Here is a 1,047,358-nt window from a genome sequence, read left to right on the forward strand (position 1 = left end):
AGGCATGACACCTGGAGGCTTTGCATATGTCCCTTTTGATGTAATCACTCACTATCAGGATCCTAAGAACCCCGACCCCTTTAACCTAAGAAAATACATTTCAAATGTGTTGCAAATTGCGTGGAGACCTTTGCAGCACATCAAATTAATGCTATTTGTACTAATATAATAAATAATGTCTACTCTGAGCTTGATCTAAAAGGTTAACCCTATATTTTATTCGAAGCTGAGGATCATTAATTTGTAGCCTCAATAAATTCTAAAAGACTGAGAAGCTATGCATTCTATTTATTTTGTAAAAGATCACACCCGGTTCAAGCTATTTCCTGCCATCCACTGAGCCTTCATTGCTATTCCCAGGTACAGTATCGGTTGCCTAAAGTGGTTGCTTCACTCTGCCTAATTATACTGATCGCATCCTTCTTTTATAAGAAATTTTGAATAATATGTATTTATTAACTGTGAACATTTTGAGTTTATAAAGTAGAATTTCTATTGGTAAATAAAATAATGCATATGATATGCATTTTTTAATATATGTGAATATTTTACATTTATAAGATGGCATAGAAATGCTATTAATAAAATACACATTTACCCCTACATCATGTACCATGTGTATTTTATTAATCGAGCATTTCGCATTGGTGTGCATATGGGTATCTATTTACAGAGAGAACCTCCATATATTGGACTATATGGAGCTATATTTTTCTAGTTAAAAGTAATACACACACACACACACAAAATACAGTGACTAACGAAACAGCTGGTTGTGGCAAATGTTTCAGTTTCTGCCTTTAAAAATTTAATATATCTGTTTGGATAGCCACTGTAATAAATATATTGCTTTAGTGATTAATCACAACCTTCTGGGATCCAGGGCAAATGTTTGTTTGACGCTTTAAAAAGTATGTCTCTATATGAATGAATGACAAAACAGAGGTAGATGTTTTGTCATTCACTTATTTTTCATATCTGTACTTTGCATTTTTTAAAAAAATAAAACACACTGACAAAATATCCCATGTATCTTATTGGGATCATATTTATTTATTTGCTGCTCATATATACCGCCTTTCTGCCAAGGTGCTTTATGATTTTGAAATACTATAATATACACATGATATATAATGAAAATATATGTATTACACATACATGTAATATGTATATATCTTTATAAAATCCCTGTTGAGATAAGACAAGTGCCCACAACTGAATACACTTTTGTCTTATCAGACGTTCCCAGCTAGAAAAACAAAACCTTGCCATCAGTGTATATTTTGTATGGGTTTGTTTTTTTAATTGAAGGCTCCACAGGTCAGAAGAGCACTCCTCAAGCATCATTGTGTGGAAACATCCATCAAAACAGGATCAGAACAATTGCAAAACAGTGCCCCTAACTTGGACCGCCACTAGGATACCATGGTTGGTGGTACTGAAAGCCACTGAGAGGTTGAGAATTAACAGGGACACATTTTCCCTCTCTCTCTCCCAATGGAGGTAATCATACAGTGCGACTATCCCAGAGCAGTGGCAGAGATGGCGCACGTCCCAGGGGCATAGCGTGCCTCCCACAGGGGCATGGCGAGGGTCCTGGGGGCATGACACACTGCCTGATGGCGTGGCACCCAGCACAGGCAGGGGGGCAGCCGCGATGGCACCCCACCAGGATCGCGCTGCCGGGGGCGGTACGCTTCCCCCCCACTCCTCTTCCTCTGCCACTGCCCCAGAGCCATTCACCTTGACATGAATGTTGAGGTCTCCCAGAACCAGCAGTCCTCTGAGACCAAGGTGAAAACTACAGACATATAAAAAAACCTGCTGTGAAAATGCTTTTTTTATATATATAAAAAGTTTTGAAAGATATATTGAATTTGCCATAGCCCACCGTCACCATCTAGTCTCACATTTGTATATTGCACTTTACAACACACTTAAAACGTTTTATTTGAAGCTGTGTAGCTGAGTCCCAGCGTCAGCTCAGGCACAGGGTGGTAAACCAGCAGATTCCCTCAAATGTCCCAATTGCCCAACTGCAGGGAAACACGCTCTATATCCCCACTGTAATAAACGAATCCCTGCAACGGGATGAGCTCCCATTGTTCGGTCCCTGCTCCTGCCAACCTAGCAGTTCAAAAGCACGTCAAAGCGCAAGTAGATAAATAGGTACCACTCCGGTGGAAAGGTAAACGGCGTTTACGTGCGCTGCTCTGATTCACCAGAAGTGGCTTAGTCATGCTGGCCACATGAGCTGGAAGCTGTACGCCGGCTCCCTTAGCCAATAAAGCGAGATGAGCGCCGCAACTCCAGAGTCGGCCACAACTGCACCTAATGGTTAGGGGTCCCTTTACCTTTAATAAACGAAAATCTCCCCTTATTCCCTTATGGGGGACACAAGAGCCCTTATAGAGTCCTTTGCGGGTTCTCCATGGGCAGGGAGCCTGGAGAAAGAGAGAGATGGGATCTCTATAGATCACAGCAACTTCCCCTCGTTGACACTCAAGTCAGCCATGATGCTCCCATGTGGGAGTAGCGGGGTGAAGCAAACTCTGCCAGCCTCACCCACCCAGGTCTCAAGCCATATGGACCAGATCAACCTTCTGGTCCAGAATCTGATTGTGGATGACGGAGGTCTTACTCCAAGCAGATCTGGCATTCAGCAATAAAGAAAATCAACAATAGCCTGCTCCATTTATCCCTTAGTGTAGTACACAATTAATATATGGATGATGCCCATGCCGATAACCAACACATGGTGAACATATTGCATTCATTTTATGTTGTGAACTGCCCCCGATCTTCAGATGTATTATATTATTATTATTATTATTATTATTATTATTATTATTATTATTATTTATTTATACCTCGCCTATCTGGCTGGGGTTTCCCCATGAAAGGCAGCATATACAGGGCCGGATTTAGGTTTGATGAGGCCCTAAACTACTGAAGGTAATGGGGCCCTTTATATGTCCAGCTGTCCCTTGTCAACAACAAATTGCTGCTCTTTTTTTGTGTTGAATATATGCTACAGTATATGGTAATTTATTAAATAGGTCCATAATAGGACCTAGATTTGCACACAACAAATAAGAACCTAAACAACACAAAACACTGTTGCTGTATGTAGGTTTTATTATTATTTTTTATCTTATAACTTTCCCCTTTAAATTTTTTTGGGGCGCCCAAGAGAGTGGGGCTCTAAAATATAGCTTGTTTAGCTTAAACGTAAATCCGGCCCTGATTACACATGTAATAAATGATCATGGCGACATTTCACGTTTATATGGTGGCATAATGAAAACTCTTATGATAAAGACTCCAACATACAATTATTAAATACAGTAATATGCTAATTAATATAATTTACATAAGGGAGATAGAAAGAAATTCAGCTAGATAACTTCAATAAAAAGAAGGCACCGCGGGGGGGGGGGAACCCACAACCACACACTTTGAAGATACAAAAATACATGAGGGGAAACTGCCTGTATTTGAGGGCGAAGGGCGGGGGAGGGGAGTAGCGCCCCCGCTCCGACCCCCAAGCTCAGCGCGCCAACCGTCGCGGGCGCGAGGAAGAATCCCCGCCCCCGGCCTCCCGCCTCGCCCAATCCCAATCCCGCTCCCTTCCTACTCACTCAAACATACATATGCACTCTCTCTCTCACACACACTCTTTTTTAAATCACTTCCATCCTTTGCCCTGATTGGTCGCGGCTTCTTTGCCGGGGTCATGAGGTCCCTCCTCCTCCTCCCCCACCGCACACATCTATATACACACACGCACATTCATAGACAGGCACACACCGGCTCCAGCAGCCAATGAGGAGGCGCGATACTGGTATGTGGCGCTGGCCTGTCTGGGGGTGGTTGCTGGGTGTCTCTTTGGTTGTGTGAGGAAGAGGAGGAGGAGGAGGAGGAGAAGGAAGGAGAGAGAGAGAGAGAGAGAGGAAGAAGAAAAGAGAGGAGCTCACACTGCTGCTATTATTGCTTATCTCTCTCTCTCTCTCCCTTCACCTTCTTTTGCATATATATTTCCCCACAGAAGGAAAAGAGGAGGGTGTGCATTGAGCTGGCTGGATTATCTCTTCCTCCCCCCTCCTCAATATTCACCCATCTTTTTCCTTCACCCCCACTGGCTTCCTCCTGCTCCTCTTGCACGACCCCCCAGCCCTCTCTCAACCCCTCTTTCTTTCCCCTCACCCGCCCCCCACCCCCACTGAGCACATTGTCTCCTCCCACAACAGTCTCGGGCCCCCTCCTCAATCTTTGGCCTCTTCCGCCTCCCCTAAAAGAAACAACCCCAAACCCTGAAGAATCTGACTCCATAAGCATCAGAGGATCCAACTGAGTCAGTCTCCCACCCCTCCCCCTTCCCTGCTTCCATTCATAATAGGAGCCCCCTCCCATCACCACATCTCTTGCTTTTCCTCCACAATCTCGTTCTTTCTATCCCCCCTTTTTTTGTTGGGGGGCTTCCATAGCCTCTTTCCCAGAAACCCAAATCCTCAGCAACACATATATTTTAGCCCTGACCCTTCCACAACTCTCCCCTCCCCATCCCATTCTTCCTCTGCTTCTTTCAGACTTTCCTTGGGATCTACCCATTGTCCCCCACCCCCACCACCAAAAAGAATCTACTGATGGTGTGATCTGTGAGGTGAAGGTGAGTAAGGAAGTTCTCGTTGAATTGCTTTTTGCTTTTTTATTTCCTTCCCCATGGTTTGTGCAGGAAGTGATATGGGGTAGGTGGGAAATTGGAAGGGTTTTTTTTGTGTGTGTGTGTTTTGGTTGAGGTGTGCTTAAAAGGCCCCTTTAAACACCTGGTGGTTTCACATGTAGCTCAAAAAGATTTCGGTAGAGAACTGGAGATTTTGTTGTTAGAGACTGACTCTGCCCCACCCCCAGCCACTCCATGAAGTGTTTTGAGAAACTGGGTTTTTGTGTATGTGCATGTTATGACTCGGAATGAGTGTTGAATTCTTCAGATGACTCTTGAATGGATATTGGGAGTCCATGTGGATGCAATTCAAAAAGAGGTTGAAATTGGTGATTTGTAACATTTGCTTTCTTCCTGTCACTGCTGATATCTAGTTAGATTCATTCTTTGTTTTACCAGTCACTGATTGGTGAAACCCCCTCCCCTCCAAAAAATAAAGGATAACTTTGTCTTCTATGCACATTTTAAATAGATGGAAGATTTGTAGAAGATTTGGGGGGTGGGAAGAGACTATTCTCTGTACAATATGGAAACATCAACTTCAGTGATTTCCCACCTTCCCTTTTTTATTTTAGTACAGCTTATGTGTGAACTGTTTTAGTTGATAACCATTCCCAGTGTGATCTCTCTCTCTCTCTCTCTCTCTCTCTCTCTCTCTCTCTCTCTCTCTCTCTCTCTCTCTCTCTCTGTTTTTGTGTGTGTCTGTGTGTGTGTGTGTGTGTGTGTGTGACAGACCCTCCCAAATGGGTTGTTAGGAAAGAGTAAGCTGTTCCCCATTTTGTGAATGAATGCATGATGTTTGCATTGATTGCATTAAGAGAAGATTGTATCAATCACAGACACCCTCTCTGAGATACTTGCCTTTGACTTGCACAGCCACATACATATATGTTCACCCCTCTTTTTAAGATTTGGAAAATATTTGGGAACAGAGAGGTGTGGGAGGGGAGAGAGCAGAAGCGAAACTCCTGAAAACTATAACAGTTGGTGAAGTTGGCTGTAAGAAAACAAAATGATTCATTCATTCATTCCTTCATTCATTCAAGCATGTGGTTGAGTTTGGTTTATTTTTGAATACTGTTTTGCTGTTGCTTTTAATTTAGTGACTGCCTTTGCTTGTGAACAGCTTTATTTCTGGGTTTTATAGTACCATGTCATTTTACAAAAAAGTGTACCGGTATATGTGTGTGTGTATATATATATATCCCCTTTTGTGGTTTGTGTGTGTGCCTAGTTCTGCTGCTGTAAAGTGAAACTCCAGTCAATAGTATTCATTACTATAAGTGATATAAACATTTGGTCTCTGTTTATTACAAATGTATGTCAAGATTTAGAATTAACAAATATATCTGAAATGCCATGTTCCACAACAAGCAAGAAATTAAAAGTGTATTTTACTCTTGTTGCTAACACTTAATTTAACTCTTAACTGTTGGCACAGCTAGGTGCTAAATACATACAATAGCACCCCATTTGGTGTGCTTTTATGTGTGTAGACTGCTTTCATAGGATGTGGGGAGCCTGAAGATTGGGGTGAGGGAAGTACAGTTACTGGGTGTGGAATCTGATTTAAAAAGTGATTGACTTCTTTTGGTTTTGTTCCTGGAGCATGCACTATAATTTATTTGCCAGGATCAATTTCTTTCGTTTTAATGATTTCTTCTTGTGGGTGGTGAGCTGCTATGCTAATCTATTAGTTAGCGAGGACTGAAGGAAAAAGAGGGAGAGACCCACACAATGCCTAGGGTGGGATCTTATTGTTCACTTTCTCTCATAGTTAGAGCCATGCTTGCCTACAGAGAAATAAAGCATTTCCCCCTCCTCTTCTCTCTCTCCCCCCTTGCTTTTTTAGCTGGGAAGCATTACTCCATTACTTCTGCCTTTACAAGGTTAGAGAGAGGCCATCCAAGGTGAATGGAAGAAAAGCCAACATCCACCTAAAGCTCCTTCTTTCCTCTTCCCTTTTCTTAGACTTAGCTTCTCCTGCTGTTCCTGTGTGTGAGTGAATTTCAAAGGTGATAACAGTAAACTCTAGAGGTTGTAGCCAGTGTTAAGTCAGCCGAAGAGTAGAAGCATTGAAATTGATGGGCATGACTGTCTTAGGACCATACATTTCAGTGAGTCTACTTTGAGTAGAACTCAGTTGGATACAATCCTAGGCTTCCAGTTTGCATAGAGTGGTCTCCCTTTCTTCCTCCAAAGAAAATTGCCAGAGCTTTCTGAGTAACAATGTATTCATTCCTCCTTATTCCTGAATGTAGCACCTTATGTCCACAAGACAGGTGTGTTTTGTTCTGCATGCAGAAATTATCACGTTCAGTTCCTGGCTCTTTCCAGTTGAGAGACTCAGGTAGGAGGTGTCAGGAAAGCCTTTTCTTTGCCTCAGATCCTGGAGAGCTGCTGCCAACCAGAGCAGGCAGTACTGATTTTGATAAAGAGAGTCTGACAGCTTCTCATGTTTCAGACAGTGTCAGAAACTAGTCAGGTGCCAGGCATGTTTTGTGACTGGTGTGGGCCCAATTGCCACCTGGGGAGATCTCTAGATGCCAGGTCGGCGACTGGGGAAAGCAAAATGTCACTTAGAGAAGGATCTGAAATATTTTCCTTGAAGATCAAATTTGTTTTATTCTGGAGTGTTTTATTTGATGTTTTGATGTGTTGTAAACTGCTTTGAGATTTGTTTCAAAAAATATAAAGTGGTATAAAGATGATGATGATGATGAAAATAATAATCCCACTGCAACCCCCCCCCAAAAAACCTGCACTTAGAAATTCCAATTAGATTATATATTCCAATTAGATTATATATCTGAGTTTCTAACACTGGCAAGAGAAACCAATAACCCTACAAGGTATGTTTGTATATGGATCGCTCTGTGGCAGAGGTGGGCTGACCCGAGTCGTGTGTGGTATTCCAGTACACCAATCTAATTTTTTATGAGTGTATTTTAAATTTACTGTACAAAACAAGAGTGCTTAGGATCCCTTCTCAATTAAGGCATCACTAGTCTATGGGACGCGGGTGGCACTGTGGATTAAACCACAGAGCCTAGGACTTGCCGATCAGAAGGTTTGGAGGTTTGAATCCCCGCAACGGGGTGAGCTCCTGTTGCTCAGTCCCTGCTCCTACCAACCTAGCAGTTCAAAAGCACATCAAAGTGCAAGTAGATAAATAGGTACTGCTCCGGCGGGAAGGTAAACAGCATTTCCGTGTGCTGCTCTGGTTCGCCAGAAGCGCCTTAGTCATTCTGGCCACATGACCTGGAAGCTGTATGCCGGCTCCCTCAACCAATAAAACGAGATGAGTGCCGCAACCCCAGAGTCGGTCATGACTGGACCTAATGGCCAGGGGTCCCTTTACCTACCGTAGTCTGTGTTAAATTATCTGCGAGCACACTCTTGCTTGAGAAAAATGTAGGCAGTCCCTTGCTGGATCAGACCAGGGATTCCAGCAGGCCATGGTAGTCTACCAGAAGCTGTCTGGCGATCAAACTGTGAGCTGTCTTCTGCTTTCTGCCATCCCCTTGTGTATACCCCCCCCCATCCCTCAACGATGAAGAGGGTGGTTGTCTGCTTAAGGTAGCTTTTTGTGTCCTGCTTCACTTCTTAACCTCCAAGCGTTCCTGGCATACTTTCAAATGTAAGTTGTTCCTTCTAAAGCCCTTGGCAATGGATAACAAATATTAACTAATCTCCTTGTAATGAAATTCCATCTATGCTTCTCTAGTAACCAGATTCCTTTGGCTTCAGGTTCATAACCCTCCTTGTTTTCTGTTGTATATCTTTCTCTTTTCCATGCCTTGCTTTTAGGCCAGCAGTTATTTCATAGGGATGCCATTATAAGACATAGTCTGGCCAAGAAATAGGTCAGTGGTTGAACATAAGAGTTTTCACTGGGACTTGACTAGTGGTGGGAGGTATTTGTAATAATGAGCTTCGACAAGACCCTGCTCTGAATTATTAATTTAACTCTCCATGTCTGCTAGCTTTTCCAGCTAATTGCAGAGCCTGGACTCCTAAGTTGTATCTTCTGACAGTGTTAGCCCCCAAGGGCAGAAGAACAGCCTTGCTGGATTGGACAAAAGGACCATTTATTCTAGGAGTGGGCAACATGTGGCTCTCCAGATGTTATTGAACTCAAGCTCCCATTAGTCCCATTCAGCATGGCCAGTGGTCAGGGATGAAGAGAGTTGTAGTCCTGCCAGATGTTTACCAGAAAAGGGCATGGAAGGAATGGCTTTTCTTTGTTGGTTTCCAGCATCTGGATTTCTGGTTGTATATTACATGCTAACATGGACACATTTAGCTATTGTGGTTAATAGCCCTTGAGGGACAGGAATGTGTATAAAATGTAACAGACTGTCCTCTGCATCAAATAAAACAAAACTCATTACCCACAGGGGATGTGATGGAGGACAGGTTCATTCCATACATTTAAAGCACATCCAATGTACATTTAAAGTATATGACTTACTCCCAAAGAATACTGGAAACTGTAGTTTCCCCCTCATAGAGCAACAATTCCAGCAACCTTAACAAACTACAGTTCCCAGAATTCCTTGGGGGAGGCCATTTGCTTTAAATATTAAACATATATTTAAATGTATGATGTTTTAAATGTATGGTGTGGGTTTGCTCCAGGTAGGTGGCACTGCTAGAATAACAATCCTCTCCTCCATGAAATACCACCCTCCATGCATCTTCCTTAGGAGGCAAAGCTCCTATTCAAGCTTGCATAGTGACCCCTCTGTTCACAAAATGAGAACTGATGGAAGATGCCAGAGCAGGCACAAATCTTGGGCGCTGTTCTGAAATCACTGAGTTTGTTCTATTATTAAGGATGCTGAGATTCTTATTATTGATTGACCATACTCGGAACAATCTAAAGCCATATTGTCATTTTACAGACCTGATGGAGATTAAGCCACTTGCCTCAGTGTAAGGTCTTGTCAAGTACAATAGGCAGGGAAAAAGGAGATTATGTCTGCCACCCCAAGTGCCGTGGAGGAAAAGCAGTATTCATGTGTAATAAAGCCTGTATGTAATACAGACAGCATACATACGTAATAAACGACACAGATAAATTCAATCGTCTTGGAACGTGGGTTGGCCTCTCTAATTTCTCTTGACTCGCTCCAGTTTCTCTGTGTGCCTCAGTCACTAATATTGCTGGTTTTGTTTTCAAAGGAGGCTGTAGCCCTTTCCTCCCTTTTTTGTATAAAGACTTGTTTTCCCCTATGGGGTTGATGTCTCTGGGGTTTCAAAACATACTGTGGGCTTCATTTGGTCTGTTCCATCATATAAATGGATGAGGAGGCATGCATTGAAATGCTTTGTGAATCCCCTGCTATAATAAAAATATTGGGCATGGGTATCAGACTAATTGCCATGGCAAGCTGCTTGTGCTGTGTGCCACCTCTAGTAAATTGGAAAGAATCACTAGATGTTCAGAGGTGATAAAGTGAAATTAAAACAAATCTGAGTTAAAAATGAGTTCGAATGAAAACGAGCCAGGAAAGGAGGTGTATTCACTAATGCAACCTAAATTGACCTGGATTCTGTTTATCTTTAATTCACCTCACCCACAGAATACAAATTAGTCTATTCTCATTATGTATGCATACATCCATTTACACTAATGGGAGTTTATTTTTGAGGTAGGGTGCAGTGGCAGAACTGCGGCTTGGCATTCTCATTTGTGGCTTTAAATCAATGAACACAATATTTGCCTGTAATATTATTTTGGCCAAAGAAAGTGTCTGGAATTACTCTTATTGTTTGCAAGAAGAAGACTTAACATTTTCTGGACCGATAGTCAGAATGGATTGTGAAGATGCTCAAATGGAACTGGGAGTCAATTCTAAAGGCTCCTCCCTGGTCAGTGATGTTTTCACAAGAGGGTTATTTTATATCAAGTGATCAAACTTTTTTACCTCATTCAATCCAATTTTCTTAATATTTTGTAGACTTGTTGAATGATCAAAACTAAGTTTAAATCTAAAATTTTAATTATTTCTCTCACCCCTTTGTGAATTATGAGGGTTTGAAAAAAATTCGGCCTTGCTGGACTACACAAAAACCTTAAAAGCTCAGCCCAGAATTGAGAAACTAAAAACACCACTCTAAAACATCAATCCCTTCAGAACTTTATGAGCTTTAATATGATATGTCACATGATGGACTTACTTTAAAATTTAAATTTAAGTTACAAAATTTAAAATTTAAAAAGTGATTAAAAATTAACATGATTTAAAATTTCCCAAAAAAATTATTGATTATTTAATATTTTTAAGAGCTACCTGCAAATTTTCATCTTTGGCTCTCAATGAGATCATATTTAGAATAAATATTTTGTAAATACCTGTCTGCCTTATTGGGTTCTGTTTCATGAATTGTTGTAATGTTCATGAAATGAAATACTAACAAGAATTCTTTCAAAGCGTTAATTCTGTCACACAGTTGCAAGCTATCACTCGGCTTTGGAACACATTTTTAAAAGAGAAGCCTAACTAGCTTTTCAGATACCTTTTAATTGAGTAACTTTCTAAAGAAATGTCTGAAGTAACTGATATTATAGTTTGGTCTTATTTTGTTATATTTTACTACAAGAAGACCCATTTATCCAAAATAGAACCCAATAAGGCAGGCCTGTATTAGGCAGACCTTAGAAATATTAAATAATCAATAATTTGGGGGGATTTTTAAATCATATTTATTTTTGTAATCACTTTTTTAAATTTTCAGTTTTGAAACTTAAATTTAGAATTTAAAGTAATAATAAGTAAGTAACACTGGCTGTGCTTTTAGGGCCCAACAGAGGAAGCTGTCTTATATGAAGATATGCACTGACTGGCAGCAGCTCTACATGTTTTCAGGCAGGAGCCTCTCCCATCCGTACCCGAAGATGCTGGGGAATTGAACTTGGGACCTTCTGCATGCAAGGCTGATAGTCTACCACTGAGCTATCGCCCTTCCACAAGTCATGCTTGGCCTTGATAGGATATCTAACCTGCAGTTAACACAGAATCTGCACTGAAGTGTTTGAGTTCTTGTCTCTGATATCTTTCTGAGCTTTGGAGGCATTGAATTCCTTTCAGACAACCAGCATGGGGTTAGGGTTGAGCCCTTGCCACATTTCCTTCCTAAGTCTGATGGAGAATGGGGTGGCTTCTGGCGCTTTGGCACAGAGCTTTGGTAGCATTTGCCAGAGTCAAGAGGGATGCTGGGTATGGAGGTGAATTTGGGCATCCCTGTCCTCACTCACAACATGCACATGATTCTGTGCATGTTGAGACACAGACAGTGGGCTCCTTAATTCCCTCTCACTCAGTACAGATAGTGATGGAGACTTTGGCCTTCCTCTTTGTTTATTTACCTTTGTTTTCATTCCCACATCCTTGTGTTTTGAGTCCTTCAGAAGATTGAGCAATGAAGCTGCATAAAAGGTGAGGGCTCTGCCCAAGCATTTGTTGCCATTCCCAATATTAAGAAGGACTTAAGGAGCCATTTGTGCATCTGGAGGCTAATAGCAATGAGCTATTCTGGGCATTGTGGGGAAGGAGATTCAGTCCTCATTCTACCAGTCCTCTATATACTTACAAAATTGACTCTTCTCTGTTTTGCTTTTATAGAGGACAATGTAGCCTGAGCTTGTGTTGTCTAGTACCCTGGTTATTTCCTCCCTTGTTCTGTTCTTCATTAGCTGTTCTGAAATTGTACTTACTGGTAAGTGTGTTTCGCTGCATCAAATGCAGGTTTTTATTTTTGTGGGGTCAGGGCTTGGACCTCAGACAACCTGTGAAATATTGCCTTGACACAATGTGCCCTGTGAAGTTGTGGAAGTGTCACTTGCAGGAGAGCTTGCTCTGTGTTTTTTTTTTTTTTTAATGATACGACTTTGCTCAGCCCAGAGGTAACATGCTGAAAGTGAGCAACTGGCATGGGAGATGAGAAATAACTACAGTGGTACCTCCGGTTACGAACTTAATTTATTTCGGAGGTCCGTTCTTAACCCAAAACTGTTCTTAACCTGAGGTGCGCTTTCGCTAATGGTGCGTCCCACTGCCGCCGGGCCGCCAGTGCACGACTTCTGCTCACATCCCGGGGCAAAGTTTGCAACCAGGAGACCTACTTCCGGGTTAGTGGAGCTCGTAACCCAAAGCGTTCATAAGGAGGACAGTACGTAACATGAGGTTCCACTGTATTTTGAAAGCTGAAGGAGGCAGCCAAAGGAGGACAGTGGATGCCAACAGGCTTGGTACAGTATGAGAAATGTCTAAGCAACAGAAGCCAGTACCATGTCAGAAGCACAGGTCAGCTTTGCCAAATATCCGAAGCTGCCATCTTTGAAGTTGGAGCATCGGTGCATCTTAACTCAGGATTGTTTCCTCTCAGCCCCACTCACCTCACAGAGTGTTTGTTGTGGGGGAGGAAGGGAAAGGAGAATGTTAGCTGCTTTGAGACTCCTTTGGGTAGTGATAAAGCGGGATATCAAATCCAAACTCTTCTTCTTCTTCCTCAGCCTGGTTCCCCTGGTCCCCCATCACTTGCTACCCGGCATCTGATAACAGTGGTGGAAACCTTGGGCTCGGGGGCCAAATGCAGCCCTCTCTCCGCCTGGCTGTCCAGAATCTCCTGTGGTCGTGCTGCAATCCAGCCCTCAGCTCCTCTCCCCAGTCCTCACAAGACTTGCTCCTTGCTCTTTTGCCTGGCTGGAATTCATCCTTGAATGGTCATAATGCCTCTTGCTTGGTGAACGAAGGATGGAAGTTGTATGTGTAAACTGCTGAATTTGTGTGTGTGTGGGATGTAGTGTACTGGATAGAGGTAAGCATTGCATCCATTGATCTGACCACATTTGCCCTTGGCCCCACTGGTGCACAGCCTCTGGAAGGTACTCCAAAAGGGAATGTGGTCCTCCAGCTGAAACAGAGCAGGAGTTGGGAACCTACCTTACAGCCCCTTTCCAGATCATTTCAGATCTTCCCTGCTTGCACTCTCTTGAAGTTTAAACAGACTCTCTCTCTCTCTCTTGACAGGGAAAGGTTGAAAATGACTTCTAAATGTAATCTTGATGAGCTGCTCTTTCTCTGTGTTCCTGCAGAGGTCACCTAAGTGAATCTTTTTTCTTTTTAAAAAAACCTTTAGGAAATGGAGCTGATTTAGTATTATGAGATTTAAACCAAATCAGTTGTTATACTTTTTTTGGTAAGGGGGCAATGGAAAACACCTGGCTCCTTTTTTTTTTTTTTTTTTTTTGCTTCAAAATATCTAGAATGGGGATGTTTCTTTTCTAGCCAATGGGGTGAACAATACTGCAAGATGGTAAATCTTTCAGCTTTTCGCCCCTTTGCCTTTTTTCATTTAGAAATGCCATTTCTGAACTACTTGAAGCCTTTAGCCCTCTCCTCCCCCCTCCGTGCTTCCCTTTCTCTCTATGTGGTTCTTAGGGTTTTCCATTTGGCAACTAGGTTCCCCTTTGATCTTTTGCTTTAAAAACAAAAATAAGATGAAAAGAACAAACACTTAAATTTGTTTTCAAAAACACCACAGGATATTGGTGTCTTTGTTCTAAAAGCAATGTCTTGACAGCTTGGAGATTTTTCTGCACTTTGACTCTGCTTTTTTGGTAGTTTATGTTGATGCTCTCATTTGATTGGCAGTTTGTCTCTGGAAAATGGCCCGATACAATCTGTGCTACACACACATATTAATTTGTGGTAGTGAATCTTTTATTTTTTTCTTTAGAGCAAAATAAATTTGTGAGAGTGAGGATTTAAATTTTTGGGAGGCACTAAGGGCTCAGATATAAAATGAGAATCCCAAGATGTGGTGGTTTACTTTTGGGTGGGTGGGGGAGATGGAGAGTGTTAGCAAATGCATGTGGAATTCTTCTTGTGGTTCCCATGTGAGTGAAAGGCAGCACTCTTTGTTTCTAAAACAAACCACATTCGAAACTGGTTTTGCTACAATCCAAAGTGCTTTTAATAGCATTCTTTGCACTGGTGAGCCAGCAGGTATAAAAGCAATTCTGGAATGTCAAGGTGTGGACACAAGACAGTGCTAATATTTGCTGTATGTGGAGAACTCAGGATTTGATTGACATGTTTTAAACCCAGTTGCTTGAGTCTTCCTGAATTCAAGTGAAGATCAAGCCTTCATAGTTTTATTAGCTTCTACTCAAAGAGAAGGTGGCTAGCGTGCATTACTCCAGTTAAGATTTTAATCCTCAAATCTTCTAGGGAAAGCTTGTTTCTTTCTACATAACCTGAAGTAGGGGAGCCTTAACTTCCATGGGACCAGATTGCAGAGGGATAGCTGTGTTAGTTTGTTGCAGCAAAAAATTAAGAAGACTTGGAACAGAATCACTGTGGCATAAATTCTTGTGGGCCAGGGTTAACTCTAGTAAATGCAGTTTCTATTGCTGGTGGCTTGTTTCTCAACGTAGGGTAATAGAAAATCCAGTTGTGAGGCTGTATGCCTCTGAGTCTCAGTTGCTGGGTATTACAAGTGGGGAGAGTACTATTGTTTTTGGGTCCTGTTTCCAGACTTCCCCATAGTCATCTTGTTGGCCATTTTGAGAATAGGATGAGGGTTTGATGGGCCTTTGGTCTGATCTAACAGGGCTGTTAGTACAGTATGTTCTTATGAAGGGTGCTTCCTTGTTAATACATTTAGATTCTATTTACAGTATTTTGAATATTTTTACAGTGCCTATTAACCCAGATGTTTCCAAGGACCCAACATGGGGAAACTGGCTTGTACCTGGTCAGATTATCTCAGAGTAACCCCTTTGAAATGAATAGTCCTATGTCCATTAATTCCAAGGGTTCTACTCTGAGTCGGGCTAACATTGGATATAATCTCTAATTTTCTTATCTGAACACAAGTTAAGACTGTTGTATGACTGCTTAGGTAAGTTTATTTAAATAAGTCTTCATGTGAATGAACAGCAGTTTTGGAGTGGGAAAAAGCTCTTTTTATTATGCCTTTATTATTGTTGTTGTTGTTATAGCCTGCCTTTTTACCTGACAAAGACTCAAAGTGGCTTATAGCTAAAATAGAAGCAGCTAAAAGCACAGAAAAAGGCAATCATTAAAACCTACATGTGCTGTATCAGGACCCATCTTGGAGGCATTCCTTCCTTTGTAACAGAAAAAGGGGGATGCTACTTCTAAGAAACAGCTTGGCTTTTCACGTTTTTTGTGTGGGCCCTTCTATGAAATGATTACTTTTTTAAAAGAAAAAAGTTCTTCCCAGTTAGTTGGGGAACCATTTTCATGTCATCTAACTGAGCAGTCCTAATTCATATTGTGCATGTGTTAAAATCTGGCAAAGAGGCTTTTGATGCTAATGCTCCAAGCTTCAGGTCTCAAGTTTGCTTGTAGCTTAGCAGTCTTCTGTACATTTTAAATTCACTGTAGTTTTAGGCCCTAAGCAGCTTGTTAAAAATGTTGTTAATGCAAACTACGTGGGAAGCTCCTGTATTAGAAATTAATACCTTTTTATATGGGCTCTCTCTGTCTATTCTGTGCATTCTGTAGTTCCCCCTTCCTACTTGAAAAGAAATAGTATTTCTGCTTTGCTTCTTGCATTGTGTTCTTTCCTGTTTTTCCTCCCCCCTCAGTTTAGTTATTTTTTATATATATAAAAGGTATTTGTCTCACATCACCCTTTTCATTTTAAATTAAAATGCTTTCTCTTTGCTGCTTTGACACTCCATTTCTTCTTATTGTTTCTTTGTATGCCTGATGTTTTTCCTGTGCCTAGCTTTTTTTTTTACCTTGTTGCTTTGATTTGCAGTTTTTCATTAAAATGCCTCTTCTGTGCATTTAACCAGATTTTTCTGTTCGCTCAGCATTTGGAGAGGATCAGAAGGTGATGCGGGAGCGAAAGCTGACGGGTGCAAGGCAGCCTTAGTGCTCAGATGCTGCCGTGCTTTTAAGTTCCTTGAATGCAAGCTTTGCTTGAACTGCAGAGGTTGCTATTTTCACAGTGCAATTGGCAGCTTTCTTGAGGGTATGTCTCTGCAGGACATTTCCCTACTACTTTGGATTTGGTGTTGTGGCACACAGCTGGAGTTTCTGGGGTTGTAGGGGAATGTGTGGCACTGGGATTTGTATCTACCACCCATGCCAGTCCAGCAGAATCCATTGTTTGTTGTTGATTCAGCTGGGAGTTCAGGGGAAGGTCAGTAGGCATGTGGCATGACTGGTGTGGATGGTGTGTGTGTTTGTGTGTGTGTGTGCGCGCGCTCTATTAGAATGTTGACTTGCTTCTCTCTTCATAAGAGCAGCCAATGCCTTCCTTATTGTTTAGAACAGAAAATTAACACAATCTAATAACTGGTGTTGTGGGATACACACATTCAACTAAGACTCAATAGTGAAATATATTTGAATATCTAAAAGTGTGACAGTGATTGTGACTTGGCTTTTTTCTTGTTTAGAAATGTAATTAATTTTTAGGAAACTTTCTCTCACCTTACCTTTGATATCTGTGCTACTGAATTACTTCTACAACTTTAATTTTAGAGAAAATGTGCTAATTTAAACATTATCAGTACAGTAGTACTATAACTGTTTTAACAATATGTTAAAGGTAAGTAAAAATTTATCAGTTTAAGAGTTAGACCCATAAGTAGTTGCAGTTGCCAGGGCATTACCACATTCACCTCTACATAGTTCTAGCCTGATTTAAAACATTGCGATATATTGAAATATCGCGATGAATAGCTGGTGATATATTATGATATTGAAAACCAGATACCGCCCTGCTCTAGTTGCCATGTTCTAGCAGGGAGGCATCCTGACTCGCTGCTATTAGGGCTGGAGGCACATGCTTGTCGTCCATTTTTAATGCTTTTCGTGTCCGAACTGGGGAAAATAAATTCCTTCCCTCCTCCTGTTTCCTAATTAAATTCTGAAAGGCAGTACTGTCTGATTCTCCCATCATCCGGGGGATCAGAGGCCAATGGGAGGCTGTTCTCCATTTATTCTAAGGAAGAACATCATGGCAATGGGGAGACCAAGCTGGTCCTTTCCATTGGCCAAAGGAGCAGCAGCCGCAGGAAGCTTGCTTCTTCCCCTGCCAAGCCTTGCCAGAAAGAGCATTTATGAGAACGCTTTGCCCTCTCAATCTCTTGTCCTTTTAGATTGTAAATCTGAAGGCAGAAACGAACTTAAGCCTATCTGGTCTATTTTATTTTATTTTGCATTGAAGAGCAGGGTACAAATACTTTAAATAATAAATGAATAAATACTTGAATGCTGCTCAGCTATGGGTGTTGCTTGTGACTCTGGATCATCTCTCTTAGTGTGGAGGTGACCCCTGACTTCCTGATGGTGACCCAGGCTGCTTTGTTGAATTGCATCTGGATTGCTCTTAGCTGTTTTGGTAACCTTGGACTCTCTGGCTCTGACCCCTTACTTTAGTGCCAGATGGTAGCTTGAACTCTGGTTTTCAGCAGCTATTATTTTTCTCCCTGAGTTTTCACAGATGACTCAGCCTAGCATGTACGTTGTTGACCATTACTATGGAAGTGTCCATGATATACAGCAAAGCTGTGCTTCCTAAACTGAAAATATTTTTGTGGGTGTGGTGCAATTGTTGCTTAAAATGTTGTATCCTTTTAGAAAGGCCTGTTTCCTAGTGTTACATGTGGCTGGAAAGTCCACAGTCTGGTATATTGCACTGCTGTGTGTTCATGTCCAGCTTGCAGGTTCCATCTGGTCAGCCACTGTGAGAACAGGATGCTGCGCAAGATGTTCCTTTGACCTGATGCAGCAGACTTGTTCTTATTGTAACCATCAGTTGTTAATATTGGATTGTGTCTCTTTTGTCCTCCTTTATCAGTTTGGTTCTTAATTGCTCTGATTTAGTAAGGAATGGCTCTGCACTCCTATTGAAAGCATGATAAAGAAAGGTTGATGGCTCTCACACATCCCATAGGGTTACCTAGTTGACTCTGCATAGCTGAAATCTTGAGAGATGTGTTCACTAGGATTAAACTTCCTTGGGATATTTGTGTGTGTGGCCCTCAGGTGGGAGTTGTTCTGCAAAGAGGTCTTTCACATCTTGGAAGCGCTTGGCAATGAAAGCTGTGTACAGACAGGCACCGCATGTGCAAGTGAAATCGCATAAAGTGGGAACACAATTGAAAAAGCCTGCAAACACCCTCTAAACCTCTGGAAACCCTTTTAAAAAACCCAGCAGCACTTATTAGACTGGCATGAATGGTGGCTCTCAGTCTTCTTCATCACTGGAGGACAATGTGGAAACAACAACAAGCAGGATAGACCAGTACCTCAAAGTGCTTGGCTGTGGGTCAGATTCACTTGCTGCTTATGGTGTTTTGCAGAGGAACATGGTGATGGACAGCTGGCACTTTTGTTTCTTCAGCTGGTCAGGGTATGCTTGGGCAGCCTCCTGGTCTGTGGCTGCACCTTCACTATTGGTGTGTATGTTCTTCAAATTGAAGCGACATTGATGGGGATAAGCTGGCAGTTCATGTCCTCTAGCCACAGGTTCAGTGTTTTATGTGTCACCACCAGGACCTTGTCCGACACCTGGCTGGTGACTTTCACAGTTATAGGTGTACTCGCTGTCACTGCTGACCGAATTTGCTTCTCTTAATGGGACGTATACCGGACACATTCCTGCAATACTTCTGTGCCACAGCACACACAGTAATGTCATCCTGTAAACAGTACAGCACTTCCAATTTTTCCTCCAGCATGGGCAACACTCACTACTTCTTGGGTTTCTCAGCACTTGAAGAAGATGATACCTTGCATTTAGGTGCCATCTCAAAAAAAATTCTCCAAAAAACGAACTCCTCCTCCCCAAACTCCTCCAAACTCTGCCAAAAATTCTGCAGATTCCACCACTATTGCTCCCTCCAAGCCTCCTTGCTTGAACTCTCCACAGGTCTCAAAGATTGGTGTAAGGGCTCCTGGGATTGCAAAATGTTGTTTTTTGTGATCTTTTAGGGCCATTTTTGCCCCTTTTCATGCCATTTCCGGGTTTGCCACAATGTGCACAGTTGCGCGTGCCTTGAATACACGTAAATGCGGAGTTGCCTGTATATTTTATCCTGCTTTGTTCTAGAATAAAGTTTCCACCCTGTTCTTAGTGACAACCTGGAATCCCCAGAGTTGGGGTTGGCTGCAGACTTCAGTTGCTTAAGACTGTTGCAAGAGGACAGTAACTGCTGTTCCATTGATTACAAATGCTTTCCTACCCCCTAAAAAGAGGATGAGATTTCAAAGGACTGTAGCCAGAAAGGGACAGGCAGCAAAAGTACTCTCCATCACACCATATGCTTCTGATGTGCATGCAGCAGAGATGTGATTTTCCCCATGAATTTAGGCCCTTTTGATTTCCTCTGTCATCAAGATGGCCTTAAATTGCTTCCTCTGCTTTTTCTGAGCATCAAGTCCCTTTAAACCCCTGGCAAACAGGCCTCTGTGTCTTTTGATGTCTCTCCAGTGTTCGATTTGGTCTCTTTAAACCTTTGCGGGCTTCAAAGAAGGTGATTGGTGCCAGAGGGCAGGCAGAGCTCTGACATCTCAAGGAGGCGTTGGGTCACTGAAACATTTCAGAAAGTAGAGCTTGGCTGGCCTTCAGAATAACCTTTACTACAAAACTTGCAGCATTTAAAAGCTTTGGAGCCATCACGGTGGGAGGATGTGCATGATCGTAAGAAGTATGCACACTTGTTTCCAAAGCATGCTACCAGTTTTCATTACTGTGCCGATTTGCTTGTTGAGACTTGCTTTTTTTGGAATTGATGATATATATGTCCTAAGGTAGTAACCCTGTTTGGTGTATTTGGGCTAAATTTACAGTTAGGAAACCAAAATGATATTTGGGGCATTCCGCTGAACTGAAAGTCCCAGAAGGGAAAGCAGCATAAAATGATGGGTGGTGGCTCCTAGATTTGCTGCAACTGAAATCACATCTGAACAGTCTAGAAATTTGTTTACTCTGTGTGGTGGTGGTCTGTGCTCTGGTTGAGGTAGCAAATAACCTGGTAAGATTAAAAAGTATTGTCAACTTTGTTATTGACTACTTTATTCTGGCAATACGTAAACGTAGGTGTTCAGCCTTGAGTGTAAATGAGTAAACGGCAAAGATTTATCTCTTACATTGGGATTGATTAGAACTCCTGAATAACCCCATCTTATATTTTTGAGAGATGCATGTTGTTTACAGTGATGCTATTTGTTGTGCGTGCAGTTCATGGCCTGTATAATGTGAACAGTGTGAATGTGAACACACTGGCAAAATTTCAGTAGATCTGGTTCTATACTTTTTCCAAGAGTGAGTTATATGGGGTGATACATTAGACACACTGGACCCAAATTTGGCTGTCCTACAGTGCTGAATGCTCAGTGGTCTATTTCAAAGTTCTTGCATTTGGGGAATCCTTTCCATGCTAATCTTCTGCCTAGGGACCCTAGTACAGCTACTGTGCAACTTGTGGGGAATGCTGAGGATTTTGGAATGTATTCTAGAATGTACATCCAGTTCATGCAGGGGAATGGCGAGCCCTGCTGGACCTCACCTTTGCCCCATAGGAATCAGTGTTGTGTTCTTAACATGCATCAAATGCTTTCCTGTGGCTAAACATGGCAGGCCAGCATCAGTAGCAGCTGGTAAGCTCACTGTTGGTGAAGCCTGTCCACCATCACTGCTACCCTAATTGAGGAATCTTGAACAAGCTCCTGGAGGAATGCTGGGCTCCTGTGATGACCCAAGACTGCTTCTTCTTGCATGAGATGACCTCAGAAGTGTGGGGCTTTTGCCTTACATGAAATGTACATGAGCTTGCCCTTCCCATTTTTTGCTTCCATGTCCTTTTGTGTCAGGAAGATGGAACATTGCTATTTAAAGGTCACTAACTGCCAACACTGTGTGTCCATCCAAGCTATACAGCCAAGTATTGTTACATTGCCAAATCAAACTATTGTGAGGGTCGTGAATAGACTTCTGTGCTGTATACACTACAGATATTATTGATGGTCTTTTCCCCAGCCTCTCCCCTCCCTACCCAGTTTGTGCATGGAGGAATTGACACTAGTTTGCTTGCCTGTTTGCTTTTCAGAAATGTGATTCAGGAAAGCTTACATACTGTCATCCAACTCGTAATTTCTGTTGCATAAATCTTCTGTTCCACCTCTCTCTTTCTCAAGTGCTGCAACTGCTTTTCTTGCTGCGGAGATCTTCATAAAGGCATATGAAACAATGAGGTTGGTGGCAATTGGTTAATGTTTATGTTCTTGTTCTAAGAAACTGTTCTGGTGTGTACCAGTCTCATGTTTTACTCAATGTGGGTAAATGGATGAATATATATGCCACCTTTCTTTAAACTAAGGGTGAAGAACCTCTCGTTCAGAGCCAAATGTAGACCTTCAGGTGCTTCTGTCTGGCTCTTGGACTTTCTCCAAGCCATACCCTTCACCAGCCCTGTGCCACACCCTCAAGTGCTTATGATTTGCTATAATGTGTGCTTGAACTATTATGATATTGCTTGCTTGGATGGCTGGAGAGGGTATGGGTGTATATAGAAACCTCTGACTTTTGTGTAGCTGGAATGCTGCAAACTGTACCTGAGTAAGGGTCATACCCATTGCTCTGCCCACTCCTTGTCTCTGGCCCTTGGAAGGTTAGTCATGAGGGAATGTGGTGGTCCTCAGGCTGCAATAGGTTCTGCACCCCTGCTTTAAACTTCAGATGGTAGTTTGTGGGCTGTCAACAAATCATAGTTAAGCTTCTAGGTAGGGTTCATAAATAACATTAAGCCATGGTTTGATAAACCACAATTTAGCATGATATGTGAATCAGAGCACTGTTGTCTCCTTCCCTAAATTCAGGAGATACCAACTCTTTTCTCCTCCCCTACCCAATCTGAGGACCTGTTTACTTTGGAGGCCAGTTTTGGCTTTTATCAAATACTTTCCCACATAAAATAGTATTTTGTGTGTGTGTTAAAGCTGTGATTCTTTATTATTGTTTCAGTGGATGGCACTGAAGCTAAAATTTCAACCCTGTTAATCTTTCCTAGTAAAGCACTTAGATACCCAAGAAGTAGATCGACTGATCTGATTGCATGAAGTATCACAGACATGAAGTCCAGCTTCATGTTTTACTGGGTTGGGCTAAAGTCAGAATGGTCAACTTCACTCATATTGGAGGTGTTTCTAGTTACCAGAAAGGATCCTAGGCAGTGACCCAGAAGTCCTGGTAGCAGAATGAGTAACTTTCACTTTGCATTCTCCACTTTTATGTTGCAGGTTTCAGAGCACATCTCCATACAAATTGCAGCCAAACACTGTTAAAAGCCCAGAAGAATAGCTGCTTCGTATCTTAAACCAAGGCAATTATAATTTGTAGAAACTAATCTTTCAGTGCGAAAAGATCTGTCGAGCACTTCGCTTAGCTCGTTATTCTGCCTTCTAATTTGCCAGATTAAAAGAGCCATAATTAATAGGGGCTCGTGCTTCTTTTTGGCATGAAAAAATTGGTAAGCACCCAGTGACATATATTACTTTAACTTTAATTAAACTGTGTACTGGGTTTTATACTGTGTTGTATTTACCAGTTGCCTTCTATGAGAGAGAGAGGGAGAAACCTCCACCATGCAATGGATGTCTAAATGGGAGAGTTGAAAGTGGCCTATTCTATGAATATCTGTTGCACCCTTTCATTTAAGAACTCACCAAAGGCAATCAGGAATTCCATGAAGGCAACTGAGTGGGGACTGGGAAAAGGAGAGGTAGATCTCTCTATTTTTCTTCTGCCAGTCCACTTATTTTCTCTACTAACTGTGGAGGAAGAGAAGCTTGTCCCTCATCCCTTTACATTCCTTTGCCAGCCTACTTTGGTAGAGACAATTTTAAAAAACTTGCCTGCTCAGAGGTCGGTAGTCTGTGCTTCCATGTTATCTGCAAAGCAAGGCTAGTAACTTTTAAAATTTCAGTTTTCAAATATTTTGAGCCTTACATGTTGTACTGACTTTAAGACCAAATTTTAAAACATGCTACAGCTCTACACATCATATGATTTAAAAATATTATATAGCATCTATGTATATGTACAAGGAACAGGCTTGCAGTCTAAAACTGGACATAATGGAGGAAGGGCATAGAAATAGCCACTGGGGTCAGGTCAACAGGAAAAGAGTATGCCATTATTTCAATTGTATGTACCTTGCTTGCTTACAGTAGAGTACAGTGGTACCTCTGGTTACGAACTTAACTCGTTCCAGAGGTCTGTTCTTAACCTGAAACCGTTCTTAACATGAGGGACCACTTTAGCTAATGGGGCCTCCCGCTGCCGCTGCGCCACCGCCGCACGAGTTCTGTTCTCATCCTGGGGCAAAGTTCTTAATCCTAGGTACTACTTCCGGGTTAGCGGAGTCTGTAACCCGAGGTGTTTGTAACTCGAGGTACCACTGTATTGGGACTATAGCATGGGGATAGACTCCAAACCAATGTATTCTTGTAACTTTTGGATTGTATCACTTAAATATGTGATAGAATCAAGCTGGTTTGGCTTCAGGCCCTTTGCCAGGGGCTGGGAACTTTTCCATCCTCGCCAGTGGGACAGATTATTATCTCCCCACCCCTACTAGGCCAAAGATGACAAATGGCTAGGACTACCCATCTGTCAATCACATGATGTCACTACAGCATCCGGAGATGCTGCACCTTGAGGATTTGATTGTTGCAACTTCAAAGCATGGCAGGGGACTGCTTGAAAGCCCCTTTGCAGGCACCCCTGTGCTTCTCTTTAAACCTCAGAATATGGGAGGTTTAAAGAGCAAGGTAGGGCTATTTGCAAAAGGGCTTTCAGACAGCCCCATGCTGTGCTCCAGCTGTGTGTGCCTGTTTGCAGCAGGGGAACTGCACAGGATTTAACCTACGCTCATCAACTGATTTAGTCTCTTACATAGATGTGCCCCACCACCGCATGTACCCTAAAACAAGATAATCACATTTACATAGGAACAAATATGCATAGAAACGCAATCTGTACACCAAAGATTTGAAGTGTATAGTCTAGTGCAGTTGGGATGTCTAGTGCGGTTGGGATGTACATGCTTAAGACTCTGTGCAAACCTTGATAATCCAAAGTGCAGACCTTGGGTGGGTGGGGTGAGTTGGAGTGATCAGTGTCCATACAATGAAGTTGCAACTTTAATTGCCCAAAGTAGTAGGAATCTAAAACAGAGCAGTAGGTTGGAATATTTCTGGTGGGATTTGAATGATTGGCATCTAATGCTTACTGGCATCCTTGTCTGAATGACTAATATCTAGAGGAATTGGGGAGCTAATTGGCATTTTGAAAAACAAAAGCAAAATAGCATAGTCACAATATTGTAGGCTTAAGTTGTGTTCAGACTGGCTTTGTGCTCTGCTTGATATATTGGTGCAATTTAGGTAAGAGTGAATGGAACATTGCGGGAGCAGATCAGTAGAATACTGTATCCTTAAAAGTAATGGAAGGCAGCAGAAATGCTTTTTGCAGGCTCTAAAATATTCTGGCAATAAAAGGAACATGGAAAATTTAAGGGCCGGCTTGAAACAAAAGAGCTTTGGCCAGAGTTGGTTGTGTAGTTTTTTCTTCTTCTTGTGATGGTCAATTACTTGACGTGAAAAGTGTCGGAGGAATTGCATGCTCAGATAAACAATCTGCTGAAACCCAGTGCTTAGCCTGATTGTGTTCAATGAGATCTGTTTAGTATTAACTGTGAAATATGTTGCAGCAGCAGTAATGAAAGCGATGGATGCCTTTTCTGGTGTTATCAAAATGCATTTAACAAGATTTGCTGTGCCTGAGTGCCTTTCATTGTAATGCTTTATGGTTCATACTAAAGCGATATAAGTAAGCGACATCCATCTTGTGCTGATATAAACTGATTCTGTATGCTCTCTAACAATAATGTTACACTTTTGAGTAAACATCCTTTTTTAATAATAGAAGCTAAGCAGGTTGCATAGTTCCAAGCAAGAAAATGTGAATCCTTTGCAGACACCAACACAGATAATCTTTGTGTTATCCTCACAAAAGAAATCTGCTTGCATTGCCATGAGATGGCACCAAAACATCCTTATTTGGGTTTGGTGATGACACTATTAATACTGAGACTGGGTGAGGATTTGAACTTGGGCCATCCTTGTCCTTTTCAAACAGCTCAACTGTTACAGCCGGTAATTTCAAATTTACTTCCATTTTGGGATTCTTTTCTGATTTGGGTTTTGTCTGTCAAGAAACCCTTGGACATCTGCCATAGAACCTAGGTGCATTGCAGAGGGTTCCCAGCATGTCCTGGAGCAGTGTTGGGTCTCAGTGTTGCCCAGGTTGATCCGTGTATTATAGAACATTGCCAGTATCCCCTCTGTGCCTCAATATGGTAATGGAAAGGCAAGTAGTGGTAGGCAAGCTGTCTTCATTCAGTTGTCTGCTATTTACTCAATTTATAGAGGAACCCCAAATGAAACTTGGAGAAAGGTGGTGTAATTATAATTACAGGCTGCTTTTAGGCCTGTTGGTCAGCAAGGTGCATCCTGCCAAAGTGGTAAAGCATATAGTCCTTTGCAGGGGGAACAGCACAGAGATACAGGCTCAATTTAGATGTAACAATGAACTGCAATTTGTTATGAGGGGAGCAGAGCTTGCATACTTCATCTTCCATTACTCCCTTCTTCTGAGTGCAAGAGGAAACTAGAAACCCTGCAATCATCATTTGAGGCCCTTCTCCATGAGAACAGGCCTTTTCTGCAGTGACTCTCCGCTTGTGGGAGGCTCTCCCCAGGGAAGCTTGCCTGGCACCTTTGTCACACATTATGCGCCAGGCAAATACATTCCTCTTCTCCCAGGCCTTTGGCTAAGTAGACCATATATGGCTTTTTAAACTGTGTTTTCACTGACCTGCATGAGAAATAAAAGGTATTTAGTAAGCCTTTTAAAAAAGAGACAGTTATGAGGTCTTCGAGGTATGCAAATGCTTGCAGCAATAAAATGGTATGAAACAGCAGTTGCTGTGAATATGCGGAAAGTATGACTTCACATGCTGCATAATTAAGCTATAGACTTTGCTTCCAGAAGAGGTTGTGGTGACCACCAATTTGGATTTCTTTAAAAGAAGATTGTAGAAATTAATGGAGAAGTAGGCTAGATTCTACCTCCACCTTTGGAGGTAGTATGCCTTTGATTCCCAGCCGCTGATATTTACAAATGAGTGCTGTTGTGCAGACTTCTCTGGCCATAGAATGCCTGCCAGTGCACTATGAGTTATTAACAAACTTAGGAAGAAGTAATTTTAATTCCTTTGAAAATACAGTGCACTCAGGAGGGGAAGTTTTGTAGATGCTTCTCTTAGAAGTTCACTTTGAAAGCAATCACGTACACGTTAATGGATTGGGGGGCCATTCAGAACTTGCTGCCAACGATGAATTTTGGAGCATTGCTGTGCAAAAATAGTCTTGATGTGATATCAGAAGCACTGAGAAGTTCAGACAGCATGACAATTACCTAACCTTTTCAAGTTCAACAGCTAATGCCTTCCCTCTTGAAAGTCTTAAAAATATTTTCACATTACAGGGGATGGAGATGTGCATTACATTTTGCCTACTAAGGGTTTTCTGATAATTTTAAGAACTAGCTGTTGTTGTGTGGTTTTTAAATGTCAAATGTGCTGAGACCCATTCCTCAGTGTTTTTAAGTAGATATCTGAGAGCTTTCTAGAAAACAATCTGGAACTGCAAATACTAATTATGATAAGGTGGTGATACAGGTTATTTTTCAGGCAGCCAGAAATGGGGGAAAGCCAGTTGTGCCAAATATATAGGATGATAGAAAATGAGGAGTTTAGCTCTCTACAATAAAAGCAAAGACTGTGTATCACATCCTACCCAAGCTCAGTGTTGGTAGCTGGCATGCTGAAGCATTTGCTGTGGGCTTTGCCTGCCCCTGCAGTGCTTGCTATCACTTGGGCTCTTGTGCAGCGATGCTGCAGCTATCAACTTCTCTCCCACTCCCTTTGTGAGCAAAGAGCTCTTCCATTAATGATATATATAAAATACACACCCTCATTCAGTGTCTGGCACTCATACCAGCTTAATTTGGTAATTTCCAAACACGGTTGCAAGGAAACATCCGCTAATGTCTGCTAGGTGGCTGCCACTGTACTTCTGAGTGAATTGCCATTCAAAGGTACATCTTCTGCTTGTTCACCTTTTGTGGTGGGTAATTCAGTTTCCAGTTTGTTTTGGTTTTTTTCATGGGCAAGGATAGTGATACCATTTTATTGAATGTAGGTAGGTACAGCATAGTCCTTGGAGTCACCCCTTGTGTTTCTGTATAAGTCTGTGCTCTGTGCTTGCCTTCTTCGAGTCATGATGCTTATTCAGATCAATGGAAAGGATACAGGTGGGTTGAAAGGGGAATGTGTGGCTTGATGGCAGTTCTGGGGATTTTGGCTTTGAGCAGATCTTCTCTTCTCTCCAAATTCAAATCTAAAATAAAGGTTGGCAAATCAGACACACAGTTTAGTAAATAAGAAGCCGCAACAGGTGGTATATGACAGACAATGTCAGCCTGATGACCTTGGTCATAGATGGTCCAGATGAATAATCAGATGCAGATCTTTCACTGAACATGTTTTGGAAAATTTTGACTTTTAAAAAGGAACTCTGCCAGTGCGGTTCTTTTGGCCCTAGGCAGATATAAATACGCCTTCAAAGCTGGGCTGGAATAATCATGTTCTCTCCTCCTTTTCCATAATTCTTTTCTGCAGTAATGTTTGTTCCTTTGGAAATGTTCCGCCTTGAATGATAAATCCAGCAATCCTTTGCCACCCTACGTTTGTATTTAATTAAGATGCCTCTTAAATCTTGTCCCAGCCTCTCTTCATCAGAAGAAAACTGAACTTGTTGCGACGAGAGGAAGATCTGTGAGCCCAGAATATCAATGGACTTATTCAGTGGAGGAAATATGTGTGTACACTAATTAAGGAGTGCATTATTGAGCCGCAGCATAATTAACAGGCGATGCCCCAAGTGTCTAAATATAAGCTCTTCTAACACTTCTGTCAAAAGGGCCCATAATTGTGTGGTTTTGCTTTTTAACACAGTGGCTCTCTTTCTCTCTCTTTGCACCCCCCGCCCCCTGCTCCAATTATCCAGTAGAAACTCTTGGGGGAAAACAGACTTGGGATGGTCAGCAAAATTTATTAGGCTAGAAAAATCAGCAGCCTCCCCTCCACACCCCTATTCATTGCTTAAAGCAGGGGTGAGCAATCTTTTTTCAGCTTGAGGGCTCCTGAGGGACCTTTTAGTGGCCAGATGCCAGTGGTGGCTGGGTCTAGAGGCAAAAGTAGGCAATTCAGTGGATTTGTGCATTAAATATGCATAGGAACATAGGAAGCTGCCATTATGCCAGGTCAAGACTCTTTGTCCATCTAGTATCATCTGCTCTGACTGACAGTAGCTCTCCAGGGTCTTAGGCAGAAAAGGTCTTTCCCATCACCTCCTACCTGATGCTTCAACTGAAGTTAGCAGGGGATTGAACTTGGGGCCTCCTGCATGTGGTCTCTTGGGAGGGAGTTGTGTCAGGATACCGCCACAAGGCCTGCCAGTCCTCTTGAGGTTGGACTGCTGATGGTGGGGGAAGTGGATAGCGAGCCTCAATAGTTGATCTTAACTGGTGGGCAGTTTACTTACAGGAGCAATACTTATTAGTGTTCCTTGTTTTACCTGGTGTCTCTGAGTAGCGGCACAGTATCAGGGGCAGCATGGCAGCTGTAGTGATGGTGAAGGCAACCAACCGGCTGCAATGTTAGCCCGCTGCACAAAAGTACCTGGGCTTCTTGTTTTTTCAAAGCAGGTGCAACAATTAAATGCTAAGAACACAAAAGCTCCATGGCAGAGAGTGTTTTGATAAGATGCACTCTAAAGCGGTGGAAAATCCCTTTGGCTGTTGCCAGCTTGCTAAGTCTGTTGGATCTGCTGTGTGCAACATCTGCCACATATGAGAGCTTTGCTTCAGTTCTGCTCTAATGGCTTCTCCTAGTTTAGGCCAGCCGCACAGTTGATTTTAACTAGTGGGATGTGGGTGAGAAATAGTGGCAGCTTTTGTTTCTTGGGTGGCTTTTTATTATTTATTTTAAAACAACCAATTTTGTGATAGTTACAAAAAACCCCTGAGCACTGGCTCATTCACCCAGGGAATTGGCCTGGCCTTACTTTGTTTATCTTGGTTCTGGAAATGTTTACTTTGGTCACCCACCAAGTTCTGACATGCAGTTTTAAAAATGTCAATTATCTGAGTGGCACAGGAAGGATGGCGAAAGGATTTAATATCCTTTAATTTGCCACAGCTAGAAGCAGGGAAGAGAAATAAATGATGTTGCTTCTTAATGTGAAAATGTTTTGTGAGCGCCATAAACCTGACACCAAAGCTGTATCCTTTTCTTCCTTCAACCCTCCCCCCCCCGCCACCTTGTCAAATTAACACGATTGTGCATTTTGATTTTTATGTTAAAGCGATCTGTGTCTTCAAAAGAGAGCATTCAGCAAGACATACTGAAGCAGCTAAGCAGGCTGATATTTTAGTAGGAATATTGCCAGTAATAAAAAGGACAGAGTTATGATGGCTTGATGCATTAATTTTAATAACTTCTGCTGCTGCTGTTTGAGCTTAGATTTCCCCCCCCCAGAGTTAAAGGAGACGTTCTTGGATAGCATCAGGAGCTGCCTTAAGACTCTTTGTTCATCTAATCTGATGGGCAGCATGTCTCCAGGGGCAGAGATTTCTCCCTGCTACCTAACCGTTTTCACTAGAGGTGCCATAGGTATGCCTGGGACCATCTGCCCTGAAATATGCTGCGCCAGTGAGCTATGCCTTCTCTGTCTCATGGTCTAGGGCAGAGATGGGGGAACTTGAAGCTCTCCAGATATTTTTACACTATAGCTTCCATCATCTTTGATCATTGGCCATGTTGGCTGGGGCTGATAGGACTACCAACAAGACCTGGGGGGCCACAGGTTAGCTACTGCTTGATTTGCCTGGTCAAATGGTTAATGCTATGATGATATCACTGCTGGGCTGAGTTAAAGGTGTTAATGGCTTGGGACCAGTTTACTTGTGGAATTGCCTTACCTACGTCATGCCTACTCGATCACTTTGATCTGTAGAACTTGCAGTTCTGCAAGTGCCACACAGTGTCCATTCTGTGGTGGGAGCTAATGTTTAATTAGGGTTAATTTGGTCCATCATTGTTATTCAGCATGGTGCCTGATGTCCAAACATAGACACAGATTGCCTCTACCACCTCAGGAACCATTGTATACTGAGTTGGGCAACAATATCCTCAGAGGCATCCAAATTGGTGCATGTTTGGAAGTGTCCTGCCAATTGGGGTGCTGTTCAGAGGTAGCCAAATCAGTGTAGTTTGGTCCCGTCATGCCAAATACTCATTTTTGTCTGCCATCTTGATTCAGAATGGCACCTGGCATCTAAACATCCATCTAAGACCTTCACCCCCAGCTTGAGAACCCTCATGCCGAGTTTATCCACACAACCAAGCCTATAAAGAAATCATTTCCCAAAATATATAGTTTTTTCTTTGTAATGAAGCTTGTATGGTCAATTTGTGATGATTTTGTTACTTTGTTGTTGCAAAACTGGATGTTTGGTGTACTCAGAGGCTTCTAACCCAGGTTCTTACTCTACAACAGAGGCAGAAAAGCAGTACTATTTAATAGGCTCTGAAAGCATGATTTGTAGCTTGAAGCTCAGGAACCTGCCAGCATCTTGCCAAGTGGTATTAATGTATTGTACCCTGGAAATGAAACTTTATTCTTAATGACACTTTTTTCTTGTTAATGGCTTTGAATTATATTGTGCAAAAGGGGCTTTATTATACTGGTTTAAAATTTATAATACATCCTTGTACACACTCTCCCTCTCTCTCTCTCTCTCTCTCTCTCTTCCTCAATATATGCATTTGTAAAATGTAGGCTTCAGTTTTGGCTAAATAAACAGTAGTTTGCTAAATTCCAGGCTATCAAGATAGCTGTGTAGAGCTTGGCACTGGGCCCATAATGGTGAAAATAGATCTGTCTGTGGCAGGTGTGCATGAAGACATGAGGAAATCCTATAATTAAGGTAGGGAAATGTTGGCTAACACACACACACACACACACACACACACACACACACACACAGAGGCACACCTACACCTCCCAATTTTTGTGGGAAACCAACTTGACAGCATAGTAAATTGAGCCTGAAAAGATGCAGAGTGAAAGCGTGGGCACCCGACGCACCCCCTGGAATTCCTATCGTAAAGTTGCTTTTGCAAATCCTAAATGTCTTCCATTTAAAATGAAATGCGCTTCTATTAACCTCCTTTCATATTGTAGCTTTCAGCATACTGCAGACCTGCCTGATTTGACTTTCTAATGTACCTGTAATGAATCTTCTGGGGAAATGGAGCAACCGAACACTGTGTAGTGTCTCTTGCAGCTCCATTGTAACGTATTCTGTCAGCAATGTCTACCTTGTGGGTCTTATTTATAAAAAAATAAGAAAGGGGAGGGGGGTGTCTTGTATGAAAGCCTAAAACCAAACACTTCTTAAGCTGTCCTGTGTGATGCTGTCCTTGGAAGCAGCTGTGCTAAACCTATGCTGGTATCTTCCTTCTGAGGTAGAAATTCAGAAGGGGGGAAAAATGATAGAGATATTGGCAAATAGTCTCCTGACAGGCTGTGGAGAGAGAATTGCTATGTGCGTGATGCTTCAACAGCCAGCAAGGCAAGATCTCTGTGGCTCTGTAAATGCAGCATCTGTATATGGTGGGGGCAGGTGGCACTCCTTTGCCAGACCTTTCAGTAACCTCAGCATTTCATTTGCCCTCCCTAAGGTAGCAGCTTGTAAGTCGGATGTTATAACCGGGGTGGGGGGGGGGGGCGGAGAGAAAAAGCCACAAAAATGGAGGGTCGGCAACTGGCGTATCTGGAATTATTTGCAATACAGCATTCAGTATGTCACGCCGATTTGCCCCTTTGAAAGAGATGGAACACTGGAGATTAATAATGGAGGATTTATTCATTAAAAACTTTGTGTTATAATTGGCCATATGCAGCCACATTGAGGAACGACCGTTCACATTAGCATTTTTAATTAAACAGAAAGGTCTTGCCTCTAATATGGCAGGAGACATGGCTTTGAACATTTTTCAGTTGCCTTTTGAAGTCCAGTGTACGAAGAGGGTGCGTTTCTTTTTATAATAATGAGAGGCTATACCAATAATGACATACCAGGCTACACAGGGAAGTATTTTTTTTTTTACTTTTGTGCAATTTTCTTGCTTAAAAAAAAACCTGATTTTTCTGAAGTATTGGTTGTATTGATTACTTTTCTTTTTAAGCAAGAGAACAATAGCTTAGTTAATATGGTGATTGAACCACTCGCTTTTTGTAAAGCATTGATTAATACAGCTAGGCTTACAATTTTGTGGAAAATAACAGATTCTTTATCTGCATCACTAATCTGCTGATGAGCAGACTGTTTCATTAAAAAACATGTATTAAAATGGGCTCAAGTCAAAACTCTGATACAAAAACTTTGGGTGTGTACACACCATACATTGAAGCACCCCCTTTAAAGAATCCTGGGAGCTCTAGTACATTGTAGCTCTGTAGGATAAACTACAGTTCCCAGGATTCTTTGGGGGAAACAGTACACTTTAAATGTATGGTGTGAATACAGTCTTAATGTAGAACCACAGTACAGCTCAGTTTATTATTTTAAGAGGAATTGGAATGCACCTTGCCTTGAAAGCATTGCAGTGTGGATGGTTGGCTTCTACCATTTGAATGAGCATCCAGATGCACCTCAGATATGTGCCTGATCCGATGTTGAATATGCACATTGACATCTCTTTATTACATCTTACATATCTTTGCTGTTTCGGAATGTGTATTGGGAAGACCTCCTTTCCTTCTACTGCTGTTCTTAATGTTCTCTGGTGATGAGTGCCCCATTTTGGAACACATCATGATTCAATTTTTTAAATCTATTATTTCAATAATATATTTAATATTTATTATTTCATTATTAAATATAATTAGTAATATGAGTCCCATTACTGGGACTTAGTTTCTTATATGTGATCCTAATCTTCTAGCTATATATATGGTGGTGCCTGATGATGGTGCTCAAGATGCGTCTGGGTAGGCTGTTAGCAGGAAATGATCTTCGGGTGCTTCTGAATCCAGCTTTGTCATTGAAGACCTAGGTAGCCTCAGTGGCTAGAAGCACCTTTTATCAGCTGCACCTGGTATGACAACTGTGACCATTTCTGGACCAGGAGAGCTTGATCATGGTAGTTAAGACACTGGTGATTTAAATAACGGATCTCTGCATTCTATGCAGGGCTTCCATAGTACTTGACCTGCAAACTGCAGCTAGTGCAGAATGCTATAGCAGAGTGGCTGAAAAGAGTAAGACCCTGTCAGGGTATAACACCGCTTCTCAGAGATCTGCCTGTTTGGCTGCCTGTTTAATACCATGCCACATTCAAGGCCTTGCTGTTGCTATAGAGAGCCCTTAATGCTTCGGGGTCAGTTTACTTGCAGGGTCACTTTTACCCCATATGTGCCCACTTGATTGCTTTGGTCTGTGGAAGTGGGATTTACTGGTGCCACACAATACTTGTTCTGCCCTTGTAAGAAATTGTTGTTTTAGTGTGGCAGCACCCACATTATGGAACTCCTTGCCTCTTGACCTCAGATAGGTGCCTTTTCTATCACTTTTTGGCTTTGTTTGGGAAAGCTTATCAGGGCACGTAGATTTTAATCTTCTATTAATTTTAATTATCTTTCAAATATTTTTGAACTGTTTTTTATTGATGATTTTAATATTTCTTGTAAACTGCTTAGAGGTCTTACGACAATTAAGCGATATATACATTTAAACAGAATATCCATGTTTTCTCATTCATTTATTTATTTTGGGTTGGCTTTTGGCTTATCCTTTGGAATGGGTGATCTTATCCTTTGGAATGGGTGATCCTCCTTTTTGCGCCGTCTCTCTCTTTTCTTTTTAAAGCACCTTTTAAAGGAAAGCACTTTTTAATAATAGCAGCTTGAGTGGTGTGATGACGCATCCCAACAGTCCCCCCCAAGAGAGGGTGATTATCCTGGAGAGATTTCAAACTCTGCATCATTTATGCTCACCTCCTTGCTGAAGAACAGCTTGCATTTTTAATGAAGGATGATTACATTTCATAAACAGACCTTTAAAAATTAAAATAATATTGATCCTTTTTCATTTAAGCTCTATTAAAACAGCATGCTATACATCTTTCTAATAGCTATAGGACAGATTGCTGTTAAATATAGAGCTCAGTGTGTGTACTTAGAGGCTTTAAGCAAAAGGGTGTGTGTATTTAGATGCCTGACTTGTTATACAGCCAATTTCAAATGTGATTTTTTTCTCCTTAGGGGGGAAAATGCTTCAGAAAGGTTCCTGTTCATTGACTTAATAAATGTGAAGGTAATTTCCCCTCTTTCTCTCCACCCAACACACTAGCCACCAAATTCTGTGAAGCTCACAGTTTGATTTCTGAGAGGTCTTTCTTCCATTAAGGCATAAAATGGCCTCTTAACTTGCACCACCACACATTTCCTGGAGAGAGAAATGTGAAAGGCAAAACTTCCTAGCGCTGTGTATGCCATGTTTGAGCAATAATAGGCCTGATCATTCTTGACACCCTTTCTTTAAAATAGTGCCATCCAGCTGAACATTTCAGTGGCTTAAAACCTGTTTTAAAAACCTTGCAACACTCTCTATTTTGATTATCCCGATCTCATTCATATGTGCTGTGCGTGTGCAACACTCCTCACTGGTTTTCTTTTTTTTCTCTGGACTGACCACTGTAGTTCATGTGTTGGTAACCTTGAGGCTGGATTACTGCCATGCACTCTTGTGGGGCTGCCCTCGAACCTCGTCTGGAATATACATTTGGTGCAGAATGTGGCAATGAGATTGCTGATGGGGCACATGACCAACAATCTGAGACACCATTGTTGAAATATCTTCACTGGCTGCCCTTCTACTACCAAGCCAGGTTCATGGTCTTTGTAGTACAGTGGTACCTCAGTTTACAAACTTAATCCATTCCGGAAGTCCGTTCTTAAACCAAAGCCATTCTTAAACCGATGCGTGCTTTCCCCAATGAGGCCTCCTGCCGCCGGTGCCCTTCCACCCTTTGGCTTCTATTCGTAGACCGAGGTAAAGTTCGCTAACCGGAACACTACTTCCGGTTTTGCGGAGTTCGTATACCAAATAGTTCATAAACAGGGCTGTTCTTGAACCAAGGTACCACTGTAGTTAAAAAGCTCTAAACAGCTTTGGTCCAGGCTACCTTAGGGATCCCAAAACAATTGCTGAAATAATCTGCCATTATTCTCATTGGCCCAGCACTGTGGAATATTTCTCCAATAGAAATTCAGCAGAAGCCTTCAGTGTTTACTAAAAATATTTATTTGCCACCAGGCTTATGCAGACAATTAAGATAAACACCCGTGATAGTTAGCTGGTGATCTATTTTTAAAAGAATTGTGTGGTTTTATTATGTTTGCATATATATTTTTTGAAAATCACTTTGATGTTCTTTAGGAAATTGAGGCATGCAAGGTTTTTTTAAAAAACCCTCAAACTGCTGGTTGATAAACATCTACACCAAACTTTTGTAACTACACCAGGGGTTTTCAACCAGTGTATCGCGGCAGCCTGGGGTGCCTTGAATGATGGTCAGGGGTGCCGTGGGCAACACTGGCCTCTGTCCCTCTTTCCTTCCCTCCCTCCTCTGATGTCCTCTCCAGTCTCTGCTTCCTAATGTATTGCATGGCTGTTCGTTGCAACAGCCCTGGCTACAAGCAACACAGGCAAATGGTGCCTTTGGGATTGGTCAGGGGGTGTTGGTTGCCAGAAACTGAAGTGACCTCAGAGTAAGCAAGCAAGTGAGGCATCGCAGCCACCCAGTCCGCCAACCCTTGTTGTTGGGAATGGACAGACAAGTCCCAAGCCTCTTTGAGGCAGTGTGAAGAGACACCTCTCTTTGGGGGGGGGCAGCTCAGAGACCAGGAGTGGCGGCAGCAGCTGCCCGGAGGACTTCCAAGGTGAGGCAAGAGAAGAGGAGACACTCAACAAGGGAGAGTGTCCGGAAAAGGGTGAGAGGCTGCCAGCTCTGCAGGCAAGGGGGGACATAACTGGGCTCCTGAGCCCTACAGGGGTGCTGCAGAAAGAATGTAGCTGGTCGAGGGAGCTGTGGACTTAAAAAGGTTGAAAATCTCTTTACTACACTAACCATCATGGAGAATGCTGGGAACTGTAGTTCCTTAAGGGTGCTGGGAATCATAGCTCCTGGGGGTCAACACGCTTAAGAAACCACAGTTCCCAGGATTCTCCATGATGGTTAAAGTGGTACAATAGTGCTTAAAGTGTGTATTGTAGATGTGGCCTTGTTTGGAATGAGGGAGATGGATTCCCTTGGTTTCTGTGCCCCCAACTTTGGAACTCCCCGTCTAAGAGGTCTGTGTTGCTCTTTCTCGGCTTGCTTTGCGATTTAGTGTTAAGGTATGTTTTGCTTTGTATAGGAAGATGTTTGGCTTTCAGAGGCAAGACTGTATTGCTTGGCCTGCCATAATTGATAGTAATCCCTCTGTGTCTTGACTTGGTTCCAAAATTATGTTGGTGCAAGTTTTATTATAATATCTAAAATTGCAAACTGATTGGGGCCTAAAACTGATTGTGGGAGTGATCCTGGCAGGGGAGCATATATCACACAGAATGCTACTGAAGAAGGCCCCTTTTCCTATACAGTGGTACCTTGGTTTACAACCATAATCCGTTCCGGAAGTCCGGTTGTAAACCAGAACAGGTTTACAAGGTGCACTTTCGCCAATGGGGGCTCCCTCCAAAAAATGGGTTGTAATCCAAAAAAAGGACATGCACTTCCGGGTTTGACGTGGTTGTAATCCAAAACGGTTGTAATCCAAAGCGGTTGCAAACCAAGGTACCACTGTATTTGTCACCTACCTAGGCTAGAGACAGCTAGAGAGGCCTCAGAAGATGATTTTAAAACACAGACTGACATGGAAGAAGAAGGTTCTTAAGAGTGTTGTATTAATGTAAGCACATACGGAAATGACCATATAACACACTTGCCACGTGAGTAAGTCCATTGGTTCTTAGCAAGACTCTCCTGCTACCCTATGGCAAGTAATAGTCACCGCCAGATGAACCTAGCAGGGAAGTTTACATAAAACTGGAGGTAAATTCTTATGAGGTTTTCATTTCTTTCAGCTCTTCAACATATAGCAAATTATTAACATGGGGATGTGTGGATAGGTTGGCTAGTAAAGCACCCAGCTCTCAACAAATTAGTTTGCGAGGATGTGCGTAATAGCTTTTTAGAGCATCACTAAATATCAGTAAGGGCCATGAACAGCCAAGAACATTTTATTTGTGTGCTGGGGGCAGGGATGATTGTGGTGGTAACTCACTCCCCATTAATTTCAACAAGCCTCATGCACTGTTCGCCTTCAGCGGCAAAAAGTCACTGTCTTTTCATGTGCGTTGTTACAGTGGCATTGCAACACTATATAGAGGTATAGCCAGCAAAGATAATGGAGAGATGTCTCAAAAACATGATGGCTTTATGTCCGCATGTTCCTTCACTTTGATAGGCTGCTGAGCTTGGAATGCGGCTCTACCGATCTTCCTACCTCTTTTTCTTTTTCTTTTGTAATGGCTGTAAAATTGCCAGCTCAATAAACACAGCCCTTTAGATAATCACCAGTTGGAAATCCGTAAACCGCAAGGGGAGTATAAGACATATGCTAGATGTTGCAGATCTTGGAACGAACTGAAATCCAAGTATATACTCGATGGTCTGTGTGTGCAAACTTGTGTTACGGGCAGGGGAGGTGGGGGGGGGAAAGCATTCATGTTTTTGTTTAAAGCAGAAGTCGCTAGGCTAATTTTGTTGTCGCTCTCATAAGTCTCTCATTAATTCAAACCGACTAAAGGTGATTTCTCTGGGGAAGAGGTGCCTGCCCCAGCGAGGGATCCCTGCTGTTCCCCTCAACCGTCAATGCAACTGAAGCATTTGTTTACAACTGTGTTCTCCTTCCCCTAATCCCATTTCTCCAGAGCAGGCCACAATTGAAAGCTTGATTTGAAGAACTACACATTGAATCAGAATAAAATATTGATTCCTTCCCTATAATGGGAATTGAAGAGGCCTTGTTAAAGGAACAAAAGGCCTGGCATATTTATGTCTCAGGCAGCTGTCTAGAAAATAGGTTCATTTCATTTTAAATATTTGCTTATGTAAAGAGAATGGCAATTTCCATTTCCTTCTTCCCCTAGTACTTAAAAAAAAGCCACTTACTTGCAGCTCATTCATTGATAAGATTCTTGACTGAACATACCTGGGTCTTCTGAATGTGTATCAAAACATTTGCTATTAGTAATTTCCAAACTGGGTCATTAGTTGTTTTTTGTTTTGTTTTTTAAAACCGTTTATGTTCTGAAACCACTGGAACACACAACCACAATTTCTTACCGGTAACTTTGTGTCTTTTCCCCTGCTGATAAAAAGCGAAGATTGATGGTTTTGCTTATTTATAGGGAATAGAAAATTGCAGGTGTATTGTGAATGCAAAATATTGGATCATAAAATGGGGCTGTGGGATGGAAGCTATGGATTGTCTTACAGAAAAAATTTTGCCTAGGACTGCAGCTTTATCTGCTCCACAGAAAGGGAACATCAGAGACAGAAATCATGTAGGGTGGGAATAAGAGAAAGGAACAAAGGTGTATGTAGCTGGTGAACTTTCAGAGTGAACAAGAAGGGGGATAAAGGGGGTGAGAAAAGGCTGTTCCACTTTTGTAGGTTCTTGTCTTAACGTATTTTGTGCATATGTAGAAATGAAACCAAAGCATCTTGCACCACCACTCTGTCACAAGACAAGTGCAGCCATCCATAGGTGCCAGAAACCAAATATGTATAACTGATAAAATAAAATAAAATAAAATAAAATACGTGTATGTTGTATGTTCAGCTGTGTTCTTCAGGATGCTTAAGAATCTTTAAGCTTCAGCAAACCTTAAGCTTGAAAAAAAGAGAGGATTACGATTTATTTTTTAAAATTTGATTCACACACACGCTGCCTCAAAATAGAATAGATGCTTCAGTAGTTTGTAGACAAGGGGTTGTATACAACATTAATCCTGCTCAGATCAGACCTGCTGAAATTAATGGACCTGGGTTATGTCCATTGCTCAATGGTTCTACTCTGAGTAGAACTAGGTTTTGTTTTAAATGTACTGTTTTTGTGTTTTTAATTATTTGTGCGTAAATCGCCTTGAGACAGTGGTTTAATGATGATGTTGGATGTTACCCACGGCCTTCTCAGCTTATTTTGCTGATAGGCATGTCAAACTTTATTTTCTCTCTGCGTGTATGCCAGTAGAAGTTCAGGGCTATCAAATGTGTGTGCACATTGTGTGTAAGTATAGAGCAAGACAGAAAGATTCTTTCCAAACCAACTGGCTGGGCTTTTTGTTTTGTTTTTGTAATTTCTTCCAACAAACTGACTTTTATTGTTTGCTCTGTGGCGGTACGCTGGCATTAATAAAACATTGGTGGTAATTGGCTATGACAGATTGTCCATATTCCCTCTTCACTCCAGCATCTGTGGCCTTTGACGGTTATGGGAGGTGTCTACAGAAGCCAGCCCTCCACGAGTAAGTCCCTGGAGTAATTGACTTTGACGGAAACTGGTTGCTGTAATACTGATCTATCAGCTTGCATGAACTGTGTAATGCCTGAAGGATTCAGTACCCATCAATACACCCTTAGCTTGCAGCATTTCTTCCAATACTCCTCTCCCTCTCTCCCTTCTCCCTCATTTCCCCCGGTAATTTATTAAAAGAAATACTTGCGGCATTTGCTGGGTATTTGGTATACACTCGTTTTTGGTCTGTCACAGTAGATGAAAACACTGTGTTGGGATTTAGCATGTAATAGAAGTGTTTGTGAAGCCTCTTTTTTTAAAGGAAGGCTGAGAGAGATGGTGATGGGAGAGCTCCTCCAGGAATAGGTGTAAATCTTTTTCATTTAGTCTTTCTCTCTCTTTTTTTTAATTACTCAAATGAACATAATCTACAGCACTTAAAAACTATCAGTGACAATGTGTGGTATTCTGTTTGGTAAAGTGGTGCCTTTTGTTTTGAAAACTAAGATAACAAGCTGTGTGATTTAAATAGGGGAGGGAGGCAGTGAAGAAATAACAGCATAGATCAGAAGTCATGAGAAGAAGTAGAGGTGAGAACTGTAGGTAGGATATCCCATAGGTAGGATATCCCATATCCTGGCTTGGATAATGTGATGCCCTCCTCATCTTGCTGGACTCCCATCAGCCCCTATGAACATGGCCAGTGATGAGGAAGGATGGGAGCTGTAGTCCAGCAAGATTTGGAGGACATTGCATTGGTTACCGTTGTAGCATATGCTGTACTGCAGTGGCTCAAGCACTTTACCTTCAGGGAATCTGTTCTATATCTACTTTAAGGAAATCCTGCATAGCTACCAGAGGTGCTCTTCCCACTGGATCTTGTTGAAGCTGCCTAATATAGAGTAAAGACTGTTTAGCCCTGCTGGATCAGGCGAAAGGCTCATTTCATCCAACATCCTGTTGTCTCAGTGGCCATCCGTCTGCCTCTGGGAAGGCTGCCAGCAGAACCTGAGTGCAATAGCAATTCTCTCCACCTGTGATTCCCAGGACCTGGCATTCAGTGGCATACAGCCTTTGACAGTGGAGGCTGAACATAGTCATAGGGATTTCTTTGATCTAACCTATCTGGAAATTACACTCTGGCATAAAGGGTTAACGCTGCACTTACCTGCCTCATCTGACCCAGGGAGCTCTGTGGGAGAAACAGTTTTGATTATGTTTTGCTTGGAGCAGATGGGGTTGACCCCCGTAATGTTGTTGGACTAGCACTGCCTTGTGTGCTGGCTGCTGCACTTCTGTAAGGTATATTGAACGTGCATCTCTCAAAACTATTAGAAAGTAATCATAAATGCCTAGTTCTCTGTGTCTGAAGATTATCTGATCTGGAAGAAGCTGCCTGCAGTTTCCCACTGCTCAAGGCAGGGAGGATATCAAACTGATCCAGATATAGTCGTCTTGTATTTCTGTAGCATCCCAGATGCATATTTTGGGAGATTGGTGTGGAGATTGCTTCATAACAAACCAATCCCTTGTATCTCTTTGAGGCAGTGTGTGGAAACTGTGTTGTGCTAATAGTAACAGTGGCAGATGGCGCTGAGCTCCCAAGGGGGTGGCTCCTTTTGGGACCTCGCAGCATGCTGCCCTCCCCCCCCAGCAAATGTGTTTGGACTTTTTTTTTAACCAGTTAACACTAGAGAATGCAATAGGCTCTTCTTGAACAGCTGTGAGGTTCATCGTTAAGTGTTTGGGGGGAATATTTGAAAGAAATGTATTTTTGGTGGTGACTGTGGGGAAAGACAATGAATATTATGGCGACAAAATGTTTTGTAGAGCATGCAGGATTATTTTAGGTTAATGAAGGCTTAAGATGATGATAAATTCTGGAAGGATTTAAGAACTAGAATCTGGCCAGGAGAAGAAAGTGCCAGGGTATCACAGCTGGCACTGTGCACATATGTGCCTTGGGCGGACTCTGATTTCATGTGGGCAAGCAAGGTGCTGGTACATGCTGCTAAAAAATTCCCACAGCACTCCACCTCTGCTCCTGTTGAACTGCAGACAGAACAAGCAAGAGCCTGATGTGTGCCATAGTAATCTCGACTTGTGCTTTCTCTCCAAGATTTGACTTTTATTGCTTTGTTATTGGCTGACAGCTTATGGTTTGGAGAGAAACTAAGAGCCTGAGTTAGGTGACACAAGAAGCCAGATCTTCCATTGTTTTGTTTTGCAGTTCAATGGCAGCAGGAGCATGGGAGGGGCACCAAGGAAACTTGCACCAGAATGCTGCTTATTCTAATATAACTATGAACCGTGATTTGGTTTATAGTTTGATAGTGGTTTAAACTGTGGTTTAATGTGATGTGTGAACAGATCACTGAGAACTAGCACAGTGTTGTGTTGGTCTAGAACTAGACAGATTCAGGTTCAAATCCCTGCTTGGTCATAAAGTTCTTTAGATGTGGTTTTTTTTTGGGCCAGGCATGCATTTTTCAGCCAAACCCACCTCTCAGGATTGTTGTGTGGGGAAAAATGAGTGAGAGGGGAGAATCATGTGTGCAGCTTTGGAGGGAGGGTGGGATAATATATATCAAACTCCTGAATAGGCCTGATAAGGACCTTGTTGCAGGATCTTAGGGTGGGAACCGGTAAGTGAGAGTTAAGTTTTTTCACCTCCATTTCATTAATGACAGCAAAGGATTTTAGAGGTGGGCTTCACACCATTGATTGAAACCTTTAAAACCTGATTTGGCTGCCTTGGCAGCATTAGGTGGTAAATCTTAATTTAAAAACACAGCAGCACTTAAGGTCACTCAGCCTCCTTTTTGTATTGCGGTATTGATCTTTTCTCCCCCCAGAACTGCAGTACGCTGAATATAGCATTTTGAAATTAACCAAGCAAAGCCATATGAATCAAAAATTGTATTACGAAATGTTATTCCAGGTTAATATTGAGGTTAATTCCAGTGCCGTGGGTTCTGTAATGATCTTTTAAAATACAGTGGTAACACCTCGATTTGGCAATAATGAGCAGAGGAGTTCACTTTCCACCTGCAGATGTAGGGGCAGAGGGTGAACCACTCATCTTGGCACTAAAAGTGCCTTTTGGGCCCCCCCCCTAAAAATGCCCAAACCAAGGAGTCCAAGTTGCATTTTTAAATACCATTTACTGGGCGGCAGCAGCGGGCAGGGGGCTCTGTGTTCTTGTGGGCTTCCCAGGAGAGGCATCCAGCCAGCTGTTGTGGGGAAAACAGGATGCTAGACTAGATAGGCCTTTGACCTGATCCAGCAGGATTCTTGTTATGTTTTTATGCATAATGTTGTGGGAGGGCTGTTGCCATCCTGCCCTGCCTGTGGGCATCCCTGAGCCATCTGATTGGCCACTGTGGGAAACAGGCCTTTGGTTCAATCCAGCAGGATGCTTCCTCTCTTCTTTATGCAGAATGCAGAACTGGCAGAAGGGGAGAGGGAATGAAAGGTGCTCAACATCTGGCTTTGTTCAAATGTAAGGTGCATGAGCATAGCTGTTAGCTTTACTCTGGAGTCAAAGCTGTCGTTCTCCTTGGCTGAATCATAAAGAGCTCTTAGTATAGAGCACTCAGCTTCAATATCTCTTTTCTCTTCCACCCATCACCTTGTTTTCTCCAGCTAACACTTTTGGAATCAGCTGAAGCAAAATTGAACCACTGGTGGCATGTATGAGTAGGGTAAGAGTCAAAAGTCCATCTCTAAGAGACAGCTCCTAACATGCTTCCATGCTAAGGGGAGATCATACCTCAAGGGTAGAATACACAATTTGTATGCAGAAGATCCCTGGTTCATCCCCTGGTGTCTCCAGGTATGTAACAGGTGATGTAGGGAAAGAACCCTTTCTGCCTGAGGCCCTGAAGAGCTAGTGGCAGTCATTCATTCATTCATTTTTTCTCTCTGCCTCTTTTCCACAAAAGAGTCATACTCAAAGTGATTTACAACAAAGAAACAAAGATGCATTTGAAACAAACACTGCGAAAACAATTTCATAGTAACATTGCAAAATAATAATGTAGTAACAATTTCATAACATAGCAAAGCAAAAAATTAAAAACACAGAAAACCACATTTCAATCCTGTAAATATAACAAGATTACTCATGCCAGAAAGAAATAACAAGGGAGCTTCCCAGTTTCACCTTAGTTCTAGAAACACCCCTCCCATGATGTTGCTCACTGTTCCTCTCATGTAGCAGCTTTTTATAAGGTTTCCAAGGGCAAAAGAATGTAGCAGCTGGAAACATTCCTCCCATAATGTTGTTCCAGAGTAAATAATCCTAGGCTACATGGGCTGATAGTCCAATGTGTGCTATAAATGGCAGCTTCATATATAGCTATCAGAGTAAGGGAAAATTGGAATCCAAGATGGCACCATGCTGTCAGGAGCAGGTTTGGTGCTTGGTCATAGGCACCAATCTGTGGGGAGAGAGTAGACTCATTCCTCTCAACAGTGTAGCTCTTAGCTACTCCCTTTTACTCCCACAGACAAAACTGCTGAACTAGGAGATACTGGTTGTGGAGACAGCAAAATCTGCCTTCCACCGCTGATAGTGGATGACCTGATCCTCACTGGCAGAGATCCCATGCGGTGCTTTCAGTGTGTGTCTGTTTAAAGAGCTCATGTAGAGAGCATTACACTCTGTGAGGTTGTTGCAATGGAGGTTGCTCCATTAGAGTGGGGCACTGCCCTAAGCCACACCCCACCTGCCTTCTCACCTTATAATCAGCCCTGGAGTGTCAGTTTCTACCTTCATTTTGCTCTTGAAAAACTCAAGCAGGAATGGGTCTCGGTGGGGGGGTAGAATGAGAATTAGCTCCACCTCTCATTGGCTCTCACTCTAATTATAATTCACTCTGGCTCCACCTACCCTTGGCCTCTCTGCTTTCCACCCGAACAGTCCCATTGGGCAAAGGTCACCACTGGGTTGCTGCAAACACTCCCTCCTTCCGCATGCAGACACGCCATCTGACACGCCAGCTAGCACTTTCCTGGTGCTTAATAATGCACTTGGGTGCGCTGTGGGGTGGTCTTCCGGAAACATATGCCTCCCTACGCTTTTAAGAAAAATGCCACACACACAACAGCAGAAGCTCTTCTCTGCTTGTGACCACCAGCCCATGGAGGATTTGTGCACAAGCTTTCCCTCTTTCTGGTGTTAATATTGGTTATTGTAAACTACCAGCAGAGGTCACAGTCTTGCTGATCCAATGTGAAAGCTACACAATCTTGTTAGAAGACGCTGCAGCTCAGGAAAGAGGATTACACAGTAATAGTACTTGATGAATCTCTCCCCTCCTTTTCATTCCCTATTACAGGAGGATAGCTTAAAAAAAAAACACTACGTAAATAACACTGGGCACAGGGCAGGGCATATTGGCAAGTAATTTTTCAGCAATATGGCTCCCGTGGCAGGTGTAGTTCTAAATAGTACTGCATCATGGTCAGCAAGCTGGATTTTACAGTGATTTAAAGAATTAATGTTGAAGGAATATCTGAAAATGTTACAGTGCCTCTTTATATTTTTGGCACATGACACAAAGGTGAGAAATCCAGGTGGCAAAAAATAGAATATAATGGAAAGTCATTGGTTACCTTCAGAGGTTGAATTTTAAAGAGGACAGATTGAAATTATTGGGCCTGTGCTGGAGATCTGAGGCAGAGCAGCTGCCCATCCAGTAACAGACACTGCTTTTTAAAGATTGGCAAGAAATGTGGGGAAGGGCCACTTCTGCAATTTCCACTTGCTTCTCTGGCAAGCCAGTTTCTGCACATCTCAGCAAAATCCCACAGAGCCAGAAAGGAGTTTTCAGTTTAGACATGCATGTCGAAGTGAGTGAGTGTTTTGACTTGAGATGGCGATAAAATGCTCGCAAAGACGGTTAGCATGACAAGGGTTCAACGGCTGTGACTGAGTAAGGAAAGTTGACATAAAAACAGGGAAGATGGACAGGCCTCAGCTGTGGGCGCTTAGTTTCCTATGGAGCAGTGCGGTATAATATTTGATTTTTCATGACTTTGGTAAGATAAACTACCATGTAGTTAGCAGTTTTAGTTTACAGGTGTTCAGTGTTGATCTTTAAATGGAAAGTCAGTTTAGAGATATGTGTTCTTTGCATTGTAAAATCTGGGCTGCCTTGAACCTTTTTATGTTGCAGTCCTGCAAGTTTTTCTAAGCCTGGGAATTAAGAAACCGAAGATCCTGCTTCAGTATTGCATGGTGTTTAACATCCAGCTGAAGAATAAACTTACTGTGTTGGGATGAATACATCTATTGTCGCTCAAGGGTACATCCAAATAACACATTAATCAAATTACACACACTAATCATGTGGAGAATTATGCAGGCACACACATACCATAGCTTTTATGTATTTTTCTCTAAATATTTTTGGATGCACTCCACGCCCAGTACAGATGTAATGTTGCTAATATCCCAACCATGGTTGGAAGATGAAAAAGTCTGTGGTATGCTCTCTTTTAACACCTTCCCATGAGAACTTTCTCCTTCTTCCTCTGCTCCTCTTTAGCCAAGGTGTAACATTCACACTAATCAGGATTGCCCTGGTAATTTTTGGTTCTGAAACCAGGGTTTGAAGTGGTTTCAAACACTATGAGGACAACCCTGGTTAGTGTTAACCATGGCTAGCGACAATGCAAATGGCCTATAACTGTTCTGCATGGGACAATGACAATAAATATATCGTATATCGTATAACTGTGTGCAAAGCATGGAAGGGAGGGGATAAATTAATCATGGGAGCATGCTTGCAGCACACACCTGTCCTTCTAAGTATGGTTTGGAACATGCAAGCCACAATAGTGATTCATTTTCATGTACATGAGCTGCAAGGCCGGCAACTCAAGCTTGCTGTTTTTACAGATAATCAAGATGAAGATGGGTAAAGAGACTGAATGGGACTCGTTTTCTACTCTGAACACTGGGAGTGTTCACTTGTCTGCTTACCGTCAATGTAGACGGTACTGAGCTATGTGGAACGATGGCCTGACTCTGTACGAGGCAACTTCCTATGTTCCTGTGTGTGCCCTAGTAGGCTGTACTACTTCATGTGCTTAGAGCAGCTTCCCAAAATACTTGGAAGTAAAAATAAAGAAGGGGAATATGTTTTTAAAAGTATGGTTAACAAGACAATAAATCATTTGAATATGACTATTAGAATGTAACTGTATTGAGCAAATTCCTTCCTAGAAGTTACTTTTTGTGTACAGTAAAAAAAAAAAGTAACTTCTAGCAAGGAATTTGCTCAACACAGTTATATTCTAATAGTCATATTCTGGTGATTTATTGTCACTGGAACCCCGAGTTTGAATTACAGCCTTAGTGTAAGCGCCTTTTGAAAGGCACCTTCAGTAATTACCTCTGCAGATTGAGTAATGTCCAAAAACCTGCTTTAAAAGTGCTAATAGCTGATTGAAGAAGCCAAAATTCGCTCCAGGCACTGAAAACTGATATCAACACATGTGGAGTTGGTTTGTGTTTTTTGGTTTGGCTCCGTTTCCTTCTTCCCATTTGGAAGCTTTTTAATATCTTTTTTTCCCCACTAGGTGATTGAATGAGGGATGCATTTTGCCTGGAACATAACTATAGTGGCTTGCATTTTTGTTTTAAAGGCCTTTTTCAATAAGTTGCCAAAGGGCACTGTAAACATCAGTCCATACTGCATTGCTAGCAAATATTTCTGGCTTTCATGAAATGACTGGAAGGAGACTCTAGAGGGTGCTACAAAGCAACGTCTATGGCAGCCCTACTCTGTTGCTCCCTTCACAGAGGTTCCTGCATTCCAGTGCTTAAAGGTGGTGGAAGTTTGATGTACATTCCTTCTTCCGACCACAAGGCATCTTAAAAAAAAACGCCAGCCCTGAGTGAATGCCGTTGGGTTTGGCTTGGAGACCGGTTCCGGGCCATATGTCTTAATTATTAAGCTCTAGGGGATTCCGCAGCAAGGCTTTGAAAAATATTGTGGCTCTAAAAGCACAGCACTGGAATTTTTCTTGCTGGCTTAAATCACTTTAAATACTGAAAGGGCTTTTTCATGCATTTGTGGAACATAATGAAGATAGTAGATGGACTTTGGGGGGGGGAGCCAGTGGTGATGTGTAGAATGACTCTGCATGGTTTTTTCCCTCTCCTAGGTGGTAAATATGGTATATCACCCGCCAAGAGCAAAGTGCAACTCCTTCAATTTTAACTCTCCCCCCCACCACTTTGTTCTGGTGTCTAGCAATAAAACAACTCTAGCTGACAGAAAATTCTGTGCTTCGTAGACACTGTGAAGAACGTGTTCCTTTTTCTAAATGCCCAAGTCATATTTTTAGACTAGTGTCTTTTCTTTCTGCTCCTATTTATATAAGCCTGCTTTATATAGACTTTTGTCCTTGGGTAATATATATAAACATTAACTGTCCGTGCCAGATGCAATTCCTGTTTTAGAGACATGACAGACACATCTGTTTACAGTGGCTCAGTGTCTTTCATCTTTTCTTCAAGGCTGCTGGTCCTGGGTGGGTTAAGAAGTTCACCGCTAAATGACTGTAGCTTTCGAGCACGAGCAAGATGTGGCCTGTGATGGCTTAAATTTAGAACCTCAAGACTTATGAGCATCTTGAGACTGAAGGGTACACATGAACCATTCCCCACCGCAGCCTTTTCTACTAATCTCCTACCCCTTCTCTCTGTACCTCCCGCCCCCGCCAATGAGCTCTCCCTCCTTTATGATGCTTCCTTGTACTGAGGCAGACGACTGGTCCGCCGAGTCAAGTGCTGTTTACTCTTGCAGGCAGCAGATCTATCTGAGGTCTCAGAGAGAAGACTCCCCCCTCCCCTCCACCAGACCTGTTACTTGAGATATATGAGACTGAACCTGGGACCTTCTGCAATGCAAAGTAGGTGCTTGAATGCTTGAACACTGGGCTATGGTCCCCCTCCAGCTGAGTAGAGGGGGCCTTCAGGTAAGCAACCAGTTACATACCAGGTGTACACTGCATCCTGCCAAACAGGCCTACCTCTCATTCACTTGCTACAGACACCTGTCTCTCTGCTTTTGCAAATACAAAGGAAGCTGGTAGGGGGCAGGCCATTTGGACACAAATGGTTGTGCATGTTCTTTCCTCGCTGCAACAACCTCATCTTCCTGCCCCAACTCTCCATTTTCTTCTGTGCAACTCCTCCTTCTTTTACACCTTGTTGAAGAGGCAGAAAACTGGACAGAAACTTCTGCTAATTACGCTGCATATACCTGGAGGATGCTCACGAACCTTGTCCTTGTATTCTTTTCTCTCGCAGGGAAAAGGGAATATTTAGTGCTCCTAGTCCCCAAGGTGACTTGAAATGATTTTAAATTTCTTGATGCTAAGGCACCCAGGCACCCGGAATTTTTCTAGTCCCAGAGCCCTCTTGGTTTTTTAACAAATTGGTTTTGCTGCAGTGAAAATTGCTCACCTTTTCCATCAAGCAAAAGTCATGGTTTTTCTAAAAGGCATGCTTTCAGTACCGGCCTGCCATTTTCTTTCTTTTTAATATTCACTGACAATGTAAAATAAGTGATTTTATTTTTTTTACTGCCAGTTTAAGACTGATCTTGGGAATGGTAATTGTTTCAACTGGAGAGAAGATTAAAACTCTTCTCCCCTGTCAGATATTAAACATGGCGAAACTTGCTTTGGGCTATGAAATAAAACCTTTTGATTTGTAGCAAAACTTGGTGGAAAGCTGTCAGGCAAGAACTGTGTAGATTTGTTGGCATAAAAGCCCCATTTTATTTTATTTTTTTTAAAGGGGGTGTGGAGTGTGTGGAAGCCTGCTAGGCCATTTCAGCTTGAGACATGTATTTTTGAGAAGCTTGGTCCCATTGTGCGGGGGTTAGCATGGAGCAAAATGATGGTAATTCAGAGCTAGAAAAGAGTCTGTTTCTAATTCTGAATCCTTTTGAAAGCACTGTAGCCTTTTATCAACGGTGCTAACAAGAGCAGAACTGTCTGTGATTCTGTGCTTGGCACATTCCTCCTTCTCTTCTCTCCTTCCCCCACCCCCCAGTCTCTCTTCTCAGTTCTTTAAAATGTAGAAACATGTCTGTATATAGCTGGCGTATTTGGTTTTGCGTGCTTATTGTGTTCTTGGAACGCTGACTATTCGACTCAACATTGTGGGTAGCAACTTAATTTGAAAAGCTGCTTTTTCTTGTTGGTGGGGGTCCTTTCCCTCCACCCCCCTCTCCAGATCCTGACTGTGGCAAAAAATCAATGTGCAGATTGCGGTCTGCACTAATAGGAATCAAGCTCTTCAAGGCATGAAAATGGGTTAATCAGCAGTGAACCATTTGAAAGGCCATTTCGAAACAAAGCTCTGTTCATAGGAGCAAACCATTGAGGTAAATATTGCAAGTAAATGTGCGGGAATGAAAACAGGATGGATCTTGCATATTGCAAACTTGAGTGTTCTATCAGTCTCAGTGTTATTATCTATTGCTCTGATTCACAAGTGGAAATACATGCCAGAGCCCTTGGAATCCTAAGCTGTGTACAGTGCTACCTCGGGTTAAGTACTTAATTCGTTCTGGAGGTCCATACTTAACCTGAAACTGTTCTTAACCTGAAGCACCACTTTAGCTAATGGGGCCTCCTGTTGTTGCTGCTGCGCCGCCGGAGCACGATTTCTGTTCTCATGCTGAAGCAAAGTTCTTAACCTGAAGCACTATTTCTGGGTTAGCGGAGTCTGTAACCTGAAGCGTATGTAACCCGAGGTACCACTGTAAAGAAATCCTAAAGCAGCCTTTAGTCAGACCTAGGTGGAATCTACACATGCATAAAAAATGCTGTGAAAATGCTTTTTTTAAAAAAAAAAGTTTTGAAATATATATAGACTTTGCCATAGCTCACCATTGCCATCTAGTGGCACATTTGTATATTGCACTTTACAACACACTTAAACATTTTATTTGCAGCTGTATAGCTGAGTCACTGTTGGCCCATGCATCCCAATAGAGTCTACTTTGACTGGTAGCAGCACTCGAAGGTTTTTCTCAGCTCCTCATCCAATGTAGCAGCCATAACTGCTTCCTGTGGGAGCGAGTTCCATAGTTGAACTATGTGCTGCCTGAAGAAGTACTTTGATTTATCTGTCCGGACTCTTCCAACATTCTGCTTCATTAGCTTTCCATGAGTTCTATAGTATTATTAGAGAGGAAGAAAAACTTCATTATCCACTTGTTCCATCTCATGCATAATTTTATAAACATCTATCACGTCTCTGCTTGCTTGCCTTTTTTCTAAACTAAAAAGTCCCAAAAGCTGCATTTTTTCCTCATGCAGAACTTGCTCTATCAGATCCCCTCAGTCATTTTGGTTGCCTTTTTCTGAACCTATCAGCCTTGTCATGATGAGCTTGTAATATGTGTAACTGACCCCTTCTCCTTAAAACTCCAAACTGTTTTATTCTTCTTTGCTCTTGGGGCAGAGGTTCATAACGCTTGGGAAAAGGTTCATAACGCTTTTCTGTGGAAGTGAAAACTTTCAAGAGATGCTTCTTTACACCTGAACGTAAAGTTCCAAGGACAGCAGCAGGTGGGTGTTGGTCTCTTTCTCCACCCCCCCTTCCCCCTCCCTGCTTCCTTTCTGCCAAAAATAACTCCACATATTTTAGATCTTGTAACTGCATAAATCCAGATAGGAACCTTGAATTAGCCCTCAAAAGCTCAGGGGAGTGGGAAATGGAACAATCATTGCTGCTGACAGAACAGATGTTCTGTTCTCTCTCGCTCTCTTTCTGAATTGCATACAGCTAGGATCTTGTTCCTTAACCGTTCTTATCAACTAATGTTTTACAATCAAAGGAGGAGGCTGATTGTAGTTTAGCTAGCCTCCTATGGTTGCTACTGCCTCTTCTCAATTTTTATCCCCTCCCCTCCTTGCTTTCACTTTCCTTGATTGACTTGTCATTCACTGCTGGAGGCTTCTGTGGAATCTTGTGGCCCCTTGACCACCAGCGGTCCCACATGCGTGTCTGCATTAAATATTCAGACTGATTTTTAATTGTATTTTAATTGTTTCTTTTATTTCTTGTATTGCATTATATGGTTTCATAATTTGAATTCCATGGGGCAGAGCATCTGGAGCTTGCAGTTAAAAGGACAGGTCACACATGTTTGCCTCATGCAGCAAAAGCAACCAAGAGGATTTGTGGCCTGTTAAAGGCTAGCAAATTTGTCACGGTGTCAGCTTTCGTGGGCTATATAGTCCGCTTCAACAGATGTATCAGAACAGGTGATGGATGCCCTGGGCTCCTTCGGGAAGAAGGACAGGATATAATTTGAAGAATTAATGAAATCAAATCAGGACCTTTCTTTGCCTGAGACCCCAGTGCAGAAAATACTGAGCTAGGTGGGCAAGTAGCCCTATCTGGTAAAAGCCAGTTTCCTGCGTTCCTAATTTGTTTAATCCTCCTCCTCATAAAAGCCAATCTGGGCTGGTGGCCATCTCCTCTCCTTGTGGTAATGAATTCCGGAAGTTGATTTTACACAGTGTGAAGATGTGCTCTCTCCCGCTGTAGGGCCATAGCAATCACCACCTTCTTAGAAGTTAACCCCAGGTAGTGTGATGAAACCCTGGGTTAAAACATAGGTGAAATGGGTACCCTAATGTGTGGTTTTTGCAGCTGTGTCATGATACCTTTTATTAAGGAGGCTGAAATAGTTTGAGTGCATAACCTTTTTAGAAATGTGTATTCACATCTTAATACGCCACATTTGGCACATGCAGTTCTTGCCAGCCTAGGAGAGGCTGATTTTTGTTTCCCAGGGAAGCTGCCTTCCTGCCAAGCTTTAATTTAGGTCTCCTTAATGGATTATTAATGAACTTGTGAAGCGTACGTGAATACTTATTGACAAAACACTAGCATTAAAATTCAACAGTTTGTCTGTCAATACCCTAATCAAGGACAAGGCGGTTGTACTGAGGTGATACTGAGAAATACAACTGTTACCCAACCTAACGAACTCCTTGAAGCCTTATTTACAATAACTTGGAATGTTATCTCTGAATCTTTTGTTAGGCAGGGGTGCCATTTTCTTGTGACTTTGACCAGTGTAGGAATAAAAGTGTTGGAATGACAGTTTAGTGGAATTGACTGTTTGTGTTGCAAGTCCTATTTTTATAACCATGTTGGCTAAATGAAACCTCCTTGTCGAGAGGCAGTGTATCTCTGAGCACTCATGTTATGGGGACAAATGACAAGAGAAAAGGCATAACATGTCCAATAGCTTACCTGACAGAGCTAGCAATCTCTGGTACGGTGTTGGAGAATCCAAGGACACTAGTCCTGGGCAAACTTCAATATCTATGCTGATGCTGCCTTATCTGGGCCAGCTCAGGACTTCATGGCTGCCATGACAGCTATGGGGCTGTCACAATATGTTGTGCACTGACAATTACTGCAGATCATGTTCTAGATCTGGCTTTTCTAGAGGGGACTGGGAAGGATCCAGTAGTGTGTGTGTATGCGCGTGTGTGTGCACGCACGTTTCACTCCCTGGTGAGGTTTGGGTTGGCAGCAACTGACTCCTCCATGCAGGTCGGTCCACTCTCAGAAGTAGATGGAACTGAACTGGTGTCTGGAAGCAATGATGGGCTGGATGGGATTAATAAACTGAGGCTGAATTCTGATAAAATAAGGACTTTGGAAGTTCAACATAGCCATTGTGGCTAGTAGCTTTCTTCTCCATGAATCTGTCCAATCCTCTTCGAAAGCCTTCCAAAGTCTTCATGCCCTGATTTGCTTGGTGACATCTAGCTCACTACAGTTGGAGAAGAGGATGCTGGACTAGATGGGCCTTTGGTCTAATTCTCTTATGTTCTCAGGTGAAACTAAGGCTCCATATTGTTTTTCTTTGACGAGTTACAGGGGTCAGCAAACTTTTTCAGTAGGGGGCTGGTCCACTGTCCCTCAGACCTTGGGGGGGGGGTTGGACTATATTTTGGAAAAAAAAAAAATGAACGAATTCCTATGCCGCACAAGTAACCCAGAGATGCATTTTAAATAATAGCACACATTATACTCATGTAAAAACTCAGACAGGCCCCACAAATAACCAAGAGATGCATTTTAAATAAAAGGGCAAATTCTACTCATGTAAAAACATGCTGATTCCCGGACTGTCCGTGGGCCAGATTTAGAATGCAATTGGGCCAGATCCGGCCCCCGGGCCTTCCTTTTCCTACCCATGGACTCGTATATTATTAATAATTCTCCCAAGTGTGGTTTAGGATTGAACTGCATGATTGGAGGTTGCCACTAGGTGGCAGAGGAACAAACTACCAGCAGCTTGATCCAGTTGGTGTAAAGCAGTCTGAGACAAACCAGATGTCCATAGCTAGTGAGTGGAACTGTTTTATATTGTCCTGGTAAAGATGGCACACTTCATTCTGCCCTCCACCCCCAAATAGTTCTCATATGGATATATAACTTGGTTCACTCCTTGCTGTGCTTCAGTGCTGCTGTTGTTTTGGCAGAAATCTGTCACCATCTGTAGGTATTCACTTGCTTTTTACTTCTCTCCCGCCCCATTCCAATTTCTTTTTGTTTGGAATTCCATGTCGAATGTTTAAATATTTTCGTAATAAGCGGGTGTTTGTTCTTCAGTAAATGTCCCTTTTGATAGTCACATGTGTTTCAGTTTGGGCTTTATCGTCTGTAATCAGTTGCTTTCATCGGGGGAAAATGTTATCTTTGGAACTTGTTTCAAAAAGCAGGCATTTTGTGTCAGTGCTTCATGCATCTTCCTCTGATGGGGGATTTATTGAAAAATCCAATTTTGTGTTATGATCCACAGGCTTTCTTTCTGCAGAACTTTTTAAATAAAATTAAAAAATATTTTCTCTGTTGTTACGCAAACCTTCGTTCAGCAGTTGTTGGGGTGAGTTTGGCTGTGTTCCCTTATCTGAATTCTGTGTTGGATATTGGTAGCTTGTTTTTTTATTGTGTGGCTGAAAATGCACACTATAAAAGCACACAAAGCTGTCTTATATACTGAACCGTTTGCTTCACATAGCCCAGTAATTTATTGCTCTGATTGGCAATGTCAGTCCAAAACCTGAGGCAGAGACCATGTGATCAACGTGCTTCCCAAGATCCATTAAACTGGAAATATTGGGAATTGAGCCTGAGAGCTTGTACATGCAATACATAGAACTTGTAGAGTTGGAAGGTACCTCAAGGGTAATCTAGTCCAACCCCCTGCAATGCAGGAATCTCCACTAAAGCATCTATGGCAGATGGCCATCCAACCTCTGCTTAAGAACCTCCAACGAAGAAGAGTCCATCACATTCCGATAGAGTTCATTCCACTGTCAAACAGTTCTTACTGTTAGAAAGTTCTTCCTGATGTTTAGTTGCAATCTCCTTTCTTGCTATGTGAATTCATTGGTTTGGGGTCTACCCTCTGGAGCAGGAGAAAACAAGCTTGCTCCAACCTCCATGTGACAGACAGGCTTTTTGTAAATTGTGGTGCCCAGAAGTGGACACCGTTATCCAGCTTTGGCCTCATCAAGGCAGAACTATTATTTCCCTTGATTGGATACTGTGATTCTGTTGATGCAACTTAGAAAAGCATTAGCTTTCTGTGCTGCCGCATCACACTGTTGACTCATGTTAATCCTGTTGTCTACTAAGACTCCTAGAGCCTTTTCACATGTACTACTGGCAAGCCAGGTGTGCAGCTAGTTATTCTGAGCTGACCTGTGGACCTTCCTAAAGTATTTCCACAGGTCTGTTCATGGGGTTGGTCTCTCCTGAGATTTTCTCTTTCTCCTACCCAGCCTTTTGCTGCTGTTCTGAAGCAGTGTAGCCTTAGCTCATGACATCGGAGCACTTTATTCTACCTTTACATCAAGAATTCATGAAGAATTGGCACTTGGCAATAGATGCCTTCTTTTTTCCCATCCGTGAGCTAATGCTATTTTATTGTCAGGTTGCTAACTCTTGTGGTACTAAGGCCTTACAGTTGTTCTGAAAACACTATAGTGACATGGAGCAAGCATTAGTCAACAACTTTTCAAGGAAGGGGAAAATATTAATGTATTCCAATCAGGGTTCAAAATTAGCAAGGTGCCAGGTGCATTTTGCACCCAAAGTTTCTCCATTTGCGAGGACCTCAAAAAGTCTGGGTGCCATTTTTTGCACCTGACTGACACTCAGGGATTACTGTAGTGTATGTGCTTTGAAGCCTCAAAGTATATGTTAAGCACAGACAATATGTAAAGGAGTTTAACAATAAAGTGTAGAGTGTTTTGAAAACTGAAGTATGGTACCAATATTTTTATTGTAAACACCAAAATAAACACGTATTAACAATTTCTGATAAAAATGTGATCACAAGAATGTGTCTCTTATTTGAATTGCATATTAGTTCATGTTTATCAAAATAATAAATAAAAAATGTTGCCAATCCCCCCCCCGCCGCCGCCGCCTGTGGCGACTAGACATTCTGTTTTGGTGCCCCACAACCCATGTCCCATGGCTGCTAGCTTTTCTATCCCAGTTTTTAATACTGGTTCCAATTGAAAGATGGTGCGAGTTCTAAAGAGACGTTTTCACTCTGATGCCAGGTTACCAATTGCAGGACAGCTATGCACACAAATTGTATAAATCCATCCCCACTGTACTGCTGTCAGATACTGGAATTTGTCTAGCTATGAAGGAAGGATTTTGCCTCCTAAGTAGCAGATTTGCAGTGCTCTCTTCTGCCACATCTTAATGCATAGCTTCCCTTCACTCTCAATGAGAAGAGAGAAATAAACAGAAGATCAGAGATTCCTTTTGATGCCAAACTCTCATTCTGAAAAGATTTGAAGGAAAGTGTCTGGGGAACTGTAATACAGTGTTTTCCAAAATGTGAAGCTTTATTTACACAATTTGTGCCAGCTACATTACTCATGAGAACATGTGAGGCAGACTTGGTCCAAAGCATTATGATTTTACTAAAAAAAATAATAATGTTGTGTTAGTGCCTTACTTTAACTATCTTGCAGTTATTAAGACATTATGTCTGTAAATGGACTATTTTTTTAAGAATGGTTTTGACTTAGGGTACTCTGCTTGTCGCCTCCTACCCCCAACAGCCCACCTACTTGTGCTCCCTAAAATAGCTCTGTTGGACCCCCCTCCCCGTATGTAGTCATGTGTTACCACTGGAATGGGAAAGAGGAAGTAGATACAGTGGTACCTCGAGTTACAGATGCTTCAGTTTACAGATGCTTCAGGTTACAGACTCCGCTAACCCAGAAATAGTGCTTCAGGTTAAGAACAGGATTGCTTCAGGATGAGAACCTAAATTGTGCTCCAGCAGCATGGCAGCAGCAGGAGGCTCCATTAGCTAAAGTGGTGCTTCAGGTTAAGAACAGTTTCAGGTTAAGAACGGACCTCTGGAACAAATTAAATTCTTAACCAGAGGTACCACTGTATGCGTGTAGCTTAACTCTTCCCTTTATTTGATTTTGGGGTGGGGAAATGATGTCATAGCATAACATGTGGCGCACCAATCTGAGCAAAAATAATGCCTGCACATTTTACAGCAATGTGCCCAGGTGTACTTGGTAAGAACTGGGCACAGGTTGACTTGGGTTACTGCTTGAGTCTCTGTGAAGTCATGCATTGAAGATACATTTGTTCTTGACTTCCTGTGCAGGAAAAAACAGGCTAGAATCTGGGGGCTTGCTGAGTGCAGGGCAGAAAATTCTTGTATGAGTAGAAGATTTGTCCTTGCAGTGAGATTAAGGGAACACTACTGCAAAGAAGATGTTTGAGTTGCTCTTTAGGAGTTTAGTGTCTATATGCTTGTCTTGTTTTATTAATTTGTAATATTTATATCCTGCCTTTTCTGCCCGACAACAGGTTCCAAGGTGTCTGCCAGTGACCCAGTTGTCAGGTAATGGTTTGGCTTAGTGCAAAATGGGTGGGTTCTGGGAGAGGAGATTGCGGTCACTTTGTTCTTCCCCTGGTCCTGTTGCTGCTGTTGTGAACCAAGGGGATGAAGTAAGCATCTTCTCATCTGGGCAGGGGAACGACAGCTGGCTTGTGTCATTGGCTCTTGAATCTGTGGCAAACTGGAACCAGTTTATGATTTGGCATAAGCAGCCTTCTGCATTAAGTATGTGGTAGACACAGCAGACACAAAATAGGTATTGGGGGAGGGTCATAACTGTGGTGGGTGGGTAGTTCATTAATGTGTACAAAGAATGATACGGCATGCTGTTTCTCTTCCCAACAACCTTGTGTGTGGGTTGCTATTCTTCCTTTTACCAACAAGTAACATACCCCAAACCATTGTGACTGAGCCATTAATTGGAGCTTTTGAGCCTCCTTGGTGTACATTCCTGGTGGTTGTTTTGTGTTCCCTGGCAAAACAATAACATTTTCAGTTTTACATAGCTCTGTTTGGGTCTGAGTTACCTTATTATTATTGATAACTTTTAAAAGTCGGGTGACCGGATATAAATACACAGATCTGATCTGTGTTTTTGTTGTATTTTATTTTAAAATGTCTAAATTGTTTTTACTTTATTATTGAGAACATGGGAAGCTGCCTTTATGCCAGGCCAGACTATTTACCCATTCTTTCCTGTGTGTATTGTTTTCTCTGATCTGCAGCAGCTCTCCTGGGCCTCAGGTAAAGAGAAGTATTTCCTGTCACTTGCTACCTGACCCTTTTCCCGGGAGGTGCTGGGGATTAAACCTGGGGACTGCAAGCAAAGCAGATGTGGTGTACCACTGAGCTGTGGTCTCTCCTCCAAATTTGGTTGCTTTGGGACCTGTGTTTGATGCAGAGAGGGTGCTTCTCCCCACCATCTCACCTTGTCTGTCTTCGAAGGCGTCCTTTCAGCGTTTGGCAGCCATGGCTTCAAATCAGCAGTGTCTCTTGCATGACTGCAGTTGATCAATAAATGTGTGCAGGTGGGCTATACCACTTCTGCACACACTCATTCACTCCTTTGCACTCTGTTACCATGGTCTGTGTTTAGTGTATTCCAAGCAGGCCAGAGAGGGAGAAAAAAAAATGTATGACTTCTTTCCAATCATTGAGCTCAACTGAAATGAGCATTTGATTAGTTCCATCCCCAGGTATACATTTGAAATACAGGGTGGCATTTCTCTCTCCCTCCTTTGGGCAGATCTCATAGATTCCATGTGTGAGCACCACCACCTTTTGGCTGCCTGTTTCCCTTTGGACTTGTATCTGTAACTGCTCTGTAGCTTGGTCCTTCTGGTCTGTTTTTTTTTTTCATCATTCTTCTGCAGACTTCCTGTTCTTTTCTTTTTTCTTTTTTAAAAAAAGTTTATCAGGCCCTCTTGAGGGAAAGACTATTATAGCTACGGTCACTTCCTGTGGTTATTGTCACTTTCCTTTTAAAAGGCCGCTTGATTCCTCCCCCCACAAAGAAAAAAAACAAATCTCTCGAACATAAAAATGATTAGCGCACTAAAAATGTGAATAACTGTTTTTCTGCCTTTTTGCTGTGTGCCTCTCATAAAAGATGATGAATTCATAGCAAAAGTTTTCTTTCCTAGGGATATCATCTGTTTTGCGCAGAGTCTGCTAACATTCAGGATGTCAGGAAAATCTCTTCTCCCCCCACCTCCCACATCCCTGTGCTCCCCAGTTAGAAGAATCTGCCCTATTCTGGAGAGATTGTAAAGGAAGCATTTGGTAGTCATTTCCGCTAGCTTTTTTGTGAGAATAAGCATGCTTTACATTATAATAGTTTAAACATACCGCAGGCTGTTGATAGAGGTATCATATTTTCCATTCACAAGCGTTTAACGTACGCTTAAGAGCATAGTGGAGAGGGCAGGGTGGCTTTTATTGTTTAAAATTGGCTTGATTTAGACCATTGCAAAAGCCTGTGGTGCATGTGAGGGAAAGAATCTGCTTTAGGTCTTCTGACCTCTGTGTTTTAAACTCACTCGCACTGTGTAAGATTTTAACTAATGGCAGCGTTTTTGAACAGCCTTTTATGTTAGCTGTAGAAGGATGGTTCCATGGAAGAAAGGGTTCATCTTTTTCAGTAGCTGGTGTTTTATTTAGGCTAGCTAAAAGAACAGCCAGCCTAAATAAAGCACTGGCTTAAACTACCTTCCATAGTAGTTTACACAAGCATTTATTAACAATTTTGCCTTGACAAATGTTTGTGTCTAAATGTTTTCATTTGTCTGCAGGGTTCAGAACAGGCTAGTTCTATTTGAAGGTCTCGGTGCCATTTTTTGAAATTAAGTGACTTGAACACTCCAGCTCTTTGTGTTTTGTTAAGTTTACCTTAAATAAAATTGTGTTTAGGGAGTTGCTGAGCAGATCTGTGTATGCACATCTCATTGGCTGACATGAAGCTTTTTGTCTCATATTTGACACTGCTATTTGCCCTTCTCTTCCAATGTGCAAAAACTCTTCTACCTCTTTAACTAGTAGTAATTTTTATTTGCCACAGGTGACAAGGGGCTATTTCTGATCCTGGGATATCTTACCAGGCTGTTAGATAACAGGTCCACTACTTTCTCCCAAGTCTAGACCAAATATCTCTCTCTCTCTCTCTCTCTCTCTCTCTCTCTCTCTCTCTCTCTCTCTCTCTCTCACACACACACACACACACACACACACACACACACAAACACACTCAGATCATGCCATTTTGGAGCTCCTCTGTTTTTGTTTTCCAAATGCTCAGCATTCATTCTCAGCTGTAGCTTAACATTGTGCCCTCCAGGTGTTATGAAATACAACTCTCGTCATTCCTGACTGTTGACTGTGCTGCTTGGAGCTGATGCAGTTTGTAGTCCTTAGCATCTGGAACATTTCAGGCTAGTCACCGCTGCTGTCAGTGCACTGGCCTCTGGAAGCAGAGCCACTGTTTCCTCAAGGGAGACGTCACGCCAAGCCATAATTTGCAAACCCATTTCAAACCATGGCTTCTAATTCCTAGTGTTCTGGCTGGCTGCAAGCTACGATTTTCCATTTCGGAAATTACGCTAAACCAGGTTAAGCTTCTGTATTTATTTCATTTATTATATATTTTAAACACTTCTAAACTGCCCTTCATCCAAACTGATGCCAGAGTGTTAATACAATGTAATAACCCAATAACACATACTGGCAATAAAACTTTGAGTAGCAAGTGAACTACGGAACTATTAAGCAGAGGCCATAAAATCAATTTTAAATGCCTGGGCATATGAAAATGTTTTAAAACAGGGCCAGGGAACCTCAGGCCAAGGGGCCTAATGGTGCCCTCCAAGCTTCTCTATCTAGTCCTCAGAACCCTCCCCAAAGCACATTGTCTCTCCCCTCTTCCCAGGTCATGCACTTTGCTGGCCCTGTATCATACCTTGAGTGTTTTTGCTTTACTGTAATGTGCTGTTGAACTCTGTTAATGCCTCTGGCTTGCCTAGGTGGAGGATAGAGAGAGCTACGTGTAGAAACTAGTCTACTGTGCAAAGGTATTCTTTGCATTAATTGCCCCACCCACTTTTGCTTCTTGCCCCAGCTCCCACTTGCATCTGACCTCTGGAGGGTTTCCCAGAAGGGAATGCAGACCTCTGACTGGAAAAAGGTTCCTCTCACCTATCTTAAAACCTCTTGCCAGAAAACAATTTTAGCGTCTGTTCCCGTTGATCCACCCTGGAAAGGATACAGTATTCCAAAATTGAATGTCGCCAGAGAAAAGTTCTTCTTTGTTGAACTCACATGCCACCAACAAACTGGACTTGTAGAAGGGATTCATTTGAATATCTTAATGTATGGGAAGAGGGGCATTGTCAGGTATTTGGATTGCAAATTGTTTATATCTTTGAAAGATAAGCATCAGCACCTGGAATTGGGCCCCAAAGGGAATAAGCAGCCAATGTAATTCTTTCAGAAGTATTGTAATATGACCCCACCTGACTAGGCCAGTCAGAATTCTAGCAGTTAAACCCTTTTGTTATGGTTGCTGTTTCAGTGTGTGGAGTAGTAATAGTTACTTGCTAGGTTGCTTTTGAGCACGCAAGTTGCTTGCACTTGCCAATTTCCTATAATGGGGCTTGTTAATGTGCTATGCTAGTGAGGTCCAGCGCTAGTGAGGTGGAGTAGCTAAGACTGAACCCACAAACCAGGAACTATAGGCTGTAAACTAACTAGGTGACCTTTATTCAGCAAGCTCTGGTCTTTCAACCTTGGCTCACCATCTAGGTGCTGAAGATGCATCTCTTTACCTCTTTACCCTGGCCTTTGACACTTGATATGCAGATTTTAGGACCCACTTTATTCTTGTTGTGGTAAGTCCTTTTTTAAGGTTGTATGTTAAATTGTTGTGACCTGCCATGGGACCTTGGGATGAAGGGTGGGTGATAAATCATCATCATCATCATCATTAGAGGGGAATAATATTGTCCTATTGTATGGGGTCCTTGTGATTATCAAAATTTTGATTTTTTTTTTATATTAATTTAATAATTAACACCGTGAATACTTATGTGAACACTTGAGACAGCAATTTAAATGCTCTGGTTATGATGAGGGAGATTAGTCCTAAAGTTTTACTTTTTATATTAAAGTAATACAGTGGTGCCCCGCAAGACGAAATTAATTCGTTCCGCAATTTTTGTCGTCTAGCGAATTTTTCGTCTTGCGAAGCACGAAATCCCATAGGAATGCATTGAAAATCAATTAATGCGTTCCTATGGTCAAAAAAAGTCTAAACAAAGCCAAATTTGGTACAACAACAGTTTATTAACTGCTCTTTAAAGTCACACATACTGTAAAGAGCAGTTCAAAAACTGAAGGGAAAATAAATTAACTTTATAAACAAAACATGTCTTTGTTTTTAGACGTCGCGAGACGTTTTCGTCTTGCGAAGCAAGCCCATAGGGGAAATTCGTCTTGCGAGGCAAATCGAAAACGGAAAAACCTTTTGTCTAGCGAGTTTTTTGTCTTGCGAGGCATTCGTCTTGCGAGGTACCACTGTAATGCATTTTGGGTACTTCATATTTAACAATGATTTTGGGTGGCATATTCATGGAGAAATAATAGAACATTTCAAGGTTGGAAATATTTTAGCTTCCTCCCTACCTCCTTTCCATAGTTGCCAAAAAATTAGAAATTGGCATCGGCCCTTTGCATGAGGAGTCAAGGAGGATTATTAGGTGCCAATGCCAAGATTTCAGACTTCTGACTGATGAGGTGTTTGGGTCTTTTCCAGCCCTGGAAGATCCTGGGGTTAAATAGGCTCACTTTTAGCTTCATGGTTTTCATAGACAGTGCTCAAAGGAACATACACCATTTGCTCTGGAGTTGTAGTTTGGGATGGAATCAAAGCATCCCATGTTAGAAGTGAGACTTGAAGAGACAAATTCCTTCCCCTTTTGAAATTAATAATAACAATAGTGAAAATTATTTTTAAGTTACTGGTGCTGTGACCTGTGGAATCTTCCTTATGCAATATTCTAAAACTGCCAGTTTCTCTTGTGGGCGCCAGGGTGGTGGTGACAGTTGGTGGCGAGATATTAAAAAAGACAAGACCACAGTCAGTACCTGCTGAGCTTTCAAAGTACAGCCTGCTGAAAAGGAGAATTGAGATGACTCGACGCAGCGAGAGGCAGAAGCAGGCTACTGATAAGAAAGCAGAAAAAAGGTTTCAAGGAGAGAAATGTGCAGTGCATGTGTGTAAAGAAGCTTTGAGTGTTGCTTACTTTATTTGGATAAAGAAATACATGGTTGGTGCCAACATTTTGGAGAACAAACGTAGACCACATCTGTTGTACCAACCTCATATTGTGTCAGACCGGCTTAACTGTCATGGCTTCCCACAGCAGAACCATGTGCTGAGTGGGGTATTAACTCTAGCGGGAAGTCGTTAATGAACATCTTTTAACTGGCTTGTTGGATTTCACAATAAAATGTCTATATAGCTAAATCCTGGGAGTGGTTTCTCAGAAGCAAAGTTCCATAGTGTCTAGTGAGGCTTACTCACAAGAAAACATGTCTAGGATTTTTTTTGCTATTTTTATTTATTTAAAAAAATCACTATTTGCAAGGCACTTGGGAAATTTTTAGCTTAGAAAGGCAGATCATCCTCCATAATACTTGCCAATATGTAAAATATCTGTGCACTTTAGGGCTTGGGAAGTAGCCGGATAATACATCACGTGCCCTTACCTTACAAATTTGTGTGGGCAAAAAGTTGTAAGACAGTTTTCTGAGGTTCCATGGGGTGGGGAGAGTAGAGTGATTACTTATGCATCCAAAGAAAAAGAGGACACTGATTTGCATATGGTAATTTTTATGTATAGGTGCAAATTTGGAGATGTTGTTGTTTAGTCGTGTCCGACTCTTCACGCCAGGCACTCCTGTCTTCCACTGCCTCCCGCAGTTTGGTCAAACTCATGTTAGTAGCTTCGAGAACACTGTCCAACCATCTCGTCCTCTGTCATCCCCTTCTCCTTGTGCTCTCAATCTTTCCCAACATCAGGGTCTTTTCCAGGGAGTCTTCTCTTCTCATGAGGTGGCCAAAGTATTGGAGTCTCAGCTTCAGGATCTGAACTTTGGAGATAATTGCTGTAATTTAAATATAAATACAGTATAGCTCACCATAGTGGCGAAGACAGTGAGCAGGGGCCTGTGTTGTACCTGTTTAGTCAGGTGTGGGATGGATGGGGTGGTGAGCTGATTGAGCATGGGCAGCAGCCCCTAGTTATTAATAAAAAGTTAGAATGAGATGTAACCTAACTGGGGGTAGGGAGGTAGATTTTTTTGGCAAACTCTAAGCTCTGTTTGGTATGAGTTAAGCAGGTTTGCTTGGTCAGATTCCAGGTCGTGCAGCAACAAAGCGTCACATCAAACCTGTTTTTAGCAACATTTGTCAAGATCACATCTCCATTGTTCTTGATAATGGATTTAACAAACTTTCTCCAGTTAGTGCAAATTGTGTTCGCTAAACAAAGCGTGTGAAACTTGTTCTGAAGGCCATAGAGGTTGTAAGCTGTGATCTCTTTTCTCCACTCACCCCCATTCCATTTCTTTCTGGGTGCCCCCCCCCAACTGTGACCTGTTCAGCTTTTAAGTGCTTAGTAAATTTTAATAATGCATTTCTAATGTGATCTGTCTGATAAGGCAAAGTGCTCTTACAATTAGTATTCCCTGCTGAAGTATGTTTATCTGGTAGCCTTTAAGCAGCTGTCTCCTCCTCTTGGCACAGTTTGTCTACTAGGTGAAGTATTTATGCATGCCTTGATAAGAGCTAATTCTCTCAGAAGGAATTTCTGAGAATGGCTGTTACCCAATAGATATTGGGAGTATATATCCATTTAATGTTCTTCAGGTGTACTAAAGCTCTTGCAAGAAGGTAGAAGTTATTTCTGTGCTCTCTGTGCAGAAAGTAGCACCTTGGTTGCATACCATTGAATGTTTTTGTGGGCTGTTCTGTGCTTTTTGGCAAGCCTTCGCCCCGCCTCCGGTCCCCGTCTGATGTGGTGCAGTGTGTTTATGTATGCCAGTGGTTTTGAAATGTTCCGCTTTCTGGGAATCCTTTCTATCTTATTGCATGCAGCAAAGTCCCAGACCTAGCTAATGTTTCCAATGAAATGAGGTGATAGAATTTTAATGGGTGCAAGTTGAGTCTGGGAAAGACTTCTGCCTGGGATACACTAGCTCAACCAGTGTAGACAGTGCTGAGCTGGGTGGACCAATGGTCTGACTTGATAGTGTCAGTAGGACTTCACATTGCAGGTGGGGAGGGGGAGATTATACTTGTGATTGCTCCCTTAATGTAAGAGAGCCCTCTCTCCATAAAGTACTCCCTGAAAGTAGAAAGAAAGCTCGTAGGGTGTTTTCTAATTGCAGGGAGGTTTTTCCACAGAAGAATAAGGTATGTATAGACCAGGCCTCGAATCTTGTAAAAGGCTGGCCAGGACTCTCATTGTATCAGTGGACCAGTGGGAACTGTGAGAATGTGCCTTAGAACAGGCTGAATGCTTTCCCATCACCTGCACATCCCAAGTGAGGACTATTGATCACAGGCAAGCTGTCTTTCAGAGAAGCTTGCCTTCCATTTACTGAGGTTCTTTGTTGAGGGACCCCTGATAAACATACAAGGAAGCCCAGGTTTGAAAACCAGGAAGCAAACATATCAAGCATGCAGAGTATTTAAGGTTATAGGTGACTTTTCAGTCGTTGAAGCAATCTGTGTTCACCTGTTTAGGTTATTTTCTCTCTCAAACACACACGTTATCTTATTCAAAAATGCACTTTCTCTCTCTTTCTCTCCTCTCCTACAAATAGCAGGAGTTAATGACAGTGTGTCAAAGCTTTACTTTGAATTTCCCCAGCTTTTGTTGGTTTGTGTCACAACCTTAATGTTACTTAAACTAGGTATTCTATTTAATTATAATGCTTATAATAAAGTCAGATGTCAGCTCACTTGGCTGCATGCTTAGGCCTGTACAAGGCTGAGTGCTTTGCTTGTAACTGCATCCCTTGTCTCCTTTCATTATCTGTTAATGGTACTCAACATGACAGGGTTGTTTTGATAAATGGAGACCGCACTGAAACACGGCCTGGATTTCTTTCTGCTCAGGATTGGGAGTGGCCTTTACTCAGCATCAGGCAGTCATGCTGATTGTGTGAGCGTGCTTGCAAGCATGCATGTGTTTTAAGGGGTATTGCTGTTTAACCATAAACACCCCTAGCTATTATATGATCTACCACTTCAGTCTGTTGATGTTTTCTCCTATGATTTATTTCTTCTGTGATACTCTGAGGAATGTGGATCCTTTTTTTAGCCAGGTTGCCCTTGCTTGCAGCTGGTTTAATTTTAAACTAATTTTAAGTGGCAATCTGTTCAAATCTTTGAAGAATTGACTGGATTCCTAATTATTTTTGACTTTTGTGGCTGTGTACACACACTACACATTTAAAACGCATACACCCCCTCCAAGAATCCTAGAAACTGTAGTTTACCCACCTGGGACCTCCAATTCCCAGGATCCTTAACAAACCACAGTTCCCAGGCTTCTTGGGGGGGGGGGTGCTTTAAATGCATGGCGTGCACATAGCCTTAGATGCACAAATATCAATGCACATCATTGCTGAATCTAAAATAGTAATGGGTTCACATCTAAGTGCTACAGGGAGCCAGTTTTGTATAGCAGTTAAAATGCCAAACTAGGAATACTTTATTGAATTGAAACTTTATTGAAACTTTATTGAATTGAAATGTGTGTTCAGTTGCCTATTCAGGCATGAGGTTGTCTGGATAACCTTTGGCCATCATGTATGATCTCTCAGCCTAACCTACCTCATCAGTTGTTGTTGAGGTAAATTGGGTGGTAGCACCATGTATGCCATCTTGAGCTATTTGCAGGAATGCAGGGTGTAAATCTGCTGAGTCAGATTTGCTGCATGTGCTTCATACAGTGCTTGAGAGACTGTTTGCAAGATCTGACACTATTACCATCCTACATCTCCTCTGACAGTTCTGTTTTCTCTTTCTAGACTTGGGGAGGAAATTTCAATTTTTGTTTGTTGGTTGAGTAAAGCTTTTTTTTTTTTACCTTGCTCTTAAGGCAGCCTACAGTTGAATCTGCATGTTGTAGCCCGCAATAAAATACAAAATAAACAAAGAGGATATAATAGAACAAATAACAAATCAGGGAGATTCATACCTTGACAGGCCAAATGCAACACTAGCAGAAGGGCCATCAGAGAAGTAATGAGATGGACCTCTTTTGGCAAGTCATTTCACTTTTCAAGTGTGGCCATAGAAGTGCGATTTAGTAATATAATGTTAAGAAACAATTCTGTGAGACTGTCTAGAGATGTCATGTATGCTGCTTTCTCATCCTTCTAAGCTTATTATCTGCTTTTCTATTGGAAATACAATGTTGTTTAAGAATATAAGTTTATAATGCACCATTCTTCCCTGTGCACCCTCTATTTAGACTGTGTCTCTAGAACCTATGCAATGTTTCAAACACTTGAGCCAAAAGAAGGAAAGGAACATTGTAATATTAGGGAGCCATGAAGGTGCTGTGAGAAATTGAGAGCGTTGTTCCTCAAAAAGACCACCTTAAATACCTTGACCAAGATAACACAAGGGGCTGCATTCACACTGCTCCTTGATTACCAACTTGACTGCTGCAGTAGCTACTGGAAAAGCCTGTATTGGTATTTGAGCCAACATGGTTCTCTGCACCAGAAAAGGATCCAATAAATGTAGCATTCACCTCTTCTGGCTGATGTGTTTGGTTCAGTTTAGTTGTTACTGGAAATGGTCAATAATAGTTCCAAGCATTTCAGGGAAGCTAGTATTAAGATGGAGAAACTTGCAGACGGACAGGTGGCAGGGTTGGTGTTCCTGACTGGAGATAGCTGAGTAGAGCATCCTTTGTTAAAAGCTGTCCCCTTTTATTCTGTAGTCTCTCTCAGGAAATGAGAGTTTGGGGGTGGATCCAGGCCCCTAAGGAATTATCTGAATTCTTTACCTTATTGTAGGCAAGTAGGGAGAACACAAACTCACCACCTCGTGACATGCCCCACATTTTTCAAGATTCTCCTAAAGGGGGTGATGTGCTAGATTGCCATGTGACTGTGACATTTGATGAGCCATTGTCACACTTACCGGCAGTGCAGGGATGGGAAACTGGTGGCCCTTTCAAAGTTGTTGGATTACAGCTCTCATCATCCATTGCCATGGGGCTGATGAGAGTGAGTCCAGCAAAGGTTCCCCCCCCCCCTTGCAATAGTAGCTTCAGCATTTCTGTTTCCACCTCAACTGTTTGGCTCACATCCACCCGTCTTTTTTCTCATAATGAAGAAGGCTGGACTAAGGCATGCTAGAGTCCTAGAGGCATGTGTGTCTCTATGTAGAAATGGTTAAGACTGAGATTCATTGCAGGAGAAATATACACGTTTCTGAGTACAACTACAGAAGGCTTTCTCATTCATACCAGCCCGTTTTCTGCCATGCAGACTTATGATGATGCTGGTGATTGACGACACATTTTTTCACATAGCCTGAATATGTGTAAGACGGGGAGAGAATTCTCCTGGAATCGCTGGGAGGTAAACACTACATCAAGCCATGGCTGGAGCAATCTGTCCTTCCTGTGGCTTGCTGTGTGGCAGGCCACACTTGATTAAAAAATTGGAAGAGGGGCTAAATGAAATGTCGGCTTTTGTCGCTTGACTCTGGGATTGATTTTTTTTGGCTCTGGCCAGTGCAGTTCCATCACTGAGCCTCTTGGTTATGAAGCTTATTTTCACTGAGCACATTCCCCTCTGATGGGCTCCCATTGAGAAGCTAATGTGCGGCGCTGATCTTTCAAGGGAGCAGAGCTTGCAGTACAAGCTGCCTTTCTGAGTGTATTGATCACAGGGCGGCCTTTCAGGGTGGCAAAGGGTGTTATACTTCATTAGCTGGGTTGGCGGTTTAGGCAGCTGCTTGTCGCTGGTGCAGAATAGATTAAAGCTTCAAGTACAGACCTTTAAAAGAAAAAAATATCTAGCAAAGGCCTTGAGAGTACAGCAGTCTAAATAAAATGCCAGCTGCTAAAGCAATAAATATACAATCAATAATAAGCAATAAATGTGAAACCTGGATACCTAGCCTAAATACTGAGCACTAGCTTAGGTGAATTGGTTGCTCCTGTAACCTACCAGCTGTCTGGGCATTTTGGGTGGAATTCAATGGAACGTTCTCTTCCTTCCCATCCTCTTGGTGTATCCTTATGGGAATTCTAAACCTTGGGAATAAGTGCAAAGATGAGTTTCAGATTATAGTTATTTATGGTTATGGAGCACAATGTTTACATGACATTTAGTGTGCAGAATCAGAAAATTACTTGGAGTTGGTGGGGGGACTTCAAAGCTAAGTTTTCCTCAGAGAATACCCAGTGAAATTTGTTGACCAAACTTGCTCATGGGGATTAATTTCAATGAGCCTTTTCTGAACAGGTTTGGCATTTGAAATGACCCTGTGTAAAAGTGATCATGACACCCTTTTTAACCTCCTTTTATGGATTTAAAAAACAGTACTGAGGTAGCATTAAACAGCTGAAGCTAAAAACCGCAATAAAAGAAAAGAGGACAGAGTTTTTAAATTATCCATTCCCACAGTGCTGGTGGTGGTCCACAGATCCTCCATTTTCTGGTTACCTGTGCATTGCAGTGTGGGGAATGCATTTTGTTTGTGGAGGCAGCTATAATTTTGGGGAGGGGCAAAACCATCATTGTATTTATTACTTCCTAATCATTGCATTAATGAGTTTGGGAGGGGTGGTTGAAAGGTTTTTTGTTCCCCTGCAATGACATGTTTTGTTTGAAAACAAAGCTGGCATGGGCTGTGTGGGTGCACCTGCATTAGTACATCTCACATTGCATTAGGTGTAGTTCTTCTCCAGTGTAATGTTAAAAGGGAGCGTCCGCTGACAGATGGATATTTATTCTCCCGTGCAAAAAGGGGGCCGGTGGTGTAGGTGGATTTTAACAAAATGGCTTACTGGTTGAATCAACTGCAAACCAATCCCTCTGTGTAGCCATGATGCCTCTAATGTGCCACTAAATTGGCATTTTTTGCTTTTCCCATCCTCAGCGTTATTTGTCCCGTTTTCTTTTCTCCCCCCGCCCCCGCCGTTTTAAATGTTCCTCCACCTCTCTGCTTTTTGATCTGCGTCTCCTCCACGCCGTGTGAGTGTTTGATCTGCATTTGTGAGAACCGAAGCAGGAAGGTTGGGGGGGGGAGGGAGAGAGAGAAGGAAGAAGGTTGCTTTTGCATTAATATTCCTGGGCTGCTGCTGCATCTCGCTCGCGCTCGGATGTGAGCAGCGGCAGATCACTCGCGGGGATGCTTTGCCTCTTTAATATCTTGCTTGCAGATGCATTTTCTAGCTGACCACGCTATTAAAGAGCCGCCATCAATCACCCAGCCAGCTTCTCCCTGTTCCGGCTCGGATTGGGGCGGGGGGAGAGAAATCTAGGAAGGAAGGCAGGAGCTGTGCGCGCTCGCTCGCATCGCCCAACATTGGCAAGGATGTCGAGCAGCCCGTGAGCCCAGGCATCCTACTGGCCCTGGTCAGCACGGAGCCGGGGGGCTGGCTGGCTCCGAGTCGGTGGCCCCCGCCGGGCCGCCCGCCCGCCGTTTTGCACTGAGCCCGGTCGGGAGGCAGCGCCAGGCTGCTGGACTCCGCTCCGGGTTTTCCCGCGCGCCGCCGCTTGTTGTCTTTGGGAGGCTGTGCTTCTCTCTCCCTCTCCTGGTGTCTGGGTTGAAAGCAAAAGCGACTGGGTCACACAGAGGCATGTGGAGGTGGCTGCGACCGAGGAGCGGCAGCTAAGCAGGGCGGCTGGTGGATGTGCCGCGGAGGGGCCCGGGGAGCGCAGCCCGCCGCGCCAAGGCAGGGAGCTGCCGCCGCAGCCGCTTCCTCCAGTCGGGATCCTTCTCCGGCCCGGGCAATGCCGCCGTTGCTGCTGCTCCTCTTCTCGCCCGCACCACTGCCTGGCCCAGCAGCGGCGCTGCAGTGAAGCGGGGGCCTCCTTTTGTTCGCCAAGTGCATCTCTCTCTCTCTCTCTCTCTCTCCTCTGGCCCCCTTCTTTTCTTTCTCTCTTCCCCTCTCCTCCTCCTCCTCCTTCCTTCCTCTTCCTCCCCCTCCCTCCCTCCATGGGCATTGCATGTGGGATTGAACGCAGTAGCAGCAGCAGCTCCCTCTTCCTTTCCTGCGTGCCCTGGAGAAGCAGCTCGAGGTCCGCCGGGGTCAGACTGAAACAGCTGCTGTGATTGCAGGCTGGTTGCCTTGGCCCCGCATCTCCAGGAATTCTCCTCCTCCTTGTTGTTCTTTGCCGAGCGGAAAGTCCAAGGCTGGCTGGGGTGAGTGAGCCAGTGTGTGCCGCCTGGCCTGGGGGGTGGGGGGTGGGCTTGCTAAAGCGGGTGGGTCTGGCTGACTCGCACGCACATGTCTTTTTTGGGGGGGTATCCCCCCTCAAGACTCGGTTCCTTGTGTGAAGATGAGGCAACTTAATGTGCAGTTTGAGGTTGGGGTTCGCACCCCGAAGCGTGGGGTCATCTCCCTGGATTGCCTAAGTGATGTTTACATTGAAGGGTGTGTGTGTTTGTGTGTGAATGGGAGACAGAGAGATCACAATCAAGTTGAGTTTCCTCTAGAGTGTGGCTTCGGATTCCCCAGCCTTGAGAGAGGGGGAAAAAATAACTTAAGAAAAACAACAACAAAAACATATCACCAGCTGGGTAGATAAAACACTTGACTCCTTCCACTTAATTTGTAATAGCTTAGAAATGCGGGAGGAGGAGGGGAGAGAAAATAATTTCAAGGAAACTTGGATCTGCTTGGTAGGTATTGTGTTAGCTATTATTGGCCCAGGGCACTGTTCCAGAACACTTTAAGGTTACAAGTCCCCCCTTTTTTTGTCAGGGGATTTAAAAATGAGTCTCTTTGTTTTTTTACTTCTGTACATTTCTGTTCCCACACAAGTTTAGCAACAACAACAAAAGGTTGTACTAAACTAGGTGAAACTTCAAAAGCTTTGTTGTTGTTTTAAAAAATCCAAGAGAAGTTTGCAGTGCAGGTTTTCTTGTTTTATGGAGGGGAGTAGAGGGGGATCTTTCACTCTACTTGCTGGAGTGTAGCAGAAGTGTGTACTGGAATGCCTTTTATGTTTTTTTTTAATTGGTGCCCAGCTCAGTCTAAAAGGCCCTTTTTATAATATTGACTCAACTTTGTTCTCAGTTGATGTGACAGGGAGACCCGCTCAACCACTTCTTGTTTCCCGAGACAGAAACCAGCTCTGCTTTTGTTCAGTACAATTGGGATTTTGTTTTCGGCTTCTCTGGAGGGCATGTGGCTTTGCCCTACATGGGGTGCTGTGCGTATGCGTGATTGGATGGCCTCCTTTCAGCCATGTGGGATTTTTTAATGATACATGAACCCAAATGGCAGTTGACAGGAGCCTTCCATCCACTTGCTCTGGGACTGAGCCCCATGGGCAGAAAGGGAATTGGAGAACTGGAGGGATTGTTTCTCTGTGAAGTCTTGTTTATCCTTTTGTTGTTGTTAACATGTTTCTGGTCTTTTTAATATTTAGAGGACAAAAAAGTCTGGTTAGAAATGCTATATTCTTCTGGTTGTGCATTTCTGGGAAAGAAGTTAATTTAAGCAGGATTGAAAGTCTTAGAAACTGAGGGGGACATAATTATAGTGTTAAAGGCATTGATCTCTAGGCAATTAGTTCCAGGATTGCAACCAGCTCTGCAATTCGGGGTGGGGTGGGGGCTGAATTGCTGTTTAAAGGCAGTCCATACTTTTCAAAACAGCCCCAGTTTCCTAGTAAGAAATTACACTGCACAGATATCTTCTTCCCCCTTTTTTTAATAAAAAGAAAAGATCTTTAACAGCAGCTAGGGAATTAGGAGATTTCCATTTGGATCCACCTCTCTTCTCTTTCCCCTCATGTAATTTAGGAGTGTGCTATTTGGTAACAAATCCCTGCGACCTGTGTGTGTGTCTTCAATCCAGGATTCTTCAGTGTTTATTGTTACTCTGCTTGGGCAGCCTCTGTGAGCTTGGCGGGCTGTTCTTCAAATGTTATTTGATCTGGCTGCAGGATAGAATTCACTAGGATTACACTGTGGGGCTTCTCTCTCTCTTCCACCCCCCTCCCTGTGGCTACTGAAAGTTGATGCATCAGCGTGTGCTGTTTAGTAGCATATTTTTAAGCCCTGACTCTGTGTGTGTGCATTCCCTTTTTTAAGCAGGATCCCTGAGAGGGAGGGCCGTTTAGAATTTGCCTTGTTCTGTGGTTCACATTTATGAATTGAGGCGAGGGCTGACGTAATCTCTCCCTCTTGCCACTTCCTTTGTGTGCTTTCTCCTAGTTTATAGCGTGGGGCTTCTGCCTCTGTCTCTCTCTCTCTGCCTGTATGTGTGTGTGTGATTGTGTGTGTGTGTGTGTGTGTGTGTGTGTGAGAGAGAGAGAGAGAATTAAAAAAAAAAATTCAAACAGAGGCGGTTGTTTTCTCACATGCTTCCCCTAACCCCTCCAGTCTACTGTTGTATTGGTTGTAACCAGTCCACTTGCTCCTTAAATTTATACATCATTTTTTTGAGGAAATGCTGGCAGGGTTCAGCAAATCGCTTGCCTGGGATGTGGGTTAGCCTTTTTATTTTAATTAATGTAACAATGCGTACAGCTGTTATGTCAGAATGCATTGACTCTTTGGTAATGTAGTGTACCATACACTGGAGGTTGCCTGGAATTGCTTGGTGGAGTTTGCTGACACTTCCTTTTCTCCCTCCCCCTTTTTAATTCATGTGATGGGCGCTAGACAGGCTTTTGTTTCCTGCTGTTGGTAACTAATGGCTCATTTTGTGTGTGTTTCTTAAAAGCTCCTTTGGTTTGGCAGAGAGATGGTGGTGAAGGACAGGAAATATCTCTATTCCTCCCCCCCTTTGGTAAACCTGTTTGCATAGTCATGTTTAGTGCTGTTCTAGCCACCTGGTCAATGCCTAGGAAGCCAGCATTTATTTATTTAGAGGATTTTTAACCCTTATTTTTAGCCAGAAAGGCTCCCAGAGTGGCTTACATTCAGTCCCAGCTTGTAGGTTTACAATCTGAAACGAAACAAAAACACACACACAAGGGGAACGGGACAAGGAGGGAAGAGGAGAAAAACCCAATACACTCTGCCACCAATTCTTAAACAGTCGTTCTTATAATAACCAGCTGGCATAGAAACAGTTCAGGGGTAAGGATGTGTCTTCCAGTAGCCAGGGTCTGTTGTTCAGAGATGCATACTTGAGCAGTTGTCAAGGCCCTGAGAAGCACAGCTGCCCAGGGAACATCAGGATTTATTTATTTTTTAAGTCTAGGATATCTGGGTCTGGAAGCCTAAATTATGGGACAGCCTGTTGACACACGTCTTTCTATTGGGTTGTAGCCAACTGAGTCTTACTCAGAGGAGACTGGTTAATATTCATGGGTGCAAGTTAGTCATGTTCATTAATTTCAGTGGGGCTGCTCTGAGTAGGACTAGCATTGGGTAAAACCCACTGAGTACACCATAGAATGAAATGAAACCGGTGTGATATAGTGGATAGGAATTTGCTTGTGGAAAGCTTGGGTGCAAATTGCTTCTGAGCAGTGGAGGCTCACCCCCACCCCTGCAATTCCATATTTATTGCCTTAGGGCGTCTAGTCTTGCACTCATTTCCCAGCCAGTTGACTCTGGGAAAGCTCATAGGAAAGGTAAGAGGAAGGTGGTATTCAGCATTGTCTTGGCCACATGGTGAAAAGCCATTGATAGTCTTATTAGTTGAACATATTGGGAGAATGAAATGAAATACGGATCTATGCCTGTTTTATGCCTCATCCTAGATTCTGAAAAGGTATTTTAAATGAAACTAGAAGTAGCACATCAGTGACATTGTGAAGAGGCTAGCAAAGACATACCATGCAGGGTATAAGCAGATTGGGGGGGGGGTGAGGGTGTCTTGGGATGTAGGTGTGACAGTAGCTTTCTGCTCTTAAATGATGTTTCTGATGAACCTTTTATTTTGATTTTTTAAAATTATGCAAACACAAAATCCACAATAGGAGTGTGTGCTGTTGTTTTTAAAAAATAATTGTATCCTGTTCTTATGTGGAACCTCAGAGGGCCTCTCATTGGAAAGACTGATTAGTTCCGCACCTGCTTACCTTCAGCAATGTTGCAGCATCAGGCACTGCTTTCAGTCCCTTCACTTTGGGTCAGGACTCAATTGCTTCTAATATTCCTCTATTGCATATTGTTGGTTCAGCAGTATGTCTCAACCAGCAGCAAATGTTGCTGCCCTTTTGCATATTCTGGAAGCACCTCAGTCAGTGGTGCGATGAAGGCATGTATGCTGTGGAAGAGAGTGTTGGGGAGAGGGTGAGCAACTGGCCAAACCTGCAAGGTTCAGCATGCATGAAATTTGTTTGTACATACAACTAATAGGGTGCCTTGACTGGAGACCTGATTAATTGGTAGTAAGCCATACAGTAGGAGAGGCAGGTGAATGTTACGGTAGGGCAGTTCTTCAGAGAAATAATGAATGGCTTGAAGAAAACCTCACTATGAGGATCAGAAAGTTTTGTCTATCTCACCCTTCCTACCCTACATTGGTGTAGGAAATAGGATTTGTGTCTGTGTGGGGAATGGAGCCATTTAGCAATGCAGGGAAGTGAGTCAGATTAAAAACTATAGCACAGGCTACTCCTATAGGGCTTTTGCTGGGCACAGCTTCTGTTGCTTAATCTCAGGGCAGGTGTTGCCTTACTGTGGTAACAGGTATGAGACTCATTGTATGAGAGTCTTGGGGCAGAAGGCAAGCAAAGCCAGCACAAGGCAGAGTGAATGACAGGCAGTGCCAGCTATTTCTACTTTGCTCCCCATCTTTCTCCTTGCTGTGTTCTATCTAAAGTGGAGGAAATTGACTGGATGCATTTAAGAAGGCAAGTAGATAGGAGCTGGCTGAGGTTGGTGTTGCAGCGCTCCATTCATCCTAATGGGTCAGTCTCTTGGACATGGAGTGAAACTTGCAGAAAGTTGCATGAGATTGTTGCAGTTGCTGTTAGACACATAGGAAGAAGCTGTCTTATAGCAGGTTGAATTTATTTGTCTACCTACCCCAGGGCTTTTTATTCTGATGGGCAGCAGCTCCCCAGGGTCTCAGACAAGAGTCTTTCCATCCATCCCCTGCTTCCTCAGCCTTTTAACTGGAGATACCAACAATTGATCTAGGGGCCTGCTGTATGTGATGCATGTGTTCTCTACTGTTGAGCTATATTGTGGGTGGACCTTTCCTGTTCATGTGTGGCTTATGCTGCTCTGCATGTTAGGCAGGGGCCAACATTTTGACTCCTTGATTATAAAAATATTTAAAAGAATGTGGAGCAGTGAAGCATGAAGAAGGGAGAGTTCAGCAATTTCTAGGGCAATCACAAGCCTGCAGTTGATCAGCCATGCACTTGGACCCTTGCTGGTAAAATGTAAGCTTGCAGTCAGCTCTTTGTATACCCGCTTTCCCCTCGAACGCAGTAAATAACTACTGCATGTTTGACAAGCAGACTTCAAGCGAAATGCCTCCTGAGGGTGCCTTCTGCCTTGTTGACAGGTGTCTTCACTCTCTCCCCATCAGGTTATTTAGTGATAATGTAAAAATGCTGGCTAATAATAGTGTCGTCCTCAGGCCATATCCTGGTTGCAAACCCTGGCAAGAATTTAAAACAGATTCCCATCTATGGTGCAATGTCTGGGCAGACGGCTATCTTGTCAACTATGAAAATGAGCCAGAGGATAATTTGTGATATGCATATTTAGTAATCATGCTGCAAAATGGCTGTCGAGCCTGTATAGTCACTTTCACACCTGGTTTTTGTGGTGCAAGCTGTCAAGATTCAGGTATTGAAAGCATGGGGAAAAGAGTGTTAGTAGGGAGCCAAAATTAAATGTTTAGAAATGATTTAAAGGCAAGAACCTTTAAGTCCTCAGTTCAGTTTTCAGCTCAGGTATGATACATCTGTGGGGAGGGAGAGAAGGTATAGTTACAGGTAAGCCACTGCCTCAGTTTCAGCCTCCCCATGTATAATGTGGGTACAGTAAAGGCTTGTCTTGTCTTTTTGTTGTAAAGATCACAAAGAATTACTGTATAAGGGGACTCAGATTTAAGAAAATGAGGGGAGATATATCCATGTATAAGACGCCCCCTAATTTTTGACATTATTTTTAAGAAAAAAAACCTAGTCTTATACATGGAAAAATATGGTATATGCAAAATCATTAGACCACAAAAGAAATGTGTTATATTTTGACTGCCTGGCAATTGGAGGTAAGCTCCTTTCCCCTTCCCAACATTAACTTTGGCTTCAGGATACGCATGTACCAATGCAAACAAGGTTCCCTAATAAGCCATAGTTTACAGACTCACTTCATATCAGGGTTGCAGTCTCTGATTTACAAGATGGGTGTGGGGGCAAGTGCATTTTTCATGAGGCTGATTCCCACTTTGCAAACCATGATTTCCAGGACCCAGAAAGATGACTGCATTAGTCTTTTTTGGTGTTTTTATTGGGTTGAAGGTTTGTTACATTGCTATGGGAGAGAATTCTCAGTTTACCAGGAGGGTATGCTGGAAATGGGTTGAAACAGCATTACGATGCAGGTATAGAATTTTATCCATCCTGTCCCCAAGAGTCATATATTTTCACTTTACAAATGTTTTTCCTGGCAGGTGAGATAAGTGTTCTCTCCCCCCCCCCCTTTTAATTTTGACCTTGTGATGTACTGCAGGGACTCATAGTGTCAGGGAAAGGTGTGAATGGCTGATATAAATCTATTTTTCTTTTGCTCTTGCCAAGATAAGGTCTCAGCTCTTGCATAAAAGCTTCCCTGAAACACCATGGGTTTGTGTTTGTTTCTATTATTAAGGACAACTTCTCATCTGACAGCAGGGAGAGAATCTTTTCTCTTCCCACCATTCGCAAAAGTATGGGGGAAATGAGAGCTGTAAATTCTACATTAGCAGCATGACTGCACACTTCCTCGAGGGGGAAGTAAGAGTGCAAATTTTCCCAGGAATGATTCATTGTGATTAGCTTCTTCTGTGAAAATGGTTATAATTTAGGTGCAACAACCTAAGGTTCTGTGCCAGACTTGGCTGTGTTGCAGTCTTAATTCCTAGAAGTTAGACGTGGTTGCTGCTGTGCCCTCTTTCCTCCCCCCCCTTTCCTCCCCCCTCCAAAGTCTAGACACACTCTTCTACCAAAGCTGAACATGAAAGGCCTCAAAGTTTTGCTTTAAGGTTGAGCTGCTTCAAAGGATGGCCGTCGGTATTCTGAAAGATTTTAGGTTTTTCTTGTTACCTTGCAGGAGATGGGCACAATCCAGAGAAAGCTAAAGGTCCCACATGTGCCTTATTGCCCATGGTTTGTGGCCACCCACTGGCCCATATGCAGTATCACTTCCGTGCCTCACAGTGTCACAGCATTGGCTGCTTTTGAACATAACATAAGAAGAGCCTTTGGGATCAGTGCAGTGGCCCATCTGGTTCAGCATCCTGTACTCGGTGGCCAACCAAATGCCAATGGAAAGCCTGCAAGCCAGGCCTGAGTGCAACAATGCTCTCATTTTTGATTCCTAGCAACTGGTATTGAGAGGCATACTGCTCTGACAGTGGAGGTAGAACATAGCCCTCAAGGTGTCTATGAATTTGTCTACTCATCTTTGAAAGCCATCCAAGTTGGTGGCCACCACTGCCTTTTGTGGAAGGAAATTCCCTAATTTAACTGTGTCTTGTGTGTGAATTAGCCTTTTCTTTTGTCTGTCCTGAATCTTCTAGTACTTAGCTTTGCTGGGTGTCGCCAAGTTCTAGGGTTCTGAGAGAGGAAATTAAACTTTCTCTTCACTATGCACAATTATTTCTGTAACGTCACATTTTACTTGCCTTTTCTCTAAAGGAAAAAAGGGAAAAAAACAACTTCAAAGTTGTAACTTTTCCTCATAAGGGAGTTACTCCATCATAATTTTGGCAGCTCTTTTTTGAACCTTTCTCAACTCTGCTATATACCTTTGGAGGAGAGGCGACCAGAACTGTATTTCAAGTGTGGTTGCACCATCCACTTTGAAACTGTCCTAGTCAGGGGTCTGAATGGACTGGAAATACTGATGTGGAGAAGCTGAATAATCTCTTCAGGAGCTGAATACCCCTTTCTTGCTTAGTTTTAGGCTGTGGGAATCCTCCTTAAGCCTTTGCTAGGGATCTGGTGCCTTAGGAAAGCAATTATGTCCCCCACCCCCATGAGGATGTATTGGACCTTGTATGCAGCATGCTTTTTCTCACCCCCCCAAAAAAGACTGATTCTGTAACACTGAGGTGTGAACACTTGATTTTGTGATCCCTCTTGAGTAGGCTATTAGGCCTTCCATGCTGAATTTGAGCCCATGTATGTAAGTTCACTTTTGCAGGAGCTGGTCACTTGGGTTCCCTTGCCCCCAGAACTGATAACTTATCCTGGATTCAATTACGCTTTTACTGCCCCAGTGTACTCTAAGGCAGTACAATAATTGATTTAAAAAGGATGCACACCCACCCATCCTTGCCAGCATTTGAGTGCATTCTTATGGATAAAGTGGGGATTGTAATGTGAAAAAGGAGGAGCCCTGCTGGACCCAACTAAAAGTGCATCTAGCTGAGCATCCTGTTTCCATTACATACCTTTGGGGTTTGAAGGCAACAGCTCTCCCCTGTTTATTGTCTGTACCACCTTCTGAACACGGGGGCTCCATTTTGCTATCATAGCCCTTGATAAGCCCATCCTTTCATGAATTTGTCTTAATTGCTTTCTCCTCCATCTGTGGCTGTGAATTCCAGCGAGTCATTATTAGGGATTGGGTATAGAGTGGAGGGGTGTGTTGTTGTTTAGCATTAATTACTGTGGAGTGCAAATGATGATGTATTGAAGTGTCCAGCAAATCCAGCAACCTTTGGAAGTCCCTGTCCTACAGTCATTTATTTGCTTTGAGTTGAACCAACTGATACTCTAAAGATGCCCCCCATCAAGATCAATGTGTAATTCTAATTCAATTTTCTTCTCTTGCGAGTGCAGGAAGAAAAAAGATTATTTTCTTCCTTCTTGAAATCTCAGGTTGGATGCAAGAACTCCTGATTTTATATTTACCCACAGCATGATGATTTCTGTGATTGCTCGTTTTTTAATATATTTTTTTAGCAAGCATGAATGCCCACAGCAGGTGGTTATGTTACAAGGCAGTATCAAGACAGTGCAAAGGAAATGATTGAGGGAGAATGTAGGAGACTGTAAGCCTTGAGCAGTCGAGGGAAAATCCCTCTCTTTAAATCTGGCAGTGCATTCCCTAGAGAACTTGCTTTTATAAGTAGTCAAAACATACTGTGTTTTGCTCGGTTTTCTCTTCCCTCGCCTGTGAAGCCTAGCGCAAGGGAGTTATGAGCAAGCCAAGGTTATTGGATCATTTGGAGGCTGATTACCTGTGCACAGTGTAATAAAGTAATTATGAATACTGTATGAAAATTGGCTGCAGTCTATTTCAACACATTATGGCTGTTTGCCTCTTCCTTCAAAAAAAGAGGAAAAGTTTGGCTCTTTTAAATATATATATATTGAGGGTGTTTTGCATATTCAAAGCATGTTGGTGGGCTCGCTTCCAATTGCACAGTTTAAAAAAGCATTTGTAGAAAAACAAGAAGAGAGACAAGAGGTCTTCAACAGGTGAGTTGGGACCCACTATTGGGTCTCAGCCAAACCTAAGACAGCAGCATTGCCACCATACAAATACATTGTAGACAATTAAGGAGTGGGTTCCCAAATGCATGTTTGGGTTAAAGGTGGGCTCTGGTTTTGAAAAGGTTGAAGACAACTGATCTAGACCTATCCACTTTCTGCAGCCTTGCAAATAATTCATTGCCTTCTCACCCGTATGTACCACTTACAAGAAGAGAACCATATATAGGAACTCTTTGTTCTAAGTCAAAGGCCATCACAGTTTGTAAATAAATAGAACACAGCATCCACAAGAACTTCGGTTCCATCTGCACTACATATTTAAAGCGGTATCATACCGCCTTAAATAGTCATGACTTCCTCCAAATAATCCTGGGAGCTTTCGTTTGTTATGAGTGCTGAGAGTTTTTTCCTTCACAGGCCTACAATTCCCAGAGTGTTTTAACAATCAGTCTCTCTTCCCAGAAAACTCTGGGAATTGTGGCTCACAAATTAAAATGACAGAAAGCCTAAGTGTTTGTCATCATAGAGTTTTCTTTTTCTGGAGATTGGATTCCCATAAGCTGTTGTGGGTTCAGCTTTTACCATTTCTGCTTAAATAGCGCTTTCCATCAACACACAAGACAAAATGCCAAATGTACACTGTTCTCCAAGATGCTGCTTGCTATAGAAATTCCATGTCAAAGAGGAACACCCTTTAAAAGCTTGCACTATAAATAGGACAATTGGCATGTTCTTGCTGCTTGTGCAGCTGTGAATGTTTTGAATATAGTTGGGACTGCAATGGGGGATTGTTCATAATAATAATAATATCCCTGGCTGGCAAAATATTTAATGCACTGGAACATTTGGTCCTTCAAAACCCCTTCTAAGTAATGCACTGTTACTGATACGCATGAAGGAATGCCTTAGTCTGTTTGTCAAGCCCAGGTAAGAAGTGAAGAGCATGGGAAATGTGGCGTCTGTTGGAAGGATTTCACTTTTAATAAAAGCATCTTTCTTTTCCTTACACATGAAATTGTTTACTCTATTTCAGTTTAAAATTTGGAAATGGGGCCTGTAGGGGCTGGATCTGGTCCTTTCACAATCAGTTCACCATCCCTGAATATTGAAAAGGCTTTTTGTGAAAATATCCTATATTCCACTGAATTAAAGCAAGGATTTCTTTGGTGCTGCAGCATTCATTCTTGCTCAAGGGGGGAACAGCTCAGCAGTCAACACATGCTAGGAGTTACCCAGTCTGCAGTGAATTACATCTGGGCCTGCAGATCTTAAATTTTATCTCATGGGAGAGGTTAGGCTGCTGGGGGTGGGGGGAAACAGGCAGTGCTGAATAGGTTTAATTGGGTCCTGCATGCCTGCTTAATAGAAACCTGGTGATTTTTTTGTTACTCAATTGGTTCTGCATCAGGTTTCATAGGCAAGGGGGAAACCCTGTGTCTTGGAGGAGGCAATCTATGACATTGGTTACATTTGCTCATGAGGAAAAAGACTTGAAAAGTACATTTTGCATGAATTTTTTGTATGTGCATATGATATCCACATCCTAGTGCTGCTTCCTTGAGTTGCGTGTTGTCATTGGATCTCTCTCCCACCCCTCTATCAAGAAAAGGAGTGGCTGAGATTCAAAGCTTTCCTGGAACTCCCTTTTAACCTGCAAGTTTACAAGTAACTAGCCCACAAGCTTTTACTAGTCTTCCTGCCCACACAGGTCTGCATAAGTAATCTGGGGTCTAAAAGGGTTCAGGGATAAACTACTGCACTCGGTTAAAGCCTTGGTGCTAGACCAACATTCATCCAATAGAGAGGTTCTCAAGCTTATTTGGCCTACTGCCCTCTTGTAAAAACACACACACACACAAAAGCACCCCCCCGAAATCTACATTCTTTAAGCAAACAAACAGAAAGATGCGTTTGTAATTTGCATTCCTTTATGTATAACATAGTAAAGAAATACGTTGTGAATAAGACACCTTGAAGCTTGAAATTATAAAATGATTTATTAAAATCAGCCATAGTAACATCCACATTACACATACAAAATTAAGTTAACGAAGGAGCAGGGCTGGTGCCGCAGCCTGCCAGCCGTTGACCAAATATGCAGGAAAGCTGTGATCCACTTTTGGGGCCTGGGTGAAGCGAAAAGGGTTCACCCAAGCCTGGGAAAGGCCCTCGCCTCTAGCCACGACCACTGGATCCAGGGGAGGCATTAGCACCCGATCTGGTGGTAAGTGTCATTACAAAACAGATGAAACATGTACAAATGGCTTTTAAAAATTTTCTTACCTTCTTTATTTAGGCTTTTACCGCCTGCTTATTTTTATTCAATAATTTTATTCAAATTATTTGCACAACTTTTCCAGCAGTTTGGCGAAACCTAGAAGGAGGAGTATATAGTATGTCACTGGGCAATTGTTCAAAGAAAGATTTACTTTAAAATCTATTCAGAACAAGGAATGCATATTGTTTTGAATAGTGTAGGTGTAATCATTTGTTATGTACATGGCACATGACCCTTTTCCATTACCCTGATATTTGTGCTAGGGTTGTATATGATATGCTAGCTGGTTGAATAACCGTAATCTCTTTAAGAGTCTCCTGCTAGCCCATTGATGATATTTCAGTGTTAGGAATCCATCTTATTAACAAGGGGGAGGGACTTCATGTTGTCTAGTCTCACATGATTGCTTTGGAGGGTTTTGTCGTTGAGAAATTGCTGCCGTCCTGAAGATACTAAATATGTTTTTTACTTTGATGCATGGCTTCAGTGTTCCTGCGTTTGCTTGTCTGGAACATTACCCTGTAATTATGAAGGCTGAGAGGATTTTCCTTCTAATCTATCACTTTACCGTCCTCCTTACAATTTTAATGATCCTCTATGTATTTCTTTTATTTTAGTGCTTAATGGGATGAGGGCGGGATTGTATAGAAGAGAAGAGGAGGTGTGTTATGGGGCAATTTTGAGTGAGGTTACTCGAGCAAAAGTTTCCAGCACATTTTTTGTCCTGACCCCCATTGAACATCAGTTGTTTGAGGTGTTTTGGACAGAGCTGTGGTTTTGTGGTATGCTTTTAAATGTCTGCTGTGCAATTCTGTTTGCATGCGTAATAATTTGATAGTTATTTCTTCAAAAAAGGCCACAGATATTGGAAAAAACAGAGTGCCCTGTAGTTCATTCTGCACTGGAGGGAAGTACTGGAGAAAGAGCTATGGCTCAGTACTGGAACCCATACTTGATGTACGAAAGGTTCCAGGTTCAGTGCCTGGTATTTCCAGGAAGGACTGGGAAAGACCCTCTCCCTGAAACCGTGGAGAGTGTAGGCAGCGCTGAGCTAGCTGGATCAGTGGTCTAAAGCAGGCTCAGGGAATCTGTGGGAGTCAAATGTTAGACTCCCAAATTTAGATTTAGAGCTTTTTGTGCTCCAGGTCTGGGACTCCCTGCATAGGAAGGCACCCCACCCCCCGCTTTACTTTACCTTTGGGCAGCAAGCATAGGAAGACCCCTGCCAGATTGGACCAACATCCATCATCCTATTCCCTCCTATGGGCAACTGGAAACCAGATACCTTTGTGAAGCTAACAGGCCCCCCAGTAGCTGATATACATAGGCATGTTACCTCTGATCCTGGGAGAAGCATATTCACATCTTGACTAATACCCTTTTCTGGCCTTACCACACAATGAATTTGTCTCTTTCTTTTTAAAGTCCTCTGAATTGGTGGTGATCACCACATCTTGCGGAAGCAAAGTCTATAGTTTAACCATGTGTTTTGATTGAACCTCTCACCATTCAATTTCATTGGATGACCTCTTGGGGTTCCAGTATTATGCATTAAGTAAATAAATGCTTCTTTCTCTACTGTTCTCCATGCCTTGCATAATTTTATACGCTCCTTAGTCCCCCTTTACATGCCTTTTTTTCTAAACTATAAAACCCAAATGTCTTACTTGCTTCAAAAGAGCATTTAATTGCATTAGACTCGTTAGTCTTATCGTTTGCTGTGTTTGTTATTTCGTACATTGCATTTTATTGCTCAAAGATTTGCTAGAGGGTGGCATATAAACCCAATTTTTATTTTTTAATTTATTTTTGTTTGCAGCAGGTGAGTCAGTGAGTGGCTGTTGACAATCCTGATTGAATGAGATACTGCACTTAAGAATTGAATGTAGCGGTTACTGCTGGAACAACAGAATAAAATATAAAACACATCAGTTCCTTTTCACATTTTACTATAACACTTTTTAAAAAGTGCCAGCTTCCATTGCTCCTTTATAAAAACTCCTAGCTGGTTTGCAGCATTTTGGAACCAAATGCCCAAGATAACGCCTGAGAAAAAGGGAAGAAACTCATGCACATGCTCAGTTCTACTCTGAGGAATGTTTTTCTATTGCCTCATGACAAAACACTGATTATGTAGCTCTGGAGGCAAGTTCAAAGGTTGTGCTTTGGGTAAGGAGGATTTGTTGTGTTTTTCAAATGCCAACTATTTATGGCCCCCTTCTCCTGTTAATGCAATAAAGGGAAGTGGCGGGTAATGCAGTGTGCAGCAGTTCTAAGGGCATTTTATGAAATCTCGAAGAACATGTGGGTCTCTCCTCTGCAGCCTACAGTAAGAGGGAAGGGATCAAGTCTCCATTTCACACATGAATAATCAGCCTTAATCTCCCGATTACAAGAGCGCTACTGTACTAGGGAGGAGAGGGCTTTGGGGGGGGGGGTTGGAAATCTGACTGTTGCTCTGTCATTAACCGAAATAGGCTGCTCTTTGGAGAGAATGAACCCAACGTCTAAAATTAACGCCAGATCGTCTTCAACCATAAATCTTGTTAAGCACAATCTGTGTATGAAAGTATTTAAGGAGCAAGGGGCAGCGCAGAAGACTTCTTACCCAAGAAAGCTTTTTCAGTCGGAGGCTTCTGAGGCATAAAGCTAGCAGCCCAGTTAAGTTACATTCTCCCCCCCCCCCAGGTTAAGGGGCAGGGCATTTGGAAACAGTGATGTGCCAGTTCCATAATGCTGAACTTCATACAAACAAGGGTAATCTGTTGTGGATTTTGGGTTGGAGAAAACGTCTTTCCGCTAAATTCAAATTCTGCAGTAGCTATTTTATGCAAATATTATTATGTTTGATCTGCATACCCCCCCATGTTTGAATCTGATTTGTTCAAGGGAGTTGGCTTTTCTTTATGTAGAAAGTGTACATTTTGTTTTTTAATTAGGCTTTGCTTAGGGGGCTTGCGATGGAGAGTTGGGATTCTTGTGACCTTCCTACTTGACCAGGCATTTTGTTTTAGTATTTTAGATTCTATGTTATTTCTGTATGTGGTAGTTTGCTCTTTGGCTGTTCTTGGGCTTTAACATACATGTTTGTATTTTTATAATTATACCTATTTGTGTGGTGTGAATTAAGTTTTTACATACCCTGCAATCTTCCATCATCTCCTCTGAATTGATAACCATGGGGCATAGATGTTTTATTCCTGGTAGGCATAAGAAGCAAAGTCTTTCATTAAGTATCAGAAAGTTTTAAAGAGGCCAAGTTAATTGAGGAAGAAGGCCTCTATTTCAAGTGTCTTGAAGGCCCCCCCCCGCTTTTTGTGGTCATCCCAAAATAACTTTATCTAGTTTAAATTGAGACAGTTTAGATAGACACAAGGCATATTTTCTAGCTGAGGAAAGCTGTTACAAAGCCTTGGTTTAGGCTTTTTAGCCCCTGCCCCCCTTTTGAGATGAGATGTTTTCCGTTTTTTTTTTTTTAAACCCACCTAAATATATTGGGAATTATTAAGCTGTGCAAATATTTGAAGTTTTGGCACAGCACTAGACGTGCCAAAGTCAAATATTTGCCATCAAAATTAAATCTTAGCCAAATGCTCCAACGCTTCAGTTGTCTCCCCTTAAAGGAGGTAGTGGCTGGAATTCTAGCTGTGGTTACCTCTTAAGATAGACCCTTTAGTGTTCTCTGGAAGGATCCAGCATATCATTGCTAATGTGAATATGAAGGAGAAAGCCTGATTCCTATAAATAACTTGGGTGGACAAACATTGATTTGTGGTATCCTGATGCCTTTGCTGGTAGCATGCAAAATTCATCAAGAGGTTTGGTAGTACAAGCATGTATAAATAACTTCCTGCCATTATATTGAGCACTTTGACTTCCTTTTTGCCTGCAGCTTTTTTTCCCTTATGTACTCTGCTCTGGATTAGTTGGGCAGCTGCTTATAACTATGATTGGAAAAGCTTCAAACTTTGTGTATGTGTTTCATTGTAAAAGGTCAACATGCTCCGTAGGGGGGGGGGCGCTAGATTACTTACGTCATGGAAACCTTGAAAATCTATGGGCTCTGCAGACTGTCTCTTAGGTTTGGGGTTTCTTAGGATACTGAGCAGTCCCATTGAAGGGCGGGGACAGAGACAAGACCCCCCCCCCCGTGCTACTTCCATTTTGTAAGAAGTCACTGAATTATGCAGCAGAAAGTGCTGCTTTGATATAAATGCCCTGCAAACCATGGTTGGTAAAATAGAGGGCTCTACTCAGGAATGTGCAACTCCTGGTGCTACCCCTTTTCTTTGTTGAGCTTTAACCATGGTTTAACGTGACCAACTGCACCAATGCTTAGGCAGCCTACCAGATGCCCTGATTTCCAATCCCAGCTAATCCTAACAGGAGCTGTGGTGTGAATCAGCCATGGTTAGGGTTGGGGCAGATAACAGTAAGCCATAGTCAAGGAGAAGGAGTGGAATTTGCTCTGAAAGGAGTGGAATTTGCTCTGAACGGTGAAAAGGAAGGGCCGAAAACCAGGGTTTTCTGTGAATAGCTCCTTGCAGATGCTAGTCTTCAAAACTAAAGATAATCATGTGGCTATGCTGACCCTTGGGTGCTGAGATGCTGAGAAACACAGGGGATTTACCAAACTACTTTGTCTTGGAGTAGACCCAGTTAAATTAATGGACATAAGTTAGCCGTGTCTTAATTTCAGTGAGCCTACTTTGACTAGGACTAGCATTGGAGGCATCTAGTTGCATAAGCCAGTTTTGATCCTAAGCACTTGAAAAATTCAGCACTTCTAGTTTAGTTAGTTAGTAACGCTGTTAACTTAGTGTTTTCTAAGACAGAGGTTAGGCTCTACTGCTGGTTGCTCCTCATCCACTGAAGGGGGGGGATCCTCTGCATGTCCCTGGTGAAGCCCTTTTAACTCTCCTCTTTTTACAAAGCTGTCTGACATCTTGAAATAGTGATGCACTTTCTTTTGCTTCAGACTGCATTCAATCCCCTTGGTAATTACCCTTGTAGCAACACCAGCCCTTTATAGATCACTCATTCTTCCAAACAAGGTTGTGGTTTTTCTTTTTTAAGGAGTCAAAGCTGTGCATTGTCTATAGCCTTGTTCTGATTAATATTTTGTGGTTTCGTTTGTTTATGTACTTAAATAGGGAAGGAGGGGGAGGAGGAAAAGCAGTATTCTCCCTTTATTTTGCAATTGTTTCCTCCTGTTCCTGCGTATGATGGTGTCAGAAGTAACCAAGGCACATTCTTTGTACTAATTGGAATAGTAAAACACAGGGCTGGGGGGGGGGGAGGAACCTCAGGCATCTGGTTGCCCTGGTGCCAAACATATGAAGCTGGTATCTGGAATATAGATAGATAGATAGATAGATAGATAGATAGATAGATAGATAGATAGAATGCTAGTGAGAGTTGGATTTGTAGAAATTATTGCAAGTGGAGAAATCTGGGCCTTTTCCACCTGGAAGACTTTCTGAAAATTGGCACATTTCTTGTTTGCTTCTCTTTCACGCTTGTTTGGACAGTGTTCCTGTGGAAATTTCAATCGCAACATTTTTGTTTTTACTTGTGAAAATAATTTTTTTAAGATTGCTTTACCTTCCTGCCCACCCCTCTATTCTGATGCAAACCTTGTGTTTTCAGGAAGGAGCAGACCGATGATCTTACCCAAACTGTCATTTCTCATAGCCCATCTGTCTAACAGACCCCTCAACTCAGATCTCTGAGTGATGACATAATATCCCCTGAGTCAGAGCAGATCAGTGTGACGGTGGATCTTGCCAGAGGAGAATGTTGCTTGGGTGTGTGTGTAATGGTGACTATGACTAAAATAACTAGCTAGCTAGCTAACAGCTTCTTCAAAGCAGGAGTATCAGTTTCTTACATTTTTTTCTAAATAAAAAATAGCAGCAAGCAACTTGCTTCAGAAAATTGAGATCTATCTGTTCTCTTGTCAAATTGGGGAAAGAAATAATAAAAACAGGGCATTTGCTTTTCTTGAGAAACTCCTCTCCTCCAAAGGCAGGATCATCAGTTAGCTGGGTAAGAGAGTTTGCTGATGGAAGCAAAGGACATTGCCTGCCTGTCTTCTTCTCCCACCAAACTAGAAGCTATTTAAAGGGGCGATTAGGAGGGAGAGGCTGGAAGTGAACAAACATGCTTTTAATGGTGTGCTCTTGGAAAACTCACCAGAGCCACAGTCTGTAAATATGTAACCCTAACTCCTGTTTATGGGCAAAGCCCTCTGGTGGCATGAGAATGTTTATAATCTTCAAAATACCAGTGAGGGGAAGCAAGGGAGACCACAGATTATATAGGAAGGGCTGAGCTGTCATAAGGAAACAGGGGGACGAAACTCCCCCACAGACTTGAATCCCTGCTGAATTTGTCTTTACCCATTTGAGTCTGCTGCAAAGACTTGCCAAAGCGGTTTCACCACTCCCCCAATTAAATTGCCTGCCTGTGGCAACCCTATAGGGTGTGGGGGTCTTAGAAGAATGTGCTAAAATAAGCAAGAGTCTGCAACAGGAGAACCCAGAAGATGCAGTGAGAGGGTGGGGTTTGGGTGAGTTTTTGACGATTTTGTTACACAACTGAGCGATAGTCTTTTGGGGTAGAAGGCAGCAGAATGAAGGTTTAAGATTTTACAGAACCCACATGCTGGTACAATTTTGATCACAGATGGAGGGCTCACTGCATTCAACCTGAGCTTTTCTGACAGGACTGTGACAAAAGCAGAGAGCATGATATGTAGGCTGTAAGGATTGTTTGCAATGCTTTGGAAGGAGGACACATGCTGTATGGAATGGCAAAGTGTGTGCGTGTGAGCAAGAGAGATTGTCTTGACTTCTGAGTTGGGTATCAAGACATCGTAGACACCTGCAAAGCCCACCAACTTTGTAGTTTGTGGAGTGACGGTAGCTCAGTGGATGTGGTGTTAGAACACCTGCTTCAAAAAGTTCTAGTTCAGTCCATGGGATCTCCAAGCAGGGTGGAGAATGACCCTTTCCTGAAAGCTTAAAGAAGCCATTTCTAGTCTGTGTTGGTAATACAGTGGTACCTTGGTTTAAGAACAATCCTGATTACAAACAATTTGGTTTACGATCTCTGCAAAACTGGAAGTAGTGTTCCAGGTTGTGAACTTTACCTTGGTCTACAAACTGAAACCGAACGGTGGAAGGGCACCGGCGGCAGGAGGCCTCATTAGGGGAAGCACGCCTTGGTTTAAGAACGGACTTCAAGCAATGATACGTACAATTTTTAACATGCAGAGAATAATATGTGCAAACAAACCAGAGAGGGGAGCTGAGGGAAGTCCTTAGGGGGTGGGAGAGGGGGGGGAAATGTAATTGGTTATTTTGATTGATAATTTGTTTTGTTAAAATGGTTTAATAAAAATATTTTTTTTAAAAAGGGGGGAAACGGACTTTAGGAACAGATTAAGTTTGTAAACCAAGGTACCACTGTACTGTGCTAGTACTTATGGTAGCCAGTGTTGTTGGACTATAGTTTGCATCATCACTGACCATTGGCTTAGCTAGCTGGGGTTGATGGGAGCTGGAGTTCAGCACCACTCTGGTAGTTTGACTTGCTATGCTGCTACTTGCAGTGTTCCTGTGACGTAGAAACTGGCTAGTTGGTCAGGATATGGGTTTTGCCACCCTGATAGGATGGATTTCCTTTTTAAAAAAAACGTTTTGAGGATTCCTCTCTTTAGCTACCTCCATTTCCTTTGTTTATTGCCACACATTTTAAAATGCTATGCTTGTACACAGTTGTTAACTGTTAGTGGCTGATTACTAATTTGCTGCTTAACAATTATCCAAATTGGACTTGAAATGTTCTGAAGCTGGATATGGGTCATTAGTAAGTTTAAATACATGTATGTGCCCCCCCATCAGCATCATATTAAGTGTCTTTAATATAGAAAGGCAATGGAGAACAAGCGTTCTCTTGTCCTGGGGGCCAGCTGCAATGTTACAGGATGAATGGGATAGAATGAGCCAGCCTTGGCAACATGGGCAAACCATGGTTTGACTATTGGGAAGAAACCTTGGGTTTGTGTGCTCCTCTATACACTTAAGTCCTGTATGCTTACAATTTCTCTTTGATTTAAGATAACTATAGTTTGCCATGACATCTGAATTGCACAAACTACTGTTACTGCAAACCATAAGTGAATTCCAGATTTGAACTAGGTTTCTATTTCTGACTTTGAGGTAGACTATGGTTTATGATAGGAGTAGTATCCCCCCCCCATTTTGAACGCTATTCAGAACACTGAGGCTGGTTGCTGCAGTACGAAACTGTGTGAAATGGACTATAAATGGAATGACATTCCCCTGTGGCAAGTAACCTTTCCCTCCGAGCAATTAGATAGAGAAGCATTGCAAAAGTTGGCTCCCTCCCCAATTCAGGTGACAAATGACTAATGGAAGTATGTGCGGGTAGGCTAGTTAGCGTAGTGTAACGTTTTGTGTGCAAGGTTGAAGGTAGAATTCATGCTTTCCTTAGGAACATTGGAAGCCAGACCATTTGTCCATCTAGCTCAGTGTTGCCCACACTGACTAGCAGCGGCTCTTAAGGATTTCGGACAAGGGTTTTTCCCCAGCTCTGCCTGGCAATGCTGAGGATTGAACCTGGGACCTTCTGCAAATAAAGTAGATGCTCTACCACTAAGCTACAGCCCTTCCCCTGAAGAAGGCGGTCTTAACTGTGGCTAAAAAGTGGCTTAGAAATTCACAGTTGTGCCTTTAATAATAATTAAAAACCCACCGTCTTTACAGACCTAGAAGCACCTGGAAGATTCAGGACATGTTCAGCGATGCAAGCCAGGTGCACTGGAGAGTCTGCTGCTTGATAATGATTTGCTGGAACCCGCTACATATTGCAGACGCATGCAGGCAAACACCAACTGCTTGTTCCATAGCTGCTGCCTGCTTTTCTTTTGCTTTGAAAACATCGGGTGTTCTGAGGGAATGCCAGGAGCCATTTGTCAAGATGGCCAGTGGGAAGAACTCTTGACACAGGAGCTGAGCTGCTGTCTCCACTTCGCTTTTAGTACTGTGAGGGGGAAAAAATTAAGTGCTGATGACATCAACACTGAACCCCTGCTACTCATACATTACTTGACCTGACTCCTGTGATCCAGCGCCATTACAAAATGCTTTGAAGGCATTAGATAGTAAAAAAAAGCACATTATTGCCCAGAAATGAAGACATTTTCTTGTCCCTGTTTGGCTCTGAATACTGTGATTGCCCCCCCCCACCCTCTGCTGTTCATGCAAAGCACCTGTTCAGTGTTCGGCCTTGATGAGGCATTTTCTATTGCTCTGTAAGTAGAATGTTTTCTTTGAACTTGCCCTTTGGCTCTGGCCCTTGAACACCTGGGGGACTGCAGAGCTGGATGCCAAGATAGATTTGCAGCAGCTCTCCTCAAATTTCTTCATGGCCCAAGGTTATTGCGACGCAATCCATTCATGTTTATTCAGGAGGAAGTCCTGTTTGAAATCAGTGGGACTTACTCCTCTAGTAACTCTGTCTAGAATCACAGAATTGTAGAGCTGGAAGGGACCACGAGGGTCATCTAGTTCAACCCCCTGCAATGCAGGAATCTCTTACCCAACATGGGGCTCAAAGTCAAGTCCCCGACTGAGCTGTGGTTTAGGATTGCAACCATTACAAATTATTGATAGTATTGTTTCAGACTTACCCCCACAAGTTTCCTAAAGTGAATGTTATTCATTTTGAGAAGGCTGTGATTAGAACAGCCTTTGCCAACCTGGTGTCTTTCATTTGTTTTGAGCTACAACTCCCGTCCGCCCCAGCCAGCATAGCCATGGCAACTCAGGGTGATAAAAGCTGAGTTAGACCTTCCCTGCACTCTTGGCTTCTGTAGAGCACATTTGGCCTTTTTGGTAGGCAAAGGGGAAGGCCGCAGAGTGGGGCTGAACAATCCTGTTGGCACTCAGCAGCTGTGTTCGCTATTAGATGGCTTTAGATCCCTTTACAGTATGCTTACAAAAGGTAAAGGTAAAGGACCCCTGACAGTTAAATCCAGTCGTGAATGACTCTGGGGCAGCCCCAGCTTAAGACACTGGACAGACATGTCTTTCCAACCTGTACCTTTTCTTTTAACTAGAAGCCGTGTTTTTTTCTAGAACGTAACAAAATGCACTTCACTTCTAAGCTTACTAAAAAATTTTGTTTGCTTCCCGCTCTAGAAATCCCCCATCAATTATCAACTGTTCCCACCACGTCCATATCTCTTTGTTTCATTTGTCCCCGCAGACTCAATCTCTGCAGCATTTCTTTGCCACCCTAGTTGAAGTTTGGCCATCTGGAATTGGGTGTTCACAGCTCCCTCCCAACGCCCTCTCAACAATGCTAGTAGTGTCTAAGGCATACTTTGCAAGAGTTCCCCTAAGACGTGTCATTCTTATAGAAGCCTTATTTCTGAAAAGGAAACAGTTTACCAGTTCAAGAAACTTAGGAGGAAGAGTGGGAATGACTTGAAGGCATTGAAGCTATGAAATGCAGTTACTGATGCCCTCACCTTTTCAAGGTTGAATGAATGAATGAATGAATGAATGAATGAAAATAATAATAATAATAATAATAATAATAATAATAATAATAATAATAATAATAATAATAGTTGTTATTTCTATAGCCACTCTGGGCGGCTTATAGCATATAATATGCTTGGCGGAAGCCATGACTTATTGGAATGTTACTTATACTGGGTCTGTATTGGGTGTTGATGCAAGCTGCAACAATGGACTCTTGTGAATTTGCTGCCTGCCCTGAAACCTAGATGCACTTAGAGAGGCCTCTTGAAAGTCCAGTGCTTTTTTACCATTTCAGGAGCACCTTGCAGGTATTGGAGGTAATTTCTGAGTGCAACCTCACTTTTCCAATTTACACATGAAATGTGTACCTCCCTAGCACTCCTGTGAAAACCTACCTGATTTCCATTTCTGACTCCCAGCCTGTAGCCTGTTCTAGCTTCTCCCCAAATACAGCTGGGTAAGTGGAGACAGCGGAAAAGGACAATATACTTAGCACTTGGATGTCACTTTCTGTCTTCAAAGTGCTGATGTGTGAAGCTGCATTTCACGCCCAACAACTCTCCTTCCTTTCTCAGCGACAGTCTTATTTATGGCTGGCTTAATGAGAACATGACTGAACCAGACAGATCAAAGGGGGCAGAAACGACCTCCACCCGCCCTCTCCTCAATGCAGTGAACCTAGACTTAGTTCCCCCTCCTCCTCATTTGGGGAGGCTCCACTGGATGAGTTGAGGGAGTATATCTTGGCTGATTCCCTAGCATTTCTAAAATGCTGTTTGAACCTGTTGGTTAGGATTTGATTTCTACATGACTGCTGCAATTTGTTTTTTGCTGGTTCAGCAACACATGCAGATTAGAAATTCATTGGTGAGATAGAGTCATATGGAAATCGAGTTTAATCAACTTTTCTTATTGCCAAGGATTATAGGGTAAATGGATGGGCTTCGTCCTGTCTCCTTGGATTGCGAGTTCTTTGTATCTGCTTGGATGCATAATGTACTGTAAGGCCCCACTCTTCACAAGAGCATGAGAAGAGCCTGCTGGATCAAACCAGTGCTCCATCGTCCAGCATCCTGTTCTCAAAGCAGCCAAGCAGATGCCTTTGGGAAGCCTGCAAGCAGTACCTGAGTCCAACATCACTCTCCCTTCCTGTAGTTTCTATCAACTGATACGCAAAAACATAACACCTCCAACTGTGGAGGTAGAATCTGTCCATCAGGTTTAGTAGTTATTGGTAGCTTATTCTCCTTGAATTTAAATGATGGCTCTTTTAAAGCTATCCAAGCTGGTGGCCATCACTGCTTCTGTGGTCTTCAGCTGGTGGCTCAAGACTCACTGTTGCAGGTGTGGGGAACGTTTGACCCTCCAGTTGTTGCTGAACTATACCTTGCACCACCCCTGGCCAGGGCTGAGTGTTTTCCATTTGAAACAGCTTAAAAACGTGTCCCACAGTAATCATAAGGAAGTCGAATTCTCTGACTTGCACATATTATCCCAACAGAGCACAGTTGGGCATAATGTTTCTTTTGCATAATATTCTGGTTTTCCTATCATTTGGGAAGGGGGCGAGGAGCTATGCATGCTCCTTGAACCACTGCACATCTTTCCAGTTGCTTTTTCGGACATTGGTGATTCCAGCAGACACTAGCCACATACTTTGATGCAAATGGTTGCAACGAGTGAGGCCTAGAAGCTTTCCCTCAGGTGGATGTTGAACTTCTCAGGAAGTGATGTTCAGTGCTTGTGTGGAACGGCACCAGGCCAGCTAAGAGCAAATCATTCATGCTTAATTTGCTCACTTAGTTGGTGTCTCCTCTCTCTTGCCCAAACATGTGAGCTAGGTATAGGGAGCCGCCTTCCATCCTGGCAGATAAAAGGCATTTTTGTTTCGCAAGTCTTCTAAAACAGATGATGGCCGTTCTGGCTTGCGCTGCTGCCGTCATAGATTACAGGCCTAACCCTGTGAGGAAGCCTCATAGAATTCAATAGGGCTTACTTCTGAGTTGACATGGCTAGGATTCCACGGTTATTCTGTTGCTTTTTTTCTTTTTTTAATAATTAATCTATTATTTTCTTGGTTGCTGAGTTCTGGCAGTTTGTAAATTGTCTCAGTTGTGTTCTAGTAAATAGAAAAGCAAGCCAGAAATGTTTTTTAAAAAGAAAAAGGTCTTTCTTTTTTTAAAGAAAAAGGTCTTTCTTTTTTTAAAATACGCGCCCCCTCAGCCTCTCCTTCCCACTGAGATGATGTCACAGGATTTGTTTTAAAGTATTTTAAAGGTTGCATTCTACATTGTTGTGACCCACCCTAGGACCTCATGGTGAAGGGCAGGTCTTAAATCTGATAATACCAATGAATAATAGTAAGGATCGCCTTGGTGTGGGCTCACTGTAGAATTGCCCTTGTTTGCTCAGCAAGCACTGTTGAGCTGGTGCAGCTGTGTGGGCAAAGCTTGGCAAGTCACCTCTTCGGGAACTGTTTCAAAGGCCAAAGACGCCTATGTGTCTGTCTGGGTAACTAGTGAGCCTTGCACCCAGTGTCAATGTCGTCCAAGTGGCAGAATGCTTAAAAGGCGGCGGGGGGGGGGGGAGAAATGTTGCTTATCTATTCTTATAAATTTGTAGTCTTCTGCAAAACTTTTGAAGTCAAATTGTCGTCCCCCACCACTCTCCACCTCCCCGGGTTATCTTTCTCCCAGAGAGCTTTTCTCGTTGTGAGCTCAGCAAGCATAAGAGCTGTTGTGCCACAGTAATTTTATTTTCTTCCTCTTTTACAGTCTCTGTCAGCCAAGTGCAATTATCTGCTAGTTTTGTGGCTCTGTGAGTTGGACATATTATCTGTTTCTCTCCCCCTTCTACTTTTTTTTTTATAAAAAAAATCAGAACATGACCCGAATTGACATGGCACTCTCTTCATTTTGCATTCATAACCTGGGCTTCGTTAACGGCTCTTGCAACCAGTTCCAGATTGCTTTTCCCCACTTTATTACTGAGCAGGAGGGGGAAGAAAACAACATTGATGCATGCTAAAGTCATTCCCAACAAAATAATGAGCCATAAACAGGATCTGTGCCACATATTTGTATGTTGTGGTTTGGGTTGGGGTGTATGTTTGTGAGAGAGAGAGCTAACTTAGCAGACAGCACCATCTTTTGCCTGTTTACCCAGAAGCAAGTTCCCCTGTGTTTAAAGGTGTATACTCCTAGGCAAGTGTGCATAAGATGTACTAAACCTAGTCAGGCTAGAACGCATTGGATGGTAAAATATAATATAGAATATAAACCCTGTACTGTGGTATGTATGGTGCAACTTAATTATAAGTAACGGTGGTATTATTATTATTATTATTATTAGTAGTAGTAGTAGTAGTAGTAGTAGTAGTAGTATGCTTCCTACTTGCTCTCTACAGCTACAGCAGGCACTGTTGGACTTTAACCCCAATGGCACACTCTTCCATTGTCTCTTGAGACAGATGGATGCCAATTGCTTACTTCTTTCTTCTTCTTCCTCCCCATAAGGTCCCAGGGTAGGCTACAATAGCAGAAGATTAATATCAATTAAAGTGATGTATAATCAGAAGAATAGGGTGGGTCATATTTATCAGGTGTCAAAAAGCTAGGCTAAAGAGGTGCCTCTTCAGAATATGACTAAAGCTATAGATTGAAGGTGGCAAGTGCACCACCAGCGAGAAGGAATTTCCCAGCTTAGGGGCAACCACAGAGAATGTCCTCTCTTGGCTGCTGCCACCCAACCTCCCCCAAACATCTGAATCTCTGAATCAATAAGTTCCCAATCAAATTTTGCCATCAACTCATTAGGAAGTGGAATGAAGTCACCTTGTCGCAACTCCAGAATAACCCTAGGCAACATGACCAATGGTTGCGGGTGATAGGAATTGGTGCCCTCCCAATGCTATTGGACTACATGTCGGCTACCCCTACTCTAGCCGCTATGCGGCACTGCCTCAAATACCAGCTCCATGCCTGCCTCCAGGGGGAATTGAGCACATACAGTTTATCTTCTTAAAAACCAAGAGCAGGATGCTCAAAGGCCTAAGCTGTTCTTTTTCTTCTTTTTTTACAATCTTTTACATTTTCAAAATTGGTGATTGGCAAGGGTACGCTGGTTAGAAACACACAGTGCAAATGCTGCCTTGCCTGTTGCTCTAGTCTCCATTTTCCTTTAACAGCGTGTGTCATTCTTTCCCAACTCTACTGCATAGAGAGTTTACAAACTTACTCAGCAGCTCCCTCCACAGACTTTTAGTGCTCCTTAAAAATGTGACTGTTGACCATTTTGAACACATTCTTTTACATCCACCCACCCTGTGAGTGAAGTGGAGAGATTTCTTTAAAATCTCCCCCTGGGAAAAACTAAATGCACCCCTCTCTTCTCTGGCTATGTACACACTATACGTTTAAACCACACGGCTTAAAAAGAAAACCCTGGGAACTGTAGTTTGTTGAAGGGGCTGGCAGTTATAGCTCCACAAGGGGTAAACTTCAGTTCCCAGGATTCGTGGAAGGAAGCCATGTGCTCTAAATGTATGGTGGGTATTCATATTCATTCTCTCAAAAGGGAGCCTTCCTTTGTTCCAGCAGTGGCGGCTCATAACCTCCTTTTTAATCAGGCATTTGCTGAACACAGTGCCTTTTTATCATGCAATATGAGACTAACAGTTCGCAGAAGAATAGGCCTGTTGTGTTTATTAAGACTAGTAACACATGACCCATGCAAATCTTGTTAAAAGATTTATCTGTCTGGCTTGCTTGAGCAAAGGTGGCAGGGGCGGGTGGGAGGGAGCGGCCATCTCCATATTTTTAGTTACCCTGTGTGCTTAGTTGCCTTGATATTATGAGCTCATAGTATTTCTGTTGGACTTGATTTCACATTATCTTTAAAACCTGACTCTCTAAGCATGTAAACCTCTTAGAGGGTATTAATGTGAGAAGGAGTAAGTGGGGCCTTTTCTCTCTGATCTTGCAAGCGCAACCACAGTGCTGTTTCTCCCCCCCCCACCCCCATTGGTGCCTGGCACTTTGTACCAATTTGCAAACATTGCAAACACCATTTGTTTGCTCCGAGTCAAAGCTGTGTTTTAGTGCTTAGCTGTGGCCAGAATCTTGGTGACTCTGGGTGTCATTGTTTGGGAACACAGTTAGCCGTTCTTTCCCTGTCCCTCTCTCTCAGGGTTCTGTAGCTTCCATAGGTCAAGGGTCCTTTAGAACTCAGTGGTCTGAAAGGGGCAGGGTCCAGTATGATGCCACTGCTGCCATGGTTCGTTGAAGAGGAATGGTTGCTGGGGTCCATTGGCCATCAGTCCGAGAGCCAGTGTGTCATAGTGGTTAAGAGCACTGGACTCATAGTCTGGTGAACCGGCTTTACTTCCCCGCTCCTCCACATGCAGCTGCTGGGTGACCTTGGGCTAGTCACACTTCTCTGAAGTCTCTCAGCCCCACTCACCTCGCAGTTTGTTGTGGGGAAGGAAGTGAAAGGAGATAGTTAGCCGCTTTGAGACGCCTTAGGGTAGTGATAAAGCGGGATATCAAATCCAAACCCTTCTTGTTTCCTTTGGACTGCTGAAGCAAAGCAGGCTCTACCTATTCTGCTCTTCTGTCAGGCTCCCTGCTTGCTGCTCACCTAGACCCTATGGGTTGGTGGTTGGTTGCCTTGCTTTGCTCTTAGAGAGTATCTCAGCCAAGGCATTTGTTTTGGAGATGTTTTGTTTGCTTGTTTGTATCTCAGCCAGGGTTTTGGAGATGTGGACTAGGTCTCTGGGCTGACACTCCATTTCTTGTGTTTTAATTTTGTAGCTGGTCTTGTTATAATCCATCCATACAATGCACTGCCTGAAGGAGTAGAACCGATATAAAAATGGGATATAAGTTTAGTTAAATAAGAATTGGCATGGCAGAATCGTGTGTTACTTTGCCCACAGTTTATGTGTCTGCTTATCTGTTGGGTCTCTCAAACCCAAAGTAATCATCCTGTACTTTGGAGAAAAGCTGCTTGAAAAATGGTTTTAGGTGGGAAAATGTGGTTGGAGAATTCTGTCCAAGAGCTGATGTATCGTGCTTTTCTCACTTGCAATAATCCATTGGGGTGTGCATGCATGCGGGAGAACAGACATTAGCCAGAAATGTAAGTAATGGCATGGTAACTGGTGGTAGGGGTATTATAAATTGATGAAGTTGGAGAGATGGAGAGTGTTGGAAGAGAAGCAGAGGGGAAAGGCCAGTTTCTGTGTGTGCCTTCCTGGCTAGCGGTGTAAAAACAATTGCAGTTTGGGCTCTGAGGGGGCAAGCAGTTTCCAACACTTGGCTGGAGCTGGCATGACTGTAATGGTACAGGGAGCCCCTGTAACTTTGCAGGTGACGGTGCTTTTTGTGTATGCGTTGGGCGATGCCAAAGCTTTAAAAGCTATTAAATGTGCTTGGAACATCTCAGTAAGTGGCAGGGCTGTGTAATAATTACCCAAACTTTGGTGGCATCTGTTTCTATGATTCAGGATGTTCCCTGCCTTGGTTAGGCTGGTGCCAGACCTCCCCCTTCCTCCCCCTTGCAATCTTGTTGACATAATCTCTTCCAGAATTCCTTGTTTCCCTTGATAAGTCATCCTTCAATTTTATTTTACTTTTCCGTTCAGTCTCCCTTCCTGGAACACTAATTCAAAAATCACTCAAAGAGCCGTACTCGTGGGCCTGCGTTCAACACCTACGGCTACCAGAAATTGCAACAAAGACTCTTGGCGGCACCTTAGAGGTGAACAATTTGATTATGGCACAAACTCTTGTGGACTAGAGCCCACTTCCTCAGATGTTCCTCTATAGCAGGAGTGGGGAATGTGGTCTGGGTGTGAGTTACATGTGGCTCTCCAAACCTGTATGTCTGGTGCTCTGGCGTGTGGCAGGAAGATACCTAGTTAGTATACAAAGGTAAGAGTCTCATCCATATCCCCCCCCTACTTTTGTCTGTGGCCTCACCCACCACAGCTATGTGGCCCGCCACTGGACTGTCAAATTGACCTCATCTGCTCTCTCCCTTCCTCAAGTTGGAAAGCCAGTCAGGCTCCATGGTGTGGTCAAGAAGGTGAAGTCAGTCCAACATGTCTTTTTATGTAAGCTGCTAGGGTTCCTAGTGATCTCTGCTGGGTGAGAAAGTGTGTGTGCGTATGTCTGCTGTCCAGCCCAAGAAGAGATCTAGCTCGCTCGCTCCTTGTCACTGGGATTGCTGTGGGTGGTGTGTGTTGATGGTTCGTATAGACTTCTGGGATTCCCTGCATGTTGGAAAGCAGGATGAAGAATGCCAACAAAAATAAGTGGAATGCAGCTGAGCAGAGATCATAAGCGGCTACCTGCTGTTCACTTCTAGAAATGCTGGAGCTGAAGTACCTCTGGAAACTGAAATGCAAGATGTAGTGTTGGCTGACTGTGAAAGGAAAAGTGGCTATTAGGCAGGACAGCTAGATGAAGCCTCCATGTTGAGGCAGCAGTCCACATAACCATCATCATTATAATTTTTATTATTCTAACTTAAAAATATAACCAGATCCTGGGATAAGCAAGGGAATGAGGGCAGTACCTTTGTGCATGTTTGTGGCATCCTAGAAGCATCTTTCTGGCTACTGTTGAAACTGCTTGGTGGACTAGATCTGTTGTCTCATCCATCAGGGCTGTTCTTATTAAACCACACTCATGATCCTGGACATCCTTCCCCATAGTCCTTGATAACGTGCAGATGCTCTCTAGTCTCTCTGTGGTTAAGGAAATGCACCTAGTTTGAGACACTTCTACCTGTTGTTTCTGCAAGCATTACAGGGATGAGATGGCATGGAAACAGATGCCATGTTCAGGTTCTTGTGGGTCACTGGCACACCTTAAGCCCTGATATCTGTGATGCACACTGGGATCCTGGGATTTCATTGTGCCAAGTATTGTTCTCATCTTGGACCTTGGACATGGACAGAGTCAACAGTACCTCAGTCCTCCTTCAATTAATAATCTGCTTCTAAGTTAAAATTAGCCGCCTCATTGTTCCCACCACTTGGTCTTTGGAAATGAGTGTGGGAATGCTCCCAGGGACTTAAAATTAAGAGTTGTCAGCTGTAGGACCCAGGGTGAGATAGCTGTGGCTGTATTGCCAGAGCTATGTGGTAGCCATTCAGACCTCCTTGGACTTCCAGTTTCTTGTTGCCCATGCCACTGGCAATCCCACTGGGGATGTTGTCACTGCTTTTGCCTGCCCCCACTTCGTCTAATTGGAAAGTTGCATCCTGGGAGAAGGATCATGGGCAAGGCTCCTCCGTTTTGTTGTCTTGTCCCTTCCTCCCCTCACTTTGCCTTTGAAAACAAAATACTTTGGGGTGCTGTGGAGTAATATTCTCTTGACCACTTCTTTGTGTGAGTGATGGAGGTTCTTGCAGAATGTAGAGAGGCCCAAACTTCCAGGAGGGCAGCAAGAGAAGAAAAGGAATGTTGAGTAAGATGGGGAAAGCTCTGGGACATCTCATGCGGGAACCCCATATTTTAGTAGAAACAGATCAGTTTCAGCATTCAAAGATACATCTGAGTGCTTTTTAAAAAATCTGCAAAACTCTCTTTACTTTGCATAGTTCATTCTGTAGCTTATTGCAATGTTTTCTTCTTGGTTTTTCCTTAGTTACTGGTTGGGCACAGATGTGGAATCTTCTCAGCCAGTGCAAATTGAAAATTTCCCAGTCTCCCCTGCTTCTGAACTCTCCCCACATTCTTTCAGTCCTATCAACATGGCTTTTGGGGCTCCTTCTAAAATAAAATGTGAGTTTCTCATGAAGCTGCATTCCACCAGTACAATTTTTTATTTGGTCGTTTTCTGCAGGCTTGCAGAATTGCTGCTTACGTGCAGCCCTGCATGCACCTGATCTGCTGAGAACTTGCCCTGTGCTGAGTTTCTCATTTTCTTCCTATACATCTCAGATTCTTTTCGTTTAGCCTTGTCCCCCCCAAAAGGGTTCCTGATCTATTTTGTGCTCTTTCTCCCATTCTCTCTCTTTCCGTATAACTTTTATTTCCTTCGCCGGCATGGGGGAAATGTTCCCTTGTCCGTGCTGTTTTCTCTCTTTTGTGAGAGGTTAGACTCTCTCCAGGAAACGCTCTGTGGGTGAGACGGTGACTTGATAGCAGAGGCAATTTAATCCTGCTCAACCTGCAGCGCTGTGATCAGCGCATTTTCCCATCCTTTGTCAGGTGATGGCGGAAGCAGCTGTGCTGACGGTTGTTTTGTGCAGTGTGAAAGGGAGCCTGCCAGTGAGAGAGAAATTGCTGCAAAACCGAAGCTATTGAGCTTGCCAAACCCCACAAAGATTTCCCCAACCCCCCAGTGTATTTACTTCTCCTGTCCTAATCTGAGCTTTAAACATCTGTGTAAACATCTGTGTGTTTGGCAGTATACGTGATGTATTAGCACAGTTTACTTTAGAGGACTCCCCCCACCCAACCCAATACACCCACCCACACATATCAATGTTTAGTTTTATGGGTTCCATATCATTCAGGTGCAATTATGTATAAAACAGAAAGTCGTGCTTAACCCATTGCAACATCTGTGAAAGAGGAATAATGTTAAGCTAGCAGATTAGTGCTGGGTGCGTGATAAGTTTCAGTGAACAGCATGCCTGGCCCCATCAGGGCTTCCGAATGCACAGAAGCTTGCACAATATAAACTCATTATTATGTTGTCTGGAAGTACTTCTGCACGATAGCATACTGTCAGATCTCCACAGTTCCTTTGCTGGAGATGTAAAGTCAGTGAAGTGCTATCTCAACTGACTGAATTTAGTAGGCATGTAGGAGGCTGCCTTATATTGAGTTGGGCCATTGGTTCTCCTAGCTCTGTATTGTCAGCTCTGACTGGCAGCAGCTCTCCAGCGTTTCAGGTAGAATGCATTCCCAGACTTACTTGGAGATGTTGGGAATTAAACCAGGGAATCTCCTTTATGCAAAACAGAAGCTCCAACACTGAGCTTTGGCTTGTCCCAGTCTAGCTTGTTCACAGTGTGCAAGTTTCTGAGCTTCATAGCATTCTTCATTAGGCTTGCTGTCTCCAGTGCTCTGGGATCAACACGGTATCTAAAATATGTTGTTCTTCAGCTGGACAATTTTTGGTATGGTATTGTAGCAGTCATTCCCCTGATCTGTGAGAATTTCCTCCAGGCATCCAGGCACAGCAGCTTTCCAAAAATGGATGGTTCTTTTTACTGTTGTTGTTTTTTTTTAAAAAAAAACCTGTCATAAAATATTTGCATAAGTATCTTGTGCAGGTGAGCGTACTAAACTTTGTAGGCTGGCATATAAGGCTGGCATACTTGAGTGTTCATTTGCATTAGAACACATACATGCACACAACACTCTTTTGCTCCTTGTCATTTTGTTGAGAACTTGTACAAATTAGAGTGGTGTGGGTGTGTGTAAGGAAAACTAAGAATTGAGAACAGTGTGTACTGACATTCTAGATCTACTGAGGAACTTGAAAGATGATTGATTTTTGTTTGTTCGTTTTTGCTCTTTGCTCCAGTTTATTATTAAGGAGGTGATTGCTTGGATGTTCTTCCTTAGCCTTGTCGCGCAACTGAGGCCTTGTCCCTTTTCTCTACGCTGCTCCATTTTGTGGAGAATTAAAAATAGCTGCATTGTTTCTTGATGCTATCATTGTCATTCTCCTGGCTCTGATTTTTTTTAAAATCCACCTCTGTGATAAGCCTGGGAAATGTGGACCCCCCCCCCTTGTGCCTTGTGGGGACAGGAAGATGTAAACATTCCAGAAACTGTGAAGTCATGGGGGGTGGGGGAGAGGGTGAAGTCATTGCAGGGGCAGGTGGTGGAATTGTTTTTTTTTTCCTGGAATAAAATGATCTGGGGATGGGTGGGGGGGGAAATACAGTACTTTTTCTATTTGGGGGCCTGTCACATATTGAAAGTCACTAATTTTGCCATAAGGTTATAATCTTTTGGTATATAAGAAGTACCATTTATTCAGACATGCCAAGGATTGAACTGGGAACCTTTTTAATACTAAGCAGGCCCCTTCCCTAATATAGTTCTAAGAATGGTTATTCTTTAGCTTTGCCTGCAGAAACCTTGGGTTTGAGGGGGTAGGGAGCACCTGTACCTTTCTGCATTCTCTAGCTCCTGCTAATCTTTTTACTCTGCCCCAGTTCTGTATCTGTGTCAGCTTTCAGAACTATTCAGCATAACCTAGTTGCTGTGCCAGAGGCACACACCCCTCCTTACAAACCCATAATTCATTTCTTTTACATGCTGACTCATCATGTATGATGCCAAGCCCCGCCCACATAGCCAGTGTGGAGCTGCAGTGCATTGTGGGTGTGAAGCTTTCCCATATCCCTCCACACCTGCTCATGGAAGGAATGGATGTCAGCTCATGAATTACATAAGCCATCACTGAACGTATCAAAGAGTTAGGGCATGTGTGGGGTGGTGGGAGGGGCGGTAAACCTGACTGTTTAGAAGGGAGCGGCATTTCCGTTGTGTGTGTGTGTGTTTTTTTTAAATGACTCAATAGTGAAGCATTGTGTGTGTTTTGAGGGTGGCTTTTGAGATTGAAAGTGGCCCGCATGCACTTTTCTTCCTCTCTTGCCAGTGCTTATCCCCATCCTGCTTAGAGACCCTAAAAGTAAGCGCAGAACCTTATCTCTATTGTAAGCAGTGTAATCTTAAAAGAGTTGTTATGGGAATAGATGATTAAAGAGAGGAAAAATACAGGCAAGACAAACCAGCCAAACTTGCTCCTTTGCGGGAGGTGACTTACAATCAGTAGTTGTTGTCTGCTTGCAGTTTGGATTTCAGGAGTTGTTTAGGCCTATAGACATGGGTTTTACAAATATCTTTTAAATAACAACAATAATAAAAGCTTTGGCTGTTTGCTGCAGGGCTCCAGCCAGAGTTTCCTGGGTGAGGTTCTTAACGTTCTGGAGAATAAGACTCCTTGGTCCTTTGTTTGACATCCTAATGTAACCTGCTTGGAAAAATTGCCTAGAGCTGTAGGTGGCCCTTTCACAATTTAATGTGGAAAAATGGGGGTCTGTCACTAAGTCACTATTGCAGTGGAAGCATCCTGTTGTTGTAGCTGGTTTTGGACATTGTCTTGCCTTAGCTTAGTTGTAGGTGACAAGGTGCTTCAGGAAATGGAACAAACACACACACACAGCAGTTTGACAGAGGCTAATTACATGTTGGTTGCACTTAGCCATGAGCTGTCTATTCCACTTAGGTTCAGTGAGTTCTAAATGTTGCCTCCTGCTCTTGACAAAAAGTTGCATGTTGGGCACATCTGATAATTTGAGCTGTCCTCTGTGCTGTGGAGAGACAAGAGACAAGGTTGTCTCCATCCCTTGCAGAGTTGCTAGGCCTCCGTTGCAGGTACAGAGGTGGCTAAGTGTGTTCGATGCTTCTTTGATACCACCCTGGGAAAGGAAGGCTTTCTTGTTGCTTTGGTGCAGCTTTGGGGTTAAGGGAGCTTGATCACCCCGTCTCTGACAATGCATGGTTGGAGAGCAAGGGTGCAAGAGCCTAAATCAGATTCTAGCACAGGAGTGGGAAATATTTGGCTCATGAACCAAACGTTGCCCACCAGGCCTCCTCATTTGGCCCATGACGCCATTTTTCTGAAGCTACAATCATCTTTTCCACAGAGACATGGCTGCAGAATGCATGGTTGGTCCTGCATGGGGAATTCAGTCTTGTTTGGCCAGTATCTTTGCCCACCCCATCAGATGATTGATAGGTAGGTGGTCTTGCACATCTGCCAGAATTGGCCCACTGGGATGGGGGAAGATACAGATCTGGCCTACCAGGCTGAAAGCTCCCCCCCCCCTCTTGCTCTAGCAGGACCAAGAGAGAGGACTCAGGGTATTGTTATTCAGATGAGGGCTAGCTCACTTCTTACTGAATTCCATGGAGAAAAATATTTTATTTCTGTTCTACCTTTCTGATGTGATGAAGACTAGGAGTGGTGCACAAGGGGTTCCCAGGCTGTCTCCTGTCCAGGCACTGACCTGCTCAACTTCAGGAATCTTGCATCATGAGTACCATGCTTGGGTCAGAATGAGATGCAGCTAAGGACACAATGGAGAGGGTGTCAAACCAGCTTCTTGCTCCAGACATGTGGGTCACCGGGAGCAGGAGTTCCTGCTGTGCCCTGGTGTTCTTTCCAGGCATTTTGCTGGTTTAATTAATAAAGGTTGGGACTAATCCTGATTATACTGTTGAGCAGTGCCATCTGCTCTGTGGGGATGGGTTAGAGGAGGGAGAAGAGCCGGGGTGGTGGAAATGAACACAGTGGCTCACAAGCAGCACCTCCTTGGAGAGGCATATCCTCAAATACAGGCACTCTTACTGCTGGGTGAGGGAAAGGGGCTGTCTGTTAGATATTTACCTAAGGAGTGGGAAGAAGCGGATTCACAAAGGCATCCAATCTAGCCACATCCCCAATTAGTCACTGCTGTTTGCATGCCTTGTTAGAGTTCTTTGATGAGGATTAAACCAGCAGAAAGGAGCTGCTCCCTCGAGAGCTCCATGAACTGGTGCCTTGTAGCCACTGCTCTAGAGCTTCTGTAACTTGTCTCATCACAAGATCCTTGTGTGCTTCCTCTCTGTCTCTCGTGATGCTGGTCCCTGCATTCTTAACATTGATCGTGCCCTGTGTTCCTAGTTCCTTTCCTCTAGTGCAAGGCAGCTTGCTGCTTTCCCAGTCATTTTTGGTGTTCTGGCCATTGTCTTCTGTCCTTTGGTCAGCACACAGTTTTGTGGGGATGACACTTTGAAGATAGTATGGCAGGTGCTAAGCCAGAGTCATCTCCTTGCAAGGGCTGCCAACAAGTTACATTGTAACACCCTCCGCTCCTCCTGCCATGATTGCTGGCCCTTCTTGCCTCTGAGCTTGTAATGGAGAGGCCAGTTATTGCTCCTTTGGAGAATAGATTTGTCCCTGGGCCTCAGAATAACAGGAATCAGTATTCATACTCCTTCCATGAGAAGAGAGAGATCTGTGTCTCCTTAGAAAGCTAAAACGATCACTCTGTGTGTGTTTGTGTGGAGGTCTGTATCAGCAGCTAAAGACCAATTTCCCCTTTTTACAACATAAAATTTACACCCTATCATTCTTCTCCCTCTAAGTTGTCCACAGACTTGATGCTTGTATTACTTTTTGGCAAAGAAGCACTCTTGCTTCATCAACAAGAAGCTCGGTGGCTTTTGCACTCTCTCTCTCTCTCTCTCTCTCTCTCTCCCTCTCTCCCTCTCTCCCTCTCTCCCTCTCTCCCCCCCTCCCTCCCTCCCCCCCCCCCGCCATCTCTATGGGGGGAAATGCAAACTGTATATGGCAAAGGAGCGATGTCATTTTAGTGCATGACATTTTAGTTTCCATCTCTCCTTCTCTTGGGTACTCTTTCCTTTACTTACCACTAGAGCACCTAACCATCTAGCTCAGGCATAGGCAACCTTCGGCCCTCCAGATGTTTTGGACTATAATTCCCACCATCCCTGACTACTGGTCCTGCTAGCTAGGGATCATGGGAGTTGTAGGCCAAAACATCTGGAGGGCTGAAGGTTGCCTATGCCTGATCTAGCTGTTTGACTTGGTACTCAGTGCACAGGTACAACCAATCTAGGGTCTATGGTAAAGTGCTGGGGAAACCGTGATGTTTTACTGACACCACACCCGTAAAAACGTAGCAGAATGAGAATGTGCATAAGTTGAAAGTAAAATATTTGCATCCAAATCTTCACTGCTTCTTTTTTTTGCCTATACTTGCCCTTGGGAATTTGAGCTTGTGGATAAGAATAACCATGGACAGATGGGTTTAATCAATCTTGAGAGGTTATTTGAACGAGAGCCTTAATGCCTAGAGAGTGTTTTTGCTATGGTCTCCAGCCTCTCAACCAGCACAGGCGCAAGTTAAGTATGGAGAGCCACCCTGAAAAATGCTGTGTGAATTGAAGCGTTATATTCACATTTGAATATATTGGTATATCACTCTGGTAAATTATGCAAACTAGGCAGTCACTAAGCCGTAGCTGGTAGATAAGTAATGTGTGTACAAATTTTTCATCACTATGTCCCTGAAATTTGGTACCAAATGTGATTGGTACCAAAGGTTTTCCAGATCACATAATATCTTTATTGCGATATGCATGAGAGTCCCCCTTGTAAATTGTCAAAGGAAATGATTGCAGCTGCTTGAGGAGCGGGAAAAGAGCTGAGAACCTCTGTCTTCCTGGAATGTTTCCCTCATTCAGGAAAAAGAGAGAAACTGAAGCCTCATACCTCAGGTTACAACAGCGAAGTCAGTTTGTCTCTTTGGATGTTGTCATGGTCTGGAGAAAACATCAGTGGGGAGACGTAAGAATTGCTTGGTGTCTTTCTCTCTTTTAAAATGTTAGGGTCTAAGAGGAAAGATTTCAGGTGCACAGAGCTGGAACATTCCTTCCCTCATTTCTTGATAGGTGTGTAAGCATTCTAAACGAACTTTAGCATTGCAGGGGGTTAGACTAGATGACCCTTGGGTCCCTGGCAACCGTACGATTCTGTGACCTAGCCTTTTGAAAAATTCTGCATTTCTTAAAAGGTTCAGGGCTTTTAAGCATTAAATGTGGATATGGTTTTATGGAAAGTGTACAAACATGAACAAATGGCGATAAGTAATATTCTCCAAGGTGAGAAATCTTACTATGGCCCATGTACCTAGCCAATCTCATCAGATAAGATGTGTTTAGTCAGCACATGATAATAGACAGTGGGGGGCTATAGTGGAGAGAATTTATGGGCAAAGCTTTCCAAAGCTTCACAGTGGTAAAACTTTGTGGTTTTGCACATCTGGGCAACAACCCTGGCACCTCTGAGATGGCAGGCTGTAAAACGTGGGTTAAAGTCTGGGTCAGAACTCCAGGCTTGTACCCAAAGCAGCACTAAGCCTTTCCTCCATGGAACTTGCCCTTACACAATGGAACTTTCCTCCCCCTTACACCCTTTAAATCTGTTCTGCACCCCCCCCCCCTTCTGGAGAAGAATTGGGGAGGAGATGGGGGGGGAGTTTCATTGTTCAAGGGTAAATCATTGCACTAATGGCACGAGGTCATGGGATACTTCACCTAATCTGGCTGTCACCTGTTCCTGGTGTGGGACGCAAACTTTTGGCTGGGAAAATACAAAGCTCCTGCCAGTGCCATCTCCACTCCCCAACTTCATAGTCTTAATACAGTGGTACCTCGGGTTACATACGCTTCAGGTTACATATGCTTCAGGTTACAGACTCCGCTCACCCAGAAATAGTACCTCGGGTTAAGAACTTTGCTTCAGGATGAGGACAGAAATCATGCTCTGGCGTCGCGGCGGCAGCAGGAGGCCCCATTAGCTAAAGTGGTGCTTCAGGTTAAGAACAGTTTCGGGTTAAGAACGGACCTCCAGAACAAATTACAGTACTTAACCCGAGGTACCACTGTATTTCAGGAACAAGACTTGTTGCACTCCCTGCTCCACACAAGCTCACTTGCTATTGGTACTTTTTGACACACACCCAACTTTCTTCTCTTATTTTTTTTGTATGTGGCCCTTTTCTCAAAGGAACTGGGGGCGGCGGTATGCATGAGGCTTTTCACAACAACCCCCGCAGTCCTGTATGTTGATTACATAACTACGTCTGCTACATGGATGGTACATGAGGGAAGCAGGCAACTATTTCTGTGATGTCAGCTGCTCTTCCTTTTTCCTCCAGCAGACACCAATTGCCGCCAGCTCCCCAGGCGGGAACATGCCAGTTCCCACTAGCCTTTTCCCACGTGACTGTATAGCTGCACACACACTTTAGAGGGAGGCTCATCGCTCAGCAACAGAGCTCAAACTTTGCATGCAGAAGCTTCCCAGCTTCAGTCTCCATTAAGGCCTGGGAAAGACTCATCTGACATCTTGGAGAGCTGCTGCCATTTGGCGTAGGTTGAAGCTTGCTGGACTGATGGTCTAAGGCAGCTTCAGCTGTAAATCCACTCTGTATTGAGAAACATGAAGATTGAAATCTTGCTTTATTTTTAGGGCAAAGACCATAGCTCAGCAGTAGAGCATGTATCATATACAGAAAGTCCCACATTCAGTCTTCTCATTAATAGGATCAGGTGAAGGGAAAAGCCTGCCCCCCTGTCTCTGATACTTTGGAAGGCTGCTGCCAGTCAGAGTACACAATGCTGGGCAATATTTTTTTTTTAAAAAAAAGGCCTATGGAGCTGCCTATTTCCTCCAATTCAGGAAGGCTGGAGTTTGGGGTTTTTGCTTCAGCAGTGAAGTAGCTCAGACAAGAATCTTGTAGAGGAAATCGAGGCTCCATCCCTTTCTGGTTTTCAACCAGACTCTGATCTGGGCTGTGTGCTTCCATTCACTTCCCTTTCCACACTGTGTGCAGCTAGCTGGGCACTTTGGTGGCCCTGAAGCTTCTGGTTGACTCACCATCTTATTGGGTCCTGTGGCTCTGGAGGAGATGGGGAGTGGGAAGTCTGAGTGCCAGCCAAAACCCCAAGCAGCTGGTATAGTGACCTTCAGTCCTGGTGCGAGGCTGTTTGGACCCAGCAGTTCTTCAGAATTTCTGAGGTTTAGATATCTGCTGGAGGGTCCAGTCCTCCCTCCCTCCGCTGAGGAGATTTCAAGTTCAAGGGCTGGGCAGGAATACAGACACTTTGCATTTATATACAGTGGTACCTCAGGTTACATACGCTTCAGGTTACATACGCTTCAGGTTACAGACTCTGCTAACCCAGAAATATTACCTCAGGTTAAGAACTTTGCTTCAGGATGAGAACAGAAATTGTGTTCCGGCGGCGCGGCAGCAGCGGGAGGCCCCATTAGGTAAAGTGGTGCTTCAGGTTAAGAACAGTTTCAGGTTAAGAACGGACCTCTGGAATGAATTAAGTACTTAACCCGAGGTACCACTGTACTGCTTTAGAGCATTCAGGGTGCTTGCAGTGCTCAATACAGCAGGCTAATATGAGCACCCTCCTGTTGTAGATCCCGGGAGAGCTGTCTGACCACCTAGCTCGTGAGGGAGGGGATATGTGAAAGGGTTGTTGGGGACATAGTCCTTTAGCCACCACATAAGTTACATTTTGTAAAATGCTGTCTTCTGCTAGAATCTAGCACGCCACTCACAGAATCATTAAGCAGGAGTGGTAGTAGTTTATTAGGGCTAGATGGCTGCTGGAAAAAGCCATTGTCTGTGAAGACTCTCATTTTAAAAGCCAGTGTATCTTTACTATGTGCACTGGCACATAACGTTAAGAGACTGTAACTCTCCAGCCTTCGCTCAAGTGTGCTGATGGATTCCTTAACTGGTGCAAAATTCTGTTCAGTCATAAGGCTTTCTAGGGCAGCAGCTGCTGGCAGTTTTAGCCCAGCTTCAGCTTTTCTGTTGGCTGTTACACAGAAAAGGCCCCCCCCCCCGTGTCATACACAACCTGTCAGTCCAGATTGGCGGCCTGGAGATTGACAGGGAAGCAGTCGTCAGGTAAAAGGCTTAGCTTCAAACCGTGAGAACAAGAGGCTTTAACAATATGTGGCAGTGCTCCCTTATTACAGCCCTTCCCTTGACTTGAAGACGGGCAATTTTATGTAGCAGGTTATGAACAGAGGCTGTTTTTCTCTCTGGGAAGGCTGAGTTGCAAAGTCTTCTTCCTCTTCACTCAGCTATCATTCATAGACGATGGCAGTCTTGTGTGCAGGAAAGAAAAGTGTGGCTTATTGGAGAGGTGTGAGCCTGGATATCACTGTTGTCTGTAGATTCCACGGCTGTGTCAATATGTATTCTGCAATTTGCTCCACCTGAGCTCAAAAATATTTTCTCTGTTAATTATGTACCCCTCTTTTTTCTCTTTAAAGTAAATTTTGTCATTAGGGTGCACTGCAATGCTTGTTTGGTCCAACGACCCACCACACTTGGATCTCAGAGTACATTAATATATGGTGCTCAATTCAAGGTGCTGGTTTTGACCTAAAAAGCCTTATGTGGCTCAGAACCCCAGTAGCTCAAGGGCCACCGCTTCCTAAATGCATCAGCCAGGACCCTGTGCTTGTCATCTGAAGCCATGTGTTTCCTCTAAGGGAGGTGCAGAAGGTGGTGGCATGAGAACAAACTTTTCATTGGTGGCTTCCCCACTTGCAGAATGCTATACCCAGGGAGGCACATCTGGCACCATCACTATTTTTAGGTGCCAGGTACAAGTGTTGTTTCTTACCCAAGCTTTCAACCCTAAATTTGGAGCACATCAGATATTTCCAGTGGGTGGGATGTGTTCGGCTTACCTTTTGCATACGTGTTTTTAGGTTTTTGTTTTGGATTTATACTGGGTTTACTTTTTATAATATTTTATAACTTGCCTTGAGTCACTTTCTTTGTGGGGGAATTAATAAGTGCAATAAATAAACAAATCCTTCTTTCTCAAAATGACATTTTTATATTTGTGAAGGAACTGTTGTCACGCCAGGCTGGATGTGCATGGGTGAAGGACCTCATGATTGCAGGAGATTGGGAGCTGTGGGGGACAACACAACACATTCTACATCACGTTTGCTTGTCCCATAGCTCTCAGTAGCAGCCTCCGCCACAACAACAAACATGCTGCTATCTGTGTAGCCCCACTCTTTCAGTGGCATAATGTTGCCATGAATGTTCTTTCCCCCCCTCAAATTTTCTTATTGATTTTCAAGTTTGTAACAAACATAAACAAAAAAGAAAAAACATTACAATATAAAAAACAAAACAAAAAACATACATTTATCCTAACTATTATAATCCCACTTTTGTTACCATTGTTAAATGACTTCCTCAGATCCCTTTAGCTGAGTTTCCATATGACTCATTGTAGCAGTTTTCCAATACTAATTTCAGTAAAATTAACTTAATCAATTAACATCTTTCTTTCTTATCATATTCATTTCTATCCATAGTGTTAGCAATTTAAAACATTTAACTCCTAAGCCAATTTGGTACTCACAAATAGTACTACTTATATTATCTTAGAATATTTAACTAAATAATCCTTAAATTTCTTCCATTCTTCTTGGTACTCCTCTTTCTGTTCGCGGATTCTTCCGGTCAGGTTGGCCAGCTCCAAAAAGTCTATCATCTTCATCCGCCAATGTTGCCATGAATGTTCTGGGACACTTTAGTCATGTTTGATGGAACTGGCTGTACATAAGTGTGTGAGAGCGCTGGGAAGTCTGAGAGGAGCCATGCTTTGTGTGTAGAGAAGAAAGCATGGCATTAGAGCATAATAGGGGCTGTTGTTTGAATGTCCTGCTGTGTGGCCTGAAAGAACTTTAACACTGATATTTCCTTCCCCTAAATGTCTAATCTTTCCCTAGAAAGAAGTTGAGATAGTTGTTGAAGAGTTCCGATGGCTAACGTTTTCTTTTCCCCCTCCTTTTCAAAGAGCCTTTTTAAAACGCTGGGGTTGTTGGAGTGGTCGAATTTTTCCTGGAATTGAGTGAGAAATTCAGAAGACTGAAGCCCAGGCTCACTGTCTACCTTTCACGGAGGCCCAGCCGTGAGAGGACAGAAGAAGGCACCTGGCGAATCATGACAGCAGACAAAGAGAAGGACAAAGAGAAAGACAAGGACCGGGACCGGGACAGAGACCGAGAGCGGGACAAGCGGGAGAAGGCACGGGAGAGCGAGAACTCACGGCCCCGTCGGAGCTGCACCCTGGAAGGCGGAGCCAAGAATTACGCAGAGAGTGACCACAGTGAGGACGAGGACAATGACAACAACAGCGCCACCACAGAGGAGTCCACAAAGAAGAACAAGAAGAAACCCCCCAAGAAGAAATCTCGCTATGAGAGAACGGACAACGGAGAAATCACCTCTTTCATCACGGAGGATGATGTGGTCTACAGACCTGGAGGTAAGAGTGAGATCCTACTCTTTGGAATCTGAACCACATGGTGTGTTTGTGTTGTCCAGCCTAGTTTTCTTGGCTGAAGTTCAGACGGGAGGGAGGGATGTAAATTGCTGCCATAGTTGAATGGATAATTTTGACCAGTGCATGCTCTGTTGCACTGGGAACTGACTTTTGTTGTTGTGTATGTAGCACCTTGTACACACGTGGAGCTTTAAGGAAGAATGAGACAACTGATCTCTATCTCAAGGGACTTTCTATTTAAAAATAAATGCAAGGTGAACATATTAGGGGTAAATCAGGAAATAATATGCAATGATTCAAATTAAATGAACATTGGCTTGCTTACAGTAGGGTATTGGGACTGAGGGCTATGGCAGATGCTTCACTAAAAGGCTTTTTGAGGAGGGATTTAAAATAAGCAAGAAAGGTGATCCCATGGGGACATTCTGGAGATTGTTCCAGCCATATGGGCCAGTATGAGAGGGAGAGTGGAGCTGTTACACCAGGTATTGGCAAACTCTGCCCTGCAGATGTTTTGGGACTACAGTTCCCATCATATCTGACCACTGGTCCTATTAGCTAGGGCTCATGGGAGTTGTAGCCCTAAAACATATGGAGGGCTGAGTTTACCTATGCCTTTGTTACACAGAGCAGGAGACCTTCAGATGTCTAAGGGTGATAGAGTTGGGTGAGTGAAGGTCGCAGGTGTGCTGGGCTATAAGGACAGAGAGATGCAGGGGAGGGGGAGGAAGTCTATGGAGGGTTTTGCAGGCAAGGAGAAGAAACTTGTCCAAGTTCCACAAACACCCAATGATTTATTTTTATATATATTTTTATACAAAGAAAATGATTGCATTTTTGTAGAATTAAAGGTAAGGGCATGTTACAAACAAACAAACAAACCATTAAGCTGACTATTTATCTGTCTTTTTAATATTGCCCCAAACCTGCTGCTTTAAGGCGGGCGTTCACCGCTCCTCAGGGTAGTGGATGCTCCAGTTCCATGACTACTTGCAGTGCTCTTGTTTCCACCAGGATGTGTGTATTTATTCCTGATTCTCTTATCAAAAGAGCAAGCTTACAAGCGCTACTATATTTGTCATCTGCTCTGCTGTAAAAAAAAAAAAAATCATTGGCATGCTGGAAGAGCGCTGTGGGAAGGAAAGACTGATGTGCTTTTCAAAAGAAGAGGGGGAAAACACCGATGGAAATAAATCACCAGAAACAATTTTTCTAATGTGTTGTGTTGATAGAATGCTTAACGCTCTGGGCTTGTGTGGAGTCACAGGCAAATCTTGTAGCTTTTAAGTTGTGCATACTGAATTCTACCTGGAAACAGCATTGCCCTAGTCCTGTGGGGTTGATAGGGGTAAAGCTTGATAGCCTTGGGGCCAGGGTAGATGTAATGGGGTCAGGAAGACTGCTCCCCTACTGGGGTAAATTCTTCTGCCAGCTACAGTTAACTCTACAGTGCAGATATTAACTTGTGAAATGTATATTAGTTCCTTTCTGACACACAGCTTTTCCTCCCTGCCTAATTAGTCCTTTGTGGTACATTGATGGCTCAGCATGCATCCCTTAGAAACAGGGCCTTCTCAGTAATGGCACCAGCTTTTTGGGGCTCCCTCCCTAGAGAGGTTTGCCAGACCCTCAACAGCATATTCTTTTAGATGTTTGGGTGGATAGAACTTGGCTTTTTCAGTAAGCCAGGGATGGAGGAGCCTGTGTACCTCCAGAAGTTGTTGGAGTGCAGCTCTCACCATCCCTGACCATAGACCATGTTGGCTGGGGCTGATGGGAGTTAGAGTCCTGGCAACATCTGGAGGGCCATACATTCCCTACAGTTAATTTGCCTCCACTCTTTTATACTCCCAAGCCATTGCTGAGAGCCATTCAGTCATTTGTTTGTGTGAGGCAGGGGTCAGGGCTGGGGCAGCCGAACTTTTTTGGGGTCAGAGGATCAAGAGCCCTTGGAGCGCATTAAGAGCAGCTGTTCAGGCTCACAGCAGTGGGTGGTGACCATGCCGTGGTGTGGTGTGTGTGTGTTACTGCAGTTGAAGAACCTGACTTGAAATTGAGATTATTTGCTTGCAGGCATAGCTTGCCTTCTAAAACCAGGAACAATTAGCACCCTTGTTTGCCAAAAAGGTCTTCCCATCTCCGGGAAGATTTGCTTTCATGGAGGTGCTGAGGTTTAACTCTGTCTCCCACCCCTCTCTTCTGCTTGCTGTATAATATATCTGGAGCCCTGATCAGTTAACTGCAGGGCTGGGAAGGGATTCGGCAAGAGAAACCAAACCTGCCTTGGATTTCCCTCCACTTTGGGTGATTTCAAGGTATATGGTGCTTTGAATCGGGCACCACAAATTACAGTGTCTGTGAACACGACACCCCCGAAGCACTCTTTAAATGCTCAGGATCATTATTTGTAAAAGTCTGAGGGAAACAAACACTGCCTCTGCACCATATTCCTTCTTTGTAAAGCATTAACAATACACTACGTTGTTCAGGTCACTTGGATCACTGCCTCAGGTGGAAAGAAACCCCCGTAATTGGGAGTGTAGTGTTGCCACAGGCCATTAGACACCTGTCACTTGTAATTCCATCCAGGATGGAAGGTGGCCTCTGTTTAATAGTGCATTGCACCACCCCCTCCTTTTCTCCTCCTACTCCTGGAAGGCTTGTATGCTGATTCAAGAGGAGGAGTCCACCCCGCTCTGGTAGTCACTTCCATGTTTGGTTCATCAGATTCAGCACCAGAGTTCTTTGGATGGCCTAGTGGGAAACATGGGCAAAGCCTGCCCCAGGTGTGCTTATCTCTCTAATCCAGGGGTTGACAATCTAGTCCCTGCTGCCCACTAATGGGTGTTTCAGGATTCCAGGTGGGCGGTGGGGGGGTTCTATGGCACAAGCTGAATCCCCCTTCCATTGAGCACTGGTGAGCGGTAAGGAAATTTTACCATCAAGAAAGATGCGTTAGTGGGCGTAGGTATAAAAAGGTTGACTACCCCTGCTCTAATCTGATAGAAGAGCTGACCTCTAAAAGTAAACAAGGCTTTAACGAGGGCACTTTTGATTTATCATGTGGAAGTGGGGTAGTCTGACTCATGCAATAGTAAAAAGCTTTGCTTTAGGACAGGGGTCAGCAAACTTTTTCAGCAAGGGACCAGTCCACTGTCCCTCAGACCTTGTGGGGGGGGGCGGACTATATTTTGAAGAAGAAAAAATGAACGAATTCCTATGCCCCACAAATAACCCAGAGAGGCATTTTAAATAAAAGCACACATTCTACTCATGTAAAAACATGCTGATTCCAGGACAGTCCACAGGCCAGATTTAGAAGGCGATTGGGCTGGATCTGGCCCCCGGGCCTTAGTTTGCCTACCCATGCTTTAGGGCTCAGTGCTGATTTGTGGAGAGAAACAAAGATTTCCGTGCCCTGGAAAGGTTTGTGGTTCTAGCCTATGCCTTTGGGAAGGTCAAAATGATACAGATGAGCTGCATTAGTGTTGGATTGACATCTGCTGAAAAGGTTTGAAAACCTAGGACCCCATCAGATGCTTCCTTGATTCCTTGAAGGGCTAGAGAGGTAGTTAAATAATGCAAAGTAAACCTTGGATTACAACAACACCTATATGAATGTAACATTACAAACTAACGGGGGGGGGGGGGAATCAAGGAAGCATCTTGAAGTTATATGAGAAGCTAGTGCTTTGGTATTGGACAGTGAAGAGGCAGGTGCCAAGAGGCAGCATGGCTGGACATGGGAAGTTGGTGATTGGTGGTGAGCATCAGGCTGTGCTGACTTGCAGCTTTGGACAATTTAGAATTGTGTTTTATTGTACCACACATTTCCAAAATGGGTACGCTTCTGTGCAGCGCAAGCATGGAACATACTTTCATAAGCTGAGAGTTGTTAAGAGACTGCTGTTCCCTCCAGATAGCTACAATTCCCAGGGTTCCCTGAGAAGAGGACTTGATTGTTAAGTGCCTTTGGGAATTGTAGGTCTGGGAGGGGAATAGGGGTCTCCTAACAACTTTTGATACCCTTTAAACCTACAGCTCCCAGAATTCTTTGGAGGAAGCCCTGACTGTTTAAAGTGGTATTGTGGTGCCTAAATGTATGGTGCAGATGTGGCCTCGCCTGCTTGCTAGTTGTCTTTATCCTGCTCGTGTTTAAGGGGCAGCCCATCATGCTTATCCCCTCCCTTTATCCCAGTTGGCTTCTATTGTCTTCCCCACCCCACTTTTTTTTTTTGCATTTCAAACCTTTTCCTGGCTTTTGTCAAAACAACTTGTCACAATAGCAAAATTGATTTGCTGCACACCACATGCATCCCGATTTGCTTACAGCCCGTTCTTTCAGCATGAAAAAACTGGTGGAGGGCTTTGTGAGTTCTTTTTTTTTTAAAAAATAATTTTTATTAAGATTTTCCAAATTAAAACAAATAACATCCAATTCATAAACTTTTTTCCAATATCCAGGACTTCCCCTCCCCACCCCCTCTTGTGTTCCAAATCTTCCAAAAAGACAATAAAATTCAACAAATTCTTATTCCCAAAATACACTCATCCTCATTAACTTAATTTATCCAAATTTCCATCCCCTAAGGTCGATCTATTCCCTTCCACGAGTTCCCCCCTTTCAAATATAATACTAATAATAATAAAATAAAAACAAATAATAGTTTTACGACCTTTGGATTCCAAATTTCCCTCCCCTCGTTCCCTGTTGCATTCCTCCTATCCCTCCACTTCTAACCTCTTCCTGAAGATCCCACATTTCAATAAATCCACATCCCTCTGGTCCTTTACCGGCCTTTTTAAATTGCACGTGTCCAATCATAAAAGGGGTCTATCAATAAAAAGGGGGCCCATTTCTTCTATCCAGATTTTTATAACCAGGAGTAAAAACCCCAAATTTATATCCATAAGCTTGTCAAATCTGGATATCCCAAATGTTCCCACCCCAATTCTGTCCTATTCTTATTATTTCCTTGTTCTTGCCAGTCCAATCTTAAAAGGAGTCTGTCAAAAAAGGGGCCCATTTCCTCTATCCAGACTTTTATAACCAGGAGTAATAACTCCAAATTTATATCCCTAAGCTTGTCAAATCTGGATATCCCAAATGTTCCCACCCCAGTTCTGTCCCATTCTTGTTGTTTCCTTGTTCTTGTCAGTCCAGTCTTAGGAGGAGTCTATCAAAAAGGGGCCCATCAGGCTGTGCTGACTTGCAGCTTTGGACAATTTAGAATTGTGTTTTATTGTACCACACATTTCCAAAATGGGTACGCTTCTGTGCAGCGCAAGCATGGAACATACTTTCATAAGCTGAGAGTTGTTAAGAGACTGCTGTTCCCTCCAGATAGCTACAATTCCCAGGGTTCCCTGAGAAGAGGACTTGATTGTTAAGTGCCTTTGGGAATTGTAGGTCTGGGAGGGGAATAGGGGTCTCCTAACAACTTTTGATACCCTTTAAACCTACAGCTCCCAGAATTCTTTGGAGGAAGCCCTGACTGTTTAAAGTGGTATTGTGGTGCCTAAATGTATGGTGCAGATGTGGCCTCGCCTGCTTGCTAGTTGTCTTTATCCTGCTCGTGTTTAAGGGGCAGCCCATCATGCTTATCCCCTCCCTTTATCCCAGTTGGCTTCTATTGTCTTCCCCACCCCACTTTTTTTTTTTGCATTTCAAACCTTTTCCTGGCTTTTGTCAAAACAACTTGTCACAATAGCAAAATTGATTTGCTGCACACCACATGCATCCCGATTTGCTTACAGCCCGTTCTTTCAGCATGAAAAAACTGGTGGAGGGCTTTGTGAGTTCTAATGTACAAGGCTGCTAAAATGACTGCCCTTCCCTTTGGTGTTAGTCAGATTATTGTTGGTTACACTAGACCACTAGACCCATTTATTTTGCAGATTTTCATCAGTGTTAACATAAAAAGAGGGTCTGCTGCTGGATCAGGCCCTAAGTCTCTTTAGTCCAGTATCTATGAACAGTACATTTTTTATTGGTTCTGGCAGGGAGGCAAGTGGGTAGTTTCTGCAGCCCTCAAGTGGCATTGAGTGGTTTTTATTATTTAAAAATGAGGATGATGGCTTTGAGAGCAGAGAAAACTGCCTTATGCTACATCAAACTCTTTGTCTCTCTAGGCCAGGATTGTCTCTTCTGGCTCTCAGCCCCTTTTCCATGGGTTCAGGTGGCAAGTGGTCTTTACCATCTCCTTCTGACCCTGTTTAGCTAGAGATGCCAAGGTTTTCTGTTCCTGCAGGGAAAGCATGTGCTCTGCCTCTTAACTACTGTCCCACCCATTCTTTCTCAAATGGCCAGGCTCACTTTCACTGATGCAAAATACAGAGCTGCCACTGAGGAAGGGCAGCCCCTTGTTGAGTTGTTCTTCCTTTATACTGTGTAGTGAAATCGCCTCCCCACCCCATCCCAAAAAATCACCACACTGTGACATTTAGGGAAGAACTTAGGGAACCCACATATTTTTGTCACATAGAGCTTTCTTTGTTTTTTGGGAGGCCAATATTGGTTCCAGTCACCTGGCTGGCAGAAGAGGTGTGGGAAAGCCATTGCATCTTCCTTTCTCTCCCTTCTGGCAGTCAGATAATTAAGTGCTGATATATTAAAAGCAAAACACCCTCCCTGGCTCTTGGCACCTGCACCTGTCTAATGCAACGAGATTGGGATTCTTGATGGAGGGTAGAATTGCTGGCAATCCAGCCATAGCATTCCTGCAATAGCCGGTCATGGGGATCTTGGTGGCATTTGCAGACGCCTCTTCGAAACGTTAGCATGCTTGTTCTGTGGTCCTCCGTTGTTCTCCCACACATATCCCTCTTGGGCAAAAGCAGCTAAAAAGCATTTCCCTGGATTGCATATTGCTGCTTTGAAAAGCAAGACCCTGCCAGTTTTTGGATGGCAATCAGAAGGCCTGAGGTGAAAATGGTAGGGGCAGGAGAGATTAGCTGAACAGAGGGGTGGGGTAGGGAGGAGGGGCAGGGAGAGCTATTGCATTCTTGTAGGCTGCTTGCCTCTCATCTTTAGCAGATGGATATGAGGACACTGTCATTTTTGCTTTGGCTATTCAGAACCATTTAAAAGGATCTACAAGGATTAAAAGGATTTGTGAGGATCCATTCCAACAATGGCATCAGCAACTATATAAACAGCAAACAGGGCAATGGGAACAAACCCTGGTAACAGTGAGTAGGGGAATTTTTATATTTAGCTTTGGCTAAACAGAAGGTGGGAAGATCACCTTTCTGGCAAGGATTTCTTTTTTAAATAGTACCTTCCTGGGTTGGTATGTTGTCCTAAGGTGATGATTCTCAAATGTCAGATAGCGGAAGGGATTGTCCTCTCTGTCACCTGCCCCAAGTTGAAATTTGAGGCCTGTTTCACCCATGCATCTGCAAAGTTTCTCTTCCAGAGGTGGTTAGGGGGGCGGGTCACCTTATCAGTTGGCAGAGCCCCACCATCCTGCACTGTTTCTGCATGAATCTCACTGTTCTGGGTGTGATTGGAGGGAGACAAACTCAGAGTAGTAACCCAGGCAGAGAAGCTGTGTGCTGTCTCCTGGGAGGACAGGTAATTCAGCTTCATCGTTGTATGGAGGGATGGTAGTCTGTCATGGGACCGAGGTCAAAAACAACAACACTCCTTGGGGATGCTGGGAGGGCAGCTGCTGCTCCCCCCCCCCACATCAAGTAAATAAATAAAAATATCTAACTGACCAATTGTCACAAAAAACTCTGTTCTGCTCCCCCTGACATAAAGCCTGTCCTCCAATAAATCCTGGCTACTACGCCCATGAATCTTTCTACCTGCTCATGTGAGTTTGTGGTTTGTTTTGTTGATTTGGTTTTTTATAAAAAAAGAAGGAGAAAGAAAGAAAGAAAGAAAGAAAGAAAGAAAGAAAGAAAGAAAGAAAGAAAGAAAGACTACCTCTGTATTCCATCACAGCTCAGGTCAAACCACTTATTTTGGAAGCCTCCCTCCCTCCCACCCCACCTTAAATTTTGATATGGCATTGGTTTGTACTGCTTAGGGGGTGGGGAAATGTTTTTTTTAATCCCACATCTCTTGTGGACCCATGATTGACTGCATTGGGGACCACTGGAAGGTGATGATTGACAAGGAAATGTAGATACTTGTGTGGGTAATTTTGATCTAGGGAAACCTGTGTAATCAATACATTATAGGAACTAGGCCAGGGGTCAGCAAACTTTCTCAGCAGGGGGCCGGTCCACTGTCCCTCAGACCTTGTGGGGGAGGGCGGACTATTTTTTTGGGGGGGGGGGGATGAACAAATTCCTATGCCCCACAAATAACCCAGAGATGCATTTTAAATAAAAGCACACATTCTACTCATGTAAAAACAACGGGCAGGCTCCACAAATAACCCAGAGATTCATTTTAAATAAAAGGACACATTCTACTCGTGTAAAAACATGCTGATTCCCCGACCATCTGCGGGCCAGATTTATAAGGTGATTGGGCCGGATTGGCCCCCAGGCCTTCGGTTGCCTACCCATGAACTAGTCTGTCGATTCAAGACTACTGCTGGACCTAGCCTCCTCTTGATAGAATTGTGCTATGCTATTAGTTTTGTTTTTAATTATATTTTGAGTAGCGTCCTGCTTTTTGGGGGGGGGCAATATTGTATGACAAGCAATATAGGCTTGAATTTAGATATCATTCCACTAATGTTAATGGTGAACAAAAATGTTGATTTCCAGAAGAGTAGTAGTGTTTTAGTTCGCTGCAGCAGAAACAACAAAGGGTTTTATAGCACCTTAAAGACTAACAAATATATTATGGCGCAAGCTTCATCAGATGCATGGATGTGTAATTCCAAATTGACAGGCATATATACACATTTGGGTGTTGTGAAAAAGAATGAGGTTGGAAGGAAACTAATATGAAAAGAATGGCAGTGACTGTTACCTGGAACCGAAATGGTGAAAGTGACCGGTTGACAAGGCAGTACATTGGCATAGCACAAACATCTTGGCATTGGGGTGCTAGTTAACATGTAGGGCTAGTGTTCTTTTATTTTACAAAAGGGAAAACCGAAAAGCAAGAGCAGCAGTAACTCTTGTAATCTCTGCTGAAGCTTCAAAGAGAGTTGAAGATAAGGAGCTGAGTTTGCTTTCAGTGCTATGTAATTCTAGTTTGACCACCTTGCTTCCCTCCTTACCTGCTTAGGTGACTCAAATAGGAGAGCAAGGCTGTGTCCCCTTTTTTAATCTCCCGCCATTTTAAGCAATGTGGTATAACACTTGAGAAATGTAGTAAAGAAAAGGCTGTGTGTGTGTGTGTGTGTGTGTGCGCGCGCGCGCGCTACTGAAAGCAGAAAGTTCCTGTTTGAGGTTATCAGGATTTCTTTTGTTTGCGTAGGTGCCAGCTGTTAAGTGCTTTGTAGCTGGCTGGGTGCAATCCTCATTTATGGAAGGATTGCTTGCCAAGGGGAAGAGCGAGAGCACTTAGCAGTTAAGGCACACTCTCTCTCCTCGAGTGCTTATTTCTTGGGGAGAGAGGGTGGATGCCCCATAATGGAGAGCAGGAAGGCTGTAATTTGGGCCTTTGTTCAGGCTTCTGATGGGTGCTCTGGCCCAAGACAATCATGTTAACACAAAACAAGACGCCCGACCCTTCTTATTATATGCTGGGAAGGAGGTGATTTCTGAATGTAGCTGCTTCTGCTAGATCTGGGGAGTGTGTAGGAGGGGGGCGGGTGGGAATCTCAGGCAGTAATAGGATCACATGCTCCTGTTCTGGTAGTGTTAGCTGCAGGCCCTGGGGAGTGCTGCAGAGAAGTGGTGGGGCAGTGGGCTGCTGAAGTTTTCAGCTCTTCCTGTTCTGGGAAATATCTTCTCTGGATCTGAGGAAGTGCATCCCATGGTGTTAATTACCTCATTCTTAAAACCCACCTTCCCTGCAAAGCCATAGCCACAGCCTCCTGGTCTCTGTGCCCTGCTTTAACTGAGACTTAAGTGCATGCAACAAAAAGAATTGCATATACGTCCCCTCTCTTTCTGCCTCCCCTTCCTCATATTGAACCTGCATGCAGGGCAGGTGCTTTGCCACACAGCTAAGGTCCCCCTTTTCCTTGCATCCCAATTCTCACTGTGTTTAGCCCGCTCTCTTCAGTATGACTGATGTCTGAGTATGCGCACGCAGAAATGAAGTAGTAGCAGTTGGTGGGGTAGTAGTGTGTGTGTTATTTAATACTATAAGAAGCATGTCCTTGTGGAATTCTTCAAATTGAGATAATATCCAGGAGTTGTGCAGAACTCAGGAGCCAAAAAACACCTTGGCAGTAACCCCCACAGGCCAGTCATCAGGCTCATCTTGCCTCCCCTGCTGGGCATCAGTGGCTTCTATGCATTCCTGATTCTATCTGCAAAATTACACAAGGGTGATTATAGTTTTGTCACCTCACTCACACACATCCCTGCCTTTGTGTGCTGTTGATTCACCCTTCCAGCACAGCAAGGGAAACAGAAGGCATTTGGTCTGTTTCTCTGGCATATTTGCACCCGGGCATAGCAGACCCAGAGTTATTTTATTTTATTTATGCAGAGCCTAATTGGGCTGAAATCTCCTATGGTTAAGTTACAATCCTCTGCCCTTTCGCTTAGCAAGCAAGCATTTGAACTCCTAAGCTCCGGAGGTTTAGCTTCTGCTGGCTCAATTAATTGTTAAATGTTCCCTTTATAATAATTATACATTGATGCTTTTCCTTGCTACCCGCCAAGGAAATGGCTGAAACTGTTGTTCAATCTGAAATCTGCTCTTGGATTAAAAAGAGAATCTCATTTTGAAAACCAAAAAGAGAGCAGAGGAAAGCTGTTTGGTTATGGGTGGGTTTTTTTTTAAAGCAGTCTAACGGTATTTGAGTTGGAGAACATGAGTGAAATTGAAATGCAGGCATTTGGCTCTCGCCCTGAGAGTGATTGGCTTGTGTTTGACATTGACCCATGTGTTTGTCTTGCTTCCAGATATTGCCTTCTATTTGTTCTGACAGCTTCACCAGCTGAGAGAGGCAAATGTGCCAGAATTAAAAAGAAGAGAGAGAGAGAGTGCGCTAGATTTTTTTTTAAAGCAACTAGGAACCTGCCGCCAAAGATTTAGCTATTCAGCTTGAATCAATATATATAAATTCCAGGCCCAGTTCCTTGCCTCACTGCCCTTTCTTGTTTTCCGCCAACTGCACAGAGACCTCCCTGTCCTTTTAGTCCTGTGTCCCTCTAACTACGCCTTCCTGTTTGTATGAGAATGGCTGTGATTATTATCAGCATTCTGTGACTCTCTCTTCCCTCTTGGTAGCTTATCAACATGCCATGACATTCCAGTAGTTGAGCCACTGATGGTGGTGAGGCTCCCACTTAGCTAGTGCCCAGTTTATTATGGATGTGGTAGGAGCTGCATAAGGAAGCTACCTTATACTGAGGCCGAGTGATAGTCTGATCTGACTGGCAGCGGCTCTCCAAGACTGTAATCAGATCTTTCTTGCCCTGCTACCTAAGGAGATGCCAGGGACTGAGATGTCTGGCGCCCTTCGCATTCAAAGCATTTGCTCTGCTGCAGAGGTACGCCCTGTTCCTAGCGGCAAAAGCCAGTTATGATGACGTTAACTATTCATTGCCTTTGGAGCCATTGGAGGGTCAGCAGGAGGAATCTTGTTTGCATTGTAAGTAGGCTTAGGAATACAGGAAGCTGCTTTAAATCAATTCAGACCAGTGGTCCATCTGGCTCAGTCCCTTGGGGAAGGGTCATGGCTTCTGCAGGCCGAAGGTCCCTGGTTCAATCCCCAGCATCTCCAGGTATGGCTGGAAATCCCAATCTGAAACGCTGGAGAGCTTCTGCCAATCAGTATATACCATACTGAGCTATAAGGACTAATGGCCTGACTTGGTATAAGGCAGCTTCCTGTGTTCTGTATGTGCTCTTGACTGGCAGAAGTTCCCCAGGGGTCTTTCCCAGCCCTAGCTAGAGATTTCAAGATTTGAACCTGGGACATTCCACGTGCAAGGAATGTGCCCTGCTACAGTCCTGTGCCCCCTTCCCTGGTGCTTACAGCACAACTAAAAGCAAATCTGTGTTTCTGTCTAGTGGCAAAATGCGGCCGCATAGCAGACAATTGTCCCCACCTTGAGGTGCTAATTCTTCTTGCAATATGGGAGCATGCAATGTGATGTGTCCAGAGGGATGACTCAATCTGCTTTGCTTCTGGGCTACATACTGTGCCTGCCCCCCCCTCCCGAAGTTGGATGCTCGGTCCTTCAGGATGAATCCGTACTGTAAAGAATCCACATGAAAGCTATCTCTCCCCCCCTTCCCCCCTTTTTAAATAAAGAGAGCTAACCAGAAATCCTTACACCTGCCCTATTACTAAAACCAAAACTGCACATTACAAGGTGAAAATCTCTGCCACTTCTCTTTTTCCCCACTGCCAGTGTTCCACCCCCCCTCCAAACCCTTATGTGGCAGGCGTTGTTCTGGCTCTTAAAACATGGAGCAGCTGTTAATGCATGACAGATGGCGCCTCTCTTAAGGGCTGATAAATGGAGGTTGATCCTTAAAACCAGCTCTTTTAGCTTTCTAGCTATCTGCACACACATATATATTTCATTAAATAAAGCAAACAAAATCCTGGGGAAGGAGGGAGAAGGCAAACTTTCAAGGGGAAACCGTTTATAATGTTAATTTTAAATGTTGATTCAGAATCCCTCCCTTTTTTTGGCATGTTGTTGGTTTTCCAAACCCTCCCCCCAATTTCCTTTTTTGGTGTTATGGGGAAATTTTCATTTCCAATGAAGAAGTGGGTGGTTTTTATTTACTATGTTTATATCCCACCTTTCCTCCAAGAAGCTGAAGGTGGTCTACATTTGTTCTCCCCTTCCCCATGTTATTGCCACAACAACCCTGTGGGGTAGGTTAGGCTGAGCTGAGAGAGAATTTATTTAGAAAATGTGTTAATTGCTTTATATCCAGAAGAACCTCAAAGCAATGTACAAAACGTAAGTCATCAAATACTAGAGACCAAAATTTCAAGCACGATGAAGTCGAGGCCAAGTGTCAAAACCATACACAAAATGGAGATCCAAGTACGATGCAGACACTCAAATCACTATACATTATAAGAATAGAAAATAGTTTAGAGACCTTAAAATAAAGGTCAAATACAATACAAAAGAACTCAGAGCAATATACCAAAGAGAACTCAAAAGACAATACAAAAAAAACAACTTGAAACAATATACAGAATAAAAATATAAATACAGGCAGCCCCCCCTCATTTATGCATGCTCAATATGCATGTGACCGTGTATATGCTCTTTGCGCTGAACCTGGAAGTGCCCCGGAAATGTCATAAAGATCTCACTGAAACATCACTAAAAGGACAGAGTGGGGGCGGGGGCGGAATGGGGTGTTTGCAGGCATTTTCAGCGGGTTTCACTGACATGCATGGCGCCTCAGAATATAACTCCCGTGTACACGGGGGCCTGCCTATACAGTACAAAATATTACAAGATCAAATGAAAGCCGTTTAACTCTTTTTATTGAGTTTAATTAATTCTTACGGGCTTTTAATTTTGAATTGTATGACTGGCCGAAGGTCACACAGTGAGCTTCATGCCAGAGTGGGAATTTGAACCAGGGCAGGCCCATCCATGAGGCTTTGTGAGGCAGTGCTTCCCCTCATCCCCAGCAAAGACTCAGCACAATTATCCTCTGAATCGGTATTGTGTTCCACTTGCATGGCATTTTGAACAACTAAACATATGTAGTTGGAAGCATAGTTGAATGGCAGAACGTAGGCAAAAGGCCCTGTTCCAGTCCTTGGCATCCATGATCGAAATAATCTGTGATCCCCCAGGAGGGAAATGTAGCCCTTTGGCTGCACTACTCCCAACACTAGAACCTTTCAATTGTCTTTTTGCTGCTTTCTCTGAAAAACTCCGCATTGTGTTATCCGTTTGCAAATCCCTTCCTCAATATATGTCAGCCCTGGTCTGGAAAAGTTTCCCCTCCCCTCATGAAGACAATACCGAGGTAGATGGACCAATAGTCTGGCACAGTATATGGAAGTGTTCTATGTTGCAGAGTGGTAACTCCAACAGAGATGCAACAGGCAGGCTCCACTGTGGAAGGATATTTTGAGCCATTAGTTATTGAATTATTTCATTTATCACTGTGCCCAGCAGTTCTGTCTCTTTCCATATACAGCCCGGTAAAGGCTGCCATAGGTGGTGGTTTGGAGTCTTTCAAGTGAATACAGCTTATCTCTTGTTTAGGCTCTCGGTCCACTCTGTGACTTCATCCTCAAGAGAGAGTGAAATGTGTGTTCCTGCTCTCTGAAGTGTCACATCTTTGTCTAGACAGGTGTCTTGGCTCTTATGATTTTTCTTTCCTTCCCCCCCCCCTGAAAACTGATGACAAAAGGGACTGTGCTGAAGAGAATATAACTAAAAGCTTCTGCCGTATGATTGGCGTTTGAAGCAGCTGTGCTAATTTTGCTGTGAGCCCCATTACAGGTTTTCCTTGTATAGAAAAGTGTGGGAATCCATTTGTGGCTCAAACAATAGCCACTGCTCCCCCCCACCCCCCTCAAATCTCGCAGTCTCTTATTTTTTAAAGGAAAGTAGCACTTAAGCCTTTTAAACACAAAACACGTTGTTGAAAGGTTGCAAGGCTTGATTATAAAAACCCTGGGTGGATGGATAGAAAATTGCTAGACAAGAGTGGAGAGCAAGAGATTGAGCGCGTTGGCAATGAATGGACCCAGAGAAGATGGGTCTGTTTTCTCAACAGAACAGCGTGGAGCTCTTCTCCACTGGAGACCTCCAAATTGCTGAGGTGGTGTCGGCCCTTAGCTAATTTGGTCATGAGTGCCTGAGTGCTGCACGATGGGCCCTTTGATCGCTTGTTGTCTCTTTGTCTTCTTGCTTGGTTTCGTTTATTTATTTATATTTACTTACTAAATTTGTATCCTGCCCTTCCTCCCAAAGGAGTCCATTTGACTCTGGATATTATGGAGTCTGCCGAGGTTTATGATTCAGATCTTTATGAGAGTCTATATCCTTTTTCTTTCTCTTTTAGCTTGTCCTTTTAAAAGAAAAACATCCCTTTACTGTTTGTCTGCCTTCTCTGCTGTTGATGATCGTCGCTGAGGGTTATCATTTATTTTGTGCCAGGGGCTGCATAAAACTGAAAATGCATCCGGGGCACTTGTAGATGGATGGACTGAACAAGGATGCACTAGAAGCTGAAAGAAAAGAGGAAAATGCGAGGCAGGTTGATGGGTTTGTGAGCAGAAGCTGGCTGCATTCATGGGCATGGTAGCTCACTCATGTGGACGGCCACAGTGGGTAAATAGAGGAAGGGCTGTGCATAACTCAGTGGCAGAGCATCTTCATAGGATACAGAAGGTCCCAGGGTTAATCCCTGGCGTCTCCAGGGAGGATCTTCTGCCTGAAACCCTGGAAGCCATCGGCAGTCAGTGTAGAAAATACTGAGCTAAATGGACCAGTGGTCTGACCCAGCATTAGGCAGCTACCTTTGCTGCCTTCCAGGCAAGGCAAGGGCTTGCGAGTTTCTCATTTGTCCCACCTGGCCTTCGAGCTTATCATAGCTCTTAACACTGGGCAGGAAGCGGGGAAGAAGACAGCCATTAGATCAGTGCTATGGAAGCACAACTCAGCGCTCTTGATGGCTGACAGTTGGCTTGTTTTGCTTCCTTTTGGAACCAAGGTATGCCCAAGGCAGGACAGCTTTAAGCTGATGTGGTGGGGCCCAGGAAATTGGAATGGAGCGTGGGGGAAAGCTCCCTGGTGGTTCTTTTTAATTTGTAAGGCTATATATGTTGCCAGTGAAGATCAGCAGGAAAAGCCTTACTCCACCTCTAAAAGCTTGTCCAGCTTCTGTTATGGGTTCAAAACCTTTGCCAGGCACTGTAGGTGACCTTTGGGCTTATCTGTGAAACCTGAAAGCTTCAACTTAGCCTTCTAGGGATAATTTTGCTTTGGGTACTGTGACTTCACAGCAAATCTGTGGACATATATAAGATTTATATATGTCAATAGCCATGGTAATCAGACCTTGCAAATAAACCTCCAAACTTACTAGCCCATAAAAATGCTTGCTACCCCACTTAGTCACCCAGACCTGTATTATTATTATTATTATCATCATCATCATCATCATCATTATCATCATCATCATCGCCATCACTACTATTGCTACTTTGTATACTGCCCTTCACCTGAAGATCACAAGGTGGTTCACAATATTGGTAATTTTGCCATCTTAATAAAGATCCAACTCTGTGTCTCATTGTTCAGAGGCAATTTATGCTCACTGTGGAAGCTAAATGTATTATCCTATAGTCATGCCACTGTTTACTGTTAGGGGGGGTGTTGTTGTTGAGGGGATGAGCACACTTAAGATGGCACAGTGGCACAGTGGTTTCCTGTTGGATGTCAGGACCATTAAGTCTTCTCTCCTGGTTCTTTGCTGGAAAAAATAAAATAATTTCCTTTAGCACTGCTGTGAGAATTGAGGACCAGACGCTCTTAACTTGCTTCCTTCTCCTTCCCCTTTTACCTTTCAGCTGTCAGCAGTTTGCATGAAAATTGAGCATATCTGTCAGAACTGGAAACAATATACTAGATCAAAATGTACATTAGTCTTGCAATGGGAGGCTTATAAAATAGCATGCATCAGAGGCATGGCGGAAAGAGTAGGAGAAAATAATTGGAGTGGGAAATCATGTAGCTTGATGCTGGGACCAGGGAACTGTTGCTTTCATAAAATGGGGAGCTCCAGACTACAATTAACTGTCATTAATTTTGTTGAATAGAAATATGTTCCATTTACTGTACAATCAGGAGCCAGGCTTGAATGAGTTTAAATTGATGAAATCTAAATTATACTGACAGTCCATTAAACAGCAGCAGCAGTAGCAGCTTTCCCCTTAAAAAGAAAATGGATTCTCTATGAGGCCAGTTTATAAGAAGAATCATTTTTGTGAAATAAGGAGCGCCGTGCAGGCAATTGGTCTGGTATCTTTCAAGGAAAGGCAGCAAATTGGTGGAGCCTTTAAGGAGCAGGAGCAGAGGCCTCTGTGTGTTGTTGTTTACTTGACAAGGAGCCAGCAGTGTTGCTTGAAAATCTGCTTGGCAGGAAACGACTCTAAAAGATCAGACTAGCAATTTGTTTGTTGTCAGCCATGTGGGTGGTGGAGGGGAGGGAAAAAGAGGTAAATTTTATACCTCCTTACCTGTCACTCTGGTGACTTCTCTTTCTCCACCCCCCCCTTCTGAAAACAATACAGATTTCCTCATGTGCATCCCTTTTCATTGTCGCATCCTTCCTTGCCTTATCTCAAATGCCTGCTTTGTAAGGAAAGTGGTGCGCTGTTTAAAATTGTCATTGAAAAGGAAAAGATCTGTCAGTGCTCCTGCTACGTTTGAGTGGCGTAGTCCCTGTCATTCAGCACTTGGAGTCCTCTCCAAACATGAGGAAGGGGAGGTGTTTGCAAGACATAACAGGGAAAAGCTCTTGGGTTCTATCTCAGTAGGCCTTGAGCATCTCCCAAGGTGTCTGGGGCTAGAAAAATGATTTGGAGGGGGGGGCCCTTGGACAGAGATGTAGCTGTGTTTACTTTAAGCCAGTGTTTGAAATTCATCCACCCCTCTGGGCTCTCTAGTTGCTGTGGGCCCCCTAGCTTGTAATACTGTATTTTCAGTTGTTGTGACTTGCCCTGGGACCTTGCAGTAAAGGATGGGGAAGAAATCTAATTAGTATTATTATCACCTTGCCATAATACTCCATGGCTCCCTTGCTTGGCCACTCTGTTTTTGCTGTAAACCTACTCGAGTTGTGAGTACAAATGGTTTAAAACTGTTTTTAATGTTGTATTTTACATTGCTGTGACCCACCCTGAGGCCTTCTGGTAAAGGGCGGATAATACATATCAGTGCTGTTTTTCTAGAAAAAGAGGTGCTGGAACTCGATATTAACACCTCCCTTGAATGGCAAGACACACCACCCTTTTCTCAGATGCTTGCTTCCTGTATCCCTTGAGTCTGCTCCTATTCCTTAGCTCCTGTAAGTCCTGAATGTTCTGTTCCATGAGCCCTAAGAGGCAGAGTTTCTTGAGTCGGAGACTGGTGATGGAGCCTGAAGACTTGAGGGTAGCGTGCTGTGAACTAGTGAGGCTGGAGCCTAGTAGTATGGGGTTTGGGGGCAGAAGAAAGCATGTTGTGAGATGTTTCCTAACAGTACCTTGAGAGTAGAACATAGTGGAATGAGGCAGATAACAGAAGAGGCAGGTGTCAAGTCACATGTCTTGTTGCATTTCTAGGCATTACCAGGGAGGGAGGGGGAGATGTGGGGCTACTTTTCGTGTCCTTTCTCCCATTGCACCCAGCTCCAGCCTTGGTGGGCTCTTCTCTCCTCACCCCGCAACACCTTTTTTGTTGGAGCAGGCAGGCAAAGGTTTGAAAGTGCCTGCTGCAAGGGCAGGTGTGTTTAGGGACTGAGCCTCTCTGAAGAAATTAAAAGAGGGTCTTTAAAAAATGATATCAATGGAATGTGGCACTTTAATAATAAAAAGGCACTGTTAATAACTTGCCAAGAGTGGATGCTTTCATTATTGCTATTACCACAGCTACAGATGAAGTTAATTGTCTTGGACTGCTCACAGATCTTGATAAATAGAATTTTGCTGGCCTCCACGCAGCTTAAAGCACAGCAGTGAGAAGGCGCACTTAAATGTCTCTCTCTCTGGCAGTGTGTACATTTGTGAAGAGATCTTTTGTTGTTTGCTTAATAATAAAAGGATGTGTACATGGAGATCTCTGATTATTTCCAGAACATCCCTAAGATCTGCTTGTTCTAGCCTTTCAGTAGAAAATGGCACAAATGGGATATATCATCATAAGTGCAAATGTTACGCAGATTGTTAATTGTGTACCAATAAAATGCGAGAGCTCTGATGTAGCCCTTCAGTGCTGAGCCAGTTGCTGCAGTCTGTTTTGGAGGAAAGTGCAGCAGGAGAGCAGAGAGCTGTGAAAGACCCCCAGGAGGAAAGTGCAGGGCCAAGAAATGTGTGGCTGTCAGCTGAAGATGCTTTTAGTTAGGCTTTGAGCGCTGAGTTGGCAGCAGGGGGGTTGTAGATGGTCCATGTTGGTGGCTTTCAAGGAACATTTTTCCCCCCAGGAAGAAAGTGCACCATTGAGAGCCCGAGGCGTTGATCTGTTTGGATGATGCAAGCTTGGACTATTATAGTACTAAAACCCAAGAGGCTCATAATTGGATTGTGTTTAGAGGGTGTGTGTGTGTGTGTGTGTGTGTGTGTGTGTGTGTGTGTGTAAGTAAATTGGATTGCATTTACACTGTGTGTGTGCATGCACACATACAGGCTTTGAAAGTTTCTCTCTGTCTTCTTTTAAACAGTGTTTTGGTGTTTTTTATTGAGAATGCTGATATTTTTGTAAACTGCTTAGAGATTTTAGTACGATCATATGGTATTAAATTTTTGTTAAAAAAAAATTTAAATTGTCAAAGGGCTGCGGATCTCCTTGCTGTCTTTCTCGTTTTTAAAAAATATTTGCCATCAACTTGAAAGGCAGGACAAACCAGTGCTGTTGAAAGGCTTTAAACCCAACAGGTGAGTAAGGGAAGGCGTGCCGCATAACAAAATCTACTTTTAAAGCATCCTTGCATGGCTTTAAAAGAGGACTAGACAAATTCCTGGAGGGTGATCTGTCAGTGGCTACTAGCCACAATGGCTGCGTTCTACCTCCACTGTCAGAGTCAGAATGCCTCTGAATACCCCTTGCTGGAAACCAAAGGAGGAGAGAAGGCTCTTGTGCTCAAGTCCTGATTCCAATTTTCTACAGGAATCTGATTGGCCACAGTGAGAACAGGATGCTGGGCTGGATGGGCCACTGGCTTGATCCAGCAGGCTTTTCTTTTTTGTGTTCTTAACTGCTGGATCATATTTATGTCTGAGGACATGCGGTCAGTCAGGTATCTACCCACTGGGATGTAGGTCAGTGGTGTTCATTTCACGATCAGCCCTGTGTTGTTCCCTTTAGAGCAGGGATGGAGAACTTGCAGGACCACCTCCCCCCCCCCCAGATGCTGCTAGACTCTTAACGCCCATTAGCCCGGGCCAGCATGGCCAGTGGTCAGGGGCAATGGGTGTTTTAGTCCAGTTGCATCTGGAGGACCACCAGTTCCCCATCCCTGCTTCAGAGTACAGTACACAATATAAGTAGTATTTTTAATATATATATAGGCATGGCAAGTCCGTTGCCTTCCTCTATCACACAGGTCTGTGTACCTTCACTGTTTCACAGTCCACAGGCACATCCTCCTCCCCAGCCTGGCCAGTGCAGAAAGCCAATAAATTTCCAAGAACTAATTTGTGCAAACAACCTTGCAGCTTTCTGGATATTTGAGTTTTGAAGCTTTTAGATTTGTGTCTCCATCATACTCTTTATTGCCACTGTGGTTGATGGACTTGGCATAGTTACTGGATTGGGGATAGCTGCATAATGGGTTGGGGTGCTACTGCAGGTGCATCTGCTTCGTACAATCGGCAGATAATTGGTAAAGGGGCAGTTTTTGCAGAGAACAGTTGCTTTGATGGCTTAGGGAAGCCACAGAAAGGATGCCTATAATGGGATAAATCTTCTAATGCTTGAACTGTGGTGGGTTAATGTACAGTTTCCCCTTGGAGATAGGTTTCCTTCTGTTCTTTGGAAGCTGCAGAAATTGTCTCTATAATCCAGGTGTCTTAAAGCAAGTGACAGACAGATCCAGGAGCATTGTGGCCCCTTCATTGCCTGCAGTGTTTAAATGAGCTCACAGTTCCCCAGTTCTGAGCTAGTGGTGTGTTTGCTCATGGGCTGCCCTGTACTGTGTCTCCATCAGCCCTAACAGATTTTCTTCCCATCTCTGCTCCCAGGCAGCCTTTAAAAAGGCAGAGGTAGCTAAAATGGTGCATTCCAAATGTGTTGGGCTTCCAACACATGTCCTGCACAGCCAACAGGCACACATGATGGCAGTTGCAATGTAATAACATATGGCGGGAACTACATTGCCTGCCTCCTGATTTAGGGTACCAGACAGCTTTCCAGTTCAACATTTGCTGTAAAATACACTTTGCTTTGTGGTGCTTTGGTAGAGAAATATACAGCACTGGTGATGACAGGATGTGGAGTGCTTCAGGACCTTGAACTAGGCTGCCATTTTCATTGGGTTCCCCAGTGCATCCATCAGAAGAGAACTGGCATTGAGGTTGGCAGTACTGAGCAATAGTCAAGGTTGCCCAATACTCTGTGGGCCTCTTAAGCCAGATGTAGACAGCAGCCTGTGTCTCCTCTTCCAGAATCCGGAAATACGAAACACGATGTGATGTTGTCATAATGTGAAATTCCAAGCTACACGAGAGGCAGTGGGTGAAATCGAGTAGGCAGTGCAATGATGCATCCTTGCATTGCTAAATGTTACGGTAGAGCTTCTCTCAGGCAGGCATTGGCTAAGCCAACAGGGGAGGAGCAGAGGAGACGTACTGAAATTAATGAACCTAAGTTAGTCATGTCCATTAACTTCAATGGATCTGCTCTGAGGAGGGCTAACATTGGATAGAACCCAGAGTTAGGAACACGCTGCCCACAGTTTTTATCTTGGCCATTTAAGGCCAGCCAGAATATGGACACGGAGCTACTGATTTTGGCAAAAATCCAGCTTCTGCTCTAACGCATCATCCCAAACTAAAAAATAAGTGTTAAATTGCTGCACAAGGGTGTCAAAATGTTGTAGACACGTTTTATACTTTATGTTGGCCCAAGATCCACACAACTAAACACCCTGTTTCCTGCACTGGCTTTTAAGGAATTTCAGTGAGAAGAGAAGTAACTTCTGACCCTGGATGGGACTTGAATTCCTGTTCACTCTGGAGATGGGGCTTTGTAATGGAAATGTCGACACACACAGATCGGGGAGTAATAATTTTCTCCTCACTTTATCTCACAAATGAGCTGAAAAGCCTGAGCAGGATAGGGCACCCCTCCATTCCTCCTTGTCGGTGGGAGAGGAGCTTGACTGGTGACAATCAAATTACAGATTTGGACCGCGTCACAGAATCTAATCCTCTCTGCGCCTCATGGCTTCTCTTTTTTCCTCTGCAAATAAGCAATAGGATTCGTAGCTTGCAAATAATAATAAGACAACCACAGCAACCTACCCCCACCATTGTGTCAAACAAATGTGCCCCCCCTAAATGCCACTGCAAGATTAACAGTGCACATTGTGGTGGAAAGGGGCCATGGATGATAAAGTGGCCTGCTTTGCAAATAATAGTTTTCTGTGTGTAGGAATTAGACATATGAGTTGTTGTTGTTTTAAAAAAACAACCAACGGGCGTAGGCTCTTTGAAGTTGTTGTGGCTACACCAGAAACACTCAGTAGGAAACTGATGCCGTGAATTTGGCAGCTAGTCATTGGGTTTGGGATAGGACTTAACTTAGGGGTCCTAATTTAGTTTCTTCTTTTTAGTGAAAAATGCCATCAGTCTGATGAGCATCAAGATTAGCCTCTCTTCCAATGCACAGCATTGTAAGGATTGTATCCTACTCAGAGCAGACCCACTAAAATGAATGGTCCTCAATTCATTGATTTCAATGGGTCTGCTCCCAGTGGAAGACATTTGTGAGGCATCAACAGCTTTGGAGGAAGGGGAAAACAATCTATTCTCCAGCCTTCTTTTTTATGCTTTGCAACTTAGTCACCTGCAGGCAATTGAAATATTACATCATTATTATTACCATTAAGTATTTATTTTTATGTATATTTAGTTACTTGCTGTAGACAAGTGGCTATTTTAAAACGCTGCTATAACTAGCGCAACTTTGCTTCTGATTCACATTGTCTTTCAAGGTATCTTTGTCCATTTATCTGTGGCTCAGAGTGAGAGCGATATTTTCGGTGATACTTAAGTGAGCTGGAGAGGGATTTGAACCAAATCTGATACTCGTTTTCAACAAACCGCATTTCTCTTCTCCCTCGCCCCCATTTCTCCTCTTCATTTTGGCAGAAGACTGGTTTGCGAAGAACTCTTAAATATTCTGGACGACTAACAATTCCGTGCTAGTATATAGGAATCTGAATTTTTATGCAGCTCTTTGCAGTGCAGGATCCTAAAATCTGGGGGGAGCTCTCCACCTCCACCCACTCCCACCTCCGAAAAGGCCTACAAATGTTGAATTAATTTCTTTTTGTTTTAATACCAATCCAACATGAGAAGAACAACCGGAAACCGGGGGCATTGCCTACATAGCTGTTGAGGGCTTTGCGACTTCAAGTGGTGATGTGCCAAGGGACCCTTGCTACTTCAAGCCTCCCTCTGTTGGGGATTCTTCACTGGCAGATTGTAGGTAGCTGAAGTGATTAGCTTCTGGCATCTGGTGTTTTACAAGAGCCTTTTTTATAAATAAAAAAGCAACTGTAGTGAAAGCTTTCCTGGCAGTGGGGTAAAAGGAATTTGGAAACATTAAGGGGAGGGGGAAATGGAAAAGATTCTGTTGCAGAATTGACACCTGACATTGTTTTCCAGTGGCATTGCTTCCTAGTTGCTTCGCTTAAAAACTTCTGTGTCTGCGTATTTTAAATGATTATGGAAATTCTAGTTTTTACATATTTCTGAACCAAAAAGGAAGTAGCAAAGGTAGGTATTGATGGTCAGGTAAATTCTGTAAGAAAGAGTTCTCTAATTTTCTGAAGAAGTTCTTATTTTTCCTGTTCTTTTAAATTTCTGCTGTGTTTGCATTTTTTGCATGTTGACAATGCTTTGGTTCTTCCTGTGAATTTATCTTTCAACTTTACCCTCTCCCCCCAAAAAAAATGCATGGGGGAGGGAACCACAAACACAAACCCTCTTGAAAGATCTTAAACTTCTCTGAGAAACCACAAACAGCTTTGTAGAACCTCGTGATATCTGAGTTCATCTCTTTGTGCTTTAGTGGGCTGAGTCACGAATTTGCAGCTAGCTCTACCAGGATGCATCTGGTGAGTGCAGGTTTGTCAAGCTGACTTGACGTGCCAGGAATCTGCTTCCTGATGATGAAGTGCCAGCGAGGTGGAAGTCCAAGGTGTATAGTTCAAACACAGGCTACAGCTTGACGCTTGAAAGGAGGCTTTGGTTTAAAAACAGCAAAGGAGAAGCCTCCTGTTCACCCTTCTTCCCCTCCTCTTCTTTTTTCTTTTCTTTTTGCACTGCCAAGTGAGACATTCTGAACCACAGCTTCAGTTATGTTACGATTTTTCACATGTTGGGTCCAGCTGGATGGATGTGACATTTTGATTGCCTGCCTGCCATTCTCTCATCCCAGGTTGTTGGCAAGCGAATATCAGGTACCTTATACTGTCTGCCACTGCAGCTGATTGCCAGGACAGGGATATACCAGTCAGGAGCAGCATTGGTGCGGCTGGCTGGAGGGCAATACTGCAACTTCTAGTGCAGCGCTTATCAGGTGACACAATAGGGACAATAGGATTCCTCTTGATCCTATAAATTTTCAGGCTTTGGCCAGGCTCCTCAATGTGAGCATCTTGTTCTTTTGAGTGAAGACAAAGCCGCTTTTTGGATTGTCCCCACCGGCTTACTTGCCTGCTGCGTGCTTTGCTTCCAGATCACCACCCTGACCTCCTTCAGTGCTGGTTGGCCACTGATGCTGAACTAGATGGTCTGTTAAAGCATGGCTGTTGTGTTCTTATACTAGTTTCTCCCAAACTGTGTTTCAACTTAAGGGACAAATAAGTGCAAGAGGCAGTTGGACCACCTTTTCCAACCGTGCTGTGAACACAATATTTGTCTACCATAGGGGATGGGTCAAGCCTAGTGGGAGAGCATCTGCCTTGCATGTAGAAGGTCCCAGGTCCAACCCTCAGCATATCCAAGTAGGGCAGAGAGAGACTATGTTCCACCTGCGTGGCTGAATTAGGTGCAGTATATGGGGTGGCCCCTGACCTGGTCCCTTTGTTAGTGATGCTGTAAACTGAAATCCTGTATCTGATCATTGACATGAGGTGTGCTTCTCTTCCCCCTTCTCACTGGCAGCATAAAACCCCATCACTCCTATCACAAAAGAACCAGAGGCTTAAATTCTGTCAAATCCCATCTTTGATAATACTCTCAGCTTATCTAAATTCATCCTTCAATGTCAGTTTGTTTTTAAGCATTCCACCCTGTTGAATTATTTTGTGGTATCACACTTAAGCAGTTGCAGGAATTTTATCCCTTGAGGTGGTTGGGCCTGCCTCTCTCTCTCTCTCTCTCTCTCTCTCTCTCTCTCTCTCTCTCTCTCTCCCTCCCTCCCTCCCTCCCTCCCTCCCTCCCTCCCTCTCTCTTCCTCTCCAGTGATCGAAGAAATTAATTCCTCAGCATACGGCCTCAATTTCAGCTTGTGGTATATAATCTTTCAGGATGAAAGACATATTTCCATAAACGTAAGAGACTTTATAGTGAAGATAATGCACTCTTAGAATTGCTGGCTGTAAAGAGATGTAGAAGGAGAGCTATTGCTCGACTCTGTCTCCTTTCCTCCTCTTTTCCCCTCCCACTTCTTCAACAATTAGGTATTAAAGCAATGGGGAGAGAGAGGGAGAGAGAGCATACAATATATTCTGCATGTGGATTATTCACAGATATGCCTCTTGGCAGAACAGCATGTACGCTTCCAGAAAGTGAGCAAGAGAGAAAAGGAAGAGGCACGTCGTCGTGTCCAAACGGTGTCTCAGGAGCCATCTGCAGCTACTGGGCAGTTCAGTAAATAGAAAAGGAATAAAACTAAACAAGGAAAGAAGAGACACTCTTAATTGCTTCACTTGATTGTCCCCACCCCTTTCTCTTTCCCCATTCCCCCTCAATTCTATGTAGTGGAGTTAAATGAGTCGATCAGAGATGGAGGTTGGGGGGAACCCCTGTGAATTTCAGCTAGAGCTGGTAGATCAATTACAGGGGTACCTCGAGTTACAGACGCTTCAGGTTACAGATGCTTCAGGTTACAGACTCTGCTAACCCAGAAATAGTACCTCGGGTTAAGAACTTTGCTTCAGGATGAGAACAGAAATCATGTGGCGGTGGAGCAGCGGCAGTGGGAGGCCCCATTAGCTAAAGTGGTGCTTCAGGTTAAGAACAGTTTCAGGTTAAGAACAGACCTCCGGAACGAATTAAGTACTTAACCCAAGGTACCACTGTACCTATTGAAACCCTTTAGAATGCCAAGTGAGCCATGTTTGGCTAGTGAATCTGGGTTAGAGAGTAGGCTTTACCTATTACAATTACACAGATATACTTTTCGGTAAGAAAATAATAAAATTGTTTATTGCCGTAGATGCATAACTCTGATAGAAAAGGTTTCTAGTTCTAGTCTTTAACTAGTCCAGAGGAGAACAAGCTAGTCGTGTTGGCTCATTTCTTCTCTCAGAGGATAGAAGGCAACCTCTCATCTTTAGGTCTGAGAGGGAAGTGTGTGGTAGAGGAAGTAATAAACAGGATGCAACCTAAGACTAAAGGACAAGGAGATAGAGGGGGCAGCTGAAGAGGTTGATAATACAGCTGGAGGTCCCTCAATCTTTCTGTTTTAACCCATGCAAAACCCTATTCTGCACCCAAACTTCTAGTGGGAAGGGAGTATGTGTCTGGGACTCTGGCTAAAAAAATGGACCCAAGCAGTGGAGTTTTTTCTTCAGGGGGTACTCAAGGGTACGCAGTACCAGCACCTCCTTTTTGTTGTGGCATTTATGGTAACAACTTAATGGTGAGTTACCAGCACCTATTTTTCCAGGGGAAAAACCACTGGTCCCTTGGGGCAAGCAGGGCAGCCTAGGAGTTTGGAAGGAACCTACCTGACCATCCCTCTCAGCAATGAGGTTTCCAGACTGAGGAAAGGCAGGAACTTTTCTGGGTCTTTATATTGGGACAGTGGCATGGGATTAGCGCTCTGGTGTCACCAGACTTCCATCCCACCCTGACCAGGGGATACTGGGTTTGTTCTGTGGTGGTACAGGTTTTCAAGGAAAGAAAGAAACCTGAATCAGAAAATTTCCTAGTGTCTTAAATCGACTTGGGATCTGATTTTTAAGATGTTAATTGCATCTTTAAATACTGTCAGATTTGACTGGTATTGTAACCATTATTTCTGCTACTAATTAATGTTATGAAACGAGACATTTTTAGAAATGGAAACTTTCTCCTGCAGAGAATTATAATAGCAGAATTTCTTCTTCTCCTCCTCCTCCTCCTCCTCCTCCTCCTCCTCCTCCTCCTCCTCCTCCTCTTCCTCCTCCTCCTCCTCCTCCTCTAAAAAAACCCTCAACAACTGCAGTTCCCATCTCAGTTTTGGATTAGAAATGTCTCTGCCTGTTGACAAGTAGAGTTGTTTCTTTTTGCTTGAGAAGCCCTGCAGCTTTTAGTCTGAATGGACTTTCTTAAAGAATGGACTTTCTCAAAGAGCCCTGTATTTGAGGAAGTTCCATCTGGGGAACTTGAGTCACCATGGATCATACACACAGACACACTGGATGCTACATTATGTGCAAATCAGCCAGAACGGGAAAACATTTGATGCCTATCTGCAAAAGATTGGGATGTGTTTTATAGACACTCTAAAGAGGATTTCCTGTTTTCTGACATCCAGTCCGCCAGTGCTAGCCATCTTGAAGCCAATGCAGGTGCTGATTTTGCACAGTCCCCCCCCCTTTTTTACTGTGGCTTCTTGATAAATGGGGCACATTTTATGCTATAATAACATATGACAAATATAACCACTTGGGCCCCAGATTTTTTAAAAAATAGTTATTGTTGCATTTATATCCCGCCTTTTCCTCCAAGGAGCTTAAGATGGTATGCATCGTTCTGCCCGGACACTGAGGTCCAGCGCCAAGGGCCTTCTGGCGGTTCCCTCGCTGCGAGAAGCCAAGTTACAGGGAACCAGGCAGAGGGCCTTCTCGGTAGTGGCACCTGCCCTGTGGAACGCCCTCCCTCCAGATGTCAAAGAGAAAAATAACTACCAAACTTTTAGAAGACATCTAAAGTCAGCCTTGTTTAGGGAAGCTTTTAATGTTTAATATGTTATTGTATTTTAGTGTTTTGTTGGAAGCTGCCCAGAGTGGCTGGGGAAACCCAGCCAGATGGGCAGGGTATAAATAAATTATTATTATTATTATTATTATTATTATTATTATTATTATTATTATTATTATTATTATGCATGGTTCTTCCCCTCCTCATTCCTCACAGCAATCTGGTCAGGTAAGTTAGGCTGAGAGGCAGTGACTGGCTCAAAATCAAAATTCATGGTCAAGTGGGGATTTGAACCCGGGTCTCCCAGGTTCGACATTATAACCACTATACCACAGTGGCTCTTACTAGCTTACTTCCTTATATCTTCCAATATAAATTGTTTCATGGAAGCAAAAAAGCAAAAAGCCATTCTCACCTAATGAAAGAACATGAGTTTTCTTGTCCTCTTATCAAGAGGCAGTGACAATAAAGTCTGTAGTGAAAAATATAGAATTAGGGTGTTTTAGGATATGTTGTCCAATTTTACAGTAGAGACTACTTTGAAAGGTCATACAGCATATAAATAACTTGTGCTTGTCATAGGGTAAGTGATTTCACGCTTAGGATTAAAACCAGGTTAGCACTGTTGGATTTTTAATGACTATTTAGCTGCAAGAAGTTTGACTTTGTTTCCTGACTTGATTGACAAAACTGTGTTAGGTTGTGACCTGGTCATTGCACCAGTTTAATTATGGGGATCACTCTGGCAGTACTTGTTTTTGTGATACAGTTCCCCAGAGAATTGATCCTTAAAACAATATAAAGTGTCACAAAAGCCATATGTGGCTCAGGACTCCAGTACCTTAAGGACTGCTTCTTCCCACATGAACCAGCCCAGCTGGTATGTTTGTCATGAGGTTCTTCTCCATGTGCCCCCTTAGCAGACAGTGCTGAGAGTGGCAGCATGAGAGTGTTCTCAGTGGTGGCTTCCTGCTTAGGGAATTCTCTCCCTAGAGAAGCACGCCTAGCCCCATTTTTAGGTGCCAGGCAGAAACATTTTTATTCACCTATTTATTCGTTTATTTTCTTTGCACTAGATCACATTTTATAGTACTTTTCATTGTGAGTTGTTCATCTAATAGAAAAGGTTGTGTGGTTTCTCTGCATTTTTGTCAGGCTAGAGGAACTAGCTGCCATAAATTTAAGATTAACTCTCTCTTTCTTTCTTTTTCTTTCTTAAAGATTGCGTGTATATTGAGAGTCGGCGACCAAACACTCCATACTTCATCTGTAGCATTCAAGACTTCAAATTGGTAAGCAACAGCAATTTAAAAAAACATAATATTGGGAACTTTTCAAAGACTACTTTTTATTGCAACCAAAACCTTCCTGGCAATTGCTACTCTCCACGGTCATGATTCTTGTTTACCTATCGCTCGTTCTTTGACAGTCTTTATTTTTGCATTGTGAGGTTGAACATGCTACTAGGTGCCACTTTATGTAATTACTACGGTTACTACAATGTTATATTCTAGTGCACTTCTGGTAATTTCTCACACGCTATAAATGTGTGGCATCTATGGATGATAAGGAAGAAATGCCTTACTTTTATGACCTGCACAGAGTATGTGCCTCTTTCTTGCATGTTTACCATTGTGGGCTTAGGTATGAACATAGGAAGCTATTTCATACCAGGCCAGACTTTGTCCATGCATCCTAGCCTCCATATGCAGCTGTAGGTTAAGATCTTCAGCAAAGGACTCACTAGGCAAGAACCTTTGGCCCCCCCAGATGTTGTTGAACTACAACTCCCACCATCCCTGGCCATTGGCCATGCTTGTTGAGACTGATGGGAATTGTAGTTCAGCTGTATCTGGAGGGCCGCAGATTGTCTTCACCAGAGGGCTTTCTGTGGATACTCCTGCCATCTGAAATGGGGTGGATGGCAAGTTGGGAAGAGGGCCTTCACATTGGTGGTGGCCAAACTGTGGAAAGTTACCCTGGAGAACTTGGCATCTATCTTACGGGGAGTTGGGGGACCTTTTTTTTATTTTCCCAAGCACTTTTGGTATAATTTTAACCTTTTCTTATTGTGCTTACGTTGACCTTTGATACCTTGCTGACTCTTTTAAGTCGGTTACACTGTCCTCTGTTGTCTTTTATTTGTATTTTTTATGTAACCAACCTTGGGAACATAGCTCAGTGGTAGAGCACCCGCTCCGCGTGTAGGTGATCCCAGATTGAATCTCCAGCATCTGCAGGTAGGGCTGGGAGAGCCTCCCTTTTTTGAAATGCTGGCGAGTCACTGCCAGTCAGTGTGGACAATACTGGGTCTTGGGCAGAGATGTGTCTTTGTCACCTGCTGCAAAGCTTATCTGCAGGCACACCACATGAGCTGTAGCCAAGGATTGCTCTACAGCATACCACTCTGGGGGAGATAAACCATAAGTCCAGGTTCTGATGTACCATATTTTTTGCTCTATAAGATGCACCAGACCACAAGACGCACCTAGTTTTTGGAGGAGGAAAACAAGAAAAAAAATATTCTGAATCTCAGAAGCCAGAACAGCAAAAGGGATTGCTGCGCAGTGAAAACAGCAATCCCTCTTGCTGTTCTGGCATCTGGGATAGCTGCACAGCCTGCATTCGCTCCATAAGACACACACACATTTCCCCTTACTTTTTAGGAGGGAAAGAGTGAGTCTTATAGAGCAAAAAATACGGTAATTGTAAAGCCGCCATCTTCTCTCCAGGTGCCTGCTTGGTTGCTCATTCTTGCCAAGCCATGGTTTGGCTTAGCATTCTGTGCCAGCTGAGCCTAAGTGTGCTTAGGTGTATTGAGCGCAGGATCCATGTGAACATGATGCCCAGTGGGTCTGCCATTCTTTGCCACCTACATCTGCTGACCACACATGATTTAAGACAGCAGCATTATGTAGGAACTTCCTACCAGCTTGCTTCTGAGGTCAGAAAGAGATCTGTTTTTCAAAAACTTAAATAAAATACACATATTTGGGTGGCCTGTTGCTCAGCTCTGTAAACCACCATCTGTTCCTCTCCCCAAATCTATCTTTTTTCTTTCTCCCTGCCTTCCCCCTTTTCTCTCACCCCCTTCTTCCCCTGCTGCTTCTGGTTAATGTTGTAAAGCTGCGGTGTTAGAGAATGTGCTTCCTTTCCCTGGTTACTTTGACAGTCTGTTTCAATATTTATGTGTCTGCTATTTTTACCCCCCGGAGATCTCAATTATGTACAGTTTCTCCCCTTACAGGTAATTTTTCACATCCTTCTGATTTTTGGAGCCAGTCCAGCTTCCTTAAAAAAAAGCCTTTTTTTGATGCCACTCCCCCCCTTTCAATCCCTGCTCTCTAGCAAATTCAATAATACCCTGACATGAACAATACTAGGTGTTTTTTTTAAAAAAGTGATGGCTTTTAAAGCTACGAGACGTTTTAAGCCCCATTTATGCAATTTTGCACATTAGCAGGTGCTTTGGTGTTCAGGAGGAATTGCTCCTGCAAAAAAATAATGTTGGATTACAGTGCGAGTTGCCATTCTGGGCAGGAGTACCTGCTGAGCAACAGTAATTGCTTAGGGTATTAACAGCAATGAAAGCTGAAGCTTCTGTTGTCAGTATTGGTCTGCTACAACACATTAAAGCTGTCTGCAAAACAGCGTGGGAAGCGGAGCACAATATGTTTTAGTACCTTTATGTATATCTTCTTTTTTAAAAAAAACAACAACAACACATACACACACACACACTGCACAATTTGACAACCTCCTTGTGTTTCTTAAATCTCTTGCTTTCAGATTTTGCATTTAGCTTAGGGTGGCAGTGATGTATAACTCTTAACCATGATGCTGACTTTTCTTTTATGGAATAGCTATATTTACAGCCTGCCTGCTTCTCTCTCTCTCTCTCTCTCTCTCTCTCTCTCTCTCTCTCTCTCTCTCTCCCTCTCCCTCTCCCTCTCCCTCTCCCTCTCCCTCTCCCTCTCCCTCTCCCTCTCCCTCTCCCTCTCCCTCTCTCTCCCTCTCAAAAATGAAATAAAATGTTTTTATTTCATTTTACAACATATAATAAGCAGCAACTGTTAGAAACATCTTGACTGTTTTTGCATTATTCACCCATAAGAGCTTTCAGGGAACCGTGAATGAAAGGAAAATACATTATCATACCATACAAATAGCACACAGTGATATAGGTAACTCGCTCACGCTTCCTTTATTTATGTGATCACAGCTTTGCACGGGTTGGGGGCGGGAACAAATAAATAAATGGAGAGCGGAGGAATAGCTGCAGAAAGGAGGTGTTACAGAAGTGGGTCCAATTGCGACTACGTGGTGCTAGGTTGGATGACAACAGTTTAAAAAGCTCTGCAGTTAATACCATTTCCATTTTCACTTTCTTTGTTTCTCTTTCTTGCATCCTGGGACAAGTGAATTGTTGTAAGAGCAAGCTACAGCTGAGCAACGTAGTTGAGATCGTAGAACTGTAGCATTGGAAGGGATCCCAAGGGTCATCTAGTCCGACCCCTTGCGAATAGACTTTCCTTTGTGGTGACCGTAACCTAGGTGCCATTTGGCGCCTAGCTTATATATCTGAATTTCTAACACTGCCAAGAGGAGGGTGGCAGTTCTGAATGAGCAGCCTTCAGTCTGTGTTGGCATAAATCTCACACTCTCACAAAGACCACCCAGTACAGCCCAAGAGCTCTCAATTGCACCTTTGCCGGCGCTGCTGGCTGTGCTGCTGTTTGAAGCAGACAAGTGCCAGGTCTGGAGCTCAGCTGCTCATTGGCAGGAGAGCCCTTTCAGCTCCAAAATGTAGCCTGATTTCAGAATGGAAGGGAGCGAAGCCTGGGGAAAAATCTTTTCAAGGCTGTGCTGGCTTGATATCCTTATTCCTGTGACACTATGGAATCTTGGCAGCAAGGAAAGCCGTATGGATAGTCCCAGTTAAATACCCTCTTTTTGAAGTTGCTCTCCTTTCTCTTTCCCCCGCCCCAAATCCCTCCCAAAATCTTCCTTGGGCTGTATTTTGGCTCCAGTCTATTCTCCCTTGCCATAATATTAGAGTGGTTTTACTGCCTCTTTCACCAGGTCTCTCTTGCTCATTAACCGGTGGCCCAGTTGTAAATTTTCCTCATTACTCCAGTCCTCTTTGCAAACTTTTGCCTTTGCGTTAATTGCTGGCTGACTGACTTGCCTCGAATTGATCACTCGTATTTCTCCAGTGGCCTCTTGCAGTTGTGTGTGTGTGTTTTTAAATGCAGATTTAAATCTAAAATTAATTGGTTGCCCTTCCACTGGCTGTCCTTGAGTGTATCTGAAAGTGGAAAGGGGTCAGTGTCTCTGTGTGTGTTTTCTCCAGGAAACCTTAACATTTCCTGGCACCCAGCACATTGCAGCATAGAGAGTAACACTATTGATTTGTTTTTAAGGGCACAGCAGACTGCCAAACTGTTTTAGTCTGATCTGAACCAGATCCGGTTGGCAAAGCTCTGCTGTGCACCATGATCTAATATATCTCCCTCACTCGCAGATCCTAATTCAGTGTAATGATAGAGTAGCTGGAGGAGGCAAAAAATTGATTACTGGCTCCCAGACAGCAACGGCAACTTTTCTTGTTATAACATGCCAGATGTCTTCACTAATACGCCATTTCCCCCCCATTAATTCTGCTTTTGCAGGATAGCTCTGATTGCATGAGAACCTCCAGTTTCCAGAGTGGTGCAAGTTTTAATATAGTAATGCATACACTGGCATAAAGAGACACATATGCCTTTGTAAACATTTTGACCTGGTTCTGCATTGGAACAGATCTTTGTTTGTGAGAGATGTGCCAATATCTTTCGTTCCTCCAGGAATGATCACACCAGAGCTGGTTGCTTATCAAAGGTGGGAGTCATCCTGTACCAGCCTTCCCTAACCAGGTGCTCTTCAGATATTGCTGGGCAGAAAAAGAATTCAAAATGGATCCCCCCCACCGTGTTTTTTTTATTTCCACATCTCTCCTCCATTCAATATGTTCATTAGGAATAATGAACAGCTGCTGGTTCTGTTTGTTGGTCTAGTGCAGCCTGATTCAGTGGTCAGAGTTGATAGGAGTTACATTCCTGCAACATCTGGAGGGCACTGGATTGTGGGAGGCAGATATCAACTATATTTTTAATAGTTTTTTCCTAAATAGCTAACTGGGTTCTCAGTACCTATTTAAATGCCCTATTTTTTAGATAAGGTTTCCAAGTACCCAGGAGCCCCCAAATACTTCATGCAAATCCCTTCTTGATTGGACAAGAGTAATCTTGTTTTCCATTTGCCTGCAGCATATCAGAGTGCGTAAAGTAACAGATGATGTGGCAATTGAACAGGGCCCTCTCCAAAGTGCGAAAAGACGTGTATAGCTTTCTAAACTGGGCTTAGGGGGGCTATTTGTTTTTCTTTGTAATGGAACACGGTGGCACTGCTGCTGTTGCATTGCAGTGTGCATGGTGGATGGGCTTTGTTGCACCTGTGTTCCTCTCTGTGAAAGGAACAAGATGCCCTTGTAGTGGACTTGGGTCACTTTACACTTACCGTCTATAGACATCGTGAACAAGGCATCAACCTTGTTTTTAAGAGGCATGTTGCGGAATTGTAAGAATGCAGAACAATGCCACACAGGCTCTCCTGCTCATGGGGATTGCATTTCAATGTTAATTTTCCTTGCACGCGTTTTGATGGTTGGAAGATTTGTGTAGCATACATGAAATAAAATGAAATAAATGCACAGAAGCGGAAGGCAAGCCCTGTGACCAATTGCTGCTTCCTCCTCATACTGATGAGATCTCCCCCTCCCCATTTAATTACCACAGCATTCAGACCTGTAAACTGGTATCAGTTTACAGATGCTTTTTGTCTAGCTGCACTACAGCAGGGGTGCCCAAGCTGAGGCCCGTGGGCTGGATAAGGCCCGAGGGACTCGTCTATTTGGCCTGCGGCCGCCACCACCCGCTCTTACCGGCACTGCATTGCGCAGCTGTCCATTTCTGGGTCGGAGGAGCACCGGAAATAGCTTGTGCGCATGCGCATGCATTATTTGTGCACGTGCAAGCATTATTTCTGGTGCACATTCGGATCAGAGAAGGCCTGTGCACATGGGCACAAGCTATTTCCGGTGCCCCTCCAACCCTGGAAGTGCACCGGAAATAGCGTGTGCGCACGCATGTGGGCACACGTTCCCCCACCCTCCAGCCCGCTGCGCGATCAGCGCTGGAGACACCGGCCTGAGGCGGGGTAAGTTTGCTGACCCCTGCTCTACAGCATGGTTAATGATCATGGTAGTGCCACAACTGTTTGTTAAAAAAATAAAGTAAGGACTAGCGCTGCTGAATCAGATCAAAGATTCATCTAACCCAGGGGTGCGGAACTGATAGGCGGTCAGGACAGCCCACCTCTCAATGCTGGGTGACCCAGTTTTGCCTGCAAGGTTTGCAATCAAAGCATGTGAGTAAAGGCACAGCCCTGTGCTTTTTAAATGCTGCATAGGGTCTGCTTGCAAATCCCCTTTTGACCCAGCCGTGTCTTTCCTGCCCCACAACTGATACCATATATGGCATCTCATGTAAGGTGGGTAGACATGGCTTGGTCAAAATAGCATTGCAAGCCAAAGATGGAGGCCTGGTGGGATTAATTAGCTGCCAGGCTAACTTCATGCTGCAGGTTTTGTTGCATAAATCCTTATGCAGCTTGGGACCAGGATACAGTACTGGAAAGATCTTCTCACTCCTTATATACTCAGTTGATCACTGCATTCTGCAGGTGAGGGCTTCTTGAAGATAACCATTTTACCGGGAGGGTTGTTCTGCACAACATAGGAATCAAGCCTTTAGTGTGGTGGCCCCTGTTATTTAGAATTTCCTCTCCTTTATTATTCAACATTTCTCTTGCCTTGTTAGCTCCTACTGAAGTCATTCCTCTTCCAACAAGACTTTTAAGTCGAGATGTTTCCCAATCTGTATCTGTATTATAATTGTTTTCAATGTTTCATCCCTTTGGGAGGAAGAGTGGGATATAAATTTCATAAATAGATAAAAACAAGCAATTAAGCCAGTGGGCCAGAGGTTTCCCCATCACTGATCTGGCCTATCCTCTTTTATCCTGCATCAGCCACCCTGCTACCTCCAGGAAGCCCATAAAAGGCAAATGCCTTCCCTGTTTTTGCATGTTATTGATTTAAAAGCTTGTTTCGTTTTTTGGGGGGTGGGGGGTGGGCAGAGCTCCATGATTTGCTTAACTCCTGAAAAGCTTCAGTTCTTTTATCTTGACTAATTACCAAGAAGCTGATCTCTTGGATGTTTGCTAGCTGTCATGCCTTGCCGTTAGTGCTTTAGCTGCTCTGCTGTTCGCAATATGAAGACAATCTCCCCTCCGCCAGCATCATTCATTGGCTCATTTGTTTAGATTTTGGGGGTGGTTTGTTATTGCTATTCTTCTGTGGTTGGCAGCACTGGCCTTTTTTCTTTGCCCTATGCCTCTGTATTCCATTTTGGGAAAATCTGCCCATATCCACATTGTTCAGAAATTGGTATTTCAGGTGCATCCACATGATAGGAGCAGATTGTTTGTTTGTTTATATAAAAGCTTTTGAGTGCCCACCCCCTTCAGCTAAGCTGCATGAGACAATAACTTAAAATACAAAACAACAGCGTAGAGTGACTGTGGGAAAATTCAGCGTGTAACTACCATAAAGCAGGTAAAACATCCTACAGTAAATTGATACTGCCTGTTTAAAAGCCTGAGCAAATTTTTAACAGCAGTCTCTGTTTTTTGGTACTGGGATTATAGGCATCCCCTCACTTAGATGGGGGTTACATTCCAGTCCCCTCACTTGTAGCTGAAATTGTTGGGAACACCCTCTAAAAAGCCTTCAAATGCCCTTTTTTCCTGTTCTCCACCACTCTCTTCCACTCTTTCCTGAACCCAGACCCAAATATCTAAAAGTTGAAGCTTTGGGGCCAGCTAGAGGCTGGAGGACCTGCGAGAAAGCTGCTGCTGCTGCGCTGCCCTACACATCAGCCTTTAGACGGGGAGGCTGAGCAGCGAAAACAAAGCCCCACTATGCCTCAGGTCCTTTGGAGCTTCCTCTGCCTTCACAGATGTCCTCTTTGAGCTTCGGGAGAGTCAAGTACCCCTGGGAAAAGCATTCCGAAACAAGGGGCTGCTACTGAAAAGGACCCTTCTCTGGTCCCCACCCACCTAACTTCAGATGGTGGGGAGATCCTGAGTGGAGTGTCAGATGATGGGACACTGCCAGGGAGATAAAGTCCATCATGACTCCACGTCGTCTCTGGACGTCCATCGATCTCCCGTAGACACGCAGTATCAGCAATTAGCGACACGAGCTCCAGAAATAGATTTCCACATTCCTGGGCTGATGCACGCTCTATCAGCAGAATTCACACAGCGAAAGATGCACAGCAGGAGAGCATATTTTCAAGTTTATTCAGCGTTGGTCAGAACAAAGAAAAAAACATGACTGCCTGCTTCGGTCTGCTCAGGCACACACAAACGAAAGCAACAGGAAACATAAACATCCTGTGAACAGGAAATACGCAGACTCTGTGACTCACAAAGCCTGCTCCCTTTTAAGGTGGAACGGAAATATCCTAACAGAATTCAATGTACAGGACACTGTGGTAGAATGCAGTACTTTATGCACCCAAGTCATTCAGAGCTTTAGTTGCCTCCGAACCACGATGGGGTTGGCGTAGAATGTTGAGCTGGTGAGCTGATAATCTTATTGAAATGGAAAGAGATTGGCTCATAGCCTAAATATTTAGCAAGCCTTTGAGTTTTACTTCACTGTAAATCAGGCAGTGTGTGTGTGTAGCACAGAAAATAAAGTGGGAACTGGCATGTCCGTTTGAGTTTTCAGGCTGATTAGCTTCTGCAGCATGGATGCTAATTAGATTGCCTCGTAGCCAGTGGTGGGTCTTTTCCCTTTTGCTAGTTAGCGAATTGAAAGAGTAAAGCAGTGGAAACACTGTTGAGGACTAAGGGCTACCACTTTCGATGGTCTTGCCTATTGTGCAGATCTGTTGCCCACCAGATGTTGATGGTCTAGACTACTCATTGTGCCTTTGAATGCCAGTTGCTGGGAATCTCAAGTAGGGAGAGGGCTGTTGAACTCAGGTCCTGCTTGCAGGCTTCACAGTTGGCCGCTGTGAGAACAGGATGCTGGACCATGATGTGCCATTGCCTTATCAAGGCTCTTCTTAAGTTCTTACTGATGGCCATGCAGGCTGATGGGAGTTGGTGTCTAAAGATTACACGGTGCTGTGCCAATCTGGAGTGCCACTGGCTTCCCAGCCCTGAATTAGAAGCTAGCCAGCTTGCAGGGTTTGTTACCCGATCGTGTCAGTGAGAAGAGGAGGGGATTTGTCCCCTCGCTGGTGCATTTAGGCTTTCTTCCCACCCGCTTCCTTTCAGGAAGCAATTATTGCAAGGGTGAGGACATCAACATGAAGTCTAAATTGGGCCTGTAAGTGCAGTGGGTTGTATCCTGCTATGATACCCTAAGAGTAGACTTGGTTTCAATGGGTTAGGGCTAACATTGGATACAGCCTAGTATGGCTGAGGGAGCTACCAGGGCAGAGAGGGAAGAAAGGATGAAAATAGGCTCAAGAAATACAAAGTGAATGTGGCCACGCCCTACACATAACAGTAGACATGGTGGAGAAAAGCTCACAGCAGCCCATTCATGTCCACAGCTCCTTCTGATTTACAACTCCCTTACCTGCTCTGTTTTCACTGACAGCCCGTTTACTTTGAAAGTTTCTTCCTCTCTCCCCGTTTCCCATAATAATAGAGTTTGGGAGTCATCCAGAGAAGCTGACTAGCAGGGTGGATTCGTGACAGACAAAAGGAAGGACCTCTTCACGCAGCATGTAATTAATTTATGGGACTCGCTGCCATAGCATTAGATGGCTTTAAAAGAGGATTAGACAAATTCATGGAGGATCAGTCTATCAATGGCTATTAGCTATGATGGCTATATGCAACTCCTGTTTCAGAGACAGAATATTACTTCATATCAATTTCAGGAGAGGGCTGTTGCTTTCGTAGCCTGGCTTGAGGATTTCCAGAGGTCTCAAATTGGTCGCAGTTGGAGCAGAGTGCAGAAATTGATGGTCCAGCAGGGCTCCTCTTATATGCTTAGGCTGTTCATATTATTTTAGAGATACAAAAACCACCCTTTACACTTCATTTTAAACAAGCATTTGATTCTGTTGTTGCTTAATTTAATTTATTGTTGGCTCTGCTTGTACTTTGTCCTTTGCTGCAGCTTTTAGTCTTGGCTATTTTTTTGTGATGTATTTTACTGATGGATTATTCTTTCTATTTTCTGTGCTTTGTTTTTTTCTATTTTTCCCCCCACCACTTCCAGCAATTCTTGTTGGGAGTAGTAGCTTTTTCAGATCCGAGACCCAAAAATGCATTGGGAACCCAATTCTTTCTCTTTTTTTAACCACACATTTTGATGGTGGTAGAGCTATAGTTTCAACCTACTGTGGAACAGGCCATGAGCTAGTAGTGGGTGCTGAACCACAAGTTGGAAGATCAGTGCATTGGAAGGGGAAATGAGAATATAAAAGATTTGCTTAAATGAGTAGCATTGAATTATGCACAGTAATGCAGAAATCCAGGTGCCTAAGTCATCACTAGCATCTCATAAATTGGGTCTGGCACCTGGAGTACTGAAGGCAGGCAGGGAGCAGAGAGAAGGCAATTTATCCTTGTGTATCAACAACTGAGCTGATAGAAATGTTGGCTCCCTCCACAGTGAGTCGTAGTCTGTGCATCCAAAAGAAAAGAAAAAGAGAGAGCAATAAAGCCTACCAGCACTGAGTCTTTCTTTTCTCTCTCTCTTACTTTTCTTACCTCAAGTGCAGCGTGCGCACCGGCGACTGAATATCTCCCATTTCCCCTTTGTTAGCGGTTTGCCTTTCCGAGAAGCTCTCACTGTAAGGGAATATTACAGAGGATATTTGCTTTAAGAGCAGCTTCCTGCACCGCCATCTGCTCCTTTTAACTTAATCCTGCAGTGAACTGAAGGCATATTCAATTTGTGGGCAACAGGAAACGCGATTACGGTAACGCGGAGTTGATATAAACATGGTGTTTCTAACTTGATTTCAGGGCCCAGAGCAGGGAGGAAAGAGCTTGTGCTAAGAGGGGAGCTTCAGCTCTGGAGCAGGTTGCGGTGTGTTTGCTTTTGGTGGAACTTGTAAGGAAGAGTGTGTGTGCATCAAGATTTATTTTGCTGGCTACAAGGCAACCTTTTGCTAGTTAAGCCAACAGTGGGCTTCCTCTGTCTGAAAGGAATAGACATACACCTGGTGCTCTTTCTGAAGCTGCTGGTGCTTCTGTGTTCATCTCCTGTGCATTCACTCTGACAGTTGAGTTGCAGGATGACATTTGGTCTAGTGTCCACACAACTAATGCTGATTCTTTTCATTACTGAGCCTGACACTTTTGCCAGAGTGTCATAAGGTCTGTAAATGATGTTGTACACTGTTTCGTCAAGCTAAGTGAAAAGCTGGGTATAAATCCTGAATGAATGACCAACCAACCAACCAACCAACCAACCAACCATATCCAACTACCGGCTATTGTGGGGAATTATTCCTCAACTCAAGCTTGAGTTCAGGTTTTGTGAATGGACGGCATCTTCCAAAGCCCAAATATTGGATGTCTCTCATTCTGCTGGATTTGCTCTGTGCTAACCTCTGTTGGAGTAAAACTCATGTCTTGAGCTCTGACTTAAATCTAGGAATGGGGAACTTATGGTCTTTCAAATGTGGTTGGCCCCCAGCTTCCACAAGCCCCATCCAGCATCACGCATCACCATTGGTCAGGGGGCTGACCATCATCTGACAACATCTGGATGGCCACAGGCCAGTGCCGAATTATCAAATAGGCAGAGTAGGTACTGGGCTATGGGGCCTTTTAGGGCCCCCGCGACAATGGATCAAAATAATATTGATTTGATCTTGAAAGAAAATTACACGGGGTTTAATCTGGCATTGCCACAGGCTCCCCATTTCTGACTTGGATGTTCCCTTCCAAATCACTCTCATAAATAGGATGCCTTGGGTGAGATGTTCCCCAAATTTCAGCTTTCTTGCCTTAGGTGAAGTACCTTAACTCTCTGACACCTCCCATGAGTGAAGGAGTCACCCCCGAGCATCTTATGGCTGTGTCTTTTTTAAAGCACAGAGCTGTCTGGCACCACATGATTTGATTCCTTTCAAGTGCTTTTCGATAACTGTGATGGCTCGGAACAAGCGGAGGTTTTCACATTTCAGCATCTCACTTTGAAAAGGAGAAGTGGGCTACAAACCCTAGCATAAAATGCACATGTTTTATACTCCAATTCTGTCCTGTCCTGTCCTGTGCCAGAGCTGGGGTCTGGAGGCAGTTCCACCTATGCAGTGCAGCACCTGTGCCGTGGAGAGGTTTGGCCATTTGGATTAACAAAAAAGATAGAATATGCATCCCTCCCCCCCCCAAAAAAACACACACACAAATCCAGATGAGACTGCGATGTTATTTCTTCTGTGTTAGAAATTATTAAAAGCTCTTTGGGGGCAAATGAATTCACAACGCCCTATCCTTGTCACAGTTTTGTCATTTTTATGAGAGCCTGACTCTAAACATAAAATCAAATGAAACCAGTGCATATCTAGTCAAAGAATTTTAATGGCACAATTTTTATTTTAGCTTGCTTTTATATTTGGTTATATTCTGCTATTTTTCTAAAATGCAAACGAGGGCCGCTGTGCTTTGCATCCAGAACGAAACACTCTGGCATGTCCAAGGACCTGAAAAATGGCGGGTTTGCCGCATAAAACGGGGCTGGTTATTAGAGGCGGTGCGGTTGCCCTTTGTTGCTTGTGTGTTTACTTGATTGAAGCATCTTGTCTGTGATGATTTTCTTCCCTCCTAGAAGGCTGATTTGAATGGAGCATAGAGCGGGATTGCCCCAGGGCCTTGTAACAATTTATAGTCTGTGGATGGAAAGAGAGAAGTGCATAAAAAGACAGTTGTGAAATGCCTCCAGTGCCCTGTAATAGAAAATCTGTGTATGATGACCTTGGCTGTGAGGGCCGGCGGGATCGTTTTGATGTGATCCAAAGGGTTATAAAGGGAAGGGAAGAATTGCTTCTCTCACCTGGAAAGGGAGCGAGACACAGGGAATAATGCCCTCACAGAGTTTCCTTTTTTTCCGGGGCCCAATAATAAGAGGGCTAAGATTCTTTATTACGCCAGGATAATGCTTTTGAATGCAAATTTCCCTGGGGGGTGCTGAGACCCAGCACCAGCCACAAACACCTATGTGTTTTAATGGTCTCATTCTCCCTGTGAATGAATTGGCTCAGTGTTTCCCCCACAAAGCTGCAGCTTTAAATTAATTCAGGGCTAATTTTCCTCTTGCCAGTTGTGGGACTGTGCTTGACCTTTTCCGGTTTTTGATACAAGGGAAAAATTGCTGATTAATATAGGCAGCAATTATTTCTCCCCATATCTCCCCCTTTCCCCTTTAAGACATTTTTTCCCTTGGATTCATTTCCTTTCCCACTCCCCTCCGTGGAAAAAAATAAAGAGCACAGTTCCTTGGAGCAGATGTCCTAGGACTGGTATAATAATCACCCTCTGTATCGAGGCTAAGTTGACTATTAAGCCACCAAGCGCACTTCATTAATGCAAGAGGCAGATTGGGTTGAGGCTATGTGTAGCAATGTTAATTTTTTTTAAAAAAAGCTGCTTTGCCTGCAAATGAGAATTGACAGCTCGCTTTTAATGTGAGTCGCTGGAAATCTTTTTATTGCAGGGACAAATAGGTTGTGAGAAGGTGGCAGGGATCAGTGGGCAGGGATCCGGGTGCAGGATGACAAAGAATCAGAGGCGACAGTTTTAAGAACAGTGTGGCAGGGGCTTGCGCGGTGATTAAATTCGCCGATGCTGTCATTGAGCTGTAAGGCTGCAGATAACATTTTCTCCCCGCGCTGGAAACAAGAATCAATACCAACTCCTTGACAGGGGCTAAATTATTAAATAGAGCCTTTCTTTACAATGTTTCATTATCTGGGATTTACCTCAGCTGGCGATTTGTCAGTGGGGGCGGGTGGGGAGGAGGAGGGCGAGTGAGATTTGCTGGGCGTTTTGTATTAAAATTATTCCAGCTTGCATTATGAATCCCTTTTGGATAATTCCCCCCCCCCCCCTTGCCGATCTTTGATCTGCTTCTGCCAAGATGGCATTTAGCCTTTTCATACCGTTATTAAAACAGAGGGGTGGGGAAAAGATTGTGGAGAGAGAGAGGGAGCAACCTTTTATTCCTTATACTGTCGCTGATTTACAGATATGCTTCTCCCATCAGGGCTCCCCCTCCCTCTTCCGATTTGCTTGGGAAACAGACAGATTTGTGCCTCCCCCTCAGCAGATGGGTACGGAAGAGACCTTCTCTGTTCTCCCTTCCCCTCCCATGTCTGTAGGAACGCTAAGCACAATCTGGGTTGCTTGTACCAAAGAGATCAAGGGAAAACCAAGGGGCCACACGTTAACTGAGCATTGTAAGTGGCATATGTTTGGGACACTGCCATGTGTGGGGCTAACCAGTGGCAGGCAGATAGGGCAGAACACCACAGAGGGGTGGGGCTAGAGGGTCCCCATCTATATCCACAGCTGTGTTCCTGTTCCGCAAATGGCAACTTTAAATTACGAATGGCAGGCAGGTAAATAGCAACTCAGCTCACCTGGGGTGAGTAACGGTAGCCTGCGAGATGGGGTGGTGGATACTTCCCTCCAGGCTAGTAGCTTTTGTAGATTTATTTGCAAGGCTTGGGAGAGCTGACAGTTCCCTCTAGCTTTTTCTCTCTCTCCAACCCACACGGTCAGCTTTTATCTCACCTCACCAACCCTCCCTGTTTGCTGTCCATAGATCATTTTATTTTTGTGCCTTTGCAGCTAAGCACAGGTGAGGATGAATGGACTCCTGCTATTTATAACCTCCCAAAGTTATGTAGCAAGGAACCATTGTATATTTTATATCCTGACCCAAGGAGGTGCTAGTGGGAGGCTGCAAAGCAAGATCCTTTCTCCAAACAACAACTAAATATCTTCTTCCTGTATTCTCTGCAGTCCCACACGTGGGACCTTGGGTCCGTTCTTAACCTGAAACTGTTCTTAACCTGAAGCACCACTTTAGCTAATGGGGCCTCCTGCTGCTGCCACGTCGCCAGAGCACGATTTCTGTTCTCATCGTGAAGCAAAGTTCTTAACCCAAGTTACTATTTCTGGGTTAGCGGAGTCTGTAACCTGAAGCGTATGTAACACTGTACTGGGAATGACTTGTGACTCCTTGCCCTTTGGCTACTTGTTCAGTCCTCTTCTTTGGGGAAGGGTTGTAACTCAGTGATGTAGCACCTGCTTTGCACACAGAAAATCCCAGGTTTGATCCCTGGCATCCTCAGGTAGGACTAAGAATGCCCCTGCCTGAAACCTGAGAGAGCAGCTGCTAGCCCATGTTGACCATACTGGGCTAGATGGACCCTTAGCCGGATTTGATACTAGACAGCTTCCTATGTTTTAACTGCTGTGTTTAGCAGATGCTCAGAGAGTGTCCTCTGTAGATTATCTTTGCACTGTTGCATATTAGGACAGGGAGACTCCTTCCCTCCTGCCTCTTTTTAAAATTCCATTTTTTTTTACAGAAATATACTTTTCAGAGCTGCATTCTGCGAGAGCAGACTACATGGATCAACATCAGGCAGCTTGATACATGCCTTTGGATCCCCCCCCCCCTTGAGGGCAAATGCAAACTCCATCAGTGTCCAGTAGTTAGTCCACTGTAGTGGTTTACCACAATAGTCTTTTAAACAGATTACGCTCTTAATGGTGGCTGCAGGTTTAATTTAATATATTTCCTGGCTCCAGTAATAAGTCTGGTGTAGTCAGCCTGGTATGACATTGAGCGACAGTCATTTATTTTAGAGCTCTCCTTCTAAATCCCTTCCTAAGAATTGTGTAGCATTCTGCGTTGTTTGTGGTTCCATGTGCAAAGAGGCTTTTGGAATTCTGTTTTGAGGCCGTTTTTTTTTTTTAACTTTGATTGTCTTGGCAGAAAAGTGGCAGAACATTTTAGATCTGAAGTTTACCCAGATGCTATAATACAGAATCCAATCTTGTAATAAAAATCTTGGTCTTTTTTTAATATATATGCACAAACTAGTAGCCCTCATAGTTCTGGAGAGGGATCGATTGTTCCCAATGCTCAGGAGCCAGATTTCCCCTCTTCTTTGCTCAACACACATTAATTGCTTTTGCTGGCCTTCCACCTATCCGATCCCAAGCCTAAGTCTCAGTTTCTGCAGTGTTGGACAGGTGCTTGTAAGCCTCTTGTTTACCATAAGACTCAGTGGTGCTTGCCTTTAATGTCAGCCATATAGTTGCCTTTGCTTTGCCTTACTATCTTCCTGTCCTATGGTTGTGTTATAACCTGGCTTTAAAACAATTTAGCTTTAAAAAGCCCCCTACTCTCCTCTTCCCTACTTCCATTGACAAGATGTTCAGGAGACAAGGCAGGGTGTGTGCGTGCTTATGGTGGTGGATTATAGTTCTGCTTGCTTTTGTCCCTGTCCCCATGTGAATGAGGAAACACATAACTATTTTTTTATTCATTTAAAGGAGAACATTATGGAAGGGACAGGATGCAGTAGTGGTGTGCTGACAGGAGCTGTAAAAATTGGTGTGAATTTATTTGTATCCATCCCTGTGACCTAATTGCCTGTATTCTTAATTATGCAAACCTCTTACCAGTAATGCTGCAGCACCTTGGACCTCTCGCCTGCCGCTTTCCCCCACAGTCTCATTTCCTGGTGTTCACCCAATGTAAACACAGCCATTTCCTACACCTGGTGTTCAGATAATTGGCTGCTAAATAAAACAGAAGCTGTCTTCTTAGAACACACACACACACACACACACAGCAGGTGATGGGCTTCTTTTTTGCATCTTAAAATAATTAAACCCTTTTTTAAAAAAGTAACTGTTGGGAGCAATTGGAGTTAAAATGAATTTAGCCAACTCCTTTAAGTATGTCGAATAGCAAGAACATCTGTCTTATTTAATATTGCCCCTGACCTTTAGGATTATTGAAGTTGAGATTTTCTCTGTAGTCATCGGGGGGTACTTGGAGCACTGTTCAGGTTTTGTGTGTGTGAGAGAGAGAGCGAAGATAAGTCCCCAGAGACATGTTATTACACTTCATAAGTCACTAAAGAGAATTCATTAGAGAAATTTGTTTTTGCACTTTCAGAATGGGCTTTTATTTCCAAGGGAGGTGGAATGTCATGGTGATCACTAAATTTGAATGTGGTGGTCTCTGTGACTATGCAGTATGGCTAGGAAATGGTTTTTTGACTCCTTGACTTGTTTCCAAGGTATAAAAAATATTGGTTGGGTCTCATTGGTTGGCTTTGTGAAGGAAGTGCTCAGTGTTGTTTTTCTAGAAAAAAAGAGGTGCCGGAACTCACGATGAACACCTCCCTTGTTCTCTTACAATGGCAATGGTGCCCACCTGAGAGGTGCTAGAACTGAGTTCCTGTGAGTTCTGGCTGAAAAAACACCCTAGAAATACTTATTTCTTTTCGGCTTTGTGCGTTGTTGAATTCTCAGCTCAAATCTGGAGCAACTTGCAATTTTGATGAAAGCGATCGGTTGGGTCTGTATTAGTTTGGGGCCATTTAGATGTATTTTGAGAAGATAATTCTTTAATTAAATTAGCGGTGTATAAGGATTCTCCTCTGCCCATCCCCTTTCTGCTCTCTGTGTAGCAAGTTCATTAATCCTAAACACACTTCTCTTTTCCCTCCCTTCAAGTGTGGAAATTGCTTATCTACATAGTTCAGAAAAAAAGAAACAAATGGAGATTTCGAAACTGCAATAATGCTGTCTAATTTAGAAGGAGCTTGACCCTACCCCTTAAGAGCAGAATTCTTCACACCTGTTGTCTCGCTACTATTTGTCACAATCCTGTAGGGGGGGGGGTCAATATGACATGATATTCAGTGACTGAGGCAGAGAGAACAGCTCTGGGTCTGAGGCCACCCAGCAGACTTCTAGCAAAAGTGACGTTTGAAAATAGGATCATACATAGACTCTAGTCTGCTCTGTTGCTCAATGCACACAATACAAAGCCGCCTAATGGATAACGGTCCAGTGAGGAAAAGCACATTCCCTTCTCATATTTACGTCCCACCTTTTCACTGCATTATTATTATTATTATTATTATTATTATTATTATTATTATTATTATTATTATTATTATTTACCATATTTATATATCGTCCTTTATCAAGAGACCAAAGGATGGTTTACAACATAAAACAAAATATCATAGTAGATAAACAGGGGGGGGGGAGAGACAATAACCCAAGGCAGCCTCCCATCTGGTTCCCAGGCATTTTACCCACCCAGACACTGATCATCTCCAGACCTTCTTAAACCTACGGTTAGTTAAATTGTTATAGTGTCAGACTGTTGTCACAGTCAATCAGGCTCTCTTAGTGGTGGTATTCAACTAAGGTTTACTCAGCGTTGACCCACTGAAATGAATGGACTCCTCTTAGTTATTATGCTTTAATTTCACTGAGCAAACCTGGGTTTAATTACCACCCTTAATGTTCTTCCAAAGTGTACCTAAATCTAGACCGTCCTTCTTCAGCAACAGAGAACAAGGTTTGCTCTTTTCAGTTTGACTGTCCTTCAGGTATTTGAAGACTGCTCTCAAGTTCCCCTCTCCATTTCCTCTTCTCCAGATAAACAAACCAAACTCCTCCAACTTTTTCTCATAGGACTTGTCTCCTACACCAGTGAGTATCGTCCCTGAATTTGGGTTTTCATTCACTGTCTAGTTTCTCAGCCACTTTGCTTCCGGACACTTGGAACATTATTTTACCTATGTAGGGTGAGGGATGAAAGAGGCAGCTCTGGGACTGTGCAACCTGCAGAAATGGGGACTCCAAATCTTGGAGCTGCAGCCATCACTCTTAGGAAAGAAGGCTATTTAATATCTTGGATAATGGACCCAAAGTGGGCTGCACATTTATTACAGGGTTTCAACTTCCAAATCAATAAATCAGATTGTTTGTTTACTTTTTTAATATTAATTTTATTATAACCACCACCACCATTTGGCTAATACCCTCTTAGATAGCCCTCTTGGGATAGAAGATAAGGACAAAACTCAGTAGTGGTAGCTGCTGTGCATGCAGACGGTTCTAGGTTTGAGGCCCAGCATTTCCTTGTACTGCTAGGATAGGGTTACTTTCTGAAACCCTGGAGGGCTGCTGTCACTGCAAGCAGTGCTGAGTTAGATGGACCTTGGACCCGACTCTATATAACACAACTTCTGATATTCCTGAGGGTACCTCTCTTCAAAGACTATCTGAAGGACCCTATCTCCTACCTTTCTCTTGTTCCTGCCACCGTCACAGGCATGCTTGGCGAAGGACATGGAAGAGGGCCTTCTTGGTGGCCTCTCTGATTGTGGAACTCCTTTCCGAGGGAGGCTAGGCTGGCCTTCTCTGTGTTTTCCTTTTGCCAGGAAGCAAAAGGAACACTTTCCTGTTCCAGCAGACCTTTGGCTGCTGTGGTGGGGTCTTTTTGAGTACAGTGGTACCTCTGGATACAAACAGGATCCCTTCCGGAGCCCCGTTCGCATCTAGAAGCAAACATAACTAGTGATGACACGTCTGCGCACGCCGCTTTTCGCTGCTTCTGCGCATGCGCGTCACATCATTTTGAGCGTCTGCGCATGCGCAAGCGGCGAAACCCGGAAGTAACACGCTCCATTACTTCTGGGTTGCCGCGGAGCGCAACTCGAATGCGCTCAACCTGAAGCGCATTCAACCCGATGTATGACTGTACAAGTCTTTTTAAATTATTATAGGTTTTTCTGTGCTTTTTTTTTTAAAAAAAAGGTTACTCAATGGTTTTTTAAATATTTATATTTATTGTGTGCGTGTTTTTTAACTGTATCTGTTTTACTTTGTGCTGTGAGCCACCTTGGGTCCTGCACTGAGAGCAAGGCAGTGATATAGATAAATACAACAGTACCTGCTGTGCTATAATGCACAAGTGCAGTTAAATGTATACTTCCTCCTTCAGAATGATTCTCGCTCTCCAGAATGGATATTTATTCAGATTTAATCAGTTGATTAAACTCACATTGTTAAAGTAAAATAAAAAGCTCTTATTCGTTGAGTGAGAGCCATAATTTATTTACTCAATGCACCAGTGATATTTTGGCACACTGAAGTTCAGAAACAATAAAAATGGATTGGCATGCTTAATGGAAGGCATTCCGTGTATCAACCACCCTTCCTTTGAAGAGCTGAAATGTTTGAGCTAAGTCCTGGGAAGCCCCCCCTCCTCCCTCTTTACCATCACCTCTCTTTCAGCTGAGTCACAGATGGTAGAACTGGAGCTGCTGACCTTCAGCTCCTTCTCCAAATATTTGTTCTTCTGCCTCAGATCTATCTTTCAACTACTGGGTAATCTGTCTGTCAGGCACACAGCCACTTTAACAAAAGAAATCCTTCTTTGACTTTGTATTCTTTATTAGTTTCCCCCAGTTTCCAGCTGTCACGAAGGGTGGGTGGCCTTTTCAGTTTGTTGCGCCAGGCATGTGGACCGTTGCTTGGATTGTCGTGCACCCAGATGTGCTGAGTGGTAATGCCGAAGACTCGCCATCAACGCGCTTTTGTTGCATTGGTGCCATAACTTAAAAAATGTGGTGTCAGCTGAACGGCGCTTGGGACAAGTTCCCCCTTTGCCCAATAAAAGCCCACTCAGGACCCTTAGATCTGTCAACTTCAGGTGTCCAAAAGTGGAATGCGCATGGCATCATGTTTGCATTTCCTTTTGTATTTCGTGAACATTCAGGGCACTCAGCTGTACAAACTTTGCACCCCTCCCTCCCTTTAATCACAGTTACAGTCATCAACTGAACCCTGATTCCAAGCAAGTTACCTTAAATAGAACAGGGAAAGTTTATGAAGCCTCTATCTTGGAAACTTGTACATTTCTGGCAAACCTAGACCTGTGGAATCCTTCTCTACATTACTGGAAATTGTAAACAACTCTGGTGATGAATCTTTTGAGACTCCGGGGTGGCTCTTGAGGACACTCTGGTACCAAAATATAACAGTTAAACAAAGAGGAAAATTTACTTGGTATTTGGTCTCCTTGGTACCCAGAAGTTGGGTGTGAACCTTTATTTTGAAGTGCAGGGAATATGCCCCAAATCTTAGCGATGGCTCTTCAAGGGGGATGGGGGACAAAACATGGATACAGGAAGCTACTTGATACTGAGCCAGACCATTGGTCCATCTAGCTCCTTATTGTTTACATTGACCGACCATGGTTCTTCATGGTGTCAAGCAGGGGTCTCTACCAACCCAAATAATTGATTCCAGGGATTGAACCTGGGACCTTATGCATGCAAAGCAGATGCTCTGCCATCAAGATGCTGCTTCCATAATCAATTTCTTTTATTGAAAGTTTTCAACACAGAATACAATATAAACCAAACTAATCTAAATAGAAATAAAACAGACGGAAAAGATAGGGGAAGAGGAGGAGATATCAAGGTTGTATCCTAACCCTTATTCCACACAAAGGGTGAGCCCTCCCTGCTCTCACCTTAGAGTTTTCCCCTCTTCCCCCATCCTCCTACCCTGGGAGAATCTCTCTACCCAACCCCTCAAACAGGGCCCTTCATCTTCCATCCATCCATCCATCCATCCATCCATCCATCCATCCTATCTCTCTCTCTCTCTCTCTCTCTCTCTCTCTCTCTCTCTCTCTCTCTCTCTCTCTCTCTCTCCTATGTGTGTGTGTTCATTAACCCAAAATAGGAAACATCAAAAAAACAAAACAAAACAAAACGTAAATATAGAGATAGTGTTAGGAAAAGAAAGCAAAAATTAGAAGTCATAGAAAAGGAGAGATAAGAAGAAAAAATAAGGGCTCACGATATAATCAGGGCTTTGATTCTTCATCTGCCAATTATGTATATAAAGATTATTCAAAATATGCAAAATATACACTCCAGGATAAGATGCTGCTTCCCACCGTAAAATCAAAACATTTATGACAGATAAAAATGTGAAATGATATCAAACTCTGGGAAAAGGCCCTCAGAAGAAAGTGCAAGTCTGATATTTTCTCTTTATTCATCACGGTCATCTTGCTATAAGTTCTGTGGAGCAGACTCCCTGTACATCTCAGTTGAGAGCTAGTTCATTGTATCTTGCTTTTGGTGTTTCATTGGATGATGATTTTTATTTTTATTTTAATCTAGGCAGGTGCTGCCAATCCTCTGTAAGGCCCTCTCTCTTGCTGGGCAGAGTGAGGAGTGGCAACTGGGAGGTATAGTGCCGCATCAGTACTGGATTTCAACATACCCTCTGGATGGCGCTGAAGAAAGCAGGGTGGGTGGGGAATCCATTGCCTTCCGTTTAGGAGCCTTATCTAGTATAAGCAAGGGAAACTGCTGTGGAAGAAGACTTCTTGCTTTACGTTGTGGGTTGTTGGGTCCTTTGCCTTCTCTGCCCTCTCTTCGGTTTGGGTTAGAAGGCTGGCTAACAAGGCATACACTTAATCAGAAGTTGCTGCCAGCAGCCTTAAAGCTGCTACAGAAGTTCTGTGAGCTGGCTTTCTTTGTGCCAGGCAGAAAGAGACTCTTTTGCTCACTATTATAGAAGAGAAGCTGAAGAAAGGGCCCCTGCTCCTGGTACTTAAGAATGTGACTGTGGAGAACCTCAGAGACTAATTTGCTGGAAACCTTCCCTGTCCTAGCAGTCCTTCAGGTTTTCTTGTGGAGGGATCTAGCAAGAGAGATAGAAGCTAAGCAGCCGCTCAGTAGGGCTGGGTGATATATCAGTACAGTGGTGCCCCGCAAGACGAATGCCTCGCAAGACGAAAAACCCGCAAGACGAAAGGGTTTTTCGGTTTTTGCGACGCTTCGCTAGACGATTTTCCCTATGGGCTTGCATCGCAAGACGAAAGCCCATAGGGAAATCTCGGGGACCTTTTTTTAAATGCTGGCGGTGGGGAGCAAAGCCTTTTCCCCCCCTCCGGACTTCAGAAGAGGTCCAGGAAGGCCGGCGGGGGCGAAAGGCTTTGCTCCCCACCGCCAGCATTTTAAAAGCGGTCCGGGATAGCAGGGAAGCGCTTCCCGCTATCCCGGACGGCTTTTGAAGGCAGGCAGGGGGGGCAAAGACTTTTGCCCCCCCTGCCTGCCTAACCGGGGGCTTTTAAATCGCCCCGGGACTGTCCGGGGCGATTTAAAAGCCCCCGGACGGCTTTTGAAGCCTCCCCCCGCCGCCCGGCTTCGGGGCATCGTCCCGATGCCGGGTGGCGGGGCAGGAACGCCTCTCCCAGCCGCCCGGCTTCGGGGCATCATCCCGATGCCGGGCGGTGGGGCAGGAACGCCTCCCCCCGCCGCCCGGCATCGGAACGATGTCCCGAAGCCGGGCGGCCGGGCGGGAAAGCCTCCCCCCGCCGCCCGGCTTCGGGGCATCGTCTCGATGCCGGGCGGCGGGGCAGGAACGCCTCCCCCAGCCGCCCGGCTTCGGGGCATCGTCCCGATGCCGGGCGGCGGGGCAGGAATGCCTCCCCCAGCCGCCCGGCTTCGGGGCATCGTTCCGATGCCGGGCGGTGGGGCAGGAACGCCTCCCCCCGCCGCCCGGCATCGGAACGATGTCCCGAAGCCGGGCGGCCGGGCAGGAATCACAATGTGTGCAAGGGCTAGTCGATACCTGGTTTTCAACATTGCAATAACTCACTAGCTAAACATTGCAATGTTATCACCAGTTAAACCTCACAGTATCAGCAGCTAAACATTGCAATGTTATCACCAGCTAAGCATTGCAATCTACCACAATATCTGAAATAAGGGTGGAACTATACAGAGGCAAACAGGACAATGTCCTGGCAACTGCTACTACTTATGGGTCTAAAATGGACAAATGACAATATTATCAACCATCACACACACAGTTTTATCACCAGGCATGCCAAAATGCACCCCTACAGGACTTTTGGTTTTTGGCTTGGCTACCAAATGGTGGGATTCAGGACAATCCAAAGTACGGTGATGAGTCATAGTGAATACAGACAATCTGGTACTGCCAGTAGCGGCATCCTGTGAAGCCTTGCACTGGCGATGGGAGATGGCAGCAATAGTAGTGGCAGCCTGTGAGGCCTCGTGGCGACACAAGCAATGGGGCTTGCGAGGCCTCGCCGTGGTGGCAAGAAGTGGCAGCAGCCTGCAACTCCTCCTGGCAGTAGTGGGAGGCGGTGACAGAAGCTGTGGCAGCCAGCCTCAGCAAGGCCTTGCAGGCCACCTCTGCTTCTGCCACTGTCTCCTGCTGCCACTGCAAGGCCTCGCAGGCTGCCACTACTGCTGCCGCCATAACAAGGCCTTGCAGGCCGCTGCCACTTTTGCCACTGCTGTCCACTGCCGTGGCAGTGCTTTGCAGGCTGCTGATTATTGTGCCCCTGCTGCCAGGCTGCTGCTGCTTCTTCCCCTCCCCTGACATTGTTGATTCTGCCGCCACCAGGCTGCTGTCTCTTCTGTTTCCCAGTAGACCTGCTGCCAGTCCGGCAGTCCCAGATTATTTGCATTCATGTTGACTCATCACTGTACTTTGGATTGTCCGGAATACCACCATTTGTTAGCCGAGCCCCAAACCCAAAGTTTCATTTGAATGCATTTTGGCTTGTCTGCTGCTGAAAGTGACTATGAGGTGATTGATAATATCATTAATCCATTTCAGACCCTTAAATAGTAGCAGTTGCCAGGACATTGTCTTGTTCGCCTCTGCATGGTTCCTTTTTTTCCAGATATCATGATATATCGATATATTGCAATATTTAGCTGGTGAATAAATCACGATATTGAAAACCAGTTATCACCCAGCCCTACTGTTCAGCTGCTCAGATTTGTTGGTAACTGGGCTCAAATTGAGCCTCTGTGGTGACCAGTGAGTATGGTGGTAGAAACTTAGATTGTCTCCCAGGGAGGACAAAGAGGAAGGGCTGTAGCTCAATGGCAAATCGTCAGTTTTGCATGGCAAAGGCCTTGGGTTCAATCCCCAGTGGCATCCCCAGGTAGGGTTGGAAGACAACCCCTGAAATTCCAGAGATCTGTTGGCAGTCCTTGTAGTCAATGCTGAACTGGGTGGACACATGCTCTGTCTCTGTATGTATGAGGCACTCCCTGTGTTCTGCAGCCTGGCAGAACTCAATTTGTGGTCCTCTTTCAGTGGTGGGAAAAGGTAATTGTCATACTTGTGTTCCCCTTCTGGCAGCTGCTGCTCTTCTGATGTTGTGGCTAGGCTGCATTGCTTGATGGCAGCAAACACAACTGTTCTTGGTTTGCCCTTTGCACACATGAAAAGTTGCAAAGGAACGATGAAAGAATTCAGTTATTGCCCAACCAGAAGGTTGGAGCTGCAACTTCCATCAGTCCCAGCTACCACGGCTCAACTCTGATGTCCCTTTTCATTTTTGCTATAGCTTACAGCCAAACAGTGCAGGGGTTTTTTTACGACTTCTGGTACATTCTCAATGATACTTTGGTTGGTTAGTTAGTAATCCAGAACAAATGCTCTTTAAAAGAGCTTTGGGGAAAGAGTGCAGTGGAACAGCTTCTTTGACATGGCTGGTTCTGCCAACCTCTTTCCCAATAAGAGGCCCTGCACATCTTGGCATAACTTCTGCCAGTGACCAGCCTGAGCAGGCAGCTGGAGTGGTGCCATGTAGCTTTTCTCTGCCAGGGGAAGGACTAGTGTGGTGCAATGGCAGCCGAACAGCCTTCAGAGCTATCTTGGTCACCTGCCCTGACTTTATAAAAAGCTGGGGCAGGCAGCTGTCATGACTCAGAGATGGGGTGTGTATGTGTGTGCACATGTTGTACAATGGAGGAAGGAGACTGGGAAGAATAGGTAAGTGGACAGTAGCAACACACTAATGGTGAGCCAGGTGTGCACAAAATATAATGTCCCAGCACTCTCAAATTTTCCATGAACAAGTTGCATGCTTGATAACAAAACGATGGCCTCCCCCCCATGTCCAGTTACTCTTAGCAGCCAGGTGGTGGATGGTTGACTTCAAATGCCCAGACTATCTCCCTTGCAGCTGTTGAGACCACAGTGGCAGTCTCTGCAGCCCAGATGTTCAATTTATAGTGAGATCCTTTTAATTAAGACAATAAAATATACATGCTTTGGCCCTGTCAAGGATAACGATGTTAATTTATGCTCTCTATCTTATTGTAGTTTTTGGTGAGTCACTCTGGGCTTCTTAACTCTGTCGTGGATTGCCAGACAATCCCTTGTCTTTTCAAGGGAGTTTTTAAAAGAGAGGTTACCTGGTTTTGTGCGGATCAATTAGATAATTTCAGCTCTCTGGTGCCTTTTTAGCTTCCAGGCTTATCACAAAAAAACCCCACATCAAAAGTAGGAATGTAATCCATAATACTGTCTTCTGCTCTGGGCATCTCCCTCAGGAATACAGCTACTCTGGTGTCCCCTTACCCCCCAAATAACCTTTCTGTCAAAAAAATCACATTCCCCAGAAGGTTATGTTTTTTCTCCTTTTGCCAAGTCCTCATATCTCCTGGCCTCCGACTAAGAGCACAGCTTTACATATTTGTATTACACAAGCACTCATAAGAAATTTCATCTCCTTGTGCTGTGTAACCTGATCAAAAAAATACCGCTGCGACCTAGGTAGACCAGAATGGAGTACAGCCCATCGTGTTAATGCCAGGCAATGGGCTGCTGGAAAGCCTTCTGAATACATTGTGTACGTGTGTGTTTGATGATTTTCAGGTTACCGTCTGTGCATTTTTAAAAAAATATATAAAAAGCTCAAAATATTGTTTGTTGCCTTCTAATCTAAGCTTTTTGAGTTCCAGAACAGGCTGGCCCCCTGAGCAAAAAAGATTTTCACACTCTGAAGTGCAAAATTCCATTGGCGTGTGGTAAAATATCATCATAAATCTTTCATCTGGATGCTGCAGCTGTTGATTTCCTTCCTCCCTCTCTCCCTCCCCCAATCCCTGCATTTGCCTGAGTAACCTGCTACTCTGTGTAATTCTGTCTGCTGCATAATCTTCACCTCTGATTAGGCAGGGCGTGACCCCCGGGTGCTCTTTCTTCCTACACAGATGCTTGCTGGCTTTGGTGAACAAAACAAGACATGGAAACTTGGAAGTGTGGTTGTGAGCTTTTCCTTTTTAAAGTGACACACACAAGAAAACCCCAGTAATAAATCACAGCAATAAATAAACAAAGAAATAGGTACAGCTGATTGAAACTGTGATTTTGGAAACCCTGAGATGACTTAATTCAAATATTAGTAATGAACACAGGGACACAGGTAACTCTGCCTGATACAAAATCAGATCATTGGTCCATCTATCTCAGTATTGTCAACACAGACTGGCAAGTGCTTCCCACCTCTGCTCTCTAAAGTGCAACGACAGCAAAGTGTTTTTATATATGGGTTCTCATGAGTCTACAGTGATGCTCAATTGACCTGCCCTTTACCTCTTATCAATTGGGTATGCACCACAAGACATACTTCGCAATGCTTAGCAATGCATAGAGGTGTTAACTCTCTTCAGGGAGAGAGTTCCCTGAAGATTGGGAATTTGTTAGAAAAATTAAAATCGGTTATTGTGCCATCAAATTTCAAATTTGCAGGAATGTCCATTAATCCACATTTCCATCCATCTCTTCTGAATGGTCAACATGACATTGCTTGAGGTATTTCTCTTTTGAGAGCCAAAATGGTGTAGTGATTAATGGATTGGATGTAGACCGGAGTGACCAGGGTTCCAACCCCACCCAGTAAGAAAGCCGTACCTGACTCACTGGGTTGCAATGGTAAAAAAATTGTATGGGGTGATCATGTGTGCCACACTGAGTTCCTTGAAAGGAAAGATCAGATAAAAATTGTACCTAATGCTGTGCTGAACATACAAAGTACTGTGCAGAATATACAAAGCAAACTGAAGATGTAGATAGAGAAACATGCTCATCATCTCAATTAAGGTAATGAAATCTAATTAAAGATAGCCAGAATGTGTGTATACAGAACAATTCTGATAGCTGGAACATTGAACATGCAAATAATTCATAACAGGAATGTTTGCTTGAATAGTCAACAGTTGCTAGGGCAATAGTGCATATGGTATGCAATTGCAGTACATGATCAAATGAGAGCCAGTGACCAGGGTCTAGACAGCTGAGCCACTAATTCTATGTGCCCCAAACGGCTTTTGGGTTTGTGCCTCTCTGCTTCAAGATGCAGTGATAGCAATGGGCTTAGGTGGCTTTGCAAGGGGATCAGGCGGGTTTTACCGAAGACAGGTCTATCCACAAGTATGAGCTTTGCTAGTTAAAGAGTCTTCCGCAGTGGCATTCCTCTGAATACTGGTTGGTGCTGGTAGTGGCAGAGCAGTAGTAGGTAATTTTTATCTCCACCACGCCCATCCTGTGGCCTTTGCAGAAGTATCTGATTTGCCACTGTTTGCAAACAGTCTGCGTGAGCCTTTTTGCTTTATCCAGCAGGGCTTGTCTTGGGTTACTCAAGCAGCAGATCCCTTGTATTATGTGGCAAACCACTTTTCACTCTGCAGGGGGCTTTTAGAAGCCGTGCCTGCGTGCAAGTGTTTATGTACAGTTACCCACCCACCCACAATCTTTTCTTTAAAAATGACAAAAGATCTGCTTTATGTTATGGAGCTTATGAAAAGTTCCAACTAGAAGGAATTTCGCTGAATGGGAAAACCTGATGATGTGAAAATGTTGACACCCTTTCACATTCACGCAGTGTTTGGGATGACAATCCCTTGAATGCTGGCAAAGTGAGGAGGTGCTGTCACGTCCCTCAAATAACTTAGCAAGAAGGAATGGATTTGTGCAGAATCCCTACCCCATCCCCAAGTTTCCTGCCCTTGGTGTGACGCTCCTGCTTGCCAAGTGGGATGCCAACGTGGCAAGTCTGACCCCACCCGACCCCGCTTTTGTTTCTGTTTTAGCTGAAAGTACAAGAGAATTGCCGTTGATTGTGTGGGTTGGTTGGTTGTCTCCTGGTGTTGTGGTTTGTCACAACCACATCCTGCTGAACTGTCTCAGTTTCCTCTCGCCCCCATGAACTACTTTAAACTTATTTTTAACCACTTTTTTAAAAAGCAGTTTGGTCCTATGCAGTTCGGTGTTTTTAGTGATTTAGCCTTTTCAACCCCTATCAGTACTCTGTTGTTAAAAGGCCATTTTTCTTGGTGAGCTTCTGGGGTATCTTTGTCCCTCCTCTTGATATTTGCAAAGGTGAGGAATCTATTGGAGCTGCCTTTTCTGGCTTCAAAGCTTGCTTTTAATGTTAGCAATAGATGCTGCAGCTGGTGCTGCTCAGCAATTAGATGCGAACTCAGTGCCAGAAACGGCATTTTAGTGACAAATGCCAGGAGCCCTCTGGAAGGGCGTCTTCGCTTGGGCCTCACCTTCCTCCAGGTTTAAAGTCTCAGGAACCGTAATGGAATTTAATTGCCCGGGCACTTATTCGATGCTTAGTTAAACGCATTCACAGTACCCGTTAGTTGTTTAGGTAACTGTTTTGGTTATTGTGCTTGACACTGAGTGTGTTTGATTTACAGCGTCCTCTGTGCCCTGCGCAGCAATAGAAATGCTAATCAGGCAAAGTGCGGAAGGAGGAGGGTTGTGCTATCAATACTCCCTTCAGCAGCCCTGCTGCCAAATTTGCTTTGGTGGGAGAGCCCTAATCTGTAATCAGAGTAGAGTGGAGCAGGAAAGAGGTTGAGTGTGGAGAAGAAAAGCTGGGATCAGAACTGTTTATGGCCTTCTTTTGAATTGTTCTAATAAGAATCATCCCTTTCGTATTGTTTCAACACTTCCTTGCCTTACTAAGCAACCAGGAGGTTCCAGGTCAGCTGCTGCTGGGTCAGTTTCCTTGCAAATGAAGAAAGGGAGCACTTCAATCCTTGGGTGTATGTTGTGATACCTGTTTGTTCATAGATATATAGGTTGAGCTGGGAAGAGAGCAGGCAAGCGACCAGATGCAGTTCTTTGTCTTTTCATGCAGTGTCACAGTCGCCCTCCTCGCCTCCAAGGCAGTCGGCATGACCTTGGAGCCTCCTCCTTCAAGTCCCTTTCACCCAACCAAACTGCAAAACTCAGACCTCTTTCTTCCTTGGCTACATCCCAACTACCAAGCTATTTCTCTCTGCCCCCAACCAAGTTGTTCAGTAGTGAGTCACCACCAGGCCTCAAAAGTCACTGTGGCTCATTTCAGTGAGTGTATTCTATCCAACAGTGCCTGTTGAGGAAACTCCTGTAGAGATTTGTTAAGAGAGAAGGGAGAATCTGTGCAGTCTTGTGGCCTTTAGATTTTTACACTTGGAAAGACTACATGATTTGAGAGGAAGAGAGATGATGGGGGCCATGTTCTCATAACGTCTGTTCCTCTAAGTGGAACAACACTGTAGAACACCCTGGCTTGGTTCAGATGTCAAGCTAAACCATAGTTAAAATTACACTGTGTTTTAACCCACTGCTCAGACTACCCCTGAGCTCCTGCTCCAATCCTACCTTTGGCAGGCCCAGGAGGAAACAGTCTAGAGGCTGGCTTCACGTTATGTGATAACTAGCGCTTGTGTTTTGTTTGGACAGAAACATGTAACATGTAGCCAGCCTCTGGTCTGTTTCCTTCCTGGTTGCCTAAAGGAAGGAGCAGAGCATGCTAATGCATGTTGTTTGTTCACGTTAAACCATAGTTTAATTTAAAACTGGTTTAATGTGACATCTGAACTAGGCCCTCCTGTGTACATATGTGTGTGTGTGCTTATTCTTATTATTCTGTCATATGGATTCACTTTTACATCCATCTAATGGCAGCTAAATAGCTCAGTTTGTTAGAGCATGGTGTTAATAATGCCAAGCCTGCAGGTTCAATCTCTGTACGGGACAGCTATTGCAGGGGGGTAAGCTAGATGATCCTCAGGGTTCCAACTCTACAATTCTATGAAAGCATAAAAACACATGAAAAGGTAGAAAAACAGTTTCATTTTATATTTTTTTAAAATAAAAATGCAGCTTTTTTCTGGAAAGGACAGAGAGTGGGTGCCTGTCATATCTGTTCCACAGTACAGGGGCAGATGCTCTCCCACAATATAGGGGCAGCTCCACTGAAAGAGTGGGCTTCTGATAATTTAGGGACTTTGAGAAACTGCCAAAGAACATAGTGACTTACTTGGTCTGTAAGGGATAAGGCAGCCTCTTAAATAACCCAGTACCGAGGTGTATAGGGCCTTTTAAGTTGGTATCAGAACCATGAATGTGGCCCAGTAGCAGGTTAACATCCAGCACAAATTCCTCAAACAAGGTGGGCTGTATCCAATGCTACTCCTTCTAAGAACAGACCTATTAAAATTAACAGACCTAAGTTAGGCACGTCCATTAATTTAAAAGAGCATACCCAGAGTAGGATTAGCCTAGACTACAGCATGATGCCTTGCTTATTGATGAAGGAACACAGGTAATAGCCTTTATCTGGGTCAGTTTGTTAGTCCATCTTGTTCAATACTGTCTATACTGACAGGCAGCAGCCTTGCCTAGAGTTGCCATTGATTGAACCTTGGACCGTCTGCAAACTTGAGCTCTGCTTCTGCGCAGCAGTCCTTTGCCCTTTAGGTTGTAAGGGGTTTCCTGCCACCCGCAACCGCACCATCTCAATTCTTGATAAACCTTTACTCTGTATGGTTTCTTCCTCTGGAGCACTTGGCTCAGAGCATGGGAAGCGACAGGTTGCTAGGAACCCTCCTGGAGGCTTGTTGCTGTTGGTTGAGTAATGATCTGGCAGGTGGGCTTTTGCTATTGCAAACCCCTTTTCCTCACTGCAGGTGGGTGAGCAGGGTTGGCTTTGCCTTCCAGCTTTGATCCTGTTGGGCTGGATGATCTGGTGCAGGGATTTCTTTCTGTGTATGTGTGTCTACAGTACACAAAGTATGTTTACATAAGCATACGTTTTGCAAGTGCCAGTGCCTGAAATGCCAGGTGGCTGGGAAACCGTTTCTCTGGAGTTTCTCTTTAATTGTGCATGAAGAGTGAATTATGAAGTTTAGCAGTGAAACTTAAAGGAGTTTAAAGCAAATGGAAAGGAGCGTCTGAAGGAGCGTCTCCACCCCCATCGTTCTGCCCGGACACTGAGGTCCAGTGCCAAGGGCCTTCTGGCAGTTCCCTCGCTGCAAGAAGCCAAATTACAAGGGAATCAGGCAGAGGGCCTTCTCAGTGGTGGCAACTGCCCTGTGGAATGCCATCCCATCAGATGTCAAAGAGAGAAACAACTACCAGACTTTTAGAAGACATCTGAAGGCAGCCCTGTTTAGGGAAGCTTTTAATTTAAACGGACTATTGTATATTAATATTTTGTTGGAAGTCACTCAGAGTGGCTGGAGAAACCCAGCCAGATGGGCGTGGTATAAATAATAAATTGTTGTTGTTGTTGTTGATAATGTTGTTAGTAGTAGTAGTATTATTATGGCATGTGTATATGTATATGTGTGTGCATATATGTATATGTATATATTGAAGGGGAGAAAGTTTTTCTCTCATCATACTCGAACTGGGGTGGGTGGGTGTCGGGCATCATCCAGTTCAACTGTTGGTCAAAGGATTCCTAACAGAAAAAGGCAGGGGTCATCAAACCTTTTCAGCATGGGGCTGGTCCACTGTCCCTCAGACCTTGTGGGGGGCCAGACTATATTTTTTGGGGAGGAAATGAACGAATTCCCACAAATAACCCAGAGATGCATTTTTAATAAAAGCACACATTCTACTCATGTAAGAACACGCTGATTCCTGGACCATCCGTGGGCTGGATTCACCACTCCCACCCAAAATTGGTGTGATCTTACCTGAAATCAGTGCCTCCTGGCAGGGCACACAGCAGTGGCAGAGTGGGCGGCAGTGGCAGGTAGTGGTGATGGGAGTGGCGGCGGCACAGCAAAGCAACACTTCCTGTTTCTCCTCAAGCAGCGAAATGGGATGCACCACCCCTGTTTAGTTGCCCCTAGTGCATAGGTCAAATAGTTATCTATTCTCCAAAGCTGACTGGAAGGAGACAAGAATAGAGCAGTAAATTGGCCAGAAGTGCAGTGGGTGGCAGCCTCTGTTGAGTGTATTTGAACTCATAAGAAACATCCTTATAGCTGGTCAGACCATTGGTCCATCTAGCTCAGGTTTGTCCAACTGGCCTCAGCTCTCCAGGTTTTCAGATGGGGGAATATTCCCAGCCCTACATGGAGATGCTGTGAATTGAACCTAGGTCCTTTAGCATGCAAAGCAGATGCTCTTGCCATTGAACTACCCTTTCCAACAGGGATCATTCATTTATGTCAAGGATATATTCTCAGTTCTGTGTCACAGTTTGGGAACTACTGGTCTGCACTGAGAGGAGCAGTGGTCTAGCACCAGAACAAAGATGTGTAAGACTGAAATATGGTTTAAGGAACACAATCTGTGCCCCTTACCCTTGTAGCATGCCCACCTATAAGCAAAAAGGAGAGCCTGCTAGCAATGAATGCTTCTGCTTGGCTTATCTGACATCAGGTGTTACAGAGCAAAATTCAAAGAACATAAAGAAAGAAACAGAGCGGAAAGATGCCTCAGTGGGATTAATTGAGAGATAGTAAGCATTGGCCTGTGACCTTTTGTGAAATGGTTTATGATAGTGTTTATTATTTTTTTCTGGGAGCGCGCATACACACACACACACACACACACACACACACACACACACACACACGCTTTCCCGTGATGAAGGTAAAATACTTTCTTTGCAATATAAAAATAACAGTGCACTTTAGAAAGAAGTATATATCCCCACCCCATTTCTCTGAGCACAGAGGTGTTCTGAATTTTCAGTTCAGCGAAGCCGAAAAGGAACATATAGGGAAATAAATTGCTCTTGTTTTAAGCAAACTGGAAGACTGCTTCTGTTTGCTTTTGGCATCGCGCCGCCTGCCTTTGCAGGTCTGAGCTTTGTTGCATGCAACATTGTGCGGCTCTGAATTCATTTCTAAAAACATTTCTGTTTCTGAAAACAGCCCCTCTATACCCCATCCCCCCAAATCCTTCTATGCACAGTCAAATATCTGGCAGGCTTGGATAATAGTTTAGAGTTGACTGTACCCGTTTAGTGTACACCAGATTACCAGATTGTCCCAGAGTGAGCCGGGGATAGCTGGTGGTGAGAAGATAACTTTTATACTTTCCTGTGTATTGAATAAACATATTATTTCAAAATCGTTTTGAAATAGTGCTCTAAGATGCTTTGTTAGTTTTTCCAAAAAAGCAATCTTCTACAGTCTACCCCAGAGTAGGCCTCCAGAGTTAATTTAGTGGCTGTTTTCCAATATTATCCTAATAGATTTCTAGCTGCAGACATGAAAAGGATTAGTAGGCTCTTAAACAGTAAATTTTTACAGCCATCTATAAACAGATTTGGTAGTGGCTCTGAATTCTTACCTTAGGACGGGGAGTCTTGTTCAGTGGAGACTGGCTCATTAGAGCAAATGAGACACTGCCCTACCAGCCTCATTCTGCCCTTAGCTTGCCCCCCCACCTGCCTGATAATTACCGTATTATTCGCTCTATAAGACCACAAGACACACCTAGTTTTTGGAAGAGGAAAACAAGGGGAAAAAAATCTGAATCTCAGAAGCCAGAACAGCAAGAGGGATCGCTGCACAGTGAAAACAGCAATCCCTCTTGCTGTTCTGGCTTCTGTGATAGTTGCACAGCCTGCATTCGCTCCATAAGACGCACACACATTTCCCCTTACTTTTTAGGAGGGTAAAAGTGAGTTATAGAGCAAAAAATACGGTACTTTAGTCTAATCAATGGGTAGCTCTGGCTATCAGCTTCCTCCTCTTAATTCTTTTGTGTTGCTTCTGAGGAAATAAACAAGGAGTGGGATGGTGTCAAAATGGAATGAGTTGGTTTTGCCAGTCATTGGCTCTGGCGCCACCTACTGTTGGCCTCCCTGTTTTCCAACCCACCAGTCCCAATAGGTGCCAGCTACCACTATCTTACATTGATACCTCTTTCTAATGCTTTGTGTGTAAAACTTTTTTTTTAAAAAAAACAACCCTGCACAAAATGTAAAATAAACAAAACTACTTCTTCCAACACTAGGTTTTTGGGCATAGGATGTCTTCTTGATGAGCATCTTTTGAAAGGAGCAGCACCTAGAGGTCTCATTTTGATCTGGCTCCTTCTTTACTGTCACAGCATATAGCTTCTTCTCATCTGGGTTCCTTGCAACAGCCAAGGTTATCCTTGACCCATTCCTGAGTAGAAATGTCAAGGACTGGAGGAAAAACCGGAGATATTCAGGAAGATACAGGTTGCTTCCCCACCCCTATTGTAAAAATAAAAATGGGAGAAAATCTTTCTCCCCCTCTAAGCTGAGCCTTGCCTTTCTGTCTTCTCCAGTGGTGAGTTGCTTCTCCTTCAAATTCTAACAAGTTGAGCGCCTCCCCACCCCCACCCTGGGTCTCCAGATTGTTTACTTTGCCAGCATGTATAAATTGGCAATAGCTTAAAACCTTAAGATTGATTCTGAGATTTCACCTGTTTTATTCCAGCTGTCGACAGGAGAATCACAGTTGCACACATAAAAAATGGGACACTCCACATACACAGTGCAAAAATACTGGACTTTGGAAGGCAAAGAGAACACTTTCCTTACATTTGAAAGAATTGACAAACGGGGCTGTGAATTAATTTCCAGGTTCACGAGTTGTTCGGAACAACACAAGCCACTACCCAGCTTTGTCATTCAGCTTGCAGAGGATGGGAGGCGTGAAAGATTTTTCTTTCTGCACTGTAAAGAATAACAAATGTGAAAAGCAAGACATTTTTGGCATATGTATGTTGCAGGGGGTGAGGAGGGGGGAATCCTATATTGTTGTGTCAATAAATTATTCTTTCTCCTGCATAGATCACAGAAATGGGACTTTTCTGTACTGGAAGGCACAGTATTGGATACCCCGAGCTGCTTATTCCCTGGCTCAGCTCACACTTCGCTGAATACACTGATCGATTATCCGCGGCTTAACCAAGCCTTCTCATTTCCTGCCTTCCATTACTGCGCTCAATCAAGCTGGCGGTTCTTTGAGGGCTGGCTTGTGCACAGAGATAAGCCATCGTGGCCTGTTTCTATTAGAAAAGCTCTTGTAGATGGAACAGTCATTAGATAACACTAACAGGTTTAAAGGTTGCAGTCTTTGTGTTGGTTTAGGTTAAGAGGACAGGAGCCGAAAGAGGTAGCTTGGCTGCCTTTGAGAGTTGTTCTGTTGGAGTTGCTGCACAGAGCATGTCACACTGACATGTGCAGGGAAATTTAGAGTTCTGGGGTGCAGTAAAAGTCCATGCTTTCTAGCAGGAATCTGGGGGAGGGATGATTGCTACACCTGCTCCCATGGGGGCACCCCACCCCTCTGGCTTTAAGATAAGTCATCAAGGCTTTGCTCCAGATGCCATTTTTTTTTTAAAGAAGTGTGATTCAGTCTCCCCACAGGAGCTAAGGCCCATTGGTTGTGGCCAGGTCCATATCTCAGTGTTTCAGCCCCTTCCTTTGCATGTAAAAGGTCCCACTTCAACCCATAGCATCTCCAGTTCAAAGGCTCAAGCACCTGACGATCAGAAGGACCCTAAGCCCAAGATCCCTGAAAACCACCAGCCAGCCAGTCCAAGTAGTACAGAAGGCAAAGCAAGTATTAATGCAGCTTCCTTTGTTCCTGTGCTGGGGGGAGCTGTACAATGCAGCAAGTTTGGGCTTTGACTCTCTCATTGTTGCTGAACTACAGTTCCCATCACCCCGGACTATTGGTCATGCTGGGGGTGATGGGATTAGCAATACAGTGGTGCCCCGCAAGACGAATGCCTCGCAAGATGGAAAACTCGCTAAACGAAAGAGTTTTCCGTTTTGGAGGTGCTTCGCAAAACGAATTTCCTATGGGCTTGCTTCGCAAGACGAAAATGTCTTGCGAGTTCCTGCGGGGGTTTTCCCCCCTCCCCCCTTTTTCTAAGCCGCTTAACCGATAAGCCGCTAATAGCGCTAATCCGCTAATCCGTCAATGGGCTTGCTTCGCAAGACGAAAAAACTGCTAGACGAAGAGACTCACAGAACAGATTCTTTTCGTCTTGCGAGGCACCACTGTATCAGGAGGACCAAAGGTTCTTCACACCTTTTGTGTGTGGAAGCTGGTAGCCATCTTCTCTGACTTCCATAGCCCCATGGAAGCCCACTTGCTGGAGTAAGAAAGAGCTACAGATGGCAGTCTGGTTCTACATACAGCAGCATTAATGGAGTGAAATTAAGCCATCGTCCCCCTTTTCAGCAACCAGTGGAAATCTTGGTTGATGTGTGTGGTGGGGGGAAGTAGGTGGAGAGTTGCCTTGCAGTGAGATTGGAGTCCATCACCTTCCTATTTATTTATTTGCAGTATTTACAGCCTGCTCTTCACTGAATATTTTCAATCCCTGAGTGGGGAACAAAAACAGGGAAAACTATAATATACAAAAAAAGAAAAGAAAAGAAAAAAAGACAGAATCCTGTAAGCAGGCCCAATAAGCCACAACATTAACAATTCTCTTATAGGATAAGAGAAAATAGCAATATTGTAAAATATAACATAGTGTAAGATGCCGGTGTTTTTAGTAAGATTTGGTTTCTACAAACGGAGAGAGAGAGAGAGAGAGAGAGAGATACTGTTGCTGTGCTAGAGCAACATTCTCAGCCTGATTTCCATGGTTAAGCCTTTTAAATTAATTGGACACAAAAGAAGCAATCACCAGGACATGATACCTTAAAGGGGCGCTGTGATTTGCAAGAGAAATGCTTCTCTGATATCAGCCGAGAGCAGATTGTGGCAAATTTAGCGCGTCAGCACATTTTTCAGTTGCATCATCTGTCGGGGGATTTAAATGTAACTGGTTGTTTTGCGCTTCTGTTGTAAACAGCAAAGGAGGTTTTCATGTGCTGCCTTTCTAAGTGTGGGCGTAAAAAAATAAAATAAAACACAAAAGCACAACCTCCTGCCATGTTGGCGCGGAGGATGATGTAAAGCGCCAAAGGCAGCGAGTCAGCACAGTGGAACAAACGCTGACCCCTCTGTTTTTTGAGGCTTGGGGTCTATAAATTTGAAGCCACTATAAATGGTAGATTGTTAGGTCAAACGCTTTCCCTCCGTGCTTGTTCTGCAGAGAGGCTGGGTTCGAACATCCTGCAGAATGAAATGTTGGAGGAAACGGAACTACTTTGCTTGTTGTTGTTGTTGCACAGGTTGTCGCAGGCAGGCAAACTCAGTCCAGCACTTCCTATAAGTTTGAGAGGTCCCTCTCTTCCACTTACCCTGTTGGTTTTTCAAGGAGAGGAGCCCTGATGAAGCCATAATGGGCTATATGTCCCCCAAAGTGACCTCTAAATAATGTTTATTTTTTTTAAATCACATCAAATTATTCATTTTCTAAAGCTGTTAGAGCAGTGTTTTCCCTTGATAATACACAGTAAGGAAGAAAAGTTAATAGGGGAGACAAGGCAGTATTTAAGGCAGCACGAGTGCTGTGATTCAACAGCAGTGCGGAAAAGGCACAGGATATTATTAAGGGATACAGAATGCAGATTCCTGAAAATCCTGGCTTTCATTTTGAAAAGAAAAAGTCCCTTCCTAGGCCTTATGGCTTCAAAAAGATGCTTGAAAGTGTGTGAGTGTGATGCCTTCTGTAATCTCCAGAAAGCAGAGCGGATGCTAAGTAAGACAGTGTTCCTCATTTAAATTGCAGCTGTTTATGGTAATCATTTGTTATTTCCCTGTATTTGGTACCCTAAAAATGTCCTAGTTCAGCTCACCATAGCTAAAGTGTGTGTCTTCAAATGACAGATGGTGGTAGATTTTGGGGGTTGCAGTTTGTTCGTGTCTTTCCGCAACAGTACATTCTGTCACCCATCTTTCCATCTTGATACGGATGAGCTGAGATAAACGGAAAGCGGAAGCACAAGTTGCAGGCCCACTAAATGCAGAGGCTGGGATGCTACAAATGAACAAAAAGCCCCAGCAGAAGGAGAGCAAGCAGTGAGCCTGTGGGATAAAGCCCTGCAGGTAGATGAGCATCGGTAGGTATTGTCCAGGGCACACAGAGATTCAGCCGGCTCTGCCGCAGGCGCTCAGAGGGAAGCCAAATACTCTGGCTTCTGATTTGATAAAAGCACAGCCAAAATGAATATTGTGTGGGTTATACGTGCTTGAAAGAAAAGGGCACCCTCCTTCCCCTTCTCCCCAGGCTGTAGTTCCAATCATATTCCAGATCCCTGAACTCCAGCTGTTCCTGTCTTGATTCGGCTGCCAGCTTCTCTTTTGTTTCAGGTAATGATGTAAGGAAATGAGATGGGCACACTGAGAGGAGGCAGGTGGGCAAGCAGTCAGAACTGGGCCTTACATCAAACAGGGGTTTTGCTTGGAGAGGGGTAGCAGCACTTTTCCTTTTTCATCTTCCCCAAAATTGCCAGCAAGTGCCCATGTGTTTTGAAATCTATTGTATTCATGTTCACAGATGTTTGCATACAAACATTGTAGGTAGAGATTCGCAAATACTGAAACTGCAACCCAGGGATATTGCTAGTGGATAACTTGTGGTTGTGGGGTCCCAGGTATTTCATGCTGGACCCTGAATCACCTGCCCAGCCACCTCTTTTAATGTTTTCCTTTGTTTACAGCGGGTGTAGGGAATCTTTGGTTCTCCAGATGTTTCTGAATTACAACTCGCATGATTCCTGGCCGCGGGCTATGTTTGATAGAACTCATAGGAATTTTTGTTCAGCAACGTCTGGAGGGCCAAAAGTTCCTCATATCTGGTTTACATAACTCCTGGGCATGTTGCAGAACATGGTGTCCCAGGCACCTGCCATCTTCGTTTCTTCAGCGACCTAAATTTTGGATCTATACACATAAATGAGCGCACACAATTTTTGTGTCTTGGGCCTTTGTGGGTCTTGAGTCTGTGTGTGTTGTGGCAGCAACATGAAAGTCTTTTTGACCAGTGTTGTACCTATCTAGCTCAGTATTGTCTACACTGAATTTCAGATGGGGTCCTCTTCCCCCAGCTGTACTCAGAGATTCTGAGGGCCTTCTGCATACAAAGCCAGATGCTCTACCATTGTCCTGTGGCCCGTCTCACTTTAGGCTCTCTTGTAAGATCCAGTGTAGCGCAATACCTATTCTGGACAGGGTTGCACTTCCCCTGAAGGCACTGTTATGTAGTTTAAATGTTGTGCTGGTTATCACTAGAGGCCCAAGTGGCTTTGGTGGCAGGAGTACCCATGAGTTGGCAATTGCCAGGTCATACTATTAAAGTATTGCCGGCTGCCCTTGGTTGTAGATTGTGTTCAGGGTGCTTAAGTTTAAAGTGCTTAACAGCTTGGGCACCAATTATCTGCAAATAACTACTTGTCTCCTATACAGCTGCCTATGCCTTGGGATCTGCAGATGAGTCTCTGTGCAGAGGCTCTAGGAATGGCCTGAGGGTTGCATTCTGGGGGACTCAGGTTTGCAACTGAATATAGTGGAACCTCAGTTTTCAAACATAATCTGTTCCGGAAGACCGTTCGACTTCCGAAATGTTCGAAAACCGAGGAGCAATGGGTGGTTGGCAAAATCCATTGAGAAAAAAGAAAACCACGCAGTGGAAGCCATTCGACTTCTGAGGCACATTCAAAAATGGAAGCAATTACTTCCGGGTTTTCGGTGTTTAGCTTCCGAAACGTTCAGCTTCTGAGACGCTCGAAAACTGAGGTTCCACTGTACAGGGTTGCATTCGGTTGGCCATGCCCATTTATTTCAACTCCCAAGTTGGACTAAGATTGGAGGCAACCCTGAATTTGGGAACTTTCGGCATACAGAGCACATGCCCAGCCACTGATTCAGCTGTGGCTGGTCCATTGGGCGCTGCCTCACCAACCTCAGTCTGCTTCCAGCCAGCCCTCATCTGCCTGTCTTCTTACTTACAAGGCTGCCTGTTTCCTTCTCCGGAGTCTCTGGTGTTTCCCTCCTCCAGCAGGGAGTGGGAGACAAAAGTAGAACTAGCTGCCCCCACCTGTCCTTGCCTCTGGCTCCACCTATCATTGGGCTCCCTGTCTTGCACCCCGCACAAGCCACCACTGCACTGATCTGTAGTCCCTCCCACTTAATGTGATTATTGGTCCATCCACTCCCAGCCTTTTTTCATTGACACTGGCTCTGCAGCTTATCAGGCAAAGGTTTTCCCCAGCAGGGCTAGTTGAGATCCTTTTAAACAGAGGGATTGAAGCCTTCTGCCTGCAAGAGCAGGTGTTCTGCCACTGAGCTACAGTCCCTCCCAAGCGCTCTGCTTTGACTGCAGTTATCTTCATGTTTGCTTAAACCTTTGAAGTGCTGATTTATTTCTCAAGCTTGTGCAGCAAACGTTTTTTTTTCCTTTTCTTTTTTTGCGGTTTGAACTGCTTTTAAAGGACAGGATACCAGGTACATGTGCTTCAGCCACGCTCTAGGAGTCTTACTTGACACAATGCTGCCACTGGCTGGATGTTTTGTGGTATTGCACATGGAGTTTTATCTAAGTCATTGGTTCTCAAAATCAGCGTCCCCCCCCCCCCCAAAGGATCACTTCTGAGTGTCTTGGCAAACTACTTAATTATCTTTCTACCTGTTATACTAATTGTAACATGCTGTGTTAGAGGCTGTTTGATTTTTATTTCTTATATGCTGCATTTTACTAAATTTAAATTGAAACACAATAAAATACAACAGAAGAAATAGAGGAAGCAATAAAAATACACTCAAAAATCTACACGAATATTTAAAGTGATGGATTTGCCATTATCTCTCTTCAACCACAAATCCAGAGAAATGCAACAGACTACCTAAATGCAAGTTGCAGACCATTGTCCGTGGACAAGTTTGGGAATCCCTGATTAAGGCTTGAGCAACAAAAATGAATGTTACTTTTGTACACTGGGCAGTTTCTACGCGTAGATTCTATTGTCCATCTGGGGAGATTGCAAAGGGCAGCAGGAGCTTCCCCATCCCTACTTAACTTCACTGCAGTGCTTTATGTTTCCTTTTACATATTCTAGAGCAATAGAAAGGTGTGATTTAATTTTTTAAATCTCAGGATGCCCCAAGACACTCTTGATTTGGTTTGGTTTTGTAGGTGGGGAGTAGTCCTCAGTGTTAACCCAATGAAGAATCTTTAGTGCAAAACTCTCCAAGATGATAATTGAAGCCAGTGATAGCAACAAGGCATCTTTGCACAGAACTAGAACATGTCTGAAGTGAAATGGTTACTTGGTATTTTGATGCTGGCTTTTAAAACATTCATGCAGAAACATCTGAATTTGGAATGTTTTTCACATTCTTCCTTTGCATGACAAGGAAGTTATTTCCCAGGGCGAGAGTTTCTGGACCAAATGAAGCTTAAGTGAAGGTGCCAACTGTGTAGGCAAGGTTAGGAAGCTGCTGCTTTTTTGGTACAAGCCCCTAATGTAATGGCAGGTGTGTGTACAAATGTTCCCTGCTTATGAGAGTAGTCTTGATTGTCTGAGAAGCCACTTTCCCCTTAAGCGGGGAGATGCTGTTTAGGCATCAATTCTAGCACCTTTTGACTTCTGATTTCTCTGTACTGATGGGGAAGACAACCTCATTTCCTTGCAACTTGTTTCTGCTCCTTTGTGCGTCTGCTTAGGGAGTATGTTGGCTGGCTAACCCAAAGCCCTTGCCCATAACTTTGTTCTTTGTTGCTCCTTTTCAGAGCAAACGGGACCACCTTCTCATGAACGTCAAATGGTACTACCGCCAGTCTGAAGTTCCAGATTCTGTGTACCAGCATTTAGTTCAGGACCGACATAACGAAAATGGTAAGCTGAGCTCCAGATGTGGTTAGCATCCCTTGCTGCCAGTGATGCTTTTTTCTGTCTGTCTGTTCATTATAGCAGCATTCTGCCATTCCTTTGGAAAGCCCAGACCGGCTTATATTGGGCTTCTCAGACTGTCTTCCACATGGACAGTGATCATGTTGAGACTTACTTAGCTTTAGCAATCTAGGAGAATCACTGTGCTTTCGGACCATTGTCTGAGACATGAGGAGGCAGGCAAGAGGAGATGCCTTGGATTGAGACAGATGTCCTTATTGACTCTAAAAACTCTCCCTCTACCCTGCTGCCCTATTCCCTTCATGCTATTTCTCACCACATGAGGGCTAGAAATGTATACTTTCAGAAGAAAAGGAATTGCCAGTGTGGTGCCCTATGGTCACCAGAAGGTGAGGGTGGCTATTTTCTTCTCAGTTAAGAAGTCAGTGGAGATGAAGGCGGTAGTTGGAAGAATGGCACTCGTTCCCACTTCCTCTTTCAGCTCTATGGACTTTTCAAGGCTCAGACTAATTCTGTTGGATCCGATTTCCCCACCAGATTCCTTGGAAGAGTGAAATATGCATGCATGTGGTTCTCCCCCCCCCCCCGCCCCCGGTGTCTTGTGGGTGGAGGGGAGTAACCACCAGTGTCCATAGCACTTGCTCAGAAATCCAGTTGTGCCTATGGGCCTAAAAGGGTGATCAGCCTCTTTTTTTGGGGGGGGATTCCTTTGCAGGTGGGGGATGGTGGGCAAATTCTTGACTTCCGAGCTATGCCCACTCCCTCAAAATGTGTGCTTTACATCTCAATATCTTTCTGTGTCTCTAAACTTCTGCTTTGGTTGCCTTTGCTCCTGGGAGTGAGTGGCTGATGTCGATATTTTTGAGGCATCACAGTTGAACTTGTGTGATTTTCTTCCCACAGATTCTGGGCGTGAGCTGGTTATTACCGACCCAGTGATCAAGAACAGAGAGCTTTTCATTTCGGACTATGTTGACACCTATCATGCTGCTGCCCTCAGGTAAGCTGTCAAGAGTCCATTGCAGAGAAGACTTTGTAACAAGCTCTAGAAAGGCCAAGAATGTTAACCAGGAGAATGTTCTGAATCTCTTTCCATCTATTTTTTTTTAAAAAAATGTTTTCATTGCGGATATTGCTAGTCTCCTGATGAAATCTTCCTCCCCCCCCCTTGCCCACATCTAATAATTTTTGTTATCTACGGTAGTTTAGATAGTGACTTAAAGATTTTGCATTGGAGTCTGACTAACAGAGCAATCCTATCCAAGTAAGTCCTATTGAATTCAATTGAGCTTACTCCCTGGTAAGTGTGGTTCAGATTGCAGCCAAAGTGAATGGAACTAGGGTCTCACTGAAATAAATGGGTCAAGTTAGTCACAACTTGGTTACTATTGCAGTCAGTGAGATCTGGTTACAGATAGGTAGCCATGTTGGTCTGCCGTAGTTGAAACAAAATAAAAAAATTCCATTCAGTAGCATATTAGAGACCAGCTAAGTTTGTTATTGGTATGAGTTTTCGTGTGCATGCACACTTCTTCAGATACCTGAAGTACCAGGTATCTGAAGAAGTGTGCATGCACGCGAAAGCTCATACCAATAACAAACTTAGTTGGTCTCTAAGGTGCTACTGAGTGAGATCTGGGTCACTATTAACTTGATCCATTTATTTTAGTGGATTTAGCCCTCTGATTTTTGTTCTCTCTTCCTGTCACGTGTTCTTGCTTATGTCCCTTGGTTTTATTTTTTGTTTTGTTTGTTTGATTGTTTTGACTGCTTGGATTGCTTGATGTTGAAAAACAAATTGCTATATTTGGATAGGCCCACAGCACTGGTTCCTCTTTGCTTTTCTGCATTCTACTGAGGTGTGAAGGGAAACTAAGAGAAGCTAGCTGTGCATCTGACATGTGCGTAGGTCAGTTTCATGGATATTTGCCAACTTTATGTGTCTGATCCTGCAAACCTTTTTCCCACACGCGTGCATGCATCTTGATCATCTGTTTTGGGAATACTCACGTCTGACATAGTTGTTGAGAGTTACATGGAAAACTACGGCAATATCTTGGCCAATGCCAAAAGTGCACTTCCCTTATTTGCAGTATTTTTATTTGGAATTTGATTGTGTCGCATGCCTCACGATTGATAGATGCGTGGGCCTGATCTGTCTTACTGAGTCTTGTGGAGTAAACTTGGAAAGAAGCTAACATGAAGGAATTGCAGGGCCAGAGTTTTGTTCCTTTTCTATGAGGAATGATCTTGCATAGGAGATTTCAAAACTTGAACAGCTCCTGACCTGGAGAAGAAGCCAGAGCCAAATTTATACCTGTCCATAGCAAAAGTGAACGTTGCACTTGCTGCCATCTTTCTGAACTTCTGCCGTTTATCTTGCCTATTCTTTTTCTCTGTCAGCCTCCTGCAACCAACTATGCAGCCTGAGTAAGCCCCCCAAAAGTTTGAGACTTTTTATTTTTTAAAAAGATGGTCTGTCTGGGCAAGTAGTCCTTGGAAATTCCCAATCTAAGCAAGTATTGTATAAAACTGTGGGTCTAGAAAACGCACTTGTTTGGCGGCGATGATCATATTAAAGCACAGTGTAGCAAAAGGTTTGTCATTTGTCCCAAGAGCCGTGAGGACTTGGAACTCACTTTTTTTCAAGAGAGAGAAAGAGAAAGATGAGAGTTCCTTGGGCTTTCAACAATAGCCAGACAGCCACTCCGATGCTGCTGACCCATGCCTTGTGTGGTCTGCCTTTCCCTTCATCCCTGCCCTGGTCTCTCCTCCTTTTCCCCCTTTGTTGGTTTAACGAGCAAAGACCTAACCATTCATCTTTGGGGAACAAGTCAATGCTTGTGGTGAATTCAAATGAAAATGCTGTTGGCATCATGCATCTCATTTTCAGGCATGCAGGAAGAGCACATGGATATTGTCAAAATGTGAACTGAATGATCTCCCTGCTGATAATGCTCAGATGGTGTTTTAAGTAAAGCCATCTGGAGACATTTTCCCTGTTCAAAGCCACTTTGCTGAAGCTGCTTCCTTCAAGTCAAGTCAGCTGTAACCTCTGCTGTAGGGGATGGAAACAGACCTTTTGATTTGACTTATTACAGAGCTGTTGTTTTCTAAGATAAACCTGGCAAATTCCGCTCACTCGCTGTAATCTTCTCCAGAATACCAGAGTGCTTTTTATATCTCAAGGAAGCTGACTTTTTAGTCTGAAATTGGCATGCTGAGAGGAGAGCGCAAGCTAATGTGAGCTGAGCTGGATTGATGGTGTCGGGCTTGAAAATTTAATTGTCGGCTCATATGCTCAGGAAGGGGTTTGTATGTGTGTAATTTTCCCTGAGGATCTTTCACAGCAGTCCTCCTGTGTTGTCATTGGCTCTTATTCTTGCAAAGTTACAGGGAAGATTATCAGGAGGGTGATAACAGTGGGAGGAAAATCTTTTTAATTTATTTGTGCTGAGCGTTCTTCAAAGGTGATGATCTTCAGTCAACACCTGTGACCCTCCTCTGGGACATCTAACCACATCATCTGATTTTAGCCACATGGTGACTAGGGAAAGAGCATTTTGGTTTGTGGTGCCCGCCTCAGTCAGGCTCACCTGGTGCCAACATGGTTGCCATATTGGTACCAGGGCTTTTTATTTACTCTGGCATTTCAGCGTGTACAGTGGTACCTCGGGTTACAGACGCTTCAGGTTACGCAATTTCGGGTTGCGCACTGCCGCAAACCTGGAAGTACCGGAACAGGTTACTTATGGGTTTCGGCACTCGTGCATGCGCTGAATCGCGACCCACACATGCACAGATGCGGCACTGCGGGTTGCGAACACTGCGGGTTGCGTACTTGCCTCCTGCACGGATCACATTCGCAACCCGAGGTTCCACAGTAATATAAGTTGCCTTGATGATGCTTTAATCCATTCTGCTGCATTTAATGGCTTTGTTTTAATAGCTGCTGCTTTTGTTTTATGGGTATTTCTGTTGGGGTTTGTGTATTTACTGTTGTTTGTTGTTTATGCTGCCTTGTGAATTTTAACTGAAAGGTAGCAGAAACATTTTCTAAATGAATGAGTGCTGTAAGTAGAGATTTCACCTGCCTTTCTTTATTGAGAAATTTTGGGAGCCTCGTTTTAAAAAAGAAAAGAAAAGTCCTGTTGGATCTGATGAAAGGCACATGAATTCCAGTATCTTCTTTCCCACAATGGCCAGTGAGGTGCCTCCTGGGAAGCCCTCAAGCAGGGCATCTCCTGCTATTGCTCCCCAGCATCTGGCATTCACACCACTCCCAAACCTGGAAGTCGCTTTTGCCATCATGGCTCCACTGAAATGAATAGAGACTTAATGTGGCCTTCCAGAGCAAAGCCCTATTGAAATGAATAGGTATTACGCAGCTGCAGTACTCAGGTGTGGCTGCACTCGTTTGCCATAGTACAGTTGCATGGTCAGTCTTCAAGAAAAAAGAGTCATAATACATTATCTGTATGTGTGGTGCTTTATCTAGAAGAATGTGTCTGCCTTTGCAGCCTCTCTTATTCTGTCCCCCTGGTCCCGGCAGGGCAGGGCAGGAGAGCCTCTTAGCCTGCCAGAGGTTTCATTTCAGCTCACAAGGCCATTTTTCCTAAATCATGCCTACATGCCAACCAGGTGATGTTACTTCAGTGGGCAGTCTTGCTTGGTTTGGCTAAGCTAGGGGAACTGGCATGGCCTGCCAAACACTGTAGAGAACAGGATTGCACCCCCGTTCATCACCATGATGCCAGATGATTGGCAGGTGGGTGGCTATGCTCTTCCTCAGTCTTTTTTGCCTGTTGCTGATGGAAGAAACCCCAGTTGAAGAACCTGAAGGCAGCTGGTTCTATGGGACAAAAGAATGTAGCTTAGGTTACACCATTACCCACCCATTCATCTTCCTGATATCCTGCTGAGAGGAGCTTATCATCTAAATCTAAATTTAGCCCGGGCAAGAGAAATGAGAGGCATGAATAGTAAGGGATTAATGTGAGCAAATGTGGTTAATGTATGGTGTGTGGGGGTGAGAGAGAGAGAGAGCACTTAAGGGCTTTTAAGCCAACAGCTGAAAGTGAGCTGGGATTTAGTGGTGGTGGTCTTGGAGGGGGCTCCTAAGCGAAAAGTGCAAGGAAGGAGAATGGGCAGAATCTTCTCCCTTCTTCTAAATCCTTGGGGACACTGCTTTCCCAGGCGTGAGGCTGAATAAATAACCTGATAAGAAAAAAAGATGAGCCTGCTGGATCAGGCCAGTGGCCCATCTACTCTAGCATCCCATTCTCACAGTGGCCAACCAGAGGTCTTCAAACAGCACCTGAGCTCAGCCGCTGATCTCCACTCTCCCTGTGGTTTTCTGCATCTATAGCCAGAAGCATCTCTGCCTTTGACTGTGGAGGTAGAACATAGTCATCATCACTAGTAGACATTGATAGCTGGAAGTAAGCTCATTGATCATTTGACAGTATCTGATATTGGTAGAATAGCCGATGTTCCTGTATAGAGTTTCAGGGGCTTCAGCCACATTTTGTCTTTTTTTATTTTTAGAGTTCTGTATTTGGTGTACCTAGGGTCTCCCCATTTAATGTGCAGATTCCAAGTTCTGCTCTTACTTTGTTTGTTTTTAATGCTTTTCCACATCCTTGGACACAAATGACCATTAGGAACTGAGCTTCAGTTGAACAGGCTTGAATAGCTCCTCTTGAATTTGGAAGGCTCACAGTGACCTATGTTTGAGAACTGTTTCTGTAGGGCCGGAAAGGGGAATTTGTGGCCCTCTAGTTTTTGCTGGACTACAAATCCATCCCTGACCATTGACCATGATGACTGGGATTGATGGGAATTGGAGTCCCAACAACATCTAGAGAAGGACCACATGATCCCCACTCCTGTTGTATATTCCTACCATGAGGACTAGAAACCTAATAAAATATATCATGATATTCTCTTATTTTAAGCATCTCTGAGAATCAAGGCAAATGGTCTCAGTAACTGCAGACAAACCTCTCCGGTATCATACTTGCTAAGATAAAGTATTTTAAGAAGGAAAATATGTTCAGTCCTGGTTTCCCACAATTGTTTTCACTTAATATGGGATTATATTTAGCTTGTTCAATACGTCAGAAGATGCATGGCCAGTTGCATTTATCAATACCAACAAGAGGTCTTGGTTTTTCCTTTAATTATATAAGCCGTCATCCATGTAGAGAACCTGATCTAATGCCCCTTTTTCTCTCTGTCTTGCAGGGGAAAGTGTAATATCTCCCATTTCTCTGACATATTTGCTGCTAGAGAATTTAAAGCCCGGGTGGATTCCTTTTTCTACATTCTGGGCTACAATCCAGAGACAAGGTGAGTTGTTTACTAAGAATTCGTAGCATATGCTTTTCTGTAGGGCTATACAAGGTCTCTTACTGAGGTGGAGGATACAGGAGAGGCTGTCCTCTCCTGTTTAGTTCTTTGCTACCCTCCGAGAGGCATGTGAGCACTCTGCTTTTTACCTTAATAGATATAATTCTGCATATTTTTAAAATGTTGTGCTTTACTGATACAGTACTTAGCCCATTCATTCACATGCTCTGGGTTTATTTTTCCCATTATAAAGAGACATTTGTTCACCAGGGGCTTCTAGCTAATACTGGAATCACATTTGGCCTTGGTTTATAAGGCACTTGCCTGGTGTTGACTACTCTGGTAGCAGGTTTTTTGCTATCCTGTTGTCTTTGATCCTTTAATTTGGAGATGCCTTTGGCATACAAGCCATGTGCTCTCTTATAGACCAGTGGCCACACACCCACATTCAGGTTCCATTGATCTTGTGGGTCTCTCTCCCCTACCCCATTCCATTGATTGATGATCCAGCTATGGATCCAAAACTGTAGTGAGTTGTCTGGATTCCAGTTCAGTCTCTTGAGCTTCTTAACTGGGTGAGCATCTGCTAATTGCTGCTCAATAGTATATTTCTGAATATATCTAACAGAGCCTTCTCAGTCCTCAAGGCATTGATATGTGTGTGTTTGTGATCCTGCGATGTAAACTCAGAACTGATTCAGGCGTTTGTTTTGACAGTGCTGGTGTTGCCAAGTCCCACCCTGGGTGGCTGCAATAATGGCTAGGATTGGGTCAGCATGACTGTGTGGTTTATGTATTGGTGCCATCAATCTTTTAAAAGGTGCCACATTGATGATCCAGCCAGTTGAATCTGTATATTCTGTAAAAAAATAAATCCTGTATATTCTTGGGAGGCTCAACTGTTCAGATAGCCTGTGGTGGCAGTCGTGATACCGAATGAACTTTTATATCAGCCCCTCAGTGGGTGTCCTTTAGTGTACAGCTCTCCTTTGACCTCCATTCCACATTTGTAAAGTGGAAACTTGCACATTGAATTATTGAGCTGATTCCAAGTGATTGATTCATGTGGCTGATACATTGGCTTGCATGCATGCAGAGATTGTCTTCAAGCTCCTCTTCAGGCAGAGCTTCTGAAGCTGGAGCTTCTGTAGTTGTAGAGTCTCATGTGAATGCTCATGTGAGTGCTAAGTTTGTATGTGGGTTTTCTTTGGTGTTTTGCTAGAACCTCATGAGAGATAACTCAGCATGTTGCAAATCTAGCTGTCTCCTCCTCTCCCCAAAGCAGCCAGATTCTTTATGTTGTACTAAAATTCCTGCCAGGGTGCAGACAGGAAGCCTGTACTATAATAATGGACTAGATTTTTTGCTAAAAAGGAAAGTGCCCGTGCACACACACACACCCCTGAAAATCCCTCCTTGCCTGAGTAGAGGTGTTATTGATGAGCTTGCTGCTCTCCCAAGAGACCCCACAACATAAAATGGAAGCAAGTTTGAGTCTTGTATATATCTTTGCTTTAACATAAAACCTGCTGAGCAGAGTTTGTTAATAGAGGGGGAACATCAGGGCTGCTGTATTACTCACCCTCTCACTCTCGGTGATTTGTGCCTTTTGGAAGACTTGGTGGTGGTTGTGCCATTTCTGAGACGAAAATCTGTGCAACAGATGATGGCAAATGGCTCCTTTTCATAGAGCAAGAGCGCATGTCTCCTGTTGGAGGAGTCACAGAGTCAGCTCTCCTCCACATGTGTGTGTGTGTGTGTGTGTGTGTGTGTGTATCGAGAGAGAGAGCACAATTTTAAATCTTAAAACAACTTAAAACAATAGCAACAGTACAAAAACCAACTGGGCTAAAGCATTTAGGAGGTGTGATGAAAGAGGAGTGTCCTTAGCAGACACCAGAAAGACAGTAGAGATGACCTCTGTCTGATATGCAGTAGAAGGGAGTTTGAAAGGATAGGTGCCACCACACAAAAGGCCCAACTCCAGTGTCTTGCAGGATGGACCTCCTGATAGGATGGTATCTGCAGTGTGATGATATTAACGAGTTGCCCATTAAGAGTCTCATGCTCTACCAACTGAGGTGTGTTGTACTAATCTAGTCTTGTTCTTGCAGTAACAAGCAATACTTTGGGCGGGGTGCAGAAAGGCATAACAAGGAGCACCTCTTTTTTCTGAGAGGCGCTACTTGTAGACCCATTGAAATTAATGTGCATAATTCAGTCATGCCTATTCCTTCCTATGGGTCTACTCTGATTAACATTGGATATCACCTGGAGCAACAGATGGTATTATTTTATTGTTTTCTACTGAATTATTACAGTATTTATTACTTTAATATTGCATGTGTTTGATTTCATTGGATGCTGCATGCCAACTTGGGGAAGATGCTGTACTTTTTAAAGCCAGCTAGCAAATTGATTGATTGATCAACAAACAAATAAATGGGAGGAGGCTGGCCCTTTTCTCCCTCCCTCCCACTGTGCCTTCTGCTTCCTCAGATCTGGCTTAAACTAGCATAGCTCACCTCTGGAATTTGCACTCCTAGGCTGGATCTGGGCACAACCATCCACACTCCTATCCTGGCCCTGACGTAGCCCAGACTCAGTTTGACTGTGGGGGTGTCAACAGGCTCGTCTTATGATCAGAGCAAATATTTTAGCAGATAGCAGCTGCACCATCCAGAAACTGAGATGGCTTGGAAGAGGCTGCCTACCTAGAAAGGGAGCAAATCGGTATCACTTTTGAGATCAGCTGAGGCATGGAGCTCCAAGGATTTGAATTAGGGCTGGTGGTGTTTGTGTATGGGTGGTGTCATTAATCAGGACCCTAATTTTGAACGAAGCAGAATATTTTCATCAGTCACTTGCTGTTGCAGCCCACAGTCTATCACATTTCAGTGCGACCAAGAAATTTGAATCAAGGCCCTTTGAAAGAATTGATGGGGATAGTGACTTGAACATAGAAATAATGGCCTGAGGACTCTGTCTGTCTGTGTATGTGTGTGTGTGTGTGTGTGTGTACACACACAAAAAAATGCTTTGGAGAAATGCACGTAATTAAATGTTAGCTTCTTCTGAGGGTTCTGCGTATTGTTATTCGTGCTGTAGAATATTGCAAAAGTGGCTTTGTCTCCAAGGGGTTGCACACGGATGCCACAGTTTTACTTTAAAGTGACCCTTTTGTTTTAATTCTATTAGGCAGTCTCTTTAAAAAAAAATGCTGCTGTAGAAATTGGACCCAAAGCCCCCCTGTTAGCCCCCCCAACTCTACGTTCATTCCAACTTATAGACGCAGCAGCATAGAGGCAAACGGCAAATGGAAAAAATGCTGGCATTGGAAGTGCCTGGTTTCTCCTGCGTGTTGCTAGTCTCAGATTCCCTCGCGGAGGCCCCTCTTCCCTGCACACTAGCTTGCTAGGGCGAAGCTGAAGCTGCTGTGGCGACGGCAGCCCGCCGTGCCTGTTGGCTGGGCTTTATTTACGGAAACGGCAGGGTCTGAGATTGATTGCGTCATGTGGACGAGGGAGGGGGGGGTCACAGCACATGCTCAGTGCTGTCAGTCTGAGGGCGAAGTTTCTGCGTTCTGCGTGCAGGCTTAGGTCATAGCACAAGCTCAGTGGAAGCTCGCTCAGGTCTATCTGAGACTGCATGGGCCTCCATTTTGAGGAGTTAGAGTAGGGAAAGCCAGGCAGACTTTTCTGTTCTTTTTTCCTTTCCTTTTTTTGGAGTGGCAAGGTCAGGGGAAACAGCTGCACCCACCAGAGCCATGGATGATCCTCTCGGCCCCTTCAGGTAGGCTGACAGCACTCTGGCCTTGCCTCCTCGGGAGTGATGCAGGGTTTTTCCTTTTTCCTTTTTGCCTGCTGTCACAGTGCTCTCGGCAATTTCCCCCTCTCTGGCGGAGTCCTTACTTGCCTGAATTATTGCATGATCTCTTGTAGACGCAGCTGTCTCCGTTCATTGAAATGCATGAAAAACGGTGCTCAGGAGTGCATGTTCTTTTGGGGGGGGAGAGAAGATCAAATGTAGAAGCCATGCAAACCTGTCTTCTTTACCCCATCTCTCTCCTCCTCCTTCTGCAGTTGCAAATTGCACTTGTAATATCTCTCTCTCTGTCTGTCTCTTTTTCTCTCTCTTGGCTAGTTGCGGTATCAGAGCCAGCCTGTGCTGCTTTTGCCTGTGGCGCCTGCAGGGAAATATTTGGGCCTCTCAGAGGCAGTGCTGGGGAAGGGTTCAGGGCGGAGGAGGAGGAGGGGTCATAGATCCGTAGCCATTGGCTGCTTTGGAGGAGGGACGGGACTTGCTTTGACAGCCAGTCTTGCTTGTTTTGGCAGGCAGGTGACGAGAGCAAGAGACCCTCCTCCTTTCCTGCAAAGCCCCATCAGCGAGCGGAGCTGACCATAAGCAACTCTGCTTCCTAAAAGAAAAAGGAAAAAACCCCAAACATGGTGGCTTTGCTGTTAAGGCTGGGTGCCTTAGAAATGTCTGCTCAGGGTGGGCAACTCAAGGAATTAAGGCCACATAACCATGAACTTGGGCAAGGCAGCGGTGGGCTACCATGGCCGTTGCGTTTTCAGTCCTTGGAGAGCTTTTTTCATGTTGACTTCTTGGATGACTTTTTGACTTGCAGATGATTCCAAAAGAATACTATGGTGGTGTGTGGGTATAACAGATTTGTGGGGGCTTTGGACACTCCTGCCCCCCAGCTGAGGCTGGGTCCTAGAAAGCCCCCCCAATGCACACACACGCGCACACAAACGCGCGCATACACACACTGCAGGCAAAGTTGGAAGTGGATGACGCTTGTTTTGTCATTCCTGACTGTATCATTTGGAAGAAGACATGGCAGGCTTTTAAAGAACCCAGGGGGCTCTGCAGGCCACAAACTGAAAACCACTGAAGTGGCCTGTTGAAATGAATATTGTAAATAAAGGAATCTGTGCCACATCCCTGCATTGCCGTAGAGATTGCTGAAGCAAGTCCAGTACATGTGATGTTAAAGGGTTAAAAGGGTCTTGTCTGCTATTGAATAACTACAACTAAGGATTTATGTTCTGGTGGGTCTTTGGCAAGGGCCTCCTCTGATCTCAGTGAAGTATGGAATTTTGTTAATTTATGTGTTGGGAGCAGGCCAGGAGGATTCAATGGGAAGTTGACAGTTGGCTTTGATGGCTGTTCATTTTCCTCCTGCTGTCTAGTCAGGAGCACCTTCTTTGAAGGGACAGACCTGGCCTGTTATGGGTAGAACTGTATGTTTTCTGGGTGAGTATGGGACCTTGCCGCTGAAAAGCCATACAAGTTGGTAGGTCTCTCAGCAGCACCCACTGAAAGTTGGTAAGGAAAACTAGTGGACCTTCAGCTTCTCTGGACTTGGGTCTTGGGTTGAGCAGTGTCTTGCTTGACCATCTCCGGTCAATACCTCTCTGTACTGTTGCAACTCTGCATTCCCACATACTTTGCCTCAATGCTCCTCTGTCACCACTTTATTCCACATGATGCAAATTATTTTAATACAGTTTTGAACCACAGTAGCAGAATGAAGTGTGCAATGTACTCAAATACCTGCTTAGCATTGCTGGGGGTACTAATTTGGCTTTCCTTAGCTCAGAATATTGAATTTTGTTTAGCAGGGCACATGCCGACTATTACAGACTGTGCAGGAGATCATACTAAGAATTCCCACTTTCCGATGCCCCTGTTACCCCCAGTCCATGTTGTGTTTCGATGTGGCTCCATGGCAGCATAATCTTAAGATTGTCCTTCCACTGAGTCATTCTATCAGGTCACTCTGTACCTTCTCACTGTCATTTGCATGCTTTCAAACCCATTCCTGTTCTGTGTGGGCAATTTTTGGTATTAGTAAAGCAGAATGTTGGAGTGATTTGGTGCCTGGGCATAATCTGTAGGCACCCTTGTTGAAATTAGGTGGGAGCAGGAACCTTGTTTGTGCTATTTTGAATTCCACAGAGAAAGGTGGCATGCCAGTTTTGCAATCTGCAGATTAAACCATGGTCAGAGCAAGTGATCCTGTTGACATTCGGTGATGGTTGGGACCATAATGGTAATGTGAGCCTGTTGGATAGCTTGGGTGAACCCAATGGGCATCCTTTTTTTTCTTTTTTTGAGCTTCTAAAACCAAACACAGATGTACAGCATGAATTGATGTGACAGTACGTTGTGATCCGGGGGCAGATCACTGTTTCTTTCCAATACATTGATTTTCCAATTGCTGTGTGCCAGCATGTCCGTAAATTATTCTGTGTGTGCAGCAGCTTTGCTATTTGTTTTTAGGTGATCTCTAAAATCACGTTCAGGGATATTAATGGTGTTTTCTCTTAGCTTTGACTTGGTTTGTTTGTTTTGGAGAATGACACAAGAAACTTTCAAAGAGAAGTCTGCACAGTATCCTGATGAGCTCAAATTAACTTGAGGCTTCTCCCCAACCCTGCTGTTAAAACTTTTAAAAACTTGTTTGCTAATGGCATTTTTGTGGCTGTATATCTGATGGTTTTAGCCTACTCTGGTAATGTGATGCTGGCTCTTCCTTGTGGCAAACCTGTCTTAAGGCAAGGTTAAAACTGCTCAAGCCCAATTAGGGATGACTTTAACATACCATGCATCTTCACAGAGTGATTCTTGGCTTTCTCCCAGGATTGAGATGGATTCAGGGTAGACGTGGCTCCAGATCAGTCGAATATTACACTGGATCAGTTGCTGTTTCTCTGGGGAGACAGGGCAGTTGGGGAGGGTTGTTGACCCATGGGAATGAATGGACATGACTATGTTATGTCCATTCCTTTCATTGGTTCTTCTTTGAGTGGGACTTAGTTTTATACAACATAATTTCTCTTATGTAATTTAGGCTTTTTGCAGTTGCTACTTGGATTTGCTTCAGAAGTACCGTGAGTGAAAGTATTTCATTTTGGAGCATTTGATATTCATATTTTTCCTGTTAACATGGTTATTGTGTTACTAGACCGAAACAATCTATTCCAGCATGTTTTGGACATCCACAGCATGACAGTCACCTCCTCCTCTTCTTGTGTTTGAGCTCAGTCAGCTCCTGGTATTCAAAGGTAGACTGTCTCTGTCCATGAGAGTTCCATTCAGTGGCTCACAGCCATTTTATTTTCATTCTATTATGTTTGTAAATAATGGGTCTATCCTCTATGCCAGGAGTCACCAACATGGTGCCCTGCGGCTGCTGCAGCTTCCATCATCCCTGACCATGGTCACACTGGCTGAGGCTGATGGGAGCTTGAATCCAACAACAGCTGGAGGGCATTGCATTGGCTGACCTTGCTCTGTGCAATTGTATCATCCATTTAAGAGCCCCATTTCAATTAGTGGCCATCACCTCATCCTCTGGTGTGGACCTTTAGGGTTCCTCCAGAACTACAACAGTGGTTGTGGGACACAATTAACCTTTGACATAAAGTCATATTTGCAATTGCCACGGAGTGGGAGGTGAAACCAGTCATGTTTGTGTATGTTGCATCCTTGTGAACCTTTGACATACTTCAGCATTATACCTGGTGTTCCTCAGAATCTCAAGCCTTTTTAACAGAAGCTGATAAATATTGTCTCCTGTTGCTTCTAATTCTAAGTCAGGTGTCCCACCCTTTGAGGCATGGCTCCTCTGGACAGGGCCTTTGCAGTGGTGGCAGCATCCAGAATTTCAAATGCCTTCCTGGCATGTTTGCTTGGTGCCTCCTTTGTTAGCTTTTTTGGCATCAGTTTAAAATGTATTGTCCAAGCATTTGGCATTAAAAAAAAAAGATAAAACAAATTGTTATCAAAGTTTTCCAAGAATGATATCACTACAATAATAGGAGGGTTTATATACAGCTAAGTTTTATTTAGAGTAGACCCATTAAAATTAATGGACTCATGTTAGATGTGTTTATTAATTTCAGTGGCTCTGCTCCTTCGTAACACTTAACATTGGATACAAGTTGTACAAGTAAAGGGTGATTCGTGTAGAAGAGAGATAGTGTTTCTGGTCCATGGAAGCATGTGGAATGTTTATAACTTTGTAATTATAACATAGGTAGAAAATAATAAAATTTCAGTTATACAACTAGTATACTTTGTATTTGTCTCCTTTGGATATAGCACTCTAGTCAATGTTTGTATGGCACGTTAAGCCAACCAATGCTTAGTGCCAAACCATGGCTTAGTGCAGCTACTCCCCTTCCTTCCTGATCATTTTGCCTCCGTGCTGAGCTAAACCATGGCCTGGCTTAGTGTAACACTTGAACCCAGGCTTGTGTTTTAGCTCTCTCTTAGTGACATAGAAGAGCTGACTCATACTGAGGCCATTGGTCTGTCCAGCTCAGTACACTGACAGGCAGCGACTCTACATCCTGTCAGGCAGAAGTCTCTCCCATCTCCACCTGGAAATGCTGGGGATTGAACCTGGGACCTTCTGCCCTCAAAGCAAGATATTCTGCCAATGAGATACAAACTTTCCCCAAATAGAAGGTTAACCACAAGCTGTAGCCAAGGCAAGGAGGGCTCACACAGTTATCCTCTTCTGTTTTATCTTCACCTCGTGAGGCTGAGAGATAGTGACTTGCTCAAAGTCAGCCAGAAAGCTTCGTCGCTGATCAGGGATTTGAACTGACTTCTTCCTGGTCCTAGTTTTGATTCTTTAACCTCTATACCACACCAGCATATTCTAAGATGGGATTTGGGTCAGGATCCTTTTAAACTGGTGTGTCTATTTATGCTTCATATCTACTTGGAAGAATCAAATGCTGCATACATCAGTTCCAATTCAGTGCCAGGAAGCAAAAAGGGGATATTTGAAACGCCCAATGTAATGGATTCTATAAATGGCAGAAGGCCAGTTATTAGAACAGTTGAGCCGTTGGGCTGAAATGTGGCCAGATAGAAAGCATTTTTGGCCCTGATTCCATAGTCATATTTCAAGTGCTCCATTTTGTGCATACAGGCATTCCTCTGGGCATGTTGCTCATTCTCAGCCTCTGTTCTGCCATCTGTAAAATGGGAAATTATTGGAGGCCATTGCAGGTTAAAAAGAACAAGAAGCTAAGGGAATAGGATTGAGCAGCTAATGCTAAAACAAACAAAAACCCAAATGAAAGAAAGTTATGTGAACATAGAAAGGTATAGATATAGGAGCATAGAAAGCTGCCTTCTATCAAGCCAGATCATTAGTCCAATCTAGTTCAGTATTGTCAACACTGACCGGCAGCAGCCCTTCATGCATGAGTACTTCACAACCTTTTCTGGAGACACCAGGGGCTGAACTTGCAGCCCTTTGCCTGCAAAACATGTACTCTGCTTCTGAGCTCTGGCCCTTCCTCATATGTTGTCCCTGTCCTCAAGGGCTTGTTCACCCTTAAAAGATAAAGCCACCTTTCAGATGCTCAGACCCCACTCCCTCCTCTTGACCTAGCGGGCTGGAAGTACAATCTCCTTGGACCACCAGTAGTTCACTCAAACCACTGCCAGGTGGTGTCTGTTAGCTTTGCTAATGCTCCCAAACAAAAACATACGGATCGGGGTCAAGGATCCCATCTACTGCTCTGCCTCCATGATTGGCCAGCCAGATACTCCAGGGGTCGCTCATGAGTAGAGCAAGATGGAGGTGGCAGCTTCCTGTTCTTTGCCCTCAGCATCCCATAATCAGCAGTATATGCCTGGAACAGAGAAGCTTGAGGAGCAATGCTGATGGCTTCACTCATTCCTCTCCATATCACCACACACCCTTGAGGCAGTTGCTCGCTGTCTAAAATTGCGAAGGAAGGATGGTGGGTATTTTTGCATTTAAATAAGAAAATAGTTGTGACGCATCCAAGAGACAGGAAATGCAGGCTGCATCAGAGAGACATGGGCTTTGGTCCTCAACCAGGATGCTCTTTGGCAAGTGCCCCCCCTAAGCCATCTCAATCTGTGAAATGGAAGTATGAGTTCCTATCCTTCCAAACCTTCAGCGCCAAGAGCAATATCCAAAGAGCCTACATCCCAAAGTTGCTATGAAGGGGACATTTAGCTTTAAAAACAAAACAAATGCACATACAGAATTTTGGTGCTGATCTTTGAAAGTGAAATCCATTTAGCAATATCCACAGCAGGAAGTGTGAAAGAATTAAGGAGAGGAGGAAGACAATTCAGGCAGGCTTCCACAACTTGGTCGCATTCACACCCTACATTCAAAGCACTATGGTAACACTTCAAGCAGGCATGGCTTCCCCCAAAGCTGTCTCCTGGGAGCTGTAGTTTGTTAAGGTTGCTGAGAGTTGTCAGGAGACCCCTATTCCTCTTCCAGAGCTATAATTCCCAGAGTTCCCTGGGAAAGGGAAAGTGGTCTCTGAACAATTCTCAGCACCCTTATCAAACTGCAGCTCGTTCTTTGTGGGAAACTTAAGGCTGCTTAAAGTGTTATCATAGTGTTTAAAAATGTAGGGTGTGAATGTGTCCTATGTATTTGGTCTACAACTCCTATCAGCTCCAGCCTGCGTGGGTGTTGTTGTACAAAACGTCTGGAAGACATGACCTTGGGGCAGCTGCCTCGTACTGAACCCACCTTTTAGTCCATCTGTTCCAGGAACCACAAGCAGGTTGAGGCCTCCATAGCTCTGCTTGAGCAGGAGATGCCATGGGCAGAAGCCAGAAACCCTCCATACATAGAGCATGTTCTCTAACATCGACCAGCTGAGCCTAATGGCTTAGTCCCAAGGCTTTTGGGGGAGCCCTTTGGTTATTTCTGTAGCTTCTGTTACACAAAGAGTTTTATCCACTTGCCAGCCTTGTTAGAGGCAATCACTTGCTCATGACCGTGGAGATGAGTCAGTCTCCAGCAGCACACAGGAGCAAGCTGCTCCATGGTCATGAAACTGCTTAAAGGTTTGCCAAAGCTCTACAAACTGGGAAGGGTTTTAGGAACTCTGTACATTATTCAGGTGGTGGTGGTGGTGGTGGGATTTAGTGGATAGGATTGCCAAAGCCAGAGGTGCAGGAGGCTCTTTTCTTTCTCCTTTAAAATGTACTGTGCTTGAAGTTGCCCCTTTTACTAATGTGTTGGGTGCCTGTCCCCATGTCCCCATACAAGGTGGGGATCTGGAGGACGTGCTGTAGCTCAGTGGCAGAGCAACTGCTTTGCATGCAGAAGGTTCAGCCCCAGTGTCTCCATTTCAGGCTGGGGAACCCCGGAGAGCTGCTGCCAGCCAGTGTAGAAAATGCTGAGCTAGATGGAACATTGGTCTGACTCAGTATAGGGCAGCTTCCTATGTTCCTATTTGAGCTCCTGCAAGGGAAATATAAACTGATGGCCCAGCCTTCCATCAGTCTTACTTTCTTCTCTCTCCCACTTGTCGGGACCCCCACATTGATTCCCACCTTGCTTTGAAGCCAGAAAGGGCAGTTCTCTTGTCACCCCCACCCCCCACTTATCTGCCTGAGGATTAGAGGGCTCCAGTGCTCCCTGGGATAGGGTGGGGTAGGTGTGGGTGGCGGTGGGGGGAAGAGTCCCTTCCTTTTTGATATTCATTTGCAGGCCTCCAGTTCCTTTCTGTCCAGTCCCTGTTTATTCAAGAGACTACAGCGTTTCCATGGCAACAGGTTACTTTTCAAAGGGGGAACATCTTGTCATTATATTTAATCCGCTGCAGCTGAAGAGGGACTGAAATATTAAGTTGTTGTTGCTATGGATACCACTTTTGTTACATTGCTTTCCTTTGGTGTCAGATTTCATACACTGCGCTGGCTCCTTTGCTCCTCTCATCATCCTCCCCCCTCCTTCCCCACTTCCAACCTTATCCCTTCCCCACCCCCCACCCCCCACCCCCATCTCATGGAATAAACAGCCCAACACTTCCCTCCATTATTGTTGCATTTACTCATTGACCTTAACATAATTTTTTTTAATCAACTGTGTCTTTTTATCCGTGTGTGTGCGCGCACACAAGGGTAAATGCATACTTTTTTTTAAAGTTTTGAGTACCCCAGAAGCTTCCCTCCACAAAAAACCCCTATGCTTCTTAACTGCATTCTTCCTTTTCTCATATTTAAACAGAGCTAGGAGGGAGGGATGTGCAGAGTAAAGGAGGGCAAAATCCAAAGTGATCCAGGCAATAGCTGGAGGCAGCAGTGTTGGAGATTTGTAGGTTGAGATGTGTGGTGTATTTTGGTTTGTTTTTTTTTAAATGCCTCTGGCAATTAGCTGATCTTCCTGCTCCTTCTCGATGCTTGTATGTGTGTGCCTAGAGATAGTAAAATAAAAACCTCTGCAAAGTGACAATCTGCACTTGTGTCCAGAGAAGCAGTATATGGAACGAGGACCACTCCACAGTAGCCAAGTAGACGCAGCCTTTGAAAACCTTGGGAAAAGCGGGTGGAGATGCTGATCCACTGAAGCTATTCTAATAAGTGTTCCAGCCTTTACCAACCCTGGTGACCTCCAGAGGTTTTGGACTGCAACTCCCATCACCCCCTAGCTCAGCACAGGCTGGTGGGAGTTGGAGTCCAGGAAAAGATCCTGAGGGCACCAGATTCGCATAGAACGATGGCTCTGTGATGATGGAATTTATGCATCTGAGCATGCATGGGCTGCATCAGACCAAAGGTCCATCTGGTCTAGTCGCCTGCTCCTCGCAGTGGTCTACCCAGATGCCTCTGGCAAACCCTCAGCCCAGGCTATGAAGGCAAGAGCTCTCTCAAACAGTAGCTTCCCAGCAATTTGCCTTCAGTAGCACGCAGAACAAGGCGACTAGGAAGCACTGCTTGACTTGACTTCTGTGAATTTGTCTTCGGTCTATTTAAAGCTGGCCAAGCCGGCAGCCCGTTGCTAGATCTTGCAGCATAGAATGCCACCAATTAGCTATGCACTCTGAGAGGAAGTGCAATCTTTTAAGCCTGACCTGGATCTTAAGTCTTTACCCCAGGGATGGGATGCCTGGGTGCATGCCCTCCCCAGGTGTTTGTTCGATTCCCTCTCCCATTAGTCCTGGGCAGCATGCCCAATGGTCAGGGATGATGGGAGTTGTAGTCTTGCAATATCTGTTTAGGGCCATAGGTTTCCCATCTCTCTCCATCCTGTCTCCCCCATCCCCACCTCAATTTCTCCTCATCCCCACTGAAAAGCCCCTGTCATTTGTAACCTTCCCTCTTGGGGAGCCACAGGGCTGGGCTGCTCAACACACAGAAATACCCTTTAGGACAGGGTGGTCCAACCTGCTGCCCCAGGACCGCATGCGGCAACTTTTGATTCCCCCACCCTGCCACACCCCTTGCACACATGCAACAAGGCAATGTGTGGCCCACTTGGTATGAGAAGTTGGCCCACCTCGCTATAGAGCAGGGGTCAGCAAACTTTTTCAGCAGCGGGCTGGTCCACTGTCCCTCAGACCTTGTGGTGGGCTGGACTATATTTTGAAAAACTAAAAATGAACCAATTCCTATGCCCCACAAATAACCCAGAGATGCATTTTAAATAAAAGGGCACATTCTACTCATGTAAAAACATGCTGATTCTTGGACTGTCCGTGGGCCAGATTGAGAAGACGATTGGGCCAGATCCGGCCCCCGGGCCTTTGTTTGCCTACCCATGCTATAGAGTCTCCTTGTGTATGTGGAGGGTTAGCTCCAGAAATGTGCAGGAGCCGTCTCTGTGCTGGGATATAGCCTCTTATACCAGGGCAAGGTTTCTCAAACTTCTGAGTTCACTGATACCCCCCTCATAAGTTGTCAAGGCCCCAGCCCAAATTTCTTAGGTGTATAAATGAAATCAAGTCAAGGAATATCAAAATATATGTCAGCTTTTAATCATCACCAATCAGTTGCCGTTGCTAGGAATGGTAAAACATAAAAAGTGCGGGAGAGGATACTCTTGTATCATGAAATCATCTTATTAACTACAAAGGCTCCTCATTGGCAAGGGAGGTGCACCCTGTACATGCCCACACTTTTTATTTCTGAGGCTTATTGTTTTGTAATTCTAAAAAATATTTGCAGCATACCTTGTAAACATCTTTTCCACCTCAGACTCTCTTTTTTTTAACCCCCTTTCAACCCCTAGGTCTTTTTTCACCCCATGTGCAGTCCCATCGACCTGGGGTGCGTGTGTGTCAATATCGACCCTGTGGTAGGGGTTTGGATGCATCTTTTGAAAAGAGTTGAGCAGCAGCAGAGCTTCTGTCTGAATCTGCTGAGCCTGGGGGCCAGAACGCAGCCCCGACTGACTGACTGACTGCCTGCCTGCCTCTTTCTGTTCAGAGTGTTCTTATGAAGACCACACAGCGTCTTTTTTGCTATACCTCTTTCTGGGCAGGGAGCCATTGTACAGAAAGGTGTTGGAATAAAGGGATGGGTTTAGCGGCTTGTTTTTCTCACTATAAACCCAACTGTGGGAATAAAAAGAGCTGGGATTGCAGAAAAGATTACACAGAGCCGCCTGTATTTTGCAACTCAGCGAGCATTGATTCCTATTCATGCATTTCCCCTCCCTTTACATAATAAAAGTGCGCTTCATCTTTCCTTGTCTCGCTGTGAACTCCATAGAGGGAGAAGACAATACAGTGGCATATTCCAGCTGCAGGAAGTTACCGGTTTGAAATAGATTCTGTGTATGCAGTGAGCATCTAGGTATGTTGTAACATGCATACACGTCCTTAAGAGGAAAATTAGGTCAGATAAATTCAGGTTGACCTTCAAAGTTCATATGATTATGTATGGTTGGCTAGGGTTTCTTCAGGCTAGTATTCAACCACTAGCCTGGTGGCCACTGGCAACCGGGAATTGCATTGTAGGTGAATAAAGGTGATGTTGCAGGTAGGACAGAGCACTCCATCTTTCCCAGCATCGAACCCAAGCACTCTGCTCCTCCACTGGCAGCCCACAGCAATCTAGAGAATCTTTCTTTTCTTTTTGTAGGTTGCTAACTTTTATTCACCTGCCTGAATGTCATCTCCTTCTCCTATTATAGTTAATTATTATTACAACACCTTCCACATATATGTATTAAGGCAATGTATGCAGAATAATAATAAAAAGCTTTAAAAAGTTAAAAACAGGAGAGAATATAATAGCAAATTAATTATAAATAAATAAAAGGAGACACCCATGGCAGAGACCTGTTCATTCAGCGGGGGAAGCCTCCAGAACAAAATGCCTCCAGTTGTTCTGGAAAATATCTCAACGGAGATGCTGTTCCACTGAACAGGGCAGCCACACTAAAAGCCCTACTCTGAGTTACTGCAGAGCAGGCTTTTGAGACCTTTGGAACTCGCAGGAGAAGCTTGACCATAGTGCCCTACCGGGTGTATAAGGGACAAAGCTAGGTTCTCAGGTCACCTGTTCTTGGCCAGGGGTCTGCAACCTTTTTCAGCTGTGGGCCGGTCCACCATCCCTCAGACCATGTGGTGGGCCAGACTGTATTTTTTTTGGGGGGGGGGATGAACAAATTCCTATGCCCCACAAATAACCCAGAGATCCATTTTAAATAAAAGGACACATTCTACTCATGTAAAAACATACTGATTCCCGGACCGTCTGTGGGCTGGATTGAGAAGGCAATTGGGCCGCATCCGGCCCACAGGGCTTAGGTTGCCTACCTCTGCTCTTGACTATAAGTTTCACCACAGCTGATTCCAGGGACCTGTTTTAGGGAATGCTGGTTCATGGCTGATCGATCAGCAAGGCATTGATTGAAAGCGATTATTTTCCTCATCTGGAGAGGTCCTCAGAGCGACTGACATATCACCTGAAAACAATGTGGTTCCTGCTCTCAGGCTTTGCAGTGTAAAAAGACATGATACAAAAGGAAAAAAGGATTTGGGGGAGAGTAGAGGAAAACAAGCAAACTTGGGCATCAAATTCTTAACGTTACAAGATTCTTAAAATAAGCAGAATGGAAGCAGGCTGCTCAGAGATCAGTAACAATTATTTGTAGGCCCCTGAGAAATAGCTTGCCATCCCAACCTACCTAGAAGTAGCTGTAATAAACCTGGAAGTTGCTGGCCTTTCATGTTGGGCCTCAAGTCTTCTGGGGGAAGCAAACCTTCTTGGCATAAATAGCAATGCATGTAAGCCCTGAGGTGTGGAAAATGCTTTCTTTAAAACCTCCTTTGACCCAGAGCTGGTGTTATGGATGCTGTGTCAGGGAGACCTGTGTTCAAATCAGTACTCAGCCACGAAGCTCACTGCGTATGGCTTTAGTCTGTTCCATGGTTTTCTGTTGACTTACTGGGTTGTTGCATGCTAGCCTGAGCTTTGGAAGAAAAGTGTGGGATAAATTCACCCTAAGTAAATAAAAGCTTAATAGGTAAAGGGGACTGCTGACCATTAGGTCCAGTTGTGGCCGACTCTGGGGTTGCAGTGCTCATCATGCTTTATTGGCTGAGGGAGCCAGCGTACAGCTTCCGGGTCATGTGGCCAGCATGACTAAGCCGCTTCTGGTGAACCAGAGCAGCGCACGGAAACATCGTTTGTCTTCCCGCCAGAGCGGTACCTATTTATCTGCTTGCACTTTGACATGCTTTCGAACTGCTAGGTTGGCAGGAGCAACGACCGAGCAACAGGAGCTCACCCCGTTGCGGGAATTCGAACCGCCGACCTTCTGATTGGCAAGTCCTAGGCTCTGTAGTTTAACCCACAGCGCTACCCGCATCCCAAATAAAACCTTAGCTTTCATTTAATTAAAAAAGAAATGTTATTGTACTTGTTTTGGAAAAGAAAATGTAAAGGAAAACTCTTAATGCCAAAGATGTTGCTTTCCAACCATAAGAGTATAAATGTTTGTAGCTGGCACCCACGCTGTTGGCATTTTTCCCAAAATAAAGGTTAGCACTAAGCTTAGTTAGCAAAGGTCCAACCCTCAGGAATTTTATTTCAGGGCCGCAGAGTTAAAAAAGAAAAGAAAAGAAAGAAGCAGCAGGCCTCACAGTGCCAAAGCTGAGAGCAAAACCCTAAAATACCTAGTCTTGCAAGTTAGCGCAAGGCTTTCCTAGGTGTGCCTATTAGATGTTAGTGGTGGGTCCCATGCTGAGCAAAGGAGCCAGGAGGGCCCAATGGGCTAAGAACTGCTGCTGGAGGCCAGAATTGGAGTTAAAATAGAGTGGCATTCTCTGCATGCAGCTAGATGGCAGCCTCTTGCTGGAGACGTCCTTTGGATGAAACATTAAACAAACAAAGGTGGGGGCGGAATCAGATCCCTTTTGCCACCACAGTTTCTGCCCCCGTGCTTTTTGGGCACTGACATTTCAGATTGTGCACGCACGTTCTCTGCCTTCACCCTAGGGTGTTTTTCTGAAATGAACAATGCAACCAGGATTGGTGTTTGTGTGTGTGTGTGTGTGTGTGTGTGTGTGTGTGTGTGTGTGGTGCTGGGGAAGGTTCTTGATTCATGCAAGCTGTAGGCAGACACAGCCTCGGTTTCTTTTTAAAAGGCTTTTCCCATTAGGCGAAGGCTGAACAGGGAGCAGCTGAGGCACCATGTCACCGTGTGTCATTCCTCACATTTTGCAAAGGGCTGCTTCACATGCTGTTGCTGATCAAATGACTTGGTTTCAACATTGTTTTTGGTTTTGGGGTGCACCAAGTTTCCATCTTAAAATTCCATTCTTAGCAGATGGGGAAAATAGCCTCCAGAGCCGACTTCACGAACCTGCTGCCCTCCAGATGTCCTGAACTTAAAACTCTTCTCCCCACCCCACCCATTCTGGTCTGGGATGATGGGAGTTATAGTCCAAAATAGCAAAGACTGCTCTGGAGTCTTGCTGGAGGCTGGAGGGATTTTTCCCTGCACCGTTTTGAAATGGCATTAAAGACTAACCAGACATTCTGTGGTTTTATTCCCAGTAGTGCTCTCAAAGCAGTGGCTGTACATGCTCACCCAGTATAGGGAGGGTGTGCGTTGCACCATTCGGTTCCCCTTACTCACTGGTGGTTCTGTATCTTTCCATTGCAGGCGGTTGAACAGCACACAGGGTGAAATCCGGGTTGGGCCTAGTCATCAGGTAAGACTTCCTTACATAATGGGAACATCGAGTGACTGAACTGTCTCTTTCTGGCCATCTCCGATCTGCAAATCTCAAGGTGTCATCCATGTCCCCCTAAGCGTGCTGCAGTCAGAGAGGGAGGTTGACACCACATCAGGATGCTCACAGATCTTTGTGTTTGAAGTGCATCTTGATCCAGGGCTTTCCAGGCGTTCTGAGACTTCATCAGTTAAGGGTCTACAACCCTTCTGCCCATACAGACCAACAGTGACCACTGGCCCACAAACATTTATTTATTTGAAAATATTTCTATATCATCCGCACAGACAAACAGACTATCAAGGCAGTGAACACTGTAAGAGCTATTACTCATCCTAGCTGCCTGTGCCTTGAGCCCACTAGAAAGCGCAGAGTGGTCTTGGGAGGGGAAGGGTCTTCCCTCACTTGTGTTGAAAGCAACCGCTCAGTCACTGACAGGACCTTGAGTGGCATGGTGACTAAGAGAATGAATTCTGGATCCTGAGGCCCCTGGCTCAAATGTCACCTCTGCTATGAATTCACTAGCCTCACATCTGCTCATCATTCCATCCCACCCAGTGAACCATAGGAACAGTAGCTCTCAGAGGTATTATTTCCAGCACCTTTAAAAAAAAAATACAGTTCCCAGGATTTTTTGTGGAAAGCCATGTGCTTTAAATGTGTGGTGTGGATAGCATCTAGTTGTCCTTAAGCAAACCACAAAGGTTCAGACGTCCCCTCTGTTGCCATCTGGTGATAATACTACTGACTCACCCTGCAAGGTTGTTGTATGAACACCCAAATGCATTATATAAGTGCCAAGTGGTATTTATCATGTCACTGTTTCCCCTCTTTTACCACTAGTCTCTTCAAATCCTATAGCATCCCCTGGAGGCAAGCAGCCTTTTTGTTTCCTTTTCCTTTTTTCAAAAAAGCAGCCCTGCAGGGCTTAGGTTGTTGCGTGCTCTGCACAGTAAGCCTTCTGGGACTCGCTCCCTTGAGTGCCTTATTTGAAAGCTTCCTTGCCGAGCAGAATAATCCCTTCTCTCAGTGTAAAACGGCTTAATTTTTATTAAATAGCATTTTGAATGAGGGCCTCGAGGGTGCGTGCCAAGGTACCCTTTTCACATCTGTATATGCCGCTGTACTGCTTTGGACACCTCTCGGGTTAGACTCTTGTCTTTCCCACACTTTGCTTCTCAGTCCCATTAAGGGCAGGATTGGAGAGGCCACTTTGGTGCATCCATCCATCTCTCTCTCTCTCTCTCTCTCTCTCTCTCTCTCCTGTTTTTATGTGTGTGGGAGAGTTTTAAATGCTCATAATGCCACAGACTATGCTGCAGAATGATCAAGTATATCCCTGAGGTGTTGCTGAAATTTGTAGGAAAATTCCTACCCAAATAAGGTTGTTTAAAATTGTAATCTCTTCCATTTTGCTTATGGGCAGTAAAGTGTGATGAAGTGTACTGGGGACTGCCAGAGCTCTCCAGCTACGGATGTGCAGGTGTGTCCATGCAAAAAGATAATACAGGTTTAACTACCTTTAGCCACCTGTTAGCCAGATGTTAGGAAGCTGCCTTACAAACATTTCAGACAATTCAGCCTTCTAGCTCAGGGATAGCTTACTGTAACGGTTGGTGACTTTCTTGGGCAAGGAGAGGTATTGCCTGTCATGCCTGTCACCTGACCCTTTATAACTAGAGATTGAACAAGGTACCTAATGCATGCAGTCACCCCACCACTCAACCGTGGCCCCTCCCAAATTCCAGGATAATTGTATATAAAAAGAGACCCGGTGTGATGTAGTGGTTAGAGTGTTGGACTAAGACCTGGGAGACCAGAGATCTAGTCCCTGCTCAGCCACAAAGCTCACTGGGTAGCCTTGGGCCAGTCACTGTCTCTTGGCCAAACCTACCTCACAGGGTTGTTATGAGGATAAAATGGAAAAGTGTGGGAACCGTTTACACCTTCTTGAGCTCCTTGGAGGAATGGTAAAGGTAAAAGGACCCCTGACCATTAGGTCCAGTCGTGACCGACTCTGGGGTTTTGGTGCTCATCTCGCTTTATTGGCCGAGGGAGCCGGCGTACAGCTTCTGGGTCATGTGGCCAGCATGACTAAGTTGCTTCTGGCAAACCAGAAACGCTGTTTACGGAAACGCTGTTTACCTTCCCACCAGAGTGGTACCTATTTATCTACTTGCACTTTGATATGCTTTCGAAGTGCTCGGTTGGCAGGAGCAGGAACCAAGCAACGGGGATTCGAACCGTCAACCTTTGATCAGCAAGACCTAGGCTCTGTGGTTTAACCCACAGCGCCACCTGCATTCCTCCCTTAGAGGAAAGGTTGGGTATAAATGTAATAAATAGGGCAAAACTGATATATTGAGGCTCTTTGGGTATTATTCAACTAACCTATCCCATCGATGCAAGGATTTCTCCTTGCACGATCGGACTCCCTCCCACTCCCCAAATCTGCTCCAGAGAACTGGGAAAACTGGAACAGATTTAGGATAATACAGAGGGGAGGAAGGAAACAGGGAAGAATGTTCTGTTGCAGAAGCAGGAATTCTTGTGCTGACAGAAAATTCACTTAGCCCAACATTGGTTTCCACCCCGTATATAACAACCAAACAAACCCAGCAGTCTAGCAGAAATTGCCTTATTTCTGAATATACATACCTCATATAATTTACAGGATGATTTCATCTTGGGAAGTGGCATATCAGACACATTCACATAGGATGGGGTCTGTCAACATCCATTAGCCATGATAGTTACATGGAGACTCCATATTCAGAAGCAGTATATCTTTTAATCCTAGTTGCTGGGGGGAAGTAAAGAAAAGGGTGCAGGAGGGCTGCTGCCTTCATTCCTTGCTTGTGGTCCTCATAAGCATCTGGTTGGCCACTGTTGTAAACAAATGCTGGATTAGACGGACCTTTGGCCTGATCCAGGTGGGCTACTTTTATATTTGTGTGACGAGGAACTTGAACCCAACCCCTAGATTTAAACAGAGTTGGTTGCATTTTTGGACTATCCCAACCTGTTGCATTATAAAGCTGGCTTGGAAATAATTCACTCACCTATGGCAAGTTAATTATCGACTCCAGGTGACTAGGCAGGAAAGTTTTTCAAAATTAGCTTCCTGCTTTCAGGCTACAGTTTGCTAACGATAATTTTTATAGAAAAGTAGTCTAGTATTTTGTGTGTATTTGTGTGCTGAGGCAGGGGAGACGAATAACTTTTGGTAGACTGACTTGGAAGACTGTTCTAAAGGGATACTTGCATTGTGATAGTGTTGCTTTTCCACATTGATCACTGCAGATGAAGGAAGACTGGTTTTCTGTTCTTCACCTCCTTTTACTGGCATTCTTGGGTTGCTTTCACAGCTTCTTGTTCTGCTGGCACTATATCAGGAAGGTAGATAAATATGTCTATTTTCAGGTCCATTTTTGGCCTTTGCAGGCATACATTAAAGCGTTGGAGCATGCCCATTTACAGTGGTGCCCCGCAAGACGAATGCCTCGCAAGACGAAAAACCCGCAAGACGAAAGGGTTTTTCGGGTTTTGCGACGCTTCGCTAGACGATTTTCCCTATGGGCTTGCATCGCAAGACGAAAGCCCATAGGGAAATCTCGGGGACCTTTTTTTAAATGCTGGCGGTGGGGAGCAAAGCCTTTTTCCCCCCTCCGGACTTCAGAAGAGGTCCAGGAAGGCCGGCGGGGGCGAAAGGCTTTGCTCCCCACCGCCAGCATTTTAAAAGCGGTCCGGGATAGCAGGGAAGCGCTTCCCGCTATCCCGGACGGCTTTTGAAGGCAGGCAGGGGGGGCAAAGACTTTTGCCCCCCGCCCGCCTTGGGAAGAGGTCCTGGACCTCTTCCCAAGGCGGGCGGGGGGCAAAAGTCTTTGCCCCCCCTGCCTGCCTAACCGGGGGCTTTTAAATCGCCCTGGGACTGTCCGGGGCGATTTAAAAGCCCCCGGACGGCTTTTGAAGCCTCCCCCCGCCGCCCGGCTTCGGGGCATCGTCCCGATGCCGGGCGACGGGGCGAGAAAGCCTCCCCCCGCCGCCCGGCTTCGGGGCTACGTCCCGATGCCGGGCGGCGGGGCGGGAAAGCCTCCCCCCGCCGCCCGGCTTCGGGGCATCGTCCCGATGCCGGGCGGCGGGGCGAGAAAGCCTCCCCCCGCCGCCTGGCATCGGAACCATGTCCCGATGCCGGGCAACGGGGCGAGAAAGCCTCCCCCCGCCGCCTGGCATCGGAACCATGTCCCGAAGCCGGGCGACGGGGCGAGAAAGCCTCCCCCCGCCGCCTGGCATCGGAACCATGTCCCGAAGCCCGGCGGCGGGGCGGGAAAGCCTCCCCCCGCCGCCTGGCATCGGAACCATGTCCCGATGCCGGGCAACGGGGCGAGAAAGCCTCCCCCCGCCGCCTGGCATCGGAACCATGTCCCGAAGCCGGGCGGCGGGGCGAGAAAGCCTCCCCCCGCCGCCTGGCATCGGAACCATGTCCCGAAGCCCGGTGGCGGGGCGGGAAAGCCTCCCCCCGCCGCCCGGCTTCGGGGCATCGTCCCGATGCCGGGCGACGGGGCGAGAAAGCCTCCCCCCGCCGCCCGGCATCGGAACCATGTCCCGAAGCCCGGTGGCGGGGCGGGAAAGCCTCCCCCCGCCGCCCGGCTTCGGGGCATCGTCCCGATGCCGGGCGACGGGGCGAGAAAGCCTCCCCCCGAAGCCCGGCGGCGGGGCGGGAAAGCCTGGGCGCGCTTGCAACTCTCCGCAAGGAGCGCGCTGCTTGCGGAGAGGTCCGCGCCTGTCCTGGACCTTTTCTGAAGGCAGGCGGGGGGGGGAAGTCTTTGTCCCCCCTGCCTGCCTTCCCAGGGGCTTTTAAATCGCCCCGGACAGCGGAGAAGTCCTCCGCTGTCCCGGGCGATTTTAAAATGCCGCCCGCCAGAAGAGGTCGGGGGAAGGCGGTTTCCATAGGAACGCATTAATTGATTTTCAATGCATTCCTATGGAAAACCGTGCATCGCAAGACGAAAAACTCGCAAGACGAAGAGACTTGCGGAACGAATTAATTTCGTCTTGCGAGGCACCACTGTACTCCCAATCCCTCTTGATGCACGTTACAGCCACTTTATAACATACCAGTGGTGGAGTTTGATGCATCATTTTCTTCCCTCTGGAGAAAAAGACCAGAGGAAAATGCAAGAGGAGTGCTAGAATGTCTTCCGAACCTGTGGCATGTAATTACTGGTTAGATGTATCTATATGTATCTATATCTATATAAAATACAGCCTTTCAGATGTGCTTTGCATTGTAACCGTGAGAGGTAATTACAGGCTTGAAAAGCTTTTTACTGTCTTGCAACCGTTGCTGTCAATGATCAAGGCTGCTAATTGAATCCTGCAGCAAGCACACAGTGTGCCTTAATGCCACAGCACATTCTCACACTCTGGAAATGCCTGTGGGGTCAGTTGGGGGGGGTCCCGTTATCTCCAGGTCCAAGATGCAGTGAATGTAGGGATATGAGCAGGGCCAGATTTAGGTTTGATGAGGCCCTAAGCTACTGAAGGTAATGGGGCCCTTTATATGTCCAGCTGTCCTTTGTCAGCAACAAATTGTCACTGTTTTTTGTGTTGAATATATGCTATATATTTTTTTTATATATATTATGGACCTAGTAGGTATCTAAAGCCATTTGCACATAACAAATAGGAGCCTACACAACACAAAACACTGTTGCTGTATGTAGGTTTTATTTTATTTGTTTTTTATCTTATATTTTGGAAATGTACATCCAGGTTTTTTCCTTTACATTTTTTGGGGGCCCCCAAGAGAGTGGGGCCTTAAGCTATAGTTTGTTTAGCTTATATGTAAATCTAGCACTGGATATGGGATTGCAGGGGTCAAGACAGAGGAAGAGGATATTTTTGGCAAAGCACTATAGGTCTCCAAGGAGGCTATGTAATTCAGCTTCACCTCTGCTATAGGAGATAGCAATCAATCAAATGACCTGCCTCTTCCTCAGTGTGAAATGGGCATGGTGGAAAGGGTGGGAAACAAGCACAATGCCACATTCCTTTTTTTTTATATATATAATTTTTATTAGGTTTATAATATACAAAATTCAAATTCCAAATACATGTTTCCATAAATCTAGTGGACTCCCCCCATCTTCCGGACACTGCATTCTCTGTGAAACCAAAACCTCAGCAATTTGTTGACTTATTTTAAACCTAATAATATATCTTCCATTTTATCGTGATATCTGGTCTCTAGACATTTCAATCCGAATCCATTAATTTTTAGTTTCAACACAATAAAATTATTACATTACACCACTTCTGTCTTGTTATGCCTTATTTACCAATTCAAAGATTTACCGATACTGAAGCTATAATTTCCCAGAGAGAAGCATTTTTTAACATTCATACAACTTATAATGCTTTTTCAAATAGTCCTTAAATTTTTCCCAAACTTCCTCCGTTTCTTCTTCTCCCGAGTCTCGAATTCTGCCAGTCATTTCAGCCAGTTCCATATAATCCATCAGCTGCGTCTGCCATTCTTCCAGTGTGGGTAGATTTTGTGTCTTCCAGTGCTTTGCCATCAAGATCCTTGCTGCTGTAGTAGCGTACATAAAGAAAGTTCTATCTTTCTTAGCCACCCTCTGGTCTACCATGCCCAGGAGGAAGGCCTCCGGTTTCTTGGGTAAGGTAAGTCTAAGCACCTTTTTTAGTTCATTATGTATCATCTCCCAGAAGGCCTTCACCTTCGGGCAGGTCCACCAGAGGTGTAGAAATGTCCCTTCCTCCTCTTTACATTTCCAACATTTATTATCAGACAGGTGATATATCTTTGCAAGCTTGACTGGGGTCATGTACCACCGGTATGTCATTTTCATAATATTTTCCTTCAAGGCACTACATGCCGTGAATTTCATTCCGGTGTTCCATAACCTTTCCCAGTCTTCAAACATAATGTTGTGCCCCAAGTCCTGCGCCCACTTTATCATGGAGGATTTAACAATCTCATCCTGTGTATTCCATTTAAGCAGCAAGTTGTACATTCTCGAAATTAACTTAGATTTTGGCTCAAGCAACTCTGTCTCTAGTTTCGATTTTTCCTCCTGGAAACCCACTTTTTTGTCCGCTTTAAAAACTTCCTGAATTTGAGCATAATGCAACCAATCTCGCACCTTGTTTTTTAACTTTTCCATACTCTGCAACCTCCATTTATCTCCAATTTTTTCAATTATTTCCCAATATTTAGGCCAGTGGGCCTCCATATTGAGTCTTTTACGTGCTTTGGCCTCCATCGGTGAGAGCCACCTCGGAGTTTTACTCTCCAATAAGTCTTTATATTTTGACCAGACCAAAAAAATTGCCCTTCTGACAATATGGTTTTTGAACAATTTGTGGACTTTGACCTTGTCGTACCACAAATATGCATGCCACCCAAAAGCATTATCAAATCCCTCCAGGTCGAGGACGTCGGTGTTCTCCAACAAAATCCAATCCTTCAACCAGCAGAGGGCTGCAGCTTCATAATATAACTTCAAGTCCGGCAGGGCAAACCCCCCTCTTTCTTTCGCATCTGTTAGTATTTTAAACTTTATTCGGGGCTTTTTGCCCTGCCAGACAAATTTAGATATATCCCTCTGCCATTTTCCAAAACATTCCACCTTATCCACGATCTGGAGGGCCTGAAACAAAAATAGCATTTTCGGCAATACATTCATCTTTATAGCAGCTATTCTACCCAACAAGGAAAGTTTCAGTCTTGACCATGTTTCCAAGTCTCTTTTGATCTCTGACCAACATTTCTCATAATTGTCCTTAAACAAATTCAAATTTTTGGAGGTCAGGTACACCCCTAAGTACTTTACTTTTTTAACCACATTTAGTTCTGTTTCTTTTCTGAACTCCTCTATTTCAGTAGTTGTCAAGTTTTTTGCTAAAACTTTAGTTTTTTGTTTATTCAGCTTGAATCCCGCCACCCGACCAAAATCAGAAATTAATTCTAACGCTCTTTTAGTACTAGAGGCTGGCTCCTGTAATGTTAATACCAAGTCATCTGCAAATGCTTTCAGTTTATATTGTTTCTCTCCGACCACAATTCCCTGTGCCAACCGGTCATTTCTAATCATGTTCAATAGCACCTCCAGGACTGAAATAAACAACAGAGGAGATAGAGGGCACCCCTGTCGTGTCCCTTTTTCAATTTTGAACTCCTCTGTCACCACGTTGTTTACTATCAATTTAGCTTTTTGTTCTGAATAAATTGCTTCTATTCCATTTTCAAACCCCCGCCCTACTCCCATCCTTTCCAAATTTTTCTTCATAAACATCCAAGAAATGTTGTCAAAGGCTTTCTCCGCATCAATAAAGATCAACACCGCTCTTGTATTTGAGTTAATCTGTAAAAATTCCAAAATGTCAATGATGTTTCTTGTGTTGTCAAATAAATGTCTGCCAGGGAGAAAGCCTGCTTGGTCCTTATGAATCACTTCATTTAATACTTTCTTAAATCTGCTTGCCAAAATGTCTGCAAAGATTTTGTAATCCACATTTAGGAGTGAGATAGGACGGTAGTTTTTAAGTTGAGTTTTTTCAGTTTCTGATTTTGGTATCAACGTGATGAAAGCTTCTTTCCACGTTTCCGGTGCCTTCCTCCCCTCCATAATCTGGTTACAAACTTCCAACAATGGTTGTATCAATGTATCCTTCAATGCCTTGTAATATTTGGAAGTAAGTCCATCAGGTCCCGGAGACTTGCCCAGTTGGAGGTTCTGAATGGCGCATTCAATTTCTTGGGTTGTAATATTACAATTCAGGGTTGCTCTCATTTCCTGGGGTATTTTTTGTAATCCATTAGTTGTGACAAATTGGTCCACCTCCGAGCCTTTTTGTGGCCTTTGTGAATAAAGTTCTTTGAAATATCTCTGGAAACACTTTCTGATTTCCTCGGGTTTCTGAACCATTCTCCCTTCAATCTCTAGATTTGTAACTGTATTAAGCTTTTGTCTCTTTTTCAACTGCCAAGCCAACAACTTCCCGCACTTATTAGCAGATTCAAAGGATCTTTGTTTCATTTGTTTAATTTTCCATTCCACCTCTTGATTTATCAGCTTCGAATATTGTGCCTGGAAAAACTTCACTTCTCTCAATACTTCCTTTGATTTAGGCCTGGTTCTCAGTTTTTTCTCTCCTTCTCTTATTTTCTCCAAAATCTTCTCCTTCTTTTCATTCCAGAGCCTTTTTTTAATCGTGTTCTGCTGTATTAGAAACCCTCTCATAACTGCTTTACTTGCGTCCCAGATTGTTCTTTTTTCCACGTTTGTCTTTAAGTTTATTTCAAAATAATCCTTTAAAACTTTTTGGGCCTTCTTAACAATCTCCTGATCTCTTAACAAAGCGTCATTCATTCTCCATCTGAAAGATCCGGTTGTATTTAATCTCAATTCCATTCTCAAAGCGTTGTGGTCGGAGCAGGTTTTTGGGCAGATTTCCACTTTTCTAGTCTTAGGTGCCAGCCCTCTAGTAATCCATATTTGGTCGATTCGCGTCCATGTCATATGGGCCTCAGAAAAGAAAGTTCCTTCTTTCCCTAGAGGGTTCTTGATCCTCCATATGTCAATCAAATCCAAATTGTCAGTCATTTCGAAAAAGGTTTTTGGTAGTCTGCCGTCTTTCGTTATATTAGCACTTTGCGACTTATCCATATTCACTGAGGCGACTCCGTTCATATCTCCCAACATGATAATGTTGTTGTAATCCAAATAGTCCAGCATAGTCTCATGCAGCTTCTTAAAAAATTCCGATTTTCCATCATTTGGGGCGTATATTCCTAGAATTAAAAACTTTTCTCCTTGTGTCCGAATTTCAATTGCCAAAATTCTACCCTGTTCATCTTTGAATACAAATTTTGGTGACAAGTTCTCCTTTGCATATATCACCACTCCTCTTTTCTTAACTTTGTCCGATGAGATAAATTCTTGGCCTAGCCTTTTGTTAATTAACACTTTTCTGTGGAGTCTTGTCACATGTGTTTCTTGCAGGCAAATAATGTCTAATTGTTCTTTTTTCAAAATATGAAATACTTTTCTCCGTTTTTCTGGAGAATTCCCGCCATTTATGTTCCAACTAAGAAGCTGTAGAGACATCCTGGTCTACTTCTTGAATATCACAGTTGGGTATCCAATTTGTCCTCCGTTCCCGAAGGCTGTGGTGCCGGTCCGCCTCCAGATGGTACAGGTCTTGGTGGTGATCCCGGTGGTGGAGGCCAGGAATCTACAGCTCTCTTTTGGAGGTCCTCCTCGTTGTCGTGTAGGAACTTCTGGTGGTCCTCTGGTGTTTTAATTCTTACCTTCTTTCCTTTATAAGTGAATGATAGGCCTTGAGGAAATTCCCACCTGTAAGGGATTGCGTTGTACCTTAACAATTTAGCCAAGTCTGTATATGAGGCTCTAAGGTCCAGCAGATATTTAGGAATATCTCTATAAATTTCTGCCCTTTTGCCTTCAACTTCCAGAGATTTTTTAAAATGTTGGCCTAATATCTTGTCTCTTTCCTCTCTTGTTCTCAAACAAACCAAACAGTCTCTGGACTTGTCTTTCTTAACCGATCTTCCCAATCTGAAGGCCGTCACAATTTTGAAGTCTTTATCTTCCTCAACCCCCCAAAATTTAGAAAACAACTGCGTCAAAAATTCCTCTAGGTTGCCCTGCTCCAGCTCTGGGACGGCCCTCAGCCTAAGATTACATTCCTTACTTTTCAGTTCCACCATTGACAGGTAGGCTTGCTGTTCTCCTACCTGTCTTTTCAGAGGTCTTACTTCCCCTTTGATCTCCTCCACCTTTTTGCACGCTTGCTCAGCTTTTTGATTGGCTTCCGCAGCTAATTTGTAGTTCTCCGCCGTAGCTCCTTGCAATTTCTCAATAGCCTGAGTATGCTGGGAAACCTGATCTGTTAACTTGCTGATAGTAGATGTAGCTCTGTCAATTTTAGATGACTGATCGTCCACCTTCTTATTCAAAAGTGCCAGTTGTTCCAAAATTTGTTTCAAGACTGGATCAGTTCCTCCAGTTGCCATATCTTCTGTTGCAAGCGTTTCAACTTCTTCCTCCTGCGCCGTCAGCACAGTTGGTACCGAAGATCTGCGTTGATGAGTCAACGTTGTTTGAACAAGCTGCCCAGCTCTCTTATCTTTTTTCTTTTCTTTAGCTTCCTCAGCTAAAGCTTCCTTAGCTTTCGATGCTCTTGTTTTCCCTGGGCCACTCATTCCCCAGCTGCCTCTGTTCAAGGTCAAATAGTCTTTCAATCCATGAGAAAGGCAAGTCCAGAATGTAAACAATTAAACCACAAAAAATCCCAATAAGGTACAGTTCCCAGACCTCTATGTCTCCGCAAATCCACTAGGGGGGGTTTTCATAAGAAAGAAAGTTTCTTTTCCACCATCAAAGTTCCTACTTCAACTTTTATAGTCCCCAAGTTCAAAAAGGAGGCTTTCAGATAGTTCTGTTTCAAAATAGTGCCACAAGGTAGCAGAAAGGTTCCAATATCAGTATTAAAGCGATAGTGTATCCATCAATGCAACAATTTGTACTTAAGAAAAAGTTTCAGCAGCCTGACAGTACTCCTTTGCAACACTGGCAGTCCGGTAGCTCGGTTATCTCCTTCAATTCCACGTCCCTTCACAATAGGGGGAAGATTCCTTAGCGCAATAAACCAAAAGATTTAATCCTTCAATCTTTTTAATTTCTAGAAGAACACAGTCTGTTAATGCCCCTTCATACTAATTTCAAAGTCTCTTTTGAACGCTTCAGCCCACATCGGGTTCCTTGCTTTGCTCTGATTAGCAGGACCGGGAGACGGACTTCCTGTTACTCGCCTCCCGTTTTCAGCCGAATTAAATGAATTTAAGTCAATCTTTAGTCAATCTTTAGTACCCCTTACTCACGGGTAAATTGCAGCCAATTCCGATGATTTTCAAGAAGAAAGGTCGACGCTCATCAGCAACAGCAGCGCGGCTTCACTTCCGCGAAAAGAGCGATGAACTCACAGCGCCGCTCCCCCTTTCACGTTCCGGAGCCTCTTACGAGGTCCCTTCCTCGTTTCTGGGGGGGCTTCTGGCACCCGCCGAGTCCCACGGCCGCAGGCTCGCTCTGCCTACGGTTTGTCTTAATGGGTCTCCGCTTTGCCGCAGCGGACGACCCTTTTTCGCGGAGCCCCTCTTCACACGGTAAAGAGGACCGCCATTGCCGTTTTGCGCCGCCTCCGGAAGTCACAATGCCACATTCCAAACACACACACACACACACACACACACACACACACAAAAGCCACCTTCATTTGGTCACCCAGAGGCTGTTTTTCACACTAGGGGCGAGTATTTTACATGTCCATTTCTGCTTGCTTTATAAAATGTTTGGTGGAGCTCGGAAATACAATCCAGTGTCTGCATTTGTGCTAACAAACATCCTCTTGCTTCTCCCTCTTGAATTTTCCCCCTCAAGGCCAAACTCCCAGAGCTGCAGCCGTTCCCTTCCGGAGACAGTGACACAGTGACGCAGCACGAGGAGCTTGTGTGGATGCCTGGGGTCAATGACTGCGACCTGCTCATGTACCTGAGGGCAGCACGGTAACGTGAAGCAAACACATCTCCCTCGTCCCTGCAGTGGGGAGTTGCTGCTTCAGGCGGCAGCATCCTGCTCAGAGATTGAGGTCTAAATTCCTGCATGCACAAAGGATTCCACATCTTGCGCTCGGGATAAATCTCCCAATCTTGTGGTGTAGTATAAATTTTAATTTGCTCAGCTGCAGCTCCTGCAAAAACTGAGCACTGTTGTCAGCAGACTTTTAGAAGCATAGGGAACTGCCTTATTCTGAGTCAGGCCGTTGGTCCATCTAGCTCAGATTTATCCACACTCGCTGTCAGGGAGTCTCTCACAGCCAAACTGGAGATGATGGGGATTGCAGCTGGAACTTTCTCCATGACAAGGCAGTTGCTCTCCCAATGAGTTACAGCTTTTCTTTTTTGAATACTCTTTTCGTTTTTTAGACAAACGTAATAACAGTTCTTTTTCTGTCCTTTCAAGGAGCATGGCAGCTTTTGCAGGGATGTGCGACGGAGGATCCACGGAAGACGGGTGTGTCGCAGCCTCCCGCGATGACACTACTCTCAACGCACTCAACACAGTAAGTCTCCTGCTGTTGTGCCATTAACTTTGCACTAATCTTGAAATAGTTTGCTGTCTCCCCCCCCCCATCAACTTTGGGTTACTCCAGGGGTCTTTGGTCATCCTAAGGCCCGCCCCCCTTGCCCTGGTGCCTGCCAAAACACGAGAATCATCTTTCTGGTTTGCTTTTCCATCTTTGATTGGCTGTATACAGCAGCATATTGTCTACTCTTCCCCAATCTTCCCCAATCTGGTGCCCTCCAGCTGCGGCTGATGGGAATTGTAGTGCAAAACAGCTGGAGGATGCTAGGCTGATGAAGGCAGGTCAACCTTGAGCAGTAGCAGCTTTCTTAAAGCCTCAAGCAGAGGTCTTCCCCTGCCCCAATAACAGACCACTTGATGGTTTTTCAGAATTGGGAAAAAGTGGGATTTGAACCCAAATCCACAAGCTAAAGGTACTTCTTATGGCTAAACACACTCTGCCCCTGCAGTTTTGGGCTTTTATTGGACTTTTTGTTGTTGCTCCTTTTTAGGCACAACACAATACATTGACCCCAGTTTTGCACTTACATTTCCATAGCTCTCACTTGGGATGGGATGCCATCTGCTTCTGTGAGTTTCCCAGCTTTTAGCTTGCTCCATCACTTCTCACATAGAAGCTGTGATTTCTGCAGGAAGACCTGCTAATCGCCAAAGAGCTTTGTGAATTCAGCTTTTTACCATGGCCTCAGCTACAGTGCCACAGAGACTGGGTGTTCATATCCTAAATCCTCCCCCTGCTACCCGCTCCTTTTCTAATTACATTCCGAATCCCATTGCAGTCTGGAAGCTTGATGTTGCTTGTGCAGGAATCATCTTTATTACTTCCATTGGTGGGCCATTTAGTAGCCGCAGATCTTGGCAGGGAAAATCCAAATACATAAATATGTGGACTCACCTGTGCAACTAACATGGTGCACTAGTGAAAGCCAGTGCAAGGGCTCCCACTAGTGAAACAGGGCTCTCTTCCCCCAGCTCACTTTTAATAGCGTCCACTTAATGCGTTTCCTTTCCTACTGACCTCACTGTTGATAATTCTACCACCACACCCTGTATACAACTTGTGTACACCACCACTCTGTGATGACTCAGGATAAGACTAAATTCATCGGATAAAGTGGACTCCAGTCCATAAAAGCTCATTACATTTGTTTGTCTTTAAGATCCGCAATGCTGTTCAATAACATAGCTACCTTCCTGGAACACTTTAAAAGAACAACTGCGCATGCATAAAAACACTTCAAGTCCAATACCGGTACCGACTGAGTAAAAATTTTAGAAGGCTTATTGAATTTATTTTTATTTAGAGCATTAGAACCTTGCCTTTCAGCCAAAAAGGCTCCCAGGGTGACTTACATGCAATCAGTTAAAACAAAACAGTCTGTACCCACAGGAATACAAACTTGAGGGGTAAAACATGACACACAAGGGTAAAGCAATAGGGAGGGAAGGGGGGGGGAATCAAACACAGACCCCCAATTCTTAAATCGCTGTTCTTATAATGACCAGGTGGCACAGTTCAGGGGGCAGCAGGTGAGTGATGAAGCTGGGCCTCCAGCAGAGCTGATGAAATGAGCCCTGCTGCCTATCTCACCTGCTGTGAAGGTGCCCAAAAGACTGTAGAGAAGGCTCCAGCTTGATAACTCAACTGAAGGGCGTTCCAAAAAATAAAATAAAATAAATAATAATAATCGCCATATTGCAGATGGGGTAGCTGAGATTGAGAAGAGCCAGAAAAAGTACCCTGCCATACGGCAAGGTGAAGCAACTTTATTGAGGTGGCACTGTAGCTTGGGAGAGCAGGGAATGCGTCAAGACCTGAAGTGTTCAGCAAGGAGGGGTGCAGCTTGGACTCTTCTCCAGGCTGCACTCCAGGCAGTGTCTTGTGCCAGTGTTGATGTGCAGAGAGGAGCATCTTCCCTGAAGCTCATTTTAGTGACTTAGGTAAGAGAGTTGACTTGGAGGTTTTGTGGTTCACAAGCCAGGCACTCTACCTCTGTGCTGACGTTTTCAGCGACAGGTAGCCACAGTGCATAATTCTCTTCCACATAAATAATATAGAGCACCACTTTCTTGCTTGCTTGCTGGATTTGTCTGCTGTAGATTTGTGAGAAGCACATTAGGGGCCAAGCAGTGTCTGTGCATCACAATGGTAGTTACTGAATATCACTAGAGCTGAGCAGGTATTGAGATCTGAGTGGTAATCTGGATGGTGGCCCCTGCAGGGCCCAAATAAGAGCAGGAAATTTGTGGAATACCTTCGTTTGTTGTTTTATTTTAAAGAGAAAATAACAGCATGGCAAGTTTTGGTAAAACTGGCAGGATTTTTAGAGCTTTTTTTTTTTTTTTTTTTTTTTGCAGCTGAATTCAGCCTGAATTTTGCTTTTGATACATTTCTGCAGCAGTATCAAGTTTACCTTTCCCACTGGGGGCTGAACTCCTTTTTATTATTATTGTGTGCGTGTACTAAAAAAAAATAGATAATTCATCTGTAAAAGGATTATGAAAAATGAAAAGTGGGTGTAGATAGATAGTAATGAAAACAACAACCAGCACTTCAAATTTTTTTTTGTATCTTTATGATTTATGCAAAAAATGTTCAATTCAGTTGTGTACTTTTTGATGTCTTGTTTACTGTTTATGACTAATTTTGCTATGTTTGTAGCAGTGTAATTTTTTTAATATGTTGTGTGTCTTCTTTGAGCATGGCTTTAACTTTAGAAAGGTGTCATAGAAATAGAATGGTTGAAAGCAATATTTGAAATGCCTGGTTACTTAAGTGGCATTTTAGACTGCTCCACGGGCTTTTTGGCAGAAATGATTGTTCAAGAGATGCCTGGAAGTCAAAAGTGAGGATGCCTGCCAAACCACCACTTGGAAGAGTGTCCCACGGCAAAGGGACAATGGTACTAAATGCCGGACTTCTGGTGAAGGCCAGTTAGGCCTCTCTGACGTAGGGCGGGGGGCAACAAACAGTGAATGAGCTGGACTATAAGGGTTCAGTTGGTCCTTGGCCCAGAAGGATATGGGCAGCCAGGGCAGATGTTTTAACAGGTGTCACATACCATCAGCCCCTATCAGCAGTCTAGCCACAGCATTCTGCAGACCTGTTTATATGCAGTCTTGTTTCCTTTTCTACTTTATGGAATAGCTGTAAGGGACAGAAGATGACATCGCTTGCTAGGAGATGCTCCAGGCCACAGGGCTACGATTAGTACTAACACTAGCCTTGATTCAGGAGGATTATGTGTGTTACTTGCCCCTACATTGCTTGGCTTTCCTGGGCTCAGAGCTGAGCAGGTCTGGGGTGGCGCTTGGCAAAGCCCAACAGCAGCGAGGCAACCCTTTGCTGGCTTGGCCCACCTTCCTCCTTCCTTTCCTCTTTGTGGGCTGAGGATCAGTCCTCTGAGTCACTGGCAAGCGGCTCATGTTGTACCAAGGGGGTGTGCTCCTGCGCCTTCAGAAATGATAATATGCAGCCCCAAAGATTAATGGTAAAAAATTGATATGCTCTATGATTTCTTATTATGGAAATGCAATAAACTTCAGAGCAGCACTTCACATAAATCAGTCCTGACAAGCTTCTTTGCTAGTGTTTTATTTATGTAATAACAGGGTGCTGTAACCCTCAGTATGATTTATTGTTAATTACACCCGATAGAAATGAAGAGCAGGGGAAGTTTTCGCTGTGCAGCGTTTATATTATCTAGTCGAACAACTCCTTCCAGTGATTATTTGCTTAATAGCATGGGTAAATTTTTCCAGCTTTTTTATATTTTATTCCTTCTGTGGCTCAGGCTTTGATGGGAGGTTCCCCCCCCCCCCCCAGAAAAAAACACAAAACCTGGTTTCATTTTAATGCTTTTCGCAGCAAATCAAGTGGGACAGAAATTGTTTGTTCTGGTAATTATCAGCCCCCTTTTGTGCTCAGTGCTTCCCATCAAGGTGGAAGGCAGGTTAATGAATGAGGTGTGTGGCTGACTGGGGGCCAAACAAGACACGACACTGCAATTAGCAATTGTATGAATGGCTTCTTCTTGTTTTAAGTGTTAATAGTGAGCAAGAGGGACCTCAATCAGTACTGTGGTGTTGGGAGGGGCAGAACAACAGGGATGCTGGATTAAAGCCCCCAGCCAAGGTCCCAATCTGGATCCCGCACCCCCATTTACTCTGTTATTTAGTTATTTATTGTATGAAATGGGAGTGGAGAATTTCTGGCCTGTGCACTGATATTGGCACACCAAGGAGTCAAATTGGCCCACACCTGCTAATCAGATTCTGCATTGGCTGTGTGCATCAGGTCCCTACAATGGACTGGTGCACACAGGCAAAACCGCAGGATTTTACCCTCACTTTCCAGCTGATGAGCAGCGGAGGGGGGTGTTAAATCCTGCTCAGTATGGCTGCATCTGCTGGGAGATGTATAATTTCCTTTCCCCTTCTACAAAGGCAGCTTAAAATTTTAAAAGCAAACCTATAAACAGTGAGCCCACTATACAAGAACATAAAAGTTCAGCATCATTAATCAATCAATCAATCAACACATTAAGCAGAAACGCTTGTTGAAAAAGGACAGGTGAGCCAACTTGGGCCCCAGGTTATGGATGTCCAGCATGCGTGACATAATGATGTCACGTTGTAATGTGACGGCATGACATCACACATTCCCCCCAGCCTCGGAACCTGGCTTCCAGAGGCACCGGAAGTCTGGTTTGGAGGTCTCGGAAGGCCTTGGACACCATCTCCGACGCCTCGCAGATGCTTTCTGAGGTCTCTCGAGGTCTTGGGAAGCATCTTTGAGGCCTCAGAGATGCTGTTTGAGGCCTCGCAAGACCTTGGAAGTTGCTTGGGGGCCCTGCGTTGTGGGTGCTCAGGCACTCTGAGCCCTCCCATACTTGGCATTCCGGGCAGAGGATAAAGTAGTCTCTTGGGGCAAGGAGTTCCACCTATGGGACACCATCTCTCTTCCTCTCCTAGAGCCTGATGGGGGTAGGTTGGGGCAGGAAACACACCCTTCAGGTCTGCCCATGGCTTCCTTATGGGGGGGTTATACTGGGGGGTTTCTTACTGGGGGTTATAGCAACTGTATACCAGGTTAGACTATGAGTCCATCAAGCTCAGTATTGTCTAGTGCCCTGACAGGCATTGGCCCCAGAGCAGTGTTGGAAACTGAGATATGAAAGCTAGGAGCTAAATGGCACCTTAATCCCAGACAATCCTAGACAAAAATGTGTCTCGATACACGTTTTTAATAACAAGTTACAAAGCTGTTTACAAAGCTGAATTTTTAAATAACAAGAATACAAAGCTGAGGGGCTCTTCTCCAGTCTTCAGAGAGTAGCTGGAAGTAGGGAGGCAGAAAAAGGTCCCCCTTTACTTCCAAACTGCAGTTTTAATCTGAAATTTTAGGCTCAGTCCTGCGCCCAGAGTTCAGACACTGCTTGCATTAGTGAAATTCCCTGTCGCTAAACGTGCCTAGAACAATGGGAGTTTTGAATGCTGCCCCAGAGTCTGTGACTGAGAAAGATAGGTCCCATCTCATGCCACCTGCTCTTTTAAAACTGGAAGTGCCTTGTGGATTGAACCTAGTAACCTGCAATGCAGCGGAGGCTGATCCATCAGGGCAAGTGGGACACTGCCCCACCAACCTCATTCTGCCCACTGTCAGCCCCCCACCTGCCTACCATCTTACTTTCAACCAGTCCAAGGTGGTAGGACAACCTGCCAGCTTCCTCCTGCTTAGTCTCCATGTTGCCCCTTGTAGAACCCAACAGGGAGGAGGAGTGTGGTGATCAAGCTAGAATAAGTTGGCTCCATCTGCCATTGCCTCTGGCACCCCATGCTGTTAGGCTCCCTTCCCTTCTGCCCCACCAGTCCCAGTGGGCGACAGCAAAGCACATGCTCTACAGCTGAGCTGTGGTCTCCAAAGGGCAGGTGTCTTCACTGAAGTCTCATCCTCTGTCCTTAAAAAAAGAGAGAGCCTGTGAGGACTATTGCAGCCAGTTACTTGATTTCCCTCACCAGCTTTCGTGTGTGTTGCATACATCTTTTAAAAAGTAGTCTGAACAGGCAGAAAGAGAGCATTAAGATTCCCCTCAAAGAGCATCAAAGGCAGAATTGACATTGAGTCTGTCTTTAATAGCTCACAGATCAGCAGACATAAAAGAACAGATTAACGAGAACACCAGAAAACATGCAGACATCTTGGTAAGAGCAGGGTTTCTCTCTCTCTCTCTCTCTCTCTCTCTCTCTCTCTCTCTCTCTCTCTCTCTCTCTCTCTCTCATTATCTCTCAGTGCTTGGAGGGTTAATCTCAAATGCACATGGATTCATTTCTCCCACAAATCTAAATCTTGAAAAAGTCTTTCCTTCTCACCCCTTTCTCCTTAATATATGGGAGCCTTGTACATCACTTCCTTAATTAAAATTCAGAAGCTGAAAGCTCGCATTTTATAGCTGCGTCTGTGTAATTCTACTTCGTAATTTTAATACATATTGTTGCTTCAGATGTCCTTTCCCGCCCTCTCCCTCCTTCCAGTGTGTGTGCTTCTAAAGTCAATACAGCTTTACTCCAAATCATAATATAAGCATTTTGAATGGATTACTCAAAGAGCAGGTGCTGGTGATGCCATCTTAACTCTCCATTTTTTATACGTACAGTGGTACCTTGGTACCTTGGGTTACAAACACTTTGGGTTACAAACTCCACTAACCCGGAAGTAGTTGCTCTGGGTTGCGAACTTTGCCCCTGGATGAGAACGGAAATGGTCTGCCGGAGGCTCCATTAGCAAAAGTGAGCCTCAGGTTAAGAACGGATTTGGGTTAAGAACAGAACTCTGGAACGAATTAGGTTCATAACCTGAGGTACCACTGTATTGTAACACTGCAACACACCGGGGGCGGGGGGGGGGTTGAGCTTCATCCCATGTTTACTTCTGGAACTGCGGTAACCAGGCCTATAGCTTCTTGACCTATATAAAATAATAAACATATTCCACACTTCAGTATATTCATTGAGCTGTGTGTTGGGGGGAGTGGATTCACAATGACAACAGTTTTGATTTTTTTAAATCCCTGAATAAATTCTCAGGCTAATAAGATTTTAAAAAGCGCCGGTGTCATGGCCCTATGAAAATATCTGTCTCAGGACCGATAAATGAAAGTACTTTTCACCATGCAAGACATAGTTGAACCATGGAACTCGCTCCCATGGGAAGCACTAATGGCCACCAACTCAGTTGGCTTTAAAAGAGGATAAAAGAAAATCAAAGAGGAGGTGGCTATCACAGTTATGCTCTGCCTCGACGGTGGGAGGCAGTAATGCTTCTGAATACCAATTGATGAAAACTGCAGTGCTCTTGTGACCAGGTCCCACTTGCAGGTTTCCCCATTGAGGCATCTGGTCAGTCACTGGAAGAACAGGATGGTGGACTTGACGGGCCACCGGTCTGATGCAGCGGGCTCTTTGTTATGCTCTTAATTTCCATGTTTAGAGCAGTCTGGCTTGGTCCCATCATAAGAACATAGAAGAAGCGTGCTGGATCAAGCCAAAGGCCCATCTCGCTCACCATCCTGTTCTCAGAGTGGACAGTCAGATGCCTGTTGGAAGCCCAGAAGTCAGATCTGAGTGCAACAGTAACACTCCCCTCCTGCAGTTTCCAGCAACTGGTATTCTAAAGAATCCTGCTTCTGACAGTGGAGTTTGAGCGTTGGCATCAGGGTTAGTAGTCTCCGCTTTGCAGAAAGATACCATAAGCTTGGGGATTGCTCAGGGCTCCCATCTTAGGGAGCTTCATTTCCTGGGCACTGTCTCAAAGAAGACCCCTTCCTGGGTACCCACCATTTGTGGTCTTACCTCTTACAAATATATGAAACTGCCCTGTACCGGCTCAAAACCTTGTTCCATGTAGTTTAGTATTGTCTACACAGGCTGGCAGAGGCTTTCCAGGGTTTCAAGGTTGGATTTTTAGCCTTCTGGCATTTTGGATGGATGGACCACTATTGTTCATAAGTAGCAGGCTCCCAGCTGTGGCCTGAGAGGCGTGATAATAGGCAAAACTGAATTATTATTTTTAATAATAATGGGGGGCACCTCACAAAGTGTTTGTTTATCCCCAAGCAGAGAGCTCGTTAATGCTCTTGCGCTATTTCTTTTGAGTGCTCAAAAGCTCCTGAGCAAGAAATCTTTTAAAACGTTGACTTAGAAATCCTTTCCTGCTGCCTGGTGGCAAACTGGTGTCCCAGATCTGCCAATCTGGCGAGGGAAGGTCTCTGCATGGTGAATTGCAAGCCTGACTGGTTTCTGCCCCACGGAGCCAAAGGAGAACCAACTGGTGGGCTGAATATTTAGGGGAGAAAATGCCAGACCGGCTCCCTCTTCTAGATCAAAAATAAATGCAAATGTATATTTTAAAAATTGACCACTCCCAGAGTTAAAAATACCTGTCTCAGGCTCAGGCTATTCACCTAACAAATTTATAAAGAAAAAAAATCATTTTTTAAAAAATGTAAGCATACTGGACTAGGGTTATCTGGGGCCTAGGGTGATTGCCACTTATCCATGAAGCTCACTGGGTGGTATCAAGCCTGTCACCATCTCTCAGCCGCCCTAACCTACCTCACAGGGTTGTTGTAAGGATAAACTGAGGGAGGGGAGAACCATGTACACCACTTTGAGCTCTGTGGATGAAAGGTGGGCTGTAAGTGTAATAAGAAAGAAATTAAGGGATAGAAACCTTTGTATGTGTGGTTTTTTGAAAATGGAAGTGGAGATTCTCAGGATTCGGAAGGTGAACACTTCTTCTTTGGCGACCACTCATAGCCAAGTAAGATGGTCTTCCATGAACACGGTCTTAACAATGAGTCCGTAAGTGACTCTGGAGGCCAATTCTGGATCCATACATCCTTCCACAGTGGCGGAAGTTGATCATGGTGAGGGTTTGCCAAGTGTGCCTTCCTCTTAGCTCGTTTCTCCCTTTTGTCCTGAGTTCCAGTGTCTTCAAAGTCCATGGCACCTTTGGTAAAGGCTGTTCTCCAACTGGAACGCTCACAGGCCAGTGTTTCCTAGTTGTCGGTGTTTATACTACATTTTTTTAGATTTGCCTTGAGAGAGTCTTTAAACCTCTTTTGTTGACCACCAGTATTATGCTTTCCATTTTTAAGTTTGGAATAGAGTACAGTGGTACCTCGGATTAAGAACTTAATTCGTTCTGGAGGTCCGTTCTTAACCTGAAACTGTTCTTAACCTGAGGTACCACTTTAGCTAATGGGGCCTCCCACTGCCGCCACACCGCTGTCGTGTGATTTCTGTTCTCATTCTGAAGCAAAGTTCTTAACCCGAGGTACTATTTCTGAGTTAGCGGAGTCTGTAACCTAAAGCATCTGTAACCCGAAGTACCACTGTAGTTGCTTTGGAAGACTATCATCAGGCATCCGGACAACATGACCAGTCCAACGAAGTTGATGTTGAAGAATCCTTGCTTCGACACTGGTGATCTTTGCTTTTTCCAGTCCACTGGAATTAGGAAGGTGAACCCTACCTTTCCACCTGCCCATGAGGTGATCAGAAAGAAGGAGAATATCCCAAGATAGTGGCTTCCTTGGTTTCTCCCAGCGAGAAGCCTCAAGGCTGCCGGGACAATGAGTAGGCAGCTTCAATTCCCTCCTTGCTGAGACAAGTGAGAGCTAGTCCATCTGGTGGCATTTATAGTGACTTGGAGCTAATGGCCACTACAAATGCAAAGGGGCTTCCTCTTGATTGTGGAATCAGGGAACGTGTGTGTGTGACATGCTTTTGTGTGTATGGAACTGGTTTTAAGATTAGAAGTCACCATAGCGATTAAATTGTATATATAATAGTAGTAATATTGGTGCTGGTAGTAGAACTTGCAGCCCAGCACCCTTCCATTTTGCCTCCCTATTTTTTAAGCCTGCTCTTTAATGAACATAACTTTTACTTTATTCCCCTTTGTATGCAGGAGATTCATGTTCATATTGCTGATTGTTCCTCTTTATTAATAACAAGGAGTAGTGGGACGTTTCCATAAACTGCGATATTACATGGCAGCCTGTTTTCCTGAATGACACCCAAGGCAGCTTAATGCCTGTTGAGGGATATTCAGTTACAAGCAAGATGTCACCCAGACAAATTACTTCCTGCTTTGGTTTGCTTAACTTGCCCTCCGACTAGATCTTGTACATTAACTTCACAGACAACCACATTGAAAGCATAGGGAAACCATTTAAAGGTATGTTAGCATAGGTTATAGTTATGATTTCCCTTCCTGTCTTTTGGCCAGTTGTAAGCATTTAATGTTCAAGGAAGCCCTGATGCTTCAGATCAGGGGCTGGTTGGCCAACGGTGCAGTAAGAAGTCTTGCATAGAACAGTGGAGGGTGGTCTTTTTCTCTCCCTTTGAGCGGCTTGCAGCTTGACAAGCAAATTTTGTCCTCTTATTTGCAAAGAAGGCAGGCTTGGCTTCTTAAAAGACAGGCTTGGATCCCAGATGGAATCCAATGTGAACCGGCTTTGAGCACAATGCTTACATAACCATGGCTTCTTTGCAGGTTAAGGTCCCAAACATACAGCGGCAGTGTGTTTTAACTTGCTTTGCTAAGCAACTTGCTTTGCTAAGCTCTGACCTCATACAGTGTCGTCAGGGAGATATCAGCAGGTCTTGTCACCTTGTAAGTGGAGAAGTTGAAGAGGCCTTCAGCGTGGCTTGCCCATTGCAGTTGTAATGCTTGGTAATAGTTAATCCAAGCCATCGCTTGCAATCAGTTCCAAATCATGGTTTCACATCCTGGTTGTGGACAATCCTTAGCCATCTTCTAGTCATTCATATATAATGCTTACAGTTTATAACCTTCCACCTGACTGGTAAACTAGTCAAATCATAAACGTTTTGGGAGGTACATGATGCAGCCTACATGCAAAATATTATGCTGTTGCCTCTGCTTAACACATCACATCACAGAGGATGCTCCTTGATCTTAGATAAATGTTCTCCTAGTGCTGTTTAAAATGTGGAATTTTTTGCATACAACAGGAAAACATCTTCGGTTGTACCATCCAAGGCTACGTAAATTAGCTTTTGTGGTGGTGGTGCATAGTTGCCCCATGGGCTGTGTGAGTTGATGGTACCTGCTGCAAGCTACAACTCTTAGCCATAGTCTCATTGCCCTCAATATAATTTGTGGTCACAATTTCATTCAGATTGCAGAATTAAACTTTTTGCAGGATTTTGATTGCTTGGATGCAGAGGGTTTTTTTAAAACAACAACAACACAACCCATGCGTTCATTTAAAAGATATTTACACTGCTTTTCAACAGCAGTTCTTAAAATGTTTTAAGTATACCAGGCCCTTTTACAGTGACTCCAGTTCAACTGGGGTAATCCCTGGAAATGCCACCTGCTTAAAGGATATTTGGTCAGTTCTGCCTTGTTTAATGGAAAGGTTTTATGTTAGCCTGGCAACGCTTTTGCTCCTGTTCAGGTTCCTCCTGCCCCCTCCCTCCTGTGAACGTCAGTCTGAAATTTAGCTGTGTTCTTAATGGACTCCAATTATTTAATATTGTAGCAGGAACTGAGGCCCCGGCGCCTGCGATGGCTTTCAGGCAGGGCTCATAATGACTGTAATTGCAGAAGAGTGCCTTGCTGAAGCCGGAGCTGCCAGATGTGATGCTCTTCTGATGTAGGGAAAGGTCACGAGGAAAGGGACGTTTAAATTAAGTTATAAATTACAACTGAAGAACAATATTTTGATGTGCAAGACCCGGGGATGTCAGAGCGGCAAGACGTAATTCATGGATTCATTACCGAACAGAGGTGCTTGACAGCTGAGCCATGCCAAGAGGAGAATTTATTTGCGGTATCACGCAGCCAGAAAATGGCAGTTCTGTTGCAAAGCGGGTGTCAAAATGCAACACCCCACCCCCAGTGCAGAAGAAAGCCACCCCAGCCCTTGTACTAATGTGGTGGAGTTTATGCTAATAAGCTCTTGCCTGAGATCCAGAGCTGCTTAATGTCTGTTGTCGTAGCTGAGGGATGTGGGCAGGGCAGCAGGAAAGAACTGCTGTGATTTAAAAGGCACATATTGGTAGCTCTTCATTTATTTGTGTGTGTGTGTGTGTGTGTGTGTGTGTGTGTGAGAGAGAGAGAGAGAGAGAGAGAGAGAGAGAGAGAGAGAGAGAGAAGATGTATGTTAAATCACAGAGTGGTTCTTCAATGGCTGGTGGTCTGTAAAATCCCAATAAATATATATTCAGCATCAATGAATATTTGACATTATCCAAATTGCAGGATATAAATTTATTCATTCTCATTCTTTTATCTTACTTTTTATATTTTGTTTCTACATGTGTTGTCTCTGTGTAACACCCCTTTGTGTTGGGGGGGCAACTATAAAATGGCTTGCATCTTGTGTGTATGTATGTCCTACACACTTCCATTTGGTGGGTGGTACTCAGGGTAGACCCACAGCAATGAATGAGGCTAAGGCAGGCCCATTGATTTTAGTAGGTTTACTCTGAGTAAAAGTTGAATACCACCCTGTCTGAGGATTCCGTTCATAAGCAGTGCACGGATAAAGGACTTCGTTTAGTCAGTTGTACTTCGCTTCCATGTAAATTAGTTTTCTATTTAATGCCTTTGAGAGAGCTCTTTTGTCATAAGAAATGGGATTCTTGATTAATTTATTTTGTAGAGCAACGGATGCTGAGCTTATGCTCTTTACCAGCCCTAGGAAGAATGGCCAATGGCCAGGGCAGACAGGAGTTGTAGTTCAGCAACATCTAGAGGACCACAATTTCCCTACAACTGCTGCAGTGTGTACTAATGTGGCTCCTTAATTAAGGCTTTAAGCACTAGAACCAGCAAGAGAACTACGGTTGGCCAATACCTAGTTTTCAACACCGCGATATATCACCAGCCAAACATCGCAATATACTGATATATCACAATGTCTGAAATAAGGACGGAGCTGGTTTTCAACTTTGGGATATACCACCAGCTAAACATCATGATTTGATGGCAGTTTTCAGAGCTGGGAGGAGTTCAGGAATGCTGATCTCTGCAGAGAAGTTGCTAAACATAAAAGCTACAAATATCTTATTCTGTAGTAGAAAAAAAATGTCTGAAAACCCTGGAAAGCCGCTGCTCATCAGTATCAGCTACATAGACCCCAATCGTCTGACCTTGGTCAAGGGCGAGCAAGATCAATGCCACTCTCATACATTTGAGCTGTTCTTGACATGCTTGAGCATGTGTAGGTGTGGGATTGCGACAGCACTAAAGATGTGCGTGTTGGCAGGACTACGGCAGGCCTGTGTGCGTACGTGTACATCAGCATGCTGTGGACATGCTCAGGAGCTTGAGTTCCAAGTGGGTGGAGCCACACTGCGCACCTATACTGAAGAGCTGGAGAGCAACTGAAAACATGTAAAACTGGCTCCAGACTCACAGTGTGGGGCCTGATCATACGAGTCCCACAAACGCCTTGGAACCAGCCTTTCCCAACCTGGTGCCCTCCATATCTTTTGGGCTACAATTCCTATCAGCCCCAGCCCAGTGTGTGTTGAATCGTAGTCCAAAGTATATATGGAGGGCACCAGGTTGGGAAAGCCTGTCCCAAAGCATCCTCCAGCTTCTCCAGCCTGGAGCAGTCGGCCATCCGCCCATTGTTCTTGGCCTCCTTCGGCCCCTGTTCTCCTTCCAGTTTGTTAAGCTTGTTCAGTAAAAGGAAAGGAAGGAAATTAATTTGTTCTGTTCCTCCGGGCAAAAATAGATTCCTTCCATGAGTCATGAATAGGGAGGCAGGGACTGGAGTACCTCGCCAAGCGAAAAATCCTGCTTTCAGACAAGGCTTAGTTTTCTTTCTCCTCCTCCTCCTCCTTCTCAAAATAGACCTGACTGGGATTCATCTCTTCTGCCTCATAGGTTCTTCAGCCTAATCACAGATGTAAGGTGGGACAGTCTGGAGTTGCTTGTGGCTGATGTGCACAGCATCCCCAACCACCCATCTGGAGGCTGACCAAACTCTCACATTAGATGGGTGGTGGCAACTTTTTTATGGTGGGGGAGGGTCTTGTGGCACCTGTAAGCTGTTTGTATCATCCAGTGGCCCAAGTGTGTGGAAAGTGTCCACATCAACAGTGGCCAGAAGTGCCTTTCTTTGACTTATACTTGCATGCCACAGAGCTCAGCTGGGCAACCAATCAGCCTTGATTCAGTTTTAAGCTTCCTGGCAGGCAGAGGGTGCAGGCACCCATATGTTTTGTGAGGACTACTCTCTTTTGAAGGCTACTAGGGCACCCTAGTATTGCTTTTCTCTTAGGAGAAAAGCAATGACCAATCTAGACAGCATCTTAAAAAGCAGAGACATCGCCTTGCCAACAAAGGTCCGTATAGTTAAAGCTATGGTTTTCCCAGTAGTGATGTATGGAAGTGAGAGCTGGACCATAAAGAAGGCTGATCGCCGAAGAATTGATGCTTTTGAATTATGGTGCTGGAGGAGACTCTTGAGAGTCCCATGGACTGCAAGAAGATCCATTCTGAAGGAAATCAGCCCTGAGTGCTCACTGGAAGCTGAGACTCCAATACTTTGGCCACCTCATGAGAAGAGAAGACTCCCTGGAAAAGACCCTGATGTTGGGAAAGATGGAGGGCATAAGGAAAAGGGGACGACAGAGGATGAGATGGTTGGATAGTGTTCTCGAAGCTACCAGCATAAATTTGACCAAACTGCGGGAGGCAGTGGAAGACAGAGGAGTGCCTGGAGTCCTCTGGTCCATGGGGTCACGAAGAGTCGGACACGGCTAAACGACTAAACAACAACAAGGGCACCCACAGCCAAAATTGGGAACAGCTGTGTGGGTGTGGTGTTTGTGGGTTTCATTTAAGGCAGACGTGGCCCTCCAGGTGTTTCTGGCCTCCATCTCCCATCAGCTAGCACCCAGATAGCACAGCCATTGGTCAAGGACAACAGGAACTGATAAACGGGGCCTCCTTACTTTGCTTCATATAAATCGGCACATTGGTCATGTTTGATAAGTAGAAATACAAGCAGGAGTCTTTTCTGGCTTTTGGACACGGTAATACTGCAGGTTAGAGAGTGGAAGCCTGAAAAAGGAGAGCACCTGAGGCAGGCGCCCAGGCACATGTACTGAACATTAAAAGCATTTTGAGACATGCCAGCCTCCTTTGCCTGTCAGAATTCAGGCTCAGCAGGATCTGGTATCTTAGCTGTATATCCCGGCTTATGGTCTAGGAAAAGGGGGAAGAAATCATTGTTCCGCTCTCTTGCCAGTATAGTCATGGGCCTGACATGGACGCTGGTGGTGGCGGCAGCGGCAGCAACAGCAGGTTTACAAACAAAAGCTTCTATTTACTGACAAAACCTGCGGCAATCCTTTTGAGAGGCAGAAGGTTCACCTAAGCAGTTCTTGCTGGGCTCTGTGTCTCCCTGACTCTTAGCAGCGTGATACAGAGTTGATGGGTTTCTGTGGCACCAGTGCCTTGTTTAAGCTCAAGGCTTGTTGCTTGCAGGGGTTGGGTTGTTCTTGAAGGAGGTTGCCCACAGTGACTCGACCCGTTTCCCGTGTGCCCTTTTTGGCACCGGGTGGACTTGCCTGGTGTGCCCCCATTCCTCCCCGCCCACCCCCACTATGTGGCTCAAAATCCTGCTTTGACAGGGAGGTAAAGGAGGTGTCTGGCGAGGCAGGCAGATGCTCTGGACAAGGGGTCAGCAACCTTTTTCAGCCATGGGCCGGTCCAACGTACTTCAGACCATGTGGTGGGCTGGACTATATATTTTTTTGGGGGGGGGGATGAACGAATTCCTATGCCCCACAAATAACTCAGAGATGCATTTTAAATAAAAGCACACATTCTACGCATGTAAAAACACCAGGCAGGCCCCACAAATAACCCAGAGATGCATTTTTAAAGAAAAGCACACATTCCACTCATATAAAAACATGATGATTCCCGGACCGTCCTGTCCGTGGGCCAGATTTAGAAGGCAACTGGGCCACATCTGGCCCGCAGGCCCCCTGCTCTGGACATTAGGGGAGCTTTCTAGCAAAAAGTCCCAGGGAGCACAAGAGGAGAAGGTGCCGCTTCGGCAAGGGCCCGGCTTCAAGTGAGCAGCTTTATAGCTGGCTCTGCTGCCCCACGTCTTCCTGAACGCGCCAGTAGAGCTGAGGCGTAGTCAACCTCACATGCCGTATGGCTCCGGCCTTGGGCTTCCACTTGGACATGCTGTTTCCTCTGCCCTGGGGGTCCTAGGCATGATTTCGGCTGCTTGGGAGCAGTGGGTGAGATCTGCTTGGGAACTGCAAATTTGAACAAGGGATCTCCTGGTGTCGTGGGTTCCAGAGAGTTAATGGTATCAGCCGACTTCTTTTGAATTCAGTGCACACTAGGGTGCTCGTCTTGGTGGCCACCCCTGCCTCCTGTGGGAGCGTGTTCCATAGTTTATGCACGGCGTGATGAAGTCCTGTCTTTTATCCATCCCGAGTCTTCCAAGAAGTTTAGGTCCAGTGCGTTGTTTTGCAGGGCCTGACACATTTTTAAATGAGCACTACAGGCACCAGATGGTGGGCATGATGGGCTTTAATCCTGCCTTGTTTTTCTTCCCAAATTCCTGGTGTCAGTTATGGAAAATCTTCAAGGTAGAGCCCTTGCAAATCCTGTGGGAACCTAATACGAAAACTGTAATTGCCATGTGAACAAGCTTCTCCCACCCCCACCCTGCCCCTCCCCCCAAATATTATGGGTCGTAGCCAATAAAGTCATACTCACACCCACTCAGATTAATGGAGTTGTTAGCCATGCCTGGTAATTCCAGTGGCCCTGCACTGAGTAGGACTAATATCAGATTCAACCCATTGGCACACAGGCTTCCAGACACCTCCCCCGCCTCCCCAATATATGGAACAACCAGCACCTGTGGAGGGCTTGGTGTGAATTTCAAACACACACAGAATTCCTTTCCTCAGTTCCTCAAGCAAATACCAACCTCTGGAACGGTAATTTTTTCCATCCATCTGGCTAAATATGAACCAGGGAGGGCTGTGCAGGAACTGGTTTCTTTTTAAAAGTCTGTTGCTTTTGGCATATTTTTGTTTCCAGTGGAATAAGTGGGTGAGTGGTGTGCACACCCACCCACCCTAAATATCTGCTTTGGCTGTGGATCTTGGGGGGGGGGGAAGGTTCCTTAAAATGAAGAAGTGGAGAGCATCATTTCTTCTGACTCCAACCGCCTTTTCTCTTGGGTTATGTAGCTGATCTGGTTTACATTTTCTCTCTCTTTCTCTGTCCTCTTAGCTACATGAAAGCAACTACGATGCCGGCAAAGCCCTCCAGCGCCTGGTGAAGAAGCCTGTGCCCAAACTCATTGAGAAGTGCTGGACGGAAGACGAAGTGGTGAGGGGACCTGCTGCCGCTCCTGTTCTGCTTAACCTCCTCCAATCTTTTCCTTACGATCTCATCGGTTTGGGGGGTTGTAGGAAGAGGCAGAGGTTTCCCGCACCCCACAGATCAGCAGCTGCTGCATCAGTCTGTTAGCAGCCAGTACCTAATTAGCCAAAGCGGTGCGGGGAATGTATTCTTTCTTCCTTAATGCTACAGCCGTAGAATAAGCGGAGTTGGGTTCTTTCCTTCCCTGTGTCGGCTTTTCAGCGGCAAAGCCCTCGGGCGCGAGAGAGTTCTGTGGATTTGCCTTGGGCCGCCCCCTGGCCTGTCTCGCCTGGGTTGTCCCAACCCGGCTGCCAGGAAAACGCGCTTCTTAGCTGTTTCAGTGTCAGATGTGCTTGTTGTTGTTTTTTCCCCCCTCGGGTGGCTTCGGCAGAGATTCTGAGGGCTTTGTCAATCAAGATAAAGCAGGCAGGCAGGCAGCTTCCTGGTGCCATTCCTCTGTTGTTTGAACTCGGCACCAGCCGCGTGCTAGGCCCATACGTTGCTTGGTGGCATTGTAGCCCCTGTCCAGAGTATTTGCAGCTTAATGGGCAGCTGCAGGAAATGTGGCTTTAATGGGGCTCAAGTTAGGCGGGGTGGTGGTGGTAGTAGTAAAGGCAGCAGCCTGAATGTGCTCCCCATTATAGTCCAAAGAGTGAAGAGCTGCAGGGTGAAGAGCTGCTGCTTTGAGGTTCCAGACAGCACATCTAGGGCCTGGAAGCTTTATAGGGCAGCCCCAGAACAAAGGGAGAAACTTGTGCCAGCCAAAGTCTTGGCATTCTGAGGTTGGGAGCTAGGCCAGTAAAAATGGCTACTTTGAGCCCGTTTCCTTCTTCCTTTTCCTTCTCTTCTGGGGTTGCGAAAAGCTCAGGAATAAAAGGGCGCAAGCTCCGAGCATCAGAATCTCTTTTACTTACCTATGAAGACAGCTTAACTGTGGCAATGGGCTGCTGTAGTGTAACTAAGGGGCTGTGTCGGCGAATGGGTCTTGTCTAAGTCCCGAATGGGTGGCACTTTTTCTTAGCGCGGTTTGGGCAGGGCAGGAGTTCTGCATCACCCCGCTGCTTCCAAACCTCCTGCTTAGGGAGAATTCTCAATCAGTTAGGCCCATGCATTCTTGCCAAGGAGGTGGGCTGGATTAAGGTAGACAAAACAGTGGTTGTTTTATGGTGTAAGGGCCACTGAGTATCTGGGAGTCTCTGAAAGCAGGGAGCATTCAAGAGAAGATCTGGAAGAGAGGGTGGTGCAGTAACAGTGTTGCTTAAGCAAATTGTAGTGCAGGCCAACTGACTCCCTGGCTTATTGATGCATCTCCTGCTCTTTTTGCTGTCATCACAGAGCTAAGGAAAGGCTAGAGTGACACTTCCTATTCTCAGTTGGAAGCGAGAGTGTTGCTCTACCTAACTCCCACATGCCTAGGGGTTAAGCCCTACCTGTTAATTTTATTCTAAAGCATTTTTGCCACACTCTTCAGCCCCCCCCCCCAAAGTTTTCCAGGGTGGCTTATAGGCAAGTGACATTCAGGAGGTTGCCCAGAAGGGAATGAGACCCTCATGATGAAAAAAGATGCTTTCCCCACAGAAATTCACGCCATGCTTAGACTCTGCCATCCTATTTCTGAAGACTCTTTCCCTCCTTCCCTTCCTCCCTCCTTCCTTCCTCTTCCCTTGCCCCCTGCAAGTTGCTTTTATATGCTGAAAGCGCCGCCGATATTTCAGCTCCCGGCTTTGATCAACAGCCAGCCTTAAAAGATAGAGAATGGAGCCTTACAAATCAGAAAGTAAGGCAAAGCGCTCTTAATGAAGAATGAAACCTCACTCCCTAAAAAGTGAGCGCTGTGGGCGCGCAGAATGGCAATCATTAGCTCGGCATTGCTGCTGTCAGTCTCCGCTTATCATCTCATCTTTCCCCCTCCCCAGCTTCCCAGCTCCATTTGGCAGGCCTCCACTGTCGGCAGAAGCCAGACCTCAAGCTGTTCTCTTATTTGTAAGGAGTTCTTAAAGCTCCGCCCTCGGAACTTCATGATCTTATTTATTTATTTAGACCCCTGATTCTTCGCTCCGGACCAGTCCTACTCTGTAAAGAGAAAGAGGGACCCTGCAGGGGTGTCACAAAGTTTGCTCACGTCCCCCACCCCCAATGCTGTGTAGGCTGTGGATTTCTTAAGGGACTCAGAGAATAATCCAGGTCCAAACAGCATCACTATTTGACTCATCCTAGGTTTGAAATAACCTCATGCAGCTTTTAGGATGCTATGGACATACTAGGCCTGGGTGGTCTCTCTGATCAGCTTGACAGCAAGATTGGGACCACCACATAGTGGCTTACAAAAATAATGAAAACTGTCACAATGGCAGTTTGTTTAAAACAGCAGCAGATAAAAACCAAATCCAAAATGGCACAAGTTGTGAAAAATTGCTAACACAGCAAGTGTGTGTGTGTGTGTGTGTGTGTGTGTGTGTGTGTGTGTGTGTTTTAGAGAGAGGGAGAGAAATTTCCAAAGGGAAATCTGAAAAGGCCTCATCTCAATTTCCAGTTGCTTTCTGGGAGGGCAACTGAGGACCAACCATCTGATTCTACGACGAGTGCATTAGCAAGACTCATATACGATCCAAGTTACCCGGTTTCAATTCATCTTGCACTGTTTTGCTTTTGCTGCTTTTGGGCAAATGCATAAGAACATAAGGGGAACCCTGCTGGATCAGGCCAGTGGCTCATCCACTCCTGCCTCCTGTTCTCACAGCGGATGACCAGATGCCTTGGGGTGGGGGGTGGGGAGCCCACATAGAACCATTACTTCCCTTGAACCCCTCCCCTAGCCGCCAGCTGAGCCTGCCTCTGCCTTCCAAGATGACACCAGACACTGCCCGCATATTTCCCACACTGTCTTCCCAGCCACTAGCAAAAGCATTTAATCTGTTGAAAAATTAACACTGAATGCCAAAATGGAATGCTTATTTTGGCGTTAAATGGTATCTAAGTGAAATAATGATGTTGTTGTTGATGATGATCCAGCTAATACAGGGAAAAGGACCCTTTAACCTCCCAGATGTTCCCATTATCTTTGACCATTGGCCCTGCTGGCTGGGGTTGATGGGAGCCAGGGTTCCCAATGTTGTCCAAAGGGTCACAGGTTCCACGTCCCTGCGATGACAGGTTCTGAACTTGCAGAGCATCGTTGAAGGGGCTTCCCTGCTTGCCTCGGCATGGAGGGCCCAGGCTTCTTTTATCTGAAGCATGTGCACCTCTGCACACACGTTGAATCTGTAGAAAGGATAACAAAAGCAGGAGAAATATAGATAAGGACGAGTATCCCACCCCCAGTTTGTTAGGCTTTTTAATTAAACACTGTGAATATATTTAAATAATAGAGGCTCCAGGCTGAGCTGCATCTAATCGAAACCGATTAAGTCACCCGTCCACACTCGGATAGTTATTAATTCTGTTTGTTTATGCATGCTAGCTGAAGGCAGAGTTCCCGGCTGCCGTGGAGCCCCGTAATGCGCGGGGATGTTTGTGCAGCATGACGCTGGGGCCTTAATTAGCATCCTGATGTTGATTATGAAGAACAGCAGGCTTGCTAATTGAATTCACTTTACGACCCAGGACTCGGGTCGCCTTTGCAAAAATCAAGGGGAACTGGCTTGCGCTGGAGTTTGGGTTTGCGTGTGTGATATAGACAACCAGCTGGGAAGAGGGGAGAAAGCATTATCCTTCACTCCCAAAACACCCTGAAATACACTTTTAAAGGATTTGGTCTTTATCATTACATCATGAATAGGAATCAGTATATTAATGCTTGTATTATTTAGCTACGTCAGTATATAGATAGAAATAAAAGCCATCAAGTACATGTGTCCATGCTGTTAGCTTCAGATTCTGGAATAATTGATAGAAGGGGCATCTCATAAATCTACACATTTACTAAAACTCAATACTCTAAAAAGTGGAAGGCAGGGGGATATTTTCTTACTGTAGGGGTAGACAACCTCTTTCAAGTGCAGACATATCCTACATATCCTAGCATTCAAATTCTCTGCTACCTGGTGTCCATTGTAGCTGAATTTTAAAGTGTCCCAATGTTAGATACCTTATAGGGAAAAATAGGATACTGAGTGATGCACAATCCTAGATTTGTCTCTCTGGAAATCTCACACTGTAACCTTAACTGTAACTTTCATCTTGAAGTATACCACCTTTTAAATATTTTAGGTAGCTTTATTTGGGGGTGGGAGATGTTGCATGGTTGGAAGTAAACAACTCCGATTCAAATAACCTCTTAACTTTATATCCAAGGGTGGTTAATCCTTGATAGTGATAAACCTTAATTGGCCATGTTCGTGGATTTACAAGTTCATAAATTTTTAAGCACCATTCAACACCTGGCTTCACGTTCAAAGCTCCCATTTGTTATAAATACGAATTAAAATCCCCCTTCTTGCCCGCCCCCTCCAAAAAATAGCAAGATACGGCAAACTAAATTTTCCCCAATGCACTGGTAGATGTTTGTAATGCAATGAACTGAGATTGCCCGGAGAAGACATTAGTTGCGTGGCTTTCATCATCTCAAAATGCTTCCTGGTATATCTGTTCTCAAGGAGAGGAACAAAACATCTTTTCATCCTTGGTTCATTTGAAACCAGACATCGTAGAGTGCCTAAAAGGGCAGAGCTGCTTACTGGGGCAAAAAGACCATGAATTTAAAGTGCAATTAACAGAACATAAGACGGGCCTGGCTTCTGGATCAGGTCAATGACCCTTATAGGCCAGCAGCCTGTTCTCACAGCGGCTCAACCAGATGCCTGTGGGAAGTCCAGTAGCCAAGCTTGAGCCCAGTAGCACTTCCTACCTGTGACTGCCAGCAACTGGTACCCAGAGGCGTAATGCATAATGGAAAAACATCCCCTTTTAACAGCATGACAATGGGCTGGGGGCATGGGTTGTGAGGATGAACCAGTTCAACAGAGCCGGTCGTGCCAGAGTGTGCAATTATAAAGTGGGCATAACAAGAAGAAATCTAGCATTAGATGAACACATGATTTGTATGCACAAATTCCTGAGCCCACAGCGAAAGGATCTCTGTTAGCAGGATTATTATTACAGTAATGGGTTTTGTCCAACTTAAGTTTATTAAGAGCCGATGCACAAATAAATCGGGAGTTGTATAATTTGTGGGGCCACCACCAAGAAGGCACTTTTCCTTGCACAGGGCTGTAGCTTAGTGGAATAGCATCTGCTTTGCAAGCAGAAGGTCCCAGGTTCAATCACCAGCTTTTCCTGTTGAGCCTGAGAACGCTCCCTCTTATTTTATTTTATCTGTTTTTTTAAACAAAATTTATATCCTGCTTGAATAGAAAGAAGACGAAGAAAACCTCTAAGTGGTTTGCAAAGATATGAAACATAACATTAACATTACTGATAAACAGTTAAAAACAAGTATTAAAAATACTAACGTGACGATTGCAACAAACAGGAGCTAAAAATAAATAATACACACTGAACTTCTGATGTATCTGGAGAGGCTTGCCTAAACAAAAGCATTTTAAGTCTGTGTCAGAATGACTACAGTGAAGGATTCATTGCCACATGTAAATAGGCAGGGAGTTCCAAAGTGTGGGTTCTGCCACACTAATTGATAAATTCCCTGCAAATGTCTGAAAACCCAGGAAAGCTGCTCCCAGTGAGTGTGTAGACAATGCTGAGCTAGATAGACCCATGGGTCTGACTCAGTATACGGCAGCTTCCGATGTTCCTGTTGAATCCACCCAGGGCCTTGACTTCCAAACAGGGCGACTCTGGTGCCTTCTGCTCATTCATGTTGGTTCCTGAACTGCTGCCAATAATTGTTCGCTTTCTCCTAGCTTCCTTTATATCTTTGCTTGCTTTAACCTGCCATATGCTTGATCCGATGTTTCTCTGCCTCGTGGAATATTTTTAGATATTACGCCCTTGCCATATTGACAATCTTCACCCCTTCCCACTCGCGTCTCACAAATATTTACACTGGTGAGTTGCCCTTGTTAAAAGGTCTTGCTTTCTTTTATATATTGGAGACCAGAAGCTAAATACCCAACAAATTTGTAATGGCAACAGTATTTTTTTTTTTAATTTGACACAGACATCCTTAATCAAGGAGGATTTTCAGAAAATATTCTAGTCTCACATGTCCTTTGCTTCATGCAGAAAAAAGGTGGGGGGCATTTTTCATTCTTGCTGGGGGCGGTGAGGGAGGGTAGGAAGGAAGAAATCTACTGCTCAAAAGATTAATAAATGCTATAGACTTTGGCTGTTGAAACTGCATATTTCATCTCATTTTCAAGGGTGCCTTTTCTTCCTTTAAGAAAAAATGGTGATTGCTTATACTCTCAGCTGTTCGCAGTCATTTTCCAGTGTTCATTTAAAAAAGGAGAACAAGACACAAGGTGGCTCAAAGGGCTGCGTTTGTTCTCTCCCAAAGCAATTTATTTCATAAACAAAAGAGGGCCAATACCATTATCCTTTGTAGTTCCTTAGCAACAGAACTCGAGTCATTTTAGCTGGTGCGCTCTCTCGCTCTGTGTGTGTGTTTGTAAAATGCACATCTTGTTCCTTCTGTGTATAGAAACATTTAACGGCACAGCTTTGTAACTTAAACAAAGACCCATTGCTTGGAAGACACTGTAAAACCTGAAATCTCTCTCTCTCTCTATGTCTCTCTCCCTCTCATCCACTGGCAGGATTCCGTCTCTACCCTTTCTTTTGCCTTCCTCTTCACAAATGATATGCAGCCAAATGAGCGAAAGAAAGGGACTCAAAAATTATGTTGCTGGGGTTTGAGATTTACTGCAGTCTGCCTAGAAAAATGCCACAGGATAGGCATGTGAGTCCCCTTGAGTAGCAATAGTCGGGGGGGGGGGCATTCCTTACCTTACCTCCGTGCTTCAGCTTGGTGTAGGAAACAGTGGGACAGAGTTGGGCTCAACACTCAAGTAACATAAGCATGTTGGGGTGGGAAGGATTCCTCCACAGAGGCTCAAGGGTACAGTGGTGCCTCGCAAGACAAAATTAATTCGTTCCGCAAGTTTTTTCGTCTTGCGAGTTTTTCGTCTTGCGAAGCACGGTTTCCCATAGGAATGCATTAAAAATCAATTAATGCGTTCCTATGGAGACCGCTTGCCAGGCTGGCGGTGCAGAGAATGGCTTTTCTCCCCACCGCAAGCCTTCAGCACAGGTACGGGAACAGAGGGGAAGGCGCGCAGCGCTTCTCCTCTGTTCCCGGGGCTTGCGGTGGGAGGAGGGTTTTTCCTCCCCACCGCCAACATTCAGAACAGCATTCTGAATGTTGGTGGTGGGGAGGAAAGCCCTCCTCCCACCGCAAGCCTTCAGGACAGGTCCGGGAACAGAGGGGAAGGCGCGCAGCGCTTCTCTGTTCCCGGGACTTGCGGTGGGAGGAGGGTTTTTCCTCCCCGCCGCCAACATTCAGAACAGCATTCTGAATGTTGGCGGTGGGGAGGAAAGCCCTCCTCCCACCGCAAGCCTTCAGGACAGGTCCGGGAACAGAGGGGGAGGCGTGCAGCGCTTCTCCTCTGTTCCCGGGACTTGCGGTGGGAGGAGGGTTTTTCCTCCCCACCGCCAACATTCAGAACAGCATTCTGAATGTTGGCGGTGGGAAGGAAAACCCTCCTCCCGCCGCCAGCCTTCGGAGCAGCCTTCTGTAGGCTGCTGGTGGGGCGGAGAGACCTCCTCCCGCCGCCAGCCTTCGGAGGAGCCTTCCGAAGCCTTGCGGGGGGAGGAGGGCTCTCCGCCCCATCGCCAACCTTCGGAGGAGCCCTCCGAAGCCTGGCGGGGGGAGGAGGGCTCTCCGCCCCATCGCCAGGCTTCGGAGAAGCCCTCCGAAGCCTGGCGGGGGGAGGAGGGCTCTCCGCCCCATCGCCAGGCTTCGGAGAAGCCCTCCGAAGCCTGGCGGGGGGAGGAGGGCTCTCCGCCCCATCGCCAGGCTTCGGAGAAGCCCTCCGAAGCCTGGCGGGGGGAGGAGGGCTCTCCGCCCCATCGCCAGTCTTCGGAGAAGCCCTCCGAAGCCTGGCGGGGGGAGGAGGGCTCTCCGCCCCACCGCCAGCCTTCGGAGGAGGTCCGAGGACAGTGGGGAAGACGCGCTGCACTTCCCCGCTGTCCCTGGAGATTTCCCTATGGGCTTTCGTCTTGCGAAGGAAGCCCATAGGGAAATTCGTTTCGCGAAGCGCCTCCAAAACGGAAAACCCTTTCGTCTAGCGGGTTTTTCGTCTTGCGAGGCGTTCGTCTTGCGGGGCACCACTGTAGTTTGCATTCAGCTGAAAGCACATTGGGTCTCATTGCATATTCATCACCTCCTCTCTGCACATAGGTGAGGGTGCAGGCTTAAGGCTTGCTCCCCAACACTCCCACCCTGTTGGATTAGACCAGGCATAGGCAAAATCAGCCCTCAATATGATTTGGGACTACAACTCCCATCATCCCTAGCTAACAGGACCAGTGGTCCAGGATGATGGGAACTGTAGTCCCAAAACATCTAGAGAGCCAAGTTTGCCTATGCCTGGATTAGACAAATTCACGAAGGCTATTGATGGCCACTGACTGTGATGGGAGTGCTCTGCCTGCAAGAAAGCTTCTGAATACCAGTTCTTGGAAACTGCAAGAGGGGAGAGTGCTGTTGTGTTCAGATCCTGTTTGAGGGTTCCCCTCTGGTATTTGGTTGGCCACTGCGAGAATGGGATACTGGACTTGATGGGCCTTAGCCTGTCCAGCAGGCCCTTCTTATGTTCTTAAACCCGGTGCCTCACTCTTCTCCAAGTGGAGAGAAGACAAGTATTTTCTGGTGTGGCGCTACGCTGGGATTTCCTTTCTTTTTTTTCTCTTTTCACAAGTGCTGGAAACTTGGGACACTTGTTAGTTTTTGTTTGATGTACCAATATTCCAGCTAAAGCCTAAATAGAAGCAAAAAGCAGGCACTCACTTGAAAGCAGCAGATCCCACTACCCTGGATTGGATTCCCATGGCACACTCTATGGCCCAGTTTGCATGTAACACTAAACTATGGTTTAGCACCACATAGAAGAGCCTAGCCAAGCATAAGCAAAGCCCTAGACACGGGCATTCCCCACCACTGGCCCCACACATGTAAGGAGGGCTTGGCCCCACTTTTATGGAACATTGCCTTAATGTCACAGTTCAGACCAGGGATCTTGGTCTAAAACAAACTCTGGCTATCTTAGTAAGCCAGCAATCATAGCCACTGATCCAGGTGGGTTTTAAACCAAGGTTTCAAACAGAATACAGTGGTACCTCGGGTTAAGTACTTAATTCGTTCCGGAGGTCCGTACTTAACCTGAAACTGTTCTTAACCTGAAGCACCACTTTAGCTAATGGGGCCTCCTCCTGCTGCCACACCGCCGGAGCACGATTTCTGTTCTCATCCTGAAGCAAAGTTCCTAACCTGAAGCACTATTTCTGGGTTAGCGGAGTCTGTAACCTGAAGCGTGTGTAACCCAAGGTACCACTGTATCAAACCAAGGTTCCTTCAAGGCAGCACTAGACTCTAGCTGAAGCCCTGGACATAGGGAAGATGTACATGAGTCCAGGGCTGTGCTTGGGCTTGTTCAGACTCCTCTGTGGATTACCGTGATGTGCAAACACAGCCTGTGTGTCTCCAGTCAAATGGCAGCATATGCACACTCTGTGTGTAAGAGACCCAGTGTGAGCAGTCCTGCTCACCTGTTCCTGTTGCTTGTTTTTTCTCTCTCTTTCTCTCTCTCTCTCTCTCTCACACACGCACACACACACACACACACAGAGAGAGAGAGAGAGAGAGAGAGAGAGAGATTGCTATACAATGTGGGGTTCCCCACGTGTCAAGAGGACAGGCCTTACGAAGAGGACTGTGGTGAGGATAATGTTCAGCGAGGGCTTAAGAGAAAATCTGCAAAGGGGTTTTTAAACTAAAGAAATTGTTCATGTGAACATGGCCTTTGGATCCGCACGGTGGCAGTGGCATTAAATCAGTTTGATCTATATGAGGATGAAATTTTCCCGTTTATAAACGAGGTCCACTGGAGCACTGCTGGTGAGGGGTATAGAGACTGACAGCTCGGATTATATAAGGAGAAGTCCTTGAGGGTGAATCTCTAGTTTTGAGGGAGCTAATGTCAGCCAGCTTCACAATGCTCAAAGCCAATGACCGGCGACTGGCTGCCAGTGGTTGTGCCAAAAGTGGAAAGCCAAATTAGAATAATCTGTCATGAGGCGCTGTATTGAGAAGACGGGGAGACGGGGATAGAAATGGATTGGTTGATGTCTGAGTTTTCACTCCCGCATTTTTCCCTTCCTCGTTTTGCTTTTCTTTTCTCTTCTTTTTAATTGAGAGAAGGTTTGCAAATAATGGTGTGTGGGCTCTTCTCTAAAGCTAGCCACCTAGTGGCAGGAGCTGGGCTCCGCAGGGGAGCTGATCATCCCAACATCACCGTTTTTAGGAAATTCTTCCTAAGTATTGTTAGTATTTCTAATGCTTTCGTTCCCTTTCTAGAAATAACTCCGTAGGGCATCCTACAAAGCAAAATACAAAATGTAGCAGCCAGATAATCTAAAATTCACATGCGTTTACAAGCAGCAAAAGTTGCATCTCGATTTAAAAAGGAAAAAGAAGTAAACCCAAGAAAGCCTGCTGTAACAAAACTACCCCAAAATGAAGCTTGACTGCGGCAGGTGCACCTCCCTGAAGATTCCCTTTCTAATTCTGCTACCCAAAGAAAATCCAAAACACACCACAACTTTATCTGCATTTGAATCTAGAACAACCTGGTGCCTCCCTGATGGTTTGACCCACCAGCACTGGGGCTGATGGGAGTGGGAGTCCAACACATCTGGAGGGCACCCAATTGATTGAAGACTGGTCTGGAATATATCCCAAGAATAACCTTTAGAACCTTTGCCATGCATCTCCCTCCCCCTTCCCGAATCCTAAAATGGTAGCACTGAGCCCCACAGCACATGTGATAGCCAGAAAATGGCCATACGGGCCTGCTTTGGGGCAGCTCAACTGCTGCTCCTTTCATGGCTGTCAAGTCTTCTGGGGTAATCTGGCTTGTGGGGAAATGATTCTGCCGAAGAACTGTAACTTCCCCAAATGTGGGTGTGGAAGGAGAGTCTAGTTGGCGCTGTGCTAGTCTATTAAGAGCAGGTGGATGGTTCAGATGTTACCTGAGTGCAGCACGCCAGCTGTGCTTTGTAGAGGAGGATGAGTGGATGGATACGCACTCACTCGCATTCCCAGAGCTGGAATTGGCATAGAGAAAGAGAGAGAGAGAGAGAGAGAGAGAGAGAGAGAGAGAGAGAGAGAGAGAGAGAGAGATGAGTCCAGTGCTTAATTCTGCAAAAACAGAGGATGCTTTATCTCTGTAGAAGTAGCCTCTTGTGGGGCAGGGGATAATACACAGTATTGCTTTTGGTCCCTGTTAGAAATGTTGTGGGGAGCAAAGGATTATCTATTCTATGCAAGCCCACAACACAAATTCTTCGAGAAGTGGGTGGGTGTGCTTTTTGTAATAGGCTATTCTGAGTGCGTGATAAACAGGGAGTTAGACATTGTAGAGGAAGAAAGAACTGGCTCCTTAACTGGCTTTGAAAGGATGAGAGTCCATTATAATTATCTCTCTCTTGAAATAGAAGGCTTTTCTCTGGCTAAGAACTTGCGATTTTTAATGTCTGAGAGGCTTGGTTTTTAACTAGTCCTAAAATCCTTGGATCATTATGTAAAGCGAAAGTGGCTTTCCATGCTGAGGAATTTCAGGACCTCCTCTACAGCTTCACAGCGTGCCCTTCTCCAGAGGTGAAGGCTTCTGTTTCCGAAACAAGCGTGGATTCCTCGCATCTATTTTTGAAATCTCCAATGCCTCTTCCACCCAATTCCCTAGTATTTTTGAAAAAAGGACAACACTTGGGCTTGTAACCTCTGCCTCATTTCCAGGTTCTGTTCTTGTTATAGACATCGGTCTTTGATCTTTTCCCCCATTAGCATCAAACAGATTTCTTCCAAAAGCAAGTTCTCTGTGATTGAGTTTTTTAATTTTTTATTTAAAAAAACCACTTTAATGAAGCAAATCTCCTTGCTTCTGCCTCTCCCTGCTTTTCCTCCATGCAAGCAATGGAACCACATTCAGTTAGTCTGAAAAACGAGCGGGCTTTCCATTACGGACCATAACGGAGCGGGTGAAGGAGAGCCCGCGATCCGTCACTGCCCTGCCTTTCAGTTCACGTTATTTAAATGACTTGCCATTCCATGGGTGGCTCTGAAGCTGCATTGGGGGAGCTATTATTTAATTTAAGTTTGTGAAGGTGTCACTTTTCTGGTTAATAGGCTTCTCCTCCTGTAGTAGGCACGTCTGATCTAAATATTAATCATTTTCTTTATCCATCCAAAGGCTCTTAATTAGTTAGAAGGGTAACAGAGTGCTAGTAAAGCTAATGATTATCCTGTCGGATAGAAGGTTTCAAAGAAGCTGGAGAAGCGCTCCAAGAATTAGTTTTCAATCCTGTGCATGCTTCTAGCCTGGGAGTGAACAAAGTGCAGCTTTCTTACAAGTACTAGCGATGACTGCTTTGTTCGACCTTCACTGGTGGAGGCAGTCCGCCTCTGAATACCAGTTGCTGGTAATCGCAGGTGGTGGGGGGAGAGTTGCTGTTGGCTTCAGGTCCTGCTATCAGACTTCTCATTAGTGTATCTGGTTGGCCACTGTGGGAACTGGGTGCTGGGCTAGGTGGGCCACTGGCCTGATCCATCACGGCTCTTCTTATTTTCTTACGCTGGTAAGTATGGATTGGGCTGTTCCATTAAGCATTGACGCTTGCTGCAAAATCTCTAAAGGTGAAAATTACAGCTGTATTAAGGCTGTAATCATGTTCTCACTTAATTTGGGAGTAAGACCCATTGACCTCAGTGGGGCTTGCTTCTGAGCAGACTTGACTAGGAACGTGCTGTAATTTTTATTTATAATACAGTGGTACCTCGGGTTACATACACTTCAGGTTACATATGCTTCAGGTTACAGACTCCGCTAACCCAGAAATAGTACCTTGGATTAAGAACTTTGCTTCAGGATGAGAACAGAAATCATGCTCGGTGGCGCGGCAGCAACAGGAGGCCCCATTAGCTAAAGTGGTGCTTCAGGTTAAGAACAGTTTCAGGTTAAGAACGGACCTCTGGAACGAATTAAGTACTTAATCCGAGGTACCACTGTATGTGGCTCACCTGCCTTTTGCCCCCAAAAAGGGTGCCGTGAAAGTGGAGTTTTATTTATTTCACCCTGTCTTTTAGGATAACTCTTGAAGAGGGAGCTTACAAAATTAAAATTTGCTACTTTTCCTGTAGTGCCTTTAAAAAAAAATGTACCCAAGGTGAGATACATATAGTAAAACAAGTTAAAATATAATGCGTACAATTTAATAAAATAATTCAGAAGTCAGAGACAGCAGCAAGAGTACTGTCAGATGTATATATGCATGTTTGTTTGTTTGTTCATTAAAGGCATTTATATCCAGCTTCTTCAGCTGGAAATGGCCCCCAGGATCATTTACACAATCCAGCCAACAAAGTCCTGCTCCTCAAGATTGCAATCTAAAAAGGGAGAGCACAAAAGGAAAAATGAATGGGGAGGGAAGAGGGAAATAAGCACTAGTTAACCAAAGAAAAAGTTGGAATGGACACAGCAGCCCTAATATCCTTAGTTCTTGAACGTGTCCAGCGTTTTTGTGTTTCTTTCAGACTACATGCTGAACACTTAGCTTGACTTCAAGGCTTCATGGACTGTTTATTATTTCCTGATTTGAGGTGTTCATGCCCCACCCGTTAGCTGCAAAAATCAGTCCTAAGACGATTCCTGCTAAAAAGACACAACGTACGAGGGGACTGTTTATTATTTCCTGATTTGAGGTGTTCATGCCCCACCCGTTAGCTGCAAAAATCAGTCCTAAGACGATTCCTGCTAAAAAGACACAACGTACGAGGGGAAAGGAACAAGAAGTGGGAGGGAACAGCAGGCTGAAGCACAAATTCTGATAATGCAGTTATACAGGTTCTGTCTTTCCCTTGACAACGATCAGCTCCTCCCTGGACGCAGTCTCCCCCCCCCCCCCGCACCATTAGATCAGATCAGATCTGCGAGGGCAACGCGTCCCAGTGTCCATACCACGAGGACGAGCCAGCTCCTGCCACCCAGGCTATCCCTCAGCCTTGGATGGTTTCTGAATCTCTGTTTTAATTCACCACCCAGTTCTTCCTTGTCTCCCTCCCTTTCCCCTGTCATATATTCAAAATTTCCTGTTAAGATTTATATAGCTTTTAGGCTGTGCTGTGTGAGATTGGTCACGCGGGAGCTCATGCATTTAGAAGAGCCAGTAAACACCACACCATATTTACCCTCCACTGGCTTGGAATAATTTCAAGCACTCAAATCAAACATTCCAGATACGAATTGGAATTGGGGTGGTGGAGCTGGTTCAGGGGGAAAGTGGGGGGGAGAGAAGAATGGAGGTAGTCTTTTTTTTTTTTTTGACATCTTCATTTTCAAAACCTATTTTAGAAATCCATTTCTCACTGGTGCAGAACTGAGTGGCACAGGCTTTGTTTGGGCAGGTAATTTCCAGGGTGCCGAAAACTCGTGAGCCAGCCTTGTTCTCAAGCTCCCGTCCCACTGAGCTGGTGTTGCCTTTGCAGGTTCTCTCCTGCCTCCTATGTTCCTCCTTCCATTCCTAAACCTCCTTCGTTGGTAACGTTCGAAAAAGAAATTGGCACACTTTCCCTTAAACTAGATGTTTTTATACGGAGGCCCCTGTGCAAAAAGAAAGGGAACTTATGAATCATCTGCTTGCGGGGAGGAGGGGAAAGAGCTCCTTTTTATCCATTGCTGCCAAGCTCGCCGTGTGAGCCCAGCCTCTTCTCCCGGTAATTGGATAGCCACGTTGTAGAAACGGATCAGTCGCTTCTGCGGAGATCTTAAACGCTTCTGACAAAAGCCTAATGGAGGTTTGAACAAACTGGGCCCTGCCGCGGCCTTTCAGCGCTTGTTGCGCAACGCTTGACGCTGCAGCCAAAGGCATGAGCGGCGAGGGACCATGCGGGGAGGAAGGGCAGGGGGGGGGGTTGCTGGGTTGGTAGCTGCTGCCTGATGGGTGTCCACAGCGATGGCTGCTTCAGCGTCTTCAGCACAGAAATCTTCTTAACTTTCTGGGTTCCGGCCAAGCTCTTTGCTGCTCTCTCCAATCAGGGCTAGGCCTGGCTTGCCTTCTCCAAGCGATCACTTACAGTGTCTTGCATATTTGGGCTAGGATCCAAGGAGCTACTTCAGGCACACCCAAGGTCTCGTCTGCCCCCAGTGTTGAATTTTTAAAAAATGTTTTTACTGCTTTTCTTTGCACAGCAGACTCCCCACCCTCCTGAATCCCCGTGCTTATTTCTGAACTCCCTTCGTTTTCAGAGGGGCTTTGCTATGTAGGGAACAGAATTCCTAGGCCAGCCCCCGTAAGGCCTTCTCTCCCCTCCATTGTCATCTGGGGGGCAGCCATTCCACCAGGCTGCCTCAGTGGGAGAGATAGTAAGCAGAAGGCTTGTTTCATCCACTTTGCTGAAGGCCCAGCTCCTTCAGGCACCTCCTGTGCCCTCCTGCCCGAACTGTGCCAGTTGGACATTATAGGAGCAACTGCTTAGAAACTGGTGTTGGTGTTTTTATTTTGTTGTTTTTTCCCTCTTCCCTCCCTGTCCCCTTTCCCTTGTGTGTCAGGTTTTTTTTTTTAATTTTTATTGTCTTGTTTTCATGAACGGTAGAAAAGTCTTGCTATATTTGTATTGTTCAGTTTATTAACTACACTTGTATCCTACCTTTCTTCCAGTGAGTGCAAGGTGCCATACATGGTGCTCCCCCCGTTTTAATTTTATTTTTGGGTTTTCAATTTTGCAAACAAACAATAACAACAACAAAGGAAACAAAACATCGACATCATATCCCCTTTGACTTCCCTCCCCCCCCCCTTTTGTGGATCCTTATGTTTTATTTTTCGTTCTGCATCTCACCACTAACTCCAATTATTGTCCAATTATTATCACTAGCTTCAATTTTTGTCCAATTATTAAGAACTTGTCCTTAATCCATAATTCAAAAATTTACTACAAGTTATCATGATGCTTCCCCTTTTATCTCCACAACAACCCTGTGAGGTAGGTTAGGCCAAGGGCCTGTGCCTGTGACTGTGCCTGGGCTTAAGGTCACTCAGTAAGCTTCATGGCCAAGCATGGATTTGAACCATGGCCTTCTGGGGCCTGGTCCCACATTCTAGCCATTACACCGCCCTGACTCTTATTTAGTTATTTTTTTTTTTTTTTTTGCCTTCACTTGCCTATTGACGGCTTACATCTTAACGCTTGGATTAGGTTCAGAGACATGACACTTTCACTTTCCTCTTCTGTTTAAGGAGATTTATTTCTTCCCTCTTTGGAACAGCTGCAGTTTCCAAATGCACGCTTCCAGTTCATTAAAGTAGCTTTATGAAAAGAGCCTATATGCTGCTCTCTTCTTCCTTCTTCCTTTTGTTGTCATTAAAGAGAGAGCGAGAGAGCAAGCTATAACAAAACACAAAATATTTTTGCTCAGATGGCTGAGAAAAAAGGTATCTGCATTCACCTCAGAACCAAAACAGTTCCTTGCGGAAGGCCCAGATCTTCTGATGTCTATAGAAATATTGTCAGCTGCTATTGAGACTGGTTTAGTGTCGGTAATGAAAGCAGTCTCGCTTTTCCTCTGCCAAATAGAATAAAAATCTTGCCACGTTGTTTGAAATCCTTTCCCAATTTTCCAATGGCCATTGGATTCAGGACCAGCAGATAGGCCTTGTAGATGGATTATTGACAGCAGCTGGCCATCGCAGGCCCTTTCCCCAAATAGTAATAAAAAAGCACCTCAAGAATCATTAGGAGCAACAGCCACCAGGATGATCCCAAGGGATGATGTTCAGGTTTGTGTTGCAGAGTTAGGTAAATTGTTGTGTTTGGATTTGTGTGGGGAGAAGCGAAATTGGGAGGAGATTGCTGAGTCCAGGAGCTCCAAGTTTGGGTCCAAAGAGAGGACTTAATTTCAGTATTCAATGCTGGGTCATTGGCAAATGATTTTAAAATACCCTGCGTGCCTTGAGAACATTGATGTTGAGACTCAAATCCAGGGGTGGCCAATGTAGCATCCTCCAGATGTTTTGGGCTCCACCTTCGGTCATGCCTGACCATTGGCCATGCTGGCTGGGGCTGATGGGAGTTGGAGTCCACAAGACTTGGGAGAGCTCCACGTTGGCCACCCCTGTTCCCTAATCTCTGTGTTTGGAGTTCTCCAAAGAGTGGGTGCCGTGTTGGCTCTGCCATTGGGGTTGGGTGGGGGAAGCTAGAAGAAGGAAACGGAGCAAGCCAGTGCTTTTCGGAGGGGGGGTTGGAGATACTGGTGTTGTCAGCTAACTGTGCTACACATGTTTCTCATTACTCCCTTGCTCCTATATTTAGAATTTTCCTTTTGACTTGTTCCTTCCTCTGCAGAGTTAAGCGGGCTGTTTGGAAGTTTCCAGTTCTAAGGATCAAAAACATTTCTGCATATGCGAGCGCTAATCTGGTTTATGGGAACATAAAACCACGAAGCAAGAAGTAGCTAATACATCATGGGTTTTTTAGGATTTCTCTTCTGTCAGCTCACGGTGGGAGACTTTGGCATATATTATCCTAGACTGTTAAGTGTATTGGAGAGACAAGTTTTTGCCAGAGCCAGGCTTCCTAGATCTGAAAGCTTGTGACTCCAGAACAGTAGTGTGTGTGTGTGAGAAACACACACACACACGTGTTTTTGGCTATAACCTGTGTTTGGTTGCCTGTTAAACTTGACGTGGCTGTGTGTATATCATGTTCTTTTTTGTTTGGCTTTTTAAATTATCACTTAGAAGTGCCTCCCGGAAAGATTAAATCTTAAGCAGTGCTGTAAATCTGGCTGTGGTTGGGTGTGGATTTGTTTCCTGCATAAAGCAACTTTAATCAGAACTCAGATTAGTTGCGTTAGGGCGCTTCTTGGAGGTATATAAAAGCCATGATGTGGACAAAGGAAATGCAGAAATTTTTTTCTCCATCTCTCAGCCTGTGAGTACAGCCTGTGAATATCCAATAAAGTTGAATATTGGAAGATTTGGGGCAGACAGAAGAACACCTTCCTTCACACAGCGCCTAGTTGAACTCTGAAATTCGCTCCCACGAGAAGTAAAGATAGCTACCAACTTGGATGGCTTTCAGAGAGGTTTAGACAAATTAATGGAGGATACAGAGGATACTAGTTAGGATGACTGTAGTCTACCTCCAACATCAGAAGCAGCATGCTTGGCCACTAGGAGAACAGGATGCTGGACTAGATGGGCCATTAGCCTGAGCCAGCAGAGTTCTTACATTAATGGGAAAATCCTTGGTTTGTTTTTTCTGGGTCAAGGATGTGTTTAACTTTTGGTGCTTGGTTATCAATGGGGAGCGGCGATCTGCTCTTTTGGTATTTTCCCCAGATCCCCCTTGAATGGCAGTGCAAAACTTGTTCAGTGTGGTAGACCCAGCCTTGAAGGGAACTGGTGTTCCAACTCCATGCCCTCTTTAAAGTAAATGGATTGGCAAGTTCACCTTAAACAAACCTCAGCCATACTTTCTTTGAGTTGAGGCTCTAAGAGGCTGTGGAGTAACCCAGGCTTGTTAATGGCCACTCTCTGAGTCACCTGTGGTGAGTAAGCACTTGTTTCCAGGCAACCAAGGTGGAGAGCCTTCCAAAAGTTGGACGTTCTCCCAACGGTAAGGGTGGGAAGACATTCTAGTAGCATCCTCCTTGTATAATAATATTATTTCTAGCAGTTTAATGTTCAGAGACCTCCATGTTCATTATCTTGTCATAATCCTTAGAGTATCCTTGTAAAGTGGTTGAGTATATTGTTCTCCTTATTGCACATGCAGAGCTGAGCCACCCACAGCCTAGTCTTTCTGCCTTTTTACATAAATTGCAAATCCCTCTGCCTTCAATGGGGTTTATTCTTGGGTGAGCAGGCTTAGGATTGCAGCCCTAGTGAATTAGTTGAAGCAAAGTTCAAATTGGGGAGGTGGGAGCTTTCTTTCAGCCTCTTAGATGCCACTATGCTACAACAGCTCCTTCCCTGGCTTTTATTCACAAGGCTATACCTATTGCACCACGAGGAGTTCATTGTCATTGTTTATAAAGATCTCTCCTCTGTGCATTTCACAAATCACTTTTCCAGACTGTCAGGGTTGCTGTCATATCATTTGTTTGTTTGTGTTCTCTCTCTGCGCATGCGCATGCACGCACACACATACACACACACACACACACACACACACACACACACAAACAAACGTATATACTGCTTGCTTTTGTAACCCCCCCCAAAAAAAACCCCTCCAAGTGGTTTATAGGAAGAATAAAACAATGAAATTCTCAGTAAAAATACAATTAAAAACAAATACTTAAAACCTTACAAAATTTAAAATCAACAATAGGCAAAATTAAATTAAATTAAAACATATGTCAATATTCTGCATGTCTAGGTAGGGTGGCCTACATAAAAAAATGTTTTGAGCAGGTACTGCAAAGAGTACAGTGAAGGCATCTCTGCCTGATGTCATTTGGCAGGGAGTTTCAAAGTTTGGGCACTGCCACACTGAAATACCAATTTGTTACAAATGTGGAATATTTGGCACCTGTAACAGTGTCAGTTCTGCAAATCCAAGCAGTTGAGTGGGCATACAGATGGCGTTAGGCGATCTCACATATACACACGTGCATGTATGTTTATCTATTTACTTAATGCATTTATATACTTCTTTCTCCAGTGAGTTGAAGGCGGCCTACGTGGCTGTCCCCACCCCTCCTCATTTACAACCCTGCGAGGTAGGTTAAGCTGAGAGGCAGTGTCTGGCCCATGGTCACACACAGTGAGCTCCATGGCCAAGTGGGGATTTGAACCCTGGTCTCCCAGGCCCTAGTTCAACATACCAACCCAGTGTTGGATCCAACTTGGATCCCCAGCTGCTGTCGGACTACAATTCCCATCATCCCTGACCACTGTTCCTGCTAGCTAGGGATGATGGGAGTTGTAGTCCAACAACAGCGCACATTGGTGAAACACTGCTTTAACCAATATAACACTAGTGCCGTGTGTGTGTGTGTGTGTGTGCATTTTCATGTACGCGCACTGATTTTTTGTTCCGCCTTTAGAACCCAGAGGCGCCCGGTCTCTTGTTCCACCTGCCGCCCCCTTTCAAAACCCAAACCCTCTTTGATCCGTGCACCAGCTTCTGCTTCTGCCGCTGAAGGGCTGCTCCCCTCCTCTCTCTCAGATTATAGTGTTCCCAGTTGCGTGCTTCTGACTTCATCTCACGCGCCGGATTGCCTCGCTTGTTGCCATACAGCCCGTGTGATCGCCGCCTCCCCGCAGCTCTCGAACAATTAGTAATTGAGCAGGAAGTGTCTACGTCTCCCCCTCTGTGTGCATTTGCGTTCGTGTTCGTTACAATAAGTCCTTTTGATTTTGATTCTTTACAGTCGCGCAGTGTTTAGCGAGGAGCGAAAAGGAGGCTGTGTGTGTGCGTGTGTGTGTGTGTGTTTGCTGCTTCTCCCGAAACAAATTTTTTGACAGAGAGACGTCTGTTGTTTTCAGCCCCTTGGCTGTTTGTCAGCAGGCCTCAGACTTGCCTCTTGTGCTGGTTGCCTGGCAACCTGGGGCTGGAGCGATGGAGCCGCGGTTGGCGGATGATTTATCGAGGAGGCCGCGAGCACGCTGAGCCCAGGAGGCAAGGAACGGACCTTTAGCAGGAGCTGTCATGAAATGTTGAGAGCAGGGGAGCTTAGCGAGGGCAGCCTTCGACGCGTTGTCTCGGGGAGGTGTAATGGAAATACACAGAGTCAATAATCAAGGGGCAGCTATTAAGAGTGGGGGTGGAATAAATACTCTTCATTTGCGGGTAATTGATTTACTGCTGGCAGCCTGTTGGGGTAATGTCCTCCTCAGTACAGGATTCCGCGGGGTTGGAAACGATCTAATTCTTCCTTTTCTCCAGGTGGTACAGGGAAATCTTTATCTATCCATTGGTATGTAAAAACAGGTCTCTCTGGATGTACCAAGGGTGAAATCTTAAAAGTTGGACTATGAGGTCAGGGTGGTCCAGTTCTGAGCTCAGAGGGGGCAGTGCAGCAATAAAACTGCCAGCACATTTGCAAAGCTAAACAGGATCTGGTATGGTTTCAAATTGGATGGAGCACTGTGTGTTGAGATTCCTGCCTTGCAGGGTATTGAACTAGATGACCCTTGAGGTCCCCCCCAACTCTACAATTCTATGATAATGGCACAGTCCCCCCCCCCCTTCATCACCATGAGCGAGAGAAACCCCTTTTAGATGTTTCGTCACCTTTAATAGCATGCTTTCTTCTATGCCAATTTTTCTTTTCTTTCCGGTTTGATCTTTCTCTAACTTCTGTGTTGGAGGAAAGACTAGGGGGCTGAGGTTTGTTTGCTTTTAGCAACTTGCCTTAGAATAGAGGGATGTTCTGTGGCAGGAATCACATGTCTCCGTAAGCCACAGTTGATGGCCCGCCACAAGCGAGCTGCTTGCTCCTATTTTGCCCCTCCTATAGCAGGAGCAACAAGCCCAACATAATGCCCAGACCACAGACTTAAGTTATGTTCTGCTCAAGCACACCGTAGTTGGGAAGGCAAGAACAAAAAAGCTTGGTTCCAGAGTGTGGTTGGTTTGAAGTAAAGTGGGAGGCATTCTTCCCCAACCTGGTGCCCTCCAGGTGTTTTATTCTACTGGTTGTAATATTCTAAAACTTCTGGAGGGCAGTTGGTTGGGGAAGGCTGCCGTAATCCATATTATTTCATTTTGTCTATGAATCCATTCCCACGAGGCATCCCGAAACAAACCACAACACAATAAAGATTTTTGGACATTGGCATATAAAGGATTGTACCACTGAAGTTAATAGGCATGGCTAACTTAGGCCTGCTTTGAGTAGGACACACCATACATTCAAAGCACATGGCTCCCCCTCAAAGAATCCTGGGACCTGAAGCATATCCCTCACAGAGCTACAATTCCCAGGATTCTTTTTTTGGGGGGTGGGGGAGGAAATGTGCTTTAAATGTTTAATGTGTCTGCAGGTTTAGTTGGAAGCAATGCATAAAAACAGTTAAGCAGCATGTATTTATATAAAAACCCATGTAAAACAACAGCCACAACAATCCATACATAAAATCAATTCAGACAGAATACAGATACCAACCGTGACTTATCGTGACATAAAGGAGACAGGTTCTTAAACCACCTTTTATATTTTGATAAATGAAATCCAGCTTGAGCAAACTTTTTTTTTTAAAAAAAAAATCTTCCCCCCCACCCTCTGCTTTAACATCAACTTCCAGCAGTTAAAATCTGAATTAAAGATGGACTAAACCAGAGGAATAGGATGGGGATAGACTGCAGTCTAGAGCTAATTGCCCCTGAGCTTTGTTGACTTTAAGTCTGATAACGCTTGAGGAAAGCATTTTAGTGGGGAGGGAGAAATAGTCAAATTCCTTGTTGAGCGGAATAGGAAGTGGTGGATATATAAAGATGTGTATACATATATACACCTGTGTACTTGTTTCTTACATTCAAATCTCACTCTTTCCCCAGGATTTCAAGAATGGCTACTCAGGAATCTTTCCTCCCCACCTTCGTTTTATCTGCACAACCATGTGTAGTAGGTTAGGCAGAGAGAGAGAGAGATGAATAGGTATTTGAACCTAGTTAGGTCTTTCCGGTTCTTGTCCTACTCTCTAAAAGGTAAACCACGTACTGGCTGCCTGTTCTGTCTTGAAAGTTCAAGGCAGGTCATGAAAGCAGTTTTGTACTGCCCCAGCAGAAAATAATAATAATAATAATAATAATAATAATAATAATAATAATAATAATAATAATAGTGGATTTTAATCAATTCCATGGGCATTTCCTGTCCTTCTGTGAACTTAGTCTATGATCTCCTAAGGCCAACTCCCAACAGTCCTGAAAGGAGCTTGTCTTCGAACAAGTCAGCCTTAGGAGGGAGGTTTATAATACAGGGGTGGCGAGTTGGAATTGACAACTAGTTTAGTGCAAGTTGGATGAAGAACATGCACAGATACCTGCAACTGTGTACATGAAAGCACACATTTAACGCACACAACCTCCAGAGAACCCAGGGAATTCTGTTCATTGCCTCTTTCCAAGTACGTATTGATGTCAAATTTCAAACGAGTCTGAAACATTTTGTTCCCTGCTTATCTCTGGTCCCAAAGTTATGATTGAGACTCTGACATCAACAGAGTGTTTTAGGAACATGAGACATGGAAAGTTGCCTGATACCAAGTCAGACCATTGGTCCAGCTAGCTCAGTATTGCTTACACCAGCCTCCATCAACTTGGTATCTTCTAGGTGTTTTGTCCAACACTCCCATCAGCCCCACCCAGCTGATCAGTGATGATGGGAATTGCGACTCAAAACATCTGGAGGGCTCCAGGTTGACAAAAGTTGGTCTGCACTGATGGGCGACAGCTCTCCAGGGCTTCAGACTGGAGCGTGTGTGTATGTCTCTTTCCTGGCCCTACCAAGATATGCCAATGATTGAACCCGGGATCTTCTGCATGCAAAGCAGGTGCTCTCCTGCTGAGCTGTGGATATTCCGTAAATGTTTTATACATTTGCCTGGTCAGGGTGCGTTGTTTGCGTTTTGAATTGGCAGATCTGCAAAAGATCTCTGGCAAATTCACCATCTTCCACCTGACTTTGCTCCCCCCCCTCACTTGGGCAGCGTACAGGCTTCCCCTATCTGTGCCATCAGTCTGTGCACGTTCTCCATGCCTGCCAGGTGCACAGTTGCCGCTCTTCGTGCCTCTTCCCCCTCTTGCGTTCAGGTCACATCAACCCAGGCACGCACTCGCCCACATGCACATGCACGCATGTTTATATTTCCACAATAATCCAAAACGAATATGCCTGGGCAAGAAAGGTTACCCGCCTGCCATCTGATTTTAGCCAAGTGTGTATGCAAATGCCCTTATTAATGTGTTTGTGTGCGGCGTAAATATTGCAAATCTAATCTGTTTATATATGTAATTCACACACAGCTGTGCTCACGCCTGCCTATTGCCAATATTTCCAGGCGGGCGGAGGGGGCGGTTCGGCGGGAGGCCTATTGTTGGGAACAAAAGGCTCAACAGCTTAGCGCCATGGAGGTGGAGCCGATTACCATCCTGGGCTCCTTTGGTATTCCCCTGAGGGAGGCCATTTTAATGACAGCCTGGCTGTGCATGTGAGTAGACGGAACGTACCAACTCCAAAGAGAGGTGGCGGCATTGCTGTTTGCTCCCATTGCTTGAGGAAGGCAGCCCTTAGACGCCATTAGCTGGACTTCACCCAGACAATATACCCCAAAACAACAATAAAATAAAGTTAAAAGTATTTACAGCATCAAGATCGCTTCATAAGAAGTACAACATGTGTATATTGATATGAACGTACACAATATACCTTGGTACGTGAGGTGTATATGAGAGTCTCTTCCAGCCCCTGGCACTTGGGGTTACTGCGGGGTACTACATACTTAAATGATTCAGACCGCGAGCCTATCAACACAAAGTTGCCTATGTTAAGGTACGTAAAGAAATGCAAATTTAGACCTTTAATGTCATAGAAGACAAACCAACAAATTTCCCCACTATTTCTTCCAAATCACATCAGTTTCCCCATTCATTACAAGCACAATCGCTAGATAAAGTCATCTTAAACTAAATTAATTTCCCCAAATTGACACCCCACCCTGTAACCCAGATCACACAAACTCAGTTTCCTAATAAAAATAATTACTATTATTTAAATTTGTATACCACCCTTCATCCGTAGATCTCAGGGTGGTTCACAACAACACAAACACAAAATACACAATAAAAATAAGAACAAAAACAAAGCGATAATCTCCCCTGTCACAACACGTTTGAAAGGGCACCTGATGCCAAATTCATTGCCTGCCTGTAATAACATAAAACAGTCCTGCAGGATCAGGATAAAGGCCCATGTAGTCCTACATCCTGTTCTCAAAGTGGTCAGCCAAATGCCTATGGAAAGCTATAATAAAGGTGATCACCCATAGAAACTGCCCTAACACAAATCCACAGGCTCTTTGGCCTACTTTGCCTGCGCCAAAGTAGCCATGTTCATCATTGGAGAGAGAGAGGAAGGAAGGAAGGAAGGAAGGAAGGAAGGAAGGAAGGAAGGAAGGAAGGAAGGAATTAACCTATGTGCATCATAGAAAAATCCCTGACCCCTTGCCTGGTCATCCCAGCAAGGAATTTTTGTGCACAGCTCTCTCTTTTTTAAGGTTTATTAGATTTTTCTGTATGGCAAGAAAATACAGTGACAAATTTACCAAAATATGAGTAATATTCTATGATTTTCCAAGCCTGGACAAGTGGTGCCAATGGTGTAGTCTGTGGGGAAACTGCCAGGGCACATATACTTCTTTGGCATGCAAAGTGAAAAATATGAGTTTCGACTCACCAGAAAAACCTATTGTGTACACTCTTTATTTTGTACCAATACAAATGCTATCATTTTTATTCCAAGCTAATCCATTGCAGCTGGCACACCCCCCTTTTTTTAAGGCTTATAACACTTTTGTTTCAAAGCTGAAGGTGTGTTTGTGAGTGTGTTTATGTGCCTCTAACAAGTACACTGACGTTTGCTCTCTCTTTTTTTTCAAATACATCATTTTTGCAAATGCCCTGGAGGGGCATATTTAGTAAGGAAAAGAAGAAGTGATTCAGTTGACATTTATGAGACCTTATTCAAAACCAAAACCCAAGAACAAAGGCTCATCTACTCCAGCATCCTGCTGTCAAAGTGGCCAATCAGATGCCTCAGGGAAGCTCACAAGCAGAACCTGAGTGCAATAACATCACTCCCCGCTTTTGTTTCCCTAGCAAATGGCGTTCAGGGGCATATTTCCTCCAACAGTCAAGGTAGACTATGGCCACCATCATGGCCAGTAGCCACCATTTTGTCCCTCATGTTTCTTGGTCCTGCCCCCTTATGGGTTTATTAGAGGCTGCTAGAATTACCTGACACCATTCCAATGCCCAAGGTAGAGACCTCTCTGTTTCGTCTTCTTGGGTGCCACCATCCGGAGTTCTGCAAACTTTTCCTTGCAAGGTTAGTTTTCCTTCATCACATTTGTATAGCTGGAGTTCCTTGGATGGAGCTCAGTAGCAAATCAGAATTTTTAAGCACGCTGAAAAAACTTGCAGGTCTGGGATGGCTTGCACTAGCAACGAAATAATTTCGTTAACAATTCCCCCCCCCCCAAAAAAAAACATGAACGCCAAGCAGATTCCTGGGTGCTGGATTTTAATACTTGGTTGCAGCCTTCCTTGGCAAATTCTAATCCCTTGATAATGGAAATCCTGGTGCATAACCTTAGCTGCAGCCTCCGGAATGGCATTATCGCCACATTGATAAACATGCCATCTGAGCTCCGTTAGTCAGAACATAATGGCTTTGTGTATCTTGTCATGCCATTTGTTTCGGCAGATAAAATATGGGGCCTACAAGTAACACATATGCAAACATTAGCATGCTTGTTTCTAGTCGCTTCTTGGTTATTTATAGCCCCCCTGTTTACACATCGTGGCAGGGATACCAGAGAACCTAATAAATTATGTCGCAGAGGGAACGCGGGGGAGCGTCAGCTTGCAAAATGGCTTTAGGAGGCCTTGTGTTTTAGCCCTTCAATAGCCATGGCAACCATTTTTGCAAAGCACATATCTGCATTGTCTATCGACAATAGCCGCTGATCCATCAAGCCACAGAATTTCTTAATGCTGCTTTTTTTTAATAAAAAAAGTGCTACCCGGATACACGCTGCGTTTGCGTTTTTAAATCCCAATGACCAGTTCTTTTTATGGGGCCTTCAGCAAGCATTAATTTCTGTGAGGCCACAGAAATCTTGCTCATATTTATCACTAACTGCCACCGTCCTCTCCTGAAAAGAAAAGCAGGCGGAGCATTTATAAAGGAAAATTGTTGTAAATGGACAAATATTTTAAGACACAGGTGGGATGGATTAGTCCTCCCAACCCCACTTGCATTTTGAGAATTGTCAGCTTGTGGAAGATCCGGCTCGCCTAATTCCTCCCTCCCCACCCTGTTTTCCTTTGTTTTGGATGTTTGGATGTGATGCCAATAAAAGGTTTGATGATGATGAACCTGTTTTCCACAGTAAATTGCTCATTCTTCAGCAGTCATTTTAAAGTACTAAAGACAGCTTAGTGTTGCTACTGTCAGGGGCAGTGTGCTTCTGACTACTGGGAAACACCAATGGGGAGAGTGCTGTGGTTCTCCCATCATGCTTGCGGTCATTCCTTTAGGGCATCTGGTTGGCCACTGTGAGTTAAGGGTGCTGGACTAGATGGGCCACAGGCCTGATCCAGCACTAGGAAGAGGAGAGAGGGCCCCTGGAAGAGCTTCATTTGGCCCCTAGGCCTGAGGTTCCCCACTCCTGAAATAGCCATCTTTTTTGAAGAGTAGTAGCAGAAGAGTTTGTGAAGAGCAGCAGCCTCTCTTCACAAAAAAGATTTGTCCCCCCGCCTTATACTTTTGTCTTCAATAATGGGTGCTTGTGGGGGGTGACGAGGTGAGGGGCTTATTCTTTTTCTGACCACCCCTGCACATTTTAGAGGGGTGATTGCCTTGACCTGAGATGCAACAGAAGGCCTTTCCTCCCTCTGGGCAGGGCATACCTTAGGAATTGCTGCTGCCAGAGTTTAGGCGCCTATAAATACATCCCTGGTGTTTATGTTGTTTTCTTCTTTCCTAAGCTGTCTTCAGGGCTTGGCCCTGGACCACTTGCCTGTTGCAAATATCCGTATCCCAAGGAGGTCCGTGGGAACTGGTTACTAGGGGAATTGGTTTTAGCTTCTAGTACCAATCTGTATTAGGGACATGGGTGGCGCTGGGATCTAAACCACAAAGCCTAGGGCTTGCCGATCAGAAGGCTGGCGTTTCGAATCCCCGCGATGGGGTGAGCTCCCGTTGTTCTGTCCCAGCTCCTGCCAACATAGCAGTTCGAAAGCACGTCAAAGTGCAAGTAGATAAATAGGTACAACTCTGGTGGGAATGTAAACAACGTTTCCGTGCGCTGCTCTGGTTTGTGGCTTTGTCATGCTGGCCACATGACCTGGAAGCTGTCTGCGGAGAAACGCCGGCTCCCTTGGCCAGTAAAGTGAGATGAGCGCCGCAACCCCAGAGTCGTCCGCCACTTGGCTTAATGGTCAAGGGTCCCTTTACCTTTACCAATCTGTATTGCTTTGAGTTGTCAGTGAAGATTCAGAGGTGGCTATCCCACATTTGTTTATAGACTGAAGTCTTGTTCCCATGTTACACTGGACTCAGGGACCAGCTGTCTCTTTGTGGAAAAAGGGCATACACTTGTTTGTACAGCTCAGCTGCTGTGTACACGGACGGTGCACAGTTAAATATGAACAGGAATCAGTGTAGATATTGTGTAAATGGATTGTGTGCCTGTTCAGTGTAACACATGAACAACCCTACGTGTGTATACACATCTGTTTCTTGTAAGATGAGCTGAATAAATGAATGAATATTTATTATTATGGCTAAACAGCCAGCATACTAAATTTAAGATGAAGGAAAATTATTGATGGAAGGAAAAGCACCTGTTGATTTCAGCAAAAATGCGCAGCGACCCTGGTCTAGAAACTGACTTTGTGCTTCATTGCCTTCTGGAACAAATGAATAGCTTTCCTCCTGCCTTTGTGGTTTTACTCACCTTAAGACTTGAATTAAACTCCAGCATGTGTACCAGATACAATTCTTTGGAGTGTGTGTGGTGGAGCTGGGGGGGGGGGAGTATGTGTGCTCTATTTTGCCCACTCCTGATTTAGCATATCATTGCTGTGGGAAATAGATTCCTGCATTTATTTATTTATTTTGTTCCTCTGGAGCGATTTCAGTTTTCCCTGGAGTAGAATATGAAAATAATTCAAAGATTGCTTTTACTGCAAACGTTTAAACAGAGGAGGCAGAAAATGTAAAAAGGAAAAAGCTTTCTGGAGCAGAGATGGGATATTATAAAGTAGATATTTTATATATTGGCTCTTAACTCGTGTAACTCATTCCTAGAAGGCAGCCATGTCCTTTAAAAGCCACCTTCCTATGAATTATTATTTTGAATATCAAAATTAAGTGCCATATGAGTGGAGAACATTTATGAAATTTCTAGTTCTAGGCTGGCAGCCTGCCTTGTGTTACTGTCCTTGAGTACACACCATACATTTAATGTGCATATATAGCACAGCACCTCCTCCCGTCCTATAAACACTTCACAGAGCTGCAGTTCCCAGCAGCCTTAAAAACTACAGTTCCCAGGATTCTTTGGGGGAAGCCGTTGCATGTGTTCAGTAGCATTACTTCTGTATGCCAAGAGGCACCTTCCACAACAAAAGAGGTGTCAGAAGACATGGGAGAGACCCCAGGTTTGCAGAAGTACAAAAAGGCTTTAGGGATAGAGTCTTTGTGGGGTGGAGAAAAAGGCTCCCCAAACAGCCCACTGAGGATTACACTTGTTCAGGGCCATGAAGCACTTCATTGCAGTTTCCACTTGTGTGTAATAAAATATGAGCACACTTTTGTGTCCACTGTTAGTCCTACTCAGTGTAGACCCATTGAAATTAATGGACTTGACTCACTTAGATCCATTGGTGGGTCTGCTCTGAGTAGGACTTGGTTGGATGCAAACCATAATTGTCACAAGCTGTGATTAAACGCAACAATTAACATTCCATCAAGGTTTTTGGATAACCTGTTAAATCTGCATTCCGGATCTGTCAGTTGACTGTTGCCACTTTGTTAAACTAGTGTTTGTTTGTTTTTTATAAAAAGATGGATTCATCTTTAAATGGCTCACATTCATCCAGCCCTGTGGTGTGTAACAGAAGCAATTCAGAGCTTTAAATTATTGAACCAGGGATGCTCCTGAGGTAAACCACAGTTGAGCATGTTAATCAGTTATCAAAAACAGAGATCAACAGCTAGCGTGTCCTTTTCGTTCTCTGCCCTCTGCTTTTCTAGGGACACAATAAATTTCCAAAAGTTCAACATAGATGTGATGGAAAGCTGGGGGGGGGGGAGAAACCCTATTATCTTTTGTAAGATGCTCTGAGTATTGATTTGAATAGAAGAGCAGAGCTGAAATATGTATTGATAATAATAATTATGATGGTGGTGGCTAATCTGCAAAAACTATAGCCAGGTTCCTAATAAGTACACAACTGTCTGTGTGCCCCTGAAAAGGCTCTGGGCTTGTGTCTCTGGATAATCTGTGCACATTATGATACGTGGCAAACTAGCTTCCGAAATCGACAAGGGCTTTCAAAAACAGGGTGTGGTATGAGATGATGGTGATATATTGAATTTATATATGAAATACACATTTTGAAAACAAATACAAAACAGTTGCAAACATTCCCAAAACAATTACAATTTGAAACATTTAAAAGCAGTTACGAAATTTTTGAAAGCAGCTAAAAACATTTTTCTATCCAGTTATCCTAGGGTTACCAGGAACAGTATTCTCCAGTAGCATTGCTAAACCCTGAAGTTCCTTGCAGAATGTTACCAGGGGTTCATTAATAAGATTAGTGATGGCCGACAAACTCCCCTAGTAGAGTTTTCCCATGACCACTGATTCGCAAGGGAATATTACATGTTTTCTAGGGAACAGCATAATGGTGAGGACTAACAGGTCCAACCAATTTCCATGCGAACTGAGTATGCACCCACTGAAATGGTCGGAGTAGGACAGGCAAAAGGAAGGTGTGACCAAAATCTAGAGGAAGATCTAGCACAGTGGTAAAGAACCTGTGCGCCCCCCAGATTTTATCGGGACTCCCAACTCATCTCAGCCCCAGCCAGCATGGTCAATTGTCAGGGTGGGAAGAGTTGTGCGGTCCACTAACACTTGGAGGGCCACAGATTCCTGAACTAGTTCCTGCAAGTTGTTGTGACTTTTGAGAAGAGGGGGAGCCAGTCTCAGACTAGGACTTGGGAGACCAGGGTTCGAACCCCTATTCAGCCTGGGAACTTATCGGACGACCTTGGGCCAGTCACAGTTTCTCAGCCTAACCCACCTTGCAGGATTGCCATGGGGAGGAAGAGAGCCACATATGCCACCTAGAGCTCCTTGGAGGGAAGGTGAGATAAATAAATAAAAATATGCTGGAATAGGTAGACTTGTGGTCTGGATAATTACATTTTCAAGCAAGTGTTGCAGGCTCTGGACCAGAGGCAGGCCTGATTGGTTGTGTAGTCCAAGACATCTAGAGACTGGAAAAGGCTGGACAAATTTATGCTTTTTACTGAGAAGGGGTCCAGAGTTGTGTTGTAAATGTAAAACAATTGGGGGATTCTAGCATCTATACAATTTAGACAATGCAAGACTGTTAAGGGTCTTCCCCCTTCCTAAATGTGCCCCAGAATCCACTTAAACACTCAGCAAGTTGGGGAGGAGTTTTTCTGAAGGTGTGAAGCAGCTTATAGCAAGGGTAGCCAATGTGGTCCGGTCCGTCCGGTCCCGTCTCTCCCCCCCCCCCGGATGTTGTGGACTACAACTCTCATCAGCCCCAGCCAGCATGTCTAATAGGGCTGTTGATGGAGATTGTAGTACAAAACCTGGGGGGGGGTGTCATTGGATCCCCCTTGCATGTAGGGTCTAATAAATGGAGGCCCATTTCTTTCAAAAAGAAGAAGATTTATTTGAACTGTGAAACTCCCCCCCCCCCCAATACTGGTACAATTGTTAAATTCTTTTGCGGGGAGGGGAAGAAACCGCAATTCCCCACTCTGTGGGCCAAAGTAAATAACCTGTCATAATGCATTTAACAAATGAGGATGCAAACCACAGGAGTAATGCACAGGAGAGGAAGGATCTCGTTCCTTGGCGGGGAGATTACTGAGGTTTGGGAACCTCAGAAATTGCTGGATTAAACTGGGGTCAGAGTAGAGCAAGCCGCAAAATGGTCCCCAAGCTACAGGAAGCAGTAGCTAAGGGTAATAGAGCTTCACCAGTAGGACAGGAAGGTGGAAGCTGGTGGTTATTTAAGGAAGAGGCCTGGTGCTTTATGTCTCTGCTAGAGGGACGTTTCTTTGGGTTGCTTTTGCTCCTCTGTTTAAAAATAAACCTCTGGCCTTCTGTCACAGCAGCAGGTAGAGTTGCTAGACATATCTGATTTCAGAACATTTCTAGCTGGAGCCAGGTGGACCAGCCAACTGAGTCGCACAAGCCCACGAAAGAACAGAAGCTACCACCTACCACCATCCCAATGGTGCAAATTCCATGGTGCTTAGAGATCCGTGGCTTGTACCCAGTGTTAATCCTACCTATCAAAATTAATGGACATGACCAACTTAGGCCCATTAATTTAAGCAGGTCAGCTCTAATAGGACATAAGTTGGATGCAACCCAGTGGTTTGTTCTGGCAGCCCCACTTACTTAGGGTCTTTCTTTCTTTTTTACCACCTCTCCACCCACTCCCATTAAACCGAGTATCTTTCTCAGCCAACGCAATCTACTTGTATTCTGTAGCAAAATCCAAACTGATCCTTGTTTGTGTTTATGGCTACATGGCCCCCTCCACCCCCTGCATAAAATTTAGAAGGACTTTCTGAGTGAGATCTCTAGATGGATTAAAAATAGACTTTATTTGGGGAGACTTTTTGTATCTGGGGATTAGGTTATATTTAGCGAGCATCTCAATATGTTTCGATCCAAGTTTCAGTACCTGCTCAGGACCCATAAAAATTAGAGCACAAATGTGTTGATAGCTTTTAGTGGATTATATGCAGACAAGTCCGTAATAAAGACAGCTGATGAGCCTTTTCATTCACACTCTTGGGTGCTAAGAGCTACATTCAAAAAAATGAAAATGGCTGTTAGGTGGCTGGCTACCTAGCAGTCTGTTGCTCTTTTAGAACAAAGAAACAATAAGCAGAAGAAAACACCTGGGTGTGTCAATGCTACATGAGTTGCTAGCATGGGCACCCACAGGGTTCCCTTGTGCCTGGAGGGTCCCCGTCTCCCAGTGAAAGTAGACCTTCAAGAAACATCTTTGGAGACAGTAGACATGTGTGTTGGGTTGTGGTGTGTGCAGGGCCCATGAGAATTTCTCCTGTTTGTAAACGTACCCATGGGCCCCAAAAGGTTGGCAACCCCTGCAGGCTTCCCCCAAAGAGTGCTGGGAATTTGTATAATGAAAGTGTTGGCAATTCTCCTTTAAAGATCCCAATCCCCTCTTGCAGAACAAAACCCCAGAGTTTCCCCTTGGAAGATCTGCTCAGATATGTGTGCCATGGGTATGCTCAATGTGTTAATTAGAGTCTAAGCTTTGATGGATAGTTGTCTTACTAACTCGGAGCATGAAGGTATGGTCAGGAGACCATGACAGAGGGGTAGAAAGTTGCAATGGCCAGAATCCAGCCAAAACCTTCCTAAAATATAGAGACTGGATCAAATGTCAATCATTGTAGTGCTGATATTTCCAGTGACTTAGAACCCTTCCCCTGGGCAGAAAGCACAAGTAACCTATTCGATTTCTGAACATACTTGGACGAGTCTATTAAATATATTTTACTATTTTAATTAAGCACTTGGCTGTTGGTTTTTTGAGGTCTCAGGGAGATTGTTATCTTGTAGTCAACTCAGAATAAAACCTTTCTTCCTCTCTGTATGTTGCTATTAGATTTGTATAAATCTTTGTTTACAGCATCCTAGGTTTGATCCCCCCACCCCACCCCGGCCGTAAACTCACTAAGACTGACTTGTGATTGGGTTTGTGGTGGTATTATTTTTTTGTGCTTCATGTTTGTGTTGTTAAACCGCCTTGCAGGTAGAAAGGCAGGATATACGTATTTTAAATAAGTATGGGATTTGGGCCAAGTCTCCTTCCTTTCCTCTGTAGAGAACCTTTGGCCATGCAGATCTTGCTAAACTACAGTTCCCACCATCCCCGGCCATTGCTTATGCTTGCTGGGGCTGATGGGAGTTGTAGTCCAACAACATCTGGAAGGCCAGAGGTTCCCCACACCTGGTCTTAGCCCACCCTTCTGTCATGCTGAGTGTTGTAATCAGCACAGCATGGCTATCCAACATGTTGTTGCTGGACAAGTCCCACCATCCTGATTATTGGCCATGCTGGCTGCTAGGGAGTTGGAGTCCAACAGCATCTTGAGGACTTCAGTCGGCCACCCTTTATTACAGCATTAATGCATGTGAGCCACTTTGCCATGATCATCCGAACAAGCAGCCGCATTTATATTGCACTTAGATTTGGCACTCACTTGCCTGGTGGTTCTGGGACGTGGGTGGCGCTGTGGGTTAAACCACAGAGCCTAGGACTTGCGATCAGAAGGTCGGCGCGGTTTGAATCCCCGCAACGGGGTGAGCTCCTGTTGCTCGGTCCCTGCTCCTGCCCACCTAGCAGTTTGAAAGCATGCCAAAGTGCAAGTAGATAAATAGGTACCGCTCTGGCGGGAAGGTAAATGGTGTTTCCGTGTGCTGCTCTGGTTTGCCAGAAGTGGCTTAGTCATGCTGGCCCGGAAGCTGTATGCTGGCTCCCTTGGCCAGTACAGCAAGATGAGCTCCGCGACCCCAGAGTCGGTCACGACTGGACCTAATGGTCAGGGGTCCCTTTACCTTTACTGCCTGGTGGTATTAGCAGGGAATAATGAGAGTTGCACCCCAGGAACCTCTGCGGGGCCCTTGCATCGGCTGCCCCTCTTGCTAACGGTCCTCCTACAGCCTTTGCTGCGGGGAGTCTGCCTAGGTGATCCAGGCCGCCTTTTGCAGCTCGCCCGGTGCCTCTTGTTTCTCCCTTCTGCCGCTCAGCCCAGCTCAGATCACATGTTAAGCTGCCGCCGCCGCCGCTGCCTCTTCCCTCCCCTTTTGTAGTGTCAGAGCCTCCCCGGGTAACAAGCGATCCCCGGCTCCTCCGGCTGCTGCCTCCTCCGCTGCCACCTCCATGCAGGACGCCCCTACTTGGAGATCCGGATTTTGACTCTTCCCCTCCACTCTCAGCAGCGGCTGAAACAGGCACAGGAGAAACGCTGCTCTCTGCTTTGGCGGCGGCTGGTTTGTTGCTTCGGAGTTGTTCTTCTTCCTCCTCTTCCCCCTCCCAGAAGGGAAATCACCCCTCCGCAGGGTGTGTGTTTGTTTGTGTGTGTGTGTCAGTTTGTACGTCAGTCATTTTTGTGCAATCGGTGTGCTCGCGTGCTTGTGTTTTGTGGGGAGCTTTGAAAAACCCTTTGCTCCTTCTTCGGCTCTCTTTTCAATCCGGATTTAAACATCACTTTGAAACTCTTCTTTTCTCCCCTCCACCCACCCCCACTCTCTGTGTATTTAGGGGAGGAGTGTTGGAACCGAGAAGTCTGCAAACACAGAAGTGTTGAGTTTTTTGGGGAGGTGGGCTGGGCTGTATTTTGTGTGTTGCGGTTTGTTTTTGTTTTGTTTTTAATCATTGCCAAACTGGATTATTTGGGAAGCCCAAACGGAAGTCTTCGGCAGCCCTGGATTTTGGAACTAAATATGGACTGATTCACCCCCCAAAAAGGTGGGGAATAGTGAAGCAGTCTTATTTCTTTTCCTGGAAGAGATTTATTTGGAAATCTTCTCCGTATATGTCTGTCTGTATAAATATATATAAACTTTCAAAAGAAACCTGGATGCTTTGAGCTCGGAATGAGTTTTTCATCTTTTCACAGCTCAGACAGCTACCCCCTTCTCTGTCCAGAATTGTAGAGAAGGAAAAGCACTATTCTCTCGCTCCTCCACCCCCAGTTTAAGATGGAATTAGATCTTGCTTCAGGTTTTCAACATTTATTTTCACGGAAACCAGCAGCTTGCCTTCTCTAAGCCCTCCAAACAAAGCACACAGCCGATGTCATTTTGAGCTAAAAGGTTGTTTTTTCTCGTGTGTTTCTTAAAAAAAAATAATCATTGAATCCTGGTTGAGACTTGAGACTGCAATTTGAAAATTTGCAATTTCTGTAGGACTTAACCTGCATATTTGTGCATGTTTTTGTGGAACCCCTAATCCAGTAACTTTTTAAACTACCGTGCTGGTTAAAGAGATTTTCTCTTTGCCTCTGCTGACATTCTATTTTTGTTTTAAACACAGAAACGCTTCATTAAAGGGCTCAGACAGTATGGGAAGAACTTCTTCAGGATCCGAAAAGAGCTGCTTCCCAATAAGGAAACAGTAAGTATCCGTGGACTTTATGTAACTTGTTTGTGTGTGCGTGTTTTATGGCACTCTGCATTCCTCCATTTGATCGTACAAAGCTGTTGCCTTTTAACCCTGTGCTGGGCTTTTAACTCAGCTGCTTCTGGGACAGTTTTCAGAGCTGTTGTGTGCGGGTGTGTGTTTGCCCCCCTCAAAGCAATAGCCTTGAGAAAGTAAACCAGTTTACTTTACAAACGCGTGTTTGATCAGATGGTGCTGGCAGTTTAGGGACACAGCTCAGACCTAATTTTAAATGGATGATGTGATGATAGTATTTGCAAGGATAGTCGTTGCATTACTAAACTTGAAGGCCGTATTGAAGCCGATTCTAATTACATTTCGAGGGACAGAAGTCTCTGTAGGGTGGGTCGGGGTGTCTGCCCTGGCTGTGTCGGGAGGTTGTTGTGTGTGTGTCACTTAACGCTTCAGCCGTTAGCAGATGACAGTTTTTGTTTCGCAGCCGACAGGATTCTTCCTGCCACTACACAACCATCCAGCTGACAGATTTATTATTTTTTTTGCTGAAAATCTTGCAGGTGCCTGCATTAGAGAAAATAAGAAATAAATGCCTTTCCTTTTAGAAAGCAGGGGAGATTAGGATCGGTTGAGGTCTAGTAGTTCCTATCTCTAGAAGCTTCTGCTTTCAGAGCTGCTGGTAGTTTCTGTTTGCCGCTTGTAGAGGGGACAGGCTCCCTTTTTGGCTTTTGGTTAGGAAAAGAGCAATGAAAAACGGCAGGCAGAGGTAGTATTTGTCCCTGGGTGCTTGCTCCATGGGACACTTGCATATTTCTAAAGCAACATCAAGGTGATTGTTCAGCAAATGCTTAAAGAATGGTTTCTCATGGTGGAACCTCTTTGCCACGAAAATGTCGCCGTCTTCATTTCTCTGAACAGAGGCGGGCAGGGAGAGAGTCACTGTGATTGTGAGTCACGGTTTTAATTTAATTGAGTAACTTGGACTCTGAGGTTTTCCTCCATGGTGCGAAATACGACTGTTGAGCTACTGTGCTGTGACACGAGGACCTGTCATCGTGAAGGATTAATTGTAACATCACATACACCAGGCAGGCAGGCTTCCTGCAGAGTTTTTCTTGCTTTTTGTCCCCGCTATGGACAAACGATTATAAAGGAAAAGTAAACTTCTGCATTTTAATAACTTTCTCATTGGACAAAGGCTCTGGGAAGAAAGTTATATCCTTTTCTTAATAAAACAAAACAAATGGACACACGCCCTAACAAACATTGGCTTTTCTAAAAATATATAAAGAAATAGGTTGTGAGCAGTTTTTTTTTAACGTATCTAACAAAGTCCTTTTAAATTATTCACTCTCTGTAATGATACGGGTGTGTGTGTGTGTATTATTTTTTTGCAAAGTCAAGTGGGAAAAAGGAGGTTCGCACAGTCACCCTCATTGGACTTTGAACTTGCCAAGTCATAACTTGTGCCCTCCCCTTTAGAAGAAGGGAAAAAGCGGGGCAGGGAAGAGTTACAGGCTCTGTGTAAAAAAGAACTCAGGGTGCTGACACCACTCAAGCACCACATTTTTATTGTGGGAGGCCTAAACATTTTGTGTTAGAGGAGATGGGGCATTGAAGCTCGAGCTGTTTGATGTCCTGTGTTGGGGTCTCAACTGAGCGTCAGCCTCTCATGCCTCTAGTGGTAACTGATCTGCTAGTAACCTTTGACCTACAATGGGTTGTTTAATCTCTGCTTCCTGTTCTTGCCCACAGGTTTCCTCTTGCTTGATCTTGCCTCCTCAATCAGGCAGAGCTCAAGAATTGGGGTGGGGGCAGGGGGGACAGAGGGCAGGGCCGGACACAGACTTGCTCTTGTGTGCTTTAAAAAAGACAAAAAATAATGCTTTTGATTTTACAAGCTTTCTTGATTTGTTTTCTCCTCCTAAAACGACCCCACCCCACCCTTTTCTTTTTGCTTGAAATTGTTAAGAATGGGATAACACAGTAGGAAGGAAGGAAGGAAGGGAGGAAGGAAGGGAGGAAGGAAGGGAGGGAGGGAGGGAAAGGGCAACCCCATAGTGAAAGTGAATCTAGAGCAACACGAGCCTTGAAGGGGAAGAGTGGCTCTTGTTTGTTGGGATCATGACACAGCTAGGACCAGCTTGTTGTACCCTTGGGTGCAAGTTCCAAGGCATATTTACCTGGCCTTGGTTAATTTAGCTGGTGGTGACTGCCTTGAATTTGACCTTGGGAATGCCAGATAGAATGCATTACAACTGAGGATCTTTCTTTTGTTTTGGATGATATTGTTTGGAGTTTGCCTGCGCTTACTATTATTATTATTTAAATACTAAGCATCTGGACCCCATAATTTTTTACTTAGCATTTGCGTCCTTTGACCGAGAACCCAGTCCAAGGGCAGTGAAGAGGAGTTAGTTTCGGTGAGTTGTAGCCAAAGCTAGTCCTACTCAAGAGTAGACCAGCTGAAATTAATGGATATGGCTAACTTAGGCCCATTAAATTAACTGGGTCTTCTTGAGTGGATGTGCCTTCTGCACATTATATTAGAATCATAGCCTTAGGCTAGTATTCTCCGACTTGAGTTTGTGCATGTGTATTAAATGGCAGTGTGAGCTTAAATTCCTTCTGGTTTGAAATTTCCTCATCTTGCAAACAAGCCCACAAAAATTGCTAGCCTACCATGATTTTTATTAGCCTGCTTTCACATATGGATGGGATATAAGTGCATTTAAATAATTAATAAAAGAAACATATTAGTCACCCATGGCATAAAGGAGCAACTTTCCTAATTCTTTCCTTCCAGAAGTCTCCTAGTGGAGATTTCCTTGCCACCGGCAACCAAGCACAATGCTGCAGGAAAGTGCCCTAATTAAGGGGCAGAGAACCTGCTTTGCATGCAGACGGTGCCGGCTTCAATTTCCAGTGGCCTCTCCAGGTGGAGATGAGTCTGAAACCCTGGAGAGCCATTGCCAGTCGGTGTAGACAGTTGCGAACTAGGTGGACCAATGGTCTGACTCATCGTAAGGCAGCTTCCTAACAAAATGAATTTTAATAGGGACAAATGTAAGGTTCCACACTTAAGCAGGAAGAGGCTGCACAAATATAAGATGGGGGACACCTGGCTTGCCAGTAGCGCATGTGAAAAGAATCTCGGGGTCTTAGTAGACCACAAACTTAACATGAGTCAACTGTGTGATACTGCAACCAAAAAATGCCATTCTAGGCTGCATCAGCAGTAGTGTCCAGATCAAGGGAAGCTCTATTCTACCTTGGTCATGCCACACCTGGAGTACTTTGTCCACTTCTGGGCACCACAATTTACAAAGGATATTGGCAAGCTGGAAGGTGTGCAGAGGAAGGTAACCAAGATGATCAAAAGTCTGGAAGCCAAGCCTTATGAGGAATGGTTGAGGGAGTTGGGTATGCTTAGCCTGGAAAAGAGACAACTGAGAGGTGGTGTGATAGCCACCTTCAAATATCTAAATGGATGGAGCCATTTTCTTCTGCTCTGGAGGCTAGGACCTGAACCAATGGCTTCAAGTTACAAGAAAGGAGATTCCAATTAAACACGAGGAAGAGCTTTCTGACACTAAGAGCTGTTTGACAGTCTCCCACCAGAGGTGGTGGACTCCCCTGAAGGTTTGCAGAAGTTGGATGGCCATCTGTCATGGTTGCTTTAGTTGAGGTTCCTGCATTGCAGGGCATCAGACTAGATGTTCCTCAGGGTCCCTCCCAACTCTTACAATTCTATAATTCAATAGAGCGGGGGGAAAGGACTCCCACATCCTGTGTATCTGCTATGTTTGCTTTTCAAGTGTGGCAAGGGCACCTCTTGCCAATGAGTGTGGGCTCCTGGTGGGCATGTTTTTATAAACAGATTCTGCATTCACATTTTGTGAGCTGGTTGTGCAGGAACCAAGGCTCCTAAGAATATTAGAAGAGCCCTGCTGGATCAGAACAAAGACCCATCTAGTCAAGCATCCACAATCCCACAATGACCAACCAGATGTCTCTGGGAAGCCCAGGAAGACACGAGATTGCAGTAGCCTCGCTTCCCCAGAGTTTGGCATTCAGAGATGTACTGCCTCTGATCCTGGAGGGAAGTGGAGCTAGGGTATCACCATTATGGCTCATAGCCACTGATAGCCTAATCCTCCATTAATTTGTCTTATCCCTTTTTAAAGTCATCCAGGTTGATGGCCATCACCACCTCTTATTCTGAGTTTGGTCTCCTGCTTACAGAAACCAGTGTGCTGTGTCTGACACAGGAAAACCTAACAATTTTAGAGGGATTGGGATAGTTCAGGGCATGTGAACCTTGGAGAGGAAGAAGGGTTTGCATTTTTATTTTCAGTTACCGACATATAAATTAATGCTACATATTTCCTTTGCAAACCAGACTATAACAAGTTGCCTGCCTGCCTGCCTTCACATACCAACCTGTCTTAAGTTATTTGCTGCTATTCGATAGCCTGAATGGAAAGAACTGTCTCTTTTTACAAAGGGGTTAGTTTCTGTTCGCCTGGAGGTGATAGTTACTTGCTGTGCTGTTGCAAGTAACTGACTTTTCACCTGGTATAGGTTGATTTTCATGTTTCATTGTCATAATTTGTACACTCCCCTCCCCCCATTTTTAAAAATTAAATGGTAGTTAAACTTCTTGTTGTTGTCTTTTAATCTAGGGTTTAAGGAGATCCTATTCCTACAGATACACTCCCTTCATCCTTTCTTCTCAATAAACCAAGGTTTTAATCTTATTGTGCAGCTATTGATTTATATTTTCTAGCCTGCTCTGTGGCTAGTTCTCTGGGCATGTTACAGTTAAAATAATTTGTGTTCTAATAAATACTGGACTGAAACATCTGTCAGATCTCACAGCTGGGCCCTGAAAGGCCATAACTGAGGGTGACTAAGAATGTATCTGTTTATTCCATTGCTATTATAAAGGTGTGTTGAAAGTAATTAAGAATGTTCCCGAAAGGGCAGTGGTACAGTCTTCCTTGGGATTGTAGTGCACAAAAATGCCAGGGGAAGATTACATGTTTTGTAAGTGACCACAAAGTAGGAAGTTAGCATGTCAGAGAGGCTGGGACATCTTAATGTGACCTTTCCACGTGCAGAGAGGGAGAGAGGTGGGGGTGCTAGGAAAGTATCTAAATGTGCGGTTGCAGAGTTGAATTTTCAACTGGTACAATTCCAAGAGTACGGTACCACATGCTTCCTCATCCCACCCTTGCATCTGAATTTGTTTTGAGGGATTGGCCAAATAAGCTTTCAGCTTACAGGTTGGGATGAGGTATGATGTGTGGAACCCTGAAATTGCTGGACTGCGCCCAAAGGTGTATTTATTTTTTTAAGGCATTATTTCTGTCTCTGGTTCTCCTCTCAGGCCAAGGGCAGCATTGTTGGGACAGGCTGCCCGGGCTAAACAAATGGCGCTTTTAGTACCATGGGAGGTAAGAATTACCACAGTGTTGCCCTTTCCAACGTCCAGAGTTACTTAATTTTAGATTCAGGGTCCTAGACAAACAGTGGCATTCTTGGCTCATTAACACTTAATCTAGTGTTACATAATCCCACGATTTGGCTTTCTTAAAAAGTTTCTGCTGAAAAGACACACACACACACACACACACACACACACACACACACACACAATGTATTGCAATGCTGCACATGTGGTTTGGAAAAGGTCATGGTACCGTATATACTCGAGTATAAGCCGACCCGAATATAAGCCGAGGCACTTAATTTAACCACAAAAAACTGGGGAAACTTATTGACTGGAGTATAAGCCAGTTCACCACACCACAAACCTCCTGGTGGGCCAGTGTGTGTGTGTGTGTGTGTGTGTTTGTGTGTGCATGTGCACACAGCAGAGGGGGCTTCTTTCTCCCCCCCAGTCCCTCCCGTCCCCTTGTCTACCTAGGGTGCTACCGAGAGGCAGCGGCTGGCGGCGGCAGCGGCAGAGGAAGAACAAGCAGCCCCAAAGGGCTGCTTTCGGGCTGCTCGTTCCTCCTCTGTTGCCGCGGACAGCGGCAAAGGCAGAGGAGGAGGAAGGAGCAGCCTGAAAGGACCCTCACTAAAAAAGTCGGCTTATACTCACTAAAAAAGTCGGCTTATACTCAAGTATATATGGTACAGTGGTACCTTGGGTTAAGTACTTAATTCGTTTGGAGGTCTGTTCTTAACCTGAATCTGTTCTTAACCTAAGGCACCACTTTAGCTAATGGGGCCTCCTGCTGCTGCCGCGCCGCCGGAGCACAATTTTTCTGTTCTCATCCTGAAGCAAAGTTCTTAACCTGAAGCACTATTTCTGGGTTAGCGGAGTCTGTAACCTGAAGCGTATGTAACCCGAGGTACCACTGTACTTTTTTCTTAAGCCCACAGAAGTTTGGTAGGAAGTTTTGTTGGGGTCCTCAGCTCCACCTGTGCAATCTACGCAGGCTGACTGTGAACAGATGCAGCAGGGCATTTGCAGGCTGGCTGGAGTTAATGATTCTCCCTCGTCCCCCCACCTGCCCCCACTTAAACTGCACATTTCCTTTAATGAAGGGAATGGGATAATTGCTTAGGCAAGGGCTTTTCACCCCCTCAGTGCAAAGCCCTGACTTCTCTGAACCTCAGACATTCCCACCCCTTTTAAATGTGGATCTCATAACACTTCTTTTTTTTTTTTTTAATGCCGGGAGCAGAGCCTTAATTGTGCATAGACAGTATGGACACAACCCTCTTGCCCTGCTTTCCCACAGGAAGTCTTTATTTTTGTGTAGAAGGTTTGTTTCCCTAATGATGAGGCATATTAATATAGCGTTGGGGCCTTGGCTCTTAATTTTCTCACTTGCCATGTAAGCATTTTTGTTGTTGCCACTGCTCTTCAAATACCATACCTTCTCTCCCCCACCTTAATAACTTGCTCTCTCCCTCCCTCCCTCATCTCTCTTCCTGATGCAACCAAAGCTGAAATTTCCCATTAGGGCTGGAATCGGCTGCCAACATAAACAACCCCTGCTTCTGCTCCTCTTCGTTCTGGCCTGCCTCGTTCTGGATATTACAGGAGGGGGAGGAATTTTTCATTTCTGTGAAATTGCAGGCTGGTTTTCCGTTTATTAAGTCAGATAATGGCCTGATTCTGCCCCCAACCCCTCTCTTTTTGTATTTAGCCACAGCAGAAATGCTGCATTAAAGTCCAGCCTGGTGATCAACAGGCTGTAGGAGTGGTCCTTGGCTTGGCAGGGGCATCATTTATGGAAGCCCATCCTCTCTACTCCATCCTATGTTTCAAGCCTCATGGATCTATTTCTCCAGAATGCTTAGTTCTTGTGCAGTGCTACAAAATAGCTGCCACAAAACTTCCAATGCACACTGGATTGTGTGTGTGTGTGTGTTTTACATCCATTTTTCTTCATTTGGTTCCCTTCAATGTAAATATGTACAAATGCAGGCCTCCGAGTCGCGCAATCAATCTTGTCTCCTGAAATCTTTGCCCACTCTCACCCACACAACAGACTGCAACAGTGGGCCTGCTGGTTTGCTCAGAATTGGCAAGCCATTCGCATATGCTGCAAAGCCATCTCCCCCCCTCCCCCAGCTCCCCCGGTAAGGGATGTTTCCCCACTGAATGTCTAGTCTACCCCACTCATTTAAACCATTAATCTCAAACACGCTTAGCAAAGACCAGCCTCTGCTGTGATCCAGCAGGTATCTTGTGTTCCTGTGCCACCTAAGCAAGGATCCACACACCACACGCAGACTGTTTGTTCTAGGAACAAACGTAGGGATATGAGAAACGGAGATTTCCAGAACATCCCAAAATTATAAGTTCTCGGTGTGGGGAGGCCTTGTGTCTTAGAGAGAGAGAGAGAGAGAGAGAGAGACTGACAGTACATGTAAAATAAACACCCAGATGTGGGTGGGGAGAGGGAAATTCTCATGTTTCTGCACATGGAAAGGTAGCACGTCAGTGAGAATGGTTCTTTCTTGAGCTGGCCTCACCTGCCCAAAGCAATACCTTTAGCTCTCCACGTGAACTTAGTTTCTGATGGAAAGGAGCAGTTGAAACACATGGCGCTGCTCTTGCTCCATTATCAACTGGTACGGATCCTAGAATCAATAGAATTGTAGAGATGGAAGGGCACCCAAGGATTATCTGGTCCAACCCCCCTGCAATGCAGGAATCTTGACACAAAGTACCATGTACTTGTCTTAAAAATTTGACCAGTAGTAATGACTTTTTAAAATTTTGTTAGTATCAAAGAAAGATGATGAAAGGTGAACCAGTAGGCATGATCTCTGAAGTTAGCGGAGATGCCTTGAAAGCAGTTAATTGAAGATTTTTCTGGGTTTGAAATGGGTTGAGGATCTGATTGTTAAAGCTGATGATCTACCTACCATGTTAGCTGATAGCAAGAAGGGCTTTGCTTGAAGACCCGCATTCTGACAACTTGTGTAATCCTGCCATGCGCATAGACTCTGCTTGCTTGTGCTGAGTATGACTTCATAGCTTAAAACTTCAGCCGAGTATGCAATTCCAGTGCTATTTTTGGCCAGCAAGTCTTTGGTTTTCAAGTTTTGCCTTGCACAGGTGTTCTGAATGGGCCTGGCAGGTATGCATCTTCCCACCTTGAGACTATGCATATCCAAAAGGCTTACAGCCTTGTTTCCACCACATCTACCTCAATGCACTGCTGGATGCAGATGGGAAAAAGCAAATTTGTGCCAGTGGAGGCGGAAAAGCGACATTCCACCACAGAGAGATTGAACCAATCCCTCTGGAGAGATTTCAGTGAGGGATTAAGCAACCAAGACAAGGAAGTACGCTTTAATAACAGGGAAGTATTAAAAAGAGACAGAAAAGAATTAAACATGCACATAGTTTACTGCATGGGTAGCCAACATAGTTCCTTCCAGATTTTTTCAGACTGCATCTCCCACCATCCCTGGCTATTTGCCATGCTAGCTGGGGATGATGGGAGTTGGAGTCCACAACATCTAGAACAGGAACCATTGGTTATCCATGCACATATGAAAAAAAGGATCTGCAGAGAATTAAAAAGACCCAGGTTCTCTAGTGTGGAACCATGTCAGCTTAAATTGTTTGCAATTTTCACAATGACAAAAATTTACCCTTAGCCAAGCTGCTTATTGGAGTAGAGTGGTAAAGATATTTCTGGGATGTTGCATGCTGGCTACACTTGTTTATGGACTTTCAAAGACTATGATGGTGAGCTACTGGGGCTCAGTTGAGTTGGAGGCAGCCATTTGATGTGAGAGAAAGCAAGCGCCTGTCCCCTGCAGCCTCTGGGAGCAGAGCCAAGTTCTTTAACCTCTTGGCTGCTGCCCTACTTGAGTAGCCCCTCCCGTGCCCCGAAATATATTTCCAGATGCAGTTGTCCCCGAAATCATAAAACAGGAGCTGGCCTTCTGGTGCCAACATTGGATTCTGCTAGCTCTGTTTACCACGGGCAGTAAATCAAGCCAGCTATTTATGCAGCAGCTCTGTTTTCTAGTTTACTTAGGAGATTGAAACCATGGTGTTTGCTTTTGTTCATCAGGTTTACTGTGTGCTAGAAGTAAAATATTATTGCAAGCAAGAGGGGAGCCATTAGCAGATTGCATCTTGCCTGTGCTGTGAGCCAATGACTCTGCTGCTGGTTTCTGGGAGAGGAAGGTACTTGCTTGGGAGAGCAGAGCCAAATTCTGCAGGGGAAATTGATGCCCTGCTGCCTGGTTTTTCTACACACACACACACACACACACACACACACACACACTTTTAAAATTTTGGAATGCTCTTGTTTTTCCCCAGTAATTCCTATGTGATTCCTCATATTGTTACATCATCTACTATATATTTTGGGGGGAAAAATTCCTTCCAGTAGCACCTTAAAGACCAACTAAGTTAGTTCTTGGTATGAGCTTTCGTGTGCATGCACACTTCTTCAGATACACATCTGTGCATGCACACGAAAGCTCATACCAAGAACTAACTTAGTTGGTCTTTAAGGTGCTACTGGAAGGAATTTTTTTTGTTTTGACTATGGCAGACCAACACGGCTACCTATCTGTAACTATTTTGGAAACTTGTGCGTCTTCCTTCTATGCCGGGGGTTCCCAGACTGTGATCCCCAGTGGTCTGCGGCATGTCTGTGAATTTGTGGTTAAAGATGGGAGATGGCTTATCCATCACATTAACTATTCATGCTGATTTAGTTGTAATGTTATTGCTTCTTTTATTTTTTGTATTGTATTTTATTGTCGTACAATGTGAATTTTGTTGACGATACAACTGTGTTTGGGTCCCATATATCTGGAGATCCCTAAGGACTGAAACAGCAGTCTTAAGGCATATGCTTTATTCCTGTGACTCTCCTGGCCATTAGGGAAGGGCTTTAAGTCAGTGATATTGCACACACTTGTCATGCAGAAAGTCCCAGGTTCAGTCCCCAGCAACTACTGGTACAGCTGCTGCTGCCAGTCTTTGTAGACAATACTGAACTGACTCATTCTGAGGAGCTTCCTTTGGCATGGCCAGCAGGCAGTGTAAACTTGGAATCTTCTGCCATCTCCAGGGATATCCCAGAAGGCACATAAATGGACTCTTCAGCAGACAAGTCAATATGAAAACATCGTCCTGAGAGCAGGAAGTTTGACAAGCAATTTCCCTCTGAACCATCTTCAAACTGTGCTCCCTCATCACTTGCTGAAGAGGTGCTCCCTCTGTTCCTGGGGAGCTACAGTTGGCCCTCTGCAAATCTCTCTTTTTATATTCCAAGCTGATCCAGTATCTTTTGCCCGCTTAGACAAAGAGAGAGATCTCTCCACTTTCAGCTAAGATAAGGAAGACCTAAGTGGCCCTTTTCTCTTTCACCTGCCCCAAAATGTGTGCCCATCTCCTACGCGGTTTGAGAAAATATGATGCATGGTCTCAGAAGTATAAAGCAGTTTCAGCTTTTTAGACAAGTCTCCTTCCTTCCTGTTTGAAACATCTCAGCTTGACCCTTGAAGCATAGTTTGCATTCCTGGCTGGTAGGGAGGATCCTTCAGCTGTTTGGCTACACACCAGCAGAGGCCTCTGCAGTTAGTGAGTGGCCTTGTTAAGGCTCATGGTAGGGGCTGTGCTTGGGCGAAAACTGCCTTTATAAAAAAGCTTCCTTAGGTCAGCTTTTGACAACCTGATGCCCTTCAGATGTTTGGGCCTACATCTCTCATCAGCCCCAGCCACCACGGCCATTGGGAGCTGTAGCCCAGAGCATCTGGAGGGGGATAGGTTAGGATAGGTGGCCTTAGATTTTCATGTATTACAGTGATGGCCAAACCTGGCCCTCCAGCTGTTTTGGGACTACAGTTCCCATCATCCTTGACCACTGGTTCTGTTAGCTAGGGATGATGGGAGTTGTAGTCCCAAAACAGCTGGAGGGCCAAGTTTGGCCATCACTGATGTACTGTATTACATAGCCACTTGAAATAGCATAACATTGGAGAAGAAGCTGTGTCTTTTGGGTGTGGCCAGCCTCAACATAATATAATAAATATTTTTTTTTTATTTATACCCCGCCCTTCCTGGTTCAGAAAACCGGGCTCAGGGCGGCTGACAAAAAATTTAAAACACTTAATTGTAATACAACATAGAAGCAGCATAAAATACAGTATGAAAGCATGAATAACAATAAAATTCAAAGTTCAAAAATCAATTTGGGGGAAATCCATCCAATAAACATTAGATAGTCACCAGGGCTAGCTGGCTGAATTGGTCTTACTTGGGCCAGCTAGGAGGCCAGGGGAGAATTAGCTGTGGGATCTCAGAGCGGGTAATCGTCATAAAAGGGGGGGGGGAGAGAGAAGGGAAATAAAAGGGGTAAGGTACCTTTCAGAATAGGCTGGCACCATCTTGATTGGTGCCAGCCTATTTTGAACACCTGGTGACATGGAGGCTAAAATAAAGTCCTCTATCGGCTTTTTTGGGGGGGAAATGTTCCCCTTCCTACCCTCTCATTTTCTTACGGGAATTAGGAAAAGAAGGGAGGAAAGAGTGTGTAGAGAGTTTGGGAAATACCCATCTCCAGCATGGCTGATGAGCCAGCCCACAGCTTGCCCAGGAGACTTGCCCCAGACTCTGCTCTTTTGAGGATGACTCTCATTGCCAGTAGTGGCTGTTGGCTATTGGACCTGTTAGGACTGAAGGCAAGGAGGCTAACAATAGGTGGAGCCAGAGTGAACGACAGGCAGAGCCAGCTAACTCTGGCTTTTTGCCTCCAACTACCTCCTTCCTGGTGGGACGCAGGTGGCGCTGTGGGTTAAAGCCTCAGCGCCTAGGACTTGCCGATCGAAAGGTCGGCGGTTCGAATCCCTGCGGCGGCGTGCGCTCCCGCTGCTCGGTCCCAGCGCCTGCCAACCTAGCAGTTCGAAAGCACCTCCGGGTGCAAGTAGATAAATAGGGACCGCTTACCAGCGGGAAGGTAAACGGCGTTTCCGTGTGCGGCTCTGGCTCGCCAGAGCAGCGATGTCACGCTGGCCACGTGACCCGGAAGTGTCTCCGGACAGCGCTGGCCCCTGGCCTCTTAAGTGAGATGGGCGCACAACCCCAGAGTCTGTCAAGACTGGCCCGTACGGGCAGGGGTACCTTTACCTTTACCTTTACCTCCTTCCTGAGACAACCCCACAATGAAGGAAGAAGAGAGAAGTGACAGTCAGTGCTGGGCATGGTTGAAAGTAAGTCAGGCAGGTGGGAGCTGAATTAGTGGGCACACGGAGGTTGGTGGCGCAGTGCCCCATTTGCTATAAGGCAACAGCCTCCACTTCTCCTTGCGCCAGCCTGGGACACCCCATCCGCTTTGTTGCACAGAACATCCTTTCAGTTGTTTTGGAATACTTCAAGAAATGCTTCCATTTTTGCCTCTTTTGAAGTGGCTTTGCATGCATGGGAGAACTTCCTGGCGGATAGTGCCCTATGTTAATTGGAGCAAAGAGGAATGCCAGTTTGATTCCTCCTCCTCTTCCACTTCCCATACTAGCTTTGATGGGGCAGCCCTGCCCTCTCCTGCCGTGGCTCAGGGACTTATTCCACGCTCTGTGAAGCTGGGTAGCCAGAGAGCCTTCTTCCTCCTGCAGTAGCATTTTCTCCCTTTCTGAACGCAGGGCTTTTCTGACCTAAAAGGTAGGCCTTGCTTCAAGCCCTTCCTTGCAGCCAGGGTTGCTTGGGGGTGGGGCCTTTGCTAATGCTGTTGCGAAACATATTAGGTGGCTTTCCTCTTTGTTCAAAAGTTGCACTGAAAGCCCTGGGCGCCGGGCCAGAGGGGAGGATGTGATACACGGGAAATGTTTTCTTTTTCCCTTTGTGCCTGTTGGAGTTTTGATTAGCTTTGTTGCCAGTAAGCTTAATTATGTTCCCTTGCCTTAAAAAAGGAAAGAAAGAAGAAGCAGCAAAAGAGATGACTTTTGCCAGGGCTCCCAAACTTTCATTACTTAAACTAGAAGATAAATGAATAAAATCTCTCTTTACCACTACCTGCTTGTTGTTTTCTTCTTCTTCTGAAAGTAGCAAAATGATTCCAAGGTGGTGGTAAAGATGATGATGATGATGATGATGATTAGCCACCCACCTGACTGGGTAGACCCAGCCACTCTAAGCAGCTTCCAGCAAAATATAAACAGAGCAATACAGCTTGTTAAATGTGTGATGGCCAGGGGCATGGCAATAGCCATACATGTCCACTTGATCACTTTGATCTGCAGAACTGGCACTGCCAGAGGTGCCACATAATACTTGCAACAAATTGGTCTTTTATTGTGGCAGCACATACCCTTTGGAACTCCCCGCCTATTGATGTAAGGCAGCTGCCTTCACTTGCTCTTTTTGGCAGCTGCTAAACATACTTTTATTTAGATAAGCCTATACAGACATGTAAATTGTTGGCATGCACTTTAATCCCTTTTTGCCTACTGTTGATTTTTAGATACATTTTTAAACTGTCTTTTTACAGTGCTATCAAATACCTCTTGTGTTTCAGCAATCTTGGGCCATGCAGCACAGATGGACAGTGCTGTGTAGAATAATTGCACCAATTTAGCGAAAAGATGTGGGGGTTTTTTGTTTATTGTAAATTGATTAGAGGTTTTATTGTAATCTAGTGGCATGTAAATTTTGTTAAGTAAACAAATTCAGAGCTTACACATCCATATTAACAAGTACAAGCCCTAGGGACACCCAAATCCATTTTATTTTATTCCACAAGGAAGGGAGGCAGACAGATGGACCAACAAATGTCGGGGACTTCCTCACGAGCTGGAAACAGTAGTCTCTGCTTGCTCTAGTTGCTTCCTGTTCTGGCTTGACTTCAGTTTTGTTCTTCCATCGTCTGTAGCTTACAGGTGCAGTTTGGTGCCTGTTAACAGCACAACACTATCCCCTAAAGTTTCTCACACACTGATGTTACTAACTTCAAGAATTTACCACCTTACTCTGGGACAGAACCCATCCGAATTTAAGGTGCTTTTAAATCCGTCAGATTTGATGGACGACACTTAAGCAGGTACTTAACTTTCCCCTTGAAATCAGTGGGATAGGAAAGCACCCACATTTTGGCTGCTTTAAGATTCAGCACAGACAAAAGAAAGTCACCATCCACCTAGTGCAGGGGTATGCAACCTAAGGCCCAGGGGCTGGATGTGGCCCAGTCGCCTTCTAAATCTGGCCCATGGATGGTCTGGGAATCAGTGTGTTTTTCCTTGAGTAGAATGTGTCCTTTTGTTTAAAATGCATCTCTGGGTTATTTGTGGGGCCTGCCTGGTGTTTTTACATGAGTAGAATGTGTGCTTTTATTTAAAATGCTTCTCTGGGTTATTTGTGGGGCATAGGAATTCGTTTATATATTTTTTTCAAAATATAGTCCAGCCCACCACATGATCTGAGGGACGGTTGTCCAGCCCACAGCTGAAAAAGGTTGCTGACCCCAGCCTAGTTAAAACTATGGTGTTCACTCCCACAAGGGGCAGTGATGGCCACCAACTTGGTTGTCTTGAAAAGAGGATGAGACAGATTCATAGGAGACAAAGTTATCTATGTTCTCCTAGCCTAAGATGGCTGTGCTGTGCTTCCAGAGGCAGAGGCAGTAATCCTTCTGAATACCAGCTGCTGGAAACCACAGTGTGGGTTGCACTCAGATCCTGCTTGCTAGCCTCCCTAATCCAGCAGGTGGTTCTTAATGCTGTTATTGTTAATAGTGTCTTGGCTCAACAAAGGTAAATGTTGCATTTTCAGTGTAGAGTTTTGTTTTCCATTGTGTGGGATGGTGGGAGAATATTCCATGCTCCCTGTATTCTCCAAACATGACCTCCCCACCCACCCCACCCAATTACAGTGCTCTCAAATACCTCTCTGTTTCAGCAATCTTAGGCCATGCAGCACAGATGGACAGCGCTGTTCAGAATAATTGCACGATATTGCTGAAAAGAAAGAAACCCCCTGAGAATGTGGGGGGGGGGTACCGGAGAGAAAAAGACTTGGAGGAAGCATCAGCAAATAAAAAAACAGACCACAGAAACATAAACCACCCACGATTGTTAGCTGGCAACCGAAGGTTTTGAAAACTTTCTTATCTCCGTCTCCCAAACTCTGTGAACCTGCCCCCCATGTTTCAACTTGTCCGCTTTGCATTCCTGATTCCTGAGTCCAGTGGCAACATTTTCAAACACTGCTACTTGCTTATCAAAAGAGATGGCATTTTCCTCAAGGACAGGAACTATGGCGAGTGGTACAGAGTTGACTGATGACTGCAGTGGTGGGTGCATGCCCAAATTATTTAAATCACCTTGGCATGAAGGTCTAGCCACAGGATTGCATTTAGGGACATGCTGACTGCACACTGTCATAGTACAGTCGTACCTTGGATCACGAACGCCTTGTGAGTCGAACGTTTTGGCTCCCAAACGCCGCAAACCCAGAAGTGAGTATTTCAGTTTGCGAATGTTCTTTGCAACCCGAACGTCCAACACGGCTTCTGATGGGCTGCAGGAGCTTCCTGCAGCCTATCGGAAGCCGCGCCTTGGTTTCCAAATGTTTTGGAAGTCAAACGGACTTCCGGAACGGATTCCATTTGACTTCCGAGGTACGACTGTATTGTGAGACGTGAGATGTATTGTGAGTCAACTCAGGGAAAAGCATCTTGCAGCTTCTGCGCAGCAAGGTGCATTGGGGGCTGTACTGTTAATAGAAACAGGTGTTTGGTGATGTTGGAGGCATCCCAACAAAAAGCAGCCAGTGTGGTCTTTTGCAGCAGATCCATCCAGAATCTCTCCCATGATGCAAGCAACACAGGTGTTGTTTCTCCCTAAAGCGAGTAGGCGATGTTTGATGGTTGGGCCTGCTTGCATTTTGTAGAAGGCCTTTATATAGGAAGCTGCTGTGTCCCAGTTTAGACCATTGGCCCATCTTGCTCAGCATTGTCTACTCTGACTGGTGGCGGCCCCCCAGGGTTTCAGACAGAAAATATTCCCGGCCCTACCTGGAGATGACATTGGGAATAGAACATGGGACCTCCGGCACACAGCTGATGCACTGCCACTCAGCTACAGCCCTTCCCTGTAGTTGGGCGTTACATCCGCATCGCTTTTAAACTCCTTTGAATATGGTACATGGATCTTTTTTCCTTTCCTTTCCCTCTCCCCCTAGTTGACCAGAAAAGGGTGTTTTTGGAGCTTTGACAGCTGCATTTCTCTGGATTCATGCTTGATTTCCCTCCAATTCAGTTGACACAAAGGCCACACGTCCTGCCTGGCTTTTTCATTTGTCACAGTAAACTAGCAGAGCTTGGGTGTCGTGATGGCTTTCATTTGGAAAGCCAATAGCTTCAAAGAAAATGCATACTTTGTTGTCGTTGTTGTTTCTGCTTTGGGATCTGAAATGCTGTCCTGGTGGGCTTTTGCCGTTTTCCAGGCCCTCTGATAAAATGCACAAGGGGCTGTTTCACGCACACAGGGCTGCTCAAACAGCACGTGTTCCTCCTTTCCTGCATTGCTCTGTCCTCTGCAAAGCCCATAATAACTCTGTGGGTTGTTCATCTGGACCTTTCACTTTCCTGCGATGGCAGAATCGGGACACGCGAGGCCTTCCGTGTTGTGTCCCAGCACTCCAGGCGCTTGTTATTATGCTGTGCCATTTGATGATCTGGGTATTTGCTGCCCAGTTTCAGAAGCAAATCCTTTTGTCGCAAAGCTTTCAAGTTTATGAAAAAGAAACAACACGGTGATAAAAAAGGGGTAGAAAATATTAACCCTCTCACCCGCATCTCTGAATTTCCACACTGTTTATATTGGAGCACTGTTTCAGCCTCAAAGGAGAAATCTGGTAGGCTTGTCTTTCATCTGCGAAGGTTTTTAGGGACAATTTTTTTTTTTTGACAGGCTTAAATTTTTAGTGCAGGAAAAGGGGCTTAAGACAAAAGCAGCTGGAGAGTTTAGAAATGCGGTTGCGGCTTTTGTTGGTGATTGTTTGCCAAATTTGGTGGCTTTGTTAGTATCCTGAAAAATCTCAGTTCAAATGAGAACTAATTGTCATGCTTTGGTTGCATAATTCTGAGAGCGGAATGTCATCTTTTCTGGTACATTTTACAGTTTTAAAATGTATGTGCACAAGAGTATCCATGTCAGCAATTCCACATTGTGAATGGGTTTAGCTTCTAGATGGATTCCTTGGCTGGTCTTTGGCTCAGTTTGCCACACAGGAATTTGCCAGTCTCTGGCAGAAGAACATGAATTCTGTCCAAATAAGACCTACTCAGAATAAACTCAATGAAATTAATAGACCTAAGTTAACAATGCTCATTAGCAAGACAGACCTACTCTGAGTAGGACTAGCATTTGGATGGTTCTGCCGCTGCACAGTTTAGTAGGAGTTATTATTATTTTATTATTTATACCCCACCCAACTGACTGGGTTGTCCCCGTATAGATGGCTGTTGCTCTGTTGGACTCAAACAGCAAAATGGTTATATATCAAGAGATGCCTTTCATTGGAAAAATATAGTCTGTAGATTTGCATTTGTTGAAAGCTGGTCAGGTGAAAACTAGCACCCAGGGAACTTTAGTCATCTGGATCTCAAGCCAATAATCCACTGCCCTGGAAAAGCCAGATTCTGGCTGTGCAGTGTAAGGAAAATAGACAATGCAGTGTTGCTGGATAATTTGATCCAAGGAATCAATCGGTTTGACTTATTGGACACAAACATTCAACATCAACAGAATCAAGTGACTGTTGAGGCAGCACAACACCAGGGTAGACTTTTCTGGTGTTGGGCTCCAGCATTCTTTGGCCACACTGACTAGGGCTGATGAGTGTTGTGGTCTAAAATGTCAGGAAGAAGACAGCACCAGGCTAGCAAAAACAACTGGTATTTTTGCCAGAAATAACCTCAGGTCTTTGAGCCTTAAGCTGTCTCACTTTTACCAAGTCACAAACATGGATTTTGTGGTCCATGTGGCTCTATATCCCCTGGGAGACATCATGCTGAATTAGCACACCCCAAACTGGTTTTCTATTTCACATCCTCCTTGTGGATGTGCCTGTTGTGGCCCTCTACATAGCGCTTGCTTGTCATGAATTTTTGCACTGGCGATCAGACCAAATATTGCTTTGGAAACCCTCTGACCTGGGATCTCTGGATTGCTTCCTCTCGATACAACTCCTCTTCAATAGAGCCCTGCTACAAAGGGAAAAGGAGGAGCCCAAAAGATCACTTGTCCCAGAAGCTTTCCTTTCTTTTGGAATTTCTCCCCTCCAGCCTTGGCACAGAACACGAAGCCAAGGGAAACCTCCATGCACATGAAGCCCACTGCGAAGGCTTCCATTTTGTTCCTTCAGCCTCTGCTCCTTCAAGGGCAGTGGGGAAACAGCTGTTCTGCCCTGCCATTGCCTTGTGCAGGCTGAATTGCCAAGCTCCATCCCGTTAATAATTATTTCCAGCATTGCCCTGTGGAAGTCTTGCTCTTGGCAGCTTTGTTCTGCTTCGCCCACAGCACACCGTGGCCCAGGGAAGACTCCCGCAAATAATTGGTTGTAGACACCTGCAATCTTCTTCAGAGGGATATTGTGTACCCATCAATTAAAACCCTTTAATTAGGTAACAGCCCTTCAAGAGAAGTGCATATGTCTCCTCCTCCTGTCCTTTGATGCCTTCCCTCAGGGCTGCTTTGACCCAGTGAGTCCCCTTCCTGACAATGCAGTCTCAATTTTTAAGCAAATGGTTGACTGCGTTTCCTTGGGCGGCCAGGTTCAGCTCACTTCACCCTGGGACGCCTTTCGCCCTGCCTCCGAAGAAGACTTGTCGAAAGACATTCTGTGTTCCAAATTTAGGAAGTGAGTGAAACCGCAAAAAGCAGCTATTGAACCGCACGGCAGGGTTTAATAATGACATCACCTTCTGAGGTTCAGAGTCGGCACTCGTAAAATGCAGAAATGTTTAGTAATGCAAACCTTTGAAGTGAGGCCTCTGCGGTTCATAGGATGAGGAAGCAGGCATTGTAGGGGCTCTAATTTGCAGATTGCTGAATGGTTTCAGAGTGATGTCAATTGTTTACAGGGAAAACCAATAAGACATGCTAAAGAGCATCCTTAATTGGAATGTTGTGGCCATGTTGGCTCAGCCCAGAGGTTGAAATTCAATAAATGAGTTGATGAGCTGATTGCTGATTGTGGCTGTTGTTGTGTGGCATCTCTCTCCCTCTCTCCCCCCCCCCCTTATTAATTTTAATCCCCAAAATGTTAACGATCTAGAACTTTCCACCCACCCAACACATCGCTTCATCATCAAAGCGCTGCTGAACAACTTTGGATGATTGGAATGAGATAAGAGAAACAATTTATGCCACTTAAAGCAGGGGTGGTTAATCATCTTTTGCCTCCAGGAGCCACCCCAGTGTTTGTACCCTAGACTCTCACGATAAGGAGTGGTTATCATCCACCATCACTGTCAAAAGTTCAATCAAGTCTGAGGAGGGGGCAGGTTGTATCCTCATCAGGATGCCCGTGTCAGCACCGTGTTTTCTTTGCAATCCTTCCCCAACCCCAAATCAGTTAGGGTCTTGTGGGCCTGGGGAAAAAATGGATTGGGAGGCCTTACCAGGCTCCTCGGCCCTAGGACTTTGCCGTCCCTCTTTTAAATATATGATTAGAGGCAGAATTGTTTATTTCAGAGACCTAAATTGCTTCAAAGCCATGAGTTGGTGATGCTGTTGTTGTTACTGCCAGGTGGCTCAGCCAAGCTCCATCCCCACTTCTTCTTACCCCAGGGTCTGTCTGGCACAACTGTGTGTGTGTTGTGATAATCCTTCTGTAATTTATGCATCTGTACTACTTGTGGTCCCCTTCATGGATCACTGCCTTGCCGTGGTGAAGGGGCTTGAATAACTCAAAGAAGCTATGAGCTATGCCGTGCAGGGCCACCCAAGATGGACAGGTCATAGTGGAGAGTTTTGACCAAACGTGATCCACCTGGAGCAGGAACTGACAAGCCACTCCAGCATCCCTGCCAAGAAAACTCCATGGACAAAGGACAGATCGTGAAGGCTCCAATACTTTGGCCACCTCATGAGAAGAGAAGACTCCATGGAAAAGACCCTGATGTTGGGAAAGATTGAGGGCACAAGGAGAAGGGGACGACAGAGGACGAGATGGTTGGACAGGGTTCTTGAAGCTACCAGCATGAGTTTGACCAAACTGTGGGAGGCAGTGGAAGACAGGAGTGCCTGGCGTGCTCTGGTCCATGGGGTCACGAAGAGTCAGACATGACTAAACAACAACTACTTGTGGTGTGCTTAAAAAGAACAAAAAGAATTTTCTGATCTGCCTTTCAGGAAAATGGGGTTCTAGCCAATGCTAGCCCCACTCAAGTAGATCCATTCAAGATAATGGACATCAGTAGCTGAGGTTCATTGATTTCAATGGGTTTACTCTGAGCAGGACTTCATTGGATACAGCCCGCTGTCCTCACAAGGTGGTTTTTACTCCATTTGTTTTTAAGTCCTGAGAATTCTTTTTTTCAAGTTGGGCATGCTTTTTTGACACTTGGTGAAAACCAGCAAGACCCTCTGCTTCCTTCTTGGAGGCCAGGAAGCAAACAGTCTCTTCTTTTACATAAGTTAAGTGGGTTTTCTCTTCTTTAGCGTGTTAAATAGCCACTAATGCCCTGTGCCTTTTAAAGAGCTTTTTCCAGCACAGGATTCTAAAACTGTTGCTTGTCTGCACATATCACAATGTATGATCTGGCCTGTCTTTCCATAGATGAGCGCTTGTTAGCCAATTCTCCTTTCTCCACATCAGTGCTGCAGAGGGGTTCTCTTTTGTATTATTATTAGAAAGTCACAATGCTGCCCTCAGGTTTGATAGAGGCTTGCTTTTTTGTTTCTCTCTCGCACACAAGGTGACAGAGAGCAAATATGCTGTCCAACCCCGGTCCGTTGGTCTCTCTTCCTTGTTGCAATACAAAAATTCATTTTTTTGTTTCCAGTTGACTGTCTTCTCATCTCTCCCCTATTATGGCAAATTGTTACAAAATTGGAATGTGCGTGGCCTTCCGCCTTCTGGCTGAGCGCATCACGTGAGCTCATATGTGGCTTTTCGCAGAGGAGGCTGGCACGGATGGTAGCCATGGCAACTGCACCACAATTTAGTTACCGGTATTAAAAAGAAAATAACCCCAGAATGGGATCTAATCTCGAGTTTTATTTACTTCTCCTTTCCCGGGCCCCCTCCTCTCTCCATGCTCTTGGAAGTCATTGGATTGAAGGGCTCCAGAGCGGGAGGGAGACAGAACTAATGGTAAGGGGAGATAGTCTCTTAAAGTCTCCTGCCATTTGCATCTTTTATATTCTGCTTCTCTCTCTCCCCACCCCCGCTTTCTCCCAAGCTGCTTGCGGGGATAAAAAGGACAGTTGAATCTCCATTTCTAAATTGGCCCTTGTATCTGGAGATGCATGCTGAGGAAATGCTCCGAGAGACCTTAGGTAGGCGTGATCAGCAGTTAAGATGTGCACCGTCTTCTAGGAAGTTGAAAAGAGAAGAACGATCAGCCTGTCAAGAAAACAGTGTGCGTTGTATTATAACCTACATGGGCTGCATGTGGCTCATGAGCTACAGGGACTGCCCAGTCTATTTTGCTGAGTTTTAAGAGGCATGCCAGGTTTCTAGTCCACATGGGTACGGCAGTAGAACTCAAAACGGGTGAAATGAAAAGCGTTATATTTCTGAAATGAGAAACTTTTATTAAATGCAGCTGTTCTCACATAGATGTTCACATGTTCTCTGGCTTTGCTCTCTGTTCATGTTGATTTCCTGCTCGCTCTTGACTGTGTCTACCTGATCGTGGGTTGTTTCGCTGGGTGCGTGCAGAATAAGAAATCCTTGAGAGTGGCACTTTAAAAAATGGCATTATACTCATAGCAGCAGCAACATGACACTTGCATCAGAGAGTGTGTGTGTGGTGGGGGGGAGGGGGGAGGCTTCTCTACAAAAGGCTGAAACTTTAATAGCATACTCCCCTCCAGGCTTTGTAATTTTCCAGACAAGATGGCAGAGCTGATAGAAATGTTTGCACCGCAACCTTGAAGCAGATGTTTGCCCCGTGCTGGCTTAACAAATGTTGAGCATAATTCATTATTGCCTCCTTGTCCTTTATTCAGAGGACTTCTCAGGTTCATAAATATTTTGTTTGGGGCCGTAATTAGCACTACCCAAAGGAGAGGTGCAGGGACGGCGTTGGAGGCATTGATGGACGTTGTATCTGGGATCAGCAGCAGCCATTGCTGGCTTTTTTTTGCAGTTGCCCCAAAGGGGAAGTGGTATATGTTGAAGAGCTTACTAGGCTACTGTTTTATATTCTAATAGCTATTGGTGATGCCCAGCCACACAACCGTGCCACAGTATAACTGCAGGCATTGTAACAGCGGAGGCTGGTCCACTATGCCAAATGGTGCCCAGCCCCACCAACCTCAGCCAGTGCCCACCTCCCTGCCCTTCCTATTGACCACCCCCCAATCCAGGGGGTGGCAATGACTGCCAGCTTTCTCCTCCTCTTAGTCTCAGTGTTGTCCTTGTAGAACTCAGCAGGGAGGAACATAGAGAGAAAGCTAAATTTAGTTGCCTCTGTCTGCCATTGCCTCTGGCTCCCCCTTGCTGTTCTGCTCCTTTCCCTTATGCCCCACCTGTCCCAATGGGCACCAGCTACCACTGCATTTAAACTGGTATCAGTCTTATCAGACTGAATTAAGTTGTGTCTTAGTAATGTGGGCTTTTCCTTGGTTTATTTCTAGGGGCTGGGGAACCTTTGGCCTTCTGGTTGTTGAACTGTGGCTTCCATCAGCCCCAGCCCTGCCAGCCCAATGCTCATCAGGGATGATGGGAATTGTAGTCTAACAACAATTTGAGGGCCACAGGTTCCCCGTCCCCACGTTAAGCATCTGATGAAGTGGGCTATAGTCTGTATTAGCTTATGCCGTAATGAATTAGTCTCGAAGGTGCCAAAAGACATTTGGTTATTTTGCAGCGTATTCTCTGGATGGTAAATTATGTTTCACTTTTAATCTGTGATTCATTTTTGTGACTTCTGACAGTTTTGTCCTTTTCAAATCTTTGGAATGATGTCTTTTCACAGCAAATGCATGCATCATCGTACTTAACATTTACATGTTCTGTCACAAACCCTGAAGTGTGTGTAAGGTGGGGTTCGGGGGAGAGAAATGGGTTTTGGCCAGTAAAATGCCTGTTTGAATTCCTTATTTTAAAAAAAACGTTATTACAAAAGTGAAGTGGGAATGTCGAAGTTTTTCAAGAACTAGCAATTCTTTGGCAACTTAGAAGACTTAATGCTTTGGAACATGACTTCTCATAAGTGTCTGATGGCACCTTAAATACTAACTACTTTATTATGGTGTAAGCTTTCAATGGGACGCAGGTGGTGCTGTGGGTTAAAGCCTCAGTGCCTAGGACTTGCCGATCGAAAGGTCGGCGGTTCGAATCCCTGCGGCGGGGTGCGCTCCCGCTGCTCGGTCCCAGCGCCTGCCAACCTAGCAGTTCGAAAGCACCTCCGGGTGCAAGTAGATAAATAGGGACCGCTTACCAGCGGGAAGGTAAACGGCGTTTCCGTGTGCGGCTCTGGCTCGCCAGATGCAGCTTTGTCACGCTGGCCACGTGACCCGGAAGTGTCTCCGGACAGCGCTGGCCCCTGGCCTCTTAAGTGAGATGGGCGCACAACCCCAGAGTCTGTCAAGACTGGCCCGTACGGGCAGGGGTACCTTTACCTTTACCTAAGCTTTCAATGGACTACAGTCCACTTCAACATGGGGGGGAGTAGCAGTAAATAGTTTGGTCAGGAGGTTAGGAAATGCAGAAAAGTACTGATTGTGATAATTACATTGCTAATCATGCCCATTCACAAAAGCAACAGTTGTTGATAACACAAATAGCCTGGCATTGGTAAGCCAACTAACACACATAATACCCATTGAGTGTTTTCATTTAACCAAGGTCCTTAAGCCAGCTCTGTTGGGAACTTTACATTTCTAATAGAAAACTAAACAATCTCTATGAAGAACAAGCTGCACAACCCATTGATACTTGGAAAAAACTTTCCAGGAGATGTTTTTAGTAATACTATTTCTTATCCCTCCCTCTCCCTCTCTCTCTCTCTCTCTCTCTCTCTCTCTCTCTCTCTCTCTCTCTCTCTCTCACACACACACACACACACACACACACAGAGCGCATTATCCAGTCATATTCATTGCATCAGATAAAGAAAATCTAGAACAATAAAGCAAATGAGTTTAAAGACTATGGGTTGTGTCCAGTGCTTGTCTGACTCAGAATAGACAATTAGAATTAAGGAACCTTCATTAGGATTGTGCCTATTAACTTCAGTGGATCTCCTCTGCATAGGCCTAGCATTGCTACAACTTTAATTTATTACTGTATCTGTATAGTAACAGAAAGCTCTAGATCAAGCTATTTGCATTTACATGGGGAAATGCTGCAATTCATTCCCCCCCCCCCATTTAGTGATCTACTCTGTTCCTTCTGCTGTGTTCACTTGATTTTAATTTTTATTACCAAGATAATTTGCATGAAAACAACATCTGTGTTTGTGCTATGCTGCTGCTGTTGTTGCTGTGGCTGCCTCCCTGTTGGAAACCACCAGCCACAGTATTGGGACAACCTATTGGGCCTTCTCTCCAGTCATTCGCATGAGCTTGTTTAATGCCAGTGTCCTTCTCCCTTTTCAGCCTTCTGTTTTTATCCTGTCTTTTCGTTTCTTTCTCTCCATAAGAAGCTGCCTTACACCATGTCAGGAGGTCTCTCCCATCTCCTTTTAAACCAGGGGTTGCCAATCTTTTGGAACCAGTGAGCACATTGCAATTTTTGAGAGAGTCCTGGGAGCGCCAGAAAATGGCTGCCATGAGGGGCGTGGCATAGTCCAAAATGGCTGCTGTGGAGCGTGGTGTAACATAGCATTAGAGAAAACTACCCCGATTATACTTGCCATAGGAAATCAGCTATGTACTATACAATACTGATTACAACACACACACACACACAAACACAGAGTCCAGTAACAACAGCAAGCAATCCTCAGTACCAGGAAAAATACACAGGGTGGCTGTATAACACTTGGCTCTCGTTTCACATAAATAACTTAGAAGGTAGCTACATAATTTGCCCCATAGCCTTCTCTCTATGAGAGTTAAGTCTTGCTTCTTTTCTTAAATGAACGCTCAGAGGAACTGAAGGAAGGTGAGGACAGGTGACCTCACCTAGGCCCGAAGTCACCCCCAAAGCAGGCTCAAAGCTTCTCAAAGCTTTTCAAAATCATTTTTCTCAGCAGCTAAAAGGCATTAGCTAAGCACCAGAAACATTCCGCTTGCTGTAACTAAAAAGATTGCAACAAAGGTAGGGAACACAGTCCATTGTTTCTCAGGCCTCTCTGATGCCTTCTGGCCTTGCTAAAGAACCACATTGCAACTTACTTTCTGTCCAGGAACCATGCCAGAACAAGAGATTGAAACATATCTGAACACTCTGAAACCCCTTTCCTGGGAAGGGTGCCAAGAGTCCCAATAGTCCCAAGACAGCTTTCTGTTCATGCTCAGAGGACTCCTGAGGGAGGAGAAGGGAGGAGGGAACTGGAAAGGGGTATATATGCTTGTGCACATGATTGTGAACTCGTGCATGCTTTTTGTGACTTATCACACTTGCTCCTTCTACCAGTTCATGGATGGTAGAAATAAAACCTTTTTCTCCGAAACTATTCCTTGAGTGTCTGTTGACTCCCACTTCCCTTTCCCAGGCGCAATATTTTTCCCACCCGAGGGCAAAGCCTCATAAGGCTACAGAACCTTCCCAGGGTACCAATGAAAGCCTTTGCAGGTGCTAGCTAAAGGATCATATCTTCCCATATGACCCTACCCAAGTTATGAGATCTTCAGGGAAAGCCTTTCTTTTGGTCCCACAACCTTCACAGGCACATTTGGAGAGGACATGAGAGGTCCTTCTCAGTGTCTGCTCCCAGACTGAGGAATTCCTTCCACAGGAGGCTAGCCTGACCCTCTCTCTGCTTTCCTTTCATTGGCAGGCAAATAAATGCTTTGTTGTTTGGTCAGGCCCATGGCATGACTGTTGCTGCAGGATCTTTTAATAGTAGGTGTTGTGTGTTTTCTTCTCTTGTTGTGCTTTTAAATCATTTAAAGCTGTTTTGATTCATTGCGGTTTTTAATATGGGAACTTATTTTTAAAAAAATTAAAAAACAACAACAACATTTGTATCTGATCGGGGTTTACTTAAATGTATATGTTTTGAATTTACATTGTGAGCTGCCTTGGATCCTGCATTGGGAGAAAGGCAAATAAATTAAATAAAACAAAGAAGCAAACTAGTATATAATTGATATAAATGCACAGTGTGAAAGTAATCTTTGTCATCATAAGCCATTATGGTACACTGATGATGATTTAAAGTATTTATACCCTGCTTTTTAGCCAGAAAGGCTCCCAGGGAGGTTTGCAGATTAATGAGAGCAACACAGTCCGTGTTCTCTGACGCCTAAAATCTAAAAAGACACAACACAAAAGGAAAGGAGGGTCCAGAGAGGAGAAGAAACAAACTCTGCTATCAAATTCTTAAGGTGATAAGATTGTTAGAATAACCTGCTTGGATGGGAGCTGGCTGCTCAAGTTTGAAAACTGGCCTTGGATGTAACCTGGAGACCAGATGTTTCTGGAAGTGGCTGTAATATGGCTAGAATTTGATGACCTTGTAGGGTGGGGCCTCAAGCTTTGGGGGGCCTACCTGGAATCTGCCAGTGTCTTATGTGAGCCTTGGGCAGGCGGATATCCAGGTTCAAATCCCCACTCAGCTATGAATTTCACTGGATGGGGCTTTGGGCAAGTTTGTTGTCCTCATTTCACAGAGTTGTTGGGGATAATATATACCAGCCCTCTGCCTAGAACAGCCCTTAGCTCCTTGCCAGAAGGATAAGATACAAAAAAAATGTAATAAAATGGCATCCTCCTAGTCACCAGCCTTTATAAAAAACAATCAATGAACTTAGGTTGTGTAACTTTGGCACACTGAGCCGTGTACAGTGGCTGCTTCCACTACCAACCCCTCCAGGTTTTTATTATTATTCAGCTGTCATGAAATGCCGGATATTGCAAAATGGCCTCTTATTAAAACACAGATGTGTCAGCTGGCTGGGCTATTCAGCGTGTTTCATACAGGGGAAAGTTGCTTTTTTGCTCACTCCCCCCCCCTTTTACATGCTAGTGATGGGCTGTTGGCAGACCCGCCAGCTATCAGCTCTGCACCTGGACAAACATACAAATGGAAAGGTTAAACAGAAGCCGGAAGTTAGTTGGGAGGCAAAGAATAAAAGGGGAAAGAAAAGCTGCTATTGAGAAAGGGGACGTGATGAATGGTTTAAGTAGCAGGCACAGTGAAGAGCTGAGGCCCGCTCCTAATTAATGGAGGAGGGCCTGGCCGCCAAGCTGAGCGTTTGCTCTAGTGCCTTGGAACATTTTCCTGCAGAATTCGGAGGGCAGTGGTTGTGCTTGTGTCAGCCAGGAGGAAGTTCTCTCGCTCTCTGGCACGTGGCTTTGAAAACGTGCCTCTCCTTGCATGCACTCTTGACTTAAGTGCACTTTCTGAATGCCTGCACTTGGTTCAAATTCCACCTCTCTACTTCTCTCTACTTCAGTCCCCTAATCATGGGGTGCAAGGTGCAACTAGGCAGTGGGGGTGCGGTTTATAATCTCACGGGAGAAAGGGAGGCAGCTTCAACTCTCCCCTTCATGGCACAAAACTTCGCTACAGGTAGCCCGAACCTGTGTAAGATGAGGGCTAAGGCCCAGTCCAAACCAAATAGCTCATCACATGGGAACACCCTTCTGTGCAGTGTGCTAGTTCAGACTGCGGTCAGTTTGTCGCATGACTGATTGCATACATTTGCCTAGAAGGCCTGTTCCAGTTGCCATTGGGCCACAAACGTCTGGTGCAGGATGGATATTACCAGTTTAGAAGGAGCTTGCCGTTTGTGTTGTCTGCATTTGTCCCACATCAGCCCTGGTAAACTCTCTTTGCAGGTTTTCAAAGCTGTTCAACTTGTAGTGACAAGTGAGGCGAAAGAAATGTACCTTCAGAACCACATCCTCTCTCATACTGCTCCCACCTCTTTAAAAAAAAAATTGGCCATGAGTTGTATTCAGCGTTAGTCCTGCTCAAAGTCAACCCCGTGAGTTGTATCCAGCCTAATTATACTCCAAGTAGACCCACTGAAATGATTAAACCTAAGATGGAAATGCCCATTAATTTGAGTGTATCTACTTGTGAGTGGGACTCACTCTGGATCTATGCCGTTGAAATTAATGAACATCATTAACTTAGATTCATTGATTTTCAGTATGTCTACTCTGACTTAGTTAAATGCAACACTACTCTGTGGCTTCAGCCTAATTTATGTCTGACGGTTGCAAACATTTTTTGTGGGCAAGTAACTTTTCATGGGCTGAATTTGCAAGGTTGTCATTCTCAAGAGTGATGGACTATTTCACTCCTCAGATAGCTTTGGCTGGGGAGGGAAGCACTAAGATCCTAATTTCATCGCTGCACTGACTCCATACTTCCAGACCAAGCAATTCAGTTGTAGAAATAGCTGCTTTCTTTTCTTTACTGAGTTGTGCAGCTTTGGTGTCCCCCCCTCCTTTTTTTCTCCTGAGTTGCATGTATGAGGGAAAGTTCTTGTTATGAGACCTTTCAAGGGGGTCCGTAGCAGCTTGTTTGCAGTTTAACAGCAGAAACATTACAGTGATGTTTTAATATCGCTTCTTGCGCAATGCCACTGCAATCAGAAGACACGCAGGTTGAGAAGGCGCTTTGAAAGCGGCAAGAAGAGCTGGCTCTTCTAAAAAAGAGAAACGGCGGGTAATTTGGAGAAAGAGGCAGACAGAAGTTGCCTCTGGAACTTGTTCGCCTGCCAGTGCAATGTAGCTGTGGGTTGCACTGTAATTCTAGGGTTGGACCAGTTTCCTGAAGGCCTGCAACAGGAACCTTTATTTGATCAAAAGTTTACTGGCTGTTTCCTAGATCATTAGGAGAAGGGCCATGGCACAGTGGTAGAGCATCTGCCTTGCATGCAAAAGGTCTCCAGGTCCAGTCCCTGGCATCCCCAGGTAGAGCTGGGCAAAGACCCCTGTCGGAGGCCCTGGGGAGTGGCAGCCATCCATCCTCATTTATTTTTGTGCCACCTTTCCATAGGAAATTTTGCTGGAGGCATCTCAGAACATTGGGAGGAGGGGAATGACATAATTCACTAAGTTACGAAATGTTAACAAAAGTTAAGCAACAAATTAATGGAAATATTAAGATCTATTCAATAAAATTAAACAATCCTCATGATTCATAATAAGGTATAACAGAAAAATGGGGGGGGGGCAACAAAAACAATGCGCCACAAACACTACCCAATCCCAATTCGTCTCTAGGCGTCATCAGCAGCATGTTTTTTTTCTGGACTGTCACCAAGGTTGTCCCCAGTGCCTTCCACGGCTGCTTTTTAAGCTGGAATCAGTCAGGGCTCTGCCCTCCCAGGCCAGATGGAAGCAGGGCAGCAAAGTAGCGAGCAGCCTTTCAAAATTTGAAGGTGAGATCTGACAATAGTCAGATCAGACAACACTGAACCAGATAGGTCCTGTGTTTCCTGGAGTGGCACGTTCACAGCGTGATATATGGGGAGGCTTTTCTGGGCCACCCCAGAATCTGGGCTACCCCACGGTCTGAATGAATCAGGCCTGGGCAATCCATGGCCCTCTAGAAGTTGCTGGACTCCCATCAGCCCCAACCAGCATGACCAGTAGTGAAGAGTGATGGGAGTCCAGCAACAACTAGAGGACACCAGGGTCCCTATTCATGCTTTAAATTGACCCAGCAGCTCTTTAAAATTATTTTTGTTCCCATGTAGCTTGTAAATTCTATCTAAGGGGTTATTGCTGTTTTTTCAACCTAGAGGGTAGCAGCTTCAACAGGTTGTGGTTAAGAGCATGTGCTAGGAAGAGATTTGATGGAGCATAGTGGGCCAGAGACTTAATAGAAGGTTCCTGGAGTCTCTTATTTTGTGGTGCAAAAGTGGGGCTGATAATACTGGCCTACTGTACAGGTTTGTTGTAAAGGCTACCACAACATAATTTACATGAGGCAGTTTATAAGTTGCTCTGAGACTTGTTTTTTTTCTTTTGAAATTGATGGTTCTGTTTTCAAATGTTTACAGTGGTACCTTGGGTTACATATGCTTCAGGTTATAGACGCGTCAGGTTACAGACCCCGCTAACCCAGAAATAGTGCCTCGGGTTAAGAACTTTGCTTCAGGATGAGAACAGAAATCGTGCAGCGGTGGCGCAGCAGCAGCAGGAGGCCCCATTAGCTAAAGTAGTGTTTCAGGTTAAGAACAGTTTCAGCTTAAGAACGGACCTCCTGAACGAATTAAGTTCTTAACCCAAGGTACCACTGTATATGGTTTATATGTGTTAGTTGTTGTTAGCCTTGGATTGCCTTTGTGTTGGAAAAGTGAGGGTTGGGGAGAATAAGGAAAAGGCTTGAGCGAAGAAAGCGAGGTGAGGACCTCTTGGTAGTTGGGCCTTGCAGTCCTTCACAGATCGAGGTTTTGCACTTCTGTCCTGTTGCACAAGGCCAGCTTATCCCAGTGACCCTTGGGAGAAGTTATCTGTGAAATGCTCCATCAGACACTCTGTTTTCCAAGCAAGCTAAAAAATGGCATTTCTGTGCAAGTTTGTAGTTAGCGCAAGCCTCCAGAGTTCTCTGGGTACACTTGTTCAGAACACAGGCAGAGGGCTGTAGCTGCCGTGAAGCCTCCTCTCTTGTGTTTTCTGACTTCTCATCCTCCTCCTCTGAGGCATTGCCCTTACATGCTTAGGCCAAGCCCCTGGCTTGTTCTCAAGCCAACCCTTGTGCAGCTGCGTCATGGATCTGTACGGAAAACAATAAACATCTGTTCTGACTGAAATGTGTTGTGCAGGTCAGTGAACAAACATAAGCAGCCTAGGAGAGAGCTGCTCCTTATTTTTGCTAAACATATCCTACAAGAACTCACAGTGGGGCTTAGCTCTCGACAGTTTCTCCTCCCTACTACAAGTCATGTTCCTTTAAATTCTGGCTGGATTTCCTCACCGCAAGACATAGAAAAGAAAAGGTTCTGCAAATTCTTTGACATAATAACCTTGTGTCCAAACAAAGTACAAGAATAAGGCAATACCAGACCTTGAGGAGTTGTCAAGAGTCTCTGATGAAGTATATGCAAATGGTTACCAGGTGAGGTCAGGTGGGGGAGCAGGTTCACCTTAAATTCAGCAGCATCCTGTCCTAGCCAACTGAATTGCTAAAGAATTTTGGGCTAGCAAAACACTCTCAACCATTGTCCACTCTTTAACTGAGGACACAGTATTTATATATGTGCAGAAAGTATTTTTGTTTAGGCAAGCTCAGTTGGAGTGTGGTGCCAATAATGACAAGGTTGCAGGTTCAATCATTCAGGGTCCTTTCCAACTCTGTGATTCTGTGTGTTTTAATCTGTTGTTAGCTTATTGTGGGTTGTTGTTTTTTAGTGTTCTAAATAGTTGCTTTTAACTGTTTTTGCTGATAACATTATTGTATTATTCTTTTAGTACAGTGGTGCCTCACAAGACGAAATTAATCCGTTCCGTGAGGCTCTTCGTATAGCGGTTTTTTCGTCTTGCGAAGCAAGCCCATTGACAGCTTAGCGGATTAGCGCTACAGCTGTCAAGCGGCTTCCAGCGATCAGCTCTTAAGCGGCTTATCAGCGGAACAGCTGATAAGCGGCTTAGCGGCTTAAGAAAAGGGCAAAAAAAGCGGAAAAAACCCCGCAGGGGGATGCAAAATTTTTTTCGTCTTGCGAAGCAACCCCATAGGGGAATTCGTTTTACGAAGCGCCTCCAAAACGGAAAACCCTTTCGTCTAGCGGGTTTTTCGTCTTGCGAGGCCTTCGTCTTGCGGGGCACCACTGTAAACTGCTTTGAGGTGTTTTACAGTCAAGCGATATATAAATCTTGTGAAACAAATAAGATGCGTGGGTCTGGGTGAGAGGCAGCTACTGGCTGATTTCTTGAATCAAGGCAATTTTTGCTAATGTTGCCCTGAAAAGGAGCAAGGTGAGAGAGGTGGTTTGAGTGTGGATGCTATTGCAGTCTGGACACCATTGTGCCAGTACCTCAGGACTATGGATGTGTCTTTTGCAAAGCACATGTCCCAGTTTCTTCTCCAGCCAGTCTGGGCACCAACATTCCTGTGAAATGAAATAAGTTCTGTCTCAGGATTCAGGTATGACTTCCCAAGTTTGTTTTGTGGGTTTTAAGGAATAAGGCTTCAATCCTAAGCATGCTTACTTTTAAAAGCTGACTCCACCAACATCAGCCTCACCGACTTCAGAGAAAATAGGTTGAAGCAGTGTTAGAAACTGAGATATGAAAGCTAGGAACTAAATGGCACCTTAAACGTAGGTTATGGGTGCAACAACGGAATGTCTAGGCGCGCTTTTTAAATAACAAGAATGCAAAGCTGAAAATGAATGAGCTGCAGCTCAAATATTGTGTTCATTTTACACATGGTCTAGTCTTTCCCCTGCCCACCCCCCTAATATTCTTAAGAGGGTCTCTTCTCCAGTCTTCAGAGAATAGCTGGAAGTGGGGTGGCAGAAAACGGTCCTCCTTTCCTTCCACTCTGCAGTTTTAATCTGAAATCTTAGGCCCAGTACTGCACTCAGAGCTCAGAAACTGCTTGCACTAATGAAATTCCCTGTCGCAAAATGCGCCTAGAGCAATATGAGTTTTGAACACAGGGTTGAAGGTAGAAAAGTGAAATACACCCCCCCCAAAAAAAACCTTAAGTAAGGGGGGGACTGATGCCCCGCCATCAAGTATCTGTCCATCCTTAGATAGACGCAAACTGCAGCAGGATTGAGCAAGGATGGTGGCACCCAGGCTCCCTGTGGTTTGCATGAATGACTTGGAGAAGCATTTTGAATGAACAAATGGAATGGAAACAGCACTGATTTGCTACTTGGAATAAGTGTTTGTTATGACAAGTGTAATCTAGTTTTAATTAGCAAGATGCTTCATGGTGTGCTCCTCAGTGTTCTGTAGTCATTCCCCACCCCCACCCACCAAACTAATGAAGTTTTTAGTAACTCACAGCTTTGTTCAAGCACTGCTGAATTTATAAAGAATGGAGATTAATGAGACTCTCTTGCCTTAATGCTAAAGCAAACTTGAGCCCTGCTTAAGACGCAATTAGGATAGTGTTTAACTTCGTATTTTAAAACCAGATGGCGGAGATGGAAGAAGCCAGCCCCTGTGTTTTACGTCTCCTTTGCAGAGCTAAGGGAGGGGAAAGGGATCCCTCATTTAAATTAATTGGATTTGACACAACAGAAAATACTTCATGCTGTGGAGGAGGCAGTGAAGTCCCAGCTCCTTTTTTAAAAAATAAACATCTCAATTTCAAAAGCTCGATTGTGCTTGATAATTCCCATCCTCCAAATAAAACCTATGAAATATAAGGGTGGTGGAGGCTTTTTCTCCCCTATTTGGCAGCCATTACATGCCTCCCATGCAAAAAAACAAAAACAAAAAATCCCTCACAAAAGCATTTTTCTCTTTAACAGCCCTTTCCCTGAGCTCAGAAATGGATTTCCCTCCAGCCTCTGTCATTCAATTATCACCTCGGGAAATGCACAGATATAACTGATGATCCCTTTAAAACAGCCTGCAGTGTTCCACACACCCCTCCCAATCCGTCTCGTCTTGTCTCGCTCCCATCATTAAATGTAACACTGCCGCCGTACATTATATAGGGTGACCCTGACGGCTGTCACTTTGATGCTGTGCAGAGATAATAAGATTGCACATGTAATGAAGGGCAGATAAATAGGAAAATGTTTACGGGATGGAGCATGGTGGGGTTCGAACAGCTTTATGGTTTCCTCCCCCCCCCCCCTCGCTCTCGCTCTCTCCCTTTGCAAGCCCAGAATTGTGGTTGTGGTAGGTGGGGCAGGGAGAGATAGAATGAGAATGAAGAAGATAGCAGGCCTGGGAGGCCAAATGACAGTGCTATGCTAATCCGCCCCCCCCCAAAAAAAATCCTGACATAAAGCATCCAGCTTCCTCTAAGTTGAGAAGCCAACAGTGGGGTCATAGCAAATACATTGTCAACAGCCTAGCACTGTAGTGTTGGTTTTTTGGAAGAGGAAAAAAGTGTGGCATGCCAGTACCAACATACAATGGACAGTTATTCAAGGCTGCTAACCTGATTCAAAATTATCTAAAGCTTGTGATCCTTAGGTTGCATACCAAGCAGCCGAATCACTTTTAGACTGGGACTTACTTCTAAGTAGCCTTCTTTAGTGTTGGGCCTCCAAGAGTGAGTTTGCATAATCCGAAGACTCAACTGGGCTTGCTTCCCTCATCTGTATTTTGTGTCTCTCTTTGAAATGGGCATGTAAAGCAGGTTTTGAAAAACAGAAATCCCTGCTTATAGCTTGGATCAGGCTTCTTTCTCTGTCTTTCTCTCTGTGTATGTGTGTGTTTTAACTATCTTGTCATATGGTTGCACTTTTTCGTCTTTTATTTTTGGCTTGCTTCTCTGTGCTTGTTTGTGTGTAAATATATATTCAGCACCCGTGGAACTGGAGGGGAGTGTTGTCTGCCTCCCCTCTAGATAATTCTGCCAAGCATGAATGTGGTGGTTTTATGAACTTTCATTTGCTCTTTCCCTTCTCCCTTTCCCCTACCCTCATTATAAGCAAATTATAGTACTGTGAAATCTGTGTTTTTCCAGTAAGTACCACTATTCACATCTTTGCTCCAGAAAGACTAGAGTTGAGGTCTGACCCACCCCCGAATAAAATAAGGCCCCAAACTCTCCTCATGACCCTATCTGTGATTTCCCAATAATCCGGATTGTCATCCTGTTCCTTGAGGAGAATCCAAATTTATAGGTTACGGAAGAACAATCCCTCTGTTTCCCATTCAGAAGATGATGGTGGATGGTTCAAATCCAAAGCTACAGATTTTTTTGCCAAACCACATGAATCAGGGAGTCACCAGTGCGGTACCCATGGGTGCAGTGGTGCTGTTTGGGTATTCCACTGGTGCCCGCAAAGCCACTGAGACCACCTTCCTTACTGCCCCTTTAGTGTTGTGAGGCATTGAGAGGGTAGTTACCATCCCCCCCCCTTGAAAAGTACATAGAAATGAAAGAGGAAGTTGGAAGAGTGACACTCTTCCACTTCCTCTTCCAACTCTTTGTGCTCTTCAAGGCTAATATTAATTCTACTGGATCTGGTCTTGGAAAAGCAAGATCCCTTGGAAAAGCAAAGTGTGCACGCATGCATTCACTCCCTTTGTCTCTCATCCAGGAGAAGGAAGTAACCATAAGGGATGGCACCCATAGGACTGATTCAGAAATCCATATGTGACCACGGATGCCATAACTAGTCTGAGGACGAGTTGCATGTGTTGACTGTGTTCACACATCAAAGTAAGCCGGAAATCCTGGTTTATTCACATGCTGCATGGGAGTGAGCAAGGCCCCTTCTCAGCCCCTTGGCTTCCCCCTTCCCGTGATCAACTGAAGAAGACAGGATTAAGCACTTAACCATAGCTTCCCATTACATGCGAACCCAGAAACTAAGCTTAACAGTTTCAAAAAAGGAAAAGCCAGAATATGGAGCCATGGTTTAAATAGCCTGGCTTGTTTGGTGGAAGCTGCAAGCCATGGTTTCAAGGTTCAAACGTAAGAGGAAGCTAAAACTTGAGTGCTGAATCTTGGCTTGTTTGTCCACTTGCTCAGAAGGTGAAGGAAAGCAGCTAGGAAGGGGCTGCACAAACACATGTGCAGCTCATGCATATCCTGGTGTTTTTTTAAGCCAGGATTTTTGCCTTTCCGTGATGGCTGTTCACAAAATACAAGCTTTCAGTGTACAAGTCCCTACTCAAAACTTTCCATTTCCATAGGAGTGGAACAGGCTGGTTTTTTCCTTTTGTTTATTTGGATACCAGCTTCTTGGGTGCAGGCAGGCAAGTGATAATGAATGCTGGTTTAAGAACATAACACCCTCATCTCCAGATAGGGCTGGGAAAGACACCTTCATGAAATGCTGGAAAGCCATGGCCAATCAGTGTTACATCTATATGGTACAGAGCTAGGTGGATAACTTCATTGAGACAGCTTCACACGTTCATAAATCAACACATGTGAACCATACCAGTTCATAAAGGACAAGGCAAGATTGGACACTGAAACATCATTGATTGCAGGTTCTGCTAGAACCTAGGAGGGGAATAGAAGAGGAAAGAGGTGCTTCAAAACTGCAGGTAGTTTGTTGGCCTGTTTTTACAAATCGTCACTATGTCCCCTGCTGAAAGCCAAGCTATAAATCCTTTGGGCATGCACACAATCCCATCTCCTAGACCACAAACTGACTGTGTGAAATGGCTTTGGGTGGAAGGACTTGCTTCTGCACAGGCAAAGGAAAAAACTGTGACCCTGTTGCTTCACTCTGTGGAATCCTTTAATGATGGATGGAATTCCAAGTGAGATGGTTGATTCTTTGACCGCGCACTCCTTTGGTCATTACTAACAGCACCCTTTATGTATCTCCCGCTGAATTGACAAATATGATAGGATTAAAGGGCTGGAGTTCCTTCCTTCCCTCTTCTAGGTGGAATCTGGCACACACAAAACCAAGCAACTTGAGATCATAGTGGTGTTCACACAAGGCGTGTGTGTGTGTGCGTGCGCACGCGCATGCGTGCATATGTGGGTTGCCACTCACTTGGCATCCGGGTCGCTGATAACCACACGTAAGAGTGAGTGCCCAAATAGGTGCCAGAGAACTGAGTTAAACATGACATCAAGGACACAAAATACACATGGGTAACACTTTACAACAAGCTACAGTGAGCAGCTATGACAAACGTGTGGCAAATCCTGGCAAGTGAGTCAAACCACATATTTTAGGGGGCGGGAGAAAGTGTTAAATTAGGGTTACTAGCAAGTCTGACCATGAGAAGTTGATGACTCCAGATGGAGCAGTCAGATCCTGAGTATTGAAGAAAAAGCTTCATCTCGTTAATTATCCCACTTATTTATTTTTAAACAAGGGGTAGTAAGTTGAGCCTTATCAGGCATTTGGGTTTGAATGAGAAATGAAGTATAATAATCTTGAGCTGTCTTCTAAGAATAGCGGAAAGAGAACCCTCTGAGAAAGCTGTAATTTTAACATTTCCCACGTATACGTTTTATAGCGTGTTCTAAGATTGTGACATTTCGGAGGAATGCCCTAGGAAGTCATTTTGCCTCAGGTGGGGGAAGGGATTTTTTAATCATGTGTTCTTATAATGCTGCAGGAAATCTTAATTGTTTCTTTAAATGCCTCTTTTTATACTCCTAGTAAGATATTTCTGGGGATGTGCGGAGTCCCCACAGACCCAGGGTGGACATTAATCAGCCCTGCTGTGCAATCTGCTGAGACTTGCTGCTTAATTAGAACAGGCACAAAACTATTTGTCACCACTGACAGACGCTCGTGGGTGAAGGAAAAAGTGGGGATAACGCTCAGGACCATCACCCCTTAATGAAACGAGGCTGAAGCTGCCACTGAAAGAGCACAAATTGGTTTGTAAAGTTGGTTGCCCTTTGACTTCCTCTATTCTTCTTCCTTGGGCCTGCAAGGCAGTTTGCTAAATCCAGAGGAGGCCTGGCCAACTTGTTGACCTGCCAAGCCAAGCACAGACATCACCTATGTATCACAACCCACCAGGAACTGGATAAATCTCCTATTCTGGCCATGATACCTGATGGCTATGTTCTGTCTCCATTGCCTCTGAATATCAAGTGGTGGGGAAGAGTGCCATTCTGCTCAGGTCTTGTGGTCTTCCCATAGGTATCTCTTTAGCCACTGTGAGGTCTACAGGGGTGCTTGGCCTGAAGGCCCCATTAACCTGAAAGTTAACTTTCAAGGTTTTGTTTTGAGTGAGGCAGCAGCTGTCCCCACGGCAATGTGGTTTGATCTGAAGCTCTTTAAGAAGACCTCATATTTGCAGAACTGTAACCGAAAGACAGAATAGGCTTCCTTAATATCCATTACTAGATTCAGTCTTTCCCCAGGAAATTGCCAACCTTGCTCGCTGCAGTTCTGCCTCAGTCACACAGCTCTCAAACTTCAATCTTCAGAGTTTATTAACCAAGGTAGTCTTTATTTACTATGAATGTTGATGGGTTTCTCTCCCGGTTTGGAGAGAAAGAAAGAGAATGCTCAATAAATGCAGAAGGATATCTGCAGAACAATTTAAACGGGTGGGGAAAGAGCTGCTTCCTTGGTCGATTTTTCCTGCCTTGGAGAGCCCTCCTCGTCCCAAGCCAGACCCAGATTCTTCCCGCCAGACGTATGATTTTTACTGACAGGAGCCAATAAGTGCAGAACCTTTTATTCCAGGTCATTCCAGAAATTCACTGTCTCTTCTTCCCTCTTTTAACTTGAACCATGATGCTTCTGGTATCATCCAGCAGTGATCGCTATATCCATTGACTGGTTGCTGAGTCTTATTATGGCTGCGCATTGCATCTCAACCTCTCTCTGCTTTTCTTCCCCTCCTCCTCTTGGTAGAGTTATGCCCTCGGGAAATTAAAGAGCAATTATTAGGGACTTGTTTGCTCTGTGATGCCATAAGAGGTACTTGAAAGGTAAGCTGATGCATTCACGTGGCGGGCTGTGTGTGTGTGTGTGTGTGTGTGTGTGTGATTCTTCCGTTCCAGCCCCTTAGATTCTGCAGCACACACTGTTAATCCTGTGTTTACCTAAGGCAAGACTTGAAACATAAACGCACCAGCACAGCTTGTACTGTGTATTTTCCATTTGAGAAACCACCGATAAGGATAAGGAGGTGCAAGAAAGCAAGGCAGGCAACACTTAAAGCCGAGAATTGCTCAAGGTGGAGTAGTTTTATTTTAAAAAAAAAAACCCGCTTGGCCCTGCATTTCATTGTTCCAGGCAGATTACAAGATGCACTTAAAAACAGAAAATGGAGGTGGACAAAAACCAGAAGCCTTTTAGCACCTTAAAGACCAACAAACATTGCACCTGTTTGGAGGATTATAATGTTCTATTTACGCTTTTGTAGGCCGCCTCAAGCAGAGGGGTGGCATTAAAATGTTTCACATCTAATTTAGTCACAGAGAAACTAAGAAGTGAATCCTACACCCTTATCATGAAAAATAGGGGCTGAATTAAGCAAATGTTGCATCTGCTGTAGAACAGCACCCCCTTGGGGAAGGACTACAGCTAGCTGAATAGATTTGATCCCTGGCACCTCCAGATAGGCTGGAAAATGCATCTGCCTGGGATGTGGGGATGAGGTACGATACAGTGTTGTGTTTGTGCATGTTTTGACATCTTTAGTGCTGAGCCTTCCCTTGTCCTTGTAGGTCTCAGTCCTAGGTGTTTTATTTTCTTCCTTGATGTGATGCCATTGAGACCAGCAAGGGGTTGTTTGCAAAAGGGCTTTCAAACAGCCCTGCATTGGGCTTTTGCTATGCTTGTGTTCCCATCTGGGGAATTAACCTGCACAGCCAAAACACAATCAATTCTGTTGTCGTTTACCTGTTGAAGTGGCACCAGTTGATTGACAGGTAGACATTGTCTCTTTAAAAAAAGAAAATGGCCTCACTGACTGAATTTCATCCTCTAGCAGGCCACATCCTCTATAATCGAGCACACATCATCATCCTGGATACTGCCTTACCACACATAAGCATAATCTCTCACCACATGAAATACTTGCATTTTCTGCTTATGAAATGGTATATTGACCAGCAGTGATGATCAACTGGCTTGTTTTTTTGGGGGGGACAGGGACGGAAGTGTTGGAACTTCCCCCATTCTTATCTGTCTCTTATTTCAGAGCTCAGAAAATGAGGTTCATTTTTGTCGACGTTGCCACCCTGTGTCACACGGCCATCACTGCATAGTGTGTGACAAGGGTGGCCTATGCCCACTTTTCATGTCACAGGAACCTCATGGGATGTGGTGGATGGCACCGAACAGCAAGTCCCGCTCACCTGTAGCAGGGTTCTAAGATTGGGCAATGGCCAAGGTCTCATGGCCGAAATCGCCAGGGCATGTGGGGGATCATTTAGTGCAGGGGAGGTGAATCCTAACTCCAGTAGATGTTGTTGGATTCCCAACTCCCATCTGCTCCAGCAGCATTTGGAGGACACAAGTTCTCCAGCCCTGATTTAGTGGCATCTGTGAAGCGCTGGGGCTTCATGCTCCATTACTGACTCCTTGGTCCACCATCCCTACCCATTTCCCCCAAAGCTGCAGAGAGCTCCCAAGTTGGCCCATTAATCACAGCATAAAGGGGAGGGCATTGGGACAGAATCTGAACAAAAGGTAGAACAGAGTCATGATTGGGAGAAATCTTTTGCGGTTGGTAGATGAAGGCAGCTTCCCATCACAATGGAAGAGGGCTGGAGAGCATATTCCAATCTGAGTATCAGCCCTTCTGGTCCATGGCGAGATGGCTAGGGTGAAATCGGAACAAAATCACACTTGATGCTGAGGCTTATTCACAAGTGACTTTGATGTATTTCTTGCCTGGGAACACTCAGTCACTGCCATGAAAATATTTTTAAAAGAAAAGAAAAAAAGACTGAAGGTAAGCTGGCTTGACTGGGAGCATATTTTGGAGCTAGAAAAACTGTGCTGAACACAAAGGTTCATTGTGGCAATTTTGGTCTCTCTTCGGTCCTGGAACCGGGTGTCAAATCATCCTGTCTTGTCTTGCTAGCCATAGTTGCAGCACAGAGATAGGAAGAAATAGGCAACGAAGGCTCCTTCCATGTGAGATCAGCAAGGAACAAAAATGCCCTTTGCAAGGCTTGTCCATGCCTGTTCCTGTGTTGGCTTGTGGGCAGGAAAAAACAACAAGCCATACACTGACACCACTGGCTAATTTGCAAAGCAGCCCTTTTTATAAAGGGCCCTTTTGATCAATGATTGCCGGTGTTAATGTTTCAGTAGGCTATTGATTTCTGCAGCTGCTTTTTGTTCCCTGAATTTATGCACGATGGATGGGCTTTCAGTGGCGTGCACACACTATGCATGTTTGATTAAAGTTCAATTGACTTAGACTCTCCCTCGCAGTGAAGCCGGGAGCTGTTTTGCCTCCCCTGTTTGGAGAGCCAAAGCTTTCTCAGCTTGTCCTTTTGTTTGTGCTCAAGCTCCTGCCACCCAGGCAGTCACCAATATGCTGCTGCTAATCTTCTCCGATTCACTTCACTCCTGCATTTAATTCCTTTGCTAGACATGATAGCCTTTGATAGGAGAGGCCACTAGGAAAGCCTGGGGTGGGATTTGTGTGCCACTGAGCCTGCTGGCAGAGGTTTCTAATGTGTGCATAATGTGTTTGTGTGTATTTAGGGTTTCAGAGATGGATCGAGGGTTTTTCTCACAATTCACAAACTTACGTTTTCAGAGGGGTAATCCTAATAATCATTCATTAAGTGTTTTTATTCTAGATTTTCATGGTGACCTTGCAGGGTGACTTGTTCAGAAATGTGTGTAATACATGCATTTATTACCTTATAACTGTCTCAAGGCAATTTACATATCAGATAATTTTAAAAAGGAAAGGACCCTTGACAGTTAAGTCCAGTTGTGAACGACTCTGGGGTTGCAGCGCTCATCTCACTTTATAGGCCGAGGGAGCCGACGTTTGTCCACAGGCAGTTTTTCTGGGTCATGTGGCCTGCATGACTAAGCCGCTTCTGGCAAAACCAGAGCAGCGCATGGAAACACCGTTTACCTTCCCACAAGAGCAGTACCTATTTACTTGCTCTTTGACGTGCTTTTGAACTGCTAGGTTGGCAGAGCTGGGACCAAGCAACGGGGATTCAAACCGCCTGAACTCACCCCGTCACAGGGATTCGAACCACCGACCTTCCAGTCGGCAAGCCCAAGGCTCAGTGGTTTAGACCACAGCGCCACCCGCGTCCCATCAAATAATTAGGCACTGTTAAAAACGCAAAAACAATAATACATTTAAAATAAGACTTGAAAGCTTCAAGTATGTGATAGTCACCCTATGTAGCGTGTTCACAAGAACCCTATGGGTTTCAAAGAGTATCACTCTCACAGTTCCCCAAATTTACATTATCGCCTTGGAAGGTGGTAGACTTTCTTCCACTGGAGATTTTTAACAGAGGTTGGATGGCCACCTGCCAAGGATTCTTTAACTGTGATTGCTGCATTGCAGGGGGTTGGACTAGATGACCTGTGGAGTCCTTTCCAACACTACAGTTCTGTAATTGTAGGTCAGCCTAATCTTCATTAAGGGCTTTTATCATTCCAGCTTTTGCAGGATAACCGGGGGGGGGGGGGGGCTTATCCACACATGCATGTAACACATCACTCAATGACATAACACCTGCTGGCAGGTACCTAAAGAATGTGTGAAGGTTGGCATCCTCAGCCCCACTTGTTCCACCTCAGCTTTCCCCAGTGTCACATATACAGTCATGGGGCACCAATTGGCAGTGGTGGACTAGGAAAAAGACATTGGGATTGTCCTTGGTAGCGGATGAAAATGTCAGCCCAGCATGCAGCAGGTGTCAGAGAGTCTGTTAGGAAAGGGATTAAAAGTAAAACCTGCTGATACCTTGGAATCTGTGGTGCAACTGTACTTGGAATAAAACAATACAATTATGCAGGGTATGGAGAAAACAGAGAGAACTTTTCCTCCCACCCTCCTAATACCAAAGCTGATTGGGACTGTCCAATGAAGGCGGACTGCAGGGAGATTCAGGACAAGCAACAGAAAGTTTTTCACACAGTGAGTGGTTAAACTATGGAATTTGCTACTGCAGAATGTAGTGATAGTACATACAACGTAGACAGCTTTAAATGGGGCCACCAATCACGATAGCTGTGTCTCCACTGTTTGAGACATTATGCTTCTGAATACCAGTTCATGGGTATCACCGATGCAGAGAGTGCTGCTGTCGCACTCAGGGCCTGCTTGTGGGCTTCCCAGAAGCATTTAGTTAGCCATTTTGAGAAAAGTCCTGTTCAGGTGCTCAAAGAACATGCGAGGGCATAAAATGTGTTGTGGGCACAGAGTTACGCGCACTGTTCCCGCCACCAGTATCTCCATCCTCTCTACTTTCCCAAGTTGAGCAGGAACATAACATAAGCATTTAAGAGCCTGGCTGCTGTTTTTAAAATATTGTGAGAATACAGGGTGATAAAAGTTGCAGGCTTGTAAGGAATCATGGAGGTGGGGGCTAAACAATGGCGAAATCCACCCCAATCTCTCTCCTCCTCTCCAAAATAGCACAGTAAATGATTGGGGCCAAACTGTGATCTAGATTCATACTCATCGGAGCCATATTTAGGACCATTGTCTCAGGGCACCCATCTCCAGACCATCCCAGATACAGCTTAATCAGGCTGATCTCTGCCCTCCCCCAGCCAACCACCCTGCTTTTGCTGCTTTTCTGCAAATGACGCCCTGAAAATTCCATGATTCAGCTCCTTCAAGAACTCAGTTGTATGCGGATTTGTTTTACCTTGTGTTCAAGGGCTGCTTGTCAGTAATATCCATACTTTATGTATATAAACATTAAGCATTGTGCTTTTAGATATGAGTGGTATGCCAAGACTGACAGCTTTAAAGGTGGTTGTTTTTTTGTGTGTGGTTTTTTGCACATTGATTGGTTACAGTGGACGGTCATCAGCAGGTTTCAAGGGAACTGAATTATCTGGATGCCCTTCTTACATTTTCTAGTTACTGTATTAACATCCATAGTGTCTGCCTCAATTTCACACATTGCCCTGGGGAACATGTGTACACAGTGATGCACAGCACAGTAGCCTAGAGACTGACTCTGGAGGTCTCTGGTTTAGATCTCACCGATGCAACGAACTCACTCTTTAAATCTCAGCCTCAGCATCCGTACCAGCTTACCTTACAGGGTTGTTGTCAGGATCCCAAGTAGATAATGAAGACCTTTGAAAACTTTAAAATGCTTTGCAAATGTATAGCTGCAATATAGGGTTGCATCTCAGTTCAGCTCAGAGTAGACCCATTGAAATTAATATCTCTTAAGTTAGTAATGGAGATTAATTTCAGTGGGTTTACTCTGAGTAGGACTGACATTGGCTACCACTCACAGTTAGTGTTTGCCTTGCAAAAATGCACAATCTCCAATCTGTAGAATCCCTTGTTCGTAATGCTGTGCCGTACACAGTCTCCATACCTACCTATAAATGTTCATGCCTATTTTCCATTGTGCTTGCTTACGTAGTCACAGCTAGCACACAAGCACATACCGTATTTTTCGCTCTATAACACGCATCTGACCATAACACGCACGTAGTTTTTAGAGGAGGAAAACAAGAAAAAAATATTCTGAACGAAACAGTGGGTGCATGATTTTTATGGTTCATGCTGTGGCCACAGACATGTGATCTGATGGTGAGTTTGGGGTAGCCCAATGCAAAAATCCTGAGGATCCATGTGGATCCTTGCTTTGTAACCACGTTTTAAGTGGGGAGGGAAGGAAAAGCACTCAAGGGAGCACGCTTGGAGAAGGAGCTTTTCGGTGAGCTGAGCGGGGAGGAGGGAGGGAAAGAGCACTGTTGCTTTAAAGGTATACTTAAGCTACTTGCCCTGTGCCTGGGTTTTTTCCATTTAACAGTTTGCAGCCTTTTCCTTCTGCTCCTTGTTTTGAGGCAGAATAGATTTGAGCAAGTGAGGAGGACTTGGATTGCAGGGGATTCACCATTAGCTGTGTAAAAGCGCTCCTCCTTGCAGCCTGAGTGATAAGCAGCCACCAGCAGCAATAGAATGGAGCACAAAAAAGTGGTAGGGGCACTAGGACCCAGACAATGCTCGAATCTATCCTGCCTGAAAACAAGCTGCTCCCTCCCAGTCCGAAAAGTACGGTACTCATAGGAAACTGAGTCAGACCTCTGATCTATCTAGCTCAGCATTGCCTGCACTGACTGGCAGCGGCTCTCCAGGGTTTCAGGCAGGGGTCTCTCCCAGCCCTACCTGGGGATGCCATTGGGGACAGAACCTGGGACCTTCTACATGCCCTTCCCCTACACACACACACACACACACTCCTTTAGGTCAGTAGGTGCCAAGAGTTTATGTAAGACACAGAACAAGGCTGAATTCTTTCCAAAATCAAATGCTTCCCTGTTGTTTATCCACGGCTCCTGGTGTCACATTTCTCGTCTTCCAAAAGCCTGAAGCCATGTTGCAAACCCCTCGCAGGAGCTTTCCAGGTTCACATTTCCACTTAGCGGTACCGCTGCTGGCCTTCCGTCTGTGGCTGGGAGTTTCACTCGTGCACAGACCCGCAAGACGTGTCCCAGGGAGCATAACGGGTTGAGGTTTATAGGAATTTTTAGATCGCATATAGGTTCAAAGAGGGACCTCCCCCCCCGCCGGCGCCTTCTCTTGTGGGCAATTGAGGTGCATTTGTTCTGAGGCTGGCTTTCAAGAGGCTTCCTTAGAACACCTCCCGTTCCCTTTGCAACTTGAAAGAGGCAGCGCCTTTTACCCTTGAGGCAGACAAGCCGCTCGGAAATGATGGGGTTTCAAAGCAAAGCGAAAGGAGATTAAAACCACACACTGCGCTTTAACTTGACATTACATCTGCTAGTTTGAATATCATCTACTCCAGTTTTTGAACGTAAGCCAGCTTCATTACGCTGCGGAATTATCACAGACTTCTCTTGGCATGCGCTTTTACTGCCTAATTATCTTAACGTGGCTGTATATATTCAGATTAGAAAAGAATAGATTGCTTTAATACAGTTTCGGGTGCTGTGGCTGTAGCCTTGTCTTTAATATGTTTTAATCTCAGGTGTGTTCCCCCAGCCACGAGTCTTAGGGTGGCTTATTTTTTAATATCCATATATAGCATAAAGCTGTGTGTTCCTCCCTTTTGTGATGGTAATGCCCTCCAATACCAAACAGTAGAATCTAAGTACCAGCTTGAAAAAGGAAAAGAAGCATGACTACCTTGTATAATATCATTTGGGGCAGGGGCCTATGCCACGTCTTCTAATTTGCCATCCCAGCCCAAGAAACTAGGCACTGTTCTGCAGAGACTTCCTTGGACGATCAATTTTTTAAAAATAAAAAAATCTTTATTGTCTTTCTTTCACTTCAAATGGCTCTCCAAAGTGGCTTACATGAAACAATGAAATATAATTGCATTAGGGCTGCTTCTTCCACCTCTGACACACCAGTGACATCTAGCTCACAGCTGGTTTTAACTTTGCAGACCCCTCTTAGGTTGACTCTTGTGGTTTTCGGCAGGCTATAACAACCTTGTGTTCCTTTTACAATATCCTTTGGCAGCATGGTTCTTCCCCATGCAACCTGCCCTCTCCACCGTGCTGAGTTGCTGCCATGCTCGGTCTTGTGTGGAAGCATCTTGATGTGGAGAGAGCAACCGGAGTGTGCAAAATCCCCTTGCAGAGACGGTGAAGCTATTTGCCTCATTTATCTGCTACCTTAGCAAGAAAGCAGCGATATCATTAGCGCCCACTGGGGACAGGAGTGCTCCGTGGCCACCTGCCCCTTGAAAGCAGCTGTGCTTCAATTCACCAACACACACCAGCCACCCCTTTGGGTACCAGGTTCATTCCCCAACATCCCTAGCCGTGAGGATCAGATATGTGGTCGTGGGAATCGCCTCTCCCTGAAGGTGTCAGCTCCCCTCGGTCCCAACCCAAAACCAGGCTGGCAAAGATTAAGTGGGGAAATAGTCTGGCCTGGTATAAGTCAGCTTCTTGGATCATCTGTTTCCCATTTCAGGGTTGTGTCCGGCTACGTTCTACTCCACATTCATTGAAGTTAATGAATCTAAGTTAGTCGTGGCCTTTCATTTCAATGGGTGTGCTCTAGAGTAGGGCTAGCATCAGATGCAACCCACCAATAACTAAACCCTAAACCTCTGCACCTTTTCTCTTTTCCTGGGTCATTTAAATGTAAGAACTGCCTTGCCAGGTAAGATTAAATCTGCTTGCCCATCACTCTGTTCCCAGAATTGGTGGTCCAGATGTCTCTGGGAAGCCCGCATGCTGCTCTGACAAACCTTGTGATTCTTTCTCCATTTCCAGGGAGAATTGATCACCTTCTATTACTACTGGAAGAAAACCCCCGAAGCGGCCAGTTCCCGGGCTCACCGCAGGCATCGGAGGCAAGCAGTGTTCCGGAGAATTAAAACTCGAACGGCTTCCACTCCAGTGAATGCTCCCTCCAGGCCCCCCTCCAGTGAATTCTGTAAGTAGCAGGCTTAAAAGCAACACATTTGTCTCTTGTTTAGATGCATGGGGCTAAAACAGAAGGTAATGGCTCTTTGCCTATGACCGAACGCGGCCGGGAAAATGGAGTTCAAGCCCTCGGCTGCGTTCGCCCTCTCAGTTCATTATCCCTGCGGATGGCAGGTGCCTGGGATCAGCAAGCGATTGGTTTTGTGCTGCGCGGGAGGAAGCTCAGGCAATAAGCTGCTGGGGAAATAATAGGCGAAGCTTCACCTTGGCTATCGAGGCGATTACGTTTGCCCCGATTTGCATGGGAACGTTGCACTTAACTCCAGTTCTATCATTTGCAACATAGAACAAAGGCCCCACGTGCAGAACCCCAGAGAATCAGCTACAGTCTGTGTGGCACGGACATGCAAATGCATTGCTCCTGCAGAACAGCCACTGCTACAGGTGCCACGTAACTCCTGTTTCCCCTCACACCCCAGCCAGTATAGTCAATGGTCAGGGATGATGGGAGTTGGGGTTCAGTGACATTTGCAGAGCCACGGGTTCCTCACTCCTGTGTACTTGTTGAAAATGGGGAAACACTTTGTGCATCTGATCAAAGCTTCTTTTGTGGCCTAAAAAATCCCTTAGCTCTTTCTTTCTTTTAATAAAAATTATACACCGCTTGACTATAAAAAAACAACCCTCAAAGTGGAGTAAAACAATAAAATTATAGGCAAAAACAACTATTTGAAACATTCAAAAGATTAAAATTGGTGGCAGATTAAAACATTCATCGATATTCTACATAGCTGGGTAGCCTCATCTAACAAAAATGCATTTAGGAGGCGCCGAGGAGAGTGTAGCGAAGGTGCCTGTCTGCTGTCAATAGGCAGGGAGTTCCAAAGTGTAGGTGCTGCCACGTAAAAATACCTATTCCTTATAACTGCAGAAGAGATATTCCAACAGCCTATTGTGGGGGAAACACAGGTTCTCCAACTGTGGTTTAGGGATAAAATGTATGAGCAGGGATGAGGAACCTGTGGCCCTCCAGTTGTCCCTAGATTACAGCTCCCCTATTCTCTGACCACTGATCCTGCTGGCTGGGGAGGATGGGAGTTGGGAGCCAAGCACCATTGCTTCATTCAACTTCTGCTTATTTATCTGGTTCCATCTGTGCAGGGTGCGGGTAAGGACACTCCCTGCCTCAACGGGATCTTACAGTCTTGAATAGACACACGGTCTGTTTTGCAGCCTAAAATGGTTATCCTCCTTGGCCATGAGCCATGCTGGCTGGGGCCGATGGGAGTTGGAATCCAAAAACATCTGGGAGGGCGGCCGGTTCAACCATCCCTGCATTAGGTTGGGCCAGAAAAGTTCACTGCTCATCTCTGCCCTCCCTTAAATATCTGTCTGCCAACTTGGGCTAACGCTGTACACATGAAGCAGGCTCCAGCCTATTAAAAGCGCTACCACAACAAATCTGTTATTCGTGAAGCTGCCCTCACGTCTCTTTCCTTCCAGTTTTTTCTTTTTTCTTTTTAATGGATGGTTCTGCTGCTGCTGCAACAAGATGCCACAGGAGGAGCAACGCCAAAGGAGGGGGAACTTCCTGACTCTTAAGTTATTTGCTCTACCCTTCTCTTCTCTCTTCCCTCCCTCCTTTCTGTGCACTTAGTGGATCTGAGTTCAGCCAGTGAAGATGACTTTGACAGCGAGGACAGCGAGCAAGAGTTGAAAGGCTACGCCTGCCGCCACTGCTTCACCACCAGTACGCACCTTTGCATGGGCACGGGGCTGGGGGCGGGGACTCTTTTTCCAGCCTGAGGGCCACATTCCGGTGGTGGGTGAGCCAGAGGCAAAGCGGGGATGAGCGACAAAGGTGGCTCTTTATCATTGCACAGTAGAAGCCAGAGATTCCTACGTGCACATCTCTCCGTGCAGGCAGGCGAGAGGCATGAGAATTCTGAGGACCCAGGCAGAATCGCTCAAAGAGGGTGTGGCATAGGGCTGTTGAGGAATGCCTGCGGGGAAAGTCCTGAGGGCCAAATAGAGAGGTCTGGAGGGCCGCATTTGGGCCCTGGGCCTGAGGTTTCCGACCATTGATATATTGTTCTCTTCTCTCTGCCAGAGTGCCCACCTTAACTCAAGGGCTTATCGGAGTCAGGGATGTTTTCTTAGGCCCTTTGTACCATTGTTGCAAGTGTAGCAGAAGCCCTTGTCATCCTTAGGTGAGCTTGTCTAAGAAGCTGTACCTTGAGCCGCCAGGATTAGAAAGGAGGGCTACAACCTCCCCTTTCGGATTGTCTACCCCACCCCCCACAACCCAGGGAGGTTTTGCCTTTGTGAAAGACTAGGAAACTGTCTGCAAGTGAACTAGGAAGGGGAAACTGCCACCTGCTTTGTGAAGATTCTTCCTCATTCTTTCATCACCTGTATAAGTCAAGCCAGAAGTAAAATCCCTGTAGCGCAGTTTGAAGCAGCATATAAGTACCGTATTTTTTGCTCTATAAGACTCACTTTTTCCCTCCTAAAACGTAAGGGGAAATGTGTGTGCGCCTTATGGAGTGAATGCAGGCTGCACAGCTATCCCAGAAGTCAGAACAGCAAGAGGGATTGCTGCTTTCACTGCGCGGCAATCTCTCTTGCTGTTCTGGCTTCTGAGATTCAGAATTTCCCCCCCCTTGTTTTCCTCCTCCAAAAACTAGGTGCATCTTATGGTCTGGTGCGTCTTATAGAGCGAAAAATACGGTGTGCGTTAGTTACCTTCTTTGCACCTAATGTCTCATAATACTAACACTCTCTGTCCCCTCCCCAACAACAGCCTCCAAGGACTGGCACCACGGCGGGCGGGAGAACATCTTGCTGTGCACTGACTGCCGCATCCACTTCAAGAAGTACGGGGAGCTTCCCCCCATCGAGAAGCCAGTGGACCCGCCACCCTTTATGTTTAAGCCTGTCAAAGAGGAAGATGATGGGCTCAGCGGGAAGCATAGCATGAGGACAAGGCGGAGTCGAGGCTCGGTAAGCTGCCTGAGACCTGCCCTGCAACCCCACTACCAAAGGCAAAGTAACAGCTTCTGGGCCTGAGCACTGTTAAGTCCTGAATCAAAGTACCAGATATTCTCTACACACACCCTGTGATACACCTTCTCTCTCTCTCTTGTTCTCTCTGACGGCTAATCTTAGAGGTAGGTCTTAATGGAGCACAGTAAAGAGGCTGTGTCTCGCCAAGAGGCTGTCTTCCCAGTGCTGGCCGTCAGTGATTTGTTGAGGCAGCCTGCCCACCTAAGGGGAAAGGGATGTAGAGAGATGAATCATACACATAAACCTGCCTTTACCTAGTCAGGCCATTGTTCTATCTAGCACAACGTTCTTGTGGGCAGCAACTCTCCAGAAGAGGTGCTGAAGCTGGACCTTTTGAACACAAAGCTGATGATCCACCACTAAACTGTGACCCTTTCCTTAAGGCCTAGGAACACAGGAAGCTCCGTTATACTGAGTCAGGCCCATTGGTGCGTCTAGCTCAGAAATGCCTGGCACTGGTTGTTCAGGGTTTCAGTTTGGAGTCTCTCAGTCCTCCCTAGGAGATGCTGAAGAATCAACCTGGGATGTCCAGAATGTGGAGCAGGGGCTCTAACCACTGAGCTGCCAGGATTCCTCTTTGTGTAGTTTCAGTTTCAGAGAAGCTGCCAAATTTTACTGCTTGGTGTGTTTGTGGGCTTGGAGGATCTGTATATCAACCAACTTGCCCCTCCAATCAAAACAGGCAGGCTCCCCTTCCCAACACCATCAGAGGCAGAGGAAGGTGGAAGAATGTTTTAGGTGCAGCTTCTCATTATCACTGACTGGTTGGGGTTGTTGGCCGCTGAGCTTCCTCTTTGCTTACGTCTAAGCAACCCCCTTTTTTGTCACATCAAGATACCTGCCAAACACCTTGTCAGGTTCCACTGTCGGCTCCTTGATTTGGCTTCATCTTCTTTCTTTTTTCTTCCTTTTAATGATCTCTCGTTATCCAGACAGATGCTAAATTAGGAAGGGAGCAGATGAAACACTGCTAATTGTTGCTGCATAATCTTCCCGCCACAGCAGAAATCTGCAGAAGCCATTCACAGTTGTTTCAGGAAAACCATGGGCTGCCCCCAAGCCCTTCTCCCCACCCTCTGAGACCAGCTCTCTTGTATTGTGTCTCTGTATTTTTAAAAACCTTTATTATACCAATTATTTATATAAGATGGAATAATAATAATAATTTTTATTTTTACAATACTTTTAAAGGCTGTGATATTATTATTATTGAATGAATGAATGAACGAATGAATGAATATTCATTCATATTATTATTATTATTATTACTACTACTACTACTATTATTATTTCGGTGTATTTTTAAAACTTAGATTACATGAATTCTTTTTTCATAAGATAATGATTCCAATTAATTAGTCACTTGCCGCATTAGGAGACTTCAAGTGAGATATTTTTTTAAGAGCACAAAGTTCAACATAAAATCATGGGGTGTGGGAGATACTGCATTACATTAAAATCCATACAATAAACTTGTAAAGCACACTCAGTAAAACAGCGGCCAAAGCATATCATCCATAGGCAGGAAAATAAATCTTCAACATGCACGATGGAATGAATGGGTCACAGCTCAGAGAAAGGCTGGAAAAACATGGGCAAGCTATTAAAATCTGAGAAGCAAGGCGGGTGCCCATCCTCTGGCTGCATCCAAATATCACAAGAAATACAGAGCAAGGAGGCCTTGTGTTACTGGTCCAGGTTTTTGTGGAGCTGCCCAGTTTCCATCAGGCTGCAATAATTCAGTGCGAAAGGTTTTACTCTGTGCAGAGTTTGCTGCTCTCAGGGAAGAAAAGGAGAGTCAGAACAGATCAACTTAATTAGCTGATAAATACATAACATGCCAGTGGCTACCCCATGAGTAAACATACTAGGTGTACATGATTAGCTTGATCATTGTGCTTCCTCTCTTCTCTTGCGGCCTGGACCATCAAAAACAATGCGGTGTCCCTCTTGCGTTTTGCCTCACTCTGAGGGGGGAACACCAGTGGCCTTGTGCTTTCAGCCCTCCATAGCTGAAATTGAAAGAGAAGAATTGAGGGTGGCTGTAGAGCAGTGTCCTGTTTTCCTGCCGGTGATACTTAGGATAATAAGGGAGCCTTTGCCAGCAGAGGCCCTCTAGATGAGTCCCATCCCCAGCTAGCTGGGGTGATGAAAGTCGTAATCCAAAGCATCTGCAGGGCCCAGAGCTGGGATGGGGTCTGGGGGAGCACAAAGGAGTTGACTTTGTGTTCTGAGAATTGGATCCAGACCCAGCTTGCCGTGCTTTGGCCCCAGAGAAATCCATGTCACTTTAGCTGTTGGTGACTAACTTAGCTTGGACCCATCTCTGAGGGTTCCTTGGTGTGAAAACCAGCCAGTGACACTAAAAGGAAGGGTGATTGACCAAAGATGGCATCCATGAAGAAATTCCATTGAGGGGGGAGGCTTAAGTTCTGTAGGGATACCCAAAGGCAGCCTTTGTCACGCTTCCTGTCCTTCTCTTTAAACCAGCAGATGTCGACACTACGCAGCGGTCGCAAAAAGCAGCCAACCAGCCCTGATGGTAGAGCCTCCCCCATCAACGAAGACATCCGGTCCAGCGGCCGCAACTCCCCCAGCGCTGCCAGCACTTCAAGCAATGACAGCAAAGCGGATTCGGTGAAGAAGTCCACCAAGGTGAGTTTTGGCTCTTCCCATGGATGCTCTCCGACCCATTTCCTGGTAACTCACCAGAGAAGAGTTCAGGCCAAGACTTGGCAAGTGGGTGGCATCATCCAAGCTGAAACTTTCCCCGCAGCGTCTAATGCTGTATCCCAGGTGTGGAGAACCAGGGGCTTCTCCAGATGTTGATGAACTTCAACTCCTGTCAGCCCAAGCATGAGAACTGCAGCTCAGCAGTAACTGGAAGGCTAAAGGTCCCCACACACTTGCTAACTTCCCCTACAGTGGTTTGCTTTTTATAAAAAGTTTTTAAGGAAAGCTTTCCCCCCATTCTGCTGAGGAACCCCTGCTGTTCTGATACAGAATTCCTAAATGTGGCTGGTCACTCCTGTGTGTGTTTAAGGTAAAGGTAAAGGGACCCCTGACCATGAGGTCCAGTCTTGACCAACTCTGAGGTTTCGGCACTCATCTTGCTTTATTGGCCGAGGGAGCCGGTGTACAGCTTCTGGGTCATGTGGCCAGCATGACTAAGCCGCTTCTGGCAAACCAGAGCAGCGCACGGAAACGCCATTTACCTTCCCGCCGGAGCAGTACCTATTTTTCTACTTGCACTTTGATGTGCTTTCGAACTGCTAGGTTGGCAGGAGCAGGGACCGAACAACGGGAGCTCACTCCGTCGCAGGGATTCAAACTGCCGACCTTCCGATCGGCAAGTCCTAGGCTCTGTGGTTTAACCCACAGCGCCACCCTTGTGTGTTTAAGACCCTTCCTCAAATCACATGGTCCTCATGGGCACACCCTAGGGCAGTCCCTGAGGCTGCATTTGGTCTCCTTGTGGAATCCCCAAACAGGCTTCCAAGAGCCCCGGAATTCACACAGATCTGCTTTGAAAAGCAACAGCGTGGGCGGTTGACTCCTACACCGTTAATTTCCCTCATCCTGCTGTGCGAGAAACATAACCTGTTCCGTTGTCATCCGTATGAAGCTCTTTGCAGGCAGGCTACAAGAACTCCCATTTGTTCTCCTGTCGCTTTCCCCTAATAACGCCACTCCTTTCCCGTCAGCAGCAGAAGATAAAAGAGGAGGCATCGTCTCCTCTCAAGAGTTCCAAGAGACAGAGAGAAAAGGCAGCATCTGACACCGAGGAGCCCGACCGAATCAACGCCAAGAAAACCAAAACACAGGTAGGTCTCAGTTAGAGCAGCCTGTGCCAATCTGCCTCCCTCCAGATGTCTTGGACTGCAACTCCCATCAGCCCCCAGCCATCACATGGCAAAAGATGTGTTTGAGAGACCCTGACATGCATGTGCCTCTGTTTTTGTGGGCCTAGCCAGCTCTGGATGACATAGACCTGGCCCTCCAGATGTTTTGAGACTACAATTCCCGTCATCCCTGACCACTGGTCCTGCTAGCTAGGGATCATGGGAGTTGTAGGCCAAAAAACATCTGTAGGGCCAAGGTGAAGGAAGCCTGACATAGACCTTTGGGGCAAGGCCTTTGGTAAGGTAGATTTTTAAACCATCATTGTGTCCAGCCAGCAATCCCTCTCTGCTAGGGAGCAGTGGCAGGATAAGGACTGTTGTCTTAATGTCCCACTTGTGGGCTTCCCAGAGGCATCCTTGTTGGCAGCTGGTGGACTAGATTGGCCTTTTGCTCCAGCAGGGCCCTTAGGACTAGATTGGCCTTTTGCTCCAGCAGGGCCCTTATTTACTTGAAAGGATAAAAAAATAATATTGGGGCCCAAGGGTCTCAACATTGGGCCATTCTTTGGAGCACCATTTTGGGCAAAGGTTTCCTGCATGGCCAGGGGTTGGATTAGATGCCCCTCATGGTCCCCTCCAGTTCAATGATTGCTGCGATTAAGGGTGGCAGAGTGGGAAGCAGGCAAATATGATCCACAGGGCACTCAGAAGTTCTTGTGTGGGGGCCACCCTGGGGAGCACATGCTGCTGTGCAGCTCCTTCCTTTTCAGTGGGGCTTGCCGCACAGGAAAACTACCCAGTGAGATCACACCATATACCAAGTAAGATTTAGAATTTCTACAGTAGGAACAAGTGCCTTGCGCTTGGCCTGAATGCCCCCTGTTGTCTACTCCCAAACCTGGCTGTTATATAGGAAATACCATTATACTAAGGCAGACGACTGGCCCATAAAGCTGAGTGTTGTCTACACTCTGGTTCTGTGACTCTGCTACAGCCCTTCCCACACAAACGGCATTTGGGAAGCCACTCAGTGTCCATAAGCCACACCCTTTTAAACACCTTTTTAAACGTTTGCTCCATGCTTTTTGTCCACAGGAGATCAGCCGGCCCAACTCCCCGTCTGAAGGTGAGGGGGAGAGCTCTGACAGCCGCAGCGTGAATGACGAGGGCAGCAGCGACCCGAAGGACATCGACCAGGACAACCGGAGCACCTCGCCCAGCATCCCCAGCCCCCAGGACAATGAGAGCGACTCGGATTCGTCCGCCCAGCAGCAAGTCTTGCAGGCGTCCAATGGCCTGGCCCAGCCCACACCCGCTTCCATCCCTGTCTCAGCGCAGCTGCCACTGCCAGCCACCTCTGGCCTCCCCTCTTCGGTGCCTCCCCACATCTCCCCATCCGTCTCCCAGTCAGGTAGCAGCCAGCCTCAGGCCCCGGTGCCTCCCCACTCTCACATCCAGCAGGCCCCTTCGCTGCACCCCCAGAGGCTGCCGTCTCCTCACCCGCCGCTGCAGCCCCTGACTGTGCCCTCCAGCCAGCCCCAGCCTCCCGCCGTCCCCCAGCCCCACCCCCAGCCTCCGCTCCACAGCCAGATCCAGCCCCTCCCTCACAACCTCCAGGCGCAGCCGCTCCTGCCTCACCCGGTCCCTGCCCAACCGTTCCCCCTCGCGCCGCAGCCTCCCCCGCTGCCTTCGTCCTCGTCTCAGTCTCAGGTCTCCCTGCAGCCCCAGGCTGTGCCCCACCCCCACGCAGCACTCCAGGTCCCGTCGGTGCAGCCCCCCTTGCAGGCGCCGTCTCCGCTGCAGCAGCAGCCCCCGCCGCCACGAGAGCAGCCCCTCCTCCCGGCCCCTCTGACCATGCCCCACATCAAGCCGCCTCCCACCACCCCCATCCCTCAGCTCCCCATGCCGCCGTCCCACAAGCATCTCGCGGGGCCCTCGCCGTTCTCCATGAACTCCAACCTCCCGCCACCGCCAGCCTTGAAGCCGCTCAGCTCCCTCTCCACGCACCACCCGCCCTCCGCCCACCCTCCTCCCTTGCAGCTGATGCCCCAGAGCCAGCCGCTGCAGCCTTCCCCGGCGCAGCCCCCTGTCCTGACGCAAAGCCAGGGCCTCCCTCCCTCCGCCAGCCACTCCTCCTCCAGCCTCCACCAGGTACCTCCCCAGCCCCCATTCCCCCAGCACCCGTTTGTCCCCGGGGGGCCCCCACCCATCACGCCTCCCTCCTGCCCATCGACCTCCACGCCGCCTTCCGTGCCCAGCGCCCCTCCTCAGGCAACGGGCTCCACGTCGGCAGCCTGCGCTGGGAACGTCCCCGTGGTGACGCCCTGCACGATGCCACCCATCCAGATCAAGGAAGAGGCGCCGGATGAGGCGGAGGAGCCGGAAAGCCCACCTCCCCCGCCCCGGAGCCCATCACCAGCGCCGACAGTGGTGGACACGCCAAGCCACGCCAGCGAGTCAGCTAGGTAAGGGAGGGCGTGGGCAGCTTTGGGGAAACTGCCACCTGTATAAAAGTTCACGGGGCTTTTTCCAACCTCTGCCCATCCATAACTCCCTCACTACCAGCACTTTGGATGATGGTTTGGTGATTTGAACATCCACAGCTGTGGATCAGGCTGCCTTCTTAGGAGAGCATGGGATCCCCTTAAAACTGGTGCACCCAATAATGCTGCCCTGCAGGTGCCATTGGCCTCGCAGCTTCCAGCATTCCTAACAGTTGTCCATTCTTGGGCTGATAGGAATTGGAGCTGCAGGGCACCACATTGGCTACCCCTGCCCTAAAGGGGCTCTCTGAGGGCCAGGATCACAGGAAAATTGCTAAAATGGCAGCGTCATCACACAGAGTCTCTTCTCTCCTCCCCATCCTAGCAATAAGGGTCTTCTAAAAGCTCCCCAGGTTGCTACAACATGGAAACTATAAAAAGGTGCACGGAAAATTTGTGAGATATGAGCCAGGGATGTACAGCATTTTGAGGCTGTAGAACACCTCTTTAGATCCTGTTTTACTTCTACATAAGGAAAACACTCAAGAGCATTAAAAAGAATGTTCTCTTGAAAGATTGCACAACACAAAGCATATTGCGATATTGATTTGTCTTCTTGGATTAATCATTTGTGTGTGTGTGTGTGTGTGTGTGTGTGTGTGTACAGTATGCATGTATGTAAAAAACTTACTTTGATTCACTGGGTTGGTTAGTATTCTTCTCCTGCATGGTTTTGTAATCATTTATTTTCCCAACATCTTTTGATTTACCAGTTTTACCAGAGTCTTCCCCCCCCCCCATATGTTGCACACGGAAACTTCTTCCTGGCTGTTGGGGTGGGGGGTGGATCTCATTCTGCCTCCTGCTTCTCAAAATGCTTATGGTTGCTTTGTGTCCCCTGTTCCCTGCACCCCACCCCACCCCACCCGGTTTCTTTGCTGCCAGGTTTTACAAGCACCTGGACCGCGGCTACAACTCCTGCGCGAGGACAGACCTGTACTTCACGCCGCTGGCAGGTTCCAAGCTGGCCAAGAAGCGCGAGGAGGCCATTGAGAAGGCCAAGAGGGAGGCGGAGCAGAAGGCAAGAGAAGAGAGGGAGCGGGAGAAAGAGAAGGAAAAGGAGAGGGAGAGAGAGCGTGAGCGTGAGAGAGAAGCTGAAAGAGCGGCGGTAGGTTTGTCTGTCTGTCAAGCCGTGAGGGGGTGATCCAGGCGGGTCTCGAGCCCAACGGAGGCTGTGGTTGCATGATGTCCGGTTGCATTTCCACGGGCCTGGCATGTGAGGGTTTTCGCTGCTCCCCTGTGGCCTTGAGAGGGGGCAGGTCCTTCCTCCTCCCTTGCTCTGAATTAAGGATTTCCTCTTTGCCCCTTCACCTCCACTTCAGATCGCATGATTCAGACGGTTATTTGGCATGCAAAAAGAGGCTGGCAGAGGGCAGGTGCCCTGAATTAGCATTGTGTGGACTTGGTTGGGGACCCAATGGAAGCTTGGGTGCTCACCCCTACCTTCATTGTCAGAGGAAGTATACACCTCTGAATTCCATATACTAGGAATCCCAGTTGGGAAGAGTGCTGCTTCTGCTGCTGCACTCAAGTTCTGCTTTGGGGGCTTCCCATTAGGTTATTGGGGTGGCCAGTTGTCAGAAGAGGATGCTGGGCTAGATTGTCCTTTGGCCCTATCCAGCAGCCACTCTTCTTGTGCTCTTAATTCCACAGTCAAAGAGGAGCTTTGGCTATAAAATTCCTGGAACTGCAGCAGCTGGAGAAATTTTGTTTCAGGGGTCGGGGGTGGGGGGCAAGCTGAGGACTATTCAGACAGTGCAGAATGACAACTCACAGTCAAGAATGTCAGGATTTGTCATCCAATTACACCTGGAGGGTTGCAGCCTCCCCAACACTTGCAAATGATCAAAACTTCTTTTCTGAGTGCCTCTGAAAATCCTCACCTTCCTTCCATAAATGCTCCAGGTGGGTAAACCTAGGCTGCCAGTGCTGTGGCACAGAGACCTTTTTCCTTGCTGCAGGGGAGAGAGCAACCCTGTGAAGGAAGGATAGTGTGAGAGCTACGGAAAGATCTTGAGCCTGTTTTCAGTTCCCCCACTAAACTCTTCTCCCCTCTTTGGTACAGCAGAAATCATCCAGCTCGTCGCACGAAGGACGTCTTGGAGAATCCCAGCTGAGTGGCCCAACGCACATGAGACCGTCGTTCGAACCTCCTCCCACCACCATTGCCGCCGTCCCCCCGTACATTGGACCCGACACGCCAGCGCTACGGACCCTCAGCGAGTACGCGCGGCCTCACGTCATGTCCCCCACCAACCGCAACCACCCCTTCTTTGTGCCCCTCAACCCCACTGACCCTCTGCTGGCCTACCACATGCCCGGCCTCTACAATGTGGACCCCACCATCCGGGAGAGGGAGCTTCGGGAGAGAGAGCTCCGGGAGAGGGAGCTTCGGGAGAGGGAGCTGCGGGAGCGGATGAAGCCGGGCTTCGAGGTGAAGCCGCCGGAACTCGATGCGCTTCACCCCGCCACCAACCCCATGGAGCACTTTGCCCGTCATGGCGCCCTCACTATCCCCCCCACGGCGGGCCCGCACCCGTTTGCATCCTTCCACCCGGGCTTGAACCCCCTGGAGCGGGAGAGACTTGCTCTGGCAGGCCCCCAGCTGCGGCCTGAAATGAGCTACCCGGATAGACTGGCCGCCGAGAGGATACATGCGGAGCGGATGGCATCACTCACCAACGACCCCTTGGCCCGGCTGCAGATGTTCAACGTCACCCCGCATCATCACCAACATTCGCATATACACTCGCATCTACACCTCCATCAACAGGACCCGCTGCATCAAGGTGAGTCTGTAGCAGCGGTTTGCTCCATGCTGTGTGTGCAGCCCCTGATGCCGTCCATTTCTTTTTGAGCTGGGTGGGGAGGGGCCGCCTGTTTCTTTGGGGGAGTGTTTTTCCCAGCAAATGGAAAAAAGTAGTGTACCTAGGAGAGCTAAACTGGAATTTCTGTCCCTCATGTGTTAGTTTTCAAGTTGCAGGAAGTCTTTTGTTGTTTTTTACGCGGAGTAAAAAAAACCGCTAGCATTTTTACAGGAGCATTTTGAAGTGATGCACTCAGCGCTAGTGTGATGCAAAGAGGACCATATTGAATTTGAACCACCACCAACCTGTGGAGGGAAGTCCCTTTATTTACTTAGCTTTGATCCTCATCACCCAAACAAGAAAAAATGTACACGGTGGAACGTTTTAAGGGCAAACCTAAAAGAAACTGCGAAGCACATTTCTGATGTGAAATGCCTTTGATACAACCACTCTGGGCAATAGCGAGGCCAGCAGGGTCATGGACTCAGTGCAGCTCCTCCTCCTGTCTGGTCACTTAGCAGGAGCCACGTTGCTGAGCTTCCAGCTTAGAAGAAGTTATGCAAGGGAGCCTTGCAGCAGAGCAGAGAGGCATTCAGGATCTCAAATACAAGCCCACTTGTCCTTAACATGTGTCTTAAGCTGGGGTCTGTGGAATCCCTACCCCCCTCTGACTGCAGTGAGGTCTCCCGAGTTCACTGTCCTCTGTCACTCTCTACTCCTTTTACTGCTATAATCCGTCCTTGAGCTCAGTAGGCTCTCCATTCTAGTAGAATGTTTTGGAAGAGGGCTGGCATTCAGGGAGGACAAAGAATCGTGCAAAGTGGGGTATTCTTGCCCTCCAGTTTAGATTACTTTTTGCACCTCTGTTGGCACCCTGACCCATTTCAAGGAAGGTGCCTCTTCTGTGTGACACCTGGTGATACACACCAGTCTTTAGTGCTGCAGTGGGTAGTGGTTAAAACTGGTGCATGTGCATTGTAGGAACAGGCTCCAGACTGGGTAGGAAGCTCTGTGATGGATTGATTGTTCTTGAAAAGTGTGTTGTCCTAGCAGAACGTCCAGCATCATCATTTCAGTTTCTTGCCCCCCACCCATACCCATAAGTTCCCAGGGATGGTTGCAGCAATTAAAAAAAATATTCAGAACAGCTTGAAACAAATGAGTGGGTCGTATCCCAACTAAGTTCTCATCGGCCACTGAAATTGATGGACACGGCTAACGTAAGTAAGCCTAACTTGGTCATGTCCATCAGTTTCAGTGGCTCTACTCTGAAGAGGACTTAGCTGGAGAAAACCCACAGGCCCACCAGTGATGACAGGAAGGGAGACAAGACTTTAATATTTCAAGGATCCTGAACACAGAGCCGATGATGCATCCCTCCAGCAGGATCCACGTTGCCCAAGACACCCAGCATCACAGGAGGAGGGTGATCCCCCCCCCCCGTAACATAACCTCCAAGTGTAGCAGTTTGCTTTCCCCTTTGGGGTAGAACTAAAAACACCACTCCCCTCCCTCCTCTCCCATTAAAGAACTGAGGCTGTGTCTGTCTGTTTACAGTATCTGGGGTTCTGTTTCCTGGACACTCTGGGTGGGGGCAGAAGACTGGGGAGGGGAGAGTTGCATGTATTTTCATAGAGTGCTGACCACGAGCAAAATTTGCTCTTTTTAGAAGGTGATCTTCCCTGCTTTGGAGGCATGTTTAATATATTTCCCATGGTTTGTCTCCCCTAGAGAAAATTGTAGCCAATATAAACTGTTGAGAGAGAGATGGGGAGTCTCCAGAGCATGCACACAGAGTTGTGTGTGTGTGTGTGTACACATGTGTGCGTGCACGCACACATAAGCACAGGCAAGGAGCTGGCTTCACTGCTTGCCTTTCCATTGCTAGATCCCTGTACTTGCTTAAAGGGCACTTTTAACCTTCTTCCTCCCAACTAGGGTTGCACGATGTTGGATTTTCAACACTACAGCGTATTGCCAGCCAAACGTTGCGGTTTAGCGATAAACCACAATGTTGTAAAAAAAGCTGCATTGGCCCCAGGCAGCGAGGTGCCGGGTGAAACTGCCACAGCTCTCACTATGGGAGCTGAGGCGCTTTTACGTAAGCACCTCGCGGGCTGTGGCAAATACAGCTGGCCCCAGCCTGCTGCTCAGCTGGGGGCCCGAAAGTCTCCTGTCCCCAGCAGAGGCAGCCCAGAGTCCCCCATGCGAAACCAGCAGGGGACTCAGGACTCCTTGACCAGGCTCAGCTGGGGGCTGGGGGCTGCCTGCCCCCCGCAGAGCCAGCCCCGGAGTCCCTGCCACTCGTGCTCGAGCAGCAAGGATCTTGGGACTTCTTGGCCACCTCCGCTGGCATGGGGGCAGGCAAGCTACCTTGCTCATTTGCCCCCCCACTCCCTGAAAACAGACCAGGCGGCAGTAGCCAAGCACACTAAGCCTGTCAGGCTCCGTGCATTTGACTGCTTAGCCTTCACCTGTCTGGGTGTGCTGCCCGCTAGCAGCATCAAAGAGCCCCCACACTGCCTGGCTGCCTTCCACCCAGAGGGGGGACTCGTGTCTTTCTGGGAGGAAAGGCGCAGCACCCCCTCCCAGACGAAGGCAGCCAAGCAAGGCTGCAGCCCCAATCCCACTCCTACCCAAGTGCAAGCAGGAGCGGGGTTAGGGCTCTCTTAGCTGGGGAGGGGGGAGCACCTAACGGAGCTCCCATCCCACCTCTGTCTCCGTAAAAGTACTTTGCTGAAGAGAGGGCAGCAGCGCTCTCCTCGGTCAAGCAGTTTAAAGAAGCGGAGGAATGAAGAAGCTGTATCGGCAACTCACTGATGCAGTTTATTTCCCCCTCTGCCGGGCAGAGTGCGATGGCGGTTTCACCAGTGGTATGTCTCTTCCCCCCCCCCCCGGCCCAATACCAGTCCTGGGTGATGTATTGATATATTGCCCAATGCTACTCCCAGCACCAACACCTTCCATCCCCCCCCCTAAATATTGAGGAAGGGCTGTAGCTCTGTAGTGGAGCACTTGCTTTGAATCCTCAGTGTCTTCCCTTGGGATCTCCAAGGAAGAAAAACACTCATATGAAACCCTGGCTAGCCACTGCCAATCCTGGACAGTGCTGAGCTAGAGAGACCAGTGTCCTGACTCCGGGTACAGCAGCTTCCTACATCTTAAGGGGAAGGCTGTAGCTCTGTGGCAGAACATTTGCTTTGTGTTCAGAAGTTCCCAGGCTCAGTCCCTCGCTGGCATCTCCAGGTAGGCAAGATCCCTGCCAAAAAGCCTGGGGATCTGCTGCCAGTCAGTGTAGACCACTGATCTTCAGCTGGTGGGTCAGGACCCACTCGCGGGTCACGGCCTGATCCAACATGAGCGCTATTACCATGCAAATGTATGGTAAAGGGTTTCAGAAATGGGTCCTCAAATGTGTGTTTGGGTTAAAAGTGGGTCCTGGGATCTGAAAAGGTGTAAGATCCCTGGTGCAGACAGTGCTGAGTCAGATGGACCAGTGGCCAGGCTCAGGATAGAGTAGCTGCTTTGCATGCAGAAGGATCCAGGTTCACTCCCCAGTGGCATCTCCAGGCGGGAAAGACCCCAGCCTAAAACCCTGGAGAGCCATTGGTGTAGACAACATGGAGCTTGCTGGTCTCATTGGTGTCCCCCCCCCCCAATTTTCTTTTCTTTTTTTGCATACTGAGGTGGGTGATTTGGAATTGTTTTCCCCCCTGGGGATGATAACAGTGGAGTTAAATGAGACACTGGGAGGGGAGGGAGCGTGTGTGCATTCTCGCAGCCAAGGTCAGTAACAAAAGCCTCCCCACCCGCAGTACAGAATGTACTGATCTCCATAAATGTATCAGACTGCAGATGTACTTTTTGTGCAAGCAGACAGAACAAAGTGAATCTTGCATTTAAAAATAGATGGAGAGAGTCTGCCCCTGCTTTCTGGGTTAAGGCGAGGCGTTATTACAAGAGAGCTTTCTCAGGAAGAAAGCTCGCTCTGTGTTTCAGGGAAACTCAGTGATAAAGCTGGTTTCAAAAGAAACTGTAGAATCATAGAGTTGTAGAGTTGGAAGGGACCTTGGGGGTCCGCTAGTCCAACCCCCTGCAATGCAGGGATCTCAGCTAGATCATACATGACAGATCCAAGGGCATGCGGGGATAGCATAGTATACAAAAAGGAAGGCCTTGTGCCCTGCTCAGTGTTTTGCAAGCTGCATACGCCCCTCTATGCTGGACGGGGCTAGCCATAGCTTAGTGGTAGAACAACTGCTGTTCATACGAAAAGTCCCAAGTTCAATCCCCCGCTTCTCCAGGTAAGGCTGGGAAAGGCTCCCTATCTGAAACCCTGGAGAACTGCTGCCAATCAGTGTAGGTAGTACTAAGCTGGTTGGACTACTAAGCTGGTTGAACAGTGTCTTCCTTTCCTATGTCTGAAAGCAGGGATAGCCCATGTGGTGCCGCCCTTCAGATGTTGCCGAATTACAATTCGCATCACCTCTGATCATTTTCCATGCTAGCTGGGATGATGGGAGTTGGGAGTCCAGCAAACATCTGGAGGGTACCATGTTGGCTATCCCTGCCTTAATGGAGGGCCCAGAGTACATGCTTTGCACGCAGAAGTTTCCAAGTTCAGTCCCCAGCATCATCTGGGGAAAGGGATGTAGGAACATAGGAAGCTGCCTTATACCAAGTCAGGCCATGTGTCCATCTAGCTCTGCATTGTCTGCTCCAACCAGCAGCCCTGGTTCTCCATGGTTTTCCCTACCTGGACATGCCAAGGGTTGAACTTGGAACCTTCTGCATGCAGGGCAGATGCTCTGTGACTGAGCGCTCTGGTGCTCCCCCAATCAAATAAGCAGATGATGAGGATCTCCAGAAACAGCTGAGAAAAACTCCCTGCCTGAAGCCCCAGAGAGCCACTGCCGGTCAGTGTAGACAGTACTGAATTTAATGGGCTGACTCTGTATAAGACACTCTTGCATTTCCTGAGTTGTGCTTGTGCTAATTGCACCAAGCATCTCCATGCTGTTGTTGAGACGGAGGGTGATTGTGTTCAGAACAGAGCCAGAGTCCAGAGTCATTCCCAAGACAGGTTCATCAGCCACCACCTTCCAGTGACCTACATGTTCAGTCCAGATTTTGGGGTGTTTTGTGGTGCTCACTGGAGAGCCATTTTAACCAAACGCCTCCAGGTGTCTTGAGCAAGGAAGTCAAGGAGGCACAGACCTCACACTCTCCTGTGTGCAAAATTTTTCCATACAGTTGAAGAGCTACTGCAAGTCAGTGCAGGCCCAATGAGTCTGACTCAAGATGACACTTTTCTCCTCTCTTTCTCTCCCCCCGATGTCAAATTCTGTGGGGATTAAAACTGTTCACTCTTTAGAAATAGGTTCAGATTGTGTCCCTGAAGCTGTCTTTGCTGATAGCCCCTCCCTGAGGGGTCCCACTAGCTCTGTGGACTCTCTGCTAACTCACAGGCCGAGGTGCGATACAAACCTCAGGCTGTAATTCAGGATCCGAGTGCTCCTGTGTTTCTCTTGCCTGGTGGGTTAGTATTGTAAGCCTTGCGTGTAGCACATCACGCATGCCGTTTGCAGCGGATCTTCTGAGTGTCGTTAATTGGATTGATTCATGATGGGTTGGAACATGACCTCTCTCGACATGTGATAGAGGGGCCCTGGAGGCAGTGACCTAGGACAGGAATCCCTTAGAATTAGGTGACTGGGATCAGGAATCTTAACAAAACGCAAGGCTCACCAGGAAGGTCTTGTATGAGAATATGTATATATGCAACTGCAGGACGAAAGGAAATCTGCTGAGACAGGCTGCTCTGACATGCAGCGACTCAGGTTGCAGACGTCCTAATTAAAGCAGCCAGGGGCTCATATGCTCCCTTGGATGAGAATCGGGGTCAAAACGACCTGACCAGATTCTCTTCTCCGTTTTCTGGGAACCTTGACGAAGCACCTGTCCAATTAGCCCCCTTCTCTCTCCCCTCCCCCACATGAAGATCTTCCATCTTGCAAGCAGAGCAGAAGATTTGCTGTTGTCCACAGTTTTATTTTAAGGTTTCTCCTTCTTATAAGTAAAGTTCTGAAGGGGCTTCAGAGATTTCACAGGAGCTGAGTTCGATTTCCGCTTTGCCCGGGGCCTGGCCCCAGAACCTGTTTTCAGATGTTCTGCCCAGCCTCTGAGCATGTGAAGCAGTAATGACTAGGAAGATAATTTCCCTGAGCTAGCAAATAGGGCATTTTTCTCACCATTGATCAATCATTAGACAAACAATATCTCACTCCCCAACATGATTCTGTCTGTCTGTCTTTTGTCTCTCTCTGAGACAGAAAGCAGGCTTGGGACTCTGCAACTCTGAAATCATGCATTAGATTTCACCAGGCTCTGCCCTTGCACTTTCAAGCTTTTCCCAGCAGCCACAAGAGCTAGGAGCTGGTTGTTTAAAAATAGAGGAGTCTCCAGATGTGAAGCTCTGTGCTAGGTAGTACATGAACAGCTTGTGCTGCATCTGTCAGCGAATGTGCAAACAGCCCCCTGTGGTTGTTTGTTTTCTCCTTCCTCAAATAGCAACCCTATGACGGTGTCTCTTTCTGTTCTGGGACCTTGAACTTGGTTTTTTCTGGGGTGAGATGAAACTCCTAGGGGGAGGGGGGAGGTTAGCAGACAGATGTGCAGATCAACCACCCTCAGCAGGAAAGGCGACACTTCTAAGAGGCTTATATTGCACATGTTTCCCTTACATTGTTGACAGTGTCACTATTATCTGAATGTCTTCTGGCGGCAATGAGGTCTAGAGCCTTCTCAGCAGAGGCATTCACCTTGAGGAACCCATCCCGCTGTTTCACTGCCCTCCTTTTAGGAAAAACTTCCCTTCTTAGGAGAGCTAAGGAAAAAAGGAAAAAGAATCTCTGCCATTCTGTGGCATTATTGGGGCTTATTTTTAAAATGTTTTGATGATTAATTTTATGATACGCTTTGTGTCTTGTGTGCGGAGCCTCAGATGCCACCTCCAGGGCATTTATGGGACGTGTGTAAAAAAGGAATAGTAAATGAATGGTGAATTGATTTTCTGTTGTTCTTGTACGCAGTTCCCTTTTTCCTTCTTAATAAGAAAGCTCATTCCTGTTCCCCCCCTCCCCTTTTCTCCCCTTTTGTTTTAACTCTCAAAGACTGTTTGGCCACCCGATGTCACTGCGAACACTCCAGACAGAGAAGTAGGCTCCACAGTTGGAGGGGGGACTAGGCTTCTGATAATTACCGGTTATGCTCAGCTATTTGCGCAAGTATTAATGTTGCTTTTGACCCCTGAACAAAATGAGGGTTTCTGAGCCTGGTGGTAAGTTGTCGTTGCTTTTCCTCCCCCTCTTTCCTACCGCCCCCAACCTTTCCCTTTTGCAGGCTCGGCAGGACCTGTCCATCCCCTCGTGGACCCCTTGGCAGCCGGGCCCCATTTGGCGCGCTTCCCTTATCCTCCCGGCACTATCCCAAACCCGTTGCTAGGGCAACCGCCCCACGAACACGAAATGCTCCGGCACCCGGTCTTTGGTAAGTGTGCAGTAGCAGCCCTTGGGAAGCCAGTGTTGCCCAACCTATGCCCTCCAGAAGTTATTGGACTATGACCCCCATCATCCCTAGCCATGCTGCTTGGGGCTGTTGGGGCTTGGAGTCTGACAGCAAGATCTGGAGGGTGGCAAGTTGGGAAAGATCGATGCAGATGAAATATACAAGACCTAAGGGCTATCTGGTTTTGACGGCAGCCAATCAGATTCCTCCAACCAGAGCATTTGCCCCCCCCCCCCTTGCAGGGATGCTGTTCAGCACCTGGTGTCCAGAGGTATCCTGCTTCTGTACATCGTGTGGATATTATTGCCAATTGTCTTTAATAGACAAATGCACCTAGTTTAGGTTTTTATTGGGTAACAGTGATTTAACGTGTTTATCCTGGTATCCCAGCTGTCTCTGGACTGACTTACTTATGAAATTAAGGCTGTGATCTGGGGGAGTCTCATTCAAAGACTCTTCGTACCAGGGATCAGGCCCTTTCCTATGTGGACGGCGTTCCACAGTTGAGTCGCATCCAAGTAAATCCTACTCAGGGTGGACCCACACAAGTCATTTCCAGTGATTTCAGCATAGAGTAGGACTAGCATTGGGTGCAACCCATCTGCTCAGTCACTGTTATCCCAGCTTGCAGTTACCAGGCATGCCTTGGCCAGTCCAAACTTGTGTGCGACAACCTTTTCTCTTCTTCTCTCTTCCCAGGTACCCCCTACCCACGTGACCTCCCTGGCGGCATCCCTCCTCCCATGTCAGCAGCCCACCAGCTACAGGCCATGCATGCTCAGTCAGCAGAGCTTCAGAGACTAGCCATGGAGCAGCAGTGGCTGCATGGGCACCCCCACATGCACGGGGGCCACCTCCCCAGCCAAGAAGACTATTACAGGTAAGGCTGGGCCCATGCTGTCAGCGGAGGAAGAAGTTCTCTGGGGCAAGCTCTCCTTAGCGTGCATGCTGCCCCTTGGCCAATTCCTACTCTATTTATTTGTTACTAATATTCTTTATTGAATTTGTATACCGCCCAAGTGGGCAACCACCTTGCCCTGAGGGAGGAGGGGAGGAGAAAGGAGTGGTCTGGCGAGCTGCCACCACCCACCTCGCAGTGGTAGTCCCCTTATATCACATTTCCTTCTTAATTGATGCTTAATTGTGCATCTGTCTTTGGTGAACTGCTTTGTGAGGTACACCTGAAAAGCAGCATACCATAAATTAGGCACAGGGGACATGTAGCCCTCCCAGACGTTGCTGGACTACAACTCCCATCATCCCTGACTAATGGCGATGCTGGCTGGGGCTGAAGGGAGCTGGAGTCAAGCAACATCTAGAGGGCTGCCTGTCATGAGTGAATGAATGAATGAATGAATGAATGAATGAATGAATGAATGAACGAACCAACCAGCCAACCAACCAACCAACCAACCAACCAACCAACCAAGAGAGGCATGTTCTGAATGAATGAATGAATGAATGAATGAATGAGTGATGACTGAATGAATGAACCAGGAGAGGCGTGTTCTGGCAGCAGCATAAGGTGGAGACCCAGACTGGCCACATTTGCACAACTGCTCTCTTGCTTTAGGCTCCTATCACTTTACAGATTAGTTACACCAGAGGTGTCAAACTTGAAGTGTCTCACATGCCCTCAGAGTTGGGTTTGTTTTTCTGAGGGAGGAGAGGGTCTTCCTGCTCTTATACCCACTGTTGTTATAAAATACCACGACCAACTCCAGGTTTTGGAGGGTCCTCAGGCAAGATGCCCACTGGAGGACCCCCCTCCCTGGGTGGTCCCATCTCCTCCTCTCCTTGCTGTGCTGTACTCTGTTTGTACAGCTGCCTAGAACGTACATGGCAAGCAGAGAGAGGTGCTTCATCTCCTCACTCTGGTCCCTGCTTGGATGCTCTCAGAAGGCATTTGAACAGACAGCAGCCACAGGACCAGGAGGCTCCAAGGGTTGCCTGGGTGGGGGCTCTATTAAGGGTGGGGGCCTCAACAGGTGCTCAGTGGTGGCAGCTCCAGGATGAGAAACCACAGAAAGAGGTTGTCAGGGCCATTACTGATCAGATTTGGAAGGTTGGTTTCTTCAGCCTTTTGAAGGCCTGGGTCCTAGAAGTGGAGCATGAAGGTATTGCTTGGGGAACTGGCCATTGCAGAAGGCCAGGCTCCTGGTGTGTTTTTTTATTGCAGGCCCAGCCAGTCCAAAGGCTCCATTCCTGCCTGCTGGCCACAGAGCCTCATGTCACATACTGCTATTTTCGAGCACATGAAAGCAAAGACACATACGTAACTCACAGGGCTGGATGTTCACTTCAAATATGAAGTCCTAGTTGAAAATCCCAGAGTCCCTGGGAAAACATGTGGATGGGTGCATAACTCCTCCCTGCTCAGTCTTTGGTAGGAAGAGGGATTTCCCCAAGGCCTGTTACACCCTCTTTTCTTATTATGGGGCAGGGTGTGTGTGAGAGAGAGAGAGAGAGGGGGGGGGGGGTACACAGAGGTCTACTTCACTACCACATTTGTCTGTTCTTGGCAGAGAGCTCTTCTGCATTGTGAGAGAGGGGAGAGACTGCAGAGGCTGGAGGAAAAAGTTCCCAACCCAAAAAAGCAACTGAATTCTTTTTCTTTTTCTTTTTCTCTTCTAGCCGACTGAAGAAAGAAAGTGACAAGCAGTTGTAATAAATTATTTATTTGTAATTCTGGCTGCAGAAGATCCCAGTCCTTGGGAAGAAATGGAATGTGTTTATCCACACACACACACACACACACACACACACACACACGCTGCGAAAAACAAGAGAATTTTATCTTTTCAAGATACCTTTCTCTATTTAAAATGAAAAAAGGAGAAAAAACAAACAAGGAAGCCCAACCTATAGAGACTTTTAAAATCAGCACATATATTATAGAATTCATTTGTAGAGAAGACCAGTTTCCAAGACCAGTTTCAGGAGTCTCCTTGCATGGTAAAACCTGTTAAGAAGCCTATTGAGAGAGAAACAACCCCCTCAGAACTGGATGGAAGTATTCAAAGAAATTCCTTGGGCATTCTTGGGGGGGTTGTTTGAGGGGGTGGGTTGGGTTCGTTTTTTCATTTTTTTCATTTTGAGTAGGTGCTAGAATCAGGTTCACAACTTAATGCAAGCCACTGTGCATACAAAGAAATACACTCAATTTATATATAAATATATAAATATATATATATACACTTTAAAAACAAAAACAAAACAAAAAACAAGAATGGCAAGTAGGTGGCATAACACCCTCTGAAAATCCAAGTGCTATAACAAGAATTTTAAAAGAAAAAAAATCTACTTTTATTTTAATACATTGTAGGAAAACTTCATAATTTTAAAGAGAGCTTTGCAGCATGGCTTTTTAAGTCTGTAAATAATTTTTTTGGGTTAGGGTTTAAAAAAATTATAATAATCTCCACAAACTCCTGGTATCTATCTATCTATCTTTCTTTCTCTCTCTCTCTCTCTCTCTCTCTCTCTCTCTCTCTCCCTCCTTCCATCTCCTCCTCTCTCTTCCTCTTGTTCTCTCTCTTCAGTAACATCACAAAACCGTTACTTCTTACCTGATGTTGACAAGAATACAGAGTTGATTTTTTAATATAAGAGGAATATATATAATTATCCCTTTAATTAAAGGGAAGATGACATGGGGGGAGGGGTCAGTAATTTCAAAATGGTCGAGAGCTTGACTTGACGGTTTGGTAGCAACATGAGCATTAAAGGGAGTTGCAGGGATAATATGTTTTTTTTCTAAAAAAACAACAAGAACACACAACTCTTTTTCTTTTTGTGTGTGTGTGTGCGTGTGCGCTGTTCTTTTTAATTTAATTCATTTGTTCCACGAACATCCTAAATCGCTTTTCATTCTCGTAGGTTTGTTTTTGACATAACTCAGTTCCTCAGCCGGTGAACAAGACCGCATATTCCTGCACTGGTTCTGTCGAAAAGCAGTCACGTTTTCCACCAGCGCAAGAGTTTTTTTGAAGCAGAAGTTGGAAAGGTAGCAGTTTTCAAGAAATGGGCTCTTGAAATGTTAGGCTACTCCATGTCTCCCCTTTCCTCTACAAACATAGGATTAAACTGAAACTGTGTCCCATAAATGCAGACACACACACACACACACACACACACAGTCTACCAATTAAGCCAACAATAATGCAGTGATGTTTCTTTGGCCACAAGCCCCACAAGGCGTTCAATTCAAGGAGGAAATTCTCCTTTATTCTCCATCTCAGGATGTGCACTATGCATACCCACTGTGTGCCTGGGAACCCTTCCAGCATCAAAGCCCCACACCAGTCATGAGATATGGGGCAGACTGTCCTTTAGATAGCATGGAAGTTTACATGCAAACCATTTCCCTTCAAGTAATATCTCTATATATGTTATAAAATTTATTTGAATAGTGCCGAATCGAAACCTCCCATCCCTGACAAGTTACACATTTTGAAAGAAAAGGGACAGGCAGAGGGGCTGCTTCAGAGCTGTGCGTTTTTTCGAAATTGCCCCCCTGAACGCAAAGCTTAAATTTCACTCTTAAAAGCTGGAAGCCGCCTCTGCGCTCCTGTTTTTAATCGGTCCAATATTAGCAGGTTTGTGTTGTTTTTGTGTGTGTGCTTTGCTGGGCACAGAAGGGGATTTGCACCTGGTCTTACCTCAAGGGCACAATTGACCAGGGCGATCTCACTCTTCCCCCCCTCACCCCCAGTTAATGGCAGCAGAGTAAATTTCTCCCCCCCCCCCAAAAAAAATCCTCATCTTGAATGCTCTTTTGGGATATGGTGGAGTGAGAATAAGATTCAATAAATGTGCCTCGGGCAGCCTTTTTCCTGCCTGCTGTTTGCAGTAGCTTAGGAGATATCCTTGTTTTGTAAAAAAAATCACACTCTCCAATGCACAAGGCAGGGAAACTCTGAAGGCTTAGAGTGGGGTTGACCATCTTCTGTCAGAAGCTGTCAATGTCGCAAGCACATGACAACTGTATGAATCCTATTTTTTAATTGCCTTCGAACTGCTAGTTTAGTTACACTTTTTCTTAAAAAAATATGAGTTGGATTAGTGCAGGAATCTGCAGGGCTGTGTGATAACACATTTTCCTGTTAGTTGCATTCATTATAACATTTCCTGGTTCTTGTTCCTTTTGGAAGGCTGCTTCATTTGCTGTGAAGACTGTTATTTGTGGTGGTAGGAGTCCATTGGGCCTGATCAGATAACCCCGTAGCTAATCGTTCAGCGGTCTCTTAAACAGCACATACGGCAGGTGGAATTTTAATCCAGCCCAACAGAAATTTGGGTTCCTCTTACCTTGGTCCAGAGAGCGGAGCTTTCTCCCTGTTCCCTGACTCCTGCTCCTCCTTCCCAAACCATCCTTCTTTCCCATTTGTTTCCTTACTGGCAGTCCACGCCTCTTGTCTCTGTGCAGTGGCAAAGAGCTGGTGGTTATTAAGCCATCCACCTGCCTTACAGCCCCTCCAGGTGGTTCTGAAGTTAGCCTAACTGCGGACCATATTTTGGTCACACAAGCCACACGGGGTCATGGTCACCTCTTCTCAGGTCAGTTTCTGAACCACCGAGAGCTGAAGCACTGAACTGAGCATCCGGAAACTCTAAATTCATGGTGCTAAATGTCCAGCAAGATGCAGGCTAACAAGACAGAGTCATTGCTTAAAAGCCTAGCTGGCATCTCATGTTTTAACACTGTCATCTGGAATGGAATAAACTTTGCATAATGATCTGTCTTAACAGGCAGGACATCCCCAGCTGCTTATTATCAGTCCTCCTCTGTCTTGCCTGTGTCTTTTTGAAGACACCTCCTTGCAGCAAGCTTAATCTAGTTTTTAACTGTCATCGATTCCCACTGAAAACAGAACCAGCCGTATTGGTGAGGGTGGCCATAATCCCTTCTCCGTGGTCCCCTGGCAGAACTGAAATTTCAGTACCTTCAGGAGACACTTGGCATGGATGTTGCAGACCATCCTCCTCTGACATGGTGCTCTCCTGGTGTTTTGGACTACAACTCCCATCAGCCACACAGCTGATGGGAGTTGTAGTCCAAACACCTGCAACTCGCCAGTCTAGGAAAGACAGACAAAAGGTACCAGTTAATTACGCCTTTCCCTCCGCAGTTTACATGCAATTCATTGTGCTTCCTCATAAGCTCTTAACCTTTTGGGTTTCTTTTTTATGCTTACGTAACAGTATGAATCATTCCACAGTGGTGGGGGAGCCCAGAGGTTCTTTGTACTCAGATCTAAATGATTAGCTACAGTGTTATTTGCCCTGACTCTCCCAAGACCACCATGCTCTGTTAGAATCTCCCAACTTTTTACAGTTACCTTTTCAGAAAAAAAAACTTTTTTAAAGCAAGATTTTATTTTTTGCTTTGAACTTCAAAAATCCATTTTATTTTATTTTGCTTTTTGTGTGTGCGTGCGTGTGTGATTTTACTTTATTTTTTCAAAATCAAACCGTCTCTTGTTCTGTGTCGTCCTGGTTTGAGCTAGTTTCACTGCACCGTTTAAACGCAGAATATACATTCTGACAGCTACATTTATATATATATATCTTGAGGCTTAGTGTATATATGAGTAGGTTTACCATGGGATAACACAGTGTAAAACAGAGTAGAAAACCCAGAAATCGTGACTTCTGTGTTCTCTCCATTTGAGTATTTTGTAATTTTTTTGAAATATTTGTGGACATAAATAAAAACCAAGCTACACTATGGCAGTTTTGATTTTGTTTGAAAAGTGTGGCATGCATGTTTTAATGGGGCATGAGGTTGGGGTGGGTTCACTAACCATGAACCTCGTCGGAAGCAACAACCAGAGTGGCTTGGCTTCATCCTAAGCATCTTCTCATCTGTTTCCTCTTAACTGCACAAAGACCATCCTACAACAAGGTAACAAAACGAGGTGGGTCCTATTTCAGGCAGCACAGTCCCTTTGGACATTTGGCCCTGTAAGGTGGACTATTGCCATATGCCATGGTTGGGACAGGCTATTCAGTTACATATTTTCTCAAGTAACACATTTGTGTCCTGTCCTGCCTTTAAGGTGTCAAGATGGTTGGGTGTGCATGGAGTTAATCCTGTGTTTTCCTTCACAGCCACCCTTCAAGGTAGGTTAGTCTGAGAGTTAATGGCTGTCCCAAGCTCTCTTTGGGTTTTGGATGATGCCTGTGAATCTTGTAGCAGGTGTCATGATAGATTAGGCATTCCCTCTGCTGTGCGTGTGATTGTGTGAGACAGAGAGGGAGAGAGAAAGGGGGAAACTTCTGTTTAGACCAGGGGTCAGCAACCTTTTTCTGCCATGGGCCGGTCCACTGTCCCTCAGACCATGTGGTGGGCCAGACTATATTGGGGGGGGGGGATGAACGAATTCCTATGCCCCACAAATAACCCAGATATGCATTTTAAATAAAAGCACACATTCTACTCATGTAAAAACATGCTGGTTTTTTTGGGGGGGGAGGTTTCCCCCCAAAAGCTCAACCATTTTGGTGGTTTCCTTGAAAAAGCTCATTGCGAGTGTCAGGAGTTTTACTTTTTGAAATATGACAGCCTTAGTTAAGCACCAGAGCCCTAAAACCCTTCATGCCATTGCTTTTGCTCTTCTTTGGTTTCTTTTAAATTAGATTTTTGCTGCTGATCCAGGAAATGTAAATATTTATTTATAATCCTGTTCTTTGGCAGAGAGAGAGAGAGAGAGATCTCAGAGGAGCTTTCAAATCATTATGAAAAAGACACTCCCTGCACTCAGGTTTACAATCTAAAAAGACAAGACACAAAAGGAAAATGGATTGGGATAGAGGAAGAAACTAGCAAACCCCTGCCAAAGCAGCTCTGACCTTGAGAATATCATTAATGCCACTTCAGGGTCCGTCATGGCAGGAGGGCAGGGTATATACTGTAATGTTATAATAAAGAGATGGTGTTGCCACCTTAATTAACCTGGAGGTGATTCAGGTTTTCAGCCCCGGGTACCCAAATGTTGCACAATGGACTCGCCAGGACCCTTTGTGGAGTTGTGTCTAATCCTGTCTCCTGTTCTCTTCCCTCTTCTGGGTAATTTGCTCTGCCACACACACCCCAGCCCTTGTCCTCCCTTTGCTCTGCTGAACACGATGCCAAGTGACTAGAATTCATCCATTGCAGAAAACACCTTCATCTAAATGTAAATGCCATTTCCCTGCCTCGGGCTGCTGCTTCATTCTTTTCTCTCCACTTCGGGGAAACGGATACAAGATAATGCCACTGTCACCACCCCAATCAATTTCTGTCCATGTCAAGCAAAAGCTTTTGTCCTACTACGCCTTTGAAATGTATTGTTCTGGGATGACAGAAGATGCATTCATTGAGGGCTGGGAGAAGAAGGGCACACTCTGAGAAATAGTCTCATTCAAGGAGAAACCCCAAAGGATTGGAGCTGTGTGCATGAAGGAAGTGGCTTGGGGAAGGAGTCAAAAAACTCTTCAAACCCACCCAAATTTCCCTTTTCTCACTAAAATGCAGTAGCTGGTGCCCATTGGGACTGCTTGGTCAGAAACGGAGACCAGCAGAGTCAGTGGCAGCCAGAGCCACCCTCCATTGGTTGTAAGTAAGAAGGTGGGCAGGGGGTTGGTGGGGCTGTGCCCCATTTGCTCATAGCAAGTGGTCTCTGCACCTTAAATGTGAATTAAGCATCACTGTGTATTGGATTATCTAGCTAGCCGGACAGATGAGTTAGACTACAGCTCTGGTCAGGCCAAGCAGCATAGCCAGTGCTTAAAAGCGACCCAGCCATTTTATGGAATAATAACCATATAATAGTACTCTAGAACTGGTTTTACTGTTAATTTATTGAGTTGGCAATCCATTGCATTTTGTATTTTACTTTATTGCTCCAGTAACATTTTGTTGCAAAGCTCTCAATAAACATCCAAATTACCAATAAATATCGATGAGAGAGTTGTAGTCCGACCATATCTGGAGGGCCACAGGTTTTCTGTGTTTGTTTTAAATACAGCAAGGTGGCTACTGGAGCGTTTTTCAAAGAGTTATGTCCTGGAGGCAGACCTGGAGAAGAGGACCTGGTACCCTCAGTTGGCTGGTGAGATGCCATTGCCACAGCAGGACCATTTGTTGCGGAGTCTTCCTTGGATTACACCACCATGCGGCCATTTTAAATTTCCCACAGTGTCCTGGACGAATGCCTATGCCATGAAGATTGTGGGAAATTTTCTATGGTGGCTTGTGGTTGCCCACCATGACCAGGTTCAGGAGAGACGAAAGGAGAGATGTCTTCACATAGCACAAAGCTAAAACTAGGGAATCTATTGCCATGAGTAATGTGGCCAGTTAGGGTGGCTTTAAAAGAGGATTAGACAAATTTATAGAACCAGGATGGCTATGTTCTGCCTCCACTCTCAGAGGAAGTGTGCCTCTTTATATCAGTTGCTGGGAATCACAGGCATCTGGTCGGCCACAGTGAGAACAGGCTGCTGGACTAGTTGGACCTTTGACTTGAGCAGGCTCTTACTATGTTCTTAAGCGACGGGTGCTTGAATGAATGGTCACGATTAGCATTTTTTGTTCCAAATAACAGTTGCATATCCCTGCCCAGCCAGACGCCCGTAACGTTCTTGAATTTGGCCAGCAGGTGGCAGTATTCACTAAAAAAAGTAGCTTCCTACTGAGATACATGTTATGCTGTACACAGACTGGCATCGTCAGAGGGGTATTTATAAAGTTTTGCTTTAAACAAAACTGTGTTTAAAAATGCACCCTAGAGCCTTTTACTACACATGGGCTACTGAGGCATTCCGCAGTGTTGGAGGAGGTGCACGTAGCTTTAAGTTTAGAAGCAACTGTTATTCAGAAGCACTGCTGCCTCCACGTGTGCCCCTCCCCCCATCAAGCTGTTCTGGAGCAATTTATTGTTGTACATTGCTTTGAGTTGCTTTTGTAACATCAAGTGATTAATAAGTTTAGTAAATGAGAGTAGTAATAATACTATTTATTTATACATACATACATACATATCCTTAGCCACTCTGGGCGGCTTCCAACAAAATATTAAAGATACAAAAAATAAAATAAAAATGCAAAAAAAAAAAAGCAATCTTATGCCACTTTAAACGATGGTGGCTTCTGCTAAATAACCTTTGGAACTGTAGTTTGTTAAGAGTGCTGTGTGGTATTTGGAGATCCCTCACAGCTTCAGTTCCCAGCACTCTTAACAAACCAGTTTCCAGGATTATTTTTTGGGGAAGCCCTGTTTAAAGAGTTATAATACTGCATTAAATTTATAGCGCAGGCGAGGCCTCCCGAGATTCCTCTTTATATCCATACTGCCTCTGTTGCACCTGCACAACTTGCAATAAAATCAGCTGGAATCTCGCGTGCCCGCAGGCTTCCAGTCAACCACTGGAGGCTTGTTCACATGCTATGCAAAGCACGGGGGGGGGGGCAAGCTGCCTCTAGCACACATGCAAAAGTGTGCACGTGCAAAAGAGGGCACACACTTGTTGCACATGGGCCGGACCCTCCTTGAACAACACGTGAATAACTGTGCTGGTGTGCGGGTCAGTCGAATGTGATGCTCACATGTTCTCTTGTCCCCATGTTTGAGCTGCCTCTGTTTGGGGACTTGTGAGGGAAGCGTCATATGGTTGTTTAGGGAAGCTTTTAATGTTTAATAAGTTACTGTATTTTGGTGTTTTATTGGAAGCCGCCCAGAGTGGCTGGGGAAACTCAGCCAGATGGGTGGGGTAAAAATATATTATTATTATTATTATTATTATTATTATTATTATTATTATTATTATTATTACTATTATTATTATTATTATTATTATTATTATTATTATTATTCAGCCTTCAGAAACAGTTTCCGGGCGGAAATCACTGTAATGTCTGGGAACAACATTGGGCAAAACTAAGAAAAAACCTCGACAACATTGGGCAAAAACTTGAATTTATTTTTCCCTTAAACTTTTGTGTCTGGATTTTTACTTTTCGAAATATGGCAACCCTACCTCAGGGCCGAGCCTGACATTTGGAGCACTCATTTTAAGCACTTTTACCTCCCTCAGACGCTCATTTTAGACACATTTTCCCCCCCTTAAGCATTCATTTAAACATCTTTCCCCTCACTTGTTTGAAACATTAACAAACAAAATTCCCCTCGTGAGGTTTTGGGGTTTTTTTGGTTAAAAACCACTCAAGAAAGGTGGTCTTCAGCATAAAAACCGGGCAGGCCTCAGCCCTGCCTTCCTCCGGCCAATCCCGCGGCGGCATTTTGCAGCAGGGCCTGCCTACTCAGCCCCTCTGCCAATCAAGCGGCTGCATTTCCCTCGCTCTCGGTCACTGTCCAGAGATGGAGAGCGAGGAAGGAGAATGGCTGCGAGGCATGAAAGCTAATTTCATACACTTAGTAAGTTTATTTTTCCTTACTGACCTTGCTAGAAAAACCAGCTGTTTGTACATGTGAGAGAGTAATGGGGTTGGAGTGGACTGGAGTCAAGTATCAAGGGCAGTGGGAAAACATCTGAAGTGTGTCTCTATTTTGGAAAAAAAAGACTGTATTTTAATAACTAACGCCAAAACAACAACCCTTTTGCCAACTTCCTCCATGTTTAGGGTCTGGGTTACCTCTCCTCAGAGAGAAGCACCTACAATTTTCATTTTTTAAAAAATTATTTTTTATTTGCCAAGTCCTTCAGTTGTAATTCTTCTCCTGCGGTGATTTTGTTTTATTTTCTAAAAGAAAAGGCTTCGTTTCTCAAAATAAGGCTTTCAGTTCTGTCCTTGTTTATTTGGGAGTCATGGTTGTCAGGAGCGGGGAGTCTTTCTCTTTCCCCTGAATGAATTATAATCTCCAGAGTCCCAGCTTTCTGGTTTTTTGTTTTTTTTTTAAACCCCCCCCCCCGGTTTCTAGCATTTGTAGGATCTGACACAAAATGTAGAAAAAGTGCAAATTTCCACACTTTTTTTTGTGAGCCTGCACACGCACCATATATCTAAAGCACATCCAAACCCCCTCCCAAATGAAAATATTCCTGGGAATTGCCGTTTGTTAAGGGTGCTGGGAATTGTAGCTCTGTGAAGGTAGACTACAGTTCCCAGGATTGTGAGCTTTAAATGTATGAAACTAGCCTCCCATCTTTCAGTGTTTTAGCCAAACCATGAAGTCGTAGGAGCGACTGATGTTCAGGGGAGCCAATCTAGCTAATCAGAGAAAGAGAAGGCTGGTTTGAAACACCTGTTACCTATTCTAGACTTCAGATTGGTTTTCAAGCCTGCTGGTCTCACCTGGTGGAGAAGGGATTTGCTGTTGGCTGGTTGAAGACCAAAGTGTTTGGGTGCACGTGTGTGTGATAATTCATTCAGCTTGGAACAACAATTCATGCAACTGATAGGGTGAACTGTGCATAAAAACTTCTGCCATAATACATTTTTTTTGTCTACAATCTGAGTGTTTCAGTGACACTTTGGGATCTTGACTTTGATGGTGTTTACCAAAACAAGTCCATATGTTCTTTGGAGACAGAAAGTGAAAATATATTTTTTCCCCCTCCATAGCACAGTCTCTCAAGGTCTCACCTCTCATTCTCCTTTCACCTTTTGTTATCTTTCCTGCAACACAGAGATTAATTTACCGCCTTTGCATGCCTACTCAGAAGTAATCCCACGGAGTTCAATTAGGCCTGTTACTCCAAGCTCAGTGGGGAGAGGATTACCATATTAGCTGATTTTAATAAGAGTTATATGTGTGAAATTGTGCAAACAATTGCTGCATAGTTCTAAAGAAAGATATTGCCATCTGTTGTTCGGTAAAATCTCCACACTCTGAGTTTGCCGCAATCGGAATCGTGGAATTTGGCCCCACGTATTAATTTAATTTTTTCAAATTAATGAAACCCAGTGAGCATAATATAACAAGCATCCAGCCTGCAAATATTAAAATCCACAGCAAAAATAACTGCGAACGCCATCTACAATCTAATAACAAGTATGAAACCATCCTGGGAAGAGTAATTTTGTGCCTTTCACCACTAGATGGCACTGCTGTCTATGTTTTGGTTTGATGGCAGCTTATTTCAGGGGTCACTAACCTGGCAGGCACCTGGGCACCCGTGAAGGCTCCCAGTGGTGCCCTGGGCAGGTGCCCCAGACTGTGAGCTTTCGTTTAACAATAAAAAGTAAGTCCCTAACCCTCCTAGAAAGAAGAGTATGGGGCAAAATGTACAGATACCTTCTAAGCAATTTCTGTAAAATGAGAGCGGAGTTGCCACCTTGTATATTTTCCCCTGGTACTGAGGAAAGCTTCCTCTTGTTATTATTAGACTGCAACTGTGTGTTTTTGTGTGTGCGAGAGTGATCTCCACAATCAGTACCATCATAGCATAGCGTGACTTCCCATGATAAGCATAATATTTTGGGGGATGGTTGTCTCTTAATTTTGTGTTATGCCATGCTCCCCGTGGCAGCCATTTTGTGGTTGTGCGTTTTCAGCCCTACCTTGAGATGCTGGGAATTGAACCCATTGCCCTCTGCAAGCAAGGCATATGTCCTACCACTGAGCTACACCCCTTCTCTTAAGAGTTAGGAAAAATGCCTTGTGTCAACTCTGACCCAGGCCTGTCCATCTCAGCATTGTGTCTGCACTGACTGGCAGTGGCTCTCCAGGGTTTCAGGCAGGTGGGCGGGGCATTCCCAGCCCCACCTAAAGATGCCAGGGATTGAACCTGGGATCTTCTGCATAACAAAACAAATTCTCTGCCACTAAGTTATGGATAGCTCTAATACTCAAAGGAAGCTGCCAGTATGTTGAGCTACAAGACGTCCTCATTTCCCTTCAGACATATATTGAGCATTTTCACTACATGGTTTCACTACATGGTGCCTTCTGTTGCTGTGAGACAGAATGAGAAATAAACTGGGCTGCCACCCACTTTAGTTAATCTCAACTGATTTGGTTAATCTCAACTGATTAACCAATTAATGAATAACACTTTTTAAAATTGCACATGATGAAATCCAATCATTCAAAAGGGTTGCAGACGTGTTGCAGTAACAGTTCTCTTGGAACAGAGAAGGGGAACTGGATCTGGTTGGTGGTCCAGAACATGATTTGTCCCATGGACCAGATTTGTCTTGCCAGGGTCACCTGACATCACAGTGATGTCAGGTGACCTTTTTTGCATAATGCTAAGCATAATCAGCTGATCAGTTGGTGCTTGTAAAGTGTTGTCCATGGGGCTGTGTGCAGATGCTGCTGAACTGCAGTGCCTGCAACCTCCCCTTTCAGTTAAGCCATGTCTTTATTTGCCCTACAACTGCCACCATATATGTCATCTGGTTGTAGGGCAGGTGGGCATGCCTTTGCCAAAGTGGCCTTGCAGGCCAAATAGGGAGGCTGGGTGGGCCCAATTAGGCCCCACTTTGGTCTTTCCCTGCTCAATCCACATTCTGTGTGGTGTGTGTGTGTGTGTGTGTGAGTGAGTGAGAGAGAGAGAGAGCATGGAAGGAATGTGTCTTTTAATATGGTGCTTGCCATCTGTACTTTTTGCAAGAACTTTTATTAAAAACGTAATTAAGAATCTGCTGCCTGGTTTAATGGGGGGCACTGTTTCATTCTATCAAAAATGTTTTTATCGACTTAATTTAACTATTTGACTGAACGTACCAGCCCTTAAAAATGAACTGATTGGGAACACAGGAAGCTGCCTTATACTGAGTCATACCACTGGCTCATCTAAATTAGTATTGTTTACACTGTCTGGCAGCAGCTCTCCAGGGCTTCAGACAAGCATATCTCCCCTACCTGGGGAGGGGAGATCAACTGTCCTTTGGCTGAGATCTGAGTTGCCTAAAATGGCTACAACTGCTACTTCACGGAGAATATTGACCAATTCAAGTCCTGTTTAAAAAACACTCTTAAGAACAGAGAGGGCTATGGCTCAGTGGTAGAGCATCTGCTTTGCATGAAGAAGGTTCCAGGTTCAATCCCTGGCATCTCCAGGTAGAGCTGAGAGAGACTCCTTTCTGAAACCCTGGAGAGCCACTGCCAGTCAGTGTATACATAACAAGCTAGATGGACCAATGATCTGACTCTGAATAAGGGCGCTTCTTACGTCCTGGAAAAAATAATAATTTCCCTTCCTCCCAGATTCCACTTATTTCCACATTTCCACTTATCCCGCATTATCTTCCTCTTTGGTCATTCCACTCTGGTTCTCTCACTCTCCCTGCTGGAAACTTTTGCAGCTATTAAAGGGAATTGTTCCCATGCAGCCCAGTCTCTCCAAATACCACCCATCAAATTGACGGGCCCTTAGCTAGTTTGTAGTACTGCATTAAATAAAGCTCAGTTCTTTCATATAGACACTAGGGGGCACTCACGGTACACCACAGGTCTCAAAGGGACTAAGCAAGAAACAAACTGAACGTTATAAGGCTGCAGCTTGAAAAGCAAAAGCCACCAGAAGATAAAACATTGGAGCTCCTCCTAATGCCTTGCCTGCTGTGGAGCTTCCGTTTCTTCCTTTCTAAAAGATGGTTTTCTGGGGGGTGGGAGTGCTGCTGCTGCTTTATACTGAATCTGACTGCAACTCACACCCTGGTCAGTCCCCTTATGCTGTTTCTGCCCCCAAGCAGCCAGTATTTAGAGGTGCACTGCCTCTGGAAATTGAGGTTCTCTTCAGCGATCATAACTAATAGCTATTGGTAGACCTGTCCTCATTCATGGATTTGTCTAATCCCACTTTCTAAAGCAATCTAAGCCTGCCTTTATTGTCACATCTGGTAGCAGTGAATTCTATAAGCTATGCATTGTGTGAAAATGCCCTTTCTTCTTTCCCAAATTGTATTGCCATTACCAAAATAATTGGGGGATCATGAGCTTTCATAATACAGTGGTACCTCGGGTTACATACGCTTCAGGTTTCATACATTTCAGGTTACAGACTCCGCTAAACCAGAAATACCGGTATTACATTGGGTTAAGAACTTTGCTTCAGGATGAGAACAGAAATCGTGCTCCGGCGGCACAGCGGCAGTGAGAGGCCCCATTAGCTAAAGTGGTGCTTCAGGTTAAGAACAGTTTCAGGTTAAGAACGGACCTCCGGAACGAATTAAGTACTTAACCCAAGGTACCTCTGTACGGGAATGGAGAAAGATAATTCTGAGCGGCGTTTCAATAATGTTTTATTTTATTTTTGTATAAAATATAAAAGTTGCTCGCCAACTACTAGGAATTATTGACCTCCTTCCTATGTTAGGAACATAGGAAGCTGCCTTCTACTGAGCAAGACCACTGGTCCATGTATTGTCTACACTGACTGGCTGCATCTCCCTAGGATTTCAAGCAGTGAGTCTTTCTGAGCCCTCCCTGCAGTTGCCATTCGGGATTGAACCCAGGGCTTTCACTGCCACAGGTAAAGGTAAAGGGAACCCTGACCGTTAGGTCCAGTCGCGGACGACTCTGGGGTTGCGGTGCTCATCTCGCTTTATTGGCCAAGGGAGCTGGCATACAGCTTCTGGGTCATGTGGCCAGCATGACTAAGCCACTTCTGGCGAACCAGAGCAGTGCACGGAAACACCGTTTACCTTCCCGCTGGAGCGGTACCTATTTATCTACTTGCACTTTGATGTGCTAGGTTGCCAGCTGCCACAAAGGAGCACTTAATCAGCCGTCTTTCTGGCTTAGTTCTGAGATTCCACCAGACACTCTTTCAGGCATCCACGAGGACTAAAAACTTTCTGCACCCAGTACCACATCTTGAGGTCTTTCCCCCTCTTCTGCAGAACTGCATTACGGCCTTGCTTTGCCGCTGCAACTGCATACGATCAATCACCTTGTAACCTCTGCATTGTTCCTTATACTGGTCTTCAGAAATACCTTTACCTCACCATGAACTCATCAGTGCCTTGCCCTCTGCTAAAGGCACCCTGCTGGCAGCTGGAGCTGTCTAGCCAATCCGCCCCCCTTCCCCCCCCCCGCCATCACCTTTAGTTTCTTCTATTTGTAAAGTAGCTGAAAAACCAAAAGCTGTGTTTTGTTTGGTTCTGACATTGGCTTGCAAGAGTCTAGGAGATGGTAGTTCAAGGCCAGCTGTGTTTACCTCACAGTTTCCAGGCACGGCTGGGGAACGGCAGCCAAGGATAGAGCCAAGTCACAGGAGATGGGGAAATTCCAAGCTGGGTGTTGATCAGAACAGGATTCTCGCTCGCCTGCCATGTGCGTTCTTCTCCCCTGCCCCCCGTAGCAATGAGCTAAAGTTGTCCAATCCGTTCTGGCTGTCAGCAGCGGGGGAGCTGGATTTCACGCTTCCAAGTGTGTCTGCGTGCGGCTGTGTCTCTGACGTCTGTGCGCTGCCTCCCTTGCCCCCCTGCCAAGGAGGTTGGTGCCAACAGGCGGACAGACCGGTGATCCATTTGTGACGCCAAGACCGTGGAAGCAACGCGTCTCCCGTTGGCACAGCCTCACTTTCCCTATTACCACCTGTAGGGGGTGCAGCAGCCTCTGTGCTCCCATCGAAACCCGGTACGAAATCCGGTACCCGAAAAAATGGGAATTCCGCGACTGGGAATCTGTTACACACAGCTACGTTTTTCAAAGGACAACAGCAGTAAATGCTGAGGAAAGTACTGTGCAAACTAAGACTGTCTTCTATTACACAACCTAACTGTATTTTCCATAATTTATCCTGGTTTGGGGGAGTTGCGAGGAAGGTTAAGAAGCTATATGTGAGGTACCAGCAACCCGCATGCCGAACAGTTGCCCAAATGCTACGTGCTTGACACATTTTGAGAGTCATCTCTTTATCAAGGGGATCTAAAGGGGGGGGGCGGAACCCTTCAACACTGTAAAAACAAAACAAAAACACAGAATTACAAGCTGTAAAGACACACAGAGCTGAGCGATACCTTTATTTGGGAAGCAACCTTTTTGACTGGGCTGGGGAATCATTTTCAGCCCAAGGGCCACATAAGCAACTTTCTGGGGGCCACGTGGCTGGTTGTGGGTGTGGCCAGTGGCAAATGTGGGTAGAGCAATGGGTGTGACTTACCTTTATACCTCTTACCTTTGGCCCTCCAGATGTTGCAGCCGCCGTCAGCCCCAGCAAGCATGGGCAAGGACTAGGGATAATAGGACTTGTTCAGCAACATCTGGAAAAACCAAAAGTTCCCCACAACTGCTTTAAATATCAGGCCAAGTTCCTGCTGTGCAGTAATCAGATAGATTTCAACACGCAGGCTAACACACACAGCCCGCCTCGTCATCTAGGTTTAGCAAGAGGCAGCTCAGGTGAAAGTGAATAGGGGTCATGGCTTGTGGTGACCTGGGAACAGCCTTGGGGGCCAAAGAGAGAGGCCTGGGGAGCTGTATTTAGCCCTTGGTCCCTAGGTCCCTCCTGCTTTCCTGGGATGAGCTGCGGTTGATGGGAGTTATAGTCCAAAAATGTCTGGAAGGCAGTAGGTTGTGGGGGAAGGCTGCCAGGTGTGCTCTGAAGCACATCCTTGCAATCCCAAGGAAGACTGTAGTTTTCACCCCTAACAATTTATGGGACCAAAGAAAGCTGCCTTATACCAACTTCTGCCTTGTACCACTTGGAGCAAAGATGCTCGCAGGAGTCCCCCCCCCCCTTCTAACTGCCTCCTAACATGCAAGCTTCAGAGGCCTTTCTCTACCTTGGTTGTGAAAGCCTCTCAGCGGTCAGCAGGGCCTTCTCTGGTGGCTCCTCTTTTATGGCATCACCACCCATCTGAGCCCTGACAAGCGATGCCACGGGTGGTATTTTAGGATTTGTTAAAAACAAAACTGTTTGCTCAGACAATAATGCTTGTTGGATTATCAGCTGCATCTTATTCACTGTGTAGTAGTAGTAGTAGTTTATTTATTTATACTGTACATACATACATACATATATACATACATATGCTTCTCATTTGACTGATTTTGTGGTTTTAATGAGTTTTTATATTTATAGACTCAGCCGTGAGATGGAGTATAATAGGTGGGAGTCTTCTTGTTTCTTGGTCACCACCTTCAAATACAAATATTTGTTTTATAAATAAATAAATAGGTGAAGTCAGATCCTTGGTCCTTTTAGCTCAGCATCACCTACACCAGCTAGCATTGGCTTTCCGGGGGGTTGAGGTGGGTCCCCCCCTCCCATACCTGGAAATGCCAGGGATCAAACCTGGGACTTTTGCCATACAAAGCATGTGCTCTGCCTCTGAATCACAGCCCATTCCCCTATAGGAACATAGGAAGGTAGCTGCCTTCCATTGAGTCAGACCATTAGTCTATATAGGTCAGTATTGTCTACACTGACTGGCAGCAGCTCTCCAGGGCTTCAGGCAGGGGTGTTCCCAGCCCTATCTGGAGATGCTGGGGACTGAACCTGAGGCCTTCTGCATACAAAGCAGATGTTCTGCAGCTAACCTGCCTCCCCTCCTCCCTTTCCACAGGGTGCTATTACACAGATTAGCCATCTTCTGTGCCCTGCTGGGGCAGAAGCAGGGAGCTATAAATAAAACAAGTACAAAAATAAAATTTCATAGATGCACTCCCCGCTGTGCCACAGAATGTAACTAGCAGAAAGCTGCAGCTAATTTTGACTTCCCTTCAAGTAGAATCAGCTAAAGCAATGCTCCTATTAAGAGGCAGAAGGTTTTAAATTATTATTAGCATTACTTTATAATTTCATAATACAGGTATTCGGGAAGCAAGGCAGGGACGACTCCTCACTGAAAAAGCATTTCCTCTGCACTCAGACGGTTGCAGGTTCAGTCCCCAGTGTCTCCAGTTTGTGTGGTCAAATACAGTCAAACCTCAGTTCCCAAACACCTCTGTTTTGGAACATTTTGGCTCCCGAACACTGAAAACCTGGAAGTAAGTGTTCTGGTTTTCGGACGTTTTTTGGAAGCTGGACATCTGACACCGCTTCTGCTTGAGTGCAGGAAGTTCCTGCAGCCAATCGGAAGCCGTGCCTCAGTTGTTGAACAGCTTCTGGATTATGTTCGACAACCGAGGTTTGACTGTAGGTACAAGAGACATTTGAAGAGCCCCTCCTGCTGGTCAAGATAGGTAAAACTGGACTTGTATGGAACAATGGTTTCAGTATCCACATTCCTAGAAGCTAGGCACCTTGGATTAATAAATGCGCCCCCCTCACATACACACACATTTCCCCCTTTGCATGTGAGCGGGTCCACAATCCCTGGAAGGCATTATGTCTGAACCCAGATTCATGGCTTGTCTCTCCCTAACAAACCAGAATTGCTAGCCAGTTTTGAATCCAGCATCGGTACATGGCATTGGGCCAACCTGAGGCAGGTGGTTTCACTGCCATCTGCCACCACTCACCCACCCCCCACACTCATGCCCACCTTATTTTGCCACTGCTAACATGGTGCTCTTGCTCTGAGAAAGGATTTCCTTTATCAGAGGGAGGCATTCTGGGTGTGGTGGCCCAGGAGAGTGACCTGCACTGCTGTGGCTTCGTCAGGTGGAACAGACAGAATACTAACTTTAAGCTGATTTTTTAAAAAGGATTTTCTAGCTGCATTGGCAAATCGGCAGTGGTAGAGGCACTCTTCGTGGGCTACCTTGCTCCGAGGGACGACCCCTTTTCTCTGAGCAAGGCCACAGAACAGACCCTCTAAAGGAGGGGTCAGCAAAATTTTTCAGCAAGGGGCCGGTCCCTCAGACCTTGGGGGGGTGGGCCGGACTATATTTTGAAGAAAAAAAAAAAAGAATTCCTATGCCCCACAAATAACCTAGAGATGCATTTTAAATAAAAGCACACATTCTGTTCATGTAAAAACACCAGGCAGGCCCCACAAATAACCCAGAGATGCATTAAAAAGAGGGACACATTCTATTCATGTAAAGACATGCTAACTCCTGGACCGTCCGTGGGCCAGATTTAGAAGGTGATTGGGCCAGATCTGGCCCCCAGGCCTTAGTTTGCCTACCCATGCTCTAAAGGGCCCCACAGTGAGCAGGCATTTTGCACAGTGGGCAGAAGGAGCTGGTCTGGCAGTCAGACAAACAACCACAGGCCAGAGGGGGCACCAATTTTCTGCTTCTCAGCCCTGGCTGCTTGAGGGAAATTGCCTTGCTTGACCTCATGGAAGGGCCAGTCCTGCTTCAACCCAAAGGTTGTTCTTGAATCCTGGCTTGTTAGGGAGAAGCAAACAGCAGTCTTGGAAGTAACTCTGAGCTGTGCCTTTTCTCCTTGGTTCCACCTGCTTGTGTGAAAGGGGTAGCCAAGTGAGAGTTTTGGGGCTGCATGCACAGTGGGTTCTTCCAGACAACCTATTGACTGAACGTTTGTCCTGATTTGCTTGCACAAAGGTTAAACAGAGGTCATGCTATGTTCAGTTTTCATGGAATAGTCATTCTGATTTGCTTGCAGGGTGGCAGGGCTATCAGAAGGCAGCAATGTCCATTCTGACCTGTCTTCGTCACAGTCAGGTCTGTTTCTGTTCTGCAGTTCAGGTAAAGGTAAAGGGACCCCTGACCATTAGGTCCAGTCGTGGCCAACTCTGGAGTTGCGACGCTCATCTCGCTTTATTGGCCGAGGGAGCCGGTGTACAGCTTCCGGGTCATGTGGCCAGCATGACTAAGCCGCTTCTGGCGAACCAGAGCAGTGCACGGAAACGCCGTTTACCTTCCCGCCAGAGTGGTACCTATTTATCAACTTGCACTTGGACGTGCTTTTGAACTGCTAGGTTGGCAGGAGCTGAGACCGAGCAACGGGAACTCACCCTGTCATGGGGATTCGAACCGCCAACCTTCTGATCAGCAAGCCCTAGGCTCTGTGGTTTAACCCACAGCGCCACTTGTTCTGCAGTTCAGTTTTCACTAAATATGACACCGTACATCTCTCTGCTGTATAAGATAGTGACATAATTATTTCCACACAAGTCATTTCAATGCAAACACAATTTAAATGGGCAGGGGGGAGGAGACACGCTATTGATTTCCATTCTGACACGGGATGAATCAGCGAGCATCAACCGTTTCTGCTTCTGTCACCTGTTCCCGCTAGAATTCTCTGACTTCCCTACACTGCAGTTATGTGACAATGAGCGTTCGTCCTCATTTGCTTGCAGTGTGTTTATACATCTTCCCATTCATCCTTCGCTCATCTTGCAATTTTCAAGGCATTTCCCCCCCCCCAACTCTTTCCTAACTGCAAAAAGTTTGTTTCTTTTTCTAAAGTGGGTTTGTGGCACTAGGGTAACAGTGCATTTTAATCCACTTTAATTGCAGAAACCTGGATTTCCCAGAATGCACTTGCAAAATGCTGACCTTCTCGAAAGAGCCATTATTCGCCAGAGTTCTTGGCTTATTATTACATGTAAATGCAGCCAGAGTAAGGGCTGCCAGACGCCCTCCTTTTCTCAAACACACCCAAGAGGACAGAATGCCCCTCCCAATGTGATTCTTGCTCTAAATCATGGATGCGCCACCTTTTCTGTTGTGGCATACTCTCCCTGTTGAGCTCAAAGAAGCACCAACTGTGGCGTATTCTTGCTGCTAGTGGACCACATACCCGTGGCTTTCCATGGCTTTTGCTATTATCAACAATAGTTCCTGATGCTCTTGCACACTGTGATTGATTTTGCTGATTTTTATTGATGAGTATTGATTTTTCTAATACAGCGTTTTATCGCAGCATGAATTTTTGTTTTTGTAATAGAAATATTTCAATAAATACATTTTCTGTATTCACAGGCTTGCTTTCTTAGTAAAGCACTCAAAAACTGTAAGCAAGCATAGGAAGATAGGTAGCTGCCTTCCTTGCACAGAGTCAGGCCACTGGCCTACCAGGGCAGTATTGTCTACACTGACTGGCAGCCCCTCTCCAGTTTTTCAGGCAGGGGATCTTCCCCAACCAACTTGGAGATGCCAGGGCTTGAGCCCAGGGCATTCTGCGTGTAGAACAGATGTTCTACTGCTGAGCTTTGTCCTCCTCCGTATAGAGTGCTGCCTTACAATGAGACTGACAGTGGCTTTCCAGGGCTTTTAGACGAGATGTTCTCGGACATAACTGGGGTGCCAAGCAGCTGCTCTACAACTAAGGTACAGCCCTTCCCTGAAAGTTCACAAAGTTGCCATTTTTCATTCTCCACTGCCCCCAATAATTTATCTTTGTCACATTCAATAATAGTAATATTTATTAAATTTATATCCCGCCCATCTTGCTGGGTTTCCCTAGCCACTCTGGGCGGCTTACAAGAGATATAAAAACACAACAAAGCATCAAACATTATAAAACAAAATATACGAGCAGCAAACAAACCAATAAATCAATAGAAAGCAATAACAACAGCAACCATATTAACAACAATAATAAATAGTTTACAGTTATACCTAAATTAAAATAACCGCCAACCCCAACTAAACATTTCTAAGAATCATTTCCACCCAGTTTTCTCCTTTAAAATGTGTTGATCACAGCTCTTTGGGTTTATTTGATTTATCTTTTTTTATAGTCCAGTTTTCCAAAAATTGAAGCAGCTTAGAATGGAAATCATTTAAGAGAACACAGGATATAGAAACAGAATATTAATGTGCATTCTCTCATTTAAAACAACATTAGAAATCTCTGCAGCGATTTTTTTTTTAAGCAAGCATGATCTTAAAAATGAATTAAGAAGTCATCACTTAGATGCCATCGAAAACATAGCATTAGTTACAGCTGTCTGAAGGACTTCTCCCAGAAGTCAAAGGGGGCGAAAAGTGCATCCAGTCCCAGGTGGTTTTGGCACTCTGGCGTGATGGTTGTCCACTTGCCCCCACGGCCTAGGAGCCCGCGGTGCTCTGAGTCTCCCAACTCAGCTTACACAGGTGCAAATCTGCACATGTCAGCAAAGGCTCCCTGCCTGACGGGTCTTGGGTGGCGCCCTCATCACATTCTGGGCTTGAACAGGAGCCAGGACTGCAAAGCTGGTTTCCGCCAGCCCAGCTCAGCAGTATCTGAGACGTTCTGGGAGAGTTGGCGTTGCCACTTCCCCGCCAGTCGTGACTGTGTTGGTAAGATGAGAAGGGATGGGGTCGCTGGTCCCAGTCCCAGAATGTGTGCCTCTCCTGGCCGACGATTCCCGGTCATCTATTTATAATTGCATCCCGTGTGGGGATTAGGAGTAGGAAAGTACCTCTCTGCACGGGGGTGGGTGCGGGGAGCAGCAGGCAGAGAGCCTCCCACTTGCAAAGTTGAAAAGCATGAGGAACGCTAAGGCAACCTCCATCTGCAACAGGGAAGTGGGAGGGCTTCCCAGAAAACTCCCCATCAGCCTCCAGCTAGCATAGTCCATGGTCAGTGGACTATGATTATGGGAGCTGAAGTCTAGCATCATGTGGGCAGCCACCAGCTTCCCCATCTGATCTGTAAGGAGGAGGCGGAGGAGGAGCAACAGCACCCCCTGCTGGCTCAAAATAGCGAGCAGCAGTGACCTGGAAGCCTTTAAAGGGCAAGTCAAGCAGGAATGGGCAGATCTGTCCGTTTTGGTTGGCTTCATTTCTCATTTTTCCAGTCAGAATTCAGTTCTCCACATTTCTGCAGCAATTTGTGTGTTTTTTATCCTCATTAAAAATTGTCAGCATTTTAGTGCAAAATTCTCCAGATAAGCAAATAATAATAATAATAATAATAATAATAATAATAATAATAATTTTCGTATGCAGTTATGACAACAATACTCACACTTCTGCAGTGAAAAGTTCCATAATATAATGCATTTTTGTATGCTAATTTCACTAATTTTTTGCATGCTCTCTCTGAAAATATGCATTTTTGTAAGTCTTGTTTGATTGGAGACCAGCATCGTAAAATTTGGAAAAGCCTGCACATCAAAAGATGGCTTTGCTTGGGTTCTCCTATTGTTTTGGAAAGTGCAAATTACGGTATATAGGTTCACTTTTAAATGTGAAGTGAATTGAATTAGTTCCCTAGTCCCTAGTCTCTAGTATCACGTGACCTCTTCTGCCTTAATACTGTACAGTGGTACTTCGGGTTATATACACTTTAGGTTACACACTCCACTAACCCAGAAATAGTGCTTCAGGTTAAGAACTTTGCTTCAGGACAAGAACAGAAATTGGGCTCCAGCGGCGCGGCGGCAGCAGGAGGCCCCATTAGCTAAAGTGGTGCTTCAGGTTAAGAACAGTTTCAGGTTAAGAACGGACCTCCAGAGCGAATTAAGTACTTAACCCGAGGTACCACTGTATTAAGAAGCTTCCTTGAGTCTCCCTGCAGTTCCCTCATTTAGCCAGAGCTAATTGGGGGCGCCATGGGCTCAGAATCCATGATGGTTGCAGCAAATCTTGATACTACCCCGCACCCTGCAAATCTGGCTATCTACACTCCCCCCTCCATAAAAAGCTCTCTTCCGTTCTCTGCAGGAGCTTCTATTGGCCTGTTCCAGCAAACGAGAGCTGTTTTGCAGGAAAGTCCCGCAGAGCCATTAACACAGCTTGACCCATCCAGTGCTGGCATGGGAGAAGTGACCCTGAGGATGCCCTGTCAGGGTGCAAGTGGTTTAATTTTGATTTAGGGGTTCTGTCTCTTGCAGGGATGCAAGGTCAAAAGTTTAACTCCCACTCTCTACAAGTTCCCGGAGCCTTGCAGAAGAAGCCTGTGCTGGTCTCATTTCATTTGCAAGTGGGGACATTATACCAGAACCTCTGGCGGCCTTGCCTTGGCTCTCTCAGCTAAGTGTCACCCAGCAGTTCTCTTCATTTGACAGACAAAGCGGTGCATCTTAAAACAAAACTGAATGCAACTGGTGAACTTATTTAATGCACTTGGAACAGTCTCTATCATGGTTAGTCAGCTGAACAGCCCCTGACTCAAACTTTGCCCATTTCAGTTGTATCATATTCTGGTTTGTGGTGAAGCTGCCTTACATCAAGTCGGACCATTGGTCAGTCTCTGCTCTCTGGACATTTGGGCAGGGGACATTCCCAGCCCTATCTGGAGATGTCTGGGATTGAACCTGGGACCTTCTGCATGCCAGACAGATGCTCTAACTGCTGAGCTTTCCTTTATATATAGGAAGCTGTTTTATAGTGAGAATGAGACCACTGATCTGTCAAATTCAATATTGTGGGGAAGCTTTTTGGCTCCGTGGGCCAGTTTCTCATATCAGGATCAGCCTCACAGGTTAAATTCGGGATCACATGATTGACAGGTGGGCGTTATTGCTGCATGTTACCTGCTAATTTTATTTGGTTCTTTCTGCTCTTATAAAGAACCACAACATAATACATGCCAGGTCCAGTCTGTTAAACTGCTCTCTGAAAAGCTGGTGCCTGAGTCCTCTTTATGACATCTTAATGGACTTTAGCCACCCCAGTCAAGAAGCATTATAGAAAACCCAACAAACCTTCGGGCATCTCTTTGCAGCCCATAAGAACCAGAAACTTTTTCTTGTTTAAATAAATATGAATTCAAAATACTTAAGAAGTTGGATTCTGCGCTCGACCTCTAATTTTATTGGGTTATTTCTGTTTTCTTGAAGAGCAACATCTTACAAGCCAAGTCCGATCTGTTGTTATCCTCTCTGAAAATATGGCACCTGGGTAAGGAAAAGCTTAGCAGGATTTCCCTGAAAGCTGCCGTTTTTCATCCCAAAGTGATTTTAATCAGAATTTCAGGGGGGAAAACCAACAAACCACAAGCACACAAGAGAGACAGAGAATGTACTCCCATTTATTTCCATGGAAACAGCCACGAGGCCAAGAAGGGTAACACAGCAAAAGCCACTTTGCAGTTAAATTCTCCCATAAAATCATTTGTAACATACGGTCAGCAATTAGGCTATTTTTCCTTGCCCTACACAGACATTGCCTGTCTTCTCTTGATATATTTATTTAATGCCACAAAGTTTTTCTGGTGCCCTCCCCCGCCTCCCCAGCTACAGCCACAGTTGCAGCAACATAGGTTTCCAAACCTGGAAGGCGCCTTTTCTAACAACCCAGTCTGACCTGTGCAATAACAGGCCACAGAGATTGTCCCAGCCTGCCTTTGCTTCCATGGAGTGTGACTGTTGAACGAGAGAGTTCAGTGCCTATCTCTTAGGAACATGCACTGGTTCTGTTTGGAAAAGGAAGTTTATTGAGGAGGATGCCCTCAAGCCAACACGGCCAGACAGCCAAGGCAGGGATCTATCCTGTCTTCTCTCTGATTTGTTTTGCTTTTTAATTAACATAAAATCAAGAATACAAACAAACAAAAAACACAATCAAGTTTACAAAACATTCAAGCAGTACAGAGGTTGTGTTTTCCAAATCAAGAGCAGATAATGTAGAAAAATAAAAGCAGCAAAACACATATTGAAAGCCAAATTTCGCAATTTGATGGGAGGAGAGAGTTTTGTATGAGAATTATATGAATTTTTGTAACTCATTTCTTGGCTAGAGAACTGCATTTCAAAAATTGAAAAAAAAGTGGGGGTTTTGATGGATGGCTGTGCTTAGGTCCTCGTGTTGTTTCAAACTAGGTAGACTCACTTTTAAGTGCAGTTTGAATTTTATTCCTCCCCATCCCTCGCTTAGAGAAACTACCATTAGTACTATTATTAATTAATTATTATATCACTTAATGCCCAGGTGGCATTTAAGCAGTTTACAAAGCTTAAAACCCAGCATTGCACCACATTGTTAAAATACAGAATAATTAAAAAAATATGGCATAATGGGGGGAAAACACAATAAAACAATCCCTTTAAAACAACACAACAGTGTAAAACAGGAGACTTGAGTCAAGATATCAAGGGAATGTCCATGCAAATGGTTGTATTTTAAAAAGCCAGCAGAATGCCAATACAGATGGAACCTCTCGTTTTTTCGTAGGGACTGCATTCCACAACACCAGTGCCAATAGTGAAAATGTCCATGTTGAAATGAATGAGTTGCATGCATAAAACTCTTGTGAGCCCAAACCATGTGTCTCTGTGTGAGTCTCTCCAACAAGCCTCCACTGGGGGAGATGGGCAGCAAGTAATTTCATCATTTCCATGTATTAGGTGTTCTTGGATCAGACAGACTCTCCAGGCAGTGCGTACCTGCTGCATTTTTGCATAATTTGTTGCTCTAAGCTTGGCTTCCTCTAACCCAAGAGGCACATAAGGACCACCGACTCATTCACCAGGGCAGTACAAAAGTGCGCCTCTGATTTTAATTGGGAGCTGGGGAGGTGAGCCCAGCTGTCAGGAGTTTGGGTGAGACTGTTTTAAAGGTTTGTCACATTTTTTCATTTTCTAATCATTTTCATTTACTGCTGGATCAGACTTGCCTGTTCTTAAGTTTAAGGGAAAGGGTCATAGATCAATGGGTAGGGCGCTTGTTCTGCATGCGGAAGGTCCCATCTTCAATCCCCAGCATCTCCAGGTAGGGCTGGAGATGGCCTACACCTGGAGCTTTGGGGAGCTGGTCTGACTTGATATATAAGACAGCTTCCTATATTCCAATGTCTTAAGGGAAAGGCCATAGCTAAGTGATAGAGCAGTCGGTTTGCATCCAGAAGGCTCCTGGTTCCACCCCCCCCCCCAGCATGTCCAGGTAAGGCTAGGAGAGACCCATGTCTGAAATCCCAGAGAGCTGCTCCCGGTCAGTGTAGACAACACTGAGCAAGATGGGATAAAAGTCTGACTCGGTATAAGGCAGCTTCCCATGTTTCTAGCTTTGCTGTGTAGCTGTTACTTTTCCAGAACAAAAACTGCCTTGCTGCCCATGCCAGGTTTGTTCTGTTGGATTCTGATACTGATTGTAAGCTTGAGTGTTCTTCAAAAAAGTCGACACATGCCAGGCAAAATGAACATCGTTGTGACTGGGGGGTGGGAAGAGTGGAAAGAATAAGGACCCTCCTTGCTGCACTAACCCCCAACAGCAGCAGTCATGGAGAGAGGGGGAAGGTTTTGCCCCCCTCCACTTCACAGCTGTGCCCCACCCCATACAGTTAAATGGGAGCCATCAAGGACCAAAAAATTGCAACCTGGTAACTTTAATCCTTGCTGGTTTACAAAATTGCTGTTGTCACAATTGGAGGCAGCCCATTCTTCTGCATCCCTTCTGTCCTGGTACCCAGTCTGTAGAACTCCTTGTCACTGCCTCCTGAAAGTGGTTTCTTTCCAGCAGGACTTTAATTTAGCTATTTAGCAGCATCTGGCAATCTGTTGTCCTCCAGATGTTTTGGACCACAACTCCCATCATCCCTGGCCATTGCTTTTGCTGGCTGGGACTGATGGGAGGTGTAGCCTAAAACATCTATAAGGCACCAGGTTAGCAAAGACTGAGTTACTACATAAATCTGTTTTAGTTTTTATAGTGCTGCTTTTGTAGGTCACTGGAATTTTCTCTCTCTATTACTCTTACTCTGTTTTCTTGATTGTGCACATTAGTTTTTATTGTAAGTTGCTTCAGCGTCTCTTCAGGTTGGAGTGGGATGCAAATTTCCATATAAACAAACAAAGATGTTGCCTTACTCTCTCTCAGCAAACTCAGTAGAAACCATCTAGGATGGAGTCTGAGTGAATCTACATGGTTCAATAGGTTCCTTTTCACGCTCAGGAAAGAGTGTGAATGAATTCTGTAACGTGTGTGCATGTGTGTATTCTATAAATATTATATGGCGCATTATGCAAGTTGATTGGTGGAAGCTAAATGGTTCTGCCTCATACAGGGCCGCAACAGGCAGCCTCTTCTGGAAAAGCCCATAAAGTCTGGTAGCATTTCTGCATTGAGTGTGGGGTGCGATCAGGTCATCGTTCACATCACACCCAATGTAGTACCAGCGTGGGCAGCCTTGTCAGAAAGAGGCAAAGCCAAACCAGTATATATTGCAGAGAGAGAGCAGGCAGCCTCCTCTGTGTGTTGTTAGTGGGCGCACAACAGAAATGGCCTTACTGGTATATGCTTCTGTCATGCTAGGCAAGGAACCAGGTTTACAGCAGGTACCTACGTACAATGCTCACTTGCCTTTTGGGATATTTCATGCTCTTGCATCCCATTGCTCCTTGATGTATCCCTTCAAAGCACCTGCCTCTCCATCCTCTCCCAGTTCTCAGTTCTCCCCCACTCCATTATGATGCGCACGCCTTCGGCGCTTCTTCTCTGTGTTGGAGGCCATTGGTGGATTCACCCGGGGGGGGGGAGAGGGGGGAAATTCAAAGGCCATCTTTCTGGCTTGGAAAACATCTTGACAATATCAAAGGCTGAGACGTGACTTTGAAATCAACAAGGTGCAACCTGAAGCCCGTAGCCGGCGCTTTGAGCCTGTCAAGGAGGTGGGGAAAGAGAGGGATATCTATAAAACCGGGGAGAGCTGCTATCTTTAAGGTGCTTCTGTAATATCAACGCAGCATTGAGGCCACAGTGACGTTGTCTGCCGCCTCTGTGGAATGCAATATTAATCCCACTTGGCGATGGTTTGGGCTTACGAGCTTAAACCATGTCTGCATGAGCGACGTGACCTTTGGGCGACGCGGCCATCGATTTCCTGAAGGGCCTTGGTGGAAGTGTGTGCTGCCGCGTTTGCATGTCTCTGCTCATGAAGGGACACGCGATCTAATTAGCGATGATTGGGGAAGGAGCTGGCTCGTTAAGAATCAGGAAGTAATAAATAAAATATGACTGAGGGGAGGTGGGGGGGGGCAAGGGGAAAAGGCAGGAGCAGGGCTCTCTGAAAGCATCCAAAAGAGAGAGAGAGAAATAAATGGAAAAGGAGCACTAGGAGAAGACACAACTGAACGGAAGAGACTTGCAAAGAGAAACAGCTTTTCTCAACTCTTGTCAGCTCCATAGAAATCCAGGAGCAGCAAGACTTTGGCTTGTAAAGCAAGCCAGGCTGAATCTGATCATGGAGAAATCTTACTATTTGTTTCTCTCATTTTCCCACTATTAAATTCATTTATCTACAGCTCCACATCTGTCCATCAATATATTATTATTATTATTATTATTATTATTATTATTATTATTATAAAAAGAGCTCTCTTGAAAATCTTTCAGCATTTTAACGTACATTTCTCCAAAACATGCTTTTTGGCAAGCAATTTCCCTTAATCTATAATGCACCACCATACATTACTTTAGTGAATGTAAGCATTTCTTTGCATACTTTCTCCCAATGTGCGCTTTTTGTAGTGGTTCTGAAAGGATGGTTGTGGTTCACAACTGGTTGTGTTTCAGTTGTTTTGGAAAGTGCAAATCTGGTAGGCTTTAATTGCGAACAGAATTTAATTTTTCTCCTATCTCTTGAATTGCTTGACCAGCTGGCCTATTGTTAAGAGGCTTCCTTGATGCTCCCTGAGCAGTGCAAATTTTGAAGGGTAGCTGCATTTCACGTTGCATGTTGTTTCAGGGATTTGCAAAACAAAATGTCAATTGAACAAAATTCCTCCCCTTTCCCTACCTCAGCTAAAGCTTATGGCTTGGTAGCACCTGAAAGGGTACATTTTAAGTCCTACCCAACTTAGGTGGCAGTAGCCATTGGAGAAGAGGAGGCATGGATGGTGCTGTTATTAGTGGGGAACATCAGGAAAGGAAGAGCCCTATGTGCTTTTGCTGTTAGAGGTTAGGGTGGGAAGGCAGACCTGCTAACCCATGGGTAGGCAAACTAAGGCCCGGGGGCCGGATCCAGCCCAATCGCCTTCTCAATACGGCCCACGGATGGTCCGGGAATCAGCGTGTTTTTACATGAGTAGAATGTGTCCTTTTATTTAAAATGCATCTCCGGGTTATTTGCGGGGCATAGGAATTTGTTCATCCCCCCCAAAAAAATATAGTCCAGCCCCCCACAAGGTCTGAGGGACAGTGGACCGCCCCCCTGCTGAAAAAGTTTGTTGACCCCTGTGCTAAGCTCTTGTCCTGCCCCACCCACAGAACAGAGAGATTCCCTAGCTATGGGGGGGGGGGCATTGACCAACCAGGAGGCTGGACAACTGAAGGAGGAAGCAGGGGGACTAAGCACCCCATCACCAAGAGCTTGGCACCACTTCCGCCATTGGTAACAGACCCACATCCTCATTTGGGGGGGCAGGTGGGAGAAAGTGTCTTGTGAATTCGTGCACCACATCTCACCTTTAAAAGCTCACAGGAGGGGATTAGTAATTTGTGGAGACATCTTTGCATCTTTAATCTGGTCTCAGATCCCTGGTTCTGTTCCCGAACTCACTAGCCGTGCCTGCAGCAATCTGAGCCCATAGCTTGACCCATAGTGTCGGAAACCTTGAATAAAACTTCCATTCTTATTTACACAGAAGATCCTTGATTGTAGCATTTGGGAAGGGAGCCTTGACAGGGTTACTGAGAGAAAGAGTGAATGGTGATGTTCTCACTTATGAATGTAGGAAGGTACAGTCCTTGCTTGCTGGGAGCAAAAAGCCATGTAACTGCATCCAAAGGAAGGATGTGCTATGTGGACAGATACTTTTATAATCATAACAGTGCAGCATCCTGTTCTTACAGTGGCCAGCCAGATGCCTGCAGGCATCTTCACCACCACCATCACTGCCAATTTATTTGTATGCCTTCTGCTCCCCGCACCCCTCTCCCCCGTGACAAATTGTGCACAAATCAGTTTTTGCCTGTCTTGGTTATAATTGCCTCGCTCTGAACCCAAGTGGCAATGTTACAACTTTCTTCACACTTCCTTTAGGAACCTAGGAAGCTGTTTTATATTGAGTCAGACCATTGGCCCATCTAGCTCAGTATTGCCTGCACCTATTTTTCCATCCCATCTGAGATCCTTCCTTCTGTTAGTTTTCTCTCTCCCTCCAGGCCCCCTACACTTGTTAAGTACCCTCCCCTTCTTTTTATATAGCTCAGGGGTAGTCAACCTCTTTATACCTACCGCCCACTAATGCATCTTTCTTGATGGTAAGATTTCCTTACCGCCCACCAGTGCTCGATGGAAGGAGGATTCAGCTTGTGGCGTAGAACCCCCTACCACCCACCTAGAATCCTGAAACGCCCACTAGTGGGCGGTAGGGACCAGGTTGACAACCCCGATATAGCTTCATATACATAAGGCTGGAAGTGGAAGCAGACAGTATTTTATGTGATTCATATTGATAAGTTATTTTATTTTATTACTTTGTTCTACTTGTATGGCGTGAGGGTATTATTTTTTTTAACCTTCCTTTGTGTGCCATAAGGGGGGGGGCAGAGGGATACACTAAAGTCCGAAAGGAACTACTTTCAGTATCTATGTGTCAGGGGTTCAGGAGCAGAGGCACAGGGGAGAGAGGAAGCGGAGAGCGAAGGGGAACAATCCGAGGGCAGCGTAGGTGAGGATGACAGTGGGGCAAGAGATTCCATGAGTCTGTTCAGTGATTCGGAAGATTCCCAGAAGGGGGCACCGATAGCCAGAGCAAGGGGGGTCCCGGGAGGGACGCACCAGAAGCAAGGGGCCAGCGGTGACTCTCAAAGCAGCAGCTGGAGATCGGGACCAGTTTCCCCACCAGAGCGTAGCGGGGGAGAAGAGTCCCATGTGTCAGGACCGGCTTCCCCTCCAGGGGGAAGAGAAGATGAGTCAGGGCTGACCACGCCCCTATCGCTGAGTGAGGGAATGGAGGGGAAGTCAGATCCAGCTAGCCCCCCCGAAGGGGGAAGCAGTGACAGGAGCAGTGTAACGGTCAGGAGGAAGGTTGCCGGCTGGGTGCGCGCGCCAAGTTCAAATGCACAGGCGCGCGGGACAGCCGGGAGCGCAGACTGGGAGCCAGGTCCTAAAGCACGCCGGAGGCAGGGGGAAGAATCCGGGGACTCTTCAGCATCAGAAGAGTCCAGAAAGGGCAACACCCCAGCGGGCAGACGGACCCAGAGGAGAAAGGAGCAAAGGAGGAGGTGGAGCAAGGCTAGGGTCTTGAACTGGTGTCTGGGGGGAGGAGATTCAGACGGAACTTCAGCGGTCTAGGGTTGAGACGTAGAGCTGCGCGCCGCGGCTTTGGAATCGAAACTGAACCTTAATAAAGACTTTTGTATATAACAAGAACTGGCGTTGGTCCTCTGTGAGCTGGGACCTTGGGCAGCTCTGACACTATGTTGCTGTCTTCTACTAAAATTAAAAATGCTGTGCATACTTCACTTCAAACCCAATGAGTTATAGTTCCAAGTAGACCTGTACTGGATTGGGAACTTGTATTGTGTGAGGCAGCCATGGTTATCTAGAATATTTTTGGCTCTGTCTTGAACCATCAGGAACTCTGGCCCAGTCTGCCCACCCATCTCTGCTATCATCATTGGCTCTAACTCTACCCATCACTGCCATGACACACCTGACAAATTATTTCCTCAGAGTTGCCCAGTTCTGCCCTAGAAGCAGACTTACCCCCATGTCTGAGTGAATTAATCTTCTTGTGTTTTGTTTTGTTTTGTTTTGCTTTCAAGGAGGGATGCCAGATGGTTATTAGGCAAGGAAGGAAGAGAAAAAGAATCTACAATTATTATTATTATTATTATTATTATTATTATTATTATTATTATTAATAATAATAATAATTTTGGGAGCAGGAGGGTGGTGGAAACAGCATCCCTGCAGTCAGTGGCTCTGGTTATTCTTCCAGAGCTGTGCTCCCTCCAGTCTTTGCCCTTACGGAAGCGGGACAGAAGTTCAATATTCCCACCGACTGAGCCTCTGGATAATGAGGGCACAGACAGCAGAGGTTGGGCTCATTAGCCATTCTGCTGCCCAATTAGGCTGGGAGCTAATTGCTCATTAACAAGGCCATACCTGCTGAGGCAGCTGGGCTTCTGCACAATCTTGCACTCAGAGATGTACGTGTGTGTGTGTGTGTGTGTGTGTGTAGGTGAAGAATCTAAAATGTAAGCCTCAACTCTTCTGCTTCTGCTAAGAGCCATTTGTTTCTGTTGCTGCCGCCGCCGCCACCGCAGCTCCCCAGGGACGGCAGTTCGATTCCTGGCTCCAACCACGCCTGAGCGGCGCACATCCATTAGCCCAGGGCTGCCGTGACTCTGCTGGAGGTTTCCTCCACGGCGGCGGCTGGCATCCTGACCCGCTCCCCTCCCTCCTCCTCCCCTCCCTCCCGCAGGCAATTTGAACAGGGAAAGGCGAAGCAGTGAAGCAAGAGGCAGAAAGAGCGTCAGGGGCGGCGGAGATGAGCGAGGCCCGCAGGCACTGCCTCATCGTGCATCCCTGTGGCGTCTGGATGCTGCACAAGGGGTTTTTTTGGGGGGGGCGTAGCAGTCTGGAGGAGGGGGTTGGGGAACTCTGAGAGGAAGGATAAAATCCTGTTGTGCAAGAGAGATGAAAGTGGGGTGTGTTCCTCCCACCTTATTTTGCATCTCCCATATCCTGTTTTTCAACATTTTGGAGCCACCCAAGGATGCTGAGACTTCGTTGGGTTATTGTTCTTTACCCCACTTATCTTTCATGGGGGGGGGTGTCTAAATTTATTGCAAAGGAATCTAGGAAGACACAGTACACTGAGCCAGACCACTAGTCCATGTAGCTCAGTACAGTACACAGACTGGCACTAGCTCTCCAGGGTTTCAGACAGAGACTCACTCGGAGCCCTACCTGAAGGAGCTGGGGCTTGAACCTTTTGCATGCAAAGCTGATGCTCTGCTACTGAGCCAGGATCCTTCTCTAATGACAGAACATAGGAAGCAGTATTAGGAACTCAGATATGTAGGCTATTCATCAAATGGCACCTTTTTATTTTATATTCTTTATTGTAAGATAAAAAGTACATAATTACAAGTGCACAGAGTAATATAAGATGCAGAAAAAGAAATAGCATCCATGTAGAAAACAAAACAGAACAACAACAAAAACTAATATACACTATACAGTGGTACCTCAGGTTACAGACACTTCAGGTTACAGACTCCGCTAACCCAGAAATAGTACCTCAGGTTAAGAACTTTGCTTCAGGATGAGAACAGAAATCATGCAGCGGCAGCAGGAGGCCCCATTAGCTAAAGTGGTATCTCAGGTTAAGAACAGTTTCAGGTTAAGAACGGACCTCCAAAACGAATTAAGTTCTTAACCCGAGGTACCACTGTACAAGTTACCACAATGAAATGTCTAGCCACCTTTTTTGTTTTCTTGCAATATTACAAAGCAAAAAATGAATTGTGTATATCATCAATGTTAAAATATTTAACATTTAACATACATTTAACATTTTGCCTATTACAGCAATATCCGCCCCCCCCCCAAAATGTGAACTAATACTGCCATGGGGGGGGGGCAGGGAGGAAGCAGCAGAGGCAACTCTCAGGGCAGCCTGGCCAGTCCAGCATGGCTGCTCCGAAGCACTGAGCAACTGCCTCACAAGAGACAGGTGTGTGGGGCTGGGCAAGTTTGGGGGTGTAGGTACGAGGGCTCTTCCCTCTCTTTCTCCCTAGGCATGTTTGCTTGGAAGTAAGCCCTGCCACACCTGGAGGGGCTTTCTTACCCTTATGAAAGTATGCTTAGTATTGCAGGGGAAGTACAGAAGCAAAGTTTCTGCCCTGCGAGCCAGCTGACTCACAGAGCAGCGCAGAAGCGTCTTTTGTTGCATGCGAGTCACCTGGCTCAGGCGGCAGTGCCACTCAACCAGATGGAGATGTCAGTCGCCAAATGCACCTGATGCCTGGGGAATTTCAAACACTGATAAGGAGCGGCCTTAAACCAAGTCAGACCATTGGTCCATCTATCTGTCCCTCCCTGGAGATGCTGAGGACTGAACCTAGGAGCTTCTGCATGCAAAGCAGCTGCTCTACTACTAAGCTACAGCCCTTCTGGTGAAGAGCTTGTTTCCAGATTTTAGGTGTCATTGAAACAAATGTAAAAGCAAGGAACAGGACAAAAGAGGAGACAGATTTGCATCACATTTGCATGTGGTTATTTATATGCATAGATGCAAATGTAGAAATAATTGCTGTCATTTAAATAGAAATCCCATACAACAGACTGTGCCCAAGTGACCTGTGTGCCTGCTCAGTCTGCTACTCAGATCCTAACTGTATATGGACAATGTCAATAGAGTGTCTGTGTGTCCTACTATATGGACGGCAATCCTTTATTGGAAGGCCAGTCTGTTTTAAAGATAAAGTACCTAAAGAAGTACTCCCTAAAGAAGGGAGAAGAGGGACGCAGGTGGCACTGTGGGTTAAACCACAGAACCTAGAACTTGCCAATCAGAATGTTGGCGGTTCAAATCCCTGCAACAGGGTGAGCTCCTGTTGCTCGGTCCCTGCTCCTGCCTACCTAGCAGTTCAAAAGCACGTCAAAAGTGCAAGTAGATAAATAGGTACCGCTCCGGCGGGAAGGTAAATGGCATTTCTGTGTGCTGCTCTGGTTCGCCAGAAGCGGCTTGGTCATGCTGGCCACATGACCTGGAAGCTGTACACCGGTTCCCTTGGCCAATAAAGCAAGATGCGTGCTGCAACCATAGAGTCGGTCACGACTGGACCTAATGGTCAGGGGTCCCTTAACCTTTACCTTTAAAGAAAAAAGAACAGAGTAACCTTGAAGTTTACCCATCAACAACTTGCAAGTATAGCAGACTGAGCTGCCCTACGGCCTTCCACATTATGGCTGGTGAGTTGGTTCCTCTGAGTAGGACTAGCACTGGATGCAACCTATTAATTCTGCATTTGTATCTAGGCATCTAAATCAGCTTATTCGAATTTTATGCAGATCTGTGCTGTGTTTTCACCCTCTCCTTTTTGTGTGATGCAACACGTCTTTTTAAAAGATTCGTAAGTGGTAACTCTTAAACACCAGGCCCCCTCCTTTCTCCCATTTTTACAGTTCTCCGATTTGAACCAGACATCTCTTCCAATGGAGAACTGTCCTCTGTAAAGAAGGATTCGTGGGTGGCTACCCTACTTTCATTGGTCTGTCATAACTGGAAATTACTTGAAAATAAATATATTGCCATAATAACAATTCAGGGGAAGTGCATTTAGCAAATAGATAAAATGAATGAATGAAATGCATATACCTAACAGTGGTTTTACGTTTTCTTGCCCTTTTCTTTTCATCAGTGGCGAAGCTGCATGCTCCGCTACCGGGGGCAGAGAACAGGTGGGGGCATGGCTGGTGCCCCCCTGGGTCTGTGGCACGCATCCCGGGGACGTAGCACGCATCCCAGGGGTATGGCACGCCGCACGCAGAGGTGTGGTGCGCACCCTGGGGGCGTGGTACGCCACCCGCGAGGGCATGGCACAACACCTGCAGGGACGTGATGGGCATTCTGGGGGGGTGACGTGCTGCGTGTGGGGGTGTGGCACCCGACATGTGGGGGGGTGCGCGGCTTGTGTCGGGGGGGCTGCCGCGATAACACCCTACAGGAATAGTGGTGCCAGGGGTGGTCCGCTCCCTCCGCACTCCCGTTCCTCCGCCAGAGATCATGCCATGTGCAACTTAAGGGTTAATACTGCAAGTCTTAATGTCACCAAGAGGGGGACAGGTGGAGATGTTGTTTAGCAACCAGGCAGTGTGGCACAACATTTGCTGCTGTAGCACACAACATGTCCTGATTGGCTGTGTAGTTGTGTGGGAGGTTTCTTCTATGTTTGGTGTTTTTTTAAAAATAATAATTATTTGTTAAAATTTCATACCACCCGTCATCAAAATATCCCAGGGCAATTCACAAGATAAAACATCTCCCAGTTATGTACAAGACCTGAGTTGTGTGAACCACTCTTTCCTAAAATTGTACTCTATTTTTGTTCTGTTTCCTCAGTGAAGTGTTATCAGGATTTCTTTTCTCTCTGGACTCCATCTGCTTTGTTTAAGAGATTTTGCTGACAAAAATAATCCAGTTTTTCAGCCCCAAGATTCAAGGGCTCTGTTTTCTCCCTGTCTCTATCCATATTAGTTAGTTTCAGTACATATATGAGTATAATCCCATAATTTTGATATCCAATCTTCTAACGTTGAGTGGGTTCATTTTTCCCCAGTTATTACAAATAGTTATGGTCAATATGGTCAATAGGATTTCTGCTCATTTTCTCTGTCACCTGTTAAGACCAGGGGGCTTCTGTTGAACTAAGTCATATTTAGAGCAAACCCACTGAAAATAATGGACATAAATTAATCATAGACATTCATTTCAGTGGGTCTCCTCTAAGTAGGTCTAGCATCGAATGCAACCCCAGATCTAACCCAACTAAAATAACTAAGGGATTTGAGGGTATGCACATTCATTCTTTGAAAATGGGGAAAATGTCATTCTTCTTCCATAATTATTTTACTTTCCTTGCTCTGCTTTCTTCCTCTGCCATCCCACCCCCCACTGCTACCGGGCAGCCAATTTTCCACAGCTGTCTTGTTTCACAGGGGTGGGGTAGGGGGTGAACAAAGTCCAGTTGTGATGCATCTCATCCCGGTGAGCATTATTTTTCTTATGTGAACTGCAGGCTACGCTTTCCTGCAGGCAAGGCTAAGCCTGCGAAAAGGCCAAGAGGTGCCCCAGGGTCTCTCCTCCCCCCCCCCACTGGATTGCTGCTTTTCTTCCCCCTCCAGGAGAAGAAGAGGAGAAAGCACCCCCTCCTTCCCCCTCCCCCCCAAACCCCCCTATTGATTGTCAGCCTGGCCCAGAGCGAAATCCTCGCAGCCTGCCCAGTCCTTGGCCGCCAGCCAAGGCCTGTCCCCGGAGGTGGAGAGAGCAGCGAGGGGTGGCGGTGGTGGTCAGGCAGGGGATGTCGGGAGCGCTTTGAAAATTAAATCTCTCAAGAGCTCACGAGGCTGTTACTTGACCTTGGGTTAAACTCAGCGGAAGAGAAGCTGGGAGAGGAGCGGTGGGGGCAGCCGCATTACACCCCCCCCCCCAGCCTCGGCCTCAAATAACTGCTGGGTGCAAAAAGCTTTGGGGAAAGGAGAGGGGGAGCTGACAGCTAGAACAGGTTAGCATCAGGGATAAGCCAGGGAATTACTGGTTCCCGTTCAGCCTCTGCATTCACGGCAATTGTGCGCGTTTGTTTTTACGTGGATCAGACCTTTCCAGGCTTTAAGCATGTTCAGATGTTCATGTTTTCTAACCCACGGAGATGCCCCACCTCTGCTTTCCTAAGGCGAAGGACCATAACTCAGTGGCAGAGAGCCTCTACTTTGCATGTAGAAGGTCCCGGGTTCAGTCCCGAATGGCAGATCCAGGAAGGATTGGGAAAGATTCCTCATCTGAAACGTTAACGAGCCACTGCCAGTCAGTGTGGTCAATAATGAGCTAGATGGATCAGTGATCCAGCTCCCTGTGTTTTATGATCTTTATTCCAAAAGAACCAAAAATAGAGATGACTTTGCATCTGGTTGGCCACTATGAGAACAGGATGTTAGGCTGGAGAGCCAGTGTGACGTAGGGGGTTAGATTGTCAGACTAGGACCTGGGAGACCAGGGTTCAGGTCTCTACTCAGCCATGAAGCTCCCTTTGTGACCTTGGACCAGTCACCATCTCTCAGCCTAACCTACCTCACAGGGTTGTTGTGGGGAATAAAGGAGGGTACGTACACCACGTTGAGCTCCTTGAACAAAAAGGTGCGATAGAAATGAAATAAATAAAATGGGCTTTTGGCTCTTCTTATGTTCTTACAATGGGACATAGGTGGCGCTGTGGGTTAAACCACAGAGCCTAGGACTTGCTGATCAGAAGGTCGGTGGTTCGAATCCCCGCGACGGGGTGAGCTCCCATTGTTCGGTCCCTACTCCTGCCAACCTAACAGTTCGAAAGCACGTCAAAGTGCAAGTAGATAAATAGGTACCGCTCCGGCGGGAAGGTAAGTGGCGTTTCAGTGCGCTGCTCTGGTTCGCCAGAAGCGGCTTAGTCATTCTGGCCACATGACCCGGAAGTTGTACGCCGGCTCCCTTGGCCTATAGAGCGAGATGAGCGCCGCAACCCCAGAGTCGGTCACGACTGGACCTAATGGTCAGGGGTCCCTTTACCATTACCTTTACCTTTACCTTCACTATGTTCTTACACTGCTCACCCCACACCCCTGCAGCCCATCGCAGTTGCCCTTCCTTTCTTTTTGCTTCTACCTTGCATCTTTTCTGAAGCGCAGAGAGAGAGAGAGAGAGAGAGAGAGAGAGAGAGAGAGAGAGAGAGAGAGATGAGCCTCATTGTTCAGCATTGCAGAGCAGACGGGCTCCTCCATCCTCTCCTCTCCTCACCCACCCTCCACCCCCTAGTCTTTTGCCTCCTGGTGCTGGCTGGTTATTTTTGTCTCCGTCTCCCAGCCAGAGTGGCTCGGAGCGCCACTGAGCTTTCCCGTCTCTTCTTCTCTTTACTCTCCCTGCCTTTCCCTGCCGCAGAAAGAAAAGCCATCAAGCCAGATGGAGCCACCGTGCCCACCCTCCCAGATCGAGCTGGGGTGGTTTCTAATTAGGACTCGTCGCCTATTATCCCCTGACAGCTGACTTGAGGTATCCAGGCAGCCCCAGAGGCAGAGATAGGAATGCAGACCCTCTGCTCCCTCCGCTGCCTGCTCCCTCCGTTTTCCCTCCCCAGCTCCTTTCTAAAAAAAAAACCTGAAATGGTGCCATGTTGCGCAAACTCCAGCCACAACGCCCCACCTGCTAAGTGTGCCTCTTAGGGCAGTGTGGGTGCAGAGTGCGGCAGATTGTTTTGAACAAGATGGGAAAGAACTTGAGGGACTCCTTGGTTTTTTGGGGGGTGGGAGAGCATTCTTGAAGGCTCAGCCAAATGCTGCACCGGAATAGGTCTCTGATTTCAAACTCCTCTTCAGAGATTGGTGAGGATACCTTTTGTGCGGTACAGCTTCCTCCAATCTGGTGCCCATCTGATTTTGGGGTCTGCAGCTCCCAACCAGGCCCAGCCACCACAGCGCAGCCATGGATGGGAGGTGTAATCCAAAACATCAGGAGGAAGGTTGACTCAGACCATAGCCACATTCCGGACCCAATTCAAAGTGCTGGTGTAAACGTTTTAAGGCAGGGATGCGGAACCTGTGGACATTCAGGCATTGCTGGACTTCCTATCCTCTTAGCTCCAGCCAGCATGGTCAATGGTCAGAGATTATGGGAGTTGTATTCCAACAACACCCAGAGGGCCCCAGGTTCCACATTCGTGCTTTAAATCCCTAGCCAAGCTTCCTGAAGCAGCATCTTCTCTCATATGTATACCTACCATGAACCCATGGCTGTTTTCTAAAGCTCTCCTCCAGGTGCTCCCACCATAAGGGGAGGCAGGCAAAAGGTCTTTCCAGGGGTGGCAACCTGGTGGTGCAGTGTTGTCTGTGGAAAGACGAGACTGATGTCCGAGTTGTGAACTTTTTGGTCCCAGCGGAAGACCTTTAAAAACATACATTTCTTTCAGGCTTCTTCCGGATGATCTGTCTACTGAGCATCCATTCTGATTTGTTGGTCGGTAGGGAAGGAGGAATAGTTCAAGTTAGTTAATGTTAAAATCAACAGTGGAGGTAGCTCTCACTGCAGTGAGCCAAATCCTCCTTCAGGTTTTACATCTCATGCCCTGAGAAGCATGAACTATTGCTATGGGACACTGCTGGACTAGTTGATCTTGAAGTTCCTCCTGGGCCTGTGACCTGGTATCAAGATTTGGGATGGGTCAGGAATTCAATTCAGTTTGCATTTAAAGGCAAAACCCTACATCATTTGCACTTTCTGAAATAACATGAGAACACAATCATCCTTTGAAGTTTGTACCTCTGAATTTTGCAGTGCATATACTAGAGTAAAGGATTCACAAAACTGCATATGTTAGTAACAACATACAAAATGCATTATATGAGGGGGAAATAGAAATATGAGGGAATATATGCTTTGCAAAAATGTGTATATAGCATTCTAAAGTGTGTGTGTGTGTTGTTTTAGGCAAAATCAGCACAAAAATGCTAATGGGTTTTCATGAGGGCTTTTTAAAAAAAAGAAACATGGAAATGTGGAGAACTGAAATTAAGACTGGGAAAATGAGAAACTGAAATTGACAGATTTCCCAGTCCCTAAAATTGATGATTGCGGGTGCCATCTCTCCTTGCTATTGAGCACTTGCAAGCACGGATCCAGCTCAGTTCTCTCCCTCTGTTTCTCAGTCGTGCACACACCCTCTTCCAGGAGGGGAACAATTTTGATTTGTCACTTGCTGAATGCTTTACAATGTGATCCTTTATTTACCTCCCTCCGAAGTTCTCCCACACCCACCCTGTAGGCCTTTCTGTGAGGCCCTCTCCTCTCCTGGACTCTTCCCATCTCCCCCACCCACAAGTCATCTATGAATAGGCTGCCGCCTCAGGGGTCAGAGTGGAGGGAGCGTGGCGGATGCCTCCGAGGCTCTTGTAGCCCCCACGGAAGCTGACCTCTGTCTTCCCTCCCGTACAGATCTCCTGCCAAGCCCTGGGGAAATGAGTCAGGCCTGAGAAAGATGGGGATGGTTGCTCCAGCATTATTCAGCCACCCCCTGCTCCGGACCCGTGAGGAGCACTGGACACACAGGGCTGCTTTCTCAGGAAGTAGCTGGCTCTCCCCGCTTTCTGTTTCGATCCCAAACAAGTAATTCCTTGCAGCTGTCACCATGCCCGGCTCCACCACCGCGGCTCATGTGCTTCTGGTTAGCTTGGGAAAACAGCCGTGCCACTCCTGAGTGAAAAGCAGGATGACAGAGAGGCTGCGGGAGGAATTTTTCGGCTCAGCAAAGGGAAAGCGGGGTAGAGAAAAGAAACAAAACAAAACAAGAAGGAGGAAAGGACGGGTGTAATTCTGATTGGGGGTTAAGCCCAGGCAGAAGAGGGAAGCGGCAATAAATAATAGCATAATAATAGCATAGCGTGCCCCATAATAGCACGCAGGTGGGAACTTTTTCCAGCACAGGGGCTGCATTACCTTTGAGGCTATCTTCTGGAGGGCCCAAGCCAGGGGTGGGTGGAGCCAGAGTCAACAGTGGGTGGAGCAATTGATGCAAATTTCTACCATAGTACCATACAGTAGGCTAGTTTCTACACTCACAAACCTATTCAGGCTGTCAAGAGGCATTATCAGAATTCAATGACACATTCCAGAGAGTCTGGGATTTGGCACACACAAAAGAACCAAAGGCAGGGGGGGGTAAGGAATGTAAATGTTTCTTGCCTACAAAAGCATGCCCTAGAATCCTTTGCAATGCATGGAGAACCCACAGCTGATTCATTGCAAGGGTTCCCTTGTAAAAAACAAAACAAAACCCCATAAAGCTAAAGGACCCTTGGACAGTTTAGTCCAGTCAAACTTGACTCTGGGGTGCGGTGCTCATCTCACTTCAGGCCGAGGGAGCTGGCGTTTGTCTGCAGACAGCTTTCTGGGTCATGTGGCCAGCAGGACTGAACTGCTTCTGGCGCAGCAGGACACTGCAACAAGTGCTAGAGCACACGGAAACGCCGTTTACCTTCCTGACACAGTGTTGGTATACTTTTGAACTGCTAGGTTGGCAGGAGCTGGGACAGAGCAATGGGAGCTTACCGTGTTGTGCGGATTCCAACCATTAATGTTCTGATTGGCAAGCCCAAGAGGCTCAGTGGTTTAGACCACAGCCCCACCTGCTCCCGTTTCCTTGTAGGATAAGTTGATTTGGAAAGTATTCTCTGAAGATAGAATGTTCTGAAAACACTCTATGGTAGTGTTCAGTACAGTGGTACCTCGGGTTACATACACTTCGGGTTACATACGCTTCAGGTTACACACTCCGCTAACCCAGAAATAGTGCTTCAGGTTAAGAACTTTGCTTCAGGATGAGAACAAAAATTGTGCTCCAGCGGTGCAGTGGCAGCAGGAGACCCCATTAGCTAATGTGGTGCTTCAGGTTAAGAACAGTTTCAGGTTAAGTACAGACCTCCGGAACGAATTAAGTATTTAACCCGAGGTACCACTGTAAATGGATATTGTAAGTGCCATTAGTCCTGTGTGCATGGCTTCAGTTCTTCATTTGTAAAATGGGTGCAACACTCAAGACTCCAAACCAATGTGAGTACAAGTTTTAGGGCTGAGAATTGGGTTGCTGGTGGTGGCGGCGGCAGCAGCAGGAAGTTCAAGACCGAAATATAAATGCAAATGTGTCCTATTAATATGTTTTTGAAGCATGATGCTTACTCTGTGCTCCCCACACAGTCTGTCAGCCTGCTGGGTTTATTCCCTTTCTAGGTTGGGTGGGGAGAATAACGCTTGGGCTTTTGTGTTCTGCTTGAGCCAAAAATAGGAAGCCCCAGAGAGGGAAAAGGTTTGGGGACTGGGCAGTGGTCTGGCTATGTGGGCGGGCAAGCAGTTGGTTTTCCATTTCTAGAGCAGAGATGTTGCAAAGATGAAGCGTTTATTATTCTCCCAATGCTTTCTCTCAGCACTCCCCTGCCTTCCCCACTGCTGTGGGATTGGGTTTTTTTCAGGGGGGACGGGACTTGCAAACATTTCCAGTGGTAGATAGGTCCAGCTTCCAGCCTCACCACAAGACTCTGGGGATTGCGTTGCCCTCTGGCTAGCAAGAAGGACCACTTCAAATGCTCACTTGCTGGGTTTATATTTAATTTTCCTTTCCATACAGGCTCTTCCAACGTCCTTCCCACCCGAAACTGTGCACACACAATGTAGGAAGATTAGACTATTAGTGGCTACAAGTAATCGTGGCTATATTTTACCCCCAAGATCAGGAACAGCATGCCTCTGATTGGCAATCACTATAGCTGGGGTAAAAATCTGATTCCGTTCACATGTAAAGGTAATTTTACCAAATTAGCAGTTGCTGAAACAATACGCAGATCAAAACGCAGCCTTTGTACAATACATCTCAGTGACTTTTGCAATGCCAGTCTTCAGCCGTGTAATGTGTACAAAAATGCACATGCTAGCGTAATGTGTACATATATGCAAATGAAAATAACAGGAATTTTTTAATTTAAAAAATGTAAATAGTTGTTTTAAATGCTTTTTACTGGTGATTTTATGGTTTTATTCTGTTTGTAAACCACTTTGAGTGTCTCCCCCTTTTACAATCAAGCAGAGTATAAATTTTATGAAATAAATAAACAAATAAAATTATATTAGAGGAAATTCATTTGAATCTTTTAGACTTGTATAGGCAATAGGATACTGGGAGATGGACTTCTGTCCTGATCCAGGAGGGCTATTGCGTTGAGTGCTATAGATTGTCCCCTTAGTACAGAGATAGGAAACATGTGGCACTCTTGATGTTGTTGGACTCCACTTCCCATCAGTCCCTTGTCAGTCCTCTGGTTGATGGGAATTGGAGCCCAGTGCTGCATCTGGAGGGATGCAGGTTCCCTCCTCCCCCTTCCCTAATATGTGCCAATCAGAATTCTTCCATGGCTGAGAAGCAAGAGGGATATTATGAGCGTCTCCAGATGACCTATTTACTGAGCATTCATTCTGATTTGCTTGCAAGAGTTTATACGTCTTCCTCCTAGTTAAATGTGCATCTCACACTTTTTAGTGCATTTCCCCATCATTTCCCACCACCACCACCTCTGCAAAAAACCCGACCAGATTATTTATTAAGGTGGGTTGTTTGGGCTAGGGCAACATAGCCCTTGTTGAGATGCAGAGACTCAGAGCTCTGGTCTGGGCTTGAATCCTTCCTGAGAAACACTAGTAGTCTGGAGGCACTTTATATCTGCAGGAGCCAAGATGAAGTTTGTGATTTTATTTTATTTATTAAGTCCTCCTGAAGATTCATCTCCAGTTTAGCTCCTGAAGATTCATCTCCAGTTTAGTTCCAGCTTCCAAAACACACGTTTTTGCATGCAGCATTGCCTAGTAAGTTCACATTTTTTGCAAAGGAGCTTCCCCCAATATAATACATGTTTGTATGTCATTTACATAAATACATGCACTTAACCCCACTATATGCATTATTTTTGTACACATGGAGAATGTTGCTACAAAAAAAATAATGAAAGAAACCAGATAAATGTGCATTTTGAAGGAAGGCTGTGTTTTGGTTCACAAATTGCTCTGGGAAGAGCAAATGAGGGAGGTTCACCTTTAAATGTAAACTGCATCAAATTTCTCCCCGTCACCACCGTCCCTGGCTCCCGCCTAGCTCTGGTTTGGCCTTCCTGCCATGTCTGCCGGCCAAAGGCGAAGGCAGGAGGAAGTGGGTCGGCGGCCTGGCTTTCTTTCCCCAGATGGGCTTCCATTCTTGCTTGCGGTCGCCAACTGGTTGTAGGGAGGGGGGTGGATGTACATGCAAACAACCTCAGACACACTTGAGAGCTGCTGCTCTGTAATCGTGGCTCCCCTTTTAACTTTATGGTGTAGCAGAGCAATGCATCTCTGGACCCGCATCTTGAGCTAAAAACAGGAGGCTTCCCAGGCAGGGACAGAGCCACAGGGTTTGTTGGAAGGCGAAGCGGAGGCCAGATGGCTGCAGAGGAAGGAGGGGAGAGGAGGCGCTGGAGGGGCTGCCGCACACTCCGCTTTCCACGTGGGCTTCTCTGCTGATGCCGTGTCTCTGCACGCCTTCTGTGCTAGCAGGGAACGGGAGGGTCCTGCTGGCAGTGAGAGCAGCAGCGGCTGCTTTTATGTTGTTATTTTAAACATACGGAGAGGGTCCCTTGGGAACCCATATGGAATTTCAAAGATGTGGTTTGATCTGCTGTGAAATAAGCCCAGCACTGATAGCCGAACTGAAGTGTGTATGTGTATGTGTATGTGTACAGCATTTGATGTTGCAGTGAATGGGGCAAGGTGGCACTCAGAGTCTCTTGACCCCCTCCAAGACCATGGCTGGATGCTGCAAGTGTTGGAGTAGGGTGGAGGAACACATCAGGGAAAACAGCATGGTGGCACCCCAGGTAATGGTCTGTGAAACTTAGGAAGCTGCCTTGTACCAGATAGGACCATTGGTCCATCTACTTCAATATTGTCTACACTGACTGGCAGCGGCTCTCCAGGCTTTTCCTTTGGGGGACATTCCCACTCCTATCTGGGTATACTGAGGATTGAACCTGGAACCTTTTGCATATAGAACAAATGCTCTTATCACTGAGCTATGACCCTCCTCTTTATAATAGGAACATAGGAAACTCATTTATACCAACTTAAACTATTGCTGCACCTACAGTATTATTTACACTGGCAGTGATTTTTCAGGGTTTTTAGAAAGGGGATTCCTCCAGTTGTACCTGATGATGCTGGGGATTGAACCTGTGACTTTCTGAGTGTAAGGCAGGTGTCCTTTCTCTGCGGTATCTTAGGTCTGGGGAAGGACAAGGATAGAATATAAATTTCTATGGTGGTGCCCTTCATTGGCCCAGTGGCAGATCCCATCTTTTGCATGCAGATGGTCCCAGATTTTCAACTCTTGGCATCTCCAGGTAGAAGGTAGGAAAGATCTTCAAAATATGGTGGGGTATGATGATGATAATAATGATCATGATGCTGGGGCCCCATGGGGAGTGGAGTCCAGCAACATCTGGAGGGCCACAGTTTCCCCTCCCTACTTGAAATATACGTGGACTATTATTTATTTGTCTACTTATTTTTTGTTCTTATATACCACATACGTGGATCTCTCTCTCCATTTTATCCTCACAGTGGTCGAGGTAAGTTAGGCTGAGATATGGCAACTGGCCCAAGATAGCACAGTGAGCCTCCATGTTGAAGGGTGATAGCCATGTTCTAAAAAACATGGAGCTCCTGACCATGCCAGAGTGATAAGGTGGGTGCTGCCAACCACAGCTCAGAAGCCAAAACCAGCATCCGATGGTGCATAAGGCCCAGAGAAGCATCTCAGGAAGCTTGCTAATGAGCTTTTTAATGAGCTGAATTTTTTTGCGAGTTAAGCCCAAATAAATATATGAATTAAAAGATTTGAAAAGCCGAATGCAATCAATAGAAATGTTGAAATGCCAAACCAGTTAGCAGGAACGAGTGTACTGCTGTGTAAATTGGTGCTAGCCCTTTAAGACAGCACCAGCCAGACCCCCCCCCCCCCCGCTTTTCCTGGTCTGGATCCCTCTCTGCCTGGAACATGCCATCTGCAGGAAGCCCCATAAATCATCTTGCGCTTGGCTGTCTGCAGTCCAGCGAGGTCTCTCTCCTCCTTGGCCCCCTTTCCCCTGGAACCTGTGGGGCATTTCTCCATAAATGAGGCAAGGGCTGGCCCAGCAGCACTCCCCTGGGCCGCTCTCCAGATGTAGTCCCCAGCTGAACCAGCAGCATTGCAGGAGAGGAGGTGGAGGCGACGGGAACTGCGGCCAGGAAACTCCCCGTCAGCTTGAAAGGCTGAGCCACGCTCACGTTGCTGTGCTCTGCGGCCAGTTCAAGGAACAATTTCCCAGAGCCTCCCTGACTTTCTGCCACTGGTATAAAACCTTGTTCCAGAATACCTTTATATATATTTGCAAATACAACAGACTAGAGTGCGGGGAATACTTTGAGTTGTGTGCAGTGCTGGTCCTACTCTGAATAGACCCATTGAGGCTAATAGACATGAGGCTGCATCAACTATATCCTAAGTTAGAACAGAAGTGGATTTAGGGCAGCGTAACTGGTTCTTCTGCACTGGGTGCTGCGCCAAGGAAAGCAAAGCAGGGCATCGTAACTATGACATAGTACACATACAGAGGTGAGAGGCAGGAGGTGCCAGATTTTGGCTGTCCGCAGGGTGCCGCTGAAATTTGAAAGACCAAAGTCCACCCCTAGTTAAAAGCTGAGAGATCCAGTTTCAAATCCCCACTCAGTCCTAAAGCCCACTTCGACCATTCACTGTCTCTCAGCCTAACCTACCTCACTGGGTTGTTGTGAGGATTAAATGAGGAGGAAGGAGGCCGTGTATGCCACCTTGAGCTCCTTGAAGAAAATGTGGGATATAAATGTAATGATAAATAAATAAGGACACCTAAGTTATGTCCGTTAACTTCAATGGGCCCACCAACTTCATGACTGGTGCTGAATACCACCTATGACTGGCTAAAGTTCATTCATTTCAGTGAGTCTCTGATTATGCCAAGCATTGAATACACCCCACCATCATCTGCTTCCATTAGCAAAAAAAGCATTCCATGAAGCCTGATTTGAATGTACATTGTGATATAGTCTGTCCATATGTCCAAATAGGTAAATAGGTGCCAAATTGGGATTGACCTTTATAAACTGTACTTCCAATAAATGAGGAACAACAGTTACCAGAGTCACTTCAAAAATGCAGACAGAGTCCAGCGAGAAAAGAAAGTGATTGCACTTTACTGGGCAAACTAAACAAAAACAGTATATGAAATGAGGGGGGGGGGAAATAGAGAGGTTTTGTCTTAGTTACAGGCCTAGATAAGAGCAAGGAGACTTACTCAACCACACATACTGGGGAAAACTCTCTCAGAACTACACAGCCATTCGGAGCACCTCAGCTAGGATCATGCCATTCTGCCTGATTTCTAGGCAGCACCTCCACCATCACCCCCTCTTGGTGGACTGTCAACAGAATTAACCTTTAGATTACTAACTGAATGATACCTGTTGTTGTGCTTCCAAGAAAAACACTATGCAGTACTTGTTCTATTTTATTATTATACTTCTTTCCTGCCCTTTACCGTAAGGTCCCAGGTGCGTCACCTCAATTAAATATATACATAATATGTAAGGCACTAATGGGATGTTTACTAGTAGTAGCTAGAACACCTATGGTCAGATTATGGAAAGGTCTGTAAGGAATCTCTCTACCAAGATAGTACAGCAAAGTTTGGGAAGTTATACTCCCAGAAAAAACTGTGTATAGCCAAAAGTCAGAGAGGGAGTGAGACAGTGAGATTCATGGAGGACAGGTGGGATTTGGTTCCACTTACAAACAAAACTGATACTCAGAGACTTATGGCAAAAGCATTCAGTGAATTGTATGTAAATATATTGCCTGTCTGAAATCAGTGGTAGAGCATCTACTTTGCAGGCAGAAAGTCCCCGGTTCTGTCCTCAGTAGCATCTCCAGGCTGGGCGGGGGGAAATTCTCTGCCTTAAACCCCACAGAGCTGCTGTTTGTCAAAGTGGACAATACTGCTCCAGATAGACCCAATTGTCTGAATCAGTATCAGGCAGCTTCCTAGGTTCCTTTTTCTTTCTGCTTTTCATTTTGTTTTGTTTTGTTTATAATGTTCTGCACTGGTTTTTGAAAATAAGGAAAGAATCATTCAGGAGGGAGCCACAAAACAGAATATACAATTGTAAAACAAGTAAAACAGTTACAACCATAAAATGAGAAAAGTATATAAAAAACAGTTGCACGGACTAAACAATTATGTATGTTAATTAGAGAGAGAGAGAAATGTAGTTTGAATACCGATGCAGTATCCATTCTGATACAGATGCAGGCTCTTCATGTTTTGGACCCTGCATTTGCTGTTGCTGCTGTTTGGTTTGCCAGGGAGTCGGGATATGTGCAATGCAGGGCCAATTGGGTGTATTCGAACTGTGATTTACTGTGCCTTGCTTGTGTGGAAGGCGGGGGTGGGGGTGGGAGCTAGTATTGGGTGGGAGAGGAGGGAGGAAATCAAAGGACCTCAGCCCTCAGCGGCCTTGAAAGTGATCCGCAAGCGACGGCTGTCTCCACACTGATGTATTTGCTGTCACCTCTCCCTGGCACGAAGTGACAGATTTCTGCGTCGCATGAAGCCAAAACCAATAGCCATCCATCAGCCCTGGATGGACAGGAGTGGGAGGGGAAGGGACGAAGGCGTGGGCGGTTGAGAAAGGGAACTGCTGGCAAAATACTTCCCAGGTGGTCTTCTCTTCCAGTGCTTGGCATGACAGAGAAATCAGTCCCGCGTGTGTTTCGTTGGGGATACAAACAATCTGAGTAATGGTGAGCAGGCAGTTGAAGGCATGAATATACTCCGCAGCTTCCTGTGCTTCTGACATGGGCCATTGGCTGTGTGTCCCATAATTTCACAGAATTCGTATTTTCTCAGTGCAGAATCCTCAGGCCCCAGGGACCAAATGTGGCCCTCCAGGTCACTCTGTCCGGCCCTTGGAAATCTACATGGGCCACACACCCTGCCAACCCTTTCCCCGGGCCACTCCCCTTGCTGGCCTTGCTTCACACCCTCCTTGGGGCTCTTATTATTATTTTAAGTTTTCAAAAGCCTTTCTAGTGACACTGGCAAACCATCATGGCAGCACATGTGTTCTCCTGCCTCCCCCTTCATTTGCTGCCAAAACCAGGGACTGAGAATCTCTGTAACCCTCTGTAACCCCCCCAATTGGGGTCTGAACTGGTGATGTCTGACCAGTAAAGAGATACTGGGATCAAAATGGATGGCTGGGGAAGGGGGAAAATTTGATTCAATTTGGGTTTAAATGGGAAATGGGAACCTTCCGAAAACAATACACAAACTGAAACACAGCTTGCCCTTTGAAATTTGCACTTCTCTGAATTTTGCAGAGCCATTCTCCAGCCAAATAATGTATGGAAAGTTACATATTTTAGGATGAAGTGTACAAAAAAAGTATACTGGTGAAATTTCACAACTAACTGAAAATAACTTACAAAAATGCATTGTGCTAGTGAAAATTGCTTTGCAGAAATGTGTGTTTCAAACAAAATTGCATACCAAAACATGTGCATTAGAAAAAAAATTACACTAAAATCCTGGTGAATTTTCATGAGGACTTTAAAACACACACAAATGGGGTGGGGGATGTGGAGAATTGAATTTTAAGATTGGAGAAATGAGAAACTTCAAGAATTCAGAGCTCACAGATTCACTCATCCCTATGAACATCTCAAGGAAAATGCCAACCCGCTCTGTGGCAGCTGTGAAAAAGGTGAATTCCATGCTAGGGATCATTAGGAAACGAACAGAAAATAAAACAGCCAATATAATGATGTTATACAAATCTATAGTGCAATAGCACTCTGAATACTCTGCTCAGTTCTGGTCGCAGTGCCTCAAAAAAGGATATTGTAGAGCTGGAAAATGGCTACTAAAATGATAGTTGGAGCAACTTTCCTATGAAGAAAGGTTACAACATTTGGGGCTTTTTAGTTTAGAGAAATGGTGATGGGAGGGGATGGTTGAGGTGTATAAAATTATGCATGGTGTGGAGAAAGTGGATACAGAGAATTTTTTATCACTCTCTCATAATATTAGAGTTATCATATGAAGCTATATTTTTTTTTACCTATCTAAATACTAAATACTTTATTGAAACACTTATCAATTACAAAAACAATATGGTACAGATTGGATGTTCAACACATTAACACCTTGACTTCATAAGACTGTGTCCTTTTTGTAACACCCATTAATCTGTGATCCTACTTCCTAACTTGTGATCTTACTTCCTAACTAACGTCACACCGAACATTTAAAGTAGTCATGTGCTGCTTTGACAGCCATGACTTTCCCCAAAGAATCCTGTGAACTGTAGTCTGTACAATTCCCAGAATCCTGAGATCAGGATGAAGAACATAGCAACCAAACTGGGCGTCTTTAAAAGGGGTTTAGGGTCTAGGCACGTTAAGGAAGGATAAGGCTGTCAGTGGTTGCTGGTCATGATGGCTTTGCACTACCTCCACTGTTGAAGGCAGTATGTCTGCCACCATCAAGGGATGGTGGGAATTATAACCCAGCAACATGGCCAGTAGTTGTTGTCCAAAACATCACCATTAATCATCATCATCATCATCATTATTAATTTGTATTCTGCCCTATACCTGATCTTAGGGTGGTTCACAACATCAAGAGGACATCTGGTTGTGGAAAGCTGTGGATCTGCTTACCTCTGTAATGGACTGGATGACAGCCAACAAACTGAAGCTCAATCCAGACAAGACCGAGGCACTGTTAGTGGGTGGTTCCCTAGATCACTTGGATGGGAGCTTGCATGCTCTTGATGGGGTTACTTTCCATCTGAAGGAGCAGGTATGTAGTTTGAGGGCACTGTGGGGATCCCTTGTTGTTGCTTGAGGCTCAGGTGGCCTCAGTGGCGCAGAGTGCTTTCCATCAGCTTTTGCTGTGTCCCTATCTAGACAGGGATAGGCTAACTTCTTTTGCCTATGCTCTGGTAACTTCTAGGTTAGATTACTGCAACACATGGGTCTGCCTCTGAAGATGGTTCAGAAATTTCAGCTAGTGCAGAATTTGGCAGCCAGGTTGCTCACCAGTGCAAGATGGTTTGAACATATAAAACCAATCCTGGCCTGACTGCACTGGCTACCAATCGGCTTCCAGGCTCTATTCAAGGTGCCAGTTTTGACCTACAAAACCTTAAGCAGCTAAGGACTGCAGTACCTGAAGGACTGCCTTTCCCCATATGAAGCAAACCTGACCCTGCAATCATAATCTGAAGCCTTTCTTTGTGTGCCCCCACCACAAGAGGTCTGGAGGGTGGCAACTTGAGAATGGGCCTTTTTCTGTAGTGGCTCCCCGTTTGTGGAATGTTTCCCCCAGGGAGGCTCACCTGGCACCTTCACTACATACCAGGCAAGTGCCAGGCAAAAACATGCCTCTTCACCCAGGGATTTGGCTGATGAAACCATCTTTGGCCTCTTAAATTGTTGGGGGGGTATTGTTTTGTTTGTTGTTATGTTAATAAGCCTTGGGCTGATTAAACCATCTACGGACTTTTAATTGTGTTTGTTGGAAGGGGCTCATGGGGGCATTGTTATATATTTTGTGTTTTCATTTTATATGTTTTTGTATGTGAACTACCTTATGATGTTCAGTTTACAGGCCGTATGCAAATTTAAATAACAATAATAATTGATATAAGGGAGTTGCAGCACAGCCACAATAAATTTCTGGGCAGGCTCCTCCCAGATTTGCTTAATGCCTTGATGCTCAGCCCTGAATGTGCCAACACCTTTCCAGGTTTCACGTTCCCTGGTTTGACCAGGGGAATGAGTATTACTGAAATCAAAAGTCCTACCCATGGAAGGATCCTTTCAAAGTCTTCCACATTGGACAGCAGTCAGTAGCAGAAGAAATTGTGCTGACCATTCTGTTCTTTACCCGAAATTTATGTCTCTTTCCTTGGAATCAAAGTCAGCCTCTCTCCTGCCAGAGCACTCCTCGCAGCTCAACTCCCCACTCATTTTTTCCTCATATTATATCGCAGAAACTGGGGTGCTGGTCATGTAATTGACAATCCACTTCTCAAGAAATAGTTGCTGTGCGGGTCTGTCATCTTGGCTGAACTTCCATGCCTGGGAGGTTTTTATTTTACTCTGCAACCTGCAGATGAATCTCATTTTGCCCCAATGATTTATGGAGGCAGAGTTCTCCCTGAGTTGGTCTTTCATAACAACCTCCCTTTAAGATTTCAGTGTCTCTAAAGGCTCCACTATGCCTCCCTACCCCAGAAAGTCCTTCAAAATAACAGTCTCCCTAGAGAAGGGGACAAAGTGAATAAACTCTCTTCACTTCACCCCTCAGTGTATAATTGTGCAGCCTTCCTTCAAATACATTGAAATATTTTCGTATCTGTCTCCTCCCCTTCCTTTACCAAAACCCCAAGGTTCAGCAGCGCTTCTAGATTTCCAAGTCTGGAATTGTACCTTTTTCTTCCCAGATGCTGGGTGTTGGAAGTGTGGGATAGCTAGTCACATGTAGCCAACATGCTTAAGTCTGATTAATGCATGAAGGGGTTAAGACCATAAGTAAGCTGTCCTACCAGTCTTAGCTCACCGTGGGAGAGACTAGGTAATCAAGACTTGTTCCGCTTAGTCTACCTGAGAAGCTCAATGTGTGAGGACTCCTGAGCTGGTTGCTCAAAGCTTAGGCTGCATAGCTCTTACAAGCCACTCTTGAGTTCCTATCTCAATAATTTAGGAACTAAGACAAGTTTTAATGCCTATGCAACTTTTTCTGAACACTGTATGGAATAGCACATGAATTTTACTTTTGGAGAGTTTGTACGTAAACCATTTTTAACCTACCAAATGTGTGTTCTTTTTCTCTACTAAGGAAACTTTGGAACTCACTTTAAAGGGTACATTTTATGGTTTTGCAACCTATATTTCCAAGTTTTACTTGTTAGTCACACACTAACAAGTAAAACTATGTGTGGAAGTCTCTGACTGGCTGTGCAGTACTGCAGGAGTTTTCCTCTGTATGTTTGGTTGAATGTTTTTCCTGCTATGTACAAGGCCTGTCAAAACACCTCTGTTTCTTTCTCCTCAAGTTATACACTGCTTTTTTCCCTTGGTGTTTGTTCAGTACATTGTTGTCACGATTTATTGTTTCTCTGGAATCTGATCTGAATTATTTGAGTGACTTAGCTAACATTGGGTGTCTTTGCCTTGAGCTAGCCTAGGAGTTAGTGAAGAAAGTACCGTAAAATAAAGCATTGGTTATGTTAAGTTGTGGGTTGACATAGCAGACGACACAGCGATTTCTCCAAAGCAGCTCTTTATTTTGTAAGCTGGAACAGAACTAAGCTGAGGAGCTCAGTCAGCCTGCTTATATAGAGCTCCAGAACAATGTAACTGTTGCCATTTCCTAAAACTATCCAATCACTGAACCTCACTTTTCGATCCTTCATTTGCATACAAAACCATCCAATCACTGAACGTCACTTTTCGATCCTTCATTTGCATAACTATCTACAGTATCCCCCTGCTGGCCCAGGGTGAGAACTTCAGTACATAACAGGTGACACTGGCTCTCCAGGGGTTAAGACAGGGAGTCACTCTCAGCCCTACCTGGAGATACTGGGGGTTGAACCTGGAATATTATGTGTACAAAGCACACAACACTTTTCTTAATACATAGGAACATAGGAAGCTGCTTTATACCAATTCAGTCATTGGTCCATCTAGCCCAGTATTGCCCAGACTGACTGGCAGCGACTCTCCAGGGTTTCAGACAAAGGTCTCTCCTAGTCCTAGCTAGAGATGCTGGGGATTGAATCTGGGACCTTCTGCATGCAAAGCACTGAGCTTGGGTTCCCCAAGAAAGCTGCTTTAAAAAAAATCAGCCTCATGTTGACCAGCATTATCAACTCTGACTGACAGTCACTTTCCAGGGTCTCAAGCAGAGAAGGTTATCCCTATCTCCTTCCTGTGCAGAAGGCAATTAATAAAATCGTAATAATCTATCAAGCGCCATTTGGAACTGTGGTTTTAGTTCTGCTGCCAGCTGACTGAACAGAAAGCGTTGTCCCTGAAGTGCTAAAAGGGGGCTAATTTGGAAGCAACCTTGAATCTCCAGTGTGTTCAAAGCCCGTAAAAGTTGTGTCCAGCATCGCACACAGAGCCTATGGGATGGATGACTGAAGAGAAAAAGGCTATGGATTGTATCCAATGCTAGTTGTATGGTGGTCGTGATGATTTACACGCCCTTCATCCTAAGCTCCCAGGGCAGGTTACAGCAATTCAAGCACAATATGGAAAACGGTTTAAAACATCTTACAATCACAGAAATAAGGTGGGTCCTAAAAATATACATCTCTGGTGTCAAAAGTCAGGGTGAAAAGGTACCTCTTAATTCTCCACTGGAAACTGTATAATGGGGTGCCAGGCGCAATTCTTTGGGGAGAGAGTTCCACAACTTAGGGACTGCCACAGAGAAGCGCTCTCCCAGGCTGCCACCCCCGTCAGCTTTTTAGGGTGGTGGAAAAGTCAGGATCTCCTTTGCTGACCTTAGCATCCAGGGGAGTCTGTAGGGAAGGAGGTGGTTTTTCAAGTATTTGGGGCTGAGTTGTTTAGGGCTTTAAACACCAACATTAGCCTCTTTGATTGGGCCTGGAAACGAACTGGCAACCAACGCAGCTGTTTTAAAACAAGGGTTATGCGAGATCTAAATGGAACCCCAGCTAGTGATCTGGCTGCTGCATTTTGGACCAATTGAAGTTTCCGAGTCAGTTTAAAGTAATGAAGATGACTTAGATCCATTAAGGTCACTGGGTTTGCTCTGCATACGATTTCATTCAATACAACCGTATAAAAATGTAGATTTTCGGTGTGGGGGGATTTCCATCCTTTCTCTCCATCCTTACATCTTTGACTACTAAAGAAATATGCACAAACCACATTGGGTAGGGATGCTGTCTCTGCCAATTTCAAAATTATTCTCATTTTTATTTGCTGTCTAAACCATCTGTGCTTCTAATATGGTGTTGTGGAGCACTCAGGCCAAATCTAGTTGTTTTATCTGATTCTCACAGCACCACCTCCTTGTTTAATAGGGCATGTAGGATTAGTGTTATGTTATGGGCAAAAAACCCAAAAGAACCACCTTCTTGGATCACACAGGTTCGCCGCCCCATCCCTTGCCTTTACTTACCCCAGCTACCTCCATCACAACTCTGCCTCCTTTTAATGCAGGAATAAGAAATCTCTAGCCCTCTAGCTGTTGCTGGATTCCAGTTCCCATCACTCCCAACCAGCATGACCAGTTGTCAAGGATGATGGGAATTGGAGTAGCAACAGTATCTGGAAGAATTCCAGTGGAAATGGGAGCAGAAATTGTGTTCTTGAATTCATCCTTTGTTAGAACAAAGCAATCTAGCAAATCAGTATTCCCTGTTGTTGTTGCTTTCAATCTGCAAATGATATGTAATTGATTATATTTCTCGCTTGCACACATTTGCACTGTGTTTCCTTTGCACTGAAATTATGGAATAGCAGTGTTATTTGCATGAATAATTATGTAAATTGCATAAGGGACATAATTTTGTGACAACAAGAGAAAGAGCATAGGTTTTGGCAGAAGATGAACTGCAGCTGAATGGAAACAGTGCTGCATGTGACGAATACAGAGCAGAACAGAAAACGATGCATCCTTAGGTGGTTGCTTGCTGTCCTTGCATGATGTTCCTTGAAAGTCTCATAGCACCCTGCAGCTAACAACAGAGTTAGCCTTTATTTCAAAAGTTGCTTAGTTATAAAGATCCTGGATATGTCCTTCCCCTCTATGTGTGTTGTGCTAATAGACTGTGAGACTATTTGACTTGTGTCATAGCCTGGAAGTATTGATTTATTAGCCTCTGCCCAAGGTACAATGTTTTGCTTTCTGCTGCAGTGGAGAAGCAGGTGGAAAGAGGATACTTTCGCAGTGGAAAGCTCTTTGGGTAACCTTGAGCTAGTAACTGTTTCACAGGTTAGCCTACCTCACAGGGTTGTTGCAAGCATGAACTAAGGAGAGGAATGGGGAACCATATAAGCCACATAAAACTCTTTGAAGGAAAGGTAAGATAGAAATGTAAGAATGAATCAAAAAAGTGCTTTTGAAGTGATGGTTGCAGGGTCTGGGTTGGTTCATATGGGCAGAGGCGGTCCTTGAGGTCCTGAACTGAATAAGGATGAATAGGTGAATACAGGCATTGTTGTTTAGTCATTTAGTCGTGTCCAACTCTTCATGACCCCATGGACCAGAGCATGCCAGGCACTCCTGTCTTCCACTGCCTCCCGCAGCTTGGTCAAACTCATGTTCGTTGCTTCGAGAACACTGCCCAACCATCTCATCCTCTGTTATCCCCTTCTCCTTGTACCCTTCATCTTTCCCAACATGAGGGTCTTTTCCAGGGAGTCTTCTCTTCTCATGAGGTGGCCAAAGTATTGGAGCCTCAGCTTCAGGATCTGTCCTTCCAGTGAGCACCCAGGGCTGATTTCCTTCAGAATGGATCGGTTTGATCTTCTTGCAGTCCATGGGACTCTCAAGAGTCTCCTCCAGCACCATAATTCAAAAGCATCAATTCTTTGGCGATCAGCATTCTTTATGGTCCAGCTCTCACTTCCATACATCACTACTGGGAAAACCATAGCTTTAACTATACGGACCTTTGTTGGCAAGGTGATGTCTCTGCTTTTTAAGATGCTGTCATACAGCAATACAGGCAATACCTGAGTTTATTGAACTTTGCTTTATTGCACTTTGCAGATGTTGCCCCTTATGAGGAGTCAGCTGCAGCTGCAGCAGCCCACCTGCTTCCAAGGGAAGGAAGCCCGATGTTGCCACTGCCCCTCATCTGGCCATGGGTGTGGAACAGGCTAGGACTAGAGCCAAAGTTTTTTTACCTCCTGCCCCTACAGCCAAGGGGTCTTGGCTTAATAGACTACAGCATAGTGTAAACATAACTTTTATACACTGGGAAACAAAATAAATAAATAAATTGACCCACTTTATTGTGAATTTTGCTGTAATGCAGAGGTCTGGAACAAAACCCACAATATCTCTGAGGTATGCCTGTACCACCACTGTGAATTGAGCCTGGGAACTATCTGGTAGCCATTGCCGTTGGGGGCAGTTGGGGCAAGATTGGTGTTGTGTTATCAGACTGTCTTGTCCCAGTAAGCAACTGGGCTCCCAAATTCTGCACCTGCTGCAGTTTCCAAAACCATCTTCAAAGCCGGCCCTTTGCCACCAAGGCCACTTCGCCTCAAGCAACAGTGAGTGATTCAGAATTACCCCTGAGCTACCTGCCTACTCCTTCAGAGGGACTGTAACCCCATAAAGAGAAGGCAACATGATGAGATGTTCCTCTGCACAAAATAAATTATCTATGCTTTGGAAACACTGAGGACCTCTGAGGGGAAGCAGAGGCGGACTTTGGTAATATGGTGCCCTGACCAAGGATGAAATTTATTGCCCGTCTGACCCACACACACCCCAATCTTATTTTCACACTAATTCCCTTGGGTACGGTTGCTTTTTTATTGATCTTCTCAATATTATTATTCTTATTATGCGCCACCTTGGCTCAGTGCCTGGGGGGGCAGCCCACACCACCCTAAATCTGGTGATGGGGAAAGTGTGGAAGAATGAATGAATGAATGAATGAATGAATGGCTCTCCCCTAGCCTTCTCTCTGACACACAAGTTTTTTGGTACTGAGGAACGTTCTACCATGTGCAGGGACGCGGACTTATAAAAAATATTGGGGGGGCCCGGGAAAGCTCATGAATAATAAATAAGCTCATGAATATGCAAATAAAGCGGCGCCGCCTCCTCGTGAGCGAATAGGGGAGAGCGTGCTGCGCCTATTAATCAGCTCCAAAGGAAATTGGGTGGAGCTTTTGCTCGGGAGGGAGGGCAGGAGGCATGCAGCCCGCCCCTCCCTGTGCATTTTGGGCTGGGGGAGGGGCGGCGATGGCGCTCTGCTGGAGGGGCGCCGGAGATTATTGGGGGGGCGGAGCCCCCCCAAACGAATTTTTGAGGGGGCTCGGGCCCCCTCAAGCCCCATGGAGTCGGCGCCTATGACCATGTGACCACCCCTACCTGGTGCTGTATGGACATAACTAGACTTGCCACATATGGGAGAACTAGGCCTAGGTTTCTCTTGTTTCTAAGTATTCACTAGTCCATGCTCTTTGCCTGCCTTCCTGTTTGACCTTGGGAAGTAAAGCAAATGGGCCTCCCTTGAGACACTTCCACAGGGCACGTGCTTTGCTAAGCAAGGCTTTAAGCATCCCTATCTGTAATGAATTGTTAAAGGCAATCAGATTAGGAGTGTGAATAAAGAACCAGCCTGCCTAATCCATGCTTAGTTTACAAACTTCTGGGTATTTTGGCAGCACTTGAAATGCAATGAATGTGAAGGCTTCTTTAAAAAGGTTGTCTGGGAAAGTGTTCTTGGCTGGAACCCTAAAATTATGCACCCCCAGTTTACCTGGATTTTGTAGCTGAAATAAATATGGGCCTGTTCCAGAAGGCTTTTCTTGTGTTTTTATGTAAGATGCTGTTGAATTTTCACAAGGAAAAAAATTGAATTGTAAGCTGAAATAGAAATGTGGATAACTGAACTTAAGGTTGGTAAAATGAGAAATTGAAATTGGCGGATCCCTCCATATTTCCCCCTCCTTGCTGGCTTCTGTGCTTTGCCAAAATATCTTCTCCACCACCATTCCCCTCCCTCAAATACAAATTTGGAAGGAAGGCTGGAGGTTTTTAATCGCTACCTCCCAAGTGTGATGAGAGATCAATGCTGGGTTAATGGAGCAACCGCTCCAATCTGCGCTTGCAATGCACGTGGGGGAATGGGGGCGTGTAGGTGTGGGAGACAGAAAGAGACACTTGCTATGTGGCACTTTCTCCCAGCCCCCTGCCCTACTTTTCACTTTTCAAATGCTTTGGATTGCTTTCGGGTCAAAGTTTGGGGCCAAGGGAAGAAGGGAAGTAAATTAGATCAAACATAAGGTTGGGCCAGGGCTCGTGCAACCAGCTCCGGTGGAGGTTTCCTTTTCCCTGAGTTGCAGATCTAATATTAAAAGCTACTGGTGATGAAACTGGCTTGTGCATTAGGAACACGGGAAGCTGCTTTGCCGTCTATCTCTGAATGGCAGCAGCGCTCTCAGGTTTCAGGCAGGGGACATTCCCAGCCCTATCTGGAGATTTGACCCCAGCACCTTCTGAACTTTAAGGCCTTCCTTTGCAAGGTCAGTGATTTTTTTTTTCCATCCAGCTCAACAACAGCCAATCCTTCCCCCTCCCTCCCTCATACATTCCACTTACTCAACCACTCCCCAGCTTGGGGCATGAAGAAAAGTAGGAGGGTTGCCAAGGCCGGGAGATCCCCTGCTTCCACACTCTCATCTATCACCTTGAATTGTGTTGCAGGATAAAATTTCTCATCCGAACCTAATGATAAATTAAATCAAGGCTGGAGTAAAGAGGATTAATGGCCGTGCCTGCGTGTACCCAGCGAGGAGACCGCAGCCGCCCAGCCCCACGAGCAAGTTTTAAAATGCTCATTAAAAACAATAAAGCCAATTGCCAGGTGAAGATTCTCCCCATTTCCCAAAGCAGGCAGGCAGAGCCTCCCTTGGGGGGGGGGGGGTTGGTGGCGGCGTCTTGTTTCTTCCATGGAAGAGTGGGGCTTACTATTTATCCTGCGCTTTTTGCAAAGGGAGCCTTAACAATGTCCAGGAATGGAAGTGCGCTGTGAGAAATAAATAATAAGAAATGCTTAAGAGTTTCCTCTGAGCTCAGTGTAACCTCCTGCAAAGAAGGCTGCCTGCTGCCTCTGCAGGAATCACTACAAAATCACCTGCTGCCTGTTGTGTCTCTGTATGATCTACTTCTCTGGGCTTGTCTCCTTCCAGTCTTCCATCATGCTGATGTCTAATTCTGCCATGGCTCTGCTTTCTAATGTTTGTAGATCTGTCTTTCCCAAGCTGGTACCTTCCAGATATTTTCTACTATAACTTCCATCATCCCCGGCCGGCAGCATCCTCTTTTTTTGACATGGTTTGATGTGTGTGTAGTAGAGTTGCCTGCTATTTTTTGCCTGTTTTAGTTTATTGGGGGCAGACAGGTATTTCCCCTGTTTTTTTGGTGTGGCATTTGTAAGCATGAGCAGTTTTCTTCTGAAGAAAAGATGTTTTGAGGCGCCCACAACAGTTTATTTGGGTGCCTCCAAATTGCCATTGTTTCGCAGGAGGGATTCAAGGGCATCCTTGTGCTTTAGATTTGTGGAGTTAAAGCAGATTAAAAGGCTCTGTACAATTCACTTTTTAAAAGAATCAGGACTTGGTGCAGTTGGGAAAGTGACAGGGAAACGTTTGGAGTGAATAAATGACTAACACAGGTGTGGAGAATATTTGGCCCTCCAGATGTTGCTGAACTACAAATCCCATCATCCCTGGCCACTAGCCATGCCTGCTGGGGCTGATGGAAGTTATAACCCAGCAACATCTGGAGGGCGAAAGGTTCCCCACATGTGGCCTAATGGGAAGATGTGGAAACACACCGTAAGCAAACGCAGAATGGATGCTAATTGTTGTATACCTACCCCAGAAACAAATGTTCAGTAAAGTCTGGCCATGGTCTAACCCAGAACTTTCCAAACTGTGTGTCACAACACATTAGTGTGTCGGCTGCAGTGTGTAGGTGTGTCACACGAATGCACCCCGCTCTCTTCCCGGGGCTAGAAAGGGGTTCGTTTAACCTCTGGTTTGCTAGTAAAACTGAATTACAGTGGTACCTTGGGTTACAGACGCTTCAGGTTACAAACTTCACAAACCCAGAAATAGTACCTCAGGTTAAGAACTTTGCTTCAGAATGAGAACAGAAATCTTGTGGTGGCGGCAGCACAGCGGCAGCGGGAGGCCCCATTAGCTAAAGTGGTACCTCAGGTTAAGAACAGTTTCAGGTTAAGAACGGACCTCTAGAATGAATTAAGTTCTTAACCCAAGGTACCACTGTACTGTGTCATGAAATGATACATGTCTAAAAAGTGTGTCACCAACATGAAAAGTTTGGAAAGCTCTGGTCTAACCTTCGCTTAAGCTTTATACAAGCAAATCAGTATGAATGCTTAACAAACAAGTTGTTTGGAGGAGTCCTTGTATTTACAAATGTGCTCCTGGGCCCAAAATTGCTGGGGACATCTGCATGACAAGCAGGTGCTCTGTCATTGAGCTATGGCCCTTCCCCACATACTGTAGGGTAGGAAACGAGGTTTCACATATCTGAGCATTTTTGCAGGAATTTGGCATCGCATAACCCACATGCTCAGGGGCGGGAATCCCCTTTCTTGCTGCTAAACTTGATGACTCCCCCCCCCCCCAGCTCCAACAGCTCTCCTAAATTGGAACAGATGCCGAGAGAATCTGATAATTAACCCCCCAGCGTCTCTAGGGGGGCAGAAAAGTAAAACCCAAACTTCTCCTTCTCACCCATCCACCTCTAAGCCAGCCTGATAAATAAATTGGATGTCTGAGGGTGGAGAAAGAAAATAGATAAATGAATTTATGCAAACATACTGTTGCAGCCAGAGGGAATTTCTCTCCTTGCTTCTGGGGTTTGCAAAGAAAGAAAGAAAGAAAGAAAGAAAGAAAGAAAGAAAGAAAGAAAGAAAGAAAGAAAGAAAGAAAGAAGGAAAGAAAAGCAAATGGACCACAAGAGGAAACATGTCATGGTGCAAACTACAACCAGATGGTACGGGTGTGGGAGGAAAAGGGTGGAGAAGGGGGAATTCTCCGAACGGAACATGTTTGTCAAAAAGCAGAGGTGGCAGTCAAAGAAACCTCTTGTTTGGCTTAGTGGGTTCCCCAGGACTCCTGCGGAGGAGGTTGAACTCAGAGCAGCTGGCTGGAAACTGGTGTTGGCAGCGGAACAAAACTGAAGGGTGGTTCTTTATGAGCTTATAGAAGCCACAGCTTCTGATTTGGAAATTACCCCCACTCCATAATCCTAGTTTTGTAGGATTGGGAGCTGTAATTAGGAACATGGAAAGCTGTTTTATATGGAGTCAGCTTATTGGTCCATTTAGCTCAGTATTGTTTACACAGACTGGGGTTGAATTTTGAATGAACGTGCACACAGTTGTGCCATAAATCTGGTGCCACAAGACCAGGGCCAGCCCTACCATGAGGCAGAGTGAGGCAGCTGCCTCAGGCAGCAAATTCTGAAGGGTGGAAAGAGGCTGGAATGGTGTGCCATGTGGTCTGCCCTGCAGCCCCTAAGCTAGCTTCCTGCTCTAGAATGGGCGGCACACCAGTGAGGAGACCTGAAGCAACATGCCCCAGGCCTCCCACCACACTGGGGCCTGGATCTGTGGCAGGGGAGCACTGGTAGCCCATCTTGCTTCAGGTGCCAAAAGGTCTCTGGCAGGCCCTGCACAAGACTGTTCCTTCTTTTTGCTGCAGAAGATTGAACACAGCTACGCCTCTTGCAGTTGAGTTAGAGAGTACATGCTGGATGAGAGTGTAGGAACATAGGAAGCTAACTTACACAGAGTCAGACCATTGGTCCATCTAGCTCAATATTGTCTACACTGACTGGCAGTGGCTGTCAGACAGGGAACTCTCCAAGCCTCACCTAGCAATGCCCAAGATAGAATGTGGGACCTTTTCAGTGCAAGGCAGATGCTGTACCACTGAGCTATGGCCCTTCCCAACTTCAAGAAAGTGGTCTTAGAGGTGGACTCTGCCCATGGTGAGAGGTACTCTTGTCTAGGGAATTGACAGGTCTGTCAATGATGATTTCTCTCAATTTCTCATGTTTTCATCAGCCTTAAGGCCATTCTCTACATTTCTGCATCAATTTGCAGGGGAACAAGTTTTCTTGAAAACGTATCAGTGCATTTCTCCCAATATAGAGGTTTGTGCAAAGTAATTTCCCCAAATATAATGCGAATAAATCAAATTTCACTTTGGTTCACATACTGGATCAGGAGGTGTGAATTAGGTAGGATGCTGTTAAAATACAAACTGCACCAAATTTCTTCCCATCCCTAATGCACAGGAATAGTGGCTAGGCAGCAGCTGATTTGCTTGTCGACAACCACACAAGGGGGAATGTGCTTTAAAAAGTATATAACTGCTACTATGCACTCTATTGTGCACACTTTCCCTGACGTACACATTTGCAGAAGTGCACATTTTGAAGGTTAGCTGTGTTTCAATTCATGTATTGTTTTGGAAAATGCATTTTTAAACCTTACTTTTCAGACAAATCATTGTCTCCCATGGTGGCTCATATCATTTTAACGGGGTGGGGTGGGGAAAAAGAGGGAGAAGTTTTGCCGTCAGTCAGGCTTACAATGGGCTCTTCCATCCAATCTGTTTATTGAGCATCCATGCTAATTCATTTCCTCAAGATTTGCATAGACGTTGTTTGCTTAGACAATTATTATACAATGGTACCTCGGGTTAAGTACTTAATTTGTTCCAGAGGTCCGTTCTTAACCTGAAACTCTTCTTAACCTGAAGCACCACTTTAGCTAATGGGGCCTCTTCCTCCTGCTGCACGGCCGGAGCACGATTTCTGTTCTCATCCTGAAGCAAAGTTCTTAACCTGAAGCACTATTTCTGGGTTAGCAGAGTCTGTAACTTGAAGCATATGTAACCCGAGGTACCACTGTATTTATTTAATTAAACAATTTATATACTGCTTTATTACAGCCACCTCTAAACAGTGAACAAGGAACTGAGTGTAATGGGAAAAAACAAAAAACATTTTAAACTGCAAAATCAGAATTCAGGCCTGCTGGAACAAAATAGTATTCAGTAAGCACCAGAAGTTCAGCAGGGAGAGGGCCTGTCTGACCTCAACTGGAAAGGAGTTCACAATGCTGAACGTAAGGTTGATGGTGGATGTGAGCTGTGCATCTGAGCCACAGAGGACCACTAACAGTGACTTCCCTGAAGACCTCAGTGATTGGGCTGGGATAATAGGGACATTGCTGTTTATTAAATGGTAATTCTTATTGGTTTCCATACAGATTTATATGGCGTTGCTGAAAACCACCAGCATCCTGTTCTCACAGTGGCCGGTCAGATTCCTCTGGAAAGCCCACTGGCAGGGCCTAAAGGTAAGAGGGGCATGCTTTCTCCCAGCATCCCCAAGCCACACTGGTTCTGGCGAATGGCCCATCTAGCCAGGATCCTGGTCCCAAAGTGGCCAACCAGATGGGAAGCCCACAAGTAACTTGTACATTCTGCCCCCTACAGTGGCCTCAGGTAGCAAAATACTTTGCTACCTGTGAGGCATGTACCAAACACATATAATAATAATAATAATAATAATAATAATAATAATAATAATAATAATTTTTATTTATACCCTGCCCTTCCCGGTTCAAAAACCGGGCTCAGGGAGGCTAACAACAAATTTAAAACACTTAATTATAAAAGCAGCATAAAATACAGTATAAAAACAAGAATAACAATAAAATTCAAAAATCAATTTAGGGGAAATAAGCATTAGATAATCCCCAGGGCTAGCTGGCTGAATTGGTCCTACCTGGGCCAGTGAGGATAGAATCATAGAATCATAGAGTTGGAAGAGACCACAAGGGCCATCAAGTCCAACCCCCTGCCAAGCAGGAAACACCATCAGAGCACTCCTGACATATGGTTGTCAAGCCTCTGCTTAAAGACCTCCAACGAAGGAGACTCCACCACACTCCTTGGCAGCAAATTCCACTGCCGAACAGCTCTTACTGTCAGAAAGTTCTTCCTAATGTTTAAGTGGAATCTTCTTTCTTGTAGTTTGGATCCATTGCTCCGTGTCCGCTTCTCTGGAGCAGCAGAAAACAACCTTTCTCCCTCCTCTATGTGACATCCTTTTATATATTTGAACATGGCTATCATATCACCCCTTAACCTCCTCTTCTCCAGGCTAAACATGCCCAGCTCCCTTAGCCGTTCCTCATAAGGCATCGTTTCCAGGCCTTTGACCATTTTGGTTGCCTTCCTCTGGACACGTTCCAGTTTGTCAGTGTCCTTCTTGAACTGTGGTGCCCAGAACTGGACACAGTACTCCAGGTGAGGTCTGACCAGAGCAGAATACAGTGGCACTATTACTTCCCTTGATCTAGATGCTATACTCCTATTGATGCAGCCCAGAATTGCATTGCCTTTTTTAGCTGCCGCGTCACACTGTTGGCTCATGTCAAGTTTGTGGTCAACCAAGACATGAGCCAACCAAGACATGAGGCCAGGGTAGAATTAGCTGCGGTAGAATTAGCTGTGGGGTCTCAGAGCAGATGATCTTCATAAAAGGGGAAGGGGAGAGAAGGGAAGGGGAATAAAAGATCAGGCTGAATTCAAATTAAAGGCCAGGTGGAATAGCTCTGTCTTACAGGCCCGACAGAAGGAGGTTAAATCCTAAAGGGCCCTAGTCTCATGGGACAGAGCATTCCACCAGGTCGGAGCCATCACTGAAAAGGCCCTGGTCCTGGTGGAGGATAGTCTGACTTCCTTAGGGCCCGGGACCTCTAAACTATGGTTGTTCATGGACCTTAAGGTCCTCTGCGGGGCATACCAGGAGAGGTGATCCCGTAGATATGAGGGCCCTAAGCCACAAAGCCAGGGAACAGGTCAGATTTTAGTTTTTGTTTGGAGGCAGAAACGGCAGCATGGGTGGGGGAGGTAAAATCCACCTCTCTCCCCGCTGCCAGCCAGCCTCAGTTTTTTTGTCATGGGAAATCAATTTATCACTGCCAACCTTTCCAACTCCCACACCTTCAGGGAAGCAGACAGAGAGGCTGGGGGGTGAGGGAGGGGGACCTGGCTGCCGGGTTTGGCGGCGCTTCGGGGAGTTGACAACACTGCCAGGCCTGATGCAGCCAAGTGGGAGAGATGGTTCATTACACGAGACTGGCAGTTTTGTCTTTTGCCTCTGGCTGCATTTGTTCCGGCATTGCAGCCTCCTGCCTTTCTTCCCTCAACCTCTTCAGTCCAGGCATTTAGCATTTCTGCTTGGCTTGACTCTGGATTAAAGCTTAACATGTCCTTTGCCAACCTGGTGCCCTTCAAATATTTTAGACCACAGCTGCTTTCATCTCCAGACAGCGTGGTCATGTTTTGGACTACAGTGGTACCTCGGGTTAAGTACTTCATTCGTTCCAGAGGTCCGTACTTAACCTGAAACTGTTCTTAACCTGAAGCACCACTTTAGCTAATGGGGCCTCCTGCTGCCGCCACGCTGCTGGAGCACGATTTCTGTTCTCATCCTGAAGCAAAGTTCTTAACCTGAAGCACTATTTATGGGTTAGTGGAGTCTGTAACCTGAAGCGTATGTAACCTGAGGTACCACTGTACAGCTCTCATCAGCTTCAGCCAACATGGCCGCCATTTTGAACTCCAAACATGTGGGTGGAAGCTGATGACAATTGTCGTCCCCATCATCTGGAAGGTACCAGGTTGTCAATGGCTGATGTAGCAACAAAACCTACTCTGAAGTCACATTTAGATTTTCCCCAATCTGTTGGATTTTGGCTGCAGTAGAAAAATGAGGGGAGAAAGGTGTGGAAAAAGAAGCACACTTATTGGAGGTGGAGGAGGAGTGGGAAGCAAACATTCCTTGACATCTGCTTCCTACTTTTGCTTTTTAAAAATCTGCCTTGCTTCGTTTTGCGTCAAGAGAGTCTGCTTGGGGGAATTAACCAAATTGGACATAAATAATTGAAGCAGCTTGAATCGTATTTCTTCGCTAATCAAAGAGAGTGGTCCAGGAGAGCTGAAGAGGCAAAATTATTATTATTAAGCATTGATTTGATTTATGATGTCCATATCTTCTGCCAATCCCCAGTGGTAGGGCTCAAGGCGGCATACATAAGGTTTCATGGGGACCTCCAATCAAGGAACTGATGGGGGAATAGGGATGTGGGGGGAACTGCAATCCAGTTTGCATTGTGCCATGAAAGTTCCTAAGTCTCACTCCCCACCTCCTAAAAAAGGCAGTAACTGAAACTCAGCCATACTTCGAAATTCATGCTTCTCCAGCCAACAATGTTTACAGAAACGTGAATATTAGAAGATGTGCACAGAAATGCATCATAAGAGTGGGGGTGTGGGGTGGGGAACAATTATCATCTCCCTAACCTGGCAGTGAAGGGAAATGATTCACATGGACAACTAGTTCACTCATAACATGTTTATTGCAGGACACATCATATCTGATATGTATCTGCTAGTCTTGTTTTTATTTTTTTGTTAAATCGTTTTTATTGCTGTTAACCTAAACTCAAAAATCATTTTGGGGCAAGGGACACATTCTCTTCAGGGGAGATTGCTTGTAAAGATGTACCGTATTTTTCGCCCTACATGATGCACTTTTTCCCCTCCAAAAATGAAGAGGAAATCTTGTGTGCGTCCTATGGGGCGAATACAGGCTTTCGCTGAAGCTTGGAGAGCGAGAGGGGTCGGTGCGCACCAACCCCTCTCGCTCTCCAGGCTTCAGGAAGCTATCAGCAAGCGTGGGGAGCCCTGTGGGAGTTCCCACAGGGCTCCCCACGCTGCGGATAGCAGCCTGCCTCCCAGCGCGCGGGGCGCCCTGAAGCAGAGCGCCCCGCGCGCCAGGCAGACATCGGCCAGCCTCACAAGCTCGGGGGACAGCGGGGAGGCGCAGCGCCACCATCCCGCTGTTCCCTGACCTGGTTTTGGGGGGGGGAATAAAGGGGGGAAATTGTCCTTTATTCCCCCCCCCCAAAAAAAATTAGATGCGTCCTAAGGGACGGAGCGTCCTATGGGACGAAAAATACGGTATATGTTAGGGGAATTACATACAAAAAATGCGTATTTCAGGATAAATCTGTGCTAAAACCTAATGAAGTTTTATCAGGATATCAATAAGGAAGTGGCAATGGTGGAGAACTGAATTTAAGATTTAAGAAATGGGGAAATGATGGAAAAAGGAATTGATTACATCCTCTTCTCTGAGAGCCAGCGGCTCTCCAGGGTCTTGGGCAAAGACATGTCTTCTCTGTCACTTTCTGCCTGATCCTTTTCACAGGAGATGCCAGGGACTGAACCTGGCTCTTTCTGCATGTCATGCAGGGACTGTACCACTCATCAGAATATGAGAAGAGCCTGATGAGTCAGGCCAATGGCCCACCTAGTTCAGTATCCTGTTCTCACAGTGGCCAAACAGATCCCTATCTGGGAAGCGCAAAACCAGGAACACAAGAACACTTTCCCTTCCTTTGGCTTCCAGCAACTGGTATTCAAAAGTATTATGGTCTGTGACTAAGGCTGGATTAAGACCTTTAGAGACCCTAGACACTTAAAAGATTGGGGGGGGGGTGTATCAGAAGATAAACAATAATAAACCATAAAATTCAATTGTATTTTTCAAAATGAAGCAAAATCTACAGTAAGATGGAAAATAATATTTTTTTTTTGGTATACTTCCACTTCATTGAAAAAATTGTATCCTACTTTTTCTAATTGCAAAGTCTTTGATAAGATCCTCAAAACTAATCTTACGTAACACTTCTGCTTCTGTACATAGTAGAGATATGCCTTGTTGCATAGTTGCTCTCTTGGGATTTCTAATATACTTCAACTGAGAAAATGAATGCTCAGCTGAGCAGTTCGTGACCATTAATGTTCAAAATCCAGCAACGGAAAATTTCTCTCGTGCCCCCCTTTCCCTTATTGCCCTTTAAGCATGTGCATATTTTGCTTAATGTTTAATCCAGCCCTGCCTGTGACTGTGGAGGAAGGGCATCATTGCTAGTAGCTATCAATGCCCTTGTCCTCCGTGAATTGGTCTAATTCTCTTTTAAAGCCATCCAAGCTGGTGGCTGTCACTACGAGTGTGAATTTCACAAGTTGTGTGGCAAAGTACTTTCTTCTGTCTGTCCTGAACCTTCCCACATTTGGCTTCACTGGATGTCCCCAACTTCTAGTATTATGAGACAGGGAGAAACTCTTTTTTCTATCCCTTTTCTCCATGTCATGCATAATTCTATACATGCTCAGGTATGCTCTCACCCCTGTAAGCTAAGAGTGGTTCTCAGAATGCCTGTATCCTCCTAATGCAATGGACGGTCCTCACAAGCCCCGCATTTCTTAGATATTTGTTATTTCATTGGCCCCCAGTCTCTCCTTGAACAACTGCTCTTGCATAACTAATCGGGACTGCGTCCTGCCAGCCTGGATTATGGCACACCGTGTAGAGCAAAAAGCTCTTAATCCCCGTGAAGACGGTGTCTGCCTTGTAGCCAAAGCAGCTGCCCCCTTTCCTCTTCCAAGAGTGACGCTCTGGGATCTGTTGCAGGCTTGTTGGAACAACAGGACACAGGAAGAGCTTTGCTGATCTTATTTCCACACCCCAAAGAGACTGCTTGCACTCTAAGGGCTTCAAGAAGGTGCTCAGTCCTCTAATCATCAGCATCCATAAACATGGAATTAAAGCAAATCTAACTATCTTTCCCTCTCTATACAGTGGTACCTCAGGTTAAGTACTTAATTTGTTCCGGAGGTCCATTCTTAACCTGAAACTGTTCTTAACCTGAAGCACCACTTTAGCTAATGGGGCCTCCTGCTGCTGCCGCGCCGCCGGAGCATGATTTCTGTTCTCATCCTGAAGCAAAGTTCTTAACCTGAAGCACTATTTCTGGGTTAGCGGAGTCTGTAACCTGAAGCGTATGTAACCTGAAACGTATGTAACCCGAGGTACCACTGTGTGTATATATATATATATATATATATGCAGGTTTTGGTGTCCTCGGGTGTCTTCCCGTGTAAAAGTTGGGGTGTCTAGGCGACGTTTCGACGAGGTCTCACTCGTCATCTTCAGGCTGGTGCTTTCGGCTTCTTGTTACTGGAATAGAGCAGGATCTCAGTGTTTGAGTTCCTATAAATACTGTTGAGGGGGTGTGGTGTATAGCCTCCAATGTTCTGGGCAGAGAGGAAGTTCCCAGGCTAGTGTGCCTTTTCTTCTTTTGTTCCTTAATTACTTGAGGGATATCTTGAGTGATATCCTGAGTACCACTTAGGTGGGTCATTAGGTGTGGATTAGTTGCTAAAGTCTTTGTGTCTTGACCTCTTGAACTTTGTGAAGAGTTTTTCTGAGAAGATGGCTGTACTGCACTTAGTTGTGCTCTGGCTTGGCTTCGTGTATAGGGGCGAGCTGTGGTTTTGTGGCCTGTGTCAGCCAGATCTGTGTAGGGATTGCAGGGGGGTGGTACTCCTAAGTGGTACTCAGGATATCACTCAAGAAATCACTCAAGATATCCCTCAAGTAATTAAGGAACAAAAGAAGAAAAGGCACACTAGCCTGGGAACTTCCTCTCTGCCCAGAACATTGGAGGCTATACACCACACCCCCTCAACAGTATTTATAGGAACTCAAACACTGAGATCCTGCTCTGTTCCAGTAACAAGAAGCCGAAAGCACCAGCCTGAAGATGACGAGTGAGACCTCGTCGAAACGTCGCCTAGACACCCCAACTTTTACACGGGAAGACACCCGAGGACACCAAAACCTGCATTCCTGTACCCGTGAAAATCTACGAAAGCAAATATATATATATATATATATATATACACTTACACATACACATACATATACACATACATACATACATACATACATACATACATAGATGGAATAGTTTTCAGATGGTAAAGGCAGTGTGAACAGGACTTTCTGTTTGCCAGGGTTTTCTAGAGTTTGGCTCAGCAATCTGTTTTTGCTCTGCCCTTGAGTTATCATTCCTTCTAATAGCAAACTCAGGTGGTTGAGTGGTGACAGGATTTGGAGACAAACTTGGGCCTCTGTAAAACAACAGGGAGGCATCAGCATGCTAGTGTATAGCCAGAATTATCTAGAATAGTCATTACCTAACCCCCCCCCCCAACAGACCACTTGAAAATTGCTGAGGTTCTAGGCAGACTGCTTTGTGCTTTTTCTGCCTGTTGTGGTGGTTGGAAATGCACTGTGTTAGATGCTGTGCGATTTTTAATTGTACTTTTATTGCTTCATTTTCTCATATGTTGTACTTTACCGCATTCCAATTTGATTTCCATAGGACTCTTTCCACTCCTTTCGAGTCACCTCATCACTCCTTCTTTCACACTGCTAATCCTCTCCATTCCTTTCTTGCGCTTCCTCCCCTCCCCTCCATGTCTGGTCCATCTGGACTGGACCAGATTGCTGGGTTCTAAGAATGGCAGAGCAGCCACTGAAGCGGCTATTCACAGCCACTGCTGCAGCCATTCTTCACAGACATGTTGTGGACCACCTACCGTTAAATTAGGTTTGTGGACATCTGGTGGCCCACAGGCCACAGTTTGGGAATCCCTGATCTAGTAGTGCAAGACATTTGAAAAACAAGCAGGCTCAAAGGGGGCAAACAGCCCATAAAATCACCCAGTGATTGGTGACTGTGCATGCTTAGCGACTGTCAGGAGCTAACCTGAGGGACATGCGAGTGGGAATAGTGGTTGTTGTTTTTAATTTAATTACAAATTACACTTCTGTACTACCTTCCCTGCAAGGAGCTGAAGGCGACATACATGGTTCTCCCTCCATTTTATTTTTGCAACAACCCTGTGAGGTAGGTAAGGCTGAGAGATGGTGACTGGCTGAAGGTCATCCAGTTAAGCTTCATGGCTGAGTGGGGATTTGAACCCTGGCCTCCTTGGTTCTAGTCTGACTCTAAGCACTAAATTCGATTCGGTTCACAACTGAAGGTGAACTTACCTAATTTACACTTTTCAAAACAATATGAAACCCAAAAGGCAGCCATACTTTGAGGGTCACACTTGTCCGAATTCTGCAGTGTAGTTATCCAGACATGTAATGAGTACAAAAATGTATATACTGGGGTGAAGTGTGCATAAAAATGCACATATGTAGTGGAAATAACTTACAATAATGCATTACGTTAGGGAACACTGCTTTGCAAAAGAAATTTGCACTAAGATGCTGCTGAATTTTCACAAGGACTTGAAGAACTGAACTCAAGACTGGAAAAATGTGAAACTGAAATGGACAGATTTGTTCACTCCTGTTTGTGGCTGAGCAGGGATTTGAACCCTGGTTTCCCAGGTCTTAGCCTGGTATTCTAACCACTTCACCCCCTGGCCTATTCCACTCCTTGTTAGTCTAGCAACCTCTTCCCTTGGTACAGATGATCATTACCTCCCCTGGATTAGCCTCTAGATGCCTGACAGAGGGGCAGAAATTGACCTATAAGCCTCACTGTTTCCCCCACCTACACTGAGTAGGCAGGTTAAAATTTGAACGCAGCAGCTGGGATGCATCTTTAACCACCTCCACCATCCTGCCTGTTAACAGTTCATGTTTTTTCCTCTTGCTCTTTGAGAGCAAACAAACATGCACACTTGAGCAGATATGGGTTAATCCTTAAGAATGGGGGTGGTAGGAGTGGAAGGGTTTTTTTTTTGCAGAAGACAATGGCCTAATTAAATCCATCTCTCTCTTCCCTTTGAGCGGCCTGTGCACATGGCAGTGATCCCAAGTAAAGGGAGTTACAGATGGGCTCACCCCTGTATCAAAGTCTGATGTGGAGGGCCTTGAAAAATTGAGCTCACCTACAAAGTTCAAACAGAGCTGTGTTGCTTCTCTCAACTACCTTTGATTGTAGCTGAAATACAAAAATATTACGGTAAAAAGAAGGACTCTATTGGGGAGTTGTACTTCAAATCCTTCAGACAGTACCACGACAACTATCCTGGGAGTAAACTATGCTGGGCTAAATGGACTAACAGATCAACATGGTAGAAAGCAGTTTTCTATGTTCACTTCCCAGTCCGAAGGTGATGGTGAGGAGGTTCATAAAAGGCTCACAAACCCTGGAAAGTCAGACAAGAGTTGACCTGTGTGGACAGGCATCCTGATTCCTCTGCCCAGTGAAATTATACTGAGATCTCAAATCAGGGGATGACTGAATGTGGCCCTTCAAGCCTCTCTTTGTGGCCCTCAATACTTTATTCAGGTCCTCATTAACTCTGCTTCATGCCCTTCCTTGAGTGTTACTGCCTGACTGGAATGTGTCCTTCAACTGTGGTTATAACTTTTGCCTGCCTGGATGGAAGATTATGATGATGTGTGTGTGAGAGAGAGAGAGAGAGGGAGAGAGAGAGGGAGGGAGGGAGGGAGGGAGGGAGGGAGGGAGGGAGGGAGGGAGGGTATAGACCTCAGAGTGTTGTGGGATTAAAATGTAGCCTACTATACGAAAATAAGAGTTGCATCCATTGCTCTGCCTACCTTTGCCTCTGGCCTTGCCCACCACTGGCATGTGGTCCCCAGAAGTCTGTCCATGATGGGATGTGACTATTGGGCTGAAAGGGGTTCCCGCCACTCCTGTAGTAAACGATAGTGCCTTACTTAATGAGCATCTCCTCTGAATATTCAGGAACAGGAGGGAGGGAGGGAGGGAGGGAGGGAGGGAGGGAGGGAGGGAGGGAGGGAAGGCTGGCCAGCGCATGGAGAATTAATCAAGTCAACTATGGCAACTATGACTCTAAAGGAAATAACGCTGCGATAAAATTTTGCCGCGCTGGAGCAGTGCGGAGTTTAATCACAAGAGATGTAGGGAAGCTGCTGACGTTTTTTGGGAGCCGTTTTCTATTCCCCGGCTCGTGTCTTCTCAGATAAAAAGTAATAAGCTAATTAAAACGTGCCCAAGCGTGGCTGTGAGCAATAAAATGGAAGTGTGGGAAATAAAGAGACAAACAGACAAACAAACAGGCCAGCTCTTCCCCTCGGCCTCAGATCCCACCCCACCTACCTCTGGCAGCCAGGACTCAGGTGGGTCGAGTGGAGCTTCTTGATAAACCTGGCATGATTGTGGCCAGCAGTAACACACATAAGCCACATCCGCTCCAGATGTTTAAAACACTATAATACCATTTTAAAACAGTTATGGCTTCCCCCAAAGAATCCTGGGAACTGTAGTTTATGAAAGGTGCTGAGAGTTGTTAGGAGGTCTCTGTTCCCTTCACAGAACTACAATTCCCAGAGTTTCCTGGGAGGAGGGATGGATTATTAAACCATTCTGGGAATTGTATCTATGGGAGGGGAATAGCTAATGCTTCCAAATACCAGTTGCTGGAAACTGCAGGAGGGGAGACTGTTCTTGTGAGAGCGGGATGTCTGGCCTAGAAGGGCCATTGGCCTGGCTTAGTGGGCTCCGCTAATGAAGGAGGCTCTTTTAAGCTGAAGGGGCCTTTTTAAAAACAACAACAACACTAGAATTCTTAAAGTTTTCTCCAGAGCAGGGTTGCCAAATTCTAATTCCCTGAATCTAGGAAATGTGTTTTGTATATTTAGATAAATTGTTTGGCCATTGTTCCTGATCTAGACTTGATCGAGGTCCATTGCCATTACTAGATTTCCCTTTCCTGTGGCCTGAGGTGCGTTTTCTGTGAGTTGTTACTTGGTTGGAAATCAAAATCAGCTGTCAGCAGAAAATGACTGGACAGGATGCATGGTGGTGATTGCATTAAAATTTTTTGTGTGTGGACCCATGCTGACGTTTGTGCGCATATGTGCCCATGCACACACATGTACAGCACATTGCTTCCCTTCACCCCTAACCTGTTCATCCAGATAATGAATTCTACAGAATGTTGGAAGTGTTCTTCTGAGGGCAGAACCAGTTCTACTGTGAGTTTAAATATAGAGTACCATTAAACATCCTTAATTCTTTTTTAAGTAGGAAACTTATGGTCAGTTTACTAACACAAGTCACCTCAGAAGCCAGCACATGAAAGGCTGTTCATTGCTAAGGGAATGAATGGTTTCTACAGCATGCAGAGTCTCATGAATCCTGATGCTTGGAGTAAGATACGTGTTGCAAATACACAAGCGTCTGTAATTTCCTATGAAAACAGACAAATTCTGAACACATGCCATATTGTCAGGGCAACTGGTAGATCCTTGGTCTATCGAACTCAGCATTGTCTATACTGACTACCGACAGCTCTCCAGAGTTTCAGGCAGGGTTCTTTCCCAGCCTTACCTGGAGATACCAGGGATTGAACTGGGACTTTCTATGTGCAGAGCACATGCCCTACCACTGAGGTAGAGTCCTCTACCAGTGCATGGCCACTGGTAGAGAGGAGGTGCTAGATGGACCCTTGTTTAATCCAGCAGGGTTGATAATGTGCTGCTTTGCTGAGTGTATGGACCAGCAAATCTGTGTGTTCAGTCTTTCTCCTCTATAGTGTTCTTCTCTAAAGAATGATCCCAGTTGAAACAGGGCTTTGGCCAATAATAGATTTATGGCAAGGTCAGAGTTCAGGATGGATTGCTCCATGTGGAGCTGGAACAAGTTTGGAATGTTGGTTCAACAACAGTTAAACCCAGATATTGAACCTGGGACCTTCTGCATACAAAGCAGATGTTCTACCACTGAACTATGGCCCTCTCCCTTAAGATTTTGGGATAACCAGCCTCATATAAGCAACATGCTTAAGTCTAATTAATACATTAAGAGGTTGATACCATAGAGTAAGCTGTCCTGCCAGGCTTAGCTATGTCCACTTCCTCTCAACTTGAGAGGTGCTAGGTAATCAAGCCTTTGTTCTTCCCCAGTCTATCCAAAAAGCTCATCTTATGAAGAGGTTTAAGTTGGTTGCTCCAGCAAAACCCCATAGATCTCACAAGCCACTCTTGAGTTCCTATTCCAATATTTAGGAACTTTCACCACTTTGTAACTAAGCCATGTTTTACTGCCTGTGCAGCTTCCTGAAGCACGTTAATCTGACCTTTGAAGTGTTTGTAAGTAAACCATTTTTTAATTGACCAAATATGTGGTCTTTTCCTATTCTGGGGGATGAGAGAAACTTGGGAAAGACACTTTTTAAGGGGACATTTTGGAACTCACTTGGAGGGGCTAACTGGCAGTAGCTCTCCAAGGTTTCAGGTAGGAGTATCTCCAAGCCCTACCTGGAGATGCTGGGGATTCAACCTGGGAGCTTCCACATGCTAGACAGATGTTTTCCTACTGAGTTACGGCCTTTCCCTTAAGGCATAGGAATATAAGAAGCTGCCTTGCATGGAATCACATCATTAGTCCAACTTGCTCAGTAAGGCACACACTTACTGGCAGCAGCTCTCCATTATTTAAGCCATGGAGAAGCCAGGGATTGGACCAGGGATCTTCTGCATGCAGAGCAGCTATTCTAGCCCTCGAGTTGCAGCTCTTCCCCTAAATCAGCTTCCTTCCCTTCTGCCCTCTGGTACAAGGGAAGTTCCAAAAGGGGAAGCCCGAGAATAGGGGCTATCCCTTAACCACACGCGTGGGCTGCCTCACCCCAAGCAGCAACCCTCCCACCTCTGCTTTGCATGCTTCACAAAGGGAAACATCTGTTGGGTTTCAAGTGGTTCCAGGAAACATAGTCTGAGTAGGTGGCAGCTAGGTTTCATGATGCAGCGAGACCAGGGCACCCCTTGCTGCATTGGAAACAAAAACACAAAACCGCAATTGCTGTAAACACAGGGAAGGGGAACACTCAACAGTTTCTCCATGCAGCCCTTAAGATTTTGTTTGTGTAAGAACAGTCTGCTCCATCAGACCAATAGCTCACCTCGTCCAGCTTCCTGCTCTCACAGTGGCCAACCAGATGCCTATGGGAAGCCCACAAGCAGGACCTGAGCACAAGAGCCCTCTTTCGCCTCCTATGACTTCTAACAACTGGCATTCAGAAGCATGACTGCCTCCAACTGTAGAGGTAGAGCACAGGGATCATGGCTGCAATTCAAGCTTCGCAGTCCTTGGCCTGATGCCCACACACCAACAGGCTAATGTGCTAAACAGCTGTTACATTACCATATTTCATGTCCATGCTTCAAGTCTCTCCAGCAATGCTCTATGCAGACATCCTCCACTCTGCTTTTCACCTTGGATTTCCCACCACTTGTATGTGTGGGATGCCTCAGTTTCCTTTATCAGAGAGTTGAGCCCTGCTTTCTTCTAATGGGAACCTCCTGCCATGTCGCCCCCCCCTTTAAAATAAGCTCCAGTTTGTAAATTAGTTCCTCCAGGCGACTCTGGAATGTTTGTACTGTGGGATGGGTTTTAATAGGTAGGACAGGATATATTAATTGCAATTTATCTTTCCAGGCCGCCACATGTGTTGGTTGAAGTTTTATGGCTGATAAAGGAGAGAAAGAGGGGCAGGAAGTACTATATGTTCCTTCCTCCCCAGAGGAGGAGGGGAAATGACATCACACACAGCTCTCTCTACCAATTGTATTTCTATGGCCTGAGTGTCTGCCTATCAGGAATACCTCTCTGTGGTCTTGGCCCCTTCTCATGCTAACTAGCAAGGAAATGCATTTGTTAGGATTGGCTGTTAATTACCCACATGTACAGTAACTGAAAGCATGTTCTTCTCTGGCTGGCCCCTCCCACTTTTTAGGCTACCATCATGCCATAAATAACATATCATGTATGATGGACTGCTAACTGAGCTTATCAAAGCCAGTAACATTTCTGGACTTATTTGCAAGGCTCACTGCACATAGAAAGCTAGTAGGTGAGGAAGAAAGAGCAGCTATATACAGTTATTCTCCCTGGCATGGTAGGTTTCTAAATGGACTGTGCAGGAAATAGTCCTGCATAGCCCTGTGAGCCTTGGGATGAGCTAGTTGAATCAGTGTAACAACTAAAACAGTTAGAACAACAATTAGACCCATTTAAAGTTGGAAGCTCAAGTCAGGAGATCAGGGGAATGGCTTGGGCAAACTGGTGTGTCTTCAAGAGCTGGTGGAAGGCCAGTGTCAGTGGTGGCCTCTTGTATTTCAGAAGAGAGAACACTCTACAGCACTGGTGCACAAAACTCGGGGTTAACATTTGCTCTATCTTAATGTCCTCACCTGGCAATATTAAGGCACAGAACATATGTTGGCTTTAAAGGATGAATTCATACAGATTCCCCAAAGAGCTTGGCTTAATAGGCATCGGCCGTAGGCCACAAGATCCCTGGTATTAGCACAATGCGTGTGCCCCCTAGCCCCCGATCCTCCTCTTGCCAAGTTGCTTCACTCCTGGAGTTTAACAGAAAGTCTTCCTTTTCAGTAAGAGAGAGAGAGAGAGAGAGAGAGAGAGAGAGAGAGAGAGAGAGAGAGAGAGAGAGAGAGAGAGAATGAATTTGGTATGAAAGGGAGAGGAGGTAGCCTGCCAAGTTTATGCAGGCCCCTGTTCTCTCTTCAACTTTCTTCATAAAGAAAGAGACACTTTTAACTAGGGTTGCTAGTGCACCTGTTTTGATTCTGGGGTTCAAAGTAGAGCATTTGCAACAATAAACCGTTAAATGTGTGAATGCTCTCTTCTCTTTGTGTGGTGTGTGTTTGTGAGCTGTGTGCTGCCACTAGTTTCTTTTCCTGCTGCTGATGCTACACCATTATTATTTTTCTTGGCTAGAGTTTCTTTCTTCATCCTTGGGTGAGGCTTCAGGTCACAGATCACATAGTAAATGTGGCAGTGTTGCACAGCTATGTACCACATTGGATTTGGTGTTGTCCAGAGCCAATTTAGAATGAAGGCAATCCTTCTGGACTGGCCACAAGCACAGCCCTAGGCCAGTGGTTTTCAAAGGGTGTGGCGATCCACACTGGTGTGGCAAGAGAGGATGGCAAGTGTAACAGGAAGATTCAGGGAGAAGTAAAGAAGCATTTAAGTAGTTCAGTATAGTATAGTATAGTATAGTATAGTATAGTATCCAGATTACATGCACACCTACCCACACACCCAGAAACAGTATCCATGCCTTACGTCAGGCATCCCCATACTCGGCCCTCCAGATGTTTAGGTACTACAACTCCCATCATCCCTAGCTAACAGAACCCAGTGGTCAGGGATGATGGGAATTGTAGTCCCAAAATATCTGGAGGGCCGAGTTTGGGGATGCCTGCCTTACATCAAGAGCACTGGCTGTTCTACAGTTTTCCACGTGTTGTGAATAGGGATTTTCAGCTCTGATAAATATGAAAGATCAGAAAAGAGAAAGGTTTCTTTGCCTTGATGAGGAGATGAGAGTTTGTTTGTCCCAAATTAGACCTAATATAAATGTGATGACCCGGCAAAAGCAAATTGACACCTTTCATGGAGTTTGTATGCATACTTAAGCTACATATGTAAGAGGCTCATTTATCATTATAATTTGGGAATGATTAATATCCTAATGTAGCTCTATTGTTTTATACTTTCCTGATGTCCCTTGATCATATTATAAGGTAGTTGTGCTCTATGTTATAAATCAAGCGCTGCTAGGAGTCGTTTCTCTCCCCCCCCCCCATGTAAATAATAATAAAACCACACCAATAAAAAATTTGGTGTGACACAAGCAAATTTTTATTATGAAAGTGTGGCCCAGAGACAAAGTTTGAGAACCACTGTCCTAGGCAATCAGGCATCAGTTAATGAATGTGATGGTGTCGCTAAAGGTGAATGAAGCCTGATCATTGTAATGTTTGCTGAACAGGTGAACCCTTTATTGTTCCTTTATCACTGAAAGAGGCAGGGGGAGGCCTTTCAGTACAGGACAAAATGTCCAGGAAAATCAATCCCTCTTTTAGCTGAGCTGTGTACCGTTTAAGTGTTCTCGTGGCACTGGTGAGGGATGCAGACATGAAAGTATGGTTATGTAACATGGTTCTACACATAGCAAATGCCATTTCCTATCCTCCCTACCCCCCTTCTCTCTCATGTGACACATGTGAATCTGTGTGATGCAGGCAGCTCCACCAAACCCATCTCCAAAGCACATGGGAAAGAAAAAGAATCAGAGGGCTACATTGAGCGCATAAGCGCTAACATTGTTTATGAAGCAAGATTAAGGCCAAATCTAAAAATAAAAACCATCTAATCATCACCCCCAGGTTCTACCCCTTCTATTGTCGTAACCCCCACACACCCCGCTTTGGGGCTAGGGAGATAAAAAGCCACTTTTAACTTCCTCTGTTTTGCATTTCTGGTTTTCAGCTCAGCAAGAAGGAAGTCTCAGCCAGGGGTTTGCCTCTGGTCTTCTGCTTCACATTTATTGTAATCGTTTTCCTTTCTACTCGTTCCACCCACACATGCACACTAAAAAAGGCTGTGGTATCCCACAGCAAGGAGCCTTCAGACTCTTGACACCCAAGAGATAAGAGATGAACCATTTTCTGTTCCGTTATCATATCTTTGAACTTTTTAAATGCTACACAAGCTTGATGGAAGACAGGGTGTGGTGGTTAGTGTGTACATGAGTGAATTAAAAAAAAAAGGTGGTGAAGGGGTGAAGAAGAGAGATGTATTTATGGATGCGCCTGCCATGTGGTTCTTCTGATTCACTAAGCCTGTGAAGGGAAAACAAACTGCTGCTGTAAGAAGAGCTGCTAAGCCTGCTATGAAGAATTTAATAACATGTCTTTCTTGGTCAGATTAGGTCACATGAACAGCGTAGGAACATAGGAACCCCTCTGTACTACAGTGATGACCATTTTAGACATGTTCAATTGCTGTGTGATTGTTGAAGTGTGGGTCCTTTAGGACCCAGAAGCAGAACAGGGCCAGAGAGCACTTATACACACTCTGCCAACACACACAGGGACTAGGAACAGAACAGAAATGTTCACCGCCTGTATACGTTTAAACAGTATCATACCACTTTAAACAGTCATGGTTTCCCCCAGAGAATCCTGGGAACTGTAGTTCATGAAAGGTGCTAGTTGTTTGGAGGTCTCTGTTCTCCTCACAGAGCTACAATTCCCAGAGTTTCTGGGGAAGAGGGGACCACTTTGGGAATTGTGGTTCTGTGAGGGAAATAAGGGTCTCCTAACAGCTTTCAGCCACTTCTACAATTTACAGTTCAAACTACAATAAATTGGATCATAGTAAAGGTAAAGGGACCCCTGACCATTAGGTCCAGTCGTGACCGACTCTGGGGTTGCAGTGCTCATCTCACTTTACTGGCCGAGGGAGCCGGCGTACAGCTTCCGGGTCACATGGCCAGCATGACTAAGCCACTTCTGGCGAACCAGAGCAGCGCACGGAAATGCCGTTTACCTTCCCGCCGGAGCAGTACCTATTTATCTACTTGCACTTTGACGTGCTTTTGAACTGCTAGGTTGGCAGGAGCTGGAACTGAACAGTAGGTTTGATTATTTGTTCATCAAGCTTAGTATTGTCTAGTCTCTCCTCGGTTCTGTAATAGACAAATGTTCTTTTTTACCATTTCCCATTTTGAACTGGAGGTGCTGGTCTGAACTGGGAATTTTATATGTGTGTATTCTGAAGCATATGGGGAGCCATGGTCCCTCCCTGCTGGCATGAATTAGAAACCTGTGCTGCTCCAAATCATTGCCCCCATCATTGGGGAAAGGTCATAAGCTGGGGGGGCAGAGCACCTGCTTCACATCCAGAAGCTCCCATGTTCTGCCAGTCAGTGTGAGAGGTAGCACTGGTCTGATTTCGTTGAAGTCAGTCTCCTATTTTCCCCCATGTTCTAATCTAGCTCCAGGCTATTGGTTTCCCTATCTGAAACCCTGCAGAGCCTCGGCCAGCTGGATAGACCCACACCTTGTTATGTCCCTGTGCTTGAAGCAGCTTGGGCATGCCTTTTTTGAGCAGCGCCTCTCTTTCTCCTCCTCTGATCCTTTTCGTATGAAGGGAAGGAGCCAGAGCAGCTCTCCTCCCCGCGTTTCCCTCCCCTCCCTTCCCGGCTGTGAGTGCGCCGGGCCAGTAAACAACGCCGGCTCCTGCCTCCTCCTCGCTTCGCCTCCCTCGCTCTCGGCGGCGGCGGCGGCGGCTGCTGCTGATTCCGGGAAGCCTGGATTCCTCCCCCTCCCCTCCCCAGAGCGCCGCCGGTCAGATGAAAGGCGAGCGGCATCGATCTGCCAGCGGGGGAGTCTCGCTGCGCTGCGCCGTCTGCAGCTGTCGGAGGAGGAGGAGGAGACGGAGGAGAGGCGGCGGCGGCGGCTCCACGTGGGAGGCCCGCGACTGCCGGCTGCGAGGGGCAGTCAGGCCGGAGCGGAGCCAGGCGGCCAAGAGGAGATCTGACCCCGGCGCGTAAAGGCGCAGAGTGGTCGCCCCCTTCGCCATCAAGGCCTCTTGGGAAGGGGATGAGGAACGCGGCATCCATCCATCTTTCCATCCATGCGCCGCGCTGCCGCCCCTCTCCTTCCTCGTTGCGCTCCCGCTCCCCAAACTCAGCTATGTGATGGTGGTGCTAAGGGGTGGGGGCAGTCTTTGTTTTGTAAAAACGAAATTAAGCTTGGGGTGACTGGCTTGGTAAGCCTGGGGGTCTACACTCAGGAGCAGAGTGCATAAGGAGCAAAGAGACTTGTGGCACCTGAAAGGTGACCAGACTTACTGTAGCAGAAGCCTTTATTGACTACCTTACTCTTGTTTCTTGTTCTTTGTCCTGAAAGAAAGCCAGAATTATGGTGACAAAAGTCTTTATGGATTTCTTATCCTTCATAATAATAGTAATAACCAGTGCTTTCTTTTCTAGAAAAACAGGTGCCGGTACTCACCATATAGTTGTTACACTTTTTAACAACAACAAAGAGGTACTGATACAGAGTACCCTTGAATACCCCCTTGCGGGGCGGGGGGAGCACTGGTATTAACTTTTGTTTTTTATCTTGCACTTCCTCCACAAGATGCTTCTGAAAGAAGCTTACATGGTCCCGCCCACCTGTTATATCTCCGCAATAACCCTGTGAGGTAGGTTAGGCTAAAACAGGGTTTCCCAAACTTGGACTACAATTCCCACCATCCCTGACCGCTGACCCTGCTAGCTAGTGGTTATGGCATTTGTAGTCCAAGAACAGCTGGAGACCCAAGTTTGAGAAACAGTGGGCTAAAAGATTGTGACTGGCCCAATTTGAACCTCTGTATCGCAGGTCCACAAAAGCTTCTTCCACATCCCTGGGACTGTGCCTGACTGAACACATTGCATTTGGTATGCAAACAGTCCCAGGTTCACTCCCTGGCATCTCCAAGCACAGTTAGGAATGTCCCCTCTCTGGAGAGCTAGAAGAACCAGTGGTCTGACTTCTGTGTTTCTGTGGGCAGAATCTCAGTGGTAGCGCATCTCCAAGTAGGACTGTGAGAGACTTCCTGCCTGAAACCCTAGAGGGCCACTGCCAGTCAGTGCAAACAACACTGAGTTAGATGGACCAATGGTATGACTCTGTAAGGCAGCTTTCTATGTTCCTATGGGTAAGACCTTATCTCTGCCTGATCTCCTGGGGAGCCATTGCCAGGAAGAGCAGATGGTACTGGGTCAGTTGGCTTGTTGGATAGCTCAATCGGTAAAGCATGAGCTCCATGTTGGACAAAAGATTCTTGCATTGCAGAGGGTTGGAATAGATGACCCTTGTGGTCCCTTCCAGCTTTACAGTTCTATGAAATACCAATCCTGGTATAAAACAGGTTCCTTTTTCAAACATCAGAGGATGTGCTGATCACAAATTTCAGGGGTGTGGCTTACAGTAAGCCCTGCATGGAATAAAAACCTTTTAAAATAAAATAAAAATAAGAGCAATTGTATAAAATATTTTTGTGATTTCACCCCAACCACCTTTGATGATGTTAGATTTCCTTTGATGGCTCTGAAGGTGATAATGCTGCATGCTAGGGACTCCCAAAAGCTAATATCCTTTGATCATTCGTAGCCGATTTTTCGGATGTGCTGGAGATCACAGCTTCTAATTAAATCAATGACCATCGCTGCAGGCCCATGGAGTTTTGACTGTCTCATCTAGTCAGCAGAGAAGGAAATGGGTCTTTTACCACCACTGCGCAAGCTAACAACAGGCTTCTAGGCTCACCAGGGCTGGGAAGCCTGAAGCCCCCCCATTGTTAGACTCCTAACTCCCACCAGTCCCAGCCTACAGGCCCAATGGTCAGAGATGATGGGAGTTGTGGTCTGGTGAGAGCATCCCCATCTCTGTACCAAAGGCTCTTCTGAGCTAGGAGCATCATTCAGAAAGGAGGTTACCACTGTCTCTGTGTGTGATTGACTGCTCATTCTTTTATTAAGACTTGTGGGTTGTTAAAGGAATTTTTTGTGTGGTGCCTAAAACTAGATAAAGATGGCACCAGGCGAGTCTCCCTGGGAAGAGCATTTCATAAGCAGAGTGCTACCACTAAAATGGCCTGTTCTCATGATGCCACACTCTACCTCTTGGGCTTCCAATACATGAGGTACAAGGGCAGCTGACTTAGCCTGCCTCATGGGCTGGCCGACCTTGATACTGAGTCAGACCATCAGGCCATCTAGCTCAATGTCTACACTGACTGGCAGCAGGTCTGCAGTGTTTCAGGCAGAGGAACTTTCCTAGCCCTGCCTGGATATGTCCAGGATTAAACCTGGGACAATCTGGATGCAAGGCAGATGCTCTGCCCCTGAGCTACAGCCCTCCCTTTAAGACACAGGAACATAGGAAATAGTTTTATATTGAGTCACACAATTGGTCCATCTAGTTCAGTATTGTCTGCACTGACTGGCAGCTGCTTTGCAGGATTTAAAGCCAGGAATCTTCCCCAGTCTTATCTGGAGATGCCAGAGATTGAACCAGGGACATTTTGTAGGCAAAGCAGGTTCTCTACCATTGAGCTATGGACCTATGGGCAATTTACAAGTTTACAGACTAAAATAATAAAATACAAAAAAATCCAACAACAACAACACCCATGAAAATAAAATAGAATAAAAATAGCTGCATAAGGTGTTCTTCCTTCGGGTGAGTGCTCCAGAAATATGGAGCCACTTCTGAAAAGCTATAGTGAGGGATGCCTTGTTCTGTTCAATGTGAACAATGTTGAATAAATAATATTAATGCTAATGTTTATCTATACCCATTTTGTTTGCATACTCTGTATATCCTGGGCTTGATATTTTTGGAATTGTTCTTTTTCTTTTTGCAGTGATGACATTCCATCAGTGAGTGATCGGTGTCGTTACAGGAAGAAAGGTAATTAAAGCGAGATCTTTGATCCTCTATTTTTTGTGCATTTTTGTGCAGCTCTTTGACATAAACACATTTATTTATCGGTTCTGAAAATTTGCTGCTCTTGTTTAAGCAACAAAGAACAACCGCAGCAGTCTGCCAGCTGCCGTCCTGAACCCACTTACTCAGAAGCAAGCTGCAATGAGTCCAGTTGGGCTGACTCCTTAGTATGCCTGCATACACACCAACCCATTTGTAGCACAAACATGTACTTTTCCTCAGTCTGGAATCATTTATCCTCAGCTACTATAAGTGCCACATAATACCCATTGTGCATTTGTGAGAACGCAATCATTTAATGTGGCAGTATCTACCCTTTGGAACTCCTTGCCTATTGATATCACGCAGGCCCTCACACTGTATTATTTTTGGCGCCTGTGAAAAACATTCTTGTTTAAACACACCTGCCCAGATACTTCAAAAGCTGAGGTAAGTTAAATCTGATTTAGCTTTTGCATGTTTTAAAGTATGGATGTCATTTCCCCCTTGATTTCCTTGTTGTTTTTTACTAAACCACTTTGAGTTGTGTGTGTGTGTTTTTCAATCAAGCCATGCATACATTTTATGAAATAATTAAATAAATATAACATGCTGCTTCCAGTTTAGATCAGTTCTAGATCCTCTCACCTACAGGGGTGGGTCTGGTTACTTGATAGGTTAGCCAAACCTCCCTGCACATGACCCAGGTGAATGAAGAAGGAAGTGGTGATAATGATAGGGCTTTGGCCCACCCTCAACTTCATTGGGCAGGTGTAGTTCCCCCCCCTCACCAAAATAATAATAATAATAATAATAATAATAATAATAATAATAATAATGCCAGAACCACCTACATCTGTTTCCAAATGGATACACTGCAGAGTAATGTGGGATCTGCAACGAGCTTTTATTTTGGGAATGAAACCAGTGTCTCAAGAAGCGCTTTTCAGGGGCAAAATATATGCAATAGATCTAGGTGGTGTGTAGCCTATGCAGGAAAAAAAGCAGTCTTCATTGATTCCGGAATCTATTGTGTGTACGCAGCCTAGGTATTTGATTGTGTTATGATTGTCATTGGATGAAAACATTCTAAAAGAAATGGAAGTCTCATCTTATTTCTGACTGAAGCAACTTTGGTGGCTGAGTCTCCATCCCAGCCTTTGCCAGTTTGGTGGCCTCTGGGTGTTTTGGATTGCAACTTCCATCAGCCGCAGTCCCCGTTTGGCTTCTCTAGCCAAAGTTAACAACGCTCCTCCAAGTTAACCAAGTGAGAGGTGAAAATGTAGGCGAGCTAAATGGCATAACAAAGCAGTTACTAATTTCAGGATGGAAATTGCTCTGAGCTGGGAGGGTGGAGGGTGGGAGCCGAAACCAGTATTTGTACCTGTTCCTTTTCATGCAGGAATCCTCCTTCTCAACTCTCTCGCTTCCTATAATATGCTTCATTTTATCGGAAGGCCTGCCTGACTTTTTTTGTCCTTTTCCCGGGCCACCATAATTTCTTACCCTGCAGCCAGCTTGCGGGAGGATACTTGGGAAGGCTCCTGAATTAAATCTGCATTTGTCCTCTGTGGCCGGAATCCAAGAACGCCGTATGCACAGAGCCTGGCCTTCCTTTGAAGTCTCCCCTGCAGCCGCTAGCTGTTTTTTAAGTTTTAACTTTAAAAATTTAAACTGAAAAGTGGGTTGTCCCTTCAGCATGTGGTGGAAACTTCAAAGGAGCCCCTAGCTGAGATATTTTCCTCTGTTGTTTTCGTTTGCAAGTCTTGGGAACGACCTAAAGAAAAGGAAGAAAAAGGGCAGCGCATGCACACCCTGGTTCATTCCCATACGAACTGCAGCAGTGATGTCTTTTTCACTTGTCTGTCTGAGCAGCCCCTTTATGGGGATTAAGTTCCTGATGTTAGGTGTTGTCGCATAGCACCTTGCCCTGATTCTCTCAATTATTTGAGTGTGGTTCTGGTAAAAAAAACACACAACACCATGAATTTCAAAACCATGTGCTGCATCACTTTTGGATTTGGATCGGGCAACCACATCTATTGTTGGGATGCAACAGAGTTACCTGTCCTCAGAGGAGGCTGCCTGTTGCTCCTTTGGATGAGTCTCAGATCTCACCTTTCCAAATCAAATCGTATACTCAGGATGGGGACACACTCAGGAGCTCCAGGCTGATAGGCTCTTCTGAGGGTGGGTTGTTCTTACTCTTTCGCCTCCTACTTTCACATCCAACCTAAACCTCTTTTGTTTAAGGACATACCAGTGGTCAGAAGTTTGGAGAAACAATTTTAAAGAACAGCTTTAAACAGCTGGCAGAAACAAATAAGGTATATAACTGCCTCTGTTCCTCAGATGAGAGGTAGGAGAGGATTATCACATAGTCTGGTGGGTGTGGGGCATGAGCCCATTAGTGCTTCCGAAATGGGAAGAGCAACTTACTTGAGTCTCCTTGGTGGTGATCCTTTGCATGTGAATTGTAATATTGTTAAGTGTGAGTGGGTTTATTTTTGAGTGGTTGGTAAATAGAAAAAAAATTTGCTTGAGGTAGGAAATGTATGCGGTGGTGTGAAATGAGTGGCAAGCAAGACTGTTAATAATGTGTGCTACTGCTCTCTGATTTTATTTATATGGGTATTGATTATGGATATGGATATTGTTTGTACATTCTGTTATGTAAATAATTTAAAGGTAAAGGGACCCCTGACCATTAGGCCCAGTCGTGACTGACTCTAGGGTTGCGGCGCTCATCTCGCTTTATTGGCCGAGGGAGCCGGCGTACAGCTTCCGGGTCATGTGGCCAGAATGACTAAGCCGCTTCTGGCGAAACCAGAGCAGCGCACGGAAACGCCGTTTACTTTCCCGCTGGAGCGGTACCTATTTATCTACTTGCACTTTGACATGCTTTTGAACTGCTAGGTTGGCAGGAGCAGGGACCGAGCAACGGGAGCTCACCCTGTCATGGGGATTCAAACCGCCAACCTTCTGATCAGCAAGTCCTAGGCTCTGTGGTTTAGCCCACAGCGCCACCCGCGTCCCATGGTTTTTATTTTAACATAGATAGACAGACGTACACTTGCATACTGCTTTGAGATCTTCTGATAGAAAACAGGCTATAATTTATTGCATTTACACCTCTTCTTTCCTCCAAGGAGCTGCACATGATTTCCCCCCCTCTTTCCATTTTGTCCTCACATCAAGCCTGTGAGGGAAGTTTGGCAGAGAGACAGTACCTCACCCAAGGTTGCACCCAGTGGGCTTCTGGCCTAGTGGTGATTTGAACCCTTTTTCCCACATCCTAGTCCGACACTACGCCACACTGGAAATAATAAATGAATTATATTGGAGGGTGTTTGACTCTGGCCTGCTCCTCCTTCCTAATGTGAAAAACAAAAACAAATTCTGTTTGCTTCCTTCTTTGTTTGCACAGCAGGCCCAAGAGCCAGTGAGGCGGAGTGAGAGGCTGGCCTGCGTTGTCTTTCCTCCTCACCTTTTGGCATGCCCTGAATGCCCTCTGCCCATATCACAGATGCCCCCAGACATCTGAGGCTGGCTCTAGAGGCCTCTCTCCCTCACGCCCCAGTGCAAGGTCTGAGCACCTCACTGGCCCCCAGAGAGCAGACCCTAGCAGATAACCTTGCACCTGAAGATCGCAAAACCAGCCATCCGTCCGCTTGAGTGTGATGCTCCCTGATGGCGGATGTGTGCAGGCTGCATTTTTATACCCTCCTCCTCCCTTTTCCTCCCTCTTCCCCAACTCAATGAAGTGAAGATTTTGGGTGTTTTGCTGCCAAGGGGGGGGGGCGAGAGAAGGAAAAGGAATGAAATATTTACAACTCTTCTCTCCCTCGCTTGTTGCCCTGAAGCCTTTTGGAAGGGGAAAGAAAGAGCAACATGGAAATGGCTCCTATGGTATAAATGTGCTGGTTTGTTTACTCTGCCAGCCACGGCTGCTGCCGCTGCAGCCACTACTCAACCTTGGGTTGTTTGGATTTTTGGCAAGTCAGTTTGCCAAGAGATGGCTACCATAGATTTCCTCATGGGAAGCTATATGCAGGTTGATGGAGGAGGTGTGATCACCTTTGTGAGGGAAGCAGGTCCAATTGTTTGCCAGTGGCAGTTGTGCAGTTAAAGGCAGATACAACGATATGTGTGTGTAGGAATGAGAGACATATGGAACTATGTTTTCTGTGGACAGGACCATACAGCTGACCGCTTTCTGCATTACCTGTTTATGCATCTTGTCTGGCTGCACCTGCCCACCCCCACCCCCGCTGTGATGGTTAGGGATATAAGGAAGCATCATTTTCCATCCTACGCTCTAGTCATGACATTCAGCACCGTTTCTGTTCTACTGCAGTTTGTCTTCCACCCAAAAACCCCCACATTATTTGTCTCTGTGTCTGCCATGGCAGAATTTTACATTATTACATACATTATGTTGTTAAGTTGCTTCACCCCATTCATAGCCATATGAAGAAATATAATGCCAAAGGGAGGAAAAAGTAATCAATTACCATATTTTTTGCTCTATAAGACTCACTTTTTCCCTCCTAAAAAGTAAGGGGAAATGTGTGTGTGTCTTATGGAGCGAATGCAGGCTGTGCAGCTATCCCAGAAGCCAGAACAGCAAGAGGGATTGCTGCTTTCGCTGCACAGCGATCCCTCTTGCTGTTCTGGCTTCTGAGATTCAGAATATTTTTTTTCTTGTTTTCCTCCTCCAAAAACTAGGTGCGTCTTATGGTCTGGTGCGTCTTATAGAACGAAAAATACGGTACATATCCTTTGAGGAATGAAAGCAACAACAGTAGCAAATGCTGACCGCATTCACCAGATTTGTTTCCATTTTGGATGTGGGACAAATGAGCGAATATTGGCGATTTCCACTCCTGTTTCTCTCTTTGTCAGAATTCTGCAACACCTCTGGTAATGGTGAAAGGTATTTGGGTGGGTCAGTGTAATATCTGTGAATGTTCCATTCACACATGCAAGTTACAGCTCGTTGCTGCAATTGTCAAGAGGAAAACATGTATGCGTGAAATTGCCCAGTGGTCTTGAAGCTAATATTTGGAGATTTTATTTCATTTTATTTTTTAAAAGGCATTTCACATTCCCGGGGAGATGTCGTTGCGGGCTGCGAGCAAGCCCTCCCCATGCACGCAGGGCAGGATCACCCCAGCGCCATTGAATGGTCCTCAGCCACGTCACCTTTGGCCCTCCAATTCGGACGGTCCAGGGGCGTGGAACGGGTTATTTAAACTGCCCACAGCCAAGGATTTGTCCCAGTTTTTCTCCCTGCTCGGCCAGTTCTTCCGCCCTCCTTCCCTTAGGTTAGGCTCTTTTATTTCTTGACCTTGCTATGGACCTCAGTTGGTCGCCTTGGTTGTCCAAAGTGCCTGGTAGAAATTTTTCCACTTGGCAAATTGGCACCAGCCATTTGGTTTTTTCACCTACCTCGTAGCAAATCGTCACAACTTTGTAAGGTTTGGCGGTTAGGCATTGGAGTATTAGGTTGAAGGGGAGGGGAGGTAGTGGCCATCAGCTACCCCTCCTAATTCAAGGGTATTCCGTTAAAGGAATCTGGGGGGCGTGGTCTCCATCCCAAGCCCCAGATGGGGGGCTAGGGCCATGGCACGACTCCTAGCGGTGACCCTGGGGGAGTCCCTACTGGTGGTTAACCCTTCCAAGACTCCTGCAGACGGGCAGGAGTCAGATATAGTTGTGTAGTTTCCAGTGCCGAAGCCAATGCCACTCACATTCTGTAACCAATAAAATTGTGGCCTTTTTCACCCATTAACAAAAAATACTATTTCATGTGTCTTTATTCCACTCCCCGGAAGGGTTTGAGGCCTTGCCATGCAAAGCAGGGTTTTTCACCAAACCTGGTAGAGAGTGACTTGCTGATTTCTATTGCTTCCTGTGGCTCAGTGACTTCCTTGCATTGTGGGGCCCTTCCAGACATCCATTTTATGGTGCACTCATTATGATCTATGCTAAAGATGGTATTGTTATTTATTAAATTTATATACCATCCTTCATCAAGAGACCACAGAATGGTTTACATGCAGTCCTGCTTTCAGTACTGTTTCGTGCCTGCAAAAGTTTTGGGGCATCCATACTGCTTTGTTTCTAATCAGTGCACATCCTGTAACTTCCTGCTGAAATTTTGGTAAATTTTCATACCGCAAACATCCCGAGGGAGAGAGGGCTGTCCCACTTTTGTTCTATGATAGTGCAAGAGTACCCTTCCAGATGACAATAATTTGATAACATTTGGAAAGCATTGCAGAATGACTAAGAAAGTTGAATGATCTGTGGATTGTCCAGTAATAATCCATCACTAATGCACCATTATTGCACCAGTGACATGTTGAAGAATACATCACCAACACCCCAAAACAAACTGGAGGGGACCTTGAAGGCTTTGCTAATAGGTCAAGGTTGGGAAATAGATGCACTGTAGTTCTGGCTACTGCATGCTTCTTCCATAGGAGGTCCAGCAAATGGTTCTCATTTGTGCAGTGGAACTACAGTTCCCATGATTCTTTGGGTGAAGCTTGACTATTTCAAGTGGTCTGATACTGCTTTAAGTGTATAGTGCAGATGCAAGTCCTATTCAGAGTAAACCCACTGAAACTAATGGACCTAAAATGGTCGTGTTAATTCATTTCAGTGGGTCTACACTGGGTAGAAGTAGCACTGGATACAGCCCAGATACACCCCACTTCCTCATCCCTGCACTGCTGTGCTTTGTTCTGAACAAAGGCTGGATATACATTAATTAAAACTGCTAAAGGCAATGATTACAGAAGGAGGAGGGACAGATTTGGGGAAATAAGGAATTCCAAACCAGCAACTCCAAAGCTCACGGAAGTACAATATTTATGTCCTGAGCTGTGAGCTTAGCCAAGTTTTCTCCCAAGGAGCATTGGTAACTGAATCTGGGCTGCGTGGGACCCGGAGACACATTGTTCTGATTGAATAATTAATGCAGAGTTAATTGAGGCTTTTACGAGTGGAGGGGCGGGTGGCAGAACTCAGCCTGCATGGATGTGCAGCATCCCAGGGGAAGCTTGCTTTTCAGTTCTCCAGAGAAATCCTCTGCAGCTTTTCACTCCCCTTTTTGATAACTATTAGTATTATTTCAGATTTCTGTCCCATCTTTCCTCTCAAAGGACCCCAGGTCAGCAAAACAACAAAGTGGCAAAACAATAACATAAGAACATGAAGACGGAGCCTGCTGAATCAGGGCATAGCCCATCTTGTCCGGCATCCTGTTCTCACAGAGGACCAACAGATGCCTCTGGGAAACCATCAAGCAGCATCTGAGCACAAGAGCCCTCTCCCCTCCTGTGGTTTCCAGCAAGTGGTATTCAGAAGCTTTACTGCCTGAGTGTGGAGGCAGAGCATAACCATCATGGCTAGTAGCTATCAATTGCATTATCCCCCATGCATTTGTCCAGTCCTTTTTTAAAGCCATCCACATTGGTGGCCATCATTGCTTCCTGTGGCAGTGAGTTCCATAGTTTAACTGTGCACTGTGTGAAGAAGTACTTTCTTTTATCTGCCCTGAATCTTCCAGCATTCAGTTTCATTGGATACATACGAGTTCTAGTTTTATGAGAGAGGGAGAAAATATTTTCTTTATCCACTTTCTCCATGCGTTTTCTCTATAGACTCAAAAGTCCTAAGTGCTATAAACTTTCTTCATAGTGGAACAATACAGTAAAAAATAAAATAAAGTCATATTTAAAACTCTTAAAAACAATTTAGAACATTTAAAAACCTATGATTGTATCCAATGCCAGCACTACTCATTGAAACTCATAAGCATGGCTAACTAGGTTCATTAATTTTAGTGGGTCTACTCTATAAGTAGATACAAACTTGGTTGGATACAAATCTCTAGCGACTGGCCGAATTCAGCATAATGTCGAAAACCCATAAAAAAACTCAAAACATTTTGAAACAGTCACAGAACATTACCCTGACAGCTTATAATTTCAGAGCTGCTAGGAATAGCACATTTTAGCCGTTGCATGCCTAGGTGAAAAGGGATGTTGTTACCATATTTTTCCGTCTATAAGACGTCCCCATGTATAAGATGCCCCCTATTTTGGGGGACTCCGATTTAAGAAAATGGGGGAGATGTTTCTGTGTATAAGACGCCCCCCAAATTTTGACATTTTAAAGGAAAAAAACCTAGTCTTATACATGGAAAAATACAGTAAATTCCTCTGATTATTATAAGGGGGAGACACATACCTTGTTCGGAAGACAAGAAGCCACCAGTAAGAAGGCCCTGTCATGGATCAGTCCCAAAAGGGTATTACTACTAACAAGCAGCAGTAAAGCTCATGCTATTAAGACTGCATTGACATAAGTATAGTGTCTCGATCAAGGGAAGTCATAGCCCATCTGCCTTGGTCAAATATCTAAAGGGCTGTCACATGGAAAGATGAAGCAAACTTGTTTTCTCCTGCTCTGGAGGCTAGGATCTGAACCAATGGCGTCAAGTTACAAGAAAGGAGATTCCGGTTAAACATCAAAAAATGCTTTCTGACAGTAGGAGCCTGTTTGACAGTGGAATGGTCTCCCACAAGTGTGGTAGACTCTCCTGCCCTGGAGGTTTTTAAGCAGAGGTTGGATGGCCATTTGTCATGTACTATCTTTTAAAGATTATTGCATTGCCCTGGGTTGGACAAGATGACCCTCAGTATTCCTTCCAACTCTACAATTCTATGATTCTGTTATCTCATGGGCTGTAACTAGTCAGTGCTCCAGAGACCTCCAATGAATCTGAACTAATTTGTGGCACAATGTTTGGCAATGGATCTGAGTGATTTTGCTGTTAAGAGTTGAGCATCGACGTGCTGGGAGGGTATTTTGCCAGGGAGCAGATATCTATATCTATCCTGCCTTCCCACATTCAGCTTTCCCTTCATTCTTGGTTGTTGTTTGCAATACATTTTCCACATTTACTAGGTCAGTGGTGGGCAGGGCCAAAGGCAAAAATGGCCAAGGAGATTCATGTACATATTACCTTTGTTCAGGAGACTAGTTTCTGCACAGACAGAGATGTGCTTTTGTGTGTGTGTGTGTGTGTGTGTGTGTGTGTGTGTGTGTGTGTAAGCTAGCCAAGGTAAAATACACATTAATTGCTCTGCCCAGTTTTGTATCTGGCCTCGCCCACCACCAGCATGTGGCCCCTGGAAGGTTTACCAGAAGCAAATGTGGCCCTTGGGCTCATAAAGCCCCCCCCCCACAGCACTTGAACCTTAAAGTGTCTCCCTTTCTGCTTCCCCTAACAAATGCAAGGTATGGCATCCACATATAAACCCCTTCCTGGAGATGATTCCCTCCCTGCTTCCCCAATCCTTGGGGGGGGGGCTTCTGTTGCTCCTCTTCTTTTCCTTGCATCATTAATGTCTTAGTGGTCATGTTGATAAATCATCGACTGCTGCTTGGGGGGAAAATAAAAATAGTCAAGCTTGATAAACAGAGCAGAGACATTGGGGGGGGGGGAGTTGAGATGTGCTTACACATATGGTGGAGGGGGGGCATCCTTCCTTCCCTCCACCGCAAATTTATCCTGGAGCGCATGATTAGGGAGGTCACTTCATTGCTGGTGCTTCAGAGAGCCACTCAAGGAGTGTTGACCCCCACAATCAGGGCTGGCCTCTCTCTTCCCTCCCCCGCCACCCCCACCCCACTTTCCCCGCTGTTGCTGCTGCCGCCGCCACCACTTTCAGTTTCCTAATTAAGGGCTTTTGTGCATGGTGGCCTCTTTTTCTCCCCCCCCCCCCACGGGCTTTCAGCTGCCAGTCATTTTCCGCTGTGAAGCATCACCGGGTTCGCCGGGTGGGGGCAGCTAATGTATTCATTTAGACAGGAGGCTCCAGGTTTTGTTTTTTGTTTTTTTGTAGCTCTGGATGTAATGGGGATTATGGAGGAGAGGGGGGCCCTTTCCCCTAGCTTTCTTTTCAGGACCCTCTTGGCTGACAAGCAGACCTTCCTCCCCCCGCCCAACCCCCAATTGTTTTCCCTGGCCTTTCAGGAAAGTGGGGAGGAATATTTTTCAAGCAAGGACTTTCCTGGCTGGATCTCAGCCAAGGTCTGGTTGATGGTCCTGTGTTTTGGCCTGAATAGCAGGCAACAGATGCCTCTGAAAGGAGCCAGCAGGACCTCTGACCAACCAAACAGAATGCAGCCCACCGCTGCCGGGACTCAGTAAACCTCCCCGATTTTGCAGTCTTAACCACACAGGCAACAGAACCAGCAGGAGGGTTGTCAGACACAATGCAGCTACAATTCATAGGTTGGTGGGCTGCGTTCTGCAAGTAGTGCTGGCCTGTTAGGGACACAGGGAGTTGCTTTCTGTTGAGTCAGAATCAATGGTCCATCTAACTCTGTGTTGTCTACTCTAACTGGCAGGGGCTGTCCAGGGTTTTTGGGCATTCTCGGAAATGCCTGGGATTGAATGTGGTGCCTTCTGAATACAAAGCAGATGCTCTGCCACTGAGCTGTGGCCCTTCCCATAAAGCATAGGAAGCTGCCTTATACAGAGTCAGACCATTGGTCTATCTAACTCAGTACTGCTTACACTGGCCGGCAGGATATCTCTTCAGCCCTACCTGGACATGCCAGGAATTGAACCAAGGACCTTCTGCATGCAAAGCTAAAACCTGACCACTGAGCAATGACCTTTCCCCTGCCCTTGAAACTTGACAGTAGGCTTCCTCTGGACAACCCCTTCATCACTAATGACTGCTTATTTATTTAGAGATTTTTTCATCCTGCTATTGAGCCAAATAAGGCTCTCAGAGTGGCTTACACATCATTTAAATTAAAAAAGGGGCAATCCCTGTTCTCAGGCTAACAGTCTAAAAAGACAACTCAAAATGGATTGAGAGGGAGGAGGAAATAAACACACTTAGGTTCAAGCTCTTAGTAAATGGCAATGAACAGTGGTTGAAGAAACAGGTGTCTATCTCCCGTTCAATCTGTGTGGTTCTTAAACAGCAACAAGCAGGGGAATCAAGAAATTTAGGTCACCCTTTGGATGGGAGTCCAAAACATCTGGAGGTCGCCTATCTGCAAATGGCTAGTCTAGGCAACCAGGTTCAAGCCATGCTATTGCCCTGGACATAATCACTTGCCAATAACAATGGAGGAAAGCTATAAAGGCAAAGATGATGTACCTGTGCATACGGTAGAGATGTGGGATAAATTCGATTCAGTTCACATTACATTTTATTTGTATCCCACTGTTCTACATTGCTGTACATGCCATCGAAATGACAAAATGAGAAAGATGCAAATGAGGCATTGTGGAAAACATGACTACTAAAATAAAGAAACCAGTCTAAGTCATACTCTGTAATCCATTTGAAAAATAAATATCACAAGATAAAATCAACTCTTAAAATCAGCAAATAATAAATAAACAATAAATCATTCACAATATACAACAAATCATTACTAGGCTATAATCAATTGAAATAAGAACAAAGTCACAATACATAAAACACCACAGACTGTAAAAAAAGAAGAAGATAAACTGAGCTGCGAAGTCACATAACTTATAAAATTATAAAATGCACAAATAGTGGGTCTCCCTGCATTTAAATAATGCCCCTCTGTTCACACTTTCTGAAACAATATGAGAAACAACGGCCATCCTTGGAAATTCTATTTTCCACATTGTGCAACACAATTCCCTAGCCAAGTAATATGTGTACAAAACTGTATATTCTAGGGTGAAGCATGCATATGAATGCACATATTAGTGACAATAACTTACAGAAATGAAGACTTGAGGGCCAGGCTAGATGTAGTGCTATTTCACGCAATTAGCAATGACATTAATGGCTTTTAAAATTGTAAACTGCTAGCGCATAGAATCCTGATCTGCATCAGGACCATAGCTGTCAACGTTTCCCTATTTTAAAGGAAAATTCCCTTATTCCGAATAGGATTCCTCGCAAGAAAAGGGAAAAGTTGGCAGCTGTGATCAGGACCCCTACACTGCAGGGGCAGGGTGGGGACTTGCAGGTTTGTTGAGCAAGAGCTCCAAATCAACTGTAATTGTGCAACCTGAATTTGCTGGTATTATGACTGCATCCCACCCAAAAATAACAACAGTCTGGAAGTGCCCGACATTATCTGAGTCAAGACCTGTTTATCTGAAACTGCCATTAAAGGTCATACACCAAGCAACCTGCATATCAGACAACATATCTGCTGCGGGGGTGGTTCACACCTTCAGTGGTGAGTCATCCAAGTGGGGGCTTAGCCCAGTGGTGGAGCACCTGCTTTGCATGCAAAAGGTCCCAGGTTTAACCCCCAGCATCTCCTGGAAGGACTGGGGGAGACCCCTTCTAAAACCCTAGAGAGCCACCTCCAGTCCGTGGAGACAGTATTGAGCTAGATGGACCAGTTGTCTGACTCGATATGGCAGCTTCCTAGGAAAGGCCAAAGCTCAGTGGTAGAGCCTCTTCTTTGCTTGCTCATTTAGCTCAGAATTATCTATACCGACTGGCAGAGGACATTCCCAGCTGTAACTGGATATACTAGGGATTGAACCAGGGGCCTTCAGCATACAAAACAGGTGATCTTCCCCTAAGCTGCAGCCCTTACCTGAATAGGAATATAGGAAAGTGTCTTACACTCATCCAGGGTTTCAGACACGAGTTCTCTTCCAGCTTTACCTGGAGACAGCACAGATTGGACCTGGGACCTTCTGTGTGCAAAGCCACTTGAGCTTATAGCCTTTCCCTGCTGGGAGTGACGCACAGAGCCGGCCATGTGGCTTTTGTCTTACTCCCTTTATTTCTCATGCCCAGTGAGAAAACCATCTGCTCTCCACCAGCCAAAGGAACAGGAGCCACCAACTGCTACTCAAACAAAAACACCAGCAAAGGGAATATCGGCCTGTCTGGACAGAAATGCCTGTAGTCTATTTATTGACAGGGCACCTCCCTCCACTCTCCCATGTGCTGCTTTGGGAACAGTAATAGGCTGAAGAGTGGGATAAAAATATATTCAAAAAGTTAACAATAAATTCATTTGGGGTTGATGTTTCCAAATGTCTTGATGTTCTGGTTCCCCAGGTTCTGTGCTGCTGGGAGTTCTGCCAAGGTGCAGAGGCCTCCAGCAGGACTTCCAGGAGAAGCACCACACTTCAGGGGGCCATTGGCACAGTGCTGACAGTGGCTCCTGTCCCACAACACACACCAGAATGAGGGCAGGGTGCTGCCTTGCTTGTGGTGACATCACATGCCTTCCCTGCTGCTGCTGCTGCTGCTCCTTTGGCCACAGTGCCACTTTCCACAAGGCATCTGTGGTGGCCACCTGCCAGTTACCCCAAATACAATGGCATGGCCCACATCTCTATTACCTATCTAGATCTAAATCTTTGAGTAACTAAAAATGGCAAGAGGGAAGGGTCATGGCTCTCATTGAGGCTAGGCTGGTCATCCATGGGACCCTCAGCCACTGACCAGACTTGAAGGTCTCTACACTGCTGTCAGAGAAAAGGGAAGAAGATAAGAACATAAGAAGAGCCTGGTTGCTGGATCAGGTCAAAGTCCCGCCCATCTCACAGTGGCCAACGAGATGCCTGTGGGAAACCAGCAAGCAGGACCTGAGTGCAACAGCAACTCTCCCCACTTGTGATTCCAGGCAACTAGTATTTGAGAGGCATATTGCCTCCAAGCGGGGAAGTGAAACATCACTTTCATGATTGGTAGCCATTGTTATTAGCCTTATCCTCTTTGAATCTGCTTAATCCCTCTTTAAAGCCACCCAAAGAGAGCACAATGAATAAGGACACAAGAAGAGAAATCCAAGGGCTCATTTAGTCCAGCATTATGGCCTCACAGTGGCCACAGCAGATGCCTGTCAAAAGCCTGCAAGCAGGACATCTTACAGAGGGAGGAGGAGAGCTGTTTGAACCCTGTTTAGCTACCAATGGTGTCCTAAAGAGTGAGGTCAGGAGTGGGCACAGGGCTTGGAGGGGAGAGCTATTTTCTGAAATGGGGGAAGCTCACCTTGTCATGTGCACATTCCAGCTGAGCTAAAGGGCTTGCATATCTTCACTAGAACAGTAGAAGATGGGAGAAAAGGCATCAGATTTTATATGCTGCATTTCAGTGCACAGGGTTGGTGGTGATGGGTGGTGGTGAGGAGGGGAATGAAGACGTGAGACTTTTTCAAAGTCTGCCTGGTAGGGAGAGGGATTAATCAGGATAGAAGAGTTACAAGCAAAGCTTCACAGTGGCTCTAGAGGAAGGTATTAACCCTGGGCCAATAAAGGGCAAAGTTCTTGGGCAAAGTCTCTGGGGCTTTTTAAAGGCCAAGAGAGTAGCTGCTGAATCTGGCTTGGCTGCTTACAATCACTCAACGCTCCATCACTCCCTTGATGCTGAGAGCACTCCAGGGAACGCTCTCCCTTCCTCTCCCCTATAAAGATCCTCCCTGCTTGCTCTGGAGGTGAGTAATGGGAAAATGTGGGCGCATCATGGCTTTATAATGGCAGCATTTGCAGAATATCCCAGCAGGGGGGAATGAAACTTTCCTGCTGGTCTCATGCTGAGCATCTGGAATCCTTCCCTGGAAGCAAGCTCTAGTCTAGTAAATAGGGGTGTTTTTTTAGGGTGGGTGTGTTTGAGAGAGAGAGAAATCTCAGCACAGCTGTTCCAGCTTCTACAGCCATGAGTTTTATTATTCCTGTCCAGCTTTCAGCCATCAACATTCCCTTCAAATCTGGATCTTCCAAAAATGCACAGAGAAACCTAACTTCCTTCCGAGAAACCCACTCTGATGCTCATTGGGGATGAATCTGTTGGTTTCTCTCAGTTTCTCATTTTTCCGGTCTTAAATTCAGTTCTCCACATCTCTGCAACAAATTGCAGATTTTTTATTTTTAAAAACCCTATTAAAATAATTTAAAAAGCATAAAACAAAATCAAAGAAAACAGGTATGAAATATCAAAGTAGAAACAAAAAGGGGTAGCTAGAGGCATGAGTAATACATTCCTCTCTCTTTTTTTAATCCTCATGGAAAATTCAACAGCATTTTTGTGTGAATATCTCCTAATAAACACATTTTTTTGTATGCAGTCTTAAGCTCATATACACCTTTTTGCAATCGATTTTCCCTAGTGCAATGAATTTTTGTATGCTATTTTCACTTAGGCTTATTTTTATGTACATCCTTTATATATGTATTTTTGTCAACATTGATTGGGGAGCGAGGTGTGAATTTCAAAGGGTGGCTGTGCTGTGGTTCACATTGTGTCAGAAAGTGTGTATTTGTCAGTCACCTGAGAACAGGCCTTTTCAGTAGCGGCTCCCTGCTTGTGCAAGAGCACCCCTGGCTCCATTGTTACATATCTTTAGGCACCAGGCAAAAACATTCCTTTTTAATCAAGCTTTTAACTATCCATGGCCTGTTTGCATGAGCAGGATGTTTTAATGTAGTGGGTTTTAAAAGTACTTGTTGTAATGGATGTATACGTTTGTTTTTTGCTAAAAAATATTGTAAGTTGCTTTGAGTGAAAAAGTGACTCAATAAATTTAATAAATAATAATGATAATAATAAAGTGAACTGAATCAAATTTCTTGTCCCATCTCTAATGCTCAACACGAGGTGCTTCCAGATTGGGCCAGGGGTGGGGGGGGGGTGAATATTGTAAAATGGCTCATCAAGATACTGCAGATGGTTAATTGTCCACAGGTTTGTTAGGTTTTTTAACTTGGTGGATTTCCCCCACAAAGAGGAAATCTGGGTTTAATGAGTGCGTTATACAGACTGGCATTTTGATGATATGTGAATATGGCAAAAATAAAAATTTTAAAATGTATTTATGCATCCATCTTGCAATGAACACCCTGGCAATTTGTGGGAACTATTTGCAGGTGCAGTTCAGAGATATTTGAATTAATTCAGTGAATGTCATTGAACTGAACTCGTTCATTCCAGCCACTGGGCATGACCCACTCAGGCACCTGACTTGTGCCTCCAGCTCCTCCATTTGTACCTGGCAGAGTCGAAACAAAAAACCAAAACAGCCAATAACCTTAACTTGATCTGGAAAGGCCCACCTTTCCCCGAAGGGCTGAATGAGTCAGAGGTGACTCAGACCTTGTAAGAAGCGGCTGCCCTTGTGCACTGATGCAAAGAAGTTCAGGTGATATGCTCTTGCTTTTCCCGTAAGGTCACCTGGCTTATGTTACATAGGGCTTTTGCAGAGCCAGACAGGAGTCCAGGCCCTGTTCCCCGCCCTGGAAAAAAAAGCTTCCAGCAAAAGTCTGGAGGAGAGCGCAACTGATCTGTGAGCCAGGGGCCTTCAGATTATCTACATAGGAAGCTGTCTTACACTATTTCAGTTATTGTCTACACTGACTTGCAGCAGTTCTCCAGGGTTTCAGGCAGGGGGCATTCCCAGCCTTACCAGGAGACACCAAAAATTGAACCTAGGAGCTACTGCATGGAAAGCAAGTGTTCTTCCACTGAGCTATGTCCCTTCTCCCCAAAGGAGAATTGATTTCTTTGGATTTTATCCTATGATGCTGGGAAGCTGTATAAATGTTATTGTTTACAAAGGGTAGCTAGATGGTGGTGGTTATCATTTGTATGAAGTACACCCTTTTTCCTTATGACCCTGACCCAAATCCCCACACATGATCCAGTTTTGCAGGGACTTGGAATCATTTTCCGCCGTTTACGCCTGAAGGAGTACTTTCAACACACACAAGAACAAGACAAAGTGGAACAATCAACATCTTCACAACACAACATCTCTCAACCTACTGGGGAACAACCACCACCCTCCCAACACATTAATGAACAGAACATTGACCACCAACTACCACCGAAAAAATGTTACACAAAAAGGGACTCCACATGGACCCCTCCTGATGGACGCAATACCACACTAGATTTGTACATCGATTGCTTCTGCCACAGAATCCAAACGGATGTGACCAGAAAACATCACTGCTTACAACAAAATCTAAACCATGCTGAAAGGAGAGCCATAGATAACCTCAGGAACAACCCAGACATTATAATCAAAGAGGCGGACAAGGGCGGAGCTGTCATCATCATGAACAAAACTGATTACATCCAGGAGGCTCACAGACAACTTTCCAATACTGCCTTTTACATAAAATTGGACTCATTCAATCTAGGGACATAGGAAGCTGCCTTATATGGAGTCAGAATGTTGGTCCATCTAGCTCAGGTGTTACCTACACTGACTGGTGGTGGCTATCCAGGGCTTTCAGACAGGGGAATTTCACCCCAGCCCTATCATTGCTGTGATTATTTATTATATTCTCCAATAGCTTTCCATGAGGCATCCCAAGCTGATGTACAGTATATACTAGAGATTTAGCCTGGGATGTTCTGCATTCAGAGCAGCTGCCCTGCCCTTCTCTTAAGACATAGAAACGTAAGAAGCTGCCTGAGCCAGAACTCTAGTCTATTTAGCTCAGTGTTGTCTGCACTGACTGGCAACAGCTCTCCAGGGTTTCAGACAGTGGTCCTACCTGGAGACGCCGGGAATTGAACCTGGTCCCTCCTGCATGCAAAGCAGGTGCTCTACCCGTGGCTGTTCCACCTCTACCCATATAGTCCAGCGTCCTGTCCTCACAGTAGCCACCCCTGGGAATTAAAGCTCTCTGAGGGGAATACAGGTCTCCTAACAACTCTCAGCACCCTTAACAAACTGATTTTGTTTTTGTTTGCTTTTTGGCCATTTGGGTTGCAAATAATTCATGCAATTAAACAAAGGATGAATGAAAAGTAAAATCCTTCCCCCTGCCCTTCCAAACCCATTGGAAAATGGACTCTCCTGAGTATGTACATCAGCTTTTGTGCAAGGGTGGGGCTTGCATAATTCAGCCCTGAGTAGGTGGTTGGGGATGTGTGCTGTGTGCATCTTCTGTGGAATTGCAGATATCTGTCTCCTTGACATTCACAGGGCATCTGTTATTAGGGGGCTGTAAAAAGGCAGGGTTTAACTCTACAGATCTGTGTGCGATGACAACAGAGGAGTCTGGTTTTAATCTAGGTCGTTGCTGCAGAGACTCTTTCTTCCTCTCTCTTTTGCTCTGAGCTGCCGGGATGGCAAATGACTCATGTTGGAGTCGGCTTTGGGGCGGCCTTGCTAATTGAAATGTGCCGCCGTCGGCTTCATCACAGACTCTGCTCTGCATCCCCAGTGACTCCAGCTGCGGTTGCTACGGCTGAGATAGCTGATGGGGTCATGGCGGTGGGTTAGAGGCAGGTCTGTAGCCAAGGAAAAGCATGGAGTGTGTGCGGGGGGGGGGAGAGGGAGAGGAGAGAGAACAACAAGCTCTCTCCTTCCCTTCTAGTATTCCTCTCTCTGTGTATGTGTGCCTATCAGGGCACATAAAGAACTGTCTTGCTGGGTCAGAGCAAAGGTCCATCTCACTCAGCCTTTTCTTCCCAGCAGTGGCCAACCTTGCTAGCAGGGCCTCACAAGGAAAAGCCTTCCCCCAGTTTCCCCCTCCTAATATTTAGAGGTAGATTGCTCCTTAACATGGAGGTTAAGGACATAAGTGAAGTCTGCTGTATCAGGCCAATGGCCCATCTACTCCAGCATCTTGTTCTTACTATGGCCAGCCAGATGCCTGTGGGAAACCTACAAGCCAGACTCAAGGACAAGAGCAACTCTCCTCTCCTGTAGTTCCCAGCAACAAGTATTGCTGGAATAGCACTTCTGACAGTGGAGATGGAAAGTGGTCATTGTGGCTAGTAGCTCTTGATAGCTTTGTCCTCAAGGATTTGCCTAATCTTCTTTAAAAGCCATCCATATTGGTGGTACCCATCAATGCCCCATGTAGCAGTGAGTTCCAAAGCTTAGTTATATGGTGCACAAATAAATACTTTATTTTATGTATCCTGAATCTTCCAGGATCCACCTTCATTGGATGTTCATGAGTACTTGTGTTACAGGAGAGGGAGAAAAGCATTTCTCTACCCATTTTCTCCATGCTATGCATAATTTTATAAATTTGCTGGGTTTTTATTTTTTTATTGAAATCAGTTTTTATGCTCTTAACGTTATAAATTTCAGAAGTGGTTGTCAAAGACAGAAATTGAAAAATACAACCATTTCAGTAACAGTTGTAAAGATAAGTTTTCTACTTTCTTTTATGCAGATCCACTAGCCGTCAATAAAAACTGAGTTGCACCCCAACATTTAGTGGGCTGGAGTTAGCCATGCTCATTAATTGCAGTGGGTCTACTCTTGAGTAGGACTAACAACCCAATATAAACAAACTGTGTGCTGCTGTGTGAAGAAGTCTTTCTTTTTGGCTGTCCTAAACCTATCCTTCTGCTTTATTGGATAATCCTGGTTAGCATGGTCCTCATTGGGCTGTTTCAGAGGATCCTTGTTCCCCTTGAGGTTCTCCTGAGTCTGCTGATAGCTCCCTCTTGTCATTTTGGCTTTGAATACAATGGCACTCAACCCGTGAACATTGTAGACAGAAAGATGAGACACACACACACATACATATGTTGAATGAATGAATGAATAACTGTTGGGCTCGCTTGCAATGCTACAAGGCTTCCTCATGGTTATTATCTGCTGAAAGCATAATGGAAAAGCAGTGGACAAGTGTGTGAGGGTCAAGGGCAGAGTATGAGTATACCAGCTGCTTGTCTGTAAAGCTACCAGTGCCCTGGATAAGGAGGATGTGAAAGGGAATGGCAGTGTGTGTGTGGCATGAAAATGCCAGGCTCTGGCAGAGATCTGTGCAACATGTCAGTTAGTTGGGAAAGGCACAGAGCTAGAGTGGGGAAAGACAAAGGGCCTCATGGAGCTTGGAGTGGCTCATTAAGAGCAGCACAGCTTGGTCATACATTACGACCTGTTACTTTTCCAAGAGAGCCGTGCCTGGCTTCTGCTGAAACGAGCTTGAGTGCATGGGAGAGCGACGCAAGTCTGCCCTTGCCCATCGGTCCAATAAAATTGTACTTTAGGGTAAGGTAATGTATCATTCCCTGCCAATGAAAGTGAGGTCAATTTTATGCTCAGTGTTCAGTCTCTAAATAGCCTGGGGTTGCCCTACATGCATTTTCCAAACAGCTTGCACCCTGAATCAGTGGTGGAAGGTCTCATGTTTGCTTCCGTTGGTGAAAAAGAAGGTGCAAACTCTGGGAGCTATTCTTCAAGGCAGAACAAACCATTCCAAAGGAGAACAGAGCTGTGTCACTACTCAGGTCCACACAGTTTGCTTTGTGGCCCGGTGTGACTGGGACATGAGCAAAAACGCATACAAAAAGATGATTTGGAGGGTCTGAGAATGCCTCTTTCTGGCTACCTTGTGAGCTACCATCTGGAGGCCACATGGGAGCAGTGGGTGGGACCAGGGCAAGAGTGGGTAGAACAACTGACATGACTCTTATATAGTAGGCTACATGTCAACCATGCAGGACTATTGAAGTTTCTACCACACAAACAAACACACACACACAGACACCTCCATCTTCTATCCAGGCAAGCAAGAGTAGGGATGGGTGAATCTGTCAGTTTAGGTTTTTCTCATATTCTCATTTTTCACTCTTAAGCTGAGTTATTCACATTTCCACATCAGTTTGTGTGCAATTTCCCCTAATATATGCATTTTCTGTATTTATTTTTTTAAAATGTAAATGTTCATTTATATATATATTGTCAGGGAACTGCCATCTAAAGCGCCGGGGGCGCAAAGGCTCACTGAGGTTGAGAGAGGAGTAGCAGCGGAAGAGGGAACCAGTAGAGGGCGAGCAAGAACTCCAAGGGAAAGTGAGTCGGAGGGATGGCTCAGAGACGCTTCCAGCGAAAACAGTGGGGAGGTCTCAGGACCTCCTATAGGGACACCCACACCTCGCCGGAAACTGTCACGCCGAGAGGCCAGACGACGTGTTTCCGTTAAAGAGCTTTTATGTTGGAAACGATTCCGAAAGCAGCCACTTTCGGATTCTACTAGTGATTGACGCAGCCATGCTGGAGGGGCTCCGTCACAGGCAGAGGTTTGAAAACCTGATCAAACTCTGAGGGACTTGCATTTTACGCACAAGCAGCTCATCGTCCCATCACAGCAATCCGAAAGTCTCCGAAAGCCAGCTTGTGCAGGGAGAAGCATCATGAGCAACCCAGCCGGAACCGGAGGAGCAGGAGCAGCTGGAGGGGGTCCAAGCCTGGAAGAAAGGTACAGGGCGTTGGAGATCCAGTTGGCGCTGCAAACGGCGAGGCTTGAGGAGAGGAGGGCTCAGGATGCAGAAAAGGGAAAGGAGAAAACCACCCCGCTCGCCAGAAAGGTGCCAGGATTGGTGCAGAAATTCGGGGGGGATCCCAGGAACTATCATGCCTTTAGAACAGAGATGCAATACGCTCTAAACTTGCAGTTTGATGACTTCCCCGACGAGGAATCGCGAGTGGCTTTTGTGATTGGCCATCTCGAATCCGGGGCGAAGGATTGGGTTAGACCCCTGATGGCAGCGAATAATGAGATCCTAAAGGACACGAGGAAGTTTTTTCGTGCCATGGACCTGATGTTTTCCAGCGATATTGAGCAGGGGGTGGTGCGAAGGCAGTTAATGGCTTGCCAGCAAGGAAGCAGATCTGTCCGTGAGTACTGGACTGAGTTTACTATGCTGATTCATAAATTGGGGTGGGACCTATCGGCGGAGCCCATCCAAATGCTTTTCGAAGAGGGGCTTTCTTCAACCGTCAAAGATGAGCTTTCCCGGGGGCCCAGGGCGGAGTCTATGGATCAGTTAACCAAATCTGCGCTGTGCATAGGAGCGCGCCAGGAGGCGAGGGCTTTGGAAAAGCGGGAAGGGAAAGGAGACCGTTGGAGGGAGTTCCGCATTCCAGACATTCCAGAGCCACCTTTCCCGCCGGCAGAGCCGATGGAAGTTGGAACAGCGCGGGCGCGCGCAGTTTCAAATCCCAGTGAAGGGCGGAAGAAGGAGGGAAGGAGCGCCAAGAGATGTTATCTCTGCCAACAGCCAGGGCACTTTGCCAGAGTCTGCCCACAAAGAAAGGAATGGCAAGGGATGGCAGGAGCTGTTGGGGGAAAGGAAGAGGAAGGCAAGGAGCAAGTAAAAGCCAACGCCTGGCTGCCACCGTCGGGGCACAGCAGCCAGGCCAAAGAGCAGTGAAAGTGCCCATGCCGGAACCTCCCAGACCCGCTTTAGTGATAGAGGTGTTACTAGAACTGCCAAACGGACACCCACTAAAGATCAAGGCGCTTTTGGATTCAGGCAGCTCCTGTAATTTCATGAGTAAGGAGTTTGCAGCTGAGCACCAGATACAGACCATCCCTTTAAGTAACCCCTTGCAGGTGACTACGATTGACGGCAGAGAGCTGTTGGGGGGAGAAGTTAGCCAACAGACTGTCCCGATGATAATGAGGGTGGCAAGGCACACCGAACAGATAGCGTTTAATGTGGCCATCCTGGGAGGAGCGCCCATCATTTTGGGGATGAGCTGGCTGGCGCTACACGATCCGCTAGTGGGCTGGCATCAGAGGGTGGTCTCCTTTGGGTCAGCGCATTGCCTAGAACACTGCAAGGAGGGGAAGGTTTCGGGAGGAGACAGAGTCACCCTAGCGGGGATGGAAGTGATGGACAAAGGGAAGGTGCCCCCGCAATACGCAGATCTGAGCAACGTATTCAGCGAAAGGGAAGCAGACAAACTGCCACCGCATAGACCCTTTGACTGTCAAATCAACCTACTCCCTGGGGCCCAACTCCCAGTAGGCAAGCTGTACGCCATGTCAGACAGGGAGATGCAGGAGCTGAGGGAGTTCATTGACAAAAACCTGAAGCGAGGTTTCATCAGAGAGTCCCGAGCGGTGGGGGGCAGCCCAGTGTTTTTTGTGGACAAAAAGAACACAGACAAACCGAGACTGGTGTGTGACTTTAGGGCCCTCAATGCAGTGTCGGAGCCCCTGGCTTTCCCTATGCCCCGAATTGATGACATTTTGACCAGAGTAAGGAAGGGAAAGATTTTTACAAAGCTGGACCTGCGGGGGGCGTACAATCTGATACGCATAAGGAAGGGAGATGAATGGAAGACCACCATGTTTACCCCTTTGGGAGCCTTTGAATACCTCGTTATGCCCTTCGGTCTACAAGGGGGCTCCGCGTGTTTTCAAGCTTTTATAAACCACGTTCTGGGACCTTTGCTCTACAAGAATTGTGTGGCCTTTTTAGACGACGTGTTGGTGTATTCGGAAGATGAGGAACAGCATGTGAGGGACGTTCGAGAAGTGTTGGGCAGGCTGCAAGCCAACCAGCTGTGGGTGAAACTGGAGAAGTGCCAGTTTCATACCAAGGAGGTGGAATTCCTGGGGTACCGCTTGTCAGACAAGGGATTGGCCATGGATCCAGGCAAGGTCCAAGCGGTACTGGAATGGAAGACACCGAAGACCAAGAAGGACGTGCAAAGATTCTTGGGGTTTGGGAACTTTTATCGGAAGTTCATCAAGAACTTTGCCCACTTGACGGCGCCCATCACCGACTGCCTCAGCAGCAAGAAGAAATTTGTTTGGACGGTAGAGGCGGATCGAGCCTTTGAAGAACTGAAAAGGGCTTTCGCCTCGGAAGAACAACTTCTGCATGTGGATTTACGAAAACCCATGAGAGTGGAAACCGATGCATCCGACCGGGCGGTAGGGGCGGTCCTTCTTCAACCGGGGAGGAGTGCGTCGGAGTGGAGACCGTGTGCCTTCTTCTCGCGGAAGCTGAATAAATCCGAGAGGAATTACACGGTGTATGACAGGGAACTACTTGCCATTCACGAAGCATTCCGGAGGTGGAGACATTTATTAATTGGGGCACAACACAAGGTGCAAGTGTGCACCGACCACAAGAATTTAGAGTATTGGAGAACAGCTCGAGTGCTCAACCAACGACAAGTGAGATGGGCACAGGAATTCTCCAAATTCAACTTTGAAATTTGTTATGTGCCAGGCCCAGAAAACGTCAGGGCGGACGCGCTCTCACGCAAACCAGAGTATTGGGAAGGGGAGGGGGTGATCGAAGAGAGACATGTCATCCCTGAGGACCGCTGGGTGTGTGGGGCGGCGCTGGTGGGGCAACGAGAACTGGTAGAGGAAACGGAAAATGATGAATATGCCCAGGATAAGCTCAGAGGTCTCAGGGGGGAGGGCGAGAGCCCCGGAGGTTTTGAGGAAAGAAATGGGGCATTGTATTACAAAGGGGCACTGTATATACCCGAAGGTGAATTGAGGGGGAGAGTACTCAAGCAGTTGCATGATAGCCCCACGGCGGGACATTTTGGACAACACAAGACCATGTGGTTGGTTACCAGGGAATTTTGGTGGCCTAAGGTGAGGGAAGATGTAAGGGAGTATGTAAGAGGGTGTGACCAATGTCAGCGAGCCAAAGGGGAAAGAAGGGCGCCGGCAGGGTTATTAGAACCATTACCCACACCAGAACGGCCTTGGGAAGCGATATCAATAGATTTTATGACGGATCTGCCAAAGTCCAAGGGGAAAACAGCCATCATGGTAGTAGTAGACCTGTTAACTAAGATGTGCCACTTTGTAGCATGCTCACATGCAGTCACAGCGGAAGAAACAGCGAAGTTGTTTGTAGAACACATCTTTAGGTTGCACGGGGCTCCCTTGAGGGTGATCTCAGATCGCGGCAAACAATTTACTTCCAGGTTCTGGAGGAAGCTCATGAGCTTGCTGCACGTGGAAGTCAATTTTTCAACTGCCCGGCACCCTGAAACCAACGGGCAGGCGGAAAGAGCAAATGGCATTCTTCAACAATATCTGAGGTGTTATGTCAATGACAGAGAGAACGATTGGGTCGAAAAGTTGGCGTTGGCAGAATTTGCCTACAATAATGCGGAGAATGTGTCCACAGGGATGAGTCCCTTTTTGGCTAATTACGGGTGTCACCCCAGGGCATTTCCAGGGGAAGGAGGGGAGAGATGGAGCGTCCCAGCGGCTGAACATTTTGTAGAAGAGATGGAAGCGATCCATCATCAGCTCCAGCTCAACTTAGAAAGGGCTAAGGCACAATATAAGAAGCAGGCAGACAAGAACAGAAGGGAAGGTGAAACCATAAGGGTGGGGGATCAAGTGTGGTTGTCAACCCAAGGGTTGCCGTTCAAAGGGGGTTGTAAGAAATTGAGGCCCAGAAGATTGGGACCCTTTGAGGTCATTCAGCAGGTCAACCCGGTAGCTTTCAAACTCCGATTACCCAACCACATGAAATTGCACCCAGTGTTCCACAGGTCGTTACTGTCACCATACAGGGGGGGACGTGAAGGGGAGTACGTCAGGGGACCAGCCTTGGAAGAGAGGGAACGCCGCAACCATGTAGCGGAAATCCTCGATTCCAGGTGGAAGGGAAATCAGGTGGAGTATTTGGTGGCGTGGGAAGGGGAACCGGAGTCAGAAAACACCTGGGTGAATGCAGAGGAAGTCAATGACGAGGTTTTAACAGAAACGTTCCACCAAAGGTTCCCGAGGAAACCTCAGCCGATAGCAAGGTTTAGGAGGGAGTATTTCGGCACCACCGATGAGGAAGAGGAAATGGAAGGGTTCGCGGAGTCGGAGTTGGAAGAGGGAGTGGACTCCGATGACGAAGATTACCGAGAGAGTAGGAACAGCAACAAGTGGAGGGAAGTGTTCGCGACGTCGGAAGACGAAGGAGGTTCTTTCAGGGGTTTTACCTCCTCACCGCCAGTAGGGGAGGAGACGGGAGGGGGTGAAGGGGGCCCTGGAGGGGAGGTGGATGTCAGGGAACTGCCATCTAAAGCGCCGGGGGCGCAAAGGCTCACTGAGGTTGAGAGAGGAGTAGCAGCGGAAGAGGGAACCAGTAGAGGGCGAGCAAGAACTCCAAGGGAAAGTGAGTCGGAGGGATGGCTCAGAGACGCTTCCAGCGAAAACAGTGGGGAGGTCTCAGGACCTCCTATAGGGACACCCACACCTCGCCGGAAACTGTCACGCCGAGAGGCCAGACGACGTGTTTCCGTTAAAGAGCTTTTATGTTGGAAACGATTCCGAAAGCAGCCACTTTCGGATTCTACTAGTGATTGACGCAGCCATGCTGGAGGGGCTCCGTCACAGGCAGAGGTTTGAAAACCTGATCAAACTCTGAGGGACTTGCATTTTACGCACAAGCAGCTCATCGTCCCATCACATATATATATTACAACAATATGTTACAATATATTACAACAATTATTCTATCATATTTTTAACATTTCAAACTGAAACTTCCCCCTCTTTCTGTGCTTCTTTATATTTCTTTTCATCTTCCTGCCTACTATAAATCATCTCAACATATTCTTTTATATACAGTGAGGGGGGGAAGGTATTTGATCCCCTGCTAAATTTGCCCGTTTGCCCTCTGACGAAGAAATGACCAGTCCATAATTTTAATGGTAGGTTTATTGTAGCTGTGAGAGACAGGATAACAACAGGAGAAACCCCAGAAACCCAAAAGACAAAAGCCAGAGATTGATGTGCATTATAATGAGTGAAATAAGTATTTGATCCCTTTGCAAAAGATGACTTCGTACTTGGTGGCAAAACCCTTGTTGGCAATTACAGAGGTCAGACGTTTCTTGTAGGTGGCCACCAGGTTTGCACACATCTCAGGAGGTATTTTGTCCCACTCCTCTTTGCAGATCCTCTCCAAGTCAGTAAGATTTTGAGGCTGATGTGTAGCTACTCAAACCTTCAGCTCCCTCCACAGATTTTTGATGGCATTAAGGTCTGGAGACTGGTTAGCCACTCCAGGACCTTAATGTGCTTCTTCTTGAGCCACTCCTTTGTTGCCTTGGCCATGTGTTTTGGGTCATTGTCATGCTGGAATACCCATCCTCGACCCATTTTCAATGTCCTGGCTGAGGGAAGGAGGTGCTCACCCAAGATTTGACAATACATGGTCCCGTCCATTGTCCCTTTGATGCGGTGAAGGTGTCTTGTCCCCTTGGCAGAAAAACACCCCCAAAGCATAATATGCCCCCCTCCATGTTTGATGGTGGGGATGGTGTTCTTGGGGTCATAGGCAGCATTTCTCCTCCTCCAAACATGGCGAGTTGAGTTGATGCCAAAGAGCTCGATTTTGGTCTCATCTGACCACAACACTTTCACCCAGTTCTCCTCTGGGTCATTCAGATGTGCATTGGCAAACTGCAGATGGGCCTGTACCTGTGCTGTCTTGAGCAAGGGGTCTGCAAGATCTCAGTCCTTCATGGTGTAGTGTGTTACCAACTGTTTTCATGGTGACTATGGTTCCAGCTGCCCTGAGATCATTGACAGGTTCCCCCCGTGTAGTTCTGGGCTGCTTCATCACCGTTCTCCTGATCATTGCAATTCCACAAAATGAGATCTTGCATGGAGCCCCAGACCGAGGGAGGTTGACAGTTATTTTGTATTTCTTTCATTTGTGAATTATTGCACCAACCTACCATTAAAATTATGGACTGGTCATTTCTTTGTCAGAGTGCAAACAGGCAAATTTAGCAGGGGATCAAATACTTTCCCCCCTCACTGTAGCTATTCCACTATATATCCCATATATATTTTGAAATTGCAGGTTTTACACTAATCCTGCCAATGTCATAATCTGTTTACAGTTTTTTTGTAAATACTTTATAAACCATTTCCATTCCTTTCTTTAAAAATTGTTATATCAATTTCTTAATCTGCCGGTAAATTTAAATTATTTTAATTTAAATTCTTCACCTTCTTCTCTTAATAAATTTCTAAAAGTTGCCCCATTTTCCATCATTTCTTTTTCTTTTTCACTGCTATGGCTTCCAAAGGCTTTGGTCTCCAACAAGTTTTTATACTTATCCTATACTCTATATAAATTTTTCCTAATTATATGGTTTGTAAAACCTTTATGTCTTTTCACTTTTTCATACCACAAGTAAGCATGCCAACCAAAAATATTACCATGACTTTTCAGATCTAAAAATATGTGAATTCTTCAATAACAACCATTCCTTCAGCCAGCACAGCCAAGATGCTTCATAATATAATCTCCTATCTGGCAGAGAGAAACCTCCTCTCTCTTTCGCATCTATCGGTATTTTATATTTTATTCTCAGTTTTTTCCTTTGCCCGATATATTTAGAAATATCTTTTTGCCATTTATTTAAACAATCTGTCTTGCTGATCACCAGTATTGATTGAAACAAAAATAACATCCTTGGAAATGCATTCATTTTGATGGTTGACACCCTACCCAATAATAATCATTCTACTCCATGTTTGCAAATTTCTTTTAAAATTCTCCCAAGTTTTTAAATAATTATCTTTATAAAAAATTATATTTGCTATTAACCACACACCTGGATATTTAATCTTCTTTTAAATCTTTAAGCCTGATAAACTTTGTAATTTATTTTTACTCTCATCATTCATATTTTTTACCAGGAGTTTGGTTTTATCCTTATTAATTTTAAGACCTGCTATTTCGCCATATATATTTTTTATCTCTTCCAGTCCTTTTGGGATTGAATCTATTGGTTCCTCTACAGATATCACCACATCATCTGCAAAAGCTTTTGATTTATATTGTCTCTGTCACACCCTTATTTCTTTAATTTCTTGATTATATCATATTCTTTGTGCTAAAACTTCTAAAACTGTTATAAACAACAAAGGTGACAGCAGGCTACCTTGTCTAGTTCCTCTAGTTATTTTACAATTCTCAGTCAATACATTATTTACTATCAGTTTTGCTGATTGATCAGTATATATTGCCTTAACTCCTTTTAAGTGTCTCCACAACCCATATATTCCTAAACCTTAAACATAAAGTCCCAGGAGACATTGTCAAATGCTTTCTCAATGTCTAAAACCATTAAAGCTGCTTGTTTTTCATTTACATCAACTATGTTTCTAATATTATCTTTCATTTGTCTTCCCAGCAAAAATCTGGCCTGATCTTTTAATATAGTTTTCAACCTAATTGTTATTCAACAATTTAATAGGTCAATACTTCTTAACCAGCTCTCGATCTCTATTTTGCTTATGAATCAAAGTTATGTATGCACTCTTCCAGGATTCTGGTTACTCTCTTGTATTCAAAGTTATATTCATGTTATCTTTTAAATGTTGTATTAGGTAATATTGTATTTTTAAAAATAATATATTGCTGAAAGTCCATCAGGTCCAGGTGCCTTCACTAATTTTGCCTGTAAAACTGCTTGCTGTAATTCCATCATTGTGACAGGTCCATTCAGAAATGACATTTTATCTGTTGGTATCTTAGGTAGTCCGCTGTCTTCTAAATATTGCCCATTTCTTCTAAATTCCCTTGTTTGGCTCGATATAGTTCTGTATAAAAACTCACAAATTGATCTCTTACTTTTTTTGAATTTTCCACAACTCTACCTCCTACATTTATTATTTTTATTTCTGGTAAAATTTCTCCCCCCCCCCCCGCTCTCTTACCTTCTTTGGTATGCACTTTGCCTTATATATATATATATAAACCTGCACTACCACTTTACTCCCATCGCATCCTACCTTTAAATTTGTCTCTTGGTTTAAATTAATTTCAAAATAATCCCTTTTCTAATATTACTTGATCATTTAATAAATTTTCATTTAGTCTCCATCTCATTGGGGAACTAGTGCCTGTTCTTAATTCCACTATTATAGAGTTGTGGTCTGATAATGTTCTTGGTAGAATTTCCACCTTCTTTACCTTAGTATACAAATCTTTAGAAGGCCATACATAATCTATTTGGCTCACAGAATTATTTGCGCTTAGATAAAATGTAAATTGTCTAGCCTGTGTTTTTCTCTCCAAATGTCAATTAAACTTAAATTGTCAGTCATCCTAAAATGATACATCTTTTGTATTATTATTTTTATTATTGTCGTGTCCCAATCTAGGGAGGCTACACCATTCATATCACCCTTCAAAGTCATCTTTGCATTCATATGTTCAAATAATATTTCTTCCTGTCTCTTATAATAATCCGGGGGTTTTTCTCTCTCATTAGGTGCATCCACACCAATTAACAATATTTTTTCTCCATGTGTTATCTGAGTTATCACTATAATATATGCATTTTTGTACCCATGACTTGGCTTGAGCACTGCAGTTCAACAACACAGTATAAATTTTGAAGGATGGTTATCTTTTCAGTTTGTGAGTTGTTCGGACAGTGCAGATAAAGTAGGCTCACCTTTCAATGTCAGTTGAATACTCCTGAGGCAGGTGCTTGGTGTGCCACAGGTGGGGCATGAACTGAGGTCTGTCCCATGGGGTGTGGTCCACAGGGAGCTTCTCCTACACAAGCTCAGCTGAATAGGAAAACAGTTCTGCTATTTGGGGCTCTTCTCTGGATCCCATTCCATTTTTCAGTGTTCTGTTTCCCCACCGACTATTCCGTGTGTGTGTGTGTGTGTGTGTGTGTGCATGTATGTATACACATGCTGGAATTTATATTTTCTACTATAGTCACGGAAATGTCTTTGACCAAACCTGACCGCAGGTATTTTCATTTTGCAATCCATATAACTATTCTGAGAGAGAGATGGCTACTCTGTCCGTCCCTCCCTGCCCCTGTTGCCCTGTTTAGTTGTCCGTTAGTCACTTAACTCCCCAGAGTATTGATGGGAAGCCTAATCAATTAATGCCTGTCAAGGGACCTGGAGAGCTTTGGATAACAGTTGCTATGGAGAGCACAAACCGTTACCATTTACATGGATATGGCCTTATTTCAATGTAAGAAGAAGGTGCCCCAATAATTTATTTTGCTGTTTGTTTGTTTATTTGTTTATTTAACAAAATTCAAATACTACTTGATTGCAATAAAGCCTCAATGTGTTTTGTAAAAAATGAAGCACAACATTAAAATTATCTATAAAAGTCTGGGTGTTTGTTTTTAAATACCTTTTTAAAAACAAAAACATTCAAAAACATAATCAAAATCCAAAATAAACTAAAAAGGTTGAAATGCACACAGCTTCTACATGCCTGGAAAGTGTTATAAGGAGACAGTATGAGGGGTACAGCAAAGGCACCTATCTGATTTCAATAGGCAGGGAGTTCCCAACTTTAGGCACTGCCACACCAAAAGATCAATTTCTAACAACTTTGTAATGAATATCATGTGGCATCTGTAACAGTGGCAGTTCCTCAGATTATTGTGGCTTGCCCTCAGTTCAAGGATTTAAAGGAAGTTTTTAAAAAAGGTTCATCATTTACATTTGTTTTTATTTTGTATAATTTTTCTCCTCTGTCCTGGTCTATCCCTGGGCCACCCAAAGCCAATGTGAATTAAAGCATCTTGCACAGACTCGGGCTTTGGCAAGTCTCCAAGGAAAAAGAATATGGAGCAGAGGCATTGGCTGAGAGAGCCCTCTGTGTCCTCCGTCTGAGCAAGCAAGAGGCACGATCAGAGTTCAAAGACACATTCCAGCCAGGCAAAATACTCAAGGAGGGTGGAAACCTAGGCTGGTGAGGGGCGTGACTGACAAGGGAGTGTGTCCCACCTAGAATGAGGCCTAAGGGCCAGTGAGCAAGATCTAGAGGTTACATTCAGCCCTAGGCCTGAGGCTCTTACAAAGGGATTCTACAAGGAGAAAATGGATTGGGGGGCTGGGAATTCCTCTCATAAAACTAGAATTCATGGACATTCAATGAAGCTGAATGTTGGAAGATTTAGGACAGATAAAAGAAAGTACTTTTCCCACACAGTGCATAGTTAAACTATTCTACCACCACACCTGAAGCTCAGCCATCACACCTGGCTCAATTTATCTTCCTGTCCAGGACTCTGCTGATAGAATTAAGCCTCTGAAAGGCAGGCCCCTGTTGCTATGTGGAGTGAGGCTTCAATAAGGGGAAGGGGAACTGCATGAAAACAAAGACCACCCGGAGGCTTCCTGGCAAAGGTTTGACCTGTCCCCCCCCCTCAGCAGACTGGGGTCCAATTCTGTCCACACATCAGCTATTCATCTTGCTTGGTCAAGTCACTCCAACATGCCACTGACCTTCCGTTTTAAAGTCCTCCCCACCTCTCAGTTTTCACATGGTGATGACAACGATCCCTTTCCTCCCCCCTCCCCGCCGCTTTCACTGCTGTCCACATCCCATAAGGTGGAGAGGCAGCTTTGCAGAATGTGGCTATAAAGGCTGGTGGGTGGTGCAGTCCTGGTTGGGGATTGAAGTGCATTGGGGAATGAGGTGTGGATCTGCAAAACAGCATTATTTTAACAAGGCTGGCTGTCTGGCTGGCTCTCTGCCATTTTATTTTATAGAAAGCACGGCCTTGACAGGTGCTTGTGGCAGGAAAACAAATCCTGCGTGGGTCTTTGACAAGAGAGGGAGACAGCATGGGGAAGAAGAGAGAGGGAGCTCTAGGAATTGGAGGAAGAAGTGATATCCATCCATCCGATGGAGACTGTGCTTCTTGGAGTCCTTTGGGATGTGGCCTTTAGGGTGCCAAAGGCCTCAGGACCACCCATTATAGTGGATGGTTGTCAGGACCATGTGACTCCCTAATTTAGGCTTCCTCAACCTCAGCCCTCCAGATGTTTTTGGCCTACAACTCCCATGATTCCTAGCTAGCAGGACCAGTGGTCAGGGATGATGGGAATTGTAGTCTCAAAACATCTGGAGGGCCAAGGTTGAGGAAGCCTGCCCTAATTGCAGCAGCTTCACTAACTTCCCAATTTGTTTCCAGGCTGCTTGTCACTGTTAAGTTATGGGGAATGGCTTAGGGTCAGGATATCTGAAGGGCCTCTCTTCCCCATATGTTAGGTATGTGTCTTAAGGCCATTCTAGCATCTGAAATGTGTTTTGCTGGGGCTCTGGCCACACTGAGGTTGTAGGACTCATTGCCTAGGGAGATCGGCTTTTCTCCTGGAAAGGTTTATATTGACCTTTTTATTTATTGTATAATTTTACTTATATGAAACATTTTAATCCTGCTATTCAGCTTTTTGGGGGGGATAGGGAAAGGCTCCCAGAGCAGTTTAAAAAAACCAATGTAGAGACAGTCTCTGCCATCATGCTTGTAATCTAAAAGACACAACACGAAAGGAAAATGGAATTGGGAGGGAAGAAAAGCAAACTCAGGCATCAGTTACAATGTTCTTATTAAGTGTTGTTGTTATTCTTTATTTCATTTATGAATTGCTTCCCATGAAGCATCCTGAGTTGATCTCAATGTAAAACATCATAAATGGAACAGTTGCAAAGAAAATGGCAGGGAGGACAGATGTAACCTACTGGCAGGTGGTCCTTCTTTGGCTAGTGGATGAGGCCAGGTCGGTCTTCCTTTCTATTGCTGTTATTGTTGTTGTTGTTTAGCTAGATGGGTGTAATGTAGTTTCCCATGATCCATTGTAATTCACACTTCTTCAAGCAATTCATGAAATGAAGCTATCCTTCGAAATTCACTCTCCTCTGAATTTTGGATGCTGTTCTCTAACCCAAAAATGTGTGTATTAGATGCACAAAAATGTGTGTATTAGTGACTACTAGTATGCTTTATATTCTGGAAAACAGCTTGCAAAACAAATGTGTTGTTAGGCAAAATATAACATGTAAAAATGTGCTCAGTTGGTTGTCCTACACCAGGCATAGGCAAACTTGGCCCTCCAGATGTTTTGGGACTACAACTTCCATCATCCCTAGCTAACAGGACCAATGGTCAGGGATGATGGAAAGTGTAGTCCCAAAACATCTGGAGGGCCAAATTTGCCTATGCCTGTCCTTGACCAACTAGACCTATTGAAATTAATGAACATGGCTAACTTGGGGCCATTCATTTTAAATGGGCCTACTCTGAGTAGAATTTAGAATCATAGAATTGTAGAGTTGGAAGGGACCCCAAGAGTCATCTAGGGCAACCCCCCCCCGTAATGCAGGAATCTCAGCTAAAGCATCCATGACAGATGGCCATCCAACCTCTGCGTAAAAACTTTCAAGGAAGAAGTATCTACCACCGCCCAAGGGAGTCAATCCCATTGTCAAACAGCTCTTCCTGTCGGAAAGTTTTTCCATCTGTTTAGTCGGAATCTCCTTTCTTGTAACTTGTAGCCATTGGCTCGAGTCCTACCCTCCCGAGCAGGAGAAAACAAGCTTGTTCCCTCTTCCATGTGACAGCACTTAAGATATTCGAAGATGGCTATCATATCTCTTCTCAGTTTCCTCTTTTCCAGGCTAAACATACCCAGCTCCTTCACAACTTGCTTGTAAGGCTTGGTTTCCAGACCCTTGATCATATTAGTCACCCTCCACTGCACCCATTCCAGCTTATCAATATCTTTCTTAAATTGTGGTGCCCATAACTGGACACAGTATTCCAGATGTGATCTGACCAAAGCAGAATAGAGTGGTACTGTTACTTCCCTTGACCTGGACACTACATTTCTGTTGATGCATCTTAGAAAAGCATTCGCTTTTTTTGCTGCTGCATCGCACTGGTGACTCATGTTAAGCTTGTGGTCTACTAAAGCCTCTAGATTCTTTTCACATGCTCTACGGACAAGCCAGGTGCCCTCCATCTTATATTTGTGCAGCTGGTTTTTCCTGCCTAAGTGCAGAATCTTACATTTGTCCCTATTGAATTTTGTTTTGTTGGTTTAGACCAGGGGTCGGCAAGGTTTACCTCGCCTGGGCCAGTTCACTCCAGTGGAGCCCCCTCCGTGGACCAGATTGTGTGCGTGCATGAGCTCATGCGGCCTCGATTTTTGGCGTCTGCACAGATGCTATTTTCGGCATCTGAGCATGTGCAGATGCAATTTCTGGCACTGCAGAAGTGAGCCCCCATACCATGCTGCGCCAGTTTAGTGCAGTGCGTGGGGACTCGCCAAGCGGACCGCTCAGTTTGGGGGCAGCTCGTGGGCCGGTTAAACGACCGCCATGGGCCTCTTGTGGCCCATGGGCCTTAGGTTGCCCACCCCTGGTTTAGATCCAGTTCTCCAATCTGTTAAGGTCATCTTGAATCCCAATTCTGTCTTCTGTTCTTCCTGATGTTTCGTTGAAATATCTTTACTTGTAACTTGAATCCATTGGTTTGGGTCCAGTGAATCCAACCCTACTGACAGAATTTCAGAAGTACTGTTGTTGCTGTTGCTGTTGCTGTTGCTGCTGCTGCTGCTGCTGCTGCTGCTGTTGCTTTAAGCATTTGAAAGTGAATGCAGAAATGTAGCACACTGAGTTTAGGATTTGGAACTTTTTTTAAATTGAGAGAAACCAAAACCAACAGATCTGTCCAGCTGGGTGTAGCCAACTTTCTTGATCATTTGCCATTTCAGAGCTGGGTGCCACGTGGCAGTTGTTAGGTGTCTGTGTGTGTTGAGCTGTGACTTTCAGCAAAGAGCAATTTGAAAATTGCACACGTTCAAATGAAACACAGACAAGCCAACTGTTGCCCAGATAAGATGGATGGTATTCCTCCTCCTTGTGAGCACTAAGTCTGGTGGGGCAAGGCCCAGAGATGAATAAGGGCATGTGTGTGTGTGCATGACTAATTGCAAGAGTTTCCGCCGCTAGGGTAATTGCCAAATTCCTCTTCGACCCTTGCTGTCTATATTTCTTCACCTTTCAGAAAAGGTACTGTGAGTAATTGCCCTAGCAGGGGGTGCTTATATTGCCTCCTCTACACATCCTGTTACACTGCTGCTTCCAGACCCAGCCATTACAGAAATGGTTGGAAAGTAATCAGAAGAGCCCCCTTCTGCTTGTGCTGTCAACTATTCCCCATTTTTATATGTGCATTTGTTCCTCAGCTCCTACTCTTGACTCTAGTGCTGGCATTTGCAGCGTATGCTCTGTATTCCTTCCACCCGCTTTGATTATCGCTCAGCAGCGTACCCCTAAAATATAATCTCTCACTAGGGAGTAGTGTTTGTGCGTGTGTGCAAAATAATGCAAGCCATCTAGCTCTCTGTTTTTTTCTGCTGCTTCTTATCAAACTCTGGCGAGGATCTCTGCAGGTTGTGCAGGGATTTACAATGCCTGGCGAAGAGTTTATGCTGCAGTTTGAGCTGGAATTTGGAGCCAGGATCTATTCAGGATCCTTTGATATATTTTTCTTCGTTGTGTTCAGACAGCAGCTGCCTGGAATATAGGGGTGGGAAAGCAATAGGATTCCGTTTGCTTCTAAAGGTGAACCTGCCTAATTAACACTTTCCAAAATGTTGTGCAAACTGAAACACAACCATCCTTCAAAATTCACACTTCTCTGAATTTTGCAGTGTAGTTCTCCAGCAAATCAGTGTGCACGAAACTGAGCATACTAAGATAAAGTTTGCATATGTTGATGAAAATAACATGTAACACTGTGTTGGGTTAGGGGAGGTTGCTTGCAAAAAACCAGGTATACCCGGCAAAATGGCATTAAAATGTGTATATTATGAGAAATTTGTGTTAAAATGCTGAAAGATTTTCAAGAGGATTTAAAAATATATACAAGCAAACTGATGTGGAAATGTGGAGTCTTCTTCTTTGGTGATCACTTGTAGCTGAATAAGATTGTCTTCCATGAACACGGTCTTAACAGTGAATCTTTAAGTGACTGTGGAAGCCAATTCTGGATCCACACATCCTTCCACAGTAGGAACATATGTTTCCGGGCGGGAGTTGATCATGGTGAGGGTTTGCCAAATATTCCTTTCTCTTAGCACTTTTCTCCCTTTTGTCCTGAGTTTGAACATCTTCAAAATCCATGACACCTTTGGTAAAGTCTGTTCTCCAGTTTGAGCACTCGTGGGCCAATGTTTCCCAATTCTCAGTGTTTATACTACATTTTTTAAGATTTGCCTTGAGAGAGTATTTAAACCTCTTTTGTTGACCACTAGCATTATGCTTTCCATTTTTAAGTTGGAAAATGATAATCAGGCATCCAAATGTGACCAGTCCGACGAAGTTGATGTTGTAGAATCATTACTTCAACACTGGTGATCTTTGCTTCTTCCATTACACTGATATTAGTTTGCCTGACTTCCCAGGAGATGTGTAAAAAATTTTGGAGACACCAGTAGATTCTTATCTGCTGCAGCCTTCATCCGCCTTCACAGCCGTTGTAACATGCTGCTTGTTATCTTCTGCCTTTTTCTGCCATTGAGGATTTCTTGGGTCATTCTTTTTCTAGCTCCTTCCCTTTGACCTTACTGCCTTGGGTGACGAGACTCCCAATGGCTTTGCTCACAAGGGTCATAGGAACGTGCAAGCCCATTCACCACAAGGTGATGATCCAGCAACTGAGCTCAAGGGTGGGAAATGGAGAAACTGACAGAAAATGAAATTGACAGATTCATTTATTCCTACTGAAGCTATGGATGGAAGTTGAGTGTTTCTACCTGAATGCTTCTGCACTCAGACTAGAAAATCAAATGTAAGGCATGCATACATCAGGCCTATTCCCAATTTTGTCTTCTGGACGAAGCAGGGGAAGAAGGCTCCTGCAGATCTGAACCACAGGGATTGGAAATTGCATGTCCATCTGGAAGCACTCCTGAGTTCACTGTCTGAAAAATGGGTCTCTGGAGATTCAGCCTATCCAAATGGTAATAATTGCTGACTCATCAGTTATGAGTTATAGTTAACCTCATTTCTATATAATGGCAGTTTGGCAACCCAATAGACAGTCGTAAGAAGACCCCTGCTACATCATGCCAGAGGCCTACTTAGTCCAGCATCCTGTTCTCACAGAGGCCAGACAGCTGCCTGTGGGAAAGCCACAGCAGGACCCAAGCATAAGAACAGTCTGCCCTCCTGTGGTTCCCTGCAATTGGCATTTATGCCAAGAAAAGAATGGAATATCCAACTTTTTTGTTTGTTTGTTTTAACCAGCCCTGCTCTTCTGCATTTAAAGAGCAGCCTGGCAAGCAAAATATAAACAGATGCATTTTGCAGATTTCATTCTCTTGAGGTGTGGGTTTCACCACTAACTTGGATGGAATTAAAAATGGCAATGGAAGTGAATCCCACTTGCTAGATCGTGACAGTGATCAAATCTAGCTAGCATAGGGAGCGCAGGTCAGGCCATGTGGAGCACATAGCTCTGTCCTTCTCTGCTGTCACTAACTCAATCTTCCTAATGGGAGAGCCGTCCCTGCTCAATAATCATGTACAGCACTATGAGCTTCTAGGAAGAAGACTTACTTTTTTAAAAGGAATTACTTCTGAAGGCCATATGAGCACAAGAGAGCTCTCCTGGATCAGACCAAAGGTCAGTCTAGTCAAGCATCCTCTTCCCACTGTGGCCAACAAGATGCCTATGGGAAACCTGAAAGCAGGAACTGAGCGCAACAGTACTCCACTCACTTGTGATTTCCAGCAACTAGGATTCAGAGGCCTGCTGCATCTGATGGTGGAGGTAGAACATAGCCATTATGGCTACTCCTATCTTCCAAGGATTTGCCTAATATTCTTTTAGACAAATCACCAGCTCTTGGAGCGAATTCCATAGCTGTACTGCTGTGTGAAGAAGTGCTTTTTTCGCCTTTCCAGCACCCAGCTTCTGCAGACACACGCGTTCTCGTATTCCGAGAGAGGTAGAAAAACTTATCTTTATCTCCTTTCACTATAACCATCCATAATTTTATACACCTCTATCACCCACCACTTGCCCATCTTTTCTCTAAAACCCACAAACATGTTTGTCTGTCCTCATAGGGGGCTTGCCCTTTTCTGAACCTCTCCCAGCTCTACAATAATCCTTTTTTGAGGGTGAGGTGACTTGGGCATCTAGGGGCAGCCCACTCATTTTGGCCCCCTAGTAAACCCGAGTCCAGTGGATCCCCCGAGACATTGTCTACAGCACCCTTCCTTTGCAAAGCAGTGTAAATATTCAACACTCGGACGCCGTAGGTGCTGCATGGTGGATGCCAGCACCAGTTTGGAAAGATCAGTGACTCACCTACCATGTTGCATAATTGCCGGGGAACAGACCAAGCGCTGAGTCATCAATCTTGAATTGACATATTGCTCCACCGAGTGTTCCAGTCCCACTTTCTCTCTCCTGCTCTGCCTCCCCCCCGCCCATAACAGGAGAGAATATGTTGCTTGCCTCGCATATAAACATTCACGGCGCAGCAGGGAGGGCTCTGAGCACATTACTGATGAGAAGCAGGCCTCACTGGGGCTGCTTCATACTGTCCCATATTGGTGCGAAAGTGTATTTTATAAAACAGAGTAAAAATGCCTGTGGGAGCCTTCATATGTATTTTTTTAATGCTTCATTCTCCATGGTCTGCCTAGATAACTGTCTCTCTTCCTCTTGCAGCTCTCTAGGCCACTTGGCTTGGCAACTTGGGACTCTTCCCAGGCCACGGCCATTCATCAGCCACACCCCTCTCTGAAGGCCACACCCTCCTTGAGTGTTTTTCCTTGGCTGGAAATGTGTTCCTGAATTCTAGGAATGACTCTTTGCTCGCCTGGATAGAGGATAGAGAAGACTGTGTCAGTGTGTGTAGAAACTAGCCTAAGGTGAAATGAGCATTTATTGCTCCACCCACCTTTGTGTCTGACCCTAGCCATCACTGTCATGTGGCCCCCAGAAAATTGCCAAGAAGGGAATGTGGCCCTCATGATGCAAAACATCCCCCCCCACCCCGCTCAGGGGTGACTGCCAGGGCTGAGCCATGGGTAGATATCAGGAGGGAACTGAGAGCCAGAAACTATACAGGAAGTCAACTTTTTTGAGCTAGGGCACGTGTTTGGAATTTGGAGAAAATGCCGTGGGTGCAAGCCACAAAGCAGTTGCTATGGGTTTGTGGCAGATCACAAAATGGCTGCTGTGAAAGGCGTGATATAACACAAAATAAATATTTACTGGAGCCATTTAAGGGTGCCAGAAGATGCTGGCAAACTGGTGCCCATGGGCACCACACTGGCAACCTCTAAGCTAGGAGTTGTGCCAGGGGATTTGAATAGGAAATCAAGCTAGGAAGGTGAGCCAGGGTACTGATCTGAACAACAAAGCTGAGAATCGGAGCTGAGAGATGCTCAGAAAGCAGCAGAACCAGGAAAAGAATCAGCTTGAACAGGAAGCCTTCTGTAGCTTTTCCTGCCTGGAAGGGCCCAATGACAGCTTAGCTGGGCAGGACCAGTCCACAGCCTGAAAACACTTCAGAGCCCAGGAAGATGCTGCAGAACACAGTTCCAGTGATCTATCAGATGCGGTAGCCATACCCAGAGCCAAGTGTCCCTGGTTCCAGCACTGGCATTTCCTGGCTGTGCTGGATGGACCAGTCTATTCCCAATTTGTGTCTGTTTCATACAAGTCTTTTCATAATCTATTTCCACAGGAGGCCCCAGGCTCAATCCCTTTCATCTCCAGGTAGGGCTGAGAAAGATGCTCTGCCTGAAACCCTGGGGAGCTGCTGCCAGTGAGTGTAAACAATGAACCATATGGACAAATGGTCTAATGCAGCTTCCCATAAGAACAGTAAAAAGAACTCTGCTGGATCAAGCCGATGGCCCATCTAGTACCTCATCTTGTTCTTACAGGTTACTTGTGGGACACCTGCAAGCTGCACTTGAGCACAACAGCACTTTGCCCACCTGTGTATGTATTCAGAGGTGTGACAGGGGGTGTAGAACAGAGCCATTGTGTCTAGTTGCCATTGATAGCCTTCTCCATGAATTTCTCTTATCCTCTTTTGAAACCATCTGGGTTTGGGACCATCACTGCCTCCTGTAGGAATTCCATAGGTGATCTATGTGCCATGTCCTCTTTTTTAAAAAATCAAGCCTGAATCTTGATGTTCTTGAATATTAGGGGAAGGACTGTAGAGTTGGGAGAGACCCTTTCCTGAGACCCCAGAGAGCTAGATAGACCAATGATATAAGGCAGCTCCCTGTTTTTCTAGTCTTCTGGCCCTGAACCATACTGTGACCTAATTGGCCATCACCAGCCTCCCTTCGTTGGTGCCATATTGTTTTACGAGTGCCACAGATAATAACAATACACAAGGCTTGCGTGCCAGCATTTGTAATCTGTCCCAGGCACCCGCCCCGCAAAGCTATCGATGAGGGTGGCTTGCTGAGAAACATATGCAACCATCTTGCTCGTCTTCCAGATGGATATCTTGTCAGAACTTGGCAGGGGTGGTGGATGGCTGTCATTTTGTCATCCCGACTTCTGTCAGCAAAGAATGTGTTTGTTAGCATGGCGGCATGGTGGAATACCTGGCGTTCTCTCTCTCTCTCTCCTCGCAGGCCGCCGCATACACACAAACAACAGACTGCGAGCACCTTAGTCGCCAAGGCTGGGGAAGGGTTGGCTTGCAAGACGGTTGTATAATTAAAGGCAAAATAACCGTGTCTGCTGCCTTCGCCCCTGCAGCATAATATAAGAGCAAGACTCGGGGGCTGGCTTCTGGCGATTCAGCCGTGGCAGCATGAAAAATGAAGAGGAGAGCGATAAGAAACTAATAATTTATGTTCCAAGCACAGCCTCACACCGGCGCGGAGGGGAAATTTGTGCCAATAACTCCTACTAACTCAGAAAGGCACGCAATCCTTTATTGCACAAATTATTAACGACCAGAAAATAAATGACTCTGTAATCAGATCGGTGCTGCCGGCACTTCTTGAGTTTCTTCCCTTTATTTGTATAAATTCTGAAGCTGGTCCGCCCCTGGAGCCCGCAGCAAAAAAGGGGGAAACTTTTACTGGCCCACCGCCCTGCCTGACAACAGTGCAGATTAAACAAAGATGGAGCAGGCATATCCTGGTTATCTCACTGCCTGTCAGAGGCCTGTTTGCTCAATAAACAAGCGCTGCCCCAGTTTCTGCCCTACGGCAGGGCTGCGGCAGGGAACCTGGATTGGGGAGCTGGCTGCCATTTGACATAATATGAGAATTCTCCTTTTACACAAACAGGAACAGCTTTCTGCCAATGTGAATCTGCTCTTCTGCTAAGACCGTCCAGCTGCATCTAGGGATGGGTTGACAAACTTGATTCAGTTCACATTTAAAGGTGAACCCACCAAATTTGCACTTTTTGAAACAATACATTAATTGAAAACACAGGCGTCTTTTACAATTTGCACTTCTCTGAATTTTTCAGTGCAGTTATCCCTCTGCATGAGGTGTACAAAAATGAATACACATGGGTAACATGTGTCTTTAAAATCCATATATGTTTGAAAATTACATGCAAAAATGCATTCTGTTAAATGAAATTGCTTTGCAATTCACACAAATTCACACAAAAGTGCTGATGAATTTTCATAAAGGCCTTTTTGTGTGTGGAAATGTCAACAACTGAAGGTTGGGAAAATGAGAAACTGGAAGAAACAAAAATGGACTGGTATTCTTACCTGCTTCTAGCATTTCATTAATATATTCAACCAGGAGAGAAGCATCATAGCGTATTGGGATGTACCAAATATTCATTTTCTGCAGCTAGAATGCACTGGTAATTTAAATCTGCAAAGAAGGTTGCAACAACAGGGGTCACCCCTGGGGGGCGCACTTGGAAGTCAAAGGAACTGTTGTGGTCACCCCAAAATACCTCTTTCACAGATGAAAGCTTGGTGATGATCAGAACAGGCAAAACATTCCATACGCACATACACAAAATAAAACAGGCAGGGAAAAAATACCCAAACAGCTAACCCTCTCCAAACCAAATTAAAAACCAAAAAAAATAAAAAACCAAGAAAGGAAGAAAGATATTGGTGTGAACAGGGGGTCTTAGTGGATACTTGGGTTGTGGTTTCTGAGGGGACCATGTTGCCCCTGGGCACCATAATGGGGATGCCTGAACTAGCAAAATATCCTCTGGATGGATTTATGGAACTCTTTTCTCCATGTAGATCCACCAGAGCTCTAGCCTGAGTGCATAGCTGTAACCCAGGAGGTTGCACCCAGTTAAGTCCTCTCATGAGTAGAGGGACTGCAATCAATGTGCCTAAGTTAGCCATGGCTACTAATTTCAGTGGGTCTGCTTTAAGTAGGACTAGCATTGGATACAACTCAGTTGTAAAGACTGCCCTGCACTGATTGTGTATGCACATGTGGATATATATATATATATTAGGAGGCCACAGCATTCAAGGGTATAGTATCTAGACATTGCCTTTGAAATTTCTGCAAGCCACCTTCTTAAAGTCAAGATGGGTTTTTAGCACCAGCAGGAAACTGGGTTGGGAAGCTGGGGCCAAGTTCCCTTGGAGATTGTCACTTCCAGGCTGGACAATCTGAGAATATATCTGAGAGCTGACATCTTTGTTCAGATTTATGGTGGAGCCCGTTTCATCCTTGCTGGCAATACATTATGTTCCTGCATGCAAAGCTTCCCCCCACCCACCCACCAAGGAAAGGCAGAAGAGATTAAAGAGCAGCGTAACACGCTCCAAAGATGGGGAAACCAATGAGTTTTCTGCAGGGTTTACCCCTATCTGTCACAGCCTTCTTCCATATCCAGTGCTGTTCAGACCTCTGAATTAGGAATTAGATGGCTTCCAGATGGCAGATTAACTTCCAAACGGGTCATGGAGATATTGCAAACAGTTGATTGGCAACAGGCTTCTTTTATTTATTGGATTTCCCCCGGAAAAGGTAAATCTGGATTAAATCATCTTTTGGGGAGAAGGGGGCAAAACCGGTTAGTGTTTTGACGACAACGATGCTGTCTGGATGCCGCAAGGAACCTGCATACATTATCATCAGCATTGTGCAATAAACACCCATGTAGAACCACCCTGGTTGCTTGACTGCAAACAAGAATCGGCTGAAGGGTGTTCTCTGTGAATGTGTGTGTACACACATTTGATAGATGATAGATAGATAGATAGATAGATAGATAGATAGATAGATAGATAGATAGATAGATGATTGATAGATAGATAGATGATAGATAGATAGATGATAGATAGATAGATAGATATAGATAGATAGATAGATAGATAGATAGATAGATAGATAGATAGATGATAGATAGATAGATAGATAGATAGATAGATAGAGAGAGAGAGAGAGAGAGAGAGAGATAGATAGATAGATAGATAGATAGATAGATAGATAGATAATGGATAGATGATAGATAGATGATAGATAGATAGATAGATAGATAGATAGATAGATAGATAGATGATAGATAGATGATAGATAGATAGCCAGCCCACCTTTCCTCCAAAGAGCTTAAGGTTGTACAAGTTGTTTTCTCCCCCCCCCCCATCCTTACAACAACCCTGTGAAGTAGGTTAGGCTGAGAGGCAGTGACTGGCCCAAGGTCATACCCAGTGAACTACAGGTGCAAGTGGCGATTTGAACCCTGGTCTCCCAGGCCCTAGTCTGACGCACTAAATGCTGCACCACACTGGTTCTCTTCAGGTTTAGGGACAAAGAATCAGAAAACATGTTCCGTAGTTACAGAGTTGTCTTGAGGCACAAGGGTTGAAGTCTTGGCTCAGCCATTTACTCAATGGGGTTGTAGCCAGTGCTAGTCCTACTCAGAGTAAACCCATTGAAATTAAAGGACGTAACCGAGATTTGTTTCTTTCAATGGGTCTCCACCAAGTAGGACTTCGATGCAGCCCTAGGTGACTTCTCACGCCTCCCTTAACCTTAGTTTCTCATCAGTGTAAGAGGGAGATCTCTGAAGTGTGCTGAGTGCAGGGAGTATTTTGGGATGTGTGTGAGGATATAGATGGTCAAATCTCAATTTCAGTTTCTCTTAGTTTCTCATTTTTCAAATCTTCAGTTGAGTTCCCCACATCAGTTAGCATTGGGGGTTTTTTGTTTTTGTTTTTAAAGTTCTCGTGAAAATTCATCAGCATATTAGTACTAATTTCTTCGAATTTAATAGTTGATTATTTTCACTAATATATGCTTTGCTATGCACACATTTCCCTGATAAACACATTTTTGTATAGATTCTTTGGTAGGAGAACTACACTGAGAAATCCAGAGTCATGCATATTTCAAAGAACAGCTGCATTTCAGTTTGCACATTGTTTCAAAAAGTGTGATAAAAAAAAGAAAGCAGACCGAAGTTTGTGAAAGACAACATATGCTGAAAAGCACTGTAGAGATGTGTGGTGATCAATTGTATGAGATCACTTATCATGAAGTTCCCATCAAGTTCAAACCCTCTTCGACTGGATCAGGAAGCAAGTCTTATATAGGGACTTAGTCCTCCCTTGATATCAGACTCCCTGACCACAAAGTCCTGCCATTCTCAGATATGTAAATGTAACAATAATAATAAAGATACATAATGATGATTTGCATATGGTGGGCCAGCTGCACACTGTGCACAATAGTCTTTTGAGGTGTGTCAACAGTTTGAAGGGGTTGGGGGGGAACCCAGCTCTCTTGATCCTTAAAGCCAGATTGCCTGGAGGTGAGTCTTACTTGCCAAAGGCTAGCGTGCTAGCGGCCAATTAGAGCTTTCACCATACTTCATTATTTTAAATTAGCTGAGCTGTGGTCCTTCTGGTAACTGCGGTGGCTTCCAGACAAACTGTTCATTGAGAATTCATCCTTATTGGTTTGCAAAACACTTGTGAGGAGGCTAGATGACGTCAGCTGCTCATGGAACATTCATTCTGATTTGTCTGTGGGGAGGTTAGACAAGGTTGCGTCAAGCAAGTGTGTTATCCTACTTTTCAGCGCATTTCCCTGTCGCTTCTTTAAAAATAAAATAAAAAATAAGTCAGTTGGGGAGAACAGTCGGGCAGCAGGCTTGTGGTGCAAGCACTCCACGTGAACTTTTTTTTGCTCAACCTGACTTTTTTGGTGTGTGAGTGAATCCCACTAGAAAACAGCGACAGCCTGGTAGTGCTTGGAATTTCTTAAGCAAAGGGACAATGTGCACAGTGGCGTAGCAAGGTAAGGTGGTACCCGGTGTGAAATTTTTTTTGTCACCCCCCCATTAAAATCCCCCTTCCTCCCTCCACCCCCCCCCAGTCAAAGAAAGCTGCGCAGGCAGCAATCTGATGTAGATCCTGCCTTCTCCCCCTCCCTCCCTCCCTCCACCCCCCATCAAAGAAAGCTACGCCCTGCCCTCTTCCAGCAGCCCGGGAGTGTGGGGGGTAACAGTGTGCCACCCACCTGCGACTCCCAAGCCTCCCCTGAGCTGTCAAAAGGAAGGGGGAAGGCCGCTGGCAAAGCCGATGGCTTGGGGTAGGCTTGGGCGTGGTGGGTGGGCAGTGCGCCAAATGTTACCCCCCCTCCGTGTGTGTGTGTGTGCACGCGTGCACTCGAAGCTGTGCTGTTGCTCACGAGGCAAGGCAGGGTCCCCCCAAGGGTGAGACATGGACAGGATGGGCAGAGAGAGCCTGGCTAATTCCTGGGAAGGGGACACGTCACAATGCAACTCAGCCCTGCTCGGTTCCACAGGCAGCGTTGAGTTGCATTTTGTCACACATACCCATTGATGGCACCTGGGGTGGTCCACCCCACCGCACCCCCTTCCTCTGCCAGTGAATGTGCAGACACCCACCCACCCGCAACACTTGTTCACATGTTTAATGGGTACATATTACTCTCAGCAGTGCTTGGTCAGTGTGAGAGCAGGATGATGAACTAGATGAGCCTTTGGCCTGATCCAGCTACAGATCTTTTCTTACATTCTTAGCCGCCTCCTCCTCCTTCCGCCCTTCACCCTAACTTCCCAGGGTGGGTTACAGCAATCAAAGCACAATGTTAAAATGGCATCTCGCTCAATGTTGCCTGCACTGACTGGCAGCGACTCTCCAGAATTTCAGGCAGAGAAATGCCAGAGAATGAAGCCGAGACCTTCTGCATGCAAGGCAGATGCTGTGACCCACTAGCCTTCCTTTCCACTCCAGAAAAATCAGGTGCCCTCTGGTATGGTGTTGTAATGTCCAACCACATACTCTTAGGTTACTTGGAGCCACTGGTGGGGGGGCAGTCTTTCTCAATCATGCCAGGAACATTTTCTTTTACTGGCTTAGGTGTTCTGGCTCCATCCATGATTTTGCCTTACCTTTTTTTCCCTTGGAGAAGCTGATGGGACTTGAGCAGAAGCAGATTTTCCTGATTTTGAGGGATGGAGCTCCCCGGTTTCCGCCACCCCCCCTTCCAGTTGTGCTGTCAGGACCATTTGACAAGGCTGCATTTATGCTGTTAATTCATGTTATTTATTACTGCTGCCATTATCTCCTCGGTTGCTTCTTCCAAAATTACGTGTGTGCGTGTGTCTGGTCCTCTTCATGGTGGTGGTATAGGGGTGTTTGTAAAGGAGACTACAAGGCTACAGTAATGAATTATGTTCCCAAGAACTGTAAGTTTTTTATTAAGGCTGGTTGGGATTTTTCTCTCCCCCCCCCCATCCCTTTTTATTCTTCTTTTCAGACTGAATGCCCAATCACCACACAACCGTGAAACCCAAATTGCCTTACAGCTCTCTCATGAACATACTTTTAATCTCGTTGACCTGTCGTTATGCTGCGAGGCATAAATTCAGATTTGGAGATCTTATGTTCCATCATAAATTGGGCTGGCAGTCTTCCGATCAACAGAATAAAACTGTCTCCGACGAGGTGGGTTTTTTAATCGTCGGAGCTGTTCCAGGAGACGAAGCGGAGGTAGAGTCAGCTTTTCTTCATAAACTATCGCTTAAAAAAAAAATAGAAAGAGACTGAGGGAGAGAGAGAGAGAAAGAGAAGCCTAGGCATGAAATTTGTAAGGGGGAGAAAGAGGGGGAAGAAATAAGGAGATGTTTAAATAACATTAATGTCAAACATAAACTTATAGAACGTGGGAAATTCTGAATTAGGGCTGGTGCAGTGGAGGCGGCAGAGGTGGCCACACTTGCAACACTGAAGAAATTATGAGGCAGGATTGGGCCGGAGGAGGGGGTTATTATTATTATTTTCCTGCAGCCACCGCAAAAGTGAAGGAAGGGGTGCTAATGGATCAGCTTCCAATTTCTATGTATAATTCCGCACCTCACAAAAGCCTCCATAAGCTGGGAGGAATTCTGCAAAGTGAATATATTACTTTCAAATGGATTCAAGTAGAATTTGCTCCCACAAGAGGAAGTGATGGCCACACCAACTTGGATGGCTTTAAAAAAGAATGGGACAAATTCACGGCAGAAATAGCTATCAGTGGCTTCTTGCCATGATAGCTACGTTTTCCCTCCACTGTTGGAGGCAGTATGCCTGTGAATGAACACCAGTTACTGACAATTGGGGGGGGGGAGGCCTGCCTTTGGGAAATGTAGCACATTTGGGTAGCAACCCGATTTCCGAGAGTTAGTCTATGTAAAACTCTACCCATCATATTTTGCTGGATGAAAGAGAATGGAAGTTCTGTAGTTTAATGGTAGAGCATCTGTTCTGCACACAGAATGTCCTGGGTTCAACTCCCAGCATCTCCAGGTCGGGCTGGGAATGTCTGTTTGAAACCCTGGGGAGCTGCTGCCAGTCAGTGTCAACGATACTGGGCTAGATGAACCAGTGGTCTGGCTCAGTATAAGGGCAGCTTCCTAAAACCCTGTCAAAAATTGCCTGCGCATGAGCTGCACCAGGTGTGCAAAAGGAGTTGGTGACTTGCCTCTGAATCCCCTGCCGTCCATGTGCAATCCCATGTGTTTTTAACCCCTGACATATCCCCCTTGCTGAAGCTAGTGCATACCTTTTTACGCAGGCCAGGTGCTGTGGCGTCCACATACATAGCTGAGATTCTTTGGATTGGAACGGTTGCCGGCTCTCCAATAAGAAACTTAAGTGTTTAATGCTGGTGGGACTTCTGCAGACATGGCGAGGGAGGGAGGGAGGTGGGGGGGGAGGAAAAAAGAGCATACTCCTCTGGAAGGAAACCCATAGCAACAGAAATGCAAGGATTCTGAGCTAATTAAATGCAAGGCAGGCAGTGTGGCCCCAAGACAGAGTGCAAGCTCTTGCAGCGACACTGTGGGAGGGTGTATGTTTGTGTGTGTTTGGCTCCAGATTAATGACCTAGGGCAGCATTGCTGCAAGTGTGATAGGACTGAGGGTGGGTGTGAGGGAAGCTCCGTTGGGCTTAGGGTGACACCCCCCCCCCAATACCTTTGGGAAGCAGGAGGGAGGCCTCCAGCCTACTATTAATTAGTTTCCCCTCCTCTTTCCAGCTTCCTCCTCAACTTAACTAGGAGTTGCCCACTGTGGCTGAGTCCTCTGTTGATCTTCTCCCCCTTGTTACAAAGAAGGGCTTATCTGCGTATATGTGTTTAAAGAAACCTGGGTTGTTCATTTTTTTAAAAAAAAAATCATTTTAAAAGCATTTGAAATCATTTTAAAAACAATACGAGCAAAGTCCTCCAAGACTCAGTGGTTAGCACCGAGGGGTTGGCAATCAGGTGCCTGACAGCCCTGCATGCCTCCTTCTCTTTGCTAGGTCCTTAAAGTATTTGGGGCACAGGTAGAGACGAAAGAGAGCAAAGATGTTCCATTACACTGTGGTTCATCTTACTCTGAAAACGATGTTATTCGTCTTGCTGTGTCCAGTGTCACAAAACTATACAATTTATGCAATTGATAGCTTGAGTTATGTAATTACATTGTTGTAACATTATTCCACCCCACACATTTTAGTATAAAGGATACAGCATGCAAATATTGGGGGGGGGGGGGGCAATGTAATAAATCAGGTATCATTTGAGGACAAGAAAGCAACAACAATAGTGTATATCAATCATATTTGTTGAACTGATTTCTGTTCTGGACATGGGAAGAACAGGTGAAGATCATCAGTTTCCGCTCTCATTTTCATCAGAATTCTCTTACACACGCAGCATACATCTACACAAGCTGATTTATAATTTTGAATGCCTCTGGGCAAATTAAGATGGCGAGTAGCCAGATATGTTGGCATGGGCTGATCAGAGTTGGAACGTCTTGAGGTCACAAGATTGGGAAAAGTCTCTATTGAGATCAGAGGTGTAGCTGGGCAGGCTGTTATCTTGGAGGTAGTTCTTTGGGAGGGGCATCATGACGCCCTAACCTGTTGTGTCCGTCTTGCCTGCCCTCCACTTGGAGGGTGCTGTGGGAAGGATGCAACAGCTCAGGACACCCTGCAAGCCCTGCACCGTTCTAGTCAGTCTTGCAAAGCGGCACTGGCCTGGCAGGGCACTGTGAGTGCGCCCCTCAAAGCAGGGTGGCAGTGCATTAAGAGGAGAGGGTGAAAAGGGAAATGCAGTCAGGGAAGTGAGGTCTGCTTGCAATATTCAATAGTTCTTTGGACTTAGCAGGGCCAGAATAACGAGGTGCAGTGCTTGAGACAGGAGGACTAGTTGCTGGTGTGGGAATCAGCCAGGATCCCCACACCATATGATCCTGAGGTGGGAGGGATCTCATTCCTCTTCATGCCTTACACCTGCTAAACTCCCCATGAGCTAAAATCTACCTTTAAACAAGTATGCCCCTTTCCTCCTTTTTTTTCCCCCCTGACTCCTCAGGCAGATTTTCATTTCTGTTCCAGTCGTTCTGCCAGTAATCTCCCTGGCTGGCACCGTTCTCCCCTCCCCTCGTGAGGTCCTGTGGGCCTTCCACGTGGAGCGCATAAAGCCCCGTCGCTCAGCGCTATCTGACTAGTTTTAATCATAGCGTTTTCCATTTAATTAGGAGGGAAGGCACACTTTGCATATTAATATGCATACAGCGCAGCTCTCACCTCCCTGAGCATTTGAGAGGGGGCTTTGTGGAGGAGGGCTTTCCCAACTTGAAAGCGGTGACATATGTGTGATAATCAAGCAGATTTTAATTTATTTATTTACTTATCAGTTGCATTTATATCCCGCCTTCCCTCCAGGGATCTCAAGGTGTGGTGCACATAGTTCTCTCCACCCCATCCCCCCGGTACTTCTTTTATCCTCACAACAACACTATGAAGTGGGGACCGTCCAAAGGTCAGTTGAGCTTCTCGGCTGAGTTCGGTCTCTCTGTCCAGTGCAATCTCTCTGTCCGACACTCTATCCCAGGGGTCAGCAACCATTTGGGGGAAAAAATTAAAAATGAACGAATTCCTGTGCCCCACAAATAACTCAGAGATGCATTTTAAATAAAGGGACACATTCTACTCATGTAAAAACATGCTGATTCCTGGACCGTCCATGGGCTGGATTGAGAAGGCAGTTGGGCCACATTCGGCCCCCGGGCCTTAGTTTGCCTACTCCTGCTCTGTCCACTACAGCGCATTGGTTATCACAGGCTTTTCTCCTGCCCTGCTCAAACACAGCCTAAAATGTGCTTGGGCTCTGCAGTATAAAATCATAGAGTTGTAGAGTTGGAAGGGACCACAAGAGTCATATACTGTAGTCCAACCCTCTGCAATGCAATCTGGAGATACTTAATAGTTCTGCTGCTATTCTGCTGCTACATACAGTCTTTTATGCCTTCTGCCTTTTTGATTCTTGAGCTACCAGTGTCTTCAGAGCAGTTTCCATCTCATTTCCAGTCCCTGGCATCTCCAGGAAATGTACCCAGTCTGAAACCTTGCTGCCACCCAGTGTAGACAATGCTGAGCTAGATGGACTAATGGTCTGACAAAGGCAGCTTCTTATGTAGGATAAGCTGCTTCCACTCCTCCTTGAGCTAACCTCTATTCTGCACTGCTAGTATCTTCACAGGACACCCCCCCCCAATAAACCCATTTCTCTTGAATCAGAAGCACTAATTCAGCTCTCCTTGCCTCTCTCAGCACATCCAGATCCTGATCTGAGTCTGTTCCAAGAATGACTGGGTCCACCTGGACCAGCTTTACTTATTTTTATGTTTAAAGGAAAGAGCCTTATCAGTATAAGACAGCTTCCTGCATCTTCTGGAAAATATAACTTTTTGTCTTCAGCTTGATGGCCAGCAGGGGAAAGGGATCCCATTTGGCTTCATGCTGAAGATGTCCCCACCACCACTCGCCTCCCATCACCCAGCGACTTACTGAATCCTATTCTTGGCCTTAATCTTCCATCATGCCAGGCATCCCCTACTCCAAACAGCTGTTTCTAGAACCAAACCAGCCACTCTGTAGCGTGCAATTCAGTCTACAATTTGTAAGCAAGGCCACGGCCACTCCTGCTTGGGCCCATTGGGTGCAGCAATGTTTTTTTGCCAAACAAGTCATAGCGATCCAGCGTGGAGAGATAACTCAGGCCCCGGAGGGTGATGGAAGTGTTGCTATTTATACAGAGGGCAGGTCACAGGGTTCTATGAAGTAGAACCGGTTTGGTTGGAGGCGAGCGAGAGTGGATAGGATCAACAACTGTCTGAGAAAGGAGCTCAAGCCACAAGCACCGATTCGAATCTCTGGTAGCATCAGATTTCAAGCAAATTTTATGCTGCTGTTTTGTCACTCCAGAGCCAGCTTTTCTCAACCTGTGGGTCCTCAGATGTTGTTGAACTACAACTCCCATCACTCCTAGCTTGCAAGGCCAGAGCTCAAGGATGATGGGAGTTGTAGTCCAACAACATCTGGGGACCCACAAGTTGAGAACTACTGCGTCCAGACTATGGCCACTTCCTAAGGACCTCTTTATTGAGCCTTCGTCCTGATTTGTTTGCTGGGAGCTTAGAGGACAGCCAGACCTGCAACATACATGGCTGCTCCCTCAAAGAATCCTGGGAACTGTAGTTTGTTAAGGGTGCTGAGAGTTAGACTGCTATTCCTACTCACAGAGCTACAATACAATCACTCTTCCCAGGGGACTCTGGTTTGTGTAGCTCTGTAAGGGCAATGAGGGGCCTTGTCACAACTCTCAGCCCACTCAGCAACAGTTCCCAGGATTCTTTGGGGAAAGCTATGACTGTTTAAAGTGGTATCATAGTTCAGTGCATGGCACCATAGACTCTGGAATATCATTATGGTAGAAAAACTGTCCTCCATAAAACTTGCTGAAGGAAGAGCTAAACCAATGGACTTCTTTGCAGTCTGGTGCATGTGCATGGATTATGCCAGAGCAAATAAAAACAAACAAGGTCACAAGGTTTTCTCCAGCTTTAGTTTTCTATTGAAAAAGCAACCGTGAACAATTCTTCTGCATAGTCCTAAGCTACATGTGCTATTTTCTCAAACTATGTACAGCAAGTAGTCTAGGAGACGGGGTAGGAAGACTGTTAGAGTTATTGTTTTTGTTGTTGCTGCTGCTGACATGTTACGACGATTATCCCCCAAAATTCTGTATTTTATGGAAGGAGATTTGATGCACAAGAGCTCTCAATGCGCTATAATTTCACAACCTGAATTTGCCGGTATATGGTTGAATTCCACTTGGAAATCACAACAGCCTGAAAGCACACTGAGAGCCTTTCAGAAAGAGAACTTCCTACATGACAGTGGTCAGCAACTAAAACTGGACATTTTCTCTGCTAATAATACTAATACTAATACTAATACTAATTTATTTATACCCCGCCCATCTGGCTGAGTTTCCCCAGACACTCTAGGCGGCTTCCAACAAAATATTAAAATACAATACAACTATTAAAATACAATAGTGGCTTGCCCCCACTCCCAGAAGAACCCGAGACATGGGCAAAAGGTCTCTTTGAACTGCAACTTTGTCAGAGGGCTTTTTAACACAGAGAAAAGGCAAAGTAAGTGGTGATATGGTGTAAGTTTAAATAATTATGCATGGCATGGAGGAAGTGGATAGAGAAAAGGTTTTCTCCCTCTTCCATAACGCTAGAACTCATGGACATCCAAGGAAGCCAAATATTGGAAGTCCCAGGACAAAGAAAAATAAGTAGTTCTAGAAGCACATAGTTCCACTATGGAACTCTCCCACAGGAGACATTGATGGGTTTAAAAGAGGATTAGACACATTTATGGAGGAGAGGGTTCTCCGTAGTTGCTATCTATGATGGCTATGCTCTGTCTCCATAGTTGGAAGTAGTATGCTTCTGAATACCAGTTGCTGGAAACCATAGGAGGGGAGAGTCCTCTTGCACTTAGGTCTTGCTTGTGTGCTTCCCACAGACATCTGGTTGGCCACTGTGAGAACAAGTTGCTAGACTAGATTGGCTTGATCCAGCTTCTGTTCTTATTCTGGGTGCTGTTCTATTGATGCTTCCTTGTTCCTTCCTCCCCAATGTGTTCTGGCAGAGCTTGCATTCTTATCTTCTAAAGGGGAAGACACTGGCTGATCTTCTGCTTAGCTGTCTCTGTCTGTCTGAGTGGCTGTTTTGCATCATAACTGGTATGTGAGTGTGCCTTTCCGCTGTGTTTACAAACACATGTTTCCACTTGACGATTTACGGAGCTCGCTACTTCAAACAACTTATGTAGACCGCAGAGGGTTGGCCCAGTGGTGGGGGAGCATATGGCCTTCCATATGTTGTTGGGCTCCCAGCAGCCAGCATGGCCAATGGTAAGGGATGGTGGGAGCTGTAGTCCAGCAACATCTAGAGAGCCATGACTTCCCCACCCCAGAGACTTGGGTCTTTGTAGGAGGATATATGGCTACATCCATGGCTATTCATAGTAGCCAACGGCTACTAGCCATGAGAGCTATGTTCTTTCTAGCTCTGCTGCCAGAGGTCATATGCATCTGAATACCCATTTCTGGGAATTCCAAGTAGGGAAAGCACTGTTTCGTCCTTTCGGGCTTCCCACTGGGACATCTGGTTGGCCACTGGGAAAACAGGATGCTGGACTAGATGAGTCTTTGGGCTATCCTTATGTTCTTATAAATAACAGAAAGAAAGGGCTCTTGTCTTCATGCCCTGTCTGGGGCTTCCCAGAGGCACCTATTTAGCCACTGTGAGAACAGAATGGGCCTTTGACCTGACCCAACAGCTCTTCTTATGTTCTTAGGCAGACGGTCTTGCACAAGCTATTATGGGCTAGTCGCCTTGGTGGACTTACTTGCAAGTCTGCCTTAAGGCATCCATGCTTAGGAGCTAGGCTGAGTTAAACGTTAGGCTCACTACGCTGGTGCAAGTGTACATTTCCCATTGTCGTTGGTCGTGCCTGAGCAGCATATGTTTTCCCCCTTTAAAAAATGCATGTGGGGGAATTCAGCCTAGGAAGTGGCCCTTTGGGATCAAGCTGTTACAGAGCTTTCTTTAATCTTTCTAAGATCAGCGATTTGTGCCTGGCGGCCGTGGCTTTCTTCCCTCTCCACCCAGCAACAGCTGCTGTGGGCCATCTGCACCAGTAGCCTAATGCACCACTCAAAGTAGTAACCACACTGGCAAATGTCAGGCAGGCAGTGGCACAGAATGGCACAGTGGCACAGAATACTGACCTGGCTAGTATTTGGCCTGGGCTGAGCACGCTGAGAGCCTCTGCTTCACCTGTTCTAGGGGTTTTAGAGGGTTACAACAGGAAGACCTGTGAGGCTTTATGCTGGTGAAGAACAAAACTAAGCCTGCAGCCCCTGCCTAGACAGAACATGTATGCATGTATTAATACAGTGGTACCTCTGGTTATGTACTTAATTCATTCCGGAGGTGCGTTCTTAACCTGAAACTGTTCTTAACCTGAAGCACCACTTTAGCTAATGGGGCCTCCCGCTGCTGCTGCTGCTGTGCCACCGCCACACAATTTCTGTTCTCATCCTGAAGCAAAGTTCTTAACCCAAGGTACTATTTCTGGGTTAGCGGAGTCTGTAACCTGAAGCGTATGTAACCTGAAACGTATGTAACCCGAGGTACCACTGTATACTATCTTTCACATTAATACACCTTCCTTCTCCCAAAGAGCTGTGGGCCATGTATTGAGGGTTCCTGTAGCCATTTGGACATGTCAAGTATAATCTTATTGGGGCATCACAAGTGAAAGCTGCATAGGGTGGAACCTTTGTTATGCCCCTCCCCTGCTCAAATTCAAGTTTAGTACAACCCTCAATGAAGGTTTTGAGTTGTTGTTTTTTAGCATTGTACTTGAACACTCAAGCAGCCCAGTTGATATTCAGGTGAAGCAAGTGAGTGCTTACTTATCCTTAATCAAAGCTAACTTGAGCCTTGCTTTGGGTAATTCATTGGGCCAGTTCTCACAAGGGCCTGCATATGAGCTTCCATGTGGCAAGAAGCCTTCTGTTTCCTGTACCGGCTGTTGCTTCTGAGAGCTGCTACAGGCACCTAGTATTAGCAGAGAGAAGCCAATTATCCCAGGAAGAACGTAAGAAGAGCCCTGCTGAATCAAGCCAAAGACCCATTTTGTCCAGCATCTTGTTCTCACAGTGGCCAACCAGATACGGGAACGAGAGCACCACAACTCTCTCCCCACTTGTGATTCCCATCAACTGGGATTCAGTGGCATACTGCCTCCAACAATGGAAATAGGACATAGCCATTGTGGCTAGTAGCCATTGATGACCTCGCCCATGAATTTGCCTAATCCTCTTTTAAAGCCATCCAAGTTGGTGGCCATCTTGTGGGAGCAAATGCCATAGACTGACTGTGACGATTGTATTGCAACGCTGAGAAGGGAGGACTATTGTAGGTTTTGCCCATGTTCTTTTGCTGCTTCTCAGTTGAACTGGAGCATGTCATGTCATGGCACTGACCCGGGTTAGCCACTGTCAAGGAAGTCCATCAGTGCACCAGGGTTTTTGTTTGTTTTCTTGCAGAGAGCCAAAGTTGTGGCTCTCCAGCAGCAGGCAGAAGGAGAGGCTTGCCTAGAGTTAAAGGAGCAAGGAGTGGGAGGAGGAGATGAACCAGCATCTCCTGAGCCTCAGGGAAGAAGCCATCCCAATAATCATGCCATCCGCCCTCTTATTCTACCTGAGGCCTCATCCATCTGGTACATTCACTTTTCAGCTTGCATCAAAGAGGGTAATTAGGAAATCAGTCCAAGCAAACAGGTGCCCAAATTACACTCTTCAAATGCAGAAAACAGATGCCAGGCTTGAATGGACATAGCCGGACCAACTTAGAGGGTATGTACCGTATTTTTTGCCCCATAGGATGCACTTTTCCCCCTCCAAAAATGAAGGGGAAATGTGTGTGCGTCCTATGGGGCAAATGCAGGCTTTCGCTGAAGCCTGGAGAGCGAGAGGCGTCGGTGCGCTGGGCTCCCGCTGCTTGCGGAGAGTTGCCTGCTTTGCATGGAGCAGGTCCCAGGTTCAATCCCCAGCGGCATTCCCAGGTAAGGCTGGGAAAGATCCTTCGGCTGAAACCCCAGAAAGTGGCTGCCAGTCGGTGTAGAATATATTCAGCTAAGCAGACTAAAGGTCTTGTTTGGAATAAGGCCGTTTCCTAAGTTTGCATATCTTAAGGGAAGGGCTTTAGTTCAGTGGCAGAGCATCCGCTTTGCATGCAGCGGGAGGTCTGGGGTTTAGTCACACCTCCAGAGAGGGCTAGGAATGCTCCCTGTCTTAAAACCCCTGAGAGTCACTGCCAGGCAGTTTGGACAAGACTGAGCTAAATGGACAAATGCTCTGGTTCAGGAGAAGGCAGCTTCCTGTGCTCCCAGGTACCAACAGGCCGCGACATGTCACCCCAGTCACAGGCCAGTGTGGGAAGGCCGGCGGCCTGTATCTCCTTTCATGTCTGCTTTCCTTCCTTCCTCCCTCAACCTCCAGATTTAACTAGGTTCTCCCCCCACCCTCCGCTGCATACACACACACACACCTCCAAGCGATTATAATTATAGATGTTTGCCAAACCAGTTTCGCTCCCCACCTCTGCTTTCGAAAGAAACAGCGGAGGGCGGGCGGGGGGGGGGGTTGAGGGCAAACCACAAGAGAGGAGGCGAGAGTCGGTTTCTGGGCGTGCCGGAGTCTTGAGCGTGGGTGCAGGATTCCCCTCTTCCGAGAAGGCAGCTCTTGTTCCCCTCTCTCTATGCCGAGGGCGGCTGGCACGATAAAAGGAAGGGAGCCAAGCCAAGCGCATAAGCTGTCTCCCTCTCTCCGCTGGGGGAACCTTCATCCTTGCACTTGACAGCTCCGGATTAAAAAAAAAAAAGGCCACAAAACAAAGAAGATAAAAAGAGGAACCCTGTTCCTTTAACACTTTGTGGTTTAGTGCTTTAGAGGTGTGGTAGCAGGCATGGCAATGTTTCATAAACACTGGGGTTCTTTTTTGGGGGGGGGCTACTCAAGCCACCTCAACCCCCTCCTGCTTGTTAAAACTGGTTAACGCCATCCAATGCCTCTGGCTTTCTGTCTGGTTGCTCATCCCCTTGTCAGCCACAATTTTATTCATCGCATCAGCTGTGGTTGGGGAGGTGAAGGGTAGTGGGGTGGGCATTCTGTGTAACAGGAAATATTTTTTTTTAAATGCTTTCAAATTCTGCGCACTTCCCAAAAAGAGCTGGATTCTGTAACGTAACAAAATCATGCAAATGCATATAGCTTCTATTATTTTAATTTTTTATTTACTATTTTTGCATGACTTGTTCTGGTTTGGGTAATCATTTTTCAAGGGAGGAAAAGATCATGCCTTTAAGCACCTCATGCAGAGTGGGCAGTGAGAATGGGGTGTGGGGCAGACAAGGGTCTTGTGGGTACCCTTTTTCTCAATTTAAATGCACATAGAGCTGGAGGAGGAGGTTGGGAGAATGATGCTCTTTCCCACTTTCTCTTTCAGTTCTATGTGCTTTTCAATGCTCATATTAATTTGACTGGATCTGACTTTAACTCAGAACCCTGCGGGGAGAAAAATGTGTGCACTCATAACTTTCTCTCTTTCTGTCTTGTTGTGGGGAGGGAGTTGGGGGAGAAGTGACCAGAGCAGCTTGTGCCTGTGGCACTCATTCAAAAATCAAAATGTGCCTGCAGGCCTAAAAAAAATTGTTGCACATGCACACACAGCACTTTACAAGGACTATTATCTGTTCCTCTGGTCCATGGGAAGGAAAATTGGATGGGAGGCATTTTTTTGAAAGAGGTGCTTGTCAAAATTGCTAGTGATCAAGACCACCACCTTATTTGGGATGGGATGGGGGGCCGAATAACAATGTTTTTATGCTGAAACAGGGTTACAGAATCTACGTTACTGGGACTACAGCTCCTATCACAACTGATGTTTGCCCAGGGTGGCTAGGGCTGATGGGAGATGGAGTCCAACAACATCGGCTGGTGGGTGGGGGGCGTTTCGCCATCTCTGTGCTGGTCAGTGTTCAAAGTGAGCGACTCACATCCATGACCCTGCAGAGTGGTCAGTATGGATGTCTGGCCAGGTCTTACACCATACAGTAAATTTAGGAACATAAAAATGTGTTGGGCTCATCTATCCCAAGCATTCCATTCTCACTGTTGTCAACCAGATTCCTGCGAGAAAACCCACAAGCAAGATCCGAATGTAAAAGCGATCTCCCCTTCTGTGTCATCACTGCCTCCAGCTGTGCAGGTACAGCATAGCCACCAGAGAATAGCCAATAAACATTTAAAGCACATGACTCCCCCCCCCCCCGCAAAAAAATCCTGGGGGCTGTAGTTCCCCTCCCCAATGCTCCATTTCACAGCACTGTGAGCAAACTACAGTTCCCAGGGAATGTCTGTTGCCTGGAACAGTGTACAGCTGCTGCCAGTCTGTGCAGACAATACTGAGCTAGGTGGACCAGTGGCCCCACTCAGCATAAGGCAGTTTTTTATGCTCTCTCTAAAAAACTGCTTAGGCAGAGGATCACATATAGGGCGGCACCCCAACCCTACTATCAAGTGTGCATGTGTATATTGGGCAGGGGGTGGGTGTTCAGTAGCGTTCCCATTTTGGTTCCTTTTATACATTTTTGTTTTCCCTGGGGAGGGAAAGGAGAAGGTGAGTGAACTCGCCCACTAAACCTCATCGGGTTATATTAGGAGTGGCAAAGAGTGGAGGGAGACCGTGAGGGTGCCTGGGGGCGCCCGAAAGCAGTTGTCAGTTTGGGGGTTATTGTCTCCCCCCCCCCCCGGGCTGTTTCAATCGCACCTAGGAGGCATCCGGTTGGCCCCTTGGGATCCAAACAGAAATTTGCAGCAAGCAATGAAAGCGCAGCCGGTGCGTGTGTCAGTGGGTGGCTTCGTTCTCTCGCCTCCTTGGGCCCTGATCCGGTGCCACGTGGAACCCCCTCGCCCCCTTCTCCCAAAAGGCGAAGCAACGCGCGGAGCAGGGCGCGCAGGTTGGCAAAGCCGGGAGTTGCTCTGGCCGCTGGCGAAGCTCGCCGAGCGAGGAGGCTGCTTAGCTGGCTGCCTGCCTGCGCCTCGTCCTGCTGCGCGCCCGGGGGCGATGGGGCTGCTTGGGAGCGCGCCTCCTTCCTGCCCGCCCGCCTGCTTTCCTTCCTCCGTCTGGCCCGGCCGGCTCCAGGCGACCGGGGGCGGGAGGCTTGGAGGAGTTTCCAACCGCGGCGGCGGCGGCAGAAGCAGGGTCTGCGCCGCCCTCTGGGCTCCGCCGCTCCTCTCGCCGGGTTATTTATTACCTCTCTCCCGCGGTGGCGGCGGCGGCGCGGCGGCTCCGGGGCGGCTGCCAAGCTGCCGGGGGAGGCGGCGGCGGCGGCGGAGGAGAAAGGGACCCCGCGCAAGGGGGATCCGGAGCAACGACGCCTCCCCAACAGTTCCAGCTAGCCAAACTTTCTTAGCAGGGCTTTCTCGGAGGTGGGACTCTATATTATTTCTGACGCCCTCTCACCCGCCGTTTCCCTCATCATCGGAAGCTAAGATTCACCCGTTGCATTCTTGCCTAAGTATATTGCTTATTATCGGAAAAGAAAGAAACGGGTTGGTTCCTCCATTCTTTCAGGGACGACCAGCTGGTGGACAGGAATTCAAGGGTGAAGCCTCCTTTCCTGGGCATAGAGGCAGAGAGCTGCTGCACCTGTTGGATTTCTGCTTGTCACCCTATGAGTGAAAAAATATAAAACAGGGTTGGGGAATCTGATGTGCACAGCGACCGGGGGTGGTGGGGAGTTGCAGTGTTTGCAACATCTGGGGGGCCACCCAGTTGCCCATCTCTGCCCTAAAGGCTTGAACAGCTGACATAGTTTGTTTGCCAGCATCTTGTGCCTTTGGAGGTGGGCCAGTTAATGAGCCAGAGCTCTTATCTTCCCTGTAAAGCAAAAAAAAGAAAAAGATTTTATACCAGTTTATGTAGGAACATAGGGATGCGGGTGGCGCACAGAGCCTAGGACTTGCCGATCAGAAGGTCAGCAGTGAGCTCCTGTTGCTAAGTCCCAGCTCCTGCCAACCTAGCAGTTCGAAAGCAGTTCAAAGTGCAAGTAGATAAATAGGTACTGCTCCGGCAGGAAGGTAAACGGCGTTTCCATGTGCTACTGTGGCTCGCCAGAAGCAGCTTAGTCATGCTGGCCACATGACCCGGAAGCTGTGTGCAGACAAACGCCGGCTCCCTCGGCCTATAGAGTGAGATGAGCGCCGCAACCCCAGAGTTGTCCGCGACTGGACCTAACAGTCAGGGGTGGTTGTTGTTTAGTCGTTTAGTCGTGTCTGACTCTTCGTGACTCCATGGACCAGAGCACGTCAGGCACTCCTGTCTTCCACTGCCTCCCGCAGTTTGGTCAGACTCATGTTTGTAGCTTCGAGAACACTGTCCAACCATCTCGTCCTCTGTTGTCCCCTTCTCCTTGTGCCCTCCATCTTTCCCAGCATCAGGGTCTTTTAATAATAATAATAATAATAATAATAAATTTTATTTATATCCCGCCCTCCCCAGCCGAAGCCGGGCTCAGGGCGGCTAACAACACCAAAATAGTGCGACATTATAAAAACATTATAAAAATTAATTAAAATCAAGATTGATGGCAGCCATAAAGTTTTGTAAAGGTTGCCAAAGGAGGGAGTCAGGCTGCGCCCTAACCAAAGGCCTGGTGGAACAGCTCTGTCTTGCAGGCCCTACGGAAAGATGTCAAGTCCTGCAGGGCCCTTGTCTCTTGTGACAGAGCATTCCACCAGGTTGGAGCCGCAGCCGAAAAGGCCCTGGCTCTAGTTGAGGCCAGCCTAACCTCTCTGTGGCCTGGGACCTTCAAGGTGTTTTTGTTTGAAGACCGTAAGTTCCTCTGTGGGGCATACCAGGAGAGGCGGTCCCGTAGGTACGAGGGTCCTACGCCGTATAGGGCTTTGAAGGTTAAAACCAGCACCTTAAACCTGATCCTGTACTCCACCGGGAGCCAGTGCAGCTGGTATAGCACCGGATGAATGTGATCTCGCAGCGAAGACCCCGTAAGGAGTCTCGCTGCGGCATTCTGCACCCGCTGGAGTTTTTGGGTCAGTCTCAAGGGCAGCCCCACGTAGAGCGAGTTACAATAATCCAGTCTGGAGGTGACCGTCGCGTGGATCACAGTACTGTAGCTAGGTCAGGGCGAGAGAGGTAAGGAGCCAACTGCTTAGCTTGGCGGAGATGAAAAAATGCCGCCTTTGTAATAGCTGCAATCTGCGCCTCCATGGAGAGGGAGGTATCGAAGATTACACCCAAACTCTTAACGGACGGTGCTGGCACTAATTGCACCCCCGCAAGAGATGGGAGTTGCCCCCTCAGTCCCATATCATCCCGTCCCAGCCAGAGGACCTCTGTCTTCGAAGGATTTAACTTCAACCGGCTCCCACGTAACCATCCAGCCACAGCTTCCAAGCATCTGATCAGTGTGTCTGGGGCCGAGTCAGGATGGCCATCCATCAACAGATAGAGTTGGGTGTCATCAGCATACTGATGGCAGCCCAGCCCAAAACTCCGGACAAGCTGGGCGAGGGGGCGCATAAAGATGTTAAAAAGCATCCCTTTTCCAGGGAGTCTTCTCTTTTCATGAGGTGGCCAAAGTATTGGAGCCTCAACTTCACAATCTGTCCTTCCAGTGAGCACTCAGGGCTGATTTCCTTAAGAATGGATACGTTTGATCTTCTTGCAGTCCATGGGACTCTCAAGAGTCTCCTCCAGCACCAGAATTCAAAAGCATCAATTCTTCGGCAATCAGCCTTCTTTATGGTCCAGCTCTCACTTCCATACATCACTACTGGAAAAACCCCCTTCATGGATCACTGCCTTGCCATGGCAAAGGGGCTTGAATAACTCAGAGAAGCTATGAGCTATGCCGTGCAGGGACACCCAAGATGGACAGGTCATAGTGGAGAGTTTTGACCAAACGTGATCCACCTGGAGCAGGAACTGGCAAGCCACTCCAGTATCCCTGCCAAGAAAACTCCATGGACAAAGACAACAGTCAGGGGTACCTTTACCTTTATGTAGGAACATAGGAAGCTGACTTATCCATTGGTCCATTCTACTCAGTACTGTCTACACTGACTGGCAGTAGTTCTTCAGAGTTTCAGGCAGGAGACATTTCCAGTCCCATCTGCAGATTCCGGCAATTGAGCCTGTCATCTTCTTCAAGAAAGCAAATATTCTCCCACTGAATTACGGCTCTTCCCTTAAGATATGGGAACATAGGAGCCTTTATATAGGGTCAGAATATTGGTCCATCTGGCTCAGTATTGTCTGCACTGACTGGCAGCAGCTCTCCAGGGTTTCAGACAGCACTGCTTGAAGATTCTGCGGAGTGTACCCAATGCAAGCTGTACATGAAACAGTACATGTCCCTTTGCCTCAGGCAGCTGAATATCTGGGTGTCAGTCCTGATGATGTCCCCAAAAAATGGAAAAAGAAAAGTAATTTTCTTGACTCAGGGAGGCTCACTATGACACATTCTGAAAGTACCTCCTGCAAAGGAAGTCAAGTTTTCCTGCCGACATCTTCTTTGCTGCACTATTTAAAAAAATAAATATGTTTTATTTGGTCAAGGGCTGGATGTTCTGCTGTGGCACCTTATTCCAGTGATTTTAAAATGGTTTACAGGCCTTAATTAACATTTCACCCTTCTTCTCCCCCTACTCCCAGGGCTGGCTGGTTTCCCTTCATGTAGCTTGCCCCAGTTGTCAGGCTGTTAATTATGCAGCTTGTTGACGGTGGTGTGTATGTGTGTGTTGTGGGGAGGGGGAGCAGTTAAAAAGGAGGCCTTCTCTGGGGGTGATGCTAGAGGCTGTTCAGACTTCCTTTTCAGGCTTCTCCTTTTTCTTAAGGGGTGTGTGTGGGGAACTTTTTGCAGCCTGAGGGCCACATTCCCTTCCGGGCAAATGGGGGGGGGCACATGCCAGTTGTGGGCGGGGCCAGAGGCAAAAGGGGCTAGAACAACAAATGTAAATTTTACCTTTGCACAGTAGGCTGGTTTCTACTGTCCTGCATCCAGGCAACCAAGAATCATTTATCAGAATTCAAAGATACATGTGAGCCCTCAAGGAGGGTGCAAAGTAGGGTCAGTGAGGGGTCTGGCCTGGGGAGAATACTGAGGGGCCTGCAGAGAGGCCCGGAGGGCCGCAAGCTGCCACACACCTGGGCCTGAGGTTCCCAGCTCCATTTTCCAACTGTGCATTTGCCTCAGAGGTTTGGTGCAAAGCCATGTGGTGTCAAACCCATATCTGTCAACTTTCAGATCTGAAAATAAGGGATCAGCAGCCTCGAAAATAAGGGATCAGCAGCCTCACCTGTCCTGGGGACAATCTATGGGATATCTAACTAACTGGGATAGCAGCGGGAAGCAGCGGGAAACAGCACTGGATTAAGGGAATTTCCCACAAAAAAAGGGAAGGTTGACAGCTATGGTCAAACCATACTTGTGACTATTGCATAGGTAATCAAGGGCTGTGAGTGGCAATGGCTGTATGCTGCCTCCTGGATCAGAGGCACCGCTTCGCAATGCCAGTTACTGGGGAGCAACATCAGGAGAGGGCCAGGACCTCCAAGTTCTGCTTGTGGGCTTTCCATATGAATTTTCATTCAGAGGAGCTACTACAAGACCAGTTTTTATTGTGGAATTGATGCTTCTCATGCACACAGGGTTTTTTTGCAGCTGCATCAACTCCATACATCCAAAGCAATATCATACCACTTCCCCCAAAGGATCCTGGGAATTGTAATCTTTTAAGGGTGCTGAGAGTTTAGAGGAGATAACTCTTCCCCACAGAGAGCTGTAGTTCTAGAGTCCCTTGTGAAGAGGAATTGGTTGTTAAACCACACTGTTAATTGTAGCTCTGTGAAAGGAAAAGAGGCTCTCCAAACAACTCACCAGCAAACTACAGTTCCTAGGAGTTTTTGGCCGGGGGGGGCAGAAAACCATGACTGTTAAACTGGTATAATAGTGTTTTTAATGTATGTTGTGGATATGGCCACAGTATTGTCTGCATCAAGACGCCACCCTGTATTCCCTACCCAATTTAATCCAGATTTATGGGTGGGTGTGGGTGTGAAATCAATAGGTTAAAGGAACACAACACCTGTTTCCGATGAGCAGTTTGTGATATCTCAAGGACAGATTTGCAAATTACCTTGTCCCCATCCTGAAGTGCATAGTAACAATATGGAACGCACTCCTAGAGGAAGGAGTGATTGCCACCAACTAGGATGGCTTTAAAAGAAGCAGCAGTGCTTCTGGATACAGTGGTACCTCGGGTTAAGTACTTAATTCGTTCCGGAGGTCTGTTATTAACCTGAAACTGTTCTTAACCTGAAGCACCACTTTAGCTAATGGGGCCTCCCGCTGCTGCTGCCGATTTCTGTTCTCATCCTGAAGCAAAGTTCTTAACCCAAGGTAATATTTCTGGGTTAGTGGAGTCTGAAACCTGAAGCGTATGTAACCTGAGGTACCACTGTACCGGTTGCTGGAAAGTTGGCCATTCTGAGAACAGGAAGCTAAACTAGATGGGCCATTGGCCTGATCTATCAGGCTCTTCTTTCTTTTTTCTTCTCGTGTTCTTAAGCATCCATAGGTGGGCATTGTGTGAATCAGTAATGCTAGGCTAGATATGCCTCTTTGGTGTGTTCTGGCTGGGTTCCTGTGTAAAGGAATAAGCATGATGTGCCGGTCAGAGTCCGGAGAGTGGCTGTTGCAGGCAGATCCTGCTTGGGGGCTTCCCATAGGCGCCTCCAGTGAGAATAGGATGCTGGACTAGATGCTCCTTTGGCTTGACCCAGGAGCGCCTGTCTCCTGTTCTTATTCATGATACTCTTCTCAGAAGAGAATTTGACAAATTTATAGAGGTTAGGGCTAGCAATGTCTACTAGCTACAATGGCTATGTTCTCCCTCCACTATCAGAGGCAAAATGCCTCTGAATACCAATTTCTGGGAATTGCAAGTGGGGAGAGAGTGCTATTGTGCTCAGGTTCTGTTTGCAGATTTCCCATGGAGGCATCTAATTGCCCGCTATGAGAACAGGACTGGACTAGATGGTACTTTGGCCAGATCCAGCATCTGAGCTCTTTTAATGTTCCTTTTTTTGGCACTCAGATCCCCACCTTATGGCTTAGCATCGCCCCCTTCTCCATGCAGCTCAACTAAATGTCAAGCATCTCACCCTGCGCCTTCAATCTCCTTCCCGGCTCTCTCCGGTTCGGTTCGTCTCCCTTTCTCCCCGCCGCACTGCACGCAAGAGGAATGGACGTAAATATCCTTCCCCCCTTTTGGCTAGCAGTATTTCTTCTCCACTTGCTGCCTCCTTGCTGTCTGCAGGCCCGCTAATGTCCCCAGAGCTCCCGAGCCCATTTATTTTCCCATCCGCTCTCGGCTGCCTGAAGCGGGGCTAATGCATCCCCACAGGCCTTTGCTCCTTGTTAATTACACCGGGAGAAGCCATCGCAGCTGCCATGTGTGCATCAGGACCGTGGCTGGCAGGTGGGCGACGGCAGGTGGGGCACAGGGGAGGGGGGGCACAGAGAAATCAACAGGCTTGAGACCCAGGCATACCAGAGAATGTGAAGGAGCCACGCAGAAGTTTCCCACACTCTTGTTTAAACCCAAGCTCTAAATAATTCTTTCTACCTTTGGGATGGGACGCGGGTGGCGCTGTGGGTTAAACCACAGAGCCTAGGACTTGCTGAGCAGAAGGTCAGTGGTTCGAATCCCCACGACGGGGTGAGCTCCCATTGCTCGGTCCCTGCTCCTGCCAACCTAGCAGTTTGAAAGCATGTCAAAGTGCAAGTAGACAAATAGGTACCGCTCCGGCGGGAAGGTAAACGGCGTTTCTGTGCGCTGCTCTGCTTCGCAATAAGCGGCTTGACATGGAAGCTGTCAAGGGTCCTGCAATTATATCCGTATAACAATGTTTGACATAGCACCATATACTTGACATGCATGCAAAGACAGGTTCTGGTGGATTGAGCAGATGAGACCAATAGTGGGTCCAAAAGTCAAGAAGGTGGTTTCTGCACGTGCTGCGGTGGGAAATGAGGGGCAGATGGGGCTTGTCAACTTGGGAAGGTAATCCATCTAGGAGAAGGAAAACTCTGATCCTAAACCCCCAGTGCTTTGTGGGATATCTTTGGGAGAAGAAAAACCTAAGAAGTAAACAGTACACAAATCTAGATTGAAGTCCCTTAGATAGTTGGATGGTGCCTTGTACGCCTGCTTCTGGCAACTCCTGCAGCCAAGTTGGTGCCAAATAGATTGCTTTCATTTGGACCACATCAGCGATGCTGAGAGGTTGGTCTTGTCTTCTGGGCAGCCCAGGACCTCCATACACACCGCCTAGGCTTGCACCCTGGGGAGGTCTCTTTGGTGCTGCAATGCAGCAGTTAGACTTCACCCTGGGATGCACCCTCCATTTTCTCTTGAGGCAGACTGATGCTAATGCAGTATACTTTACAAAGAACATCATGCATGCCTTTGGAAACAGTCATCACACAACGGCCCTGCAAGGTAGGCTGGTAGTACTGTTACTACAGATAGAAGGTTGAAAGAGGGAGGGAGGGTTGGGAGAGAGAGAGAATTGCCGCAAGTCCAGCTAATGAGTCCATGGAAGGAATGAGATTTGAAGCAGCCCAGTCTACAGTGGCAGCTGGCGCCCATGGGGATTGGTGGGGCAGAAGGCAGGGAGACCAACAGTAGGTGCAGTCTGAGTCAGTGACAGGCAGAGCCAATTAATTCTAGGTTTGTCCCCATCCTCCTCCCTAATGAGTTCTGCAAGAGGCAACACTGAGACTGAGGTGGAGGAAGCTGACAGGCAGGGCCATCCCATTGAACTGGTTGTAAGAAAAGAGGCAGGGAAGTGAGGGCTGGCTGAGGTTAGTGGAACAGCTCCCCATTTGCCCTGGCGGACCAACCTCCACTGGATGGCAGAAGTCTTCTGCCAGACACCACTGCCAGTCAGAGCAGACAGTGCTGGACTAGATTGACAAACACTATGACTAAGGATAAGGCAGATATTTCTGTGTCCTTCCTTTGGGTGTGAGTCTTTAGCTAAATTGTGGAGCACATACACCTTTGCATGCAAAGGTTCTGCTGAAAATCCTCAGGTAGTTAAACTTTTGTCTGGCTGAGACTCTAGAACCCTGGAGAGCTGTGGACAGTCCAAAATAGACTTTAATGAGCTAAACAGACCAACTGTTTGTATTGGTTGAAAGCAGCTCATGGGGTGGGGTGGGGAGAGAGGCTATAGGTTGGTGATGAAGTATCTGCTTTGCATGCCAAAGGTCTCGGGTTCAATTCCCAGCATATCTGATTAAAAGGATCAGGTGGCGAATGATGAGAGTGCCCTGAAGAATTGATGCTGCCAGGCAGTGCAGACAGTACTGGGCTAGATGAACCAATGCCCTTTCACTAACACAGATTCCATTATTCTTCCCTGCATAGGAACTGAAGGATCTTTCAGTTTTGGTTCTCTTGGTTTCTCATTTTCCCCGATCTTAAATTAAGTTCTCTACATTTCTTCAGCAATTTTCCAATTCTCTTTAAAGTGAATATTCATGAAAATTTTCCAGTATTTTAGTGTGAATTTATCCTAATTATTTTCCTTAATATGCACATCTTTTTGCAAGCAATATCTCCTGTTATAAGGCAGCTTTTGTACATTGTTTTCACTGATATATTTACATTTATGCACTTGTTCCCCTAAAATATGCATGTTTGTAAACGTAGTGTAGTTGGAAAACTGTATTGCAAGATTCAGATGGTTGTGTTCCAGTCCTCAGATTGTTTCAGAAAGTGTAGATCTGATAAATTCAGCTTTAAATGTGAACTGAATTGAATTTAACTCCTGTTCTGGGCATGGGTGACCCTTTAGGAGGCCTGATAGTAGTGTACACACATTGGGCTTGATGATGATAATGATGATAATGATAATAATAATAATAATAATAATGATAAATATTCTCATCATGATCCTCATACAAGCTTGTTTCATTCTGCCACAAAATTGAAAGAATGGTTGTAAAGTCTGCTTCCGTCGCTGAGTTACAATAGCACTTAACCTCGGTGAACTGAAGGGATAAGCAATGCTCAAAATCTCATTAGGATAAGCTTACATTGTCTTTGGCTTGGCCAGAGAGGGAGAGAGAGGGGGGGGGGAGGCTTTTGGGAGCCTGGAACCATCCACTCCAGACGTGCCCAGTTAAAAGTAGAGGAAGAACTGTGATGAGTGTGTGTGTGTGTGTGTGTGTGTTTAGAGACAGAATTGCCTTGGAGTATGAATATCTTTGTGTTCAGCATCTAAGTACTATGGCCACATCCTCACAACACAATTGTGCACACCCCTGCATATTCCTGCATTGCAGGGGGTTGAACTAGATGATCCTCAGGGTCCCTTCCAACTTTACAATTCTATAATTTGATGAGGCCCTGAATTATGTCAAGACAACCCCGGTCTCTGAGCAGTGAGAGACTCCAGGGGTACCTGCACTTTCCCAGGGTTCGGTTTCCATGAAATGAAGGACACTGGAGACTGTGGTGTCTTTAGGATATATGGCTTCCTTTACACATACACGCAGGTCCCGCTATCCAAACGCTCGTTATTAAAAAAATCACTTATCCAAACACAATAAATTAGTACCCAAACCTCGCTTATACACACCACCCACTACAGGTTCAGATATCCAAACTGCCAGACCTGTGTGTAGTACTGTAAACAAAGAAGCTGCCTTAAACAAGCCTTTCTTTTTCATGTGTTGCTGGTCCACAGCAGCTGTTTCACCAGAAACCATGGGCAGGACAAAGAGGTTGGCAGAATTGCCACACCATGGCACACCGCTCTTGGTAGCACACTGCAATAGCAGCTGAGGGATGAGGTGACCTTTCCCTTAGCCTTTTCTTGAGCTATTAGCAAAGATGTTCCGTCAATGGGCATTAATGGCTAGAAGACCTTTCTCTGATGGCTGGAGGCTGAGATACATCTGTGTATGTATGTTTACTAGGAATGGACAAGTCTACTGCCATATCACCCTGAGAAGCCGGGAGGCCACCTTGGTATACCATGTGTATTAGGGACGGTTAAATCTGTCCACTTCTGTCTTCTCTGTTTTTCCTCTCTTTTCATTTTTTTTTAAAATTACATTCTCCACATTTCCACAGCGATGTTTTGTTTTTTCCTCATAAAAAGAATTATCAGCATTTTAGTGTGGGTTTATCCTAATAAACACACATTTATATGCAGTTTCGGTTCACATACACACATTTTTTAAAGCAATTTCCCCTAATATAATGCATAATGTGAATTGAAGGAGAGATAAAAGAAAGAATTCCTTCATGCAGCACTTAGTTAAACTATGGAACACACTCCCACAGGAGGCAGGGATGGCCGCTAATCTAGAGGGTGTTAAAAGAGGATTGGACCAGTGCACGGAAGCGAGGGCTACCAATGGCTGTGCTGTGACTCCATAGTCAGAGGCAGTGATGCTTCTGAATCTCAGATGCTGAAAACCGCAGGAGGGGAGAGGGTTCTTGTGCCCAGGTCCTGTTTGCAGGTTTCCCATGGACATCTGGCTGGCCACTGTGAGAACAGGAGGCTGGACTAGATGGGCCTGATCCAGCAGGGCTCTACTTAGGCTCTTAATTCTCATTTTTGTATCTTATTTTTGTATGTTATCATCAACTCAGGGGCTGTTTTTCAGTGGTAAGTGCACCTTCTTTACACGCAGAAAGTCTCAGGTTCCGTCCCTTGGTAGAGCTGAGTGAAGATGTCTGGCAGAATCCCTGGAGAGTCTTTGCCTGTCAATGTCAACAATGCCAAGACAGGTGGACCAATGGTCTGACACAGTATAAAGCAACGGATGCTGCTTTATAGACTAAAACCCTCATGCTCGTGTCATCCTCATGCTCAATGGGCATCTTTGCAAACAAACAGAAATGGCAACACCAGCAACAAACCCTAGAGGCTACTGGTTCTTTTCCCCCCACAAGGAAAAGGACCCTGTTAAAAGCTGCACACACACACAAACACAAACAAAGCAGCCCCCCAAAACAACAACAACACAGGGAACCATTCTTTACCCCAACTGGGCTACATTTCCCAGCACCCTTAACAAACTACAGTTTTATCATTCCTTAGGGAAAACCATGTGCTTTAAATGCACTGTTGGTATGGAGCATAAATCAGCACATATCAGGCTGGTGTGATGGGTTCCTCATTTGACTGTATTGAGCTTGGAATCAATGGAGACTGGGGGTGGCTTGCTTATGTCGCTGGTTTTTAAGCTGCCGCAGGAATTCCCTCCCCACCCACAAGAGAAAGTTGTTTATCACATAACACACTATTCATCTGGCTTTACCAATTACATGCCGGATGAAAGTGGCTTATTCCTACTCCCATCCAGTATCTTTTGCTCCAGGGGTGGACAACCCACAACCCTCATCTTAATTTCATGAGGGGGTCAAGGAAGGGGAGAAGGAGGTTGAAGAAAGAGAGTGAGAGATAAGGGATGCCACACCCCCTCTGAGATCTGGTGTCACTCACCACTGGTTTGAGCATCACTTACCATCAGCATTCAGCCACAGCAGACTGCCCCAAAGGGAACACAGCCCTTCGTGGAATAAAAGCTTCCATGCCCCTGCCTTACTCTTTTGACTGAATTGCCTTTTCACTGTCTCTTGCGCTGCTAAGCCTTTTGGCTTCACTTTGTAATTCTATCTCCCTCCCTGTTCTTCTGCCTATGTGTGCATTTGTCCTGTTTTTACTGGGCAACAAGTGACTTGTCAGCAGCCGCACCAATGGGACAGCAACCAGAACCATGTCCAGGTCTGGTTTGTCACAGAGCGAGCTGGCAGTAAGCCACACTATTCAAAGTTGGAGTTAACTCTTTACAGTGGTACCTCGGGTTAAGAACTTAATTCGTTCTGGAGGTCCATTCTTAACCTGAAACTGTTCTTAACCTGAAGCACCACTTTAGCTAATGGGGCCTCCTGCTGCCGCTGCGCCACTGAAGCACAATTTCTGTTCTCATCCTGAAGCAAAGTTCTTAACCCTAGATACTATTTCTGGGTTGGCGGAGTCTGCAACCTGAAGCGTATGTAACCTGAAGCATATGTAACCCGAGGTACCACTGTATTAGCAAAAACGGGATCTGCACAGACTTGGTGGAATGCCGTGCCTAATGATCACAGGAACTCTTCCCGAGCAGGTCTTGCCCCATGGATCAGTTGCTGAGACTGAAGGTCCCCACCTCCCCTGTCTCCTCCTCTCTGGTATTTTTTCTGAGCAAGTGGAGAGTGCACCTGTGTGCCTGTCTTTGCTCCTCCTGCTTCACGCCTCTTCTGGTCCTGGGAGACTGGGGCTGGTGGTGTGGGAAGCTTGTTGTCTATGACTCTCCTTTCCCCCACTTTCCTGCTTCAGCTTCTGCCTCTGATTCTGGACATCTCTCTGCCATGACTCTCCCAGCTCACTAAGCCCTGTTTCCCCTTCAGCTTTCAACACCACCTCTTCCCAGTCTTCTGCCTCTGACCACTCATTGTTGTCCCATTCACCCTGCCCCGGGCTCTGAGCCTTCTTCTCTTGGTGGTTGCCCCGCTGGTTCTTCCCACCATTCCTCCGCACCCAGCCAGTCCTTGACATGGTCCAGAATCAGAATCCAAGCAAGCAGGATGCTGCAGTAGATGGACCTTTGAACTGATCCATCTTCCCATGATCTCAAACTGTGACTTGCAATAGTTCAGCACCGGGGGGAAAGGAGGAGCAAGGGCAGTAGTCAACAGCAGGCTCTGCCATATTGGGGCCTTAGTGACTGGTGCCAAGCCTGGTAATGTACCTGTCTGATAGCTCCAGCAAAGTTTGGGCACACTTCCTGAGTGCTTCGACATGTGTGCATGCGTTGGAGGGGGGGGCATGTCCTGCTGTCAGATCAGTGGATAAATGGTAGGTTCCCACCTTGCCCCTCACTTCTGTGCTGCAACTCAGAACCTTCTTTCAAGACTACAAACACAAAAAAGGGGGGGGGGAGGTGAAACAGGAAACTCAGGTGCCAAATGTAAGCTGAAAGGCCTTGTGATTCTGTCTTTGATGTTGCATTGACCTGGGCTCAGGCTCTGGGAGCTGGTCTGCCACCCAGTTCCCGTCAGTGATTGGGTTAAAGACAGAAGCCACCCTGTCCAGATAAAAAGAAAAAAAAAATCTGTCTAAAGCTGGCCCTATCTTATAGCCAAGCAGGTGGCTAGAGGCTGGAAGAAAGGTGAATAATTTTTATCGTTATTTTAAAATCTGAAAACAGAATGGCTTGCTGTTGGGAGAGATATTTGATTCAATTTGCATTGAAAGGCAAATTTAACCTAATGTACACTTTTACAAAACAAGCTGGTTGCTCCAGCTTAGCCGCATGGCTCTCACAAGCCATTCTTGTGTTCCTATACTAATAATTTAGGAACTTTCACTGCTGTAACTAAGCCAGTTTTTACTGCCTGTGCAACCGTAACCGAATGCTGTATGGAAAAGCACATGAATCTGAGTTTGGAGAGTTTGTAAGTAAGCCATTTTTAACTTACCAAATGTGTGGTCTTTTTCTACGCTAAGGGAAGAAGGGAGTTTTGGAACTCACAAGGGCATATTTTAAAGGTCTAACATCCTATATTCCCACATTATACTTTACTGAATATCTTGTGATTTTAAATCTTTGCTTGGGTTCTCTCACCAAAGAGTACTTGCCCCAACCCTGGATCTTGGCATCCAAGGAAATCTCATTTTATACCGATTTTTCCTTGCAACCATCAGTTATTCCAACAGAGATGCATCTCTTGAAGTCCTTTTTATGGTGACAGGCCTATGCAGTTGTTTAAGATTTTCTTGAGTAGCCAGTCATTTTAATTATTGTTCTGCCCTGCTTTTAATGTCTCTCTATATATTGCTGTGGGCACGCACACACACACACATACCGATATTTTATGAGAGGGCAGTATAGAAATACTTTGACAAAATGATAAATGAAACCCTGATGATCTGTGAGCAAAATTGCAAAAGTAGTGCAGAACGGTGGTGAACTGAACTTAAAAGACTAGGAAAGTAAGAAACTTAGGTGAGAAATCGCAGTCAACAGATTTTGTCCACCCCTTTCTGGAGCTTGGCTCTTTACTGCAATTACGCACAGATTCATTAAAGCGAGGTCCAGACTGGCTTGCTGTGGCGAGAGGGCTGGCAACCTCCAGGGCTTTCCTCTCCCCTCCTCTGCTGTGCTGTGCTAACATCCCATTGCATCGGTGTGATACGCTACAGTAGGCCTGTCATCGAAGACTTATGCCTCCCCTTTGATGAATTGCAGGCGTGTCTGTCTCAGAACTGCCCTTGCGGGAGTCAGTGATGAGTAGTCAGCAGGAGAGAGAAGGGACAGATGAAGCAGACCAAAGGGAAATTGGTGTGTCTCTCCTCCCCCCTCCCCCCCAAAAAAACTCCTGCTGAAAAATAATCGTTGTTAAGGGTAGGCTTCCCCTGCCTCTCTATGGCTGCATACACACCATAGATTTAAAAAGCACATGACTTCTCCTTATGGATCCTGGGAACTGCAGTTTACCCCTCACAGGGCTACAGTTCCCAGTACTCTTGGTAAACTAAGAACTTAAGAAGAGCCTGCAGGATCAGGCCAATGGCCAGTCTTCTCCAGCATCCTGTTGTCACCATGGCCAACCAGATGCCTCAGTGGGAAACCCGCAAGCAGGATTCGAGCACTAGAGCGCTCTCCCTTCCTTTGGCTTCCATCCACTGGTTTTCAGAAGCATTGCTTCCTGCAGCCATGGACAGCCTTCTCCTCCGTGTCCAAACCTCTTTTAAAGCCTTCCAAGTTGGTGGCCATGGCTGCCCCTCCTGTGGGAGCGAGTTCCATAGTTTAACTTTGCGCTGCCTGAAGAAGCGCCTTATCTTTTAGATTGCAGTTCACATGGTACCTTGTGGGCAGGGAGAGAGAAATAATGTGCATTAAATGTGCAGCCTTTATCTCTTTTACAGACATATAGGTATGCATGCCTATCATTTTTTATTGATTGATACACGTTGCCCCTCACCAGCACTCACAATTGGCTAGTTGGCTTATTTTTGGAGTGGGGCCCACAGCTGCCTGACTCACGGCTGGTCATTGTGCATGCTAGCCTGAAGCAAGCTCCTGGCTTGGAAAGAAAAGCAGGATTGGCTAGGAAAAACCTTTGTGGCGCGTAGCCTGGCAGATATTGACTGTTGGGTGTAGGCACTGGTGGAGGAAGAGGGGGGGACCACCCCCATCAGCGCAGTCCCGGTGGGGTTCCATCACTGCTGCCCCCCACCCGTACTGGGGGCCCCACCCCTGCAGACAGCGCACCACGCCCCCAGAATGCATGCCCCACCCCCGCCTGCTCTCCACCTCTGGTGCTGGAGCATGAAGCTCTGCCACTGGGTGTAAAGGTAAAGGGACCCCTGACCATTAGGTCCAGTCGTGGCCGACGCTGGGGTTGCAGCGCTCATCTCGCTTTATTGGCTGAGGGAGCCGGCGTACAGCTTCTGGGTCATGTGGCCAACATGACTACACCGCTTCTGGTGAAGCAGAGCAGTGCACTGAAACACCGTTTATCTTCCCACTGGAGCGGTACCTATTTATCTACTTGCACTTTGACTTGCTTTCGAACTGCTAGGTTAGCAGGAGCAGGGACAGAGCAACGGGAGCTCACCCCGTCGCGGGGATTAGAACCGCCGACCTTCTGATCGGCAAGTCCTAGGCTCTGTGGTTTAACCCACAGCGCCACCCGCGTCCCTATGCCATTGGGTGTAGGAGCTAGGAAAGGTATGGGCACGTTAGCCACTGGTATTGCTGGTGCCATGCTACAGAGAAGTCTACAGAATGGGAAGGGAGTTGGGTGGTTTTATCTTCAAATGGATGGGGAACCTGGCCTGGAGATCAAAAGCAACCCTCTAGGGCTCTCTGCCTGGCCCCTAGGGCTATCCTCAGGCCACACCCCTCCTCAGCTACACCTGCTTTCTCCCTTCTGCACCCTCCTTGCGTGTTTTCGCTTGCCTTGAAACATGTCCTTGGACCCTGATCCTGCCTCTTGCTTGCCTTGATAGAGATGTGTGTGTGAGTACATCTAGAAACTAGCCTGCTGCACCGAGGTAAAATGTACATGTGTTGCCCCGCCCACTTTTGCCCCTGGCCCCACCCACCAATGGCATGTGGCCCCAGGAAGGGAATGCCGCCCCCAGTTTGGAAGAAGCTTCTCCACCCAGACCCTGACCTGGCTGTCTCTTGCCCTTCACTGGTGTCAAGCACCCCTTTGCCCTGCTCATGGTCAGAGTGCCTGGCCTCTGACTGAACTCTGTATAAAACATTCACCAAGTCAGCACTGGAGGCAGAGAGAGGCCACCTGTCTCTGTTCTGGTATAGTTTCACTGTGGGGCTTTAATATTTCCCCCCAGGGTTGTTGTTGGGGTTTTTTTGGTTTTGCTTTCTCAGTCTTTACTTCCCTTTCCCCATCTTATCGGAGTTTTGTTTGATTAAAGCTCCACGTTGTGTGGTTGTCATGGCAATGGGTTTACTTCAATTAATCCCTTGCCTGGGGAATAAGACTAAAAGGATGGGGGGGCAGCAGAGAGAGGGAGGAAATAAAGAAAAACAAACAAACAAAAAACCACGGGACACCTGATAGCAGAGAATCAAAAGAGACCCATTGAAGTCAGTGAGACTGTGTAACTTAGGTCCATTAATTTCAGTGGGTCTCTGCTGAGTAGGACTTAGGCCCTACCTGAACTAGACATCTAAAGCACTATCATGCCACTTTAAGCAATCATGGCTTCCCCCGAAGGATCTTGGGAAGTGTAGTTTGCTAATGGGTGCTGAGGGTTGTGAGAACTCCATGTCCCCCTCACAGAGCTACAGTTCCCAGAGTTCCCTGGGAAAAGAGGCTGGATGCTAAACCACTCTGCGAACTGCGGCTCTGTAAAGGGGAATCGGAACTTCTAATAAATCTCAGCACCCAGAACAAACTACAGCTCCCAGAATTCTTTGGGGGAAGCTGTGACTGTTTAAAGTGGTGTAATACTGCTTTAAATGTATGGTATGAATGTGGCCTTGCTCAAGAAAGGGGGGATGTTTATTGCATTTGTGGAGATTTCTTCTTACGTTCCGAGAAATCACTGTGGAACTTTGGCCTTTTTCGGTCTCTGCTGGATTAAAGCAGGCGAAACCTGGGATCTTTCCAGTAATGGTGTTTATTTTATTTTTTTAAATAGGACCTTATGTCCTCAGTGCTTCAAGTCCCATCACCCCACCCAAAGCCCCCCTTACACCCCCTCCCCTTTGGCGGCTTTTCCTCTCTGAGCTGTCAAAACATCTCCCCTAATGAAGCAGTCTGGCCTTAGGCTAGTCTGACCTCCGTTGCTGATCCCACCAAGCAGGACTTTGGTGGCGCTTGCCCAGCTGCCCTGCACAGCACATTGGGGCCTCATGTGCCTGGTGGTGCTAGACACGGCCTGGAGCGAAATATCTAGGACGGCCTTCTACAACCTGGTACACTCCAGATGTTGTCAGACTACAACTCCCACCAGCCTCCGCCGGCACATCTGCTAGCTAGGGATGGTGGGAGTTGTAGTCCAACAACAGCATAGCTGTCAACCGTCCCTTATTTGGTGGGAAACTCCCATATCCCAGCGCTGTGTCCCGCTGCTGTCCCTTATTGATGATGTCCCTTAAATTTCCCGGGTTTCAAAGGAAGCAGCTCCTCTCCCTCCCACCGTCCCTGCCGGCCAGGGAGGAGGGAGGCCTCAACTGTGTTGCTTGGCTGTGTTGCTCACCCAATAAGGAGTCTAAGAACGACTGGGGGGTGGAGCTTGCATGCCTTGTGCCGATCAAATTGGCTGCATTGCCTGGGGACTCGCCTTTGCTCAGCGCTTCCCAGCAGAGAGGTGACGGTGGTTTTCCTTGCTGCATCCCCTTTGCTGGGTTGCTGCGCTGTGGGAACCACAACTTGAGGCTTCGTTTGGCTGCTGGCTGGGCTTTCTGCCTTTGGCTTGGAGGGGCTCAGAAGTTGAACATACCTGTGCTTGGAAAATCCCTTATTTTGGCTGCTGATCCCTTATTTTCGAGGCTGCTGGTCCCTTATTTTCAAATCTGTAAGTTGACAGCTATGAACAACAGCTGGAGACCCAAGTTTGAAAAATGCTGCTCTAGGGTCTCCATTGGGCAGAAGCTAAAGTTGAGACCAGGAAATAATTTATCAGCAGCTGTCAGGGGCATTATTAGAAGGTGGGTGCCATTTTGCACACTTGCAAACAAATTTACTTATTGTTTGTATCTCTTTCTTCCAGCCCACACCCCCAAATTAAATCCCTTTATAAGGACATGGAGGCTGGCCCACTAGGTCAGATGGGGCACAGCCCCACTAACCTAGTATACCAAGCCAACACCCACCTACTTGGCTTCTTATTTATATCCAGCCTTGGATGTGGCACTGCCTGTCAGATTCCACATCATTCCTTTACCACCACCCAGTCCAGAGCTGAGAAACACTGGCCTTTCTTGTGTTTGAGCTCAGCTGACCAGAGAGATGTTTTGGTGCTTTATTAAAATCAGGCAACATTGGAGGGTCTTGCAACCCTCCAGATGATTAGGACTAGCCTAATGGGCCACTGGTCCATCTACTCCAGCATCCTGTCCTCACAATGGCCAACAAGATGCTTGTTGTTACATTTAGCCTCTGGAATGGTTTCTGGAGAAGGATACAGAATTCAGCAGTCCCTGCATTAGCTTTAAGCAGAATAAATCTGCTACATATCCTGTTTGGGCTCTACAGTACACAGGGACCATAGCTCGTCTGCAAAGTAATGAAGATAATCTTTGCAGGAGCTCGGTTGCTGGGTAGGGTGGGAAGCAGACTTCCTTGCAAGATATTATCTCCACTGCGTTCAAGACAAGCTGATAGGTTGCAAAAGTCACTGTTGCTCCCTATTTAGCATGCATAAAGTGTTGAGTTCAGTATCTGGCATATCAAGCTTAAAAGTCTAAGCCAGGGATCTAGGACTCTGTAAGGACTTGGATGATTTGAATAGTCTTGTACAGGGCCTTTTTTTTCTAGTTCCAGTGAGTTCCGGCTGCGGGGAAAAGCCCTGGTCTTGCAAAATTGCACCTGGTCCAAACTGTGGTAACCAGATTGCGAACAGGAACTAATCACTTGGGTTTAAAGAACTATATGCAGGTTTCCAGCCACAGTTTAAAGGAACAATTTAAAGTGCTAATTTTGCCCTTTAAGACCGTAAATGGTGTGGGACCAAGGTGCCTTAAAGCAATATTCTCCAGCTTTTATAGACCAAGGATCCACCTTTAACCCCAGTCTGCAAATGGGACTTGCTCTAAAACACTTTTTAGCATACGTGTGAAGTTTTGGGCCTTATCTCTCTCCGCCAGGAAGGAAAGAAAAAAGTGGCGTTGGTGCCACAGCGGCAACAAAACTTAGTTTGGGGTGTTGACCCACCTCTTGAAGATGAATGACTCAAAGAACACTTCCTGTGTATAAATCTGAAATAATTGTTGGTTGGAGGGCCTCTTAAGAGTGTGTCTGCTTTCCTTGGCTGGCCAAGTGGTTACAAGGGATAGGCCTTTATTAATGGAGGCTCCCTCTTTGTGGAATTATTATCATCATCATTATTATTTGTTACTGTTAGTTGCTTTTCCTACAAGGTAACTTGAAGCAACTTACAAGAATACCATTTAAAACCTCAATAAAAACCTAAAACACAACAATTCAAATAAAATACTAAAAACACAGTTACCAACAAGCCAGCAGGGCTCCAAGTCCCACTCCAGTAAAAGAGGCCACTGTACCATTCAAATTAAGGGCCAAAAGCCAGGGAGAGGAAGTCCTATCCTGGTATCTAGAACTGGATAAAGATGGTGCCAGGCATGACTCCCTAAGGAGAGCATCCCATGACAGGGACACCAATGAATAGGCCCATCCTTGTTGCCACTCTCAGGACCTCTCATGGATGTGACACATGAAGAAGGGCCTCCAGTGATGATTGCAGGGTCCAGTTTCATGTGGGGAAAGGCAGTCCTTGAAGTACAGGGGGTCTTAAACCACCTAAGGCTTTATAAGTCACTTTCGAAAACGACTAGCCAGGCTTGCTTACTGCTGCATTCAATTGCTCTTCTTGGCTCAGCTGATTTTATGTTATGGATTAATTGGTGGGTTTATATGCTGTTGGTATTTATTATTCTTTCTTTATTCATTATATTTATATACTGTCCTTCATCCAAAGATCACAGGGCAGTTTACAACATAAAAACACAAAAATATATAACATAATAGTGACAATAACCCCCCCCCACACACACACATAGATCATTTAACAGCCAAGGGCCTGTTTGGGAATTTTTTCCCCCGTCAGAGGCATTAAGATATGTAATGAAGGCACCAGGCGAGCTTCCCGGGGGAGAACATTCCAGAAATTGGGAGCATAGGAGCCAACTCCTAGGGACCAAGGGGTCTTTGCCCCCATAAAATATTTGAGCCCCCCCCCCCAAGTTGATAGGAATTGCCATTCAAATAGTGTGTGTGTGTGTGTGTGTGTGTGTGTGTGTGTGTGTGCTGCATCTTGTGATTGATTATGCAAAGTGGGGCTTACCTGGAGTCCCCCAATATTCAAGTTGTCACTGATGTCACCTTTTATAGAAAATGAGTGGGATGGTTATGGCACAACAGTTGCAACCCCAGCATCTTCAGGTAGAGCTGTGAAATATATCTCCCTGTCCCCTGAAGCCCTGGAAAGCTGCTGCCAATGTGTCAACAATGCTGAGGATCTAAAGCAGCTTCCTATGTTCCTACTTCAGACCTTGGCCTACCCAGTTAGAGTTGCAATGAGTAAAGCTAGGACAGATTTTAGTCTGAGTGTCAGGATGCTGTCAGTGACTCCCAGCTGGTTGCCCAGGAAAGTATAAAGACAAGGGAAGGTTTCTTACTATCCTTTTTTATTCAGTAATTAGAGGGAGAGGCTATAGAACCCAACCTCTTGGATAATGGCGTGGTCCGCAGCGAATCTCCACCCCCATCTCTCTCACTTCCTCATTTGCCACTTCTGGGGGTGCTGCTATGTGCCCTCTGTCTTTGAGCTCTTTGCTCTCCTACTTTCACGGCTCGCCGGGTTCTGGGAGAGGGGGATCTGGAATGCTTTCTAAAGACACCGTGTCCGTCAGCTGTTGTCTCTCTGCTGCTTCCTCCTCCTCCTCCTCTCCCATTCTTTCCTGTCTTTCCCCCTCATCTTCCTCTGAGCTGTGACCTCCTGCAAACCCCTGTTGTAAATGTAAACTGTCTTCCTCTTCCTCCTCCTCCTCCCTCCTCCCTGGAAGGGTCAGGCTGGGGAGGTGGTCTCTGCCATTCCTCCTCTGCCCAGTCCCTGACACTGAATCACTTGAAAGCAATTACAGTGGTATCTCGGGTTAAGTACTTAATTCGTTCTGGAGATCCGCTGTTAACCTGAATCTGTTCTTAACCTGAAGCACCACTTTAGCTAATGGGGCCTCCTGCTGCCGCCGCGCCGCCAGAGCATGATTTCTGTTCTCATCCTGAAGCAAAGTTCTTAACCCAAGGTACTATTTCTGGGTTAGCGGAGTCTGTAACCTGAAGCGTCTGTAACCCGAGGTACCACTGTACTAGCTGAGAAACTTGCTCCTATTGGAGGCAGCGATGCCAACCCACTTTAAGAGAGGGTTGGACAAATCTTTGTAGGAGGATAATGCTGTGTCAAGGGCTATTCATGAAGGATATGGCTATCAATGACTACCGGCCACGATGTCTATGTTCTGCCTTGATGGTCATAGGCAGTAATGCTTCTGAATTCCAGTTGCTTGAAACTTCAGGAAGAGAGATTGCTCTAGTGGGTTTCCCACAGACATTTGTTTGGCCACTGTGAGAATAGGATGCTGGACCACATGATCCAGCAGACTCTTACTATGTAGCCAGAATAGGCAAATTTTGGAGCTGATGGATTTATTCTGTAATTTTGGATACAGTCATACCTCAGGTTACAGATGCTTCAGGTTGTGGTTTTTTGGGTTACAGATGTGCCAAAACCCGGAAGTACCGGAATGGGTTACTTCCGGGTTTCGGAAGTCACACATGCGCAGAAGGGCTAAATCACATTTTGTGCATGTGCAGAAGCGCCAAATCGCAACCCACACGTGCGCAGACGCAGGTTGCGAATGCTGCGGGTTGCGAACGTGCCTCCTGCATGGATCACGTTCGCAATCTGAGCGTCCACTGTAATCCCACCTTTCCTTCAAGGAATACGCCGCTCTTCTCACAGCAACCCTGAGAGGTAGGTTAGGCTGCACCGCACTCAGTTACCCTGCAAATGAGGATGGATGGGCTGCTTTGTGACCTTGAGCTCAAAGCGTTCCCAAAGGGGTGCTCTAGTACTGGACATGGATGCACCATCAGAAAGTTACCGAGTTGTTTTTACAGAGCACAGCTGTAACTGGGGAGTTCCTCGCTGTGCCCTCCTGCACTCAAGAGTCTCCTTCAGCTCTGACAAGATTGGCACAAGGCTTCTCTGACAAACCGCTTTTGGCGCCGGTTTGTCCTTGGCGACCAGCAGGGAGACACAAAACTCTGAGCATCACTCTTTTCTCAGAGCTTTAGGGGGGCTGCTTGTCTACAGTTCCAAATATTCCAAATGAAGGGTGGGAAATAGTTTATTTTCTGGTAGGCTGCCTGCCAAGCTTTGCCTCATCATCATCATTAATTTTGGTTTGGAAATAATCAAATACAGCGAAATATTGGCAAGTAAACATGCAGTACAATGTAATGTAATATTTTAAACCTTGCCATTAAACTTTTAATGGAAAGCAGTAAATGTGGCAATTAGGTAGGATATCTCCCTGACACACCCAAGTTGTGAACCACAAACCAAGATCACCACTTTTTTGTCCTTCCTCCATGCACAAGGCATTCAACAAGAGGGAGTGTCAAGAAAAGGTGTGGGGTTTGGGTGGTGGTGGTGTTCTGCTTGTGTTTTGTTTTTTTAATTATTCCTCCAGCTGCTTTATATTAAATAAGAACATCTGGACTGGATCATCCTCAGAACAGGGACACAGTGGCCCACAAGTCTGTCTGCGACAGCAGCCAAATACAGTTGTTTTAGGACAGGCAACTGATGGTCCCAGATCCACCCCCACAGTCATTTTTTTCTTGGCCCTTCTAGCCTTGCCAATTTTTATTTTTAGAACAAATGTAGTATGAAATAGAGATCCAATTCCACACTTTGGGTTGCATTAGACTAAGTTTTATTCAGGGTAGACCCACTGAAATTGTTCATTAATTTCAATGGTTCTCCTCTGAGTAAGACTAACATTGAATTCAACTCTTATTACACTTATTACAGTGGTACCTCGGGTTAAGTACTTAATTCATTCCAGAGGTCTGTTCTTAAGCTGAAACTGTTCTTAACCTGAAGCACCACTTTAGCTAACGAGGCTCCCACTGCCGCCGCACCGCCAGAGCACAATTTCTGTTCTCATCCTAAAGCAAAGTTCTTAACCCGAGGTACTATTTCTGGATTAGTGGAGTCTGTAACCTGAAGCATATGTAACCCGAGGTACCACTGTACATTTTTGGTTATGCGCTTTATATATATTTAGATGTAGAGCTCTCCCCAAGGACATGTTCTCTGTAACTTCCTTTCCTGACCTAGATTAACATAAGAGGAGCCTTGCTCCTGGATCAGGCCAAAGGCCCAGCCAATCCAGCATCCTTTGCTTATTTATTTTACATTTTACAAAATTTATATGGTGCTCAGCTTTAAGAAACCTGATAAGTGGTTTACAAAAACAAAACAAAACAAAAAAAAACCCTTGATAAAATTCTTGATTAAAAAAACCAGGTGTTTAAAAACATCCTGTTCTCACATTGGCCAATCAGATGCTTCAGTGGGAAGGCCTTAAACAGGACAGGAATACAAGAGTTTTATGGCACCAGTTTTATGATGGAGGTGGTAGTTCTGGGCTCCAAGAGTACTGTCTGGAGAACACAATGACCCTTGCGTAGTGTGACTGTCCAAAACACAAGGGCAGTATCCAAAAAGTGGGTCAGCCCCACTCTGGCCTGGAACGCCTTGTTCTCCTTAGAGGTCTGCTTCTGCAGTGAAAATTTGCAGTCAGACTGAGAACCATGACAGAGGACTGCCATGGTGTTTAAGACACTTGTCCTGAAGACAACATGGGCAATGCATTGGTGGAGTGGTGAACCTGGTGCGGACAGTTGTCCTTGCTAGCTGGAGATGGTGAGAGTTGTGAACCCAACATCTTCTGGTGGGTCTCAGGTTCCCTATCAGTGATGTAGAAAATGTTCCTCTAAGTAAGATTGCTCATGAGAAGATCACTTAAAAATCTTTCCCCCCCCCCAAAAATGTGCAGGGGCTCACAGCTGCCTGCACCACACTTACCTTAATCCAGAAGCCCATTCTTTCCAAACACCAGAGTTGCGATGAGACAGAGTAGACAGACTTTCACTCTTGCTGCCCAAGGCAGCAGTGAGCCTTCCAGCTGAAAACAGGTTCGGGGGCAAAGCCCAGTGACACCCACTGACTCCAAAGGCATCCAGAGCCCACGGGTAAGAAGAGCAACCTTTATTAACCCACCCAGGTTAATTTGGGCTTTAAAAAAAAACACGGGGGAGACGATTGTGTGGTTCTTTGAAGGAGGTGGTTGTCCGTCGCTTACCCCCCTCTCCTAGAGTCAGTCCCCCCACCTTCCACTTTTTCCGCCTCTCTCTTTTTTTTGCAAGCGCCTTGTGCTGTTTAAATGGGGCAAGTTGGAGAGTCGGCAGCGGAGGGAAAAGCTTGTTTGGTCGGAGTGTCTCAGAACTCCACTCTGACTTCCGAAAATATATCAATATATATGTTTCTATCAGGGGTGCCTGTAGGAGGAAGCCCAGCCAAATAGAACCCCCTTACTTCTAGTAAAGGCAAGGGCGCTGTTTATTGGGGAGGGGAAATTGTCGACTGTGAAAGTGTTTTAATTTTATTTATTTTTTTAAATTCTAGGTTGCTTTTAATTTCTAGCCTAGAAATTGGTTTCCTAACCATCTCAATAGGCTTCGCTGGCAGGGGGCGTCGTTTGAGAAATATCCCCTTATGCAGGTGCACGTGTGGATGCATGTGGGTGGGTTTTTTAAAGTTATTATTAATAGCGGGGAGACAGACCTGTGGAAAAGTTGCGGGCTTGTGTGGGAGGGAAGGAAAGCAATGTTGCAAAGGTTGCGCTAAAGCAATTGCAATTTCTAAAATAAAAAAATGCAGTTTTAAAAAATTACGTATTTTGCAAGTGGCGGGGCAGGGGAGTGAAAGTGCGTTACGCGCGTGGAACGGAGAGAGAAAATAAGGCTGCTGGTGGTGGTTGCAAGATTTTAGGTGACTGTAATATATATTTCTTTTTTTTAAAAAAAAGAACCACTCGCACACAACCAGATTAAAAATAAAACGCCAGGCAAACGAGCAGGGAGGGCTGCGTGGGCTGGCAGGGCAAGCCAGAAGGGGATACTCCAGGCGGGAAAGTGGGGGGTGTGGGGAGAGAGAGAGAGAAAGAGAGAGAGAAAAGAGGTCGCTAGGCAGAGGCGCAGGGTCGATCCGCGGCTGGGGGGGGGGGCGGCGGCGGCGGGAGTGTGTGTGTGCGTGGAGATCAATAAACCTTTGGCGACCGAAACCATGTCTCCGGCGGCGGCGGCGGCAGCTGTGGCGGCGGCGGCGGCGCCCTCTCCCTGGCCAAGATGTCAAGTATTAACCCGGAGGGGCAGATCTGCCGCCGCTGCCGCCGCCACCGCTCTGAACTCCTCCCGGGCGCATTAAGCTCGGGTTGCTGGCTGCGGGATCCCGGCGCCCCTTGGCTGCTGCGCCGCTGGGGAGCTTTGCAAGCGGGTTCGCCGCCGCCGCTCCAGCCGGCGCCTGCAAGGTGCTGCTTGTGCTGGGGCTGTTGCTGCTTTTGCTGCTGCTGCTGCTGCTCTTGCGGGAGGCTCATTCCAAGCGCGCAACTTGCAGCCTGGGAAGAGCAGCCGCCGCCGCCGCCGGCTGAGCGCGCCGCTGTCGCCGCCACCATGCCGGCCATCAAGAGGGAGCGCCCGGACCGCGAGGAGCTGGCGCTGGCCGCCTTTAACCAGCCCATGGAGACCTTGCCCGACTACCTGGTCCCCTTGGCGGCCGCCGCCATCCCCGTGGTGACCCCGCACCCGCCTGCCTACGAGCAGATCTTCGCCACCGCTGCGCACCACCAGCACCACCACCACCACCATCACCAGCAGCAGCGCGCTTACCTGGACTTCCACGCGGCGCCCCACGCCGCCGCCCACTCCCACCCGCACCCCCTCCCCGAGGACCTGATGCTGGAGCGCTTCTCGTCCATCCCGGATTTCCAGCCCTTCTTCGACAACGGCGAGCCTTGCATCGAGGTGGAGTGCGGCGAGAACAAGGCGCTCCTCTACATCAATAAGTTGTGCCAGGGCAGCAAAGGGCCCTCCATTCGCTACCGGGGAGAGTGGCTCACTCCCAACGAGTTCCAGTTCGTCAGCGGCCGGGAGACCGCCAAGGACTGGAAGCGGAGCATCCGGCACAAAGGTACCGACCGACCGGCCGGCCGGCGGGGAAGAGAGCGAGCTAGCCGGGGCGGGAAGCCGGGGCGCGCCAGGCGGCGGGGCTGCTCCTTTCGGCTTGCTCGGCTGGCTTCTCTCTGGGGCGAAAGTGCCGGCTTTCGAGGCGCGCAGGGCTCCTCGTCAGGCGGCTGGTGGGGGAAAGTAGGTAGGGTGTGTATGATTTTAGAAGGCTCCCTTTCCCTCAGCAATCAGTAGACGGAACAAGCCTTTGCATCGTCCCGATAAGGGAAGGGGGGGCAGGCTTGGTAAGCTTTATTTTTTCACAGGGCTCTTCGTTTTACCGGAAATAGTGTGCAACTGCTAAAATGATAGGTGGCTTGGGTTCAAGTGTATCCGCGCCCCGCTATCCCGTAATCGCGTGGTGGGTTGATCGTTGTTCACTGAATGTTACGGGGAGAGATCTCTGTTCATGTTCAGAGGCACTCTTGACTCCTTTGCTCATTCCCGGAGATTCGACGTTCCGGTGGGAGGGGCGTGACCGCGTTAACTATCGGTGCGGGTTAGAAGAGAGTCCCGTCAAACTGGGAAACTCCCGCGGTTTTCCGAGGGGGCGCGTTCCCAGTTCCCTCTCCACCGCCGAATCCCTTGATGCCCATCGGGGGCAACAGCTGTCGGCCAACGGGTGTGCGAGATGATGTTCCGCGAGGGTTTGTAAGTGCGTCTTTCACAAGCCTTGTCCTCCGCCCCACCTTTTATAAACTGCCCTTTTTACTTTCGGAAAGTCAAACTGACACAAACGCGCCTTTAGATTATACTCGCTTTTCGTGCGTGTGAACGAACGAACGCCGCAAATGCGCTGCAGAATCCGAAAGAACCGACGGTGGAGACGGAAGTTTTCGCGCGTGCTTAGAAAGTTGAAGAGACTTATTGATGCGCGCCTCTTGTATTTTGCGGGCCAAGTAAAACCGAGGGTGGATTATTTATTTTTTTTAAGAGCGGTGGCGGCAGCATGTGCCCATGTTGGGGGGGGGGGAGAGAACTTGCACTTGTTGGGCGGTGGCGGAGTCTCGCGCGCGCGCGCGCCAGTTGGAGGGGGGTGGGGGAGGTTGAGGATTGGAACAGACTCATCTTTCCTCCACTTCAAACCAGAGCCGCCTGGCGCGGAGCGAAGGACTGTCTGGAGCGCGCCTCCGAAGTGACCCGAGGCTGCAACTTCTCGAGGCCAGGCTGAGCCGAGAAGCCGCCAGCGCTTTGGCGCCCGGAGTCTGGTGTGTCTTTCTGGGCTCTTTTTGTGTGCGCGCGTGTAGTGGGGGATCGAAGCAGCACTGCAAAGGGTCGACAGAGATACATACTCCCATCCTTTTTGGAGCTGCCTTGCGCGTTGTTTTCTCGGCTGCCCCGACGGCGCGTCCCCTTTGAGGCGCTGCTCGCCTGGCTGCGGAGTTGTGGTTTTGGCGCTGGGCGCCCTTCGCGGTTGTGTCTGCACAGCTGCTGTTTACGTCTAGCTCGGCTTGTGTATGTGTGAACGGCGCGCCCGCCCCGTCACCCCTCCCCCCCCCCGCCCCACCGAAGCTCTTCTGTCTTCTCCGAGTGTAGCTTTTGCGCCGGGGCGGCTGGGCGCGACTTTGGAGAACCCCCTTTCCGCTGCTGCTCGTCTGCGACTGGCGGGAGCGCTTTTCGCGCGGTGGCCTCGCCTCTCGCCCGCACCCCCCCCCCCATGGCAAGTGAGGCGCAGCAACCTCGCTGCTTTCTGGGGGGGGGAGGGGTGTTCAAAAACGCAAGCTTCGTGTTTGCGCGTAGCGTGGCATTCTTAGAGGGCGCGATCCTAACTCGGGAGCAAGTCCCTCTGAACTCTGCGGGGCCGCTTTCCAAGTATGTGTGTGTCTTGTGAGAGGTTGCGTTTTTTACCGGCGTCGCAATGAGCGGAGCTGCTCTCTCTCCCCCCCCCCCCACCTCGGACAGGCAAGAGGCACGTGGACCTGTGGTGTCCCTCCTCCAACCCGCAGTGTGGCGTCTTCCGTGGCTTGCTGTTGATCTGCCGCTTGCGTCCCGATCCGGGACTGGCCTCGATGCTTTTGGGTCGCCCCTTCCGCCGACGCTGAGGTTAAGCGGAGGAGCGGGTCGGGTCGGGGGGGGGCGACCGCGGGTCTGCTGCGCCTGCCTTGCTCTGCTCTGGAAGCGCGCCTGTGGGTGGGGGGAGTCGCTTCGGAGAGGGCTGATGCGAATAGAAACCGAAATCCCAACCCCAGCCGCTCAGTCCGGATCCGCCAATGCGCCGAGGCAGGTGGGTGGCGGCGGCGAGGGAGCTGGTGGGTGGGAGGGAGGTCTGTGCTGGCGGCTACTCCTCTTCCCTCCTCCTCCTCCTCCTTTATTAACAATTTAATTTCACACAATCTCCCCGCACCTTCGCCCCAGCGACTTTCCCCGGGAAAAGTGGAGCGGCAAGCGGGTGCGTCGTCGTTGCTGTTGTGCAAGGAGGCGAGGATCGCCCCTGTGGCTTGCATTGGCGCGCTCGCTCTTTTTTACACACCCCCCCCCCCGCGCCTCTTTTTATTTTATTTTATTTTATTTCATTGCCCGGGCTCGGGGAGGCAGCTAAGGCTGGGGCGAAGCGGGGGCCGGAGAGCTGGGTGAAGGAGGTGGGAAGCCCAAGAGGCGTCCGCCTTGACATGTCATTAGCCGAGGGCTGCATGTGTCACGCCGAGGGTCCCAAGAGCCATTAGGAGGTGACTGACACCTCGCCTTGTTTATTGATCGCCTCGAGGAGGAGGAGAGCGGCTGTTGCTGCCGCCGCTCTAATGATGCTGCTACCCCCTTCCTCCGGCCGCCTTCAGGAAAAGTCCCCTCATTCCTCTGGGGAGGAGAGCTGGTGTTCAAGGGACGGAGAAAAGAGTTTTTCAGGGGCAGCGGGGGCTAAGCTCCCTGCGCTCCCCGCCTGTCTCTTCAGCCTGTTGTTTGCTTTTCTTTACCTGCTTTCAGTTGTGTGTGTTTTATCCTTTGAGTGCTGGCGTCATGGCTGTGAATTGCAAATGCAGGCATCTTGAATGGTGTTTGCCTGATGCAGGGGGAGGCGGGGTGGGTGCAGAGCGGCTCTGCTCCTCCAAGGCCTCTCCTTTTCAGGGTTCCCCTATTATTTTTCAGCTTGGCGAACATTTTTAACAAGGTTAGATAGGGGCTAATGAGCGCTGCTAGTCCTTTTCATCATTTCTACAGGGTACAAAGTTCAATTAGGGTGCAAGCCAGGGCCCTGTAAAAGGGGGTGGGTGGGTAGAGGCTGGCTTGTTTTGTGCAAAGCCTCTCAGTCTCTCTCTCTCTCTTTCTTTTTAAAAGCCAAACTAAATACTTGTTTTGTTCTTTCCATTCCCCCCTTCCCCTCTTTTTTCTTTTTCATCCAGGGAAAAGTTTGAAGACTCTTATGTCCAAAGGAATCTTACAGGTACATCCTCCAATCTGTGATTGCCCTGGGTGTCGAATTTCGTCTCCAGTGGTAAGATGATTGCGAAAAACCAAAATGAGAATGCAAAGAAATAATTTCTCTGTTTTAATATTTGGCCACATTTCTATTTGATAATTTCTTCATCTATCCACCCCTGCCGGTGTGCACACTGTTTTTTAAGTATATGTGTGACTGCTGGTGGGAGACAGTGGTTTGTGGTCCTCTGTGACAATTGAGAGAACTATATCCTGTGATGTTCTTATGCTGAATGCATCTAGTTTTAGCTCCATGTTAGCGAGGAAGGCTCAGGGTTGCAGCTTCCAATAGGCAGGCAAAACTGCTGTTCAAGGATGCCAACTCAAGTGTTTGCGAGCTTTCTATCAGCTTTCTTGGTCATCCATTTCCCCTTTCTGGTATATTATTCAGCAGTGCAAAATAGTCAGTGTAAGAGGATTTGAAGTTAGATTATGATATTGGAATGTGCATGTTTTGGAACTGTGTTGGCAAAAGACTGTGCAGGAATAACAATCCTATCTTGAAAAAAGTAGAGAACACTTATGTTCGTAAAAATAATAATAATAATCATATTTTTTTGAAAATGGGAATAATGTACAGCATTAGTAGGGTTCAATTAAATGCAAGGCCCTGTTCTCAACTGTGCCGATACTTCAATCAATGAGACATACTTTCACGTAAATGTGCTTACACTTAAGGCAGCTGGTTTTGCACACTCTAGCACCCTTCTGTACTCTAAATTGGAATGATGAAACAGTGGGGTGGGGTTCCCAGCCCCACACCTTTCAAATCATATTTATGGGCAAAGAGTGGATTTGCAACCCACATGTGTATAGAATCTGGAGCAGGAATCCGTAATTCTCCGCTGTTGATGAGTGTGATGTCGTTAAGAATATAGGGTTTGGGTTTCAGTTTGTGATTACTGAATTGACTCGCATCAGTACTTTTCGACAATTGCATGGCATCCTATTTTTTTTCCTGGTAAAGGTGGTGTTAAAAGAAGTGATATAACACCAAGTGAGGCTCGTTGAGTAAGAAGTGCATCTGTGTATCTATAAACATTTGTAAATGAGCACTGAATACCAAATGAGGATTTGTGGGTCTGTGAAGTGCAAATGTGGTTATTGACAGCTGATTATTTGCAGTGTATGGCTTGGTTGATGGTATGTTCATTTCCAAAAGTTCCATTAGGTTTTTTGTGTGTGCAGTGAGGGAGACCCCAGGGTCATCGCAGCAAAACCTATCAGAGGCTGGTTTAAATTCATAGTGTAGATGTGTTCTTAAGAGAGCTGATTTGAGGGTGGCCAGTTCTTCAGCCTTGGAGAGCCTTGGAGACCCCAATTAAATTGTATTGGCAGTGGAGGGCGGGCAATCTAGGCCTGTTTCACTCACCAGCTTCAGTAGATATGCTGGGGAAAGTCCAGAGCCCCCAGGCTCTAGACACTGGGTGGGCTTTTCTTCTTTGTACAGTGGTGGGCACTTCTCTGATTGGGACATGCGAGATCTAGAGGCTGCTGCAACATTGCAGATATCTTGGATTGCTCCTTTAGGAAGGGTGGTACCTTGCTGCCTGAAAGGGAAAAATATGGGTTGTTGTTGGCCAGCAGGTCTTGGGGCAGGTTGCAACAATTTAACATTCATAATTAAAAGTGGCTAAAACAAATTTTGCTTGTAAGAATGGGGTCCTGAAAACACACACCTCAAGTGTCAGAGGCCGGAGTGAAGAGGTTGCCTCTTCAAGCATTTGTGGAAAGCTGTATAGTGAAGGTGTCAGACGCACCTCTGTCAAGGAGGAAGTCCACAGTTTGGGGGCTGCCACATGGAATGCCCCGAACCTCTGAGGGTAGCATAACTACCAAGATACACACACACACACACACACGTGTTTATCTTAACACCTGAGAGGGTCTGTAGGTACGAAGGATAGTTGTCAGCGCCTTAAATTGGGCCCAGAAACAATGGCAGCCAATGGAATTGTTTGGGGTTCTAAATTTTACGGGTTCTAAAGACAACCCGTTAGTAATCTGGCCACTGCACTTTGAACCAGTCGAGGTTTCTGAGTCATCTGTAAGGGCAGCCCTGCTATAGGCCAGGGATGGAGAACCTGTGGCTTTCCTGATGCTGTTGCACTCAAATTTCTATCAGTCTTAGCCAGCATGGACAGTGTCAGGAACAATGGGAGCTAGAATCCTGAAGACCTCTCAGGGGACCACAGGTATCCCCACCTTTGTAACAGGCTGTAGCTTAAGTCATTCAGGATAATCCAGTTCTAGTTTAAGTTCAGCACGTCCAGAAAGGGATTAATCCAAGTTTATGCCCGTCCCTTCACAGAGTGAACTGGTTTAATACGTTTTCAGTTCACAGTTTGTCCAAATGATCCTTGGCAAAATAAAATAAAATAAAAATAAAGCATTCAGTGTTATTATTATTATTATTATTATTATTATTATTATTATTATTATTACCTCAAAGTAAGTTAAAAATAAAATTAAAACCAATATACAGCTAAAATGAAACAAAAACAAAAAAATACTGTGTTTACATAAAAAAAGGAGTCCAGCACATGTCACCCACTGAAAGAGGCCACCATATCTAAACGTTATAAGTTGCTGTGCCGAAGTATAAAATATACTTCAAAAGATTTAGGAATCATAAAAAAATACACAGTGGAATTGGGTTGTTTATTTCCTCCAGAAATTATTATATTTAAGCTTACAGGCCCAAAGAGTAAGAGAATGAACACAAAGATGAACTTCACATCTTTCTACCCCACAAAACAAACTTAATTCATCTTCAGTTCGCCCAGCAATTATGGGAATTATTTACAGGTGTAGTTTAGGGAGTTTTTAACTAATTAACTGAACTTGGTAACGCAGAGCTAGTTCACTTTAAGCACCGTTTGTGCCTCTTACGAAGTGGGGCTCTTTAGTGTCCAAATGCTTAGGCCCTAATAATTTTTTTAGTCTTGTCAAGAAGTTTCTTTTTTGTTTCTGCTGCAACAAATGTAACATGGCTACCACAATGGAAGGCTGGAGCCACTGTCACCTAAGGTTCTTATGAGCACCCTTCCCTTTTTTGGGTGCTGTCGTGCTGAACAGGAAGTGTACAAAGTGGTATCTCTCCTCACCACAAAATGGGAACTGTGGTGTAGTTAGTTAATTTTAGGCTTTCACCAGGAGCAGACAGGGTTCGCTTTGGATCAGGTATATGGAACCTTTGACCCTCCGGATATTGCTGAGCTACAGCTCCTATCACCCCCAGCCATTGGACATGCTTACAAGGGCTGATGGAAGTTGTTGAGCAACATATGGAGGGCCAAAGGTTCCTGACATCTGCTGTGGATGGTAATGTGTATTACTTCACCTATTTTAAATACAGTGGTACCTCGAGTTACAAACGCTTCAGGTTACAAACTCAACTAACCTGGAAGAGTTACCTTGAGTTGAGAACTTTGCCCCAGGATGAGAACAGAAATCATCATCAAACCTTTATTGGCATCACTTACAAACATTCAGAATAAATAGGCCAATGCGATCTCATTGCCATTTCAACAGTATAACCATTTGCCAAAGGGAAGAAGAGGCGAGCAATCTATTTCACCCCTGTGGGTCTCCAGCAAGGGCAGGGTCCTGTAGCGTACTTCGGCGGCAAAAAATCAAATGGAACTTAGCTACTGTCTTGGTGAGCTCCTGGTCTCTCCCCTGTAATGAGCGTATAACCTTTGTCTCTGGTTTCCACATTGGGGTACATAGATGGTCTAAGAATTGATGGTAGAGATCAAGAACGGAAATCGTGTGCTGTTGGCGCAGTGGCAGCAAGAGGCCCCATTAGCGAACGAACAGTTTCAGTTAAGAATGGACCTCTGGAACGAATTAAGTTCATACCTAGAGGTACCACTGTATAGTATAGTAAGCCAACCCTGCTGTATTTGAAAGGCCCTTCTGCTCAGTACAACTGTCACCCTCTGCCCCAAAAACCTATCCTTAATGCACCAGTGAACTTGAATAAGAGAACATGGATCCATTAGGACAAATGATGCATTACCCCACCAACCTCAGGCAGCAGTGGCGTAGCGTGGGTTGTCAGCACCCGGGGCAAGGCAAGTAATTTGCACCCCCTAACCCATGGATTTGCGCCCCCTAAACCTAACCCCCAGATGTTGTGCCCGGTGCAGCCGGCCCCCCTGCACCCCCATGCTACGCCACTGTCAGGCAGCCCCCTCTCCCATCTTCTTACTTATAACCAGTCCTGTTGGGTTGACCCTAGCTGTCAGTTTCCTCCTCCTCCTCAATCTTAGCATTGCCCCTTGTAGAACCTAGCAGTGAGGAGGAGGAGGAGGATGGAGACAAAAGTTGAATTACTTGGCTTTGCCTGTCATTGGTTCTGGCTCTGTTTGGGCTCCCTACTCTCCACCCTGCTGGTCTCAAGGGACACTAGCCATTACTGATACTTCTAGATCCTTTACTGTTGCTTGAGGCTCAAGTGGCCTTGGTGGCACAGAGTGCTTTCATCAGCTTTGGCTGGTTTTTGAAGCTACACCCCTATCTGGACAGGGATAGCCTAATGTCTTTTGTCTATGCTCAGGTAACCTCTAGGTTAGATTACAACAACGTGTTATCCATGGGGCTGCCTCTGAAGACTGTTTGGAAACTTTAGCTGGTGCAGAATTCAGTGACTAGGTTGCTTACCAGGACAGGACGGTTTGAGCATATAACACCAATCCTGGCCTGACTGCACGAGCTGCCAGTTAGTTTCCAGGCCCAATTCAAAGTGCTGCATTTGACCTATAAAGCCTTAAACAGCTCAGGACCACAATACCTCAAGGATCACCTCTCCTCATATGAAGCTACCCAGACCTTTCAATCACCATAGGCCCTTCTTTGTGTGCCTTCTCCATGAGAACAGGCCTTTTCTGCAGTGGCTCCCCATTTGTGGAATGGTCTCCCCAGGGAGGCTCACCTGGTGCCTTCATGACATATCTTTAGGCAGTGGTGGAACTAGGCTCTATTTTACCTGGGTCAGAGACCTGGCTTGGCACCCTCCCCCATGCACATTTGTGTATGCACACACACAGAGGCTGGGAGCCTCAATGGCACCCCTCTGGAGGCTTCACCAGGGGCAAAAAAACTGGCTGCCCCCCTCCTCCGGTAGCTAGGCCTTTGCTTTAGGCACCAGGCAAAAACATACCTCTTCACCTGGGACTGGGGCTGATTAAACAACCAATGACCTTTTAAACTGGGTCGGGTGGGGTGTTATTGCTTTGTTTGTTATTACGTTACGTATTTTTGTGTGTTTTTTATACTGTAAACCGCCCTGTGTTTCTTGGATGAAGGGTAGCTTATAAAATAAACTGACAGACAAATAATACCCCACACATTCTGTGGGGAGGGGGGGGACTAATGGAGGTTAGAAAGCTTGCCAGCCACTTTGCAAGGATTGGGCTGGTCAAATGGGTGCCTCTCAGTCCCAGACAGCCACTCTGTGTATGAACATGCCCTAAGAATGGGCACAAGCAGGGCAGAGAAGAACAAGATCAAATAGTCAATCTAAAGAGCTGTGGAGTCCCTTAATTAAAAGAAGGGTAAAAACTTATGAAGCTTTGCTTGCCTGCTTTTGCCACATTATTGAGCTTCCGTGTCATTCTCGCTACAGCCCCCCACCCTGCCAGCAGCTCTCTGAGAAGAGGACTATAAAGGTGCTCCTGGTGTAGATGATTATTTTAAATTGTTAGCCAAAAATAGTTTATAGCATGTAGAACTCCCTGGAACATGGAGTGCCTGGAAGTTTGGGTAGTAAAGCAAGTGTTTCACAGTTTGTTTTATAACTCTAGTATTATAGGTTAAACTTGCCCGCTTTTAATCCTAGATGTCATAAGCAGTGTGCCATTTTCATGGTTTCACAGCAACAATGATAATTGGAAGCACAGCAGATTCAGGTTTCCTTGAGATGGTGATTCTATAAGGCTGAAAAACGTCACATGCATTTTGACAGCAACACAATTTATAGCTGTGGAGTGCACTAAATAAAATATTGTGTGGCTATTTACATATAAAATACATATCTGAAGGGAAGGTTTGTTGGGAAGGGAAAGGGGCTTTTGACACATGGTTTGCTGAGTCTGCATTAATATACGTTAATTGGTCCTTTATGATATATGGTACTTTCTACATAGGGTCATGCTAGGTTTGATGACTGGGGCGATTTTGTGCAGTGCATATTCACAAGGTGTTTGCCAACATGGGTCCTTGTGTCGCTGATTGCTGCACATTTTGGAAGAGTGGCATGCTCACACCTGTCTGCGTACAATTTGCCAAGTGGCTACTGTGCAGGGGATCCAGAGAAGCTGCTTTGTATGTGCAGATGTGCAGATCTGTGCAAAAGCAGTTGTGCACTGTATATGGAGAATCCCACTTACAAAGGAAGTGTGATGCATGCTGTCTGCTGTAAAGAGAGGAGTAATAAGGCAAAGAGTAAATTTCTACTCTGTGCTTGCGGCTAACTCTCTTCCTTCCTGCAAATATGTAATCAGTGGCACCTTCAGCATGTATAATCTTCTTTAAATCACACCTATTTGTCTCGATCGGCCTTACAAATAAGTTCATACAATTTATTTCTCTCTCCCTATTTTACTAATCCAAGTGCCTAAATATCCCTTAGTTAGCCATACGTCAGCCTAAAAGAAAACCAGCCTTTACAATGCTTCCTTACCTGGTTGCCTGGAGTTAATTCTAAACTTGCTGCAGGTGACAAACAAATGCATAAGATAGTGGCTTTGGGCACTGGCAGAGGAAGAGGCATGTGGGGGGGGAGCGTACCGCCCCCGGCAGCGTGATCCCAGAGGGGTGCCATCACGGCTGCCCCCCCTGCCCATGCTGGGCGCCATGCTCCTACGGGCAGCGTGCCACGCACCTGCCTGCTCTCCGTCCCCCGGTGCTGGAGCATGAAGCTCCGCCACTGGCTTTGGGTCTGCATACAGGGCCTTCCAATGTATACTCAAGGATTATAGGAGCAAGATTTCACCTATTTCTGTCAACATCAGGGGATGTTCCCACCCTGTTGCAGTCTTGATGCGTGAAGCTTTTTCCCACTGAAGTAGAAAGAACAACAATATTGCAGAATTTGTGTGTGTTTTTGTAGCTTTGGATTGAGGCCATTGTCTTTTACTGTTTAACTTCTTAGGGAGGTTATCTTGATGGGTTTTACACCAGGCTTTTCAAAAGCAGGGAAATATTTAACTTCAAAGTATCCTTCTGGGAGTCCATCCACCAAATAAAATCCACTCCACTTCCCACTCTCTTTAAAATTCTGTCATGTCAGTAACGGTTGGTTCCCTTCTGGGAACGGCATGCTCAGCAATCTTAGCAAGGCTGGAGAACAATGGGGAGTCTTCTGATAGCATGATGCAACCTCTCATGTTGGAGAAGCTCTGTAGCTCAGTGGCAGAGCATCTGCTTTGCATGCAGTGGCACTTGGAAGGTCCCAGGTTCAAACCCCAGCATCTCCAGTAGGGCTGGAAATGTCTCAGTCTGAAACCCTATACCATGGGTAGGCAAACTTAAGGCCCAGGGGGCGGATCTGGCCCAATTGCCTTCTAAATCCGGCCTGCGGACTGTCCGGGAATCTGTGTGTTTTTACATGAGTAGAATGTGTGCTTTTATTTAAAATGCATCTCTGGGTTATTTGTGGGGCATAGGGATTCGTTCATTTTATTTTTTTCAAAATATAGTCCAGCCCTCCACTAGGGACAGTGGACTGGTCCCCTGCTGAAAAAGTTTGCTGACCCCTGCCCTATACAGTGGAAACTCATGTTACGTACCGCCCTCCTTATGAATGCTTCGGGTTGCAAGCTCCGCTAACCCAGAAGTAGATGCTCCCGGTTGCGAACTTTGCCCCGGGATGTGAGCGGAAGTTGCGCTCTAGTGGTGCGGCAGCAGCGGGACGTACCATTAGGGAAAGCGCACCTCATGTTAAGAACGGTTTTGGGTTACAAATGGACCTCTGGAACGAATTATGTTCGTAACGGAAGGCACCACTGTAGAAAGGCTTCTGAGCTAGATGGACCAATGGTCTGTTAGCTTCCTGTGCTCCTTGGACAATGCCCCAGTGTATTTAGACAGCTACTCAAAAGTAACCCTGCAAAAGCATCCAGGTGAAGAATGCATGACCAAAATGGAAAAAAAACAACACTTCCAATGCCTACCTAAAAAGCATCAGGGATGAGGCCAGTTATAGTGTCTCTAGAAAAGTCTCTAGGAAAGTTCATTATGGGGCTGCTGCCACAGGCCCTGTCTTGATTACCCTGACACTAACTACAACTTTCTTTAGACAGTAGGACAAAACCAAACAAACCCAAGGCCTCCAGTGATTATGAGCGTAACCAACTGGCCAGTTCACATGGGAAAAGGTGGTCTTTCAGATACCCTAATCCAAAACAGTGTAGGGCAGGCAGGGCAGGTGAGTCTTTGGCCCTGAATTCCCATCAGCCACTGCCAGCGTGGCCAGTGGCGTGGGATGATGGGAGTTGTAGTTCGGCGACATCTGGAGGGCCAATAGTTTCCCCAGCTCAGATGTATAATAGATCCGAGGACCAATACCTTGATTTGTGCATTGCACTTGACTCCATTGTCCCTTGAGCTGCATTTTGAAAACGCAGAGCAAACACACACATGCACACACACACACAATCAACTTGCACAGTTATGATGGGGCTGCTGACTAAAACCTATGTTGGGGAACGCCCCCTCCATATGTGCTTGCTTTCACAACTGCTTCCTGGCCTCTTCCCATCTTTGATTCTCATTTCCTTTCTTAAACATGGGAGGTGGGGTGGAGAAAGACAAACAGCACAATCCAAGTCATATTTGCACAGAAAGAAAAGTCACTGGGTAGCAAGCATGTCTGAGGATTGCAGCCAACACTTTCTCAGGCTGTGTGCTCTGAAGTCTGCCCCATTGAATGGGATTTGTCCGCTGTAAACCTAGATTGAAGACTGCAGCAAATGCCTGCCTATCGTATTGCATGCTTATTGACAGCCAAACTTGTTAACTTTATTTTTTAATAATAGAAAGTAAGGAGAAGGAGGGGCTGCTTTTGAGGGGTAAATGGCCCCCGCCTGCTCTCTCCATAGCCAAAGGGGTGAGCATTGAAATTCTCTAACCTGGAACTCCCTGTTCTTGCAAAGATTAAATTAAATTAACCCCATCCCCCATCCTTTCCTCCCTCCCCTCTGCTCCCCCTTTCTCTTGGGTCAAATCAAATTTGTAGTGTCAGGGGCTTTAATCAACCTCTGTGAATGGTTGGAGACCACATCAGCCACCCAGAAAGAGCGAGTGGGGGTTGGAACATTGATTTGAAGAGGAAATTGCATCTGGCTGTATAGATCCACATTTGGAAATCGGCTCAGCAGAAAGCAGCGCGCGCACACAAACACACACACACACACCGCAGCATGTGCCTGAAGCTGCTTCTCGACTGATCCCCCCCCCCCCGAAACCTCATTAGGAAAATCCAAGAACTGTTTCACCTTGTGAGAGGCTGATAAGGAAGGGCCCTAGCTCAGTAGTAGAGCACCTGCTTTGCATGCAAAAGGTTCCAGGTATCTCTGGCATCTCCAGGTAGGATTGGGAGGCACCCTGGCTGAAACCCTTGAGAGCTGCTGCCAGCCATTGTCTATCATACTAACCAAATGGTCTGGCTCAATATAAGTCAGTTTCCTTTATTCTAACCATTCCTTGGAATTAGGGTTGCTCAAGCAGAAAGGGCTGTGTTTCCCAGTGAATGGGGTTGCATCATAGGGCATCTTTATTACAGATGCCACTTGTTTACACATTCACTGGGACTCCAGATAACATTTGTTAGGGAGTGGACCAGTGTTTAGGATTTCGGTGAGAGGAGTCCGAGGTTCAAATCTACCTCCCATAATTACTATCATGAAATAATGATTCACTATTTCAGGGTCTGATTCCCACATGCATGTCCTGATGCCTGGACACTTGGGGTTGGATCCAGTGCTAATTCCGCCCAGAGTACACCTGTTGAAGTTAATTGGCATGGCTAATGTATATCCCATTAATTTAAATGGGTCTCCTGCAAGTAGGACTTAGTTGGCTACTACTCACAATTGCTGGCAGCTGAATGCGTGAGCAGAACCCCTCACTGAAAAGCATTGTGTCTGGGGGGAGATTAAAGGTTTATTTTGAATGTGTTTCATCTTAATGGTTTATATCCCACCTTTCTGTAACAAGCACAGTTAAGGTAGCTTACAAAACCAAAATAAAAACCATGAGATAAGTTAAAAATAAGATCCTTAACAGGAACATCCTACACAAATGCAGGGTCCATCAGGGTTGTCCCATTCGCCTGCATTCCCATCGCTTACCATTACAGCAATCAAGAGTGAAGTTTGTGTCTGCTTTCATGAAATCTTGGGCCTGCTTCTCACTGAGGCGATGAGTTTGCATATAATGCTAATCTGTGGTTGAACATTAGCCATAGTTAAAACAGAGGTGTCTGACAGATTATCACTTAAACCTTGCTTTGCTATGTTTCCACCTCCTGCTTCCCTCTTTAAAGGAGACACAAGCTGGGAAGAGCTTCTCCTTGCTCATGGCTCAGCTTTTTCGTGGTCACAGCTCTTTAACCATCATTCACATGAAATGCTCCATGCACATATGATCCCAAGTATCTCTACAGCAACTGTCACAAGGTGCAGCTCCTCCCACATTAAAGGTGAGTTTCCAGTCCACCTGGTGAGTCAGGTATGGGGAACCTTTGGCCCTCCAGATGTTGCTGAACTACAACTCCCATCAGCTCCTGCAATCATGCAGCAACATCTGGAGAGCCAAAGGTTCCTCACACCTGCAGCAAGTCCATCACTACTTAACCACTACTTTATGCCTGTTCTCTCGGATGGAACTCCTGCAAAAAAATCTGGGCCCCAGTGCCTTTTAACACCTGGTGACATAATTTTAACCCTATATCTGAAAGGAGATTTGTACTATAAATCCAAAGCAGATTCAACACACATTTAAAGCACACGACTTCCCTGGAAGCTTCATAGATACTCTGTAGTTCCCCCTCACAGATCTACCATTTCTAGCACCCTTAGCAAGCTACAGTCCCCAGGTTTCCTTGGGAGAAATTTGTGTTGAGTATGCTTTAAATCAGGTCGGCAACGTGCGGCCCACGAAGACTGTTTTACCGGCCCACGAGCCACCCCCAAACTGAGCCGCCTGCTCGGCGAGTCCCCCCCCCGCACTAAACCAGCGCTGTGCGGGGACTCACCGAGTGGCACCAGAAATTGTGTATGCGCATGCACAGATACTGGAAATCACGTCTGTGCATGTCCAGATGCCGGAAATTGCTTCTGTGCAGGCGCGATTTTTGGTGTCTGGGCATGCGCAGACGCAATTTACGGCGTCGCGATGCGCCAGTCTGGCCCACAGATGATCTCCGTGGGAGTGATCTGGCCCACGGCCGGTAAACTTTGCTGCCCCCTGTTTTAAATGTATAGTGTGGAGCTCCTTTCAGTATCTTGAGCCCCTAATGTCAGGGACAAGTAACAACTCCCCTTTAAGCATAACTTGTATTTTTCACTTATTATACATCATGCAGGACTGTTAAATTTTGTCTGACAGGCTGTAGGGTGGCAGCAAAAGCTACTGAACAGCCTCTGAAGACCCTACATGTTAATGTATACTGTATTGATTTTGCAAGGAAATGTTTACAACCAGCCTATTATGGCAATGCACTTCCTACGTGTTTATTCCAATACTTCATTTCTGGTTTTGGTGTTATGTTTATCAGTTTGCATGTTTATGCGTATGGCTGTTTGAACAATTTTTTGTTGTTGTTGCTGCCCTTTTTCTTTTCTGAGGCTTGAGCTCAAATTAAAGCCAGCCCGTCTGCTCTCTCCCTCTTTGTGATGCTGTTGAACTTACAAAAAGCAAAATATTCTGTGGGCAGGGGGGCGGAATTAAGCACCGGGGAAATTTTCCGCCCCACATCACTGGGGCCCCCTGAAGGTGCCTTGCCCAGAGCCCTACCCCCTCCCACCAAGTGCGCGCGCGCACACACACACACACACAAGCTTGGAGCCAGCACTGGATAGACTGTCTAATCTCACAATGAATCTGTCTGTACTAGAACAGGCTGAAATGCAGACCGCATTTTACCTTGTGAATGGGAGTAGCAGGTTGTGCCTGCAAGTCAGGCATTAGGATCAAGGGGTGTGTCCCTCAGAGGTGCACCAAAGCCCCACTCGAAGCATAGTTATTCCAGAGCCCTGCTGAGTCTGTCCAAAAGAATTTCGACTGCCATGCCCGGCACATTTCCTGGGCTTCTGATGAAATAAATACACACACAGAGGATTCTGCTGCTACCATCAGGTAAGTAAGGCTCGTGGAGGTCATTTACCTATTGAGCATTCATCTTGGATTTCTTTCCATAAAGCTTATGCAGAGGTTAGACAATATGTGGTTGTATTGAGCTTTCAGTCTGATCCGCTTGCGAAAAGGTTATGCAACAATGAACATGCACCCTGATTTGCTTGCAGGGTGTCTCTGCATCTTCCCATAAATCATTTGTTCATCTCACACCTTTGAATACATTTCCTTGTCACTTTCCTAACTGCAAAAGAGCAGGGGTTTTTCCCTTAAGTGCCAGGGTGACAGAGCGAGCGCTTTAATCCATTTTTGCACCAACCTAAATTTCCCAGTATGCACCTGAATAGTCTTAACCAGGGGTTGGCGGCCACAAGTGGCCCACAGGGATCGTTTTACCGGCCCACGAGCTGCCCCCAAACCAATCCGCCCGCTCGGTAAGTCCCCGTATGTTCCACTAAACCAGTGCAGTGCAGCACGGGGACCCGCTTTCACAGCGCTGGAAATCGCGTCTGCGTAGACGCCAGAAATCGTGGGTGGTAAACCTTGATGACTCCTAATCTTAACAATCTGGAGGCACCCTAAAATGTAGATACCTAGCTAGTTGCAATATTTTTATCCTGCTCAATAACAAAGTCCCTCTGTCTGGTTTATGTTGGCTTGTAAAAATGTGTTAAAAAACAGTTTTCTCCAAAACATTGTCCCTAAGATGTTACTAGATTCTAATCCTCATTATCCCTGACCATTGGCCATAGTGGCTGATGCTGATGGGAGATAAGAGTCTGGCAACAGGATCTGGAGAGCACCAGGTTGAAGAAGGCTGCTTTACAGTCTTTAGGCAATGTCCCCGTCCCCATGTTCCTAAGCAGAGACCCAAACTTTCGCATTATCCACAACTGTTTTTCATTCTTCATAACTCGCTCAATGGAAAGCTTGCTCACTCTTCTGCAACATTTGAATTGGGTGCTAGTTAAGGTCATTTCTTAGAGTAACCCTGATTAAGTATGCCAGTGGAGTGTGCTTGGAGTAGGGCAGGTTTTAGGCAACTTGTGGCCCTCCAGATGTTGCTGAACTACAAATGCCATCAGCCCCAGCAAGCATAGAGGCCAATGCCCAGGGATGATGGGAGTTGTAGTTCAGCAAACCTCTGTTGCACCAAAGGTTGGGAGACCAGGGTTCAGATTCCCACCCACACCCAATGCTCACTTGAGTGATATTTGGCCAGTCACCCTCAGCCAAACCTACCTCAGAGTTGTTTGTGAAGCTGTAATGGGTAAGGCAGGGAGAGCCACATTATGCCACCTTGAGCTCCATGCAGGAAAGGTGAGGTTAAAAAAATTGCCCCACACTATATGTTACCTTTAAAGCAGACCCCCCCCCAAAGAATCTTGGGAGCTGTAGTTTGTGAAGTCATCTCATAACATCTCTCAGCACTCTTATGAAACTACGGGTCCCAGGATGGGGAGGGAAGGAGCCCTAACAGTATAAGGGCAGATCCACGACATACATTCAAAACCCATGATCTTGGGAGCTAGTTTCCCCCTCACAGAACTACAACACCCAGCAACCTAACAAGCTGTAGCTCCCAATATTCTTTTTGGGGAAAGTCATATATTTTAAACATGCATTTTACAGTGTTTCTCAACCTTGGGGGCCACAGCTGACTACAACTCCCACTGGTCCTGCTCACTAGGGATGATGGGAGTTGTAGTCCAACGACAGCTACGGAGCCACGGTTGAGAAACGGTGGGTGCGCAATATGTTTCTGGAGAAGGTGCGCAACTTGCAGCCTCGACTCTTAGCGCAGGGACCTTGAAAAGGCGCCTCTAAGAATAATCAGCCCCCGCGATACAACATGCGGCGGGAGTGACCTCTGACAAGTGTTCCCCGCCTCCTGGCGGCTGCAGCGCCCGCTGTCCTTTGCTTGCTTTCCTTTCCCAGCGAGCGGAGCCGCGTCTCGCCCGCTGCGGCTGCCTTGGCGGCGGCGCCTCCTCCTCCAGCAGAGCGCGTCTCTCCCGCTCCCGCTGCTGCCGCCGTCGCATCAATCAAGCGACGCAGCTGAGCAAGCCCACCCGGCGGCCGGGCGGCTAATCGGGCGGAAGGGCGCGGCGCTGGAGAGGAGAGGAGGCGGGCGGGGAGGTCACTGCAGGGGCAGGCGGAGGAGAAGGGGCCACCCGCTCCCCTGATGGAGGAGGAGGCCAACGCCGCCGCCGCCGCGCTGGCTGGCTGGCCTGCGAGCTGCTTGCTTGCTTGCAGCGACAGCAGCAGGAGAAAAACGAGAGGGAGAGACTCGCACGGGGCCGAGAGGAGTTTGCAAACTCGGTGAGTCTTCAGTTCCGCCCCCTCTCACTTTTGCACAGAGAAAGAGAACGGCTTACAGGGAGCAACCTCTTCTCTCTTGGGAGGGGGCGCACGGAAAGAGTTACTGTTCATACGTTACTTTGAACTCGCAGGCCAGGTCGTGCCTGCAGGGAATGCAGCTTCGTTGTCAAGAGCCAGCTTTTTACCCATCTCCCGCTCCTCCCTTGCGGGTTCAATGGAACGTGTGAAAAGGGCTTCAAAGTTAAGAGGCAGCCTCCCCAAGTAAGGAACTCTAAAATGCACTTTGCAAGAGTCTGTGCCGCATTGTGTGGCAGCTTCCCCTCCCCATTCCGTTAGAACCTGAAAGCAAACCTCATTGAGCTCAACTGGCCTACTTATTGGAATGAAGTGCATATAAGGTCCCTCTCTGTAGGTGCAATCCTGTGTACACCTGCCTGGGACCATTGCACGTGCTAAGCACACATCAGTGCAATGGGATTTGCTCCTTGGTAAGCATGCATTGAGCTTGCAGCCCATTCCTATGGGGAAATCTGTGGCTCTCAAGGGCTGCAACTCCCAGCAGCCCTGACTTGGCTTGTTTAGTGGGGTTTGCTCCCAGATAAATGTGCATAGGATTTCAGCTGTAGTTACACACACGTGCACACACATTGTTGTATTGGGGTTGTTGTGATGGCCTTCGCACCTCCAGGGGGTGTCCAGTAGTAGTGTGCCGGCACACACTTTCTCTCCAGCCTTCCCACATCTCAATTGAGGGCAAACACCTGTGGTTGTTAAGGAGGGGATTCTCAAGGCTCACTCTGTGTGTGTCAGGAGAGTGTTCTTGTTATGGTAAATCCTCCTTTCCTGCCCTCCCCACCACCACCCTGAATTCACATTTGCAATCATTTCAGTCCCTGCAGACCTTTAATTCTGCATGGCGAGGGTTTCTTTATTTGTGGTTTCACGCTGCTTTGAATTGGCGTTTATTCTGGTACATTGAGTTTGATTTATTGGGGGAAACGTTGAAATTGCACCCTTTGGAGACAGCTTTCAGAGTCAGAATTCCAGTGCTTAATGGACGGGCGGTGTGTTTGTGAGCTGCTCCTTTGAGCTGCTCTGCAGGATTGGCCTGTTCTCCGTGCTCGCAAGTGCGCTTTGCAGTCTGGTGTCTGGAGAGCAAGTGGTGGTGATTAGCTGGTAGGGCCCTGCTGCACAGAAAGTGGAAACCACAGAAAACTGAAGGTGAACACCATAGAGACACTAAGGCTGCAATCCTAACCGGGCTCACCTAGGTGTAAGCTCCATTGAATTCACTAGAACATAGTCTAGAGTTGACATGTTCAGGATTGCACTGCTGGTCAAGCCTGCTGCGCTTGTCAGAGGGAAACTTAAGAGTCTGTCCCCCAGTCCATTCTATTACTCCAATTTTGTGAAAACCTGTCTGTATGATTTTTTGCACTGTGTGGTATGCTGGTGTGGTTGCTTAAGCCATCTGAGTTACTCTCCCCAGTTGCCACCAGCTTGTATACCTATAGACGTTTTCAGTTCATAGGGACCATGAGGATCATCTAGTCCAGCCCCCCTGCAATGCATGAATCTTTCACCAAATGTGGGGCTTGAACCCTTGACCCTGAGATTAAGAGCCTCATGCTCTAGGTCTTTGAGAGCATTTTATAAAGCTCTGTAGAAGTTAGCTGGCGACCTTCTGAGTTGAGATGGTCGTTTTGTTGTTGTTGGTTTGATTTTGGAATTTATTTTGTATGATAGGTGGGAGACCTCAGGCTGAGGGGAGGGCAGATTCAGCCCTCCAGACACCTCTATTTAGCCCTTTGGACCCTCACCAGCCTTGCTTCATTCCTTCTTTGAGTGAGTTTTTGCCCAGTTGGAAATGTGTCCTTGAACTCTGATGCCTCTTGCTTGTCTGGCTGGAGGATAGAGACATGAGCCTGTGCAGAAGCTGTTCAGAGGTTAAAATTTTTACGTTTGCTGCTCCACTCGCTTTTGCCTCTGGCCCTGCCTACCACTGGCATGCGGCCCTCGGAAGGTTGCCCAGAAAGGAACACGGCCCTCGGTTTGGAAAAAGCTTCCCCACTCCTGCCGGAGGGAAGCCGTGGCAGTTTATGTGCAGACCCACAAAACACTTCTCATGGCCAGTGCTGCTCAGTCGCAGGCATGACACATTTGGCTGGGGAGCACAACCCAGGTTCAGATGAGCTTGTTAAAATCAGAGAGAGACTGGGGTGGAAGTTGTGTGTGTTTGTGTGGGTGTGTGTGGGAAGAGGAGTAGTAGAAGAGCAGGAATGCAAATAAATTAATAAATGGGGAGGTCGGGGAAGCGGCCTCATCTTGTTAGTGATGTGTCAAGGGCAGTGTAAAGGTGAGCTCCGATAAGTAATTTCGCTGTCAAAATTATTTAGAGATGTCATTAAAACTGCTCGGGGGCTGTCTCCACTGCTTCAGGGCATGAGCGAATGTTTTTAATTTGCTGGTGGCTCAGTGTCCCCAACTCTGGCTCACTGGCAACTGCTTTCAGGCTGGCGGTGGGGGGAGCAGCTGTCAGCTGGGACTTCACTGTGAACATATGCAAGGCACTTGCTTTAAATTCCCCAACGGGCAGTGATGCTTTGTGCCCATCTGCCCCATAGGATCAAGAAAAACTCCCTCGTCCTCAACGCCCCCCCCAATTGGAATGTAGAAGCAACACCATCCTTTATGTATTGGCTTTGCAAACTTTTTTTAAAAAAAGTTTTGTCCCCCCCCCCCCTTCTCACACTTCCACACATTACCTAATTCCTTGGGATGTTAGCTGGTGGTTCTGCTCTGTGCAGGCTGTTTCCTCCATCTAGACACTTGGCAAGGGTCTGGCTGCACAACAGATGCCAGTGCTGAGCTGACCAGGAAGGGGGGAGTCACTGCTGCTGCCACCTTTCCATTCTATAGTTTCTCCTCTCTTTCCTCCTCTCCCCTCCTTCCACCGAAATGCCTTATTGCTGAAGAGTTGCAACTTTTGGATCAGTCCTAGCAGGGACTGTTTTGATCATTGGCTGTTATCATTCGTGTGCTGACGGGGTATCGTCCCATTGGTTCTTCTGTAGCCCAAAGACCATGGATAGGGGATCCGGTGGCCCTGCAGGTGTACTCTGGTTCCCATCAGCCCCCAGCTGGCATGGTCGGTGTCGTGGGTGAGTGGATTTGGAGTCCACCAGCATCTGGATTTCCAGAGATGCATTCAACTTCCATTGCCTTATCCTCCACGAATGTGTTTAATCATAGCTACTAGCCATGATGGCGATTCTCTCCTTCCACTCTCAGAGGCAGCTTTCGGCTTTCACTTGCTGGGAATTGCAAGTGGGGAGAGAGTGCTGTGTTGCCCTTAAGTTTTGCTTGCTGTTGCCAGTCAAGGCTTCCCATATGCATCTAGTTGGTCACTGTGAGAACAAGGTGCTGGACTAATGTCCTTTAGCTCGATCCAAGAGGGCTTTTCTTGCGTTCTTATGCATAGGTAGACACATCCATGTAGACTTTCAGTCCATTGGTCCATCATCTATAACAGTCATTCCCTTTTTATACTACCCTTCTTCCGGTAGGAGCCCAGGGCACAGGAAACCATTGCAGTGAAAGCATCAGAAACTGCATTTCCAAAAATTAAAATTAAAATTAGTACCAGCTGCTGACTTTACTGCTAGCATTTATGCCTCAAAGGCCCAAGCAAATAGATGTCTTTAATTGGCAACTAAAATATTATCAGTGTAGGGTTTGGACACAGCTTCCTAGTTTTTAACTAACTGAAAGCAGCTCTCCAGGGTTACAAGCAGAGGATCTTACAAAGCCCTCCTGGGAGATGCCTGGGACCTTCTGCATGCAAAGCAGATGCTCTGCCACGGAGTTTTGGTCTGTCCCTTAAGAGACAGGAACTTAGAAAGTTCCCTTATAAAGAATCAGGCCATTGGTTCATCCACTTCAATATTGTCTACACTGACTGGCAGTGGCTTTTTGGATTTCAGGCACAGGGTATCCCACACACCAGGGATTCAACCTGGGCACCCCTGCGCTAGGGCCACCTTTAGCTCTCTTGTGATGGGGCTGATATGCTAAACGTTATTGAACCTCCTCTTTTATAACTACATCTTTCCCTTAGCTCTTGTCCTTGGCCCTAATTTGCTTCCCGCATGATAGTGAAGACGGAGCGGAAATCATTCCTCCCCATGGGTCGAAAGTATAATCCGATGCAGGACTCCGCTGTAACGTGCCTGAAGGAGGCAGAAGGGTGGGAATTCCCAGATGTGCAGAAGGAGAGCCTTACGCACATTCTGGATATGGTTAGAGCCCGGAGTTTTAATTGCTCTTGATTCGTTTTGCACATGGCGGAGAGGGGAGGACACCCTTGAGCAAAAGCTCTTTCCAATTGGACTTGCCAAATTGGCCAGCGTTTCAACCAGACCGTCTCGGTATTTTAATTATCTGGATAGATTTATTATTTAAAAGCCCAGTTTAGTAAATGAGCAATTGTATAATTTCCTATAAATGATCAGTCAGTTTAAAAATAAAATTAAAGATTCTCTACCTCTCAAGCCCTTCTCCCCTACCCAATTTTGTGGCTCTGAAAGCAAAATCCTGCTGTTGCAACATGTTTTTCTTACTGTCGTCCTTCGCTGCGTGCATCTGTTAAGCTTTGCATAATTTATTCAGCTTTCTTGATGGAGGCGCTCTATGCCTTTTGAAACTTTTGTGTGCAAACGGGGGTGCGGCAAGGGAAAATCCAGAGAGGGGAAGTGCTTGTGAATATTTTTCAAGTTTTTTCTTCCTGAAAATAGAAGGTCTATGATGCTGAACTTCACACCCCACTTGCAATGGTGTGTTCAAGATCTAGAAAGGCCTGGAATATTTCCTCGCCTTAGAAGGGCACTGCTGGATCAGGCCAGTGGCCCATCTAGTCCAGCATTCTCATAGTGGCCAACCCAGATTACTTTTTATTGTGCGGGGATGTGATTTAAATGCATGTTGTGAATGCAGCCCAGATTCACATCACAGTGGTCAGGTTTCACTAAATATGGGCACTTGCAGAAGGAACATCATCTCACCTCTCTGCAAACAGATGAGAATGAATGCTCAATGAACGAGTCATCTGAAAGTGACCTGGGTGTGTGCATATGTTCTTTTAAGTTGGGTGTTCTTGGGTTTTGAAAAAAGAGGTATTGACATGGTGTTTTTTTTCTTCTGCTCAGGAAAAAAAATCTAGCAGAGACACATAAGTTTATTGAAAACAATCCTGAGGACTCAACAGCATTTTTATATTTTTTTGACAGTAAACAACTTTTGGGGAAGCAAAATGGCAAATGCAATTCAATGTAAAGAAGTATAAAGTGGTACATGTTGGAGGGGAAAAAAATCTTAATTTCACAAGGACACTCATGGAGTCTGAACTAGAGGTGATGGACCAGAAGCAAGTCCTTGGGGTCATAGCAGATAGCTCAGTGAAGATGCCAGCCCCAGTGTGTGGCAGCCCTAGAAAAGGCAAATTTCATGCTAGGGATCATTAGGAAACAAACTGAAAATAAAACTGCCAATATCATAATGTTATAAAAATCTATGGTGTGACCACATTTACAGTTACTGTACAGTTCTGGTCACCTCACTCCAAAAAAAAGATATTGCAGAGTTGGAAAAGGTTCCGAATAGGGCGACCAAAATGATCAAGGGGAGCAACTATCCTATGAAGTGTTGCAGCGTTTGGGACTTTTCAGTTTAGTGGAAAGGCGACCGACAAGTAACATGGTAGAGGTTTATAGCATTATACATGAGATGCAGAAAATGGATTGAGCAAAGTTTTTCTCCTTGCGTAACAGTAGAACTCATGGACATCCAATGAAGCTGAATGTTGGGAGATGTAGGTCAGATAAAAGAAAGTACTTCTCCATCAAACTACGCAACTCGCTCCTCCAGGAGGCAGTGACGGCTACCAGCTTGGGTGGTTTGGACAAATTCATGGAAGATAGGGCTATCAATGGCTACTAGCCATAATGGCTGTGCTCTGGCTCCACAGTTGGAGGCAGAAATGCTTCTGATTACTAGCTGCTGGGAACCGCAGGAGAGGGGAGAGTCCTGCTCACTGGTTTCCCACAGGCATCTGGTTAGTCACTGAGAGAACAGGATGCTGGACTAGATGGGACATCGGCACGATCCAGCAGGCTATTCTTAATGCTCTTTTTAAAAACACAAAAGAGTTTGAGAGTTTCTCTACTTTTTTCCGGTTTTGCCTACTCTCCTTCTGGAGCCTGTGCTTATGTTGAAATGATAGCTAGCACTTGGCTCGCCTGTTGCGATACTAACCTTCATGGACCTTTTCTCCTGGTGTCATCCTTGGTCCTTTTCAGTCAGCTCTGAACTGCCAGTGCTAAGTCTTTTATCTCTTTCGGATGCACTTACAGTTCTTCTCCATCGTTCCTTGCCTTTAGCTGCTGCTCCTCCTTCTCCCCTCACTGCAGTGGGCCGTGGTGCAAATGATATGTGCAGATATGTGTAACAAAAACCCCAACCTTCGTGTGCTTTATTTTTAAATGGAAAGAAGGTTTGGGAGATTGTGGTTTTTGAACGGAGCAGAAGTCAAGAGTTCCTAATCCTCTTCCCTCACCAGCTGTTTTTCTTGCTCAGAATTGCCTTTGCCAGCTGCTCTTCCCCTTGCAGGGCTCCAGCTGCGTAATTAACCTTGTAAATCAGGGACGGGGAACTTGTGGCAGTCCAGATGTTGTTTGGCTGCTCCCACTGCCCATTATCCCTGACCATTGGCCCTTGGGGGCTGGGAAAGAGATGGAAAGCCAAAAGTAAGCGGAGGAAGATTAATGTGTTCGGGTCACTTATGAGTTCTTAGGCTTGCTTTCAGTAGAGCAAGACAGAGGCAGCTGTGGCCCTGCAGATGTTGTTGGACTCCAACTCCCACCAGCCCCGGCACCCAGCCTGATGAATGGTCAGGGATGATGGGGAATGTGGTCCAGAAAGGAGACTTCTTGTTGTGTTTCTGCATGTGTGCCTGATCTGGCTCTTATTGAGGCTGATTAAAACAAGGTTGGGGAAGCCTGTGGCCCTCCAGTTGTTGCTGGACTCCAAATCTCCATGTGAACTGCAGAACGTGGTGACATCTTACATTTTTATGTATTTAGGAAGATATAATCATTATAAGCCACTCTGAGCCCCATGGGATAATGGATGGCCAAAACTGAACTAAATGAGTTGTTTTCTCCTCTTGCTTTCTAATTTGGTGCAACTTAACCTAATCTCTCACTGGTGGTTTTTGAGTTTTGCATAGATCCCCCTCCCCCTTTCTCTGCTTGCTCTTGGGGTGTATGTCTGCACCCCAGTTTATTTATTTTCAAGTACAACCCCTGTATATGGGTTTAAACACATCCGTATATAGGGGTTGTATTTTTAAAAATAAACCTGGAGACGAATGTGGTAGGTCTGACTTCTGTGGAAATGGCATTTTGCTGCGTTGCTAAGGCAACAGGAGATAGCACCTGAAGACAAGAACAGGCAGGACTTCCCCTTCTCAGCTGTGGTGGAGCAATAGTGATCGAATGAGATTAGGTAGAATTAGATAATACTAAAATTCGCTATGGTTTTGATGCCAGCCCTTGATTAAATAAGTGAGAAAGTCCTGTCCCCTTGTAGGTAAAATGAATTCTCCTTGGATCAATAACTTTTCATATCCTTTCCCTGACCCCATCAGCTTTGTTTTTGCAGGAGTCTTATGAAGAAGGGGTTATGGCTGGCTGGTAAATAGATGTGCACCTGTGATGAATGAAAGTTGCCCCTAATGACAATCTTTACCAAAAAAAGGTTATTTTTACTCTCTCTTTTTTAAGTCAGAAATGGTAAACATGGTTATTGGTGGGCAGGTAAGCTAGTAAAAATAATTGTGGAGGGTAGGACTAGATGACACTTGGGGGTCCCTTTCCCAAATGGACCGAAACTCTGTCTCTGTTTCAGGCAGCTTTCTATGTTTCTTTGGCATGCCAGAAGCACATTTTCTCTCCTTAAGCTTTCATACCAGTCAGGGGAGAGGAGGCGAGAGTGAGGTGTACCTTAAAGCGATCTCAAAAGTCTGCTTGTTACCTGTTTGGGGAGCGGAGCCCGCAGCAGCCCACCCACCATTCAAAGCAGGTCTTTTGGCGGCCAAAAGGGACAAAGGAGCTTTTGAGGTTTTTCTCATCTATCCTGTTTGAGGTTTGTTTGCGTTTCCCCTCCCCCCACCCCTTCCGGAGATGTTTGGCAGTTTTTTGAATGTGTGCCATGGAAGCCTTCCTGCAGTAAGCCTAACAGGTGAAGTCTCGCTGTTGCAAGGAGCTTCTTACTGGAATTTTTAAAAAATATATATACTCTGGATAAATGCTCCCCCCTCCCAGTGGCTAGGGAAGTAAGAGACAAGTTCATAGTGTTACAGTTAGTATATGGATTGGAACCAGTTTATGCTATATGTATGCCCGCTCAACGGTTTCAGTCTGTGGAGTCAGCCCCTTTACAGGTACTGCATGATACAGTGGTACCTCAGGTTACATATGCTTCAGGTTACATACGCTTCAGGTTACAGACTCCGCTAAGCCAGAAATAGTGCTTCAGGTTAAGAACTTTGCTTCAGGATGAGAACAGAAATCGTGCTCCGGCGGTGCGGCGGCAGCAGGAGGCCCCATTAGCTAAAGTGGTGCTTCAGGTTAAGAACAGTTTCAGGTTAAGGATGGACCTCCGGAACAAATTAAATACAGTGGTACCTCGGGTTAAGAACTTAATTTGTTCCGGAGGTCCGTTCTTAACCTGAAACTGTTCTTAACCTGAAGACCACACTTTAGTTAATGGGGCCTCCTGCTGCTGCCGTGCCGCCGGAACACAATTTCTGTTCTCATCCTGAAGCAAAGTTCTTAACCTGAGGTAATATTTCTGGGTTAGCGGAGTCTGTAACCTGAAGCGTATGTAACCTGAGGTACCACTGTACTTAACCTGAGGTACCACTGTACTAGCTTTGCACTTGTAAGATATTGGCCTTTGGGTGTGGCAGCACCTGCATTTTGGAACTCCTTGCCTATTGAAAGCAGCCAGGCGACTTCACTGTACTGTTTTTGGTGCCTGCTTAAAAGCATCTTTGTTTAGACCAGCCTTCCTAGACATGTAGGAGTTGTACATGTCTTATTTCCTTGGAGCTACTTATTTGATTACAGCAAGCCCACAACTTACACAGGGGTTCTGTTCCCAGGGATCGCTCTTAAAGCCAAAATTGCATATAGTCAAAACACATGGGGTTCAGTGGCAGGTGGGATTGTGAAAGTCCTTTTTCCTGGAACCCTGCCCCCTTTCCACCCCCTTTTTATTTACTTTTTTGCCACGCACATAAAGCTCGAATGTGTTACATGCATGTATGTTGTGGGCTTACTGTATTTTAAAATGTCTGTTTTGGGCTGTTTTTCAATTGATAGTTTTAAAGTTTTATTGCTAAACATTTCGAGGTTAGCAATAATACACCAAGCAGTGCATAAATTTTGTTACATCATCAAATTCCAAACTTGGAGTGCTATAGGGCCATGCTGTGAATATACTCCTGCAGCAACCTGTACTGTGCACCACACAAATATGGCTTCTTCAAACTATTCCCCCCCCCCCTTTGTGAGAAGCTAGTCTGCTCCCTCTCTTTCAGTGTTTTACTTTGTGTCCACACTGGGGGGAAAACAAAAATTCTTGCATATATAGAGGTAAATATTGTTATCAATGTAAAGCATGTGGGTATTGGGGTATATTTTGCATAATTCTAATTCTGCAAGTTTGAGGGGGTGGGGATCCTGATCAGTGCAGCCTTCCCCAACCACGAGCTCTCCAGATAGTTTCGACCACAACTCTCATCCACCCCGGTCAGGAGTGATCCAAAACATCTGGTGGGTATCAGGTTGGGGAAGGCTGGAGTGTAATGTGTGGAAAACTAGGACTGGGCAATAATCTGGTTTTCAACTTACAAAGGTAAAGGGACCCCTGACCATTAGGTCCAGTCGTGGCCGACTCTGGGGTTGCGGCGCTCATCTCGCTTTATTGGCCGAGGGAGCCGGCGTACAGCCTCCGGGTCATGTGGCCAGCATGACTAAGCCGCTTCTAGCGAACCAGAGCAGCTCACAGAAACGCCGTTTACCTTCCCGCCGGAGCGGTACCTATTTATCTACTTGCACTTTGACGTGCTTTTGAACTGCTAGGTTCGCAGGAGCTGGGACCCAGCAATGGGAGCTCACCCCGTCGCGGGGATTTGAACCCCCGACCTTCTGATCGGCAAGTCCTAGGCTCTGTGGTTTAACCCACAGCGCCACCCACGTCCCTTTCAACATATATCACTAGCTAAACATCTTTGCTCATAATCTGCTTGGTGTACCAACTCTGCAAGTTAGACTTGCCCATGAGAATTGCACCATGGTGCGATGGTTAGAGTGTCAGACAAAGGGCAGGATGGGGGCAAAGCATAAGTTCGCATCCCGACTTGGCCAAGAAGCTCTCAAGGCACATTAAAAAAGCTTGCTCTCTTTTAGCCAGGCCTACTTCATAGGGTTGTTCTGAAAATAACAACGGAGGGGAGGACCACCAATACCACCTTGAGAGTTCCTTGGGAGGAGGGTAGGATAAGAAAGAAATAGTACCTCTTTGTTCTTCCACTTAAAAAAACAAAACCCGACTGCTGTGTTTACAGCCGTGACACAAACTATTGCAAAGGACAGAAGATCAAGCTTTGCCGTTGAAACAACGAGCCCTGTGTGGTTTTCATCTGTGAGCCAAACCTTATTTCCACACCTGGATGCTATTTGAGCCCCAGTCCTTGTCTGGCTGCTTTTTTTTTGGTCTGTGTTTTTTCTCTCCTTCTCCCCAGCCTTTCCTGTTTGGCCCTGGCAGGTAACAAAGACCTGGCGGCTTTTCAATTATCTAAATAACTGATTAGGGTCTGTTTTGTCAAGACTTGCACCTCCTTAAACAAACAAATTTCTCCCTTTCCTTGATGTTTGCTTTAACGATCTTGGAAGGATGTCAATAGCAGTGGGTTGTTCAGGAGGGGGGAAACCAGTTGGGCCGTAATGCATCGCAGGGTACCGTTGGGAAATGTGCTGAACGCCGCTCTTCTCCCTCCCCACCCTGCTCATAATGAGAACTGCCGTCCTTCAGCAAGGGCCAAACGTTTTGCCCAAAGGCAAGCAAGAGGTATGTTAAGCCGGGCGATGTCTACTAAGACAGTGTTCAGTTACAGGCACCTGCCAAAACAATGTTTTGCTTTTCTGACACTGGCAATATTGGCAAATTTGTCCCCATCCACCCAATCGCCTTCAGCATCTACAGGCAAGATAAATATTGGCGACAAACTGGCCTTCTCCAGTTAGTAGAGTTCTATCAAAGTACCATCCTTTTCTAGTTGGTTATCAGGTGTTTTTTCACTAGAAAAGATAGCGCTTTGTTAGCACCTTTCTGACTGCAGGAGGCAGCACAACGTTGATGGTTTGCTGATAATAGTGTATTGTTCGTTTTCACCTGTACATTCACAAGACACTGTTCCCTCAGAACAATTCAGGATGGTGTTGTCTCTCCCAGTCAGCAGGGTGCTAGCAAAGAGCTATCTTTTTTCCAGTAAACAAATACTGTAGTTGACTCATGGGGCAATGCATTCAACAACAAAAGCTTCAAACAACTAAGGTTGTACAGTGGTGCCCCGCAAGACAAATGCCTCGCAAGACGAAAAACCCGCAAGACGAAAGGGTTTTTCGGTTTTTGCGTCGCTTCGCTAGACGATTTTCCCTATGGGCTTGCTTCGCAAGACGAAAGCCCGTAGGGAAATATCCGGGGACCTCTTTTAAATGCTGGCGGTGGGGAGCAAAGCCTTCCCCCCCCCTCCGGACTTCAGAAGAGGTCCAGGAAGGCCGGCGGGGGCGAAAGGTTTTGCTCCCCACCGCCAGCATTTTAAAAGCTGGACCTCTTCCGAAGGCCGGCGGGGGGCAAAAGTCTTTGTCCCCCCTGCCTGCCTTCCGCGGAAAGCGGGAAGGCAGCGCTGTGTTTTCCGCTCTCCCGGGAAGGCAGGCAGGGGGGAGCAAAGACTTTTGCCCCCCGCCCGCCTTCGGAAGAGGTCCTGGACTTTTAAATCGCCCCGGGACTGTCTTAAATCGCAACTGGTGCAACTGGACTTCTCTGCGACCCTTCCCCTCTGCAGGGAGGTGGGACCAATTCGGATGGTCCGCCCCCGCCACTTAATGGATCCAAATGGTTTCCAGAGAGTGGTAGGGGATGCTTTATCCCATGTTGATGGCCTTTCAGCTGATTCCCTGGTGGCCCGCTGGAATGCGGAGTTAACCAGGGCTATTGACTGTCTGGCTCCGAAGCGCCCTCTCCGATTGCATGGAGCCCGGACAGCCCCGTGGTTTTCTTCGGAGCTGAGGGCGATGAAACAATCGTTGAGACGGCTAGAGCGTCGGTGGCAGAAAACTCACTCCGAATCTGACCGGACACAGGTTAGAGCTCAACGTCGAGCCTACCAAGTGGCGATAGCGACGGCGAAGAAGACTTTCTTCACCGCCTCTATTGCATCTGCAGAAAATAGTAGCAGGAGACTCTTTCAGGTGGTCCGCAATTTAACGGAACCACCTTTACCACCGGGGCCTTGTACAGACCCCAAGATCTCCTGCAACGATTTTGCAAAGTTTTTTGCAGATAAAATCACTCATATTCGGAAGGAGCTAGACACCACCGTGGGAGCAGGGCTGGGGCGGGAGAGTGCTAGAGCCCTGTCTGGTCAAGTTGCATGGAATCAGTTTCAATCCGTTACCCCCGAGGATGTGGACAGGCTGCTTGGACGCGTGAAACCAACCACCTGTCTCCTTGATCCTTGCCCATCCTGGCTAATAAAAGCAAGCCGGGAAGGGCTGGGCGATGGGCTCTGCGGGGTGGTGAATGCTTCCCTCTGTGAGGGAACATTCCCAGATCCGCTGAAAGAGGCGATCGTTAAACCGCTTCTTAAAAAACCATCTTTAGACCCGGCCAGTATGGCCAACTATCGCCCAGTCTCAAATCTTCCATTCTTGGGCAAGGTGATTGAGCGTGTGGTTGCTGAACAACTCCAGGCACGCCTGGAGGATGCGGACCATTTGGATCCCTTCCAATCGGGGTTCAGGCCTCATCATGGGACCGAAACTGCCTTGGTCGCAGTGGTTGATGATCTCCGGCGAGCTAGGGACAAAGGTGAGAGTTGTTTCCTAGTTCTGCTGGATCTCTCAGCGGCCTTTGATACAATCGACCATAACATCCTTCTGGACCGTCTAGAGGGGCTGGGAGCTGGGGGCACTGTTATACAGTGGTTTCGCTCCTTCCTGCTGGGCCGTGTTCAGAAAGTGGTGGTGGGGGATGAGTGTTCAGACCCTTGGGACCTCACTTGTGGGGTACCTCAGGGTTCCGTCCTCTCCCCCATGCTTTTTAACATCTATATGAAGCCGCTGGGAGAGATCATCAGGGGGTTTGGACTGGGTGTCCATCAATATGCAGATGATACCCAGCTCTACCTCTCTTTCAAATCAGAACCAGTGAAGGCGGTGAAGGTCCTGTGTGAGTGCCTGGAGGCGGTTGGAGGATGGATGGCGGCTAATGGATTGAGGCTGAATCCTGACAAGACAGAAGTACTGTTTTTGGGGGACAGGGGGCGGGCTGGTGTGGAGGACTCCCTGGTCCTGAATAGGGTAACTGTGCCCCTGAAGGACCAGGTGCGTAGCCTGGGAGTCATTTTGGACTCACAGCTGTCCATGGAGGCGCAGGTCAATTCTGTATCCAGGGCAGCTGTCTACCAACTCCACCTGGTACGCAGGCTGAGACCCTACCTGCCCGCAGACTGTCTCGCCAGAGTAGTGCAGGCTCTAGTTATCTCCCGCTTGGACTACTGCAATGCGCTCTACGTGGGGCTACCTTTGAAGGTGACTCGGAAACTACAGCTAATCCAGAATGCGGCAGCTAGACTGGTGACTGGGGGCGGCCGCCGAGACCACATAACACCGGTCTTGAAAGACCTACATTGGCTCCCAGTACGTTTCCGAGCACAATTCAAAGTGTTGGTGTTGACCTTTAAAGCCCTAAACGGCCTCGGCCCAGTATACCTGAAGGAGCGTCTCCACCCCCATCGTTCTGCCCGGACGCTGAGGTCCAGTGCCGAGGGCCTTCTGGCGGTTCCCTCATTGCGAGAAGCAAAGCTACAGGGAACCAGGCAGAGGGCCTTTTCGGTAGTGGCGCCCGCCCTGTGGAACGCCCTCCCAGCAGATGTCAAAATGATAAACAACTACTTGACATTCAGAAAACATCTTAAGGCAGCCCTGTTCAGGGAAGTTTTTAATGTATGATATTTTAGTGTTTCCTGGTTTCTATGGAAGCCGCTCAGAGTGGCTGGGGGGGGCCCAGCCAGATGGGCGGGGTATAAATAATAAATTATTATTATTATTATTATTAAATCGCCCCGGGCTGCCTTTGCTGCCGCCCGCCAGCATTTTAAAAAACCTCGGGCCAGCGGAGAAGTCCTCTGCTGTCCCGGGGTTTTTTTAAAATGCTGGGGGTGGGAAGAAAAGCCCTTGTCCGCCCCCCCCCAGCCTTCAGAAGAGGTCGGGGGACAGACTGTCCCCGGACCTGGTCTGAAGGCGGTTTCCATAGGAACGCATTAATTAATTTTCAATGCATTCCTATGGGAAACCGTGCTTCGCAAGACGAAAAACTCGCAAGACGAAAGAACTTGCGGAACGAATTAATTTCGTCTTGTGAGGCACCACTGTAGAATTGTGAGCAAAAAATTAGTACAGTGGTACCTCTGGTTACATACTTAATTTGTTCCGGAGGTCCGTTCTTAACCTGAAGCACCACTTTAGCTAATGGGGCCTCCTGCTGCCGCTGCGCCATCAGAGCACGATTTCTGTTCTCATCCTGAAGCAAAGTTCTTAACCCGAGGTAATATTTCTGGGTTAGCAGCGTCTGTAACCTGAGGCGTATGTAACCCAAGGTACCACTGTACTGTTTAAAACTAACTTATGTGATTGTTTACCAGTAGTCCAGTCTGAGCCCACTGTCTTGTTACTATCAATGTGGCTGTTTATTTGCATCATATTTGTAATCTATGGGGCATTCAGACACTTCTGGGGGGAAATGTAGAAATTTGAGATTTCCAGACAGCTATATGCTGTAATAGCATATAAAGGTAAAGGGACCCCTGACCATTAGGCCCAGTCGTGACCGACAGGGGTTGCAGCGCTCATCTCGCTTTATTGGCTGAGGGAGCCAGCGTACAGCTTCCGGGTCATGTGGCCAACATGACTAAGCCATTTCTGGCGAACCAGAGCAGGGCACAGAAACGCCGTTTACCCTCCCGCTGGAGCAGTACCTACCGTATTTTTCGCACCATAGGGCGCACTGGACCATAGGGCGCACCCAGTTTTTTGGGGGGGAAATAAAGGGGAAAAAATTATTTCCCCCCCAGGTGCGGGGCTGGGGCGGGGGAAGCTAGAGCTTCCCCCGACCCCAGCCCTCAAACAGGCAGCTCTCCGCAAGCAGCGGGAGCGCTCCCGCTGCTTGCGGAGAGGTCCGCGAAGCCTGGACGCGCTGAGCTCAGCGCGCCCAGGCTTCGGCATGCAGGCAGCTCTCCGCAAGCAGCGGGAACGCTCCCGCTGCTTGCGGAGAGGTCCGCGAAGCCTGGACGCGCTGAGCTCAGCGCGCCCAGGCTTCGGCATGCAGGCACCTCTCCGCAAGCAGCGGGAACGCTCCCGCTGCTTGCGGAGAGGTCCGCGAAGCCTGGACGCGCTGAGCTCAGCGCGCCCAGGCTTCGGCATGCAGGCAGCTCTCCGCAAGCAGCGGGAACGCTCCCGCTGCTTGCGGAGAGGTCCGCGAAGCCTGGACGCGCTGAGCTCAGCGCGCCCAGGCTTCGGCATGCAGGCACCTCTCCGCAAGCAGCGGGAACGCTCCCGCTGCTTGCGGAGAGGTCCGCGAAGCCTGGACGCGCTGAGCTCAGCGCGCCCAGGCTTCGGCATGCAGGCAGCTCTCCGCAAGCAGCGGGAACGCTCCCGCTGCTTGCGGAGAGGTCCGCGAAGCCTGGACGCGCTGAGCTCAGCGCGCCCAGGCTTCGGCATGCAGGCACCTCTCCGCAAGCAGCGGGAGCCCAGCGCTGGGCTCCTGCTGCTTGCGGAGAGGTGTGCGAAGCCTGGAGAGCATGAGGGGTTGGTGCGCACCGACCCCTCTCACTCTCCAGGCTTCAGCGAAAGCCTGCATTCGCACCATAGGACGCACACACATTTCCCCTTCATTTTTGGAGGGGAAAAAGTGCGTCCTATGGTGCGAAAAATACGGTATTTATCTACTTGCACTTTGATGTGCTTTCGAACTGCTAGGTTGGCAGGAGCAGGGACCGAGCAACGGGAGCTCACCCCGTCACAGGGATTTGAACCGCCGACCTTCTGATCGGCAAATCCTAGGCTCCGTGGTTTAACCCACAGCGCCACCCACTACCCAAAGAGCCAGACATGGAACCTCCCTATTTAGAGGTAGTATACCTGGGAATACTGAGATGCTGGAAACAAATTGCAGGCCAAAATCAGTGTTTTCATATTCAGCTTGAGCGCCCAAAGGTTCTTAGTCTTTGTGTGCATATGTATATTTATCTCTACAAACCTCCATATAAGGATGTTAGAGAATTCTGCTGAACTTGGAAATGGGAGCAGAACCTGCTGCTGTTTGCTTATTCGTCCCATTTCCAGAATGGAAATCAATTGTATTTGCTGTTGCTGTTGCTTTCAATCCGTAAACGATACATGATTGAGAATGCCCCCCCCCCATCTAGTCCAGCATCCTGTTCTCACAGTTGCATGCAATGAATACAAGGTGGAAGGAAAAATTATGCCTTCGTACATTCCTACATATCTATATTTGTAGATCTACATATACCAACCCATAGATTCATATAGAAAACTCAACCCCTCAGGTCACAGTTCTTTCAATTGCACACTCCCATCTCCAGCCTTCACTATCATTCTTTTGCACCCTATATATGGAAAACACACACACATGCATCTCACACAACCATGAAGAGTAGCCACATTAAGTGCACACCCCAGGTACAGCCCCCTCCGGCTTGGATTGCACGAACTCCTGGTGCGAGGGCCCTTGTTGAAGAATGGCATGCTCTGCTTCAGAAGCAGGCAGCAAAACGGCTTTATTGATTAAGGGGGAGGCAGGGAAGGTAATAGGCATTTTGCCCGGGGCGCCTCAACCGCGTTACTTTGCCGTCACTCTCTCGCCATTCCAGCCGGAAAATTGGGTTAGGGAGAGATAAATAAATAAAGGAGCGGAGAACAGCGGGAGGTTGACAGGCAGCCAGATGCTGACCCCAAGCGCGGCCACCCTGGGTTAGAAAAATACAAAGTGAATGTTGACAATCTCTCCCATCACTCTGTGTGTGTGCGTTTGTGCGCACACCCACCCACACCGACACCCCTCTGGGGTTGTGCTGATAACTTAGCCTGCCGTTGCGATTTCATCTTGTATAAAGGATTCACTGTGCAATGGCTGTGCAAGCTGAAAGGAACAGATTTGGGGGGTCTGGAGTTAGGCTTGAGGGTCAGGGTTGTGAGTTTTGCCCTGTCTGACTATTGCTGTGTTGTTAGTTTGTTCATCTTGTTGCATCCCTCTTGTTCACTCTTCCTACCCTCCAATCCCGCTCAAGGGTGGTATCCAATTAAGATTTGCTCTGAGTAGACACGCGGATAAAAAAAGTGCTGGGAAAAATATGCCTCTGAACATATTCTGGTGCACATCACTGTTGGGGACCACTGCTACGGTCTTGGTGCTCAATGGTTACTTAAGGTTGCTGGTGCTTGCCCTATCTCTAAGATAGATTAGTATCCTCTCTAGATTTCTAGGGTAAGGCTAGCAGTTGCGACTAGCCACAGCAGCTATCTTCTTCATCCATTGTGGGAGGCAGTATGCCTCTGAAAATCAGTTGCTGGGAATCACCAATGGGGAGAGTTCTTGTTGGGTTCAGGTCCTGCTTGCAGGCTTCTCAGAGGCATCTGATTGGCTCTTATTATGTCCTTACATTGTACAGCTTCTGTTTTAAGGACTGTGGAGGGTAGAGGTAAATCCTATTTACTCTGTGGGATTCTGCTTTTAAGTGTTTCCCAGGTTTAAAAACAAGCCAAGAAGGAAAGAAAATCCCTTGCAAGTAAAAAATCCACCCCAGTTGCAGAGTGTTTCTGGCTTCTGCTGCAGGCTGTTGTGGGAAGTTAATGGCATGCGGCAGATCCAGCAGAATTGTGGGCACACCACCACGGGTTAGTTCAAAGCATAGTGTGGTGGGTTTCTTGTATGCATAGGTGTTGGGGCATTATTTTTTTCTGTGTCTCTGCTTCTGAACAAACCTGGCTCACACTACAATGCTAGGCTCTTGGGTCATTGCACAGTGCTTTTGCTCCAGGAATCGATATTGTCAGGGGCGTGTCACAGCGCTGGCTTGAACTAACACTTGGGCGGCCCGTTTATTTATTCAACTGCGTATTGATCTGCTGAGCTGGGCTTTGGCCTTGGGCTACGGCTCGGGGTTACATCCAGAATGGCGCCTGTACTGCAGTTCTGCGGGAGCGGAGACAAAGCACAGGTTGTGGAGTTTCTCATCCCAATAAATTTCCTTTTTCTTCTTTTTTTTAAAAAGGGACTTCGGTTTCTAGCCCTTAGGGGTACTCTTGCAGAATCCAAAACTGCCTGAGGAATGCCTGAATGTGGAGGGTAAGGTACTCAAATGGCTACTAACCATAAGTTCTACCTCCGTTGGCAGAGGCTGCATGGTTCTGAATGCCAGTTGGCTGGGGTTCCAAAGTGGGGAGAGTTGCTATTGCACTTAGGCCCTGCTTGCAAGTTTCCCTTAAGCATCTGATTGGGAACTGTGAGAACAGGATACTGGACTACATTTACCCTTGACTTGATCCAAGAGGGCTCTTTCTATGCCCTTACAATCCCCCTTCCTGCAGTGATCAGGAGTTGCCCTGTATCCACCCTTTCCCCTCCCCACAATTAACCGAAGAGATCTTGTGAAATAGTAAAACCACACAGAATTCATTCAAGTCAAATATGATAGATAGATAGATAGATAGATAGATAGATAGATAGATAGATAGATGATAGATATATTATTTATACCCAGCCAAGACCAGGTTCAGGGCTGCTAACACCAGGTATAAAAACAATTGATTAAAATACAACTTAAAAACAAGATTAAAAGACAACATTAAAATGCAGCCTCATTTCAGTAGAAACTCAAATCAAAAACTATTTGGGGATGAAAACATCAAATCTTCACCAAGGCCAACTATCCAGACTGGTCCTACGTGGGCCAGAAAAAAGCCAGGGAAGTCCCCAAATAGGAGTTCCATCACAGAAGGAAAAAGAAAAGAGGGGGAGGGGATCAAGTTGATTCCAAGCCCCAAAGGCCAGGTGGAACAACTCTGTCTTACAGGCCCTGCGGAAAGAAATCAGATATAGTGGTGCAAAAGTCCTTAATTCGCAGGACCCTCACATGTGTTGCAGAATTTCCTGCAGAAATTGTTACTCCCTGCTACCTTGTGCAGAATTAACATGCAGCCGTGGTTGAAATCTTCTGTGCTGTAAGGCTAAGCCAACAGGCCAAGCCCATCTTGACGCTTCCTTTTCCAGAGACCCCTGTCTACATACAATTCCATGGCTGCTTCAAGAGTCATGTAAAACACAGGTGGGGGAATCTCAGGCCCGGGGGCCAAAATGCAGCCCTCCATACATTTCCATCAGGCTTTTGGGACTCTTATAGGCCATGCCCTTTCCTAGCCCCACCCCCGTTCTCATGTCATGCCCCTCACTGACCCTCTTCTCTCTCTGGCTGGAAAAGTTCATTGAACTGTGATAATGACTCTTGCTTGCCTGGATGAGAGGGAGGGTGCAGACACCTGGATTTTGCATTGCTTGAGTGTAGCCTGCTGTACAGAGGTAAGAGCCACATCTGGCTGCAGGAGTTGCTGAAAGGAGGTGTCCAAGATGCCATCCAGCCAAATTCTGTATGTGTATAGGGAACACTTCCTCTTGCTGTCAATCTTAATTGCCCTTCTTTTCAAAAATTTCCAGAGTTGAGACCTGGAATGTCACACATTAAAAACTTTCCTGAACAAGGCTGCCTTCAGATGTCTTTTAAATGTAAGGTAGTTGTTTATCTCTTTGACATCTGATGGGAGGGCGTTCCACAGGGTGGGCGCTGCTACTGAGAAGGCCCTCTGCCTGGTTCCCTGTAGCTTTGCTTTTCGCGATGAGGGTACCGCCAGAAGGCCCTTGGCGCTGGACCTCAGCGTCCGGGCAGAGCAATGGGGATGGAGACGCTCCTTCAGGTATTCTGGGCTGAGGCCGTTTAGGGCTTTAAAGGTCAACACCAACACTTTGAATTGTGCTTGGAAACATACCGGGAGCCAATGTAGATCTTTCAAGATCAGTGTTATGTGGTCTCGGTGGCCGCTCCCAGTCACCAGTCTAGCTGCCGCATTCTTGATTAGTTATAGTTTCTGGGTCACCTTCAAAGGTAGCCCCACGTAGAACGCATTGCAGTAGTCTTTCTTCTGGTTCTCAGTTTCTAATCCCTCAATTCCACCTGTCTGCCATGTGGGCTCCTGTGGAATTGGTGTGGGAGCGATCAGGTGAAGGGCCTGCAAAATCCACTTTCTTTCATCCTTGTCCGTCCCCCCCACCCCAAAAAAAACTATTTCAGTATCTTGACTCTCTCCTAGTCTCTCTGCAAATGTGTGAAGACATGTACTTTGCTAATGATTCCTAAATATAGCAGCTGTTCGGTGCACCTGTTAAGCTGTCAAATGTTGCCACAACCTAGCCACTCTTGCCATTTGTTGGAGCTGCTGGTTTGTCCCCCATCCCCACTCGCCAGCGGCTTGACGAGTTCCCTCAGGGCCCCCCACAAAAGCTTTAGAAAGTGAACTCCAGGCTGAGAAGCAGAAATCTTAATGAGAGCCAGCAATTCCCCCCCCCCTTTTGTGTTTTGGTTAGGAAGTCCTTGGGAGGCCAGGCTTAGTTCTTTTTCCGTTCACCTTCATGCAGGAGTGGAGGGTGGGGCTACGTCACCTAACGTTCTGTAATATATCCTAAATGCCCGTGGGACAATATCCAGGTAATTCGGCAAGGGATAGCAAGAGGGAGAGAAATTAATGACTCTGCTTATTAATGAAATTAATAAGCTGCTTCTGCATCCAAAGCAGGTGAACTTTGGCCCCGTCCCTTGAGAAAACCCTTGAGAAAAAGGAATGTAGGAATCTGCCTTCTACTGAGCCAGACCGTTGGTCTGTCAAGCTGTATTGACTGGCAGTGGCTCTCCAGGGTTTTAGACCAAAGTCTTCCCTAGCCCCAACTTAGAGATGCTGAGGATTGAACCTGGGACCTTCTACTGATGCTCTGCCACTGAGCAAGTAACCATTGCAAGCTCAGCGATGCATCCTCCCCTCCCTCCTCATGGTGCCATCCTGCTCGCCCAGGGCCAAAGTAGGCATTATGGTAAATGTGTGGTTAGTGTGGAGAATAGCACACACTCCTGCATAGTTCTTGCTTCCCCTCCCTTTGGAGCATCTCGTACAACAACACAAGAAGAGATTCCCTTTTGTCTGCAACCTCCTCCTCTTCTCTCCCCCCCTCCCCCAAATTCACAGGCACACACAATTACTAACAGCGATAAGCTCAGGTCTCCAAAAAATCCAGGAAAATCACTCTTTGTTACATGGCAAATAAAGCAAGCCTATAGGGAAAATAACCATAAATGTTCATTATTTGTACAGGAAAATCAATTTGTAGGCCAATTGACCAAACAAAGTAATGCAATTTGCTGGAAAATCTCTTCTACACCCCCACCCTCATGTAGTAGACAAATCATCAAGCCAGTTGTGAATGGAAACCTAAATTTGTGCACGCACACACACATATTTCTTATGGGCTTGGTGTGGAATTTACGTGTTCTTGGGGAGGGGGAAGAGAAAGCTTATATGGAAGGGCAGAGGCCAATGGAGATCTTCATACAAATTCTCTCAGAGGCGTTTGCAATTTCATACCCTTCCTTAAAAAAGAAAAGTTTCCAGCATAGTGAACAACTTGGAGGACTTCTTTGGGTGGTGATAATGTGGTGGACTCCCAGATACTTGCAAGAGTTTAGGAGAAGATGGGGGATACTTTTTCTAAAGGCCTGCTCTGAGGGAAAGCACCTTAGCTCAGGGGTAAGCACCTGCCTTTCATGTAGGAGTCCCAGGTTCATCCTTGAACTTGGCCTGGAAACGAATTGGCAGCCGGCCCAGCAACCCTTTGAGGCAGGTTAGGTTGACAAGGACATCTCCTGTGGAGTGTCATAGCTGAGTTGGTGTTAGAACCTTGGCTTCCCTGGTCCTAGTCTGACCCCCTTAATGCTACACCACATTAGCTGCCTTGTTTTCCATTGTTTTTCTGCTGATTTGGTCCAAATCTTAAAGAGAACCCATTTCTTGGATGTAGCTCAGTGACAGAGCTCTTGCTTGTATGCAGAATATCCCAGGTTTATCAACATAGGGCTTGGAGAGACCCAGGAGAGCTGCTACCAGTCTGTGTAGATCAAGAGTCGGCAAGGTTTATCTGCTGTGGGCTGCTTAACTCCTGTGGAGATCAATTCATGGGCCAGAGCACGAGTGTGCAATTTTGGTGTCTGCACATGCACAGACGCAATTTGCAGCGCAGAGGAGTCATTCACAGCTTCCCATTGGCTGCAGGAGCTTTCTGTAGCCAATGGAAGGTTGCCAAGCATCGTGGAAGGCGGTCCCCGCTCTGCACCGGTTTAGCGTGGCACACGGGAGCCGGCCGAGCGGGTGGCGAGGGTCCATGGGCCAGTTATGCGACCTCCATGGGCTGCTTCCAGCCCATGGGCCTTAGGTTGCCAATGCCTGGTGTAGATAGTTCTGGGTCATATGGACCCAGCAGACTGACTTTGTATGAGGCAGTTGTTGATAAGTGCCAGCTTGGGGATCTGAAAGTACTTCACGGGTGCTTCCAGGCGGGGTTTAGTCAATAAGGGCAAATTCACATTAGACAATTATAGTTGATTGGGAAGCCTTGCACAACAAACCTGCTTCTCCAAAAGATCAGACTTCTTGCAGTATGAATAATGATTGGAAAATGCAGCAGAATATGTGGGACAACACCTGCTTTTACTCCTTGCAAACAAATCAGAATGAAAACTCATTAAATAGCCAACATGATCTAATCTCTTTGCAAACAAATCAGGATGGATGCTCAATATGGGTGCGCAGTTGGGAGAATTCTGGCATAGAAATGTGCTGTGACCTAGTCCAGGTCAGATGTGAAACTGGGAATATTCACACACACACACACACACACTCCTCCCTTTTGATCCTTTCCACTCTCCCTCCTTCCACATTTCCAGGTGGTTGGGATGCTGTCTTTTATCCCACCACCAAAATAATAGCAGGAGCAAGTTCAGAAAGGAGGCTTCTTGGTTCTCTTGTCTAGAAGCTACTGCTCTCTTGACCTCTAGAAATTATCCATCCTGTCTCGAACAGATGTGGATCAAAAGAGTCGAAAGGTGCAAAGAATTTACCATCTGCCTTCAGTGCTCGTTTATTGGCACCTTGAGTAAATGCAAGCAGATTATCTCCGAAGCCCAGGCTTTTCTTTCAGCCGCCTCCCCCCACCCCCAATCCTGCCTTCCTAAGCAATAAGGAATTTTTAGCCGAAGTGGCATCTAGATCCGAAGAGTAATTTAGACCGAAGCCTGATTTGATGGAATAAAATTGTTCAGGGGCTCCCTTGACAAAGCTATTAAGGAAACTTTCTAGTTTCCAAATTACAACACCCACCCCACCCCGGGGAGTAAGGCAATATAGGACCTGGAGAAGGGAAGCGAGGACGTGAGGAGCTTGAATACCGCCAAGGTCAGAAAACTTGGCCAGTTCTGCTTTCCACCCATTCCGCGCCTGCAAATGTTTCTCACAGTTCCTTGGCGACAAGCAGAAGGCCAGGAAGCCAGGAGTAATTCATAAATTCTAGCAAACTCTTAATATGTTCCGGGTTGGGAAGAGTTTAGTTGGAAAGTGGAGCACTGAAAACATTTGTGAGTGGAGATTGTGAGGTCCCAAGGCATGGTAGTGGAGCCCTTTTAGGTCTTCCTGCTGGTACCCACAAAGCCTCTGGGCCACCATCCTGACCCACACTGCTCCATTGGTTGAGAGGGTGGTTGAAAAGTTCACTGAGTTAAAAGAGCAATTTGAAGAGTTACGTACTTCCCCACTTTGTCTGTCAGCTCTGTGTGCTTTCTGAGGCTCAAATCAGTTCTGCTGGACCTGACTTTGCTCTGATCCTTTGAAAAAGCAAGCGTCTGCATGCACTTTCTTTCCCAATGGCCTGTATCTAACTAAAGTCCGACTACAATTTGACCCATTTAAATTTATGGACCTGAGCTGGTCAATCTACTGTCTCTTGGGGGAGGGGGAGAGAATCTCGGGTCTGATTTCAGGGATTGTTTGGGTGGGGTGGGGGGTTGTAGGCAGCTGATGAGTCAGGAGCCAGAACTCATGAAACTCAATCTGTTCCAGACCAAAAAAGAGAGAATACACTTGGCCTCTCCGGTTTTCATGATGGTTTTGGACTCTTCCAGTTTCCAAGTGTCCAGATTCCAACTCGCTGGAGGAAAAAGGATGCCAAAATCAGCTGCTTCTGCTGAAAGAAACTGACGTTTCTTTGAGTTTGGTCGCCCAGGCAGGTTTCTACCCCCTAGGAACACGGGAACCCTCCCAACAGATGTTCTGCCAAAGTAACCGACATGTGGAATTTCCCCATGGTGGAATTTACTGGTATCCTGGGGCGGCAGAAAAGCTCGGTGGTGTTCCAGGTCCTGGGCTAAGGCAAAGCACGGAAGAATCCGGGTGGCTTCAGTTTTACGAGCTGACAGGGCCAATATTTACCTCTTTGCTCTAAACTCTCTGCTCAGTTCAGAAGGCTAAAGCTACAATCCTTCCTGAGGAATAAGCCCTATTGAAACACAGTGAAGCTTGCTTCTAAACACAGAAAAGGGATTGGGCGGCATTAACCGAATTCAAGATTATTTTGAAAAACCAATCCTTGCATGGAGGAGGAGGAATCGATGTTATGTGGAACCTGCAACAAAACGTTGCAGCGTATGGACTGCTGCTGTTCAGGATTCCTGCTGCTCCACTCCATTCCTACACCACCAGGCAGTCAGCAAGCATTCCGTTAATACTGAGCATGTTCAGTTCTCATTGGGCTGCTTCGCGGTTTGCTTCAAGGTTTATTTGTTGTTGTTTGAAAAGAAGTCTTGCATTTATGTAAACTTCAGGGCTCCATCAAGCCTGCCGACACCTCCCTTTTGGGCATGGAGAGTGCTGTTCTGACAACATATGGATTGGTACTCACAGTCTGAACATCCGATGTGGAAGGGAGGATAATTACTTTGTTCTGCCTCCATTGTCAGAGGCAAAATGCCTCTGCATACCAGTTGCTGGAGACCAAAGGAAAGGGAGAGTTCTGGTTGAGCAGAGGTCCTGCTTGCAGGCTTTCTATTGGGGCATCTGATTGGCCACTGTGAGTACAGACGGGATGTTAGACTAGATGGGCCACTGGCCTGATCCAACAGGGCTATTCTTATAGATAATTTATGTTACCTGGATTTTTTTTCCTTTTTAATAAATAGAAAAATGTATTAAAATACATCACTAAAACAGTACAGATAATTGTTAAAGTGACTGGCTAATAACAAAAAGAAACATCTGCAAAGGCCCTTCGGCATAAAAAAAGATGTTCAGGAGACACCTGAAAGCAAAAAGTGAGGATCGCTGTTGAATCTTTGCTTGTATGGGACTGGCAACACTAAAATTCTATGCTCAGACTCATATTAAAGTTTTGTGCCAAGAAAAACCACATTCTGTAACCTGGATAAATTATTTCAGTGGGCCAAGTTTGCACAATCTTTCAAAATTTGCATAATTTATTTTGGTTTCTCATGGGATCAGGAGAGATAGTGAAATGCCACACTCAGTTTCCTGAAAATACCTCTGACTTCTGAGATTTCAGCCGCCGTTGCTAGCGCCCTTTCAAAACATAGCTCCGTAACTAGAAGGGCTAGGAACCTGCTTTAAAGAAATTCAAAGAAGCTGAATTCTTCCCTGCACGTTGTGAATTGGATTCAACTGTCTCCTTTTCTGGTGGCAAAGTCTTCTCTCAGCTGAAGACTTCCAAGCAGGGGGCAGCCTTCTGCTTTAAGGAATCTTGTTCCTTGCTGAGAAGAAAGGTTTCTTAGCCCAATGCTCTGCTACCATGTCTTTGTTTCTTGAAGGACCAGCTTCAGAGCATGACTTCCTGTTGTGCTGAAAAGGGGATCTCCAGGTCTTGATGTGACCTAAGAATCTTCCCTTCTATGAAACATCTGGAGCATTTTCAGAAAGACTGCTTTAAAAATAGGTTCTGAAAAACCAATTTCCCCCCATCTCTGTGTTATATGTTTTCCACAATATATTCTTTTTTGGGGGGGAGTGAGGGGCAGAGAGTTAAAACATCCATCATTGAGACAGGTTAGGTAGGGAAGGAGGTGCGGAGATGGTCTCACGGGAATTAGAGGCAGAAAGTTTGCCATTTCTTTGAGCTTAGTAGCGGTCCAGGATATTTTCCAGTCATGCAGCTGGGTTTGGTCACATCCAGGCCTGTTTGTTAAACACTCATTTTGATTAGTTTGCACAAAGTTTATGAGAAAGTTAGATGATGCTGGCTATTGATTGAGCCTTCATTTTTATTTGATAGCAGAGAGGTTAGACGGTAGTGCCACAAGCAAATGTTATTTCACACTCTTCATTGTGTTTCCCCATCACTTTCCTTATTGCAAGAAGTCACAATGGGGGGGGGGTTAGTGATGGAGGACCAGGTTTTCATGGGCAAGAGCCACAACTCAACTTTAATCACGCAACCTGAATTTGCAGATACACAGTTGAATCTCACTTGAAAATATGAAGTCTTCAGAAGGAATACCAGCAAAGTAACTGCCATTCATTATGGCAGAAATTTTCATGGACTGCAGTCCACATATCAGCTATTGCTGTCAAGTCCATAGCAGAAGGCAGCTAATGCTACAGTGCTTTGTGCTACTAATAGAGATAGGGGAGAAATCTGATTCAGTTTGCATTAAAAGGCAAAACTCCTTTTAACAATCTGAAACAATACAAGAACCTAAGCACAGCCCCCTTTTGAAGTTCACACTTTTCAGAATTTTGCAGAGCAGTTCTCCAGCCGGGTAAAGTGCCCCAGAAATCAGAATGCATATGTTAAGGGAAATTGCTTTGCAATAATATGTACATTAGGCAAAACTGCAATAAAAAATGTGTGTATTGGGAGAAATCCATGCAAATTTTCAGGAGGACTTTAAATAAATAAAAATTGCAAATTGATGGGGACCTGTGGAGAGCTGAACTTAATGAGAAACTGAGAGAAACCAAAACTGAGAAACTGAGAGAAACCAAATCCCTAAGGATTAGACAGAAGTGGGCCCCAGTGTGTTCAGCAGGGCTTAGTCCCTAGAAGACATGTTTAGGATAGCAGAGTACTGTGGAACCTTGGTTCTTGAGCGGCTTAGTTGACAAACAAATCTGCTCCCGAACTCCGAAAACCTGGAAGTAAGTGTTCTGGTTTTCGAAAGTTTTTTGGAAGCCGAACATCCGATGCAGCTTCCACTTGAGTGCATAAGAACCAGAAGAGCCTGAGTGCTGGAACAAGCCACTGGCCCATCTAGTCCCAACGTCCTGTTCTCACAGTGGCCAACCAAATGCCCCGGTGGTAAGCAAGCCCACAAACAGGACCTCACCACAAGATGACTCTCCTTCCCTGTCATTTTGTGGAAGTGTGTGCATGTGGGTGTTCTGCAGATCAAGATGTGCCCTTTGGGCTCTACCTAACTTTCCCCCATTTCTCTCAAGACCTCCTGCCATAAGGGTTGCCTGGCTTCATTTGTGGCTGCACAGTGTGAATTCCTATCCGTATGAGAGATGCACTGCATTAGCAATCGGGCGAGGAACTAGGCCGCTTTTGACAGGTGATGAGGGAAACGCGCTTGGCAGCAAAGCCTGCGGAGAGAGCTTGCCTCTTCTTTTATTCATTTCCTCATTACTTGAGCGTCGGAGCAGAGGACGGCACGGAACCCGAGAAGCTTGTTTTATCAGCGGCCTGGGTTTTAATAGCAAAGCTGGTTAAGCACCAGGAAGTGAGGCGAGGGCTGCCCCAGCCCCTGGATTTGCTATCGAAACAAATCGGCGGCGTTGAGACGCTGGCTTGCGATGTGTAATGAAGGCCTGGGGGAGAGACGGGGGGCTTATTTGGGCACCTGGTGTGACCCTTTTGGTAATTGCAGCTGGCTTTAAAACAGGCGGGGGGTGGGAATCGGGGAAGGACAGAGGGTTCTCTCTGAGGAACTCTTGGTATGGCTTCTTAATAAGAAATTTGTGGGTCTTCCCTTTTCTCCTCCCAGCCGTGGTTTCCAGGCTCCTGAAGGGCAACCAAACCTTCGTGTGTCAGTAACAAGGGAATGAAAACAAGGGAATGAAAACTTTGGGGTGGGGCCTCCTCTCCATATGGAGCTCATTTGACTTCTCTCTCTCTCTGTGGTCTGTGGTGATGGTAGGCAAAAAGCACCTTCGGCCTCCACCCAAGAGGCTCGGTGAGATGACCAGGCAGTGATGGGGGGGGCATCTTTACAGATGGCGAGGGACCCACGAGACGGAGTCTAGCTAGGTAGGAGAAGAACCCAGTCCTTTCTGCATGCCAAGTACATGTTCTGCCACTGAGCTCGAGAGCCAGTGTGGTGTAGTGGTTAAGAGCGGTAGTCTCCTAATCTGGGGAACCGGGTTCGCGTCTCCGCTCCTCCACATGCAGCTGCTGTGTGACCTTGGGCCAGTCACACTTCTCTCAAGTCTCTTAGCCCCACTCACCTCACAGAGTGTTTGTTGTGGGGGAGGAAGGGAAAGGAGAATGTTAGCCGCTTTGAGACTCCTTAAAGGGAGTGAAAGGCGGGATATCAAATCCAAACTACTACTACTACTACTACTACTTCTTCTCCTCCTCCTCCTCCTCCTCCTCCTCCTCCATCATACAATCTCTCCTGCATACGTGTTTGCAGCTGTCTTTATTTATTATTTGCCAGGAAGGCGAAAAGTGTGTTGTTTGGAGCTAAACTACTCAGGAGTTGGCTTCCCTTCTCCACATAAGAGCAGCCTGTGGCTGGATCTGGCCAAAGGCCCATTTAGTACAGTTTCCATAGTGCTAATTTTTTTTTATTTAGTTTCCATAGTGGACACCCAGATGGCTCAAAGAAGCCCACAGGCAACAGCCCTCCTTCACTGCTACTTATATGAACATAATAAGAGACTTACTGGGTCAGGCCAGAGGCTGACCTATTGACCAACAAGGTGCATATGGGGAGCCCGTGAGCAGAACCTGAGCACAAAAGAGCTCTCCTCACCTGCTGGTGCCAGCAACTGACATACTGTCTCTGGCCGGGGAGGAAGAACATAACCAGTGTGACTGGTAGCCACAGTGAAGATGCCCTGTCCTCTGTCAAGACACAATATTTTCTGCCCCCCCCCCCATGTCCAGCTTTTCCCACCACATGACCTCACATAAGCGTCTCTCTCTGGTCTCTCTCACTCTCCCACGTCTCCCCCCCCCCAACCAACACATTGCAAATTCCGCCCTAGCTGAGGCCTCGGCGTCTCTGGGATCAATTAAATGCTCGCCGGGGACCTGCTGGAAGGAATCCTTCCTCGTTTTCTGGCAGCTGTGCTACATCACAACCAGGGCGTTGATACGCTTTGACCTTCCCTCTGAGAACAGGGGTCCTTCCTTTCCTCCTCCCCCTTGTTCTTGTACTTTCCAACCCTCCGTTCTCATCTGGAAGATCCGTCTCGGTTATTTCCTATTCTGCGGAAAAACGTCGTCTTCTCTTTTTATTTTTTAAATGGGCTGGGGAAAATGTGGCTTCATGTGGGAGTTACGATGGAAGGGTTAGTTTGGGTGGGTGGTTTGGGGGTGCTTTTGTCTTAACAACATGGCTAACCTTGACTGGCTCCTCTTTGAGTGGAAATTTTAGCCTCCTTTCCATCTTTGATTTCCGTCTTCTTGGGAGACCCGGAGTGCTCTTCAACGTGGGGATAAAACCAAAGCAATGACATATTATTAAAATGCATATTTAAACTCTAGCTCTCACCAGGGCCAATTAGAGCGAGGAGCAGTGGTCAGGCGGGAGGGCCATTTGCCGGGCCCTCAGGCTCAAAGGAGGCCTCGGATTTAATTGTGTGGCATTTGATAAGTTTCACCAGTTGCCTTTAATGCAGATCAGAGCAGAATATGACACGCGCTCTCAGCTTAGAGCTGCAGATTTAAGCAAATATGAGATGTGATTTGGGGAAAGAGGCAGGCTTGTAGTCATTATTAATCCTAATCAGAGTAGGCCAGTTTAACAGAACTCAGGATAGCTCAGTCGGAAGAACGTGGGGCTCTTTAGCTTAGGGTCATGTGTTTGAGCCCAAGGTTGGGCAAAAGATTCCTACACTGCAGGGGGGTAGGGCTAGATGACGTCTGTCCTCCCTTCCGACTCCACAATTCTATGTAATAAAGGAATGTTACTATCTTAGATTAATTAATTTTAATGGGGAGAATACTGCTGCACTGATGTCCTGCTTTTTGAATGTGTTACTGTGTCTGGCTGGCCAACAGGATGATGGGCTAGATGGACCTTTGGCTCTTCTTATATTGTCATATCAACACATTCAAAAACATAATAAGTCAAGAGGCAGAAGATAAAATTCGGGTCTCTTCCCTGCCCCCCAGCACACAATGATGCACAGTACTCTTATTAGCAAGGGAGGATTATCTCAGGGTTATAAAAGGAGGCCACATCCAGAGGGACTTCCTTTGGGCTGATCCAGTGCTTGTACTGGAAGTGAACAAAGCTAGGACTCTCTTAAAATGCCGTTTTAAATTTTTTTGGAGGCTGTGTATGTCCGGCGGTGGTGATGGTTTTCCCAGGCAGGATGCTGGACTAGCAACTGTGAAATGTTTCAGATGTTTGATATATGCTTCAGTTGCTGTGTTACTCCCCGAGAAGGAAACAAACCCAGAACAAATTAGGACCTTGAATTCAGCCAACTTTTTCCTAGCACCTAATTTTTAGTGACTAGGAAACCTCTTTTCCACTATGGTATCTGTGAGGCTCAGACCAGCGGCAGGTTATTTGCAAGCCTCTTAGCCATTGGCTGAGGTGTTGTGATGACATGGAATGTTTGTGAACATTTCCAGTTGTTCGGGGTGGTGTGCCAGTAATAGAAATTATGCAGTAGGTTATATGAGTGGGACTATGTTTCACATGTTGATGCAAAGTTCTTGGTCACATCTTTGGGTTGCATGCAGCTAAATCCTACTCAGAGTAGATCCATTGAAACGAATGGACCTAAGTTGTGTTAATTTCAGTGGGGTCTACTCTGAAAAGGACTAGCATTGTCTACATTCCATTGTCTTCAGGACTCTTAATACACATTTGGTAATCTGCAAAACATCAGCACTAGTGGTGGTTAAATAAAGTGGACTAGAATCATGCTGAAGTAAACTGCAAGCCTGCCCATTGGCTTGCAGAGCTAGGAATCTAATCTGAGTAGAACTAGCATTGACTACAACCCATTAACATTGATGTGTTAGGTTAATCTGGAGGAATGACTGTGATATTATAGGGTGGCATTCAGCTAAGTTTGACTCCGGGTGGACCTGTTGAAAATAATGGACCCAACTTAATAAAATTTAGTTTCATGCCACTACATTCAGCCAGCAGTAGTGCAACAGGAGCAGTGTGTGTGCGTGTGCACGCCCCGGCCCCGGCCCCAGTGCAAAGAGAAGTTGGGCAAAAAGCCCAACAGTGGGCAAAAGATTCTTGTACAGTGATGCCTTGGGTTACATACGCTTCAGGTTACAAACTCTGCTAACACAGAAATAGTGCTTCAGGTTAAGAACTTTGCTTCAGGATGAGAACAGAAATTGTGCTCCGGCAGCAGCAGGAGGCCCCATTAGCTAAAGTGGTGCTTCAGGTTAAGAACAGTTTCAGGTTAAGAATGGACCTCCGGAACGAATTAAGTACTTAACCCGAGGTACCACTGTAATGCAGGGGTTTGGATTAGATGACCCTCAAGGTCTCTTCCAGCTCTACAATTCTATGAGAACCGATCATTGCTGCTTGAAAGTCCAGTGTAAGTGTGTCTGTAGTCCAAAGCATCTGAGCACCAAGTTGGGGGAGAGGCTGTGTTAGAGTTGCAAATGCAGGCCACTTGACCCATAAGTGTGCACTTGAGCCACCCCCGATTGTGAGCTGGCAGGGCTGTTAAAGGAAGCTTAACAGGACCCCCTATTTCTCTGTGTGTGGGGCTCTGAATAGTTTCCGCGAGGGCTGTTCTCAATCCCCAACACACACCCTCTCTTCCTTCCCCCTTCTCTAGTTAAGTATGATGAGTCCCTGAGCAGCCACTGAGACCAAGTAACTGCTCTTAGGTACCATAATGGCCATTAAATGATTTTTATGAGCTGAGATCGGCACCGTCCCCCTCCTCAGCTTCTGGAGCTGCACTCGAGGCAGTCCCGTGGCAGTTGTGTGTTGGGAATTTGCAGGCCGCTGACTCTTAATTGATGCGATAAATTGTGACTTAGCGGGAAAGAGGTGCACTGCGACATCTAGCTGTGGGGAGGTTAGGCATTGAGCTCTGGGGGTCCCTGGTGAAAGCATCAATTGCTGGAGTAAATGCTCAATATAGGTGCTGTGCTCAGATTTCCAGGAATGGCTTCAATTTAAAAAAACAACCAGGAGTGTCATTTTTGTTAGGGTGCAACTGAATACTTTGTTGCATATTTGGAACCTTCCTGTGTTGGTTGCTGAATACTGTATGTAAAATATGGGGGGGTGGAGGCATTTTTAGAGTGGCAAGTGGGAGGGGTATTTAACCCTTTTGTGCCTGCCACTTTTTTCCTCTGCAGTCTCCCATCCACTGCTGTTTCCTCCCATTTCTCAGGGTTCCCAAGCACCATGGTGCATTAAACTATGGTTTATTAAACCATGGCATAGCATTACAATGAAACCTTGGTCCTCGTACTGCTTAGTTGACAAACAAATCGGCTCCCAAATGCCGAAAACCCAGAAGCAAGTGTTCCGGTTTTTGAACGTTTTTCGGAAGTCGAACAACCGACGCGGCTTCCGCTTTAAGCTCCTGCAGCCAATCGGAAGCCGCGCCTTGGTTTTGGTTTTGGGAGTCGAATGGATTGTGTTCGAGAACCAAGGTTCCACTGTACTTGTGAGCCCTGCAGCTTAGCTGTGGTTTATTAACTGTGCTTAAAGATTACTCATTAATTAAAGCATCTACTTGGTTTACAAAATTTGTTAATGCTAACCACAATTTAGTATTGCATAGGAATCCAGTCTCCTGCCAAACTGGTTAAGGAGCTATCACCACCCAACAGCTATAGAGCTGTGGATAAAGAGCCACAAAAGATTCAGACAAAGGCGCAGCAGCCTTTTCTGGTGCTTTTAATCATTCTGTAATGTAAGAAACGAAGGTCTAATTGATAATCTGCTGTACGCCTCAGCTTTGATGATGGTTTGTTCACACCATTAACATTAACTATAGTTTGCTTTGCATAGGGATTATGGAGGTGTCAACAGAGCCACCCCAGCAGATGACTGACTTTATTTAAAAAACCTCACCCTTCAGCACATCTTGATTGAGTCACCTAATCTGATCTTTTCCTCTTTCTCTCCCCCCTTCCCTTCCTTCGACTCCAAATATCTCCCCTTCCACAGAATCGGGGTCGCCTTGCTGAGAAGAGGACCATCCCCTTGCCTCCTACCAGGACCCCAAAGAAAGAGCTTCCTTCAATTTTCTCACACAGTGACGACAGTGAGGAGAGTGACAAGGTCAACGGTCACCACCCTGATGTCAAGCAAGAGGAGGATTTGCATATTAGTATCATGAAAAGAAGGTAATTTTGTTTATTGTGATTTCCTATCTCACCCCCCACACCCCAAAGCATTGAGTGTGAGTTGATCATTTGTGCTTCTACCTCAGCGGTTGCAAGTTGTGAGACTGCAAAAAGTCTCTGATTGGCTGGCTGCAAAGCCCCTTTGAAAGCCATTGGTTGGCATGCTGTGATGTCATGTAGTGCTCATAAAAATCCCTATGCCCTGAAAGCAAGCCTAGACAGTAAGATTCTGTGATCACACTTCTTGTAGAAGAGTTATGCCGTAAAAAACATATTTGTTGTGCTTTCCCCACTTCCCTGAGTCATAATAGATTCCAGGGGCAGTGGGTTTGATTTTCTTTAGAGGAGAGATCACTGGAGATTTGAATGTCATTTAAAAATATTTGCTTTATTTACAAGTGTACAAGTACAGACAAAGACTCTATTGGAGCAGATATGCTACCCCACATCAAGGGGGTCACAGGTTCAATCCCCAGCATCTCCAGCTAGGGCTGGGAGAAACCCATGTTTGAAATGCTGGAGAGCTTCTGCCAGTCAGTGCCGACAATACTGAGCTAGATGGACCAATGGTCTGATTCAGTATAAAACAACTTCCTATATTCTACACCCCTGGCAATGTAGCTGCCATGGGTAGAGGAGAGGCAATTTTTCCCTCTGGGGAAACAAAGCAATCCCCAAAGAGAGTCCAGACTTTGGATTCCTCTGGGAAAGCATGCATTGTGTAATACCTTGTAACGGAGAGGCAATGAAAATGTATTGCAGCTGTGTCTCATTGCCCTCCACCCCCCAAGTGTATCATTACAGCTATTCTTGATCATCACCACCACCAACCTCTCCCTGCGCTCGCTAATGCACAGAGTTGCTTGGATTCCGAAACAAGCCCTATAAAAACAAAGGAATGGGAGAGCAAAGGCGTGTAATTGCTTTTCTAGTTCTGTGTGTGAGGGGGTTTTATGTGCCTGTTGCTTGCCAGTCACTAAGCCGTTTTCCTCCCACTTTGCCGGGTCGCCAACAGCAGAGGTCTGGGGAGCTGGAGTGGCACAGCATCTCCTCCCCCAAAACCCCCACCCCAACAGAAAAAGAAGCATCTCTGACTTGACACCCTGTTTCTTGTGGCCATTGTTGTGGATGCAGTTTATTAATTCTGCATGTAAAGCTGGGCAATAGGTCTGCGTCCTTCCCTATCACGGGTGCGCGATGTGCTATGGAGCCAGGCACAAAGCATCTCCAAATTGTTCATCCTTCCTTTTTAACTACCCATTTAATTCAGCGCCTCTGTTCCAGTAGCCCTGCTTTGTCTTCCTAAGGAGGGAGGCGAATAGTTTGTTAGATGAATACCCAGGGTTTGCAAACCAATAAAATGCTTTTATCTTCAGAATTTTAATTATAGTGATTTGCTTGGGCTCATTGGCGAGAAAATACAGTCAGGAAAGAGAGAAGAGGAGAGAAAGTTTTAACTATTAGTCGTTGGCTTGGTCATCTACTAAAGTGGTTTCCTCTGAGATTTTGCATCCCAGTTTTGTGCATAACGTACACCAGTGGCGCTTGCCTCTCAGTGTACCTGTGATTTCAGCCTCGCTCTGTTTTCATGGAAGGTCTCGAGGCTAGAAAAATCCCCAGTTGACTACGTCCTTGGCTACAGATTTTGCTTCTGAGACCAATGAGTTCAGAATACTTTGCCGTGCACTTTTAAGCCAGTCTTATTCAGCATAGTGCCCTCCAGTTGTTTGGACTCCCAACTCTCATCAACCCCAACCAACCTGGCCAATGGTCCAGGATGCTATAATCTTAGATGTCTATATTTGCTTGCTTGTTTGTTTTCTGTCTGAAGATCTCAGGGCATTTCACAGAATAAAAATACAAGTTAAAACAACACAAATATGCAATAAAAAGAAGAACAAAAGCAAAACAAACTAATAATCCTCCTCTACAGGTTCCCTGCCCTGTGTTAAGCCACGGTTTAGTGTGTCGAGAAGATGTCTGTCTATGTCTCCTGGTTTTTGTCCTCCCTCTCTTCTGCTTTCTTTGCTCCATTGAGAGAGATTGGAGCTTGGAAGCTTTTGCTATCCCTTAACTCGTTCTTTCAATTACACTCTGGCCTATAGGTGACCTGGAATTGCAAGTGAGTGGTCTGCCAGAGGAGGGCTAGCAGCAAGTGGGATTGTTAGAGATAGGAAACTCGCTTCTTCCATGCCCAGCATAGGAATGCAACATTCAATTCTTCTCTTGGTAGCCCCCAATAGATTAGTAAAACCCTTTTTCAGGTTAGTCCAAACTCATCCACCTGACCATGTGTGAGGGAAAGGGAGGAACACAGGAGCCTGAGAGTAGGCCTGGCTCCACTAAACCATGGCTTAATGTGATGTCTGAATATGGCCACTGAGTGTTTTTCAATCTCAGCTCCTTTGCCCCCCTACCCCGCCTACAAAAATAGTGCTGGCCTGCCTTACAGGGTAGGAATGAGGATTATTGAGATCCTCTATACCACATCAAAATAGTAGTACCGTATTTAACAGAGAATGATTTACAAACTGTGAGGTTTGGAATATTAAGGAAGAGGTTATCTCTTGACGCGTGGGGCTAAAGTAATTTATCTGTCTATAGGCTGAAAACTGTTTGCTTCCCTGAGAAGCTAGCCATTCATTGATCTGCTTGTGATGTTAGCATTCCTTACTGCTTGGGGAACGCTGCCGGAATAGAATGTTGACAGACACTGCAGCTTCCGAAGGTGAAGCAAAAGGTCATAATGCCTGATAGGATGAAAATCCTTAGTAGATACAAATGTTCAGGAGGTGGGGGAAGCGACAGAGATGCAGCCTGGGCAGAATAAGCTGAAAAGGAAGAGGGTAGTGGAGCCAAGAGACGCAAAGCTCCGGGGCAAAGTTACTGAAGGAAGAGAGTGAGAAAGAGCTGGCAGGAAGCAAGTAGGCTACTAAGTGAGCACTGGGTCACAAGTCAAAGGGCAGGTGGTGGTATTTCATGTCACGAAGAGTGAGGAACCCTTTTCAGTCCGGGGGCCACATTTCCTCTTATGAGGGCCACATGCTAGTGGTGGGTAGGTCCAGAGTGCGTAGGGCAACAGAGATGACCATTAACCTTTGTACAGCAGCTACAGTCCAGGGTGTATGAGGTGTTCGGGGAGGGGTAGTACCTCTTGTGGGGGGGATGTTGTGCTCCTTCTGGGTTAGTGTGTCTACCTTTGGTCCCCACCCTGCACTCAGCTCTCCCTGTGGCTCCTAGAAGCTGTCGGCATGTGGCAGTGGCCACACCCTGGTAATGGCTTTGAGTGGCCGGCAAAACCAGGTGAGGGTGTCCAATGGATCTCAAACCCTCAGCGAGTTAGGTACTTCCTTGCATGCAAAGACAGGCTTTGGCGAATTGAACAGATGGAGACTAATAAGTTGGTCCAGTGGTCGAGAACACAGTTTCTGCACCCCCTGTAGAGGGAAGCGAGGGGCAGGTGGGGTTTGGGCTACCTTCCCAGGTTGACATCTAGGAGAATGAAAACTCTGATCCTAAACCACCGCTGCCTGGACCCCTGGACTTTGAGCTTCCCCACCCTTGGTTTAAACTAACCAGCTGAGTCACTAATAAAATAAGAAGCTAAGTAAGAAGAGCCCTGTTGGATCGGGCAGGCCAGTAGCCCATCATAAACCAGCATCTTGTTATCTCTTGACAAGAAGATGCCTCTGGCAAACCGGCAGAGGACCCAAAAGCAACAGGACTCTCCTCACTTGTGATTCATCAACTGGCATCCCACAATTATTTGGTGTCCCCTATAGTTTCTCTGCCTCTGGCTTGCGTTAAGTGGACCAACATTTTGTATCCTATGTGTATGTGTGTTTGAACGCCTAAGATCTTCACTCTAGCCCACAGAATAGGAATCTGATGGAACGGTCTTCAGCGACTAGCAGCCACTTGTGGAGAAATCTACCTTTCGGTTCAGGCCCCTGCAGCTGACGTCAAGTGCCCCTACCAGCAAGAAGAAGCGCAACCAAAACACGTCTTTTAAAACTGGCAAAAAGTCCTTTTGGCTTGTGGCTGGTGGGGAATGCTCTTTTAAATCAGCAGTCTCACGGGTTGAACAGGCAAAACAGCTCCGGGGGTAGCTGGGATATTTTATTGGTGTCCCGCCAATGTGCTGGGAGTTGTCCGTACAGCCCGCAGTAAATTCGAAGAAGAGAGGGGGAGAGGGTTGAGAAGAGAGACTACGGATTGGAACAAGGGAGGTGTGGAAAGATTGATGGATGAGGTTAAGGGAGGGTCAGATATACGTTTTTAGAATTCCCCTCATTTCGCTGCTGTTATTTTGACTGATGGGCTGAGTGTCTCTGTGGTTTAGCGGTGGGGGGGGACTTTCTGTCCGCCCCCCCATCCTCCCCCGTTCCGCTGCTTCCCCCCTTCCCCTGCCCCCATTTCCTTTCCCCTTTGCCTCCAGTGAACCGGGTCACCGCGCCGTTCTTACCCAGACTTCCATCTTCTAATAGCAAAATTGCCAGCCTCCGTGAAGGCTTTAATGGTTTGGGGCTGTCAGTCTGTCAGCCGCATCCCTGGTGCTCTTAAGTGGAAATCTATTTCTGACATCCCTGAAGGCTGCTGCTCTTTGCCTCTCTAATTGATTGGAGTTCAAACCAAAGCAGCCCCCATTCTCCCCCCCCCACCCCCCATTCTGCATCCCTGCTCCCCCACCCTCCTTACATGTTTCTGGCACTTGTGGGACGCAGCTGTGTGCAAAGGGGGCAGGGAGTGGGTCAGGTCTGTGGCTCCCATCTTCTCTGGCAACCTTCGTAAGTAGGAATCTCTACTGAGAATTATGCTCAACTAAATCCTCCTCGGAGCAGACCCATTTAAATTTATGTACCTACATTCAGTCATATTTATTACCATCCAAAGGGTCTACTCCCAAGTAGGTCTAGCATTGGATACAGCTCAGTATCTCCAGCCAAACTTGTTCTTTTGAAGCTTTTATGGGACCATCTACCCACTGGTGTATGTGTGTGTTTGTTGCAAGTCATCATGGTAGTGTATGTTACGTAGATTTGTGTTTTATATTTTAAACGCGCCCCACAATCCTTGGATGAAGGGTGTATAGAAATTTAATTTAAAAAGATGATGATGATGATAAAAGACTCGTAAGATGCCCAGGTCTGGGATTTATCTTCCATTGACAGAAGGGCCTGCCCTACAATTGATCAGTCAATCAGTTTATTTAGTGTTTTTGTGCCCTGCATTTCAGCAACAAAAAAGGGTCCCAGAGCAGCTTACATACAACAAGTTAAGCAAGACAAGTCCCTGCCTGCAGGCTTACAATCTAAAAAAATCACTAAAGGTAAGAGGGATAGGGAGGGAAGAGGAAAAAAGCAAACTTGGGCACTAAAAGTAGTAGTTCTATTAGGTAGACAATCTGCCCCCTTTTGCAAAACTAAAATGTATATTATGCAAAATTCCATACAACAGTATTAGGAATTTGCATTAAAATACTGATGAGTTTTCAGGGCAAAAAGCCCAGAATCAAGTTTAAGATATTAACAGATGCAAAGGAAAGAGGGGGCTTTGCCCTGCCAGACTTAAGGTTGTACTATGAAGCCACAGCTTTCTGCTGGCTAAAAGATTGGCTACTTCTTGAGGACACTGATGTGCTAGATCTGGAAGGTTATAACAATGCTTTTGGTTGGCATGCATATTTGTGGTATGATAAAGTTAAGATTAACAAGGCCTTTAAGAACCATATTGTCAGAAAAGCAGTGTTTAATGTCTGGACAAAATATAAAGACTTACTGGAAAATAAAACACCAAGGTGGCTTTCACCTTTGGAAGCTAAGGCCCGAAAAGGAACCAATATGGAAGCCTACTGGCCAAAATATTGGGAACTGTTAGAAAAAGACGGAGATAATTGGAAATTGCAGAGTATGGAGAAAATGAAGGATAAAGTGCGAGACTGGTTACACTACGCTCAGATTAAGGAAATTTTTTAAAGTGACAAAAAGTTAGGATTCCAGGTGGAGAAATCGAAGTTGGAAACAGAACTGCTAGAACCTAAGACTAAGGTACTTTCAAGAATGTATAACTTGCTGTTGAAATGGAATACACAAGACGAAATGGTTAAGTCGGCTATGATAAAATGGGCACAGGACATTGGGCATAATATTATGTTTGAGGACTGGGAAAGGTTGTGGACCACTGGGCTGAATTTTACTGCATGTAATGCTTTGAAAGAAAATGTAATGAAAATGATATACAGATGGTACATGACCCCAGTTAAACTTGCCAAAATATACCATTCGTCAGACAACAAATGCTGGAAATGTAAGGAAAATGAAGGAACATTCTACCACCTCTGGTGGACTTGCCCTAAGGTGAAGGCCTTCTGGGAAATGATATATAATGAGTTGAAAAAGGTATTTAAGTATACCTTCACCAAGAAACCAGAGGCCTTCCTCCTGGGCATTGTCGACCAGAAGGTGCTAAAGAAAGATAGAACATTTTTCATGTATGCGACAACAGCAGCAAGGATATTACTCGCTAAGAATTGGAAAACTCAAGATCTACCCACACTGGAAGAATGGCAGATGCAACTGATGGACTATATGCAACTGGCGGAGATGACTGGCAGAATCCGAGACCTGGGAGAAGAAAGGATGGAAGAAGATTGGAAGAAATTTAAGACTTACTTACAAAAATATTGTGATTTAATGGAATGTTAAGAAGGATGCTTGGTTATAAATAATTGGCCATCACTAAAATAGATCAGGAATTGATGATAAGAGAGATTAAGAGAAACAAATTTGCAGGAGAACTACTTTATTGTAATTAAATAAGCGGTCACAAAATTTGGAAATAAGATGATAATTTGCTTGACAAAAATTTATTAATGATGTAAATGGGAGCGGGAGGCGTGAGGAAGCTCAAGGATGATATGAAATTTTGTTAAAACAAAGCAATACTGTTTATTATTATTGGATTTTTTTCCCTGTAAAAATCTTAATAAATATTTATAAAAAAAAAAAATACTGATGAGTTTTCATGGGGCCTTCAAAAACAACAAAACACTGTAGACTGATGTAGAAGTGTGGAGAACTAAATTTAAGACTGGAAAAATGAGAAATCAAGAGGAATCAAAGTTGGTGTGTTCACCCATCCCTATGTATAGAGTGGTCTCACTCACTGGATCATCACCTTGCTGTGGTGAGTGGGCTTGCATGTTCCTATGACCCTTGCCTTTACCAAAGGTGTCATAGACTTTGAAGACACTCAAACTCAGGATGAAAGGGAGAAACATGCTAAGAGGAAGGCACGTTTGGCAAACCCTCCCCTTTATCAATGCCCCCACTGTGGAAGGATGTGTGGATCCAGAACTGGCCTCCACAGTCACTTACGGACTCACTGTTAAGACCGTGTTCATGGAAGACAGTCCTACTCTGCTACAAGTGATTGCTAAAGAAGTAGTAGTATAGAGAGGTGCTGTTGTTGGGACAGTGGGAAGGAGAAATCTCTAGGCCTGTTTGTACCACCATTCAAGGGCCCAGCTTCCTAGGTGCGGCTCTGGTTGGGCTTTTGCCACTGCGTTCCCTGCCAGTGATGCTGTTCCTCAGCCTAGCCCTTCGGTGTTCTCCTGACATTTCCTCCTCCAGCACAGCTGCTTGCTGCCGCCGCCGCTTCATAGTAATGACTGTCACCCTAATAAATAAAATACATTTAAGATCCGTCTGGGAAACGAGCGCTGGATTTGATCCAGAGTGCCAGGAAGCGGCAGTGGGTCTAATGAGGACTTAGATTTGATAGTGAGCGGAAATGGCTACTTTATTGTGCTGTGGAACTGGCAGGCAGCACAGAGGGAGGGGAGGCTGAGTGTGTGCTGGGAGAAATGCCTTCCTAAAAGGGAGCCAGGTAGAGCACCTGCTTTGTATGGAGAAGGTTCCACGTCATAGCTGGCAACGTTTCCCTTTTTTAAAGGGAAATCCCCTTATTCCGAATAGGATTCCTTGCAAGAAAAGGGAAAAGTTGACAGCTATGTTCCAGGTTCAATAACCAGCATCTCCAGGTAGGGCTGAGAAAGGCTCCCTGCCTGAAATGCTGGATAGCCACTGCCAGTCAGTGTATAGACAGTATTGAGCTAAAGGGACATTTTTTTCTGAGTTTGTATAAGGCAAGCCCCAGAGAGCAAAAGCACCTAGGTATGTGTTAGGGATGGTGGAGTAATGAGAACCTCTCCATATTCGCACTCTGTGAAATAATATGCGAGCTGACACTCGGCTATCCAACAAATATTACACACAGAAACTATCTACAAGGGTGTAAAATTGCATATATGGGTGAAAATGCTGGCATAAGTTGCGGTCTTTTTCCTGAGGCTTGTGCTCCAGCTAAATCCCACTTAGAGCAGACCTACAGTGGACCTACATCATGTCCATTAGCTTCCAATAGGTCTACTCTTGAGTAGAGCTAGCATTGCATACAACCCAATATCTCCGTAGTAGACCTGTTGAAGTTAGTGGACACGACCAACTTGTGTGCATTAATTTTGATGAATTTATTCTGATGAAAACTTAGCTGGCTATAAACACAGATCTTCTGCCTTTCTTATCTGCTTGTTAAACTCCTTTTCTTTTCTTTTTGCATACCTGCTGAAAAGCACAGGTTTCAGTGAGTCATCTAAACTTTCCCAGAGGCACTCTGTCTATTTATGCAGATTTGCATCTTGGGCCTTTAAGAACCTAACAACATCTTGGCCTGTTAGATTTCTGAATGTGTCAGATTATATCTATATATTTTATGTACTATCAGTCAATCTGTCTGTCTGTTAACAGTAGGAATGTTGACTAGCCATCCTTCCACATACAACTGATTTGTTTTAGGAAATAATAACAACTTATTTTAGTTCCCACCATTCACTCGATCTGGTCTCAGCGTGGGTAAAGTAAAGGTAAAAGGACCACTGACCGTTAGGTCCAGTAGCAGAAAACTGGGGTTGTAGTGCTCATCTCACTTTACTAGCCGAGGGAGCCGGCATACAGCTTCCGGGTCATGGGAAACGCCGTTTACCTTCCCGCCAGAGCGGTACCTATTTATCTACTTGCACTTTGTGCTTTCAAACTGCTAAGTTGGCAGGAGCTGGGACCGAGCAACGGGAGCTCACTCCGTTGTAGGGATTTGAACCGCTGACCTTCTGAACTTGCCCTAGGCTCTGTGGTTTAGCCCACAGCGCCACCCTTCAGAGTGGGTTACAGCACTTTAAAATGCAACACTTGGGGTCTAGAAGTCTGTCTTACACTGAGCCAGGCCACTGAATTTTCTAGCTCAGTTTTGTTTATACTGCCTGGCATTGGCTCTCTAGGGTTTCAGACATGGGTCTCTCCTTGCCCTACCTGGAGATGCTGAGGATTGAAACTGTGACCTTCTGCATGCAAAGCAGATGATCTGCCCCAGAGCTACATCTGCTCCCTTGAGAAGCTGCCAGGAAGATCCATTATGCTCCTGTACAATCAAACAAGAAGGCTACCTCAAACTCATGGAAACTTATGAGAGACCTATGGGATTGAGGACCCAAATTACTATTGTGTCTGTTTTTTTGGTTTTCTTAGCAAATGACAGGTTGTCTGTTGTAACTTTGTCAATAGGAGGAACAATTAGTCACTTTTGTATTGGCTTATAGTTCATGTTTATTTATTGATACGCATATTTCTTACATGTTTTTTAATTATTTAAAAAATAAAAGAAGAAGAAGCTGCCTTGTACGGAGTTGGAGCATTGGTCCTTTTGGCTCCGTATTGTTTGCACTGACTGACAGTGGCTCTCCAGACAGATGTACCTGGAGATGCCAGGGACTGAACCCGGGATCTTCTAATGCGGTATACTGCCTCAGAAGATGGTTTGGCAACTTCAGATAGTGTAGAATCGGACGGCCAGGTTGCTCACTGGAGCAAGATGATTTGAGCATATAATGCTGATCCTGGCCTGACTGCATTGGTTGCCAATTAGTCTCCGGCCCCAATTCAAAGTGCTGATTTTGACCTATAAAGCTTTAAATGGCTCAGGACCACAATACTTCAAAGGCCACTTATCCGCAGATGAACCAATCTGAACCTTGCAATCATCATCTGAGGCCCTCCTTCGTGTGCCTCCTCCACGAGAGGGTGGCACCACAAGAATGCGCCTTTTCCACAGTGGCACCCTGCTTGTGGAATGTTCTCCCCAGGGAGGTTCAGCTGGCAACTTAATTATACACCTTTAGGCGCCAGACAGAAATGTTCCACTTCAACCAGCCCGTTGGCTAGCATCCTATCTCCTTTAAAATACGGATTATTGGTTTGCTTTTGTTTTTTATTATGTACTTTTGTGTTTGATATACGCAAAGTTGGCACGCAACCCCTAAGCTTAAAGAGCTTTCCTTAAGACACAGGAACATATTCCTCACCCCTGCTCCCACGGCACATTCTTCCATGGTCTCTCGAGAGCAGACAGATGCCAGCAACTACCGGGAACAGAGGGCACTGCCTTTTGCAGAGTCAGGCCTTTGGTCTGCCTTTGCACACAGTGATTGCCAGCTTCCCTCCAAGCTGCTTTCTGAGCCCTACCTGGAGATGCAAGTGGGGTTTGAACCTGGCACCTTTTGCATGCAAAGCAAATGCCCTATCACTGATTGGTGGCCCCTTTCCCAGGCCTTCTTCTGCTTCCCCTCCTTTTCCAAGCAGAGAGGAAGCCTTGCCTCTGGTTGTTGAGGGACACATCTGGCTTTCCTTATTAAACCCTGTGTAACTGATTGTGTGTTAGAGGAAGGGCAGGGGAGGTTGCAGCAGAGAAAGGGAGCGTCAGCAGCTGCCTTGCTGCTGTTTGCTTCTAGCTCCCACCCCACTCTAACCCCCTCTTCAAATCTCTCTCCCCCCCCCCCATTTAATTATTAGTAATTTATAAGGAGCCTTCTTGGTCCCTCCAACCCACCCAAATACACGACTCGTGCAGCTTGATAGCTTGCAAATTATTAGTAATTTGATTTCAATTGAATGAATAACCCGCTAAAGCGAAACGCACATTAGCCCCAGAAATCTAATTGGAGATAACACCATAGAAACTAAAGGGGGGACGACAACAGAGCCAGAGCTTGGTTAAGCTACCCAGAAAAGGAAGAGGACAGGAGAGGGGGTAGGAGATAGAAGATAATTGGGATTTAATTTCATTTCTTACCTACTCATTTGTTTAAATATGGGTGTTTAATTATCCAGCTCCGCAGATAGCTGCAGTTGCCAAGTTATGAATATGCGCTCCTCACTGCAGCGCTTAATTTCACCTCTCTCTCTCTTTTGCAAAATAGACTCTGATGCTAGCCAAGCCGGCTTTGATGTTGAGCTGTCTTAAGCCTTATTGGGGGGAAATGGGCGTCTCATGCAAAAAGGGATATTGTAGAAAGCTGGAGAAGGTTCAGATAGAGGCCAACCAAAAATGTTCAAGGCGTTGGAGCAACTCTCCTGTGAGTAAAGGTTACAGCATTTGGGGCTTTTCGGTTTGGAGAAAAGGGGAGCAAGAGGGGGGGATTGATAATGGTGTGTAAGATCTTACAGGGTGTGGAGGAAGTGGATAGACTGAGGTTCTGCTCCTCATAATGCTAGATCTGGGAGATACTCATTGGAGCAGAATATTGGAACTCACTCCCATAGGACAGTGACAGCCACCAACTTGGATGGCTTTTAAAAGAGGATTGGGCAAATTCATGGAGGACAGAGCTATCAATGGCTTAATAGCCAGGAAGGCTATGTTCTGCCTCCGTGGTCAGAGACAATATTGTTTGTTTGCTGGGTCCCACTTTCTGGTTTCCTAGAGGCTTCTGGTTGGCCACCGTAAGAACATGATGCTGGACTAGATTAGCCACTGGCCTGATCAGCAGGCTTCTCTTGCATCCTTAATGAAGACGAGATAAAATAAATGAATTTTTCATTCCCATGAGATCTAGTGATGCTCACCAATTTGGATAGCTTTTAAAGAGGATTAGACAAATTCATGGAGGATAAGGCTGTCAGTATCTACCAGCCACTAGGACTATGTTCTCCCTCTCCCGCCAGAGGCAGCATGGCTCTGAAGACCACTTGCTGGGAATGTATTTATTTATTTTTTAATGACTAATTAATTAATTAAATTTCCATACCGCCCTTCATCTGAGGATCACGGGGCAGTTTGCAATATAAAAACACAAAAATACAAAATACATAGTAACAAATGAAAACAACCCACCCCCATCACAGTTTAAAAGGCCATAGATTGTTTAATCAGCCAAAGGCCTGGGAAGAGAGGAATGATTTTGCCTGACGCCTAAAGATATGCAATGAACATGCCAGGCGAGTCTTCCTGGGGAGAGCATTCAGCAAGTGGGGAGCCACTGCAGAAAAGGCCCCGTTCCTCTGTTGCCACTCTCTGGACCTCTTGTGGAGGAGGCACACAAAAGATTATGATCTCAGTGTTTGGGCTGGTTCATATAGGAAGAGGTGGTCCTTGAGGTATTGGAGTCCTGAGCCATTTAAAAGTGGGGAATCACAATTGGGGAGCGTGCTGTTGTGCTCTGGTCCTCCTGTTTGGCCTCTGATGAGCTAAGCCTGAAAGCGAATCCACAGCTTCTAGAACTCCCATGCAGAAAATGATGATCTGGGAGCTCCAGCCAAGCCAAGCCAAGATTCGAAATTACAAAGGAGTCTTTCCAGGACAGGGTAGACGGACTGGGAGACTTGTCACAGTTTCCCAGAATCTGGTGGGTGGAGGAAGTGGAGGGAAGCTGAAACCAGCCTGGAGATCGAAATTCATCAGCTGGTTAGTGACGGGCTTTAGCTCAGTTGTAGAGCATCTGCTTTGCCTGCCAAAGGTCCCAGCATCTTCTGGTAGGGTTGGGAATGCCCCTTGCCTGGAGAGCTGATGCCAATCAGTGTAGACAATGTTAAGTTAAAGGGACCCTTGACCTGACTCTGTAACGCAAGCACCCTGTGTTTCTAGCCCTACTGTGCCTGGACTTCCCTGGTGAGTAGCCAGTCAGGGGCTGAGCATCATCCCACCTGGGGACTTGATCCTGAATCTGAATCTGAAATGAAGTAGGTTGCCTGAGGCAGCCTTCAGAGGCTTGCTGGGGGTGGGGAAATCTCATCCGCTGTCACTTGTCAGCATCTAAATTTAGGCTGCCTCTTGTCTGGAATCTTGTCTCTCCAGCTTGCGGGCGGAACATGCAGAATTAATTTCAGAGGCGGGGAAAGGGCTAATGATTTATTTACAGCTGGAGGGAGTGTGACCGGGTTTTTTGTGTGTGTGTGGTGCAAGGCAGCATTTGGGCTTCCTTAATACAAGTCAGGCCTCGGCTTCTTCTCCTTCCTGGAAGATCATCTTGTTACTTGAGACACGATCTCTCACTGCCACCAGCCTCCCTTATCCACTTATTCATTATCATCTGCTTATGAATACATTTGCTGGGAATCTCAGGTGGGATCCTGCTTTTGTGGGTTTCATATTCAGGCACCTAACTGGCCACTGTGAGGACAGAGTGCTGGACTATGGTGGGCCACAGGCTTGATCCAGCAACAGGGCTCTCCTTACAACGTGCTTTTCTGCCAGCTTATTCAGCTCGCTTTTTAAAGCAGTACTTTGCCCTGGTGAAGGCATAACATTTCCTGGTCCCTTAATAGCTGAAGGGATCAGGAGTGCCTTACTTCTTCACTGTTCTCCTTCTTGCAGTGGATGAACAAGGCACTTCCTCACCAACCTCAGCCTGCCCTTAGCAGCCACCATACACCTTCCTGCTTCATAGCATCCATCCCTGGAGATGGCCCTTGGCTTCCTCCTCCTGGTTCTCAATCTTTGACAGCTTGGCAGGAAGAACAATGGCTCCACCTGACATTGGCTATGGCTCCACCTACTTTGAGGCTCCCTCCCTTCTGCCCCACCAGTCTCAGTAGGCTCCAGTCACCTCTATTCCTTTCCTCCTTCAAACCCGATCCCCCCCCCAAAAAAAACATTAACTAGAGTATTGTGCTACCTCTGTGCCAACATTAACTATGACTAGCTCTAAGACAGAGTTTCAGGCCAAGGACTGAAGCTTGCTTGCATCCCAGGTTTAAAGGTAAACTGTGGTTTGTGGCAAATGTCTGTGCAGATAGACACTCTACGCTGTCTTTTAGCATTGAAAAGGTGGGAGAGGGTGAACACAATACTTTAGACAGAGGTTACAAGAGGAGGGAGTGTTACCACCCCCCTAGTCTGTGAGCCTGCGCGTCTCTGAGCTGTAACATCCTATTCAGCACCTGCGACTGAAAGTTCTCTCTCTCTTTCTCTCTTTCTCCCTTTCCCCCCTCCTCCTCCTCTCTCAACAGGATACATGCACATTGGGATCTGAACATCTCTTTCCGTGAGACCTCTTGCAGGTACCAATTTTGGGGCCCCTCTTTGTATGGTAGGCCAAGAGTTTATATAACGATGCATTTGGGGGTGGGATTGTTGGGTACCACTTAAAAATATGGAAGGCTGTTCTTGTAGGGGTCGACTGTGATTTGGGGTTTCTTGCTTTTCCTTCTTTTTCCCCGCTTTCGTTTTTTGTCTTCACCAGGGCAATCAAAACTCATACTTAAATGCAGGAAAGGGTAATTTGCACAACCAATTGGGAAGGTAGAGAATTTGAGTCATGTAGACCCCTGCAGAGTTTGTTACGGCTGAAGTGATCCACACGACTGATTTAGCACACAGCCAAACTATCCTTTCTAGCAACACCATTTTACTTCTTTTTCATTTAATTGAAACACCATTTTGATGGGGGGGGCGATACCTCCCAGTCACACAGTCAATTCTTCCCCTCCAAAATGAATTGGGTAAAAGCTGGTAGGCACAAATCAAGGCCAGCATTCTTCCCACCGCCCCTGGATAGACAGTACACCTGGGACATTCTAGGAGGAGATGTCATCCTCGTAAGAGGGGCCAAAAACAAAATGTCAGCCACCCATTCTTAAGCACCCTTGAACCTTTCAGGCAACTTCACTGCTGCTCTGAAACAAGCCCCCTCATTTCACCACCCAGCATTAAGCAGCAGGTTTGACAGTTCAGCCACATGACACATACAAGCCAATCCTTAGTCCTCCGTCTATTCTAGGTAGGTGGTATTTCTGGGATGTGAGGTGGGTTGGGGTGTAAGCCAGCCTTTCATCCCCAACATGGCACCCCTTTCCATTGACGTTGACTCCCAGCTGTTCTGGCTGGAGCTGATGGGAATTGTAGACCAAAACATCTGGAGGGCATCGGATTCAGGAAACCCTGAGGTTCACTGAGGTCTTTTTCCAGAGGCAACTTACCTCCGAGGTTAACTATTATCCTGAACTAGTCCCACACTATGTCGCGCATACTCTATTACCTTACACGCCTGTGGTTGTTTTGTCTTGTCTCTACCCTTTGCAACATGTCTGGGAACAGCCTGACATGATTTTACCTGCCTTCCTTTCCTCTCCTTCCTTTGATCTTCCTTTCCAAGTCTGCAAAGGTGCCCTGCCTCCTCCCCCCTAAGCAGTCTGGTCACCTTGGAGTTGCTGTCTCTGTTGTCCTTGATGAAAGAATGTTTAATTAGATACAAACAGGTCCCATGCATTCTCGACGCCAAAACCCCATCGCTGGTGGGGAGGTTCCTTCCGCCCCCCTCCCTTTCCTGAAAGGGAAAATATTTCAGTCTCCTGAGGTCTCCAGGGTAATCTTTTCTCTTCAGTACTTTGAAGCCATTCACACAGCTGATATAGTAGTGCCTTAAGTGTGTGTCTCTATCTTTTTTAAAGAAGCAGCTCCATGTGGTGCCGTTCCCTTTATTTCTTTTTTTAAGCATCGTTAGAAGCTTCCCCCCCCCCCCGAAGCATCAAAATGTTGATACTTTTCCCCTTTTTAGACTTCCCCAACACTTAAACAAAAAAAAAACAAGCAAAGTGTCTGTCTGGATCCCAAGTTGGTCTTGTAGTCTGAAGGCCTAGCATAGAGATAGCCAAGTAATGATCTCCACATATTTGTTGGACTACAATTCCCATCATCTCTCGCCATTGGTTGTGCTGGTGGGGGCTGATGGGAGTTGGGAGTCCCAACACCTTATAGCACTACATTGGCTACACCTAGCCCAGCCATTCAGGGAGCTGAGCATCTTTAGTGGACTTGAGGACTCCTGTTTTTGCTTTATGAATCCAAAGTTAATTGTTTGGGTCTTATAAGTGGGCACACATAATACATTTAAAGCACACACCCCCGCCACAAGCATCCTGGGAATTGTAGTGCTGGGCATTTTAGCTATCTGAGGAGTAAGCTGTAGTTCCCAGAGGGAAGCAATGCACTTTAAATTTGTTTTAAATGAATGATGTGTATGCAGCTTATGTCAGCTGTTTTAATTGCTTATATGTAAGTGGCTCTGGGAGCCTTCTTTGGCTGGGGACAATTGTTCTAAATAAAAAATTAAAAGCGCACGTGTACATAGTCTAGGACACAAGCTTTGGGCATTCAAGTATACAAAGGCATACCTGGATCACTTTCACAAGTAAAAGGTTTCCTCATGGCTGTGCCATTGAAAACACATGGCTTCCCCCAAAGAATCCTGGGAGGTATAGTTTGCTTAGGGTGCTGGGAATTGTAGCTCTGTGTGGTGCAAGCTAAATGTGTATATGGTGTGTTTGCAGGGTTAGCTCTCGCTAGAATTAAGGCTCCTTGCAAGGGAGAATTGGCCAAATTAGCAAGCGTAAGGAGAAACAAACAGCTGCTCAAAGTTGTGCTTCCAGCCTGATTGACGCATGTTTCATGTTTTATCTGTGGCGGGTGAGACAGTAGACAGGAATGGTGGCGTGGGTGGCACATCACCACATCTGTCAAACCTGCCCTTTGTGTGATCTTAAAACATTTAATTGGTTGGTAAGGGTAGGACAGGACAGAGGTTATGAAACTGAGAAGCAGGGTGGTCAGTTTCAGTTTCTCTCAGTTGCTTATGTTTTCCATTCCTAAATGGAGTTTCTCAGCATTTCCACATTCTAGTGTGAATTTCTCATAATAAACACGTTTTTGTATGCAGCTTTGACTTCAGCGATCTTCCCTACCTTTGTCTGTTGTTTTCACCAATACACACATTTTTATTTATACTTCCCTCTAGTGCATTTTTGTACACATTCATTGGCTGGATTGCAAAATTTGCAAATTCTGAAGGAAACTGCATTTCTGTTCATGTTATGGTTCGAGAAGTGCAGATTATTAAAATGCCAGCAAAACTAATTGCTCCTCTATTCCTACTGTGGGGCTGCTGACCCTGTGGTGGTACAGACAGGTCACAGTACCATTAACCCTTTGCAACCATAGCACTGGTTTTTATTAACTGTGGCTGAGCATTAATATCCAATTTCATAAGAAGAGCCCCATTGGATCAGATCAAAGCCCCATCTCATCCACCATCCCACCAGATAACCTATGGGAAGCTCACCTAAAAGCCATGCCTTAAGTATTTCCCCTTGTATCAAGAGACAAAATTATGGACTCAGTGTAGGTTTGGAAACCAAGGCTAGTGTTAAGGTGATCCTTGAGGTGGTGCAATGGGTTTCAAGCCAGGGATAATATGATTTCTCTACCTCTATAGACTCTGTTTACAAAGGGGTCTTGTTGGTGTCTCCCTATAAACACCTTATGAAGGCAGGATTTTGCTTGCTGAGCTAGCTGTTGCTTTACTTTGTGTATGGTGGTGGGGGCGGCTCTGAACTTCAGTTAAGATGACAAATTCTGGTTAGTGCTAATCGTGTTTAGGTGTTAGGTCAGCACCAGACTATGGAAGTTACAAGAGAACTGGAAGGGAAGCTGTTGCATCTTGGATTTGTTTCAAATTGAGTAGCTTAATTGGTAGAGTATGAGACTCTTTAATCTCAGGGTTGTGGGTTTGAGCTCTACGTTAGGCAAAAGATTCCTGAATTGCAGGGGGTGGGACTAGCTGACTCTCACAGTCCTTTCCAACTCTACAACTCTATGTAGAGAATTTTTTATCCACAAAAGCCAGCTTCAGTATATTAACAGTATTGGCTTCTTGATCTGATCTTCTTAGAACTTTTCAACTTTCTACTCATACCTTTAGGACAAGGGGAGGAACGTATTTCATCCTGAGGGGCACATTTCCCTCTGGGTAACCATCTGGGGGCCACATGCTAAGGCTGGGTGGGACAATTGGCATAGCTTAGCATACAGAGAGAGTGATAAATTTGATTAGAGCATTGAATAGGTGTTGGGTTCTTGTTCTCTAATCCCCACCCAGCCATGAAACCCGCCATGTGGGTTGCGTTCAACTAAGTCCTACTCAAGTAGACACACTGAAATAAGTGGATCTTAGTAATGCCCATTAACTTCAGTGTATCTACTCATGAATGGGACAAGCATTGAATACCCCCATGACCTTGGGCGTGCCACCGTCTCTTAGGCTGACGTACCTTTATTGCGAGAGCCAGCGTGGCACAGTGGTAAGAGTGTCAGGGTGGGACTTGAAGAGATCAGGGGTCAAATCCTCACTTGGCCATGAAGCTCACTGTGTGTGAACCTGGTCCAGGCCCTACCTTTCAGCCCAGCCGATCTTGCAGAGTTGATGTGAGGATTGAATGAGGAGTGGGGGTTGGGCATGCATGCCACACCTTGAGCTCCTTGGAGATAAAGGTGGGATATAAACTCAATTTTTAAAAAAGGATTTTTAAAAAAGATGAATCAGGATCAATGCCAGCTATCCTGTGGTGTGTGTGTGTGTGTTAGTCACAACCTGTTTTACAGAAGTTATTTAACACTTCAGGTGCGTTCTTAGCTCTCTGGAACACACAAGCTTGGCTCTGCAGGACCTCATCCAGGGTGCCTTGATTCTTTCTCTTTCTTGATACTCATCTTCCTGAAAGAAGACATTACAAAGACCAAGCCAGGCCCAGGCTGTCTTTGCCTTGACATCTCGTGCTGGTTGCTCAGCTGCCATACCAGGACGTTCTTCCTGTAGGTGAGGCCAACATCAAGGAAACGGTTGCTGGTGGCTGGCAATCAAAACAGACCGTCATGGGAAGGTGGCATTATGGCGAGTGAAAGGTGTCCCCCCCCCAACTCCCCCCCCCGCACAAACGCACGTCATTGGTGCATTTGTGTGGTTTTCAGGCTACAGCTGGAGAAAAAGCAGTAAATAGACTCATGTTGTTTAATTTGAAAGGTATTTTAAAGTTAAGGAAAGAAGTAATCTCTGGAGGAGATGCTGCTGTTTGATGCGCCTCCAGGCTCCATGTGCTTTTCTGAGTACTTAGGCTGAAGGATCTCTTTCTGTTGAAAAACCTTTTTATATTGCAGAAGAATTCTGGGGCGTGTTGGGAGCTGTTTCCAGCCTGAGGGCCACATAGCCTTCTGGGCGAACTTCGGTGGGGGGTCCCGCAATTGCCCAGGGACACCCCACGATCAACCAGTAGATCGCAATCAACCTGTTGGACCCCCCTGGCTTAGAGGATCTCTAACAGGGTTTTGTTTAGCAGCCACACCAAACTATAATTCCCAGGAATTGGGGGTGGGGGGTGGGAGGTCATGACACTTTGACTAGTATAGAACTGGTATACATTATCAGTGCAGGCTTGTTCTTTCCCCACCCCCTTTTCTATTTCTCTTTGTTTTGCCTTTAAAAGTGAACATTGGGCTGCCCTTGGGACGACCCACTTTAGGCCAGCTTTGCAATGCCCATTGAACTTCTGCTGTATGTTGTCAAACCTTTTTTGGCCTTACCATTGCCCCGCTTGAACAAAGAGTGTCCTGCAGAAATGCACCTGGTGCTGTTCCACTCTTGCATATTCCATGGGGGGAAGAGGCAGGGCAGCCAGGCCGTTTTGCAAGGGGACACCATTTACCAACTGCAAGCCACCTCTTTTGAGGGAACCCTCGATCGCTTCCCCCAGCTTGGAAGTCCGCTGGGGTGCCTCTTCGTTCTGCGTGCCCCTCATGTCGCCCTGTCAGCGAGTCTTTGTATTAATAGCCACATTGCGCTGTGGTCAGGGGATGATCGATAACACAGGTGCTTGATGGATGTTGAGAGGGAAGATTTATAGGTGCTGGTAGCGGTCGAGGCGGGCAAGCCAATGGAGATAGACAGCAGGGGGCAGCGGGGGAGGCGGAGAGTCCTTCAGAACTCTGGCAAGGAGCAGACACTGCAGAGATGTGCATCTGCAATAAAAAAGGCCTCTTGTTCCTTTAAACAAAGTTGCTCTTTACGCTTGGACCTTCCTCTTGGACCAACTGCACTGGGCCCTCTCTAAAAACCACAGCAGGTGCTGCAACCTTCCAACAGTTTGACTTCACACCCGAAGGAGCACTCCTCCACTGTCTCCCGAGACGGACTGGTGCCACAACCTGTGACTCCCAGCGACGGGTATTCAGAAGTCTGCTGCCTCCCAACGGTGGAGGTAGAAGCCAGCTGTCGTGACTAGCAGCCACCGATAGCCCTACTCTTCATGAATTTATCTCATCGCCTTTTAAACCCATCTGATGGAATAAGATGAATCTAAGAAGAGCCTGGGACGTGGGTGACGCTGTGGGTTAAACCACAGAGCCTAGGACTTGCCGATCAGAAGGTCGGCGGTTCGAATCCCTGCGACGGGGTGAGCTCCTGTTGCTCGGTCCCTGCTCCTTCCAACCTAAAAGTCTGAAAACACGTCAAAATGCCAAGTAGATAAATAGGTACCACTCCAGCGGGAAGGTAAACAGCGTTTCCGTGTGCTGCTCTGGTTCGCCAGAAGCGGCTTAGTCATGCTGGCCACATAACCCGGAAGCTGTACGCCGGCTCCCTTGGCCAATAAAGCGAGATGAGCGTCGCAACCCCAGAATCGGCCACTACTGGACCTAATGCTCAGGGGTCCCTTTACCTTTTAAGAAGAGCCTGACTGCTGGATCAAGCCAACAGCCTGTTTCACCCAGTCCAGCATCCTGCTCTCACTCTCCCCACTTTTGCTTCCCAGCAATGGGCACATGGAGGCATACTGCTTCTGACACTGGCGGTAGAGCATAGCCATTGTGGCTAGAAGCCATTGATAGCCTTTTCTTGAATAGATTTGCCTGTCCTCTTTTAAAGCCGTCCAAGCTGGTGGCCATTGCTGCCTCCCGCGGGAGTGAGTGCTGTAGTTTAGCTGGGCACTTGCTGTCTGAACAGAAGAGAAGCTCACGATGTGCTTAATCCCAAAGCCTAGCAGAGCTGAAAAGGGCCCTTTTACAGCCTCCCTAGCTTGACATTAGAATAACTTGGAAGGAGGCAGGCAGGCAGGAGGTGCTCTTTAGATCTGGTGGGCTGCATAGCCCTGTTCACTTTAACATTGGCTTGCCCAAGGCTGATCTGAGCATCTCGGATGAAAACCACCCTGTGGCTTCCCGGCAGGCTGCGATGCCCCTCTGTTCAATACCGGAGAGCTCTTGCGCTCTGCAGCGGCACATTTGCTCCTTCCCTGTCTCGCTGCCCTCGCCGCTCGCTGATTAGACACTCGATTGCAAGGCTTGAGAGCCTTGACCCAAATCCTTGCGTTGCTCATCTTCAGGTTTTTATCCTCTCGGGGCTGTTCTGCCCGCCATCGACCGGCGAAGAAAGGTATTGGCCATGCGGCGAGCGATTAGGGAGGTTTTGTCGTGCTGTGCGCAAGGCGATAAGTGGGAAACGGGGGGGTGGGGGGGTTGTCTCATATCAAGTTGAGCTGTCAGCTTCTCTCAGATCACCGTCCTTTCTTTCGGCTGACTCAGAGGTCCTGGTCTTACCGAACGGGGAGTTTTGGAGAGGGCTGACCTTGCTGGCTGGCTCAAGGCCTTTCCCACCTGCAGGCTGGTCTGTGCAAAGCCAAGGATATCTGAGGGAAGCCTCTTACTGCGAATCATCCCTTGCACCGCAGCCAGAGGGTGTTAATCCTTTTGGTTGTACGGGAATGTGAGGCTGTTAGAATAGGGGTGGCAAATCGATGGTGTTATCAATGGCTGTTGACCATGATGACTGTGCTCTGGAAGGGAGAGGGTTCTTGTGCTCAGGTCCTGCTTCCAGGCTTCAGGTAAGCATCTGGTTGGCTGCTGTGAGAACCAGATGCTGGACTGGATGGGCCATTGCCTGGATCCAGCAAGCTCTTTAATAATAATAATAATAATAATAATAATAATAATAATAATAATAATAATTTATTATTTATACCCCGCCTATCTGGCTGGGTTTCCCCAGCCACTCTGGGCGGCTTCCAACAGAATATTAAAATACAGTAGTCTATTAAACATTAAAAGCTTCCCTAAACAGGGCTGCCTTCAGATGTCTTCTAAAAGTCTGGTAGTTGTTTTTCTCTTTGACATCTGGTGGGAGGGCGATCCACAGGGCGGGTGCCACTACTGAGAAGGCCCTCTGCCTGGTTCCCTGTAACTTGGCTTCTCGCAGCGAGGGAACCACTCTTTTTCAGTGTGACAGTCGCATTCCCTTCCAGGCAACTTTTCAGGGACCACATACTTTTTCATCCACCTTTCTTCCAAGGAGCTCAGGGTGGCATAACCTGTCCTGTGAAATAGGATAGGCTGAGCAACTCTGGCTGCCCAAGGTCACTCCTATCCGTTTCATGTCTGATTGGGGATTTGAACCCTGGTCTGCACCACACATGAGTGGGCAGGACCAGAGGCGGAAGTGGGCAGACATTAATGTTAATTTGCCCAATGTTGCCCCAGGGCATTCCTTATAGGTAAGCTGCCTCCTACTACTGGAAGGGTCCTCTGGATCCTTTTGACCAGCGGTTCTCAACCTGTGGGTCCCCAGATGTTGTTGGACTGCAACTCCCATCATCCCTGAGCTCTGGCCTTGCTAGCTAGGGGTGATGGGAGTTGTAGTTCAACAACATCTGGGGACCCACAGGTTGAGAAAGGCTGCTTTTGACTCATCCCTGGGTAAGAGGCGGAGGGTGGGGAGTCATCCCTCTCTCCAGACCAACCCTGCCTGCTGTCCTTTAGTCTTACTAAATTCTTTCCCATCTGTAGCCTTGATTTGTGAGTTCAGTAGTCTTTTTCCACCTTTGCTTTTCCCCCCATTTGGGACCCTATGAGTGAAAGTTACTACTAGATTTATTACCTTTACCATCAGGTCCCAGGGCAGGTTACAACAATTTAAACTTCAGAATTAAAAACAGATAAAACATATTACAATTACAGGAATAGGGGTGGGACCTGAAAATCTCCTTTCTTGGGGTCATTAGCATTTCACCCTCAGTTCTTTCCCCTCAGACTTTCCCCCCAACCCCCTTAGCTGCTTTATCCATTTGGGCCTCCATATTCTTGCTTCTTCATCCGCACTGTTACTTGTCGCTTTTGAGGGAGGGAGAAAAGTTTAGATTTGACGGACTGAGCATGAGGGAATCAGTCGTTGGCTGCTTGGTGAGTCTACAGCTCGAGTTTGGCACACTCCACATCTCTGAGTTGCCATTTTCTGCCCTTGTGGTAGAATCATTGGCATTGGGCCTAACAGCACTTTGGTGCCACGTTGTCTCACAAATGCCTGGGGCCTGTGGGGTTGCGGTTACCAAGCTCCCCCACCCCACATGTTCATTCTTCGATCTCCACTGCCTTTCCACTGTCATCACACCTGCCTACCTCATCCAGGCAGCTCTTTTTATTGGGGTCATGCAGCACGGGTGGTTGACTGTTCCTCAGCCGTTTTCCTGTACTTCTGCTTAATGTGCAGGGATGCTGCATTCTAATTATTGCATTTATATACAGTGGAACCTCGGGTTATGTACCATCTTCCTTACGAACACTTCAGATAACGAGCTTCGCTAACCCAGAAGTAGATGCTCCTGGTTGTGAACTTTGCCCCGGGATCCAAGCGGAAGTTGCACGACGGCGGCAGTGGGAGGCCCCATTAGCGAAAGCACGCCTCATGTTAAGAACAGTTTCGGGTTAAGAACGGATCTCCGGAATGAATTAAGTGCATAACCGGAGGTACCACCTTTTCCTTCAAGGAGCTTGAGGTAGTGTACATGGTTTTTCCCTCCCAATGTTATCTTCACAGCAACCCTGTGATATAGGCTAGGCTGAGAGGCAGTGACTGGGCCCAAGGTTATCCAGTCAGCTTTATGGCTGAGTGGGGATTTGAACCCTGGTATCCCAAGTCATAGTCCGATACTCTAACCACTACGCCACACAATATACTTTTGTTCCCCAGTACTTCCTCCGTCTGCCACAACCACTTGCCTCAGGAGGAGGGAGATGTGTGTCTGATGCCCATAATGCCATGTCTGATGGGTCCAGGCAACCTTTTCTGTCTCCCAGAAGGGATGAGTACTCAATTTTCTGTGGCTTATCCAGAGGGAATTTCCCAAGTTCACATCCTGGACTGAAGACCCAGGTCAGAGTGTTGCTCTTGAAGAGCTTGGATAAGTTTTGCTTTTAAAGTTTTTTTTTTCAATATTCACCCAAGTATACACACCCACACCCACACACCCCAACCTGGTCAAACTGTCCTTGAGATCTTTCATATATCTCACAGGTTAGGCGCCAGCTTCTGTTAAATAAGGTTGTTCAGGCAGCGTCGTCGTGCTGCAACAGTATTTATAGAGCAGGCTGGGGTTCCCTTTTTAATGGCATCCATAAAAAGATCATTATTTTTCTTCTGGCGCAGGCTCTGGCTGATTTACACGCCTACCCCGTCCCTTGGTGTTCGCTCTCGTTTAGGCAGCTCTGACTGATACATCGCTCCTGTTTCACTTGTTCTTAAATAACATAGACGCCTCGCAAAGCGTGGCACCATCGGGGACCCATCCCCACCCCCTTTTTCTTCTTGAAACTTTGGCAACAAGATCCTTTTTTTGTTTGCAAAGAAGTTGCCTTTTGGTACTCGAATAGAGTTGAGTGCAGAAATTCCTGGGCCATAAATGATGTTGACGCCCTGCCCCCTCCCCGCTGATGCCTGACAGGAAAAGAAACATGAAATGATGCCTTATCCTGAGTCAGAATTGTTGGTCCATCTAGCTCAGTATTGCACACACTGACTGGCAGCAGCTCTCCGGGGCTTCAGGTAGGAGTCTTCATTCCCAGCCCTACCTGGAGATGCCGCAGCTGCCGTACATGCAAACGGAGACACACCACAAAGTGTCACATTGAAAAACCTCACCTTCTAAGTGTAAGGCAAAGGAGATGATGATGCTTCGCCTCCTCCCGTTCCATGTACGAAGCTGACTGGCCGGCCATTGAGTTTTACTTCAATACTGGCAATGGGGCTGTTCGTTCCCACCCCACCTGAAGGCTTGCTTCAAAACAAACGAAACATTTTTGTATTACTTTTATAAACGTAAAAGAACAAAGATAAATCATAACAAAGAGAGAAAATGTTTCACAGGGAGTTACAATCACATCTCATGGATGTATTCAAATTTCATTCCTCAGTGCTGAGAATATTTTGAGATTTCCCCCAAAGTATTTAGTCACAATTAGCCATGTGTGGCTTGGGCTGGGGCGCTTCAGTCATTTTCATCTCCAGAGACAAGCATAAGGAAGGTTTGCCACGTGTCCTGAAATTTGTTGACTCCAGATCCTGTTCTTAGGGCTCTGAGCTTATGGATTGGCTTCTTCATTCATGTCACATTCCAGACCTCTTGATAAAGCAGCAGGCTTGCTGATGGGAGTAGAGAACAGGGTAGACAGGGGCAAACACAGCACCGCCCTCCAATACTTCACTTCCGCCTGAGGCATCCGCCTCACTGTCCCTAATGGTAGGGCCGTTCCAGCTCCAAGTCTTCTGCCAGGCACGCAGTTCCTGCAAGCTTTTTGATAATGCTGTGTCACTGGGACAACAAGCTCATGATATAATAACCTGCTAAAGCATGCCGTGTGATCTAGTTTGATTTGATGGCTTTGATTTGCAGCTGAGGCTTGAAAAGCCCAATCAGCCCTGTTATCTGGGCCAGCTGCAACACTCCAGGAGGCTGGTATGAACGGGAACTCTGTTGCTGTTAGATGAACTAACGAAAAGCTGGACAGTAAAACGTGTGTGTGTGTGTGTGTGTGTGTGTGTGTTAAAACTGCCTTTCTTTTCACGGGATTCCCACTTACTTCATGCTGGCATTCAAAATGGGAACATTTCTTGCATTGCAGAATAAACTGCATTTCTCATTAAAAGCATGGAACTTTCCATTTCAGTCAGCGAAAGGGAGTGAAGGGTTGTGGCTCTGTGGTTAGGACATCTGCTTTGCATGCAGAAGGTCCCAGATTCAATCCCCGGCATCTCCTGATAGGACTTTGCCACCTGAAACCCTGAGGTGTTGCTGCTAGTTAAGGTAGACAGTACTGAGCTCGATGGACCCAATGGTCTGATTCAGTATAAAGGCAGACTCCTATGTTAAAGCTCTGTGAGCTGTATATGTTGAACCTATGCAGTCAGAAACACGATGGGAGCTGCTGTGGTTATATCCTGCACTTCAAAATAATACAACTGCACAGGGCAGTGAAGGACTGACATTTCTTGGGCATTTGTGGGTCTGTTCCCCTTGACGGGGTGAGCTCCCATTGCTAGGTCCCAGCTCCTGCCAACCTAGCAGTTCAAAAGCACGTCAAAGTGCAAGTAGACAAATAGGCACCACTCCAGCGGGAAGGTAAACGGCATTTCCGTGCCCTGCTCTGGTTCGCCGGAAGCGGCTTAGTCATGCTGGCCACATGACCCAGAAGCCGGCTGCCTCGGCCAGTAAAGCGAGATGAGCCCCGTAACCACAGAGTCGTCCGCGAATGGACCTAACGGTCAAGGGTCCCTTTACCTTTACCTTTTCTGTTCAGGGGAGAGCCTTTCATTATGTCGGTCAGGGGTGGGGAACCTCTGGTCCTCCAGATGTGCAGACTCCAATCCCCATCTGCCCCAGCCAGCATGGCCAATGGTCAAGGATGCTGGGAGCTGAAGCCTGGCATCATCTGAAGGGTCACGAGTTGCTGGACTCCAGCTCCAGAACCGTAGCTATGGGGAGCTAGCTGCGTGTTTTGTGCCAGGTGAAGCCTCCAGGGGGAGGTACCATTGAGTTCTCCCAGCCTCTGTGTGTGTATGCATGCCAGTGGTGACAAACTGGGTCTGTCCCTGACTACTTACCATGCTGACAGGGGCTGAAGGGAGTTGGAGTCCAGCAATGTCAGGAGATGCAAGTTTCCCCATCCACACCAAACAGGTAATATTGAAAGTGGCCAGGTGGAAGCGCCTTTCCCTGCAGCTTTTGCCCGGTGAATGCACAGGCAGATACCTCCGTCCATTTCCTTAATGTCTTTGTGGTTCTTCAGCTCTGTCTGTCCTACTGCCGTCGTGGCCCCAACACGGCTCCTTGCTTTGCATATTGGATTTTATTTTATATGTTAAGGAAGGGCAGAGGGTCGGGACAGGTTTATGGCGACTATATTGATCAGGGAAATTTAATACGATCTCTGCAGCGCAGGAAGGATCGTTAAGAGATGGCAAGATGAGTAAAACTTTTTTCTTTTTTAAAAAAGGAATGGCTTTCCATTGTATTTCATATCTCGTTATCTTTCTGGGTCTCCTTTCGTTCCACCCCCTCCCCTCCCCAAATAAATATCCAGTGAGTGTTAGTGACTGTTTTGGAGGCATGTAGCTAGGATCAAGCTGTTCAATGCGATGGTGCATTGTCACTAGGGATGGGCAAATCTGTCAGTTTCTCTCTGTTTCCCATTTTTGCAATGTTGAATTCCTCTTTCATCCCCAGTTTGCTGTTGTAATTAATTAAGTCCTCGCGAAAATTCATCAGTATTTATGCCATTTTTCCTAAGAACATGCATTTTTTGCAAAGCAGGTTCACCTAAAATAACATGTTTTTACATGTTGTTTTCATCAATACCTGTGTTTGTATGCACACTTTATCCCACTTTATATGCCTTTATGTACATGCTATGTAGCTGGAGAAGTGCAATGCAAAATTCGGCGGAAGTGCAAATTTCAAAGGATGGTTGTGTGTTCAGTTCTCATGTTGTTTTGAAAAGTACAAATCCAGTTGAATCGCCTATAAATGTAAACCAAATAGATTTTTTTTCCTCTCCCACCCCACCCCACCCTCCATACCCCCCCCCCAGCTCTAGATTCACTCCCCAGGTGGAACCAAACTCCCCAATTCCAGTTTCAAAGGTCTGTTGCAGGCTTGAATTGGGATTCTGTTCCTGACACAGGTTTCGGGTTCCCTGTCCCTCATTTGTATTCTTAGCTTTCCCCCTCCCAGCACCCCCCACTCACTACTGCTGTCTCCTTCCCTTCCCTTTTGACAGCCCATCACTATGACTGCTAACACTTCGACATCTTGCCAGACCCCACAGGCGCCTGGCAGCCTTGGCGCGAGAGACGCAAGGATCCTGACGCTGATTTATTTTTTGGTTAATTGCCTCGATCCATTAGCCTCTTCATCCTTCTCCCCATTAAAGACATGTCTGACTCCTAATGCCTGTAAGTGTGTGTGTGTGTATTTATTATTGGATTTCTTTCCTGCCCTTCAGTATAAGATCTCAGGGCAGATTAACACTATAAAATGCAATGTTAATAATAAGGTGTGTGGTTTTTTAAAAAGAAATATCAGGGTGTGTGTACGTGTAAACCTACACATCTCAGTAACATGGATAGGAAGCGAGTCAGATCATTTGGTCCCTCTAGCGCAATGTAGTCTACACTGACTGGCAGCAGTTTCCCAGGGTTTCAGACAGGGAGTCTCTCCCAGCCCTACCAGGATATACCACTTGGGATTGAATTTGGAACCTCCAATTCTTAATTTATTAGGAATATAGGAAGCTTATGCTGGTTCAGGCTATTGGTCCATCTAATTCCATATTGTCTACATTGACTGAAAGCAGCTGCCCAGGATTTCAGGCACTGAAGTAATACCTTCTTGCATAAGTTTGGAGTACACGAACATGCCGACACCAATGCACCTATATATGCTTTAAGATTTCCAGAAATTTCAATGCAGGCAAACTTTCTGTTAGAATCCAGCTTCCATCAGTCGAGAGCCAGTCATGCATAATACGGGTGTTTGAGGTTCTTAAATTTTCTTCATTTTATTGGTATGAGAAATAGAGTGAGCGGGATAGGGGGGAGCACTAACTCGCTGGAGTCTCAGCAAAACAGCACAAACACCTGGCTATGTTCATCCTTCCAGTGTGGTTGGCTGAGGTTATCTTTCTGCCCAGAGTTCATCTCACATGTATATCTCCTCTCGAGCTCCATTTCCTGTAAGCTTCAGAGCTATCCTGTTGCCGTTGGTGAATCATTATATTGCCATTACAGAGGATGGATTAGGATAGTTGGCCTTTTGAGAGAAGGCAAGCGGACTATTAGTCCCATTACGTGCAGACAATAGATTAATCTGGGGATGGTTGGGCGGAGACATTAACAATTGCATTTGTTTGTTATGGGCTGAATTGCAGCATTTTTCTGTCTTTTTGGTAGCCACAGTCGCTTGCAAAGCATCTTGGCATGTTTGAATGTCACCCAAGGTTAACCTGAAATAGTCCGTGAAGCAAGAACCCCAATCAGGCTGGGATGGAGGCTATTAGTTTAAGCAGCAGCTTTTAAAAGAGAGATAGGGAACCGGTGGTCCTCAAGATGTTGCTGCACTCCCAGCATCCCTGGCCATTGGCCATGCTGGCTAGGGCTGATGGAAGTTGTTGTTGTTTTATTTCTTTGCTCATAAAGATAGCTGAAAGTGCCTTACAAGCACAATAGAAATACTAAAACCAATGAGAACAAATACAATTATTATTTTTAAAAAGCCCTAAAAAGTGCACACATCTATACAACTAAAAGATAAGTCTAGCAGATTCTTCCCCACCAAAAGAAGCTGCAAATACTTTGATCCTTCAAACTAAGGACCAAAAGCCCAGGTAAAAAGGAAAGCTTTTGCCTGGCACATAGAGCTAGAGAAAGAAGGCACCAGGCGAGTCTCACTGGGGAGAGCATTCCACAAGCAGGGGGCCACCACTGAAAAGGCCTGTTCTTGTGTTGCCACCTTCCGGACCTTGAAGGAGGAACATAGAGAAGGGCATCAGTTGACAGTTGCAGGGCCCTGGCTCTTAAACAGAGGTGGGTTGAGGTTTACTGTGAACTGAGGAATATGGAGCAGGTGTTCTGGGATCCTCTGACACATTTTGCTTCTCTGGCCCTGCCCTGCGGGGAGACAGAGCATGGCTGTTAAGGTATAGCCATTGGTAACCTTATCCTCAATGAATTTGTGCAGTCCTCTTTTAAACCTTTTTTCAGCTAAGCCATGGTTTGGCTTAATGTGTTGTCCAGTCAGAGGATTGTGGTTTGTCTTACTCCAGGCAAACCATAATCCTGGGTGTGCACAACACACTAAGCCAAACCAAGGCTTCACTCACAGCAACATAGGACCAAGAGAGAAGCAGAGAGGCTGCAGTCTTCTGTCTGGAAGCCTGCATGCTTTAACCTTTAACTTCCAATGTGTCTACTCTTGAGTAGGACTAGTATTGGATACAACCATAACTTGGCCCAGCATTACATGCAACCTGAGTCAAAGGGTCTCTTTCAGGGAGGTGAAATGGAATGGCATCTCCTGGGAAAGGGCATTGCTGGCTAGGTGGCTGCAACTCTCAGTTGCAACACTCCCCACTGCAGCATTTTGTTGCCGCTTCCACTTTTCTCACCCATTCCTGGCGTAATACGTGAAGCAGCCATTACTTATCAGTAAAAACTGTTAAGATAGGGGACATACTTTGATTTGCTTGTCTGTGAGAAAGGAGGAGATTGGGTGTTCCTTCTGTATTTCCCCCTCCCTTTTCTCCTCCTGTCAACGCTGAAAACCTTCTAAAGCATTAATTAGCAAAAAGGCAGGGCGGAGGGAGGAAAAACTTGGTCAAATTGAAAATGGTTACGGCAACCTTCAGTCCTTCAGGAGATTATCTGTCTCCTCTTCAACCTCTCAGGAGATCCCTATCTCTCTCTTAGGCCTCCTTTTCTAATCCGTTTTTAAAATATATATATATATATAAAATACGCTGCTGGAAGGGATCAGACGACTAATCTGATTTCGTATGTGCGTATTTGGGGGAGGGCGGGCGGGCATGGGAGAGCTGGCTGTGTTTTAGAAAAAAGAAAGAAAATCACTGCATATCGGAAGGAAGTCTTCTTTTTAGGAGAGAGGCATCTGTGCCTCCCCCCCCCTTCCAGGCTGTCCCCAGCTCAGAGGTTCTTGCATTATGCTGGTAGGCGGTTTTCAGACTTTCTTGCTTACATATTAAGCTGCTCTATGCCTGCTCAGAGTTCACTAGCGCATTTCAGCCAAGCAAAAATGTTCAAGAAGGTTGTGAAGTAGGTCCAATGAGGTACATGCCCTGGGGGAGAGGATATATCATGGGGAGAGTCTCAAGGGCTAGATGGAGAGGCTTGCAGGACTGCATTTGCCTCAGAGGCTGGTCGTCACCCATCCCTGGTCTATAGGAACTGTTCAACATGTGATGAAATTGTTCCTGGCCTGTTTCCACACAGGGGTGTGGGGAGAGTGACATGATCGGATGTCTGTGTGTGTTAGGGGATAGCAATCCCTGAGTTAGCCTCTCAAGAAAACTTAGTTGGGGAGTCTTCAAGCTGACAATCTAGTATTCTTTGAGCAGAGACTGAGGTCACATTCACACCATGCATTTCCTAGAATCATAGAGTTGGAAGAGACCACAAGGGCCATCGAGTCCAACCCCCTGCCAAGCAGGAAACACCATCAGAGCACTCCTGACATATGGTTGTCAAGCCTCTGCTTAAAGACCTCCAAAGAAGGAGACTCCACCACACTCCTTGGCAGCAAATTCCACTGTCGAACAGCTCTTACTGTCAGGAAGTTCTTCCTAATGTTTAGGTGGAATCTTCTTTCTTGCAGTTTGGATCCATTGCTCCGTGTCCGCTTCTCTGGAGCAGCAGAAAACAACCTTTCTCCCTCCTCTATGTGACATCCTTTTATATATTTGAGCATGGCTATCATATCACCCCTTAACCTCCTCTTCTCCAGGCTAAACATGCCCAGCTCCCTTAGCCGTTCCTCATAAGGCATTGTTTCCAGGCCTTTGACCATTTTGGTTGCCCTCCTCTGGACACGTTCCAGTTTGTCAGTGTCCTTCTTGAACTGTGGTGCCCAGAACTGGACACAGTACTCCAGGTGAGGTCTGACCAGAGTACAGTGGCACTAATCACTGTTATGATTCCACTTTCAAGACAGCTTCCAGCTGTAGCTTGTTAAAGATGCTGAGAGTTATTTGGAGCTTATTACCCACTTCCCACATTTGCATTTGGTTGAACCATTTTCAGAATGGTTTAGCAATCAATCCCTCTTCCAAGGGATTTCTGGGAATTGGAGCTCTGTGAGGGGAAATAGGGCTCCCCTTTTTATTTATTTCATAAACTTTATATACCGCTTTATTGGAGGGGAAAACCTCAAAGTGATTAACTGTTTTTTATTGATAATTTCATTGTTTCATTCTTTTTCTAAACTGCTTTGAGGGATTTTTTAATGACGAAGCAGAATATAGATTTACGTAAATCTTTAGGAACTTCATTTTGCTGACTGTATAAACCAGGCTATGGAACATTGCACTGACCTAACATGCCATTCTGTGGTCATTGCACATAAGAAAGGGGGGGAACAGCTGCACAGACTTGCACCCTAGACTGCTGTGATGATGGGGTTATAAGCCAATTAAACCCACTGGCATGTCCACCATGTCAGGCCTCTTTCCCCACCCCACCCCTGGTCGGCCCACCCTCCTTTTCCTGTTGTGCTGACGGCAGCTTTTATCTGTCCTTTGTCCCTGACGTCCGGAGATATTGATTTGCACGATTAAGAGGAACCGATAATCGCCTCAAATTAATCCTCTAAACTCCTTTGGAAATATTTTGCATAATGCTTCTCGAAGGTGGTATCTAGGCAAGGGATAAGCCTTGAAATTGCTTGCCGTGGTGTCGGCAGGAGCCAGGCTGGCAGGGGAGAGGAGATATGGATTGGGCGGTATGATTTAAATGGCCAGTGGTGAAAACCAGCTTCTTCTTCACACGTAAATGGTAACTTGGGTGGCTACATCAAGGAGATTCCACCTTGAAGGATTCCACCTTTAGGATTGCAGCTAACATTGCTTGAAGACTCCTGTTAAGGTCAGGTTTGGTAGAGAGAGCAGTTCTGCAAGGGGTTGGGGCAAAAGAGGACAGATAGCACAAACCCCCGCCACTGTCTGAAAATCTGGAGCCAGACGCCCATCGACAGCACCTGCCTCTAATGACTTTTCTGTCATAAACTTTATCTGATTAAGCAGAGCGCTGGACTGGAGATTAGCGCCCCTTCTCCCCCTCCCTTTTCCTCCCACACTCTGGACGGGCTCATGGGAGCAGTTCCACAGCATTGCTGGTCCAAGCTGGGGAGGGATTCAGCCTCAAGGAGGGCTATTTAAAGAGGGACAATTGCTAGGTAATTTGGCAGATAACTCTTGGTCCCCTCACCCCAGCACTCACTGGTTAGGGTGGTCTCCGTGGAGCCAATGTGTGGGCGGTCATGTGCGGCGTCTTGCCGATTCACAGAGTAAGGCCGCTGGCTGTGTGAGTATGAACCTTCTTGGGAATTGCCTTTGCCTTAATTCTTTAATGTTGTGGGATGTTTTTGCTCCTCTGTAGTCCTTGTAGCATGTCAGGGAGAAGAGAAATTTGTGGAGGGCTTTGCCTGAATTATTTAATGTTGTGGAATGTTTTCATATCTCTGTCGGAACATGAGAAGAGAAATCCATGGGCATTAGGTCTACTGAAGGTTGTTAGTTGTGATGGAGTCTCTGCATCCTGATCTCAAATAGATCAGCAAATTCCACAGGTGTGGGGCCACCAACAAAAGAGCCCTGTCCTCTATGCCCAGCAACCTGATAGGGAATCAGGTGCTCTTCTTTTGAACTTCATTTACAGGTAGCAGAAAGGACAACACAAGAAGATCACTATTTAAGGGGAAAAGGAAACTCGCAGAATGCAGTTCTTAGCGCCTTGCGTTTTATTTTCTGATGTATTCTGCAACATGTTCTTGATGCAAGGATAGTGCATTAGTGCCAAATTTATTCTCCTTTATTAGTTGTTCTGTGATGCTTCCACCAACACTACCATATTATTGCTGTCTGGAGGGGCAACAAAAGAGCGACCAAAACAAACCAGATCATGTGCAGTATTTCAACAGGATGTTACAAAATCTGCACTGCCTGGAAGTAGAGCAGTATGACCACCCCCCAAAAAATTGTAGGCATAAACAGTAGCAAAAGCAAGATTGCATGTGACTACCTCGATAGCACCATGAGCACAAATGACCCCAAATGCACATTTGGAGGAGGTCTTTGGGTATCATAGGGTTGGTTGGCTTGTGGGAGAGGGCAGTTAGGGTAAAAGAGCCTCAGGAGAAGCTTGCTAGCAATTGGCTGTGTAAGTGAAACCCTTCTTCTCCCTTCCACAGCCGGGACAACGAACTCACCTCCTTCATCTCCAACCTCCACCAGAGTCGCCAGCTCGTTATGCCAGAGACCCAGAGCCGGTGCGAATTCAAGAGAAGCAGCTTGGATGTTGGCTTGGGGGCAGCAGGTAAGCTTCCTGGCTCACCTCTTCTTCTCCCTCCTTGCCCCTGTGCCTTGCCCCCACCCCCAAATGTTTGGCTGCTGCCCCAGACCTGGGAAGGTGACTTTTTGTTTTGACCCTCACCTGGGCCATTCTGAGCCTCTCCTTGGTGTTTATCCTGTGATGTGGAGGCCTGCGTGTTCAGAGCATGCTCCGCCAGAGAAGCGAAGAGGCCTGCGGGCGGGGAAGGGGGTGGGTAAGCACGCAGTGAAGCAGAAAGAGACCTTGGTTGGGTTTGTAATTGCATTAATCAGAAGCTTGTCGCGCGGTGCCTCCATCTCCGCCGGCCCCCTTGCTTGAGTGGCTGCCTCGACTTTATGCTGCGGTCTGACCTTTTGTGGGGTTTAGCAGGCTCCGGCTTGTCTTCTGCTGAAAGAGAGGGAGAGGGAGAGAATGAAAGACAGGTCGGTTGTATCTTCTGCTGATCCTTCCTCTCATTGACAGCGTTGGGAAAGAGATGGGCTGGCTTTTGAAAGGGCGATGGTGCATAAATCAACAAGTGAGGCTACTGGATGGATGGCGGCTCTGTTGTGAGCCTTTATTTATTTTTGTGAGCAGCCGGTGAAGGAAGGGGCTGTAGCTCACAGCAGTGCGTCTGCCTTGCCAGTCAGAAGGTCCCTGGTTCAATCCCCAGCATCTGCAGGTAGGGCTGGGAACGCCCCCTGTCTAAAACCCCACAAAGCTGCTGCTCTTCGGTGTAGACAATACTGAGCTGGATGGACCCAGAGGTCTGACTCAGGATAAGGCAGCTTGCTGTGTTCTTAGGAACTGGTTGCTCAGAACATAACTAGGCCTTGAATATAGGGGAAGGGAAACACTGAGGTAACTTCTAAGGATCCAGAGATACAGGGAAACAGGGATGTGTCCTGGGGTCAATCCAAGGCTTCATCAATCTCCTAAATGTGGTGTACATAGTCTGCCCCTTGTTGTATCTTCATAGCAAGCACTGTGAGGTTGGTTGAGAAAGAGTGTTTAGGCCCTTAGAATGGAATCTGTGTGTGCTCAGAAGTAAGGTTTGTAACCCTAAGTACGACTATATAGGTTCCCCAAGCTGCTGGAAGACAGATTCAAGACAGAGCAAAGGAAGTACTTGTTCAAGCAGCACAGAGCTGTTTCCCACAAGAAGCAACAGTGGCCAACTAGGATGGCTTTAAAAGAGGATTAGACAAATTCATGGAGGAGACAGGTATCAATGGCTGCTAACCCTGTTGGCTGTGTTTTACCTCCGCTGTTAGAGGCAGTGTGCTTCTGAATATCAGCTGCTGCAAACTGCAGGAGAGTTGGTATTACGTTAAGGTCTTGCTTGTGGGCTTTCCTTTGGCCTCTGTGGGAACAGGAGACTGGACTAGACGAGCCCCCAGTCTGATCCAGCAAGGCTCCTCTTATGTTCTTAAATGGAAGCATAAATCTGGTGCTGTACCTTGTCTTTTCGCAGAGGGGAGGTAGGTATAACTTGGACTTCTGCCTAGCCAGCACATGTGAGAGGAGAGGCCTGGGGGGAGGGGGGAGGGAAGCAGGTGCTGATAAAATCTAATTGCCCCATCGATTGCGCTCGGAGCTGCCGTGGGTTGCCGCTTAATGATTGAGATATTCTTAACTTGTTTGATGCAATGCTTAGCTAGACCCCGCTCTGCCCAGCCCACTGGGGACCGTAAGGTATTACAGGGATCTCTTAATCATGGAGCAGGGCTAGGCGTGTGCTCCCTGCCCAGCACCAAAAGATTTATTATAATTATCGCTGGGGCTTGGCTTTGCTCTCTCTGCAAGAATGCAGAGGTGAGATTGTGCTGTGTTAAGAAGGGGGCTGGGGGCCTGCACTGTTAAACTCCTTCAAACATTGCCTCGCTGATGAAATCGGCTCAGGACAAGGCTAAATTAAACCACTGAGCGTAACTGAGTAAAACATCCCAGCCTGTCTCTCAGCTAAGGATGTTGGAATCTATTTGTCTCAGTCTCTCATTTTTACAATCTTTAGTTCTCTACATTTCTGTGTCTGTTTCCATTTTAAAACGGGGAGAGGGCACATTAAAATTCATCAGCATTTGAGAGCGACTTTTGCCCAATATACACATTTTTGTATGCAATTTTTCCTAATATGGACACATTTTTTTCAAAGCTATTTTCCCCAATATAGTGTATTTTTGTGTGTTGGTTTCATGTTTTTTTAATTAATAGATTTTTATTGAATTTTCCAGTAAGAAACAAGTATAGTCAAACAATACAAACTAAATCACAGTTAATCAAGACAACATTTTATGTGGGGGGAGAAGGGAAAGAGGGGGAATGGCTGGTGGTTCAGACCCCAACTGCTGTGCTGGCATTCATGCAAATGCAACTATGTAAGGAAGGAGTCCATATATCAGAGCACTTTCTTGTATTTACCTGCCAGCAGAGTCATATCCTCTGTCCAAAGTATGATTGGTGGTGGTGGGGAGTGACTTTATCTAGGCATTACCTTTTTAAATTACTATTACTATTAATTTCCATTTTCCCCACCACGCATAAAACAACATAACTCTCAACACATCAACCACTTCGCTTAAAAATATCAAATCAAATCATTACAGATCACTCCAAAAAATATTTCCACATATTACAGTAAGATCTCGAGGGGTTATGAACTTTGCAATTTTCTTGACACATATCTAGGCATTTTTATGCACACTTCACCTTAGCGCATGCTCTCTTTTTTTTTAACTTATTACTTGGCTGGAGAACTGGCAGTGCAAAATTGGGAGTGGTGTGAATTTCAAGGAGTGGTTGTGTTTTGGTTCCTGTATTGTTTTGGAAAGTTCAGATTGAGTAGATTCACCTTTAAAGTGCTATCTGAATCAAATTCTCCCCCCCCCCTTCCCCAGATTCCCAGCCCAATTTTCCAGGGTTGTATCCAATTCTAGTCCTAACCCTGGTCCATTCATTTCAGTCGGTCTACTCTTGAGTAAGCCCTCATTGGACACAACCCCTTAGTATTTTAAGCCGCCGCTGTACCACCTCTCCTCCTCCCTCTGAAGCAGAGCATGGCTTACAGGATAAGTGTTACGTAAAGCAAATAGCACTCGCTTTTGAGAACTGAGTGCATTGTCATATTATGTACTTGAGTGTACTTGAGTGCTCTTTAACTGTAAAGCACTGAATGGTTGCCACAGAGGACTCACTGGCGGCGGCTGCTACTCATGAGTTGTGCAGCAGTTCATAGGTCTTGCAAAGAGGAGCTGTGGCTTCAGGAGAGGGGGGGTCACTTGCCTGCAGATCCCTGGGTGGGATATGTGGTAAAAACGATAACTGTAGTCGATCCTCAGCTGTTGCTTCACATCTTGCAAATGCTGCCCAGGTAGGGTTTGCTGCCCACAAAAAATAATAATAGGATGAAGTCACCTGGTATAGCCCTACCTGCATTCAACAAAAGACTTCTGTCTATGTTGTAGCACAGGCATAGGCAAACCCTGCCCTCCAGATGTTTTGGGGACTACAACTCTCATCATCCCTGACCACTGGTCCTGTTAGCTAGGGATGATGGGAGTTGTAGTCCCAAAACATCTGGAGGGCCGAGTTGGCCTATGCCTGTTGTAGCAGGTGAATTTTTATACCACATAAGGCAGGAGTCTCCAACTTTTATTAGGCACATTCGGATTTTCGAGTGAGTGCTCTGGGTGCCACCCCTGCTGGCCTCCCTGGAAATTAGCCTACTGTACAAAGGTAATGTTGACATTCATTGCTCCACCCAACATTTGACTCTGGCTCTGCCCACCACTGTCATGTGGCCCCCTGGAAGGTCACCTAGAAGGGAATGTAGCCCTCGGACTGCAAAAAGCCCAGCCTTAGTCTATCTTGTGTATCTACAGTCTTGTTATTTTTATGTCTGCAGTCCATGGCTACTGACGTTGTCCCCTTCCCACAGTTCTGCAGCAGACGAATGCTAAAAAAGACCACTGATTTTTTTTTAAAAAAATGTAATTTGCTCTTAATTAATTCATTGCAGGATCTGTGCTCTTTCTCCCCCCCCCCCCCCCCCGCAGAGGCAGGATTTGCAGTTGTTCTAATGGTTGAGCTGTACTGACTCCCCCCGCCGCCGCTCCCCGGCTTCCCGCCACTCTTTGTGCCGCTGCGCGTCCCCCCCCCAACAGATCAGATAAATGCGAAGCTGCCTACAAGGTGCTGCTCTCTTGCCACAAAGGGATTTTCTCTGTGTGCGAGAAGGGAGGATGATGGCATAAGGCCCTTTTTAATCTTAATTGAGAGCGACACACAAAGGGATGAGCGCAGGAGCCGGGGTCCGCCTGACAAAGGCATGGCGGCAAAGCTGGAGGTTTGCACATCAAACACAGACTTAGAGCCTCCCTGAGAAGCTTGCTGCGTGTCTGTAAACAAATCCAATCCTTTCTATCCAGTTTGGCTAATTCACTCTGCCAGGGCATGCAAAAGCGAAGATGGGCGGCTGGCGGAGGAGGAGGGGGTGGGAAGCTTATGAAGACAGCGCCTGTCAAAAGAAGGAGCTGATCGGCTTGCGTGTGTCCGCAGGGAATGCTCCAGCCCTGGGGTCTTTTAGTTTCTTCCTGTGGCTGACTCAAAACTATTTGCTCTTTTCTCTTCTCACCGCCCTGCTGTCACCCCAAATGCTTTGGGTACCTCCCGAAAAACTGCCTTTGGTTTCCACTGTCTTTTTCAGAATTCTATGGAGAACTGGTTTTTTGTTTGCCTTGTTTTGAGTTGCCCCTGTGTTTGCCCTCACCCTTGATCGCTCTCAGTGGTGTTATTCTGCAGCCTGATCTGGTTGGCTGTATAGCATCATGACATCATCCCGATTCACTATGACTGCATCCACACCCCATGTTTGAAGCGCTATGATACCATTTTAACAGTAGTTGAAAATCCTGGGAAATGTTGTTTGATTAGGTTGTTGGCCTCACAGAGCTACAGTTCCCAGAGGTATAATAGTGCTTCAAATGTATGGCACAGATGTGACCTATGTTTCTGATTAGTATCTCAGCTTTCCTCCAGGGAGATCAGCACGTCCTACATGATTCTTGCCTCCCACATTTTCTCCTCAAAACGATCCTGTGAGCAAAACTTTGGGAATATAGTGGTACCTCGGGTTAAGTACTTAATTCGTTCTAGAGGTCCGTTCTTAACCTGGAACTGTTCTTAACCTGAAGGACCACTTTAGCTAATGGGGCCGCCGGGCCGCCGGAGGATGATTTCTGTTCTCCTCCTGAAGCAAAGTTCTTAACTCGAGGTACTATTTCTGGGTTAGCGGAGTCTGTAACCTGAAGCGTATGTAACCTGAAGCGTATGTAACCTGAAGCGTATGTAACCCGAGGTACCACTGTATTGGAATCTCTCTATTCCTAGTCTTGACTCTTATTATTAGCCATCCCCCATGGGATCCTGGATCATGAACCCTGAGCCTATGGTTGCTGATTGTGATTATCATGTGATTATCACAGGAAGGAAAGAAATGAAGCAACCTGGAAGTGGTGGGATATGGCACAGTAACATTACTGCAAGATTTTTGTTTAGATAACTTTTCACTTCTCCAAATCAGTGACTTTGACTTCAGTGGCTAAAAAGGATGGTGTGGTGCCATTTTTAAGTTTATTTTTGCTTTCTGTTACCATGATCTGGTTCACTGGCTTTCCAAATGGAAAAAGCTTTCCAAATTATTTATTTGAACTTCTGAACGTTGTCAGTGCTGGGCACACGGGCACCAGAGCATGCGGAGAGCATGAAGCAGGATGGGACCTAGAGCCGTGTGAAGATGTCAGAGGAGACCCCATAGAAGAGCATATTAGGAGTGCAGAGTCTGCTGCGGGCTGTGGTTGGTGCCTGGCTGGCACGAGGGTGGAGAGGGATATGCATGCAAATAGGGAGGTTTGTATACTTGAGGCAGGAATGGGAGAGAAGAAGGAGGCAGGCAAGCAAGCAACAGGGAAAGAAGCATACCATAGCATAGTGGTTGGAGCACTTGCTTTGCATATAGAAGTCCCAGACTCAATCCCCAGCATCTTGCGGTAGGGCTGGGAGAAGTTCCTGTCTGAAAACCCAGAAGGACCGTGCCAGTCCCTGTGGACAGTGCTAAGCTAGATTTACTCAGTGGTTTGACTTGGTAAGGCAGCTTTCTATATCTTATATCTATATCTTTCTATATCTTAAGCAGATGCTTTTTTCTTTTTCTTTTTTGTAAATATTGTTTATTTATTTTCAATAAAATCCTCCAATTAATGACAAATCCAATCAAATCATTTCAAAATACAATAATAACAATACCACCAATTATATATTCCAATTATAAAAAAATTCAAAAGGGGACTCCCCATGTTCCAGATGTCTTGAGATTTTTGCCCTCATTACAGTCTCTGCGTTCTTTGCTATTGTTCAGTTCATAACTCTGATTTTAACCATCCTTGCTTTCTCAAACAAGTCTTGCTGTACTGTAACTCCCTTTTACCCCTGAGCTACAGCCCTTCACATAAGAAATAGGAAACTGCCTTATACTGAGACAGATCGTTGGCCCATCTAGCTAGTGTTGCCTACACTGACTGGCAGCATCCCTCCAGGATACAAAGCAGGTGTTTTACCACTGGGCTACTGCCCTTTCCTCTTCTGGGATCCAAGAGGAAAAAGGAGCAAATTGGGAGGTGAAAGTATGATTTTTGCTTTACTACCTGACTGCACTTTCCCGATTTATTATTATTTTTTAATTTAAAAGAAAACCTATAACTGATTGCTCATCACATGAAATTGAGCAGAAAGCCAACTCCTTCCCGGTCAAGCATCTTAGGCAGTCATTGCTGCCTTTTTTGCTGCAAAAGGAAGAGCTGTTTGAACAGGAGAACCAGTGACAGCCTTTCCACCCTCTTGTGGCTGGTGTTTGTTTAAACTGAGGATGGGGGGTGATTTAAATTGCCCTCTCCCCCAATTACTTAGTCTGTGGTTCTCCACCCCCTCTTCTTCAAACTGGCAGGATGATCAACTTCCATGCTGTTTTGGTTTTCTTGAATCTGGGATCCTAAGACCTTGGGAAACATTTTCAAGCAAATTGCTTCCTTCATATAAGCAGATCACTTCCTTGCTTTCCTCTCCTAGAGCACGGGTGAATTGGCATATGGAGTTATTCACATAATAGCGGTTATCATCTGATAACCTGAGTTATTATCTCTCTGCTCACGGAGCGCTGCCTTTGATCAAATTGGGCAGACGCCAGTCATGGAATACAAGTGGAGAGGAATGTTCATGCCTGCTGATTCTTCAGCCAGCAGTTTTCTTTAGAGGTTCTTGGAATGTTGTGTGCTGGGCAAAGGCACCCTGCCTGATACCCTGGACAGCTGTTGCCAGTATGTGTAGTACTAAACTAGATGGGCCATAATCTTATTATAAAGCCATCCAAGTATAAGAAAACCAGAGAGACAACAGGGATTTTGTCAAAAGTACCACAGAGCCTAGGACTTGCCGATCAGAAGGTCAGCGGTTCGAATCCCTGCAACGGGGTGAGCTCCTGTTGCTCGGTCCCTGCTCCTGCCAACCTAGCAGTTCGAAAGCACGTCAAAGTGCAAGTACATAAATAGGTACCGCTCTGGCAGGAAGGTAAACGGTGTTTCTGTGCGCTGTTCTGGTTCACCATGCTGGCCACATGACCCAAAAGATGTACGCCGGCTCCCTCGGCCAGTAAAGCGAGATGAGCGCCGCAACCCCAGAGTTGTCCACAACTGGACCTAACGGTCAGGAGTCCCTTTACCTTTAAAGTTTATTGTAATTAAAAGTTTTCCGTCTTCTGGAGCAGCTCCTTATGGTAAAACAATACGGGGTGGGGGGAATACTTTGAATTTTGTTCCCTAGTCACATGCAGCTGAGTGTCGGGCATTAACAGCTACAATAAACTTGGGAGGGGGCACTTTAAGAACCTTATCCTTTCTCATTTTTCTTGCATTCTGTGCCTCCAGCACTTTTTTGTGGTTATGCCTCTGCATGAGAAAGCTTCCTTTGCTCCCCTGGATGGACTTGACATCGTGACATGCTGAAGTTGAGCAAGGGGGGCCCAGTCCGCTGGCGCGCCTGAAGGCCGCTGAGATGTAAGGGTTAAGCCAGTAATGTGACCGCACAGCTCATAAATTAACCAGGGACCTGCCCCCCTCTGCAGTTGCAAAAGAGAGGTATTGAACAGGCTGCCAGGAGGACTTGTTGTTCCACCGTGGATGCTGTGCTCTCTCTCTAGCAATGGGAAACTAATTGGCCAGGGAGCAGCTGCATCGTGGGGGTGGGGAAGAGCCCAACCAATTAAGAACTCAGGGGAGACTTTGCAGTGCAAATCACCACCACCCATTTTCAATTTCCCAGTCACTCATTCCTGGCTTCCCCCCTCCCTCCCTCCCTCCCTCCCTCCCTCCTCACACTTCACTTCTAGAATTCTGTTCTTCCATTTTCTTGTGTTTTGCATTTATCTCTCTCCCCACTTTCTCCGCTGTGGGGAAGGGCTGTGGCTCAGTGGTAGAGCACCTGCTTTGCGTGCAGAAGGCCCTGGCTTCAATCCCCAGCATCTCCAGCTACGGCTAGTAATGTCGCCTGCCTGAAATCCCAGTGACTTGCTGCCAGCCAGTGTAGGCAGCACTAAGCTAGATGGTCCCAGTGGTCTGACTCAGTATTAGGCAGCTTCCTGTGTCTTAAGGGAAGGGCCGTAGCTTGGTGGTAGATTGTCTGCTTTGAATGCAAAAGGTGTCCTGGGTACCATCTCCAGGTGGGACTAGATTATGTTCCCAATTCATCATAAATGGAAAACAAAATGGTGGATGCCTGGAGGAGAGATGACACTCTGTATAGCAGCTAAAAAATGGAAGGGAGCCACTCTTAACATACCACAAAACAAGCCTGCCCATCCCCAGGGAACCTCAAAAGGACACCCAATTAGAAGGGGACCCCATCACATCTCAAGAGCCTCCTCAAACCTGCAACTTGCCTGTGAGAGGTGGGGTGGACTTTGATAAGTCAAGTTTTACCATGAGTACTGAGGGAGAAACTCATCTTGGGATTCCTCCATGTCACACACACTTGTGTGTCAAACGTACCAAAGTCCTAGAAGCATAAGAAGTTGTGTGCTGGATCAAGCCAAGGGCCCCTCTTGCCCAGCATACCCTGTCCTCACAGTGCCCCAAAGGGCAGTCTCCCCACCTGAAATTCCCACAAACTTTGTATTCATGGGTATACTGCCTCCCAACAGCGGAGGTGGAACAGGACCACAGTGGCCTATAGCCAGGTGCTAGCCTTCCCCTCTATAAAGTTGTGTAACCTCCTTTTAAAGTAAGCCTAGGAGGGTATGCTGAATAAGACCATAAGAAGAGCTGGGCTGCTGGATCAGGACAAAAGTCCATCACGGTCTAGCACCCTGTTCTCAGCCAGATCCCCAGGGGAAGCTCCCAAACCAGGCCTGAACACAATAGCATTTGCAATTCCCAGCAACTGGGATTCATAGGCATACTCCCTCTGATAAGAGTGGGGGGGGGGAATAGCCATTCCAGCTAGTAGCCATTGCCAGGCTTCTCCTCCATGAATCTAGTGGCTCCCTTATTACAAAATATTGCTTCTAATTTTCTCCTTTCCCATCTTTTCTCCCCATTATTTTCTCAACCCCGAAACTACCGTGTGTGTGTGAGAGAGTTTTCTCCCATCTCTCCCTCCTCTCCCACCTACCTTCCCTTTCGCCTCCCCTCACTCTGTCTTTGAGCTCCTTGGGAAGAAGACAATTTGAAGGCTTTCCGCTCGGCGCTCAGCCCGAGAGGTTCCTTTTCCCTCAAGCCAATCAATGGCAGGCTTTTTGGCCCCGGCGGGGCTCGGCAAACACGAGATCAATAAGTTATTAGCACCATTCTGTCAGCTGTAATGTGGAGATTGATCGGGGCTGGGGCTCCTGCACGCTGCTTGGCACTTCCCCGGCCTGATAAAGATGACAGATTAAGGGAATAAGAAAAAGGAATTAAGGAGTCTGGCTGTCAAAGCCTGTCACGGGCCGGTGGGGGCTGAATGAGTGCGGTCGGACGTTTAAGCGACGCTCAGGGCACGGCTCCTGCTGCCTGCTCCCCTGGAAGCTGCTATCTCTTTGCTGCCGCCTTCAAAGTGGTGCAGAAAAGGCCGAGGCCCTGACAAAACGAAATGGTAATGGTCATCGCCAAACTGTCAGGTCGGGTATCTGAGGATGTGTCAGTTCAGTGGCTCTGGCCTTGTGGTTCTCCATGGAGACGAGTAATGGGCCTAAGGTGGTGGTACAGGCAGAGTTGCCAGTAAGGCAGGGGTAGGGAGAGGGGAACCTTTTTCACCCCAAGGGCCACATTCCCTTCTGGGGGCCACATGTTAGTGCCAGGCAAAAATGGGCAGAGCAACAAATGGGAATTTCATCTTTGTACAGTAGGCTAGTTTGCACACACACAGCCTTCTCTATCCAGGCGAGCAAGAGTCTTTATCAGATTTCGAGGATGCATTTCTAGCCAGGTGAAAAACACTGTGTGTGTGTGTGTGTGTGTGTGTGTGTGTGTGTAGAGAAAACTCTCTCTCACACACATGGTAGTTTCAGGGTTGAGAAAATAATGGGGACGAAAGATGGGAAAGGAGAAAATTAGAAGCCATAATTTGTAATAAGGGTGTGTAATAAGAGGAGAGTAACTTGGGAGGGTTTATTGCCTGAGGAGAGTCACAAGGGCCAAATGGACAGGGATTTGGCCCCCGCACCTGAGGTTCCCCATTCCCACTGTACTTCAAAGCTTGGGGACCCCGCTTTTTCTTCTCTAATTGTGTGCTAAGAATGCACTGTTCCTGGTTTGTATAACCACACATTTTGGTCCTTGGGGACAAGTAAAAGGTGTGTAAAATCAAGCATTGTGAGAAGAAAGTGGGTAAGTTTTTCTCCCATTATAATATTGAACTTTGTGGCCATCCAATGAATCTGAATTATGGAAGATTCAGTACAGACAAAAGAAAGTACTCTTTCACGCAGCACAGTTCATTTAGTGTCAGGGAATCTGGGCCCTTCCCTGAAAGTAAGGATGGGGGAGAAATTCTATTCAGTGTGCATTCAAAGGCAAACTTCTCTTAACTCAGACTTTCCGGAAAAAATACACAAACTGAAACACAGCCAACCGTGCAGAAGTCATACCTCTCCAAATTTTGCAGTGGAATTTTCCAGCCAAGTAATGTGTACGAAAATGAATAAAAGTGTGCATAAAAATGAGTACATTAATGAAAATAGCAGACAAATATGCATTATATTAGGGGAAGTTGCTTTGCAAATGCATGTATATTGGACTGTATTGATTTGTTCATCATATAATATTACTTTTGCTAATTGTGATGTTTATTTTTAGTTGCAGCTTTGTTAATGTTTTATAGATTGTTAGTGTTTTATTGATAGTTCATTAATTATATTATTTGATTTATGCTGTATTTGTGATGTTCTATCATGTTATTGTTGTTTATTGTTCTTAAGCCATTTGAGATTGATTTGAATGGAAAGCAGCGTAGAAATACAATAAATCAAACGCTCCTTGCAAAAAGGTGTATATTAGGAGAAATTCATACTAAACTGCTGGTGAATTTTCAGGAGGACCTTTAAAATAAATAAGCCACAAATTGATGCTGAAAGGTGGAGAACTGAACTGCATATTGGAAAAATGCGAAACTGAGAAGAAACCAAAATTGGCAGAAAGGCAATCAGAAACCATGAGCATAATATAGAGATGAGCAGATTCCAACTGCCTTGAATTAAATTTATGAACATTTGAAACTCAGGATGTTTTCAGTCTGTGAATGCTCAGTGAGCCCCTTCCAACCGCCTTGATTTATTTATGAACTCTTGACCCTGAGAAAATGAATCAACCTTGAAATTCCTGTGGACTAAAGGACGAGGTCTTCTTTCTAAACAGTTTTCACCTTAGTTCCTTCTTGGCTTTGTTGTGTCCTCAGAACATGATAGTGAGCACTTGGATTGGCTGTAAGTTTCTCGGAAAATAAGAGATTCTCATGTGCCGTATGGCGGGGAGAGAAAACTTCAGGCATTTGAGATCTGCTTTGTTACAGAGCAACATAGCAAACTGCCCTTGTACAGAGTCAGACCGTGGATTCATCCAGCGTAGCATTGTATACACTGCCTGACAGTGGCTCTCAAGGGTTTCAGACCAGGGACCTTCCCAGCCCTACCTGGAGATGTGAGGGATTGAATTTGAGACCTTCTGCATGCAAAGCAGATGCTCTACCAGTGAGCTACAACCCTTTCTCTAGATTAGGAACATAGGAAGCTGCCTTATATCAAATCAGACCATTGACCCATCTACATTGACTATCCACAGTTCTCCAGGGTTTCAGAGAGGGGGACATCACCAGCTTTACTTGGAGATTCCAGGGATTAATGCTAGCCGAAGTTCCTTTCTTAACCAGGGCATGAAACAGGCCTGCAAGCTGAGGTTGAGATTTGGGGGAGCAGTAAACCCTGGTTAGCATGACATTAACACCGAGCATGACATTGGTGCCTACATAGACACAAAAATCATTTTGAAATGAGAGTAAAAGAGACTCTATCACACACCCAAGTACCATTCTCTACATATGCATAACTTGTGCAAATTCAGCCATGGTTAAGTGTGACATTGACACTAGGCCTGTGTCTTAACCATACAATACTTACATGTAAAAAAAAGGTAAAGGACCCCTGACAGTTAAGTCCAGTCGCGAACGATTCCGGGCTTGCGGTGCTCATCTGGCTGTATAGGCCAAGGGAGCCGGCATTTGTCCACAGTTTTTCCAGGTCATGTGGCCAGCATGACTAAACTGCCTCTGGCGCAACGGAGCAACGAAACCAGAGCAGTGCACGGAAACGCAGTTTACCTTCCCGCTGGAGCGGTACCTATTTATCTACTTGCACTTTTTGGCATGCTTTTGAACTGTACAGATACATTATTTTGTAACGAGAAAGAGAAAACCCTACCCACTTCCCAAGCACAGTCTTCATTCATGCGTAGCCTGCAAGGTAGGCCATGGTTAGCTTGGCACTGACACTAGGCATGTATCTTAACCATTTGTACTCGTATATACACAAGTGAGAGTAAGAGACGCCCAGCCACTCGCCCAAGCACCGTCCTCTATGCCAGTGTTTCCCAACCTTGGGTCTCCAGCTGTTTTTGGACTACAACTCCCATCATCCCTAGCTAGCAAGACCAGTTGTCAGGGATGATGGGAACTGTAGTCCAAAAACAGCTGGAGACCCAAGGTTGGGAAACACTGCTCTATGCATGCATCATCTGCAAAATGAACCTGGATCTCTTTCTTCCACCACAAAGACGAACAGCTGGGCTTGTTTTCCATACTATGAATTTTTACCACCTTTTTATGACCCGACACAGGCTGTAAAAATGAATTTTGCAGGGCATGTCTGCACACCTCTCCTTGTAAACGGCCTCGTTATAGGTGAGCAGTGGAGGAGGCTGTGAAAGCAAGCCACCCCCATCCCCGCCTCTGCTCTGTTTTTCCGAAGGGACTTTGGAGGAGGCGTCTCAAAGCTGTTCGTGTAATAAAACCACACCTTGGGAATCAGGGCCCCTCCGGATATCCTTTTTATTGCACATTCATGATGATTTGTGCTCTTGATGCTATCAGGGCAGTCACACACAATCCTTTTTTCAATACTACTTGCGCCTGTCACATTGCGCTTCATTTCCAATCAGTGCGTATCCTGTAACTCGCTGCTGAAATTTCATTACTTTTTATCCACAAATAGTCTGGTTTATTTTTGTCCCATATTTGTTGCACTTTAGCTCTGTCGGATGGCAATAATGTGGAAGCATCACAGAACAAAAGCACGATAAATCCATCACTAATGCACCATTACTCTGTCAAGAACATGTTTCAGAATATACCAGTAATGAAACATCAGTCTGGCAGAGCCCTTAATGTCTTCAAATTGCTCATTGCCTAACAAAAGGCTTTCCTTCACCATTTCAGCTCTCTCCAGATGTTCTATTTGTGGTGCTTTCATTAAAATTTGAGCTCGTGGTGATATTGGGGTGGTTATCTGCCATTCTGCTTTAGAACCTGTTTGCGCTTGTAAACATTCTGAAGCACAAGGTAGCAGCGAGAGCCTCCTTGGTGGTGGCTCCCCCCACAATTTGTGGAATGCTGTAGTGTAAAGGTTTGCTTGATACCTTTTCTCTGATTCTACTTAAACTTGCATTTGAGGTTCTTGTTGTTATACAGTTCTACCAGTGTTGATTCTTTTTTTAACTGGTTGCATTGTTTCTTTAGTTGTTTGTGCTGTGTATGTTTTTAATGTTTTATATTCTACTTTGTTTCATCTACAGCAGATGTTGCCGAACTACAGGTGTTTATTAATTTATTAAAAATATTTATATATTACTGTACCATAAAGAGATATCACAGAAGTTTATAACAATATTGAAAAAACTTAAATGTTCAGATGTTTCTGAACCACAGCTCCAGCCATCCTTGGCCATCCTTGTTGAGGCTGATGGGAGTTTTGGAGAACGATGGGCTGGGAATATGGAGAAAACATCCCATTAAGGACTAACATATTTGGGTGAAAACACCCAAAGCTTTTTGCGGGCAATAGAACTGGGGAAAACCTCCCATAGGGACTAGCATCACTGAAGCGATTTTAGGAATGAAAACACACCAAGGGCATATTACGGACTAAGGGACTGTGGGGAAACCTCCCATAGGGACTAGCGTCATTGAGGTTGTTTTAAGAGTGAAAACTCTCAATTCATTTTGCAGGCTGTGGGACTTTGGGGCGGGGGGAAGGGAACTTGCCACAGGGACTAACGTCATTGGAGCTATTTTAGTCATGAAAATTTACCTTGGGCATTTTGCAGGCTACGGCACTCCCATAGGGACTAGCGTCATTGAGCCTATTTTAGGAGTGAAAATGCATGTGGCGTTTTGCAGACTGTGGGGCGGGGGAGGAGTCCTATATTAGGAGGGGAAAACACACCTCAGGCATTCCTTCTGGCCGTGGGCAGAGGCAGAGAGCAGTGGGCAGAGAGCAGGGGCAGCAAGACCCAACGAGGGTCTGCCAGTTGCAGGACATTGCACAGTGATTTTAAACCAGCCAGTCAGATGTTGGCTCCTGAGCCTCTAGACTCCAAGCACTTTTCCTTCTCTCCCCCTCCCCAAGTGCTGACAGCTTGCCCTCTGTTTAAATTACACCCTGTAATTCCCATGACCTTTCCCCCCCTCTCTCCCATTGTTCCACTGATTCGTGCCGGCAAAGGGCAGAGCCAACTGTATGCCGTGGCACGAAACCCCAACTGGCCGCCTTTCACCTGCCGGTCCATTGTTCTTTCACGGTTTAGGGAGGGTGGAAGCCAGCCCCATGCTGGTGGGGCATAGGGCGAAAACAGTCCTGTTGTCATGGATGCCGTTTCTAGGGGCAAGTGTGTTGCACGTGCCGGCCAGCGGGATGTCCAGGTTCAGGAGAATCCAAGCTTGCAAGGCAGGGAGAAATACTCCAAAGAAGAGTTTGGATTTGATATCCCGCTTTATCACTACCCGAAGGAGTCTCAAAGCGGCTAACATTCTCCTTTCCCTTCCTCCCTCACTCTGTGAGGTGAGTGGGGCTGAGAGACTTCAAAGAAGTATGACTGGCCCAAGGTGACCCAGCAGCTGCATGTGGAGGAGCAGGGAATCAAACCCGGTTCACCAGATTACAAGTCCACTGCTCTTAACCACTATACCACACTGGCTCTCACACTCACATGTTTCCCATAGAGTCTCACACTCAAATGTTTCCCATAGAGGCTAAGCCTCAGACTGGCCTTAAAAAGAAAAAAAAATAGTACTTGACTCTCAGTAGTTATTTTATTTATTAAATTTGTATACCACTCTTCATTTGTAGATTTCAGGGTAAAACGCAACATAAAAACACAAAATGCATAATAAAACAAGAACAAAAAGTTCGTTGTCAGCATCTCAGTTGTTAGCAGGGATGAGGGAGGAATTTGATTAAGTTCACATTAAAAGAAGTATCTCCCAAATCATGCACTTTCCAAAAAACATACAGAAGCCAAAACACAGCCACCCTTAGAAGTTTGCACTTTTTCCAATTTCTCTGTGCAGTCCTCCAGCCAAGTCATGATGTTAGGACGAAGGGTGCATAAAATGCATGTATTAGTCAAACGAATGTGCAAAGATTGCATTACATCACGGGAAATCCCCTTACAAAAATGTGTGTACATGTAAATCTGCACAATAGGAAAAACACGCACTAAAATGGTGGTGAATTTTCCATGAGGATTTCCGCAAACTGATATGGAAAAGGGGAGAACTTACTTCATGATTTGGGGGGGGAGAAGTTTCAGTAGCCTTTTCCTTTTGAAAAAAGCAAACTGCAGAGGCAGTAATGCTTCAGAATACCAGTTGCTGGAAACTGCAAGAGAGGAGATCTTGGGTTCAGATCCTGCTTGATGGGTTTTCCCACAGGCATCTATCTGGTTGGTCACTGTGAGAACAGCATGCTAGACTAGATTGGCCATTAGCTTGATGCAGCTTCAAGGCTCTTTTTTATATTCTTATATAGATGAAGGTTTCGTTCAAAAATCAGTCCAAAGAGATAAAACTGCCAGCCATTAGGGGGGAAAAACAGGGCAAAAGGTTTCGCTGCCCAAAACTCTGTGGCAGAGGGAAAACTTCCCCCCTGATTTAAGTCTTCTGATCCACAGGAAAGTTTACATACTCCCACACTCACAGAAACTGTTCCATCAAGAGATACTGTTTCACCTAATTTGCAATGGCTGCCCAATCCTAGCAACACAGCGGTTGTTAAACAGCAGGCAATTAGGACTGCTACCAGCAATACAATCAACGTCCCGCAATCCAAGCAGGGTAGTTTTTCATGTGGTTCCTGACCAGTTGCAAAGAAATATGCACAAGAGCTGTATAGGCCTTGTCGAGCGAGTTGAATTCCATGCCAGGAAAAGCTCAGTTCTGCATCTAAAGATAAATTAAACGACTTGAGCAAAATGGCATGAATTTTATTTTGTGTGCATTTTTTTTAACATAATTGTGCATAATTAATTCTCGTTTTGGTCATGTTGGGGTTGGGGGGGGGGACACAGAGGTACATGAGACGCTGAAGCCCATTTCTCAACCCACCACTTTGCATCCTGGGATTTCATTAGTCATAAGGACCAGAAGCTTGGTTGGGGGTTGTTTACATTAAAAAAAGGCAGCTGAAATTGTCAGGAAGCAGAGTTCTGCTCCTATTAAGTGATGTTCTGAGCGTTTTCAGAATTGCAACACACACACATGCACACACACAAAATATGATACTTGTTTTGCACAGGGTGTGTTTTTTTGTGGGGGGGGGGGAGGGGTTGCAGTCCCTTTAAGGCCGAGCCTTTTTGATAGATGAGAATTTGATGCTTGCGACGATGACAAACAGTCTCCCCAGCATTATTATGGGAGGATATTGATTTTTAAATCTGTACAGGAGGAGAAGGGGAAAGCAGGAGGGGGGAATTGAGAAAGAGAGGAGGGGGTGGGTGGGGGGAGAGAGAGAGAGAGAGATGTTGTAATTGTATATTAGATATTTTGCGTTGGCTTGCTAGGACTGCACGGATGCAGAGGCTGAGTGCTTCTCGCGCAGTCTGGCGGGGAGAAGATTGCTGAAGATCTTGCGATCGCCAAGAGCGAAGGGGTGGAGAGAGAGAGACTGTGAAGAAAGATTGAGGAGCAGGGTGCTTGTGTGTGTGAGAGAGAGAGAAGGGGGAAGTGAATACTCTTTCTCTCTCTCTCTTTCTCCCCCCCCCCCCGCAACCACCCGCCAAGACCCCAGCTGTTTTGCATCAGGGTATGAAAAGCGAGGACACACCCGGGGGACGAAAGGCGGCCGATCAAATGATGCAGTTCAGTAAGGAAATAAACTAGATTTCCAAATTTATGGCTGGAAACGGTGGCCATTGATCAGCGTGCTGAAGGGTTGCCGGGTCCCTTTGGGCTGCATGATTAGGAAAGCATATCCGTGAGCTCAATATGACTTCCACTCCGCCACCCTCCCTCCCTCCCTCCCTCCTCCCTCGCTCAGCCAGATTTGTGTGTGTGTGTTCAACATGCCCCCCAAAGTCTCTGGATGAAAGGGTGGCGGTGATGGAAAGAAGAGTGTGCCTTTCTATCTAATTCTCTCTCTCTCTTTCTCTCCTCTCCCCCCTCCCTCTTTCAGACGAAGTTTTAGGCAAGAGAAGAGCGTGTTCACCCAACAGCAGCAGCGAGTGTCCCCTGGAGAGCAAGAAATCTCGAAGTGAATCCCCAAAAGGTAGGTTCCTTTTTTTAAAAAAAAATCATAATACTTTCTGAAGCTTGGGACAGTTGGCGTTTATGATGGAGAAAGAGGAGTTTTTTTTGGGGGGGGAGCAGCAGGATCTCCCCGAGTCATGCCGCTGCTGCAGTTTCCTTTCATAAAAGCTCAAAGCGTTCTTCCATTCTCAGCTTTCTGGCTACGGAAGGTGTCCCTTAACTTGAATTGCTCTTAATTTATGCTGACCCCTGCACCCTGCTCCCACCCCCGGACTTGATAAGATCTGGGTAAGTTCCTTCCTTTATGAACGATTTAGTACCGGATGAGAACATCATTCTGTAAGATTTCCCCCGCCCCCTGTCCGCTTAGCAAGAGTTAAGATTACAAAAATTACTATGTCCCATTTCCTTCCTTGGTGTTTTCCTTTCTTTCTCTCTTCCCCCCTCCGCTCCCTCCTGCCTGTGAGTCTGGGTTTTTATAGTAAAACATTTTCTTTTCAAGACTTCCGTATGGAATACAAACAGCTACTTCAGTCGCACTTGGGGGAGTTGGGCGTGATCAACAGGATTTTTAAAATTACAGTTATTTCTTTGAAGAGAAGAACTGCATACATGTCCAATGCCATATTTAAAATCTGCTTTTGAAAGCCCCTAAGTTTCAAAGGCAGTTTTGCCGGGCAGCACAGGGATGGGGGAGTACGAGGCCAGGTTCCTGTGTGTGAGAGGCAGAGACTGTGTACACATCGTACATTTAAGGCAATGACTCCTCCACCCCACCAAATAATCCAGGGAGCTGTAGTTTCTTAAGGGTGCTGGGAATTGTAGTTCTTCTAGGACTAAGCTACAATTGGTCCATCCAGCTCAGTGTTGTCCACACTGACTGGCAGCAGCTCTCCATGATTTCAGGCCAGAGTCTCTCCCAGCCCTACTTAAGAGAATCTGGGGATTATCATTCATTTAATTTCTATACCGCTTTGTATTTTTAATAAAAAAAATCTCAACCTACATTAGTTTGCAACCTACATTAAAAAATCAAGTAAAGTAATCCAGAAGAAAACATTACTGAAGAAAGTCAAGTATACATTAAAAACAACAGATGCTCTTCCACTGAGCTACAGCCCTGTCCCTGTTCCCTAGAGGTTTCCTTGTTTTAAGTTCAAAACTAATTAGCAGTCAATAGCACACACCTTGATGGAGATTGCACTCTGATTGAGGGGCCCAAGTTGTCAGAAAGGTTTTGCCTTAACTGTGAAAATAAGTTTTTTAAGCAGCAACTTTCTTTCTCCTTGGCTCTTCTGCAGCAGGACTCTACTGTGGGCTAGAAAAGGTGCCAAGATATGACCTTGCCATGCGTTCAAAAGGGCACTAAGGCTTAAGAAAGATGCCTTCTTCACCTTCCAGTTTGTTGATATCAAAGTTTTAGGCAGTGAGGGACGGGGCGGGGGACGGACGGACAGGAGATCATGGGGTGCATCCAACTCAAGAGCAGACCCGTTGAAATTTATGGACCTAAATTGGTCCTGCCTGTTATTTTCGCAGGGATGCAGCCAATGTTATATCTACTGAGGGTTGTTGGCATCTGTCTGTATTGGGAGACAATGGAAGTGTGTTCCTTTGGGGGAGAAGTCAAACTGTTGGAAGGTTGCAGTGCCTGTTGTGGCTGTAGAGAACGATGCAGGAGAGACATGTTTTGTTGCAGCTAGGGCAGATGAAGGCATCTGGTTGTGCTTCTGCAGATGCACCATAGCGTTTCTTCTCTCTGCACTCCTCCCAGCAGTCATTTCTCCTCTGGTCACCACTATGGATGCTCAACCTGACTGTCTGTCTTCAGGTGCTGCAGTCGTCTGCAAGGGTTTCCCCCACAGCACAATTTTGTAGTGCAAAGTTGGTCTGCCAATTGACCTGGTGCCAGAAGCCAGCTCTCTGTAGGGCACATCCTTGGGGATCCTGCCGCCTTCCATTCTGTGGTCATGACCAAGCCAGTGTAGACGTTGCTGAGTGCAAACATACTGCAAATGTGGGCTTGAGAGAGCATATCTTTGTTTGAAACTCTGTCATTAATGCACCTGAGTGTGGGGAACCTTTGGCCCTTCAGATGTTGCTGAACTACAACTCCCATCAGCCCCAACAAGCACTACCCATGGGAGAGTTGTAGCTCAGCAACCTCTGAAGGACCAAAGGCTACCTCCCCACACCTGTTTTCAGGTCTTCCACTTAGATGATGGAGCGAAATTGTTTTCCGTTGCTCCAAAGAGCAGGGCCTGAACCGGGTTCAAATGACATGCATGGGAATTTCAACTGAGCATTAGAGAGAACTTTCTGATGGCAGGAGGTGCCTGACACTCCTTTGACACAGGCTTTTGAGAAGAGGCTGGATGACTGCCTGTTGGGGAAGTTGTAGCAGGGGAGTGCCTGCATTGGCAAGGGGTTCAGCTAGATGGCCTTTTGAGGTTCCTTCTAACGCCTATGATTCTATGAAAAGTAGTCATAAGATAACAAAAGGATGGCTGTGCTTTTATGTTAGTTCTGTGGGCAGCCAGGAGATTTGCTTCTGGGCATTTTGAAGAGGCACAGGGAAATCTGGAGAAGGAGCCAGCAGCATCTCTCCCTGTTGTTCTAGTGCTGGAGTCACTGCAGCTTTGTTACTTTGCCAGGCAGAGTCTTCACAATCATAAGGACTAGAAACTTTACTTGTATCTTATTTCTATTTTAATCTTTTCTTTGCAACCATAAGGACTAGAAACTTTGTTTTTAACCGTTTCTTGTTTTTAATTTTATCTTAGCTTCACCATCGTAAGGACTATATATACTGTATTTCCCTCCTCTTACCTTGCTTTCATTTTGTAACTTATCATCACATTGCTAAGAGATGGGAACTTTATTGAAAAGGAGAAGGAATGCAATTAAGTGATGAACTGAGACCTCAGGGTTCTATGTTCTGCAGGGCAGTTGCAGAAGCCTAGGAAGAAGCTCCAAAACCACAAAGACAGTATAATATCCCAGAAGAATCTGGTTTTCCAGTGCACATTCCTCTTATCCACAAGCCTGTGAAACCATTTCCCCCACTCCTCACCCCAGCCTGCCTCCCCCTTTTCCTCCTCTGCTTCCCTCTCCCTCCTTGGAGTTGCAATTAGGCAGACATCAATATTCCAATAGGATCCAGGTAGGATGCTGAAATGCATTTTGCTACCAAGGAAGACAGTGATGCCAGCCAGCTTATCGGAGGGGACCTAACAGTGGTATTAACCTGTAAAATGCTGCTCATAATACGCTTGTGCTATCCATCTGCAGGCTGTTTCTGAACTCCTGCCTCCTCCTCTTCCTTCTCCCCCTTCTCTCCCCCCCTTAACAGCTGCATCCTCTGAAAAATTAATCAAGGTGATAGCAGTTTAATCCATCTCTTGGAGAAGGAAGGCAGCTAAGCTTTAATCAGGCTTTCCCGAGACCTGACTATCTATCGCTTTTGGATTCGGAATCAATGCTGCTTATCCCAGACCCCAAATAAGACCTCCCTTTCCCCCACACCTCCATTTCTGCCCAGATTGGCATCTCCTCCCCCCCCCCCCCAGTCCCACCACACTCTCTTTGACATGGACAGTTTCAGGCTGAAGCAGCAGATTATCAGATCTGGTGTGAGATCGGTCAGAATGATCTTTGTGCTTCCAGTTACCTGCAGAAGTTTAAATGAAATAGATTCTAGGGTTTTCCTTCTCCTACGTGAGGCTGACTAGTGACACTGTGTGTGTGTCCCCGTCCGTCCATCTGTGTCCTTTTCCAGCCAGATGTACCAAGGGGGGTTAAGGAGGAAGCAGTTTCCATCCTGTGCAATGTTCATGGAAATCTGGACTGCTTCCTTTCTGCTGCAGTTCAGCTTCCACTAAAACCTACATAATTTGCTATCCACCATGGCTGAAACGAATGCAGTTAATTATAGAATCAAATACATAATTAACTTCAGTGGGTAGGAAGTATAAAAAACAATGCAGGAAACAGAATTAGTTAAAGTTGCAAACTTAACAACAACAGATGGTGATGATGATGATACTATACACTGCTCATATTAACTTAACTGATTTCCATTCTTGACCCTGGGTGAATAAGCAGACCGTGTCAACATCTACTCCTATTTCCATTTCCGACAGAATTCTCTGGCATCCCTAGCTGTAGTCTAGCAACATTTGGCCACTGTTAGAACAAATGCTGAACTTGATGAGCCATTGGCCTGGCCTGATCCAGCAGGGATTTACTTATGAGTAACAGAGAAAGAAGGCTGCCGCCTTCATGCCCTGCCTCTGGGCTACCTGAGACCCTCTTATTGGCCACTGTGAGAACAGGAGGCTGGATGAGTTGAGCACTTGGCCTGATCAGACCAAAGGACCATCTTGCCCAGCATCCTGTTTCCAAGAGTGGACAGCCACGTGCCTCTGAGAAGCCCTCAAATAGGACCTTAGCACAGTTAATAGGACATGAGCACAGTTAGCCATCTCTCACTGTTCATCCCAAGCAACTAACATCCAGTACATAGTGCCTTTGACCATGGAAACTCCTTGCAAATATTATAACCTGTAGCCATGGAGAGCCTTATCCTCCATGAAATTTGTCCAGCCCCCTTCAAAGTCATCTACCCTATTGGACATGGCAAATAGAAGGCGAAGAAATGGAGGCAGTGAAAGATTTTACCTTCTTGGGCTCCATGATCACTGCAGATGGTGACAGCAGCCATGAAATTAAAAAAGCCTGCTTCTTGGGAGAAAAGTAATGACAAACCTGGACAGCATCTTAAAAAGCAGAGACATCACCTTGCCGACAAAGGTCCGTATAGTTAAAGCTATGGTTTTCCCAGTAGTGATGTATGGAAGTGAGAGCTGGACCATAAAGAAGGCTGATCACCGAAGAATTTATGCTTTTGGATTTTGGTGCTGGAGGAGACTCTTGAGAGTCCCATGGGCTGCAAGAAGATCAAACCTCTCCATTCTGAAGGAAATCAGCCCTGAGTGCTCACTGGGAGGACAGATCCTGAAGCTGAGACTCCAATACTTTGGCCGCCTCATGAAAAGAGAAGACTCCCTGGAAAAGACCCTGATGTTGGGATAGATGGAGGGCACAAGGAGAAGGGGCAACAGAAGACGAAATGGTTGGACAGTGTTCTCGAAGCTACTAACATGAGTTTGACCAAACTGCGGGAGGCAGTGGAAGACAGGAGTGCCTGGTGTGCTCTGGTCCATGGGTCACGAAGAGTCGGACACGACTAAATGACTAAACAACAACATTTTTGGAGAGTGGGTTCCATAAACTGATTGCCTGGTGCTGTGTGAGAAAGCCCATCATTTTTTCATTGCACAGCAACCTGACAGTGCTTTTCGTGTCAACGGTTTCTTTGCCCTGTTTACAGAGTGTGAGTTTGTATGCATCTGCTGCTATACCTGAATATCCCACATTTTGAGATAGTTACCTTCTTGAGTTCCCCTTCCTTTATTTGGTGTTCCTGCCCTAAAACCTCCTCCCCTATGAACCAGATAATGCTGCACTGACCTTGACAACTGCTTTTGCAACCCCCTTTCTACCATAATCGTCAATTCCCCACCTGGCTGTTCTGGCCCTGAAGCGTGAACATCAGAGGGGACAGCAATCCTATTACAGCAATACAGCATTATTAGTATTTTATAGTTAGGGATATGGGATAAACTCGATATGGTTTGCATTTAAAGGTGAACTGTCCAAATTTACACTTTTCGAAATGATACTTGAAACGTAGCCATCTTCTGAAATTCAAATTTCTCTGAATTTTGCAGCGTAGTTCTCTAGCCGGGTCATGCGTACAAAAATGCATGTGATGGGGCATAATGGGTGCCTGTAAATGCATATTTCAGTGAAAATTATAGACAGAAGAATATATCTTATTAGGCAAAATTGCTTTGCAGAAATGGGTACATTAGGTAAAACTACACAGGAAAAGACCCCAAAATCTTCTAGTCCAACTCCTTACAATGCAGGAATCTTGAGTAAAAAGAAAAATCCAAACTAAAGAGCTGATAAATTTGCTTTGGAAATTGCTTACATTTTTCAAACTGAGTTGGGAATGTGGGGAACTTAATTTAAGACTGAGAAAATGAAGCCAATATTGACAGATATGCCCATCCCTAGTTTAGCCCACTGACACTTGCTGTGGCTGCATGCTCTCTGGAAAAGGATGGAGAAGCAACAGGATGAGTTGCTTTGTTCTCCTCTCTCCTTCCGCCCAGGGAAGAGGGAAGGGGAGACACCTGTAGGGGCTTCCAAAGCTTCCAGCTGTGAAGCAGGTAGCTGTCTCTTCCTTTCCTCCTCTGGAGATCAAACACCAGCCCTATCTCAGCAGAATCAGGGGCCGTCCAGGTGTGCCTGCTGTCAAACTGAGCAGAACGTTCTTGCCTCTATTATGGAAATTGGAGCGTATCAGAGGCCCGGAACAGGAGCCGCACTGGCAGGTCGTGGAGGAAGTGTCCGCCCCAGGAGAAGACTCCTGACTCTCTCCTCTTTGTCTCCCGCCAATAAAATCCTCACTTCTGACACAGGTGTGGAGATCAACTCCCCAGATTCCACAGGAGATGGGAAATGGAGTTGCATTATTAAGAGGCTGGTGGTTGAAGAGAGAGAGAGAGAGAAAATTGTTGAGATGGGGACTGTCTCTTTCCACCCACTACTCTTTCTTTAAGCAAAAATAAATGCAGGAGAAGCTTCAACACATTGGAGGAATTTTGAGCTAGGCTAATGTAAGCATTGGTGGGGCAGGGGAATTGCAGTGTCAAGAAGAGTTCTCTCACTTCCTATGTGATCCAGTAGACAGGAATGTTCACACTGCTCTAATTCTCAATTTCTGTGCCAGGTGCAAACTGGGATTTGTGGGTCTTGGTAGTGGGGCACCAGATTGAATGCTGGGGGGGGGGTTAGGTAGGTCGCTGCAGGATTGCCAAGCAAGAGCAGCTGAAGCCTTCTGACGATAGTGAGGACTAGCAACCTGCTTTCTACTTAAGCAGTTGTTCACAACAATCCAAAGTTCTGTTCCTGAATCCAGGTTGCCTTTCTGTTTTGGATCACTTCAGGTAGCCAGTAAGGTCTCCCATTCCCTCTTCCCTGTATGTGAAAACTTTTTAGGTTCAGGGCTGATGAATGGACAGAGGGCTAAGGAGCATGCTTCCTCTGAGAGTGAAGGGAGAACACAGCCATTGTGCCTTATAGCTATTGATCCAAGTTGGTGGCATTCACCATATCTAGCTGGTAAAGGGACCCCTGACCATTAGGTCCAGTCGTGGCCGACTCTGGGGTTGTGGCGCTCATCTCGCTTTATTAGCCAAGGGAGCCAGCGTACAACTTCCAGGTCATGTGGCCAGAATGACTAAGCCGCTTCTGGCAAACCAGAGCAGCACACGGAAACGCCGTTTACCTTCCCGCCAGAGCAGTACCTATTTCTCTACTTGCACTTTGATGTGCTTTTGAACTGCTAGGTTGGCAGGAGCAGGGACCGAGCAACGGGAGCTCACCTCGTCACAGGGATTCGAAGCACCAACCTTCTGATCGCCGAGTTCTAGGCTCTGTGGTTTAACCCACAGCACCACCCACGTCCCTTATCTAGCTGGTAGTTGTTTAACTATGCACTGTTTAACTATGCACTGTGTGGTTCATTTTAAGGAATAAGCTACTTCTGTATAAACCTTCAGTAGATTCTTAGATAGGGGAGGCAGCTATAGGAGTGAAAATAACAGTCCAGCAGCTGGATCAGGCTGAAGACCCGCCTAATCCCGCTCTCACAGTGTTCTCACATTGTGGGGGGTGAAGCGCCAGTTAAAGGTGCTGGCAGAGTTCACATACAGTTGTCACGTGAGCTGGAATGCCAGGGGACGGGTGCCTCCGAGCGGCATCTGTGCGCCAGGCGGAGCAGAAGGCCAGGGCAGCTGCCGCCGTCTCGGTTGCGCCCTCTGAGTGGCTCAGCCGGAGTCCTGATGTCACACCTGGAGACGTCTGGAGATTTGATGGGATCAAGCGCCTGGCTTTAACCTGCCAGTGCTAAAGACCAAAGCAAGACAGCAGAGTCGCAGGGCTGAGATGGGTGGCAGAGCGGGAAGAAATCTCCCTTGGGTTCTTTCCACACATCGCATCCTAACTCCCCCACCCACCTACTCCTGCCTTTCTCTGTTCTTTGCCTCTCTCCGCCTTGCACTTGAAATCTTCTCTGGGACAGATTCCTCCTCTGCACCCGCCGCATCTTTTTCTCCAGCCGAAAGCAACAACACAATCCAAACCTCCAGTGAGTTCCCCCTCCCAAAATCCTGGCTTCCTTCCCTCCCCGCCAAGCTTTGGCTCTGAGTGGTGGTGGGGGAACAGCAGAGTTGAGACAGTTGGTGCATTTCTGAGCTTTCTCTCCAGGGAGCCAAGTGGGCGGGCAAGCGTGGGAGGCCTTGTCATTCAGCAGCAGGGAGCGGCGGCGGATGGCGGCGGCAGGAATAGAAAGAAGGGGAATTCCAAAGCTGCGGCTGCTCCCCCTTCCTTCCCTGGGGTGTAGACCACCTGCTCCACCATGGGCAAAGCTCCCTTTGTGCGCTTCCCTTCTTGGCCACCCCTCCTCGTTCCTCTCCAGAGTCAACAGGTCTTCATGGCTTTTAGTGCCAGGTGCAGGTTGAAGTCTTAAGTTCACAGTGCTGGTGCATAAAGCCCTTCTACAGCTTGGGACCAGGATATCTATACCCACTTGATCACCATGGTCTGCAGATGAGGGCCTCCTGCAGTTCTTAGGAGTTCCATTCCACACAGCGCTGGAATTGGGCTTTTAGTGTGGTGGCACCTGCCCCTTGGAATTCCCTCCTGTTAATTTATTAGACAGGCACCATTTTTCTGTGGCCTTTTCAACTCCTGCAGACCTTCCTCTCTTGCAACAAGCCTTTTTTACATTACACACAAACACACACACACACACACACACACACACAGGCTACATCTCTGCTGGAATTGTTAAGATGTTTTATTTATTTTATCATTTGTGCATTTGCCACTCTGGGCTTCTTTTGGGAAGAAAGGTGGGACACACATTTAAATGATGGTGATGAAGCGGCAATAGCATTTTTCATTGACATTGTTCCCTGGGCTCCTAATGCTATGTGCGTCAAGTCAAGGCGGAGATATCTCATCCTGGTTTCATGAGAAGCCAGGCACCTCTGGTTTATGGAGTGGGCCCCTTGGTGGAGATGCACTTCATAAAGATACAGATTTCCTTTTACAACTTTTCAAAGTGCCCTGACATAATGGGAGAGTAGGAATTAAACTGGGTCTGCACCATACATTTAAAGCACACATCTTTCTTCAAAGAATGCTGGGAACTATAGTTTGTTCAGCATGCTGGGGGTTGTAGCTCTGTGAGGGGGTGAACTACAGTTTGCAGGATTCTTTGGGGCAGGGGTCGGAAGCCATGTGCTTTAAACGTATGGTATGTATGCAGCCAAACCCTTCTGAGAGAGAAGCACTGGAATCTGCCAGTGAGGCAAGAGGCACTGGCCAATGAAGACAGAGAACCCAGTGTATTGGCTTTGTCTCATCTCCCAACCTTGCTTCCTCCAGACGTTTTTGGACCCCATCAGCCCCAGCCAACATGACCTAGTGATCAGGGGTGATGGGAGGTGAAGTCCAACAGTGTCCAGCGAGCCACAGGTCATCTAGCCTTGCATCAGAAGAAGGCAGGGTTGTGACAGTGGCGTCTTTTACTCCAACTGTATGCCAGCTCTGTTAAATACTTCCTAGAAAGGCAGAGTATAAAAGGAAATTAATGAATGCCCCCACAATGGCACCACACACCCTCCCTCTGCAGCAAAGGATGTGGTGCCCTTTGGAAGAGTTTGTCAAAAGCTGTCCACCAGGATGTTCACACTCACTCTGGTTTGGGGGTTGGGTTTTTTTTTTGGAGACTTGATGCAATTTAAAAAAAAAAACAAGCAAGAGGGTTTTCTCTGCATCTGCCTGGTCATCACCTCCTGGGCCAGGAAGGCTTTGCTTTCAGAAGCCAGCTGCCTCCGTGCCCGTCACAAGCACATGGATACAGGGCCCAAGGCACAATCAAAGCAGCTCCCTTAATAGATCGTTATCTGATTCAATTAACCGTGCCAACTGTTCTGATGGGAGCTCTGCAGCATGCACACCCATGCATTGGGGGGGTCCACCCTCCCCAACTCACTTGCTGCCTTTGCTCCCCCATCCCACCCCCCGCACCGCAATGTTACCACTGATGTTGGGAGTTCCTCTGGAGTAATGAAAAGCTTCAGCCCGTGGGGATGATCAGAGATAAAACAGTGTTGGAGGGAAGCTGCCAAAACAAGAAAATGGTAATTACTGTTGAGCTTTGCTTACAGTAAACAAACGTCTCCAGGCCTGGTTTTTTAATCTTCCACCGTGTGCTGCAGCAAGAACCTGAGGCACCTTTGCTGTTTCAGGGGTGAGGTGGGGGGGGAACGGGTGACAGAAATGGTTGGGAGCCAGAGATGGGCTGATTTTTATCTATGGGTGCCTCCAGAAGTCCTTTTCCTTGGCCATTCATGGTGATTCATGATGGTTATTGGGGGAATTATATGTGATCCCTATTTTCAGTGCCGTTTTCTTAGAATCACAGAATTTTAGAGTAGGAAGGGACCCACAAGGGTCATCAAGTCAAACCCTCTGCAGACGGCCATCCAACCTCTGTCTGAAGGTATTCCGTTCCGCGGTTGAACAGCTGTCACCATCAGAAAGTTCTTCCTAATGTTTAGTCAGATTAAATGAGGAGTGGGGAGAACCCAGTCCACCTGAGCTCCTTGGAGGAAAAGGTGAGATAGAAACGCAACAAATGAATAAATACACACCCTCTTCATGTTTCATCTTTTCTCCAGAAAATTCACACACTCCATTGTTGGAGGGCGCCGTGACTCAGATGACCCCCGAGGAGCACTACAGGAGGATGATGTCCGCCCTCAATGAGCATGGCACCTTCGAGGAGCAGCAGCAGCAGCGCCTCTACCAGTTGGCCAACAGCATGGCAGTCCCCAGCCATAGTGGTGAGGACCCCCTTTCGTTGTCTTATTGTGAGAGTGCCTGCCTGGAGCTTTGAGCCACTTCCACCACCCCTTGGGAAGCTTATCATGGAGCCCCCCGAAAGAGAACACTGGGAATGGCCCCCTAAAGGCAGTTTTCCCACAACCACTTGAATTTCTCCAGGCAGTGCACATCAGTCACAGCGGGATGTAGGAAGCAGCCTTACGTTGAACCAGACCATTGGACCATCTAGCTCAGTGCTGTCTGAACTAGCCAGCAGCAGCTCTCTAGGGCATGGGTAGGCAAACTAAGGCCTGGGGGCCAGATCCAGCCCAATCGCCTTCTAAATCCGGCCTGTGTATCAGTGTGTTTTTACATGAGTAGAATGTGTGCTTTTATTTAAAATGCGTCTCTGGGTTATTTGTGGGGCATAGGAATTTGTTCATATATTTCCCCAAAAAATATATAGTCTGGCCCCCCACAAGGTCTGAGGGACAGTGGACCGGCCCCCTGCTAGGGTTTCAGGCAAGTGACATTCCCAGCCCTACCTGGAGATGCCAGGGGTTGAACCTGGGACCTTCTGCATGTAAAACAGATTCTCACTATAAACAACACACTGAGCTGGACAGATCAGCGGTGTGACTGAGTATAAGGCAGCTCCATTTCTGTATCTTAAGAGAAGGGCCGTGGGTCGCTGGTAAAGCAATTGCTTCACTAACCAAATTCAATCCCTACCTTCTCCAGTGCAGACCAGAGGTGGGAAACAATTTTCAGCCCAAGGCCTCACTTCCTTTTTTTTTAGCAGCCTCCTCAGGTGCCACATGCCAGTGTTGGTGGGGTCGGGAGGAGAGGGAAAAGTGGGCGGAGCAATGCATGCAGATTTTTACCTTTGTGCAGCAGACTCATTTTCTGCACACAGTTCATCCACTAGTTCATCCTCCATTCAGGCAAGTGTGAGAGGCATGTCAGTGTTAAAGGGCTCATTCCAGCCAGGCAAAAGCAGTGCAAAGCATGCTGGTGATGGCTGGCAAGAGAGGCTTGGGGGAGGCACATTTGGGCCTGAGGTTCTTCACCCCAGGTGCAGACAATTCTGAGCTAGATAGACCCTGGGCTCTGACTCAGAAGAGGGTAGCTTTCTGTGATCATATACCCAAGTCCTGGGGCAACAACAGGCGGTGATTTTAGCTCAGCATTGGGACTTAAAAGTTATTTGCCTCTTCATCTGGATGATGTTAGCTGGGTTCTTTTGAAACAGCAGTTTCTCACCTGGTGTTTTGCTGGATCAGAAACAGCTGGGAGAGGCATCCAGCCCCTTTAACTCAACCCAGGTCATGAAATAGGGAGATCAGGGGTGGGATAGAGGCGTTGCAAGGAAGGAAATGGTCTCCTTATGGTGGATCCTCCGTTTGACAGATCATTCTCCCTGGAATTCTGCCTTTAATGCAGGGATGGGGGACTTCTGTGCCTCCAGATGTTGCTGGATTGCAGTTTACATCAGCCATGATGGGATGGGCAGATGAGAGTTGGACTAATAAAGGGTTTCCCACGCCTGCCTTGTAGGTAGGGGCCAGAGAAGGCATTGCCTTGCATTCCGCCCTGCCGCTTGCAGTGCTGCTTCCGTTCAACTGCAGTTTGCCTTCTGCCCAAAAGGACATTATTTATATCGCTGTTTAAAATTTTTACGAAACTAATTACATAAATTGCATAATTGTTGAGTCCACCAAAACCAGTAGCCTGCAAAAGGCTTGCTCTTGTACCTCTGCATCACCTGGCAACCGTTCTCGACTTGCATTGGCAACCAGGCAAGCAACTATTCAGAAGGCTGACTCCGGGGCAGAACTGGATGGCTAAAGGGATGGACTCCCTTCCATCTCTCACCCTGGAATAGCAGAAGCTCCCTGGGAGAAATAAGCTCAGTGAGAGCAAGTATAAATTTTATTCCTGCCAGCACAAAGCACTGATTATCTGCGGGCACACCCAGTGGCACCAACTAACCTTTAATAATTTAGGAGCCATTTTTTTCTTTTTCTTTAATTGCTTGTCTCTCCTTTCCTCTCCTCTCTTCCTTCCTTCCTTCCTCCCCCCCCCCCCCACTTGCACATGCCGTTCTCCATCTGCATCAATCCTCACATTCTCCATTTCTCCCGCGCCTGGAACTGCCGTCCCCTGTAGCATCCGTGTGTCAATCACTCTTGATTTCCAAACCGTCAAGAGAGTGTAGCGTTGTAAATAACACATCCTCTGCATGTCTGCGCGGGCAGGCGGTGGGTTAGGGGGAGGCAGGGCTGTGGCTGGAAGAGAGAAGGAGGGGAGGGAAGAGGCGGGAGCGGAGGAGGGTTTGGGTGGATAGTTGCGGTCATTCGGGATCAATGCCGCTCTTGGAATTGGCAGCGCATCAGGCTTCTAAATTGCAGCCCCCACTGCAATAAAGCACGGCCGGCCTTTTTCAGATAATTAATTTATAAACATTGGAGGTGTGCAGTCACTGGCTGGAGAAAATTCTCTGGGCTTTTCAGCGTGTGAGATCTGGTGGGGCTTGATGTTCTCTTTTTCTTTCAGGGTGGGGTGGGGGGGAACCCTTATTTTAAAAATCATTCAGAGAATCTGTGTGTGTTGTATATATTAGGTTTGCAATATTTAATAGTGTAATCGGGGGTTGTATCCAAAGCTAGTCCTACTCAGAGTAGACCCATTTTGTGTGTGTGTGTGTGTGTACACACACACACAAATATAAAATATCTAACTTAAATGTGGTATGGAGGGCAGGAATGTGATTTAACATGGAACATTGTGAAATGCTTTTCAATATTATTAGTATGATTAATAATTAAGTAATTGTGGGTGGCATTCGATGCTAGCCCTATTTAGAGTAGACCCACAGAGGTTGATGGGCATGACTGGCTTAAGTGCATTATAATTTCAGTAAGCTGCACTGTGTAGGACTTAGCTGGAGACAGCTCTGTGGTGGTGTTTTTGAATGTATAATGAGATACCGTGCATGCAGATTTACTCAGACATAAGCCCCGTTGAATCCCAGGTAAGAGGGTATAGGATTGCAACCATGATCTGCTTAAAAAGGTGCTACCTATGAACCAGGCAGCAGGGGTGGGTTTTTTTAAAGACAGTTTTTAATGCAAGTGCTTTTAAAGACAGGTTGCAGTCTCTACCATCAAACAGGCATCCATCATACACCAGGACAGAACGCCTCTTCCAAACTGGGCCAGCTCTTCCATTAGGCGTCTACCTCATGCAGCCAGTTCTAGGAATTCAAGACCAGCACCGAGGTGTTACTGGAGTCCAGAGCTGTGTGTGCACCCTGAATCTCCTAAGTGAGGTTTCTGCTCTCGGGTCCACTGATAGGGGGAGAATAAGGCTACCAATGGCTGCCAGCACTGCTGTTTCACTCAAGTCCAGGGCTTCCCATTGGGGCACCTGGCTGGCCACTGTGAGAACTGGATGCAAATCTAGATGGGCTTTTCCCTCTCCTCCCCATTTTTATCCTCTCAACAACCCTTTTTGCTAGCTAGGTAGGTAGGTAAGTGGGTGGCTGGAGCAAAGTCACCCAGTCTGAGGTTCATGCCTGAGTGGGAATTTGAACACTGGTCTCCCAGGCACTAACCCAACATCCTAACCACTAAACCACACACAGGCTCTCTGCAAGCCAAAGCTGTGAGTGGGCAGGCAACTGCTTGTCCCCCCACTTGCATGCTCAGAAAAGGTGACTCTTACATGATCGCTCACCTCTGGGCTCAGCCAGGGGAGCTGGTGAGAACAGGACTTCTCCAGTATTATTCCCACAAACTCTCCTTGTCTCCTCTCCTTTGCAAACCCATTCTGGCATCCTGGGGATAAAGGCATCAAATGGTGGTGATAAATAAAGCATTGTCTGCTTCCTCCAAAGTTCTTGGTACAAACTGCCGCCAATTAGTGATTGCTAATTACCTGGCTGTGGAAGGATTACTGCTCCTGCTTTAGAAAAGAAGGGAAGGGGAGAGAGGCTTAGCTGCCTCAGCTTCGTGGCCTCGGCTGAACATGGATACAAATGTAGGAACTGTTTGTTTGTTTGTTTTTATTCAATTCCATTTGCGAATCACTTCCCATAAAATACCTCAAAGCTGTTTGCAGTAAAAAGAACAAAACCAAAAATAGCAAAAATCGTTTCCATATGTAAAACCGTTTCCATATGTAAAAACAATTCCATCTATACAAACAATTAAAGAACAATTTTGTATATAAAAACAATTACAAATCCAGTACGTTTACAGATTGGGATAAAGATCTCCTTTTTCAGAGGCTTGTTGAGAAAGGATGATCCTTCAATGTGCACCCAAGTCTGTCTGTCTGTATTCTGGGAGGGATTTCTAAAGTGTCGGTTCTGCCCCTCTGAACACCTGATTCCTACATCATATGGAACGAACCTCCTGATAAGATGATAACTCGTAATGGGTTGGGTATATAAGGAGTGAGAAGCTCTTTCAGCTATCCTAATCCCAAGCTTTATAGGGCTTTGCATACCAGTAAGGTAAAAGGTAAAGGATCCCTGGATGGTTAAATCCACTCAAAGGTAACTATGGGGTTGTGGCGCTCATCTCACTTTCAGGCTAAGGGAGCCGACGTTTGTCCACAGACAGCTTTCCGGATCATATGGCCAGCATGACTAAACCACTTCTGGCACAACAGAACACCATGATGGAAACCAGAGTGCACAGAAATGCCATTTACCTTCCCGCCACAGCGGTACCTGTTTATCTACTTGCACTGGTATGCTTTTGAATGGCAGGAGCTGGGACAGAGCAATGGGAGCTCACTCCGTTGCAGGGATTCGAACCGCCGATCTTCTGATCAGCAAGCCCAAGAGGCTCAGTGGTTTAGACCTCAGTGCCACCTGTGTCCCATGCATGCACACCTTGAACTTAACCTGGGAGCTAATTGGCAGCTAGTACAAATTATCACTGGGTATAAGAAGCTGTGTGTGTGTGTGTGAGCGCGCGCGTGCGCATGCTATGGTGGGTGCAGAGTATGTGCAAAGCATGACTAAGAGTACTATTTCAGGGGGAGGAACAAAGATTTCAGTGGTTCAGGCAAGATTTCATATCAAGATTAGTGAACCTGCTCTTGGAGAGACCCTCTTTTGTGGAAACCCGCATGTCTAGAGGCACACGACCTTTGGATGGTATTGCTTTCCTGCCCAACTTTGGGCGCTTCATGGTGGCCTCTTGTCTGGGGACGCTGCACTATATGGATCTGTGCTCTGATCAAGACAGACTGCTCTTTTAAGTCTTAGGTTTTAATCTTAGGTTCTTTGGCTGAAGATTTTTCAATGAAAAACAGCAGTTGGAATTGTGTAGGATAGCCTTAATCAGTCCAGACGTGGTTGGACTCCAACTCCCATCAGCACCTGCCTGCATCATAGGTGATTGGATGTGGCTAGACTGCAACTCCTGAGGGCTGGAGGAGGGTCTGAAAAACAGTGGAGGCAGGACATGACAACCCGCCCCCCTCCCTCTCTCTCATCATCTCCAGGTGTGACCATTTTCTTTCCACTTTTACGGACAGGGAAATCAAGACTGGGTGCAAACACATGGCTTGTCTAAAGCCACTAATTTGTTGGGTGCAATTTTATTTATTTTTTAAAGAAAGAAGTCCATAGTCCTGCTTATATATTCTTTGATGTTTTGGGCCAGGGGGTGGGGAATATCTTCTTTCCCTGCCTTGAGATACTGAGGCTCAAACCAGGACCCCTTGAATGCAGAGCTCATGCTCCTACTGCTGAGCTGGTCTGTGCGCATGCCATACATTTAAAGCATGTGGATTTCCCCCAGAGAATCCTGGGAACTGTAGTTTGTTAAGGGCACTGAGTGTGGTAGCTCCGTGAGGCACAAATGATAGCTCCCAGAGTTCTTTTGTCCCTGTTAAAAATCTACCTGCAAAGCTCAGGCTTCCCACACACATGCATATTTTATCAGGTTTATGTCTATGATTCACCCCAATCCTTTCCCCTCCCCTCTCTCTCTCTCACACACACACTGTCTTCATGCCTGGAATTCCCTGCATATTCAGAGAGACTGAGCCGCAAGAGCCACCCAAGGCAGATGCCTCTTCCAGTCCCGCTAGCAGATGCCAAACCACCACCTCCCTTTCCTGTCTCTCTCTCCTCTCCTCTTTCTCCCTTTCCCCGCCCAAAGAGCCTTGCAGCTCGGAAGCCGAGCTCCAGGGATGGTGCAGACGGACGTTGGTCAAGGCAGACTTAGCGTGGCAAGAGCGATATATAGACGGCCAGGGCCGCTGAGATATAAATAAATCCCAGCCAGGCTGAGCTACTAGAGCAAGCAAAGGCAAGCTGTTGCATTGGGGCGGCGGGGGGCGAGGAGTGAAGAGAGAGAAACCCCAGCAGATGGGTGAGTTATTACCAGCCGCTTCGGCTGCATCCTCTGCTCAGAGGGCGCGCAGGAGGGGAGAGAGCAGCCGAGAAGGACTTGAAAGGAAGTCTTGGTGGCTGAGGTGGTGTCCGGCTGTAGGAAAGTGGTTGAGCCAGCAGCGCAAGTCTGCAAGACAAGCAAGGAGGTAGGTGCCGGCCAGTCGAGGCAAGCAGACAGAAAGGTTCAGAGCTTGGTTGTCTGTGGCCTGGGCAAAGGCCCAAGTCTGACCCTGGAAGCTTTAATAACCCTGCCAGGCTGGAGCAAGGGAGGGAGAACCAATAGGCTGCTTCCTGCATAGGTGGAGTTGCCTTGGAGACGGTTGCCTTTTAGCTCCACAAACACTTGAACCTAATGGTGGTTGGTGCCCCATTTCCTCTAATGGACCAGCCTCCACTGAGCCAAACCTCCATCACTTGAGACCTGGGGGATCCTGGCATTGAGGCAGCATGGGTAAGAAATGACCGTGCTTGGCATTTATGCACGGCCTCAAGTGTGTTCAGGCTTGTTTCACATACCACTGTCTTGGGAATCTTTGTAGCACAGGGAGGACGGTGGTGGTATCAACCCACCCCTGTCCCCCAATTGCAGAGGCCAAAAGAAAAGTGGAGTGGGGAAACCTGTTGCCCTAGAGATGTTGTTGGACTCCCCAGCGCTTATCAGCCCCAGCCGGCATGAGCAGTGGTCAGGGATGATGGGAGCTGAGAGTCCCGACAATATATGGAGAGCTACAGGTTCCTGGGAGCTGGGGAAACAGAAAGGAGGCTGCCTGCCGTGTCTCTGCATGAGTGGCTGCTCTGGAGTTTAAGCCATAGCCCTTCTCCATTGGTATTCAGTGACCTCCTGTCTCTTGAATGTGAACGTTCAATTTATCCCTCATTGCCAATGGCTGTGAACTGGGCTAGTTTCCCCTTTTAAAGCCATCCTGGATGGCGACCATTGCTGCACCTTGTGGCAGAGTGTTCCATAAGTTAACTGTGACTCTGTTGACTTCCTGAGTTAGCGCTTGGTCTCCCTTAGCCGCGATGCCAAACTTAAGGCTTACTGCTTTTTAAAAGATTACAGTTTTAAAAAATAAGTGGATGTGTCCCAGAAGGCGACTCCACTTGGGTCTGGGTGCTTGAGTGCCCATCCAGGTGTAAAGGGAAAAACCCCAGGGGGGGGGGAAGCAGGTGTCCTGTCCCTCCAGGTTGGACATTTCCTACCATGCTCACTTGATGCAAGAAGCCAACTGGGTGGACCTCACAGCATGAGCATCAGTCTCTCAACGATGGCTCTCAACTTTATGGTCTAGCAGGAAAACCCCTGATGGAACGCACGTTTGGGTTGTAGGACCTGTGTTGTCAAAACAACTGTTCTACCTCCAGCCCATCTTCCCAGTGTAGAACGAGGATCGCCGTCTTCCTGCAAAGCTCAGCAGAAGCTTTTTCTTTGGGAGCTTACTCCAGACAGGGGTTGCATCCCATGTTAGTAGACCCTCAAAGTAGACGTCATAATTTCTGAATACCAGTTGCTGGAAACCACAGGATGGGAGAGGGCTCTTGCATTCAGGTCTTGCTTGAGAGTTTCCCACGGGCATCTGGTTGGCCACTGTGAGTACAGGAGGCTGGACTAGATGGGCCATTGGCCTGATCCTGCAGGGCTCTTCTTACATTCTTAGACCTGTTGGAAGTAATGTACACAAGTAATTTAGGGCCGTTATTTTCAGTAGGCTTACTCTCCATAAAAGGGAGTTGCCTGCAACCTGGAGCAGGGTTGTCACAGTTGTGTTTTGCAACATATCATTAATGCGATAATAGTAAATTAGTGATGGATTTATACTGCATGTTGCTCTGATTAATTAGGCTTTCCCCCAATGTGGATGCATTATTCCCATCTGGGTGGGTGTTCTCACTCCATGGCGCAACAAAAGCAGGACATGAAATCAAACAGGAGCATTTGAGCCCTGAAAAGGATTTCTGCAAGACGTTACGGGACATGCCCTGATTGGAACAAAGTAGTGTGTCTTCCCCAAAACATCTGTAGATGCAAAGCATAAAAAGCAGGGGCATGTAAATGCCCCAATGACATAGTGAGAGCAAAGCATCATGAATGCCCAATAACAAAAAATTATTATTGAACAACTGATTGATTCTTTAACGAGTCTGTGGTTGTATAAGAAAACACTGATGGATTAGTTAGTTGATGCCTTCTTTCCACCTATCCAGCTTCCATGCACCACTAACTGGGGGCCAGGAGCTCTGCAGTGTCCAAACTTCTTGCTCTGAGCAGCTTAGCAATGGTTGGATGGCCTTTTGGGGGGGGGGGGAGTGCAGACAGGACCCTCTCCAGAGCAACAAAGTGACTTGTTCTTTTCTCTGCCAAGCACAGACACCCTCATCCTGGGTTTAGTTGAGTTGCACAGTTTGCTCTCAGGTTTTAAAGGCCCCTGTTTAGGCAGGGAACTTTTGAGTGCTCCTATTTCAGCCAGTAGACAACAGCTGGATTGCTCTGGCTGGAGATTCCCCCACCCCTGCTTCTCTCCCTGCACCTGAGTGTTGACGGGAAGGATTCTCTTCACTGTTGTCCACTAATTCTCTCTTAAGAGCTAATCCCCTTTAACGCTCTGAAGGAGCCTGATTCCCATTAGGGCTCTTGAAAGAGAGCACTGGAGACGCAGAGTTTCTTGTGGGGGAGGGGAGGGGGGGACGCAGCAACCAGGGAGACAGAAGGGTGTAGAATGGAGAACTGGCCAAGAAGGAGCCATGGGGAACTGGGGAGAGGATGGTACAAGAATTTCTTCAAGGGTCCCCTATCTTTGCAAGGTTGGAAATGGAAGTGAGAGGGTCAGAGGATTTAATTTTTTTTGCATAAAGCAGGATAGATTGGGAGTAGCATGGCCGGTGGTGTGGGTGGCTGGGCTGTGGGGCATCTTCCAGCTGCCTTGCAGCACTCCATGACGGATGCTTTTCATGATATGTGATGGAAGGTGGAGGCTTTAGGGGTACTGACTCCCTTCCCCGGGGCTGGGGGTGATGACTGTGTTCTTTTCTATTTTCTTCCTTTTTTCTTCAGCCTCCATCACCTTCTGTTTAATCTCTCAGCAGCTGCAGATGTTAGAGATTTGCAGGGCTTCCCCCCGCCCTCCCCTGTCGTGCCAGGAAGGAAGAGGGGAGAAAAAGAACAAAATTTGAGAGGCAGTCCAAGCACATGAGGCGCTTTTGGGTGGGGTGGGAGGTTGTTTTCCATGAATGCAGCAACAGCTTGTTTGGTGGCAATGTGAATGTTGCGGGGGGGACGGGGACCCAACAACAGTTGTCAAATGTGGGGCAGGGTGGGTGGGAGGAGAGCCAGTTGCAATAGGTGCTGGGGCTCAAAGCCGGCCTGGCAGCTGCTCCCTATCTACTTTGCAGGCGCTTGTCCCTGCTTCCAGATTTGAAGGCAGCCTAATTGTGTGGCAGAGAGTCATAAAACTCAGCGTTGGAACATCTGCTTTGCATGCAGAAGGGCACCAGGTTCAGTCCTTGGCATCTCAGTGCAACAGGCCAAAGCACGTGGAACTTCTTCCTGACTGAGATTAGGCAGGCACTCTCCTGGCTCAACCACAGGCGCATTAGAAAGATTTCCTTACTCCAGCAGGCGTTTTAAGGTCCGTGTTTGGTCGAAGGAGCTATTTCCCTCCGTATGGTTTATTTTTATGTACACCATTTAGACTTGCAAATGATCAAGCAGATATATAACTGCCATATAATAGATATCCAGACTGGACCCATCCAAAACCCCAGAGAGCTGCTGCCAATCAGTGCAGACAAAACTAAGCTAGATGTACCAATGGTGAAAGGCAGCCTCCCATGCAAACATAATGTACTTTGCCTATGTTCAGAGACTCTTCATCACATGCCAGGAAGCAGTGAAGCCAGTTCACATCCAGGCAGGGTTGGGGCCCCTATCTAGCACACCAGCTTACTTAGGGTTTTCTCCTCCCTCCCTCCACAGATCTCCTCCGGGCACGGCAAGAAGTGGCAGCCGCCGCTGCAGTGCGCAACCCCAGCACCATGGAAGCACATCTCCCTTCTGCCAGCAACTCATCCAGCCAGCGGAGGAAGCAGGGGCTCCCTCAGCACCGGGATTCACACTTCACCGAGAGGTAGATTGCAACCTGTATGGGACCTGTGTCTCTTCCCCACCCATCTACCCACTTCCTTTTCTGGCTCGTGCCCACCCAGTTGAAATTTGTTTTGGCATGCTGGCAGGTGGGGGTTCCTTGAACTACTTGAGGGTGTAAGTAGCACATGCAGGGTGTGGATCACTGGTAGATCAGAATCAAAATCGAGGGCTGGTGTGAATTTTGACAGCAGACTAGGACCCAGTTTGCTCATTTGTTTGTTCGTTTTAAGCATGTTTACCCCACTCTCTGGTTGACCAAAGAAAAAAAAGGTTCCTAGGCAGTGGCCCACAGTGATCAGGAGTAATTTGGCACAACACAAAGTGGGGGGAGCAACCAAGCTGATCTCTCCCTAGCAAATGCTTCTTGCTCTAGGAAAGTGCTGGAAGTTAGAGGTACAGCCATGAGGGCAGAGGCCCTTTGAGGGTCACCGGATGCTTCCTTGCCGTGGAATTTCTCTGGGTTTTCAGTCTAACTTGGCCTAAGCATGGTTTGAATCCTGAAGCCGAAGGATAAGAAGACCATAGCTTCACACCTGTTTTGCATGCAGGAGGCCGTAGGTTCAGTCACTGGCATCTCCAGATAGTGCTGGGAAAGGCCAAGGCTCAGTATTGCCAGCACTGACTGGCAGTGGCTTTCCAGGGACATTTGCAGCCTTACTTGGAGATTACACTGCAGGTTGAACCCTGGGGCCTTCTGCATACACACAGCAGGTGCTCTGGGTACATCTGAGCAGGCAAAGTTTTTTGGATGGCTGCTTCTTCCAGTGTGCCCCGGGGTGTGCCTGGTGTAGCTTGACTGAAAATGAGCAGGCCGCTGAGGGAGGGGGAGGGGGAGAGAGCGCAGGGTGGTGGTGGGGAGATGTACTTTGCTTGACCTGTCCCATAACCACCCCCAAAGCAGGCAAAACATGCTGGAGACAGATCTGTCAGGAATGTGGATGTAGGGGCTGGTTTCAGCTCTGCATGTCAGCAAGGAAACCTCACCAGCTCTGTGTGCGCTGGAAATCAGCCAGATGACTGGCTGAAAGATCACTTTGGTGGAGCCGGAGGACGGGGGAGGCAGAATGCAAGATGCATCTGAAATGGGCCCTCTTGTCCATCACAGGTGGGCCATTTCAGTTCCGGTTGTTTGCTTTGCTTCCAGCATCCGGACGGCATTTTGTTTTCGTGTGTGCATATTCCCCCCTCCCTCCAAACCCAAGAGCTGAACTGCATTTAGGAAGATAGGGAACTGCGTCTCAGTAGCATCAACACTGACTGGCAGTGGTTCTCCAGGGTTGCAGCAAAGTAACGTTCCCAGACCTGCCTAGAGAGACCAGGATTTATACCTGGGACCTTCTTTGTGCAAAGCTGATGCTCTGCCACTGATCTACGGCCCTTAAGACATAGGAAAATAGAGAGCTGCCTTATGTTGAGTCAGCTAAGTAATGCCAACACTGACTGGCAGCAGATGTCTCAGGTTTCAGGCAAGGGTCTCTCCGAGTCCTACCTGGAGGTGCTGGGGTTTCAACCTGAGAATTTTCTGTATGCAAAGCAGATGCTCTGCCTATTTGTCCTCCCTTATGACAAAGGAGCATAGGAGAAGGACACAATCAGAGCATCGGTCCATCTACCCCAGTATTCTTGATTCTGGAGGCGGCAGATGTGTTTCCAAACCAGCTTTTCATCCAGGTGTTGACCAGCCCCAGGCCTGCTTACCTTCTTCAGCAGGGGTAGGCAACCAAGTGGCCCATGGGGGTTGTTTAACCGGCCCACAAGCTGCCCCCGAACCGAGCTGCCTGCTCGGCAAGTCGCCACCTGCTGCACTAAACAGCATGGCACGGGGATTCACTTTTGCAGTGCCGGAAATCACATCTGTGCAGACGCCAATGGAGGAAATCGCAGGGGCGCGCAGTGATCCGTCTCATGGAGGGATCTCTGCTGGGGTGAACCGCCCAGGCGAGGTAAACCTTACCGACCCCTGTTCTTCAGCAAGCCTGCTACCTTTGGCTGTTTAGGGAAGTTTTTAATGTTTGAAGTTTTATTCTGTATTTAATGTTCTGTTGAAAGCCGCCCAGAGTGGCTGGGGAGACCTAGCCAGATGGGCATGGTAGAAATAACAACAACAACAACAACAACAACAACAACAACAACAACAACAACAACAACAACTGTTGCTGCTGCTGCTGCTGCTGCTGCTGCTACAGCCTTCAAACCAGACACTGGTGTTGTTTTAATGATAATAATAAATAATGAACTTTTATTTATATCCCGCCCTCCCCAGCCAAAGTCGGGCTCAGGGCGGCTAACATCAGATACCATTATTCCCTCCTTTCAGAAGTGTTCTGTGTGGCCAAATAGCTTGCTTCAAGGCTTTGATTTGGGGGCAGTGGGGAGGCCCATTGGAGACATAGTATATATGCCCTAGCTATAAAACACTTTGCCCTGCCCCCTCCCCAATCATGGGAACTGTAGTTTGCTAACACGGCTGAGAACGGTAGCTCTGTGAGAAGCAAACTACAGTTCCCACGGTTCTTTTTGGGGGGGATGTGCTTTAACTTTATGGTGTGTACGCAGCCACTGAATTGAGATGTTTAAAGGGTTAATTTTTCCTCCTCCTCCCGCCCCGCCTTTTGGCAGGGTCCTTTATTTTTTTTTTTAGTCAACAAGGTCAATCAAAGCTCCTTTTGTGTATGCCTGGACTCCCCCAAAGGGCGTGGGTGTTTGAAACTGCAGGTAGGCAGAGAATTGGGGGGGGGGAATAGCGGTGGTTGGATGACTGGGAGGGGGGGGAGACAGAGTAGGGAGATCGGGAGGGGCAAGACCCGTCCCCCAAGACTCTGGCTTGGAACAAAACTGCAGGTAGATTTATGGTCTCTGCCTTTCCCGGGAGTCAGGCAATAATGCATGTCGTGATGGGGGGGGCACAGAAAGTGGGGGGTGGAATGGAAGCGTCTTGGCATGGTGCTAAAATTCCATTTCAGCTTCCTGTCGAGAACCCGCAGGGATTAGGTCAGTTCACGGATGCAGCAGCGGCAAGAATAATTAGCCACTGAAGAATTCAGCCATTAGCTGGAGGCAGAGAGGGAGGAGGGAGGGAAGAAGAGGCCTGGCAGTGACTCGGGCTTCTTTTACGAAGGTGGCACTGCGGAAAAGAGGGGGTAACCAGAATACTCCCCCCCATGCTAGGGCTGGAGAAGGGGGGGGCAGGGAGTAAGGCAGTCAAGCACAGGTACAAAGAGCTGCCTTCACTCTGAGGAACTCAAGTTAGTCACATTTATTTTAGTGGGTCTGTTCAGAGTAGGACTTAGTTGGATGCAACTACAGCTGGGTATTGAATACTCCTAATAACCACAGGAAGCTGCCCTTCACTCCTCTAGAAGTGCACCATTCATTCAGCCAGCCCAGCTTACGGCACCTGCAGCTACCAGGCCCCTTTAGTCTGCAGCTCTCTCTTCTCATCAAAGACCATCCTTTCACAGCTCTTGTCAACCTGGAATCTGAATATAGCGACAGAGACTGAACTGGGTGCTGGCTTTCTAAACAAATGCAAAATAAATGCGGAAGGGCTATGGAGCCATCTGTAGTACAGTGGTACCTCGGGTTACATAATCTTCAGGTTACATATGCTTCAGGTTACAGACTCCAGTAACCCAGAAATAGTACCTTGGGTTAAGAACTTTGCTTCAGGATGAGAACAGAAATCATGCTCTGGCGGAGCGGTAGCAGCAGGAGGCCCCATTAGCTAAAGTGGTGCTTCAGGTTAAGAACAGTTTCAGGTTAAGAATGGATATCTGGAACGAATTAAGTACTTAACCCGAGGTACCACTGTATATGCAAACAGCTCCCAGGTTCGGCTCCCAGCATGTTCAGGTAGGGCTAGGAACGTCCCCTGCCTGACACCCCAGAAAGCTTCTGCCATCCAGTGCAGACAGTATTGAGCTGGATGGTCCAGTGGTCTGACTCTGCATAAGGCGGTTTCTGGTTCGGCCCTGTTGGAAGTGCCCCATCCTATCCCAGTAAAGTGGGGAGCACAGTCTCAGCCCCATCGCACCCATCCTTGTTACAACAATTCAGAATAAAAATCAGTTAAAACAAATAACAGTCACAGGAGTAGGGTGGGTCCTGAAAACAGGCACCACAGGTGTGAGAGGCCAGGGTAAAGAGGTGCATGTACACACATTGGAAACAATTTAATGAAGGTGCAAGAAGGTGTCAAACGCACCTCTCTGCAGAGGGGATTCCACAGCTTAGGGCTACCACAGAGAACATCCTCTCCCAACCCACTACAACCTCTGAACTTCTGAGGTCAGTGGAACCACCAAGAGAGCCTTCTCTCTTGGCCCCCAAAAGGCCTGTGCGATCTTTCAAATATTTGGGGCCTCAGTCGAAAAGACTTCAGACGCTAGCATGTTCCCAGAAACAAACTGGCAGCCAATTTTTGAGAAGCAGGGTGCAGCCTTGCAATGGCTCTTTACCCTGCCTGCCTGCCTGCCTGCCTGTTTGCAAGCACAACCTAGAATTTAGTCCTCTTCAACTGCCCTCTTTCCCTCTTTGTTAAAAGGTAGCTCTTAAGCCTGTGGGGAGCTTGTGATTGGAGAAGAGGAGAGGGGGTTAAAAAATGCAATACACCGGGTTTTTAACGGTATAATGTGTAACCCCGTAATGACTTAAAGTATTGATTATTTGAAGGCCATTAGCGCTTATTGTTAAAGAAAAGTCAATACTTTTAAAGCCTCGTGAACCATTTGTCTCCTCTTAAAGGACATATCAAATTTAGCAACATGCAGTTAAAATCGCCTAATACCTTTGCACGCCAGCCGCTGACTAGGGTGTGTGTGTGTGTGTGTGTGTGTGTGTGTGTGTACGTACACACAGAATCATTACAAATGCTGATTTGTTTTCTTAATACTAGTATGTCACATGTCATTGGGTGTGTACCCAGAATCCTACCCATTTGCCCTGTATTGATGGATGAATGCCCCCTTGGTTCTGTGATCATACAAATTACTACACCAGTGGTGGACCTGTCACACTAAAACTCTCCACCACATCCTAAAGGTAGTGCTGTAGTGCTATAGTCTGACTTTGACACACACACATACACGCACACACAGATAATTGTGTCTGCTAAAATGAGGAAGAGAATCTGAAATTCTGCCTAAGAAGCTGCATTCTGTGCCCCTGTATATATAATGCAAACGGAAGAGATTTGCATAATTGCTCTCTACATGTTTTATTTTGCAGGTCTTGGTACTTTTCCATAAGTCATTCATTTTAGGGCAATTATAGGATTAATAGAATATTGCGGGTGGCGCTGTGGGTAAAACCTCAGTGCCTAGGACTTGCTGATCGTAAGGTTGGCGGTTCGAATCCCCGCGGTGGGGTGAGCTCCCGTCGTTCGGTCCCAGCTCCTGCCCACCTAGCAGTTTGAAAGCACTCTTAAGCGCAAGTAGATAAATAGGTACCGCTTTATAGCAGGAAGGTAAACGGCGTTTCCGTGTGCGGCGCTGGTGCTGGCTCGCCAGCTGCAGCTTCGTCACGCTGGCCACGTGACCCGGAAGTGTCTTCGGACGGCGCCGGCTCCCGGCCTCTTGAGCGAGATGAGCGCGCAACCCTAGAGTCTGTCACGACTGGCCCATACGGGCAGGGGTACCTTTACCTTTACTATAGGATTAAGGAGAAAAGGTCTGCCTCCCGTCACCTGGGAAAGCCTTATGCAGCCACCCCTTTCCCCTTGACTTCTGGAGTTTTGGGCCATACACTTTTCAAGACTTATTTTTTCAGCCATAAGGACTAGAAACGTACGTGTCCCCCCACCCCGACCCCCGTTTAATGACAGGTGATATTCTCAAGAAAGCTACTTTGTGCCAGCTACTTTCCTAGACTCGCAACATCCCATTCACAGCCCTCTGTTCTCTTGCTGAATTTGTTCAGTCTGTGTCCTTTTAATTCTTCCAGAACCTGTGCAGCAGGGAGGGAAAGGAGGGGAAACCCACAACAGCAACAAACCACAGCATAACTTTCTCCAGCCCCATGGCAACAACTCCCCTCCCTCTTATCTTGCTGGCAATCACACCAAGCCCCAGAGTCACAGCCAATCAATGTGCCCTCAAAGAGACAGAAAAACAGGCTCTGCTGTAAATAGAGTCTGGAGCCAGAAAGTTCACACAGGAGAAGAGTCAAGATTCTGCCTTGCACAGAAGAGGGGAGTGAAGAATAATCCTAGCCAGAGCACCAGTATCACTCTGACCCACTTCCTTTGGAATTACATTAAGTGTAGTCAAGCTGACCTTTGGTTTTATATCGGGGCGTGGGGATGTGTCCATTATTTATTTAGTATTTATTTATAAGGTTTCTTACTTGCCCCCTCACCGCAAAATCCCAGGGCAGGTTACAACAATAGAATCTGCAACTATGAGAACAGATTAAATCATTGAAGTTCAGAAGAGATGTACAACAGTTCCACATGGAACAGAACAGTATAAATTGAGCAAAAGAAGCGGGTCTGACAAAACTAAAACACCGTAACTGCCGAAGGGCAGGATAGAGGTGTGTATTGTGTACAATTCCGGAGCTGGCATTCCCTGCACTTCTGCAGGTGGCGGAATCACAAATAAGCCCCCCTCTCCCGTCGTTTATGACACCCAAGGGGGTCACTAAGAAAGGGGACAGCCTGCCAGGTATTAGGGCATTACATGCATGAGTTCTAAATTGAACCCCAGCCAGTAACCTGGTTGTTGTGTTTTGGACCAGTTGGAAGTTTCTGAGTTGTCTTCAAGGGCAGCCCCATGTAGAGCACATTGCAGTAGTCTAGAGGTTGCCATGACCAAGTTATCTCTATCTAGAAGGGGGCATAGCTGGTTACTATCATCGCTACAGCCAGTTCTAGTGACCTTCAATTTTTCCATTTCCCCAGTTTCTAAGGGAGTTGTTGTTTCAGCAGTGAAGCTGCTCAGAGTGAAAACCTAGATGGAAGTGGCGGCACCACCCCAAATAGGGCTTGGAAATATTTCTGTCTGAAACAGGAGGGCCACTGCCACTCAGTGTTGACAGTGCACGCATGACTCAGAACGTCCCTCGCCTTAAACCCTGGATAGCTGCTGCAAGTCAGTGCAAACAGTCCTGGGCTAGGTGGACCAACTGAACTGACTCTGTATAAGGCAGATTCTCATGTCTTAAGGGGAGAGCTCAGGGGTAGGGCACCTGCTTTGCATGCAGAAGGTTCCTGGCATCTCTGATGGCTGGAACCCTGGAGACCCACTTCCTGCCAGTGTAGTCAATACTGAGCTAGGCGGAACCAGTGGAGCCTGACTCTGTCTAAGGCAGCTCCCTGCGTTCCTCTGATACGGGAGGCAAGGTGTTTCATTGGCAAACGGTAGGGTGGGAGGAGTCCAATGGAACCAGAAGACTGGCCTAACAGAAGTGGAGTCTTGTTCCTGGCAGAAGGTGCACACAGATGGGGATGGGAAAGGGGGAGATGGAGTCGGGGTGAGCAGCAAGCCCCCGCCGGATGTGCTTATCTCTGCGAGACACACGTGCGCACACACTTGCTGCCAGTGTTTACGGGAGGGCAGCGATGGGTGGGGTGGGCGAGGATGTGCCTGCTTGGCCACAAAACGGTTAAGCGCCACTTGATTTCCCAAATTGCTTCTTATAAAACAAGCGGCACGTCTGCCAGGCTCTCGTCTCCCCATGATTACAGCTAATTACGATTGAGCGGACGCGCCTCCCGGCCCCCGCCAGGCCGCTTTAATTGTCCGTTATTCATCCGCTCGGCTGTCCGAAGTGGCAGCGCACTTGGCAGCCCGGCGACCGAGGGCCCCGGCTAATTGTGAGGCCTCGGGGATTAGGGCAGGTGATTACACACTTCATGGTGTAATTACATAAGCATCGCTTGGCTGCTGCCCCGGCGCTGAGCCCCGAAGGTCATGCGCCGCGTTACCTGAGATTAATTGGCGCTGCCACTGAAGTGCGAGGCGCTGGCGGAGCCGTTATACGATTAGCATTAACATTTCAACAGCGACGGATCGATCCGTGGCTCTCTTCCAGACACCGGGAGCTGTGCAATTAGTTTAGAGGAGAGCTCAGGAGGGAGGGAAGGAGAGAAAAGCTGAAAGCTAGGCGTTGGGGGGGTGGCAAGCAAGAAGGGGGGACGGGGAGGGATGGACAGAAGGGGAGCAGGGGGGAGCGAGCGGGACGAGACAGACTGGAAGCCGGGGGAGAGGGACAGATGGGGAGACAACAAGGGGATGGAGACCTGGGTCTCGGAAGGGGAGAATTTTAATCCACTCAGTTATATCTCTCTTTGTGTGTGTCTACACGCACGTAGTATTTGTGCAGTCTCATTAGAAGGAAAAATTCTCCCCTTCTGTTTTTATCTTACTTGGTCTCTGAATGTGTGTTGACTGGTGTGTGTGTTTATAAATGGTCTTGTGAGATGAGATTTTACTCAGTCTAGTAGTCCACCCTTGTTTAGTATGGATAGGGGGTTAGTTTTCCTCCTGACTGACGGTGGGTGAGTCTGTCCATCTTGCTTCTTTTCGGTTTCCCCATCCCCCCCAACCCACAACTTACATTCATTTTAACCCATTTCTTCTTTACTTTGCAATTTGTTTATTTGAAAAAAGAACTTCTTGTTGATTCCGTTTTTGAATCTGTTGTTGCTGTTGGAAAACAGAACAGTAAAATTTGGCGACGTGCATATTTTGAAGAATAGGCAGGTTTCAGCTTAGGAACTGCTTGGCGTGAGGAACCTCAGGCTCAGGGGCCAAATTTGGCACTCAAGAATCTTCCCCAGGCAACTCCCCACACCGGTCCTGCTGCACACCCTTCTCAGGGACTTTTACATGGTTGGGTTTTTCATTGAACTGCAGTACAGTAATGTCTCTTGATTTCCTGGTTGGAACATGGAGAGATGTGTCTGTGTTTGTTTCTGCAAACTTCTGACTTTTGTATGGCTGTGCAAACACAAGAATTACACCTGTTGCTCTGGCCCCACCCACCTCTGACATGTGGCCCCTGGGTTTCCTACAAGAGAGTGTACAGCACTGCAGCTTTAATCACTAGAATCCTCTCCCCCCCCCCCAAAGTACATTATTTGGTGTTGAGAAACATCCATAAGCTACTAATGATTGAAGAGAGAGCCTGTGCTACTTTTGTGTAATGAGCCGGTGCTGGTTTGGAGGGGGGGACAAGCAGGGTACGGCTCTGGACCCATGCTCATCTCCCGGGGGAAGGAAACACATTTCATGCTTGCTGGCTCCTTGTCATCTTTCAAGCAAATTTTGCCCTTTTAAAAATAAATGGCTGTTCCCAGTTGAGAAAAACCCAACATTCCGAAATCGCTGTGGCTTCCCGGACTTATTAGCTAAAAGATTGTTAGCCATAGATGTTTTGTCCAGCGGGGAGTTTAGCTGGTTACACTGGCTTTAGCCATGGGAATGTAACTGGAACCTTCCATCCTGTTCTCACAGTGGCCAACCAGGTGCCCCTTCGCGAAAACCCTCAAACAGGACCTGAGCTCAAGAGCAGCTCTTGTGATTCACGGCAACTGGTATTCGGGGTAGATTACCTCCAGCTGTGGAGGCGGGACATAGCCATTGCAGCTAGTCAAATAGCTCCCTTGAGTGTGCTCTGAGAGCCCATGCATGCAAGGAAGCCAAGGGGAGCTGCCTGATCTTTTTTGCCGGGGTGGGAATCCTGTGGCCCTCCAGATGCTGTTGAACGCCAACTCCCATCAGCTCCAGCCAACATGGCCAGGGATGATGGGAGCAGTCGGCTCCCCATCCTTGCTTTATGCTGTCTGGATGGGAGACTGTGAACTGTTCCAGCAAACACCTGAGAATACAATACATAGAACTAATGTATGGCAGTTGAGGGGGTTGTTTGGGCCATTGGGAGAAGAGTGCTGAGCTCCCTGAGTATTTGGACCAGTAAGAGAATGTCTCCTAGTCAAGACTGGTCCAAACAACATACCAAAGGAACTTAATTCACCTTACAGGTGTTGTACAGCAGGTACAGTAGGATCCCTGGCCCATGTTCAGCTCTCGGCCCACCAGGGGGTCCAGTTTGGCCTGTGAGGTAATTCCCTCCCCCTTACCATACCTGCCAGTCAATCAGCTGACATCAGCTGGAGGGCAGGGTTCATTCCTGCTGGGTGCTGCTCCACCACTGTGTTCATCGCAGAGAACATGCAGGCAAAGCAGACCTTCTCCCCATCTCCTAACCTATCAGTCAAATGACATCATACTGGCATTAGATGATTGGCAGGTGGGTGTCCCCGCCCACCTGTCTAAGTTAGAGGAGCAGAATGATAAGATGTAGGCCACTGGGCCAAAAGAGGTTCCCCACTCCTGCTTTACAAGAAGGGTGAGAAATTTAAACTCCACTTTGTGTTTTCATATGTTTGTCCCCGCCTCTCCTGGTTAAGCTCACCAGTTCACTGTGGGTTGCATAGCATGCCCCTGTGTTTATGTGCTGAGCCAGGAGCATGTCAGAACTGTATAGCTTCTACAGACTTGGTCAAGGCCACATACACACACACACCCTACATTCAAAGTACAACCATGCCACATTAAACAGCCACGGCTACATCACCCAAAGAATTCTGGGAGTTGTAGTTTGTTAGGGGTGCTGAGAATTGTGAGGAGACCCCTGTTCTTCTCCCAGAGACACAGTTCTCCTAATGATTAAACCATGGGTAGGCAAACTAAGGCCTGGGGGCTGGATCCAGCCCAATTGCCTTCTAAATCTGGCCCGTGGACTATCCGGGAATCAGCATGTTTTTCCATGAGTAGAATGTGTCCTTTTATTTAAAATGCATCTCTGAGTTATTTGCAGGGCCTGCCTGGTATTTTTACATGAGCAGAATGTGTGCTTTTATTTAAAATGCATCTCTGGGTTATTTGTGGGGCATAGGAATTTGTTCATTTCCCCCCCAAAAAATATAGTCTGGCCCCCCACAAGGTCTGAGGGACAGTGGACCAGCCACCTGCTGAAAAAGTTTGTTGTCAACAGTAGTTGAACAGACAGTCCCTCTTCCCAGGGAGCTCTTAAGACTGTGAAGGGAAGAGGGGCCTCCTCATAATTCAGCACCCTTAACAAACTACAGGTCCTCCCAGGATCCTTTGAGAGAAGCCATAGCTGTTTAAAGTGATGGTGTGGATGTGGCCCAACACTCCCCCCTCCCCACACACAAGTAAAGTGCTTAACTTCCCTCTGCTTTGTGTTGTTTTTCCCTTTAGGGAGATGTCCCATCCACCCCCTCTTCTGTCGCCTCAGAACGCTCCTCACATTGCATTAGGCCCGCACTTGAGACCCCCCTTTTTAGGGGTACCTTCGGCCTTGTGTCAGACGCCAGGTGAGTGTTCCTGTCTGTGCTGAGGATTATGCCATGCAGCAAAATGTTCAAGGAGCGAGGGAGGTATGTGGTTTTGGTGTTCTTCCTCTAGCAATGGACAAATCTGTCCATGTCAGTTTTCTCTGGTTTGGTATCCCAACTAAGTTTTAACTCAAGATGGACGTGGTGAAATCATTGGACCTAAGTTGTGGCCACTAATTTCAGTTGGTCTCCTGTTGAGTCGGACTGGCATTGGCTACAGCCTTCCATCTCCTACTTTTTTCAGTTCTAATTTCAGTCTTCCACGTCAGTTTGCAATATTTTTCTCTTTTTTAAAAAAAAAAAAAGTCCTCATGAAAATTTGTCAACATTTTTGTGTGCAACTGTGCTAATTATATACGATTTCTTTGTATGTGCTTTTGTCTAGCACACACGTTTTTGTATCTATATATTTTCGCTAATATATTCATTTTCATTCAAATGTTCCCTTAATATATGTGCCTTTGTGTATATTACTTGTCTGGAGAACTGCATTGCAAAAATTCAGAGAAGTATGGATTTCGAAGCACAGCTGCCTGTGTGTTGTTTTTGGAATTGCAAATTGAGTAGTTTCCAATTTCCCCCTCTGTCATCCTTCATAGTCAGAAGGCATAGTGTAGAGGTGGAGTGCATGCTTTTGAATGCAAACAATCCAAGGTGCTAGCCCCTTGCATCCCCAACAGGATATTAGGGAGCAGGGCTGAGAGAGGCCTAGGAACAGGACTGAATCGTCATAAGGCTGGATTTGAGTGCAGTGGTCCAGGGTTCTGGAGTGGGGGGAGATCAAAGACCTGTTACTATTTCTGCTGCAGGGTCTCTGTCCCTAGCGTCCTAGCATATCCAGTCAGCATGAAAAGGAGAGCTTTTTAGCCACTGAGAAGAAGTCTTCTAATCCTTTGTGCTGATTTGGAGCCAGTCAGAGTGAAAGGAGTTGAGTAAGCCAGTTGAAGATTGACTCCTAGGGTCATTCTGGAGAAGGCATTTCAGAAGAACACCAGGGAATTGTTCAATATGCTCCAAAGTAGGGTTTCCCAGATTTGGGTCTTTATCTGTTTTTGGACTACAATTAACATCATGCCTGACCTCTGGTCCTGCTAGCTAGGGATGATGGGAGTTGTAGTCCAAAAACAAGTGGAGACACAAGTTTGGGAAACTTCTCCGAAGCTAAGTAGGTAGGGACACTGCAAACAAAGGGCTTCAGTTTCAAGGGAAGGGTAAGCAAATTTTATTATGTGAAATGGAACTTTGGGGAAAACGCAATTCAAGTCACTCCGAAAGAAGTTATTGGAACACTCCAAATCATTTGTCCATGTACATGCACAGAAAATAATAGATCTAGCTGAAATGCAGCAGATCAGCATTAGTTGTTGCAATGCATCCCTAATTATTATTCTTGTTTGACTATTGTGAAGGGATGATACACTTCTGAATTTAACACTACATTAGTATTTCTGAACAACCATGCATTTGTGTTAACCTCCAGATCTTTCCCCTCCCTCCCTCCCACAGGTTACGGGTTTCTACAGCCAGCCCAAGCGGAGATGTTTGCACGACAACAAGAGATGCTGAGGAAGCAGAACCTTGCCAGGTTAGAAGCCCACAGTTGATGGAGATGGGCCCCAGCTCAGTGGGAGAGCATCCTCTCTACGTGTAGACAGTCCCAAGTTTAATCCCTGGTATCTCCAGGTTAGGTCAGGAGAGACCCCTGCCTGGAGAGCTGCTACCAGTTGGTGTAGACAGTACTGAGTTAAATGGGCCAGTGGCCTGACTTAGGTGTCGGAAGGGAAGGGTTGAAGTTCAGTGGTAGATCAGTTGTTTTGCATGCAGAAGGGTCCCACGCTCAAGCCCTGGCAGTTCCATGTATGGCTGAAAAGCACCCCCTTCCTGGCACCCAGGAGAGCCGCTGCCGGTCAGTGTAGACAGTAAGTGGACCAAGGATCTGACTCTGTGTAAGGCAGCTGGGGGGGGGGGGAGAAGAAGGAGGCCCACTCCCTTTCTTCTAGCTCAGGGGTAGGCAACCTAAGGCCTGGGGGCCGGAATCAGCCCAATTGCCTTCAACCCATGAATCAGTGTGTTTTTACATGAGTAGAATGTGTCCTTTTATTTAAAATGCATCTGTGGGTTATTTGTGGGGCATAGGAATTTGTTCATTTCCACCCAAAAAAATATATTCCAGCCCACCACATGGTCTGAAGGATGGTGGACCGGCCCACGGCTGAAAAAGGTTGCTGACCCCTATTCTAGCTAGAGCTGTGGGAGGTGGGGGCCTTGGCCATGAATTCATCCCTGATCTCCCATGCATATCCTTTGAGAAGGGGAGATTAGCTGGTACGCTTCATTGAGCCAAAGAGTTGGAGGCCGTGCCAGACACGTTTATCATCGTTCCCTTCCAAGGGCTCTCTCCCGGACAACCTCCCTTCCCCTTAAGGGGGGGAGATGGGAGGCTGGGGAATCTCCCTGGGATGTGGGAGTTTTGGAAAGCATTGCAATTTGCCTGGCAGTGCCTCCCCTCCCTCTTTGTTTTCCCCAGGTTAGACTCCAGCTTCCCCTTTCCAATTGGAAGCAGGGAGAGGGGGAAGCAGAACTACCTGGGTGATGCAAGGATGTCAGGGTGGGAAAATATTGCCGGAAAGGGAGATGGATAAAACTCGCTTCCAAGGGTTGGTAGACCCATTGAAAACAATGGATGTGACTCAGTTGGGCCCATTAATTTCAGTGGGTCTGTTCTGACCCACCCAATACGCATTGCTGAACCACTGCTATTGTTTTTTTGTTCTGTTGTTTGTTGTATACTGCCTTTCATCCGAAGAATGCAGGGTAGACCACAACATAAAAATACAAGTGAGAACACAAAATACATAATAAAACAAAAACAAACCATAACACCCCCCCCCAAACACATTTAAAAAGCCATAGAATGTTAATCAGCCCAAGACCTGGTTTTTGCCTGGCGCCTGAAAATATGCTTCAAAGGGGCCAGGCAAGCCTCCCTGGAGGGAACATTCCACAAATGGGGAGCCACTGCAGAAAAGGCCCCGGTTCTTGTGTTACCAACCGCCGGACCTCTTATGGAGGAGACACATGAAGAAGGGCCTCAGATGATGTAGTGCTTTGAATTTGTGCAAGTATCACACTCCATTTGTATTCAGATGGGTCCCCCCCTTCCCTCAACAACCCTGCAAGGTAGATCACTTTCACACCCCATTTTAATTGTGGGACACTGCAATTTGGAGACAAGAGAGGGTAGTTTATTCACAGCTGCAAGGCAGAGAGGTAGGACTCTGATCCTGAGCCTCTCAGTTCCTCCCAAACCCATCTCACCCATTTGCCTTCAATCCATTTAGGCTTGAGATGTCTGCAGAGATCATCCGCCAGAAGGAGTTGGAGAACCTCCACCGCCAGCGGCTCCTGGCCAGCGACCCGATGAGCTTGCACCCGGGCCTGCCGCCGGACCACCCAGCCCTGCGCAACGTCCACGACATTCCCGAGGGGCACCCACTCCGCGACGAGCTCTCGCGGAGGAACGCCATGTTGGTGCTCCGCCATAATAACACCCCACTCCTGTCGCTCAACCATGGGGTCCCCAGCGCCTCCACCACCCCGCCCAAGGAACAAGGGAGTCGGAGGGGGAGCCGGAAGTCCACACACCACCGGGCCGAGGCGCCTGGCCAGAGTGAATCCAAAGAGCTGTCCGAGAGCCGCCCCCCTGATGGCAACGACGAGGAGATGAAGGACTCTGAGAGCGATGCCGACGTGAGCGAGGAGAAGCTGGACAGCACAAAGGCCGAGAGCAGCAGCCTGGCTGGCGAGCTGAAGGAATGCAAAGAGGCAGCAAAAGCCTGCGATGGTGCCAAGGAACTGGGCGATTTATCTGCCAGCCAGAGCGCCCCCTGCAGCTCCTCCAGCGCTGAGTCGCCCAGCCACCTCCTCGGCCCAGTCATCAACAAAACCGAGGCAAAATACCTCCCACCGGCCTCACTCCCACCTCCGCAGCCGCTGCCATTTGGCTTTCCGTACACCATGAGCCCCTATTTCCACACAGGTAGGTGGTGGAATTGGTACTTTAAGAATGCAAGCAGACGTTGGGAGCGTGCAGAATTTTCAGGTGGAGTGTGCCTTTGTTTGCAGAGTTTGGTTCACAGCCGTACCATGTGCTGAAAGCATTTGTGCTCCTTTAAAAATCATGACTCCCCTTACAGAATCCTGGGAACTGTAGTCTGATAAAGGTGCTGAGCTTCACTGACTTCCCAATTCCCAACACCATTAATAAACTACAGTTCCCAGAATTGTCCGTAGTTGCTAAAAGTGGCACAAAAATGCTTTAAATATATTGTGTGGATATATTGTGTGGCCTTGGATTCCGGATTTGGAGGGGCGCTGTGAAGAACCCCTTCTCTCTCCCTTCTTTTAACATGACAACACCCACCAGCCCAGTATTTCCACTTTCTTAAAGAGTCTCTGACTACACATAAGCTGTGGTTCTGCTCTGGCCAAGAAAGGTGATCTGATACACGTTTAAATTAAAGAGGAGCAGGCTTCTCTTTCCTTCTGATTTCTTTGGTTATAAGAACCTTTTTTCTCATACAGTATTACTGTTGTGTTTCTTTTATTTTCTTGTTATCGTTTAATTGTTTCTGACGGTGGCACTGTGACATATTTGGGCTCTGTAACTCCTGCCTTTTACCTGTATGGCTGTGTTTTTAATTCATGGAGGATACGACTATCAATGGCTACCAGCCACAATGGCTACGCTTTGCCTCTGCAGTTGGAGGCAGTAATGGCTCTAAATACCAGTTGCTGGAAACCACAGGTGTGGTGAAAGTGCTCTTGCACTTGGGTTCTGCTTGCAGGCTTCCCACAATGCACCTCCAGTTGCCCACTGTGAGAACAGGAAGCTGGAGTAGATGGGCCATTGGCCTGATCCAGGAGGGCCCTTCTTACGTTTTAGGGTTTTTTATTTGGTTGTTCTTAATGGCTTTTAATGTAAGTCCCTTTGGTTCACTCTGTAAGAGAAGGGACTAACAATAACAGCAATGAGCTTTCCAGGCCTTTTGAACAGGCTGACTTCCACCCAATTCTACACCCTCCTATCTGTGAGGTGCTAAAAAGTGTTGTCAAATGTTATAATTTATTTAATATGTGCTGATTTTTGTACTGGGCAGGGAGGAGACCATTTGTATCTTTTGCTGGTGGGGGAGAGATACCTTGGGCCAGCTTTGTGACCCTAAACATCTCTTTGGATATTATATTTCAGGACCTAGCTGAGTTGAGTTGAGTTGAGTTGATATTTGTATTCCGCTTTTCCAACAACAAATATTGAAAGCTGCTCACAATAGCATTTAAAACAAAAAAAACATTGCAAACACTGTAATATCAAACACAATAGCATATAAAGCAAACAACAGCAAATTCATCAACACAATGAATACTGTTCCGTAACGTATGAAGCTGCCTTATATTGAGCGAGACCCTTGGTCCATCTATCTCAGTGTTGCCTATACTGACTGGCAGCAGCTCTCATGATTTCAGGCAGGGGACCTTCTTAACCCTACCTGGAGATGCCAGGGACTGAACCAGGGGCCTGGTGCATGCAAAGCAGATGCTCTGGCTGCTGGGCTTACAGCCCTTTTGTTCCAGAATCCCCCACTGTTGTTTGTGCGTGCATCCAGCTCTAGTTGATGCTTGGCAGGTGAGGTGTGGTTGAGTGGGTTGCAATGCAATTTCATTGCCCTTTTGGTCTTGCAAGGTCAGCCTGGCCTTGCTTGGAAAACCCTCCTCCGGGACAGATGTTGATAAATTGCTGGGCAGGCGACAGAGAAGGACCTGCAAAAATGATTATGGGCTTTTCAGGATTTGGAAAGGGATAGGTAAAGGTGTTTTTGTTAAGATATATATACTGCCCTTCATCGAAAGATCTCAGGGCTGTTCACAAGACAGGACATGAGTATAGTTGAGCTGGATTTGGGGGGCACCTTTTTAGTCCAATCAGAATGCTTCTTAACCATCTCAGTGTTTGCCCCCATGGTATTTTGTGTGCACAATTTCTTTTGGAACTTCCCCCTGGAGTTAGGAGTACTTGTACACCTCCCAGGCATGGGCGTTCCCATGTTTCACAGTGCACATATTGTCTTCTTAATGGCAGCTGTTCTGTCTTAGGCTGTTGAGAGTTGTAGTCCAAAACAGCTGGAGGGCACCAGATTGGGGAATGCCATTTCATGTGAATGAAGTGCCGCCATAAGGCGAACTGAAACTTTAAGGCTTGTTTTCGAAGCCTCTGCTTTTCCTTCCTCCTGTTTGCTACCTAGCATGTTCAGCCAGGGAAAGAAAGAGGGAACATGAACTGAAGTGGGTTGGTGGGGGAGGAGGAGGGAGCTGCTTTGGGGAGAAGAGATGGAGGCTGTGCAAGCCACTTGGGTGATGGAGCCGTCCTCCTTTCAAGAGGAGCTCATCGGGTCAAGGCAAGCCCGCCGGCACTCGCCACCAAAGGCGGGGCAGAAAGGAGTGATTTCTTCCTGACAGATGGTTGGGTGTGATGGAATATCCCCAGCCACCTCAACAGATGAGGCAGCTTGGCAAGAGCGTTTCCTTACTGGCTGATTAAAAGGGAAATGTGGGTTTTTAAGAGCGCGCAGAGCAGGGCATGGGTCCCAGATGGGCAGGGGCGAGTGAGAGGCGGTGCTTCTCCAAGCCCTGATGTAGCTTTTTCTTGGCCATATCAGTTCCTGTAACCCCTCCACTGTGTTTTCAAAGCGTGTTTCAGCTGGGGGGCTTTGAATGCCTATTTGTGATTTGGGCGTTCCTGGTTTCTCCTTTTTGGTGTACCACGAGGTTTGCGGAGCTGGTACGTAGGGCAGGAAAACAACTGCTGCTAGAACTGTAGCTCAGTCTGATGTTCACACCACGCATTTAAAGCACATTACTTCCCCCCTCTCCCCCCCCAAAAAACAACAACCTGTCAAGGGTGCTGGAAATTGTATTTCTGTAAGTACTAAGCTACAATTCCCAGAATTCTTTGGAGGAAGCCATGCACTTTAAATGTATGGTGTGGAGAGAAAAAAACAGCCTGGTAATGGTTACTAGGGCAGAGCTTGGGCTCATTCATGGACACTTGTTTCCTCAACATTCTTATAGATCTTCACGGCACCCATGTGAGGTAGGTTATGCTGGGCCAAGCTGGGAAGTGCGGAAAAACAGTGATGGGTTAAGTGACGGAAAACTGAAATGGCACATAGAATCATAGTCCAACCCCTTGCATTGCAGGGATCTCCACTAAAGCATCCATGACATATGGCCATCCAACCTCTGCTTTAAAAAACTTAAGAAAGGAGAATCCACCACCTCTTATGGGAGTCTGTTCTACTGTCCAACAGCTCTTGCCGTCAGAAAGATGGGCCTGATGTTTAGTCAGAGTCTCCTGTCTTGTAACTTGAATCCATTGGTTCGAGTCCTGGGCTCTGGAGTAGGAGAAAACAAGCTTGCTCCATCTTCCATGTGACACCCCTTAAGACAGGCTTCCTCAACCTCGGCCCTCCAGATGTTTTTGGCCTACAACTCCCATGATCCCTAGCTAGCAGGACCAGTGGTCACCGATGATGGGAATTGTAGTCTCGAAACATCTGGAGGGCCAAGGTTGAGATGTTTGAAGGTGGCTGTCGTGCACAGAGTATTTTCTTTTCAGCAAAATGGTTTTTGTGTTTGTTCTGGTGAGAGTTACAATGAAACTTTGCATGCTCAGAAGTTTTAGGTTTTTCTCATCATTAACAAAATCTAATATTGTAATAAATTGATAAGAGTTGCACCCACTGAAGTTAACGGACATGACTAGCTTTGGTCCATTAATTTCAGAAAGTCTTAAGCTTAATAGGGCTCATCTAGATACAGCTTTTAAAAAGATGCCGCAAGACTAATTTTGTGGTACCTTATTTGATGTGTTGCTTTGAGGAGGGGGGAATAATAGAATCATAGAATTTTAGAGTTGGAAGGGACCTTGGGGGACATCTAGTCCCACCCCCTGCAATGTGATAAGGAAGAGGTTCCTTATTTTGGGCCCCCAAAGCGCTTTCATCCAGCCTTGCTCCTTGGGCCTATTCCTTCACTCTTGATTCTCTACATTTCCCTGAATCTGCCACTGTGTCCATTGAAAAAGGTTTGTGCACAGGGTGGTACGGCAGTTTTATCACTGGTGGCTTGTTCACGCATGCAAGCCAACTCTTTTTGGGGAGGCAGAGCAGAGATGAGGCATCTTCAGGTTGGGCTGGGAGAGATCTGTGTCTGAAACCCCGGAGAGCCGCTGCCAGTCAGTGTAGACAGTACTGTTCTAGACAGACTGATGGTCTGACTTGGTAGAAAGCTGCTTTCTGTGTTCATAATGATGCATTCCCCAAGAGACAACGTGCGCGTGTGAGTCGTGTGTGTGTGTGTGTACACATGGCCTTGCCTTCGTGCCGGGGATGAAAGCTAGATAATGCAAGCAGGAAGACCCAGATAGCGGCTGACGGGAAGATGGAGGGCAGAAAGGGGAAAGGGTAGAGATTTAATATCCGCAAATGATCCAGGAGGCTCTGAACGAGGCTGGCTGCTTTCCAGGGAGGGGGAACAGTGGTGGTGTTGGAGCAGGCTGGGGGGGGGACGAGCCAGGGGGAGGAGGCTGGCTCCTCCGGCACTTTGGAGGCGCAGAGCCATTTTCTATCCCCAGTGACAGAAAATTATCGACACGGCAGTCGATTGCCGGGTCAATTCCCCAAGCTGCCTTATGAAAACCCCAGCCGCTGCCAAAATGACCTCATCTCGTTTCAGCCACGCACCTCTCCTCTCATACACCGCCACCCCCCACTGCCGCCCACTTGCCCGCCCGCCGGCCCCGTCCTCTGGAAAAGGTGAAGGATGGAGCCAGCAAGCAGCTAAAATCTTCCTATCGATCTGCAGTCTGGAGAGCAATTAACGCCAGCCTTCCGGGGCCGTTCGGTGACCTCTCCCGGCTCTCGGCAGGGCAGGGGAAGAAATAACAAGATGGATTAAGCCCCCGTCCCGGCTCTCTGTGTGGGTCAGTGGCATGGGCCCCATGCGGGGGGGTGGAGGTGCCTGGTCTTTATGGCTTGTTTGGCCTCTTGGACCCACATTGGTGGGAGTGGATAGGAATCTCGCGACCTTGAGGAAATTAGCAGTCCTTTGCTAGGGGCTGGTGTGGGCCCCACCTCCAAAGCGATGGTGGCTGGTGGTATGTGGGGTGGAAGGCCAGGCACCCTGAAGAGGGTGGAGCCGGAGCCATTGAAAGGAAGAGCAGACTCGTTCTAGTTTTGTTCTCCTCTTCCCTTCTGAGTCCACCACCACCCGCAAGAAGGCAGGCAAGTGGGTAGACTGAATTTGGTGGGGCAGCATCCCACTTGCCTTAATGAGCCATCCTTGGCAGGGTAATCACTCTTGCTCCCTTATAACCTGGCCCTGCGTGGCAAGCAGTTCCCATGATCCATTGTAAGCCCCTTGACCCACACAACTATTAACATAGCTTGAATTCTAGCCAGTATTAGCAACGGCATGAGCTGTAGCTCAGTGCTAAGAACATCTGCTTCGCATGCAGAAGGTCCCATGTTCTATCCCTGGGTAGGGCTGGGCATGTCCCTTGCTTGAAACCCCAGAGAGCCACTGCCAGTCAGGGTAGGCAATACTGAGCTCGATGGACCAGCTGCCAGAATAGGGAGCATCCTATCCTGCTTCATCTTCAGGGAAGAACTGTGGCAAAAGGTTCCAGGTTCAATCTCCAGCATCTTCAGGTAGGACTGGGAGAGATTCTCTGCCTGGAACCCTGGGTAGCTGCTGCCAGTCAGTGTAGAAAACACTGGGCTTAGTGGGCCAGTGGCCCACTAAGGCAGCTCCCTCTCTTCCTATGCACTAATTGCTGGGGATGGCAAGCGGGAGAGGGCGATGGATTTTGCTCAGGTCCACTGTGGGAAACCAGTTGCCAGTCTGGGGCCAGTGCCTGTGGTCTAGCAGGGCCCTTCCTGTGTTCTCCGCATCTTGTGGGGCCAGAGAGAGATGCTTTGAAACTTCTTGCTTCTGCCCGCACATACTGGCATCCCTTGAGAGAACCGGGTGTGAGAGCTGTGTGGAATTAACGAAGCTGTTCAAAGGAGTCCTCTGAGCCCAAATCCTGGGAAGCTGAGCGTGAAGCATGTGAGACGAAAGACGTCAGCAGGGAGTTGCCTTGCCTTTCTCCTTGTGGGCAGCGGTGCTGATTTGGCCCAGAGGCCGAGAGGAGGAAAGTGGGCAGAGGCAAGGAGGTGGGCCCGTTCAAGGTGCCAGTGTCAACCCCCTCCCCAATTAAAATCAGGAGCCTGACCTGATGGGAATAGAATAATCGCCTCTTTATTTGCAGAATGCAAAGGGCAGGCTTCCAGGTGCCTTTCCACTGTTTTGGACCACGACTCTCATCTGTTTGCATGCAGAAGGCCCCAGGTTCGCTGCCAGTCAGTGTACGCGGCAAAGCCCAATGTCCTGTCTCAGTAAAAGGCAGCTTCCTATGCTTCTGTGTCTTAAGGGACAGGCCACAGCACAATGGCAGAGAGTCTGCGTTGTGTGTAGAAGGTCCCAGCTTCACTCCCTAGCAGCTCCAGGTGAGACATCCCTTGCCTAAAACCCTGGCAAGCCCCTACCAGCCAGTGTAGACAGTACCAAACTACATAGACAAAATGATTTGATTCGCAGCTTCCTGTGTTCCTAGTAGTTTTCGTCCAAAGCAGCTGGAGGGCACGAGGTTGAGTAAGAATTTGGGCTTTAAGGCACCAAACCAGCAAGCCTTCTCAGTATCCCTGGATATATCCCCGCCCCACGGGCATGGGTCAGTTGTTCCTATTTAACTGGAGTCTGTGAGAGGAGAGTGGTGAAAGGGGGAGTTTGAGAGAGAAATGCACTCCTCCTGGAAGGAGGGTTGGTCAGCTGAACCAGGCGTATTTTTTGGGTCTCTGCACGCTGTGGCTGTTTGTCCTCACAGAGCTTTGACCAGTTCCTATTTATTTATTTTGGCAAAATCAGGCATCTCCTCTTTCTTGCCCCCCTCCCACCTCCAGTAACTGCCAATAAATCACTCTGTCTCCTGCCCCCCCCCCATCCTTCAGCTCAGAATTTTTTACGCCAGCAGACATTCTCTCCGTGTGTTTTCCTGGTGACTGCGAAAGGGAGGATGAACTGTCTTGAGATAAATATTTTGGCAGGGTCTGTGTTTGTGTGGCTGTGTGGAAAATACTTGTGGATTCTTACAGGCGAGCTCAGGGGAGAGTTGGCACACCAAAAAAAATGTGTTGGGGAGTGCCTCTTCCTCAAGAAAAAGAAGAAAAAATATTTTCCTTCATGGCAAATGAAAGAATTTGTATCACTTGCCACGGGCACCTGATGTCAGGAAGCTGCTTTATCCACTGGTCTGTTGGATCTCCGTCTACACTGACTGGCAGCAGCTATCCAGAATTTCAAACTGCGAGTCTTTCCCAGCTGAGGGGAAGAGGAGGATGCCTGATGGGAATCTGCATGAGTTGCTGTTCTGAGCATGATTCCTCCTAGTCTGCCCTTCATCCAGTTCTGGGAGCTACACTGAGGTGCCGCCAGAACTCTATAATTGTCCAGGCTAGAAGTGCTCTTACCCTGAACCTATATGTACAGAGTTTATTTGACATAGGTTATACGGAGGTTAGACTATATCCAGATACTTCCTCATCGCTTCTGTAACTACAAACCCCTGCCTTGTGGATGTGTTTCTAAGTGTATTTGTTGCCCTGGGGCAACAGTACTTTCTCCAAATAGTCAGGCAAACCTGGTTTATGCCTGATCCCTCCCACAAAATGCTGACTAGACCAGAGGCAACCTAGACTGGGGAGAAGAGTTATTTTGGCAAAGTCTTGCTTGCTTGTGCTCAGTGCAGGAGCTGTCCTAGTATGGAGAAAGTTTGTTTAACCTGCCCATTGGCAGTCAATGGGTGCTGGAAGAAGTAGTGGTGGGAGAAGAAAGGGAGGCCAACAGTAGGCGGAGCCAGAGCCAATGATAGGTGGAGCCAGAGCTTGTGCTTTGCCATTGAACGCTTTCTCTGTGTCTTGAGCAAAACCAGGTTTTTTTTTCTATCAGGCTTGGTTAAAAAGTTGGCAAGAGAAGCCAGCCCTGAAATTGGAAGCTGGAAAAGCCCCTCTGGAAAACAGCTTCTGGTCCCATGAAAGAGTTGGATCAGAGCACTGCCCTATTTTTCCTGTGGGTCCGGAGCGATGCCCCCGTTGCAGAGCCAAAGTGCTGAGGTTCAAGCTGCCCAGCCGAGTACAGAGGAGGAGGCTCTCCTCCGTTCCCATCTACTCGGCCGAGCTGCTATCCTTGGCCGGCCTCTGGAAGGAGGAAGTGCATCATTTGGAACCAGTTGGCTGTTACTGCCAGATCCCTTCAGAGACGCTTGCTTCTCCGGCTGCAGATGGAGGCGTCTGGCCGGAGCCTTAGCTGTGCCTGGAATAATTGAGTTCAATTCCACTTCCTCTATTTACCAAGTCAGCGCCGCGCTCTTTCAAATGGGTGGGTGGTGGGGAGGGGGAGGGAGAGAGAGAGAGAGGAAGAAAGAGAGAAAGATCTCCAATGTTTGGCAAAAACAGCTTCAGGTCTGAAAAAAACGCAAGTCTCTTGGATTAGGAGATTACTAAAGAGGTGAATGTCTGCCTTCACTTAGGCTGCATACACACCATACATTTAAAGCCTATCCCATCCCCAAAAGAATCCTGGGAGCTGTAGTTTACCCCCTCACCAATCTACGATTCCCAGCACCCTTAATGAACTACAGGTGCCAGTTTTAATGCAGTGGGTGAGATGTTCCTTAACTGTATGGTGTGTACGCAGCTGAAGATCAAGGGTGGCTCATAACCTGTGGGCCCTCTGGTTGTTGGACTCTAGTTCCCATCATCCCTGACCATTGGCCAGGCTGGTAGGGGCTGATGGGAGTGGGAGTCCAGCATCTGGAGGACCACTGGTTCCCCATCCCTTCTCTTAATTCATCTTAGGGCAGTATACAGACTTTTGAATTTCACAGGCATTCGCGTTTCACTAGCAAGAGTTCTGTCAAATCTGGCAGATTTCACAGTTTTATAAACAAGTTGATTCAGTGATAGCTGTTGGGTCCTCCTCAAGTGTTGTTGACACTGACTGGCAGTGGCTCTCCCAAGGTTTCTGACAGGGGGTCTTTCCCAGCCCTACCTGGAGATAACAAGCGATTGAACCCAGGACTTTCTGCATGAACAGCGGGTGCTGTTATCACTAAGCCATGCGCCTGGCATTGTAGTTTTCTGTGATAACAAGCTGCCTGACAGCAGGTAGCATTTCCATCCCTCTACCAGCGAGCTCTTCAACCTGTTCCCTAAAAGGAAGGGGGCTGCCTGCTGTGTCTCTGCACGAGTCTCTGTTTTGAGTGTGCCTTCTTCCAATCGCTCAGGTCCTGTCCCTAGCATCTCCAGGAAGGACTGAGAGATTCCCAGAAATCCCAGAAAGCCACTTCTAATCAGTGTAGACAATATTCAGCTGGATGGACCCAGTGGCCTGACTCAGTATAATGCAGTTTCCCATGTTCCTGAAAAGCTGCCACTTCCTTGAACTCCTTTGTTGTCCTGAGCACATACTTATTGGTGGTCAGAGACCTTTGCTGGCTGGCCTTAGTGGGGGCTGTTGATGTTGCTTTTCAGTTTGCAGCCCTTGCTGGATTCTACTCCCCCCCCACCTCCCCTCCCTTGACTGCAGCTGAAGAAAATTAAGCACATTGAAGACATTAGTTGGAAATGTGTCATATCCCCCCCCAGCCCCGCTGTCATTCTCTTGGCTTCCCCACCCTCGGGGCTAGGAATCTCCGGGAGGCCTCGGCGGGCAAATTGACCCTGCCTGGTGTTTTAATTGACAGTTCATTAAAGATGGATGTGTGGCTGGAGGAAAATAATGCAATGGGCAGCAAGGGAGGCCTGGCAGCAGTGTGGCTGTCCGTGTGGGGCTTTCGTGATTTATGTTTCCTCTCCCCCCCCCCCGCCCCAATTTCCCAACTCTCTAAAAACCTTCTCCCCCATTCCAGGCAGCATGGGAGGTCTCTTTTTGGATGGTGAAGACAGCCCAGCACTGGAGGACGTCAGCAAGTGGACGGTGGAGGACGTCTGCAGTTTCGTGGGCGGTTTGTCCGGCTGTGCCGAGTACACTCAGGTAAACTCCCAAATATTCAGGAGGGGAGGGGAAAACCTGGGACTTTGGGTTCTTACTTTATCTGCAAATCAACAAGGCCAAGAGTTGCTTTCAGATTCCTGGAGGGCTCTGTCAGAGGGCTGCGCAGTTGTTTGTTTGTTTGTTTGTTTGCTTGCTTGCTTGCTTGCTTGCTTTAATTCTGCATCCTAACAAACTGAATTCTGCAAGCTGAATAAATTATTCAAAATTTATTCTGCTGATCCTAGTCATGGGGCACTAAAGTGTCCACCCCCCAAGCTACTGGAAATCTTGTCTCAACGCCTCTGGCTTTCTGAGGTTTTGCCAGGCCTTGCCTCTGCCTCATAGGGTCTAGAAACTTATGGGATCTTTGAAAAAACATTTCTTTTTTTCTAATAAAAAAGTATATATCTCAAGAAGCTGAATACTGCACTCAGTACCACAACTGTCTGCACTTCTTCGTGTCTTTGTAAGTCTACTGTGGCTTGTCTGCAGAGGCCTGGTCATGCCCATCCATGTTCCCTAAATACTAGTAAGTAAATACTGCCTGCCACTGCTGACTACATAATCCTACATGGAAGTAAGCCACACTGTGTTCAAGAGCACTTTCTCTCAAGTACGTATGCAGAGGATTGCACACTAAAGCCCTGTTGTATACTCCGCTATTACCATTATAAGAACAAAGGAAGCTGCCCTATACTGAGTCAGACTTTTGGTCTATGTAGCATAGTATTGTCTACACTGACCGGCAGTAGCTCTCTGGGATTTCAAATGAAGGATATTCCCAACCCCCCTAACAGGTATTGGGGTTGTAATTTAACATAATTTATCCTTATTAATCCATACAAATTATCCAAATGTCCAGCATACAGTTACCCCAGAGACAGCATAAAAGTTGTTAAATCCGTCACAGGGAAGAATATCATTCAAACTATCCTCTTCAGGATAGCCACACCTTCAAAGATTTTTTTTTGGGGGGGGGTTCATTGTTAAGACCACTGTGTCCAAATACTATTTAAATCAATAAATGTTAAATAAAATGTTGTTAATAAAAAGTAAAAAATAAATAAAAACAACAACAAATGATAAATATTTAAATAAATGATAAAATATCAATAATTCTTTGCGTGCAGGCGGTTTTTTAATCTACGGTTGTTATTTACATCCTGGGTTTTTTGATGGTTTTTTCTGATAATTATGTGCAAGCAGCTTGGAGGTCTGAGCTGTAGAACTTAAAATTGCTGGTTAACCCTGTGCATTGAGCGGGGAGGAAGGTGGGTGGGGGAATAACCCCCAAGGCAAGAGGCCCTTCTGGAACATCCATCACTGCCAGGCGGGGATCATGAAGTGGCTCAGTGTGAGGCCTCCGGACAGGATACAAAAACCCCGTCTGTTCGTTCGGCACCAGAGTCAGCCAAGGCCTCTTTCTTATAAACACTCCATTGAGAGAGAGAATATCAGCTTCAGGGGAAGGGATCTTGAGATGTGCAACGAGAAGGTGGCTGTATACTTGGAACAGAGAGAAGACCTGCTCAGCAGGGAGGGGAGGGCCAGAGCTGAGTGGCAGAGCATCTGATTTGCAAGCAGAAGGCCCCAGGTCCAATCCTTGGCGTCTCCAGCTGGGACTGTCTGAAATCCTGGAGTCCCAGTTGGTATTGATGCTAGATGGACCAATTTGGTCCCATGACTCTGCACAAGGCAGCTTCCAGGGCCCCTATGAGGCACATGCCCTGCAGGCAGAAGGTCCCGGGCTTGATCCCCAGCATCATCTCCAGGGAGCTCTGGAGAAGAGCCTTGCCTGAAACCCTGGAGAGCGGCTGCCAGTCAGTGTGAGCATCAGCCTGTGATCTGACTTGGTACAAGGCAGCTTCCTATGGAAGCCAAACATTCAGAACAGCAAGGTCCTTCAGGGAAAGGAGTGCTTTGCAGACAGGAGGCTCCGATCCTGGCATCTCCAGGTAGGGCTCAGTGTATCCCTTGCTTGAAACCCTGGAGATCAGGTGCACTAGAGAGACCAAGGCGGCTTCCTTTGTTCCAGTGTGCCATGTTCCCCTTTCAAGAAAGAGTCGTACAAAGCAGGGCTAAGAAGGAGGAACCGGTCAAACCTGTTAATGCTTCTAACCTGAATCAAATACTTCACCTTTATTAATACTATTATACGTTTCTAACTGTGCTAAGCAAAATAAAAAAATAAGAACTAAGTCTATTACTCTTAGACCAATTAAAGTGTTTGGACCTAAGTTAGCCACAGCATCGATGGGTCTACTGTTGAGTAGGACGAGCACTGGGCTACAGCCCAGTGTTCATTTCGTTTTTCAAACCACCTCCCACGAGGCACCCCAAAGCGTGCCTCTTTAAGCACAGCCGGCTCTCTCACCTGCCAGTGAAAGGAGGAGGCCTCCCTGCGAGTCTCAGGCCCCCTGCTTTCCAAATAATTTGCCCACCCCCTTCCCCCAGCCAATTGGGAATGCATCGGGGAGGCCGTGACGCCCTTTCTGCTTACAGGGTCGCCGTTTTTTCCTGTCTCTTTCTGGGTGGCAGGCGGGTGGTGCATTTTCAAGGCAGGGCCTGCCCTCTGCTCCCCCCCCTCCACCGCCGCCGCCACCCTCTCGCACACTGTGCAAGTGCTAATCCCCTCATGACACGCTTCATTAAAGCCCCCTCTAAGGCTGGGGCTTCTGCAGGGCGGCAGCTGTGGCAGCTGGCTTTGGGGGGGGGGGTCAGAGGCACGGATGGGATGGAGAGGGTGAGAATTGGCGGGAGATGCAGAAGGCTCTGTGTAGGTGGGGCTGCTATTTATTACTATTGTGACATTTCTATAGCATCTTACAGTGAAATGTCACCCTGAATGAAACCCTGGAGATCTGCTTGTCAGTCATTGTGGGTGATGCTGAGTTATACAGACTGGTGGGCTGTTCTGATCTAGAGCATCAAGTACATACTGCATACTGGACCAGGGCTGTCCTAGAATGGAGCGCCTCCAATACAGGCATCTGATTGAACCCTGGCATGTTGCCCATGCTGGCTCTCAGATGCAACCTAAAACTAGGGTTGCCTTAATATAAATGAACATGTCATTAGCTAGGCATAAGTATTATTGCTGATAGTGGATGCAGTATGTAGAAAGCTAAGCAGGCACAAGGCAAATACTCTACCACTGAGACACGGTCCTTCCCTTCCCATCAAAATGGTCTTGAGCTGGCCTAGCACCTTCCTCTCTGGCCTATTCTAAAAACTGCAGCTTTTCTTTGTTCCTTCTCTTTCTGTCTCTCTCTGACACACACATCCCTCCCTAGTTTGCTTTGTCCCTTCAGTCAGATGGCAGTGGGTTAACTCACCTTTGCCAAAACGGCTCCCATCTTCCAAGTGGGAGCATCCAGCTATTTCCTAGCTTTTCTGGGCCATTTACCTGTACTTTCAAAGACGTGTACTTTCATCACCAAGGAACTTCAAGCAGCGCCCCCCCCCCCAAACCCTTAACTTTCTCCAGTCCAAAACCCAGACTCCTCCATAGCACCCCTAGTGCAGAATAGAGTTGTGGCAACACTCTAAAAGGCCCTCCCCGCTGTTTTTCTTGCAAGAATCACTTGGAAGCCATCCGTGTGCTTTTGTGCCAGCAGCACCTACTGGCATGGGCAGGACAAGCTTGCCCTCTCAGCTCCCGGCCTTGTGCTTCCTCCAGGCTGAACAAGACAGCAAGCGGGGTTGCTAAGAGTTCTTCCAACCTTCACCAGCCACCCCAGAGCTCCCTGTGAAGAGAGTTGCACTTTCACAGTGGTGCTTTCCAGGCAGCCTGATCCAGAAAAATACAACCCCCCCCCCACCCTATTAACAAGGTCTCTTGAGTGAGCCACGAAGGCCAAGAGGTTTGGAGGAGGGGGAGGTAGTGGAGGAGGAGGAGGGGGAGGAGGAGGAAAAAGGGGTTTGGCACAGAACGAGTTAAAGGGATAAGGCCTTTTTCTTTTTCCTTTTGGTCCACAGCGGGGCTCTGCATTTAACAGGTTTTTACTGTGCAAGAAAGCCAGGCCGCCGGGGAGACCCAGCGCTGCAGAGCTGTCTGCCTGCTTTCTCTCCTCCAAAAACCGCAGCTGCCGGGGAGGTCTGGCACAGAGCTGACCTCCGCTCTTGCCAGCAAAAAACAAGCAACCGAAAGAAAAAAGCCGGCCACAGCGTTTGCATTAGGAATAAAGCAGGGGGCAGTGGGAGGAAGGCTGTCTTTGCTCAGCGCAACCCTGTATTGGAAACAGACACACACACACACCCTTGGTGCTCTCGGCCCCTGGGACCGTCCATCTGTGTCTTGATGGCACGTTGCATCGCACACAGCTTGGCATGGGCTCCAGGGAGGCCTGGAAGCAAGCGTGGCGGAGCGCAGGGATGGTTTTTTGGCTGTCAGCCAAGCTGGCCTGCTGGGTCACAAGGCAGGGATAGGAGACTGTGCTCCTGAGCAGCCTTGGCTGGAAGGGCCCACCTATAAAAAGAAGATCCAGAAGGGGAGGGAGCTGCTGTCGGCTTCCTTTTTGTTATTATGATTTAAGGAAAAAAGCTTGAACAGCAGGCTCCCGTCTGTGCCTGCCTCTGAATCGCCAGCTTTAAGAGTACGGGGCAAAATGAGGTAATAGTCAGTTGTCTCCAGTAGTGGCCCTACTCAGAATAGACCCCTTGGATTTGATGGACATCTCTAACTTGGGCCCATTAATTTCCGGGTGTCTACCAGTTCACAAATGGACAAAAGTCAACAGCAGAATAACAAGGATAAAGCCTTTTTTTAAAAAAACACCACTGCATAATTGAAATACATAGTAAATCAACTACGCTAAAAGACCAATAATTAAACTATGTAATAAACAAGCCATTAAAACAATATTCAAAGCAAGAGGTACAAGAAGTAAGATCATTGAGTTTCTCTCTTCAGCCCGATTGCAATACTTCAGGTACTCCCCTACTTAGAATCATGGAATTGTAGAGTTTGAAGGGACCCTGAGGGTCATCTAGTCCAACCCCCTGCAATGCCGGAATCCCAACTAAAATGCCCATGACAGTTTTATAATTAGAAGACAAGCACAAAAGGAAGAGGCCTGGGGTAGACATTTCCTTGCCCATCCAAATGCTTTCTTTGCAGGGTGCTTTTTCTTCCTGTTTTCTTTCTTTCTTTCTTTAAAGTTTTACTAAGTTTCCTAGTATTAGATAAAATGGAAGGAAGAAATCACGAACAACAAATACAAAAAACTGGTCCCCTTGAGAGAGAGGAGTAATATCGTATTGTTCACGAGTCTCTGATTATGTCACTGGATGGAAATACCCATGCCATTATGACGAGCCAGTTGCTGGGGGGTGGGGCGCTGTATGGGTCTATAACCTTATTTAACAGAACTAATGGGCAGGAAGCAGTCTGCATCCAAGTGATTGCAGATGCTCTCTTTTTGAAGCATAGGATGGGGTTCGCATCCACACACACAGAGCCCACCTGCATTCTGAAGTGCAACACTGCAGCTTAGCTCACCACCTTACCACACGTAGACTCAACCTCATTAGGTTGGCAAACAATAATGATATAGGCTCACATCTACACACTGTGTGTGTGTTAGTCTTGCTTTGTGTTCACCAATAAACTCGACTTCGTATAAGGCAGCTTTCTGTGTTTCTCTTAAAACACAGCACTCAGATCCCAAGTAGCTCTCCTCTGGTCTCCTCTTACCCACACTGCTTTCTGCTTCTGCCCCTGACAGGTCTTCCGGGAACAGGCCATAGACGGCGAGACTCTGCCCCTCTTGACAGAAGAGCACTTACTGAATAACATGGGGTTAAAACTGGGACCCGCATTGAAGATAAGGTCACAGGTAAGAGTGCTCAAGATGCAGCAGGCCAGAACCTTAGAATCCAGAATTCCTGTTGACATTTGTCTTCAATGAGATTAAGGGCTGCAAGTCCGGTGGGCAGCTGGGGTCTAAGGGCTCAAGTGGCCTATTCCAACCAGACATTTGTGTGTGTGAGTGGATGAACAGAACTCAGGGCAGGTGGAAGTGAGGGTGGGGGAATCACACTTTTGAATGCTCTCCTCTTTACACACAGAGGCATAAGAAGTGTGGCCCATCTAGTCCAGCATCCTGTTCTAACAGTGGCCAACCAGATCCCCTAATGGGGAATCGGCCATCAGCACCTGAGCACAAGAGCAGCTCCCCATCTCCTGTGGTTTCCAGCAACTGGTATTCAGAAGCACACTGCTTCTGACTGGCAGAGCACAGCCACTGTGGCTAGTAGCCATTGGGAGCCTTTATCTAATCCTTTTTTAAAGCCATCCAAGTTGGTGGCCATCACTATTTCTCCAAACCTAAGAAGTTCCAAGGGACGTGGGTGGCGCTGTGGGTTAAACCACAGAGCCTAGGGCTTGCCGATCAGAAGGTTGGCGGTTCGATTCCCCACGACAGGGTGAGCTCCCATTGTCCGGTCCCTGCTCCTGCTAACCTAGCAATTCAAAAACACGTCAAAGTGCAAGTAGATAAATAGGTACCACTCCGGCAGGAAGGTAAATGGTGTTCCCGTGTGCTGCTCTGGTTCGCCAGAAGCGGCTTAGTCATGCTGGCCACATGACCTGGAAGCTGTACACCGGCTCCCTCGGCCAGTAAAACAAGATGAGCACCGCAATCCCAGAGTTGTCCGTGACTGGACTTAATGGTCAGGGGTCCCTTTACCTTTAAGGAGTTCCAAATGCTGTAAGCCTTCCTCATAGGGGAGTTGGCAACATCTCCCTGGAAGGAGGAAACTAGCAGGGAGGATCATGGTAATGAGCACATCCCATGAGAAGGTTTTATAGGAGGATGGCATCCCGACGGGGTCCCACTCTGCCACTTCATTCTACAGCATCTGTAGGTCAGGCCTGTGCTGATGGGGCTCTGGACTCGCCTGCAATAGCAGCTTCATACATTTCCTTTGCCTTCTACTGTAACCCAAAAGCTTGCACGCTCACATACCGGTCGATAAGTTGTTTTGGTAGAACAAGGCTGGGGAACCTTTTGCCCTCCAGATTCCCAACTCCCATCATCCCTCATCACTGGTCACATAGCTTGGGGCCTGACGGGAGTCCAACAGCACTTGGAGGGGGCCACTGGTTCCCCGCTAAGTGCAGTAGAAGGTGCTTTTCTAAGTACACCTCCCCCACCACCGCCACACACCTTTTCTCAGTGCGTTCTGGAAACAGGGCATAGGAAAGAGTTCAAATAGGAGTCAGAGGTCTAGGTGTTTTGCTAGCTTTTGAGCACTATCTCTTTCTTCCCATCCCCCAAATTTTTCCATCACCCACCACCAAAACCTGCAGGATTAACATCATTTGCACGCACATACTGGTCCTTGGTTTCTTCTTCCTCCATAAAGGCTGCTCGCTTTTCCCCATCACAGCCTTCATTTGCACAGTCAACAATTTAATGGTAGCCCCCTGCCCTCTCCCCAGCTGCCGAGTCTCTCCCCCTATCCTCCCGTCTGCCCCAGGGATGTGGGCTTATATTAATCACCTTCGATCCTGAGCCAAAAGCCCCCCGCCTGCTCTCGCACCTACACAGCTGGTTTTTGTTAAAGCTTCAATAAAAAACAGAGGTTCATATTTAACCCAAAACAACCAGAGTATTATTCAGTTAGCAAAACTTGGGCAAGGGATGGCTGTATCACTCCAAGCCCAATTTTAAGGCTACTGCCAGTTATTTTACTTCCGTATCTCTCCTGCAAACACTCCAAAACCTGCGTGTGTAATCGAAGTCGGATTGGTGCTCCTGAATTTCTTGCTGCCACCGCCACTGCTTCTTTTTCCTCCTTGAATCAGTTTTATTTCCTGCAGAATTGATCCACAGGGAACAATTGCCCAGAGAACCTTTTTATTAGACCCCTCGTAAACAGTAAGGGCTGCAGGGAAAGTAATAAAGTTGCCCTTATTGTTTTAACATAATATAACAAATGTATATGGCCAGTGGTGGTTGAGGCGGGGGGAAGCCTGCCTCGGCAAAATGTATTTATTGCACCATGGTCCGCTTCCCAAGGGTGGTGTCGCTGGGGGGCCGGCAGAGAGATTGCAAGATTGCTCAGGGCTTCGGGTGCATGTGTGTGTGACCACCAAAAGGTTCATCCACAGTTGGAGGCAGTAATGCTTCTGAGTAGGAGGGGAGCATGTTTTTGTGCGCTGGTCCTGCTTGCAGGTTTCCTATTGTAGCATCTGGTTGGCCACTGTGATGTGAGAACAGGATGCTGGACTGGATGGGCCACTGGCCTGATCCAGACTTACGATGTTTTTGAAGTGTGCGTGGAGGAAGAATGTGAAGCCCAGACACAGCAGTGGTCCCCCCAACGCAGTCTGCAGCTTCCCTGTGGAACATCCCTCCACACCCAGCCATTATTATCCCCGTGTGTCTGAAATAAGAAATAGCCTGGTCACATTTCAGGTGACTCTGCCCCAAATGTCAGCAGGTATCTCTGTCCTGGGTGCTGTTTCACCAGAGGGTGACAAGGAACATGTTGGGCGCGTGGGATAGAATTCTGAGAACTGGTTTCTAGGGAGACAAGAGGGCTCACTTGCTCTATCTGCAATTGGGTCTTCATGGAGTGCTGTGATGATAAGTATATCAGGAGCATAATGACCCCTCTCCCCCAGCATGTGTTCTGCAATCATGTACACATGTGCAATTTGGGATTATGTGAAATTTAGCATGACTATCTGTCCTCTCCTGCCCCGTTAAATCAAGGTGCTAGTAGATAGACTTTTAAAGCATGTGTCCAGTCTCTGATTATATGATTGTCCTGTGGAGATCCCCTCTCACCAACCACTTCCCTTTATTTATGACTTTCACCAAGACTATCCACAATGTGTGCGTGTGGAATTACTCAGCTTGTATGCACATGGTTTTAATTTGCCTACTTTGTGCACGTTGCCTTTTCCAGAATTTGTTTTGTCAAAACAGCCCCCTGCTAGGGTCCCCCAGGCTCCATAGCTGCCTCCCTGACCTGTACAGATTCTGCTGAGGAATCAGCAGCACCAGGCATTCGTTGCTTGACCCCAGAAGCTCTCTTCTCAACCCACCCATTAATCTCCCCTCTTCCTTTTGCACTTTCCCTCCACAGGTAGCCAAGAGAGTCGGCCGGGTGCTGTACATGGCTAGCTTCCCCATGGCTTTCCCGCTCCAGCCCCCGGGCTTGCGACCCGCAGACCGTGACTTGCCTCCCGCTGACCTCCGCCCCTCGTCGACAGGAAGCGTGACCTCCTCCCCGTACGGCAACGCTCTCCTCCCCGCCAGCCGCATCTCGCCAAAGCAGGAAAACGGGAACCCTTTGCTGGCCGGCCTCAGCGACACGTCGAAGCCGCCCTCGTAAACTGCACAGCCCCAGGCAGTCAGCCAGCCTCGCAAGGGTCCCTGGCTTGGGCTGCTGGGCCTTCCAGCACTGGAACCAGCCAGCCGAGGAACCAAGAGAATAATAATGCATTCAGCGTTGGGGTTTTAAGGGGCAGGGGTCGGCGTAATCCAAAGATTTATTGGAAGCAATTTGAAAAGGGACACCGTGACTTTTTCTTTCTTTTCTTTTGGAGAAAAGGAACGTTGTTTGGGCTTTTTTCTTTGTTGCCTTTACAAAAAATGCAACTTTGGGGAAGAGACCCTCAGCACCCCCTTCTTCCCTTCCCCTAACCGCAGCCTCCCGCCAGGAGGAAACACTCTTCCTTCCCCACTTCTGAAATGTGTCCCTCGCTGGAACCTGTTCCGTTCCTCTTTCAGGGTGTCTATGCATCGCTCAAAAAACAACTTTGAAACAATACCAAAGACAGACAACTGACCCAACGCCCAAGTTCCGGTCCATGTTTACTTCAGTTTGGATGGTACGGCACAGCTAGCTCTGTGGGGTACAGGTTTTTTGTGTGCTTTTCTCTTTTTTTAAAACTGCATTTTCATGCTGCTTAAACATTGCAGATTGACTGTGAAAGATTCCCTCCTTGCTGGGCACTGCACAGACTTGTTTTGCAGAATAATAATAATAGCCTTGTGGGGGGGGGGGCAGAAGGGGAGATGAGCGTGGAAGAGGCTGGGAGGCAGAGTTTACCCCCCACACCTTAAACTGCGTGTGTACAGAAGATGTGTGTCCCATTTTTACTTTGTTTGTGTGGGGGGAGTGTGTGTGTATTTTGTGGGGGAGGGGGGGGAAGAGGCTTGTTGCAGAGGATATGGAGTTGCACATTTTTACCTGGTCCCCCACCCCATGACCAGGTAACAGGTACCTGAGTGAGCCCATCGGGGCAGGGCCCTCTACCTTGCCCCCCCTCCCCACCTCGAAATTTGTACAGTGATGGAAAACAATCATGTGATCGATGCTTGTCTGCTTTTCTCTCTCCTTACCCTTCTGTTTTGAAAACACCTGCACGCTCAACCTTTTTTCCCTTACTCATTTTTTTTTTACTTTTGTTTGGGGTGGGGGTGGGGAATCAAACAGATCGCTCAATGGTACCTTCGCTTCTTTATATATTGTAAATGGTCGTTATCCATCACATCCAGGCCAACGCTTTCCAGCAAATCGATTTAAATAATAATAAAAAAGAAATCACTTAATTTATAAATTGGTTGCTCCGTGGGCCGGCTGTGTCCTTAAGAGTCTTGCAAAAGTACAAAAAATAATACACAGAGTTGAGTCGGGGGTAAGCAGAGGTGAATCTAGCGAATACAGTTCTCAGTGCAGAGTCTCTTCTGCCCACTATGAAGAGAGACCACAAGCACCCAACTATTAGCCCTTCTCTTTCCTAGAATCTGCTTTAGCATAGCTGTACCAGGGTTTTAAATGGCAGAGGGCACTGGCTGGCAAAGAAAGACTTCTCTGCACCCCTAGAAGCCGTGTGGAATAGGTAAGGTAATATTAGGAGATACCTGCCACCAGTTAATTGCTGGAGCTTCCCCACTGGAAGCGGTGGCTGGCTAATAATGGACAACACAAGCTCTGGCCGTGCTGGTGGGCTTGGGGCTGGCTTCCTTCCAACAAAATGGGGATTTGGAGGTGGCAGATCCGCCCTCCCCATGTTATTTATAAAGTGGCAGGTTTTAACAAGGGCCTTTTTATCTCCTTGCCTGAGCCACTTTACTGCTGCTGGCAAAGTCACAAATTTTACTGTTTCTCTCCAAAACGTATAAACTCTGCTGCACAAGATTTTCACGTTTCAAGTGGTGCCTTGGGGGACAGGGGAGGCGGCCTCAGCAGAGCAACTTCCTGCCCCTGCTTTAAAGGGGCACGTGGGTTACCCTACCACAAACGCAACACCTCCAGATCCATTCCCCTTGCCCCTCACAATACCCATCCCAGTTGTCTGCTGGCGCAGCTGTCAGTCAGCATCAGAGAAGTCCAAGTCTTCCACCATGTCTTCGGGTCCCTGTGCCAGCTGCTTCAGCTCCGCCCGTGACAGCTGTTTCCCAACGCCCTTGCGGCCGGCCCCTTTGCCTCCCCCTGTGGAAGGGAGAGAGAGAGAGGTGTAAATCCTGCCTTATCAGGAAGGAAGAGGAGGGGAGAGGGAGAAAGAGGCAGGCAGAAGCGGCTCATTGCTAATTAATCACAAGCATTAATTAATTTATCGCCACCGCTGCATCTTCCAGATAGCAGGGATGGAAGGGAGGGTGAACAAGCGCTTCTGTGCTCCTCTAATTGCAATTTGGAATCAAAAAACAAGGCGTTTTGGGAAGGATGGTGCAAAAAGTTGTTGCCCCCCTCCCACCGCTCTGCACTGCTCTTTCTAAGTGGGACTCTTGAGTTTAAAACATGGGGCAGGCTTTTTTCCTGAAATCTCAGCCCCAGCCATCCTCAGGGGAGAGAGAACAGTCCTGGGGTTGTATGCAGTGCTCATCCTACTCAGAGCAGACCCATTGAAATTCATGGCCATGGCTAGCATCGGTCCATTTATTTCAATGAAAGGAATCCCTTGGCACAAGCATTTCTGCATGCCAGACCAAACAGTCTTTCTTTTCCTCCCCACATGGGGCTCTTCTGGGTTTTCTACTGACCCTTCCCATAGCGGGGTGGGGGCCTGTTGTGCTTGCATAACTTGTTCTACCAGCTCCCACTAGTGCAACTGCTTAGTTGAATCTGGGTCCGTAGGTTTACTCTGAGTAGAATTCGGTTGGCTGCAACTCCTAGGCAACATCGTACATTAAGATAGACACAAGAAATGCAAGGCCCTCCACATGTCGTGAGACTACAACTCCTATCATCCCTGACAATAGGCCATGCTGGCTGATGGGAATTGGTGCTCCAATATCTTCTAGAGGGCAGCAAGATCCCTATCCCTATGGACAGTACAAGGCCAGTACCCCAAAGCTCCTCTGCCCAAGCAGGTCACGCAAGTTGCATTTCAAAGCTTGAGATGATCACTGGTATTGAAAAAATCAAGCTTAAAAATTTTAATGGCTGCAACTGTCCCTGGGACTTTGGGGTGAAGAACAGGTAAATAATGCTTTAAAATTATATGCCAAGGTCTGATATCCTTGGGAGACCCACCACCATAGTGCTGACAGTAAGGGACATTTCTCAGCCCTTACTGAAGATGCTGTGGATTGAACCTGGGGACCTTCTGCGTGCAAAGCACATGCTCTCATGTGCTGGCCCCCGCAGAAACATGGGCGCATACGCCCCTGCGCTAAAATGCTTATTACAGTATAGCAGATCTGGAAGGGTGTTTTTTTCCCTCCCCCCCCCAAAACAAATGTCACTGCACATCTCAAGGGAGGGGCCAACTGGTAACATCCGCCCCGAAACAAGCACTGAGAGAGAGAGGCAGCTGTGGGAGCCGTTTCCTTTGCCAGGCTCTGGCAGCCCCAGATAGAAATAGCTCCAAGAGCCGGCAAGGAGACTGCCAAGCGTTCCCAGCCAATGTTCGCTCCCATCTCTGCTGTTCATCTATTCTGGGCAACGGCACCAAGGTCCGTGTGCCAACCCTCTGCCATCTGTCACAGTGAATCAGTCAGTGGGGCTGGGCACAGCTCTCTCCTCTCATTTTCACCTCAAAGCCAGGAGAGAAATCTTGTTAAGGAAGGGGGGAGGAGAGGTGGACATCCCCGCACCATCATCGCCACCCCAAAAGGGCTTTGCATCCTTTAAACCTCACCCCTCAGAGAGAAGGGGAAGGCAGCAGCGCACTTGGAGATAATGGGAAAGGACAGCCAGAGCCGGTGGCACTCTTGACAAGCAACGTCCTTCTCCTGGCGGAGACTTCTCTTGTTTGCGTGGATCGTCACCCAAGGCAAAAACACTGCTTGTCACCACCCTGGGCCCTGCTTCAAGGACCTCCACTGCTTATCTTTTCAGGCCAAAACGATGGAATTGGTATGCGTGCGCGCGCGCACACACACACACACACATACACACACCAGTGTAGCGGGTAAGTGGCTGGATCCAACCCAGCACCTTCCTCCATGGGCACCAGCTGCTCCTCTTAAAGGGATCACCAACAAGACAGTACGAGGTGTGCAGAGATATGACAACCAGGAAATGTGTGTGTGTCACACACACAAATGCACACACACACCTGGCAAAATGCAAGCTGCGTAGCAAGCAAACCCATTTCCAAAAAACGTAACAGGTAAAAGGCATATTCCTTCAGATCCCATACTAGAGGTCAGGAGCACAGGAGCAAAAGCCTACATCTCGCCTCACCAATATGCCCAACGTCATTCCTCCAAAGGAAGCCGTGGCAGCCCTCTCTTACCATCTGAATCACTGGAGCTCTCGTCATCGTCATCTTCATCGTCCTCCACTTTGTACTCTCCTTCATCGCTGTCATCCTCTTCCTCACTGCTGCCAAATGAAGTGTCATCTAAACTGTCCTTCTTGGCCTTTGATTTCCCTGCAGCAAGGAGACCGAAAGAAAAAAATTTTTTACAGAAAGGGTATCAAAACATTTAAGATACTTTTGCAACACGGGAAACTGCATAGTCTCAGATGTCAGACACAAAGGTAGCAGAACAAGTCAGAACCCAACATGTTGCTCGCTTTGACAAGGTGGGGGGGGGAAGAATCTATATATTCCTTGACACGATGGCTTGCAACCAAATTTTGCGTTACATCATAGCAAAGCAGTCTTCAATATACAAATACAAGGAGAGCCTTGGGGGATCAGGCCAGGGGCCCAGATCTGGTCCAGGATCTGGTTCTCACAGGGGCCAACCAGATGCCTCAGTGGGAAGCTTGCTAACAGAACCTGAGCACATGAGCAACACTCGCCACTTACGACTCAATCAACTGGCACTGAGGCCTATTGCCTCCGACACTGGAGGAAAGAACACCACCATCTTGGCTAGTAGCCACTGACAGCCTTACCATCCACAAATCTGTCTAACCCTCTTTTAAAGGTGGCCATTGTTGACTCTTGTGGGAGCACAAAAGCATTTCTCAGTTTCCTTTCTGCACACCATGCATGATTCTATCATGTCAACTCTGAAAAAGCCCCAAATGTTGCACCCCTTGCTTATGCGGGAAAATGCCCCCTATTGGAACAGCACTCCAGCCATGCCATGCCCCCTATCCAACAGGCCACACACACAGACCCCTGAAGCCCTTATGAAGGTGCTGGCAACCACAGCTGAGTTCTGCTAGGTCCCACTTGAGCAGAACACCAAATGTTGCACCATCACCTGGGTTGGGGCAGCCTAGGAAAAGTTCCCAGGAGCAGAGAGAGATGTTTGGGGGCCTGAATTAGCCCCTGGGTTTACACGGACTTGAAAAAACCAACCCACCCTCTCCCCAAATTCACTTTGGCTCAAAAGATTTCCTTGCTGCCTTTTCCCTGACTGCTCAGCTCTCTCCACCCCCCAGGGGACCAAGCAGAAGATGGATGGCAGGGTTGCCTTCTGCGGGAGATAATCCTGACAAGCACCTGAGCAGCCTATCTCTGCAAGCGCAGGAGAAACAGAAAAAAGTGGCTCTTCTGCCATCCCCCTCCCCAGCCCAATCCATCACACGCCGCTGGCGGGGGGAAAGGGGTTATCAGCTGCAGCGGCTGCCTGGCGATGGAAGCCTGCCCAAACCGGGCTCCCGAACAGAGCTCAGCTGCGACCGGCAATTGCAAGAGCCAGCACCTTGATTATTTCCCATTACCTTTGCAGCCAGGGAGCTGTGCGTGGTGCCGGGGGGGGGGGCACATAGGCAGGCTTATGTAACTTACTTTTAAAACCATTTTCTAGAAAGAAAGGGGGAGAAGCTTAATCACAGGAGAGCAGCTGGGTGGATCTGCCATGCTCATTTTTTTCTTTGCAACTCTCCCCAACCAGAACATCTGCGCGGGTCTTTCCACATCTCTCTCTTCATTCAAATCTCTCCTCAAAACTCTTCCCCACCCATGAAATCTTCATTTTCACAGACACCCCTCTCCCAAGCTGAACATAACAGCCCTCTTGAACCAGGCGAACAGGTGACCTTCCACAGTAGTCAACCAAATGTCTCAGGGAAGCTCACAAGCAGAGCAGGAAGGCAGCAGCCCTCTCCTCCGCAGCCCCAGCAACTAGTATTCGGAGGTATAATCATAGAATTGGAAGGGACCCCAAGGGTCATCAGGTGCAACCCCCCTGCAATGCAAGACTCTCAGCTAAAGCATACATGACAGGTGGCCATCCAACATCTGCTTAAAAATCTCCAAGGGAGAATAATAATTTATTATTATTATTATTATATTATTATTATTATTATTATTAACTTATACCACTCTGGGTGGCTTCCAACAAAACACTAAAATACAATAACCTATTACACATTAAAAGCTTCCCTAAACAGGGCTGCCTTCATGTGTCTTCTAAAAGTTTGGTAGTTATTTTTCTCTTTGACATCTGGTGGGAGGGCATTCCACAGGGCAGGAAGAAGAGTCCACAGCCTCCCAAGGGAGACCATTCCACTGCTGAACAGCTCTTACTGTCAGAAAGTGCTTCCCGATGTTTGGTCGGGAATCCCCTTTCTTGTAACTTGAAGCCACTGGTTTTTCTTTTCTTTTCCAGGCTAAACATACCCAACTCCTTCAACCAGTCCTCATAAGGCTTGGTTTCCAGACTTTTTATCATCTTGGCCACCCTCCTCTGCAAAACGTTCCAGCTCATCAATATCCTTCTTAAACTGTAGTGCCCAGAAGTGGACACAGTACTTCAGGTGTGGTCTGACCAAAGCAGAACAGAACAAGACAATTACTTCCCTTGATTGCGACACTAGATGTCTGTTGATGCAGCCTAGAATAGGATTAGCCTCTTTTGCTGCTGCATCACACTGTTGACTCATGTTAAGCTTGTGGTCTACTAAGACTCCTAGATATTTTCCACATGTACTGCTGGCAAGCCAGGTGTCCTCCATCTTATAGTTGTACAGCTGATTCTTCCTACCTAAGTGTAGAACCTTACATTTGTCCCTACTAAAATTCATTTTGTTAATTTTGGCCCTGTTCTCCAATCTGTTTAGGTCATTCTGGATCCCAATTCTGTCTTCCGCAGCACTGGCTACCCCTCCCAGTTTGGTGTCATCTGCAAAATTTATTAACATCCCCTCAGTACCTTCATCCAAATAATTTATGAAGATGTTGAAAAACAACGGGCCCAGGGCAGAACCCTGCAGCACCCCACTTTTCACTTTTTCCCAGGCTGATGAAGAACCATTTGTAAGCACTCTTTGGATTCCATCAGTTCAACCACCTACAAATCCACCTAACAATTACTTCATCCAGCCAACATTTTACCAGCTTCTCTGCAAGAATATGAGGGACTGTCAAAGCCTTACTGAAATCAAGATACACTAAATCCACAGCATTCCCCTGATCTAGCAAGCTTGTAACTTTATCAGCTCTTCTGAACAGGAAGGTTCCTGTCCATCACAGCTAATGGCCAACCAATAGACCCAGCTCTCTCAGCGAATCTGTCTAATCCTTTTTTACTTGGCCCCATTGCTACATCTTAGGGGTGACAAATTCAATAAAGCAATGACATGCTGTGAAATCCAGCTTTAATCAAATGAATTTGCTTGCTATTGTGCCTTCTTGATCTTGGGTTCTATCCAATGCTAGTTCTTACTTAGGGTAGACCCACTGAAGTTGATGAACATGGCAGCAAACACACTTTGGAACTCCCTGCCTACTGACACCAGGCAGGTTCCTTCACCCTGTCCCTTTCAATGCCTGCGAAAGACATTTTTGTTTAGGCAAGCCTACCCAGAAACATAAAATGTTGACATGCATTTTGCTCAGGATTTAACTTACTGATGTTTTTAAATTATTATTTTTACAGAAAATTTTATTGTTTTATTCTTTCTGTAAACCACATCTAAATCTTGTGAAATAAACAACATAACCCAACATAATTTTACTGGGTCTAATCTGATGCCACTCTTTCTCCCCCACCGAAGTTCAGACTGTAAGCTCTTTTGGGCAGAGACTCTTGCGTCTAAAGCCCCATTATGGACACGGGTGCCTCTCTACAAACCAACCAGCCACCAGCTTTTCAAACATACAAAGTGCTTTATTAATTTTTCTCATCTCCCTTTTTGCCCGAAAGGCCGCAAGAGGGTCTATCTCCTAAGGCCACCCAGGGAGCCTCACGACAGAGAAGGAATTTGAACCTTGGCCTGCAGGACTGAATACCTACCCCACTCCTCTCTCCTCCTTGCAGGAGATGATGACGACAGATTGAGAGCATTTGGCTTCCCTTTCTGGACGAGCCCGGGGAGGGGGCAGGTTGGAAGAATTACCACCCACTGTGGAATCCTGTGCCTCCCACTCCTTTTTCCCACTGACTGACTGCTTCCCAAGACACACCAACCCCCCAGCAGAGGAAAGAACAGCAATGCCCCCAGACACTACGGAGTTAAGAGCATCCTGTTCACATCATCTAGCCCCCCCACCTCGTTTTCCCCCACCGGAATCCCTGCTAGCAAGAACCGGAGATATTAGCCTGACTTTTAATACAATTTGGTTGGGAAGCGAGCGCTCTAAAGGCAGCATTAATCACTTTAACGATGAAGCTATTACTGGAGGTGCGGCGGGAGGGGAGGGGAGAAGATGGGAAATTTTTCCACGCTTCCCCGCCCTTAACCCTCCCCACCCCACCCTCAGGAGTGCTTGCAGCCGTTGCAGGGAAAGGGTCTGTTTCATGCCATGCTGGGTTGGAGGGGGGGGGCAGACTGTGGATACTGGTGGGGTGGGGGTGCTGCCAGCCCTTCCAGGCACAGAGGTCTTGCGGCATTTCATTCCCACTGAACATCTGAGTGACCAACCCAGCCTCAAGTCATGAGCTCAGTAGTCCCAATCCTGCACCATCAAAACATTTTGGCCAGGATACTGGGTCTTGAGCTTCCACACTGTGGACACTCTGCACACCACAGAACCACAGGAAGCTGCCTGATGAGGCCACTGGTTCATAGAGCTCAGTATTGTCCACATTCAGTCTGCAAGTTAGATACTCTACCACTGAGCCCTTAGGACACAAGAATATAAGGAGCTGCTTTAGACAGCCAGGTCCATCTAGGGTCAGTACAGTCTGCACTCAGTGTCAGCGCTGCACTGAACTATGGCCCTTCCCGAACAGGGAGAGCTGTTGCATTCATAGAATCACAGGATCTTGGAAGGGACCCCAAGGGTCATCTAGTCCAACCCCCTGCAATGCAGGAATCTCAATTAAAACATCCATAACTGATGGTCATACAATCTCTGCTTTGAAACCTCCAAGGAAGGTGAGCCTAACAATCTCTGGATGGAGTCCGTTCCACTGTCAAAACAGCTCATGTCCTATTTGGGGGCTTCCCAGAGGCACTTTGCCCCAGGCACTGTAGGAAAACACGAGGCTGACATTTGCTCAGATCCAGCAAGGCATGGATGGGATACATTGGCCCTCCAAAGGCCGCTGGAATCCCAGGGCCCACCAGTCCCAGTCAGTGTGGCCAACTGTCAGCGATGGTGGGAATTGTAGTTCAGCAACATCAGGGTGGGGTGGGCACAGGTTCCCCATTCCCGTGTTAAAGGCTCCTGGGAGCACCATCTGGAAAAGGCGGCTGCCTGCTATCTCTCTGCAAGAGTGGCTGCTCTGGCTTTGATTAAGGTTGATTAAAACAGGGGTGGGGAATTTGTGACCTTCCAGAGGTCACATCCAGCTCCCATCAGTCCAAACTTGCATGGCCAAAGGTCAGTGGCGACAGAAGCTAGAAACGAGCTACATATGGAGCGCCCCAGATTCCCCCAACCCCTGCCCTAAAATGGCATTCTCTCCATCACGCTACTCAATGCGTTGGTTTCCCTCATCCATAAAATGGGCATAAGGAATCATAGAATTGTAGAGTTGTAAGGTACCACGAGGATCATCTAGTCCAACCCCTGCAATGCAGGAATCTTTTCCCAACATGGGGCTCAAATCCACAACCCTGAGATTAAGAGTCTCATGCTCTACCGAATGAGATATCCCAGCTGTAAACACTACTCACCTTAGAGAAGATATGTGTTTAAAGGCAACTGGTGATGCTCCCTACCCCAAAATAACCAAATGCTGATCCTTACAAACACACAGAAACACACAGATTATCCCCACAGTGGAGTAGGTCTAAGAAGGACAACCAGTCTATTAACTCTCCAGCTGGAAAGGTTATAGGGAGGGAGCAGTGCAGCAGCTGAATGACCAGAGAGACCAGAGACCTGGGTTCAAATCCCTACTTAGCCATGAAGTTCACATAATAAATTATAGCAGTCAACCTCAAGAGAGCTGATGTGGACAAAAAAATGAGACAGAGAGAGGAAAAGAGAAATTTGGGAAGGGCCATAGCACACAGAAGGCCCCAGGTTCAATCCCTGGCATCTCCAGGCAGCGCTCAGAAAGGTTCCCTTGCCTGAAACCCTGGAAAGCTGCTGCCAGTCAGTGTTGACAATACTTTGGCAGATGGACCAAGGGGTTGGTCTCAGAATAAGGCAGCTTCCTAGGTACTGCAAATTCCGTCACAATCCTCCAGATAGAGAGGGAAGCTAATCTTGTCTTTGGAGCTCTGTTCATTGTTTTAGGTTGTGTTTTAATTTATGTATTATTATTAATTATTATTACTGCAACGTGATGCTGTTTCAGCCATGCTGTCAGCTGAATTCCTCAGTTGAAAGGTGGGGTGGGAATAACAACAGCAGAACAAACAGCCACACCACACCACAAACAACAAGTTTGGCTGCATTTTACAAACAGGCAGAGTAAATGTATAGACACACACACTTCTAGTGAATTATATCTTTCATTTAGTCAAAAACGTACAAGAGGCAGGGAAATGCAAGTTATAAGCGAGAGAGAGAGGAAGAGAAAAGAGAAGAGAAGAGAGAAGCACAAAACTCCCCTGAGGTAAAATCTGAGATAATCACCTATGGTTATTACATAATCTATTCTTCCTCCTCCCTCCTCCTCTTCCTCCCCCTTCCTTACCCACTGACATTTGGGTCGACAGGCTAATTATCTGATAAAAGGAACACGTCCAACCTCACCCGGCACACAACCACACACACACACACACACAAACATATACAATCGTTGCTCATTACAGATCAGGCTGGCTAGTAATGTATGCACAGTCACGCACCAGGAAATTCGTTCCCGTAACAAACCGGGGAGCGGAGGGAGGGGGGAGAGGAAGACCGTTCCCTCTGGCCGCCCCACACAACCCTCCCCCCTCCCTCCCCACCCCCCAATATTAAATTGGCGTAATATGATTACGTGCTGGATAAATGAATGAACGCGCTAAAGTTCATTAGAGGCGCACCGTCGCTTAATGCGGACAGATCGCTCATTACGGGCCCCGGCGCGGGGAGAGGCGGCAGCCAGCGAAGCGGCTCCTCGCCGGCTTTAATTGCCTCGTGACAAGGCAATCCACCAGCTCTCCCCAAGCCATTAATAACCGCCCGCAGCAGCCAGCCTCCCCTCCTGGAGCTCCGTCAGCCGGTAAATGAGAGGAATGAGTCCGCCGCCGCCTCTCCCCACTGCGACCGCAGACAGGCCATTGATCAAATCTGGCAGGCGAGGGGAGGCCATCTTACACGGGGCCTCGTTCTCGGAAATTCAACGCGGCTCTGGCCCGAGGCGTCCAAACCCCCTGACCTTTCTCTTTCCCCCGCCTCCCTCTCTCTCACACACAGACAGAAGCAAGGCTCCCCACACTATCCATTCCTCTTAGCATCACTAGTCCAATTCATCATGGTGATAGATAGATGATAGATAGCAGCCAAATGCGGCCCTGCGCTCCTCTGTATCTGGCCCTCGGGACTCCCTCTAAGCCACACCTTCTCTCCCCCGGGCCATGCCCCTCACAAGTCCCACTCAGCTGTTTTTGCCTGAAATGTGCCCTTCAACTGCGACAATGCTTCCCTGGATGGAGGGTAGAGAGGGGTGGTTCAAGTGTGTTTGAGGGAAAAGGCCTACGGTGCCCAAAGGTAAAATTAGCATTCATTGCCCCGCCCCATTTTGCCCCTGGCCCCACCCACCCCTCACCTATAGCCTGGACAGGACTATGGCTCCTGCAGTGAAGTCCTGTTTTTTAGGGGAAGCTTACATTACTATTACTCCAGCTCTCCCAGTGATTCTCCACAAAGCCTTTTTGAAGCAACTTAAAAGGTAAAGGGACCCCTGGGCATTAGGGCCAGTCGTGGCCGACTCTGGGGTTGCAGCGCTCATCTCGCTTTACTGGCCGAGGGAGCCGGCGTACAGCTTCCGGGTCATGTGGCCAGCATGACTAAGCCACTTCTGGCGAACCAGAGCAGCGCACGGAAAAGCCAGTTACCTTCCCACTGGAGCAGTACCTATTTATCTACTTGCACTTTGACGTGCTTTCGAACTGTTAGGTTGGCAGGAGCAGAGACCGAGCAACGGGAGCTCACCCCGTCGTGGGGATTCGAACCGCCGACCTTCTGATCGGCAAGCCCTAGGCTCTGTGATTTAACCCACAGCACCACCCGCATCTCTAAAAGCAACTTAAGAGGGTTTTTTAAAAAAAACCACTACATGATATTAAAGAAATAAAAAAGATGTATCACTCAGTAGGATGAATCTACTACAAACCTAATGTGATTTTATGGCCATGGCCTCTTTTGCAAAAAGGAAACCCTGAGAAAGTTAGGTCTGTGTAGATTGCTTGGCTCTTTCTTCCATCTACAAATTACAAAATTCCCCCGCTTTTGTACTAATGAACAACAGTTTACAGGAGTCAGGCAGCTTGCAGAGTCATGAAGTTAAGGGGCCACAGCAGAGAAGGCCCCGCTTTGTACAAACTTTGATTTGAGGCCCTCCTGCCCAAACAGGAAAGTACATCTAAGCAATAATTGCAGTGTGGCTCCTGTATATGGTCATTAGTATACTTAAAAATAAAGTAAAATATAGACCATTTCTTCTGAGGGAAGCCACACAGAAGAGAAGAGAAGAATACAGTGATACCTTGGGTTACAGACGCTTCAGGTTACAGACTCTGCTAACCCAGAAATAGTACCTCAGGTTAAGAACTTTGCTTCAGGATGAGAACAGAAATCACGCAGCAGCGGCGCAGCGGCAGCAGGAGGCCCCATTAACTAAAGTGGTACCTCAGGTTAAGAACAGACCTCCAGAACGAATTAAGTTCTTAACCTGAGGTACCACTGTATTCCCAATTTCAAAGCATCAGTAATGTGGCTATTGAGACATATGTGAACACCCTCCAATAGTTCTTATCGGAATGGTGGTTTTCGTTTCAAACAAACAAACAAAGTACTAGTCCTCATGTTTGCAAACTTGGAACATGTGACAACAAAAATATATGGATTGTGAATCAAAATGAAAGCACATTCTAGTTACCGTATTTTTCGCTCCATAGGGCGCACCAGACTATAGGGCGCACCTAATTTTTAGGGGGGGAATTCAAGAAAAAAAAATTATTTAAAGGAGCGCTGAGCAGAGCCTGTATGCATCCCAGGCTCTGCTCAGCGCTCCCTTTCACAAGCCGCATGGAGTGTGTGTGTGGCTCTTGGGGGCTTTTCCCCGAGGAGGGAGAAGGGCAGCCAGTCAGTCGGGCTGCAGGCTGCTGTCCGCAAGCCTTGGGAGCCCAGCGGGAACTCCCGCCGCACTCCGAAGACTTGCGGATAGCTTCCTGAAGCCTGGAGAGCGGGAGGGGTCGGTGCGCATCGACCCCTCTCGCTCTCCAGGCTTCAGCAAAAGCCTGCATTCGCTCCATAGGACACAAACACATTTCCCCTTCATTTTTGGAGGGGGGAAAAGTGTGTCCTATAGAGCGAAAAATACGGTATGTTATGCATTTTTGTAGTTTAGAACACAACCAGACAGTATTTGGCTCTTAAGGCAGCCAGCATCTATCTATAGTGTGCATTAAAAAAAATACAACCACCACACAAACTCATAACTTCTGCCAGAGAATTTAGGAGGTCCAACTTCTTTATATTTCAGTGGGGGGGGGGGGAATCCATAGAATAAAATACAGCTCCAAAGGACCTTATTCCCCTCATGATTGAAATGGAGAAGGAGGAAGTAAAAACTGGATAAGGCCCACTCTGGTGTAAGGTTGCCTCCAACCAAGTTCTCCTCAGTGTACACCCATTGGAATTAATGAACCTAAGTTGAGTGAAGGCCATTAAATTCAGATGGGTCTAAACATTAGGTACAACCCTTTAGTCTTGATTAGAGATCTAAGTTTGCAATGGTTAACTATCAGGAGCCAGGCTGCTCTCCAGACTAACTTACTCCGCAGAGATTATAGTTGCTATAAAACGCTAATGAGTGCTTAACTACTGCAATATTTAATTAAAAAAAAAGGAAGAGGGGCTGTGAGCTGCTGCTAATTAACAGAAAATTGGTAATTTCCAAGCTATTAACGGCTTATTTTCCACTCATCTGAACACAGCCAAGAAACTACAGCTATAGCATAAATAGGAAGCGCATTCTGTCAACAAGGGAAGAGCTTGCTGTGAGATGGGGCTTGCTCTCTGGTGAATTCATGGGGACTAGGAACCTGCTGCCTCAATCAATCAATCCTTCACGGCTGCTTTTCTGTCATGAGTTCCAATGAACACCTTATTATGCCATCTGCCCTGTTTCGGGAAGCTTTTAAATGTTCGATGTTTTGTTTTATTCCTTTATATTTTGTTGGAAGCCGCCAAGAGCGGCTGGCGTAACCTAGTCAGATGGGTGAGGTATAAAAATTATTATGATCACCATCATCTTGCTTCTCCCTGTACAAAACCCATTTTTTGGATACAGGGGTGTGAAAAATTTTTCTGACCGAGGGCCCCATTCCCATACAGACAACTTTCCAAGGGCCAGTTGTGGGTGGTGCCAGAGGCCAAAGTGGGCGGGGGGGGGGGAATAGGAGGTTGTTACCTTTGTACAAGAGGCTATATTTCCAGGTATGCAAAAAGCAGAGGGTTTTCAATGGCACTATAAACCAGGCATTGGCAAACTCGGCCCTCCAGATGTTTTGGGACTACAACTCCCATGATTCCTAGCTAACAGGACCAGTGGTCAGGGATGATGGGAATTGTAGTCCCAAAACATCTGGAGGGCTGAGTTTGCCGATGCCTGCTATAAACATTCCACTGTCAGACAATACAGAGACATTAGCAGGGCTCCAGGACATATTCCAGCCAGGCAAAAGCACTCAAGGAGGTTGTGGGAGGGTTCAGAGGGTGAAATACAGAATCCGGGAGGGAAGAATTTGTGCCTAGGTCTAACTACTCCCACCCCCATCCCATGTAAATACCATAGTGTTTCCAAAGCAGGCCCACCCATTTTCCAAGCTTCCGATAGCTTCTCATTACCCGATAGCTGAGCAATGCAACACTCACAGGTTTTGCTTGGAATCCTGATCCATCTCTGCACTCACCCCACTTTTTTTCTTTTTAAAAAAGAGTAAATCGTCTAGTCCTCAGGCCCCATGGCTCCTCACCCCTGGTTTATATGATCAAGAGGACTAGAAAAATGATTTTAAAAGAAAGACCTCTGTATTCCGCCTTTGGGATTCTGCACAGTCCACATATTTCAGTATCTAAGAACTTTTTTTTTTAACCAAGCAGATTTCCCAGCTGCACAAATTCCCCACACTAACTAAACACACACAAGAAGCCAAACAAACACAAAGTACCGTATTTTTCGTTCTATAAGACGCACCAGACTACAAGACACACCTGGTTTTTGGAGGAAGAAAACAAGGAAAAAAAATATATTCTGAATCTCAGAAGCCAGAACAGCAAGAGGGATCTCTGCGCAGTGAAAGCAGCAATCCCTCTTGCTGTTCTGGCTTCTGGGATAGCTGCGCAGCCTGCATTCGCTCCGTAAGACGCACAAACATTTCCCCTTACTTTTTAGGAGGGAAAAGGTGAGTCTTATAGAGCAAAAAATATGGTATGTTGTGCTCCTTCCTTACATCCTGAATCAGTGGCAATTTCTCCATGGCAGCCCTTAGTCCCTATCTGCTACATAGCAACAATTCATATATGAATATGTCTTCGTTAAGTATCTAACAGGTGCTTTCAAGGTATTTACAAGCATGCCGCAAAGTGTTAGATGCTTGGAGATGAAGATGAAGAAGAGGAGGTTCTGTCCCCCCCCAAAAAAGATGTTTTAATATGGTTTGGGAAGTTTGCACATATGCCTAATGGGTCTACCCCAGCCCTTTTTTTAAAACTGCGCATTATCAGCTTTACAACTGCACGATTCCCCGTATTCCCAACTACACACTTTGTAGATTCTTTGCCACAGAATCATAGAACTGCAGGGTTGGAGGGTCCCCCAGAGGCCATCTAGCCCAACCCCCTTCAAGGCAGGAATCACAGTTAAAGAAGGTCAGGCAGACGGCCATCCAACCTCTTTTTAAAAACAAAAGGAGAGCCTGCCACCTTCCGATGTAGTCCATTCCACTGTTGAGCATCTCTTTCCGTCAGAAAGTCCGATCTAATGTATTGTCAGAATCTCCTTTCTGGCAATTAAAATCCATTGGTTCGGATCCTATGCTCTGGAGCGACAGACAACAAGCTTGCTCCATCTTCCATGTGACAACAACCCTTAAGATATTTGAAGGTGGTTATCATATCTCCTCCTCTTTAACAAGATGGGGAATTAAGAAGCTGTGGTTGGGTGTTCCTCTGACTCTTGGAACATGAATGAAACGTGGTCTGCAGCACTGGTCTTCAACGGGTCGGCCTGAACCCACTAGGAGGTCTGCGGCATGATCCAAGGTGGGTCATAACAGGAGACCACCACCATGCAAATATGTGGGGAAAGATTAAGCAGTGGGTTCCCAAATGCATGCTTGAGCTGAAATTGGGTCATGAGGTCTGAAAAACATGAAGCCACCTACAGTCATACCTTGGGTTACAGACGCTTCAAGTTGCGTGTTTTTGGGTTACGGACGCGCGAAAACCCGGAAGTACCAGAACGGGTTACTTCCGGGTTTCGGCACTTGTGTGTGTGCAGAAGCGCCGAATCGCAACTCGCGCATGCACAGACGCGGCACTGCAGGTTGCAAACGTGCCTCCCGCACGGATCACGTTTGCAACCCAAGCGTCCACTGTATTCTACAATACAAAGGGGTGCACCCGAACCTCTGCCCACTTTTGTCTCTGGCCCCGCCCCCCACCAGCCTCATCCCCCGGCCCAGTTTTCCTCATAAGGGACCTTGTGCTGAAAAGGTCATCTAAATAAAGCAGAAATTGGCCGCATTCAAGGGAGGTTGCAACTTTGGGAAAGTTAGGAAGCTGCCTTATACAGAGTCAGACCACTGGCCCATCTAGTTAGGTATCATGGCTGGCAGCAGCAGCTCTCCCAAGGTTTCAGGATAGGGTTCTTTCCAAACCCCTCCTGGAGATGCCATTGAGTCTGGAGCCTCCTGCAAGTTCAGTAGATGCCCTGCCACTGGGCAATGGCCCTTCGCCGAGAAAACAAACATGGCCTCAATGCTTTTTGGGAACCAGAGAGAGAAAGAGAGAGGAGATTTCCAGCTGTGACAGCTCCTGCTGTTGTTCCACCGAGGGAGGCTCGCCAGCCTCCAAAACGTGTCACTTCATTTCGCATTGCCAGCCCGCCGCATGCTGACAGGATTTCCCTTGCCTCTCTCCTCGCAGGGAGAATGGTGTCGCCGGGTTGGCAGCTAGCTTTAAAGGCGGGCACATCAGCAGCCCAGCCATGCGTGGCCTAACCGCCTCTCCAGGGGTGCCCGAACACCGTTCCCTGCTACGACCCAGTGCCCCTGCCACCAGCACAACACACACACACAGAGCAGCAGAAGCATTCCTGCCTCTTCTAGAGTCACGCGCAACTCGGCTTGGAAAAAATGCTGACGGCGAAGACTGCCAAGCAACCAGCTTAAAATCAATACAGGCCCAATGTCCTCGTTTATTCCTCCGAGTGTCGTGAGAGGGGCTCGCCCGTACATGGCCACGCCAAAAACATGAACTAAAATCCAGATTTGCACCGCAAGGAACTCCCAAACACAACATTAAGAACTGCCACAGTGGGACGGACAGATGGAGTCTGGCATCTTATTCCCACCAGCTGTTGGCCACATGTCCCAGAGAAGCTCAAAAGCAAGCCTGTGGGGTGATTTGCCCAGCACAAGAGCCTCCGCTTCTAGCCCAAGAATGCTTCTTGGCTACTTGGCTATGTCCTGCCTCTACATTCAAAGGCAGTAGTGCTTCTGAATACCAGTTGCTGGAAACCACAGGAGCTCTTGTGCTCGAATCCTGCCAGCCGGTTTCCCCAGGCATTTGGTTGGCCACTGTGATAACAGGATGCTGGATTAGATGGACCACCAGCCTGATTCTACAGGGCTCTTCTTCAGGCTGTTGCCTGATTTCAGGGTTGCTGAGTTCTACTCAAAAGTAGATTCAGTGAAATTAATGGACCTCCGTTAGTCTCACGTTCATTAACTTCAATGGGTGCATTCAGAGAAGGATTAGCATTAGAGACAACCCAGTAGATTAATGAACTAGTTAGTGGAAACCATTTAGCCTAGTGAGAAGATGCCCCTCCCCAAAGATCTCTGAACTGTATTTAAGCTTTCAGCACCACCAGAGGTAATAGTGAAGGCTGGTCATTTTTCTTCCTTGTTTTCAACCTGCTCATTTTGACTTTGCCTTGCATTTGTTATGTCTTATGAAGTCTAGATTATTTCACTGACCCACAAGTCACAGAAAACCATGGTTTACTGGGAACATGCTGGTCTTGGCCCCTGTGCTCCTTCCCTCTAATGCAGGGAGGGTGCAAACCACAATCTCTAATTTAGCATTGTTTGAACCAAGGATGGGAATTTGCTTGCCCTCCCGGGAAACCACAAATCTGTGGCCAAAGCTTTTTCCTGGCTTCTTCTTCGAGGTAAGTCAGGAGCAAAACAAACCTCAGTCTCTAGTCTGGACACAATGGCTGGGATCACATGTCACGATAAACCACAGTTTAGTGTGAATGAGTTGTTGTTGCACCTGGCCGGGGAAGGCTGTTCAAAAGCAACCAAGGTACAAACCAGGGAAGAAATGCAGAACCGACTGCTCTTTTAAACAGCAGCAGTAGCAGAGACGCCCTTCTGGAATCTGCATGCAGGCTTGTGCTAAATCATAGAATCATGGAGTTGGAAGACACAACTGAGGGAAATCTAGTCCAACCCTCTGCAATGCAGGAAACCTGCCCACAGCTGTCCCTGGTTGGGCTCGAACTACCAACCTTCTGCTTAACAGCCAGGTGCACTGACCCACTGTGCCATGTGCAAACAGCCTCACCAAACGGCTAATAACAGGATCTCCCAATGCTCAGAGCCTTTGGCTTTCCCTTTGTATATTTCTGTGTTTATTTAGGGAAAAAAACATTTTTAAAAAACCCTTCCAAAACCAATCCTCACAACTAGCCAGCAATTCCCAAATGCTAAAACACACCGGCAGCAAATGTCCAAAGGGATGCTCTTTTCCTAATTCCCTCGCAACTGCGAGTGGGGGGCTTTCCTGGTGTGCTCTGGCTGCTATAACTCCCGCTTTCAAGAGAACAAGACATCTGCAAACCCCTAGTGGCCAAAGGGGAGACTGCAGCTCTCCCCACCCACCCCAACTTCAAAGTCCCTGCTGTACCTTTGACAGACAGACCGCCGACAGCATCTTCCCCCTCTTCAGAGTCACTGTCCAGCTCAAAGAGGTCCTTGAACTCCCTCTTATCGTCCTCCTTCTCTTCGCCCGGCTTCTTCCGCTTGATTTCAGGTAGGTTCAGATCTTCCATCTGTGCCAGGAGAACAGAAAACTTTAGTCCTCCCCGTTTCAGTCAAAAGCATAAAGCAGCAGCATGACAGCCTATATAAATATATCCCTTGCCCTTTAACTGAAAAGAACCACACACACGATTAGGACAGAGGCTGGGGAGCCTATGGCTCTCTGGACATTGTTGAATTCCATTTCCCATCAGCCCCGGGCAGCATGACCAATGGTCAGCGATGACGCAGCTGGCAGCCCAGCAATATCAGGGAAGGCCGTAGTCCTCCCCCCACCTGCATCCCTACAGTAAAGGTTCCTGGAAGCTGAAAACCCCACCCAGAAAGGAGGCTCACTGCTATGTCTCTGCATGAGTGGCTGCTTGGGCTCTTATTAAGATTACAACAGGGATGGCCCTCTAGTTGTTGTTGTTTTGGACCCTGGATTAAAGGCTCCAGGAAGCTGGAAGCATATTATTATAATTATTTATTAAAACAGGGAAGGAGAACCAGTGGCTCTCGAGAGGTTGCTGGACTCCAGCTTCCATCAGGCCCATTCCAGCACAGCTAATTGTTGGGGGTGATGGGAGATGTGGTCCGGAAACATTTGGGAAGGTCTCAGGTTTCCCATCTCTTGCTCAGAAGGACACTGACAAGAATGATTCCATCTCCATTCTGTTCAAAGGGCATATTCCAACCAGGCAAAATTACTCAAGCAGGGTGTGAATGAGGGCCAGGAAGGAGTGTGGTCTAGGAAGAGGTGTGTGGTCTGAGGATCAGAGAGAGAGGGCTGGGGGGGGGGTCAGCATTTGGGCCCTGAGCCTCAGCTTCCCCATCTGTGTCTTACCCGCTCTTTGCCACTGATCTCCAGCTGAATCTCCTTCTCCCTCAGCTTCTTCCAATGCACATAATATGTCATCAGTGGAGTCCCTTCCTCTCTGACCTTTTTCTCCCATTGCTCCTGTCAAGGTAAGCAAGAAAATACCGTTGTCAACTGCAAGTGATCACCATCTTAAGAGCCAGCATGTGAGCCTATCTTCACCGCTTTCCCCTCCCCATCCCCCTGGAGGCAAGTCATAGTGTCTGCATTGCTATGCCCATTTTACAGTTGGTGCAGCTGAGGACTGAAGGGGAGAGGGCAGGCCTTTGCTCATTAGGATTCTAGGAGTCGTTCACACAGTCATTTGGGCATCCCCATGATTCCTTGATATGCCAAAGGCCACTTTGATCCACTGGATTAGCAGCCAAGAGAAGTTTTCTCTCCCCCCCCCCCAAGTCTAGCACAGCTGTGAGCCTAAAGGCCAACCATCTCAAAACCTTGTCAGCAGATGGAGGCTGTGTAAAAAGCTTTCTGTGTGTCAGCCCAAGTCAAACAGATCCCGCCACATCCTCGCTCAGAAACTGATCATCAGAGATAAATGGCCTCTGAACTAGAAAGCCCAGAAGCATTGGAATGGAGGAACCTCAAGTGTGGAACTCTTCTCCCCACGGAGATGCACCTCACAACTTCGCAGAACAACTTCTGCTACGTGCCAAAGACATACCTTTTTACCCCAGCCTTTGACGGTCAAGGTATTTTGTTTTGTGGGAACCACCCCTTTTTGCTAAATTTACGCTGTTCTGTTGTTAAATGGTTTCATGCATTTTATACATACAAAGTACTTCTGGAGGATCACACAGCCCCCCCCATCCCTAAACTAGGCCATCACTTGCCTTTACTGCCACCTTCTAATGCAGGGGTGGGGAGACTGTAAACCCAACCCCACCCCCCACCCCAGATTTTGCTGGATTCCCATCAACTGACCACTGAGCCATGCTGGCTGTGGGCTGACATAAGTCCAACAAGATCTGGAAGGCCACACAAGCTCCCCCCCCCAAAGGCTGTGGTTACGACTGCCACAGAGGTCTCTAAATAATTTTATCATAAAGGCCAAAGATCGTAAGGGATTTCCACTGCGGCCTTAAAAAATATTAGTGGGCGTCATGAAACGAGAGCTCTGGGTTGTTGTTGTTTTTGTGGGCTGATCTCTTTTTCACAAGTCGACTCAAGCGAGAGTCGGCATCCACGCCCAGCCCTCCTCTTCCTTCCTGCCTTTGCTTGAGGCTCCGCCAAGCGGCAGTCAGAGCCCCTCTCCCGAGATGCTGAGCCAGAGAGAGAGAGAAAACAGAGACTCACCACAGCCTCCCGGTTAGCGACGCCAAAGGTGGCTTTCTGCCGCTTGCCGGTGATGTAGGCAGAGTTTTCCTGCAGCTTCTCCAAGAGCTGACGGATCGTCTTGCAGTAGTTGGCAACTTTGCACTCCTTCAGGAACGACTTCAGCTGCAGGAAAGGAAGGAGACATTCCACGAACTGATCCCATTAAATTCCCCTACTCTGCTCCTTACAACTTTATATTCCGCAGTACGGCACAGCTGCCAAAAGAGCAGGAAAGTATGGAACGCAAGATCCCACAGGAAGCTGCCTTGTACAGAGTCGAGCCACTGCTCCGCCTGGCTCAATACCCTCTACACTGACTGGCAGCTGCTCTCTAGGGTTTCAAACAGGGAGTCTGCCAAGGATTGAACCAGGGACCTTCTGCAGGCTTTACCACTGAGTCACAGGCCTTCCCTTAAAGCATAGGAAGTTGCTTTATACTGAGCTGGGTCCATCTATTTCAGTATCATCTACACTGACTGGCAGCAGCTCTCTGGGGTTTCAGGCTGGGTTCTCTCCCAGCCCTACCTGGAAATGCCAGGAACTGAACCTGGAGAGCTACTGTAAATCAGTGCAGAAAATACTGAACTAGATGGACCAATGGTCTGACTCAGTATACAGTGGTGCCCCACAAGACCAACGCCTCGCAAGACGGAAAACCCGCTAGACGAAAGGGTTTTCCGTTTTGGAGGCGCTTCGCAAATCGAATTTCCCTATGGGGTTGCTTCGCAAGACGAAAAAATCTTGCGTCCCCCCGCGGGTTTTTTCGCTTTTTTCGCCCTTTTCTTAAGCCGCTAAGCTGCTTATCAGCTGTTCCGCTGATAAGCCGCTTAACAGCTGATCGCTGGAAGCCGCTTGACAGCTGTAGCGCTAATCCGCTAAGCTGTCAATGGGCTTGCTTCGCAAGACGAAAAAACCGCTAGACGAAGAGAATCGCGGAACGAATTCTTTTCGTCTAGCGAGGCACCACTGTAAAGGCAGCTTCCTACTCCTGCCTTACATGGCCCTAAGAAGGGGAGGGGGGAACAGACCCCTGCCTCTCATTTTTAAGAAATTGCAGCTTGAGGTTTGAACTTTGTTCGAAGCCAGCCATTTGCATCTTTCTCTCCCCTGAATTGCCCCACTAGTCACTGGAATTTTGGGCTCAGAAACCCCCGCCCCCTGAGCTGCACATCTAGACAAAGCATGGTATGCCCAGAGTCACCCCAAAATCATGGAATTCACTTGTGAGTGAGGACAACATCACAACATCAGCACATCAAGCTACAGAAGGGAAGGAGAACCCGATATGGTGCTATGTTCCTTATAAACATGTTATTTGGAGTTAAGGGTACGGGGTTAGAGATCCAACTTTTCAGACCACAATCCACCAGGGCAGTTCTTCTGCACAAGCTCTATTGAAAGGATCAGGATCTGCGCAAGAGAAGTTTCCTTGATACCTTATATGCCTTGTAGCCATAGTCCCCCAGCTTTTAAAATAAAAATGGGAAGCTTAGAACAAAAAAAAGTTCATTTAGTCCAGAATCCTGTTGGGCAACCAGATGCCTCAATGGGAAGCCTGCAAACAGCACCTGAGCACAACATCAACTCTGCCCCCCTGCAATTGGCATTTATTTTATTTCTTTTTTTTATTTGTTGCATTTATACCCCATCTCCTCCCCCCCCCCCCCACGGAGCTCTGGGCAGCTTACAACAGCTCTCCTGCTCATTTAATCCCCACAACAACCCTGAGAGGTAGGTACGGCTGAGAAGTAGCAGAATCGAACCCTCATCTCTCAGGCCCTAGTCCAACACTCTAACTCAGAGCTTTCAAACTGTGTGGCATGACACATTAGTGCGTCGGCTGCAAAGCGTAGGTGTGTCGTGCGAACATTCCCTGCTCACCTCCTGGGGCTGGAAAGGGGTTAGTTTAACCTCCAGTTTGCTAGTTAAAGCCACCCAAGTTAAGTAAATAGGTACCACTCTGGAGGGAAGGTAAACAGCGTTTCCGTGCGCTGCTCTTGTTCACCAGAAGCAGCTTAGTCATGCTGGCCACGACCCGGAAGCTGTACGTCGGCTCCCTCGGCCAGTAAAGCGAGATGAGCACTGCAACCCCAGAGTTGTCCACGACTGGACCTAAAGGTCAGGGGTCACTTTACCTTTACGTTAAGTGACCAGGGCCGGGGCATCTGGATCTGACCTCAACTGCCAAGCACTGGACACAGACACAGAACTTTGCTACACGCAAAGCCAGCTCAGCATCCAAATGAAGAGTCCCCCTCCCAAATTCTTTCCTTAAGACATTCTTTCTCCTTGCTTCCTTCCCACTTCCTCTCTCTCTGTGTCTCTCACAGTCTTTTCCCCCAGGGCATACGGATGGGGATGAAGCTGGAAGCCTGCGTGTTCGTGCTAATTGCAAGCATCCCCCCTGGTTGCTCCAAACAGCCAGCCAGCTCAGATTATCCTCAGAGATTGAAGGAGGACAGGCAGCTGTTCCTTCCCTACAAGCAACCTTCTGGGGCAAACAAAAGCACCCCAAGGTCCCTGGGCAAAGGGTCCAGGGGTTTAAAACCAAACCTCTGCCCACTACAGCCTGACTCCCTAGCAAAAAGAAGGTTGTAACAGTCTCCTCTGGAGATCCTTCCAGGCTACAGCCGCGTTCACGAATGAGGCAGGCCAGGATGGGAGTCCAACCCCGCGCCCAGAGGGAGGGGGTGCAGGGGGTGGAATTCCAGGAAAAGCAAAGCCCTGCAGAGGCGTCTTTAAGAGAGTGGAAAATAAAGGCGTTTCCCCAACGGCACTGCTGCAGACAGGGCTCCCACCCAAGCAGAAAGGGAAGCAGTGAGGGCATTTTTAAAAACATGTCACTTTCAGAAAGGGCCATAGCTCAGTGGTAGAGCATCTGCTTTGAATGCAGAAAGTCCCAGGTTCAATCCCCAGCATCTCCAAGTAGGGCTGGGAATGTCTCATGCTTGAAACCCTGTCAGTCAAAATAGGCAATTCTGAACTGGATGGCTGCTATTTAGAAGTGGACACAGGGAGAAAATGCAACTTAAAAAAAAATTGTATTTAAATGAAAATTTTCACATGGAATTTGCATGTTTTGAAAAACTGCTAGCTAAATTATTTACTTTGTTGGCGACAAGCCTAAATCCTCCTCAGAGCAGTCCCACTAAAATGAATGAACCAGATTCAGTCATGGCTATAGATTTCAATGGGTCTACTCTGAGTAGGATTGGGGCACAATCCTTAGTTATTTAGTTGTGGCTTTATAAACAGTTAACAACCAAACTTTCTTCAGTGCACAATAAAATGAAATAAGTGAAGATATAAAAGATCGACAAACAGCAAATTAAAGGTGATGGGTTGCATCCAATGCTAGTCCTACTCAGTGTAGCTCAATTAAAGTTAAGGGGTCTACTCTGAGTAAGACTTAATTGGGCCACACCCCAATAAAACCACTTCTACAATGATTATTCAGTGGGAAGGGCTGTAGAACAGTGGCAGAGCACATGCTTTGCATGCAGAAGGTCTCAGATCCAGGCATGGCAGGGACTATCCCCTGTCTGAATCCTTGGGAGAGCTGCTGCCCGTCAGTGCAGACCACACTGAGCCAGATAGACCAATGGTTTGACTCAATATAAGGCTGCTTCCTATGTTCCTAGTGCAGAATTTGGGACTGACGGGTGAACACATACAAAAGTGATGCGGACCAGAAATAGGGCAGGTTTGCTCGCCGCTAATAACCAGACAACTTCCTGGATGAGCAAAACTTCTGTAGGTTGTCAAGTCTCTGCACTATCATAGACAGGGAACAAGCTCAGTCAGGATCCCCATTATAGAGGGGCAGGGCTAACCCAGAGAGAGGTGCCTTTTCACCCAAGGCTAGTTTTTTGACACCTGGACGCACCTGGAGAATAGTTGGGAGGGCGAGCTCCGGAAAACCGATTGTATAGGCCTGGCCGTGAAGATACTCCAGAATCAGGTCGTATAGCTGGTCAATGAGGCCATCCTGTGTGGGGAAAAGCAGGAGAGGGGGTCTTGTTAGAAAGAGAGAGGAAAGGCAAGTGCTTGTATTCTGCTTTCCTTTCACCACTGAACTCGAGACAAAGTATATGGCTTCTCCACCCAGGTGATCTCCCAGCCAGGCACTGAGTGGTAGGGAATCTGATTTGCATGCAGAAAAACCCAGTTCAAGCTCCAGCTTCAAGCCTTAGCATCTCCCAGTGTGGCTGGGCATGTCCCCTGTCTGAAATCCTGGAGAACTGTTGCCACTCAGTGTAGATAGGGCGAAAGGCAGCTTTCTGTGCACCTATTTCAAGGAGCGCTGAATTCAGAACCATGAGGACTGGGAACTTAATGCTCTTTTTAAAAGGAGGGTCATAGTTCAGTTGCAAAGCACTGCTCTGAGCTTCAGCCTCAAGCATCACCAGTTACCCATGATCAATCAGGTAATGGAGAGCCGCATCCGATGAGAGGAGACCGTGGCGGCGGCTGTGGTGCTAAACTACAGCTCCCATCATGCCTGTTCAATGGCTGGGCTGGTTGGGGCTGATGGGTGTTGGGAGTCCAACAACACTGGGATGGAACATCAGACGGGTGAGCCCTCCCAAGACCCTCTGCCCAGTTCAGCTCTTTTATAACAAAGGACACCTGCACCTTTCATACAGCTGGCCAAATCACAGAGTCCAGACGTTACCTATATAATGACTCATATTAATTACTTCTGGTGATGCTTAATTAGACTTGGTTTCGTAATTAATTAGGTGGTGCAAATGGGCTTATGGTTGTATTCACTGCCCGCAGGGTGTCCCCCCAATTCTAATTCTATAGTACTCAAACTAAAAATTTTACTAGAGAACTGCAGCTCAGTGGTACAGCATCTGCTTTGCATGCAGAAGGTCTCAGGTTCAATCCTTGGCACCTCCAGGCAGGGCTGGGGAAGAATCATTATTCCCCCCCCTCCGCCCCCAAATCCTTCTGCTTCTAGTTATTTGAACGTTTCTTTGAAGGGAGGAGTATAAATAACCACACAAGCAAATATGGAAGATTAGGATTTCATAAATTTGGCATTTCAAAAGCTGCTACTCCGAAAAGCCAGAGGCTGGACCACGCCATCTCTGCCCCCAAAGCCCGCCCCTTACCCGGAAAGCCTTCTCCTGAAGATTGGCATTGGAGAGCTTCAAGATAACAGAGAAGTTGATGGGTTTTGAACTCATGCGTCCCGGTTTCTTGTTGAAGTCTACCTGCTGGAAAACCTATGAGATAAAAAGACACAATCTAGTATTTACTATTTGCTCAGGAAGGAATTGGGTGTCATGCTATTATAATCGTTCTGATGGCACCATGATTTCTACTTGTCAGGTAGAACAATCCTCCTCTCCCACCCCCACCCCCTTTGCTGACCCGGGACTCTCCTGAACCTCCAGAGGGGATTTGGGAGATATTGGGGGGAATGCCAGGGGGGTGAGAAAGCCCCATTGCATTACCAAGAATCTTCCCCTAGCAAACCGGGTTAACTGAACCCACCATTCAAAGCTGCTGGTGTACATGCCATTTTACTGAATGTCAAAGTTCCTGTGGGTACAATTTTCGCCCCTCACCCAACTTCCTGAAAGCTCCCCTGCCACCACCTAGGGGTGACCTAGAAGCTGCATTCACACATCACAGGAAGCCAAGAACTCCGGCTCTGGGGCGAGTGAGTAAACATTACAGTTTAGTGCAATGCCTGAACCTGGCTCGCTAGCCAGACTTAAGGCAAGGTTTTGCTTCCGGGGTCGTTAAAGAGAAAAAGCAAAGAATCATACTCCACAAGCAGAATGGCCAACTAAGCCAAAGCTCTCGCCTACAAGATGATGCGGAGTCAATGCTCTGTAATTTTCACTGACCTTCTCAGCGACCCTGTGAGGCTGGGAAGTGAGAGAGAAAACAGGTGCCCTTCTCCCAAAGCCACCCCGGTGAGGTCTATGGCAGAGAAAGGATCTGAAGAAATACTTTAGATGCGATGAAAGGCTTGCTGTGGTTAGAGCACCATCTCTAGGCAGGGCTGGGGAATGTCCTCTGCCTGAAACCCCCTGCAGAATTGTTGGCAGTCAGTGCAATGAACCCTGTGCTAGATGGGCCAGTGGTCTGACTCTGTATAAGGCAGCTTTCCTATATTATTCCCTTCCCCTAAACCCCGCCATTTCAAACAAATGAATCAAACCCCAAACAACGCAGACAGTGCTGTATCATAATCTCCTTTTCAAGCCTCCCTTAAATTTCAGAAGCAGTTTGATCCCTAGCACTAGGTGTGTGTGTGTGTGTGTGTGTGTGTGTGAGAGAACGAACAGCAGCCCAAATCTGCCCCCCCCCCGCCAGAGCTCAATAAGCTAAACTGCGGAGGGTATGCAGATGTTGGCTCTTCCTTTGCTGTGCAACACCTGGTGGAACAATATTCCACCACCCCTCCATCTTCCAGAATCACTATTCATTCCCTTTTCCGTGTCCTGGGCCTCTCTTTCTCTCCCATCCCCCACCCTTGGAGTCCAAGCAATGGGGCCCTCACACATCCATCAGCGACCCACCATTTAAAGAGTCAGCTGAGTGCATTTGTGTCTCTCCTCTTGCGACTCTCTGAGCTTATCAGTTAACCTTCCTTATTCCTACACCCCCCCCAAACACACACCCAATGAGTGCGGAGGGGGAAAGAGGTGGATTTTAGATTGTCAGAGCAACCTTGCCCCCTATGGGGAGGTGGGAGGAGCAGGCGAGTTAGAAGGGAGAGAGACATGGGGGAAAGTTTTCCCACCTTAATTTACCCAAACTTGCCTTCCTGTATTAAGTGTCTGAACAAGGGCTGGTGGAACGAACTTCTTGGCAGTCTGTGTGAATTGATTCTTTAAGTATGCATTGTTCTTGTTTTACACTGTACTGTGTACACACAGAGAGAGTTTTTATCATTTTAAATGCAATCATTTTTTTTCATTTTTTAAATATTTCTGTTTCACGTATGCTTTTATTATATAGCAAATCACTCCAGGAAGCAATCCCTAAATGGAAATAAATAAAATCAGCTTCCCAAGTGCTGCCAAAGAATAAGGAATGCCCTCCAGCATCCTCTTAAACATAAGCAGAGCCGGGTAATAAAATAATAGCAATCATTAGCTGTAAAGTAGAGCCGAATCTCAACCTCCTTTCAAGTAGGACTGAATCCCTGCAAGGACCCACCTTGTTTTGTTTCTTCTGATTGTAAGTTGTTCTAAACAGTTTTTAATACTGTAATTTAAAGTCGTCAATCCCTGCTGGGACCTTAGAGCGAAAGTCAGGGGGTAAATAATTGACAGCAGTAGCTTTGAGCAGAGTCCTATGCTAATAATAGCAATAATAAAAAACTTTTAAGTAGAGCCAAATTCTACGATTCTACGAAATCCTCTGAAAAAGAATAAGAATAAACAGTAGGACCCCCTTCCCTGGGCCTTGCCCCCTACCCTATAACACTGAGACCCTTCCAGAGGCCCACTCAACCTCTCCTGAAACATGTCTCACCCCTCAAGAGAGGGAGAGCGAAGGGAGAAGCCGCCAGTCGGGGGGGGGCGGGGAGAGAAGCAGGGCAGGTGCTCTTCGCGCCAGAGCAGCCAAGGCGGCTGTCAAGGCCCATCACTGACACGACTCTTATCTCCGGTGGCAGGAGCCAGGGGAATTCCAGCACCTGGAGGGGCGGCAGGAGACGTGCAGGCTGTCAGCGGCGGGTGGTGACAAGGGCACGGGGGAAAGCAGAAAGGGGGGGGAGCACAGTTAGAGAAAAGAGGAGCCGCAGAAGGCCCCTTTCCCTGCTGTTACTTTAGGATGAGAGCAGCAGGGAGGGAAGAGTAATTGCATCCTTTGTCACGCAAAGCACACGCCGGGATTCCGGAGAAATTCATTTGAACGGTGGAAATAAGGTGACCTCAGAAGATGGGGCTGAAACTTAGGAACATACTAGGCCTTTCTAAATCTCTGCCCCATGACAACGTAAGTCTTTGCATGGAGAAAACTAGCACTTCAGGGTTCTGGAGTGGCGATCTCTTTGGTGTGCCATTTTCAACACGTAGCAAGTTTTGTTTCTGAAAGGGAGGTGGGGAATCAAATACACGAACACAGTAACATAGGAAGCTGCCTATACCAAGTCAGACAATGGGTCCATCTAGCTCAGTATCGTCTGCGCTGACTGGCAGCCACTCTCCAGTGTTTTAGGCCGAGGCCTCTCTCAGCCCTACTTGGGATTCAGCCTCAGAACTCAGGACCTCGCCTGCAACACAAGTGCTTAACTTCTGGGGAATGCTGGCTCAGATTCAGTGGCCTAGTCGCTCCCTCCCAGCAACCTGCAAATCTTAGACAAGAACAGCTCACAGGCTGCTATGGGGACAACAGCTCAGAGGCCTAAACTACCTCACATTGCTGTTGTCAGGACAGAATGATCCTACTCAGAGTAGACCCGCTGAAATTGATGGACGTGACTAATCCTGGTCCATTGATTTCAACAGGTCTGCTCCTGAACAAAACTAAGCTGGATGAATGTGTGTGTCACAGCTGTCAATGTTTCCCGTTTTTTAAGTGAAATTCCCTTATTCCGAATAGGATTCCTCGCAAGAAAAGTGAAAAGTTGACAGCTATGGGCGGGTGTATCTATATACAGTGGTACCTCGGGTTACATATGCTTCAGGTTACATACGCTTCAGGTTACAGACTCCGCTAACACAGAAATAGTGCTTCAGGTTAAGAACTTTGCTTCAGGAGGAGAACAGAAATCGTGCTCTGGCGGCGCAGTGGCAGCAGGAGGCCCCATTAGCTAAAGTGGTGCTTCAGGTTAAGAACTGTTTCAGGTTAAGTACGGACCTCCGGAACGAATTAAGTACTTAACCTGAGGTACCACTGTATATCTATCTATATCTCTCTATCTCACAAAAATACAGTGGTGCCCCGCAAGACGAATGCCTCGCAAGACGAAAAACCCGCAAGACGAAAGGGTTTTTCGGTTTTTGCGACGCTTCGCTAGACGATTTTCCCTATGGGCTTGCATCGCAAGACGAAAGCCCATAGGGAAATCTCGGGGACCTTTTTTTAAATGCTGGCGGTGGGGAGCAAAGCCTTTTCCCCCCGCCTCCGGACTTCAGAAGAGGTCCAGGAAGGCCGGCGGGGGCGAAAGGCTTTGCTCCCCACCGCCAGCATTTTAAAAGCGGTCCGGGATAGCAGGGAAGCGCTTCCCGCTATCCCGGACGGCTTTTGAAGGCAGGCAGGGGGGGGCAAAGACTTTTGCCCCCCGCCCGCCTTGGGAAGAGGTCCTGGACCTCTTCCCAAGGCGGGCGGGGGGCAAAAGTCTTTGCCCCCCCTGCCTGCCTAACCGGGGGCTTTTAAATCGCCCCGGGACTGTCCGGGGCGATTTAAAAGCCCCCGGACGGCTTTTGAAGCCTCCCCCCGCCGCCCGGCTTCAGGGCATCGTCCCGATGCCGGGCGGCGGGGCAGGAACGCCTCTCCCAGCCGCCCGGCTTCGGGGCATCGTTCCGATGCCGGGCGGCGGGGCAGGAACGCCTCCCCCCGCCGCCCGGCATCGGAACGATGTCCCGAAGCTGGGCGGCGGGGCGGGAAAGCCTCCCCCCGAAGCCCAGCGGCGGGGCAGGAAAGCCTCCCCCCGCCGCCCGGCATCGGAACGATGTCCCGAAGCCCGGCGGCGGGGCAGGAACGCCTCCCCCCGCCGCCCGGCATCGGAACGATGTCCCGAAGCCGAGTGGCGGGGCGAGAAAGCCTCCCCCCGCCGCCCGGCATCGGAACGATGTCCCGAAGCTGGGCGGCGGGGCGGGAAAGCCTCCCCCCGCCGCCCGGCATCGGAACGATGTCCCGAAGCTGGGCGGCGGGGCGGGAAAGCCTCCCCCCGCCGCCCGGCTTCGGGGCATCGTCCCGATGCCGGGCGGCGGGGCAGGAACGCCTCCCCCCGCCGCCCGGCATCGGAACGATGTCCCGAAGCCCGGCGGCGGGGCGGGAAAGCCTCCCCCCGCCGCCTGGCATCGGAACGATGTCCCGAAGCCCGGCGGCGGGGCGGGAAAGCCTCCCCCCGCCGCCCGGCATCGGAACGATGTCCCGAAGCCGAGCGGCGGGGCGAGAACGCCTTTGTCCCCCCTGCCTGCCTTCCCAGGGGCTTTTAAATCGCCCCGGACAGCGGAGAAGTCCTCCGCTGTCCCGGGCGATTTTAAAATGCCGCCCGCCAGAAGAGGTCGGGGGAAGGCGGTTTCCATAGGAACGCATTAATTGATTTTCAATGCATTCCTATGGAAAACCGTGCATCGCAAGACGAAAAACTCGCAAGACGAAGAGACTTGCGGAACGAATTAATTTCGTCTTGCGAGGCACCACTGTACTGGAACCAGAAGATTGAAAGGAAGTTCCACATTTTGAGAAGCTTATTCCCACACAAACTTCCTTCTTATAAAGGGGCTGCTTGTCTTCGGCGAAGAGTCATGAACCAAAATCTCCCCAACGCAGGCGCTCAGCCCATGTGCGCCGTCCCCACCCGCCGTGGGTGAGCTGCCTGTTGCATGAGCCCAGCGCCATCGGATGTGGTCGCTGGCGGAAGCCAGGAGGAAAAGCACGCTGAGACCACGGGGGCGGCTGGGCTGATATATGTGGCTTGCCACGAGGGAGGAGGCATCGCCGCTGGGACCCTGTTATCTACCGGAGGTTGAGGGCTGGGAGCTCGGCAGCGCAAGCGGGGAGCGAGAAGGAGGAAGGAAACAGATGCACGGAGGGGAACAGCCAAGAAGCCGCAAGGGGTCCGGGAGAGAGAAAAAAAAAAAGAGGGAGAGGACGAGTGCAGGGGGGGGCTTCGCTGGCCGCTGCAGGCGGAAAGGATGTGGTTAACAAACGGACGTTTGCAACGACATAAAAAAATAACCACAGGAGGGTTCTCGCTTCCCAGCAAACCACGGTGGCTTGGCTAATTCCCAGGCAACGGCCTCTCCCCAAACCACCACCCCTCCCCGCCCCAAACTTCTCACCGTCTGCCATTTCTCCTTTTCCTTCCCACCCTCCCCTTTCAAAGAGCACAAATAACCAGACACGGGGGGGGGGCAGCAAAGCAGAGGGGGCCCCATAATGAATGCAAGCAACAGATCCTGGACAGAGGCTGCTACACAGCTGAGTTACGCTGTAGGATTTGCTCCCAAGTCCACATTCGCAACCCATGCTTAAATCACTGCGATATCACTTTCGACACTTGTAGCGTCTTCCCACCCCCCAAATAATTCTGGGAACTGTAGCTTGTTAAGGGTGCAGAGAGGTGTTGGAAGAATCTCTACTCCCCCCCACACAGACACTGTGCAGTTTTAGCAACCAATTCACAGGGAATTCTGGGAACTATAGTTCTGTGGGAGGAATTGGGGGGAGGTCTCCTAGCTACTCGCAGCACCTTTTAATGTTCTACAGCTCCCATAGTTCTTTGGGGGAAGCACTGGCTGCTTAAAATGGTATCACAGCACTTTTTATATATGGTGTAAATGTGGCCCTACACGATGCAGTTCTCAAGAGGCAGCTTGCAGCTCAAATTTGGGGAAGGGAGCAGATTCCTAGGGGATACACAAAATTTGTCCCAAATGTGGGGGGGCAGCATAGCAGCCGCCTTCAGCACAACCCTTGGGTCTGGTTACCAAGCCCAACTAACTGAAATAACTGCAAAGCAAAACTTAAAAGAGGGAGCCATTCTGGACCTGTAAGAATTGACATTACAGCTAAACCTTCATCAGGCCAACAACATTTCAAAACAGTGTGCAAGCTTTGGAGTCCTCCAGAACTCTTCATCGCCAGGCCAGGTGGCTTCTGCTTTGGTACCAAGCCAAGTTTAAGCTTAAACCCTAAACAAGACTGTTCTATACATTTAAAACTGTATCACACCACTTTGAACAGTCACAGCTTCCTCCCAAAGGATTCTGGGGACTGCGATTTGTTAAGAGTGCTGAGAGTTGCTAGGAGACTCCTATTCCCCTGGCAGAGCTTCAATTCCCTGAGTGGTTTTATCAGTCAATCCCTCTCTTCCCAGGGAATTGCAGCTCTGTGAGAGGAACGGAGGTCTCCCAACAACTCTCAGGACCTCCCTTAAAAGATTACAGTTCCCATGATCCTTTGGGGGAAAACATAATGGTTTAAAGATTACAGTTCCCATGATCTTTTGGGGAAAGACATAATGGTTTAAAGATTACAGTTCCCATGATCCTTTGGGGGAAGCCATAATGGTTTAAAGCGGTGCGATGCCGATTTAAGTGGATATTGCAGGCGGATCCCAACTTGGAAGCAGTTTGTCCGAAAGACCAGCCTGCACACTGAAATCCACAGAGGACACTGTCTTGGTAGCAGAGCCGCTGGTGGTCCACCCTGTGCCCACCTGGAAGAGGTCCTGAACACACAGGAAGCTGCTTTATATTTTATTACTGCGCCATTTGCGCTGGTGAAAAGAGCACTCACCTCCAAGATAAAGGGCAAGACAGGAATGAACGTCCGAGTGCTCTCCGAGAGCAGGGTCAGGGCCCGGGCGCAGTGCATGCGCAGGGGGTAGAAGCGAGCTGTGGGCACCAGCCTTGCAGGGAGAGAAAGAGGAGAGAGGAGAACGGTCGTCAGCCACAGAATCAAAACTCTCTATCCTGCTACAGAGGTTTCTGCCATGAGAGCCAAACCCGAGAACTGATATGTTGGCAGAACAGCTGCACGTGTATTTCTACAGACCTTCTAATGCACACTTTGTCCACCAGTAGCAGCAGGACAAGGCAAAGGAACAGCAACAATGGATGAACTTAAGCAAAATGCAGGTTTGCATTTTCTTCCGTTTGATTTGAGCCAGGGATGAACACAAAGGAGTTAAAAGCATGATAAGAAAGTCCATGAGGCAGAAACTAAGCTAGTAAGGCCTCAGCCACTGATTTTTATTTCTTTACAGCAAGGGTGGGTAGAGAGCCTTTAGCTCTCCAGAAGTTGTCGGGACCCCCACATCCCTTCAACCCCAGGCAATATGGCCAACAGTCAGGGATGATGGGGTCCAACAGCATTAGGAGGACCAGAAGTTCCCCATACCTGGAGACTAGAGGCTTCTGGGAGTGGGAAGTACTGCTCAGAAAGGTGGCTCCCTGTTACGTCTCTGCACGAGTTTCTGCCCTGGTTTTTATTAAACTGGAAATGCAACATTTCCTTTTTATTATTATGACATCTATGTATAGCAGTTATGTATATAAAAACTGAAATTACTGCATATATAAAAGCAGTGCATAAAAACAATTATAAATATTAAAACTGATTAAAAACTACACCAGCCTATAAAGTAAAATCCACGCAAATCCAAAGCAGATTTCAAAAAAGTTTTTAGAAGATGGGTTGAAATACAAATGTCCATAGCAGGCATCAGAAAAGGCAACAGAGAAGGTGCCTCCCTGTAGTCTCTCTGCACGAGTGGCTGATCTGAAGACTTCTCCAAACAGGATGATGGAACCTGTGGCTCTCCAAGCATTACTGGACTACAACTCCCATCAACCCCAACTAGCATGGCCAATGGCTAGGGAAGATGGGAACTGGGAGCCTAACAACATCTGGAATGTCAAGAGCAGGCATAGCTAAACTCAGCCCTCCAGGTGTTTTGGGACTACAACTCCCATCATCCCTGACCACTGGTCCTGTTAGCTAGGGATGATGGGAGTTGTAGTCCCAAAACATCTGGAGGGCTGAGTTTGCCTATGCCTGGTCAAGGGTTCCCCCATTCCTGGCACAATCAGGGACAGAGTTCAAGGGACGCCATCCCAGAACAACTGCTCCGCTTAAAAAAACGGAGAGATCTACAGGAACTCACACCATTCTTCCTGCTTCTACACCCTCTGCAAGTCCTTCCCACTTTTCAAAGTCATTCCCCGATCACAGCTCTTGTTCTGAGAAGCAAATCACATCACACTGCTCCCCACTCCCACCCCCACAAAACGGCAACGGCGACTGCTGAGATTGTAAAAGCCAACGAGGGCGAGAAACTGCATCAGCCGCACCATATAAATCACACAGCACCCCTTCACCCTCACCCCCACCCCCCCACCCGCCAAATAGTGAAATAATTATCACTGGATCCATTATGGAAATAAATCTACTTTCCCGCCCCCCGAGACCTGGCAACCGGCGAAAGCGATGACGAAAACCTTCTACAGGAATTAATTGATTGGGGGATAAACCTGTTAAAAGGTATAGATTTACTGTAAACCAAGGCCATTAATTTCAGAGAGCGAGGCAAGGCGACAGCCGGCTTAAAAACTTCCCAGCGGCGAGGGACAGGCCTGGAATGAAGTATGTGCCAGGAGAGTTTGTCGCCGGACCAGCTGACCGGTCAGCCGCGAGACAGGAAAAGGCTGGAGTACAAGAGAGGTGGTTGCCTGAGGAACACAGAAGCTGCCTTCTATTGACTTGGACGACTAGCTCAGTATTGTCCACACTGACTGGCAGCTGCTCTCCAGGGTTTCTTTTGTAGCCCAATCTAGAGATGAAGGGGATTGAACCTGGAACCTTCTGCTTACAAGGCAGATGCTCTTCCATAGAGCTACAGTCCTTCTTTTAATACATGGGAAGCTGTCTTCTACTCAAACCATTGATCCATCTAGCCCAGTGCTTTCCAAACTTGGGTCTCCAGCTGTTGTTGAACTACAACTCACATCAGCCTTAGCTAGAAGACCAGTGGTCAGGGATGATGGGAATTGTAATCCAAAAGCAGCTGGAGACCCAAGTTTGGGAAACACTGGGCTAGCCTAGTGTTACTCACACAGCCAGTGTAGCATAGCGGTTAAGAGTGTTGGACTAGGACATGGGTAGGCAAACTAAGGGCTGGTGGCTGGATTCGGCCCAATCGCCTTTTAAATCTAGCCCGTGGACAGTCCAGGAATCAGCGTGTTTTTACATGAGTAGAATGTGTCCTTTTATTTAAAATGCATCTTTGGGTTATTTGTGGGGCCTGCCTGGTGTTTTTACATGGGTAGAATGCATGCTTTTATTTAAAATGCATCTCTGGGTTGTTTGTGGGGCATAGGAATTCGTTCATTTCCCCCCCTTCAAAATATAGTCCGCCCCCCCACAAGGCCTGAGGGACAGTGGACCACCCCCCTGCTGAAAAAAGTCTGCTGACCCCTGGATTAGGACCTGGGAGTCCAGGGTTCAAATCCCCGCTCAGTCCTGAAGCTCACTGGCTGGCCTTGGGCCAGTCACAATCTCTCAGCTGAACCAACCTCACAGGGTGGTTGTGAGGGAGAGAACCTTGTACGCCACTTTCTAGCTCTTTGAGAAAGAGGTGGGATATAAATGCAAATAAATAAATGCATTTCCATGTAGGGTTGGAGATGGCTGCTGTCTAAAACCCTGGAGAGCCTGTCTGTGTCAACAACACTAAGCTAGCTAGACCAGTGGTTTGGCTCAGTATAAAGGGAGCTTCCTGTGTTCCTGGTTGGCATCTGCCAAGCAATGATACATCTCCTATATACAGTACACAGAACCCGCAAAGCATAAATGTTTATCTGCTGCCAGCCAGTGTAGGCAACACTAAGCTCCCTACATTACTATCAACCAAGAAAATTACCAAGAGCAGTAGCTGCAGTTATATTTGTGGGGCAAATATAATTGTGGAATTCTGTGAAGACAGTAGGGGTGTACAGTTGTGTACCTGAGGCCACAAAACAGTTGAACTAAACACTCGTGCAGTAAGTTACACACAATGTTCAACCAGTGTCTTGTCTGTGTACATTTGAGAACAAGTGCTGCATAGTGTTTAGGGTGCTGGAGTAGGACTAGGGAAATCTGCGTTCCAATCAGCCACGAAGATCAGTTGGTGGCTTTGGGCCAGTCGCTGCTTCTCAGCCTAAATCTACCTCACAGGGTCGTTGTGGGGGGCGGGAGGTGTATGCCACCTTGAGCTCTTTGCAGAAAATATTAACAGTGGCAGCACCTCAGCTAGGCAAGTGTGCCCACTTCCACACAAACGCCTATATATGTAGCGACAGCTTGTACCTGTGTTCAGGGTAATGTGTGAACAAGCCTAGCATCATGTCTGAATGTGGTTGCAGTGCGGTTGGTGTCAACGACAAATGAACCACATTCAAACCGCCTGCCCGGTTGGCACCTTTGGGAAAAGTATTTTCGGCGAGAGGCACCTCAGAAAGAATTCCATTTTAAAAGAAAAAAAGATGGCATTACAACGTAACATTTGAAGAGAAAAGAAGAAGGGTGGTTCTGGGTACATGCGATTAACCTGGAGAGACAACCCGCCCCCCCCCCAGCCGCCCTTATATTCTTCCCAGTCCTAACTCTCCACACACACACACACACACACACACACACACACACACTTATTCTTGGCAAAGCATTGTTTTTTTAACACAGTGACAGCCAAAATCCATTCTGGCAGCCTCACACAGCACTCTTGAACCCCCAGGCCCACATTCCTGTCCCACAACTCTTCCCTCAAATCTCTGTCAAACCGCAGGAAACGAAGGCCGACGAGCCTCCCCCTCCACCATGCGCCAGAGGGTGGGGGGCCTTCGGAGGCAGCGGGCAAAGGAGTCAATTCCAGCTTCTGTCGGCAACCCCTGTGCTGCCTAGTTATCTTGTTTAAGCACATTTAAAATTCTGCCCTGGTTCCTGCCTGAAGCAAGAGAGCTCCCGCGGACGGCATTAGCTTCCACTCTCGTTTCTTCCACGGCTCCGTTTCTCGAGGGCGAAGCGCCACCTTCTGGGCAAAAAATAATAATAACCAGCACGGTGCGCTTCTCAACCACCCGATGTTTAAAATTAAAACAAGCCAGAAGCGTTCCTTCTAAAATCTGTTGCCATTTTCTTTTCTTTTCCACCACTCTCCTCACATTTAAAGTCAACAACTTGTGAAAAGCCACTGTGGTGTAGAGGCGGGTAGGGATTGAAAGGCGTTAAGAAATCAATCTTTATCAAATACAGTGGTACCTTGGGTTACAGGCGCTTCAGGCTACAGACTCTGCTAAGCCAGAAATAGTACCTCGGGTTAAGAACTTTGCTTCAGGATGAGAACAGAAATCGCTCGGTGGTGGCGCGGCTGCAGTGGGAGGTCCCATTAGCTAAAGTGGTACCTCAGGTTAAGAACAGTTTCAGGTTAAGAACGGACCTCCAGAATGAATTACCTCAGAAGTCGAATGGAATCCGTTCCGGAAGTCCATTCGTCTTCCAAAACGTTCGGAAACTAAGGCACAGCTTCTGATTGGCTGCAGGAAGGTTCTGCAGCCAATCAGAAGCAGTGTCAGACATTTGGGTTCCAAAGAATGTTCGCAAACTGGAACACTCACTTCCGGGTTTGCGGCGTTTGGGAGCCAAAACGTTCAAGTCACAAGGCATCTGTCAACCAAGGTACTGTTTTTTCATGGTCGATGGCCAGGACTGATGGGAGGTGCAGTTCAAAAACATCTGTAGGGCCAAAGGTTACCCTCACGTGTGACAGGTGATGAACCAAATTTCCAGAACTGCACTGGAAGGCTGTTTTCAGCTGAAAACTCATGGTAAACAATACCAAGATTGATGGACCAATGTCTATTGAGATGGGCTCAATATAAGGCAGCTTCCTCCGTTCGTATGTCTTAAGGGAAAAGCTTGATGAGTCAAAGCACTGGTCCACCCAGCTCAGTACTGTCTACACTGACTGGCAGTGGCTCTTCCCAGGGATTCAGACAGGGCTCTCTCTCTCAATTCTACCTGGAGATGCCAGAGACTGAAGCTGGAGTCTTCTGCATGCAAGACAAATGCTCTAACTGACTGAGGTACAACCCTTTTAAACATTCATAAGAGACCAGTTTGAATTTTTAAAAAGTTTGTACAAATGCAAGCAATCGATCTGCATGGGTTACTCTAGATGCAGAATATGGATGGAACAAGGACCTCTTCATGCTCCATCCATATTCTGCATCTAGAATAAACAGCATACCTGGTTTGTGCAAACTTTTAAAAATTCAAGCTGGTCTCTCTAGATACAAACACCCTCCATTTTCAAAGCTTTTAGGGCCTGTTTAAAAAACAACAACTTTTGCACACCATCCCAAGAGCTGTCCTCTTATGTGACAGTCACCAGCAAAATTCCCCTCCTCTCCTCCCAGGGACCTGCTGAGCTCACCTTTCCGAGAGGCCTCAGAGACAGCTGATTTATCTGCTTAGACAGGTGGAAAACTGCCTCAGCTCGTCCGCAGGACAATTAAAAGCCCCGCTTAAGTGAGGGAAAGACATCTCGGGGGGTGAGGGAAGAGAGAGAGAAGGGGGGGAGAGGCGAGCTCTGGAAATCGTTTAAACCTGTTTATCTTCATCAACACTCAGAGGAGCCTGGAAACGCAAGCAACGTAGGTTTTTTGGTTTTTTTTTAAACCAACCGTGCAATCTGGACACGGCATTAACAGGATTTCTGGAGATTGCTGGAGTTTTAGAAAATTTACTGCACACCCATTAGCCTCCAAGTGTGGTCCCAAAGCATGGAATCAGCTGGTGTGGGCCTGAGTGTGTTACGTGTGTGTTTCAAATAACAAAAACATTCAGGGTTCTTCATACAGGTATAGGTTTGCAGAAATATGTCAAGAGCATCAACAAATCTCAAGCGGCTCCTTTTCAGGGGCCATCACTCATTCTGGATACTTTGCGCCTGTGCTGGTTTATGATGTTGTAACCCAGGGAGAGCTGCCAACATGGTGCCCATGGGCACCAGTGTGCCCGCTGGTATGTCCTATAATGCCCTCAAACGCCTCAGTAAATTAACCCTCAAAATTTCAGCAAGGGCTCAGCCTCTCCAACACTGAACATGCCCCCTTAAACATGCCCACATTTCACCGGGTGCCAGGATTGGACACCTGCCATCTTTTTTGTTGCAGGTGCAAAGAGCTTCCTTTTTACCCTTTTATATGGGCTGACAAATTATGACCACTTTAAACACTCATCACTTCTCCCAAAGCATTCGGGGAACAAAGATCTGTTAAAGGAGCCAAGAGTTGTTAGGAGACTCCTTTTCCCTCTCACAGAGCAAGAATTCCAGGGAAAAGGGATTGCTAAACCACTCTGGAAATTGTATCCCTGGGAGGGGAATAGGGGGTCTCCTAATGCCTCTGGGCACCCTTAACAAACTACACTTCTCAGGGTTTTTTTGAGGAAACCGTGAATCTTGAAAGTGGCATGATACTGCTTTAAATGCATAGTGCAGATGTGGCCTCAGTGAGTGGCTGATGGAGGTTTCTCCCCCCTCCCCGATAGGGCAGCTGTGCAGGATTGGGATTGCCTACCCTATTTTTGTTGGTCCTGTCTTCCTCCCACCCACCCCCTTCTTTCAACATTGTGGCCATTTTGCAACATGCCACCCACCTCCTGGCAGACATTTTGTGACTGGCATCTACATCACTTTCTCAAAACTCCAAACGAAGCCCAGATGGCAGACCAATGTCCATGAGCAGGTCAACCAGGAGATGTCATTGCCTTGGGAGTTGGGAAAGGAGGGAGCCCAACTGAGACAGAGACTAGAGTGCCAGCGGCAGGTGAGTTGACCAGTTCCTGGTTCTCAGCTAATTGACCCAGATGGAGGAGCCTGGGTCCGAGGGCCCACTGAAGCAGATGCCATGACCACCACAGGTGCTGTCCCTGAATCCAAGGGACTGGGGGTCCCATCGCCATTCCTCCACCTGTTTTCCTAAATTAATATATTTTGAGAGTGGACTTGTATGTTTTGAGACTCAGTAAAGCATAGCACTTACGAGTGTCAGACTAGGACCTGAGAGACCAGGATTTAATTTCCCCATTAGACCAGAAAGCTCACTGGGTGCGACTCATAGCCTGACCTACCTCACAAGGTTGCTGTGAGAATAAAGTGGAAACAGGGGACAGGATAAAACAGAAGACATAAGAGAGAACTTTCTTCGCCAGCTTGAGCACCTCGAAGGAAAGGTGGGAGATGAACACATAGGTTTCGAAAGGCAAGCCTGACACAGAGGAAACAAAAGACTTACTTAATGCAGCCTATGATGACTTGGGTCAACGGGTAGATCAAAGGCTCCATGATGTCGTTCGGGTGGATGGTGCTCAGGACGCGACACCAAAAGTACAGGCAATGGACATACTGCCAGTTGTAAACAGACTGGTAGTTTTCCTGAAGGGTGAGGAAAGAGGTAAATAGAGAGATCTTCTAACAGAGGTCACTGAAAAAACATAATTTATACAATTTATTTGGGGGGGGGGGGGAGAGGATCTTATTCATATTATTTATTTACTTACTTACCATTTAGCTGCATTTACAAATCACATTCCTCTAATAACATATTGAATTCGTTGAATGATAGAAATATATATACAATAGATATAGAGGCAACTCCAGATTGCCGAGCACCCAACAGCACGGCATCGAACCTGGAAGCGACTATAACATCACTAAAACAGCAGAACGCGGCGGGAGGGGCAAAATGCCTTTTGCAGGCCCCAATGTAACAATTTCAAACGCAATGCAGAATCAATGCAAATATGAATTGCACATCCTGCTTTCTGACCATCAGGCCCTCAAAGCTGTTTACACAGTTAAAAAAGCACAATGGTCACTTCTTATCATCTCCTCTTCTTGCTCCCAATACCTTACTCAGTGTTTCCCAAACTTGGGTCTCCAGCTGCTCTTAGACTACAACTTGTGGTATCCCTGACCACTGGTCCTGCTAGCTAGGGATGATGGGAGGTGTAGTCCAACATCAGCTGAAGTTTGAGAAACACTGCCTTAAGTCAATGATTTGATGGGAGCTGGGAGTCCAACGACATCTGGAGGGGCAGTTTCCACTTCCCCATTTTAACCAGTCTTAATGAGAGCCAGTGCAGGTACTCATGCAGAGACACAGCATGGAACCTCCTTCCTGCATGGTGCTCCTAGCTCCCATGAACCTTTAGATGGGGAACCTGTGGCCCTCCAGATGTCACTGAATTATCACATAATCCCTGACTACTGGACATCCTCACATCTGCCTTAGGCTTGACTATGGAGCCTGGCACCCACTGCCATTTTTGTGACTGATTAAAGAAGCACCACTCGAAGAAAAAAATTAAAAATCCTAGGCATTTTAAAACTCTGCCTGAACCATCTCACTTTTTCTGCCACTTGGGGGTGCTGGTTCCTCCACCAATAACTTTTTCTTTTTTAAAATTGACCGGATTGGAGAGGACTCCCCTAAACATATTTTAAAGCAGCCTATGCTTCTCACATTGCCACACTTTCCAGAGTGATTTAACAGTCAATCCCTCTTCCAGGGGAACTCAGGGAATTGTAGTTCTGTGAGGGGTAACAGAAGTCTCTTCAAAACTCTCAGCATCATTAAACTACAGGCCCCAAAATTCTTTGGGGAAGCCATGGCTCTTTAACAACAACAATCTTTGTTACGGTCCAGAGACCCAACAAATCGTTACAAAGCAATACACAATTCATACAGTCTACCTCCAGGTTAAACAAGCATTTTGTTCAGAATATAGGGATCATTGGTTCTTGCAACCACCGATAAAAACTTTGCCACTGCTAATGTTCTAGCATTTGTCCGGTCTTCCAATAGGAACCTGACATAGTGAACCTCTGATTTTCCCGGGAAAGGTACCAGCAAGGGTAGTATCAGTTCAGCCCTGGCTTGCTCATATTTTGCACAGAGCAAAAAAATATGTTTTATGGAACCGATGTCTCGAGCACATGAGCAAAGTCTGTCCTGGTAGGGAACTCTTCTCAACCTGCCATCCAACACTGCAGAAGGAGGCTCTTTAAAGTAGTATAATACCGCTTTAAAGATATGGGGTTGATGGAGGCAAGATGTGACTGCAGGTGTGTGCAAGAGCTGGGGGCGGGGAGTAGGTTTTGCATTCCCATTTCTCTTTGCAAGACCTCCTTTGTTTGATTATTCAATTGTTAGACTTCTAGAACTGGAACTGCAATGCAGGGATCACAGCGAAAGAATCCCCGAGAGACAGCCACCGAACTTCTGCTTAGAACTTTCATTGAAAGAGAGTCCAAGGCCGGCCACCCGACTGCCAAACAGCTCCTCTGTCAAAAAGTTCATATCTTACATTCACATTCATTTAGACTCGAAGCACACCAAAAACTTTTATTATGTTTCTGGCATTCATAGAAAACTTTTTCTTTCCTCCCACACCTTCCCAAATTGGTCTATTTATTATCGCTCGGCAGTTTTTAATTCCTGTTGAGTTTTCACGCTTTAATACTGTTTTAAGATCTGTGTTATTGTATTCAATTTCTGATTGTTTATCATTCAGCTGTGCTGTATTTTATTTGCTTCTTTTATTGTCAAGCAAAATGCCACCTTGAGCTCCTTTGAGGGAAGGTGGGAAAAAAGGTAAAAAACAAATAAGTAACTAAATATTGCACTGTTAAAATCCGTTTTAACAATGTTTACGTGATTTTCATTTTCTTGTTTTCTTACTTTAGCTGTAAATTGCTTTGTGGTTTTTGGTTTTTAAAGAGGGATATATTGACTAAACCTAAGCAAATAAAATAAAAATATAATGTGGTTGTCACCGTAAGATCGTAATATTGCAAGAAAGGCTACGAACACTCAAAATAGGCTGCACGAGTGCAAAAAAACCCATTACTTTTGCATGGGGGAAAAGGCCATAGCTCATGTTCAGAGCATCCATTTTGCATGCAAAAATCCCAGGTTCCCTCTTGAATGTCATCTCTAAGTTCGGCTGGGAGAGACTTCTGCCTGAGACCCTAGAGAGCCTCAGTCAGTCAGAGTAGACCAGTGTTACTCAAAGTTGGGTCTCCAGCTGTTGTTGGACTACAACTCCCATCATCCCTAGCTGGCAGGACCAGTGGTTAGGGATGATGGAAGTTGGAGACTTAACTTTGAGAAACACTGGCGTAGCCCATACTGAGAGCTAGAGGAACCAGTGATCTAACTCAGCCTAAGACAGCTCCCTATGCCTTAAGGCAGGCACCCCCAAACTCGGCCCTCCAGATGTTTTGGGACCACAACTCACATCATCCCTAGCTAACAGGACCAGTGGTCAGGGATGAAGGGAATTCTAGTCTGAAAAGATCTCAAGGGCCAAGTTTGGGGATGCCTGTCTTAAGGGAAGGAATGCAGCTTAGTGACACGAGCACCTGCTTCTTATGCAGAAGGTCCCAGGTTCAATCCTTAGCATCTCCAGGTACGGCTGGGAGAGACTACTGCCTGATATCCTGAAACTCTGTGGCCAATTATGGAACCATAGAGTTGGAAGGGATCCCAAGGATCATCTAGTCCAACCCCCTGCAATGCAGGAATTTCAATACTGAGCTGGAAGGACCGGTGGCCTGACTCAGGATAAAGGCAGCTGCCTATGCTTCAGTCTTTCCCCATCATTTACCTATTTGCCACCTGCATTGTAAAATGGATGCATTATCAAGATGGGCGGTGACAATAACTCGGGACCGACAGAAATTTAATCTGCGCCTCCCTCGCTCTGAACTGCCTCTCCCACCGTGGAACTAACTGGATTTGGGTCCTGTCTGGCTCACGGCTGAGGGTCTGAGAAGCCAAACAGATCCAATTAAGGTCCTAGACTTTGGTTATCTCTCCTCAGCTTATCTGCCATGTCTGAGCATCTTTTGGGAAGGGGGGGAGAGAGAAGGCTTAACATGGTAACCAACCCCTGCAAGCACCAGGGGTGTAAATCAACCCACTAATCTGTGTCGGTATTGTTTACTTTAAAACACCAATAAAGAGGGGATTAGCAATTTGCCTTGCATTAAGTCCACGTCAGACTGGATGAGACCCCAATCTGGGGATGGAAAGGGATAGGGGGGGAATTACCTGCTCTCTCCCACCCTATCTTACTTTTCCTCTGGTGGCTGAGTGGCGGGGGAGAACAGGAGACACACAGCTCTAATGGGAGTCTAGGAGGACCCAGGCTGCAACAGATACAAAAATGGGGGCAAATGACAGGTTGCCAAAAAGAAGATGGGGGGGTTGGGGGGGAGGACAAAGTGGGGAGACTTTATAATCTTCTTTGCTACTTGGTGGGGCTTTCAGTTAATGCGATGAAATGCAGATTTCATATATCAACAGAAGACACGCCAGATCAGAAGACAGCTGATAAAGCCAGGCTGTTGTTGTGAGGGATATCTCATTTTATTCCACCACCCCCTCAATAAAGACCAAGAGACGGATAAACAAGAAGGCAAGGGGCGACATAACTGGGCTCCTGAGCCCCACAGGGGTGCCGCAGAAGTTGGGTTAAAAGGTTGAAAACCTCTCCTCTGGATCATTCTGGTTGCCCTTTCCTGAACCTTTTCAAAGCTCTATGATACCCTTTTTGAGCTGAGGCGACCAGAACGGTGCACAGTATTCCATATGCGGCCACACCAGAGATTTGGAAAGCAGCATTGTAACTTGCCTTCTTCTTCATGGCCATGGCACTGCGCAAATGGATGGCCAGCTGGCGGATGTAGACGAAGGCATGCTGGTAGGAGACGGAGGTGTCGAGGGAGTACATCTCCGTCAAAGTCCGTTGCATGAAGTTGATCATAGGGAGGACATTGGGGGAGGTGAACCTGGAGTTCTTCACGTAGGAAATATACATTTGCTATAAAGAAAAAGGTGGAGTTTGCGGGGGAGGGGGTTGGAGGAAACCAGAACAAAGTTTATTTAATTTTAACAAAAACTATATAGGCCACTTGACTGTAATATAAAACCTCTGAGCGTCTGGCAAGAATACATTAAAGCCATTCAATAAAAGGCCATTAAAAACAAGCATTAAAAATCATTCAAAAGATAATTCAAATCAACAGTAGTCCCTAAAAATGCATGCGCCTTAAACTTAAATGTAGAAAAAGAATTTTAAATCCAATACGGTCGCCGACTGAGATAAAATAAAAAAGATCCTCTACTTAGAAGGCTTCTTGGAAAATAATAGTTTTCTTTTCTTTCTTTTTTACACTGCTGGGTTTCGATAGGTACCCCGGAAGGCAGACTTGCCATGGTTTTAAAAAGCAGCAGCAAAGTATATGGAGGCCCATAGCTGACTGTGCCCACTGTTTGAAGCTGCCATCAGATCTAAAGGAGGGGCAGGTGGGAGCTTTTATCCTGCTCTACTTTATAGGCCTCTGACCATCAAAAAACATTCATTCATTCATTCATCCATCCATCCATTCATTCATATATATCCTGTTCTAGCAGGGCTTGGTGCTAGCCAGGTAAGTGAAGGCAGTAAACGGATTAAGAAGGGCAAGTCTGAGCAGCCAAAAAGGAAGTCCAGGGCAGTGTAGGGAAGAGGAATCAAGGCAGTTCAGGACCAAGGACAGCTCCCAGTAGGCCCTGGTGACTGAGCTATGGAAAGACATTGTTTCAGCCAAGGCCCTGAGTGTATGGCGGCAAGGCCTCTACAGTCATACCTTGTTTTGTGGCCGGGATCTATTCCAGGGCCCCAGCAGCTAGCTGAAAAGGATGCAGGGCAAAGTGCGACGCCTGTGCATGCGCACAGAGCAGTTTGCGCTTCTGCACATGCATGAAGCACGATTTAGCGCTTCTGCGCTTTTGCAAGCGGCAAATCTGGAAGTAACCCATTCCGGTTGCCAGAATGGATGCTAGACAAGGCGGACGTTCATGGAGGTATTACTGTACTACTGCTGGACCAACCTCCTTGTGAACTCTGAAGCTGGCTTAAAAATCTGATTCTGCAGGTACTGACTTCTACAGTACAGAACGGACAGGGGTGTTATGGGGAGCGCTCATTGGAGTTTGAGGAAGGCGGGAGTGCTCTATCCTCAGGCCACGGCAGGGGCATGAAGGGGTGTGGAGCATAGGCATAGCCAGGAGTGGGTGGTGGTGGGGAGAGACTTTATATAGGGAGAGCAGAACCAGGTTACCTGCGATGCAATCGGTCAATTAGTTAAGTATTTTTATTTATTTACTTGATATTTGGGGGGGGTAGTTGCACCTCCCTGGCTACGCCCATGGCGTGCAGCAGTGTGTATTTCTTCCTCATCCATGTCTTCTTTAGGGGAGTAAGAGGGGCCAGCTTCTGGGGCCATGACACCTGTGGTCCTCCAGGTATCACTGGACTACAACTCCCATCATTCCTGAGCACTAACCATGCTGTTTGGGGCTGGTGGGAATCCATGATCATCTTCAGGGCTGCAGGTTCCCCCGTCATGATCCTGAGCCTTTTGACTCACAGTAGACAATAGGGGACCCAATGCCTTCCCATCAATAGTATGGCATGCATACGTTGAGGTGGCTTTTCTCCACCACCTTACCTTGAGAACTGGGTTCAAGTAGACATCTTTTTTATGCCGGCAGATTTTGTTGAGCACCAGGAAAGCCAGCACCCTGACGGTTTCCTCGCCTGTGCTCCAGAGACGGGTAGCTTGCTGGAAATAAAGAAAAGAATTAAGAAATGCACACAGAGACCAGCAGACAGGTTCCCAGTCCACTAGCTTCCACCCAATCTCAAAACACAGACCACCTCTGTTCTCCATACAACCTGTCCTGGAAGCTTAGGGTGAAGGGAGAGCAAACAACAATGAATATTAATATAAATAGGGCTGCCACATTTAGTCAATCAGTTGTAGATGTGTATCAACTGATAATATTCTGATAACTGGGGGCACATTTTTGATCTAATTATTGACTCATGTTTATTTTCTTACAAAACAATAGTTGGCAAGCAGCTTCTGAGGAACACTACCATCTCCTCTCACACAGGAGTGAGCGCCTCTTCTAATGATACTTTCAGAGGGTATTTCTTCCTCTTCTAAAGAACTTAAGATCAAAGTTGCCAATGTGGTGCCCTCCAGGAGTTTCTGGACTACAACTCCCATCATCCCTGACCACTGGCCAGAATGGCTGGAGTTGTTAGCTCAACAACATCCAAAGGCTGCCTCTGAATTAAGAAATTCTGCCTGGGTTTACTTCATTCCTCCTCCCTCCCAATCACCTTTCCTTTTGTGCCGTGTCTTTTTAGATTAGAAGGCACTGTCTTATCACTTATCGCTGACATTTGTAAGCCGCTATGGGAGTATTTATTCTGCTTTTTTGGCTGAAGAGCAGCATTAAAACTAGATAAATAAATAAAGCACCAGCTGCCGAACTCACCTTGAGCAGCATCCGAGTTTGTTTTGGAAAAGTCAAGAAATAAGGCACAATGGAGCTGACGTGCTGGAGGACAGCCGCTCCCACAGAGGCTTCTGTCAAACATGAGAGGAGCTGCAGAAATGGGCAGAATGTGCGGGAAGCATTAAAACCTGGGTGAGGCTCACAAGCTGCAATCTCACCAAATTGTACATCTCTCTCTTAAGCTGGGCAGAGGCACACAACACAAGTGCCCCTCCGTCCACAATGTTCAACCGAGAGACCAGGCCAGACATTGGATTTCACTAACTGCAATTGAGAGTACTTCCAAGAGTAAAGCAGCCAAACCACAATTGCAGGCCTGATTTGCTTTCCTCTGGAGGCAACAACTATAGTTTATAGCTCTACCTCTCTTTCAAATCAGAACCAGTGAAGGAGGTGAAGGTCCTGTGTGAGTGTCTGGAGGCGGTTGGAGGATGGATGGCGGCTAATGGATTGAGGTTGAATCCTGACAAGACAGAAGTACTGTTCTTGGGGGACAGGGGACAGGCTAGCGTGGAGGACTCCCTGGTCCTGAATGGGGTAACTGTGCCCCTGAAGGACCAGGTGCGCAGCCTGGGAGTCATTTTGGACTCACAGCTGTCCATGGAGGCGCAGGTCAATTCTGTATCCAGGGCAGCTGTCCACCAGCTCCCCCTGGTACGCTGGCTGTGACCCTACCTCCCCGCAGACTGTCTCGCCAGAGTGGTGCATGCTCTAGTTATCTCCCGCTTGGACTACTGCAATGCGCTCTACGTGGGGCTACCTTTGAAGGTGGCCCAGAAACGACAACTAATCCAGAATGAAGCAGCTAGACTGGTGACTGGGGGCGGCCACTGAGACCATATAACACCTGTCTTGAAAGACCTACATTGGCTCCCAGTATGTTTCCAAGCACATTTCAAAGTGTTGGTGTTGACCTTTAAAGCCCTAAACAGCGTCGGCCCAGTATACCTGAAGAAGTGTCTCCACCCCCATCGTTCTGCCCAGACGCTGAGGTCCAGTGCCGAGGGCCTTCTGGCGGGTCCCTCATTGCGAGAAGCAAAGCTACAGGGAACCAGACAGAGGGCCTTCTTGACAGTGGCACCTGCCCTGTGGAATGCCCTCCCACTAGATGTCTAAGAGATAAACAACTACCGTATTTTTTGCCCTATAGGACGCACTTTTTCCCCTCCAAAAATGAAGGGGAAATCTGGGTGCATCCTATGGGGCGAATGCAGGCCCGTATTTTTCCTTTATTTCCCCCCCCCCAAAAAAAACTAGGTGCATCCTATGGGCCGGTGTGTCCTATGGGACGAAAAATACGGTACCTGACATTTAGAAGACATCTGAAGGCAGCCCTGTTCAGGGAAGTTTTTAATGTGCGACATTTTAAAGAATTTTTAATCTTTGTTGGAAGCCGCCCAGAGTGGCTGGGGAAACCCAGCCAGATGGGCAGGGTATAAATAAATCATCATCATCATCATCACCTTCATCATATCTGTTCCATAGCTCACTCCATCCTCTGCCCATTGGTCACAACAGACACAACTGCCCTGGGACAGAACTCAGAGCCTGCTACCAGCTGTAACTAGTGGAAAGGCATCACTCAGTCATGGAGTATCTGCTTTGCACACAAGAGACCCCAGGTTCAATCCCCAACATCTGCAGGTGCGGCTGGGAGGGACTCCCTATCTGCAACCCTGCAGATCCGCTGCCAGCCAACAAAGCATGATTGTGCAATGAGCTCAGTGTAAAGCGGCTTCCTACATCACTATCTCTTAAGGGCAGGGCCATATCGCAGCGGTACATCATCTGCCTTGAATGCAGAAGGTCCTAGGTTCAATCCCCGACATCTCCAGCTAGGGTTGGGAATGTCCCCTGTCTGCCACCCTGGACAGAGCTGATATCAATCAATGCAGACAATACTAAGCTAGATGGCATCAGTGGTCTGACTCCATATAAGGCACTGTCACAGGGATGAGGAGTGACGGGTGCAGTTTTTTAAACAAGTCCATCAACTCTCCCCACCTTTTACCTGGATGGTACAGCCAAGGTGAGTTTTGATGTCTAAGCAAAGCTTTCCCCAAAGCGGACTGGAAGAGGGAAGGACCATTCTAAAGAACAAAAGAAATATATTGTGTGTTATAATAATGAATAATAATAATTTATTATTTATACCCGCCCATCCAGCTGGGTTTCCCCAGCCACTCTGGGTGGCTTCCAACAGAATATTAAAATACAATAGTCAGTTAAACATTAAAAGCGTCCCTAAACAGGGCTGCCCTTCATATGTCTTCTAAAAGTCTGGTAGTTGTTTTTCTCTTTGGCATCTAGTGGGAGCGCATTCCACAGGGCGTGTGCCACTACCGAGAAGGCCCTCAGCACTGGACCTCAGTGTCCAGGCAGAACGAAGGGGGTGGAGACGCTCCTTCAGGTATACTGGACCGAGGCCGTTTAGGGCTTTAAAGGTCAGCACCAACACTTTGAAATGTACTCAGAAATGTACTTTAGGCATAGCAGCGCAAGATGAAAACTGGTGGCAGCCTTCCCGTGTGTTTATATGCGGAGGTGAGTCCATCATGGACCTGGGACACAGAGGGTGTTATTCAACTCAGAACAGACCTATTGAAATTAACGGACCTCACTTAGCGGTGCTCATTCTACTTGAATAAAACTTAATTGACCACCTCGCAGAATTAGGTGCAGAAATCAGTATCCTGAGAACCACAACCTTCCATCTGCCCCTCCCATAGTTTCATTTTAAAACAAGCTTCTAGCCCTCGTCGCTAGGAAGGTTGGCTTCAAAGTGTCTGGACAATGGCCACTGAAATTTAGCATAAAATGTGCTAAATCTGCAAAGTTTAGCTAAAGTCTTGAGAATTTGGCTTTTCCTGGAAGGAATCCTAAAATAATAAAAATAAAATAGCAGTAATAATAATAATAATAATAATAATAATAATAATAATAATTTATTATTTACACCCCGCCCATCTGGCTGAGTTTCCCCAGCCACTCTGGGCGGCTCCCAATCAGTGTTAAAAACAGTACAGCATTACATATTAAAAACTTCCCTGAACAGGGCTGCCTTAAGATGTTTTCTGAATGTCAGATAATTCTTTATCTCTTTGACATCTGATGGGAGGGCGTTCCACAGGGCGGGCGCCACTACCGAGAAGGCCCTCTGTCTGGTTCCCTGTAGCCTCACTTCTCGCAATGAGGGGAACCACCAGAAGGCCCTCGGCGCTGGATCTCAGTGTCAGTACAGACTATGCACACTACTGTGTAGATAAAATATGCCATCTATAGCATGCTGTCGTGGTAAACTTCAGTTGTTACCTCAATTTCACTACAGACCTTGGAGACAGGGAGATGCCACACCTATTTTATAGTAAGGGAGCAGAGGCAGAGAGGGCGTGAATAACTTGCTCAACACCATCCAGCGAATCCATGGCTGGCCTGACATTTGAACTCAGGACCTTTTAAGTACTAGCAGAATTTAACTGGTTAGCCCAGGTTGCATCCAACTGATGTCTTCTCAGAGCCGACCCACTGTAATAATTAAATCATGCTCAACAATCTCAACTGGTCTACTCTGAGTAGAACCAACTTTGGAACTCCCTGCCTATTGACCATAGGAAGGCACCTTCACTGTACTCTTTCTGGCACCTGCTAAAAACATTTTTATTTAGGCACAACCATCGGGACATGTAGAATGTTGGCAGGCATTTTGATTATGTTTTTATGTTTTAAATAGTTGTTTTCATCGATTATTCCATTGTTTCATTCTTTCTGTAAACAGCTTTTGAGGTTCAATTGCTTCTTACAATTAAGCAGTATATGAATTCGATGAAATAAAATTTCAAAATGCTCTTGAGTGGGAGGCCTCTTTTCACCTAACCTGGTCTGACCTTGTTTAGTTCAGGAAAGCTGCCAAGTATACCCAGAAGCCAAGTTCATGTGCAGAAAAGCAGGCATGCAACACTAATCCCACACACCCAACCCAAAAACCCAGCCAGATCAGATGGCAGCGCCAAAGAATGCAGGAGAATCAAATGCCCGCGGCAAGCAATAAAGGATTAATTGTACCCTCCACTAACCCAGCTGTTTGAATTCATTCCCTGTTGGAGCTAGAAAATCCAACCCCGACTCCCAGACAAACCTTCAGCCACCTCTCTCACTCTGAGAGCACCATGATCCTTGAGCTCTGATGACATGAGGGTTTCTTGGGGATAGCCAGAACATTTGAGAAGAGAAGTAACAGATTGCAAGGGGACGGAAAGGTGCCTGGAACAGGGCACCCAGCCACTGGCAGATGGTCCAGCACCTCACGTGCCCCCACCACTCTGACAGGAACATAGGAAGGTGGCTTAGACAGAGCCAGACCATCTTTGGGCTACAACTTCTATCAGCGTCAGCCAAAGCATACTGGCTGGAGCCAAGGCCAGTTGTAGTCCAAGACAGAGGGCACCAGGTTGGGCAAAGCTGCCATAAACTAACTTTCATTTCTATGAAATTCTCTCCATAATTTCTCTCCTCTTCTCCAAGTACAGTTTTGATTACTGTTTTAGGGTTGCTACAGTCTTGATTTAAAAAAACAAACAAAAAACTCTTTTCTGTAACCCTCCTGAAAAGGAAATGTTTTCGACCCTGAATGTTGGGATTACAAATCCATAAAATGAGTGAACACCAATATACACATGTAAACAGCCAGTAAGTAACAGATTATTCAGATTCAGTGGGTAGGGCTTGACTGATTTGTATAGTGCCTAGTTGTTGTTTTAATGTAGTGGTTCTCAAAGGATGCAGCTCAAAGGGAAGGAGACGATGGGAAGATTCAAGGGCAATCAAAGAAATACACACACACACACACACACACAGAGAAAGAGAGAAAGAGAGAGAGAGAGAGAGAGAGAGAGAGAGAAAATAGATATATTTTCAAAACAAGAGCAAGAGCATCAAGTGAGACCAATGACCTAGTTGTGATCCAAAAATTACCATTTGAACAGAGTGCTGGAGAAGAAGCATTTAATTTGACACCAGCAGCAGGCCAAACAAATCTCCAGAATATAAAGTTTGTCACCAATTACAGTGATGGGGGGGGGGAAGTATTTGATCCCCTGCTAAATTTGCCCGTCATGGAGTGGTCATTTCTTCGTCAGAGGGCAAATGGGCAAATTTAGCAGGGGATCAAATACTTTTACCCCGAGCTCTCCAAGTCCCTTTCTGGATGTCCCATGATCATATTATAAAGCAGTTGCGTTCTATGCCATGACAAGAATCTGGGAAGTTAGACACCGAAAGATCTGTAGCATTCTAAAAAAACCCCAAAAAAACAAACCTGGGGGTGGGGGTTAAGAACATAAGGAGAGACTTGCTGGATCAGTCCAGTGGCCTATCTAGTCCAAAATCATGTTCTCACCAGATGCTCCATGGGCTTCAAGTGACAAGAAATGAGATTCCGACTAAACACCAGGAAGAACTTTCTGACAATAAGAGCTGTTCGACAGTGGAATGTTCTCCCCTGGGAGGTTGTGGACTTTCCCTTCCTTGGAGGCTTTTAAGCAGAGAATGGATGGCCATCTGTCACGGATGCTTTAGCTAAGATTTCTGCATTGCAGGGCGTTTGAATAGATGAGCCTTGGGGTCCCTTCCAACTCTACAATTCTATGATTTTATTGGGAAGACTACATCCATGCTGGAGGAGACTCTTGAGAGTCTCATGGACTGCAAGAAGATCAAACCTATCTATTCTGAAGGAAATCAGCCCTGAGTGCTCACTGGAAGGACAGATCCTGAAGCTGAGGCTCCAATACTTTGGCCACCTCATGAGAAGAGAAGACTCCCTGGAAAAGACCCTGATGTTGGGAAAGATGGAGGGCACAAGGAGAAGGGGACGACAGAGGACGAGATGGTTGGACAGTGTTCTAGAAGCTACCAGCATGAGTTTGACCAAACTGCGGGAGGCAGTGGAAGACAGGAGTGCCTGGCATGCTCTGATCTGTGGGGTCACAAAGAGTTGGACACGACTAAACAACAATATCCATGATCTGAAAGCAACAGCAACTCTCCTCAGATGCAATTCCTAGCAACTGGCGTTCAGAGGCATTCTGCCTCCAGCAGTGGAGATGAGACATAACCATGGTTGTAGTAGTCACTGACAAGATTTATCCTCCAATTAAAAAAAACAAAACTTACTTGGATTTGTTTTTTGCAGCTTTCACCTGGAGCAATTTCTGCAGCAGTTTAAAAAGATCGCGAATGCAGAAGGACACCAGGGTATTGAACACTAAACAGGACAGAAAAACAAACCTATGTAACCAGACATAACACTTCCTTTGCAGTAAGGAACAAAGCAGTTCTAGAGCGCACACAAGGCTGTGTGTGTGTGTTTGTACACACACACATGTGTTTTATCTCTAAACTTCTAAAATTAGGATTAATTTGACATCAACCCTCCTAGGAATCTCAGTGAGAACTTATTTTGCTTAAAAAGCAAGATCACAGTCCTCAAGGTGATGAGGATACACGGCACAACTTTTGATAAAAAGGGAGCGAATGGGTGTGGTAAGATGAGAACAGGACTTAAATTGATCAAGGAACTTTAAAGGGGGGGTTAAAAAAAGTGGGGCAGCACTATTAAATAGAATGAACTGGAAGGTCAGCAGCATCTAACACTTAAGAATCACACAAAAGAAGTAAAATCCCAATTTGCATGCGAGTCTGAAAACATTTGCATCTTTTATCTCAAGACCTACCTGACTGCCCTGTTATAAACAAACAAATCATTTTGCAAAATGCCCAGCTGCCTAAATGAATGCATGCACCTACTGGGCCAATTATTAACCCTTGAACACAACTCAGAGGTGGGTGGGTGGGTGTGTACACACACACACACACGCACATATATATATATATATATATGCAGGTTTTTGGTGTCCTCGGGTGTCTTCCCGTGTAAAAGTTGGGGTGTCACCCCAACTTTTACACGGGAAGACACCCGAGGACACCAAAACCTGCATTCCTGTACCCGTGAAAATCTACGAAAGCATATATATATATATATATACACACACACACACACACACACACACATATACATACATACATACATACATACATACAAGGAGTATATCAGAATGTGTGGGGCACCCCCTGCAGAACCATTTGGGTAGGTGAAATAGCACTACAAAATTTTAGCAATAACTGATGATCCTTTGGCTCCCCCTACTGGAGTGGCTCCTGTATAGCCAGAGGGGTAGCTCTTAAATACCCTTTATACGGTCATACCTCGTGTTGCGTTAGGTTCATGTTGCGTCTTTTCAGCTTGCAAACGCAGCAAACCCGGAAATGTATACTTCCGGGTTTCGCTGCACGTGTGTGTGCACAGAAGCACTCTATCGTGCATGCGCAGAAGCGGTGCTCTAGTTATGGGCTTTTCGGGGTGCGAACGGCACTCCCAAAATGGATCGAGTCCGTAACTAGAGGTACCACTGTAATACCATATGTAATATGGTAACTATACAGGCCTCTCTGGCAGTGCCCATCTTTTCGTGGGGAGGACATGTCTTCAGTATTTCTATTTTTAATATGTTACTAGATAAGCATTTTGTATTATACGCCGTTTTATATTTTCCACCTTTTAACATAGGAAGTTGCCTTATATGGTGCCAGGTAATTTGTCCACACGGCTCAGAACTCTTTACACTGATTAGCAGCAGCACTCTTGAGTTTCAAAGAGGGATCTTTTCCCAGCTCTGCTTGGGAGATGCCACTGGGAACTGAACCTGAGACCTTCTCCCAAAGCAGGTGCTTTGCCCCTTTGCTACAGCACTTCCCCTGGGGCAGAGGGAACTGACTACAGGCACCTTTACAAAAAGGAAGTGAGTTCTCAGTGGACACCCTGCCGGCACAAGGGAAAATGGAGGTCCTCCTACTTAATCTCACCTTAGAGGCAAAGTTTGAGAGGCAGCAGTTAAGCCTTCTCTGATACTGGTAGAGTGAACAGTACATAATAAACAAAGGAAGAATGTTCCTGGTGATGCTACTTTGAGCTGCACTTGCAGCAGCAGAATCACATGACACAGGATCTTTTCGGACTACGCCATCCAAACCACAGAAAGGACAACTTCGGGTTTTAATGACTTGCATGCATTTTGGTTTGGGAAGGCTTTCCCCAAAGGGTGACCCAGCCCTTTTATATAGTACCAGCTATGCAACTACGGGACGCGGGTTAAACCACAGAGCCTAGGACTTGCTGATCAGAAGGTCAGTGGTTCGAATTCCCGCGACGGGGTGAGCTCCCGTTACTCGGTCCCTGCTCCTGCCAACCTAGCAGTTCGAAAGCACGTCAAAGTGCAAGTAGATAAATAGGTACTGCTTCCGGATCATGTGGCCAGCATGACTAAGCCGCTTCTGGCGAACCAGAGCAGCGCACGGAAACGCGGTTTACCTTCCCGCCAGAGTGGTACCTATTTATCTACTTACACTTTGATGTGCTTTTGAACTGCTAGTTTGGCAGGAGCAGGGACTGAGCAATGGGAGCTCACCCCATCGCGGGGATTCGAACCGCTGACCTCCTGATCGGCAAGTCCTAGGCTCTGTGGTTTAACTCACAGCACCACCCGCATTGTGAATGGTACAGTCCAGTAAACCCATGTGTCACACAATTCCGCTGCATGAGTAGGTTCTCTATCACCACTATGGGCAAAAGGCAAGGATGAGAAGTGCTGGAAGCTCACCTGTGCCATCAGTGACTTTGTACTTGCCGGGTTCCATCCCCGAGGCATCCCCCTTGGCTGTTACCACGCAGGCTTTGAAAGCCTGGGTGATCTCGTGGAAGAGCTTTGCTGTGAGCTGCTTCTGGAGAAAAGAGGACAGAGCAATGGGAAGATAATTAAGGAGAGACAGACAGACACAGCTTTCTTCGCGTCATTAAAAATTAAAACAAGGAATGTGGAAACCGACAGTCCCAGGGTGTAACAGTTCAGCCACCTTTGGCACGCTAGATATTAACACCAAAGGGAGCGTGCCGCATCTTAGGATACTTATTGTAGGATCGGCACAAGGACAGGTGATCAGCACCCCAATTTAATCAGCGCTACCCTTAAAAAGTGCAAATAGATAAATAGGTACCGCTGCGGTGGGAAGGTAAATGGTGTTTCCATGCACTGCTCTGGTTCACCAGAAGCGGCTTAGTCATGCTGGCCACATGACCCGGAAGCTGTACGCTGGCTCCCTCGGTCAATGAAGCGAGATGAGCGCCGCAACCCCAGAGTCAGTCATGACTGGACCTAATGGTCAGGGGTCCCTTTACCTTTACCCTTAAAAAACAGAGTGGGAAGGAAATCAAACCGCCTCATCTCTTGCCTCTGCAGCTGCTTTCCAATGCTCCACCATCTTCAAATTTACATTGATGAAGTCCACTTTTTTCCGTTTGCTGGTTTGCTCTTCTTCATCATCTTCATCATCACTGGCTTCCTGCAAAAGATTTTACAATGGTGCCGAGAGGTTATCATAAGGACGTAATAAGCCGTCGGCAGCAGGTTTTTCAGATACCTGGAAGGCAGATTTGGAAGAGGACTTTCTGCCTGTGTATTCCATCCTTCAAATGCCAGGGGAAGCTCAATGGTTACAGCACATGCTTCGCTAAAAATAAAAAGAGCACATGCTTTGCGTGCAAAAGGTCCCAGAGTTTCCATCACTGGCATGCTTATGTAGGGCTGGAAAAGCCCAGCCCATCCAAAACCTTGGAGACCTGATGGTAATCTCCACGGTCCTTTTCCCCACCTGGTGCTCTTCAAGAGGTTTTGGGCTACAACTCCCACACACACCCCAAAATCATGGTGGGCAGTCAGGGACGGAGAAAATAGTGGTCTTAAAGCATCTAGAGTTTGATAAAAGTGCCTAGGTGTCACAGCACAGAATGGCTGCCATGGGCAGCCAAAGTGTTATTTTAAAAAGGCAACAGTACTCCATAGTAATGAGTAGTGTCAGAACAGAAGCCCTGATTATATTGCATAAACAGTCGTGGCTTCCTCCAACAAATCCTGGGAAGTGCCACTTGTTTTTGTTTTAATTGCTATTTAATTGAAAGGCTTTCACTTAAATGTGATAAAAGGAATTTTTTAAAAAATGTGGAAAAGAAAAAAACATGCCAAAAGTACAGTGTAATACAGGCTTCTTCAACCTCGGCCCTCCAGATGTTTTGAGACTACAATTCCCATCATCCCTGACCACTAGTCCTGCTAGCTAGGGATCATGGGAGTTGTAGGCCAAAAACATCTGCAGGACTGAGGTTGAGGAAGCCTGGTATAATACATTAAGGAAATTCAATTTCATTTCTACAGCTTATGGTATAGATATAAGTGATATTATCCTTACATATGGCTGCTAATAACCTACTGCCTTCTGCATAAACCTGTTACAGATATCAATATATCCAACTGAAGTCTGTCTATAGGCAATCCATTCATACGCTGCAAGTGTTATCATGTTGTCAATCCATTGATTGGGAAGTGTCATTTGTTAAGAGTACTGAAAGTTGTTAAGAGACCCCCATTCCTCTGACGGTACTACTATCCCCAAGAGTGATTTAACAAGCAATTCTTCTTTCCTGAAATTCTGGGAATTGTAGCTCTGTGAGAGGAATAGGGGTCTCTTAACAACTTTCACCACCCTTCATAAACATCACTTCCCAAAATTGTTTGGGGTAAGCCATGATTGTTTAAACTGGCATAATAGTGCTTTAAATGTGGGTCTAACAAGTCTATTAATTTCAGTGTGTTTACCCTGAGTAAAATTTGTTGGCTAGAACCCTACAGTCTTAATCTCTGGCCCATTCAGCATCCTAAATTAGATTACTCTCTAGGTGGAGTGATACAAAGGAAAAATAGTGATACAAATTTAGAGTACCTGGAGAAAAAAAATTCTGGAAAATCCACATCATTACTCTAAAGCTTTTTCCTAGAGCTCATGACATCAGCTAAAATTTTCACTACGATACTCAGAACTCCAGAGGGTGACCTCTGTAAGGAATTTTATCCAGGATATATATAGCCATCGTAAACCCTTGTACAATCTAACAGTACTCATGTGCCAACCAATTCAACCACTGAAGCACATTTATGGGCTGAATCTATCAACCAACAGCACTCTATTGTAGATGAGGTAAGATAATTTGGCTTTCAAGAGATTACGAAGCACAAGCTAGCTACCGCAAGACCCACCAGTGACGGCCACCAATGAGGATGGCTTCAGAAAAGGACTATATAGAGTAATTCATGGAGAGAGCTATCAAGGGCTGCTAGGCCACAATGGCTATGTCCGGCATCCGCCAATGGGGAACGTTTTGCCTCTTAATGAAGACCAGATGCTGGGAATCACAAAGGGGGAGAATGCTGCTGTGCTCAAATCCTGCTTTCATGCTTTCAAAGAAGTATCAGGTTGCCCACTATGAAAACAGGGTGCTGAACTAGCAGGGCAACAGGCCTGATCCAGCCCATTCCAAGAATAGTCTTCCCAGGAGGTCTGGGAGGCCTTGCTCTTGGGTCTACTGAGACATGACAGGTGATGAGAGACAAGGCCTTTTCTGTTAAAAACCCACTTTCCCAAACTGCCTGCCTCAAGAGGTGCAAATGGTGCCATCTGTTTCCTTCATAGCATCAAGGGCATTTTTGACCAAACACCAAGGCTTGAAACATAGAAAGACATCAAACATCAAAATATTCCCTAGCCTTCAGATGTCTTCTAAAGGCCTTTGGCCGAGGTTCAGTCTGACTCCCTCTCCCCTTTCATAAGAACTTGCATGAAAGTGGCCTCCCAATTTTTTTCACAGGCCCATATAAGTTCACCACAAACAGTTGGGCCTGGTGAGCATTTAAGGTCCTCAACCCTAATCTGTGGGTTGCCATCTGATTGGATTTTATTCTGTTCCTGATCTGATTTTAGGATGCATTTTAATTGATTGCCTGATTTTATGTTAATGTGTTATACAATTGATGTTAGCCACTCTGAGCCCGGTTTTGGCTGAGGTACAAATAAATAATAATAATAATTACTCATTTACTTGACATCTGATGGAAGGGCGTCCCACAGGGCAGGTGCCACTACCGAGAAGGCCCTCTGCCTGGTTCCCTGTAACCTCACTTATCTCCAAGTGCAGGCTGAATGATGGGGGTGGAAAAGCTCCTGATGCTGCTCTTTTATCTTATCTTGTTGCTCTGTGGTGCATTGTTTTATTGGTGTAGTTTTATTTTAAGGATTCGGTTATTTTTTTTAAAAATGGCTACCACTAAATGTTAAAATGACAACTTCATCCTACTCAGAGAACACCCAGTGAAATAAATGGGCGTAAGACATACAGCCTCATTCATTCCAGTACAGTATTCAGCTATATTTTATTCAGTATAGACCTACTGAAATTAATCGACCCAGCTTACTCATTTTTATTAATTTCATTGGGCCTATTCCAAGTAACATTTAGTTGACCAACACCCTAGCAACGTTAGAAACTCAATATATAAGCCAGTTGCCAAAAGCACCTCTAACTTAGGTTACGGTCTATCCCCCTCTCTTTTTATTACAATTACAAAGAAAGCAAAAATTGAATTGTATATATTGTCAATGTTAATATATTTAATGATTCAGTTGCACATTTTACCAATTCCAGTCATCTTTTTTCAAAACACGCAAACCAATACACAATTCACACCAGTGACACATTTTCAGTATCACATTTTTAATAGCAATTGCTACTGGGACCCTATAAACCTATATGGGGCTCAGCCTTAGCAATAGCAGCCAACCATGTCATTTGAATAACCAATATTTATAAATACCAGTATATGTATATGTGTGTGTGTGCGCGTGCACATTATATAAAATATTGTGCTACACTTGTATGTAGCACAGCTTTGTATGTCAGTAATATTTTATGTAGTGCTAGTGCTAAATCCATAAACCAATTATATATATATATATATCATTACAATAGCGTAACACTAATTCATTTACTAAGATTACTGCACAATTTATTACGAGTACTGTGACAAGGACAAATAACTGCAAAGTTTGTTACAAAAGGTGAATGAATAAACTGAACTTACATGTTTAATTTTGCTTATACAATAAAAAATATTGGTACCATACTGCAGTTTTGAAAATAGTTTTTCTTTTTAAAAGTCTGGTCTTCCAATATGCTCTACAGCAACATCCTTCCACCACAAATTAACTGCATTTTCAGGATTGAAAACCTCCAGGTTGGGGCCATTCATCTGGATCATTAGTAAGTCGTCAACAGTAGCCACAAGCCGACTATTCCAAATGTCTGTTTTAATCAGATTTAACTGGTTAAAGCCCCTCTCACATTCCGCAGTACTAAGTGGGAGAACCTGCAAAAAGTTCAAAACTTTACATATATTAATATATGAATCAGAAGCTGTTGACTCTGCTTGAAGACGCTGCCAAGCTTCTTCACATGTGATGACTCTCTTATTACGAGCCCACACTTTAAAATCCTGATATTCCTCCATGATGGCTTCCTTGTCAACTTTTACACTGATAGGCAATGCTTGCACCAGTTCACTCAATTCTTTTTCTCCATGGTTACTTGTAGACGAGTCCCTTTCACCGACTGGCTCGGGTACGTTGCATGGGTCAAATATTTCCACATTTCGTAGAACTTTGTCGTTTCTGATACTGTCCAACCGTTTGTCTATTCCTTCCACAATTGAACTCAGCAAGACACGTCGATCTTCCTCAAAGCACTCAATTTCGCTTGCGCTACAAACAATTTTCACACATCTGTACACTAACACACCATCTTCGAATTGCACGGTACTGTCAAACTTTCGCAGCTGAGGGCCACTTTCTTCCACCATCCTCCGCAGCCTTTCTCTTGCCGAAGCCAAACTGATTTCAACATCATTAACTGACATGCACTTCCTCTGAAATGCCTCAGATAGTCTCACGAGTGTGTTCGAAACATCGTGCATGAGAAACAAAAACCTTACAAACCGTTCTGACTTCAAACACTCCAAGTACTCCTTCAGTTCTGACTCTGCACCAGAACCACTCACAATCTGCTCCAAATCTGCCACCACTAGTGGGAGATTGTTTGCTAATGCCTTCACAACACGGTTCTTTGACTGCAACCAGCTGGTTCTGCGAATACCTATGTGGAGAAGCGCTTTTTCGCTCAGTACTTCATCGATATCTTTCAGCACCTTCGCTCCTTCAGGACGACTGTAGTAAAATGTGTATATACCACACACGACATCTTCGGCGACCCTAGCAAATTTTACACACTTGAAGGCGTCGCCTATCGCAAGCTCCAGTCGGTGAGCTACACAGTGAACTGCCACTAAACCTGGACAGTTGTCCTGGAACTGTTTTGCTATGCCAGACACAGTCCCCATATTAGCAGCGGCCCCATCGAAACTTATCGCCGTTAGCTTGCTTTTCCAGTCGGGTACGTAGTCACGGAGAACTGACTCAATTGCAGATGTCCCATCTACTGCATTCTCACTAGTACATTCCCTAATGGCTCCATAACTGCACTTCACTCCACCTTCAAATATATAATAAAAGTAAATTATATCAGATGCCACAGCCAACCTATCCGTTGAGCCGTCAGCCAAAATCCCAAAGAACTCTGTTTTACTCAATTTGTCCCTGAGTTCCAGACGTAGGCTTTCGGCAATGTAATGCACAATCTGTTTCGCCGCCTCATCATTCGTGTGCGCCTCGCCTAGTCTTATACCAATCTTCCTCAGGAGTGCACATATCATTGAGAAGAGCTCAAATGAAAGGTTCTCCTTTGCAACGAAGTATGCAATGTTGAACAGCTTCTCCACCTTCATGCGCAAATCACTGTCCATTGTTTTTAATGTCTCTGCCATTGGGCTTGACTTGGCAGATTCATCTGCTTGGTGAGTAGCAGATGCACCATGTTTTCTTACCTGAAAAAGTTAAGGAAAATGAATTTATTATTATTATTCATTTCATTCCTAAACAACTTTGTATTTTAAATTTTAAAAATCTCAAAATGCTTTACACCACTTTAAAACATCAAACAAAACAATCCAGGATAAAACATTACTGAACAGCATTTGTTTGCCTTTCTGCAGTCTATCTCTGCTCATGGTAGTAGGAGGAATGGTAATTCAATTCCAACAGCAAGTGAGGCTTGATGTGCAGCATTTGGACAACCAACCTTGGGGCTCCATGGGCTCTGAAACATCAGCCATGGGAGCCTGGACCAATTACCCTGCTAGTGGTATCACAGCCCCAGTCTCAGTCAGCTCCTCCTCTGCCAACTCTCTGAGCACAAGGAAGACTTTCCAGGTCATTTGTGTGTGAGAGAATGAAGAGTCCTGCCCGCCCCACACAGACTTTGTAAGAGTTTGTGGCATTATTAATTACAGATAAGAGCATGCTGCAATTTTTAAAACAGGAACAGATGAGAGCATATGGACATAAAATAAATGAACAACCCCCCCCCCAAAAAAACCCACCCTAGAGCATTCACCACTATTGTTTCATCAAAGAGATAGTAAAGCAGCAGGCTATTTGTCTGAATGCATGGAGTCTTGCAAGGATAATGTCACACGAAAAACAGAAAGACAAAAAACAGAGATGTGCAGATGTAGCACCCACTTCAGGTTATAATTCTTCATAGGTTTCCACCATTTTTGATACAGTTGTAGAGCAGCAAGTTAAGACATATGCAAGCTAGGAGGTGTTTGTGCCTATGTCTGGTTTTAGCTGCAAAAGTAACTTGCAGCCTAATAATAAGGAAAAAATGGTCATATTAAAATCTGCCACTGTTGATGGCTGGTTTCCTCCAAACTTTGCTGCAGCTGGAACTTCTGCCATTAAGCACAACTTGAAACCACTGACTAGTTACTAACAAAGCTGCAGTCTTCTAGGTGATCGTACATATGCAATTAGCATGCGCAAAGTGAATACTCATGAATGTAGAAAGTGCTTTTATTTGTAGAACCTTCCTTAACATTGCAAACTGGTGTAAGTGTCCAAGACTGGTGTGAAGCTGTTCTTAGCAGGGCACATCCACACTATTATGGCCACAATTGCAAGTTTAGCTCTAGGGCTTTACTGGATAGTGTATTAAGAGTTAGGGATTTTTTACTTGCACAAAAGAGAGTAATGTGCCCAAAAGCAAATGTTTTAAGCCTAATCCACAAATGTTTTAAGCCGCAATGCATCCATAGCGATTCCACAAGTGCATCACTGTGCTGGTGGTAGGTTGGAAGGTGGAAACATAGGAGAATGCAAATGACAACTGAATGAGTCCCATAGTTATGCCAAACAAGGATCCCTTCTCAGGAAAATTAAATAAAAAACCTTGCGCACCTTAGGTCAAATTTAAGTATACATTTGTTATACAAAAACATGGGGTTGACTTTAAAATCCAACTTCCCATCAAGGGACCTAACATCTCCTAAGTTCATGTTTTGGTCAGAGAATGTGAGGAGGGCAGGAACCAGGAGGCAAATGCAAGGCTGATCTTTATTGTTCTGCTCGCAAATGGAGGGAGGTGGGGAAGGAAGCCCAGAGCAGAAGGGTCTAACTGGTTCAAAGACACATGGAAATTGCCCAGCCCCTTAGCCAGGGACCACCCAAAAGCATCATGCAAAAGTCACACAAATGGGTTGTGCATGTAAATCAGACCAAGCACAGAGATCAAATTTCTCATCCCAAACATCCTTAAAAGTCTGTCAGTCATAGATTAGGATACATGTTAATTGCTTTCCTGGAGAATTCTATTTAAATGCTGTTCTCATTTATCCATAGAGTCTATGGACAAAGAACTGTCTCCATTTACATAGCAGATACCCCTTTGTCAGGTCCATTTTTTAATATCTATTTTTTGCAGAGGGCTGGCAGAAGTTAAACCATTTACAGGTTTGAGGTATTTGCAAGTGAAAAGAACTCAGCCAGTCTATATTGGGAAAGTTTTTATCAAGACCTTCCTGTTACCTATTTGGGAGGGAGTCTCACAGTTCCACTGGAGGCTAAAAATAGCCCTGCTTTTGCCCTGTCTAAGTTATATCCACTAATATAAACTGTCTATTTTTCAAGGGGATATTTCCTAAATTGTTGAAGGTTGAAGAATTGGTATTTCCGGGGGGGGGGGGGGAGAGGCTGCTAGGTGTTTGCACCTTAAAATTTGTGTAACACATTCAAAGCACCACAATTAACCGGAAACTAAAGTACTATCTTAAAGATTTCAAAATATAGTTACAAATGATGTAGCTATAGAATGTGCATTTAATAACGCAGAACCGCTAACAAAAAGAATCTTAAACATCTCAAAAGGAGACATTGCTAAAGGATATAATATATAATATAAACTGTACATTTAAAAAAGCATAATTAATAAGAGAATAAAATACTACCATGAGCATAGAATATATCCTGCTTTTTCACAGCATCTGGATCTTAAAGCAGCTTCTGGGCTCCCTGAGAATTTAAATCACTTAGTCCTCTTAAGTCAGATGTCACTCACTTCCTTCCCTATCACAAAACTGTCACATTTAGCAAATGTAGAAAATCGTATATGCAGAATAGAACTATAAACTCACCGTTTCATTATTAAATGTCGCACGGTCTTTCTCAAAACTTGCGTCCTCGGCCTGGGAAAACTCTTTGCAGACACAGCATATCATAACATCAATAAAACATCTCCAGCCATGGATTTTCTTGCTCGCCTCCGAGGTCTTCCTCTTGGGTCCCACTGCCTTCCGAGGCCAGACAGGTGACAAGAGACAAGGCCTTTTCTGTCATGGCCTGTCTCCCATAATTCTCTGCCTCAAGAGGTGCAAATGGTGACACCGTGTTTTCTTCATAGCATCAAGAGTTCCCTTCCCTCCCTGCCGGAGACTGAGGCTTCATGCCGCCATTTTGTTTTATCGTTGTGTGGTGTATTGTTTTATTGTGATCTGTTTTTAAGGAATCAATGCTTTCTAAAATGCCATTTTAAAATGTGGTTGTAGCCAACCAAATCCTACTCAGAGAACACCCGCTGAAATACATGGGCCTCAGACAGGCAGCCCCACTTATTCCAGTGGGTGGTATTCAGCTAAGTTTTATTCAGCATAAACATACTGAAATTAATGGACATAGCATACACATTTTCATTAATTTCAATGCGTCTATTCTAAGTAACATTTAGCTGAGCACCACGAAATGGGTCTAACCTAAGTAAGGACTAACAGTGCATCAGTATTTTTTTTTACTTGTGGAAGGCAGAGTGATTGTTTTGTTATGCTTTAACTATTGATTTTTGCTTTTACCTTGTATTTTTATATTGTGAACCACCCTGCAATCTTATGATGAAGGGCGGCATATACCGTAAGTCAAATAAATAAAATGATTAGTCTCTTGTTACAAAAATCAAGCAAACCTGTATCCAAACAACTCATGAAAAATAAAGAGTCAAGATGAAGCAAAAAACATAGAATGGCTTAAAACAAAGCCATTACAAAGACCTGTAAACAGACCCAATGAAGCAGCAAAACCTCAGCAGCAGAAAGCAGGAATGAACTGAAATATTCATCATAATCTGTCAAATACCATGGGGAAGAGAGAGGTATTCAATGGGCACTAAAATGATGTTAAGGTCGGCACTAGGTGGACCTTATGCAACTGTCCAAGAGCATCACTGAAAATCAGTTTATATATCTTTTTTTAAAACAGAAACAAATCACCTCTAGCTTTTCAGGCAACACGTGAAGCCCATCCTCTTCATCAGAGCTATCGGAGGCATCGAAATTCAGCAGCGTGCGGTCATTTTCTTCCAAGAATTTGTAAAATTCCGGGTCGCGTTCCTTCAACCGGGAGAGCTGGTCTTTGTGTTGGGAAGCCCTCCCTGTCTTCACTTTCCTGATCAGGGGAGAGGAATTGTGGTTTCTTTAAAATAAAATAAAAATCAAGAGCTGACTTTGAAAGTACAGAGATTTAGAAACAATTGCTTATAACTTGGATGTACAGTGGTACCTCGGGTTAAGAACTCAATTCACTCTGGAGGTCCATTCTTAACCTGAAACTGTTCTTAACCTTAGATTAGCCAGAGCCAGGGCCTTAGATTAGCCAGAGCCAGGGCCTTTTCAACACTGGCTCCGGCCTGGTGGAACGCTCTGCCTCATGAGACCAGGGCCCTGCAGGATCTGATTTCTTTCCGCAAGGCCTGTAAGACAGAGTTGTTCTGCCTGGCCTTTGGCTTGGAGCCAATTTGATTCCCTCCCCCTCTTTTTCCTTTCTCCTCCTGTGATGAGGCTGCATTTTAATGTTTCAATATTTTAATCTTGTTTTTAAGTTGTATTCATTCAACTTGTTTTTATTATTGCTTGTTAGCTGGCCTGAGCCCGGCCTTGGCTGGGGAGGGCGGGGTATAAATAATAGTAATTATTATTATTATTATTATTAACCTGAGGCACCACTTTAGATAATGGGGCCTCCCACTGCCGCTGCGCTGCCACCATGTGATTTCTGTTCTCATCCTGAGGCAAAGTTCTTAACTCAAGGTACTATTTCTGGGTTAGCGGAGTCTGTAACCTGAAGCGTCTGTAATGAGGTACCACTGTACATTTCAGGGGTTTGGCACACAACCGTTTGGAATTGTAACTAATTTAAGAAGAGCCTGGCTGCTGATCAGGCCAAAGGCCCCTCTAGTCCAGCATCCTGTTCTCACAGCAGCCAACCAGAGGCTTATAGGAAACTTGCAAGCAAGACCCAAACACAGCAGTACTCTCCTGCCTCTAACTGCGCAGAAAGAGCACAGTCATTGTGGCTAGAAGCCATTGACAGCCTTAATCTCCATTACTTTCTCTAATCCTCTTTTAAAGTTGGAGACCATCATCGCCTCCAGGGAGATCAAGTTCCATAGTCTATGTGTTGCATGGAGTACTTTTTAAAAATCTGCCCTGAACCTTCTAAGATTCAGCTCCACTGCATGTCCACGAGTTCTAGTGTTATGGGAGAGTCAGAAAATATTTCCTCTACCCGCTTTCTCCATGCCATGCATAATTTTATAATCTTGTGTCATGTCACCTCTTATTCGCCTTTCCTCTATCTTTTTTTAATTTCAATGGGTCCCCTCTAAGTACATCTGAATACAGTCGTACCTTGATTTTCAAACAGCTTAGTTCTCGAACGTTTTGGCTCCCAAACGCCGCAAAACCCAGAAGTGAGTGTTCCGGTTTGCAAACTATTTTTGGAAGCCAAACGTTCAGCGGGGCTTCCACGGCTTCTGATTGGATGCAGGAGCTTCCTGCAGCCAATCAGAAGCCGCGCTTTGGTTTCCAAACGTTTTGGAAGTCGAATGGACTTCTGGAATGGATTCTGTTTGACTTCCAAGGTATAGTTATAATGGAGAAAATTATGAATAATTTTCTCCATTATAACAAGGGCTAGAACCACCAGACACTTTTTATGACTTGGTGTTCTTTCATTACATATACAGCAGAACCATCATTTTCAAGACGACTCTTCTCACAAGGCTGGCAAATCTGGAACTATATTTGATAAATTGATAACGCTGATAAGTCTTTAGTTGGGTTTTTTTTTTTTACCCATGTGCAACTGCACTCATTCTACATGCCTATTTTATAGATTTGTTTTTCATCTGTTGCTGTATTTGCTCTCTGTTTTACAGTGGTACCTCGGGTTACATACGCTTCAGGTTACAGACTCCGCTAACCCAGAAATAGTACCTCGGGTTAAGAACTTTGCTTCAGGATGAGAACAGAAATCGTGCTCCGGCGGTGCGGCAGCAGCAGGAGGCCCCATTAGCTAAAGTGGTGCTTCAGGTTAAGAACAGTTTCAAGTTAAGAACGGACCTCCGGAACGAATTAGTTAACCCAAGGTACCACTGTATATACATTATAATATGAAAAAACAAAACATTATGGGGGGGAAGCTCTGAGTAAACTGTAGTTGGATATCATTTATTTTATTTTTTATTTGAACAACTCATATACCCTCAAACTACAAGAGTCTCCAAGCGCTTTACAAAGATGAAATATATAAAATAAAAATTAGCTAAAACTATTACTCTAATGCACTCTACTTCACTGTATTTCAAATGTTTTTTTAAAAAAATATTTTCTGTGGTTTGTTTGTACATTTCAAAATGTAATGAAAAGCATTTTAGAAAATTCTAAAAACAAGGAACGTTTTCCTCTCTTACTTTTCCACGGCTTTCGATTTTAGCCCCCCTTTCTTCTTGACGGGGGCCTTCCCATTCTGGCTGAGCTTTTTATGAACCCCATCCTCTCTGGAATTGAAGGCTTCCTCCTGTAACTCGTCATCCGCGTCAGAATCAAATCCGGAAGTCAGGAACTCATCCACACTCAGCTCAGCGAGTTTTCTGTTCCCAGGGAGGCAAGGGACAAAATGGGTAAACAAAAGACAAAGAACAGAGTTTCAAAAAACAAGAGAGGTGTGAACATCGCTGGAAAAATCTGCCTTTCAGATGTCAAGAGCATCAACCAAGGACCATAGCTCAGGATTGAATGGCCACAAGCCTGGGCAAACGGAGGACTTTCCTACCTCATTCTTTCAGTTGCAATGGTCTGACTGCACTGCCTACTGATAATTATTTAGTAATTAAATGTATTTATTTAAATTATGTATATAACAGCAATTGATTTTAATGCATCTATGGGGGTTTTTTTTTGTCTGTCTGTTGGGTTGTAAGTCACTTTGGGCAAGAGAAAGCAACTAACAAATTTAAAGAACTGTGAGGGGAGAGAGACTTTCTGTTGTTCATCAGGCAATGGCTTTTTCCACCTGCCTTACCCCACCTTTCAGCTCTAGCTAGGAGCCTTTCCCAAACCATGACTTTTGAGAACAGCAGAAGCAGCTGGGAGAAAAGAAGTTCAAGGATATTTTAAAACAATTAATTTTATAAGTTATGAATCCTTGTTTCTCAATGTGATCCTTTTACACGGTTTTGCATGTTTCGTGCATTGTGACTTGAAGTTATTTTTATTATCGTTTAGCAATTGTATCAGATTAGTTTCTGGGTTCAATTCAAAGGGCTGGTTTTGACCTCTAAAACCTTATGTGGCCCAGGACCCTGAATACCTCAAGATGGCTGTAAGTTGTTTTAAACCGTTTTTAACATTGCATGTTAATTTTATGTAACCCACCCTGAAACCTAGTAAGAAGTCTGCTGGGTCAGGCCAATGGCCCATATAGTTCAGCACTGTTTCTCAGGAAAAAAAGAAAATAATTCCTACAGTGTTCAATGAAATGAATTCCCAGCTTTTTGTATTATTATTGTTGTTGTTGCTATTAATTTATCTGTATATCTACTTAAGGCCAAAGCAGATTCCTAAGCGAAGTATAAAAACCCAACTACGTAAAGATTAAAATATGAGCACCTGTAATTAAAACACACGATAAAAACAACTCCATAAACACTGATCATGAAGACACACAAGTAACCAATTCCAATAAAAACAGATCCAGGGATTAGAAGATGAAAAATTGTTCCATTAACTTCCCAGGTGTTCCTTGCAGCCCCCACGATTTAGGGAAATCCGCAAACACGCGCAGGGGAAACGGATTATAACTTCTATTACGCTCTTTCTCCACAGCCCGGATTACCGCAAACCATGCAAACCCTCCAAGGGGACAGTTGGGGGATATCTTGGGAGCGAGCACATTTGCAAAGCTACGGTGGGACCGGTCCGGTTTCAAAATGGAGGCGGGACCGCGTGATGAGATTCCTGAATTACTTAAGCATTTGGGCTCGACGACCCTCGGGGATTCCTTCCAACTCTACCATTCCATGATATTCTGCATCTTCTAGAAAAAGAGCTAGCTCTGTTAAACGCCTGCGAGGCTACCTGGCTGCAAAGCCACACTCACCTCTTGCTGGAAGCGGCCATGCTTTGCGCTCGCGCCTCCGTCCGCTCCCAGGAGCAGCAACGTGGTCCGGGCACTTCCTCTCCCAAAATGCAACAGTAGCAAAGAGGAGGAGGAAGAAAGAGGAGGAGGAGACTGGAAGAGAAGCCGGCCCCGGTTGATCTTTAGGTTCACGGGCCCGGCGAGAGGAGGGAAAGAAACGGAATCAGGCTTTGAACAGGGCACGAAGCGGGCGGGCGAGTTTGCGCACAGACATACAAAACCGATTCCGGGGAAATGTTGCACTGTTGAATTTCACAGCTTGGAGTTGTGTGCGCGCGCAGGCTCTCAGATATTTAGAGGTGCCAAGGGACTGTTGCACGAGTGATAGGGAACGGTGGGGACTCGCCCAGAGTAGAGCTTGAGAGCCGCAGTGACTGCTGTGCACAACACGCATTCAAAGCACATCCCTTCCGCGCCCAAAGAAGAAGAGTTTGGACTTGATATCCCGCCTTTCACTACCCTTTAAGGAGTCTCAAAGCGGCTAACAATCTCCTTTTCCCTTCCTCCCCCACAACAAACACTCTGTGAGGTGAGTGGGGCTAAGAGACTTCAAAGAAGTGTGACTAGCCCAAGGTCACCCAGCAGCTGCAGGTGGAGGAGCGGGGAATCGAACCCGGTTCACTAGATTACAAGTCCACCGCTCTTAACCACTACACGACACTGGCTCTCTACTGGTGAGAGCCCAAAGAATCCCAGGAACTGTTTACCCCTTGCAGAGCTACAGTTCCCAGCACCCTTAAAAAACTACAGTTCCCAGGGCTGGGGGGGGGGGTAAGACGTGGATCTTCTAAAAGGCATGGGTAGGCAAACTAAGGCCCAGGGGCCGGATCCGGCCCAATCGCCTTCTAAATCCAACTCGCGGACGGTCAGCGTGTTTTTACATGAGTAGAATGCATGCTTTTATTTAAAATGCATCACTGGGTTATTTGTGGGGCATAGGAATTCATTCATTCCCCCCCCCAAAAAAAATATAGTCCGGCCCCCCCAAGGTCTGAGTGACAGTGGACCGGCCCCCTGCTGAAAAAGTTTTCCCACCCCTGTTCTAAGGAAACAGTAGCCCCGCCCCTCCGAATGTTGAAGTGATCTATTTCTCCCTTTGAGAGTGGAAGAGGAAGTTGAGACTAAAAAAATATGGGAGATCTTGCTTCACTGGAAAAAGAAGCCCCTTTCCAGAGGAAGGACAGACATAGGAACATAGGAAGGCACCTTATACCAGCTCAGACCGTTAGGGCCATCTAGCTATGTTCGTATTGTAAATACGGTACTGACTGGCAGTGGCTCTCCAGGGTTTAAAACAGACAGGAAGCCTCTCCCAGCAGATGAACCTGGCACCTTCTGCATGCAAAACAGAGGCTCTGCCACTGAGCTATGACCCTACCCAGTGGGAGCACAGAGCAGTTGGCAATACTGTATCTCATAGGTCACACAATACAGAAAAAAATGTTAACAACACTGAAACTACATATACAAAGCAACAGTGCTGGCAAGAAGGCTGGTTACATTTCAAAGGTACTGTATATAGGTAAAAAGATAATATGTTCACCTTGCTTGTGCCTAAGTGATGCCAACATGGGGGGCAGCAAAAGGATGTGATTTAGGAGAGAATTTCGTAATCAGAGGGGCCACTGCTGAGAATGCCCTGCCTTTCATCATCCCTTACCCAGCAGAAGCTACGGTAAATGGAGAATAACAACCAGGGCATCCCTTAGTGGATCTTAAATGACTGATAGGGCGGTACTTGGGGATATTTTTGTCCTTCTGCAAAACCTTGTGGTCTCCCTTGTGGCCTGCTGATATGTTCCACTTGTGTTTGGGTTGGTGCTGTTTTTGCTACATAAGGCTTGGCACTCACCATCTGGACATCAGAAATAGAGGGAATGGTGATACAGTACTTAGCATTTACATTTTGTCCACAAATGTTTATGCCACAATAAGTCTTTTAAAAAGTGCCCCAAGACTCTATTATCTTCCTGCTTTATCCCCGCCCCGCCCTCGGCAATACTTACAACAACCCTGCAAACTATTTATATTGCAGATAGGGGATAGTGAAGCTGTGTATACACTGCCCCTTTAAAGCACATCTGAAGGACATTATTTCACTCAAAGAATTCTGGGGGCTGTAGTTTGTTAAGGGTTGCTGGGTACAGTGGTACCTCGGGTTAATACTTAATTCATTCCGGAGGTCCGTACTTAACCTGAAACTGTACTTAACCTGAAGCACCACTTTAGCTAATGGGGCCTCCTGCTGCTGCCGCACTGCTGGAGCACGATTTCTGTTCTCATCCTGAAGCAAAGTTCTTAACCTGAAGCACTATTTCTGGGTTAGCGGAGTCTGTAACCTGAAGTGTAGGTAACCTGAAGTGTATGTAACCCGAGGTACCACTGTATTGTAATTTAGCAAGGAGTGAACTACAGTGCCCAGAATTCATTGAGGGAAAGAATATACTCTGTGCTTTAAAGTTATAACGTGTACACAGCATGAGAGACAGTAGCGTACAGTCCAATCTTATGCATGCTTGTTTTGCAAATCAGTGGAGAAGATGATGTATTGTACCTGTTTTTTTAATCTGGAGAGAAGGTAGTGTAATATTTATGCATGGAATTCTCTCCCAATCGATATTACCTTAGATGCCTCTTTGTTATCCTTCCACCAGCAAGTGAAGGTTTTCCTATTCAGACAGGCCTTTAAAAACTAAGGTGCAGACGATGCTGATCACATTTCTGGTTCTGAATGTGTTCTGATATACAGTATTGTAATTATTTATTTTTAACATGTTTGTGTTTCTTACTTTGTATTTTATCATGTTGTTTTTAAATGTTTTTAGCCACTTTGAATCTCAACTTAGGATAAAAGTGGGGTATAAATATGTATAATAATAATAATAATAATAATAATAATAATAATAATAATAATAATAATTTGTTTATATATTTTGGATGGATATGTAACTTTGGACCATATTGGTTTTTGGCTACAAGCAATAAAGTTGGCAACGAATTTTATATCTAGAGTTAAACATTTTGGGTTGTATCCAGTTAAATTCTACTGTACCCATTGAAATGAATGGGTACAGGTCTTTTATGACACTGAATCAGAGTGGTGTTGAGTACAACCCCATTATGTGTCTTTTCATAGCATCATAGAATTGTAGAATTTCATAGAACTATAGAACTGTAGACATAAATGCAGACATATTTTCCCCAACATGGGTCTTGAACTCGTACTCTACCAGCAGAGCTTTTGCCTGCTTATGTTCAATAGCAATCATTGCCTGACAAGTGCTCAATGCAAAGGAGGCGTTTTACCAGTGTGGAGTAGTCATAAAGCTCTCTAAGTGACCTTGGGGCAACCTCTCTCTCTCAGCCTAACCTACCTCACAGGATTGTTGTGAGGATAAAATGGGGAGGGGGAGAAGTGTGTTCAGGTCCTTTGGAGAAAAGTTGGGATACAAATGTAATAATAAATAAGTTGTTTTGAACCGCTTTAAATAATGTTTAATATTGTGTTTTAGTATCAATGTTGTATTTTAATTATTGTAGGGGACCTCAGAGTGAAGGGCTGGTATTAAAATGTAATAATAAACAAACAAACATGGGGGGAGTATCCAAAGATGGGCTTCAGGGGGCACAAAAATGGGTTTGTTTTGTGCCCAAAGCAATAAAATGAAGTGTATGCTTCCCCCCTTCCGTCTTTTTGCATTTTTAATGCATTTTGTTTCCTTTTTATTGTTTCACTTTATTTCGTTCAATAAAAATATTTCCCATAAAATGTATGCAAAATGTGCATATTTGCTTTAAGTGATTTTTTTGGGGGGAAGGGGGTCCATAGCTTTCCTCAGATCCTCCAAGAGGTCTGTGACCTCAAAAAAAGGTTGAGAACAGCTGATGTAAAGACACTCTTCTGTATCCCCAAGGAACAGTCTACACAGCACGACCCACCGTTGCAAAACTGCAGAGCGGGCGGCGACTTTACACACACACCAGCACAGACACACAAATCTAACAAGCCTTCCTTTTGATTATTGCTGTAGAGCCCAGGGTGGGGGAAAGTGCTGGTGTTTTTTCCACTGTTAAGGGAAGCAAAGAAAGACGGACCTGATATGTGCAAAGAGAAGAGAGAGTAAGGAAGGAGAGAGGAGTATAATCCAGCGGGAGGCTTTTGCCGCTGTTAGCAATCGCCCCATCAGCTGGGAAAAGCAATTTTTGCACCGGCTAACTTTTTTAAAAATCCATCAATCTGGAGAGCAAAGTGCCTGACCACGGAAAGCACCTTTGCTTTCTAGCCCTGGAGGTGTCAACTGGGTGAGTACGGTCTTTTATTCACAATTCTCTGATTATTATTATTATTATCATTTATTATTATTATTATTTCTAACGGGGGAAATTCATAATAGAAGCAACCACCGGTTCTGAACAAGAGAGGCAGATTATTTACAGGATTGCAGCCTAAACGTGGGTCCATTGCAGATGTGTGTGTCTCGTTTTATTGTATAATTTTATGTGCTACCTGCAATGGCTCCATTTGGAATTCTCACGCAGCCTGGGTACCGCATTTTGCAGGACCGGGAAGGTTGGCGGTGAATCTCAAACGCACACTTTTGCACGCAGCCTGCCCGTGCGCTTCCTCGAGAGTAAACCCCAGGGTCCTCAACCGGGTTTTACTCCCAGGAAAGTGTGCCCTAAAGCTTGCAGCCTCGCCCCCGTTTCCCCCGCCTCTTCTCTCTCCCCCCCCCCCAGTGAAATGGGCTGGCTTTCATTTCTCCTTTGTTACTCTTTTTGAGTTTTCCTTGCACACACACAAGCCCAGCCTGGCTTGTTTGATGGAAATAGGATGGCTGCGTGCGATTGCAAGCGCTTGCCTCGCTTTGCGCTAGGCGCTGTACGATTTGAGACGCCAACGAACAACAATGCAGCCACCACAAAATCCTTCATCTGTTGTGGCAGGGGAGGAGGATCTCGTTATGGGCTGCACGTTTCCAAGAAACTGCGGCTCAAATAATCTGCTGCAAGGCGTCGATCGGATGGGGCAAAGCACGGGCCCCGATCCCGCTGCTAGTGAGGGTGTTCGTGTTGCGGTTGGAAGCTTTTGAAGACACGCGCTGGTGTACCGGCGAGGGGGGTTATCTGAGGTGACTGCCGTATTTCAGACAACTGCAGTCTAGCTCTCGCTCCTTTAATTTAATGTTTTTGAAAAGAGCCGGATTTGTCATTGTGGGGTGCAGCGGGTGCACAACCCTTTAAAGGAAGTGAGTGGCTGCGGGGGGGGGGATGGGATGCAGGTTTTGCGTGTGCGCGCCTCCCCCCACCCTCGCCCCGTTCCCAAATGCTCCAGTTGCAGTATCAGAAGCCTGCATTGCTGCTACCCAGATCAGTTTTGTATGTGTGTATTTTTTAAAAAAATTTTTAAGGAGGCTATCCGAGTTTGCATATCCTGGCAGGATCCCGCTGCTGCAAATATATACAGTGTGTGTATGTCTTTCAAAGCAAAACTAATTCTTCCACCAGCCCCATCTGAAAACTAACCTACTGCCTATTTGCTTTGCGTTTTCAAAGACAAATATGACCATTTATAAAACCGGGACTATAAAAAGATCGGGGGTGGGGACGAAAATATCTAGCTCCTCCTTAAATTTTTGTGTGTTAAATCGCCTTCCACCTGGTCCGTTTACATTTGCGTCAATTTTAGCCCTATGGAAAGTGGGGGGCGGGCGGTGGAATATGGACACAAAGGAATCTGTTTCTTAGGCCATCCGGAATATGTTTGCACTTTCTTCCTGACTGCACCCTCCTTTCTAGGCTGGGAATGCAAGGGAGAGATGTAATGATGCAAATCATGAGAAAGTATTAGTTGGGGGAGCACTATACTGCATACTCCCCCCCCCCCCAATTAAAAATTGACATTTTGAAAGTCTTTGTTTTGGCCTGCCTATTTGCAGAAAAGACTCCTAGTATATAAGAGCACTGAGAAGGGAAGGAGGCACCCAGCCAATACCACCCCCTTTGTAAATGTTCCTGCATGGCAACATGTGTTGATCACATTCACATGTTAGCATTTGAGTCAGATATTAAGCATACGTAAGTGGGGGAGAGAGATTACCCCCTCTAGAGGGAGGGTGTAAACTGCAATGCAAAACTGACCTTTTTGTGCATGGAGGGGGCTGTTCCTAATTGTTTAATGCATTCCACCCACCTTATTTGCTTCTGTTTTTAAATAATAATAATAAATTAAGTGCATCTTCTTTTCCCGTGCTACATTTAAGAAAGCATAACTCAGTCTTTCAGAAGCAATGGTTTTGTAACTCTCCAGCAACTTTAAAAAAAAAAATCATTGTAATAAAAGAGTCATACCCAGTGTCCTGTGAGAGAGCTGTTAGTCTACTGTTAAGAATGAAATTTCAGCCCAGTGCACCCACGCACACAGATGATGGCCCATTGCATCTCTGCATGAATAGCTGTTCTGGGCTTCCTTTTATTCCAGTCAGCCTACACTGAATGCAGGTAATTTTTGTTTTCATCACAAGATGTAATTTGAGCATTCAGTCACCCACACTACAAATATAACAGAATTACCTGCCTTCAGAGGAGGATCCCATTTGTGTCCCTGTGTGAGTCTCTGGTCTGAAGTTCCCTTATTCCAGTCAATCTTCCCTGTTACGGATCCTTCTGCCACATCTCATGATCAAATGAGACTGGTTCATTTACTCTCCTTCAAGTAGTGATTCAGGAAAATTACCTGCCCTGAGAAAGCTGACTGTTGTATTTCTGCATGACTGCCTGTTCTCACTTTGCCTCCTTCCAATCCATCTCTCCTGACAGACAGGTAACTTTGTGGCCTCTCTGAATCAAGTGCAGCTGGCAAATTCACTGGGGCATTAAAATAGCCTTAATTAAAATAAACAATCAAACAAAAATTAATAAGTATAACAATTAAAAAAGTTAAAACGAATCAGAAGTTCAGTTCAGTGGAATGCTTGCCTTAACAGGTATTTATTCAGTTACTCTCATGGCAGGAAGGCTAAGATGAATTGCCTCTGCTTTTAGGAGGCTGCTTGCTGAGTCTCTGCATGAGTCACTGCTTTCGCTCTGCTTCCTTCTAATTAGAGGGCTCAGTCTGAAACATATGGAGTACACATTCTTCCACAATCCAAAACTAAACTGCTGGTCATTTTAATTCAGACTTCGTGGGATGAAAAATGAAATGAAGGGTATCTTTCCCCAGGTGGGGATAACATTTCATTTCTTGGTATCCTAGGCGAGATGCCTACTGACAGTGCTTCAGAACCCATGCATACCTTTTGCAGCATAACTTTACCACACTGTTCAACAGTGGACCAGACTCCATAGGGAGATGGTGGACTCTCTTGTCTTGGAGGTTTTTGAGTAGAGGTTGGATGGCCACCTGTCACGTATGCTTTAAATGAGATTCCTGCATTGCAGGGGGTTGGACTCACTGGACGATCCTCGGGACCCCTTTCAACTCTACAGTTCTCTGACTCTATTACATCATGGTAGAAGCCCCATTGTCAGAGCACCACACAAGAATGAGTTGCTCTTTCTGACCTTCATCTAGCAATACTTGGATGTGGTACAGAGGTTCTTGGCTCCAGACCAGACTTCACCAATATGGTGCCCCCCAGATGTTTTAGACGACAGCTGTCACCAGCTCAGCCATGCTGGCCAGGACTGATAGACGTTTCAGTCCTAATCATCTGGAGGGTGCCAGGCTGGTTGAGAACCACAGAATTTTAGAGCTGGAAGGAACCCCATCAAACTGCCTGCCCAGTGCCAACCCTGCTGGGTGGAGCAGCAGGCTTTCTTCCACTGTTAGGATGACAGATGGTGGGGGATGCAGGTTGGAGCATGCCCCAGGATTGGGCCCATTTTGCTCAGCATGAGACTTGTAATCTTAGGGTTGTGCATTTGAGTCCCATGTTTGAGTTCCCATGCATTCCTGCATTGCAAGAGGTTGAACTAGATCAGGCATAGGCAAACTTGACCCTCCAGATGTTTTGGGACTACAACTCCCATCATCCCTAGCTAACAGGACCAATGGTCAGGGATGATGGGAATTGTAGTCTCAAAACATCTGGAGGGCCGAGTTTGCCTATGCCTGAACTAGATGGCCCTTGTGATGTAGTTGCCACACAGCAGGAAGAGAAAGGAAGGCATTGCCTAGCCTCCGAGGAGCTTAGAACACAAAAAGAGTTCATTCCAAGCCAACTCAACTTAGTAAACAGAGTCTAACACAGGAGCATAGGAAGTAGCCTTATACCAGAGCAGTGTATCCTAGCTCAGTATTGTTGACATGGGGTGTGTGTGTGCTTGTGGCCCTCCAGGTGTTGTTGGATTGCTAATCCCATCAATGCCAACCATTGATCATGTTGGCTGGGGCTAGTGGGAATCCAACACCATGTGAAGGGCCACAGGTTCCACGTCCCTGTTTTTAATCCATCTTAGTAAAAGCCAGAACAGCCGCTCATGTAGAGACACAGCAGTAAGCCTCCTTTTTCTGGATGGTTCTCCCAGTTCCCAGGCAATTTTAATACAGGGATGAGGAATCTCCCATCATCCCTGAACTGTTGGCCATGCTGGCTTAGGTTGATGGGATTTGGAGTCCAACAACATGGTCTACGTCTATTGGCAGGAGTTATCCAGAGGTTTCCGAGCAGAGGTTTCTGCAGCCAAAGTATGTGCCCTACCACAGGGGTGGGAAACCACCTTCAGCCTGAGGGCCACATTGCCTGATTGACAACCTTCAAGGGATGTGTGCAGGATACTGGCAGGTGGGACAAAAGCAGTTGGGCCAACAGTGAGGTATCTTACCTTTGCAGAGGAGACTCCATTCCAACCACTCAAAAGGCAGAGGTTTAGAACATAAAACGAACCTGCAGGATCAGGCCAGTGGCCCATCTAGTCCAGCATCCTGCTCTCACAGTGGCCAACCACTGTGGCTCGTAGCCATGGAGAGCCTTCTCCGTGCATACAGTGGTACCTCGGGATAAATACACTTCAGGTTACATACGCTTCAGGTTACAGACTCCGCTAACCCAGAAATATTACCTCGGGTTAAGAACTTTGCTTCAGTATGAGAACAGAAATTGTGCTCTGGCGACACAGCGGCAGCGGGAGGCCCCATTAGCTAATGTGGTGCTTCAGGTTAAGAACAGTTTCAGGTTAAGAACGGACTTCCGGAACGAATTAAGTACGTAACCAGAGGTACCACTGTATATCTAATCCTCTTCTAGAGCCATCCAAGTTGGTAGCCATTGCTGCCTTCTATGGGAGGAAGTTCTATAGTTTTAACTCTGAAGAAATACTTCCCTTTCTCTGTCCCAACTTTTCAAACATTCAGCTTTCTAGCATTATAAAAGTGGGAGAAGAATTTTCCTCTATTCACTTTCCATGCCATGCAGGATTTTATAATACTTATACATACAAATCTCTCTCTTTCTCCATCTAGGCAATACAAGAGGCACCAGAGTTCAGGGACTCTATTCCAGCCACGCAAAAGCCCTTAAGGAAGGTGTGAATCAGGGCTGGGAAAACGTGTCACCTGGGGAATCCTGAGGGCCAGACTGAGAGAGCTAGGGGGCCACATTTGGGCCCTCCGCCTCAGCCCCACTATTCCTGCTCTATACCACAAAGCTGCAGGCCCTTCCTTAAGCTCCATCAACGTTGCCCACAAGCCAGTGGGAGGCAGCCTGTAGGATTGAGGAACTGGATCCGTGTCTTACAGCAAAAGCAGAGAAAGGGGTTTGCAGCACCTGAAAAGTGTTGCTTGCTTTCTTTATTAAAATGTTTGCATCTCACCTTCCCATCAATACCCCTTACGGCACCAAATTAAAAATCTAAAAGCAAGCTAAGTAAAACAAAAAACAAAAAACCCCACACAAATTAAAGCAATTAAGAAGACAGCCGACAACAGATGGGATTAAAGCAAACAATATCTCAGCGGAAAGAACAATGGGGTTGCAATCTTATGTACACTTGTCTGGAAGCAAGTCCTGTTGAACTCAGCTGGGTTTCCAAACAGATGTGCATAAGAAGAGCTCTGAGGCTAGATCAGGCCAAAGGCCCACTTGGTCCTGTATCTTGTTCTCACAGTGGCCTTCCAGATACCTATCAGAAGCTTGTAAGCAGGTCCTGAGCACAAAAGCAGCACTCTCTGCCACTGAGAGTGGGAGTAATACATTGCCATCCTAGCTAGTAGCCATTAATAGCCTATCCCTCATGAATTTGTCTAATTTTAAAGTTATCCAAGTTAGTGGCCGTCACTGACTCCTCCTGATCCATAGTTTAACTATGAAGTACAGTGGTACCTCGGGTTACATACGCTTCAGGTTACATACGCTTCAGGTTACAGACTCTGCTAACCCAGAAATAATACCTTGGGTTAGGAACTTTGCTTCAGTATGAGAACAGAAATCGTGCTCCGGCGGCAGCAGGAGGCCCCCATTAGCTAAAGTGGTGCTTCAGGTTAAGAACAGTTTCAGGTTAAGAACAGACCTCCGGAACGAATTAAGTACTTAACCTGAGGTACCACTGTACTTTCTTTCATCTGGCTTGAATCTTACAATATTCAGCTTTGCTGGACATCCCTGAGTTCTAGTATCACAAGAGAAAGAGAGAAAACTTCTCCTCTGTCCACTTTCTCCACCACCCCTATCATGTCCTCTCTTGCTCACCTCGTCTCTAAACTAAGAAGCCCCAGACATTGTGACCTTGCCCCATAGAGGAGTTGCTTCACCCCCCTGGAACTGTTTGGTGGCTCTCCGTGCTCATTTCTGAACTTTTTATTGCTCTGTATGCATCCGCTTGCAACCCACAGGCATTCTTAGAAAGCTGCATTCTGGGTATTCAAAATGCGAGCAGCGAGTTTGAACAACCAGGCCTCTCTAGGGCAGATGTCCCACATTTCTGGTGACTCAAAATACTGGGGAAAGTTCAATTATCTTGTTTATCCCTGCCTGCTTTCCCTCCTGGTGTTACCCTGTGTCAGAATTTAGGCTCTAAACCTTTTAATGCAGGAGCTGACCTCTTATATTTTGTAAAGTGGCACACACAATAAATAAAGTAACCACAATGCGGGGTTTTGTTGACTTGCTGGAGCCCAAAGCAGCCTGCTCTGTAGGCCTGCCAACGCCTTGATCCTCCCTGTGCATGGCGTAGGGCACCTGTTGCCTTTGCCCGATTATGTGGACTGATTTTAAGCACCAGTTTGGATTTGAAGGCCTTTGGTTCTATGAAATGCCACACTGAACCCAACAGCTGGCATTGGAAGCTACCTGTGTTAGCAACAGAGAGGGTGATTAATTTTGTGGTTTGCGTCATGTCCTTTGAAACAACCAGGACTATTTTTAGGACGGCTTGGTTTGAGGGCTGCAAAAAAGAGATAGCGGATTTGCTTCCATAGTACACTATAGACTTGAGCTTTCAACCAAGATGGAAGGCTTAGCCGTTCAACACTACCTGAACCAAACAAGCAGACCTGATGGGTAATATTAGGACTGTGGGGCTAGAACATACTGAATAACAGAATAATAAACTGCCTCTGAGCGTGTGCAGAATATATTTCCATCGTTAATGACTGTGCATGGTAAAGCTAAACTATGGTTTTAGATAAATCACAGCTTGTTGTGACATCTGAACCCAGACAAACAGTGGTTAATCTTAATTGTAGATTACAAAGATGGCTTGTTTCAACAATGCTTATTTAAGATTAGCCACAGTTTAGAGCTCAGAGGGCACATTAAACTGTGGCTCATTTAAAATAGAAATGGAAGCTTCCAATCTCTTCCTTGCAGTCAAACTGAAGAAGGGGAAGCCCAAGTCTTGCTGCAGCTTCTAATGCTAAATTATAGTTTAGCACAATCTTGCATTTAACAGCTCACCTAGTACCACAGACAACCAGGAATTTCATGCAGGTGAGTGAGGAGGCTGGCAGAGGACAGACAGATCAAGCCATCCACCAGTCTGCTTGACTTCCCTGCTAGACACAGTGGACGGAAAGCATCATAATACACAACACACATGGAAATACAGTGGGCTAGTGAAAGAAGCATGGGTTGCTTTCTCTCTTTTCCGCCAGCTCCCTTGCAAAATGGTTGTTTTGTTTGTTTTTAAGTAGCCTAAGAGTAGCTATGTTTACTGACCAGAGTTCATAAGTAATTTCCAGGTTCTTCCCCACTTCCCAGGCTATAAAGTAGTTGAGGGTTAAAAACCAAAAAACAAGGTTTACTAAGCGTGAGGTGTTGGGTGTGGGTTTGTTTTAAAAAGAGAGAGAGTTCTGTATCTCTGCATGAGTTGCCATTCTGAGTACTACATTCCTGCTTGAAAATGTTACTCATACAAAGGTGCTGTGGGCAGCCTCATCTGAGAGAAGAAGAGTTTGGATTTGGTATCCTGCTTTATCACTACCCTAAGGAGTCTCAAAATGGCTAACATTCTCCTTTCCCTTCCTCCTCCACAACAAACACTCTGTGAGGTGAGTGGGGCTGAGAGACTTCAGAGAAGTGTGACTAGCCCAAGGTCACCCAGCAGCTGCCTGTGGAGGAGCGGAGACGCGAACCCGGTTCACCAGATTACAAGACTCTTAATCACTACACCACACCACACCACACCGGCAGGTTATTCCATAGCACCTATGCTTTGGCAGTGACCGAATAGTGCCTAGACAGAACCAAAGGATGCCCTAAGGAGGAGGGTTGGAGAGAGGTTCAGAACAGTGACTCTCCAGAGGCATCTGGCATTGGAAACACAGGCTTTATATGCAAGACTAATTTAATGTGAACATGCTAACACAGCCATTGAGTAATGACAATCTTTAGTCATGCTGGGTACAGTGGGCAGGATTTTCAGGTCAAAAGGTCTGCCTTGCAGCAGATCTTAGCCTGTCACCTTTTGGTTATAGAAATAGTCCCTTAGGAGCACCTGTTAATAGAGGGTGAACAGCTTCTGGCCTAACCCTGTCCAATATATGCCACTTTAGAAGCTTGCTAGCCAAATTTAAAGGTAAAGGTAAAGGGACCCCTGACCATTAGGTCCAGTCGTGGCCAACTCTGGGGTTGCAGTGCTCATCACACTTTTTTGGCTGAGGGAGCCATCGTACAGCTTCCGGGTCATTATGGCCAGCATGACTAAGCCGCTTCTGGTGAACCAGAGCAGCACACGGAAACGCTGTTTACCTTCCCTCCGGAGTGGTACCTATTTATCTACTTGCACTTTGATGTGCTTTCGAACTGCTAGGTTGGCAGGAGCAGGGACCGAGCAATGGGAGCTCACCCCGTTGCGGGGATTCGAACCGCCGACCTTCTGATCGGCAAGTCCTAGGCTCTGTGGTTTAACCCACAGTGCTACCCGCGTCCCTTGTAGCCAAGTTTAAAGGTAAAGTAAAGGTACCCCTGCCCGTATGGGCCAGTCTTGCCAGACTCTAGGGTTGTGCGCTCATCTCACTCTATAGGCCGGGAGCCAGCGTTGTCCGCAGACACTTCCGGGTCACGTGGCCAGCGTGACAAGCTGCATCTGGTGAGCCAGCGCAGCACACGGAACGCTGTTTACCTTCCCGCTGGTAAGCGGTCCCTATTTATCTGCTTGCACCCGGAGGTGCTTTCGAACTGCTAGGTTGGCAGGCGCTGGGACCGAACGACGGGAGCGCATCCCGCCGCAGGGATTCGAACCGCCGACCATACGATCGGCAAGTCCTAGGCGCTGAGGTTTTACCCACAGCGCCACCCGTGTCCCTTGTAGCCAAGTTTAGATGGCTTTAAAAGGGGATAAGATAAAAGATTTAGTGCTGTGTATGTACAGATCTGCTCTTTGTTGTTATATCAACAAAGTTTAGGTCCCCCTCCTATCAATAAAAGATTCATATATGCTAGAACATTAATCCAAAGTGAATTCTCCTGGAACATAAGTTTTTGCATTGGTGGCTCTGAAGTTCAACCTTTTAAAAAGACAAAAGGCTTTAATTTAAGAAGGGATGGGGGAAGGGATTGAGGACTTTAAAGTGTTCATATGTTACCCTTAAGCCAAATAGTTCCCAGGGCACTTCACCATAAAAAAAATCAATACAAAATTGCATGTAAACGGACATGAAACAACTAGCTGTTAATGACAGCAGATTAATATGGTTTAAAAGTCATTCCCAAGTTGCTCCTAGGCAACCCACTTCCTTAACTATTATTAGTTGAAAAAATGTTTGCTTAGGACAATAACTGTTTTGCATCTTACATTATTGAATAGAAGAGTTCCTTGTTCAGAGTTGCCATGGGCAGGCTCACTTGAAAGCATGCCACTCCATAGCATCTCTGCTTTGGCAGTGAATGAATGAGCCAAGGCAGAACCCAATGGTGCCCAGAGGAGACAGATTCAAAAAAAGTGTGCTCAGAACAGTGACTCTCTCAGAGCTACAACGATTACTTTCTTGGGATATAGGTTCATTAGGGCTCTCAGAATCCTTTAATTGTTGCTTTGATTTATTTCTCACGGAAAGCCAGGCACTTCTCTTGTAGCAAACAACTGTGCTCAGGATGATGGGTAAGGGTGAGGAATCCTTTTCACTCTTAGGGCTGCATTTCCTCTTGGAAAGCCTTTAAGAAGATGAGGAAGGAATGTCTGAAAAGATGCTACCTCCAACAGAGCTTGGAGTTTCATGAACAGAACTGGGATCTCAAAGCAAAGTCTGTTCCTAGTGAGGTTATAGGCTTCACACAGAGGGTAAGGAACAGGAACTGAGTCAGACCATTGGACCCGTCTAGCTCAATATTGTCAACACTGACTAGTAGCTGCTCTTCAGGGTTTCAGGCAGGGAGTCTTCTTTCCTATCCCTACTAGGAGATGCCAAGGATTGAACCCAGGACCTTCTGCATGCAAAACTGCTGCTGTACCATTGAGCCACGGCCCTTCCCTTAAGACACAGGAACATAGGAAGCCTCCTTATACTGAATCATGTCATTGGCCCATCAGCCTTAGTATTGTCTACACTGACTGGCAGCTGCTCTCCAGGCAGGGCATCTTTCCCAGCCAATGCTCCCAGAGATACGATTGGGGATTGAACCTGAGACCTTCTGTATGCAAAGCAGATGTTCTGCTTCCGAGCTATGACCTTTTCTCTTGATTTGTGCCCAGAGACAAGTTGTTTATGTTCTGCATTCTCAGGATTGCTGAACACATTGTCTTAAAAGATCCTGTGTATATATGACTGTGCAGTGTGGCAGCCTTCCCTTCAACTTGAAGAACTGTGGTCCTATCAGCCTATCAGTCCTATCTGCGACTGCTGCTGTTGAATGCCAGATTGGCTGTGTACCCATGACTTGATTGTAGATGGGAAGGCCGATCTGGCCTGCATCACTGAGACCTGGGTGGGTGAACAAAGGAGGAGTTGGTTTTACCCAGTTGTGCCCACCTGGGTACTCAGTACAGCATCAGGGCATACTTGAGGACCAGGGACGGGGTTGCTGTGGTCTATAGAGATTCTCTCTGTGTGTCTCTATCCAGGCTTTCTGTCCCACTGAATGGGGATCTTGAGTGTGTGTTCCTGGTGTTGGGTAGGTAATTGGGACAGATTAGAGATTCTCCTGGTTTACTGACCACCTTGGTTTCCTTCAGTCTCCCTGACGGAGCTGATCTTGGCGGCAGTGCTTGAAGACTCCTAGACTGATGGTTCTGGGGGACTTCAACATCCATGCTGAGGCAGTTGGCTCTGGGGTGGCTCAGGACTTCATGACTGTCATGACAACCATTGCATCCTCACTATACCATCTGGCAGAGCTTTTCCGGGTCTTCAGCACACTGGCCCAAAAGTGGTGGCAGAACGCTAGGCATTTTGAGGATAAAATTCCTTGCATCCATCAGGACCTTAGCTCTACAGTTACAGCAATTGACTCTCAAGAGATACACAGAGCACTGTCTAATCCTGTTTTGTTGGTTGAATTTCATTGATCCGGCTCGAGGATGTTGGCAAGGCGCTTGGATCGGCACAATCGATTACCTGTGCTCTGGACCCTTCCCCTTCTTAGCTGATAAAATCCAGCAGGAAGGAGACAGCTGTCAGGGCTAGGGAGGTGGTCAATACCTCTTTACAAGAGAGGATAGTTCCTGCCTGTTTCAAGGAGGCAGTGATCGCTTCTTAAGAAACCATCCCTAGATTCTGAGAACTTTGGGAATTACCAGCCAGTTGCCAACCTCCCTTTCTTGGACAAGGTTCTTGAGTGGGTGGCTGCTAACCAGATCCAGGTGTTCTTGGAGGAGACGGATTTTCTCCTTGATCTGTTGGTGGCTTTTGATGCCATCAACCACTGTATCCTCCTGGAGAGGCTATCTGAGTTGGGTGGCAGTGGTGGGTGTTACTATAATTAAATATACAAATACAGTAGATTGGTACCTCGGGTTAAGTACTTAATTCATTCTGGAGGTCCGTTCTTTACCTGAAACTGTTCTTAACCTGAAGCACCACTTTAGCTAATGGGGCCTCCCGCTGTGCCGCCGGAACACGATTTCTGTTCTCATCCTGAAGAAAAGTTCTTAACCTGAAGCACTATTTCTGGGTTAGCGGAGTATGTAACCTGAAGCGTAGGTAACCCGAGGTACCACTATAGTCCATGCAAATGCTAGGATGTTTCAGGACCCAGGATAGCTCCTGCACATGAAAGAGGTTGTCCCTATGAAAGTCCAAGCCCAGTTGAGAGTCCTTCCACCGTTATGCACATCCTTATGATTTGACCAGTTCCTGGGCCCTCAACCAAAGCTTTGATACAACGCTATTGAATGGTTGAAACTATTGTAATTGTCCCATCTAGCTTGTACAGTAGGACCTTTGGGAGAGTGCACTGCTTAGGATGGTTGCTCCTTGCCCCCAAGTTTTACACTACCCCCTGCACGGCTGAAAGGTAGGAACTACTCTGAGGGGTCTGCAGGAAGGGCACCACACGGGGGCTGTGAAATCTCCTAGCCAGATGACCGCGAGTCAGTGATGTTGCCATAGTGGAATCTTTTGGAAAGGCTAGGATGGAGATGGGGAACCTTCTCCAGTTGAGGGGCCGTATTCCCTTCCGAGGGACTTTCCAGGAGCCGGTGGTGGGTGGAGCCAGAGGCAAAAGTGGGTGCAGCAACAAATGTTTTTTGTTTTACCTTCATATAGGAGGCTACTTTCTTCACCCACATTCCTCCATCCAGACAAAAGGCAGGAGCAGAGTTCAATAACACATTCTAGCTGGGCAAAAACAAAGAGGGTGCAAAGTCAGGCTGGTGAGGGATGTGGCCTGGGGACAATTTTAAGGGCCAGTTAGAGAGGTCTGGAGGACTCCATTTGGCCCCCAGGCCTAAGGTTCCCCACCCAGGGGGCTGGGCTGAAACATTTAGGGAGCAGAAAAATACATTTTATCCCCCACCCTGAAAAAGTCTCACCTGCTGAAATCAGGCTGCTGGAGGGGAGCACATGGCCCACCTTCCACCCGTCATAATTATACCTTGCGCTTCCGCCACTGCATACTTTGCAAATGTTAATTCACCCGCCCGCTGCGCATCGTGCATTTGGCAGCTCCTTAACTTCACGAGATCTCCTCTCTCTTCCCATTTGCCTTTAGCTTGCACGATCAGCTGTATGTGGGCGGCTCTCAGGAGTCACATCCGTTCAGTCGCCGCTCGATGTCTCCCCTCGTTCCAGACGAGGACGGGAGTTCCCTCTCCTCCATCACAGGAAGCGCTCTGTATGCTTTGGTGCTCCCCCCCCCCCATTCTCTTCCGAGGCTGCAGGAAGCTTGGCATCTCACTGCGTCTGCACCCATCTGTCCATCTGGCTTGTAGCGTGTGCATGTGTGCGCTGCTTCGTGGTCTGATTCTCTTTGTCCCCATCGCCGTCTTCGTCATCGCTGCCGCCGCCTCCCTCTCCTTGGCATATGCGTCTCCCGCTTTTGGCAAGAATGAATTAAAACTGCTTCCTCTTCCTAGCTGAGGACCAGTTATTTTTAGGCACGCTCACACATACTCATAAGCCCTCGCAGCCGGCAGTGTGGAGGTGTTTGTGATGAATATCAAGGCCCGGATAAACATGCGTGTGACTTACTGCTGGTAGGCGGATCTGATGTGAGGCTGCTGAGTGGTTTTTAATTATTCCTTTTCATGATTATTACCGGCGAGGCGCCTGTGGTTATCACAATGCATGGCGCTCAGAGGCAGCGGCAGGGAGGCTTGTGCTTTGGAAGGAGCCTCGGGCAAAACTGTATGCCTCCCCCCCCACACACACACCATTCAGGATTTAAATGGATAAAGTCCAGTTCCACCCAGCATCCAAGGTAGAACATAAGAGCAGCTCTGCTGCATCAGGCCAGTGGCCTCTTTAGTCCAGTATGCTGTTCTCACAGTGGACGGCCAGCTGCCCTTTCTGGAAAGTGCACAAGCAGGGCCTGAGCGCAACAGCAACACTTCCCTCTTGTGGTTCCTAGCAAACCGGCATTCAGAAGCCTACAGCCTCTGACAGTGGAGGCAGAAGATAGCCATACTGGCTAGTAGGCACTTGATAGCCTTCTCTTCCATGAATTTGCCTGATCTAAATCATCTCCACATAATGCAATGATGAATAACATAAGGAGTTCCCTGCTGGATCAGGCCAGGGGAGCATCATAGTCCCACATCTGGTTTTCATAGTGAATGGAGGTAAAAGAGGATTGGACGAACTCATGGAAGGTATCAGTGGCTGGTAGCCATGAGAGCTGTGTTCTGCCTTCATTGCCAGAGGCAGTATGTACTCAGGTCCTGCTTTCCTTTGGGGCTTCTGGTTGGCCACAGGGAGAACAGGATGCTGGACTAGCTGGGCCTTTGGCCCAATCAAGCAGTGCTCTTATGCTCTTGTTCATCATGCTCCCCTTGGATGGCTTTAGAAGCGGATTCGACACATTGATAGAGGGCAAGGCTGGCAATGGCTGTTCCCTCCGCTGTTGGAGGTAGCATGTCTCCGAACGCCAGCTGCTGGGAATTGCAAGCAGTGGGAGTTGCTGTTGGGCTCAGGGCCTTCTTTGGGGCTTCCCAGAGGCATCTGATTGGTCATTGTCCAAACAGGATGCTGGTGGGCTTTTGGCTTGATCCAGCTGCCAGGCTCTTCTTACCTTCTTATTTTCCACTTTTGCATTCATATAGGGTGCTTCTGGTTGGGGAGCTGAAATGTTGCAAGGAGGTCGTCGGCTGCAGGATGTTGTTGTTTAAACCAAGGAGCAGAGTTTAGGATCCAAAACTGTGATTAATCTGCTTCTTGTCCTTCCCTAAAATGTTTCTTCAGAGAGGCTGAGAGGGCGCTGCCACGAGCCAGGAACGACCCGCCTGCAGCCATGGAAAGCGGAATGCAGCTCCTAAACCGGGATGGGCACAGTATCTCCCACAACTCGAAACGGCACTACCACGACGCCTTCGTCTGCATGAACCGCATGCGGCAGCGATCCTTGCTCTGCGACATTGTGCTGCATGTGGCCACCAAGGAGATCAAGGCCCACAAAGTGGTGCTGGCTTCCTGCAGCCCTTACTTCCACGCCATGTTCACAAGCAAGTATCTCTACCCAAATCTTCTTCTTGCTCCTTGCCTCAGTTGCCTTGAAAGTCTGCACCCAGATGGTTCATGTTCTGCTCCAGTTGAGGCAAAAATTCTGCAACCTGTAGAAATTCTGCAAGTCGAGTAGACTTTTAATTGGTGCCATTCCTCTTGCTGCACATAATTCATTAATCCTGATATTCTTTCTGCTTTGAGACTTTCCCTTTCAGGTGAGCTGCAGAGCAGAGTTTCTCGAAGGGTGCATTAGATAACTTGCAAATGAACTTTAATAGGTGCATAATTTAATCTGATGTTACTACTCATGGAGAAGGGAAAAGGGACTATGTGGGGCACTGATGCCTCATATTTAATTATTTTTTATATTTATATCCTGCCCTTCTTTGTAAAGGAGTCAAGGATGGCAAACACTTACATAATAATAATAAGAATAATAATAAGAAGATATCCCTTAATCATGACATATATATAGCAGACATTTTGGGTTCTACCCAAATAAATCCTATTCAGAGCAGATCTATTGAAATTAACTGGTCTGTGTTAGTCAAGTCCACCCAGTATAAACCAGCATGGGTCGCTAAGTGAGGGGGGGAGCTATTGGTAGTGTTGTCTCTGGCTTTTTTAAAGAATCAACCCCTCTTCCTAGGGAACTCTGGGAAATGTAGCTGTGAGGAGAATGGGAGGGAGTCTCCTAACAATTCTCAGCACCCTTAAAAGACTACAGCTCCCAGGAGTCTTAGACGAAGCCACAACAGTTTAACATTACAGTGGTACCTCCGGTTGCGGACGGGATCCGTTGTGGAGCTCCGGTCAGATCCCGAGGTTTCCGCAGCTGGAGGGACCGCTTCTGCGCATGCACGCACGATGGTAGAGCGCTTCTGCACATGCACACGTGGTAAAAACCCAGAAATATTCTTCCGGGTTTGCTGCTTATGTATCCCAAAGTTTACGTTAGTAGAGGGATACGTAAACGAAGGTAAGACTGCATATGATACTGCTTTAAACGTATAGTGCAGATGGGGCCAAGTCTGAAGCAAGGGCTTCTCTCAGACCTCTAGGACTTGTGATTGTTGCTACCCAGAGATGAATTTGGGACTTTCTGCAAAGAAAGCATCTGTTCTGCCACTGATCTGCGGCTCCTCCTCCTCCAAAGGGCTGGATGGGCCTTGGCTTTTGCTGGGCACAGTGACCACAATAAAGCACCTAGGGGTTTCTGCTTAAGATACCCATGGCGTCCTCATGGAGTTCCCTTGTGTTTCCTTGCCACCGCAGATGAGATGAGTGAAAGCCGACAGACCCACATAACACTCCATGATATCGACCCGCAGGCGCTGGAGCAGCTGGTTCAATACGCCTACACGGCTGAGATTGTGGTGGGAGAAGGGAACGTACAGGTAAGATGGACCAGAAGGACCAGCATCTTTTCTATGGTTTCTTTGGGAACTGTCCTCTCCTGCCTCACCTGCACCCTCTGCTGTTAAGCGGCAACACTGCTGTGGCATCCTGGTCTGATGCCAGGGACAAAAGTGGCAGGACCACGGACAGCTCCGAGAGAGCAACTTGCTCAACAAAGGTTGGGAGCAGGCTGAGGCCTTTGGGGTCTCCAGACTTCTTCCTCCTGGCTCTGCCCACCTTGAGGGTACTTCAGAACCTTTGGCCTGAAAACAGGCATGGATCCTCCATTCCACAGCTTTCCTTCTGGTGGGCTCTCAGCCCAGCCAGACTAGAGACATGTGGTTCTTCAAGCAAAGGCATCAATGAGTGTTCAGCCTTGGTGGTCTGGAAGTTCTTGCCCAGCTACCTGAGGTGTGATGGTCTGCATACCTTCATGCAGCCAGGTCTGAGCCCTGACCCAAACTAGCTCCCCACTTGGTGCCTCTGCAGCCTCCGACTCTTTGTCCAGATCGGTGCTGGGTGCAAGGGCCATGAAAGCTGCTGCTGCGCTGCCCCACCAGGTGAGCCATTCCTTTATATTTCCTTCTGTTTCCAGTGTTCAGGGGTGGGTGTTGACATTTTTGTAGTCAAAATCGCACACACGCACAGAGGTTGGTATCAGTAGGCTTGGAGAAATTCCCCCTGCAGAGAACCCTCAATTCTTGCAGCTGTACAACAATAAACTTGAGTGGGGGCGGGAATCCTAACAGAAGATCCCCTCAGCCCCACATCACCCCCAAAAAGCCCCACCCCAATGAGGACTGAGCAAAGGGGACAGTTGGAGAGATGGGTGAGAGAAGGAGTGGAATGGAGCATCTTGGATATGGGCAAGGAGCATTCCACATGGCCATATGAGGTTCCTGGGTCCGTCTTGTTTAATGTCTATTTATGTTTCAAAACTAAATTGCAGTGGCACCTCCAGGCCCCTGAACCACAGATGCTGCCTGCCTGTAATCTTATATATTGCCCTCCCTGCAATTCCCGATGATGTCACATGATGGCTGGCCGGGGCTTTGTTTGCTGCTGGTCTTGCAGTGCTTCCAACAAGGCTGGCTCAGCTGGCCTGGAGCAACCCCTTCTCTCTCCCCATCTGTGGATCTCTCTAGGGTTTTTGTAGGTTCCTACCAGAAGGTGATGGCTGAAAGACTGCTCAGCGCAAAACCAGGATAATCGAGGGAAGCCTTGGTCCAAAGTAGAAGCTTCCCTGCTATGTTTGCGCTGACTGCACAGTGAAAAATGATGACACACAACTTATCAAAATGCAAGAAGCAGAAGTGTTCTTAGTGCTATGGGGCTGGGGCACTCTTCTCTCCTGCAGCTTCCAGGACCTGGTATTCAGGAGCATTGCTTCCTCAGGGATAGAATTGATAGCCTTGCCTCCATGAATTTGTCCAATCCTCTTTGAAAGACATCCACGTTGGTGGCCTTCACTGCCTCCAGTGGGAATGAGTTCTAGCAAGATCGGACCCTGCCCATCAGCTGGTGTCACCTAAAGATGTTAGCTGATTGGCAGGTGGGTGTGGTTTGGGGAGGAAATGACTTCACAGGCCAATTTAGACCCCTTGGTGGGCCAAGATCGTTTCCTTGTGTTTTTTTCCCCCCTTGGAAGATTTCTTAAATAAGTTTTCCAAAATTTCACACATACATTTCAATACATAATAAAAACTTTTTTTTTTTTACTTCCCACTCCCTTTTCCATGTTTTTTTTTCTGTTTCTCTCCCTGTGCTACATCCTGTCTACTATCTCTTAAATCTTAACAAAACTACTATAATCTTTAATCCATTCTGTTGCTCATAATTCAAATCCTCCTTGCGTGTTTACCATACGATAATATTCCTCTAAATAATCCGAAAAGGATTTCCATTCTTCCACAAAACCTTCATAGTTAGGTTCTCTTATTTTAGCTGTTAAATTTGCCAATTCTGCATAATCCATCACCTCACTTATCCATTCTTCTTTAGTGGGTATTTCTGCTTCTTTCCATTTTTGTGCATGGAGAATCCTAGCTGCAGTTGTTTCCTTGTTACATATATCGTACGTGTCACTTTGTAAACAGCTTAGCAACTGTCTTTAAGTCCATAGCGGTATATAAGGAGGCAGTGATGGTCACCAACTTGGATGGCTTTAAAAGAGGATTAGACGCATTGATGTAGAGGGCTTAAATGATGTTTACCAGCTGCAATGGCTATGATCTGTCTTCATAGTTGGCTGCAGCAATGCTTCTTAATAGCTATTGTTGGAAACATCAGGAGGAGAGATTGCTCTTGTGCTTGAATACTGCTCATTGGTTCCCACATGCATCTGGCCGGCCACTGCAAGAACAGGATGCTAGACCAGGTGGACTATCGGCCTGACCCAGCAGGGCTCTTCTTAAATATATTAAATAAAAATGACCTGCAGCCTAAAGGCTCCCCACCCCATGCGTCCTGATTCAAGAACTGTAACATGTTTGGAAAGTCCTTCTCTGTAGGTCTCAGCTTTTAAGATTGTTTCTTGCGTGTCAGGAGAAGGATGGAAGAGGATGTTTCACGGTGGCATTAGGACCAGGAGTGTCAGGACCAGCGAGGGTTGTGGGGAGTGAGATACCTGCCTGTGACAGGCTTTTTTGCCTTGCAGACACTGCTTCCTGCCGCCAGCCTCCTCCAGCTGAACGGGGTGCGGGATGCTTGCTGCAAGTTCCTGTTGAGCCAGCTGGACCCCTCCAACTGCCTGGGCATCCGGGGGTTCGCAGACACACACTCCTGCAGCGACCTGTTGAAGTCGGCCCACAAATACGTCCTGCAGCACTTTGTGGATGTCTCCAAGACAGAAGAGTTCATGCTTCTGCCTCTCAAGCAGGTAAGAGATTGCGCGGCCCTTTTTTCGCCTTGTGTGACAGGTTTCGTGAATGGTATGAAGCAGCACCAGGGTTCACTTACCTGCTTGAGATTGAGGCTGCAATCTACCTTTGCAAATGAAATCCACAAAACGTTTTAGTAGCACAAACTAAAGGTATATTGCAGGCTTCTTCAACCTTGGCCCTCCAGATGTTTTTGGCCTACAACTCCCATGATCCCTAGCTAGCAGGACCAGTGGTCAGGGATGATGGGAATTGTTGTCTCAAAACATCTGAAGGGCAGAGGTTGAGGAAGCCTGGTATAATGAGTGATCAATTCCCCCATCCCCCATGTTTGGTTTTGCACACAGACACTCAGTCCCATCAGTTTATGCAAATGTCTGGATTCAGTGGGAAACCAACATCATGAATGCTGTCCAAACGCCCTGGATGCCCTGGTAAATAAATATGGCTAGAGTGAGTCTGGCTCAGGATAGCACAGCCTCCTGTGTATTCCTAAAGAGTTAAAAAGCAACTTCAGTGCCTCCAATTGCTTTTCCAAACCACAGGCCAAGCTTTGCAGCTGGTATAGGAAGAGTGCATGTAAATACGTGCTGACCTAATGTGCTTCTTATGCAGTAAGAAAACACCAGTGTGCCTTCTCATTAAAACTCCTCCTGCGTTTCCATGAGGCCATTCCTGCCTTTGCTGGTGGCATCATGCCAGCTTCTCCTTGGACACTGTTGCCAATGCTTGGCAGGCACCACTGTGATGCCCTTTGTAGATGGAAGCATTGGGAAGGGCTGTGTTTTTTGTTTTTAGTGGGGGGGGCGTGCTTTGCATGCAGAAGGTCCCAGGTTCAATACCCCCCAGTCTGAAGTTCTAGAAAGCCACTGCTGGTCAGTGTAGATACTACTGAGCTAGATGGGCCAATGGTCTGAGTATAAGGCAACTTCCTATGTCCCTATGGTTTATGTGGTAGAGCATCTGCTTTGCATGCAGAACCTCGATCCTTGGCACCTCCAGTTAAAAGGGCTCTCAAGTAGCAGTAAAGACCTCTAGCTGAATCCTTGAGCAGCTGCTACCAGCAAAAGGGACCATTAGTGAGTTTAGATGAGGGATCAGTAACCTGCTAGATGGTTTTCAAATATAAAACCAAGCACTAACCTATAAAGACCCACCATTAGCACACACAATAAAAGAACCCCATCCAAACACAAAAATTGGAACGTTCATGATTAGAATAACCAACAAGCAATCCCATTATAACAGCAACATAGTTAAAGCAGGCTGTTGAGGTCCCAGTGAGCCTCTTCTAATGTTCTCATGTTGTTTTTGTCTTGTTCTCTTGATCTGGATCCTGCATAGAAATGCTGGCGGTTCTTGGGATCATCTTTGTTCAATTCCATTTTTCCTGTGCAGTGGCTGAACTAACCCAATTTTTCTATTCTTTTCACCCTCCTCCACCCGTCCCAATCCTCCTCTACAGGTGCTAGATCTCATCTCCAGTGACAGCCTCAATGTACCCTCAGAGGAGGAAGTCTATCGAGCTGTCTTGAGCTGGGTGAAGCATGATGTGGACAGTCGAAGGCAGCATATCCCTAGGGTACGTTGCTGTGCGGGTTTCGGTGCTGTTTGGGATGAATGTGGGAGGGAGGCTGCATGCTACATAGCCAAGAGTCTGCTATTTTCAGCTGACCCCCCAAATGGTGGTTGCTGGGTCTCCAGGCTCTCCTCCGTCCCTTCCTTGACCTCAGGCTGTGCTGCTGTGCAAGGTCAGGGACAAGTCACTGCTTCCCTCCGCAAAGTTTGGAGAGGGGTGGGGTGGCCCATCCCTGCAGCTGCACCAGAGTGCCTCAGTAGCCCAGCAACAAAGCCACCATCTCCAGGCTTTCTTTGCTAACTCCAAGCTGGAGCAAGTGCCAAGGATTCTCCCACAGCTGCACTGTTGGTTTAGAGCACCGTACAATGATGCGGGTGGCGCTGTGGATTAAACCACAGAGCCTAGGCCTTGCTAATCAGAAGGTCAGTGGTTTGAATCCCCGCAATAGGGTGAGCTCCCATTGCTCGGTCACTGCTCCTGCCAACCTAGCAGTTCAAAAGCACATCAAAGTGCAAGTAGATAAATAGGTACCACTCTGGTGGGAATGCAAACGGTGTTTCTGTTTGCTGCTCTGGTTCGCCAGAAGCAGCTTATTCATGCTGGCCACATGACCTGGAAGCTGTATGCCGGCTCCCTCGGCTGATAAAGCGAGATGAGCGCCGCAACCCCAGAGTCGATCACAACTGGACCTAATGGTCAGGGGTCCCTTTACCTTACAATGACAAAAGTGATTATTCCTCCTAGTTGTCCAGCTCCAAGCTGGAGAAGAAGGCTCTTCTTATTTTACTCACCAAAGGAAACACTCGTTGTGGCGAACAGAGTTCTTGACTCCTCTGTATGACATAATCGCACAACTGATTTCAAAAACAGGACAGCCTTCTTTTCCCCCTACCGATGGATGCCATTCTAGAGACAGAGAGAAAGAATGAATGGGTCATCTGATTTTATTCCGCTGTAGTTAAGAACGGGAAGGAATTTAATTCAGTTCACGTTTAAAAGAAAATCTATCTAATTTGCACTTTCTGAAACGATGCAGAAAGCAAAGCACAATCGTCCTCCGAAATGTGCAGATCTCTGAATTTCTCGGTGCAGTTCCCCTCACAGAGCAACAGTTCTTAACAGTCAATCCCACTTTCTGGGGGACTCTGGAAATTGTAGCTAATAGGGGTTGCTTAACAACTCTCAGCGTTCTTAACAAACTACAGTTCCCAGGATGCTTTGCAGGGAGCCATGGCCATTTCAACTGGGGTAGTGGTTAAAGAGTTGGACTAGGACCTGGAACAGCAGAGTTCAAATGGAGGGAAAAGGTGGGATATAAATACAGTGAATAAATTGATACTGCTTTAAATGCATAGTGCAAATGGAGCCTTAGTTGGGTGCAACCCTTAGTGCAAACAAGTTTGGGTCAATGCCCAAAGAACAGGTTGTCCGAAAGTGACCCTGTTCTTGCATGATTCCAGTTCCAGACCCTGAATACTTCCTTTTACTTCACGTTCCCCCTCACACCCCGCCCAAACCTTCTCCTTTCTTCTCCCCAGCTCATGAAGTGTGTCCGGCTTCCCCTCCTAAGCCGTGACTTCTTGATGAGCAACGTCGACACAGAGCTGCTTGTGCGGCACCAGTCAGAATGCAAGGACCTTCTCATCGAAGCCCTCAAGTACCATCTCATGCCTGAGCAGAGAGGCGTCCTTAGTAACAGCCGAACGCGCCCCCGCCGTTGTGAGGGGGCCAGCACTGTGCTCTTTGCCGTGGGTAAGGAGGCTTGGCCAAGACCAAGGAACTGGATGTTGGGGGTTGTGGGGAGAGGGGGAACTTCTGGAGGTTGGACAAAGGAAGGACTAGATGCGGGGAATGATTGTGCATGTGGCACAACTTCCTGGCCTGTTGGGGAGGCATTGCCACTTTAGCATTGTGGGTGCTGTTCAGATTGTCTCTGTCTAGTCATTACTGTTAAGCAAAATCACGTTAATAAAGCAAGCTGGAACACAGAGAGAAAAATCCTGATAACAGTTTTTCCGAGCCAACTAGACAAAATCAGTGTATAATTTGAGAAGAAAGAAACAGAGAGGTTTTTGTCTTTTCTTAGTTCAGGCCTTGTACAGAGCAGGGTTACATATTCAACCAAACACGGGGGAAACTGCCTCGCAACTGCACAGCCAGTCACAGCACATGCTACCTCATGCAAGCACATGCTAAAGATCATGCTGCTCTGACAGGCTGCTAAGCAAAACCTCCATCTATCCCCCCTTCCTTGACTAACACTTGACTAACAGAATTTACGCTTAAGTTGTACACTGAATGATCTCTGCTGTTGCACTTCCCACGACAACTGGTTGGTGGACTATACAATATATCATCTAGATCAGGCACGTCCAACTCACAAGAGGCTGTGAGGGGGGAAGCCAAAGCTTTTTTTGGAGAGGGGAAGATCTAACTATACTTTAGTTTCCTAACTCATCAGCTACATACAATTAAATACCACCCATTTGACACAATGGAGGAACAGAGTAATGGAGGAGGGAGGCGGGGACTTTCACTGCATTGCTTTTCACTACTGCCGATTGAGAGGGATCCCGTCATCAACCAAGATCAGCCAGGGATCGACCTGTCAATCATGGTTGACCAGTTGGACATCCCTGATCTAGATGATGGAGAATGATGATGGGAGTTAAGAGTCCCAACAACATATGAAGGGTGACAGATTCCTCATTCTCTCTGTAGAACCAGAGTCTACCTGTTGGATGCTATTACTTGTTTCCATTGAGATTCTCCCCCCTACCCCACTGGGGCTTGTTCAGCACCCCCTGGCCGCCTCCTACCATCCCTCCATGTTTCCTCACAATCTTAATGGGACTTTACATCATGTCTGGATGATAGTACACTGTACAGTCTCTGGGGAGCCAAATTCAGTCCTCCAGATTCTCTTTGTGGCCCTCTCTCCAGGCTGTACCCCTAATTTGATCTGCTTTGCACCCCAAGCATTTTTGCAGCCCACCTAAGCGGCAGCTTATCAGGTGCCAGGAGTCAAAGGCTAAGAGCCAGACATTTGCAAACCACTGACTTGCCGGGGGCAGCCTTCAGACTCACCTCCTATGGACTGCCTATAGCCCAGTCCTGACAGGAGGTTGCCTCAGAAACAGCTGTGTGAACTGAGCCCCAAGATGAGCTTGCAGAGAGCCCCTTGGCCTTACCCCTGGCCTTCCAGCTTGTCACTTTCTCCCCGCTTTCTGTTTTCATGCAGGTGGCGGCAGCCTCTTTGCCATCCATGGTGACTGTGAGGCCTACGACACCAGGACAGACCGCTGGCACATGGTGGCTTCGATGTCCACTCGCCGGGCCAGGGTGGGCGTTGCTGCCATTGGGAACAAGCTGTATGCCGTGGGCGGGTAAGGAGGAATTCTCGGCCACTCTCACCCACTCACCACCCCCATGGCTGTCATCACATAATTTCAAGGGAGCAATAGATGTCAGGGAGGGAGAATTTCGTATTTATGGAACCTGGCCTGGTGTTTATTGGCTAGTGGTAACGCCGAAGCAGACGTTTTCATTGGTAGCTCCAGTGTTATGGAACGCATTCCCTGTTGCATCTGCCAGCTTTTGAAGACACACCTGTTTACACAGGCATTACTCTGATCTCTTGACCAGAGTGTCCTGTTTTAATTGTTGTGTTGGTTTAATTGTTTATTTTGATTGTGGATGTTTGTTTTTTTAAAATGTATTTTTCATTGAAAATTTTCAACATAAAATACAATAAGAATCAAACTAATATACAGAACAATAATATTTTTAGAAACCAGAAGGGAAAAAAGAAAGGAAAGAAAGAAAAAAGAAACACAGTGGTACCTTGGTTTAAGAACAGCTTAGTTTATGAACAACTTGGATTAAGAACCCTGCAAACCCGGAAGTAGGTGTTTTGGTTTGTGAACTTTGCCTTGGAAGCAGAACATGTTTCACTTCCTGTTGAGTGTGTTCCATTTGTAAATTGAGTCCCCCGCTACTATGGGAAAGCACGCCTTGGTTTAAGAACGGACTTCCGGAATGGATTAAGTTCGTAAACCAAGGTACCACGGCCAATGACCGTATTTATATCATAAATATCCTGTCATTTATCCACAGGCAGAGAGGTGGATTTGTTTTGATTGTGAATGTTTAGGTTTTTAATGTTTTAATGGGATTCTTTTACTGTGCATTTTAGTTGTGGATGTTGATATGTTTGTGCAGCTGTCTTTTTTTATAACTTGTAAATCCCTTAGAAGCCTATTTTCGTATGAAGTGATAAATATGTATTATTCTTATTCTTATTAGCATTTGGTTGTCTCCAATGTTAGATCTAATCAGAGTAGACCCATTGAAGTTAAGGGACAGTGGGTCTATTCTGAGTAGCACTTATTTGGTTGCAACCCATGTATCCTGATTTAGGAGCTAGCGGCAAAAGGCAGAGATGATTGGGAGGGGTGTCATTATTCAGAGTGCATTTTCCTAACGTCTCCATTTTAAAAGATCTCATGTCTGAGAACCTGGACAGCTGATGCCAGTCAGAGCATAAGAACCTAGAACTAGCCAGCTGCTGTTACTTATTTTCCGCCCTTCACCCTATTGTCCTAGGGCATGTCACAACAATTTAAAACAACGACATAAAAAAAAGTTTTAAACCATTTACAATCAGAAGAACAAGGTAGGTCCTAAATATATACATCTCAATAGTATATTTTTTATGCTAGAAAATGTTTGTAGTTTTTTTTATAATTTTATAACTTGATTTTTTACAGGGCTAGAATTATTTTAAAATTCTAAAAATATAAATATGTTAATATATTCAATAGTAGCGCTGGCTCTGTTTCACTGCAGCTACGATGGGACCTCTGACTTGGCCACAGTGGAGTCTTACGATCCCGTCACCAACTCATGGCAGACGGAGGTTTCTATGGGGACCAGGCGGAGCTGTTTAGGGGTGGCAGCACTACATGGACTCCTCTACGCTGCTGGAGGATATGATGGAGCCTCGTGCCTCAACAGGTAAGAGGGCTTATTGGCTTATTTGCCATTCCCCTTGCCCCCCTCATTCCCAGAGTGGTTTAACAATCAATCACACTTCTTAGGAAACTCTGGGAGTTGTAGCTTTGTTGGGGGGAATAGGGGGGTCTCCTGACAACTCTCAGTGCCCTTAAATAAACTACAGAACCCACAATTCTTTTGGGGGGAAGCCATGGCTGTTTAAAGTGATATCACAGCACTTTAAATGCATGGTGTGAATGTGGCCCCGGTGTGATGCAAACCCGTTAAAATTCACGAACAGAGCTAGTTTAGGTCTGCTAATTTCAGGGGTTCCACTCTTGAGTAAAACCTAGTTGGATATAACCGAATACAATTTAAATTACAAGTTCCTTACAGCTAGGAAAAATGCCATCTGACCATATTTCTTAAATAAGAGAATATATGCAGGCAACTCCAACTTACGCACCTTTAACTTCTGCGCATTCAGCTTTATGCGCTTGACAAGAAGATAACAAAAGATTTAAAAGTTGGGGGGCCCTCTGGCAATCCCACCCAATGTATTTTGACTTTAGGGGTTATCCCCAGAACGTAACCTCTGTGTAAGTTGAGAGTTGCCTGTGGGTGAATGGTTGGGTTGCATCCAATACCAGTCCTACTCAGAGCCAACCCGTTGAAGTTAATGGACTTGACCAATAAGTTCATTAATTTCCACAGATCTACTTTCATTATGATTTGTATACATATCATCTTAAAAGTTCACATTCCCATAATTAATAGGTAAAGATCCAGTTCTCTGAAAACTTGTCTACTGCTATTCCATCCCTCTTTCTGTTTTTTTGTTTTATGATGCATCTGTTTGGTCACCATAAATATTAACCATATTCTACTTATTCCTCTCTCTTGACCTGCCTCAGTGCTGAAAGATATGACCCCCTAACAGGCACCTGGACATCCATCGCAGCCATGAGCACCAGAAGGAGATACGTCCGCGTGGCAACTCTTGGTAAGTCTGGCTTATAAATTAGAGAGAGAGAGAGAGAGAGAGAGAGAGAGAGAGAGAGAGAGAGAACGAACACTTGCTGTTCTAGGAACATACCAGAAAAACAGGCTTGGCACTTTCCCAAAGCAATTGTGTGAAATAGTTTTATCTGGCCCACTTTTGTCCTTGGCTCCGCCTTCCAATGGGATGTGGCCCCTGAAAGGCTGCCCAGAAGGGATTGTGGCCCTTGGGTTGAAACCAACCCCTGCTTTGAAGCACTAAGCACCGCAGTAAGTTCCATGGCTGCTTGATGGAGAACCTCAGCTGTGGAATGGCTCCTTTTGGGCTTTCTGTACAGATTTTTTTTGCGTGTGCCATGAGTTCTTCCTTCCGCTCCAGTTTGCTGACCTCCAAGCCCCAGGGACTTCTTAGTGATTCCCCTTCCACTCATGCATGCCGCCTGCTGTCGTCATGGCACCGCATGCCTGGCCTGCCACTTGCTCTGCACCTGTCCAAAAAGCAAACTTAATCCTAACAGCAGGCGGCCTTGTTTAGGCTGCTGCCTTGCTCGCACAGAACAGTTCAGAAGCTGCCTTGTGAATGTTTAATGTCCCCTTGCACAAGATGAAGCCTCTGCAAAGTGGCCGGAAGGAATGTTGTGTGTGTGTGTGTGTGTGTGTGTGTGTGTGTGTTTTCACGCTCCATGAGGTAATCTCTCCCCAGAGGAGCCTGCCTTGGCTGCTCAGTCCGTGTGGCCTGGTGTTTTTCTGTACACTCATCTTTTTATCGGGCCTACCACTCGTTCCAAGGCTTTGAACTGTCGTTTACCCCTCACAGAGCTACCACTCCCAGCACTACAGTTCCCAGGTTTCTTTTGGGAAAGGCACGTGCTTCAAATGTATGGATTGAATGTGTGTTTTGGGGTGGGAGTCTTGCTTTGCTGCATATTTATGCATGGGTTGTATGTGTGTGTGTTTTTCATCTTCATTTTCTTCTTCTTCTGCAGATGGCAACCTCTATGCTGTTGGGGGATATGATAGTTCATCACACCTGGCAACTGTGGAAAAATATGAGCCACAGGTAAACAGGAAGGGGCACTGAGGGTTATTGGGAGAAGAATGGGAAGTTTTGGTTCTACCGTAGCTGGGGTGGTGATGGAGCCACTGAGAGTGGGCCGGAAGGAAAATGGGGGAGGGGCAGGCTGCAAAGATGAATTGCAATGAGAACTTACGAGCAACAGGTGACAGAAAGCCCTGCAGGACTTCTGCCTTCCAGTGTGTGCCTTTACTACTACTACTAATAATAAGAATAATAAATTTTATTTATACTCCGCTCTCCCCAGCCAAGGCCAGGCTCAGGGCGGCTAACAAGCAATAATCAAAACAAGTTGAATGAATACAACAAGATTAAAATACAACATTAAAACGTTAAAATGCAGCCTCATCACAGGAGGAGAAAGGAAAAAGAAAGAGGGGGAGGGAGTCAAATTGACTCCGCCAGGCGTAACAACTCTGTCTTACAGGCCCTGCCGAAAGAAATCAGATCCTGCAGGGCCCTGGTCTCATGAGACAGAGCGTTCCACCAGGCTGGAGCCAGTGTTGAGAAGGCCCTGGTTCTGGTTGAGGCTAATCTAACTTCCTTAGGGCCCAGGATCTCTAGGGTGTTGCTATTTATGGACCTTAAGGTCCTCCGTGGGGCATATTACCCCCCAAAGGAGAAAATAACCTATCCATATACTGTACTGTATTTGTGCGAGTCCATCACCATGCTGGCGATGGGCTGAGCATGCTCCAGGTTGTGGGAAAGATTGGAGACAATGGGTTGTGGGGTGAGTGAGCGGGGCTGCAGGTGAGTGAGCGGGGCTTGTGGTGGGAGGAGGCCCCCAAGCTGGGGGGGCAGGTGGTGTGAGAGCAAGAGGGGCAGCGGCCGAGCAAGCAGGGCTTGCAGCAGTGAGCTGAAGAGGGCAAGTGAGCCATGGGCATAACAGCCAAGCAACATGGGCTTGCAGCAGCAGATCAGGTCAAGCGAGAGGGGCAGCACATGGAGTGGGGGTAGGGGATTTGGCGAGCAAAGCAAGCAGGGGAGTCAGCCCCTCATGTGGCTCGTAAGAGCATAAGAAGAACAGTGTCCTAGGCCCACGTAGTCTTGCATCCTGTTAACCTAGTGGCCAGCCAAATGCCTCTGCGATATCCAAAAGCAGGACCTGAGCATGGCAGCATTTCCCCAATAGTGGCTCCTAGCAGTTGGTATTCAGATGCACCCTGCCTCTGACAGTGGAGATAGAACATAGCCATTGTTGCTCCAGGTATCTATGTAGTGTGGCTGAGTTATACTTTTAAGTTTTATATGATTGCTCTTTTTAATCTATGGGTATGTATGTATGTATATATGTATGTATGCATGTATGTATGTATGTATGTATGTATGTATATGTTTCCTTTGCTGTTTCCTGCCAGATCAATACATGGACTCCGATTGCCAACATGCTGAGCCGCCGCAGCAGTGCCGGCGTGGCTGTTTTGGAAGGGATGCTGTACGTGGCAGGAGGCAATGATGGGACAAGTTGCCTTAACTCGGTGGAGCGCTACAATCCAAAAACGAACACTTGGGAAAGTGTGGCACCCATGAACATCCGGAGGTAGGGAGCAGCATATCCCAAAGAGAGGCTGCGGATGAGCTGCAGTATCACAAGCCGCCCCTCAGGGCAGGGATTCCCAAATTGAATGAAGGTTCATGTGCTTCATTCAGGTGGTATGCGACATGCCTGTAAAAAATGCAATTAAAAATCATCTTGAGCAGCGTACTGCAGTTGCTACGGCAGGCAGAAAAAGTCAGTAAGTGCTCTGTCAAGACCCTCAACAATGTTCAAGTGGGAACGTAATAACAGCTCACTGGCTCAGGCCAATCTAGTCCATTATCCAGTCCTCAAAGTTGCCAACCAGGTGCCTGTCCTGTGAAACCCACGAGCAAGACCAGAGCCCTCTTCCCTCTTGTGGTTTCTGGCATCTGGTACAGTGGTACCTCAGATTACATACACTTCAGGTTACAGACTCGGCTAACCCAGAAATAGTGTTGCAGGTTAAGAACTTTGCTTCAGGATGAGAATAGAAATCGTGCTCTGGCGGCGCGGCAGCAGCAGGAGGCCCCATTAGCTAAAGTGGTGCTTTAGGTTAAGAACAGTTTCAGGTTAAGAACGGACCTCCGGAATGAATTAAGTACGAATTAGGTACCACTGTATTCAGAAGCGTCACTGCATCTGACCGTTGAGGCAGAGCACAGTCATCAGCAATTGCAGCCATTGACTGCCCTCTCCTCTGTGCATTTGTCTAATCCTCTTTAAAAGCCATCATTGACTCCTGTGCCATAGTTTAACCATGAGCTGTGTGACAAAATGCTTTTTTTTATCTGTCCTGAAACTTCCAACATTCAGCTTCATTGGACGTCCACAAGTTGTAGTGTTGCGAGAGAGGAGGGAAAACATTTCCCTATGCCCCTTCTCCACACCATGTGTCATTTCACAAGCTTCTATCACTTCTCCTCATGCTCACCATTTTATAAAAACTAAAAAGTCCCAGCAGCTGCGACCTTTCTTCATACAGGAGTCACTCCACCCCTTTGATCATTTCAGTCACCCTTTTCTGAATATTTTGCAACTCTACAAGTGGTCCATGGAGAAAAACGTCAGGGGACGTGATGACCAGATTCCTAGTTGCGAGCCCTAGCATAAAATAAGAAGAGTGGCAAGCCATGTTTGGTCATCTGCTGCTTTGTTTCCTGTGTACAAATTAAATCCAGTGCCACCTAGTGGCCAAATTGCAGAATGACACTATCCACACAGCTGGTAACCTATTGGTTTGACTTTCTCTCCTCAGGAGCACCCATGACTTGGTGGCTATGGACGGGTGGCTATATGCAGTGGGAGGCAACGATGGCAGCTCCAGCCTCAACTCTATCGAGAAGTACAACCCGCGCACCAACAAGTGGGTGGCGGCTTCGTGCATGTTCACCCGCCGCAGCAGCGTGGGCGTGGCTGTGCTGGAACTCCTCAACTTCCCGCCCCCTTCCTCCCCTACCCTATCGGTGTCCTCGACGAGTCTTTGACAAAGAGTCCGGTCGCACCTTGCCTCGAGGGGACTGCAGCATCTGTCGGAGTGCAAAGCCAGCCTGGCCTGACCCCTGCGGCAGCCATTCTTTGTGAAGAAAGAGAGTGATGAAGGCGTTAATGCTGCGTCCATACATTTTTAGTAATAACTTTCTGAGGGGGCCATTTCTGGTTCTTGTGGTGGAGCTCCAAATGGGGATTTAGACCACACTTCTTTAAGAAAGAAAAGAGAAAGAAAGAAACACCAAGAGCCCCTCCTGGTTTTCCCCATCTCTTTCATCATCACCTGACTGGTTCTGCCTGGTCCTGTCAAGACCGGACTCAATAATCTCCTACTTCCATGTTTGGACATGACTTCTGGTTCCACCTCCTGCAATGGAGCTTAAACCACGAGAATAAAGGAAAGAAGGAAGGAAGGAAGGAAGGAAGGAAGGAAGGAAGGAAGGAAGGAAGGAAGGAAGGAAGGAAGGAAGGAATTGAGAAAGAAACAAAGCCCATCTAAAGCAGGCAGGAGGATCACTTGTTTCGGTTACACCAACAGCTGAATGTAAGCTGTGAATGTCACAATTAGCCAAAATTTCTTACCAAGCCTATAGCGTACTCTTACAGATTCGTGAGGTGATGCACTTATTTCTCTCACACTGGTGTCTATTGAAAGGGATGCCTTAAAATTAAAAAAATAAAACAGGGCTGGAGGGAAGATGGCTGCAACACAAGCCCTCTTAACATGTTCAGTGGCCCCTCGCTCTGTCAGCCTGGTTATGTGCCACCACTTCTGACGTTCTCCTGCCCTCTTCAGCAGCATGGGTTTTGGGGCATCCGCCAATGTGCTGGCTCTGCTGTTTTGATTCCCCAACCCCACTTCCCAAAAATAATTAGGAAGAAGCTAGCCCGACAACGGTGCTCTGGGATTGTACTTAGGGAGAACGAAGGAACTTTTAACAGGGTGGAGCAAGGTTATGAGACTGTGTTCACATTATTCTATATTTGTTAACTTTCAATTTTTGACGCTTGCGTTTCTAAAGTTCTTTAAGGTTTTTTTTTATTGTTTCATTTCCCGCACATCTGGTTTTCTGCACTCCATGTTATTTATTTATTTATTTATTTATTTGCCCTATTCTTCCTTCCTTTTTTTTTTTAAAAAAGTTGGACAGTTGCCAAAAGGGAGGAGGAGGAGCCAGGTGATGATAATGTATGTTTTTTTGTCAAATAGAGAGTAAGTGCAATCCGTGGGATGGCAGAGGCAGCTGAAGGATGGGTTGGTATAAAGATATCATTGAAATGAATGGGGGCTGCCCAGCCTTTCCCACTGAAAGGTTAGAGAGATGTTCAATTGCCCTCTCTTTGAACACCTCCCATGCATTCAAGAGCGGCATTGCCCAAGTCCCTCCCGCATCAGGATGGTACCTCTTCAAATTCTGCTCATTTCAGGGTGGTGTTGGACAACCGCCATTCATTCCACACATTCAGTGTGCAATAGCTCTTCAAATTCTGTTCGTTTCTGGGTACTATGGTGCAACGGTTATTCATTTCAGGCTGGCATGTGGCAATAGCTCTTCAAATTCTGCTTATTTTGGGGTCCTGTTGTGCCATGGCCACTCATTTCACAGTATGGTTGTACAGTTCATGTTCAGATCCTGCTCATTTCAGAGCACTATTGCACACTGCTCAGTTAATTTCAGTTGAAGTCCCTACAGTCGTCGCCTAACTTCATTTCTGTTTTTGCTTGAGCAGTGCTAAACGTAGGAAGAATTCCTTATAGACTGTGATTTGTGTGATGTGACTTGGAAGGATTGCCTTTGGAAAAGCTTGCATTGACTACATGTGTGTGACAGAGAAAGCGTGTAATTCTTTTCTTTATTTTTTTAATGCCGCATTCATATATGAAGAACTTGCACTGAATAGGCCAAGGTCCCTACGCTGACATACCACTGGAGCATAACGAACATTTTGAGTAGCATCTGTACTGTAAACTTGAACAGTGCCCTTGTTTGGAGAGATAACGTTTCACTGCATTATACACTAGCCTCTTAATGCGATTTGTGTGCAACTCAAGAGCTTGGGAACGGGGTGAGACTGGAGCTTCGAGACGACCCATCCCAAGACATCCATTGCAATGGATGAAGTTCTTGTACCTCAGTAACCTCTGGACTCTATTCTGCAACTGTGGCCTAATTGATCTCGCTAAAGACTTCTGGTTTTAGTTTTAATTTATATACCCTCCTATCTGACCTCTTGTTCGTTCCCCCCCCCCCATTTCTTCCTTTTCTCTCCCTCCATATCCTTCCACCAGATCGATCTGCTGTGGCAATAACAGGCTAGGCCTTTACAAAGACAACTGGTGGGCTCTTGGCTGGCTCACGTTATGATAGGCCTGCCCTGCTCCTTGCACAGTGTGTGGCTGCATTGAAGGGTTAATTAATCTATGGTAGACATTCAGGCTTGGTTTCTTTGGCCGCTGAGGTGGGCTTCCGAACCTTTCTAGGGTAACAGGGAGTTGTGTCTTAGATAAGAGTGGGTATTTCCCTTGGCCTAGTTTTGGTAATGGGAGACAGGTACAGGTACTTTTGCAGAGAGTGGAACCTGGGTCATATTTGTGCCATACATTTAAAGCGGATTTAATGCACATTTAAGGCTCATGGTTTCTCCCTTCCAAAAGAATCCTACTAACGGTAGTTTAGGGGTGCTGGGACTTCTAGCTCTGTAAACTGCAGTTCCACGGATTCTTTAGGGAAACGCCATGTGCTTTAAATGTGCATTTAAACATGCTTTAACCAAAGAGCACCCAGCCTGGCTTAGTGAGCTCGTGCCAAACCATTTTGTCCAGGGATGGGACCAGCTCATGGTCCTATTGCTTACCAACAGCACTGCATAGGTAACTTAATGGGAACATTTATGTCCGTAAAGTTGCATGTGCTATTGTTTTTCCTGAAAAGCGCAGATTCTGATACGCTTAGCCCTTCATACAGATACACCAGTTGCATGGAACAGCAAGTGGGGAGCATGTTTTGAATGGGGTGGGGGGTACTTCTAAAAGTACCTTTTCAAAATAAAATAAAGTTGAGCACTCAGAATAAACAATCTCTCCACCAGTAAGCTTTGTCAGGGCTTTGCCAGTTGCAATACATTTTAGAGCAGGAATGGGGAAGCTTTGGTGCTCCAGATGTTGCTGTGAACTACAACTCCCATCAGCCCCAGCAAGCATGGCCATCAGCTGAGAATGGTGGGGTTGTAGCTCAGCAACATCTGCAGGATCAAAGGTTGTCCATGCCTGTTTTAGGAGAAGATACGCAATTGTTATTATTTTTCTATTAGTGCCTTCAGTTCCTTTTTGGTTGTGGGTGGTTGGGGCAAATTGTTTGCAACCACCAATGCCTGTTTGGTCACCTTCTGTCATCATCTGCTTGTTTTTTATGTGTATATACTTTGCTTGCCTCTGGTGGCATGGGACACATGACATGCCTTTGCTGGAAGAGGTAGGTAACACTTGCTGCTCTTGGGTGACAGGTTGCAAAGGGGCAGTTCTGATGTGATATTCAAGGTTTCTCCTTGCAGTCCAAAGACTTAGAGTTCTTCATCAATCTGTACTACTGGCAGGGACCAGCCTAGTCCACAGTTTGTCTTTTTTTAAGGAAGGTGTACCTGTCTTTTACTCTGGCCGTTTCCTGTATTCCTGGTTGTGAGCCACAGCATAATGCAAGAAGAGTGGCAAGCCATCATCTAGATCCACAAAGCATTTGTTTTGAAGAAACGTCTCCTGTAGCCTAGGGATGCATCCCCTTGGAACAATGTTCTGTTGAAATGTGTCATCTGCACACCTCACTTGTGGAAGGTGCTCTTTTGGGGTTGCCTATGAGCAACATTGATGGATGCCCCATTTTGACAAAAAAGTTTTTGCAGGGGAATTGCTCCTTGAGTTACCCTGCTAATGCACACCCCATTGTATTGGAACTAGGCTGGACATCTTGATTTGCACGGGTGACGGGGAGAGAGACTGACGTCCACTTCTTGATGTCCTTGAGTTTAAAAGGAGCCACTGATCATTGGAAGAGAGCATCTAAATCCATCTGGCCCAAAGTGACACCAGGAGATGGAAGAAAGAAGCTTAGGCAATTGTGAACTCAGAACAATGGAGAGAGAGAGTGACTGTGGGCTTGATAAGCAAAACTGTGAAAAAGAAGTACCTTTTATGGCCAACCGGGGGGGGGGGGAGTCATCCATCGCCTCTCTTATGTCTGTGTGGTTTTCTTTAGCCATTTCTTAACCCAACCCCACAACTGACTAACCCAAAATGACTAATCTTAACATGACTTTTGAAGTGCTTTTCGTCCAGAGTATGTTATTGTCCAGCACAGGCCTGCTGCCTTTTGAGGACGTTTCTTTATCCAGAGTTGAGCATGTATTGTGCAAAGACCGTAGCAACTGACTTGAGGAGGGAGGGAGGGAGATTAAACCTGGCACTCCTCTGCTCCCTAACAGCAATCTGGAAATACTGGGTTGTGTCCAGCGCTAGTCCTGCTCAGAGTCCGACCCGTCGAAATTAAAGGGCATGGCAAACTTCAGTGTGTTAATTCCAGTGGGTCTGTTGTGAGCAAAACTTCGCTGGCCACAACCCAAAAGCTCTCTGGCTTACCCATGGTGCAAACCCCTAGCTCAATCAGCCAATGTCAGAGGAGCCTTCTATTTTTGTTTTAAATGTATCTGTAAATGTGTGTCAATTTATTTATGTGCATTTAAACTTTTCTTTCACTTTTGTGTTTTTGAATTTTTGCACTATAACAGGGGCGGGGCAGGAATATGAGCAATACAAGCCAGTGTGTAAAATAAAATAAAAAGTTTTTTTTCTTGACTACTGCATTTTTAAAATTATTTTAACCTCCTGGATGTTGCAACATTGTGGATATACTGTACGTGGCTTTGTCTGAAATGAGCCTTAATTCACATACACACAGCTGCAGCAGATGAGGGGGCAAAACCAATCCTGGACTATACCACTTTGGCTACGTAAACACCATACATTTAAAGCACATGGCTTCCTCCAAAGAATCCTGAGAACTGTAGTTTGGTAAGGGTGCTAGGAGCTGTAGCTCTGCGAGGGGTAAATTGTAATGGCCAGGATTCTTCGTGGGCAGTCATGTGCTTTAAACAGAATTTATGGTGTAAGCTATGTGTCCAGTGAGGATCAGGAAGAACTGGGTTCAAATCTGTCCTTCCTGGGCGGCGTTGGACCAGTGGCTATAGGGCTGTACACACAACCCTCCTTATACATTCACCAAACATGTTCCTCACTAAACTGATCTTTGGCGAATATGTGAGGGGTGTGAGAGAGAGAGTTGCCAGGGAACAGTGCAAGATATTTTGCCACCTGAGGCAGAACATCATGCCCCCTCCTATGACAAGGCATGTAGTACTCAAGCCCAGCCAAGTTATTTGACAGCTGAGGTCACCACCATACTACACATGTAAAACATGGGGCTTTCCCCCAAAGAATCATGGGAGCTGCTGTTGGTTAAGGGTGCTGGAAATTATAGTTCCGCAAGGGGTAAACTGTGATTTCCAGGATTCCTTGGCCTGTGGGGAAAGAGTCAAATGCACCAACATAATGCAAAGGCTAATAATTGGGATAGAATGGGCCAGGAGAGGGCGCCCTCAGACTCACAATTTAAGCTCCTAGGGTTAGCAGAAACGAGATGTGCAATCTGTGTGCCTTTGAATACGTTCAGACAACCTTACCTTGATTGAATGGTGTGTTTGTGTGGCCACTTATAGGGGTGGTGGGGGTGGTCAAAGAATGAATGTAATCCCTGTATATGTGTGTTGCAGGTGAGAGCAAATGTGAGCTCATCCCATGGAAAGTGTTCTCTGGAGACCAGTGCTAAAGTGTTCAGCACTTAGCACTGGTCTTTGAGTAAAAGCTCAGGATTCGGTGGTGCCTTGGTTGCAAAGCAGCGTGTGAAAGAACTGGGTGTTAAGAACATAGAAAGAGATTGCCAACAATCCCATCTTGTCCAGCAACCTACTATCACATTGGCCAGCCGGATGCTTGTTATGGGAAGCCCACAGGCAACACCTGAGTGCAGCAGGAAAGGTGTGCCTGCAAAGTAAGGAATCCACACCACTTCTTTCTTGCACTCACCACCCTTCCCTGGGCAAGACTGGAAGTGTGCACAGTTGAGCATTTGTATCTTACCTGGGAAGTTCACACCTGCTGTGACCTGCTTTGCATCTGTTTTGGATGCAGAAGGTCCCAGATTCAATCCCTGACATTGCCAGGTAAGGTAGGGCTGGGGAGGAAACCCTGTCTGAAACTCTGGAGAGCTGCAGCCAGTTTGTGTGGACCAAGGGTGGGCTTGAGGGCCGCATTACCTTCTGGACAATCTTCCGAGGGCCACATGCCGGTGGTGGGTGGGGCCCAAGACAAAAGTAAATACAACAAAGCATTCCCGTTCACTTGGGCATTGGGTGGCTGAAAAATCCTGTTCCTGGCAACCCCGTGATCACTGGATGGAAGAATGTTTTAAATTGTAGCTGCTTTTAGAAGTTTTTAAATGCAGTCTTTAGAATGGTTTAAACTGTCTTGGGACGTATTTGTGATTATCTTTTTGCTGCTCAGAGCTTCTTGAGGACGAAGGGTGGGATATACATTCAACAACAATTTGAATAAGGAGGAGTGCAAGAGGCATAATCAGACTTCAAGGATATGTTCTGGCCTGGCAAAACATTCAAGATGGTGAAGCAAGGCCAGTGAGGGGTGTGGTCTGGGGAGAGGAGGAGGTACCAGATGAGGGCCAGGTACCAATGCTTGAAAGGCCACATTTGGCCTCCAGGCTTGAAGTTCCCCATCCCTGGTGTAGACAATATGTGAACCGCTCTAAGACCTCTGGGTATAGGGCGATACATAAATTCAATAAATAATAATAATAATAGGCCAATTGTCTAGCTCAGTACATACGCCTGTTTCCTACATTTCTATCAGACAGGAGAAGGACTCTGAAGTTGTGCTATATGCACCTCACAGTCCTGGTCTGGCACATATCAGCAGTCTGTGTGTCCGGATAGGCTGGCCTAAACAAAAATGTTTCGAGCAGGTGTTGAAAAGAGTACTGTGAAGGTGCCTTCCTGCTGTCAGCAGGCAGGGAGTTCCAAATTGTGGCTGCTGCCACACAAAAGGATTTATTTCTTACTAATGCAGAACATATATACAAGCTGTGCTCATATGGAACAGGGCGAGTGGGAATTACTTGGTGCCTTTTCATAAGGAGGAGGTTAGGAGAACTGGTGCCCTGGTAAAGGAGCACCCATAAAATATTTTGCTACATTGCCAAAAAGCAATATGGTAGCCTAGTAGCAGGAAAATATCCCTCTCAAAAACTTGTGTGCTGCCTTTTCGAAAAGCCCTTTTCTCTAAACAAAGGCATTGTGCCAATCAGAGTTTCCTAGAAAGGTCATAGTTTCTTTTTAAGAAACGGAGAGAGGTTTTCAGCCAGGAATGAAAAGATTTCTCCTTAGCAAACTGATCTGAGCAAGCAGCTCACTCCCCTTGTCAACCAACTGCTCCCCTTTGGAGTTAATAAGCTCCAGCCTTCCATGGAAGGAAGCAGCCTTGACTGACAGCAGCTGCTGAAGGTCCAGATGAGCTGATCTGGGGACTCTCTTTCCCTGCTGTCAAACAGAGGCAACCAGGCCGGCTCCTGCCTTAGGGCGGGTATGTGGGCTGCAAGGCCCCAAGGTGAAAAGGAGGAAATTTTTCAAATGCATTTTCATTCCCACCTGAGGCAAAAAGCTGTCAGCGCAAAGCAGAACCCCACATGCCATCCTTGCAATGCTGGAGGGAGCTGCAGATGCTGGAGTGAGTGCGTTTTGAAAACAGGAGCCAGTGCTCAGTACATCCCAAGTCCAGACTGTAAAATAAGCTCCAGTGGTGTGCACAAATAAACTGCCTGGTAAGGTTGCTGGTTTAAAGGATATAGAAAAAGCACAGTTTATTATACTCTCTGGCTAACAAGCCTAAGTAAGGGTTTGACATGTGGCCAAGCTGGAGGCCAAAAGTTAACACTAGCGCAGGATATCTCAACACTTGAGGACTAACTTGGAGAAGAAGCAGAATGTAAATTTTGGGAGGCAGTGATCTACTTCACCAAAAAGTAGCTAATAAAGAGGAGGAATCAGTAAGGAGGAAGAACAGGTTGCCTTTCTGTCTATTGCTTGTCAACTAGTTTGGATAACTTATTGAAAGTGTTGTTGCTTTGCTCCCCACATGAACCAACAAAAGACAGCAAAGCTGGCATAGGGAAAGTGTGGTCCTCAACATGGTGTTGGACTGCAATCCCTTCCCATCCCTAGACATTGGGGCATGATGGCTAGAGTTGAGGGGAGCTGGAGTCAAACAACCTCCGGAGGCTACAAGTTCCACAGCCCTGCGGTACATTCACAAGGTTGGGCGTTGCTTCTGCAATGCTAGTCCTCTAAGGTCATGACAAGTAAATATTTCTGGCATCGTCTACTGTTGTTACACGAAGATGGTGAGCAAGGCAATTAATCCTGATGGGCTGCAATTTCTGCTAAGCCACCAGTCCTTCAGACAGCACCCATCTGATTTGCACCCTTGGGCCAGGTCTGCAGACAGTTGTCTAAGTAGGGCAGGCAATGGAGGCTGGTCCATAAGGCAAATTTGTTCTATTTTTGCATTTGGTTCCCCCCCCCCATCCATAATGTTAAATACACACTTAAAGCAGCAGGTATTATTTTCCTGTTAATTATGCTGCTTTAGATGTGCATTCTATATTTGATCTTATCCGGAATGTTTTATTTCAACATATTGTCATTTTCAATATTTGGTGCTTAGGCTGCAGGCCGCTTTGAGAAGCAGTTTAAAGGAAAATAATACGTGCAAAAACCCCAGACAAGCCTACCTGGAGATGCTGGGGATTGAAGCTGGGGCCTTCTGCATGCAAGGCATGTGTTCTGCCACTGATGTACAGCCTTTCCCCTTTCTGAAGATGGAGAGAAGAAAGCATAATTAAAAAGAAGTATGTCTCTTGCCCAGAGATATATTTGGGTATGTCCATACCTTGTCTTAAGGTGGGCTGTGAACCCCATGTGGCAGTATCTACTGCCTTCTCCTTCCTAAATGTGGAGATTCCCTATGCAATCGGTGTAGCTCTTCTATTTGGATTTTCAAACCGTAGGGTGTCTCCAGATTTAGAGAAGAGAAAGTGTGGGACAGCAGTTGTTGAAAGGGAAGTGGCGCATGGGCAAGGGGGAATTAAAGGATGCACAAGTGGTTGACAATTCACATTGAAGTATAGACAGGCACTTTGCTCTCCCCCCCCCACACCTCCCCCACTACCTTTCACTGAACATCTAACCTGAGGAACAGTTCTGTGTGACCTGAAAGCTTGCATCCCGATCCCTCCTGGAAATGCCAGGGTTGATTTTTGTGTAACTAACACCGGAGTAGGTATGTGAGATCAGCCAGTGAGATTCTTTTTCCACACTCCCTCCCACCTGCTCCACATTGCTCTCCAGCCCCTTAATCCAGACTCAGATTTCTATAAATAAAACACCAGTTGCATACAGTTTTTTCCAAGCACGGAGCCTGTCTGCTCACCAATCCTGTTTAAAAATAAAATTAAATTGAAGGGGTAAAGGAGACCAGGAGCAGGATCCCGTTATATAGCAGGGTGGGTTTTTTTTGCTTTTTGCTTTTTAAAAAGGTATTGTTTTAAGAAGTTGAAGCTGAGTTTAGTTTGGGTTCAAATGTCCAGAAAATAAGTCGAATGCTAGATATTTGGCAACAGGTGCAAAATCCTGTTTTTGACACTGATGTAAAACTGGGGTGGGAGGAGAGGAGGTTTTGCAAGGGAGAATTAGCAGCACGGGTGCTCAAACCTCCCCCTCTGTGACCTCTCGCCACAGGTGCTCTCCTCCACTTTGTGTCAATAATTCCATACCTCCTCTAAAGCGCAAATTACGTAGGAGCACTTTGATCTGCAGAACTTGTGCTTCTACAAGTGCCACTCAGTGCTCCTTCCACATTTGTAAGGAGTCGTTCCTTCAGTATGGAAGCCAGTGGTCTTTTGGCAAGTTCAGGGTCCCTTTGTGATAGTCACAGACATGCCCCTTCTAAGATTATACAATGAACTTATAATTATGCAATAATTATCATTAGGGAACTCATTGCTACTGTCAACACAGATCTCCCTCAGCTGCATTTCAGCTAAATCTATTATTTTCTGTGCACAAACATAGGCAAATGATTTGGAGTGTTCCAATATCTTCTGTGAGTGACTTAAGCTTGCTTTCCCCTGAAGTTCCATTGTATATAACAGAAATGGCATCCCATATTTATATATTCAAATATTTATTCCACTTATTATCCCACCTTGCCAAGTTCCAAGTAAGAATACTGAGATCTTTCTGGGAGCTTCCGAGTCAATGACAAAGCCTCTTTGGGGGTCTCAAAGTAGTGCCATTACACCTGTGTTACCCAGGTTTTGACCAAGAGAATACCTTAACTGCAGAATTATTAAGGGAGTGACCAAATCTCAGCTCCCCTTCCCTAGGTAAGCACCTTCTGCAGTCAGTGAACTTCTTAGAGTGGATCTGGGTGCTATTGGGGAAGGTGATAAATGCCAGGGTCTCAGTCCTTTACTGTTCTGTCTCACATTTCCAGGCCTCGCAGCCCAACTTCCATTATTCGCTAAGGAACTTGTGTTCTCCTGTCTACACCCAGCATTACCATGGGCCCCTTTTAACTCAAATGCATATGTCAGAGACCAGATGTTATATATCTGCTAAGTCATGGAAACCATGACTCAATGCTGTCCCTCAGATCATACATGTCCACCCAGTTGCAGCGGGGGTCATTGTCTAGTTCCATAGATGGTCCTAAGATGTCCTGAATGTCTGCTAACAGTTGAGCCTCGTATCTCACCAGTCCACTGGAATTTGGACAGGCCAGTTCATAGCTGTCAACTTTTCCCTTTAAAAAAGGGAACAGTTGACAGCTATGGGTCAGTTACCGTATGTATGATCATCTGCAAGACGACCTTCAACCTTGAGCCCATGAGGTTTTGAGTTAGCTCGCTTAAGATTCCCCATTCTCTTGCAAATGGAAGCACCTTGTGGTTTCAGTGTTTCTTTGGAGCATAAAGAGATACCGGTAACTCCTTTTTGGTTTTCCTCCCACATGCCTTCTCCAGAGTGACCTTAGGAGCCAATCCCCACTGGCTGACTCATCTCCTTTCACTTGGATTGGTTCCAATCAGAACAAAGGGTGAGAATACTTTCTTCTCTGGGGCTAAAATGCTCCCCTTTCATGTTGACTGGGTAGCTCTGGGACTCTGGGGAGACCCTGCTGCAGAAATAAAAACAACACCCCATCCATGACCCTGGACCACTGCACTTCTGGTGGCAGCACCTATGCTTTGGAACTCCCTGCCTATTAACATTAGACAGCCATCACTATACTTTTTTATGCCTGCTGAAAAGTTTTCTGCTTCAATGGGCCTGTCCAGGCTGTGTGTACACTATACCTTCAATGCACACTCTTTCCCCCAAATAATTCTGGGCACTGTAGTTTGTTAAGAGTTCCTGGAAATTGTAATTCAGTCAGGGCTACTAAACTGGTGGCTGCACAGAAGGGGCATGGCTCAGTGGTTGAGCATCTGTTTTGCATGCAGAAGGTGCCAGGCTCTTTCCCCAGTATCTCCAGGTAAAGCTGGAAGAGAATCTTGCCTGAGACCCTGAAGAGCCACTGCCAGTCAGTGTTGACAATACGGAGCTAGATGGACTAACGGTCAGACTTGGTATATAAGACAGCTTCCTGTGTTCGTATGCCCAGAGCAGCTAATGGGATAATTGCCCCACGGCTGCAATCCTTTTCTTCATATGCCATTTTCCTAAGTAAACTTGCCACCCCGCAACAAATGAGTTATATATATATTACAGGTACTGTATTTTACTTGTAAGCTTTTACATTTTGCAGGGGGAAAGCAGCTTGGGAGGGAGGGAATTCAAATCAGAAAAACCAGCATGAGCCAAAGATTAGGAACCTCCTCAACTCCCCCATTCAACTCCTGCACAACATTTGCTTTTTCCAACCATAGGCTCCCTCTTCCATATTCAATTTCTGTGCTGGGTCACTGTAATGTATTTATCATAATCATCATCACATTTATAGCCCCCTTTTCCTCCATGGATCTCAAGGTGGCATATATAGTGTTCCATCATATCCTCACAACAACCCTGTTAAACACTACTCTCTTTCTCCTTCCTTTGACAGCATGGATTTCTGTTGACACGCTGAAGCATTCCACTTATAATAGTCTTCCCCCTATCAGCTTTAAACTTGTTTTATGCTTTATTACTTCTCTATTCCACCTTTTCCTCCAAGGAGCTCAAGGTGGCATGCATGGTTCTCCCCCTCTTCATAGCATCCTCACAACAACCCTACGAGGTAGGTTAGCCTGAGAGACTGTGGCTGGCCCAAAGTTACCCAGCAAGCATCATGGCTGAGTGGGGATTTGAACCCTGGTCTCCCAGGTCCGGGTCCAAAACTCTAGCCATACACCGGCTCAGCTGTCCTCAGCTATCCCTGCTGATGTTTCCATTCTACAGAAATCCCTTTGAAAATTGAATCACACAACCTTTTGGCCAAGTGTTTCATTCACATCTGTTTGCTTCTCTAAAGCTTCCCCCTTTCCCCCCAGTTCACTTATGAAACTAGTTCACACAGCAGGACTGAGACACTTTTGTAGACCTAATGGATTCTATGAAGTGAGGCGCAGCGGATTGAGATACTGGCGTGAGTCAGCCAGAGAGGGGTAGGCTGCCTATGCTTTGATTCATCTCTCTATTTGGGGGGACCTAATATTTTATAGGAAGGAGATGAAAATTCCTGGAGAAGCCTAGAAGGCGATGGCAGTATGCCTCTGAATACCAGCTGCTAGGAGTCACAGGTAGGGAGATTGACTGTTGCACTCGAGTCCTGCTGTCCAGCTTCCCAGCTTCTTTCTTCTTTGTCCAGCTTCCCATTCTTCTTTCTTCTTACTCCTTGTAGCCAAGTAAGATTGCCTTCCATGAACACGGTCTTAACAGTAAGTCCGTAAGTGAATGTGGAGGCCAATTCTGGATCCACACCTCCTTCCACAAGTGGAGGCATAGGTTTCCAGGTGGGAGTTGATCACAGTGATATTCTTCAAAGTCTGTTGCAGCGTGTGCAGGCCAGTGTTTCCCAGTTACCAGTGCTTATACTACATTTAAGTAAATGTAAAAGTAAATAAAACAGACAAATCCCCCAACAATTTGTTTCAAAACTACCCAATTTCTTGTATTATGGATGAGGGAAGAGTGGGGACCTTATCTCAAATCCACATTATTTATTTATTTATTATAAAAATATTAGGTATACTGCTAGATCATTAAAAAAAAACACCAAAGTGGTTTGCAGCAATAAAACCATGCAGAAAATGCATTACGAACTTTAAAACAATTTTAAAACAAAGAAGGGAAAAACAAACATCAGTACTCTTAATTGCCTGCATAGGCCTGGTGGAATAGAAAGGCTTTCAGCAGGTGTTTAAAAGCTGGCATAGAAGGCACCTGCTGAATCTCTACTGGCAGAATATTGCACAAGACAGTTTCTCATTGTTGTCAAATTAGCCTGACCAACTTGGGAACGACCAGCAACACTCATGCAGGTGACCTCAGTGATCGAGCGGGAATATGAGGGTTCAGGCGACTCCTGAGGTACCCTGGACCTAAGTTGTTCAGGGCTTTGTCAGTTAATACAGGGACCATGAACCTGGCTTGGTAGCAGAGGAGCAGCCAGTGCAGCTGTTTTACCAATGGTGTCACATGTTCTCAACCAGAACATCAGCAATCTGTCTGCTGCATTCTCTACAGCAGGCTTCCTCAACCTCAGCCCTCCAGATGTTTTGAGACTACAATTCCCATCATCCCAGACCAATGGTCCTGCTAGCTAGGGATCATGGGAGTTGTAGGCCAAAAACATCTGGAGGGCCGAGGTTGAGGAAGCCTGCTCTACAGTATACCTAATTTACCTACCCAGCCATGAAGCCGGTCGCAATTTCGCACAGCTTGACCTACCTCACAGGGGTTTTGTTGTGAGGATGAAATGGGGAGAAGTGTCTGTGCCACCTTGAGCTCCTTGAAGGAAAGATGAGAGATAAATGTAATAAATAAACTTGCAGGAAAACTCTGCAACTCAATTAACTTTTACTCAGAGTAGACCAATTAATGGACAGGACTAACTGAAATCTATTCATTTCATGAGGTCTTTCTACTCTGAATAAAAGTTCACTGCAATCCTAAATAAAGAAAAGCAGACTTGTGCTTCCAGTTTTATTAAACTCAGACCAAAAACAAATGAACCAGAAATTTAAAAATTTTTGGCGGAACATTTCAGCAGGCCTAGCTGTCTACAGGAGAAAACTAGTAATGGTAACACACACCTCTAGTTTTTCATGGAGGGGGGTGATGATTAAAATTTGTATACCACTTATCATCTGCGGATCTTAGGGCGGTTCACAAGATAAAATTACAATTTTAAAAACACAAAAGACATAAATAAGAAGAAACAAAAACCAATAATCCTAGGCTAGCCAAACATCTGGAAAATTTCTGACATGTCCTGGTTTTCGCGTGTTGGGGGAATTTTCGGCAAAATGTCAGGGAAAATCTTGATGTATAGCAATGCAATGGAAAAAGCAGTGGAAACAGCTAAAAAGAAGCTTAAAATTACTATTTTTGGGAAAAGCTCAACAATTTGGGTGGTTTCCTTTAAAAAAAGCATTTCCGGGTGTCAGGAATTTTACTTTTTGAAATATGGCAACCCTACAATAATCCCCTCTCTCACAACACATGGCAAGAGTTTCTCCCAATTGCCTCTTTAAAAGGCAATTAGTTTCACCTGCAAAGACGCAGCAGCAGCAACAATCAACAAAGAATTCCTTTCTGGACTCCCCACTTCATGCTGTGTGTGTGATCAGATCCACTAGGAGGGGAAGTGAACCCAGCAACAAAGCAGCCCTTGGCCAAATGGCTGAGAGTTCCCAGCTCACACCCATAAGAGTCACCGCTGCAGACGGAAGTGTCTGCATGACACACTCAGAGAGCACACACCTCCTCGCTGGCTTCACACGCTCCGACGCCTGGGCTCCCTGAGCCTGCCTGCCTTTTTGCTCCTCTCTTCCCCCTCCTCGCAACTCTTTCTTGGATTATACAAGTCGCTCTCAAACATGGGGAACATGGCTTGCGTCCCCCAGGCACCTGGCAGGTTCCGATACTCCTTCTCCAGGAAACCCTCGCTTCGGAAAGAGTGAGTACGCCGCAATCTTTCCTTTTAAGTTTTCTGTGCTGCTGCTGTCTGCGTGTTTTGTTCTCTTAAAAAGAAAGCCCCATTGGGAATAAAATTCCCTTGCTGGGTCTCGCTTTCTCCAAGAAAAGTCAGGCACTGTGTGCATGTCCGTTTCCTTGAGATTTATCATGACAAGTGTTACAGTACCTCCACACTTCTCATATCGCACGCAAAGAATTTGGTGGAGTTCTTGGAATAAAGGACGGGTGTCTGGTGTGTGTTTGTGTGTGTGGAGAGACAACAGTTCCTTTATTTTAAATGGGTGTGTGTGGGGGGGGGGTTGTTTCCTTTGGAGTGGCACCCCTGACAGCTTCAGTTTAATTGAATTGTTTTAAAAATTATATCCCACTTGAGAATTAAAAGGTTCGAGTTAGATTGCAAAACGTTAATGTGCTGGGCAGTCCTATGCAGAATAACTCATAATAACACACAGCATAAATTTAAAGCAAACCCTCCTCCCAGTAATTTACCTTTCACAGAACTACATTTTCCAGCACTGTTAAACTACAGTTCCCAGGGTTCTTCAGGGAGGACAATCAGCTTTAAATACATGGTGTGTATGCAATCTTTGCTCTCCAGTAAGTGTGTTTTTGTCTAGTTAAAATAACAATAGCCATTTAACAGTAGTTTAAGATAGTCTCTAGGAAGACGAGCGTTTCAAATGAACTTTTAATTCAAAGTCTCACTCGATAAAACTTTCCCTTGCTTATAGGCAGTGTTAGAAAGGCATCCCTTTCCTCAGGACTCACTTAGGAATTATATCCTAAATATTTACTGCTATTTTGGAGGTGTATTTCTCTGTTCGAAACATGGTGAGCCCCCAAACTGGCAAATGGCGTGTAATCAAGGGAACTAATAAGAGTTTTGAACAAGACGAGGGTGTTTAATTTTTTATATATATATTACTTCACTACATAATTGAAATCAGTTTCAGAACTCCAGTGAAATAGTAACTTACTTCTACCATAGTTTCCCTACACGGATAGCACTGCATGTAGATTGTGGCACACAACTGATTTCACTGTGTGCTGTGTACAGTGTACCCAGTGAAATTAGAGCCTTGTGGCACATTTAATGGCTCGCAAATTTATAGCAGTGTGAGCTGTTGTGGACTACAGCCCACATCATCAAGTGGGCATGAATTCTGAGAACATATGCCCCAATAAATCTGAGTCTTCAGGGTGCCCAAGTCTTTGTGTCTGCTGTGGCTACCCCTCTAGAAGTTGTCCCAGCAAAATGGACAACATGCACATTATGCGATCATTGCTGATAAGCCCTGCACAGAACCACCCTCTGTGTAGGAATGTCATGCTATTTGAAGCGTGGGCTTTACGTGGATTAGTCTATCTGAACACCAGAACCTCCTGTTGTAAGCTTTCTGTTCCTGTTCTACCTTCGATACCGATCAAGTTTGAAAACTTTGTGGCAGCAGAAGGGCTTCATAACAGCACTTTAAAAAGGGAGATTTCATAATAAGTTCACAAAACTAGCTCAGATTTGCAATGGAAAAGACAACACAAAAGGGATGTAGTTGAGCCTCCTGCCATTCTCATGGTTTTCACACCTCACACTTCCCACCAGACAAAATCTAGCATTACATGGAATCTGCACAGTAAAACTAAGTGACTGTATATGTGGAGGAGAAATGGAAAACTAGGCCAAATTCCTTGGTGCCAACATGGTTAGAAAAACAATCCAGGGATGATGTGCCTTTTTCGGATTTTTAAGTGCCCAAATGACCAGGCACCTGGGATTTCTTTCTTTAGGTGTCTATGTGGGTGTAAACTTACAGGCAGGAAACCTGAAACTGATGCTGGTAATTGTGTAAAGGGCTGTGGCTCCGTGGTGGAGCATCTATTTTGTGCTAGTTTCAATCCCCAACATCTCCAGGTAGAGCAGGGAATATCCCTTCTGAAACCCTGAAGAGCCACTGACGGTCAGTGCGGACGATACTGAGCTAGATGGATCAAGGGTCTTAGTATAAGGCAACTTCCTATATACAAAATCCAGACTTAAACGTCTTATGATTGCATGAAAAATCAGAGGATTTGTGGGCAAATGCAAAATCACGTTGCATGCTGAAAATGCTGTGTGTCCAGGCAGTGTTCCCAATGCCCATCAAGCCATTTGGGTGGAAAATGCCAATATGATTGCACATTGTATCCACCTGCGAAGCACTTGACGTTGTTAGGTTTTGGTGGTGCCGAGATGAGTGGTTGTGAATTAGTGGAGCAACGCACTTCCCTCTTCCCTCTCCAGAAGGGAATTAAAGCATCATCAACAAAAGAGTTCATGGACTTCCGTAGAATTCATATAACTCTTTTGTTGATGTGGCTTTAATTCCCTTCTGGAGAGGGAAGAGGGAAGTGCATGATGGGATATCACAGGAAGTAAGAGCTTTGCCCTGCCCTAGTTAGCACTTCATGGGCATCCCTGGCAAGAGGTGCGACATTGCAAACCACAAGTTCTGACACATCAAAGAAAACTAACACATATTGCAAAATGCAACAAATGGAACATATGCTAAGGTGGTTTTGTATTTGTAACCATATTTTGGGGTATCAGTGTCTGCCCTTAAGATCAATAGGCCTCTTTTCCTATTGAGTTTCTTTTTCTTTCTAAAATTTCTGCCTTGCTTCTTTGCTTTACCAAGAGATGTTTGGGGGTGGGGGCTTTGCTAAAATTCAAGGTTAGCAACAGATGCTGGGCCTGTCTGTTTTGTTTCGGGTTGCAAGTAACGCTACTCAAGTTAGCTGATCAGTGCTACCAGACGGTATGTGAAAACAAGGGGTCCCCGGTTGAATATTTTTTGGGTGTGTGTGGAGGTTTGCAACCTGTGGCACTCAAGTGAAAGTACAGTAGTAATAGAGAGAGCAAATGGATGGTTTGAATGTTCTTTACAGGACAGAATTCTCTCACAGAATACACTTCAAGTATAGGGAATGGCACAAAATTTACATGCACACAACGTGGTGTGACTGCAAGAGATGCATTGAATGATGCATTATTAACCTATGGAACTCACTGCCTCAAGATGCTGCAGCTGACACTAGGTTGAAAACCTTTAAAAAGATATTGACAAATGAATGGAGCAGGAGACGTCAATTGACAGCTATTGCTCACATTAGTGAAATAATATATGTGTACACAAAGGCTCACACATGGGGTTTGCAGTAGTCTTTGGGGTTTTTTTCAATTAAAAATATATATGTTGGGGGAGTGGCAACTGTCTTGTCACATCACATATTTCACTGGAATTTGTTGCTACGAGAGTAGTGATAGCCACCAACTTGGATGAGGATTAGATAACTTCATGAAGGATAACGCTCTCAGGGCTACTAGCCACAATGGCTATGTTGCCTCTAGTACAGGGGTCTGCAACCTTTAAGACAAAAAGAGCCACTTCGACCCGTTTCCGAAGAAAAAAAAATTGGGAGCCGCAAAACTCGTCATTATAAAAATAACTTTTTTGTCACTTTTTATTATTATTTCTTTGTTTGACCCCTCAGAATTACTTCTCCTCATAGAAATAAACGTTAAATTAACAAGTTACCTTTTGTGTGTGTGTGTTCTTCACTCCCCTTCAAAACAGTGACCAGCATACATGCCCCCTTTCAATGCAGTGACCAGCGTACATGCCCCTTACAATGTAGCGGGCGGGCAGGCAGGAAGGCGACGTCGGGACGGTGCGTGACTAATGCACACACCGCCCCCATGCGATGTCACAGCCAGTACAGCGCCCGCCACAGTGGGGAGTGTCGGGGCGCACAATACGGCTCCTCCCCTCGCTAGTATCCGCCTCAGAGCCGCGGCAAAGGTGTAAAAGAGCCACATGCGGCTCCGGAGCCGCAGGTTGCAGACCCCTGTTCTAGTACTAGAGATGGCATATTGCTGGGGAAGAAGGGTGGAAGGTCACAGGACTGATTACAGCATAAAAATACTAAATTGAAAAACTAAATACTTAACATAACAATAAATAATAATAAGCAAAAAACCAATAACCCCACCTCCTACAAACACCTTTAAAAGGCCATAGATTGTTTAATCAGCCAATGGCCTGGTTATAGAGAAAGCTTTTTGCCTGGCATCTAAAGATATGTAATGAAGGCACCAGGTGAGCACTCCACAAGTGGGGAGCCACCACAGAAAAGGCCCATTCCTGTGGTGCCGCTCTCTGAACCTTTCAAGGAGGAGGCACACTGAGAAGGGCCTCAGGTGATGATCTCAGGGTCTGGGTTGGTTCATGGGGGGGGGGGAGAGGTAGTCCTTGAGGTTTTGTGGTCCTGAGCCACTCAAGTCCTTATAAGTCAAAACCAGTACAGTACATTGAATTGGGGGGCCCTCCAGAAGTTGCCGGTCTCCAACTCCCATCAGCCCCAGCCAGCATGGCCAATGGTTAGGGAAGATGGGAGTTGTAGTCCAACAACATCTGGAGTTCAGCAGTTTCCTCACCCCTGGTTTAAATATGCTGAGTGGCAAGTAATCAGTGTTAAGTGATCTGGAGTCTGTACCCATAAGATGTGTCTGGCTGCATACGTGTGTGTGTGTGTGTGTGTGTGTGTTTAAGTTTAAGAATACAATCTCCTGTTTGCAAATGAGGAATGCAACAGCCCCTTACAGAGAAGCATTTGCTTCTGCTGTGTGGAGTAGCATGAAGGATGCATGTGAATAAAACAAGAACAACAAAACAAAACAAAAAACACCCATCACCATGCAGCAAAAATGTTGTAATTTGCTTTCAAGAGCCGAAACTATGTTGACTGAGAGTGAGGGTGGGTGGGGAAAGGGGAATACCTCCATGACATCAGCTGGCACCTGGGCACCAACAATGCCTTTTAATGGGGTCTGAGTCACTGCTGGTGTCACCTTGAAAGAAGAATCAGGGATGGTAGGAATGGTTATTTAAATGGTGCAACAAGACTGTTGGTTTTAGCCAGGGGGAATGCTATGTGGGGCCCTAATCAGGGAGCAAAAATGACTTAGGATTGTTTCTAAAGCTATGCCTTTACTCAGAGTAGTTCTGCTGAAATTAGTGAATATGACTAAGGCTGTGAACACGTTGGGTAGAACCACGATACTTTCGAAGCACACCCATTTCAAGTACAGGACTGTTGCCCCTCAAACCCTGATAACTGTAATTTCCTCCTAACAGAACTACAATTCCCCACATCCATAACAAACTACAGTTCCCAGGATTCCTTTGAGAAAACTATGTGCATTCACCTTTTTGGTGGCTAATACCATATGTACACTACTTCCCAAATCAGTGGTAGCAGCACACTGGAAGTAATTGGAGTGTGGAGGTCAATTCATTTCAATGGGTCTGCTCTGTGTAAGACATGGTTGGATACAACCTTTAGGGCTGCACTGATTTGCTTGTTGGTGTAGTGTGTAGGAGAGAAATCACTTTTACTTATTTAGCTATCGTAGGTAACTTTTACAAACCAGTGCTGTTGTGCTCAGATCCTGCTTTTGGACTTCCCATAGGCATCTGGTTGGCCTCTGTGAGAACAGGATGCTGGACTAGATAGGCCTCTGGCCTGATGCAGCAGATTCTTATTTGTTTTGGGGTATCCATGTGTGGGTGTGGGTGTTTGCGCCCTGCAGCGATAGTTGCAACAGTGGCCTTGAGAAAGAGATTCTGAGGCAGAACATGGGGCCTGTTTCAATCCCCATCATCTCCAGGAAGGCTGGGGGGGAAATGTCTGAAAACCCTGGAGAGCTGCTGCCACTTAGTGTAGACAATATTGAGCTTTCATACTACTTACGTTAAAGTTGCATCATCTTCAAACTCATGTGTTCTGAGAGAGCGAGCATTCCTCATTTCTTTTAGAGAACTGTGAAGAAGAAAAAGGATTACCTTAACTCTCTCCTTGGGAAAGACAGAATCCTTTGACCATCCATGATGAGGAATGAGAACGAACGAAGCATTCCTTTGTGGAAGGACAAATGAAACAAAGCCAAAAAAAAAAAAATGCCAAGGAGAAATTCGCTAAGCCTAAATGTTATTGATGGCCAGCTGTTCATTAGGTCCGGACACTTAAAAGCCTTGTGATAAAAGTTGCTAATTCCACCCTGATGCGTTGCTGATTTGATTTGTTTGCTTGCTTTGATCTCGCCTGACTCTTTTTTTTTTTAATTGCTTTTCAGACAAGAGAGCAAAAAAAAGCTAGCCAGCCTTTTTGGTTTTGAACCAGGACAAGAGAGGGATGTTACTTCAGACAAGATACTCCAATATATTCCTGGCCAGGTAAGTGCTCTGAGATCTATGGTGATCTTAATTTGAATAATGGTGGTGGCATTTCTGCTATCCAATGTTTTGTGTGTCTTCAGGCCCTCTTTTAATCTTGGACATCCTGAGGTGAGATAAGTGACTATTGTATTCCGTTTACAGAGGAGAAACTGAGGTTGTGATAGGGCCTTGAGCAAGGCCACTCACTGAGTTTGTGGCTGAGGAGATGCAATTTGTAAGCACAAATCCTCAACCCGCAAATAAAATTGCTTCTGCACGCTGTAACACAGTCTGGTTTAAACTAGTTAAGCCAGCCTGGTTTAAACAGATTTTCATGCTGTGCCCCAATGAGTTTTTGGAAATGGAAGAAATGGCATGTCTGTTTTAAGGATAGTTAACAGCCTTGTCAAACTACAGTTCCCAGAGGTCTTAAGGAGGAAAGCTACAGCTGACTTTTAGGACGTCTAAAAACACCATAATCATCATTACCATACCTTTATTTTAATTATCAGGGTTCTTCTTCTACGGATGACAGTCTTTAGAATTGTTTCACTGTGAAAGTTGCAGCATGACTGCTGGCCAGCCAGTGGGCCCGCTATTGTCATCATGACGCACAAGAGCTTTTAATTACCCATGATTAAAAAATAAAACAAATTAGCCAGCCCACAGTCAATATTTCCCTGCCCTGAGCCTTTTTAAACAAGAATTCAGAATGGGGATCAGGGCTGTATACATTTAAAGCAAACTCCCCCTCACCCAGACAAAAGAATCCTGGGAACCATAGTTTACCTTCACAGAGTTACAACTCCCAGCACCTTTAACAAACTGCAGTTCCTGGTATTTGAGGGTGTGCTTTAAATGTGTAGAGGTGTGTGTGCAGCCCAGATCCCTTCTCCATTGAGGAATGTTTGCTTGTTCTCATGCTGTATTTCCCTGGGTGGAGATGGTGACAGAGCCCTGTCACCAACCTGTATATCTGGAGTTATGACTAGAAAAAGGTGGGGAGGAAGGGATTGTGCTGCTCTCCCTGTTCTTTTGAGAAAGCAGGAAGCTAGTTGATGGATTAGGCTGATTCATCCTTCCCAGGGTGCAAAACTTGGTAATTCTGTAACGCACACAGATGGCTCCACATGAGACGTACCTAGGGTCCCTTGTGCCCTTGGCCAAGTAGCTGTATCAGCGGCAGTGCCGCACCCCCACCCCCCCAAAAAAGTCACTTTACTGCAATGGCCAAGAAGCCAAGGCAGGGTCAGATAGGGCTTCTGGAAATGTTGGATCAAACTCACAAGTAGATTTTACTGCCACCTTTTCCCTCACCCTCATATTTGTGCTGGGAGCAGTTTTGTTTGTCCTCCCTTAATGCTCTCTTTCCACTTTGACTGTAAACGCTGCCCTTGCAAAAATATTACCAATGTCTGTTTTGTTAGGGGAAACATTGAGCCAGTGGCATAGCGTGGGTTGTCAGCACCCGGGGCAAGGCAAGTAATTTGCGCCCCCCCCAACCCTTGGATTTTAGCAGGGGGCAGAGAGCTGCGAGTGCGAGCGCGTCCCCCCCCCAGATGTTGCACCCGGCCCTCCCGCACCCCCCACGCTACGCCACTGCATTGAGCTAGGCCTTGTGGGATGCACACAAGAGACAACCACTCCATGCAGTTAGAGCATATTCAAAGTACATGGCTTCGTCCCCACAGAATCATGGGTGATGTATTTTATTAAGGGTGCTGGGAACTGTAGTTCTGTGAGAGACGAACTTCAGTTCCCAGCCTTCTTTGGTGGAAATCATGCACTTGAAACATGCAACGTGGATGTTAATCTACTAGGTGAACTACTTTTCGTACACACACAAGGCAGATGTGTCCAGCCTCCTCTCCTGCCCCACTGAAGTGCTTTTTTCTGTGACACGGTGACGCTGCCATCACAATGAAGTAGCCTTTTGCCTGGAGTCTTTAATTTCCATGTTTTGTAGGCCATAGTCAACGTCTTCAAAGGGGTGAGACCCATCCCAAGCTAAGAGATGGCTTGAGCTGAAAGCCCCATCAATTTGCTGTGTGGGGATACGCTTACATGTTTTGAAAGGAGTAGCATTTATATGCAATAATTAGCATCTATAGTGCTTTAGAGAGTTTAAAGAGCTTTACATACTATAGATTGCTCAGGAATTCCACAACAACATTCAAAATGAGGTGCCTGTACTCTGCCTATAATGCAGATGGAAGTGGGGCCCGAGGTGGACATTTATTTATTGCATTTATATCCCATCTTTCCTCCAGGGAGCTCAAGGTGGTATAGATGGTTCTGCCTCTCTTTCATTTTATCCTCACAGCGACTCTGTGAGGTAAGTTAGGCTTAGAAACAATTACAGGCCCAGGGAGTTTCATGACTGGGATTTGAACTGTGGTCTCCCAGGTCCTGATCGAACACTCCCAACTACTGTACCACGCAGGCTCTCAAAATGAGTGAGAGACCCTGTTGGCATATTACACCCGTGTTCCAAGATCTCCACTGGTTGCCAGTTTGTTACCGGGCCAAATTCAAGGTGCTGCTCTTGAAATATTTATGTTTGTTTTATTTATTTATTAAATTTGTACGCTGCCTTTCATCCATAGATCTCTGAGTGGTTTGCGACATTAAAAATAAAACATAAAAGCACAAAATACCTAATAAAAAAGGGGGGAAGAGAGGAAAACCCACAAGTCAATAACCCACCTCCCCTCAACACTTCAGGAACAGTTTTACTTCCATAGGTGCCTGCTTGCACAGCCACAAATGCTGTATAATGTTACAAGGTATATAACATTATACAGCATGGGGGGGCACCTAGTCTTTGGTCTCCTTGCCCATTAACATACCATACTGTGTTTGACGCCTGCTAAAAACGTTTAGGCAAACCTGCCCAGATATGTACATTTGCTGTTTTGAAATTGGTTGGCTTTATTTATATTTTGACCATGTTAATATGTCTACTTGTTTTGACAGTTTGATTTTATCTATATTTTCTTATGGATATTTTATATTGTTTTATGCAAACTGCTTAGAGGGTTTATTATTATTATTAAGCAATATATACATTTTATCAAATAAAAATAAATATGTGTGAATTGAATAGGAACTTCGGTCTTTTAAATACTGTCATGAGATCATTAAGGATTCTGCCTTGCATCCCTTAACCTTAATCTGTAGAGTGTTGTGGCTGGTTGTTGTAGGCCACTTACATGTGCACGCATGTACGCATAAACACACATGTGCACACTGTTAAGAACACAAGACCCTCCTGGATTATGCCAATGGCCCATCTAGTCCAGCATCCTATTCTCACGGTGGCCAGCCAGATGCCTATAGCCCAGAGTACGGTGGTCATTTATTTTGAATAACTTACATGGAGTACCATGATGGGTCAAATGATGTTTTATATCAGGCATAGGCAAACTCGGTCCTACAGATGTTTTGGGACTACAACTCCCATCATCCCTAGCTAACAGGACCAGTGGTCAGGGATGATGGGAGTTGTAGTCCCAAAACATCTGGAGAGATGAGTTAGCCTATGCCTGGTTTACATTGCCTATAGCTGCAATCTTCTGTGCATTTACCCTGTAAAGGCTCATTCAGGCATCCTTTTTATTCTGTGTTTATGATTATTTGTGCTCACGAGGCTATTGGGGCAGTCCTACACTATCCCACATTAAATACTGCTTCTGTCTGCAAAAGGTTTGGGGGCAGGCATAGTGCTTCATTTCCACTCCTGTACCTTTCTGCTGAAATCCTGTAACTTTTAACTCCATAAATGTTCTGTATGAGTTTTCATCACACGTCTGTTGCGCTATAGCCCCTCTAGACAGCAATAATGTTGTAGTGTTGCAGAACAACTGATAAATGGGGATAAATACACCAATGACACATTGCAGAATGCACCCGCAATAAAATATCAGTCTGGAGTTGCTCCAAGGCCCTCGAAAATAGTGGGACTTGCTTCTGGAGAAAAATCGATACGATTGTGCTGTAATGGAGGAGTTAATGTTGGTGCTCATGTCGACTCTCTCATGCCACACATTAGCTACAGCAGTTGTAGTAAACCTGCAACTCCACCAGTAACAAACAATTGCGTATATGAGGGTTATATATACTATCAGTGAGATTGTGAAAGGATGACAGGGTTCTTAATATCAGGTGATATTGTGTGTGCCTGAGGCAGAGAAAGATAGAGTGAATTACCTTTGGCAAAGGCAGAAATTCGGGCCCATAGCAGTTGGGTGCCTTGACCAATGTCAACCACTTCCTGTCTTGCTGCATTTCCCAAGCACAGTGGCGCATGCCCTGGGGCAAAAACAACATTGACTCTGAGGAAGGAAGAGAAGTTTAGATAATATTTGTTATCTCCACCACACTTTTTAAAAAATATGTCTTCAAGGAGACGCTTAATTCAGAGCCCCCACCCCTTGTGACGCAATAGCCTGTCCAAAGTTGACATGGTGGCCATCCGTGGTGATTAAAGTATAAGTCATTGGATTCTCCGTTCTAGCTAAGGTCTGAGGGAGTTTACGGTAATTTTTAACTAGCCTCACCTATAGCTGAGGCGGAGCAAAGCGAGACATGTCGGTGCGTGTCTTGCTCGATCAGCCCCCAGCTAGGAACTGGGCTTCAAAATTCTCTCTCTCTCTCTTTCTCGTGTGAGGTGCTGAGAGAAACCCAAAATGATCAAAACCTCCGCTTGGAGCAGTGGGGGGGCATGAATGAGTGTCTGTGAGAAATACAAACAGCCCAGAGGGGTGGAAATACTGCTGAGTGATGATAAAGGGAGTGAAAAAACCCCCAAACTCTGGTTTCTTCCTATTTAGGCCACCAGCCAAATGTCTTCTGCCTGAAGGCCCTTGATAATATTCCATTAATGTGTGTGTGTGTGTGTGTGTGTGTGTGTGTGTGTGTGTGTGTAGGAGGTTAGCGCTTTGTACATTTTTGGTACAGTGAGCAAGTTCTGCATTCATTGTATTCAACGCTAGTCCTATTCAGAAGTGAAACCACTGGAATGAATTTCAATAGGTCTACTCTGAGTAGGACTGTGCCATACACATGTGCCCACTCAACCACTTCAGTTGTCTATAGGTGCCACATACGGTAATACCCATTTTGCATTTGTAAGAACTTGATTGTTTAGTGCGGCAGCACATGGGCATAGCTGGGGGGGAGGGGAGAGGAAGTTGCAGCTCCCCCCAAATCAGTAAAATATCAATAAAAATACATAGTTAACTGAGGTTCTGCCCCTCCAAATCTTGGCTATGCCCTACACTTAGGAACTCCTTGCTTATTGAGATCAAACGGGCGTCTCCACTGTACTCTTTTTGGCACCTGCTGCAAACATTCCTGTTTTGATGAACCCGCCCAAATGCTTAGAAGGTTGAGGTAATTTTAATCTGTTTTAGCGTTTTAACTTTTGCGCTTTTAAAGGTATGCCTGTGGTCCCCCCCCCCTTGATTTTATTGTTTTATCTCTTTGAAAACAGCTTTGAGGGTTTGTTTGTTTTTTACACTCAAGCGGTGCATACATGAAATAAATAAAATAGATTTTAAGTGCTCTTATATCACTAGGGACGCAGGTAGCGCTGTGGGTTAAACCACAGAGCCTAGGACTTGCCGATCAGAAGGTCGGCGGTTCGAATCCCCACGACGGGGTGAGCTCCCGTTGCTCGGTCTCTGCTCCTGCCAACCTAGCAGTTTGAAAGTACATCAAAGTGCAAGTAGATAAATAGGTACCACTCTGGCGGGAAGGTAAACGGCGTTTCTGTGTGCTGCTCTGCTAAGCGGCTTAGTCATGCTGGCCACATGACCCAGAAGCTGTACCCCGGCTCCCTCGGCCAATAAAGCGAGATGAGCGTCGCAACCCCAGAGTCGGCCACGACTGGACCTAATGGTCAGGGGTCCTTTACCTTTATATATCACTTTAAGTAATTATGTCGTTCCCAAGAACCATAGCGTGCTGAGAGTTGTGAGGAGACCCCCTGTTTCCCTCACAGACCTACAATTCCGAGAGTTCCATGGGAAGAGGGATCAATTGTTAAGCCACTCTGGGAACTGTAGTTCTGTGAGGGCGATGGGGGATTTCCTCACACCTCTTAGTGCCCTTAACAAAACACAGTTCCCAGGCTTCTTGGATGGAATGGCAATGCCTGTTTAAAGAGTTATGGGGCCTTAGTCGGGTACAACCTATTAGATGAATTCTGGAAGATTCAGGACAGGCAAAAGAAAGTGCTTTTTCACACAGCATGTAGTTAAATTATGGAACTATATACCCTGTGATACAGCAGGAGTGGCCAGTTTGTGACCTTCCAGATGGGCAGCATGTAATAATAATGATTTTTTTGCTGGAGTATGCCTTCCATCGTCGCTGACCATTGGCCCTGCTGGCTGAGGCTGATGGGAGTTTTGCAGCCCAACAACACCTGGAGGTCCACACAGGTTCCCCATCCCTGCCTTCACATATTAACATTGAGAGCTTGAGGTTATTCATCTGTTTCCCACATACCTTTGGTATTGTCTTTCTTTACCCCCTGCCTGGGTTATTCTGATAAGTGATGGAGCAGGAAATGACCTCAGATTTCCACTGATGGTGTTATGATTCACCAGTTAAGACACTACCTAGTGTGAAGGTGCCTCTCTCTGTGTGTGAATTAGATATTGCTGCGATCAATTTGCATTAGGCAAATTGAGATAAATTATCTCAACTGATATTGGAATTCCCCCCTCTTTCCGCCGTTTATTTACCCATTTGTGATGCAAACTGCTAGAAGTAGTGCTATTATGAGAAGATTTCCAGAGGGTTAACTGCGTAAGCCTCCTGCAATGAAAACAATCAAAAGAGTATTGTGGCACCTTTTAACAAAGGTATTGTGGCACAAGCTTTTGTGGTCTGAGCATCTGACAAAACTGTTTGAATGCACAAAAGTAGGTGTTTTAATATATTTATGAAGTCTCTTTAAGGTGCCATAAGACAACTTGGTGTTTTTACTGATGTGAGGGTTCAGCTTGACTGGAATTTTGTGAGAATTCCAGAACCATTTTTTTATTTCATTTTTAAGAACACTTCACATCTCTCACTTTTGTATTTTTTGTATATATTGTAAGCTGCCTTGAGAACTTTCCAGTTGGTAAAGATACATAGGAAGCATTTCAAGCACTTGACTTCCCCTAAAGAATCCTGGGAAATGGGAACAGTACTTCTGGGCAGGGGGGTAAATTAGTTTCCAGTATTTTCGGGGGGGGGGTGCCATGTACTTTTAATGTATTGTGTGGATCTGATCTGACCTGACGATGGGTCCATCTAACTCTGACTGGCAACAATTGTCTGGGATGCTCGACTGGGTGCCTTCTCAGCCTTAGCTGGGTGCACTGGGGATTGAGCCTGAGACATTCAAATATTTTAAACAAATGTCATTTTTTTATCTTGCCTAATAGTTAGTATATCTTGGACTGATTGTGAGGGGAGGGCCCTGCTGCTCTTGATTCTTGAGTATGTCAGTGATACTAAGCCACTTACTTGCCTATACTGTTCACAATTCTTTTTGCCTGTTGAATCATTGAAAAACAAAAATGAGCCTTTCAGGGGATGCAGGATTTGTACTGTGAAACTAGACGCAGAAACGACGTGCAGAACCGGCTGACAAAGCAAAAGATGTTTCTGGAATGAATCACAATTATTTCATCATCCCATGTGAACAAGATTGTATAGTATCTGTGCAATTTGCCCAGTGTAATTATTCTACACCTCAGGAGTTCTCGAACACAGAAGACATTAAAGGGCAAAGGCTGGCCCATTGCGGGAATAATTCCTACCACCCCTACATTTTCATTGGCACACTATTCTTGCCATTGCCTGCTTAAATGTGGCAATGGAGCTTCTGGGATGCACCAATCCAGGAACTAAACTTTATAGACCCATTCGCACCAACCATTCTTACTCGGATTTCTGCTATTCCAATTGAGACATACAGTAATCTGAAGCTGCAATCAGGTTTAGTGAGTTAGTAGGATGTTGGTGGTGGTTTGCGTAAAGCGAGTTGGCTTGGAAAGCCTGGGAACGTGGGGGAAGATGAAAATCTGGGTTGCCACTTAATGCCCAGAAGGGCGTCTAATTAAATTTGGGTGTGTGGCTGATTGTAGTAACACACAAAATAAGTAGCATGCTGGGGTGTGTGGGAGCAGGTGGAAGGGGCCGTTTTAAAATATGAATCCAAGTTATTCTCTTGAAAGAGAGCTAGATGTTTTCTTACTTCTTTTGCCAGCACTGAATATGGTGCCTTCAGCAAAGTGCTGCCCTGCAGATGTTTTGGACTCCAAAACATCTATACTGCGATATGTCAGTTTATAATCCTATATACCCACTTAAGTGCCAGAAAGCCCCATTGAACTCAATGGGATTTTCTTTTGAGTAGATTTGCATAGGATTATGTGTGATTAATTATAAAAAGGATTCACCAACAGAGGAGGTTACTTGCTGTGTCTCTGTGTGATTTACTGCAGTGGCCTTTTCTCCTCCTAATCAGCCTTCACTGTGCATATGTGATAACTGCTCTGTTTTGGGTGTGATTGTGGTCATTTGGTCACTCCTGACACAGCAGAATTGTTTGCCTTCAGAGGAGATCCTGCCAGAACCATACAGAAGCCCAGTCGTTCATACTGTTACACAAATCTTTTCAGGTATACGAGTGGAGACATGTGCCTCCACATATAACCCAAAATTGTGAATTTAATGAAGAAACACTGTGGTATACTTTTGTGGCCACATGTATCTGAACCTCAGAGTATACATGATGTTCTAATTATGGGTTCTGACCCTTTTGGACAGCTTTGTTCTTCTACAGCAGAGAAAGTGGAACACATCAGCCTGTGACTGTGCTAATGAAAGGTTACCCTTGATAATTAAGCACTGAGAAACTTTAGGTTAAATGTTTCTGTCTGAGGCTTGCATGTGCAATAAATTCCATTCTTGGTCCTGCCTTTGCTCTTCCCTGATCTCTGGGCCCACCAAGAGCCTAAAATGATAAGATGGTTCTCAGTTGCTGTTGCTTTTGAAGTTACGTTTGTGCCTCCTCAGGCCACAGCTCTGATATGGTAGCAGGAACTTATGTACACCCCAGCATTGTTTTGGCGTTTTTAAACAGGAAAAAGGTACAAATGGTATCACTTGGGAGAGTCCTGAAAATCACAGCTGTAGATCTGGAATCAGCCCTCCTACACATGACGAGTGAACACCTGCAGCTTTGACACAGCATGAAAAGCAGTAACTGATATAACTCTAGAACTTCCAATGAAGCCGAATGTTGAAAGTTTCAGGACAGGCAAAAGAAAGCACTTCTTTACGCAGTGTGTAGTTTAACTATGGAATTCACTGCCACAAGAATAGTGATGGACACCGATTTGGGTGGCTTTAAAAGAAGATAATCTGTGCATGCACCATACATTTAAAGCATGCACACCCCTGTAAAGAATCTTTGGAACTGTAGTTTACCCCTCAAAAGCTAAAGTTCCCAGCACCCTTGACAAACTATATTTCCTGGGATTATTTGAGTGTGGGGGGGGAGTGCTTTAAATGTATGGCGTACATGCAGCCTTGGACAAATACACGGAGAACAAGGCTATCTGTTGCCACTGGACACAATGGCTGTATTCCACCTCTGCTTTCAGAGGCAATATGCTAGGACTCACAGTATGCTAGGACTCGCAAGTGAAGAGTGCGTTGTTACACTCTGGTCTTGCATCTGATTGGCCTCATTGAGAACAGGTTGTGGGACTAGATGGGCCACTGGCCTGATTCAGCAGGCTGTTTCTTCAGGGCTCCTCTTATGTTCTTAATTTGGATAATCAGACGTACTAATTATAACCTTAAGGCTGGGGACAATGCAGCACAGGACAATAGGATGCCAGTGGTGGTTGCGCAAGTGGTGCAGATTGCAGGGTGCTATGCCTCTGTTTCAGTGTTGAACCATGGAAAATACTCGAATGAAAAGCACATCCTCGGTGACGAGGAGATGGACATTACTATAACTGTTTATCTTTAGGATGAGTGCACTGTGTGTGTGGCAGGAGAGCTTTCAGAGTGTAAAGACCCCTGGGGGGAGAGCGCAGCTCGTCTGTGCAGAGAGAGGGGAGCGCATTGCCTTCTCCTCTGTGGAATTTCAAGTTTGTGAGGGCTGAGCCCCTGAGAGGTCAATAGAGGGTGAGTTTCACTCTCACAGTGCAGAGCAGGATGGAATGTTGGAAGCTACATTAGATGTCCACCTTCTTCTCCCTCAGGTGGTTAACCTCTGTCTCAGCTGTACCACTTCAAGATGCTAGTGGGGGATTTCCTTCACAATAATTTCCCTGCACATAGAAAATGAGTCCTTGAAAGAAGGGTCCCAATGCAAGATTTTCTCTGACATTCCAGGTTTTGCTGAACTTTTCTGTTCAGTCATGGGAAACCTGACCTCCAGTCTGTAACCTCAGTAAGAATTAGGCCATTCATCTAGATAAAGGATGGAGAACCTCATTCCCAGAGTTCAAATGTAGCCTTCCTACCTTCTCTGTCCGTCCCTTGGAACTTTACCCAGGCTCTCCTTGGGTTGCATCCCTCACTGGCCTTGCTTTGCACTCTCCCTGAGTGTTTTTGCCTGGCTGCAATGCACCCTGGAACTCTGATCATGCATCTTATGTGGCTGGACGGAGGATAGCGAGGGTTGTGTGAGTGTGCGTGGAAACTGCACAAAGGTTGGAAACTCAAGGCAGTAGAAATATAAGATGATTGGAACCCCACTGAACTTGAAGCATGGGAAGCCCCAACAAAAAATTATAATTTGGCAGAATATTTGGACTATATGATATGTATTTGTATAATTTGGAATACTTAATGTGATTTGATTGGATTGTTAAAATGGAAAATTTAATAAAAATTATTTTTGTTAAAAAAAAGGAAACTTCACGAAGGTGAAATTTGCATTCATTGCTCCACCTACTTTTGCCTCTGACCCCTCTCACCACTTGCATGTGGCTCCAAAAAGGTTGCCCAGAGGGGAATGTGGCTCTTAGTGTGAAAAGGGTTCCCCATCCCTGCTATAGATATGTCAGTTTAGCTGCTGTTCAGTATATTAGAATCTCTTCTGTTAAGATTCCTTGCATTGCAGGGGGTCGGACTAGATGACCCTTGGGGTGCCTTCCAACTCTACAATTCTGTGATTCTGGATTTGCTCCTTCATGTTTTTCTCCTGCCTTTCCTGGGATATCTGGATAGCACCATCCTCTGAGGTAACTTAGGGTGAGAGAGGGCGATTCACCTAAGCCGACTGAGAGCTCATCCACACTTCATTTTGTGCCACATTTCTAGACACAGGTCTGGGCTTCCCAGGTCCGTGTTTAAGCTTTTATTTTTGTCCTGGCACTTCCCCCAGGAAAGGCCACATTTTACCTGTCAATTGGAGCAAACAGCAATGCACGGAAAACCAATTGCCGTTTGCTCTGATTTAGCAGTAAAATGTGGTTTTGCCCTGGAGAAAACGCCAGGACCAAAACAAAACAAAAAACGCCTAGAAAGTGCAAAGCAAAGGTGAGTGTGGATGAGCCTTGAGTGAACTTTGAGACTCAGCAAAGATTTAGAAGCTCGGTTTCCTACAACCAAACAGTTCCCCAAAATTGCAGTTGGCGGCGGTTGCCCCAATATCTCTTTTATCTGGGAAAACCTCCCTGCCAGTTGAGCCTTTGTGTTCACAACAGCTTTGTCCTGACTGGCTTGCACCCCCCCCCCTTATCTGTCTCAGGGTTGGCAGGTGATCAATAACCCAGCAGCAAATATTTAATCTCTTTCTCCTCACTTTAATTGCCCCTCGGTGAAATCGTTAATTGTCGCTTAGCAGTTCCCATCTCCAGATACATGCTCACTGATGCCCTGTAGATTCTAATCTGTCCCCCACAGGACAGCTTGAACGGAAAGGTAGCTAACTAACTCTCTCTTTCTCTGGTTATAAGGGCAGATATTCCTGGAGAAGAATTCAGTGTGATTCCAAAGCTTGCAATCCTTTCAGCAACAGAGGGCTGTTACACATTACTTCTTTTATATTTTGAATGGCTTTGGGGCAGCTGCCAGGCCTCAGTGTCTGGCAAAGCCTACCGCTGATGCTGTCCGAGCCTTTCTTCAAATCCCGCTGCCCGCCACTCTCACTGTTGACTGCTCACCATTTTAAATTTCCCACAATCCCTTTCATGAGCTTTAGGGCATTTCAGGACGTATAAAAGGTAGTTGCCTGGTGCTGATCAGAGGAGCCACGGCTCCAGTAACCACTACTAAGGAAACCCAGTAGACCCTCAAGTATGCAGCAGCCCTGACCCTGGGTCTTACTTCCAAGTAAATATGCACAGGATTGCACTATTTGTTTTTGCTTTGAGTTCTACCACCCACAGCAGTGGTAAATGTAAATTATGAATCAGTGGAAACTTGGTGTAGCAGAGATGCATAAGCTTCTGGCTTTCATCTACTGCATACAGTATTTTGAAAATACTATATATCTTTGTTTGCTGTGCATTCAGACACCTCTTAAGATATTGTAACCAGATTTTGCATTATGGCTCCTGAGGTCAAGGAGCAGATTTTCATCTGTGTTTGGACACAGTTGGATGATGTTTGAATCAAGATGGTGGAGTGATCCTTTCAAAAGTGCACTGGTTTTAACCACTGATCTTTCGGTTTCTTACAATTCCAAAGTGACACCAGGTTTCTTCAGTGAAGAAGTAACATATGGGCCTTAATTAAGCCTCGGAATTCAGTGTTGGGATTTATGCTTGGAGCATGAGAGGTGATAATAAAGTGCACCTCTGAACATGTCCAGATTCTCTTACCACTTAGTTCAAGAAGCACCTCCCTGGCAGCTTGAGTGAGGAGCAAGGCCCTTGAAATTAAGAGAAGCTTGCAGCCACCTCGCTTTTTAGTAACATGTGAGCTGACCCTTAGAAAGCTTCCAATTGTATGAGGAGTAGCTCTGGCTCCACATCTAGACGTGTTCATTGAGGATTTATCCTGGTTTGCTTGCACTTAAGTCTTCAGGGAGGTTAGACAACACTGGCTATTTATAGAGCATTCATTCCAATTTGTTTGTGCAGAGGTTAGACAACACTACATAAAGCAAATGTTATCCCACACTTCCTCATCACTTTCCTGATTGGGAGGGATTGAATCCAGCCTAAAAGCAATAACTGTCTGGAAGCACTCAGTGATGCTCAAAGGCCAGCAACCTTCGGCATTGATAGAAGTTGACCTAGTAGCAAAAGATAACGTATGCCTCTTGCATTCTTGCTTGAGCTACCTTCCATACCTTAGGAGGTCCTAAGGCATAGATATATGTTTTCTACCATACCACCAAATCCTGCAGCCCAAAGGATGTTATCTGTCCGTAGGCTTTCGATGTCTTGATCCAATTAGGCCCAGCTAATGTCAGAGAAACCCAAGATAAAAAGGGCTTGTGGGTAATTAGCACCAGTTAACTGGTTCCTCTCTAGCTGTTGACGGGTCTCTGAAGTGGCTGTTGCAGAGAGGTGAAGGCCCATTCCTGAGAAGTGAGCTAACCAAAGCACCACCCAGGGCAATGTTGGTCTGGCTAATAACTGCTGAGCCTTCATCTATCAAGGGGGCTCATGCAGCTGTCTCTGTTGGCACCAGTTATTAGAAAGCAGGCATATATGGATTAGAACTGGCTAACTTCAGCGGGGACCTGCCCTGCCTGGATTGTGCTATCTGCCTGCCACTTGATCCCACACTCTCCTTCAGGCTGCAAAAGACTTTTCCCTTTTTGAAGCTAGGACTTTAGTTGGTGCTTTTACTTAGCTTCACTGCATGCGTTTGACGGAGGGGAAGGGAGTACAGTACTGATGCTTTCTGACAAGGGAAGATGGACGACAGCTGAAAGCTGTACAACAAGAAGCATCTTTGTCCTCAGTCCTGGATAAACAGGTTTTGCAGGCTCTTCAAAAACCTCCCCAACCTGTTTGATCAGAGTCACCTGTGGGTCAAAAATGAATGTGTATGTATGCTGAAGAAAAGGATGACTTCTTAAAAACCATCCATTTCTCCACAGGCCTCTTTTGGTTACTGGGAGAAGAGAATGAGAGACTAAATGAGCCACTGGCTTGACCCAGCAGGGCTTTTCTTGTGTTCCGCTTGTGTTCTTGGAAACAAAACAAAAAGCTGCTAATTGAGTCCGCATTTGCCCAAACAGTGGCCATCAGCACTGAGTGTCTGTGAAAACATTATTCAAGGAGGGATTTAAATTCTGAGTTGTTCGTAACCTTAGTGCTTGCAAGCAAACACAAGACGAGATGGTAAAGCTCTGTCTGGACTGTACCATGTTAGACTGGTGGGACCCCCCATGATCAAATATAGCTCAGAGGTAAGAGTACCTGCTTTTTATGCAAAAGGTCCCAGCTTCAGTCCTTGACATCTCCCCCTCTAGAAACGCTGGAGAGCTGCTGCCAGTCAGTGTAGAATGTGTGAGCTAGATGGACCAGCGGCCTGAGAATACAAATCCCAATATATTAGGACAATATTCCTCCAGGAATTTTAAAAGTTGCTTTGATTTTATATAGGGCTGCTTCCAGGCTGTCTGTAGTTTGCGGGAGTGATTGAGTCACATACCAGAACTTCAGGTTTGCACATTCAACGTGGATTAAAGAGCTCTGGTGCTCTAGCACAACAAATAAATTTTTAAAAATTGCAACTCTTTTTGCTGTTTGAAAAGTGATGGAGAAATGCTTTGAAAAAGATGGATGAATAACTAATGGCAAGGGCATATAAACACCCAGCAAGTAAATCAGGATGAACATGGGATGAATGCTGCTTGCCGTATAACATCCCTGTAGACAAATCACCAGTAAACACCATATGTACATGTGTACACGTTACTGGCTTAAAGGGCAGCAAGATCATTGCCCCCTCAGTGTGTTTCACATTGCATTTGCATGTTGTCAAATGCATCAGTGCGGTTGAATGTTTTTCAACGTCACCCTCTTTTTGCCCATACCAGTGGGTGAAGAGATGGTGTGGATGTCTTCATATGGCTTCTGTTTTCAAATTGGATCAAATATGGTTGTGGGGGCATGTAAAGATTTAGCATATAAAGGCTAATGGGCATGTAAAGATTTGTGTCCAGGTTGAGAAGGAAAAGCAAGAGCTGTACAAGCAGCTGAGTTCAAAGAATTAGGAAGGGTGTGTGTGTACTTGCAGCTCAGCTGCAGGACTTGACTTTCACCCAAGTCTGGTAACCTCTACTTTTGGGGCTCAAATTAAGTTAGCACCTTCTTAAGCCACTTAGCTGGGTTAATCACAATGCTGGATGTGGAGGAGATTAGTCCTAGTTTGTTTTTAAGCCCCCTCATTGACTCCTCTCCAGGGTTGTAAGCAGAGAGTCCGGGTTGCAGTAATCAAACCTTAAATCCTTGGCTGGCATGGAGACTGTGCAACAAACACACACCCCAGACCACTTGTTCTTTAGGAAAGGCATCTGTGATGCATTTAGGGTTGCCAGCTTTTTTATTTCGAGAATGTTACCTCTCCCTTGATCTGGGCTGGCTCTTGGTTCTAGGGGGTTTGAGAAATTGGAACATAGGAAGTTGCCTTATTGGTCCATCTAGCTCAATGTTTCCCAGTCAGGGGCTATATATGCCACAGATGACAATCACATAAATAGGGGGCCACAGCAGGAGGCTAGGTGGTGACAGAGGGAAGTGAGAAGGGGAAAGGGAAAAAGCATTTTTAAAAACAAATCCTGATTGGCTGCCTATGGGGGGTGGCCCACCAGGGCCTAGCACTCCTTTCTGCCATGTGCATTTTCTTGGAGCAGTTTGTTTCCAGCGGGAAACGGTGATCGCTGAGGCTCCAGTTCTGACTGGTAGAGTCCGCGATCCAGAACCCCCAGGTCAGGTAAGTGTAGTGGTAGGGTGGCAATGGGTAGGGCTGGGTGAGCCAGTGCTGCTTGTTGCTTCCAATGCTGGGCCCGTTGGCAGCGTCTGCCCGGCTCTGCAAGGCGTGGGGTGAAATCCACCCCAGTACTCAGCCGAGTGGGGTCATCTGGTGCTGCTGACTTGCATCTAGTAAATAGCTGTCTACTCAGAAGAAAGCTGCACTGAGTTCAGTAGGCCTTACTCCCAGGTAAGGGTGTGTGGGGCTGTAGTGTTTTATCTAGGAAGCCAGGGCTCCTCCAGATGACAATATCTTTTCGTTGGTGAGGACCACTTGCTTTTTAAAATTCTCCCAGATAAGACAGAACTCCCTGTGTACCTTTTGGACTGTATCTGGAGGTTTACCTGTGTCAAATAACTGAGGTCAAATAAGTGTTGTTTAATTTTTATAATACATGGAAGATGGATCTCTCTCGCAAGGTTTTAGACTCTCCTTCCTTGGAGGTTTCTAAGCAGAGGTTGGATGGCCATCTGTCCTGGATGCTTTAGCTGAGTTTCCTACATTGCAGGGGGTTGCACTAGAAAGATGACCCTTGGCGTCCCCTCCAGCTCCATGATTCTGTTTTTCTGCTTCAACATGTAATGGTATTTTTTTTATAAATTATAAAAACTATAAATAAAACATCTTCTATTTACAAACACAACATTTAAATAGCTACCTTTCTGCTGGTAGGACGGGATTGCATGGGTGTAGCCAGGATTTTTGTTAGGGGGCAGAACCTCAGGTTTGTATTGATTTTTACTTATTGGGGGGCAGCTTGTCCCCTGCCTCCAGGCTACACCCATGGGGGGGCCATAGGAAGGAAACCAGGTCGGAAGGGGGCCACGGTCAGAAAAGGTTGGGGAACGCTGATCTAGCTCACTATGATCTGCACTGACTGACATCACATGAAACTAGCACCACGTGTGAAATTCAGTACAGTGGAACCTTGGGTTGCAGACGTAATCTGTGATGGAGGCACATCCGCAACCCACAGCATTCGTAACCTGCAGCACCGCATCTGTGCATATGCATGACATGATTTGGTGCTTCTGCGCATGCGTGAAGCTTGATTTAGCACTTCTGCACATGCACGAGTGGCAGTGGCGTAGCGTGGGTTGTCAGCACCTGGGGCAAGGCAAGTAATTTGCGCCCCCTAACCCATGAATTTGCACCCCCTAACCCGTGGATTTGCACCCCCTAACCCTAACCTCCAGATGTTGTGCCCGGTGCGGCCGGCCCCCCCTGCACCCCCCACGCTACGCCACTGACGAGTGGTGAAACTCAAACGTAAACCTTTCAGGTACTTCCGGGTTTCCCGCGGTCCACAACCCGAAAACACATAACCTGAAGCCTTTGTAACCCGAGGTACCACTGTCTTTGCAGTTCAGCAGGCAACACGTTAAAGAATGGAGTCCAGTGGTGTTTGGCTTTTAGACTCCTAACTGAAGGCCACATTCACACCACTTTAAGCAGTCATGGCTTCCCTCAAAGAATCCTTGTCAAGGGTACTGAGAGTTGCTGGGGGGGGGGTTCCCATTCCCGTCCCAAAGCTACAATTCCCAGAGTGGTTTAACAATCAGTCCCTCTTCATAGAGGACTTGGGGATGTAGCTCTGCGAGTGGAATAGGGAGTCTCCGAACAGCTCTCAGCACCCTTGGCAAGCTGTATTTTCCAGGATACTTTGGGGGAAGCCATGACTGTTTAAAATGGGATCATAGTGCTTTAAATGTACAGTTAGTTCTAAACTCAGTTTTACCAGTTGGGAAGCCAGTACAAAAAAGAAAAAGATTGCTGGTTCTTTTGGCCCCTTTCTTCCGTTTTCAAAAGCTTTTCGTTAAATTAAATCACCAAAAGAACTTATGCAACCCAACTGAGAAATAACATGAAATTACACGGCAATTAGCCAAAATAAAGTCATTATAAAAATAACAACCAAACATACATTTATTACCTGCTGTTAGTCTTATTATTTCATATGATTTAAATGCCGCTTGACTGTAGAAAAAAGCCTCAATGCAATTTACAGAAAGGATAAAGCAGTAAAAGCACCACTAAAAGTTTACAACCATAATTTAAAACATGAAGAAAGTTAAAACCACAGTAGATTAGAATAAAACAAATTAAAGCTCATATGAACTTTCTAAATATATGAGTAGGCTTGTCTAAATAAGAATGTCTATGCCATGTGCTGAAAAGAATACAGTGAAGGCACCTTGCCTGATATCAATAGGCAGGGAGTTCCAAAGGGTTGGTGCTGTCACACTAAAAAATAAATTCTTACAGATGAGGTGCAAGTATTATGTGGCGCTTATAAACATACCAATTCCATCCAGTACAGCATATTCCAGGGCAGGATACAGTATTAAAATTAGTTAAAACAAATTACATTCATAGGAAATAGTCACCAAAGAAAAAATTTGTGTCAAAACACATTGGGTCCTATTCCACTAACCTTTACTCACTGCAGGCCCATTAAAATTAATGGATCTCACTTTGTCATGTTCATTAATTTCAATGAGCCTACTCTGAGTAAAAGTTTGTTGAATGCCATCTTTTTTAAAAAAAAAAACCAAACCTGGCTGGTTCTTAAGGGTTTAATCTGTTGTGATGAACCATTTTTGACTTTTTAGTTATTATTATCTTAATAAAAATGCTATATTTCTAACCCTTTTTTTCTTTTTTCTTTTTGCAGAACCTCACCAACCAGGAAAATGAGAAGGAAAATTTTGACCAGCGTTTCCCAAACCTGTTCAAGAAGGGAAGGAGGAAGACTGTGGTGCGGAACCTGGGGAAGATTATCTATTACTCCAAGGTCAAGTTTAAATTTCAGCAGTGTCAGGTGAGTTCTGCAGAGGAGGAAAGGCAGATGCCAAAAGTTGCTTTGAGAGAAGTAACGCCAAGGCTGTGTAGATACAAGATTCTAAACTACACATGTACAGCACTATCGTGCCATTTTAAACAGCCATGGCTTCTTCCAAAGAATGATGGGAACTATAGCTTGTGCTGAGAGTTGCTAGGGTGCCCTTATTCTTATCACAGCGCTACAATTCTGAGTTGCCTGGGAAGAAGGATTGATTGCTAAACCACTCTGGGAGAGGAATGGAGTCTCCTAAGAACTCTCAGCACCCTTAGCAAATGACAGTTCCCAGAATACTTTGGAGGAGGCTATGATTGTTCGAGACTGCATAGTAATACAGCATATAATACAGATGGAGCCTAAATTTCTGAATGGCCAGTCTAGTGCCTGTTAGTTTATGATATTCTTGCAAAGGATGCAGGACTGTGTGGGCTTTGAATCTGATCCAGCAAGGCATTGCTTAAGCAGTGGTGCAGAATCAGGATCACTTAATCATGTAGGATGTCCTGAGCTGACCCTGTATGTTTAATACACACCATTGGGCCATTATTATTATTATTATTATTATTATTATTATTATTATTATTATTAATTTATTTATACTCCGCCCATCTGGCTGAGTTTCTCCAGCCACTCTGGGCAGCTCCCAATCGAGTGTTAAAAACAATACAGCATTAAATATTAAAAACTTCCCTAAACAGGGCTGCCTTCAGATGTCTTTTAAAGATAGGATAGCTGCTTATTTCCTTCACATCTGAAGGGAAGGCATTCCACAGGGTGGGTGCCACTACCGAGAAGGCCACATGTCTGGTTCCCTGTGAACTCACTTCTCGCAATGAGGGAACCGCCAGAAGGCCCTCGGCCACACTATACCTTTTAAACACTGCCCTTTTCTCCTCCTTTCTGTTGAATTATGTATAGTTTCCTCCTTCTCTTTATGCTATTAGAGTGTTAAATTTTACTAATTTTAAGTCTCCTTCAGTCCCAGAAGGCATTTTTGAAGTACATAATGTTAAAGATCTCTGTCCCCTGGAAATACATTTTTTTAATGTGTTCATTCTGTTGTAGGAGATGAACGACTGCTACCTGGAGCTCTTTCAAGCCTACCTCTATTTTCAATCCCTCGGTCCAAATGGACTCACCTATCAGGTAAAGGATGGCAGACTCTTAACACACCATAAGAATGCAAGATAAGCCTGCTGGATCAGGCCAGTGGCCCTTCTAGCCCAGCATCCTGTTCTCACAGTGGCTGACCTTTGGGAAGCTTTGCAAGCTGGCCATGAGTGCAGCAACACGCCGCCCACCAGCAATTCACAGCAACTGGTATTCAGAGGCATAAATCTGAATAAATTAATCGCTTCTGAGTTCCCTCTGCCAGAGATGCAGATAAACAATCCCTGCAATGACTTACTCTTTCCCTTGGTTATCCAAGGCAAATGAGTTTGTCACTGCATGCTTGTGAATCATGCAGCAAACCAAGACAAGGGAAAAAGCACTTTGGGATCTCAAAGCCTCTTGCCTTTGCGGGTGCATTCAGGGCGCAAAACCTCCCCAGACCTCTCTTGACATTGCTGAGTCATGCCTTTTCCATTCTGCCTGGTCCTGGTCTTCCAAATAACCACTGTAAAGTGGATTGACCTGTCTTTGCACAGAGAGTAGCTGTTTTGAGAATTATTTCTTCTGTGGACCCATGGGAGAGCAGTCCCAGTGCATTGTGGGGAATTTACTTGAGAACCAATTTTTTTTGTGGCATGACAAAACCTACGTATCCTGTGCTTTCATTTGAAATTGCCATTAGGGTTATTTCTGTTTGTATTGACCCACAGACCATAAACATCAAATGACAGCATAGGTGGCGAACCTCATGCCCAAGGTTCAAAAGGGCTTCTCTATCTGAAATTCTTCCAGGCCATATCGCTCAGCGGCCCTGCTTAGCAGCCCAAGTGTTTTTGCCTGGCTAAAATGTGTGCTTGAACTCTGATAAGGTGGAGGATAGAGAGCCTACTTTGCAAAAGTAGCATTTACAGGCTACTATTTTTGCTTCTGGCCCCACCCACCACTGGCACCAGTCCCTTGGAAGGTTGCCCCAAACGAAAGCTCTCCATGCCCCCTGCCTCAGTGTAGCCAACATTGAGCTAGACAGACCAGTGGTATGACTCTGTATAAGGCAGCTTCCAATGTCCTCTAGGCTGAATCACAATGAGTCACCTGTTGCAAAGAGTCCATAACAGTTTTATTTGCTCCCCTACTGTTTGTGTCAATTAGGCCTCCTTCTTGGGTAGCATCAGGTCATTATTCAAATAGATATCATCGTGGGAATAACTCATGTGTCTGGTTTGCACAGAACACTAAGCCAGACCATGGCTAAGCATGAGTGAGCAAGCGTGCAGGTACTCAAAGCTAAAAATCGCAGCCACTTCGCTCCTGCCTCTGACTTGATTGGTGTAGTTATCTGGCTTCACAAAGGCAGGTCCCTGTCTCCAGCATCTTAGAGCTGTGCTAAAAAAATGGTATACAGAACCCTAGAGATGCCTGATCAGCATGGAAGGGGAGCTTTTCAGCCCCTGTGTGCTCCAAAGCTAAGCTTTTGGGGAAACTGAAAGCGGCCAGGTGCTTCAGTTTCAAGATAATTGTATCCTAATTCTGTTAACATGCAATAGAATATATTGGAGCACTCCAAATCATTTGCTCATACACATGAAAATAATAGATCTAGCAGAATGGCAACACACGGAGATCTGCATTGATTGTAGCATAGCATCCCTAATTGTATAATTGTAAGATTTATTGTAAAATCCAAGAAGAGGTGTGGCTGCAGCTATCATGAAAGGGATTGTGCACTTCTGAATTTGCCACTAAGCTACTGCCCACCGTGCTGCTTAGGTTGCCTGCAATTTTGCTCCAGGCAAGCTATGAGCTGTAACCAGAGTTTGTTCTTGGTTTACTGCTTATGGTTTGTCTGGAGAAGATAAAAAACTACAAGCCCAGTTTTGGATGTACAGTGGTACCTCGGGTTACATACGCTTCAGGTTACATACGCTTCAGGTTACAGACTCCGCTAACCCAGAAATAGTACCTTGGGTTAAGAACTTTGCTTCAGGATGAGAACAGAAATTGTTCTCCGGCGCGGCAGCAGCAACAGGAGGCCCCATTAGCTAAAGTGGTGCTTCAGGTTAAGAATAGTTTCAGGTTAAGTACAGACCTCCGGACCGAATTAAGTACTTAACCCGAGGTACCACTGTAATACTAAGCCAAATCATTGTTTAGCTCCAGGTAGCAAGGCAGCAGCAGGACTGGGGAAGGAGCAAGGCAGTCACAGTTTTTGCTCTGACTACAGCCCCCCCCCCACTTGCTCACACTTAGCTGTGATTTGGCTAGAGTTACACAGGAACTGGGCCAGTCGTTACATTTGTACCATATATTTAAAGCATCCTATGCCACTTCAACAGTCCTGGCTTCCCCCAAAGAATGCTGGGAACCGTAGTTCGCTCAGGATCTCCTAACAACCCTCAGCAGCCTTAGTAAAGGTAAAGGGACCCCTGACCATTAGGTCCAGTCGTGACCGACTCTGGGGTTGTGACGCTCATCTTGCTTTATTGCCGAGGGAGCTGGCGTGCAGCTTCCAGGTCGAGGGAGCTGGCGTGCAGCTTCCAGGTCATGTGGCTAGCATGACTAAGCTGCTTCTGGCGAACCAGAGCAGCGCACGGAAATGCCGTTTACCTTCCTGCTGAAGCGGTACCTATTTATCTACTTGCACTTTGACGTGCTTTCGAACTGCTAGGTTGGCAGGAGCAGAGACCGAGCAACGGGAGCTCACCCCGTCGTGGGGATTCAAACCGCTGACCTTCTGATCGGCAAGTCCTAGGCTCTGTGGTTTAACCCACAGCACCACCCTCAGCACCCTTAACATGCTGCAATTGCCAGGGTGCTTTGTTGGAAGTTGTCGTTGGCACGCATCTGTTTCGAGAGACAATGGAGTACAGCTCTGGGGGTGAAATCAAACCACTGCATCAGCAGCACTGAAGTGCCCTTTCCGGGGGGCGGGGCAAGCCTGGGCAGTGTGTATGGAGGCCTTGGGCTGCCCAGACGACAAGACCACCCTCTCAGTCCCGCTGATGGTGGTCCAAAGGAAAGCAGAGCAATATGTTTAGCACCAGCTTGTGCTGCAGGAGTTGCTGGAAGGAGGCGTACAAGGCACCATCCAACCAAAGCCTGAATCCATTCTGATACACTTCTGGATTTAAAAGGGGAGTTTTGGTAAACACAGTTGGGTTGACAGATATAAGATGTTACATTCTCTTTTCACAGGGCTTGGTGCCTCTGAGAGAAATTCAGCTGAACGAGCTTGAAAACCCAAAGGGCGCCCAACAGGAGATGCATGCCTTTCAAATTACAGGTGAGAGCAAGCCACTCTTTGACGTACCTATTTTTGGTATGACGTCATTTTCTGTGGTCACTGTGGAATGAATGCTTTCCTTAGGAGGTGCTTTTTCTTAAGCGGGAGAGAATAGATGGTGGTGGTGAAATGCTTTTGCAGTGTAAAGTGGGAACCTACAGAATAGCTGATGTCAGTAGGGCTGAAAAGGGTGTGTGTCGGGGCAGTTTGGGGTTGTGCTGCAAAACTTTTGCAATTGTGAAATGAGCAAAACCAAAAATAGCTTACCGCCCAAGGTCTGTAGGGAAGGAGATGTATTTCCGATATCTGGGGCCTAAGTCATTTAAACACTTACATGAGCACCTTGAATTGGTCCCTGCAGGTTCTTTCTAACTGCCTTATGTTCCTAGCAAACCTTTTAACTTTGACCTCCACCGGCCACTTTTAAGCTATGCTGTATCTCCTCTAAACCCCACAAATTGAGAGCTACTATTTTAGGGCTCATTCACACTTCCTTTTTACCCTGTCCTTTCTAGGCACAGGTCCATCCAAATGCTGCTCTCTTTTTTTGCCCTGCCCCATTTTCCAGAAAAACCACTCTTTAATGCTGAATCGGAACAAATGGCAATTCGGGTTTTCTGCTGGCTGTCCTTTGCTTCGATTCAGTGGCAAAGAATGGATTTTCACAGGAAAGCATTGGGGCAAAAATAAAAGTGCCGAAACGTGGAGCTTTACAGAGCAGGCCTGTGCCTAGAAATGCGGCAAAAAAGGAAGTCTGAATGGGCCTTTAGTTTGAACATGTTGGCCCTCTCCAAAGACATAAGCATTGAATTCCAGCTGCTGTTGCCAAAACACATCTGGCCTGGAAGCACGTAGGCAGGCAGTGCCAAGACACCCACTCATCGGCCTTTGTCTGAGTCCACAATCTTTATCGGGTTCTCTTTCTCTCTCTGACTACCTCCTGCTTTTAAACAATCATTCTTGGTAGCTGAGCAGCAGTTGTTGCAATTCAGGAATGACTAAGCCCTTGGAGCCACTGAACAGACAGGTTGCTGTCCCAGGAAGGGTTGGCTGACTGACACGGCCACATAACTTGGCTGTCCTGATAGCATCTGCTTGTAGTCTTGTTAGTCTAGGGGTATGATTCTCGCTTTGGGTATAAGAGCTCCTGGGTTCAAATCCCAGGTGAGCCCCTGGGAAAGGGAAGTCACGCTTCTTGGGGAGGGAACGTAGCTCAGTGGTAGAGCATCTGCCTTGCATGCAAAAGGTCCGAGGTTCAGTCCCCAGCAACTCCAGGTAGGCAGGGAATGCCCCTTGCCTGAAAACTTGGAGAGTTGCTGCCAATCAGTGTAGAGAATACTAAGGCAAGCTGGTGCATAATGTGGCAGCCAGACTGCTGATGGGGGCACCTGGCTGACAACATGAGACACCATTGTTAAACAACTGCACTGACTATCCATCTACCTAGCTAGGTTCAAAGCCCTCGCATTAATAAACAAAGCCCTGAGCAGCTCAGGTCTAGGGTACCTTAAAGACCACCTGAGCCCTTATATCCTAGCTTGATCACTAAGGTCATTAGTTGTTCCCTGAGTTGGCGAGGCTCATTTGACAACAACAAATAATTGAGCCTTTAGTGTCATCAGCCCAGTATTATGAAACAATAACTATTCAGCAGGCGTCCTCTGTTTCAACATTTAAATGCCTGCTGAATTTTTTTCCTATTCCATCAGGCTTATGCAGTCAATTAAGTACACATATTTCCATAATGGTTACCTGATTTCTGAGTTTAAACTTTTTTGTGTAGCTTTTATTTTATGGCTTCATATATAATTCTTTAACCACTCTGATTATTATTTTTTTAATGAATACAGTGGTACCTCGGGTTAAGTACTTAATTTGTTCCGGAGGTCCGTACTTAACCTGAAACTGTTCTAAACCTGAAGCACCACTTTAGCTAATGGGGCTTCCCGCTGCCGCTGCGCCACCGGAGCACGATTTCTATTCTCATCCTGAAGCAAAGTTCTTAACCTGAAGCACTATTTCTGGGTTAGCGGAGTCTGTAACCTGAAGCGTATGTAACCCGAGGTTCCACTGTAGTGGAATATAAATATTTTTAAATAAACAAACTGTAGTTTACCCCTCACAGATCTACAGTTCCCCAATGCTCTTAGCAAACTACATTTCCCAAGATTATTTTGGGGAAGTCATGTGCTTTTAAGCTGTATGGTCTGTATGCAGTCTCTTGTCTTATTTCCAAATTCAAACAGGTCATGAAGAGACTCTGCTACATGTTAAGGCAGGGAGAAGAATCCATTTTTGAGCTTTGGGAGGGAGGAGCAGGGGTAGAGAGATGACGGCGCACTACCTACATAGGTTTTGAGTCACTAGGCTGCAGCAGCTTGCCCAAATTCAGGAATCACCCCGACATGCAAAATGGGCTTGAGAAATTGGGTACAGTCTGAGGTTTTGCAGGCACTGTGTTAATAAGCACCTGGGCTCATCGAGAGGGTGTGAACTTTTCCCCTCTGCAATCTAAAAAATCACAAGGCATACCTCCTCCTCCTCCCCTTAAGGGCAATTCCCTTGAAAAAGAAAGTTAGAAAATGAAAATGAAGGGGGGGCGGGGCGGTGTTCTCATTTCCCTAGTAGAAAAAGAAAAGTTCACATGAGAAGTTCCAGGGATGAAAGGAGGATAGTTCTGTTCTGTTAGCCTTGAGGTTGGTTGGGAAGATGAGCAGACGACTGCAGTAGCTCAGTCAATAGAGCATGAGACTCTTAATCTCAGGATTATGGGTTCAAGCCCCACGTTGAGCAGAAAGATTCCTGCATTGCTGTGGGTTGGACTAGATGACCCCCATGGTCCCTTTCCATCTCTCCCATTCCATAACTATGATCTCCAGGTGAAGCAGGAAAAATCTCACAACAAACCTGTGAAATAGGCTAGGCGGTGAGAAACCAGCTGACCCGAGAGCACACAGTGAGCTTAATGGTTGAGTGAGGATTTGAACCCAGGTCTTGCCAGAAGGAGAGCAGATCTATGACTGGGAGTTATTTTTACCATGTCCCTGTTATGGTATAATACCATAATGTTGTGTTGTGCTGTAGTGTAACAAAAATCATAATAAAAATGCTTAAGGAAAATAAGGCTAACGGGACAACTCCCCACTGAAAAAATAACCAAAACAAAACCCTAAGTAGCTCAGTGATGGCTCAGTTGCCACAAAATACTGAGCATCTGTTAGGGGGAGAATGGAATGGAGTATATTGGAAAGAGCACAACTAGTTGGTGGGCTGGAACACTGAACGGGAACACTCCATGCCGCAACATTTTGCTGAAGTTCTCACATTTCTAACCGGTGCCGATACATCGAGAGAATTTATATACTCTTGAAAGGCAAAGCATTGCAGCAGTAGAGCAGACACATACCCCCACTTCTCTGCTTCAATTCCCCAGTTGGCACCACATAAAGTGAATTGTATTTTTCCCTTACTCCCAAAGATATTGCAAAGCCAAATTAATCAGTGTTTGCGCTGAGCACGCTGCCACAGAAACCTCCCCAGAAGGCCAAAGTACTCATTCTGCTGATAATGATTTGTTATGACGGCTTGCTGAGTGTCAGCTTATCGCAAGGCTCCAAGCACTGCCATTCAGGTCGTTTCAAAGCGTGCCTGGTATTTGTTTTAACAAGAGGCGGGGCAATGAATGATGGGTAGCTGAGCATCGGTCAGACTGGAAGTGGGAGGTTAATATTGCTCTGGCGCTTATCGTAATGACCGGACAAGGGTGTGTGAGTGGCTGCAGCAGGCAGAGGCAGCTGGGAGGATAGGATCCAACTCCAGCCAGGCATTTAGTGATGGATTTATACTGGATCACCCACACATCCTTTGATTCTTACCCAGTGCTACCACATTACTGCCACATGGAAGAGCATACTTAGGCTATAATTCAACAAAGGCTGCTGCATACTCTGTTTACTGTGTACAAACACGTTAGCCACAGTCCACATCTACCCTATAGTTTCCTGAGAAATACTGTGTTTTGTGCGTTTCTCCTTCCCTCTCCCCAAAACCAGTTTTCATCTAGTTTGGAAAAATAAGCCATATGGAAACATCCTGGCCCCCTTTTCACCTGCTGGTGTGGACCAGCAGCGGGCAACCTGGAAAGGTAGCAGACTGCACCGAGGTGTTCAAAGGGCATGCAAATGCTATTTGAAAGGCAGCATTAAAAAGAAACCTCGCTGTGTTTTAAACCAGTTATGTGTGCCCAGCTAAAAACAAATGTGGTATGAAAGTTGTGGTATGAACATGTTACAGGCTTTCAGCAGGAAGCTACAGATATGCCATGACTTGTTTATAAAGTGGTATCACAGTGCTTTGCATGTATGGTTATGAATGTGGCCCGGTCCTGATTCTCAGTATGCAGGGAGATTGGAATGTGATGGATCCTGCAGTTATGCAACTTGTGCAGACGTAATGGTAATAGTGCAAGCCAGGAAGTGCTCTACCATGTAATTTCCTGAGTTTATCATCTCAGTGGGCACCTCTGGACAACCTGAACCTTAATCCTGATTTGTTTGCAGGGAGGCTTGACAACTTGGGCTACCTAATGAGCAATCTCATTCTGATTTGCTGGTGGGGAGGTTAGACAGCATTGCATCAAAGCAAGAGTTACCCTTAGTTACCCTTATACTTTCCAGTCTGTGACTGGCAGAATCCGAGACCAGGGAGAAGAGTCGGTGGAAGAAGACTGGAAAAAAATTAAAGATTATTTACAGAAATACTGTAAAATCAATGAATGTTAGAAAAAATGTTGGAATGAAGTTATATGGCTTTAGCAGAAATGTTATAAGGAACTAAGTACAAATAGATTATTAATGTATTAAAGGGAAAAAATAAGGTTAGAATATGTTAAGATAAATTACAGGACGGAAAACAGAGGAAGTTGGAAAGGAATTGCTGAAATAGTTAATTGAGGTGGAATACAAAAAGGGAGGTGTGAGGAGGACGTGGAAACAAGTGAATGAAAGATAAGATACGGAAATTATTGGATGTGTTTTAAATTGTGTTTGTTTTGTTAATTCAATGTTTTAGTGTTAGTGTTATGTAGTGTTTTTGTTTTTGTATTGTATCATATTGTTTTGTTTAATTCTTTTTCTTTCTTTTGTAGTCTTTAAACTGTTAATAAATATTATTTTTTTAAAAAAGCTTTTCAGTCTGTAAGAACATAAGAAGAGCCTGCCGGATCACTGTGGAAAAAGGATGCTGGGCTAGGTGATCCACTGGCCTGATCTGGCCGGCTCTTCTTAGGTTATCAAGTCCAGCACCCTGTTCTCACAGTGGCCAGCCAGGTGCCCCAATGTGAAACGCAAATGCAGGACCTGAGTGCAACAACCACTTCCCCCTCCTGTGGTTTCCAGCTACCGATATTCAGAACCATTGCTGCCTCTACCAGAGAGATAGAACATAGCCACCAAGGCTGGCAGCCATTGCTAGCCTTTTCCTCCCATGAAATTTGTCTAATCCTCTTTTAAAGCCATCCAAGTTGCAATTTTCTGTCACTTCTCTTATCGTAAAAAGTCTGATCTTTCTGCAGGGTGGGCTCCCAACCAGCTGTAATTTGCAGCCTAAATTTTCATTATTATTTTCAAATTTTATTTATTTATTTATTTTGTTTAAGTAAGTAATACAGAAAAAACTGTAGGGATGCAGGTGGCGCTGTGGGTTAAACCACAGAGCCTAGAGTCGGTCACGACTGGACCTAATGGTCAGGGATCCATTTACCCTTACCTTTTACAGAAAAACAACAACAAGAAAGAAAGAAAAATAGAGAATTTTCTGGTACATGATTGAATCCCACTCGGAAATAGTAACTGCCTGGAAGTGCCACATCTTATCATCAAGTTTAGCTCCTCCCCAAGCTCCCTCGGAAGGGTTGTTTAAGACCATCCTGCCCGCGTCTTGCATTGTATGTTCAACCTGTTAACGTGCCCTCCTTGTGTCCTTCGCCTTTCCAGGTCCCTTGCTGAACCCCCTGACAGTCTACTGCCCCAACAGATCTGAGCTGAAGCGCTGGCTCTACCACTTGGAGAAGCAGATCCATCTAAATGGAGGGAGCTTCGACATGCCTTTCCTTCCTCAGGTGAGTGCTTTGGGGATGGCCTGCATGCCAGCAGGGTGAACATGTAAAAATTGGAGTGACGGCCGGAGATTATAATTCCTGTTCTAATCCAACCTCTCCTCCCTTGCCCTGACATTGATCTGACTGTAGAATCTCACAAAACAGCAAGATGAGTTTGATGGGTTGCTGAATTACACACCCAGATAACAAGATCTCTGCTTAGGTGTAAGTTTGTTGCTAGGTATGTAGAGGACTTTTGGCACAAATTTATATACAGTCTGCATATGTTAATTTATAAATGTAAATGCAAGTGTGTGTGTGTGTGTGTGTGTGTGTGTGTGTTGGGGGGGAGACCTCTGGTTCTTTCTGTCAGGGCTCACTGGGGTGCCAGCAGAATTTTCTGGGCCCAGTATTTATGTACACATTAAAATCAAAGCAAGTCTTGTCCAACGTCTAACATGGCCTAAGCCACGAAGGGCTGTAGCTTTGTGGTAGAGCATCTGCTTTGCATGCAGAAGGTCCCAGGTTCAGTCTCCAGCATCTCCAAGTAGGGATAGGAATGTCCCCTGCTTGAAAACCCTGGAGAGCTGCTGCCAGTCAGTGTATACAATACTGAACCAGAGGGACCAGTGATCTCTCTCTCTCCTGCCTTTCTACCCCATCCATCTATTATGTGCACCTACAATCCCTCTGTCATCAGTCAATAACATCCACAGGAGATCTGGGTTCTGACACAAAAGAGTTGGGGCTAACCCCCACAATGCCCATGTTCTGTAGGAACAGTGGAATAAGAAACAGGCTTATCAGTGCTGCTCCCAGTCTGTATTGTAGGGTTGGGGAGTCTCTGGCTTGTGGGCCAGTCTTGGTCTGCTAGTGGGTGCAGTTTGGCTTGCAAGGGCATTTCCCCAAACCATGCCCAAGAGTGGACATCAAAGTTGGTTGCAGGTTGTGTGGGGGCTGATAAAGATCTGGCCCACTAGGCCAAAAAAATAATAATTGCTGTGTTGGATTTGTAATTGATTTTTTAAATGAAATTGTTTGGGGTTTTTTACTGTGGTTATATATGGAATTGCTTTTATGTTTCTGTGTGCATTGAATTGTTCAACCACAGGGAGCTGTTTCCACATACGGAATTGCTTTTAATTGTTTGTTGTGGGTGTCTTTACTGTGACATTGCTTCGGGATATTTTATGGGAAGTGATTCATAAAACAGAATCAAATAAATAAACAAATACTTCCTAGTAAAGCTAACAAAGTGCTGAAAATGTCTGTCTGGAACATCCAAGGCAGCTCATTCTGCACCCGATTTGAAACCTCTTGCCAACTCCCTTACCCCCTTGCTGCCCTGCTGCCACAAGCACAGCCCTTTTCTGGGTGGGGATCCGAGGGGTTTTTATCTTTTCCTGAAACAAAGGCTTAGTCAGCGTGGGAAATGATGAGTTAGCAAGGCAAACTGGAAACCAGCCCGGAACCAGCAGCTGTGAGGTGCGGGTGGTGAGGGAGGAAAGACTCAAACACAGGTGAGGCCTGCTGGTTTTGTTTTTGCCCCTGTAAATAAATACCTTAGCAGAAAAACTCTTCTGTGCTGTGAAACTGGCTGCTTTCGGTCTGTTTCCCAGGGTGAGCAATCCTTTCCCGGACAGTATCTGGGGAGAGAGAGAAAGAGAGAGGGAGCAGGTTAATGGGGGAGGGGGTTTCCCCCATTCCTCACTATTTCCAGTCTGACTCTGGACAGTTCAGTCTTTGTTGCAGTTGCTGCTTCCGTAGCTGTATAAAGGGGGAAATGTTCCAGGTTGAAAAGCATTGACAAATAGTTTGTCAAAAGAATTTGAAGTGGAAACCAGGATAACTGGTTTTAGATCCTATTTATTTCCCTCGAGTGTCTTTTTAGGGAAGTCAGTCGACAGTGGGCAGGTAGTGACTGTGGCATGCTATCCGTACATTATCTCAAAGTATGTTTCCCCCAAAATGTTCTAACTACAGTGAAACAGAAAATGGAATATATGGTTTTTTTAAAAGAAAGAGCTTAATGCAGTAGTAATGGCAGTTGCATTTGGTCCTGAATGCCTGCCTTTGTATTTCTTAAGTAGTGAAACAGCTCAGATGCGCAACTCACATCTACCAGAAGCCTCTCTGCGTTCAGAATTGTGGGCCCAGTTTTACAGAAGGCCCTTTTAGTTGAGATCCGACAGCCTCCCTCCCTCCCTGTTGAACTTCCGACACCCACTAAAGATCTTTTTTTGTTGTTGCTGTTCCAGTAGGCATTTCAACTGAAGTCCGATTTCATCGTTTTAACTTATTTTTACCTTTTCTGTAGTATATTTCTTGTATGCAGCTTAGAGACGATTGCAGTTTAGCAGCACATATTTTTTTTAAAGTAAATAAAAAATGTAAAAACAAATCAGTTAATAATTTCATATCACTTGACATCTATTATCCCTAAGCAGTTTATCTTAAAACCAAAATATACTTACCACAGAAAACAATAAAACAATAAATAAATAACAGAACGGCACATTAAAACTTTACAGTCTGGAGAAATGCTGCAAAAAAGTGGGTCCCCCCAGTGGCGTTTAAAAGCAACCATTATTTGCAGCTGTCGAGCATGTTCCTGAGGGCAGGTGCCACCACCAAAAAGGCCCCACTTCTGCAGTGTCGTAAGGCCCAGAAGCTACAGCTGGTCAGGGGGCAAATGCTGCAGCCACATTGTTGCTGGGGACAAAGTACTGCCAGCCCATAGCACCAGTTCTCAAAAGCTTGCCCTGGGTGACTATAATAAATCCTTGTATTAATTTGCAACACCCTTAATGGCTTGGGTGCAGGATACCTTAGGGACCACCTGATCCCTTATATCTCTGCCCAATCACTGAGATCTTCTGAGGACCCTCTGTTAGCTATTCTCCATTTCTCAGACACACAGCTTTTACTTCACCAGAAGTGTTGTGGGGCCAACTCTGTGGAGCTCCCTCGCAGCTGAGGTTAGAGAGGCCCTCACCTTGCTGAACTTCAGGTGCTGGACAAAGACTTTTCTAGCTCAGCAGGCATTTTAAGGAAAGTTACTGTTTTGGGGGCTGATTTTATCTGTTGTATTATTATTTAATTGTGTTCACTGCGTGATTAAAGCGGTATATTAATTGCTTAAATAAACAAGTTTTCAAACTAAAAAATATTATTTATTTGAGCTATTAGTATACCACTTAATCATGCCAAGTCTCTAAATGGCAAACTACGGATATAGTGGTCTTGCCAGCAAGCCACCCATTGTGCTCAGCACTGAGCCAAGGTGGACAGTTCTGCGTCCTTCATTGTCGTGCTTCCGTCCCCTTTAGAACGAATGTAAGCAGAGCTCCATCAGAAGAGAGCAGCTGAGGTGGTCTGTGCAAAATGCCGCTGTGCAAGAGTGGAGAGGCACCCAGCGGGAGTCTCTAGGCGACATCCTTTGCGTCTCTAAAGTGAAGCTGCAACACTTGCCCTTTCAGGTAGGACCCTCGATGATCCACACCACAAAGAGTATATTTAAGTTTCATCATTTTTTTTGCTACTCGTAAATTCCAGTGATTGACACAGCTGATTGGTATAGGAGCTGTGGTCCTGCAAACTGCTTCCCTTGACAAACGTCAGGAATTTTATTATAATTGAAGAGCAAAGAAGCTGGGGTTCTTTTGGCCTAGCAGGTTCAGGTATCACCAATCTGTTGTTTGTTTTCTTCCCAGAGGAGACTAGGTCTTTCAGAAACTCCAAAAAAGGATTAAGGTCAGCTCCAGACTTAGGAGTTACATCCGCATCATACCTTTAGAGCAAGTTTTATACCACTTTAACAGTCATGGTTTCCTCCAAAGAATAGTGGTCGCTGTCATTTACCCCTCACAGAGCTACAATTCCCAACTTCCTTAACAAACTACAATTCCCAGGACAGCCACTGCCAATCACCATAGACAATACTGAGCTCTGTGTAAAGCAACTTCCTGTCTTCCTTTGTCGTAAGGGAAGGGCTGTGGCTCCACAGCAGAGCATCAGCTTTCATAAAGACAGTCCCAGTTTCAATCCCCTGCTTCTCCAGATATGGCTGGGAAAAACTCCCTGGAGAGCCACTGCCAGCCAGTGCTGACAATATAGAGCTAAACGGATCAACGGTCTGACTCAGTATAAGGCAGCTTCCAATGTTCCTAATTCTGTATCTTTTTGGTACCCTCTGCACTTCTGGCTTCATCGAGTAGTTAGGCAGGTTGAATATTCAATTTGAGCTCAATATGAACCTTGATCTTCTTGGTCTCGTAACAGGAGCAGCATGACCGACTACTGATCCTCTATCCTTCCACCCTGGTCATAGTATCCGAAGAACGCAACGGTCTCTACTTTAAGGTAGGAGCTTCCCCCAACACCCTCCACACCCCTGTACCCTTTATTTAATGTTGCCTATACTGTATAACATCTGTGTTATGTAAGTAGGGCTGCAACCTGAGTTTAAAGACCTTTTAATCAATCCATATGGTGAGTTTTAGTCCGTCGGTCTGTTGCTTTTAAATTTGCATATGGTTCGAAACAGTATTTCTGAAGCAAGATGCAGGCATCCTAGAAGACATTTTCATTCTATGTGTGAGGAAAGGGAGCGTGCCTCTCTGAAGGCTAGAGAAGAGACCCTCTCAATGCTACTTTAGACTAGAGAAGAGACCCTCTGAAGAATATTAGGGGAGTGGGCAGGGGAAGGACTAGACCATGTGAAAAATGAACATAATATTTTAGCTGCAGTTCGTTCATTTTCAGCTTTGTATTCTGGTTATAAAAAAGCACACCTAGGCATTCCGTTGTTGCACCCATAACCTAGGTTTTAGGTGCCATTAGCGCCTAGTTTTCATATCTCAGTTTCTAAAACTGCTCTGAGTAAAACATAGTTGAATACCACTTTCTATATCTGACATATAGTAGAGTTGGAAGGGGCCCTGAGGAATATGCAGTGCAGGAATATGCAGCTGTTCTATAGGGCTATCCAGGCAGAGCCATTGCCAGTGGCCCCATAAGACAGATCAGCGACTTGAGTCTGTGGCAGAGGTGAAATGTGAACTGAGGGCTGCTATGCTCCACCTCTTCTGCTTCTTCTGCCCTGGCCTGTGCTTCCTGTCTGGTGAGCTGGCTTCATCAGCCTCTGCTTGACAAGTCGGCCAGCGTTTGTGTCCTTGGCTGTAAGTGCTCTTGGCAAAGGAAATACTTTGCCGCCACCTCCTTTAAAAAAAGGGGAGGGAGGAGACAGAGGGTAAAGTTGGCCAACGTGGAATATATTTCCGTCCACTTGCTTGGAAAGCCGGCTATGGCTTCTGAATATTTGTGGTTAAGCTGTCTCGGAACCAGAAGGGCGGAGGCTCCATTTGCGTTCCTTTGAAGCTGGAGAAGTGACCTCACTCAAGGCTCAAAGGCCAAGCCCATCTGTGGCCTCCTTCTCATGGAGGCAGTGTTGGCCTGGCTGTATCGCTTCATACTCGCAGTTGAAGGCTTGCATGGCTGAATGCTGCTCTGCATACCTACATCTATGTGGAACGACTGTGGTATAGTGGTTAGAGTGTCAGGCTACATACAACCTGAGAGGCCAGGGTTCAAATCCTTACTCACCCATAAAGAACCAGCTACAGGGTTGAGGAAGATCTGGGTAAAGTCCTTTCAGGGGCATCTCCTCTGTCACTGGGCCCTGGTGGACAGACCAGGCTGTGGCAGCAATGCTTGAAGCAGGAATTTCCCACAATTCCTCAGAGCAATGCTAGGCAAGGGGCATTCTGGGAAATTAAGAGTGGCTAGATCTCACTGCCTGGTGCTGCTCAGAGTGCCAGGCCATTTGTGGTGGTGGGAAGGACACACTAAAGGGGGGGGGCACCAATGGAAGCATCAGCAGTGGGGCCCTGGCAGTGAATTGGCTCTGGGTAACCCAGGGCTTATTTAGAGAGGCTGTACAGTGGTACCTCAGGTTAAGTACTTAATTCGTTCCGGAGGTCCGTTCTTAACCTGAAACTGTTCTTAACCTGAAGCACCACTTTAGCTAATGGGGCCTCCTGCTGCTGCCACGCCGCTGGAGCACGATTTCTGTTCTCATCCTGAAACAAAGTTCTTAACCTGAGGTACTATTTCTGGGTTAGCGGAGTCTGTAACCTGAAGCGTATGTAACCTGAAGTGTATGTAACCCGAGGTACCACTGTACTAGGACCAGAAAGCTTACCAGGGGACTGGGTTGTTCCGCCTCTGTTTTGATTTTTACAGTTTTACCCATGAGCATATTACTTTATATTCTCTAACTTTTAAAAATATGTTTTTAGAAATTTGTATTATAAATTGCTTTGATTTTAATGGGAAAGTGACTACAGTTTAGAAACTAAATAAATCCGGAACCTGTACCTTTAAAAAAGTAAATTCCTGCCAGGGGTCCTTTTCCCTTTGTTTCAGCAAAGGACCTTTATATGGATTGAATGCAGCTAAGCCCTGCTCTGGGTGGAACCATTGACATTGATGGGCCTAAATTAGGGCTCATCCAGACTTCAGCTTGTCCCGCCTCTTTCCCCCAGGAAAACCTGTTATTTACTGCTGAATTGGAGCAAGTGTCAACCAGATTTTCCTCAGTGCTGAAGAGCGGGTTTTCTTGGGAAAACAAAATTCCGCTTCGATCTGTGCATATAAGGCATGGGAGAAGCCACTTGGTGCAGGACAAGCAGAAGGGTGGATGAGCCCTTAGTCATGTCCATTAACGGCAGTGGGTCTACTCTGAGCTAGACTAGCACTAAATGCCACCCTATGTGCCCACTCCTCACGCTTGATCCAAGGCTTGTACATTTTATACTTCGGCATGCAGAACTGAGCTCAGAATGTACACTTGAGAGGATGAGCCCTTGGATTCAATGAAGTCTTCACATTGCGTCTGGTTATAGGAGGCAGAACCAATCTTGAGATTCCTTTTAAAATAGCAAATCCTTACAGCGGTTGGGATTCTCTGATCACATTGCTGGGCAGTTGTTACAGGGGAAAAAATGCCTGTGGTTTTGTGGGGTGTAATGTGCCATGGTCCAACTGTCACGGACAGCCGGCTGAATTGGGTGGCTTCCCATTCCCTAGACCACCTTTGTCTGCCTTCAAGGCAAAGCCGAAGATTGCAGCAACAAAGACATGATTTAAGTATTAAGAACATGAGAAGAGCCTGGCTCCTGGATCAGGCCAGAGGCCCGTTATTGCCTGTTAATCTGGGTCTTGCTAGGCTTACATATTCATCACAACCCAGCAGTTGTGGTATGTTTCATGCACACCATAGAGCAGCCATGATGGGTCAGGCTGAATGGCATGATGCCATGAAGCTGCTCAGACCTTTGTGCACATACTTGCTGCTTTAGATGGAGACCTTGGCATGACGATAAGAGGAACAGGAAAAACAGCTGTGACACCAAAACAGAAGTGAAAGCGTAACATGTTTCTCCAAACCAAGTGTGCCAAAGTTCTCCCTATCCTGTTCTCACAGTGGCCAACTAGAGCAGGATAACGACAGAATACGAATCTCCCCATTTGTGATTCCCAGTAATAGAAACCTCCTTTGAAGCTAGCAGTCTGCATTTCTCCTCTTAGGAGTGTAAGAATATAGGAAGCTGCCTTGGTTCATCTGCCTCAGTATGTATTGTCTAAAGTGGCAGCAGCTGTCCAGGGTTTCAGACAGGGGTCTTTGTTTCCCTGCTGATCATGGAGGACCAAATGCCCACAGTAGTTGCCATGAGCTTTGCACTGCTGTCAGGTTTGGGTTTGGGTTGGCAGGCTCAAGGCGGAGGAAGAAACAGAGTAGGACTTGATTGGTAAGAACCAGGGTCTGGGGAGGGGGCTGTTCCTGGTGTGGCAAGACTTCAGACACTTTGAATGGGGGAGCAGAGATGCTGGCTGCTCCCCCTGACCTCCCACAGAACATCTCCATGGATGCTGGGGAGGGATGTGGGCAGCCATGGGAGGAAGCAGCCATGTCTGATCAGGCACCTAAACAGTGAGGGTGCAGCAGTATTGTCACCTAGGACCAGGCGCTACCTCTACAGATGGGAGCAGGCTCACCCACCCCACAGGAGCGCTGGTCTGAAATTGCGCCCTTCTTGCAAAGCAAGCATGTTACACCTCCGCTTTGAAAGGTTGGCAGGTTGGTGGGTGGAAACTGTTGGGACACCTTTGTTGCTTCCATCCTGTTCTGAACATCTTGCCTGATTCCTGAATTGTGTCTGCTGAACTCTGTGTCTGCTTCCTGCCCTTGCTTGCTTGATTAAGGATCTCTTTCTTACTTGCACGTAAGAGCCTCTGTGTGCATGGGTTGGGCATTCTACTCTGTATGCCAAAGGTTCCAGGTCCAGTCCTTGGCCTTAGGAAAAACCCACAGCATGCTAAACTTTCACCATGGGAATTTTTATCTGTGGCTGAGCAGCTTTGCTTCACCTTTAAACAATATGGATTTGGATGTGGGGGAGACCTGGGTGCATCCAGAGCCCATGATGCGACACCCCAAAAAAACCAGCGAGCTCACTGTAATGACAGTAGTCATCCAGTGGTAGTTGGTGCCTATGGGGCAGAAGGCAGAGAGACAAACAGTAGGTGGAGCCAGAGCCAATGACAGGCCGAGCCACCCCAATTGATTGTAAGTAAATTAGCTGGTAGGCGGGGATTAGCGGAAGGCAGATGGAAGACCTTATTTGTCCTAAAAGGCCAACTTCCACAGGCAGTCACGTCAGCCCTCTGTACTGTAGGATCTGGTTTTGTAGTGGAGCTCGATGCAGAGGTGCAGCTGTGCAAACTTTCAGCCCTGTGTCGCCCAGTGGATCATCCACCTGTGATGCCACTGCAGGAACTTGGCTTTCCAGGGGCATGCCTGGGCTTGGCATCGCCCTTCTGCACATTAATTCCTCATTCCTGCCCAACGATGCTGGAATCCGGACCGGCTTTGTGCATTGCCAATTGAACAGAAGAAAGAAAACAAAAAAACTAAATTAGGTCACTTTGGGTTTGGTGCAAGCGATGGTGTGTGCGGCAATGAATGCAGTCCACCCAGTGTGACTAGGCACCAAGTACTTGACGCTTCCCATAAGCAGAACCCAAATGCAAGCAGCGCCCTCACAAGAATCTAAGGAGAGCCTTAGCACTTTGCAGATGTGCCCATGTCTTTGCAGGCCTCTGCTTCCAGATCTGACACTGCGCTCGACCTTGCCCTCTTGAGCAGCCACGTCAGGCATCCTATGAATGAGGTTTGCCAGGCTTGCGCCGCATCTGCCCTGGGAGCTAGGGCTGTCATCGAGGTTGGAGGGAGGCTCTTGCCTTTGCATGCCATGGCAGAGAACGCCTCTTGCTCAGCAAAACCTGTGCCAGCCAAAGCCTCTTGTGGGGCAGTGAGGAATTGACGGGGCTTCCTGGAGGTTCCTGTCAGAGCAAGCTCCACGGACTGGCTTAATTGAAGTGACACACCTCAGCAGGGAATGGTTTGTTTTCGCAGGGGAGGAAAGATTCCTTTGAGGTCAGGGGTGGCAGGAGGTGCCCTGTGGACAGATGGGTACCCTCTGCCTCTCCCCAAGACACTAGGCGCTTCCATATGACAGCTTGTTGTGGACTCAATGCAGCTCATGCTTGCAGGTTTTTTCTCAACAATCCACACAATGTAATTTCAGGAAGGGCTGTAATACAGTGGTGGAGCACCTGTGCATGCAAAATGTCTCAGGTTCAATCCCCAGCACCTCCAGGTAGGGTTAGGAAAGACCCCTGCCTCTATTCCTGTATCCCTGCTCAGTTCTGGAATGGCTGTTTTAGTAACAGAGCCACCTCCAGAAATCCCTCTCACGTATCTTTCTCTGAATTTGCCTTTCACCTCTGTCTTCCCCCTGGCTTCTGCCTCTTGCGCAGACACACACGTTTGTTTTGTTCGGTCTTCATGCAGAACTTTGGTCTTTCCAAGATCCTCGTCTTAACTGAGGTCACTTGGAAAGTCAAACTTGAGTCCCCTGCAGCCGTTACCCTCAGCAAACTGTATCGGAAAGTAAACAATGTTTGGGGAGCATCCAAAACTGGGATGATGACTCAGGAGTTTCGGAGAACAAAGTGCAGAGAGTCTATCTGTTGTAACTGTGTTTTTTAGGTAAACACACTAGCGAGATGCGAAACAAATTGTTGCAGTGTGGGGTGCTTCTGTTAAGTGTGCCAGTCAGATATGACCTTTTCTTGGATACTAAGAAAGTAAATCAGAAAACCTCCCCACCCCACTGGAGGGCTGTCTAGTCCAGTGTTTCCCAACCTTAGTTCTCCAGCTGTTTTTGGACTACAACTCCTATCATCCCTAGCTAGCAAGACCAGTGGTCAGGGATGATGGGAATTGTAGTCTGAAAACAGCTGGAGACCCAGGGTTGCGAAACACTGGTCTAGTCCATGTACCAACAGTTGAATTCTGTAACCTGCATAAATTATGCAAACTAGTGACCTTGATTTGCCTAATTCTGTTTGTGTTTGTCAAAGGAAACAGCTAAACATTAAAGCCCCCTCCTTCCCTAATCCCTCTGAGGTTGCATTACGCATTGTCTAAGTGTCCACATATTTTCAAGTAAGAAGAGCCAGGCCGTTGGATCAGCCCAGTGGCCCATCCAGTATCCTGTTCTCATGGTGGCCAGCCAGATGCCTGTGGGAAACCCACAAACGAGAGCTGAGCAAATACCCCATCCCCTTCCCCCTTGCCCACAAACATTCTTTGGCTACTGAGCATGCTCAGTTCTCTTTCAGCTGTTTTGGGGATTCTCTTCGTTTAAAAATACAAATAGATCTGCAAACATTGGAGCTCCCTCAAACGTCCTGATAGGCTCCTCTTGTATGTGGGTGTTTCGTCTTTGACAACATAGAATCAAGACAGAGACCCAGCTTTTTAAGGCTATGCTTTGGAGTAGAAGCATTTAGATTTGTTTTTATTGCCAGTGTTTATTATTAGATAACATGGGCAGATAACCTCCCTAACTGCAAAAAGTCTGGAGTGGTTTTTTTAAAGGTAGATTTGTTGTGCTAGGGAGACAGAGTGCTTCAACTCATAAAATGCCCAAACCAGTATGCACTAGAATTCCTCCCATAAAATAGTGACTGGAGGCACTATCATGGTGCTTCTGGATGGCCTGTTTATTGAACATTCATCTTGATTTGTTTGCTCAAAGCTTACATGGGGGTTAAACTATATTTGATTTCTATTGAGCATTTGTTCTGATCTGTTTACGGGGCAGTTGTATGAAAACAAAAATTCGTCCTGGGCCCCTTCAGACTGGTGGGGGTGTTTTTTTGCAGGTGTATTCCATAACGTATCATTGATGCAATAATAGCGCATTAGTGGTAGATTTATACAGGACTGCCAACGCATCGTTCCACTTTATTAGATTATATGTGATGCTTTCCCAATGTTAATGCATTATTGCTCTTGCATTATAGCACAACAAAAGTAGGACAAAAAACAAACCATAACTTTTGTGTTATAAAAAATTACAGGATGACAGCAGGAAGCTATGGGGCACGCAGTGTGCCCACCCCAAAACTTTAGTAGGCATTAGTGCTGGAAGCAAGGATCGCATATAATCACCAGGATAACCGTGTGCATTCATCACGATTTGTGCTCAATAAAAAGGACCTTGGCAAAGCCCCTTGATTCTTTTGCAGGGTGTTTACACACCTTACTGGTAAGAACATAAGATGAGCCTGCTGGATCAGGCCAGGGGCCCATCTAATCCAGCCTCCTGTTCTCACAGTGGCCAACCAGAAGCCCGTGGGAAGCATGCAAGTCAGACATGAGTCAACAATTTTCTGCCTACTTGTGATTCCTAGTGACTGGCATTCAGTGGAGGGCAGAGCATAGTCGTTATGGCTAGTAACTCTGGATAGCTTTGTCCTCCCCCACATTTGTCCAATCCTCATTTAAAGTCATCTAGGTTGGCAGTCAATAGTGCTTCCTGAGGCAGAGAGTTCCACAGTTCAGCTATACACGGCGTGGAGAAGTCATTCACTCATCTCACAGTGTTCCATGTATTTCCCTGTCACTTTCCAAACCACAGTCTATTGTCCTAGCGCAATTAAATCCAGTTAAACAAAAAACCATGCACACAGGGTGCTTTAATACACTTTAATTGTTGTTGTTGTTTAGTCGTTTAGTCGTGTCCGACTCTTCGTGACCCCATGGACCAGAGCACACCAGGTACTCCTGTCTTCCAACACTTTAATTACTCGATTCTAAAGTTCTGGTGTGTGTGCAGATCTCTCCAGCAATATACTGACAGTCTGGAGGCACCCATAGTGAATCTCCTCAGTTGATTTTTAATTTGCCATAGGCGAATAACATGTTTTCCAGTTTAGTTCAACAGCATTTGCTTATTTATTTTAAAATATTTTCAACAGGAGGAAACTCAGGCTTGGAAGGTGTGTGTTAATTTTTTTCTTTCAAATTTACTAATCCTCACCCCATCCCACCCCCTCTGCCAACAGGGAGAACTGCCTCTGAATGCAATCCAGGTGCAATTTGAAGAAAACGAGAAAACATCTTTCCTAATAGAAGGTATGCCACAAATCACAAGCATAAAGTGAGAAGGGGGTTGTTTAATTCAGGCCGAGGAAGTGGCAGAAATTGTGATGCCTTAGATAATTAGACCAAGTCGTTGAAGGGACACTTCTCTACAAGGAAGGAGTGGGGGGAAAGCAGCATTTGAAAGAGAATGGAGAAATCATAGGCTCCATTCAGACTTTGGTTAAGGAAGCTTTAACTATGGTTTGTTCCAATGAAGTAGCAATCCAGAGTCAGAAATCAAGAAGCCGCTGATCTTGCTCAGTAGTAAAGCACACGGTACTTTGCATGCAGAAGGCCCCAGGTTTAATCCCCAGCGCCATCTCCTGTTAAAAGGATCAAAGAGCTGGTGATGGGAAAGGTTCTGGAGGTTGAGAGGTACTGGAGAGCCACTGCCAGTCAGACAGGACTGGGTTAAGCGGGTAAATAAAGCAGAACTTTCCAACCATGCTTTTTGAAAGGAGCTTGCAAACCATCCCGAGCGAATCACGTTCAAGGCAATGTAATCTATATTCCTTGCAGGCCGTTTAATCAACTCCATTCGGGTGATTTGCCCCAGCTATGATGATTACCAAGAATGGCTGTACTGCCTGAAGACAGCTCAGTTCCGTAATGCTGATTCCTCCCTTTCTGGATCGGAGAGCTTCTCAGGACCAAAGCCACACCACCTGGCTCAGGTAAGGTTCCACAAACTCCCCGCTTGCTTAAAACAAAACAACCTATGCAGAATACTTAGGAGCTGGCTGTTTCCCCATCCATTTATTGTGCACTAGCTACAGACCCGTCAAAGTGGGGGCAGAGATGATGTAGTTGTTCCAGTGGTTGTGTCGCTTTTGCACCCTACAAGTCTCATACGATTCCGTGGGAGTTTTTGAGAGCAAAAGTGGTCCCAGATCTGTGTGGGTTTTGTTTTATTCATCATGCCAATGTGTGACAGAATGGGCATCTGGGTGGCTGCTGCGAGAACAGGATGCTAGATGCGCCACTGACCTAATCCAACAGGGTTCTTCTTACATCATTATTAAATGTGAGAACTGTCTTTCACCTTTATTGTGTACCATTCCTGTTGCACTTTTCAGTTCATTAACTGCACTTTCCCTTAACAACAGCCCTGAGAGGTAGATTGTGCCAGATAAATCCATAACCGGGTAGGATTTGAACCTGGGTTTTTGTTGCCAGCAGCCAGCACTCTGTCCTTCTGTATCACATTGGCCCAAAGAAAGTCAGCTGTAACTATGCAATATTTAATAACCGAGAACCCTATCCTCCTCTTCCTTGTTTGTTGCTTCAGTTCTCAGGAAGCGGGAGAGGCTCACTCACGTCTGATGGCCGAACAAACTCCTGGGCATCAGGAGGGAAGGGGGCAACATCCACACACCACTCCCAGAACAGCGCGGGCTCCCTTTCCGAGAGGCAGTCATTTGGTGTGATGCCAGAATGCCGACTAGCTGATGACTCCCAGGCTCAACCAGTCCGGGTAGGTAAAAATTTTGGAAATTAGGTGCCCAGATAAGCTGCAACATGAAGTGGTTTTCATACCACCTCCTTTATGAGCAGGATCCTTGATGTTCAGGATCCTGACCACCAGGGTTTGTATATATTTTGTGACAGGGGGCAGGATCTCTAACATAGTAATCCTAATTCTGCATCAAGAAACATTAAATTCTGAGAATTCAATAAATTAAACAAATTTGCATGGCTTTCTCTTTTGTTCTGGTTTTTGCTTGGGAGCGTTTGCTGTACCCTTTTTGGAGTCTGCTAACAAGATTTTTGTTTAGGCAAGCCTCTCCAGACATGCAGAATGTTGACATGGATTTTAATCAGGCTTTTAGCTTGTTGCTGATTTTAATAACTTTTTTTTTAATGTTGGTTGCTTTTAACTATTTTACTGATCATTTCATTATTGCATTATTTTTGTAAACCACTTGGGGTTTTTTTTTACAGTTAAGTGGTGTATAAATCTTTTAAAGTAAAAAAAACAGGCCAGGATAAATTTAAAACAGGCCAGGATAATAAAACTAAACTAAACTGACACAGTGAGAACTGGGACCAAAGAGGATGTTACAACAAGGAGATATAACTAGGAGACAGGACAGAAGAACGTAATCCATCATCATCATCATGTTGGAGGAAAATGCACATAACTGGAGCTTGGTTCTCAGATAACCGAATCACATGATTTCTCCTTTTCTTCTCAGTGTCCAGGAAAGCCAGTCTCGACAAGCACAGGGATGCCAAAAGCTGAGCTGAAAAGGAAAGGAAGCTCTCGAAAATCCAAAGGGAAATGTGGGCCACTGGCCCAGCAGCCACAACCCCACAGCCAGGATGGGGAAAGGAACCATTTCCAGCTCATCCCAGAGCATCCCAGTGGAGAAGTCCTTTCTCCAGTGTACAATGAGCCATACTCCGCCGTGGTTCAGCAACACCACCATCCTGCTCTTCCCCCGTTGCATCTGGATGTGAACAATGTAAGCGACCAGGAGATGGGACCAATGTTCAAACTTCCTCCACGATGGCTGTGCTCTGCCTCCACAGTCCGAGGCAGCAATGCTTCTGAATGCCAGTTGCTGGAAACTACAACAGGGGAGAGTCCCCTTGTGCTTGGGTTCTGCTTGAGGCTTCCCCACAGGCATCTGGGTGGACAAGATGGGCCATTGGCCTGATCCAGCAGGCTCTTACGTTGGTAGCAAGGAATTGCAACTCAGAGGCAGGACATGTGCCGAGGTCCAGGCAGGGCTGGGATAGATGTCTGCCTGAAAACCTGTGGAACTGCTGCTAGTATAAATCAGAGGTTGGGAAGTTCATTTTTAAAAAGGAACTAAGTCTAGGAGGCTCAGAGGTGTGATAAGGGAGAGGGCTTTACAGTTGTGGCTCTCTGTGGAATGCTGTCCCCAGTGAGGGCCACCTGATGCCTTCATTGACATCTTCTCAGCACCAGGGAAAGACAAAACTTTTTGCCCCAGGCCTTTGATAAACTATTATGATGTTGTTTCGTTAGTGGTGTGCTTCCAACACTTCCTTTCTCTGTTACGAGGGTTGTTTTGTTCTGTTGTTATAGCATGATACCTTTATATTTATGTTTTAAATGCATTGTAAGTCACTTGGAGACTTTCAGGTGACAAGTGACTCGTAAGTCTAATTCAACTCTCAGGCCTGATGTTCTCCCCTTCTAGTACCAGTAGCAATTTTATACAGCTTCTTCCCATGTTCCAATGCTTGCATCGTAATTCCCTGCATGCACTGCATTGCATATGATTTTGCAGGTGCACTAACCTTTCCCTGGAACCAGTTTCTGCTCAAGTAGAGGCATCACATTCATTAACCTTCTTTTCTCTTCCTGTAGCTGCCACCGTGGAACTTGCGAAGAGGAACTTGCCCAGCTCCCACTAACCTGGAGAACGTGCCTCTGCCTTCCTCCCCTATGTACGCTGACCCTTATACACCAAATTCCCCTTCTTCGCACAGAGCAGGAGACCCCAACTTCCTTGAAGAGGTATTGTGCACGTTAAGTTGACTGTAGATCCCTTGAAAAGGTGCCCCAAAGTTTAACAAAGGAATCCCCAAATTGTTTGCTGTGAAGGGAAAGCCACCAGTGTGACATAAATTGAAATAAGTACAAGCTCCTTTGAGCTTAAATAAGTATTTATCTGTAGAAGAGCCATCCCCTCGCTTTTCTGCGTCAGTAACTTTTCTCTGTTGGGAGATGAATTCCAACTACATCTGGAGGGCCACAGGTTTCCCACCAGTTCCTTAAACAAAGCTTCAGGAGAGGTTGAGTCAGGCAGAATCTCATTGGAATAACCAGCTAAATATAGCCCTGTTTCCTTTTCCTTTGAAGTTCATGAAACACCATGGAAAGAGCTCCTTGGAGCAGCAGAATGGCTACCCAGCCATACCTGTGTCTGTCCCTGTCTCCCATAATCCTCTGGTGCAGAAGAAGAACTCCCAACCTCTGCCTGACAACCATTGGCAAGAGCAAACGCCTCAAAAGAGATGTAACATGCCCGGGTCCATTTTTGATTTCTCAGTGATGCCTTCTCCAGACACCGATTGTTTGACCTCAGTGAGTACAGTCTAAAGGGGAGTACTCCTTAGTGCAGGTGTGGGGAAGCTGTGGCCTTCCAGATGTTGCGGAACCACAACTCCCATCATCCTTGGGTTTTGGCTATGATTGCTGGGGCTGATGGGAGTTGTAGTTCAGCAACATCTGGATGGCCAGAGATTCCCCCACACCTGCTTTAGTGTGTTTGGGTTTTGCTAACTCCTGGGTTACAGGTTATTAAGATTTCTTTTCTCTCTGGACTCCATCTGCGTTATTTAAGTGACATTGTTAACACCAACTTTGTTTCTCCCTCCACCATTCAGAGCACCTTATCACGGGATGAATTTCTGACAACTTCCTTGCTGCATTCAGGTGAGTCCCAGGTTTCTTGGGCTGTCTCACAATACAATCCCAGCTCCAAGTACTCTAAAAAAAAGAGAATACATTGGGGTGGGGAACTTTTTTTCCTCCCGAGGAGCGCATTCCCACCTGGACAACCATGTGAGAGCCACATGCCAGTGATGGATGGGGTGGAAGGAGCAAGGGAGCAGAGCAACAAACAAGCCATATGGTTTCAATGCATAAGAGGCAATTTTTGGAGCTCAAGGTAACATTCAGGTCAGGCAAAAGCACACAGGGTGTGAAGCAAGGCCAGGAAGAGGTGCGGCTTGTGGCAAGGGAGTGTGGCTCAAGGTTGAGTGTCATGGGGAGAGTTCCGATGGCCAGACACAAGCCTCATCCACACTTCCATTTGCCCTGCTGCTTTCCCCCAGGAAAACTTGTGGTTTAGCACTAAATCAGAACAAACCACAATCAGGTTTTCCAAGTTTGCCAGTTGTTCCGCTTTAATTCTAAAAAGTGGGTTTTATGGGCAAAAGCAGTGGGGCAAAGGCAAAACTGCTTGGACCTGTGCCAAGAAAACATGGGATAAGTGGAAAATCACTCAAACAACCTGTGCTTTTTAGTCAAGGGACAAGCAGAAGTGTGGCCAAGTTCAGAGTGGCTATTTAGGCCCCTGCTTAAAACTTACCTATTTACACGCAGATCTTACCTAAAGGGTATCTCTGCTATGTTTAATGTATTAAGCTGATCTACTGATTTATTTATTTTTTTACTATATTTTGTTTTATCAATGTAATCTTACTGTGGATCTTGCCGTGACAATTTTCTCGTGGTGATGGTGGCGTAGAAATCCTTGCAAATAAACAAAACAACATAGTTTGGTTGGGTTTTAGGAAAAGGGCCACGTGCCAGTCAGTCCTAAAATGATTCCACAGAGTAGAAAGGTTTCCAGAGCATGTCTAAAAACAAAAGAAGGAGGCAGCTTGGTGCATCTCTTGGGAGGGAATTCCACAATTGTGGGATCTGTATCTGTCAGTCAAACATTTGCTAATGTCAGGCCAGAGGACAAGGTTTCCAATTCCCAGCTTGGGCCTCAAATAGGTGCATTTGCATGCAGGTTTAACTGTGGGTTAAACCACAGAGCCTAGGGCTTGCCGTTCAGAAGGTTGGCGGTTCGAATCCCCGCAACAGGATGAGCTCCCGTTGTTCGGTCCCAGCTCCTGCCAACCTAGCAGTTCGAAAGCACGTCAAAGTGCAAGTAGATAAATAGGTACTGCTCCGGTGGGAAGGTAAACGCCGTTTCCGTGCGCTGCTCTGGTAGTCATGCTGGCCACATGACCTTGAAGCTGTAAACAGGCTCCCTTGGCCAGTAAAGCGAGATGAGCGCCGCAACCCCAGAGTCGTCCGCGACTGGACCTAATGGTCAGGAGTCCCTTCACCTTTACCTTGCTCCTTAATAGGCATCTCCCCGTGTTTATGTCTAGATATTATGTCTAATTCCTGTGCCTCAATTTATCCACTGCCTCTGTAGATGAAAGCCTCAGAACGTACGACCTGCCCGACAGCGGACGAGAGCGCCTCGACTCTGCCTACCACGATTATGCCGAGCTCCAGAGTTTCCAGAGCGACTTCAGTTACGACAACATATGGGAGACCGAGGCGAAGGGCTCGGGTTTCCGACGGACGGTGCCAGTCTCTGACAACGAGATCTATCATTGCTGAAAGGGGGAAGGAGAGGACTTGAGACCTACCACTGCTTAAAACGGGGTGGGGGTGATATGAAGCACTGAGGGCAGCAACAAAGAGCTTCAGAAAGAAACATGGCTGCCTGCCTCTCCTCTGCTCCTCTTGCTTTTGTTGCTGGGGCAGTATAAGGATTGGAAAATTGAGCTCAAGGCTAACCAGGCTCCTCTTTTTTTAAAAAAAGAAACAAAATGCTCCTCTGGAAGTAAGAAGTTTTTGTATCCTAGAGAAGGCAGTGGCCCTTCCTGTTACTTGTAGGCACACTTTTATGCTTTGATTTGTTCCTTCACTTCCTGTTGTGGTGCTATAAGAAACAGGTCTGGAAAAGGAGCCTGGGCTTTCAATGAGAGCATTCCACCCCACCCCCCCATCCAATCCACTGTGCCTGCATTTGTGGACTCGCAGTTGGGACACTGGACTCCTGGTAATGGCTATGAAGAAAATAATAATAATTAAAAAAACATCGACCCTGCACTCCTCATTGTTGCAGCTGGTGAAGAGCGAAGCCCACATTTTTGCATCTGACCAATGGATCTTGCCATTTTATGCAAGAAGAGGAAGAAGAAAAGTCACTTGCTAGCTGCGACAATTTTCTTTTTTTGGGGGGAGGGGGATGTGGCAAGAGAAGTATTATGAAAACAAGGGAACTGCTTAGTCTAAAATGAAGGTGTGCTGGCGGGTATATATAATTGACAATGTTAAACTGCAACACCGGCAGATGTGTGCATCAGGAAATGGTACTGACAGCCACTTCCTATCCTCCTGATGCTTTAGTGCTTACCAGGGAAACCCAGACCTCTGCTTTTTTGGAATAGCATGTTCCACAATAAGCAAGGAGGCTGTGCCTCCCTTGATTGTGTGCAGAATGTGCTTCATTCACAACAGCCACCTGGGGAAGAAGAGGGAGAGCTAGTTCTTGCCTGCCTAAGACCCGTGTGGGTGGAAGACACCCATCCAATGCCCAGGTGAATATGCCCTGTTCAAATGTTACACAGTTCACTGCTGGGTGCTGCACCTCCTGTGTGCCTGCAGCTTGCAGCGTTGTGCCAGGACCTCTTGGTTTTTGCAGCACTGCAAGTGAGCAAATTTCAGAATAAAAGGTGGTGGTCACGTCTGGAGCACCAGTGCCAGCACTGAGGCAGATAGTCACAGTGGTCATGCAGGGAGAGGAATTGAGAAGGCGGGTGCTCTGGTGCTCAGCTGAGAGGTTTGCTGGGCCTGGCGTGGCCCCCTGGAGCCTCGGGGCGGAGCCGTGTGTTGAACAGCGATGGGGGACCACTCTGGCCTTCCTGGTGATGTTGAGACCACTGGGAGTTCTGTTTGCCCAACAGCATTTGGACAGTCCAAGCAGTTCCCCATCCTTCCTTTAGAAAAGAGTGCTTTTGCATCCAAATGAGCTGGTGTGGGCTTGCATTTATCATTCATCCTAGGCTCCAAGTACCAACCTGGTGGCACAGGCAAGCTCTGCGAGGCCACAAATCTTCAGGTTCCAAATTCTGAAACCCACAGCAGGGACCTGCAACCATTTAGGTCAAGTCTGCTTCTATTATTATTTATTATAAATTGCTTTTATACCCCACTGTTCCTTGAGGGAGTTCAGGGCATGCCATGCCTAGCCCCTCCTTTCATTGCCCTAGCAATCCTGAGCTTCAGTGGCCTTTGTGACTGAGTGAGGATTTGAGCCTGGAACTCCCAGACCTTGGTCCAGCACTCTTAACAATTAAAACCTCACTGGATGATTTATTATGTTGTGGTGGTACCACATCAGGAAAGGGCCTGGTGTGTCTTCCTTACTTGAACTTTTTATATAAACAAATAAAAATAAATATTACTTTAAACAGACGGCAACCAGCGAAGTTTACATGTAGTTTTTTTTTGTTTGATGTTTTATTTAATATGTAAACACGGGTGCCTTGGGGCAGTGGGAGAGGTGGGAGGAAGAAATGCTATTCAATTGTGTGATTGTTGACAAAACTCTTTGGAGTGCTCCTGGCATCTTTCCAGCTGGTCCAGAGTTACACCAACTTGGGGATGCTTGTTTCTGTACAGTATTTGAAACCGCAGGTCTCTCCTTTTTTTGTATTTTCAAGGAAGGGGAAGCTTTGGACCCAGTGAGAGTAGAAGGATTTTTTTAAAAAAAAATATTATTTTACAAAGCAGATGTAGGAGCTTGTAAAAAGACGGTGGGTGTCAAAACGTTCAGGGCTTAGACCACAGCTGCATTAGACCCATTTTCAAAGATTTTGCGGAGACGGTGCGTTTGTGTGTTTGTATATGTGTGCATGTGTGTATAAGGAGGGGCGAGGTGTTGTAGCAAAGTTGCAAATGTAATGGATTTTACATGCTGTACAGTTCTCTTGACACGTTCTTGGAAGACCATACTGCTAATAAAGTTAATATATGTAACAGTTCATAGCTTTTTGCTCCTTAATTTAACTAGATTTCATGGAGAATGAGACTATTGGTGACTATGAGCAGTGGTACCAATTTTATGATGATAAGTCTTATCCGCTGGACTGGCCCCATTAAAGGACCTTATGGTATATGCTAAAACATTTCAAACCCATGTTGAATCTCAAACTACAGTACTTCCCAATTCAACTCACACCTGCAGTAGAGGCTTAAATTTATGGCATGACATCATTAGAACTAGTTTGAGTTCCATCTCTCACATCTCCTGTACAGGTGAGGCAATAGATTTCCCCAGAAATCAAAGGTGCACTGACTTGCTGGGGAAACCTAATATGCTGGGATTGTGTTTCCAGGTCACCTAGTTTTAGATTACTATCACTCCTGCAATCTGGCTTTTTGAAGGGTGGAGACAGATTTCAGGCACAGGCTGTAAAATACTGTATTTACTCAAGTCTAATGCGCCATCAAATCTAACACACACCTTAATTTTCACAATGTAATTCAGCCAAAAAAGGGTGAGCATTAGATTCGAGTAAATAATGGTACATCTTGCAGGAGCGTGTATTCAAACTTCAGTGCTCTTGATGTTAATACAGTAGTACAGTGGGATCTGCAACCAAATTTTGAAGTGTGAAGTGCTTCACACACACACACACACACACACACACACGACAACGTCTCATGTTCCCTAGTTCACTTCTCCATTGGGCTATTATTTGAGAGAGGTGTCTTTTTTTTTTTTAAAGGACCCACCCTCCCCCAAAAATACATTTTTATTTTTGTACACCTGCAAACCTGGCAATCTCCCATGCTCAGTGCTACCTTTCTCTTCTGCATGGGTGATGCTGTTCTGGCTATGTAAGAAACACAGCACTTGCTGCCCCTATCCTGGAAACAAAGGAAATTGCTATCCAAAGGAATGGGTGTGGCTATGCAGATGAGGATCTGCTCAATTCCCAACTGTTGCCCTTGAGTTCTATGGAGTACAGTAAACAGACTGCAAGGGATGCGGGTGGCGCTGTGGTCTAAATCACAGAGCTTTAGGGCTTGCTCATCAGAAGGCCGGTGGTTCGAATTCCCGCAACGGGGTGAGCTCCCGTTGTTCAGTTTCTGCTCCTGCCAACCTACAAGTTTGAAAGCACGTGAAAGTGCAAGTAGATAAATAGGTACCACTCCAGCGGGAAGGTAAATGGCGTTTCTGTGTGCTGCTCTGGTTTTCCAGAAGTGGCTTAGTCATGCTGGCCACATGACTCGAAAAAGCTGTCAGCGGAGCAAACAAATGCTGGCTCCCTCGGCCAGTAAAGTGAGATGAGCACTGCAAGCCCAGAGTCGTCTGCGACTGGACTTAATGGTCAGGGGTCCCTTTACCTTAACCTTTACCTAAACAGACTGCAACTTGAGGTTCTTGAATTTATGAGCCCTTCCACCATAACTGCAGGCATTTTGCTAGTTCTGCAAATAATAAATAAACAAAAAATGTGGCTTATGGGAGCACCAATTAGGTACCTAGCCTTTCTACTGATGTAACTGGGCAACCCAATCCTAAGATCTATGCATGCACCAGGGTCACCCTTTGCCTTACTTCTACTCTGAACTAGGGTTTCTGCTTCCCAAGCACATTTTTTAAAACCCACACACTTCCCTTCAGGCAAAGGTGGTTGTGTGACAAACACGGGTGTGTAGCTCTCTGCGGTGGCGAGTGAATACAGGAGCTGGTGGGGTGATGGGCAGGGCCAGGCAGCAACTGAAGGAAGAGCTTTTTCTGGCCTTCTCCCCAAATATAAGCAGAGCATCAGTTTAAGACCCAGCTACTGAAGAGAACAGTTGGACACCTGGAAATTTCACAGTTCCAGGAGCCAGCATCAAACAGCTAGTTATACCTGTGGCTTTTGAATTCTGGGGAGAGAGAGGATATTACAGGGAGTTGAATGAAATGAAGTGAATGAACCTGACTCTATGGGGGTCAGGACTGCTGTGTTCTAACTCTGGAAGTCATTGGTTTTCCATTGGTGGGCCATACAGTGGTACCTCAGGTTACAGACGCTTCAGGTTACAGACTCCATTAACCCAGAAATAGTACCTCAGGTCAAGAACTTAACCTCAGGATGAGAACAGAAATTGTGCTGGCGGCGCAGCACCAGCGGGAGGCCCCATTAGCTAAAGTGGTACCTCAGTTTAAGAACGGTTTCAGGTTAAGAACGGACCTCCAGAAAGAAATAAGTTCTTAACCTGAGGTACTACTGTACTTCTGAGGTAGCGAGCCTGTGCTTGGCCTAGCCTCCTTCAGACAGTAGCTGGAGGATCACAGAAGTTGGTGCTTCCAGGGTGGGATAAGGGAACTGCTTCATATAGGTCCATGGGCATAGCCAAGATTAATGTTGGGGGGGCAGGCTTCATGTTGGGGGGGGACAGAACCTCAGTTAGTTAATCATTTTTTATTTATTTACTAGATTTAGGGGCGGCAGCTGCCTTCTGCCTCCCCCTCCAGGCTATGCCCATGTATAGGTCGCAGCCACATTTAATGCACATTCCTCCCCCCGCCCAGGAAACCTGGGAACTATAGTTTGTTATGGGTACTAGGAATTGCAGCTATGTGAGAGTTAAACTGCAGTTTCTAGGATCTTTGGGGAATAACCATGTACTTTAAATGTGTGTTGTGGCTAGGTGGTCAGAGTAAGATCCTGAAGAAGGCTAGATTTGGGAAAGTCATGTGCTCTGCCACTGAGTGATCAGCCTCTCCCCAGACATGCTGTCGGAGGTGCCCTTAGCTTAAGAACTTTTGTATGTTAGGCGGGCTGCTCCAGCAGAGAACCATGGCCCTTCCCTTAAGACACAGGAAAACAGGAAGCTGCCTTAAGCTGAATCCAGCTCATGATATTGCCTCAGTATTGTCTACACCAGGCTTCATTAACCTCAACCCTCCAGATGTTTTTGGCCTACAACTCCCATGATCCCTAGCTAGCAGGACCAGTGGTCAGGGATGATGGGAATTGTAGTCTCATAGTCTCAAAACATCTGGAGGGCCAAGGTTGAGGAAGCCTGGTCTACACTGACTGGCAGCAGCTCTCCAGGGTTTCAGGCAGGGGTCTTTCCCAGCTCTACCTGGGAGATGCCACTGCAGATTTAACCTGGATCCTTCTGCATGCAAAGTAGGCTCTGCTACTGAAGCGATGGTTCCTCTTAAGAAACGCACCTCTGCTTTGCCAGTACACTGCCCGTAGGAATGTAGCACAGCAAACACATTGAAACACCTCCCACATTTACTGAAGTGGTATTTGCAGCTTTGCCTTTGCAAGTCACAAATGAACTGACACCCCCACCCCACCCCTAAACAGATGAGGATTTAACCTCCAAAATTCAGAAAGGGAGAGACCCAGGGTTTGCTTCATTCTTCATTTTGTTTATGAATTGTTTCCCATAAAGCATCCATAAAAACATGAAAAATGAAAGCATATGCCCCCCCAAATGTCCCCAAGGCCAATACAGAAACAATTTATGGGGGAGGACTTCTGAACTATTGGGGTGTTTTTTTTAGTGGGGTTCAATCCCATACTGGCAAATTCAGGTTGTGCAATTAGAGATGCTTTGGAGCTGCTCTTATGCATCAACCTTCTTTGTGCAATAGAACAGACTTTTTGCCATAAGGAAAGTAAAGGGGGAAGGCACAGCAAAGTGGGGGATGGGACTTGCTTTGGCACAACTTCATCTTACATCCCTGCAAACAAATCAGAACGAACACTCACTAAATAGCCAACATTATCTAACTTCCCTACAAACAAATAAGGATGAATTCTCAATAAACAGGTTGTCTGGAATCACCCTAGGATTTTTTTTTTAACCTCCACTTAAAAGGTTTCCTTTTTTACATGCATCATGTTAATTTCAGCTTGAATGCATATATATAGTTACTCCACAGACAGGAAGTGTCCTGGTGGCTCTTTGCGTATCACCAACCTTCAGCATTACATTTCAGGGGCTCTTTGCAGAAAGAGGTTGCTGGCATAGTCTGCGAGCTGAAACTTGGAGACAATGTTGACTGAAAAAGCACCTGTCTGACTTTTTCATTTGCTTGGCAGTAACCGTAACGCACGTCAGATGCTGGGTGAGGGCAGAGGCTGTGTAGGGCAGTCCAATACCCCCTTGACAACGGTCTCTAAATGCCGGCCAATTGCACTCATCTTGGCAGGCTTAGCACAGGGGGAAAATGGCTTTCGATAAACTCATCAAGGTCATTGCTGGTGCAGCAGGAACAAGCTCTTGTTGTCAGTGCATAAGTACTGAAAAGGAAACAAACTGAAGCTAGCAGCAAAGCTGTACCTCGGGAGATGGAGAATTTATTTTATTTTTTTAGCTCAAGGGTCACATTCCTTTTTGTTACAACTTTTAGGGGGGAGGGGGCACATGGCCATGGTGAGTGGACCCAGAGGCAAAAGTTGGTGGAGCAACGAAAGTGAATCTCTACACACACTGAACATGTACCCCTCTCATTCCTACATCCAGACAAACACGAGGCATGATGAGAGTTCAAGGACATATTTCAAGCCAGGGAAGAAAGACACTGGGAGGGTTCAAAGCAGAACTATTGAGGGTTGTGGCTTGGGGATGGTCCCAAGGGTCAGGTAGATAGTTCTGGGTGGCAACATGTGGCCCACCCACGTCTGAGGTTCCTCATCCCTGTCCTACCTCTTCAGTCCATTTTTTTTTTGGGGGGGGGGGAGACAGATGCGGCTAGTGATTGTGCTGGGACTCTTGTGTGCCTGGAAGAGCAGCCCTCCACACTAGAAGCCCTTTCAGACCATATGCACATGGAGGGGGTGGTTCTCAGCAGATCAAGGGGTGGAGCCTAGTGAGGTAACAGTGGAGGCTAGTGACATCTGGTGACTATGGCACTTGGTGGGTCAGGGGTGGAGCCTGTTGGGATTAAAAAGACGTAAATGCCAAGCCACGACCCTTTTCAAGGCAATGAGCATTTCCCTTGAAATCCAAATAGCAGCTCCAGGGAGAACATTTAGGAACACAGCTGCCTTAAATAGACCCATTTAGCTCAGTATTGACTGACAGTGGCTCTCCAGTATTTCAGACAGAGAGCATTCCCAATCTGGCCTGGGGCTGCTGTGGCTTGAACATGGGACCTTCTTCATGCAAACCATATGCTCTACCACTGAACTATGTCCCTTCCCTTAAGGCACAGGAACAATAAAAGCTGCCTTACACTTAATTAGATCATTGGCCCATCAAGTCTATAGTTGGCACTGGTTGGCAGAGGTTTTCCAGGGTTTCAGATGGGAGACAGTCATACCTGGAGATGGATTGAAGCAGGGACCACTGCCACTGAGCCATGGGCCCTCTTATTGTGGTAGAGGATTAAGGTGTTAAGCACTCCTCGCGGTTCTGGGACTGCTCAGGCTCCCCCCTGGCTGCAATTTTCATAACATAAAACAGCACTGATTGCGTCCATAAATTAACTTCTCGTCTATTTTGGGCCCAGTATTTTTTACTTCTCCCCTTCCAGAGACAGAGATTACTCTGAAATGCCAGAGAATTGCCAACCCTTCTTTGGAAAGTCGAGGGAGATAAAGAAGAAAAGCTATAGCTGCTGCTCCAACAAGCCGAGCAGAAACTCCTGGGTTTTTAATCTCCCATTTTTGGCTGCGGTTTCTGATACTCCGCTCACTCATTTTTCCCAGGGGCCCACATTTCATCTGGATCTGCTCACGAGGAGGGCGGCTGCTGCCTCGCCTCTGATGATAGCAATACTTTGCTCGCCTTCACTTCCCCATTGAGAACAAAGCAGCAATCATGCTAACTAAACGATGCCATTCGGATAAGATCTCCATGAAGACAGCCTTGGCTCTGTCTTCCTGATGCAGCGGGCTGTGTTGGACGCCCTCTGCTGCCTCCCCACCCTGGAGGGCCCAGTTGCAAAAAGAAACTGGAGGAATTCCAGGTGTCTGTAGCAATCTCTCTTTAGGCAGAGGCTGAGGCAGAGTTACAAGCTTCTTCTTTCTGCCATGATGCCAGTGCTACTGGTGCCTGTTGGGATTGGTAGGGCAGAAGGCGGGGACCCCAACTGTAGGGGGTACCAGAGCCAATGATAGGAGGAGCCAGAGCCAATCAGAGGCTGAGCCAACTAATTCTAGTTTTACTCCCATCCTCCTCCTCCCTGCTGAGTTCTGCAAGGGGCAACATTGAGACTAAGGAAGAGGAAGACTGGGCATCCAGTTCCACCCACTGGATTGGATGTAAGTAGGAAGGCAGACAGATGGAGGCTAGCTGAGGGCAAACTAAGGTTGGTGGGGCAGTGCCCCAATTGCCCAAATGCAGCAGCCTCCACTGCAACACACTAAGTAAAACCTTGTCTTAGCTTTCATTCTACACTGACCTAAAAAGCCCAGGGAGGAGCGCAGAAGATGTGAAGCTCCTCTTTGAAAGCCAGCACATTCATGTGGTCACGACAAGTCATACTTTGGCTTACCACGGCAGGTGAACCAAGTCAGTCAATAGTTCACTCAACCATGTGTTTATCCAGTGAATGCAAAGTTGCCTCTCCGGATTTACTCAGGCTTACCCACGTATGGATTTTAGGCAGGAATGTGCATGAACTGATTTTCTGATGACCACTTGTACATATAGCCTAAATGCATATGTAACATCCGGTGGCAGAGTTTCATGCTCTGGCACTGGGGGGGTGGAGAGTAGGCGGGGCTGTGGCTGGCGCGCGTCCTGTGGGGGTGGGGCATCCAGCACAGGGGGGGGGGTGCAGCCACGATGGCACCCCACCGGGATCATGCTGCTGGGGGCGGTGTGTTCCCCCTGCCCCTATCTTCCTCCGACAGTGGTAACATCCACAGGAGTCGCTAGTAAGCTGCAGAGTCCTAAACCGTCACTGACCAGCTCTCAGATTGTTGAAATATACATCTAAAATTACAAAGTTACCCAAGTGAGAGATGAGAGATGGCAGCCAAAGCATGGCATGATTTGAAAAAAGTTTCCTTTACCAGGAAACATTTACATGCACGTTCATTTGGCACTTTTTTGTATGCTGTAAACTTTCTTTTGTGTACACATATTTCTATTTTTCTATTTGGATTTTTGTTAACATTTCACTTGCTGAATTTTTGGTTGATGCATAGAAGTTAAAGGGGCAGTGACAAACCTCAGGCCTGGCAGTTGAATGTGCACCACCCCCATCCCTGATCTCTCTACTTGACCCTCAGTATTTTCCCAAGGCCTCACACTGTCTCCAGCCACATCACTGATTAGTCTTTGTTCCACACCCTCCTTGAATGTTTTTTGCCTGCCTGGAATGTGTCCCTGAACTCTGATCATGCCTCTTGCTTGCCTGGGTGGAAGACAGAGAGGGGCTTGTGAGAGCATGTGTGGAGTCCAGTTTACTACACAAAGGTGAGGTTTACATGTGTTGTTTCTGGCCCCACCAACCTCTGGCATGTGGCCCATGGAAAGTTGGTCAAAAGGAAATGTGGCTCTTGGGGTGACTAGGGCTCCTTGCCCTCCTTGCATTGAAGGCATAGAAGCAGAGCCCAAAGCTACATTGGCAACTCTAGGCAGAGGAGCAGAAAGGAAGCTGTGAAGGAACATCAGCTGAAGACAGAGGTGCCATTTCAGAGTAGCGGCTAAGCATCTGTGAAGGAGCCAATCCCTAATCCAAATCCTTGTAACAATAGGATGGCTTTAGCCAACTCAAACCACCCTCCCAACCTCAGGCCCACCTCATCTCCAATATGGGGACAATAACTGAGACCTACCTTTTAAGATTGCTGTAAGCATTGCAGCAAGATAATGTATGAGAAGTGCTTTCAACGTTCAAATGTACAATATGCATAAATGTTAAGCATCACAATGAAATCAATAATGCGTTTTTTTAAAGCATAATGGGGATGATTTACTAAACAGTTTGGGGCATGTGTTGGAATCTTGAAGACGACTAGAGCTTATTCAATCTTTCTTCCAAGCCTTAGAAGGCTGGGGTTAATAATGATAATAATAATAACCACCTCAACGCAGGCAAGTAGTGGTATCTTTTATTGGCTCAACTTCTGTTGGCATAGGAATTTGCAAATGTTAAAGTTACACAGAACATTTCACCAGGCAGTATTGTTCCACTGGTAACTTTTCACCTACCCAGCAAGCAAGGCCATTTACTAAGGCAAACATTTTTAGTAACTCCAACAGGAAGAGATTTGTGGCCTTCCACATCAATCACTGAACTCTTCAAAACAGTTTAAGAAAATCACACGCTGCTGTAATGTTCCAAGGATACAGCAGTTCTGCTCAATCTATTGTCTTTTGTAATAACCAAGGCTATAGATTCTGCCAAAAAATCCCCCTGCCCATCACCTACTGCGAAAAGGACAGGAGGCTTAACACTGAAAGGTTGGACAGTGTGAATGTGCTGGTATTTCAAAACATAAAAATGTCAACTTTCTCTCTCCTGCTTTGTATGGAGAATGTCTGGATGCCTCCTAGATAAAAGGGTGTTGTGTTTAGGACATTCTTCTCATTACTTCAACCTAACCTTTTCCCTTTCTTTTCAACCTGTTGCTTCTGTCAGCAGATACGGTGAGCCATCTTTTCCTTCACTCTTCTTTTCCCACATTCACTTAAGAATATGTGGAAGCCACCAGTGTGAGCCTCTACCCTTCATCCTAACCTTCATATTCTCTTGATTAAAGGCATCAGTTCATTCAGAAAGACTTTCTAGAAGCGGTGCTGTCAGGGCAGAAATTGGGAGACCTAATTTTCAGTAGAACATGCTCCAAATGCACCCCCTGAAGCAATATACATTCCTCACAGCTAAAATGATAGAGGTTCTGATGGACCATTCAAGCTAAAATTCCGCAACTGCACAATTATCTCCTATGCCTCTGCCTCCTGGATTTGTTTTGGTAAACCATCCCTGAAACTTGCCTCCTTTCAATATTCTTCTCCAAAAAAGTATTGCACCTTCCAGTTGTCTCTTGGCCATCAGGTCTACCTCATGAGCAGCTGCCCAGCTAGCTAGCTAGCTACCAGATGTAGGCTGGGTTATTTATTTATAGCCCTCCTTCTCCCATGAGTTCAAGGTGAGTTACTGGCCAGGGACAGAAAGGTTTCAGTCAGGCACCTCCTTCTAGCACTAAGAGTGGAACCAAACTCCAGTTTCTGTGGAAGCCTCCATCTTTTCTTTCAAAACTCTTTGCCGTCTTACCAGTTGAGGGGGGTTATACTAGTGAGTCCAACAGTCCAGGATAGACCAAGATGCCCCAAAGGTTGGTTCCCTGTCTCCAAAGAAGTACCGTGATATCCTTTCCAACTCATCCCCAAAGGACCGCCAGGAATTGGATGGAATTGACCTGTGTCCTGTTATGTTCCGTGCTGAGCTTCCATGATGACCTGCCGCCTGAAGAAGCGGATGACTGAGAGGGTACCAAAGTTTGCTAGCAACACTGAAAGAAGGAAAAAGAAGATGCATCCACAGTGCAGATGGATGTATCAAAGAAAGACAGGTTGTTATGCAAATCGTTTCCTTCTCTTCTTAGAATGCATGCACTGAAAGCACTATTATACCACTTTAACAGTCATGGATTTCCCAAAGGATCCTGGGAAATGTAGTTTGTTAAGGGTGCTGAGAGTTCCCCTCACATGGCTATACATACCAGAGATCGCTGGGAAGAAGGCCCTAAACGGCCTTGGTCCTGTATACCTGAAAGAACATCTCCACCCCCATCATTCAGCCTGGACACTGAGATCCAGCGGTGAGGGCCTTCTGGCGGTTCACTCATTGTGAGAAGTGAGGTTACAGGGAACCAGACAGAGGGCCTTCTCGGTAGTGGTGCCCACCCTGTGGAACACCCTCCCTTCAGATGTGAAGAAAATAAGTAGCTATCTTATCTTTGAAAGACATCTGAAGGCAGCCCTGTTTAGGGAAGTTTTTAATATTTAATGCTGTATTGTTTTTAACACTCAATTGGAAGCCGCCCAGAGTGGCTGGGGAAACTCAGCCAGATGGGCGGGGTATAAATAATAAATTATTATTATTATTATTATTATTATTATTATTATTATTATTATTATTATTATTATTATTATTATTATTATTATTTTATTAAGAATCACAGAAAAGTTAACCCTAAGGTTTCAATCCAATGCTTGTCCTACTCTGAATAGACCCATTGAAGTTAATGATCATGCCTAATTTAGGTCCATTAATTTCTTGAGACCATTGTTTGTTTGTTTTTTGCTGTAAGGACATAGGAACAAAAGAAGCTGCAACTTGTCTATATACCCTAGTGTTATCTACACTGACTGGCAGCTGCTCTCCAGGTTTTCTGACAGAGTTTGCTCCCAGCCTTACCTGGAGATGCCAGGCACTAAAGCTGGGACCTTCTGCATACAAAGCAGATGCTCTACCACTGAGCTGTAACCCTTCCCTTATGACACAGGAACATGGGATGCTATCTTACACTAAGTCAAAAGACTGGACCATCTAGCTCAATATTGTCTACACTGACTGGCAGCAGCTCTCAGGCAGAAGTTTCTCCTAGCCCTGCCTCAAGGTGCCAGGAATTGAAGCTGAGACCTTCTGCCTGCGAGGCAGGTGCTCTACCACTGAGCTATGGCCAGTGGCACACTCTGCCTGGCCTGCTGGCTCTACTGAGCCTCTGGGTAAGCCAACAGTCCCGCTTGCTGCTTCTCACCTTGAAAACCTCTCTTTTAATAAAATGCCAACATCTGGGCTTGCCTTCACCTTTCACAGGAGCATAGGAAGCTGCCATATATCAAATTATACCATTGGTCCATCTAGCTCAGTATTGTCTACACTGAGTGGCAGCATCTCTCCAGGGCTTCAGACATGGAGCCTCTTCCAGCCCTACCAGGACTGAACCTGTGACCTTCTGCAAAGCAGGTGCTCTAACCACCAAGCTACAGCCCTTTCCCACCAGCCTCAAAGGATGTGACTTTCTCCCCAATTACCTGATCATCACCCAGCCCAAGCGCAGGCACAAGTTCAGCCACCTATCTCCCCATCTGCAGTTACCCAGCTTTGCACGCCCTGCACTAGGTGGAGTCATTATCTTCTCCCTTCCTCGGCCATCCCATATTGCCTAATAATGCCTTAAAGTCCTGGGGCTTAATTTTGACAGAGCACAGAATGTGTGTGGGGAGACTCTTGTTTCCAGCCATAGACAAGCAACCCTACTTCCCACCCACCCCATTCCTTGGTCAGGATTCCAGAGCCAGTGGAGAAAGGAAAGTGAGAAGTAGTCATCTTTAAACATGAGGAGGAATTGATTCAAATGAACTTGTGGGTTTGAAGGATGCACCTTCCAAGGAGGTTGCCCATTGTGCCTCTGTATGATGTAACACTCTGCCTTTGTCTCCTTCCAATCAGCCTCTGGGGAGGGCAGGTGACTCTGGCATTTCTTTTCACTGGATAGGCCCCGAAAAAGCAATCCCTCCCAATGCAGAGAGACAACAGACCTAGAGGAGCATTGCCATTGTGCCTCTGTAAGAGCCACTGCTCTGTGCCCTCTGCCTTCTAATCACAGTGATCTACCCCCTTCTTTACAGGAAGTGCTGTTGGGTTGTTCAGTCACTCCCAAATGATTGAATTCAGCAGAACTATCCCATCTCTGAGGAGGCTGCCCACTGCATTTCTGTATGAGTTATTTCTCTGGGCTGTACCGTTTTGAATCAGGAGGCTCATTCAGGCCTGTGGCTACCAAGGAAAGTCACAGGTAATTCTGCAGGCAGGTAATTCTTATTTGTACACACTCTAAAAATAAAGTTTCCTTCAGGTGTTAAGAATGAAGTTTGCCTCCCTTTCTGATGAGAAGAACAACTGTTTTAGAATAAAAAGTTGGGCCATTAAGGAAGGAGAAGGGGAGAGTAAAAAAATGGTTAAAAAGAGAGAGAGAGAGAGAGAGAGAGAGAGAGAGAGAGGGAAACATCTCTCAGCATTAGTTCTGCTCTGTTCCAGAGCGGAACCAGTATGTTAACATTCCTGGTCTATCTCTGAGGCTTAAATCCACCCCCTCTCCAAATCCGCTAGGAGTTGTGCTTCTCCCACACAAAGCCCTTGGATACATTACCGATCTTCCAAGCATCCGGGGCCTGCAGATCAGAGCTCTTCACAGCCCACGAAGCAAACGCCATAAAGCCCAAGCACATGTCTCTTTGTGTAAAAACTGGCTGGAGGGGTCTTTCTGTGGCGGGGGAGAAGAAGAAGAACCAATACGGATGTTTCTCCTGGAAATGTTTATCCAGGAATCCCAGAGGATTGCCTCCCCCTATCACACTGGTACCATGAACAATTCAACTTTAAAGCATAAAGGCTTTTGACCTTTCAAATCCCTGCATGCTTTGCCTTTGATCCTCACAAAGGATTTTTCTTCTTTAGAAAAAAACAAATCCCCAGACATTGGCATGATGGTGATAGCAGTGGTGATTATATTTGGACCAGCTTCACAGCTGTCCTTCAACCTGGGGTTTCCATTCCACCTCAGTGATTTTCAAATGGTGCCTTTGGGAATGCCTATCAGTGAGAACTGTGCAACTGGAATACAAGGACTCCAGATGTTGTTGTACTACAACTCCCATGATTCCCAGCCAGCATGGCCAAAGGCCAGGGATGATAGGCACTGTAGTCCAGCAACTTCTGGAGAGTACTGTGTTGGTTGCTCTTGCTATAATGTCTTTAAATTCCCAGGAGTCCATTGCTTTCCACGATCCCTCTTTTACCTTCTTCCTCCTTTACCTTCCACCTGCCCTAATCTTGCAGCCTGCTCCTTTTGCTTGTGAACAAATTCAGTTGCCAAACAGGGATCACACTGTACAGAATACAGTGCTGTATCTCCCTTGTCTATAACCCCACGCAGAGACGCAACAGCCTCCTTTCTGGAGGGTGCTCCCAGCTCCCAGGCATCTTTAGTCCAGGGATAAGGGACCTGTGGCCCTCCAGATGTTGCTAGGCTACAACCCCCATCACCCCTGACCATTAGCTATGCTGGCTGAGGCAGAATTGACCTGGAGCACAATAACATCTGGTTTACTCATTCCTACAATAAATGAAAAAAGCCATCATAAAGCAAGTCTGAAAAATCTGAGAAAAAGAGGGAAGTAGTGGAATAACTACAGGCTGGTGAATGTGTCATGTGATTCATAAGAGAGTCAGCAGTACTGGTAAGCCAACCCTAATGTGCTCCCCGCCCCCCACCTTAACCTTGGACATTGGTTTACTCAGCTTCCACTGAAAAGAATCTTGCAAGATAGTGCATTGTGTGTCCATATAATCAATATCCACCCCATATAGACAAAGCATGTTTATATGGCATTTTAAAGGTCATGGCTTCCTCCCAAAGAACTGCAGGTTACCCCTCACAGAGCTACAATTCCCATCACCCTTAACAAATGACAGTTCTCGGGATTCTTTGGGGTAAGCCCTGTGCTTTAAATGTGCTTTAAATGTATGGTCAGAGTAATGCCTGGCTAGCTTTCAAGCAAATAGATCAGAGACCTGAGTTCTAATCTTATCCATCCACTCCTTGCACTCTTTCTGTCTGTCTCCTGCAGAAGACCAAATGTCGCAATAATGCTCAATCTGCTTTGAGGCTCAGGACAAAGAACGACTTTCGAGCATTCCAAGGTCAGTCTTTGTTTTACTTCTGAGAGGAGCTACTTTCAATCAGTTATGGGTGCTTGCAGATGACCCTTGAGCGTTTTTGGAGCACTGTTTTCCTTTGGGGATACAGGACCTCTCGACCGCCCAAGGTTGCAAGTCCAGTTTCAATGCACTCTTAGGTTGGGAGTGACTCAGCAGGGCTTATTTCTGAGTAAACACACCTGAGACAGGGCTACAAAGGTTTTAACCTCCAGGGTGTGTTGTAAAAAAAACGTTAACAACAGTGTCTTACAGCACTCTAATGAATTTATGATGGCATAAGCTTCCGTGGGCTAGAGTTCACTCCATCAGACGCAGCCGACTCTCCAGTCCTCAAATGTTTGTGCCAGTGTAAATTTGTTGGTCTGCAATATTCTTTTACTGTTTTCTCTGCAAGTGGTAAAACTCTCTGTGAGTTGATCTATTCTAGGCCATCAATTAAGGCTGGCTGGCTGATTAGTCACCACCAAGGCAAGAGGGCTTTATTCAAATAATGAGGTCACCATTTGGTTGAGTATATGAAATATCAATAGGTTGATGTATATATGTGTGTGTGCATCTATTTATCATCTCTATATCTATCTATCTATCTATCTATCTATCTATCTATCTATCTATCTATATCTATCTATCTATCTATCTCTATCTATCTATCATCTATCTATCTATCTATCTATCATCTATCTATCTATCTATCTATCTATCTATCTATCTATCTATCTATATCATCTATCTAATCTATCTAATCTATCTAATCTATCTATCATCTATCTTTCCGTTTGTAAGGAATTTACATCTCTGCAGGAAAGTTATTTCATGTGTATCCACTATAACAGCCACAATTTAGCTGCTCTTGAACCCACTGCACAAAAGGGTTTGCCATACTTGATTCCAAATGTTCTCATACTTTGGGCATGGCATAGTGCCTCTGGGTATGTGTGCTGATGCCTTTTCACTTTAAAAAGAATGAAACCAACTTATGTTTTCAATAGAATGGACCTAAGGACAGAGGGCCTCTGAGGACATGCAGAGTGTACCTTCCCTTGAAGCATGTGCTCCATAACAAAATGCTTAGGTCATGCTGCTGCTGAGAACACATCTGTTTATTAAAAATGAAGATGCCAAATGCCCAAATGACATCACCACGGAACTCTGCAACCAGTCCTTAGGTTAGGTCAGGGGTGGGGAATGTTTTTTCAGACTGAGGGTCATGCTTCTCTCTGGGCTACCTTCAGGGGGACGGGGGGGGGGGTCATCCACCAGTGGTGGGCGGGAGAAGTTTCTATGCGCACTTACACACCATCATCCCTCTATCCATCCAGAAAGGAAAGAAGCATGATCAGAATACAAGGTTGCATTCCAGCCAGGCATGAACACACAACGAAGGGTGCAAAGGAGAGTCAGTAAGGGTGTGGCCTAGGGAGACGGAGTGGGGCTGGGGAGGAGGGTGCTCTGGGGAGAGTTCAAAGATAGGGATGCCATACGTCTGGATTTCCCCGGACATTACCAGGATTTCAAAGGTGGAATTGACTTCTGGGGGGAATTTCCAAAAGGATCTTAGGCAAGTCAATTGAAAAATTGCTCTTTTTTGGTGTCTTTGTAAAAAACAACAACAACACATTTGGGGGTTGTCTAAATAAAGCTCAACAACTTTGGGGATTTCCTAATAAAATCTCAACAATTTTGAGGTCTTCCTAATAATATGAAATATGGCAACCCTATCTAAGGGCCAGACAAGAGTCCAGGAGGGCCACATATGGCCCCTGGGCCTGAGGTTCCCCACATCTGCCTTAGATGTACAAAGTGTTGAGCCCTGGCACATTTGTTTAGAAATTAAGCACTGGCAAAACAGTTAAATGGTCAGCGTATCAAGTTGTCAAAACCAAAAACCCACTCACATATCAGGAAAAAGAAATGGTACCTGGTGGCATCACAGCCATCCCTAGGTCTTCTGGTCTTGGTAGGTTTTCACCCAGGAGCCTTGGAGACACGAGCACCAGCCTTCCTTGAGATCCTTTCCGAAGCAGAGTGCCTTGGCTTGTGGGCCGTGATCTGAGAAGATGTGCCGGTCTGCACAGAAAGGATTTTAAAGCTTTTGCAGCCTTCCTCATCTCTGAGGCTGGGATGCTGAAGAAAAAAACCCTCCAGTTCCTCTTCTTCTTTGCTCTGTTGGCAAAGAAGTGTTCGTACACCTCTGGGGTAGACATCTGCATAGCACCGTCACCTATGTCCAAATCCAGGTCCCCCGAGCCACCAGATGGCGCTGACTGATGTCCGGAGCTGAAGACTGTTTCCAGAGCTCCATCTTTGTTTCTCCCCTTGGCCTCCCCCATTTCGCTGAAGAAATGCTCGTACATTTCAGGCCCATCCATTTCAGGCAGCTCTTGGTCAATCCCTGAGATCAGTTGCCCCTTCCCAATCCCCAATCCCTTCTGCTGGGTATCATCACAGAAAAAACAGTCATACATTTCTGGCCACGTCATGGCAGATAAGCCACTTTCTGGAGAGCCTTCTAATGTCAGACCATAGGGAGCGGACTCCCCTAAGTGCTCTGATGTCTGTCCTCCTTGAAGTTCCTCTTCAAATGGTAAAGCTTCTTCAAATGGTAAAGCCACGCCAAGATAGTGGCATGTTTCTCCACTGTCGTTCTTCTCACCCCTTCCTGTCGAAGCAGCTGTTTCTGTGTCTTTGTGAAATAGCCCATCACATATGGAATTGGTTGCTTGGGTTGGGCTTGGACCTCTCTTTTCCTCCAGTGCCCTTGGAAATTGTTGTACCCCACTGTCACATAGAGAGCCCCTGACTTGGTTCGCTGGGCCTTCCTCCTTTAAGGCCTCCCTATGGCTTGCTCCACTCTCAACGTTGACATTTGCAGAAATGTCTTCTTCCTTGCTCGCCCTTCCCGGAATGCTTCCCCCACGGCTCGCCGATAGCATGTCGGATGGTGCAGAGACCCTTACGATTGGAACCAAACACCCTTGAGATGGAGATGGATTTTCCTGAAGCGGTGCTGCTGCCTGTGCCTTCAAGGTGACCTGAAGGGGCTTGCCACCCTTCTCTGGGCGCTCTGCTCCCCCAAGCTCTACAGAAACTGGAGAAGAAAAGGGCGCAGAGCTTGGATATGGAGCAAGTGGGGGTTCTGGTTCCCAACAAGCTGCTGTGCTCTTCATCGATGCTGGGAGCTGCATGTCCACACAGGCAGCCAGGGAGGGATTGTCCTTGGAGTGTTGTGATTCCAAGCAGAGAGGACTGCTCCCATTGTTGTTTGCCCCCTCTGTGGTCTTCAGGTTTGTAGGCTCAGCACAGGGAGGTCTTTCCATTTTCTCCTGCCCTGGGCTTTTCTCTGTCAAGGCCCTTGCTTGGGTGGCAGTAGCTAGCACCACTGGTAGAGAGCAGTCTGGATTTATGGGCTGGTCTCCTCTCTCTGTTTCCTTGGTGGTAAATGCAGCTTCTGTGACAGTAACTTGCAGCCCACTCTGACTTCCTGATGGCTTCAAAGTGACACGGGGCAGCTGACCTTCCTGGGTCCTCCTGGAAGACTGGGGGCAAGCTGTGCCAAGTTGTTTGCTGTTGCACAGAAACCTGATGACAGAGCCCAGATCTGTTTCGTCGTCGCTGCCAGACAAAACCTCGTCTACAAGCAGGTGCCCATCCGGGGTTCCACGTGGGAGGCAGCTGGCTAAATGGCTGGCTGGGAGGACAGGGCCCACTTTCACTTGGACCGACCCGCTCTCTGCGGCCTCCCCTTCCTCAAGGTCGCTGAGGAGCTGCTCATCAGCTGTGGCCAAGGCTGGCTGGCTCAAACTGCATTCTTCAGACTCCAAATAGAACTCAGCCCAATCCCGGTCGTTCAACAGGATGCTGTACTCAAAATTTTCCATCTGGGAAAGGGACATGTTGATGGGGTTGTTGGGAGAGGGGAGAGAAAAGAGAGAAGTTTTAAAAATACTTTTACAGCATGTTTCACTTTGCAATAAGAGATAGAGGGGGAATTAGATTCAGTTTGCATTTAAAGGCAAATCTATCAAATTTATACTTCCCAAAACAATACAGTATATGAACCAAAACACAGATATCCTTTGAAATTCACTTGCAATGCAGTTCTCCAGCCAGCCACTGTTTTCTATTAGTGGGAAATGTGCATAAGAACTGATAAGGGAAAATAACTTTCAAAAATGCACTACATTAGAAAAATACTTGCAAAGATGTGCACATTAGTCAAAACTGCACACAAAAATGTTTTTATTAGAGTGAAAATTGCACCAAAATGCTGATGAATCTTCATGAGGATTAACTAATAATAATCGTCATCTGTGAATTGCTGCAGAAAACTGGAGAATTTAATATAAGATTGGAAAATGAGAAACTGAGAGAACCAGAATCCTTCCATCCCTAGCAGCCACAGAGGACACAAATAGAGGCCTATAAATAGGGCTGTAACAACAACATTTTCACAGCAGTATGTCTATCATTGGCTGCTATCCACAATGGCTGTGTTCTACCTTCACTGTCCGAGGAAGTACGGTATGTCTTTGAAAGCCAGTTTCTGGGCATCACGTGGGGAAGTTCTGTTGGGCTGATGTGCAGGCTTCCACTGAGGCATTTTGTTGGGCACTATGAGAACAGGATGCTGATATCTAAAAAAACATGGCAACCCTGGTATTGCCTCCAGTGACTTGCATCAGCCCTCCAGAGTCTGACATGGAGCCTCTCTCAGTCCTACTTAGAGATGCTAGGGATTGAACCTGGGACCTTCTGAATGCAAAGCACGTGCTCTGCCATTGATCTTCGGCCCTTTCCTCCAAATCCACCACTTCTGTGTGGCCTGTGCCTTATCTCTTAATCCTCATTCCCAGATGCAAATAATCCTTGTTCTCTCAAGGGTTTGCCTTCAAATGTAAGCTCCTCGCAAACTGGGAATGCACCCTCCCCTTGTGAGCAGGGATTGCTTTTATCTCTCAAGTGACAATGACGGCATAGAATTAATAACAAAAACAATAATGCTGATGCAAAGAGAGTGACATGTTATAAACATGCTGCCTATATGGAAACCAATTGCTGCCTTTCTCTCCTAATGTTCTTTAACATAGTAGTGTGACCAAGAAACACTACCAAGTATTGGCTATGCAAAATGGAGGGGCTATGCACACTCAGCTCCCAAAGACTAGGAATCGGGAAACCCTAGTCTAGGCAGGCCGCAAGTTAACTTCCTCCAGAAATAAACCCCATTGATTTTCTTCCATGTAAGTGAATGGCTGCAATTCCTAACTATGCAGGAAGCCAAGTGCTGTGTTTTGGGGGCACAGGTAAGGTGGACTGAAACCTGTTCCTTGCCCTAATGCAGTGCGCATGTGACTTGACTTGAGCTTTCTGGTTCTGTGCTCAAAGCCTGAGAAACGCATTGAATATACCGTATTTTTCGCTCTATAGGACGCACTTTTCCCCCTCCAAAAATGAAGGGGAAATGTGTGTGCGTCCTATGGAGCGAATGCAGGCTCCCTGGCTTCAGTGATAGCAAGGCAAAGCCTCCGAAGCCTGCGCTCCGGAGGCTTCCCGTTGCTTCCGCTGAAGCCAGGAGAGTCTGCTCTTAGAGGCTGGCGGTGGGGAAAGCAGCGCTTCCCCCATCGCCAGCCCCAGAGGATGGGGGGCAGCAGGAAGGCGCGCAACGCCTTCCCGCTGCTCTCCAACCCGGCTTTGAGGCTGGCGGGGGGGAAAGCAGCGCTTCCCCCATCGCCAGCCCCAGAGGATGGGGGGCAGCAGGAAGGCGCGCAACGCCTTCCCGCTGCTCTCCAACCCGGCTTTGAGGCTGGCGGGGGGGAAAGCAGCGCTTCCCCCATCGCCAGCCCCAGAGGATGGGGGGCAGCAGGAAGGCGCGCAACGCCTTCCCGCTGCTCTCCAACCCGGCTTTGAGGCTGGCGGGGGGGAAAGCAGCGCTTCCCCCATCGCCAGCCCCAGAGGATGGGGGGCAGCAGGAAGGCGCGCAACGCCTTCCCGCTGCTCTCCAACCCGGCTTTGAGGCTGGCGGGGGGGGGAAGCAGCGCTTCCCCCATCGCCAGCCCCAGAGGATGGGGGGCAGCAGGAAGGCACGCGACGCCTTCCCGCTACTCTCCAACCCTCCTGTGGGCTTTTGCGGGAGATGGGGGAATTCCCCCACCTCCCGCAAAAGCCGGCAAAAGCCGCACGCTCTTTAAAGAGGCTCCGTGGCTTCTGCTGGCTTTTCTAGGAGGTGAACCTCCTAGAAAAGCCCGCAGGAGCCGCGCACCCTTTAAAGAGCGCACGGCTCTTGGGGGCTTTTCCCCAAGGAGGGAGAAGGGACTGACTGGCCGAGTCAGTCCCTTCTCCCTCCTGCGGGCTTTTGCGGGAGATGGGGGAATTCCCCCACCTCCCGCAAAAGCAGGCAAAAGCCGTGCACTCTTTAAAGGGGCTGCACGGCTTTGCTGGCTTTTCTAGGAGGTGGGGGAATTTCCCCACCTCGCAGAAAAGCCTGCAAGAGCCACGCAGCCTTTAAAGAGCGCACAGCTCTTGGGGGCTTTTCCCCAAGGAGGGAGAAGGGACTGACTGGCCGTTTCAGTCCCTTCTCCCTCCTGGTCGAAAAGCCCGCAGGAGTCAAGCGGGGCTCCTGTGGGCTTTTGCGGGAGGTGGGGGAATTCCGCCACCTCCCGCAAAAGCAGGGAGAAGGTCTTGGAGTAGCGCACAGGCTGCGTGCAGCCTGTCCACTGCTCCCAGAGCTGCGGGGGGGGGGGTAATATTTTTTCCTTGATTTCCCCCCCCCCCCGAAAACTAGGTGCGTCCTATGGTCCGGTGCGTCCAATCGTGCGAAAAATACGGTACAAACTTAATAATGTAAGAGCCCTGCTGGGTCAGACCAATGGCCCATCAAGCCCAATATCCTACTTTCACAATATCCACCCAGATGCCTGTGAGAACCCTGCAAGCAAGACCCAAATCCTAGCCCATTCTCCCCTCCTGTGTTTCCAGCAACTGGGGTCCCATCAACAGAAAAGACTTCCCACCACAAACGTCACACACACACCACTGCCAATCATGTGGACCGGCAACTTGCTAATAAACAGTGGTGATCAACAAGTATGACCTTGAAGGCCATCTCCTTCTGTCTTGTGAGTTCTCCGGGCCACCCGATCGGGCAGCAACACCAGCAGCTATATGAGCACATTCCCTCTTCTGTGGCCTCTCCACTCTGGTGGTATAAGGCTCCTCTGCTAATATCATCAGCTGCAGTGTCTACTCTAGAGGACAGCCTGACCTTTAGGGTTTCGAGGTCACCTATGCAATATCACAGCCTCTTGTACAAAAGGATGCAAAGCGGAAAGTGGCTGTTCTAGAGGGGAGCAGATACACAAAAACAATGCGGGGGGTGGCACTGCAGCTCCTACCTTGCAGACAGCCTACGCCAAGGATGGGGCCATGCCAGGAGCAGCACAGCAAAGTTCTCCCGGCGTGACATGGTGCTGTGCCCAGTACCCTGGGCACTGAGTGCAAAGGCTGTTCGTCTTCAGAGAGGCAATTCTCTCAGGCCGAAAATAAGACCCTCCCTCCCAAACGTGTCACATGAAATTCTATAAATGCAAAGGGCTGGTCCAGAAATAGAAGGCAGGCAGCCCTTCCCACAGATGCGCCAAAGCAGCCACTCTGACTCACCCTGTTTACCAGGGGCAGAACCTGTTTTCTGGTACCTGGCAAATCATTGCTCCTTTTTTAGCCAGGGTGTTGGGGAGATTTTGGGCAGGTACGAGAGAACCTTTGGCCCTCCAGATGTTGCTGAGTTACAGCTCCCAGCAGCTCAAATCTCCATGGATTATGGCTAAGGGTGTTGGGAACTGTGGTTCAATAACTTCTGGATTTCCACAGTCCCCCATCTCTGGTCTGTCCAGGAAATATTGGATGTGTTTGAGAAGAGCTATTCAAATGCAAGTAGGTCCACTCTGGTATCAAACCAAGGATGGGGGACTTTGATACCAGCACCTCCAGGTGTTGTGGAAGGAGTATTACATAGTTTTCCCTTCCCTAGTTGGTCTTCGCAGGGAGGTTCAGCTGGCACCTTCATTATGCACCAGTCAAAAATGTTCTTTTTCAACCATGCCTTTGGCCTGTATCGGGAATTTTTTAATGTTTGCTGTGTTTTTATTATGTTGGAAGCCAGCCAGAATGGCGGGGGCAACTCAGCCAGATGAGTGGGAGATAGATAGATAGATAGATATAGATAGATAGATAGGCTCATTAACATTCTATACCCTTTAAAATCTGTCTGAGGGAGGGCAAGGAGGGTAATGGTTTCATTTTGTTATTTTTATTATGTATTTTGTGTTTTTATCATGTGTTTTTATGCTGTGAACCACCCTGAGCCTAATAATAATAATAATAATAATAATAATAAATAATAATAATAATAAATTTTTATTTATACCCCACCCTTCCCAGGCAAAGCTGAGCTTAGAGTGGGTAACAACAGTAAAATAATACAACATTCTAAAACCATTTCATTATAAAATTAATTTAAATCAGATTAATGGCAACCATTGGGCTAGAGTTCTGTGAGGATTGCCAAAGGAGGGGGTCAGGATGTGCCCTGGCCAAAGGCTTGGTGGAACAGCTTTGTCTTGCAGGCCCTGCAGAAAGATGTCAAGTCCTGCAGGGCCCTAGTCTCTTGTGACAGAGCGTTCCACCGAAGCTACAGCCAAAAAAGCCCTGGCTCTGGGTGAGGCCAACCTAACCTCTCTGTGGCCCGGGACCTCCAATATGTTTTTGTTTGAAGACCGTAAGTTCCTCTGTAGGACATACCAGGAGAGGCAGTCCCATAGGTACGAGGGTCCTAGGCAATATAGGGCTTTAAAGGTTAAAACCAGCACCTTAATCCTGATCCTGTACTCCACTGGGATCCAGTGCAGCTGGTATAGCACCGGGTGAATGTGATCTCGCAGTGAGGACCCCATAAGGAGTCTTGCTGCAGCATTCTGCACCCGCTGGAGTTTCTGGGTCAGTCTCAAGGGCAGCCCCACATAGAGCGAGTTACAATAATCCAGCCTGGAGGTGACTCTCACATGGATCACAGTGGCTAGGTCAGGGCGAGAGAGGTAAGGAGCCAACTGCTTAGCTTGGCGGAGATGAAAAAATGCCTTTGTTATAGCTGCAATCTGCGCCTCCATGGAAAGGGAGGTATCGAAGATTACACTCAAAACCTAACGGACGGTGCTGGCACTAATTGCGCCCCCGCAAGAGATGGGAGTTGCCCCCCTCAATCCCATATCGTCCCGACCCAGCCAAAGGACCTCTGTCTTCGAAGGATTTAACTTCCACCGGCTCTCACGTAACCATCCAGCCACAGCTTCCAAACATCTGATCAGTGTGTCTGGGGCTGAGTCAGGATGGCCATCCATCAACAGATAGAGTTGGGTGTCATCAGCATACTGTTGGCAGCCCAACCCAAAACCCCGGACAAGCTGGGCGAGGGGGCGCATAAAGATGTTGAAAAGCATCGGGGAGGTTATCGCACCCTGAGGCACTCCACACACCAAGGAGTGGCGCAATGACAGTTCTCCCCCAAGCGCCACCCTCTGTCCCCGACCAGAGAGAAATGAGCACAGCCACCAAAGGATTGTGTATGAAGGGTGTGTATGTATGAAGGGTGGTATGCTAATTAATTAATTAATTACTCTGTGAGGTAGGTTAGGCTGAGAGTGGCCCAAGGTGACCCAGTGAGCATCATGGCTGAGCGGGAATGGGAGCTCTGATCTCCCTGATCCTAGAGTGGCAATCTAACTACACTAAATGACTAAAATGCCTGTTCAGAAATCAATGTTTTCCCCTTTCTGGGCACCTCCTGACGGGTGTTTTATTGTGGGTATGTTCTTGACACCACAAAAGTGCATCCATGGTGGATTTATCCTGCTTTAGTTTGTTCTGCAATGCAACACATTATTGCTGTCCAAAGGGGCCATGGCACAACAAAAGCAGGACAAAAATAAAACAGAACAGCTGTGGTATTAAAAAGTTATGGGATTTCTGAAGGAAGTTACAGAAAATGCACTGACTAGAAAGGAAGCAGCGTGACGGGCCCAAGACTTTTGCATGTGCAACACAGCATTGAAAGCAGGATTGCATGTGACTATTCTGCCAGCATCAAGAGCATAAATAATCCTGAATGCACAATATAAAGGACGTCTGGCAGGGGTCCTAAGAAGAGCTTGCTGAGTAAAGGATGAAGTGGGTTTTCTTATCCACTTATTTTAAACAGGATGTAAACATGCCCCAGTGACTCTCACCCACTAACCGCCTTCCTCCCCCCTCCCCCAACCATAGTTATGGTAAAGTTCCTTTTTGTTAAGAGATTAACTAGAGAAACCCACACACTGCCACAGACACCAGACATGTGTTGCTGCCAGCCAGACTCAAAAGCTGAAAGCAGGAAATGCTATTAATAGTGTTACAGTAAAAACCAAAATGCTGCACATCACACAAGATCTCAACACACTCCATAGCTTCCAAAAAACATATACTGGGGATAGAACTTTTGTCCTCCCCAGGGAAAAAAAAGGGGGGACGGATGCTCATAGTGTGACAATTTTTTCTACTTTGATCTATGGTAAGCAAGTGTTACAGATCGTTCTCAGTAGTGGCTTCTGCCCATTGGGACTTGTGCAAGGAGTCCAAACTAGATGTAAGAATGCAAGGAGTCCAAACAGTAGCTAGAGTCAGTCTATGACAGGCAAAACCAACTAATTCTAGTTTCACCCTCATCCTTTTCCTTGCTGAATTCTACGAGGGCAACACCATGCGTTCATCAACACTTACTTTTGTAAGTGTGATTTCTAGGCACAAGTCTGGGCTTTTCAGGTCTGTGTCTGAGCATTGTTATTGGCCCCCCCCCCCATGTTTTTCCTGGGAAAACCCATGTTTTACCACTGAATTGGAGCAAACAGCAATCCACTGAAAAACCGATTGCTGTTTGCTCCAATTCAAGGGACAAAGAAGAAACCGCTTGGACTTAGGCCTGGAAAACCCAGACTTGTGTGTAGAAACACAGTGCAAATGGAAGTGTAGATGGACCCTGAGACGAAGGTGGAGGAAGCTGCCAGGCATGGCCACCCCGTCAACTAGATGTAAGCAAAGAGGCAGCAAGGTGGGTGTTGCCAAGGTTGGTGGGGAAGCCTGCTATTTGCCCTAATGGGCAAACTTCCAATACCCTCAACCATTGGCCATTATTTCCTCAAAATCTGGGAAAAACAGTAAAAACAGTGCTGCAGGACCATGGCTGAAGATTGCCATCTGCTGGCCACGCTCCTGAAAAGCAGGTTTCATTGCAACATAATTCTGTTCTTGAATGGGTATTGAAGCCTTTGGGAATTTCTTCAGCATCTAAAGACCTACGGTAGCCCAAGCTATTTTGCTACCAGTCTAGACAAGCATTAATCCCTCCCCCATACTATTTTTGTTGGTGGGTGCAATGTGTATGGGGGAGGGACCTCCACACTTCTAATTTCAGCCTTCTTTCCTGCCGTACATGAACGGAGTGAAGGAGCTCTGAATCCATTCACTTGCATAATGGTGCATGATGCAGCAACCTTGCTGAAGCCAAGCGGGTTTGGGTCTGGTCAGTGCCTGGGCAGGAGAGCATTTGGAAGCTCTTCAACCCCTATACTGACTTCCTTCTACTATTAGACTAAGACCTGAGAGACCAGAGTTCAAATCCCCACTCAGCCTAACATATTTCACAGGATTGTTGAGGGGATAAAATGAGAAAGAGAAAACAGGATGCTAGGCTAGACAGCCCTTTTGTTACCCATCCTAGTGGTGCAATAATGAAAAAAAAACTGCTAGCATATTTGCAAAGCTAAGCAGGGTCCAATATCGTTTCAAATTGGATGGGAGACCGCATGTCGAGATTTCTGCATAGCTGGGCTTTGGACTAGATGACGCTCGGGATCCCTTCCGACCCTATGATTCAGGTAAGAGTTCAGGTAAGGCATTACCATTCCCACCCAATCTGAAAAGAACTGTTTTCTGCTTTGGCCACTAGGTGTCACTCAAGGACAGAGAGATGGATGGCGGCCCAGGATGGCCAATTTTGAGTTATGTGTTTGCATGGAGGTGCAGATACTACCCCAGGGGACAGAAAAATGCCACCCTCTTCCAAACAGCTAGATCCTAGTGGGAACAGTGCTGCACATGAGGAACATGTAAGCTCCACAAAATATAAAGCTGCCTTTTATTAAGCCAGAGCATTGGTCCTGTTCAACCAGCACTGTCCACTCTTCGGGCAGAAGCTCTGCAGCATTTCAGATCAGGAGTTCATTCTCCCGAGATCCTTTTAACCAAGGACTGAACACGGGGCTTTTGGCATGCAAAGTACAACAGTGGCAGAGGATATGCAGAAGGTCCTAGCTTCAGTCACTGCTAGCATCTCCCAGGTAGGCCAAGAGATAGAGAGAGAGAGGGAGAGGGAGAGGGAGAGAGAGATGTCTGGAAAGCTGCTACTAGTCATTGTTGGCAGTACTGAGTTACATGGACCAAAATTCTGATTCAGTATAAGGCAGTTTCCTATGTTTGTCAGGAGTACTTAGAAGAGTTTGGATTTGATATCCCGCCTTTCACTCCCTTTAAGGAGTCTCAAAGCGGCTAACATTCTCCTTTCCCTTCCTCCCCCACAACAAACATTCTGTGAGGTGAGTGGGTGAGAGACTTCAAAGAAGTGTGACTGGCCCAAGGTCATCCAGCAGCTGCATGTGGAGGAGCGGAGACGCGAACCCGGTTCCCCAGATTACGAGACTACCGCTCTTAACCACTACACCACACTTATCACTTGGTGTTAGAGCACCTGCTCTGCATGCAGAAAGTCCCAGGTTCAATCCCAGGCAGCAACTGCAAGTAGGGCTGGGAATGTCGCCTGTCTGAAACCAAAGAGAGCAGCGGCTGCGGCTGCTGTCAGTGGTACAGAGCTACTACTACTGGTCCAATTCCATATTAGGTGGCTCCCTATGTTCCAGGGGCCCTTGGCAATGGCGAACTTTGGTCCCAGCTCTCACGTAGCTCATCTCTCCAATGCCTCCAGGGAACCACATGAATCCTTGCAGCGGCATGCTTTTCGAAGGCAGGGGTGAGAACCTGTGTGGCCTTCCAGATGTGGTTAGGCCTCCAGCTCCCACCAGCCCCATCCAGCATCGCCAAGGTGACTAGGGAAGATGGGAGTTAGAGACTAGGAACATCTGGAGGTTCTCCCCCCTGCTTCAGAAGTCTTTGGCTGGCCGTGACTCACATCCTAGTGCACAGAGAAGGCCAGGCCGCCTTTTCTTCCCCTTCCTAACACAGCTGATTAATTCCTCTGTAGGTCGAAACGCTCCCCTCGCTGGCTGGCTGCAACCCCCACTGGAGCCAGAATCTGTTTCACATCTGCGGGATTCAATTAGTCTTCTTGCAGCGCTCCCTTCTCTTCTTTCCAGTGCACCCCCCTTCCTTACTCTCGCCAAGGCCTAACGGGCAGGGCTGGAAGATGGAAGCTGTTATTCCAAACTCACAGCGGGCCTAGCTCCACACTGATCTCTCCTGACCTGGCCCACCTACTGTCTTGGGCTTCAAAGTGCAACCCAGGAAGGGAAAAGTTAGATTGCAATCATCACGCGGCATGTGCCCAGTAGCCCCCGAGCTGCAGCCCCCAGATTCCTCGCAAGAGCAGCGGTGAAGATTTCCTGGGGTGGCGACAGCTGCTTCCTTCCGAAATTCAATCTGACTTGAATTAAACTAGCAGTTGAGAAAGAGAGATTTGGGGTAGTGCTGGGGAGAGACTGATTTAACCCTGGAAATGCTGGGGATCTCTCCCCCCCCCCCAAGAACAAGCAAAGAAAGCAAATGATTTTAACACAAAACTGGGACCTGCAACAAAATGCTGCAGTCTAGAGCATTGCTCTTTGATGTCCTCATTCACAACACTCCATTATGTTCTTGCTCTCATCCAGGTTTATACATGTGTACACACATGAATGTGAGGAGAAGAAGAAGAAGAAGAAGAAGAAGAAGAAGAAGAAGAAGAAGAAGAAGAAGAAGAAGAAGAAGAAATTTATACCCTGCCCATCTGGCACTCTGGGTGGCTTCCAACAAAACATTAAAATACAATAATTCACCAGATATTAAAAGCTTCCCTAAACAGGGTTGCCTTCAGATGTTCTAAAAGTTGGATAGTTGTTAATTTCTTTGACATCTGATGGGAGGGTGTTCCACAGGGCAGGCGCCATTACCGAGAAGGCCCTCTGCCTGGTTCCCTGTAACTTTGCTTCTCGCAGGGAGGGAACTGCCAGAAGGCCCTCAGAGCTGGACTTCAGTGTCTGGGCAGAACAGTGGTGGTGGAGACGCTCTTTCAGGTATATAGGACCGAGGCTGTTTAAGGCTTTAAAGGTCAGCACCAACACTTTGAATTGTGCTTGGAAACGTACTGGGAGCCAATGTAGGTCTTTCAAGACCGGTGTTGTTGTTGTTTTATATTTATATTTATACCCCACCCATCTGTCTGGGTTTCCCCAGCTACTCTGGGCGGCTTCCAACAAAACATTAAAATATAATAATTCATTAGATATTAAAAGCTTCCCTAAACAGGGTTGCCTTCAGATGTCTTCTAAAAGTCAGATAGTTGTTTATTTCCTTGACATCTGAAGGAAGAACGTTCCATAGGGAGGGTGCCACTACCGAGAAGGCCCTTTGCACACGCACACACACTGCATCAGCAAGCATTTCATGGTCCCTAAGCATGCCCAAAGTTCTATCTGCCCTCACAGTAACACATGAAGCTGCTTTATAGTGAATTATTTAGACCATTGGTCAATCTAGTTCTACATTGTCTACACACTGACTTGCAGCAGCTCTACAAAGTTTCAGGTTGGAGTCTCTCCCCATCCTATCTGCAGATGCCAAGGATTGAACCTGGGACCTTCACCACACAAAGCAGTTGCTCTACCACCAAGCCATGGCCCTTCCCTTAAGACATAAGAACAGAGGAAACTGATTTTTACTGAATCTGACCACTTGGTCTGCCTAGCTCAGCATTGCCTACACTGACTGGCAGTGGCAATGTGCCCAAATTTAATCAGAGCAGCAAGATTTGAGAAAGGGTGTGATTTAATCTGGGTGCCTTCCCCCCAATTTTACACCACATCCTGGAGCAACTATGAGCCACAAAGTGGGGAAAAATCAAGGTATAATGCATATAGTGTATATGGTTTGTGTCTTGTCCTCCCCCTCCCCTCCCCCAAACTGCAAGATTCCAGGGAATGACACAGGGATGGAGTCAGGTTTAAACATCTCTTCTGCCGGTGGGTCTGCTCTGAAACATCATCATCATCATCATCATCATCATCATCATCATCATCATCATCATTATGAAGTGGTGCCCATCCTGGGGAACACCCTCCCATCAGATGTCAAACAGATAAACAACTATATGGCTTTTAGAAGACATCTAAAGGCAGCTCTGTATAGGGAAGTTTTTAATGTGTGATGTTTTATTGTGGTTTTTTTTATTTTGCTGGAAGCCGCCCAGAGCAGCTGGGGCAACACAGTCAGAAGGGCGGCATATAAATAATAACATTATTATTATTATTTCAGTCATAATCTCCAGCATGAGTTGAGGCTTGACTCTTGAGATGGAGATACAGCGGCTGCTACACTTGTTTTTCTGCTTGTGTAGTATATGGACATATCCCAGCGCTGGTTTCTAGGGGAATGTTAAGATGACAGAGAGGTTGGGCCAGGGACGGGCAATACCTATTTTAGCCTGAGGGCCAGATTCCCTTCTGGATTACATTCCGAGGGCCATATGCCAACATTGGGTGGGGCCAGAGGCAAAAGTGAACAGAGCAATGGATTTAAATTTGACATTTCGTCGAGCTGGCTAGCTTCTACACACACACACACACACACACACACACACACACGTCTCCCTTCTTCTTCCAGGCAAACAAGAGGTATAATCAGAGTTGCAGGACACATCCCAGCTGGGTGTGAAGCAGAGTTTTGTGGGCCAGGTAGAGGTTCCTGGAGGGCCACATTGAGGCCTTAGGTTGTCCACCACTCCTGGGTTGGATGGCAGACCATTAATTCCACCAGTTTATTCTACCATACAGCCCACTTCAACAACTGCTTGCCCAAAGTTTCCTGAGTCCACCCTGTTCCCCACACATGTCCTGCTCTCTCACGCCTTCCCTAACGCTGTCTTTGAACAATGAGACTCAGAAGCTCTTCTATGCCTTCCTTTTGCAAAAGGGTGTGTATTGGGGCACCTGGCTGGACAAAGAGCATCGAGACCTGCAGGGTCTAGTTCCCCATTCAGCTATGAAGCTTACTTCAGCCAGTCACTGTCTCTCAGCCTAGCCTGCCTTACAGGGTTGCTGTGAGGATGAACTGGAAGAAAGAGAGAACCGTGTGCATCAACCTGGAGGAAAGGTGGGATATAAATGCAATAAATAAATAAGTTATACAGAGATCCAGCAGTGGAGAAGCTTGAGGTAATTCCCTAGCCAGTTGCTTGAGGTCAAAGGTCTGGTGATAGGTTACAGTAGAGTCCAAGAGATTGGGGTCCCCAGAGATACCTCTCTCTTTTCATCCCACCCCCTTCAGCCCTTTGCTTTAGAACATCTCTGCGTTGGTTTTGTACTCTCCTCTCCCCAACCCCATGATGGCATTTTAACAAGGTCTGGTGCTGAATTGGCTAAAAGAAAATTAAATAGAAGAATCACATTAAAGAGGGTGAAAAAGCCCGCCATGATAATTAAAGGTCGCCCAGGCCATTCCAGAGACTACCCAATTACTGTGGCAAGAGTGTCACTAATGTGAGATAATGATGTCATATGGCCACTAATGAGATGGGTTAACCAACTCCTGCCCCCCAAGCCTTCATTCCATGATGACACGCCCGCCCCCGCCGCTGCCCCACACCAGCCTCCACAGCCCCATTTGTCTCACATCCCCACACCCCTGCGCAAAAGAATGTGGCTTCTTTCCTCAGCTGGTGAGCTGGAGGCAAAATGGCAGCCAGCCTCCCCTATTAGCCTCCTCTAATGATGCTCCTCCTGGGGGTGAGTGGGGGCGAGGAGAATGGAGACAGAAGAGTTCAGGGTCCTCTTTGATGAATTTGAGTTGGGGTGAGAGAGATATTTCGTCGAGCCCGCATTCACTTCCCACTCCATGAATTGCTCCTTCAAGTGATGTCAACAAGACATTGTTCTGCCATGACCCTGGTCTCGTTCTCTCCCCACCCCACCCCCGATTCTTTCCCCCTCCCGCTTGGCCTAAGTTGCAAGCCCCCATTAGTGCTTCTTAATTGAACATAATCTTTGGCTTTTTAAGGGGGAGAAAACCCACAAAATGTCCCCCAGTTCAGATCCCAAATCTCTCACCCTCCATTTCTGCTTAGGCAGAATAGAATTGTCTTCTATCTTGTGTCGCTTTGTTAGGGACAAGTTGGAAGCACCTAGATTTCTCGGGAAGTAGGAGAAAATAGGTTATATCCAAAGTTGGTCCTACCCATTTGAAATGAATACTGTAGATACGACTGTCCATTAAATGAGCAGACCCATTGAAACAAATAGATACGTCCATAAATTTCAGTGGGTCTACTCTGGGTAGTTAATTTATTTTATCTCACCCTTTTCTCCCCCAACTCATTTAATCCCCACAACAACCCTGTGAGGTAGACTAGGCTGAGAAGCTGTGACTGGTCCAAGGTCATTGCTAGTAAAGCCATGTGGTGATTTGAAACCTGGTCTCCCAAGCCCGAGTCCGGTGCTCTAACCACTGCACCACACTGGCCCTCACCATAAGTAGTGGTGAAAACTTATGAGTATAACTTAAGTGATATTTGCACCATGCACTAATGTGCCACTTTAAACAGCCTTGAAGCCTTAAACACCCAAAGAAGCCTGAGAGCTGTAGTTTGCTAAGGATATTGAGAGTTGCACTTATACAGCAACCATTAACAGAATTCCCTGTGAAGAGGGATTGACTGGTAGCTCTGGGAGGGGAAAATAAGGGGTATCCGTACAACTCTCAGCTTTCCTTAGAACCATAGAACTGTAGAGTTGGAAGGGTTCCTTTCGGTCATCTAGTCCAACCCCTGGCAATGCAGGAATCTCAACTAAATCAATCATGATGGACGGCCATCCATCTCTACAGCTCCCATAATTATTTGGGGGAAGCCATGCCTGTTTGTTTAAAAGTGGTGTCAAGCTGTTTTGAACACATGGTGTGAATGTGGCCTAACCTATGCCCATTAACTTCAGTGGGTCTACTCTGAATTTGGTTGGATGCAACCCAAGGTCTCTTTTTCACCTTCTGAGTAAGAAATGCTCCTTTGCCCTCCCAGTGAGGCTGGTTTCCATTTTAAGAGGGAATATTGTCTTCAGATTAAACCAGGGGGAGCTGGCTCTTTAAAAAGAAAAGGAAAACAAAACAAAACCCCAACAACCCACAAATCCAACCTCAGTTTTGTGTGCTAAAACCTCTGACTAAAAGCAGCCATGCAGGGGTCTTGGGTCAATATTGTTTTTTGGAGGAAAGGGGGGGGGACAGGTGGGGGGGTCACATTTGAACATTCATTTCTATGCGCCCTCTGCTGAGCTGTTTGCCTCAGCCTTTGAAGGCCATTGGCTCTATTAGTGTAAACGCCTCTTTGTCTTACAGCTCAGGAAAATAGCAGGAGGGACTGGGGACGAAACCACTGCTGTAACTGAGATTAAAGTAAACTCACAAATGGAAAAAAGCCATGGGGTCCTTTTAGTGCTTCGAAATTTGAAGAGGTGGGTTTGAGGGGGGAAATGAAGAGGTTGGGGGATGGTAGAAAGTAAGGTAAAGCAAGCCTATGTTTAATTAAAAACTTGAAGAAAAGAAGTGTTCCTGTCAAGGAGTTCGAAATTAGTGAATTGGGGTTGTAGCCAACTAAATTCTACTCAGAACTGACCCATTGAAATTAATAGGCCTAAGTTCATTTTTCTTCATACTTCAAATGTATTAATATGGCAACCAAATACAAGCTGTAGCAAATGGAAACATAAATTGAATATATGTTCAATTTACCTAATGATATATATTTACCTAACAATAAAAAGTTGACCTATACAATCAATAATACCTAGATTTTTAATTAAAAGGGATTTTAAATCTCAAAGGAGGCCATGTGGCCTTGTCTAAGCTGAGGAGCCTTCATAACAAATTTAACTGCATTAAATATTACATACCTGTCTGAACTGGACAACAGAGATGTAATATTCTTCATATCACTGACAGTAGCAACCATTGCTAAAGATTTATCTAAAATATAGGAATTTCATACCATTTGCAGTAGCATATAGTGCATGCAGAAGAACCTGGGACCTCAGTTGGTCGCTGTTATGCATTTCATTGGGTCTAGGCTGAGTAAGACCAACATTAGATACAACCAATAATCTGAACTTCCCAAACCGATTTGCAGACCAGGATGAAATTATCCTTTGGATTTCTCATTTCTACAGATTTTGTGAGGTAGCTCTTAGCTAACATCGCAGTCCTTACTGCGCCTGCTCAGATGTAAGTCCTACTGAATTCAGCAAAGGTTATGCCCAGATAAGAGGGGTTAGGATTGCAGCCTCAAAAGTGTTTTGTGTTGTGGTTTCTTTTTTAAAAAAAATATGATTTAAAAATAAAATAAAATAAAATACATGTAATAAATTGAGAGAAAAAAGGCATTTAGAGATTAATTTCTATGTTTGTATTTAAATATGCATTTAAATGAGAATTTTAATGCAGATTAATTTTTTTAATTTCTTATTTTTGCATATCATTCTGGGGAAAGGACAGAAAGGGCATATGAATGAACACATTCAAATCCCCAACTTACCGAAGGTTTGAGACCCATCAGCTACCCTTACCTGGTTTAGCCGCCCAGTCAAAGCTATTCCTGGGATGTGGCCACTTTCACATGCTGACAGCTTCTAGAAGCCACAGTTGAGAGCTGAGTGCAGGATGGGGACAAAAGGTCCACAAACTACCCCAGAAAGAGCACAACATGTCCTCCACCAGAGGTTCTACCCCTACTCTAACACCCCATACCCCCCTGTGTTTTATATATATTATATTTTTGATATGTTATATATATAAAGATCCTCATGACAATTCACAGCATTTCTTGGATTTATCCTTATAAACACATTTTAATATGCAGTTTTGACTAATGTGTGCCTTTCTGCAAAGCAGTTTCTCATGATATAATGTATATTTGTATGTATGTTTATTTTCACTAATATATTCACACTCCCATCCTCCAATATTTGCACACTCCCATCCTCCAATATTTGCATATTTTGTAAATACTGGCCGGTCGGAGAACTGCACCACAAAGTTCAGACAGGTGCGAATTTTGAAGGATAGCTGTGTTTCGGTTCAAATATTGTCTCACAAAGTGCAGATTTGATAGATTTGGCTTTAAATGCTTACTGAATAAAATTTCTCCTCCATCCCTAGTCATGACTGGAATGGCCCATCTCGACACTTGCCAGTGATGATTTGGCCCACTGTGTCTAAGGAACCCGGATGCCTCTTGTTCCTAGACCTGCCATGAAACACAGCCATAAATCCCAGAGAGTGCTGTTCTTCCCACACTTTAGTAACCTGTATAAATAAACAGCAAATCTGTCTGTCACCCTTCTGAGTTATGTTGGAGAGATTAGAGACTGCAAGTGTGAAAAGTTAATTGCTTAGCACTTCAGTTAATCATCCTGAAAAGAGCTTCTGGGCTGCAGATGAGGGAGCTGCCTCGTTAATTTCCAAGGCTACTGTTCACTGGTGCCCACCAAGTTTATGGAAACCCCACTACCAGCCACACCCTGGACCCTTTCAAAGGGGTTGTTTCTCGCAGCATAGTTAATTGTTAACTAACCTTAAGGCAACATATGCAGCCTTATAAGGGCTGCTTGCCAGGGACAGCCTTGATTTCATTGTACAAAAATATGCCCATTGAACGAGATTTTCTTTCTTACATTTTTTTTAATCCACACCTGTCCTTCTGGATACTCAGAATTGTGTGCAAATGTGGTGTGCCCCCCCCCCCCCGACATGTAATCCTTATAACCACAACCCTGCAAAGTAGTTAAAGTTGAAAACTTCTGTGTGGCCCAAGGTCATGCAAGCAAACATGCTCCTCCTTTAATATTTTATCCTCACAACAACCCTGAAAAGTAGTTTAGGTGGAAAGTTTAAGAGAGCAGGCCAAGGTCACTTAATGAAGGTTCATGGTTAAGCAGGGATTTGAACGTGGGTCTCTCTCATTGGCTTACGTTCTGTGCATTCTGTGCACAATACCATTTAGGGAGATTTGTGATAAATGCCTTATTGACAATTTTGCAAGTTGTTCCAGTTTCTTTATGGATTCCTTTGGAAGTTAAGATATCTAAAGGGAGCCTGTGCGTTCAGCAGAATGAAGCAGGATAATTCGGAAGTGGTAGAATGAACGGCATTTTATAAGAATGTAAGAGCCCTGCTGGATCAAATATAAGCCCCGTATAGTCTTGTTCTCATGGTGGCTAAACAGTTGCCCAATGGGAAGCCCATAATCAGGACCTGACTGCAACAGTACAGTGGTATCTTGGATTCCATATGCTTCAGGTTACATACGCTTCAGGTTACAGACTCCGCTAACCCAGAAATAGTACAGTGGTACCTCGGGTTAAGTACTTAATTCGTTCCAGAGATCCATTCTTAACCTGAAACTGTTCTTAACCTGAAGCACCACGTTAGCTAATGGGGCCTCCTGCTGCTGCTGCGCTGCCAGAGCACAATTTCTGTTCTCATCCTAAAACAAAGTTCTGAACCTGAGGTATTATTTCTGGGATAGCGGAGTCTGTAACCTGAAGTGTATGTAACCTGAACCATATGTAACCTGAGATACCACTGTACCTTGGGTTAAGAACTTTGCTTCAGGATGAGAACAGAAATCGTGCTCCGGTGGCGCAGCGGCAACAGGAGGCCCCATTAGCTAAAGTGGTGCTTCAGGTTAAGAACAGTTTCAGGTTAAGAACGGACCTCCAGAATGAATTAAGTACTTAACTCGAGGTACCACTGTACTCTCCTCACATGAGATTCTCAGGAACTGGTATTGGACAGCATCCTGCCTCCAATACTGGAGTAAAACATAGTAATTACTGACAGCCTTATCCATGACTTTATCTAACCCCCTTTTAAAGCCATCCAAGGAGAATATGATGAATACGAAGTTGGATCGGGTCAAAAAGTCCACCTAGTCTGGCATCCTCTTCTCACAGCGGCCATTTAGATCACTATGGAAAGCTTGCAAACAGTCCAACAGCTTATCTCCCCACTTGTGATTTTTTTTAAAACTGGGGGTGCAAATTTTGTTTCCTTGCATCCGTAACAATGCCACCTCAGTAGTCTCAATGGAAAGCTTTCAGTGACAATGGAGGTTCCTCAGGGTTGGTATCTGGGCAGAAACACGAACTTAAGAGTCTCTCTGTGTGTCGGATGAAACCAGGTCATTGCGGTGGTGGCTCATTGCTATCAAATGTGATGAGCTCATGGGTGATTCTGTGTTCTCTGGATTTCCCCTAGGGAGATGTAGCTATTTGCCAGTCTTAATAAAGATCCTTCAGATGATTGTTCTGCATAGCTCTGTGGCATCTGTGGGTGGCATTGCAAGTAATACCCAAGCGCAACAGCAACTCTCCCTACTAATGATTCTCGGCAACTAGCATTCAGAGGAATGCTGCCTCAGATGGTGGAGGTAGAACCTAGCCATCATGGGTAATAGTCATTGATAGCCTTATCCTCCATGAATGTGCCTGAAACTCTTTTAAAGCCATCTACTTTAGGCTGGCGCTGACAAACTCATTCAAGGGCTACAAGTGAAACCAGTTCAAATTAAGTCCTGACAGTGTCCTACGAGGTTTTAATGTCACTGGCTAAGTCTAAGAAACACTGAATGAGGACCAGGAGAGAGCAACTATCTTCTTGGGAGAGGCTTGACCTAAGTAAGTCAATGGTACATGCATAGGGGAGAAGGTGGGCAGGTGTCAAGAGGTCTAGAGAACCGGTTGTGTGGAAATACAGACTCTGGCAAGTGTGTTGGGGCCACTGGGAAGCTGTCGAGTTCCCATGATATTTTTCTGCCTGAGGCAAAGGACAAGATGGCAGCGTCTCCCCGCATTCCATGTACAGAATGCGAACAGTTCAGTCTTAGGCCACATCCATATGATACATTTATCACCACTTTAAACAGCCATTGCTTCCCCCAAAGAATCATGGCTCAAAAAAGCTCAAAAACTTTGGTGGAACCCCTAAAAAAAAGCAAGCTCAACAACTGTGGCTGCCCCACCTACCCACCCAGAAATCTTGGTTACGCCCATAGCTAAGAGTGGTTAGGAGATCTCAATACCTGTTACAGATCTACAATTTGCAGAATTCTCTGGGGAAAGGGATTGATTGAGCAGTGAGACGGTCTAGGAATCTTGGAGGTTCCTTTCTCTGCCTGCTTTAACCAGATGCAAACACACCCAGCGAGCTGAGCTGCATCCCATCACCTTCACCAGGACCTAGCTGCTAAGCTAAACAGGTCAAGCATCACAGTGAGAGAACGCATTGCTACTCCTAGAGAAATCTTTCTCTATAGTAGTGGGAATGGCAGCCTCTTTTGGTGCCAAGGTGTGAACGTATTAAACCCCCAGCTTTGGAACAAATACAATAGCAGCTTCCCCTTTCCTTCCCACTATTCTTTGGCAGAAGGGCCAAACAGAATTTAGAACAGAGTTTAGAAAGAGACTGTGCAAAACTCCCCCCCCCCTTTTTTAGAAGGAAACTGCTTTTGGGGCAGTTCAGTCCTGTGTAACTAATGCACACATTTTTGCCATTTATCATTTCATGATGGGAAGCAACAGTGTACTCCCCAGTTCAGGAACACGTTGCTGAATATGTTAAATATACACTGAGCTTGAACAGAGAGGCACAGGTGAGTGTATTACTCCACCCTGTAGTCGCAGGCTACTGGAAGCCACAAGGCAGCTGCTGTAATTGCAGGATGATTAGGAAAGGCCTCTTAGTCCATGGCAAGAACGGCACCGGGATCTGCGATAACGCCCCAGCTTGCTGGCAGCTGCTTGCCTGTCCCACACACGGCAACACCAATTAACAACACAATTAGTTACGCCTTCCTGCAATGGTGATGATCCAGGAGGAGAGCCTGCTCCTTGGGTGGAACCTTGAGTGGGGAGAGAGGGAGACAGTGTGCCCTGTGCACCCTCCTGAACCCCCTTGGAAATAGGCCACTGGCTGTGACTGATGAGTGGTGATGCTAGGAGATGTTGCACCCATTGAGCTTCTGTCTGCCCTTCAGCTGTTAAAGGCACAGCAGCGCAACAGTAACTCTCCCCTTCTGCAGTTTTCAGTAACTGGCTTTCAGAGGCATAGTGCCTCTGACAGTGGAGGCAGACCATAGCTGTCAGGATTACTCACCACTTATCTTCCATAAGTTTGCCTAATCCTCATTTAAAGCCATATTCTTAACCATATTGTCAAATACAGAAGTCACACAATATAGTTAAAGTGAATCCAACACACATTTAAAGCATAAACCTTTATTCAAATAATCTTGGGAAAGGTAGTTTCTCCCTACAATTCCCAATGTACCCTTAACAAACTACAGTTCCCAGCATTCTTGGGGAGGGGGAGTCATGTGTTTTAAACCTGTGTTGGGATGCACTTTAAAGGTATGGGGTGGATCTACGCTTATACCACTTTAACAGTCAGGCCTCCCACCCCCAAAAAAAGAATCCTGGGAACTGTAGTTTGTGAGGGAGTGGGGGTCTTCTAACAACTCTCAAGACCCTTACCAGACTGCACTTCCCAGAATTCTTTCGAGGGAAGCCATGTGTTTTAAACAGGTGTTGGATGTGATTTAAATGTATGGTGTGGATCTGCAAGCAGTAAAGACTGTGGAAGAGGCTGCTGAGCTGGAGTGGGCACGAAGGAGTTAAGCCTGCCTGTCTGCGCCAACTTGGAAGTTCTTTTCCCACACTTCTGAGTACCAGGTTGAGCAAGACCTTGTCAGACGGGTGGCTGATAAACCGCATACCATAAAATTTGTCAAAGGCCTCCGCATACTTGACTTCTGAAGCTAAACCTCGCCCTGCCCGTGTGGTGGTGTGCGTCTGCCTGCCTGCCTGCCGTCTTCCTCTCTCACACCCACAAGCACACACACTCCTGTGTAATTCATTAACCCGAGTGCTTGGGTTGTGCCCCAGGACAGACATAACCTATGGCTCTGAGTCAAGGAGGGTGGAGAATTCCCACACTGTGCCTCGTCTCTCTCTCTCTCTCCCAGTCGGGGAAGCGGGCGCTGGGCGGACGCAGCACATTCCATCTCCACATATATATACCAGGCCCAGGGGCGGCTGGTGCAGATCGCTCTCCCCACCCCACTTCCAAACACACTGCAGAATTCATTCCCATAAGAGGCAGTGATAGCCGCCAACTTGGATGGCTTTGGAGGTGGTTTAGACAAACTCCTGGAGGAGCTGCTAGCCACAATGGCCATACTCCACCGCCACGGTGAAAGGCTGTATGCCTCTGAATACCAGTTGCTGGGAATCATACGTGTTGCACCCGGATTCCCCTTGCTGTTGGTTTCCAGTAATGGTCATCTGGTTGGCCACTGTGAGAACAGGATGTTGAACTAGCCACCTGGCCTGATCAAGCAGAGCTCTTCTTGCATTCTTGTTCATCATACTCCCCTTGAGGCAGGATGCCCCTGAATACCAGTTTCTGGGAATCACAAATGGAGAGGGTTACTGCGGCAGTGCTTAGGTCCTGCTTTGGGGATTCCCTTAATGGGAATCCGGTTGGCCACTGTGTCAACAGGATTCTAGACTACATGAGCCACTGGCCTGATTAAGCAGTCAGCCTCTTCTTATAAGCCAGCCTCTTATGTTCAGTTCTAGGAATTAGTTCACATGGCCTGAGTAACATGTTCTGAAGGATGGGTTGTGGGAGTATTTGGTATTTGGCAATGGATAAAGGCTACAACTATGCTTAGATTGTGTACAAAATGTACAACTTGCAACAGGATTAATCTTCTTGCGAACCTCAGCCTCCTTCTTTTTCTCTCTTACAAAAAACACCCAACAAGTTTCTGGTCCTTAACATTTGGCAGAAGCCAAAGGGGTGATTGAATAAGATTTGCTGAAATCAGAAGCCAGGGCTTCTGCTCTGAGAGGCCAGGGCTTCTGCTCTGCAGGCTTCTTAAATAGGTGGGGGAGGTGGAAGAGAAGCGCTTTGCAGCTTAATCTATGATAGCAGAAGGCCCCGATCCCTGGCATTTCCCATTGAAAAGGACGAGATGTTGGCAGGTGCTGGGAAGGACCCTGGAGAGTTACTGCCGTCAGTCAGAGTAGACAGAGCTGGACCAGATGGCGGACAAATAGTCTGACCTGGAATAAGGCAACTCCCTGTGTCTGCCCCATGTTTAGGCCTGTGGGATGCAATAGGTATAATTAGCATCAGGAACCTTGTGTGGCTTTTGGCAGCCAGACAAGCTCCCGATGCCACAGGAGTAGCGCGTGTGAGTGCTGCCCCAGCAGCCTGCCGCACAACAGCCAAAAAACACGCCCAGACCCTCCAACTTTGCAAGCTGCTTACTGTAAATAAAACTATCAGTTTTTCCAACCTGAAGTGGGGCACTTAAGCTTTAAGCGTGGGACAAAAACAGTCTGTCCAGCCCTATGAGTTTACACAACAAAAAGCAAACAGCAGGGGGTGGGGAGGACACACACACACACACACACACACACACACATGTGCAATGGAGAGTTTTGGTTTTTTTAAAAAAGAAGAAAATAAATTAGCTTCCCTCCCCAGGAAATGTCTTTCACAATGACTCATAATATTCCCAGCCTGCAAATTTATATTTGAGAAAAGCATTTTGACAAAGAAGACTGTGTTTTCTCCAAAAGGAATTGTTAGCAGGTTTCATGAGCTTGTCTGGCATTTGCCCCAATTCTTCTTTCAGGACCTCACCTTTTGCTGCTCCTGCATTGTCATGGTGGATGCGATGAACACTTTAGGCTTTTTGTTCAAGCTAACAGCTAGAGATTATCCCTTAGTCCTGGTGGCGGCTGCAGATGCTTGCTTCAGTGGGAGCACTGGTGGCTGGAGGCTACTGGCTGTTGAACACATTTCCACCAGCTCAGGTAGAAACTGAGCAGAACTGGAGTGCAGCGGTCTAACACATTGAAATGAGGCTGCCAAAGGAGAAGATCTCTAATTTTTAGGAGGGTTACTAGTAATGCATGGTGTTTGCTTTTGAGGGGCAGCCATCCATCTGGGGCAGAGGAGGGTGATCCACCACTAAGGGAAATGGGGCACTGTCCCGCCAAACTCAGCCAACCTGCACCTGCCTGTCTTCTGTCTTACATCTAGTCCAAGAGGTGGGCCTGGCTTCCTCCTCTTCCATCTCAGTGTTGCCCCCTGTAGAATTTCGCAGGGAGGAAGAAGATGGGGACAAAACTAGTACTAGTTGGCTCTGCTTGTCATTGGCTCTGGCTCTGCCTACTGTTTGGACTCCCTGCTTTCTGTCCCACCAGTCCTAATGGAGGCTTACCTGCTCTCCTCTACTCAACCTATATATTTGTGACCAGATACTGAAAGGGGGGGGTGAGGGAAGTGTAAGTGAGTCCCCAGTACCAGCTCTTCATCACATTCACACCATAAATTTAAAGCAGATTTAAAGCACATGACTTCACTCAAAGAGTCCTAGGAATTGTCACTTGTTAAGGATGCTGAGAATTATAGCTGTGGGAGTGGCAACTTAATGGACAGTGTGAATGGAATGGAAGTGATCCTCCTGATGGCATTGTTTCCAAGCCCCCCCCCCAAAAAAAACTTGAAAACAACTCTGGAAATCCAATTGGTGCTATGGTAACATCTTCATCCTACATCTAAAGCACGTTTAACATGCACAAGCTTCCCTCAAAGGATCCTGGGAATTTGTTATGGGTGTTGGAAATTATAGCACTGTGAGGGATAAGCTACAGCTACCCAAATTCTTTGAGAGGGCAGCTATGTGCTTTAAATGTATGGTGTGGTTATAGCCCCATAGGGCAGGAGCCAATAAACCATATATTAGTTTTGAAACCATATGGGGCTATAAAGCCATTCCTGAGGGGCATCTAGAAGCATTCTGAATATCACCAGAGCTTATCTGTACAGCAAACGCTCCAGTCAGAATGCTGCTAAATGATCCTGTTCCTTTAGAAGCTGGGTAATAGCACCAAGAGCAAAGATAAAGGGTTATATCCAGTGCTAGTTCTATTCAGAGTAAACTCAGTGAACATGACTAAGGGTCATCAATTTCAGTGGGTCTACTCTGTGTTAAACCACAGAGCCTAGGGCTTGCTGATCAGAAGGTCGGTGGTTCGAATCCCCGTGTCGGGGTGAGCGCCTGTTGCTGGTCCCTGCTCCTGCCAACCTAGCAGTTTGAAAATACATCAAAGTGCAAGTAGATAAATAGGTACCGCTCCGGCGGGAAGGTAAACAGCATTTCCGTGTGCTGCTCTGGTTCACCAGAAGCGGCTTAGTCATGCTGGCCACATGACTTGGAAGCGGTACACCGGCAATAAAGCAAGATGAGCGCTGCAACCCCAGAGTCGTCCGCAACTGGACCTAATGGTCAGGGGTCCCTTTACCTTTACCTCTGAGTAGAATTAATCAGAATGTAACCCATAGTCTGTCAATAATTTGGACCACTAGCATGTGGTCTCTGGTACATTGCCCACCCACCCCCAGTGCTTCTTGTCTTCTAGTGAGCAGGGGGATGATCTGAATCGGCTGCCAGTTAAAGGCAGACCAGCCTAGATTTGCCCTTTCCAAAGCAGGATGCAAACCAAAACACAGCCCTCCTTGAAAATTCACACTGGAATCACACAAAACTATCTGGATTCTACAATGCAATTCTCCAGTCAAGCAATGAGTACAGAAATGCACAAGCTAGTGTGAAGTGTGCACATAAACTGCACGTGTTAGTGAAAATAACATACAAAAATGCATTATAACAGGGAAGACTGCTTTGCAAATAAAGAGTGTCGATTAGAGGAAGCTGCTTATACAAAAATGGGTGGGTGACCTTGGGCCAGTCACACTTCTTTGAAGTCTCTCAGCCCCACTCACCTCACAGAGTGTTTGTTGTGGGGGAGGAAGGGAAAGGAGAATGTTAGCCGCTTTGAGACTCCTTAAAGGGAGTGAAAGGCAGGATATCAAATCCAAACTCCTCTTCTTCTTCTTTTTCTTCTTCTTCTACAAAAATGTGCATATTAAAATTAATTTGCACTAAAACACTGATGAATTTTCATGATGGCTTCTTTTTCCCCCTTAAAATGCAAACTGATGTGGAAATAGGGAGAATGGAATTAAGACTGGAAAAACAAGAAACAGAGAGGAGCCAGAATGGACAGTTTTGCCCATCCCTGAAGTTACTCAGCTTCAAAACCTACTTGGGAGGCACATGACACATGTCCCAGGCTGCACTAATGCCACCACCTTTATCCTGTAATTTTTCATACTACTTTTAGGATGACCCTTTTCTTTCTTTTTAAATTGCATTCTTCTCTCTCTGCAGATGCCTGTGTGAACTAGCTTCATGGTTATTCTTACATGGTATTGGTAGGAGTGACTCTTCCACCCTTCGGAGCTGGTTCTGTGCACTTTCTCCTCCACTGTCCGCACCGCTCACCTGCAAATTTAACCTTTCTGACTTGGAAGTGAATTTGTGGGAATGAAGTTTTGTCCTTTGATTTATTCCCCATAATTGGACAGTAGTCATAATTTTGTTTCGGTACTAATCTTATTTGAGTGCAATGTGCACAGCTGTGCTTACTCTGAAAGTCTTTACAGTGGAACCTTGGCTTTCGAGTGTCTTGGAAGCTGAACCATCTTCCAGAATGGATTATGTTCGAAAACCAAGGTTCCACTGTACTTTTACCAGCAGGTGTAGTGCAGGGGCAAAGCTGAGTTGTGTTTGCGATTGAGGAAGGAAAGTGTGCCCTCAGAAGCAGTTGGGGAGGGGACCTTGTTCCCACTGAGGTTCAGCCTTGGTATCTGTATTCAGTCTATATTCAGCACATTATTTTTCAGATATTCAAAGCATTAGAACTGAGCCCTGGAAGAAATGATAACAGAATCCCTGAGTGTGGGTGGAGTGCTTTCTCTGTATCATGCAGTAACTATAGCAGAAAGCATGTCAGTAGAGCAACTTGTGAATCTCAACTATTTTGACTTACAAAAGGCAGGTAAGCCCGTAAGGATTGCATATAGAAAGTTAGGGATGTCGTGTTCAGTGGGAAGATATGGCCTTGGTCAGAATGCAATGTACCATTTTTTAAAGCAAACACAGCTGTCTTTAACTGGGCTTTCCAGGCTCTTGGTGACCCAGCTATCATTAATGAACTTTTGGCTAAACTGTCTAAAAGGGGGGGGGGGTGAAAGAACCCCCTGGCTGTGCCAGATCAAGGTCCATCTAACCCTGGATCCTGACTGCAATGGCAGCAAACCAAATGCAGCTGCGAATCTCACTGGCACAAAAGCATGGACTTGGTGATCCCCTTCTTTTTTTGTCCCTATCGAAAGAACATCAGAAGAGATAACAGGCCCATCTAGTCCAGCATCCTGTTTGCACAGTGGTTAGTCAGATGTCCCAATATGCTAACAGCCCATCTGTGATTCCTAGCAACTGGTATTCAGAGGAATACTACCTCCAACAGTGGAGGGAGAAGCCTGCTGTGGGACGGCACACAAACTAAGCTTTGGAGCAATCTAGAGCAATACAAGTCCTTCAGATTTGGATACCTAGAAGGGGTAGAGGAGAGAAAGGCCTTCTAAGATAGAAAATGAAATTGTGAGATTTGGAGTTTTACAAGCCCCTGAAGAGCCCCTATATCCCTTATTGCCAAAGGCTCTTCTTCAACTTTGTACACATTCCTTCATTTCTTTTGCTTAGCCTGCATTGAACATAAGAAGATCCTGCTGGATCAGACCAATGGCCCATCTAGCCCAGCATCCTGTTCTCACAATGGGCAACCAGGTGCCTTTGAGAAACCTGCAAGCTGGACCTGAGCACAAGAGCCCACTCCTTTCCTGTGGTCTCCAGCAATTGGTATTCAGAATAATTATTGCCCCCAGTCGTGGAGGCAGAGTGGCACCACCAGGGACAGGAACCATTGATAGCCTTGTCTTCCATTAGTTTGCCCGGTCCTCTTTTAAAGCCACCCAAGCTGGTGGCCATCATTCCCTCTTGTGAGAGCAGGTTCCATAATTTAACTATGTGCTGCATGAATAAGCACTTTATTTTATCTGTCCTGAATCTTCTAGCACTCAGATTCACTGGATGTCCATGAGTTCTAGTATTACAAGAGAGGCAGAAAAACTTCGCTATCCACTTTCTCCATGCCATGAATAATTTTATAAACTTTCAGCTTGTTGCCTCTTCCTTGTTTTTTCTCTAAAGTAAAAAGCCCCAAATGCTGCAACCTTTTCCCATAGGGAAGCAGCTCCACCCTCTTGATCATTTGGCTTCTGAAGTAAGCTTGCTCAGACTGAAACAATTGTCTGTTTTGTTTTGTTTTTAAGTAGATTTCTGAGAATGTTTAACATTTAATGACATCATGGATCTTCAGGCATGGATCTGTTGCTCAAATCATAGCAATGATCTACTCCAAGGGTAGGCAACCTAAGGCCCAGGGGGAGGATGCGGCCCACTCGCCTTCTCTATCTGGCCTGCGGATGGTCCGGAAATCAGCATGTTTTTACATGAGTGGAATGTGTCCTTTTATTTAAAATGCATCTCTGGGTTATTTGTGGGGACTGCCTGGTGTTTTTACATGAGCAGAATGTGTGCTTTTATTTAAAATGCATCTCTGGGTTATTTGTGGGGCATAGGAATTCATTCATTCCCCCCCCCATATAGTCCGGCCCACCACATGGTCTGAGGGACGGTGGACTGGCCCACAGCAGAAAAAAGTTGCTGACCCCTGATTCTACTCGCTAGAAAAGTTGTTATGGGCTAAAGCAGGGGTCTGCAACCCGCGGCTCCGGAGCCGCATGTGGCTCTTTTACACCTTTGCCGTGGCTCCGGGGCGGATACTAGCGAGGGGAGGAGGCGCATTGTGCGCCCCGACACTCCCCACTGTGGGGGGCCCTGTACTGGCTGTGACCTCGCATGGGGGCAGTGCGTGCGTTAGTCACGCACCGTCCCAATGTCACCTTCCCGCCCGCTGTCAGATTGCGGCTCCGGAGATATATTTGTTTTAAATGTTGCAATGGTTTTGCGGCTCCCAGGTTTTTTTCCTTCGGAAACGGGTCCAAGTGGCTCTTTTTGTCCTAAAGGTTGCAGACCCCTGGGCTAAAGGCAATAACATTCCTCTTCTCCCAGGACAACTGATGGCCTTTTAAACTGGGGAAGGGTATTGTTTTTGTTTGTTTTAATTGTAAGAATTTTTGTGTTTTTATATTGTAAACCACCCTGTGATCTTTGGATGAAGGTCGGTATGGAAATTTAATAAAAATAAAATAATAAAAAAGAGGAACAGAAGTGAAATTGCACCATAACTTTCCCCTCCTGCAGTTTCTATTGAGTTTTGTGGCACTTTATAAGACAGACAGATTGCAATGGAGTTTGGTCTATTAGGATGAATGAGCCACTGTCCCACAGTCTGACATCAGTCAGTAACCTGCCAGCCTGCCTTATTTCTTACATCCAGTACAGGGAGTGGCATAGCCTGTCAACTTCCTCCTTCTTACTCTTAGAGTTGCCACTTATAGAACTCAGCAGAGAGGAGGTTGGGGGTCAAAACTAGAATCAGTTGGTCCATCTAGCTTAGTATTGTCTTCACTGACTGGCAGCAGCTCTCCAGGGTTTCAGACAGAGAATATTTCCTAGCCTTACCTGGAGATGTCTGAGTTTGAACTCGACCTTCTGCATGCAAAGCATGCGAACTAGACACTCTACCACTGAGCTGAAGCCCTTCGCCTAATGAGATTTACTGTATTCCAGGACACATTTGTGCATCATGAGTCCTGAAGAATTTCTGGATCACCATGAACAATAAATGACTTAAATAAGAAAATATATTGGTCTTGCCTCCTTCACTCAGCCTCTATGAAAGAGCAGGCAGGGTTATTCTGCTGTGCCTGTGAAACTGGGTGGGATTGCATCATTGCCTTGCTCCCAATGGAGCAAGAGAATGCTCTCGCTGTGTTTCTGCATGAATCACTGCTCTGGGCTGGCCTCCTCCAATCAGCTTCCACTTTGACGGTGTTGTGGGGGGTGCGAGTGCGGGAACAAAAGCCTGCCACGAAATTGGGTTGGCTGGGCTGGCCACGAGCTGAAGCCCAAAACATGTGGAGGGCATGAAAACTTGACAAAGGCTGAATCACATTATCACTTGGTCACTTCTAATGCAGAAGAGGGTGCCTGTTGTGCTTCTGCATGAGGAAATGTTCCGGAACTAGCTTCCTTCCCACCCCAAATCCATGATTTAGATACACAAGGAAAGGAACCATTCTATAAGCAAGCTCTTGGCTTTTGCTTTTTTAATGCTGGTGTAAGATTGAACTCTCAGTCAAAGGGGGTGGGTGGGTAGGTGGGGGGGACGGGGACACAACTGTGTGTGTCAGCAGTCTGGGAAAGTCTGGCTTTCAAAGTACCAGGAGGCCATGGCCAGAACAGTGGCAACTCTACCCTTCTCCCTGACAGCTTTCATCCTAGAGATTAACCACCGAAACCAGCTAACAACAGCAGGTTTGCTTCTCCATTCTCTCACCTTCCTCTGACACCAGATCCTTCCTGGCTCATGTGTACACTTCATCTCTTTCTTTCTCCTGTGATCTGGAGTCTCTCTCCTCTTCCCCCTCTCCTTCCCTCCTCCTCCTTGCCTCTCTCTCTCCTAAGTCTGCTTACTGCTGACTGAAGCTGTCATTATCAGCTCAATAAATCTCTTGGCACTGGATTCTTTTTTTTTTTTTAATTGAACCGCTTGCTTGCCTGAGGGAGGGGGCGGGGGGGGGAGAGAGACGAGGCTTGCAAAAGGTTGAGGAGAGCACCACTTTCCCACGCCTAGGACACACCGCCTTGCGCATTCCCTGGCTGCCAGAACTTTTGCAAATGTTTGGATAGCCTTGAACAAACAGCACACCTTCTTTTTTCAGAAAGGGAGGCCAACAGGAAATTTTGCTAACCGTCCCCCCCCTTCTTCCCCCTCAGCCCATCCACCGCCGCCGCCACCCAGCTCTGAACAAGTCACGAATTGTGTCTCTGCATGTGTGTGTATTTATTCTAGGCTTGTCAGGCCTTTGGGGTTTAAGGGTTTTGAGCAGTGCAATGGATACTGATGCACAAAAGACGCTGTACAAAGCAAACCCGGCAGAAAGGAGATGGCTACCTTCCCCACTTCCTTCTATAAACATAGGACACCTGCACATTTATATTGCCAGGCTGCTGTATAACAGGTGAAGTTCCCCCATGCACAAATATTTCCTAAGCTGAGTTTCTGTCTGTCGTTTTCAGCTGGTTGCAAAAAGAAAGAGGCTGCCTGAGGGACAGCATAATCACCATCGCTGTCGCCATCAGCATCATTGTATTTCCCTTCCACCTTTTCTCCAAGGAGCTCTAGGTGGCACACCTACTTGACCTCTCTGTTTTATCCTCACAACAACCCTGTGAGGTAGGTTAGGCAGAGAGAGGTCCCGTCCATACCTCCGTTTAATGTGGATTGTGAACCCCTTTAATTCTCCCTCATTCTCCAACTTTGCTCTCCCCCACTTTCTCCTCCTTAAATTCAGAGATTCCTCATGCTTTGAAAATCCGAACAGGAGAGCTGAGTTGACAGCAGAGGCCATGTTAGGGATCAGAAAGTGTGGGCCAGTTGGAGGAGAGTGTCATGTGGACCAGGGGGAATTAAAAGGAAGCACAAGCAGTTCACAATCCAGATTAAGCCGAGCTATGGATGGGCCCAGTTAGTGACTGGCTCAAGTTCACCTAATGAGCTCCATGGCTGAGTGGGGATTTAGACCTTGGCCTTACGAGTCCAGCACTCTAACCACTGCACCACATTGGCTCTAGAAGTTAACATTAAGCTTAATCCACCAAATAGATCCTTTCCTGACATTGACGTTGTGAACCATATTTGATGACCAAAATTCAGATGTTCCCTAGAAAGAGATGTCATAAATGGTATTAGTTGCAGCTAGACAGGTAACAGCAAAAAGTCGGAGAAGCGAAGAACAGAGGAACATTTCAAGAATGGAAAGTTTTAATGTGGCAACATGTCTTAATGGAAAGAGGAATGAGACAGACAAATATAGGTGATATCATAGGACAGAGGTATGGATTCCTTCAAGATAGGGCTGGGCCCAAGGCATTTGGGCACCTCAGGTGAAGCAGAAAATGCTTTTTTATTCCCTTCCAGAGAAGTGAGGAGATCTAAATCAGGAACAAGGCTGGTGGGGGTGGGATTAAGATCAACATCAGGACCAACGTAAGGAACAAGGGGGTAGTGAAGATCTACATCGGGAACAAGAAGGGGAATGAAATCAACCTTACGCGGCTGTCATAGGGGGCAGGAATGGGGCCTGCTCTGAATCACACTGGGCAGGTGCAGACCCCAGGAGACCCCAGAAGGCAGCCCCCAACATTTCCTCCCATGGGGTGGGAGGGGGCCAGCAACACCTCCTATGTGCTGAGAGGCTGCTGAGGAGGTGGCAGATCTGACTTCCAAATAACATGCTGGGTAGGGTTGTAAAAGTAACGTTTAGGAAGTTGCTGAGCTTTTTGTAGGAAGACCCCCAAAACAAGAAATTTTTCTATTGACGTAGTGTCCGAGAAGATGCGGATGTATGGCAGCCCGAACTGGGGATGTGTTCCTTGAAGGCTGCCCAAGGCGGTTGTCTCCACCTTGCCTCATGGGCAGGCCCTGGGCCAAGTGCTGGTCAAACTGGGACCTCAACACCTGCCTCACAAGAACTCTCCAAGAGAGCCTTGATCAGCTGAGGTGGAACAGTGCCTGCTCTTCACAATCTTATTGACATTGTCAATAAGAAGACAGACACAAAAGGTAGCGCATTGTATACCAGGCAAAACAAATCTAAATTCTATGTGTTGTAACTTTTGCGTGTTATTGTTATATATGAAAAAATATATTGTGGTACCTTGGGTTACAGACGCTTCAGGTTACAGACTCCGCTAAACCAGAAGTAGTACTTCGGGTTAAGAACTTTGCTTCAGGATGAGAACAGAAATCATGCAGCGGCAGCACAGCAGCAGCGGGAGGCCCTATTAGCTAAAGTGGTACCTCAGGTTAAGAACCGTTTCAGGTTAAGAACGGACCTCCAGAACGAATTAAGTTCTTAACCCGAGGTACCACTGCATAACAATAGGAACCCCAGAGGTCATCCAACACAGCCTGCTGCTGAATGCAAGATCTGCAGACGCAGGGTGTAACTACAGCACCCCCCATTCACCTCACCTATCAATAGCCATCTGGCCTCTGCTTAAACACCTCCAGTGAAGGAGAGCCCATGACCTCCTGAGGCAGTCAGTTCCACAGGTGAACAGCTCTTAGCATTAGGCAGTTCCTCCCTATGGTTTGCCAAAATACTGTAGGCTTCCCTAAAATATCCGCCCACTGGGTCACATGTTGCTTATGGATACTTCTGGGTAGAATTGCCAATTTACCAATGTAATTCCCACCCCACCCCACCCCTCCAACCCTTAACAGCAGCAATGGCAGACAGGAATCCTCCATAGGGGAATCTTTTCCTTAGCCCAGTAATACATTAATGGGGGAAGGGCTGTTCCTGCCGAATGTCTACATTTAAACAGTTAAAAGGCCCGAGCACACTGCTTGAAAGAAATGTGCACCAGGAAACTGGGGCTGGGGGGGGGGGAGGCTTAATGTTTTTATCTCTTGGGAGATTGTTCTTTCCTTCCGAATTCAAGTGCTCCAAAGCTTGCTTTATTGGTGCCGAAGAACCCTGAGGGCAGAGAGGTTTGTTTGAGGTTCTTTATTTTTAAAGAAGGATATGCCAGGGTATCTTATGCCCAAGAAGTACTGCTCTTCCTTTAGTTTCAGAAGTGTGTGTGAACGGTAGAGGGCATGTGGTTACTTGCTGTGAAAGGAGCCAAGCTCTGCACATGCTCTGGGGTGCCCTTGTCTTTAAGATGTTAAATAATAAATTGCTCTTACATTTCCCTGGGACCTTATGGTGACAGGAGGGGTAAGAAACACAAGGGCACCCCAGAGCATGTGTAGTGTGTTTTGTCCTCACAGAGTGGGTGTTTTGTCCTCACAGAGTGGGGGAACCACAGCCCCACACCCTGCATCTGGAATTCTATTCCCACCAGTTCCTTAAATCCCAATTATGTCCAGATTATCCTTGGAAATGGGAAGATCTCCACGAAATGAACCAGCTGAATAAATGTGTGAAATGTGTTTTAAACAAATAGTGTGGATGTGACCTTGGTGTGTGTGTGTGTGTGCGCACCCCTCACTGTCCTTCTCCCTCAGCGGTTCCCCTGATTGACGAAGGGCCAAGCCCTTCCACAAGAGCCTTTAGAAATCCCACATGACTTAAAGGCTCCCTTTGACGCACACGGTCTCCGGAGCTGCCAAGACGTCCATGCCTCTGCCTGGAGCAAGTGGGGAGGTTTCTGTTCGCTTTCCAAGTCTGCACAGGGGCGTCTGGCCCACAGATGCAGTAACTAGGCCGAGCAGAGAGAGAACTGTGCGGGGGGGGGGGGAATGATTATGCGTGTAACGGCAAGGTCCAGCTGGGAAGAGTTTAGCATTGGTCCTGCTGGCTCAGGATTAGGGAGGAAAAATGCCAATGCTGGGGGAGTTTTGTGTTGCATTCCCTCAAGTGCCAGGGCCTCCCGCCTACACAGTGAATCCGGCTAGAAGCGATTGCCTGGTCTCACTTGGAGTTTATGGTGGGCTTGTGGCAAGGGAAAAGCAGTGTGATCGTAGCAGCTGGGCGTCACCGTCACAATTCTTTAAAAATGTGTTCACTGCCAAAAAAAATTGAGCGTTTGAAAATTGGGCAGAGTGCCACTGTGGTGTAGCGGTTATTTATTGCTGTTTACATCCCACCTTTTCTTTTCTACAGAGCTTGAGGTGGCATCCATTGTTCTCCCTCCTCTTCATTTACTCCCCACAACCTTGCAAGGTAGGTTAGGTTGAGAGGTAGTGGCTGGCCCATGGTCGCTCCAGTGAGCTTCAGGGACGAGTAGGGATAAGATTTTTAGTCTCTCCCAGGTCCTAGGCTGGATCTAGACACATCAAAGAAGCGTTTCAGAGCTTAAAGGGTTGTAAATTTAAACAGGGAAAACAGGTAGAGAAAAATAGGACTCTACATCGCCATCTGGTGGCACAATGTTATATTGCATATGCCACACATATAGATCTCTTTTTCTTTACCAGTCTAGCCTGAGTCCCTAGTCCGACACCATCATTTGGGCATGAAGCTCACTGGGTGTGAGCTTGTGCCAGCCATTGCCTCTCAGCCTAAACTACCTCACAGGGTTGTGGTGAGGATAAAACAGGGAGGAGAACCAGGTACACTGCTTTGAACTCCTTGGAGGGAAGGTGGGACAGGAATGTAATAAATATAGAGAAACATGTTAGAGGTCAATTCTGCACTTCCTGACCAGAATACCTATACCCTAAAATCCCAGATGCTGTGGGATAGGCTACACAGTGGTCACGAAAATGGACATGCTCTGAAGCACATTTTATTATTATTAATATATTTAATTATTAGCTGCTTTTTCCCCCACAAAAAGTGACATAATGTGATTTCGAGTCACTGCTAGGACAGAATCCCACCACTGAACATGCTCTTTGCTGAATCTCTGTAGGTATGCACTCCCATCCCACACTTGGATAATTATAATTTGGCTCTCATTTTCTGAAGTTTATAATTATAATTCATTGCGCCCAGGGCTCACAAAAACTCTTTGCTTTGTTTGGTTTTGCCGAGGGAGGGGGGAGTGCCAAGGGTATAATAAACTTGTATGATGTAACAAAGACAAAAGTACATACGAGCATGTGCAAAGGGTTTTAAAAAATCCATATGCAGCTAGCCCATGGAGAGTTATAGGGTTTTTTTTATTTTTAAAAAAGATATTGCTTCCCAAACCAGCCTAAACTAAAGCAGACCAGATTAATTATTTTGTCATGTATAAAATATATCAGCTTAATTATTTTGTCAAGCGGATGTCATCCCAAAAGGACAGTTTGGTGGCTTGTTTGTTGGTTTGAAACAATTTCAAGGTTTTTTGTTTTTGTTTTAAATAAAATCGCAGCTTGTGCCTTTTTGGAGTTGTGAGAGCATTTTGAACTGTTGGTGGACACAACAGACTAGTTCTCCTTTTTTGGCAGGCAGACCTGGTCTTTGCAGATTTCGTAACAACGCATGCCTTACAGCAAGGACGGAACTTGGAAAGGATTAACAGGGTAGAAAGCTGCAGGCCTGCTGAGTTCTGGGAACGTAAAAGCTTCAGAGGCCTCCTGACAGCTCCCCCGTCCGTCTCCCCCCCCCCCACTCCTGTGCCTGCCTTCCTTCTCCCCACCAGCTTCCTGTAGCTGTTTTCCCTGTGATGAGATGTTTGACCTCCAGTGAGTCAAAACTGGAAAGATTCCAGAATTTAGATTTCTTTTTTTTTCCTGGGCTTTTTCAGACAGTGGGGTTATTACAAAGAAAAGGAGGAAAGGGGGCACTGGTTCCCTAATATTGCTAATCCTATCCTGTGCCCGTGAAATGGATGGCTGGATGCAGAGTTAAGTGCAAAATATTATTTACAGTATTTCTTATCACTGGTTGCAATCATTCATAGACCACTCTTCCCATCCAAGGAAACCCAAAGTGATCTTACAGAATAACACTCCCAACACTAATGTGTTGGGGGAAAAAACCTATGTAAAATCAGATAAATATTAAAATATACATAAAATCCAAGTAAAGCCAGTGGCAACAGTAGGTGCATTTCTCTTTGCTAGCCTTAAAAACACAAAACTTGATGACATGTGCACTTAACTGCATATGGCATATGAATGCCCCTGCCCCACAAAATAGAGGGAGAAGCAAAAGGTGTGGGGGATAATGGCATTATGACGAAGCCTCATACTGAGTCACACCATTGGGTCTTTCTACTGTAATATGGCTACATGCCAAATTCAATCCTTGGCATTTGGGGTGGACCATAGTTCAGTGGTTAGATCACCTGCTTTGCCTGCAGAAGGCCCCGGTTCAATCCCTTATATCTCCAAATAAGGCTGGTAGTGCCCCCTGCCCGAAACCCTGGAGAGCCACTGCCAGTCCGTGTAGACAAAGCTGAGCTGGATGTACCAATGGTCTGAGTCAGTAGAAGGCAGCTTCTTATGATGGGACAACAGTTGGTGCGCTGGGAACTGTGCCGGCCCCACCATTAGACAAAGTGGTGACAAAAGGACGAGTTATTGCCAGTGAGCTAGGTGGCCCATAAGACCATTTCCTAAGTTCTTTTACAGGGAGCTATGGGCCTAGCTGGGACCTTTCACTGCCAGACAAAATAGAGAGCACTGGGCTGGGTAGGCATACAGTCTTACTACGTGTAAAGCAGTGTCACATGCTCTGTTCTATATAGTTCCTTGTTCCTTCTCATGATCAGCAGAGCAAGTTATGCTGAAGGGAGGGAAGGGCAGTAGCGCAGTAGTTAAGAGAATGCAGAAGGTCAAAGTTCAACCCCCCAGCCCTTACATCTCCAGGTAGGAACTGAACTCCCACCCTGGAACTCTCAAGTGCCACTGCCAGTTAGTGTAGGGTTACTTCTTATGGTCATAGGTCTGTTGCCTTCATAATACGGTTTGTAGGCTTCCCAAAAGCATCTGATTGGCAACTTGTGGAAAACAAGATGTTGGATGAGATGGGCTCTTGGTCTAAAATACAGTATGTCTCTTTGCTACCATCTGCAACTCGGGAGCTGAGTGTTAGATGGAATGCTAACGCCAACACTTTGTGCATGATAGTAGTAAGTGGAAGAGGGGAGTGAGGAGGGCAAGCAACCCCACCAACAAGTCACTCTCCCCTGACACATGTACCCTCCATAGGTAAACACATTTTCTGTTTCCTTAATCACCCACCCTCAGAAATGCGCTTTGCCACTTGGGTGCCTTCCTCACTAATGTTTTCCCTTATGTGCATTGTTAGAAGACACACACTTAAAAAACCCCCTGACAATATTGCAAATAAATAAGTTGTAACTTAAGAGGCAGTACTTTTGGAGAAACCTTTTCCCTCTTCCAGAGAACAGAAGGATGGATAATATCTAATAAAGTATATCCTTTCCTAGCATCTATGCACATCTCTACAAATTCATGTGTGGAGAAGGGACATTCCATCTACATATTCTTCTTCTTTACATCCATATCCCATCTTTTCTCAAGGAGCTGCTCAAGGCAAATTCTTCTCCCCATCCTCATTTTATCCTCACAACACCCTTTAGGAGGTGGGCTAGCCTGACAGACAAAAACTAGCCGAAAGCCACACTTCGTGGTTACGTGGGGATCTTGAACCCATGGCCTCGATCCAATCCTCGAGTATAACCACTACACCACGCCGCCTCTCAAATGCTTTCCCCCACCCTCCTCCTTCTTTAGATTACAGCCTGGAAAACTGGGCCCTGCCTTGGATCTGCCACGCGCACGTAACCAGCTGCGGGTCTCGAGGACTGAGGTGGTGGGGGCGAGGAGGGCGAAAGGGAGAGCGCACGGCCCGCACGCGCCACCGAGGGCTGAGCCAGGGCCACGCGACTGAGCGAAGGAGAGCGCAGCTAGGAAAGAGGGAGGAGCAGGAGGGCAAAAGCAAGCCGGCCGCGTGACTGAGAGAGCGAGCGCAGCACAGGGGAAAGGAGGAGGAGGAGCCTCACGTGTGCCTCCTTTTGTTTCGTTCCCATCCCCAAGAAGGCCTCGGCTCCCAAAGAGGGCGCGCGAGGGGAGGGTTGCCGTGCGGTGCGCTCGCCCAGCCGCCCAGTTTAGAGAAGCGCGCGCGCGCGCAAACACACACCCAACCAACCAACCTCACAACACTGCCAGCGAACAGCTATTGCGTCGCCCAGGACGCAGGAGCGCTGTGCGTGCACGGGGCGAGCGGATTCTAGGAAAACAGGAAGCCGCTTTCTGGAGTCGGACTATCTGGTTCTGTATTGTCTACACACTGAAGTCCCATCCACACTTCTGCTGTTCCCCTGATTTCAAGTCACAGGGCCGAGAGGTGTCCCCCCACCCCGTCCCCATGCACACACATAGCAACGCTTTCCCCAGGAAAAACGCTGCTTGTTGCTGAATCGGAACAAACATCAACCCGCAGAAAACCCTGGCTTGTCAACAGTTCTGCAGGGTTTCCCAGGCAGGTGATACTTCACAACCCTACCCGAAGATACCATTTGAAATTGAACCTGGAGCCTTCTGCTTTGGGATGTTTGTAATTGTGTTTTAGACTGTTTATGTTTTTAAATCGTGTTATCTGTTTGCTGCCCTACGCTCCCTGAGCTCCCTGGGGAGGAAGGATGGAATATAAATTAAACAAATAATGCCGTGTGTACATGGCTTCCTAAAACCAATGGTGGGGATGCACTGGATGGAAAGTAAATGGGAGTGTGTACTTATGCAAGTGTCCTTATGCGATATACACAGCAGTTGAGCAAGGCCATTCCCCACCCCATGCCTGACTGCATTCGAGTCACATTTTTGCATTCCTGTGCACACAGGTGGGGGGGGATGTCTTCACTCAATGTGCATTACCTGTTTAGTTTCCCTGCACCTGCAGCCCCTGCCCAAATTCCTATTCAATGAAGCCATCATATCTGTGTGTGCTTGCATCTGTGGATTCACAACCGATGTCTTAAATGCACACACCCGAGTTTAACCGTGGCTTGCTTTTTCGAACTGAGTGAAGTTGGTTTGGGACAAAACACACTGAGCAACAGCATTTCTCAAGAAATGCTAACATTGCGAGTACTCAAATGCACACACCCGAGTTTAACCATGGCTTGCTTTTTCGAACTGAGTGAAGTTGGTTTGGGACAAAACACACTGAGCAACAGCATTTCTCAAGAAATGCTAACATTGCGAGTACTTGGCCTCAGACACCAGCAGTGGGAGTAAACTGTAATGCGTATGCTGCCTTAGCCGCAATCCAGTCAGAGGTTTCCCTTAAATGAGGTATCTTTGTGTCTCCTTTTGCCAGTATTGCCTCCCCGCCAGCCACTTTCCACCCTTCTCCTTGCTCTGTCCTTCCAGTTAGTTGACACAGCCTGTGTCTCTGTTTGCTGGGCTCAGAAGTTCACTTTGTGGGTTGGAGTGCACACAACCAAACGGGAAGCTGATTTGGTTCATGTGAGGTCTCCATCTGGGATGCGGGCGGCAGTACAGCTTACCCCACAAAGAGCATGAGAACTGCCAGCCTTTCTGTTTACCTTCCAGCCTTTGGCAGTGCACTGGCAACTATATAGCATGTGCACTTCATACATTTAAAGCGTGTGTCTTCCTTCAAAGAACCCTGGGGACAGTAGTTTGTTAAGGGTGCTGAGAATTTTACCTTGGTGTGGGGTAAACTACAGTCCCCAGGGTTGGTAAGGGGGAACGGGTGTGGTTTAAATGGTGCGCATAGAGCCTGGCAGATGGGGACAGGCAAGATGCTGAAGCCCTGCACTCTGATTTCTGCAAATCTTATTCTGCCAGCCAGTTCAGCACCAGCTGCCAGCACAATGCTGGGACAGAGTCCTGGGTGCAATTCCTCCACTCAGCTGAATAATGAGGGATCACACAGCCGGAACCTCAGAATTACACTTTGAACGAAATCATTTTCAATGTTAAGGACTAGAAACTTGGTGGTTGTGTTTTTAAGACAGAAGAAAAGAAAGCTGAAATTCACAGGGAGAATAATCTGTCCAGAGTACAATGTGTGCAACTTGGGCAAAGCCTGTATACACCCACTGCCAAATATCGAATACTGCACTCAACAGCCCATCATCCTCCAGGATAGGTCACTCAGGTCATCTAAACTAAGTCCAAAACTGACATTTGGAAGTGAGTGGGAGGGCAGGGCAGAATTTACATGGCTCCTGTGTGTCCTGTTCAAGCCTGAGATGTGCACTTAGAAAGAAACCACAACTGAATACAGAAGTTCCCAGGTTCCCTCATGCAGAAGTTCCCAGGTTCAATCTCTGGCATCTCCAGAGATGGAGAACACAAGTGTGGTAACAAGTAGTACCCAAAAGATTTTATGCCAGGGGTGGGGGGATTCTAGCCTGTGGACCAATCTTAGACCCCAAGGGTGCATGTGTCCAATGTGGCCCAAAAACTGTTTTCCCCCAAACCACACTCACCTGTCTATCAACTGACATTACTGTTCTTCTAAGAGGATTAGTCAAAATAAGCAAGGACAATACTATCAATGGCTACTAGCCACAATGGCTTTGTTCTACCTCTACTGTCAGAGGCATTATGCCAGCAGCTAGGAATTGCAGGTGCACAGAGGACTATTGTGTTCAGGTTCTTCTTGTGAGCTTTTCATATCTGATTGGCTAGCATATTGTGAGAACAAGATGCTGGACTAGATGGGCCATTGGCTTGCTCCAACTGGCTTGTCTTACACTATTTATTTATATATTAAATTTATATACTGCCCTTCATCCAATGACCACAGGCCATCATCCTCTAAAAAAAAACCCAAAATACACAACATAAAACCGAAAAACACGAAAGCCCCGCAAACCAAAACAGTACCCCCCCAAAAAAACTTTTAAAATGCCATAGATGGTTTAATCAGCCAATGACGTGAATGACAAGGAATGTTTTTGCAACAGCTGTAGTTTCCAAACTTTTTAGAGGCGGTTATATTCTTATGTTGCAGGGAGGGAAGAGAGAAACCTCCCCCCCCCCCCGACATCAGCTGTGTGAGAGAATTGAGCCTCACGCTCTACCGACTCTTGTGCACAGCAATGTCAGTAAAATGTAGCTCCCCCACACAAACACACTGGTGGGGAAGGGAGAAAGAAATGCTTTGCTCAGTGATCCCCAAAGCACCAACCACAGGATTTGCATTGCTGCTTCTGTTGCGGTTCCCAAATCCTTGATAGCCAGCTAGCTTTGGGGTGTTTGGGAACCCCATGCAAGGGATTTTGACAGGTGGGGCAGGGCAACTCACCAATTATATGGCGTTGTCATGTTGCCATGTGACTGACAGGTGTGTTGTCATGTTCAGTTGTCAAAGTTGGCCCAGGAGGTGGGTTTCCCTCACCCTTGGTCACAGCTAAAGCAAATCATCAGCCCAAAGCTCTGCCTCATTTTAGCATCCACTCAGCCTGTCATGCAGACATGATCCTTCTCTGGCTCCTCCATCCCGTGAGCCGTTTCAGTAATGCAGCACTGTCATCTGCAACTGGAGACACCATAAATATTATCAAATAACTCCCATTTGACTTGGCCCTGGATGGGAGAGGAGAATAAAAACCTTGTGTCTTTCCCTCTCCCTTCCCTGCTCTTTTTCTTTTTTCTTTCTTTTCTGTTTTTTTAAAGTCAAGCTCGTGCTATCATAAAAATGAGTCAGGCTTCCAGGGTAACAGTTAATGCATTCATTCTGAGGGCTGCTTAACTTCAGAAAAATAAAATGAGACGAACTTTTAAAAAAGAAAGAGGAGGAGGAAGGAGGAAAGGGAAAAAAGCTTCCCTGCTCCTTGGAGTGGCCCTGGAAAGAGGTTTGGAAGGGGGAAATCAGTATGCAAAGGTTATTTGGGTTTTATGCAGCTAAGTGCTACTCAGAGGAGACACCCTGAAATTAATGGACCTAAATTAGTCATATGTATTATCTTCAGTGGATCTACACTGATTATGACTGATTTGGATACAACCCTTTGACTCCATTTGCCTTTAGTTTAGTGTGTACATGAGGTGGCATGGGGGAGATTATGAAGTACGTAGTCATCAGTGCAGCAAGGAACACTTTCCTTACCTCCTTTCTCTCTCTCTCTCTCTCTCTCTCTCTCTCTCTCTCTCTCTCTCTCTCTCTCTCTCTCTTTTCTAAAATCTTAAATTATTCCTTAATATTTAAATGTTTAAGTCCCTGTTTCTCCAAAGGGTGGAAGGGTTCAGAAAGGGGCAGCTGAAACAATCAAGGGCATGGAGCAACTCCACTATGAGGAAAGGTTACAACATTTGGGGCTTCTTTATTAGGAGAAAAGGCAAGTAAGAGGTGACAGGATAGAGGAGTATAAAATTAAGCATGGCATGGATAAAGCAGATAGAGAAAAAAGCTTTTCTTTGTAGAACTTTGGGACATCCATCAAAGCTGGAAAATTCAAGCCAGATGAAAAGCAAGTGCTTCTTCACACAGCACACAATTAAACTATGGAACTCACTCCCACAAGAGGCAAGGATGGCCACCAACACGGATGGCTTTAAAAGAGGATAGGACAAATTCACAGAGGACAAGGCTATCAATAGCTACTATCCCTGATGGCTATGTTCTGCCTCCACCGCTGGAGACAGTGATGCTTCTGAATACCAGTTGCTAGAGTACTGCTGTGCCTGCAGGCTTAGCACAGGTATCTAGTTGGTCAACGTGAGAACAGGAGGTTGGGCTATATGAGCTATTGGCCTGTTCCAGCAAGCTGTTCTTGAGTGTGCACGTGCATGAGCACATATGTATGCACAAAGCACTTCACCTTGTGCCACCTCCATTACTGCCCCCTATTAGCATTCCAGGAAACTCATCTCTCTATAGCAGGGGTCAGCAAACCTTTTCAGCAGGGGGCTGGTCCACTGTCCCTCAGACCTTGTGGGGGGCCGGACTATATTTTGGAGGGGGGAAATGCACAAATTCCTATGCCCCACAAATAACCCAGAGATGCATTGTAAATAAAAGGACACATTCTACTCTTGTAGAAACACGCTGATTCCTGGACCGTCCGTGGGCCAGATTTAGAAGGCAATTGGGCCGGATCTGGCCCCCGGGCCTTAGTTTGCCTACCCCTGCTCTAGACTAGAGCCCTTTGCCCCTCCACATTCCCCAACACACATCACAGGTTCACCCCAGGCCCCAATTTTTTTAAAAAAACAAAAGCATTGGCAGGTCATGAATTGATGTGTGGCCCATCCCCGCTCCTTTGAAAATGAACTTCTACTGTTTGCAGCTTTGGCAGGGAGAAGGGACGAGGGAGACACAAGCACACACACACACACACACAGAGAGAGAGAGAGAGAGAGAGAGAGAGAGAGAGAGAGAGAGTCCCATAATGACCACTTTCTTTGTGTGACAAGCCGTCTGCTTCGTGTCTGGGAAAAGAGGAGCCTGGCAGGCATCCGCACAGAGCCACCCACACAGCTCGGGATAGCTGAGCTGCAGTCGTGTGTCAATAAAGTACACACACAGAGAGAGCCTCTTTCCTAGCCCATGCCCTCCTCCCATTTCCCCTGGCTCTATGCAATCTGCCTCTCGATTCTGGCTCGCCCTCCCACAAGCAGAAGAGACACATAGACATTATTGGCATGCACACTGATGTACCAGTTAAATAGTGGCATTCAAAACATCATTTCTTCAAAAAACCCTGGAAAGGTTCTATCAGGAGCTCCTGCCTGGTTCTGATCACTATGAGCATACAAGATTCCCCAGAATCTACTTAAGGGCTGACAAGTCTCCAAGGCTTGTCTCTAAGGCCATGGATTGTCTACCGATGGCTAGGCTACTAACTCTGTTGTGCATGCTCTACCCCTACTGTGAGAGACATATCTAGGCTCCCTTGCACCCTTGGTAAGGAACTGTATCAGCGCCCCCCACGATTCCTTGTGCCCTTGTGTGCTTTCCTCCTTCCCTCCCTCCCTCCACTGTCTGCTTTCCTTCCTTCCTTCCTTCCTTCCTTCCCCTGAAACTTTCGCCTGTTTCCTCGTCTTTCTTCCCTCTGAGGCCTGCTGGGAACTCCACACACTTTCAATAGCACCCAAGGGAGCTTGCGTGTGGTCCAAGGAATGCACCGGTAGGTGGGAAGGCTCCTAGCCACTACGAGCTAGAGTGGAGAGCCATTATTTTTGTGCCCCCCTGGGCCTGCGCTCTTTGTGGAGGCCAACCTGACCAGCCCCTAGTTATGCCATCTACCGTTGGAGGCAGTATGCTTCTCAATAAAAGATCCCTGAGGATATTTGGTGGTACAGTTAGGTAACTTTAGACTCTGGAGTTGATGGTATTCTAGTTCCAACCCACCACCCCTGCATTTTCAGCAGTTCTCAACCTGTGGGTCCCCAGATGTTGGATTACAACTCCCATCATCCCTGAGCTCTTGCCTTGCTAGCTAGGGGTGCTGGGAATTGTAGTTCAACAACATCTGGGGACCCACAGGTTGAGAAAGGCTTATTTAGATGGTAATTCGGGAATGGGGAACCTGTGTGGTTCTCTGGATATTGCTGGACACAAACTCCAGCTTGGCCAACAGTCAGAGGTGATGGGAATTGAAGTCCAGCTTCTGGAGGCCTTCAGCTTCCTCATTCCCTACACCATCATGTGCACCAATAATGCCCATGTGCCTTTTCTGTCAGAAACAGATTGCGGAGAGAGCCAAAGGAAACGGGAGGAGAGGTGGGGCTAGGAAAGAGGCTTCTGGGAGCTGTTAAGCATCATCCAGAAAGGAGGCTTCCCGCTGTGTATCTGCATGAGTGGTTGCTCCAGATTTGATTGGTTAAAACTGGAGTGGGGAACTTGTGGCCCTCTCCAACTCCCATCTATCCCATCCAGCTTGGCCTATGGTCAGGGATGACCAAAGGAGTCCAGCCCTGATCATGATCAGGGAATCCAACAAGAACAACACTGGGCTACAGGTTTCCCAATATAATTTGGCACCTCAGGCAGACTCCAAAATTGCACTCCCCTCCCCGCCAGGGAGGAAGGGGTGAGGGAAGATCTATACCAGGAACAAGGGAGGAAGGAAGATTGACATCAGGATCTGCTGTCCCTGTGAATCCTGCTACCTGAGGCAGTCACTTCACCTTGCCGGCCCTGGTACTGCTTCATTTATTTCACAATGTGGTAAGCAGCCAGTTCTGGCACATCTGAATGGTTGCACACATCAGAGAGGGGATGGGGATGTCTTCATCCAACATGCATGATCCTTTTGGTTCCCCCTCCCCTGCAATCACCCCCCACCAAGCCTCTGTTCATTAAGCTGTTGTCTGCACATGTGTGGGGGCTGTCTCAAATATACACGCCTGGCTTAAGTTTGAATACTGCCTGAGCTAGTTGGATTGAACCTGGTTTGAGAACAAATACATCAAACACTAAAAAATTTTTTTTCCCAAGTATGGGTGGTTTGGGGTTTCATTTCAAACGTTGTTCCCAAGTACAGGATTTTCAAGCATTGTTGTTTGATTGCAAAGGGCCTCTGCAGAAAAGAGTTCAAAAAACAACTACCAGGAGGAGCAGCAAGAACCCAACAACAGGGTCTAGGAAGCTGCAATGAAGTTTTGTCCCTTTTAGGAAGTGATGTTGCTTCTTCTCCTTTCCAACCCTTTGCGATGACAGCTTTGAGTTATGGTCCCTGTGGAGCTTTTTCTACTCTTCCACCCCGACTCCCAGTCCATTTTCCTCCTCAGTGTACCCTGTTGCAGCCTAGTTAAAAAATCCCACACTCCATAGCCTCAAATAACTTAGATTGCACATTTGGCAGGAGAGGGTCAATGTGGCTGTGTTTTCACGGCGGAAAGGCCTCTGGCCGCATATTTTTCTAATTAGGGTGGTTTCCCCCCCCCCTTCTTCTGTTCAGCACAGTGTTCCCCACCCAGCCCCCCTTTCCCTTTTTTTGCAGCTGCGATGACACTCAGCTCTTGCCCCCTGCTTTCTCACGCTCTCCCTTGCCAAGTCGTGTAACCAGCTGGGCGGCCGCCAAGCGTTGAGGTCGGCGTGTCAACCTCCGCTCCTTGTGTACATACTGAAAAGAAGGTGCTTTTCTTTAACCATGCTCCCTCCCTCCCCACAGACCTCCTTCCCTCCCTCCTCTTGGCTCGTGGAAGTTGGTTCCTTGTCAAGGTCACCGCTCACAGCTTAGTTTGGGTGACCCAACCTGACAGCAGAAAAATGCATTAGGGAGCCCAAATTTAGAGGGGGCGACGCCAATTCTTTTCTCTCCAATGTTTTGCAATGATTTCTCCCTTTTCTCTCCCTCCCTCCTTAGGAAGAAGGCTTCCTGTCCCTCTCCTTCCTATAACCACCCATCCCTCTGTGATTTCAACCGGTCTTTTATCAGTCCCTGGGTTGGGTGCCGCTCTTCGCTGCTGCTTCTGCTGCTACAACAACAACTATCTAAACACCATACATTTAAAGCACACCTGCCCCTTAAAGAATTATGGGAACCATAGTTTACCCCTCACAGGGCGACAGTTCTCAGCACCCTTAACAAACTATAGTTCTCATTACGCTTTTGAGGGTGGGTGTGATTTAAATGTGTTTAAAATGTATGGCTCTGAATACCAATTTCTGGAAGCTACAGGAGAGAAGAGCGCTGTTGTGCTTGTGGACTTCCCTTTGCGGTATCTGGTTGGCTACTGTGAGAACAGGATGCTGGACTTTTCATCATGGGATGCTGAGAGTGCTGAGAGCTGCTAGGAAAACCCTGTTCCTCTCACAGAACTGTAATTCCCAGAGTTTCCTGGGAAGAGGCGATGACTGTTAAACCACTCTGAGAATTATATCTCTGTGAGGGGGAAAGGTGGGTCTCCTAACAACCCTCACCACACTTAACAAACCATGCTTCATGGGGGGGGGGGGAGTCATGACTGTTTAATGTGATATGATCCTGCCTGTAAATACATAGTGCAAATATGGCCTAACTTAGGTCTATTAATGTCAATGGGTCTATGCTAAGTAAAACTTAGTTGGATCTTTCCTCCCTTCACCACACACTTTTGAACTGCACATTATCAGCTTTCCAACAGCACACTTGGTTCCCCCCCAGTTCTCCCCCCTTTTTTTGTCCAATTGTACAATAAAAACACACACCTTGAGACACAAGCTTGTCAACACAGCAGTGTGGTCCCCATCCACACAGCTTCTTCTTATAGCCCTGTTCTGCTTGAGTCTCCCCTGTGCCTGAAATGTTTTCTCTCCCTCCTCAGCGGCAGGCCCGGAAACCACCCTCCAGCTGTGGCTTATTAAAGTCAGATTGTCCCTTGAGGACCAAACCAGAGCCAGGGTCATTAATAACAACTAACTACGCAGCTTTGCGTGCCAGCCTTCCATGTCACAAGGCAGGGGAAGGGGGTGGGGATGGGGGACCCCACCAGCCTTCTAATGAAGCAACACACGCACATTCAATCACATTACTGGTTTCTTCTCCTCCCTCTCTCCTGCCCTTCTCCAAACAAAACAAAACAAAAACCGAAAAACTACAGTCATGCCCACCCACTTAAATGAAGAAATAACAGGCCTCTTGAGAAGGATGTAATCTTCATAAGTTGCTCCAGCTCCCTGTTAAGGGACCTGAGAAAGCCTGTTAAAAGAGTGGAATTCACTGCTTGGGAGTGTGTGGCAGAGAGGAAGGCATGGGAGGATGTACTGAAGCAGTAACTCCCTTGCGTGCATCTTTTGAAAGACTGGCTTGCCAGTTCATTGCTGGGGCACAATTCACTTTTTCTGTGGTTCCGAAACTCGTCCACCCCCTGTGCACCACTTAAAAATTGCTAATGGTCTTGGTGGACCATATACTGGTTTTGCGGCAACTATAATCTTCTGTGCTCTTAGGTGCTGCATTGGCTTTTAACTGAATTGCTATTGCTTCTTTTGTTTCTTAATATGTTGTGTTTGCCATTCCATAGCATTCAAATTGCAGTGGAATAAAGTACAATAGAAGAGATAAAAGCAGCAATAAAAACGCAATGGAAAATAAACAGGTTTGCTGCAGATGGGCCAAGGGCCACCTGAACGAAACTTGCAGGCCCCTGGTAGCCTATGGACCAGTTTGAGAAGCCCTAAATTTGTGTTTAAAGTGCTAATTAACATAAGCCCCTCCCCCAATATCACAAAGACTGCCTCCTTCCCTGCAGACTCTCTTGAGTGTTATCACCACAGGACCCCTGCCCCTTGGTATGTCCAAGCCAAAACCCCTTTAAAAGCCATCCACGTTGGTGGCCGTCATTACATCTTTTGGCAGTGAATTCCACAGTTATAACTTCTTGCCTGTTCACTGGCAAAATCTACACAGGAGGGCAGCACTGATGGCTGCTGCCCACTGGGACTGGCGGAACGGAAGGCAGGGAGGCCAAATGGAAGGTGGAGCCAGAGACAATGACAGCCACAGCCAGAGCCAATGAGAGGCAGATCCAACCCATTGTACTTTTGTCCCCACCCTCCTCTTCTTTGCTGCACAATTCTACAAAGACAACACTGAAATGGAAGAAGTTGCCATCCCGTGGACTGGTTGTAAGAAGGGCAGAGTGAAGTTGGTAGAGCAGTGCCCTATTCTCCCTAATGGAACCGCCTCCACCGTGGGGCAGCAACAAAAGCAAGGAGCAGCAGCAACTGCAGTCTCCATGCGCCATGTCATATTTTTATTGGGTTGTGGTACAGATTGGGCTGGAGAAGCTCTGGCCTGCACATGAGGCTAGTCCTTCATCTAGGAGTTTGTGAATGTGGTGTGGGTGTGCGTGTCTGTGAGAAATTTATTTATTGCATTTATATCGCATCCTTTTTCTCCAAGGAGCAAAAATGGTTCTCACCCTGATTTAATCCCCACAACAAGCTGTGGATCAAGGGGTCTGCAAGGTTTTGGGGGGGTAAGGAGGGTGAGAGAGTACACAGGTGTCCAACCCTCTAACCACACTGATTTTTATGTGCATTTTAGCATCACGCAGCCAGTTTCTTTCCAAATAAATTTGGTGTTCAGGTGGGAGCAGGGGCGGACTTAGTAACATTGCACCCTGAGTGAGAACAAAATTTTCGCCCCGTCAAGTATTGAGTAGATTGTTGTTGTTGTTGTTCTGTGCTCCCTTGGTGCCCCGTGTAGGGAAACTGCCCGCACCACCCTAAATCTGGCGCTGATTGGAGTGGGAAGATCCCCTACCCCCATCCTCCCTCCCCCCCGCCTAGAGTGAGATGGCAAATTCATGGACAGTGTTGATAAGTGGCATGGAATTGGATCCACAGATGGCATTGTGCCCAACTGCACATATCCCAAGTCTGAACCCCAGACTTTTAAATTCATTGGTGCTTTGACCGCTTCTGCACCATACATCTAAAGCACATTTAACACATATTTAAAGTGCAAAGTTTCGCCCAAAGAATCCTGGGAACTGTAGTTTGTTAAGGGTGCTGAGAGTTGTAGCTCTGTGAGGGCTAAACTGCGACTCCCATAAATCTTGGCTGTGGAGGGGATGAGCCATGACTGTTAAAGTGGCATAAAGGTGCTTTAAATGTATGCTGTGATCTGATGAGAACGGAACCAAGAAATGGTACTGTGGATTCAGTAATGGAGAGAGTCCAAGTATGCGATTCAATGTTATGTAGTGTGTGTGTGCAGTGAGGACTGCTGGTGGCCACAAGAAGAACTGGAGGGGCAAAACGAAGCCACTGAGCATAATTCTTCTGCAGCTCTGTTTCAGGGAAAATTTGCCCTTTCACAGTTGCTTAAGCGAAATGTCAGCCCCTTGCTAAACGGCTTCTGCCACATATGCTCCCTCTAAGGGAGCGGCTATAAATCAGGCAGCAGTTAGTGGGAAAAAATCAGGTTCCAAGAAGGCAAAGCAGTGGGAGATGTCTTTAAGAGAGGGAAGGGGAAAAGCTGGGGGTTTCGCCTGTGTTTGAGTTTATTATGTGGCCCAGCAGTGATGAAATTCATCATTTATTGTCAACCCCCCCCTCCCCCGTGTGCCCTCTCTCTTCTCCCATTTTCTAACAGGAGACAAAGCAAGGGGGAGAAAGAAAGCCTAGTAGCAATTGCAATCAAGTCTGTGTAAATTTGGCCCCTCCGGGTCCTCTTCACAAAGCTGGACAAAGGCTTCCAGGCTGGTGTCTCAGCTGGGAATCGAGATACCACAGCTGTAGCCAATGCCAACTCCGTTCCCATCAATATGGTGCGGCCCCTGGCAACCTGCTTACAGCCATCTCCCATCTTCCTCACAAAAGACGGGAGCAAACAATACCTTCTCGAGACTCTCTTGCCCACCAAAATCTTAAATATTTCATTAGATTATTCCCCCCCCGCCCTTTTCTTTTCTCAGCTCAGGCAGGGAAAGGAAGAAGAATAAAAGAAGCCAGATCTCAAAGCTGGAGACAGACAATAGTTTTGCTTTTGCTTTTTTTAAAGCAAGTGGAAAGCGGTTGGAAAAAGCTTCTACTTCCCAGGAGGTATGTGACACATTAATTTCCATCCCTACTGTTGGTCAAACAGGTTTATTCATTTGGCTTTTTGGAAATGAGATCAAACCCTGCGCAACCTGCTTAATGGAAGCAGAAGTAGAATGTGCACACAGAAGGAGGCACTCTGGAGAAAGGTGGTTGGCAGGTTTTTCTGGGAAGGTGGTTCCATAGCAAGGATGCCACAGAGAAGGTTTTACTCTGCTCACTGGTGGAAGACATTTTGCTAAAAAACAGTGCATGGAACAGGGTGATGCCCCCAGTTCTGATAAACGCATCCACATAATCAAGGGCGTGGAGAAACTATTAGGAAGGTTAGACTAAGAGGCCATGACTGGCCCAAGGTCACTCTGGGAGCTTCATCGCTGAGTGGGGATTTGAACCCTCGTCTCTCATGTCCTAGTTAAACACTCTAACCACTGCATCACACTGGCTCATAGTCATGTCTATTAATTTCAATGGGTCTGATCTGAGTAGGAGTAACATTTGATAAAACCAGTGGTTTTTATTTTTATTTTTATATTTTATTGTATGGTGGTTTTTTATATATAAAAACTTTGGTTGCATTTTTATTTTATTTTTGCATCTAAATACTGTATAGAAGCTGTCTTGTGAGGTTACTCCAAAAGGTGTCTTATAACTCCAAAAGGTTTCTTATAAACCTTTCAGTTATCCAAAGATGGTTTGCAAATCTTTGAAATAAGGACAGTATAATTATATAGGCATAGGCATTAGATACATTGTAAGCTTATATGTTATATTAAACATTCTCAAGTTTTTTGTTTTATAAGAAACAAATTGTGATAGTCAGATTACTAACACTTCAGAAGGCATGCCATTGATGCACTCATTGTGCATTAGTGATGGATATCTATAAACATCCTAACCTCATTCTGCTTTATGAGTTCTGCGATGCTTCCCCAGTGTTAGCACATTATTACCCGTTGGAGGGGCACTCTTGCACTAGAATGCAACAAAAGTTGGGACAAAGAACAACCACCCTGGATCATCTGTGGTATGGAAAGTTTCAGGCATAAATTATGAGGGACATGCACTGCTGGTTGCAAACGAAGCAGCATGTCTGCCCCCAAACCTTTGCAAGGACAGTGTTGAAAGAGCGATGATGTATAACCACCCCAAATACCATCACCAGCACAAATAATCATGAATTCACAATAAAAGTAATGACTAGGAATAAGCATGAAAGGTGCTTTGTAAGAAGCTCCATTTAGTAACCTTAAAAATGCATCCTTTGGTATCCAGTAGACATTTAACAGAGATGAAAGACTTTTTCAGTAATTGAATCAGCATTGGTTATTGCTGAACTTGACTTTGCATTGTTTTATAGGCTTTTTCTTGTACTCAGTACTGTGATTCTGTGTAATGCTGGTGGTCAGCAAAAGATGTTTAAAGACTCTCTCAAGGCAAATCTTAAAAAATGTAGTATCAACACCGACAATTAGGAAACACTGGCCTGCAAGCATTCCAACTGGAGAACAAGCTTTACCAAAGGTGTCATGGACTTTGAAGACACTCGAACTCAGAATGCAAGGGAGAAACATGCTAAGAGGAAGGCACACTTGGCAAATCCACACCGTGATCAACTCCCGCCTGGAAACCTATGTCCCTATTGTGGAAGGACGTGTGGATCCAGAATTGGCTTCCACAGTTGTGTACTGACTCACTCTTAGACCATGTTCATGGAAGACAATCTTACTTGGCTACAAGTGATTGCCAAAGAGGAAGAAGTCTGCAGCAAAATGTGTATACTGGTGAGTTTTTTTTGTTGAATTTTTAAACACAATGTTATTAATTTCCCTCTTTTATTTACATTAAGACTGTATTGTTCTTTGGAATGGTTTGACCCAAGTTCATACATTTTGTTTAAGTAATTTAGTGCTGTGATGAATATACTTTTGAAAATGGGGCGGGGGAGGATGTCTTAGCAGGTCAGCATTCAAAGAAGGGCAGAGAGGCTCTAGCAGTGATGACTGGAATGATAAAAGGTATTACAAATACACAAGTGTACTTATTTCGCTTTGTGAATAGATGGAGATGTAGCATTCTGATTGCCAAATAAGCATTCTATTTTCTTTAGCATCAGGAAGAAATGCAGATGGTTGTCTCATTCTGTCCTTGCTCTAGCCCTGTGAAGCAGGCTAGACTGAGAAATAGTAAATCGCCCAGGGCCTCCCCAGGGAGATTTGTAACTGGCTGAGTTCAGTGAGGATTTGAATTCAGGTCTCCCAAGCCCAAAGAGGAGATCCATGTGGCGTGGTGTACATGTAGCAAATAATAAATGGCTCCAGACCGCAATACTGCAAGGAGACCTCATTCCATATGAACCTACCCAGACCCTAAGATCAGCTTCTGAGACCTATCTTCATGTGCGTCCTTCACAAGAAGTCCGGAGGAGGGCAACATGAGAATCAGCCTTTTTTTCAGTGGCTCCCCACTTGTGGAATGCTCTCCCCTGGCAGGCTTGCCTGGCTCCTTCAATCTACACCTTTAGGTGCCAGGCAAAAACATTCCTCTTTAACCAAGCCTTTGGTTGATTGTCATCCAATGCCCTTTTAAAATGTTGTTTCTGTTTTTATTTTGATTATGTATTCTGTGTTTTTATATTGTGATTTTATTTTGTGAACCACCCAGAGACCTGCGGGTGTAGGGCGGTTAATAATAATAATAATAATAATAATAATTTATTATCATTATTCTGCTTCCCCACCCCCAGATTATACGGTTTAACTTTATCCAGTTTCATCTCTTAAACACTTCTTAATAACTTTGCCACTCCATATTGCTAAATGACCTCAAATGGCGCTCTCTTCTTCTCTTTCCTGCTCGCCTTCCCCTTAGCTGTCCCCCTTCATCATCACTTGGCTTGGGTCTTAGTTGGCTTCAAGTGATAGCACAATAGCATCTTGCATTCTTTGTTTCACCCTTGATTTATCCACCCTCTTGAAGGACTCTAATGAATAATTCAGAATGATGTGAGATTATGGGAAGGGTCTTGCTCCCCTCCATCACCCTCCTCCTCTCCAACCTTTAAACCCTTACTCCCCCCCACCCCACCCACACAGCGACCAAGAGGACTGCCCCTCGACCCCTCTTTGCTGTCAGTTTGATAAATATAATCTATTGCCAATTAAAACCTCGTTCGCTGTCTCTCCTCGTGCAAGGGAGCACCTCGTTAACGTCTTCTTAGTAGGGTGACTCCCAGGAACTCTAGCAATTATTGATTGCTGATAATAGAAGGCTTGTATGCTCCCCCACCCCACCCCCATTCTGGGTCAGTTCAGCAATGCACATTGGCATGTAAATAGGTTATTCACCCAACATTACTTTTTGATAGAAAAATGACCACGGAATGCTTTGATTTTGGACCTTCTCTTGTTCCTATGCTCACAATGAAATCAATAGTCTCATTGCAGTGCAAAAACTCCCCCCCCCAGCTTTATTTATAATTTAACTCTCCTCTTTTCTCCCCATCCCCACTCCTTAACAACACCATTGCATTTTCAGACACAAACTTTCTGATAAACTGCAATTTGTTTTCAAAAAGTGAAGTAACTAAAATAATGAACACTGAAAATAATGTACACTGGATGCATACCATAGACATCACACTTGATTAGTGGGACTTTGAAGTTAAATGGCCATTGGACAGTGTGGTATAGCAGATAGAGTAGCCTTGTACTGGGGAGACATTGGCTGAAATCCCTACTCACCCTAGAGCTGACTAGGATAACTTGGGCCAGGCTATCAGCCAAACCTACCTTATAGGACTGTGAGGATAACATGGGAAGAAATCTAGGCATGAGCCAAGCTAGACCCTGTGTTTGTCATCTGAGGTCCTTTTCTCCATGCATCCCTATTCTGAGGGCTTTTTCAGTTGTGCTTTTATGGAAAGCTCTCTCCAGGGAGTCACGCCTGGAGCAATTATTGTCTGTTTTTAGGCACCAGCCAAAAACATTTTTATTTACTCAGGCTTTGGCTTTTAATTTGGGGGATAATGTCCATGGCCTCTTTTTACTGTTCATTCTTTTAGTGGTGTGGGTTGAATCTGTCCTTTTTTATATAAAATTATATATAGGTATTTTAGGTTATTGTTTTATTGTGGTCCTTACATTTGGTTTTAATGTTTCTTGTTCTTACATTGTAAGTTGCCTTGAAGCACTTTCGTGTAAAAAGCAATGAAATAATGATGATGATGATGTTCTCTTAAGCTCTGTCGAATGCAGTTAGTAACAGGAACAGTGGTGACCATTCATGCTATTGCATAGTTACACCTGTCTTTACTATCCACTGGGTGTGAAGGAGATGCAACAGGGATACCTGAAGCCACTGTTAACTGAATGGCTCAGACTGAAAAAGGCAGATCTGTCTGCAAGTTCAAGGGAGCCCGCAAGGGTCAGTTTTCAGTCAACTACCTGGGATGCTACAGCCAAAAACAGGTGTAGCTTGGTGTGTAAAATGGAAGGCTCCAGAGCTGAGTGCTGTTTAGCTCTGAGGCCCAGTATTCAGATTTTAGTTATGTGTCTTGAGGTGCAGGTTATTCATTCGCAATGGGAAGCTGAGGGAGAAGGGTGAATGAAACACTGTGCATTCTCGGAGACTTTCTTCTCCATGTCTGTTTTTCAAGTGCAAGGGGGCAAAGAGCAGGGTCAGGGGAGAAGCCACCCAACTAATATGGGGCAACCATTCTCCCCAAGCCAAATTTAGCCCTACCAGTCATGTAAGGTGTGCAGATGTTCAGAGCAATTTTCTGCAGGCCTAGATAGTGAATAGCATAAACCCTTGCACAGAAATTGAGCCTCTTGGAGTGAGGTGAGGTCAGATACAAGTCGTCCCCTGGCAGGAAAGGCATTTATCTCTCCTCTTAGCAACTGTCTGTGCCTCTCAAAGGAGATATCTCTTCTTTGCTTACTGCTGCCATGCACAATGAGGGTGGGTGGGTGGGAGTGAGGGATAGATGGATGGATGGATAGATGATGATGATAGATAGATAGATAGATAGATAGATAGATAGATAGATAGATAGATGAGGAAAGCCGTTTAATAGAGTCTGGGGCAAAAACAGGGGGGAAGCCTTTGTTGCTAGAGAGCAAAACCCCTTTCGGTAACCACGGAGGTGACTTTTGCCTCTCTTCCTTTCTGAAGCTGTTTACCCCACGCTTGATTTGAAGCCCCCAGAGCAAGGATGAAGCCGCCAGGGTCTCCCGTCCTCCTCCAAACAGTTATTCTTTAACTTCGGGAAGGCCCTTGCCCTCTGTTGTTTGCCTGACTGGCGTGCCAAAGGAGACAGCAAACGGTGCGGCTGTTTATCTGCCCGTCAGTCAATAACACAGCATCCCTTGCCCCCAGAGGTCACCAAAGGGGACTGGCACCTTTAACCCGCGGAGCTCAGCTCCCTCTTTGCTCTCCTTAGCGATTCACCCGGCTGTCAGTAATTCAGACAACTGGTTTATTCAGCTGAGATCTCCCGATTTCAAAAGATAATCTGGGAATAATTGGGACTTAAGGAACTGGTGGGAATCTTGATTTTCTCTGCTGTGCTGCCATTCACCAAACATGGGTGGACATCTTATTCCGTTCTAATTTGGTGGGCTTACTGAACCAAGATGGCCGTGATTCTGCTTTGAGTGCAAACTTGCCAGTCACAGGGCAGGATTGAGAGCTGTGAAACTAGTTACGATAGCTCAAGGAGGTGTGGGAAGGGCTGCATGTAGTTCTTGGGGCCATATATTTAAAGCACCATTATAACAATTAAAAAGTCATTGCTCCCCCCAAAGGATTGTGGGAACTGTAAAGGGTGCCAACCGCCTATTTCGCTCACAGAACTACAGCTCCCAGAGTTGCCCAAGAAGAGGGAGAACTACAAAACATAGCAGTTTGTGACATGGCTCCCTTCTCACTTAAAAACAGAATTCATATTGGTGAAGGCTGGGTTCCGATTGCTCCCTTTTTGCCTGACAGAAGCGCAGCACTTTTAACAGCTCACATGGCAGATGCCTCTTTGAGGGTTCCTCCATAGGCAGAAAAGTCTGAGGAACATCAGTGCAAGGGGGGAATTATTATTTTTCATAATAGTGAAGAAAAGGTCCAGCAAGTTCTGCACTTATATAGTTTGTTTGTTTTGCTAGATATAGCCTGATTTGAAATATTAAGATTATTTGGAAGGCTGCCACCTCAGGCAAAAAAAAAGGGGGGTTGTCTGTGGAATTTTGAGTGAGTTTCGGTGAAACTAGCAAAGTTCTTCAGGGCTAAGGATTTTCCGGTTACTAGGTATGGGGTGTACTTTGGATCTTTTCACCTCAGGCACCAAAATGTTTAGGGCTGGTTCTACCCTCAGACATGCAGGCTGGTATTTTCCTTGCCTTCACTTCTTTGGGCATTGAACAACATGAAGTTACAGGGCTTTGTAGATCTGAACATTTTCATTACTTTGGCAGCATTAGGTTGTTTTTTTTTAACTTCACCAAATATGGTTGGGTGGTAACAACTTAACACCTTTTGTGTTTTAAAGTTCAAAAGGTCTTTTCTGTTCTCTCTGCCTCCTGAAAATCTCCGGGGCACATTACCAGCACACCGTCCCCAAACAGAGCAAAGTTTAATATGAGAGAGAAACATAGCCCACACTCTGAGCACTGCATCCTTGACACGCCTAAGGAGAGGCAAATGCTCCTCTCTCTTTTGTTGCTGCAAAACATCCAGCCAAGAGGCGTCTCCGAAATTACAAGCCTTTCCATCATCAACTCCTAAAGTGAAAATCTCCCCATCTTTGATTTATTCCATTCTTTCCCCCTCCTTCCGCTTTAAGCGATGAAGTGATGCCCGTGGGTTTGGAGAAACCCATCTTAATAGAGTGCTGGAAATTATAAGTCAATGGGGTGATGGGCTTAAACAAAGGGAGCCCCTGAACAGGACAAATTAAACAACACCTGAATTGATGAACAAACTGGTTATTGCACAGATTCATTCTCCCTAGGCCCACCCCGTTTAAAAAAGTCCTTTTCTTCCTGCTTTCCCCCTCCTTTTACCGCCTGAGAGTCAGTCCTAATGAATAAGGTGCAATTGGAGTTTAATGGGCCGCGTCGGAGGGGCCTACCATCTGATCGCCGTGGCAACCGATCCTTTCTCAAGATTTTTTAAACAGTCTGAAATGTGCTTTTATTGTCTGCTTAAAATGTGTCATGTGAGCCCCAATGGTGGTGGGCGCTTGTATGTATCAATTTGTTTCTGTCTTCTAGGCGGCCCTTCGTGTGGGCTATGAATATATGTTGGGGGGTGGGGAGGGGCGCTCACCCAGGCACAGAGACAATAGGCCCAGCTGATTTGGAATCCAGGGATACCAAGCACCACTATGCTTTGGAATGGTGACATATGGTCCCAATCTGACCTAAGCCGTAGCCTTTAATAGCTAAACTCGTACCTCTGCACAAGGGCCAGGCATTGTCCTTTTCTTTTAATTGCCATCTATTCATCCTATGGCCAAGTAAACTTTTCCATACCTCCTTTCTTTTTTAAAAAAAGAGAGAGCGAGAGCGGGTGGGGCGGGGGCTAAGCATCAAATGTTGACCACTGAAAGAGCATGGTGGAGTGGGGATGTTGAAAGAAAGAAAGAAATAACAAAATCCACCAGCTCTTTGTGTTTGCTTTCTACTTGGTTCAAGAGACTTAACAGAAGGGGTAAGGTCACCTCTGAACCACACATTTGAAGCACATGGCTTCTCCTAGAAGCATCATGGGAACTGTAGTTTGTTATGTAGTTTTCTCTGCAAGAAAAATGCAATCAGTTTGGTGACACCCGTATTTGCTAGGCAAGAGGGCAGAAGACTTGTGAGAACATCAGCTTCTTTGCATGTCAATTATAATAAAGTTCCTGACATTTGTTAAGGAAACCGCTTTGCTGGACCATAGCTCCTGTCCCAGCTAGCTGTTCCAATAACATGTTCGGAGACTTCGGTTAACTAGCAGTTCCCAAGATTCTTTAGGGCAATCTATGTGCTTCAAATATATGGCATGGATGTATTCTGAAAAACAAAATTATAGAGCAAGTGATCTGTTCTGTGGCATTCTTGTGGGCAATGACAAACTAGTTGCCACTCTGGCCCAGTCGTATGAAAATATTAAGGCTAGGTTTCTAAATGTGCTTTCTGCCAGCATCCTTTAACTTGCAAACTATTGCCTTCCAGTGGTTAGGAAACTAGAAAGCTGTGCTATACTAAGGCTGCATATATACAAAAAAGCATATGTCTTTCCCAAAGAATCCTGGGAACTGTAGTTTGCTTCTCACAAAGCTATGATTCCCAGTACCCTGCACAAACTTCCATTTTCTTGGTTCTTTGCAGGAATTCATGTGCTTTCTATTTTCCTAACCACCCAGCATCTCCAGACAGGGCTAGGAAATGCATCTACTGTATCTGAAACCCTAGAAAGCTACTACCAGTCTGTGTAGACAATACTGAGATGCTGGGGATTGATTAGCAGGTATGTCAGTTCAATTCCTATTGGTAAATGCAAATGGTTGTACCACACATTCACATATCTAGAATAGTGTATTTCACAGAGGAAAGGTTTTAGCTCAGAGGTCCCAGGTAGTGCTGGGAATTTCCTTGTCTGGAAAATCCTGGAGAGCCATTCCCAGCCATAGAATCATAGAATCCAAAACTTCATCAAAATTTGTTTGTCTGAGTTTGTCACTTTCAGTGTACGGACACAGGCTTGGCCTGGACAGGCTTCCTGTTATATACCTGCTGGGATTGACAAGGCATCTGACCCTCACCTGAATCTCATAGCTCTCCTGACAGGTGATTTGGTCTGCAGCCACAGTTTGGAAATAAAAGATGAGATTGCCCACAAAATACCAGGCACTCTACTATTCAAATTAGGCCCCAGTGTTTTTCTTACAATCCCCTTCTCAATGATTTAATCAATTTTAATCCAGCATGTAAATTCTCAAAATTTTCTTATTTGTTAATTCGAGCAAGTAAACTACTGCTCTCACTTCATTACAAACAGTATTTCTACCTGCAACACACTTGAGCAAACCTGCTCCTTAGTTAACCAACTAGAAGGGTTTCTATTAACTATTACTGCTGCTATTCTGGGCTTCTACTGCACCAGGGTTTACACCAGTGTAATAGAGTTGTAATTCAAATGCAGACAGCAACAGCTGTTGAGACATAGCAGCACCGACAGCCACTCCCATAGTACCTTTCAAAATTCTGCCATTACCTACGAACCACAGTGATGCACATTGATGAGGCACATTTGCCAGGCAGGGAAGGCACCAATTGACAACTGCCACAACCATGATGATGTGGCCTTGCATGGTTCACACCCCTTGACACCTAATTTACCAACCTGCTGCCAGGCACTGCCCACAATGTTTTCTCCTTAGGAGGCTGTGTGTGGCGAAAAAGCTTCTTATTTTCTTCTTCTTTGGCGATCACTCATACCAGAGTAAAATTGCCTTCCATGAACATGGTCTTAACAGTGAGTCCATAAGTGACTGTGGAGGCCAATTCTGGATCCACACGTCCTTCTACAATAGGGACATAGGTTTCCAGACGGGAACTGATCACGGTGAAGGTTTGCCAAGTGTGCCTTCCTCTCAGCACATTTCTCCCTTTCGTCTCGAGTTTGAGCATCTTCAAAGTCCATGAAACCTTAGTAAAGGCTATTCTCCAATTGGAGCGCTTGCAGGCCGGTGTTTCCCAATGGTCTTTGTTTATACTACATTTTTTTTTATTTGCCTTAAGAGAGTCTTTAAACCTCTTATGTTGACCACCAGCATTACACTTTCCATTTTTAAGTTTGGAATAGAGTAGTTGCTTTGGAAGACGATAATCAGGCATCTCCACAACATGACCAGTTGAACGAAGTTGATGTTGAAGAATCATTGCTTCGACAATGGTGATCTTTGCTTCTTCCAGTACACTGGCATTAGCTCGCCTGTCTTCCCAAGTGATGTGTACATTTTTTCAGAGACACTGTTGATGGAATCTTTCGAAGGGTTGGAGATGCCGTCTATAATTGGTCCATGTTTCACAAGCATACAGTAAGGTTGGTAGTACAATAGCTTTGTAAACAAGCATTTTGATTTCCCTGTGAATGTCCAGGTCTCCAAACACTCTGCCCTTCAATCAGGAGAAAGTTGCACTTGTAGAGCTCAAGCGAAGCTGGATTTCGGCATTAACGTCAACCCTTGTGGAAAGACCGCTGCCCAGGTTCAGGATAAGTGATTGACATTTTCCAGCATTACATACACCGTTTAGTTGGATTTATGGCACCGCAGAGGGTAGCCATCATGGCTAGTAGTCATCATTAGCTTTATCTTCCATGCTTGTAAGTGCTAAATTCAGATCAGCGTAATCAACAGCTGGGAAAGTCTACCTGCAGATGCATTCTTAGATTTCAGATTCACCACATACCATTTCCAAAATTTGCATGCCTGGTCTTTGTTAATCTGTTCCCATGCTCGGTTTCTTTCTCTTTTTTATTTTTTAACTTTCCCACGAGTAGACTAGGTAGGTGTCTATGGCAGTAAAAGATAATCAGATTTGCATGGGATTGGATTTTGCCTTCTGCGCCTCTGAGGCAAATTTCCCCTGCCAGAGCTTTTATTGCAGCTACTTGCATCTGAAAGAAATTGCTGTAATCTGACTGCTGAGAAGGTTTGAGGAGGGGGCTGCTGTTGGGATGATTGGATAAGGAAAGCAATTTTTTTTTTTAACAAAGAGCGGGGAGATAGGAGGGCACCTGGAGCTGTTGCTACTTAAGGAATGCCAGTGATATTTTCTGCATAGGCCAGGCAGATTATTATTTTAGAGCAGGCACCACGTCCCAATGTCTCTACAGAATGAATTGACAGCAGGCCAAGGAAGAAAAGCAAATGCTGGAAGTGACGTCAATACACTCGTCAAACTTCTTGACCTTTATCATGCTCGGGCGCTTCAAAGCTGCTCCTCACTGTCTTTCCCTCATTAGCTAATTACAAGGACTGTTTTCCCTAGTATCCTTTCCAAGCAATCAAACGAGCACAGTCTATAAACTAGGAAGGGAAATGACTTTCCTTCTGGATCTGAGGATGGCTCAGAACACAGGGTCTGTCTTCCTGCATAATCAGTTTTATGGCACACTGCAAATGTGCATTTGCTCCTCATTGCTGCCCAGTCTGCATGTCTTTACTCCAAGGCTACACACCTTTTGGAAATATAGCCCATTTCCCAAAGCTCCAAAAGAAACTGTGCGATGTTTTTAACCTCAGGAAATGTTATTTTCCTTACCCTTAGAACCTTCCCTGATATCTACAAATGCAGTGTAGAAAGTGGTTTCATAAATGACCTGGGTGCTTATTTTGATTTCCCCCCCTATCATCTGTGGCAAGTACCACAACTCTGTCCTTATGACCTTTGGCGCCATACACACCTTACATTTAAAGCACATCCTCTGCCCTCAAAGAAACTTGAGAACCGTAGGTTGTTAAAGATGCTGGGAGTTATAGCTCTGTGAGAGGGCAAACTACAATTCCCAGGTTTCTATTTTGTTTGTGCAGAGGTGGGAATTTACTTTAATTGTATGCAGCCAAAGGGGTTGTAACCAATGATAGAGCTACTCAGAGTAGACCCACTGAAGTTAAGAGACAGGACTTAACATAGGTCCATTAATTTCAACGATTCTATTCTGGACTCGGCTCACACATTACAGCAAGGCAAACTGTGGGTTAGCATGAATAAACAAACATGTGCGCCTGTGTGGAATTGAGGCATTTGCGAGAGTTTTAAAATGGCTGCTAATATGTTTATCCCAATCTGACCATTTTTGTTCTAGCAAGCTATTTCCCTTCCTTTCTTTGTGGCAGATTTTGTGTGAGAAATATAAGGTTGAATCCGACAAAGGCTATGCTTATATCAGTGGTTTAAAACCCAGCAAGGTCATTCCTCCCTGCTGCATTGCAAGCTGCATTTGCTTGGTGTTGTTCACATCAGAGAGGACGGTTGAAGGATACACATAACCTTTTTGGTTTCCCCTCCCCTGCAACCCCCTGGAACTTGTATTCATAAAGTCAGTGGTCTCGAATTCACACACCATTCTTAACTATGAAGTGAATGCAGCTTAAGTTTTCTAGTGGGATTGAAGCTGGTTTGAGGGGGGGGGGGAATCCTGTATCAAATAGCGGTATTTGTCACAAAATGACAGGATCAACATGGATTGGAGCTAACATGTGTACACAGCTTCAAAAACTAGCAGTGGGAGAGCACTGGTTGTGGAGTAAGTGATAACTGGAACCGTAAGTCGTACTGAGAGTAGAACCAATGCGATCAATGGGTTTAAGTTAGTCACGGTTGACGTTTAAGCCTACTTATTTCAGCAGGTCCATTCTGAGTATGACTGAACTCACATTCAACCCATAGTACTGTGAATTACAGGATTGGATCCGCAACTACCCTAAGGCTGCGTGGCAACTGCAGAGCCAGTGTGGCACAGTCAAGTGTGTTGGGCTTGGGAGACCAGGGTTCAAATCCTCCCACAGCCATGAAACTCACTGGGTGACCTCGGGCCAGTCACAGTCCCGTGGCCTAACCTACCTCACAGGGTTGTTGTGAGGATAAAATGGGGGAGGAAGAGAACCACACATGATACCTTGAGCCACATGGAGGAAAGGCGGGATGCAAATGTAACAAAGAAAGAATAACCCTATAACCAATTTACCTGGGAACAAGTCCTGCTGAGCTCAACGGGGCTGACTTCTGAGTAGACACAGAGTAGACACTGAAAGCTGAAGAGGCTGTTGGCCTAGACGTGTTTCACAGTGATCCCTCTTGACCCACGTTGACCTGTTTCCTCGTTTCTCCTCAGGGTTTTCCAACTTGCGCAGGCCTCGGACACCAGCGTCTGTTTCCCTGCTGTTTTCCACGCACAGATTAAATAAATGGATGGTCTTAAACGGCTGCCCTTTCCACACCGTGTCACCGACCCTTTCTGAAAGCCATTTAACCAAGCGGCTCCACGGCGGTTTCCGCGCTTCGGCCGTGTCAGAGGAGTTCAAACGCTGCGGACGAATTGTCAGCGCAACCATAGGACAAGAGAGGGCATTTTTGACCAGGCCCGGACAATACAAGCTCTGACAAGGATGGTGCTGGGGAGGAGTGCGCAGCTGAGGTATCAGGGCTCATTTGCCGGAGAGTCGCTCAGCACCGTCAAGACCACCCCACGGCATGCCCACGGCCGTTCTGGCAACGCAGAAGCTCCCCCTTCCAGAGGAGAAAGTCACTTTGGGAAAGAGATGACAGCCTCGCTGCCACACATGGCGTTTCGTCTCTTGGCGACCTCTCTCGTCAGCTCAGCTCAGCTTAAATGCATGCTGGGTTTCTGGGGTGTGTGCGTACGCGCACATGTATCTTAAAATGCGCAATTTGCTCGCTCTGGGTTCTGAACTCTGCCGAATTGCACTCTTTCCCTCACCAAATCTTGCTATACGAATGGGGAAGAAGAGGCGCCTCTGTTTCCCGAGGAACGGAATAGCATAATGGCAGGTTAGGAATGATGCCTGGTTCGAGTTGTACCTCAGTCGCAAATTTTTTACTTCAGATTTTACTTCCAGTCCAGGTGGTCTCTCTCTGTGTGCGCCTTGATTATAGTTAACAGCACTGGCGTAATTTGCAGGCTCCTCACAAGGGTTCTTGAGGTAATTTGTGGGCGCGTACATTTGAAAATGCTCAATTTGCTCGGTCTAGGTTCCGAACATTGCTGAATCACATGCTTCCCCTCAGCAAAATTGGAAAGAAGTGGCTTTGATGCTTTTCTGAGGAACGGAATAGCATAATGGCAGGTTGGAAATTCTGCCTGGTTCAAGTTTTACGTCTGTCACAAATTTTACCTCAGATTTGGCCTCAGCCTAGACAACCTCTCTCTGACTTGATTATAGTAACAGCAGTGATGTGGCCTACAGGGTTGTTGTGGTAATTAGTCCCCAAACATTCTGTAACATAGGTTGGGTGTGTGCTATATACATTTAAAGCACATTTCACCTTCCCCAAATCCTTCTGGGAACTGTTGCTTGTTAACGGTACTGGGAATTGTAGCTCTGTGTTATGGGGGTGTTATTGGTTTCTTTCTGTTTTTGTTCTTGTTTTTATTATGTACCGGTATTTTGTGCTCTCATTTTGTATTTTTATGATGTGAACTGCCCAGATGAAGGGTGGTTCAATAATAATAATAATAATAATAATAATAATAATAATAATAATAGTAAAAAATAAAATGGATGACACTATTTGAATGATCAACAATAGTAATTTGAGCATTCAGAACACTATATGTGTTACATATCCATACATCCAGTTGTGCTCTCTGAGGCTTTTTTTTCCTGTCAGGGCCTTTGAGCCCGAAAACAACTTTGAGACAGGCGGATGTTCAACAGGTGAAACAGCCTCAGCACTTAACACCATCCTGCTTGAAAGGGCTGCATCTATTGAACTGTCACACAACTATTAAAGGCACAGGAGCTAAGCCATAAAACACACCAAAATAGAAGATGCTGAATTAATTTATAGAATTTAATTCTTCGCAAATTGTATCCCCCCCCCACCCTCCGGGTTAAATTTTCATACTTTCCAAGCTCTACATTTTGAAAGCAACTCTAGCCCACCCCCCCACCCCACCTCCATTCTCCAGGGGTATCTGTTAGTGAGCTTAACAGTTTCAAGATCTGGCAGATTAAAACAAGGAAATCCCAGGATGAAATTTGATACAAACAGTCTTTTGTTTCAGATGTTAAAAGAAAGAGGGCTCCCCCTCTTCTTGTTCTGCCATGGGAAAGGGCCCTGCCAGCATGTCCCTGGAAGTCATAGCTCATCTTGTTTGACAGGAGTTGAACGACCTAGCGAAATTCAAGCAGGAAACGTTGAAGAAATATTTGCAGCTTCTTAAGGAGGCAGGCCTGTGCACAGTTAGGCCAGCTGAAAGTGCATTGATTTCAATGGACTTAGATGTGCTTAACTTTGCACAGGATCGGGCTGTTTTGGCTTGTTAGGAATTCACCATGGCAGGAACAGGGAGAGGTCAGTGTCAAATCCTGCCTGCTGCCCCGCTGCATTTGCAGAGAAGGTGGTCGTCAAAGTATCAAAGCTTGAGCTGCAGAGCCAGCACTTTTGTAAGGCTAAAAGCTGGAAGACCCACACCTTATTATTTCCAAGCTCAAACCACCACTACAAATTAAGGGGCCCTGCAGGCGGGTGCTTTCCTTCCTGTGGGTGTACGCTATTTATTGTTTTTTTTACTTAATGGAATTTGTATATTGCTTAATCATTAAAAATGCTTCTAAGGGATAAAATATGCATTAAACTTACCCATAAAGGTCTGCAGTAAAAAAAAGTTAAATCTAAAAAACACACTTTAGAAATAAAATCAGCAGTTAAAAAACATACGTATTAAAATAAAACCACATACATACATATCTGGGTAGGCTTGCCTAAATGAAAAAAAACCCACAACTCATTCAGTGACCATGGGCCAGTCATTGCCTCTCAACCTAACGTACCTCACAGGGTTGTTGTGGGGTGAGGGTTAAACAAGGAGGGAAAGAGCTTCTTGGAGAGAGAAAGGTCAGATATAAATGCAATTAAAATAAATAAAAACGTGCTTATCAAATCGGGTCTCTCCTCCTCCAAATATTTGCTGGAAAAAAGTTCATCTTAACTAGAAGTCTAACATTATAAAGAGATGGACCCAGATGTACCTTAATAGGAAGGGAGTTTCACATGTGTGGAGCCGCTACTGTATTTCATCCTGTGTGGGGACCACGAAGAGGGTCCCACCTGTTGATTATTAGTATGCGCAGGACAATGTGGAAGAAGGTGGTCTTCCATATGTGCAAACTATCTCTTCTTCACTTTTTTGTTTTGTTTTAAAAAAGCATCTTCTGACATCTTCCCGAGAATGCTCTTAATACTACTTTGACGTTGATGACGTCCCCTACAAAGAATCCTGGGAATTGTAGCTCTGTGATGAAGAAACAGCTCCCATGATACTTTGGGGGGGAATGTGGCTTTTAAAGCGGTACCGTATAAGAATACTTTAAATGTACGGCATGGTTGTGACCCGTTGGAGGGTATGCCCTGAAAATAAAGTGATAGGAATAACCTCTCCCTGTTGCATTTTTCTTCTTCTCTCCCACAGAAATCCTTTTCGAACCAAAGCAGCTGCTGCAGCAGCAGCAATTCTTCCAATAAGTGAACTCACTGTCGCTTCAAAGAGGAAAGGTTTGGGGAGGGTTCCCCACCAACACCACCACTTTTTGCTTCATCTCTTCATCCCAAGCAGTATGACATGGTACAAATCACTTCTGGGAAGGCAAGGTAAGAAGGTATTCTGAGAGGGTGGGTCATGAATGAGGCACCAAGATCCAGAGGGGTGTGCTGGATTCACCCCAGATAAATGCTTCAGTGGTGATTTTATTTTATTTTATTACTAGTCCTGCATTGTTGATGTTTAGATTGTCTCATGATTTTGTGATCGCATGTCTCCAGACTGACACTGTTTCGTTACAAGGGATTAAAACACATACTGGAACTTTGTTGTTTAACGTGTCATCCGAGCACAAGAAATCCACTTAAATAAATAAATAAATGATGGTGTTTGCAGTTTGGAAAGTGACAGGAAAATGCATTGGAATTTGTGGGGTGAATGAATGACTAATAGGAAGACCTATAAACACACTGCAAGAAAATTGGAATGAATGCTCATTGCTGTATAACTTCCCCGTGTGCAAATCAAAACGCATGCTCAATAAAGACTGGATATAGTCTAAACCTCCACGTAAGCTTTATGCCAGCAAATCAGGGATGAATGCTTAATGAGCATGGTGTGTAGCTGGTGTGGTGGTCAGAGCAGTGGACCAGGATTAGAGGAATGGTGGAGGATTTCCCCTTCAAGTAACAATTCTTCAACTTTGCTCCCAACTGCCCGCCCACCCACTATATGTGCAGAATCCTCTTTCCCTTCTGATCTAGCCACGTGGTTCAGCATGGTTCATTATACTGCTGGCCTTGACTCTTATTGCAGAGACCTTAATAAATGTGCAAGGAGCCCTACGGTACATGTTTGAAAACAATAGACCATCTTAGTCCAGGTGAGATTATTGGTCCACCTAGCTCAGTGTTGTCTGCTCATGCTGGCAGCTCTTCTCAGGGGCCTGCTACCTACCTGGTCCTTTATTTAAATCATGTAAATGTCAGAGATTGAACCTGGGATTTTTGCATGCCAAGGGACATAGGAAGCTTTCTTATCAGACCCTTGGCTCATCTGTCCACACTGACTGGCAGCAGTTTTCCACGGCTTCAGGCAGGGGACATTCTAGCTCTACCTGGAGTTGCTGGGGATTAAAACTGATACCTTATGCATGCAAAGCAGCTGCTGCACCACTGAGCTATGGCCCTTACCTTAAGATGCAGAAACATAGGATGCTACTTTATAGCGAGTCAGACCAGTAGCTCAGTTTGTCTACCTGGGACCCTCTGCAGGCAAAGCAGATGTTCTACCACTGAGCTGTGGCCTTTCCTGCAAGTAGGTGATCTACTATTAAACTATTGCTCAGGGTACTTTGGGCAAGGATACATTTGGTTTCTGTGGTGCCCCTGCAACTGAAAAGCACTGCAATTGCCATTGTGTCTGCCACCTCTGATATATTGCTTTTCTCCCTTGATGGTGCAGCGGCAGAGGAATTAAGTTGTTGTGTTGTTCCCTGCCCACTCCCACCCACGGCCACTGGCAAGCACCAGTCAACTCAACAGGCAATAACCCAATGCACCCTCCATTCGGATCTGCTGAAAAAACGACAACTGTATTAAACTTGGCATCCTTTTACGGATATAGTTCCCATTCCTTGGCTCCTGTCCCCTTTCACAACAAACGCCCCAAAGCAGCTTTCGACATTCTGTCCAAATGGCTGATGATGCTAAGTGGAGAGGAGAAGAGAGGAAATGGAGAGGAGGTTTAGAGGAAGGGATGAGGGAACAGGCAAAAAAAATATATCAGGGTTTGGAAGACGACTCAAGGGCAGCCAGCGATGGGCATGAGAAGGCCTGTCAGCACCGATCCTCTCCGGGAAGAGCAAACGGAAGTTGACATCACATTATCATGTTTAATGTATTCGAATTAAGGAGGTCCTTGACAGATTTGTTTCTAATGCGTGTGGGCAGGAATAGAGAGTGGGGTTACCCAATTCATAGAGATATAGGGCTGTCACCAATGCTAGCCCTACTCAGTGTAGACCCATTGATGTTAATTGTCCCAAGTTAAGCCTAACCCTGGGCATTACTTTCAGTGGGTCTACTCTGAGAAGAATGGACGTTGGCAACATGTTTGACAGTGGTCCTCGCAAAGTGGAGGTTTTTGAACAGAGGTTGGATGGCCATCTGTTGGGGGTGCTTCAGTTGAGATTCCTGCATTGCAGGGGTTGGACTAGATGACCCTTGGGGTCCCTTCTAACTCTACATTCCAGCTTTTGGGTTCTGATTCCCAGTTTACTGTGGTTTGTATCCAACATTAGTGCCACAGAAATGATGGACATGACTAGCTTATGTCTATTAATTTCAGTGGACTGACTCTGAGCAGGAATAATGTTGGGGGGAAACCCCTTATTTAGTTTGATTTTTAGGCTGAGCAATAACGGAAATTTCCCAGGATGGCTTACAATAAACGTTGAAGCCATCAATAAAACAATAAAATCACAAGATCTAACAGCATAAAGCTAGCAACAGGGTAAAATCAGTATAGCACACTCACACAACAGCACTGGCAGTTTCACAGATGTGAAATTGTTGTTGGCTTGCAGCTGGGGCAGATGAAGGCATCCAGTTGGGCTGCTGCAGATGCACCATGGCGTTTCTTCTCTCTGTGCCCCTCCCAGCAGCCATTTCTCCTCTGTCTCCAGGCACTGTGGTCATCTGCAAGGCATTCCCACACGGTGGGGTTGATGTTGCCAGCCTTTATGTCTTGCTTGCAGACATCTTCGTAACGCAGAGTTGGTCTGCCAACAGGCCTGGTGCCTGAAAACTTCAGTAAATATATGTAATCACTAACCTGTGTGTGTGTGTGTGTGCAAATGTGTGTGCGTGGTGCCAAACTGGGTCTTTGCCCTGGGTGAAATAAAGCTTCGTTTCACCTCTGCTGTCTGGGGAGAGCATTCCATTGAGACTACTGAAAAGACCCCTTTCCCTTGCAGACACCCATGGAGAATATGTTCTGTATTACAAAAATAATTTTGCATGGAGCTTCTTTAGGGGTTATACAGTTAACTTGTTAAGCCTGTTATGTGCAAGGATCAGTTTGGAAGGTGGTAGAATAATTGAGGATGGGATTGACGCTCTGCAGACCCCTTAACGTCCTTGAACTTGTGGACTGGGAGTCAGGTAGCTTCAAGCTATAGCTGCCTAATGACCTGTTTAAGAGGAACTGCCAGAATGTCCTTAGTTGATAGGGAGTGTTTTAAGGGGTGTGCTGTGACACCACCCAGGACACATCATTTGGCAGGAGCACCTGAGCAAGAGCCTTGGGTCTCAAGTTCTAGCTATGTATATGTGGAAGGAGGAAATTATATTATGTGTTTGTGGGTATGTATCCCAGCCAGTCCCACATCCTGTTTTTATAATGGCCAACCAAGTGCTCAAAAGCACTTGTGCAACTCTCCCTGCTTGTGAATCCCAGTTACAGCCTCTTGACAGTGAAGCTGGAACATATCCATTTATGCATAGTAGCCATTAATTGCCTTCTCCTCTAGGAATTCATCAAATTGTCCTTTAAAGCCATCCAAAGAGAGTATGATGAGTAAGAACATAAGAAAAGCTATCCTGGATCAGGCCAGTCTAGTCTCAAGCAAGGGACGTGGGTGGTGATGTGGTCTAAACCACTGAGCCTCTTGGGTTTGCTGATCAGAAGGTCAGTGGTTCGAATCCCCACAATGGGGTGAGCTCCTGTTGCTTTGTACGAGCTCCTGCCAACCTATCAGTTCAAAAGCATGCCAGTGCAAGTAGATAAATAGGTACCGCTGCAGAAGGAAGGTAAATGGTGTTTCCGTGCGCTCTGGCTTTTGTCACGGTGTCCCGTTGCGCCAGAAGCAATTTAGTCATGCTGGCCACATGACCCAGAAAGCTGTCTGTGGACAAACACCAGCTCCCTCGGCCTGAAAGCAAGATGAGTGGCGCAACTCCATAATTGCCTTTGACGGGACTTAACTGTCCAGAGGTCCTTTACCTTTTACCTTATCTAGTCTCAAGCAGGACCCAAGCAGAAGGCCACTCTCTCCTCCTGCAGGTTCCAGCAACTGGTATTCAGAAGGTTGACAGAGGCAGAGCATAGCTATTGTGACTAGTAGTCATCAATAGCCCTCTCCTCCATGCATTTGTCCAATATTTTAAAGCCATCCAAGTTGGCTGCCATCACTGCCTCCCATGGCAGCAAGTTCTGTAATTTAACTACAGGCGATGACCGATTAACATGCATCTGAAAGACAAAGCGTTGAACCCAAAGCGTAGAAGTGACCCCAAAGTCACGAAATATGTCACTAAAAGGGTAGAACAGGCCAAGGCAGGCTTATATGCACTCTGACGATGCATGTAGGGGCCAGGAGTGGAACGCCCACACAAAATGGTCATCAGCTGTATGCGTTGCATGAAGAAGGACTTTCTTTTATCTGTCAGGAACCTTCCAACATTCAGCTTCATTGGAAGCCCCTGAGTTCTAGTGTTATGAGAGAGGGAAGAAAAAACTTTTCTCTATGCACTGTCTCCATGCCACGCATAATTTAAAAAAAAACTGCTATCATGTCACTTTTACTATTATTAAACTTATAAATTGCCTTCTATACAATCGCTCCAAGGTGATGTACAATAAAAACAGCAAAGAAAACAGTTAAGGGCACACACAAAACAGCAGACGTATTTAAAAGCAAAACAAAAACAAGACAAAGTGTACATCTGTGACATAGAGACCTATTCATCTAGATGCAAAAGCCCGTCAGAACAACAACAAAAAAGTCTTCAATTGTTTCCATAAAGTGCAAATATTGGTCACCTGTTATATCTTAGCAGGAATGCTATCCTACAGAACAGGCACAGACAAACTAAAAGCCCTGGTCTCAAGTTACTTCAAATCGGGCTTCTGAGATCTTTGGAACTTGCAGGAGAAAATTTCCCACAGACTACAGCACATAAGGGATAAAGTTGTGTATTCTGACAGTATGCCATACAAAGGTAGAATGAGGTACTGGGTAAACAACTAATCAAGATTGTGTTTGTAGGCACGTGGAGACATGTTTCCAGTCCTTAAGGTTTCAGGGATAGAATTGCACTACAGACTTTCAGGAGTAGAGGAGGCTGTCAGTGAGTGAACGTATGAAAATACAAGTCTGCTTTATAAAAACTAATAGTATTTCTCCATGTTAACTGTTGTCTACTTCAGGGGTGGAGAAACCTTTTGAGCCTGAAGGACACATGCCCTCTTGGGGTTACATACTGGTGGTGGGCAGAGCCAGATGTAAAAGTAGGCAGAGCAATGGATGTTACTCTTGCCTTTATATAGCAGATTACATTCCAACCATGCAAAATTCAGGGGTTTCCAAAACACACAGCTTACATTTCTCCATCTTCCTTCCAAGCAAGATGCATTTCACAGTTCGAGGACCTATTTCAGTCAGGCAAAACCACTCAAAGAGGATGTGGCTTGTGGAAGTGGGGTGCAGTCTGAGGAGAGTCCTGAGAGTCAAACAGAGATGCCTGGAGGGCCGCATTTGGAAATACCTCTGCAGTTATCCTTCCCTGATGTGTACTCTGACTGGCAGCAGCTCCCCAGGGTGTCAGGCAGAGGTATTTCCTCATCACCTGCTTTCTGATCCTTTTAAAATAGGGATGGCAGGGATCGAACCAGTTACTTATCTACACACAAAGCAGGTGCTTTTATTACTCAGCTGTGACATCTCCACTATGATTAGAGCAAGTGCAGTAGGCGCAACAATGCAAATTCTTATTTGCATATTGTGCACAGGTTGTGGAATTCTGCTTTACCTGGTGCAAAAATTAGGTGATCTTGCTGCAGAACCTGCAGTGGCAAACTAAAAGCCGAGCACATTTATATAAAGAAAGCACAGAGCATGAGTTTTCATCTATGCTGGGTCAAAGTTCACCACAGTGGCACTGCTCATACAGGTAAAGCTGGTAGAACAGATCTCTTTAAGCCATCTTCTCAAACCTGCACCGTTTGCCTGAAGTACCTCACACCACCTTACCCCTCACATCCTAAGGCTAAAGGCTGCAGGGGCCAGAATTATAAGCAGAGGGGATGGGGAGGGACCTTCTAAGTGGGGAGGACAGCTTTGAAAAAGCTTGGCCTTTAACCTCTGAGCTGTTAGCTTGCACGGAGCAACCTTTGCTGTTTAGTCTTCATTTGAGTGGAAGGTATATCTTAAGATACAGAATTAATTGCTGCTAGAGCTTTCGTTGTGCAATTGCACAACAAAACTCTTTAGGTTCCTTCTAACTCTACAGTTCTATAATTGTATAATACGCAGCAAAATTGTACTTTGTTAAATAGAAGTGCCTGCATGGTAAATTTCGGAAATATTGCAGGGAGATCTAACCATGGTGCCACGTCTACTTTGGCTAAGGTGGTCATGTAGTCTACTTTAACAGAGGACAGAGGGCTTTTTAAAATGATGCTCCAAGGGGATAACAGGGCCTTGAAGTTGCCCACAAATGGTTTAGCATCTAGCTAGTTGTCTGAGCTGTCTGAGCATGAAGTACAGAGACCACCTGGTTAGTCTTCCCCACTGTGGTGAAATACAAAGCTCAGTGGGAGAACACACGCTTTGAACAGGAGTGGGAAACTTGCAGTGCTATCCAGATGTTTATTAGACTACAGCTCCCATCAGCAGTAGCCAGTGAGATCAGTGGTCAGGGATAGTGGGAATTGTAGTCCGGCAGCATATGGAAGGCCACAGCGTCTGCATTCCCAGACTAAAGGCTTATGGGACCTAGAAGTGCCATCCAGAAAGGAGGCTCATGCTGTATCTCTGCATGAGTGGGTGTTCTGCCTGATATTAAAACTGATTAAAAGGGGGGTGGGGAGATGGGGCAGCTTCCTGTGTTACTGTTTAAATGATAACAAACATTTCTAAATTTGTTTCTATACATATAAATTAGCATATGCAGATTTGTGTCCTCTTTTGTATTTTTGCCTTTCTTTTTTGGGCAATGTGATGTTTAAGTGACCACCCTAAAAACTAGCTCTCCAGGGGCACAGCTGGGAAAAGGACGAATGATGTGACTCAGTAAAAGGCAACTCCAAGTACTGTATTGGTAAGGTTTAATGAGTGTTATACTATGTTTAGGCCCTCAGTCCCATCCTTCAGAGATATTGGATGGCATTAAGTTTTACCCAGAATAGAACATGACTAAGTTTAGGTCCATTAATTCCAGTGCACCTACACTGAGAAAGACGTAGCTGAAAACAACCAAAGGATTATTCTTATGTTCTTAAAAAGGAGGATCAATCAGAGAAATTCATAGAGGATAAGGCTATCAATGTCTACTAGCTATGATATCTACCGGTATGTTCCATCTGCCTCCGCTGTCAGAGGCAGTACGCCTCCCAATGCCAATCACTGATCATTGCAAGTAGGAAGAGAGATATTGTGCTCTAGTTCTGCTTAAAGGTTTCCTATTGGGGCATCTGGCTGGCCACTGTCAGAACAGGATGCTGGACCAGAAGGGCCATTGGCCCAATCCAGTAAGGCTCTTCCTACATTCTTAATAAAAACAGCCTGGTTTACAAGGCAAATTCCTGCCCCACTGCTACCCCAAACCAAACAAACCCAGAAAACCCAAAATTGGCCCAGTAGCCTGTCCAAATGCACGAAGTTATACAGGCCCTTTTCTTCCACCTTCCCTACTTCATAATGTCCCTACCAAAAACCCTCTGGCTTACCTCCCTCCCTCTCTTCTCCTCCACACCCCCCCTTCTGACGCAGCAAGTTGGGAGAGGTTATGGCGGCCTGTCGGCAGCGCGCAGCTGTTGTAATGACACGAACAACCCACCGCAGGCGAGTTTCCAGTGAGGCAAGCGGCATGCGTGCGGGCTGGGCGGGCTGACACTTTTCCCATGCATTGTGCCCTGTGTCACCGAGGAGGTGGGCCCCTCCCAGTCTGACAGCCCAAACCGGATACCTTCAGTGACTGAAATAATAGGCCTGGTGGTGGGAAAAAGGAGGCCGAGAAACCTCGAGGGAGGAATTAAGTGATGAATAACTTTCCCCCCACAGCTACGTTCCAGAAACATGCCTGAGCCTGCGGCCGGCCTGCCAGTTGACTGCCCTTCCTCCTCCTCCTCCCTCAACACCCTCCGCTGCCCTTGTGGGAGAAAAACCCTGTCTGGATTTCATCAGTGAAATAATTGGGATGGTTTAGGGAGGAAACAAAGCAGCAACTCAGGGCCTCCCGCAGGCTCGCAGGAGTGCCAAGCCCCTGGAAAGCTCACAAGCACAAGGGCGTAAGAGGAGCCCTGCAGCTGGACCAGGCCAAAGGCCCATCTAGCCCGGCCTCCGGTTCTCACAGGGGCCAGCCAGGTGCCCCAATGGGAAGCCCACAAGCAGGACCTGAGTGCAAGAGCAGGTTCCCCCCACTTGTGAATGCCAGCAACTGGTATTCAGAGGCACACTGACTCTGACAGTGGAGGTAGAACGTAGCCATTGTGGTTAGGAGCCACTGATAGCTCCTTACCCTCGGTGAATCTGTCTAATCCTCTTTTAAAGCCAGCCAAAGTTGGCGCTGCCACTGCCTCCGGAAGAGCAAATTCCATGTGCTGTGTGAAGAAGTCGTTCCTTTTTTGTCTGCCCTGGAATATTCCAACACCAAGTTTCATTTCAGGATCCCCAAGTTCCAGTGTTAGATGAGAGAGGGAGAAAACCTTTTTTTTCTCCATACCGTGCACCTCTATCATGTGTCCATATGCAGGGCGTGAGGGCAACATCCTTTCCCCCTATTACCTGATACTGGTAGCAAGATTCAGAGGCTATACTGCCCTGGAACATGGGTGTTCCATTTAGCTGTGCTGCATCTCATAGCTGTTGGATTTGTCTAACCAAGTTCAAGGGCGCTTTGTGCAATGGTAGAGCACCTGCTTTGCATCACACCAGTCCCAGGTTCGGTCCCTGCTAACTCCAGTATAAGCAGGCAATGGAGAAGAGCTTCTGCTTGGAACCCTGGAGAGCTATTGTCAGAGTACACAACGTAGGAATACTCCACTACGTAGAAAAATAGCTTTGCTTAATCAAAGGCAATTTGTCTTTATTTTTTGAGCAGTCTAAGCTTGTGGCTGCTGCTGCTGCCGCCACCACCACATGTTGTGGCCGTGAATTCTGTAGGTTTAATTACACAATTCTGATTTGGCACTTCTCCAATTTTTGTGATACCATTTTCAGCTCAACAAAGCATAAGCTGCTGTGTATTTTAGGATAGAAAGGATAAAATATGTATGTAAAGGACATATTTTGAACTGTATTTAAATATGAATTTTCATTATGTATATATCTATATACATATCTATATAATATTAATATGAAAAGTTGTAAGTGAATGCCTAAGTGACACCAATCCATCCTTCCTCAATCCTTAACAAACAAGTTGCTTCTGAGCGCATGCTTAGTTCATGGCTATGTATGCAATTTTCATACACACACATACTCACTCTCTCTATAGTGATATATATGCAATGTTCACTGATACAATGCATTTTTGTATGCTATTTTCACTAATATATGCATTTTGTATACACACATTTCCCTAGTATATGCACTTTCGTGTGCATTACTTGCCTGGAGAACTGCATTGCAAAATCCAGAGAAGTGCAAATTTCAAAGGATGGCTGTATTTTGGTTCCTATCTTGTTTTGCAAAGTGCAGTTATGGCGGTTCGCCTTTAAATGAGAACTAAATCAAATTTCTTCCCAATCCCTACAACAGAGAAGCAAACAGAAGTGTAGTTTCTTGCTCTTGGTGTTTTAAACTGAGGATGGTTCACCCCAAAGGTCAAGCCTTAGCAGATGACGTGGGCTTCCCTGAAACCTAGATGAACAGCCGTCTCCAAGAGGCATATCCTGCTCAGGAGACGTTGACTCTCTCTCTTGTGCTCTCTCTCTCTCTCACCTTGGCTTTTTGATCGTAAATGCTTTTAAAAGCTTTCTGGCTTCTAAGGTTTCTGAGGTTTCCTGTATGAAACCTCAGAGGGTTTCGCTGGAGAGGCGAGCCATGCTGTGCTCTCAGAGAATCGATTTCCTTTAGCAGCTTAACTTCTCGTTAAGAGGAAGGAGCAGCCTCACGTTTAAGATAGGCACAAAAGGAGAGAATGAGAAAGAGCACACAAGCCAGGGTGGGGATGGAGAGAGGAAGACGCAAACTGAGGTGATGCCACAAAAAATGTCCAGGGTGGGCAGATACTGGAAATTATATTGTACTCGGCACTGCTTGGGAATTCTAAGGAAAACAACAACAGCAGTGCTGTTTGGAAAGGTTCAGTCTGCATCTTGATTCAAAACGGCATCCAATCATAGACAAAAAAATCCCCTGCTCCTTGATATCAGGAACCATCACACAAAATCTGGTTGTGATATTTTAAGAGGTGTCCGAACGCACAGAAGTGGCAAAGTATATTTCCAGGTGGGCGAGTTGTGTCCGGCGTTTTAAGAGAACTGAAAGAAAAATATAGTGTATGTTAATGACAGAGAGTCCATCAATGGGCTGGGGTGGGGGACAAGTGGAGGGGCGAAACTCCTTGTATGGGGGGCATTTGCTCTCCTGCCAACTCCCCCTGGTGCCACCCACACATGCATTGCTTTCTTATTTTGAGAGACAAAAGCCGTGACCTAGTCTGAGTGAGCATCACCGGCCCTGGAGCACCATGGTGAGGACTTTCACAATCTGCCTTCCCTCCCTCTGCTCATTCCCGCCAGGATGGCAAGCCATTCAGTAACTGCTTATTAACACAGTCTGGAAACAACCTGACCTTTTGGCGAAGAGTAAATCAACCAACTCATTACTCCCTCCCAGGTGTATTATATTTATGTATTGCATGTGCCTATGCATGGGTGTGTTTGTGTATGCAGTGCTACACAAGGTCAGTCCACTGCAGAAAAGAGATACATCGCTAGTTCTCTTTGGCTGCTTTCTTGTCATTCCACCCTCCAGTTTGCTTCATCCTGTTAAAATAGCTGACAACAGCTATTAATGTAACCCCAGATGCCCAGATGGGTAGTAGCAAAGCGGGTTGAAAGCGAAGCCTCCTTGTTGAGGAACGCTGTGTTTCAGTCCCAGTGCTATAGATCCTCATTTGTAGAGAGACCCTTCTGAGCAGGCAAAGTGGTGTGGGGCTTTATTAGGAAGAGGTAGCTGAAGTGAGCAGTGTACCCTACCTGTGGTGGCGACAGTTGTCCACCCTACCATACATGCAATATGCCTATGCTTAGGAAGTGAATTTACAGGGAACCTCACTTACAATTCGCAGCTGTCGTTTGTGCACTCTCAGATGCAAATGTCCCTGAATGATACAATATGTGTGTTGGGCGGGGGGGGGGGGGAACCCAACAGATATGTTGCCGAGGAAGAAGCTAAGCCCCCCCCCACTCCCGAAAGCGTGATGAATGGGTACGAATTGGGCTGCATATGTGCTAAAGCACGTGCCTTTCCCCCCAAAGTATCCTGGGAATTTATCCCTGCCTGCCTGCAGGCTTACATTCTAAAACACACATCACAAAAGGAAAAGGGGATGAGGAGGAAAGAGGAAACAAGGACGCTAGTGACCCAGTTCTTGAACTTACACAGTAGTTCTTATAACTTATAACGAGCAGCTGGAATGGAACGGTTCAGAGAGAGGAGGAGCCAATTCATCATACATTTAAAGCACATGGCTTTCCCCAAAGAACCCTGGGTACTGGGAATTGCAGCTCTGTGAAGGGTAAATACAGTTCACAGGATTCTTTTGAGGAAAACTATGTGCTTTAAATGTACGGCACATAGGAAGCCTAGGTTTACGAAACTAAACTTGCCTTGTACCCATTTGTTACTGACATAGCAGGTTTCGTAACAAATGAAAACCTGAAGCCAAGGGGGCTTATTTGGTTCTATTTGTCATTCGCTACAAACCAAATGCAGCCTTCTAATTTTTGCAGAATAAATTGTTTCGGACAGACATGGCGTTATCTCCTCGTGATAATTCTTTTTTTCAGTTGAGGCAGCCAGACATATTACGCTCCCCAGAAGCATAAACCTTTGAGCCGCCCGCTTTCCCACAAGCGCCTGTGATAAATATAACCCCTTGATGCTGCTAATTAGGTTTATGTGTTTGGGTGGGGGAGTGGGCTCCAGCACTTTTTGCTCCATCCCACCCCCACTGCTCAGGAATCCTTCACCTGTCCTGGTCAATGTATTGTGGTCAAGGGGTCAGCAGCAAACAGATCCGGCAGGATATACGGTATGTCAGCTGCTTTTTAGCCTCAGATAACTGCAAGGGGGGAAAAGCCATGCTGCATCGCAGAGCTGCACACTAACTTACATATTTGTTAAATGAACATGTGTTTCCTGCCTTCTGCTTTTGAACAAACCTCTCTTTGCCTCAAAAGCTTTATTTCTAAAAAAGTATTGTTGCTGCAGCAAACAAAATGAATACCCTGTGTTCTTTCCTTCCAATAAAAACAGCCAGACCCTCTGATTTGTGCCCACCTCAGAGTTGACCCATTGCAATTGATGGACCTAAGTGAGTTGTTCTCATTAACTTCAGTAGATCTACTCTTGAGTCGAACTAGCATTGGTGAAAGCCCCACTGTAGTTACCTTACTAGCTTATCATGAAATTTGCTCACGACCACATTTATTCTTTTGGGGGGGTGGGGTGGGGGGCAAGCAAACAAACCCCAAAATTGTTGAGCTTTTTTTCCACATCAGCGCCAAAAAGAATTTGATTTTTGACTTGCCGAAGATCTAGGACAAAGCACCACATTTCAAAAATTCCCCCCGGACATCAATTCTCCCTTTGAAATCCTAGTAACGTCTGCGGAAATCCGGACGTCTGGCAGCCCTAGAGTAGCCCCATTGAAATTAACCATCTCCATTAATGTCAGTGGGGCTGCTCTGAGTATGACTAACATTTGAAACAACTCAAACAAACCTATAGTGGAAAGTCATACCCTTTGACCAGGAAGCTCATTTATCGTAACCTTGGATGTTTGCAGGAGGCTGACTGTAGTTAGGGTGGGGGGAAAAGAACTCAACATATACCCAGAAGCATAATGTTAATATTATTATTGCAGCACTGAAGTTGTTACTCACATTTAACCTTGTACTGGCAAAGTCCTTGATATTTGCAGGTATGTTCTTTAAAATTACTTGTGAGGCCCTGAGGAAGGCATTCTGTTTGAAGGTGTCGGTGAGGTGTGGCCCTTTTGACCAGGCTTTGCTCTGTGACCTGTTTTCTGGATTTGGGCTTGCATCCAACCAAGCTGTGATTACCTGTGGTTCCCTGCATTGCAGGTGGTTGGACTAAATGTCCTTTCTGACTCTGCAGTTCTATGATTCAGTGAGTCTATATCCCTGTAGTTTGGGGATGAATGGATGCACATCACAAGTGAGTTCTTACGGTGGCTAATAGACTTATATAATCCTAGAATCGTAGAGGTGCATAGAACCTCCAGCTCCCTGCAATGCAGGAATCATTTGCACAACATGACTCTGAGAATTAGAGTCTCATGCTCTGCCAACTGAGCTATCCCAGGTACTTTGATCCTGTAAGAATAAATACATACTGTCTGTTACGCGTCAGTCTGAGGACCTCACTGCCCTGTGTGCCTTGAGCATATTTCATATACGCCTCAATAGAGGTTCGGTTTAAGATTTGTGTACCAATGTGCACTGAATCTACAATGTGAATTGAGGGTGGCCTACTCTTATTTCTGAGTATTAATTGTATGTCATTATTTGTCTGGGTTTCCCCACCCCCACCCCAATCTCTGCCTATTTAAATGTTATTTCATCTTTTTCCTTTAAAAGAATTCTGAAAAATTATTATCACCATTATTGCACCAGGAGGCCTGCCATGGGGCAATGAGGAAGGGTAGGGCAGGGCTGGTAGAGCACATGCTTTGAATGCAAAAAGTCCCAAGTTCAATCCTGGGGCTTCCTAGTGAAGATTGAGAAAGACATTGGCTGCATGTCAGTAAGAGATGATACTGAGCCACATGGAACAATGGTCTGACTCAGCAACCAGGCTGGCTGAAGGATCGTTGTGGATAGGGAGGGGTATGAAGAAAGGCTATTCAAGCCACTCATTTGCCTCCCACCAATGGCAACATCTTGGGGACAAGGAGTCACTTGTTTATTTTATACCGCTTGAGTGTAAAAAAAACCAACCCAACATCCTCAGGGTGGTTTGCAAAAAGAATAAAGCAATGAGGTTATCAGTAAAAAGTTTTTTTTAAAAAAAGTATGGATGCTGCTGCTCTAAAAGATTGGTTTCTTACAAATGTGGAATGCATAATATGTAACAGTGCAGTTCCATATATCGCTCCAACTAAGAATCCGTGCATTCAACTAAGTTCGACTCAGAGAAGACCCGCTGAAATTAATGAGCCGAAGTTAGTCAGTACCATTCATTCTAATAGATCTGCTCTCTGAATAAAACTAGCATTGGATGCAACCCAACAGAAACAGCCACCAACCCACTGGTCAGGAAGCTGACAAATTCCAGGCATCACCACCAGAGGGAGTGCTGCACCAAGGAGGTGGGAAGGGAAAGGGGAGTAAAGGAACTGGCAGCCCCAAAACACCATGAACAGTGGTCACTTTCAAAACGCAATTGCATGAGATGGGGGCACACTCATGTTTGCACGAGGGTCGCTAAATCCTCTCAGCTGGCGTGTGAATGAAGGTGCCCTTAAATGAAGGCTGCAGATGGAAAACAGGCTGTTTTATTTATTTTATGCCAGTTTCCTTTTGTATGAGGATTGGTAGTTAGACACACAGGCCAAATTGAGCTGGATTTGCTGCCTTTGTTTGTGATGGCGGGTGTGTTCGGTCGAGTGCAACAGAAGAGGCAGGGAGCAATGCAAGAAATTTGGCGCCAATCTGCCCGGCTTTGAAAGAGGCGGCATTCCAATCCCCTTTGGCCTTAAGAGAAAGTCCTGATTGAGTGCTTCAGCTCAGTGACCTCCCCTGACCCCTGAGAACGCGACTGCTTCTCTAGAGGCACTTCTTTTCAATTAATCAAATTAACAGCTTGGATAAATCTGCCCACCACTTGGGACAGCTGTGACCTACTGCAGCGCCCACTTCCAATAGCTCTCTCGGATCAGGGCCTTTCCCCTCTGCCCTGTAGGCTTAGCACCATCTTCTGTTAAGTACACCTTTCTAAATAAAACATTTTGATGGCCTGGTTTCTACTAGACTGTATATTGGCCAATAAAATGCCAACCTTTGCCTAATGGGGTCATAAGTACATAATTAATAAACAAATAAATAAATAAATAAGACCAGACTGGATCAGGCCAGATGTTCATAATGGCTGTGTACACATCATCCATTTAAAGCAACATGACCTCCCCCAAAGAATGCAGGGAAGTGTAGTTTGTAAAGGGTGCTGGGAATTGTAAGGAGGTAAACTACGGTTTACAGGATTTTTTGGGTGGGAAGTGATGTGCTTTAAATATATGGTGCTCATACAGGTCTAGAATTATGTTAGCAGCCAGCTGTCTCTGAAAACTCCCAAGCAGGGTATGAAACCAACAGCTTTCCTCAGCACCTGGTACTGATAGGAAGACTTCCTGTGTCCATGGGGACTTCCAAGTGACCCTATTTTGCACCATGGATTTGTCTAATCTGCATTGAAAGCCCATCTAAGCTAGCAAACCTTGTGCTTAATTACCGTACTTTAGGTCCTTATTTGCTCCAAAATATAGGGAAGCGTTTGCACTAACTTGACTTTGTTCTTCCCTCAGTTATTTTCAAAGATTTAATAGTATTCCTTATGATCGTTGTGTTTTCACCTGTGGTAGTGAAGATTTAGGAACTGTTGCCATATTTTGTAATGTTTATATGGATAAAGGAGCTGGACTTATGGATCCCTTGATTGTTCCTTTCCCATGAGGACCTTTAGAGCGCTTTACAGCCTCTCTGGTCATTGATACACAACCTGAGTCTCATGTAAACTGAATGGGTTACAGCATTTGAATCCCAACTATGATGATTATGATTCAAAAGAAACTTTTGCAGAATTGTTAAGCGTTACTGGTTTTGATTTTGTCCTACTTAAAAAAGAAGATTTAGAATGAAAAATGGGCGGTTAGTGTGCTTGTCTTTTTTAGTTACTATCCCATTCATTGTATGGAATCGAATGTTTGGTTTTAGAATCCGTAGGTCTGTAGACTAGAAGTAAACTTGAACAAAGTCATTGACACAAACAGAAGCTCCCATCACCCCTGATCATCTGTTACAGCAAGTGGCTGATACAGCAGTTACAGTGGCTGTTACAGCAAGCTTGACATACAGAGGTAGTACACCTCCTGAAAGCCAGCTGCTGAGAACAAGAGTGCAGCTAGGGGTTCCCTTTGTGCTTGGGAGCTTCTTAACAACATCTGGCCAGGAGCTGCTGGGAACAGAACTATGGGCTAAATAGACCCTTTGTTGTCCTGCAAGGTAGTCCTAGTTCCGCTGCAAAGTCTAGTTCCAGGTGCAAAGGAAGCCACAAATAAGGGAGGTTTTTGTTTTATTTTGCAAGTATTTTATTGGCTCAGCATGGTCAAATTTCTTCCTCCTCTTACAGCCCCAACCCTACATATGTTTACTTGAAATTCCCACAGTGGGGCACACTCCCAAACAAGTGTGCATAGGGCCTTATACCCATTTGGAATATAAAGAAGAGTCTTACTGAGCTGGGCCAAGGTTTAGTATACTTCAGCATCTTGTTGCCAACAGTGACTAACAAGAACTCTAAGAAATTTAAAGAACTCTAAGAAATTTACATGAGATAATATAAAACAGTTAAAAACACAAAAAGTAATACATTTAAAACAAGACCCTTATAAGCAGACATAGAAATGGCCCATCTAGTCTAGTGTTCTGTCCTCACAGTGGCCACCAAGATGCTTGTGGGGAACCTGCCTCCAGCTGTGGTGGAAGAGTAGGGCCATTGTGACTAGTAGCCATTCATAGCCTTTGATGGACACTTGTGTTGAGACCCATTTATCCAGCTGGGAAAGCCTGGGAATATTTTCCACAGCATTGGATACAACCAATTATTATTTATTAAATTTATATTCTACCCTTCCTCCCAAGGAGCCCAGGATGGCAAACATCAAGGATAAAACAATGCCATTAAAACAGTGTTAGAAACTGAGATATGAAAGCTAGGAGCTAAATGGCACCTTAAACGTAGGTTATGGGCGCAACAACGGAATGTCTAGGCTTGCTTTTTTTATAACGAGAATACAAAGCTGAAAATGAATGAACTGCAGCTAAAATATTATGTTCATTTTTCACATGGTCTAGTCCTTCCCCTGCCCATCCCCCTAATATTTTTAAGAGGGTCACTTCTCCAGTCTACAGAGAGTAGCTGGAAGTGGGGAGGCAGAAAAAGGTCCTCCTTTCCTTCCACTCTGCAGTTTTAATCTGAAACCTTAGGCGCAGTACTGCACCCAGAACTCAGAAACTGCTTGCGCTAATGAAATTCCCCGTCACAAAATGTGCCTAGAACATTTGGAGTTTTGAACGCTGCATTAAAAAAAAAAAACATATTCAAAACAGAATTTAAAATTCTTAAGATTTTTGTTTAAAGTTTCTTAGGCAAGATTTGGTTCTTTATTGTTTATTTAGTAACATTTATACACTGCTTGATTGTACAAAAACAAAAACAAACTCAAAAGCGATTTAGAAAAGATAAAACAGTAAAATCAACAAAAACCTTGCAATCCTACAAAAGTTGAAATACTAAAACGCATTAAAATTACCTCAACTTTTTAGAGAGGCCTGTCTAAACAGGGAAGTTTTTAGCAGGCGCAGGGGGGGAAATACAGTGAAGGCGCCTGCTAGATCTCAATAGGCAGGGAGTTCCAAAGTGTGTGGCACGAAACAATGATGTTTTTACAAATGTGGTCAGGGGTATTATGTGGCAATTCCGCTGCTCAATCTCAGAGGTAGAATGGGCACATGTAGGGCGAAGCCCAGGGTGGGGGAATCAGTGAAGGCTCCCAGATAAGCATAAGCAGATAAGAATGGTATCCAACTAAGTAATACTCCACGTGGCCCCACTGAAATTAACGCCCCAGCTCATCAATGGGTCTCCTCTCCCTGCCTTAGGGCTTGCGTTGGCGACCGCCGGCCGCCCGCGCAACGCCACGCTCCTGCATGTCTGCTAAAGAGAAAGCTCCACGGAGCTCGACGAGGCCGGCTGCCAGGGAAGTGGGATTGCGGCAGCAGCAGCCTTGGGAAGCGTGACTCACTCGAGCTGGATCGGCCTTCGGGGCTGTCCCTACCCTAACCGGTAGCGCCCAAGGCCAGCGCTTCCTTCTCACGCTCCCTGGCTCGCTCGGCAGCCGCTCCGCCCCGTCGGGCCCACCCACCTCCTTCCTCCCAGCGGGGCCAGGCAGGGCCACCCGGCCGCCGATTGCGCCAGCGAAGGGCTGCGCGCCGCTCCCTCCTTCCCTCCTCGCTCCGTGCGCCACCGCCCGGCCCCGCGTGGGCGGCTGAACGCTAGTTGGCTCGCCGAGAGGCGGGCGGCCGCCGGCCAGCCATCAACAGCCGCCGCCGCACGCAGCTCAAGCCAGGAGGGATTTTCTGGGTTGCTTGGCGGCGCGCCCGGCCTCGGGCTGCTGGAGCCTCCGCTGAGAGAGGGAGAGGAAAGAGAGATCGCTCCATTCTCATGACCTCCAGCCAGCGCGCGCGGCAGGGCGGCGGAGGGACGGCGCGGCCGCCGGCCCAGCAGCGCGCACCGCTCGCTCCAGGGCAGCCAAGTCGACAGCTGACCCGGGCCCTTGGCAGGCTGCTTTCCTCGGTGCAAGCCGGATCTGTTAGGATTCCGGATCCCTCCCTGCCTCCTCCCGCTGGTCACTCTAATTTTGTGATATATAGCTGTGGTATTGGGCTTAGAACCAGCTGTGTTACACACCATGCATTTAAAGTACATACACCCCCCCATCAAAAAAAAAGAATCCTGGGAACTGTATAGTTTGCCCCAACTCCAATTCTGACACTCTCACAAAGTACAGTCCCCAAGATTCTGTGGGTTGGTTGGGGAATGTGCTTTAAATACATGGTATATAGCGCAGTCTGAGGTTCAAATGTTCCCAGAGCCAGGATGTTCTGAAAGTGAGTGTAAAAAGAACCCTGGCACAACACAGAAAGGTGCCTCAGCCTATTGATTCTGGGTTGCTTCCAGGCAAGGATGTTATTATCGCAAATGGGTCATTCAGATCTGACCCCCCCCCCCGCAAGTTAATTTTCATTTTTCCTGCCCACCCCACGTCACAATATTCATTGCTATTCTGCTGCTTGCTGCCCACAACAATGGGCAAACCTTTGCAAAACTGCATCTGGGCTGTGTTTTTATGTCCCCTCAGTCACTGCTCCCACTGGTCCTCCTCTGCTCTTTTCCCATTCTGGGGAACACACATTAACACAGGCATTTCTGCACCTATGCATGCACAGCTTTAAATAAATAAATAAATAAATCCCCGAAACTGCACAAGAGCAAACATTGGCAACCTTATCCAGCCAGTTACATGCTTCACAGTGGGCAAAATGGAGGGTTGTGCCTTTTGGGCATGGTTGGGATATCTATTTTCATTTTGTTTGGTAGGTTTTGGTTTTTTTTAAAAAAAATTGCTGAGCCTTTGCTAAGAGGGTTAGAGGTTTTGTACAAGACTTCTGTATTACAAATAAAATTAAAAGCCTGTTGTATATATTACGATTACATTGTACTTGTTGTTGGGAAGAGGGAGTTGGAAACAAAATGATTAAGTTGGACTCTGAGTTGAGGAATATCTGTGCCCACTTCCTACGTTTTTCTCTGCCCTTCCAATAGCTAAAAGATAACTCCTTTCACAAACTGATGGTTATTGCATTGAAAAAAACAAAGAGAGATTCCCAGCAAGGGAGTCATCTCCTGGGGACTTTCTCTGTGGATTCCCAGCCATCAGTCCTGATATTGGGTTGTATCCAATTTTAGACCCATCAAAATTAATGGACATTACCAACATGACCATTAAATTAAATGGGTTACATGCATAAGAACATAAGAAGAGCCCTCTGGATTAGGCCCATGGCATCCTGTTCTTACAGTGGTCAATCAAAGGCCTGTGAGAAGTCCACAAGCAAGACCTGAGCACAAGAGCACTCTCTGGTAGTTTCCAGCAGCTGATATTCAGAAGCATTGCTGCCTCCAACTACGGAGGCAAAGCATAGAATTGGAAGGGGCCAAGGGTCATCTAGTCCAACTCCCTGCAGTGTAGGATTATCAACATACTGTCCCCCATCCAATTTGAAACCATACCAGACCCTGCTTAGCTTTGCAATCATGGCTAGTAGCCCTTGATAGCCTTAAAGGTAAAGGTACCCCTGACCATTAGGTTCAGTTGTGGACGACTCTGTGGTTATGGTGCTCATCTCGCTCTATAGGCTGAGGGAGCCAGTGTACAGCTGGGTCATGTGGCCAGCATGACTAAGCCGCTTCTGGGGAACCAGAGCAACGCACGGAAATGCCGCTTACCTTCCCGCTGGAGCGGTACCTATTTATCTACTTGCACTTTGTGCTTTCGAACTGCTAGTTTGGCAGGAGCAAGGACTAAGCAATGAGAGCGCACCCCTTTGCTGGGATTTGAACCACCGACCTTCTGATCAGCAAGCCCTAGGCTCTGTGGTTTGTCCATACCTCTTTTAAAACCCATTCAGGTTGGTGACCCATCACTGCCTCCTGAGTGGAAGGAAATTCCAGAATTCTACTATGCACTGTGTGAGGTTCCAACTTAGTTCTTCTCTGATAGACCCATTGAAATTAATGGAACTAAGATACACATGTTCATTAACTTCATTGGGTCTACCCTGAGTAGGACTAGCACTGGGCACAACCCAACAGAGTCGGATACAGAGTCGGATACTGATGAATCCTGCTGATCATTTCTGAGCACTAAGAAGTGATCATCTTCTTAACAAAACAAGGCCCACTATCCTTGGTCTGTTCTGTCTGATACGCAGCACACAATAAACTTTGGACTTGTAGCACACACCCCAAAGATTAGCCATTACCTTTCCCGGTCCAGATATGACAAACAAAATCATCATCAATATTATTATTGACTATTGTAAGCCTTACTTCATTGGACTTTCACCTTACATTGACAGCAACCCTGTTACTTTGCCCTTCCGAAAGCAACCTTAAGAAAGACGATTGTGTTAACCCGTTCACTTAGTTGCATAATTTTTATTTATTTATTTGTTTCTGCTCTTGCAGCAGCCTGTGTTTCTCATGGCTAAGGCACATCTGAGTACAGACTGGAGTGGGGCACAGTGACAATGCTGTTAGCCCCACCACTGAAGCAAGGTCTTCTTCCTCTGAGAGTTGTTGCCTGTGAGCTCTGCTTCTTGTGTAAGAGCTCTCTGTGCAGTCCAGACACCTACACACCCAGGTGCCCCGATCATGAGAATCAGGATCTCTTGTCTGTGTAGACAAACACACTCTGATTTGTACTCAGTTATTTCCAATGTCTGAGTTAGGCATTCCTAGGGCGCATGGTATATGTACCCAAAACTGAGGGCAACAAACTTGAATTGATTTAACTTGTAGAGGAATCAACACAAAAGCTTCAATCGCAAATTGAAGTTGCCCTTCTTCGGTTAATCAATAGGGCTAAGACTGAAGGCACACACACACCTTTGCTCCAGCATTTTACATTTATATACCACCTTTGCTTTCCAAAGAGCTCAAGGTGGTGTAAATTGTTCTCCTCCTCCCCATTTCATCCTCACAGCAATCCTGTGAGGGAGATTAGTTAGGCTAAGAAATGGTGACTGAGTAGGGATTCGAACCCTGGTTTCCCAGGTCAAAGTTAAACACTCTAAGCATTATGCCACACTGACTCTCTTTTCAACCTGTCAAATCTGATATAAAATGGGTGTGGAACCTTCATTTCTCCAGTCAGACTTGGCCCTCCGGGTCTCCTCATCTGGCCCACTGGGCTGTTTTCCCCGACCCTGACCTCAGATGCGGGGCACATAAAGGTGTGTGTGGGCAGCAAAAATACCTCTGAGGATTCTGGCAACATAGGTCAGCTCTATCTACTGCCCCCCCCATTATACGTAAAGTTGGCATAACATAGGTGACATGTCAGCCCCTTCCCCAGAAATGATGCTTCGCTTCTCTCTATCAACAACAGTAACTATAATACTGTACTGGCCTACTTTACAGGGTTGTTGTAAGGATGCCTGGCTGAACATATGGGAATTGCTTCGAATGTTCAAGTGCTGTACAAAGGCTAAACAGTGTTGCTGTTTATTATCCTCACCACCAAATTGCCACTCCAGGCAGCCACATCACCTGTTGCCTGCCTCCCCCTTACCTCCGAACAAATGCCTTGTTGTATGACTTTCTTGATCAGTGCCAATTTTTAAATGTCTCATTTGTCTGCAGCCAGGCCTTGCTGCAATTGCTTCACCTTTGGCTGGGTTTAGTGCACTCAGTGTGTGTGTTGGTGTGTGTCATAATGGGTGGCAAAAATTATCTTTCCCTCCATTCTTTTCCCTCTCTGCCTCACCAGGATGAAATTGGGCAGGGATGGGGGTTGGGGAGGCTGATAGAGAAGAAGAAGAGAGGGGGGAAAAGAACAGGGCTGAATTATTCTCTTTTATGAGGTGAGCATTGTGAAGGCAGGCGATTGAATTTACAACACTATTGAGTATGAGAGTCCATCTCACCCTGTCAATGAGAAAGCGGGCTTTCCGGGGAGGGGGGTGGCTGGGTGGGGGTGGGAAGCGAGGAAAGAGGCACATTTAACCCTTCTGCCTTGCATTCCCAGGCATCTCAATAGACTCTCGGCCTTGCAAAAGAGCCCGCTGCATACTCAATGAGACCTTTTATACCTTTTAATTACCCTTCTCGACAAAAGGGCCAAGGCTCTTCACTGCCCAGCTCTCCTGTAAGGCGGGAGGCTAACTTTTCCCGCTTCCCTCTAGCTCCTTAAATGAGAGAAAATACAGAGGGTATAACATCTCTCCCCCCCTTTCTGTGCACCTTGCCCCCAAACAGCTTCCTACCAAAGTATGTTTCCTGACAGCAGATGTAAATTTGGGTTGAAGGCTGAATTATGATTTTTAAACTTTTTTTAATATAAAAATGTTCCTGTTTTATCCTATACTTTTTCTAGAGAAGTTGGAGCAGTGTAGCTGGTGTCCTCTCCCTCCTCGCCTCCATATATATATATGTGTGTGTGTGTGTGTGTGTATGTATTTATATATTTATTACATTTAAATCCCAGCTCTCCTCCTCCAAAGAGCTCAGGGTGGCATACATACTTAGAAATCATAGAATTGTAGAGTTGGAAGGCACCCCAAGGTACATCTAGTCCACCCCCAATGCAGGAATCTTTTATTCAACATGGGGCTCAAACCCACAACCTTGCGATCAATAGCCTCATGCTCTGCCGACTGAACTGTACCCAGCTTCTTTTTTCTCTTCCCATATTTTGTCCTCACAACAACACTGTGAGGCTGAGAGTGAATGACTGGCCTGAGGTCGCCCAGTGAGCTTTGTGGCTGAGTGGGGATTTGAACCCTGATCTCCCAAGTCTTTGTCCGACAGTAGCCAGCCCTAGATGCCCTAGTAGGAATCCCTAAAGCTGGACACAAGTGCAAGAACATTCACCCTTCCTGTGGTTTCAAGCAACTGATATTCAGAGGCATTCTGCCTTCAACAGTGGATATAAAACATAGTTATCATTGCTAGTAGCTGTTGATAATACCCAGGAGTCTCAGGTTCAAATTCCCACACAGCCATGAAGCTCAATAGGTGACCTTGGGCTCAGCTGGTGTCTCTCAGGCTAAGCTACCTTACAGGGTTGTTTTGGATAAAATAGAGGGTGGGTGGGTGGGTGGTGGGTGGCGGGAGAAATGCAGGTGGTATTCAGTTAAGAGTTACCCAGAGTAGGCACACTGATACCAATTAATGAATGTGACCAATTTAGGCACATGAATTTCAGTGGGTCTCCTCTGAGTAAAACTTAGCTGAATACTGCCCTGTCAGTGCAACAGCCCACCTTGAATGCTACAAACAGAAACCAGCATGACAGGCAGATATCTGAGACTGAAACTGTCTCCTGATGTTCTAGCTTTTTCCTTGCAGAGAGTTAAAGCACAAGCACACACATGCACACACCACAATCATCTCAAGAAACATCCAGAAGAGATATCCGCCACCTACAGTCTGAAGTAGTGTGGCCCATTATGTCAAGTTAATTATTTCCCTACATCCTTGCAGCTTTCTGCTGAGGACAAAAGAAGAGTGAACTCTGCCTGTTGAATTTCTACCTGTCAGAAAAGTGTTAGTTAGAGGCACAGGAGCCCTGCCATAAGAACTGGTAGATAGCCACCAGTGTTGCCAGCTTTTGCACTAGCCCGTGGGTAGGCAAACTAAGGCCCAGGGGCCGGATCTGGCCCACTCGCCTTCTAAATCCGGCCCGCGGACAGTCTGGGAATCAGTGTGTTTTTGCATGAGTAGAATGTGCCATTTTATTTAAAACACATCTCTGGGTTATTTGTGGGGTCTGCCTGGTGTTTTTACATGAGCAGAATGTGTGCTTTTATTTAAAATGCATCTCTGGGTTATTTATGGGGCATAGGAATTCGTTCACCCCCCAAAAAAAAAAATTAGTCCAGCCCCCCACAAGGTCTGAGGGACAGTGGACCAGCCCCCTGCTGAAAAAGTTTGCTGACCCCTGCAGTAGCCCCTGTAGGAATATAGGATCTGTCTGATACTGAGCCAGATGTCTGATCCATCTAGTTCAACGTTATCTGGCAGTGACTTTCCAGGGTTTCAGGCAGGTATCTTTCCCAGCTCTGCCTTAGATGCCAGTGAGTGAACCTGACCCTGGGACTCAAACATTTATGTAAAGAGGCAAGAGTGGATCAGGGCTTTCCCCCCACCCCCCACTAGCCACTTGGCAACCGTACATATAATTTGTGCTAGAGCTCAGTCAAAGAGGAACATGCCTGGGCTAATAATAATGCTGCATATCTTAATCTTTCTGCAGAAAAGTAGTCAGAGTTTCTTCCTGCTCAGCTGGATCAGAGTTTCTGGGTCAGAAGGTGTGATGGCCTCGTGATGTGTGTGTGTGTTTAAAAAAACAACACCCAGCACCTCTTTTTAAGGAAATAAAATTGCTGGCTTAATGCCAACTACAGAATAAGCCACGAAGGCAGACAGAAGAATTAGTTAGTCCAGGGTTTAGTTTCTGGGCTCTTTTCCAAATGCCAGACCTCAGCCGTTTGGAGTGACAACGCCGGTGCCTCTGTGGCCTGCCTTTCAACCCTAAAGAGCTACATCCAGTCCTTGCACATCTGGGGAAAGGGCAGATGGGTGCAGTGCCCAGTTTTGTGCTCCAGAATTGCTCACTCTAAAGAGAGAGAGAATGACTTCTCAGAGGAGATTCCACCCAACCCCCTGCCCATGAAACATGGAAATCAGACTTTAGAAAGACCTTCCCATAATTTCTTTGCCACATGAAAAGGCAGGATGTAGGCGGATGTATGCAGGGCCCCCAAGCTGTACCACAGGGAGAGGCTTGCATGTTTGCCCCCTGCTCCCAGCATAGAAGGCTGGCAAAGGTCCAACAGAGGTGTAAACACATGACATCTTTCCCCCCTGTTGCAAATACTACCACAGAAACTCCTGTAAACTAGCTCAAGGAAAACTATGATAGAGGTCCAAGACCTAGAAAAGGTGGGCAATTGGTTCCAAAATCTTCATTACCAAGGAGGAGAACTCCCCCAGGCAGACTCAGAAAAACAAAACTATTTCACCACAAACTTGAAAAATAGATTGTTTTTAATTCCAGGTCCCCTGCTGAGCCCAAATTCAGACTCAGGCATTCCCTGCAAGTGCCCTAACACAGGTGGCCCTTCTGGTGCTGTTGGACTTCCCTTCTCATCAGCCCCAGCCACCATGGCCAGATGGCCAGGGATTATGGGAGTCCAATATCTGGAGAACCACATGTGCCCCAGCCCTGCCCTGGCAAGTCTTTAAACGGCTCTCCCAGCTACCCGCTTACCTGTCTACCAACTCACCCAACCTCTCCGGCCCAAATCCTGAGGGTTGAGTGGAGGGAGGTTTGGCTTCCTTATCTAGCATGCGGCATACACCCATTGTAAGTGTTGAGGAGGGGAAGGGAAATGAGAAACCTCCCTTCTGCCCATTCCAATTGCTGTGGAAGTGAAGGTGATGTGGGTGTTCACATAGCCTTACAAGTGGGAGGCAGGACTTTGGTTCTTTTCCAGCTCAGATGAAAATCTGAGCTGCAGAATAACTTTTGGGCCTGTCATGTTCACTTTACATTTGAAGTGGGTGTTGAAGTGGGTCCTCTTGGATACAGCCAATGCAGAGAGCATGTTAGGGTGATGACCAAGATGCAAATTCAGCTCCCCAATGTGACTTGTTACCCCAGGGCTACAGCACTGTCAATCTAACCTACGTAAGGATATATTGGAATATGCTCTGAGCCCTTTGTAAATTGTGGGAAAGAAAACATGAGCAAATAAGGTTTGGTTTGTCAAAATCTTTTGTTGCATAATACAGTAGGAATAATTTTACTTTCTGAAACCTCATTTCCAGAATGGCGGGGGGAGATAGGAGGCAATATTTAGCATGCAAAGCCTTTGCAAGAGTATGCTTATAGGGTTCCTCCAACCTTCCAGCTGCTGCCCCATTACAACAAAAAGCATATAAAGCATATAACATGTGCAGCACACAATTTTGGGCATGTTTATTCAGAGGTCAACCCTTACTCTGTTGGGGATTTTCTTCCAGTTAAGTTTTCTTAAGATTGTGGCTTCAGTCATGGGTGTAGCCGGGATTTTTTTGGGGGGGGGCAGAACTTTTGTTGCGGGGGCATGGAAGTGATGAGATTGGTCAGTTAGTTAAGTATTTCTATTGTTTTTCTTGATTGGGGGGTGGAGCTGCCCCCTGCCCCTCCTTAGCTACAGCCATGGCTTCATTTGATTTGTATGACTAAAGACAGTAGTTCTGAAGCAAAAAAACAAAACCCAAAACATATTGTTTGCAGGCATGTCACAGCAGGCATCATTTCTGGAGACACAGCCATTCTCTCTCTCTCTCTCTCTCTCTCTCTCTCTCTCTCACACACACACACACACACACTTTTAAGATCCACTGCCTCATCAATTAGTGCTACATTTTAGTCAACCAAAAGCATCCCCAAATGATCAGTTGGTTGTATTAAACATTGCAGTCCTGTTTAACCTTCCTCCATCCCACCCTGTTAAAACTTGCCCATGGTGCTGAAATGAGTGACTCAGGGTTGGAAAATTGCTTGTTCACACACCTGAACACACAGATGCAAACAACATAGTATCTGTGGCACATCCAAAGCCAGGAAGGAAGAGACCAGGATTCCTAGCACCATCGTATTTTTTACAATCAATACAGAGAGACTTGCCTATCTGCACACCTGGAGGCAAAGGGCCCCCACAGACTGCTGTAGGTTTGCTGGAGTAATCTGCAACATGTCACAGATGCAATAATAGTGTGTTAGTGGAGGATTAATGGTGGCCATCATCCCACTTCATTAGCTGTTCTGTGATGCTTCCCCAGTGATTCAGTATTTTTGCTGTCTGGAGGGACACTCTTGTGCTATAACGCAGCAGGAGTTGGATAAACCCACCATCGCCACTTGTTGATATAAAGTTACCAGATCTCAGCAGGAAGTTATGGGATATGTGTTGATTGATAACAAAGCAGAGTGTCCACCCTCAGTCTTTTGCAGGTGCAAACAGTACTGAAAGTAGGATAGTGTGAAACTGCCATGCTATTATCATGAATGCACAATAAAAAGGACTTCTGAAGAGGCCTTAATTCTTCCTTGCTTGAGATGGAAGGACTCTTTAGAAAGCTGATCCCACCTTCACCCCCAGCCTTTGCCAGACAACACACCAACATTTCTACTTTAAGAAAGTTTTTATTTGTACAAATACTTTCCAATATTTTTTTTATTTTTTAAAAAAACAAACAAACCAAAACATCAGGCATACAGACTCACAAAAAAAGAAAGAAGCTTTGGCATAGTATGGGAATATTTGATACAGAACTAATGCTGTAATCCTATATCCAGTTTCCTGGAAAGCAAGCCCCTCTGAAATCAATGGGACTTTATACTTTTCTTTTTAAAAAGTAGGAACACATAGGATTGTGCTGTAAGACTTTTCCTTTCTAAAAAACAGAACCAAACCAAAGTATTTCACATAAACAATTTTTTTAATTAAAAAAAGAGTAAGAATACAAACTGAATTCCCAACCTTTGGAAATGAATAAATAAGGAGTTTGTGGGGTGGGGTGCATTTAACACAAAAACCAAAGTCCAGGTTCCATACAACGGAACCAAATTCAAGTCCTTTTGTGCAGGGTTGGGGGGTAGGAAGCGGGAGCAGAAGATGGTGTCTGTTTTCAGAGGAGAGAATCACCAAGGCCTCCAGACAGCTTCACTGCGCTCCCCACCAGCTTGGGAGACTGGCGCTAAGCTTCCCCCGAAGGATGTGAGCCCCTGCACTGGGGAGACAGAAGGAGTTGCTGTCGAACTGCCGGAAGAGACTGGCATGTTTGCGTTGGCGTAGAGAGGAATCACCGGCCCTGAGCCAGGCGGGAAGGCGGGGTTCGGGATGAGGAAAGCAAACTGGCCCTCAGTTGCCGGCACCAGCTGAAAGCCCCCGTAGACCTTCGGAGACAAGGTTTCCGCAGGGTTCAGTTTGCAAGGCACTGGCATCCCCCCAGGTCCTCCAGCAGGTCCTGGCAACTGGACATGCAGAGGTTGAGCCAGATGGGCAGGCTGTCCACTTGCGGCTGGAGGTGGTGGGGGCGGTGGGGGCGCAGGGTAATTCATGGCCACGATCTGACTCAGGCAGGTGGAGAGGTGGCCCAGCAGCCGGCCACGGACATCTGTGTTGACTCCTTCGCAGGTGGAGAGGAAGCGGGTCACTTCGTTCATGCACTCATTAAATCCTGCCCGGTATTTGCCTAGGACGGTAGGATCAGCGCTCAGGGCTGCTGCAAAGGAGGGGAAAGAGACAAGAAGGAGAAGAGTTAGCCGGCTTGGATCTTTCAAAGCCTTTTGAGTTCAGCAGACGCAGCTTCCCTTCCTTTCCTCTCTTATGTGAACAGCTGCATGTCAGCTCCGAAATTGCTCCTCACCAGCTAATTATATCTGTGCATTTAAGCTTATGGGGATTGGCTGAATTGCAGGTCAGGGTATCTCAACCTGGATTTGGTGACGGAAGAGCTGCGTTCAAACCCCTCATGGTGCTCAGCCATGAAGCTTCCTGTGTGGCTTTGGATAAATCCCTTCTGGAGGGGAGTGTGATGAAATACAGGACTGGAAGGGCAGGGGTTCAAAATCCTTGCTGAGCCACAAAACACATTTGGGTGGTCCCAGACAATCTGCCTACCTCACAGGTTTGCTGTGAGGGTTTTTTTGTTTTTGTTTTTAGAAAAAGGGGGTATAAGATATCCAGGAGGCAAGGGCAGTGAGTGGGCCAAGGAGGGCCATAGGCCACAGTTAGTGTGTGTGCTTTGTGTGTAGAAGGTCCCAGACTCTGCCCTCAATGGCATCCTCAGGTAGGTCTGGGAAGGATTCCCTGCCTGAAAGCTTGGAGAGACGCTGCCTGTCCTTGTAGACAGTGCTGAGATATAGGGATCAGTGCTCTGACTCAGCATAAGGCCGCTTTCTATGTGTACAAATGTGCTAAGCAGATTAACTGGAAAGGGGTCAGGAAAGGAGGGAGGCCAGCCAAATCGCCAGGCTTTATTTTACGTGCATCAGATTGCAAGGTTGTCAAGCAGGATAGCCAGGAGTCAGGGAGAAACATACAAAGAGTTCCGAATTGAATCCCCATCTCCACCCCACACCCCATTTGCAGCCCACCCAAATCTGCCGGTAGGAAGGTTGCCCTCACCTGTCATCTGAGCCCTTTGCAGGTTCCGCAGGTGCTTTACTGTCATTTCCAGAATATCTGCTTTCTCCAGCTTTGAGTGCCGGGAGCTCTGTGGAAAGCAAACAAGCATGATGAGCAAGTTTATTCCATTTGTGGGAGGCAAGGCAACAAGGAATAAGTGAAGGAGTCCCTTCCCCCATATTTCAAAAACTTTGCTGCATCTGGCCATCTGGGACCAATTCGCCTCTCGCTTATCTCTCCCCCTCCCACAATGGCCATAAGTCAACCAGGTAGCTAAATATCAGTAGTAGAATCAAAAGGGTCCTTTCCAGGGTGGGGTAGAGAACTCGGGTACATGCAGTTCACCCCCCCCCGAAAGGAACTCTCCAAATATATCTGTTGCCCCCTTGAATCAAAACTTACATCTTTCTTCAGAGCATCCAGAATGAGAGTCTTGAGCTGGCCCAAGCTTTCGTTAATCCTGGCACGGCGTCGTTTCTCCATGATTGGTTTGGAAGACTGGGGGGAACACAGAGAAGTGGTAGAAATTTAGGTGGGCATCAGATAAGCGCTCTTATCTCTCTTCCTGTATACGAGCACAATAACAACTTTGAATGCTACTGCTACCTGCAACATGCATAGCTTTAGTTACTTAGTAAGCTGCTCCAGGTAGTTGGGTAGACTTGAGACCCTTTTCAGATTGCACACCCATCCCAGCCACTACAAGCCTTCTCAAGACGTCCTCCCCCATGCTCATACCAACACAACAACTCTGTAAACAAATGTAACTTCCCATTTTTGGTTCCACAGCTTTGCCCTAAATTTGTTCCCCACCCCTCCCCATATAATACTCAAACCTGTCAAGGCACTGCCCCAAAGGCACAAGGCTACCCCCCCCAATCTAACATACATCACTTGTCTGCTGCTACCATATTCACATGCTCATTTCACACACACAGTAATTTATTTGGGAGATGGTGCTATATAGAAAACGCCAGCAGATCAAACACCCACATTTTGTGGGGAGATTCGGGGTACATAAACAGCCTTGGAGTAATAAGTAAGATTCGCTAAAGGATGGCGAGAGGAGAGATCCATTTGCGCAGTCACACACATGTATGCAAGCTACATAAAATAAAAAATCAATCCCAAATCAATATATTTTTGCGGGGTGGGGAGAAGATGAGGGAAATTACCTTTCTGTGTTCGCTGGCGCTCTTGGGTTTATCGGGGGTCTGGCTGGCACTGGCCGGGGCCCCCGCAATCGGGGAGGCGGTAGGCTTCTCCATAGTATCAGCCGGCATTTTTGCAGTTTCTTGATTTTAATGCAGAAATGAAAAAAACAAGGGGAAAAAACCGGGGGACGTCGCAGAACAGCGCTGGAAGTATTACAGTAGGGGCGGGAGGCTGGATCAACTGTTTTTAAAAAGCAAAACAAAACTGTACATCCGATGTTGGTAGCCAATGTATTTAAGGTTGCTGCTGTCGGTGCAATGGTTACTTATCCCAGCTTAAGAGTTTGCTGGCCAAAAGACCAAGGAAAAGGGTGGCGGGGGTCGAGTAAAGTCTGTGTTTGCAATCAGGCGTCAACGCGCGCGCGGCGAAGGGGAGACGTAGCGCGCGGCTGCCTGCGCGCCTGGCTAGTCGCTCTTCCGCCGCGCTTGTGCTGCTGCAGAGCCGCTGCTGGCTTGGCAGGCTCCGAGGAAACTCCCCCTCCGCCTTTATAGCCGGCGGCAGCTCCCAATTCGTGTGAAACCTTCTCCGCATTCTTTCCCACACTCCTGGCAGCCAATCGGAGACGGGACTCACCCCGCCGGGGCCGCCGATTGGAGGACGCCCCCGCGAGCTGTCAGTCACGCGCTGAGCTTCCAAATATATATATATATATATATATAAAATATCTCCCAAGGCTGGATTGAAACCAGCAGCTTGGAAGGAACAAAGGTGTGTGTGTGTTTTGGGGGGGGGTCAGCAACACTCCCCCCTTCAAAAACAGAGGTGTGCAAGGCAACCTGTACAGCAAGTCTGTAGGCTTCTGTAATACAACACACACACCCCAAACTTCAGCGACAGGAATGTATTAATCCCAGTTTTGCCTTGCAAAATGGGGGTGGGGGTGCAGAGAGGCCTGGAGGGACACTCAACAACAGCAGCAGCCCGGGGAAAGGCCCTGGCAGAGCACCTGCTTGGCATGCGGAAGGTGCCAGGTTCAACCTCCGGCATCTGCAGGTAGGGCTGGGAATGTCCCCTGCCTGGAAAGCCCTTGGGGTGCCGCTTCCCATCAACGTAGAAAATCCTGGAGACAGTTCTCAGGCCAGATATTTGAGGAGGTCAGTTGCTGTAGGCTACATATGGCAAGGGAAGGAGGGTAGAATTAAAAACAACTCCTCTCAGCCCCTGTTACTGAAGGGGCGAGGGAGAAGCAAATGCTGAGAATTTCAGAAAAAGCTGGGCTGCTATGTATGTGCTTTTACCTGGTTACGGCCTTTGTGATAACGATTCTTACCCCGACTTTTGCTTTTGCAAAACCCCTTAATCCCTTATGCTATTTTTTGTATTCATTTTTCATTTTGTTATTTTTCGCTAGGGTGGCTCTTGTTTAGATACAGCTGGATGAGGATGGAGTGGATAAATAGTTTTTTTTTTAATTTAGCCTGGTTTGATGTTATTTCTATTTGCAAGTATTTGGATATCCGGTTGGATATATATTACATATACAGCACTGCTGCTTTTATACCAATAAGATTGCTTTTTCAGAAAGAGATAAATATATAAGCATTGAGCAATTAACTGAGCACTGGGTTGCTCACTAATTTGACCCACTGAAATTAATAGACATGGCTAACGTAGGTCCATTAGTTTCAATCGGTCTACTCTGAGTAGGACTAGCACTGGACGCATCCAATTGTCTTGCTGTGCAAACCTATGCATTACCTTCCTAGAAGTAAATCTCATTGTGGTGAATTGGACTTATTCTTAGATACAGTGCGTCTACTAGGATTGCAGTCTAAACCGAAAACCCACCAACTAGACCGCTTTTAAAAGGATAAACCTGCAAGTACTTGGCCTCCAGCTGGAATCCCTTTATCTCTGCATACTTTTATATATTATTTGCATTAGAAAATTGCTACCTCACTCATATTTTCCATAAGGCGCAACAGTAAAGCGACCAAATCATGCAGGAAAGGAGAGAAGGGGGGAAAAGAACCTGCATAGTTTTTAAATGCACGATTTAAAAACCCACCGCTGCTTCCAGACAAAACCTTGCCCACATCTCCCTCCAGCTGTTGCAAATGAAAGAAAAGAAACCACTCTCTTTCCAGCAGCAAGGGAGGGAAACGAGCGGGTGGGGTGGGGTGGGGGATAAAAAAAAATGAAGCAAGCCACAGCAGCAGCTGGTCCGGCACGCGAAGCCCTGCCAGGCAGGCAGCCAATGGATGAAAGGCTGCAAGCCAAGCCGCCTCTTATTGGCTGGCAACTCCCGGAGCTGTCAATCAAGAGTCTCTCCCTCCCCACCCCCATTCCCGGACCCAGCGGCTAAAGCAGCCGCCAGCTGTTCTCGTGCCTCCACCCGGCTCCCCGGCAAGCCAAATTGGGGCGCGCGCGCGCGCTCACTGGCTCGCTCGCGCAAGCCCTTCCTGCTCTCCTTTTCCTTTCCTCCTGCCTCGCCCACGGGAGCACGTGCCAAAGGGCTTCTGGCTTCCTGCACCGTGCGCACGCACGCACAACACTAGCACATAATACACGCTCTCTCATACTGGGAAGAGGGAGGGGGGTAGAAGGAGGAGGAAAGACTCCAGAAAAAAAAGTCCTACTGTGCAATCGAGTGGAGGGAAAGCAGTTCATGGGAAAACCACGCCTCCTTCCCCCCCCTCTCTCTCTCTCTCTCTCTCTCTCTCTCTCTCTCTCATTAGTGTTGTTTAGCTTCCCGTTCAAGAGAGAATATGCAGTCTCTCAACAGGGCTTGCTCTCTGTCTCACTATATGTGCGTTGACTGTTGTCAAGATTTGGAGCAGTTTTCCGGATCTTTGTTTCTCCAGCATATACTTTCTTTTTAGGGTGTTAGGGTGTATCATCTATCATCTATCTATCTATCTATCTATCTATCTATCTATCTATCTATCTATCTATCTTGTACAAATCACAGAAACAAAACACAGTGGCTGCTCACAGATGCCACACAAAATGAAAAAGGGATGGGGTAGGAAGAGGAATCGTATGTATGGCAACCCTGTGGGCTTGATATAGAAGATAATACACTTATTTTCTACCTAGGCTTTCAAGTTACAGAAATAAAATTCTGTTGCATGTTTACCGCATTATTATTTTTAAAAAGTAGTCCTTATATCCCAGTGTTCTTAAAACTATTACCTGGCACATGGCAGTATTTACAAGAACACTTTTTATGTGTTGGTGGAGGGAGCAGGATTGTGTTCTGCGACCACTGCCAACACACCTGGCAACCACACAGTTCACTGGCTGCATGTTTGGAGAGCCTAAGAAAACATCCTATGTGCACACCACCGTGCCCATGTACACGCAGAGGGGGAAATCCTGATTGGTCCAAGGTCCCTCTTAACTGCATGGCTCTACACACATCTGTTGGCCATGGGTATATTCATAGGCTCATCATCACAAGGCTGGGTCAACACAGTGCTGCAGCCTCCTAATGTGTTTATATTTTCATGAGGGCTTACTTCTTGGCTCTCAGGGGTCTTTGAAATCCCAGCTGTGTTACTGAGGAAGGCGTAAGCTGAAACATTTAACTAAATAGGTGTTAAGACTGTCTCTTGTTTGGTCACATGCACAACATTTTATTAATTATTTCATTTGGGTGAAAAGGCACAGCAGGGACCACAAAGTGACTTTAAAAGCAATAATGGGAGAACATGATCAAAGAACCACATCTTAAGAAGTGTTGTAATGAAGAACAGCAGAACCTAATGATCTCCTGTCTTAAAACTTCCCTTTTCCTGGAGAGGCAAGGGAGGTGCACATAGCGCGCACACATACCCTTTCATTCTCACAACAATCCTGTGAGGTTGTTTGGGCTGAAATAGGGTGACCGATTTCACATGGTCACCCAGTGAACTTCATGTTTGAGGGCTGGTCTTATACTCTGGAGTTATACTCTTGGTCACACCCCAACACTAATTGGAAAACCTCTGTCTCCCTATCTTATCTTCCCCATACACCACAGAGCCTTAACTTCACAACAACCAGAGGAAGAGCAAGTGGCAGTGCAGCCCACGGATATACAAGGCATCCATCACCACCTACTTGGCAGGGAGGTGGCCTTTATGTGGGGGGTTTCCTTGAACATGTGCAGAGGGCCTTTCCCCTCCTGGTATGGAAATTATTTAGGGCATGTGGATATTGGTTCTGAGCTCTGTTAGCCCTGCTTTAGGATCTAAATGTGAATCATCTTGGTGAGCTGGGCCACATGCAACCAACACAAAACCGAGCTGAGCAATTTATTATGATCTTTTACTCCTCCTCTTGCTTTGCTTTGTTCCAGACCACCTCTCTGATAATCAGATCTCCAAGCACGACCCAAAGTTTAAAGGAGTGGGGAGCTCTCTCTGTGTGTGGTGTGGAAGAGGTGGCTGGAAAATTGAATCCTCTTCCTACCCTCTTTTCAATTTCTTATTCGTGAACAATTATTGTCTGGGAAACGGCTGGGGAAAAGTACGTGGATAGGTGAGGGACAGAGAGAGAGAGAGAGAGAGAGGAAGCCCAATAGTGCCACCTATTGGCTGTTTGATAGGTCTGTTTCAGATCACGATTAAACATCAAGAAGTTGGTTGAACTCTTAAGCTTTCCCCTGGGAAAACTGTGGCCCTCTAACTTTTGTCAGCCCCAGCCACCATTGCCCATAGTCAGGGAAGGTGGGAGTTGTACTCCAACAGCATCTGGAGGACAAGGGGTTCCCCAGCCCTAGATAAGAAGCACCATTCAGAAATAAGGCTCCATGCTGTGTCTCTGCCTGAGTGCCAGCTCTGGCTTTTTATTAAGACTGATTAAAGCAAGGATTGGGAGCCTGTGGCCCGCATCAGCCCCAGCCAGCATGTCCCATAGTTGGGGATGATGGGAGTTGTAGTCCAACTGCTGTTGGAGAGCCACGCTTCTCCATCCCTACAGTAGAGTAAGTAAGGATGGGTGACTCCATTCGTTTCAGCTTCTCAAAGTTTCTCATTTGTTCCCCAGTCTTAAGTGCCTTTCTCCACATTTCCACATAATTTTGCAAAAAAATTTAAGCCTCATGAAAATCTGTCATTTTACTGCTCATTTCGCCAGATATGAACATTTTGCTGGAAATGAACATTTTGCAAAGCCATTTCCCGTAATATGATGATTTTTGTGTGTGCTCACTGACATAAGCACACTTTCATATACTGTATGCATTTTTGTACATATTACTTGTTGGGAGAACTTGCATTGCACAAATTGGAAAAGTCCAGATTTTGAAGGATGGCTGTGTTTTAGCTAAGTTCACCTTTAAATCCAAACTGAATCAAATTTCTCCTCCATTCCTAGTCTCCCAGGAATGATGGGAGTTATAGTTCAGCAACATACAGAGGCCCACACAAAATCCTCATCCTAGCTGTAGAGTAAGTCCCCTTGAATTCAATATTGGTACCCTTTCTGAGTAAATATGAATAAAATCTGAAGCAGTGTTGCAGTGGCATATTTTGAAGTGCAGGAGCTTATGATGACGGCCCTCCTCACCACCATCTCTAAGGAGAGTCCAAAATTGCAGGTAGCTGTGTCACTGCATTATTACAGTGTTCTTCAACCTGGGGTTCCCGAATGTGGTTGGACTACAACTCCCATCATCCTTGGGCTAAGCTGGGTGTGGATGATGGGGCTTGTAGTCCACCCACATCTGGATTGAAGAACACTATTATGATATATTCTCGTGGGAGGGCAGCAGTACACAGCATATTGCCCAGTTTATTAGGATCAGCAGGACTGCAATCCAGTGCATTGTCTCTTAGGAGTAAGCTCTGCTGAACCCATCAGTGCTTAATTCTGAGTGCATAGGCTCAACTTGTAAAACACAGTGAGCTGTAACAACAGACATTCAGCTAGCTGAAAACACAACCTTTCACTTTAAAGAGAAATGCACACAATTTTGCAAAGTGGTGTTACCATTTAAACCGGGGGTGCCAGGTTTGAGTGGACAGGCACATTTGCAAATGGGAGAAATTGTTGTGGGCACTACACACTCATGCTGCAATCAGGCACAAACCACAACCTATTCTGTCGGCTGCAATGAAATACATATTTCAAGCCTACTTGGTGTGTGGTGGGGGAGTCTAGGTGGGGACCTTGTGGGCAAAGGCCTCCGTGGGCACATGGCACCCACTTAGGTGACCTCTGATTGAAACTGCAAGGAACCCCCAAATAAGATTTCGGCCTCTGTGTGATTAGCTTCCACATTCTCTGAAACTATGCTCATCTGCGAAGGGTTGTAGTTTAGCCATGCAGCAGCTGCTTTGCATGAAGAAGGACCTGGGTTCAATCTCTGGTATCTCCAGGTGCCGCTTGGAGAGGTCCCTGCCCAGGACCCTGGAGGGCCACTGCCGACCATTGCGGATAGTGCTGAGCTAGGCGGATCTATAGTCTGATTCAGTATAAGGCAACTGCCTATGCTCCTATGTCTCTAACAATGGTCAAACTCGAAAACTCTGTTTTCACCTCATTCACCCCATGATTTTGGCAGACCTAATTGCTCCAGCTCTTAAACAAGCCCACTTTCCTGCATTTCCTTTTTCACTGCACCATGACACGGTGAGGAAAGCAACCCCCTGGATGTGAAGCCACAATTGAAAAGGCCCTCTCTCTTGTCACTACCCTCTGAGACTCCCCCAGAGCGGGGACCTGGGGAGAGGCTTCAGGAGAAGATCTAAGGGTCTAGGTTGGGTTCATTTTGGGAGAGAGGATCCAGAAGATATTGGGGTCCTGAGCTGTAAAGAATTTTATAGTTCAAAACCAGCACTTTGAATCCATCTCAAAACAGCTGGATAGACAAGGTAGAGGAAGGGAAGGAGGGAGAGGCTGCTGTGGTCTCTGTAAGCAATTAGCTTCTGGGTTCTGCATTTTCTGAGTTAATTTCTCATGGTTTGCCACCATCGGATGAGACACCATCAGACGAGAGGCAGCTGCACACAACTATAGATGTGTCACACTAAGCCAGCATTGTCTTTCAGCAGACATCAAAGGAACTGGGAGTTGTAGCTCCCATGAGATTCTGCATCCTCCTCCTCACTATTGAAAACTCAGGCTGTGGGTTTGATTTAAGGCCTTGAACAGTGGTCGTCTGTGAAGGTGGCTGGAGAGTGGGGTTTGTTTTACTCAGAGTAGACCCATTGAAATACATGGACCTCTGTAGTCATGTTTATTATATTCAACAGCTCTACTTTGAAAAGGCTGAAGGTTGAATACAACTCTCTGTTTTATTGTGCAAGTGGAAGGTACCGTATATTGTTTGTTTGGGAAGCTTATGAATCACCTTTATCTCAAGTTTGGGGTGATATACAATAAGTATAAAAGCAAAATACATCTAACACCAACAAATGTTTATATAGTATGTATGATGGAATTAAAAAACACACTCATATATTTGCTCATTTTAAAAAATAGCAAACCATTAAAACACTGACTCATATATTGCTGCTAAACATATCATCATTATCTGGTAAAGCCTATCAGGAATGTAGCTTATTAGGCTTCCTGGGGCTCCGATCAATAACTTTGCAGATCAAGCAGTGATTCGTGGTTCCTTGTTCTCTGAGCCATTGGAAGGAACTGCAGCCAGCTCAAACAAGAACATTCACACCCCAGAATCCTCCTAACCCAGGTGACACCAGGAGGCCAGTTCTATGCCATTGCCTAAAATAATGGGTCCAGAATGGCTGCCCTCTCTTGGGCCCAAATTTATGTGAAAGGTGATCATCTGAAGCCCCCACCTTAAGTAAAGCAGGAAACATTGTAGTCCTGTTAGCAAAACCAGAGATTCATTTTAGGAGGTGCATGAGAGAAAGCAGATTGCATATCATGGGTCCCATGCAATCCACCAGTTCAGGGCAGGACTGGCAGGATCTTTCAGAGAAGAATTAAGAGTTTGGAGGTGGAGAGAGTCCATGTGATAAGTTAGGAGAGCTTTCTGACCCATTACTGCTGGATGTCCCAGAAATAATAGAAAACTGTATGGGTCAGTGTTTGCCCTCCCTTTGGACAAGAAGTAGCTGAAGAGGCAGCAAACCAATTGGTGGGGCTGGCTAGTCAAAGGCAGAAGGGTACCTGGGGTGGGGACTGACTTAGGTCCCATCACCTAGGACAAATCACTGTCTATGCTGGCACAGACATACCCAGCTGATTCACCAAAGCACATTTTTGCACGCTTGGTCTTCTTTCTTGGGAGAAGAACCACACAAGTGACCTGCTCTATAAAGAAGAGCAGGAGCGACTTGTCAAGCACTGGGACAGCAACTTAGCTTCTCCTGATCATGAAGCATAGAGATTTGTTGTAGACTTGTGAATCCTGTATCCTATACTGTTAGCTAATTCTGAGACTGTGTACTGATTTATTGAATAAAGCTCTCAGGTTTCCTTGAGCTGAGAGTCTAAATATTGCATCTAAGGTGGGAAGCTAGGACATTGAGGTAGTTCTGCTGATTGGTTGGCGGGCATGTTGTTGACTCCTCCAGCCAGGTCCTGCATCATAACTCAAGAATCTACCTCCTGGGTGGCATCCCTCCACCTGGCTTGCACCATGGCTGTATGAAAACAAGACTTAATTTAATGTTGTGCTTTAAGAACTGGGACTGGCACCCCCCTCTCCCAGTCACTTTCCCCACAAATAACAAGGAACATGCTATTAACACAACTGTTTGTATTGGATTATGTCCCCGTGAACAGAAGAAACCTACTTGTAAAAGGCAAGCTTCCTCCGAGAAAGCTCTCCATCCTCTTTGATCTTTAAGCCTAATTTTATTAGAGTGAAGCTTCTACAATTTGGAGGTGGTGGGGTGATGGTAGGGGGAGAAACACAGGCTCAAAGGCCCACAGCTGGGGGTGAGTGGAATGGAAGGCATATGAAAAGACGAGTGCCGGAGGCTGAATGCCTATTTTTGTCTTACTTCCAACTGTTGACAAGTCTTGCTCCTTTCAACACTTTTAGTTTAGTTTAGTTTTTAGTTTTGTGAGGCAACTGTTCACTCTGAGCATTATCAAAGTTTGTGTGTGTGAGAGAGAGAGAGGGAGGGAGAGAGGGAGAGGAAGAGTGTGTTTTCTTCTTCATTTTGTCTGCTGTGCTGTACTAGTGCTCCATTGAGACTGGTCTATTGGGGCTTGTGGGGACCCTGCCCTCAAATCTCAATCTGCCCTCAGTCAGTCCCCACCTGTCTATCTTCTTACTTACAAGCAGTCCAGGGAGAGGCACTGACTTGCCCCCTTCTTTCTCCTTAGTCTTAGCTTTGCCCTGCAGAGCTAATAAGGGAAGAGGTTGGGCACAACAGTGGAATTAGTTGGCTGCCATGGCTCTGGTTTTACCCATCGTTGACTCTAGTGCCACCTGCTGTTGGTCTCTTTGCCTTCCACCCTACCAGTCCCATGGGATACCAGCCACCACTGCTGGTGCTTTACAAACATTCTACCATTAAGGGAAGTTTTTCCTAAAGCCATGTGAGAACTGTTGTAGCACAGTGTTCACAGCAGGGGTTTGAAACATTGGCCGTAGGGGCCAAATGCAGTCAACCGGGCCTCTCTGCCCAGCCCTTGCAACTCTGCATTGCTTTCACTGAATGCTTTTGCCTGGATGGAATGTGTCCTTGGACTATGTCTGTTGCCTCTTGGATAAAGGGATGTGTGTGTAGGAACCTGACTTGCACAGGCTAAAATGTAGCCTGTAAAAAGTCACATCCATTGCTCCACCCACTTTTTCCACTGAACCCGCCCACCTCTGACATGTTGACACTGGAATGGAATGCAGCCTTCAAGTGGAAAAAGGTTTCACATCCTGGCTAAATGGAGAGGTGGAGAACATTCTTAGCACTGAGAAGCAACATATGAAGGTTTTGCCTAAGTTCCAAGGCAGGCTGCAGATGGATGGGGGACATAGGAGCCAACTCCTAGGGGCCATGGGGGTCTTTGCTGCCACCCCCAATAAAATTACCGTGCTGCACCCCGCAAAGTTAATGGACATTGCCATTCAAATGGTGTATGTGTGCTATGTCATGTGATCAATTGTGTGGGGCAGGGCTTACCTGCCCCCCAACAAATATTTTGCTCTAGTTGGCACCCCTGATGGGGGACCTGGTTCTGGTTCAGGCAGGCCAGTTTCCTTAGGGCCCTGATTTTCCTGGTATGGTCAAATACAGACTCTGAATCAGGTTCTGGATCAAACAAGCAAGGAACACAAACTCCGTTCTGGATCAAGAAGGCAAGGCAAATCCAAGGCAAGGCATCTCTGTGTCTCCTCAGTTCCACAAGTCACTGAGACTGAGCAACCAAACCTGGAGCAATAATTCTGTAGAGCCAGCCCAGTCCCCATTGGTTCCTCAGCCAAATTACCGTGCTGCAGTCAGTACCCACCATGGCCATTATCAGAGTGGCACCACCGTACAGGAAGCAGCAAGCCAGAAAAAACTTTTGCCTCAGACCTGCCTGAGTGGCACAGGAAGCCATGCACCACAGTCCCTACTTCTCAGGTCTTCAGAGTAAGTTCTCCAGGGTCCAACCCTGTTACACCACAGGACCCTTCGCCACTAACTTTGTGCTCCTAGAGATTGCAGAGGTTCACTTATAATTTGGCTTGTGATGAAGATTTTGCAGAAACAGGTTACCTGTCAGCCAGCTGTTGTTTGGGCTTCAATAATTTCTGTGGAATGTGGATTTCCAAGTTCCAAATTGTCATTTGGTAAGCATAACGTGCGCCCCCCATATTATTTATTTGTACATCTATAGCAAACAAACATTTATGCCTATCAGCATGTACACATTTCCCCCCCCTTGTGATTAATAAATTTAGTAATAAAAAGAGACTTCATAGAGAGGATGATTAATTATGTTGGTGTAGTCATTGAAGAGGGGGACGCAGGTGGCGCTGTGGGTAAAACCTCAGCGCCTAGACTTGCCGATCGCCAGGTCGGCAGTTCGAATCCCCGCGGCGGGGTGCGCTCCCGTTGCTCGGTCCCAGTGCCTGCCAACCTAGCAGTTCGAAAGCACCCCCGGGTGCAAGTAGATAAATAGGGACCGCTTACTAGTGGGAAGGTAAACGGCGTTTCCGTGTGCTGTGCTGGCTCGCCAGATGCAGCTTGTCACGCTGGCCACGTGACCCGGAAGTGTCTTCAAACAGCGCTGGCCCCCGGCCTCTTAAGTGAGATGGGTGCACAACCCTAGAGTCGGACACTACTGGCCCGTACGGGCAGGGGTACCTTTACTAGTCATTGAAGAGGGATGTGCATCATCACCTAATTTTTAAAAGTAATGTGTTTTTTAAAATAAAATAAAATAAATGCTGATCATTTCTAACAAATTGATTTCCATACATTTGGTTTTCACCAGCCCCAGTATTGCAGTTCCCAGACTTTCTCATATGAACATTTTACAGCATTGAACCATGTTTATTCTCAACTACCCTTTGATGAGGTTCTTTATATGCCTACAACTTATAAGTGTTCTAATCCTGTGTCACTCAAATACTGAATTTCTCTCCTGTGTTCTTCACCCATCAGGGTTTTAGTTTTAGGGAAGGGCCAGAGCATCTGTTTTGCATGCAGAGGTCCCAGATTCAGTCCCTTGCATCTTCAGGTAGGGCAGGGAGAGATCCCTGCTTGAAACCCCACGGAGCTGCTGCCAGTTTGAGTAGACAATACTGAGGTAGATGGACCAATGGTTTGACTTAGTATAAGGCTTGGCATATATTTTCATATGGAGTGCCACAAGGCAGTGCTTGGAAAGTTGTGTTTTTTTGGGGAAATAGTTCTAGTTCCAATGCAAAAATGAACTAATTCTGTTCTAGTTCGATTCACAATTCAATTGATCATCAGCCTTTTTTCAGCCTTCAGAATATTACAAACTGCTCTGCTGCACTAGAAAATATACTTAGAAGTCTAAGAAAACATCAACACACACACACACACACACACACACACACACACACTGTAATGAGAACAATTGTTTTACATTTCCCCCAGCCATTATGATATTTCAGCTTAGAGTAAGATCACTTTTCAGGAAGGTGAAAATAGCAAATGCAGTGGTCACAATCAAACACAGAGCTAAGTGCAATGAAAGCTGTGTGTGTGTGTGTGTGTGTGTGTGTGTGTGTGTGAGTGTGTGTGTGAGAGAGAGAGAGAGAGAGAGAGAGAATGAATTTGAATTTAATTGTATAACTTCCAAAGTTTCATGGCAAAAGGAACTTAATTCATGTTCAGCTCACCCAGAAAGCATTGAAACAACTCAAAGGTTTTGGAATTTAGTTCAGTGAATTAGTTAATCTGAATTAATTCTTTCCAAGTCCTGGCAGAATGCCAGCCAACCAGCCAGCCATGCACCCTTCCAAGATATTCCATTCCATTACTCCTTCCATAGGAGCCAACTCAATAAAATATTTGAGGGGGCCTGGCCCCCACAAAATTGATGGCCATTGCCATTCAAATGGTGTGCATGTGCTGTGTCTTGTGATCAATTATGCAGGGCAGGGCTTACCTAGGAGCTCCCAATATTTCATTTAAGTTGGCACCCCTGCCCTTTTCCTCTCCCCTTGCCATTCCCCACCCAACATACAGGTTCTCACAGTCAGGGGAGGTAGGAGATTATGCCTACCACCACCTGGACTGTCTGAGACAAATCTCCAAAGGAGGTGGAGAGAACTAGACTTCCACTTGTTTTAAATTGTGCTAATGGAAATGGGGGAGTTCTTGCCCATTGGCCTAGTATTGTCTGTATGTGTGCTGGGCTCGGGGGTAACCCGAGCAATGTGGGCCAGGTCCCGTCCCAAATCCAAGGGTTCCACGAGGAGTCAGTCCAACAGGGCCGAGGCAGGAAACCTGGCAAGGTCAGGCACAGGATCACAGGCAGGTTCTGGCAAACAGCAACCTGGGGCGGGGTCCAGCAGCCTTTTATCTCTGTCGGACTAACGGCCAGTCCTGATCCCCCAGTGACTCACCTCCCTGTCTCGCCCGAAGGCAAGCACTCCTCCTGCGAGTACTCAGGTCTTTCCTTCTCTCAGACCTCAGTCTCTGCAGCTCGGGAGATGTTGGTGGGTTACTAGACCCAGAGGCCGCCTCAGCCTCTCCTGACCCAACTGGTAGTGGAGCAGCTGTAAGTGATTGCCCGGCTGGAGGCAACGAGGTAATCCTCACATCTGGAGCCAGGGCAGGCTCAGGCCCCTGACTCGGCCCAGCTGGTGCTTGTTGCAGGGGAACCTGTGCAGACTGGGGCTCTTCAGAATCAGGCCCCAGACTAGGTTTAGCTGCCGCCTGAGGCAAAGGATCCGGTGTGGACTGAGACTCCTCTGGCTCCGAGTCCAAGCCCAAGTCCCAGGCCATCACAGGATGTCTAGCACTAAGGAGAGCAGCCCAATGACTGGACCAAAAGGTGGCTCTACCATGTTTGCAGGACTCTATGCCATGAAACCCTTGCCCTGTGAGTGTTCCTGCACTATGATTCCCATCATTCCTTACCATTTGCTATGCTGGGACTGGTGAGAGTTGGTGCCCAGCAACATCTAGACCAGGGATGGGGAATCCATGGCCTTCTGAGCCTTGCTGGACTCCAACTCCCAACATTTCCTTACCATTGGCTATGCTGACTGGGACTGATGGGAGTTGGAGAAGTTGGAATAAGCTTTTAAAAACGGATGGTGGCAGAGTTCAACTTCACCTAGTTTGGGGAATAAGTTTAAAAGGGGGCAGAGATGACACAAAGAACACTGCAGTGTCAATCTCACAATATTGCGTGATGCCAGATGAAGAGAGACCCACCTCTAGGCTTGTGTCTAACCGATCACTAAAGCACTTTCCTGAATGGCTGTTGATGACTGGTGGCTACCAGCTCTTGCACACACCCCACTCCATTGGTGGGCAGAGGCTCGCAAGAAACTGTCTGGAGAGTTTGAATGTAACCAATGAAGGAGGAAAAAAAGCCTGAGTTTTGCAGAAAGCAGCTTTTATGAAGGATAGATCATTAGCCACAGCAGTTAAATAGAAATTCCATTTGAAAAGGTAGTGCACTGTTGTCCAAATGCCATATGCTGTGACAGACTAAGGGAGGACTGATGCCTTCTTGTAGCTGTGCTTAGAAACAGGATGCTGGATTATATGAGCATTTGGTCTGATCCAGAAGGGTTCTTTTTGCAAGGAACAACGTATTATGCTGCCTGGGGTGTTGGTGATACTATTCTCAAGACATTCACTGCATACCTGATCACCCAACCTTAGCTTATTCATCTATAATCACAAACAGATATTACCCAAACATCACCAGGCTTCAGTACTTACTTTTCACAAGGAAACTGGCCCCTAGGTTTTCCTTCCGCTGAGGAAAGTTGGCGGAACCAAAAAACAATATATTTTCTCTTCTCGCTCTCCCCCACCCCTTTTTCTTTCTTCCCCCCAGAGTCAGGGAGAAGCTTAAAGGGAAGTTGCAAAGTTCAGTCCTTTGGAGCATGTTGCTCCGAAAGAAAAGGAGAAGGGAACCAAAGCTGTCCACCATGACCCCATGAATGAAACAGATGTAGGCTCTTTTTACAAGAGCCCCTTTGGTTTCTCCAAACACATATTTGCTGACTTCTCACAGGCTTGAAAACACATTTGAAAAGGCGGCAGAGATAAAAAGGGAGAGAGAGGCAAATGGCGATGTCCAGATTTAACACAAGCCAAAGCTCCATTCTCCAGACGCACTCCTGGATGGAGAGGCCCTTTTCACCAGGTCCCCAGTTAATTTGTGGGTGAATAATAGGAGTGGGGACGGCGCAATCTGCACGCAGAAGGCAGAAAACAGAGTCAATTACATCTGTATTAAGAAGGCCTTGGAAAGAAAATCTCCTTACATGGCCCTTCCACAGATACTGTTCTTAATTATATTTGCTAAGGGGCAGAATGTGTTCTTCCGGCATGTGAAGGAATTCGGGGGTGGGGGGATCTAACGTTAAGGACCCGGACGTGCCCATGCACTGAACAAAAGGGGAAAACATTCCTCTGTGTTGGCTTGCCAATTTGTCCGACGTTGCAATCTGCAGTATAAGTCCTAGGACGCAAAGCTCAGTTAATCCACTGAAGTGAGTGGGAGCTGTGCAGGAGAGCGCTGAGGTGCTGTTGACCAGGAGGCATTGGCAAATCGCTACTTCTGAATCTAATCTACCCTGCAGGGTTGCTGTGAGTCGGAAGGGGCGAATCCATCATTTCCATTGCTAGTTTCCCCCCAATCGTACACTCAATTCTCTTCAGTTTAAGTTCAGTTCTCCCCATTTCCACACCAGTTTGCTTTTATATATATATAAACGAAATAAGCTCTCCTGACAATTTATCAGCAGTTTAGTGAAAAATTCTGCTCACACACACATTTTTGTATGCAATTTCCCCATAGAATTTTTGCAAAGCATTTCCCCCCAATACAGTGCATTTTATAGGTTATTTTCATGAATTTATGCATTATTTTGTATTTTGGTATATGCATTCCTTTACTCATTACTTGGCATACTTGCACTGCAAAATTTGGAGAAGTGTAAATTTCAAAACATGGCTGGGTTTGGGTTTGTGTACTCTTTTGAAAAGTGTGAATTAGGTAAATTGACCCTTCAAATACAAACTGAATATACTTTCTCATCCTTCTCTAGTTATCAGGCTATAATCCTGTATGCCTCTACCCAGGAGTAAGTCCCAGTCAACACAGTGGGACTTCCTTTCAACTCAAGTACACATAAATACAATTGGACTGCAACCCCACTCCTCTGAACTCCTTGGAGGAAGAACTGAGAAAATTGTAGCTGGAACAGTGCATACTTTATGCTTAAAAAATAAATTAAAAAATCTGTCATTCTGTTCCCATGAAAGGCTGACTAATCAACCTTTTATAGCTTGTGCAAAAGTGCCCACTGCCCACATTATTTTGCATAATTCATGCTGCAATATTGACTCTTGCATCATTTCTCCCAGTTTTGCAAGGGATCAAGGGACTGTGCAATCTTGCTTTAAAAAAAATATATATCCAAGTACTGTATGGGGTAGTTTCTGCACTTTGTTGCTCACACTGTGTGGTTATTTGTGACTACACTTTCGAGGATGTTAGAATGATCTTCTTGATGAGGATCAGAGCTCTTCTGCAAAACCCTAGAAGCATAAGAAGCTGCCTTAAACCAAGCCAAACCCTCAGTCCATGTAGCTCAGAACTTGTGGACATCTGATGAAACGGAATGTTGGGAGATTCTGGAGAGGTGAAAAAGAAGTACTTCTTCACACAGCACATCGTTAAACTGTGGAACTCACCCCCACAGGAGGCAGTGATGTCTGCCAGCTTGGATGGCTTTGAAAGAGGATTGGGCAAATACATGGAGGATAAGGCTATCAGTGGCTACTAGCCATGATGGCTATGCTCTGTCTCTACAGTCAGAGGCAGTAATGCTTCTGAATATCAGTTGCTGGGAATTTTGGAAGGGGGGAGTGCTCTTCTGCTTGGGTCCTGCTTGTGGGCTACCTATTGGGAACATCTGGCTGGCCACTGTGAGAACAGGATGCTGACCAGATGGACCCCCTTTGGCCTGATCCAGCAGTCTCTTCTTAAATCCCTATGTCTGCGTTGACTGGCAGTGGATTTCAGACACGAGTGAAGTCCATCTCAGCCTGACTGAATCCAAGACCTTCTGCATGCAGAGCTGATTCTCTGTCACTGAGCTATTGCCTTTTAGAAGGCCTATGGGCTGCCAAGTTAGTGTTGCAGACCTGCGTTGCTGCTGCTGTCTGCTGGTTGATTTTAATCCACTTTATTGTTACTTCTGTCATTTTGTTTGGTTGGAAGCCTCCTCGCGGTATGGAAAGGCAGAATATAAAATGTTTCACATTCTGTTCTGCTTTTTTGTTTTGTTTTGCTTTACTCATTTGCTGTAAGCCACACAGAGAACTTGATGTTATGAGATAGCATACAAACGCTACAAGCAAGTTAATAAAAATAAGTATCTGGCTGGCAGCTGTGGGAAAGAGGAGCTGGACTAGATTGGCCTTTGGTCTGATTCAGAAGAGCATCTTTGATTAAAGAACTGGAACATCATCATCATTATCAGTTCCATACTACCCTTCATCTGAAGATCACAGGGTGGTTCATAATATAAAAACACAAAAATTCATACCATAGTAACTACCAAAAACAATACCCTGCCCCAGTTTAAAAGGCCATAGGTTGTTTAATTAATCAAAGGCTTGGGAGAAGAGGAACATTTTTGCCTGGTGTAATGAAGGCGCCAGGCATGCCTCCCTGGTCAAAGTATTCTACAAACAGGAAGCCACCACAGAAAAGACCTGTTCTCATGTTGCCACCCTCCAGACTTCTCGTGGAGGGGGCACACAAAGAAGGGCCTCAAATGATGATTGCAGGGTCCATGTTGATTCATATGGGGAGAGGTGGTCCTTGAGTTATTGCAGTCCTGAGGTCTTGCAGGTCGAAACCAGCACTTTGAATTGGGCCCGGAAACTAATTGACAGCCAGTGCAGTCAGGTCAAGATTTGCATTATATGCTCCAACCGTCTTGCCCCATTGAGCAGCCTGGCTGCCAAATTCTGCACCAGCTGAAGTTTCCAAACTGTCTTCAGAGAAAGCCCCATGCACGATGCATTGTAGTAATCTAACCTAGAGGTTACCAGTTCATAGACAATAGAAATTAAATTATCCCTGCGCAGGTGGGGGTGCAGTTGGGCCACCAGTTGAAGCTGATGGAAGGCATTCCGCACCACCAAGGCCATTTGAGCCATAGGAAGTTGCTTTACACTTAGTCAGACTATTGGTCCATCTAGTTCAGTGTTGTCCATGCTGACTGGCAGTGGCTCTCCAGGTTTTCAGGCTTGGAACATTCCCAGCCTTATCTTTAGATGCTGAGGCTTGTACCTATGGTTTGCATAGAGACTCTACCACTGAGCTATGGTCCTTCCCTTAAGACACAGGAACATGGGAAGCTGCCTTATCCCAAATCAGACCCATGGCCTATCTAGCTCTGTATTGTCCACTTTGACTGGCAGCAGCTATCCAGGGTTTCAGATGGGGAACACTCCGAGTCCCATCTGGCGATGCCAGGAATCGAACCTTGGGACTTTCTCCATACAAAGCAGATGCTCTTCCACTAAGTGACAGTTCTTAATTTAGAAATCAATTAGGTTATTAATTAGCAACTTAGTGTATCCTCACCTATTCTTCTGGAATTGAGGCGCACAAATGGTTTGCAAGGTAGACCACCATTTACCAAGTGGTAATAATGGAGCTTGATGTGGTTGTCAGTTGTCGGCTAACATCCTCCCAAAAGCTGGTGAGTCGTTTGACTGTTCCTTCTCTAATGAGATGTTGGAAGAGTGATAGCTGTCTCTTTGCCACTTCAGCAAACCACTGCCTTGCCAAGCAGTTGGTTACGTGACTCCCATGGTTTTCTGTAGCCAGCCCTTTCCACATTTCTCATTCTGTGGAGCTGACATGACTCCTAATGCTCTGATCTATTGAGAAATCAAGTATTGCTAACTTAATTAACTCGGATGGTTCCTCCCTCTTCATGCCCCCCCCCCCGCCACCACGGTCTTCATTCAAGAGGCCTCAAACTTCTGTGTTACCCAAACACCCATTGCAAATATCCATAGTGGTCACAGGGACTTTCATTTTTGCCTCCCTTAATCTTATTAAGTGCCTGTTCCCATACCTGAAGCTTTTTATTTTTTCTTTAAAAAGCATCAATTATATTGGTTCTGGCTCCGAAACGATTTATCATCTTGTCATCTGTTGTCAAGCAGGCAGTATGACCCCTGTGTTTTGTTTGAACCTGCCTAACATTATGGCCTCTTTTTCTTTGGAATCTATGGCTTTTTCTCTCTCCCCCACCCCTCTCCTCCCTTTCCCCCCTTTTCACTAGGGCTGTTCATGAGGTTGGCCTAATCAGATTAGCTCAACCCAGACACAGCAAAGGTAATTTATTCTCCCCTTTAAAAAAAAAAAAAGGCTTGGCCGTTTTCCTCCGGCCTCCCCGCCCCCAAAAAACTTTTTGTAAACTTTTCTCATCTTGGGTGAAAATCTTTTGTAAGCTGTATCAAATGAACTCTTGAAAGAGACCCACGCTTCTCCTCAAAGGGGACCTGTTAGAATGGGTCACTAGGCCAAAACAGTGGGGTACCTCCTCTCCCTTTCAAGCCGGCCATTCAGGCAGCAGGAGCCTGGACCAGCTTATGGAGAAAGACCAGATCGAATCCCTAAATCGCTGGAACATTTAATTTGGTTCCTAAACTAAATGTTCTGAAAAAAGTCCATCTTGTTTACAACCCTAATGAGATAACACTTTTTTGATGGTTTGTTGGGAGAAGGAAACAGCTATACTCTGTTCTTTCTCTCCAGCTATACTTAACCAGCAATCCAATTCATTGTGTCTGTATATGTACCATTTTTAACATGCACCACAATCTTTGACCCCTTTCCCCCACAACACTCCTGTGAGGTAGGCTGTGTTGCTGTTTTCCTCTTTTTTGTGTGGGGGGGGAACCAAACCTAGAAGATATAGACCCACCTAGATACAAAAAAATTCTGATGAAAACAGAGATTCATTCATTCATATTCATAATTGTATTCATATGCCACTTCCCTACAAAAGGAATCATGCTCAAAGTGGCTCACGACAAAGAAAACAGGAATGCATTTCAAAAACCAAAAACAGTGCAAAACCAATTTCATAATAATGTCATGAAACAACAACACAACAATTTTTTTTAAAAAGAGCAACAACACCAAAACATTTCTGTACTTTAAATATAATAAGATTATGTTGGCACCTCCTGGCAATAGCAAAACTAATAAGGGAGCTTGACTGTTTCACTTTGGTCTTAGAAACACCCCTCCCAAAATGATGTTGCTAGCAGCCCTTCTCCTGCAGCAAATTGCAAGGCTTCCACAGACATGATGTAGGGTAGCTGGAAACACCTCTCCCATGATTCCCAGAACTGGGAAATGACGTTTATCCTTCACAGAACTACAATTCCCATCACCCTGAAATAAAGTTCCTGGGATTCTTGGGGGAAAGCCATATGTTTTGAATGTGCTTTACATGTGTGGTGTGGATGCGATCGATGACTAGACGGTGAGCTATCTCCGATTCTTCCACTGCCCCAGGGCAGGTAAACACTGGCGTGTGTTTTTAATTGTTATTGCCCATTCCAGGAAAAAAGAGTGCGAGGCTGGGATATGCTTAAAGCATTGCAGATATATTCTCTTTTCATCTCTCCCTCCTGCCTCTTCTTATAAAGAATTCATGCTGACCAATTTAAAGACTGAGGGCTGCTGCAAACCGAAAGATAAGATTATCAATGCACACGTCACTTCTGGGATTCACTCGTTATCACAAGTAGTACTGGATGAAATGACTTTTGAAGAAAGGTTGCAATAAATGCATAGAGAATAGGTCTTTATCAATGGCTGCAAGCCATGAAAACTGAATGAAACATCCAAATCCGGAGGCAATGCGTCTCTGAATGTCAAATGGTCGGGATAAACAGTCTGTAAGATATTGGATGTAGGAAAAAAGATGATTGGAACAACACAGGTACCTGCCTTATATTGGGTCAAACCATTAGTCTATCTAGTTCAGTTTTGCCTACACTGACTGGCAGCAGCTCTCCAGGGGTCCAAACAAGACCTTTCCCCAGCCATACCTGGTGGTGCCTGAGATTGACTCTGGAACTTTCTGCATGCAAGGCCTATGCTCTGTCACTGAGCTATGGTCCTTCCCTAGGATTAGGAGAAGTTCCTTCCAGTGGAGAAAAATTGCCTTATTTCCCTTGCCCCCCTGCATAGTGGGAATATATTTCCATCACATGGGATGGACTGGAGAGGCAGAAGTCATAGCTGAGCGGTTAAGCACATGTTTTGCATCCTGAACGTCCCAGGTTTAGTTCCCTAGCAACTCTTGATTTAGAAGGAAAGGGTCTTAAATAGCAGGTCTGAGGAAAACCTCTCTTGCTCACAGACCTGGAGAGAGGCTGCCAGTCAGAGCAGACGATAAGCTAGGCTGATAAGCTTGATTCACTAAAATGCAGCTTCAGACACATGGTCTCACAGGAGGCAGTGATAGCCACAACCTTAGATGGCTTTAAAAGAGGACTAGATAAATTCATGGAGGACAAGGCTATCAGTGGCTATTGGCCACGATGGCTATGCTCTGCCACAATCCGAGGCAGTGATGCTTCTGAATACCAGTTGCTGGAAACTGTATGCAAGTGGTCAGCTCATGCTTGCATGCTTCTCTTTGGCGCCTGGTTGGCCACAGTGAGAACAAGTTGCTGGATTAGATTGGACCACTGGCCTGATCCAACAGGCTCTTCTTATGTTCTTATGGAGAATCTTCATAACCCTTATACCTATTTTTTTTTTGGGGGGGTGTTCTAAAAAGTTGTGTGGTTGGCCCGACTGAAGACGAAACTAGATGGCCCTTTGTTCTGTTCAACAAGACCATTCTTACAGATAACGCAAGCTCAGCACTGTGACTGAAACTATGACTAAGTTTGGAGGCACGTAAAGTCAACAACGGTTCTGAACGGTTTCTACAGAAGAAAGAACAAGCCTGGTCAGCAACGAAGGAGAGTTTTGTTACCTTTTGTGTGCTGTTCAAGTCCAGACAAAAGCTGGAGAGGATTAACATGATGACGGGGGCCGACACACCTCCATTAGCATCAGCCAGGAAGGAAACCGGAGAAGTGTGCGAATTCCCCCACAGGGAATTATTCGCCACCATCATCACCGCAGTAAGACTGTGCCAGCACAAACGGCATTGTTTAGAGATGGTGTAATGCTGGAGATCTTCTGTTTTCAATGGATGTCAACAGTATCTTTGATCAAGAGTACTGTATTAAAAAAAATATCAAAGCAACTTTGGATTATTTACTTACTTTTTTAATAGTTCCAGTTAAAAGGGGCTGGGCAAATCCATCAATTTTAGTTTCTCATTTCTTAATTATTTATTTTATTTACTGAATTTATATCCCACCCTTCCTCCGCAAAGGAGACCAGGGGAGTAAACAGATATGTAATTCAAAAACAAAGCAAAATATTCTTTAAAAGTAACGATTAAAAATGCTGAATGTTGTTCTCCCCAATTTCCACATTAGTTTGCAATTTTTTTAAACAAAAGTTATGAAAATTCATCAGCATTTTAGTGTGACTTTCACCTAAGATATTTTTACAAAGTGGTTTTCACTAATATAATGGATTTTTAAATGTTATTTTCACCAAACTATTCATCTATATGCACACTTTCCCCTAATATAATGACACATTACTTGACGGAGAAGCTGCATTGCAAAATTCAGGAGGAGTGCAAATTTCAAATGAAGGCTGTATTTTGTTTTGTTTTTTCGTATCTTGTTTGAGAAAGTATGTATTAGATAAGTTTGCTCAGGTCAGGGTCATGAAATGGCCATGAAAGATTAGAGTCAATCCACACCATAGTTTTAAAGCCCATGGCTTCCCCCAAAGAATAACGGGAACTATAGTTTACCCCTCACAGATCCACAGTTTCCAGAGCCCTTAACAAACTACAGTTCCCATTATTCTTTGAGGGAAGTGTAGTGTGGATGTGTATTGGTGGTGATGGTTTTTTTTTTAAAATACATTAATATAAGTCACATTGTCTTGTCCATATGGAATCATTAAGTTTTTAAGATGGTGGACGAAAGCCTAGATGCCAGCTTGCGCAGAGGCTTGCTGAGGGCAGTGGGCCAGGCAGAGAGCTGGCAAGCTGACACAGTTCAGCACATTCAGCCACTGAATTATAGAGCCTTTAAAACAGGGACATCCAACTCCTACAGGTGTTGTTGGGCTCCACTGCCATTGGCCATGCTGACTGGGGCAGATGGGCGTTGAATCCAACACTTGGAGGGCACCATATTGGCTTCCCTCCTTTTAAGATTAAGAAACCTTCATAAAAGTTCTCAAAACTTTCAAATAAGTTCTCTTTTCATGTTAATAAACTCAACAGAAAAATCCTTTAAAAAAAAAAGTTCTTTTGACTTTTTCTTGCTTTTTAAAGAACAGGAAAAACTTCCCAAGAAGCTGTCTTCCTCATCATTTCTCTCCTCAATATCTTTCTCCATCTTCTTCTTTTTGCCAATCCCATTATCTGTTAATTATGACTTCTTTTTTTAAATGAAGCAAGACAAAGACCACTTTTGTCACTCACACAAATGGCTGCTGCAATTGCTCTGATGCGACTGAAGAAGTGGCCCAGACAGAAGGGAAACAGTTTCTCAAGCCTGTTATCAAACCCCTTTATTGCCCCCCTCCCCACTGCATGATGCTGCTCAGTAAATAATTAATATGATAGCTTAATTGTAGATGCCACACCACATGGCTGTAACGGAAACCCAGAAGGAGGAGAAGAAGCCCGGGAAACAGAGCCTGGATTCTGCTGACAAAGGACAGGCACGTTAGAAAGGGAACTAACGGCTCATAGCTGCTTAAAGTTACCCGAAAGAGTTTTGCAAGCATCCCTCCTAATGCATCCCATGTGAATGCAACTCTCTCAAGCCGGATGGCAAGGGCAAACAGCCCTGGGGGTGGTGCTGCAGCAACTTCCTTTGCAGGCAGAAGGCTCCAGATTCATAGGAAGCTGCCTTATCACCCAGGAGCGCAGTGGCAAATTCCAAATGCAGGGTCCCTGCAGGATACAGCCATGGCCCCTCACAGCCAGACCTCCTCATGGCCATGCTCCCTTCTAAGAATATGCAACCTGAGATTATACAATTGTCTTATAGTTAAACAGTAATTATAATTAGGGATGCATTGCAACAATCAGTGCAGATCTCCATACACTGACTTTCAGCGAGATTTTCTGTAGATGGGCAAATGAACTGGGGTGCTGCAGTATCTTCTTTCGGTGTGACTTAAGTTGTGTTTTCCATTGCACATAACAAAACTTGCACGTCTTGAAACTGAAGCCCCTTGGGTTCTCTTAAAAGGGCAGAGAGATGAATGTAAATGCTATCTCCCTGCAAGGGACTAGCTTCTGTTGCAGATGCTCACCCCTGCCTCTATCCTCCACTCAGGCAAGCAAGAGGCACTAATGGAGGTCAAGGCCAGGTTAAAAAGACAACAACTCAAGGAGGGTGTGAAGTAGGGCAGGTGAGAAGTGTGTCTGAGGACAGGATGCAGCCAGAGGAGAGTCCCAAGAACAAGACAGAAAAGCATTTGGCTCCTACGCCTGAGGTGCCCTTCCCTGGTTTAAATCTCTACAAGCTGATTAAGTACCCTCGGGCAAATCTTCATCTCCTCCACTTGTTTGAAATATAAAGATTACATTCACTACTGTTCCACCTTGCAAGATGGTTGTAAAAATGCAAGGTAAGAGCTTTGATCCCACGAAACTGCAAAACGATGCTATGATTCTATGAAAACAAATGCCAAGTCTTCTGATAGTCAGGAAGCTCAGCCCGCCAGGCTCCTGCAACCCCTGGAAAGCTGCTGGTCTGACTCAGTGGGATGGTGTGACTCAGTATAAGACAGCTTCCTCTCTTCCTGTGGGTCTCAGCGGCTACAGCAGCAGAAAAAGACCACAGTGTTCTGGGGCAAGACATTAGTAGCCAGCTCTTTTTAAGGGCAGAGGCGCTCTTTCTACAATTTCTGTGGAACAGCTGCAAATTTGACAGGCTCATCTTTCTCCATCGTATGTAATGCTCTGGAGGTGCCCCTGGAGGCTAGGGTCTCAGTTCAGGAGGTGAAAGCCCGTTACTAAAACCCACAATAGTGTGGGGTTCCATGTGCAGCACAGTCTCAACAAGGTCACGCATACAGAATCAGCCTTATGTTTGCTGGCCTCCTAAACCATACTCTAACCGTTGCTCCTCTTAGAGAAGGAGCAGCAGGGATTGCATACTCACAAGGCACAAGTAGATCAGCAACTCTGCACCTGTAGATTCATGCTGTCATTGCTCTTCAGCCTGGACCTCTCAGCTTTAGGTGTTGGCACTTTCAAGGATGCTCTTCCTTCTTCTCTGACAGTTCCAAGGGCTCTTCATCAGGTATCAATCCACAGAGCCACTAAGGGCAGGGCCGTCCCATAGACTTAAGTGGCTTCCTCGGGCTGCAGAATCCAAGGGACGTGCATGCCCTTTACCTCCACCGGAGAAACAAGGAGAAGCGGCTGCAGCAACTTCCAGGTTCTGGTGAAATTTTGCAAGGGCTGTGTGAGATTACGTGGAGGCCTCTGCATGATCTTGTGATGAATCTTGATTGAACCTAGAAGCTGAAGCCACGCAACCCCAGTAAAGACTTTGGCAGGGGTGGCAAGGAGGGGGGCAAGTGGCACACACGCAGGGCAGCACTGTCCCATTTTGCCTCAGGCGGTGGAATGGGATGGGCCGCCCCTGCTCAAAGGGAACCTCAGCATTGGATTCAGGGGATCCTGGACCTGTTGAGTGTCTAGTCCATTCTCTAATGACTCAGCAACTGTATTCAGGGCTGGGAAAAGCTTCCCTGGTGAATTTCTGCCCAAGAGATGCTGTCAAAAAGTGCACAGGAGCCCCAGACAGGAAACACAACACCAAGCCAAACGAAATGGATGTGTGAAACTCTTTCCCTCCTCCTTAGCAGGGATTTAATCAGTTAATGGATCAATTAAAAGCCTTAGTTGATTAAACCATTAAGGTCAATTTTCATTGCTGAGGGTCGGTTTTAATTGGTGGGGCTGCAAAGGAGAGAATATCTGATAACATGTTGAGGCTGTCTTCTGCCAGTGTTACCTGTAACCGAGAATGAATTGTGGTTGGCGGGGGAGGAGGGAATCTGAAGGATAGTCTCCCTACAATGCAGGTATGCACATTTTCTTTGCTAAACTGTGTGCTTGCTTATATTTCCTTCAATATCTCTCCCTCAGTGGGGGGGCGGGGTGGTGGTGGTACCTGTATTGAAGTTTCAGTGATATGCAAAGATGTTTCTTTTTTAAAAACAACAACAATGAATCAGTTTGTTGTTTAAAAGCGGATGATTCATCAGCTCAAAATCCTTTAATTGGTCAATAGTCTGAGCGATTCTGAGCCAATAATCTACAAATTGTGTGCAGAAAGTGGCATCACACAGAGGGGAGGAGGGAGAGGGAGGGAGATAAAGGAGGAAGCACAGAAAAGGTGCATTGTATGGGTTGGGGTAAAAAGGAGTGTTTTCTCAGATTTCTGAGAGCAAAAGAGTGGTCTATTTTTCAGTAAGTCTCCCATATTAAGGCCTTTGGGAGATTCAATGTTATTGCTTCCCCTGTGGCTCAGATGTGGGGCTCATATCCACCAGCAATCATGCATTCAGTATTGTGTACCCAAATTTCATGAAACTCCCTTTTGCAGGAGACCAGACAGTCCCCCCCCCCCACTGTAGCACCTACTGAATACTTTTTTTAAATTATTCCAGCAGGCATTTTAACTGAATTTTGTTGTATTTACTTTAACTGATTCTATTTTTCATTGTATTTTTTTGGACATTGCCCAGAGGTTATAATAATTAAGCAGGATAGAAATTGTCATAATAAGATAAAATAACATAAAGCTTCACACAAGCTGACAGTGTGATTCAGCAGCAAAAAAACCCTAATGCAATTCTTGGCTGCATCAACAGAAGCATAGTATCCAGAAGTAATAGTACCGCTCTCTAATCAGACCACACCTGGAGTACAGTGCCCAGTTCTGGGCACCACAGTTTAAGAAGGACATTGACAAGCAGAAATGTGTGCAGAGGAAGGTGACAAAGAAGATGATAAAAGTCCTGGAAATAATGAGGAATGGGTGAGGGATTTAGCCTGGAGAAGACATGACTGAGATGATATGATAGCCCTCTTGAAATATCTGAAGGGCTGTCAACATAGGAAGATGGAGCAAGCTTGTTTTCTCCTGCTCCGGAGGGTAAGACCCAAACCAATGGATTCAAATGGCAGGAAAGGAGATGCTGACTAAACATTAGCTGGAACTTTCTTACTGTTGAAGCAGTTGGGCAGTGAAACAGACCCTTTCGGAGGATGGTGGAGTCTCCAACATTGGAGAGTTCTTAAACAAAAGTTGGGTGGCTGTCATGTCGGGGATTCTTTAGCTGCGGTTCCTGCATTGCAAGGGATTAGACTAGATTATGCATGGAATACCTACCAACTCTACAATTCTATGCTTCTGTATATTTCCTCTGAAGTTCAATCCTGTTTATTTTGTTGGTGTTAATATTAAAGCAAGCAGGTGTATATTTAGAGGAGGGCATCATCTCTGCATTACCCCCACTGGGTTGGCTTTCCTTCTTTCCAATGAGCCCCAATAAGGGACTGGTGAATCTGCCTTGTCTTTGAATGGATCAGACAATCACTCCCGCTGCAGAGATGCCGGAGAATTATCTGCTGCCCATTGCATTGCTCTAGGCCAGGGGTCTGCAAACTTTTTCAGCAGGGGTCCAGTCCACTGTCCCTCAGACCTTGTGGGGGGCCAGACTATATTTTTTTGGGGGGGAAATATGAATGAATTCCTATGCCCCACAAATAGCCCAGAGATGCATTTTAAATAAAAGCATACATTCTACTCATGTAAAAACACGCTGACTCCTGGACCATCCGCGGGCCGGATTTAGAAGGTGATTGGGCCGGATCTGGCCCCCGGGCCTTAGTTTGCCTACCCATGCTCTAGGCTTCCTTCTTTCCACAGCAACTGCCTTATACAATACTACTTGTCCACTTGGCCCAGTATTACCTACTGGGTAACTATCCGTGGTCTTAGTCAAAGGAGTGTCTTTCCCATCACTTCCTACTTGGTCTTTTTAACTGGAGGTGCCAGGGATTGAACCTGGGACCCTCAGCATGCAAAGTATTTGTTGCTGTTAGGACATTTATATACTGCTTGATTACTCACATTTCTAAGTAATGTACATAAAAGCAACCCACAGAAAAGAGGACAATAAAACAATCAAAAGATATTGTAAAAATTGAACATTTCCTTATTTATCAATCTTTAATAAAAGTATCAGGGCAGGGTACAGCAATGTGAACATTTTAAAAACAATGCAAAATAATTATTAGAATGACTCAAGGAAAAAACCAACAGCTGTACAAGCCTGTTCTTGCTATTTACATTTGTCAGTTGCTTTATATAAAATTCTCCAAGCGACTTAATACGATAGCAAATAAAAGTAATGTAAAACCAGAAAAAATAAGACAATGAACAATTTTATTTTATGTATTTTACAAGATTTATATACTGCTTGTAATCAAGCCTCAAAGCGGTGTACAAGAAGAATAAAACAATAAAATTACCTGTTAAAAAAACAGTTAACAGCAACTACTTATTCAAAACAGTTTAAAAATAATTAAAATCAACAATAAGCTAACAACCAGGTTAAAATGCATGTCAGTATTCTATATGTCTGGTTCAGCTGGCCTAAACAAAAATGTTTCAAGCATGCACCTAAAAGGCCACAGCAAAGGCATTTGCCTGTTGTCAATAGGCAAGGAGTTCCAAAGTAGGAGTGCTGCCACACTAAAAGACTGATTTCTTACAAATGTGGAATGGGCATTATTTGGCACCTGTCCCAATGCCAGTTTCACCAGGGGTGGACTTCGATAATATGGCAATCTGAACAGGGACAAAATTTGACACCCCCTCCCTTAAATATTTCTTATTTTCACAATAATTCCTTTGGGTACAGTTGCTTTTTAATGGATCTTCTCCGTAAGTACCTGCATAAATATAGGTTGTTGTTGTTGTTGTTGTTGTTGTTGTTTTGCACCCCCTCGGCTTGGTGCCCTGTCTGAAGGAACCGCCTGTACCATTCTAAATCCAGTGCTGGTTCCACTCATGCAAGGACGAGTCCCACCCACCCCACCATAGGGGGCAACTTAGTTAACCAAAGGCCTAAACGAACCAAAAAATCTTAATGTGGCTCCTAAAGACTTGACAGTAATGTTACCCAGCACATCTCCCTGGGGAGAGCATTCTACAGATGGGGGGGGGGCACCACTGAAAATACCCGTTCTCATGTGGCCACCCTCCACACCTTCAGATAGGCAGATGGAGATGGGCCTCTTTACCACTGAGCTACGGGCCCTTTGCTTAAACGTGTTTTTACACAGCAGACTCTTCTGAAGGTGGATAGTTTTCATGCTGTACACACACACTTTTTTGTGCAGGTGGGAGGGAAAGAGTGAAATATGCTTTTGCTTTTAGTTCAGTTCAGCTTTCAGAAGTCTGGGAAGCACTTTTCCGTGTGATTGAGACTAGGAGGTTCCTGTGCTAGGAGGGAGGGAGCTGATGGACGTGGCAAGAGCACTGGGAAAAAGGGGGAGGTTAAGACTCTAATGTGGTCAGTTTTATCTTGGCTTGGGTTGCTGATCATCATGGACAGGTACGGCCTGGCCCTTCCAGTAATGAACAAAGTTGAACTGGGAGATCGACCAATTCTGTTGTCTAATGAGCGAGTGGGGTTATGTGCTGGACACCCTGAAACTCACCTTTCATCTCTCTCTGACCCCACCCCTCCACTGAGCTGAGGGCAGCCCCCACTGGGACCCGGTCTCCCATCACGCACTTTTTCACATCACAGCTGCCTTTGAGCTGACCCCCCAGCACACAAGAGCAGGGATGTGGGCAAGTGAAAGTAATTGCCCAAACTGGAAAATTGGCCTGGGAGAAGGAGATCTTTGCTGGCTCACTCTCACTGTAGGATCTTTAATTACCAAGATGGGTCAAGACCCTTGGGCTTTTAACCAGTTGCGTTTAATCAGAAAGGACGGCTCCTTGGGATGTTGAGCTTGCCTCTGTCAACTTAGCATTTTGTCTGTGGCATCTCTCCTCCCCTCCTCCCTCTCCTCTCCAAGTGGTGGGAACCTCCAAGAGCATACGGCTTTTTGCAGAGCCAGGGCTCCTTTCAAAACCCACCTGTAAACATAAACATTCAGGATTTTTCAGTTTCGATAAAAGGCGAGCGACAGGTGACATGATCCAAGTTTGTAAAGTTATGCGTGGCATGGAGTGAGTGGATAGAGCAAGTTTTTTTGCCTTCTTCCATCATGTTAGAATCTAGGGACATCCAATGAAGCTGAGGACAGATGAAAGAAAGTGCTTCCTCACACAGTGCATAGTTAATCTATGGAACTCTCTCCCACAGGAAACAGTGGTGGCCACCATCTTGAGGCTTCAAAAGAGAATAAGACAAGTTCATGGTGAATACGGCTATTGTTGATGGTTACAAGCCACGACTCCATGGTTGGAGGCAGTAACGTTCTGAATACCAGCTGCCACAGGAATGTAGAGGGCTCTTGTGCTTGGGTCTTGCTAGAGGAATTCCCACAGGCATCTGGTTGGCCACTGTGAGAGCAGTTTGGCCAGTTTGGTTCTTGCAGCTCTGCATTTCTACCTTTCCTTTCTAAGGACATAAGGAAAACCTGCTGGGTGCCTCCAAACTGGACATCTTTAGTGGACTTAGGGCTTCTCCACACTTACCTGCCTGTTTCTTGCCCATCCAAACACCCCCACCAAAAGCCCCCCCCCCAATCTGCCTGTCGTCTGCGCAGCCAGAAAGCCAGAGAGTGCAAGTTAATTAAGAATCTACTTCTGTTTTCTTAGGAGACATCTCCTTTTGTTACCCGCTAAGGAGCCAGCTCGTTAGGGAGAATCAACAGCCCTTTGACCATCTGTCATCCGAGTATGTACCTGGCAGAAAGACCGGGGGTGGGTGGGGGAAACAGAAGCCCCAACCAGGGAGGGCTCCTAAGCCTCTGAAGTCTCAGCAAAGCAGACGATTCTTCCCACAATATAATTACATCAGGTCTGCCAGAGAATGACAGATCTAGTGAGTGGAAAATAGAAGAATGTAATTAAAATCTCAGGGAGGAGGAGGGAGACACACACACACACACACACACACACACACACACACACACCCCTCACACACATGGAGCGTGGGGGTGGGAAAAGAGAAAGGTATAGAGGCAGGGTGGGATGAAAAAGGAAAGGGATACAAATTTACAGGAATGTGTTTGACTTGTGGAATGTTAAATGGAACATTTAACAAGTACCGAAAAAAGTTACACGGCCAAGATTTTCCTCTCTCCAAAACCACTCTTCTAACAAAATTGTCATCAAATTTAGATTGTCTTTTTTTTCTTCTGTAAAATTTTGGGGTGGAGGAGGAGGCTGGCAGCCAGGATCACCCACAGGAATGGTTGTAAGTAAGGAGGGCAGGCCTAATGCACCAGCCTCCACTGTGGATGGTCCCAGACAGCTTTGTCTTCCCCACACCATGCTAGAGTTCCTCCAATTGCTGCCCTCCCAGCAGTTGCCGCCTGAGATGACTGCTTCAGCCTGCTTAATGGTAGGGCCGGCCTTTGGACAAAACCCTTTTATAGGGTGCTCCCCTCCTCCCTAGCCTAGCTGCTGTTTCGGGTGAGGAAGCAAGACAGTGTTCATTTCTTCAATCACATGAAGCCAGGATACCTAAAATACTCTCTCACCCTTTTTATACCCAAAAAGGCCTTGGGCCGTTCGGCTCTGTCAGGATCTGGCATGGTAACCCCAGAGGTAAGAGGAGGAGGAGGAAGGAGGAAGGAAGGAAGCAGATACAGGAAGCGATCTGGAAGGCTGGTACACAGAGATGGAGGAGAGAGGCCCTCCCCTTGTGGCTGTAGATATCAAAGAGGGGGAAGCACACCTGCCCACTCTTCCCATTGCACCTTCTGCAGAGCTTGGAGCCTTGTCAGGGAGGGGGGAAGACATTGACCAGCCAGAGGGAGGGGCTGAACAGCAGAAGGGGGTGGCACACCTGGGAGCAGCAGGGCAGCAGACAGTAATAGAATAATAGGTAAAGGTAAAGGTAAAGGTCCAGTCGCGGACAACTCTGGGTTGCACGCTCATCTCACTCTATTGGCCGAAGGAGCCGGCGTTTGTCCACAGACAGCTTCTGGGTCATGTGGCTAGCATCTCTAAGCCCCTTCTGGCAAACCAGAGCAGCACACGGAAACACCATTTACCTTCCTGCCGGGGCGGTACCTATTTATCTACTTGCACTTTGATGTGCTTTCGAACTGCTAGGTTGGCAGGACCTGGGACCGAACAATGGGAGCTCACCCTGTCGCGGGGATTCAAACCACTGACCTTCTGATTGGTAAGCCCTAGGCTCTGTGGTTTAGACCACAGCGCCACCCGCATTCCCAATAGAATAATAGAATCATATAATTGTAGAGTTGGAAGGGACCACAAGGCTCATCTAGTCCAACCCCCTGCAATGCAGGAATCTTTTGCCTGACATGGGGCTTGAACCCAAGACCCTCTCATCGCCAAGAACCAGGTGCTGCCTTTGTAGGTGGGATCAGATATACCCACCCAGATGGAGTACACCACCTTGTATTTAAAAGCTTGGTGGGAAGGGCATGTTAACTGCTGGGACATCTTTGTTACTTCTGTTCTGCTACAAACCTCTTTCCTTGCTCACGTAGCTTGGAATCCTGACTTCTGGGCCCTGTGCTTGCTGCTGAGTCTATCCTGCAATTAGTCTGACTAAACAGCTCTTATTTACTCTAAAGTAATTGCAGAATACGCCAGCAAATAGAAAGAAAAAACCTGAAACAAAAAGCCACCAGTCTGGAGAGGCCCACACACTCATTATGTAAGAGCCAGTTTCATTTCTGCAAATAGTTTTAACGTGACAGGAATATGATGGGAGATGAAACTTCATGTTTGCTCCACGTGCAAACCATTGACTGACATTTTGCAGTATCGTGAATATTTTAAATACTGTGAAGTGGAGGCTGCTCAGTGACAGAAAGTTGAAAAATAAATTGCAGCTTTGGAGCCGGAAGTGAGAGATAACGGCTTGGCAGGAGCAAAAATAAAACCACACGTCTGGGAATGGGAGTAGCTGTGCAGTGTTGGCAAGAGTTCTGGTCCAGGAGGCAAGGGGGCTGAAGGAATAGTGTGGATGTAGTGAAAAGTAGAAACCTGGAAGAATCAGTGTGTGAAGAAGATTTTTCAATGGAGGTGGCTTTTGCAACAGAGGGGCTGGAATGGAAGAACTCAGATCCATATGCAATGTTTCACTATAGTCAAAAACTTTAGTACTGTATAGTGGGGCCATATCAAGCTCCTAGTCCTCTTTGTGATTAACATTTCCAGGTATGTGAGGCACAGCAGGGAAGACAAATGGTGTGCCCCATTTCCTAATGACCATCTTCTTGCCCCCCGCCCCTTTTGGGGACACTGTGATATGCATCCCAGCTTTAATTATTTTTCATGTCTCTCTCACACACGCACAGTCTCGTGTGTGTGTGTGTGTGTGTGTGAGAGAGAGAGAGAGAGAGAGAGAGAGAGAGAGAGAGAGAGAGAGAGAGAGACCCTCTCCCCTGATATTGATGGGAAGAAGAAGCTGGCTTCTCATGAAAGGCACTCTCTTCTTCTTCCTCATCATTTGATGCTCGAAGTGCTTCAATTAGCCACATTGGCGTCGCCTTTGATGCTTTGTTCCCTGAGGTTCCTTTGCTGTGCACTCAGAACACTTCCCCCACTCGCGCTCTGATCCCGCCACAATCAAGTCCCCCACCACCACCTTTGTCGGCCTCTCCCGGGGCAGTTTGGGGGGACCCAGGTCTCCTCTGTGTCCTTGTCCTTTCTCCCGCAGCAGTCAACCCACCAGCGTCTCCCCGTCTCTCTTTTGACAGCTTTGCCCCCCTACCAACCACCACATCTGTTCTAAAACCAATATTGACTCAAAGAAAAGTAAAAGAGAGAGAAAAAGAGAGAGCGAAGGAAGCACCACTGCCTGTTCATTTTAATCAAAAGTCCCCCTTCTCAAGCAAACGAAGTTTTTGCAAAGTCTCCAGGTGCTAGTCTGGGGAGGGTAGGTAGAAGGTGCACACACTGTCCAATTCAGCTGGGAAGAGAGGAACCTCTCTCTCTCTCTCTCTCTCTCTCTCTCTCTCTCTCTCTCTCTCTCTCTCTCTCTCTCTCTCTCTCTCTCTCCTGGATAGGGAGTTGGAGACTCACAAAGCGAACACTCACACCTGTTGGAAGCAGCACTGCAGAAACTGAAGTCACATTCGTGTCATACATTCAAAGTGCTCTTATACCACTTAAACTGTCTTGTCTGGCTCCCAGCACTACCACCACCAAAAGAATCCTAGGGACTCTGGTTTGTCACAGAGAGCTCCAGTTCTCAGTACTCTTAACAAACTACAGTTTCAAGGATTCTCTGGGGGAAGCCAGGACTGTGGCAGTGGTATTAGTGCTTTAAATATATGCTGTGGGTGCAAATTCTATTCTGGCACGCCAATGGGTTACTCACCCCCCCCCAACGTCCCAAGACAGCTTACAATAAAAACACAATGTTAAAAGCAAACCTGCCCTTTTCTTCCAGGAAAACCCAAATCTTTGCTGCTGAATTGGAGCAAACGGCCATCAGATTGCTGTTTGCTCCAATGCAATGCCAAAGAGAGGGTTTTCCTGGAGGAAATGGCAGGACAAATAGAAAACCACTCAGACCTGTGATTTCTAGGCAGAGGAAAAGCAGAAGTGTGGACAAGTCCTCAGTGTGAAAAATGAGGCAAACTTCTCACTGATACACAATCTTCCCACCTATGTCTGGGTTGCTAGCATTCAATGTTGGTTCTGCTCAGACAAGACCCCATTCATATGAATGGACCTGATTGACCTAGGTGCATAAATTTCAGTGGGCCTGAAGAACTTAGAAACTCCCACCCCGTCCCCATCTGCACTATGTACCGTATTTCAAACAGTGTCATAAAACTTTTAACATTCATGGCTTTCCCCAAAGCATCCTGAGGGCTGTAGTTTGTTACAGGGTATTGAGGGATGTTAAGAGCTGCATTGTTTTTAAGGGCTGTAGTTCAGGGTAGAGCACCTGCTTTTGCATGCAGAAGGTCCCAAGTTCAATCCCTGGCATCTCCAGGTAGGGCTGGGAATATCTCCTGCCTGAAGCTCTGGGGAGCTGTTGCTGCCAGTCAGTGTCGACAGTTTTAAGCTAGAAAGTATCAGTGGGTTGATTCAGAGCAAAGCAGCTTCCAATGTTCCCATCTTAAGCTAGCAGCTTTCACCATAACTCGTCGTTCATGAATTTTATTGGTTAATTATGTGTTGCAGAGGTACCAAATTTGGGCACCGCTGTTCGAAAACAATTGCTGTGGGCTCTGATGAGGGGGCAGGGGGTAAGCGGCGGCCCTATAAATATCGAGCCTCGTTGTTAAAGCTTTGACACATGAGCAGCAATTAGAAAATGCTACCAGCCATCCTTCTAAATGAAGTTTCTTTGATTTCCACCAAACCCCACCCTGGCTTTTACGGGGGAATGTAATTAGTTAGAAAACCAGCAGCCGGGAGTCAGTAGGGGGGCTCCTTTGCTTGAGATAATGGCCCAAATACCTCCTCAACCCAGCCCAGCATATTTCAATCTTCTGATGAGACAGACCTGGTATTGCCTGGAGCCTAGATCTCCCCCTCCCCTCCATCTCACACTCTACCCTGAGAACCACTTCAGGCTATTGCAAATCTTGTGGATTTTTTTATTAACAGGCCCCAGGGCTTGGTTACTCGACAGGCTGCCTGGCTCCTGTTTCCTGGGAGGGGGCATGAGAAGGATGCTGAGACAGCAATATTTTTGCACAATAGCTTGCTTCCAGATGTCAGGCTAGCCTGGCTCGGCCCCTAGGTGAAGGAGCCACTAGGCTCTCACCCCCTTAGGTAGCTGCCCCTCGCCAGAAAATGGCACTTAAAAGGATTGTGGTCTCTCTGGTCACATCCCCACCATCCATTTAAAGCACACAAGAAGAGCCTGCTGGATCAGGCCAAAGGACCATTTAGTCCAGCATCATATTGTCAAAATGGTCAACCAGATGCCTGTGGGAACTTGAGCACAAGAGTTCTCTCCCTTCTTGTGTTGTCCAGCAACTGGTATTCAGAAGCATTCCTGTCTCCCAGCTATGGAGGCAGAGAGCAAAGCCATCATGGCTCGTAGTCGTTGATGGCATTATCCTCCAAAGCCCATCCAAGTTTGTGGCCATCACTGCCTCCTGTGGTGCAGAGTTCCATAACTTATCTATGTGTACATTAAAAAAACCCATGGCATCCCTTTAAAAATATTGACAACTGTACCTTGTTTAAAGGTGCTGGGAATCATAGATTGGATTTTGACTACAGTTCCCAGAATTCTTTTGTGGAACACATGTGTTTTAAATGCATGGTTTGGCTGGAGAACTGCATTGTAAAATGTGGAGAAGTTACAAATTCCAAAGATTAGCTATGTTGCTGGGAAGATGCTGGGCTCTCCTTAATAAGCAGAGGCTGGGTGGTAATCCATCAGAAATGTTGTGGATGCAAGATCCTTGCTCTGAGTGGCTGGCTGGACTGAATGACCACCATGATTATCTTCTGGCTCTAAAATTCTGTGATTCTAAGTGTGAATGGGATTGCAGCCTTCATTGTGCATAGGTTTTCTTCCTTTAGGTTTGCATTGTGCATAGGTTTTCTTCCTGAATCTGCTGCCAATCAGTCTCATTGAATGACACCCCACAATTCAAGCATTATGAGAAAGATTACCAGATGTTCATCTGGTCCCCATAGCTGTCACAGCAGAGAAGGCTCTCCTCTGTCTCCACAGTCAGAGGCAGTAATGTTTCTGAATACCTGTTGCTGGAAACCACAGGAAGAAGAGTGCTGTTGTGCTCATGTCTTGCTTGTGGGTTTCCCATTGGGGGATTTGATTGGCTACTGTGAGAATAAGATGCTGCAATAGCTGGACCATTGGACTGGTCTAACATATCTGAAGGACTATTGTATTTTAATATTTTGTTGGAAGCTGCCCAGAGTGGCTGGGGAATGAATAAATGAATGAATGAATGAATGAATGAATGAATAAATAAATAAAATAATTATTAACAAGACTTTTCTTATGTTGTTAACATTCATGACCAGCAGCATTTAAGAGGTGCATTTATCTCAATGCTTTGAAAAGTTTCTGTTGCTGATTTTTTTTATCATTAAGTTAAAGACACAAGAGTAAGACTGAACACTTTCCTGGTCAGTTGACAGCTCTGTTTAAGAGAAAAGAGGGTGGGGTGAGTATCTTTCACTCACCACTTTTCATAATTTCATCAACCTCTAACATGGCTTTTAGTCATTATTTCTCCTCTAAGTTAATATGCCTTAGCCAGACTTGACAGAAAAGGTTACTCCCCACCCCCACCCCCAAGAGATATTTTTCAGCTTTGTCTAGGTTGCCACGGACCCGGGGGTTTTATTGCTGGGAGACAGACTCCACCAAGTTAATCAACAGCCCACAAGGGGAGTCAGACTGTTTTGCTTAAAAGCATTCCCTCTGGTCATCAGAGCTTTACGGCTCTTTTGAGGCTACAACCATGAAGCATCAATAGTTGACCGCAGGAACATAGGAAGCTGCCTTATACCGAGTCAGACCATCGGGTCCATCTGTGTCAGTACTGCCCGCACTGACTGGCAGAGGCTTTCCAGGGTTTCAGACATTAACCTTCCCCAGCCCTACCTGAAGATGCCTGGGATTCAACATGGAACTTTCTGCATGCAAAGCAGATGCTCTACCACTGAGCTAAATTCCTCCCTTTAGTGTTAGGCAAAAATGCTGGCCATCTGATACATACATACATACAAAACTGATACTGTGGCCCTATTTGCAGACTGCAAAAACAATGGGGCGTTTGGGCAATTTTGGGGGGTAGCAGGGAATTTCAGAGATGCGCATGGAACTCACCTGGAGGCCTCCTGGTGCTCATGTGCTGCTGTTTGTTCATCCCTGGGCTGATGCGACACCATAACCCCGTTTACATGTTAACTGGAATATGGGGACACAGGGAGCTGCCTTAAACAGACCATCGCTCCATCAAGCTCAGTATTGTCTACACTGACTGGCAGCAGCTTTCCAGGGTTTCAGACAGGAGTGTCTCGGAGCTCTCCTTGTCAGGGATTGAACCTGGGACCTTCTGCATGCAAAGCAGATGTTTTACCAATGAGCTATGGCCCTTCCTCAAGATTGTATGAATAGTAGGTGGGGAACAAGCCATCAGTGAGATGTCTAGACACATTTATATAGACGTCTGCAAGGAGCAGGAAGCTTACATGTTAACAGCCACTGCAGATGTCCAAGCCAATGTGTGAACACAGATTGAGGCTTTGGAAGATGGGGAATCATGATATTTCAAGTGGTGCAAAGCCAATTTTGCTTATCTATTGCATTTATAATGCATTTCTTTCTCTAAGAAGTTCATGGTCTCTCACACACACCCTTTTGATTTAATCCCCACAACAACCCCTGTGAGTTAAGTTAGGCTGAGAGGCAGGAATGGCCCAAGGTCAACCAGTGAGCCTTGTGGCTAAATGAGGATTTGAACACTGGTCTCCCAAGACTCTAACCACTATGCCACATTTGTAGCATTATAGGAATTCTGAGGTCTCAGATATAGAATAAATGGTGATAACTGTACAAGGTAAACACATACATAAGTATATAAACCACATGTCTAGAATAGTACAGGAGAGCAATCCGAAAGCCATCTTGGCTCTCCTAAAGACTAAATATTTACTTTGCCTCCTTAATCCCCCCTGCCTGATAACAGGTAGGCAGATAGCAATCAGGGGAAGTTCCTGAAGGGATTCCTCTCCTATATCTATGAACCTCCTTTGTATTAATTGTCATTGTTTGCCCAGATGCTCTGCATTGAGGGATGTCTGAAGTGTCCTGATTGTCTTATCAAATACTAATGTTTTGTGTAAACTGGGTCTGCATGGATGTAAAACTTGCCAAATCCTTAGGAGTATCACACTTTGACCTGCCTGAGCCACAGTAACCCCACCTTACGAGTGATGTAATTTCTGACTGTTTGTAGAGGGGGACTATTCCAAAATGAAAATCCTTAAAAGAGATGTTTCTTCTTGGTTCTGGGTCTCTCTTGCCTCCTTTGCTAGGAAGGGAGGAAACTCTGTTGCAACAGAAAAATAAAGATCTGCCTTGCTTTCACTGCATCCTGCCTCCATCCATTCATCTTTGACCGATCATGGACTTAGGGGACTCAGTCCCTTGGGGAGTTGGGCTGCAAAAGCCAACCACCCCTATTTTTCTATATCAGTAGTTAAGCAAGGCCTGTATAGACACCCAAAGGAAGTTTAAAGTGGTCACATCTTCTCATTGCTTGATATCATGTTCTAAGTCCTCCCCAAGTGTGTGTGTGTGTGTAGGCAGGGGTGGACTTTGATCTTTCAAATTTCAGCAGCACCCTGTACGAGGCCATTTTTGGGCAGGGGGCCGCGTCTTACCTTCCATTTGTGCATGCACAATGCCATAGTTGCAATGCCCTGCAGCACCGCCCGTGGCTTGGCGCCTAGTGTGGGGGAACTAGTCATGCAGCCCTAATTCTGCCTTTTGTGTAGGCAACCTTAAAATGGTAAAATATAGCTGAAAAGCAACACATGGAGAGCTGCATTCATTGTAACTATAATTATAAGATTATTGTATAATCCTATAAGGGGGTGTGGCTGTGACTATAATGAAGGGAACCTGCATTTCTGAATTTATGTACCACTCCATTAGTGCAACTTTATGTGTGCAACCTGAATTTCTGGGTACGTGGTTGAATCCCATTGGAAAAGAGCAACGGCCCAGAAGCACTCTCTTGAGAAGCACCAGGGTTCATTGACAAGCAATGCATAAAATGATAAAGAGCAAATATTACAAAGCGGTGCCAGCAGCTCCCCTCCCTTCCACACATCTACCAGGCACGCTAAGGCCGCCTGGCTGACTGCATCTGATCACTTAATTCCACCAGGAGGAAAGGGGGTGTTGGTTGAACCACAGGAGCCAAGGCAACACGAAACCAGAGCCGAGCCAGAGCAGGGTGGGGAGGAATCTAGTCCTGAACATTTGACCTGGCAACAGCTGCTGGCGTGGAGACAGGTCTTCCTCTCTCCCTTTCTGACAGCAGCTGCAACTGCCTGGAAGCCTGTGATGTGACTCTGGGGAGGCCAGCCAGTAAGAGGTTTGACCTCCAGGCTCGGAACCCAGCCAGTGGATTAAAGCAGCGGTTTTTCCAAACAAGCCCCAAGCGCTCCCCTTAGGCTGAGCGTTGCATCGGAAAGAACAGTGGTGATAGGCAAGCTGTCTCTTCCAGGGATGTTTTTCTGCCGTTGATAGGCTTCTTGTCGAGGATGTGTCTTCATGGAACCTCAGAAGAGATGGCACACTTCTAAATGTCAAATGCGTGGGTGGGCGGGATGTCAAGCAAGATAGCTCAGTGCTAGAGTGTCTCTTTTTGGGACGCAGGTAGCACTGTGGGTAAAACCTCAGCGCCTAGGGCTTGCCGATCGCATGGTCGGCGGTTCAAATCCCCGCGGTGGGGTGAGATCCCGTTTTTCGGTCCCAGCTCCTGTCCACCTAGCAGTTCGAAAGCACCCCTAAGTGCAAGTAGATAAATAGGTACCGCTTTATAGCGGGAAGGTAAACGGTGTTTCTGTGTGCTGCGCTGGTGCCGGCTCGCCAGAGCAGCTTCGTCACGCTGGCCACGTGACCCGGAAGTGTCTGGCCCCTGGCCTCTTAAGTGAGATGGGTTCACAACCCTAGAGTCGGACACGAGTGGCCCGTACGGGCGGGGGTACCTTTACCTTTACCTAGAGTGTCTCTTTGCATATAGGATGTACTGTGTTCAGTCCCCAGCATCTCTAAGTAATGCTGGGAATGCCCCCTGCCTGAAATCCTGGACTGCTGCTGCCAGTCAGTGTTGACAAACCTGAGCTAGGTTCATAAAGCAGCTTCTTATGTTCCCTTGCAAGTTTACTTAAAAGCAAGTCCTTCTTTGCTCATTGGAGCTTTCTCCTTACTATGTGTGTTTAGGATTGCAGCCTTAAGTGGCATTCCAAGCAAAGATAGGGGCCCTGCTTCTGCTGATGCTGTCCTCCAGTTCAAATTCTACCCCCCCCCCACAAGGAATGAGCTCCTGTTTTGCAAAGCCTTCGTACCCAGCTCCCCACTGAATGGTGGAGTGGCACCAGGAGTTTGACCCCAATATGGGTTTATGGCGCTCAGCACAGCCAGAGGTGGAGACACAACTCCAAGGCGGCGTCAGGGGGCAGCAATGTGATCTCACATCAGCCACCGAGCTTCAAAACAACAGCTGCTCCACAATAAAGAGCTCTCGTTCTTTCGTTCCTCCCACTCCACCCCAAAATAACTCATGCCCTCCAAATAATTAGTTAAATGCCTGTCCACACAGCAGGTTGCGTGTATGTAGCTATGTGCAGAAAGGGCCTTATATAGACCCTTAAATATTACAAAGAGTCCTGCAAGTTTCTGCACACAGAGATGAATTGCAATCACCTCCTGGGAACCGGCATCCTGTCCTCACCGTGGCCAACCAGTTGCAAAGGGAAGCCTGAAAGAAGTATTAGAGTGCAACAGCAAATCTCCCCACAGCAATTGGTATTCAGAGGCATAACGTCTCCACCTCCAGAGATAGTGCACAGCCATCACGACTGGCAGCCACTGATACCCTTCTCTTATATCAGGCATGTCCAAAGTCCAGCCCGGGGGCCACTTGCGGCCCCCGGGCTGGTTTCAAACAGCGCCCCGGGCAATTTTGAAAAAGCAATCTCTTGCGGCCCCTGAACGTCTGCCCACCCAAAGCCATTTCCTTTTTGCAGGCTCACCAGGAGCTCTCCTCTCTGCATGGGAGGTGTGGCTAGCCCCCGCGACATTAGGGAGTCCCCAGCTGGGTCACTCTTTGGGTCAACCAATCTGGTTGGCTGGGGGGCGTGGCTAAATAAATAAACAAATACTACAGTACACGTTTGAGATGTTGATGCTGCAGCAATGGTGGTGGCAGAGGGGAGGTCACTGCCTTGACCCAGTGCCAGATTTATGTATAGGCTAAGTAGGCTGAAGCCCAGGGCATCTAAATCTAGGGGGCCTCGCCAGCCTGCCCGCTCCCGAGTGCCACTGTCTTCCCTCTCCCAAAATTGTAAACCCAAGACTTCATGCAAGGGCAAGGCAACTCAGGTCCAGCAACTATGAGACTCAGGGCTAGCCAGTGGGGCCCAATTTGAAGCAGTGGGGCACAACTTGATTTTTTTTTTTTTGTAGGGCCCCAGTTCACAGCCAAAGTCTGCAAAATCTTATAAATATAAATAAAATCCATCTAGATTGCCCTGGTTGGGGGGCCCCTTAGGAGCGGCACACAGAGCCCAATTTGGCCAAATTGCTCCAATTGCCTTAAGGTCAGCCCTGATGAGACTGTGCAGGGGTTGGACTGACAAGCCCTGCACCTTCTAGGTCCCTGGTGTCACCATTCAGAGTACAGACTCAAGGACTTGTTTGTCCTCAGAAACCAAAATTATGTTATCAACATATACAAGCAGAAACATTGTTTTCCTTCATTTGCAAGAAATCGTACAAAACAAAGTGGCCCTAATAAAGAAAAGTTCCAGGGTGGCAACAGAAAGCAAACTAAAAATGCTTTTGCAGTTCATCGGAACTTTCCAGCAATATCAAGTTATAGGAAAACTGGCGCTATTAACAGTAACCCTTCTAGTTGGTTAATTGGTTCAGCAACTTTCATGAATATGACATGTGATGCTAATTATTTTCCCCAAGGGTTAAATGATAACTAATCAGAGGCAGCTACAGTTGCAAATGGCAACAAAATATCTGTGAAAGGAAGAGGAGCAAATTTCTTCAAATGTGTTGCAGGTAGAAATACTGTTTGTAATGAAGTGAGAGCAGTAGTTTACTTGCTTGAATTAACAACTAAGAAAGTTTTGAGAATTTAAATTCTAGATTAAAATTGATTACTTAATTGAGATGGGGATTGTAACAAAAACACTGGGGCCTAATTTGAGGGCCTGGTATCTGGTGGGCAGACCAAAGCACTCGTCTGGAGAGCTATGAGATTCAGGTGAGGGTCAGATGCCTTGTGAATCCCAGCAGGTATATAACAGGAAGACCCTGCCTGGCCTCTTTTAAAGTTGGTGGCCATCATTAAGCCGGGAATGCTGCTCTTATTTCTGAGCTCAGTTTCTTGGTCATGTAGGAGTGTGATGGAATTTTGGGACGAGTGTGATGGAATGTGACAGAACTGTCTGCTAGAGGGAGCCTGCAACAAAATGTTGCGGCATAGAGTCCTTGTGCTTTGGGATTCTAGCCATTCAATTCCTCTTCCCCTCTGTTCCTTCCACACACACACAACAGCCAGTCAGCATTCTGTGGCAACACAGCACTTTCTCATTGGCCTTTGTTGGAGAGCTCCCTCTCACTTAGGGTTCATATACATCTCGCTCTCTTTCAAACTCTTGCGGTTCTCCAAAGCTTGCTAGTGCCTTCTTCTTGTGCATGGGGGATACACCCTGAACATCAGCAATAGACGGGATTGTGATCGTTGGATCAGGCCAATGGCTCATCTATTCCAACATCCTGTTCTCACAGCGACCAATGGAATGCCCCAGTGGGAAACCAGCAAACAGGAACCGAGCATGACAGCAACATTCACCTCCTGATGTATGCATCTGAAGACCAATTGCTGGAAACACCAGGAATAAGACACCAGTCTAGAAGGGCCTTGATATAATGAATTAATTCCCCCAGCCACTCTGGGCGGCTTCCAACAAATTAAAACACAATACGACATCAAACATTAACATTTGCTCTGGTGCAATGTCATCTAACCTCCCAGCAAACAACTCAGAATGAATGCTCCTTAAAGAGCCAGCTGTGGTTTCCTCTCCCTGCATACAAATCAGGATAAATGCTCAACAAACACCCATAGCTAGGGGTTTTCAACCCCTTTGGAAAGCTCACAAAAAAAGACCATGTGATAGTTTTCTTCAAATACCTGAAGGGCCGGATAGGTTATCTAGAGGTCAAAACTGTAATGGATAGGTGGCAATTGCATCACAGAAACAAATTAAAGCGGAATAACTCTGCCATTAATTCACCATCATTGTGTCACAGGTAGGTTGCAGAATACACCCACAATAAAAGATCAGCCTGCAGGAGATCTCAGAAGTAGAAGGCAATTGATGGCTACTAGCCATGATTGAGATGCTCTGCCTCGATGGCTGCTTCTGAAATCCAGTTGCTGGAAACTGCAGGAGGGCAGACTGCTCTTGCGCTTGGTCCCCACCTTGAGGATTTTCCACAAGCATCTGGTCAGTGGCCACTGTGAAAACAGGATGCTGAACTAGGTGGGCCATTGGCAAGTCTCTTCTTAGCCTCAGAAGGCATGTAAGTATTTTATTAATGTCATTGGACGAAGTGATGAGAGACCAGAAGCAACCTTTGGCGCAAATAAAAGGGGGGAGGGGAAAAAACACCCTACCCCCAAATACCCTTTAAAGAATCCATCACCTGCAAATGGCACACAACACTTATGGCATCTGCGAGCCGCTGACTCTTTACATGGCAAACCTCAGAGGGCTGGGGCTCCCTCTTGTTTACGAGCTCTCATAATTTAGAGGAGGAAATGTGAGGCGCATTTTTTTTTTAAAGTCCTGCAGTTTCTTCCCCCCACCCCACCCCACCCCCGCTTCTCCAGCAGATGCCTCTGCTTTGCTCAATTGCTTTTCTCCTGTCCCCGCCCCGGCAGCCCCCTCTCTCCTCCCAGCAGCTCAACCCTTTGCTCCTTCCGGGCAGCCGGAAGAGCAGAGTGTACTCAAATCCCCTTATGGGTTTTCCGCGCAGGCAGGGAGAGTTTGGGGAGCCAGAAGTCTTGTAAATGGAGGCAGCTGCAGAAGAAAAGACAGGTGGGGAGAGGAAGGGTGGGTGGATTGTCTGGGAGACTAACACTGTGTCTGCAAGAGGAAGGGAGGGAGGGCTGAGTCAGACCCATTTAAGATGCCCCAGGTGGCTCACTGGCTTTGGACAAGAACATGCCTCCTGTCAGTTCAGCCTATTCATTGCTCTGCCCAGCTGAGTTTTGACTGTGCTTACAAGCAGCAGCTCTCTAGGATCTCAGAAAAGGGCTTTCTCAGCTGTACCTGGAGGTGCCAGGGACCTTCTTAAGAACCGCCTCTGCCCATTTAAAGTAACCCAGACCCTGCAATCATCATCTGAGGCCCTTCTTTGTGTGCCCCTCCACAAGAGGTCTAAGGGGATGCGGTTGTTGGCACTGTGGGTTAAACCACAGAGCCTAGGACTTGCCGATCAGAAGGTCGCCGGTTTGAATCCCCGCGATGGGGTGAGCTCCCGTTGCTTGGTCCCTGCTCCTGCCCACCTAGCAGTTCGAAAGCACGTCAAAGTGCAAGTAGATACCGCTCCAATAGGAGCGGAGGTACCGCTCCAACAGAAAGGTAAATGGCATTTCTGTGCGCTGCTCTGGTTTGCCAGAAGCGGCTTAGTCATGCTGGCCACATGACCCAGAAGCTGTACGCCGGCTCCTTTGGCCAATAAAGCGAGATGAGCGCCGCAACCCCAGAGTCGGTCATGACTAATGGACAGGGGTCCCTTTACCTTTACCACAAGAGGTCTGGAGGTAGCGAAACAGGAATGGGCCTTTTTCTGTGGTAGCTCCCTCCTTGTGGAATGCCCTACCCAGGGAGGCTGCTTGGTGCCTTTGTCATAAATGTTTAGGCACCAGGCAAAAAAATCAGCCTTTGGCTGATTAAACTATTTATGGCCTTTTAAAGTAAGTGTGTGTGTGTGTGTGTGTGTGTGTTGGGGCAGGTTTATTGTTTGCTACTGTGCTATGCATTTTTGTGTTATATATTGTAAACTGCCCTGTCATCCTCGGATGAAGGGTGGTATAAAAATTCAATACATAATGGTGATAAAGGTGATGATGATGATGCAGAGCAGATGTTCTGCCACAGAGCTATGGCCCTTCCCTGAACAGATGGCAACACAGGAATACCGCTGGTCTGTCTAACTCAGTACATAACTGGCTAGTGGCAACTCTCCTGGGTTTCAGGCAGGGTGGTTTTCCCAACCCTACCTGGAGATGCACAGGATGGAACCAGGGCCTTCTGCATGCAAATCAGGTGCTCAGCCACCGGGCCTCAGTCCCTTCCCAATACTTACACTTGGAACCCTTGCCCTGCATTTGGCCTGTGTTTCCTCTTTCCCTATAACATCATTATACAGTTCTTTTGCTAGACTTCCGGTTGGCCTCAGCTTGAATAAAAACCACTCCTGCCTGCCTGTTGCAGATGCAAATGGGCTGTGACTGCATGGTGCATGGTGGCAGCTGGCAAATGCAGAAACTTTCGCACGCCCATGCAAGTAATTGTGGCTATCGACGATGAATTCCCTGCAGCTCCTCCCAGCTGTGCTGAACCCCAAAGGCGACAAAATAAAGAGGTGGCCAAAAAATAAAATGAAGAGATGGCCCTCTAACCAGCTAGCCAGCTATTCCAGGCAGGTGTAGCTTACCACACATCAGGCCTGGTCAGCCTACACCAGCTCTCTGCACAAACAGCTTTTGTGTGTGACACTCAGGTGCCTACAGAACTGGACAGTGGGGCTGCTTGGGGGAGAAGGAAGGTTGAGAGTCTGCATAGAAAGAGGATTCAAGAAGATTGAGAGCCTAAGAAATAGGTAGTCAGAGCAGAGGCATGGTGGCTGGAGAGAAGGTGTACCATAGTTTTAATGTCGGCAAGGCTTGTTAGTGCCGATTGGAGTTGCGGTTCGGCAACATCTGGAGGGCCAAAATTATCTCACCCCTGCCGTATAGGCATTGACTAATGGGAAGTGATAGAAGGCCTGAGGGAAACCTGAGCAGAGGGTTGAGGGAATATGGGAGCAGGAGAAAAAATCAAAGAGATGGGATAGAGAAAGGTCACACCAAGCCTAACTTGAACAACAGCAGCTGCAAGCTGTTGGAAGTGGCCCAGCAAAGAAGGTTGTGTACAGACCATACGTTAAGAGCACATGACACCAATGAATCCTGGGAACTGTAGTTTGAGCCTCATAGAGCTACCGTTCCCAGCACCCTTAACAGACTAAAGTTCCCATAATTCGTGGAGGAGGGGGGATGTGCTTTAAATGTATGGGGTGTACACAGCCAATATCTGGCTGAGGAAGCACTATCAAAACAAGGAAGAGAGAGTAATGGTTGGGTGGAATTTCACATGTTGGCAATTTTCTGAGTTGTAAAATGGGATAGAATTATTCAATTGAACCAGCCAGTCACAGGATGCTGGTAACAATCTATCCTTGTTTATGTCATCCTGCCCCCTGGTGGGCACAGTAGCAAACGACCACTTTGGCAAAACTGGAATTTTGACATTGAAAAAACCCAAATCAGTTTAAAAAGGGTTAAGGGGGAAAATGGTAAAGCAGCAATGAAGTATAAACTTCCAGAATGGATTAGAGTGAACAATGATAGGCTAGAGAGAGAGAAAAGTTTAAAGATAAGTGGAATCCCTTAACTGAATTTACGTGGAATAAATATAACATAACTGTTTATGAGTATAATAGCTTTTCTAAGTGGGAAAGTATTAATATATGCATATCAAAAGGTATTACATGTGTGTATTTAATAACTTCTTGTAACTACTGCATATCTTTGAGATTTAAGTTTTTTTTAAAAAAAAAATAAAATAAAAAGCAAAGCCCAAACAAATAGATAAGTAGAAAATCTTTACAGTGCAATGATCTAATGCATTCTGCCTCCCCTTAGGCATGCTCAGGTGGGCTTGTGGATGGACACCCCTCATGTGAAGGTGCCGTTTTGCATGAACCAGCACCGAAGGCTGAGGGAGTATGATTGTCTACACATGACCATGAATAACTTTCCTGATTGTAAGATGCTTTGCGCAGCGGGGGAAAGCATGGACAGAAATTAAATGAAGCTAAAACTCAGCTTCCATCCGAGCTTTGATCAGTTTTAAATGTTCACCTAGAATTAAAAACACATGATCTTTCTCCCTTTTCCCTTCCCCCCACCCCGCCGCCACACTCTGCTTTCCACGATAATTTGCCTTAAAAGACAAACTCTCATACTCTCAGCCAACCTGATACAACTGTTCCCCCTACTGGCGAAAGATAGCATAGCATCGGGCAAACAGAACTTTGCTGCACGGAAAGTGCTTTAAGCACATTACCCCTGCTGTAACCTACATGTAAGATTGCCAACTGACTTCACACCCAGTGCTTTAGGAAAGGGCCATAGCTCAGTGCTCATGCAAAAGACCCCAGGTTCAATCCCCAGCTCAGCATCTCCAGGTGAGAGGGAGACCCCCTTCTGATATCCTGGAGAGCTGCTGCCGGCCAGTGTAGGTGTTACTGAGCTAGACGAACCAACGGTCTGACTCAGTATAAAGCAGTGAGCATCCTGTGTTCTAAATAGAAGCCCTTGTGTTAGCACAGTGGTCAGCTTTCTTCTCCGGAATTTCACTTGGCACGCCAACCAACCATTTGGCCTCTTGCTTGGAAGGGGCTTTGTCAAAATCTGAGCCAGAGGCTGCGGGGAATGGGAAGTGCTGAGGGATCCTTGGGCGGGGAGGGGGGGAACAAGCCCTCAATGGCTCCCTAACATTCCCCCCACCCCGCGTTTCCTTGTACTCAATCCTCATTAGTGCGAAACCCCACTTCAATTAACACAGGGCTTGGAAGGCTCCTCCTCCCCTTTTGTCTTTCCCGTAATTGGACTGGTCCTGCTGCTTTAAGTAGGCAGCTTACATGTCCCGAGGTACCCTGAGAAAAGCTGGGCATGGCACGGAACGGTCCCTGTCCCCACTTGATGGATCTTGCAAGTGGGGAGGAAAAATGACAACATAATTGGAACCTCTTCTTTTGTGATGCACACATCCCCCCCCCCGGTGCCCATTCATGGGTTGAGGGAGGAGAGAGAGGGTGACAGATGGGGACAGGATGGTATGGCATCAATGGGGCATGTCCAAAAGCCTTTTCATTGATCTCGCTGCCAGTCTGAGCCTCTCCTACACCCCCACCCCCACCCCTACTTCCCAGCTTTCTATCTGTTGACATCCAAACTCCAACCGGGCCAGTGAGTCATATTCTTTACCTCTTATGTGCCACGGGACTCGGAATAAGCTTAACATATGAACATAAGAACAGCCTTGCTGGATCAAGCCATTGACCCGTCTAGCCCTATATTCTGTTCTCGCAGTGACTAACCTGCAAGCAGGACCTGAGCACAACCTTTTCTTACCCCTTTTCAGCAACACATCCAGAAGTATTGCTGCCTCCCAAATGTGGAGGCAGAGCATAGTCATTGTGGCTAGTAGCCATCAGCAGCATTTACTTCCATAAACTTTCTTTTTTAAAATACATTTTTAGTGGTTTTTAAACATATCATTTCCAACACTCATTTAACAAATTCTTATCTTATACAATATTTTAGACTTCCATCAACAACCTCTGAATATTTTGTGTTCTTTATCACTTATTCTGCATTTCTTAATTTCTGCATTACTTTTAATTATCATTAACTAATAATTCTCTTCATAATCTTCTTTGCAATATTTCACATAATCCTCCTTACAGAACTTCTTGCAGTTCTACTAGCGTAATCTGTTTATTACAATTGCTTTTTAGATAGTTCAAATATTTACTCCAGTCTTCTAAGAATCTCTGGTCCCGCAGGTTTCGAATCCATCCTGTTAATTTGTCTAATTCTACATAGTCCATTAATTTCATTTGCCATTCTTCTTTCGTTGGTAATTCTTCTTGTTTCCATTTCTGTGCCAGTAATATTCTTGCTGCCATTATTGCATATAAAAACAATTTACAATCCTTTCTGTTAATGTCATCCCCTACAGTGCCCAGTAAAAATGCTTCTGGTTTTTTAATATACTTCCATAAACTTTCTAATCCTCTTTGGGAGCCATCCAAGCCAATGTTCATCCCTGTCTCTTGTGGGAGTGAGTTCCATAGTTGAACAATGCGTTTCATGAAAAGAGGTGCTTCCTTTTATCAGTCCAATAATGGATGCCCAGGAGTGTGTGCGTGTTTTGTGGGGGCAGTGGTGTTGATGGTGGGGATCCCACAACCAGAGTGTCCCATAGAGGTTGCCTTCCACAAAGCATTCAGACTGGCTTGCTTCCCCTTGTAGGTAGGGATAGGGGAGAAATTTGATTCAATTTGCCTTTCAATGCAAATCTTAAAAAGCTAAGCAAGAAGAAAACTTGAAACATCCATCCTTCAAAAGGCGCACTTCTTTGTCTTCTTGGTTTCTGAGACAAAAACTTTAAGAAAGTTTAAGAAAGAATGGGGAAAATTTATAATTTAGTTAGCAGACCACTGTAAGCAGATGAAAACATTAGCAGGATTTTAACTTCACTTGTAATGTAACAAATACTATGGACAATACGGATAGATACAAAATATAGACTGTGAAATAATATGCAGTTGGAAATGTTGGCAATAGAACCCATGGAGGGGATGGGGGGAAGTCTCGAGATTCAGAGAAATCTCTTTTTATGGATATCTCTTTGGTATTGTGGGACGCGGGTGCTGCTGTGGGTTAAACCACAGAGTCTAGGGCTTGCCGATCAGAAGGTCACTGGTTCGAATCCCCGTGTTGGGGTGAGCTCCCATTGTTCGGTCCCTGCTCCTGCCAACCTAGAAGTTCGAAAGCACCTCAAAGTGCAAGTAGATAAATAGGTACTGCTCCAGCGGGAAGGTAAACAGCGTTACCGTGTGCTGCTCTGGTTCGCCAGAAGCGTCTTAGTCATGCTGGCCACATGACCTGGAAGATGTCTGTGGACAAACGCCGGCTTCCTTGGCCTATAGAGCGAGATGAGCACCACAACCCCAGAGTTGATTTCAAAAGTCGCACTTCTTTGGATTTTGGAATGCAGATCTCCAGCCAAGTGATGTGTACAAAAACATATACATTGGGACAAAATTTTCATGAAATGTATATGTTCCAAAAAACAACATGCCAGTTTTCAAGAACTGCAGGTGGGGAGAGCTGCTGTTGCACTCGGGTCCTGTTTGCAGGCTTCCCATAGGCATCTGGTTGGCCACTGCAAGAATGGGATGCTGGACGAGGTGGGCCTTTGGACTGATTCAGCAGGGCTCTTCTTAGCGTTCTTAACCTGGAGTGCTTCTGGTGATCAGTGCAGACAAAACTGAGTTAGAGAGGCTGAGTCTGATGCAGTATAAGGTGGTTTCCAACATTCCTTGGGAAAGATAGTTCTTTAGATAGCCACTAATAGGCAAATTAGCCTGCCTGGTAAAGGTGTCTTCCTGGGCTCTATATCATCCATGCTGAACAGAGACTTCCAGATTTTATTGAGCTGCTGCTACTGCTACCATCAGTCCCAACCAGCCTGGTCAGGGGTGAAGGGGGAGGGCAGAGAGGTCTTAAGCTTGGGATTTCTCACCAACAGCACAACACTTCTGGCCAGCCTTGATTCTGTTTGCTACGACAACCGGTTAAAACGACTGCAAAAGGGATAGAGCTTGCACATCCTGCCGTCAGCCCCCTGTACAGAACCCTCAGTGTTCTCAGGTCACCTCCAGAGAAACTTGAATAAATCTTGAGTTCATTAAACTGCAAGTGCTTTTAAGCTGTTGTGACCTGGTCATCTGGAGGCTAGAAAGATTTGGAGCAATAACATGTCTCGGGTGCAGTTGGGCGAGTCAGATCAGCTTGACCCGTTGGGGCCAAATTAGCACGTGCTGTTGCAAAAAATAAAATAAAAAACACAGTCCAGAGGCCATAAATCTTCTGCAAAGCAACAAAGGGTGAGAAAGAAATGACAAAGAGAGCATCTGGCCCGAGGGCTGCTGGAAGGGTGTTTTGGGAGGAGGAAAAGCGGGCAGGCGGCACCCGTCGGAAAGCCGGACAAAGCTGCTTAGCTGATGCCTCCTCTGCTAAATGACTCCCCAGCTTTTAAAGTGCCCAGCTGGGTGACTTAGGAACAGCTCCAGCCCCCCCCCCAAAAAAACAAAGGTAAGTAAGTTAATTTGTACAAAAGGAGCTGGGTCTTTAAAAGGCTGTGTGGTGGTCCTGAGAGCTTGGTAGAATCCTATATAAAGTGCTTCAGGCTGCAGGTGTCAGATGACCATTTTTTGAATGTGAGAAGAACCCACCGTCTGTAGAAAATGAGCACCCAAGGGGAAAAAAATTCCCTGCTGTGCTAGTTTTCTACTTGCATGGAGTTCATAAGTGTATGAGTGTTCAGAAATCGCATAAGATTGTAAAAAGAGCCAGCATCCTTTACAGTCAACCAGATGCCTCCTAGGAAGCTCCTAAGGAGGACCTGAGTGCAAAAGAAAACTCTGCTTGCGTATGAACATAAGATCCAGGAGGCTATTATGCAGTGGCGTAGCGTGGGGGGTGCAGGGGGGGGCCGGCCGCACCGGCCGCAACATCTGGGGGTTAGGGTTAGGGGGCGCAAATCCACGGGTTAGGGGGTGCAAATCCACGGGTTAGGGGGCGCAAATTACTTGCCCTGCCCCGGGTGCTGACAACCCACCCTACGCCACTGCTATTATGTTCTTCGTTTGTTAAAGGTGCTGTTTTATGAGAGGTAAACTACAGTTCTCATAATTCTTGCAGCAGAGGTAGCCATGTTCTTTAAGCATATGGTATGAAGATGTGACCGTACAACTTCTCGCTGCAGCAGCAACTGAGGATGCTACAATGTCATGTGTGTGCAGTGGGTATCCCTATATCCTCTCCTGCCTCTCTTCATCAGCTACTGAATGTATCAGGTCATATATTCTGGAAGCCCTTTGCAGTGGGGTGGGGGGAGATTCCAGATGGTGTCAGTTCCACCTCCACCTCTCCAGCCCTGTTGGGAGCACATGGGAGGCAGCTGGAAACAGAAGAGAAGCAGCCGCCTACAATACTGTATCTTGCCAAGGACCACAGCAGGAAGGATGCCTGGACTGGGCCTGTTTCCCGGGAAACTGCACTGTGGGGAACACAATGAGGACTGGATGCTTTTTTTAAAAACCCACAACAACAACCCACCCCCTTTTTATAACCTCAGGGGAGCTAGGGAAGGTTAGGGTTTGCCGTTCTCGGACAGCCAAATGCTATTGTGTTTTTATGACAGTGGAACGTAGCAAGGTTGTGTTTCTTCGCAGCTGCTGGAGTGACTTATAGGGCTGCCCAGGGCGAGGCTGAGATTTAGGAGGGAGGGGGGTCGCTCTGAGTTGCAATTCTCATAAAGAATTCCCTCCCCTGGCTTCAGTTTTGATGAGGAGATCTAAGGGCACCAAGTGAAGCTTTGAGGCAAAGCAGCTCAAAGCAGTTGTGGTGTGTGTATGGGGGGGGGCGGTATATTTTGAGCCAGGATCCTCTCCCGCCCCTAGAATGGAGCCCTACAACCCATTCTTGAGGCAGATAGTCCCTGGTTCAATCCCAACATGTAGGGCTGGGATAGACCCTGAAATCCTGGAGAGCCGCTGCCGGTCAGTGTAGACAACACTGAGCTAGATTTTCATTATTCTGACTCTGTATAAGGCAGCTTCCTATGCCTTTGAAGGCTCAGTGATAAGTGCACATGCAGAAGGTCCTAGGTTTGGTCTCCAGCATCTTCAGGTAGGACCGGGAATGTCCTCTGCCTGAAACACTGGGGGGCTTCTCTTAGTCAGTATAGCCCATGCTGAGCTAGATGGATCTGTTGCCCGACACAGTACCAGGCAGCTTCCTATGTTCCTGTTCCACTGTTGGCCCTGCCAAGTTTCTGAGGCCCCATCAGCTGCTCAAGGATGCCAGATGTTGACACCAGCCCAGCCCAGGGCTCTTTTGCCAAGGCAGTGTGGCCAAGTGGCAGCATCAACCATTATTCTAGATAGTGCAATAGGGCATCTCAGAGAACCTCAGGAGGCTGCATCGGTGCAGTCGCAGCATGAGGCCTGAGATGTGTCCTCTGCAGGTAGAAAAAATGCCTCCCCCCACTACAAAAAAAAAAAATCTTTCTCTGGAGGCAACAACCCTGAGCTGGAATTGTCTCTCTATGAGGTCTCATACCCACTGAATCTGAAGATGCAGCAATTGGGGAGCTTGCCAGAATCTCCAGGTGTGGCCTCTATGGTGATGTAATTAGGTGAGGCTGGATGATGTCACTGGGTTGCCAACTCCAGAAAGTGAAAAATCTGATACGTGGGGTGGACTTTGGAGAAGAGCCCAGCAGTAAAGGGGCAGAGCTAGGAATGTAGAGAAATACGGGGCATTTTCTCCTCCTCTTTTTTATTGTTATTAAAGGAATTGCTTCTAATTATCCCCCTCTAGTGGGGCTGCTGGTGTTGGAGACAGAATGTCTCTGTACCAGTTGCCGGAAATCACAAGTGGGGATAGTTGCCATTGACCTCAAGCCCTGTTCATGGCATTTCTGGAGCATTCAGTATGGACACTTTGAGAACAGGATGCTGGACTAGATGGGCCTCTGCCTATGATGCCCATACTCTTCTTGATTTGACATGTTATTGACACAATAACAGTGCATTAGCAGTGGAATAACTTGCTTTAGATGCTTGCCCAACGCCACCGCGCTATTCCTGTCTGAAGGGGCTACAGAGCAACAAAAGCGGGACAAGGACCAGAACCTTCATGGGTTAAAAATATATATATATGGGAATTCAGCTGGAAGTTACTGATTGGAAATGTAGCACCGTGACTGCCCCAAAACTTTTGCAGGCACAAACCATACTGGAAGCAGGATCACATGTGAGACCACCACCACCACCATAATAATAATAATAATAATAATAATAATAATAATAATAATAATAATAATAATAATTTATTATTTATACCAGGCCAATCTAGTTGAGTTTCCCCATCAACTCTGGGTGGCTCCCAATCAAATGTTAAAAACAGTACAGCATTAAATATTAAAAACTTCCCTAAACAGGGCTGCCTTCTGATGTCTTTTAAAGATAGGATAGCTGCTTATTTCCTTCACATCTGAAGGGAGGGTGTTCCACAGGGTGGGCGCCACTACCAAGAAAGCCCTCTGTCTGGTTCCCTGTAACCTCACTTCTCGCAATGAGAGAACCACCAGAAGGCCCTCGGCGCTGGATCCCAGTGTCTGGGCTGAACGATGGGGGTGGAGACGCTTCTTCAGGTATACAGGACCAAGGCCATTTAGGGCTTTAAAGGTCAGCACCAACATTTTGAATTGTGCTTGGAAATGTACTGGGAGCCAATGCAGATCTCTCATGACCGGTGTTATGTGGTCCCGGCGGCCACTCCCAGTCACCAGTCTAGCTGCCGCATTCTGGATTAATTGCAGTTTCCGGGTCACCTTCAAAGGTAGCCCCACGTAGAACGCTTTGCAGTAGTCCAAGCGGGAGATAACTAGAGCATGCACCACTCTGGCGAGACAGTCTGCGGGCAGGTAGGGTCTTAGCCTGTGTACCAGGTGGAGCTGGTAGACATCTGCCCTGGACACACACCTTGATAGCATCATAAACACAAAATACTATGAACGCACTTAAGAAGAAGAAGCTACTGCTACTGCAGGGTCTCTTTCATACTTTCCAGTGTGTTTCTCTATCACTTGCCTTACATAAGAAAGTTCAGTATTTGGGAGTTTGTGGGGTTGTTGCGCAAGACCTCCCAATCGGTGATTACTGGGTAAGCTGAATTTACTGGTATGCAATTGAATCTTTTGTGAAAATAGCCAGAGATTGGAAGTATCCTAGGAATGATATTGCTGTGGGATTCTTCCACAGTTTGAACAGATGTACCTGGGCTCAGGAGGGAGGAGAAATTTGTTTCAGTTAGGATTTTAATACGAACCTACCTAATTCACACTTCCTGAGACAATGTGCAAATGGAAATGCAGTTTTCATGAGAAATTCACTCTTCTACATTTGTGCTGCTGTTTTCCAACCAAATAATGGGCCCAGAAATGTGTATATTAAGGGAAAGTGTGCGTTAAAAAAAGAATATATAAAATGCATTGTATTAGGGGAAACTGCCTGCAAAAATGTGTGTATGGTGACGAATTTTCACAAAGACCTATTTTAGAAATCGCAAACGGATGTGTATATGTAGAGAACTGAACTTAAGACTGGTAAAACGAGAAATTGAAACGGACGGCGTTCTCCATCCCTAGCCCCAAACCCCTCTCTCTCCTCCCCCACCCCCATTTATATCTCCCCAATGTGGTTTCCAGATGCTGCACAGCCTTCCAAATAGGTCTTGCCAGCATGCTGGCGACAGGCCTCTTGCCTTGTAAACCATGCCTTGTCTTTATCAAGAGGGGACTAAAGCAGAAAGCCAAACCTTTCTAAAGAGAGTGTCCCCTCTGCCTTTTTTTCCATCCAGAAGCACCCACCCACAGAGGACTTTGGCATGACCTAGAAACAAAGAGCCAACTGTGTGTACCGTGTTGAGGTCAGTGACCTACCTTATTGTCCATGGGTTGGGGGGGTCACGCGCTCCACCTTTTGACAGACTTTCCCGTTGTCCACGTTCAAAAGGGAAGAAAAGAGGTAGAGTTTGCAGCGACAACAGGGGTCAGGACCTGACCTATTGTGTCTTCCCAAAAGGAGAAACAAAAGGCTCAGATGGGGTGCTCCAGCGAAACTCAGCTCCGTGAGTGATGGGGGTCCCCACCCTTCTGTCCAATTTTGGAACGACAAATGTCAGCCCTGACCTCGGAGGTTTGCGAAAACAACCTCTCTTTGGCCAGGACATGCTTTTCACTTTTGTCCCTCAGAGGAAGATGAACCTCGGAGGTGTTTATGGAAGGCTTAGCTGGGCATAACTCAACAGAATAAGAAAGAGGCCAAACAGTGCCACGGAAGGGAACACCAGAAGTGGAAGCAAGCCGTGTGGGCAAACAGAAATTCAGCAGACTTTTTTCTTTTCTTTTGCCAGGGAAGAATTGGCAACTACGAGTTCTGCTAACCTGGTTCAAAACCAGAAGAACAAAACTTTCTTTCATCTTTCAGAGCCGGAGTGGATAACCTTTTCCACCCTGAGGGCCACATTCCCTCTTGCACGATCTTCTGGGTGGGGCTGGAGGCAGAAGTGGGTGGAGCAATGGATGCAGCTCTCGCCTTCGTTACAGTAGGCTATATTCCAGCCATGCAACACACACACTCAAATACATATCCCTCTCCTTCCTCCATCTAGGCAAGCAATAGACATTATCTATTCGTCTAGACAGCATCTTAAAAAGCAGGGACATCACCTTGCCGACAAAGGTCCGTATAGTTAAAGCCATGGTTTTCCCAGTAGTGATGTATGGAAGTAAGAGCTGGACCATAAAGAAGGCTGATCGCCGAAGAATTGAAGCTTTTGAATTATGGCGCTGGAGGAGACTCTTGAGAGTCCCATGGACTGCAAGAAGATCAAACCGATCCATTCTGAAGGAAATCAGCCCTGAGTGCCACTGGAAGGACAGATCGTGAAGCTGAGGCTCCAATACTTTGGCCACCTCATGAGAAGAGAAGACTCCCTGGAAAAGACCCTGATGTTGGGAAAGATGGAGGGCACAAGGAGAAGGGGACGACAGAGGACGAGATGGTTGGACAGTGTTCTTGAAGCCAGCAGCATGAGTTTGACCAAATTGCAGGAGGCAGTGGAAGACAGGAGGGCCTGGCGTGCTCTGGTCCATGGGGTCACGAAAAGTCGGACTAAACAAATAAACAACAACATTGGTCATTTTAGCCAGGCAAAACCCATGTTGACAGCATGGAGCAGGGCTGGTGAGAAGGCACTACTCCAACTTCCATGTGACAACCCTCTCAATATTTGAAGATGGCTATCGTATCTCCTCTCGGTCTTCTCTTGGCTAAACATATCCAGCTCTCTCAACCATTCCTAATAAGGCTTGGTTTCCAGACCTTTGATCATCATGGTCGCCCTTCTCTGCACACATTCCAATTTATCAATATCCTTCCTAAATTTTTGTGCCCAGAACTGGACACAGTGTGATCTGACCAAGTCAGAACAGAGAGGTACAGTACTATTACTTCCCTTATTTGGGACACTATACTTCTGTTGATTCAGCTTAAAATAGCATTCACTCTTTTTGCTGCTGCATCACACTCTTGACCCATGTTAAGCTTGTGCTCTACTAAGACATCTAGATCTTTTTCACATGTACTGCTATCAAGCCAGATGTCCCCCATCTTATAATTGTGTGGCTGGCTATTCCTGCCTAGAAACTTACATTTGTCCCTATTGAAATTCATTTTGTTAGCTGTATTGAGCTCTAACATGTTCCTGATTTCTGGATTGCTCTACAAACCTGCCTCCCAGGTTCATTCCTGGCTACTAGCCTACCCCACAGCCTCTAGGTTACCTAAAAACATTAAGAAGAACCCTGATGGATAAGGCCAAAATCCCATCTACTCCAGCTTCCGGTTCTCACAATCTGATGCCTCTGGGAATGTCAAAACCAGGACATTACCTTGTGATTTCCAGCAACCTAGTATTAAGAGGCAGATTGCCTCTGCCAGTGGAGGGAGAATACAGCATTGTGTCCAGCAGCCACTGCCAGTTTTATCTTCCATTACAGTGGTACCTTTAGTTATGAACTTAATTTGTTCTGCAGGTCTGTTCTTAACCTGAAACTGTTCTTAACTAGAGGTGTGCTTTCGCTAATGGGGCCTCTTGCTGCTGCTGCGCCACCGGCACACGGTTTCCGTTCTCATCCTGGGTCAAAGTTCTCTACTCGAGGTAACTCTTCCAGATTAGCGGAGTTTGTAACCTGAAGCGTTAGTAACCTGAAGTGTTTGTAACTCGAGGTACCACTGTACATCTTGTGGCAGTGAATTCCATAGTTTAACTAGTATGCTGTGTGAATAAGTGCCTCCTTTTGTCTGTCCTGAATCTTCCAGCTTCATTTCATCTTCATTCATCTTCACTGGATGTCCTTGAGTTCTAGTGTAGTGAGAGAAGACTGTTGTTCAGCTCAGACACACTAGATAAGCTGAGGGGGATGGGCAGATTTCATGATGTCAGGAGCTACTTTGTCCAGTCATTCTGCTGCTGATTGTCATGACCCCTGTACCAGCAGTGATCTGGACACAAGTGTCAGAGATTGCAGGGGAACCAGATCTGGGCCAGGGCTCAGAGCTGACTACAGAAGACAGGGAGGCCAGTGAACTCCTGGCAGAACTCCTGGCAGAACCTCCCAAACTGCCAGGGCCTATATGGCCAGAGCCTGGACCCTCTCAGTCACCTTCCCCTGAGCCTGAGGAACAGGATGCCTCTCACCAAACATCACCAGCGCAGAAGTTCCAGGAGCACACCAGGAAGGAGGCTATTGAACTGAGGAGGTGTGCCCATCTTCAGGCCACACAGCTGGCTTTTTAAGGCTCTGAAGTTCTCTCAAGGGAATGGAGCTGGAGAAGGTTGTTTGGAGACAGACGCAAGAGGCCTCAGTCTGCTCCCAACTTTTCTTGGAGCACGCTGCTCACTCAGAGCTCCCCATGGTGCAGCAACCTTCAGCTAGCCTTGTCATGTGCCGTGTGGGTTCCTGCATCAGACCAGATCATAACTCTGCTATCGATGAAGAAGCGGGAGTCAGAAACCCAGAGCTGGCCCAAGTCATTTTGCAGCCTGAGGCAAAGGACAAAGTCTCATCTCCTCCTTGTTCTTTGTACAGAACCTGACTGGTCTAGCAATTCAATCTTACTTCTTGGGCCAAGTCAGTGATGGCTCACCCTTGAGGGTGTCTTGATTGACACTTGGTACACCCGCGTGGGCAATTGCACTGGCAGAAAAAAATGCCTGGCTCAATCATAAAAGCCTCAAGGATGATCTTGCAAGGGAGGTTTTCACGCTGTTTGGTCTGCTTTTATTTCCTATGTAAACAGGAACAGGCAGGGGAGAAGGCCATCCCAAGAACATGGGCACTCTCAAAATTAATGATGGATATGTTAGCCTGTGGCTTTATAGGGCCTGGTCAGCAGGGATTGGCCACTGAGGTCAGCTGACCATGCTGGCAGTGCAGCCTAGAGGGCACCCTCGAAGCACAAAACTCAATCTGCCAATCATGCAGTAGATACAGAGCATAGGTGAGGCCAGGGATTAAGGCTGCTGCAAGCCTTGCTTTGAGGCAATAGCTGTCTACACACTAAACATTTGATGCACATCTGAGGCACCTTCTTTCCATCCAAAGAATTCTGGGCACATTGAGGAAAACAATGTGTCTCAAATGTGCTTTAAAGCTATAGTGTGGACGCAGTCACACATGTGAAGATGCCTAATACCAGGGCAGATTGTTTGATCCATCTAGCTCAGTACTGTCTTCTCTGAATGGCAGCAGCTCCCTAGGGTTTCAGGACAATGTCTTTTGCCATCACCTAAATGGAGATAGATGGGGTTGAACCTGCAATATGGGCACACACAATGTTGTTGTTGTTGTTGTTGTTGTTGTCACTTTACTTATAAAAATGTCTCAAAGTGACTTACAAGCACAGTGGAATTACTTAAACCGATTTCAATAAAATCTTTTTTTTAAAAAACAACAACAACACCAAACCCCCTATTTATATAAATAAAAGGCAGGTCTTGCAAATCCTACTGCATCAAAAGAAACCACAAATACTTTAAAATTATTCAAACTAAGGGTGGATAAAAAAAGGAAACTTTTTGCCTAGGAGCTACAATTAGATTTTCCAGGGATAGTCCCAGAATTAAGCTGCCCTGGTTTCTGATCTGATCCCAGACTGTCCTGCTTTTCAACAGGGTGTCCCTATTTTCATCATAACAATGTTGGCAGGGATGCAAGTGGGGAGCCACCACAGAGAAGGTGTTTCCTCATTTCCACCCTCCAGACCTCCTGTGGAGAGGGCACATGGAGAAGGGTCTCAAATCACAAGTTCCAGGTTGCTTCATATGGGTAGAGGCGGTCCTTGGGGTATTGGGGTCCTCAGCTGCTTAATGCTTTATATACCTCAAAACCAGCATTTGGAATTGGATCCAGAGGCTGATTAGCAGTCAGGGCAGTCAGGCCAGGATTGGTGTTATGTGATCAGACTGTCTTTTTTTTTATTTACCATTTTAATTCGCTTTATTCAATCTGCGGAAAGAGGAGACGGGCCGCCGGCTGGCAGGCGGCTCCTCCCGCCCGTCCGGAGCCGGGGCGGGACGTCGGGGGGACCCCCGGGCGCTCAGCGGCGCCCGGCGCCCCCCGCCTTTCGAGGCTTTGGCCTCACTGCGCCTTGGGGCCCTTTTCGAGGGGTTTCCCAATGTCCCGCCCGCGGAGTTTGAGGCCGATGGCTCTCTCAATCTTGCCCAGCACCTGGTTGTTGGGGATGGCCTTGCCCGACTCGTAGTCGGCGATCACCTGCGGCTTCTCGTTGATTTTCGTCGCCAGGTCCTTCTGGGTCAGCCCCTTGCCCTGGCGCCCCTGCTGGATGACTTTGCCCACTTCCAGCGGAACCCGGTCGTGGTGCAGCTCCTCCGTCTCCCGGTCCAGCTTGGCCGTGTTCTTCGTGATGGAGTGCTGCTTGTTCTGGCCCGCCGCCCATTTCTTCGAGGTCTCCACGTCGTCGCCTCGCCTCTGAGCTGCAACGACAGCCTGCTTGGACTTGGCCTGGGCCGCGCTGGGCCCCTTCTTGCGCAGCACCGTCACCGTGTCCCAGTCGCTCTCCGCCATGGCGCCGCTCTGGCTGGCTCCACCGCCTTCCCCGACGCTTATTCGTGATCAGACTGTCTTGTCCCAGTGAGCAACCTGGCCACTGAATTGTGCATCAGCTGAAGTTTCCAAACCATCTTCAAAGGCAACGCCACCTATAACACACTGCAGTAATCTAATTTAGAGGTTATCAGAATGTAGACAACAGAAGTTAGGGGAATAGCTGTACAGACAGGGGCACAATTGGGCCACCAGCCAAAGTTGATAGAAGGCACACACCAACAACTTTTAAGAAGCTGCGTAGCAGGTGTTGTATGCACTAGAGAAACCCCTTTTGACTTGGGTCCTCTCCGTGGAGGATTTGGGATCATGGTTAACCCAGTTCAGCTTGGGAAACATAAATGTGGTTCTGGGAAAACTTCCACCAACACTTCCAGGGGCAAAAGATGCAGGCTTGTGGCTGAGAATAGCTCCGGCCTCCCACCTCCCCTCTGGCCCCTCCACTTACCCAGTGGCGTTTGCGCTTAATCTTGGCCTCCGCACAGAATGAATGTAAGCAGGTGGTTATTATCATCCGCCCCTGCTAAGAACTGGCTGTAAGTCCCTTCTGTATGGGGACGTGGGCCAGCAGGGTGGGGGTTCTCCTGACAGGCTCATGGGACCGGCCGGGGCCTCTTAACAAGCATCCGCGCCCAGCCCTCCGGGAGCGGATGTGTTAACTGTTTCTGGTTCACTGGAGGGAAAAATGGGCACAATGGGCGATGTACAAATATTGTGGGAAATCTATTGGCCCCTTCAGATTTCGCGAAGGCCAGGGCCCATTCAGCGGGATGAATTCCCCAGCAAGGTCTCATTCAGGCGGCGTCAATGGGAAACTTTTAATTGAGAGCCACTTCATTCAAGACCCCGTGAATGAGGAGGGGGCTTTTCTGAAGGGTGAACAGAGGCCTTCGTCTTAGCCGAGATAGGCCAAAAAAGAGAGAGAGAAGGGGTAGCATGAAAGAATAGAAAAGCCACTGTTTCCAACACTTAATGCTTCAGTCATGAGGGCTTTTAATCCTTCAATGTAAGGATGGTGGAAAACTGATTCCCTTATTTCTGGAGTAACAAAACTGAGCAGGGAAGAGGAGTGGCGGAGTTGAGGGTAAAAGGCCGTGGAAGACAATGTTGAGGGGGCAGGGGGAGCAGCGGCGTTAAACTCGGCTAGGGCCGGATGGAGACTATGTTTTGGGAGGAAAGCAGTGAGTCAGAGATAGCAGGGAAAATGAAATCAGGTGCTCTCCCCCCCCTCCCGGAAAAAAAAATCTGTACACACATCCCTCATTGATTGTCACAAGGACTTTTTTGCAGGTAAACTGATAGGAGCTTCCTAAGCTCCCGGTGTGTGCTTGTAATGCCTCTTTCATCAGACCAATAGGGTGGTCTCTTAAGTATCATCGAAAAAAAGAGGAAACCTGTCGCCTAAAAGAGAGGGCACAGACCTGTGTAACTTTTGCATGTACAGTGGTACCTCGGGTTAAGAACTTAACCTGAAACTGTTCTTAACCTGAGGTACCACTTTAGCTAATGGGGCCTGCCACTGTGCCGCCGCCACACGATTTCTGTTCTCATCCTGAAGCAAAGTTCTTAACCCAAGGTACTATTTCTGGGTTAGCGGAGTCTGTAACCTGAAGCGTCTGTAACCCGAAGTACCACTGTATTAAGTTATATGGACTGATACAATTTTTGGAAACCATGGTTTACTTGCATCCAACGAAATCCGAATCGGAGTAGACCAGTTCTAATTAACAGACCTAAAATACCCATGTCCATTAATTTATGTGGGTGTGCTCTGAGCAGGATCAACACCTGGCACAACCCAATGACTATAACTTAAAATAAGAACAGATGCCTCCAAGGTCAGAGGCATTATACTTCTGATCACCAGTTGTGGAAACTGCAGGAGGGGAGAGGGTGTACTTGCACTGAGTTCCTGGTTGTGTGCTTCTCCTAATGGGCTAATGCAGGGATGATCTGTGTGCTTGCTCAGCCTGCTGTCCAGGAGCTACTGGTGGGCAGCTTTGAGACCCCGCTGCTCTCTCTTCTTAGGACTCATTTGGGCAGGAGGGAGGACTTGACTTGAACCCCCTTCAAACAGAGGATTGTGCTTTGCAAAGCAGGGCACACAGCCATCTTGCAGACCAAATGATCACAGCCAGAAACAACTCTTCTCCCTGGCTGACCTAAGACACTTTGCTGCCTGAAAGGGACTGGGAGACCAATTTTATTCAAATACATTTAATTTGTACTTTCTGAAATAATGCATGAACCAAAACACAGCCATCTATTGGGATAACAGGGTCCAAATACCTATTGAAGCCCTTTCAAAAGGTGCAGCGTTTGGCTAGTGAATCTTGGTTAGAGTTTTTTACTTGTTGCAATCACACACATTTCCTTGTAGGCAAGGAAATAATAAAGTTGCTTATTGTAGGAAAAACATAAAATCGATAGAAGAGTTTCTTGTTCTAGTCTAGCTACTCTGGAGAAGAACATGGTAGCCATGCTTGCTCCTTTGTTGTCTCAGAGGATAGTTAAAGATGACCTCTCATTTTGAGGTCCAAGAGAAAAGTGTGAGGAGGAGGAAGTTGTAAACAGGATGATAGGACGTATCATTTTTAAAGAACAAAGAGATTGTAGAGTCAGAAGGGACACCTTGCAATGCAGGAATATTTTACCCAATGTGGGGCTCAAACTCAAAACTGAAAGGTTAAAGGTACAGAAATTGTATGGGAATCTGGAGGTACCTCATATTATCTGTCTTAACCCCATGCAAATCCCTCTTTTGCAAGCTGAGTAACACCCAAACTTCCAACAGCATCCTTTGACAGTTGCACTTCTCCAGATTTTGCAGAGCAGTTCTCTAGCCATGTAATGAGCATGAAAATACATATTCTAGGGCAGAGTAAGCCTAAAGATGTGTCTATTAGTGAAATCAACATATAAAAATGCATGTTAGGGAAAATCGCTTTGCAAAAATGTGTATATAAGCAAAATTGCATACAAACATGTGTATATTAGGAGAAATTTGCACTTAAATGCCCACGAATTTTCTTGATGACTTTAAAAACACACACAAACAAACGGATCTGAAAATGTTGAGAACTGATGAGCAGAAAAACTAGAAGGAAAACGAAATTGACAGATTCCTGCCTCCTACCTGTTGCTCAAAGTAGAATATCTGCCTTGTAGTCAGAAGATCCTAGGTTCAATCCCTGGCACCTCCAGGTAGCACTGGGAGACAGCACTGCCTGAAACCCTATAAAGCTGCTACCAGCCAGTGTAGACAGTACTGAGCTAGATGGACCATTTATTTGACTTAGTACAACACAACTTCAGGTCATTATCCTCTGTTGACACAAGGGCTCTCCTGTGCTCTCTGATCTGAACTGGTGCCTCAAATGTGCTGGAAGATGCTATTCTGTCCCCAGTGTTCAAATGAGATTCAACTGCAGTCCAGTCAGCTTCTGTACCAAGGTAAGGTGGGTATTGCCATCTCACTCTTAGTTTCAGGCAGCAGATTGTCTTTGGCTGGCCCTCTGTACAATTAAGAGCATAAGAGCCTAAGGAGAGTCCTGCTGGGTCAGGCCAAAAGCCCTTGCAAGGCCAGCATCTTGTTCTCACTGTGGCCAAAGACACGCCCACTATGGGAAGCAAGCGGGATCTAAGTGCGACACCCCGCTTTCCCCTTGTGACCCCCAGCAACTTGCATTCAGAGGCATGCTCCCTCTGACTGCAGAAGCAGAGCAGAGCCTCATGACTAGTAGCTGTCAATAGCCTTATCCTCTATGGAGTTGTCAAGTCATCTTTGAAAGCCATCTGGGTTGGTGGCCATCGCTAGTTCTGGTGGGAGCAAATCCCACAACTTAACTATGTGCTGCGTGTGATTAAGTACTTTCCTTTCTCTGTCCTGAAAAAATATTCCAACATTCCGAGTTATGTGATGCCCCCCCCCCAACACTGAGAGAGAGGCTTTCTCCCTATCTGAAGCGGGCTGAGTCAAAAAGACCCAGTGGACAGTGGTGTCAGGTCCACTGGGGGAAATCATTTAAAGCCTCTTGCCTGCCCCTGGCCCAGAATTCTGTAAATGGCACTGCTTTGACCCGCTGCTGTCTCTCAACCTACTTCGCTAGATGGTTGAGGGAATCAAACTGGGATCGCTGCCCTGAGCTCATCAGAGGAAGAGTGGGACCCAAAAGTAATAAAAATATTGTGAAAGGCCTGGCCAGATGAAACCAGCTATTTGCTCCAACCTCCATAGTTTATTACACAAGATCTAGCTATATATGTGGAGATAGATGGATCCAAAGACCTTGCAACTGCCTTTTCCAAATCTCCAAATCTGTTGTCTTTTCCAAATCTGTGGAGCAGAGCTTCCCAGCAGTGCCACAGAAATCTCTTTCTTTAGGTGGTCCCAGGAATGAACTGGGAGGGTGGGGGCAGCTTGTGCATTCCTTCCCAGCTCCTCCCCCCTGGGCCAAAAAAAAGCGCCCCCCAGAAAAATAACAACGCATTTGTTAAGTCTGAAGTTCCCATCCCCTCGACAAAAGCTCTCAGATATTTTAACCGTGGACTCGGGCAGGCTGACAGCTCCGATTGTTAACCGCGCCGCAGCGGCAAAGGTTCCAACACCCCCGGCAATCTGCAAAGAATAACGCTCATTAGCGCGATGCTTGGAACAGTGTATCGGGAGGTGGCATCGAGGAAAAGAGAGGGTGGGTTGCATTCCCCCTTACTTTCTGGACAAAATTTTTTCTCACACTTAAATTCATTGAAGGAGAAGGGAGGGAAAGAGAGAGGAGCGCGGTGGTGTGTGTGTGTTGGGGAGGGGATTGGGAATGAGAGAGGACACCAAAGCTTCAAGAAAAAGTGGATGAGCAAATAATACATTGTTCCTGTTGCACAGAGGGCCCCCCCATGTCCCTTTCGTCAGGCCTTCATGATGATTTGTGCTCATGATGGGATCGGGGTGGTTAAGGGTGACCCCCACCTTCCATACCGTTTTGCGCCTGCGAAATCTTGGGGGCGGGCATACTGCTCCGTGTCCATTCGGTGCGTGCCTTGTGAATTCCTGCTGAAATCCTAGAACTGTAGAGTTGGAAGGGACCACGAGGGTCCATCTTTTGTAGGAATATTTTGCCCAATGAGGATTGAACCCACGTCCCTGACCCACATCTCAGACCCATGTCCTCAAAACCCAAAACCACAAAATGTTTGGGTTTCCTTTTCATCTCAGCATGAGAGTCCCCCCCCCCCATGGCAATAAAGTGGTGATGTCGGGTAAGCATTGCAGAACAGCTAATAAAGTGGAATGATGTCTGGACAGTCCAGCATAAACACACCATTAAGGAGCTGTCATTGCATTGGTAGACATATTGCAGGACGCACCTGCCAATGCCACCCCCCTCCCAGAACACCAACCTACCAGTTTACACTGGTTTTGGTGTCATTCCTTTCCCCAAGAAGAATGATAGTTCCATAAGAAGGGCTCACAGCACATCTGCAGCATGTCAACAAAACTAAATTTCTGGAAATGTCAGGTAGGGACATGCCTTGATACAAAACTGGTATATAAATTCCTAACAGCCTTCACCAAACTGACACCCTCCAGATGTTTTGGACTACAACTCCCATCAGCCCCAGGCAGCAGCTTTCCAGAGTGTCCACCTGGAGACTCTCCTAGCCCTATCTGCAAATGCCAGGGAGTGAACCCGGGACCTTCTGCATGCAGGGCAGGTGTCCTACCACTCAGCTGTGGCCCTTTCCAGTGGTAAGCAATTTGTCTCCTATCTAGTTCTCCAAAAAGAATCAAGGCAGCTTCTCAGATTCTCTGCCTATCAACTGAGTGATGAATTGGGGGTGAGCGCTCTCATTTCAGCTCTAATTACAGCAGCCAGTGGCTAATGATGTTAATGCTGATAATCAGTAATAGCTGATACATTTATTGTAGTATTAGTTTAGTTGTTCACATTCTGCTTTCCTATTGAAAAAATAACCAGTGCAGCGTAGGAAAACACAACAAAACGATACACCCATTGGAACAACAGTAACAAATGCCCTTCCAGTTTCACGTTAACAGCTACCAAGGCACGTTTGGTCTCAAATGACCATCTCCTCTTACCCTTCCAATCAAAAACACCCATGCACCATTCCTCCCCTCTATTGACCTGGAAATAGTTTACACGTCCCAAGAGGTCATAGGTCAAAATGCTGCCATTTTCCAGGTCATCACACACTCCCTGAGTGTGACAGCCAATTAGCCACCTGGCTTCCCCACTGCCTCACCCAAGCCCAGTCCTGCCCTCCGTGGGAAGGATTTAGGTCTGCTTCACCTTTAGAATCGCTGTTCTGTTTGCGGAGTGGGCAGGAGTGACCTGCAGTGGTATTGCTAGAAATCTCCCTGTGTTTTCTACTAGATATAGGGACTTCCAAAGGAAGGCTCATAAAGCATCTGTGGTAGAGCATCTGCTCTGCATGCAGAAATGTCCTGGGTTCAATCCCCACCATCTCCAGGTAAGGCTGGGGAAAGAAACCTCGGAGAGATGCTGCCAGTCAGTGCAGACAGTACTGAGCTATATGGAGCAGTGTTCTGATTCAAGATAAGGCAGTTCTCTATGCTCCTAGGGCTTGCCGTCAGAAATTCATAATCTGTACTCCGGTCAGTTACCTGGGTTTGTGTGTATTTTGAACTCAGAACCCTGTTCATGTGTGGGATGGAATAAAAGCAGCATCAGGAATGAAGTTTTGGGGTTGGCCAGGCCTGATATAGAACAATAATAGCAAAACCCTGTACCTATAAGAAGGGGTGTTTCCATTTTGCTGTGGTGGGTAACAGCACCTATATGATCTCTCTTGGGATAGGGCCATAGCTTAGTGGTAGAGCACCTGCTCTGCTTGCAGAAGGTCCCAGGTTCGATCCCGAATCAGGTAGGACTAGGAATATCCCCTGTCAAACCCCAGATGCCTGCTGCCAGTCTGTGTAGACAATACATCTCCAGGTCCCTTGTATTAAATTTGACTACCGCCTGCCTAAGTAAGCACAAAGTAATTCACTGCATGTGACTTCCCTATTTATGCCCTGCCTCCATTTTCCTCCCTTTCTTCTCTTTCTCCAGTGTCAGGCTTCAGATTGCAAGTTCTTCAAGGCAGGGACTGGGCCTCCTGTGCTCTGCAAAGTCCCACAAACAATTATGGTGCTCTATTGAATGAACGCATGAATGAATGGCACTGGTTTTTTGGGGGATTAGGAGCCTGGGGCTGCACACTCACCATGCATTTAAAGCCCACATCTTCTCCAAAAGAATCCTGGGAGCTGTAGTTTGCTAAGACTGCTGAGAATTGTAGCTCTGTGGGATGTAAACTAGTCTCTACTATTCTTTGGTGGCACAGGAGGAAACAGCCTTTAAACAGGCCTTTC

At 46.0% G+C, this 1,047,358-nt stretch overlaps 8 protein-coding genes and 5 long non-coding RNA genes across 52 annotated transcripts; 5 read left to right on the forward strand and 8 right to left on the reverse strand.

The window, feature by feature from the left end:
• The first annotated feature begins 3,679 nt into the window (after window positions 1-3,679).
• Window positions 3,680-353,753, forward strand: RERE (arginine-glutamic acid dipeptide repeats). 19 transcript variants are annotated; one of them, XM_081923414.1, is made up of 25 exons: window positions 3,680-3,844; window positions 4,049-4,669; window positions 115,202-115,672; window positions 145,006-145,076; window positions 145,962-146,024; window positions 187,756-187,861; window positions 188,780-188,876; window positions 194,123-194,227; window positions 212,160-212,208; window positions 224,718-224,842; window positions 225,300-225,399; window positions 242,746-242,844; window positions 279,200-279,280; window positions 327,047-327,209; window positions 328,857-328,949; window positions 330,003-330,202; window positions 332,756-332,920; window positions 333,970-334,089; window positions 335,203-336,572; window positions 337,536-337,758; window positions 338,716-339,439; window positions 346,630-346,674; window positions 346,859-347,005; window positions 347,723-347,903; window positions 349,658-353,753. In XM_081923414.1, exons 3-25 carry the CDS (start codon window positions 115,348-115,350, stop codon window positions 349,689-349,691), a joined length of 4,686 nt encoding a protein of 1,561 aa, XP_081779540.1. In that variant the 5' UTR covers window positions 3,680-3,844; window positions 4,049-4,669; window positions 115,202-115,347; the 3' UTR covers window positions 349,692-353,753. The 19 variants fall into 19 exon arrangements, with proteins under 19 accessions (XP_081779540.1, XP_081779544.1, XP_081779545.1 ...); XM_081923418.1 differs by lacking the exon at window positions 3,680-3,844 and having other exon boundaries at window positions 3,886-4,669; window positions 337,536-337,671; XM_081923419.1 differs by lacking the exon at window positions 3,680-3,844 and having other exon boundaries at window positions 3,886-4,669; window positions 337,536-337,671; window positions 338,719-339,439.
• On the reverse strand, window positions 191,955-197,672 carry LOC309377028. 2 transcript variants are annotated; one of them, XR_014171385.1, is made up of 3 exons: window positions 196,942-197,672; window positions 195,810-195,935; window positions 191,955-192,728 (listed from the first exon to the last, which is right to left on the reverse strand). It is a non-coding gene; the product is annotated as an uncharacterized lncRNA (long non-coding RNA). The 2 variants fall into 2 exon arrangements; XR_014171384.1 differs by lacking the exon at window positions 195,810-195,935.
• Window positions 353,754-358,379: 4,626 nt separating the features above from the next.
• Window positions 358,380-684,564, forward strand: SAMD11 (sterile alpha motif domain containing 11). Of its 11 annotated transcripts, none has more exons than XM_081923525.1 (16): window positions 358,380-358,443; window positions 414,099-414,188; window positions 435,000-435,046; window positions 525,106-525,197; window positions 573,786-573,964; window positions 588,301-588,351; window positions 608,413-608,537; window positions 626,773-626,865; window positions 637,730-637,894; window positions 648,263-648,413; window positions 659,659-659,774; window positions 661,302-661,380; window positions 663,137-663,834; window positions 673,861-673,985; window positions 679,712-679,822; window positions 683,085-684,564. In XM_081923525.1, exons 4-16 carry the CDS (start codon window positions 525,126-525,128, stop codon window positions 683,331-683,333), a joined length of 2,214 nt encoding a protein of 737 aa, XP_081779651.1. In that variant the 5' UTR covers window positions 358,380-358,443; window positions 414,099-414,188; window positions 435,000-435,046; window positions 525,106-525,125; the 3' UTR covers window positions 683,334-684,564. The 11 variants fall into 11 exon arrangements, with proteins under 11 accessions (XP_081779651.1, XP_081779654.1, XP_081779648.1 ...); XM_081923528.1 differs by having other exon boundaries at window positions 525,106-525,146; XM_081923522.1 differs by lacking the exons at window positions 358,380-358,443; window positions 414,099-414,188; window positions 435,000-435,046 and adding an exon at window positions 520,818-521,735.
• On the reverse strand, window positions 482,444-487,218 carry LOC309377012. The gene is made up of 2 exons (XR_014171365.1): window positions 486,958-487,218; window positions 482,444-482,706 (listed from the first exon to the last, which is right to left on the reverse strand). It is a non-coding gene; the product is annotated as an uncharacterized lncRNA (long non-coding RNA).
• On the reverse strand, window positions 608,792-611,977 carry LOC309377038. 2 transcript variants are annotated; one of them, XR_014171396.1, is made up of 2 exons: window positions 611,726-611,977; window positions 608,792-608,933 (listed from the first exon to the last, which is right to left on the reverse strand). It is a non-coding gene; the product is annotated as an uncharacterized lncRNA (long non-coding RNA). The 2 variants fall into 2 exon arrangements; XR_014171397.1 differs by having other exon boundaries at window positions 608,792-608,939.
• NOC2L (NOC2 like nucleolar associated transcriptional repressor) lies at window positions 683,799-762,272 on the reverse strand. 4 transcript variants are annotated; one of them, XM_081923567.1, is made up of 19 exons: window positions 762,109-762,261; window positions 753,649-753,828; window positions 751,169-751,343; window positions 741,807-741,917; window positions 741,179-741,299; window positions 738,636-738,726; window positions 734,476-734,554; window positions 732,444-732,554; window positions 731,606-731,719; window positions 729,745-729,933; window positions 725,340-725,479; window positions 717,802-717,913; window positions 710,478-710,591; window positions 709,244-709,345; window positions 705,337-705,480; window positions 704,008-704,121; window positions 703,048-703,192; window positions 687,691-687,828; window positions 683,799-685,439 (listed from the first exon to the last, which is right to left on the reverse strand). In XM_081923567.1, exons 1-19 carry the CDS (start codon window positions 762,141-762,143, stop codon window positions 685,318-685,320), a joined length of 2,337 nt encoding a protein of 778 aa, XP_081779693.1. In that variant the 5' UTR covers window positions 762,144-762,261; the 3' UTR covers window positions 683,799-685,317. The 4 variants fall into 4 exon arrangements, with proteins under 4 accessions (XP_081779693.1, XP_081779691.1, XP_081779692.1 ...); XM_081923565.1 differs by having other exon boundaries at window positions 751,169-751,370; XM_081923566.1 differs by lacking the exon at window positions 762,109-762,261 and adding an exon at window positions 755,337-755,485 and having other exon boundaries at window positions 751,169-751,370.
• KLHL17 (kelch like family member 17) lies at window positions 759,134-791,973 on the forward strand. 2 transcript variants are annotated; one of them, XM_081923649.1, is made up of 12 exons: window positions 759,134-759,677; window positions 774,646-774,905; window positions 776,182-776,303; window positions 778,961-779,182; window positions 780,649-780,765; window positions 782,301-782,514; window positions 784,004-784,148; window positions 785,611-785,778; window positions 786,672-786,760; window positions 787,743-787,816; window positions 789,193-789,374; window positions 790,609-791,973. In XM_081923649.1, exons 2-12 carry the CDS (start codon window positions 774,695-774,697, stop codon window positions 790,835-790,837), a joined length of 1,773 nt encoding a protein of 590 aa, XP_081779775.1. In that variant the 5' UTR covers window positions 759,134-759,677; window positions 774,646-774,694; the 3' UTR covers window positions 790,838-791,973. The 2 variants fall into 2 exon arrangements, with proteins under 2 accessions (XP_081779775.1, XP_081779776.1); XM_081923650.1 differs by lacking the exon at window positions 759,134-759,677 and adding an exon at window positions 760,402-760,504.
• LOC309376982 lies at window positions 762,344-817,004 on the reverse strand. Of its 3 annotated transcripts, none has more exons than XR_014171331.1 (6): window positions 816,662-816,999; window positions 811,989-812,057; window positions 804,951-805,010; window positions 799,751-799,831; window positions 781,554-781,668; window positions 762,344-762,486 (listed from the first exon to the last, which is right to left on the reverse strand). It is a non-coding gene; the product is annotated as an uncharacterized lncRNA (long non-coding RNA). The 3 variants fall into 3 exon arrangements; XR_014171332.1 differs by lacking the exon at window positions 762,344-762,486 and adding an exon at window positions 778,998-779,095 and having other exon boundaries at window positions 816,662-816,998; XR_014171333.1 differs by lacking the exons at window positions 762,344-762,486; window positions 781,554-781,668 and adding an exon at window positions 791,106-791,219 and having other exon boundaries at window positions 816,662-817,004.
• Window positions 805,976-862,841, forward strand: PLEKHN1 (pleckstrin homology domain containing N1). 2 transcript variants are annotated; one of them, XM_081923600.1, is made up of 16 exons: window positions 805,976-806,181; window positions 812,371-812,470; window positions 831,090-831,236; window positions 832,323-832,403; window positions 835,563-835,650; window positions 841,644-841,768; window positions 845,077-845,226; window positions 846,029-846,109; window positions 854,228-854,297; window positions 854,826-854,980; window positions 855,595-855,780; window positions 856,502-856,771; window positions 857,647-857,796; window positions 858,142-858,366; window positions 858,669-858,717; window positions 860,219-862,841. In XM_081923600.1, exons 1-16 carry the CDS (start codon window positions 806,102-806,104, stop codon window positions 860,407-860,409), a joined length of 2,148 nt encoding a protein of 715 aa, XP_081779726.1. In that variant the 5' UTR covers window positions 805,976-806,101; the 3' UTR covers window positions 860,410-862,841. The 2 variants fall into 2 exon arrangements, with proteins under 2 accessions (XP_081779726.1, XP_081779727.1); XM_081923601.1 differs by lacking the exon at window positions 858,142-858,366.
• An 8,025-nt stretch (window positions 862,842-870,866) lies between these two features.
• On the reverse strand, window positions 870,867-943,815 carry PERM1 (PPARGC1 and ESRR induced regulator, muscle 1). 2 transcript variants are annotated; one of them, XM_081923597.1, is made up of 4 exons: window positions 943,667-943,815; window positions 878,424-880,383; window positions 874,935-875,048; window positions 870,867-872,288 (listed from the first exon to the last, which is right to left on the reverse strand). In XM_081923597.1, exons 2-4 carry the CDS (start codon window positions 880,381-880,383, stop codon window positions 872,206-872,208), a joined length of 2,157 nt encoding a protein of 718 aa, XP_081779723.1. In that variant the 5' UTR covers window positions 943,667-943,815; the 3' UTR covers window positions 870,867-872,205. The 2 variants fall into 2 exon arrangements, with proteins under 2 accessions (XP_081779723.1, XP_081779722.1); XM_081923596.1 differs by lacking the exon at window positions 943,667-943,815 and adding an exon at window positions 883,897-884,042.
• LOC309377034 lies at window positions 928,972-943,900 on the forward strand. The gene is made up of 5 exons (XR_014171392.1): window positions 928,972-929,014; window positions 930,811-930,937; window positions 932,295-932,718; window positions 941,074-941,299; window positions 943,814-943,900. It is a non-coding gene; the product is annotated as an uncharacterized lncRNA (long non-coding RNA).
• Window positions 943,901-975,196: 31,296 nt separating this feature from the next.
• HES4 (hes family bHLH transcription factor 4) lies at window positions 975,197-978,881 on the reverse strand. Of its 2 annotated transcripts, none has more exons than XM_081923178.1 (4): window positions 978,379-978,881; window positions 977,606-977,701; window positions 977,204-977,291; window positions 975,197-976,295 (listed from the first exon to the last, which is right to left on the reverse strand). In XM_081923178.1, exons 1-4 carry the CDS (start codon window positions 978,484-978,486, stop codon window positions 975,715-975,717), a joined length of 873 nt encoding a protein of 290 aa, XP_081779304.1. In that variant the 5' UTR covers window positions 978,487-978,881; the 3' UTR covers window positions 975,197-975,714. The 2 variants fall into 2 exon arrangements, with proteins under 2 accessions (XP_081779304.1, XP_081779303.1); XM_081923177.1 differs by having other exon boundaries at window positions 975,197-976,298; window positions 978,379-978,879.
• A 60,562-nt stretch (window positions 978,882-1,039,443) lies between these two features.
• LOC309375706 (endothelial differentiation-related factor 1) lies at window positions 1,039,444-1,039,962 on the reverse strand. The gene has a single exon (XM_081921614.1). The coding sequence runs from the start codon at window positions 1,039,924-1,039,926 to the stop codon at window positions 1,039,480-1,039,482; it is 447 nt and encodes a 148-aa protein (XP_081777740.1). The 5' UTR covers window positions 1,039,927-1,039,962; the 3' UTR covers window positions 1,039,444-1,039,479.
• Window positions 1,039,963-1,047,358: the final 7,396 nt, after the last annotated feature.

Source organism: Podarcis melisellensis (assembly GCF_964234715.1).
Source record: "Podarcis melisellensis genome assembly, chromosome: 8".
NCBI lineage: Eukaryota > Metazoa > Chordata > Lepidosauria > Squamata > Lacertidae > Podarcis > Podarcis melisellensis.

What these genes read in the sequence shown, in the direction of transcription:
- HES4 (XM_081923177.1), bottom strand. Translation starts at nt 978,486, where the DNA reads ATGCCGGCTGATACTATGGAGAAGCCTACCGCCTCCCCGATTGCGGGG. An exon ending in GCGCCAGCGAACACAGAAAG is followed by an intron (nt 977,702 to 978,378) that starts GTAATTTCCCTC and finishes TGTTCCCCCCAG; the next exon opens with TCTTCCAAACCAATCATGGA. An exon ending in TGGATGCTCTGAAGAAAGAT is followed by an intron (nt 977,292 to 977,605) that starts GTAAGTTTTGAT and finishes TGCTTTCCACAG; the next exon opens with AGCTCCCGGCACTCAAAGCT.
- KLHL17 (XM_081923649.1), top strand. Translation starts at nt 774,695, where the DNA reads ATGGAAAGCGGAATGCAGCTCCTAAACCGGGATGGGCACAGTATCTCC. An exon ending in CTTCCACGCCATGTTCACAA is followed by an intron (nt 774,906 to 776,181) that starts GCAAGTATCTCT and finishes TTGCCACCGCAG; the next exon opens with ATGAGATGAGTGAAAGCCGA. An exon ending in GGAGCCTCGTGCCTCAACAG is followed by an intron (nt 785,779 to 786,671) that starts GTAAGAGGGCTT and finishes GACCTGCCTCAG; the next exon opens with TGCTGAAAGATATGACCCCC.
- PERM1 (XM_081923597.1), bottom strand. Translation starts at nt 880,383, where the DNA reads ATGGAAAATTTTGAGTACAGCATCCTGTTGAACGACCGGGATTGGGCT. An exon ending in GATGGCTGTGATGCCACCAG is followed by an intron (nt 875,049 to 878,423) that starts GTACCATTTCTT and finishes CCCCCGCCACAG; the next exon opens with AAAGACCCCTCCAGCCAGTT. An exon ending in CCCGGATGCTTGGAAGATCG is followed by an intron (nt 872,289 to 874,934) that starts GTAATGTATCCA and finishes TCCTTCTTTCAG; the next exon opens with TGTTGCTAGCAAACTTTGGT.
- RERE (XM_081923414.1), top strand. Translation starts at nt 115,348, where the DNA reads ATGACAGCAGACAAAGAGAAGGACAAAGAGAAAGACAAGGACCGGGAC. An exon ending in GCTGGACGGAAGACGAAGTG is followed by an intron (nt 242,845 to 279,199) that starts GTGAGGGGACCT and finishes TTTTAAACACAG; the next exon opens with AAACGCTTCATTAAAGGGCT. An exon ending in CGAACACTCCAGACAGAGAA is followed by an intron (nt 346,675 to 346,858) that starts GTAGGCTCCACA and finishes TCCCTTTTGCAG; the next exon opens with GCTCGGCAGGACCTGTCCAT.
- LOC309375706 (XM_081921614.1), bottom strand. Translation starts at nt 1,039,926, where the DNA reads ATGGCGGAGAGCGACTGGGACACGGTGACGGTGCTGCGCAAGAAGGGG.
- SAMD11 (XM_081923522.1), top strand. Translation starts at nt 520,895, where the DNA reads ATGTCAAGTATTAACCCGGAGGGGCAGATCTGCCGCCGCTGCCGCCGC. An exon ending in TGTTGGCTTGGGGGCAGCAG is followed by an intron (nt 608,538 to 626,772) that starts GTAAGCTTCCTG and finishes TCCCTCTTTCAG; the next exon opens with ACGAAGTTTTAGGCAAGAGA. An exon ending in TCGAAGTGAATCCCCAAAAG is followed by an intron (nt 626,866 to 637,729) that starts GTAGGTTCCTTT and finishes TCTTTTCTCCAG; the next exon opens with AAAATTCACACACTCCATTG.
- NOC2L (XM_081923565.1), bottom strand. Translation starts at nt 762,143, where the DNA reads ATGCAGAAATACAACAGTCAGCTTTCTCAGGGCAG. An exon ending in GCTGCAAAAAACAAATCCAA is followed by an intron (nt 734,555 to 738,635) that starts GTAAGTTTTGTT and finishes TTTGTTCTTTAG; the next exon opens with AATGGTCCTTCCCTCTTCCA. An exon ending in ACTTGAACCCAGTTCTCAAG is followed by an intron (nt 729,934 to 731,605) that starts GTAAGGTGGTGG and finishes TTTTCTTTATAG; the next exon opens with CAAATGTATATTTCCTACGT.
- PLEKHN1 (XM_081923600.1), top strand. Translation starts at nt 806,102, where the DNA reads ATGGGGAACATGGCTTGCGTCCCCCAGGCACCTGGCAGGTTCCGATAC. An exon ending in TGCAACACTTGCCCTTTCAG is followed by an intron (nt 845,227 to 846,028) that starts GTAGGACCCTCG and finishes GTCTCGTAACAG; the next exon opens with GAGCAGCATGACCGACTACT. An exon ending in TGCATCTGGATGTGAACAAT is followed by an intron (nt 856,772 to 857,646) that starts GTAAGCGACCAG and finishes CTCTTCCTGTAG; the next exon opens with CTGCCACCGTGGAACTTGCG.